General features: G+C 44.2%; 4 protein-coding genes, 4 long non-coding RNA genes and 4 pseudogenes across 46 annotated transcripts; 7 read left to right on the forward strand and 5 right to left on the reverse strand.

Moving 5' to 3' along the window:
* Positions 1 to 165813: 165813 nt before the first annotated feature.
* On the reverse strand, positions 165814 to 205332 carry LOC134736173 (uncharacterized). Its single transcript, XR_010119980.1, has 3 exons — positions 205235 to 205332; positions 188476 to 188559; positions 165814 to 165856 (listed from the first exon to the last, which is right to left on the reverse strand). It is a non-coding gene; the product is annotated as an uncharacterized lncRNA (long non-coding RNA).
* Positions 205333 to 218803: 13471 nt separating this feature from the next.
* On the reverse strand, positions 218804 to 240400 carry LHX2 (LIM homeobox 2). The gene is made up of 5 exons (XM_055271150.2): positions 239694 to 240400; positions 237997 to 238199; positions 236634 to 237037; positions 230863 to 231068; positions 218804 to 219686 (listed from the first exon to the last, which is right to left on the reverse strand). Exons 1-5 carry the CDS (start codon positions 239811 to 239813, stop codon positions 219399 to 219401), a joined length of 1221 nt encoding a protein of 406 aa, XP_055127125.1. The 5' UTR covers positions 239814 to 240400; the 3' UTR covers positions 218804 to 219398.
* A 2350-nt stretch (positions 240401 to 242750) lies between these two features.
* LOC129478905 (uncharacterized) lies at positions 242751 to 244495 on the forward strand. Its single transcript, XR_008656497.2, has 2 exons — positions 242751 to 243080; positions 244055 to 244495. It is a non-coding gene; the product is annotated as an uncharacterized lncRNA (long non-coding RNA).
* An 8098-nt stretch (positions 244496 to 252593) lies between these two features.
* Positions 252594 to 259085, forward strand: LOC134736281 (uncharacterized). The gene is made up of 3 exons (XR_010120186.1): positions 252594 to 253190; positions 253439 to 253510; positions 258993 to 259085. It is a non-coding gene; the product is annotated as an uncharacterized lncRNA (long non-coding RNA).
* Positions 259086 to 317090: 58005 nt separating this feature from the next.
* Positions 317091 to 317535, forward strand: LOC129478915 (large ribosomal subunit protein uL16-like; annotated as a pseudogene).
* A 1202-nt stretch (positions 317536 to 318737) lies between these two features.
* Positions 318738 to 872288, forward strand: DENND1A (DENN domain containing 1A). Of its 23 annotated transcripts, none has more exons than XM_055271157.2 (24): positions 318862 to 318973; positions 363308 to 363378; positions 452149 to 452192; positions 475295 to 475344; positions 486409 to 486528; positions 567841 to 567910; positions 573548 to 573628; positions 577851 to 577904; positions 592448 to 592558; positions 614101 to 614201; positions 635338 to 635383; positions 661862 to 661963; positions 688073 to 688198; positions 788517 to 788621; positions 788974 to 789061; positions 791581 to 791621; positions 794021 to 794092; positions 795625 to 795681; positions 812270 to 812401; positions 840827 to 840880; positions 847668 to 847756; positions 863302 to 863430; positions 867251 to 867509; positions 868526 to 872288. In XM_055271157.2, exons 1-24 carry the CDS (start codon positions 318957 to 318959, stop codon positions 869711 to 869713), a joined length of 3207 nt encoding a protein of 1068 aa, XP_055127132.1. In that variant the 5' UTR covers positions 318862 to 318956; the 3' UTR covers positions 869714 to 872288. The 23 variants fall into 23 exon arrangements, 20 of the variants coding, with proteins under 20 accessions (XP_055127138.1, XP_055127134.1, XP_055127136.1 ...); XM_063635973.1 differs by lacking the exons at positions 318862 to 318973; positions 840827 to 840880 and adding an exon at positions 319183 to 320263 and having other exon boundaries at positions 868526 to 869709; positions 870111 to 872288; XM_063635979.1 differs by lacking the exons at positions 452149 to 452192; positions 840827 to 840880 and having other exon boundaries at positions 318785 to 318973; positions 868526 to 869709; positions 870111 to 872288.
* Positions 397241 to 401160, reverse strand: LOC129478913 (phosphatidylinositol-glycan biosynthesis class F protein-like; annotated as a pseudogene).
* Positions 400961 to 401017, reverse strand: LOC129479949 (uncharacterized; annotated as a pseudogene).
* A 62-nt stretch (positions 872289 to 872350) lies between the features above and the next one.
* CRB2 (crumbs cell polarity complex component 2) lies at positions 872351 to 895755 on the reverse strand. Of its 4 annotated transcripts, none has more exons than XM_055271154.2 (13): positions 895678 to 895755; positions 887840 to 888163; positions 884948 to 885143; positions 884705 to 884844; positions 883718 to 883903; positions 883403 to 883516; positions 880107 to 880979; positions 879509 to 880017; positions 878756 to 878921; positions 877172 to 877964; positions 876396 to 876512; positions 875746 to 875872; positions 872351 to 874265 (listed from the first exon to the last, which is right to left on the reverse strand). In XM_055271154.2, exons 2-13 carry the CDS (start codon positions 888060 to 888062, stop codon positions 874041 to 874043), a joined length of 3669 nt encoding a protein of 1222 aa, XP_055127129.1. In that variant the 5' UTR covers positions 888063 to 888163; positions 895678 to 895755; the 3' UTR covers positions 872351 to 874040. The 4 variants fall into 4 exon arrangements, with proteins under 4 accessions (XP_055127129.1, XP_055127127.1, XP_055127130.1 ...); XM_055271152.2 differs by lacking the exon at positions 895678 to 895755 and adding an exon at positions 894624 to 894800; XM_055271155.2 differs by lacking the exon at positions 895678 to 895755 and adding an exon at positions 894624 to 894800 and having other exon boundaries at positions 874180 to 874917.
* Positions 895756 to 927935: 32180 nt separating this feature from the next.
* Positions 927936 to 945698, forward strand: LOC134736171 (uncharacterized). 2 transcript variants are annotated; one of them, XR_010119977.1, is made up of 3 exons: positions 927936 to 928272; positions 944667 to 944868; positions 945601 to 945698. It is a non-coding gene; the product is annotated as an uncharacterized lncRNA (long non-coding RNA). The 2 variants fall into 2 exon arrangements; XR_010119978.1 differs by having other exon boundaries at positions 945604 to 945698.
* Positions 945699 to 985581: 39883 nt separating this feature from the next.
* STRBP (spermatid perinuclear RNA binding protein) lies at positions 985582 to 1146743 on the forward strand. Of its 13 annotated transcripts, none has more exons than XR_008656499.2 (19): positions 985583 to 985745; positions 1071925 to 1072092; positions 1076934 to 1077154; positions 1082316 to 1082481; positions 1086129 to 1086273; positions 1095315 to 1095406; positions 1095927 to 1096022; positions 1097166 to 1097277; positions 1097943 to 1098040; positions 1098250 to 1098361; positions 1108498 to 1108590; positions 1109305 to 1109504; positions 1116624 to 1116782; positions 1119774 to 1119908; positions 1120108 to 1120248; positions 1123280 to 1123403; positions 1128000 to 1128044; positions 1133937 to 1134070; positions 1134697 to 1146743. XR_008656499.2 is itself a non-coding variant. In XM_063636001.1 (18 exons), the coding sequence occupies exons 2-18, from the start codon at positions 1072090 to 1072092 to the stop codon at positions 1133939 to 1133941; spliced, it is 1947 nt and encodes a 648-aa protein (XP_063492071.1). In that variant the 5' UTR covers positions 985583 to 985745; positions 1071925 to 1072089; the 3' UTR covers positions 1133942 to 1146743. The 13 variants fall into 13 exon arrangements, 10 of the variants coding, with proteins under 10 accessions (XP_063492072.1, XP_063492071.1, XP_055127146.1 ...); XR_010119970.1 differs by having other exon boundaries at positions 1140095 to 1146743; XR_010119969.1 differs by lacking the exon at positions 985583 to 985745 and adding an exon at positions 1017307 to 1017444 and having other exon boundaries at positions 1130581 to 1140265; positions 1140377 to 1146743.
* Positions 986871 to 1049089, forward strand: LOC134736255 (uncharacterized; annotated as a pseudogene).
* Positions 1146744 to 1151031: the final 4288 nt, after the last annotated feature.

Here is a 1151031-nt window from a genome sequence, read left to right on the forward strand (position 1 = left end):
CCTGGGATACAGGAGTGAACAAAATCTAGCCCTGACTCTCTTGGGGCTTCAGCCAAGGTGGGAGAGTGGGATGGGAGGAAGACACTGTGAATGTCTGGCATTTCAAAGATAAGAAGTTTGGTGGAGACCGGGTGCAGTGGCTCACCCTGTAATCCCAGCACTTTGGGAGGCCGAGGTGGTGGATCACCTGAGGTCAGGAGTTCAAGACCAGCCAGGCCAACAGGGCGAAACCCCATATCTACTAAATATAAAAAAATTAGCTGGGCATGGTGGCACGTGCCTGTAATTCCAGCTACTCAGGAGGCTGAGGCTGGAGAATTGCTTGACCCCAGGAGGCCGAGGTTGCAGTGAACTGAAATCATGCCACTGCACTCCAGCCTGGACAACTGAGCAAGACTCTGTTTCAAAAAAAAAAAAAGTTTGATGGAGAAATAAAGCAGGGATGGGTAGGAGGACCCAGGAGTGCTTTTGCATTGGGGGTTCCCCTCCCCCTTGGATGGGAGCAGGGTGGGGGAGGCTCATGCACCCCATTTTCCTAGCCTTCCTCCTTCTCCTCCATCCCTCATGGCCACTTCTTTCCCTCTGTCCTGGGCCCCGTGCAGATGGTCCCAGCTCCTGGTGACCCTATGGGGCAAATATCAGGGTTAGCCTGCTCAGAGATCCTTGAATTCCCTGCAGTACCCTGCTACCCTGATGAGGGCACAGTGGAGTGATAAGGTACAATGCAAGCTGAACCCCACTCAACTTTTGTTTTTAACTCAAAGGAGTTTTTAGGGAGTCCCAAAATGAGTCATCGTGAAGCGGTGCTTTGCAAAATGACACCCAGAATAAGGATGAACGTCTCCCTGCACACGGTGCCTCACACTTCTGCCCACCGAGGCGTTGTTCATCTGGTCTGGGAGAAAGTCTGTCTCCGTTTACCCCAAAGAGTTTCAGGATTCAGTGTGTGTTGTTTCATTATGTCTCTGCACGAAGGGAAGAGAAACTACCGCTTGCCGGGCACCTTCTCTGCATCTGGCCCTGTATGAGACAGTTAATTCTTACAGCAGCCCTTGAGATATGGGTCATGATTTATGTTTTATAGATGAAGGAATCGAGGCTCAGAAAATAGCCAGGATTTGAATCCAGGTTAACTCAAGTCCTTTACTCTTGTTAGTATTGGGGGAGGGGGTAGTGGGGGAGAGAGGAGAGGCAAGAAGAACTTAGAATCAGGCCCTGTTCCTTTGAAGTCTCTTTGTTACAAAATATCTCCTTGCCAGCTTCCCGGCTATGGGGATTTTTGTGGGGAGAGAGTTCCAGTTTTCCCAGAAGGATTCATTTGCTCTCATCATCCGGGTGTGATGATTAACAGCAACCCCTTTCCCTCTGCAAGTGTCTTGCTTTGCATGATCAACTTTAGGGTCACCTTGGTTGTCTGCAAAGGCCACTGCATTGGGGGATTTATATTTTACATTATACAAAATGGGGGCGTCTTGTCTGCTGGGCCCTTCGCCACATACTGATGTCTGGGTGTCCCGCCAAGAACTTCCAGGAGAGTTTAAGCAGTTAAGTCACATTTTTAGGAGCAGCAAACCCTGCTGGCTGCAGAAGGAGTTGGGACCCTCTCCACCTCCTCCCCAGCCCTGCCACCACTCCCTGTGTGACCCTGGGTCAGTTCCTGCCTAGCACAATGTGGGGATGGGTCTCCAAGAGTCCTGTCAACCTTGATCTTCTAAGATTTCTGTTACTCGATGACCTTGGGGAATTTCGGTCAGGATAGGGATGTAGGAGACATCACATCATCATATGGCTCACTTTATAAAGTAGCCAGCTCATTTTTGGTTATTTAACTTAAAAAATGTTTAATTTGTTTCTTGAATAGATAATACTTGCCCACAGTTCAAAATTCAAAAGGCACAGAAGGGGACAAAGTGAAAAGTGTCCTTTCTACCCCTACCTCCCAGCCACCTCGTTCTTATCCCTGGAGGGAGCCAATGTTACCAAATATATGCTGTCCCAGACAGTGTGTTTTGTGTGGGTGTGTATATATGTATGCATGTGTGTACGGTCATGTGTATGTGAAAGTATATGTATTTCTTCTTATTTTTTGCTCATATAAGAGCCTACAATCTACACTATTGTGTATCTTATGTTTTCTTCACTTCTTGGAGACCATTTCCTGTTAGCTCCAGAAAAACTGCTTCCTTTTATGTGACTGCATAGTTTTCCAAATGATTTGCATTTAATTCACATAGAGGCTGGGCGAGGTGGCTCACGCCTGTAATCCCAGCACTTTGAGAGGCCAGGGCGGGTGGATCACCTGAGGTCAGGAGTTCAAGACCAGCCTGGCCAACATAGTGAAACCCTGTCTCTACTAAAAATACAAAAATTAGCTGGGGGTGGTGGCGGGCACCTGTAATCCCAGCTACTTGGGAGGCTGAGACAGAAGAATCGCTTGAACCCAGGAGGCAGAGGTTGCAGTGAGCCCGAGACTGCACCATTGCACTCCAGCCTGGGCAACAGAGTGAGGCTCTGTCTCACAAAAAAAAAAAAAAAAAAAAATCCACATAGAGCAAGCATCTGCTCTGTTTAATCCGCATAGAGCAAACACTCTGTGTACTGTTCTAAATATTGTGGGAGAGAACAGAAGTTTCAGCCGTGGCCCCTGCCCTCAAGATTTTATGGTCTGGTTGGGGACAGGAACATTGGAGAGGAAGAGAAGAGTACTCTCTCCACGGGTCCACATGCCTGTATATGAGGTTAGCTTTGGAGCTAATTTTTAAAACTCTCTGCTCCAGGCATCTGTGGAGTTGTTTTAAGAGTCCAGACATAGGTTCTTTTGAGACTTGAAAACTCAGTCTGCCTCTTCTTTGCAGTTCAAGTTCCTGCCATCCATTTCCCCACTGTGGGCCTCAGTTTCCTCATCTATCAAAGGGGGGCAGGCAGCCTCTTTTGCAGGATTGGGGTAGTCGCCTGAGATTGTACTCCTGAAAATGCTCAGTAAAGGGTTAGAGGCTGTGCTCCAAGGCTAGAGGATCCCGGAAGAATGAGGTGGGGTTTGGAGGAATACTTTAAGTGCGGTGTGTCATCGGCTCTTCCTGCCGCAGGGAAGCATCGGCTCTTCCTGCCGCAGGGAAGCATCGGCTCTTCCCGCCGCAGGGAAGCATTTTGTCTTTCATGCGTTGCTCATCTTGTGACAGGGCCTGCTAACTGGTTACCTCCTCCTGCCTTTGGCAGTGACTGCTGCCAACTCTGAGTCCTCGTCCCCGACATGGTTGGAGACCCCACACCCAGGCGGTTTCTGGAATGTGGAAAAAAAAGAAGTTATCAAGGATTATCATTCCCACCCTCACTTTACAGATGGGACTTACTTAAGGCCATGCAGCCATCAAGAGGCAGAAATGCACGCTCTGATTTCCCACCTCCCCGCACTTCCCTGAACTTCCCTCCACCATCCGCTCTAACATCTGTTTCAACTAGCAGACTCAAATCCTACGGCCTGCAGGAAGCACCATGAACTGCATATGAACTGCATTTCCTGTCTATTCCCTTACCTGATACTCTCAACTGCACTTTGAGGTAGAGATTGTTGCCCATTGTACAGATGAGGAGACTGAGACTCAGAGACCATGAATATTAAAATCACAAAGGAGTTGGTGCAATGTCGGTCCCCCAGAGAAACCCTCAAAATCATTGTGCTCCTTAGGAAGACATAGGAGTTTCTGGCTGCTGAGAGGCAACAGACATGGCAATGGGGTATTGGGGGAATGTGATTTTGGCCTTTGAAGGCGTTTTGTAAGCTCACAGCACACTGGGACTGTATCCCTGCTTGCTTTCTGGCACCTGTTCTCTCCTGATGCTGAGTTGAATAGGCCGATCTGTTGCTGGCTTCATCTCTCTCCCCCCATGAAGCAGGAGTGTTGATGGATATGCCTTGGCTTCCAGCAGCTGCCCAGAGCCTGGCACAGGGAAGACCTAGGATTCATGGTGTGACCAGTGAGCCATATGATGGTGTGATGTTTCTTGCATCCCAATTTTTACTGAAATTCCCCAGGGTCATCGGGTAACAGGAAATCTTAGAAGATCGAGGTTGACAGGACTTGTGGAGACCCATCCCCACATTGTGCTAGGCAGGAACTGGCCCAGGGTCACACAGGGAGTGGTGGCAGGGCTGGGGAGGAGGTGGAGAGGGTCCCAATTCCTTCTGCAGCCAGCAGGGTTTGCTGCTCCGAAAAATGTGACTTAGCTGCTTAAACTCTCCTGGAAGTTCTTGGCGGGACACCCAGACATCAGTATGTGGCAAAGGGCCCAGCAGACAAGACGCCCTCTTTTTGTATAATGTAAAAAATGAATCCCCCAATGCAGTGGCCTTTGCAGACAACCAAGGTGACCCTAAAGTTAATCATCCAAAGCAAGACACTTGCAGAGGGAAAGGGGTTGCTGTTAATCATCACACCCGGATGATGAGAGCAAATGAATCCTTCTGGGAAAACTGGAACTCTCTCCCAACAAAGAATCACCTGTGCCTGCAGGATGGTCCTGGGTGATGCCTACTGTCCTGGCATAATTAATAATAGTACCCCCTGGCTGGGTGCGGTGGCTCACACCTGTAATCCCGGGACTTTGGGAGGCCAAGTCAGGTGGATCACCTGAGGTTAGGAGTTCAAGACCAGCCTGGCCAACACAGTGAAACCCCGTCGCTACTAAAAATACAAAAATTAGCCGGGCATGGTGGCACGTGCCTGCCATCCCAGCTACTCGGGAGGCTGAGGCAGGAGAATCGCTTGAACCCAGGAGGCAGAGGTTGCAGTGAACTGAGATCATGCCACGGCACTCCAGCCTGGGTGACAGAGCGAGACTCCATCTCCAAAAAAAAAAAAAAAAAAAAAAAAAACACAAAGAAATAAATAAAAAAAAACCAGTGCCCCTTTTCACACTCACAAGTGGCCCGGATCAGATAATAAATTATATGGCCACTCTGAATTTCATGTCACATGAAACAATAACAGGCAGGTGACTAAATACATGAACAAACAGCCTCTCACTCATTCAGGCACTGAATCGTGCATGTAGGTAGCACCAGCACCAGCTCTCTGATGTGGGTATCCGTGTCTCAGGTGAGAAAACATGCACAGGAGAAAACTAATGTTCAGAGAGATTAACCAGTTTGTCTCAAACACACTTCGTTGTTTTGTTTTGTTTGTTTGTTTGGTTTTTGAGGCATGGTCTCACTCTGTCGCCAGGCTGGAGTGCAGTGGCGTGATCATAGCTCACTGCAGCCTCAACCTGTCAGGCTCAAGCAATCCTCCCACCTCAGCCTCCCAAGTAGCTGGGACTACAGGCATGTACCACCACACCCAGCTAATTTTTTTTTTTAAGACAGAGTCTCGCTGTGTTGTCCAGGCTGGAGTACAGTGGCACAATCTTGGCTCACTGCAACCTCTGCCTCTGGGTTCAAGCGATCCTCCTGCCTCAGCCTCCCAAGTAGCTGGGGTTACAGGTGTGTGCCACCATACACAGCCAATTTTTGTATTTTTGGTAGAAATAGGGTTTTGCTGTGTTGGCCAGGCTGGTCTCAAACTCCCAACCTCAGGTGATCCACCCGCTTCAGCCTCCCAAAGTGCTGTGATTACAGACATGAGCACCACGCCTGGTACATTTTGCTATTTTTTGTAGAGATGAGGCTTTGCCATGTTGCCAGGCTGGTCTCAAACTCCTGAGCTCAAGCAATCCACCTACCTCAGCCTCCCAAAATGTTGGGATTACAGGCATGAGCCACTGCATCTGGCTCAAGCACACTTTGTAGCAGGATGTCTGACAGGCTCAGAATCTGTGTTCCTATTTTCTCTGTGCTACCAAGCATGACGGTGCAGGGGAATAAATGAACTGAGTCCGCTGGGTCCCACCCTGGCCATATTTCTTCTCCAGGTGTCCAGGTAACCCCTTGGCTTTGGAGATGAGTGAGGGGCCCAGGCACCCTTCCTGAAACTCCTGGCTGATGTGGCTGGAGTGAGTCTCTCTTGTGAGCTCGAGGTCTCCTCTGCATGCCCGGTAGGGCTGGCTGCTCTCAGAGCAGATGGAGGCAAGAGGCCCCTTGGATTTGGGGCCGATGACATCATCTGTCCATCAACCCCAAATCCCAAATGTGAAGCAACTGTTCTGAAGGAAGAGGCAGTCATTTGGTTGTGGGTTTCTCAGCCCTGGCCCTGGTTGGCTGGGAATGGGTGTAATTTTTCCAGGCATCAGGACACACCAGGCTTGTCTTGTGGGGTGGAGTGGGGAGAAGGAACCACAGGAGGAACCTGGCAAAACAGGGATGGGAGCGGGTAGGAAGAGGGCAGGGGCAGGGAATCAGAGAAGATTCTTCAAGAAGGGGCTTGCCAGGGTCTGGGTACTGCTACTCCCTCCCCTCAGCCCCAAACCTGCCCTCCATACCAGGACGGTAAGTGGCCAGGGTCTAACCCATCGTCAAGAAAGAAAATTAGGGCTGGCATGGTGACTCATGGCTGAAATCCCAGTGCTCTGGGAAGCCGAGGTGGGAGGATGGCTTGCAGCCAGGAGTTTGAGACCAGCCTAGGCAACATATTAAGACCCCATCTCTACAAAAAAAAAAAAAAAAAAAAAAAGAGAAAAACAAAAGAAAAAAATAAATTAGCTGTGCATAGTGGCACGTGCCTGTGGTTCCAGCTACTCGGGAGGCTGAGGTATGGGGATGACTTGAGCTTAGGAGTTTGAGGTGGCAGTGAGCTATGATTTTGCCTCTGCTCTCCAGCCTGGGTGACACAGTGAGATCCTGTTTCAAAAAAAAAAAGAAAGAAAGTCCCCTTCCACCATTCAAATGGTATTCTGAGGGACCTGGTTGGGTATGGTGCTTGCTGTTTTGGGGTGATTCCCCCGAAACAGGATGAGTGGCTAGAGAGGCACACTGGAGGAAAGGCAGCAAATCTGGGGCTCCGGAGTCCCCGAAGAAGGAGGCATGTGTGAGCCACATGGCTCAAAGCAGCAGGCTGCAGGATCCCAGACGAGTGGCTCAGGCAGGCCCCTGGGATAGGTGGCCATTTGACTGTACACATTCTGCCTGCAGCCTGTGGCCAAATACCACCACCCCTGCTCTGCAGTCAGCCCCCCAGAGCTGGACTGAGGTCAGGGAGTCTTGGCAGAGCCCCAGCCTTGGAGCCAATCAGACCAGAGTTCAAAGCTTGGCTCTGCCACCTTCCAGCACTATGGCCTTGGACAAGTCACTTCACTTCTCAGAGTCTTGGAGCCTCATTAGGAAACCATAGGTGTTAACATCTTTCTCACCAGGTTACAGTTCTGTATGGGAAGACACTGAACCAGCATGTGGCTGAAATAATATCAATACCAATTGTTCATCGAGCTCAGAGCCTAGCACTTCACATTTTCCATATAACATCTCATTTCATTATCCCAACAAGCCTATGAGGTGAGTGTCAGGGTTATCCTTTATAGATACATATATAGCTGAGAATTTGCCTCAGTTTCCCCACCACACACACAGAAAAGGTTCAGAGAGGTAAAGTGACTCGCCCAAGGTCACACAGTTGGGACGTAGGAAAGCTGCAATTCATAGCAGACATGCAGATACATTTGGCTAGCACAGCAAGCCCCAGAGTCACTTACTTATTTATTTATTTATTGAGACAGAGTCTTGCTCTGTTGCCCAGGCTAGAGTGCAATGGTGTGATCTCGGCTCACTGCAACCTCTGCCTCAGGGTCAAGTGATTCTTATGCCTCAGCCTCCCAAGTAGCTGAGATTAGAGGTGTGAGCCACCATATCCAGCTAATTTTTGTATTTTTAGTAGAGGCGGGGTTTCGCCATGTTGCCCAGGCTGGTCTTGAACTCCTAGCCTCAAGTGATCTGTCCGCTTTGGCCTCCCAAAGTGCTTGGATTACAGGCAGGAGTGAGCCACCCTGTCCCGCCTCCAACATTAATGCTAAAATAGAGATCATAAGACTGACAAAACAGACTCTTAGTAACAACAAAATACCAAATTATAGGCCAAGTGTGGTGGCTCACGCCTGTAATCCCAGCACTTTGGGAGGCCAAGGCAGGTGGATCACTTGAGGTCAGGAGTTTGAGACCAGCCTGGCCAACATGGTAAAACCCTGTTTCTACTCAAAATACAAAAAGTAGCTGGGTGCGGTGGCACGGGCCTGTAGTCCCAGCTACTTGGGAAGCTGAGGCAAGAGAATTGCTTGAACAGGAGGCGGAGGTTGCAGTGAGCCAAGATTATGCCACCGCACTCCAGCCTGGGCAACAGAGTGAGACTCTATTAAAAAAAATTATAAACAAGACCTAAGGCCATGCCAGGCAAGGGTTAAGTCAAATACCTTACAGTTCAAGAATAAACTATGTTTTAACTGCCACAAGCTTTGTCTTTTTCTCTGACAACTAAACAAACACCGGCCTCAAAATAATATTAATATTAAAACAATTGCAATTCATCCAACTCACAAATACTGACTTACTGGTCCACCAACCATAACTACAACTTTCATTAGACAAGAGACTAACTTCAGTAACTTTCTCCTGATAAAAAGATCACCGACTGTAGATGAGCCCTGGTGGGTTTATGGAGAGTGTGCACTCGTGTGCCTTGCGTCCCGAAAGGACCTTTTGACTTACAGGGCCTAATTATAATACATTTAATGTTAAGTCTCCATCCCGAAATGAACATGGGTCCTATGTTACATACCTGTTTGTTCAATTCACATGTGTCATGACTACCTTCATAAATATTCTTTTGTAACCTGTTAAATATATATGTTGTTTAGGCAACCTGTTCAGCATCAAGCTTCTACCCCAACCCCTCCTCCTTCGAAGTAACAGTCTCTGGTCTTATCCAAAGACACATTTCCCAGCTTGTGGGATGGCCCCCTTGCAGGCTGTAACTCTTTATAAGAAACAAAGCCTCCTCTCCTTTTCCAAATTTATACATTGTGATTTTTTTTGTTGTTGTTGACTACCATAATGATCCCCTCTATCACTTCCTACCACTGAAAAATTCCATACCATAGGCCAGGCACGGTGGTGGCTCATGCCTGTAATCGCAGCATTTTGGGAGGTCGAGGGGGGCAGATCACGAGTTCAGGAGATTGAGACCATCCTGGCTAACACGGTGAAACCCCGTCTCTACTAAAAATACAAAAAATTAGCCGGGCGTGGTGGCGGGCGCCTGTAGTTCCAGCTACTCGGGAGGCAGAGGCAGGAGAATGGCGTGAACCTGGGGGGCGGAGCTTGCAGTGAGCAGAGATCGTGCCACTGCACTCCAGACTGGGTGACAGAGCAAGACTCCGTCTCAAAAAATAAATAAATAAAATAAAAATTCCATACTATAGGCCTTTATGTATTTATTTATTTTTATTTATTTTGAGATAGTCTCACTCGATCACCCAGGCTGGAGTGCACTGGCACAATCTCAGCTCACTGAAACCTCCATCTCCTGGGTTCAAGTGATTCTCTTGCTTCAGCCTCTCTAGTGGCTGGAATTACAGGCATGCACCACGACACTCAGCTAATTTTTGTATTTTTAGTAGAGATGAGGTTTCGCCATGTTGGCCAGGCTAGTCTCAAACTGCTGGCCTCAAGTGATCCACCCGACTTGTCCTCCCAAACTGCTGGGATTACAGGCATGAGCCACCGTGCTCGGCCATATAGGCCTTTATTTAAAAAAAAAAAAAAAAAAAAATCTATCACCTGAGGTCAGGAGTTCAAGACCAGCCTGGCCAATATGGTGAAACCCCATCTCTACTGAAAAATATATATATGTACAAAAATTAGCTGGGTGTGGTGGTACATGCTTGTAATCCCAGCTACTTGGGAGGCCAAGGAAGGAGAATCGCTTGAATCTGGGAGGTGGAGGTTGCAGTAAGCTGAGATTGTACCACTGCACTCCGGCCTGGGCAGCAGAGACTCTGTCTTAAAAATAGATAAATAAATAAATAAAATAAATACAAAATGAAAAATAAAATCCTTCATTTGTAGAGTTTGCTGATTTCTGTGGTGTAAAATACTCCTACCATGGCTGACCTAAAGCTCCCCAAAACAACTCCCAAATATTTAATAAGCAGCTCTTATTTAGTAATCAGCTCCTGCCCACCAATACACACCAGTTCTAGCATACCACTCACTGGTCCTATCTATCCCCCTCTCAGGCTCCGTAAAGGAATGACCCTGGTCTCAGAGCCTTAAGATTCCATTTTCCTTTGCTGGGGAGAAGGAAGGCTGCCTGCACTGAGCACTCACTGCGTGCCAGGAATGAGGCTGCTGCATCCCAACCTGGGACCTCTTTGAATACTTACAACAACCCGTCAGTGAAGGTATTATGATCTCCACTTAATAGATGAGGAAACTGAGGCTCAAAAAAGTAGCATAGGCCAGGCGCAGTGGCTCACACCTGTAATCTCAGCATTTTGGGAGGCCAAGGAGGGTGGATTGCCTGAGGCAAGGAGTTTGAGACCAGCCTGGCCAACATGGCAAAACCCCTTCCCTATTGAAAATATAACAAATAGCTGGACCCGGTGGCAGGTGCCTGTAATCCCAGCTACTTGGGAAGCTGAGGCAGGAGAACAACTTGAACCTGGGAGGCGGAGGTTGCCGTGAGCCGAGGTTTTGCCACTGCCCTCCAGTCTGGGCAACAGAGTGAGACTCCATCAAAAATAAATAAATAAATAAATAATAAAAATTAAAAAATGACTTTGACTGGGTGTGGTGGCTCACACCTGTAATCCCAGCACTTTTGGAGGAGGGTGAGGTGGGAGAATTGCTTGAGCCCAGGGGAACGAGACCAGCCTGGGCAACATAATGACGCCCCATCTCTATGAAAAACATAAAAATCAGCCAGGCATGGGGGTGGACACCTATAGTTCCTGCTACTCAGGAGGCTGAGGTGGAAGGATTGCTTGAGCCCAGGAGGTAGAGGCTTCAGTGAGCTGTGATGGTGCCACTGCACTCCAGCCTGGGTGACAGAACAAGACCTTGTCTCAAAAAAAAACCACAAAGAACAACAACAGCAAAGTAATGTCTGCTAGCCAAGGTGGCCCAGAAAGTAAACGTCAGAGTCAGGACTCGAGGCCAGGTCTGTCTGATAAGACCCTTTGCACTGAAGCGCTCTGCCTCAGGAGATCTAGGGCTGATGCAAGCAAGGCTTGTCTTGTTTCTGAACCTCGGTTTCCCCATCCACAGGGAAAAGAATTGGACAAATTAATTTCTAAAGATGCTTTTGGGCCTAGTGAGCCACAATTTTAAGATTGCAAGAGTGTAGTTAGGTGGGGACGGGCTTACATCAATGGAATGAATAAAATCCCCAAGGGAAGAATTTCACTGGTTAACCAGGGAGAAGTGTGCAGGAGTGGGGATGCTTCCAACTGTACCTGGCCATAAGCAATGTGATGCTGTGAAACCAACCTGGGTTTGAACCTCTACTTCCTGGCTGTGTGGCCAGGATTCGTTTTTTTTTTTTGAGATGGAGTCTTGCTGTCACCCAGGCTGGAGTACAGTGGCGCGATCTTGGCTCATTGCAACCTCTGCCTCCCAGGTTCAAGTGATTCTCCTGCCTCAGCCTCTTGAGTAGCTGGGTTTACAGATGCCTACCACCACTCCCAGCTAATTTTGTATTTTTAGTAGAGACAGGGTTTCACCATGTTGGCCAGGCTGGTCTCAAACTCCCTACCTCAGGTGATCAGGGCCTGAGAGGGGGATAGATAGGACCAGTGGTATGCTAGGGCTGGTGTACATTGGCTGGCAGGAGCTGATTATTAAATAAGAGCTGCTTATTAAATATTTGGGAGTTGCAAAGCAGTTGTTGGGAGCCATTACTTAATCCTAGTTCACCTCTCTGTTTTTGGTTCTGCTAGTAGTCTGCCCTATTGTTCTAGAAGCCTAAAGGGATAGTAAAGGGTCCCCAGTATGAAAACCTTTGTACCTGGTGTATGTGACAAAAGATCTTCCACCTTTACAAACTATCGTGCCATCTTTCCTTTTCCATCTCCCTAAGTGGGTTTGGCAAGAGCCAGTGCTTTTTGCTCCCTGGTCTAGAAGTCCCAGAAGCTGAAAGGGGAGAGGGAGGCCTGCGGTTTCTCTTTTCAGCAAAGGCAGAAGTCAAGCCTCTCACTCTCCCCCTCACCGTCTGGGCCCTTCTCCCTCTGGCCTGTACCGGCTGGTTGGTCATCTCAGGTTTCTGGAAGCCTGTGTTCCCAGAGGAGGCATTAAGGATGGAGGAATGCAGGCCCTGTGAGTGATGCGTTAAGGGGGCTGTGCAGAGAAGCAGTCTGGGGGAGAACCCCCCCAACTCCGCCAGCTGCGTCCCAGCCCTCACCGGAGAGGAAGAGAAAGGAAGCGGAAAGGAAACTGATCCAGCAGGCTCTCAGAGGACTTCCTGCACTCCTAGGTTCAGCATTCGTGTGTGGGAGGGGTGGGAGGCAGGAGGGCTTAGACCATCTGGAGGAGTATGAAGGCAGCGGTTCCTCTGGGGGCTTGAAGCAACCATGGACCAGGGTCCCAGAGCAAAGGCGCTTGCTGGTTAAGATGGCAGGGGATGAACATTTACTGAGCAGCTACTGCCTTCTAGGCATCGTAAAAGCCTCTTTACTTTCCTAACCCAACTCTGAGGGGGCCTTCCTGCTCCCAGCCGAAGACCAGTCTCTGCAGTAAGTTATAACTAAGAAAAAAGTGAAGCAGCCAACCAGCGTGCAGAGGCATAAGTTTACAAAATGTCTCCAGCCCCAATCCAGCTCCCAAACTGCTGTAAAGCAAAGCCGCTTTTTCCTGAAGTTCAGGTGGGACCCAGAAGAGGGGAGCGAATCGGTACCTCCCGCAGAAAAGCCTCCCAAAGCCTGCTTGGGCACCACACCCTCTCTCCAAAGGCTGCGCCTCCTGGCACCTGCTCACATCCCTCCTCAATCGTGTCCCCGCTTCCGCCTCTCCATTTCAATTTCTGAATCTCCACTCATCACCAGGGGCGTCATAAACTCTGGTTTCCTTGGGACAGCCCAGGTTTATGGCTGTTTATTACTAACGGTGCCCCCTTTCATGCTCAAAGTGTCCTGGGAGAACAATCAATGATACAGCCTCCCTCCTCACTCACCACTGACCTGCAGCTTCTGCAAAAGTCCCGCGGCTGAGAGATTCTGCAAGGAGAGGGCACCTCATAGGAGGTGAGGAGGGAAGCAAGGCTCTCTACCATCTCCTTTTACTGTTTTGTCTCCAGCTCCAGTCCCCAGAGTTTTTTCTTTTTCTTTTCTTTTCTTTCTTTCTTTCTTTCTTTTTTTTTTGAGAGGAGTTTCACTCTTGTCGCCCAGGCTGGAGTGCAATGGCGCGATCTCGGCTCACCGCAACCTCCGCCTCCCAGGTTCAAGTGATTCTCCTGGTTCAGCCTCCTGAGTAGCTGAGATTACAGACATGCACCACCATGCCCAGCTAATTTTTGTATTTTTAGTAGAGATGGGGTTTTGCCGTGTTGCCCACGCTGGTCTTGGACTCCTGACCTCAGGTGATCCACCCACCTCGGCCTCCCAAAGTGCTGGGATTATAGGTGCAAGCCACTGTGCCCAGCTGCCCACCCCCCCCCACACCAGAGTTTTTCATTTATTCCATTCAACGCTAACCTCACCAATCAATTCCTTGTTTTGTAGATGAGGAAATAAAGGCCCATAGCTTAGCACTTGGTCCAAGTCAAACATCCAGTCCATTTCCAAAGCGGAGATTCAAACTCAGCTCTGCCTGAATCTGAAGCCCTCACATTCTCCATGATGCCAGGTCAGGGAGGCTGGCAGAACAGGATCAGCCTGGGACACCTTCCATTTCCAAGGAAGCAATCAACAGGGTCCCTCATGCCCAGAGGGGTCCGTGTCTTACTCAAGGTCACAGCTCATCAGCAGCAGAGCTGGTGCTAGAGCCTGACCCTCAAAACATCCCTGAGTTTTTCCTGAGCTAACAGGAGGCTCAGTGCCACTCTAGGGGGAGGACTCAAAGCCAGGGAAGCTCAGGTCACCAGTGTCTCCACCTCCCACTGTTTCGATCCCACTCATACATCTGAGCATTGGCCTCAGTTTCCCCACTCAACAGGCTCTCTAGAGTCCCTTGACTGAGCCTCTCTTCCTGACCCACCTTGCCAGCCCCTCTTCCAAGAGAATGGAGCCTGAGCCTGGACCCCCATTAAGAGCTCTGCCCCATGTAGATGTCGTGGGCCTGGGATAGGAGGCGTGTCCAGACCCTGAAAACTCTCACTGCAGTGCCTGTTCAACTGGGTCACCAGTGTGGAGTGCCACATCAGAGAAGTCCTAACCATGTCTCCCAAACTTAGTGGCATTGGAGACCCTCTCTGCCCTCATGCCCCACTTTCCCCCAACACATCTTATGCTCCAGCCATGGTTTTTCCTGTCACCAGGATTGAGCACGTAGTGCTCCCTTTGCCTGGGGTGCCCTTTCTTCCCACTTGCCGAAAGAACTCTTATTCATCCACCAGCACCCCCATTAATGCCCCTTCCCAGGGCATTAATCATCAGCTGGTAGACACTGGTGGGTGCTGTGGATTGTTTACAGCCAGTGTCCTTTCTGATTGGTCAGTGACTGTGACAAACAGGTTATTAAAGATTTAGACTCTCACCCCCAGTCTCTGTCCCTGTGGAGTCTTCCCTGACCCCAGGCAGGATCCTCCTTCCCTTTCGGGGCCCCTGTGTGTCCCTCTGCTGCAGCCCTATCCCACGTGTGGCTCTGACTGCTTAGGCTCTGTCTCCCTCCCTAGACTTTGAGCTCCAGAAGGGCAGGGACCATAACTGGGCCATCATGGTAGCTCCCCAGGGCCAAGCCAGTGCGTAGGCCAGAGCACTAGCACTTTAGGCACAGGTTTTACTCCTTGGAAGGGGGCTTCTAGAAGCTCGAGGAATGCTGGGAAACCTCCTAACAGCTCCCATTCCCTCATGAGAGGTGCTTCCTGTGGACTGGCCCCTTCCATAGGATGATGGTTGATCCCACTTTACAGATGGAGAAACCAAGATGCAGAGAGGTGAGGGACATTGGCCAAGGTCACACAGCAAGCAAGGGATGGAACCAGGATTTGAACCCAGGTCTGAATCTGAAGTTCCTCCTCTTCCCATGCAGTCTCTTTGAATCCCAAGCAGCTATTTTTGGGCAAGGAAGATCAGTCTTAGCTCAGGGGGCTTTCCCAGGGCCTCCAGTACCCCTGCTCAGGATAGGGATAGAGGAACGATGGCCACTGATTTCCTCCATCGACTCACAGGGGCCCAGGCCAGGAAGGCTGCACAGGATGGACTGACCCTTTTCTCTGATCCCCACTCCTCAGGCCTCTAAGCCAATCTTGGCCTTTGGCTGTCCTTGGTGTAAATTCCAGATAGGGATACCAGGAAGCAGTTCTACAAAAGATGTGGGACTTTCCAAGACAAACCCAAAAGAGAAGACAGGAATGTCCCTCCCATAGGGTCACATTAGGACTGCCCACTGAGAACATCCTCTCTGGCCCCGTTACCACCCACATGCCTGGCTCTCGGTTGCTCTCAGGGGGACTTCACAGTGGCTTGGTGGAGCCAGCCTCAAGACTTGAGCCATGAGATCTGGGTTCCAATCCTAGCCCCAGGGCTTGACTTGCTTGTGGCCTTGGTCAGCCACTTTACCTTGTTGATAATTGTAGGCTTTGCCTGTAAGTGAAGGGATTGCTGGGGAAATTAAATGGAATAATAAGTACCAAGTGCCAAGTGCATGACACAGGGTTAATGTTCCCTCCATACATGGGGATTGAGTGACACTCTAGAACATCTCTGGTCCTCCTCCCCTTCCCTGCCAATCTTGGTAACCTACAAATTCCCCAGGGAAGAGTACCAAGTCCTCTTGCTTTAACATGATCTGATCTGACCTTCAGTCTCTGTGGGCGGGGAAAACACAGTTTCCCCTTTTCTCTGTAGTCTGGAGCCTTCTCTCTACAAGCCCACGTGGGAGGCCCTGGGCTTCTCTTAGATGAGATTATTGCCCAGGAGAAAGTCCCTGTACCCTTAAAACCATAGAAACTTGAGTCCTGCCACCTTCACCTCTATGTGCTTTGGACTCGCACTTTTCAGAACTTGGTCGAGCTGCAAACCCAATCTGTGAAAATTCCAATTTATTCAACACAAAGGCACGCCAAAGGATTCACTGCTGGCTTGTTTTTAATAGTCAGCTCCCTTGTTTGTATTGTAAATGGTCTCCTTTTATAGAACTTCAAATTCTGGACAACTTCTTAGATGCCTCTGTAGAGCCGACTAAGGTATAGTCTACCCGAAGTCCAGCCACATTCCAGCAGCCACCTGAGCAGATGTTTCAAATGGAAGCTTCTACCCTCAGCTCCACAGATCACAAAGCCAGCTCACACCCAGAACCATACCTGTGACTAAAGGGTTTTCTTTTAGGGTAATGAAAATGTCTTGGGGCTGGGTGCAGTGGCTCATGCCTGTAATCCCAGCACTTTAAGAGGCCAAGGCAGACACATCAGTTGAGCCCAGGAGTTTGAGAGCAGCCTGGGCAACATAGTGAGGCTCCGTCTCTACAGATAATTTAAACATTAGCAGGGTGTGGTGGCACACACCTGTGGTTTCAGCTATTCAGGAAGCTGAAGTGGGAGGATTACCTGTGCCTGGGAGGTTGAGGCTGCAGCGAGCCGCAATTGCACCACTGTACTCCAGCCTGTGTGACAGAGTGAGAACCTGTCTCAAAACAAAATGAAACAAAAACCAAGAAAAAAAGAAAATGTCTTAGAATTAGACAATGTTGTGCTGGTTCCACACATTGTGAATGTGCTGAAAACCACTGATTGTACACTTTAAAATGATTGAATCGGCCCAGCGCGGTGGCTCACGCCTGTAATCCCAGCACTTTGGGAGGCCAAGGTGGGAAGACCACGAGGTCAAGAGATTGAGATCATCCTGGTCAACATGGTGAAACCCCATCTCTACCAAAAACACAAAAAATTAGCTGGGCATGGTGGCGCACTCGAGTCCCAGTTACTCTGGAGGCTGAGGCAGGAGGATCGCTTGAACCCAGGATGCAGAGGTTGCAATGAGCCAAGATTGTGCCATTGCACTCCAGCCTGGCAACAGAGTGAGACCCGTCGCAAGCAACAACAACATCAACAACAAAAAACAAAAGAACAAAACAAAACAAAATGATTGAACTGGTAAATTTTCTGTTATGTGTGTTTTACTATAAAAAAAAAGATGTAAGGACGCATCCATTCTCAGGAGCCGACCTTCACTTACATGCCCTGGGTGAGCACCTCTTTTTATCTTGGGTCCTGGATACCTCACTCGCCTTACCTAATCCTGGTCCTGGGGCCCAAGGCCTGCCCCATGGAGAACGAGAATTCTGTGTTTGCCTTGTAGCTTCTCTTGCACCCACCACTCCCCAGGAGAATCCTTTCTTTGGCCATTCAGGTTATGGGCTGATGCAGGAACATTTGAGGGGGGAAAAGGAAGAGAGAGAACTGGAAACAAGAATTGCTTGGGAGCAGCCAAGAAATATTTGTTGGAAAAAAGAAAAACTATAGAGATAGGAAATGGAGAGTGGGAGAAATGTGAAGAATCACCTGGCTCAATCTTTTTATTAAAAAAAAATAGCTTTATTGAGATATAATTAGCGCACAATCCACTTCATCCATTTAAAGAGTACAATTCAGGGTTTGTTTGTTGTATAGTCACAGATACGTGCAACCATCGCCACAGTCAATTTTAAGATGTTTTCATCACCAAAAGAGAAATCATCCCTTCCCCACCGAGCGTCAAGCAACCACTAATCAACTGTCTATCTCTCTGGATTTACCCATTCTGGAAATTTCAGAAAATGGAATCAGATAATACATCTTTTGTGACTGGCTTCTTCCACTTAGAGTAATGCTTTCAAGGTTCAACTATTAACTAAACAAAAACCTGTCAAACTATTTCCCAGTATGGTTGTACAATTTTGCATCCCTGACAGCCATATATATTCTAGCTGCTCTACATCCTCACCAGCACTTTGTATTATTAGTATTAAAAATGTTAGCCATTCTATAAGTGTGTAGCACTTGGTCATTGTGGCTTTATTTTGCATTTACCTAATGAATAATGATGTTGAATTTTACGCAGTTTTTTGACGTCCATATGTCTTTGAAGAAGTGCCTCTTCAAAGCACTTACTATTTTATTGTTGGTTAGTTTGTCTTCTAATTATTGAGTTATGAGTTATTTTAAAATTTTGGATTTTAAAATTTAAAAAATTTGGATCAGACATTTTCTCCCAGTCTGGCTTGTCTTTTTATTTTCTTAACAGTGACTTTCATAAAGGAAAGGTTTTTAGTTTTGAAGGCTAATTTTTCAATTTTTGACTTTTATGGTTTATGTTATTTGCATCCTGTTTAAATAATCTTTATCAAGGTCACAAAGATATTTTCCTTTATTATCTCTTCGAAGGTTTATATTCTATATTTAAGTCTATGATCCATTTGAAGTTTTGTATGGTGTGAGAGGTAAGGGTTGGGGTTCTATTTTTGGATATGGATGTCTAATTGTTTCTTCACCATGTGTTGAGAAGACTTCTTTCTCCATTGAAATTACCTTGGTTCCTTTGTCAAAAATCAACTGACCAAATGTATATTGGTCTATTTCTGGACTCATTTCTGTTCCGCTGATCCATAGGTCTAAGCTTACGCTATCACCATGCTGTCTTGCGTATTGTAGCTTTATAGTAAGTCTTGAAATAAAGTAATGTGAGTTCTCCAACTTCTTCCTTCTTTTTCAGAATTGTTTTGGCTATTCTAGGTCCTTTGCACTTCCATATATAATTTAGAGTCAGCTTGTCAATATCTACCAAAAAAAAAAAAAAGCCTGCCAGGATTTTGATTGAAATTGCAATATCAGTTAGGAAAGTATTAACATAATTCTTCAGAATTATTAATATTTTGTTAAAGTAGTGAGTCTTCTTATCATGAACATAGTATATCTCTCCTTTTATTTAGATCATTTTTTATTTCTCTTGGTAATGATTTTCCGTTTTCAGTGTACAAATCCTATTTCATGATATTTGTCCCTTAACTTTTCATGTTTTTAAGGCTATTGTAAGTGGTATTGGTTTTTAATTTCTTCTTTTTTTTTTTTTTTTTTTTTTTTTGAGATGGAGTCTTGCTCTGGCCCCCAGGCTGGAGTGTAGTGGCGCAATCTCGGCTCACTGCAAACTCCACCTCCCAGGTTCATGCCATTCTCCTGCCTCAGCCTCCTGCCCAGCGAGTAGCTGGGACTACAGGCACCTGCCACCATGCCTGGCTAATTTTTTTAAATATTTTTAATAGAGACGGGGTTTCAACATGTTAGACTGGACGGTCTCGATCTCCTGACCTCGTAATCCACCCACCTTAGCCTCCCAAAGTGCTGGGATTACAGGCGTGAGCCACCGGCCCAGCCGGTTTTTAATTTCAGTGTTAAATTTTAAAATTACTGTTATGTAGAAATACAATAGACTTTTGCATATTGGCCCTGTATCCTACAACCTTGCTAAATTCACATATTTCTATTAGCTTTGTAGTATATTTTTCTATGTAGATACCATGTTCTCTACAAACACAGTTTCACTTAATCCTTTCCAATCTGTTTGCCATTTATTTACGTATGTATTTATTTGCTTGTTTGTTGTATTGTACTATCTAGGACATCTAGTACAATGCTGAATAAAAGTGGCAACAGTAGAGATCCTTGCATTGTTCCCAATCTTAGTGGGAAACGATCTTTCATTATTAAGTATAGTGTTAGCTGTAGGTCTTATTGTAGATGTTATTTATCCGATTGTGAAAGTTTCCTTCTATTTCTAGTTTGCTGACAATTTCTTTTGTAAAAATCATGAGTAAGTTTTTATCAAATGATTTTTCTGCCTCTATTAAGATAATCATATAGTTTTTCTCGTGCCACTGCCCTCCAGCCTGGGCGACAGAGCGAGACTCTGTCTCAAAAAAAAAAAATTTAAAAAAAGATGACCATATGGTTTTTCTTTTTATATCTATTGATATGCTGAGTTACATTGATTTATTTTTGAATGTTGGACCAACCTTGCATTCCTGAGATAAACCCTACTTGGTCTTCATATATTAGCCTTTCTGTATGTTACTAGATTTGATTTGCTAATGTTTTGTTAAAGATTTTTGTATCTGTATTCATTAGGGATATAAGCCTATAGCTTTCTTTTCTTGTATCTTTGTCATGCTTTAATATCTGGGTAATTCTGAGTTCATAGAATTAGTTAGGAGTTTTGCTCTCTCCTTCTATGTTCTGGAAGAGTTTCTGTAGAATTAATATTTCTTTTAAAATAAATTTAACTGATAAAATTCACCAGTGAATGGGCTGGGAAATTTTTTCATGAGAAAGTTCTTACTACGAGTTTCTATTCCTTAATTAATGTATAGGACTATCTGGGTTTTCTGTTTCTTCTTTTTTTATATATATCAAAAATAGGCTTTATTTGGCAATGGCATATTTCAAGCATGAACACCATATTTTGGAAAACAATAGATTTGAGGGATATTTGTTACCTAATTTTTTCACAGCAGAAGGCTAGAACAAAATTTGACTTGCTTTCCACAGTGTTTAGAAATTTTTAACTGAGAATATCACTGAACAGCATGAAAGACATTTTCTTGGTGAGGCACTACATTGCCAATCTTTTTTCACTCCTTTTTTTCCTTTCCATGCTTTTTTCTCAGCTTTTCTTACAATTTTTGCTGGTTTTTAGTACTTCAGCCTATTTCATAGACCTCCAAGTGACACCCTTAGGTGTTGCTTTATTTAAGCAGTGTACTCAAAGCCAAACATATTATGGCTGGGCACAGTGGCTCACACCTGTCATCCTGGCACTTTGGGAGGCCGAGGAGGAAAGATCACTTGAGGTCAGGAGTTTAAGACCAGCCTGACCAACATGGTAAAACCCCATCTCTACTAAAAATACAAAAATTAGCCGGGTGTGGTGTCACGTGCCTGTAATCCCAGCTACTCGGGATGCTGAGCCAGGAGAATCACTTGAACCCAGGAAGTGGAGGTTGCAGTGAGCGAAGATTGCTTCACTGCACTCCAGCCTGGGCCACAAAATGAAATCCTGTCTTACAAAAAAAAAAAAAAAAAAAAAAGACCGGGTGTGGTGGCTCACTCCTATACTCCCAGCACTTTGGGACACTGAGGTGAGTGGATCACTTAAGGTCAGGAGGTCGAGACCAGGCTGCCCAATATGGCAAAATTCTGTCTCTTCTAAAAATACAAAAATTAGCTGGATGTGGTGGCACACGCCTGTAATCCCAGGTTACTTGGGAGGCTGAGGCATGAGAATAGCTTGAACCAGTGAGGCAAAGGTTGCAGTGAGCTGAGATTGTGCCACTGCATATCCAGCCTGGGCAACAGAGCTAGATTCTGTCTCAAAAAAAAAAAAAAAAAGCCAACACATTTTATTATTTCAATGCTGATGACAGTTTTACTGGTTTTGCTACATATATGCTAACATCAAATAGCTAACATACATATTCACATAATAAAATTTTAGGCTGGGCGTGGTGGCTCGTGCCTGTAATCCCAGCACTTTGGGAGGCTGAGGCAGGAGGATCACAAGGTCAGGAGATCGAGACCATCCTGGCTAACACGGTGAAGCCCTGTCTGTACTAAAAATACAAAAAATTAGCCAGGCGTCGTGGTGGGTGCCTGTAGTCCCAGCTGCTGGGGAGGCTGAGGCAGGAGAATGGTGTGAACCCAGGAGGCAGAGCTTGCAGTGAGCCAAGATCGTGCCCCTCTACTCCAGCCTGGGCAACAGAGCGAGACTCCGTCTCAAAAAAAAAAAAAATTTAACTGCTAGTTTCTCAAACTGAAAGAGAGAGAAAGTAATGTTTTCCCTCTTTTTTTAAACTTGTATTTTAGGTTTGAGGGTACATGTGAAGGTTTGTTACACAGGTAAACATGTGTCACAGGGGTTTGTTGTACAGGTTCTTTCATCACCCAGATATGAAGCCCAGTACCCAATAGTTATCTTTTCCGCTTCTCTCTGTTTCTTCTTGAGAACTTTGCTGGTTTGTGTCTTTCAAGGAATGTGCCCACTTCATTTAAGCTGTCAAATTTATGATCATAACGTTGGGCACAATACTTCCTTATTATCTTTTTAATGTTCATAGGATGTGTAGGGATGCCCTCTCTTTCTTCTTTCTTTCTTTTTTTTTTTTTTTTTTTTGAGACAAGGTCTTGCTCTGTCACCCAGGCTGGAGTGTAATGGTGCTATCATAGCTCACTGCCGCCTTGACCTCCTAGACTCAAGGGATTCTCCCACCTCAGCCTCCCAAGTAGCTAAGACCACAAACATGAGCCACCACACCCCGCAAATTTTTTTATTTTTTGTAGAGACAGGGTCTTGCTGTGTTGCCCAGGCTGGTTTTGAATTCCTGGCTTTAAGCAATCCTCCTGCCTCAGCCTCCCAAAGTGTTGGGATTACAGGCAGAGCCACTGCACCCAGCATTTCATTTTTCTTGTTGGTAATTTATGTCTTTTTTTTTTTCTTTGGGACAGAGTCTTGCTCTGTCACCCAGGCTGGAGTGCAGTGGCACTGTCTCGGCTCACTGCAAACTCCACCTCCTGGGTTCAAGCAATTCTCCTGCCTCAGCCTCCCGAGTAGCTGGGACTTCAGGCACACACCACCACATCTGGCTAATTTTTTGTATTTTTAGTAGAGACGGGGTTGCACTGTGTTAGACACGATGGTCTCAATCTCCTCCCCTCGTGATCCTCCCACCTCGGCCTCCCAAAGTGCTGAGATTACAGGCATGAGCCACTGCACCTGGCCTGTGTCTTGCTCTTTTCTACTGATTGAAGATGAGGTTTATCAATGTTGTTGATGTTTCCAAAGAGCCAGCTTGTGGTTTCATTTATTTTCTCTCTTGTTTTTCCGTTTTCTAGTCATTGATTTCTACTCTTATTATTTTTCTTTCTACCTGCTTTGGGTTTAATTTGCTCTTCTTTGTCTAGTTCCTAAAGGTGGAAGCTTAGCAAATGTATTTATTTTGGGACTTTCTTCCTTTCGAATAAAGCCATTTAATGTTATAACTTTCCCTTTATTGTACTGCTTTATCTGTAACACATAGGCTTTGATATGTCACATTTTCATTGTTATTCAGCTCAAAATATTTTCTAGTTTTCTTTGTGATTTCTATATATATATATATATATATACTTTTTTTTTGAGACTGAGTCTTGCTCTGTCAATCAGGCTAGAATGCATTGGCATGATCTCGGCTCACTGCAACCTCTGCCTCCTGGATTCAAGCAATTATTGTGCCTCAGCCTCCCCAGTAGCTGCGATTACAGGCATGTGCCATCACACCTGGCTAATTTTTGTTTTTTTTTGTAGAGACAGGGTTTCACCAGGTGGGCCAGGCTGATCTCAAACTCCTGACATCAAGTGATATGCCTGCCTAGGCCTCCCAAAGTGCTGGGATTACAGGCATGAGCCACCGCACCTGATTTCTTTCTATATATTCTTTATTGATGTATCACCAGGCATACTGAAAGTTTTTTAAAATCCACAGGTGAAAAAGATGTACAACAACTTCTAGATGGGTCTTATTGCTGGGAGTGAAGGGTAGGTGGAAATGGGATAAGAAAAGTGGTAGATATTAACGATGCTCACCACCATGTCAGTTCTCTTCTGAGCACATGAGAGGATTATACTTCACTTCCTCTTCAAAGTTGGACATGGACACATGACTTGCTTTAGCCAGTGAAACGTGAGGAGAACGGACACATGCCGCTTCCAAATGGAAACATCTAAGAGCTAGCACCTGAGTCTTCTCGCTCCCTTCCTTACCTGGTGAACCTTGAAGCCTTTGCTGAGATCACAGCATCGTAAATAGTGGAGCATCCCTCAGACTGGGTTCCTAAGAGACTACAATGAATATAGCCCAATCTAATCAACCCTCACTGGATCGAGAATGCGATAGAAACAGACCTTTGTCGTTTAAAGCAACTGAAATTTGCAGTTTGTTTGTTACTACAGCATAACCTAGGCTTTCCTGACTAACATGGGGACCTTTGATTATATTTGTAAGTTTTTTTTTTTTTTTTTTCAAGACAGAGTCTCGCTCTGTTGCCCAGGCTGGAGAGCAGTGGTGTGATCTCGGCTCACTGCAACCTCTGCCTCCCGGTTCAAGCAATTCTCCTGCCTCAGCCTGTTGAGTAGCTAGGATTACAGGTGCACGCCACCACACTCAGCTAATTTTTGCCTTTTTAGTAGAGACGAGGTTTCACCATGTTAGTCAGGCTGGTCTTGAACTCCTGACCTCTTGATCTGCCCGCTTTGGCCTCCCAAAGTGCTGGGATTACAGGCACGAGCCACCGCGCCCAGCCAGTTTTTGTTTTTTCACAAGCCTAATGTTTCGTTTTTTTTGTTTTGTTTTGTTTTGTTTTTATTATACTTTAGGGTTTTAGGGTACATGTGCACAATGTGCAGGTTTGTTACATATGTATCCATGTGCCATGTTGATTTCCTGCACCCATTAACTCGTTTCGTTTTTTAACATGGGTAGCAGGTACATGAGTATTTGTCATATAATTTTCTACACCTCCGGTATGTCTTAAGTAACTTTTTAAAAAAATTTATTTGTGCATTTTTTGAAGACAAAATCTCTCTCTGTCACCCAGGAGGGAGTGCCATGACCTGATCACCACTCACTGCAACCTCTGCCTCCCAGGATCAAGCAATTCTTGTGCCTTAGCCTCCCAAGTAGCTGGGATTACAGGTGCACACCACTATGCCTGGCTAATTTTTGTATTTTTAGTAAAAATGGGGTTTTGCCATGTTGGCCAGGCTGGTCTCAAACTCTTGGCCTTAAGTGATCCTCCCACCTCAGCCTACCAAAGTGCTGGGATTACAGATGTGAGCCACTGCGCCTGGTCTGTTTTTAGTAACTTTTAAAGGAAAAACAACATTAGAGGAGAAGGAATAGAAGAGGAGAAGGAGGAGGAGGCACCTGGGGTGATGGGTCCTTTTTTCTATTCCTGATGTCATTTCTCCATTTATCCTCTGGGTTTGGGAAGTCAGTGGGGAAAGTTTTGATTGTTTCTCCAGCCAGATAATCATCTATGAGCAGTGGCCCCTCACCCTCACTCTGCTTGTCACCATCTGGTACATTACATATTTAGTGTATGGTTACTGTCTCTCTCCCCTTGAGAACAGGGAATTTATTTTATAACCCCAATGCCTAGAACAATGCCTGGCACACAGAAGTCACTCAATACCTGCTTTTTTTTTTCTTTTTTTTTGAGACGGAGTCTCGCTCTGTCCAGGCTGAATGTAGTGGCCCAATCTAGGCTCACTGCAACCTCCTCCTCCCAGGTTCAAGCAATTCTCTGCCTCAGCCTTCTGAGTAGCTGGGATTACAGGTGCCCGCTACCACGCATGGCTAATTTTTATATTTTTAGTAGAGATGGGGTTTCACCATCTTGGCCAGGCTTGTCTTGAATGCCTGACCTCGTGATCTACCCGCCTCGACCTCCCAAAGTGCTGGGATTACAGGTAGGAGCCACCACGCCCGGCCAATACTTGCTTATTAAATGAGCACATGCAAAAGATCACCTCCCTCACCCATGTCTGCCCAGGGAGTTCAATGACCACGTTCTGTCCCTGTTCCACGTTCCTTCTCACTTGCCTTTCCCCCAGAGTGAACACCCAGTGGAACTGATGAAAGTGTAAGCAGCTCTTTACTCAAAGGTCCAGATATTTGGCTGGGCATGGTGGCTCATGCCTGTAATCCCAGCACTTTGGGAGGCTGAGGTGGGTGGATCACCTGAGGTCAGAAGTTAGACCAGCCTGGCCAACGTGGTGAAACCTTGTCTCTACTAAAAATACAAAAATTATCTGGGTGTGGTGGTAGGCCCCTTTAATATCAGCTACTTGAGAGGCTGAGGCAGGAGAATCGCTTGAACCCGGCGGGGGCCAGAGGTTACAGTGAGCCAAGATCATGCCATTGCACTCCAGCCTGGGTGACAGAGCAAGATTCCATCTACAAAAAAAAAAAAAAAAAAAAGTCCAGATATTTGTTCCAACACCATGTTTCTGTGTTTTGTGTGTGCGTATGCATGTGTGAGTCTGTCTGTCTGTCTGTCTGTCTGGGGCTGGGATGAGGGGACTAGGGGCTGTGCCCCTCATGCAGCCATTTCCTTCTACTCTATTCCCTGCCCAGGTAGGAGTCTGGTTAACTGCACCCCGAGAAGCATGGACAGACCCCAACTCCCCATCAGGGCCACCCTTCAGCCTCTGGGAGGGGCCTGGAACTTGGCTTTCTCCAGGAGATTTGGGGAATACATTACCAGTGTCCTTCAGTGGCCTCTCATCCACTTCTTGGCTGCAGAAATTCCCTGGCCACCTGGGCAGGGAGACGCTCTGGCTCCACCAGCCCACGCAGAAGCCTGAACTCATGTAATTAGACATAATGACACATGGCGGGAGCTTCCAGAATCTCACACTCTAATGACGCACCCACCTCCCAACCCACCTCCGGGGCCAGCAGAGCTCCTAATTAGGTCTGGCGCCAGCAGGTGGGAGATCTAAGGGTTGAGGGAGCAAGGAGAGAATCCTGGCCTTGGGGTTTGTCAACCTGTGCGCCAAGTCCAGTTTGATTACTTTTTGACTATGAGGCATTGGGCAAGTCAATTCACTTCTTCAAGCCTCCATTTTCTCATCTGTAAAATGGGGTTTTGTATTCACATCACAAAGTGCTGTTGTGAGGAGTGTGAGTTCCCTCCTGCTGGGAGGTTGCCAGTGGGTGGGTCTGGGGGAGACTGGCCTGCCATGCCCAAGGCCAGGGCCTATGTCCTGGGGTGGGACCTCCTTCAGGTGTAGGGGAAGCTGCCACACCTTCAAAGGCCGATTGGACAAAAGGCAGTTCTCCGAAAGCTCACTGAAGGACCCTGCCTCATATTACCGAATTGACTGGTTTTTCAAAAACTTGTTTAAGAAATACTCTTTTTGGCTGACATGGTGGCTCACACCTGTAACCCTAGAACTTTGGGAGGCCGAGGAGGGTGGATCACCTGAGGTCAGGAGTTCGAGATCAGCTTGGCCAACATGGCGAACAAAACCTCATCTCTACGGGCATGGTGGCACACACCTCTAATCGCAGCTACACAGAAGGCTGAGGCAGGAGAATCACTTGAACCCGGGAGGTGGAGGTTGTAGTGAGCCAAGACTGTGCCATTGTACTCCAGCCTGGGTGACAAGAGTGAAACTCTGTCTCAAAAAAAAAAAAGAACATTTTAAAAATTATGTTTAATGTACATTCTTCCAATGGATATATTCCATTTTAAGGATTATTTAATTTGTCCAAAGTTAAGGGTCATAATACATTTGCTCTTCTAGTGCTCCTCCTCCTCCTCCTCCTCCTCCTTCTTTTAGATGGAGTCTCGCTCTGTCACCAGACTGGAGTGCAGTGGCATGATCTCAGCTCACTGCAACCTCTGCCCCCCGGGTTCAAGTGATTCTCCTGCCTTAGCCTCCCGAGTAGCTGGAACTACGGGCACATGCCACCATGTCCAGCTAATTTTTGTATTTTTAGTAGAGACAGGGTTTCATCATGTTAGCCAGGATAGTCTCGATCTCTTGACCTCGTGATCCGCCCGCCGCAGCCTCCCAAAGTGCTGGGATTACAGGCATGAGCCACTGTGCCCAGTCTATTCTTAAATAATATCCTATGAATATGTTTTTCATAGTATCACATGGGAACTTTAGCTTTTAGACTGATTGTTTTAAAAAACCTCTGGGAAAAAGCAATTTTCTGTCTTATCAGAACTTTAGCATCTGAAGGATCCTTTGAAGATTTTGTTAAATGGTCAACTCAACCAGTTATCCAAATTTACTGCTTATCTCAAAATGTATTTCTCTTTTTTTTTTTTTTTTTTTTGAGACGGAGTCTTGTTCTGCCACCCAGGCTGGGGTGCAGTGGCATGATCTCGGCTCACTGCAACCTCTGCCTCCTGGGCTCAAGTGATTCTCCTGCCTCAGCCTCCCGAGTAGCTGGGACTGTAGGAGTGTGCCCCCACGCCTGGCTAATTTTTGTATTTTTAGTAGATGTGGGGTTTCACCGTGTTGGCCAGGCTGGTCTTGAACTCCTGACCGCAAGTGATCCACCTACCTCGGCCCTGCAAAGTGCTGGCATTACAGGCATGAGCCACCGTACCTGGCCTACAACATGTATTTCTTTTAATTATATTTTTATATTTTGATTTCACTTTTGAAAAATTTTACATGCATTTCGTTCTGCAAGACCTAACAATGAAAAACAGCTGTCTCCTGTCTAATCCATCTTTGCTCCCAGTTCCCAACCATCAGAGGTAACTGCTTTTTAACAAGAAACAAGTTTCTTTTTTATTTGGCTTCATGCTTCCACTGTTATCACGTCTATACTGTTATTTCGTGACTTTCAGTTTTATGTATAATCTACTCTCTTCTTACTTTGGAAGATTAGAATTTGCTTCCCATACCACCCTGCCCCTACTTCCCCTGGTACCATCTTCCTTATATGATCAACTCATAATTTTTGGTTAGATAAATATTGGAGGTTTATTTTGTGGCCATGTGAACAGTGTTGATAGCCCAGCCATGTAGAGTACTGTGATTGCATTTATTCTCTTGTGCAGTTTTCTGTTTTTCCTAGAATTGTTCATTTTCTGTCTATTTATTTATTTATTTAGAGATAGGCTCAAGCTATATTGCCCAGGCTGAACTGGAACTCCCGGGCTCCAGTGCTAAGCTAATATCCTGTTCTTCCCTCCATTTACATCCCTAGTTTTAACCTGGTTCCATCGATGTTCCTTACCTGAAATAATAATTCTGATCATATTTGCCAAAGGTGGTTTTCCTTCTTTCTGTATGATTTGGCATTCTACTGTCAGGAAAAGCTTTCTCTTCTGTCCAGTTACTTTTTCATTTTTTTGTTTATAGCAGTCGGAGTCAGGGGTTTCTATTTTATTCAATGGGTTATCATTCATTGCTATCATTATTAATTTTAATTTTTCAATTACACCAGATTTGGTGCGGCCCCATCCAGCTGGCCCCTGTGTCCCTTTGACATGTCCGCACTATGCTTTGCATGCTTAGTGACTTTTTGCCACAACAAAGCGTTCCAGGTTTATTTTATTCTTCCTCTCTCCCAGCCAGGACTCAGCCTTCCTCCAAATGGCATTTTGAAAACAAGATCTTGGCACTGGGTATGTTCATTGCTACCAGAGCATTGCTGCTCCCAGACCTACTTGGTGAACAGAGCTGAAAAATACACACACACACACCAAATATGCATATATGTATACACATATGCATGCAGGTACATATACATGTATATATGTGCACACACCTTTCCATCTATATTCTCTCTCTCCACACAAACACACATTCTCACCATGTGTTCTCACTGACAGCTCCAACTCCAGCCCAACACCACGGGCTTCTTCAGTTTCCTCCTTTTTTTTTTTTTTTTCCTGAGACGGAGTCTCACTCTGTCACCCAGGCTGGAGTGCAGTGGTGTGATCTCGACTCACTGTAACCTCTGGGTTCAAGTGATTTTCCTGCCTCAGCCTCCTGAGTATCTGGGATTACAGGCACGCACCACCACGCACGGCTAATTTTTGTATTTTTTAGTAGAGACGAGGTTTCACCATGCTGGCCAGGCTGGTCTCGAACTCCTGACGTCGAGTGATCCGCCCGCCTCGGCCTCCCAAAGTGCATGGATTACAGGTGTGAGCCACTGCGCCTGGCTTTTTTTTTTTTTTTTTTTTTTTAGACAGAGTCTTACTCTTGTTGCCTAGACTGGAGTGCAGTGTCACAATCTCGGCTCACTGCAACCTCTGCCACCCGGGTTCAAGCAATTCTTCTGCCTCAGCCTCCTGTGTAGCTCGCACTACAGGTGCACACCACCACGTCTGGCTAATTTTCATATTTTTTAGTAGAGACAGGGTTTCGCCATGTTGGCCAGGCTGGTCTTGAACTCCTGACCTCAGGTAGTCCGCCTGCCTTGGCCTCCCACAGTGCTGAGATTACTCGCGTGAGCCACCGCGCCCAGCCGGTTTCCTCCTTTCTGCATCTGTGCCTCCCTGCCTCATCAAGGAGAAATCTGAATCCTCTTGTCCATGCTAAGCTATACCTCTGCTCCGCCCTGGTGCATACCCATCTTTGATTCCAGCAGGCTGCCACCCAGGTCCAGCCTCACAAGGGCCGCTGTGACTGTCGTCCTCGAGCCTCAGGATTTTGACTGGACGCACTGAGAAAGGAAGGCAGGCAGGAGGAAGAAAGGAAAGAAGGGAGAGATACAGAAAGGCAGCAAAGGGGAGAGGGAAAAGGCAGGCAGGCATGGGATGGGTTTTTAAAGCTTTAGAAGATTTCTTGGATTTTCAGGAATGTTCAGTTTGTCTCTACCCCATGTCCCTGATGCTGCCACTGGAGGGGAACAGAATAGAGATCTAAGCCCAGTCTAGGCTGCAGGTCCCAGAGGTGAGAGGGATCCGAAGGCCCCAGATCCTGACTCCCCGTAGCCATGATGGCCTTGCTAATTCATTTCATGCACACAGTGGGAACTTTTACAAATTAAAACAAAATGAGAAAAAGCTCACTGGGGTGGCTCATGCCTGTAGTCCTAGCACTTTGGGAGGCCATGGTGAGCAGATCTCTTGAGACCGGGAGTTTGAGACCAGCCTGGGCAACATGGCGAAACCCCATCTCTACAAAACATACAAAAACCATCCAGGTGTGGTGGTGCATGCCTGTGGTCCCAGCTACCTGGGAGACTGAGGCAGGAGGATGGGTGGAGTCTGGGAAGTTGAGGCTGCAGTGAGTTGAGATTGCACCACTGCACTCCAGCCTGGATGACAAGAGCAAGGCTCTGTCTCAAAAATAAATAAATAAATAAAATGTTTTAAGTCGGGATAGATTTGTTAAGCTCAATGATCTGGTGATATGGCACAGTGATCCTTTGACTAACTGACTTAGCCACGGTAGGTGTGGAAAGGGAAGGTGGTCTCTACTCACGGGCTCTGGGGTCCCTTCCTTTTGCACCCAGAGTAGCTCTGCTCATTTGCATTAGAACTCTTTGGCTTTGGATGATATTTCTTTTGATAAAGGGTTTGAAAGAAAACTGAGCTGCGTGCAGTAGCTCACACCTGTAATCCCAGCACTGTGAGGGGCCAAGGTGGGCAGATCACCTGAAGTCAGGAGTTTGAGATCAGACTGGCTAACATGGTGAAACCCTGTCTCTACTAAAAATATAAAAAAAATAGCTGGGCTTGGTGGCACGTGCCTATAATCCCAGCTACTCAGGAAGCTGAGGCAGGAGAATCGCTTGAACCCAGGAGGTAGAGGTTGCAGTGAGCTAAGATCACACCACTGCACTCGAGCCTGGGCCACAGAGTGAGACTCCATCTCAAAAAAAGAAAAGAAAGAAAAGACAAGAAAGGAAACTGAGGCTGAGTTCCAGTCCTCCTGGGCCTCCTCCTTGCTGGGTGACCCTGGGCAAGCCTTTCCTTCCCTGAGCTTCAGTTTCCTATCCAGGAAAGGACAGGTTGGATCCTGAGTTCTGTGTATCTCAGTGTCAGGTGTGTTGCACACATAGCTGGGGACCAGCCACCGGCCCCCAGGGAGGGCCACCAGTTCCCCAGGCAGGGGAGGGAGGAACCACCTTCCCCACCCTCTTCCAGAGAAACAGGTCAGTGGCTGGGCTTGGGCCTGCAGCCAAGGGGAACTCGGAGACAATAAGCCCAAGTCACCCAGCTGGCAGGTTGTGCAATTTCCACCAGCGCCTGCAAACAAGATGTTGGCCCCTGAACTTTGAACTCTGGGCAGCCTTCTCCCCACCCCTCAGACCTAAACCACCCAGTTTAGGGGACAAGGCTGGGGGTGGGCAGGGTGCTCACTTACTTCCAAGGACAGCCAGGTGGCTCTGGGCCCCTTGAAGAGAGAGGGTCCCACCAAGGAGGGTGTCAGAGCACCTGGCTGTGGGGAGTCAGTGGAGGAGGCTGGCCAATGGGGAGCTGTCAGCGTGTGTGTGTGTGTGTGTGTGTGTGTGTCTGCATCTGCACGTGGACAGGCGGCACCTGTGAGCTGAGTTGTCTCTGCCTGTGCATGGAGCCATGGTTACTCTCAGGGGAGTGGCACCAGCAGATTGTCGGATGCTGGATGCTGCTTTGTGCCTGCAGGGTGGTCCATGCATGAGTCTGTGGGGGTATGATATGCGTCCTCATGTGTGAGTCGTCCTGGCAACTGATATGTGTGTGTGTTACCTGTTTGCATGCATGTATAAAATGGGGCCCATGGCAGAGTGCAGACAGGTGAGACTGCACACACGTGTGATTCTGTGGGGGCACATGCAGGTGTGTGGCTCTGATTGTGTGCCGATGAATGTGCGTGTGGGTGTAAATACACGTATGTGTGCACAATGGTTGGTGTTTACCATCGAGGATACACGTGTGTGTGTGTGTGTGTGTGCATGCCTGTGTGAGCCCCACTTGCTGGGCCTGTGGTCTCTGTGGTGGTACTATGGTTTGTAAACACGCATGACCTCTTTACTACACATGAGTGCAGGTAACATGGATGTCCATGCAAGTGCCAATGTAGGACCTGTGTCCCTGGAGCTTTGGCCCAGCTTGTCACACGCTTCACCCCCTGTGCCCCTACCAACCTGTCAATGACTTTCATGCTTCCAGCAAGTCTCTATTCTGAACCTCAGTTTTCCCATCTGAACCGCATAGGAGGAGGTTGGACTGGATGAGCCCTCAGGCTCCTCCTACCTCTGCAGCGGCTTGGATACCACATTGCAAAGAACGTGCAAACATGAGGAAAGTGAGAGCCCAGAATGCCTAGAATTTACGTCAGTCCCTGGCTGAGGGACAGGAAGCTTTGAAGTGACAGATGAAGCTAGGGACCCAGATCCTGGGATAGGGCAGGCCCAGCAAGGGCCCGAGGGACCCACTGTCTTCCATCTGGCGAGCCACCACCACGGGCTGGAGGGAGGGGACTGACTGATGTGACCTCTGCCCAGCAACGTGGAAGGGCAGATGGGAGTGGGGAGGCCTAGGTGGGAGGACCTCTGTGAGCAACCTCCAAAAGGAATCCCAGAGACACTGGGTGGGAGGCAGTACCACCCCTCTACTCACAGAAAGGAGTCTGTCCCCACTCCTTTGTTCCTTAAGGAGTGGAACCCTTGGGCAGCTGTCTTGGCACAGAACGAGCCTTCATTCGCCTTAGGGCTGGTTCCAATATTTGAGGCTCCAGCCTGATTTTCAACAGATGCTGAAGGGGAAGGAATGGATACCCTGCTGAATGCCTACCCTGTACTAGGCACTTTGCCAGTGTGGCAGGAAGGGCTTCTTTGCCCCCTTCACTACTTTCTTCTCTGCCCTGGTTCTCAACAGCTCCACCCACCCTTTGTGCAATAAGTCTTCAGGAAGGTGAAGTAGAGAGATAGCACAGTAGCGCAATGCTACTCCACCTTTGTCACAAGAGACAGTCAGTGGTAGCATGAGAAAGCTTTGGTGTCTTGTAGTAAGTTTACTGCAAAGAGCTGGAAGGAGCCAGAGCCTCTTCCGTTAGTCCCGCCTGTGACATGACCTCAGGGGTCTGATGCTGCCCCTCTAGGATAAAAACTCTGTAAGTGGAGAAGAGGGAGACAATTCTTGGGCCGAAGATGCCAACTGTAAAATTCAAGGCCGGTCAGAAAAACAGAAACCACTCTAGGTATTTCCAACAGAGGAAATTTAATATAGGGAATTGGTTATCTGGAAGAGGGAAGAGCTGAAAAGTCAAACAGCAAATGGTGAGGCAATTTCTTGTTCCACAGTGGCAAAAGGTGCTACCACTTAGGGGTGGAGAGACAAAAGGAAGAGGCAGTGATACTGCCCAGGAGTAACTTGAATCATCAGAGCCACCTGGAGACTTGGAACTGCAGATGACTGGGTGGTTCTAGAGAAGCCAAAGACACAGAAGAGAGCAGCCTGTGCTGGGGAAAGGCCACTCCCACTCCCTCCCCAAGCAGAGGGAGGGAGAAATATCCAGATTGTCCCCTCCTCCCATGCTTCGATCTCCTGCCAGGGCTTCCCCTTGGCCCAACCTAACAGGAAGCCAGTTGGCAAAGGAAACTGGGAAAAGCAGTTTGCAGGAGAGGGGCAAGCACACAGGACTGCCCAGCACACTTGCCCACGATGCACACTGCAGGGCTGAGAACGTGTTGGGAAAAGCAAAGAAATACTTGACAGTGTCCCCAGGACTCTGGGGATATGATTAACTGTTGATCAGTTTCATGGACTGAACACACATACGCTTCCAGGGAACACACTGAACCCACATATGCTTCCAGTGCGACGTGCTCTGTGAGTGTGGCTTCAAGTTGTCTCCACCACAGCCCAGCAAATTTAGGACAAGCCTCCCTCTCCATGCTGCAGTGGAGGAAATGGAAGCTTTAGGAAGAGAAGTGCCTTCTACAAGCTCCACGGCTGGAAAATGGGCAGAGTCAGGACTCAAACCCTGGTGACTCCAGGGCCCCAGGCCTGGGAAAAAGGTGAGAAGTCAGGTGTCAGGTTACCCTTGGGAGGAGATGCTGGTTATTGATCTGAGTTGGAGGCCCTGGGTAAAATTCTGAGAAGGAGAGAGGCGTTGAGCTTGAGTGAGGCTGACTGGGGAGAGAGCTGTTGATGGTGAAATGGGAAGGGGGCATAGTGTAACAGTTAAGGGTGGGACTTACGAGCCCAACAGTTTGGTTCAGATCAGCTCTGCCACTTACTAGTTGCATGACTTGATCTCTCCATGCCTCAGTTTTCTCTTCTGTTAAATGGGAGTCATAGTGATCACAGTACTTGCTTCACAAAACTGTCGTAAGAACTAGTGTGTTGTGTAAGCAATTGCTAGGATCATTGTTGAGTCCTTACACTGAGCCAGCACTCTACCAAACACTCTACCTACATTATCCTATTTCATCCTTAAAAACAAAATATCGGCCGGGCGTGGTGGCTTACGTCTGCAATCTTAGCACTTTGGGAGGCCGAGGCAGGCGGATCACGAGGTCAGGAGATCGAGACCGTCCTGGGTAACACAGTGAAACCCCGTCTCTACTAAAAATACAGAAAATTAGCTGGGCGTGGTTGCAGGCACCTGTAGTCCCAGCTACTTGGGAGGCTGAGGCGGGAGAATGGCCTGAACCCGGGAAGCGGAGCTTGCAGTGAGCCAAGACTGTGCCACTGCACTCCAGCCTGGAAGACAGAGTGAGATTCCGTCTCAAAAAAAAAAATATCGGCCCGGCGCGGTGGCTCACACCTGTAATCCCAGCACTTTGGGAGGCCAAAGTGGGTGGATCACCTGAGGTCAGAAGTTGGAGACCAGCCTGGCCAACATCATGAAACCTCATCTCTACTAAAAATACAAAAATTAGCCGGGTGTGGTAGCACATGCTTGTAATCCCAGCTACTAGGGAGGCTGAGGCAGGAGAATTGTTTGAACCCGGGGGCGGAGGTTGCAGTGAGTCGAGATCACGCCACTGCACTCCAGCCTGGGCGACAGAGCGAGATTCCATCTAAAAAAATAAAAAAATAAATAATTTAAAAAGGTCCTTTTTATTCCTATTTTTACACGTGAAAATATTGAAGCTCTGAAACATAAAGCAACTAGGTTGAGGATGAGCATCAGTAGGAAGTAGAATACGACTGGGAGACTCCATCTAAAAAAAATAAAAAACAATAAAAAAATTTTTTTAAAGTCATTTTTATTCCCATTTTTACATGTGAAAATATTGAAGCTCTGAGACATAAAGCAACTAGGTTGAGGATGAGCATCAGTAGGAAGTAGAATATGACTGCAAAGTCCTATCCCTGGGCAGCTGCACCATTCCCTGTTTTGTTTCTCAGACCTTCCATTGGAAGACAAGCCCCTGTATTAAATCCCTTCTGTTCAAAACCTAGGGCATTTCAGGCTTCCTGATGAGATGCTGCCTGATACAACAGTTACTGTTTATTGTGGGTTTCCTGGGAACGGGCGCTCTTCTATGCACTTTACATACATTAATGTATCTAATCGTGTCCTGCTCATCCTATGCATTAAGTGCTATGATCTCACTCTACAGCAGAGGAAGGAGAGGGTGTGGAGAGGGGAAGCCACTTGCCTGGGATCCTGCAGCTCATGAGGGGCAAAGCCAGAGTTTGAGGACATGAGGTTCAAATCCAGAATCCACATCCTGACCCATGGCAGGAGACCACCCTACTTGCTGTTGGCCATCATTACTGCCAGGCAGCAGCCAGCCCACCAGAGCCTGGCCCTGGTGGCAACCAGTTAGCCTCTGTGACCTCCCCATCTGGCTCCATCTTCCCCCTCTGCTGTGGACCGTGTCTAATTTCTACCCACTTCAGAGGCTAGGACAAAGATGGCATCTCCAAGGCATTCTCTTCTCCAAGCTGAAGACCCCAGTGTCTGGGAGGGGCCGGGAGGTTAGGTGGGGCCTTCCTGGAGGATACTAAAAGGGCACCTAACCCTGGTGTCTCTTCCATCCCAGCCTGTCCCCCTTATGCCACTCATGGCATCAATCCTTCCAGAGGGACACTCCGATGACTCACCCACCACAGCACTTTCACTTCCTTCTTCTCCAGAGGAGGCATCTGACCTGCTTCAGCTGCACTAAAGGGCCTCTTCTCAGGGGCTTCCAAGGCCATAGGGGGCGGCCAGGGGCTCTGCTGCAGGCTTGAAGTCCAGGCCTGGGGCCTACAGTGCTGCCTCTGTAGGGAGCGGAGTGACCAGAGGGGCTTTGGGCCTCCTTGCTAGAGACTGGCTTCAGCTAAACCCTGTCCAAATTGTCAGTCACCCTCAACACCCATATAGGGTTGGCACACAGGGAGATGGACCTTGAGTTTCTTTTTGAGACAGAGTCTCACTCTGTCGCCTAGGCTGGAGTGCAGTACAGTGGTGCGATCACAGCTCACTGCAGTCTCCAATAACGGGGCTCAAGCAATTCTCCCACCTCAGCCTCTCGAGTAGCTGGGATGACAGGTGCATGCCACAACGCCCAGCTAATTTTTGTAGAGATGGGGTTTTACCATGTTGCCTAGGCTGGTCTTGAACTCCTGGGCCCAAGTGATCTACCCGCCTCAGCCTCCAAAAGTATTGGGATTACAAGGGGGAGCCACCATGCACAGCTGACCTGGAGTTTTAAAGCTGGAGTTGTATCTCTCATACTTCCTGATGGCATTGAAGGGACCCATATTCATTCATTCACTCATTCATTTATTCCTTTATTCCCTCATGTAACAAGTCTGTCCTGGGCTTCTATGTACCAAGCATTCCCTAGGGTACCAAGAAACCAGGGCTCGCTCTCTGCCCGTGAGGAGCTCATGGCCCATCTATGGGTGGGGGTTGTGGGAGTTGTGGGTAGCGGGTCAGATCCATAAATAGAAAACCCTGGTACAGTGAGATTGGGCATTGGAGAGGGCTGGGCGGGTCCAGGCAGTGCAGTGGTTAAGTCACAGGGCACTGTAGGGTGGACCTAGGATTTGTGGAGTCTGAAGCTTTTCAATTTTGGAAGCCCCATCTGTAGAAACAGAATACAAAATTAGATTCTAAAGCATTTATTTAGGAGAAAACAAAACCCAAGACAGTATCAAGGGCTTGGAGATGCTTCTGAGATCTCTTCACACAGTTTACCAGAAATGTTTGCATGGAAATGCTTCCTCATTACAAGCTGGTTTCCCTCTCTCCCTAGAGCACTCTATAGCTCCCAGCTACTCCAGGGGTGCTGGGAAGGGCAAGGCTGAAGATGAAGCTTTGCTAGGGTCACAGTGCAGCCTCCTTGGAGCAGGCATGTTGCACAACACTGTTCCCATCCCAGTCTAAGAGGATGGTGCACGGTTCAATGACCCAGCTGTGGAGTCAGACCTGGGTCACACTCCCCACTCAGCCATTTTCTGACTATGCCACCTTGGGGAAGTTGCTCATCTCTGAGACTTGGTTCACTCATCTGTAACATGAAGCTATTGATAGAACCACACATTGTGTTTTTGTAAACATTCAATGAGATCATCCATGCAGAGCGGTTCATAAACATGAAGCACTGGATGAACGCCACTGTCACAGTGAATGCCACTATTCATGATGAAGGTCTGTGGCTGTCTTGTCCTGCCTCTGTGTGTGTGTGCGTGTGTGTGTGCGTGTGTGTGGTGGGTGGTCAGGAAAGGCTTCCCAGAAGAGGTGACATTGGTGTTGGGCCCTAAAGGAAAATGTAGAGAAGGACATTCCAGGCAAAGAGAATGGCGCATGAAGTGACTGGTGTCTTGAGGAAGGGAAGAAGCCCAGCCAGCCAGGAGCAACCTAGAGGGATTCTCTAGCCTCTGGGTGGCCATATCAGGGCTGGGCCTGAGCTTCCCAGGCCCTCCTGGTTGCAGCCCCAAGGCTGCAGCCTGGCAGAGGCCAAGTGTTGTGTCTGGGTGGGTGGGGGGTGCCCAGCTTGGTCTCTGCTATGCTGGCAGAAGTTTCAGCCTCTCACCCCTCTGCCTCCCCTGTTTCCGGTCCTCTACTTCCTTCCCCTCCACAGACCACAGAGGCGTTTCAGAGGAAGCCGCTACTTATTTTAGCAGCAATCCCCGGACACCCCCACCCATAGCTGCCCTGGCCCCCTTACAAGGCACCAAGTCACCCTCTGAGACCCAGCCCATGGCACTCATAAGTGAGGAACAGGCCCTGTCCCCGGGCCAGCCCTGTGCACCCCTTCCCCACAGCACAACAGGGTGCCTTGAAGCTGGGACACGTGGCTCCAAGTCGGGCTGTGACACTAACTTACTGTATGATCTCCTGAAGGCCCTGCACCCTGCCAGGCCCCCATGTCCCCATCTGTGACATGAGGCTTGACACTGGACAGGCCCCGACCTCTGGGCAGAGTATGGGAGTGGGGTAAACGTGGGTGCTCTGCCACCCTGCCCCTGGTCTTTCATCCCGGCTGGAAGGATCTGACAGAGAGTCTTTGGGTAGACTGGAGTGGGGAGCCTGAAGACAAAAGAATCAAATTCAAACTTACCTATGAAAGTGAATTTGTATTCCAGTAGGGCCTGTGCAAGTGAGGACCCCCAAAGCCGACGCTTTTGTAGTGCTATGGCAAACCTGCCTTTAGACAGTGTCCTCAAGTCCTCAGGAGATGGTGGAGAAACTGAGGCTCAGGGAGCAGATGCCACAGGCCCAACACAGTCGCACAGCTGGTGAACGGCAGACCAGGATTTGAACCCGTGTTTGTTAAAAATCAATGTCTGGCTGGGCGCAGTGGCTCACGTCTGGAATCCCAGCACTTTGGGAGGCCGAGGTGGGTGGATCATGAGGTCAGCAGTTCGAGACTAGCCTGGCAAACATGGTGAAACCCCGTCTTTACTAAAAATACAAAAATTAGCTGGTGTGATGGTGGGCCCCTGTAATCCCAGCTACTTAGGAGACTGAGGCAGGAGAATCTCTTGAACCTGGGAGGCAAAGTTTGCAGTGAGCCGAGACCGCACCAGTGCACTCTGCCTCAAAAAAAAAAAAAAGAAAAAAAAGTCCATGTTTCATCCACTACCCGCAAGAGCCTCTGGCGAGCTACACCTGGGTGGGGAGAACATTAGGGAGGCAGAAAGAGAGACAGAGAGAGACAGAGAGAGACAGAGAGGGCCTGCAGCAGCATGGTGCAGGAGAGGACACAGGCACCGTGGCCACAGACCTGGACGCAGGTCCTGGCTCTGCCCTGTCTAGCTGTGTGACCCTTCACGGGCCTCAGTGTCCTCATCTGTAAGACGGGGTGACACAGGGCAGTTGTAGGTGCCCCACAGAAGCTGGCACTGCTTTCACCCGGGTCTTCCAAGTCCATTCGGAACCACATTGATGAGAATAACACGTGTCTGATGCTTCCCTAGTGCCAGGCATCGCTCCAAGTATAGCGATCTAAACACATTCACTCATCAGACCCTCCCCAGGACAGGATGAAGTAGATGCCATTATCCCCCCATGATCCATGTGAGGAAACTGAGGCACTGCATCCACGCTGGGCTCTGTGTTGGGCACTGGGGGTACAGCTGTGACACAGACATGCTCTTTGCTCTTGAGGAGCCCATGGCTGGTGGGGGACAGATGTGTCAGCATCTATGTTGTTACAACACCAGATGGCTGCCAGTAAGGGTCATGTTTGGGGTTCAAGGGAAGCCCCCAGGGACTGGGGGGTGGGGGGAGGGAGGGATTCCTTTCGACTGGAAGGCAAAAGATGGTATTTGAGTGGAGCCTGAACAGGTGCCTAAAGGAATTTTTCAGGCTGGTTGTAGCTGAAGGCCTTGCCAGGCAGGAGGAGCAGCACAGGCAGAATCAAGGAGGTTGGGGGATGTTTGTGGGGAAGGGAAAGGAGCCCCGAGTTTGTGAATCTGGCGTGTGGCCAGGAGTAGTACACGTGTCCGCCGTCCACAGGCAGATGCGTCCACCCTCAGGTCTGTCTGTGGGTCTGGATGTTCAACATGGCCCTGTAGCAGCTTCTGTTGATGCACGGCCCATATCTCCTCGGTCCAACTTTGAGTTCCCTGCCCTGCAGTGGACTGTTCCCACTACATGTTCTCACCCCTAGTCCCCTGCCTGGGCTTTCTCTGGCACCACAGGAGCTCCCAGCGATCAAGTTCACGCAGGTTAACCCAGAAATGTCAGGGCTGCAAAAGTCCCCAGGGAAGGCCCTCCCCCAGGAAGCAGTGGCAGGCAATGAAGACCCTTGGCGGGGCCCCAGTGGAACTGAGCCCCATGTGCCCACTCAGGGACCTGCTGATTTGCACAGAAAGACCCTTATTGGCTTTTCTCTCTTCCCTGTCCCACTGTCCCCACTCTCTCTCTCCTACGTCCTGTGATCACCGTCTCCCAAATAAGCCACTGACATCCATCTTCTACCCCATCTCCCCTCCCATTCACATGTTCACATTTTTGTCCAGATGGCAAATGCCCATGGTGCCCACTCTGCCGGACCCTCTTCTGGGGCCAGGGGAGCAGAGAGGAAGTGGGCATAGCCTTGCCCTAGAGCACCCACAAACTCGCGTAGCTGAGTACTCACCCTCCCTCCGCCATGGCTGTCCTCCCACCAGATGAGCTGGGGCAGGAGGAGGGTGGGTGCTGAGCTAGGCCACTGCCTCACAGGGTCGTGGCTTCCCCACCCTTGGTTCTCTCTAGCATGTAACTTCCCAAGGAAGCGTGTGCGATGTCCAACATGAAGGAGGAAGCGCTCGTGCTCACTACACATGCGGCGCTTTCTGTGTATTAAACCCATTCATCTTCCCAGCAGCCCTATGAGGTAACTACTCTTCATATGAACCCCATTTTATAGACGGGGAAACTGAGGCACCAGATGGTTTTCTTGAGATTATATAGCTAATAAGAGGCAGAGCTGAGATTTGAACCCAGTCAGTCTGACCTCAGAGCCTCTGGCTTAACCTCAATGCTTCACTGTTTGGGGAAGGAGGGAAGACAGGAGGGGAGGTGGTTCAATGCAGAAGAAAAGATTCAAAGGCACACAACGGTCTGCAAGAAGGCAGATCAGCCTAGAAAAACATGCCTGAACACATACGTCCACACTAGTGTGCTCTGACATGCACAAATCCATGCACGCTATGTGTACCGTGCACACAGGTCTACACAAAAATGCGTGTTTAGCTAATGCACATATATCCACGTAAATGTGCTCATACGTGCATGCCCCATACAGTCAGGGATCTTTTCATACTCCTGGACATCCACACGTGTGGGTCATATCCGGGCATCCACAAGCTACCCCCTACACTTGCACATGTAAACATGCATGCATATTTGCAGACATACTCACACATGCACATTGCATTGGTTTGCAATTACGCATGTCTCACTGCCCAAGGGTACACACACAGATACTCACATACGTATGTCTTCCCAGGCACCGGCACACACAAATACAAATTAGTGCCCGGTTCGAATTCTTTGCTTAAAGAAAACTTGTGACTGTATTAAAAATGTAGGACACATCAGCCAAATAATTAAAGCGAGGAGGGAGGCAGTGGGACATCTCGCCGCTCTCTCGGGGCTGCCTGTGCGGGCTGTGCTCAACGCGGCTTCCTCCTATATATTTGAGGAAGAGGCACTTTATTACAGTAATTTATCACCCCCATAAATGTGGCTCCTCGGTAACGCAGAATAATTTGGGAAGAAATATGTTTTAAAAATTAAAAATGCAGTCAGCATGCGCCCCGTCAGGTCTGCAGGGAGACATCGCTGCAACTCCGGTAACTGCCTGTGTAGCTCTCATACCTACAACTTCCATTATTTAAAGTGTGATTATATTTTTCCTGCTTGGAGCTTTGTCAGCTATAAATAAAAGATAAGGGTGAATTGTTGCAGGGTCTGGTAAGCACTTCCATTATTGGTACTTAAGGGGGCTTGGGGATGGAGGGAATGGGCCAGGATGGGGAAGGAAGGGGAGGCCACTGGGGGGTACTGACTGGGCCTGCCTGAGCTGTTGGCATGGGTGGGCCCAGTCTCTTTTCTGGTTGTGTTTTCCTTTGGATCCAGGGTGGCGTGACCCTGTGAACTTCAGCTCTATAGCCCACGAACACTACGGACCATAAAGAAAACCACCCACGGTGGTTGCTGCCTGCAACACCTCCCAGCGTGCCCGCCCTGATCCTGGGTCTCCCCAGGGACCCCACAATCACAGGACACACACATGGGAGAAGGTCTCATAAGATAAAGGGATTTATCCACTTGAAGATGTGTGTTTTTTCCACAACCAGGAGCTGTTTCCAGGTGAGTCCAGGGATGCGGCTGGGTGAGGAAGGGGATTCACAGAAGTGTTTGTGGGGGTGGAGAGGTTTCTTTATTAGCCAAAAGTAGGTCATTCCTGAGTCAGAGGACTATTCCAATTAAACCGAGAGTGACCGAGAAGGAAAGGACATTCCTTCGAGAACAATCAGATCGGAAAACAAACTGGTTTGTTTTGTCAAAAGAGAAAAGGAGCAACAAAAAAACGATTAGAAAAGAAAGCTGGAAATAATCTCTCTGCCCCAACTCTCAGTCATGCACGTTTCTCTAAATCTGAAAGCTTGGATTGGCATCCTGGCCATGCCAGTTCACAGATACGTGACCACGGGCAAGTTTTTTTTCACTTCCGTGAGCCTCAGTTTGCTCCTCAGTAACTGGGGATAACAGCGTCTGTTTTCAGGTTATTGTGGGGTTTTTTTTGTTTGTTTTTTTGAGTCAGAGTCTTGCTCTGTCACCCAGGCTGGAGTGCAGTGGCATGATCTCGGCTCACTGCAACCTCCGTCTCCTAGGTTCAAGTGATTCTCCTGCCTCAGCCTCCGGCGTAGCTGGGACTACAAGTGTGCACCACCGTGCCTGGCTAATTTTTTTGTATTTTTAGTAGAGACAGGGTTTCATTATGTTGGCCAGGCTGGTCTTGAACTCCTGACCTCACGTGATCCACCTGCCTCGGCCTCCCAAAGTGCTGAGATTACAGGCGTGAGCCACTGTGCCCGGCTGTATTGTGGGCTATTATTAAATAAGGTAACAGACATAGAGTGTTGGGCCTGGCTCCTGCCGCACTCCAGGTGCTCAATTCGGTTGATGAAATAAAGTCAGACAGAGGCCCGGCAATCACACTCCTTGTGTTTACCCAAATGACTTGAAAACTTATGTGCACACAAAAACCTGCACACAAATATTTATAGCAGCTTCATTTATAATTGGCAAGATGTGGGAAGAACCAAGATGTCCTTCAATAGGTGAGTAGATAAACAAACTGTGGCCCATCCAGACAGTGGAATATTATCCCGTAATGAAAAGAAATGGGCTGTAGGAATGAGGAGTTACGGTTTAATGGTTATGGATTTTGGTTTGGGTAATGGATGGTGGCATGACAATTTGAATGTACTTCATGCCACTTCAAAATAGTTAAAATGAGGCTGGGTGTGGTGGCTCACGCCTGTAATCCCAGCACTTTGGGAGGCCGAGGCAAGTGGATCACTTGAGGTCAGGAGTTTGAGAGCAGCCTGGCTAACATGGTGAAACCCCGTCTCTATTAAAAATACAAAAATTAGCCGGGCGTGGTGGTGGGCGCCTGTAATCCCAGCTACTTGGCAGGAGAATCATTTGAACCTGGCAGGCAGATTTTGCAGTGAGTTGAGATCACGCCATTGCACTCCAGCCTGGGCCACAGAGCTAGACTCCACCTCAAAAAAAAATTTAAAAAAGTTTAAAATGAAAAATTTTATGTTATGTATATTTTACCACAATAAAAAAAAGAACTATTAAGTCATGAAAGGGCATGGAGGAGCTTTAAAGGCATATTACTGGGTGAAAGAAGCCAGTCTGATAAGGCAACATACTGTATGATTCCAACTATATGGCACTCTGGAAAAGGCAAAGCTATTAAAACAGTAAGAAAAAAAAAAAGATTGGTGATTGCCAGAAGTTGGGGGTGGAGGAAGGGAGGGGAGATGATGAGGTGGAGTACAGGGGATTTTGGGGCAGTGAATCTATTTTGCATGACCCTGTCACGGTGGGTGCTTGTCATTATATGTTAGTCATTGTACATTAAATTTGTATACATGAGTCATCATGCATTATACATTTATCTCGTGCATTCTATAGTGAATCCCAGTGTGAACTATGGACTTTAGTCAACAATAATGTGTTAATACTGCTCACCAATTGTAACAAATGTACCACAGTAATTCAAGATGTTCACAATAGGTGAAATAGTGGGGTTGGAGGTGGTGGGGTATATGGGAATTCTCTGTGCTTTCTGCTTCTTTTCCTGTAAGCGAAAAACAGCTCTAAAAAAAGTAAGGTGTTTAAAAATAAAAATTAAAGTGAAAAAATGAAAAATGAAAGCTCTAAAACTTAATAAAAAATAAATAAAATGGGCCAGGCACAGTGGCTCACGCCTGGAATCCCAGCACTTTGGGAGGCCAAGGCGGGTGGATCACCTGAGGTCAGGAGTTTGAGACCAGCCTGGCCAAAACAGTGAAACCTCGTCTCCACTAAAAATACAAAAATTAGCCGGGTATGGTGGCGGGCGCCTGTAATCCCAGCTATTCGGGAGGCTGAGGCAGGAGAATTGCTTGAACCTGGGAGGCAGAGGTTGCAGTGAGCTGGGATCACGCCACTGCACTCCAGCCTGAGCGACAGAGTCGGTCTCCATCTCAAAAAATAAAAATAAAAATAAAATGGACATCAAAACTGGCCTTCCCTTAGCATTTAAAACCATAGAGAGCAGGGCTGGATATCTTAGTAATTATTCCCCCAGTGGTTTCCAAACACTTTGAAATTTTTTTCCAAGCATAAATTTATGGTGTCCCCCTCCACCCCCAAGACACTTCAAAAGCTCACTATGACCAGAGCAAACTAGATGAAACCAGCAAACAGGTTTGGAAGTGACTCCAGCTCCATCCTGTCATGGGGTCTCTCTAACTGGGCCCATTCTCAACTCTCTGGGTTGGCCTGATTTTAGCCACAATGGATCACTGAAATGCATCTGAGCTCTGTGAACTGGTAAACTGATCTAGCTGATTCAAACCATTTGAAGCTGGCAGTGGCTGGTTGTATTTGTCCTAATTCAGCTCAAACCACTTTGAACTGGCTGAAATTAGGCCCAAACCAAGAATCAAGAAGTGCGTCCCCAAAACAAAGCCTCATTAGGAAGAGAGGCTGAGATTCCATTCGGAGTGATGGAACAGAGGGTCTCGGTGGCTCGGGCTGGAATAGCCTAGTTTGAACAGATGAGTGTTCTGCTGCTGAGGCTGGAGAGAAGTGGAGGGCCTGGAGCCCCTTACCTCCTGTCTTGACTACTACAAGGCCTCCTGGGAGCCCTAGGACTCTGTTCAGAGGAATAGAGGCAATAGGGTTGGGCTGAGGAAAGGAAGATGGGAGGTGAGGAGGCAGAGGCAGCTCTACCAAGATGATGGGAGGAGGAAGGGAGGAGAAGAGCCCAAGGTGGGAGGAGTTTTCAAGATGCAACACCCCGGAGCTGGTCTGTGGGCTAACAGGAGAGGGAGGTACTGATGAGGAGCACACAATAGGATTCAAGCCCTTAAAAAGGCAAGAAGCGGGGCCGGATGCAGTGGCTCACGCCTGTAATCCCAGCATTTTGGGAAGCCGAGGTGGGCGGATCAGGAGGTCAGGAGTTCAAGACTGGTAGAGACAGTCTCTACCAAAAATACAAAAATTGTCCGGACGTGGTGGCATGGGCCTGTAGTCCCAGCTACTTGGGAGGCTGAGGCGGGAGAATCACTTGAACCCAGGAGGCAGAGGTTGCAGTGAGCCGAGATCGCGCCACTGCATGACACAGGTATGGGTGACAGAGTGACCGTGTCTCAAACAAACAAATGAACAAAACAAAAGGCAAGAAGGAATGGGATTCAGAGCACAAGTAATGGCATTGGCCTCTGGGAAGAGAAGGGACATGGCCTCTGGATGCCAGGAAGGAGGACACAAAGACCAAGGCAGACGCGATAGGTTCACAGGGATGGGGCAAGACCAAGAAGGCAGTCACGCCTCTTGAGCATCTGTTCCATCAGTAGTATTTGGGACATGGTTGCCTATTGAGAGAGATGGGGTGGCAAGGGGGTGATACATTTGAAAAGTGAAAAGATAGGAAATGCTTACTCCAGAAAAGAGAAACACAGAAGGCTCTGTTGGGCAGCTTGAGGTGCCCATTTGAGGTCTGTGGTCATGAATTTAGAATGAAACCCAGAAGCTTAGTTGTGTGATTTTCTCCAGTGATACTCACTTGGGTGGGGTGGCACAGACACATAGATTCAGGAAGTCACCGGGTGTAGTAAATTGAATGGTGCCCTCAAAGAGATATGTCCATAGCCAAACGCCCCAGAACCTGTGAATGTAGCTTTATTTAGAAAAAGGGTCTTTGGGCCGGGCGTGGTGGCTCATACCTGTAATCCCAGCTCTTTGAGAGGCCGAGGCAGTTGGATCACTTGAGGTCAGGAGTACAAGACCAGCCTGGCCAACATGGCAAAACCCCATCTCTACTAAAAATACAAAAAAAAAAAAATTTTTTTTTATGGTGTGCACCTGTAATCCCAGGCATGGTGGTGTGCACCTGTAATCCCAACTACTCGGGAGGCTGAGGCACGAGAATCACTTGAACCTGGGAGGCGGAATTGCAGTGAGCCAGGATGGCACCACCACTCTCCAGCCTGGGTGACAGAGCAAGACTCTGTCTCAAAAAAAAAAAAAAAAAGAGGGGGTGGGGGTCTTTGGAGATGTAATTGAATTATGGAGATGTAATTAAAGATCCCAGGATGAGATTATCCTGGATTATTCCTGTAGACCCTGAATACAATGACAGTGTCCTTATAAAGATAGAAGACAGCTGGGCGAGGTGGCTCAAGTCTGTAATCCCAGCACTTTGGGAGGCCAAGACAGGTGGGTCACCTGAGGTCCAGAGTTTAAGACCAGCCTGGCCAACTTGGCGAAATCCCGACTCTACTAAAAAATACAAAAAATTAGCTGGGTGTGGTGGTGGGTGCCTGTAATCCCAGCGACTCAGGAGGCCGAGGCACGAGAATTGCTTGAACCCAGGAGGCAGAGGTTGCAGTAAGCTGAGATGGCGCCACTGCACTCTAGCCTGGGCAACACAGAGAGACTCCCTCTAAACAAAACAAAACAAAACAAAACAAAACAAAACAAAACAAAAACAACAACCACAAAAACAAAACAAACAAACAAAAAAACCGAAGACAAGACACAGAGGAAGAAAAGGTCGTGTAAAGATGGAGGAGGGACTGTAGTTATGCAACCCCAAGCCGAGGTACATCTGGAGCCAGAAGTTGGAAGGGATGAGGAAGGTTCTCCTCTGGAGACTTCAGAGGGAGTTCGGCCCTGCTGCCACCTTGATTTCAGACTTCTGGCCTCCAGAGCAGTGAGAGAATAGACTGCTTTGCTTGAAGCCATGCAGTTTCTGGTAATTTGTTACATCTGCCGTAGGAAACTCACACACCAAGGGAAGATGATGGGGTGAAACTGTATCACTCAAGTAGAGGAAGGAAGCCAGGAGGAGACCAATGGATAGTGAGAAGAGGCAGGGCCAATGGATTGGCAGTGCCGATGAGAGTCCAAGAATTATGGCAGTGGTGGTACTTGAGCAAGAGTCTGCAAGGGTATGAGGCAAGTGTGGTGTGGGGTGTTTCTAGAGTGGGGAACTGAAACCAAGCCAGGGAGGTGACTTAGCCAAGCTCCCACAGTTATTTGTGGCAGAGGAAGAGACTTCCAGTTGTCAACCTCTTCCTAAGTCATTCACTCATTTATTCAGTAAATTCTCATTGAGTGCTAGGTGCTCTGAATACCAAGACTGAAAGATCCAGTTCCAGTCCTCAAGGAGCTCGCTGCACAAACATACGAGATTATCTCATCATTCATTTAATCTATTAAATATACATTGTAAATATACATTTTACATAGCAAAGATGTATTAAATGTCTATTAAATATACATTGGTGAACAAAATCACCAAATACATATCGGTGAACAATCAACAGCCCTCATGGAGCTTGAAGAATAGTGATTTACTTGCTGTGGGATGTTGGGCAAGTATCTCCATGTCTTAGTATCTCCGTGTCTCAGTTTCCTCACCTGTAGAATGGGGATCCTAATAGTAGTCAATTAACAGTGTTATTATGAAGATGAAAGGAGTTAACAGCATGTAAAATGCTTAAACATAGTAAGCTTTCAGTAACTTCACTCCTTTTATTCTCTAATAATTGCAATGCATGTATATCTTGTACTCTCAATAGACCTGTTGCTGCAGTCAGTGCCCCACCCAGATCCCCTGGGTACTTGATTTTCTGGTACATGCAGATGGTGTCCTGCACAAGCACCTGTGATTGATTTTCTGCCTGAGTGCTTCCTCTTCACCATATTGCAGAGTTGGTTGGCTGAGGCCAGAAGCGTGGGGTTGTTAACACACTCAGGAATAGCATTCAGCCAAGGGTGCATAGGAGTGGAAGGATAAATATACCAGCTTCCTTTCCCCTTGAATAGGACAGCTCTAGGGCATGTTCTACTGTGACAGTTCCCCGGTGACATGGAGCCTTAGTTGCCCATAGTGGGAGCCTGCTTATTAACACATATACTTTATTGCTTTTCCTTCTTTGTGTTGCTTCCCCATTTCCCTATTGTTATTTCCTGAGATCAGCTTTAAAATAAACTAGCTGCTTACACTTAATCCTCATCTCAGGATCTGCTTCTAGGGGAACATAACCTGAGACAGTTGGTATTGCAAATGGTCCTGGGAAGTAGATTCTCAAGATGGAATTCTCGGACGCAATTACTCGCAGTCAAGATGGCAATAAAAACCACATTGCTGGTGGTAAGTGAAGTGGTGGTAACCCCTGGTGTGCTGTAGCCTGAGCCTTGCTAAGGCTCTCACCTGATTGGATTGGGAAGATTTGTAGATGGAAGGATACACAGTGGTATATCTCTAGCACTTGAGAGATATGGGGGCAATGGTAACTGTAAGGACTGCAGAGTTGTTTGGCTGAAGTTAACTGCAATTAAAGCCCTAAACAAAGAAAATGGCAGGCTTAGATTAGCCAACTATCAATTTATGTCCCAGTGTGAAAGCCAGAAGGCTTACAGGGTGGTGCTGAAATAGACCATTAACTCCTGAAGCCAGAAGGCAGACTGTGCTGAAAATCAGACCTAAGATCTGATTGAAAGAGTAGTGGCAGTACACAGGGGGCTAAATTCACAACTACAGAAAGACTTCTATGCTGAAATCAGAGAGCCAATAGGGAAAGACTGGGACCCTGAGACCTAGGAGGGGAACATTTGTGTGGGTATTCCTGTTAAACCGGACCCTCAGATTCCCCTGAAAGTCTGGACTGGTAGAAGTGGTCCCCCATCCTCTTTGCTAGAGAAGAGCAGCCTCCCCTTGGTGGGAGACAATGCAAAGCCACACCTGAGGTGGATGATTTGCTTCTCAAGATAATGTGGATTATTCTGCAACATCCTCAATTTTTCCCAACTGCTATTCAGACCAATAACTAGGGTCAGGTCTTGGCACGGTCTAAAGTTTCTTTAGCAGGAGATGAATTGTGCAGGAGCTGGCTCATGTGTACTTGTAGGAACTAGGAGAACACCCCTGGGAGTGATCATCCTACATTAGAGGACAGAGGATATAAGGTGATACGGATATGAGGATATATGGGACACTCTCTGGTGACTCCAGAGCCCTGGTCCCATTCTATAATGCTGCTGGGATGGCTACTTGAGGCTTGGACATGAAGTGAGCCTACAGCAAATGAGATGGAGATGACAAAACTGCCATGGCAATGTTTCAAGGAAGGAATAAAAAAGCTGGCTAGGCACAGTGGCACATGCCTGCAATCCCAGCACCTTGGGAGGCTGAAGTGAGAGGGTTGCTTGAATCCAGTTCAAGACAAGCCTGTGCAACATAGTGAGACCTCATCTCTTCAAGAAATAGAAAAGTTAGCCAGGTGTGGTGGTACACACCTGTAGTCCCAGCTACTTAGGAGGCTGAGGTGGGAACTGTGACTGTGCCTCTATACTCCAGACTGGGTAACAGAGTGAGACTCTATCAAAAAAAAAAAAAAAAAAAAAGGCTCATAGAGGTGGATATGTCAGAATGGACTGCCCCAGCCTGGCTAAGATAGTAAATCAGAAGTGATACTACATATTAGGGGCAATTGCGGAGATGAGAGCCACCTTCAAAGACCTAAAGGATGCAGGAGTGGTGGTTCCTATCATACCCCCATTTAGGCCACCAAGAAAGCCTTTGTAAAAACCTGGTGGTAGCTGGGCATGGTGGCTCACGCCTGTAATCCCAGCACTTTGGGAGGCTGAGGCGGGTGGATCATCTGAGGTCAGGAGTTCAAGACCAGCCTGACCAACATGGAGAAACCCTGTTTCTACTAAAAATACAAAATTTGCCGGGCATGGTGGTGCATGCCTGTAATCTCAGCTACCTGGGAGGCTGAGGCAGGAGAATCACTTGAACCTGGGAGGCAGAGGTTGTGGTGAGCCAAGATCGCACCACTGCACTCCAGCATGGGCAACCAGAGCAAAACTCTATCCAAAAAAAAAAAAACAAAAACCTGGTGGATCATGGCAGAAGATGATAAATCACTGCAAATATAACTAAATGGCAGGACCAATCACAGCTGCTATGCCAGATGTGGCATCTTAATTGAACAGATTGTCATCACCTCTGGCTCTTAGTATGTGGCTATTGATCTGTAGAGTGTATTCTTTTCTATCCCCATCGGAAAGGTGGGTGAGAGCAGTGCGTATTCACACGGGGCAGACATCAACCCACAGTCACTGTCTAAACCCCAGATTATGTTAACCTTTCTACTGTCTGTCACGGTACAATCTGAAGGCGTCTTGATTATCTGAACTGAGGTGGCTTTGTATTGTGACAACTTGACTAAACTGAAACTATGTTTCCCAGATTCCCTTCCCTGCATAGCTCTGGGGTAGTGTTGGTCATAAGACATTTTGAGGCCAGGCAGGGTGGCTCACACCTGTAATCCCAGCACTTTGGGAGGCCAAGGTGGGCGGATCACCTGCGGTCAGGAGTTCAAGACCAGCCTGGCCAAGATGGCGAAACCCCATCTCTACTAAAAATACAAAAATTAGCCAGGTGTGGTAGCAGGCACCTGTAATCCCAGCTACTCATGAGGCTAAGGCAGGAGAATCACTTGAACCCAGGAGGCAGAGGTTGCTGTGAGCCGAGATCATGCCACTGCACTCCAGCCTGGGTGACACAGCAAGGCTCTGTTTCAAAAAAAAAACAAAAAAACATTTTTAGTGAGATTTGGAAGACGGAAGTGAAGCAGCAGACAGGTGCATTTTGTGCTTGGAAACCGGGTACCAGGTGCTATTGTCCGGTACCTGCTGGCTTACCTTGCAGTCAAGGGGCAGCAGCCAGTTCTCTAGCTTCTCTGCCTCCTGACGTTCCTCTGTTCAAGTGCCTGTGTGCCAGGCACAAGCCCGGGTGCTGGGGGTATCTTGCTGGGTAAGACAGGCAGAGTTCCTGCCTTGTTGGGTATATATTCTCTTGGAGTTCAGTGAAGGAGATAGAAAATTCTTCGAAGCCAAGTTCTTCAGAGCAGAGCCTGCACTCTTCCCCTTGTCCCCACCGTCCAGTATAGCATGACCCCACTACTGTGTGTAGAATCAGCAGCTCTGTGCCCATCTACCTACTTTTCATCTCAATTCCCATCTTCATCTCTGTCTCTTCTGGATTGGCATCTGCAACCCTGAACCACTAGCGGTGGTTACTTCTGAGAAGTGAAATTGGGAAGGAGGGCTTTCCTGTTTATTTGACATACAACTGAGGCAAAGAGAGATGACAGAATGTGTCCAAGGTCACACAGCTGATAAGTGGCAAGCTGAGATCTTGCCCGCCCCCAACCCCCCTCCCCACCTTTGCACATCATGTTTCCAACCATGACAAGGACGGTCCCCTTCCTCCCTCACCCCTTCCAGCGCTGCCCAGCCTCCGCACATCAAACCCAGACTTTCCCCTGAAAGCCCCTTGTGTCTTCACTGCCTTCCTCCTGACTGTGGTTGAAGGACAGAATTAGAACTCATCTTGCAGTGGGAGGTTGTAGCAATGGCAGCAGAAGAGAAGTGACTTCTCTTCAACTTCTAGGAATTGACTTTGACAATCAGATAGGGCCAGGGGCTGAGTCACTGGCGGGGGCCCACCCCGGCTGGGTTTCAATTAGTTCAGAAGGTGGCAGTGTATGAGGGCAGAGAGGGGGTGGAAGAAGGCAGAGGCCTCCAGTTTCACTTCCTCTCTGGGAGGCCCAGGCCGTTCAATGCTGTTCCTGCCTCCTCGCTGTGGGAGGGCTCACCCAGCAGCTATCAATCCAGGCCAACTGGAGTGGGCTAAATGTAGGTCCTAAGATACCACAGATGTAAGGACCCAACACCTCATTTTGCAGATAAGGAAACCGAGATTGAAAGAGGTGAAGAGACTTGCCCAAGGCCACACAGCATATTCACCGCTGGAGCTCAAACCCAGGACTCTCCAAAATTACCCACCACAAGGCTCCAGAATGGGCGCTGTTTCCAAAACGCCCAGGCTGGGGACCGTCCCAAGGCCAGCCCTTAGCTGGGTTGAGGGTCACTGCTCTGTGACTGAGACCAAAAATGGGTTTTGGAGGCAGATATCTGGTTTCTTTTTTTCTTTCTTTTTTTTTTTTTTTTTTTTTTGAGACAGAGTCTCTCTCTGTCGCCCAGGCTGGAGTGCAGTGGCACCATCTCGGCTCACTGCAAGCTCTGCCTCGCGGGTTCACGCCATTCTCCTGCCTCAGCCTCCCAAGTAGCTGGGACTACAGGGGCTCACCACCTCGCCTGGCTAACTTTTTGTATTTTTAGTAGAGACGGGGTTTCACCATGTTAGCCAGGATGGTCTCAATCTCCTGACCTCGTGATTTGCCTGTCTCGGCCTCCCAAAGTGCTGGGATTACAGGTGTGAGTCACCACGCCCGGCCCAGACATCTGGTTTTTAATCCTGGCTCTATTGCTATGGTAGGGCCTCAGAAAGTGATTCATTTCTTCTTAAAATGAGCATAAAGGATATTTTCCAAGCAAATCTATGCCCAATTGCCTAGAATGTAGTAGATACTCAGTAAATGTGAGCTCTATTTCTGCTTTCCAATAGTTTCCTGACTCTGACAGAATCCTGGTTTTTTTGACAATGTCTCTTGGGGTCCTCAGTAGGAGGGAGTGAAGAGGAAGGCAGAGAAAATTGGGCTTCTACTCCCCCACCCCCCCACCAATATCCCCTAGGAACCAGAGTATGTCTGACTTTATCCATTTTATATGTTGTTCTTCAAAATGGTCCCATGAGGCCGGGCACAGTGGCTCATGCCTGTAATCCCAGTACTTTGGGAGGCTGAGGCAGGTGGATCACCTGAGGTCAGGAGTTCAAGACCAACATGGCCAACATATTGAGACCCCATCTCTACTAATAATAGAAAAATTACCCAGGCATGGTGGTGTGCACCTGTAATCCCAGCTACTTGGGAGACTGAGGCAGGAGGCTTGAACCTGGGAGATGGAGGTTGCAGTGAGCTGAGATCACGCTACTGCACTCCAGCCTGGGTGACAGAGCGAGACTCCATCTCAAAAAAAAAAGAGGGGGGACTGTGAATGACAACCTGGCAGTCCCCCACTGCCTTAGAGATGTAAATGCAGGGAGGACCTACTGGAATTGCAGGAAATAAGAACCGCAGTGCTGTTTTTCCACTGAGGCATTTGACATATGCTTCACACATCTAACATTTGATCACTGGTTTCCTGGGGCAGCAGGAGTCTGTGGCCAGCCCTGTGGGTTCCCACTCAATTGCTCTGCTCCATTTCTGTCCTAACTGACGGAAATCTGATTTGGGTTGACCACTGGGTGCCCCTGTGATTCACGGGCTCCCTTTCTGGCCACAAGGAGGGAGGAAATGGGCACCAAGGTGAACCTATTGGGATGATTTCATCCCTCTTGCCACTGATCTATCAGGGCCTAGGCGACAGGACTCTGCTCCTTAGACAGGAGGTGATGCCTGCTGGGGAGAGGGAAACATTCCCTTTGATCAAAAACGAAAAGTTAGGACTGAATTTAAGGAAGAGAAGGGCTGGGCGGGGTGGCTCACACCTGTAATCCCAGCACTTTGGGAGGCCAAGGCAAGTGGATCACTTGAGGTCAGGTGTTCAAGACGAGCCTGGCCAACATGGTGAAACCCCGTCTCTACTAAAAACTACAAAAATTAGCTGGGCAGTAGTGGCTCACACCTGTAATCCCAGCTACACGGGAGGCTGAAGCAGGAGAATTGCTTGAGCCTGGGAAGCAGAGGTTGCAGTGAGCTGAGATCGCGCCACTGCACTCCAGCACTCCAGTCTAAAAATAAAACAAACGAAAAGATACATGGCAAGAGGAAAAGCTGCACACTTCGCTTGCCTCTCTGTGTGACTGAAGACATAACTCTCAGCCCTGCAGCAGCCATCCATGACCTTCGGGGACAGGCTTGAGGACAAAGTGAACCTGCCATGAACACATGAACTAGTCAGCTATTGCTACAATAATGCTGCAAACAGCCCTCCCCAAACTCAGTGACCAATGCAGTCTTGTCTCAGGCTCCCAGGTCATAGGCGAGCAAGTTGATGTGGTTTAGCTAACCTAGAATGGGCTGGGCCCCGCTGTGTCAGGCTGCAGGCTGGGCTCTGGTCTTCCCCCGATGTGTTTATTCTGGGAACCAGGCTGAAGGGATGCTACAGCTGGGATGAATTCTTCTCATGGCAGGTCTCAGGAGTGCGAGGGGCTGAGTCAACTCACATGAGCACGTGTAAGGCCTTGGATGACCAGTCATGGTTGCTCACGCCTTTAATCCCAGCACTTTGGGGGGCCTAGGCAAGTGTATTGCTTACGCCCAAGAGTTTGGGACCAGCCTGGGCAACATAGTGAGATCCCATCTCTACAAAAAATTTAAAACTTTGCTGGGCATGGTGGTGGGCACCTGTGTTCCCAGCTACTTGGGAGGCTGAGGCAGGAGGATCACTGGAGCCCAGGAGTTTGAGGCTACAGTGAACTGATTGTCCCACTGCACACCAGCCAGGGCAACAGATAAAGTCCCTTTCTCAAAAACGCAAAAAAAAAAAAAGAACTTGACTCACATTCCAATTGCTGATTAGAGTCACATGACTAAGCCCAGCACACCATTCAGGATGTACACTCACCCAGGGCAGGTGGAGGCCTGTGAATATTTATGGACGAATACCCCAATGTATCATGCAGCCATGGACATAACTGACCCAGGAACAGCCCTGCTGGCCTTCAGTTTTCCCCTCGGTGAGACAGGAGTGTCTACCAGTCGAGTTAGAGTTTTTCTACTTGCAGCCGAGATGGAAGCTGGGTTGTGGGGTGGGGTGGGTGGCTGCAGGGCCTCCTAGGGGGAATGTACCATGAGAAAATATGGATTCTGGAGTAAGCAATAGGGCCTGAACAAAAAGGAGAGTTCCAGACTTGAGGCAGTGGCTGGGACTTGAACCCCCAACCCCATCCTCCTGCTGAGGTGTGTGCTGCACCCAAGGGAAAAGCTAGTTGTAGGTTTTTGAACTTAGAAAGCAGCTTCATCAACTTCTGCATTGGGACTTAAGCACCTCCAGGTAGGAACCTTCTGAGTGAGCATAAAGCATTCCGTCACAGACCCAGGAGCTGCCCAGGTCTTAGGGGCTGGAGCTGTAAGGAAGGGTCTGGTGCTGGGTCAAGGCACAGGCAAGGTCTGTGTGGAACAGAGGCTGGTGCAGCAAAGGCTCAGAGGCCAGGGCCTGGGCGTGGTGGCTCATGCCTGTAATCCCAATACTTTGGGAGGCCAAGGCAGGCAGGTCACCAGGAGTTCAAGACCAGCCTGGCCAACGTGGTGAAACCGCAGCTCTACTAAAAATACAAAAATTAGCTGGGTGTGGTGGTGGGCACGTGTAATCCCAGTTACTCGGAGGCTGAGCTGGGAGAAACGCTTGAACCTGGGAGGCAGTGGTTGCAGTGAGCCGAGATCATGCCACTGCACTCCAGCCTGGGCGACAGAGCAAGACTCCATCTCAAAAAGAAAAAAGAAACAAAACAAAACAAAACAAACATGCTCAGAGGCCAGCCCAGCTGAGGTGCCCTGGTCAGACTCAGAGGTCCATGGAAGACTCCATTTGGGAACAACCCGAACTCTCTTGTTGGGGCAGAAGGTGGGAGGTTTGTGGTGGACTAGGGTTCTGGGACAAGGAGGTGGGCCTTGGGGCTGGGCGCTGGATGTGACTCTCCAGATGATGTTTTTGCACCCACAGGACATGGTGAAGCCTGTTGAGCCTTACGTCATGGCCTGAGGTTCCCAAGTTCAACACCCACATCTTCCACAGATACAGAAGTCCCCAGTGGTCAGCCCCAGTGAGAAGAGAGTAGGCAGTGGGGAATACTGGCTTAATAAATAAGAAAATAACAAAAATAGGAAGAAACGGGCCACGTGTGGTGTCTCATGCTTGTAATCCCAGCAATTTGGGAGGCCGAGGTGGGCGGATGACTTGAGGTCGGGAGTTCGAGACCAGCCTTGCCAACATGGCGAAACCCCGTCTCTTCCCAAAACACAAAAATTAGCCAGGTGTGGTGGTGCATGCCTGTAGTCCCAGCTACTTGAGAGACTGAGGCAGGAGAATCACTTGAACCTGGGAGGTGGAGGTTGCAGTGAGTTGAGATCGCGCCACTGCACTCCAGCCTGGGCGACAGAGTGAGACGCTGTCTCAAATTAAAAAAAAAAGAAATGAAATGATATCAACAGTTGCATCTGTCCATAGTGTGTAGGGCAGCATTCCAGGAGAGCCCTGGGGCATCCGGGGTGTCTGATATCCTATAGGCACTAATGCTTCCTTAATCCTGCCTGGTGTCCCCCACCTGATTTTAGAGTGGGGACCGCAGAACAATGTCTGGTCCACAAAGAGCTCAGCCAGGCTGACCACGGAGGCTTAGTAGACGGAGAAGATGGTCAGAATGTGTGGTTTCAACAGTTAAATCCAGGCACCCTGGTGTGTGTTTCTCAAATTAGTGATATGTCGGTGGTGGTAGAGGGAGGTAGATCTCACTGGTTGTAACCACAAGCATCCTGGGGCCGTACTGGCAGTGGGGGAAGATGGTGGAGGTAGGGGAAGAAGGGAGGAGTGGGGCAGTTAGGTGAGGACCACGGGAACTGTAGGACTTTAGGGAATTCAGATGTGTCATGGTTACTGTGGCCAGCAGGGCCTTGGGTCCTCTGCCCACACGACTTCATGAGGTCTTGCAACCACCCCAATGGGAGGGGCTGTTACTATCATTTCAAAAATGAGGAAGCAGAGACTCAGAGAAGGGAAGTACCATGTGCAGAGATGAAGGGAATGGAGCTCAGCTAGCAGTCTACATGACTGTGGCCAAGGGGCCAAGAGGGCCAAAGCTCAGTTCAGGTCAAAACCCATCTCTGAGAGGGTCCAACTGGACAGGCAGGTGTGGTGGGCATCTGTGCTCCTGCCAGCCCTCCAGCTCCCTTTTCTTATATCCTCCTCTCCCCCCGGTGGAGCCTCAGGGGCCATATTTGTACCTCTCTGCTCCCCTAGCGACAGCTGATTAGACCAGAGGTGCAGATGATTTGAGCTGAGCCTCTCAGCTTCTTTCTCCTGTGGCTTTGGCCTTGAGAATCAGAGATACTGGGTTGCCTTCCTGGCTGGTTATTTGAAAGGAGGCATAAAACTGGGCTTGGACTGGCTGTGTTTGGCCACTTGCTCATAGAATGGCAGAGAGAAGACTCAATTATGGAAAGGTTGAAATGCAGTTATGGGAGAGAGAGACAGAGACAGGCAGAGACAAGATAGAAAGAGGCAGTCATGCAGGAGAGATACTGAGACAAGGCGGGGAGGGGGAGAGGGAGAGAGAAAGGAAGGAAAATAAGAAGGAAGACTGAGATAAAAAGAGAGATAGTCACAAGGAGCCTAAGACGCTACCTGCAGATCTCCTGACAACTTTCTGGGTCCCTACTCCTGCCTTCCTGAAGCTGCTGCATGTCCTTCCTTGGATCTCTGGGACCCTCCTGTTTTAATAAATCCCCTTCTCTTCTTGGGCTGTTTTGAAGAAGCTTTCTTTCTTTTTTTTTTTTTTTGCAATTAAAACCCCCGACCTCATTGCATTAAATCTGTACATTGTTTTAGGTGTACAGATTAATAATACAGATTGTTTTGGGTGCACAGATATTAATAATATTAATCCTTCTCATCCATGAGCATGAAATAGCTTTCCACTTATTTAGATCTTCAATTTCTTTATCAATGTTTTCTAGTTTTCGGTATACAAATGTTACACCTCCTTGGTTAAATTTATTCCTCGGTATTTTTTAATGCCATTGTAAATAAGATTGTTTTCTTGATTTGTTTTTCACCTAGGCTGTTGTTTTTGTATAGATCTGCTGTTGACTTTTGTGTGTTGATTTTGCATCCTATGACTTTGCTGAATTTATTTATTAGATCTTACAGGGTTTTTTGTGTGGAATCTTTGGGATTTTCTGTATATAGAATCATGTCATCTGCAAATAGAGATCATTTTACTTCTTCCTTTCTGATTTAGATGACTTTTATTTCTTTTTCTTGTCTGATTGCTCTTGCTCGTACTTCCAGTACCATGTTGAATAGAAGTGGAGAGAGTGGGCATCCTTGCCTTGTTCTAGATTTCAGTAGGAAAGTTTTTGATTGTTCCCCATTACTTATGGTGTCAGCTGTGGTTTTTTCATAAATGGCCTCTATTATGTTGAGAAACTTTCTTTCTATGCCAAAACTGTTAAGGGTTTTTATCCAGAAAGGATGCTGAACTTGGTCAAGTGCTTTTTCTGTTTCAACTGAGATGATCGTGTGGTTTTTATCTTTCATTCTGTTAATGTAACGTACCACATTGATTGATTCATGCATGTTAAACCAGTCTTGCCTGTCAGGAATAGACCTTACTTGGTCATGATGTGTAGTCTTTTCTGTGTGTTGTTGATTTTGGCTTGCTTATGTTTTATTGAGGATTTTTGCATCGATGTTCATTATAGAGATCGGCCTGTAGCTTCATTTTTTGTGTGGTATCTTTGTCTGGCTTAGGTGTTAAGGTGTTAAGGTGATTCCAGCCTCATAACATGTGTTTGGAAGTATTTCCTCTAACTCTATTTTTTTGGTAGAGTTTAAGAAGAACTGGTAATAATTCTTTGAATGGCTGGCCGAATTCAGATATGAAGCCATCTGGTCCTAGGCTTTTCTTTGTTGGAAGATTTTAAATTACTTTTTGATACAGCTTGGATGTTGTCCCCACCCAAATCTCATACTGAAATGTAATCCCCAGTGTTGGAAGTGTGACCTGGTGGGAGGTGATGGGATCATGAGGGCGGACTTCTCAGGAATGGCTTAGTACCATCCCCTTGGTGCTGCCCTCACCATGGTGAGTGAGCTCTCCTGAGATCTGGTCATTTTAAAGTCTGTGGCAGCTCCCCCTCTCTCTCTTGCTTCTGCTCCCACCGTGTGAGAGGCCTGGCTCCCCCTTCACCTTCTGCCATGATTGTAAGTTTCCTGAGGCCTCCCCAGAAGCAGAAGCCAACATTATCCTTCCTGTACGGCCTGCAGAACCATGACCCAACAGAACCTCTTTTCTTACAAATTACCCAGTCTCAGATATTTCTTCATAGCAATGTGAAAATGGCTTAATACACTTGTTCAGTCCTTTTGTTATTAGTGTGTTCAAGCTTTCTATTTCCTCCAATTCAATCTTGGTAGGTTACATTTTTCTAGGAATTTATCCATTTCCTCTAGGTTATCCAAAATGTCCATACCCAAAGCAATGTACAGGTTTAATGCAATCTCTATCAAAATTCCAATGGCATTTTCACAGAAATAGAAGAAACAATTCTAAAATTCATGTGGAATCACAAAAAAACTCTGAATAGCCAAAGAAATACTGAGAAAGAAAAATAAATAGGAATCATACTTCCTGATTTTTTTTTTTTTTTTGAGACGGAGTTTTGCAGTTGTTTGTCACCCAGGCTGGAGTGCAGTAGCACAATCTTGGCTCACTGCAACCTCTGCCTCCCAGGTTCAAGAGATTCTCCTGCTTCAGCCTCCTGAGTAGCTGGGACTACAGGTGCGCACCACCACGACAAGCTAATTTTTTGTATTTTTAGTGGACAGGATTTCACCATGTTGGCCAGGCTGGTCTCTAACTCCTGACCTCAGGTGATCCACCCACCTCGGCCTCTCAAAGTGCTGGGATTACAGGTGTGGGCCACTGTACCTGGCCTGATTTAAATTATATTACAAAGCTACAATGATTAAAACAGTGTGTTACTAACATAAAAACAGAAACATAGACTGATGGAACAAAACAGAGAGCCCAGAAATAAATCCAAACATATATGGTCAATCAATTATTGATAAGAGCACCAAGAGGACACAATGGGGAACAGATAGCCTCTTCAGTAAATGGAAATCCAAATGGAAATTTGGATTTCCATATGCGAAAGAATGAAATTGGACCCTTATCTTATACCGTTTGCAAACATCAATCCAAAATGGATCAAAGACCTAAATGTAAGACCTGAAACCATAAAGTTCCTAGACTCTCCTAGACTCTTCCTGAAACCATAAAGTCTCCTAGACACAGGATAAAAGCTCCTCAGCATTGGCCTTGGCAATAATTTTTTGGACGTCACACAAAAAACTCAGGCTATAAGAACAAAAATAAGTAAATGAGACTACATTAAAAAAAAAACTTCTGCACAACAAAGGAAGCAATCAACAAAATGAAAAGACAACTAATGGACTGGGAAAAAATCATTGCCAACCACATATGTGATAAGGGATTGACATCCAAAATTTATAAAGAACTGTTACAACTCAATAGCAGAAAAACAAATTATCCAATTTTAAAATTGGGCTAATGACCTGAACAGATAATTTCTCTAAAGAAGATATAAAAATGGCCAATAGGTATATGAAAAGGTGCTCAAAATCATTATCATAAGGAAATGCAAATTAAAATTACCACGAGATAGCACCTCATAGTAAGGATGGCTGTTATCACAAAGACAAGTGACAGCAAATGTTAGTGAGGGTGTGGAAAAAAGGGAACCCCAGTACAATGTTGGTGGAAAGATAGATTAGCACAGCCACTGTGGAGAACAGTGGGGAGGTTCCTAAATAAATAAAAAATAGAACTACCATGGGACCAAGCAATCTCTCTTCTCTGTATATACACAAAGGAGATTGTATTAGTCCATTTTTGCATTGCAATAAAGAAATACCTGAGACTGGGTAATTTATAAGGAAAAGAGAGGTGTCATTAGCTCACAATTCTGCAGTCTGTACAGGAAGCATGTTGGCTTCTGCTCCTGGGGAGGCCTAGGGAGCTTTTACTCATGGTGGAGGGGCAAAGCCAGAGCTGGCAACTAACACGGCAGGAGCAGGAGGAAGAGAGAAAGAGAGAGAGGGAGGAGGTGCCGCACACTTTTAAACAACCAGATCTCGTGAGAACTCACTCACTGTACAGTACCAAGGGTGCTAAGCCATTCATGAGAACTCTGCCCCCGTGATCCAATCACCTCCCACCAGGCCCTTCCTTCAACACTGGGGATTACAGTTCGACATGAGATTTAGGTGGGGACCCAGATCCAAACCATATCAGAGATGAAGTCACCTCAGAAAGACGTCTGCACTCCCATGTTCATTGCCACATTATTCACAATAGCCAAGATATGGAGACAATCTCAATGCCCATTGATAGATGAATGGATAAAGAAAATGTGATAGATATGTACAATGGAATATAATTCAGCTTTAAAAAAGGAGATTCTGTCATTTGCCACAATATGAATGGACCTGCAGGACGTTACGCAGGTGAAATAAGCCAGACACAGGAGGAAAAATGTTGCATGATCTCGCTGATATGTGGAACATTTTTTCAAAATATACTTTGTCTCAATACACAGAGAATGAAGCAGTGGTTACAGGGGTGGGGTGGGAGGAGGAAATGGGGAGATGTGGGTCAAAAGGATACAAAAGAGCAGGTATAAAGGATGAATGAGCCAAGAGATCTAACATGCACTGTGAGGACTAAAGTTCATAAAATTGTATTGTATTGGGGATTTCTGTTAAACAAGCAGATTTTAGCTGCTCTCATCACACATTTTAAAGAAGTAACTGTGAGATGATAGGTATGGTCATCTGCCTCTCTACAGTAACCACTTGACTCTCTCTATATATAGCATCATGTTGTCAACATCACACATACACAGTAAAAATTATGTTTTAAGAAACCAACAGGCCGGCTGTGGTGGCTCACACCTGTAATCCCAGCACTTTGGGAGGCTGAGGTGGGTAGATCACCTGAGGTCAGGAGTTCGAGACGAGCCTGACCAATATGGTGAAATGCTGTCTGTACTAAAAATACAAAAATTAGCCAGGTGTGGTGGCAGATGCCTGTAATCCCAGCTACTTGGGAGGCTGAGGCAAGAGAATCACTTAAACCTGGGAGGTGGAGGTTGCAGTGAGCTGAGATTGTGCTACTGCTCTCCAGCCTGGGCCATAGAGCGAGACTCCATCTCAAAAAAAAAAAAAAAAAAAAAGAAAGGAAGAAAAACCAACAGTCTTGACCTGAGACATAGCAGGGGTGGCCCCTGTGATCAGATTTGCCAGGGCTGCCCCACCAGAAACCTGTGAGTCACCCTGGCTCTGTCTCCCACTTCCCTACTTCCCTGACGCCTCCTTCCCCAAGTCCACAGGTTTTGTCCTCACCCATCTCTCCATCTGCCTCCTTTGCAGCCCCCGAGGCCACTGCCCCAGCCCAGGCCTCTCCCCTTTCTCCTGGCCTCTGCTCAGCCTCCTCTCTGTCATCCTGTCCCTAGCCTCAGCTCCTGCAGAGGGGCCTGGCTCACTCATGTGTTCAGCAAATGTAAAAGCAACCCTGCCCAATGCCAGGCCTGCTCCTTGCTGGAACAACACAGTCCATTGGGAAGCCAATGGGTCAGGTCATTAAGAGCAAAACCCACATTCTCACTGTAGCCCACAAGCTCTTCCCAGCTTGGCCAGTCTCTCCAGACTCACTTTCCTAGGAATCCCTGCTTTCCAGCCCCACTGGCTGCCTCCTGCTGCCTCAGGCCCTTGACACATGCTGTGCCCTCTGCCTGAACAGCTCTTCCTGAGACTGGCTCCTTCTCATGCTTCAGGTCCAATTCAGAGAGCCAGCTCTGATTCCTCCTCCAATATCTAGATCTAGATCTAGATAGACTTTTTTTTTTTTTTTTGAGATGGAGTCTCATTCTGTCACCCAGGCTGGAGTGCACTGGCATGATCTGGGCTCACTAAAACCTCCGCCTCCAGGGTTCAAGTGATTCTCCTGCCTCAGCTTCCTGAGTAGCTGGGATTACAGGCGCACACCACCACACCCAGCTAATTTTTTATATTTTTGGTAGAGACGGGAGTTTCACCATGTTGGCCAGGCTGGTCTTGAACTCCTGACCTCAGGTGAACTGCCTGCCTCAGCCTCCAAAAGTGCTGGGATTACAGGCGTGAGCCACCACACCTGGCCTCCTCCTCCAATCTAATGCAAGTCTCCTTTCTTCTACATCTTGGCACTCCGTTTATTTCCCTTAGAGAACTTACCATATTTTGTAGTCATTTTTGTTTCTTGACGTGATTTTTGTCTGCCACTAACATCAAACTATAATCTCCATGAGTACAGGGGCCTTGACAGTTTTGTTCACCACCGAATCTCCTGTACCTAGGACACGGTCTGTGGCGATAAAGAATGAATGAGTGAATGAACAAATGACTGAGGCTCCGCAGCCAGGAGTGGGATGAGGCCGAGAGCAATCCTTGAAGCCTCCAGCTTTAGCTCTGCCCCCGGACACACACAAGCCTCCTCTTGTGATGAAACTGCCCACAAGGGCAACAGCCTTCGTCAGCGTTCTGTGGGTCCCTTTAGTGTCTCTTTGCGCAGCTTATTCATTCCAGAACACAGGAGCTTTGTGTGAGCAAAAGGCCATCAGTGTGTGTGCAACTGCCCCCTTTCCCAGGACGAGTCTGAGAACTGTTGACCACTTGGAAATAGAATTTTAAAATTACTGGGGCCGGCTCTCAAAGCTCCCTTTACTTACGTATCTGTGTATGTGGGTACACTTTGCTTTTGTTATGAGGGTGGGATGATAATTCAAAATAACCAAGCAACAGTAATTACTTATTTTTATTGATTGATTGACTTTTTTTTTTTTTTTTTTTGAGACAGAGTGTCGCTCTTTTTTTTTGCCCAGGCAGGAGTACAATGGCGTGATCTCAGTTCACTGCAACCTCTGCCTCCCTGGTTCAAGTGATTCTCCTGCCTCAGCCTCCTGAGTAGCTGGGATTACAGGCATGTGACACCACACCCAGCTAATTTTATATTTTTAGTAGAGATGCGGTTTCACCATGTTGGCCAGGCTGGTCTCAAACTCCTGACCACAGGTGATCTGCCTGCCTCAGCCTCCCAAAGTGCTGGGATTACAGGCATGAGCCACCTTGCCCGGCCTCAGTAATTACTTATTAAGTATTAATTCATTTTAATTAAATATTAATTATGAATACAACTATAGTTGACCCTTGAACAAGATGGGTTTTGAGCTGTGTGGGTCCCCTTATACGTGGATTTTTTTCTTTTCCTTTCTCTTTTTTCTTTTGAGATGGAGTCTCGCTCTGTCACCCAGGCTAGAGTGCAGTGGCACGATCTCGGCTAACTGCCAGCTCTGTCTCCCGGGTTCATGCCATTCTCCTGCCTCAGCCTCCCGAGTAGCTGGGACTACAGGCGCCCACCACCACCCCCGGCTAATTTTTTGTATTTTTAGTAGAGACGGAGTTTCACTGTATTAGCCAGGATGGTCTCGATCTCCTGACCTCGTGATTTGCCCGCCTCAGCCTCCCAAAGTGTTGGGATTACAGGCGTGAGCCACCGCGCCCGGCCCTTTTTTTTTTTTTTTCTGAGACAGAGTCTCACTCTGTCACCCAGGCTCAAGTCACTCACTGCAACCTCTGCCTCCCAGGCTCAAGTGATCCTCCCACTTCAGCCTCCCCAGTAGCTGGGACTACAGGTGTGTGCCTCCATGCCTGGCTAATTTTTTATTTTTTATTTTTTATTTTTTTGTAGAGATGGGGTTTCACCATGTTGCCTAGGCTGATCTCAAACTCCTGGGCTCAAGCAATCCCCTTACCTTGGCCTCCCAAAGTGCTGGGATTACAGGCATGAGCCACTGTGCCCTGCCAATACGTGAATTTTTTCAAGTAAAAGTTACACCGAGTTTACCTGCTCTCCCGCCTCCCCTTCTGCCTCCTCCACCTCTTCCATTTCTTTCACCCAAGACAGCAAGACCAACGTCTCCTCCTCCTCCCCAGCCTACTCAGCGTGAAGATGATAAGGATGAAGGCCTTTATGATGATCCACTTTGACTTAATGAATAGTATGTGTATATTCTCTGCTTTATGGTTTCCCTAATAACATTTTCTTTTCTCAAGCTTACCTTATTGTAAGAACTCGGTCTATAATACATAACATAAAAGATATGTGCTAATCAACTGTTATCAGTAAGGCTTCTGGTCAACAGTAGGCTATCAGTAGTTAAGTTTGAAGACAGTCAAAAGTTATACATGGATTTTCAAGTACGCAGGGGGTTAGTGCCCCTAATTCCTGCATTGTTCAGAGGCCAACTGTATTAAAATAATGGCTAAAATAATCAATAAGCCAATAGTCATACTGTAAAAAGAGAAAGCAAGGTCTCTGGGTGCCAGGCAGTCTTGCTGGGTGGCCCAGTAGGACAGAGTGTGGTGGTATGCACATGTGGCTAGAGCATGGAGAGGCCATGAGAAAAAGGGGTCTCCTAGGACCCAGAGGTGCAGCTTGACAGTAAGAGCTGGGGAGGTGCCCTAAGAGGTGGGCAGAGGCCAGAAGTGCCCATCTCAAAGACTGTTTCTGAGCTAGGTGGGCTGGGGGTGTCTATGGTTGTTCCTTCTGCTAGTCTTCCAGCAGACCAGGCTCTGGGGAAGGCTCATGGTCTTGTCCTTTACCTGCTGTCTGGTGGGTGGGATTGGGGGCCAATGTAACTGGATTCTATCTGAAGGAGAGAAGCCTGGTCAAGCTGGGTCCAGAGTAGAGCTGTCAAAGCCCAAGGGGTCTGAACGAGCGTTGGATCTGCAGTCAGAGTGGAGCCCAGTGGGGTGCTGGTAGAACAGCTCTTCAACAGCAAGGCCCTAATTTGTAGCATTTTTGCCAATTTCATGGTGTAAATCTTCACACCATGGCTGATTTCAAGCCACCAATGTGTTGTCACTGAATGCAGAGTTGGGAAAACAGCCAGCTCCAGCACAGCCAGCCGAGGCAATGGGGATGGGGAGCAGCTGATCACAATGGCTATACTGGCAGGTGGCCTGGTGCACCCTGAGGAATGAGGCCACAGCCCCAAAAGATCACTAGAGGGATTGGCACAGGTAGGCAGCTCTCACCAAAGGGACCAGAAGAGACAGCAGGTTTCTTGGCTGCTCGTGGGACTGTGTTTATGTCCCTAGCACTATCCCCATGGGTGTGTGGCAGGTGACTACTGTAGTGAGGCCCCAGCCTGGGAAATAAGAGAATGGCCCATTGCTCAGGACTCTGGCCTGTGAGCACAGCTAGAGGAGCAGCAAAGGCTGGGGGGATTCACTCGTTCACTCACTCATTCAACAAAGACTGAATAAGCTCTGACTGTGTCCTAGGAGCAGTGCTAGGGATCAGGGATACAAGTGAACAGAAAAGACATGGCCCTTCCTTTCAGGGAAATTAGAGTCTAGCAGAGGCTATGGGCATGAAAGCAAGTAATCAAAATGCATTGCGTGTGAAAAGTTCTGGGCCCCATGCAGTGGCTCACGCCTGTAATCCCAGCACTTTAAAAGGCTGAGGTAGGTGGATCACCTGAGGTGAGGAGTTCAAGACCAGCCTGGCCAACATGATGAAACCTTGTCTCTACTAAAAATACAAAAAATTAGCTGGGTGTGGTGGTGTGCGCCTGTAATCCCAGCTACGTGGGAGGCTGAGGCAGGAGAATCACTTGTACCTGGGAGGCAGAGGCTGCAGTGAGCCAAGATCACGCCCCTGCACTCCAGTGACAGAGTGAAATCCTGTCTCAAAAATAAAAAAAAAAAATGAAAATAGAAAAGTTCTGGATGGGGATCCCCAGGGCCCAGGGAAGCTCAGGGTACAACCAGCCCCAAGTGGGAAGGGGCGTCAGGGAAGGCTGTCCAGGGGAAGGGCTGTGCGAAACTTGGAAGTCAGCCCTGTGGGGGATGGAGAGTGTGGATGGGGGAAGGGAGAGTGTTCCAAGCAGGGGAACAGCCTGTGCAAAGACCCCAGAGGAAAGCACTGAAGGACCCTCAGTCTAGCTGGAGGGTGGGGTGAAAGAGGAAGGAGTGGTAGGGAGGAAGGAAATGAGTCAGCAGGGGCTGCAGGGAGGAAGCCATTGGAGGTGTTCGCTGAGGAATGCTGAGATCCGACCCCCTCCTCCCCCATTCCCACCAAGGGCCATTCTGGCTGCTCTGGAGGCAAGAGGAGGCAGGGGGAACCAGTTACAAATGCCCCAGCAAGAGACAAGTAGGGCTTGAGCTGCAGAGGAAGGGGACAGGGTCAAAACGTATTTCAGAGGTTGACGGATACATGTGGAGTTGAGCAAACAGTGATCAAAGATTGTTGGCTTGAAAAGCAGAATATTGGGGGTGCCATTTGCCAAAAAGGGGTAAGCCTGGAAGAGGAATAAGTTGGTGTGGGGGAAGCTCATGGTGGGCATGTTGTGCCGCTTTCTGACTCCAAGCTTCTTTGCTCCTTCAGGGAGCTCCCCACTCCTAGGAGTCTTGGTAGAGCAGAGGTCAGGACCAGCAACATCATTTGCAGGGCAAATTATGCAAATTGCAAATGCAAATCCCATGCAAAATGGAAATGCACAGCCCCTTGTTCAAAAATACTTGCAAATTTCAAGACGGTGACCACAGATCATTGAACCAAATGAGGGGCTGCACAGGCCACCTGTCCCTGAAGTCGGCCCTGACACAGGTACTTATTTTTCCAACACTACTCATGGCTCAGGAGCCACAAAATGACACTGAAATAGATGGTATCTAAAACCATGGAATCAGGTGAGGACACCCAAGAATAGAACGTGACAGCAAAGGAGAGGACCCAATACCGACCTTGGGCACTCAAGCATTTACAGGTCAATAGAGGAGAAGAGTCAAGGAAAAAATTGCAAAGGAGCCAGAAATGTACAAAACCAGAAGGGTGTGGTGTCTTGAAAGCCAAGAGAGGAAAGTGATCGAAAAATTGCTTGACGCCGGGCACGGCGGCTGATGCCTGTAATCCCAGCACTTTGGGAGGCCGAGGCAGGTGGATCACAAGGTCAGGAGATCGAGACCATCCTGGCTAACATGGTGAAACCATGTCTCTACTAAAAATACAAAGAAATTAGCTGGGCATGGTGGTACGCGCCTATAATCCCAACTACTCAGGAGGCTGAGGCAGGAGAATTGCTTGAACCTGGGAGGCCGAGGTTGCAGTGAGCTGAGATCGCACCACTGCACTCCAACCTGGGCAACAGAGCAAGACTCTGTCTCAAAAAAAAAAAAGAGAAAAAAGAAAAAAGAAAAGAAAAGAAAAGAAAAACTGCTCGACATGGAGAGCTGCTGAGAGGCTGAGGAACACAACCACTGGGCAGGGGCGGGGGAGGTGGGCTGAGGGTGGGTGATGAGGTGCCCGGGGCAGTGCTGCTAAGATGTTGTTATAATTATAATAATTATTATTATTTGGAAGAGTCTCCCTCCATTGCCCAGGCTGGAGTGCAGTGGCGGGATCACAGCTCACTGCAGCCTCAACCTTCTGGGTTCAAGCAATCCTCCCGCCTCAGCCTCCTGAGTAGCTGCAACTACAGGCATGTGCCACCAAGCCTGGCTAATTTTATTTTTATTTTTGTAGATATGGGGCCTCCCTATGTTGCCCAGGCTGGCCTCAAACTCCTGGGCTCAAGGAATCCTCCCGCCTCAGCTTCCTGAGAAGCTGGGACTACAGGTGCGCACCACCAACCCCTGGCTTTTTTTTTTTTTTTCTTGTAGAGACGGGGTTTCACCACGTTTCCCCAGGCTCAAGCAATCCACCCGCTTTGGCATCCCAAAGTGCTGGGATTACAGGCTTGAGCCACCACACTCAGCCATTGCTCAGATTTTGATGTGCACAAAATCACCTAGGGGTCTTGTGAAACTGCACATTCTAATTCCTCAGGTCCAAGGAGGAGCCTGAGACTGTGCATTTCTAATAAGCTCCCAGGTGCTGCTGCTGTGCCTGGTGGGAGGACCACACCTTGAGTAGCAAGCTCTAAGGCCATGGGTTTCAAATGTGGCTGCACAGAGAAAACACCTAGAGAACATGACTAGCATGGACCATATCCCAGACTAATGAACTCAGAATCCTGAGGGGTGGGAACAAGACACTGGGAATGTCTCAAGTTCCACGGGTAATTCCAAGGTAGCCAAGGTCAAGGACTATTACTAAGGTGTTCAGAGCTTAAATTAGTGTGTGTTTGTTGCTGCAGATAGCTCTTCCTGTTTACTCCTTACATGGATATTATTATTATGATATATTTCTAGTATGCCTTTTATTCTGATCATTATCGTAATGTAATATGATGTTCTTAGAGTTTACCATTTATTGCAATGCATTGAGTGCGCACTTTATACTCATTATCATCATTACTATCGTTGTTATTTTAAAAATAAGCGGCCGGGCGCGATGGCTCAAGCCTGTAATCCCAGCACTGTGAGAGGCCAAGGCGGGCGGATCACGAGGTCAGGAGATCGAGACCATCCTGGCTAACACGGTGAAACCCCATCTCTACTAAAAATACAAAAAATTAGCCGGGCGTGTTGGCGGGCGCCTGTAGTCCCAGCTACTCGGGAGGCTGAGGCAGGAGAATGGCGTGAACCCGGGAGGCGGAGCTTGCAGTGAGCCGAGATTGTGCCACTGCACTCCAGCCTGGGGGACAGAGCAAGACTCCGTCTCAAAAATAAATAAATAAAATAAAAAGAAGAAGAGCTCTTGGAGGGATGGATAGGTGGAGAACAGAGGATTTTTAGGACAGTAGAAACACTCTGTACGATACTATAATGGTGGATAAATGTCATTATACATTTGTCCAAAGCCATAGAATGTACAACCCCAAGACTGAACCCTGAGCTAAACTATGGACTCTGAATGATAATGATGTCTCAATACAGGTTCGTCAATTGTAACAAATGAACCACTCTTGTGGGGATGTGGCTGATGGGAGAGGCTGTGCCCACGTGGGGGCAGAGGGCATATGGGAACTCTTTGTACTTCCTGCTCATTTTTTCTGTTAACCTGAAGCAGCTCTTAAAAAATAAGATCTTTTAAAAAATAGAAAGAGCTCATGTTTATGGAAGGCTTGCCTTGTACCAGACACTGTGGTATGTGCTTTGTGTGATTTATCTTATTCCACAAATGAAGAAACTAAGAATCAGAGAGATTTTTAAAACTGTCCCATGATTACATAGCTAATATGTGGTGGAGACAGTTTGCAATTTCAGATCTATTTCAAAGCCCATGTGCCTATCCACTATTCTCTAAAACCATATTTTTCAAACCTTTCTAATGATAAAGATGATCTGGCCGGGCACGGTGGCTCACACCTGTAATCCTAGCAGTTTGGGAGACTGAGGTGGGTGGATCACCTAAGGTCAGGAGTTTGAGACCAGCCTGGCCAACATGGTGAAACCCTGTCTCTACTAAAAACACAAAAATTAGCTGGGCAGGTGGTGGGTTCCTGGAATCCTAGCTATTTGGCTGAGGTGGGAGAATCGCTTGAAACTGGGAGGCAACAGAGAGACTCTGTCTCAAGAAAAAAAAAAAGATAATCTGATACTTGTTAAAAAATACAGATTCCTAGGACCCTCCCCTGGGGAACCTGACTTAGTAGCTCTGAGGTGAGACTCAGTCTCTATATTTTTCTTCCTCCCTCCCCCTGAGATCCTTATCATCAGGCAAGCTTGGGAAACACTGTTATAATACCTAATGATAGGGTTGTGGTATATGGTTTTATTGTTGACAATAAAGTTCATTCCCTTCTTTGTAAGAGGATTATCCAGCCCCAACCTTGCCCTGCCTCCTGGTAGGCAGGAGTACAGCTCTCTGCACCTTTGCAGTGAGTTCCTCTGACCATTGGGAAGGGAGTGACATGAGCTGTGCATGTCTAGCACAAGCTTTAATTGCAGTTGCATGGTCCAGCTTGCTCTCCTACACTTCTGCTCTCTCTCCTGAGAGTGACGTGTCCCAGAGTGGGGCTGTGCCTTCAGCCTGGGTCTCAGAACAAGAAAACATATGGGGCAGAGCTAACCTATAGTCCTTGTGAGAAATAAAGGTTTGTTGCTGTAAGCCATTGAGATTTGGTGGGGGGGATGTTGTTTGTTACACAGCACAGCTGACTAATACAACATTTAGTTATAATATTATTAACAATGGTGACATCTTTTGAGTACTTATGTATGAAGCAGTTTATACATATATTTGTATAAAGTCTGTAATCTTAGCAAAAATAAACTGCAAGCTTGGGATTATTATTGCCATTTTGGAGATGAGGAAACTGAGGCTCAAAGAGAGCTTGCCCAAAGTCACCCTGCCAGGAGTTGCACAGCCACCGTCTGATCCCAAAGCTCTTCATCTCACACCTGAGTTTTCCTGTCCCCTCCTTCCCTCTTTTTCCCACCTCTCCCCTCCGTTTTCTGCTAGTATCAGTCTCAAGTGCAACCTGTTGGCAGAAACAGACATATGCAATATTTAATTCACTTTAATTAAAATATATTTTAGTGGATTTTTTTTCTGGGACATAACTCATTTTGATGGGAACCCATTGGATTTTAATGGGAAACCTATTAGAGGAACATATTGTGATCTTTAATGAAGCTGGGCTGCGTGGAGAACCACCTACAGGTAATTAGAAGCCCTCCAGGCCCTTGGGGAATAAGGTGAAATGAACTTCGGTTTGTTTAAGACAATTAGTGCAGACAATGATCTGGGAACGAATTAAATGGTCCTTGATTAGGAGCAGCTGTGCAGGTGGTGTCCTCAGGAAAATGGGAGGCACAAGTGGGGCTCTTAAGAAAGAGTGATTATTAGTGCTTATCTGTTTATATTGGCAGCCAGCACTTCCCCAGGCTGGAGGTTTGATCAGGTGGCTCCTCCCCGCCCCACCCCTCCCTGCTGCCCTTCCTCATTGATATAGGCTCCTTCTGGGTCTGCCAGGTGTCTCAAGGGGCCTTCTGGGTTCTGATAGCAGATGGGCGCATCTATAATAGCAGAGCTGGAAGCTTCTTTACTCCCACTAGTACATGACTCCATATTGATGGACACTTCTATGCTGGTGGGATTGGCAACCTCTATGTTCTTAAGGATGCGCGCTTTTTTTTTTTTTTTTGAGACAGTGTTTCACACTTGTTGCCCAGGCTGGAGTGCAATGGCATGGTCTCGGCTCACTGCAACCTCCACCTCCCAAGTTCAAGCGATTCTCCTGCCTCAGCCTCCCAAGTAGCTGGGATTACAGGCGCCCTCCACCACACCCAGCTATTTTTTGTATTTTTAGTAGAGACGAGGTTTCACCACGTTGGCCAGGCTGGTCTTGAGCTCCTGACCTCAGGTGATCCGCCTGCCTTGGCCTCCCAAAGTGCTGGGATTACAGGTGTGAGCCACTGTGCCTGGCCAAGGATGGGTGTTTCTGTACTTACTAGTTAAAATGACTACTTCTATGCTTACACACATGCATGTGCTTACGTTTGCTGCTCTAGGAGCCACCGTACTCCTAAAAGACGCATTGCCCCCATTCTGGCCTGGGCTTATTCTATTCGCGCTGGACCACTGGGTGCATTCACACCAGGAGGAATACTAAATAGTGCACCAACCATGCCAGGCGCTTCTATACGGTAAAGATAAGCATGCTTCTCCGTTGCCCTGAATGAGTCTCTGCATATGCAAGGAATAGGAATCTTCCCCGGAAGATGGGAAGGCTGCCTGGGAGAAGGGGCATCGAGAGAGAATCCTGGTGGGAGTTAGCAAGGGGGCACTTCTAGAGTGATAGAAATAGAGCTCACACGTGTGGCTGCTTCTACACTGATGGGAAGACAGGAATCTATAGTGGTTGAGCTGGGAGTGTCCACAGGGACAGGAATGATTCTTCTGAAGGAACTGGTGAGTCTACACTGGCAGGGAAGCGTGTTCTACGCAGATAGAGATGGGCACTTTTCTACACTCACGTAAATGGAAATCCTGGCATTTGCTAGAATGAGTGTTTCTGTAGATGGGCATGTCCACGTTGGCAAGGATGGGCATATCTATACTGCCAAGGTTAAGTCCTAGAAAAATATGGAGCTTTTGCACCGAAAGGGATGGGCATTCCCTCATCGGTGAGGATGTGTGCTTCCACACCAGTCTCACATTTCCTAACTCTTTTTTTTTTTTTTTTTTTGAGACAGAGTCTTACTCTGTCACCCAGGCTGGAGTACAGTGGCGCGATCTTGGCTCACTGCAACCTCTGCCTCCTGGGTTCAAGCAATTCTCATGCCTCAGCCTCCCAAGCAGCTGGGATTACAGGCGTGTGCCACCATGCCCGGCTAATTTTGTACTTTTAGTGGAGACAGGGTTTCACCACGTTGGCCAGGCTGGTCTCAAACTCCTGACCTCAGGTGATCCGCCTCCCTTGGCCTCCCAAAGTGCTGGGATTACAGGTGTGAACCACCGTGCCTGGCACATTTCCTAACTCTTGACCAGTAAACCAGAGTGATCCCACTGACGTGTCCTCTGTTTCAGACCATTCCCTGTGCTCAGGGATGCTTGGCTCAGAGCACAGAGCCATCCTGCCTGTGGATGGAAGAGGCAGCTACTCTGTGGGTGGCGTGGGGGCGGGGAGAGACAATGACGAAAGAAGCAGGACCACTGGTGACCTATACATGCCCAGGAGAGGACTATACGGGAAGCCCCGATCCTGGGGAGAGCCCAGAGGAACTCAGCTCAGCCCAGAGCCCAGAGCCCAGAGCCCAGAGCGGATTCCAGGCAAACTTTCTGGTACCTAGAACCAGGGAGGCCAGGGAGGGAGGCAGCCGGGACCCCCCATCACCACCCAGCAGCCCAGAGCCCCTTCCCTAATCCCCTCTCAGCTCCAGCTCCTGGCAGGGGCTGCTGCGAGATTCCCCGTGCAACCCTGACACGGGGCTGTAGCTAAAACATTGGTCTGGCAGTTTTCCCTCTTTAAGTTGAAGTGTGATGTTGGCAGGCAGCAAGCTGTGGTGGCAGGCTGCCAGGGGGAGCATGTGTTGGAAATCCTTGTTCCATGTTGCAGCAATCTGGGGCTCCCCCACCCACAAACTGCTCCAGAGCCAGCCAGTCCTGGGGACCAGAGCCTCATGCTGATGCGGAGCAGCCACCGAGATGAGGGGCCTGATGAGGCAGAGGGGCTCGGAGGACAAGGAAGAGGGAGAGAAGCGTGAGTAGAGAGCATCAGAACTGAGATGGAGCCACAGAGAGACATGGAAATAGAACAGCCAGAGACAGAGACCCAGAGAGACACACACAGCCAGAGAGAAACCAAGAGACCCACGGTCAGAGAGATCCAATGAAGACTGAATTTAAGGAAGATAAGGGCGGGCACGGTGGCTCACGCCTGTAATCCCAGCACTTTGGGAGGCCGAGGTGGGTGGATCACTTAAGGTCAGGACTTCGAGACCAGCCTGGTGAAACCCCGTCTCTACCAAAAATACAAAACTTAGCCGGGCACGGTGGCACACACCTGCAATCCCAGATACTCAGGAGGCTGAGACAGAAGAATCTCTTGAACTCAGGAAGCCAAGGTTGCAGTGAGCCGAGATCGCACCACTGCACTCCAGCCTGGGTTACAAGAGCAAGACACCATCTCAATTAAATAAATAAATAAATATAAGGAAGATAAGAAGCACAGAAGAGTGAGCAAAAGCGACAGAATGGGCATACAGTTCTGTCTCTAAATCTCCTGTTGTCAGAAAAAAATATATATATTCAAATAAATGTATACTATCTATAACAGTTGTAGAAAACAAGAAAGAGAATCCTCAGTGGACCAGTAACTTTGGAGTTCCTGAAAGATGGAAAGTAGACAGGCTTGGACTGACAGAGGGGCTTACAGTGTCTCTGCCACAGGAGGAGAGATCCACTGTGCAAGGTGGGGCTGGCCTCAGGAGTGCTCCAAGCTCAGTCAGCAGAACCCAGGAATACTCAGACCAGCGAGACAGCCTGGGGCGGTCATGAGAGTTAGCAGTTGAGGGGTTTAGAGCAGCCAAGCTGGCCAGCCCCTCACTGCCCAACTGCCCCCAGCACCCCCACCCCACCCATCACTCATGCTGAACACCCAGCAGCAGTGGAGTTTGCCCACAAGCTGGAGGTGTGCGAGGGAATATTTAGGTCTCAGAGTCAGAACATGCCCTAAAGCAGCCACCCCCAATCTTTTTGGCACCAGGGACCAGTTTCATGGAAGACAGCTTTTCCACGGAGCGGGTAGGGAGAAGGAATGGTTTTGGGGTGAAACTGTTCCACCTCAGATCATCAGGCATTAGATTCTCATAAGGAGCATGCAACCTAGATCCTTGCATGCTCAGTTCACAATAGGGTTTGTGCTCTTATGGGAATCTAATGGCACCACTGACCTAACAGGAGGTGGAGCTCAGGTGGTAATGCTTGCTCGCCCGCCACTCACCTCCTGCTGTGTGGGCCAGGTAGGACAGGCCACAAACCAGTATGGGTCCCTTGGCCTGGGGGTTGGGGACCCCTGCCCAAGAGTATCTAGTGGCACCCTAGGAAATGGGAAAAACATCAACTTCTATCACAGACCACTAGTAGCACGCCTTCCCGGTGAGTATCAGAGGCAAAACCTTGTGGTCAACACCGTCCTTCAGAGGCAGGCAGATCAGAACTCCCAAAGCAAAGGTGAGCAGAAAACCAAGAATGCCCAAGTATTTGAGCAAAGTCGACCCCGAAAGAGAGGCATCAGACTTAACAAAGAGAAGACCTGAGACCCGAGGGAAAAGACTTCAAGAGCAAACACCAACTAAAGAAGACCTTTTTTTTTTTTTTTTTTGAGACGGAGTCTCACTCTGTCGCCCAGACTGGAGTGCAGTGGTGCGATCTCGGCTCACTGCAAGCTCCGCCTCCCGGGTTCACGCTGTTCTCCTGCCTCAGCCTCCCGAGTAGCTGGGGTTACAGGTGCCTGCCACCACATCCAGCTAATTTTTTTTGTATTTTTAGTAGAGACGGGGTTTCACTGTGTTAGCCAGGATGGTCTCGATCCCCTGACCTCGTGATCCGCCCACTTCGGCCCCCCAAAGTGCTGGGATTACAGGCGTGAGCCATCGCGCCCCCCGAAGACCTTAAAGTGTGCAGTTACTATCCCGAGGGAGATGGGAGAAGATAACATATTCATGAATTGAGGACAGGCTGTTACTAAAATGAATCACTAAAAGATCTTGGAAATTTAAAATAATTGTTCAAATTTAAAACTCAGTAGGCTGGCTGAATAGTAGCATAAATACAGCTAAAGAGAAAATTGGAATCAACTTAAAGATATGCAGCCCCTATGCCTCTTCTAGGTGTTTGCTTAGAGAAGCTCTTATGTGTGTACGGAAATACGTATAAAAGTGTTCACTGCAGAACTGTTTGAAATAGCAAAAAATTGGAAGCAACCTATCATTCAACAGAGACCAGAGAAATAAATCATGTTTTGATCCCATTACAGAATCCTATACAACAGGTGAAATGAATTACCTAGAGCAACATGTATCCACAGGGATGCATTTTTAAAATATGATGCCCAGTGGAGGAAAATAGGCAATTGCAGAATGACAGATTTTATGGCACGCTTCTGGCTCACTGCAACCTCTGCCTCCTGAGTTCAAGCAATTCTCCTGCCTCAGCCTCCCAAGTAGCTGGGACTATAGGTGCATGCCACCACACCCGGCTAACTTTTGTATTTTTAATAGAGATGGGGTTTCACCATGTTGGCCAGGCTGGTCTCAAACTCCTGACCTCAGGTGATCTGTCAGCCTTGGGCTCCCAAAATGCTGGGATCATAGGCATGAGCCACCACTCCCAGCCCACTATATACCTTTTTTGATGCAGTCAGTATAACTTGGATGATTATACTTCAATTAAATTTACATTAAAAAACGTATATGGAGCCAGGAGCAGCGATGCACCTCTAGTCCCAGCTACTCAGGAGGCTGAGGCAGGAGGATCACTTAAGCCCAGAAATTCAAAACCAGCCTGGCAACATAGCAAGACCTGTCTCAAAATAAAAACAAAGGTCGGGCGCGGTGGCTCATGCCCGTAATCCCAGCCCTTTGGTAGGCCAAGGCGAGTGGATCACCTGAGGTCAGGAGTTTGAGACCAGCCTGGCCAATGTGTTGAAACCTCATCTCTACTAAAATACAAAAATTAGCTGGGCGCGATGATGTGCTCCTGTAATCTCAGCTACTTGGGAGGCTGAAGTGGGAGAATTGCTTGAACCTGGGAGGTGGAGGTTGCAGTGAAGTTTGCACCACTGCACACTCCAGCCTGGGTGATAAAGCAAGACTCCATCTCAAAAACAAAAACATATATGGAGAGTGCATACCCAAAATATATAAAGAATCTGTACAATGTGGTAAGATGAAGATGGGCAAAAGATTTGAACAGAAATTTCACAAAAGAAGATACATGAATGACAATAATTGCATGAAAAAGATACTCCACTAGTCCTTAGAGAAATGAAATTAAAATAAAAACGAGGTACCACTACACACTAAACGTAAAAATACTGGCAATACAAAGTGTTGGCAAGGATATGGAGCAACTGGAACTCTCATAAATTGCTGGTGGAAATGCAAAATAGCACAGCCACTTTGGAAAAGAGTATGTTATCATCTTATAAAGTTAAACATAAACTTACCCTGTAACACAGCAATTCTACTTCCAAGTATTTACCCAAGAGAAATTAAAATGTATGTCCACACAAAGATTAATACACAGATATTTGGCCAGGCACAGTGGCTCATGCCTGTAATCCCAGCACTTTGGGAGGCCAAGGTGGGCAGATTACTTGAGGTCAGGAGTTCAAGACCGGCCTGGCCAACATGGTGAAAACCCATCTCTACTAAAAATACAAAAAAATTAGCCAGGTGTGGTGGTGTGAGCCTGTAATCCCAGCTGCCTGGGAGGCTGAGGCAGGGGAATTGCTTGAGCCCAGGAGGCAGAGGTTGTAGTGAGCCAAGATCACACCACTGCACTCCAGCCTGGGTGACAGAGTAAGACTCCATCTCAAAAAAAAAAAAAAAACAAATACACACAGATATTCATAATTGTATTATTCAGAATAGCCCCAAACTGGAAGCAACTCAAATGTTCGTCAACTAGTAAATGGATAAATTAATCGTATTATCCATACTTGGGAATACTACTCAGCAATAAAAAGTATGAACCATTCATAACACATGCAAAAACATGGCTGAATCTCAGAAATATTATGCCAAGTGAAAGAAATCAAACATAAAAGACTGTGCTGCCTGATTTCATTTACAGAAAATGCCAGAACAGGCAAAACTATAGTGACAGAAAGCAGTTGTTATCTAGGGCCAGGGAAGGGGCAGGGGATCAATTGCAAAGGGGCAGTAGGAAACTTTTTTGGGTGGCAGAATTGTTTTATATTTTGATTGTGCTGATGGTTACAGAATTTCACACAATTACCAAAGTCATCATATGGTACACTTAAAAAATAAGTGAGTTCTATTGTATACAAATAATACTTAATTTGTAATAAGTGCGTCCTATCCTATACAATGATAGGACTCACTTATTTTAAGTGTACCATATGATAAAAAAGGTAATTAGAAATCACGAAGACCAGGTCGGGCATGGTGGCTCACGCCTGTAATCCCAGCACTTGGGGAGGCTGAGGTGGGCTGAACACTTGAGATCAGGAGTTCAAGACCAGCCTGGCCAACATGGTGAAACCCTGTCTCTAATAAAAAATACAAAAATTGGCCAGGCATGGTGGCATGTGCCTGTAGTCCCAGCTACTCGGGAGGCTGAGGCAGGAGAATCACTTGAACCTAAGAGGTTAAGGTTGCAGTGAGCCAAGATTGTACCACTGCACTCCAGCCTGGCGACAGAGCAAGACTCTGTCTCAAAACACACACACACACACACACACACACACCCCACACACAAAATAAAATAAAATAAAATAAAATAAAGATAGGAATCAAATATGGGGAAATGTTACAATCTGACAAGGTTGGGTGATATGTACTAGTCTGTTTATTATATTACTTATTCTTTATATTTTTCTGAATTGTGGACATATTTCAAAACTGCTCTGGAAAGAATAAATTAATTTAAAATAATCTGAGGGATTCTCTCAGACTGTAGTGCAAAACCCCACACAATTAAATGGCATAGAGACTACACACAGAAGTTTCAATATTTATCTAGTACTTAGTAGAAGTTCCCATAAGGAAAAAATGGAGAAAAGATAATCAATCAATCAGTAGAGGACATTTCCTCAAAGTGAACAAATACAAGAATCTTTAGATTGAGAGGATCAATCAGGTGCTAAGTAAGAGAATTTTGGGGGGCAGGGGTCAGAGGTACAGGGATTCCTAGACATGGGTAAAATTTCAGTGAGTAAAGTCTTGAGAGAGAAAGAGAGCGAGATTGCTTATTCTCAGAGAAAAAAGAATTAGAATGGCAAGTGACTTCTCTTTAACAATATTGGAAGGCAATGGAAAAAGAGATTCGAATTTCTCTAGGAAATTATTTTGATCCTAAGATAATATACCTATCCTAACTGACTTCAAAAGTGAGAGGAGGCCCTGCACGGTGGCTTACACCTGTAATCCCAGCATTTTGGGAGGCCGAGGCGGGCAGATCACCTGAGGTCAGGAGTTTAAGACCAGCCTGGTTAACATGGCAAAATCCTGTCTCTACTAAAAATACAAAAAAATTAGCCAGGCATGGTGGCGTGCACCTGTAGTCCCAGCTACTGGGGAGGCTGAGGCATGAAAATCGCTTGAACCCGGGTGGCAGAGGTTTCATTGAGCTGAGATGGTGCCACTGCACTCCAGCCTGGGTGACAGAGCCATACTGTCTCAAAAAAAAAAAAAAAGTGAGAGGAAAATGAAGATGTTTTGGACAGATTCTCTCTAAACAAATTTATTACTCACAGATTCTAAAGGAACTGCTCGAGAATGTATTCAAGAAAAAGAAAGTGAATACAAGGCCAAAAAAGACATAGAGTACAGGCAACAGTGATTTTTAAAAAAGTAAAACTTTGTAGCTACGTCTAATATTTGCATAACATGATAGCAGCAACAGCTAGCACAGCAATAGCCATGATGACAGTAACAATGTAGGAACAAAAACCCCACATGATTTCAACGTGGGATGTATTCAGGAGTAAGGATGGGGAGTGAAAGTGTCACTAACTTCTTCAAGGAGAGGATAGAAACACGGAGGAACTCTAGACATACATAGAAAAATGCAAATTTAAATATGTCTTAAACATTTATTGGAAGGAGATTTCTGTTTCTCGGTAGGATATAGTAGGTTATCACTGGCCAAGCCTCTCACTTCATTAATTAGGTAAAAAGGAAATAAATTGCAAAGTCATTAGAGGCATCACTGAGCTATGGCAATGAGGTCAAGATGAACTAGAATCCAGAGAGGGAAGAATTCTCCCTAGGTAAGTTGGTGATCATAATGAGATCGCCTTTGCAAAATTATGACTGAGAAAGTGAGAGAGATCTAACTTAATTGACTCCATCTTGCTTCTAACCTCCAAGCTGTCCTTGTTCATTCCTGGGCATAGGCTGAACTAACTTTGGGAGAAACTTAGTTTATACTTTATAGTTTAAAACAAAGTTTAAAGTTTAAAACAGCCCTTTCCCAAAGAAGACCTCCTTCTTGCCTGGGGACTAGATTGCTGTAGGACTAACATCGGCCACAAGATTAGAAATTATGGTTTAGAAGTCACGCAGCTGGAGGCTTCAAGATTCTGACCCTCCCTAAACTGTCCCTAAGATCAGTGTTTGAGATATTTTGCAGACCCTACACTTGATGGATCAGCTGGCACCACTCAGATCAATAAACTGGCTCATCTGATCTTTTGACCCCCACCCATGAACTGACTCAGCACAAGAAGGCAGCTTCTACTTCCTGTGATTTCATCCCTGACCAATCAGCACTCCCGGCTCACTGGCTTCCCCCCACCCACCAAGTTGTCCTTAAAAACTCTGCTCCCCAAATGCTCAGGGAGGCTAATTTGAGGAATAATAAAAATCCAATCTCCTGCACAGCTGGTTCTGCATGAATTACTCTCTATTGCAATTCCCCTGTCTTGCTAAATCTGCTCTGTCTAGGCAGCAGGCAAGGTGAGCCCCTTGGAGGGTTACAGTAACTGTTTTCCTCTCTGGTAGCATTTCCCAGTTCTAGGCTTGGACTGAAGATCTCGTTTGACTCAGGCTGAGAGGCTCTGCTGAAGGAAAGAGAAGACAAAAAAGCTTTTGGTGGCTTTCTTATAATGCCCATGTGATGGTTGAAAACTAAAGGAATTCCCAATGTGTGGGTGGTGTTCCTCGCAGAGCATTATTTGAGTTCTGGGTCTGTGTGGAGGCTGAGTGTCTGGGCCAAAACTTCTGGAAAGTGGAGTGAAATCTCTGGTGGTTTCACTGTGCTGAATCCCAACAGAGGGAGGGGACTGCCACCAACACGGGATCCCCCCATCAAGAGACTAAAGAACAAAGCTCAAATCTCCAAAGAGAGGATCTGAATCTCTCACCATCATTTAGAGCAGACAAGATAGAGATCTTCCAGCCTCTCAATCAGAAGCCCAGGGGAACCAGATCCAAAGAACAGGAGTGAATGAGAGATAGTCTGAGACTTACCAAAAGTGCAACTCGGTCCTGACCTACCTCGATTCCTGATTGTACTGAGGTGATCAGCTTCTGCATCCTATCTGCTTAACAGAGGGATGGGGAAATCTGGAGCCTCTATGATTCTTTTATGCACAATGTGTGGCATAATTTTTTAAATTGTTAGATATGTACAGTGACAGGAAAATGTGACTAATAATCAATAGAAGAAAAAACAATAGAAGCAAAGCCATAGATAAACTAGATAATGGAGCTATTAGACAAGGGCTTTAAAATAACTACAATTAGTGTGTTAAATAAAATTGTGGAAAAAAATGGACAAAATGAATGCAAAGATGGAGAATATTGACAGATATTTGAAATGTACAAACATAATCAAGTGAACATTCTAAAATAAGAATATCAAAACTAAAAAACTCATTAAATGAGCTTAACACTAGTTTAGATACAGCTGAAAAGGTAATTAGTGAAGAGGGAAATAGGTCCAAAGAAAATATTTAGATAGGTCAGAAACAGGGAAGAAGGCAAATGAATGGAAAATATAGAACGAAGACATAGGTGACACAGTGAAAAAAAAAAAGAAAGTCTTCCTCTCTTTCCTCTATTATCATTGTGTAATTGTAGTTCCAGGAATACAGAAGAAAGAAAATGGAGTAGAAAAACATTTGAAGAGATAATGACTGAGAATTTTTCAAAACTGCAAAATGGGAGTAACCAAAAAATACAGGAAGTTCAGCAAACCCAGGAGGTTAAAAATAAGGAAAACTACATCAAAGGGCATTATAGATAAATTGTTGTAAACAAGAGATAGAGATTATTTTAAAATAGAAAGAGACACAGGGAGGAAAAAGACACATTACCCATCTTCAAAGACAGTAAGATGTAAAGCTGACTTTTCAATGGAAATCACAGAAGATAGAACACAGCATAACGAAATTGTTAAAGTATAGAAGGGAAAATTCTGGCAACTTAGAATGCTACACACAACAAAATACTCTTCAAAACTGAAGGTGATGTCCTCTTAATGTTTCTCCAAAAATTTGAAAAAAATACTGAAGGTGAAACAATAATGTTTCAAATAAACAAAGGTTGAAAAATTTATTGCTAGAAGCTTCACAGAGTAAAGAAGACTTCTTCAGATTAGTAAACTGAGTCCAAAGAGATGTACGGAACTTCAGGAAAGAATGAAGAAAAATAGATACCAGGGCAAATATTTTTAAACTGTTTGTAACAATGATACAAATGTGTTGTAAGGTTTATACATAGATGGAAGTAAAATATATAACAGAATCATAAAGATCACAAGGAGGTAAATGGAGTTAAATTATTTACTTCAGTAAACTGCATCATTTAGGAAGTGGTAAAAGGACTAAGTTAATACCTACAGATGTGGGACAATGTCAAACGGTCTAATATGCCTATAATTGGAATCCCAGAAGTAGAAGAGAGAGAGGAAGCAGATCTGAAGAAATATTTAAAGAGATAATGGCTGAGAATTTCCCTAAAATTAATGAAAGACAACAAATAACAAATCACAGATCCAGGAAACTCAGACAATGCCAAGGAGGATAATTTTTTAAAGAGAGAATTACATCATATTCAAACCCCTGAAAATTTATGAGAAAATCTTGAATCTTACAGGCAGCCAGAAATAAAAGGCACACTACATTCAAAGGTACAATGCTGGGAACTACAGCAGATCTCTCAGCAGAAACTACACAAGCTCAGAAGTTCTTAGAGTAACATCATTAAAGTATTGAAAGATAACATACCTGTCAACCTAAAATTTTCTACCTGGTAAGAATATCTTTCAAAAAACTTAGGAGAAATCAGAACTTTTTAGACAAAGACTGAGAACATTTATTACTGGCAGATCCTCACTGAACACATGTTAAAAGAACTTTTTTAGGTAGAAGGAGTAAGATATCTGAGACGGTTTGGATGTTTCTTCCCTCCAAATCTCATGTTGAGATGTAATCCTCAGTGTTGGAGGTGGGCCTGCTGAGAGGTGTTTGGCTCATGGGGGAGGATCCCTAATGAATGGCTTAGCACCATCCCCTTGGTGATGAGTTCTCACTGTGGCAGTTCACATGAGGTCTGGTTGTTTAAAAATGTGACACCTCGGCCAGGTGTGGTGGCTTATGCCTGTAATCCCAGCACGTTGGGAGGTGGAGGTGGGCAGATCATGAGTTCAGGAGATCAAGACCATCCTGGCTAACGTGATGAAACCCCGTCTCTACTAAAAAAATACAAAAAATTAGTCAGGCGTGGTGGCACACACCTGTAATCCCAGCTACTTGGGAGGCTGAGGCAGGAGAATTGCTTGAACCCAGGAGGTGGAGGTTGCAGTGGGCCAAGATGGCACCACTGCACTCCAGTCTGGGCAACAGAGTGAGACTCCATCTCAAAAAAAAAAAAAAAAGTGGCACCTCCTTCTTCTCTCTCTTGTTCCCTCTCTCATCACATGATTTGCCTGCTCCCTCTTTGCCTTCTGCCATGATTGTAAGCTTGCCGAGGGCCTTCCCAGAAGCAGTTGCTGGCACTATGCCTCCTGTACAGCCTGCAGCACTGCGAGCCAATTAAATCTCTTTTGTTTATACATTATCCAGTCTCAGATATTCCTTTACAGCAATGCAAAATGGACTAACACAATACCAGATAGCAGCTTGGATCTGTACTAAGAAATGAAGTGATGGAAATAGCCTAAATTAAATTAAATATAAAATTCAATGTATTATGGGTTTATAGTATATGTAAAAGTAAAATGTATGTTAAAATAGCACAAAGGATAGGAGAGAGAAGCCAGAAGTATACCATTGTATGTTCTTTACACTACACATGAAACAGTGTAATATTATTTGAAAGTTGATTGATATCAATCATATATGTATATTATAAACCATAGGGCAACTATCAACATATTTTTAAAGATGTATAAATAATAAGCCACTAGTTAGCATCATAAAAAAAATCAATCCGAAAGAAGGGGGAAAAAAGAAACAGAACAGATGGAACAAATACAAAACAGCAAGCAAAATGCTATGTCTTACTTTGGCCATTTCATGATTTTATTAAGGCACAGAGTCTAAATACACCAAATAAAGAAAAATATTGTCAGGTTGGATTTAAAAAAATAGCAAGACCCAACTATATTCTGTCTACAAGAAACCCACTTTAAATATAAAAGCATAGACAGGGTAAAAATAAAAGAGTTAGAAAAGATAGACCTTCCAAACACTAATTAAAAGAAAATTAGAGTGGCTATATTAATATCAGAAAAAATAGACATCAGAACAAGGAGTATTGCTGTGGATAAAGAAGGAAATTACATAACAATAAAGAAGTCAATTCACCAAGAAGACATAATAACACGTAACAACCGAGGTTCAAAAATACATGAAGCAAAATTTGATAGAATTGAAAGGAGAAATGGACAAGTCCACGATTATACATGGAGATTTCAACATTTTTCTCTATTAATAAAAATAATAAGTAGATAAAAACCAGAAAAATTATAGACAAAATATCATGAAACTTCACCTAATTCAATTTTAAAGAATACCCTGCCCAGCAACAGAAGAATATATAACTCTGTTCAGGTGCACATGAAACATTAATCAAGATAGACCATATTCTGGGCCCAAAAAATAACTTAACAAATTTAAAATAATTGAATTTACACAAAGTATGTTATCATATATAATGGAATTGAACTTAAGATCAATAATAGGCTAGGAAAAAAATAAAATAAAATACAAAAAAGAAAAGATCAGTAACAGAAAGATAATTGGAAAATGGTTGGAAATGAAACCATACATTTATAGATGATCCCTGGGTCAAAGAATAAGTCACAAGGGAAATAATAAAATATTTTAAATTGAACAAAAATGAAAACACAACATAAAAAAATGAAAATGAAAATACAGTATATCAAAATTTATTGGATGCAGCTAAAGCAGTATTTAGAGAAAATGTATAGCATCAAATACTTATATCAGAAAAGAAGAAAGTTTCAAATCAGTTATCTAAGTTCCTAAGTCAATAAACCAGAAAGAGGATCAATTAAACACAAATCAAGTAGAAGAAAAGAAATGATAAAGATTTATATGAGCATAAATCAGTGAAATTAAGCGTAGAAAAGTAATCAAATGAAACTATTAGCTTGTCATTGAAAACACTACTAGCATTCATAGATCTGTAATCAACCTGGCCAAGAATAAAGGAAGAGAAGATATAAGTTACAAATATTAGAAATGAAAGCTAGGATATCTCTTTAGATGCTACAGACATTAAAGAAATAATAAGATAATTTGACAAACAATTCTATGTTCATAAATTTAACCACTTACATAAAATGGACAAATTCCTTGAAAGGTATCAACTATCAAAACTCACTAAAGAAGAAATAAATAACCTGATTAGTCCTATATCTATTAAGGAAATAGAATTCATAGTTACAATGTTAAAACTTAAAGGTAACTTCAAGCCCAGCTGGCTTTATTGGAGAATTATATCTAATATTTAAGGAAGAACTAACACCAATCATATACAAACTTTTCCATAATATATAAGAATAGGGGCCTAGACAATACCATTTGGACATAGAAAGGGGCAAAGATTTCATGACAAAGATGCCAAAAGCAATCGCAACAAAAGCAAAAATTGACAAATGGGATCTAATTAAATGTAAAAGCTTCTGCACATCAAAATAAACTATCAACAGAGTAAACAGACAATGTACAGAATAGGAGAAAATATTTGCAAACTAAGCATCTGACAAAGTTCTAATATCCAGCATCTGTAAGGAACTTAAACAAATTTACAAGAAAAAAAAAACATTAAAAAGTGGGCAAAGGACATGAGTAGACACTTTTCTAAAGAAGATATACATGCAGCCAACAAGAATATGAAAAAAGGTCAATATCACTGATCATTAGAGAAATGCAAATCAAAACAACAGTGAGACACCATCTCACACCAGTCACAGTGGCTATTATTAAAAAGTCAAAAAATAACATGCTGGTGAGGTTGTGGAGAAAAGGGAACGCTTATACACTGTTGGTGGGAGTGTAAATTAGTTCAACCATTGTGGAAAGCAGTGTGGCAATTCCTCAAAGACCTAAAAACAGAACTACCATTCAACAGAGCAATCCCATTACTGGGTATATACCCAGAGGTATAAGTCATTCTACCATAAAGACCGCACATGAATGTTCATTGCAGCACTGTTCACAATAGCAAAGACGTGAAATCAACCTAAATGCCCATCAGTGACAGACTGGAGAAAGAAAATGTGGTACATATACAACATGGAATACTATGCAGCCATTAAAAAATAACAAGATCTGTCTTTTGTGGGAATATGTATGGAGCTGGAGGCCATGATCTTTAGCAAGCTAACACAGGAACAGAAAACAAATACAGCATGTTCTCACTTATAAGTGGGAGCTAAATGAGGAGAACTCATGAACACAAGGTAACAACAGACACTGGGGTCTACTTAAGGGTGGAGGGTAGGAGGAGGGAGAGGAGCAGAAAAAATAACTACTGGGTACTAGGCTTAGTATCTGGGTGACAAATAATCTGTACAACAAACCCCCTGTGACACCTATATAACATGTACCCCTAAACCTAAAATAAAAGTTAAAAAAGAAAAGGAATAGGGACCAGTTTCCAACTCATTTTGTGAAGACAGCAAGCAAAACTGCAAACTAATATCACTCATGAACATAGCTGCAAAAATCTTCCATGAAATACTAAAAAATCAAATTCAACAATACATAAACAGAAGTGTGGCTTAGTGGGATTTCTTATGGAAACACAAGGTCGGTTTAACATGTATAAAACAATCAATTTAATTTACTAAATTAAAAGACAAAGGAAGAAAAAAACATGATAATTTCATTATATGAATAAATTTTTTGAAATAAAATTCAGCATCTATTTAGGATTAAAAAATCTCTCAGCAAACTAACAGAAGTTCCTCAACCTGGCAAAGGGCATCAACAAGGCTCTTACAAGTAACATTGTATTCGATGGCGAAAGACTGAATACTTCCAGGCTAAGATGAGGAACAAGGCAAGGATGTCAACCACCGCCCCCCTACAAGGCAAGGATATCAACTACTGCTGCTTCTATTCGATGTTGTTCTGGAAGTCCTAGACGGTGCAATGAGGCAAGAAAGAGAAATAAAAGACACAGTTTGGAAAGTAAGAAATACAACTCCATTCAGAGAGGACATGATTGTCTAGTAGAAAAATCTCAAAGAATCTAACAAAAGATAAAAGAACTAAAGTGAAAGTTATGAAGTTTTCAGGATACAATGTAATACATTAAAATCAATTGTGTTTCAATATAATAGAAATGAACAATTGTAAATCAAAATAAAATGTACCAATTACAATGGTATTGACAAAATGCTTTGGTATAAATCTAACAAAATATGTGCAAGATATGTATTCTGAAAACTACAAAACACTGATGAAAGAAATCAAAGAAAACGTGTATAAATGGAGAGGTATACATTATTCATATATTGAAAAATTCAATATATTTAAGATGTCAATTCTCCTTAAACTGATCTGTAGACTCAACACTATTCTAATTGAAAGCTCAACAGAATGAGCTGATCGAAAATGTTAAGTGGAAAGGCAACAGAACTTGGATACCCAAAGTAATTTTGGAAAAAAAAGTAAAATTGAAAGACTCATGTTACCTGGTTTCAAGACTTGGGATCAGTCATATCCCAAACCTCAGCATCATGCAATGTATTCGGGTAACAAACTAACACAAGTACCCCTGAATCTAAAATAAAAGTTGAAATTATTTTTTAAAAAAGATTCATTATAAAACTCTGGTAGTCAAAACAGTTGGTGTTAGAGAAATGATAGATATAAAGACCAATGGAACAGAGTAGAGTTCTGAAGTAGACCTACCTATACATGGTCAGTTGATTTTGAACAAATATGCAAGGCAGTTAAACTGAGAAAGGACAGTCTTTTCAATAAATAGCACTGAAACAATTGCATATCCATATGGAAAATAAAAGAACCTCCATCCATACCGTTCACCATACTCAAAATGAATCATAGGTGTAAGTGTAAAATCTAATACTATAAAACTTCTAGAAGAAAACTATGCAGAAATCTTTGTTACCTTGGATGAGCAAAGTTCTCTCAGCTATGACACCAAAAGCATGATCCATGAGAGAAACAAAAAACGATAAATTGAATTTCACCAAAATTAAGAACTCCACCTTTTTTAAAGACACTCTTGGTTTGTTTGTTTGTTTGTTGTTTTTTGAGGCAGGGTCTCACTCTGTAGCCCAGGCTGGAGTGCAGTAGCAAGATCTCGGCTCACTGCGACCTCTGCCTCCCAGGTTCAAGCAGCCCTCCTGCCTCAGCCTCCCTAGTAGCTGGGACTACAGGTGTGTGCCACCACGCCTGGCTAATTTTTGTAGTTTTAGTAGAGACAGGATTTTCACATGTTGGCCAGGCTTGTCTTGAACTCCTGACCTCAGGTGATCCACCCACCTTGGCCTCCCAAAGTGTTGGGATTACAGGCGTGAGCCACCATGCTCGGCCTAAAGACACTATTGAAAGAATGAAAAGACAACCACATACTGAGAGAAAATATTTTCAACTTGTATATCTTATAAAGGATTTGTATCCAGGATAAGAAGGAACTCCCAAAATTTAATAACGAGAAAACACACAACCTAATAAAAATATGGTCTCAAGATTTGAATAAATGGGAGAAAATACACCAAACAAATTGTTTCAGCTCTTTATTGCTGAGTACCAAATAACTCCCAAACACGTAGTAGTGCAAAACAGTAACAATTTCTTATTTCTCAGTATTGTATGGGTCAAGATTTCTGTCAGGGCTGGGCTGGGCTGTCCTTCTGCTCCATGTGGACTCATCTGGTGACCCTCAAGTGGTTGCATTCAGTATGTGGCTGGGCTGGAAGGTCCAAAAAGCTTTACTTACATCTGGCACCTGCTCCAATATGAAGGCTTTCTCCACACCGTGTCCCATCACTCAGTCTTGCGTGAACGTCTGTACTTCGTGGCAGTAGTGTTGCCAAAGCACGATGTTGAAAGCTCCTGGAACTGCTTAAGGGCTAGGCAAGGAATTGGCACCATGTCACTTCTGCCACATTCTGTCAGCCAAAGCAAGTCACAAGGCCAGCCTGGATTTCAGGTCAAGGGAATTAGACTCCACTTCAGCAGGCAGATGCACTTATAGGGACAGGAAGAATTGTTGGCAACCATATTTGGAAACTACCACACAAATGATAACAATCAGAAGGTAGTATTTGTACAAACGTAGAAAAATTAATGTAGGTAAAACTTATTAAAGGAGAAAATATGACAAACCACAAGAAAAATAAAACAACTGAACTTCTATGTAATTTTAGCATGACTTAAAAATATACAAAGCAAATACTGATTGAAAAGAAATGAGAAATAAATAAATCCCCAAAATGATGGTATGTTTTAGTATCCACCTCTCTCAGAAATGACATCAAAAATAAATAAATTTAAAATAAGTAAATATAAAGTAAATAAGGATGCAGGGAGTTGAATGGCACACTAAACAAGTTTAATTTATTAGATAGATGATAGATATAATTTTCTACCCATCAAACAGAAAATAGATACTCTTTCCAACCATCCATCAAACAAAATGCTGACTGTATTATCCCTTAAAATAAATCTTAACACATATCATAAATTATATAGGTCACTTCCTCTGAGTTTGATGAGATGGAAGTAGAAATAAACAATATCAAAATTAACTCTTAGTCCAGAAAGTTTTTTAAGCTGAAACTGTTGAGAAAATAGCAATAGTTAGAAATGAGTGGTAGCATTCCACATCCAGCAAGTCTGAATAGATTGTTTTGGATCAGCCCTCCCACTGAGAAAAAACAACCAGAAAATCTGGATTAAAAACTACGTTTGAAGGCATTGGAGAGCTACCAAGATAGTGTAAGTTTGGGGCCAAGATCTGGAGTGGGAGGAAATATAAGATAGGTGAGCCCAGTATTTGGCAGCAAATTTCCACTCAAGGGACTTGCTAATTTAAAAATTGAAGTAACAGTTTGGAGGCCAAGAAGCTGAGCAGAAATTTCAGCAGTCTCAGAGGCCAGTGGACAAAAATTGGAGTTGAGGATCTGTGAAAGATGGGGAACCAGGTAAACATTCCCAGCTTCCTTTGAATGAACCCTGGAAATAGATCAGCCCTCACAAGGATGAAGTCCAACTTTGAATCATCTCAATTCCTCCCCAGTTGGAATAAGATGAGCTGCCTCTAGCTTATCTGTCTGCCAGAAGCAAAAGAACATCTTCTCTGGAGAAAGATCACATCATCCAGAGCTTCAAATTATTTCTATAATTTTTTCATACACAATGCCCAGCACTCAATCAATAAAAACCAGGTCTGCAAAAGACAAGCTTTGATTGAAAACCAAGAGAATAAAAAGCAGGTAAAAATAGGTTCGACTTTTGCCAAGAGCTGAGTAGTTTGAATCTCTATCAAACCAATCCTGCCTCAGATGACAACCATAGATTCTTGCAAAATATGGTAAACAAATATCTGAAAGCCATAGAGAGCAACCAACAAGCAGGCAGAAACCGGAGGGAAATGACATTTGAAAGAAGGGATAGGCACTGGGTGATCTGCACATTTCAACAGCTCTTTGCACAAAAGAAAAGAAAAGCATAATCTGCCCTCTGTGGAGTTACTAAAACTTGGATAGAAAATCCAGTCTTGGCCAGGTACAGTGGCTCATGCCTGTAATCCCAGCACTTTGGGAGGCCAAGGTGGGCAGATCACTTGAGGTTAGGAGTTCGAGACCAGCCTGGCCAACGTGGTGAAACCCTGTCTCTACTAAAAATACAAAAAATTAGCCAGGCATGGTGGCGCACGCCTGTAATCCCAGCTACTCAGGAGGCCAAGGCAGGGGAATTGCTTGAGCCCAGGAGGTGGAGATTGCCATAAGCCGAGATCATGCCATTGCACTCCAGCCTGGGCGACAGAGTGAGACTCCATCTCAAAAAAAAAAAAAAAAGAAAGAAAGAAAGAAAAAATCCAGTCTTACTCACATAAGAATCAAAAGACAGAGTTTCCACTGTAGCTGGAAATTGAGGGAGTAACTTCTAGAAAGGAGAGAACTAGGTAGGGGGAGCCCCAAATTGTATGTGTAAACTATGCCCAAGTCTCTGGATGCCTCCTGAACTAGCATCCATTGGGCAGGTTCCAAGCAACGCATCCAAGACTAAAAGAACTGAGCTGACATTTCAGCTGCCGCCCACCACGGAGGAGATAGAATTTACAGTTTGGGTTCAACCAAGGCAATTGTTTATTTTAAAAAATACAAAACAACAGGCCGGGCGCGGTGGCTCACGCTTGTAATCCCAGCACTTTGGGAGGCTGAGGCGGGCGGATCACGAGGTCAGGAGATTGAGATCATGGTGAAACCCCATCTCTACTAAAAATACAAAAAAATTTAGCCGGGCGTGGTGGCGGGCACCTGTAGTCCCAGCTACTAGGAGAGGCTGAGGCAGGAGAATGACGTGAACCCAGGAGGTGGAGCTTGCAGTGAGCCGAGATCGTGCCACTGCACTCCAGCCTGGGTGACAGAGTGAGACTCCGTCTCAAAAAAAAAAAAAAAAAACAACAACAACAAAAACAGCACTTTTAAGGACGCATACTAGAATCCAGTTTCTATAGCTTATCACTCGCAAAGTCCAGGATATAATCCCAAGCTACTTAGCATATAAGAAACAAGAAAACATGACCCATTCTAGGAGAAAAAATAATTCATGGAGAATGCCCTTAAAATGGCCCAGATGTTGGAATCAGCAGAAAAGTGTTTTAAGACAGCTATTTTAACTATGCTCCATATCATAAGGGAAAATACACTTATAATGAATAAAATATAGGAAATAGGCTGGGTGCAGTGGCTTATGCCTGTAATCCCAACACTTTGGGAGTCCAAGGCAGGTGGATCACTTGAGACCAGGGGCTCAAGACCAGCCTGCCAACATGGTGAAACCCCATCTCTACTAAAAATACAAAAATTAGCTGAGTGTGATGGTGGACACCAGTAGCACAGCTACTTGGGAGGCTGAGGCATGAGAATCGCTTGAACCTGGGAGGCAGAGGTTTCAGTGAGCTGAGATCATACCACTGCACTCCACACTCCAGCCTGGGTGATAGAGCAAAACTCAGTAAAAAAAAAAAAAAAAAAAAAGAAAAGAAAAGAAAAAAGAAAAGAAAAGAAAAAAAGAACAAAATACAAGTTGTATAACTGAAAAATACAATATCTGAAGTAAAAAATGTACTGGAAACTTATTGAAGATTAAAGAAAAGGAGAAAAGTCAGTTAATTTGAAGATAAATCAATGGGAATTATCCAGGCTGAAGAACAGAGCCTCAGGTACCCAAGAGATCATATCAGAAAGATTAACATCCATGTAAATGGAATACCAGAAGGAGAGGGGTAGGATGAGGGCAGAAAACATATGTGAAGAAATAATGGTGCCGGGTGTGGTGGTTCATGCCGATAAACCCGGCACTTTGGGAGGTCAAGAAAGGAGGATCACTTGAGCCCAGGAATTCAAGACCAGCCTGGGCAACATGGCAAGATCCCATTGCTATCAATCAATCAATAAATAAAAATTAGCTGGGTGTGGTGGTGCATGCCTGTGGTCCCAGCTACTCAGGAGGCTGAGGCAGGAGGATTGCTTGAGCTCAGGAGGTCGAGGTTGTAATGAGCCTTGTTTGCACCACTGCATTCCATCCTGGGCAACCGAGCAAGACCCTGTCTCAAACAAAAAAAGAAAGAAAGAATGGTTTAAAATGTACCAAAATTTTTGAAAAACAAATTTACAGATTCAAGGACCTCAGTAAATACCAAGCAAAATGAATACAATAAACTACTCTCAAGCACATCGTTATCAACCTCTTGAGAACCAAAAGTAAAGAGAAAAATCTTAAAAAGGGCAAGAAAAACTAATATATTACATATAAGGGAACAATTATTTTAATGACCACTGAATTTTTTTTTTTTTTTTTGAGACAGAGTCTTGCTCTGTCACCCAGGCTGGAGTGCAGTGGCACCATCTCGGCTCACTGCAAGCTCCGCCTCCCAGGCTCACTCCATTCTCCTGCCTCAGCCTCCCAAGTAGCTGGGATTACAGGCGCCCACCACCATGCCTGGCCAGTTTTTTTGTTTGTTTGTTTGTTTTTGGTATTTTTAGTAGAGACGGGATTTCACTGTGTTGGCCAGACTGGTCTCAGACTCTTGACCTCGTGATCTGCCTGCCTCGACCTCCCAAAGTGCTGGGATTACAGGTGTGAGCCACTGCACCTGGCCACTGAATTCTTATTAAAGACTATGGAGGTCAAAAATGCTTTAAAAATTTGCTTAAAGAAAAAATGCTTTAGGCTGGGCACAGTGGCTCACACCTGTAATCCGAACACTTTGGGGGGCTGAGGTGGGCGGATCACTTGAGGCTAGGAGTTTGAGACCAGCCTGGCCAACATGGTGAAACCCAGTCTCTACTCAAAATACAAAAATTAGCTGGGCTTGGCAGCGGGCACCTGTAATCCCAGCTGCTTGGGAGGCTGAGGCAGAAGAATCGCCTGAACCTGGGAGGAAGAGGTTTCAGTGAGCTGAGATCACACCACTTCACTCCAGCCTCGGTGAGAGAGGGAGACTCTGTCTCAAAAAACAAACAAACAAACAAAAAAAGCTTTAAAAAATTCTGGCAACCTAGAATATTATATGTAGTGAAAATATCCTTTGATAATAAAGGCAAAATAAAAGTGCGTTCACATTTTTTTCAAAGGGGAGAAAATATCACAAATAGGTTATGTACTGCATGAAATGCTAAAGGAGACTCCTCAAAAAGAAAAAAAAATCAAGGCATAAAATGCTATCCCCAAGTCTACCTATATCAATATTTACATTAGTGTTAATGCACTAAACACTATAATTAAAAATCATATTGCCCTAATGAATAAAAAACAAAGCCCATAATATGCCATCTACGAAAGACCCACTTTACATATAGGTTGAAAGTAAATACAAAAAAAAAAAAGTTATACCTTGCAAAAAGTAAGTATAAGAAAGCTGGAGTGGTTATATTAATATCAAATAGACTTCAAGAAAAAGAGTATTTCCAGAGATAAAGAAAGCATTTCATTATTATATGGGGGTAAAAATCATAAATGTGTATGTTCCTTAGAGGTCTGAAGTACATCAAGCAAAAATTCATAAAATTAAAGGAAAAAGGAGACAATTTCATAATCATAGTTGAAGATTTTTACACCCCTCTTTCAGCACTTAATAGAACAATTAGACCAAAAATAAACCAATAAAAATGTAGTATATATGCACTACATCTAACAATTGCAGAATAGACATAGAACTTTTCAAATGTCCATAGCATATTCACCAGTACATATCATATGCTAGACCATGAAGCAAGACTCAATGCATTTTAAAGAAGTGAAGTTACACAGAATGTTTTCTGACCACAATAGAAATGTTATTGAGAATCAATAAAAACAAGATATCCAGCAATTAAATAATATACTTCTTCTTTCTCTCTCTCTCTCTTTTTTTTTTTTTTTTTTTTGAGAAGGAGTTTTGCTCTTGTTGCCCAGGCTGAAGTGCAATGGAGTGATCTTGGCTGACTGCAACCTCTGTCTCCCAAGTTCAAGTGATTCTCCTGCTTCAGCCTCCCGAGTAGCTGGGATTACAGGCACCTGCCACCAAGCCCAGCTAATTTTTGTATTTTTAGTAGAGATGAGGTTTCACCATGTTGGCCAGGCTGATCTCGAACTCCTGACCTCAGGAGTGGGTGATCTACCCACCTTGGCCTCCCAAAGTGCTGGGATTACAGTCGTGAGCCACTGCCACTGCACCTGGCCCAAACAATATACTTCTAAATAGTCCACGAGGCAAATAATAAAACTGAAAATAAATTATGTAATATTTTGTATTGAATGATAATAAAAATGTAACATATAAAGATCTGTGAGATGCAGCTAAAGCAGTCCTTGGGGGAAAATTATAGTTTAAATACTTATATTAGAAAAGGAGAAAGTTTAAATGTTTGTATTAGAAAAAAAGATTTAAAATTAATTACTTATGGTTTCACATTAAGAATCTAATAGGCCGGGCGCAGTAGCTCACCCCTGTAATCCCAACACTTTGAGAGGCGGAGGTGGGCAGATCACCTGAGGTCAGGAGTTCAAGACCAGCCTGGCCAACATGGTGAAACCCCATCTCTACTAAACATACAACAATTAGCCAGGCATGGTGGTAGTGGGCACCTGTAATTCCAGCTACTTGGGAGGCTGAGGCATGAGAATCACCTGGACCCAGGAGATGGAGGTTGCAGTGAGCTGACATTGCACCACCACACTCCAGACTCCAGCCTATGTGACAGAGTGAGACTCTGTCTCAAAAACAAACAAACAAACAAACAAACAAACAATCTAAGAAAAGTCAACCAAATTAATTAGAGGAAGAAAATAATAAAACTAAAAGTAGAAATCAATGCTACAGAAAACAGACGAACAACAGAGAAAATTAACAAAGTGAAGCGTTAAATCTTTTAAATGATTTTATGTTTTAGAGATAGCGTCTTGCTGTCATTCAGGCTGGAGTGCAGTGGTGCAATCATAAATCACTGCAGCCTCAAATTCCTGGGCTCAAGTGACTCTCCTGCCTCAGCCTCCTGAGTAGCTAGGACTATAAGTCCATATCACCACACCTGACTAATTTTTAAATTTTCATAACAATGGCATCTCCTTATGTTGTGCAGGCTGGTCTCAAACTCCTGGGCTCAAACTATCCCCCTTGACTGACTTCCCACAGTGCTGGAATTACAGGCATGAGCCATCACGCTGGCCTTAAAAGATTTTTAAAAATTGATAAACCCCTAGTCATATATCAAGAAAAAAAAAGAAAAACCCCACAAATTATCAAATACCAGGAAGGAAAGAGGAGTTAGCACTACAAATGTCACAAACATTGAAGAATAAAAAGTGATAATATTATGAATAACTTTGTCAATAAATTCAACAATTTAAATAAAATGTATGAATTCCTTGAAAGACTAATTATCAAAAATGACCCGAAGTGAGACAGAAAATATAAATATCCATAAATATTAAAGAAATTGAATTTGTTATTGAAAACCTTTCCACAAGGAAAGCTCCAGGCCCACATAATTTCATGAGCGAGTCCTAGCTTTCTTTAAGAAAGAAAGAAGACCAACCTCATGCAACTCTTGCAGAAAACAAAGGGGGTAAGAAAACTTTCCAAATTATTTTATGAGCCCATCACAATCCAGTTACCAAAACCTGACAAACCCATTATGGAAAAAAAGAGAAAATTACAGAGCAACATCTCCCATGAGCACAGACCAAAAAAATAACAAAACATTAGCAAATAAAATTCAGTGATATATTTAAAAAGAGTAATGCATCATGACCAATTGTGATTTATCTCTGCAATACAAGGTTGGTTTAGCATTCAAAAATCAGTCAGTGTAATTCACTGATTAACAGACTAGAAAGGAAAAAAAAAAACCATATGATCACTTTCAGTAGATGCAGAAAAAGCATTTGACAAAATCCAGCATCCATTCAGGATTTTTAAAAAGAACACTCAAGACGGGCATGGTGGCTCATGCCTGTAATCCCAGCACTTTGGGTGGCTGAGGCAGAAGGATTGCTTGAGGCCAAGAGTTCAAGATCAGCCTGGGCAACATGGCAAGACCCTGTCTCAATTTAAAAAAAAAAAAAAATCAAAATAAAAGAGCACCCTGCAAACTAGGAATAGAAGTAAACTTTCTTAATCTTATAAAGGGCATCTGAGAAAATCACGGAGCTAACATAATACTTAGTGAGGAAAATTAAACACTTTCCCCCTAACATCAGAAACAAGGCAAGGATGCTGCTATGAACTGAATGTGAATCCTCAACATTCTATGTTGAAGACTAATGCCCAGTATGATAGTATTTAGAGATGGTGTCTTTAGGAGGTAAATAGATCATAACGGCAGAGCCCTCATGAATGAGATTAGTGCGTTTTTAAGGAAAAACATGAGAGAACTTGCTTTCTCCTCCACAAGAATTTTAGGACATATGAAGATATCCAGAGGTCAGGTGCGGTGGCTCATTCCTGCAATCCCAGCACTTTGGGAGGCTGAGGCAGGAGGATTGCTTGAGCCCAGCAGTCTGAGACCAGCCTGGGCTACATAGTAAAACCTCATCTCTACAAAAAATTTAAAAAAAAAAATTAGCCTGACATGGTGGCACGTTCCTTTAGTCCCAGTTGCTCAGGATGCTGAGGTGGGAGGTTCACCTGAGGCGGGAGATTGAGGCTGCAGTGAGCCATGATCCTGCCTCTATGCTCCAGCTGGGCAAACACAGTGAGGCCCTACCTTAGAATAAAGAAGGGCTGGGTGTGATGGCTCACACCTGTAATCCCAGCACTTTGGGAGGCCAGGTGGGTGGATCACCAGAGGTCAGGAGTTCGAGACTAGCCTGCCAACATGGTGAAACCCTGTCTCTACTAAAAATACAAAAAAATTAGCTGGGCATGGTGGTAGGCACCTGTAATCCCAGCTACTTGGGAGGCTGAGGCAGGAGAATCACCTGAACCTTGGAGGCAGAGGTTGCAGTGAGCCAAGATCTCGCCATTGCACTCCAGCCCTGGGCGACAGAGCAAAACCCTATCTCAAAATAATAATAATAATAATAATAATAAATAAAGAAGAGAAAGAAGAGGAGGAGGAGGAAGAAGAAGAAGAAAGAAGAAGAAGCAGAAAGAAGAAGAAGAGGAGGAGGAGGAGGGGGAGGAAGTGGGTCCCTCACCACACACTGGATCTGCTGGCACCTGATCTTGGGCTCACTTGCCTTCAGAATTGTGAGAAATAAATGCTTGTTATTTGAGCCACCCAGTCTATGGTATATTTGCTATATTAGTCCAAACTGACCAAGATAAGTGCACACTCCCCCAATTGTAATCAATAGGGTCCCAAAGATCCTAAGCATTGCAATAAGGCAATAAAAAGAAATACAATCTTCTCTATTTGCAGATGGCACAACATAATTGTTTAGGTAGAAAATCTCAGGGAAGCTATAAAACAACTACTAGAACACACACCTGAATTTAGTGAGGTCACATATGCAAGGGTAATATACAAACATTAATTAGATATTTATATACTGTGTGAAACAATTGGAGAATAAGGTCTAAAAAACAAGTTGACTTACAAAAGGATTAAAATACATATAAATCACAAGAATAAATTTAACAAAAATTATGTGAGATATCTATACTGAAAAGTATAAGACATTTCTGAATGAAATTGAAGAAGACCTAAATAAATGGAAATATATAAGATGTTCATGAATTGAAAGACACAAAAATATTAAAATATCAATTCTCCCCAAACTGATCTATAAATTTAACTTAATCTCAGTTATAATCCCACAATTTGGTAGCAATATGTCAACTAATTCAAAAGTTATTTGGAAATGCAAATGACTTAGAATAGGCAAAGCAGTCCAGAAGATAAATTTGGAAGGCTTTCCTACCTGACCTCAAGTAATTAAGATTGTGGTACTGCTACAAGGACTCTATAAGATTTATAAGGACTATAAGGGCAACAATGTATCAAGGGAACGAAATAGAGAGCTCTAATACTTAATTTTAAATAAGAGCACCAAAGTAATCCAATGGGGAAAGGTAAGTCTTGTCAACAAATGGAACTGGGACAACCGGATATCCATATGGAAAAATAAACCTTTACCCATTTCACATCATACACAAAAATTGACCTGAAATATATATGTTTTAAAACCTAAGCATAGATGGGTACAGTGGCTCATACCTGAAATCCCAGCTACTCAGAAGGCTGAAATGGGAAGACTGCTTGAACCTAGGTGTTGGAGACTGCAGTGAGCTGTAGTGGTGTCACTACACTCCAGCCTGGGCAACAGAGCAAGATCCCATCTCTAAAACAAAAACAAAAAACCCTAAACATGAAAGTTAAAACTATAAAACTTGCAGAGGAAAACATGCAGAGCAACTGAAATTCTCATATATTGTTGGTAGTAGTGTTAAATGTCAAATCACTTTAGACTTACGGAGGCAGTAAAAAGATCAGAGAGGTGGGAAGGGAGGAATGGGCAGAGCACAGAGTATTTTGGGGGCAGTGAAAATATGCCATATGATATTATAATGGTGGATACATGCCATTATACATTTGTCCAAACCCATAGGATGTACAACACCAAGAATGAACTCTGAGCTATACTATGGACTGAGTGATAATGATGTCTCAGTATAGGTTCGTTGGTTGTAACAAATGGACCACTCTGGTAGGGGATGTTGATGGTGTGGGGTGCTCTGCACGTGAGGGGCAGGGGATATATGGGAAATCTCTATACCTTCCTCTCAATTTTGCTGTGAAAACTGCTCTAAAAAAATTAAATCTTGACTGGGCACGTTGGCTCACGCCTGTAATCCCAGCACTTTGGGAGGCCGAAGTGGGTGGATCACCTGAGGTCAGGAGTTTGAGACCAGCCTGGCCAACATGGTGAAACCTGTCTCTACTAAAAATACAGAATTAGCCAGGTGTGGTGGAAGACCGCTGTAGTCCCCAGGCTGAGACAGGAGAATCACTTGAATCTGGGAGGCAGAAACTGCAGTGAGCCGAGATTCGCACCACTGCACTCCAGCCTGGGCCAGACAGAGGGAGACTCTTATCTCAAAAAAAAAAAAAAAGAAAAAGTTTTTAAAAATCATTTTGAGAAATGTTCTGACAGTTTCTTATAAAACTTATCATACACTTGCCTCATGACTCAGCAGTTTCACTCCTGGGTATTTATGGAAGAATGAAAATGCAAATCCACAAAAATAAGTATACAAGAATGTTCATAGAAAATTTATTCCTAATAGCCAAAAACTGGAAAGATGTCCATCAATAAGACAATAAAGCATGATTTATTCAGACAATGAAGTACATTCAGTAATAAAAAGGAACAAATTAAGATAATATGAGTGAGTTTAAAAAATACATTATTTTGAGTGAAAGAAGCCATTATACAAAAGAGTACATCCTATGTGATTCCATTTATGTGAAATTCTAGAATAAGTAAAGTAGTCTATTGTGAAAATGAGTCAGAACTCTGCCACTGAAAAGGGGTGAAAGCAGGCTATTGACTGGGAAGAACCATAAGAAAACTTTCCTGGATGTTAGTAATGTTCTCTATCTTGGTAGAGGTTTAGATTTCACAGGTGTGTGCATTGATCAAAATTCATGGAAAGTTGTACTTAACATTTGTACATTTCAAGGTATACTATATGTTTCTTTTTTCAAAAGAAAAAAGAATAAACAAGTATGGAACAATAGTTAAGGGTACGCAAGCTGAAGTGCTTAAGGGTGAAGTGTGTACTGATGCCTGAAATTTACTATGAAAGCATAAAATATAAAATAGATTGATGGGTGAATATTAGTTTTGAAAAAGAAAGACCAACTTTCGGTCTTTGAAGACAAAAAGAGTAGAAAATCCAAAAGGAAACAAATGAGAGAATTCAGTAAAAAGGCTGGATATAAGATTAACATAGAAAACCCAATAGCTTTCCCAGCCATTAGTACTAACCAATTTTACCTTTTGCAGTGAATTCCCACTCACAATAGTATCAACAAGTAAAAATGTTGAGAAATAAACTCAACTAGAAATGTATAACGCCTATAAAAGAAAAATACACAACTTTATTGGTATAAATAAAAGAATGACTCTAAGAAAGACTATATTTTTGAAGGAGATTTTATTTGTAAAAAAAGTAGATTTTCTTTAAATTAATTTATTAATTCAATGCAATACTAATTAACATTATAGTGGAACATGTCAAGTTGATTCTAAAGTTCTTAAAAAATTATTTTAAATAAATTTAGCGGGTACAGGTGTTGTTACATGGATATATTGCATAGTAATGAAGTCTGGGCTTTTAGTGTATGCATCACTTGAATAGTGTACATTGTACCCAATAGCTAATAGTTCTTCACCCCTTTCATCAATCAGTCACCTGATGTCAGGAGTTTGAGACCAGCCTGGCCAACATGGTGAAACCCATCTCTACTAAAAATACAGAATTAGCCAGATTTGGTGGAAGACCGCTGTAGTCCCCAGGCTGAGACAGGAGAATCACTTGAATCTGGGAGGTGGAAACTGCAGTGAGCCGAGATTCGCACCACTGCACTCCAGCCTGGGCCAGACAGAGGGAGACTCTATCTCAAAAAAAGAAAAAGTTTTTAAAAATCATTTTGAGAAATATTCTGACAGTTTCTTATAAAACTTATCATACACTTGCCTTATGACTCAGCAGTTTCACTCCTGGGTGAAACTGGTCCCATCTTTTGGAGTCTCCAGTGTCTATTATTCCACTTTGTATGTCTATGTGTACACATTGTTTACGGCCCACTTATAAGTGAGAACATGTGGTATTTGACTTTCTGCTTCTGAGTTATTTCACTTAGAATAATGGCCTCCAGTTCTATCCCTGTTGCTGCAAAAGACACGATTTCATTCTTTTTTATGGCTGAGTAGTATTCCGTGGAATATATATATATGTGTGTGTGTGTGTGTGTATCTCACATTTTCTTTATCTAATCATCTGCTGATGGATACTTAGATTAATTCCATGACTTTGCTATTGTGAATAGCACTGTGATAAACATACGAGTGCATATGTCTTTTTAATATAATGATTTCTTTTCCTTTGGGTAGATAGCCGGTAGTGGAATTGCTGGATCAAATGGTAGTTATATTTTTAGCTTTTTCAGAAATATCCATACTGTTTTCCATAGAAATTGTGCTAATTTACATTCCCACCAACAGTGTGTAAGCATTCCCTTTTCTCCACATCCTTGCTAACATCTGTTTTCTGATTTTTTAGTAATAGCCATTCCAACTGGTGTAAGACGGTACCTCATTGTGTGTGTTTCGTTTTGTCTTATTTTTTCTTTTCTTTTTCTTCTTCTTCTTTTTTTAAAAAAATAGAGTCTTCCTCTGTTGCCCAGGCTGGAATGCAGTGGCATGATCTCAGCTCACTGCAACCTCCACCTCCCAGGTTCAAGCTATTCTCATGTCTCAACCTCCCAAGTAGCTGCATTACAAGCATGCACCAACAAACCCAGCTAATTTTTGTATTTTTAGTAGAGATGGGTTTTCACCATGTTGGCCAGGCTGGTCTCGAACTCCTGGCCTCAAGCGATCCACCCACCTCGACCTCCCAAAGTGCTGGGATTACAGGCATAAGCCACCGCACCTGGCCCTCATTGTGGTTTTAATTTGCATTTATCTGATGATTCATGATGTGGACCATTTTTTCATACATTAGTTGGCCACTTGTATGTCTTCTTTAAAAAATGTCTGTTCATGGTCTTTGCCTACTTTTTGATGGTGTTATTTGGTTTTTTCTTGTAGAGTTGTTTGAGTTCCTTGTAGATTTGGGCTATTAGTCCTTTGTTGGATGCATAGTTTGCAAATATTTTCTCCCATCTTTAGGTTGTCTGTTTACTCTGTTGACTATTTGTTTTGCTGTACAGGAGCTTTTTAGTTTAATTAAGTCCCATTTGTCTATTTTTATTTTTGTTGTTTGTGCTTTTGAGGTCTTAGTCTCATTATTTATTTGCCTATGCCAATGTCCAGAAGACTTTCTAGGTTTTCTTCTAGGATTTTTATAGTTTTAGATCTTACACTTAAGTCTTTAATCAATCTTGAGTTACTTTTTGTATATAGTGAGAGATATGAGTCTAGTTTCAATCTTCTGCATGTGGCTACCCAATTTTCCCAGTACCCTTTATTGAATAGGTTGTCCTTTCCCCAATGTATATTTTTGTTGGCTTTGCTGAAAATCAGCTGGTTGTAGGTATGTGGCTATATTTCTGGGTGCTCTCTTCTGTTACATTGAGCTATGTGGCTATTTTTATACCAGTACCATCCTGTTTTAGTTACTATATGCTTGTCATATAATTTGAGGTCAGGTAACATGATGTCTCCAACTTTGTTCTTTTTGCTTAGGACTGCTTTGGCTATTCGGGCTCTTTTTTGGTTCCACATGAATTTATTTTATTTTATTTTATTATTTTTTTTGAAATGAGGTTTTGCTCTGTCTCCCAGACTAGAGTGTAGTTGTACGATCTCAGCTCACTGCAACCTCTGCCTCCTGGGTTCAAGCGATCCTCCTGCCTCAGCCTCCCAAGTAGCTGGGACTACAGGCATATACTACTATGCCTGGCTAATTTTTGTATTTTTAGTAAAGATGGGATTTCCCCATGTTGGCCAGGCTGGTCTCAAACTCCTGACCTCAAGTGTTCCACCTGCCTCAGTCTACCAAAGTGCTGGGATTACAGGCATGAGCCACCACATCTGGCCTCATATGAATTTTAGAATTGTTTTTTCTTCTGAAAAATGACATTGGCAATTTGATAGGAAGTGCATTGAATCTGTAGATTGCTTTGGACAATATCATCATTTATGATATTGATTCTTCCAGTCCATAACTATGTGATGTTTTTCCATTTGTTTGTGTCATCTATGATTTCTTTCATTAGTATTTTGTTGTTCTCCTTGTAGAGATCTTCACCTCTTTGGTTAAATGTATTACCAGGTTTGTTTGTTTGTTTGTTTGTTTGTTTTTGCTATTGTAAATGGGACTGAGGTTTTGATTTGGTTTGCAGCTTGTTATTGGTGTATAGGAATGCAACTGATCTTTCTGATCTTTGTATGTTATTTTTGCATCCTGAAACTTTACTGAAGATATTGATCAAATCTAGGAATCTTCTGGAGGATTTTTTAGGGTTTTCCAGGTAGAAGATCATACAATCATTCAACAGAGATAATTGATTTCTTCTTTTCCAATTTGGATACGTTTTACTTTTTATTTATTTATTTTTTTTTGAGATGGAGTCTCGCTCTGTTGCCTAGGCTGGGGTGCAGTGGCACAATCTTGGCTCACTGCAAGCTCCGCCTCCCAGGTTCACACCATTCTCCTGCCTCAGCCTCCCGAGTAGCTGGGACTACAGGTGCCTGCCACCATGCCTAGCTAAATTTTGTGTTTTTGGTAGAGACAGGGTTTCACCATGTTGACCAGGCTGGTCCCAAACCCCTGACTTCATGTGATACACCTGCCTGGGCCTCCAAAAGTGCTGGGATTACAGGCTTGAGCCACTGTGACTGGCAAATGCCTTTTATTCTTTCTCTTGCTTTATTGCTCTAGCTAGGACTTCCAGTACTGTGTTGAATGGGAGTAGTGAAAGTGGGCATCTTCGTCTTATTCCAGTTCTTAAAGGGAATGCTTTTAACTTTTTCCCATTCAGTATGACATTGGCTATGGGTTTACCATATGTGGCTTTTACTATTTTGAGGTATATTTACTCTACACCTACTTTGTTGAGGATTTTTATCCTGAAGTGATGCAGAATTTTATTGAATGCCTTTTCTGCATCTATTGAGATGATCATATGCTTTTTGTTTTTAATTCTATTTATGTGGTGAATCACATTTATTGATTTACGTATGTTGAACCATCCTTGCATCCCTGGAATAAAGCCTGCTTGATCATAGTTTATTATCTTTTTGATGTACTATTGAATTGAGTTTGCTAGTATTTAGCTGAGGATTTTTGCATCTGTGTTCATCAGGGATATTGGCCTGTGGTTTCCTTTTTTTTGTTGTGTTCTTGTCTAGCGTTGGTATCAGGGTGATACTGGCTTTGTAGAATGAGTTAGGGAAGACTCCTTCCTCCTTGATCTTTTGGAACAGTTTCAGTAGGGTTGGTACCAGCTCTTTGTATATCTGGTAGAATTTGGCTGTGAAAATGGCTGTCATGAGCTTTTTTTGGTTGGGAAATGTTTTCATTACTGATTTATGATTCTAAAGTTTTTGCAGGAGGAAATATATAAGAATAGCCAAGAAACTTTAAAAAGAGAACAATAATGAAGACTTTCACTACAAGATACCGAAGTACAACGTTACAGTTATTACCACTCTATGGTATTGATGAGAGAAGATATGAATGGACCAATGAAACATATGGAATTTTAAAAATAAATATAAAAATTTAAGAAGAAAAAGTAGGAGATATTTTAAAAATCTCTTGGCAGAAAAACTTCCGTGAGAAATATTTTCATAATTTCATGGCAGGAAAATCTCCATTAAAAAGACAAGCTTATGTGAAAAAGATGGACAATACATATAAAATTTCTGTATAATGAAATGTCACATAAATAATATTAAGAGAAAACCAACAGAATGAGAGAAATATTTGTAATGTATGTAACAGATAAAAGATCAATACTTGGCCAGGCGTGGTTGCTCATGCCTGTAACCCCAGCACTTTGGGAAGCTGAAGTGGGCGGATCACAAGGTCAGGAGATCGAGACCATCCTGGCTAACACTGTGAAACCCTGTCTCTACTAAAAATACAAAAAATTAGCCAGGCGTGGTGGTGGGCGCCTGTAGTCCCAACTACTCGGAGAGGCTGAGGCAGGAGAATGGCGTGAACCCGGGAGGCAGAGCTTGCAGTGAGCCGAGATTGCACCACTGCACTCCAGCCTGGGCGACAGAGCGAGACTCCATCTCAAACAAAAAAAAAAAAAATAGAAAATCTATGAATATGATATAATCACATTTATGTAAAAAACAAAAAATATACATTGTGACAGAAAGATGTAATTATTTAGCTAGTGTCATTTTCCTTTCTTCCTTAGTAATAGAAGTGCAACATAACTAGCTAAAAGACCACAGATCCCAGCCTCCCTTGTAGCTAGGGATAGCTGTATGACTAAGTTCTGTCCAATAATATATAAACAGAAGTTATTAGGACAGTCTTCTGGGAAGGCTCTTTAAAAGGAAAACTGACAGCCAAGGAACTCTCTCTTTGTCATTCCATTTTTCCTTCTCCCTCCTTCCTTTTTTTTCCTTGAGATAAGGTCTCACTCTGTTGCCCAACCTGGAGAGCAGTGGTATAATCATGGCTCATTGCAGCCTTGAATTCCTGGGCTCAAGCAATCCTCCTGCTTCAGCCTCCCAAGTAGCTAGGACTACAGGTGCGCACCACCATGCCCAGCTAATTTTTTTTGGTAGGGGTAGAGATGGGTTCTCTCTATGTTGGTCTTGAACTGGTCTTGAACTCCCAGGCTAGAGCAATCCTCTTGTCTCAGCCTTCCAAAGTGCTGGGATTACAGGCAGGAGGCACCACACCTGGCCCTTCCTTCTGTCTTGAATAAGGACATGATGGCTGGAACTCCCACAGACCTACTGGACCATGGGGTCATAAAAGCCAATGCCAAGAACAGAAGAGCAGAAAGTTCAGAGGAGTCCACGTCCCTGACAACCATGAAGCTGCTGTGGTACCTACCTTCAGACTGCTTTTCCACAAGAAAACAATACACTTCTCTGCTTCTATTTCTACTTCCATCAGTCTCTTTCACGACGCTAAACGTAATTTCCAACTAATACATAAGCATGTAAAACTTAAGTACTCAGAATATATACAACCCAAAAGATTGCAGTGGTTACCTCTAAGAAGGAGTTGAAGTTGGAGGAGTATAAAGGGAACACTTCAGTTTTACTATCTGTATTTCTATCGTTGAAATATTTGACAACCAAGATGGGATTGTTTATTGTTGTATATAATAAATAAATTTGAAATCATTCTGTTAAAAAAAAGAAAAAAAAGGAAAGAGACTGGAAGAATATGGCAGGTGGTAATAATGGATGCCTCTGAATGATGGAATTATCAGTTATTGATGTTTTACTGTATTTTCCAAATAAAAAGATCACTTTAAAATAAGAACAAGATTAATTAAAAGTTATTTTCAAGGAAGAAAAGCAGAGGGAACAGAGGGAGGAGTAAGAAAAGGAGAAAGGGAAGACACGAAGCCTGGAGTTCTGAGAGAGACAGAAAAAAGATAAAGAGCAAAAGACTGTGGAAGTTGAACCTACGGGCGACAGCCCAGCTCTGTGCTCAGATGCTCCCTCAAGATCCTGCTGATCATTGTACCCAGATTCCCACAGGGCCCAAGTCTCTCCATTCTGACCAACATCCCAGCCTGCCTGTTATAATAGTTATAAGCCAAGATAATGTCAGAGTGTCTGATTATATACAAAGGGAAGATGATTCCAAGATGGGCAGGAGATCCCAGAGACCCATTTCAGCATGCTCTGTTCCTCCTTTCTGTAGGGAAACATCCCTGGTCTTTGACCCTTGAGAGTCTCTTAGTGAATGGAACTGAGAAGGCTGTGGGGGAGTCCTGAGCATAGATACCCAGAAGGAACAAGAAATGGTGCTGAGACCCAAGAGATCAATGTCTTGTTGTGCCAGGCACAGAGGTCTATATTTGTGTTTGCAGTCTGAGCATCCTGCCAGGAGTCCAGATAGGAGATAGGTGAGATGGTGGTCAGGGGTTGAAGCATGCTCTGAACGTAGCCTTTTCTAAATTGGAGCTCCTTAGTATTCAAGGAAAATGGAGAAGAGTAGGCAGGAGGATGCTGGCATTCAGCATGGTCAGGACTGGAAAGACAAATGGAAAAGTAAAGCAGGAGGAAAAGAGATCAAATCAAAAAGCCCAAAGGTGCCTAGGTGCTTGCTCCCGGCCTGGGATGGAATTGATATTCCTAGGGTTGATCCCTTGATTAATATAAACAGAGGCATGCAAAGAGGTGTCGCAGTTCTGGTGACTGGGAGAAAAGTCCATCTAGATTGAAATAAGACCACTCTTAGGACACAGACTGTCATAGATAATGGCAGACACCTGGGAGGATATCAAAGCCAAAATAGAAGTCCAAGGTCTCAGCTTGGTGGATTAGGATTCAGGGAGCCAAAATATTGAACAGAAACAGCGAGGCAGACACTCAGTCATCTAGTGGAAGATAATAGAGAAAACTGTCAATAAATGAAGCACAAGTTCAAGCCTGCAGAAAGATATTTGCCAAACAACAAATATGAAGAATTAGGATTTTTGAAGGATAGGATTCATTTATTCAGCTAAGAATCATGATATTCTAAGGGTTAGACTAGCATTGGCAAATGCCTAGCAATCATTTCATGGCTCACTCATTTTCCACCTATGGAAATTAATTAATTAGTCATTAATCAATCTTGGAATAATTTCCTGTAAAACGTATACAAGATTTCATTGTTCTCCCCAAGAGAGCTCTTTGGGAAGCCACTACCAGTCACTTATAGTTAACATAGGAAGATGAAATCATGTGATACCCTAGGGATATAGTACACAATTCTTCCCTGTGGATGTGACCTACAGGGTATTTATGAGCTCCCCAGGGTAAAGGATTCTGTCATGAGGAGATCATCCCAGAGACAGCTTCCTCAGAACTCTCCTTGGTGCTGAAAATTGGTCTTCATTTCCCTACAGAGCCTGCCACTTCCCACCCTGCCACCATTGTTGACATGAATCAAACTTTCCATAGTAGCCAGAGATACACCTTGTAAATAAACAGAACCCAGAGTTCTGAGGGATGAAAAGGATTTGGCAGTAAATAATTCTGAAAGGGATATGTTGGGAGTCGTTAAGAGGTAGGCTCTAACAAGGTCAGCACCCAGGTAACTGTGGGAGTCCATATCAGAGAAGCTATGGATGAGCACTAGAACATCCTTCAAATCATGAGAGAAGCTGAGAAGAAAATTCAAGATTAACAACCTATAGTACTACTAGAAGACAGTGAAGATGGGGCAGGTCTTAGAGATAGGAAATCAGAGCCAAATTCAGGCACTGGGAAATGCAAGTGAGACAGAATCACATGGCGCCAAAGACTTAATGTTTGTATCCCCCAAAATTCATACCTTGAAATTGTAATCCCCAATGTGATGGCATTAAGAGGTGGAGCAGCCAGGCACGGTGGCTCATGCCTGTAATCCCAGCACTTTGGGAGGCTGAAGCAGGCGGATCATGAGGTCAGGAGATGGAGACCATCCTGGCTAACACGGTGAAACCCCGTCTCTACTAAAAATACAAAAAATTAGCCGGGCGTGGTGGCGAGCGCCTGTAGTCCCAGCTACTCGGGAGGCTGAGACAGGAGAATGGCCAGAACCTGGGAGGCAGAGCTTGCAGTGAGCTGAGATCGCGCCACTGCACTCCAGCCTGGGCGACAGAGTGAGACTCCGTCTCAAAGAAAAAAAAAAGAGGTGGGGCCCTTCGTAGATGATTAAGTCATAAGGATGGAGCCTCATGAATGGGATTAATGCCTCTATAAAAAGAAGACTCTAGAGAGCCCCCTCGCCCCTTCCACCATGTGAGGAAACAGCTAGAAGATACCATCTACGGAACAGTAGGCATGTCCTCACTAGACACCAACTCTGCTGGCACCTTGATCTTGGACTTCCTAGACCCCAGAACTGTGAGAAACAAATTTCTGTCATTCATAAGCCACCAAGTCTATGGTATTCTTTTATAGCAGCCCAAAGGGACTAAGACACATGGACATTGATGAAATTCTACTGGACAGATTTTTCCTGGTTCATGGATACTTATTTCTTCATAGATAATTTTTAACAGGACATTTTGTCTTATTTTAAAAAATAATATATAGTTATTGTAGGAACACTGGGAAGAAAACAAAAGTAGAAATAAGGGGAAAGATATTGCCCATAATCCAGAGACAGTCACTGTTGTCATGTTGGCATATTTCATTCGTCTTTTTTCCTTGAATATTGACATAATGAGATGATACTTTTACATCCCAGTTTTTCACTTAACATTATGTTATTGCATCTTCTCATATTTAAAGATCAATATAAAAATCACTTGTGGCCAGGTGCAGTGATTTGCCCCTGTAATCCCAGCACATAGGGAGGTCAAGGTGGGAGGAATGTTTGAGCCCAGGAGTTTGAGACCAGCCTGGACAACATAAAAAGACCCCATCTTTAAACAAATATATATTTTAAAATTATTGGGGAGTGGTTGGTTATGCATGCTTGTAGTTCTAGCTACTTGGAAGGCTGAGGCAGGAGGATGGCTTGAGACCAGAGATTCATGGTTATGGTGAGCTATGATGGTGCCATTGCACTCCAGCCTAAGCAAGAGTGAAATCTTGTCCCTAAAATAAATGAATAAATGGCCAGGCATGGTGGCTCATGCCTGTAATGCCAGCACTTTGGGAGGTTGAGGCAGACGGATCACCGGAGGTCAGGAGTTCCATACCAGCCTGGCCAATATGATGAAACCCCATCTCTACTAAAAATACAAGTTAGTCAGGCATGGTGGCATGTGCCTGTAATCCCAGCTACTCAGGAGCAATTGCTTGAACCCAGGAGGCAGAGGTTGCAGTGAGCTGAGATCACACCACTTCACTCCAGCCTGGGTGACAGAGCGAGACTCTGTCTCAAAATAAAATAAAATAAAATAAAATAAAATAAAATAAGATAATGAATAAGAATCGTTTATACTGGTTGTATCATATAGCATCATGTATGGATGAACCATAGCCTATTTTTTTTTTTTTGAGACAGAGTCTCACCCTGTCACCCAGGCTGGAGTGCAGTGGCACAATCTCCGCTCACTGCAACCTCTGCTTCCCAGGCTCAAGTGATTCTCGTGTCTTAGCCTCTTGAGTAGCTGGGATTACAGATATGTGCCACCACGTCTGGCTAATTTTTTTTGGTTTTTTTTTTTTTTTTTTTTTGGCAGACAGGTTTTGCCATGTTGGCCAGGCTGGACCATAATCTATTAATTGTTCTTTTATTATTGTATATATTTTAAGGTTGCTTCTATTCTTGATTTTTTATGAAAATCACATCAATGGTATGTAATTGAATATACTTGTGCCAATATTTCTATTTTCTTAAACTCCAAGAAACAGAATCATGAACTACAGGATCTAAATTTTTAAAGCTCCTGACATATCATGTTCGATTGTCTTTGAGAGACATTGTACCCATTCACCCTCTCTCCAATGTACCAGAGAGCCTGGATTATCATGTCCATACCAACGACATCAGTTAGGATATAGGCTAAACTGCCATAGCAAAAAGATCAGAAAACACAGTTACTCAAGCAAGCTGGACATTTCTTTCTTTAGGTAAGAAGCCCCAAGCTGAGGAGGCAGTTCTCACTGAAAACATTCTGGGACTGTAGTTCCTTCATCTTCATCTGCCATCCCCTGGGGGACTGTCTCCAACTCTGTGATCAAAGGCCCTCCAGGTCCTCATTTGATTTTATTCTGCAAGAAAGGAGAGGGAAAGGCGGTAGAGAGTAGATGATTTTGTTTGGGGCAAGTGAACTGGATATTAGCCTCTCCAGATCCATGCTCTGTTCTGCTCTGTGCCTTGGAGCTGACCTCTATAGATTTCCTTGTCCTTCGGCTTCCAGTTTAGTTCAGCCAATGGAAGACACCAGTAAGAGATCAGAGGATGGAGTCAAGAGATCAGGGCACCAAGTGCTCTGGCTCACTCCTTGCTGGGAGTTGCCTGTGTCCCTTTATTGAAAGCCACAGCTCCTGGCCAGACACAGTGGCTCACATCTGTAATCTTAACACTTTGGGAGAACGAGGTGGGTGGATCGCCTGAGGACAGGAGTTCGAGACCAGCCTGGCTGACATGGCGAAACCCTGTCTTTACTAAAAACACAAAAATTAGCCAGGTGTGGTGGCGGGCACCTGTAATCTCAGCTACTCGGGAGGCTGAGGTAGGAGAATCTCTTGAACCCGGTGGGTGGAGGTTGCAGTGAGCCAAGATTGCACCACTTCACTCCAGCCTGGGAGAAAAAGCAAAACTCTGTCTCAAAAAAAAAAAAAAAAAAAAGAAAGAAAAGAGCCGGGCGCGGTGGCTCAAGCCTGTAATCCCAGCACTTTGGGAGGCCGAGGCGGGCGGATCACGAGGTCAGGAGATCGAGACCATCCTGGCTAACACGGTGAAACCCCGTCTCTACTAAAAATACAAAAAAAAATTAGCCGGGTGTGTTGGCGGGCGCCTGTAGTCCCAGCTACTCGGGAGGCTGAGGCAGGAGAATGGCGTGAACCCGGGAGCCGGAGCTTGCAGTGAGCCGAGATCGCGCCACTGCACTCCAGCCTGGGCAACAGAGCGAGACTCCGTCTCAAAAAAAAAAAAAAAAAAAAAAAAAAGAAAGAAAAGAAAAGTCACAGCTCATGTCATGTTGGATGGTCTACTCCATGTCATTCTCTCTGAGCTTCTATTTACTCCTTTCTCTAGTCTCTAAGGCCTGGAGAAGATAAGAGCTCCCCGTTGTTGCTCACCCAGGGGTACTGCATCACCTCCTGTTACTTTTCCTAAACCCTCCGCCTGCAGTGACTTTTCACACCAGCTGCTCATAGTCTGGCCAAATTTCACAAGGTAAAGAGTGCAGTGCTCTAGAAGACTCAGACATCAGCTGCAAGTTTGGGGTTTCCTAGACTACCCCCACTTCTAACCAGCTGACTACAAATCCAGGGATCCTCACTACTCCCTCAGGTTCAAACATTCCAGAATAATGTAACTGTGCAAGGGGTTCACCTTCCCTGCTGCCTAGACAGAGCTGATTTCTTAAGACATGGGAACTGTAATAGAGAAAGAATAATTCACACAGAGCCGGCTGTGTGGGAAACTGGAGTTTTCTTATTACTCAAATCAGTCTCCTTGAGCATTCGGGGAGCACAGTTTTTAAGGACAACTTGGTGGGTGGGAGGAAGCCAGTGAGCCAGGAGTACTGATTGGTCAGGGATGAAATCACAGGAAGTAGAAGCTGCCTTATTGTGCCGAGTCAGTTCCTGGATAGGGACCATAAGATCAGATGAGCCAGTTTATTGTTCTGGGTGATGCCAGCTGATCCATCAAGTGCAGGGTCTGCAAAATATCTCAAGCACTGATCTTAGGAGCAGTTTAGGGAGGGTTATAATCTTGTAGCCTCCAGCTGCATGACTCCTAAACCATAATTTTTAATGTTGTGGCTAATGTTAGTCCTACAAATGCAATCTAGTTCCCAAGCAAGAAGGTCTGCTTTGGGAAAGGGCTGTTAATGTCTTTGTTTTAAACTATAAACTATAAACTGGGTTTCTCTCAAAGAGAGTTCAGCCCACGCCCAGGAATGAGCAAGGACAGTTTGGAGGTTAGAAGCAAGATGGGGCGCCAGGTGCAATGGCTCACGCCTGTAATCCCAACACTTTGGGAAGCCAAGGCAGGTGGATCGCCTGAGGTCAGGAATTCAAGACCAGCCTGGACAACATGGTGAAACCCCGTCTCTACTAAAAATACAAAAAATTAGCCAGGCATGGTGGTGCGTGCCTGTAGTCCCAGCTACTCGGGATGCTGAGGCAGGAGAATCTCTTGAACCCAGTGGGTGGAGGTTGCAGTGAGCCGAGATCGAGCCACTGCACTCCAGCCTGGTGACAGAGAGATTCTGTCTCAAAAAGAAAAAGAAAGAAACAAGATGGAGTTGGTGAAGTTAGGTCTCTTTCACTGTCTCAGTCATAATTTTGCAAAGACAGTTTCAATAACTCATAGAATTCAGGATGGCATGATACATATGATTAGCAAAAAGATACAAACCAGAATCAGCCAAAGAAAAAGATGCGTAGGGCAAGGTCTGGAAGGGTCCCAAACATCAAGCTTCCATCATCCTCGGGGAGCAGTTACCCTCCCAGCACATCAATATGCATAGTATGGACAACCAGGGAAGCTCACTTAAATGACAGTGTCCAGACTTTCTATTGGGGCTTTATTTCATAGGCTGATTAAATCATGGCCATGAGATTGAACTCAACCTTTAGTCCCCTAGCTGTCCCCAGAGATAGGGCTGATATCAGGTGACTCAAAGCCCCAGCTGTCTTATCAAATGGTTGGACTTTCTGGCATAGTCAGTCTCCACCCTGACCCTACCTTGTCTTCTGATTAGCATAAACCTCCTAGGAACCATTAGTCACCTAAACCATCGGGTGTGGCCCATGGGAGCCATCATTAATATCAAAGATACTTTTGTTATTCAGGAAGTTCCAGGGATTTGAAGATTACCTCCCGGGAACCAGGAACTGAGGCCAGCAAATTCTTTTTGTTTGTTTTGAGAAACGACTTGTGATTGAGCGAGGTGATTCATGCCTGTAATCCCAGCACTTTGGGAGGCTGAGATAGGCAGCTCACTTGAAGCCAGGAGTTCAAGACCAGCCTGGCCAACATGGTGAAGCCCGTCTCTACTAAAAATACAAAAATTTGCCCGGCATGGTGGCACATGCCTGTCATCCCAGCTACTCAGGAGGCAGGAGAATCGCTTCAAACCAGGAGGCAGAGGCTGCAGTGAGCCGAGATCGCACCACTGCACTCCAGCCTGGGTGACACTCAGTCTCAAAAAAAAAAAAAAAGAGAGAGAGGGAGAAAGGTTCTTGCTTTGTCACTCAGGCTGGAGTACAGTGGTGCAATCATGACTCACTGCAGCCTTGACCTCCTGGGCCAATGAATTATTTATTATATACTGTTCACACTGTTTCATGCATCCGTGTGAAGAGACCACCAAACAGGCTTTGTGTGAGCACCAAGGCTGTTTATTTCACCTGGGTGCAGGCGGGCTGAGTCCAAAAAAGGAGTCAGCAAAGGGTGGTGGGGTTATCATTAGTTCTTATAGGTTTGGGGATAGGCAGTGGAATTAGGAGTAATGTTTCGTGGGCAGGGGGTGGATCTCACAAAGTACATTTTGAAGGGTGGGGAGAATTACGAAGAACCTTCTTAAGGGTGGGGGAGATTACAAAGTACATTGATCAGTTAGGGTGGGGCAGAAACAAATCACAATGGTGGAATGTCATCAGTTAAGGCTGTTTTCACTTGTTTTGTGGATCTTCAGTTGCTTTAGGCCATCTGGATGTCTACGTGCAGGTCACAGGGGATACGATGGCTTAGCTTGGGCTCAGAGGCCTGACAATCACTCCCGGCACATTCCATTGATGAGAGCTTAGTCATATGACCATATCTGCCACAGAGTAGTTTAGGAAATACAGTCTGTATCTGAGCATTCTTATGCCACCAGAAATTCTGTTACTATGGAAGACAGAATGTATTTTGAGGGAATAAACGGCAGTGTGAGTTGGGTGCTATGGCACACGCCTGTAGTCCCAGCTACTCAGGAGACTGAGGTGGGAGGACTACTTGAGCCCAGAGTCTAGTCTGGGCAATATAGCTAGATCCCATCTCTTAAAACAATAATGATGATAACAGTAATAGCAATCTGTCACACTGTGCTAGGCACTAACATTTTAAAATCATTGCCAGTTTGATAGGCAAAAGATAGTATTTTGACATATCAATTTGCCTTTTTTTTTTTGAGATGGAGTCTCACTTTCTCGCCCAGGCTGGAGTGCAGTGGCACCATCTTAGCTCACTGCAACCTCCACCTCCTGGGTTCAAGCAATTCTCCAGCCTCAGCCTCCCGAGTAGCTAGGATTACAGGCAGCCGCCACCATGCCCAGCTAATTCCTGTATTTTTAATAGAGTCAGGGTTTCACCATGTTGGCCAGGTTGGTCTTGAACTCCTGACCTCAAATGATCCGCCTTCCTCAGCCTCCCAAAGTGGTGGGATTACAGGCATGAGCCACGGTACCCGGCCTACTTTGCCTTTTTTGCCTACTAGAAATAATTAAACATCCTTTTGTTACTGGAAAGGGGTTCTAATCTAGACCCCAAGAGTTTTGTTACTGGAAAGGGGTTCTAATCTAGACCCCAAAAGAGGGTTTTTGAAACTTGCACAAGAAAGAATTTGGGGTGAGTCCATAGAGTAAAGCGAAAGCAAGTTTATTAAGAAAGTAAACGAAAGGCCGGGCATGGTGGCTCACACCCATAATCTCAGCACTTTGGGAGGCAGGGATGGGTGGATCACCTGGGGTCAAAAGTTCGAGACCAGCCTGGCCAACATGGCGAAACCCCGTCTCTACTAAAAATACAAAAATTAGCTGGGCATGGTGGCAAGTGCCTGTAATCCCAGCTACTCCGGAGGCTGAGGCTGGAAAATTGTTTGAATCCAGGAGGCAGAGGTTGCAGTGAGCCAAGATGGTGCCATTGCACTCCAGCCTGGGCAACAAGAGCAAAACTCCGTCTCAAAAAAAAAAAAAAAAAAAGGGCTGGGCGTGGTGGCTCACACCTGTAATCCCAGCTACTTGGGAGGCTGAGTAACAAGAATCACTTGAACCTGGGAGGCAGACGTTGTAGTGAGCCGAGATCGCGCCATTGCACTCCTACCTGGGCAACAAGAATGAGATTCCATCTCAAAAAAAAAAAAAAAAGAAAGAAAAGAAAGTAAAGGAATAAAAGGATGGAATCATTGGCAGAGCAGCAGCATGGGCTGCTCGACTGTGTATACTTACAGTTATTTCTTGATTATATGCTAAATAAGGGGTGCATTATTCATGAGTTTTCCAGGAAAGGGGCAGGCAATTCACGGAACTGAGTGTTCCTCCCCCTTTTAGACCATATAGGGTAACTTCCTGATGTCGCCTTGGCATGTGTAAACTGTCATGGCATTGGTGGGAATCTCTCTTAGTTTGCTAATGTATTATAATTAGTGTATAATGAGCAGTGAGGACAACCAGAGGTCATTTTCGTTGCCATCTTGGTTTTGGCGGGTTTTGGCCAGCTTCTTTACCACAACCTGTTTTATCAGCAAGGGCTTTATGACCTTGTGCCAACTAACTAACCTCCTGGGAATGCAGTCCAGGAGGTCTCAGCCTTATTTTACCCAGCCCCTATTCAAGATGGAGTCACTCTGGTTCAAATGCCTTTGACATATTCATTTTTTTCTCTTGGTCATTTGTCTTTACTTTACTGTGATTTATTTTTTTTTCAGGCTTTTGGTTCACTTTTCCATTGGCTTTCTAAAATGTTTTATTGATCCAATGATCTCTTCTAGGTTTAAAGATAACAACTGTTTTCTGTCAAAGCAACACAAAAAAAAGAAAAAAAAAAAAGGCCAGGTGCGGTGGCTCACGCCTGTAATCCCAGCACTTTGGAAGGCCAAGGCAGGCGGATCACCTGAGGCCAGGAGTTCAAGACCAGCTTGGCCAACATGGCGAAACCTCGTCCCTACTAAAAATACAAAAAATTAGCTGGGTGTGGTGGTGGGCACCTGTAATCTCAGCTACTCAGGAGGCTGAGGCAGGAGAATTGCTTGAACCCGGGAGGCAGAGGCTGCAGTGAGCCGAGATTGTGCCATTGCACTCCATCCTGGGCAGCAAGAGCAAAACTCCATCTCAAAATAAAATAAATAGGAAAAAATAAAAGGCTCATGCCTGTAATCCCAGCACTTTGGGAGGCTGAGGTGGGTGGATCACTTGAGCCCAGGAATTTGACACCAGTCTGGGCAACAGAGTGAAAACACATCTCTACAAAAAACACAAAAATTAGCTGGGCATGGTGGCACACGCCTGTAAGTCCCAGCTACTTGGGAGGCTAAGGTAGGAGGACTGCTTGAGCCTGGGAGGTGGAGGTTGCAGTGAGCCAAGATTGCGCCACTGCACTCCAGCCTGGGCAACAGAGTGAGACTTTGTCTCAAATAAACAAAACACATGGCTGAGTGCAGTGGCTCACACCTGTAATCCCAGCACTTTGGGAGGCCGAGGCAGACAGATCTCTTGAGGTCAGGAGTTCGAGACCAGCCTGGCAAACATGCTGAAACCTGGTCTCTACTAAAAATACAAAAAGCAGTTGGGTTTGGTGGCAGGCACCTGTAATCCCAGCTATTCAGGAGACTGAGGCAGGAGAATTGCTTGAACCCAGGAGGCGGAGGTTTTTTTTTGTTGTTTTGTTTTGTTTTTTGAGACAGTGTCTCCTTCTGTCGCCCAGGCTGGAGTGCAATGGTGTGATCTCGGCTCACTGCAACCTCCACCTCCTGGGTTCAAGCGATTATACCGCCTCAGCCTCTTGAGTAGCTGGGATTGCAGGCACGTGTCACCACGCCAGGCTAATTCTGGTATTTTTAGTAGAGACAGGGCTTCACCATGTTGGTCAGGTTTGTCTCGAACTCCTGACCTCGTGATCCGCCTGCCTTGGCTTCCCAAAGTGCTAGGATTACAGGTGTGAGCCACCGCACCCAGCCTAACCCGGGAGGCGGAGGTTGCAGTGAGCCAAGATTGTACCACTGCACTCCAGCCTGGGCGACAAGAGTGAGACTCCATCTCAAAAACAGAAAGACACAAACAACAAAAACAAACAAACAAAAAAACTAGTTCAAAAATGAAACACAAAAACTGAAAAAAAAAAAAAAGCACCTAAAAAGACCAACTTCCCTGAGCCTCATATTGTCAGGCCACTCTCCTCTGCCCACTTAACTCCACGTGGACTCACAGGTGATGTTCCTTGGTCTCTTTCCTCTAGTTCTAGGTCTCCCCCAGGCAACTTTATGTGCCATCATCTGGGAGCAGTTAAAGTAAGTATACTTCTATGGTCTCTGACAAATGACAAGTCCCCTTTCTCAGGTTCAAATCCTGTGTTTAGGGGGCAGGGGATGGGCACCTCACTGGCAGCCTATTTTCCAAGAAAAGATTCTCGTGACCCTAGATGTCTGGTGAGTTTCCGCCCTTTCTGTTGCAATCTGTCAGCTGCGCCCTTCTGGAGGATTCTGGTTAGCTCAGTCAGCAGGCTGTGACTTCACCAGATACCACCCTTCATGTCTTAGTTTGAGCTTTCTCCAAAACAGAGCCTGCGACAAGGACGTGGGGACTGGGAGTTTAGTAACACCAGGAAACTGGAGCAAGGGAGAAGGAGGAATGAGCCAGCGGAGGAGCAGTGCCAGGAAAGGGTGTGTTATTGCACTGGGCAAATGAGGGTCGACCTTAGCTGGGGACTCCCCAAGGAACTTTATTTCATTTTTTGTCTTTTTTTTTCCCCCTTTTGTGGAGAACTGGGTCTCATTATATTGCCCAGGCAGGTCTCGAACTCCTGGGCTCAAGCCATCCTCCTACCTCTGCCTCCCTAAGAGCTAGGATTACAGGCATGAGCCACCGCACCCGGCCCGAGGAATTTTATAGAATGTACTGAGAACTGTGTCTTGCTAGGATCAGAAAACAAGATCCCAAAATGAAGGCCTCAAAAGCAAAAGTTTTTCTTTTTTTCTTTTTCTTTCCTTTTTTTTTTTTGTTTTTCTTTTTTTTTTTTCTTTTGAGACAGAGTCTCACTTTATCTCCCAGGCTGGTATGCAGTGGTGCCATCTTGGCGGCTCACTGCAACCTCCACCTCCCGGGTTCAAGCAATTCTCGTGCCTCAGCTTCCTTCCTGAGTTGCTGGGATTGCAGATGTCACCACTAAGGCTGGTTATTTTTTGTATTTTTAGTAGAGGCGGGGTTTCACCATGTTGGCCAGGCTGGTCTTGAGCTCCTGACCTGAGGTGATCCGCCTGCCTTGGCCTCCCAAAGTGCTGGGATTACAAGCCTGAGCCACTGCGGCAAAATTTTTTCTCTGGCTTTCTCCTGCCCTTATGTCTCTAAGTCCCATTCTCCCCCAAGTCTAGCCATAGAAACTAGAATCCTTCTTCCCTAAGGCGGTTCATAGAAACCAGAACCCCTTTTCCCCGAAGCCAACCATAAAACCTTAAAAATATTAATCCAACTTTCCCTCTGCTTTCTAGGTAAAAACTGGCCATAAAGAAATTATCTGACTTACTTTGTTTGGCTTGTAGGTCATAAGATCCTCATTCCAGAGGGGGTCCTGTCCCATACTCAGAAGGAAGGAGCGCTGTCCAGAGAGGGTAAGAAGAATCTAGACAGACAGGCCCTGCTGGCTTTCCGCACTCCGTCTGTTAGCATTAGATCATTCCCTTTTTGTCCAATCGTATTTCCACACGGCTGTCCACACTTGGTTGAATTTAAACATAAAAATGGACAATTTCCCCTGTAGACTTGGGTTTTCATTCTGAAGCCTCCATGTACCTGTATATAATATTTGTGTGCCTTTTCTCCAATTAATCTGACTTTTCTGAGTCGATTTTGCAGTGAACCTTCAACGTGGGAAGGGGAAATCTTCCCTTGGTCTCCACAGTCTCTAAAGGACAGCTGACAGAGAGAGACATTTGTCCACTGGTTCCCCAATAACCTCCCAACACCTTTGTTGGCTGAAAGTTGACCACAAGACAGTCAACTCTCCGGACTTTCCAGCTGCCTTGGAAAAACCCTAAGTGTCCACCCCAGCTGCAGTCGAAATTAGAGGTAGGTTAAGCAGATCTGGTGTGTGCCAGAAATAGCATTGGTTACACTGTGTTTTTTTAAATATGTAAATACCTCAACCACATACTAACAAAAACATACATGTTGTATTTTGGGTAGATTCATGCCCAAAGCAGTCTGGGACCTCAGAAATATGGTGTGTGGGGAAGGAAGGACTAGAAGCTGGCCCACACGGGAAGAAGCCTCCAGGGGGCAAGAGTGTGTCAGACTCAAATGGGGGTGGGACACAAAATGTGAGGAAATGGAGTGACTTGGCCGGCAGTGGCCCTGGCTGCGAGGCAGCTGAGGATGCTGACCTAGCTTTAAAGGGCTGGGCAGGCTGACCTGAAGGGGAGACAGCAGTGTTCCCAACCCAGGGGGATCAGGGAAGGGGAGGGCGATGTACCCCATGAGAACAAGGCGTCCACAAACATACAAAAAATATACACAAGGATGTTCATCTTAGTGGTAACTATTCCAGCGATTCAGAACTGTAAGCTGGGCAATTGTAAGGCATTGGTTACAAATCATGGTGTGACCATTAAAAAGAGTCATTTGCAGGAATTACAGAGGGCATATGGAACTGCACGGGGTGAAATCCAGGCTGTGGGAAATTCTACCATCAAGTGGCATTGACCAGTGATCCCCTACAGGCTGCTTTTTTTTTTGAGACTGAGTCTCGCTCTGTTGCCCAGGTTGGAGTACAATGGCGTGGTCTCAGCTCACTGCAACCTGTGCCTCCTGGGTTCAAGCAATTCTCCTGCCTCAGTCTCTTGAGTAGCTGGAATTACAGGCTCCCACCATCATGCCCGGCTAATTTTTGTATTTTTAGTAGAGACGGGGTTTTACCATTTTGGCCAGGCTGGTCTTGAGCTCCTGACCTCAGGTGATCCACCCACCTTGGCCTCCCAAAGTGTTGGGATTACAGGCGTGAGCCACCATGCCTGGCTACGGGCTGCTTCTAAGGAAAAGAACAAGATGGAGGAGAACCTGTAGACTAAAACTATGTAAAAGACACCCCAATGTTTTAAAATGGCCAGAACTAAACTATAGTGTCTAAGTATGTCCACTTGATTGATAAAGCCACAAAGAAATGCAAAGAAGCAATTGGCACAAATGTCAGGATAGTGGGTTATTTTTTGGGGAGTGAGTGGGAGCCGTGGTGACTTGGCAGGAAACAGGGAAGTCTTCAGGAGGCTGTGGAAGTTCTCAATCTTGAACCAGGTAGTGGTTACAAGGGTGTTTGTTTATTGCAGTTCATAAAGCTATACATTTATTTTAGGAGATGAAATAAAAATAGGGAAAGATGTTATAGAAGAATGTTAAATAACATGAAAAATGCTTGCCCATATCATTATGGGAAAAGGCAGATTGAAAATCATTAAGTATACTATGATGCCACTTCGTGGGTGGATGGATGGATGGATGGATGGATGGATGGATGGATGGATGGACGGATGGATGAACAGACAGACAGGTAGGTAGGTGGATGGATGGATGGATGGATGGATGGATGGATGGATAGTCAGGTAGGTAGGTAGATAAATGGATAGATGAATGGATGGATGGATAAATGGATGGATAGATGGATGGATGGGTAGATGGATGGACAGATAGACAGGTAGGTAGGTAGGTAGATGGATGAATGAATGGATGATCAAAAGGATGGGTGGATAGATGATAGATAGATATAGAGATAGATAGATAGATACAGACAGACAGAAATAGAGATAATAGATGATAGATAGATGATAGATAGATATAGATAGATAGATAGATAGATAGATGATAGATAGATGATAGATAGATAGATGATAGATAGATGATAGATAGATAGATAGATGATAGATGATAGATAGATAGATAGATAGATAGATAGATAGATAGATAGATAGATGATAGATAGATGTAAAAAATAATTATGGAGGAAAATACACCAAGGTGTTACTAGTGATGCTTGGAAGTAGGCTTTTTCTGACTTTTGTTTTCTTTTACTATTCTGTGCCATGTGAATCTTGTACAGTGAATATTTTTGCTTCTCATGAACCACTTAAATAAATGTTACTTTTATTTATTTTAATCTTTAAAAAATGGCATTTGGGGCCGGGCATGGTGGCTCACACCTGTAATCCCAGCACTTTGGGAGGCCAAGGGGGGTGGATCACCTGAGGCTAGGAGTTTGAGACCAGCCTGGCCAACATGGTGAAACCCATCTCTACTAAAAATACAAAATTAGCCAGGCATTGTGGCACATGCCTGTAGTCCCAGCTACTCGGGAGGCTGAGGCAGGAGGATTGCAAGCTCCGTCAAGAGGCCGCAGTGAGCCAAGATCGCCCCACTGTGCTCCAGCCTGGGTGACAGAGTGAGACTCAGTGTCAAAGAAAAAAAAAAAGAGAAAGAAAAGAAAAAGAAAAAGATACTTGGAGCACTCGGAAGAAAGCAGCAGGTGCACAGCCTTCTTCACTCCTATAGCCATTCTTCCCTAACACACTGAAAAGGCTTTCACACCCCCTAATAATCCCAGAATTATGAACTAAGAGTAGACCCCTCATTTTTAAAAGGTCCGGCTTTTTTGGTAGTGGTATTAACATTGATTCAGGAGAGAACACTGAAATAAATCACGCGTGGAAAACACCATGGTACTCTAAGCATTCCCAGCCCTGGCAGGGTCCGAGGCGAATTTGGCACAGGTTGATGCCAGAATCCAGCAGGCGCTTGGGAGTATCTCCAAGGCTGGATCAAGAACCTGGCTGGGTGTGGTGAGACTGGGTCCACGCTTTGACTCTGCCAGGGACATAGGACTCCTTGGGGAGTCTGGTCAGAGAAGGCCTTTGCTGGTCAGAGTAGGGGAGGAAGTGGGTGGGTTTCTTCCCTGGCTGAGAGGAGATAGAGATGGGGGGTGCCTCAGGAGCCACAGCCTTATCACCCCCAGGGCAGCCCACCTGCCTGCCCTGCACCTACCTGCTCATCCTCTGAGGCCCCCGGGCTGAGTGAACAGCATTGCCAGCCCAGGACACCAGGCCAGAGTTGGGACACATCCTTGACTTGTCTCTCCCCTCTCTTTCTCAGCATCCCATCCATGCCACTCCTATCTCTCAGGGTCTCCCATTTGTCTCCATCCCAAGCTGCTTCTTGTTGTTGTTATTTGTTTGTTTTTGAGACAGGGTCTCGCTCTGTCACCCAGGCTGGAGTGCAGTGGTGCGATCTCGGCTCACTGCAACCTCCGCCACTCTGGTCCCAGCGATTCTTGTGCCTCAGCCTTTCCAGTAGCTGGAATTATAGGTGTGCGCTGCTATGCCTGGCTAATTTTTGTATTTTTAGTGGAGATGGGGTTTTACCATGTTGGCCAGGCTGGGCTCAAACTCCTAACCTCAAGTGATCCACCCACCTTGGCCTCCCAAAGTGCTGGGATTACAGGCGCGCACCACCATGCCTGGCCTCACTGCATCTCTTGAGTCTCAGTTTCTTCATCTGCGTGGTGTGGGTGCCGATCTTGCCTCAGGCTGTGAAGGGAAGAGGAAACTATGCACATAAAGGGCTTCCACCGTGCTTGGCACAGGACGGCGCTCAGTGAATGTGAGCTACTATCTCATCGCTGACTGACCCTCCCGCCTCCATCTCCACTCCCATGTACCACCCAGCAGGCTGAGTCATCTTGCTAAAATTCCATCTTGGTCCCTTAATTATTCCCTGATAAAAACCTTCCACATCTCTCCAAGGCACCTCATTGCTTTCAAGATAAAATGCTCTCTCTTGACCCCAGGATTCTGGGCCTTCCTGACATGACCAGCTCATTCCCCACCCTCTCCTCTCATGCCTCACCACCCCCCACCGCCCCCCGTCCTGGTCCTCACTTGCCTTTCTCTGATGAGCCAGGCCCCTAAACGCCATTGTCTCTGCACATGCTGATCCCATGCCCCGGGAAGCAATCCTCCACCATGCCCAGTAGGCTCTCTCCAGCTCATACCTCCTCAAGTTCAAGGTCACCACCTTTGTGGCTTCTCTTCTCTCCCTACAGGCAGATCAGCCAATGCGCTCCCCTCCACTCCTGCCTTGTAATGCCTTTACTATTCTTCTTGCCATGTCAGCTGGAGTTGGGGTTTCTATGTCCCCTATTAGAATATAAGCTTCTTGGCCAGGCGTGATGGCTCACGCCTGTAATCCCAGCACTTTGGGGGGCCAAGGCAGGTGGATCACTTGAGGCCAGGAGTTCGAGACCAGCCTGGCCAACATGGTGAAACCCATCTCTACTAAAAATACAAAAATTAGGCCAGGCACGATGGTGCATGCTTGTAATCCCAGCTACTTGGGGGGCTGAGGCAGGAGAATTGCTTGAACCCCGGGAGGTAGAGGTTGCAATGAGCTGTTGCCCACGCCACTGCACTCCATCCTGGGCAACAGAGCAAGACTCTGTCTCAAAAACAAAACAAAACAAACAAAAAAAAGAATATAAGCTCTTTAAGGATGAGACCATATGGAAATGAGGTTGGAAGTCCCAAGCAGCCCTAATCCCAGAGTCCCTAGATGCTCTCTAGCGTTTCTGTCTGTCTGGAAGGCCTGGGGACAGAAAAGCACGTGCTCAGGGAGGAAGCTGTAATACCGAGGTTGGGAATGCCCTTCATTGGAAGACACCTCTGAGCAGCATCTATCTAGCTCACAACGCCCCTTTCTCTCAAAACTGCTTTCCCACCCAGATGCAAATAATCTCCCCTGGACACAGCTGATGAGACTACAGGTGGTGGCCCCAAATGACCTGGTCTCAGCATAGAATTACAAAAACACAAAACCCAGCCATTATACAGTAATTTTAAAAGAATCTCAGGGCAGGTGTGGTGGCTTATGCCTGTAATCTCAGCACTTTGGGAGGCCGAGGTGGGTGGATCACTTGAGGTCAGGGATTTGAGACAAGCCCGGCCAACATGGTGAAACCCCGTCTCCACTAAAAAAAACCCGAAAAACAAAAAACAAAAAAATTAGCCGGGCATGACAGAGCGTGCCTGGAATCCCAGCTACTTGGGAGGCTGAGGTAGGGGAATCGCTTGAACCCAGGGGCGGAGGTTGCAGTGAGTCGAGATCACACCACTGCACTCCAGCCTGGGCGACAGAGTGAAACTCTGTCTCAAACAAAACAAACAAAACAAAACTAAACTGAACTGAACTGAACTGAACTGAACTGAACTGAACTAAACTAAACTAAACTAAACTCAGCCTTTACTTGAATTTCAAGATCGTTAACAAGGGTCCAGGTTAGAACTCACCACAGTGCCTTCCCCCAATCCCCTCTTCTCCCCCATCTCTCATCCCACACCTGCCCACTGCCATTCACACACGGAATCCCCACGTTCCCCCTTCCCTTATTGTTTTTCTCTTCCTTCTTCTTCCTTTATCTCAGTTCTTCATCGCGTTGATCTTAGCCTCTCTCCTCTTGCCCTCCTCTTCCCTCCCTCTCTGGGCTCCTGCCTCTCTATGCCTTTCTTCCAGTTCGTCACAACTCAGGAGGTGGGATCCTGGGTGGCAAAGGGTGGATGGAGTGGGGTGCGGGGTAGGGAATGTACATGACATTGGCACAAGAAAAATATGGCGCCCAACCTGCACATAGGGGACTGGTCCAGGAGCACCCAGCACTGCCTTCTATTACTCTTATTCCTAAGCCTCACACACAATTTGCATATAATTATCATATTCATCCTCAGCTCTTGCAGCAATCCTGTGTCACCTACATAGACTCCAGCATGCGGAATGACCCCAGAGGTGCGTGTACACAGAAGCACATGCACCCGGGCACACGTGTCCACATGGACAGTGTCCAGCAGCACACAGGTGCGAGCCCCATGAGAAAAGCTTCACTAGTGCAGATGAGGGAAAGGAGCACCACCCCGCAGCTCCTCAATGTAGTCCTCCATGACCCCTGGCCTCCCCTACCCTCCTGCACCACGGCCTGCCCCTGCTGGAGCCCCTCCACCCTCTCCCTCCTGTCTATTCTTTCTTTGTGCCCTTTCCTGAACTCAGCTCTGCCACCAGGCTCTGCAGGGACCTTGTTATTTTTACAGCTTCAGGGAGCAAACTCTCAGAGAGAAGGAATGGCTTTGCTAAGAGGGTAGGTGTGTAATGTCCTGAGCCACTGCCAGCCCAGCTGCCAAGGGGCAAGGTTTCCCAGGCTCAGCTGCGATGGTGGCTCTAGTCAGCCAGGACCAGCCCGGGGACTGCCAAAGGGACCTTCCTGGCAAGCTGGCTCAGTGCCACTGCCCAGTCTCCCCTCATGGACGGGAACACCCTGGGCGGGCTCTGGGCTCTGAACCCAGAAAGGTCCACAGACCAGCACCAAGGGGGAGGGATTCTGCATCAGCAATGGGGGCAGATCCCGAAATTCTCCCTGTTTGACGTCTCCCTTTAGGGCAGGCAGCTTCAGGGCTTTGCTCATCCGTAAGGATCAGAGGACTTGCAGGGTGGGCCATGGGACCAAGGGGCCTACCCAGGGGGCTGGAGGGAGAGGGACTAGTCCTGGAGCTCTTGGCACCAGAGAGAGGGAGGGAGAGGGAAGACGTGGGGCTTGGGAAAAAAAGGAGAGAAGCAGAGCATGTCTTACGAAGGTGGAGTTGCCTGTCAGGTGCAGAGGCCAGGGAAGATCACCTCCTAGACCCACGTTCATCTTGCCCTCTTTTTTTTTTTTTTTTTTTGAGGCAGGGTCTTACTGTCTCCCAGGCTGGAGTGCAGTGGCAGGATCTCAACTCACTGCAACCTCTGCCTCCCGGGTTCAAGCGATTCTCCTCCATTGGCCTCCCCAGTAGCTGGGATTACAGGCGTGTGCCACCATGCCCGGCTAATTTTTTCTATTTGTAATAGAGGTGAGGTTTCACCACGTTGGCCAGGCTGGTCTCGAACTCCTGACCTCAAGTGATCTGCCTGCCTCGGCCTCCTAAAGTGCTGGGATTACAGGCTTGAGCCACTGCGCCTGGCCTATCTTGCCCTCTTGTTCCCTCCTCCATCATCTCTCACCTATAAACTTGCCAAGATAGCCAAAGGGTTCCTCCAACGTTTCCTACTAACTTCCACCCACTCAATGTTCTTCCTGGCTGTCTGACTTCTGGCTGGAAAGACCCAGTGTGACATCAGATGTTCCCCCTCCAGGGTCCCTTTCTTGCTCCCTCACCTTGCAGCCTCCTGGGCCCCTGGGCCTCTGCCAAGAGTTGTTGACAAGATTGGGCACCTTGGAGTCCTTGTCTGTGCCAGGAGTGTCTCCTGGGAAAGCCAGGGGGCACCTTTTCTGGCACAGGGCCTGGGGAGCGGCCTCTGAGGGCTCCCCCAACACACCCACCCTCTTTCTGCTGCAGAGCAGGAATGTTGATTTCAGTGCAAATAACTCATTATTTTGCTTTCCAGACCAGAAAGCCCCACATGTGGAGTTAATTCCCCATTCTGACTTAAGGCTAGTGCCAGTCAGAACTGGGAGTTTTGCTTAATACCCACTAGGCACCATTGTTTCCATCACAGGGTTGATTAGTCCCCAAGAGCCTTGAGCTGAGGGAGGCTGCTCTGGGTGGTGAGTCCAGAGACCCAGATTTTGAATCTGCATTTGCCAACGACCATCTGCGTGAGCTTTGCTAGACAAGGCCCTTTCTCTCTCCAGACCTCAGCTTTCCCATCTGCAAAATGAGCAAGTGAACCTGGAGGATCACCAAAGTCCTTTCCGGCTGGCTTAAAGTTTCCTTGACATTCTGTGGTGCTGACATTCTGTAACACCCGACAACGGTCTACCATGATGTTCTAAGTCATTCCATGACATTTACAGCTATCTGCAGCACTCTCTGATGACGTCATCTTCGGAAGGTGGTCCTTGACATTCCATGACATTTACAATGATCTACAGCATTCTATGACATCCGTTGACATTTACAAGAATTCACAATACCCTGTGACATTCTTTGACATTCCAGAGAATTTTACGACATTCCTGGACATTCTATAGCACTCTGTGGCATTCTAGTCATGATATTCTGTGGCATTCTGTGACATTCTAAATTTAGACCATGTAGATTTGTCTCTCTTCCAAGGGGCCTCCCTGGCATTACTGGAGAAGCCACATCCCCGCCCCAGGACTCTTCACCCTAAAGCTCCTCTTGCCCATGCTGTGTGACCCCTCTGTGGTCAGAAGTTTTTGAACTTGGGCCTCCAGAGCCAGGTGGCCACTCCAGGATCTTGATCTGGGTTTTGGGGGTGGGGTAGAGGGAATAGCGGTCTCCCCAGGGTGTTTTGCACCTAAAGAAATCGGTTTTCCCCTCCCCCACTGCCACCAGAGTATTCCAGTAAATGGCTCTTACCTTCAGGATAAGGGTTTCCCTTGGCATAGTGTTGAGTTTAAGCATACCAGATATTTGAAAAATTTCGACCTACGGGAGCAGCAATTTTATTTTATTTTATTTTTTACTTTTTTTTGAGAGAGAGTCTCACTCTGTCACCCAGGCTGGAGTGCAGTGGGGTGATCTCAGCTCACTGCAGCCCCCGCCTCCCCAGGCTCAAGCGATTCTCCTGCCTCAGCCTCCCAAGTAGCTGGGATTACAGGCATGTGCCATCACACATTGGGGCAACCTCACCCGGCCTCACTTTCCTCATCCATCAATGGAGATAATCATCGGTTGTTTCTCAAGGGTTTGTAGAGGACTCAGGGAAATGCCGAGGGTGAAGAGGAACGCCTAGAGTCTGGAACAGAATAAGAAGGCTCAGGGTCTTTCTTCCTCCTTTTTCCCTTTTCCCTTCCCTTTTTCCCCTTCTCTTCCCTCCTTTTTCCCCATTCTCCCTTTCCCTAGAACAACAGTGAAACAATCCATGAGCAAAATGGCGCCAGCTGAAAAAGAAAGCCTGGGCGTGGGTCTTGGCTGCTTCCTCCTCTCCGTTCATCCTGGAGGATGCAGTTCTGTTCTGTGGGCCTCAGCGTTCCCATCTGTAGAATGGGCTGGAAGACCATGCGATCAACTAGGAAGGCCCTTCCGGCTCCGATGGTCTGGGCTTCCCCAGCTGGGGGAACAGAAGGATGACAGAACAAGGAATCTTGAAGTCTGGTCGGGCAAGAATTGGGGAGCAAGGGGTCACCATAGATAGTCTTTGAGGACAGGGCACTAGAAAGTGGCTTAAAGTCAGTGGAGGAGGCGAGACCTGAAGAAGTGCTTCTTTCTAAGCATTGAGGGATGATGACTTGGTTGTAATGCTGCTGCTCCACAGAGTTTTAGAACGACCCCGCAGATCTCCGCTAATGAGGGTGGGCAGGTGCCCCACCGGGTGGGCCGCATCCTCTCCAGCCTTGCAGGCCCCCGCGGGAAGGACCCAGGCTGCTGTGGAAACCTTAAGAGACCGCGCCCCCTGGTGTCAGAATGCTGTCATTGCAGCACGGGGCTTCCAGCCTGGGGAGGCAGCTTCTCACCTGCAGACCAGGGCTCTACCCCTTTCCAAGAGGAGGCTGGGGAGCAGCGCTTGGGAAGAAAGTGGCTTAAGTTGGGTCAAGCCTGTAGGGCTGAAGGCTGGTGAGGACCCTTCATAACCTCTTGAACAAATATTTATTGAGCACCTACTGTGTGCCCGGCAGTGCGTTGGGCCCTTGGATCCAGCTTTGAACAAGACAAAGCCCTTGCTTGGCAAGGAGCCCACACAATCCAGGGCTCTCAGACTGGCTGAGGACCTACTATGTGCCCAGGTCTTATCTCCCAGACTCTTCAAAACAACCGTGGAGGCGAGAATTATCATCTCCATTTTATTTATTTATATTATTTTATTTTTTGAGACTGAGTCTCACTCTATTGCCCAGGCTGGAGAGCAGTGGTGCAATCTCAGCTCACTGCAATCTCTGTCTCCCAGGTTCAAGCAATTCTCCTGCCTTAGCCTCCTGAGTAGCTGGGATTACAGGTGCGCGCCACCATGCCCAGCTAATTTTCGTAATTTTAGTAGAGACAGGGTTTCACCATGTTGCCCAGGCTGGTCTCAAACTCCTGACCTCAGTTGATCCGCCCACCTTGGCCTCCCAAAGTGCTGGGATTACAGGTGTGAGCCACGTCAACTGGCCTCATCTCCATTTTACAGGTGGGGAAACTGAGGCCTGAGGCCACACAAGTGTAAGGGGCAGAGCTGGGATCTGGACCATTAGACTTGGATCTGGGCCATCCAGAGTATCTCATCACACAAGGTTCATGTAGCAGAAAACACCTGCCCCTCCAAGCAAGTCACTCGCCTCCTCTGGGACATGGAGCCAATGAGGTGCCTGGAGGATTACACAGGGTAGGGGGTGTCCTGATGGCCTTGCCCTGTGTCCAGGGAGACCTCCTTCCAAAGAGTGGGGGTTGCTCCCCGGAAGTGGACATCCTGGGGCTCCGGGCATTGTTCTCATTGTCTGGCCCTCCTCTTTGTCTCGGGAGTATCCTGGGCTCACTTCTCCCCCAGCAGAGCCAGGGGCCAGCTGCCTGGAGAGCAGGACCTGCCGGCCGCAGGCTCATTAGTGCCCTCACAGACGCCCATCTCCTGGGACTCCCCACCTGGGGTCTGAGGGGGAGTTTGACACCAGTCTAAAAATAGCTGCTGTTTTGTTCCTTTGTCGGAGGGGAGGGGCTGGCAGAGGGATTCGGGCTCCTCTTAACGATGGACCCACCAAGAACAAAGGCTTTTCTTTGCTTTGGCTCTGCTTCCAGCAGCAGCAGGCCCCGGCTCCAGTCTCACCCTCAGGGCTCGAGTAGAACCCAAGCCGCTCCTGAAGAGCCAGCTTGAGGGCAAAGGCAGGCCCAGGCCTCTGACCAGGACAGCCCCAGCCCAGGCTGGCTGGCGGGCACATTGTGGGCAGTGGGGTCTGTGGGCAGGGCTCTGCAGCGGAGGGGTTGGCCTGTGACACTGTTTGTGATGTCAGACCCCCTGGCAAGGCTGATGGAGCATGGGACGGCAAATGACCATGCATGGCTGGTTGCAGGCAGGTGACTCTGTGGGATTGTGTGTGACTGTGCCTGGGACACTGTGTGGCTGTGTGCAGGTGACACCATGAGGGACTGTCTGGACTCTGCTGTGGAAATTGCATGACTGTGCCTGTGACACTGTGCGATGGGACTGGGCCTGAGCAGGTGAGGTCGTGACTGCGTGGCTGTGCAGGTGACAGCATGAGTGAGTGTTGGCTATTCATAGTGAGACTCGCTAACGGGCAGGTGACGTTGTACATGTTGGATTGACATGGGGTGATGGGGCTGATGGTACAGGGAACATTCTCTGTGACTCTGTGACTGTATTGGTAACACTGGGAGGTGGGGCTAACTGTGCAGGTGACATTGCAAGTGGCCCTGGGACTGTGTGCAGGTGATCATGACTAAACCAATGTCAGGAAACTGGCAGATCTCAGAGCCCATCAGGCGCCTGGAACAGCTTCCGGCCCTCTTCTCACCTTCCCTTCTCTGGGGCAGCTCATGGGGCCCTCCCTTGGATGGCTCCTCCTGCCTCGCCTGCTGCTCACCTGCCACCTGTGTCTCTAGGCATCCCTCTCTGCATCATCGGGTTCAGCGGATAAGGCCTCCCACCACCCAGCAGGGGAGCTGCACTTGGGAGAATAACTGGAGCAAAAGCAAACGCATGACACTCCTGCTGGGACCTGCCCAGGAGAAAGGAGGCCAGAGGGGAGCCCGGGGGTGGCTGGGAGGGCTGCAGCTTGATCTGTAATGTTTGGTTCATTTTTAAAAGGGAGAACACTTGCCTGTATATTTGCTGTGAATCTAGGTGGAATGATTATATGTGATTATTATACTATACTCTTGATTTTTCTGAATTTCTAACCTTTCAAAATAATGAACAAAAGCAAAACATGCTGATGATAGGATTTGTTATACACAAAAGTTAACATTGACGTCATGTCAGGTGCTGTGCTGAATGCTTTACATGGGTTATTTCACTGAATATTTACCATTGTCCCAGGAAGGAGGTCCTATTGCCATCCCCCATTGTATAGATGGGGAAACTGAGGCTCAGAGGGATTTATTAACTTGCCCTCCAGCACACAGCCGGTAAGTGGTGGATCCAGGATTCCTAGCCCAGACCTGCCTACTCAACGACGATTTTCAGACATATTCATCCACCACCTGCTACTGTCTCCTTCTCTCTCTCCCTTCAATGCTTTTAGCAAAAAAAGAGAGATAAATACATTTTTAAAAATAAACACAAAACTAATAGAGTAAAAAATCTCTCTCTAGGAGTAATCACTGTTATCAATTGGTCATAGATCCTTTCAGATGTTTTCTATTTACATGTGCATGTGTTTGTGTGTGTGTGTAGCTCGCAAGATCACAAATGTTATTCACATTACAACTTGGAAATGTGGATAAATGTTATTTCTTTATTTTGTCTTCTTGAGCCCCACAACCATTGGCCAGTGGGAACAATATGACACTTTCCCCTATGTGTGGATCCCATTTGTCCAGTCCAGTCATCTAAACTGGTCCTTCTTGTAGTTCCTGATCTCCCCAGATAGCTCCCTTTTCTCGCTTCTCTCCAGTGGTTGTGCCTGGATGCTCAAGGGGAAGTGCGGCTTGGGTGGCTGTATTAGTCCATTCTTATGCTGCTATGAAGAAATACCCAAGACTGGGTGATTTATAAGAAAAGAGATTTAATTGACTCACAGTTCTACATGGCTGGGAGGCCTCAGGAAACTTACAGTCATGGTGGAAGACACCTCTTCACAGGGTGGCAGGAGACAGAATGAGAGCTGGGTGAAGAGGGTAAAAGCCACTTATAAACCATCACTCCCATGATTCAATTACCTTCCACCGACTCCCTCCCATGACACCTGGGGACTATGGGAACTACAGTTCCAGATGAGATTTGAGCAGGGACACAGCCAAAACATGTCAGTGGCCTTGTGTGGGGGAGGGAGAGTTAGGGCCATAGGCTCAGAGTCGCCATCTGCCTTCTCTGGCCTCTGCGACTGTGTCCCTCTCCCTGGTTGCCGTGTGCCCTACAAGTGTTCAGACTGAAGGCTGAGGCGACTGTAATTTCTCATCCTCCATTCAGGCCATAGCCCAAAAGCCCCACCCAGCTTCCCTCTGCCCTGAAGTCCCCCTCTCTTGCCTCACAGTGGCCCTGGCTCTTACCACAGCCTCTACACCACACAGGAAAGCTTCAAGTCTCCCAAAGTGCTGGGATTATGGGCATGAGCCACTGCGCCTGGCCTACTTCATTTTTTTTTAATAGTGCTACAGTATACCAGAATATAGATATACCAAAATTTGGTCATCCATATTTCCTCTGAACAACACAGGAAAGCTTCGAGTCTCCCTCTGCTGGCTGTCACTGCTACTAGGCGGCTGAGCCAAGTGTCCCATGTGTTAATAATCAGTCCTCATAATAAATCAACCCAAAATGTAATGGCTTCAAACAGCAGTCATCATGTAATATCTCTCCTGATTCCTCTCAGTTGGGAATTTGGTGAGGAGGAGTTGGCTGGGCAGTTCTGGTGGAGTTGCTCCTGAGATTTTAGTAAGATGTCAGCAGGGCTGCAGATGATCTGCAGGTTGGATTGGGCTGGAGGATCCATTTTAAGTTGGCTCCCTCATATTTCTGGCAAGCTAGCATGGGCTATCAGCTCCTCTCTATGGGGGCCTCTCCACAGAGCTACTAGAGCTTCCTCACAGCATGGCGTCTGGGATCCAAGAGTGAGCATCCTAAGAGAACCAGGTAGAAGCTACGTTATCCGTATGACATAGTCTTGAGGTCACATAACATCACTTCTGCCATATTCTGGCCACAAGGGTGAACCCTGACTCAGTGTAACAGAGGACTGTCAAGAACTGTCTAAGGTGTGAGATTTTACCCTAATTGCAAGCTCACAGGTTAGCCTGCCACAGCTTCACGGATGCTGGTAGAAGACATGAGGCTCCCGGGTCTGGCACAAAGGACAGTTCATGACTCACAGCAATAGCAGCAGCCAGAGTATCAGCATTTTCTCATTGGTTTCCAAGTCTAAATTCCCACAGATCAACATGAAGAGCCCTAGAAATCCTGGGTACACACAGTGGACTGTGTTACAGGAGAGGAACCCTGAGTTTAGGAAGCCCAAGCCTTCTCTAATGGGCAGTGAGCATGCCTGCTTTTGGCTCTAGAGGGAGAGATTCTGCCTATCTTCCAAGGCTGCTTGCATCAGAAAGAAATTATCCAAAGATGCCACAAAACATGGGCTGTGGTAGCCAGACTCCAAGATGGCCATTATTGGTCACCTTCTTGGGTAGCCCCTGTTGCAACACAATTCCCCATGAAGCTTGCTATAGATTTAATTGTGCCCCCCCAAATTCATATGTTGCAGTCCGAACCCCCAATGTGACTGTATTTGAAGGCAGGGCTTTCTGGAGGTAACTAAGGTTAAATGAGGTCAGAAGGGTGGGGCCCTAATCCAACCAGATTGGTGGCCTTATAAGAAGAAGAAGCAATCTCCCTCTCATTCTCTCTTCCCACCATGTGAGGACACAGTGAGAAGGTGGCCATCTGCAAGCCAGGAAGAGAGCCCTCACCAGCAACCAAATTGTCTGGCATCTTGACCTTGAACTGACAGCCTCCAGCATTGTGAGAAATAAAATTCTGTTGTTTATGCCACCCAGTCTATGGCACTTTTCTATGGCAGCTTGAACAGACTAAGAGCTCTCACATTCTGGCATGACTTGTGAGCAAGGCATGACTGCCCTTTGCTCTGGACTATCTTTTCAAGGCAGATGGATGGTTCCCTGACCCATTATTGCATACTCAGAAAATATTTTTGTAACCACATTAACACTTTTCAAAATTTTAAGCCCATTCACACAGTTTTTTTTTTTTTCCAGAAACAAAAATGGGGTTGTCTAATACATTGCTTTCTGTTTTCTTTTCTTTTCTTCTTTTTTTTTTTTTTTTTTGAGATGGAGTCTCATTCTGTTGCCCAAGCTGGAGTGTCTTGGCACAATCTCAGCTCACCACAACCTCTGCCTCCCAGGTTCAAGCGATTCTCCTGCCTCAGCCTCCCAAGTAGCTGGGATTATAGGCACCCACCACCACTCCCAGCTAATTTTTGTATTGTTAGTAGAGACGAGGTTTCACCATGTTGGCCAGGCTGGTCTTGAACTCCTGACCTCAGGTGATCCACCCGCCTCGGCCTCCCAAAGTGCTGGGATTACAGGCATGAGCCACCATGCCCAGCCTCTTTTGCTTTTTTTTTTAACCTGCTACCTTAAGCTATTAAGGGTTAATAATATATTGTTTTCAATTTGTCTTTTTATATTAGAAAATGTATTATGAATTTTATAGATTCTGGGTCCATACTACAGATCTACTTCATTCTTTTTCCTTTTTTTTTTTTTTTTTTTTTTTTTTGAGACAGAGTCTCACTCTGCCACCCAGGCTGGAGAGCAGTGGCACAATCTTGGCTCACTACAACCTCTGCCTCCCGGGTTCAAGCAATTCTCTTGCCTCAGCCTCCCACGTAGCTGGGATTACAGGCGCACACCAGCACACCCAGCTAATTTTTGTATTTTTAGTAGAGACGGGGTTTCGCCATGTTGGCCAGGCTAGTCTTGAACTCCTGACCTCAGGTGATCTGCCTGCCTCAGCCTCCCAAAGTGCTGGAATTACAGGCGTGAGCACCACGCCTGGCCTACTTCCTTTTTTATAAATAGTGCTATAGCATTCCAGAGTATAGATATACCAAAATTTAGTCATCCATATTTCCTCTAAACAACATTTAAGTTGTTTATAAATATTACGTTGGTGCAAAAGTAATTGCAGTTTTTGCCATTACTTTTGCACCAATGTAATTTTTTTTTTACATTACTGATTCTTTAAGGAATAACCTTACAGACATATCTTTGCATGCATGTGCTAGCGATCATGCAAAATAATTTTTGCAAGTGAAATTGCTTGAGTATAGGATGTGCACTGTAATCCCAAAATCTATCCATTTTGATAGATACTATTAAAATGTCACCTCCCCTCCAATATCAATTTATATTCCCTCCCACAGCATGTGAGTGTGCTCAGTTCCCCACACCCTCTTTGTCATTGAATATTACATTTTTTAGTTTAGTAAACCTGTTGGGCAAAAAGTGATTGTATCACACATTTTAATTTTCATTGTTACTTGACAGTTTAAGCTCTCTTCATCTATTTACTGGCTTTTGGTGATATTTCTTTTTGAAATACTTGACAATATGTCAGCCCATTTACTATCAGGTCGTTATTATTTTCTTATTTGTTTGCAGGAACTCTTTGCATGTCATAGATATTACTCTTAGTCTATAATATAAACTATAGATAATTATTTCTAGTAAATTTGTGTGTCTCTTAAATTTATTTGATTCCTTTTGCTGCACAGAAATCTTTCATTTTTATAGACTTGGTTTATAGAGTTTGAGTTGGATTTTCTTTCTTTCTTTTTCTTTCTTTTTTTTTGAGACAGAGTCTCGCTCTGTCGCCTAGGCTGGAGTACAGTGGCATGATCTCGGCTCACTGCAACCTCTGCCTCTTGGGTTCAAGTGATTCTCCCACCTTAGCCTCCTGAGTAACTGGGATTACAGGTGTGCACCACTGTGCCCAACTACTGTTTTTTTTTGTATTCTTAGTAGAAACGGGGTTTTGCCATGTTGTCCAGGCTGGTCTTGAACTCCTGTCCTCAAATAATCCACCCCTCTCAGCCTCCCAAAGTGCTGGGATTACAGACATGAACCACGGTGCCTGGCCAAGTTGGATTTTCTTGATAACTTCTGAGTTCTTGCAAAAGCCTGTTGTGGAGCAAAGATAATAACCCTCTCAATAAAGGGGGTCTTGCTCTCTGAGCATCATCTGAAGCTGCAAGTGGTTTGAGGTCCTGAGACTGCAGCCGAAAGAAGCCACCTGGCATGGGGGAGGGGAGCATCTCAGAGGGTGATGATGGAGGCAGCAGGGGCCCCAGTGATATTTTTTGAACAAAACAAGCTGAACTCCTGGGAACAGTTCCCTTTGGACGGGCAAAGCTTCTTAAGAGGCCCCATGGGGGAACCTGAGAGGAGCTGCCCGTGATACTTGGCTGTCTGGGAGCCTGTAGGAGAAGCCGCCTGTACCTGCAACTATCAGTCTCTGCCCTCATTCTGGCTTTGGCAACATATATTCATAGCCACATGCAGCCATTCCCACCCAAAAGCATGCCATTCTCACCCAAAAGAAGAAAATGATTTGATTTACATTTCAGAAAGATCCCTCTAGCTGAGAGTGGCAGCTCCCCGGGACTCCCACAGGCCTCCAGGCCAAAGAAGAGGAGACCCAGACTGGGATATTGGCAGCAGTGGGCTTAGAAAGTACAATGGATAGAATTTGGGGGTGCACTTGATGGGGGTGGGGGGCAAGGCTTTGAATGGAGTGAAACACACGAGACAATTCACACGCCCACATGGGCATACATGCATACACATATGCCCATATTCTCAAATGGTTACATATGCACATTTAAGGATGCCCACATGGATGAAGCACGTGCACACGTGTGCACAAAGATACTCAGATATGTGTGCAGGCCCATTCAAGCGATGCACTATGAACACTTGCACATGTACCCACATGTACGCACGGGCTGTCTCAGCCAGGACCCCAGCAGGGAACAATCAACACAAACAAGGTGAGGAAAATTTTATCGAGGGGCCATTTACAAGGGTGAAGGCAGGGCTAAAGGAGACCCCAAAGCCACAGCGAAGCACCTGGGGGCTGGCCATAGCAGAGAGTGCTAGGCCTGAAGGGTCCAGGCGAGTGAGCAATTGCTGGAGCTGGTAAGAGCTGTGGCTTTGGAGAGGATTGTCCCATGGAAATTGTGGCTGTGGGAGAGAGATGCCACCCGAGCCACAGCCCCATGGGGAAGGAGCCAATCTGTCCCATCCCTCTCTGCCCTCTGATCTCCTGGCCAAGCCTCCCATTGGTTGAACCCAGACAACAAAGAGCCTGGCTGATGTGCTGCACAGCGTCAGCCTCCTTGGGGCACAGAGCAGGGCAGAGGGTAGATCTGGAAGGGCAGACAGAGAAGATACCCCTGCACGTATGGAGATCCCCGTCAGTGCACAGTGACGCATGCACCCCGAGAGAGATGCCCGTTGCACACATACCCACATGTGTACTGAATCGCCTACATGCAATTGAAAGCTGTGTGCACACAATCTCAAAAGCCCAGAGACCCACGTATACTTAAGAGGAAGGCTGAAATTAACACCCTCCACTGGTGGCGACTGGGCCTGAGATGAGCCCCCTCCCCCTGGCCACCTCCTTCCATGCCCCCCAACACCCCCAGAGCCCTTTGTTAATCTTGGCAAAGACTACATCCCAGCGAAACAACGGGCTGGCCAGGCCTGCACAAATCACTGGCTGTTTGGGGACGTTTCAGAGGCCTGCCTGAGTGACAGCTGAATTGAATCCAGGTTGGGCGGGGCAGGCACTCCTGGAGGCAGAGCTGGGAGGTCTCCATCTCTGACTGACTCCCACCCCACACAGGCACCTCCTGATCCCACCGACTCCCCTAAAGGGGCATCCGGCTTAAGCCAGAGCAACTGAGTCCCTTTCACTCCATTCAAAACCTTGCCCCCCACCCCCATCTAGTGCACCCCCAAATTCTATCCATTGTACTTTCTAAGCCTACTGCAGCCAATATCCCAGTCTGGGTCTCCTCTTCTTTGGCCTGGAGGCCTGCGGGAGTCCCAGGGAGCTGCCACTCTCAGCTAGAGGGATCTTTCTGAAATGTGAATCAAATCATTTTCTTCTGCTTAAGAGCTTTCAATGGCTTTCCAAACACTCCTCCAGATAAAGTCCCAGCTTAGCCCCCAGAATCTCGCACCATCTGGTCCCTGACCCCATCCTCAGCCTCCCTGTTCACCAGCCACCCTCTCCATTCCAAGCTCTCAGTCCTCTAGGTGCCCCTAGACCTTTGCAAGTGTTGCCATCTTTGCTGAGAAGCCTTTTCCCCAATGCTTCATCTACTGAGTCTTTGCAAACTAGAGCTCCTCAAACTTACTGTAGGGTGGGACTAGGTTGCTTTTTAATTCCAGTCCATTGTGGATCTATGTTTTTGTAGAACAGCAATAAAAAGGAAGTACTAGAAAAAGAAATTAAAAAAAGAAGTGAGGTATAATCTTGGATAATAGCTGAGCAGTTTCTTATAAAGTTAAACATTCACTTACCATATGACCCAGCAAGAGAAATGCAAACACATGTCCATGCAAAAGCCTGTATATGAGTATTTTCAGTGGTTTTATTTATAATTGCCAAAACCCGGAAACAACTCAACTGTCCTTCAGTGGCAAATGGCTAAGCAAACTGTGGTACATCCATACAAGGGAATACTATTCAGCAATGAAAAGGAAAGAATTATTGCTACATGCAACATGGATGGCTGTCAGACACATTATGCTAGGTGAAGGCAGCGAGATTCAAGAGATTATATTCTGTATGATGACATTTTGGGAAAAAGAAAAACAAAAAATGATAGGGACAGAAAACAGATCAGTGGTTGCCAGGAGCTAATTTGAGGGGAGGGGGGAAATGATGGCAAAGCAGCATGAGGAACTTTGAGAAGAATGGGGCTGTTCTGAGTGACAGCTGAATTGGGTGGGGCAGGCACTCCTGGAGGCAGAGCTGGGAGGTCTCCATCTCTGACTGACTCTCATCCTACACAGGCCCCTCCTGATCCCACTGACTCCCCTAAGGGGCATCCAGCTTAAGCCAGAGCAGCTGAGTCCCATTCACTCCATTCAAAGCCTTGCCCCCCATTCACATCTAGTGCACCCCCAAATTCTATCCATGTGTCTTGGTTGTGCTGGGGGTCACATGACTGTACAAGATTGTCAACAATAATAGAACCACACACTCCAAAGGGTGAATTTTACTGCATGTAAATTATATGCCAATAAACCTGACTTCAAAGAATACAGATGAAATCCCCTTTTTAATTGTGGTAATATATGCAAACATAAATTTTCCATTTTTTTTAACTTTTAGGCTCAGGGGTACATGTAAAGATTTATTACATAGGTAAACTCTTGTCATGGGGGTTTGTTTTACAGATTATTTCATCACCCAGGTATTAAGCTCAGTATCCAATAGTTATCTTTCCTGTTCCTCTCCCTCCTCCCACCCTCCCGCCTAGAGTAGACCCTAGTGTCTGTTGTTCCCTTCTATGTATTCATGTGTTCTCATCATTTAGCTCCCATTTACAAGTGAGAACATGTGATATTCGGTTTTCTGTTCCTGCTTTAGTTTGCTAAAGATAATGGCCTCTAGCTCCATCCATGTTCTGGCAAAATACATGATCTCATCCTTTTTTATGGCCGCATAGTGTTCCTTGGTGTATATGTACCACATTTTCTTTCTCCCATCTGTCACTGATGGGCATTTAGGTTGATTCCATGTCTTTGCTATTGTGAACAGTGCTGCAATGAACATACGCATGCATGTGTCTTTATGGTAGAACAATTTATATTCCTCTGGTTATATACCCAATAATGAGATTACTGGGTCAAGTGGTAGTTCTACTTTTAGCTCTTTGAGGAATCACCACACTGCTTTCCACCATGGCCTCCTGAGTTCAAGTGATTCTCCTGCCTCAGCCTCCCGAGCAGTTGCGACTACAGGCAGGTGCCACCACGCCCAGCTAATTTTTTGTATTTTTAGTAGAGAAGGGGTTTCACCATGTTGGTCAGGCTGGTCTCAAACTCCTGACCTCATGATCCACCCGCCTCGGCCTCCCAAAGTGTTGGGATTACAGGCGTGAGCCATCGCGTCCGGCCCAACCCCTTTTAAGTGTACAATTCAGTGACCTTAAGTACATTCACATTGCTGTGCAACCATCACCCATCCTTTTCCATCATCCTAAACTGAAACTCTGACCCCATTAAACACTAATTCCCAATTGCCCTCTCCCTCCAGCCCCTGGTAACCACCCTCTACTTTCTGTCTCCATGGATTTGACTGTTCTAGGTACTTCACGTGCATGTAACCATATAGTATGCCCTTTTGTGACTGGCTTCTTTCGCTTAGCATCATGTTTTCAAGGTCCATCCCTGTTGTAGCATGTGACAATACTTTGTTCTTTTCTAGGGCTGAATAATATTCCATTGTGCACATATGCCTCGTTTGGTTTATGCATTCATCTGTCAAGGGACCTTTGAGTTGTTTCTACCAGTTGGCTATTGTGAATAATACTGCTATGAATACTGGTGTATGAATACAGGCCCCATATTTTAAAAATTATTAGATTCAACAAACATAAGATCACCTTGTCAATTTGCTAAGCAGTTACTCTTAATTTTGCTGTCCATCTCCCTGGTCTGACTTTTGAGTAACAGCTGGCCCAGTCTCTGGGCTGGCCAGAATCTATCTTTCCAGAGCCCACAGACTGGATTTACTCCCCTCTGCCATCTCACCCTACGCTTCCCTGGGCTGCGCCACACCCTGCTGTGTGGCCTGCTTGGAATCTGGAGCTCCCAAGAGTTGGCCTAGCTCAGAGTCTCCTCTGTTTGCAGCCTTGGGGTTGGGATCAGGCCAGGTAAGGGGCTTAGAGAACATGCAACCAAGTGCAATCCTCCTGTGTCCAAAGGGACAGTCAGGGAGGAGGGCTTGAGCCCACATTTGTGTGACTCCAAATCCATGCAACCAAGTGCAATCCTCTTGCATCCAACGGGACAGTCGGGGAGGAGGGCTGGAACCCACATCTGCATGACTCCAAATCCCTGCTCCTCGCTGGAAAGTACATGCAGTAGCCATAGCCCCCTTGTCACTGGCTTCTGAGTTAGAGGCAGGATGCAGGGCCTGCCCCTCTCTAGCCGTCATGCTCAGGATTCTTGCAGAAACCTCCACCCTTTTCCAAGGTCAAGACACAGTCACCCAGTCAAGAAGAACTAAGTGTTGCTCAACTTGCGTTGGCTCCTGGGCTGAAGGCTGGGGATATACAAGTGAGCCATGGATGACCATGGGTGCCAATATGTGTGTTCACATATATGTGCATGCATGTGCGCCACATATATGTTGCCTGGGTGGGGGAGGGGGGCAGTTGGTATGTGTGTGTCTGTGTTCCAGGTAAGTCCAAATTTGATTTTTTTTTTTTTTTTGAGATGGAGTCTCGCTCTCTCCCCCAGGCTGGAGTGCAGTGGCGCTATCTCGGCTCACTGCAAGCTCCGCCTCCCGGGTTGACGCCATTCTCCTGCACAGGCGCCCACCAACACGCCAGGCTAATTTTTTGTATTTTTAGTAGAGACAGGGTTGCACCGTGTTAGCCAGGATGGTCTCGATCTCCTGACCTCGTGATCCGCCCTCCTCGGCCTCCCAAAGTGCTGGGATTACAGGCTTGAGCCACCGCGCCCGGCCTGATTTTTTTTTTAAGAGAATAATTGTCCCTTTTCAAAGACCAAGAATCAGCAGAGGAGGTTTTAAATAGTGTTGGGAGCTTCAATCTCATTTGTCATGGCTGCCCAGGACCCTGAGCTTCCAGAGGATCATGAAAAGTTAAAAAAAAAAAAAAAAGCTGAAATAAAGACATATGCCCATGCTAATACACCTGTGCTTATGCATAAACACACCAGACTATGCACTTAACCCCAGACTGGCTCATAAACACATCTTAGATAGGCATATAAACCCATAGACAACCACATATCCACATACCCACAAACACACACAAAACAAATCATAAATGCCGATATTTACTGTTTCTGATAGACCAGCCACTGTGTTAAGTACTCTAAATACAGTACATTGCTCTATTTAATCCTTTTACAAAAATCAATCAAGATGGGCATTATAATTTTCATCCCCATTTTACAGATGAGGAAAATAAGGGTCAGCGAAGTGAAGTGACTTGCCCAAGGCCGAAGAGCTGGGAAGTGGCTGAGCTGGGATTTGAGCCCCAGTGGGTGTAAGTAGAAGGCCAGAGGGCATACACTATTTGTTAACACACAATTGCATACATCACATGCCTGTGAATTTACACAGCAATCACATGTACTGACACATTGATATACACGTGTAAGCACATGGATGCACAAGGACACCCCGATGGCATACTTGTGCACAGAGACATAAAGACACACATGTACACATAAACACATAGTTTGATATTACCAGACTCAAAGACACATGTAGTAATGTAGACCACATGCAGTTGCATACACTGGGTTTACTGATACGAATGTGCAGAGCTAGGTCCTTGACTTAGATCTGAGTCTTGGCACAGACTTCCCTCCTCTCTTTGCCTGCCCTGTCCCCTCTTAGCAGGTAAGAGCTTGGGGGTGGGCAGTGCTGTGTTGATCCCTGCCAGCTGATGGCTCAGATCCTCCAGGGACAGGCTGCTGCCTCCTGCTCCCATGCAGCAGGTATGCAGAGCCACCCTCGGGGCTGGCATCACAAAGCGCCACACCTGGGCCCCTCCCAGCAGAGGCTGAGCTCAGGAAACCTCCAGGTGGCCGGCACAGTGGTGCTCCCCAGCCCTGGTTCATGCCTCCTGCTGCTCCTAGCTCCCTCTCCAGCCACAGGTGTGGATTATGGAGGTGGTGCCCCCCCACCCCCACCTCTCCTGCCTCATGTTCCATTTATTCCTCCTCCAAGACATCCCGCATGGCAATGCACGTGGAGCACAGAGCAGCAATCCCTTCTTCTCCAGCCTAGGGGTCAAGGAAGGCTTCCTGAGGGAAGGGGTGTCTCCACTGGGCTCTTAACCTAAAGGTTGAACAGGAATTATTCAGGCAATTCAGACAGGAAGAGAGCTGTAGCCAGAGGGCAGCATGTACAAAGTCCCAGAAGTGAGAGACAATAACGTCTTCTGGGACTTGCAGTTGATTCATTTTGATGGAAGGGGAACAAAAAGGATTGTAGTGATCAAAACTCTTGGTTAGGGGCTGCTTTGTGCTCTGCAAGACTGAGCTTTTCTAGGGGGGGTAGGGGTGAGCTCAGAACTACAAAGGCCCAGGGCAGCTGCCACAGCAGCCACCAGACCACGAAGCACAGCCACCGATGCTGTCTCAGACCTCAAGACACTGGCTCACTACTCTGGGGCCCATGGGCAGCCCAGGGCTTGTTTGGCCAACTCACTGGCCATGCTTGCCCTCATGAGCCAGGTCAATGGCACTGCTGGGTGGATATTCCTAATCCCATTCTTCAAATGAGGAAATCAAGATTTGCAGAGGTGACTCTTTTTTTCTTTTTTTTTTTTTGAGACAGAGTCTCGCTCTGTCACCCAGGCTGGAGTGCAGTGGCGCTATCTCAGCTCACTGCAAGCTCCGCCTCCCGGGTTCACGCCATTCTCCTGCCTCAGCTTCCCGAGTAGCTGGGACTACAGGCGCCTGCCACCACACCTGGCTCATTTTTTGTATTTTTAGTAGGGACGGGGTTTCACTGTGTTAGCCAGGATGGTCTCAATTTCCTGACCTCATAATCCACCCACCTCAGCCTCCCAAAGTGCTGGGATTACAGGTGTGAGCCACCGTGCCCGGACTTGCAGAGGTGACTTTTTAAAGCAAGGATATGACTTGTCCAGAGCTGGCCACAAAAAAGTTCCTCTGGAAGTAACTGGAAAAGTAGCTTGGCAGGATGGTCCCAGGACCTGGGAAAGGCAGGGTGAACTAGAGAGAATGAGGGGCCTGGGAAAGGGATACTCAAAAACTTTGAGGCCAGATTCCCTTGGGTGGGAGTGAATCTCTGTTCCTCTGATCTCCACGGCACTCTTCACTTTGCTTCATGCCACTCTCAGCTCCAGCCCCCTTCCTGAGAGTCCAGAGTCTCTCACATCTGTGTAGACAGCCCCAGATAAATCTCAGAATCCCAGAAAATGCCACTGAGTTTTATAAGTCCCAGATAATTTCTCTGTGAGGCAGGTTTATGGCTGTGAGCATGGTGACTCTACCCTCAATCAAACAGAAGGAACTCACTGCCAGGCTTCTGCCCAGCCTCCAGCTCAGGCCTTCACCTGAGCCCTAGATCCTTGGCTCTCCAAGGGGCCACAGACCTCTGGTCAGGAGAGAATGAGTGCAGGATCAGGGATTATACAGACCACGTTTTCATCCTAGCTCTGCCCCATTACCAGCTCTGTGGCCTTGGGTAAATCCTTTCCCCTATCTGGATCTTCACATGTCAGAATGGGATGATGTAACCACCTCAAGGCAGTAATAAGGTTGTAATAAAGTTACAAGGTTGTAATAAAGACTAAATGAGAAAATGGGTGGAAATGGCCAAGCACCACACTTGGCTCTTAGTAAAGGTTCTAAAAACAGATAGTGATTTTTTAGGTAGTTCCATATTTTCTGTGGGAAAAAATATAAATTCTTTAGTTTACAATTCAAGGATCTTCTAAATGGGGCCTCAGCCCCACTCTTCAGACACATCTTGCCCACGGCAGGGGGGTGGGCTCAGCAGTGAGCCCAGGGATAAGGTGCTCTTAGACATCACCTGGGCTGCTCCCCTGGAGGAGGCGGACAGAGGCCACTGATGCCCCACAACCTGTACTGTTCTGAAAAGGCTCCAGTATGGGTGACTAGAGCCTACGGGTAGAGACCTCTCTGGCTCCATCTTAGGTGGCCTGTGTGACACCTCCTCCTCTTTCTCAGCTAGGGCTGCCACCATCTCCCCCAACCAAAGTCTTGGCCATGCTTTGAAGGCAGGCATGTGGCTGGAAGTGAACAAGACACTCAATTTTCCAGTTTCCCACTCCCAGTACTGACAGAGGCCTACAAATCAGCCCATCACTGGACTTGGCTCAATATCACTTGTGTTTGATTATTGTCCTAGAGAGATCCTGGGTGGATTCCTTACCCTGCTGAGAATGTGAGGTGGGAAGACTTTGAAGATATGTGGAGACAGCATGGAAGAAGAGCTAGATCACTAGCCAGATAATTCCAGATTCAAGTTCCAGCTCTACTGCCATGTGCACTTGGACAAGATGCTCTCTATCACCAATCTTCAGTCTCTGAACCTGTAAAATGGGTGGATTAGTCCATTTTCATGCTGCTAATAAAGACATACCAGATACTGGGTAATTTATAAAAGAAAGCGGTTTAATTGACTCACAGTTCCACATGGGTGGGGAGGCCTCACAATTATGGCAGAAGGCGAGAGAGAGCAAAGCGACGTCTTACGTGGTGGCAGGCAAAGAGAGAGAGCTTGTGTAGGGGAACTCCCCTTTATAAAACCATCAGATCTCGTGAGACTCATTCGCTATCATGAGAACAGCACGAGAAAGACCTGCCCGCATGATTCAGTTACCTCCCATTTGGTCCCTCCCATGACACATGGGAATTATGGGAGCTAGAATTCAAGATGAGATTTGAGTGGGGACACAGCCAAACATATCAATGGGGTCAAGTAGGCTTATGTTGCAAATTCATTGGGCACACTAAATGAGATGATATATGCACAGCATTGGAATGGTGCCTGGCATACAGCAGACACGCTTGATCAATGTCTGCCTCTACTGGCGATTAGCACTAGCACCCAGGACAGCTCCCCGGTCCCTGCCTGGCTGCTGTCCGCGGTGCTGATAAAAGATTACAATCTCTACCATTCTTCCCTGTGTCTGCAAGTTCATCGGCCTCTGTGACATTCTCAGAGGTCTCAGAGATCAAGGGGGGTGGTGTGCATGCTACTTTCACAATTTTCTCTTAGGCATTTGTCAATAGGCTCAAAATACAGTTGTAGAATGAAGGCTATTGTTCCTGTGGTGGTAGATTTGTTCATTTTCCTCCTGTATATTTCATTGAATGCCCTTTGTGTTGGGTCCAAGAGCCTGAGCTTAATAAAAACAAGGACAAAACACAATGATATTTATTGACCACTGATTGCTAACCAAGCCCTCCCATCACTCCAGTCTCATAAACCATTGTCCAGAAATCTAAGTATTGTCAACAGCACTTGAAACATTCTTGCTTCCTCTTCTTCCTCGTCATTTCTGGTAATCTGTAGCAGGAAGGGATGGGATAAGCAGCAGGGTTCCCACCTCTCTCAGCTCCTACCCATTACTCCAGGCAGGGAGGTGATCAGAGCTGCCATGATTCTCAGCACATCCTCCAGCAGGATGAGTCAGGACACTGGGATTTGTGGAGGAAGGAAAACCCCAGAATGGCTCTTGCTTTTGGCCACTGGGGAGTTTGGCTGGGCCCCACCCTTCCCCCAGCCATCCTCCTCTGTGAACTGGAATGGTGGGAGCCCAGCTCCAAGTCCAGGACACATCCCCCCAACTTCCCCCATCTACATATTTATCACAATACAGCAACTGCATAATTTAAAGCAGTGTTAAAAAATATTCCAATGTGTTATGTGATTTTGCATTCCTGGGTGAAGAAAAATTGCTTCAAGAAGGTGGTTAATTATTTCAAAAGACAAATTCCATGAAATAAAATAAAAATAGACTCCTTGTCCAGAGAGAAAGTGAGAAAAAAAGGAGGGGGAGAAATGAGGCATGTTCCCCTTGGAATAGAATGTGGCTGCTTCTTCAAGTGGTGAGTGAGGCAGACCTCCCTGAGCCCCTGTCACCTGTCAGGAGAGCAGGAGACAAGGGGCAGGGACGCAGGAAGCAGGGGCAACAGTGGCGAGGCTGTGTCTGCCTGGAAGCTGGCAGTGCCCAGACAAGAGAAGGAGTGTGGCAATGAGGGAAGTGGTTAAAGCTGAGGAAAGAGGTGAGGTGGCACTGCCAGGCATTGGTAAACGTGGGCGTGGAGGGGAGGGAGGAGGCAAGAGGTCTTCTTGTTGAAGGGAAGGGTGGATGGCGGGGCCTTTTGTTGGTGTCGTTGATAAACTCCAAGAAAAATCACTCTCTTCCCCCGCTGAGTCCTGATCAATTTAAGAAACAAAACCAAGACTTATGAAAGCCAATGTCACCTTAGTTATTGATCCAGGCCAGGGGTAGGACACAGGTTTGGATGAGAGGCAAATGGGCCCATTGCTGAACCCCAGCAGGGGACAAACATATCCCCCTGGGATCCTGCCCAGGAAACTCCCATGGCGTAAAGGAGCAAAGGGGAATTCCCGCTCCCCGTAGGCAGTGCCCAGCTCAGTGTATTCTTCCCAAATTCACCAACCAGAGAGTCACTCAGGCATGACCTCCACAACACGTTTTGTGGAAACAGGAGACCTGCAGGACAAGCAGATTTGAGGACGGTGATTAATTCAAAGTTGGCTGTGGGGGGCTGCGGTGCTGTGGCACCAAGGCAGGAAAGGTCCACTTTGCCCTTAGACACATCAGCCTGGAACTTGCAAGAGACCTGGAGACATTTGTGCCAAAGCTTGAGTTTCCCTCCCACTTGCCCTTTCTTGCCCTTTCTGTGATTTCTTTCTTTTTCTCTCTTCTTTCTTTCTTTCTTTCTTTCTTTCTTTCTTTCTTTCTTTCTTTCTTTCTTTCTTTCTTTTTTTTCTTTCTTTCTTTCCTTTCTTTCCTTCCTTCCTTCCTTCCTTCCTTCCTTCCTTCCTTCTTTCTTTCTTCCTTTCCTTTCCTTTCCTTTCCTTTCCTTTCCTTTCCTTTCCTTTCCTTTCCTTCTTTGTTCTTCTTCTTCTCCTTCCTTCATTCCTTCCTTCCTCTTCCTTTTCTTCTCTCTTTCTTTCTGTTTTCTTTCCTTTCTTCCTTTCTTTTCTTTCTTCCCTTCTTTCTCTCTTTCTTTATTCCTTTCCCTCCCTCCCTCCCTCCCTCCCTCCCTTCCTTCCTTCCTTCCTTCCTCTTTCTCCCTCTCTTCCTTCCTTCCTTCCTTCCTTCCTTCCTTCCTTCCTTCCTTCCTTTCTCTCTCTCTCTCTCCCTCTCTCTCTCCCCCCTTCCCTTCCCTTCCTTCTTAGGCAAGTGTCTGGCCCTGTTGCCTGGGCTGGAGTGCAGTAGCACGATCACAGCTCACTGCAGCCTTGAACTGGGCTCAAGCCATTCTCCCTCCTTGGCCCCCTGAGTAGCTGGGACCACACCACGCCTGGCTTCTATGTGATTTCTTGAGCGGAGGAGGAAGAAGGGCTTTAAGGCAGTACCAGGCACTTTGCATAAATCTTCTGGATGCGCTGTTACTCCTTGCACAGCCTACATGCCTCCCCTGGGGAGCCTTCCTGGCTTTTTCCTCTGTATACATCTGGTGCCCACACCCTCTTCTCTCTCCATCACTGCATGACTCTCACTATGTTATAACGGCCATGTGTCACTTGCCCACTGGCTCCCCACTCTGATTCTTCTCTGTCCCCTTTTCCTGGCACAGAGGAGGAGTCTCTGAGAGTTTGTTGAACGAATGAATGGAGTTGATCATCGGAGGAAAGGGAGAGATGAGCCCTTCTCTTTATGACAGCAGCCATGATATAATTGTCAGCATTAATTTTCCTTCTGTAATCAGATGGGCCTCTCACTGGGTGCAGACTTGTTTGCCCTTCCTGTGGGTAGGGGTGTGGGTTCACGTCCCAGTTTCTCCCCCACCTCACAGGGATGGCCTCAGGCAAGTGATCTTGGTCAGCATTCCTTAACTACATTGTGATCAGTGTGTGGCATGTGGCAGGCCATTTGTAATGATGTAATGAGAGAGGGGAAAGTACCTCTAGGAGAGAAGGCCGCAGCTGGGAGCTGGCTGGCCTGGGAGGGTGCAGACACCCTTCCTGGGGAAACACTGCATCTTTATCAAGGAAAACTCCCCCATGGGCCTGTTTGGTCAGGCAGTGCCTCTGGGCAGGACCGGGAGGAGTTCAGACAGCTAAGAGTCAAATGGCCCTACCCATAAAGGGAATTCCGAGCTGCTCATGGGCACTGTGGAAGAGGAGAAAGACCCAGAGGGAGACCCACTGCAGCCAAGGAGGCCACGTAGAGGCAGTCGGTGAGCGCTCCATGGTGAGAGGGTCTCATGTGTGTTCCGGAGGGACTGGGGCTGACTTCCATGCAGAGTTGCTCCCCGCTCGGCTCAGGGGTTCCTCACTGTTCCCTTCTTTGCCTGTTACACTCGGCAGCCTTGAGCGAGTTGTTTAATGGGGCATGAAGGAAGAGAGACGGCCATGCAGGGTGCCAGGCTGTGCCCAGCAGCCTGGGGAGTGGTGGCCTGGGAGGGAGCTGGGTAGTAAGACTTGAAGCCATGGGAGAAATGGGTGCAATTTGGGCTCGAGGCGACCCCCTTCTCTAAATAGAGCGAAGTAAAGTGAGAAGGTGACCTCGAGGGGCAGGGCCAATGTCGGGGCAGAAGCAGAAGGGAGGCTAGGTCCTGCTGTTCATGGGCCAGGGGTGCAGTGTCTTTAGATATGGAGGGTAATGGTGACCCCCAAATCATGAAGGCCTTGAGGGCCTATGGGCAGTACTAATAATGTCACATGCCAGATGATTTAGGGTCACCTCTGTGATGACATCATTACTTACTTGCTATCTGTTTGGTTTCTTGAATAGAAGAGGAAAAGGGGTGACATTTCAGCCAGGACCTGCATGTGCCAGGTTCCTGTGTCATGCCATGAGTCACGTATTTGACAGTGGAAAAAATGTCCTATCTCACAGGTGTGGACATAGACAATAGACTGGCCTGGTGTGGACAATGGACAGGGTTCTGCCGTCTCCTGGGGCCCTGAGAGGCACCTACTCATCCAGGCCTTGCAGACCAGCAGGCATGAGAGTGACAAAATCTTACTCACTGTGGGTATTGGTGCTGCACACCCCGAGACCACAAAGAAGTAAACTCCCTGCCCTCAGGGGGTGGCTGGCGTGGTGTGCAGGTCTGAGGGGTGTAAAGATGGGGGATATGAAGACCTGCAGGGAGTGCAGGTCTGTGTGTGGGTGTGCATTTCTGTGGGGGGTATAGACAGATCTGTGCTGTGAGAAAGGTAAGACTGCCAGCCTGAGAGGGGTTCTGTGATTGCTATTGTGTGTGGGCACCCACGCAACACCATGTTTGTGGTTAGTGAGAGTGCTGGCTGTGTATTGTGAGGTTGTTCAAGGAGGGATGTGATGTGTTTATGGGAGGGTGAGTGGGCCAGGTGTGCTTACACGTGGGTGGTGGATACACCTATGTGCTTAAGGTCACGCATTTGCAGGTGTCATTTTGCGTGTGTGTAGGCTATAATTGGAGGGTGCGGGAGTATACAAGTCTGTGTGTGTGTGTGTGTGTGTGTGTGTGGTTAGTGCACCTGTGACTATGCATTACTAACCGTGAGACCTTGGACAAGTTACTTAACCCCTCTGTGCCTCAGTTTGCTCATTGGTAAAAGGGGGACCGTGAGTACCCACCTCATAGGGTGTTGCGAGGATTCAACGCGATGGTGTGTGTAGAGCGTTTGGAACAGGGCCTGACACGTGGTAAGCGCTCCATGAACATCTGCCACTGTCGTTACTGATGTGTGAGCCTGCATAGATGAGCATGTGTGTGTCCAACCCCCTTGCAGGAGCGCGAGTGCCCAGTCTCAGGGGGGTGATTCCTGGGACAGGGAAGTCAGACACTGAAGGATGGCAGACCTGAGCCCTGTGGTGAGCACGAAGCCAAAGCCGGAGCAGCTGAGGCTAGACCCAGGCCTAGCTCCTCTCCACTGCCTCCCAGGGACACCAAAGGCCATCCTGGTTCCAGGGGCCATCCTGCCTCCCGCCCCTGCCACCTACCCAAAGATCCAACAGGAGGTGGGGGCTGGAGACAGACAAGCCGAGAGACCCATCCCTCCCTCTCTGCAACCTGACAGCTGTGGCCCAATTAAAACCAACAGTTCACAGGTGTTCCTGGTAATGACTCAGGCACAAAAAGCTCCACTCCCTTTAGGGCTCTTTAAAAAAAATTTAGAGCTCTTTAAATTTTATTTACCCACAACATCAAACCCAGGGAGGAAGTCATAAAAGAGGATGGAGGAGTAGGGGCACTGCACACACATGTGTGTGCACACACTTGCTCATGCATAGACAGGTACACTGTACACGTGTCAATAATCGGCACACCCATTCGCACCCCTTGGCCACTCCAACACACACTGTCACACACACACACATTCTCAAACATCCACACGCCCAGACACATGCTCAAACACACAAACACATTCAGGCACATGCCATCTAAATCCACACCCACTGACATATAACCCCCAGGGTGACCACACACCTATCACAAGCCCACATATGCCCTGACAGTATTGGCTTCCTATTGCTACATCTCAAATTACCACAAACTTGGTGGCTTCCCATAACACATATTTCTCATCTCACAGTTTTTGCCAGTCAGGAGTCTGGGTGTGACTAAGCTGAGTCCTCTCCTGGGGGTCTTATTGGCTGCATTCAAGGAGATGGGTGGGCTGCATTTCATCTGGAGGCTCTACTGGGGAAAACTCCCCTTCCAAACTCACTCAGGCTGTTGGCAGAATTCATCTCTTTGTGGCTGGCTGCATGGCTCAGGGCCACCTTTTTTTTTTTGCTGGCTGGTGGCTGAAAGCTACCCGAATTTCCTGACCCTGTGGACTTTTTTAATGTGCCCTGTAGCTTCTTCAGCGAGGAGAATTTCTCTAGTTCATGCCAGCAAGACAGTGTCATGTATATACATGTATGTGTGTCTGTACATGGGTATGTGTGCCTGTGTGTGTGTGTGTGTGGTATCCTAGTCACCTTTGCCACCTTCTCTTGGTTAGAAGTCAGAGGTCCTCCACACACTCAAAGGCAGGAGTTGATGCAGGTGTGAATGCCGGTGTCACTGCTGGTCTGTCTGCAACACCAGCTCCTGTGCTTGGATCACACCTCGGATGCACACGCTTGAAGATCATGTGCCACAGAAGCTCATTTGCCAACACTTTCACTAACTCTGATCCATGCACTCGGCAGCCTTCAGGCCACCCTTGAAGGTTCCACAGAGCCTCCACAGACAGGGGAGTCCCCAACAGTAAAAATACCTCATGGACCAGACACTCCCCAAAACAAAGCAAAGCCACTGCCTTGAGTTCTCTGCCCCTGTTACCACCGCTTGCAGCCTTTTCTGGCTTCCATCTCCAGGTTCGTCCTCGTCTCCACCTCTCCTCCACCTTCTGCTCACAGTCCCGGCATCCACTTGGGCTTTGTCCCTCGACTCCACCCCTGGTCCTAGACTGAATCTGATGTCCATTCCCACTCCCAGCCCCGGCCCCACAGAGTCCCTGCTGGGTCTCATCACAGCCTGGATGTGACCTAGTGGGACTGGCTGTTCCTGTTAAAGCAAAATTCACAACACTTTGTAAATTTCCACCGCTTGCACCATCCCTCATAGCTTCAGCACAGATCAGTGTTTTTGTGTCTTTGACAAGTTTATTCGATTGTTCGAAAATGTTGATTAACAATGCAAGATCAGCCGGGCACGGTGGCTCACCCTTGCAATCTCAGCACACGCTTTGGGAGGCCAAGGCAGGAGGATCCCTTGAGCCCAGGAGTTCAAGACCAGGCTGGGAAACATACTGAAACCTTGTCTCTGCAAAAAAAAAAAATACAAAAACGAGCCGGGTGTGGTGGTGTGTGTTTATAGTCCCAGCTACTGGGGATGGAGGATGTTGAGAGGGGAGCATTGCTTCAGCCTGGAGGTTGAGGCTGCAGTGAGCTGATATCATACCACTGCACTCCAGCCTGAACGACAGAGCAAGACCTTGTCTCAAAACAAAAACAAAAACAAAAAAACAGTGCAGAATCCTGTGGCACATCCCTAGAGACTGCTCCAAAGGCTGATCTCATGGGAGGAATTGGCAGAGGCTTTGGAGCCCCGGGAAGCAGAGTGTCGTAGGGCAAGTCCCTTCCCTTCTCTGAGGCTCAGTCCCCTGGTTTATAAGATGTGAATAAGAATTAAGCTTAATCAGTATCAATAAAGCTAAACATAAACATACATCTATCCTGTGACCTGACAGCTTCACTTCCAAGTATCATCACCACAGAAATGCACACATGTGTCCATCAAAGCACAGTTCTAGAATGTTCATGGCAAGACTATTCATAACAGTACCAAACGGAAAACAAAACGCATGTCCATTCGAAAAGAATAGAGACACACATCGTGGAACATTCACTCCATCCAGTAACAACAAAAACATGGACTTCCCTGTGCGTCAACATGGGTGATCTCATCATGCTGAGGGTAAGAGGCCTCATAAGAAAAGGAACACACACTGTGATTCCATTCAGAGGGTGTCAAAAATAGGCAATGCCAGGCTATGGTGTTAGAAGTCAGGTTGAGGAGCCAGGCACAGTGACTCACGCCTGTAATCCCAGCACATTGGGAGGCTGAGGCAGGCAGATTGCTAGAGCCCAGGAATTCAAGACCAGCCTGGGCAACATGGCGAAACTCCATCTCTACAAAAAAAAAAAAAAATTAGCCAGGCATAGTAGCACACCTGTGGTCCCAGCTGCTTGGGAGGCTAAGGTGGGAGGATCTCTTGAGCCTGGGATGTTGAGGCTGCAGTGAGCTATGATCACACCACTGCACTCCAGCCTGGATGACAGAATGAGACCCTGTCTTAAAAAAAAAAAAGGGTAGCAGCCATCCTTGGGGAGATGGTGACCGGGAAGGGGACACAGGGATTCGGGTTACAGAGTGTTCAATTCGAGAAAAGCCACTGAGCTATGCACCCAGGATTTGTGCACTTTTCTGTACCTGTGTTTTACCTCAATTAAAAAAAAAACAAAAAAAAAACCTGCCGGGCATGGTGGCTCACGCCTGTAATCCCAGCACTTTGGGAGGCCGAGGCAGGTGGATCACGAGGTAAAGAGATAGAGATCATCCTGGCTAACATGGTGAAACCCCGTCTCTATTAAAAAAATACAAAAAATTAGCCAGGCGTGGTGGCGGGCGCCTGTAGTCCCAGCTACTCGGGAAGCTGAGGCAGGAGAATGGCGTGAACCCGGGAGGCAGAGCTTGCAGTGAGCCGAGATCACACCACTGCACTCCAGCCTGGGTGACAGAGTGAGACTCTGTCTAAAAAAAAAAAAAAAAAAAAAAACCACAAAAACTCCAAAATAACAAAAGAATGCCTCATGACTGATTTGCACCTGGTACATCCTAGCCACTCTGTTAAGCCTAGCTTTTTTCTTCTCCTTTCTGAAGAATGTTCTACTTCACGAGGGGGTTGAAAGGAAACCATAATGTTCCGTCTAGTGTTAGCATTGGCCTTGCACCAAGCAGTGGTCCCCAGGTTGTCTCTCTCCCCAGACACACTGTGAAGCATCTTTGGTTTGGTTCTAAACATTTTCCACAAGCTTTGCCTTTTCTCTGGCCTTTAAACCTTCAAACCCACATTCCAACCCTCCCCTGCCCCTTGAGAATCCTTCCTAATTATGCTCCTCTGTCCGCCGAAAGCTCTGGGCATTCACAGTCTCCGGCTGTCCCTCCTGTCCTCGTCCGTCCGTCACAGTTGGATTGTCAGAATTTCCTCTCTGAGATTCTGCTATCTCATGCATCCTGCAACTTCATCATCAGCCTCCGCTTTCCTGTGGATTCTCTGACGTCCACTCTTCCAAAAACTGTGAGAGCAGGCAGACCCAGGCACTGCCAGAAATGAGGGGACACCCAGGAACCTGTGTGTCAGTGGGCTCACCAGGCCTCGGGGAATAAAACCCAGTAATGACTTTGGAGCTGACCAGTGGGCCTGATAAATCAGGATTCACACATTTAAATTAAAAATGGAGATGAGGCCAGGTGTGGTGGCTCACGCCTGTAGTCCCAGCGTTTTGGGAGGCCAAGGCAGGTGGATCACCTGAGGTGAGGAGTTCAAGACCAGCCTGGCCAACATGGTGAAACCCTGTCTCTACTAAAAATACAAAAATTAGCTGGGCGTGGTGGTGAGCACCTGTAATCCCAGCTACTTGGGAGGCTGAGACAGGAAAATCACGAGGTAGAGTTTGCAGTGAGCCGAGACTGCACCACTACACTCCAGCCTGGGTCACAGAGCGAGACTCTGTCTCAAAAAAAAAAAAAAAAGGAGATGAAAGCTGTGGGAGTTCCGCCTGGTGGAAGGAGAGACTTGCAGTCCCTCAGCTCTGGAGCCAGGTGACAGTGACAACAGGAGCAAAGCTGGGGTGAGTTGACGTGGAACAGGGGTTGGCAAATTTTTCTGTGTAAAAGAGCAGATGGTAAATATTTTGGGCTTTGCTAACAAAACAATCTTTACACGAACGGTTGAGGTTGTGTTCTAATAAAACTACAGGGCCATTATTGACAAGACAGGCTTGGTTTGCCGGCCTCTGACGTGGAAGACAGCCCAGGCTTTGAGAAGCTCCTTGGGCCTCTTGGTGCTATGAAAACAGCAGGCCCGGAATCCTTTTGTGAGATTAACAAAATCATACCACCTGCTTCCTCCTGGCAATGAGAATTCATCTCAGACTCCCTTCCCTATTCAGCCACCCTGGCAATGAAGGGATTCAGGTGGACTCCAAATGTGAAAGGTTGGCCTTCTCCAGGGGTCATTCCCATGACCATACAGAGTGATGACTCCAAAATAATGAATGGGCCCCACACCACCAAGACCACAGATGGAATTCGCACGGACTCCTTCCGATCTTCATGTTTCCTGCATCCCTCGCTTCTTCTGCAGCTTCATGATCCTAATGCAGGTCCTCATCACTCCTTTCCTGGACAACTGCAGTGGCCGACACTGGTTCTTCCTGTCATCTCCATTCTTCCACTATGTCACTACTCGATCTCCAAATCAACATTCACTCAACAAACATCTATAAGTACCAATTCTGTGCCAGGTGCTGGGGCATCAATGGTGTTGATGACAGCACTGGCCTCTGCCTTCTGCCTCCTTCATGCAGCTGTGCTGGTCTGGTCACCATTTTCTCAGTATGCCCCCAAGTGAGGCCATTCCCTCTGGGATGCCCTTTCCTTTCTTCTCTGACCAGTTAAAGTCACCAGGCCCCAGGCCAGGCACAATGACTCACGCCTGTAATCTCAGCACTTCGGGAGGCTGAGGTGGGTAGATCACTTGAGGACAGGAGTTCCAAACCAGCCTGGCCAACATGGCAAAATCTTGTCTTTACTAAAAATGCCAAAAATTAGCCAGGCGTGATGGCGGGCACCTGTAATCCCAGCTATTCGGGAGGCTGAGGCAGGAGAATCACTTGAACCCAGGAGGCAGAGGTTGCAGTGAACTGAGATAGCACTATTGCACTCCAGCCTGTGCGACAGAGCGAGACTGTCTCAAAAAACAAAACAAAACAACACAGCAACAACAAAAAGACACCAGGCCCCAAAACTCCTCCTCCCATCAGAAACCTCAGACCCCCCCCAGTTCATGTGGACTCTCCCTCTGCCACTTTTATTCCTACTGCCGCACCCAGATCTTGCTCTCCCAGGATCCACCATGCAGCCACAGAACTCTACCCCCAACAGATCTGTGTGTCTGCCTTCCCACTTGAGCACTGCACACAGTAGAGGCTTTAACGGCCCTTCTTATGGGTTGCTAGTGATTCAGTTGTATTCTGCAGGTGTGCTTTGCTGATGACAGCTTGGTGAGCAGAAGGGACAAATAGAATGAGTGGTAATCCTACAAGGCAAAGCTGATTGCATCTCTCCCCCTTTAAACTTTTCACTACTTTTCCCATCCATTTACCCTGGGATAAAGATCAAGGTCAAGCCCCATAACCTTAAGGGGCAATCAGCTGCTTCCTGACCTGTGCCCTTCCTACAGTTCCAGCTTCACCTGGAAACTCCAACTAGCCCGAATTACCAGCCCTGGCTCTCATCCCTTGCCTCTGAGCCTCTGCACATGCTATTCCTTCTGCCGGCATCATTTCCCCAGCACCCTCCCCTTTCTTCTGGCTAACGTTCAGCTTCCTACAGGAAGTTTGTCCTGATTCCCTCCCACCTGTGCTCCCAAAGGCTGGTCCATAAGGTCATGCACTTCTCTTGTCAAACATCGATCACTGTCATCATCTGTTTAACTGTCTGTAGTCCTCATAAAGTCTATGTAGGTAGCAACTGCCTCTGGTCAGCCTAACTGGGTACCAGCAGGTCCTACTAGAGTGCCTAGAAGTGGCCTGTGGACCACCAGCCCTAGCGGCATCACAGGCGGTCCTGTTAGAAATGCAGCTCCTGGGCCAGGGACGATGGCTCACGCCTGTAATCCCAGCACTTTGGGAGGCCAAGGCGGGCGGATCACCTGAGGTCAGGAGTTCAAGACCAGCCTGGCCAACATGGCGAAACCCCGACTCTAGTATAATTACCAAAATTAGCTGGGTGTGGTGGTGCGTGCCTGTAATCTCAACTACTCAGGAGGCTGGGGTAGGAGAATCACTTGAACCGGGAAGGTGGAGGTTGCAGTGAGCCAAGATCGTACCACTGTACTCCAGCCTGGGTGACAAAGTGAAACTCTGTCTCAAAACAAAACAAAACAAAACAAAAAGAAATGCAGCTCCTAGCAACCCAGCATTCCCTCCCACCTACTCCGCTATAAGCTGTTATTTAACAAATCCCAGGGGACTTGTGTACACGTAAATCTGAGAAGCACTTATCTAGGTCAGTGGTTCTCAAACTTGTTTGCACATTGAAATCACCTGGGGAATTTTAAAAACTACTGATGCCTGGGTCCCACCCCCAGAGATTCTGATGTATGTGACCTGGGGAAGGGCCCGCATGTCTGGATTATTTTAAAGCTCTCCATGTGATCCTAATGCACAGGAGGGCTTAAAAAAATTAATTAAAAAAAAAACCAGCACCTAGTCTAGTGCTTGGTAAATACCCATCGAATAAATGAGCCTACATGTCTTGAGCATTTCATATAATCCCAACCACCACCCTCTGAGTGTGAATTAGTATCGTTCCCATTTCACAGACTTGGGAAAGTAAGGCTCGGGTGGAGGAAGAATTGCAGAAAGTAAGCAGCAGAGTGCAAAGCCCGTGTCCTTTGTCCTGCCCTGAGCTGCATCCCTGGGCAAGGACAGAGTCCCCAGGAATGAGACACAGCTCTATCCTGGCTCCTCCTCCCTGAACAGGCAGAAGCCCCTGTAGGCGCCTGGGAAAACAAGCCCCTTGGGGCACCGGGAGGCAAAACACACATAAATAAAACTTGAACCCCAGTGCCCGCTGTGAAGATTAGGCATATATTTATAAAAATCACCAGAGCTACCGTTCCTCGGTTTCATGTTTCATTTACGGCGAACACAAATAGCTTTAGCACGAATATCTGGAATCAAAACAGAGCCGCAGGTTCCGGAGCATCTGTGCCATAGGAGGTGCAGCGTGCACTGGGATAATTTTAGCCGAATGTGTTATAAACAAGATCTGCAGAACCGCGCGGCGGGCTGAGTTTTGAAAACTTAGGATTCTAAATGTATAAATTGTTTGGAACATTTAACATCTAGTCATTAAGCAGTCACCCCCTTGCCCTCCGTTTTCAGCGAGAAGCTTGCAGCACGGCAGTCTCCAGCTGACACCCCCTTCCCAAGTATTAAATAGGGACCACTAGGCTGTGATACACATACGCACACACACACACACACACAAGCAGGCACACACCAGCTGGTCCAGATCGTTCCTTGGAAGGCAGGAGCAGCACCGAGGCAAAACATCCGTTCACCGCTGTGCTGCAAAGAACATTTCTCGGGGACTGAGGCCTTTTTTTTCCTATCAAATTTTTTAAGCCAGTCTTACACCTCAGGTTCCAAACACCCCTGAGAATGGAGGGAGTGGGGTAGAAAGGCAGGGAGGGAAGAAGGGAGGCACTGGGATGCTTATATATATTATCATGTCAACTGTACCGAAACCTACATGGGTAGGATAGTGTCCCCTTTTCACAGGGGATACAATTGAGGCTGAAAAAAGTGATATGTCCAAATCAAAGAGCTGTCAGAAGGCACAGATGAGGCCAGGCACAGTGGCTCACACTTGTAGTCCTAGCACTTTGGGAGGCCAAGGCGGGCAGATTACTTGAGGCCAGGAGTTCAAGACCAGCCTGGTCAACATGATGAGACCCCATCTCTACTAAAAATACAAAAAAGAGCTGGACATGCTGCTGCACACCTGTAATCCCAGTGACTTGGGAGGCTGAGGCACGAGAATCACTTGAACCTGGGAGGTGGAGGCTGCAGTGAGCCAGGATCAGGCCACTGCACTCCAGCCTGGGCAACAGAGAGACTCTGTCTCCAAAAAAAAGGGGTGGGGTGCACAGATGAGATTTCAACAGAAAGGGAAATTGTTTAAATGGCAGCCATATGGCAGACAGGGCATCTTGATACTCACCTGAGTTGTTTCTTTTGGGACACCTAGAATCCTTCTTTTTCCTGTTAAATAATATCTTTGGAGTCATAGCACTTTATGTACATAGTAACGATTCAAATAGTACACAAAAGGTTGTGATCAAAACACATCGTTCTCATCCTGCCCCACTCTATGCCCATCCAGCCTGGAGAAAGCAACTTAAAAAAGAAAAAAGCCGGGCACAGGGGCTCACGACTGTAATCCCAGCACGTTGGGAGGCTGAGGCAGGAGGATCACTTGAGTCGGGGGTTGAAGACCAGCCTGGGCAACATGGTGAAACCCCGTATCTACAAAAAAATATATATATATATATAGAAAAATTAGCCAGGCATGGTGGTGCGCACTTGTGGTCCCAGCTTCTTAGGAGGCTGTGCAGGGAGGATCACCTGAGCCTGGGGAGATTGAGGCTGCAGTGACCCATGATCACGCCACTGCACTCCAGCCTGGGTGACAGAGTGAGGCCTTGTCTCAAAAACAAGAAAAAAAAAAAAACACTGCTATTTGCCTATCTCTCTGGTGGGTAACTATGGCACTAGTTAATTTGCTGTTCTGGTGGGTACCTATTTCTAGTTAATTTGCTGTTCTTGTATAATATCCACCCCATGATCTGAAAGATGGGAATATAGCCAGTCTACCTTTCTTGTTTTCCTCCCAATGTTTGAAATTTAAAAGTTATTTTTATTTATTTATTTATTCGTTTTTTGAGACAAGATCTCACTCTGTCGCCCAGAGTGGAGTGCAGGTGGCATGATCTCGGTTCACCACAGCCTCGACCTCCCAGGGTCAAGCAGTCCTCCCACCTCAGCCTCCTGAATAAAAAATTATTTTTAAACCTTCTATTTGTTACTTTTGAAATTTTAAGTGATATGTAAATGATTTACTTAAACCATTGTTTCTTGTTCACAGCTCCTCAAACCTGGGAGGCAGAAGTTACAGTGAGCTGAGATCACACCATTGCATTCCAGCCTGGGCAAAAAGAGCAAAACTCCATCTCAAAAAAAAAAAAAAAAAAAAAAAAAAAAAAAAAAAAAAAAAAACTTGACTCCCCATTTTGAAAGTGAGGATTTTTGCACCCCTACCCTTTGGTCTTCCTGTCAACTGCATTTATTTTTGCATTGTGCAGGTCACTAGTATTTATGTTCTGATCATCAGCCACAACCAACACTTCTATGCTTTGTCCATATTTTGACTCCAAAAGTTTATGTTATTATGACTATTTAAATATTACCATTGCTGAGTCAAGTAATACCTTAGGATTCTATTTCTTCTCTTAAAATCAAATGTCAGGACCCCTGAGTGACTGAAAAGAAACTCTTCCTAGCATTGTAGTCAAATTGATCCTCTTTTCTTATGCTTTATCAAACCCTCAAAACCTTGCCACACTTTAGTTTGCTTTGTATTTGGACCATGTATTTGGACTTTCTTATACACTTTCGTTTTTCCTGGAGTTTCCAATTGCCTTTCTTTTCCTTCTTACATTGTTTTATTTTGGAGACTGAGTTTCGCTCGCTCTGTCACCCAGGCTGGAGTGTAGTGGTGTGATCTCGGCTCACCACAACCTCTGCCTCCTAGGTTCAAGCAATTCTGCCTCAGCCTCCCAAGTAGCTGGGATTACAGGTGTGCATCACCACGCCTGGCTAATTTTGATATTTTTTTTAGTAGAGATGGGGTTTCACCATGTTGACCAGGCTGGTCTCGAACACCTGACCTCAAGTGATCTGCCCGCTTCAGCCTTCCAAAGTGCTGGGATTACAGGTGTGAGCCACTGTGCCTGGCCATCTTTTCTTTCTTACACTTTATTGTATCTTCAAATTTTTCAAATTTTCTGTGACTCTACTACTTAATCATGTCTCCCATTTCCTTGGACACTTCCCTTTCTGACCCATCCATTCTCTTACTCCCTCCTGGACAGGCTGTTTTCTAACCCTGCAATCTCACTGTCATCCTGGGACTTTCCATCATTGTGGTCTTGGGTTGGACCCAGTATTTCTGAATCCTGTGTCTTCCTCTTTCTTGGTTTATCGCTTTATTTTGCTAGAATACAACTTCAGATAAGCCATTAAACGGGCGTCATGAAAAGGAAATTTTCTATATCATTGCATGTTTGAAAATATTCTCTCCCTCACCTTTGACTGATGGTGACAGGTAAAGAATCTAAGTTGAAAATCATTTTCCCTAAGAATGTTACAAGTATTCATTCTCCATCTTTTCGAACACAGTGTTGCTGGGATAGCTAGAGCTAGTCTGACTCATTTCCTTCATTGGTTGATTTCTTCTCTCTTTGAACATTTTTAGAATTTCCTCTTTACCCTGGTATTTCATGAAGATGTTTCCAGGTGAAGATGTATTCTCATCCATTGTGCTGGGTACCTGGTGGGTCCTTTCAACGTAAAGACTGTCTTTCAGCTCTGGGGAATTCTCTTGCTGGTTCTTTGACTATTTCCTCCTCTCCATTTTCTGCTCACTCTTTCTAGGGATCAAGATGGTCCATGTAGAGCTCATCTTTGACATTGTGACCTACATTCTGGAAGACATCTTCAAATTTGTTTCAGGCTTTCCAGCTTTTTTTCCCACAACCATAGTTTTAATCCTTCAGAATTATCTCTTGTCTCCTGATCACTTCTCATAAAAATCTGCCTTTGTTTTATGGCTATAACATTTTCTAATATAATCTTCTGCTCTCTGAATTAGTTCTATTTCCACCCAGGTCAATTTTTCTGCTGAGCTTGATCTTTCTCTTTCATGATGTGGATTCCCTTCATATACCTGAAGCTCCTTGGGTGTCTGTTCATATTTACAAAAGAACTGGACATCTGGTGTGGGTTTCTTCTGTTTTGTAAGGAGGGTTAGTTTCCTGCTGGGCCTCTCACCAACTGAAGATTTTGACCATGTGGTCTGTGTCGGGTGGGATGAGCAGTGCAACTGACAGACTTCGTTTAAGGTAAGTATGCCAAAATCCAGCTGTATATCAGGTCTCCTAAATGCCAGGAAGAGGAGACCTTCATTTTCAGTCACGAAAATGCATACAGGAGTCTTAGCTTTCCCAGGCAACTTGCTCACTCTCTTTAGAGAAGAGCTTTCTGCTTTTTAGCCCTGGGGTAAAAGCTGCAGCCTGCTTTCAACACAAGGTAATGGACGGGGCTAGAGAGACGGTCCTAACCCCATGCACAGACCTGCAGGTAATGCCCTGTCCTCAGCCCCTCCTTCTCTTCTGCATTCCACCAAAGCTGGCAGTTCTAGGGCAGAATCTCCCTGTGGGCCTCTACTCCCACCTCCCCTGTGACCCTCCTGTAGTGAATTCTAGGCTGGGCCCATTCCATCAGCAGCCCACTCCCATCTGTTTTCTACCTTTCACACATTTGCTGAAATCTCTTGTTTCAAGAGAAAGATGGTGAAACCACCATCCCCCACATTTGTTCCTGGGGAATTATTCTTTTTAACTTCTCCACTTTTATTCTGGTGGTGCATCAGGAGCAATGGGAGACAAAGGCTGGGCCTGCTGGTCTATCTTGAACTGGGAGAGCTGAATGCCTGGATTCCAATAGCAGTGACTGGTGGGCACCTCATTTCACAGATTTTAAATAGTAATGAGTTTACATGAAAATAAAGTAGTTTTGTATAAGGTAACTTAAAATCATGCAATTTACACGAAGCAAATGTCTTTCCACTAAATGGTACTTGCCTTTACAGAATTTAAATAGATTTAAAGTAGGTTCTACATTCTAATGGCTGCTGGGAACTATATTTAAAAGATGGCTTTGAATTCCTTACCACGGCCACCTCTCACAATGACCCAATGAGTCATTGCCGACTCTTTGCAGATGAGAAAACGGAAGATGAGAGAGATTGAATGACTTGTTCAAGGACACACAGTCAGGAAGTAGCATCTCCCAGGTAAGTTTCCAGGATTTAGCAGGGCTGAGGTCAGGGTGGAATCTGGAAGACAAACTTCAATTTAAAAGAGCCTGAACCTATAAACGAGAGAAAATATTTGTAAATCATATATTTCATAATAAACTTGTATCCAAAATATATAAAAATCTCTACAACTCAATAGTAAAAAGACAAATAACTCAATGAAAAACTGGGCAAAGGGCCAGGTGCAGTGGCTCTCGCCTGTAATCCCAGCACTTTGGGAGACCAAAGCTGGCAGACTGCTTGAGCTCAGGAGTCAAAGACCAGCCTGGGAAACACAGCAAAACTCCACCTCTACAAAAAACATAAAAATTAGCCTGGCAGGGTGGCTCGAACATATAGTCCCAGCTACTCAGGAGGCTGAGGTGAGAAGATCACTTGAGCCTGGGAGGTCGAGGCTGCAGTGAGCCGAGATGGAGCCACTGCACTCCAGCCTGGACAACAGAGTGAGACCCTGTCTCAAAAAAGAAAAAAGAAAAAAACTGGACGAAGGATCCGAATAGACATTTCTTCAAAGAAGGTATACAATGGCCAGTATGTGACTTCTATCTCAATATAACTGGTTTTTCAAAGAAAAGAAAGAGGAAAGCTAGTTGGGAATAAAAAGAGGTCATGAAACCAGAATATCATGGTCGTGGTTCAGTGATGGGATGGATGGAGAGGGGAGAACCGGGGCCAGCTGAGGTAGGGGTGGGGAAAAGAGAGTCCTTATCAGGAGTAGGGAGGTGGGTGCACAGGAGGAGACAGGACCAAGAGGACAAGTCAGTGAGTCATTTTAACGTTACCCCTATCCTTTGGGTGGCCATACCTGACTTAGAGTGGCAGTAATCCTTGCTTTATGGTGGCTGTGCCCACCTTCCCCCAGGCTGGGGCAGGATATGGTCCTCTTCTGGGAAAGCTCCTCCCACCCTCACCCACTCCTACCTCCCAAGAACAGGCTCCACTTGTTTGTTGTTGTTGTTGAGATGGAGTCTCGCACTGTCGCCCAGGCTGGAGTGGCATAGTCTCAGCTCACTGCAACCTCTATCTCCCAGGTTCAAGTGATTCTCCTGCCTCAGCCTCCCGAATAGCTGGGATTACATTACAGATGTGAGCCACCATGCCTGGCTAATTTTTCTATTTTTAGTAGAGACGGGGTTTCACCATGTTGGCCAGGCTGGTCTCGAACTCCTGACCTCAAGTGATCTGCCTGCTTCAGCCTCCCAAAGTGCTGGAATTACAGGCGTGAGCCACTGCACCCAGCCAGGCTCCTCTTGGAATAACAGTTAACATTCATGGCAGGCACTGGGATAAACCCTTACCAAATTGTGTTTGCTTTTGAGACAGGATCTCGTCTGTCATCCAGGCTGGAGTGCAGTGGTGCAATCACAGCTCACTGCAGCCTTGACCTCCAGGCTCAAGCGATCCTCTCACCTCAGCCTCCCAAGTAGCTGGGACCAGAGGCATGCACCACCATGCCTGGTTAATTTTTTATTTTTGTGTTTTGTAGAGAGGGGGTCTTTTTATGTTGCCCAGACAGGTCTCAGACTCCCGGCCTCAAGGGCTCCTCCCACCTCAGCCTCCCAAAGTGCTGGAATTACAGGTGTGAGCCACTGTGCTAGGCCAATATATATTTTTTATTATAGAACATTTTAAACACACACAAAAGTAGACAGGATGGTCTAATGACCCCACTATTTACCTATGCCAGCTTCAACAGCTATCGACGTTTTCCTAGCCTTGTTTCATGTATGCAATCCATACCACCACGTGCTCAACTCTGTGCTTACATACGTGATCTTGTGGAATCCTTAGAAGAAGCCCATGAGGTAAGTGCTCCACTTAACCCCATTTTTCAAACGAGGACACTGAGGCTCAAAGAGATAAGGTCACTTTCCTAAAGAGGCAGCAGTGCTGGAATTCAAACCCAGGACCCTTTGATTCCAGATCCTGAGTGTTGTCGTTGTTTGAGATAGCCTTGCTCTGTCCCCCAGACAGGAGTGCAGTGGTGCAGTCTCAGCTCACCGCAACCTCCACCTCCCAGGTTCAAGCGATTCTCGTGCCTCAGCCTCCCGAGTAGCTGGGATTACATATGCACACCACCACGCCTGGTTAATTTTTGTATTTTTTTTTTTTTTTTTAGTAGAGACAAGGTTTCACCATATTGGCCAGGCTGGTCTCGAATCCCTGACCTCAAGTGATCTGCCTGCCTCAACCTCCCAAAGTGCTGGGATTACAGGTGTGAGCCACCATGCCTGGCCCAGATTCTGTGTTTTTATACTATCCTCAGCTGCTTGCCAAAGAAGGATAAAGAAGGATGCTCCCATGTTCCCACCAGCAAACCCCAATCCCAACACTATGCCTCTTGCCATCCTCCTTCGCCAGAAATGGGGCTGGTTGACTCATCTTGGAATGAGTGTTGAACCAGGGAGGCTAAGAGCTGCCTGTGCCAGGATGGAGAGCCTGAAGCAGGTGTTCTGCTACAGCTGACTGTGACCTTGGGCAGGTTGCTGTCTCTCTCTTAACTTCAGATTTCTCCTCTGTCAAATGGGAATAAGACTAACTCATTGAATCATTGTTGGGTTTCAAGAATACAAAAAATGAAAAATGCCTGGCACATGGTAGGTGCTCTGCAAATGGTAGCCATTTACTTCTTTTTTTAACAACAGGAAAGTCATATTGATTTTTTGTATGAATCTGCAGGCAAATCTAAGTGCAGCAGCCAGGGTGGGGTAGGGAGTAGGCAGAGTAGGGAGAGCCAAATCCATCTGGGAGAAGCCCTGTTTGGTTGGGGTGGAGCTCTTTGGAAGTCCAGAGACCTTGTCCATTTTTTTTTTTTTTTTTTTAAGACAGAGTATCTCTCTGTCACCCAGGCTGGAGTGCAGTGATGCGATCTCAGCTCACTGCAACCTCTGCCTCCTGGGTTCAAGTGATTCTCCTGCCTCAGCCTCCCAAGTAGCTGGTATTACAGGCCTATGCCACCACACCAGGCTAATTTTTGCACTTTTAGTAGAGACGGGATTTCACCATGTTGCCCAGGCTGGTCTCAAACTCTTGACCTCGGCCTCCCAAAGTGCTGGCATTACAGGCGTGAGCCACCGCGCCCGGCCTCATATCTTATCCATTCTTTAGTGTCTCAGTGATTGTAAACCCCCAGCACTGGGAATTCAGGATGTCCCTGGTCCAGACTCCATTACAGCACTGGCTCTGCAATAATAATGACTACAAATAATGGGTGCCATAATCTAGGCCTTCACTATGTGCCTGACCCTGGGTCTTACTCCGACTAATAGAATGCACTAGGAGTGACATTTTGTGATTCCCATGCTAAGTCTTAAGAGATCTGCAGCTTCCACCTTCACTTCTTGAAATGCCCCTCCTTGGAATCCCGCCACCATGCTGTGAGGAAGCTCAGGCAGCCATGTGGAGAGGTCCATGTGGAACAAAACAGAGGTCCCCGGCCTATAGCTCAGGCAAAGATTCCAGGTGCATCCACTGTCAGCTCTGTAAGGGAGGCAAATTTGGATAGCCCACGCCTCCCAGGACCCCAGCTTACACTACGTGGAGCAGGATTATTACCGGCCAACCCATAGTATAATGATAAATAGAAAATAGCTGTTTTTATAAAGCATAAATTTGGGGGCTGGTTGTTATGCAGCAATAGGTATCCAAAACATCCCATTTTAATCATGTGGAAACAGAGGCTCAGTGTAGATAAATAACATACCCAGGGTCATAGCTAGGATTCATGGAATCTGGATTCAGTTCAAAGTCTGCCTAACTTCTTTCCTTTTTCCTTTATTTTTGCTACGGGCAGGATCAACCAGGTAAGGCCTACCTAACTTCAAAACCTGGGGTTAGCTGGACAAGGAAGCTCATGCCTGTAATCCCAGCACTTTGAGAGGCCAAGGCGGGAGGATTGCTTGAGCCTAGGAGTTTGAGACCAGCCTGGGCAGTATAGTGAGACCCCTGTCTCTACCCCTCAAAAAAAAAAATCTGAAAATTAGCCAAGCTTGGTGGTGCATGCATGTAGTCCCAGTTACTTGGGAGGCTGAGGTGGGAGGATCGCTTGAGCCTGGAGGCAGAGGTTGCATGAGCCAAGATTGTGTCACTGCACTCCATCCTGGGAGACAGAGCAAGATCCTGTCTCAATAAAAATTAAAAAATAAAATAAAAATTTTAAAAACGTACTGTCTTCTGAGAGCAAGATATTGCTTCTACTGTTTAGTCTTTGGAACAGCCTAGGGCTGGATGACACAACACCCATTTCAGAGAAGAAAGATCCGATTCTATGCACGGGGTCCCGAAGCTTGTCCTCCACCCCAGTAGCTGCACCCCTACCTGAATGCATATGTGACATGCGGCCGTCTGTCTATGTCTCTCTAGGTGTCTGTGTATCTGTGAGCATGTAGTGTATGTGTGTGCTGTCATGGTGGCGTGTACTGATATGTACCTGTGGTGCGATTGTGTGTGGGGGAGGGGGGAGCCTGTATAGCATGTGGCACGTGTTCGTCTGTGTTTTTGTGCGTGTGTGAGAGGGTGTGGTATATATGGAGGCCCGTCTGTGTGAGTGGTGTGGGTGTGTGAGCGTGTGTGTGCGGGATGTGTGTGAGATGGGTGGCGTATGGCGCAGTGTGCGTTCCAGAAGAGAAGACCCAGTGCCTGGTCTCGGTCGTGTTTTCCCTCCTCAAGCATCCCAGCATCTTGCTGACACTGATCTGGGTCTGGGAACATCTTTCCTGAATAAACATGATGTCATTTCCATTCCATTCAGCCTGCGCCGGGACAGCTGCTGTCAGCATCACTGAGGGAAATGCCACCTCGGCCCTGACAGCTGCCACTTGGCACACTTTGTAGAGAGCTTCTCCGGGAAGGAAAAAACCAGCCAGTCATGCAGATGCTATTTAAAGTATGTTGCATCTTGATGAGAAATGTAGAGGAAGCTAGAGTGTGCTGGGGGCGGGGAGAATAGCTCAGGACCCTGGGCTGGGGGTAGGGAAGGCTTGGGTGACCAAGATACAGGCTCCATGTATCTCAAGCTAAATCTATTCCTACCTTCCATTTTACAGATGAGGAAACTGAGGCCAAGACACGGGCAGGGGCTGGCCCAAGATCAGAGAGCAAGTCAGAATTGCAGAATATGAGAGCAGGACATCATGATCAAAATCTTCAAATCTAATGCCCGTATTGTACCAATGGAGAAACTTTGGCCCAGAAAGGAGAAGCAATTTGCCCACGTCTATGCAGAAAATCAGTGGCAGAGCTGGGATCTGAGCCCAGGTTTGAGGCATGGGTGTTTGATCTTTGGCTTGAACACACTGACAATCTCTGTCTTGTATACGGTAGGAGCGAAACAAATATTTGTTAAATGACTCACATTGTTTTGGATAACTTAGAAGTGCACTGAATTGTTCCATCCTTTTCCCTTCCTTTCAGATCCAGGAGCACCATGTGCCTGCCCCATACAGCTGCTCTGGGGGCTTCCCCCATGCTGGAATTGGTTTCTACTCCACCAGGAAGTATGTAAGTTGCTTCTGGTCAGAGAAGGGGACTTCTCACTCTTTTAAGTTGGCACCTTGAGAGTTCAACAAACCTAGGCCTAAGTTTGACCCCTGCTCTCTCGCTGATCTCTCTACCCTGTCCAAACTCCTAACAGTGTCATTTAAGGCTGTTTATCATTCTGCCTCTTTTTACCTTTTCTTGCTCATCCCCCATCTTGTTCCATTAACTGGTGATCTTGTAATGTCTCATTCTCCCTGAGTAAGCTATATTCTTTCATACCTCCATATACTTTTGCATGTGCTTTTGCCTGTCAAACTCCTATTCATCCTTCAAGACCCCACTCTGATATCAGTCCCTCTCGGAAACAGAGTCACTAATTTGGGGCTCACAGACTCTCTTGGACATCCCTTGGTCTAGTAAGTTAAAATTGCTGATATGATTCTCTTACAAGGTGAAGAGCTCACTAGTGGCAGGAACAGAGGCTGAGCAATGTCTGTTTTCCCAGCATCTAACTCAGAACCTGAAACAGAACAGGTTCTGAAGGAATGTTTAGTGAATGAATGCCCTGCACAGTGACTCACTAATGGGCCCTGGCCCAGAAGGCCAGGCTGTCCCCAGAGAAGCAAAAGGAAAGAGTGACACCAGCATGGCATTGAGTTCCAGGCCTAATTAGAAGCCAACCTCTAGTAACTCATAAAATTCAGCCAAGTTTGTCTTTAAGATCTTACCTCCATCCTTTCTGGGCCACCTCACCTTCCCACTATCACACCCAGTCCTGCTGCCTCTCTGATGCATAAATCACCCACCAGGCTTTCTCTCTCGGGGGCCCAAGGCTCCAAAATAACTTATTTCTCCCTTAACCTCCAGAGAAATTCTTTTACTCTAATTGAGACCGATTGTCTTGGATGTTGGAAAAGCAACCTGATTAAACATGTTCATAATGACACATGAAGGACTTGTATGCCATCCAACTTTCTTAGAGATGTTGGCAAAAAAGGAAGAAGGAGGGAAGGAAGGAGTTGAGAAATATTGTTAATAATGAGATTTAACAATAAAGCAGAATTGGAAGTAAACTCAGACAAGAAGCACTTTCCTAATGTTTACAAAAGCTTTGAGGCTGGGTGTGGTGGCTCACGCCTATCATCCCAGCACTTTGGGAGGCCGAGGTGGGCGGATCACTTGAGGTCATGGGTTCGAGACCAGCCTGGCCAACATAGTGAAACCCTGTCTCTACTAAAAATACAAAAATTCATCGGGTGTGCTGGTGAGTACTGTAATCCCAGCTACCCGGGAGCCTGAGGGAGGAGAATCACTTGAACCCAGCAAGCAGAGGTTGCAGTGAGCTGCGATCGCCCCATTGCACTCCAGCTGGGACAACAGAGGGAGACTCTGTCCCAAAAAAAAAAAAAAAAAAAGCTTTGAATGGCCCAAAATATGCATAATGGATCCCCTGTGGTTCCGTTACTCTCTGTCATTCTGTCTGACTTCTTTAGCATATTCCTGCTATTTGATATCACTCTAATAGAAACCAGCTTTGTGGATATGTAAAATTCAGATGCTTATGTTTAACTTATTAAAAACATACATTGTATTTATTTTACTTTTGATGTATTGAAAGCATAGCATAGGCAAGGCTGGGCACGTTGGCTCACACCTGTAATCCTAGCACTTTGGGAGGCTGAGACGGGTGGATCACTTGAGGTCAGGAGTTCGAGACCAGCCTGGCCAACGTGGTGAAACCTTGTCTTTACTAAAAATACAAAAATTAGCCAGGCGTGATGGTGCATGCCTATAATTCCAGCTGCTCGGGAAGCTGAAGCAGGAGAATCACTTGAACTGGGGAGGTGGAGCTTGCAGTGAGCCAAGATCATGCCATTGCACTCCAGCCTGGTAACAGAGCAGGACTCCATCTCAAAAAAAAAGAAAAAAGAAAAAAAGTTATTTGCTTTTTTCGAAGTCTGACATGTACACTGATGGTGCACAAACAATGGAAGTTACACAGATCCAGGCAGTGGCACCAAACTGCACTAACAATCATTGCATCCTTCACCACCACACACTTGTAACACTGTGGTTTTTAAAAAATGCCCTGATGAATCGATAAATATTATGACTATTATTAAGCCCTAGACACTTCTTTTTACTACACTGTGTGAAAAAATGGGAAGTAGCATATAAAGCCCTTGTGTTGCAGATTTCAATACAATGGTTGTCTCAATAAAAAGCACTTTATGATTATGTGAATTACAGCTGAACCACCCACTTCTTTCCTAGAACAACATTTGTACTTGAAAGCATGACTAAGAGATAAATTTGGGTTAATCAGACTTGGGTATTTGGCAGACATTTTCTCAAAAGTCAAGGAAGTGAGCCTGTCACTTTAAGGAAATCAACTATTAGTATTCATTGCCAACAATAAAATTTGAAGTTTCAAGAGAAAACTGAGCTTAATAGATTCTTTATACTTAAAGACTGATGAGATATTGTCAAGTGTGATTTTTAAAATATTGTCTATCGGGATGTGTCAAGGGAAACTGCATAATTCAGTAAACCAGTATTTTCTAAATGACAATTCATGGTGTTACAAAATCACGCATAAGTAAAAGATCCATTCAGAGTGCAAGGTGGATTTCATGGAACAGTATGAAAAGTTTATTGATAGGATTCAGAGTCTACATTGCAACTAACGTTGAAAAGGCTACTACTTGTCAAGTTTTGGTGTACTATCAAAGCATAATATCCATAATTGTCTTAAAAAGCTAGGAAAATACTCCTCCCTTTTCCAACTACATGTTTGCATGAGACCAGATTTTTTTCCATATACTTCAATCCAAACAACATATCCTGACAGACTGAACGCCACAGCAAATACAAGAATCGAGTTTTCTTCTATTAAGCAAAATATTAGAGAGATTTGCAAAAGTGTAAAACAATGCCACGCTTCTCACTAAAGTATTGTTTTGGAAAACGTTGTTTTACATAAGAATTGGGCTTTTTATGTTAGCAGGTAATGGATTGTTCTTTTTCAATAAATAAATACTTTTTTTTTTTTTTTTTGAGACAGAGTCTTGCTCTGTCACCCAGGCTGGAGCGCGGTGGTGAAATCTTGGCTCACTGCAACTTCGCTTCCCCGGTTCAAGCAATTCTACTGCCTCAGCCTCCTGAGTAGCTGGGACTACAGGCGTCACCACACCTGGCTAATTTTTATATTTTTAGTAGAGATGGGGTTTCACCATGTTGGCCAGGCTGGTCTCGAACTGCTGACCTCTAGTGATCCACCCACCTCAGCCTCCTAAATTGTTGAGATTACAGGGGTGAGTCACCACACCCGGTCAATAAATACGTATTTTAAAGTTTTAGTTTTAATTGTTAATATGGTAAATATCAATAAATATATACAACATGAATAAAAACTCTTTGACCTATAATAAATTTTATAAGTATAAAGGGGTTCAGAGACCAAATGTTTGAGATCCACTGAATAGGGTAATTATCTCCATTTTATAAACTGAGAAGCTGAGGTTCAGGGAGGCAAAGTGACTTCTCATCAGTCACCCAACCAGTGGATGGCAAACCCTGATTCCAAAGCCCATGTTCTTCCCCACTGTTCTCTGCTTTTTGGTTTGACTTTCAAGAATCATTGCAACAATTACAGGAATCCTGCTTTGCAGCTTTCAAAAGACTTTCACTTCCATTATCTGCTCTGATTATCACAACAGCCTGGAGAAGTTGAAATTATTTACATTCTTTCTGAATACACAGGGATACTGAGGCTCAGAGAGGTGTAATGTCTTTGCCCAAGGCCTCACTGGGAGGAGCAAAACTGGGATTCCAGCCAGGCTGATCTGACTATAGAATTTGCCTTCTCCAGGACGTTCTGTGGTGACCCAATGGATGTACCATCTGCACGGGTCTTCATGCAATCACTTGTTGAAAACACTTTGTTTCAAGTCACCCTGTGTTATTTATTTGAAACGTGTTTAGTAATTGGAGGCAAGTTGTCCTTAATAATTGGAGTCAGGTCGGTTTAGAAATCTTATATACAGGGAAATTCTAGTGCATTTAGAGAGTGTGGAAAGATTACAAATTTCAGGTTAAAACATCATAACTGCCAGGCGCGGTGGCTCACGCCTGTAATCCCAGCACTTTGGGAGTCTGAGGCGGGCGGATCACCTGAGGTCAGGAGTTCGAGACCAGCCTCAACATGGAGAAACCCTGTCTCTACTAAAAATACAAAAAATTAGCCGGGCGTGGTGGTGCACGCCTGTAATCCCAGCTACTCAGGAGGCTGAGGCAGGAGAATTGCTTGAACCTGGGAGGCGGAGGTTGCGGTGAGCCGAGATCGTGCAATTGCACTCCAGCCTGGGCGACAAGAGCGAAACTCTTTCTCAAAAATAAAAAAAAAAAACATCATAACTACTTTTGTCTCCTAGAACCATGGGTTGATTCTTAACCACTCAAACAAATTAACTTTCCTACGTTGAGTGATTCATGTGCTAAAAAACATAACTTTCATGTCATTTGTCTTAGTTTGGACTCCTCAAGACAGTGATTTGGGTTCAAATGATTTATTTGGGAGATGGTGCCAGGAAGCATGGTGAGAAAGAGAAGTGAGACTGGGAAAGGAACAAAGTTGACAAAGGATCTGGTGACTCAGGGTGACCACTGTGGATAACTGGGGCTTAAGACCACTGAGGATCTGCAAGAGACTGCATAGAACATGCCTTGAAAGTGTCCAGCTGATGAGCAAGGAAGCTGGGGTATTTGTTCACTAATTCCTGTTCTTTTTGAGACAGGGTCTCACTCTGTTGCTCAGCAAGTGCAGTTGCACGATCACTGCTCACTGCAGCCTCAACCTCCCGGGCTCAGGCAATCCTCCCACCTCAGCCTCCCGAGTAGCTGGGACTACAGGCACAGGTCACCACGCCCAGATTATTTATTTATTTATTTATTTATTTATTTATTTATTTATTTACTTACTTACTTATTTATTGTAGAGATGAGGGTCTCTCTATGTTGCCCAGGCTGGTCTCGAACTTCTGGCCTCAAGTGATCCTCCTGCCTTGGCCTCCCAAAGTGCTGGAATTACAAGCATGAGCCACCGCCTCCGGCCTCGTCCTTCATTTTTGAGGACTGTTCTGGGGAAATAACCCTCCAGCACTCCCAACTGTTCAAAGGTGGGCTGAGCCTCCCCAGAGAGCTCCCACAGGTGGGGAGATAGAGGAAGCCCTGCTTGTAGGGAGATGTCTACAGGTGATCTCAGGGTTAGCCTAAAGAGAGAAGCAGGGTGCCCACCGCATGTGCTGAAGCCCCATGGCCACACCTTTCACATGTAACAAATCCTTGTAGGAGTCCCTCTGTGCCAGGCCCTGTCTTGGGCCCTGAAGCCGCAGAGACAAGCGACCAACGCAAGCCTTGCCCTCATGACATTACACTTGGGCTGACCCCTCTTTCTGCACCCCACTGAGAAAGAAGAATGGATCATGATGTTCTCACAATAGCAACCCTTGTTGGTTGGGTGAAGTGACATGAAGCATTTGGAAGCTGAAAGACCTATTTTTTTTTTTTAGATGAGACTAACATGGACCTATGCCTGGCATTTTATTTAACAGATATGTGTATAAGGTTACAGGTTCAATTAAAAAAAAAAGATGGAGAAGAGAAGAGGGGCTCCCGGAAAAGGGCAGAAGGAACACAGTAGATGCATAGGAGGCATGCGTCATGATAGGAACTGCAGCTTTTTTTTTTCTTTGCAGACATTGCAAGATTTTGCAAATTGTAAGGAAAGCCAATGGTGACAGCAGTGTTGATACAAGCAGTAGCTACCAGGCGCTTTGAAGACATGATGTCATTTGATTCACATGACAACCCTGACGGTTGGGAACTGTTAGCTCCATTTTACAGACAGGGAAACTGGGACTCAGAGAGGCGTGGTGACTTGATCAAAGACATGGCTGGCTTAAAATTCAAGTCTTTCTAGATCCAAAGTCTTGAATCTTTTCACCAAGTCAAACAGTGAAGGAGAAGAGTGAAAAAAGGAAGAGGAGATGGGTAGGAGCAGGAAGAAGAGGAAGATGAAGGGAATGAGAGGAATAAGGGCAGAAAGGGAGAAGCTGTAGGGAGGGAGCCACATATTACCTAATGAGTGTCTTCACCCCATCTAGGAAAAAGCACCTGTCTGGGCCCTGGAAGCCCCCTAAGCTCGGCCGCAGTGGCATAGTTGGTGTAAAGGAAAGGGCACTCCTCCCTGGTGATGGCTGAAGCTCTTAGCAGGGTGAGCAGATTGGCAAGCAGAGTGACAGCTGGCTTTCAGGTGTTCTTTCCCTCCTCACTTGGCAACATTGAGAAGGGACGTGAATCAGAAGAGAAAAAAAAAGCACGGTTTGAAGGTTCAACAGGAAGCAGGAGAGTTCCTCATAGGGTCTGTTTTTGGAGCTCCCACAAGTAGAATCATGAAGTCTCTCAGTGTCTGGAAGTGACAGGAGAGGATTTTTGGCCCAAGAATTTGGCAGAGAGGAACGAGACAGCCTCTTATCATTCACACTTCTATCTTCCATCCTTCTTATTCATCTACCCTTCCATCCACCCACTCATTCATGCTTCCCTCTCCTACCGCCCATCCAGGCATGTATCCAGTCCATTCATTTATTCAATTACTCAAAATACTCTTGGAACCCAGTCTGTGCAAGACACTGTTGGATTCTGGAGACCCAGAGGTGACTCATTTAAGATCCCTGTCCTCTGAGCTGACGGTCTGGTGGAGGAGACAGACACAATCAAGAATGACTCCAAGAGAAAATGCAAATCATCAGGATCTTCAAAGAGATGCAAACCATAGACACTAGAAGCAAAGGAGAGGAGTAAGGAGGAGGAGAAAGAAGAGGAGGAGGAGGAAGGGAGGAAGAAAAAGAACAAGGAGAAGGGAGGAAGAAGGAGAAGGGGGGGAGGAATGGGAGGAAAAGGAGGAAGAGGGGAGGAAGAAGGAGAAAGAGAGGTAGAAAGAGAATGATCATACATATATATCACACCCTTAGAGGAATCATATGAGGGCAGGAAGATATGGGAGAACTATATGAAGGAGGTAACATCTGGACTGGGCTTTGAAGAATGAGTAAGATTTATTAGGGAAATGCAAATTAAAACCACAATGGGGCCTGGGCACAGTGGCTCACGCCTGTAATCCCAACACTTTGGGAGGTCGAGGTGGGTGGATCACTTGAGGTCAGGAGTTCAAGACCAGCCTGTTAAACATGGTGAAACCCCGTCTCTACTAAAAATACAAAAGTTAGCTGGGCATGGTGGTAGGCACCTGTAATCCCCGCTACTCAGGAGGCTGAGACAGGAGGATCACTTGAACCCAGGAGGCAGAGGTTGCAGTGAGCCAAGACTGCGCCATTGCACACCAGCCTGGGTGACAAGAGTGCAACTCTGTCAAAAAAAAAAAAAAAAACCCACAACGACCCACTAGGATGGCTCACACCCATTAGAATGGCTACTATTAAAAAAAAAAAAAAAACTCAAAATGAAACAAAACAGAAAATAAAAAGTGTTGGCAAGGATGTGGCACACTGGTGCACTGTTGGTGGGAATGTGAAATGGTGTAGCCATCATGGAAAAGAGTACAGCAGTTCTTCAGAAAACTAATAATAGAATATCATAGGATCCAGTAACTCCACTTCTTGCTATGTACCCAAAAGAATTGAAAGCAAGGTCTCAAAAAGAAATCTGTATACTCATGTTCACAGCAGTATTATTCACAAAACCAAAATGTGAAAACAACCCAAGCCTCCATCAATAGTTGAATGGCTAAACAAAATGTAGCATATACATACAATGGAATATTCTTCAGCCTTAAAAATGAAGGGAGCCGGGCACGGTGCCTCATGCCTGTAGTCCCAGCACTTTGGGAGGCCAAAGTGGTTGGATTGTTTAAGCCCAGGAGTTTGAGACCAGCCTGGCCAACATGGTGAAACCCTGTCTCTAGGAATAATGCAAAAACTAGCCAGGCATGAAGGTGCACACTTGTAGTAGTCCCAGCTACTCGGGAGGCTGAGGTGGGAGGATCACTGGAGCCTGGGAGGTCAAGGCTGCAGTGAGCTATCATCACGCCACTGCACTCCAGCTTCGGTGAGAGTGAGACCTTGTCTCAAAAAATAAAAATAAAAATGAAGGAACCCCTGACCCACGCTACAACATGGGTGAACTTGGAGGATATTCTGCTATGGGAAACAGCCAGTCGCAAAAAAACAAATACTGTATGATCCTACTTACATGAGGTTCCTAGAGTACTCAAATTTATAGGGACAGAAAGTAAAATGGCGGCTGCCAGGGACTAGGGGAGAGGAGAATGGGGAATTGTTTAGTGTCGACAGAGGGATCACTTTTGCAAAATGAAAAGAGGTTCAGTTTTGCAAGACATTGGTTGCACCACAATGTGAATGTACTTAACGCTACTGAACTATACACTTAAAAAATGGCTAGATGGTAAATTTTATGTTATGTATATTTCACCAAAATAAAAAAAAGAATGGGCAGGATTTAGACATATGGAGATGGGGAAGAAGTAAATTCCAGGCAGAGAGAACATGTTGAGAAAGTCATGGAGGTGAGCAAGATAAAAGCAAGAGGCGGGGAGAGAAAGGCTCCATTTGCCTGCAACATAGAAAAGAAGGAAGTGGCTTGGATAAGACACAGCTTCCTTAACGACCTGGGTGGGCGACAGAAAGAGAACTTAGATGCAATTGAGGAGAATGCATGTATAGAATGGATGACTCAATGAAGAAGACATGGCATCCACCACTTCTCAGAGACCCTGCAAGGCACCACCTGGAGCCCTGATCAAGTCGTCTCAATTTTCTAATCTGCAAGATGGAGATGATAAGACCTACCTCTTGAGGCTATTTGTGAACATCAATGGTGATTATGGCTGGGAATGGGCTTTTTTTTTGACAGAGTCTTGCTCTGTTGTCCAGGCTGGAGTGCAGTGGCGTGCAGTGGAGCGATCTTGGCTCACTGCAAGCTCCGCCTCCCGGGTTCACGCCATTCTCCTGCCTCAGCCTCCTGAGTAGCTGGGACTACAGCCCCCCGCCACCACACCTGGCTAATTTTTTGTATTTTTAGTAGAGACGGGGGTTTCACCGTGTTAGCCAGGATGGTCTCGATCTCGTGACCTTGTGATCCTCCCGCCTCGGCCTTCCAAAGTGCTGGGATTACAGGCCTGAGCCACTGCACCCGGCCAGGAAAGGGCTTTTTATGCCACAAAGTCCTGAAGAAGAATAGCCATTGCTATTACTGTGTAGAACAGCTAAGCCCAAGCAGAAATTAGAGTCTGGTTGGTTGTGGAACTGCTAAACTGGTCATTTTTTTTTTTTTTTTTTTTGAGACAGAGTCTCGCTCTGTCACCCAGGCTGGAGTGCAGTGGCGCTATCTCCATCTCAGCTCACTGCAAGCTCTGCCTCCTGGGTTCACGCCATTCTCCTGCCTCAGCCTCCCGAGTAGCTGGGACTACAGGTGCCTGCCACTACGCCTGGCTAATTTTTTTGTATTTTTTTAGTAGAGATGGGGTTTCACCATGTTAGCCAGGATGGTCGCGATCTCCTGACCTCGTGATCTGCCTGCCTCCGCCTCCTAAAGTGCTGGGATTACAGGCGTGAGCCACCACACCCGGCCTAAACTGGTCATCTTCAGCATGAGTTAGAAATTGTGGAAGTTTTAGTATTGGGTTCATGATTGTCGAAAAGAAGTTATTTTGTTTTTTGTTTGTTTTTGGTTTTTTGTTTTTTGAGACAGTCTCGCTGTGTCACCCAGGCTGGAGTGCAGTGGCGTGATCTCGGCTCACTAGAACCTCCACCTCCCAGGTTCAAGCAATTCTGCCTCAACCTCCCAGGTAGCTGGGATTACAGGTACCCACCACCATGCCCGGCTAATTTTTTGTATTTTTAGTAGAGACAGGGTTTCGCCATATTGACTAGGATGGTCTCAAACTCCTGACTTCAGGTGATCCACCGGCCTCAGCCTCCCAAAGTGCTGGCATTACAGGTGTGAGCCCCCACGCCTGGCCAGGTGAAGTTATTTCAGATGTAGAAGAGCCTAGAGAAGGGAGTGTGGCAGTACAAAGACCTCATGGTGAAAGGGATGGTTTTGTCATGCATTAGTCAGCTATTGACTGCATAGACAACAGTTCCCAAACTCAATGGCAAATAAGAAGTACTTGCTTTTTACTCATGAGCCTGTGGCTGTGCTATGGGATTTTCTGGGGTTGGCTAGGTTTGGCTTCAGGCTTCAGGTCAGGTTCAAGTCAGCTCCACATGGCTCTCATTTTGGAGGCAGCAGCTACCCTGAGCAGGCTCTTCTCATGACCACTGTAAGATGCCCAAGAGGCCAAGCCAACAACACAAGTACTTTTAAAGCTCTGGGTGCATCATGACTGCTAACCTTTCCTTGGCTGAAGCAGGTCACAGGGCCAAATCCCAAATCACGTGGTGATGGACACTGCCTGCTCTACTGGGAGGGAGGCACTGCAAAGTCATGTGGCAAAGGGTGTGATTGTGTAATCCGATTACACACAGAGTGAGTGAAAGTTAGGAGCAACCATCCTGTCTTCTACAGATGTCTATGGGAGAGAGATAGGCCCAGAGGCTGAAGGAACTGGAATTGGATAGATCCAGGCCCTAGAGGCTGAAGGAAGTGGGATTCGGATAGATCCAATGAGGCCCTAGGCCCAAGTAGTGCTGCTTCTGGGCCTATCAGACAAAGAGTAACCCAGGGCCGGGCGTGGTGGCTCACACCTGTAATCTCAGCACTTTGGGAGGCCAAGGCAGGAGGATCACAAGGTCAGGAGTTCAAGACCAGCCTGACCAACATAGTGAAACCCGGTCTCTACTAAAAATACAAAAAATTAGCTGGGCATAGTGATGGGTACCTATATTCTCAGCTACTCAGGAGGCTGAGGCAGGAGAATCACTTGAATGCGGGAGGCAGAGGTTGCAGTGAATCCAGACCACACCACTGTACTCCAGCCTGGGCAACAGTGTGAGACTCCATCTCAAAAAAAAAAAAAAGAGAGAGAGATGGGGAAGGGGGAATCTTACCCCCCTACCTCTGGCTCCCATTTCTCCCCTACAGATTAGAGGGCAGTTTGGACACCTTCAGGGGACAGCCAAGGACAATCTTGCTGTGCCTGGCAGCTGAGTGGGCATGAAGAGGACCTCTATATTCTGCAACCTCTTGTTTCACCATCTCGTTTAACCGTCATTATTCCCTGAGATACATATCATTACTTCCACTTTGCAGAAGAGGAAATGGAGGCAGGCAATTATCAAATGGCTTGCCAAAGTCACTGTGCTAGTTAGTGACACTACAAGGGCACCAGGCAAACTCAATTAGTTGAATCAATCCCCTGTTTCGCCCCTCAGCAGGGTTAGGCAAGTCTCTTAAGCTCTCTGTATCTCAGATTCATTGTCCATAAAATAAGGATTAATTTAACTCCCTTACTATAACTACTTATTAATACAACTACCTTCTAAGCTGTAGCACCTGACATAGGGTAAGTACCCAACACATGTTGACTAGTATATGGTCCATGTCGTGTCAGTATTTTTATTATAAATATGCACTTTATCTTTCAAAACAACTTTTTGGAGATACATTTTACATATCATAAAATTTGCACACTTCTAATATGCAATCCAATGGCTTTAGTAACTTTACCGAGCAGTATAACCATCATCATAAATCAGTTTTAGAACATTTTTATCCCTCTTTAAGGTCCCTCTGGCCTGTTGGCTGTTAATCTCAATTCCTACCACCTCCAGCCACGCATGACCACTAATCTGCTTCCAGTCTCTATGGATTTGCCAATTCCGGACATTTCCTAGAAATGGAATCACACAATATGTGGCCTCTTGTATCTGGCATCTTTCTTTTTTTTTTTTTTTGAGACAAAGTCTCGCTCTGTCGCCCAGGCTGGAGTGCAGTGGCGAGATCTCGGCTCACTGCAAGCTCCGCCTTCTGGGTTCACGGCATTCTCCTGCCTCAGCCTCCCAAGTAGCTGGGACTACAGGCGCCCACCACCATGCCCGGCTAATTTTTTGTATTTTCAGTAGAGATGGGGTTTCACCGTGTTAGCCAGGATGGTCCCTATCTCCTGACCTCGTGATCCGCCCACCTCGGCCTCCCAAAGTGCTGGGATTACAGGCGTGAGCCACCGCGCCCGGCCAATATCTGGCATCTTTCTAAAGGCTTGTCCCTGCCATAGCATGAGTCAGTGGTTTGTTCCCGTTAATTGCTGAGTAATATTCCATTGTGTGGATATACCAAGCTTTGTCTCTCCCCATTCGCCAGTTGAAGGGCGATTTAGATTGTTTCTAGTTTGGGGCTATTATGAGCAATGCTGCTAAGAATGTTCACGCGTTAGTCTTTTTGTGAACATGTCTTCACGCCTCTTGGGTAGAAGCCGCGCCTCAGAGAGGACTTGGTGGGTTGTATGGTAGTTTTACGTTTTTTGAGAAACTGCCAACTTGCTTTCCAAAGTGGCTGCTTCAGTTTATACATTCCCCCGAGTAATACACAAGGGTTCCTGGCTCTCCACATCCTCCCTAATATTGCCTGTATTATTTGTTTTTGTTTTTGAGATGGAGTTTCAATCTTGTTGCACAGACTGGAATGCAATGGCACGATCTCGGCTCACTGCAAGCTCTGCCTCCCAGGTTCAAGCGATTCTATTGCCTCAGCCTCCCAGTAGCTGGGATTACAGGCGCTCGCCACCAGACCCGCCTAATTTTTGTATTTTTAGTAGAGACAAGGTTTCACCATGTTGGCCAGGCTGGTCTCGAACTCCTGACCTCAAGTGATCCACCTGCCTCGACCTCCCAAAGTGCTGGGATTACAGGCTTGAGCCACCATGCCCATTTTATTATACCATTCTAGTGGGTGAGCAATATCTCATGGTGGTTTTTTTTTTGTTGTCGTTGTTTTGTTTTTTGAGACAGGATCTCGCTCTGTTGCCCAGGCCGGAGTGCAGTGGCGCGATCTCGGCTCACTGCAGCCTCTGTCCCCTGGGTTCAAGCAGTTCTCCCGCCTCAACCTACTGAGTAGCTGGGATTACAGGTGCTCAGCACCATGCCTGACTAGTTTTTGTATTTTTAATAGAGAGGGGGTTTCACCATGTTGACTAGGCTGGTCCCGAATTCCTGGCCTCAAGTGATCTGCCTGCCTCAATATCCCAAAGTGTTGGGATTACAGGCGTGAGCCACCACGCCAAGCCTCTCATGGTGGTTTTAATTTGCATTTCTCTAATGACAAATGATGTTGAGCATCTTCTCATATACTTAGCAACTTCATTTTACTTTTATAATGAAGAAAATATACATACATAAAATAAGAGGTCAAATGAGTAACCATCCCTCCTAATGAGTGACAGTTCTCCCTGCCCTTTCCCTGCCTCCCCCTCCCTACCTCACCGCAGATGGGCAAACACCCCCAGCTGTCTGGGGCAGGAGGAGGGAACAATACCAGCACGTGTTCTGCAGCAAAGGGACCTTGGAGGCTGGGGCTGCTGAATATAAGGGGACCCTCTGCCCTGCCCCAGACCATCTCTTCCTGCCGGGCATCTGCCCAGGGCCACCCAGTGGGGACCTGGGGCATGTCAACTTGGAAGGTCACAGAAAGGCATGAACCCCAGGGACCACTGTGGGGTGCCAGATGGAGGGTCTGGCCCACCTGCCTCCCTCCCTCCATTCAGGGCTGGCACATGAGGTTGGCTCAGTCCACAGCTGCCTGAGCTCCACCTGGGCTGCAGACCCCAGCATGCAGGCACTCATAGGAGAACTGAATATGGAATGGTGAAGGCAGGGTCCTTCCCTGGTCTCCGAAAGGGTGCCTGGCATTGGCCAGTGCCTCACCCCTCCCCTACCTGTGCAGGTGTGTGCAGCCCATGGTGTGTGGTAAAGTACCGGACCGCATAGCAGACCCCAGCATTCGACCCTGAAGACACAGAGAGGAAGGACACCTTGTCTCTGCCCTCAAGAAGCCCTCGGCCAGGCACGGTGGCTCACACCTGTAATCCCAGCACTTTGGGAGGCCGAGGCAGGTGCATCACGAGGTCGGGAGATTGAGATCATCCTGGATAACATGGTGAAACCCTGTCTCTACTAAAAATACAAAAAATTAGCCGGGTGTGGTGGTGGGCGCCTGTAGTCCCAGCTACTCGGGAGGCTGAGGCAGGAGAATGGCATGAACCCAGGAGGCAGAGCTTGCAGTGAGCCAAGATTGCACCACTGCACTCCAGTCTAGGCGACAGAGCAAGACTTTGTCTCAAAAAAAAAAAGCCCTCACAGGCCGGGAAGACAAGTGCTATGACGAGATGTGCAAGGGGCCTGGGATGCCTGGCAGTAGCCTGAGTGGCAGATCATTGCAGGCCCTCACATGCTGGGTGAGAGACCTAAGTTGTTTCTCATCCTCCCAGTAGCCTTGGGAGGTGGGTCCGGTGGGTGTTATCTTAACCAGCCTGCACTTAACCAAATCGCTGGACCAATGGCTGCCTTCCATCCCCCTGCCACGGCACACGGATGCTGCCCAGAAATGCTGATGGCTTAAGCTTCTAGAGCATTCTCCACCCTGCCCAAGCTCTCTTCCCACTGACTCAGCTGTCAGCTCCCGGAATCAGGAAAGTGTGTACTCAAAAAGCTTTGGCTAATTTGTATCTATTGTCGTAATTATAGTTAGCTAAACAAACAAAAAGTAATGAAATCTGACTGCAAAAGAAAGTAATGTTTTGAGAAAAACTAAATCTAATGCTTTGGAAATATGCAATAAAGATGCATTGCTAAAAATAAATCTGTTGATTTAGTTTTGGGAGAGATTTGGGGTGGGAGGGGGATAATAGCAATGTAGAATTCCAGATTCAAACTGCTTTGTCAGTGTCCTTGCGTTCCACTTACAAATCATTTTAAAAAGAACTGAAAATCGTCAGCAAGGCCAACGGGTACAGTCAAAACAAAACAGGCAGAACTCCAGCCAGGAGACCTGAACTCAAGGCAGCAGCTTTGGCCTGCACAGATTGTTTCATGTTATACGAAACAGTTAAGGTGTTTGTGAATCTATTTTTAAGATTCTCTCCCTTTTTTTTTTTTTTTTTTGAGATGGACTCTTGCTCTGTTGCCCCAGGCTGGAGTGCAGTGGTGCGATCTCGGCTCACTGCAACCTCCGCCTCCTGGGTTCAAGTGATTCTCCCACCTCAGCCTCCCAAGTAGCCAGGATTACAGGCATCTGCCACCACGCCAGGCTAATTTTTGTATTTTTAGTAGAGATGGGGTTTCATCATTGTTGGCCAGGCTGGTCTTGAACTCCTGACCTTAAGTGATCCTCTCACCTCGGCCTCCCAAAGTGATGGGATTACAGGCGTGAGCCATGCACCCTGCTACCTTTTCTGCCAACCTTTTGACTACCTGACCAAGGACTTGGAACCAATCAGTTTCGCTGAGAGGTTTCTAGTGGGTCATTATGCCCTATTTATTTATTTATTTATTTATTCATTTATTTACTTATTTTGATATGGAGTCTCATTCTGTCTCCAAGGCTGGAGTGCAATGGCACAATCTTGGCTCATTGCAACCTCTGCCTTCCAGGTTCAAGCGATTCTCCTGCCTCAGCCTCCTGAGTAGCTGAGATTACAGGCATGGGCCACCACCTCCAGCTAATTTTTTTTTGTAATTTTTAGTAGAGATGAGGTCATTTCAGCCCAGAAATGATCCCACCTCACCTGCCCTCCTGGCCCAAGAGGGCAAGAGGTGGTCGGCTCTGCCAGATCCTAAGAAGGGGCCCATGTTGGTCAGGATGGTCTCAAACTCCTGACCTCAGATGACACTCACCTCGGCCTTCCAAAGTGCTGGGATTAGAGGCATGAGCCACTGCGCTGGGCCTCATTATTCTCATTTTACAGATGAGAATAAGGCTGAGAGAGAACAGGTGTCTTGTCCAAGGTCACACAGCTGAGAAGTCCTGGTGTTGAACCCCGGCCTGGGTGGCTCCTGGGCCAGGTCTTCCTACCCCAGTAGTGGCCTCTAATAGTGGGTTTATGAGTGTAAGCCCAAGACTGAGTGTGAGGGTGTGCCAGTTGTGTGGTGACTGAGAGTGTCTGCGGGCGATTGCATGAGAGCGTATGTGAGTTTGAGGGTTGGGGGTTGCATATGAGGCCCAGAAGCCAGTCCTGGTCCCTCCAGCATGGCCGCCATCCCCATGGCCCTATGGCATCTGCTCTGTGTAGAGACAGGTCTAAATAACCCCGTGGGAGGAGCTGCAGAGATCTGGGGTCCAAGGAGGAGGCTTGTGCATAGACAAGCAGGGGCAGGAAGACCCTGGCTCGGGAGCCACCCAGGCCAGGGTTCAACACCAGGACTTCTCAGCTATGTGACCTTGGACATGACACCTGGTCTCTCTCAAGTGTGCATAGACAAATAGGGCACAGCCCAGAAATGACCCCACCTCACCTGCCCTCCTGGCCCAAGAGGGTAAGAGGTGGTCACCCTGACTAAGAGGGGCCCAGCCACATTGGCAATCTCAGACCCTGTTCCCTCCTCAGCCCATAAAAGTCTGTCCACATGAGGCCCCCAGACACCTCCACCCTTCCAAGTGGCAGCCTCATCCTTTCCCAGAGGGCAGTGGATCTGCATTGTGTCTAAGATTCCTGCAATTTGGGGCCCCCGAGTCCTACAATTCTTCCCTAGAACATGAAGGACCCAGGGCAAATTGGGATGGTGCCTGGGGAAAGGCAGGCAAGCTTGAACTCACCACCGCCCACTTGTGGCCTGGGAGGCATGGGCGCTTGTCCTCTCCAAGGCTCAGCCTCCCCATCTGTGAAATGGGAGTGGCAACACTGGCCTTATGAAAGGCAGGAAAGGCTCACACTCAGGGCTACCTGGGTTCAAACCTTCATTCTGACATTTGCTAACTGTGTGAGCTTGTGCAAGTGACTCACTCTCTCTGTGCTTTAGTTTTTCTCATCCACAAAATGGGGAACTAATAGTATCTACTTCTTAAGGTGCCTACGAGGGTTAAATGAGTTCATATATGTGAAATCCTTAGAGGATGCATGCCCACAGGAGGTGGAAGGGCTCTGTGTGTTTGTTATTACTCTTGTCCTTATTATTATTATTTTTTACCTTGCAGGGTTCGAGTGAGCATGACACGGAATGGATGCAGCAGTGTCTGCTGGAGCCCAGGACATCTTGGCTGCCCCTTCCAGCCTAGGGGGGAAGGCAGGGAAGACACAATGAGGATAGACCCGGGAACCTCCCAGTCACTGTGACAGCCTCTACACATGCGTCCCTCCCACGGGCTTAGAGCCATCGGCTGAGTGTGTGTTTTGCATCTCGTGTCTCCTTTAGTCTAACAGCAGCGTGGGAAGGCACAGAGGAGCCTCATCCCCATCTTTCAGATGAGGAAACTGAGGGCTTCCAGAGTCTTTTTCTGCCCCTGGAAGGTTGAAGTGGAAAAGCATTCAAGTCAGAAAGACCCTGAGCGCTCCTCGCTCTGCAGCCCGGGAAGGTTTCCCTCTTCCCTGAGGCTGTGGGGCCAGTATCTGAGACCTGCTGGAGAAGGGCTTGGAGACTGCATGGAGCCTCAGACAGAAAATGTGCTGTGATTGCTGAGCGATGCCTTCCACGGATGCAGGAGTGTGACATGGTGATGTGTGACTTTGGTCAACCTGTTCCCATTCATCTGCCTGACCTAGTGTGTGGCTTAGAGACGGGAGCCACTTCTTTATGGTCCCAAAGGAGACAGTGTTCAGCAAGGGAAGACTCTGCCCAGCCCAGCTGTCTCCCCACCTGCCCCTGGATTGTTTCCGCTTTCTTAACTCAGTGCCTCTGCCATCAATGGTCCTGGCTGCTAGGAAGCCAGTCATTCAGAGGTGACTGAGGAGTTGGTCAAGAGGCAGCCCCGGCCTTGCCTCTGCCCCCATGGCCTCTCACTGTGGAATCTGTGTTATCCAGGAAACTCAAGAGCTGCGCCAGGGAGAGGTAGGAAGAAAGCAGGCCTTTGGTACACCATCGGGCTGTACTCCTCACCCACGGTCTCTGGGTGCAGACCCAACAAGACTGCTCCCACCTCGCCCGGGGCACCACGTGAGTTTATACAGCAGATACCAGCAAGACCGCCAGAGCCAGCAGGAACACAGGAAATACACACAGATGCACACACCCATCGAGCAAATATTGGAAATTCACTTTTGTGCACAGATACCTATATGGTCACAGATACATATAGTAACAGAGAATTCAGAGAATAGAGTGTAACAAATGTCCATGCACCCACCACCCGAGTCAATATGTTAACAATTTGTTAGTTTTGTTTTAGACATTTTTAAATAAAAGAAACAGATGTTGAAGATTCTTTTTCCTTGAGACAGAACCTCACGCTGCTGCCCAGGCTGGAGTGCCATGGTGCAGTCTCAGCTCACTGTAACCTCTGCCTCCCGGGTTCAAGTGATTCTCCTGCCTCAGCCTCCTGAGTAGCTGGGACTACAGGCGCACAGCACCACACCTGGCTAATTTTTGTATTTTTAGTAGAGATGGGGTTTCACCATGTTGGCCAGGCTGGTCTCAAACTCTTGACCTCAGGTGATCCGCTCACTTCAGCCTCCCAAAGTGCTGGGATTACAGGCATAAGCCACTGTGCCCAGCTGAAGATATTTTAATTGAAGTCCTTTTTATCCCCCTCCCGTTTCATTTCCCTTCTCTATAAAGAGGCAGAGCCAGAGGCTGGAGTGCCATAGTGCAATCATGGCTCACTGCAGCCTCAATCTCCTGGGCTCAAGAGATCCTCCTGTCTCAGCCTCCCAAATGCTGGGACCACAGGCACATACCACAATGCATGCTAATTTTTAAATTTTTTGTAGAGACAGGAGTCTCGCTATGTTGCCCAGGCTAACCTTGAACTCCTGGGCTCAAGCAATCCTCCCACCTTCGCCATCCAAAGTGCTGGGATTACAGGCGTGAGCCACTGCACCCAGCCTCTAAGTTCACTAAAACCATAAACAATATATAGTACTGCTATTTGTATGGTTTAAATTTTTAAATAAATAGTGTCTGATATGGTTAGGTTTTGTTTCCTCACCCAAATCTTGGTTTGAATTGTAATCCCCATAATCCCCGCATGTGAAGGGAAAGACCAGGTGGAGATAACTGAATCGTGGGAGTGGTTCCCCCATGTTGTTCTCATGATAGTGAATGAGTTATCATGAGATCCAATGGCTTTATAAGGGGCTCTTCCTGCATCACTCGACACTTCTCCTTCCTGCTGCCTTGTGAAGAAGGTGCCTTGCTTCTCCTGTGCCTTCCGCCATGACTGTGACTAAGTCCCCTGAGGCCTCCCCAGACATGTGGAACTGTGAGTCACTTAAACCTCTTTCCTTTATAAGTTGCCCAGTCTTGAGTATTTCCTGACAGCAATATGAGAACAGTCTAATACAGTGTCATATTATAATCTTTCAACTTACTTTTGTATTCGTTTCTTAGGGATGCTGTAACACAGTATCACAAACCATGTGGCTTCAAATAACAGAAATTTATCCTGTCCCAGTTCTAGGAGCTAGAAGTCTGAAGGCAAGGTGTCACCGGGGCCATGTGCTCTCTGAGACTCTGGGTAAGATCCTTGCTTCTTCTGACTTCTAGTGGTGGCCGGCAATCCTCGTCATCCCTCAGCTTGGAGTTGTATCACTCCAATTTCCAATTCTTGCCTTTGTCATCACATAGCATTCTCCTCTCTGTGTGTGTCCGTCTAAACATCTCTCTTCTTATGAGGATATCAGTCGCATTGGATTAGGGTCTAATCCAATGACCTCCTCTTCACTTGAATACATCTGACAAGACCCTCTTTCCACATAAGGACACATTCCTAGGTACCTGGAATTAGGACTTTAACATGCCTTTATAGAGGACACGACTCAACCCATAACACTTTTAAAATTCAAAATTATACTTTTTAATAATTACCAGTGTTCAAATATGTAACTCAATTACAAAACTCAATATGTAGCCCAATTTAGTTTACTGTATGGTGTTCTACTTTATAAATAGATAACACAAGCCAGGTGTGGTGGCTTACGCCTGTAATCCCGGCACTTTGGGACGCCAAGGCAAGCAGTTCACCTGAGGTCAGCCCGGCCAAAATGGTGAAACCACCTGTCTACTAAAAAAATACAAAAATTAGTTGGGTGTGGTGGTGCGTGCCTGTAATCCCAGCTACTTGCAATGCTGAGGCAGGAGAATCGCTTGAACCTGGGAGGCAGAGGTTACAGTGAGCCGAGATGACGCCACTGCACCCTAGCCTGGGCTACAGAGTAAAACTCCATCCAAAAATAAATAAATAAATAAATAAATAAATAAATAAATAAATATAAAAATAAATCAATCAATAGGTAACATAGATTTATTTAATTCCTCTGCTGATAGACATGTGAGTTATTCCAAGTTTAACATCCACAATGCTTCCTTGACCAATGTGCTAGGGTTTTAGAGTTCATTCTTAGCAGCAGAACTACTAGTCACATGGTGTGCATATTTCTGACTTTTATAGGTATCGTCAGATTGTAGTATCTTCGAATGTAGTAGTTCAGCTTTCCCAGCATCTTCACCAACTTAATAGTGTCAAACCTTCTGACTTGTGTGAATCTGAGGGGTATAAAATAGAATCTCTTTGTTGTTTTGTGGGGAGTTTTTTGTTTGTTTTTTTGAGACAGGATGTCACTCTATCATCCGGGCTAGAGTGCGGTGGCACGGTCTCGGCTTAGTACAGCCTCAACCTCCTGGGCTCAAGTGATCCTCCCACCTCAGACTCCCAAGCAGCTGAAACTACAGGCATCCACCACCATGTCTGGTTACTTTTTAAAATTTTTTTGGAGACAGGGTCTCACTATGTTGCCCAGGCTGGTCTCAAACTCCTGGGCTCAAGTGGTCCTCCCACTTCGGCCTCCCAAAGTGTTGGGCCACCTCGCCTGGCCTCTCTTTGTTGTTTAATCATCAACAAAGAGAGGTTAAGCATCTTTGATTCTTATGCTTATTCACTCTCCTTGTTTCCTTTTTTGTGTTCAGGTCTTCTGCCCATGTTTCTATTGGGTTGTCTGTCTTTCTCTTATTGATTTATAGGAGTCCTTTGTATCTTTTGGATGTTAACCCTGTATCTGTTATATATGCTGCAAATGCCTTCCCATAGACTATTGTTGGAATTTTAACTTTGCAAGTAGTTTATCTATTGTACAGAAATATTTGATGTGGCTGAGCTTAAACTTCATATTTTCCTTTATGATGCCTAGCTTTCGTGACTTAAGGGCTCCTTCCCTATCCCAAGACATAAGGAAATTTTCCAACTTTTCTTCTGTAAGCTGTTTTTCACATTTAGGTCATTAATTCATCTCAAGTTTATTTTTGTGTGTGATGTGAGACAGGATCTAAGGTTAATTTTTCCATAGGGATAGCTACGTTTCTAAACCCCATTTTTGAATAGTCCATGCTTCCCCTCCACAGACTTGTAATGCCTTTTGATCATACACCAAGGTCCCATATAACTTGGATCAATTTCTGGGTTCCCTTTTCCGTTTCATTATTTGTCCATCGCTGTGTTAACAACCAGGATGTGTTTATTATCAAAGTTTTATCATAAATTAGGACATTGGCTGGGCATGGTGGCTCATGCCTGTAATCCCCAGCACTTTGGGAGGCTGAGGCGGGTGGATCACCTGAGGCCAGGAGTTTGCAACCAGCCTGGCCAACATGGTGAAACCCCCTTCTCTACTAAAAATACAAAAAATTAGCCGATCGTGGTGGCAGGTGCCTGTAATCCCAGCTACTTGGGAGGCTGAGGCAGGAGAATCACTTGAACCCAGGAGGTGGAGGTTGTAGTGAGCTGAGATCACACCATTGCACTCCAGCCTGGGCAACAAGAGCAAAAATCTATCTCAATAAATAAATAAATAAATAAATAAACAAACAAATAAATAAATAAGGATATTGGTTGGGGCAAGACCCTACCTTATTCTAAATCAGATTGGCCTTCACTATTCTTGCCCTTTTATCCTTCTGTGTTAATTTTAGAATCAGCTCAACAAGTTTGATGACAAATCTTATTGGAATTTTAGTTGATTGCACTGATTTTATGACTCAATCGGGAAAAATTAAAGTATATTTGATGATATTGAGTCTTCTTTTCCATGAATATGGTATATACCTTCATTTATTCTTGAGTGTGTGTGTGTTCTTCAATAATACTTTGTATTTTATCCATAGAGTTGTTACACACCTTTTGTTAGTTGATTACTAGGCCCTTACAGTTTTCATATCATCTTTCTTTCTGTTATATTTACATTTTCTTTTTCTTTTTTTTTTTTTTTGAGACGGAGACTTGCTCAGTCACCCAGGCTGCAGTGCAGTGGTGCGATCTTGGCTCACTGCAACCTCTGCCTCCCAGACTCACACCATTCTCCTGCCTCAGCCTCCCAAGTAGCTGGAACTACAGGCATCAGCCACCACGCCTGGCTAATTTTTTTTTTTTTTTTGTATTTTAGTAGAGACAGGATTTCACCATGTTAGCCAGGATGGTCTCGATCTCCTGACCTCGTGATCCACCCACCTCAACCTCCCAAAGTGCTGGGATTACAGGTGTGAGCCACTGTGCCTGGCTACATTTTCTAATTGGTCATTGCTGGTAGCACACTGTGGATTTTCTAGGCTGATTTCATATCCAGCAACCCTAATTTCTTCACTTTATAGTTTCAGACAGAAGGAGAGGGGGTTTTGAATTTGATGAGTTTGCAGCGTCCCAAGGCAGAATGCAGTGTAGACAAGGGATTTAGAGCATGGACATTGCCATCTGACAGGTAAACCTGGGTTTGAATCCTGGATCTGCCACTTACTAGGTGGATAAGTTACTTAACCTCTCTGAATTAATAAGCATTCCCACCCCCACGCTATTGTGAGGAGTCAGGGAGACAAAATGCATTCAAGTGCTAGCATGGTACATCACACAAAGAAAGTGTTTAATTGATGCTCGTTCTTGTAATTGCTACTAACTGGCTTCTCCTGCATTGCTGGGGAGATCATTATCCATAGTAAAAGAAATCAATGCCTACTTCTACTAATCATTAAGAAGCTATCTGGAGTTGCCAGTAATCAGCAGCTTGATCACGAATTAACACCCATATTGTCTGCCGATTTGGAGCTCACATTTAAAACCCATTTGTTTTCTTTGTCTACGCCATTTTAATATACACGGCCTCACAATCAACAAATAAATAGCCTGCCATCAGCCATCGATTTGAGAAACCCTGGAAGACCTCTGACCATCTGTTTGGCCCGCTCCCCTTATATCCTGAGCCACCAAGTCAGATCGAACCAAACATACCCTTCAAGTAATTCCTCCAGCTATTTGCTCATGTTGTGGAACCAGACAAATGGACAGACAGAAACTTAACTGTATTTATATTATCAGTAGATTCACTATACCTTCTAATGTGTTCTAATCACCTGTTTTCACAGGGCCCAAGTCCAATATCTCTGAAGCCCAGTATCCAGAAGAGAACTTGACAGTGGGTGAGGTTGAGAAGGGAGAATGAGAAGGGAGAATGAGAAGGCAGGAGGAATGAATCTGGCTGTGAATCAGGGCTTTCTAAAACACAGCCAATGGAGGACCAGAGAGAACACTCTAAAAGGATTCTGAGCTGGGCGCAGTGGCTCACGCCTGTAATCCCTGCACTTTGGGAGGCCAAGGCAGGCAGATCACCTGAGGTTGGGAGTTCGAGACCAGCCTGGCCAACATGGCAAAACCCCATCTCTACTAAAAATACAAAAATTAGCTAGGTGTGGTGGCAGGTGTCTGTAATCCCAGCTACTCAGGAGGCTGAGGCAGGGAGAATTGCTTGAACCTGGGAAGAAGAGGTTATAGTGAGCCAAGATCATACCATTGCACTCCAACCTGAGTGATAAAGCGAGACTGTCTCAAAAAAAATTAATTAATTAATTAAATAAAATAATTCTGAAGGCTCACATAATGTTTCAAGCCATGACTAAAGCTCAAGCATTTTGTTCATAGAAACTGTCCCTGCCCAAAGCTCCGCCTCCCAGTACCGCCTCCCCAAGGGCTGGAGTAATTGCAACAATAGAATCTGGCTTACAGCAGGCCCTCGGTAAATATCGCTGAAAGCCCACTGCGTGCCAAACGCTGCAAGAAGCCCTTTCTAGACATTAGCGCATTGACTTATCCCAACAAACCACAAAGAGAGTGAACATCCCTACAAGGAAACCACAGCAAAGAAGGGCCAGGGCCAAGATAAGGACTCAGAACCATTCTGTGGTTATTGGTTTAGTTTTGGGTTTTTTTTTTTCCCCCAAATGAATGAGTGCTACTGTAGACTGATAAGCATTACTCTAGTTTCAGTGAGTAACTTCACTGGCCCTCTGAGCACTGCTGCTGGGCGGCTGAGTCATTTAAATACACTGCTGAGCATTTTCACCAGACTGAGAAGTATTCGACTGGGCTGCTAAGTGCTTCTGCTCAGCTGCTAGGCATGGGGGCAAGCTCTGAGCTCATTGGGGGTGATTGGATCACCTGGCTGTGCTCAGGGCAATGACACTGGTATTTCCCTGGGGGAACCCCACTGGCAGAACAACAACTTCCCGAACTCTGGGCAGCAGCTGCTCCGGCTTCATGAAAAAAACTGAGGCAGGCTCCCCTTGTCTCCCCCCAGCTCCCAGAGAGCCTGAGGCACAGCTGGGGCCAGGCAGGGGGTGGGAGGAGGCCTCTGGGGCCCTGATCCACAGGGTTCACCCTGGCAGAAGCTTTGGGGCTCAGGGACCTTCCCCTGATCCTTAAAACCTGCTAGAGTTGGTATTGCCACAGACCGTAATGTAGGGGCTGAAAGAGGAGGCTCCCAGGCAGATGCCCGAAGACATCAGAGGCTCAGAAGACATTGAGTCCACCATGCACTAGCCCATTGCACAGGTGGGGAGAGTGAGGTCCCCAGTGAGACTCTTTATAGGAGCATCTATCAGATCTGCCCTGGTGATAGCATCCTGGCAGACCTTACCCTCCCTTCCCTGGGAAGGGCCTGAAAGGGCCCAGGTATAGCCCATTCCCTCCCTGCTCCATGCCCAACTTGACCTTCCCCTCAGGAGTCCAAGCCACACACTCCAGAAGCTGCCACTGCGGCCCCAGAGAACTCTGGGCTCACCTCCCAAACAACTTTCTGTATGTACTCTTTTCAAAGTTATAACAAATCACTTGTTGATTTTTCCAAGTTTCTCTTATAACAGAAGTACTAAGTACAGGCTTTGTTAAATATACACCTCAGCTATGACCCAGCAATTCCACTCCTGGGTATACACCCAAGATGTGAGTGCCACCAAAAGGCCTGACACACATGTTCATAGCAGCCTTGTTCATAACGGCCCCAAACCGGCAAACTGGAAACAACCCAAATGCCCATCAACAGGAGACTAGATCAATGATTCGTGACACATTTCTACAATGGAGAACTACACAGCAGTAAAAAAGGAACAAACCACTGATACGTGCAACACCATGGGTGAATCACACAATTATAATGATGCTATCTTTCTGCTCCTTGGCTCAGCTAGGTCCAGGGTCTTGTCTCATGACCAGGAAGAATTAAGCATGCAGACACCAGAGAGTGAGTGCAGTAGAATTTATTAAGTGAAAGGAAAGCTCTCAGCAAAAAGAGGTGACATGAGGGGTGGTTCTCCTACCCGAAGGCGGGAAAGTCCCCAATATGGCTGAGCTCAGGGCTTTTTATGGGATCATAACAGGGAATGCATGCTGACTGGTTTTTGAGTATGCAAAAGAGATTAAAGCAAAGACACCACTCAAAGGTGGGCATGATAGTGTAGAAAACCAATTAGGAAAGGGTAGGTAAAATAGGTGAAGGATTAGGATCAATCAGAGGAAAGCATGCCAAATGGAAGGCGGGTTTTCAATCTGGTCTGAGGATTTACCCAGGACTGTCTGTGGCTGGAAGGTTAGGTGTCACTGGAGACCCACCCCTATCTGCCTAGGCATTTGGCTGCCTCCTGTCACTATCAATAACACGGAGTCAAAGACTCCAGGCACAAAAGAGCATTTACTGTATTATTCCATGTCCACGAAGTTCAAGAAAAGGCAAAACTATTCAAGATGATAAAGGACAGGACCATAGTTACCTCTGAGGGCAGATATAGACCAGGAAAAGGTAAAAAGGAACTTCCTGGGACACTGGAAATGTCTATACCTTGATGTGGGTGTGGTTACATGGGTGTATATACATATGTAAAAAATCATCAAACTATACACTTATAAGTACACTTTACTGTATGCATGTTATATGCCACTTTCAAAAATAATTTTGTAAAGTATATATCAGCCAAAACAAAACAAAATACAAGCTCACTGTTAGTCAATAAGTACAGAGGCCTTTAAATAAATTCCAGGTCTCCCCACCCGGAACACCAGCCATTTCTCTCTCTTATTCCTGTGTGTCCATCCCCAGCTGCAACCTGGAGAAACTTCAGGCCCTGACGAGACACCCTGCTGAGGACCTGCCGCCCACCAGTCCTCCCCTGCAAGACTTGCCTATCCTGCTGCTGTGACCCTGCCAGGAGAGTTCCAGGGCCTGTGCCGGGGGCTCTGCTGAGCTTAAAGTTCACTCCGGGTCCTGGGGGATGGACCAGGTGGGTTTTCCTGCCTCAGAGTGGCTCCTGCCCCCGGGTATCCACCACTCAATTGATGGAGGTGGGTGACTCAAGCTCCCGCTCCCCAGCCCACCCCATCTCCTCATTCTTCCCTCTGAGTCCCAGTTTTCTGTCCCCCTTTCCTGGGTCCTTTCCTCAGGAAGGCTGTTAGAGGAGGAGCTCCTGGGCTTGGCAGGAGGTTCACGTGACACACGTTGTCAATTCTGCCCACTTACACACCTTCTAGGCTATCCAGAGGAGCATTCAGCCATCAAACGGTGAGCAACTGGGCCTTCAGCCCATCTCAGTCCTTTCCAGGAACACTCCAGCTTGGGACAAAGCAGAACCATTCTGGGAGCCCACACCCCAAGTTAAGATCACCCAGGAATCCCAAAGAGATGAGGGGGAAATATGAAAGTGAAAGTGTCCCCAGTCCTGTTTTTATACCTCGCATGACAGGGAGCAAACTCTCTGCTAGGGCTGCCTCCCCGCTCCCTAGTTAGTCCTGACCATGAGAATCCTTTGCTCACACAGAGAGGAAATCCGGAGCTTATGGCTGCACCTCTCGTGTGACCACCTCATCCAGGTTTGGCCCGGGCTTTTCTGACTTTAGCACTAGAAAGTCCAGTATTCCAGGAAAACCCTAAGTCCTGAGCAACCAGATCAGTTAGTCCCATGATCCCACTCCTGCCCCCACACCTACCTCCACCCTCTGAGTCACTTAAGAAGCATCATCTCAGCTGGGAGTGGTGGCTCACGCCTGTAATCCCAGCACTTTGGGACGCCGAGGCAGGTGGATCACCTGAGGTCAAGAGTTCGAGACCAGCCTGGCAAACCTGGTGAAACCCCATCTCTACTAAAATACAAAAATAACCTGGGCATGGTGGTGCATGCCTGTGGTCCCAGCTACTTAGGAAGCTAAGGCAGAAGAATTGCTTGAACCAGGGAGGCGGAGGCTGCAGTGAGCCGAGATTGTGCCATCACACTCCATCCTGGCAGCAAAGCAAGACTATGTCTAAAAAAAAAAAAAAAATCATCTCGTCAGGGTTTCATATGTAGCAGAGCAGCTCCCTCGCTGCAATCTATTGAAAGTCAGCCCTCGACACAAGGGTTTGTATTTACCAAAAAAAGAAAAAAAAATAAAAGAATCACCATCTCACGGCTCCTCTCCATGGCACTTGGACAGGTGCCATGTCCAAGCCTAGCACCACTCCACTCTCCCAGGCCTTACTGTGTACCATTTGTTCATTCATACACTTACTGTATTTATTTGTTCATTCATACATGTACCATATTAATGGCTATAAAAGCTAACATTTGTAGCCATTCAGAATGGCCTAGAGACTTAAAGCCTCAGCCCTGGAGTCAAACCAACCTAGATTCACTTCCTGGCTGCGTGATCTTGCATATGTTACTTAACCTCTCTGACATTTCACTTGCTCATCTCAAGGTGGAGACAATACATCTCTACCTCACAGCTGTGTTGTATTAAATGAGACAGTGAGGCCGGGCACGGTGGCTCATGCTTGCAATCCCAGCACTTTGGCAGGCCGAGGCGGGCGGATCACGAGGTCAGGAGATCGAGACCACGGTGAAATCCCGTCTCTACTAAAAATACAAAAAAATTAGCCGGGCGTGGTGGCGGGCGCCTGTAGTCCCAGCTACTCGGAGAGGCTGAGGCAGGAGAATGGCGTGAACCCGGGAGGCGGAGCTTGCAGTGAGCCGAGATTGCGCCACTGCACTCCAGCCTGGGCAACAGAGCGAGACTCTTGTCTCAAAAAAAAAAAAAAAAAAGACAGTGAGTGGGAAGTGCTTACCCTGGGCCTGGCACTTACTGAGTGCTTGGTAAATGTTAGCTTTTATTTAGTATTCATTCATCCAAAACCACATTGATCATGTATTTACTCTATCGGGGCCCTAGTCCAAGCACACAGAAGTAACCCAGACATGTCACCCCCATGCCCACACACACACACCAGGATGCTCACAGGCTGGTGTGGAAAGCGGAGGTGAACGCAGGCAATTATATATAGGTCATCATAAGAAGGGCTCGGAGGAGACAAGGTCAAGGGAAGAACTGCCTGGGAAGCTTCCCAGAGGAGATGATATTTATCTGGGCCTTGCCTGAGAGAAGCTTGGGGGAAGCGTATTCCAGGAAGAGGGACTAGCAAGGGGCAATGGCTAGAATGCCTTATACAACATAGCACACTCAGGAGGTGAGTGACTAACTCAGTACTGCAGGGTCTGGGTTGCACGTAGAGGAGGCCAGAGAAGGAGACAGCCTAGAAAGTTTAGAAAGAGCTTTTCTTTCTTAATAAAATAGGAAAATCTTTAAACACGATAAAATACTGATTTCAACCTAAAAGCCAGCATCATGCTTAAAGAGGAAACACTGAAAGCATTCCCATTATGACCAAGAGTAAGAAAGTGTGTCTGTATTTTTTGTTTTGTTTTGTGGTTTGTTTGTTTGTTTGTTTGAGATGGAGTCTTGCTGTCATCGGCCCAAGCTGGAGTGCAATGGCGCGATCTCGGCTCACTGCAAACTCCGCCTCCCGGGTTCCAGCAATTCTCCTGCCTCAGCTTCCCGAGTAGCTGGGATTGCAGGCGCCCACCATCACGACTGGCTAATTTTTGTATTTTTTTAGTAGAGATGGGGTTTCACCATGTTGGCCAGGCTGGCCTTGAACTCAAGACCTCAGGTGATCCACCCGCCTCGGCCTCCTAAAGTGCTGGGATTACAGGCGTGAGCCACCTTGCCTGGCCATCTGTTTTTAACACTATTACTTAACATTGTTCTGACAAAGTACCAGCCTACACAATTAGACAAGGAAAAGAGAAGTATAAGAATTAGAAAGGAGGAGAAAAATGGGTTATTATTTACAGAATCAACTGAAAAGCCATTATACATAATATAAGAGGCCTGGTATGGTAGCTCTTGCCTGTAATCCCAGCGCTTTGGGAGGCCAAGATGGAAGGATTGCTTAAGGCCTGGAGTTCAAGACCAGCCTGGGCGGCCGGGCACAGTGGCTCACACCTGTAATCCCAACACTTTGGGAGGCCAAGGCGGGCAGATCACAAGGTCAGGAGATCGAGACCATTCTGGCTAACACAGTGAAACCCCGTCTCTACTAAAAATACAAAAAAATTAGCCGGGTGTGGTGGCGGGCGCCTGTAGTCCCAGCTGCTGGGGAGTCTGAGGCAGGAGAATGGCATGAACCCAGGAGGTGGAGCTTGCAGTGAGCTGAGATCACGCCACTGCACTCCAGCCTGGGCAACAGAGCGAGACTCCATCTCAAAAAAAAAAAAAAAGACCAGCCTGGGCAATATAGCAAGACCCTATCTCCACAAACAAGTAAAAAATTAGCCAGGCATGGTGGTGCATGCCCGTAGTCCCAGCTACTCAGGAGGCTGAGGCAGGAGGATTGCTTGAGCCCATGAGTTCATGGCTGCGGGGAGCTATGACCGTGCCATTGCACTGCAGCCTGGGCAACAGGGTGAGACCCTGTCTCAAAATACATAATAATAATACAAGAACTCGTGTGGTGGTTGATTGCAAAATTAGTATATTGTAATTAATAGTCCTCATTAAGGTAAAGAACCAGTTAGAAGAGATAGTGAAAGAGAAGTTCCTGTTTATGATAGCAGCTAAAAAGACAAAATATTTAGAAATCAATGTAATAAAAATAAAATGTATGAGATTTATCGGAAGTGAACATTAATAAATTGCTGTAAGGTACAAATGAGAACTTGAGCATGTAAAATGGTGTCTGTGTGTTCTGATAAAAACGCCAATAGGATTTTTAAAAATAAGCAAGCTGATAAGTTGATTCTAAACTCCATATAGACAATGAATATGACATAAACAAGGAAAATATAAACAAGAAAATTTTGAAAGAAAAGAGTAATGAGTGGGTACTAGTCTAACACATATTAGAACATAAGATCAATCTATGATATTTTAAACACTGGTATTGGCGCATTTTAGACAGATGGATCAATAGAACAGAATAGAAAAATTGAAAGTGGCTGGGTGCAGTGGCTCACTTCTGTAATCCCAGCACTTTGGGAGGACAAGGTGGGCAGATCACCTGAGGCTGGAAGTTGGAGACCAGCCTGGCCAACATGGTGAAACCCCATCTCAGCTAAAAATACAAAAATTAGCCAGACGTGGTAGAGCATGCCTGTAATCCCAGCTACTCAGGAGGCTGAGGCAGGAGAATTGCTTGAACCCAGGAGGCGGAGGTTGCAGTGAGTGGAGACACTGCACTCCAGCCTGGGTGACAGAGCGAGACTCCATCTCAAAAGGAAAAAAAAAAAAAGAATGCATAGTTGTAATGGGTAGAATTGTGTGCCTCCAATAAAAGATACATTGAAGTCCTAACCCCTGGTACTGCAAACATGCCCTTAACTAGAAACAGTATCATTGTAGTTAAATCACGATGAGGCTAATACTGGAGGAAGGACATGTTGGATTAGACCCTAATCCAACGGTTGGTGTCCTCACAAAATGAGTGAATTTTGGACATAGACATACACACAGAGAGAAGGCCATGCAAAGACAGAGGCAGAGATTAGAGTGAAGCTGCCACAACCTCAGGAATGCCAGCAACCACCAGCTGCTAGGAGAAATGCGTAGCATGGTCTGTTCACCAGCATCACCAGAAGAAACGTGGCCCTGAGGACACTTTAATTTAGATTTACAGCCTCCTGAACTTTGAGAGAGTGAATTTCTGTTGTTTTCAGCTACCCAGTTTGTGGGAATGTGTTAGGATAGCCCAGGGAAACTGCTGAAGCGCTCAAATACTACGTATATTACAGGAATTTAGTATATGATAAAAGTGGCATTGCTAATCAATACAAAAAGATAGATTATTCAATCCATAGTGTTGGGACAACCAGAGTCACCCAGAGAGAAAGAGCAGAATCCCTACCTCACATCTTCCACAAAAACAAATTCTAGAATGAAGAAAACCTGGGGGTACTTTACATTCGTACGGTAAAGAAGGCCTTTTAAAGTATGGATTTAAAAAAACTGAATCCAGCAATAAAAAGATCGATAAATTTAGCCACATAAAATTATTTTTAATTCTGCATACAAATAATATAAATAAAGTCAAAAGACACATATAGTATAGACATATCATATGTTATCAACAAAGGGCTGATATTAAGAGCTCCTACATATCAGGAAGAAAAAAAAACCAACCTAATTAAAAGATAGGCAAAGGATATAAACAAACAGTTCCCAGGAAAGGAAATGTAAATGATTCTTAGTCATATGAAAACATGGTCAACCTCTCCTGTAGTAGGAGAAATGAGATTACAGCTATGAGATATTATTTTATATCTAACAGATTGACAAAGATAAAAAGGTTCGATAACATGCTGTGTTGGCAAGAGTGTGGGAAACACACATTCTCATTCATTGTGAGTGGGAGGGCAAATTGGTGCAACCTCCCTGAAGAGCGATTTGGCAATATCTAAGTAAATTCAAAATCCGCATACCCTTTAACCCAACATTTCCACTTCTAGGAATTTACCATACAAATACACTTGCACACGTGCAAATTGATGTATGAATGTGGATATGTGTTGCAGTTTTGCTTATAATAACAATAGATTGGAAACAGCCTAATTTCCTGTCCATAGGGGATGGTGAAATCAATTATGGAACATCCGTTCAGTGGAACACTATGCACTGGTTTAAAAGAAGGGAGCATTTTATATTTCCAGTATGGAGAAGTCTCTGTGATATGATAGTTAGGAGGCAGGGAGTGGGGAAGCAAAGTGCAGAAAAATGTGTCCAGTGCAATACCATTTTGTAAGGTTGGCCATAGTGGCTCACACCTGTAATCCCAGCACTTTGTGAGGCTGAGGCAGGAGGATTGCTTGAGCCCAGTTCAACACCAGCCTGACAAGTATGTCAAAACCCCGTTTCTACAAAAAATAGAAAAATTAGCCAGGCATGGTGGTGCACTTTCTGGTCCCAGTTACTAGGGAGGCTGAGGTGGGAGGATCGCTTGGAGCCTGGGAGGTGAAGGCTGCAGGGAGCCATGATCATGTCGCTGTACTCCAGCCTGGGAGTACAGTGAGAGACTCTGTCTCAAAACAACAACAACAAAACACACACACACACACACACACACACACACAAATACCATTTTGTAAAATATATTTTATGAACATGTCTTCACAGGCATAGAATGTCTCTGGAAAGATGGGCAAGAAACAGGTGACAGAGCCTGCTTTTAGGTAAGGAACTAGGATGTTGGGCTGGGGAAACTGCATATTTTACACATACTATGTGTATGTGGTAACCGTTCAGAAAAAAGAGAGAGAGAGAGAGAAGGAAATGTATATAACTCAGAAAAATCACCAAGAAAGCAAAAGAGTAAAAGTGTTCATCTGAGATCTGAGATTAAATGCCAGCTTCGATATTTTCTTGGACAAGTTATATCCGCTATCTAAACCTTAGTTTCCCCACCTGTAAAATGGGGACAAAAATATTGTCCACCTCAAGGATATACGTGGGGAGGGGATGGGGAGAGACAGCAAGCGTGCAAAAGCGTCAGAAGGCTGACACTTGGTGAATCTAGGAAGGGCATGTACGAGATCATTGTACTATCGCGCATTTCTGGAATTTTGAAAAAAATTCAAAACAAAAAGTTTCCGCCGTCTCCCCCTCCTCCCTCCTCCCCTGATTCATGAGCCCTTTTTTCCAAGCACATTGTACTCCGGGCACCACCAGCCTAGCATAAAGCTGGGGTTGGAAGCCAGGTGACCTTGGTGACGAGGCCACCCCAGCGTCACTGCAGGCCCCTTACCCCTCTCTGTGGGCGCGGGTGAAGAGGGTCCTGTTCCTGCTGGACACCCGCAGGTCGGAGGTTGAGGACCACTGCCCCTGGTTATGTCTTGCAGGGAGAGGACCCAGCTGTCCCCTCTGGGACTGGGAGGACAGACCCCCCGGGGGTGCCAATCCCCGCCCCCCGCCCACCGCGCGGGCTCTCTCCGCGGGGTCTGTGCCGGGACACGCAGGGAACCCCGGCCCTGGCACAGCCCCTATCAGATAAGGCCGCCTCCCCCGCGCTGGCAGCCCCGAGCCGGCGAGGAGTTTACGTAAGCTCGGTTGTTGATGGGAAAAACAGAAGCAGCAACAGGCGTTTCCGGCCTGCTCGCGAGGCGCCGCGGGCCCCAGACGCTGGCTCACCGCAAAGAGGACCCGTCCTGACAGCTCCCTGGCGGCTCGGGCTGAACTCCGGGGGTCCCACGTGTTGGAAGACTAGCTCTCAGGGGGCCACCCAAAGGCTCCCCGCACCCTAAGCCCAGGCCACCCTGCACGTGGGCCCAGCAAGCGGGAGGCAGTTAATGAGTGCTTGTTCTTAACCCTTCTCCTGCCAGCCCCAGCCGCACCGCCTGCGCACCCCCAGCGCCCCTCCCCTCCGCGCCCTCCCAACCCCCCGGGGCCCGGCTCTGGCCCCACCCCCGCCCCGGGCTCAGAGCCCAGGGGACCCGGTCCAGGCATCCATCAGCAGCACTCCATGAATGCCTGCTGCGTGCCCGGCCCTGCTCAGGGGCGGCGGTGAGGGAGGGATGGGAACCAGGAAGGAATTGCGGACTGGGCCTGTGCTGAGAGAAAATTAGGGGAGAACTCCTCTATATACGGAGCCTGCTTTGACAAACCTGACAAAAACAAGAAATGGGGAAAGGATTCCCTATTTAATAAATGGTGCTGGGAAAACTGGCTAGCCATATGTAGAAAGCTGCAACTGGATCCCTTCCTTACACCTTATACAAAAATTAATTCAAGATGGATTAAAGACTTATATGTTAGACCTAAAACCATTAAAATCCTACAAGAAAACCTAGGCAATACCATTCAGGACATAGGCGTGGGCAAGGACTTCATGTCTAAAACACCAAAAGCAATGGCAACAAAAGCCAAAATCGACAAATGGGATCTCATTAAACTAAAGAGCTTCTGCACAGCAAAAGAAACTATCATCAGAGTGAACAGGCAACCTACAGAATGGGAGAAAATTTTTGCAACCTACTCATCTGACAAAGGGCTAATATCCAGAATCTACAATGAACTCAAACAAATTTACAAGAAAAAAACAAACAACCCCATCAAAAAGTGGGCAGAGGATATGAACAGACACTTCTCAAAAGAAGACATTTATGCAGCCAAAAAACACATGAAGAAATGCTCATCATCACTGGCCATCAGAGAAATGCAAATCAAAACCACAGTGAGATACCATCTCACACCAGTTAGAATGGCCATCATTAAAAAGTCAGGAAACAACAGGTACTGGAGAGGATGTGGAGAAATAGGAACACTTTTACACTGTTGGTGGGACTGTAAACTAGTTCAACCATTGTGGAAGTCAGTGTGGCGATTCCTCAGGGATCTCGAACTAGAAATACCATTTGACCCAGCCATCCCATTACTGGGTATATACCCAAAGGACTATCAATCATGCTGCTATAAAGACACATGCACACGTATGTTTATTGCGGCACTATTCACAATAGCAAAGAGTTGGAACCAACCCAAATGTCCAACAACGATAGACTGGATTAAGAAAATGTGGCACATATACACCATGGAATACTATGCAGCCATAAAAAATGATGAGTTCGTGTCCTTTGTAGGGACATGGATGAAACTGGAAAACATCATTCTCAGTAAACTATCGCAAGGACAAAAAACCAAACACCGCATGTTCTCACTCATAGGTGGGAATTGAACAATGAGAACTCATGGACACAGGAAGGGGAACATCACACTCCGGGGACTGTTGTGGGGTGGGGGGAGGGGGGTAGGACAGCATTAGGAGATACACCTAATGCTAAATGACGAGTTAATGGGTGCAGGAAATCAACATGGCACATGGATACATATGTAACAAACCTGCACATTGTGCACATGTACCCTAAAACCTAAAGTATAATAAAAAAAAAAAAAAAGAAAAAAAAATTGAGGAAAGCTAGCTACTCAGGAGGCTGAGGTGGGAGGATCTGTTGAATCCGCGAGGCGGAGGCTGCAGTGAGCCGAGATCGCGCCTCTGCCCTCCAGCCTGGGGGACAAAGTGAGACTCTGTTTCAAACAAAAGAAAAAAGAAAAGGAGAGCTAAGGCAGACTTTCACAGAATTGTGGGACGAATGAAAGTGGAGGGAGGCGGATGGCCAGAGTTCAAATCCCAACTCTGCCAGCTGCATAACCTCCACCTTATATCTAAATCTCTTTATCTGTAAAAGGAGACTAATACTTGTACCAACCTCAAGTTTTGAGAATTAAGTACCAACCTCAAGTTTTGAGAATTAAGTGAGACATTTTGAGGATTCAAAGAGATAAACACTACACCCTTAAAATCATAACTAATGTCTGGCACAAAATATCCCACAGGACCACGTCGCCGTGGAATGTAAATATGTCATGGCCACCTGCCCTTTCTGTCTCAGCACAGACATGTGCCTTTCAGGGTGGCTTCGTGACCTCCCATCCTGAGTCCACTGGTCCAGTGGTCCAGTTATATTCCTTCACCAGTTCCCATCAACCCCCTCTTTTCTTCTTCTTCCTTTTTAGAGACAGGGCCTCAATCTGCCACCAGGCTAGAGCACAGTGGTGTAATCACAGCTCCCTGTAGCCTCGAAGTCCTACAAGTGATCCTCCTGCCTTGACCTCCTAAAACTCTGGGATTACAGGTGTGAGCCACCACACTCAGCCTCCCATCAACCCACTTCTCTTGATAACCTCTCTTGCCTGTGGAACCATGTGTTCCCCGCCAGCCTGGACACCTACTTTGTGCCAGGCCCAGTGCTGACCCTGGGCACTCCGTGGTAAATCACATTTTGGTCCGGTCCTCTGGGGGTCCAAGTTCAGAGGGGTGGAGATACATGTATATGCAGAGCCAGGACCGGTGAAAATCCCCAGTAGAATTTGGAATGACTAGAGGATGTTATAAGAATCACAAAGGATCGGCCGGGCGCGGTGGCTCATGCCTGTAATCCCAGCACTTTGGGAGGCCGAGGCGGGTGGATCATGAGGTCAGGAGATTGAGACCATCCTGGCTAACATGGTAAAACCCCGTCTGTACTAAAGATACAAAAAAAAAAAATAGCTGGGCATGTTGGGGGGCACCTGTAGTCCCAGCTACTCAGGAGTCTGAGGCAGGAGAATCGCCTGAAGTGGGGAGATGGAGGTTGCAGTGAGCCAAGATCACACCACTGCACTCCAGCCTGGGCACCAGAGTGAGACTCTATCTCAAAAAAAAAAAAAAAAAGGAATCACAAAGGATCATGTGGGCACAGCGTTAGCAAGCAGCCCGACACACAGTAGCACAGTAGGCATACCCCCAAACCATAATTACCTAAAATCATGCCGTTTATTAATGGAAAGACCTAGAATGCTGACTCTGCCATTTACTTGCTTTGTAACCATGGACAAGGCACTGTCTCTTTCTGGGCCTCAACTTTCCCCATTCATCCAAGGGAGATGCTAATATTAAATACTCATCTTAAGACTCTGATGAGAGTCGCCGGGCGCAGTGGCTCACACCTGTAATCCCAGCACTTTGGGAGGCTGAGGTGGGTGGATCACCTGAGGTTGGGAGCTCGAGACCAGCCTGACCAACATGGAGAAACTCCGTCTTTGCTAAAAATACAAAAATTAGCCGGGCATGGGGGCACATGCCTGTAATCCCAGCTACTCGGGAGGCTGAGGCAGGAGAATCACTTGAACCCGGGAGGCAGAGGTTGGGATGAGTCGAGATTGAGCCACTGCACTCCAGCCTGGGCAACAAGAGATAAACTCCATCTCAAAAAAAAAAAAAAAAGACTCCGATGACAGTTGAAGTCAATGCACATGGAAGCATTTTCTGGACTCTTAGAGGGTTAATACTATCAGCAATGACCTAACCTATCAATGTCAGCAGGAGAATACAGCCTGGGATACAGGACCTGGCATCAGAATCCAGCCTGGACACCCCTTGTTTTGTGACCTATAGCAAATGGCGCAGCCTCAGTTTTCTTGTCTGTAGAGTGGGAATAACAATACCTACCTCCTAGGTCACCATAGGGAGCCAAAAAGATCGCAAAAATAAGGACAAATACTTGCTGCACGTATTCAATGGCAGGATGGGCTTTAAAGTATATGTGTGTGTGTATGTGTGTGTATATATATATATATATATTCACCTCCTGTCATTTTACAGTGGGGAAATTGAAGCAGAGACTTTAAGCAACTTGCCTGAGGTAACACAGCTGGACAACATTGCTGGGAAATAATCCTGGCTCTGGCTGACTCTGGGGTCCAAGGTCCTAACCAGCCTGCATCACTGCCTCCCCAGAACTTAGCAACAGCACATAGTCAGGCCTCAGCAAACAGTAGCAATCATTCTGTTTCTTTTAATATGTTGTGTTGATATCATCATGATCTTAATTACTCATCAATCCCTTCCCAGAGCAGGGCAAGCTGGAGCACTTTGAGAGCTGGCGCCAGGATCCTAAAATGCGGCCAGAGCTTTGTTTCCTCGTCACACCCAACCAGAGCCAGCCCATGGGATGGTGCGGGGGGCAGGTGGGTCCAGTGCTGGGGCTGGGTGCCCGCGTGAGCATGAGTATCACGTGCCCCTCTTTGCCCAGTCTGGCGTTGGACACCCACCCAGCTCCTGGAGCGGGGCAGGGCCAGGAGGGGGAGGCAGGGGCAGACACTGGGCCTTTTGTGTCCTGCTCCCCACGCAGCCCAGCCCAGAAAGCCGTCCTCACCCCAGCCTCAGGCTGGGGGAAGGGTGCACAGGGCCCTCCTGGGAGAGGCAAGAATTCAGGCTGGGGTCGGGATTCCAGCCAAGACCCTGGCTCCACTGCTTTCTGGCCGAGTGTTCCTGGGCCAGTGCCCCTGCACTTCGGCCTGGCTTTCTTGTCTCTAAAATGAGGCATAAAGAGCTGGCCTTTGGTGCAGGTGGGGGTCAGGGGAGACAGGAAAGGAAAATATTGGTCCTGATGGGGCTGAGGGAAGCAGACAGGACAGGGGGGCCGCCACCCTTCTGTTAGGTGGAAATTGATTAGGGCTTTCACTCCCTCCTCAGGCAGGCTCAGCTCACCCCTCAGCCCCAACACACACCCCAACCTGCATCACACGAGCAGAAGCCACCCTGAACAGCTGTGTACACCTGAACAGTCATCACACAGACTCACACAAACCTCTGAACACAGACACACTCATCTGAGTACACACACATCTGATTACACACACACACCGCTGATCACAGACGCACTCACAGTCAGACATACTTGTACACATCCCCCTAAAAATATACACAAACACACACGTCTCAACACATACAGACGCTCCCACACTAATACTACAGCACAGCCACACTCAGATTCACTGACAGCAGCACACATCACAGACCTCCACCCAGCTCCACCGCAGCCCCACCCCCACTCATCACACGCCATACACAGGGTCCAGTCCTCAGGTGGCCCCGCGGGCAGAGTGAGCCCTGGGGGCACCCAGGATGGGGGTCTGGAGCTGCACAACCCTCACCTCTTCCATACTGGAGGACCCTCTCAGGCTTGAGCCCAACACCCCTGCCCAGCAGCCCGAGGAATGAAGCTAAGGGAGAGGAGGACCCTGGGGGACCCACGGCGTGCCAATGCCTGTGCCGTGAGCTGCCATCTGCCTAATGCAGTACGCGGCACACGTGAGGGTTCAAAAGCGTCACTCCCAGTTTTAGAGCCCAGGAAAGCGTCCAGAGCCCGAAACAGCTCTCCGGAGTCCCCGACACCCCTCCCTGCGGGGTATTTCCTCCGCGAAGACCCCACCCAGCCTGGTGAGGACTAGAGTGAGAAACCCGGGGCGATGCCGCGGTGCCCCGCCAGGGGGCGCCCTCGTCCGGCCCCTGCGGCTGCTCTGCAGCCCCAGACCCGGCGTCCCAGCTCCGACCGCCGCGGTGCCCGGGCCGGCTCCCCCGGGACCGTGCCTCGGTCCGGGCGGGGGGCGCCCCCGCAGGATGTCTGCTCTGCCCACCTCGCCGGATCCGACCTCGGCTCCGGCTTCCGCCCCCCCTCTCCCCAGTCCCCAGGGACCTCCTCTGACAGCTCCAGGCCCGCGGCCACCCCCCTGCCGGGAACCGCCCCAAGCCCACCCCTATCCCAAGCTCTGAGAACCACTGCTGCAGTCCCAGAGTGGGAGCCCTCCCTCGCCTCTTTTCAAGGGGCAAGCACGCTAGAGGTGCCTGAATGGAAAGACAGAGCTGAATAAATAGCAACAGCTCCCAGGAACGGAGCACTGCGATGAGCCAGACACTCTGCTAAACGCTATGGCTGCATGAGTTACACCATTCAACGTTCACGAAACCCTAAGAAGTAGGTGTCGTCACTACCCCTGTTACACAGACGACAAATCCTGGAAGCTCAGAGAGGTTCAGTACTTTGCCCAGGATCCCACAGCCGTAAGTGGCAGGACAGAATCCAGCACCCAACCCCTAAGGACTAGACTCTCAACCATAGTAAACGCTCATGCTAACATTTACCATCTCCAGGACTTAGGAACTATTTAGGAGGGACTCACCCGGGCCAGGAGTAATATGAAGATGGACAGGCTGAGTCATGGAGCTTACAGTAGCAGGAAAGAGAGGGTGTAAAATACTTTCAAAACAAGCACCCACAGATTCATACTGAAACGGGCAGTCACAGGCCAGCCCCATGTGGCCCTGTTGGTGTTAGGGTAGGGATGTGGGGAGAATAGACAACTACAGTTGGTTTATTCCCTCTTCCTCCATCTAGCCAGATGTCCCATTACCTGGTGGCTTTAGGAGCCCCCTCACATCCACCCCTGCCCCCTCCAGCCCTGCATGGTGAGAAGGGTGGAAGTGACAGCAGAGAAGGTTCCAGAGAGGAGGGGACATTTGAGCAGGAGTTTTTGAGAAGACCCTCAGGCAGAGAGCCCACCCAGCACGCAAAGGACTGGTGAGTTTGGTGCACCTGGCTGGCTTTAAGCTCAAAGATGGGTAGGTAGGTCCCAAGTCCTGCACCAGAGAAGTGGGCAGGGACTAACTTGTGACCAAGCCTCAAATGCCAGCTTGAGGATACGCTTGCTCAGGATAGCTGGGAAATTCAAAGAAGAGAAGCACTGGGTAAGTGTCCCAGGTCCCTTTCATGCCTCCTCCATCTGACTGGGAGCCCCTTGAGGGGAAAGACCAGGCCAGCACTTGGATGTCTCAAAGCCATCAAAAACTCAGCAAATCTAAACCACAAATCCCCGATCATCTTCCCCCTTCCTCTTCCTGATGACTTTCCTCATTGCAGTGAAGGGCCACAGCATCCACCTGCTTATGATCCTGATCCCTGCTGGCTCTCCCTCCCCCCATAGCTAGTCCATTCCCTCTGCCCCCACCTAGCCAGATGTCCCATTACCTGGCAGCTTTAAGAGGCCCCTCACATCCACCCCCTGCCTCCTCCTCCCCTGCCTTCATTTCTAGCTTCCTGGTGCTCTTGGAATTGAGACCCAGACATGCTGCCTGGAAAGCCCCTAGCTGTGTCCTCAGCCCCACCTCCCACCACCTTGGCCCTTGCTCTGAGAGCTCCAGCCACACTGGCCACCTTTTAGTGCTGTGGACCTCTGGGCCTCAGGGCCTTTGCACATACTATTACTCCTTTCTCCCCTCCTCCCACTTGCGAGTTAATTTCCATACACTTAGCTGGTCTCTTACTGATGATTTTCTCCAAGAAGCTCTCCTTTTCCTTGCCCGTGTATACGCTCTCATGGTCTCACATAGGCCTCATCACAAACATCAGTAAGTACTTTTGAGGTTGTTAGGCATTTGTCTCCCTTGGTAGATTCTGAGCTCCATGAAGACAGGGACCATCGTATTCGCTCATGACCCCACTGCCCAGCAGAGGGCCTGGCACTCACTAAGTGTCCTTCAGCCAGACAACCCCCTCTCTGCTGCATCCCGGCTAGCTGCCCATAAGTAAGCCCCTTCCCTTCTTTGAGCTTACCCTGATCATCCCTAAGATGAAGGATGTGCCTGTCAGAATCCCTGAGGGACTTATAAAAAATGCACAGGTCATCGCCATCAATCATCATCATCAAGTTGGAACCAGGGAGTGGGTGGAGTATAGAGGTTACAAGAGTGAGTGGATGTTGGCCAGGCACGGTGGCTCACGCCTGTAACCACAGGACTTTGGGAGGCTGAGGTGGGCGGATCACAAGGTTAGGAGTTCAAGACCAGCCTGGCCAACACAGTGAAACCCCATCTCTACTAAAAATACAAAAAACTAGCTGGGCGTGGTGGCGGGCACCTGTAATCCCAGCTACTCGGGAGGCTGAGGCAGGAGAATCGCTTGAACTCGGGAGGCGGAGGTTGCAGTGAGCCAAGATTGCACCACTGCACTCCAGCCTGGGTGACAGAGCTAGACTAAGTCTCAAAAAAAAAAAAGACTGAGTGAATGTTGATAACTGGAAGCTGAGCAGGGAGTACATGGAGGTTCATTGTACCCTTCTGTTTACTTTGTATATGTTTGAAATTTTCCACGATAACAAGTTTTTTATAAGACACACCAGCCTGGGATCCTCCCCAGGAAGTGGTGGCGAGCCAGCAAGGGAATGTGGAAACGCCGCCGGAGTGATTCTGACGAGCAGCTCCGGCCAGAGGCTCTTCTAGGCTGCTTCCAGCTCCAAAGAATTGGCAGTGATTCTCTTTCTCCTGTCCACATGGGTGCTGTTCACTAACGGAAAAATACCACACCCTGAGCATGTGCTTCTGCCCTCTCCCCAAGTCCCTCCCCCCGACTCAAATACTTCTAGGTCAATTGCCTGCTCTTCCAACTCAAAAAGTACCCCCAAACCCCAGTCTGTGTTGGCAGCCTCTTCTAGACTCCTTGACTTCTTGAACGCCCAGTCCCAGCTGCCCTCGCACCTGGTCTGCATCTGCCAGCCCCTAGCAGGGATCGCAATTGCCTAGGTACCCCTAGCCACCATGCCTGGCACCAGGGACGAATTGACTCATGCTGGCTGAATTCAATTGAATTGCCATGGAAATGTCTCTGTGGCCCCTGAACTGTGTGATCCTGTGCAAGTGGCTTCTCCTTGGCTTCCTTCTGTGTGAAACGAAGTGCTCATCCCTGCCTCCCAGAGGCAAGGATTCAATGAGATAATGACTGTAAGAATGCATCGCCAGTTGCAGAGTGTTACATAGGACTTTCACCACTTGCAGAATGAGACTCTCCAACCTTGGGCTCCCATAATTCCCAGGCTTCCTTCCTGCTGGACAGTAGCTGGCTATTATACCTGTCTCCCAGAGAGCCTGGGAGCCAGAGGGAAGGGCTGTTGGCCAAATCACCTCCACATCACCAGTCTCAGGTGCCCAGCACTGGGTTGAGGAGAGAGGGAGGGACAAAGAGTAAAAAGGAAGGTATAAAGGGCCTGCTGGCAGGCTGGGAGCAGTGGCTCACGCCTGTGATCCCAACATTTTGGGAGGCTGAGGCAGGCAGATCACTTGAGGTCAGGAGTTTGAGACCAGCCCAGCCAAAATGGTGAAATTCCATCTCTACTAAAAATACAGAAATTAGCCAGGTGTGGTGGTGCATGCCTGTAATCCCAGCTACTGGGGAGGCTGAGGCAGGAGAATTGCTTGAACCTGGGAGGCGGAGGTTGCAGTGACCCGAGGTCACACCACACAGAGTCCCCAGGAGCCAAAGAGCCCACACTGGCCCTCCCTGGGGCAGCGGCTGGCAGGTGTAGCCTGGAGTTGTCCATCCTTGCCAGCAGGTCATGCAGCCCACAGCAACAAACACTGCTCTCCAGGAAGCCAGTGCTGCCACGTGGGACGCCAGCATAAGTACAGGGAGGAGAGGGGTCCTGTCACCCAAGGAAGAGCAGGGGAGTCCCGCTGGACCTCCGGGCCCCTGGTCTCATCACGTTCCCTAGCCTTAGATAAGGCCCCCTGTGAGCTGAGTTTCACCAGCCTCTCCAGGGCATCCCTGGCCGGGAAGCTGCCCTCCACTCCTGAGCCTGCGGCACATCCTCTTGCCTGTGACCTGGGCTGCTCCTCAGCCAGGAATCCTCCCTGGCTCCCTTCTCCATCTGATCACCTTCTGTTCATTCAAGAGCCCAACCTAACCCATCTCCTCCTTTGACTCTCTTTCAACTTTGAGACAACTCCTCACACCATCACTGTGGCCCCCCTGGGAGTTAGTCACACCATGAGTAAAGCAGGTACTTAGGCTTTCGCTGAATCTCCACAGCACCCTGCAAGTGAACACCATTGGTCCCATTTTACAGATTATGAGACTGAGATTCAGAGTGGCTGAGGATCTTGCCAAAACTTTCAGAGCAGAGAAGAGTGCGAAGGTCTCTTCCCTCTGCTCCAGACCTGCACACCCTGGAGGAAGGGAGACTTGGCAGGGTGGGGTAGGGCTAGGGTGGAGACCCCAGCCCCTGAAGACCGCCTAATGCCAGGCCTGGGTGTGGCTCTCAAGAACAAGGTGTCTCTCCGTATCCATAGAGGGTTGGGTGGCCCCCGATCCCCACTGCGGTCAGCGTGCGGGGAGGTTTGGATAGGTCCCCAGAGCTGCAGGTGGCTGTGGTAACAGTACTGTCTCCCTCCCTCCCATCAAGGTGGACAGAGCTGGCCTACCAGCCCCAGCACCTGCCTCCCCTCACCTGCTGTCACTCAGTCTGGGTTGCTGCTGATTTATCTGTCTGGCTTTTTTTTTTTTTTTTTTTTCTGAGACCTAGTCTTGCTCTGTCACCAGGCTGGAGTGCAGTGGCGCGATCTCAGCTCACTGCAACCTCTGCCTCCTGGGTTCAAGCGATTCTCCTGCCTCAGCCTCCCGAGTAGCTGAGACTACAGGCACATGCCACCATGCCCAGCTAATTTTTGTATTTTTAGTAGAGATGGGGTTTCACCATGTTGGCCTCGATGGTCTCTATCTCCTGACCTCATGATCCACCCACCTCGGCCTCCCAAAGCGCTGGGATTACAGGCGTGAGCCACCGCGCTCCACCTCTGCCTGGCTTTTGAGCTCACCTCTCCCTCTCCTTCAGTGTCTCTCCTTCCCAGCCGCACAGGAGCCATCTCTGTTTCTCCTGCTGTCTCTCAGTCTTGGTCTCTCTCAGCCTCTGAGTCTGTCCCAGGGTCTCCCTTTACCAAGTCTTCCTTCTCAATCTCAATCTTTCTGTGTCTCACCGTCTCTCCTGTGTCTCTGCCACTCTCTTCATCTCTGTCTCCATCCCTGTGGGTCTCTGCCTCATCACTGTGTTGCTGTTTTATTCCCTTCCTCTCTCTCCTTGTCTATTGCCTTTCTGCCTCTCTCTCGGCCTATGTCTCTCTCTCTCTCTGCCTCTGTGTCTCTGTCACTGTCCCTTTCTGTCTCCCAGTCTCTGTTCCTGTCTCTGGTCCTATCTTCCCAAATCTGTGTGTGTCTTAGTTTCTGAGCCTGGGGAGAGTATTGCCCCATCAAAGGTGCCCCAACCCCTGGCCCAACAGCAACCCTGGCTTCTCAATATGCTCTTATGCAGGGGTGGGGGACCCCCGGGCATCATTCCAGGGCCCTCTCCAACTGGGTGCCAGTGCTGACAGACAAGATAGGAATCAGACTCAGCTTTGTTGGGGCCTGAGCAAGGGGCACAGCGGGCTACGCTGGGGAGTCTGGGTGCCTGTGAGCATCTGCATGTGTGTACACCCGGGTTTATGAGCGGGTCTCCCTGTGTGGGGTGGTCTGGGTGTCTGTCTAGGTAGATCGGTGAGCATCTGGGCCTGTTTACGTCTGTCTGCGAGCATCTGTGTGTGTGTGGCGTTGTGTAGTGCTGTCTGGGTGTGAGGACCTTAGCCTGTGGGTCTATCCATCCGTGAATGCCTTAAGAATGTGCATGCATGCATATGTGTCTGTGGGCACCCGTATGAGTTGCTGGGGGTAACTGGCGTCATGGTGTCTGTCTGTCTGCAGTCCAGGCCCTCTGCTTGCATTCCCTCACAGAGTCATCAATGGGAGACAGATTCCATGACCCCATCTGGCAGGTAGAAAAGTTAAGGTTCTTAACTCCCTTGCTTGAATGGGAGACTATGAACATGTGTCTGCTTGAGGGTAAGAGCCTTGGATCTGAGGGCACAGATCTGGCTGAAAGCTTGGCTCTTCCACCACTAGCTGTAAGTAGGCTAATCTTGCTAAGTCTCCTGAATTCATTCAGCAAAAAAATGTATCAATCAAAAACAGATTTTTTTAAATAGGAGGTATCTTGGGAGGGATTGAAGGAAGGGCCTTAAGGGAGACTTCTGGGTGCTGAAAGTGTCCTATACCTTGATTTGGGTGGTAGTTAAATGGGTGTGTTCATTTGAAAGACATTAATCGGGCTGTTTATTACAGATGTGTGTACACTGTATATGCAATATAAAAGTTTACAAAAATTTTAATGGGCTCCTACTGTTTGCCAGACATTATAGCAATAACAATAGTTTTTGTTTGCGTGTGTGTGCGTGTGTGTGTGTGTGTACGCAATGTGCTTGGGGTTTTTAAAAAACATTTCAGAAAGTGAGTCAGTCTGGGCTTGAAGCACATTCAGCCCATTCCTGCCCCACTCCCTCCCTCCACCCTGTCCCAACAATGATGGCAGAGGGAGGAGGAGAGAGAGACCTCAGTCCTGGCTGGATGGTTCCTCTGCCCTCTCTTGCCTGGCTGTTTCTGCCTCAAGGTGGCCATGATTTTCCATCTGGATGATCAAGTTGGTGGGCCATTGCAGGGGCATTTTGGTGGGTAACTGCTGACATCCAGTGAAACTGGTAGCAGAGTACTCTGAAGCAGGGCTCACAGTGAGAAATGAGGGGTGTCAGATGTCCGGGGGACAGACACCACACCTGCTTGGTGCATTCAGCAATGCCAGAGGATGCCTGGATACACACATTCCTGCTCTCCACCTGTGGAGTCCTCACATCACCTGTCTGTCATTCACTACAATGCATCGAGCCCTTCTCTATGTCAGACCTTCTGCTGGGCCCTTCAACACATCTTACCTTTTGCCCCCACTACAACTGCCATGCAAGGGCTATTCATTACCTTCAGCTCATAGCTGAGGAAACTGATGCCCAATGAAGTGAAATGACTTCCTTCAGCTCACCCTGCTCAATAGTGGGAATGCCAACCTCATTCGACCTGGCTCCAACCCTCCCTCCTCTCTGGGTGTGTCTTTTCTCTGGGTTTCTGAGGTTCGCTGAAACTTTAGGAAAGGAATGGAATTCATTCGCTTTTGCCCTCTCTAGTGATCTTGAAATTTTGTGTCATTAGGAAAACTGGAGCTTATGCTGCCCTTTGTTAACTGCGTTCACTCCTCATAGGGAAAAGCTGCAGGTTTTTCAGGAGGCCTCCCTCATCGCCTGACATGCCTTCCTTCCAGCCCAGCCAGGAGCAGAAAAGGGCCTCTGACCTCTGCATCACAAGCATCTGGCAGGGTGTGCTCACTAAATATTTGAAAGAATGAATGAATGAGTGAATGAATGAATGAATGAATGTGACTTTGCATATCCTCCACTTGAGCACATATCACACCCTGTTAAGATATCTTTTGTCTGTCCTATGTCACCATTCTGATTCCTTGAGAGCAGGAACTGGATCTTTGTCTCTGCATCTCCGTAATCTGTCCAAAGCCTGGCACAAGACAGGAGCCCCAGGAATATCTGATGAATATGTGAAGACCTAGAATTTATCTGTGGGCCTCAGTAAAACTCTTAGGTCCTGTGAATTTCACACCCAACCAAATGGCAGCAGCCCCAAGTAGTTTCGATAAGTGGTTTTATTACTGGTTAGATTTTACAAATTCTGATATTCGAACAGACTTCCACCTTAAAATTCTAAAACAACAAAGCGACCGTTGGAGGGGGTTTGATTTTTCCTTTTTTTTTTTTCTTTTTTTCTTTTTAGGACTATTCAAAGTAACAAACTTTTTTTTTGTTGTTTTTTGTTTTTTACATTTTTGCTCTGGTCATAAATATACAGAGAAAAAGAGGGAGAGAAAAATGAACAAGTCATCCAAAGTATGGAGATAAAACAGTATTCCTAAGGCACGTGGCAGTCTTTGAAAATACAGAAGCTCTAGCCAACTTAAATTATTTGTTGTTTTTCCTCGCTCAGTCCACAAAACTGTACAGTGACACAAATGTTGTGTTGCAGGTAGATCTTCCAAGTTGTTCCTCGGTCCACACCAATGCATTAGCCGGGCGCACACTTCTTTTTTTTTTCCTCTGTTTCCAGGCGAGATCCTAAAATGTGGTTAGTTAGTTGCTCAAAGCCTCTATTTTAAAATACACTTGGAATTCAACTAAAGATAATTTCTTTTTTAAAGAAATTGTGGGGTGGGGGGGTGCAAGTCATTAGAAAAGGTTGGTAAGAGTCGTTTGTGAGGGGCTGTGAGGCTCATGACCCTCCAGGTTGCCAGGCACAGAAGTTAAGACGGACGTCACAGTTGGCAGGGTGGGGCTAGTCAAGTCTGTCAGGGTGGTGGGCGTGCTGGAGGGGCTGAGCGAAGCGTTGGAGAGCTCCGAGGCTGGGCCCGATGGCGTCCCTGTCTGCAGCGCCGCGTCTGTCGACTTGTCCACACCCGTGTTTTCCTGCCGTAAGAGGTTGCGCCTGAACTTGGCTCGGGCGTTCTGGAACCAGACCTGCGGGGGATGACAGGGAAGGGCTGGTGAGCGGAAGGCAGGCAGAGCATCCCCCCAACTGCTTCACTCAGAGCTCTGCTGCCTCTGGGGACGCTGATCTGCGTTTTGTCAAGAGGATCCAAAAAGTCAGGTTGGCAGTATTTTGCTTTTTCGGTTTTTTTGGTTTTGTTTTTGTTTGGAGACAGGGTCTGGCTTGTTCCCCCAGGCTGAAGTGCAGTGACACAATCTCGACTCACTGCAGCTTCTAACTCCTGGGCTCAAGCGATCCTCCCGCCTCAGCCTCCTGGGTAGCTGGGGCTAGATAGGTGAGCACCACCGGCCCCGCTAACTTTTTAAGTTATTTTTTGTAGAGACGGGGTCTTGCAACGTTGCCCAGGCTGGTCTCAAACTCCAGGCTTCAAGTGATCCTCCTGCCTCAGCCTCCTAAAGGGTTGGGATTACAGGTGTGAGCCACTGCACCCGGCCAATATTTTGCTCTTAATAAAATAAAACAAAAATTTCACTCTATCTAATGGGCTACGGCTGGGCTTCTCTTTCTGATAGGAGGTTCCAGAGCTGAGCTGTACTCCTGAATATCACAGCCACAAGCCACATATGGCTGCTGAGCACTTAAAACGGCATTAGCCCAAATTCAACCAGTCTGCAGGTGAAAACACACAACCTATCTGAAGGCTGAATATGAAAAAAAAAAGCAGGTAGAATATCTCAATAATTTTTATATTGATTACATGTCGAAATGATAATATACTGAGTTAAACGAAATACATTATTAAAATTAATTTTACTTTTACTTGTCTCTCTTCATTTCTTCAAAGAGGCTACTAGGACATTTAAAACTTAAAATTAAATATGTGCCTCATGTTGCATTTCTATCAGACACACCAAACACACACAACAGACAAATCTTGATCCTTTTCCTAATGGTTCTTTGAGACATTCCTTTTTTTTTTTTTCTTTTTCCTTTTTTGGCAGTTGCCTTTCAGCAGACAATAAACCCCACAAGTTCTTGTTGGTAAAATGTTTTAAATGTTTTGTGGTCAGTAAGTCTGGGAATGGGATAAAGAACACATGAGAATCAGGCAATAATAATGAGTTACTAAGAGGAAGTGAAAGACACGGATCCTATCCCCATCATCGGTTGGAGAAGCCACCAGGTACCCTGGGCCACTGGGCCTCAGGTCTCAGGGTGGAGGTGAGTGGAGGTAGGCAGCGTGGGAACAGCAGCCAAATTAAAGTGAGGCCAGGGAAGTGGAAACCTGCAGAGTCTCTCTCCCGACCTGCTGCATCCCGTATCGACTTATGAGGGACGTGCGGCAGGGCGCAGAGCTGGGGCTGAGCTCTGTGTGAAAAGAATGTCAGTGAGAGAACATGGGTTTACTTTCATTTTTCCTTGGACACAGACACACACGCGTCCACTCCCATATCTTTGCGTACACGCCTGTATGCATTCAGGAAGACACAAAGAAATTCATCTAAAGCCAGGCACGGTGGCTCAAGCCTGTAATCCCAGCACTTTGGGAGGCCGAGGCAGGTGGATCACTTGAGGTCAGCAGTTTGAGACCAGCCTGTCCAACATGTTGAAACCCCATCTCTACTAAAAATATAAAAAATTAGCTGGGCGTGATGGTGCGCTCCTGTAATCTCAGCTACTCGGGGGGCTGGGACAGAAGAACTGCTTGAACCTGGGAGGAGGAGGATGCAGTGAGCCAAGATCCCACCACTGCACTCTAGCCTGGGCCACAGAGCAAGACTCCATCTCAAAAAAAAACAAAAAAAAGAAAAATGAAATTCATCTACATAGCCAGCACCCAAGTACAACCACCCATCTAACAGCACAAATACAGGCACCGGCTGTACCCAGAGGTCCATGCAGTACTTTGGGAGGGGCTTAGGAAATCCAGGCCACTGTGGGGGGGTTGAACCTTCCAAGGAAAAAGGCCCGAAAGGCAGGGCCCCTTCACTTCCCTTTGCGTGAGGAAAACACCCGCCAGAAGCCTCCCCATAAAACAAAGGGCCTCAGGGCACTCTGCAGATTCTGGGGTGTCCAGTTGCGCATTTCCAGATGTCCTGCATCTGCCTGTCTTCCCAGTGTCTCCAGCAGGAGAGGGAGGGCTGACTCCTGGCCCCACACACCCCTTGGGACCACCCCGGCTGCAGGGGCCTGTGGCCTCAAACCCCCGTTTCTGGTGGCGTAACACAATTTGGGCTCAATTAAAAGCACATCCACAAGAATCTCGGAGTAAAGCGGGAGATCCAGACCCTGTGAAGTGGAGAAACCAAGCTCCCTCCTCAGTGCTGGACCTTCCCAGGAAGAAGGCACATTTTCCCTGGCTCTCTGCCCAAAGAAAGCCCATCACCCCTTCTGGGGGCTGGCAAATAAGTACAGTGCTTCTCAGACCACCCTCGACATGCTTTCCCTGGGGTTGGGGGGTCCTTCCCTTTCCCAGCCAGCAGAAATCTGTAGGGGAGAGACTGTGTCCTGGTGGCCTAAGGAATAGCTGATGAAGGAAATGGATGGGGAAAGCCCCCAGAGGCCCTCAGAGAGAGGAAGTGACTTCTCCAAAGTCATGCAGATTGGGGTGGAGAAGGCCGGAGCCTTGGTGCTGCTGCCTTGCCACTGTCCTGGCCTGTGTGTGTGTGTGACCCCTGAGCAGCCCGTGCTCTATGCATCTATCTGACTCTCGGAGCAGTAGCTGGAGCAGGGAGCCTGGGTCGAGGGTGGAGGGCGCTTTGCCGGGTGCTCATTTGCTCATCCAACTGGGGCTCCAAGACCTCGGGCAGGGCTGGACCCAGTTAGTTGCTGGCTGTTTGCTATTTCTCAGGCTGTTGCCCCTAACAGTGGGCTTGTAAACAATGACACCATCGCCCACAACTGCCTTCTCTGCTTTCCAGAGCTGAGGCGCTGGGAATCTGGTAGATGAAAATTCAACAACTTCATTAAAAGCCAGGCTGCTCTGGGGTTGTGTGGGGTTTGTGCTTCATGTTAAGTCAGGGTTTCACTAGAATTCTCTCCCAGGTATTTCAACAAGTCCACTCCTGAGGGGTTGATGGGGGAATGGACCCTGTCTATGCTATCTTCATGGCCCCTGGCACATGGCAGAGACTGGCAGAGATTAAGAAACACTAATACGTATTCATAGGAATGGCCGATATGTATGTACCTTTTACTATGTGCCAGGCCCCATGCCACCCTCCAGCATGCACTGCCACAGGTTATTCCCATGAAAAGCCAAGTAGGTGGGTTTGATTATTATTATTCCCATTTTATAGATTTGTTTATTTACTTTTTTTTTTTGAGACAGTCTTGCTCTGTCACCCAGGCTGGAGTGCAGTGGCACGATCTCGGCTCATTTCAACCTCTGCCTCCCAGGTTCAAATGATTCGCCCCTGCCTCAGTCTCCTGAGTGGCTGGGATTACAGGCACATGCCACCACACCTGACCAATTTTTTTTTTTTTTTTTTTTGAGACGGAGTCTTGCTCTGTTGCCCCCAAGCTGGAGTGCAGTGGTGTGATCTCGGCTCACTGCAATCTCCACCTCCCAAGTTCAAGCGATTCTCCTGCCTCAGCCTCCCAAGTAGCTGGGATTACAGGCACCCGCCACCATGCCCAGCTAATTTTTTTGTATTTTTAGTACAGACGGAGTTTTACCATGTTGGCCAGGCTGATCTTGAACTCCTGACCTCAGGTGATCCGTCCGCCTCAGCCTCCCAAAGTTCTGGGATTATAGGTGTGAGCCACCACGCCTGCCCTCACTGTATAGATCTAAAAGCCAGAGTGGGTCAGAGTGGTAAAACCACTTGCCAAAGGTCACACAGAGGGCAACCTGAGACTGGAATCCAGGACCCTTTGCCCTAAAAGAGTCCATCCTCTCCCCGCCACATGGTCCTGAGGGAGGTAGCAAGTCCATGAATGCATGAATAAATGGATGAAGAAACAGAGAAGCAATTATGGTGCAGTGGAAAGAGCAGCTTCCAGTCCTGGGACTGCCATGTGACCTCGAGTTTGTCTCTCACCTCTGGACTGGCCTCAGTTTCCTCACTTGTACAACAGGAGGGTTAGACCACATCATATGATCTCTATGGCTCTCAAGGTTCTGACAGGCTGGGATTCTTAGGCAGCTGCAAGCAACAAGGTGCAATCTGCCCCACCCACTCATCTTCTGAAACTGACAGGCCTCTCTTTTCACATGCCTCAAGTTCTCTGGACAGTGTGTCTGGGACAACAAGGCCAAGTTCAGACAGAGAATCATCAGGACACAACTAACACCAGGCCAGGGGTGCCCCAGCCTGGTGCACAGTAGATCTCCAATAAGTCCTGGGTAGATGAAGAAGCACACGTTGCTTCTTGCCCCCTTCCCAGGCACTACCTGGCCATGCAAGTTGTGTTTTGCCTCACAAACCTCCTTCCCCAGAATTATTTCATCAAGAAAGCCAGGAGGACCAGTGGGAAACCCATTTTGCCCCCAGCAAATCCCCACCTGGGATGCTAAGGAAATCAGCCAAAAGATAAAAGCTTCATGCCCATCATGGCATTTTTAATAACATCAAACTAATGGCTACATCCAAAGTGTCCACTCAGATGTAGCAAGTGGGAGTCATGACACAGCCACTCCACAATGCCACAGGGGAAATGTCTTGTGATGGCTGTTAGGTGAAAAAAAAGGATTAAAAAAAACTGTGTCCTCTGGTATTGTACCTTCATAAAGCAAATAATAATGATGAATACTATTCCCCACGAAGTGCCAGGCATCTTTTTTTTTTTTTTTTTTTTTTTGAGACAAAGTCTCGCTCTGTTGCCCAGGCTGGAGTACGGTGGTGCGATCTCAGCTCACTGCAACCTCTGCCTCCCGGGTTCAAGCAATTCTCCTGCCTCAGCCTCCCAAGTAGCTGGGAATACAGGCGTGCGCCACCATGCCCGGCTAATTTTTTATATTTTTTAGTAGAGATGGGTTTCACTGTATTAGCCAGGATGGTCTCCACCTGCTGACCTTGTGATCCGCCCACCTCGGCCTCCCAAAGTGCTGGGATTATAGGCATGAGCCACTGCGCCCAGCCTTTTTTTTTTTTTTTTTTTCAGACAGAGTCTAGTTCTGTTGCCCAGGCCAGGGCAATCTGGTGCGATCTGGCTCACTGCAACCTCTGCCTCCTGGGTTCAAGCGATTCTCCTGCCTCAGCCTCCTGAGTAGCCCGGACTATAGGCGCCCACCACCATGCCCAACTAATTTTTGTATTTTCAGTAGAGATGGGGTTTCATCATGTTGGCCAGGCTGGTCTCGAACTCCTGACCTCAGGTGATCCACCTGCCTTAGCCTCCCAAAGCGCTGGGATTACAGGCGCGAGCCACCGCGGCTGGCCTCTTTTCTTTTTTTGAGACAGGGTCTCACTCTGTTGCCCAGGCTGGAGTGCAGTGTGGTGCAATTAAAGCTCACTGCAGCCTCCACCTCCTGCCTCAGCCTCCTGAGTAGCTGGGACTATGGGAACTTGCTATCACTCTTGACTAATTCTTGCATTTTTTGGTAGAGACAGAATATCACTATGTTGCCCATGCTGGTTTCAAACTCCTGGGCTCAAGCAATCTGCCCACCTCTGTCTCCCAAAGTGCTGGGATTACAGGCGGGAGACACCACACCCAGCCAGTGCCAGGCATTTTATAAGCAAAGTCCTAAGCACTTTACACATTAACTCATTTGGTCCTTATAATAACCCTATGAGGTAGATGTGAATGTTATTGTCAATTTGCAGGAGTAGAGACTGTGTGCCTCTTACTGCACAGCCAGAATTGAGATGTGACTTCCAACAGACTGGTTCTATGCCCTTAACCACTAATTAACCTCTAAATCACACCCTTTAATTATTGGATTCCTGTGCTCTTAGAAGGGTAAGGGTTTTTTTTGTTTTGTTGTTGTTTTTTTTTTCTTCTGTTTTTCCTATTTTTCTAAACTGTTGGTATGGCAGTTCTAGTATTTTGTAAACTTTTAAAGAAGTTTTCTTTAAAGAACCAAAAGTAATAAGCACTGAACTGGAAATCAGAAACCCTTGGTTCCAGCCCCAGGCCTAGAACCACTTTGCTGTGGTTCTTGGGAGAGTCACTCCACCTCTCTGAGTCTTGATTTCCTTTCCTTTGAAATGAGAGGTTCAGGCCAAATCGTCTGTGAAACTCCATACAGCTTAGGCCATCCAGGACTAGATTGGACACTCATCACCAACCTGGGTGGTAGACAGGCAGGAAAAAGACCACTTTACGGGTGGGGAAACGGAGGTTCAAAGTAATGAAGTGACTTGCCCTGATATAAACCACACCTCCTCCTCAGGGAAGCCTTCCCTGACTACCTCCTTTAGCAGGTCAGGTCTCTGGCTCTTACTGTACCCTTGCATTTTTCCTACCTAGCACGTCTACCATTTTATTTCTTTACAAGAGTTAAATAAGAATTCTATGGCCAAATAAAATTTGGGAAATGTTAGATTAGACAAGGTTGAGTCTCTTCCAGATTTCTCAATGCCTATATTAATGCTAACATGCTCTGATCTCCAAGAGAAAGACATAGTCAACCTTGAGCCTTTCCTAAACCTATTTGATCTTAGAATCATTTAAAAGAAAAACACAGAGATTAATCTTAGCGCCTTGTCAATTGTTTATCCCACACCTTGCTCCACATGCCCTCTGGCTGGATGTTCCAATGGGGTCTTTTTTTTTTTTTTTTTTTTTGAGACGGAGTCTCACTCTGTCGCCCAGGCTGGAGTGCAGTGGCGCAATCTCGGCTTACTGCAAGCTCCGCCTCCCGGGTTCACGCCATTCTCCTGCCTCAGCCTCCGGAGTAGCTGGGACTACAGGCGCCCACCACCACGCCCGGCTAATTTTTTGTATTTTTAGTAGAGACGGGATTTCACTGTTAGCCAGGATGGTCTCTATCTCCTGACCTCGTAATCCACCTGCCTCTGCCTCCCAAAGTGCTGGGATTACAGGTGTGAGCCAATGCGCCCGGCCTTCCAGTGGGGTCTTGTTCAATGTCTTTTTTTTTTTTTTTTTTTTTTTTGAGACAGAGTCTTGCTCTGTCACCCTGGCTGGAGTGCAGTGGTGCAATCTCAGCTCACTGCAACCTCCACCTCCCGGGTTCACGCCATTCTCCTGCCTCAGCCTCCCCAGCAGCTGGGACTACGCGCACATGCCATCTCACCCGGCTAATTTTTGTATTTTTAGAAGAGATGGGGTTTCTCTGTGTTATCCAGGATGGTTTCGATCTCCTGACCTTGTGATCCGCCCGCCTCAGCCTCCCAAAATGGTGGGATTACAGGCGTGAGCCACTGCGCCTGGCCAAGGCTTAAAGTCTTAAAGGACCTCCATCTAAGGGGCCATTCTGTCTCCTAGTCACCTTGCCCAGTGACAGTGAGTATTGTAGTTGCCATGCTGCTGCTGATAGCAAATGTGAGCACCTTTTACGTGATGAGCACTTTACTAGAGGTTTCTGCTTCCCTACCAAAACATGGCATCTGTGACCTACGCCTTCCCTCCTCTCCCACTGTACTGCTGCACTCTGCAGCCAGATCCAAGGGGACAAAAGTCAAAATCCCTTCATGTGCAATATTGGAAAGAGCTTTGGAATCAGACCAATCTGAACTTGACTCCTGGCTTCATCACTTACTAGCTGTGAGACTCGGGGCCAGGGTTCTAGACTCTCAGAACCTCAGTTTCATCATCTGCAAAATGAAGATAATCACGTTTTTAAAATGTGTGCAAAGAGGGTTGCAGAATGAACTGTACTGTGTAAATGACTGCAGGAGACTGTGTAAATGAGTGCATGAGATCAGCATGCCTGGGTCCTGACTCTATACTCTGTAAATTATACTGTATATCATCTTATTTACTCCGTGCAACCACCAGTAGGGTATCCTTCTCATCCCCATTTCATAGATAAGGAATCAGTCTCAGAGAGGAGAAATTAAAGCATCCAAATCTCACTGCTGGTAAGTCAGACAGGATTAAAACCAGTCTGTTACCTTTCAAAGCCATACTACCACCTGCCTCAAACTGTTCCCATCCCATGTCCACCAGATTCCCCATCAGCAGTCAGGGCACCTGGGGGCAAGCCCCACCCTGCCAATGCCTGGCTCCTGTATCCAGCAGCAAATCACTTCATCTTACTAGGTCTTAAGCTTCTCATCTGTAAAATGGGCAGAAAAATCTTAAGGTAAGGTAGATACGTGGCTAGAAAGATAATGCTTTGTAAACTGCTGCATCACCATGTGCAATAAGGAATATTTGGGATTTGTGCAAATGTGGTCTGGGAAAAAGGGAGAACAGTGCTACACGTATGCCCCACCCCCAATATACAGACCCTAAATTAAACTCACACTGACAGTCATTGCCGGATTGGCTCAAAGAAGAAAGAACTATGCCCATTGATCAGGCAGGCCTGGATTTGGATCCAGCTCTGCAGGTAACTAGCAAAGTGTGATTTGGGGCAAGTGGAGATCATCTGGGCCTCCACCTTCTCATCTGGATGGTGCGGGAAGACAGATCATGATGCCTGGCACACAGCACGGTTGGTCCTTCCTCTGGGCTCCCTCAGTAGGTACCCCAACAGATCACACCATGAGGAAACTGTACCTAGGTCTGTCTCTATACCTAACAAGTGAATTTCCTCAGGGTCAGGACCATGGTTTGTTCATCTCTGTGTCCCCAGGGCCTGGTGCCAATACACGTTTCATCAGATGAAAGAATAAGAGGTAACTTTCCTGGAAATCTGACTTGTTCCTAAGTCAGGTGACCAAGCCTTCTGCCTCCCCAAGGCCAACAGAGACTGGCTCCTCTCTGGAGATTCTGATTCAACTATGGGTACTTACTCTTTGTTTCATTTAATCTGGATAACTGACAGAGGTTTATGCCCTAATGGTGCCCTTTCTACAGATGAGAAATCTATGGCTCAGAGAGGGTAACTAATTTGTCCAAGACACACAGCCCGTGAACCCAGCCCAGGTCTTCCTGAACCCGGTTCCATCCCCATCTCAAGCATTAATTCATAGAACTGCCCTCCCTCTCCTGGCCCCACTCCATAGAGCAAGTTTGTCTATGCCCAGGAGGGCTTTGAATGTGGCCCAATACAAATTCATAAACTTTCTGAAAACATTACTATTATTATTATTATTATTATTATTATTTTAGCTCAACAACTATCGTTCATGTTAGTGTATTTTATGTGTAGCCAAAAACAATTCTTCTTCTTCCAATGTGGCCCAGGGAAGCCAAAAGATTGGACACCCCTGCCACAGAGCAACTGGGTTGGGGAAGAACGAAGGGTCCTACTAACCAGAGAAAAGGCAGCCCAACCCCAAGTCCTCAGTCCGAACTCACCCGCGGCTGAAGGGAGGGGACGCCAAAGAGGGCCCTTGACCTAACCCCAAGAAGGCAAAGAACGAAGGAAACAGACAAGAGGGACCTGCTACCCCAGCCAGTGTAGCCATGTCCTCCATCCACCGGGAGCTCAGGCCAGTGGGACTCGAAAGCAAAACGGACCCTGAGGGAGGGGCGGGCCCAGAGGGGCGCATCGGCGTCCCATTGGCCCGGCGTTCCCTCCCTCGGCTACTTCACCCTGTCCTCCCTCGCCCGCAGCCCCTCGCAGGCAGCCCCTCGCCCGCTCCCCGTGGGCAGCGCTGCGCAAGGGGGCGCCTCAGGAGCCTAGGGGCCCCAACTCCCGGCTGCCCCCGCAGCTGCAGCTGCAGTTGCGCCGCGTCACAGCCCCAACCCGCCCCACAAAGGGCATTTTTTGTTGTTGTTTTTTGTTTCTGACAAACTCACAAGAACTTTCTTAGGGCAGCTGCGCGGCCCTCCGTCTCTGTCATCCCCTCTATGTCACCTCCCAGACCTCAGTCCCGGAGACCTGGGGCTGGAGGGTGGGTCAGACTGGCCTGGATCCCACCACCTCCCCTCCTGTTGTGAGGCTGTCCGGTTACTTCATCCCTCGGTTCTCTTCCCTCAAAATGTGTGTCGCTGGCACTATAACCACACGTTCTGAAGAATAAATTGGTTAAACTTGCTATAAAGGGAGGCATTGTCTTGCCTTCTCTTTGTACGAATGGGGAAACTGAGGTCCAGCTACCAGAATAATTGCTCATACTAGTGAATTCATGCCAGCTAATGAATCTAGTTAATGCTATTATTGGCTACCATCCACTGAGCAGGTAAGTGTCAGGTCGCACCATAGGCACATCATTTCAGTGGCTCCTTGGATAACCCAGCAGCATAATTTATTGTATCCATTTCTTGTATGAGGAAACAGGCTACAAAAAGTCAAGTGACTTGCCTAAGACTCTGAAATGAGTAAAAGGAGGAGATGACAGTTTGAGTTGTGGCCCACGAATCTGCCCAACTTTGGGTCATGCAGGAGCCTGGGACCTGCTCCTGTGCCTCCAGACTAGGGATCTTAACATCTCTAGGGGTGTGGAAATCTGGGGAAAGTTCTGGATCTTCTCTATTAAGAAGTTACTCTCACATGTAAGTGCAGTTCTGCTCAGTTTCACAGGCACCCAGCCACTCCCCCACCCCACCATGTCCTCTGGACAGTCCCGTCCCCACCTGCCCACCCAGGGAATCTGCCCACACACATCCCCACCACCAAACCTTGCTTCCAGGAGAGTCTGGGAGGCAGAAGAGAAATCTAGAGAGATGCCTGAAGGAAGAGAGAGGGGGGAGTGAGACAGAGGCAGACAGCAAGAGAAGAGAAACTAGAGCGGGTGAGAAGCAAGACGCAGGAGGTAATGATAGTCACCTTGGGTGGATGTCCTGGGAGGGGGTGGGGCGGCCTCTAGATTTATCTGAAATGTTTGAACCTTTTATGACGTGAATGTGTGTAAAATGAGTGTCACTTGAATAATAAACAGAAACTAAGAATTGTTTACAAGAAAGAAAAGAGACCGAGTATGGAGACAACGAGGATGGAGTGATACACAAACAGAAAAACAGAGAGGCAAAAACTGAAAAAGAGAAAAGACAAAGTAAGAAAAAAAGACTGAAATACAGATGGAGACAGGCTGGAGAGGTGAAGAAAGAGAATGAGAAAGATAAACACACAGAGAAGCAGACACAGGGTGGAAGGTCCTTCCAAGGCCCACGGCTGGGGGTGCAGGGTTCCACCCCAGTCCCCGGTGGTCGCAGATGCCCCCACCCCTGGCCCTGGCTGACCTGGAGGACCCGCTTGGTGAGGCCCGTCTTTTGTGCGAGCTGCTTCAAGTCCTTGGCGTCGGGGTTGTGGTTAATGGCAAAGTAAGACTTCATGGTCCGAAGCTGGTGGTGCTTGAAGGACGTGCGCATGCGCTTGGTCTTCTGGCTGCTCGGGTATGGCTGGTCACGGTCCAGGTGCTCTGCGTCGTTTTCGTTGCAGCTTAGCGCTAGGGAGGAGACACAGAGCCAGTGGGTGAACTTCCTGACCCGCCCCCCATGCCAAATCCACACTCGCCCCACCCACTGCCAAACATTTCTATCCTTAACCCTGCTGCATATCTGTGCCACAATGAACCGGGGACATTATCCCCATTTTATAGATGGAGACACTGAGGCTCAGAGAGAGCGATCTGGCCAGGATCACTCTGCTAGGAACTGCAGCACCAAATCCCGGCTCTGGGAGAATCCAAAAATCATTCTGAGCCATTATGTTATGATAGTAAAAACAACAGTAGCAGCAGCAGCAGCAGCAACAACAACAGCTACCACTTGTTGATGGCTGATTGAACTCCAGGTGATGTGCTAAAGGGCTTTCCAGGCACATTGTCTTTAGGTACTTAAAACAATCCTAGGAGCACCAGGTATTGTTTTTCTCGTTTTTACAGATGTTGAAACTGAGGCTCGGCAAGGGGAGTCACTTGACTTCGGACACAGCAGGACAGGGTCTCTGGGCCTGCACTCCTCCTGTTTCCCAAGGCACTCTAAGGATGAGTGCTTTCCGCCATCTCCCCCTACCGTGTCTGGGACCGGCACCTAGAAACTGCTGAGACAGAGACTCACGTTCATTTTGCCACACCCAAAAGTACTGAGGGACCCCTGGGCCTCGGGCACTGGGCCAAAGGTTGGAAACTGCATTTTGCAGTTTAATCCTCATCACTACCCTGTAAGATGGTTGTTTCCCCGTTGAACAAATGGAGCAAATTAGGCTCGGGGAGGCAGTCCACAGAGAGTGGCAGAGTGGAAGGGGAAGGAAGTCCGAGGCAGAAATAAGCATGTAGTAGACACCTATGGTGTGTGTTTGGCTTTACAAATGTCACTGTACATCATTACCGCTCAGAGAGGTGGCTATGACTATTCCCATTTTAGAGATGCGGAAACTAAAGCTAGGGGAAATGAAGCCACTTACACACAGCCACACCACCGGTAACCGGCTAGATTGATCTTGATCTGTTGAGCCTAGATTCAGCACTGGAGTCCTCCTTGTTTTCTTCCACTACACCACGAAGGGAGGAGGGAGCCTGTCCCTATCCACAGGGGGCCTCGTGGGGGCCAGGCTGCCAATGCCTGGCTGGCATTGGGGGTGGGGAATATGGGTGAAAACCTGGGCCTCAGAAAATTGCTCAGCCACCTGGCAGCTGATGGGGACCGGCAGGACCCCTCCCAAGGTCGCCTCCTCACCTCCCGAGCCATGCTACACTTAAGGTCTTGCCTTGCGGTAAGCCTCATAAGGGGTGTACATTCAGTCCACCTAAAGTGGGGAACTGAGCAGGTATCTTGTGCCCTTATCACATACCCATAACAGAGCTCTAGATTTAGTAAATGAAAATACAGGTTGCCCAGTTAAATACAAATTTCAGAAAAATAATAATTTTTTAGTATAAGCATGTCCTAAATATTGCACGGGACATACCTATACTAAAAATGTATTTGTTGTTTACCTGAAATTCAAATACTACAGGTGACATAGCTATGCTAAAAAATTGTCATTTATCTAAAATTCAAATATTACACGGGATATTTATACTACAAATTTCAAATTTATTCGTTATTTTTCCAAAATGCAAATATTGCCGGGGATACTTACACTAAAAATGTATTTGTTATTTACCCAAAATTCCAATTTAACTGGGGATGCTGAATTTTGTCTGGCCACACTACCTCCAAAGAACTTTTACTCTGCTGGTGATCTCCCCCTTCCCCTGCCCAGATGGGGAAGAGCCCCTTGCAGAGAGAATTTTCGAGATACAAGTCTTGCCCCTGCCTTTGGAGCTGTTAGCTAGGGGCTACACCTCCTAGGGGCCTCTTTCCACCGGCACTCAGGTCCCCTCACCCCCGGGGCTGCATTCCCACAGAGAGCACGGCCAGAGTGAAGAGCACGGGTCCGGCAATTTAAAGGGCATCAGAGGATGCCTCTGAACCTGATCCACCAGAACTGCTTGGAACCCGCTGAGGTGAGCAACCCTTTTCTTTCCCCCAGTCCCCAGCACCACTGGGGGTGGGGCAGGCCTCCCTACGGGGTATCTTTGGGCCCGTCCCTCCACCGAGCCCCCGCCTGGGCCTGGCTGCTGTTAATGAGCTCCGTGGGGACCCCGGCGCCCCCATGGGCCCAAGGGACCTGCCCTGAGTGCCGCCTAGGTGGGGTAGTAGTGCGGAGGAGGGGGACAGAAAGGGCAGAGAAAGGAGAGAAAAAGACAAACACAGAAAGGAAGAATGGAGGGAGAGAAAGAGAGAGGGGGTAGGGACGGAAGATGGACAGAGCCAGGAAAAAGAGAGGAGAGACAGAGGAAAAGAAAGCGAAGGAGCCAAGAGAACCGCAGAGAGACAGCTACAAAGACAGCAAGAAATAGACAGGGAGAGCGGAGGGGAAAGTGAGTCCCGGAAACAGGCGCAGCTTCTGGTGAGGGTCCGGTGGCCGAGCTGAATCCCGGGGCTCCAGGAGACCCGGTCCCTGCGGGGGAGGTCTTTTCCGAAGCCGTTATTGGCGGGGAAGTGGTGGAAAGGGGAAAGAAGGGGAGTGGAGAAAAAAGGAAAGGAGCCGGCCCTAAGTAGCGAGGCCGAGGCCGGCCAGAGGCGAGGGCAGGGGGCGGCGGCGGGGAAGGTAGCCGTGGGGCCCAGGTTTGGCCGGCGCCCCGAACCCCCTCACTCCCGCCCCCAGTGCCCGGGGGCGGGTCGAGATTCCCCAGGATCGGATCCGGGGAGGAGCGAGGGGCCGAGGGGAGGGGGAGGACCCGGGCTTTCTGTCTCCTTTTTTTTTTTTTCCTCTCAATTAGGCCGATTCAATGGAGCTAAAGAGCTCGTAAAATCATGAATAATTTACTCGTGATCTGTTATTAACCCATCGGGTTTCGAGCTCTTGTCGCTGGGACTGAACCTGTAATCAAATCTGACTTCGCCTCATTTTACTAAAGACGAGATTGTAGGTTCAATTGTCTAAATAATGGATTGGAATCAAATCAGTAATTACGCCGCCAGGCACACACACACAAAAAGCTGGGGCTGGAGGAGGCCGGGCGTCCGGCCGGTCCGCGCGGGACTCCCGCGGCCGCGGCGCGCAAACCCAGGCGCAAAGTGCGTGGCCCGGGCCCCTCGCCCGCTCCCGCCGCCGTTTTCGCGCCCCCAGCCCGCTGGCAGCCCCGCCCGGGGTAGGGGGAGGTTTCCGTTCCACCGGGGCCTGGGCCCGAGGGTCTGCGGGAAGAGGCCGCTGCGGCCCCGCCCCGGAAGGACTTTCCGACCCCGCGGCCCGCGGCTCTGCTGTAAGCCCAGCACTCGGCGCCCCGACGGCGCCCCCTCCCCACTCGGCCCCCAGCTCGCCGCTCTTCAGTAAGGTGCCGCCGCGCCTCGCAGGGACTGTCCCCAGAGCAAGAGGCTTTGCAAGGGGTCGGCGTGGCTGGGCCACAGGATGTGGGACACTGCCACAAACAAGCTCGTGTCCCCGTGGTCGGAACCCTGCACGCACACGACCCGCGCCCGCACATCCCGTCCGCGATCGCACCCTCCAGGGTCCCCGCTTTCCAGTCCTAGCTGCCCCGCGGCCCACACTGCGGCCATTTCTCTCCTGCCAGTGCGGGAGGGGAGGGAAGGGCGGACGCCAGACCTAGGAAGACTGGGCTGGGCCCCGAGAGGCCGGGGAGATGCCCACTTTCCCCAACCTAGTCCCGGGAGCCCCGAAAGAGCCAGCCGCATAGCCACCGCCGGCGCACCGAACGCCGTTTCTCTCAGGACTAGGAGCCCCGGCCAAGGTCGGAGAGGAGGGCACGGGAAAAAACACCACACACACAGAGACAGAGATAGAGAGAAAGGACGGAGAGAGCGGAAAGGAAAAAAAGAGAGAGGGAGGCCAGAGAGAAAGTGAGATGGCTGAATGGAGGGTGTCTCTTGTAGAGGTTAAACAAGGCTCGAAATTCAGCCTCCAGCCCATCTCGCTGGGGGAAACGACGGCTGAACAGCAAAAGGCAGAAATAAATCTCTGTACCTTCTACTCTCTTTTTGCACAATCCTAAACCCGGCGCCGAACCTGCGTGCCCAGGAAAACAATACAGCTCCCCAGCCACCAAGTGCCCTGGAGCCGAGCCCCGCGAGGTGCTTCCGAGTGGAAGTTGACCCCACTTGATAAATAGAAGCGGCTTGGTTTGGGGGGAGCCGGTCTGAACTCGGTTTTGTCTTTTTTTTTCGGGGTGGTAGGAGAGGAGGGATGGAAGTTCCAGAGAGCTACATCTGTGGTAGTGCCTTCAGCAAATCTTAAATCCGCGCCACCGACCGGCCTACTGCTGCTTCACCATTTACCAAACTGGGGGCTGCGTTTTCCTCCCAGTTCCGCACACGGAGACACACGCCCCATGATCCTCCAAGCGATTTCGTTGGAGCGAACAGGGGACACCCCCACCCGCCCCTCATTTCCCTCTCTATTCCACTCAGATTCTTTACGATGAAAATATCTGACTTCTTCCTGCCGTAACCCCCTCTGCACAGTCTTGGGTTTGTTTTTGTTTTTGTTTTTTTCCGCTTGTGCATTAGACTAAAGGGAAAAGGAGGAAGAACACAAAATCTCCAAATCTAATTCTGTTGCAAACGAAAGAAAGAAAATAATTGCACATAAACTCTAGTTCGGAAGCCCGGAGAGTCATAAACCTTTCCGGGCCTTGCAGACTTCGGGCAGATGTTGACGGCTCATTTGCCGGGACTCAGAACCTCTGCAGCTGTCCTGAGCAGGGAGGGGTGCGGGAGGGGGCAGAGCTTCTCCGGGAATGGCCTGGGGTTCAAAGATGCCGGAAATCCGAACCGAGCCCCCCACCTCACCCCACCCCACCCCACCCAGGCGCGAAGCCAGGCCTGCTCCGGTCCCGTCCCCGCCCGGGCGCCCGCTTCCGAGGGTCGCGGCCGTTACCCCAGCAGGCGCCAGGAAACTCGGAGGAAGAAGTCCGGGAAAACTGAGACCTGTCTTTAAAGGAGGATCGGGCCGAGCAAAAGGACCTGCAGCCTTTGCTTTCCTGAGTTCCCCAAGCCCGAGTTCCCCAAGCCTGCCGCCCTTGGGACATTTCACGAGGTCAGGCCGCACTCCAGGCAGAGCTCGGCGCCCCTGGCCACAGCCAGCCCTTTCTCTTGGGACCCTCGCCGCCCTGCCTCGTTCCTCCGCCGCCCCAGCTCCCCGCCCTCAGCCGCGCCAACCCAAAACCTGTTTGGTGTCAGCGCCGCCTTGCTTTCTCCATCCCTGCACTTCCTGCCCAGCAAAGTGGGGCAAAGGCCCAAACCAAAAAGCCACCTCCAAAAAAACAATTTATCAGAGACAAGGCCCTGCACCCGGAGCAGCAAGGGACCACTGCACCCTCTCTTCCCGCTCCAGCCGAGGACGCACAGGCTGGAAGCCCAGGGGGCTAGTGTCCCTTCTGCGAGGTCGTCTGGTGCTTAAGGCTCGCTATTTGCCCAGCACACAGAGATTCAATCCAGCTCCCAGCCGTCCAGGCCGCGCACTTTTCCCCAACCCTACGGGGGCGCTTCATGCGCCGCGCACTCACCAGCGTTGTAGGCCGCCAGATCCGCACCGGGGCCCGGGCTCTTACGCTTCCTCGGCCGCCCCTTCTGCACAGTGCCCACGCCATTGTAGTAGGGAAGACCCAAAGGGTTGGCCCCTGCTGCGCCCAGCCCCGCGCTCTTAGCTGCCGCGGCTGCAGCGGCCGCCGCTGCCACGTCGGCATGGTTGAAGTGTGCGGGGTACTCGCCCTGCAGCAGCGCCTCGAAGTGCAAGCGGCAGTAGACCAGGCTGTCCTTCATGCCGAAGTGGTCACCTGTGGTCAGCATCTTGTTACACGTGGTGCACGTGAAGCAGTTGAGGTGATAAACCAAGTCCCGAGCGCGCATCACCATCTCCGAGGCCGAGATGCCCAGGTGGCAGCGGGCGCAGCGCTGCACAGAGAACCGCCTGTAGGGACCATGGAGGGAGGGGCTGTGGGAACACACGGTCGGGTACCCCCCTTTTCCTCCTCCAGGTGCCGCTGCTGCTGCGGGGGGCAATCCCCTCCTCAAGATGAACAACCCGGCCTTTATTTGGAGGATGGGAGGGAGAGATAACTAGATTTTGACCCAGGCCTGGTCCTGTCCTAAAATAGTTTCCCTTAACACACTCATGCCTACAAAGACTTCTACTTCACCCAGAGTCTCCGCAAGCCCTAGGAAAGCCTTTACCTGGGAGTGGTGGGAGACACTTACCACTTACCCCCTCCTCAACCTTTACTCCTCCCTCCAAACCAGCGCCTGGGAATCCTACTGACTTTTGTAATTTGGAAGAAACACAGAGACAGGGAAAGAGAGAGAGACACGGACGCAGAGACAGAGACAGAGATAATATACATAGACCCTAACCCTAAAACTGGGGAGAAGGACAAACCGGGAATTTGGAGTCTGCTAGTGATTCTGGTTCTTTGATCTTGGCCAGCTTTCACTCCCATTTTCTCCAAAGACCTGGAAATGTACCCACTCCCACAGCTCTCTTTCCAACTGTGTTTCACTCCAGCTTGGGCTGCCTAGGTTTGGGGGTGCCTGTTTCTATAACCTCAGATTAACTCAAGAAACTTCAAAGAGAGAGGGGAGCAAGGATCCCAACTCAAGCATTTTTGTGGTCTAAGCTCCGAGCGGGAGGGCAACTTCTGCTTTTTTTCTGGTTCTCCTACTTCATAGATCTTTCCAAGAGCTCCCCAGATTGCTGCTTTAAAAGGTTATCACCCAATTTGTGCTGGCTTGGAGAAGTTGTGGGGGGGCAGGGGGAGTCCTGAGTAGTGAACCCTCTCCTGGGACTACAGGGAAAGGAGAGGGCCAAACTGTAAGACTGTGCCTGAGATTGGGGGGAGGGGTCCTGAGGGGCAGTTGGGGTGGGGGGGCTACCTGTAGTAGTCTTCCTTGCAGTAGATGCTACCGTCCTTGCTGAAACAGGTGAGCTCCGACTCCAGGTTGAGCTTGCACTCGCAGCACTTGAGGCAGCGCATGTGCCACTGCTTGTCTACCGCCAGCAGGTAGTAGCGGTCCGAGATCTTGCCCCCGCAGCCGGCGCACAGCGCGGCGCGGTCACTGCTGATGGACGGCATGGTCTGCGGAGGGAGGGAGGTGGAAGACAGCAGCGCCTGCGTCAGCCAGCGGCCCCTCCGCCGCCGCGAAACCGGCACCCACAGCTCCCTCTGTGGCCTCGGCTAGCCCTGAACGCGGAGGGGGCTGCCAGGGCATGCGGCGCGCTTCCCCCTACCCCAAAAGGCCCATTTCCATTTCTGGGCCGTTCAGAACCCAGGCCCGCCTGCGCAGCCCTAGTCAGCCACGGGCCCAGGCCGGTCTCCTGGCCTAAATGGCTCTGGTGCTTGCCTCTCTTCCTTTCAGTCCTCCCTGTCCTTTCCCCCAAAATGCTCGGGCTGTGTTTAGGGACCAGGACAGCTACTCCAGTCAAGCCCTCCAAGAGCTTTCCCTAAACTGCTTCTTAAATGAGCCACCCGGGGGATAAGGTGACCATTAAGTCACCCTCCACACAGAATCCTCTTTGGAGAGACAGCAGAGTTCCTGGGCCCCAGCTCCAGTGATCCCTGGATCCTTAGGCCAGAGGTTAAGGCCAGAACAAGTCAGCCAACTTCTGGCTCCTCTGCCACACGGGCTGGGGCCCTCTTGGGTCCGGGGATGAGGTGAGTGGGGTGCAGGGACACCCTCAAAGTCCCTAGGTGAAGGACAGGTTCAACCCAAATCCTTCCCTATCCAAACTGACCAGGAGAAAAGATCTAACCGAAGAAGGGCTCGGAGGCCGGGAGGCCACTGGGGCCGCTGCTCCTGCTCCCGGAGCACAGAAGCTTCTCCCGTGCTCCCCACCTCCGCGGCCTCCTAAAGGTCACTTCTGGGCCCGCTGGTCGGGCAGTGTCTTCTCGTCTGGCCCCCAGGGAGGTCTGAGGCGAGGAAATGGCTATTTGGGGCTGGGCCCGCGGAGCCAGGTGTAGAGATCTAAATGGAGTCTCCTTCGGCGAGGGCCAGGCCGGAGCCTGAACTCCCAGCCCTGGACTGGCTAAGTCTGACCAGTCAAGGGTCTGGGGACGCGATCAACGACAAATGTTGGCCCCGAAGACTTCGGCCTCTGAAACCGCGCTGGGGATTGAGGGGGATCCCCGATTGCCGGAAAGCTGGGAGCGGCCCAAGCCGGCTGGAGCCCCAGTGCTCCCGGCTGGTTCGCCCTTCCCTGGCGCCGCCCGCGGCGCCGCCAGCAACCGGAGCCGAGAGGTGGAGGAGAGCACGGGGCTGTCGACCCCGGCACCGGCAAAGGTGAGAAGGGAGCCGCCCCGGGCCGCGGATGGGACTTCGCTTCCACTTCGGAAGAAACGCTCTCCTCTACCCGCCAGGGCCGAGATTTCGGTTTCAACCTTGTTTCCCTTCTGCGTCCCAGCAGCCGGGTTTCCCCCGAACCGGGAGCCACCGGCTTTGCATTCTGACCGAGGATCCCCAGCACCCAGTCCCGTGCGGCACGAAGGACGCTCCCCAAACTTCGGGGAGCAAAGGCGCTGACTGGCCCGGCCCCATCCCAGCTCTCAGCCCCGACCCCACAGCCGCGCGCCTACCGTCTCGGTGTCGCCGCGGTCGATGGCGGAACTGATGGCGGGAGCCTCGCTCTTGGCCCTGCGGTCCATCTCGTCGATGACCCCGTGCACCTCGGGGCCCGACAGACTGTGGAACAGCATCGCGGCGGGACCGGCGGGGCCGGGGGCGCGGCTTCTCCGAGGGAGGGCTTGCCCCCCGCCTCAGCTGCCTGGCGCTCCTGGCGCTAACGGGCCCGGTGCATCGCCACCGCGGCCCCGGCCCCGCCCGAGCTCGGCTGCGCCCCCAGGCCGGGCTCCGGGCCCCGGGCGCTCGCGGGGCAGGACGCCTCCCGCCGAGGCGCGGGGGCAGCTACATTGCGGGGCGCCTGGGCGACGGCGCCAAAGCCAGGGTCACAAGGGCACGGGACAAGCGGGGCGGGGGGAGCAGGAGACTGGGGCAGAGGTCGGCGCCCGCCGCGGGCGCTTTCACGCCGCGGGCATCTCCCGCCCGGCTTCAGCGCCCGGGGCGCAAAGCAGGGGCGCAAACTCTGCCCGAGGCGGCGACGGCTGCGGTCGGGGTTCACCCAGAAGCTGCTAGGTGCCCGCGGCGGCCCAGCTGCCTGGACCCCTCCCCTCCCTGGGGTGCGCTGCGCCCCCAGACCAAGGCGACCCTCTTGGGCGCTGAGTCGGCGACTGGAGTAGGGGTTTCTCCGAAGCCTGCGAGCCGAGTCAAGCCACCGGGAGAATTGAAGAGGAGGAGGAAGAGGAGGAGGAGGAGGCGGAGGAGGAGGTGGAGGAGGAGAAAAAAGAGGAGGAGCAGAGTGGGAGGAGGAGCCGCCGGCAGCGGGCCCAGCCGCGCGCAATGCTCTCCAAGCGCGCGCCTAGCCCAGCCCCGGCTCTGCAGTCCGCGCCAGCGCAAGCCTCCGCGCCTTTTCTACAGCCGCGCCTGACATCACGTCCTGCCGCCGTGCCATTGGCCGCTCGGCGCCCCAGGCCCTGGCAGCGCGTGCTCCGGGAAGGCGGGAGACCCAAGAGGGAGGGGAGAGGCAAGAGGAGCAGAGGAGAGTCGAGATGGTGGGAGCTGGTGGGCGAGGCTGGAGGGCGGGGGTGGGGGGGAGGCAGGGAGGAGGGAGAGCGCGGGGTTTGGAGTTTTTAAGATACGAACAGCTTCCAGCGATATCTTCAGAAAGGAAAATTAAACCCTCTATCCTAAGAAGGCGCAGCAAGGGGATGCTCATCTCACTGCGGTCTCCCCTCGGCCTGGAGCCGCGGCCTCAGGCACCCGCCTGGGAGGCCCGGGAAGGCAGGCCTGGGGCAGAGTTGCAAGAGCCTTCGGCCGTTTCCCATCGAGCTCCGCCTTCGGCCCGGGCTCTGCACAGCGGGCTGCAGGCGGCCGCGCAAGCCTCCTGGGTACCCGGCTGAGCCTGAGTGGCGAGACCGGCGAGAGCTGTGACTCCCGGGGAGGGGGGCCAGCCAGCATATCCATGCTTCAAGCCCGCTAGGGCCCAATCTGCAGCCAAGCGTGTAGCTTCTCGCTCTTCCTGGTCTCTCCCCAGCCTGGAAGAGTGGGGGCGAGCATGGCTTTAGGAACTCAGAAAGGCCAGGGTTCGAATCCTAGCTCTGACATTTACATGCACTGTAACCTTAGATAGTGACTTATCCTCCCTTAGCCTGTTTCTGACCTTTATAATGGGAGACAAGAAGCTCTCCTCCGCATGGATGTGGTGATTGAGACTGTGGATGTAAAATGCCTGGAACATAGTAGGCACTTAGCAAATTATTTCATCACTCCCTCTTGCTCCTTTTCCATTAAAAACTTTCTCACTCCAAGACACATTCGATATCAGTGAGGTTCTTAAAAACCACAGGCCTATTCTCTGCCCACAAGGCACACCATGTCTCAGACCCCGCTGATGGCGCGAGTCCTCCTTATCCGCCTGGCTGCACCACCTCGCCAGGGGCCAATAAACTAGCATGCTGGGTAAATCCCAACTGCCACCCCCAGCCTCCAGGCTTCAGGCTCACCCTAGAGCCTCAGGACTGGAGGGAAATACCCAGGTGTCTGGTGGGGGAGGGATTTAGGAAATAAAATGATTGTAGACAAAAACTGAATAAGCACGTCGGTTCCAGAGTCCCATCTGGGTCTGCTTCGGAGGCAAGTTTGGCTCCGTCTAATAGGAACAAGGCGGGTGTCAGTCTGAAATGACTTGTTTGCCAAGACAGGTAAGGGGATAGTCAGGACCTGCAGTTTACCTCACAGGGTACAGAGTTGAGGCATGAAATCATGTTTTTCACGTGCGTAACTTTCACACACAAATATATGCGTGCACAAATATATGTATGCGTGTAATGCCCAAGCACATGAACTTGTGTTCATGTGTGCAAATACACATGTTCATCTCTGTTGGCAATAACACAGCCAGCACGAATTTTATCTCTGTTGGCAAAATCACAGCCACTATAGAGCTAGGGTCTTACACATGCGCATCAGGTGTAAGTGTCTAGAGCTGGGAAGAAGGATGCAACTGCAAAATGGTAAATTGCACGTTATACCTGCACTTGCGTGCTCAGGCGAGTCTACTTAAATCACTGCAAGTGCTCCTACGAGGTCGTTTTGCATATTTGAAAAAACCTGAAGTTACAATTATATGTGTATATTCTGCATGTGTACAGATGCCCCAACGAGAGGGAAGGACCACTAAACTGAAAGACGCGCGTGCCCGTGTGTTCACACAGACGTGTGCTTCAGCGCCTGCACACGGCCGGCGCGCAGGCACGCGGACGCCTACACGAATACATAGGCATGTTTTATTGACGCATCTGGGGCACTTTCTTTCAAAGAAAGTAAGGAATGAAAATCCAATCTGAGAGTCACCAGGGTTCATCTGGAGGTCGCCCAAGGGGTAGAAAAAATTTGTAATGACGCTAGAGTGTTTGTCCTTGGTGCAACTCCACTCCCGGGAGGGCCGGATACAATACGTTTTGAAAGCTCGAGGGGTTGCCTTAGGATCTGGGGGCGGGGGGTGGGGTACTCAGCAACTCTTGCCGCGGGCTGCTCAAGAAACGTGGAAACACACCCTGCAACTTTCCACTCCCCGGTACATATAGGCACGCGATTCCGTCGCCACCTCTCGGACCAGCAGCCCACGTCCAACGCTGGGCCGACCCCAGATACCCAGGCAGTCGAGATTCCCACCCGGTGCGCTTGTCTATTCATCCCTCTGCGTCAGGCTGGGACGCGCTCCTTCTGTAAAATGCTCAAACGCATCTCCCGCCGCGGGGCGGGATCTGGGCGCCCAGGCCCCGGGGTCCAGAGGCCGGTAACTTTGCTAATCTCCCCCAGCGGCGGGGAACGTCGCACAACCGCTGAGCCCTGTCCGCCGAGACTAAACAAGGAGAGGAACAGGCTGTAAACACACATCCTGACACGTGAGTGACATTTACGCGGTGGGAGAAGCCGCAGCCAAGGGAAAGGCAAGGGGTGGGGGGAGCGGGCACCCACAGGTACGGAACCTTCGCAGGCGCCGGAAACGGCGGCCCCTCGACCTCCCCCTCCCCCCGAAAGTGGCAACGAATCCCTCAGTCCCCAGAACCTGCCTTTTGTGGGAGGTGACAGGTGAACGGAATTCAGGTCTGGCCACTCTCGCCGCTGCCTACCTCCCCACCATCTGCTTCCTCGCAGACAAGCAGACCCGGCGCATAATGAGGTAGCAGCCTCCAGCCGGCCACCGTGACTAACTCAGAACAAAAGCGCTCCCTCCACGCCTCCTCCAACAAAGGGGCCACCAGCCCCGGCGCTCCCCGAAGGCTGCGGGGCTCCCGGCTGCCGGCTGCGGAGCTGCAGCGCGCAAACTTCCCGGGGCTCCCGGGGCTGCCGGCGCCACGGAGCCGGGGCCGCGAAAGGAGGAAGCGCAAGCCGCCGGGAGAAAGTGAGGCCAGACCCGGCGGGGGAGAGGGGAGGGAGCCGGGCGGCCGCGGAAGGAGGGTGATTGATCAGCGCGCGGTTCCCGGCGCTCTGTCCCGTTATTAGAGGCGGCCAAAGCAGGGCCACGCAATAACCTCAGAATCGCCAACTAATTGACGCTGCAGGCAACTACTTCATTGTGCGCGCTGGTTTTATGTCTTCATAGCCGGTGATTGACAAGGTGTAATTAGTCATCTCACTCGGTGATAAACATGGGCACCCTCCTCCCGCGGCATCAGGCCGTGTGTACCAGCAGAGGAAGCGATAGTTGACGCTGATATACCATTAAATCAAAATGAAGACGTTCAGAAGTGTGTGTTTGCTGTGACGCTGTGATGGTTTATTTCTCAAATACGGCACCAACAGATTTACTTGATTTGCAAGTTAACTACAACATTAACTGGTTTTATTTATTTTGCCTCTTCCTTCCTCTTCCTAGGCAGGGATGTTGCTCTTGGAGAATGTGAAGACAGTTTGCTTCTTGACAAGCGAGCGAACGGGCGCCCAGATTTTTGCAGCCTTTCCGAGTCTCCCCCGAGGGAGATGCGGCAGAGAAAACGCCGGATTTGGGAGCCACCAGGGAAGGATCCGCGCAGGGGAGCCGCCCTCCTTGGCCCCAGACCCGCCTGCCTGGGGCCCCCTTTGCTCACTGCCAATGTATGGTCTGAAGCTCTGAGGATGGTGCTGGGGACTGGGGTCGAGGGAAGCCTCTTGAATAATAACTGCAAAGAAGAAAGAGGCGAGAACGTCTCCCTAACCTCGAAGCAGAAAGGACTGTGTTCTTAAAGCTGTTGGCTGCAGTCACAGGGCCAGTTGCCCGCCTCTATTCCCTGAGTAAAGTGTAACATCTTCTGTCCTCCTGGCTTGCTTGCACCATTCAGCAGATTATACTCCTTCCTCAACAAAGTGGGAATGCTCAGGGAAGAGTGTGTGTGTGTGTGTGTGTGTGTGTGTGTGTCCCCTCTGCACTGAGGCTGCTGTTAGAGATGTTACCGATTTAAACCTTCCAGAAACCTGGAGGTTTACATTTTGTAAAGGGGGGGGACACTCCTGGTCTGTCTCAACCCCAATTCTGGTTAGAGTGGCAGGGACTGAACAAAGCCACCAACATGTAAAAGTCCATCTCCAGAGTATCATGCATGCCCCCAGGAAACCCCCAGTGGGATATGCTTCCTACACTTTCCCCTTCTCTCTAACCTCTGTCTCCTGTTTGTAAGGCAGAGGAAGGGTGATTCCTTGCCACTGCACAAGAATGCAGGGTTAGGGTTATCTCCAAGAAAGGGTGGGGTGAGGCTGAGTCACAGGGAGAGCAGAAAAGCTCTGTATCTTCAGTGAGGACCCCCACACACACACCTTTCCCAGGCTTGTGGGCCTCATTCAGCAAAGCAGGGAGTGTTTTATGTTGATGTGAGAGGCTGTCAGTCAGCAGTAAATCAGTTCAGGAGTAGCTATCTCTTTCTTTATGAAATCAGCTCATTGCCTTGGTCACACTACACAGAAAATCTGCTTATCACCACTATCGACAATGAAAATTAGTGGAGCTTTAGTTGTTCCCGAAGAGGAACCCCGTGTCTGTGACACTAGAATAGATAAGTGGCTTGGCCTGTTGCAGGCAGAGAGAAGCCCAATTCCTCCTCCTCTTCTCCCTGCAGCGATCTGAACAATTCTGAAACCGCCTCCCTGGGCATCAGCTGAGCAGGTTGGGGAACTAACCAGGGCTCTCTCTCTAGGGCCCTGTTAAATGCACTGAACTTAAAATGAAACACGAAGTGTGAATTTCAGGTTTGAACATGATGCATCAGGAAACGTGGAGGTTGGCAGCCCTTTTCCTCCCTCCTGCTTTTCGGTAGCAGGTATTAATATTGTATTAAATGTTATGAGAAAGTAAAGGCTGCGGAGAGGAATGTGCTCAGATGCAATTTTGTCAAGGTTTTTATCTGTGATTATGATTCCAGATGTAGAAACTCCCGGAGGAGGGAAATGAGGGGCTGCTGGCATGTGACATGTGTTTTAAGGTGTTTGGCAGTGTTTCTCAAAGTGGTGACAAAATGTTCAATTTTATTACAGGGAATTGGTAAAAGAAATATGAATACTAGGTCAGATATTGTTCACCTCAGCAAAAAGATTTACCATTATTGATTAGGGTGGGGAAAGTTTGTATCTAGGCCCTGCTTAAATCACATTGTCAACAATATAAATCTGTCAGATCAGATTTTTCTTAAAGAACAATTGTAACAAAATACACTATAGCTAATTGCATCCCCTCATGGCTAATTTCCATGCAATGATGTAAATTTCCCTGGAAGCAAAACCAAAAAAAGTAAATGTTGCAAAAAGATGCCATTTTTTCCCCAACTGGTATAACTACAGTCATTTATTGACAATCATTTCTTTTTAATGTAGCCCAGAATAATATCCAGTACTAGTAGGGCCATTTTGCTAATCTGGTTGCTCTGCAAGCCTTTCAGGTTGAAGCACAAAAACAACGGCAACAAATTTCCTCACATAGGAAACCACATTTTGCTTAAAGGAGAATCCGAAAGATTTTGTATGGAAAAAGTGGGGACGGGGGTAGAGGAGGAAGCAGATGAACCCTTGACTGGCTGACAACTCATATTTCCATGCACTTGAGACTAAAAATTTTTCCTATCACAGCCTTCCTCATTCAAAGGCATCTCTCCCATCCTTCTCTGACAGCAGGACACCTCTAAACTCCATTTCTAAGCACAGGTTTCCCCATAAACCTTTTATGAGCTTCCCATACACTAACACCAATTGACTGGAGTGCCCAGGCAGCACTGACTGGAGGTGGGTTTGGTAAACATTTCTACAAAACAAAAGAGTTTTTAGCTAAAGATGCTGGACTTGGCTCCTCCTTGGGTTCTCAATCAGAGGACGAGGGTCTCTACCCACTTGCTGGAGCCACTGCTTTACAGATCACCCCATGTCTAGCACACCCATTCAGCCCCAGCCTCTCTTTAGTCCAGGCTGAAGAATGTTGATTTGAGCTTTCCAGCCACTGGCACTATTTTACCATCACAAGGCATACTAGGCTCCCAGCACAAAGTGCAACTTCCTAGGAAGTAAGACAATTCCTCTCCTAGAAGATGATGTAGGATGTGGTAGTTTTCCGAGGGGAACACTGAGGTTGCAGGGGAGGAAAAATGCCCAGTGTGACCACCATCTCTCCCCCTACACTTTCAACAGGACCCCTCCCATACCCGAGTCCAACTTTCCACTGGTTTGATTAGCAAATCTCTACTGCTTTTGGGAAGTTGGCATTGTCTCTTTAGGTGAGGAATGAGTCATTTCCCACATATGCTTCAGCTGAAGCCCAGTCCCTTGGCACCCCTCTCCAACATTTTTATTCTTCCATTAATTAAAACAACTAATGTCCCATTGATTATCTTTGCATGAATGAAAATCATTACAAGCCCTTGCAGGTATATGAGAAATTCTGATTGCTTAAGTATTCACACTTTGATTTCCTATAGGCTAATTTTCTCAAGCATAAAGAAATTCAAACAAAACAAAACAAAAACAAAAACAAAATCTCCTGGCACTTTGCAATAAAATATGAACGCTAGTTGTAATGAGCTTGTGCCGATCTCTTGCAGGAAGAGATGTTCAGATGGCCCTGTTTTAGTGCTGAGTTTTACTATCTGGTGATGGATTCTAGACAGTGAAGGCAAACATTGATAGGTCATCAGACTCAGGTTTTGAATTTGTGTTTGTGTTGAATGAGATGAGCTCACCCAAATTTACTTTTAAGCTACCCTGTCAGCCCTCGAAAGTAAAAAGGCAGGGGACAATCGACACTATTTAGAATTTCCCAGCTACTTGGCCATTTCAGCTTGCATCTCCATTTCTGGGGGCTGCCATAATTAGAGCGATCTATTTTGCATTTACTTCTCTTTGCAAGCACTACATTATTCACTCTTTCCTGTGCTTATTAAACAGTGCCACCTGCACCAAATTCAACAAAGCTCTTCCATCAGTCGGGCCCAGCGAAGGATCCCAGACCATATATTATCATTAATTGAAGCTCAGTTGAATTGTTGACGATAGAGTCAACAGCAAAAGCAACACATTTTCCAAGACCTGTTTATAAAAATATTTTAAACAAAAAAATGCATTCTACAAATTATTATCTTTTACAAACTCATTTCATTCCTTCTGTACAGTAATTCAAGCAGCAATTAGCAAGTCTTTTAATTAATGAACTATTCCCTGTATGTCACCAAGGTGCCTGCAGCACAAATGTCCTCCTTCATAGGTACCAGCAGATGCAGTCGATAGTTTGTCCCCCGAAGCCTTAGAAGCTGACTACCTCGATAGCCCTAACACTATAAAAAGGATGTGAAGAGCCAAAGGCAAGGCTGGAAAGCAGAGGACAATTTTCAGGAAAGTAGCCATGGAAAGTATGAATCCAGAGAAAGGGAGAGACAGGAGAAAGGGAACCAGCAGCAGAGGAGAGAGGCAGAATATGAATGTCTAAAGACATCCATGGCTAAAGAAAGGCACAGAAAGTTTCTAGCAAAGATGGGATCATCTCTGAGCTTCAGGTACGTTATAAAGGAACTTTACATCCTAATGCTGATGATTTACACATTTTTAAGAGCCTCAAACCTCACTGTGGCTTGTTCTTTTAAAAGCTTCCTGCTTTGTTCAAAATACTGCTTATCTTTGGTATTGTCAACAGCTCTGCTCTGGGAGAGATTAATTAAGTGATAGGTCAGACACAATGAGGTGAAAGGGCATGTCCACCCAATCAGGACTGATTCATCCGTTTCTAGGTGGATCAACTTTTTTGAGGGATGCCAATTTTGGTTCAATTTCCAGGGGGGTTTATCAATAGGGATGCCTCAGCTCCTCCGGTGAGGAGTACTTAGCTGGTAAAGACTGGTCTGCAGATAGAAAAATCAAAAATCTACACTTTGTTTTTTTAAGATATGGAAACAAAATATAACTATCAATTGTCTGTATGCTTAAGTTTTACTGATCTGGGAGAAGGCTGATTTCTTGAATCCTTTTACAAAATACAAAATAGCTAATTGGGTGGTTATAATTAAGATTGCTATGCACCACAAAAAAATAAAAATAAAAACTTCGCTTTCTCTCCTCCCCCCACTGTTTTCATTGCCCTTTTCCTTCAAGTCCACTTTTAATTTCTAGAAGGTAATATCAGAGAAAAATAGAAAAGAGAGAGAGAATGAAAAAGAAACAGAGAGATTTTCAAGGTGTCATCTCTTGGTGGTGGAGAGAATGAAAAAGAAACAGAGAGATTTTCAAGGTGTCATCAGCTTAACTTTTCCAGACCAATTAGAAGTTACCTTTAAATCTCCATCCTTCACCCCCTCCACACCTTTCTAAATAGATCTTTAGACTAGTGAGAAATTAGTTCATTGGGAAGGGTCATGTGGTTGGCTTACCAGGTTCCTAACCAGAAGGGTTTTAGGGACCTTAGACCCCACTCCTAGAAGTGGCACCCTCCCCATCTCTCTGGCAGTCTGGGTCAAAATTGTGGTTGCAAAATTGTGTGTGTGTGTGTGTGTGTAAGAGAGAGACAGAGAGAGAAATAAACTCCCAGCCTGTGAATAAAGCTAGGCTCAGGTAAGGTGACTATTATTGGCAGACCCCAAACAAAACATTTGGAATATTTTTACTCTATTTTTGAACACTCTTGCAAACGAGCCTCACATTTTCCAAGGTATTTTGGGGGCAGGGAGGAAGTATGGGGGTGAACAATGGTTTGGGTTTATGCAACTGACCAGACATTTCCCCTTCTCCAAAGAAATGTAGAAGGCTAGTTTCTTAACTATCTAGTTGTTTAAATAGTCTGGGATCCATCTATATTTATAAAACTGAACAGAAAAACTTAACAGCCTGATCAATAGCCATTGACCGTCAGTGCACCTCACACCCTAACATGCACAGCTTGATCATGTATATTTGATCATTGAAAAATTCAAAGCATCTTGCAGCAGCGTATCAAGCTTCCTATAAAATAGTCTGCCTCTTTCTGTGGTCTTAAAAGAGTGTGTTTTTCTCTCTCCTGCATTTATCTATCTATCCACCTATTTATCTACACACACACACACACACACAGACACACACATTTCCCTTCCCGGAGAATTTATTGCTCATATATTTGATGAAGAACAAGGTAATTAACTGCCTGCGAGGCTGTACATCTGGGCGGCACTTCATATCCATTGCAATAATAAAACACTTTTTTCACATTTTAGCAAAAGAAAGGCTAGTCCTGCCCACAGATTCAGAGGACCCCAGAGTCTCTGTCTGCAAAGTCTCCTTGTTATAAATCCTACCTCCCTCTTAAGTGATGGCAAGCACAATTGCACCAAGGGGCACTAAGTTTATCTGTGCAAAAGCATCACTGGAAGAGCTTGTCCCTTTTCAGAGCTTCAGCATCAGCTTGTGGGGGTTTGAAACAGACACAGCTGGCTCCTGCATCCCCAGCCTGCTTGGCAGCAAACCGGGGAAAGAGTCCAAAGGACTGATCCTGTGAAGGGCCACAGGTAGAAGAGATATATTTTGGGATCCCAAGGGTTGTTGTCTTGAGCATGTGTCGCTAAGAACCAATTACTCCCAAAGGACCCGATCCTGCAGATTTTTCTGATATTCTGGGGTCAAAAAATGGATTCCAAGTTTCTCCAGAAGGTATCCCAGATCCATCCAAACTACTCCAAGATCCTGGGCAGAGGAATACAAGCTGGCACAAGCCTGCTCCAAGCCCCCAGCACAGTTCTTATAACTCCAACCTGAGAGACCACCCCTACCCCCCAACCAGCAAAACAAATTACCTGCAGAACCTCCCATCTCGGGAGTCCCCTGCTCTGTATTCCCGACCGTGCCCCGCACAAATTATTCGGGGCCCTTCCTTTTAAAAGCAGCAGCATCTGCGCTGAGGCTCCCTCCTTTAAAGGGTGGGGGGAGACTTCATATGATAATATGTGTAATATGATATGGAATGACAGAATGCATGACAGTTGCCCATAATACAGAGAAGTCAGTCAAAGGACAGAGGGGACATTTGGATAATTACCATCTATTGGCTAGTCAATCACGCGAACAGAGAGAAACTGCACAAAACCCACAATGGAGTTGGGAAACAAAAGAGACCCGAGCCAGACTCAGGATTAACCGGTCTAAAGCGATCTAAATGCTTTTGTATCTGAAGAACTGAGGCTCCCGGGTTGCCCCCCCCAACACACCAACAATCCCAGGGAACTAATTGCGGGGATCAGAGTTAAAGCTCTCTCCCTCCTTTCCCATTTCTCTTTGTAGACTGCTCACCACGCAGAAAAAAAAAAAAAAAAAATGATTTCTCTCTCTGTGTTCATTAAACTATTTTAAAGTTAAAGAGGTGGGGGGGGGGATACATGTAGCCCCTCAGTCCAGAAGCTGGGATTCCTCTGCCATCGAAGAGGCTGGGACAGTCTCGGTTGGTCTCAATTCTTTGTTTCAGGGTAAAGTCTTCCTTCCTTGCCCCGTGGAAACAAATGCCCCATGCACCTGGGCTGCGGCTGGGGAGCTGCCGCTTTCCTGCGGGCTGCCACGGATTGCTGGTGCCGTACTTTGGGTGAGGAGTCCCCACAGCTGGCCCCTGCACTAGAAAAACACAAGGTAGATCCCTCCAGCTGAAGACAAATTGGTCTGCACAGCCAGGATTACGGGGGTGAAGGGCAGCACAGGAATGGGTCTAGCCTTGGAAATGGGAAAGTGAGCCACAGAAGGTGGTTGCAAATTGTGGGGAGAGATAATTTCCTTTTAAACTGGGGAGTGAGAAAGAGGAAGAAAAACCTTCCAAATTGGAGGAGGGAGAGGATGTGCTTAATTGGGGAAGAGGAATGGGAAAAGACTCCTTCTGCTTGAGAAGGGTGGCAAAGAGGCGATTCCTCAAAAGAGACACAGGAAAATAATGTCTATAAAATTTTAGGGACTCGGAGAGGATAGTGACAGAGGAAGAGAATTTCTTAAAAGAGAAAAAGATCTGGACAGATCTCTGTACCTGAGATCTTCTTCTGAGACAGAGACTCCCCCACGCTCCAGACAGAGCGGCAACTGCCAGCCACTTGCCACCAGGTCCTCCCTTTGACAAGCCCAACTCGCCCAAAGCCCTCCCGGCCGCGACGGGGCCCTCCCGTGCTCCCGGCTCGGTGGCAGCGGCGGTTCCCGGTCCGGGTCCGCGGGTGCCTGCCGTGGCCCTGCCCGCACCCCGCGCAGCCCTCCAGGCCCCTGGGGCGCGCAGAAGCGCTTCCTTACCTTGGCGAGTCCTCCGCAGCGGGTGTGGCCGGCTCTGCGAGCGGCCCCGGGCCAGGGCCGGGGGGCGGGGGGCGGGGGTGCCGGGCTGGGGGGGAGCGGCAGGGTGAGGGCTGGGGGCGCGGGCAAGGTGCCCAGCGGGGGTGAGGGGGCCGTCGGCAGCCCCAGGGCCCTCGGGCGGGCCGGGCCGAGCCGGAGGAGGTGCGCGGCGTGCTGCGTGCGGGACCGGGGAGGGGCACCGGGGCCCGGGCCGGGGGGCGGAGGGCTCCCTCCTGGGGCGGGCGGGGTGCTCCAGCCTGCGGGGCCGGCCCAGAGCCGGACTAGGCGCTCGGGAGGTAGGCCCGGCGCCCGGGGAGCCGAGGACTGGGCGCGCGGATCAGAGGGGCCGTTTTTCTTGCCTCGGCTGACAAATCAATCAGGGCCGGCCGGGCGCCGGGAGCTGCCACCCGGGCTGCGGCGCGCGGCTCCCCGCTCGCCCCGCGCTGCCAGCTGCCGGCCGCCTGGAGTGGGCGCGGGCCGCGGCGCGGGCTGGCTGCGGTCATTAGGCTGCCGGCGCGTGCGGCCGGGGGCGGGGGCGGGGGCGGCGGCGAGCGCCCGGAGGGGGCGGCGCGGCGTCCCCCGCGTCCCCCGCGTCCCCGGCCTCCCCGCCCCGCCCGCCGCCGTCCCGCGCCCGCTAGCGCTCGGCGTCCCCCGCCTCCCGCTCCGTGGCTGTCACCGGCCGGTCCCCCCGGCCGTCCCCGCCCGCCTCCCCCTGTCTCTTTCCATCTCCCGGTCTCCGCGGCGTTTCTCTGCCTCCTTCCTCGCCTCTCCCGGCCTCTCTGGCTGTCCCCGGCTCTCTTCCTCACTGCCTCTCTCTTTTTCTCTTACCCCTCTCTCCTCGGCTGCTCTCACCACTTCCTCCCTCCCTCTCCGGCTTCCTTCTACCTCCCCTCACTCTCCCCCCTTTCTCGCCTTGCTCAGGGGGACTCGCTATCTCTTTCTCTGTCTCTCCTTGGAACAGCGGCCCCCAGAATGCAACTGAAGCCATTTCCCCGCTCTGAGACCTCGGACAAGTCACTCCACGCCAGGGCTGCAGTTTCCTATCTCTAAAAGGAGTTGATGAGCAGCTCTAGGTGGGGTGGCGATGGGGGACGCAGGAGGTGTCCCCTGCCTGTGGTCCCCTGTTGAAGTTCACGCCTCCTCAAATGCAGCGGCCACCCAGGGCTCGCTGGGTGCCCTGTGTGCCCCACAAAACACCTTTCCTCAGCCTCGAGAACAAGTACTAGAGGGCAGTTCCGCGGGAAAAGTTAATGGTAGTTTCCTCCAGGGTCCCTAAAGCTCCTCCTGAAAAGTGACTGTGGTTCCCCTCCTCCTGTCCTCAGGTTTTGAGTGGGCACAACCTGAGCTGGATCTGATAGGCCCTGTCACCTGCTGGTTCCTCCCTGGTTGACACCAAGCAGAGGGGCAATGCTCTCTCCCTGTCCTTAGACCCAAGCAGGAGAAAAACCTACCCTCCCTCCTTCCCTCCCCATTCCCCATCACACCATGATTGGCTTTTAAGTTTCAGGGATGTTTCCCGGACCGAGTGTGGCTTCAGAGTCAGAGAGATGTGAGTTCAAGACCACTTGCTTAGGTAAGCCACACTGGTCCAAGTTTCAGTTTGTTCATCTGTGAAATGGGAGCAATAACTACCTCTTTTTCAGGATTGCCATTGGGATCATTCGTGGAATCCATAAAGTGCCCAGCCCACAGGTTATTTATTCTGTCCAGCTTTTATTCAAGCTTTTTGCTTGGCACTGAGGAGACAGCAATTCACAAGGCAGGCATGGTCTCTACCTTCATGCAACTTGCATTCTAGGTGGCAGACAGACTGTGGACAGCAATTACACAATTTCATGACAGTTATACAAGTGCCATGGAACATAGAGAGTACGAGGAGACCAGATATCCCGGGAAATTGACCTGGTCTGGGGCTCAGGAAGGCCTTTCCCAAAGTGTGATGACATCGAAGCTGAGACCTGATGTCAGTTGGGGCACCAGGATTGCGGTTGGTAGGAAGTGGGCAGGGGGTGCTAAAAGAGGTGGTGGAGGGAGCAAGGCCAGCGGGAAAGCCGGAGTGGCCGGTGTGGCCGGTGTGGGGTGGGGAGCTGGATGAGGCTGCAGAGGTGGGCGGGGCCAGGCGTGGGCAGGCAGTGTCTTGTAGGCTGTGCTGGGAAGTCCCGGCCTCAGCGCATAGAAACTGCTCTCATGAACCCTCAAACACGAGTCCCGATTTCCCCTTTTCTGAGCAGGAAGGAGGAAGCCAGGCCAGCATGCAGACTCATTCTTTGCCTTTGGTTGTTCCTGGGGACTGCCATCTCTTGTCCCCTCCTCTGCTATGTCCCAGCACTGTGTACCCAAAGATGTCATTGCCTACTATGGCAGCCATGCCCCCATCCGAGGGTGGCCTCCCTGGCAGCACACACTCAGGCTTGGTTTCTCTCTGTGCCCTTAAAGTCAGGCCCACAGGAGGCATTGTCCTTGGCCACTGAGCCCCTGTTGTGTGCCAGGCCCTGTGCTGGGCATGGCCCCTGTCCTCACAAAGCACTCCTTTTTCTGGAAAGACACTTTTGAGCACACAAGGATGCAATGACCGTGATGAAGGAGTCTCACGGGGGACCTGAGGCATGTGGCTGGAAGCTCTTTGAGGGCAGGTCCATCGTGCATTTTCTCACCTGGCACCATCATCAGGGTGTGGCACTGTGCCTGGCACCAAGGCGGACACTCAGAAACACGTATTTGGAGGATGAAAAAGAAAAGTGGAGTTTAAACACAGAAGGATGAAGGCTCAGTAGGAGCTCAGAGAGCCACAAGAAAGGGGGAGGAGACCTGCCTCTGAAGCTCTGTGAGGAGGAGGCAAAGGTCTCTGTAGTGGGAGGGAGCTGATGCTTCTGGTGCTCCTCCTCCCAGGGCCAGGCAGGTGCTGGGCACTTTTGTGCAGTTCCCTGGACCAGTCTCCACAGCGCCCCGCCTCGAGGGCACCACTGGCCCCGCTTTTCTGTTAAAGCGCTAGGGTCCAGAGGGGTTGCGTCACAGGCTTGAGATCACACAGCCAGTAAGAACCTGTGCCCGGATTTGAACCCCGGTCCGCCTGCTCCTCTTTACTAAAAGAAGGAAGCAAAAGAGAAGAAGGCAGAGGAAGGCGACGACTGAGAACAAAAGAAGAGCAATGGCAAAGGAGTGAGCTCCACGAGTAATTTTTCAACTTAAAAACAATTCCCATTTCCCAGCCCTGCGGAGGCAGGCGCAGCGGATCTGAGGCGAGGCCGGCCCTCTGACTCGCAGGAGCCTGCCGAGGGGCCCCGGCAAGCTGCTTCAAAGTCGGCCTCTTCAGCACAGGCGCTTTTAAACTTCACACGGGAAACTTTCCAGGGCTGACTTTTTGCACTTTGTTTCCAAATCAAGAGATGGGGAAGTCCCTCTCAGCCCAGCGGGGAGGAGATCACACTGCGAGACTTGCCCTAGGGTTTTCGGCTTGGCACTGAGCTCCTCAATAGGCCAAATGGGCTGATCCCCAGATGTAGGGGTGTGGGGCCCTGTCCCCTCCCCGAAATGGGTTCCCAGGAAGAATTCAGGGTGTGGGCTTGGCAGCCAGTCCCCCCCTACCGCCCCCACCGTCACCAGGGGGGATAAGGCCTCTCTTCCTGTATCCTCCCAAGTCTGTTTCTACCTGGGTTCCAGGTGGCTTTTGTGGACAAGATACGACCACCTCATAAGGACCATGACGTACTCCTTGCTCTTCTCTGCACAGCAGTCTCAAAACTAAGCCACACCGTCTGTCTCCTCTGATCACCATTTCGAGAGGCAGCAAGGGTCTTCCTAACCCTCAGCTCCCTCTGATTTTTGGAATTCAGATTTGGATTTTGGATGTACATCAAGAGGCTGTCTCCATGCATTTTAATTAAGCTGTCTTTTTTCATTTATTACTAATACACTCGTCTTAACTATGATTTATTTGTTAAACAAAGCACCATAAGCCATCACTTATTCATCTTAATTTCAACAAAATTAAAGTAGTCGCTGTTAGATTGCACCTAATTGCACTTGCAATGAAAAGAACGGAGATGTTAATCAAAATAAATTGAAGATAAACAATAAAATCATTACATCTTTGCGGTGGTAAGTGTAACTAATCAGTTTTGACTCGAAGCGACCGAACAGGAATAATGAATGTGTCACTGAAGGCGCGCTCATTAAGGGAGGCTGCCGGGGCCTGGTCTTCAGGGCAGCAAACAGCTACCCTGCCCATGTGGTGAGGGTTCCTGCCTCCTGGGCTGGGCAGAGGGACCCCAAGGAGTAAAGTGATCCAGGAGGAGGCTCAGAGAATGGAAGCAAGTCATGGATGGGGGTCTCTGAGGCTGCCCTGCTACAGAGGGGTCCTCTCACTCTGATGGGAAAGAGGTCCCAAGCTCGTTACTGGACAGCCCAGGTAACCAAGGATGGGGTGAAGGCAGCTGGAAGACAGACAGACAGCCCGATATCCAGGGAACATAAACAGGCAGATGCACTGCAGGGGGCACAGTAGAGAAGAGTCAAGCATTAAGAGACAAGGAGAGCTGGGTGCGGTGGCTCATGCCTGTAATTCCAGCACTTAAGGAGGCTGAGGCAGGTGGATAACCTGAGGTCAGGAGTTTGAGACCAGCCTGGCTAACATGTGAAACCCTGTCTTTATTAAAAATACAAAAGAATTAGCCGGGCATGGTGGCGCACGCCTGTAGTCCCAGCTACTCAGGAGCCTGAGGCAGGAGAATCGCTTGAACCTAGGAGGCAGAGGTTGCAGTGAGCCAAGATCAGTACCACACTGCACTCTAGCCTGGGCAACAAAGTGAGACTCCATCTCAAACAAAAAAAAAAAAAAGAGAGAGAGAGAAGGAGAGTTGGGCACAGTGGCTCACACCTATAATTCCAGCACTTTGGGAGGCCAAGGCAGGTGGATCACTTGAGGTTAGGAGTTCAAGAACAGCCTGGCCAACATGGCGAAACCCCGTGTCTACTAAAAATACAAAATTAGCTGGGCATGGTGGCGCACGCCTGTAATCCAAGCTACTCGGGAGGCTGAGGCAAGAGAATTGCTTGAACCTGGGAGGCAGAGGTTGCAGTGAGCCAAGATTGTGCCATTGCACTCTAGCCTGGGTGACAGAGTGAGACTCTGTCTCAAAACAGAAAGAAAGAAGAAAGAAAGGAAAGAAAGAAAGAGAGAAAGGAAGGAAGGAAGGAAGGAATGAGAAAGAAAGAAAGAAAGAAAGAAAGAAAGAAAGAAAGAAAGAAAGAAAGAAAGAAAGAAAGAAAGAAAAGAAAAAGAGAAAAGAAAAGAAAAGAAAAAATAAAAGAAAAGAAAAGAAAGGAGAAAGAGACAGGCAGAAGAGAAGTGAGGGAGAGGAGGTTGGCCAAGGCCAGAGATGGACAGTCAGACAGGGACAGACAGAGAAAGGAGCTGCAGAGGGAGGGAAAGCGAGGCAGCTCTGACAGTGATGGAGGAGGGACGGGAACAAGCTGAGTGAGGAGAGGGAGGCAGAAGAGAGAACCAGGCCGATCTGCAGAGGTGGAGGCTGTGGGTCATCATTCAGTCATTGCTCCTGTGAGGACTATGCACGCACATTTTCATTTGGAGCCAGTTAAAGCTCGGGAGCTTTCACGTTAGGATTCTGGGGACACAGTGGTCCTCAGCAGTCTGTGCAGGTAAATGACTGTCAGGATGGGATCCCTGGACTGGGCTCAGGAACACAGCAGGAATGATCATGAGTACTGAGGCAGAGGGCCACCTGGAGGACTCTTGGGCTCATCCTCCCACTACGGGGCTTTCATAGCCCTAAAGGGTCCAGATAGGGCTCCTTCCTCATGTCACAGGCCTCTATGCCAGCCTTTGGGTTGCTGGCCTGGACACCAGATGCTGTGCAGAGTTGCTCTGGCTGAGGTTGCCTTAGCAACACCCTCTTTCCAGTCTGGGAAGATCCAGAATGTGGGCAACTTTGGGAAATGGGAAAATCGGAAGATACAGCCATCCTGGTAGGACTAGGGGCAGAGACCAGGAGAGGCAATCTGAAAGATATGTATTTTTTGAATACCTACCAGATGCTTAGCCCTGGGCTGGGCCTAGGAAATACAAAGATGACCCTGTGGTCCCAGCTACTAGGGAGGCTGAGGCGAGAGGATCACTCAAGCCCAGGAGTTTGAGGTTACAGTGAGCTGTGATCACACCACTGCACTTCATTCAAGCCTGGGTGACAGAGCAAGAGACTCTGTCAAAAAAAAAAAATAAAAAAGAAATACACAGATAAATCAGATATGACCTCTCTGTACCTCAGTTTCCCCATCTTTAAAAGTAGGGTTAATAATAGAACCTACTTCACATATTTATGATGAGGATTAAATGAGTTAATACTTGTGAAGTGCTTAAATGGTGGTTGACCCTTGGAAAGGGCTTTATGTGTTTGTTAAAAATAAAAATAAAGTAAGTCTCTGCCCTTCTGAAGTGCAGAGTTCAGTCGAGGAGACAGACTCGTTAGCAGTCAAGTTCTGTCGAAGGGGTGAAGGATGCTCTGGGGCCCAGAGTGGAGTGAACGCCTCCAGCGAAGCAGGAGGAGTAGAAACTAGACAGATCAGGGCTCGGGGAGGGGAAAAGAGTGATTCAGGCAAAGGGGACCATGCAAAGGCACATAGCCCCATGCCTGGGGCTGTCAAGCAAGTTGGAGTTGAGGCTGAAGACCAGGGACTTAGATCTTGATGAGCCTTGGCAGGGACGATGGAAGAGCATTTGGAGGGACAGGCTGGGGTTTTTTTCCTGGCTGCTCTGCATGCATTTACTATATTTAGGGTGGGACTTTGGGGATTGCGTCCTACTCCTTTCTTGCCCTTCTTTCCTCCCAGTCCAGTGGTTCTGGTAGAGGCAGTTCCACCAGGACTCCAGGGGAAGCGGCATGTGACCCAAACCTAAGCCAATCCGTGCATTCCACTGCTGTGGCCACAGTGATTGGCTGAGGGACCAGCAATCCGGCCCAATGGGAGCCCATCCTGGGCTTTGGCTTGAGGACCTGGGAGAGGTCTTTGATCCCTTCTGCTGGTCTCTAATCTGACAGGATGTAGGGGCTGGGGCCGCTGTCACCACCTCACAACCATGGGGCTTCTGAGACCGAAGCCAGCACAGCAGAAGGCAGCAGCACGGTGGAGCGAAATGAGTTCCAGTGACATCGTTTGAGCCCCAAATCCAGCCGAGATGAAGCCAGCCCTAGTCCCTGGCCTTTTTGGGTTTATGATCCAATACATTCCTTTTTGTTTAAGCCAGTTTTGGTTGGGTTTTCTGTCACTTGGAACAGAAAGCATTCTAGCTGATACAAGTTTCAAACAGGAATGCGACGCCGTCATGTGTTTTAGTAATGTCACTCCGGCAGCCGTGGTGCAGCAGAGGGACTGGAGGGAGTGAGGTTGGAGGTAGCCAAGCCAGTGGGGAGGCCGACATGGTCATCGCAAAGAAGGCTCGTGACCAAGAGGAGGCAGAACTAGCAGCTCCGGTCTCCGCCGCTGGATTCGCTTCCTGAGGATGCCGTAACAAATCGCCATAAATTGGGTGGCTGAAAACAAGAGAAATTTATTTTCTCATGGTTCTGAAAGCCAGGAGTCCAAAATCATGGTGTCAGTAGAGCCTTCCTTCTGAAGGCTGTGAAGGAGAATTCTTTCTTTTTTTCTTTCTGAAACAGAGCCTTACTCTTATTGCCCAGGCTGAAGTGCTGAAGTGCAGTGGTGTGATCTCGGCTCACTGTAACCTCCACCTCCCGGGTTCACGTGATTCTCCTGCCTCAGCCTCCTCAGTAGCTGGGATTATAGGCACCCACCACCACACCCGGATAATTTTTATTTTTATTTTTGTACTTTGAGTAGAGATGGAGTTTTACCATGTTGCCAAGGCTGGTCTCGAACTCCTGAGCTCAAATGATCCTCCCTCCTTGGCCTCCCAAAGTGCTGGGATTACAGGCATGAGCCACCACCCCTGGCCTTTTAAGAGAGAATTCTCAACAAAGAATTCCTCCTCCAGCTTCTGGTGGCTCCATGTGTTCACTGGCTTGTAGCTGCAGCAGTCCAGTTTCTGCTTCCATCTTCATGTGGCTTTCTTCTCCTCTGTGTCTGTGTCTTCTCCTTGCCTGTCTCTTATAAGACCACTTGTTACTGGATTTTGGGCCTGCCTGTGTAATCTAGGAGGATCTCATCTCAAGATCCTTAATTACTTCTGCAAAGACTCTTTTTTCCAAATGAAGTTACATTCACAGATTCCAGGACACAGACATATCTTTTTGGGGGTCACCATTCAACCTACTGCAACTAGCAAGGAAAATGACCACCAGACCAAAAGACTAGAGTGAATATTATGAAAGGGAACAGAAGGCCAGGGGAGGTGAGGCAATGCTCAGAGGGCACTGGGAGGCACAGAAATGGAAACCTCTGGGCTGGGAGGAGTCCATTTTAGGACATCAAGAGAACTTGTGCACAGGATTTGCTAGGGAATCTAGGAGAACCAGAGAGAGCCAAGAGCCTAAGGAACAGACAAGGGTGCTTTGTATTTTCAAAATCTGGAAGCCAAGAGATTCTGCAAATACATGGGGTGGTGAGCTTAACATCACTCTGGGCAAGGTTCCAGAAAACTCGGGGCTTGGAGAGCACCTAGGAAGGAAAGTAATTCCCAGGACCCCACAATGATTCCTTAAGAACAAGTCATGCCAGATCAGCCACATTTCTTTCTTTGTTAGGTTCACTGGATGGGTAGACTTAGGGATGGTGTGATGAGTGATCAGAATGAGGCCAGCTTGTGGTGGTCTTCTTGTGAACAGGACAGAGAAAATGTGTGATGGATTCAAAGATGATTAGGAAATTGACTGCCCATCGGGGAAGGGAATTAGCTGATAGGTCTCTGTCTCCTGTAGCGAGGTGCCTGAGGTCCTCTGCTAGGTCCTATTCTACCCATCCAAGTTACATAAGACAATGGTAAACAGTGGGAGGCCCACTTGTCCAATTGGCAGATGGTTTGAGGGAGGGAGAACCACACACTATGTTGGGAAATAGAGCTCCTTTTTCTTTGAGTGCCTACTTTGCCAGGCACTGAGTTTGGCTCAGGCAGAATAATGGTGAATAAGACAGAGAGAGAGAGAGGTATAGCTACTCTCATGGAACTTACTGTTCTGTAGGGGTCTCAGGCAAGCACATTTAGTGTAATAAGCATCCCAAATGACTGTGGCAGGATGGGTTTCCAAGATGAGAGGAGACATGGAAAAATAGAAACACCTGTCCCTGGTTCTCAAAAACCAACAGTGTCACCACAGGAGAAAGGAGCCCTGGGTCAGTAGTGGTTAGAGTGAAGTGGAGAGGACAGCGATGTGTGAGGGGACATGGGCCCTGCCAAGTTTGGAGGGCTGATCTACACTCGAATTTCATATGTAGCCTTTCAGCCATACAGAGCAGCAAAGAGGAGGATTCGATAGTGGGGTAGCAGGTGATGACAATGCTGGGGACAATTAGAGGCAGAAATAGAGTTTTGGAATCATCCTGTTTTACAAGGTGACAACCAGAAAGCCAAGGGTTGCAGAGGGGATGGCTCTGAGGGAGGCAGTAAAGTGCCCACCAACCTCGCCCCAGGCCAAGCTGCAGCTGACTGTGACTTAGGAGCCCTAGGGATCACTCTAGAGTGGCACGTGGGGTAGAGAGTGTATGGGATGCAGTGCAGCTGACCTTGCTGGGAAATGTATCTACTCCTAGGCCAAGGACAGAAGAAATCCTACAAGATAGAGTATTAGTCCGTCCTCAGGCTGCTACAAAGGGCTGCCCGAGACTGGGTAATTTATAAAGGAAAGAGTTTTAATTGACTCACAGTTCCTCATGGCTGGGGAGGCCTCAGGAAACTTACAGTCATGGCAGAAGGGGAAGCAAACATGTCTTTCTTTACATGGCGGCAGGAAGGAGAAGTGCCAAGTAAAGGGGGACAGCCCCTTATAAAACCATCAGATCTCGTGAGAACTCAGTCACTATCACGAGAACATCATGGAGGAAACTGCCCCCATGATTCAGGTATCTCCACCTGGTCCTGCCCTCGACACATGGAGATTATTACAATTCAAGATGAGACTTGGGTGGGGACACAGAGCCAAACCATATCACATAGGAAGGAGGAAGACGGTGAGCCCACATCATCACCATCTCCCAGACCCTGTCCCTAGCTCAGTGCCTGGCACATGACCAGTGCTCAGTGGGGACTGCCTAAAAGAGAAAGAGCTTTTTCCAACTCCAGTTCTCTATGGCACCCTTCTGACTTCTCAGAGCCTCAGTTCCCCCATCTGTAAATAGGTCAAGATGATCGATGCACCATGTGAAAAAATTGTGTGAGCATTAAAGCCCTGTTCAAATACAAGGATTTAAAGGAAGATATAAGAAGCAACCTCCATATTACTGCTTCCTGGAAATGCCCTTTAGTAACAGTTTAGTGGCAAAAAATACTATGAGAAAAGAATTTTCTCATAAACATTCTTTTATTCAGTTATGAAAGGATTAACTAAGCTGTAATGGCTGACATTCTTTTTCCATAAGACACCATAAGGCACACAATGATATTTGACAAATGTGTGCTTCCTTCCCTACCTTCAACTCATAGTAAGGAAAGGAAATTTCAGTGAGGGTAGAGCCATGGGGAGGGGAAGGGTTTGGCTTGGCTGACTCAGAATCTTCTCCCAAGTGTCCTCAGCTAGAACCCTGAAAACGCTGCTCAGAAGTACCTCACTATCTCAACTCCTCTCCACCCTCAGTCCTGGAAGCTCTGCCTCCTTCACTCTTGTGCCTAACCAGGTAATGACATGGTCTTGAAAACTCTAATCACTGACTGTTTGCTCTGTGCCAGACAGAGGGCTCAGGGATTTCCATGCATTCGCTTAATTTTCCTGTTAACAGAGTCAGCTATTATCCCCTTCTGTAGATTAGGAAACAGGCAAAGAGGAGAGATGTGTCTTTCTCAAACTCACACAGCTGGCAACTGCCAGAGCCTGGTCTCAAGCCCAGATCTATCTGATCCCAAAGTCCTTGTAACCAGAACACCAACCTGCCTGGGTACAGACTGTGAAGGGTCAGTGAGGCCATGAAGACAATGGTGCCCTAGGGCTGGGGTCCCCGGCTGGCAGCAGGCAGAGGTAATTCTTCCATGTGGTGTCACTCCAAGGTAGTAGTGCTCCCCGGAAGTGGTGCTTCATCCAGACAGCTCCATGAAGCAGGAGGTGGTACCTGGATTCTTTTTCAAAGGGGAAACAGAGGCAGGAGCTGCTCCACTAGGGATGGCTGGATGCTGTGTGTCTGCACCGGGCCAGGAACACACCAACTACACTCACCACCATGGAGGCCAGCATAGCTCAGAGGGGCCTTGGGTTAGGCATCAGAGTCTAGAGGTAGGCAGAGCCTGTATTAACTGCGTGCTGGGCAAGGGAGGAGGGATGGAGGAGAAGTCCCCATTTGCCATGGGACCCTATTTATGCTGAAGAAATGGAGGCTTTAAAACTTACTATATGAGTAATATAAAAATTAAACCCAGATTCACAATATGAACTAGCAATTTCACTCTTAGACATTTATCCAAAAGGACAGAAAGCAGAGGCTCAAACAGATATTTGCACACTTATGTTCATAGCAGCATTATTCACAGTAGCCCAAAAGTGGAAGCAACGCAAGTGTCCATTGATGGATGAATGGAGAAACATGATGTGGTCTATACATACAAGGGAATATTATTCGGCCTTACAAAGGAAGGAAATTCTGACAGATGCTAGCTACATCATGGGCGAACCCTGAGGACATCGCACTAAGTAAAATAAGCTAGTCACAAGAAGGCAAATACTGTATGATTTCACTTATGTGAGATAGCTAGAATAGCCAAATTCATAGAAACAGAAGAAAGAATGGTGGTTGACATAGACTAGAGGAAAGGGAGGAGCAAGAAGTTATTGTTTATTGGGTTTAGAGGTTCAGTTGGGAAGATGAAAAAGTTTTAGAGATGGATGGTGGTGATCGCTGCACATGTGAATGTACTTAACGTCCCTGAAATGTACATTTAAAAATGGTTAAGCCAGTTAGTTCCATGTTGTGTGTGTTTTTCCCACAATAAAAGAACCTGAAATTTTTTCCTACTTCTAATAAAAATTCTTCCTAGACTAAAAAAACAAAAACAAAAAACCATGCTACATTTTTTAATCTTTATTTTTTAATCTTTATTTGTGTGCTTCCCATGTGTCAGGCAACTTACTGAACACGTTCCATTTGCCATCTGTTTAGTCTTTTGCAACAGCCACAGTGGTCATTATTTCTCCCTTTTCCAGATGAGGAAACTGAGTCTCACAGATACTCCCCGCAAGCCTTACAGCTGGTAAGTAGCTTGAATCCATGCCCTTAACCGCTGTGCTCAGCCGGGGATGAGACTGGCTCAGAAACATACATCTAGAGATGGGCAGGCAGCACTGGGCTTGTTAGACTCTCCTTGGCACAGAGGCAGAGTGAAGAAGTGGGAAAAAACCAAAGCCCTTGGCATGCCTGACCTCTATGCAGAGTGGAGAGGCATCCTGGAGGCTGGCAAAGAGGGCCAGTGGGGAGCCATCCTTACAGAGGACACCCTTTCATCTTAGAAAGTTCCCGGGACAGCTTCTCCGCCCTGCATTTAACTGCCTGCTGGGAGTTGCAAGGAATCCGAGCATATCCAATAAATGTTTTATTCTACCCTGAGCTGGCCCTCTTGGGCAAAATAAACTCCTTTTTCCAGGAGGAAATGAAGGGGCAGGTTTTTCTAGGACACTTACATAGGGATTTGTCTCTTCATTTCACACGGAATAATCTTTGGCTCAGAGAGGCAAAGTAACTTGCCCAAGCCCACACAGCAGGTTGGCACCCAAGGTCTAAAAAAACCCAGGGTGTCTGGCTTCTGGCTGAAGACCCAGCAGATACTCCACTGCAGAGCTCTCTGAGAGCCGGGATTGCCTCCCTCCCTGCCTTGGGGGACCCATTCTCTGTCTTCTCACGGAGATATACTTGGCAGGGCTGTGGGCACAGGAAATCTCCATGATATCAAATATGCAGAAAACTTTTTTTTTCCTGCCCTGAAGGGCACTGGATTGCTGGGTCATTAACAACCTGTGTAGGTGACTCTTCTCAGGAAGGCCCTCAGGATCTGATCTGAGCGTGCCTCCCTCTCCAGCCCCATCTCTTGCCATCCTCTGCCCAATCCCCTTCTCCAACTCTTCCCAGCCCCTGTGCTCACTCTCGCTCAGGCCTTGGTCTCTGCTGCTCCCCTCCTCTGGCCTTTCTAACCCCGCCCAACTTTGCTGACCTGACCCCAACTCATTTCTTCTCCTGGAAGCCTTTCCTGATCCTCAGCCTGTTCACCTCCAGCCCCCTCTACCACACTCACACACACACACACACACACACACACACTGACACACACTCACACCCACACGCTCACACAGGCCTCACCTGCTATTCATGGCTGTGTCCCCAGTGCCTAAAACAGAACCTGGCACAGGGCAGACCCTAAGGACATGTTGATTGATTGAATAAATCTGTAACTGAATCTGTAGATTCAGTTAGCAATCAGGGATTTGCCATTAAGCAACTGGAAAGGCCTTGGGCTCCCCAGGACTGAGATTTCTCCTGGGCAAAGTGGGTATCAAAAAAGAACCTTCCTCACAAGGTATTTGGAGTGCATGAGAGAGTCTATGTCACATGCCTGGCACCGCACCTGGGTCATGATGGGGCTTTAGTGAGGCTTAGTCAGGTCCTATTACTGCCTGGAAGCGTGTGCCCTGACCTTACCCCTCAAGCCCCTCCTACTGCCGAAAATGTGCAGAGATGAGTATCTGCTTAGGAAACCTGTGAGTCTCCTGAACTAGAGGTTTGAGGCACAGACGCACTTTTGTCTTCAAGTGTGCAGAGATGAGTATCTGCTTAGGAAATCTGTGAGTCTCCTGAACTAGAAGTTTGAGGCTCAGAAGCACTTTTGTCTTCAAGGACTTTACGGTCCAATGGGAGAGAAAGGCACCAAATGGGCCATAGCAGAGACTGGCCAGGGCGATGGTGGGGAGATCCAAGGGTGGCTTCTCAGACAGGTGATGCTTGAGCTTTGTCAAGCAGGAAAAGTAAGCGTTTCCCAGGCAGAGATGTGGGTGGAGGGGAGAATCCTGCAGGACAGAGTGAGATGCTGCCTCTTAATAAAAACATAAAGGAAAAAAAAACAACAACACATTTTCCCCCTAAGTCCATAGAAACAAGAGTCATTGGGTTTCAGGGTCAGGTAGAACTTGCTTCCCACCTGGGTCCTCTCCTTAGACCGTGTGAAAAGTGGCTGGCCCTTCAGAGCCTCGAGTGCTCATCTGCAGGTCAGGGACAGTAAGACCAACTTGCAAGGGAGCTGGGAGGATTTGGTGAGATTCTAGATGTGCAAGTCCCAGCACATAGTAGGCACACAAACAAAGCTAGCGTCCTTCCTCTTTGGGCCTAAAGGAAAATTTATCCCAATTATTTGAAGGATTTGGGTTTGAGTAGTGCTCTGTCTGTTCTGTGCCCGTATTAACCAGACCTATTCCAGAAGTGGCCTTTGGGACTTTCCAGAGCACAGCCTGGCCTCTCCAACAGCCCTTATTAAAGACATGCTTCAAAATGGGTGGGGTGTCATCACCTGTGAAGACCTGGCATCTCCACAGGGGCAGCTGGGCCTTTGTAGCTACACATCAAAGCTGCCCATCCCTGGTCCCAGGGTTTATCATCACAGTGACATAGACCCACGACCTTGTGCTCATGGAGATGTGCCTGCTGCAAACCTTCCATCTGCCTGGCTAGTCCATCCTCCAGGACACAGGGAGATGCTGGCTTTTGCGAAGATGCAAGGCATATAGGATGCAAGCTGTAAGGGCCCAAAGAGTTTGCAAGGTGGCTGGATAAATGTGACATCCCCTCCTTCCCAGTGCCCTTCAACACCACTCTTGTTCCCCATGATGTTACGTTTTGCCGATAATAATCATAGCTACCATTTGCTGACCCTCACACTGTGCTAGGCACCTTGCCAAATGCTTTCCTTGGAATATTCCCCTTTCCTACATTATGAGATATATACAATTGTCAGTCCCATTTTACAGATGAAGAAACTGAGGCACACAGAAGTTACATCACTTGCCAAGTCATCCAGCTGGAGACTGGCAGCCTGCTATTTCCCACAGCCAAAACTCAGCTCTCACCCAGGCCGTCCTCTACCCAAAGACATTTGCTGGCTCCCTGCTGACATTAGGACAAAGTCCAGATCCCTCAGCCTGGCACCCTAGGACCTTCACGAGATCTCCTCGCCTAATCCCCTAGCTCTACCCTTGCCGCTCAGTCTACCTGAGAGAATCACTTCTCCATTTTTTTTGAGACAAGGTCTCACTCTGTCACCCAGGCTGGAGTGCAGTGGTACAATCTTGGCTCACTGAAATCTCTGCCTCCCAAGTAGCTGGAATTACAGATGCATGCCACCACGCCTGGCTAATTTTTGTAGGATTTTGGTAGAGATGGGGTTTCACCATGTTGCCCAGGCTCGTCTCAAACTTCTGCCCTCAAGTGATCCACCCACCTCGGCCTCCCAAAGTGCTGGGATTGCAGGCCTGAGCCACCGCATCCGGCCCCACTTCTCTTTCATAACCCTACACAGCTGCCTGGAACATCCTTCCTGCCTTTCCCATTTGATGAACTCCAGCCATTCTTCAGCAGCTAGCTCAAGTATCAGACAAGCCAACTCAATCTCTCCTACTTGGGGCACCTCTGTGTGTGTGCATGTGTCCACCCACTTGTATTGCAGTGCATTTGTTTCTTTTTTTTTTTTTTTTTGAGACGGAGTCTTGCTCTGTCACCCAGGCTGGAGTGCAGTGGTGCAATCTCGGCTCACTGCAAGCTCCGCCTCCCGGGTTCACGCCATTCTCCTGCCTCAGCCTCTCCGAGTAGCTGGGACTACAGGTGCCCGCCACCACACCTGGCTAATTTTTTGTATTTTTAGTAGAGACGGGGTTTTACCATGGTCTCGATCTCCTGACCTCATGATCCGCCCGCCTCGGCCTCCCAAAGTGCTGGGATTACAAGCGTGAGCCACCGCGCCCGGCCGCAGTGCATTTGTTTCTATGTCTGTGTTGTTGTCTAGGCTCTGGGCTTCCTGAAACCCGGTGCCCGGTTTCATCCACCTTGGTCTCCCCAGCCCCAAGCACAAGGTCCAGCACAGAGCAGATTATGAGAAATGTTTGGGAATGAATGAATGACCCAGTGGAATGAACAAGGGTTACAGATGTGGTAACAGGAGGCTCAAAATGCTGCCCCTAGGAAAGAAGAGGGCGAGGGGCTGTGGGAAAGGTCAGCAGGCTGGAGGTACACTCCAGCTCCCTTTGGCTGAACAAAGACTGGGGCCCCAAGATTCTTTTCTCAAGAAATATTTTTAATGGGCTTTAGGATGATTCATTCCTTTGCAGCCTCACCACACCTGTGACTTCCAAAGGGGCCTCATGCCCCTGCCTTAATTCAAAAATCCTCCCTGGGCTCCACTGACTCACTCGTTCCATAAGTCAGGATAGGACAGATTCTGCTGCAGTAACAACCACCCCAGAATGTCAGTGGCTCCTATTGTATGCCCACTGAAGACTGGCAGGGGACCTCTTCTCTGTATTAGCCTCCAAAGGGGACATGATAAATTGCTCACTAGCTCTCAAAACATGTTCAGAGGTGACCCATGTCACTTTTGCTCATATGTCACTGGCCAAGGCAAGTCATGTGACTACACCTAACTTTACAGGTGGCAGAGAAGTACAATCCTAGCAAGTGCCTGGAAAGCAGAGAGGTGAAAACGTTGAACAAATAGCATTAAATACCACCACACCTGTCGACATTTACTGTGCAGCTACTATGTGCCTTGCATAGTCAGAGTTCCAGAGCAGGAGGTGGGATATGTTCTGCTCACATGCCACCGCTGAGAAGCCTCCTGTGCCTCTGGACAGGATCAGTTACTCCTTCTCCACACTATCTCATGTCACCAAAACTCTTCAGCACTTGGCAAATTCCCATCTTTCCTTCTTCCTTCTCTTCCTCCCTCTCTTACTTCTTCCATTTAACAAATATTTACAAAGCACCTTGACGTGCCAGCACAGTGCTTGGGGTTTCAAGATCTAGCACAAATATCATGTATTCTTGAAGACCTTCTCTGGTCCTCCCACTTAGAAACAAATGCTCCCTGCTTTGATTCCCAGCAGCTTGAATGTCCCTCTGCTTGCCACTTTGGGTTTTAAGTGTGTGTGTCCACACTAACTTTGGCCACTAGACTATGAGCCTTTTGAGGGCTAGGGACTGTGTCTCATTCATCTCTATGTCCCCAGTCCCTGCACTTGTGCTCAGAAAAGGATCATTAACTGATGGGCTGACTGATTGACTGATTGACTGAGTGAGCAAATAAATGAATGGATGTCTCACAATAACTGGCACACAGTGTAGCCAATGGTGTCCTGCTATACTTCAAAATCCAAACTCTTGGTAGGGCCTGGTGGGTCATGCCTGTAATCCCAGCACTTTGGGAGGCCGAAGCAAGCAGATTGCCTGAGGTCAGGAGTTTGAGACCAGCCTGGGCAACATGGCAAAACCCCGTCTCTACTAAAAATACAAAAAATTAGCCGGGCATGGTGGTGCGTGCCTGCAATCCCAGCTACTTGGGAGGCTGAGGCATGAGAATCTCTTGAACCCGGCAGGCGGAGTTTGCAGTGAGCCGAGATTGCGCCATGGCACTCCAGCCTATGCAACAGAGCAAGACTCTGTCTCAAAAAAAAAAAAAAAAAACTCTTTCCCACAGTCTACGTGGCCCTGCCTGATCTGGCCCCTACCCACCATGTTCCAGTTCTGACCATCGTTCAGTTCATCAAAGGCACCAAGTTCATTCTTGCGTCAGGGCCTTTGCACCTGTCATGCCCTCCTCCTGGAACATTCTGTTTCCAGTTCAACTCTGGCCTGGCTCACTCTCCTCATTCTAGCCCCAGCTCAAATGCTACCTCCTTGGGGAGGCCTTCCAGTCAAAAGGAACTCTGTACTGCCCTCTTTATTGCACTGTCTATTTGATTCTGTTCAAAGCACTTTCCATCTGACATTACTTAACTCATGTATTTGCTTATGTGCCGATAGTCTGCCTCTTCTAAAATGTAAAGTTCACGAGAGCTTCATACACAGACCCCACCTGGCCTGCTGGGACCCTGGCACATAGCAGATGCTCAGTGCATAGCTGTTGAATGAATGAGTGAAAGGTAACATGTGACTATCACCTAAGAGGAGTGCAGCCTAAATGAGGGGAGATTCAGCTGTTTCCTGTCCACCGACCAAGCCATAGGCCTCAAGCTTCTTGCCCTTCTCATGGCTTCTTTAAAGGTTGGGGATGGATGTCTGTAGAGCAGGGTGTGAGACAGCTGTACCTCTAGGACACTCCTGTTCTCAATGCACACATGCACGTGGAACCCCAAGGAGCCATCCTTTAGGTCAGAAGATAGCACTCGTTATGAGAGCAGAGGGGGCCTACAGGGCCATCGCTTTGCTCAGCTGACTGCTGGCCCCAGGCACCTAACCCCTGTTCAATGCCCGAGCTTCCAGCCCTGGGCAGCTGTGGCGTAATCACAAGTTTTAAAAGCTGGCCTGGGTGTTGCTTCTGTTCTGCCTTTGAGGAGAGGGCATGCAGCGGCCATCCGAAGGCTGGCAGGGCAGCCACAGACTTCAAAGGCTTTGTCTTTGACTGCTGTTTTGCTGTTACAAAATGTTTTGTAGAGGCAGGGTTTCACCGTATTGGCCAGGCTGATCTCAAATTCGTGGGTTCAAGCGATCTACTCGCCTTGGCCTCCCAAAGTGTTGGGATTACAGGTGCAAGCCACTGTGCCTGGCCAGTGTTAAATTTTTAGAAAGGTGTATAGCATATTTGATTTAGTAATTCTAACAATTATGATTTTCATGTGTGTTATTAATATTCGCATGGGAGAAGACTGGCAGCTGGAGGTAGGGTGGGGCCCAGTGGGGAACAGGCAGCACCTGCTGGGATTGGGGTGGAGCTGGCTCCCCTGCTGGGGCAAAGCAAGTTCGTCTCTCCTTTTTCTCTTTTCTCCTGTAGCAGGTGAGAGCTCCTCAAGGGCAGGGTGGGAAAATTTCCCACTGGGGCCCCAGAACCTTGATGACACCAAATGGAATATGACTCTGCGCTCTCATGTCCCCTAAAAGTGTCTTCCTTGCCCTCTCATTCCCTCACGTTGCTTGGCTCTTTTCAGGAGGCAACTTTGCAGGCTGGAAAAAACACTTCTAACTATGCATACCTTTCTGCCCGGTGTTTCTCCTTATAGGCAAATGCCCTGCAGACACGAACATGAGCACACACACATCCATTCAGTAATTGGTTCTTTCAGTTGTTCACGCAAAATGATTTCTTGAGATCTGCCGAGTACCAGGGACTGAACCGGGTCCTGAGATATTTCCCTGAACACACCGACATGATCCCTTGGGTTCCCTTAGAAATGACAGAACATCATAGAGGAGAGAGACATTGAACGGGCATTAATGGAAATCCTTAGTTGAAATTACTCAAAATACTTCAAGTGAGGAGCACATGGTATGGTGGGACAGGGGTCACAAATTCTTCTAGCAATGTTTTTTGCAAGTGAAAAAAAGGCAGCAGCCCAAATATCCATCCCCAGGAGAGTAGCAAGGAAAACTGTGGTGCATTCATACTTTGATTTACCATGTACTTATTTAAAAGAAAGCAGGTCAGGCACAGTGGCTCACACCTGTAATCTCAGCACTTTGCGAGGCCGAGGCAGGCAGATCATCGGAGCTCAGGGGTTCGAGACCAGCCTGGACAACATGGCAAAACCCCATCTCTACAAAAAAAATACAAAAATTAGCCAGGTGTGGTGGCATGTGCCTGTAGTCCCAGCTACTTGAGAGGCTGAGGTCAGAGGATGGCTTGAGCCTGGGAGGCGGAGGTTGCAGTGAGCCAGGGTCACACCACTGCACTCCAGCCTAGGTGATAGAGGGAGATCCTGTCTCAAAAGAAGAAGAAGAAGAAAAAGAGAAGGAAGATTATATGAATCAACAGTGAAAGATATCCTAAGTACAGTGTTAAATTTTTATTTGCATCTGTATCTGTTTTTGAGACAGGGTCTTGCTCTGTCACCCAGGCTGGAGTGCAGTGGTGTAATCACAGCTCATGGCAGCCTTGACTTTCCAGGCTCAAGCAATCCCCTTACTTGAGCCTCCAGAGTAGCTAGGGCTACAGGCATGCACCAACAAGTCCTCCTCATTTTTTGTAGAGGCAGGGTTTCACCATATTGGCCAGGCTGGTCTCAAACTCCTGGGTTCAAGTGATCCGCCCTCCTTGGCCTCCCAAAGTGTTGGGATTACAGGTGTGAGCCGCTGCACCTGGCCAGTGTTAAATTTTTAGAAAGGTGTATAGCATATTTGATTTAGTAATTCTAACAATTATTATGATTTTTATGTGTGTTATTAATATTCGCATGGGAGAAGACTGGAAGAATATGTCTCATATTGTCAACAGCTGCTATTTTGGGGGAGGGGAATACCTGTGACTCTCATTTTAAAAACATTCAAATAATGTTTGAATTGTTAAAAATAGACATGCATTACCTTAGTAAAAAGAAAAAAAGTACAGACTTGGGGGAAAAAAACTGATGCTGATTATTTTTGAGACTCTTCAGCCATCTGGAATCAAGGCTGTTCAAAGAGCCAGATCTTCCTTCTTGAAGACAAAGTTCCTTCCACCAGGGGCTAGACTCTCAAACGGGAAAGAATCACGGTAATTAGGGAACGGAGGGGTTCTTGGAGGCCAGCAGTGAATGGAGTGTGAACTTCAATGCTGGGAAGGGGTGGGCCTAATCCCAGCTCTGCCATTCTCTGGCTGGTGATCTGGGTAGGTCCGTGGGCCTCAGTTTTCTCACCTATAGGAGAGATATAATGATCTCTTTCTGATAGGAGTGTTTGCTGATTAAATGAAATGCGACATTAGAATTCTCTTGGAAAGCAACTACTCGGTGGGTTCTAAACAGAGGGAATGCTTTTGCCAGACCTGGAAGCATCATATGGAATTGTTGGAAGAGGAGAAATAATTTTGCTCTTGGCTCTTCCTGCAGAGAAATGAAGTTTGCTTACATCATCTACCTAAGAAAATTAAGTAACATGTCTGCTCATCAATAAGCAGCAGTAATTTCAGTGTGCTTCCCTCGGCATCCCCCTCTGGCACAGAGAAGGTATCGGAGTTTGGCAACTGAATAAATGAACGGCCTACTCCTACAAAGAAGTGGCTTATGGCTGTCACCAGGTGTGAAGCTCAGCTGAACAATTCACTGAACAAAATCCACGTCTCACTTCCCACATCATCTCGGTATAATTGACTGTGAAATCCACCAGGCACACTTCCCCATCTAATGCCTTGTGGTAAGGGAAAAGGCAGTGAGGCTGGCTTAAGCTATGGACCAGTTAAAACCACTTGAGATAATGTCCAGGGCTCTGGCTGGAAGAAAAGGATGGGAAGTGAAAGCTGGAGAAAGCCCTGGCCTTGAGGTGCAGAAAGGGGAAAATTCAGTGGGTACAGCTGACCTCAGTCCTCAGACACTTTCCAAGACTTTCCAAGACACACTGAGGGTTTGGGTCAAGCCATGCTGGGACCTCAGGACCAGGATAGTGGGAAGGCAAGAGGGCTCCCCAGCCCTCCGAGGAGGCATCCTGAGTACCAGTGCCCAGTGCCCAGAGCTGTGTGCTGAATTTCAGCCTGGTTCAAGCTGTCATCAATTTTTGGGAGAGGAAGGGGCAGCAGCATTCATTGAAGTTGGCCAGCTATGGAAGCAGGAAACAACGCAGCCAGTTTACCCATAGCAGAGCCCCAGCTAATCTGTAAAGCTCAGGATCAGCACACAGTAAGTCTTCAACCAATAGTTGCTAGCTTTTTTTTTTTTTTTTTTGCAAGACAGGGTCTCCCTCTGTTGCCCAGGCTGGAGTGCAGGAGCACCACCACAGCTCACTGCAGGCTCGACCTCCCAGGCTCAAGTGATCCTCCCACCTCAGCCTCCTGAGTAGCTGGGACTACAGGCGTGTGCCGCCATGCCTGGCTCATTTTTTGTACTTTTTTGTAGAGATGGGGTTTTGCCATGTTGCGTGGGCTCATCTCGAGCTCCTGAGCTCAAGCGATCCTCCCACCTCGGCCTCCCAAAGGGCTGGGATTACATGAACCACCACACCTGGCATTTACTAGCACTTTGTATCACTAAAATTGTGTTATATGGAGGTTGGGGGTTTCGTGGGCCTAAGCTAGTTCTCAGGGCACTATTTAAGGGGTTCTGGCTTCCGTGGTGAACTCCAAATCAGAGAAAAAACAATTCTTGTGAGAAACTCAAGAATCTATGATTGCGTGTTTACTATACAACAGGCACGGTTGTAAGCCTTTTACCTCAATTAACTCACAATTCCCCACAATACACGCTGGTGTTATGGTCATTTTACAAGTGAAGAAACTCAGTCCCACTGAGGGTAACTTACCCAAGGTCACACAACTTGTAAGGACTCCAACCAGGGCCACCAGAGAATATGAGGATGACAGTCACAGCCCCATTCATTTAGTGCCCACAGGTGACTGGCTTTGTGCAAAATGCGTAAGTCCTCTTTTGTGAACCTCCAAGTCTTCAAGGTAAACACTAGAATCTCATTTTACAGAGAAGAAAAGCGGCCCAGAGGTGCAGTGGTCTGCCTAAGCCCACGCAGGAGAAGTTGACGGTGTAAGACAGGAGTCAGATCCCGCTGTCCGTGTGAATCTTCCCAAGCTCGGTCTCAGCCAGCAGCTCACAAGCTGAGCACGGCAGGGACCTGGGGCGCTAAAGCTTCCCGCAGACAGGTGGGTACCAGATGGGTGACTGCAAGACTTCCTCGGCCCCACCTGCCGGAGGGGTGGGGCCGCTGCTCATTTCCTGCGCCGCCCACCTTGGTCAGGACGGGCCCAGAAACCTAGCAGGTGGAGGCTGCAGTTAGGGGCCAGGAAAGTCCAGCTTGGGGCTGCCCCTCTGGGCTTGCTCTGATGGTCTTCAAGGAGAAGATACCCAGTAATTAGCTGGCCCCGGGCACATCAAGCCTGAGCGCAGGTAGAGGCTGACGGGAGGGGTTCCCATGGTCCCCACTGGAGAGGACAGGGAGGTTAGAGAGAGACAGGGACTCCTTTCTGGTCCCCTGCCACTCACCCCTCCCCCCCCTTCCCATTCCTCTTTGACCCTGGAGTCATGGGCTTTTTCTGAACACAAATCTGACTCTATCACTCTCTGGTTAATGGCCTTTAATAGCTCCTCATCACCTTCAGGGATAAAGTCCTGGCTATTTAGCCTGCATTTAAGGTCCTGAGTGTCACCTGGCCCTTGGCTTCCTCTCTAGCCTCATTTCCTATCATATCCTCCACCCCTACTCCAAACACACACTTACACCCACACCACCACACACACTCAATGCACTCGTGCATTCACACACACACACATGCACTCACACACTCACTTGCACTCACACTCACACACACATGGGGGGTCACACACTCACATACACTCACATTCACTCGCACTCAGACACACATTCTTACACACTAACACACACTGACACACATTCCCACAGTCACACACATTCACACACAGACATGCACTTGCACTCACTCACACGCACTCACACTCACATTCTTTCACACTCACATTCTCACGCACTCATTCTCACACTCACATTCTCACACTCATTCTCACACTCATTCTCACATGCACACTCACATTCTCTCACTCACACACATTCACTCACACACTCACATTCTCTCAGATGCGCCCACACACATTCTCACACTCACATGTACTCACACACGTTCTCACACTCACACGCACTCACATTCTCACATGCACTCACACTCATTCTCACACTCACGCTCATTCACTCACACACATTCTCTTACACGCACTCATTCTCACATGCACTCACACGTATTCACTCACACACTCACATTCTCGCACTCACACACATTCACACATTCTCTAACATGCACTCACACACATTCACTCACATGCACTCACACACATTCACATTGTCACTCACATGCACTTGCACACATTCTCACACGCACTCACACTCACACTCACATTCACATTCTCTCACATGCAGTCACACACTCACATTTTTCTCACACGTACTCACTCACACACTCACATTCTTTCGCTCACATGCACTCACACATTCTCTCACACACACTCACCCTCACACTCACATTCTCTCACACACGTGCAGTCACACTCACACACACTCACATTCATACACACTGCCACAGCCACTTGAACACGATTTCCTGGCTACAGCAAGCTCTCTTAAGCATCTATGTCTTTCCACCTGCTGCTCCCTTTGCCTAGAATGTTCTGGCCCCCTGCCTTGCCCACCTAGCTCCTACCTGGCCTTCATGTTTATTTCACAGCTCAGCTCTGGCAACACTTCCTAGCCAAGCCCTGCCTGCCTTCCCCGATGTTGGACTTAGGTGCCCTCCTTGGCATTCCAGCTCCACCTCCTCCTTCTGTCACTGCTCTGTCAGGCTGGATTGGAACTGTGTTGCTGTGCGTCTCCCTCACTGGACTGTGAGCTTCTCCTCTCAGGCTGACCAAGCCTGCCTCACCTCTACCTCCCCTGCACCCATCCCAGCCCTGGATGGGTGAATGTGAGTGTGTGAGTGCGTGTGAGAGAATATGAATGTGTGAGTGCGTGTGACTCACATTCTCTCACATGCAGTCACACACATTCTCTCACACGCACACACACACTCACATGATCACATTCACATTCTCTCACTCACACTCACACATTCTCACTCACACTCATTCTCACACTCACATGCACTCACACTCACATTCTCTCACACGCACTCACACACTCACATTCTCTCACACACTCACATTCTCACACATGCAGTCACACACATTCTCTCACACACACTGACACTCTCTCACATGCATCTCTCTCTGCCTGCCTGGGAGAGGGACTGAGCCGAGAGGGCTCTGGGGGCTTCAGGGCTCAAAGAGTGTATATAAGTGTGTTAGTGCAGGTTCACGTGCATGTGTGTGCATGCATCTGGTGGGGCAGAGAGGGAGGAGAATAGAGGGAAAAGAAGAGAGATGAATGAGGGAGGAAAGAAGAAAGGCGAAAGAGGGGGAGGGAGAATGAAAGAGAAAGGAGTCACGAGAACAACCTGAGATGGAGATGGAGAGGGAGGGGAGAGGAGTAGAGGGGAAGGGAGGGAAGGGGAGGGGAGGAGAGGAGGTATCATTCATCTAGAGGAGGAATGGAAATGAGGCTGTGACTTTATGCAGCACAGCTATAAGCTAGAAAGCTGATAGACTGAGAATTCAGCCAGACAGTGGAACTTGCAGGTAACACAGAACCTATAGGAAGGAGAGCAGGAGAAGGAGACGAGACAGGAAACTGGAGTGTGAGGCTTGATCAGGGAAGGCCTCGCAAAGCACCCTGATACCCTGATCACACCCTGGCATGACCATAGCCAGAACCACCCTTAGACCCTGCTCCTCAGTGGAGCCCCATGCTTTGGAGTGCCTGGAAATTTCCTAAGCCCCCTCCCATGCCTGGGACTGGCCAGGCTGCCTGTGCCATCTAGGTGGGGCACCCTGAACTCAGGCTTGATCTGCATGGACTTTAGCATCCATTTATCGCCTTAACCAAATGCCCTGAGGAGCTTCAAGACTTGCATCTACGCAGGCCCTGCACACCCTAGGAGGAGCCCTGACCACTCCCTTGGATAAGCCATGTTGGAGTGGGGATGGGGTGTGCCTTTGAGGAACACCAGCCTTGGGCTCTCCCTTGAGAGGATCCTAGCCCTGAATGGGCTGCACGTGCAGCCAGTACCTCCCTGCTCACTTTGCCAACAGTCCTGAGTTCTGAGAGGAAGATGGACTTTCTTCCTCACCAGCTGCACAACATAAGGAAGAAAGGTGATGGGCATCGCAGTGCTTTGTATATGAGAAAGAGTGGGGCTGGGCTCGGGGGTGTCAGCAAATTCACAGGGGAAGATAATTTACTCAGATCTAGAAGATAAAACTGTGAAACATTGGGCCAGGCACAGTGGCTCACACTTGTAATCCCAGCACTTTGGGATCACCTGAGGTCAGGAGTTCGAGACCAGCCTGGCCAATATGGGGAAACCCCGTCTCTACTAAAAATACATTAGTGCATTTTTCTGTAGGTAAGTGACACTTCAATGAAAAGTTTAGTTAGAAAAGAAAAAAACAACCAAATTGAAAAATTTCAAAGGACTTGAATAGACAATTCTCCAACAAGATATACAAATGGCCAAGAAGCACATGAGAAGATGCTCAATGTCACTAGTCATTAGGGAAATACAAATCAAAACCACAATGAAATACCACCTCACACCCATTAGGATCAGTACTTTCAGAAAAACAGAAAATAACAAGTGTTGGTGAGGATGTGGAGAAATTGGAACCCTTGTGCCCTGCTCTTAAGAATGTAAAATGGTGCGGCTGCTATGAAAAATAGTATGGCAGTTCCTCAAAAAATTAATTACAGAATTACCATATGCTCCAGCAATTACACTTTTGAGTACACCATATATCCAAAAGAGTTGAAAGCAGGGTCTTGAAAAGACATTTGGGCCAGGAGCGATGGCTCATGCCTGTAATACCAGCACTTTGGGAGGCCGAATTGGGTAGATCACTTGAGGCCAGGAGTTCAAGACCAACCTGACCAACATGACAAAACCCCATCTCTACTAAAAATACAAAAACTAGTCAGGCATGGTGGAGCGCATCTGTAGTCCCAGCTACTCAGGAGGCTGAGGCACAAGAATTGCTTGAACCTGGGAGGCGGAGGTTACAATGAGCCGAGATCACACCACTGCACTCCAGCCTGGGCAACAGAGTGAGACTGTCACAAAAAGAAAGAGACAGAAAGAGGAAGGGAGGGAGGGAGGGAGGGAGGAAGGAAGGAAGGAAGGAAGGAAGGAAGGAAGGAAGGAAGGAAGAAGGAAAGAAAAGAAAGAAAGAAGAAAGAAAGAAAGAAAGAAAGAAAGAAAGAAAGAAAGGGAAAGAAAGAAGGGAGGAAGGGAGGGAAGAGGCCAGGCACAGTGGCTCAAGTCTAATCTCAGCACTTTGGAAGGCCAAGGCTGGTGGATCACCTGAGGTCAGGAGTTCGAGACCAGCCGGGTTAACACGGTAAAACCCCATCTCTACTGAAAATACAAAACTTAGCCGGCATGGTGGCACACACCTGTAATCCCAGCTACTCGGGAGGCTAAGGCAGGAGAATGGGTTGAACCCGGGAGGCAGAGGTTGCAGTGAGCTGAGATCACTCACTGTAACTCCACTGCTCACTGCACCCCAGCCTGGGTGATGGAGCAAGACTCCATCTCAAAAAATAAATAAATAAAATAAAATAAAGAAAGAGCTATTTGTACACCCATGTTTACAACAGCTTTATTCACAATAGCCAAAAGGTAGAAATAAACCAAGTGTCCACAGAGTGACGAATGGATAAACAAAATGTAGTCTATACCCACAATGGAATATTATTCAGCCCTAAAAAGGAAGGCAATTCTGACACATGCCTCAACAGCAACAACCCTTGAGGGCATTATGCTAAATGAAATAAGCCAGGCACAAAAAGACAAATAATGTATTCAAATGCATGAGGTACCTGGAGTAGTCAAATCCATAGAGAGAAAGCAGAATAGTGGTTGCCAGGAGCTGGAGGGAGGGGGGAATGGGGAGTTATTGTTTAATGGGGACAGAGTTTTAGTTTTGCAAGATGAAAAGAATTCTAGAGAGTTCTGGTTACACAACAATGTGAATGTACTTAATGCCATTGAACCGTACACTTAAAAATTGTTAAACTAGCAAATTTTATGTTACGTGTATTTTATCACAATTTTTTGTAGATGGAGTCTTGCTCTGTCACCCAGGCTGGAGTGCAGTGGCGTGATCTTGGCTCACTGCAACCGCTACCTCCCGGGTTCAAGCGATTCTCCTGCTTCAGCCTCCTGAGTAGCTGGGACTACAGGTATGTGCCACCATGCCTGACTAATTGTTGTATTTTTGGTAGAGACGGGGTTTTCACCATGTTAGCAAGCTGATCTCAAACTCTTGACCTCAAGTGATCTGCCCACCTCAACCTCCCAAAGTGCTGGGATTACAGACATGAGTCACCGCGCCTGTCCTTATCACAATTTTTTTAAAAAGGGGGTCTCAACTTTCTTGGACCTTTCCAGTTCCTTATAAACTTCAGAATCACTTTGCCAAGTTCAACAACAACTTAAACTATTATATTTGTATCATGATTCTATTGAGTCAATAGATGATTAATTTGGGGAAAATTGATGTAATATTGAATCTTCTAATCCATACACTTGTTATATTTCTCCAAAAAAGAAAAATACCTAACCTCATTGCCGGGGGCTCACAGTGACCCTTATGCCCACTGAGAGTTGACTCTGTCTGTGCCTGACACCGTTCCTACATCAGCTCAGTTAGTCCTCCCAATTGGCCCAAGGTAGGAATTTGGGCCTCAAGGAGCTCTGCATAGTTCTTCAGTCTCTATTGTTTCCTCCTCCCCTGCTTCTGCCATGTGCATAGTTGGGACTAGCCCGCTGGAGGAGAAACCTATGGAGGACTGCTGAGTTGTCCAGGCAAGGCCATCCTAGACCAGCCAGCCCCAGCCCATCCATGAACTGACCATGGATGCCTGAGTGAACCCAGGAAAGATCAGCTAAGCCTGGCCTGGGTCAGCAGAACTGCCTAGCTAACCTGGAGATTCAGGAGTTAAAGAACTTGTTATTTTAAGTCACTACATGTTGGGATGGTATTCCACAGCAAGAACAAATGGCTGTATCTAGGAAACCTTATGTGATCCCCTGAAGGATTGGCTCACTTCTCTTCAGTTTCCAAGCATTGTGTAGCCAGTTCTTTTGCTTACCTTAGCCTCATATTACTGTGGTATGGAGATGTCTACTATCTCTCCTCCTAGACTGTGGACCCCCTGAGGACAGGGAATCTGGCTTGATTTCTCTGCCTGCCTCTAGGGTGCTTAGCAGGCAGTTGTGCAATTAATGTTGGTGCATGAACATGTGTTGGTATCAGTCTACTCATTAACACGTGATGTACGGCCGTGACAGTCCTCTTAAGCACACAACGATTCACCATCCTGTGCAAGTGAACTTCATTGATTCATTCACAGGTAGAGATGGATCAGCTCGGGTGCCCACAGTTAAGGAGCTCACCACCAAGTTGGGGAGACAAACTCATAAAGAATGAATCACAGCCAAAGGAGATAAGTGCCCAGATGTATAAAGTGCAGTGAGGGACTGCAGTATAGGGTTGTGGCTACAAGTGTGGACTTTGGCATCAGAAAAGCTGTGAGTGTAAGTCCCACGTCTCCCACTTACTTCGGCAGGTTATCGCTTTGCACCTCACGATGGCATAAGAATGACATCAGAGGCCGGGCGCGGTGGCTCACGCCTGTAATCCCAGCACTTTGGGAGGCCAAGCTGGCCATCTCTTGAGCCCAGGAGTTCGAGACCAGCCTGGGCAACATGGTGAAACCTGTCTCTATAGAAAATACAAAAGTTAGTCAGATGTGGTGGGGTGCACCTGTAGTCCCAGCTACTCCAGAGGGCTGAGGCAGGAGCATTGTTTGAGCCCAGGAGGTCGAGGCTACAGTGAGCCATGATCATCCGTTCCACTGCACTCCAGCCTGGGTGACAGAGCAAGATCCTGTCTTAAAAAAAAAAAAAAAAAGAAAGGATGAGATCATTCATGTCAATTGCTTTGCATAATGCTTTGTGAATGTTAAGTGCTTGCATTAGTCCTAAGAATTATTTTTACATTAGTAGAACAAAAGATGGACTTAATAATATTAATACTATGGGCCCACAATTCCAAAATTCTAAATGCCCTGGAAAACAACACCAACATTTTCTTTCACAAATTCAGTGGCAAAACCCTCCCTGACCTGACTGAAACTATTTATAGTCTTCATCTAGTGTGCGACTATTCATGCATTTCCTGCAGGAGTGTTAATGAGCTTTGTTATGGAGACGTGCTCCATAGTCTGCTCAAGCTCTTTCACAATATATGGTACATGAACTTTCTATCTTTTATAAAATCTGAAAAATTCTGACTCTCAAGCCACATCTAACCCCAAGCTACTGTCCTAAGCACTTTGCATGTAGTAACTTATTCAGTCCATGTGTCAGTTCTTCCTGGTTGGGTGGGGCAGAAGAAGGGGAAAGGTCTGGGAAGTTTCACGGGGAGGTGACAGTTCAGCTGAGTCTGGAAGCTGAGTAAGGATTAACTGTGGTACTAAGGCAAAGAAGGGCATTCTGGCTAGCAGTGGCAGCCTACGCAGAACTCAGAGGAGTAAAAATGGGGACTGTAGGGCTGGGTGTCGTGGTAATCCCAGCACTTTGGGAGGCTGAAGTGGGCAGATCACGAGGTCAGGAGATTGAGACCATCCTGGCCAATGTGGTGAAACCCCGTCTCTACTAAAAATACAAAAATTAGCTGGGCGTGGTGGCGCGTGCCTGTAGTCCCAGCTGCTCGGGAGGCTGAGTCAGGAGAATCGCTTGAACCAGGGAGTCGGAGGTTGCAGTGAACCGAGATTGCGCCGCTGCACTCCAGCCTGGCAACAGATCGAGACTCTGCCTCAAAAAAATAAATAAATAAATAAATAAATAAATAAATAAATGAAAATGGTGACTGTATTGTGGGGCTGCAGTGGTTCTGCCTAGGTGGCGGAGAGAGGCTGCTGGGAGAGCACCAGGGTGGGGAGCTGGGAGGTGGGAGGAGACCAAGTACACTGAGGGCCTTGCGTGCACAGCTAAGGAGTTCCCAGTCTATCCTGGCAGGCAAGATGAAGCTGTCGGTTTTAGCAAGGGAAGGACCAGGTCAGATTCGTGTTTTAGGGAGACCTTAAACAAGAGATGCTCCTCTAAGTGCGTTGCTGAAATCCAGCATTGCTCTGCCTACAGCCTCCCCCAATCCACCCAGACCACACATGGAAATGAGGCTGCTTTGGCATAGTTTGCCTGGCACAACTCAGCTTCTAGAAAAATGTATCTGTAATCGATCATGTCATGGCAGGAAACCAACAAAGAAGCAGGCAAGTGTGGCTTTGAGAAGTCGGGAAGCAAGGTTCTGTGGGCAACCTTCAACCACGATTTCCACCACTGCCTTGCAGCCTCTAAGGCATCGCCGCTGACCTGGTCCACGAGGCTAGCCAGGCCACGGAAGGGCTCACAGCTCAGCTGCTCCTGGTCTCTGCTCCACGATGTCTGTCATGCACACTCGACAGCACCCACGTGCAGCCCAAACAGACACTGTTCACTTCTCAAGTTGGTTTCAAATTTTGCTCTTTTTGTTCCTGTTTTTCGTTTAGATTTTTTGGCTGGTTCAAGTTCGACAGACAATTTCGACACTGAGATTGAAGGGAGAGAATGTAGCCTGTAAAAGAGCAAAGGATGTGTGTGCTTTGTGTTGTTATTAGTTTCAGGGGGCCCTGGGAAGGCGCATACACGAATTGAGTCCGCCAGCCAGGTTTGTGGTGCCTCACTGTCTTCATCAAGCATGAGCCCCCTACCCCCACACCAAATTAATGGTCTCCTGCTCTTAATTCATAACCCTGTCTCTACTCACAAGCCATCTACTTTTATGTACCTAATGCATGGCCTTGCAATCCATCTTCTTTTTCTTCTTCTTTTTTTTTTTTTTGAGACAGAGTTTCGCTCTTGTTGCCCAGGCTGGAGTGCAGTGGCGTAATCTCAGCTCACTTCAACCTCTGCCTCCCAGGTTCAAGCAATTCTCTGGCCTCAGCCTCCCAAGTAGCTGGGATTACAGGCATGTGCCACCATGCCTAGCGAATTTTGTATTTTTAGTAGAGACAGGGTGTCTCTATGTTGGTCAGGCTGGTCTTGAACTCCCGACCTCAGGTGATCTGCCCGCCTTGGCCTCCCAAAGTTCTGGGATTACAGGTGAGAGCCACCGCATCCAGCTCAATCCATCTTCTATATCCTTATATATGTAATTTTTTTTTTTTTTTTTTGAGATGGAGTCTCGCTCTTTCACCCAGGCTGGAGTGCAGTGGTGTGATCTTAGCTCACTACAACCTCTGCCTCCCAGGTTCAAGCTATTCTCCTGCCTCAGCCTCCTGAACAACTGGGATTACAGGCGTATGCCACCATGCCTGACTAATTTTTTGTATTTTTAAAAGATATGGGGCTTCACCATGATGGTCAGGCTGGTCTTGAACTCCTGATCTCAAGTGATCCACCTGCCTCAGCCTCCCAAAGTGCTGGGATTACAGGCATGAGCCACCACGCCTGGCCAAATATCGTTATATATGTAAGTATATGGGATCACTTTGAGTGTGCATTTTAAAATCTGTGGAAGTGAGATCATGTTATTCATCTAATTCCACTTTTGGCCTTTGGCATTATCTGTAAGTAGATGTAAGTCATTCCCTTTGACTGGTACAATATTTCATCTCATGCCTTTCCCACGTTTCATTTATCCATGTCCCTACCAATGGATACACTTGGTCATTTTAAATAATATTGCAATGAACATCTTTTTACTTGGCTAGAACACAAACTTCATAATCAACTGAACCTGGAATTGAGTTCAGCTTCCATCACCTGCTCACTGTGTGACCTTAAACCTCTGTTCTGTCATCTGTTAAAAGAAAGGGGAGAACAGGCACGGTGGCTTACGCCTGTAATCCCAGAACTTTGGGAGGCTGAGGCGGGCGGATCACGAGGTCAGGAGATCGAGACCATCCTGGCTAACACGGTGAAACCCCGTCTCTACTAAAAAAATACAAAAAAAATTAGCTGGCCGTGGTGGTGGGTGCCTGTAGTCCCAGCTACTCAGGAGGCTGAGGCAGGAGAATGGCGTGAACCCAGGAGGCGGAGCTTGCAGTGAGCAGAGATCACGCCACTGCGCTCCAGCCTGGGTGACACAGCGAGATTCTGTCTCAGAAAAAAAAAAAAAAAGAAAGAAAAAAGGGGGGATGGGCAGGGAATAAGGACACTATCTTACAGGTGGAGGCTTCTCACACTAGACTGCGTGGCTCACACCTGTAAACCCCACCATTTTGGGAGGCCAAGGCAGGCGGATCACTTGAGGTCAGGAGTTTGAGACCAGCCTGGCCAACATGGTGAAACTCTTGTCTCTACTAAAAATACAAAAATTAGACCGGCATGGTGATGTACACCTGTAATCCCAGCTATTCAGGAGGCTGAGGCATGAGAATTGCTTGAACCCGAGAGGCAGAGGTTGCAGTGAGCCGAGATTGTGCCACTGCACTCCAGCCTGGATGACAGGGTGAAACTGTGTCTCAAAAGATAAACAAACAAACAAACAAACAAAATATATATGTACAGAGAGAGAGAACAAAATGACTGTTGCAAAGAATTACCGCATGTAAAAGGGCCTTGAAAATCTAAATATGCATATGTAAATATGAATTATTATTAATAGTTATTTAAATAAGCTTAATTCATAATTCCAGTAAAATCAAATGCATTAAGTGGCACTAACACCAGGCTTTACATTTTGCGTGCGTTCCCTGTTCTTCTGCCTCTTCCCCTTCCTACCTATCTTCCTTCACATCAGGAAACATCTATAGAGATTGAGTGGAATTGGGCAATGCAGGAATGGGCCTGCCAGGCCGAGGTGGGGTGGCCTAATCGTTCCTCTTGAGGCTGGTATCCACGAGTCACTCACTGTCCAAAGGCCTCCCCTGGGCCACCTGAGCCTATAAAACCCAGGTAATGATATGCACCCAGCTCACTAAGGTGTTGTGAAGATTAATGACGGCTTGTAAAGGGCTTTGAAGATGAAACATGCTTGTTATGGAAATAAATGGCTTGAGACGCGAAGTCTTTTCTGCCTTCGTGTCTTCTCCCTGGATGTTCTTGTCTTCCAAGGGCCCCAGATGAGTTCAGAGGTGAGGGTGACCTCACCACAACTCTTGTGGGAAGCAAAGATTTAGCGCAGACTTCCTCTAACACCACAGAGATGGACTCCTCGTTGCTAGTTTTAAAATTTAAACACTAGCTCCACTTCCTAACTCACGGAGCTAAGCTGGTTTAAAATACATTAAACAGATTCAGCAATGGCGTGGTGAATGTACGTCTGGTACTGAGCTTTTTGCTGCCAAATTTAATTATTCAAATTGGTTTAAAAAATTGGGTTTCTTCCCCCCATATCTTCTGGGATTTAGAGATATTCAAAGTGGAAGAAGTATGAGCTAAGTGTGTTCAATGGAGAAAGTGTTAGTGTTAGTGTCAGATGGACCTGGTTCAGATGCCAGCTGAGCCTCTCTCTGCCTATGGGCAAGTTATGTAACTTCTTTGAGCCTCATTTTCCCAATCTGTCAACCAAGGATAATCATAACCCCTGTCAGGGTTACTGTCAGGATTAGTTGAGTGGATGCAGGAAATTCACATTAAAAGTACTAAATAAATGTTAGCTATCAATAACAACACAACCAAACCCAGTGAAAGAGGTGGTATCATTGTCACTTGACAAAGGAGTCCAAGCCTCAGAGGGCCGGTGTGTCCTGCTATGATCTTTCAGAAGGAAAGTAGTGTGCCAGGATTCAAACCCGGATCTGCCCGCCCCGAAATCCCCCTGGTCACCCACATGTGGCATCCCCCCTGGATAGAAGCTTGTTTTCTTTTTCTTTCTTTCTTTCTCTTTTTTTTTTTTTTTTTTTGAGACTGAGTCTCACTCTATCACCCAGGCTGGAGTGCAGAGTGGGGCTATCTTGGCTCACTGCAAGCTCTGCCTCCCGGGTTCAAGAAATTCTCCTGCCTCAGCCTTCTGAGTATCTAGGATTACAGGTACGTGACACCGACACCATGCCCAGCTAATTTTTGTATTTTTAGTAGAGACGGGGTTTCACTGTGTTGAGCAGGCTGGTCTCGAACTCCTGACCTCAAATGATCCGCCTGCCTCAGCCTCCCAAAGTTCTGGGATTACAGGCATGAGCCATCACGCCCGACCAGAAACTTGTTTTCTAAAACCAGAAGCTGCAGTCATACTCAACCTAAGCAGAGAAAGAGGGAGCTCCTTCTAACAGGAGCTGGAAGGTGGAGCTCTCACGCCATGGAGTTGTTTAACCCTACATTTCTGCATGACATTGGCATCCTCTATGTTTGCTTCTCATTTCCTGGTGATGTTAACACTTGCTTGCCCAAATGGAGAATGCTGTCTACAGTGTGTTTTCTTACACATTAGGTGGGGCCAAAAACATCCTGGAAGCTTCAGGTACCCCTGACACCCGAGGGGTACTTCAACAGTTGGAGAGGCTCAAGGCTGCAGAGCCTTCCTTTGGGTCTAGGCCCAGGGGCCTCACCTTGGCTCATTTCAAGGTCAGCTTGGCCAGATCCCTCAATGGAAGCCAAGACTTTTGCTCATTCATTTGCAACCTTCCATTTTTTCCTTCACAAACATTCATAGAGCTCTTACTATGTCCTCAAACGTAGATTAATTACAATGGCCCTATTCGATGTTCACCGCCCATCAGAAACTACACTTCCATGCATCATCTCATTTGAACTTTACAGCAGGGCTTTGAGTAAGTATTAACAGGGGGGTGGGGCAGCATTAGGAGATACACCTAATGCTAAATGACGAGTTAATGGGTGCAGGAAATCAACATGGCACATGGATACATATGTAACAAACCTGCACATTGTGCACATGTACCCTAAAACCCTAAAGTATAAAAAAAAAAAAAAAAAAAACATCATCACCATTTTGCAGTTGAAGAAAAAAGACTCAGGGCACAAGCGGTGCCAGAGTAAGAAATGGAACCCAGGATTTTCCAACTCCACCACCTGTACTCTTAACGATGACAACACACTGCCTCCTTGAGGACATGCACAGAATCTCATTCATTTTTTATCTTTAGCCCCCCAGTACAATATACAGTAGGTGCTCAATAAATGTTTGCTGTTGAATAAATAAGTAATGTGCTAGATAATCACCAACCCATGTACAGTGCTCCACAGAAATTGCAAAATGCTTTTCACCAATGCCCATCTTTCTCATTAGACAGGGGAGGTAGGTTTTATGAACCCACTTCACAGACAAAGTTTGCAGAGGTGATTAACTTATCTGGGGCCATGGAAAGAGTAAGAGGCTTTGGATAACTCACAGTGAAGACACAACACCCAGTGGAGCTGCAGGGCGGAGAAGTGTCTGCCTGGTTGAAAAAAATAAGGATATTACAAAGCATCCGAGTTTAAACTGAAATCATATGTCCAGCACATGTTTTCTGAAAACATTCACATCACTTCCATGGTCGGTGTGAGGTTTCAGATATTAAAATTATGAAAGAGCAATGCAAGATGTTACAGGCAGAGATGGAAAGAGAACAAAGTAAAGTTCAACCTTGTCATCACCTCTCTTTACCACAGTTCCCTTCCCAGAAATCTCTCAAGAGTCCAAGTTTCCAACCTAACTTCATCTTGAATGGTACAGCCTGTGGCAAGAAACTCTGCTATAAATAGGCAGATTGGAAGATCTGAAGCCAGGTTGAAGTCCAGACCCAGTTTCTTTTCAGGTGTGTGACCTTGGACAAGTGTCTTTGACGTCATGTCTACATTTGTAAAATGGAGATGAACCACAGGCTTGTTGAGATGATAAAACATGTTACTTTCTTACCTCCTTTTTAGAATTCTAGGAGGTAAAAATGATAATAGTTTTTAAATATAACTGTTATATGGGTCAGAATAAGCAAGGTTTTGCTCTAACAATAAGCAACCTATAACTTCAGTGGCTTAACACATAAAAATGTTGACTTCTCACTCCTGTTCCAGGTCCCTCATGGGTTAATGAAGAGATGCTTTTCACTGTGGTCATGCAGGTGAAATTAGGCCAGGTATGGTGGGTGACTGAGGGAACAGCCACCATCTTGTTTCTGATCACTGTGTCCAGTGGGAAAGAGAAATTTGGATGGCTTCCCAGTGATAATTATGTGCTCTGGCTTGGAAGTGATACATGTCACTTTTTGCTTACAATTCATGGGCCAGAACATGTCACATGACTCCTCCCAACCACCTGGGGGCCAAGAAGGACAACCCTACTGTGAGCCTAGGAGGAGGGAGATTCAGAAATACTTGTCGTGTCGAGTGGTGTCCGCCATTCACTGAGCACTTAGCAGTACAGTGTCAGGGATTGTACGGAAGGCTTTTCGGATAGATCCCTTAATGCCCTCAACAATCCTCTGAAGCAGGGACTTTTATCTTCAGTTTATATTTGAGCAACCTGGCACTCAGAGATGTGAAGCCACTTGCCCAAGGCTGTGAGTAAGTGGCAGGGTCTGACAGCCAGGTGAGAACCCCTCTTCATTTCCCTGAGCTGTGCAAATGAGGTGATCAAATACGCTGCTGGAACAGGAACTAGTATTAACTGACCTCCTTCTGTGTATCGGCCCCTTTTCTACCATCTCAGTTATACCTAAGAGTTGATTTCTATGTTGATGATGATGAAGGATCTGGGGCTCAGAGAGGTTAGAGAACTTGCCCACGGTTCACAGCAGAGGTAGCTCTTGAATCCAGGTCTTTCGGGGTCTAAACTCTATTTGTTTCAAACCCTGCTGCCCCTCTCCCCCTCACGACTTATCCTTGTTTATTATAAAGATAGCACTGCGGAGTGGAAGGCAGAGGGATAACAGCATGGCTGGCAGAACTAGATTGTAGCTGGATTTGAATCTGGGAGCTGCCACTTCCTAGCTGTGTGAGCTTGGGTAAGTATTTCACTTCTTTGTGCCTCCATTTCCAAATCTGCAACATAGAGCCTACTTCATAGGGTTGTTTTGAGGAATAAATGAGATCATCATCACCATGATAATAACTCACATTTTTAAAGAATATACTTGGTCCAGATATTGAGCTAAGCTCAGAACTTTATATGCATCCTTGTCCCCCAGCCTCTTTCTTTCTTTTTGAGACAGGGTCTCACTTTGTCACCCAGGCTGGAATGCAGTGGCATCATCACAGCTCACTGCAATCTCTGCCTCCCAGATTCAAGCAATCCTCCCACCTCAGCCTCCTGAGTAGCTGTGGCTACAGGTGCACACCACCACACCCAGCTAATTTTTGTTTGTTTGGTTGGTTGGGTTCTTTTTGTAGAGAAGGGGTCTTGCTATGTTGCCCAAGTTGGTCTCAAACTCCTGAGCTCAAGCAATTTGCCCACCTGTGCCTCCCAAAATGCTGGGACTTCAGGCGTGAGCCACCATACCTGGCCTAATTTCATTTTTACTTTTCATTTTGAAATAATTTTAGATCTATCAAAAAATTGGAAAAATAGCACAGAGAGCTCTTGTATAGCTTCCAGCCAGCTTCCCCTAAGGTTAACATCTGGCATAAGCAAAGTACATTGGTCAAAACTAAGAAATTAATATTGGTATGATACTAGTAACTAAACTACAGACTTCATTCATATTTCGTCCCTTTTCTCACCAATGTCCTTTTTCCTTTCCATGATTTAATCCAAGATGCAGCATCGCATTTAGTCATCATGTCTCCTTAGCATCTGTTGATCTTTACACCCACTCTTTCATCTTCATTTTCTGCTGAGGAAACTAGGCTCACGTGATTAAGGTCACACAGCCAGTAGGTGGTAGAGTTAGAATTCAACTCCAGGTCTATCTGACCCAAAGCCCAAGTCTTTACCATTCATAAAGAAATCGTCGGAAAGAAATCCAGTGTTCTGAATCAGATCAGCATGCAGAGAATAAGGAGCTCAGGGGGGAAACGACTAAAGCATAGAGAAGTGGCTTGACAGCTGCAGAATACTAACTCAGAATGATCCACTCGAACCATAGTCAAAGTCCAGGCAATCAGTTCCATGAGGAAGAGACTCAGGCTGCTGAGTGTGCACCTTGGGAGTCTCGTGAAGGGATCAAGCTAAGCTCTGGCTTAGACACTGGCAGAGGGGATTCTCCACATGGTCAGACTAGAGTGCCTGCTCCCTGGCAGCAAAGCCTGTGGCAGAGCATCCTTAGAGAGGTGGGGAGTCAGCAGGATGGCGGCCAAAGACAGGACCACAGAACTCACCTAAAAGGTGTTTCTTGGTGGCTTCCTCTGGCCAGAGAACACAGTGAGGCAGCTGCAACCAAAGCAATCACTCAAATGACCCACCACACACACCATCTCTGCTTGCCTAGCATTTTATGTGTCCAAGCTCCAGGGAGGGAGAAACAAGTAGGGGGATCCTGGTGTTCTGTTTCTTTGGGGAAAAAGAAAGGATCTAGATGGATCAGCCAGTTCAGTACATGGAAAACTTAAAGAGGGCCGCTGATCCTGCCTAGACCCTCAAACTCTGGGTGTCAAGTTCAGGTATGGCTGATGCAGCCCAGGGTCAGCAACAGAGCAGGTGCTGGTGACTATATGTTGAGTGTAGGACCAAGTGAATTAATGAATTTAACTAATTTGCATGTACTCCAGTAAGAAATTAATCAATTTGGCTTGGCATGGTGGCTCACGCCTGTAATCCCAGCACTTTGGAAGGCCGAGGCAGCTGGATCACTTGAGGTCAGGAGTTCGAGACCAGCCTGGGCAACATGATGAAACCCCATCTCTACTAAAAATACAAAAATTAGCCAGGTGTGGTGGCACACGCCTGTAGTCCCAGCTTCGCAGGAGGCTGAGGCAGGAGAATAGCTTGAACCCAGGAGGCAGAGGTTGCACTGAGCTGAGATCGGTGCCATTGTACTCTAGCCTGGGCGACAAAGTGAGACTTAGTCTAAAAAAAAAAAAAAAGAGAGAGAGAGAGAGATTGACAAGGAGAGTTGGGTGTGGTAGCTCATGCCTGGAATCCCAGCACTTTGGGAGGCCGAGGTGGGTGGATCACGTGAGGTCAAGAGTTTGAGACCAGCCTGGCCAACATGGTGAAACCCCATCTCTACTGAAAATAACAAAAATTAGCCAGGCATGGTGGTACATGCCTGTAATCCCAGCTACTCGGGAGGCTGAGGCAGGAGAATCACTTGAACCCAGGAGGTGGAGGTTGCAGTGAGCCAAGGTTGTGCCACTGCACTCTAGCCTGGGTGACAGAGCAAGACCTTGTCTCAAAAATAAATAAAATGTTTAAAAAGAAATTATTTATTCATTTATTTAGAGACAGGGTCTCACTCTGTCACCAAGGCTGGAGTGCAGTGGCATGATTATAGCTCGCTGCAGCCTTCACCTCGTGGGCTCAAGTGATCCTCCCACATCAGCTTCCCGAGTAGCTGGGACTACAGGTATGTGCCAACATGCCTGTCTAATTTTTTTATTTTTTTTGTAGAAACGGGGTCTCCCTCTGTTGCCCAGGCTGGTCGCAAACTCCTGAGGCCTCAAGCAATCCTCCTGCTTTAGCCTCCCAGAGTGTTGGGATTACACACTTGAGACACCATGCCTGGCCGTAAATTAATCAATTTATTTAGATCTGGGCCAACATGGAGGACTCTGGCACTTGGAAGCTCTCTAAATGTTTATTGACCCAACAGAAGGGGCATGAGTAGATTCTCTGCAGAAAGATTTCTAGTCTGTGGGTTGCAATCTATCAGCAGAGAGTCAGTGCACCATAGCGGCTGACAGCACAGAACCTGGGCTGGGGTTCTTAAATTATATAGTCAAAGCTCTGTTACCTACTGACTGTATGACCTTGAGCAGGTCACTTAACTTCCTCTGTAAAATGGGGCTGGAGATGACAATAATTTCTTTTTTTTTTTTTTTTTGAGATGGAGACTTGCTCAGTCGCCCAGGCTGGAGTGCAGTGGCACGATCTCAGCTCACTGCAAGCTCTGCCTCCCGGGTTCACACCATTCTCCTGCCTCAGCCTCCCGAGTAGCTGGGACTACAGGCACTTGCCACCACGCCCGACTAATTTTTTTGTATTTTTAGTAAAGACGGGGTTTCACCATGTTAGCCAGGATGGTCTCGATCTCCTGACCTCGTGATCCACCTGCCTCGGCCTCTCAAAGTGCTGGGATTATAGGCGTGAGCCTCCGCGCCCAGCCTATGATGACAATTTCTATCTCAGAGAGTTCATGTGAGGAATAAATGAATCAAATGCACAAATGCACGTGTGCGTGTGTGTGTGTGTGTGTATCTATTGATCTGGAACTTAGCTTGACTTTATAACTGAGCCCAACTCACAGTGAGCCTCTCACAGGGTTAGTTATTACAAGAAATCTTCCCTGCCTCCTCGCTCCCCCAGCCCCAATTCTGATTTAAATGCCTCTCTAAATCTGACTGAGATGCACCCTGTGTGTCATCTATCACAGAATTTAAATTACCTAATCTCACTCAGTTGCACAATCAATATTATTAAAGCCAAATAACACAGTCTTAGAGTGTATCTCAGAGACAGGAAAGGTCCTGTTTCATGTTTCCTTTATAACACACAGGCATGTGTGTGTTCAGGGTCATGATGTAAAACATGTTTCTTCCGGGGGTTCACAGTAAAGACGTTGAGAGCCACTGCCTCAAGAGACAAATGCTAAACAGTCTTCCTCAGCAGAAGGCTGGCTGGCCCCCAGATGAACTGTGCTGTCCACTTCTTCCCTCAGGCTTCCGTTGCCAAATCACCTCCTCTAAGATGACCTCTTCTCCCTGAGCCTGGTGGGCTCCTACTGTGCCCTGTAGGTCTGTGGTTTCTAGAGAAAACGTACTGAGCAGAACCCAGGCAGGTGCTGCCTCTGGGCCTTTTACTCACCTTAGCACACAGAGTCCTCCCCATCAGCCTATGAGAGTGGTTCTCAAAGTGTGATCCTCCCACCAGCATCAGCATCTTCTGGGAGCTTGTCTGAAATGCGAATTCTCAGGCTTCAACTCAGACCTACTGAATCCCAGACTCTGTCGCTCAGCAACCTGTGTTTTCACAAAGGCCTCCAGGTGATTCTAATGTAATCTAAAGTTTACAAACTATTGCTATGTGAGGAGACTGAGTTTGCTTTGGGGAAACTGAGGCACCAGGAAAGAAAGTGACACCCCCAAGGTCACCCAGGGAGGAAATGACTGAGTTAGAATTCTTTTTTTTTTTTTTTTTTTTTGAGACGGAGTCTCGCTCTGTTGCCTAGACTGTAGTGCAATGGCATGATCTCGGCTCACTGCAGCCTCCACCACCTGGGTTCACATGATTCTCCTGCCTCAGCCTCCCGAGTAGCTGGGATTACAGCGCCTGCCACCACGCCCAGCTAATTTTTGTTTTTTTACTAGAGACAGGGTTTCACTATGTTGGCCAGGCTGCTCTCAAACTCCTGACTTCAGGTGATCCACCCGCCTCGGCCTCCCAAAGTGCTGGGATTACAAGCGTGAGCCACCGCACCCAGCCGACTGAGTTAGGATTCTAATCGCATAGCAGTGCAATCGTTTTTGTGCCTGTCCCTCCTACTAGATAGTGAGTCCTTCTCAGCAGGGACCAAGACTGATGCATTTCTATTGTTCAGACTTTAGTATTGAGCTTGACATGCAACAAATGCTCTGTGACCTCTGCTGGCTAAATATAAACCACAAACATCAATTAAAAATCAGCCCAGTGAATGCTCTCATCAAATGGGCATTACCACCCCAAGCTGGAAGAGGAGATGCATGCAGTGAGGCAGAGGACTCACTTCTTGCTCAGTAAAACTCCCTAGAGCCCCTGAAGTAAGTTGCAGACTACAGCCAAGTCATGCTCAACTTTGATTCTAGTCCGGAAAGTTTTTCAGTTCCACATGAGTGTGAGGGGGAGGAGCTAGGAAATGGTTAACAGTTTGATAAAGTTAAACAAATCCTTTACTGGTTGTGAGACTTTCCAATAATGAGAAGTCAACACAATTAGACAAGGCACTAAATTTTTGTGCAGAGTGCCAGCTGTCACTCTTCTTGACTAGCTAAGATCAAAGAAACGTATTTTATCTCTTAAGTTATTAGACATGACAAGGCCATTAAATGGAAATATTGTCATAAGAAATATGTTGCTTGCTTTGAAAATAAAAATCTCACCTTTGCTTCTTTTTTCTCTTAGAAAAGCTGAGAGAAATCAAACTATTTAACTTGGGCATTTCCAACTTGCTAGTATTCTGTCATCTTTTCCCCAGTCAGATGTGGGATTTTAGCTGCAGTCATTCTAGCCTTTCCTCTTGCACAGAACGTCTGTGCAAGTTGGAACTAGAGGACCGAGAAACCAGGCTGAGATGTCTGTGAGCTGTACTCCAGCCCTGCTTTCCCCAGTCATAACAAAATTCACCATCATTCCAAAGCCTTGCTTGCTTTGAAAGGAGCTCATCCTCAGATGTCTTTCCAAGTGCTTATTCTTAGCCTTTCTTCATCTCTAACCTGCTTCCAAAAGCACTCACTCTTCACTTCTGCTAGTAGCAAGGCAGCTTGTCTGACTGAAAATGGGGCTTGAGTTGGTGAGTTGTTTGCTTACAGTCACTGATTACACAGGAGCTGAGGGGCTCCTGGGAACAAACCTTTGTATCAATCAGGGTCCAGGGAAGAGAGAGGGAACACGTTCCAAAGAAGACACTTAAAGAGTTTCATGAAACACAATTTCCAAGAGTGGGCAGGGTTAAGAGATGGCGAAGCACCCCAGAATGAGTAACAGCAGGCAACCGTTACTATTCTTAGATGTGAAAAGGCAAGGAGAGGGGGAGGATACTGGAATTTGATGAGAGTCGTAGCTAAGAACAGGTGCCACCAATGGGGGCTGTGGCCACAGGGAGAAGGCAGCCTCTGCCAAGCCACAGTGGGCAGGGATTTATGTCCCCTCTCCCCCACCAACAGCCCTCTCGTCTTCTGCTGGTCCTACGCATTGACTGCACTCAGCCAGCAGTCAGGCATCCTTGCCCCCTGGGAGTAAATGGGGAACATCCATCTCACACTGAAGCCTGGCCACCACTGAGGTCTGGACACACCCTGGCAAGATAGGCACGGGGGGTGGAGACCCTGCAAGAGCTGCACTGCAGATTTAAGGAGAAAGGCCCTGAAAGAATTTACCATCAAGTTACTGGCATCATGAGGGAGACTTGACAAGGAGGGTGAGCTGTGGGGGGATCCATGGTTTTAGATCCCGCAATGAAGCACTAGCGAAATTCATCCTGGGACCCCACCATCGATGGGTGGGGTGGGTTGTGCGCCCCAGGGAGCAAAGTGCTCTGAAAGAACCTAAGTAGGCCAGGCACGGTGGCTCATGCCTGTAATCCCAGCACTTTGGGAGGCCGAGACGGGTGGATCACTTGAGGTCAGGAGTTCCAGACCAGCCTGGACAATATGGTGAAACCCCATCTTTACTAAAAATCCAAAGAACTTAGCCAGGTGTGGTGGTGCGCACCTGTAGTCCCAGCTACTTGGAAGGCTGAGGCAGGAGAATTGCTGGAACCTGGGAGGCAGAGGTTGCAGTGAGCTGAGATCGTGCCACTGCACTCCAGCCTGGGCAACAGAAAGAGACTGTCTCAAAAAAAAGTAAACAACAGTGACAAAAAGAAAGAGCATAAGTACATCACTGAATTATGTGAAATTCAGAGCACAGACTGCCTTGTTGTGGGGACCCATCCCCACCAACCCAGCATAGCACAGGAGATGTATTGTCACCTCACAAGGGTGACGAGGGGGGCTTCCAGCTTTCCAGGTCCCCTGACGCCTAGACCCCTGGCCCCTAGATGGTGGCCCAAGCTGCAGGCCCAGGGGCCCACCTGAAGTGCCTCCCTATGCAGGTGTGGGGCCCTACCTAGCCTGTCCAGAGGAGTCAGCACTGTCCAGGTCTGTGACGGGGACACGTGCAAGCACCCCGAGAACCCCAGAATTGCTCAGGACTGTGGAAGTCTGGGCTTTTGGAATCAAGAAAGAGAAGACTCAAACCCACCGAATTTTGGGTAGCAATGCACTTGTTCTCACAGGAGGTGAAGTCTGGGAACTTTTCTTATCCTTGCAGCTGACCTTCAAGGTGGAGAGTCTGGTACCGTTTTTACGAATGGGGATTCTGTTCAGAGAAGGCATCCCAGGCGGGCTAGAAGCACCTCCCTCTTCCAGGACCTCCCTCATTCCCTCTGCTCCCACCACAGTGGCTCCAGCTTCTTTGCTTAGCTAGAACTTGCCAAACTCATGCTTGTGCCAGCACCTTTGTGCCTGCTCTTCCCCCTGCCTGGAACGTTCTCCCCACTAGATATCTGCATCATTCCATTTCTCTCCTCATTTAGTTAAATGCCACCTCTTCAGAGAGCTCTCCCCGGAGCGCCCAGCCTTTTCTAGTTCCTTACCCTGTGTTATCCTCATCACAGGCTGAAACTATCTTTTTTTTTTTTTTTATTGTTTGTTTACTTACTTATTGACTGCCTGCCCAGGCTCCATGGAGGCAGAGATTTTGTCTCGCTCTTAGAACATATTCCTAGCACACGGAAATTTTTTACAAACTGAGACGAGATTCACCTAACATAAAATTAACCATCTTAAAGTGTACGATGCAGTGACATTTAGTACATTCGCAGTGTTGTTCAATTATCACCTCTATCTGGTTCCAAAACATTTTCATCACCCAAAAAGAAACCCCGTTCCCATTAAGTAGTCACTCCCCATTCCCTCCTCCCTCAAGTCCTGGTCATCACCAATGTGCTTTCTCCTTCTATAGATTTACCTTTTCTGGGCGTTCCCTATGAATGGAAGCATACACTATGTGAACTTTTGTGTCTCGCTTCTTTCACTTACCATGTTTTCAGGCTCATCCACTTTGGAGCATAGATCAGTACTTCATTCCTTTTTATGGCTGGATAATTTTTTTACACACGTACCACATTTTGTTTATCCATTCATCTGTTTTGTTGTTGTTTTTGTTTTGAGGCAGGGTCTCACTCTGTCGCCCAGGCCGGAGGGCAGTGGTGCCATCTCGGCTCACTGCGGCCTCGACCTCCCAAGCTCAAGTGATCCTCCCAAGTAGCTGGGACTACAGTTGCACACTACCACACCCGGTGAATTTTTGTATTTTGTGTAGAGATGGGGTTTGTGCCATGTTGCCCAGGCTGATCTCGAACTCCTGAGCTCAAGCAATCCACCTGCCTCAGCCCTCCAAAGTACTGGAATTACAGGTGTGAGCCATTGAGCCTAGCCCATTCATCTGTTGATGGATATGATATTTCCACTTGTTGGCCATTATAAATAATGCTGATATGAACATACGTGTATAAGTATTTGGGCCTTTTCCTCTTGAAAGTCCCCTCTCTCTCACTAGAGAGAGAACTGTTTTCCTTTCTTTTTCCTTCTCTCTTCTTCTGCCTATTAAACCTCTGCCCCTAAACTAAAAAAAAAAGTGTATACATATTTGTTTGAATACCTGTTTTGAATTACTTTGGGTATATATCTAGGAGTAGACTTGTGAGGTCATATGGTAATTCTATGTCTACATATAGAACATAGAATAGAACAAATAATATAATAATAATACATTTGTTTTTTTTTTTTTTTGAGAACACTTGTTTTATTATTATTTTTTGACAGACAGGTTCTTGCTGTGTCACCCAGGCTGGAATGCAGTGGCACAATCATGACTCACTGCAATCTTGAACTCTGGGCTCAATCTATTCTCCTGCCTCAGCCTCATGAGTAGCTGGAACTACACGTGCACACCACCATGTCCAGCTAATTTTTTATTTTTGTAAGGTCTCACTATGTCACCCAGGCTGGTCTCAAATTCCTGACCTCAAGGGTCCTTCTGCCTCGGCTTCCCAAAGTTTTGGGATTACAGGCATGAGCCCTGGTGCCTGACCAATATAGGGGCTTTTAATAAATATTTGTGGAGGTCGGGCACGGTGGCTCACGCCTGTAATTCCAGCATTTTGGGAGGCCGAGGCCGGTGGATCACCTGAGGTCAACAGTTCAAGACCAGCCTGCCCAAAATGGCAAAACCCCGTCTCTACTAAAAATACAAAAAATTAACCGGGCGTGATGGTGCATGACGGTAATTCCAGCTATTCGGGAGGCTGAGGCAGGAGAATCACTTGAACCCGGGAGGCGAAGGTTACAGTGAGCCAAGATCGTACCACTGCACTCCAGCCGGGGCGACAAGAGTGAAACTCCATCTCAAAATAATAATAATAATAATTAATTAAAAAATAATTATTTGCAAAATGAATGAACAGTGAGTAAGTAAAAGAAAACATAAATGAATTTAAACATCCAGGTGTTTCCCATTAGGCTTCTTTTATCCTGCCATGTCACTTCCCTAAGTAAGAAAAGGAATTGAACAGCCCTGGGCATGCTAAGGTCTAAACTATCTCAGGACAGTACCATGGACCACTGGCTGGCACACAGTAGGGGTTCAAGAAAAAATTGTCATATATAAGTAATGCTGCAGTGGCCATCTCTGTGCATTTATTTTGTTCACACTGTTGGTTGTTAATGTCAGATAGATTCAGGAGGGGAAATGGCTATATCAAAGAGCGTGCACTTTTTAAAGGCTTTTGACACATATAATAATATATTGCTTTCTGAAAAGGCTGCAAAATGTTCATCAGACTTGAGAATGTTTGGGCTTACTTAGCTTGTTCTAACTGGTGGCTGACTGCTTCCTGTTTGAGGAGACTTTCTTCTGAAAATACCTGTGCCATCATCTCTAGCTAGGTAAGGTGTCTCTAGCTAGGTAGTTAGGATGATGATATTGTTGCTTCGTTTTCCTCATCTCTGGGTCTCAGTTTCCCCACCTGTTATGATATGTTCCAGCCAATGCATGCTTCTTGGAGTTGAGGGTCTCCTTTCTCTTGGACATTGACCCCCACTTGAGTCCACGATAAACCCCAGCCAGTCTGCCCCTCTGTGCTTATAGGCCTCAGGAATGCAGCCTACTGGAAATGAGGCTAAATTAGTTTCTTCTGAAGAAAATACCCATTTGGAAAATGACTTCCCATGTCTGTGCAGCCACAGGCTTGCCTTTCTAGGGAGACATGTCGGAATATGTCATGCTTGGCAGCAAATGAAGGCTGTATAGTTTATTACTGCTATTAGTGATTATTTGTACAAGGCCATAGGTGTACACAGCACCTTACAATGTCAGGAGATGGCTGGAACAGAGGGCAACGTTTCTGCCTTCCAGGGACATCCTGCATTGACTGCTGGTGGGAATCAGTGCCCATCAAAACCACAAAGACTCACTCACACAAACCAAAAAGGTCTGACTGGCTGGAAAGAATGAGTTGGGAAACGAGAGAGAAGGAGGATTTTCAAAGTGCCTCCATGTGCCCAGTATTACACAGACATGATCTCATTTAATCTGCAAAATAATCCTAGGATTTTATTTGTAGCGGAGTCTTGCTCTGTCACCCAGGCTGGAGTGCAGTGGCACAATCTTGGCTCACTGTAACCTCCACCTCCCAGGTTCAAGCGATCCTCTCAACTCAGCCTCCCGAGCAGCTAGGATTATAGGCATGCACCATCCCCAGCTAATTGTTTTGTATTTTTAGTACAGACAGGGTTTCGCCATGTTGGCCAGGCTGATCTCAAACTCCTGACCTCAAGCGATCTGCCTGCCTCAGCCTCCCAAAGTGCTGGGATATAGGCATGAGCCACTGTGCCCGGCCTAATCCTGGGATTTGGAGATTTTTATTTCCATTTTCTAGTGAGAGGATTGAGGCTAGGCTGAATGCTCTTTTGTCCAATTTTCTTAGCATTTCCAAGCTGTATGGAGGGTGATAATACAATATAATATATATGCATATATACCTGGGTAAGGATTGCAAGAGATAGCAGAATGGGCAAATGGGAGCAAGAAAGAAGGAGCTGGCAATTTTTTTTTCCCCTGAATTCTGTGTTCTTTGCACTAGAATCTTGTCTGACTTGGCAGCCGGTGTGAGCACATGAGCTTTGGAATCAAGTAGACCTGGGTTCAAAATCTTCTCTAACCCAGAAGCCTGGGATGAGTCACTTCTCTCTCTGAGCCTCAATTTTCTCCTCTGTAAAATGGGTATAAGAACCACTTCCCACCTGGTGGTTTGTGTAAGGATTAAGTGAAACAATGTGTATACAGTGCCGGTGCATAGAAGGTATCAACCAGAAAGAATTGAGGAGGGTCAAGAGTGAAAGAGGTTTGATGGGTACTATTGTCCACTAGTCACCTAATATCTTGGTGACTCAGTTTCCTCATCTGTAAAAGGGAGATGATCGAGTGTCTTCTGCATGGGCTGGGTGTGAAGATTAAATGAGTTAATAAAATCTGACAACTGGGCTGGGCGAGATGGCTCACACCTGTAATCCCAGCACTTTGAGAGGCCAAGGCAGGTGGATCACCTGAGGTCAGGAGTTCGAGACCAGCCTGGCCAACATGGTGAAACCCCATCTCTACTAAAAATACAAACAAATTACATGGGCATGGTGATGTGTGCCTGTAATCCCAGCTAGTCTGGAGGCTGAGGCAAGAGAATCGCTTGAACCTAGGAGACAGAGGTTGCAGTGAGCAAAGATCACACCACTGCACTCCAGCCTGGGTGACAGAGTGAGACTCCATCTCAAAAAAAAAAAAAAAAAAAAATTTCACGACTGGCATCACTTATTCTTTTTCTTTTTTTTTTTTCCTATATAGTCTCTCTGTCCCTCAGGCTGGAGTGCAGTGGCATGATCACAGCTCACTGCAGCCTCAACCTCCCTGGGCTCAGGTGATCCTCCCACCTCAGCCTCCAGAGCTACAGGGACTACATGTGTGTGCCATCATACCAGGCTAATTTTTTTTGTATTTTTTGTAGAGACAGGGTTTTTCCATGTTGCTCAGACTGGTCTGGAACTCCTGGCCTCAAGCAGTCTGCCTGCCCTGGCCTCCCAAGGTGCTGGGATTACAGGCATGAGGGACCTTGCCCGGCTCATTCTTGAGATAAGAGCTGTGTTAAGAACCTGGCCTGCCAGGGTAGGGGGTGGGACATGAGCACATTGTGAATTAACATCATGGAAGAGCTGAAGAATTCAGAATTTAGTTCTTCCTAGCTGTGAGTCTGAACTCTGAAGAAAAGTATATATGTGTGCGTGTGTGTGTGTGTGTGTGTGTGTGTGTGTGTGTATTTTATATATATGTATGTGTGTGCAGAGAGAGAGAGAACCATTGTAGGTACATGTTAAATAGATTATTTGTTGGTTGATTGTTAATATTCAGGAACAGAGGAGGGGAGGGGTGGGTGCATATTTCATTTTTGCACATTTCATTTTTGCATATTTCATTTATGCTGTTCTCTCCATTGAATCCCCACCCCCACTCCTGCTCTTTTCGTTTTCAATGAACAAGTATGTTTATATACTGAGCATTTACTATACACCGGGCACGTGGTGGTGCCTGGGTCCCTGCCTCCTGGAGCAAACAACAAGATAGGTACTATCTATTTTCCAGGTTCCATACAAGCTGCCCCCCAGACAGAAGAGTGACAGACTTTCTCTGACGTCTTTATGAAATCTGAAACCAAACACGTGGATCCATTTTCCTTTGCCGCTCTTAAGCTAGATAACTTCTCTTCATTAAGGTGTCAGCATAAACCTCACCTTTTCTAGAAGACACTGATGGGGTTTCAGGACACACTACCCCAAACCTTGGCATTTGAGAAAACAGCAAAAGCAGGAAGATCACTCTGTCCTTCCCCTCGCCCTTTTCCCTGAAGCAGGCCATAAAAACCTCATCCAAGAGTGCCCTCCCTGCAGCGGGAAGAAAGGAACGTGTTTATCTCTAAAGACACAGAGATGCCAAGAAGAATCTGAACAAACAGGCCTTGCTCAGTGACTACCTTGAGATCATATGCTTGTTCTCCAACTGTGCTTCTTCTCAAAACTAAGTGTATAGATACTCTGTCGCCAGGCTGGAGTGCAGTGGCGCAATCTCAGCTCACTGCAACCTCCGCCTCTCGGGTTCAAGCAGTTCTCCTTCCTCAGCCTCCCGAGTAGCTGATATTACAGGCACCCGCCACCACGCCCGGCTAATTTTTTATTTTTTATTTATTTACTTATTTTATTTATTTTTGAGACGGAGTCTCGCATTTTAACCCAGGCTGGAGTGCAGTGCGTGATCTCGGCTCACTGCAAGCTCTGCCTCCTGGGTTCACACCATTCTCCTGCCTCAGCCTCCCAAGTAGCTGGGACTACAGGTGCCTGCCACCACGCCCGGCTGATTTTTTGTATTTTTAGTAGAGACGGGGTTTCACCATGTTAGCCAGGATGGTCAGGATCTCCTGACCTCGTGATCCACCCGCCTCGGCCTCCTAAAGTGCTGAGATTACAGGCGTGAGCCACCTCGCCTGGCCCACATAAAACATATTAAATACATTTGTGTGCTTTTCTGTAGTTAATCTGTCTTTTGTTATAGATACCTCAGCCATGAACTCGGTGATGGGAAGGAAAGATATTTCTTTTCTCTCCAACACCATTGACAATCACTGCCAGAAGTCAGGTCCCCGGTTACCAGTTTCCTTCATATGCTGGACTTCTGTCTCCTCTGATTCATCAGGACTTGCAACTGTGATATTTGTTACACTATTTATTTTATTTATTTACTTTTTAAATTTTTTTATTATACTTAAAGTTCTAGGGTACATTTGCACAACTTGCAGGTTTGTTACATATGTATACATGTGCCATGTTGGTGTGCTGCACCCATGAACTCGTCATTTACATTAGGTATTCCTCCTAATGCTATCCCTCCCCCCTCCCCCCACCCCACGACAGGCCCGGGTGTGTGCTGTTCCCCACCCTGTGTCCAAGCATTCTCATTGTTCAGTTCCCACCTATAAGTGAGAACATTCAGTGTTTGGTTTTTTGTCCTTGCGATAGTTTGCTCAGAACGATGGTTTCCAGCTTCATCCATGTCCCTACAAAGGGCATGAACTCATCCTTTTTTATGGCTGCATAGTATTCCATGGTGTATATGTGCCACATTTTCTTAATCCAGTCTATCATTGATGGACATTTGGGTTGGTTCCAAGTCTTTGCTACTGTGAATGTTACGCTATTTAATATCATCCCTTCCACTAAACTGTAAATGCCATGAGGGGAAGGTGTGTGTTTTTTCACTTTAATATCCCTCAGCTCCCATTGCTGTGCAATTAGCCTTCAATAGAAATGTACTGAAGGAGGAAACAGGCAGAAGAGACAGCATTCTGAGGGCAATAATAAAAAATAAACACATGCATTAAAAACCTTGTCTCTTCCTTCCTTTCTTCCTTCCTTCCTTCCTTCCTTCCTTCCTTCCTTCCTTCCTTCCTTCCTCTCTCTCTCTTTCTTTCTCTCTCTCTTTCTTTCTTTCTTTCTTTCTTTCTTTCTTTCTTTCTTTCATTCTTTCTTTCGACAGAGTCTTGCTCTGTTGCCCAGGCTGCAGTGCAGTAGCACAATCATAGCTCGCTGCAGCCTCAAACTCCTGGGCTCAAGCCTTCCCCCTACCTTAGCCTCCCCAGTAGCTAGGACTACAGGTATGCAACACCACACCCAGCTAATTAAAACAATGTGTTGTTGTTGTTGTTGTTGTTGTTGTTGGTAGAGACAGGGTCTTGCTATATTGCCCAGACTGGTCTCGAATTTCTGGCCTCAAGCAATCCTCCCGCCTTGGTCTCCCAAAGCATTGGAACTACAAGTATGAGCCATTGCACCAGGCCTTGTCATTCTTTTTGAGCAGCTGAGATGAGATGGCAGGGCTTTGGCAAACCAGATTGAGCTCAATCTTTTGAGGCAAAACCAAGGAAAGGAATAATAATATTATTAATATAATAATGTATAATCCAGTCGCTCAGGCTGGAGTGCAGTAGTGTGATCTCAGTTCATCGGAGCCTTGACCTCCTGGGCTCAAGCAATCCTCCCATCTCAGCATCCTGAGTAGCTGGGACCACAGGTGTGCACCCGTATGCTTGGCTAATTTTTTGTGGTTTTTTTTGTAGAGATGGGCTTTCACCACTTTGCCCAGCCTGGTCTCAAACTCCTGAGCTCAAGCCATCTGCCTGCCTTGGCCTCCCAAAATGTTGGAATTACAGGCATGAGCCACTGCACCCAGCCGGGATAATTATTTTTCTCATCCACTTCTTGTTGCTTGGGGATGCTGAAGGCAGCTGAACATAGGGTTTACCAGGCCCAAGAGGGAAGCCCCTTAGGGTCTCTCTGCTGGAGGCTGGGCCCCCCCAGGTCTGCACCTCTGTCTAGGGTTTCAGCTCTGTCACATCTGTATCCATCCCCACCCCTATGCCCCACACTTGAAAATCTGTTTTTGTTTTTTGCCAAGTGCCTTACCTCTCCTGGGAGGGCCCCGGGCCCTGTCCCCATTCAGAGGCTGGAAACCTGGGGCTGGACTTGCCAGCAGACCCCATTCAGGCCACCATGCTCCTCCCCCAGACCCCAGCGTGGCCTTGATTTCTTTCTTCAAAAGCTGTGCTGGCTGTGCCGCGCAAGATCCAGCAACAGTTCCCACCAAACTCCCAAGCTGACTGCAGACATTTGCGCTGTCAACAGAATTGCAGAAAATGCAATTCGTGTTGTTAATGAGCAGCTTGTTTGGGTAAACAAACCAGGTGAGGTGAAAAAAGTGATGCTCTCCAGTAGGAAACACAAGCGAACATTAACCAGATGGAGAGCCACGCGCTTCCACACACTTCCTATTCCGGGAGGCTCTGGGTGGCTGCAGCGGACGTTCCTGGCACTGCCTGGGACCTAGGACGCTGCATGCCTTCTGCCTGGCCTGAATCTCCTCCCAAAGGAGAAGAGCCACTTTGTACCTGGCACCGCCCTGGGCCTGGCACTGTGCCTCACGTCTTGCCTGGCCTGAGCCTGGTTTATCATCAGTCCTCATAGCACCATACAAGGTACATGTCACTGCTGGGGAAACTGAGGCTCCAAGATGAGGAAGAGGCTTGCCCCAAGTCAGGATGGTGGATTTGAGTCCAGGTCAGTCCAGCCTGACTTCTCAAGTCCGTGGTCTCACCAATGTCCCACCCGCCCCCTTTGCCCTCCTCCCCTGCCTCGCCCTCCCCTCTCAGCCTCAAGGAGGCCTCCGTGGCTGCCACTCACTGTCTCCTTCCTCAGACTGTGCTGCTGAGGACATTTTTAGCTTCCCACAGAGGAGATTCCCTGCCTGTCTGGTCAGGACAGCACAGCTTTCAGCTTGCTTGCTTGCCTTCCTTCCTTCCTTCCTTCCTTCCTTCCTTCCTTCCTTCCTTCCTTCCTTTCTTTCCTTCTTTTTTTTTTTTTGACACAGAGTCTCCTTTTATTGCCCAGGCTGGAGTGCAGTGGTGCAATCTTGGCTCACTGCAACCTCTGCCTCCCGGGCTCAAGAGATTCTCATGCCTTAGCCTCCTGAGTATCTGGGACCATAAGCACATGCCACCACGTCTGGCCAACTTTTTTTGTATTTTTGGTAGAGACAAGGTTTCCCCATGTTGGCCAGGCTGGTCTCAAACTTCTGACCTCAAGTGATCTACCTGCCTCGGCCTCCCAAAATGCTGGGATTACAGGTGTGAGCCACTGCGCCTGTATGGCCTTCTAAAAGTTGCACAGGTAGATCTTAGACTAGCTTCCTCATAACAACAAAGTCTGTATGTGTGTGCACGCGCGTGTGTGTATGTGTGTGTGTGTGCACAGCCATCCGTTGATTCCAAGAGGAATGGCTTGTCCCTGGAAAATCAATAATTTAGAGGCATTCACAGTCCTCACATAATAAGATGACTACATATTCTGTTTTGTTAGCCTCAGATCATTCAGGAAAACACACGCACACACACACACATACACACACACGGATGTGGCTATATTTTACAACCATGAATGATATGGGCAATTGCAATGGCTAAATCTGTCTCCCATACAGACAGGGCCAGGAAAAGGGAGGTTCAAGTCTACATATGTTTCTGGCTCTCTCTCTGCATTGCTCAAGAAAAAAAACCTACATCACATTCATATGTTATAATGCTGTGAGTTATTTTCCCCTTAGCATTCAAGGGTAAAGAGTCCATTAAGCTGTCATTGGCCACATAACCAGCAGGAGAAGTCAGGGCAGACAGATTGGCTTTAGCTGCCCCGGAGCACACGTGCTCTGCCTCAAGAAGAACACTCGATGGTGTCTGTGTGCATTTGCCCTAGAAGCAGAAATCAATTACTCCAACGGCTATTAGAGGTATGATCTGGTTGGGCAGGCTTGCTGTGAACGCAGCCACTGTTCATTCCGGAGTTCCTTATATGTATTGTATCTTTTTTACTACCAGAGTCTTAGAGAGAGAAGGAGGCTGTCACAGAACCAGAACATGGTACCTGCTGGGGTTTGAGCCACGAACTTTCCAGCTCCAAACCTTATACTCTTAACCACTAGGGTATCCTGCCTCAGCTGCAAATGTCAATGGTTTACTTCATACTCAACATCATGGGAGCTCCCAGCTTTCAAGGGGCCACATATTACATGTCAGGCCCCAAGGATGATCTCATTTAATCCTCACCACAACCCTATAAGGCAAGCACTTCTATGATCTTGATGTAACAGCTGAGGAGACTGATGCCTGGGAAACTGGAAGGGACTTGCCCAAAGCCCCCAGCTCAAATGCAGCAGGTATGTGAACGAAGGGAGTTGGTTTTCCACTCTGCTAAGCTGCCATCCGGCTAGCAGCACAGGCCCAGAAGCAGGGGGAGCTTCCACAGGCAGCTGCCCTTGCTGAATTCAGAACAGTCTTCACAGAGCAACCCAGCTCCTTCCTTCACTGAGGTGGAAGCCTTTCCTTTGAATGAGCCAATTATTTTCAGCAAGGTTTTTTTTTTTTTTTTGACAGAGTCTTGCTCTTGTTACCCAGGCTGGAGTATAATGGCGTGATCTTGGCTCACTGCAACCTCTGCCTCCTGGAGTCAAGTGATTCTCCTGCCATAGCCTCCCAAGTAGCTGGGATTACATGCACCTGCCACCATGCCCAGCTAATTCTTTTTTTTTTTTCAGTAGAGACAGGGTTTCACCATGGTGGCCAGGCTGGTCTCGAACTCCTGATCTCAGGTGATCCACCCGCCTCAACTTCCCAAAGTGCTGGGATTACAGGCATGAGCCACTGCGCCTGGCCTAGAATGAGCCAATTATTTTCAAAAAGCAAAAAATAATTTATGCATATTAGCTAATGAGGATGCTATTCAGGATATTTTTAGCTGAGCGGAGAGAGAGAGAGAGACAGGAGCTTGGTAGAACTTGTTTTGGAAGAAGAGGAGAGACAGCTTGGGAATCAGGCCTTAGCACAAGCCTCAGCTCTTACCACTTTTGGTTGGGTGACATGAAGTGGGGTTGGAAGCAAGGATCATCTCTCTTCTCTGAAATTGTGTGTCATAGTACCAATCTTCCAGGAACATTGTCAAGATTGAAGATAATGTGAGTAAAACACATAGTCAGTAGTCACCAGCTGTACCTATGATAATTATTCATTTATCAAATATTTATTATTGCTGAGCCCTCAGTGTTTACAGATATAACCATTTTATCCTCACCACCATCCCATGAAGTACTAGGTTAGTGCAAAGGTAATTGCAGGTTTTGCCATTAAAAGTAATGGGCTCTTAATCTCCACTCAGACGCTAAGGTAAGTCAATCACTGTCACTCATTTTGTGTGCCTTGATTTGCAACATAGGAGAAATACTGGGACAAAAGCTTTAGAATTCACTGGGTGCAGTGGCTCATGCCTGTAATCCCAGCGCTTGGGGAGGCTGAGGTGGGCGGATCAACTGAGGTCAGGAATTCGAGACCAGCCTGGCCAACATGGCAAAACCCTGTCTCTACTAAAAATACAAAAATTAGCTGGGCTTGGTGGCAGGTGCCTATAATCCCAGCTACTCAGTAGGCTGAGGCAGGAGTATCGCTTGAACCTGGGATACGAAGGTTGCAGTGAGCCAAGACCACACCACTGCACCCCAGCCTGGGCAACAAAGCAAGACTCCATCTCAAAAAAAAAAAAAAGCTTTAGAATTCAGACAACTAAAATTTCTACTAACAATTAAAACACAAAAATGGTTATGTGAGGTATCTGTCTAGAAGGGGTAATTAAAATAAATAAGATATATGTGTGTGTGTGCATGCGTGCATGCATGAAAAAAGTATAAAGAAAAGCTTTAGCAGAGAGTCCAAGAGTCAAACACACTTCCAAAATGTTAGAGCCATATGGTGACTATTTTCAAAATGGAAGAGAACAGGGCCTCTGGAGTTTAGGCTTGGGTCTTGCCTAAAAGACTGAGCCAATCAGGTGGAAATGGGAACAGCCCCAGGGGAGGGGGTCCTAGAAGTCCTGACAAGTAGAATTAATATCCAAAGTGAGTTGGGAAGAGTCAAGGTCAGGCCTGGGAAAACAAAGCATGTATCGAATCCTAGAGATGAGGGAGAAGGAATGGCAAGGTAGGAGGCGCGGAAGCAAGTTCAAGCACACAGAGGTCCTTTTACAGGGTGTCCAGCCTGAGCCATAATAGGTAAGTGAGGTGGCTGAAGAGGCTACACCAGGCCAGGTTCTGAACTGTGTTTGAACTGTGTCCCCAACACCAAGCATGAGGCACCAAGCACAGAGTGAGCCCACTGGAAATGTCTGCTGAATGCTACGCTGCCAGACTGGGGAGAGAAATGTGGAGCAAGAAAGAGTCCTAATCAGAGGACCTGGCACGCAGGAGGGACTTGGAAGAAGGGTGAATGGATCGTTCATGACACCTTGCTTGGGTCTCCTAGTTCAGCCAACCAAATGCCACCTAAGGTCGACTGACTGCCCCTTACGAAGTCAGCCTAAGCCAGTGGGATGCAGGATTCAGAGCTGAAGGCTGGTGACACGCGGAGGAGAAGCAAGCAGGCTGCTGAGGCCATGTGGGTACTCATGGGAATGCCATTCATACTGGCATCTGGGTCAGGCTTAAGTCAGTGGTTCCACACCTGTTCGTGGATCTGCATCACTTGTGGAACTTGTTAAAACACAGCGCTTCTTATCTCCCTTCTGAAGTAGAATTTCCAAGACCAGACTCTAGACTCCATGTTACAGAGAAGCATCACAGGTGATACTGGTACACACAGCTAAATAGGGGAACCAAGGCTTTAAACCATGAATTCTCTCTGGCTGTTCTTAGAATTCGCCTTTTATTGGTTGGTTGGTTGGTTGTTAAGAAGACAAATATATAATAGTTAACATTGAGCCATTGCCATAAGATTAATCATGTACTTCCCATGCATTAACACATTTAACTTTCACAATGATTCTATGAGGAAGGGACTATTCTTTCCATTTTACAAATAAGAAAACTCAATCTGAGAGAGGTTAATAATTTTCCCAAGGTCTCACACACACAGCCAGGCAGTCTGGCTCCAGAGCCCATTCTCTTAGCTTCCATGAGAAGAGACTTATATCACTTTAAATCCATGTATAGGCCAAGTGTGGTGGCTCATGCCTGTAATCCCAGCACTTTGGGAGGCTGAGGAGGGCAGATCACCTGAGGTCAGGAGTTCAAGACTAGCCGGGCCAACATAGGGAAACCCCATCTCTACTAAAGATACAAAAATTAGCTGGGCATGGTGGTATGCACCTGTAATCCCAGCTATCTGGGAGGCTGAGGCACAAGAATCGCTTAAGCCTGGGAGGCAGAGGTTGCAGTGAGCTGAGATCATGCCACTGCACTCCAGCCTGGGCGACAGAGTGAGACTTTGTCTAAAAAATAAAAAATAAAAAATAAAAATAAGTCCATGTATAGTCAGGAGAAGAGGCAACTGCAAAGAAATTACATGTGCTATTTGTTCTTGTTTTGTATTTTTTAACAATATAGTACACTATATACAATATGTAATATAGTTATACTATATTAGTTATACTAACAATATAGTTATTACTAAGAAAAATAATGTTTGATGAATTAGTGAATAAATCAATGAAGGAAAACCACAGCAAGATAAAACACTGTATGTTAGGGAACTAACCAATGATCCCAGAATCAGGAGTTAGGCCATCTGAGCTAAGTTTTCATGGCTTGCTGGCCATTAGATCTCAGATAAGTCATTCAAGCCTGCTCTGTATCAGAATCTTTTTATTTTATTTTATTTTATTTTATTTTATTTTATTTTATTTATTTAGCCTGTTGCCCAAGCTGGGGAGCAGTGGTAGGATCATAGCTCACTGCAACCTTGAACTCCTGGGCTCAAGCGATACTTCCACCTTAGCCTTCAGAGTAGCTGGGATGACAGGTGTGCACCACCATGCCCGGCTAATTTTCTTTTTAATTATGTTTTGTAAAAATGAGGTCTTGCTATGTTGCCCAGGCTGGTCTCAAACTCCTGGCCTAGAGCGATCCTTCCACCTTGGCCTCCCAAAGCACTGGGATTATAGGCATGAGCCAGCATTTCTGGCCAGGATTTTCACTTTTAAACCAAGGACAATAGCTCTCCCTGATTATTGAGCAGTTGGGAAAATATAAACTATTAAGTATTTGCAAGGTAGTTGATATGGTTTGGCTGTGTCCCCACCCAAATCTCATCTTGAATTCCCATGTGTTGTGGTAGGGACCTGGTGGGAGGTAATTGAACCATGGGGGCAGGTCTTTCCCATGCTGTTCTCATGATAGTGAATAAGTCTCATGAGATCTGATGGTTTTATAATGGGGAATTTCCCTGCATGAGCTCTCTCTTTTTGCCTGCTGCCATCCATGTAAGACGTGACTTGCTCCTCCTTGCCTTTCACCATGGTTGTGAGGTTTCCCCAGCCACGTGGAACTGTAAGTCCATTAAACCTCTTTCTGTTGTAAATTGCCCAGTCTTGGACATGTCTTTATCAGCAGTATGAGAACAGCCTAAGACAATGGTATTATTAACAATAATAAAATAATGAACATCTACCCAGAGAACAGGTCAGTGTCCAGTCTGGGATTACTAATCACAAATGAGGAAAGGCTCAGGTATTCATACTTAGTTTTCAAAAGGAGATAAGGATTATTACCTTATCCCATACACAACAAAAATTTACTCAAAATGGATCAAATACCTAAATGTAAGAGTTAAAATGATAAAACTCTTAGGAGAAAAGGAAGAGACTTCACAACATTGGATTTGGCAGTGATTTATTGGATATGACACCAAAGGCACCAGCAACAAAAGAAAAAATAAGCTGAACTACATCAAAATTAAAAGACTTTTTGCATCAAAGGACACTATCAACAGAGTGAAAAACCAATACACTGAATGGGAGAAAATATTACAAATCATATACCTGATAAGGAATTAACATGCAAAATATATCCATAACTCCTACAACTTAACAACAACAAAAAACCCAATCTGATTGCAAAATGGGCAAAAGACTTGAATAGACATTTCCCCAAAGAAGATATACAAGTGGACAACAAGCACTTGAAAAGGTGCTCAAATCACTAATCATTAGAGAAATGCAAATTAAAACCACACCACAGTGAGATACTGCCTCACACCCATTATTAGGAAAAAAGAAAAAAGAAACCCCAAACCCCAAAATAACAAGTGTTGGTGAGGAAGTGGGGAAATCAAAACCCTGGTGCACTGCTGATGGAAATGTAAAATGGGGCAACTGCTATGGAAAACAGTAGAATAGTTCCTCAGAAAATTTTAAAAGAATTACCACATGATCCAGCAATTCCACTTATGGGTATTATCCAAAAGAACTGAAAGCAGGGTCTTGAAGAGATATTTGTACACTCACATTCATAGCAGCATTATTCACAAGAGCCAAAAGGTAGAAACAACCCAAGTGTCCATCGGCAGATGAATGGAGAAACACAATGTGATCTATACATACCGTGAACTACTATTCCTTAAAAAGGAAGGAAATTCTGACACATACTTCAACTTCAATGGACATTGAAGACATTATGCTAAGTGAAATAAGCCAGTCACAAGCAAATAATGTACGATTCCACTTATATGAGGTTATATGAGAGTGGTCAAATTCATAGGCAGAAACCAGAATAGTGGTTGCCAGGGATAAAGTCGAGGGAACAGAGGATGGGAGAGGGAGTTATTGTGCTGTTTAAAGGGTATAAAGTTTCAGTTTGGGAAGATGAAAAAAGTTCTGGAGGAGGACGGTGGTGATGGATGTATAACAATGTGAATGTACTAAATGCCATTGAAATGTACACTTTAAAAATGGTTACAGTGGTCAACTTTCTGTTATGCACATTTTACCACAATTTTTAAAAATGTATAAAAAATAGAAAGTGAGCAAATGCACGAGCTGAATATATTAAGTTCAAATTTTAGAAAGCACTTCCCAAATCTTGTTCCGTGGCTTATTCTTCTTGAGGAATGTGCCTCAAGATAAGGGTTTTGTGGTTGTTTAGTTATTTTTTCAAAAAATATTTACTGGTCACTGCCTGCATGCTAGGCTGTGTACTAGATGTTGAGAAGTAGGCATGGACAAACCTGATGTGGTTCCTGTCTTTATCAATGTGACAATTTAGCAGAATAATATTCCCATTCATTGAAAACCAAATATAGAGCAAGAAGCTTAAATTCTTCATTTTGTTTTATCTTTGTAAAGTGGGTATTATCATCCTCTTATTAAAGAAGAAGAAATCAAGGCTCAGAAAATTTAAATAACATTCTCCAAGTTCACCCAATTAGCAACCTGGGTCCATCTGGCTCCAGAGTCATAATAACCAAAAGGAGAAAACAATCCACGCTGGGCGCGGTGGTTCACGCCTGTAATCCCAGCACTTTGGGAGGCCGAGGTGGGCGGATCACGAGGTCAAGAGATTGAGACCATCCTGGCCAACATGGTGAAACCCTCTTTCTACTAAAAATACAAAAATTAGCTGGGCATGGTGGCACACACCTCTAGTTCCAGCTACTCGTGTGGCTGAGGCAAGAGAATCGCTTGAACCCGGTAGGCAGAGGTTGCAGCGAGCCGAGATTGCACCACTGCACTCCAGCCTGGTGACAGAGTGAGACTCAAAAAAAAGAAAACAATCCAAATGTCCATCAGCTAAAACCACTGAAATGTACACATTTAAAGTGGTAAATTTTATGGTTGGTGAACTACATTTCAATAAAAAATAATATAATCACAATTTAACGTATTAGGAACAACAGACCACTGAATCCTGGCACACAGACCATTTGTTCTGCTATTTCATACTGTATAATTGGGGGCCAATAGAGCTCCCTGGGGTTGCTGTCTTCCCCTCAATAAACACAGCTCCCTAAATTCCAAGCAGAAAAACCAAACAGGTACAAAAGAGCAAGAGCAAGCTTGGAAACTGAGGAGCATCTGTGTCAATGCAGGTGGTATCACCCCTACCATTGGACTTTTATCTGCTAGATCTGCTTAGCCTATTTTGACAACAGTTGAGAAGGCAAAGTTCCTAAATCCTTTCTCTTCACTGGAACGTTTACATTCCAACAATTGATTATGGCATGTATTTGGCACAGAGGTCTCATTTCATTTGAATGACATCAGATTCGCTCAGGTTTAAAGGAATTATAAAATCAATAAGCCACTGAATTATAGAACTTTAGAACCCAAAAGGACTTTGGAAGGAGGTCACCTGGCCTGATTCTCTTATTTTGGTTAAATCTATGGCTTGCTCAAAATCACATAGCCAAGCATGGCTGAGCCTGCTGGGTGTCTTGCAATATGTATCCTCCCCTTCTTTCCTGGAAATGCCATTCCCTTCCCCATACCTTTCAGCTGTGGACATTATTGTCTGGTTGTCTGGAAAAAAGGCTATATTTTCTAGTAAGGTGTGGTTGCATGACTAAATTCTGGCCAGTGGGATGTAAACAGAAGTGGTGTGAGTAATTCCTGGGAAGTACACTTAAAGGTCAGAGTTTGACATGGGCAGATCCTTCTTCCTTCCTGCAGGCTGGGCTGCAGATTAGATAGCTAGAATTTAAGCAGCCATCCTGGACTATGAGGTGGAAGTTCTTTTTGGAGAATCAGAGAGCAATAAGATAGAATTCTGGGTCTCCATTAGTTATAGAATTGTCATACCAGCTCTGGAATGTTAATCGCCAGACTTTATGTGAAAGAGAAATAAAATTCTATTTTTTTCAACAATTGTTATTTCATTTCTCTATCATTTACAGTTGAATTGAATTCTAACTGATACAGAATGTGAACAAACAAGTTGGGCTGAGAACTCAGGTCTCCCGAATCCAAGCATGGTACTCTTTATTATTATGTTTATCACTTTTACAAAATGTATTTATTTATTTCAGAGATGGGGCCTGACTATGTTGCTCAGGCTGGAGTTCAGTGTCTATTCATGGGCATGATCATAGTGCGCCGCAGCCTCGAACTCCTAGGCTCAGCCTCCTGAGTAGCTGGGACTACAGGAACAAGCCACGGAGCCGGGGTACCTTATTACTTTTTTTTTTTTTTTTTTTTTTGAGACGGAGTCTCGCTCTGTCGCCCAGGCTGGAGTGCAGTGGCATGATCTTGGCTCACTGCAAAATCCGCCTCCTGGGTTCACACCATTCTCCTGCCTCAGCCTCCCGTGTAGCTGGGACTACAGGTGCCCACTACCAGGCCCAGCTAATTTTTGGTATTTTTTTTAGTACAGACGGGGTTTCACCATGTTAGCCAGGATGGTCTCCATCTCCTGACCTCGTGATCCACCCGCCTCGGCCTCCCAAAGTCCTAGGATTACAGGCATGAGCCACCGTGCCTGGCCTTTGTTTTTCTTTTGAGACAGTCTTGCTCTGTTGCCCAGGCTGGAGTGCAGTGGCGTGATCTCGGCTCACTGCAACTTCTGCCTCCTGGGTTCAAGCAATTCTCTTGCCTCAGCCTCTTGAGTAGCTGGGACCACAGGCGCCTGCCACCACACCCAGCTAAATTTTTTCTCTTTTTAGTAGAGATGGGTTTTCACCATGTTCATGGTCAGGCTGGTCTTGAACTCCTGGCCTCAAGTGATCCACTCGCCTTGGCCTCCCAAAGTGCTGGGATTACAGGTGTGAGCCACCATGCCTGTCCACTGGTTACCTTATTAATTTTAATAATAAAAGCCAAACTGTGCTAAGTGTTTTGTATATAATAGTTGCTTATAATTTTTGAGTCCTTATTATGTGATAGTCACTGTTAAAATACTTTATAAATGTCACTAACTCATTTAATCCTCATGTCAACTCACTAAAATAGGTCTATTATTATCACCATTTCCATTTTACAGACAGAGAACCTGAGACACACAGAGAAGGAATAATTCACCCAAGGTCATATATTTAGTAACAGGTAGAGCTGAGATTTAAACCCTGGCAGTCTGGTTCTAGAGCCTGTGCTCTTTGCTCGTATGTTACACTCGTTCTTATGATGGAAGCTTCTCATCACCCTCTATGCCCATTTTACGGGGGAGGAAACTGAAACATACACTTGTCTAATCATTTGCATAAAATCTGCCAGTCAATGCTGAAGCCAGAATTAGAAGCTACATTCCTAACTCCCAGTCCAGTGCTCTCTCCTCAGACCACCCTGCTATCTCTGAGGCCACCTGAGCAGACACATAATCCCCACCATCTACCTCCCTCTCCAACACACACACACACACACACACACACACACACACACACACACACACACACACACACCACCCAGCAGGCACCCAGACATTTTTGTGGCCAGGATGGCTACAACCTTCTTTGAAAAGCAGCCAGCTTTGTCCTCCACCAATAACTTTGTTTTATTTATAGTCTCCTGCTCAGAGCTTTTGAACTGGCTGCCCATTCCAGGGAAGATCTTGATAACAACTGTTCCTTGGAGAAGTTTCATAGGTGAATAAACACCACAGCTCCTGCCTGTCTAGCAGAGCTTTGCTCCTGGGGGTGTTTACAAGTCGGTATTGGTGTCCGGGTGCATAAGACTTTAAATTCAAAATGACAGTTTGGACATTTTCACTTTTTTTTTTTTGGTTTTAATTTTAAAAAGTTTACCCTTTGACTTCAACAACCTCAAGGCAGAGGCAAAAGGGAGAAACTATCTTTATTCAGAAGGTGACTCCAACAGAAGAAGTCTTCTATGACTTATCTTCTTGCTTTCTTTGCTCCCAGCCTGGCCAGGAGCTAGGATATAGGACCAGTTACATAGAGGCTATGGGGTGGGGGTAGGGTGGGGAGGCACTCCATGCATTTATAAGAACTGAACTTTCCGATGGATGTTCATGTTTCTGACCTTGCACTACCCCAATGTAGGCTCCAAACAGGCATGCGAGGTGCCTTTGGAAAGCCCCAGGGCACTGTGGCCAGGGTTCACATTGGCCAAGTTATCATGTCCATCCGCACCAAGCTGCAGAACAAGGAGCATGTGATTGAGGCCCTGCGCAGGGCCAAGTTCAAGTTTCCTGGCCGCCAGAAGATCCACATCTCAAAGAAATGGGGCTTCACCAAGTTCAATGCTGATGAATTTGAAGACATGGTGGCTGAGAAGCGGCTCATTCCAGATGGCTGTGGGGTCAAGTACATCCCCAATCGTGGCCCTCTGGACAGTGGCGGGCCCTGCACTCATGAGGGCTTCCAATGTGCTGACCCCCCCTTAATACTCACCAATAAATTCTACTTCCTGTCAAAAAAAAAAAAAAAAAAAAGAACTGAAAAGGCAGAAGCGATGAATAGCATTTCAGGACAGAAAATTGGAAAAAAAAAAAAAAAAAAAAAGGAAAAAAACCCCTAATATTAAAAGTATCTTTGGACTTGTGGCCAAAGATACCACCTTAAAGCATGACTATGTCACATGTGTCTGGAATGATTCAGTCTGGACACTAATCTTGGCTTCTTCACTCGTTGCTAGTTATGTGACCTTGGGAATGTGGCTCAGTTTCCTCTTTGTAAATTAGGGAGATGAACACAGGATTATTGTGAGGATTGGCACTAATGATGTACGGAAATACTGTGTCTGATGCAGAAAGGGCACTCACCCGCTCATTAAAGGGTGGCTAACGGTAGCTGTCATTATTGCTTCCTTTATGATCCCTCTGGGCCTAGAGGGGATGAAATTGAGGTGTTCATGGAAGTGAGCCCCGAGGGGGATGAAATTGAGGTGTTCATGGAAGTGAATCCCAAGGGGGAGCAGGGGTAGGTAGCAGGTTGGTGATCTCGGCTCTCAAATCCTTTCATTTGCATTGAGTTAATCTGTATCAGGGACTGCTGTGTTAACACGAGGCTTCGATGTTGGAGTTCCCAAAACGGCTGATAAAGGGAGGCAGAGGTCCTCAAGGGGAGGGCAGAGCTGAGCCACCACGTGGGTCCACGAAGCCCCCAGGTGGCTTTCCTGTAGGTATGTGGGGTCTCCTTCAAGCTCTAAGGGGAAAGGAAGAGGAAAGGCCTTCAGATGGGGAAGTGGACGGTGTGATGCAGAAGAGGTTCTGCACGGAACTTACTGGAAGGTGCGGGATGTTAAAGGGAAAACGTGCTTTCATGGAGGCCTGGGCGGGAGATTAGCTCTCTGTTAGAAGGGCTGGGTGGGAGGCCTCCAAGGGGAGGATGGGTGGCGGTTTCATCAGGAGGGCTGGGGGTCTCCATGAGAGGATTAGGGTCTCTTCAGGGCGGCTGTGAGTGGAGGTTTCCAGCGGGGCGCAGTGGGGTGCAGATGTGCCAGGGCCTGCACGGGAACACCAAAGTCCTCCGGGGCCCGCGCCCGGGGAGACATGCGGATGACCGCGCTCCCGTCCCGCCCCCACCGGCCACGGCCCCGCCCCCGCGAGCGGACTACACTTCCCAGCAGCCCCCGCGGGCAGCGGCGGCGGCAGCGCGGGCGGGAGGGGCGGCGGTGAGAGGCGGAGGGGGCGGCGCGCGCCGGGCACGCGCGCCGGCGACCATGGCGTTCGCCCGGCTGGAGCGAGTACATTAACCCCTGGAGGCGGCGGCGGCGAGGGAGCGAGCCTCGAGCGGGCGGGCCCCAACCTGAGGGAAGGGAGGAAGGGGCGGGGAGAGCGCCAGAGGGAGGCCGGTCGGCCGCGGGCGGGCGGGCAGCGCAGCGCCGAGCGGGGCCTGCGGGCCCATGAGGAGGCCCGGGGACCATGGGCTCCAGGATCAAGTGAGTGCGGCCGGGCCGGGCGGAGCCGGGCCGGGCGCGGGGCGGCGAGGCCGGGCCAGGGCTGCAGGCCGCGGGCCGCGCGGGGGACTTGTTGCCGAGACCAGAGGGGCGCCCCGCGTGCCGGCGTCACGCGGGGAGGGGGACGGTTGCTATGGCGATTTAGGGAGGCGCGGGGGCGGGGTGCGCGCGGGGTGGCAGGGCGCCGGGGGCCAGGTGTCCCCTCGTCACCTGGGGGCCGGAACAGCTGAGATTACAGGGCGGCCCCCTCCCCGAGTTTACGGAGAGCCCCTGAAAATGGTCCTTCAACTGTGGGGAGGGGGAGTGGGAAAGCCCCGGAAGCACCTCCCCGTGTTTGGGCATGTTTGGGGCGCCCCTGAGAGTTGGCAGGTCCGGAGAGGTTGCAGCCTGGCCGCTTGAGGCCTGCGGCCCCCACAGAAGTCGCGTGAGGTTCTTAGAGGGAGGGGCCACTCATGGACCTAAGGTGTGGATGGCCGGGGAGGAAGGCCTGTCTCTCTCCTATTTCCCCCCTCTTATCTGTGAAAATCTCCACGCAGCAAGGTCCAAAGGCTGTGAAGGAGGATACCTCTGTGTTGTAACCGAGCACCTGCTCTTGATAATCGTTGGAAAGGCTTTGTAACTCAATCTGGCGAATTCCCTCACTCATTCATTCACCTGGAGTTCCCGGTGGAGGGTTAGCTTTCCGGGGAAATTGTTGATACATGTAACTTCAGAATCCACTGAAACATTGTTGCTGTCCTTGTAGACTTAGAAGTTGACTTTGGAAAGTGCAACTCCTAAGCGGTCCAATTTGGGTGTGTGGCTTTGGACTCTATCTCCCCTCACAGCCAGGTCCTCTTGTGGCCTCTCCCTTCCTCTGCCCCAGAACTGGAGATGCTTTATCTCTAATTACTAACAAATGTTCACTTTTTCCTCTGTGACTAATAGAATTGTTTAAGGGCATTAAAAAGCAAAGTTGACAGCATAGGCTTTTCTGTAAAACAACTTTCCTAGGACACTTTAAACCCTCTTACAGGAAAGTCTGTGGAATGTGTTTATTTCAGCATTTTGAGAATTGTACTAGGGAAGTTTGAAAGGAGAAGGCCTTAAGGGTGAAATCTAATAATTATTCAAACATTGCATCTCATGTCCAGGTGATGCCCGTGCAGTGTGACCCTTGCCCAGCCTTGCAGTCCCCCGTGTGGTTAGGCTTCTCATTTACAAAATATGTATGAGATGCGCTGCAGCAGCCTTGAGACATCTGCTGAATGAAACTAGAAAAGTTTGCTTATGGTAATGAAAATGGAAGAGTCGCATGAACACTCTGTTAAATCTTTATTTTTGTGGAAATGAGAAAAAAGTTAGAAGCATGCTCCAAACAAGAGCTTGAGAGGCTTGGGGGGTAAAAAGATGTCGTTTGTGAAACATTGGGATTAAAGAGGCACTCAAGTTTAGCTCCTGCTTCCAAGTAAGAGTTGTAAACTTGGATTTCAATAGCACTTAGAAACACTTTCCAGAAGCCAACTTAGAGTTGCAGAGTATGCATGAGGACACTTACCCTTCTTGTTACAGAAAAGTTCAGAAACTTGCCTGACATGAGGCAGTGAGTGTCAGAACCAGTATTAAAATCCAGCAAGTAAAAGTTCAGATGGCTAGCCATCAAATCTCTCTGTTGCTCTCCAAGGTAGCGGGTTGACAAATTCATTTCTCAAATGTGTTTTGTGGAACCCGTCGCTAATTCTGAGCACTTGGGTTAGGGAATTTGCTAAGGCGTGGAATTGTATTAAGCGTGAAATGAGTATGAAGAATAGCCTTATTGATCTTGAAACTAGACTACTCTGTGATAAAAACTTAGGCTTGGGAAATATGTTAGCTTGTGGTGAAACCGAAAGAGAATATGAAGAGAGAAGTTATGAAAAGTAGTTGTGATTTATAGTGACTGTTGATTATGCAACTTCTGCCTGTAGCTAGGAATGGGGATGGACAGGAAATTACCCACTTAAGTGCTCCTTTAGTTGTTGGAGAAGACAGAGCTTTGGTTACTACTGGCTGGCTTTCCCTCCTGGCAGGGCGTTCAAGGTGTTCTTATGGCTGTGGTGAAATCTAAGTGTGCAGGTTCCATTGAATAGGACAGTCTTGGAGGTAGGGGCAAGAGGGGGGGGTTCCTTTTGTTTTCTCTTGCTTATCTCTGATGCAGTCAGTTGACTAGGTGGAATCAGGTCTAGGTTCAAATTCCAGCTCTTTGTAATGCTAATTACGAAACTTTACACAGACTGCCTTTTCAACCTCAGTTTCCCTGAAGGTAAAATGGGGAGGACTGTGTCCAGGTTGTAAGGTTATTGCGAGCAATGAACACAGTATCAATGTAAATGCCAGGTCCATGTTAAAAACTCAGTAATTGTTAGGTTTTTTTTCTTTTTTTTCACCTTCTGTATCAAAAGACTAAGAACATTACTGTATATTAGAAATGTCAGAGAAAGGTATGTTTAAGGTAATGGAGAAGAAAATTTTAATGACCAAGGAATTAGGCTGTTGACATGCAGAGTAGGGCTTAACATTGTCTCATTATTAAAAAATAAAAGTTGATTAAAACCAATATTGTGTGTAATTGTGAAGCTGGTGTCTGTTGTGTGATCAGCGGTAAAGCACGTGACTTACTAGGCACAGGTGTTGAGATTTTGTGTTTGATCAGACTTCTCTTTTAAGTTTAAGCCTGGTTGAACACAATCTCTGTCAGGTACCGTGGAAATCCTTAATGTGAACCATTTCATGAAACCCTCACTACTGTCCAGTGGTGGCGATGCTATTTATTAACCACATTTTTCAAATGAGAGAATGGGAGTTTATAGGCCTAAGATCAGATGCCATCCGCCAGATGCCTGCCTTGATGCCAGTTTCCTGTTGCCACCCCCACCCCCTCCTGTTCCAGTCTAGGCCAGGTGCCTTCCTCCATGTTTCTGTGGCCCCTTGTGTTTATCGCAGTCACAATACTGAATCTCGTTTCTTGTCTGTCTCCTGTACCATGCTGGACGTACACTTCTTGAGAGGAAGAACTGTCTTATTTATCTTTGAGTTCCCTGTGTCAGACTCAATGCCTGGCACATGGTTGTTTGAGAAGAGTTCATGGAATGCATTTAAGAAATACATTAGGATCTACATTAAGATTCTAATTAAGACTCTGAGTTGAGTGTTCATCGAGTTAAAAAAAATTAAACCCTTGAGGAAGAAAAGTTTTATATTTTATAAATTTTTTTTTTTTTTTTTTTTTCTGTTTGAAATGGAGTCTCGCTCTGTTGCTCAGGCTGGAGTGCAGTGGCGCAATCTCGGCTCACCGCAACCTCCGCCTCCTGGGTTCACGCCATTCTCCTGCCTCAGCCTCCTGAGTAGCTGGGACTACAGGTGCCCGCCTCCGCGCCCAGCTAATTTTTTGTATTTTTAGTAGAAACGGGGTTTCACCATGTTAGCCAAGATGGTCTCGATCTCCTGACCTCGTGATCCGCCCGCCTCGGCCTCCCAAAATGCTGGGATTACAGGCGTGAGCCACTGTGCCCGGCCAAATTTTTAAGGCAAATTATATGGTTTAGGCAGGCCTTTTACTAGAGTATTTAGTTTTTTTTTTTTTTTTTTTTTTTTTTTTTTTTTTTGAGATGGGAGTTTTGCTCTTGTTGCCCAGGCTAGAGTGCAATGGCATGATCTTGGTTCATCGCAACCTCCAACCCCCCGGGTTCAAGCGATTCTTCTGCCTCAGCTTCCCCAGTAGTTGGGATTACATGCATGAGACACCATGCCTGGCTAATTTTCTATATTTGGTAGAGATGGAGTTTCTCCCGTGTTGGTCAGGCTGGTCTTGAACTCCCAACCTCAGGTGATCTGCCCGCCTCGGCCTCCCAAAGTGCTGGGATTACAGGTGTGAGCCACCGTGCCCAGCCTCATGTTTATTTTAATAAAGGAACATTGTCTTGCCTCAAATCAACATTTAATGGACAAAAAAAGAGAAGGTCACCAGTATGCAGGTAGCACCCTGGAAACCTAAATGTTAAACCTGTATGTACATTTATCTAGAAGAATAAAAGGAGCAGTGGTAACTGACAATCTTCGACAGGTATGTTTAAATCTTATTTAGTGTTTGAATGATCCCAGTGGACTGGAATGTGGTTAATATGAAGCAATTTAACTGATAATGCAGACACACAGCAGGAAACTATGTGGCAGTTTAATATTGCTTGTGGTGACATCCTAGAAATTGCTTCCAGGCACCAAGTGCAGGAAGTGGGCAGTAAGTAATCGAAGGAAGTTTTCTAAGTGAGTTTGAAGAAATGTGACATTTATGGACTCAGAGAAAAGCATACTCTAAGATTTGGAGGCATAGGAACAGGGCAGGGCAACTAATTTGGCCTTGTGATGGTGATTATTCTACATTAGCCTGTATACCTGTCTTCTGTCCCTGTCAAACTGACCTCTGTGAGGTTAGTGACCAAGAAATTTATCCATTTATTCATCCATTTACCTACCATAGAACTAAGAATATTAAGCACGTATTAAACAATAAATGTTAGCCATTATTATCATAATTAGTGGCAGTACTGTGCCTGGCAGTGTGCTAAGTACTGGGGACACAAAGATGAACAAATATTTTTCTTTAAGGCTTTCTAAAGTAGTGGACACAAATGTGAAACAAAAACAATCCCTTCCAGACTCCCTCCCCACCAAAAAAAACAAAACAAAACAAAGAAACAAAACACCAGTATAATACAGTATAAGTTAATTGCAATGGTGGAGATGCCGCTGGTGACGAATAGGTGAGTAAGTGAAGGAGAGACTGTCTTCTGGGGAGGAGGGAGGGTCAGGAAAGGAAAGCTTCACCAAGGGGATCATGTTTCAGCTGAGAGATGGGTAGGGGTGGTTAGCAGAGGGAGTAGAGGCAGTAATGATGGTGGTGGTATCAGCAGAGGGAGCAGTACGTATGAGGACGTGGCATATTGAAATAAAAATATTACCATTTATTAGACACTTAAATGCCAGGAATTGTGTTAGACATTGGGAATTACGATGGCGAATAATACAGATTCATTCTTCATGGTGCATACAGTCTTGTGGACCTGACATTAAAAAACCAGGGCCGGGCGCAGTGGCTCATGCCTGTAATCCCAGCACTTTGGGAGGCCGAGGCGGGCGGATCACGAGGTCAGGAGATCGAGACCACGGTGAAACCCCGTCTCTACTAAAAAATACAAAAAAAAAAATTAGCTGGGCGTGGTGGCGGGCGCCTGTAGTCCCAGCTGCTCAGAGAGGCTGAGGCAGGAGAATGGCGTGAACCCGAGAGGCGGAGCTTGCAGTGAGCCGAGATTGTGCCACTGCACTCCAGCCTGGGTGACAGAGCGAGACTCCGTCTCAAAAATAAATAAATAAATAAAATAAAATAAAAACAAGGTAAATTCACATAAAGCTATATAGATGTTCTATAAAAGAAGCACATGAGATGCCTCAGAGAAAATGATGGGAGCGACTGTCCTATTTTAGATAGAGTGGCGAGGGAAGGCCTCACCGTGGAGATGACATTTGAGCTGAGACTTAAAGGATGAGGAGGTATTAGTCATCTAAAGAGACTAGGCAAGACCTTTTATTCCAGGCAAAGGATAGAGCATACACAAAGGCCTTGAGGCAAGAAAACCCTAGGCATATTTCAGGAATGGACAGAAGGCCAGTGGGTTTGAGTAGTGACTGATGGCAGAGAGGCTTGTGGTGAGGTCAGAGGAAGAGAGCCTGGGCAGGGCCTTGTAGGTTGTGGTAATCTGAAAACTGTTTTATAAGATATGAAATTTTATAGTATGTGAATCTTATAAGATTATAACATAAGATTCACATACTATAATATTTACTTTTTTTTTTTTTTGAGACAGTTTCACTCTGTCGCCCAGGCTGGAGTGCAGTAGTACCATCTTGGCTCACTGCAACCTCTGCTTCCTGGGTTCAGGTGATTTTCATGCCTCAGCCTCCCAAGTAGCTGGGACTGCAGGTGCCTGCCACCATGCCTGACTAGTTTTTGTATTTTTAGTTTCACCACGTTGACCAGGCCAGTCTCAAACTCCTGATGATCCGTCTGCCTTGGCCTCCCAAAGTGCTGGAGTTACAGACGTGAGCCACTGTGCCCAGCCCTAAAATTTACTTTCTTAAGTGGTTTTAAGTATATTCACAGGGTGATTGATTACCACTAATTCCAAAACGTTTTCATCACCCCAGAAAGAAACCCCATGCATGTTAGACACTCCTCATTCCCCCAAACCCTTCAGTCCTAGGCAATCACTAATCTACTTGCTATAGATTTGCCTATTATGGGCATTTCATATATTAATAAATAGAATCATAACCCTTCCTGCGTGGCTTCTTTCACTTAATGATTTCAAGATTTATCCATGTTGGAGCATGTATGAGTGTTTCATTTCTTTTTACTGCTGAATACTATTCCATTGTATGGACATACCACATTTTACTCATCCATTTGTCAGTTGTTATGTATTTGGGTTGTTTCCCCTTTTCATCATTATGAGTGATGTTGCTATGAACATTTTGTGTGGACATACGTTTTTATTTCTCTCGGGTATATACTTAGGAGTGGAATTGCTGGATCGTATGATAACTCTGTAACATTTTGAGAAACTGTTAAAATTGTTTTCTAAACCAGCTGTACCACTTTATGTAAAGTGCTATTTTATTGTGGTTTTGATTTGGCCCAAATGAGTTACATAGAAAAGATCAGAGTAGATGGTTTTCCTAGGTTTCTAGGAAGAGGTTGGAACTTGAACTGAAAGAAAGGGGAGATTTGGAGAATGGAGGGGGATTGCCAAAGGAAGACAAGTGGAAGTTATATGACTTGAAAGTGAGGATAAACTGATCTCGTTTCAAGAATAGAGGAGCAGTCTTGGCTTATGATAGTTCTGCTCCAGTTTGTTTTGACTGTTCTTTAAAGAATCCCCTTGCCAAAATACACAAGAAGGTTGCTTTTTCTTGAGGCCTGTTGTATAGCACAACTAATGTATCTCTCTGCTTTGTGATGCGACCAAGAATTGGAATGTGACGTCCTTTCCAGGCCTTCTTCCTCTAATGCCTATTCCCCTCTTCCCTTTCTCCGCCACAGTGCTGTCCTCCCAGTCCCCAAAGGAGAATGTAGAAAGACTTGGAGTGGTGGAATAAAAGTCTCTTTGAAGACCAAGCTCTCCATCATTAATGCTCAGAGTCAGCCACTTGAATTTTCATGACTTTTCTGGAAAACATGTTGGTGCTACTCCATCACTCTTCTCTTAGCCATTGTAGTCAACTTAGAGGGGATTGTACAGCAGATAGAAAGGTTGAAACAGAAGGTAAGACCTGGAGTATTGCTCTAGGAAAGTATGTTTGCATTCAGTTATTAAATCTGTGTAAGTTACTGGCTGGAGTTCCGGTTGCAGTTGCAAAGGTCCAGCCTTTTTCCTGGCCCTAGGGAGAACTAATCTCTGGGTTTGTAACATCCTTTTTGCTTAAAAGGGCTTTGTGGGGACATGGAAAGATAAACAAGGAAGAAAAATAAACAAAATGAAGTTGTTTTGTTCTTTACTTTTATTAGAATCCGTACCCATTCTTTCCGAGTATTCAGGACTTGAAAAGGAGCCAAATAAAGTAAGAAAAGATATGTTAAAATACATATATGTTCCTACAGAAAAGAGAGGTGACATTCCAAAAGTTCATTTGTAAGTTGGTTATGACATTTAGAATGTGTTTCCCTCTTCGAGATACTGTTATGTACAAATCAGTAACTGTTGAGGGCAAGGGCATTCCAGATTTAGGGAACTGTGTATACAAAAGTCATGGGGAGATAAAAGGTAAAGCTGAAATACAGGATATAAGGATAAAGATTACAGGAGAGGAAGTTGATGAAGTAGGCATGTGCCAGTAGGATATGATGCCACTGAAGGGTTGAACTGGGGATGTAATATGATCAGATTTGGGTTTTTAGGTAGATTACCCTGGCAGCAGCAGTTTAGAGCAGTGATATCTCTGGCTTTTACAAGATGACGCATTGGAACATGAGAATATGTTAGAAATTGTATTTATTTTTATATCAACCTTAAAAGTTTGTTTTTGTATTTTTTAATGTGTTAGTATAGTAAGGCATTATTATAATTTATGGATATTTATCAGATGTATGCTAACTTTTTTACTGATAGGAAGAATGCATGGAAAAAAATGGGAGGCCACTGGATTGTGGTACTGTGTAATAGTTTTTACTGCTGAAGATCAAGGTCCAGAGCAAGGTTTTGGCAGTGTAAAGAAAAGGAATGACGGGCCGGGCGTGGTGGCTCATGCCTGTAATACCAGCACTTTGGGAGGCCAAGGAGGGTGGATGGCTTGAGTCCAGGAATTTGAGACCAGCATGGGCAACATGATGAAACTCTGTCTCTACAAAAAAATACATGCCACCACACCTGGCTAATTGTTGTATCTGTGGTCCCAGCTACTTGGGAGGCTGAGGTGGGAGGATCACTTGAGCTCCCACAGAGCTCAGGAGATAGAGGTTGCAGTGATTCAAGATCGTGCCATTGCATTCCAGCCTGGGTGACAGAGTAAGACCCTGTCTCAAAAAGAAAAAAAAAAAAAAAGGAAAGGATGGCTTTGAGAGATTTTAAGTAGAAATGACAAGACAAGACTTGGTGACAAATTACATGTAAGAGGCAAAAGAAGAATCAAAGATGACTTGCCAGGGTTAGCAGAGTTATGTTACAAATGGTGTATTTGTAAGGTGAGGACTGGTTATATAATGTTTGCTTTTCTGAGGAAAAGTGAAAAGTTATAATTGGGATAAGGCATTTTAGTCTGCATTGAGAATGGAAGGAATCTTTGAGGGATCTATAGTGAATGTGTGTGCTTTATTAAATAAGTAAGACTTAAAGTGGGCTGGAATAAATTGCTGAAGGCTAATCTGTTCATGGTAGATGTAGAGAGGGGGAAAAGAAAAACCACCTTTTGAATTCACTTTAGCCACAGGAAAGGTTTGAGGGTGTTGCATTGATCTCGCCTAGGCTGTATGAATAAATGGAAGGAAGGAAACCAATCTAGGGAAGATGCTGTTTGACTCCACGCTGGCAGTTCTTGAACTCCAGGGTGTGAGAGGATCCAGGGGTACGTGAGCACTGGAGTTCTGAGTTGCCAGAACTATACATTCTCTCTCTGAGTTCTAAATTTCTGACCTTCAGGTTAAAAAAAATATTTATGAAAGGAAGCTAGTAAATTAACCTACAGGGTTGTTGTGATAATTAAAAGAAATCTTGTGCCTAGTTCTCAGTGGAGATATGACTGCTTAGTAAATGGCAGAGAAAACACGGTTGTCTGAACAACCTGGAGTTAAAAAACAAGTTAAAAGACAGCAAGTATGTTCCTTTTTATAGTATTACAGTTTTTTGTTTTGTTTTGTTTTTAAAAACTAGGGTATTTGCTTCCTTTCAGTAAGGATGTTAGGATGACGTGTAGCGTATTTCACTGAATTTATTTGAAAGATTGAGATGTTGGTATGTACAAAGCGCTATTGCTCTTGCTGGCTGGGAAGAAAGGAAGCCTATAGTCTACTAAGACAGATAAGATGAGCATGCAAACAATTAGAATTATAACATTTAAGAACACTTATGCCCCCACCCAGGCCCAGTGGCTCACACCTGTAATCTCAGCACTTTGGGAGGCTGAAGCAGGCAGATCATTTGAGGTCAGGAGTTCGAGATCAGTCAGGCCAACATGGTGAAACCCCATCTCTACTAAAAAAAAAAAAAAAAAAAAAAAAAATTACAAAAATTAGCTGGGCATGGTGGTGCACGCCTGTAGTCCCAGCTACTTGGGAGGCTGAGGTATGAGAACTGCTTGAACCCGGGAAGGGGAGGTTGCAGTGAGCTGAGATTGCGCCACTGTACTCTAGCTTGGGCAACAGAGCAAGACCCTGTCTTGAAGTAAAAAACAAACGAAACCACTTAATGTTCCCTTTATCATGAATATTGGAAATCTATTCAGTTTTATAAAAGATTTATACAAATAATTTATATTTATCTCTGTTTAACTGGTACTACTTTTCAGTCTTTTTAAAGTTTTTTCTTCTTTTTGTGACAAAGCCCTGCTCTTGTTGCCCAGGCTGGAGTGCAGTGGCACTATCTTGGTTCACTGCAATTTCTACCTCCTGGGTTCAAGCTTCCTCTGCTTCAGCCTCCCGAGTAGCTGGGATTACAGCCACCTGCCACCATGCCCGGCTAATTTTTCGTACTTTTAGTAGAGATGGGTTTCTCCAGGTTGGCCAGGCTGGTCTCCAACTCCTGACCTCAGGTGATCCACCCACCTCGGCCTCCCAAAGTGCTGGGATTACAGGCTTGAGCCACCGTGCCCGGCCTTAAAGTGATTTTTTATTCCTTTTTTTCTTGGTGCTGAACCTATTTTTAAACTTTATTTTGAAAAATTTTAAACATCTATAAAAGTAGAATAGTATAATGAGCCCCCAAATTCCCATCAACCAGTTTCAACACTTAAGTTTTACCTAGTTTTATTTATCGATAACTGACCGTAACTCCCTCCCCTGCTCTCTAGTCCTGGATTATTTTGAAGCAAATCCCAGATGTTGTCATAGCATCCTTTTTTTTTTTTTTTTTTTTTTTTTTTTCTGAGACGGAGTCTCACTCTGTCGCCCAGGCTGGAGTGCAGTGATGCAATCACGGCACGCTGCAACCTCCACCTCCCAGGTTCAAGTGATTCTCATGCCTCAGCCTCCCCAGTAGCTGGGATTACAGGTGCGCACCACCATGCCTGGCTAATTTTTGTCTTGTTAGTAGAGATGAGATTTCACCATTTTGGCCAGTCTGATCTCAAACACCTGACCTCAAGTGAGCTGCCTGCCTCCACCTCCCAAAGTGCTGGGATTACAGGTGTGAGCCACCATTCCAGGCCCCAGATGTCATATCTCATTCTTAAATACTTCCATATGTGTCTCTAAAAGGTAGATTTTTTTTTTTTAAAAACAACATTTTCACACCTAAAAAGTTAACCAAAAAATTTAATTTTTTTTTTTTTTTTTTTAGTTGAAGTTGTACTTTGTCACCCAGGCTGGAGTGCAGTGGTGTGATCTCGGCTCACTGCAACCTCTGCCTCCTGGGTTCAAGCGATTCTCCTGCCTCAACCTCCCCAGTAGCTGGGATTACAGGTGTGCGCCACCATGCCTAGCTAATTTTTGTATTTTTAGTAGAGACAGGGTTTCACCATGTTGGTCAGGCTGGTTTCAAACTCCTGACCCCAAGCAGTCCACCCACCTAGGCCTCCCAAAATGCTGGGATTACAGGCATGAGCCACTGCACCCGGTTGAAAAATTTTAATGTTATTAAATATCCAGTCAGTGTTCAAAGTTTTTCAGTTATATCAAATTTTAAAAAAAGCAGTGGATTTGTTTGAATCAGCGAAGTTCATACATTGCAATTGGTTGATATTTGCTTTTTCCCTCATGCAGTTTATTTTTTGAAGAAGTGGGTTATTTGTCATGTATGATTTCCGTTGCATCCTTAAGGTTTGTTTAATGTATTCCTCTGTCCCCTTTATTTCCTACAAATTGGTAGTTGGATTAAGTGACTTGATGAGATTCAAGTTCACTTTCTTGGCAAGAATATTTTAAAAGTGGTGATAGGTACTTCCATCAGGAGGTACGTTATGTCTGGGTATCTCTCTTTGATCTGTTCATTAATTAGAGGTTATAAAATGGTGATACTTAGTTTCTATCACTTCTTCATACTAGCTGGGATACTTGTAAAAAGAAACCTTGTCCATATCAACCATTTGGTTGCTCTGAGATACAGTTCATTTAGGAAAGGCAGGGTAAATGCTTGATTTTATTAAATTTTTAAACATTTTCCAAAGGTAACTAATTTTTGAGAGAGGGGAGTGTCACTTTAAATCGACGTATTTAAACTTATTTGCTATATTTCTATCTGCTGTAGTTACTGTTCTCACTGATGTTTAATTTGTCCTATCTTTGTCCAGTGGGAATTTCTTTTTTTTGTTGTTGTTTTTTTGTTTTGTTTTTTTGAGACGGAGTCTTGCTCTGCCACCCAGGCTGGACAGCAGTGGCACGATCTCAGCTCACTGCAAGCTCCGCCTCCCGGGTTCACGCCATTCTCCTGCCTCAGCCTCCAGAGTAGCTGGGACTACAGGCGCCCGCCACCACGTCCGGCTAATTTTTTGTATTTTTAGTAGAGATGGGGTTTCACCCTGTTAGCCAGGATGGTCTCGATCTCCTGACCTCGTAATCTGCTTGCCTTGGCCTCCCAAAGTGCTGGGATTACAGGCTTGAGCCACCGTGCCCGGCCAGGATCCCTGTAGTTTCTAATAGCTCCCTTGTCTTTTGGTATGACAGAGTGTTCCAGGCTCATCTTCTGTGTTTCCTCCTCCAGACCCAGTGTTTCTCTAAGGAGTCCTGGTTCATTTTGGTGGGAAATAGTATTAGAAATCACAACCTGGGATTTAGGACTTTTGGGGATGGGGTGGGTTTGCTACCAGGTCAGTCATAATTTCTAGGATTCTCCAGGGGTCAGAATTTGGAAATATGTGTGTGTAGTTTTAAAGGTAAATTGCATTATGTGTTCATATTGCTTTTTCCAGTTCTAGACTATAGCAGTTTTATTTAACCTCATCACCTTTACATTGGAATTTTCCATACCTATATCAAAGTCTTGATTTCCAACAACACCAACACCATTACTCTTTTGCTTTATCCCACAATACCTAGACAGCTCAACAGCAGCACCAACATTACCATCAACAATGCAATTACTGAAAATAGTTATGTTTTTGGCTTTTTAAAACTTGGCAGTTCTTTTGGTCCCTAGGATATATTTCACTAGGACTGTAGTCAAATTACTGTTTTAAAGTCAGTAGAATTGGTTTTTTTCTCTGTGGTTGTGTCACCAACTCAGTACAAAGTTAGGTTTTTTGTTGTTGTTGTTGTTGTTTTGTTTTTTGATACAGGTTCTTGCTCTGTTGCCTGAGCTGGAGTGCAGTGGCACGATTTCGGCTCACTGCAATTTCTGCCTCCTGTGTTCGAGTGAGTCTCCTGCTTCAGCCTCTTGAGTACCTGGGACTACAGGTAATTGCCACCATGCCCAGCTGATGTTTGTATTTTTAGTAGAGACAGGGTTTCACTTTTTTGGCCAGGCTGATCTGCTGACCTCAAGTGATCTGCCCACTTTGGCCTCCCAAAGTGCTGGGATTGCAGGCAGGAGCCACAGCACCTGGCCCATAGTTAGGTTTTTATAATTTTTTCTTTTAATCTGTTGGAATTACTGTTTAAAAATAATTTGATTTTTAAAACAATTACTTAAAATACTTATATTGTTTCAAAGCCAAAGCTACAAAACAGGCATATTCATAAGTCTAACTTCTATCCCTGCCTACCACCGTGTTCCTTCCCTGTCATAGGTACCGAGTTTGATTTTAGATTTTCATTTGTCCTTCCATTAAAACAAAAAAGGCAGCCGGGCACAGTGGTTCACGCCTTTAATCCCAGCACTCTGGGTGGCCGGGGCGGGCAGATCACCTGAGGTCGGGAGTTCGAGACCAGCCTGACCAACATGGAGAAACCCTGTCTCTACTAAAAATACAAAAATAAGCTGGGTGTAGTGGCACATGCCTGTAATCCCAGCTACTTGGGAGGCTGAGGCAGGAGAATTACTTGAACCTGAGAGGCAGAGGTTGTGGTGAGCCGAGATTGTGCCATTGCACTCCAGCCTGGGCAACAAGAGCAAAACTCTGTCTCAATAACAACAACAACAACAACAACAAAAAGGGCAAATACATAGATATATTCACATCTCCTCTTGCCAGGCCCTCAGATAAGTGATAGCATTCCATGTGTACTTTTCTCCCCTTAACTTTTCTCATTTTATAATATATCCTGTAAAGAAATCTCTCCTGGAAAAATATAGGGAATATGGGGATCTTCCTCATTTCTCTGTAGGACAGCATTAGTACTCTACTGGATGGATGGACTATGGTTTATTCAACCCATCTCATACTGATGGGCATTTAGGTTGCTTCTAGTCTTTTATTTATTACAAATGGTGCAGTAATGAATAGTCTTGTGTATGCACCTTTTTGTATTTTTACCATTATACCATTGCGATAGATTTTTCCAAGCGGAATTTGGGTTAAAGGGTAATTTTGTATGTAATTTTGCTAGATATTGTCAAATTCTCCTCCGTAGAGATTGTGCCAATTCATATTCCCACACGAGAATGCTTGTTGTCATACAGCTTCATCAACAGAGTGTGTTTGTCAAACTTTAAAAATTATTTTTATCAGTTACAAGTGCATGCAAAGTTACAAACATATATGGTCACGAATCAAATACTTAATAAGAGCCTGTGATAAGCAACAATCCTCTACCCTTTTCTTCCCTAGTCCCACTCTTTGGAGACAAACTCTTATTAACTGACCCTATTTTTAGTTTTTCTGGTTGTTAACTCATAACCATAGATAAATCTCTCTCTGTTAATTAACTTTAGACAGTGTCTGTTGACTCCTTGAAATGAAAGATAAGTAACTTTATAGTACTTCTCTCTTCCACTCATCTGATATTTTATCTATTTTGTATTACTTTAATTTTTGTAATGGCTATTAACTTAAACCTCTTTATTGTTCCATTAACCCTCAACACTGTCTTTTGATTTCACACTTTGTAAGGGGAAGGGTATTATCCTAGCTCTTCCTTCTACCTTTTCAAAGCTATGCTTTTACATTTATGTGGTCATTTAGATTTTGATCCACGGCCAGAATCAAGTCTTCCATGATTTATCTTGGTTAATTCTAAAAGTGGAATGTTATTATGAATTTTTAAATATAAGTATAATTTAACTCCACTAGATCGGGTAGGGTGCTAAAATAACATTTTCATCCCATTTGAAGGAGAATGTTAACATCAGGGTCACAGTAATTTTTTTCTTACAATCCATCCAGAATTGAAAATTATGCTAAATGTCTTTGGCATCATATATGGATAAGTTTGCATTTATTTGTACAAAACAGCAAATTATTTGTACACTAGCCGTGTAGAGAGAGCAGCCCAGGAGATCATACAAGTGCTTTCATCTTCATGTTGGCAGGATGGAAACCTCTACTTTGCAGCCTTTGTGGGGGTCTTGGCCTGGGTGCTAGCATTTGGCCAGCAGAACCTGGCACCTGATGATGTCATAATCAGCATGGCTCCTGAGCTTGGGACTCAGGTTGAGATGGTTTGGATGTTTGTCACCTCCAAATCGCATGTGGAAATGTGATTCCCAGTGTTGGAGGTGGGGTCTGGTGGGAGGTGATTGGATTGTGGGGGTGGGCCCTCATGAATGGCTTGGCATCATCCCCTTGGTGATGACTGAGTTCTTGCTCTAGTAGTTCATGATCTGGTTGTTTAAAAGAGTGTGGCTCCTCCCCCTCCCTCCCTTGTTTCACTCTCACTGTGTGACACGCTGGATCCCTGTCACCTTCAGCCAGGATTGTAAACTTCCTGAGGCCTCTCCAGAAGCAGGTGCCAGCACTGTGAGCCTACAGAACTATGAGCCAATTAAACCTCTTTTCTTTATCAGTTACCCAGTCTCGGGTTTTTTTTTTTTTTTTTTTTTGAGATGGAGTCTCTCTCTGTGGCCCAGGCTGGAGTGCAGTGGCATGATCTTGGCTCATTGCAAGCTCCGCCTCCCAGGTTCATGCCATTCTCCTGCCTCAGCCTCCAGAGTAGCTGGAACTACAGGCGCTCGCCACCACGCCTGGCTAATTTTTTTTTGTATTTTTAGTAGTGATGGGGTTTCACTGAGTTAGCCAGGATAGTCTAGATCTCCTGACCTCGTGATCCACCCGCCTCAGCCTCCCAAAGTGCTGGGATTACAGGGGTGAGACACCACGCCCGGCATTGCTATAAAGAAGTCGCAGGTACTTACTTATAGCAATGGCAGGAACAGACCAACACAGGTGCCCTTCAAGACCTTGAGCTTGACAAAGGCCTTGATGGTCTTCATTTTATTGGGCTGTGTCTTTTGACCCTTCTTGTGTTTCCTGGCAAAGTGCATGATCCTTAAGAACTAAGGTTCTACCTGCTTAAAGGATATCTTTATGATCAGGGCCTATCGATGCCATTTCTGTGCCATTTTGGAACTGGTTATGTGTGGTATAGTTCTTGGACTTGACCATGTCTGCCCTGCTGCCTGCAGTGCAGAAAGTGCCTGAGACTGGAAAATAAAGGTCTATGTCTCGATTTTTATTTTTTTTTATTTTTTGAGATGGGAGTTTCAAGCCCAGGCTGGAATGCAGTGGCGTGATCTCAGCTCACCACAACCTCCGCCTCCCAAGTTCAAGCGATTCTCCTGCCTCAGCCTCCGGAGTAGCTGGGATTACAGGCATGCACCACCATGGTCGGCTAATTTTGTATTTTTAGTAGAGACGGGGTTTCTCTACGTTGGTCAGGCTGGTCTCAAACTCCTGACCTCAGGTGATCCACCCGCCTCGGCCTCCCAAAGTGCTGGGATTACAGGCGTGAGCCACCACGTCCGGTCGGATTTTGATTTTTTAAAGCAGTATTCTTTCTCTTCTTCTCACTCTTCCAGAGTTTCTTAAATCTTTTTTTCCCTCTTGCATTATTTGCTTTTATTGTATCCTTAATTTTTTCCACACTTGAAATTATACTTGCAGTTTTATCCAGGCTTCCCTGTATCCCTGATGGTTCCTCCCACCTTCCTGTTAAATCCTTATAAAATTGGCTCTATTGTTATAACCCTGGAATGTCCTCTCATCACTTTTCAAGGTTGATTTGACTATTTCCTGGTCCTGTGTGATCATTTTGCTTTAATTTGTTCTCTGGAGTACATATTCAGGTTCTTATAGGAGATAGCCACAGTAGCACCCTTGCAGAAAGAGTACATAAAAAGTAAACTGTGGGTTCTTGCATGTCTGAAAAATGTCTGCTTTCTTACAGGGGATTAGTAGTTTGTATGGGCATGGAGTTCTAGGTTGACAAAATTTCCTGCTGAACTTTGAAGGTTTTTTTTAACTGTCTTCAGTCTGGCTTCCTCTGACACTGCTCTGGAAGGGAAGGAGGCTGCTCTTCTTTGCTTTTGCAAAGTTGGGTGTACATTTGGGTTCCCTACTCTGCTTCTGTTGACATCCAAGGTGAAGGATTCCGTTACTACACTGTAGGGTGGGAGTTCTGGCTCCCTAGTAGGCCTCCACGGAAACCTCCCTGGCTGGGTGGGGTAATGCCTTATTCTTGCTCTCACTGGGGACTCAACAGACACCACGGGGTGGAGGGGAGTGGTCTTGTCCCATTTCATCACTGGGAGGTGATGAAAATCCTTACTCTCTGGTAGGTCTCCTCCACACGATCCGAGTGGACATGGGAAAGGGGAGCCTCGTTACTGCCAGCGGCAGTGGAAGTCCAGGGTCTTCAATGAAACCACATTAATGGGGTCATTGTTACTGCCTGGTGGGGGATGATGCAATCCCCAGCTTCCTCCTTAGTTTTCTGTAGCACTGCTCTGGCGGGGGTGGGCTGGATGGGGTTCCTCATCACAGCCCAGAAACCTAGGCTTTCTCCTTGTCTTTTATGGATTTGGGTGAGGGTGGGATGACAGGGTTTTCTGTGGTGTTTGGTGAGTATTTTCTTAAAAAATTTTTTGACTTATTAGCTGCCCTTTTTGGTCCTTTGGCTAGAAGAAAGCTGGCTTTTGTTTGAGCATTTTTGGGCCGGCATCAGTTGGCATTTCCAGGTTGCTGACTTCTCTGGCTCCAACAGTGTGATACATGAGGCAAGGAGAAACCCAGGGAACTCATCTCTGCTCACTCCTTGGGTCCTGAGGTCACTAGCTGTTCTGCTTCTCACTCTGCCTTTCAGAACCATCTTATGTTTGTCTTATATGTAATGTGTGGAGTTTTTTGTTATTTCTAATGTAGATTTTCTTCTGCCATTACACATATTTTTAAACTTAAATTTTTTACTGTCATATCATTTACATACAGTAAAGTACACAGATTTTAAAGATACCACTTGATTAATTTTTAATGGTTATATACTCGTGTAATCACCATCCAGATCAAGACACAGGATATCTCCAGCATAGTGTAAGGCTCTTCATGCCCCTTCCAGTCAATACCTATTAAAAAATAATCACTATTCTGATTTCTGTCACTGTAGCAATTTTGCCCATTCTTGAACTTCATATAAGTGGAATCTTGCAGTATATACTCGTGGGTCTGGCTTCTTCTGCTCTACATTGTGTTGGTAGAATTCATCTGTGTTGATGTATGTAATTGTAGTTCATTGTTTTTCATTGCTGCGTAGTACAATTCCCATTTTTGGCTATTATGAATAAAGTTGTTATGAATATTCTTATAGATGTCTTACAGTTAACAAAAGTGTTCCTTTCTGTTAAGTTTATACCCAGGATTGGAATTGCTTGTTCAAAATTTATAAATATGTTTAGCTTTAGTAGATGCTGACAGTTTTCCTAATTGTGTGCCAATTCATACCTCATCAGCTATATATGACAGTTCCACTTGTTTCATATCCAACACTTTATATTGTTAGTCTTTTTTTAGCCATATTATTGGCCATTAATGTCATGTTTTCGTAGCTCATTGTGGTTTTAATCTGCATTTCCCTGATGACTGACTACTCATGTTAAGCACCTTTTCATATGCTTCTTGGCCATTTGGATATCTTCTTTTGTGAGGTACCTATTCAGGTCTTTTCCTGTTTTTCACTATGTTCTCTGTTCTTTTCTTACTGATTGGTAGGCATTCTTTATATTACTGAATGTGAGTACTTTGTCAGACAAAAGTATTACAAAAATCTTTCTTCAGTCTGCAGCTTGCCTTTTTACACTTAATAGTGCTTGTTTTTGTTTTTTTTTTTTGTTTTCGAGATGGAGTCTTGCTTTGTTGCCCAGACCGGAATGCAATGGCTTCATCTAGGCTCACTGCAACCTCTGCCTCCCAGGTTCAAGTGATTCTTATGCTTCAACCTCCTGAGTAGCTGGGATTACAGGTGTGTGCCACCACGCCTGGATAATTCTTGTACTTTTAGTAGAGACAGGGTTTCACCATGTTGTCCAGCCTGGTCTTGAACTCCTGACCTCAAATGATCTGCCCGCCTCAGCCTCCCAAAGTGCTGGGATTACAGATGTGAGCCACTGGGCCCAGCCACTTAATAGTGCTTTTTGATTAACAAGAGATCTTAAGTCTATTTTATTGATCCTTTCCTTTCTTTACTTTTTGATGTGTTCTGTTTAAGAAATCTTTGCTTAACCAAAGGCCATGAATATACTTTTGTTTGTTTTATCCTAGAAGCTTTGTTTTACATTTTAATTTTAGTTCTGTGATGTGATCCATTTCCTATGAATTTTTATGTATGATGTTAGTTATACATCAAGGTTAATTCCTTTTCTTCCCCCATGTGGTTGTCCAATTGACTTAACATTTATCAAGACCATTCTTTTCCCACTCACTTTCAATGGCATCTTTCTTGTAAATCAGTTATACGTTTGTGTTTCTGGACTCTGTTCTTTCCATTGCATTAATACCATGCTATCTTAATTACTGTACCTTTAAAGTAAGTCTTGTTATTTAATAGTGGAATTCTTTCAATTTTGTTATTCAGATTGTTTGGACTATTCTAGGTCCTTTGCATGACCATATACATTTTATAATCAGCTTGTGAAATTCCACAATTTTGACGGAATTGCATTGCATCCCTAATTAGTAGAGAGTTGATATTAACAATATTGAGTCTTCTCATATTAATGAAGATGACATATCTCTCCTTATATATCTTCAATTTTTTTTCAACAGCATTTTGTAGTTTTTAGTGCAGGGTCCTGAACATCTTTTGTTAGATTTATTTGTAGGTCTTTGATTTGTTTTCCCATACTATTGTAGATGGCATTGCTTTTTAAATGTCATTTTCTAGTTGTTACTAGCATATAAAAATACAGTAGATTTCTCTTGTATGTTGTCATTGTATCCAGCAGCCTTGCTAAATGTACTTAATTCTAATGATGTTTTTAGGTTATTTTTATTTTATATGTATACAGTCAGGTTTTCTGTGAATGACAATTTTACTTCCTAGTTTTTGGTCTTTATACTTTTTATTTCTTGCCTTATTTCACTGGGTAAGACCTCTGATATGATGAATAGGTTCATCTGAGTACAGATATAGTGGTCTTATACCTGAATTCAGAGGAAAGTGCTTAATATCTTACCATCTCTTCAGTGTCAACCAGTATGTTGATAGCTGTTTTTCTTAGATGTCCTTGATCAGTTTGAGAAGTTTCTGTCCGTTTTTAGGTTGCTGAGAGTTTTTGTCATGAATGGATGTTGAATTTTACCAAATGCCTTTTCTGCATCTCTTGAGACGATTATAATTTTTCTTTTTTCCAGTTTTATGTAGTGAATTACATTTATTTTCAAATGTTAAACCAGCCTTGCATTCCTGGGATAAACCCACTTGGTCATGTTATACTATTCTTTTTTGGATATTATTATATTCAATTTACTAATATTTTGTTTTATGTTTACATCTATATTCATAAGAGAGTTTGGTTACAATTTTTTTTTGTAAACTTGTCAGATTTTGATATCAACGTTACATTGGCCTTTTAAAAAAAAAAAAAAAAATGCTGTTGTTACTTGTCTTGTTCCCCTCTTCCTTGCAGCTTTTTGTTCCTGTTTTATAGAGGTGGTGTTTTGTTGTTTTTTTCTGTTCTATTTAAGGATGTCAGTTTCCTGAAGCATATTTCTTAATCTTTTTCAGAAACATATTCTTCTTCCAAGAGATGATGATGCTTTTCTCTCATTTTCAATGTTTTTTTGACAGATCTTTTATTTTTCATTTGCTTTCTTGAGTAAGGAGAGCTCTATCTAGATTTGCTGTTTTGCCACAGGGGGTGGAATGGGTTACCATGGGCACTGTTCTTTGTGCTTCCTAGTGATGGTCAGATCCCCTTCTCAGATCTGTGGCTGAAGAACTGGTTTATGTTCATTGTTCCCAGTTGAATTCCTAGTAACTAGCAGGCATTTGCACCACTAAGGTAGAACTTTATTGCCTTACAGAATAAGCTGAAATTTCTAGAGTGCATTCTGTTAGAATTATTCCTGTCTCTGCTTTCACTGAACTTTTTGTGTGTAATTATTATAACCAATGTAACTAATTTTAATTCAAGACATTAGGTAGCTCTGCCTGTGTATTAGTCTCTCTCTGTCTCTATGTGTGTGTGTATGCGTGTGTGTGTGTGTGACCCATGAGTATAACCAGGACTGAAGGGTAAAATGACTGAAGGTACAAGACAAATGAACCTGTTATTATAGAAGAGAGGTCATGAGGGCCGGATATTTTCTTTTGCTTTACATGACATCGCCTTTATTTTTATTTATTTTTTTTGAGACGGAGTCTCGCTCTGTCTGCCAGGCTAGAGTGCAGTGGTGCCATCTGGGCTCACTGCAAGCACCGTCTCCCGGGTTCACACCATTCTCCTGCCTCAGCCTCTCAAGTAGCTGGGACTACAGGTGCCCACCACCATGCCCGGCTAATTTTTTTTGTATTTTTAGCAGAGACGAGGCTTCACTGTGTTAGCCAGGATGGTCTCGATCTCCTGACCTTGTGATCTGCCCGCCTCAGCCTCCGAAAGTGCTGGGATTACAAGTGGACATCACCTTTATTTTAAGAGTCCAGGTGTCAGTGAGAATGGTCAAGATGTAGCATCAGAAGATGAGAAGGTCTTCACAACCACATGATGAGGACTCTAGAGTTTGTATTCTGGGTGATTGAAAGACGTGGCAGAACTAGGATTAAAAATAGGGAAATTGAGATTTTTCTAGGGAAATAAATGATTGCTTTGATTTGGGTTATATTAAGTATGAGGAACTTTCCAGGGGCAGGTGACATTTAGACCTGAATGAAACTCATGACAGTGGAAACTAGTTATAGTTTGGGAATCGCAGAGTGTGGTGATAGTGGGAATGAAAGAAACTTCATAAATTTTTAATAGGAAGGTAGAGGGCAGGAGAGAGGGAAGAGTCTGTAAGATTTTGGGGACATCTCACATCCTAAATGCAAATATCTAGCCTTGTTGCTTCATGCACTCATCTCTCTGCTGATGTTCCCTTGGTCCAGGGCACCATCTTCTCCTACCTTAATGGCTGTAATTCCTCCTGACTGGGCTCTTTCTACCACTTTGACTCTTCCAGTCCAGTCTCTGTACAGTATCCAGGGTGAGCCTTCCAGAAGACCAATCTGAACATGTCAGTTGACTGCTTAAAATCCTTCAGCTGCTCTCCATGCTTCCTGATTAAAATCCATACACCTAATATGGCTTTAAGGCCCTTTGAGACCTCAACTCTGTCTGTTAGTATAAAAATAACACAAATTCAATAACCAAAATTTATTGAACTCTTTTGAACATTAGAACTTACTCCAAATAGTTTATATTTGTTGTCTTGTTAAATTTTCACATTTATTCTTTGAGTTTATCCTTATTAACAACCCTATGGAGAAGGTACTGTTAGATCCCCATTTTACAGATGAGAAAGTCACAGAGAGGTTTCCAGTTGCGCAAGATCACAGAGCTATCAAGTGTGGAATGAATAAATTTACATCATTATGTTATTTAATCCTCTCCATAATCCTGTGAGGTAAGTATTGTTATCACTGCCCCTTACAAATGAAGTGACTGAAGTCAGAGATGTTAGGCCATTTGTGTGGTGGAGCTGCGACTAGAGCCCAGATCGATGTGATTGTGAGTGTATTTTGTCTTCCATGCTAGTCTGACCGCAGCCTCATTCATAGCACCCCTCACCTCTCCCCTTAATCACTCGTGTAGATACCCTTGGTTAACTTCTGCTCATTCTTTAGGTTTTGGCTCAATTAGAGTCTGGCTGAGAACCCTTCAGCGAGCATCCCCTTTACCCTCCTGCCCCACTTAAAGGCACTTTGTTATCAGCACTGGCTGTTAGTGTTCTTTGATTGTTTTTCTCATAGCGTGTGGGCTTCATGAAGTCAGGTACTGTGAGCCTCTTGCTCACGGTTAAACCTTGAGTGACTTGCATTGTTTGTGGCACATAACGGTACTCAGTTGCTGTATATTGCATAATTACATAAATGTTTAACTCAGTGATGCAGTTTGGTGTTGACTGGGTTTCGTTCTTGAAAGAGTATAATCAGTAGTCTGTTTATATTTTTAACTCCCAGGATTTATGTTTGTGATGGTTCCAGATAACTGATAATCCCCAAATCATGTGGCATTAGCAATCTGCTTTAAGAGTATAAATATTTATATTTCTGTTATTTTTCTTAGGCTAATGTTGTGCTTTATCTATGGTGTAAATACTGATAATCAGAAGAGAATGGCAATCCAGAACGTGCTGGTTTAACTGGTGAATGTAGCCTAGGCTGTCTCACTTGTGACTAGAATACAAAGTCTGTTATTCTTACGGTGATCATTGAAAGTTATTCCTATTCCACCTATAAGCTGGTTATTCTCTTTGCTACCACAGGATAAGTAGTTATAGCCTGGAATTGAGGAGAAAGAAATTTATAGTGTCCCGGTGGCCTACTTTTTAATATTTTCTCAGGCAAATTGGTCTGACCTTTCCTACCTTGGTCTGACTTCCTCATAGGAAAAGTTTCACATTGCACAGGAAAGAACAATTTAGCAGGAATATAAGTTGCAAATTATTAGTTCAGTGGTGCTCAAGCATATTCAGGTGATGAAGTACCTAAAAGTCATGGTATTCTGTGGAATACTATGAAATATTTATATATATTAATGTTTAAACTACATTTTTTCCCCTAAATCAGATATTATTTTATATTACATTCCAGAATAGACAGGGAGTAGCAGGTGATAAAGGTTTAAGAAAAATTTGTGGTAAGAAAACTTATATTACCTTATTTTTTCATGCAAATTGGGAAAAGGCCATTTTTGGCACCTTTGTCTAGCTTCCAAACCTCCAGCATTTAAGGTAGTGTAGTTGGAGAACCATTAAATTAATTGAATATGGGGGAGAGAGGAGAAGCTGAAATGAAAGGTGATGATATCAAGGTTTCCAATTTGGGCCTCATAATACCCTTCGTAGACACTGGCGAGTCAGGAGGGAGAACTGGCATTGAGGTTGAGAAGGATGAATTTGGTTGAGTGTAAACTAATGATAGGCTGAGGAGAGAGATGCAGTAGACAGAAGAGAAGTACAGTGCCTGTCACCTAGCATGGTTCTCAATAATTATTGGCTGCCATTTGTCACCAGGAAGATAGTGTAGAGATTTGGAAATTATTGGCATGGATGAATAAGAATTGTTTTCAGGCTGAATATAGTGAAGTGAGTTTCAAGGTTTGAACCTCGGGGAATAGAAGAGACAAAGTTAAGCATTGTAGAATGCTGTTGGGAAGTCAGTGGAAGTGGAAATCCAGAAAGGGTGATTTGGTTTAATGGTGGGTTGTGGGTATCCTGTGAGGAGATATAGTCTCAGTAATGTGTTGCATTTATTCATTCATCTAAAGCAGAAATCTAGGAATTATCTTTGATACCTTCCATGTTATTTTATCTCCCTAATCTATTGATAAGGTGCTGTCAAGTTTACCTTCTTAATTAGGACACAAAGAGCACAGTGTAAAAGAATAAACTGAACTTTATCAAAATTAAAGTCTTTTGCTCTTCAAAACTTGTCATTAAGAAAATGAAAAGACAAACCACAGACTTCTAAAAAACACATACATTTGACCAGTTCTTTCTATTTCCATTTCCATCTTCATGTAAAACATATATCAGCTGGGCATGTTGGCTCATGTCTGTAATTTTGGGAGGCTGAGGCGGGAAGATTGCATGAGCCTAAGAGTTTGAGACTAGCCTGGGCAAATAGGGAGACCCTGTCTTTACAAAGGAAAAAAAAAATAGCTGGGGGTGGTGGTGCATGGCTGTAGTCCCAGCTACTTGGGAGGCTAAAGGGGAAGGATTGCTTGAGCCAGGAGGTTGAGGCTGCAGTAAGCTGTGATCATGCCATTGCACTCCCTTCTGGGCTACAGAGTGAGACCCTGTCTCAAAAGATAAAAAATAAAACATATTATATGTACATATGAGACCCTCATAACTCAATAAGACAATCCAATAAAAATGGACAAAAGATTTGAAAAGAATATTAAAGAAGATATGCAAATGGAAAATAAGTGCAAGAAAAAATGCTCAGCGTCATTTTAGTCATTAGGAAAATGCAAATTAAAACTACAGTGAGAAAGCTCCTACACCCCCAATAGAATGGCTAAAATTACAAAGTCTGGGCTGGGCACAGGGCTTACACTTAGGTGGGAGGATTGCTCAAGGATACAGGACTTTGAGACCCCACCTTTAAATTAAAAAAAAATTTTTTTTCAGATGTTGACTAGGATGTATGTATGTAGAAGAAGAGGACCTGTGGACCATTTTTTTTTTTCCCCTTGAGACTGGGTCCTACTCTGTTGCCCAGAGTGGAGTGGAGTGGCACAACCGTGGCTCGCTGCAGCCTTGAACTCCTGGGCTCAAGCAATCCTCTTAAGTAGCTGTGCACACTGCCACACCTGGCTAATTTTTAAATTTTTGGTGGAGACTGGGTCTTGCTATGCTCCCCAGGCTGGTATTGAACTCCTGGCCTCAAGCGATCCTCTCTCTTGGCCTCTCAAAGTGTTGAGTTTACAGGTGTGAGCCACTGCACTGGGCCAGACCTTTATGCATTGCTGGTAGGCTCCGAGGTAAGCCCTGGAGTTCAAAACCAGCTTCTGAGGTCATTTTCTTGAACTGCCCTCTCTTGCCATCTCCTCAGTGCCCTGGGCTCCCTTTATTTAACCCTGCTCTGCTGTGTACTTCCCATGATTGTGTATGTAGTCTGGGCTTCGCAGTGAGAGGACAGAGTAGAAAAGAAAGTAATAGGGGTTTGCCCTATCCTCTTAAGGCCACACTTCCTCTGGTTGTAGGGAAAGGTTCCTTCCCTCACTCAATGCTTCAGGTACCTGTAGGCTGCTGCCTCTTTTCCACTCCTTGAGCCTGAACTAGACAGCTTCTCTTGGAAGTTATTCATGCTGATGTCCACATCCAGTATTTGGGCTGCCTTGAGTCTATGCTGAGTGATAATGGAGGAACAAACTCAAACACACCACTGGTTTGGTGGTACTTTTAATTAGAATCTTCTATCCCATTTCATCTGCTACTCTACTTTCTAGGTTCCTCAAATTGCTGCTCCATGAATTCTGCCCTGGTTTTATAGAGGTATTTTCTCATTGTGGAGAGACAGGGTGGAGTGTGCTTGTTACTGGGAGCCAGAACTTCTAGATTTCTTTTTATTTATTTTGCTGTGCATTCACTGGTCCTTTTAAATGTGTGAATGTGTATCTGTTGTTAGTTCTGGAAAGTTCTCTGGTATTTTCAGACCAAGAATGAAGTTAAGGTAGAAATCTTAAGAGATAGGTAGAGTATTAAAAACAGCTGTTGGCTGTGTCTCATCCTCTTCTCGTCCAGAGTATTGATGTGTCTTAATGTTTTACTTTCTGCGTTTATCTTGTGTAGCTTTTGTTTTCTATTTTCTATTTTTCTTTTTGAACTCTACTTTGTATCATTTCTTTAAGTTCATGAATTCTCTCCCTGATTGTATCTTTCCTACTCTTAAGTCATCCGTTCAGTTATTCATTCTTATTTTGAGAAATATTTTGTTCTTTTTCAGTTTTGCTTGGTCATGTCATAGTTTCTTACTCTTTACTCATTTTAAATCTTTTTAAAATTTATTTAAGCTTATTAAATATTCCATATTCTGTCTCCCATAATTCTAATACCTGAAGTCTGAAGGTCTGACTCTGCCATCTTTTATTTCTGAGGTTCTTATTTATGGGCCTTGTTTCCCCAGGGTTTTCTGATTTTTGCCAGTGAGCTCATATTTCTTGGAGCTTTCTGTGAGAAAAATTTTGAAGCCGAGTTTGAAGTGGATTTTTCCAGAGAAGGTTTACGTATTCTTTTGTTAGTGTCCTGAAGCCACTCTTAGTTTGGGACCACTTCAGTTTAAATTCTGGGGTTGAGGGTTTTTTTGTTTGTTTGTTTGTTTTCAGAGAGTCTCACTCTGTTGCCCAGGGTGGAGTGCAGTGGCAGTAACCTGGCTCACTGCAGCCTTGAACTCCTGGGCTCAAGCTAACATCCTGCCTCAGCCTCCCGAGTAGCCAAGACTACAGGCGTGTACCACCATGCCCTGCTGATTTTTTTATTTTTATTTTTTCCTGTTGGAGCTGGGGTCTTGCTCTGTTAACCAGAGTAGTCTCATATTCCTGGGCTCAGCCTACCCAAGTGCTGGAATTACAGATGTGAGCCACCATGCCCGGCCTGTTAAGATTTTTTTGACCACTCAGTAGCAGTCCTTTCTGAGGGGCTGCTTGTGTTCGAACTGGTGGAAAAATTTCCCTTTCTTTCTCAGTGCTGAGTTTTGAGGCCAGTGGTTTTTATGACAGTTCCTGAGATGTGTATGTGTGTGGATGGGTTTCTTTCTTCATCACCTTGGTCATCCCACTTTAAATGGTGGGAGAGGGATGTCTGTTACACTTTTCTCCTTAGGCTGAATGTTCGTTTTGTCTTGAATTCCTTGAGCCCCTTAGATTGGGAGAATGGAGCATGCATTGGACTATATAAGTATCTTCAAGGGGAAAGTGAGTTTTTGTGTTTTGGTAACCCTGTTAGGTTCTTGTCTTCACTTAGTTCTGTGTCTGAATCTTTGTTCTTTTCTTTTCTGTTTTTCTTTTTTTTTTTTTTTTTTTTTTTGAGTCAGAGTCTCACTCTATCACCCAGGCTGGTGTGCAGTGGTATAATTTCGGCTCACTGCCACCTCCACCTCCTGGGTTCAAGTGATTCTCTGGCCTCAGCCTCCCAAGTAGCTGGGATTACAGGCACATGCTACTATGCCCGGCTAATTTTTTGTATTTTTAGTAGAGATGGGGCTTCACTGTGTTGGCCAGGCTGGTCTTGAACTCCTGATCTCAAGTGATCCACCCGCCTTGGCCTTCCAAAGTGCTGGGATTACAGGTGTGAGCCACCACACCTGACCGAATCTTTGTTATTTTCTTGCAAGCTCATCAGTGTATTTATTTGAGAAGATGGAAAAAAAACCATTATTTATAGTTTTCAGTGGAGGATCTGAAGGGTACTTAGGAATTTGCAAGTGGCATGCAGCTATGGTCCCAGCACCTAGGGAGGCTCAAGTAGGAGGATTGCTTGAGGCTGGCAGTTCAAGGGTGCAGTGTGCTATGATCATGCCTGTGAATAGTCACTGCACTCCAGCCCAGGCAATATGGCAACACCCTGTCTCTTAAAAAAAAAAAAAAAAAAAAGGAACTTGCAGCTGCAGTGTTTCCAAGTTTCAATCAGGGTGATTCTGCTAGCATTCTCCAGCCTCTGTGTGAACATTCATACCTCTGTACTTTGCTCAGCATGTGTCCCCTGTTTAAAATCCCCCCACTCCTCTCCACCTAGCCAAACTCAGTTCATTCTGCAATGTGAACAATCAAGTTTCACCTCTTCATGGTGCTTCTCTTGAATGCTGTAGCTCACTGGTTCCCAAATGTTTGGAATGTTTTAAAGTACAGACTTAAAAACAAATTTTGTGGAGTTACGTCAAAATGATCATCTCCTGTCACCATTATTTTTGAAAAGAAATTACATTTTCATATCTAAAAGGCAGGAGGAACATGATGTCCAATTAAGGATAGTTTTTATAATTGAATTAAATATCTTTATATGGAAAGCACACTGTATTGTCTCCGTTTTTCTCATTTTGCTACTGATTAGAAAAAGCCTCATTGCATCCTATCCGCTGATAATCAGGACCACAACCTTAGCTCAGAATGATGTCTTCAATTTGCAAACCCACAGCATTTTGTTTCATCAATTCATGGCAGCCAGTCATTTATTTCTATTGATTTCAAACAGCCAATGTTTGACTGTTTACATTTTATGTTTTGTCTCCTTGACTTGGTTGTAAGCTCCTTAGGAGCCATTATCTGTGTGTATTTAGATTACTCATAAATATGTGTTGAATGAGTTAAATTTAGATACCTCGGATGATGGTTGAAACCTAGCAATATTTATAGAGCACACATTTGAGTATATCACATTTCTTAACGTTGTTTACTTCTGGAGGAAAAAGAAGTTTTAATGTGAATCATGAGTCACTCATCTCCTCCTCAGGGAATTTCAATCAGTTAACAAATTCACCAAGCGCTTGTTTACCAGGCCTTTTGTTAGGGGTCTGGGAATACAGAGGTGAAGTGAAACAAAGTTCCCAGTGTAGTAGGTAATATGTACATATAAGTAGAAAGCATAGAATACCACCTGGGAAGCCTTATAATAGGGCTTTGAAACCAGTTTTGTGACGGTGTGGAGAAAGCAACTGAGCTTTGTAAGGGGGTGAGAGAAGCCTCCAGAGAGGAGGAGGCGTTTGTTCATTCACTTTCCATTCATTCAGCAAATCTCTCTTAAGTGCCTACTACTTGCCAAGCACTGTTCTAGATGCATCTTGAATAGATAGGACATTGTTAGGAGATGGAACACATTTTAGGTGGGGAAATTATGATAAAGAGCATGCCCTTTGAAGTAAGAACAGACCTGGGCTTGAGTTCATACACTGCCACTTACTAGATATTTGTCTTTGGGCAAGCAATTCAATTTCTAGAAGATTCTTACTTTTGTAAAGTGCTGTAGATCCTCCCTCCCTCACAGTATGTCATGTGGGTAAAGTGAGGTACTGTATATAAAATTAAGCTTAGCACAGTGCCCAGCCCCTCTGAAATAGTGCAATAAGTGACAAATTAATATACAAGGCATGTAAGTGATTGCGGCCTGATGATAAGATTAACATGACTAAAATGTGGGGGGCATGTGGGTTGGTAGGGGGTGGTGGGCAGATGAAGCTGATGGGTCTGGTCTCACTGAGGCTAAATTGCAAATAGTCTTGCATTGCATGTCCTGCTAGTGACTATTTTTTAACTCCTGAATGCATTTGGAAGCCTTTGAGGTTTACATTGTGTTTTTGTCTTTCTTTTTTAAACTATGCAGTGGCATGCTGAGCTGTAGCATAGTAGTTAGGGACATGGACTCTGGAGCCAAATCTGCCTGAGTTCTAGTCCCAGCTGTCTTACTTCCTAAATGTTTGACTTTAACTGATCTGTTCCTTAGTTTCTTCATTGGTAAACTGGATGATAATCATACCTATCTTAAATGTTTATCTTTTGTTTGTACAATGCTCTTTGAATCCCTTTTTTTTTTTAAACATGTAATTCTGTACATATAGTGGGCCAGTGAGCCAGGAGCCACCATGCCCAGACCATTCTTTATTCTTATTCTTTATATTTATTATTCTTATTATTTTTAAGACGGCATCTCACTCTGTCATCCAGACTGGAGTGCAGTGGTGCGATCTCGGCTCACTGCAACCCCTGCCTCTCAGGTTCAAGCAGTTCTCCTGCCTCAGCCTCTTGAGTAGCTGGGATTACAGGTGCCCACCACCACACCCGGCTAATTTTTGTATTTTTAGTAGAGACAGGGTTTCACTATGCTGGTCTTGAACTCCTGACCTCAAGTGATCCATCTGCCTTGGCCTCTCAAAGTGCTGGGATATTATTTTATTTTACCTTCTGGGATACATGTGCAGGATGTGCAGGTTTGTTATATAGGTAAATGTGTGCCATGGTGGTTTGCTGCACCTGTCAATCCATCACCTAGGTATTAAGCCCCACATGCATTAGCTATTTACCCTGATGCTCTCCCTCTGTTTTTGTATTCTTATAAATATTCTTGGGTTTCCTCAGGGGAGTAATCTGAGGCAGTCATAGGCTCACTTCATTCTTTTCCATCTTTCAAGGCATTGCTGCACTTTGTTGCCTAATGTCCTGAAAACCATTGTTTCTTATGTTTTGTCTATGTTACCTTGAAATAACGTGTTCCTTCCGAGTCTTTCTTTTTAAGGTTTGTTAAGTGGGATTGGAGTTGTGCTCAGTCTAAGGCTAGACTAGGCAACCTAGAATTGTATTCCTCATTTCTAAGATAATACTCTATTGTGTACTCTATCCAATGCACCATGAACATGAGTTTTCCACTTCAGCTGGGGGGAATGGGCATTATTTCTAACCCTGTGTGAGTACCAGCCGCTGCTACCTGTAATCTTTTTTGCTGGTTCTTTGTGCAGGCTTAAGTTATTTCCTCACATACACATGCTAATCAGTACTTAGCTATATACTTGAGGGGGCTCTTGCAGACATCTGGAGTTCTTTCTCTGTGCAGCTCTCTTCACTCCAGCACTCTGTGCTGCAAACTCAACTGCCTTGGTTTCCCTGGACGCTTAGCCCTGTCTCTCGGCTCCAGGTGTTTGCTGGGCTTTGCTTAGGTCCCTCCTCCTTGCACCATAGTCTGGAAACTCTCAAAGTGGTGAGCTGGGGCATCAGAGGGCTCAGCTTACTTGTTTACTTCTCTCAGGGATCACTGTGCTTTGTTGTCTGTTCTCCAGTCTCTTGAAAAACATTGTTCGAGAAAAGGATGGATGGATCAATGGAATTTTGGTTGTTTCAGATGGAAGGGTAAATGTGGTCCATGTTACTCCATCTCTGCTGGACGTGAGATTCCAGTAAATTTGTTATACACTTATTTAAATTTTTGATAGCCTGCTACTGCCTGTATAAGATGGTATCTGATTTAGTACAATTTTATTTATTATTATTAAAGTGTATATTTCAAGGTCTTCTAAAGAGTCTCACGATTTCTAGGTTGTCTGCCATCTTGGCACATTGAGAAGAACTACTCTTCTTTTATAATAGTTCCAAAATCCAACTGATCAGAATCACTTAGGAAAATAGGTTCATAGATCAATAGACTATCAAAATCACTTTTCAGAAAATAGATACCTGGGTTTTATTTCCTACGTAGTGAATCAGTCTCCAGTGGTAGAACTTGCGAACCTGATTTAAAAAACTTCTAGGTGATTTGAGACTCTGAGTCAGTATAGTGTGCGTTATGTTGTTAAGAGCACGAGTTCCATGGTGACTGTGATCTATGATGACAACTCACTAAGGTCCAAATGGAGCAGTGGCAGAGGGAGAGGCAAGTTCTTGTCAGAAAAGGGAACTCGGGACCATGAAGGAGAGAGGAGCTCAGTGCTTTTGGGAGACATGGGGAAGGCACCACTCTGTAATTCTGGATCTTCCTGAAGTCAGGTTGTGAGCTCTCTGGATGGCTCAAAGGACTACTCAAGGAGTGTTGAGAACCTGAGCTCACTGTTCTGAAGGCCTTTTCAGTTGCCCTTAGGTGCTAACACAACAGCCAGACACTATGGTTTTTGAAGGGTGTGTGGAGGAGAAAAACAATTGGGCCTATAATAAGGTTCATTTAAAAAAAATTAGTGGAATAGGGGTTACATGGGTGTATGCAGTTGCTCAAGTTCCTTGAACTAGACACTTACAATGAGTGCATTTTAGTGTATGTATATTAGCATACATATAATTGTGAGGATACAATTATATGTTGGAGGTATAAAATTGATTTTAAAAATTCAAGAATATAGACTCTAGAGCCACATTCTCTGAGTTCAAATTCCAGCTCTATCTCTTACAAGCTGTGTGAACTTGGACAAGCTTCTGAACTTGTATTTCAGTTTCCTCATCTGTAAAATGAGAATGATGGTAATAGTAGTTCTTTCATAGAGTTGTTGGGAAGGTTAAGTGAAATAATAGATGAAAAGTGCTTAGAAAAATATCCGACACATATTTAAGTGTTTAGTACATGTTAACAAGGTTTAGAAGTGACTTGGTCTTCTGCAGAATATCTACTCTTCTTAGATGGGGTAATGGTAATAACCTTCCTCTCACAGGCTTGGCGGCAGGGTTAAATAAGAAAGAACATAAAAGCAAGTCATCAATGAAGCAAGGGGTTCTTGTTGCATATGTCTCCATAAATAGCTTCATGAACCCCTTGACATTTTTATGTAAAAAAATTCCATTTAAGCACATTTTTCTGGGGAGATGGTGAAGCTTTTCATGACCTCCTCAGAGAAGTCTGTGGCCCACCATTTCCCCAGCCACTCTAAACAGGTGTGAGTAATTTTTGGACAGGCAACATGTTGTGGTGGAAAAGGCACGGGTTTTGGAATCTTAAAACCAGGGTTCAGTTGGAGTTCTACCACTTCCTGGCCTCAGTTTCCCTTACTGTAAAACAAGGAAAATACCACCATCTTATTACCTGACAAGGTTTTGGCAGTCAGCTTCAGAAACATATGAGTTCTAAGGTAACCATAAAATATTTTACAGACGTCCACTTTATTACTGACTGAGGGGCATAAGTTGCACATCCATGGACTCTTGAATTTTTTTATTTTTTCCCAAAATGGAGTTTCACTCTTGTTGCCCAGGCTGGAGTGCAATGGCGCAGTCTTGGTTCACTGCAACCTCTGCCTTCCAGGTTCAAGCGATTCTCCTGATTCAGCCTCCCAAGTAGCTGGGATTACAGCCGTGTGCCACCACGCTTGGCTAATTTTTGTATTTTTAGTAGAGACGGGGTTTCACCATGTTGGCCAGGCTGGTCTTGAGCTCCTGACCTCAGGTGATCTGCGTGCCTCGGCCTCCCAAAGTGCTGGAATTACAGGTATAAGCCACCACTCCCAGCCTCTTTTGATTTTTATATATTGCATTTATTCAGTATTTTTTTTCCTCTGTAGAGGAGAGACTTTTTCTTCTTCAGTTTTGGTAAAATGAGAATTTCTTTCTGACTGCACAATCAATCCCTTGTTCTTAAAATCCCTTTATTTATTGCCTAGACTAATGTTTCTATTTGGATAGTTCACTATTTTCTGGATTGCTTTTAGTAACGGTATTTGAAAGCGTAATGGTTTTGAGTCTTTGAAATACACAGTAATATGTTGATTACTTATAAAGCCTATTATTGGTAAGGTGAAGCCATTTTATTTTTATATGATACGTGATAATACCCTTTACATTAGTTTAACATCTTTTAGTTTACAAAGCACTTTCTCATTTTTCTCTTATTTGATTCCTGAAACAACTTTTGAGATGAGCAGGGCAGGTATATATCTTGACAGGAGGAAGCTGAAAGGTTAAATGGCTTGTCCATTTAACAAGTAAGGGATCTACCTGGGATTTGAACCCAAGCCTCCTGATGTTTAGTTTGGGGTTCTTTCCGTAGAACTACGTGTCATTCCTGTGAGAAAGTCTTGATAAAAGGAAGGTCAGAGAAATTGGTATTTAATGAATGTTTTTAAAAAATATTTTTCCAGGAACCAGAATCTTATAGAAAAGTTGGCAGTACAGTATAAAGAACTTAAAATACACACACACAGACACACACACACACAGTTTAAAGCACAGTATTGACCTGATGCCTCATCACCCTTGACTATTCCAGTGTGCTTCTCCTACAAACAAGGTTATTCTCCCCTCTAACACAATGCAAACATCAAAATCAGCAAGTTAATGGCAATTTGTTACTACGTCTAATCCTAAGACTGCATTCAGGTTTCACTAGTGGTCCCAATAACATCCTTTACAGCAAAAGAATCACACATTGCATTTAGTTGTCATTTCTCTTTAGTTTCCTTTAGTCTGGAAGAGATATTCAACCTTTCCTTGATTTTCGTGACATTGACACTTTTGAAGATTAAGGCCAGATATTTTCTAAAAGGTCCTTCCATTTGGTTTTGTCTGATGTTTCTTCAGGTGTAGCGTCTCCGACAGGAATATTGCAGCAGTGATGCTGTGCCCTGCTCTTTGCGGTCCAGCAGTTTCTTCCATTACTGATGGTGATCACTTTGACTTGACTAGGTTTTTGCCAAACTTCTACATTGAAAGTTACTCTCTTCTCCCTTGTATTCAGTATTTTGTGGGGGAGGTACTTTGAAACTATGTAAATATACCATTTCTCATTAAACTTTTCAGTTTATTCCCTTATTTAGATGCATATGAACTCATGGCTTCTTGTTTTATTTGATGGGTCCAAATCTGTTAATATCCTTACTGGTTTGGATGCTCAGATTGCCCCAGATTTGGCCAGTGGAAGCCCTTTCAGGCTTGCTCCCATGTCCCTTCAACGTATCCCCATCATTCTTTGAGCACTTCTTTGCTTCCTGGCACAAAAAATGTTCCAAGTTCGTCTAGCATGTTCCCTGTCTTAGTGCTAGAATCAGCTATTTCTCCAAGGAGCCCTGGTTCCTTTTAGAGGAGAATTGTATTTAGAAACCAAGGCCTGGGAGTTAGTTGTGCTCATTGCTGTTGGGGTGTTGCTGCTCCCAGGCCCTCCCAGTAGCCAGAGCTGGGAAATACGTGTGCATGTGAAAAGTCAGGTTACATTTACGCTTTATTTTTCTATCAAGTTTTATATATATATATAAACCTTGAGCACATACTAATATCTTCAGTTCAAATCCAACTTTGTAGAAGTCATGTTGGTTTTCTGTTAACTTCAACTGTAAGAAACCAGCCTTCCCCATGTCTTCCAAGTAGCCTTGGGTTCAGATTAGGCACACGGCCCCTTCACCCCCACCCTGTGTGCATGCTCGCCTCCTCCTTCACCTTGCTTTCTTGGCATCACAAGGCCTTGCTGGTGGTTCTCCACACCTCCTGCCCCACTGCCCTGCTTGGGCTCTGACTACCCCTCACTCTGGGTAGCCGCCTCCTACCCGACATGGACGATCTCCTCATGCCTGCTTGGGCACTGGCCTCCATTCTCGGGGGCCCTAATGCTTAGACACGCTCCTCACCCTCTGCAGCTCTGACACCCTGTTTTGGGATACCCTCACATGGGTACCCCCTCATTCTGCCTGTGCTTCAACACCCCAGGCCCAGCTGTGCTGTGCGTGAATACCCTTCCACCCCACTCAGGTTCTGACTTCCCACACCAGGTTGTTCCCTGAGTAGATGTCTTCCTCATCCAGTTGGATTGTGCATCTTATGCCAGGCCGTCCCTCAGCATGGACATTACCCCTTCATAGGGACACCTTCCTTGCCCTGCACAGGCTCTGACATCTCACACTGGGATGTCACCAGCGTGAACATCTACCTCACTCTGCCTACCTAACAGGTTTAGGACTAAACTGTTCAGAAAGGGAAGGGGAGGTTTTTACATTTTTTTAAGGTCAAAAATGTTTATTGATAATGAGATAAATATCACCTTTGCAAATGCCCTTAATGGGTAAAGCCTAGATTTTAAACTGCAGCTCAGCATATGAGACAACTTATTAACACTGTGTGTTGTACTGCACGTTGCTGAGGGGTGTTCAGGCTTTGTCTCTCTGCTTGGAATGCAGCTAACCCTCCTCCAGTTACCTTGCTTGCACTTAGAGGCTTAAAAATCTTCCCCTAGGGATATATGGAAGGTAGACCTTTTTAACTCTTTTCGTAGCAATATCTGTGTATCTTCATTAATCTGATCCTGAGAACATTATTAGAAATGAAGAGTTAAGTGTAGTCTTGAAATGACTTGTTTGTGTAATTACACAACTAAGTTAATTTTCTAACAAGTCTCAACAATGACTGCATTCTCCTATGGAGGTGTTAACTTGTTATGGGCTAGAAAGCAGTCTTTGATACAATGTTTTCAGCCTGGAAAAAAAGGCTTTAATTTCAGAGTCCAGTGAAACAAATGGAGACTTGTTGGAAATTTTAACACTACCTTTTTGCTTGTTTGTCTAGCTTAAAGGAATCAATGTTTATTAGGTGATGTTTGCTAGTTTGTTCTGAAGTGTATACAGTTTCTTTTGGCCATGTTGTCAAGTTTAAGACAGTTCAATTGGTATGAATTTTTAAACAGTACACCTCAGCCCCTTCAGTATATAAGTTTGTAACTAAGGAAACACTGCGCTGAAGCTGGTTTGAAGTTTTGAAGGCCGTGAAATGAGTAAGGGGTCCTAATAACTGTTTTGTTTCAGGTCTATAGCTCTAAATTACCCTTAAAAGGACTAGGGCCTACCATTGTGGCATGTTTACCATATGCAGCACAGATTGATTTTATGAGGAGTTAATGTTACATTTTTCTCCTAATCTCATATATCGTAATTGAGGAAAAGTAGATCCTAATTAAAAGCTGATGATCCAGCAGAGTGATCAATAGCATGATGCCTTGAAAAAAAAAAAAAAGTCATTAAGCTTTGCTGCTGCCTAAATATTGTCAAAGCCTTCGTTTATTTCATGGCTTCAAGCTGAGTGTACTTAATCATTTTGAGAACATGGTCCTGGCTGGGTGTAGTGGCTCATGCCTGTAATCCCAGAACTTTGGGAGGCTGAGACGGGCAGATAACTTGAGGTCAAGAGTTCAGGACCAGCTTGGGCAACATGGTGAAACCCCATCTCTCCTAAAATTACAAAAATCCTGGACATGGTGGCGGGTGCCTGTAATCCCAGCTACTCGGGAGGCTGAAGCAGGATAATCACTTGAACCCGGGAGGCGGAGGTTGCAGTGAGCTGAGATCATGCCACTGCACTCCAACCTGGGCAACAGAGTGAGACTATCTCAAAAAAAAAAAAAAAAAGAAAAGAAAAAAAGAAAATGATCCTGAGCACTGAGCATGACCCTTCCGGTGAATCACTGAGAACTGTGTTCAGCAGAGAGATCTTGAATAGAAATGCTCTATTGGCTTACTCTCAGCCTTCATTCTCCCAGAAGCAAAAACTGAGCAGACCTCCCTTCTTTCAAAAACGTTTTAGCTGTTTGTATTTGTCATTTTTTCAGTATTTAAGAGCCGAGGCTGTTGTCAGCAGGTGTGACTTATTGAGAACTTTTACTCCAAAGGAAAACATCTTTACAGAGTAATAGATGTAACCAGTGTGTATTCTGTAAATTACCTCTCGTCAGAGAAAGAGAAGTGATTAGTGGGAGCTGGAAACGTGTCAGATGTTGGAGGAAAACTCATTCATGAAACATTTATTGAGCCAGGTGTCAGACTAGGGTTATGAGAAGACACAGTTGGTACCCTCAAGGAGTTGCCAGTCTAGTGGGGAAGAATGTATTATATTTTATCTGAGACACACCAGTGGTTCTCAACCTTGGCTGTACTTTGGAATAAGTTTAGGAGTTAAAAAGTATCAGTGCCTGGAGATTCTGATTTAATTGGTCTGCAATATAGACTGGGCATCAGGATTTTTAAAAGCCCCCCAGGTAATTGTAATTGTACCAGGGTTGAATATGGTGAGAGCCTGGAGAGTGGGAAGCACAGAGTGCCTTGGGAGCATAGAGGTGGGGCACTTAACCCAGTCTAGGCTGTGTGTGTGAGAGAGAGAGAGAGAGAGAGTGTGTGTGTGTGTGTGTGTGTGCGCGCGCGCGTGTGCGCGCACTCGCAGGTCAGGCAGGAGATGGGAGGATTGTTGAACAATAATACTTCCTAGAGAAGAGAAAGTGCCTGAGTTTGTCAAGTGAAAAAGCCTGGAAAGACTGTTCTTGGCAAAAAAACAATTGAATAATGTAGAATAGTAAAGTGGTTATTGTCTTTGTAGTTATTTCCATGCCGGTTCTGCTGCTTGGTCATTTTGTCTTTGGCCGATTTATTCTCTGTGAGCTTCAGTGTCCTCATCTCTAAACCGGGAGTAGTATTACCCGTGGGGTTGTTGAAGACTAACTGAGGTAATGCATGTGAAGTGCTTAGGATCATGGCTGGCACATAGGAAGCAGTAAGTGGTGTTAGTTGTATGGAAATGGTATAATTGTCCTAGAATTAGGGCATGCATGCATGGTTTGCTTAGAGAGCTACAAGTAGATCTATATGGCTGGATTGTAGGGTGCAAGACTGAAGAAGATGGGGGGTGGGAGGCAAAAAAAAATGCTTGGCAGGTGGGCAGGGTTAGGAGTCTGTAGGAGAATGAGGCAATTAATAATGGGATATCATGGCAGAACCAGGACATTTCCATAGTAATATCTTAAGATGTATCATGAAGTGTTCTGGGAAAACTTGGGTCCATATTGGAAAATTGGCTCTGAATGTGGCATTCTCAGCATCATTACATGTACCAAATTAGCAGTGAGTGTTAATAGGACAGAAATAGGATTTTCAGTTCCTTTAGCCAAGAAGTTAAAAATATTAAACATCCTGAAGAGTAATGGAGGGATAAGCAATCTCAAGGTGGTCACAGAGAGCCTCTGGAAATTGTTATAATCTTAATTGTTTACAGGCTTAATGAAAATACCAACTAAGGGGGTTGCTTGGCTATTTGCATTTAGAGGAGGCACTTTTTTTTTTTTTTTTTTTTTTTTTTGATTTGCAGAGAAGTGGAGAATGCTTCTATCTGCGTTGGCTTCCCTGGCCCTTAAAATAACTGATGTATATTTGTTGATATGTTACATAACTTGTCACAACATTACTCACCACTTCTTCCATAAGGCAACATGGAAATGATCATGGATAAGCATGACCATAACTTATAATTATAGACCAATTTGTTCTTAGCATTTTAGCTCTTTTTTTGTTTTTGAGACTGTCATAATCCTTGGCACCATGTAATGGAATAGAACTCTGCCAGCTGTTTGAACTAAGTAAGAATATTAGGTGGCTTTATTATGACTCATTAGAGTGAGGCAGTAACTACGGATAGTGGTAGAAGAAGAGGAATAACCTTCCTTGTTTCCACAAATGCCTTTTTTCTTTGAAATTTATCTTTTATTGCAAAAGCACTATTGAAATAATGGATTATTGTGGTATCCCCTATGTTTATGATGTATATTCTAAATTATTTGGAAGAATTCTACTTAACTGGTAGTTCTTAAAGTATGGTCATGGGTCCAGCAGCATCAGGATGACTTGGAGACTTGTTAGAAATACTAATTCTTGGGTCCCACCTGAGGCACTCTGGGGATGGGAACTGAAATCTTTTAGTTAAGCCCTCCAGGTGACAATAGTACTTGTTAAAGTTTGAGAATCATGGAACCGGATGATCACACCCATCATTTATTGAAATCTTTTAGACCTCAGGAAGGCAACTCTATTCTTTATGCCTTCTACCCAGTATTTAGGTGGCACTGGCTATGTGCCAGTCACTGCCCAGGCACCAGGGAAACACTCCTTGACATGATAGACAAGATCCGTGCTCTCCAGCAGCTTACATTTAGAGAAAGGAGACTGACTGTAAACCAAGGTTATGACAGGTATAATGTGGAGAATTACAGTTAGGTGATAGAGTGTGTGTTGGGGAAGGTCTTTCTGAGGAGGCCAAATATAAGCTGAGTTTTCAATGCCAAGAAAGGCCACCTGTGTGAAGATCAATATAAAGGACTGTAAGATGGGACTTCTCTTTGGTGTGTTTGAGGAGCAGAAAGAAGGTCATTGTGGCTGGAGTTCAGTGGGCAAAGGGAGAGAGGTATGAAATGAAGTTGGACAGGTAGGCAGAGGCCAGATCATGTAGGACTTTGTAGGCATTGCTAAGGACTGCCACCCTCTTTTTCTGTTGTTGCTGTTTTTTTGTTTAAATTGTGGTAAATTTCACATAAGACTTCCCATCTTAACCACTTTCAAGTGTACAGTTCAAAGGTATTATGTATATTCATATTGTGGGGCAACCATTATCAATGTCCAGCTCCAGGACTACAACTTTGACTGACTTTGAGTGGTGTGGGGAACTTTTAGGAGATTTGAGCAAAGAAGTGACATAACCTGAACTTCAGAATAAAAGGATTACTGTCTGTCAATGTTGTGATCTGACTCTATAGAGGGGCAAGGAAGAAAGCAGGGAGACCCGTCAGGAGGGTGCTGCAGTAATCGAGGTGATGTGATAGTGATCTATCAAGGATGGTTGTATTTGGGGGTGTTGAGAAATGTTGAGATTCTGGATATACTTTGCTGGTAGAATCAGTAGAATTTTCTGATTGGTTGACTATGGCATATGAAACAGGGGAGTCGAGGATGACATTAAGTTTTGTTAGTCTCAGCAACTAGTAGAGTTCAGGAAATGCAGGTTTGAGGGAGAAAAATATGATATGTTAAATTAGAAATGCTTCTTAGATGCCCAAATGGGATTTCTTTTTTTTTTGAAACAAGGTTTTGCTACGTTGCTCAGGCTGGCCTCAAACTCCTGGCCTCAAACAATCCTCCTGCATTGGCCTCTCCAGTAGCTGGGCATCCCCCACCATGCCTGGCCCAGTGGGGATGTTGAGTAGGCAGCTGGATAAGGGAGTCTGGAGTCAGGGAAGAAGTAGTCAGGTTGGAGATGTGACTGGGGCTTGTATGCATGGTAATGAAAGCCCAGGGACTGAGTGAGATCATCTAAGCAATGAGTGTAGACAGGGACAGTAGGAGAGCTAACCTGAGAAGGAATTCGCAAAGGAGTAGCCAGTGAGGTAGGAAGAGGATCAACAGAGAGCAACGTCCTGGAAGGCAAGAGAAGAAAGACATTCAAGGAGGAGGGCAAATGGATCAGCTATCAAATGCTATTGACAGGCCGAGTGAGATGAGCACTGAGAATTGAGCATTTAAATACATTTTAGCAATGCAGAGGTCTGTGGTTACCTTGACCAACTTGTTTCAGTGGCGTGGTGGGTTCAGAAGCCTGGTTGGAGTATGTTAGAGAAAGGAAGCAGCAGCAGAAACAATGAGTATATACATTAGGCCACTTTTCACTTAGATAGCAGGGCTGTACAAAACACCCTGTGGTACAGGATAATGTGTTGGTGTCCCCGTGTTTTAAAGTTTGGATATAACACTTTTGCATGCTCATTTTATTTCAATTTTTAAAATTCATAAAAATAAATTAAAAATAGAAACTTGAGTAAAAATGTGGGAAGCTCTAAAGAACCTCCATGAAGTCCTAGGGTCCTGAAGAACACACTTTGAAGGCTGTTATATGAATCCAAAGGAAAGGAATGAAATTCTGAGATGAAATTCAGCCAGTTGCAAACTAGGCTTAAGAAAGACATTTTGAGGTTTCAGAGAGAATCTTCCTGATGCTCTTCAGATTATACTACCTATTACTCATGAAAGATGACCTTTGAACTTCCCTTTCTTTCATCAGATGTTCTACCTTAAGATCTTTTGAATGAAAGAGGTGTTTGCATATGGTATTTTCCACAAATATTTGGTCCCATATGCCAAAGATGCCAAGATCATTTTGTACCCTCTTGCAGGGAAAAAAGAGCACAACAATTTTTTAAGGTCCTCTTGAAACTTCAGTTTACTTAATTTTTTTAAGTAAGATACTGTGACTTAATGTCTGATTTTAAAAATAACTCAATTTGACAAGGTATATTTAAATACCTTGAATTTTAGAGCAGCCAGGTCTTTGCTACAGACACTTGAAAGCAAAAGCCCATGTTTCTCTTTGGGGCAGAAATGACGATTTTACACCCCCGAAATAAGTAGATTCCTGATTCACAACACACATATTTTTCTTTCCCCTCCTAAGGAAGTAGAGAGAGTATTACCATTTTTTACTGAGTGTAAAATGCCATTATTTATAATATAAGCCTTTAAGGTATTACTAAGAAAGAAAAAAATGCTGGCTCTTAGAATTGTAAAATGCTATCAGTTGTAAGAGATGTGAAAATGTGGGGGGAAACAGTTCATCCTAGAATCAAGTGAAATAGGATTTGAGGAACAGGAGGCATGAGTTCTGGTCCTGGCCATGTTTCTAGACAAGTCACTTTAGACTCCCTTTGCCTGAGGTTGCTCATTTGTATGGTTGGAGTAATCCTGACACACCTATCTCTCAGGATTATGACAAGGATGAAATGAGATAACTGAGATTGTTATTTTGAAAAGTAGATGCCACTGGGCATATTAATAGTATTTATTTGATGTAAATAAATCCTTAGACATGATTAGGCAACTCAGAAAGTTTCTTACCTCATGTTTGTTGTCAGATTTAAAATAGAATTAGGTTACAGATATTTGAAAGTACATTTTCTTCTGCTAAGTGATTTTTATTTCATCTGGAAACATCTTTTTATGGTAGTTTTGAAATTAAAGAGAAAATGTAAAAATAATATAACTACAATATTCTTATTATCTAGACCTAACCGTTAACATTCTGTTCTGTGATCTTTTAAAAATTTATGAACTATTGGCCAGGTGCAGTGGCTCCCTGCACTTTGGGAGGCCAAGACGGGTGGATTACTTGAGGTCAGGAGTTTGAGACCAGCCTGGCCAACGAGGTGAAACCCCGTCTCTACTAAAATACAAAAGATAGTCGGGTGTGGTGGTGTGTTCCTGTAATCCAGGCTACTTGGGAGGCTGAGGCAGGAGAATCGCTTGAACCTGGGAGGCAGAGGTTGCAGTGAGCTGAGATTGTGCCACTGCACTTCAGCCTGGATGACAGAGTGAGACTCTGTCTCAAAATAAATACGTAAATAAACAAATTTATGAACTGTTATGAAATAAACAAAAGAGTATAATAATGAAAATTCATACACTTACCATTGCCAATACAGGTGAAGGCCCATTGAATCCTGAAGATCATGAACTTATCAAGGTTATATAGCTACGTGGGAGCAGTGTCTTACGTTTAGATTGGCATCTTGCCTTCACCGTAGTCTAGTGAGATACACTGTTCCTCTTGTTTAAGTCTTGAAAACCTGTACATAAGCAAGTTAATCTTGTCATATTCATGTTTTATTGTGGAATATACTGAGGAGAGGGCTACTTTGGGCTGGTGTTGCCTTGGTCTGAGTTTCCTCAAATTTCTGCCTCTGGGTTTGGTGATCCAGCTGTGGAAATTGGAAATATGACATCTGTAAAACCATAGTAATGGCTAGCCTATTATGTGCCAGACATCATGCCTAGACAATTTGTGTGTGTGTGTGCATATATATATATAATTTTATTATTCATTTTTGAGACAGTGTCTCACTCTGTTATCCAGGCCTCTTGGGCTCAAGTGATCCTCCCACCTTAGCCTCCCAAGTAGCATGCGTTACAGGTGTGCACCACCATGTGTGGCTGATTTTTGCATTTTTTGTAGAGACAGGTTTTGCTATGTTGCCCAGGCTGGTCTTGAACTCCTGAACTCAAGTGATCCTCCCACCTTGGCCTCCCAAAGTGCTGGGATTACAGGCGTGAGCCACCACACCTGACCATATATATTTTAAGTTTTACAGTAATTCTTCTGGCTAAGTGTTTTCATTTTGTAGTTTAGGAAGGCATGGGCTCAGAGAAATAGAGTAGCTTGTCCAAAGTTCCATGGCCATTAAGTTGTGAGCTAATGATTTCAAGGAAGATATGTTTAATACCACAGCCCACATGTTCTATACCATGCTGCCTCAATCTTTGTCAGTAATCATGATCTATTTCTTTTGTAGGCAGAATCCAGAGACCACATTTGAAGTATATGTTGAAGTGGCCTATCCCAGGACAGGTGGCACTCTTTCAGGTACTTTGCATGTTTGATTATGATATGGTGTGTTACTTATTGTTTGAGATAGCCATGCACATGAGATAAGATGTGAATATGAGTAAATTGTTATTTGTCTTTAAGTATGTTTAAGCGCCTTTTTCCTTTTATTCATGCCCACATTATCCTAGGAAGAATGGAGAATGAAAACACAGTGAATAGTCTGAATTAAGAGTTCAAGCATAATAGGCTTGAAGTATGGCTTTATTCATTGTAATCATTGGGTCTTGGTTTGCATCTTTCACAGATGCCTGGAAGTCAACTATTTAGTGTGAAATATTGTCACCTTGCTAATGAGCAGGGCTTCACCTCTAGTCTACCAATCTAATGGTAGAATTAGATTATAGGATACAAAATAATATAAAGGAAATTCTCTGCCACTAATCTAGAAGGAGATGCTTGGACTTAATTTAGTAAATTTTATGTCTGCTGGCAAAAGAAGGTTGAAAATTAGTTGAAGGAAACACTTCCTCTGGCTTTAGCTTTTGGGCTAATTTGGATATGTGTTCCTGGACAAGGGGGTCCTAGGAAAGACCAGGGTATCTTGTGCAGGCAGCATATATCGCTTCTTAACCTAAAATCTTTCTTGGTTAATGAGAAGAATAACCTTATGATCTAGTGTTCTTTTTCTTGGTGCCTAAGAGAGTGATACATTTTGCCAAAGGTATGTTTAGGACTCTTGGTCCACCCACAAAAACACCTGCATATATTAATATTATTGTTTTTTTTTTTGAGATGGAGTTTTACTCTTGTTGCCCAGGCTGGAGTGCAATGGCGTGATCTCGGCTCACCGCAACCTCTGCCTCCCGGGTTCAAGTGATTCTCCTGTCTCGGCCTCCCGAGTAGCTGGGATTATAGGCATGTGCCACCATGCCCAGCTAATTTTGTATTTTTAATAGAGACAGGGCTTCTCCATGTTGGTCAGGCTGATCTCGAACTCCCGACCTCAGGTGATCCACCCGCCTTGGCCTCCCAAACTGCTGGGATTACAGGCGTGGGCAACCACACCCAGTCTATATTAATATTATTTGGTGTATAGAGACAGTGAATCTACTTGGATTAGAAACTTGGAGTAATCAGGATTCCAATGGTAGTAAGGCTTTTAATTGGCTTCACAGCCTTGGGCATGTGTTCTGTTATTTTAATTAGATTGTAATAATTGTAAACATTATTTGCTACCTTTCATTGAGTACCTGTTGTTATTCTATATGCTGGACATAATATGGTGTCATTCATTACACTGCAACCTTTAAAGGTAGTTGGGTGGCATCCTCATTATACCCATGAGAAAATAGAATCCCAGGGAGGTGAAGTAACTTACCAAAATCATGTAGCTACAGTGTAATAGCCAGGATTTTTGTCTTAAGTCCTCTTTGGTCTGCTAAGTTGCCTTCTTGAGGGTAGTGACCATGCTGTACACATCTCTTCATGTCACCTGCAGGGCTTTGCACAATGTCACCAATAGTTGTTGATGAAAATGAATGAGTTTTCCTTTAAAGCAAATGTGTGACTAACCGTGCTCTACTTTTTGGATTATCTAATGAAGGCTGTGAAACACATTACAAATTTATGCTTGTCCTGGAAGTAGAACGTTAGCATCTGTGTTAAGTTATGCCTCTTATTGTACATGGAGACCATTGGGTTTCAAAGGGAATTCTCTGTTTCCAGGTGTGTATATGCAGGAGCACTTCATAGGCTGACTTGACAGAGTTACCATTCGACAGTGGCTGTGATTTGACAGTAAACTTAAGGACAAAACATTTTCTTATTTCTACAGTTGCTAATGTTTTTTCCTTTCAGTGCTCTAGGATTTTTTCCCCAAAGTTAAAATTAATTTTTTAATATGAACAAATTCTGAAAGGTACAGATGAAATGGAAGAATGAACAAAGTGAATAGCATTTATACTACTTCCTATTTCAGCCATCTAATTCCTCTCCCCATAGACAACACCTTTGTTTAACTCTACAGTTTATTTTTTAAACTTTTATGTATTTATTTTCATGAGATGGAGTTGCTCTCTTGTCACCCAGGCTAGAGTGCAATGGTACAACCTCGGCTCATTGCCGCTTCCGCCTCCTGGGTCAAGTAGTTCTCCTGCCTCAGCCTCCCAAGTAGCTGGGATTACAGGCGGCCGCCACCACTCTCAGTTAATTTTTATATTTTTAGTAGAGACAGGTTTCACCATGTTGGCCAGGCTGGTCTTGAGCTCCTGACCTCAAGTGATCTACCCACCTCGGCCTCCCAAAGTGCTGGGATTACAGGTATGAGCCACCATGCCCAGCCTGTTTTTTTAACTTTTTGTTTTGCAAGTATTTTATTTTATTATAATTTTTTTGAGACGGAGTCTCACACTGTCGCCCAGGCTAGAGTGCAATGGCGTGATCTCGGCTCACTGCAACCTCCGCCTCCCGGATTCAAGTGATTCTTCTGCCTCAGCCTTCCAAGTAGCTGGGATTACAGGTGCCTGCCACCACATCCGGCTAATTTTTTGTGTTTTTAGTAGAGATGGGGTTTCACTATGTTGGTCAGGCTGTCTCAAACTCTTGATCTCGTTATCTGCCCGCTTCAGCCTCCCAAAGTGTTGGGATTACTTACAGACATAAGCCACCGTGCCTGGCCCTTATTTTTTAATTAGTATAAATTTAGGGGTTACAAGAACAGTTGTGTTATGTGCATATATTGGTTAGTGGTGAAGTCTGGGCTTTTAGTGTACCCATCACCTGAATAGTGTACATTGTACACATTAAGTAATTTCTCATCCCTCAGCCCCTCCCACCTTTTTGAGTCTCCAGTGCCTATTATTCCACACTCTATGACCATGTGTACACATCATTTAGTTCCCACTTATAGGTGAGAACATGCTGTATTTGACTTTCTATTTCACTTAAAAGAATGGCCTCCAGTTCCATCCATGGAACTGCAAAAGACATTATTTCATTCTTTTTTATGGCTGAGTAGTATTCCACATTTTCTTATCCAATTGCCCATTGGTGGACACTTATATTGATTCTATATCTTTGCTATTGTAAATAGTGCTTCTATAAAAATATGAGTGCAGTTATCTTTTTAATATGATTTATTTTCCTTTGGGTATATATTCGGTAATGGGATGGCTGGATCAAATGAATTGTTTTGAGACTATTTTAAGAGTGACAAGAACAGTCCAGTGCGTACGCTCTTTCCTTAGATTTGCCAGTTGTTATTATTTTGCTGCATTTGCTTTATCACTCCCCCAATACGTACACAGCACATATGTGTGCATGTGAGTATACACACACAGAATTATTGCTGAATCATTTAAGAGTGAGTTGCAGATATTATGACCCTTCATCCCTGCATATCCAGGAGATATTCTGGATATATCTCCTAAGAATAAAGACATATTTTTATACACCCCTAGTATAATGATTGAAATCAGAAAATTTAATGTTGATACAATGTCAGTTGTCTATATTTAAATTTAATCAATTGTTATGTCATGTCCTTTATAGCATTTTCCCTATGACCCAGAATCCAATCCAGAATCATGCAATCCATTTAGTTTTCATGTCAGTTTACTTCCTTTCAGCCCAGAATGATTTTTACAGCCTTTCTATGTCTTTTTTGACATGTTTTTGAAGAATTTGGGTCTGTTGTTTTGTAGAAAGTTCCTGGATTTGTATCTGTCTGATTGGATCTTCATGATTAGATGCAGGTTATGGGTTTTTGGTAGAAGTATCTCAAAAGTGTTATGTATCCTTCAGTGCATCCAGTAAGCAGACACATGATATCTGTCCTGTTCTTTGTGAAAAAGTACATAAAACATATATATAGTTTAACAAATAAGTATAAAGTGAATAACCACGTTATTACGATCCAGGTTAAGAAATATAATGTTACCCAGTTCTTCAGAAATACTGGTCCTGGCAAGAGGGACCCCTGCCTTGGCCTGATGCTTTAGAGGGATCTGCTTTGTCCCTCCTCTACCAATGCCCTTTCCACAGGGCAAAGAGTCTCTGGGGCCTACGGAACATGGTCACTTGGAGACTAAACCCTTCCATCCTAGACCATGCTTTGAGCACCCAGCATCTCAGAACTTCTTGCTCAAATGGCCTTGAGCTTGTTTCTGGAGCCTGTGTGAGTCTCTCCCCTGGGGTCTGTCCTCCTGGGAGTGGACTATGCTGCTGGTGTATACATGCCTAGGTCTAAGGGTGGCCTAAGGATAGCTGTCAGTGGGGAATAGGATATGGGATAGAGCTTGCAGTACAGGATGGAGAGGGGGCAGTGGGCAGTGAGCCAATGGCCAATTTGCCCTGCACCACTGCTTTTTCTCCATGGAATGCAAAATACAAAAACTCAATATGAACCTGGCCTTCTAGTCAGTTGTAAAGGTATATTTATTATGGCAGGAGGATAGAAAATATTTACTAGTTTATATGCTTGTTTTAAAACTTTTAAATATTTAAATATTCAGATGTATGGTCTGTAGGTCTCTATTTGAACCCTTGCCTAAGCCCTGTAAATGTTACAGGTGGGTTTGCTCAGCACCACAGAGGCCCCTCCCTCCCTCCCTTCAGAGGTAACTACTATCCTGACTTTTATGATAATCATCTCTTTGTTTTTCTTCGTAGTTTTCCTACATAAATATACCTCCTTGAAAAAATATAATTGAATTGTGCCGCCTTCTGAATTTTATAGAAATGGAATTATTCTGTATGTAGCTCTGCTGCTTTTTTGCTCAGTTATGTTTGAAAGGGTCTTTCATGTTGTGTGTAACTGCAGTCATTGATTTTCTTTTTTTTTTCTTTTTATATATGCTTTCAGTCATTGATTTTCATTGCTGTGTAGTGTACTATAGAATTATTTTAGAATTTAGTTATCCATTCTACTGTTGACCTTTGAAGTTGTTCGCAGTTTTTTGGCTACTATAAGCCATGCTACTGTGATCTTTCCTACGTATGAATCCTGGCACATGTAAACATACATTTCCATATAGAACATACTTGATTACTGAATCATGCCATACTTTTACAAAATGGTACTCCCACCTGCAGTGTTTGGTAGTCTACACTTACTGCTCTACAACTTCCATCAGCCCTTGGTATAGTTAGATTTGACTTTTGCAGTCAAATGTATCTCCTTGTTTTTTATTTGCATTTTGTTGAAGACTAATGAGATTGAACCCCTTCTTATATGCTTATTGGCTTCTTACTTATTCGTTTGTTTATTAGTTAGAGACAAAGTCTTGCTCCTTTGCCCAGCTGAAGTGCAGTGGTGTGTTCATAGTTCATTGCAGCCTCGAACTCCTGGGCTCAAGTGTTCCTCCCACCTTAGCCTCCTTAGTAGATGGTACTAGCCTCCTTAGTAGCTGGTATAGGCTTATTGGCCTTGTGAATATCTTTTATAAAGTGCTCATTCAGGCTACTTGCTCATTTTTAAAATTGAGTTTTCTACCTTTCCTCATTGGTTTATAAGAAATTGTTTATATACTGTAGATATTAATTATCTGGTTATATGTGTTATAGATATCTTCTACGGTTTGTCTTTCATTCAATGGTATCTTTGACCAAAAATTCTTGGTTTTGATATACTGTAATTTATCAATATTTTCCTACTCTACAGATATAAAGATGTTTTCCAATATTTCCTTGGTTTTTTTTTTTTTTTACTTTTTAAATTTTGTGTAGAGATGGGCTCTTACTATGTTGCCCAGGCTGATATCAAACTCCTGGATCAAGCGATCCTCCCACTTCAGACTCCAAAGTGTTGGGATTACGTATGTGAGCCACCTCTCCAGGCCCAATATTTTCTTTTAAGAGATAGATAGGGCTGGGTGCAGTGGCTTACGCCTGTAATCCCAGCACTTTGAGAGGTCGAGGTGGGCGGATCACAAGGTCAAGAGTTCGAGACCAGCCTAGCCAACATGGTAAAACCCCGTCTCTATTAAAAATACAAAAACTAGCCAGGCATGGTGGTGCATGCCTGTAGTCCCAGCTATTTGGGAGGCTGAGGCAGGATGATCGTTTGAACCTGGGAGGCGGAGGTTGCAGTAAGCTGAGATTGTGCCACTCCAGCCTGGGTGACAGAGTGAGACTCCATCCCCCCCCAAAAAAAAAAAAAAGATAATTTTGCCTTTTACTTCTAAGTCTTTACTGAGGATATTAGTTTTCTATTGGATGATTAATATTCAGAAAAGTTAACCTCTAAATTTGATTCCTCATCGGTGATTTTTAAAAATTGGGAAGCTAAGTAAAACTTATTTACTACAATATGCTATGTCTGTACTTAAAACATTTTATAAAGTGATCAGGTACTTCGGACCATACCTAAAACATTACCTAATGATAAAAAGATGTGAGGTGAGAAAGGGTAAACTTTAAGGACAGTTCTTTTTTCCATTGATTGCTTTTAATGTCTACACTAGTGAAGTCATGTATTGTAAACTGTCCCTCATGTGTTCTGTGCTCTGAAGAGCATCTCATGACATCTGTGGAAGGGACATGTGATCTGTCAGTTCTACTTAGAAATTGCATTAAGACCCCAACACTGAATTGGAACACTTTCCAAAGATTGTACAAATAAAATTTAAGTACACAAGCTGAACGCCATATTTTAGGAATTCATAAGATTTTCTAGTTACTAGTTAACAGTGAATAAACTGTCACCTAATATTTGATTTCAGGTACCTTTGTCTGCTTCTACAGCTTTATTTGTTTTTAATACAACTTATGTTTGCCTTTTTCTAATACTTAATGCATTATTTTTGCCATTTTACATAATTACAAAGAATCTGCTTTAAGATTAGTCTTTGTTCCTGGGATCCGCATCTCTGATCTGTGCCAAAGTATCTGAAAAACTTAGATATAAACCTTATGCTGTACAGTACCAGTGTCTGGGCATAATCATCCCTTTGAAGTTTGTTTGCATCCCCCTAGAGGGATTAATTCCCTGCTGTGAGAAGGTGGGTTAGAAAGCACTGAAACTACTTTATGGGTCTTTAATTGGAGGATTTAGTATACATTTTGTTCTATAAACTTCTGTGGGAGTTTCATTCTTACAATTTTTCTTATACTATGGTATATTATGTTTTCATTGTAAATTAAAGTACATATACTCAAATTTTTCTTGTTATTTAGTGTATACTGAGATTATCCTGGTGTGTGTGTTTTTTTCCATTTATCTTTAAATTTTTAGTAGCTTGTTTTCTGATTAGTTCTTGAGTATGTAAAATTTTAAACTTCTTGGAAAATGATGAACAAGAGAAAAATTATCACTCAATAACTACTGTTAATGTTTCAGTATATTTATTTTCTTATAGTCTTTTGTGTGTGTGAATGTGTGTGTAAATAAAATATAAAAACTTTTTTTCTGAACTCTCAGCTATATGTGTTTTCCTCACTGTCTCCAATTATTCATTAAGCTTTCCCTAAAATTATTAATGTAGATTTGTAGAAATCATTTTAGTTGCTATGAATTATTACATTGTGTTTATGTGCTACATTTACTTATAACGGAATCTTTAGGTTGTTTCCAAAGTTCTCCTGTTATAAATGATGTAGTGAACATCTTTGTGTATAATGCTTGTCAGTTTATGTATGTAATTTAAATGCTTAAAAAAAGTCATATCATTTTGAGGAGATCTTTGATCTACTTAGTTCTTAATTTTTGTATGCTTATTTTTTTTTTTTTGCCAAACTTCATTTTGTGACTCCAACTGGTGTATTTGTTCAAGAACCTACCTTTACATAGGGATCCCAGAAAATCAAGACAGCTCAAATTGCAAAAACTCTGAATTCAGCCTGTGCGACCAAAGGTCTCGGAAGAGGGTGCTCTTGTAAGAGAGATCAGCCTGCAAGGTCCCATGATCAGATGGCACTGGCCACGCAAAAACTCTGGAATGCATTTCAAACACAAGTGTCTCATTACAGCTGGCATCTTAGCCTGCAGCAGGCACTCTTCTTGGGCAGATGCTTAGCACTGGGAGACTGGCAGCATCAGGTTCTTCAGAGCTGCTTGGCAGACCAGCTTCCTCCTGTGTCTACCCCACATCCCCCTACCCCAACCCCCAGCATTTTCAGTGCATTAGCCCAATGGCCACTTTTTAAAAAGAATGGGGTGGTTAGGTTGAGAAACTGTCGGGGAACTCTGAAAGGCATGCCTAAGACATGGTGCTTTGGTTGCTGAGTTTCTCAGATACGTGGGTGTTAAGCAGCAACATAAAAAAAAAATCTTTACTTAGCATCTCTTAACTAACTATACACATTTCTATATTAGCAGTATCATGAAGAAAACTGAGTTTTTGCTGACTTAAAATATTGAGAGCCAGATTTGTTATTCTAAAGTTTAACTTTCATTTTACAGGACTGTAAATTGTGGTCTAGGAGCTTCACCTGAATATCTGTGATCACAATGGATACTCAAAATTATTAGACATTTTTAAAAAGCTGATTTAAAAAACATGATGCTGGGGGTAGTGTCTCACGCCTGTAATCCTAGCACTTTGGGAGGCTGAGGCAGGTGGATTGCTCGAGCTTAGGAGTTCAAGACCAGCCTGGGCAACATGATGAAACCCCATCTTTACTAAACATACAAAAACATATCTGGGTATGGTGGTGCACGCCTGTGGTCCTAGCTACTCGGAAGGCTGAGCTGTGAGATCACTTGAGTCCAGGAGGTAGATGTTGCAGTGAACCAAGATTGTGCCACTGCACTCCAGCCCAGGCAACAGAGCTAGACCCTGTCTCAAAAATAATAATAAAATTAAAAACAACTTGCTGTCTGTTGAGAAGTGGTATGGTGGGGGGAGCGCTTTTGAGAGTCAAATTTTATTCCAGATTAAAATGTTCTAGAGAGATATTAATTCATCTTACTTTTTTCAATAATAATGACAGTGAATGACAGCAAGCTTAAAGAATGGTAATAGAATAGCTAACTTTCCTTGAGTCCTTATTAGGCCCCAGGCACTTTTCTTAATATTACTTTTTTAAAGCTCGAACAATTCTCTAAAGATGGCTCTTATGTTTGAGGAAACTGAGACTCAGAGAGGTTTACTTGCCCAGGTTGGACAACCACAAAGTCATAGAACCATGAAAAAATAGCTGGTTAGGCCAGCCACAGTGGCTCACACCTGTAATCCCAGCACTTTGGGAGGCCGAGGCGGGCGGATCACGAGGTCAGGAGATCGAGACCATCCTGGTCAACATGGTGAAACCGCATCTCTACTAAAAATACAAAAATCAGCTGGGTGTGGTGGCATGCACATGTAATTCAAGCTACTCAGGAGGCTAAGGCAGGAGAATCGCTTGAACCCGGGAGGCAGAGATTGCGGTGAACCCAGATCACGCCACTGCACTCCAGCCTGACAACAAAGCAAGACTCCATCTCAAAAAAAAAAAAAAAAAAAAAAAAAAAATTAGCCGGGCATGGTGGTGGGCGCTTGTAATCTCAGCTACTCAGGAGGCTGAGGCAGGAAAATGGCTTGAACCTGGGAGGTGGAGGTTGCAGTGAGCCGAGATCATGCCACTGTATTCCAGCCAGGGCGACAGAGTGAGACTCCGTCTCAAAAAAAAAAAAAAAAGCTGATTAATATTACCTGCATGTGCAGTGGTTAGAACAGTCAGATAAGGTTAATGTGGGGGCAGATAAATCAGGATTGTACAGAAAATCAGGGGATATGTGGTTTTATTCATGAACTATACAAGGGATTCTTATATTTGTTTTTTAAGTCACACGATTACTTCAGCTATTCTATATTTTTTTTACCTTGCATTTTCCAGTGAAAGTGAATCCATCTTATGGAGTGTTAGGTCTGGGCCCTGATTCTTTTTTTCTTTTTGAGACAGGATCTCGCTCTCATCACCCAGGCACTCTTAAATAACTCTTTCAATGGCATGATCATGGTTCACTGCAGCTTTGACCTTCCAGGCTCAGGTGATCCTCCCAGCTCAGCCTCCCCAGGAGCTGGGACTACAGGTGCATGCCACCACACTCAGCTAATTTTTTGTAAAGATAGGGTCTTGCCATGTTGCCCAGGCTGGTCATGACCTCCTGGGCTCAAGAGATCCTCCCACCTCAGCCTCCCAAAGTGTTGGGATTACAGGCATGCGCCACCGCACCTGGCCTGGACTCTGATTCTTGATACTATATTTGGGACAAATTGCCACTCACTCAAAAGACATGGATTATTAAAAACATTTTTGTAAATTTTCCTGGCTCTAAGTACTTGACGTGCTAGTTAGAAAAAGTCTTGTTTGGGATAGAGATGTGGAAATTCATCTAACGGTACTTTTTTCAACTGATTTTAAAGTCAGGGATAGCTGACTTGTTTAGAAAAAGAAAGCTTTACTCAAGATATCACTATGAGCTTGTAATATGCCTTGTCTCTTTTTCTCAAGATTGCTGTAATAATGATTATTTCTTTAAACTAGAGGTGAGCCTAATGAGAGCTCATTATAATACAACTTTTGCCCACGACCTAATGAAGTAAGAAGTATTATTCTAATTATATAGGTAAGAAAAGAGGGCTCCATGAGCGCAGAGATTATGTCTTGCTTGCACTTGTATACTTTGGTAGCTAGAAGAGTGCGTGGCATACATTAGGCCCTCAAGTATTGAATGATTAAATCTTAGAGCTAGGAAGCAACTTGTCCAAAGGACAGAGTGACAGAGTTGGGATTTGAATTCTAGTGTGACTGTATTCCTTAAAGAAATTTATGAAAACTATATATAATACATATGTATGTTTAACAGTTTAAAGAATAAATGAAAATGCACATATCCATCACTCAACTTAGAAAACAAAACATTTTGTATCTTTGAGTACTCCATTTATGCCTCTCTCAATTTGCCTTTCTCTACAGAGATCACATTTTGAATTTTACGTTAATTGTATATCCCTGCTTGAAGCTTGCGCTTTTTATATACTATGCTGATGCTCTAAATTGGTTATATAGAATGAGTTTGAATTGCTGTTCTTAGGAAGTAACAGAAAGTGAGCCATATATTTTCTTTTCTTAATGCTCAGTTATTTGAAGCAGATCCCAGATTTCTTCTTTTTCCTAAAGTGTGCAATTTAGGGGCCATCTGGGTATAAATTATGATATAGGGGAGCCTTACAATTTTTGATTTATTCATGACAGTGTGGTTCTTCTTGCTATGTTAGTGGTTCACAGTATTAGGCCTCAGGCCTTCTATGGTGGACCAGGAATTCATTGATTTACTAAACTTTGAAATCCTTTTGAGCAGTGAGTTTGTTGAATTTTTAAAATTCCCTCCACATGCCAATCTCAGAGCCTCATTTTCTCAGCTGTAAAATGGGGCACTAATAGTACCTGTTTTAGTTGAAAGATTAAATGGGAGTGCACTATGCATGGGACATGGAAAGTTCTTTATAAATGAGAGCTGTTATTTTAACTTATTTTTGTTTAAGGCAAGAGCTTATATCTGTGTGGAACTCTGCTACTCAGCAACTGTTATCAAATTGACATAACTGAAAAAAAGAAAGTAAAAGTAACTAGACAAAGTAGATTTCTCAGAGTCCATCCATTGAAACTTAAGTTCTTTATTCATAGAAAAGCCCTCAGCTTTATCCCTGAGTGCTTTAGTATGCTGGGAAGATTTCTCTGTGCAATATTGCTCAGCAGTTACTGATCGTGTCAATGACATCAATCATTGTATTAGTCAGGATCCTTTTCACTGGAAGTGACAGAAACCCACTGAAATCCGACTTGAACAACAAAGGGAATTTACTGGCTCTTAACACTGAGAAGTCCAATGGTAAAACTGGCTTTAGGTTTTGCTGAATCTAGGTCTTCTACTCATATTTTCAGAAATTTTCCGTATCTCTTGATTCTCTGTGTTCTGTGTTGGGTTCATTTCTGGGCAGGTGCTCCCTGTACAGTGGCAAAGATGGTTATGAACAAATCCAAGCTTGTGTTCCATCGGTTTAACCACCCAAATAGAAAAAGAGTGTCTTACAGTATTTTGAGCCATAGTCCCAAGGCTGACTCTAATAGGCCCTGTTTGGATCACGGACCCATTCATGAACCAATAACCATGACTTTTGAGTTGCTGATTGGAGGATAAGGGAGTATGTTGGGAGAGCTGTTCAGGACCACCTGGATCCTATAGCCTGAGAATGGGGCAGGGTGGTTCCTCAGAGGAAAATCTGGTGTTATTACTGGAGGAAGGGAGAACGGATGCTGGGCTGCCAAAACAGATGTCCACTGCAGCCATCAAGAAAATGTTTGATTCAAAATATTCTTTCCAAAAAAGCTGTGAGATGATAATGAAGCTTGGAAACATTTATAACTAAAATTATTTAAATCAAGTTTTAATGCTTAAAAATATCGATCTTCAGGTTTCTTGAAAACTGCCATGTAAGACTGATTTCCCCAGGAGTCTACATGCCCGAGGTCTTATTATCACACTTCTAATTCACTAATCACCTATTCTTTGAGTGTTCACTTTAGACTGTGCTAGACTCTGTAGAGAGTGGAACGTTTGCCCTATAAAACAGGAACTAGACCTCATGTTTTAAATGCTTAGAAGACTTTTTTAAAAAAAACCTTTAGGAAGTTATATTCTAGCTTTTGAACTTCTTTTGGTATTATTTCACAACACATTTTGCATTTCCTTCTTTGTGTTACATTGAAAACATGCAGTCCGCTCAAAGGCTTTCATTAGAAAAAGAAAGCTTTACTGAAGATATCACTATGAACTTGCTTTGCCCAGCAGGAGACTTTAATAAGTTGCTCAATTTAAAGACAGTTTTCTTGCCTTTAATGTGTTCTTAGACATTAGAATTTTCTGCTATCACGAAGCCTTATTTGAGGAGAAAATAGATGCAGATAAATTGCTGTCCAGATTATAACAATGTCCTTAATTATCTTTGAATAATTTGTAATAAAAACAGCATAATGGCCAGTCTGTAGGCTTTGAAATCAAACAGACTTAGGTTCAGATTTCTTTTGCCACTCATTAATTGTTTGACCTCGGGAAAGCTACTTAAACTAAATTCTGGTTTGCCCATTGTTAAATGGGACTTCTATCTACTTGGCAGGTTGTTTTGTAAATTAGAGATAATATGTACTAAAATGTTCAGCACAGGAAGTGGTACAAACTAGACATTCTTGTGGTGATGTAATTTAACGTCACCCTTAAGTTAAAAACATAAAAACCCCAAACTCCAAACCAAAATCAAACAACACAACTTCCGGAAATTGTGCTATCATTAAGAAATGAAATTTTTGTGATAGAATTTATGTACATTCCTTTTTGAAGGGATTCAGCTATTAGAATGATAGTCATTATTACTATATGAAAGATATGACAACTTGATAAAAAGAACACTGCCTGAACTGACTAATTTTCTTTTTCAGAAAATGTAGAATTAATTCTGAGTTGTTCCCAGAAAAACACACTTTGGGCACATGAATAATTCAACCTATATATTTTTTTCTTCCACTTATGTGTCACAGTTAAACTTTAACAAGAACCCAGTGATCAATCCTCAGCTACCAGAGTTTTTATTTAAAGTGTCTACTTGTGAGAAAGAGCCAGATGCTGAGAAAATAAGCTAGGATTAGAAATGTATTAAAACAACCCATTTCTGGAATGTGGTCTAAAGTTTATGTGTATTTAGCCCAGTTTTCTGTCCTCAGCAGTAATGATCCTGATACTCAGAATGATAGAATTGACTTCTTGAACATAAAGCACATTTTCCATTGGTTTGTTAGGTTGTGCTTACCATGAAAGGAAAAGTGACAAAAGTGTTTGGGAAAGGTTTTATACACAGACCAAAATGAAAAATATTTTCATCATGGCCCTCCAGGAAGTAGAAAATCAGCTAAGTACTAAGTGGAACATTCATTTCCTCTTTCTAGTATTTTGGTTAACAGAAATACATCCCCCACAAAATGCCCCCAAAATATAGTTAGAGAAATCTGGTTTAGAGGATGGTTTCTAGAGTCAGGTCATGTGGGTCAAAATTCTGGCTCCCCTACTTAGGACATATATCCCTGTGTGATTTTGGGCAAATTAGTTAATTTCCTTCCTTGTTTTAGTTCCCTACGCTGTAAAATGGGGATAAATGGGGATGATGATAATATCTCATATTATCATCATATTTGAGGATTCAGAAACACAGTATTTAAAGAATTAAGCACAGGACATGGCACAGAGTTTCTCTCAGTTTGAACTATCATGAAGAAAAACATTGGATTTGTTTTGATCCTTCAAACTGGAAAATGAGGATCATCAGGAGTCTGCCCTGGGGGGACATCCCCTGATGCTGTCCTCCTCATTCTGAGCCTTCTCATCCTGCACACATGGTGGAGGGGCCCTGGGACCAGTCCTAAGTCAGTTCCAGGCCCAGGGCCTTGGGAATGCTGCTTTAGGTTTCTTTCTTACCTCTAACAGCCCCAGCAAGTCCAGTTTAGGCTTTAAAAAAGTTCTTAATCCCTGGGGTGGACCCTGGAACAAGCTGACCTAATTTCTCTTGTTTTTTGCTGAATGGAGATTGAGTTGACTTAGGTTTTATTTAGGCTTCTTGGGACCTGCTGCAGGATCAAAGCTCAGGTCTAGACCAATTGAAGTTGAGATTTAGATTTAGAGCTGACCACTGCTACATTTTTCACCTCTTGTTTTGAAAGCTTTTTTTAAATTACACAGTTTATTCAACAATATTTATTACAAACACGAAAGGTGCTAGGGATGGGTGAGGACATTCCAGCAGAAGGAAGAGCATCTGCAAAGCTATGGAGGTATATTTAATTTTCTTTTTATTAATCAAAAATATGACTCAGGTTCTGATTAGTATGAAGGGATCCTGTACAGTCATGCTCAGTCTAAAAATATCAGCTCCAAGAGGGCAAGGATCTTCATTTACTTGGTTCACTGATGTGTCCCCGGCACCTAGAACAGTGACTGGAACGTAGTAGGCACTCTGTGTATTTGTTGGACCAATAAATGAGTTGACACAATTCCAACTGATTGCAGAGAACCTAGATATTTTGATTCATCTCCGCAGTTTTATTGTTGATAAATATCTCATTTTCAGTGGGTTGAATGGCTACTCCATTTGCTGTATTTTTTTTTTAATGGAAATTCATGGGTAGATCTGGGGGGAGGGCATTTATATTAGCAGCAGGAGTTCTGCTGCAGTTTTCTCTCCCGCGATTTTTCTGGAAGATGTTATTCTGCCTTTTCTATGAGCAGACGTGCTTAGGACGAAAAGTTTAAAGGAAGGCGCTCTCACATTCGTCTCCCTAGGCGAGGAATGCCTTTTCCTCCCCATTTACCAAGTGTCCATCAGACTTCTCACAGTACAATGAGGCATTTACCCCGGGCCTCGGCGTCAGCCTGTACTTTTTACATTTTAGGCTTTTTCTGCCACCCCTGGGAAACTGCCCTGTGGTCTGGAATCATGGGAATTTGTGTCACTAAAAGCTGTTTCCCCACCCTCTCCTCTAGCAGAAGCAGTGTGTGTATACAGCAGGAAGAGCTTTGGACTTGGGTTTTAATTATGGCTCTGCAACTAATAGTGATCTGACCTTGGGGAAATTATTCATCTTTTTTTGGTTGAATTTTCTCATTTGCAAATAAAACTTGGATAATGCTTATCTTTTAGAGTTGCCATGAGGATTAAATAAAATACTAACCATAAAATAATTAACAGTGCCTGGTTAGTTTTCTTTCTTCTCCTGTCACATCAAATCATTGTTTTCTACTCTTTTAGCCTCTTGGCACAAAAGGACAGCTATATTATTTTTCATAGTATGGAGGACTATAGAGTCTTTGAAACTCTTGATAATGATTTTCTGTGTTTTTTTTTTTTTTTGAGTGAAGCAATATGGAGTTTTGTTAATATATTTTCAATGACATGGAAATAGTCCTTTAAAAAAAAATCTCATATATTTAATTTAAAACTTTTCCAGACTATGAACCTAAAGTCAGGATCTTCAGGATATAGTTCTTGTGCCCATACTCAGCTTCCTATAGAGGACATAGCATGTTTAAGCTTTGGGGAGAGAGAGAAAAATATATGTGTGGTGAAAGAGATATTTTAGCCTGCTTTTGTAACTTTAGCTTTGCTATGCAATGTGCCAAAAGTTATTTCTCCCTAGGGAGTGCCTCTTTCAACAGTTTGCGAAGGCAGCATAAATTCTCACTTGGTGTTCAAGGAAGATGGTAATACAATTTAGTACAACCAATTTTTTTTTTTTAACTTGTTAGAAACCAAAATGTGATTGCAGTGGCAAATTTGTCAGCACACTCGAGTTTAACAAGTGTTCGAAGGATTAGTAAAGGAAATGTAGTTTACTCTGCAGCTTTTATGACAAAGAATTTAAAAGGTTTTGCTTTAAGCCCCACCATGTGTTTCTTCCTTTTCTCCAAAACATACCTCTAAGTTGAAAAGAGAGATGAATCTCTTAGGGAGAAACTATTAACTCTGAGGGAGTTTATCATTGTTTGAGAGGAAGCAGAGCATTTACATTTGAATCAACTCTGAGTGTAGCTTGTGCCCTAATCTCATTCCTTCTAGAAGTTGGTGAGGAGTTTAAGTACTTCCTACTTTGTGTTCTGGTCCTTGTAGTGCCATCCTAATTTTCCTGGGGATCATACATTTCGTAATTCAAAGTAAGCAAACTGGACACGGTGCCTTGGCTATGCGTGGAAATATTTTCTGTAGTTGTCACAGTTCTCTAAGTAGGGCCATTGTCCAGAATTGTCTCATTGTCATCGCACTTATTACCACACTAAAAATGCTATAAAAAAGACCAAATACTACAGAAAGTTTGAAAAAGAGATAAAATATAAGCACCTCCATCACAGTCCTATTTTCAAGTTTGGAAGATCCCCATTTGATGTAGTTGCAGTTGAGGTACAGTTTAAATGAGAGAAAGCAAGATCTTAATGTTGACCACAAACATTTTCATCAGTTTTTGATGGCTGCATCAGAGTTTTATAGTTTGATCAACTAGATCCTGATTATTATACATATAAATCAGCTCCTTTAAAATAAGACCAGTTAATTCTACTGTCTTATTTGTGGACTTCTGTGGCCAAATCTTTGGTACTGCCTTTTTTGGGGGGTGAGGGGTGGCGGATGGGAAGGAAGGTAGAGGAACAGAGAGAGGCTGACTGTGCCAAAGATAAACTATGTTACAGATGGAAATGTTTTTTTCTAAGTCCAAAATCTGTAAGAAACTAAGAAAGTGAGCCATTTTCTGAGATCAAAAATGTGTAAACTTGTATTAGTGTTTTGCTCTGTGATGAATGAAAGCACCACTACTTTTTAAAAAGCCGTATTTATGGATCTTTAGGCTCTTTTAATACTTGCTTCTATGTTTTACTTTTTAATTTTACTTGAAGAACATTCTTCTGATGGAGGATTTAGGTCATGTTAGCTCAAAGAAAATAGAAACCATCTACCTAAAGACTTGGTGGGAGAAATTCTTTGTATTTGCTCTCATGTCTTGTTAGACAGCTGTGTTCCGGACTCAGGACTGGATTTTGCTTTTGTAGCAGCTGTGAGATCCTCACCTTACAAACATAAAATATTCCTGCTAAAAGTTTATTTATGTGACTAGGGACCATCATTGAAACCCATCCCAAAGAAATGGAGTGTGTATAATATACTTCATGGGTGTCATATGAAGAACTCTTGTTGGAGCTATGGTTTAATTAAACCCAATGGCCTTTAAGCATTAAAAAAAAAAATTTTTTTTTATTAGGAATTAGTAAGTTAGAGCTTGGAAGTAGCTTATGTTCATTCCTTAGAGGTTGGGACAAGAATTTTGCTTTTGCTGAAAGAGCCTGTGTAGTATAGTACTAGCTTAAAATGATTTGCCTGGCATTTGCACTGGGCATATTTGGAAAGGAAAGCCTCTTTGTGTTGTGCATTTAAAAAAAGTGTCTGTAAGTGTGCTTAGAAAATGGCAGCATTTGCTGGTCTTGGCTGTCAATGTCTTGCTGCTCCTAACTGTGTTTAACCAGAAAGGGAAACTCAGAGTAGAAAAAGTCTCACTCCCAAGACTTTATAAGAAAACCCCTCTTTGTTGATTTATATATATATATTTTAAAGGAGCTTGACATCTTCATCAAGTTCACAGTGGGCTTGCTTTGTTTGCTTTCTCTTGAATGCTTGATAAGATTTTTCTTCTATTGTTTTGTGCAGCAAGAACAGATCTTTCCATGGCTGGGGTGGGTTTTTTGTAAATCCACAATATGGTCATTGTCTAGTGGTGAATAATTGTGGCTGCTTTTTGTACAACCAGAACTAAGGCTTTGGCTGTGAACAGATTCCTTCTTAGCGTGAAAAGGGACTAATCCATGTAAATACAGCCCCAAAATAAAGCTTTACAGAAAAAGGGGAAGGCCGCTAAGCAGGAGGGCACAGGTCAGCAATTTAACCTTTAACCTAACAAATAAGAAGCATGAAAGTTCCAGAATTGGTTTACAAAAGAAAGCTCCTGTGATCTGTCAGTTTTTCTTTTCAGGAGGGAACTGGGTGAGAGATCTGACTGACAGCTAGTGCCTTTTAACTGCAGACTGAAATTAACTGCCAAATTGAAACTTGAATATTTGAAGGAGAATTTTTCTTAAATAAATTGAGATGGCAGAATAGGCCTTATAAGCACTGGTCAGGGTCTTACATGGGATTTTTATCCTGGAAGGGGGTTGGAGGAGGAATAGGCCTTTGACTGGACTACCTTAAGATCCCTTCCAAGTTTGATAAAGAGAATGTGGTCTGACTCTTACTAGTCAAATTAGACATGAACTTTGCAGTTTAAGGCCAGATGAAACTCTTTCCCCTTCAATAGTATTATCACTGATTACCCTTTGTAGACTTTTCATGGCTTCATAAATTAATTGCAGCCTTTACTAAAGATTTAAGAGCTTTTTGTAAATGTTATTGATGTTTTCCACAAAACATTAATTACGAAAAGATAGCCATCTTGAGATTTCACAATATGTACAACTTTTATGGCCCAATGCATTATGAGAAACTCTATTGTGTGGTGCCGAGCACTGTAAAGCGGAGGACATAGGCTTTCTTTCATGTACTGCTGTTTTGTTCCACATGCTTAGGCATTATTAGCAGATACAACTGAGTAAGCTAAAGCAGCAGAGATGAAATATAGGTGTTTATTAGGCAATGCACTGGGGAAATGGGAAGCTGTGAAAAATGAGGGACTGCCTTGTCTGTTCCATGGGCTTGAAGAGTTAAGAAAATAAGGGTTGCGTAGAGTGGTAAGTCTTTACTTTTGTGCTGTTGTACTCATTTACAAACTTTGCAAACAGTTTGTATGTATTTATTCACAATAGGTAATCTTGTTAATGAGTGTTAGTTTTTGCTTAAAGCATAAGAGATCTGATGTCAGCTGTTCTATCTCACTATGGAGAATTCTGTAACTGATAGAAACTTTAATTACTGAGAATCATTCAGATTAAAAAGAAACAATGAACGAATGACTAGAGTAGGCTCCCTGTAGAATAATAGAATAATATAAGAATAGTCATTATACTATGTCACAAAACAAAATGTCAATGGTGATTCTGTTTTAGTTTTTCAGTTGTTCATGGTATATTTGTCTAGGTTGTCTAAAATTTGTTCTAAGGGCTTATTGACCTGCCTCAGTTTCCCTAAAGTATTTAGAGATCAGAGACAACGTAACGTTGCAGATTAAAATGAGCATAAAGTTAAGTGGCCACCCTCACTTAGCTCAGGCGTGCACCTTCTCTTTCCTAGCTGATTACCATGGCCTCCTAACTGGCCTTTATGCTTTCCTTCACATCCATATTTAATGCTGTCATCTGAGCGATCTTTTAAAAACACAGCTGAGACCATAGCATTCCCCTTGTAACACCTTTCTGTGGTCCTCTGTCACCCCAAGCTAAAGTCAAGCTCATTAGCAGGGCAAATGAAATCTTCCATGCTCCATCCTTTCCCTATCCAGCTTCATCTTAGCCCACTCCTCTCCTCTCCTTTTAAATATGCATTTCCCAATATGTCTCAACCAAATTTCATACTTTTTAAAAATTTCCATATTGTATTTGGCTTCCCCCAAATGTAAGAAGGTCTAATATCTTTAAAATGGGGAATCTAATGATGATGGCTTTGAAAATGGCTAGCATTTGTATAGGCTTCACACTTTGTAAGCATTCCCATGTTTTTTTATTTAATCTTCATAGCAATGATGCAGAATGGGCAATGTTTTCTGGGAGATGCTTGATAAATATTTGAATGGATGGATGAATAAATGAATGAGTGGTCCGTGGAGTCAAAAAACTGGAGTTACAGTCCAAATTCTTATTAACCATGTGATTTTAAATAGGTAATTTAACCTCTCTGAACCTATTCGCTAATCTGTAAAATTAGGTCTATACCTGCCTTGTCTGTCACACTAGATGGCAAAATAATGAAATAATGTGTAGTAAATAGAAATACCATTCAAAATGTAAACCCCATGCAAATGTTCGTTCCTGTTATTAATATTAATTTATTCCAGGTCCTGTAAATGAAGAGAAAGTGTTCATGGATATAGATAGATTTGTGTTTTAATGACTAAAAGGACATCAGAACTGTTTTTATTTAGGTAAAAAAGTGTAAGCCTATTTTGTTAGCATACAGAAAACTGTATACTCTTGTTTCCTTTTATAAAGAAAATGTCAGGTTTATACTGTTAGTAAATGCTAACAAAGGTGCACATACTATATGGTAGATGGATGTTCAGATACAGTATCTAGAGGTTCCTTTTTGCTATGCATTCTTCCTGGGTTGGTTCTCAAGAACCTTAGGGCTATATTTGCCTTCTAGCTCTGTGAACTACCCATGACTATTTTAGTATGTTATCATTTTTGTATGGATTTTTTTGGTATGCATTTTTGTATGCTATTATAATCCCTGGCATAATCTTTCCTCCTTTTATTTTCCCTTTGTCCTTACACCCTCGGTTTTCATGTATATTTTTAATCTTTTAACTATAAGTATTTTTGTAAGTCATTTCAAATTGTTTATGGAATGTGGTGGATGATAAATTCTCCCAGTAAGATCTCAGTCACACTTGGTTTCTCCTATTGCCTACAGACTGATCATTGCTCAGCTTGTGTCTTTGGCCCTGACTCCAGAGTGCCAGACCTGGGTCCTCAGCTCTCTGTCCATAGCTGTTTCTCCATCCTACATGGGCATCTCAAATTGAATTTAACCTCCTCCCCTTGACCAACCTTTTACCCCTACTGCCAGTCACCCAGCAAAACAAAATGGAAATGCCGATCCTAATCCTAAACTGTTCGTTCTATCCAGGGTCTTGTTGAAGGGCATTTGTACCCACTCACTTACTAATGCCAGAAGCCTGAAAGTCATCCTAGACTCTCACCCTACATCCAATTAAACCTGCGTATTTTTTGAAGATTTAAAAAAAGCTTTAGAAAGATTTTAAACAATATCAAAGTTACAGAAAAGTTGTAATTCCACTGTAAATAATTTTTTCTTCTGCACAATTTAGGAATAAGTTGCTGATCTCAACCTCGACTACGTCAGTGAGTTTTTACTGCAAACAAGGTGATTCTCTTGCACAACCACAATGTGGGATCAAAGTGAGGAAATTAACGTTGATACTGTACTACCATCTAATTCTCAGTTTTGGCACTTGTCCCAGTAATGTTCTTTAAAGCAAAACGATTCTGTTCAGAATCACAAATTGCATTTAGTTTATTTAATGTTTCTTTCTTTCTTTTTTTTTTTTTGAAATGGAGTCTCGCTCTGTCGCCCAGGCTGGAGTGCAGTGGCGCCATCTCTGCTCACTGCAAGCTCCGCCTCACGGGTTCACACCATTCTCCCCCCCTCAGCCTCCTTAGTAGCTGGGACTACAGGCGCCCGCCACCACGCCTGGCTAATTTTTTGTATTTTTGGTAGAGACAGCGTTTCACCATGTTAGCCAGGATGGTCTCAATCTCCTGACCTCGTGATCTGCCCACCTCGGCCTCCCAAAGTGCTGGGATTACAGGCGTGAGCCACGCCACTGCGCCCGGCCAGTTTAATGTTTCTTTAGTCTCCCTTAGGAAAGGTTCTCAGTCTTTCCTTGACTTTCATGACCTTGACATTTGAAGGTTACAAGCCTCAATTTGGGTTTGTCTGGTGTTTCCTTATGATTAGGTTTAGGTTGAGCATCTTGAGTGGAAATATCATAGAAGTGATGCTGTGCTCTTCTTGTTATATCACGTAATACACAATTTTGATTTGGCCCTTTACTGGTGATGATCTTTCGATCACTTGATTAAAGTAGTCTTTGCCAGGCTTGTCTACTGAAAAGTTCCTCCTTACTTACTCTTTTGTAATTAACAATTGTTTTGGGGGAAAGTACTTTGAAATTATGTAGATATTCCATTTCTCATTAAACTTTCAGTTTGTTTATTTGACTTTGGACTTACTCCTTATTCAAGGTTGTTATTGAATTGTTCAAATTATTTGAGTGAATTGAATTATTCAATTTGTTCCAGCTTTGATCATTAGGAGCCAACTTGAGGGACTCTTGTGTTCTTTTGACAGATCCTCATCATTCTCTGGGTTCTTCTTTGCTTTCTGGCGCAAGATGTTCTGTGCTCATCTTTTACTTTCTTTTCCTTAGCCATGAAATCTGCCGTTTTCCCAAGGTTCCTTTTGGTGGAGAATGCTATTTAAAAGCCAAAATTTGGATTCTATGTGTGTTCATTGCTATGGTGGTGTTGCTGCTTCTAGGCCTTCTTGGTGGTCAGGGTCAGAGAGTACATCTATATGTATTTCTGCATCTATCTGTGTATATTGAAAAGTGTGAGTCCACACCAGTACTTCCAATTTCAACCAATACCACCGATTCATTCAAGTTTTCTCCCTTTCCCTATTTGTAACTTCTCTCTTCAACTGTGAGAAGCCTGGTTCCCATTATCCTTAATATATTTCCTTATTTGATTAATCCCTTGTACATGACTACTCTTTCATCATGGCTGCCACCAATGCCTACCCAGTGTGGATGTCCTCCTTAACTCAACTGGGGCTCCGATACCCTGTGTTGCTCTGCCTCTTCTGCCTGGATGCCCGCCTCATCCACCTTGGTCTTTGACAAGCCCTGCCAGGCTGGTCCTTCTGTGTGGGTTCCCTCTTCACTTTGAATTTTGACACCCCGTGCATGGCTGCCATGTCCTTCCATGTTGTTCCCTGCATAATCCTCCTCAGGATCTGACACCCTATCAGGTGGGCCCTGCATGGAAAGTTCCTTACCCTGCTCAGGTGCTCTGATACCTCACACCAGATCATCTTTTAACATGGACACACTTCTCAAACTGTGTTGACACTGACACCCCCTGCCATGCAGCTGTTCCCTGTGGATGACTGTGTATCCCTGCTTGGGCTTTTTCTCCCCACACTAGCTCACTCTACTCTGTGGGCACCCTTGTCACAGTCGGGTTCTGACACCCTATGTTAGATTACTCTAGACAGTGTGGGCGCTCTTCTCGCACTGCTTGCACTCTGAGTCCCCATATTGTGCAGGCCCTCCTATGTGGATGCCACATCCTTACCTACTCTGGACTACTATGGCTACTTCTCACCAAGTATGGATGTGTACCTCAACTTAAGGATTAAATTGTCAATTATGAAGAGAAAGTAAAGTCTAATTTCTTGATCTTTTCCTATGTTTTTTTCTCCCTTGTTACCCAATTCATTGCCATTGACTTAGTTCTGGCCTTTCTTATTCTTTCTTGGATTACTGCCACTTAATTGGTCTTCTTTATTTTTGAGATGGAGTTTCGCTCTGGTTGCCCAGGCTGGAGTGCAATGGTGCGATCTCGGCTCACTGCAACCTCTGCCTCCTGGGTTCAAGCGATTCTCCTGCCTCAGCCTCCCGAGTAGCTGGGATTACAGGCATGTGCCACCACACCGGACTAATTTTCTATTTTTAGTAGAGATGGGGTTTCTCCATGTTGGTCAGGCTGGTCTCGAACTCTTGACCTCAGGTGATCCGCCTGCCTCAGCCTCCCAAAGTGCTGGGATTACAGGTGTGAGCCACCGCACCTGGCCACTTAATTGGTTTTCTTAGCTGGAGTCATCCCTTCCAACCCCTCTTCTTCTGTCCTGCTGTCATAATGTGTGTGTTAAACAAATATAATCATGCCAGTCTTCTGCTTAAACCTTATAATGCCTCCTCATTACCTATAGGGTAATACTCAAATCTTAGCGTGGCACAGAAGGCTCCTCATCACTTGGCTGACCTCTCCTCCTTTGTCCCTCACCACTGCCTGTCATTGGCCTTCTGCACTAGCTGAGCCACTTTAGTCTATTTGCTTCCATACCTTAGTATCTGGTCTTTCTCTTTTCTGTACAATACTCTTTCTCCCTATTTTCCTGGTTTATTTCCATTGTCCTTTATAACTTAGACAAGGTGCTACCTCATTTAGGAGGCCTTCTCTAATCCTCCATTTTTTTCTGTCTACCCTTACTTCCCCCTCTCTGCCACGCTTCACAGACTTGGTTAGATACCCTCCCTCTTGGCACCCTGCATATCGTATTATAATTGTCTTTTCCATTATTCTTGAGGGCAGGAACCTTCTTGCTTGAATTCTCCCTTGAAGAATAATCCTATTCAGTAGGTAACTAGCTAAATGAAGAGTTATTTAAAAATATCTCGTTCAGTGGAATTTGTTATTTCCAAATAAGCAAGGCAATGTTAGTATCAGTTGTTTGTGAGGCTTTTGAAATAGCTCCATTTACATAGAACTGGACATTATAATTGTGTTTTTTAGAGTGGGGTTTTACCTATGGTTACATTTACTTCTAGAGTATCTCCAGGAACTTATCTTGTTTTTCTTAGCAAGGTAGACAAGAGATTTAGAGTATATCAAGGATCGGTTCATTATCTTCTATTTCCCATCCACTGCATTTATTACCACTTTGCATGCAGTAGGTTATGGCAATGTCTGGTACTGTCTCGGTAGCTGATAAGATAAAGACATATTCGACCAAGAGACAGAAGAGGAGAGAGAAACTTCATTTGAACTGGTAACCATTTGCTTAAATTGATTAAATCAGTTGCTTCATTTCTTATTTCATTTTACTTATTTTTATTTTTATTTTTTGAGACAGAGTATCACTCTGTCACCCAGGCTGGAGTGCAATGGCATGATCTCGGCTCGCTGCACCCTCCGTGTCCTGGGTTCAAATGATTCTCCTGTCTCAGCCTCCCAAGTAGCTGGGACTACAGGTGCATGCCACCATACTCGGCTAATTTTTGTATTTTTAGTAGAGCTAGGTTTTACTATGTTGGCCAGGCTGGTCTCAAACTCCTGATCTCAGGTGATCCACTCACCTTGGCCTCCCAAAGTGCTGGGATTACAGTTGTGAACCACCGTGCGCAGCTTCATTTTTTATTTTTTTGTTTTACTTTGCTTTCTGGGTCATTTTGAATTTTATTTTAAAATCTGAGACAAAATATTAAATGTCTGGGTCCTATTACATGTAGAAGTTCTTTACAAATGTTGTGACTGGGATCAAGGAACAGTCTGAAGTTCCTGGGCGGGAGAATCAGCTGAGGGCTAGGATAAATGTTGCCATTTGTGTTGAGAGACCAGCAAGGTTGATTTTTGCCAGCAGAAATGTACTAAGAATGATCTTGCTCAAAATGAGATAATGCAGTGGATTAAAAATGAATTTGTAAATACTTTCATCTGCCTCAGTTATTGCTACCTACTATTTGTTTCACCCACGGTTTCTCTTTTCCTGCAAATTATGTGTACAGTATGAGTGACTTTCTAAAGGTGATGATATATACTAATATATCCTAATATTCTAAAGGTGATGATACATATTATTTTTTTCCCATGAAAATATCTTAGAAGTAGGTGTATTGTAATAGTTACCTAAAGGAAATGCTTCTTAATCTGAGACATTTTCTGGCCCATTGAGAGGAACAGTAGTTTTTTTGAGAGGCTGGCATCTCAAGATAGAAAGATGTCTCTAAGTATTGCCCTGGAGTGCTACAGAATGCTTTCTTTACTCTGTCATTGAGCCCTTATTGTGTCAAAAAACAAATCTCTTGGAGACCCTCACAGAAAGATTTGTTTCCTAAAACCTGAGTGCTAGCTAGAGCTCATAATTTTTGTGTTTTTTTGAGACAGAGTCTCACTTTGTCACCCAGGCTGGAGTGCAGTGGTGTGATCTCGGCTCACTGCAACCTCCGTCTCCCAGGTTCAAGTGATTCTCATGCCTCAGCCTCCCATGTAGCTGGGATTACAGGCGCCTGCCACCATGCCTGGCTAATTTCTGTATTTTTAGTAGAGATGGGGTTTTACCATGTTGGCCAGGCTGGTCTCGAACTCCTGACCTCAAGTGATCTGCCTACCTCAGCCTCCCAAAGTGCTAGGATTACAGGTGTGAGCCACTGCGCCCGGCCTAGAGCTCATAATTTCAGTCTCCTCAATTTAAGGGGTTTTTACAAAAGTGTTCCAAATGAAATCTTTTCTCCCCCGCTTCTATTCTTTTGTACAACAGCTGAGGGGTCAACCTATATACTGCCTCGTTGATAACCAATCACTGGCTATTTATAATAAAATTTAAAGGCTGGGCATGGTGTCTCATGCCTGTAATCCCAGCACTTTGGGAGGCTGAGACCGGCAGATCATGAGGTCAGGAGTTCAAGACCAGCCTGGCCAACATGGTGAAACCTTGTCTCTACTAAAAATAATAAAATTAGCTGGATGTGGTGGTGTGTACCTGTAATCCCAGTTACTGGGGAGGCTGAGGCAGGAGAATGGGTTTAACCCAGGCGGTGGAGGTTGCAGTGAGCCAAGATTATGCCACTGCATTCTAGCCTGGGTGAAAGCAGGATTCTATCCCCCCGACCCCCCCCAAAAAAAAAGAAAAGAAAAAAAAAGAAAGAAAAACAATTTAAAATGAAACATCTTTGGAAGGTTTTTTCTTTCTTTTTAAAAATTAGTTGCACTCTTATCAGCCAATGTTTTTCAGCTGTGTCAGGCTATTAAAATGCAGGTTTATAGGGTGGTGTTTTCAGGATGTTCCTGAGAATCAGTCCTGAGTTTCAGTATTCCCTCTGCTGCTGTGGTGGATAAGGTGAACATTCTTATTTTTAATTGCTTAGCTTTCCTAAATGTTTAACTGAGACCCGTCACATAAGTGCACTGGGAATGTGCTGTTATATTCATTAGTGTGGCTTTGGATGGCCTGAGACCATGACAGACTGGCTTTCTTCGTATACTTATTCATAAATTCAAACACGTCTTTGAGGGACTACTTAATGCTATGGATATAAATAAAACACTTTCTTTTTAAGGAGTTTACATCTGATGAGGGAAATAAATAGTCAACCAGTAGCCATACATTATTTGGGATAAATAGAGACAGGCACAAAGTGCTGTGGCAGCTCAGCAGAGGGAGCAGGGAGTAAATAGTTTTATACCCAGTTGCTATGGAAATCTGTGTATCCTCAGCCTCTCCCAAGGCCCCCAAAAGTGCCATCCTTACATGAGCAGCTCAGACCTCTCAATCTCTGGAACTAAATCAGGCTTAGATGAGGATGAGAAACTTAGATCGGACTTCTTAAGTATAGCTTCTCAAGTACAGGCCCTCTCAATTTGTAAACTAAAGAGAGAAGTTATCTGCTCCCCAGCCCCTACCACCACCACTCTTCCCCAGCGTGTAATGGCAAACAGGCAGAAGATAACTGCCGAAGACACTGATTGTTTAAAAGGGGGCCAGCAGGAGGCATGTTGGAGCACGTAGCGCTCCATAACAGTTCCCAAATACGCTGGGCAAATGTTCAAAGTTTCCTGATGGAGACTCAGTGCTGCTCTAGCCTGAGAGTGGCTCACCATGGCTCTTAGTTCTACCTTCTGGGCTCTTGGATTCTGAATCATCCTTCTTTAAATAAAAGAACCTGTGTTTGCAACTGAGTAGTTTCCTCAGCCTTCTTCTGGTCTGTAAAGTTTAGTGATTCAACAGCCTATTGTTTTTTCATTTGTATTTTCTTCGTTCTTTTCAGTCCATGCTGGCTGTGTTTCTCCCCATACGAGCCTCTTAAAAACTCCTTTGTTGTCCTGTGAATCTGTTGGAGTTACTCCTTGACATGTTCATACCCACAAATGTCTTTGAGATAAGCCCTCCTTTTCTACTTTGGTTTTCTAGTGAGACAACTGAGGAACAACAGTTGTAAGCTTCTTAGAAGCCCTGTTGTTTAACTGAATGGTTCTCTATGATGGTACCACCTTAGATCTTTTGGAGGTCTTGCAAAGAATTCTAATATCACTCCCTTAGCTTTTTCTTATCCTAAGAGTACCCTGGATTTGATCTTTACCCAGAGGCCATTTCTTAATTTTAACATCATTTATTGTCTGGAGAGGCTATAAATGAGTAAAATTGAGTTCTATACATAGAATAATAGTAATAAAAAGGAACAAGGTATTGCTATACTCAACAACGTGGATGGATCTCAACATAATCATCTTGAGTGAAAGAAGCTGGACAAAAAGAGTACATACTTTCTGATTCCATTTATATAAAAGCCTAGAAAGTACAAACTAATCTATAGTGACAGAAAGCACACCAGTGGTTCCCTAGGGATGGGTGGTGGGGAGTGCAGCAGGAGGGATAGATTACGAAGGAGCACAAAGAAACTTTTGGGGTTGATTGATTGTGGTGATGGTTTAATGGATGTACACATATGTCAAAACTCATCAAATTATACACTTCCATGCTTGCGTTTTCTTATTTTTTTTCATTCTTGTGTTGAAGATGTGTCTCTTGAAAGCAATATATAGTTGGATCTTTTAAAATCCAGTCGTCTTACCTGCATTTTTTACTGGAAATGCTTTTTTTTTTTCTCCCGAGACGGAGTCTCGCTCTTTCACCCAGGCTGGAGTGCAGTGGCGCGATCTCGGCTCACTGCAGGCTCCGCCCCCCGGGGTTCACGCCATTCTCCTGCCTCAGCCTCCCGCGTAGCTGGGACTACAGGCGCCTGCCACCTCGCCCGGCTAATTGTTTGTATTTTTAGTAGAGACGGGGTTTCACCGTGTTAGCCAGGATGGTCTCGATCTCCTGACCTCGTGATCCGCCTGCCTCGGCCTCACAAAGTGCTGGGATTACAGGCGTGAGCCACTGCGCCCGGCCCTGGAAATGCTTTTTATGCTTCATTTTTTTTATTCCTTTCTTTTGGATTAAGCATTTTAATCATTCAGTTTTTTCCCTTTTATCATTTGGGACTCAAATACTATTTCTGTGCCTTTAACTGATACACTGAAAATAATGGTGGCTATGACTTAGTAGTGCTTATTTTATACCAGTCATTGTTTTATATGCTTTACCTATATTAACTCATTTAATCCTCACAAAAACCCTATGGGATAGATACTGTTACTGTCTCAATTTTACAGATGGGGAAACCATGACATGGCGAGCTTATGTAATCTGTCCAAGGCCACAGAGCTATCAACTAGTAGAGCTGGGACTTGAACCCAGGTCATGTGCTTTCAGTGTCCGTAATGTTAACTAATACAGGCATACCTCAGAGATATTGCAGGTTCAGTTTAGTTGCAGACCACAATAAAGTGAATAGAGCAATAAAGTGAGTCACAAATTTATTTAGTTTCCCAATGCATGTAAAGTTATGTTTATACTCTACTATTGTCTATTAATTGTATAATGGCATTATGTTTAAAAAGGTACATATCATGATTTAAAAATATTTTATTGCTAAAAATTGCTAACAATCAACTTGTAATCTTTTTGATGGCAAACGATCTCGTCTAAATGTTGATCGCTACCAGCTTGTCAGGATGGTGGCTGCTGAAGGCTGGGATGGCTGTGGCAATTTTTTAAAGTAAGACAGCAATGAAGTTTGCTGCATTGATTGACTCTTCCTTTCACGAAAGATTACTCTGTAGGATGTGATGCTCTTTGATAGCATTTTACCCCCAGTCAAACTCCTTTTAGAATTGGAAACCTCTCAAACGCTGCTACTGGTTTATCAGCCAGGTTTGTGTAATTTTGTAAATGCTTTCTTGTCATTTCAACAATGTTTACAGCATTTTCACCAAAAGTAGTTTCCATCTCAAGAAAGGACATTCTTTGCTCATTTGTAAGAAGCAACTTCTCCTCCATTCAAATTTTATCATGAGATCGCAGCAATTCAGTCCCATTTTCAGGTTCTGCTTTTAGTTCTGGTTCTCTTGCAGCTTCTATCACATCTGCATTACTTCCTCCACTGAAGTCTTAAATACCTCATTGTCATCCATGAGGGCTGGAATCAGCTTTTTCCAAACTCTTGTTAATGTTGGTATTTTGACCTCCCACAAATCACAAATGTTCTTAATGGCATCTAGAATGATGAATTCTTTCCAGAAGGTTTTCAGTTTATTTTGCCCAAACCCATCAGAGGAATAACGATCTATTGCAGCTATAGCCTTATGTATTTCTTAGACTTAAAGTCAAAATTATTCCTTGATCCAGGGGCTGCAGAATGGATGTTGTGTTAGCAGGCCTGACAACCTTCATCTCCTTGTATATCTCCATCAGAGCTCTTGGATGACCAGGTGCATTGTCTTTTTTTCTGAGTAGTAGGTTTCAACAGTAGGTTTAAACTATTTATTATGTTGGTGGAAAAGTAATTGTGGTTTATGTCATTACTCAATGGCAAAAACCAGAATAATTTTTGCACCAACCTAAATAGTAATACATGCTGTAAAATGATGTGCTGGCATCCAGGCTTTGTTCCATTTATAGAGCACAGGCAGAGTACATTTAGCATAATATTATACTTAAGAACCCTAGGATTTTCAGAATGGTCGATGAGCATTGGTTTCAATTTAAAGTCACCAGCTGCATTAGCCCCTAACAAAAGATTCATCCTGTCCTTTGAAGCTGGTTTTGACATCTCCTCTCTAGCTATGAAAGTCCTAGATGGCATTTTCTTCTAATATAAGGTGGTTTCATCTACATTGAAAATCTGTTGTTAGCATAGCCACCTTTATCAATGATCTTAGCTTGAACTTCTGGATAATTTGTTGCAGCTTCTACACCAGGATTTGCAGCTTCACCTTTCACTTTTTTATGTTATGGAGATGGCTTTTTTCCTTAAACCTCATGAACCAACCTCTGCTAGTTTCAAACTCTTCTGCAGCTTCCTCACCTCTCTCAGCCTTCATAGAATTGAAGAGAGTCAGGGCCTTGATGTGGATCAGGCTTTTGTGTAAGGGAATGTTGTGGCTGTTTTGATCTGTCCAGACCACTAAAACTTTCATGTATCAGCAATCAGGCTGTTCTCACTTTCTTATCATTCATGTGTTACTGAAGTAGTACTTTTCATTTTCTTCAAGAACATTTCCTTTGTATTCGCAATTGGGCTGTTTGCTACAAGAAGACTAACTTTGAGCCTATCTTGACTTTCAGTATGCCTTCCTCACTGCTAAGCTTAATTATGTCTAGCTTTTGATTTAAAGACACGCAACTCCTCCTTTCAGTTGAACACTCAGAGGCCATTGTAGGGTGAATTATTGGCCTAATGTCAATATTATTGTGTCTCAAGGAATAAGGAGGCCCAAGGAAGAGAAAGATGGGAGAATGGCTGGTTGGTGAAACAGTCAGAACACACACACATTTATTGATGAAGTTTGCCATCTCATAAGGGCATGGTTTATGGCACCCCAAAACAATTACAACAGTAACATCAAAGATCATTGATCACCGATCATCATAACAGATATAATAATAATTTTAAAAGTTTGAAATATTGCAAAAAATTACCAAAATGTGACACAGAGACATGAAATGACTTGCTCTATCCAGGGTTGTCATACACTTTGAATTTGTTGTTTTTTTTTTTTTTTTTTAAAGCAATATCTTTGAAGTGCAATAAAACAAAGTATGCCCATACAAATCAACAGTTTCTGAGAAATTTTTGCATGTTTATGTAACTTTAATTGGCATCTTTACCCTCCTCCTGGACAATACAAGATTGTATATTGCTTTGACTTTAATCATTTCCCTTCTTGTTTATATGGTTTTTATTGTTGTGTATTTTACTTTAAACCTGTAAGATATTATTGATTTTTTTATATAACCAATGCTTGTTTAGATTTATCTGTGTATTTTCTATTTTCTTTGTTCTTTATTTTTTATTTTTTTGAGATGAAGTCTTGCTCTGTCGCCCAAGCTGGAGTACAGTGGGGCGATCTTGGCTCACTGCAACCTCTGCCTCCTGGTTCAAACAATTCTCCTGCCTCAGCCTCCTGAGTAGCTGGGATTACAGGTGCATGCCACCACGCCCAGCTAATTTCTGTATTTTTGGTAGAGACAGGGTTTTGCCATATTGGCCAGGCAGGTCTCAAACTCCTGCCCTCAAGTGATCTGAACGCCTCGGCCTCCCAAAGTGCTGGGATCACAGGTGTGAGCCACTGTGCCTGGCCATTTTCTTTGTTCTTTATGTCTTCTTGCATCTCAGAGTTTTTTCATCTGGGCTAATCTTCTTGCTTGAATAATATTCTTTGTTAGTGGCAAATATCTTAGTTTTGTTTATCTGAAGATGTCCTTATTCTAACCTCATATTGGAGATGTCATTTCATTATCTTCTGGCTTCTGATATTGCTGTTGAAGTCCCTTTCCATTATAGTTAATATTTTTGTGTCTTGTTTTCTAGTTTAGCAATGATATATGTCTAGCAGTGGAGTTTTCTTCTTATATATCTTGGTTAGGACCAGCTATTTGAATCTGAGGACTTAGAACTTCTTTTTCTTTTGGAGCTTTGATTACACATATGTCTGACATTCTCTTTTTGTCCTTTACAGTTTTAAACCATTTTTTTTGTCTGTTTTCAATCTGTTTCTCTCTGATATATTCAATAACTTCTTCAAGTCTTTCTTCCAGTTTACTAGTTCTGTCTTCAGCTGTGTCTAATTGCTGTTAAAACCATTTATGGCCAGGCTCAGTGGCATACACCAGTAATCCTGGCACTTTGGGAGACCAACGTGAAAGGATTGCTTGACGCCAGGAATTCGAGATCAGTCTGGGCAAATAGTGAGACCCTGTCTCTACAAAAATGAAAACAAAAAACCCATTGATTTAGTGCTTAATTTTAATTATTTTTAATAAGTTTCTTGAGATATTCACAAACCACACAATTTGCCCATTAATAAAAGATATAATTAATGGTTTTGGTATATTATTTAAATTGTGGAAGAATATGTGTATATATAAAACAAAATTTGCCATTTTAAATATTTTTAAGTGTAAATTTAGTGGTATTAATTATATTTATACTGTTGTGCAGCCATCACCACTATCTGTTATTAAAATCTTTTCATCACCTCAAATATAAACTTTGTAATCATTACCAATAATTTTCCATTTTCCCCTCCTTCCTAACCTCTGGTAACCTCTATCCTACTTTCTGTCTCTATGAATTTGCCTATTCTAATTTCCTCATATAAGTGGAATCATATATTATTTGTCCTTTTCTGTCTGGTTTATTTTACTTACCCTAATGTTTTCAAGGTTTATTCATGTTGTAGTATGTACAGAACTTCATTCCTCTTTATGGCTGAATATTTATCCATTAGATGTATATACTGCATGTTGTTTATCCATTCATCTGTTGATGGACACTTTGGTTATCTCCACTTTTTGGCAATTGTGAATAATGCTGCAATCAACAATGTCATTCATTGTTGATATATGTTTGCATTTCTGCTTTCAATTCCTTTGAGTATATACCTAGGAATGGCATTGCTGGATCATACAGTAATTCTATTTTTTAGCTTTTTGAGTAACTGCCAAGCTGTTTTCCATAACAGCTGCACCATTTTATATAGCCACTAGCAATGTGTAAGGTTCCAATTTCTCTACATTCTTGTCAGTGGATACTGTTGTCTATCTCTTTTATTATAGCCATTCTAGTGGGGGTGAAGTGACATATCATTGTTATTTTGATTTGCCTTTCTCTAATGCCTAATTATATTGAGCATCTTTTAGGGTGCTTCTTGTGTATTTTCTGTGGAGAAATATCTATCCAGTGACTAAGTCTTTTAAAAAATTACCAGGTTATAAGGGTTCTTTATATATTCTAGATACAAGCCTGTTATCAGATATGTGACTTGCAAGTACTTTCTCCCACTTTGTAGGTTAACTTTTCTCTTTCTTGTGTCATCTGAAACAGAAGTTTTCATTTCAGTGAAGTCCTATTTATCTAATATTTCTTTTGTTGTTTGTGCTTTAGTATGGTGCCTAAGAAACCATTGCCCATCCTAAAGTTACAATGATTTATTTCTGTGTTTTCTTCTAAGTTTGTTTGTTTATTTATTTATTTATTAGGTTTTAGCTCTTACATTTGGATCTATAATCCATTCCTTTTTTTTTTTTTTTTTTTTGAGACAGGTTCTCACTTGGTCACCCAGGCTGGAATACAGTGGCATGATCTTAGCTCACTGCAGCCTCAACTTCCCAGGCTCAAACAATCTTCCCACCTCTGCTTTGCAAGTAGCTGGGACTACAGGTGTACGCCACCACACCCACTTAATTTTTTGGGGGGTGGGTAGGGAGAGATGAGGTTTTGCTCTGCTGGCCAGGCTGGTCTTGAACTCCTGGCCTCAAGCGATTCTTCTGCCTCAGCTTCCCAAAGTGTTGGGATTAAAGGCATGAACTCATATCCCCAGCCTACAATCCAAATCAAGTTGATTTTTATATATGCTTATAAGGAAGGAGTCTAACTTTATTCTTTCAAATATAGATAGTCAGTTGCCCCTGCACCTTCTGTTGAAAAGTATTAATTCTCCATTGAGTTGTTTTGGTTTCCTTGTTGATTTTTTTTTTTTTTTTTTTTTTTTTTTGGAGGCAGAGCCTTGCTCTCTTGCCCAGGTGGGAGTGTAGTGGCACAACTTTGCCTCACTGCAACCTCTGCCTCCCGGGTTCAACAGATTCTTGTGTCTCAGCCTCCTGAGTAGCTGGGACTCCAGGTGCATGCCAGCATGCCCGGCTAATTTTTTGTATTTTTGGTAGAGATGGTGTTTCACCATGTTGGCCAGCCTGGTCTTGAACTACTGGCTTCAAGTGATCTGCCCACCTCAGCCTCCCAAAGTGCTGGGATTACAGGCATAAGCCACCATGCCTGGCCCCTTGTTGAAAAGTAATTGACAATTGCAAATACTTATTTCTGGACTCTGAATCCTATTCATATCCTAATGCTGTACTATACTGTCTTGATTACTGTAGATTTGTAGTAAATTTTAAAATTGAGAAGTATGAATCCTCCAATTTTGTTCTTTTTAAAGATTGTGTGACTATTCTGGGTCCCTTGCATCTCCATATGAATTTTAGTATTAGCTTATCAATTTCTGCAAAAAGCCCAGCTGGGATTTTGGTAGGGATTTAATTGGATCTGTAGATTCATTTGGGGAGGATTGTCAGCTTAACAATATTGTGTTCCAATCCATGAACTTAGGATATCTTTCCATTTGTTAAGGTAATGTTTAGGGTTTTTTTCCCCATAATGTTTTGTAGTTTTCAGAGTATAAGTTTTCCAATTCTCTTGTTAAATTTACTCTTATTTTTCTTAATCTTTTTGATGTTACTGTAAATGGAAATTTTGAATTTTTTTGTATTGTTCTTTGTTAGTGTATAGAAATAGAATTGATTTTTAAAAATATTGATCTATTATCCTGCAGATTTGATGAACTAGTTTATTAGTTCTAATAGGTTTTTAGTGAATTTCTTAGGATTTTCTTTGTGTAAGATTATGTAATGTACAAATCAAGATAGTACTACTTCTTTCTTTCCATTCTTGATGACTTTTATTTCTTTTTCATACCTAATTACCCTGGCTAGAACCTCCAATACAGTGTTGAATAGAAGTGGCAGAAATGAATATTCTTTTCTTCATCTGCATCTTAAAGAGAAACATTTAGTCTTTTGGCATAATTATGATATTAATTATAGGTTTTTTAGATGCTCTTTATCAGCTTGATGAAGTTCTGTTTTGTTTCTAGTTTAATTTATTATGAAAGGATGTTGGATTTTGTCAGGTGCTTTTTCTGTGTCTTTTGAGATGATTGTGTGATTTTTGTTCGTGATTCTCTAGATATGGTTTATTACATTAATCTATTTTTGGATGTTGAACCAACCTTGCATTCTTGTTTTTGAAAATTCTATTGTAAGTACTTTATTTTAACTAGAAGATACAATCTCCAAGGAGTTTCATGGTTTAAAAAGCTACAATTACATCATGTTGTAACTATGTAAAACACAATGCTGTAATGGAACTACTTGACTTTGATTATATACATTTTTGCACAGCCCTGTGGAATCTATGGAGAGGAATATTTTCTCCCTTTGTTCCAATTAATTGTTCTTGTATAGAAATTGCTTTATATTCCGGTATATCCAGAATGGTAAAATAACAAGTCCATCCATGTTGCTAAAGGTCGCTCCAAGCATATAGGAGATGGGCCATACCTGCCATGGTCTTTCTCCACTCAGTGGTATTGGCAGTGCTTCAAGTTATGCTCCTACAAAACTAGAAATTGTAATGATCTGGAGACTATTCTCCCAAATGGCTGTAACTCCATTTCTACTGAAAACTCTAAGCCATGCTTTTGAGATTTGGTTCTAACAAACATAAGGTACAGTGGTAAAAGTAGACAAAATGACTGCAAATAAAAATGTTTCCAACACCAACTCTTTTAGCTCCATATAGAACAAAAATTACTTGGAAGGAGAAACAGGACAAAAGAAGGTAGATACAGCATTTCAAAAATCAAGTTACCTTGTGTGATAATGAACTTTTTAGAGGATGTATTTGGTTTCACTACTAAATATAATACTAGATTGACAGCAGCTACAAAACCAGAACATATGCACAACCATGTCAAGTGTGTTTGCAATATTGAGAAGTTCTCCAAGAAGAATGTTGGAATGAAGACACTTAGGATAATTGAAAATATGCATAAAATATGGATACAAAGTAGTTTTTTGATGTCAGTATCTTTCATGGTATTTTCTTGAGTGGCTATCTCTCTTGCTTGGGGAAGGGACTTGGGGAACTACTGCATGCTACTATCATGTGGGAAGGGCTGTCCTGGCCCTAATGCAGGCACCCAACCTCGCATTCTTAGGATAAATCTCACTTGGTCATGGTGTGTAATCCTTTTTTTGTGTTGCTAGATTTGGTTTGCTAGTATTAATATATTGAGTATTTTTGCATTTTTAGTTTTCTTATATTTGTTTGCTTTTGGTATCAGCATAATACTGGCCTTATAGAATGAATTGGAAAGTTTTTCTTCATATTTTAGTTTTTGAAAGAGTTTATGAAGAATTGGTATTCATTATTCTTTAAATGTTTGGTAGAATTCTCCAGTAAAGTCATCTGAGTTCATCTGTTTTGGTGGGAAGTTTTCAAACTAGTAATTCAATCTCTTGCTATAGGTCTATTCAGATTTTCTATTTCTTCTTGAATCAGTTTTGGTAGTTTATATTTTTCTAGAGATTTGTCCATTTCATATATCTAATTTGTTGGCACACATTTGTTCATAGCATTCTCTCTCTCTCTCTTTTTTTTTTTTCTGCTAAACCAGAAAACCTAGACAAATTCTGAAAGAGCTGTAACATTAATATTCTCTTACTCCTCTGTATTTCTGCAAATATGGTCCTCACGGTTTTTTTTTCTTTTACTTCTCACTTCTCATACATTGTACTTGCAACCACTGCAAAGTAATTGTCATTTTCAGATGCTGTTTCTTTGTCTGAAATGTCTTTTCTCTTTCCCCATTAGAGGAATTGGCATTTATCTTCAAGATAATTTTCTTCATGCTGCCTTCCCTGATTGTCCAGACAAACTCAGTCTTTCCTTCCTTTGAATTCCAGTGTACTTCTACACATCTGTCAACATACTTGTATCTTTCAAAGGGCAGCTGAGCATCCTGTTCACCTTCTTTTCCCTAATGAGAAACACGGGACTTAATACAAATTGTTTCTTGGGAATTGCATGTTGAATAAATGAATGAGGTATGAAACATTTCTTCTGAGCTCTCAACCTGTTTGGATGCCTGAAAAGTATCTGAAATTCAAAATGTCTGAATTCTAACTCATGATCTGCTCATTAAACTGAATGAAGCTCTAGTCCCCTTCCACTGAGCAGCACATTTAAAAAATCCATTATGCAAACTAAAAACCTACTGCCTTCATCCTGGTCACCTGCCTTCCTGCTCACCCTCTGTGTTCAATATATCAGAAAAATTTGATTGATTTACCTAAATATCTTTAAAAACTAGGTATTTGTTCTCAACTATCATTATCCTAAACCTCTTTCTCACCTTCCCCCACCTCCCCAAACCAAGTCCTTCAGGTCTCACTTCAGACATTAAATCATCCCTAGGGGGGAACCTTTTCAGATCCCCAAAGTAAGCTTGTTCTTACAATGTATAGTCTTGTGGCAGTTAATCATAGCTTATAGTTACGTTACTTGTGCAGTTATTAGTTTGTCTGAGCTTCTGTACTGGACCTTAAACTCTGTGAGGGTATCGATCACCCAGTATTTTCTTCACTACTGTATGACCAGATCTCAATATTAAGAAGATTTAGTGAATATTTATGGAATGAACAAACACTAAAAATTAGGTAATTTATATGGGAATGCCTTTAAAATGAAAATTACTGGAGAAACATTATTTTGATGATCTCTTAACATTTAAAATAACTGTGACTAGTTTATTGAATTTATAATTTTTTGTTTGGGTGAAGAGAAATTCTAAATTCTCATGGTATTTAAGGGTGGATCATCTTGGATAGATCCACTTATTGCTGATGAGGCTTTGTTTACTGGAATTATGGAATTGGTATAACAATAACAATGTGTAGGGTAGGGTCTCTCTGGAAAGCACTATACTACTTCCTAAATGACATCACCTTGGTAATTATCACATTTGGTTTAAGATTTCACTTACCACAAAATGCGTTGCAGAAAGTCAAACTCTCGTATATATTTAAGTAAAGGTGATGACTTTCTTCACAATAGAGCAGAGATGAAATAGCTCCCACATTTGTTATTCTGAATGGAGCCTTGGGATGAAACTCCAAGCAGCAGAATGCCACTTAACATTCTGCATGCTATTTTGCTCTTTAGTAGCATAATTGTAAAATGAGGCAATAAAACCAGAAAAGATATAATATTTATACCTGTGTAGGCACTTCACATGATAAAATGTCACACGGGACTGTTTACTCCATGCTGGTTATTTGGATAATGCCCCACCTGCCTAGTGACAGGAGGTGCTGAGTCTTGCATAAATCTTGGAAAGAAGGTTAGGGTTAATATAGTGAGTTCTTCAGTAGGAAAAAAAATACAGCATGTGTGATAATAATAATGGCGACTCTTTGATTACTATTTTTGTACCGGCACTGTGCTAGGCCCTTGGGGACAGAGTGTGACAAAGAGGGAGATAATATAAGTGAGTACCTTTCATGTGTCAGCTATTCTGCTATACATTTTACTTACAATATTTGTAAAACTTATAATAACTCTGCCAGGTAGGTGGTGTTATCTCCATGTATATATGACTGATTCTTGTTTATATCTCATAAGAAATTCTAATGACCTCATTGGAGTTCTGTTATAATTATCATGTTTAAACTTTGGTGCTTTTTTTAAAGTTTAAATAGTCTTTTTTTTTTTTTTTGAGACAAAAAAAATTAATGAGAAGAGACAAAGAAACATCAAAGAGCTTTTTCCTCTGATTGCTGTGTTAGAACTTTTGCCTGAAAATAGGCTACATTCCTTCTGTTTTCAGCTGAATCCTCATTAACTTTACATTTTAATGATGTCCAGGGCAAATTACACCATTTATGGTCAGTACCTTAAAGGGATGCTTAAAGGGGACTTAAAAAATTTTTTTTTGAGTGGTGGATGTATTTATTCCAGGAATATAAATTGATCCAGAATTCTTAAAAAAATAGACAAAAACCCTTGAAACATGGGGTTGATGTTCCATTTCTAACTATTATAACAATTTAATTCAAAAGAAATTATTTTCATCTTAAAGTAAATTAATCATTAAAGAACATTTATAATATTTGGGAGTATGCAACTGGAACCAGTGTCCTACATTTATTTTTGAAAATAGTTTCAGTTTCTCATTTACTTGGATTTAAATTCAATTTTACTGCTTAGCTTCAGAAATAATTCATAGGTGGTAGATGCTCAATAGGAATAAATGAAGACAGCTTCTCCCAGTTATGAAAAAACAAGGGTGATTGAAATGCTAATATGTTGATAGACAGATTGTATTTGCACAAGAATGAGGGAATCTGCTGTAAGGTGGAACTCTTCACAGGATTCCAAATTATTCAATTTAAAAGAACAATATGAACTGTGGAGCTGTGCTTTCACTGTAAGCTTTGAATGCTTAATTATTATTAGATGATAAATTGGAATAGTGTCGTGTTGTGTCAAATACTGTTTATTTCCTTAACAATTATTGGATAAGTGGATTAAGGGAAATCGGCCTGTCTGTCGAGGAAACTGTAATTATGAGAATGCCCCATCTAACATCATGTATTTTATAAGGTTTGTGCTCCTGTTTTTTAAATCTGTTTAATTGAATCCCTTCTGTGTGCCAGGCAGTGGGCTAATGTCCTTGTTAAGGCGTTTTTGAATACAAGGGGTGGAATTTCACTAAAACTAGCTCAGGAAGGTTAGGGATAGAGGTGGAGAGGTCTGTTGTACAGTGAAGAACAGGAAGCAAAACCAGCTGGGCTTCATGAGGACCCACTGGAACCGGAAAGTCATGCACCAGGGTGGCTTCATCTCTTTCATCATGGCTTTGCCTCTGCTGGCTTCCTTCGTTTACCACTTATCTTGGTAATGGTTCAAAGTGGTCTATATGATCTTTCAAGCTTGGCTTCCCACTGTTAACAGACACTTTTCGTCTGTACCCAAGGTCGATTCGAGCATGTGGCTCAGCCCAGACCTGGATGGTCCCTGTGGCCTCCAGGTGCTCTGCTGCACTGCCCCTTCCGCATGAGCAGAGTGAAACATGTCTGTATGGAAAAGATACAGCTCTTGCCCATGTGTGGCTTTTTGTGGAGATGATAATACACCTAAAAAGATTATTTCTACTTAAATGTGCTATGGAGTTCCCTATAAATAAAATATTTCCGTTATCTGTGGTATTTGCAAACTGAGGAAACAGTGGGAGAGTTTGGGCACTGCCACTGAGGGAGGGTGAAGTGATTTTCTTTCAGAATGAGGTTTTCCTAGGTAGGGCTTCCTGAGGGTCTAAATCCATAATTGGATCCTACTTGCCACTGTACAAGGAAACTGAATGTAGAAGGAAAAAGAAATTTTCTTTGTTAGGTTTTCTTTCCAGGTACCGCCTTGAATGATTGGCCAACATATCTAATGCAATTTAAGGTCATTTGGGAAATCTTTAGGTCTGATCTATTGTGACTAATGATTCTTGATATGGCTATTTTTTTTAACTTGTCCATATTTCAGTTTTCTAAGGATTCAGTTAAAGCACTAGCAGATTCTGCAGTTGCTCCTCAAGTATCATCATTTTTCTTATAACTGAGTATTGAAATGGAGCAAAGCTCGTGGCTGTAACTTAACATTTGTTAAGCTTCTATTTGCTTTATATATATGTATATACATATTATATATATATACACATATAAACATACACAGACATATACATATATACACAGATGAACAAGTATGTGTATATTTTTTCTTATTCTTCCTGGAGCCCATAAGAGATTAATTATTGTCCTTATTTTATAAGTGTTACAAACCAAGGCACAGAAAGATGAAGTAACTTGCCTTAAGGTAATATAGCTAGTAAGCAATGGGTTGTTGATTCGATTCTAGGTCTGTACTGTGCTGCCTATGTCTATAATAGCTCTGCTTAAGGTTAATGGGTAGGTTGTGTTTCTGGAATGCTCAACTTCTCTGTTGGAACAAGGTTTTGCATCAGTATGGCTTGGTTAAAAGCGTAAGTTCTGGTTCTGGTACAGCCAATTTATAAGCTGTATGATGATAGGATGTACAAGTTGTTTCATATTTTTAATTTATAAAATGGGATTATTAATAGGTCCCATCATAGAGTTTTCATAGGAGGAATGAAAGAAATAGTACAGTCTTTTTGCCACAACATGTGCAGGAGCAGTGTCAGAATAATGTAGAAATTGCATTGGTTTATATGTTTTATGCCATCAGGTTGGATTGGCTGAAGTCAAAGTAGACTAGCACTGTTTTTCTTGGTCTTTATATTTGGGCAGGTTCTCAACTTTCTTAATTTTTTCCTTTTCTTTATGAAAAGAGTGCTGACCTTGCAGTTTAGGTTGAGATTGCCATCGATAGAGTCAGGGCTCCCAAATTGTGCTTTTAGCCTTTCTTTATATAGTGTTGAAAAATAATTTTAAAATAGTTTGGTGTCTCAGTTTTCAGAAAAACTACATATGTATAACGTTTTTATTCATACCTTATCCCTGGATAGTAGTATCTGGTTGAACGGTAATTTTAAAATAGTTTGGTTTTTCAGTTTTCAGAAAAACTACATATATATAATGTTTGTATCCATACTTTACCCCTGGATAGGTATCTGATTGTTTCTGGGTTATGCTAAAGCAACAAGAATATTTTGAAGTTATGTTTTCTCCTTTAACTTGACCTGGTTTGTTGAAAGATGGTCGATCCTCTTGGGAGCAGGCAAGGGGGTGCTAATTGTGAAGTATCTCTGTTGAGTGATGAGACACTGGTGTCTGTGAATGTAGTGGAATGGTGGGATCCCTTTGATTATTCTAATTGCAGAGAATCTAGGAACATAGGAAAGCAGCATGCAAAACATAAGATGCACAGGCTTTATCCTCGGTTGGGAGGAGTTTAAATCCTGACCCTTTCTTGGCCAGTAAACTGACTTGGACAAGGCACTTGACCTTTTTGGATCTGTTTTCTCATCAGTAATATGGAATTACTATCCCCTGCCTATTTTATTATCTTGAGAATTTAATGGCATAAGAAATGTAATAATATGAGGTATTCAGAGTACTTTCCTCATAGTAGATATTCAATATATGTTTAGTAAGGGAACTATAGAAGATAACAGAAATGTAGTTGTATTGTAGCCTATTTTATGCAATAAATATTCCAAAACGTTTTATATTATTATTTTTGTAAATTATCTGTTAAATGAAACAGAAAGGGAATTAACTTCTTTTGAAAAAGTCTGGGAAATTTTGTAATGTGAATAAACAACTTTTATTTGTAAGATAACATTAAAAATTATTTATAAAAATGTAATACTTGTATACATTTTTCTGTATAGAAATTTGTTATATGCAATAACATTTTAGTATTTCCTCAAATTTGAAATGAATAGCATGTGATATTAAGTCACTTAAAAATTCTCTAATATGAAATATTAAAAACTTAGACTCAAACTATAATATATTTTACCTAACCACCTTTTTGGCTACCTTTCTTTTGGTATTTTATTATATATCCTTTTCTTTTTATTTTTGTAAAAAACTATATTAGCTTTTTTTCTTCTTAACCATATTTTTCCCCTCTATAATTTGATTGAAGAAATGAACTTGTATTACTTTTTCTCTCATAGTAAGCCAACTCTGGTGAATAAAATATCCATAGTCAAGAAATTTGTGTGAGCTTGGCTGCACTGTGAACTCCCTGATTTCCTTCAGTCTTAATTCATATGTGAGCCCAGGGGTATTATTGCCCATTAGCCTTTCCTCATAGTTATTTTATGAAAGTGTACAATTGATGTGAGAGTGTTGTGAAACCTTTGGAGACAGTGCCCTGGACATACTGAGTGCCCTGGACATACATTTTGTGTACATACATACAGTGCCCTGGACATAAATTTTGTTCAAGATCAACAGATAGCACCCTACCGTAATCTGCTAGCAGCTTGTTTATCTAATTGTCAATAAAATTTCTGGTTCAGGAAAGAATTTATGTTATCCTGAAACTTAACATACCATGTCCCCGGAACCAAGGAGAAATAATAATAGTAACTGCCAGACACCTACTGTGTGTCAGACACCTTGCTGGATACTTTACACACAGATCTTTCATTCTCAAATTCCGAGATAGCCCTTCTTCCTCATTTTATTGAGGGAGGTTAAGAAAACGACCCCTAACCGTCTCACTTTTGCCAGGCTTCATAGCTGAAGCTCTCCCCACTTTTATATAGCATATATACCATATACCACTTTTTACCATATCCTCAGGAAACCCAAAGGACCTAACAGAAGGCAGAATGTATTTTGATGGAAAGTTAGTGATTCTTTTCTACTAATATTTTTCTGTCGGAGTGAACGAAGTGTGTAGTGGAGGAGTGTTTTGAGAGTTTTTGCAGTAGAAAGGTATTCAGGTTTTTTCTATTTTTTTTTTCCTGGAAATCAAGAGGAAAATGCAGATATCCAAGATAAAGAGTTAGGTAAACTAATAGTAGTTTGTGGATAGGGTCTAGATGAACTAGACTTCTGGAAGGATCCTTTGATTTTTGAAATGTATTATTATGATTGGATAGTTGTGTGTGTGGTGGTGGTGAGGGCTGTGATGAGTGTGCTTGACCATTATAAAACTGCCTTCATTACTAGAGGGACACAGATTCCCCTCACCTCTCCCATGATTGTATTGTTGAAAGCCGCCTTTTATCATTTTGCTGCCATATGTGTTTGTGAAAATCAGCTGCGTTGTAAAAATTCTTACTTCCTGGAAACCAGAAACCCATTCAGATAGTGTCCCTACCCTGACCACTTCCTCTTCGTTATTTCTAAATGACAGTGCTATTCCGGTAGCATTCCAGGCGTTCATCTAGCTAGGATTCCTTTTTCACGTTTACTATTTGGTGCATTTTCTCCTGTTTTATTTGGTTTCTTTGTCCTGATTAGTTCACCAAGTATAATAGAAGAGACATTTGCTTTGTTTTTTTTTCCCTCTAAAGCAAGTTATTTTAGAGGGAGAGTTTACCAGTGATAAGAGCTGTTTATGTCCTAAGCGATTGATTTGTAATTAATGTTGCCTGGGCTCTTGCCTGTTGGCAGAATTGGTAACAGCTTGCAGTATTTTTTAAATTCTCTTTTCTTTTTGGTATTTTGACAATGTCATTCATATCTCATGAAAAACTACCTCAGACAGGTTAAATGTGTTAAAACATGGAACGGAAAGGATGGAAGGAGACCCAGGGCTGCCTAGAAACCTTGATCTTTTGCCAAAGTATTTAAACAATTTAGTGTTTTGGTTTCCTAGCTCCAAGCTGCTTCTCAAATCCCTTGCTAATTAATCCAGTTAATGCTTTGTAGACTTACTATATGCGGTGCTTTGGCTTGCTCGTCTATCATTGAGAAGCCCGTTTTGTTTCTTGGAGAAAACCTAAGCTCTGTTCTGGTGCAGAGCTATATACAGGGCTTATGACGTGTGAGTAGTTTGGGGCTTTAAAACCCCTATGCGTGTGTATCTATGTAAGCACATACAGACGTGCTCTCTGCATTTCATAGTCCTTAGGCTTAAAATTTTAAAACAAAAAAAGACACAAAGTAGAAAATAGAAATCAGGTGTTTCACACCAAACCAATGAACTGACTGAAAGCTCCCTCTGCTACTTGCTTTATTAATTGTGCAAATTATTTGATGTCTCTAAGCCTCAATTTCCTCATCTGTAAAATGGGGGAAAATAATTTATTCCTCCTCATAGTATTGTTGTGAGGATGAAGTGAGTTTCTTATATACTTAGCAAGTGTCCAGAACATGGTAAAGCTCAGTAAATGATGACTGCTTTTATTATTCTGTTGTGACCCTTATGTGTTGAATAAATTAACTTCTTTTGGTGCTTGCTGAATTGTGGAGGAGGTAGATTCCTTTTATCTGTTTTCTTTTGGCAAAGATATATCAAATGTCTCAATTTGTATCAAGGATTTAAAAATCAAGCATTTGTTCATTGAACAGTAGTGATAATAAAAAATAGACAACTGTATTCTATTTGAGCCTGTTTTTTTTGAGACAGAGTCTCGCTCTTTCGCCAGGCTGGAGTGCAGCGGCGTGATCTCAGCTTCCTGTAACGCTTGCCTCCCAGGTTCAAGCAATTCTCCTGCCTCAGCCTCCCGAGTAGCTGGGACTACAAGCATGTGCCACCATGCCCAGCTAATTTTTGTATTTTTAGAGATGGGGTTTCACCGTGTTGGCCAGGATGGTCTCGATCTCTTGACCTTGTGATCTGCCCATCTTGGCCTCCCAAAGTGCTGGGATTACAGTCATGAGCCACCGTGCCCGGCCTGAAGCTGGTTTTAAGACCCATTGATGTGAGTTATCAATACCAAAGATCTTTCTAAAGTCTGAAAGGTGTATATCTATCTCTCATTTGCTTACTAGAAAGCTTAGGTACTGAAAAATATATAGGGTATTTCTTTTTCCCAGTTAAATAATTATATCAAACATGGAGGCAAATTCAGGAATATTTACTGCTAGTGAAGCTCATGATGACTTTTTTTTACTAACCATTTCTGAAATTCATATATTATGCCTGAAAAAGCTCAGAGTATGTCCTGGGAATTAGGAATTGGCAGGGTTCTCATTTGATCATCATAGGAAATTTCACATCCCCCCCCACCCCCCCCAAGGAATTTGTGGAGAAAAAAATTTTCTGCCAAAAAGTGTAAAATTCTAATTTTTTTTCCAGCTAATTGTTTTTGTTTTTATGTTTAGAAAAACTTTTTTATAACATAAAAAACAGGAACAAACAGGAAAATGCAGAAATAAAAGTTAACAGCTTGATGGATTATCACAAAGTTAAAACATCCAGGTCAAGACATAGATCATTAGTAAGCATCTTGCCAGCCATCCTTATGTGTCTTTCCAAACACCACTCCCTCAATTAGAGAACCATTACCTTTTTGTTTTTTTTTTCCCTTTCCTTTTTTTTTTTTTTTTTGAGATGAGGTCTCACTGTTGTTCAGACCGGAGTGCAGTGGCGCAATCATATAGCACACTGTAGCCTCAAACTCCTGGGCTCAGAGGACCCTCCTACTTCAGCTTCCTGAATAGTCGTGACTACAGGCATGGACCGCTCCCCTGGACCCCCAACCTGGCTAATTTCCTGCCGTGCTGCCCAGGCTGGTCTTGAACTCCTGGGCTCAAATGGTCTTCACACCTCAACCTTCTGAGTAGCTATGATTACAATGTGAGCAAATGTGCCCAGCTAAAACCATTATCTTAACTTCTAATAGCATTGATCATTTTTACCTGTTGTTCAACATATATACATGGAGTTATATAGATGGAGTCATGAGTATATTTAATATTTTACTTGGTTTCTTTTGCTCAACAGTTGTATTTGTGAGATTATCCTTGTTGTGTGCACCTATAGTTTCTCCTTTTCATTGCTATACACTATTCCATAATATGAATATGCCACAGTCGATCCATTCTACTACTGCCTGTAGACATTTATGTTTCCGCTTTGGTTTTGGTTATTTCAAATAATGGAGCTATGACATTATAGTGAATATATCTGGTGTTTATATATACTCCCACTTTTGTTTGGTATGTACATAGGAGTGAAATTTCTGGGTCATATTGTTTGTGTATGTTTAGCCTAAAATGCCAAGTTTTCCAATGTGGTGGAACTGATTTGCATCCTCATCTGCTGTGTGAGCTCCTCTTGCTCTATATCATCACCAGCACTTACTATTAAAGGTCTTTTTAATTTTAGCCATTCTGAATGAATGTGTAGTGTATTTTGCTTTGGTTTTAATTTGCATTTTCATGATTACCCGTGAAGTTGAACATCTTTTAATGTACCTGCTGGTTATTTGGCTATGTTGTTTTGTTGTTATTTTTAAGGAATTCTTTGTATACTCTAGATACAGTTTCTTTGGTTATGTGTTATAATTTACCTTGTACTCTGTGGCTTATCTTTCCACTCTTTTAAAAATTAGTATTATTTTTAATTGACATCATAATTTTATATATTTATAGAGTACAATGTGATGTTTTGATATATGTATACAATATGGAATGATTAAATCAAGTGAATCAACATGTCCCTCACCTAACTTATTATTATTGTTGTTTTTGCTTTTTTTTTTTTTTTGGAGATGGAGTCTCATTCTGTTGCCCAGGCTGGAGTGCAGTGGCATGATCTCAGTGCACTGCAACCTCCACCTCCAGGGTTCAAGAGATTCTTCTGCCTCAGCCTGCTGAGTAGCTGGGATTACAGGCGCTCACCACCATGCCTGTCTAATTTTTGTACTTTTAGTACAGACATGGTTTCACCATGTTGGCCAGGCTGGTCTTGAACACCTGACCTCAAGTGATCTGCCCACCTCAGCCTCCCAGAGTGCTGAGATTATTATTATTTTGCCATATGAATCTTCAGTAGACATAGCACTATTTATTGCAAAGATCATCCTTTCTCTACTTTTCTGCATTGCCACTTTCATTAATCAAATGTCCATGTATGCAGGGGTCTCTTCCTGGTCTCTTTATCTATTGTACCACTACCAGCTGAATGAATTATTGAAGCTTTATAATAAGTTCTAATACCTAGTAGACTAAGTCTTCCCATTTTGTTATTGTTAAAAGTTTTTTCTTGGTTATTATTGATGTTTGTAGTTTCATATAATTTTTGAATTGGTTTGTTAATTTCCCTTAAGGTGCCTTGCTAAGATTTGTATTGGGATTTCATTGAATTGATATAAATGTAAGGAGATTTGATTATTTACATATTTAGTCTTCACATGAAGACTATATAATGAACATGACAGATTCCTTTATGTAATTTAGGTCCTTTTGTCATTTCTTTCAGTTATTATAGATATTCGTGTATAAGTCTTGCTTATTTTCATTATATTTATTTCTGGGTATTTGGTGTTCTCTGCTATTGTAAATGGTATCTTTGAATTTCATACTCTAAATATTTGTGGATGTGTTGAAATACAGTTACATTTTTAAACCTGACGTAGTATTTTGTCTTATTGATTCCAATAATTTTTCTGTAGATATTGTATTTTTTTAAACACAATCATGTTGTCTGCAAATAGTTTTATTTCCTCTTTTAATCCTTATGCCTTCCTTTCTTGTTCTTATTACATGGGCTTAGGACCAGCAGTATAATGTTTAATGAGACTGATGATGGCAGGATTTCCTATTCTTTTCTGTTTTTTTTTTTTTTTTTTTTTTTTTTTTTTTTCATTTTTGAGATGGAATTTCACTCTTGTCATCCAGGCTGGAGTGCAGTGGGGTGATCTCGGCTCGCTGCAACCTCTGCCTCCCGGGTTCAAGTGATTTTCCTGTCTTAGCCTCCCAAGTAGCTGGGATTATAGGCGTCTGCCACCATGCCCAATTAATTGTTTTGTATTTTTAGTAGAGATGGGGTTTCACCATGTTGGCCAGGCTGGTCTCGAACCCTGACCTCAGGTGATCCGCCCCCCTTGGCCTCCCAAAGTGCTGGGATTATAGTTGTGAGCCACTGTGCCCAGCCCTCTTTTCCCTGTTTTGAAGGGAAAACTTTCAACATTTCACCTTTCAGTACCACGGTGGCTATAGGTTTTTTTAATTGAGTTTTTTGATTGATTTATAACTCACATATAGTAAAATGAACAAATCTGAAGCATACAGTTTGAATTTTGAAACATGTGTATACACCTACGTAATTAACACCTCAGTCAAGATGTAGCTCAGTTTCCCATATACTCTTCTAGTTATTTCCAATTCCTTTACCCCACCAGAGACAACTGTTCTGATTTATGTTACCATAGATTAGTTTTGCTTTTCTTAAACCTTACAGAAATGGTATTTTATAGCATTTCCTTATAGAAATGGAATTCTCTTGGTTCTGGCTTCTTTCACTCAACATAAAGATTTTTTGAGAATCATCCATATTGCTTCACCTGTCAGCAGTTTATTCTTTTTATTGGTAAGTAGTATTCCATTGTATAAATACTACAATTTGCTTATCCATTTTGATGAACATTCAGGTGAGACACAGTTTTTAAAAACAGATAACCTTTATCAGATTAAGACATCTCCTTTGTGTTATTGGAATAAACTCAAGTAGGTTGTCGTGTATTATTCTTTAATATATTGCTGCGTTCTTTTTGCTAAAATTTTGTTTAGAATTTTCACATCAGTGTTTAAATGAGGGATAAATTTCCTTTCTTGCATTGTCTTTAGATTTTAGTATCAAGGTTTTACTGGCCTCAAAACGAGTGTTTCCTCTTTCTCTCTTCTCTGGAAAATTTGGTGTGATATTGATATGTGTTGTTCCTTAAAACGTTGGAAGAACTTACTAATGAAGCCATAAGAGCTTGTAGTTTTCTCCATTAAACATGTCTTAATTATGTGTTCCATTTATTTAATAGTTATACCTATTCAGGTTTTCTATTTCTTCTTGTATCAGTTTTTTTTGGTATTTGTTTCCTTGCTTTTGATTTCTTCTTTTGCCTTTTATTATCCACCTGTTTGATTTTCTTTTCTTATCTTCAGTATTTGTCACTTTACTTTGAATCCTTTTTAGCTATTTCCTCAGGAGTTTTTGAATTTATCTCCTTTTACCTTCTGTTTCTCTTAAGGCATTATCTGTTGTGGTTTTGTTGTTGTTGTTGTTGTTGTTACTGTGTTTTCTCTAATTGGTTTTCATATTGGAAATGATTTTTTTAAGTCTGAATTTTTTCCCTGAGTTCATCACCTCATTTTTACATTTTTATAATTCTGATTTGTGTATTATTTCATGTCATGTGTAATTTTCTTAAAGTATTTTAACTAATTTGAAAGGAAAGTTACAGTTTTTATTTTGTGTTGATGTTTGTCTATCATGCTTTCATTGTCTCTAGGGACATTAGTCTGAATCTTATTCTGATTTTTCTAATCATAACTTCCTATAGGATCTTACATTAACACTTATTTATTACTCATTGATATGTGAAATTAGTTTTTCTGAACTTTTAGGAGGAGAAGTAGCTAGCTGTTATACTTCACTGTGCTATCTCTTGTGAAGTTTTCCTGTGATGCTTAAAAGCATATAATTTGCGGCCTAATCTTGCCTGGCTCCGCTCCCTTCTCTTGCCTTTTCCTGAACTTTTTCTTTACTTCACTTCTATGGTCTCTATACTGTTCAATTTTGATTTTACTTCCAGTAGCTTGACTTTGCTGTAGGTCCTTGTCCTAGAAGAGATCCCTATCTTTAGGAACTCAGAGTTTTAGAAACTGTATGACAGTTCTGCAGCCTTCTTGTCAGAATCTCACTTTGGTTTTTGATATTTTCATTGGGTATAGAAATCTAGCTTGGCATTTATTTTCTTTCAGGATCTTTAAAATATCATCTCATTGTCTTCTGGCTTACATTGTTTCTGCTGGAAAGTCGTCTGTAAGTCTTATGGGTGTTCCTTTAATGGCAATTTTTTTTCTTTTTTTTTTTTTTTTGGCTACTTTTAAGTTTTTCCTTTTCATTTTTTATTTTTAGCAGTTGCACTACGATTAGTATAGGTGTTAATGTCTTTGCATTTGTCCTGCTTGAGGTTTAGAGTGTTTCTTGAATCTGGGATCTGATTTTTTGGTATTAATTTTGGGTATTTCTTAACATTACTTATTATTTCTTGTAAGCCGATTCTCTTTTTTTCTGGGACTCCAATGACATACAAGTTAGACCTAGTCACAGTAGTTCATATATAACTTACTCTCCCTTCTGTTTTTCAGTGTTATCTCTTTGGGCTTAATCTAGATATTTTTTTCTGACCTATCTGTTCACTAGTTTTTTTCTTCAACTGATCTACTGTCCACTGAGTTATTAATTCATTTTTTTGTTCTAAAATCTAATTTATCAGTTTTAATTTTATGCAAAATTCTCAATCTTTTTAAACTTTCTTCCCCTCCCTGTCTTCCATCTAATCTCCCTCTCTCTCTCCCTTCCACCTCTTTCTTTCTTTCTCATGCTGAGCAAAGTTATTTCAGTCTCTGTGTCTGAGGCCAGTATTATTTGAATCCCTTCTGGGTCTGTTTCTATTGCTTTCAATCTCTGTTGTCACCTTTCTTTTGTCCCTGTTTGCTTGGTTATTTTTTATTGAGTGCCAATTGTTGTATATTCAAAACCAGTATATTTTAAGGTCTAGGGTAATATTATCCTCCTCCAGAGAGGATTTATATTAATTTTGTTTTTTAAGGCTAGTCATGCTAGCAACTTTCTCATCCCCTTGCTCCATCCTTCCTTCCTTCCCAATTAGGGGTTTAGGTGATTTGAAGATGAGCTTAGTCTCTGAGGATTCATCTATTTCCTTTTTACCCGTCTCATGAGGTATAATTATTTGAGGTCCAACCCAAAGCCTAAAGCACTTACTGGGACCTCTTCTCTTCTGTGGGCCCTACAAAAAATTACCGTTTTGTCCTCTTCATCCTGTTGGGGATTTGAAACCTCCGATCACCTTTGAGCCTCTTAGTTGCCTCTTCAGTAATCAACCCATATCTTTGGGAGAAACATGTTCGTAAATGCTAGAATTTTGTGTCTGTACGTGTACGTGTGTGTGTGACAAGGTCTCACTCTGGTTGCCCAGGCTGGAGTGCAGTGGCATGATCATGGCTCACTGCATCACCAGCCTCTACCTCCCAGGGTCAGGTGTTCCTCCCACCTCAGCCTCTTTTTTTTTTTTTGGAGATTTATTCTGTGTAATTCTCTCTCTCTCTCTCTCTCTGTCTCTGTGTGTGTGTGTGTGTATATATATAATATATATTAGATATATATATATAATATATATTATTTTTTCAGGGGGGCATAATGCTTTGTTGCCGTTGAACAGTTGTTTTTAATTTTATTTATGTGTTCTATTTTTAAAAATGTGAACAGTGTTATAAATCTTAGTTCATCTTTACAGGAAATGGATATCCAGCTAGCCTTTTTAGGAAAGAGCCCTCTATTTAGGCAGTGGTCTGTGTTTGTTATAATAGCTCCTAAACATAATATTCATTCTGTGAGGAAGATAGTATATCCCCATTTTCCTTATGAGGTAACTAATGCCTCAATCCATTAATGAAATTATTCAAGGTCACAATAAAATCTTTTTCCTGAGGCACTAAATAATCTTATTCTAGTTCTTCTTTTCTTTCAGACTTAGGACTTTAGGCTAACAAGTACCCTGACATTATAAGGCAGGTATACAGGAACTATAAATGAAAGAGAAAAGAGGCCAAATAGGATGCATGTGATGTGGGTGTATATGTGTAATATAGACTACAGAAAACCTATAATTAATTTTATATGCATGAATAACTGCATATGAATCCTCCCACATAATTAGTTGAGTTGTGTTGAGCTCTTTTTCAATGGAAAAATATTTTTTCAGGAATTTGTCGTACATTACAAGCTTTGATTTTTTTTTTAAGCTCTCTACATGTAGATGTATACTTTTAAATCCGCACTGTATAATTAATCATGGGTTTGTTGGAATTACAAAAGTTATTTTCTAGCTTTAAGTTAGGTTTACATTATTATTTATTTCTAGAGACATACTTTGTATTTCCTTGTCTGTTTCTATAGTGCTTTGTACCATCATCAGTTTAAAAGAGGAGTTTAAAGAATGCTTTTTGATAGGCCTCCCTCTAAGAGAATCTAGTTGGTGCTTAATCCTCACACCTGATAAATGAGTGAGATGGTTGTCCACAGGGCTGTGCAGAAGTTGCAGGTTTTGGGAACATGGCAGATGGGACAGAGTGGAGAACAGGTTTAATTAGAGGGGAAGCCAAGGGAAGATGGTATCTTGAACCAAGTCTGAGAGGCAAGGTGAAAAGGGGAGAGCTGATATTGAGAACCTCAGCCAAGAGAATCAAGGGTAGCATGGAATGTGGTGTGAGGAATGGTTTGATACAAGTATTCTGGAAGTAAGGTGGAGGAAAGGAAATGTGTATTGCAGCAGTGGCTGGAGAGGCATGGGGGAGAACATAGTGGCTTATAGGAGTCTTTCTGGCGCAGGACATTAGGAAATACTTTTTATCTATTTTATTTTTATTTTTATAGAGACAGGGTCTCGCTCTGTCATTGTGCTGTGGTGCAGTGGAGTGATCACAGTTCATTGCATCCTCCACCTCCCAGGCTCAAGCAATCCTCTGACCCCAGCCTCCTGAGAAGTTGGGACTACAGGCGCAAACCACTGCACTTGGCTAATATTTGTATTTTTTGTAGAGATGGGGGTCTCACTTTGTTGCCCAGGCTGTGGAAATAATTTTTAGAGTCCGTAGTTCATATCAAGGATCTTTTGTATTAGTTAACTTCCCCTAGCTTATGCTGCCTGAAGAAATTAACAAAAAGGACCCCAGAAATCTCAGGGGACTGAGAAAACAAAAGTTCATTACTTTCCTACAGTACCTTTTGGTTATAGCTCTGCTCTAGGGTCAGCTTTGACCCTCACTCAGGTATCCAAGCTGAAAGAGCAGCCCTCATCTGGGACATCCTTTTGTCATGGCAGAAGAAAAAAGGAAACTGATGGAACCACGTGATAGCTCGTAACGCTTTAGCTGCAAATTGGCGCAGGCCACTTGCATTCACATTTCTTTGGCCACTGCTTTCACAGAGAAGGGCACTGTAAGTCACATGCCAACAGGCAAGGATGTATAATTTTCTCCAGGAAAGAGGGGTGAAAAATCGGATACAAAATTACAGTCAACCACATCTTCCTTTCTAGATGAAACTTTACATGTGATAAATATACACTCTTACAGAATTAGATACAATTTACTATTTTATATTGGCTTTTAAGATATGCATTTTCTCCCGGAGTTAAGGCCTGAAATCGTGATGCATCTTACAGTAGATGGGGTCTTATAATCACTGCAAGCCAGGCAGCTGTTGTGATGTCATTGCCTAGGCATGAGAGAACTTGGCTGCTAGTCCTGGTGGTAGGATTGGACACCTGCAACCATTGACATTTCAGGATCATTTGAGAAAGGAATTTGAATCCTGATTTTCATTTGAAAATTTTCTGTTGACACCCCCTAGTAAGATCAGCATCCATTACAGAATGGGTGTCACCAGCTTGAGAAAAAAATCTCAGAGGCAGTAGTTGCGCTTTTCTTCTTTTTTCTTTTCTTTTCTTTTCTTTTTTTTTTTAAAGAAAAGCTGTGTCATCAGTGTTCCCAGTAGCACTGGGAACATGAATACTTTCACTAATTGATTGTGCTTATGTTTCACTTTTTATGTATGTATAGTAGTAGTATATAAAAAATCTAGAGAACTGTATCAGTAAGTGTAAGTTACGTGATAAGAAACCATGGTACCAAACTTTAATTGCTGTCTTCTTTTTTGTTTTGGTGTTTCATGACTAATGGTGCATTTTATCTCAGTGGCACTTAGACTCTGAAATATGGTAACTTGCTTCTTGCCCACTTAAAAATATTCATTATTTATTGGGTAAATGGAGCCAAGCTTGCTTTCTTAGAAGGCCTTCTTATAGGACATATTTTAAAATGAACTTTGAACTAATTTTACTCATTCTAGCTTTAAATAAAATTTATAAGAGATAGGTCAAACCTATGTTCTTGAAATGAAATTTTGTTGTATTGTTTGGTACCACGTAATGAAGTTAACCTTTTTCTCCAAAACAGTAAACTTTTAGTAAGGAGATACGTTTTATTTTCTAATCATTTAATCTTACACTAGAATAGATAGCTAAAGCTTTTTTTCCCAATAAATTAACAGTTTACAGTAGTACCTTAGATATAGATTGGGAGGTATGCTGGTGTTATTAAAAAATCAGATGAACTCTATAAACACCCACTTGGAAAAATAGCCATTTTGACATCTTTCTTTTCTTTACTTTTTGGCTTTCTCAGTTTTGAAGCTACCAATGTATTTTGAATTTAAATTAGATATATTGGTAAAAAAAAAGTTAACAGTATGTAGTCCATTGGTGATTTTCCAAATCCAAAAATTGATTTACCAGCAAGTACTATACAAAATTTCTTCACATCTCATTCAGCTAACAACTACTGAGATATTATGTTAGAATTTATAAAGATGAATAGAGCATCACTGTCCCGCCTTCAGGGAACTTTCAATCTATTGTTGGCAAGTGATTGCGAGTTAAAGGTCTTGTTATCCCCACTCTGGATTTGAGTGGTACTGTGGTTTACAGTGTAAGAGCGTAAGTTTTGGAGTGTTTCTAGATCTGAGATTACGTCCTGGTTCTGCTCCTTTGTCAAATTCTCCCTACTTTGCCTCTCTGAGCCTCGGTTTCTTCTGTAGGGTTACTGTGAATACCTAGCACATTGTAGATGTTCAGTAAATGTTAGCTGGTGCTGTACTGTATTCATCTTTATCACCATGATAATTCTCATCTTCATTTCAGTGTTATGAAAGAACTTTGATTTTCATGTCAAATAGACCTGGCCAGATTTCAGTTTTGACGTTTATTAGGTGCACGATCCCACAGTGTCTACTCAATGGCTCTTCTTGACTTCTCATAGACATCTCAAATTGAACTTAGGATCATTCTCCTAATTTTGCCTATTCTACAGGGTTCCCCTCTTTGAGTTTCTTGTGCCAGAAACCTGGGAATTGTTCTCTTTTCCCCCCATCTCTCTTGGTGTCTCTTCTGTCTTACATACTCACTCACCTTTCCCATTCAGTTCTACCATCTTAAGTCGGCTGACTTCCTTCTACTCCCACGCCATCACCTGCATCAAGTCCTGCACCACTTCCCACTCAGGCTACTGTGGCTATCTAACTAATCTTATATTTCATTTTGCCTAATTCCAGTCCATTCTCCACAGAAGAGCTAGAGTTATGTTCGGAAGACACATGGGATCTTTTCCCTCCCTTTTACTCCTTTTTGCTTAAAACTTCTCAGGGGCTTCCTTTTATACCCAAATGAAGTCCTCAGTCCTTAGCGTGCCCCATGAGACCCTGTGTGACTTGGCACAAGCTTCCTTCTCTGGCCTCATTTCTTACCACTGGCTCCCTTGTGCTCAGTGATCAGCATATTGGGCTTCTGTTCTTTCTTCTTTTGACCCACATTCCTTCCTGCCTCAAGTCTGCCTATAGTCAGTGCTGTTCCATCTGCCCAGACCACTTTCGTTTTCCCTACTTTTGCCTATCCAATTCCTTTGCATCCATCAAGTCTACTCATGGGATAATTCCTAGGGAAGGCTTTTAATTCTTCTCAAAGTTGAATCTCTTTGTTACGTATTTTTATAAAGCACGCTGTGCTTTTTCTTTTTTGCGTTTACCTCCCATTTAATGTTTTCCTTCCATACACTCTAGTTTTTTGAGGGTATAGACTGTGTTTTATTCACTGCTCAGTTGTTCCCGAGTTTAGCACAGTACCTGAGACATAGTAAGTACACAATAAGTATTTGTTGAAAGTGTGAGTAAATAAATGAGCATTACTTGCCTTATAGAGTTGATGTGAGATTTAAATTGGGACACAAAAGGTGTCTTACTGTATATTAGATAGCACTTAGTGGGTTTGTAATATTCTTTTCTTTTCTCCCTGCCCCCTGTATCCTAAGCGTTAAGAAAGGCCCACAAGTGGTTGCCAAACAATAGGTTGTGACCTGCTGGTGGGTAATAAAACCAGTTTAGTGGGTCTTGAAGTGAATTTTTAAAAATGAAATGGAATAAAATAGCAATTATCAGAGAAAATAACATATAGTAAGGACAAGTATAGTTTTCTGAAACTTTCTGTGTGTGAATGTGTTTATGTAGTAGGTGTCATATGTATCTTAATGTGGGCAATGGATAAAAAAGTTCGAAAGCCATCATTTTAACAAATAGCTCAGTGTCATGTAGCCTTTAGGCAATCCTGTGTTTGAGTTAGTGCAGCTAAATGAGGATATATCCTATTTTTAAAGAAACGTAATTCCGCCTTTGCTGACTTAGTACAAGGTTCAGGGTCCTACAATCCTCCTTAGTCATAAATGCATCTACAAAAGCTCCTGCGATTACTAATTTCCCCCCTTCTATAGAGGCTGTATCCATTTCTAACCTGTATATTTTCAAAGTAATTTTTACTTCTATATGTTGTATACCATGGCCTTTTCCACTATGTTGAAAATATGTCTTCAATATTGTTAATATTTAGTATTGGGACACCTGTCTCATATAAAGTATATAGTGATGGTAGTAACATTATATTGTGTTTATCATAATGAAATTCTCTGATAGCTCAAATTATTGCTCTTATTAAATTTTATTGCTTTAATGACTTTATAGGCTTTAGTATTATCAGTTTGATAGAAAGCCAGTGCTATACAGATATATAAAAACTCAGATTATACATGGGGACATAGAAAGCCAGACCCAGACAAAAGGAAGCCAAAGCGTGTAAGGATTAAGACAATAATAGTTATGATTGTGGTAGCTTGGTAAGTGATTTCATTTTTCAGTTAATTCTTTACATCAGGTTGGTAAACATTTGTGTTGCTGAACTATAATTTTCTTCTTTAAGGCCAGTGGTCAGTTCAAAACCTTTGATGCTGTTGACTTTCTCAGCATTAATCATTGTTTTATACTCCAGTCTCCAAGGATGCATAAATTATGATAATGGCAGCAAGGAGAGGGCTGGAGCCCGGTAGTTGCTGCTGCATTATTGTGTCCACAGGGATGGTATTTGTGTGCTTGTCCTCTGCATATTGTTGGACTGAGGAACTAGATCCTGTCCTCCGCAAAGCTGGAGATAACAGTGAATTATAAACAGCATCAGAAAGCAATCCTGTTAAGTGGTCTGTTTGAAACTGTTAGAGTTGATGGAGTAACGTTATTCTGGGGCTCTTATGAAATCTCATGAAAGCTTAGGTTGTCTCCTTTCTTATAGTTAATCTATTTTGTAGACATTAATGGCAAATGTTCAAATAATACAGATAGTTACCTCTAATCCACCATAAGGAAAGATTGTGGTCAAGTCACATAATTCAGTTTTCACATTTTCTTACAACTGGTTTCTGTTAGCCATGACAGACTAGTAAGCTAGATGCTGTCGTATTCTTAGAACAGAAGCTACACAATGGTTTCTTGTTTATTCCTCACATAATTTTTTTTCATTTTGAAAATGACATTTATTTTGGAAAATTTAGAAAATAAAAAATGTAAGATATATATATATATAATTTTCTAACACTCAGATATTTCCTGTTACTTTATTATGCATACTTCAGTCTATTGTCTATTTATACGTAAGAGAATACTGCATATTTTTTCTGATGAATTTGACATGAAATGAATATTTTTAGGGAAAATACACATTAGTCAAGTTAACTCAAAAAGAGATTTAAAAAAACTTACCTGGAACAATATTCATGGAAGAATTTGATAAAGTTGTCAAAACAGTATTCCTAAAAAGTTGCCAGTTCCAGATGGTTTAGCTTGTCAGTATTCACATCTTTGCAGATAATGCCTGTACTATTCAAACTGTTCTAAAATATTTTTTTCAATGGTATGCTTCTTCATTTTACTAAGTTGTAACCCAAATATGAAAATGTTAAGGCAAAAGGTAAGACAGAAAAGAAAGTGCAGGCTAGTCTTAATTATGACAAGGGAACTGGCATGGATAAGTAGTGATCGCGCTATTGCTCCAATGATTTTTTGAAGCTCTACAAGAAAATCAATTTTGTGTATTTTGAATATATGAACAATTGCTATTACATTATTTGCTATGGATAAAAATGACATAAATTAAAACTTTAGGCTGGGCACGGTGGCTCACGCTTGTAATCCCAGCACTTTGGGAGGCTGAGGCGGGCGGATCATGAGGTCAGGAGATCGAGACCACGGTGAAACCCCGTCTCTACCAAAAATACAAAAAAATTAGCCGGGCACCTGTAGTCCCAGCTACTCGGAGAGGCTGAGGCAGGAGAATGGCGTGAACCCGGGAGGCGGAGCTTGCAGTGAGCCGAGATTGCGCCACTGCACTCCAGCCTGGGCGACAGAGCGAGACTCTGTCTCAAAAAAAAAAAATAAATAAACAAACAAAAAAAACTTTAATCCTACAAAAGATCACATGTAAGACATGGGAAATAACAATAAAAAAATTTAATGTTTACTTATCAGTACCTAAAAAGAAAAAAAGTACCCCAAAACTCAGTGACTTAACACAACAATGATTTATTATATTTTATGCTTCTGTGGATTGGCTGGGCTACCTTGGGTGGTTCTGCTCCATGAGATGTAAGCTGGGGTCAGTCATTCAGCAGGGAGCTTGCGTGTCCAAGATGGATTCAGCTCACATGTCTCATACTTCACCTGGGTGCCTGGAACAGTAGGACTCTGGTCTGGGCCTTTCATTGTCCATGTGGCCTCTCTGCATTCAGAAGTCCAGCCTGAGACACACAGCAGCCAGACCCTAAAAGGATGAAAGCACAAGTTGCCAAGTCTCTAAAGGCCTATGCCCAATAATGACTCGGCATAATTCCTGCTGTATTCTATGGTTCAAAGCAAGTCAGAAGTCAGCCCCCTTGAAGGAGACTGGAAACAGACTCCATGGCTTGATGGGAGAATTGGCATGTGCCATAGGGATGGGACTAATGTTGGTGACATTTTTGAAGGCAACCTATCATACTGGCTTACATAGAACATTACTAAGCCTAAAGTCCTCTATGTGCCTCTTTCTGCCCTCTTTTTGTCCCTCACTTTTACCCCCAGATCATCACTGTCCCCTCTCAATATGTTTTTCCCTCCCAATATTGTTTCATCATTTTCTTGCTTTCCATTATTTCTTTTTTACCATATATGTAGGTATCTCCAAATAATGTCATTTAGTTTTACATGATTGATATGCATTTATTTCTTAAAATTTTGTTTCAATTTAGAATAATTACATATTTGAAGATTATTTATAAAATTCAGAAAGGTAAAAGAGAAAAATTAAAATATCTTCTAATCCCAGCTGGGCGCAGTGGCTCACACCTGTAAGCCTAGCACTCTAGGATCCGAGGCGGGCTGATCACCTGAGGCCAGGAGTTTGAGACCAGCGTGGACAACATGGTGAAACCCTGTGTCTACTAAAACTACAAAACTTAGCCAGTCATGGTAGCATGCACCTGTAGTCCTAGCTACTTGCGAGGCCGAGGCAGGAGAATTGCTTGAACCCAGGAGGCAGAGGTTGCAGTGAGCCGAGATCATGCCACTGAACTCTAGCTGCTGAACCCCCACCTGGGCAACAGAGTGAGACCCTGTGTCAAAAATAAAAAAATATTTTTTAATCCCAATCTTTAAGATATAATCATTGGTAATATTCTGGGATATGTTAATACCTGTGTACCCACCCCAAATTCATATCATGTATTTGTTGTTCTCTGAATCTCTTTCAGTGGCAAGGGCTATCACATTATCTGGATCTATAGTATTCAGTTTCTGAATTTTGGATTATATATAGCAAGAATTCCAATTTGTGAGGGATTCAGCCAAACATTTGACTCTGTTAGGATGGTGAGAGTTTGGATAGTGAAGGATACTTTTGTGTGTGTGCATGTGTTTGTATGGTGTGTAATGTTAAGAAAAGGAGGTAGAGTATTATATAGTAACATTCCTTTTAAAAATTTAGAAGGGAAAACAGTCTCAGTGGATTGTTGTTAAATACTCTTCAGTGTTCCAAAACTTTACTGTGCATGATAATCACCTGAAGAGCTTGTTGAAGCCCAGCTTCCTGGACCCCATGCCCAGAGATGGATTAAGTAAGTCTTGTGTGGGCCTAAGAATTTGTATTTTTAACAAGTTTGTAGGTGATGCTGACTTGCTGGCCTACGGATGACACTTTGAGAACTTCTGTTCTACGATATGACTTTTAATGGATATATTGTGGTTTATCACATAAATACATCATAATTCGTTTAATCAGTCCCTTATAAGACACTTAGTAGTCTAAATAGTTTTGTTATTACAGGTTGAACATCCCTAATCTAAAAATTTGAAATCCAAAATGCTCCAAAATGCTGCAGAATCTGAAGCCTTATGGTGCTGACATGATGCCACAAATGGACGATTCCACTCATGAGTACTTAAAACAAACTTTGTTTCATGTACAAAATTATTAAAAATATATGAAATTACCTTCAGGCTATGTGTGTAAGGTATGTATGAAACGTAAATGAATTTTGTGTTTAGACTTGGGTGCCATTCCAAGATCTCATTTTATATATATAAATGTGTGTGTGTGTGTGTGTGTGTGTGTGTGTGTATATATATATACGTATATATATACACGTATATATATATACATATATATACGTGTATATATATACGTATATATACGCGTATATATACGTGTATATATACACGTGTATATATATACACGTATATATACGCGTATATATACGTATATATATATACGTGTATATATATACGTATATATACACGTATATATACGTATATATACGTATATATATGTATGCAAATGTTCCAAAATCCAAAAACATCTGAAATCTGAATCACTTCTGATCTCAAGTGTTTTGGATAAGGGATACTCAACCTGTATTAACAATACTATAGGCCAGGTGTGGTGGCTCACGCCTGTAATCCCAGCACTTTGAGAGGTTGAGGCGAGTGGATCACAAGGTCAAGAGATCAAGACCATCCCGGCTAACATGGTGAAACCCTGTCTCTACTAAAAATGCAAAAAATTAGCCGGGTGTGGTGGTGGGCGCCTGTAGTCCCAGCTACTCGGGAGGCTGAGGCAGACCGGGAGGCGGAGCTTGCAGTGAGCCGAGATCGCACCATTGCACTCCAGTCTAGGCGACAGAGCAAGACTCCGTCTCAAAAAAAAACAAAAACAAAAAACACTATAATGACCAAAAAATTATACACATTTATTTGCATTTTCTTATAGTATATTTCTTTCTTTTTTTTTTTTCTGATGGAGTCTCACTCTTTTGGCCAGGCTGGAGTGCAGTGGTGTGATGTCGGCTCACCTCAACCTCCGCCTCCCAGGTTTAAGTGATTCTCCTGCTTCAGCCTCCCAAGTAGCTGGGATTACAGGCGTCTGCCACCAAGCCTGGCTAATTTTTGTATTTTTAGTATAGATGAGGTTTCACCTTGTTGGCCAGGCTGGTCTCGAACTCCTGACCTCAAGTGATCCACCCACCTCGGCCTCCCAGAGTGCTGGGATTATAGGCATGAGCCACCGCGCCCAGCCAGCATTTTCTACAGTATATTTCTAAAAGTTGAGTTACCTGGTCAAAGGGTTAGTATACATTGTTGAGACGTTTATTATGTAATACCTAATCATATTCCAGAGAGCTGTATCCTTTATATTCCAACTAGGAAAACGAGAAATTTAAGTTAACGTTCTGAGGTCTCTGTGGGAAGTTTTCAAAAAGGGAATCCCAAAATAATTTAACATGGAAATATGTGCATTGGCTCATTAAGGTTATTATCTTATGAGGGCAATGCTCATTTGCATGTAAAAATTCTAATATATTAAAATGTTGGTTGCCTTATCTTACAGTTATACCTTCCACGTGGATGATTAACACTTTTAAGTGTTCAGATAAAAGTGTCTGTTGTTTCCTTAAACCCCCCAGCATGTGGACCAACACGTTTATCTTTTTTAACCTCCTACAGTGAAATCCCACTGAAATTTTACATTGCCTATTGTAATTTGGTATAAAGATGAGTCATCTTTCATAGGGCTCAAAGCAGTTCTAGGGAAGATAATAATCTCTGATCTTGAGGAACAAAGATCGGTTACAAATCTTGTCCCTTTTCACTTATATTTTGACCATGGAGATCATCTAGGCTTTAAACCTCAATGTTACCATTGGGTAACATTACCATCGGGGTTACCATTGGGGTTATTATAGAGAGGTCGGGTATTACTAGAACAGAGTGTTATTTCCTTTTTGGAGCCCATGGAATTCTGCCAGGAAGCGACCTGCTTCCTCTGGCCTTGAGGAGGGACTGCAGATAAGAGACTAGTTAGCTGTCTACAGGTCCTTACCTTCTAGTGGCTGTATTTTTGCCCCCGAGAAGGTATAGGGATGGAGTTCGCCCTGGGACTGACAGGTACTAATGTCTGCATTTACAGTGCCTCTGTATTTTCCTCTTTTATGTATCTACTATGTTCCTTTAACCCTTTCAATGTAGTTTTTGGAGGACTTTATGAATTCTAAAGAATGTGAAAGAGCTTGGAAAGTTGTACAGAGTTTTGTGAATTCAAAATAACATTGCATTTGGTCTTATTCAAGGCACTATTGAAATGACTTACTCATTGGCCCTCAAAGGTAGTGTGAGAGGACCAGGTAATTATTTTTCCAAATTGATTTCTAATATTTGTTAGTGACCTCACAGATTTGTGTTCTTTCAAACATTCCCAATTTAAGAAAGGATCATATTATATTATAATAAGTTTGTAAAACACTATTTGGAAGTTGATTTATAAACCTCCCTTAAAACTTGATCCACAGGATTTAACCTTTCCGGCCAGACCAGGAAGCCTGTATCACCCATTTTATTGTGGGGAGAGCTTGGTGCAGATGAAAGTTTGAAATTTGGAATCATAGAAACCTGAGATTAAATCCTCACTCTGACACTGAATAGATGCGTGACCTTGAGGAAATCAGTGAACTTGTAAGATTTGGTTTCAGCTGGGTGCGGTGGCTCATACCTATAACCCCAGGACTTTGGGACACTGAGGCTGGCAGATCACTTGAACCCAGGAGTTCGAGACCAGCCTGACAAACGTGGCGAAACCCCATCTCTACAAAAAAATACAAAAATTAGTTGGGTGTGGTGGCACAAGCCTTTGGCCCCAGCTACCCAGGAGGCTGAAGTGGGAGGACCGCTTGAGCCCAGGAGGTCGAGGTTACAGTGAGCCAGGATTGTGCCACTGCACTCCAGCCTGGGTGACACAGTGAGACACTGTCTCAAAAAAAAAAAAAAAAGTACAGTCACTTTGGGGGCCCAGTGCCAAATAGGTTCTTGATAATTGTTTCTTTTTCTGCTTACTCTCTTTGAACATGTAGCTGTAAGTTTTCTGTTCTTTTTCAGTTATTATAGCCGTTGGGTTATGTTTTGCACAGACTTCTAGATTGTCCTGAAATACTAAATTACAGATATGTTTTAGCCTCCTCACATTGCAGAATGTTATACAATAAAGGAGAATACGGTCAATTTGGAAAATTACATAGATCATAATGTGTATCTTTAGGAATTTTCTTAGAAAACGTGATTTTAATACACTAAAACTATTTAAAGTAATAAAGTAAATATTAAATTAATATTTTTACCCCTTCCTTTCCCAGCTATTAGAACTTAACTTATTGAGAATATCATTTTAAACAGTATTTCTTTGCAAATGTTATACTGCAAGTGTTATATAATTATCTTTTTATTGCAAATTTTTTGAAGGGGGCTTATTAGATGTTATTTCTGGTCTGTAGCACAGTGGCTGTTTGCAGTGACTGACTTTCTGATCCTTTTTGCGTAGAATTTGTTTACTGTGTTAAAGTTGTTTGTAGTCATGTGAATTTACTGAGACAGTTATATGGTCAAATGTGTATTTTGCAGGGGGATGTCGGACTTTACACATTTGCTGATTAGTTAGGAATATTGCGTCTGCTGGTCAGTGGTTCCTGCTGATTTAAAAACAAAAGGTGCATCTGTAGACAGTGCTTAGATTGTATAAATTCAGTTGCATTAGCATCTGACACTGCAGGAGAGCAAATTATATCTTGAACAAATAATTGTAAAGAATACAGCTGTTTGTGATATCTTTATTATGAAGGTGCTGTTTTATTTCCACCCACAGTTTGAGTAAGATTTAATTTCCCGCCTAACCACATCGCTTTTCTTTTCTAGTGAGATTTTGTCTTTGTAGGCTGAATTGTTTTTAGTTTTATATTTTAACGAAGAAGATTGTCAGCATTAGGAATTCCTTTAATTTCATTTGCTTTCAGCAAACATTGGAATTATTGTTAAACTCTCAAAACTATCATTCAATGAATAATATCTAATTGATCAGTTCTAAAAACATTTTATTAGTATTGATGCTATTCCAATGATTGCATCTTTAGCTTTCCTTGTTTAAGTATTTTTTAGGTAGCGTCACTTGGACACAGGAAACTAGAGTGCATTTTTCCATTAATAAAGAAGTGGTTGTTCTCTGATCTGATTGTTTGGATTGTGTGAATTGGAGAGTAATGTTTTTTTAGCATGACACTTTGAGAACTGCTACTTGGTTAGGATACTTTTGTTCCAAGGTCTCTTTGAGTCAGTTCCTATTAAAAGTGAAATGTGACAACCTATATAACAATGAGAATATTTGAACAATACCATACTTGTATTATTATTGTATGGCTTTGAGGAAAACCTCATACTGTGTCTAATTGAATTTATTATGCTTAATGAATTTTTTGAACCAAAGAGTACCTTTTTTGTTTACTTGACCATTGAGTTTGTTTTTAAGTATATATAAAATATGCTATAAAATATGTAGAATGCTGAAAATTTGCAGCCTGAAAGATAATTATACAGCAGCTGCAGTATAACATTTGCAAAGAAATGCTGTTAAAAATGATATTCTCAATAAGTTAGGTTCTAATAGGTGGCTGGATGAAGAAGGGGTAAAAATATTAAATTAACATTTGCTTTTATTAAGAGTTCCTGTGAATTTTTATAATAGAATTGATCACAGTGAATTTATTTGGTAAATTATTAATGTCCGTGTTACATACCCTCTTAAGAATACCTTATAGTGTCATATTCAGAAACATATTATTAACTTAAAATGGTGTTCTTTTTCAAGAGAACAAAGAATTAAAATTTAGCTGCTTGATACTAGTTACATTATGTAAATTATTGTGGTAAATGTAACATTATGTAAAAGTCTGTAAGTAGTTATACAGGATTTATATCAGTGAAATAATTTTGGTTAGCTTATGCAAGAATATCACAATCAAATTTAGTGATGATTGCAGTAGTATCAGTTAGGCATTTCTCTTCTTAATGCTGTAACTATTGAGATAAGCATCTTCCTAAGTGGCCCTTTTCTAAATCTAAGCTTTGGAAAGGAGTGGAAAACTGATGTGAGATTGTGAATTTTGAGGGCTAGGTAAAAAGTTTGTCTGTGTGTCTGCACGAAACTCTCTTAAAAGTTGGTATCTTATGAGTATTAAAAAAGCTGTTAGAAATGTCTGTTTTACTTTTGCCTAATTTTTTTTACTTATTAGACAATCCAGTATCTGTTTGGATTCTTTGTGCTTTTCTGTTGGATAATTGTGAATGCAGATCTTTTTTTTTTGGGTCTAAGTAAAGCTGACTCAGTATATTCTGGTATGTTCTGTCCTACCAAATGTCATTAGTTATGACTTGTCATATTTAAGTATTAAATAGTACACCTTTTCCCTAATTTTTTTTTTTTTTTTAAATGAGAAGGGCTTTGCCAGCTGCCCTTAGGAATTAGGAATAAAAAGGTTATCACCAGGCAGTTCCTTTATTTGAGAGAGAATTTACTGGTCATTTGGAAAAAAAAAAAGTCCTACTCAGCCTTGATAAAAATAAATCACAACTAGATTAAAGATGTACATTAAAAAACAGAAGTTCATAGAAAATGTGAAAATATTTTTAGAAGTCTTAGGTAGGAAAGGATTTCTTGACTAAGATGTAAAAAAGCACAAACAAAGCCAGATGCAGTGGCTCACACCTGTAATCCCACATATTGGGAGGCTGAGACAGGAAGATTGCTTGAGTTCAGGAGTTCGAGACCAGCATGGACAACATAGTGAGATCCCTGTCTCTACAGAAAACCAAAAAATTAGCTGAGACCACAGGTGCATATGGTGACGTGCACCTGTCGTCCCAGCTACTGGAGAGGCTAAGGTGGGAGGATCCCTTGAGTCTGGAGGTCGAGGCTACAGTGAGCCATGATCATGCCACTGCCCTCCAGCCTGGAAGATAGAATGAGACCCTTTCCAAAAACCACAAAGAAACATCACAAACCATGATGAAAAAGACTTGACTCTTGATTTGAGTACACCAAAATTTGAAACTTTGCTATGGCAAAAAAAAACTATTAACAAAATGAAAAGACAATTATTAGACTGAAAATTTTTGCAAGGCTTAGGATCCAGAATACATAAGGTACTTGAAAGAAAGAAATTTTTTAGATAGGCAAAAAATATTAGATGAAGTAATAAAATAATAAATCCAAGTAGTTAAGAGTCATATAAAAAGATTATGATTCTATCACTAAAATGAAGGAAATATAAATTAAAATCCTGAGAGAGTATTTTATACCTGAGAGTGGCAGAAAATGTCAAAAATCAACTAGTACCAGTATTAATAAGAATGTGGAAGGGCAAAAACTCTTACGTGCTTTGATAATATATAGTGAAGTGGAAGGTGCTCATGTTCTAGCAACCACTGATTCCGCTCACTGTATATTGCAGTGAAATTCTCATTTGTGTACAAAATGTCATATCAAGAATGTTCGCCGGGCGCGGTGGCTCACGCTTGTAATCCCAGCACTTTGGGAGGCTGAGGCGGGCGGATCACGAGATCAGGAGATCGAGATCACGGTGAAACCCTGTCTCTACTAAAAATACAAAAAAAATTAGCCAGGCGTGGTGGCGGGCACCTGTAGTCCCAGCTACTCGGAAAGGCTGAGGCAGGAGAATGGCCTGAACCCGGGAGGCGGAGCTTGCAGTGAGCCGAGATTGCGCCACTGCACTCCAGCCTGGGCGACAGAGCGAGACTCCGTCTCAAAAAAAAAAAGAATGTTCATAGCACCTTTTTTTTTTTGTAACTGAAAAATCCTTAAAACCTAAATGATCAACAGGGAAAAAAATGGATAAATTATGACTTACTAATATAGAATAAAGAATTATATAGCCGAATAGAAGAATTTTATAGCAATTAAAAGGAATGGATCCAATCTGCTTGAAGCAACATGAGTAATTCTCAAAAACATAATTTTGAATTAGAAAAACAGGCTAAAAGTACTATCTGCAAAATATCAGATATATAAATGTTAAAAACACAAAACAACTCTATTTTATCATGGGTGCATTTATATATATTAAAAGTACAACAGTATGGATGGAAAGACTGTATGCCAACCTTAAAAAATGGTTACTTCTGGAAAGGGAAGGAGGAGGATAATGGGATAAGGGGTGGAAGGTGGTGCTTTAGCTATACCATACAGCGTTGATGTGTAGTAGACTATATCATTCTAAGCTTGTTAAGTACACTCTATGATATTCACATAATGACAACATTGCCTAATGATGCATTTCTCAGGGTGCATTCTCATTGTTAAGTGACACATCACTGTATTTCAGAGGTCCAATTACAAATTATTAAAAAGGGCAACTTTCCATGTCATTTATAGTTCTAAATCACTTTATTTTAAAAATATATTGATGGATGTTTGGCAAAGAGGCAAACCCACAAATCTTTTTTATTTTTATTTTTGAGATGGAGTCTCGCACTGTCGCCCAGGCTGGAATGCAGTGGTGCGATCTCTGCTCACTGCAAGCTCTGCCTTCCAGGTTCACGCCATTCTCCTGCCTCAGCCTCCCGTGTAGCTAGGACTACAGGTGCCCGCCACCACGCCTGGCCAATATTTTGCATGTTTAGTAGAGACTGGATTTCACCATGTTAGCCAGGATGGTCTTGATATTCTGACCTTGTGATCTGCCTGCCTCGGCCTCCCAAAGTGCTGGGATTACAGGTGTGAGCGACCATGCCCGGCCGTGGATGCTTTCTTGTAAGTGAAATTGGTGGATTATAAGGCATGGAAATTTAAAATTCATTATATTTGTGCTGCAGAAAATGGTACCAAATTGCTTTACATCCAACCATACTCTTAGTTATCAATTATAGGAGACTGCTTATTTCTCCAGATCCTTCAGTCTCCAGATGTTTCCCACACTTCTAACCTTTGCCAGTCTTATGGGGAAAAATGACATGAGTTATAAGATTATATAACCTGAGCACCTATTTGCATCCCTTTTTTGGCATCTTTCAAGATGGTAAAGTGTTGGATCTGGCGTTCCATCATTTTGAGAAATGTGCTCAACTTTGGAGGCTGTGAGTAGGAGAGAGCAGATTGAATGCATAACAGGGTCTAGTCCAGGCTTCAAGCAAGATGGATGAAAAGGTTCAGGGATTTGGCCGGGCGTGGTGGTTTACGCCTATAATCCCAGCACTTTGGGAGGCCGAGGTGGGCGGATCACCTGAGTTCAGGAGATCAAGACCAGCCTGGCCAACATGGTGAAAGCCTGTCTCTACTAAAAGTACAAAAATTAGCCGGGCGTGGTGGTAGGTGCCTATAATCCTAGCTACTCGGGAGGCTGAGGCAGGAGAATCGCTTGAACCTGGGAGGTGGAGGTTGCAGTGAGCCAAGATTACACCATTGCACTCCAGCCTGGGGGACAAGAGTGAGACTTCATCTCAAAAAAAAAAAAAAAAAAAAAAAAAAGATTCAGGGATTTAAGTTCAAATTGAAATGTTGGCTTCCTAGGTAATTCTAGATCAAGTTTGTCCAACCCATGGCCTGGGGCTGTATGTGGCCCAGGATGACTTTCAATGTGGCTTAACACAAATTTATAAACTTTCTTAAAATATTAAGAGTTTTTTTTTTCTTTAGCTTATCAGCTTTCGTTAGTATGTTTTTTTTTTTTTTTTTGGTAGAGACATGGTTTTCACCATGTTGCTCAGGTTGGTCTCGATCTCTTGAGCTCAAGCGATCCTCCCTCCTCGGCCTCCCAAAGTGCTGGGATTACAGGTGTGAGCCACCATTCCTGGCCTTTTCTTTCTCTTTAAAAATTACGTTTGTGTACGTGCCTTCCCCAACACCCCACATTTCCTGCGTGCTCTGCTTCCCAAACCCTGGCATCTCACCTGTCAGTCAGCATGGATGCAGAGTTCAGAGGCAAGAGACAGCCTGAGGAGTTCCACCCAGAAAAGAGTTGCCTTGTGACATGAAAGACATGATGGCCAACACCATGAGGCCAAAACATGAGATGATGGAGGAAATGCAAATTGAGGAGGAGAGATCTTTTAAGGTAGAATTACCCCAGGCCAGTAATCTTTGTTATTCCATATAGGTTTTATTGGTCCTCGAAAAGGAAGTCTTTACAGAAATGCAGATTTTACATTAATAGCAAGAGGGAGGAAACCCCTCCAGATAATGAAGTGAAAATCGTGAAGCAAAGTCAGGCAGAGAGGGCAAAAGGAGCCTTTAAAATTCTCATTGTTGGCCAGACCGGTGGCTCATGCCTATAATCCCAGCACTTTGGGAGGCCGAGGTAGGCGGATCACTTGGTCAAGTTCAGGAGTTCGAGACCAGCCTGGCCAACATGGTGAAACCCTGTCTCTAGTAAAAATACAGAACTCAGCTGGGCAGGGCGGTGTATGCCTGTAATCCCAGCTACTCTGGAGGCTGAGGCACGAGAATTGCTGGAACTCAGGAGGTGGAGGTTGCAGTGATCCGAGATCATGCCACTGCACTACAGCCTGGGTGACAGAGCAAGACTCGTCTCAAGACCAGAAAAAAAGAAAAAATTCTCATTGTCATGTCAGGTCTGTAGGTCTAGTTGAGGACAATTATCAGGCTAATTACTTCTTACTGGGAAATGCTTATTTCAGTGTTCAGACTTCCTAAATTCTTAATTTAAGAAGGCATAAATAGAATGACATTTAAGTAGCCACTGCTGCTTAAATTTAGAATTTTTCTCCATTGAAAGAACTTTAATAATTGTTTTCTTTCTTTTATGAGAGGCTTGTTAACTCTACAGAGTGGTTGGCCACACAAAAAACCAGAAAGAAGTACTTTTCCTCAGGGCCATTTTCCTTTATAGGATACTTATAGGCATTGATGTTTTACCAAAGCAATGAGTTGTCTCAGGCTTTTAGATCATAGAATGATAGAATTTTAGAGTCAAGAAAACTCAGTAAACATTTTTAGTTTATATGTGAGAGAATTCAGGTTCAGAGATGTATTTAAAATCAGATAGTGGCAGAATCTAGGTCTGCTGATTCCAGTCCAACATTTTAAGATTCATACCAAATCTTTTAAATATTATAATGGCTATTGTGATTTTCTGAAAGCTTACTAAAAATGATTGTGTGCTATGAGTCTAATATTGTTCTAGGCATAGCAGATAGGAAGATAAATTAAGTACTCGGAGGAACATGCTGGGGGGGCATGCATCAGTCATGGTCCAGCTGAAGATAATAGAAACAGTCGTGCCATTCCTTCTAGGTTTGTATCAGAAAAATGGGTTCCTCCTGTTGCCTCCTGTCTCCCCACGTCCCTGAGCTTTCAAGTCTCACTAGGTGGATCTGACTGGCAGAACCTAAATCATACCCAGGATCTTAGTTGCAGGGGCTTTTTGGAAAATAGTTTGTAGCTTTCCAGCTTCTGTGATACTGGAGGGCCCATAGAATGCTGTGAGAGGGATAGAGTGAGCCAGTCTGCAGAATGCTTAGGGTTAACACATAGGAGGGGCACTGAACCTGCCAATGTGGGGTTGTTGGCTTGAGAGCTTTCACTGGGAAGTATTGTAGAACCTGAGCTGAGACTAGAAGGATGGAGTTGAAGATGTCTCACCTTTTCTAAGGAACTTTGATGAGTGGATTCCTATTGCTAGTTTTTTATCAAGTCTGTATAACAATAATTCTCAAAGTGTAGTCCCCCAGACCAGTAGCGTTAACATCACCTGGGAACTTCTTAGAAATGCAAATTAGGCAGGGGGATTGCTTGATCTCAGGTGTTTGAGACCAGCCTGGGCAACATGGCAAAACCCTGCCTCTACAAAAAAATACAAATATTAGTCAGGCATGGTGGCATTTGCCTGTAGGTCCAGCTACTTGGGAGGCTGAGGCGGGAGGATCGCTTGAGCCCAGGAGTTTGAGGCTGCAGTGAACCATGATCCTGCCACTGCATTCCAGCTTGGGTGACAGAGTGAGACTGTCTTAAAAAAAAAAAAAAAAAAAAGCAAATTATTGGATACTATTTTAGACTTACTGAAACAGAAACTGATCAAGCCCATCAGGTAACTTTGATGCATGCTAAAGGCTGATAACCTCTGCCATGTAAGCGTAATGATTAAGATTATAGGTTTTTTGGTGTTTTTTGTTTGTTAGTTTTTTGTTGGAGATGAAGTTTTGCTCTTGTCACCTAGGCTGGGGTGCAATGGCATGATCTCAGCTCGCTGCAACCTCTACCCCCCGAGTTCAAGCAATTCTCCTGCCTCAGCCTCCTGAGTAGTTGGGATTACAGGTGCCCACCACCACACCGGGCTAATTTTTGTATTTTTAGTAGAGACGTGGTTTCACCATGTTGGGCAGGCTGGTCTCGAACTCCTGACCTCAAGGGATCCTCCCGCCTCGGCCTCCCAAAGTGCTGGGATTACAGGTGTGAGCTACTGTGCCCGGCCAAGAGTATAGGTTTTAAAGTTAAATCTGAGTTTGAATCTTAGCTTTTGCATTTACCATTGGTGTGATTATGAGCCAGGAATTTCATCTCTCCTGATCTTCTGGGGATAACAATACTTACCTTGTAGAGTTGTAGAGTTGTGAAGCTTAAGTGGCATGACATGGACTATGCTTATCCCAGTGTGTGACACAGAGTAGGCATTCCATGAAGTCTTTTGAAGGAGAGTTGGCTGGAGTGCCCCTGAATTAATCTACCCCAGGAAATTTAATAAGGGCAATTCAGATAGAATTCAATTCAGCAAGCATGTGTGGAAGGCAGCCTACTCTGTGCTGTGCACTGTTCTTGAAGTCTGTGGTGCCTTTATCTGTGGGAAGAGCACAGATGGTAAGGAGACATGGGTTCTAGTCATTGGAGTGGCTTATTTTACTTACTGGGTAGACAAGTACTTAAATGAAAGAATTAACAGTTGAAGATAGGAAATGATTAGGTGCATAATCAGGTGCTTAGTCATTTATTTAATGCTGCCAAAGTAGCAAATATTACAGAAGCTTAGGGAGGAGACCAGTCAATTGTGGGCTGACGTAGTCAGGGATGGATTCCTGGAAGAGGCAGATGGGGACATTATAAACTGTTGTAATGTAAATCTGATTTCCCAGGAACATATTTATTTGCAAAGTTCATTTAAAAAATTATGAATCTTATTAAAAATATAGAAAATTCAGAATATAAGGCCAAAAAAATCACCAATAATCCTACAACTCACTCATGGCTAGATATTTTGATGAGTTAACTTTTAGTCTGGATTTAAAACATTAAAAAATGATAATTGCTATTACAGTATGATAAATCTTTGTATTTTGAGTTAATTCTTCATAATGCAATGATGTATTTCCACATGTTGTGATGTAAATATTGCATCACTTGAACTTATTAACACTTTCAATTTTTGCAATGATGCTTGAAAAAAATTTTAAAAAGTACCTACATTTCAGACTATTTCCTTCAGATAGATTTTGAGGTGTGGAATTACTAGGGTGCAGAGTGAGGACATTGATAATGCTTTTGGTACATGTTGCCAAAAGAGGTATTTGAGAAGAAAGGGTATTACTCCCTTTATTCCTTCATTCCTTCTTTTTTCATTCAGTATTTATATGCTAGGCCTTTTTCCAGGTGCTGGGGATATAGTAGTGAACAAAATAAGCAAAGATCCTTGCCTTTATACAGTGTATAATTTAGGAGGGGAAAACAGATAATAAGTACAAGTTAAGCATTCCTAATCTGAAAATCCAAAATGCTCCAAAATCGGAAACTTTCTGAGTGCTGATGTGATGTCACAAGTTACTCTGAACATGTTATTTTTTCACTCCATTAACAGTATGTCAGGGCTGGGCACGGTGGTGCACGCCTGTAATCCCAGCCCTTTGGGAGACCGAGGCGGGCAGATCACCTGAGATCAGGAGTTCGAGACCAACCTGGCCAACATGGTGAAACCCCGTCTCTACTAAAAATACAAATATTTACTGGGTGTAGTGGCGGGCACCTGTAATCCCAGCTACTTGGGAGGCTGAGGCGGGAGAATCGCTTGAACCCAGGAGGCAGAGGTTGCAGTGAGCCAAGATCACGCCACTGCACTCCAGCCTTGGTGACAGAGCGAGACTCCGTCTCAATAAAACAACAAACAAACAGTATGTTGGCCGGGCATGGTGGCCATAATCCCAGCACTTTAGGAGGCTGAGGCGGGTGGATCCCTTGAGGTCAGGAGTTCGAGACCAGCCTGCCCAACATGACGAAACCCCGTCTCTACTAAAAATACAAAAATTAGCGAGGCATGGTGGCGGTTGCTTGTAATCCCAGCTACTTGGGAGGCTGAGGCAGGAGAGTCACTTGAACCTGGAAGGTGGAGGTTGCAGTGAGGAGAGATAGTGCCACTGCACTCCAGCCTGGGTGAGAGAGCGAGACTCCATCTGAAAACAAAAAACAACCCCCCAAAACCAGTATGTCATATTTTTTACTGTTAGGTACTTATATGTAAATAGGTACAAGAAAATAATTGCTTATTGGTATCATATAAATTCACAGTTGGGAATGATGGTGATGCCAAACCACAGATTGTCCACATGGATGGCTAAGACAGTGACATCTTTGCTTTCTGATGGTTAATTGTACAAACTTTGTTTCATGCACAAAATTATTAAAATAATATATAGGATGGTGCAGTGGCTCCCACCTGTAATCCCAGTGCTTTCGGAGGCCCAGGTGGGCAGATCACTTGAGGTCAGGAGTTCGAGACCAGCCTGGCCAACACGGTGAAACCCCGACTCTAATAATAATTCAAAAATTAGCTGGGCATGGTGGCGGGCACCTGTAATCCCAACTACTCGGGAGGCTAAGGCAGGATAATCGCTTGAACCCAGGAGGCAGAGGTTGCAGTGAGCTGAGATCATGCCATTACAGTCCAACTTGGGTGACAGAGTGAGACTCTGTCTCAAAAAAAAAAAAAATTGTATAAATTACCTTCAGGCTATGTGTATACGGTATATATGAAATATAAATTTTGCATTTAGACTTGGGGCCCATCCTCAAGATATCTCATTATGTATATGAAATATTACAAAATCTGAAAAAACACTTCTAGTCCCAAGCATTTTGAAAAAGAGAAGATACTCTACCTGTATATAGTATGTTGCATGGTAAAATGCACTAAAGAGAAACATAACCCAGGAAAATGGAATGAGGAATGTTGGGGATAGGAAAATTATAAATTTAAATAAGGTGATTAGGGAAGGCCACATTGGGAAACTAGCTTGTGAATAAAATCTGATAGCACATGCCTTATTCCTTGATATTTTATCAGACAGAGTGAATTGTGAGGATATAGGCCATGAAGTGGAAGCATGGCATGCATGTTTGAGAAGCAGCAAGCAGACCAGCAAGGTGGGAACAAAATTAGGAGAGGAGAGTTAGGAAGTGAGTACAGAGGTTTGCTGGTGAAGGGAGGACGTTGTAGAGGAGGCCTTGTATTGAGTTTTACAGGATTCCTCTAGATGCTATTTGAGAGCAGACTACAGGAAATTGGAACCAGAAGCAGGAAAACCTGTTTGGAGGCTATTGGTAGTTAATCCAGGTGGAAAATGATGGCTTAAATCAGGGTGGTAGTGGTGGAGATGGACTGAAATGGTCAGACTTTGAATATATTTTGAAGATTTAGTTGGCAGGAGTGGCTGATACATTGGCTCTGGGATGTGAGAGAAAGATCAGGAGTTCCGTTTTGGATATGTTAAGTTTGAGATGTCAAGTGGAGATGTTGAGTAGACAGTTAGATAAATGAGTCTGGAATTGGAAGAGATAGGAGCTGGAGAAATAAATTTAAAATTGATAGTGCATATTTGAAGTGATGGAACTGAAAGAGGACCAGCAAAGGAAAGAAAGTCAAGTCCAAGGACTGAGTTCTGGGGCTTCTCAATAGGGAAAGATCAGCAAGGAGCCTGCAGAAGCCAGTGAGGCAGGAGAGTGGGATGCTCTGGAAGCCACCTGAAGAAAGAAAGTGACTCTAGGAGTGTATTAGTCCATTTTCATGCTGCTATAAAGACATACCTGAGACTGGGCAATTTACAAAAGAAAGAGGTTTATGAGGTTAATGAGACTTACAGTTCCACATGCCTGGGGAGGCCTCACAATCATGGTAGAAGGCAAGGAGGAACAAGTCACTTATTACATGGATGGCAGCAGGAAAAGACAGAGCTTGTGCATGGAAATTCCCATTTTTAAAACCATCAGATCTCATGAGACTCATTCACTATCACGAGAACAGCACAGGAAAGACCCACCCTTATAATTCAGTCACCTTCCACGGCCTTCCTCCCATAACATGTGGGAATTGTGGGAGTTACAATTCAAGATGAGATTTGGGTGGGGGCACAGCCAAACCGTATCAAGGAAGAAGCAATCATGGGTGTGAAATGGTGCTTGTAGATCAAGACTAAAGATTGATAATTGATGTTAGCAGTAAAAGAAGGTCATTGGTGTGGCTGTTGGTATGTGAGTAGTTTCGGAGAAGCAGTGAGGTGAAAGCTTGGTTGTCATGGGTCCAAGAGAGTAGGAGGCGACAAAGTGGTGACTGTGGGTTATAGACACTGTTTCAAAGAATATAGCTACAAAGAAAAGGAGAGAAATGGGGTGGTAGCTGTTGGAAAGTGGGCTTGACCTTTAAAAAAATATCTGTAGAAATAACAGCATGTTTCTATGCTGATGGGAAAGATCCTATAGAGAGGTAAAATGAATAAAACAGGAGGATTGGTGGAGCTCTGTCTGAGTTGGCAAGAGGGGATGGGGTCCTCTTTCACAAGTGGACAAAGGACCTTTGCAAGGGGCACATGTAATAAGGCAAAGGCAGAATCTGTGGGGCAGAGGTGGTGGGAGAATAGAGGTGGTGGTGGGGCTTGTGGGAGTTCTCTTCTGATTCCTCTATTTTCTCAGGGAAGTGGCAAGTAAGGGAATCAGTGGCAATTGAGGTTGGAGGGAAGAGGAGAAAGTATAAAATAGTCACCAAGGAGAGAGAGAAAGAGAAAGTGAATGAATGAAGGAAAATGTGATATAGTTACTGAGTTGCATTAAAGCTCACTTACAGTTACTAACCACAGATTTAAGGTGAGATTAATCAGCATAGCTGTGTGTTTTTGTCCAGCCACATACCTTAAACTATAAGGTGTCAGGAGTTTCCAAGTATGCATGGAACAGCTATGAAAATGGACCCCCTGTTAGCTATATGGGTGCAGGTGGATAGTTGGATTTAACAAGGACTGGAGTTTGCCAAGAGAGGATGACAAAGAGGCACAAGGCAGATGAGAATATGTATAAAGGAACAGTTATAACAATAGGATTTAAGGTATGTAAGGAGAATCGTGTAGACCTGAGGTGGATAAAAGGCAGTGAAAAGGGCTGAGTGTGGTGGCTCACGCCTGTAACCCCAGCACTTTGGGAGGCTGAGGTGGGCGGATCACCTGAGGTTGGGAGTTAGAGACCAGCCTGACCAACATAGAGAAACCCCGACTCTACTAAACATACAAAATTAGCTGGGCGTGGTGGCGCACGCCTGTAATCCCAGCTACTTGGGAGGCGGAGGCAGGAGAATCGCTTGAACCTGGAAGGCGGAGGTTGCGGTGAGCCTAGATCGCTCCATTGAACTCCAGCCTGGGCAACATGCGTGAAACTCTGTTTCAAAAAAAAGAAAAAAAGACAGTGAAAAGATGGATAGAGTATATGCCCCTGTGGAATAGAAGAAGGAAGAGTGCTACAGGGGTTGAATGGAAAGAGAGAAGGTGGATCATGGTTGGAGACTGAGATGCTTGAAATTTGCAATTTCTAAGGGAATTTCAATTATTGGTAGTGGTAGAGTTTAGAGTGTGACCGTAGGAGTAGAGGGTGAGATTGTTGAGGGGAGTGGCCTAGGAATCAAGAGTTATAGGGATTTGGAAGGATCATCTGTGTGAATAGTAAAATCGGGAAGATTGTGGTGGGAGTGGTATTAGAGTGAGTGGCAATGCAGTATGATCTCCAAGAGTCAAGGATGAGGAATAACCCTGGAATTAGTAGGTGACAACAAAGCAGAATGGTGGTGGTGGTGTTGGTGGTGGTAGGGAGGAGGGCATGGTCTGGTGACCAGAGGTTAAAATCTAGGGTTTTGGAGAGTTAAGGAAAGTGAAAGGCCTGTAAGTGGCTCTAATGAACAGAGGCCGTCTATCCCACTTCCAGGGCAGTGGGAGGAGAGGTAGGGAAGAAACATCCAACTCTTGAAAGGACCCCAGAGGAAGTGAGCATTCGGTTGCAGTAAGAAGGTAAGGATGTAAAGGGAGCTTAGAAGAGGTTGCAAGTTTTGCTTCTGGCTGACCAGGAGTGCCAAAAGCGAGTTAGTTTTGTGAGTTGGGGAGCCATGGACGTGAGTGTGCCAGTTTTGCTGTAACTGTGGCAACCTCATTAAAAATTCAGTGTACTTTTGATGGAGGACATAGTTCTTTGTCTTTTGAATTTTTAAAAAGTGTTAGTATGATTGACTTAATTCATATAAGAATATACAATTGGCCACATTGATGAGTGATGCCTAAGTGCATCTTTTAAAAGATTTGGATAGTGGGAAGATGAGAAAGGTGAATAGAACATGTCAAGTTTTGTGGGAAAGTTAAATGATTAAGCTGGCCAGGTTTAGGGATTTATATTTAAGACATAGAGATGAAATTGTCTGGGTTGGTCTTAATGTCTGCACTAAGGATTGTAGGCTGTTATGATAGCTTTACTACATAAAGATCTTAAAACATTAAAAATGGTAAAGGTCCTCAAAAATTAATGTAGAATTATTATATGATCCAGTAATTTGGATATATATGCAAAAGAAGTGAATAGACCTGAGTAGACATTTGCACGTGCATGTTCATAGCAGCATTATTCACAATAGCCAAAAGGTGGAAATAACCCATATGTCCATTGATGGAATAATAAGCAATGTGGTATCTACATACAATGGAATGTTACTCATCTGTGAAAAGGAAGGAAATTGTGACACATGCAACATCATGAATGAACCCTGAAGACATTATGCTAAGTGATTCCACTTATATCACATAACTAGAGTATTCAAATTCACAGAGACAGAAAGTAGATTGGTGGTTGCCAGGGGCTGGGAGAAGGGGATAATGAAGAGTTGGTGTTTAATGGGTTCAAGGTTTCAGTTGGGGAAGATGAGAAATTTCTGGAGATGGATAGTGGTGATTGTGGCACAACAATGTGAATGTACTTAATGTCACCACATGGTACTTAAAGACGGTCAAAATAGTAAATTGTATGTATATTTTACTACAACAACAAAAGTCTCAAAGGACATAGGCACTGCTTCTCTAATGGTACAGATAAAGGCTAGGCAGCGGTGGCTTGTTCCCTGGAAGCAGGGTGGAGTGGGGAAGACAGGATTTTGGTATAAGGAAGGCTCTGTTTGATGGGCATGTGCTTCCCCTCCAGAGATGTCCGCATTGTCTCTCCCGTATGAATGGGAACTCCAGCATTGGGGTTTTCATTGTGGTTTAGAACACACAACGAGAACACGTTTTCTTAAGTAGGAAGACATTTTCTCCGTGTTCTTATTTACTCTACTTGTTTAGCAATTTTTTTTCATAGATGAGATAAGGATAACTCTAGCCTTCAAAATTATTCTAAGTTTTTAATATGAATTCATCTTTTAAATATTGTATTTACTAGTTGAATAGAGTGCTAGTTACTTTGGAGTCATTTTATTTATATCCTGAACTTGGCAGAGGACTATAAATAAAGAAATTGGAAAGCTCTCATTCATAATCTGCTAAGGCCTGTTTCATGAAAACATGTTGTAGTTATTTGTCCAGATGTATTCTTATTGTTGAGTCACAGTAATGACTAGAAGACAGATCAACAGGAGGACGTAAATAAATAAAGCCAAAAAGAAAAGCCAGTGTTGGATTCTTTGGAGCCTGATGGATTCAGGCTGAATCCCAACTCTGTTACTTAACTCTGAATTTGTTCATTGTGAGCCTCACTCTTCTTATTTATTAAATAGAGAGCTTCTACTTACCTGGAAGAGTCATTTTGATTAAATAGGATAAAAATTAAGCCACCTATGGCAATGGTTGGTATACCTAAGCATTCAATAAGAGGTAGCTGGTAGTATTATAATTGTTACTGCAAAAATGTTTACTGGGACTCTTCCTGAAACCCAGTATGCAAACTTAGAAAGCAAAAGAATTAGCAGAAGGGTCCTTCAATTTATACAGATTCACCTCAGGGTTTCTGTAAATCTGGGAGAGTCCCTCGTGTATTTGATGTTTACAGATCATTAGCAAAACAGATGCCAGGAGGCAAATAAACTGTAGCTTAAAGATTTTGGAACTACTGACAATGTAGAGAAAATCAGTTTCTGATAAAGTTATAGTGTTTCTAAGTAAGCAGTAGAAGGCAATGGGAAAATTTTAATTGGGTTTATAAAAGTTTATTTCAGGAACACATGTATTTCCAATTTGAGGCACACCTATACATCTGTAGTCATCGAATTTATAGTGCTTGCTTATTTCTCCATTGGGGTTAATAATATAACAACAACTAATATTTATTGTGTGCTTACGACATGCCAGTGTGATCTTTAGGAAGTTTGTAGCATTCAAAGGCTTGTTTTCATTTGGATGTTTGGAAATTGGCCTTTTATCCACTTGGAGACACAGGGTGTTTAATGAGTTTATTTTGTTCTATTAATTCTATTACACTCCAAATATTTGTTCGGTATTTATAACAGTTAAGACATTTTGTAGGAGACAAAGTTAAGTAAGACATGGAACTTGGCCTCACAACAGACCTATTCACTATATTGTATACGCTTCAGAAGTGGGCGTGCGGTGTCATGGGATGAGCCCTGATCTAGTCCTGGACTCTACCCCTGGCTCTACTACTTCTTCATGGAACCCTTTTCTGCCCCCTTAGGACAAGGCCAGATGCCCCTGTGCTGATTGATTCCTAGTATCACACTTACCAAACCCCATGGTACCTGCTTGTTTAATTCTCTGTGTTCTCCATTAGGGCTAGACTGTAAACTCCTGGAGGGTGAGGACTGTGGCTTATTTATCAACAGGGCCAGCCACAGCAGAGCATTTGTTCCACGAGTGACTACTAATTTTCTGACTTTGGACAAGTGATAACCTATTGCTTTCTTTAACTATGATAAAATTGATTTGATAGCCTCTATAGTGTAGCTTTGTCAGAAAGGTAAAATCAGAAAACTTCTCTAAAATGCCTGTCACAGTGCCTGGCAAATAGTGGGTGTTCCATCAATAGTTTTTTATATTTGAATAAATAAGTTATCTCTTTTCACTAAATTTGACAGATACGATACATCTATTTATGAAGACCATATGGAGTGATGTCATATTTGTAATACATAAAGGGCACAGCTGTCGTTTAGGCAAAGTATAAAGTAATTATTCATATTGGCATAAAAATGTGACACTTCAGGTTACTCATTCAAAAAAGTGGGATAAAATGAATCCCAACTCGTAGAGAAATTACATGGAAGCCTGAGATTATAATCATAAAAAAACTCATCTATAATTATCTATCAATTGATAGATTTAAGGAATTGTTTCCAATAATTTTGAAGTAATTTTTAAAAATTCCAAATATTTAAATTTAAGTAATAATGAAAGTTGAAAACTAAGATATTCAGTAGAGAAAAAGGTAAATGTAAGTGAATATATCCTTTTGATTTTTTTTTTTTTTTTTTTGCCTCCAGCACACCCTACCCTTCCTTTTGCATTTTAAAGCTCCCTTTGGAATTTCACTTATGTTTGATTTTTGGATTCACATAACATAAATTTGGTTAAGGATCAGACTTATATTCCTTTTGTAGATGAAGTTATAAAAAATTTTTCAAACTATCAGTAAGCAGTGGCATTTGCTGGTTAAAATCCTTCCATATTCTCCAGAAAGATGAAACTCCCTAGATTTTACTGTATAATGTCAATGTACTTATTATTTGTACAACAGCTGATGCATTTAGGACTTGTTGATTCACTTAATTGGTAACTGTACTACATTCATAACTTCAACAACTGAAAACAATAGGTCAGTGTCTGCTGTTTATGCGTAAATAGTCACATTGGAGCAGGATATGTCTGAAAGGCAGAATATGTTAGTCTGAGGAGGAATCTGGCATGTGAATGGCTCCATTGCTTGCCATACTGAGGTGGGTTTTTGCTGTCTTTCCTTGAATAATGTTATTTGTGTTTTTATTATGGGTGTTGATGGTTAACTTCCTATGTTATCAGGCTGGCTGCTGTGAAATTGCATTTGATTGTATTTTAAATGCCAGTGTTGGGGGAAAATGCTAGACTAGACTCATGGTTAAAAATTGGGATGATTTAAAGTTTTTATGTCTTACAGCCTTCATGTGCTAAAGCAAAAAGTTACACCTAGAATAGATATTTTTTAAGTAACAAATTTCATTTGTACATGGAATCCAAATAAATGTTCATTTATAGTCCTTCCAAATGATTTTTTCTCTAATTTATGAATTAGACGTCTTTCAAATTTTAGAGTCAAATCTGCATTTTAGAATCAGTATTTTTTGAAAAGAGTAATTTTTAATTAAAAAAGTTTAAAAGGAAAAACAACCTAAACCTCTTTGTTTCATTGTCAAAAAAAAGGAAAACATACTGGTGATTTTTAAACTCTGTAAGACATTTCAAACATTCTTTTCAAAAATATATTATTTGTAACAAGTAAATTTTAATAATCAAACAATATAATTTACTAGAATAATTGTGTTTAGTTATTACAAAATGCTAACCTAATGAGTCAGGTATTTTACAATGTAAAATAAATGAAGCTGAGTTTTTGTAGCTTTAGTAAGTTTACTAGTGTCCTTGAAATGCTATATTTAATGCAGTCCAGTTTGCAGTCATCTTATCAAGAAACTTTAATTTTGCATAATACAAAAAAATGTTCTTCTTGAGGATTAAAAGAAAGCTTATTTCTGGGTGTATTTTGGGGAAAATTTGAGCTTGTTCTCAAACTATACAACTTCTTAGACTATTTTCTGAAAGTCTACATTTTTAGTGTATAAAATTTGGAAATGTCATTAGTGAAAGAGCAGTATAGTGGACTGTTATCCTGTTTGCAGCATATTCCCATCTTCTCATCTGGAAAATTAAATCTGATTACAGCTTGGATTAACATTTATGGTTGTGGGGAGAGGAAGATAGTATCTCAAACTCCATGAAATTGAACAATGAGATTATATGGTTTATAGCTAATGTTAAAGTCCTGCTTCTTAAAGGGCAGATTTTGTAATTGTAAGCTTTAAATATGTTCAATATTTTGTTTCTTATTGACTGAAATATCCTAGAGATAATGATTGGGTAAATTCAGCGGGCATTAAATGTAATGTTTTCTGCCTTGAATACCTAACATGTTAAAAGTGAAAGCAGTGTAGATTCTCGTGTTAACTGCTACACTTGCAGTTTCTCTTGAATTTCCTAAAAGAGGTCCTATTATAGGAGATAGTGGCGTTTGGTTAGTATGCAGTTGTTACGTGTTTTGTACAAAGTGAAGTCGGTGTATTTTTTAATCAGTTTAAAAATATGTCATGCCTTGACTCTTTAAATGAAGTCATTGGTATGACAGAGGGAAAAAGGAAAATAATTTGGTAAGGTGTGTGTGTGTGTGTGTGTGTACACATACGAGTTACCAATGTACAAATGAGCCCTCATACATAACCACAGCACTTTTATGAATTATTTTGCATTTCTGTTGTAAAAGATCTGTCTACCACGTTTTCTAGGAACTTTAAGCCTAAGGCAGAACTCAGGGTGTTTGGAGCCTGTGTAAAATAATTTATAGCACCTTTCCAGTAAGTCTTGCCCACACTCTTATTCTATTAATTAAACATGATGTGGCAATCTGGTATATCTTAAAGATTTAAAATTATGTATAGTAGGAGACTGGAAAACATAGACTGTTGAGATGGAAGAAGATTAGCCTTTCTTAAAAGAAAAAAATGTTAGCCATGTTTGTTTGGGAGATCAGTTTTTTCCTGCTGTGAAGACATAGCTTTTTAAGCATGGTCATGTTCTGTGCCTGAGTGAGATTGTGCTTTTGGGAGTCCTATACTGTGAAATGTGTGTGTTTAAATATGGAAATGCTTCTTGTGGCCTTCAGTGAAAGTGATGCACACGTTTCTGTGGGGACAGCCTCTTTGATGGCCATGGTGCTGTGACATCACAATGACATGATAAGAAACCTTGTCTGAGAGCCACCTGCCTCTTTGGTTAAGAGATGCATGGATTCTATTAGAGTGTACATATTATTAGCAAGATATTTTAAATACAATATTTTTTTCTGTTGAAAAGTATTTTCCTGGGAGTTGATGACATTGATTTTTAAGTTTGTGAGTTATCTATTGCCTAAAGTAGGAGAAAGTTATTGAGAGAAAAGGATAAGGAAAGAAGGGTGTGCTGTGTACCACTAGATTCTTAATTTTCTGTCAGCAGGACAATTCTTGGGTAAAAGCTTGACATACGCTGATTATTCTTACTGCCAATCGCCTAAGCAAATTTCTTTCTTCCATGGTAGTACTTTCTTTCTTCCATGGTAGTGCTCTTCCCTGCAGATTTGTGTGTTGAAAGTTAGCTGTTTGCATTTGATGGTGAACTTACGAATGTGAGAAGGTGTTTTGGAACATTAGCAATTATAGCATTGAATGGTGGATAAAGAAATAGATATATAAATATTAGACCGATGCACAGTTTTCCAGTGTATGTTATTTTCCATATAAAGATATAGAACATTTCATAAAATGTTCCCAGACCATTTAAAACTCAAAGAAATGCAGCTGACGCAATGAAATACATAGAGTACTTGTAAAAACATACAGACACGCAAGTGGATTGCTGCCAGACAGAAAATTTAAAGGCGGTTTGCTTAACTGCAGGGTGCTAGGTTTTGTACATGTGCCATGCTGAAACTGTTAGTAAGGCGGGTGTTGTGTTGCTTGAGAAAAGCAGATTGTATTTGGACCTTTTTAACTCAGATGTTTCCAATGTCGATATTTTGGTGACATTATGGCATTGCAATTGACTCAATGTGAAAAAAGATTTCAGCCTCCCATGTTAGACATTTTAAGAAAATTCAAATAAATTATTTGCAGTTTTTGTGTTAATCTTTCCAAAATGGCTTTCATAGTTTTATGAACTATCAGACTGAATCTTTGAGCTAATTGAATGGAACTTTATAGGTTGACTTGGTTTTAAAAAGCATTGCTTTTCTTTCTTTCTTTTTAAAAATGTATTATATTGCTTTGGTGAATGTTAAAGGCCTACGAAGTTTGTTTTTTGTAAATGTTACTGGCCTTAATGAAAAGAAACCAAAAGTTGGATGCTGGAATCATAGTAACTAATAATGCATGTATTATCTTGGAACGTTATTCTGTTAAAACCTGGTAATTTCATTTTAGAAAGTCTTAGGACAATTGAAGGAATCTAATTGATGGCATTTATGTTGCTTTCCATTGAGGCAGTATTTGGAATAATACAGTTTGAATGGCCTCCTTCTTGGCATTCCATGGTCATCTTTATCTTCAGTGTGTTAAGATAGGTTGATTTTTTTTCTTTTCATTGATTTTCCCATGCTTTTTTCAATGCTATGTTGTATATATTAATCAAAAATATTTTTTAAACGAGTTTATTATGGTTTCTTATTAATATAGTTGACTGAAAAGATTTAAGAACCATCTGCCACCTATGAATAAGAATGGTATTTTTAAAAATTGAAGAATATACTACAAATTTTGGTTTCGGACATATAGTCTTTCACAAAATGGTGATAGAAAAGTAGTCTTTGGTTTTGTTTTCATGGGTATTTTGTAGTTCCCAAGAAGCACAAATTACTGCAAGAAAGAGGGTGCGATAGTAACAATTGGCATGAGAGTAATTTTTGTATGAAGTTTGGTAGTTGAAGAATAAGTGTTAAACCACATGTCAATTGGAAGAAAAAGAATAAGCCTTAGATGATTTAGTGGCTTTCCCAACCTCTGTTTTATTATGTCCCTCAGTGGCTTAGAGCTACGTTTTTTGGGTCTCTGGACCAAATTTTAAGTTACTTATGTATGTTTTAGGAATTATAGCCACTGCCCTCTTTTTTAGTCCCCTTGTTCCTCTTTGTTCACCCCCTTTTCCCCTCACTGTACGCTGGTAGAGGATTCTTGGGCAACAGGCTGCCCCTTTGTCTCCTGCTGGCGAATTCTCTTCCGCTGGCCTAGTCCTTTTCCTGCCACACTCTTGGTGCCCGCTGGCCTCCTCTCTCACAAGGGCTGAGTCCTTGGGCAGTTTCAGTCCTTCGGGCCAAAGACAGGTCAAGTGAAGAAACTGCTGCCTATCAGGTAAGCCCTGAATTGGTACTGCAGGGTTATTACTCCAGAGTTTTCTAGTTGGTCAGACACATCATTGATTCCTTCCCAGTAGTTGAAGATGAGGGTGAAGAAAGAAATTGATTCCCAACTTTTAAGTCAACCAAAATACACGTCAAGAGTTGAAATCGCTTGCAGATAGTTTCAACTTTTTTGCACCACTCGTTTTGAGAAGCTCTACTTTTGCCGTAACCTTTTGAATATTCCTGCCTTTGTTGTTAGTCTTGGGTTTTAAAAAATAATACACATTGGTTTTAATGACTTGAAAACCGATATTTCTAGGATCCTAGTAGTTTGTGAATAGACCCTTAGTTTTTTCCCTTCTTGATTATTCACTGAAGAAATGGACTGCAGTGAACTTTTACATGGATTCGTTTTCACAAGGATGTAAATTAGTCTTTTAGTGTGATGTTTAAAGGTAGCCACGGGTAGCATATATTGTGATCACTGTTAGATGGGAGACCCTCAAATCTATGATTTTCCATAAGCCTTTGAATTGATACATGATTTCTCAAATAGATATTATTCTGACCTCTGATCACTTCCCTTAACATGTCTCAAAGGAATCAAATCTTTTCCTTATTAGAAATGATTGAATGTTTTCCTAATCGATAGTAAATGGAATGCTAATAGCTTTTAGTTTGTTCACTTCTGTATTGACTTACAGAAGATGGCATTGGATCATCTTGCTTATGATTTAAGAATAAAGTGATCCCTTTAGTAACTCCATTTTAAATAGGTGGTCATAAAAGGTATTTTCCGCCATGTATTTGTATAGTTTCTGAGCAAGTTTAATTATGTCAGCTGGAACATAATTTTTTCATGATATTTTGTTTACACTGACAAGCCAAAAGCGTTGGTCCTCTTTTGAAGAAAACTTCCATCCAGTTTTATCTGCGTTTTCATAAGAGTGTATAAGCATTTTGAGAAGGATATATTTCATTTATTAAAGTGATGAGTTTTGCATTTATTCCTTGAAAGAATTCTCTCACTCCCCCTTTCTCCCCAGTCTGAAACCAGTGCTTAAGGTGGTTTATCAAGCCCACATCTGTAACTATGCAAAGGAGGCTTCTGATGAGAGAAGAAAAGTCAAGCAGGTTTAAGACTCATTTTCTCTGGAAAAATATATTGAGGGCAATTTGCAGCTGGCAAGATTTTTGCATTAGGTAATAGTCTAAAGTTAACAGTAGCATCAGGTCTTTAAAATTTTTCTTTTTTGTATTTCTGGAGGAGGTAATGGGAGTGCCTTGCCGAGTCCTTCCTTGTGCTCATCAACATAGCAGCCTCAGCTGCCCCCCTTGGATCCCCTGCCAGGGCTGCTATCATCTTCTGATCAAATATTAATGTGTGATCCTCTGCTTGCTCACTAATCCAAAGCCAATTAATATTATCTGTCAATTATTTACAGATCCTGAGGTGCAGAGGCAATTCCCGGAGGACTACAGTGACCAGGTTCGGAATGCGTAATTAATTTTTTACATGACAAAATTTATTTCAGAGTTGTTCAACATATTATTACTGTTCTTTTTACTGAAAGAGATAAATGAATTTTTAGAAGGGAAGAAAAGCAGTAATTAGGAACCAAAGACAAAAAGTAAAATGTATTGAAGTAGGACTGAAAATATTGGTGCTAGATTTGGGGTGTTTCTTTTAGGGAGAAAATGAACACAAAATAAGGAAGAAAACCTATCACAAATTTTACTCTTCACTTTGAGGTATGCTACAGTCTGCACTTCATTAGGAAATCCTTTCTGGATTGCCTGTGAACTTTTTAAAAAAATGCTATTTCAGAAGTCAAGAAGCAGTGTAACAAAAAAGAGAGAAGAGGGAAGTTTATAACATTTCCTGGAATTTGAAATAGATGATGAAATTATGTGTTATGGTAGTATTGGAAGGAGAAGATGCACGTGCAGAAATGGACTTAAGGGTGAGGGTGGTGCTGATGAGGGTAGTGAGTTAAGGTTGGCCAGTTGGCTCTACCATCTTGAATTGACAGCATTCTGCAAGCATAGAATGGGGTAGAAGGAACGATTTTACTCACAAGATAGTGCTGAAGTTCTGATGTTGCTGTGTTTTTTATAATTAGTTCTAGGTTATACATTCAGAATTCTAGTTTCTATCTTGAGAGATATTGAAGATGTTTTGTAGCTTTTTTGAGGCACCTTACATTTTTAGTTCAAATATGCAATTTGGTATACTTTTTAAAGCAGCTTTGAAATAAAAGCGTTCTTGATTACACTGAATAAGACAACTTTATAAAACCTTTCACATGTGAAATACCATATACAGTAAAAGCATGTTTCTTAAGCACATCTATTTAATTTTTTTATTAAAAGTATTTGAATGAGGGTAAGTACAATAGAATAGAAATACCCAGTACAGTGATAGTAACACCTTTGCAGTGTGTCTTGTTGTATAGAAAGCAAGGTATCTGATACATCTTTATGAATAAAGGGGACATAATATGACCAGAAATAGAACTGGATAATCAGTATAATGAGATGCTTTGTAATGAGATCTTATAATACAAGAACCCAAGAGAACTGGCATGGTTTGCTTTGTGTTTGATCTCAAGATTTTAAATAAGATTTTAAAAAATATTAAAATCTTACGACTCTGTCTCTTGCTTCATCTTCTACCAGGAGAGTTAAATTTTTATTTTATCTTAAATTTCTATGAGATTGGGCTCTTTAGATTCAAACTACACAATCCAAGGATTATAGGACCTTTTCATTAATGAATTTCCTTTCTTTAAACAATATATAAAGGCTGGAAAATCTTAACGTATTATTTAGAATACACTTGAGTCCATAAATTTTAACAAAATTATTGTTCTAAAGTCTTGTGTCTAGGTAAATAACCTTTGTAGTTCCATGATCTGAATTACTCAGTGAGATGGAATTTTATAGGAGAAACTTAAAATATCATAGTTACCATCTGGGTCTATTCCGTTCAACATAGTTTCTTACTATATCTGAAAGTTTTTGAACAACATGGTTTCTTTTTTAGTATAACTTTAAAAAACTGCATGGGTAATATGTTCATGACAAAACATGTAGAAACTATAGATAAAGCAAAAATAAATTTACAAAAGAATGAAAAGAAAGAAAATACAAATCATCGGTTATTATACTGCACAGAAATAACCACTGTAACAATTTGGTGTTTATCTTTCCATGATTATTTCCCTGAGTACACATAGAAGTTTGTGCGTTTAAGGAGAGTATATGTGTACGTATATGCATACATGTACTATTCATGCGTATGTGTGTACTGAGAGAAATATACGCTAATATCAATTCCATCATTGTATACAGAGCTCAGTTGACTGATTGGATATTATGTTATGAATGTAATTCTCTTTGCTTTAGTTAATGGATGGTCTTACAAGTATTTCATATTTTGAAGTTGGAATTATTAGAATTATAGTAGGAACCTAAGTAATAATGATAGCTTTAGTTATTTAAAGGTGCACATAGTATAGTAGTATTTGTTTTCTTTGTTTAAATCATTGACATCGTTTTGAAATTTGGAGAATGGTCCTCATGGACCAGAGGTAGACTTATAAGAGTGCACACAACTCAGCCCCACTTAGCAGAGATTTATTTATTTCCTCCAACTTGACACATGATTTCCTTTTTTTTTTTCGCCTCCTATAACCCAAGAAATGGTTAATGAAGGATCTACTTTGTTTTGGAGACATTACCTCCAAATTCCCAGAAATATATTTGAGAGTTGTATCTGCTGGGAAAGAAAGTGAGAACTGTGTGCTTTTTAATTTATCTTTTTATCATTTAGGTTCTAAGCTTAGTTTTTTCTTCTTCACATTTGTTAAATTATCTTTTCCTACAGTAAAACTATTATAAAGGAATTCTTAGAAATATTTCTATTACATACAAACCTTAAATGCTGAATATGCACTTAATCTCGACAACATTTCTAGTATTAAAACATTTATGATGTAATCCTTAAGGAATATTTGAGATAATTCACCACAAAGTATAGCACTTATTACCACACAGACACACACACACACACACACACACACACACACACACACAATTCCCCCTCCCCCAGTTTTTCTCCTCATTCGCCTAAACTACCAGTGCTTGTTTTTACATATAGTGTGTTTCCCATGTACCAGCACATTGATCAGAGATGCTTGCTGCTGCTAGATGTTTTATTCTGTGTGTTCTTTGTACCTTACAGTAAAAGAATCTGTCACAAATTATTGTGGCTCACTGCTTTAGAAACTGAGAAAAAAGGGAGGTTAGATTGACATCTGTGACTGAATAATGATGACCAGCCTTTTGGCTCTCCTTGAGCCACAAAGCTAGCACTGCCTTTAGAGTGGAAAAAGAAGTAAGAAGAAAGGGGAGGGATAAAAGAGAGTTACAAATCTGTGGTCCCGGAGATGTATTACTGTTGGGCCAGTTGTCTGCGTGGTATGATAATCCATTTTGATCTTCTCTGTCTTAATTGTCTGCTAAAGACAAATGGGCAGTAAAAGTTCATCAGTTTCATCTTTCTGCTTCTCGTTTAGAAGCAGAATAAATGATCCATCACTACAGAAGAAGCCTTTCTTTCTGTCACGGAAGTAATGCAGACCCAACACGTTTTATTAAAATGTTTTCCCCTCATTATTTCAGTCCTCTCAGCTCTGATAGATCTTACTGTTTCATAAAAAATGTAATCTGAAATGTAAATAAGGGTCTTGATACAGAAGGAAGAAGTAATGAGCAGCCTGATTGTAATTACTGACAAAGTGATTTCTCTGTGCCCCATTTTTTTCCCTCCTTAAGTTGTCTGTGACACCCTCAGACCACAATGACATCTATGGTTTAAAACCATTAAATCACTGTAGCACTCAATATTTCGTTTAAAATCTGGTAAGCCTGCGATCTTTAAACCTGGAAATACAGGCTTTGTTAATTCCTGAAAGACATGCATTGCCTATTTTTTTTTTTTTTAAAGAAAAAAAAAAACAAGGCAAAAGCAGGGGCTTTTCAGAGTTCATATTATTTATTCATCTGCTTTTGTTTAATCCTTACCTAGTTTAAACACTAAAACATCAACATTGGTAGGATCCTGACTTGAAAAGAATCCTGTATTTTTGAAAAATTTTAATAACAGCTTACTTATGAAATTTTCTTAAATTCTGTCTCCCTTAACTGTAATATGAAGTAGTCTAAAATTTCTTTTTAGGGTTAAGATTACTAAATTACAGATGTAAGTTTTGAGTTACTTTGGATTTGCGTAGCTTGGACTAGGTACCGTTCAGTCTCTTACTGTAACTTTAGGTAATGTGGCTCTTAATAAAAGCCAATTGGAATATTTTGTTAAAGGACTGAAGCACAATAATAATGTATTTCTTTCATTTCTAGAAATTGGTTTCTCAAATATATCAACATGTCAATCAGACATTAAAAGTAAGAAAAAAATGAATAGCTTTCCCTGCTGAAAATAGTCTTGTAGTTAATTAAGTGGGTTTATAATTATTCTATTATGTTTACTGTGTTCATTCATAGTTATGGAAATAATTGGTAAAACTTTATTTATTGTGATTAGTTCAGTTTTAATGAATACTAATTGAATTAAGGGAGAAAAGAATGGTTAAATTAACATGTTAGCAAATTATGGTCACCACTCTCGTCAAAATCCCATCTTTGGTCTCAAAACATTATATGATTTTTTCAGATTAAAAAACATGAGCCTTTAGTAATTATAATATTTAGTATGGGATGGTTTGAAATTAAGAGATAATAACCTATTAGAGAGATTTCCATAGTCTTGTAATGTGTCAAGTATAATAGGTATTACACATACCGTTTTGAAATGTATTAGTTATGATTACTTCTTATACGAAAACATGTAGAATTAATAATTTGTCCTCACAATTGTACTTTCATAGCCTGTTTTTTCTAAGAGTGGCAATTAGAGTTGAGTGTGCTAAAAGTTGCTTCTCCAGTGTGCTCATCCACCCTTTGATGGAATACAGTGAGCCTCTTAGAGCCCTTTAAAGAGTGGTCCAGGCACAGTTACCTACCCCTGTATATATAGATTGCTGTTTAGAGTTGCAGGTAGTTTTTCTTTCCACTGGCACTGAAACAGAGTGTTACAATGAAACCAACAATCTTTATGCATTTATAGAAACTATAACAATTTTATGGAAATCTTTATATAGAAACTAACAGTGTTTCTTGTACAAGCTCTATAAGCAATGTAGAAACATGGCACATTGGGAAAAATTAAAAGGTGCTCTTTCTCTTAAGGTTTTATATTGCCTATGTGATTTCAAAATTTCGTTATAGGCAGTTAAACAAATTATAAAACCATATACCAACTATATACTAAAAAGGAACAAAAATATGTTGCATAACTCAGGCTAATTGTGATGGAAATTGGCATTTCTGAGTTGCATGTAATTGCTTAAATATGGAGTTTTCATCTGTTCATGCTTGAGGTATGCTCCATGCAAAACATTTCTTAAGCTTACAGTTATTCACAATATAACCAATGTAAATCAACTGGAAGATTCTGATTAGAGAGACAGTAGAGATAATATTTAAACAAGACTTTCAACTTGTATGTTGAAGATTGCCTTGTTCTTTTGATGAGAACTCCTGTGTATGAAAACTTTCATGTTACTTTCTTCAAAATTTTGATAAGCCAGAGATAAAACATTTCTACTGTAAAACTTACTCATGCCCTGATTCATTGAAAGAATACTATTTCATAAGAAAATTATAGATATAATCTAGTTCCTAAATTTTTTGTTACTATGAAAAGAAGCCACATTATACCAACATTGTATAATATGACACACATGTATAATATTTACAGGAAGTATAAAACAAATGATAAATTTTGATTTTTTTTTTTTGCATCATTATTAGGCAGAGAAACATAAGCAGCAGAGTGTGGTGTATAAAATGTGACATTGATTCCACAAAGGTTCTGGCAGTCTTTCGACGGTGGCTTGTTTAAACCATGGGTCTTCACATTGGAATTGAGATTTTGGGTTTGTGGTCCTTGGGGCCCTGTATTCACCAAGCTCACAAAGAATGGAATTGAACTTGGGTGTATCCCATTTCTCTTGGAAACTTTTGAGCTTTCTTGTTTTTTTTTTAATTCTTTTCCAAAGTGGGTGTTGTCATGCTTCCAGCTTACTCACAGGTTCTCTTCAAACTAGATCCACTTTAAATGGTGAGGTCACCTTTGATCTTGGAAACTTTTTAATGACACTATATACCATGGAACAGAATTTGTAAATTCATTTGACTCTCATCCAAAGGACTTATATAAGGGTCAAATGGGTCACATTTTAAAATGGTTCTATAATCTGGTCTTAAAAAGAGCAACTTATGGTTACAAGTGAGTATATTTTCTGATTCTTTTTCTGTCATATCTGTTTTTGGCAGCAGAAACAGTCTGGGAGACTAGGTCTGATTTTGTATATTAATGGAGAGATTGATGAGTGTACTATCTGCAGACTTTGAGCCAGACAATGTAGCAGGTAAAGAGGAGGAGAGAAGTAGATTCCGTCTCTCCCTTGAAGGAACTTACTGCCTAGTAGGCCATAGAGTAATGCATGTCTAGGATGTTTTGTGGAATAATGGCATGGCCACAACACTTGAAAGTGGGAATGTCTCTGAAAACTAGAACCCTTGGGTGGTGGTGCTGCCATGATCACATTCCTGCAATTTCTTGTTCTCTGTTACATGAAGCCATAGAAGTTAGTAGAGTTAAGTGGTATAGAGAAGCAAGTGGAAAGTCTTGGAGCTGCCCTTAAAGGTCACCTTTTAGGTTGTTTTAGATATGTGCATTTCTTTTCTTTTCTTTTCTTTTTCTTTTTTTTTGAGACAGTCTTGCCTAGGCTGGAGTGCAATGGCACAATCTCAGATCACTGCAACCTCCACCTCCTAGGTTCAAGCAATTCTTATGTCTCAGCCTCCCAAGTAGCTGGAATTACAAGTGTGTGCCAACATACTCAGCTAATTTTTGTATTTTTAGTAGAGATGGGGTTTCATCATGTTGGCCAGGCTGGTCTCCATCTCCTGACCTCAGGTGATCCTCACACCTTGGCCTCCTGAAGTGCTAAGATTTCAGGTGTAAGCCACAATGCCTGGCCAGATGTGTGCTTTTCTAAGAGTCACTGTTGATTCATGGGCTTTTCAACCTCTTGCCCAAAAAGCTCACTTTCCATATTTCTTAGTAACTTGGCAGTCTGGAAACGTAGGTGGAAATGTAATTTTCTCATCTGCAGGTATAAACTCTCAATTTCTTTAGACTGTTCTGCCTAAGAGCTGATTGTTAGCATGATAGCCACAGGGTGCTCTGCTGAAGCGGGTTTCTTGAAGTGGATATCAGTATTCGTGAATGCCACCAAATGTAGGTGTTCTGAAGGACGGCATTACAGATTTCTAAGTTTCATTGATAGATACAGATGTAGAAATACATCCCAGCTTAAATATCTGCTTCTTTGTATGTGTTTAAACGTGTCCCATTGTTGACAATTAGCCAATTTAAATGTTTTCTAAGTATAGGTTCATAGATAGGTTAAAAAAAATAGTCTATCACAGGTTGCCTCTTATTTTTCCCCATGTTGTTACGAGTAAAATATATCACCTTGGACAAATGTCAAGGTGCTTTTTAAAGTGTTTACTGAAGAAAAAAACACTTTTTTGTTTGATTTTGTGTTTTAGAGTTGGGGTCTCATCTCAATCTGTCGCCCAGGCTGGAGTGCAGTGGTGTGATCATAGCTCACTATATCCTCAAACATCTAGACTGGTCTCAGGCAATTCTCCTACCTCAGCCTCCCAAGTAGCTGGGACTTCAGGGTGTGTATCACCATGCTGCCTAGTTGAAAAAAAAAATTTTTTTTAGAGATGGGAGTCTTACTATGTTGCCCAGGCTGACCTTCAACTCCTGACCTCAAGCAATCCTCTTCCCTCGGCCTCCCAAAGTGCTGGGATTATGGGTGTGAGCTTCCATGCTCAGCCTCAGAAAAACTACTTGTATATAAGAGGTACTATTCAGTAATATCCATATGCTGAGTTTTTCTCCATTTCCAGAGAAGGGTGAATTTAAGAATGGGATGGGGTTGAACTGACATCTTAATGAAAATATATTTCAACCTTAAACATTTAGCGAAACTCAATTGAAAAATTGAGACATTTTCTGACTTAAGGCTCTTCTTTTAAGTTGAAGATTTCTTCCCAATTTGGTCACTCCCCAGCTGTTACAGTTATGTAGAAGGAACTCATTAAAAAGACAAATTCTTTTTGAGCCATTCTTTCTGAAAGCACGCCAAGCTATACAGCTATGTTGTACTACTACTTATTTGAATCTGACTCCAGGAAATGGTAATTATGCAATCCTTACTTACACATTCTTATGAGAATGTTCTCTTGGGTTTATTCTGGATCCCAAAAAGCCCCACTAAATTTTTGTCTGTGAGTACTATTGGTTGGTCTTGTTTCTAGTAAGTTATGCTATGATTAAAACTAAATGGACCATGTCTGCTTTTGAGAGGGGCAGTCTCTGTTTTCTCTTAGCCTCATAGAATCAGTCCCGGTTGCTCCTTGGATGCACCTAGAAGTCCTATTGATTATTTTTCCTAAACTGCTCTCTAGTCTGTCCTATTCATCTGTTTCCCTCTGCATTCACACTCAAAGCTTCTCTCACGTGGACTCTTCCTAATGGTCTACAACCCAGTGACGCTACAATCACCACCCTCTCTAAGATGGCCGGAGATGACTTGCTAAAACCTAAATCAAATCACATAATTTCTCTTTAGTCAAAACTCTTGATGGTTCCCAGGTACCTTAAAGATCAACTCCAAATCTCTTAACTTGCATTTAAGGCTGGTCGTAGTCTGACTTTGACCCAGCCTCTAGTCTTGTCTCCTGCCACCTCCCCTTACAGCCCAGACATGGGATGCCTCATCATTTCCCAGCTTGCTTGGCTTTTCCTCTCCTGTATATTTTTTGTCCAAACTGGCTTTTGGTTGAAATATTTTTCTCCTTGTTGTCCTGCAACTCCTACCTCAGTATACTTCTGTTTATATACCTTGTTTCACCTTCTCTGTGAAACTTGTCCTGATGAAATTAGTCACGTCAGCCTTAGCTTTTAGGCAGCAATGGGAGGATCCACGCCTGTGTCGTCTTGCTTGTATATCTGTGTCTTCATCAATCTGTGAATGCTTCAAATGTAGAAATGGCTATGGCCAATGTTAGAGACCCCTTTGAGCAGCTAGGACAGATTGGGGGCTCAGTGAACAACATGAGGTATGTGATACACAGATGTAATTGCTAAAGAGTTAAGATTCCAGAAAGGAGAGTGCAGGGGAATGACTGTGGTGATTAAGAGCTTGGACTTTGGAGCAAGACTGCTAGGGTCTGAATCCTGGTTCTGCCATTTACAGGGGTTTACCACTTGGGGATTTGATTTCCTCATCTAGAAAGTAGAGATAGTCATAGTAACTACGTTGTAGGATAGCTATGAGGGTGTCATGATTTAAAATGTGCGAAGTGCTTAGAATAACACCTGACACCAAATCATAACCAATAATTATGTCGTGTCTCCTATTACTGGGCATAGATTTAAGTAAGGCAGCAAAGTAACCTGGTTTTGGTGTCTTTGTCAGGTGTTAGGGTTGTGTGTGATAACCTTTGCCTCTAGAATTTTAGATTGATCTAGGAAGGATTCTGGAAATGCCTCCCTTTCTAAACCCACACTGTTTCAGAACAAAATTTAGAGAAGTCACAAAGGTAACAGCGAATATTTTGTCAAGTAAGGATGAAAAGACATAATCGGAAACAATTCCTGAATACTTGTGTTCTAAAATGTACTGAAAAGATAAAAACCCTTTAAATGGTGATCAAGGGGTTTCAGATAATTACTTTTTATTTATTTTATTCCAGTTGTGAAATTTATATGTTGAGAATCCCATGTTCAAAACTTCAGAAATTTAGTAATGGGACCACTGTCCTTGTAAATGAGCCCTTTTGGTTGTATGTAGTATTTTGTATTACTGCAGTAGCTTTCATTTTTTAAATACTTATATACAGTACAGTAAAGATTCCTCTGACTATTATGATTTTCAACTGTGTAACTTCGGTCAGTTTCAGATTTCAGAAGTGGTATAACATGAAGCCGAGACTGTGGGCCTGAATATATGTATGTATGTGTGTGTGCTTGTGTGTGTGTGTGTGTGGCAGATGGGGGTTGGTAGGTAGAAATGAAAAGGCGCTTGTAAAATGAGAATCTTAAAATTGAATTTATCAAAGATTATTTACATAAATTGTGTGATACAATGTTGTTTCACAGTGGTTTTATCCCTGGAATATTCTTATCTAGGTTGTTTGTCTAGAACATACTAATTGGTTTTTCAAAAGTCAGTTCAAATGCCACCTCCTTTGAGGAATCTTTTACATCCCCCAGATAGATTTCTATCAGAAAACCTAAAACACTTGATACTTGTTTACCTGTCCTCTTCCTTTCCCAAGCAGGAAGTCAGAGATTCTTGCCGGCTTCATGTCCAGATCTCTAGGACCTGGTAACTGTGCATGGCTGTTAGGAGGCCAAGTATTTAATATACATTAAGTGACTGAATAGTTCTCACACTGTAATCTGTGGGCTCAGAATTTAAGCTAGGTAGGACAAACCAAGACATACCTTTATTAAATCCCATCTTACCTAGAGAGGCTTAACCAGATGTGTTTATGATTCTCACATTTGAGTGTATATCGGACATGATGCCTCTTTGTGTAGTATCTAGTTTTAGACGTATAACTTGTAAAGTGTTGAGAACATTTTTTATCAGAGCACTCTTCCAACCTTCCAGATACTTATCATTTCTGGAGATCTAAACCCCTGGCAAATTAAGAAATAGCTCTGGATTTTTAGAATGTATCTGTTATAATAAACAGATTTAATGGCAGCTAGAAATACTTTTTATTATTCATGTATTATTTATGTCTTAAGAAATATCCCCTACCCCTTAAAATATTAAATTTTTATTTTTATTACTATTATTTTTTAGACAGAGTCTTACCCAGTCACCCAGGCTAATGTACAGTGATACAGTCTTGGCTCACTGCAACCTCTGTCTCCCAGGTTCAAGCGATTCTTCTTCCTCATCCTCCTGAGTAGCTGGGACTACAGGCATGTGTTACCACGCCTGGCTAATTTTTGTATTTTTAGTAGAGACAGGGTTTTGCCATGTTGCCCAGACTGGTCTTGAACTCCTGACCTCAGGTGATCCACCCACCTTGGCCTCCCAAAGTGCTGGGATTATAGGCATGAGCCACTGTGCTCGGCCTTTTTTTAATAAAATGTTTAACTCAAAGAAAAGTTAGGAGGCAAAAATATCCACATGTTATATGAGATTTGACTTTTGATATGACACTTTGGGCAAAGACTACATTTTTTGGCTTCATCTTTTTCATCTGTAAAATGAAAAAGTATTAATAATACTAACTTTGTAGAATTGGCAGGAAAAGTAGCCATAATATATACATAATACCTGAATTCATCTAGTTTAATAAATGTTTTCTGATGTAGTATGAGGAAAAAGAAGTTTGATGCTTCTGTGTAATTGATGATGTCTGATTTTGTATCTACATCCCAGAATGTAGATAAGTCCTTCCTGTAGATAAAGAACCTGAAGTCCAGTGATAAAACCTCACTATTTTAGCACACTCCCCAATTTCTCATCACAAGGCAGATGAAACAACTGTTTATTATTTTGTTGCCCTCCAGACAAGCCATGGTTTCCCCTCTAAGATTCTGGTGGCCATAGCATCCAATCCAGGATACTTTTGAGACTGAAAGGGAGCACTGTTACTACACAGAAGTCATGGGCATAACTGGGAAGTCCTGGGCAAATTGGCAGGTCAGGTTACCCTACCCTAAGGCCCTTCAACAGAACAGCACAAACATTTCACTCTACTCCTGCAAGTTGGAAGTGAGGTTGGAGAAAGGCTTTATCTGCATTCAACATGGAGGACTAGTACTGCACAAAATCTTAGCTGTGTGAATGCCTGTGACCCTGGAGACAGAATGCTAATCAAGATTCTCAATCTCCATCCTTTAGTAGAGAGGTAGGCAAGTTACTTCACCAGTCTGCCTGAAACTAATTTTACTTAGTTTTCAAGGTGCATTCCATCGATAGGAGGATAATATCTGCATAAAATTAGTGGTAGGATCACTGAGTATGTAACACTTCTAGCAAGACCTGACACATAGTAGTTGCTTTATCAGTCCCTTTCCACTTGTTACTTAACCCCCCTACCCAGAGCCGCCCAAAGAAAACATAACCATTGGTAGATGAGGAACAAAATAAAGTCTAAATAGGTTAGTTCCACAATCAGAAGAAACTCCTATAGGTCAATTTAGATACTTTATAATTCATGTTATTAGGCAAAAAATGGTAAACCTTTGACAAAATGTGATATTACATTTATACAAACTTTAATAGTCTTCCCTATTCCTTTCATTTTCAATGTCAAGAATAAATATTAAAGTTTGATTCTCTGATCAATTCAAGTCTGTGCTTTGGCCCATGTGGTCTCACTGCTTCCTATGAGGATTAAACAAGGAGGCATGTAGAGACTTTAGCACAGTGCATGGCAATAGTAAGTGCTCAGTCAATGCTGTTTCTTCCCTTCTTAATCCAAACTATCATCCAATCAGTTTTTTCAGCACCATCATTCACTGGATGTTTCCTCTGTGCCAGATACTCTGGGGGACACCGGTAATGAGTGTAACCCCCATCATTCTTAACTCATTCTAGAGATAATGGTCAATTTGATGGTAGGAATGATAGACACAGGACAGGATTCTGGGGTGTCAACCTGGGAGAGGCGAGAAGCTCACTGAGAATAGCCTCTAAGTCCTCCTGGGGTCCGGAAGATGTGGAGTAGATGGAGGGTTAGAAAGTCTCATGCAAGGCTGGGTGTGATGGCTTACGCCTGTAATCCCAGCACTTTGGGACGCTGAGGCAGGCAGATCACTTGACATCAGGAGTTCGAGACCAGCCTGGCCAACATGGCGAAACCCTGTCTCTACTAAAAATACAAAAATTAACTGGCATGGTGGGGGGCGCCTGTAATCCCAGCTACTCAGGAGGCTGAGGCAGGAGAATCGGTTGAATCCTGGGTTGCAGTGAGCCGAGATCTTGCCACTGCACTCCAGCCTGGGCGACAGAGCGAGACTCTGTCTCAAAAAAAAAAAAAAAAAAAGTCTCATGCAAGTGGAATGTGAAATCCATGATCTGGCCCCTGCCAACCTGTCCAGTCTCCTCTGTTCCAGAATGCCAGGCTGCTTTTCAGTTCCTTGAATGTGCCAAGGAACACAAGTGGGTGAATTGCTTGACTTTAGGAGTTCTAGGCCAGCCTGAGCGACATGGCAAAACCCCATCTCTACCAAAAATACAAAAATTAGCCAAGCGTGGTAGTGCGCCCCTGTGGTCTCAGCTACTCAGGAGGCTGAGGCGAGAGGATTGCTTGAGCCCAGGAGGCAGAGATTGCAGTGAGCCAAGATCATACCACTTCCCTCCAGCCTGGGCAACACAGTGAGATCCTGTTTTGTTTTGTATTTTACAAAACAAAACAAAACAAAAAAGAATAGGAACCCAGAGCTGGAGAGGTAGTTCAGAAGTGAACACTTGAATTTGAGAGTCATTTACCTTGTGCTGATAATTGAAACTAAGGTGTAGGTAAACTGCTAATACGGGAGGATGCAGAGAGAGAAGGAGAAAGATAAAGTCCTGGAGAGGAGTTGAGAAGGGGCCCAGAAATAGAGCAGTGAGAGAGGCAGGAGGAGGCCCTTCTGTAGTCTTCATCTAACAGAAAGTCATTGGACAAGCAATGTGTTTTGAGTGAGTGGGGAGTAGAGCACCAGAAAAGGCTTTCTGCTCTTTCAATATTGCTTTAAAAATATTCTAAGCCAAACAAACCTCAAATTGAAGAGCTCTCCATTATCCATAGAGCATGAATTCATTTATCTGTCAAGAAAACCCATGGACCTTACCTGTAGAAATGAACTATATTGATCTAAGAATTGTCTCTATGAAGAGTCTATGCCACAAAACAGTTGTGAGTTCTGGGTGGTGGAAACGTTTTATTGTTAATTATTTATACTTTAAACATTTTTTTAAAAATAGCATATTTGTATGCGGTAGGCATTTGGTCATTTGGCAACAATCACGTGTGAATCGTTGAATTACCAGAGAACCAACATGACTGGCATTGGCATTTTACCTTTTAGGATTTCTGAATTTGGGTTTTTGGGTGTTGGTGAGTTTGGGTTATGTGGTGTGGCCAGGCTCCTTAACACTCTAGATCGGGTTTGGCAGACTATAGCCTGAAGCCAGCTGGTCACATCCTGCCTGGGGCTGGATTTTGTATGGCCTGTGAGGTAAGATGGTTTTTTACCCTTGTTAAGGATTGTAAAAAAAACAAAAACAAACAAGAACATGTGACAGAGACCGTAAGTGGCCCGCAAAGCCTAAGATACTTACAATCTGGCCCTTTTGAGAAAAGTTTGCCGGCTCCTTCTTTAGGTTATAAGTTACACATGAAAGGAATCCAGAATTTCATAGGATAAGCTCAAACCGGTGACTTCAATTCCAGAATGTCTTAACACTTTTAAAGAGTGACTTACCTGTTGAATCAGGAGAACACATTTTTGATGGTGAGATGAAGACTTGATTGAAAGACTGCCTTGTATGATTTGACAGTACAGTCAGATGGTAAAAGAACTTCTGTACTGTATGATGTTTCAGTATAGTTCTGTAAAGTGTCCGAATGTATTCTGGTACCATTGTTGTGTTTAATTTGTCCGAGGCAGCCTCAGGTAAACACTAGAATCTGTTTGTTGCAGCAAAATATGCAAAGTAAAATCAAATATATATGTGAGATTGTATTATTTTATTGTATTTTGCTGGACTTCTGAAGGGACTTTTTTTCTACTTGCAAAAAATTAAAACCCTTGAGTGTTAGATGTTAGAAAACTTTTTGAATTATGTAATTTCTTTATTTCAGTAGTGTTTCATATTACCTCCTTCTGTCTTTGTAATGAAATGTCATCAATGTGTTCTGAGCGTAATTTTTTTCAGTTCTGAATCCCCCTTATCCTCCTTATATCTTCCTATTCTTTCTATCAGAATCTGCAAATTGTAGGAAATAAAAGTTGATTTGAAACAGTTCTGTAACACTAAACAGATGACTGTTTAGTGAGACTGTCTAATCAATTGCTAAATAATTCTCTCTCAAAAGCAGATTTGATATTTGCATTTTGATTTTCATATTCTGCTCAGTGTTTGTTGACGGTGGCTAACATTCCCTGCCACTGGATAAATAAAGCCTATTATTTCCTTTTCAACATTTTAGGCTATTATTCTCATACAAGAGCTAATAAGCAGAAGGTTAGGTATATTACCAAACTATGATCCTGTCTATCAGAAGAAACCAGGAACCTTGATTAATATGCCTTGTTAACTGATGATTTGAGTTCCATACTGATAGTGCTAGAATAATTTGTATAAACCAAGCAGTACAGATTCCTTATTTTAGCACTAAGACTTACAAAGGCTTCTTTTAGCAGCCTTTAATTTTGTACTTATGTATGTGACATAGCCTGTGGCTGTGATAGCTACTGTGAATCTGCAGTTGTTTTGGGATGAAAGGAAGAGGCAGCTGGAAACTCGGTAGCTACATCTAGCTGTCTACCTAGAGAAGGCCTTGATTTCAAGTTTATCTAAACAAGCTCGACTAATCCCAACTATCTAGGGGGATCCACTGTCAAAACAAGCAGCGTGGCCCTGAGGCAAACACAGCTATACAGAAATGAAGGCTGGGGCTTCCAATACTCCGATGACTGCATACTGGAGGCCTTTTTCCCCCCTGAAAGAGGGTAAGAGAGGTAGAATTTGCATAATGCCTTTTCATTGGAAACTTTTGGAAAGCTGACAGACCTTCAGCTTATAGATCTGTAGCCACAATACAGAGTCTATAGGAGAATCCTTGAATGACCTAACCATATTGAAAGAAAATATAAAAGCGTCCAAGTATAGCCAAGTGAGAGAGGAAAAGAGGCTGATGCATTGTCTAACATCTGCTGTACTTCTCGTTAGTTTTGTTCTTTGCTATTCTGTGTGGACTTTGGAGAAGCCTAAGACAGCCTAACATGAATCCTATAATCTTCCTTCTGAATATTTATGTAGCATGCCAGCTTCTAAGCTGTCCTTTGCGTTTTCCTACTTCCCCCTCATTTTCATGCTCTCAAATGAGGCCAACATTTCAAAAGCTAAATAAATGTTTGTGAATGTTTATAAAAGATTTGCATAAATTTGTCCTTGTCTGACAAAGATCACTTTTTTCTTATGCCAGTTCTGAAAAAAATTTTTTTAAGGTTTTGGTGCTTGTCTTGACAACAAAGTCCTGCATCCCAGAACAATGATTGCTGATTAAGTGGGTATGCAATTGTGACTGAATAGGCTTTCAAGATTCTGAGTAAAAAGACCTATCATCTGAAGGCTGAATTATAGAATTTAGAAAATGTTATCAGAAGTACACATTTAAATCTATTTTTTGGTACCATATCATTAGGTAAGACAAAGCATTCTTACAAGTTAAAAGTATAGCCACCCATGGTTTAAAAAAATTATCCTGTATAAATTTTAATAATTAGAATGTTTCTATAACTCAGTATATCACTTTTCTTCCCTATGTTTGAACATATTTAAAAATAATTTTTAGACCTTTAGGTACTTTTTGAAAACTGTAACTCTACCAGTTGTGTGCGTTAATATGGTTACTGGGGTGGTGATCAGAGGGAATTTACCAGGCAGTCCTTTAAGATATCTGAATGCTCAATCATACCTTGAGAAAATATAAACTACATGAAATATGGGTTAGGGCTTAATTATAGGACATACATACACAGTGCCCAGACACTTAATGCCACCGATGGGTGTTTGCTGAATTCATTTATCTTTTAAAATTAGAATGGATTTTGTGGGGTGGCAGGGGAAGTTGTGGGTAGAGGTGCTAATTTAGTTCAGAGATATTTGAAGATTGGCAGGAGAGAGAGGTAACAGCCAGTTCTGTTAGTCCTTTGGTTGTATTGGTTTAGAGGTTTAAGTTGTCATTAAGGCACAAACTAGAGCCACTTCTCTGACACAGTTTTTATCACATCTGCTAGGCTTGTGTCCCAAGAGGAGACGTGGAGAGCAGTGAATTCAGCATGGGCCCATTATCGACTGCTTTTTCGTGTGTTGTAAAAGGAGTGAGACCTCAGGGAGGCTTGGAGCCTCCTCCCGTGTAATGTCCAAGTCAGATTTGAAGGACTGGTGGCAGGAAAGCTTTGGCCTTGGGGTGTGAATTCTAAGAAATAGAGGCACAATTAAGTTTAAAAAATTCAAGGACTTTGAGCTTGATAATGAAAGATTTTTCTCTAGACTAATGTGAGCAGAAAAGTTGTCCATCTGTGCACATTTTTGTGTGCATTTAAAATATTTAAAAGCTGACAGCTTTTAATATGCTTACAAAATAGTATTTCTATCAGTGCTCTTTTTTTTTCCTTTTCTTTTAAAATAATATCTTCCTAAGGGCAAGTTGCCTCTTCAATGAAATCATGTTTGCAGTTTTACTGTTGGGACCCCTATTCCTTTGGTATGTTCTGACTTGTGTCCCCTCCTCCCCTCTTCCTTTCAGAAATATTGATAACATAAATGTTCAGATAACAGGAATTTAAATGCTTAAGGAAATGAGTAAGAGAAAATATTTTAGAGTAATCATATTAAGTCCAAGGAATTACCACTGAATTCTGATTAGCCACTGAATGCTAATTGTAAGAGAGCATAACCAAATCATTTGTTCATCTTGGAAGTACAGTATTTGAAGCATGTGTGAAGAATTTTATTGGCATTTCATGCTGACCTTATAAATATAGCTCTCATTTTCAACCACTTTGTGTAAGATTTAAAATTAATAAAAGGGAATCTTGGAATAGAGGATGTTATATAATATCATGATTATGGAACAACTTTGTTTTAGCTAAGTTTGAGAAAGAGGAGGATGCAAAAGCATAAAGTAATTTTGTTAAAAAGTTTTAAAAATAAGATGGAGCGTTTTTGCTTCAGACTTCAAAGGTCATGAAGGTGTATAAAGTGGTTTCAGAGGGGTCTCTTTCACTGTTGAAAGCCTTCTTCTTCTGCACTTAATATCCTTAATAATTTAGATACACAGTTTATATGAAACATGTTTATAGAGTATGATGAATTTATTATAATTTTATCTGTGAATTACAACATTGATACTGCATATTAGGTATTACATATAAAATTGCATAATTATAACATGTATATGACTCAATTAACTGAAGTTTATAAAAAGTAAACTAGGGGTAAATATTGAAATGTACCAAAGAAAGGAAGCAGACTCTGTAGCATTTGAGCAGCATGTTAGAAATTTGACCCGGCTTTTATGTTTGGGTGTTGAAAGGCCTTTCTGTAAAACCCCTTATTACAGGCTTCTTTTTCCCACTGAAAAAAAAATAAAAATTTGGTTGTAATTATACTATGGGTCTTAGATTTAATTTGACACTTATAGTGAAGGAGAAAAATTTTATTTCCTGTGTTCACATTTAGGAAACTTCTGATCAACATTCTTGAACTTGGTGCTAATTAAGCTTCCAGGAACAACTGCTTTACCCTTCTTAATCATAAGCATTTAAAACCTTTGTGAGCTTTCACTGGGAGCCCCTGGTTTTAACTTGAAATGGCTTAAGGTAGAAATTTTGTTAGCTTTTTTGTATGTTTGGATTTTGTGTGTGTTCTGTTTTTAACTTTCAACTTGAGTTTTAAGATCATCAATCAGAGGCTTTTCTTTCAAGTCAGTGGCACTGCTTGTAATTGCAGGACTTCGAGGGTCAGCATTTCCCTTGTGGTATTAAAAAAAATTAAACATAGGGAGTATTTTAGGAATTTGAGCTCTGCTGATCTTTTCATCACACACCTACATTTTGAAATGAACAAATAAATTAGATATAAGAAACCCAGGAAATGTTCTCTCACGGTTTTCCTTCCCCTTCCTCTTTCACTCTCGTTTTTGGACAATGGTAAATTATCAACTGCTATATCGGCTTTCAGCAAGCCACAAAGAGGCTAATTATGGCTTTACATATTTTAAAATACATTCATTTATTCAAGCTATCTCTTCTCTTTATTTAAATGTTTTCCTGCACCATGTTTTTCCCTTTGAACTATTGCGAATATGCCTCATCTCCCTACATTCTGTAACTCCAGTGGACGCTATAATCACCCTGCACTTTTATCTCTCAGATGGCATTTATTTGTGGGGTGTGTATGTTTGTGTCTGTCAGTTGTTTTCATCTGCCAAATAAAACTAATTTTTGTTTATAGGTTTCAATGAAGCAATGAAAACAAAGTATTTGACATCTGGAATGCTGGTCATTGCAGGATTTCCTATAGCCCCCTACCTAGCACCCCAAGGTCAGGGTGAATTAGTCTAGCCTTCTCATTAATAATCCCAGTTAACTTCATTGAATTTGGTCTTCGAGATGTTTCTTCCAGATAGGATTCTACAATGGATAATATTATACATTTAAAACTTTACTGGGTTCTTAGGCTCAGTATCAACAGAATGTAATCTAATTTCTCTAGATTGGAGTAAATTCAGGCCTTCTGACTGGATGAGAATTAGAATTGGATGAAGTGAATCCAAAGTAGACTGAAATGAATCTTGAGTTCATTTCTGAATTTCATTTGCAAGTGTATCCAGCGTTAGGTGTGTTAATTTCATATTTTGGTTCATACTCTGAGGCTTGGTGTCTCTTGTGGGCAGAGCTTTGTAGATGTTACTTTTCTACTACACTATGCAATCTGCTGCTTCATGTATGCATAACTGAAAGATTTGTGCAACTGCCTCTCTAACACACTTCCTCCCTGCCCCCTCTGCTCTTATTTCTTCCCACATGAAGTATCATATATTTTGTTAGGAAGAAAAGCCCTTTTGGAAATTGCCTATTTCATAAATTGTCTGGTGACACAAAGGGGTTGAATGCTGTATTCTTGTCTCATTTATTTTGAAAACTTTGCTACTGAACTCACCTTAATCAATGAGCTCAGTGTTGTCTCCAATAAGTTATGTGTTGGATATATTGATTGGGAGGGATTTTAGAAAACCCGTCTGGGGTTTATAATGTCAGCAGTGTTTTGATTATGAAAAGAGTTGGAACCTGGGGACATGGAACCAGGTGGCGAATGTCCTAAAGCCAGTGGTGACATGGTGGACTGGTTTCCTCCTGGGATCTAGTTCATGCCCTGCACTTTAACTGTGGTGACTGGCTACTATAGATTCACTTTTTTGCTCATTAAAATGTTAAAAAATCAAACTGTACATAAAAAGATTTGTGAAAATATAAACTTGGGAATTGATCTGGAGAGCTGGCACACAGTCCTCCCCACCCCCTGCCTTAGCAATGAGGTCATTTACATTTCATCAGCTATGCTGCATCCCCAAGATCCGATTTCTGTGGCAGTAGTTGAAGTTGCACCGAGGCTGGTTGTCTAAAAGAGCTTGTGTAGGCAAGAGAAACGGGAAAGAGAACAAGAAAATTACCTTCTACAAAGAAAGTGCGCTAGCCAAAGACACAAGTTCTAGAGAGAAAAAGGGGTTGGTAACTGGTTAATGACTGTTGTCCCAATAAAGTTAATATTGAAAGACTGTGGGACACTGCCATGTATGTTGTACTCAAAATATATTTAAATCAGCATTTTAAAGCCCCCACTCTCGGAGAGTGGTACTTTTCATATTCGAATAATTTTATTTTTCTTTGGGAAAAGATGATAAGGCATGAATGTTTATGTGTAAGGAAAACATCAGTATTAAGAAAATGGGTTTATTTAATTGGTTTATTAAATTGGTTTATTGCAGTTTTTATTTACAGAGAACATTGCTTGTTTTTCCCTCCCTCTTCCTGTCCTCCCCTTCTCAAATTAAGAAGTAGATACCTCAGTTCCAATTGCGATAATATGTGAATATGCAGAACACAGAGTAGATGCTCATTTTTGTTTTTTCTTCTGACAGTACACCACCATCTTGTTTGACTTAAATTGGAATATCAAGCTCTTGTAATATCACAAACATGAAGGAACATATTGTAATGTACCAACATGTGCCTACATTGCCTATATTCCCTTTCCCCCTCTCCTCCCCCCGCCCTATTGCTTAATTAGATTTACTGCTGTTTGCTTGGATAAAAAGGAAAGCTGGTGGGTGGTTACACTCAGCCTACATTGGGTATTTTGATACTTGTTCTAATATTATCTGACAGACAAGTTCAAGGTTGGTTATTACTCTTGACATTAGAGAGTGGTAAGAAGTTTCTATATTGTAGTGAGTAATAAGTTGGGCATATTAGATTCCTTTGACTCTGCTGTAGAGCACAATGCCTTCTCATAGCCATGGGGGTCCTTTCTTTCAAAAATCTTTGAGGCCTTTTGCCAGTACAACTCCAGCATAGAGTAGAGAAATGCTTTCTGCACCTGTAACTTTTGAGGGGTAAAAGATAGCTGTCTTTGTAGCTGATATTGGCAATGAATGAGCACTGAATACTGAGTTTTAAAGAATGGCTGTTTCGTATACTGAAGTTAAGAGATGCTTTCTGTTACTATTCAAAACTTGAAGTGGAAGGAAATTTGTAAGGAATTTGTGTGTGTGTAAATCATAAGGGTTTTGTGTATGTGAATTATAGTATACTTTATAATTAGCACTGCAGGCATTAAATATTTTATGTGATCTGTTTTCCTCTCTTTGCCTGATAATAACATTATGCACTGAAAAATTGCCTTTGTTCTGATTGTGTATCACCTATTGCAGTTTATCTAAGCATGATTAGTTTATAAACAATATATATGCGTGAATGCCACATTATAAAGTTAACTAATGTATAAGTAATGTTTCTTAGGATATGCTGAGGTGTTCTCATCCACTCTTTTTCACTTCTTAGTTTCCTATTCATTTATCACGTTATTTCATGACATGCCTTAGCAGTGCTGTGATATACATAGTACCAGTCCAAGATGATACTAAAAAATAGGATATGCTCAATTGAATTATGTAGGCGGAACATGCTCTGGCAGAGCAAGTCAGTGTGCTTTCTGCTTCATTGAGTGGGTTATTAGATTGATGTGGTTTATTTCTTGAATGATAGAACTGGTTTTAAAAATAAATGAAGCGAGAAGCATCAATTCAGTTAGCATTGATAATTCATTATTATTAGTTAGAAAAGTGCTACATTTGTAAACTGATCTTTAATTTATCACTTGGATTAGGGTTTGCAATGGGCAGGTTTGTTTTAATTTGAACCAGCTTCTCAATGACTGAAAAATGTGTTCTTCATTTTGTCTTGAAGTTGGGATTTTAAATAGTTAAAAAGCAAATCAAATGCATGAAAGGAATACTTTTTTAAATTTATAACATTGGTCTATGAACTTATGATAAGCACCAACCGTGGGCTGTCCAAGTCTGCAGTTAAATTAAGTTAAGCTAAGGGAAATTCTGTGAAGGAAATAATAACTAACTACCTGTGTATGTGGTTAGCTGTGTGTATATGTGCTATATATATGAAATGTGTCTTTTAGGGAAAGTCGCACACCACTGTTTATTGTGTGTCATGTACTGTTTTTTTCTGTGGTAATGTAACAAGATTGTCTTTTATGAATAAGTTGTTAAAATGTCACCTTACTTTGTGTACCCTAATCCTGAATAATGTGCTTGGCTTTATGTACCTATATATGTATTTTTTTTTTTTAAAGACATTTAAACTGGTAGTTTGCTTTAGATTTTAATACATTAAAATCAGGTGAGTCTGTTCAATTATGGTGATATTTCAATAAGAATAGTATATACTTAAAATTGTTACAGTTTGGTTCCAAAATAAATGTATGCCCAAAATGGCAACTTCTTTGTAAAGTAAGTAAATGAAGTTTTAAACTCTAAAAAATGTAGCTGACAATGTTCAGGGACAATTATCTTTAAGTTGGCTTTCGATTCTGCTGTGATTTGGCCTATTGATGTTGGGAAGCGTTGTCTAATCCCGGCCCCCTCTGTTCCTAGGTAACAGGCAAAAACGGTGCCAGCAACAGCGGCCCTGCCAGGCCAAACCCATGTGGCTCGGTGTTATTCACTCTGATCCATATGGTCAGGCTGGAGATGTTCCCTGGAGGGGTGTTAACACTCAGCAACCCAACCGCCTCCCTCCCTTCAGAGCTTTCCTGCATGGCTCCTGCTGCTTGCCCATGTGTGATTCTTGATTAATTTTTCATTTTTAATGAAGTTTGATCATGTTTATTATTTCTCATGATTGACTGCCTGGTACTCCTCCCATGTAATTGATAAAGCCCATATTTCTTCATCTGTCTCCTCTTTCTTTAGGGTAAAGTTGCTAGATTGTGTGCTGTGGTTAATGTTAGATTTATTGGTCCCATTAGATGTATAAATTATCTCTCTTTCTCTCCACAGGAAGTTCTACAGACTTTGACCAAGTTTTGTTTCCCCTTCTATGTGGACAGGTAGTGTCAGATTTTCAAACTTTACTAGAAAAAAAGTGTCAATAAACCTGCTATAGAAAATAAAAACCATACCATTCTTAACATTCTGTCTGTTTAACCATGATTTAAGATACCTGTGTTCCAAGGAGAGTTGCAGTATTCTCCCTTCCTGGGGTTTTTATTGACACTATCAAAAAGTTTAAAGCTTAGAGCTTTGCATTGGTTAGTTTGTGAGATGTATTTTGTGTGGCATTAAATTTTTGATTTTGGTTATCAGACTTAAACTGTGATTAAGAATGGTTGGTATTTAATCTCTTTCTATTTAATTGTTATTTAAATATGAATATATTTGGCTTAAACAAGTAATATTACTTGATTCCAACGTTTTGTATTATATAGACTTTGTTTTTCCTAGACTTCAACTTATAATTTAAATCAGCCTAGCCCTATCTTGTTTAAAAGTATTCAGCAGGGAATATTGCTAAATAGTGTTTTATATTTTGTTTGGGTGGCTAAGAATGGTATCTCTGGGAAAAAGAGAATTTTCTATAGATTTTGGGATTAAAAGTACAAAACCACCTAAACATTTCCTTAGTATTTACATTGTGATAAACTGTTTCTTAGATAGGTACAAATATGAGAACTCTAAGACAATTTAAAATAGTCTAAGGGTTTTTTTTTTTTCTTTTTAACAAGCCACTGGTTAATGATAAGAATTTTAGAGGACCCTTTTTTTTTTTTTTTACTTTATAACTAATGTATTAACTATATTAATAAAATAATTATTTTATTTTCAAAAAATGTCTACTCTTTTTCATTACAGTTGAAGCATTGTTTTTTTACATTCATTTATTTGCCCATTTGATTGTTGTCTGTTCAGTTTCCTCTTAATGGAAACTTGAACTATGAAACTGCACATACATTACATCTTAACAAACCCACTTTTATTGACAGGTTGTAGAAAATAACATTGTAAGTAAGAAATGCCATAATATGGTCCAAGAAAGCTATAAAATTTGTGCTTATCTTCAGGAAGATTCTATCATGTATTTTAGTGTACCCAAACGAGGCAAAGCCTGTAAGATTTCAGTGATTTAGAGTATATGTGGGTAGTATGCTGTTTGCATCTTTTCTATACATTGTAATACCACTGTCCTGGTTTATTTGGCATAAACCTAAAAATGGTATGAGATGAGAATTGGTAGCCAAAGGAGTTTAAAAGGTACTAAAAAGCAACTCTGGAATGTTGCCAGCCACTTCTAATCACTGCTCTCCCTGGTTCTAACATTTTATTTTTTCTTAAGCCAATCAACCATTATAGTATTTCCAGACTCAGACCCTGTAAATCCTGGTACCAGGAATATTTTAGTAGCAGGTTGATGCTCAAAAAAGAATAGCCTTAATTCTAAGAGGGTCAGTCTTTGTAATGAGAGTCCTCTTGTCTCTTCTTTAGCCTATTCCTCCTAAAAATAGCAAGGAAGTAGGGTTTTGTTTAGAGATATTTAATGCAAACTTCACATTTATATGTATGAATTAGCAATGCATGAAATCTCCAGCCACTTATAAAATGTATGACAAATTACGGCAAAGACATTTATAAAAAGTAATAAAGCTGAAATGTTTTATAAATGCAGTTAGGTGTTTAACAAAGAAAAATAAGAGAATACATTTTTACGTGACTTCTTGTTAGAGTGGTGATTTGTTTTGGATAGGTGTTTCTTAATTGACTTTGTTAGATGCTTAAGGAAATGAGCAAAAGAAAATATTTTAGAGTAATCATATTAATATTTCTTAATGTTAGAAGAAATGATAGAGATTAAACCTCTGTCTTCCCCACCAACACACATGTGCAGGTGTGTGTGTGCATACACACATACACACACTCACTCATATTTCTTTTTCTTAGATTTATACCACCCACACACTTCTACTTACCTACCTGTCTGGGTGATTACATCCTGAAATGGAAGAAAAGCAGAGTCCTTAAGTGATAATTCTAAAATCTTTTTTGTTACCAAAAATATCTGATGCCTTTTTGTTGTTGTTAGAAATATATTTTTCTTCCAGAATCCTTCTCTCCAAATTATGTTCCCCTAATCATGTTCCTTTTTTTTCTTTTTTACGAAAGCATTTGAGGACAGAAATGTTTCTTTTTGAATATTTCATTCGTTACCATGTACAATAGTTCTTTCTTACATTGTATTGTATTACATATCCTATGGGTGTTGATAACTTTTATTGATACCAAAAAATCATTTTATGTGGGGACTATATATTTTCTTTCTGTTCCCCCACCTCTAACCTTGGTATACTTTAATACAGAAGAGATAATAATAATGAATAAAGTTCATTTATAAGAAATATAAAGGTTTCAATGTCTTAATTTTTTATTAGTTTGCAGTTAGCACTGTCAAATGGATATCCCCAGATTCTGAGGCCCATAAAGTCCCCTAGATGTGTTTATGATATTGTTTGACTTAGAAAATATGCCAGCCTGGGAGACAAGTAATGCCCCAGATGATTGCATTCAAAAAAGAAAGCTTCCTGATCTTTTCAGTATCTGTGCTTTTCTACCCCAAGGAGCAGTCATAAAACTTCTGACATTTCTAGTCTATATCAAGAGTGGGATTTTCACAGTCATCATCAAATCACCCGTTAACATTGACATCTTGCTGTCTCTTGTGTTGTTTTAAGATTTTTCTTTTTGAAACTAGGACTTAGGAAAAATAATAAAGCCGGTAGCTTTTAAAAAGAATGTGCTTCCTCATATATTATCTCATTTTATCCTCCTATCATAAGAGATAAGAGCAGGTGCCATTATCTTCATTTGAACAAAATTCTAAGCTGCAGAGAAATTGGGACTTGCCCAAGATTCTCTTAGCACAACCTAGATTTCCATCTCCCAGACAAATACATTTCAGTAGACCACCTTGCAGGGAAGACCAGTCACCAAATATATAGAGAAGAAGGAAAGGAAGGAAACGAGGATTTGATTTCCTTATCGATTCTAGTCAAAGTGCTGGATGCTGCCACATCACTGTCTCATTTATTCTTCCCAGAAGCTCTAGGAGATAGATGGTGGTATCTTTTTTACAAAAGAGCAAAAGGAAGTTTCAGGATGTAGAGCATTGTGTTGGGTAATATGGGGGATAACGAAAATGGTCTCAGACTTGGAGCCCTGCCCTCCCAGTCTAGTCCAGGAATTATAAAGACATTTTAAACAGTATCGACCCAAAGGATAGTGAGGTTAGAGAAGACCAAAATGGTCAGAGAAAACTTCTTATGGTGGGGGAGACTTGTGTTGAGTCTGCCAGGACAGCAAGAAGTGGGCAAGTGGGAGAGAGAGCCTAACACCCCATCAGCACTGAAAAGCAAAGCAGAGGAGAAGCCCTGAGTGAGCCTAGAGCTTGTTCAGCCAGAGTAGATGGAGCTCGCTGGGGAAAGGGTGACTATGAGAACCTGGGCTCTGGCCACAGGAGGCCTTGAAAATGTGTGGAAACAAGACCACAGGATTTTAAAACTGAAATTCATCTGGTTCAAACTCCCCATTTTATAGAAGGAAAACCATGATCCACAGAGGTGAAATGACTTGCTTATGGTCACAACTATGAAATTTACAGGGTCAGGAAAGGCACCGGTACTCTATTCCTAATCCAGAGTTATTTTTACCCTACAGTGTACGTGAAGCTATTGGTGAGAGGGAGTAGTGAAGTGTCAGTGTTGAGATTCCTGTATCAATCTCAAAAACTCATTATTACTAATAAAAATAGTCTCTTAAAAAAAGACTTGTACCATTCCATATAATGTTTGCTACTTGCTTGCCCTTGATAGCTGACAACCAGCTTCAGTTACTCAAAGCACTTGAGAGATGCATTGGATGATGGAAAAGCTATTCTCTTCCATTTTTGTGTTTATCCTCTTTCAGAACCCTGAAAGTCAGCTACCATTCCATTTTCCTGTAAATTATATTGGCACACACAATTGACAGGATAGTCAAATACAATGAAATAATCTTTTCAGGGCCAGAGGCATCATTTAATGGTCAGGATGTAACCCCAGATGCAAATGTGGCTCAAATGCTACTTACCATTTTATTGGGTATCTGTTTTGTGCCAGGCATTGCCCTATGTTCTTTTCCTGTAATAAAAGATTACAAATTTGTAAGGTTACCATTATCCTCATACCACACAGGAGGAAACAGAGGCTCAGATAGGCTTGATAACTACCCAAGGTCTCACTACCAGTTAGTGGTATAGCTGCTTGCAGAACCCTCATTTGTCTGACCTCCAACTCCACCATACTTTCCCTGTTTTACCATACTGCCTCCATAAGATCCATCACAGCATAAGGAACCTAACAAAAGATTTTATTTCAAAAGCAATAAAGCAATATATATTTATTGTAGAGAAGTAGGAAATTGAGAGAAAGAAGAAAATGAAACCCACACAGACATAGGACCAGTGCATTAACATCTTATCTTCCCAGACCTCTCCTCTGCAGATTCAACCTGCTCTCCTTTCCAAACCTGAACCCACTGGGCCCAAGAAGTCCCTTGGTTTAGCATACACTATAGGTTCAGCTGTGCCCCATGATTATTTTCTACAGCATTGATGACGACAAAGCAGTTGGGCCTTAGTGGACAGAGTGTTGTGGGCAGCAAGCAGGAGATCTGGGTTTTAGTTTTGGTTTTACCACTGCCCTGCTCTGTGCTGTGAGGCAAGTGACTTCTCCCCTGAGGTTCTTCATTTCTTCATGGATAAAATGAGGGAATTGGATTCCATCGATCTCTGTTGTTCCTTCTGCTTTTGATACTTTTAAATTCTGCAGTTATGCTTCATGTTGACTTTTTCAGGCTCATGTAGAGGGAATGGACAGAGCTCTGCTCTTAGAATTGTCTGGTGAGTTTCTCCAGCAGGTAGGCATTGCCTTCTGTCTCGAAGTATGTCACTTACTGTTGGTCCCCTCATATTTTGGGTCCATGTCATTCTCACCACTTGGATCTTTGAGCAGGGAAGGTGAGAAACTTGAGGCCTAGGCAGATGTAAGGTGTGTTTGTGGAAGGAAGCTTTGAGGCTTACGGAACTAAAGGCCGGGAGATGTGATAGTTTGATGACGCTTCATTCCTGCCTCATGCCTCGTACGCACTGAAGGAAAGGAAAAGCATCTGTTAGGTGCCCTGCCATGGACAGCAGATAATTGTCAGTAAGCTATAATAAACAGAGGGGGACAAAATGCTTCAGTTCCATCTCTTGAATTTTATAATTGCATAACAGTAGTGATGATCAGTTTTGTCGTGTACCTACTATATGCTAGTTATCTTGTATACATTATCTCTAATCTAAAACCACTCTGCAAAGTGATTTGATTATTCTGATGATTTACAGATGAGATCAGAGAAGTGTAGTAACTTGTCTATGCCCACATAACTGCTGAGTAACATGTCTGGGATTCTGATGTAAGGTCCAGGCCTTAATGTTTTCTCTTCTGTCCTGCATCATAAATCTCTGCCTTTGCTGAATCATTTCCAACAGCTTAAAAACAAGTTCTGGTATTCATCCTAAAAATAATAGCCACCACTCAGTTGCTTTCTGATTCTCTATTTTTTGAACGAGTTATCTACACACTTCAACTTATCCTTCAGCCTTCTTCAGCTTGTCTTCTGCTTCTGTCATTCAACTAGAGCTGTTTTTATCGAGGTCATCTAAAACCTCCATATTGCTTAATTCAGTAGACATTGTTTTTTCTTATTCTCATCTTTGATGCGTCAATACGGTTGACCACTCCCTCTTGTTTGTTCTGCTGGCTATTCTCCTTTCTTTGGTCTCTTCTCCACCCATCTTCTAAATTGGTGTTTCTATAAATTAGTCCTGAATCCTCTTTTGTTTCTCTGAACTCCCTCCCTAAGTGATCCCAGTCTTCACCATGGTGTTAAATACCATCTGTGTTTAGATGACTTCCAAATTTATAGTTTCAATCCAAACGTTTCCTCTGATTTCCTAACTAGTGTATTCAACTCTGTACTTGACATTTCTATTTAGATGTTTTACAGGCTTCTCAGACTTAACATATCCCAAATGGAACTCTTGGATCTTCCCCCAAACTTGTTAGTCTTTCCTATCTTCAAATGGTAATATTCTGCCTTTTTGCTCCCCAATTCCCAGTCCATCTGCAAGCCTGTCATTCATATCTGCTAACTATAACTTGAACTATCCATCCCTCTCCATCTCTACTCTCCCTGCATGAGTTAAGCCACCATCCAGTCTCACCTGGACTACTGCAATCACTTCCAGATTATTTTCTCCACTCCTACTTATACCTTCTTCCAAACTGCTCTCTGTGTAAGTCAGTTGAAATATTTGAAGCTGTAAACCAGACTGTGTTTTTCTCTTGATCAAAATCATTCAATGGCATTCTATTGCCTCCCCCCACCACCAAAAAAAAAAATTCGAATTCTTTACCATGACCTGTGGGACTCTCTGTGTGATCTGGAGCTTGCTTTATCTAGCAGCTTAGTGTGATGCCACTTTCCCCTTTATCTCCTGTGCATTAGCAGGACTCCTGTCCTTTTGGTTCCTTGATCGTAACTAGCTCTTTCCAGTCCCCAGGATCTCTGCCTAGCTCTTTTCCCTGCCTGAAACAACCCAGTGCCCTGTTTCTTGAGTGGCTGCTCCATTTCATCCTTTGGTCAATATTGTTGCCATCCCTGAGAAGCTACCTCTGACCACATTGTCTCAGTAGGGCCTTTCCTTCCCTTCCATTTTCCTCTATCTTCGTTCCTTCTTTGGTTTTGTAATATCACTATTACAAGCTGTATGTTTTGTGGTATACTTGTTTATTACTTGTCTCTATTTAGACAGAAAGCCTACAAAGGCAGGGGCCCTGTCTATATTGTCCAGTGTTATATATCCAGCAATTGTTACAGTGCCCAGTGTAGTTGTAGCTCAGTATGCAAAATGGATAATGAAACTTAAAGTGAAGCTCACGTGTAAAAGTTTTTTTCTCACTGGGAGACTAGAATCAAACTGTCCATCCTCATTCTTCATACCATTCATGCACTGGCCCTGTAAACAACTTCAAGATTAAGCAAAATGCTACTGGAGAGGCCCTGAATGGCTGATAGGCATTTAAAAGGCAGCATGAAGGTTTAGGTCTGTGGCTTGAATAGTCATTGCTTTTCTCTCTTGTTTTTCATATTCACCTAGGCACGGGAAGCTACGAGAAGCACAGCTAGGGCTGGTCTTGGCCCTGCTCTCCTGGGTTTATTTCTGGAGATCTTCAAATGTGGTCTCCCTAGCTTAGTGAAAAATATGGTTTTTTATTAAGACAATTATCTGAATTCCTCGCATACCTTAGTTCCTTAAACCGAGTTGAAAGCTTCCCAGGGAGGATTTTCATTGTGTTTAGTGCAGCGTGGCAGAATGGAAAGGACTTTGAACCAGAAGTTGGCTTGGATTTTTGTCCTAGTCCTGATAACCTTGGAAAACAAAATGAAAGTAAACCCTAAATATCAGTTTTCTCATCTGTGAAGCATGAGAATTGGATGAGATGGTTTCTCCTAGCTTCCATCATCCTGAAATCTCTGATTCCTATGGAAATTATGGATGCTGAGGTAAACTCAAACTGCAGACTTTAAGGAAGCAGACCCTTTCCCCAAAGTCATTTTTATGGAGAAATAGTGAACACTCCCATAGACTACCCCAGCAAGTGGGAGAGAGAGAATGATAAATTCCTTGGAGATTCACAACCCTTTAAGTTAACCTGTTTGACTTCCCTTGCCAGACCTTTAGTTTATTGGAAATTGTCCAAGGAAACAATCTTTTAGAGCCTACTGGTTTTGGGCTTTTGTTGACTTCTAATTCACCCTACCAGGAATTAAAAAAGGGAATCAATTGAGAATAAGTACCTCCTTGTAAGCTGTGGCACCCCAAAAATAATCTTTTTCACTGTAAGGCAAGCATCAATCACTTGGTCACCCAGAGGACTAGTCTTTCCTGAAGAATATGCAACAGGCGAGAGAGAAAGAGAAAGCAGACTTCTTCCTCTACTCACAGATATTATAAAGCTGAATCAGGAAGATTCTAAGCAAATGCCTGGTTTTTAATGTGAGTTTTAGTTTTCACAGTTGGCAACAGCTTGCATCCCTCTTTTTAATTGTTCCTACTTTGGACTGGCCTTTATACTAAATTCTTTTCCATTTATTCTCAAAACATCCTTTGGGTTGGATGGTAGTGTCTCATTGTTATTCCAGATGAAGAAACTCAGGTGCTTAAAGGTTTTGAGTAACTTGCTAAATTTAGTCAGTGATTGAGTTGGGATTTGAACCAGGTAAATGAGTAATGATTCTTTATCTGAGCCTGTGGGGTAGCTAAACACATTTCCAGCATTTTTAATAGGAGTAAAAAGAGAGTAGGAAATTAATGACACACAATTCACAAGTCAGGTGCTTTCATTCTCTGTCTTTTTCCTGGAGAATCCTGGGTGTTTTCTTTTCATCGAGTCCTATCAATACCCTTCCTTTCTAGGATGATACTTAGAGAGTATTTATTTTAAACATTCTAGAAGTGAAATCAAAACCTGAGTTAAAACACTGAACAGTCGTATTTTGTATGATCACGTAGTAGTGTTTCTTAAAAGCACAACCTTATTTGTAACTTAGAATCATCCAGACCTGTTGCTTTAAATATTTTAATAAAACAGGATTTCCCCTCCCCCACTGAGGCCCACTTTTCTCCCCAATCACTTTAATTATGTGAGCTAGAATGCTGTTTCTCACACATCTTCAGTTCTCAACCTTGTTAAAATTAATCATATAATCCCCCTTTAAAACATAGTATTAAATCACCATAGTAACACAGTATCCAAGCTTTATAGATAAAACATAACAGCCATAAGAAGGTAGCGTTTGGTGTCCCCTTGACGGCCCTATAACTTTTATAGAAATGTGTTTCTTCTCCTGGCTGTGTAAGGTGGAGGGATAGCATTACTTACACCTGCTTTATGACCACGTTGCTTTTAAATTGCCACCTTGTTTTTGTTCACCTTCCTAGTTAAATAAGGAGAGTGGAACACTTTTTCTTTCTGAATTATTTTCTTGTACTCTCTAACCACTCTCTAAGGGATGGAGTTGTCTCCTTAAATATGACCAGGCAGAGTCCATTGACCTTTGTATTGGAATACCTTGAAAATTCCTTTAATTTTAATTATTTATGTGGCTGTAAAAGGGGGTTTTAGAAAGTCTACCCTATCTTTGAAAACTTTATTCATATCATATCCAAAGACTCAATAAGAATTCTACCTTTGGAAAAAGCTTGGTAAACCATGATTTTTAAAGTTCTGATAATTTATAAAGTAATAGCTGATAGCATAGATTTGACTATTTTACCAATTTGAATATACTTTGTAAAATACAGTATGAGTTGATGAGTTCCTTTGAATAACTCAGTGTTGAATTCTAGCATATTACGTTAATATAAATTCATGTATTAGAATTTGGATTTTTTAACCAAAAATACCTTTATTTTAATCTTCAGAGAAAAAACTCTTCTTTTTCTGAGATAATTATTGTAACTTACAAAAATGGATATACATCTTCAAAGCATTTCCCTTCAATGCGAAATTTAGCTTTATGGGATCTAAACATTTAAAGGTAAAAAGCAAATTCTATTTTGTTGCCATTATAAGACAAAACTGAATCTAGCATAAGGTAGGGAAACCCATTCACTCTTCAGGTTCTTCTCTGACAGGAACCAGCATTGTTATATTATTTCCACTTAGCAAAATCTGCTCTAATTTAATTATACTTCTTCCTGGCCAGGCTCGGTGGCTCATGCCTGTAATCCCAGCACTTTGGGAGGCCGAGGCAGGCGGATCACGAGGTCAGGAGATTGAGACCATCCTGGCTAACATGGTGAAACCCCGTCTCTACTAAAAATATAGAAAAATTAGCCAGGCATGGTGGCGGGCACCTGTAGTCCCAGGTACTTGGGAGGCTGAGGCAGGAGAATTGTGTGAACCTGGGAGGTGGAGGTTGCAGTGAGCCGAGATCACACCACTGCACTCCAGCCTGGTAACAGAGCAAGACTATGTCTCAAAACAGAAAAGCAAAACAAAGAGTTTCTGTAATCTGATTAGTATTGTTTTTAAACTTTTTAAAAATAGATATTTTAACGTTGCATTTATGTGTGGTTTTTAAATTTTTGTATTGATACATTTTTAGCTTTTTTCCTTTAATGTCTTTCTTTAAAATGTTGCTTCCATTTCTTAGAAAACACTATGCAATACTAGACATTTTGGTTATTTCTGTCCTCTAAAATAGGAAATATGTTTCTCATAAATTCAGAAATTATGAAAGATATAATAATTTAGGAAAGTAACACCTAAGCTTGCCCTCTTTTCTTTCCAGTTTCAATTTCAGCTCCTCCTCTTTGTAGCTGTGTGAACGTGATTCAGTTACCTACATATTCTGGTCCTTAGTTTCCTTTTCTGTAAAATGGGAACATCCTCTAAATTCCGTGCTTGTCCTGAGAGTCAGGGAGATGGTCTACGCATATATGATGTCTAACTTTGTGGCTGGCACATAGTAACATTTACCTTTTGCTCTGGCAAGCACTCTTATTTTCTGAACTAGGGAAGTTCTCAGGTGAGGATTGTTAGCAGCAAGCTGGTAGAGTGGCCTGTGGAATCAGAGCGAGGGTTAAAATCCAGCTTTTTGCCACTGATCAGCTGACCTTAGGCAATGCCTCTCTAGACTATTTCTTCATCAGCAAAATGAGGTTAATAGAGGGCACCTTTTGGGATTGATGGGCTGACTAACAGAGCTGCCTCAGAGACTGAACTCAATAAGGAGAAGGTATGATAGCTCTGATTATTTGATTTCTGAGGTGGTCAGTAGAATGGGCTGCCGGCTGTCTTTTTTTTTTTTTTTTTTTTTTAACTAGCTTACAGTCTGTTCCCTTGAAGTGTGTAAATTTTAAGAGTTCCACTGAGAGAGGAAGTGTTATAAGTTCAACGACTCATTGTGATTAGATACTTTATCAAGAAACTTACTGCACATTCATTTTCCCCTTTGTTCTACCTTTGCTGCAGCCTCACAGTTAGCCAAGTTGGCCAGAACTTCACGTTCGTGCTCACTGACATTGACAGCAAACAGAGATTCGGATTCTGCCGCTTATCTTCAGGAGCGAAGAGCTGCTTCTGTATCTTAAGGTAAGGGAGAAGGCTTGGGCTGTTGGCTCGTTCTCTGAAGCAGTGTCAGCTTCTGCATTGCTCTTCCGTAATTAAATCTTCCAGCTGTTCATTTCATTTTCCTATCTGTTTCCCACAAGTCACTGCATTTGGGGAGAAGGACTTCACAATGTTGTTCTTGCTTTGTAAGTTCTTCAGATAATTGTATTTATTTATTTGTATTACATCCCTTGGGTGGGAAAGGGGACCATCTCTTCTGAGTAGTTTGTGGAAGCCAGAGAGTCAGTGTGGCTTCAGTGCCTTCTGCTGTTATCTGGAGCTGTCAGAAATTAGCCTGTTAGACTTTCTCTTGGACATTTTGTGTATGTAAGATTATTAATAAAGTATGTGTCTGTAGCTCAGGACATCTTGCAGACACAGACTGTGTCTGCCTTGAAGTAACACCCTTGCCCCCTTTGGGTCAGTGAATGAAGAACTGTGTCCCATTTTGGCTACCTCTGTAGAGGTTTGAAAAAAGTATAGAATCGTGTAAGAAGGCTTCTTCAGGTCTTCTAAAAGCCCCTCATACACCAGAGCCACACTTGCTTAAGGCTCTGTTTCCTCCTGCCAGAGTAGTAAGGCATATTCTGGGATGGGAGGCTGTGTGGAAATCCGATTTTGGAGCTGCTGGCTCTGTGGACTCCTGCTGGGCGCCTCCTGAGGGGGAAGTAAAGGCATCCCCCATGCTCCCCTCTCCATCTGCCTTGGTTAAGTAGGTGTCAGAGGGGCCTGCCTCCTGTCTCTCTCTGCTCGTGTGGAACAGCCAGGGCACGGCAGCAGGAGGTGCCCATGACAAAACCCGGGCCCCCAGGCTTGGGTTGGGCCTGGGCCTGGGGATAAAAGGCCAGACCCTCTATGGATTCCAGAAAGGGTAGCTCTCTGCGGCACTAGTCTCTGCACTTTCTTCTTCTCATCAAGAAAAGACTCCCCCACCGACCCCTGTCCCCCAAACCCACACACCCTCACACCGTAGGGGAGGAGGGGCTGACTTTGGAAGTTCCCATGTTCACTAACTGTCAATCTGGACTGCTATACATTTGCATTTCTCTACACAAATCTTAGTATCATTAGTGCTTTTAATCAGTGAAGTCGACTCTCTTCTGCACCAAGCATAGCATTTGTGACCTGGGCATGGGAGGATGACTGCTGGAGAGGCTTTAGGAAGGGGGCTGCTTTGGGAGATTCTGTGTGTTCTGTTGTTCTCAAGCACGCCTCAGTAGCCCAGGCTCAAGAATTACCTGCCCAGAGCATTAGACTTTGATGTAAATGATTATTTACATTTGGATTTAACAGTGCAGTCTTTTTCTTTTTAAAGAAAAATTTCTCTTTCAGTTTTGTCTGTTATATTTCAGCCCTGGCCAGGCCACTGCATATTTATACAGTTGACTCTTGAACAATATGGGTTTAAGGGTACTGGTACCCTCACACAGTTGAAAATCCAGATATAACTTTGACTCCTCAAAAACTCAACTATGGCTGGGCGTGGTAGCTCACGCCTGTAATCCTAGCACTTTGGGAGGCTGAGGTGGGTGGATCACCTGTGGTCAGGAGTTCGAGACCAGCCTGAGCAACATGGAGAAACCCGTCTCTAACTAAAAATACAAAAATTAGCTGGGTGTGGTGGCACATGCCTGTAATCCCAGCTACTTGGGAGGCTAAGGCAGGAGAGTTGCCTGAACCTGGGAGGTGGAGGTTGCAGTGAGCCAAGATCGCGCCACTGTACTCCAGCTTGAGTGACAAGAGCGAAACTCCATCTCAAAAACAACAAAACCCACAAAAACTTAACTACTATTCCATAGCCTACTGTTTACTGGTAGCCTTACCTGTAACATAAACAGTTGACTAACACATACTTGTATGTTGCATGTGTTATATACTGTATTCTTACAATAATTAAGGAAGGGAAAAGTTATTAAGAAAATCATAAGGAAGAGAAAATATATGTACTGTTCATGAAGTGGAAGTGGATCATCATAAAGGCCTTCATCCTCATCATCTTCATGCCGAGGAAGAAGAGGAGGGGTTAGTCTTGCTGTCTCAGGGGTAGCAGAGGTGGAAGAGGCAGAAGGGAGGCAGGAGAGGAAGGTATAACTTTTACTTTAAAAAAATCCACATATTGGCCAGGCACGTGGGCTCACTCCTGTAATCCTAGCAGTTCGGGAGGCTGAGGTGGGCAGATCACCTGAGGTCAGGAGTTCAAGAACAGCCTGGGCAACATGGCAAAACCCCATCTTTACTAAAAAAACAAAAAAACCCACAAAAGTGCCTGTAATCCCAACTACTCGGGAGGCTGAGGCATGAAAATCGCTTGAACCCAGGAGGTGGAGGTTGCAGTGAGCCGAAATCATACCACTTCATTCCAGTCTGGGCGACAGAGCGAGACTCTGTCTCAAAACAAACAAACAAAAAACAAAAAAAAAATGTGTGTATAACTGGACCTCAGCAGCTCAAGCCCCTGTTGTCCAAGGTCAACTATGTATTCATTTGGAGGTGGTGAGGCTTAAACTGAGTTCTTAGAGTTTTGCAAAAAGGTTTTTCCCCATAATATGTTTGGGTTACAGTGTTTCTTTCTAAGCTGTGTGTATGTATGTATATGTATACTCTAAACTGGCACTATCACTCGGCAAATTTTGATAAGAGAAAAAGTATTTATTTAAAAATTTACATTTAAATTTGCTTGTCTCTGATTCTGATGTGTGACTTTGTGTGCCTATACAAGTAGGGTCATGGATTTCATATTTGTGAGAAGCCAGTTGAATAGTCTTCGTGCTTTCATCCTTTAGAATGAAAAACGGCAGCAATTGATGTGTTTTTTAAATCTGTTATAATAGAACTATGGAGAAAAATTCGGTGGGTTAATTCATTCATTTGTATGTCAGTTCTTAATTGAATTCCTACTATTAGCTAGTTCCTGTCCTTGAGGAGTTCCCAGACTAGCTGGGGAGATGGATGATCACAATATAGTATGCTCTATCTAATACACAGAATGATCCCAAGGCATAGTGTCTTCTTGCTGTTGCTTTTCTAGTGCCAGAGGATAGTGACTGTGGCTAAAAATAAAAGAGTCCTAGATGAATTCTGGAACATGAATTTTATGAGTATTTAATATGAGGGTAGAGAAGCTATCTTTTCCAGCTTGTGTGGAAATAAAGGGCACACCCACTGACACTTTCCCTGTGTTGGGTTGTGGAACATTGCTAGGCTGAGACTAGCATGTAAATGGAAGGGTTTACTGTTAAAGCTGGATGACTGGTTGGCGGTGTATCCACTGGGGAGTGGAGAGGTCTGCCAAGAGAATGAGGGCTCAGTTTGGATCTAGGTTACATTGTTGCATTGTCCTCTTCTACTGCTCAGTCTCCTTGCTTTCTTTAGATACTTTCTCTTTAGTTAACCTGTGCCTTGAGGTCCATTCACCCTTCACAGTGTGCCCAGGGCTATGGCTCAAGTCTGCTCATAAGCCACCTCTACTTTTGCTTTCCATTTCTTCTCTTAAGGGATGTAGCTCTCAGTTATGGCATCTGTGCAGACGTGGCCCCTTGTGGTTCCAGGATTTAGCTTCACTTCCTCCCTGTCTGATCTCCCAAACTTCTATGCTTTCTGGCCATATAAACCACTAGACAGTGTCTGCTTTCACATGTTTACCCATCCTCCCAGACTCAGCCTAGGCACCTCCGCAGAGTAGCCTTCCCCATGTAGAGGTAATAATTCCCTCTCTGGCACACCCAGCGTGCTTTGCATTCTTCAGTTACACACTCATAACCTTGGTCCTCCTTTGTTTTCCTCCTATTGGAAGGTCAACTCTTTAGGGGTAAAGGCTGGCTCTTAATTAACTATGTATCTCCAGCACTTAGTGTAGCGCTTAGCCAAGATACTGTGTGCATTGGGATCAGAGAAAGGGAAATGCATCAAGAATGGGAGGGCAGGGCACCAAAGACTTTGAATGAGAAGACAGGTGTCATGGTACATAAATTCAGAGAGGAAATATGAAATAGTTGTTGGAAGAAGTGTAGTTCACATTACTAAACTCATTTCATGCTAGTTGTAAGAGATGCACCTTTTAATCTCACAATGGAGGTTCAATATTGAGTGATAGACATTTTGTTCATGAAGGGTTAAGCCATCTGTATTTTAAAATTTAAACTTAATTTCACAATGAAAAGTTTTTAGATACCCTTTATGCAACATAACCTACTTATTAGGTTCCTTTTTATTTTCTGTTCCTCCCCACTAGGGCATGAGCTCCCTGAAGGCTTGGAATTTTTATGTTTTTTTCTCCTCCCACAAATACATCCAAAGTTTACTGAAGAATATTCTGGCACATAGCCGACATTCCCAGCTAGTCTGGGAACTCTTCAAGGACAAGGACATAGCTAGTACTTGTTTTATGAAGGAATGAATGGGGAAATAAGCCCATGTTTATTAAAAAACATTAAAAACATTGGTTTGAACTCTTATTACCAGCTAACCTTGGCAGAAACCTAGTTGTACCAAACAAGTCCCATTAACACAAATGCCACTATAAATCAAATGCATTATTTCCTCCCATGGTTGACTAGTTCCTGCCACTGAAGAATTTTACTCCTTCTTGAGATTTGCCACATTATTTAATGAGTTCCTGGATGGGAGTTGATACTAAATTAAAAACACCAGCTAGGAGAACTGTAGTTACGGATTAGTTAGTCTCCATCATGAACACCAGGGATGTGAGAGCATTTTAGAATTTTCAGATTGCACCATCTGAGTCTGATGCAATATATGCATTTACCTCTGAAATCTTTCAATATTATAAAACAAAGTGATCTGGAATTGAAATTTGTTATGGCATTTGATATTTGATTTGCCCCAATGGCACATACTCCATCAAGGCCAAAACTGTAATGAAAGATGCTATTTCTAGCCAACTTCTAGTTCTGGATCAACAGAAGGAACACAAGAGTTCAAAGCCTTAAATTTGTGTTTGAGGGTTATGGGGAGATATGTCATACAATAATTAAATACCTTTTGTCTTTTGTAAAGGAACTACACAAATATTTGCCCTACAGTTTTCCCCTCCTTCCATTGGGATCTTATTGAAGCTCTCAAGAAAGCTTGAGTAACTGTCCTTACACCCAAATAAAACTCTATTTTTATTAGACATTTTTTCCTCAAGATGCTGTCTAAATTTTTTTAGTTTAACTTTTTAAATTTTTATTCAATTAAAAAGTATCTGAGTACCTAGTATGTACCCAGAATGGGCAATACATAATACTTGGTCTCTGGCCTTCACTTATCTCAAGGTCCCTTAACATAAACACAGAGATCTAGCCCCAGATCTCCATTTGCAAACTCTTCAGATATCACACTCATCCAAGATTTTGATGAGCTGAACTTTCTGAACTTGGTAGTACAAAATGAAAAAAAAAAAAAAAGTAAGTACTTCTTGTCATTTACCAAATATAAAATCTAATATGCTTCTAGGTGCACTGTTCACGGACCACCTCTGATTTTGATATCCACCTCCCACTGCACTTCTGCTACCCTCACTCTTTTAGGAACTGCTCAGTATTTGGGGTGGGAAAATGCAAACAAGTAATGAAAACATAATGCGATCAGTGTTGTTTTAAGAAAATATATTTATGTGTAAGTTTCTTCAAAGTCACAGATTAGACAGTGCCCATCTCTAACTTGAGAATAAAGGAAAGTGTTGCTGATGGGTTCCAGTTAAACTGAGTCTTGCAGAATGAGTGGGGGCTTGCCTGGAGGAAAATGGGAGAACACCTCTCTAGGCAGTGAGAACTGATAGACAAAGGCCCCAAGAAATGAAAGGTATAGCAAGATGAAAGGATGCTGAGAATGCAATGAGAGAGCAATAGCAAGAGATGATGCCATGGAAGTCTGGGGCCCAATTGTGAGTGCTTGTGGGGTGTGCTCAAGATTTTAGATTTATCCGGTAGCAAATGGAATACTGTTAGCTGGTTTCGGGTAGACATTAGAGATGCTGATGTTTTTAGACCAAGGTAAAAGTGATTTTTTGAACGTGAAATGTGCTTGGGTTTTTCTGGTTATTGTTTGAAGGGATGTTGCGTGTCACTTTGGAGGTAGCACCCAGATTTAGACTGGATTTTTCAAACCTCAACTGCAGGGGTTTTGTTTTGTTTTCTTTTAAAAACAAGGATAGTGATCATCCCTCCTTCCATGCTAGTTGGCATATGGACTTGAGTCTAAACCTGAGTGGTGTTCAGTGACAACCTTCTTCCTTCTGGAGCACTTTCCGATCTCATGACTGAAATGACCATTGCATCCATTCGCAGCTGTGTTACATTCATTTTCACTTGAAACACAGAAAAGCTCCATTTCCACAGAGCAAAAAAGAAGCTAGAAGTAATAAAGGAGTCTGGCTTTAAGAACTTTGGCTTCCCTTGCTGACTGTCCCAGTGTTTTTAAACAACACATACAGTTCAGGAATAAAATCAAAGGACTCTGTTTCCTCAGGCAGGTGCGGTGGCAGAAGCCCTCTTGGGTTGTGTGTTAGTTGCTTTAGTTTAAAATAAGTGTTTGGGAGGTGGGGGAGGAGGGAGTCAGGGAGGAAGGCTGTGGGGACAGCTCCCAGATTTTTACCTTGAAAGCAGGTGCTGCTGAAATATTCCAGAAACAGATGGAATCTCCTATTCTTGTTTTAAGCTATTTATGGTTGTCTCGCCCGAGGGTACCCTGCTATACAAAAATGCACAGCCTGATGTGTCAGGGCGGTTGGGCATCAAAGCTGGGGCCCCTCTGGGAGAAATCAGCCTTTCTTCCCAGTGCCTTAAATGCCATTCTGGAAACCTGGGTCTTTCATACCGTTTAACAGAGGACTTTCCTTTGCCTTTTGAGTGTTTCTGTCTCTCTGAAACTGTTTGATTTCTTTTTAATTCTTCTCCTTAAAAGTAAGCTGGATACTGTGTTGTTCTTGTTATTCTGTGGATGGTCAGTTGGCAGAAGGCCCCACTGCTAAGGCAGATTGATAATTTCACCGACTGTGGGTCTCAGAACATGGCTTCTGTCAGAAGCTGAACATAGAGGATGGGCCAGGGAGGCTGCTCTTTCCTAGGCCCAGGGCCCTTCTGAGTTCCTCAGTATTTTGAAAGGCTTGTGTGGGTGCAGGGCATGGGGTGCTCTTCAGAACATCAGTTTGTGGGAGGTTATAACTAGTTTTTCTGAATTAAAAAAATGAAGTGGTTGCGGAATTTTGCATGTTTTATTGCCATACAGATGCCTTCATACTTAGAAACATATATAATCCTCTGGGGAGCCACAACTCAACAATAGTAACAAGCTGTACAGTTTAAAGAAAATCACCTTTGAAGAGAAGAAAGAGAAATAGCCGAAACTGCCCTTACACTCCCAGCGGCCTGCTGTTGGAGGTTGATTTGAGGGCTGGGAAGCTACGCAGTTGGAAGGACAGGTGTGTCTTCTGCCGTGGCCATGGGGGCTGGAACCAGCAGCCAGCTTCAGGCTGTCCACGGCAGGAAGAAGCTCCCTTTCTCCTCCTGATCCTTTTCAGAGGACACCACCCTGGCACACAGCCTTCCCTCAAGCAAACTGACCCTAGGGTTGTAGGGTATTTGCAACTCTAAGACTTTGGCTAAAAGGGATTTTTTATTTTTGAGACTGAATGAGTTCTAAACCTTACAAGAGATGTGATATATTCTCACTCTGTTTTGGAAACAGAACACTTCCTTGTCATTAATCCTCATGAAGCTTAGTACAGGACAGGAAGTGAAACCACCTCAAGAACTCCAGGAGTGTAGTTCTGCCTTGTTTTTTGCTCCCCACCCACCCCCCATTCTTCAATCATCTTGCTACCTCTAGTGACTGCTGCTGATGGCTAAGGTTACTTCATCATTTTGAACATGGATAGACTAACTCTGGATAACTCACTACAGAGGATTTGGAGTGGAAGGAAGGAATTAACATCAGCATTTATTTAATATGCCAGCTGGTTTATGTAATTTTCATTTATTTTTATAGCAATCTTATGAAATTATCTCCATTGTAGAGATAAAGGGATTGAGACTGAGAGAGATACAGTGACTTGCCCAAGATCTCGAGGAGAAAGTTAAGGAATCTGGTTTGGAAGCTAAAATCCAACCCAAAATTTATACTCTCAACTGCAAATTCTGTCTTCCTGCCACCAAAGCAACTTTTACTGCTTTCAAAAGGTTATTCATCCTCTCTTTCTATATGTATATATTTAGTTTAAAAAGACGTAACGGGTAGTTTGCCCTATGCAGAATGAGCTCAGAGGTGAGCTTAAAGAGCTTTCAGAAATAATGTACTACAGTTCACCCTCATCTTATAAATGATGAAAATGAAACATGAATGAGACAGGAAGATTTTTGTTCCAAGCTCTTTGGCTGGTGAGTGACAGTCTTCTGACCTCCAACCCAGGGTTTTGCCTGTGATATGGCAATGATTCTTCCAACTCAGGAGAATGAGCCCAAGGCCAGCTGGAACTAATGTTTTTTCAAGACTTAGTAGCCCCTGGTTAGCGTCAAGGAGTCACATTCCCTTTTGAGCATCATTATGAGCAATGTGAATAATCCAACTATGTGATTGTAGAGTGAACAAGATGATCAGTTCTGTTTAAATCCGATGCAAGGTATGTTTGAATGGAAAACCAGTGAAATAGAGCCTGTCTTTTGAAAGAATCTTAGAATTCCACATGAGGGACCCTTTTTGGGAGATGAAAAAGCATTCTACAGGAGAGGCTCCTTGGTGCTTTTTGACTGAGTTTGAGTGTCAACAGTTTTTCTTGGACCTCCCTGCAAGCCAGCCACTTTCCTTCAACAGCAATAAGCAGAAAGCATTTATCTGAGCCTGATCTTTGCTTTTCACTGAGTGGGAGGTAGAAAAGAAAATGGCTCAAAATACACCTCACACCTAAAATTGCCCTTTGCTTCTAAGCTACACTCTTAAGAGCAAGATAGATTTGTGAATACAGGAGTCTGAATTTAAGTTGTCTGGCCCTTTCAGGGATCAGTTTTAGAAGCAGTACGAAGCCTAACATTCTCTCCATCATGAAGAGGCCCCGTAAGACTGCAATAATAGGTACTTCTTTACAGAAAAATCATGGTACCATGATTGAAGTTTGAAGAAGTTTGAAGTTTGAAGACCCCACAATTCTAGCAATCAATTATGAGCCACTTATTTTTGGATGTTATTTTTTAAGATTATAAAGATATACTTTCTCATTAGAGAAATTTAGAAAACTGTAGAAAGAAAATCTCTCATCCCACCATGCTGATAATGACTAAGGGTGTTTCCTTCCCTGAACTGGGATGATGCTGTAGGTATAACTTTGTATCTGGCTTTTTCACTTATTAAATTGTAACCATCTTTACATATCATTAAGTATTCTTTCCTGAGAGTGTTTTTAACTACATAATTTATTTGTGTGAGATTGATTTATAATACAAGGAAAGAAGCTCTTAGTAATGTGAAAGAATATTTCTTGCTAAGGCTTATCTTCTTTTTAAAAATGCATTTGCGGCCGGGCGCGATGGCTCACGCTTGTAATCCCAGCACTTTGGGAGGCCGAGGTGGGCGGATCACGAGGTCAGGAGATCGAGACCATAGTGAAACCCCGTCTCTACTAAAAAAATACAAAAAATTAGCCGGGCGTGGCGGCGGGCGCCTGTAGTCCCAGCTACTCGGAGAGGCTGAGGCAGGAGAATGGCGTGAACCTGGGAGGCGGAGCTTGCAGTGAGCCGAGACTGCGCCACTGCCCTCCAGCCTGGGCGACAGAGCAAGACTCCGTCTCAAAAAAAAAAAAACAAAACAACAAAATGCATTTGCTATAATGTTGTCATTCAGCTAACTACTTGATATTTGTTTAAAAGAAACACTCAACTATTTGTTTTATCTTACCATGTGAGCTATTACCTGATTCTTGACAATGAAGAATAGTTATTAGCTTCTGAAACAATGAACAGAAGAGTATGGAAATAGTATCAGAAGTCTTGGTTAAAATCAAATGGCAAATAACGTGTTGAGTTTACGTTTCCATATTTTATTTTGTATATTTACATCTTCAGAGTAAGTACTTTTTATTAGCATGGGTTGTAAAATGCAAATTGTAACATTAAGGGAACACTTTTGAAGTTACATAACAATATAATTTTGAAATTAGAATATATTGCATTCTGAGTGAAAGCAAATTACATGTATCTTAAAACTTTATGTAAACTTATGGAATTTTTAAACATTGTGGAGAAAATTAAATTCTATATATTGTAGTATGCAGTGGAAATTAAATAGGTTTTTATTTTCTACTCATGGACTTGAAACTACCAGTGATCTTATGCAAAACCAAGGGCAATTGTTGTGCTTTAGGTCAATCCACAAGTGTTAAACTACCACATAGAGATTTTAAATCCCTTACCTATAATACAAAGCAATATTTATTACAGAATTAATTCTGAGAGGCATCATTTATGGTTTCTAATCCATTCTATTTCAGATGCCTTTGAAGTAAAGTGGTGGAGTTTTGCATGTGGGGTTAATTGTCCCATTGTTCATTTATATAGTCTGGTATTTTAACTAGCTCTTTATGTGAATTAATGGACCCAAAATACAGCAAAAATGCTTGACTTGAAAAATTTTACATTTTTTAAAAACCGATTTAAGAGTGTGGTGGAAGAAGAAGTTGGGTGAAATTCAGTGTCCTGCAGTTTGTTGTCTAAGCTCCTTGGGATGACTGACTGATTTCTTTTTTATTTTAAGTTTTTAATTTTAAAATTCTGGTCCCATTAGAAAACAAGTTTTTAAGTGGTTAAAAAACAAAAAATCACTGCAAACAAAAACAACCCCAAGCCAAAACAGACTCTGAAGAATGTATGTTTGCTAGTATACTGTTTTCTGCTGAGCTAGGATTTTTACTGTCACTTTTGTAAATTTCGTAATTTTGGATACCAACTTTGGAGAAACTTTAATTTGTGCTTTTTCTTTTTTATTAGTATATGAAAAATATAGCCAATATCGATCATCCTTATTGAGTAAAGATAACTGTTGTCCCCTGACCACTGAAAACAAAACTTTTATAAATATCTTTTCATTGTACTCTTTGTTAACATTCTCCAGAGATTGCAATTCTAGGTCTTTTTATTTGAAGGGATAGTTTAACTTTCAAGGACTCCTATGAACTTGTGCGTTCCTCAGATTTAGTGTGCTCAAGTATCCCTAATCTGAACGTCCAAAATTCAAAATGCTCTAAAAGCTTTTTGAGCACCAACATGATACTCAAGTGAAATGTCCATCGGAGCATTTTGGATTTCCAGATTAGCGGTGCTCAACTGGTATATATTCTGCAGATATTCCAAAATCCAAACAAATCTAAAATCTGAAACATTTCTGGTCCCAAATGTTTTGGATAAGGGATATTCGAACTGTCTTAGTGTTGTAATGAAACAAACATTGGTGCTATACTTTGATTTTTTTTTCAATCTTTTTAAAACATGGATTTATAATAAAAATATTTTTACTTGGCTGTCATTTGCTTTTTGTCTCAGTTATTTCAGTGGCAAATTGTGGACAATACTAATGCAGAATATTGTTCTAAAGATTAAATAAAACAGTAAAAACTTGATAAAGTCCCTGTATGTTATATCTATTGTGTAAATGTTTGATCACAACCCTGTGTTTTTCCCTTTTGTAAATTGTGAAATATAACCTGCAAACAGAAAAGGGCGTCAAATGTACATATACACATTATACACACATAAGTAAACATAAATATACAGCAAATACCTATGTAATCACCATTGAAGTTAAGAAATTACTAGCACCCTGATATTAATTTTTTCACCTATGTATACATCCCTAAATAGTATAGTATAGCTTTGTTTGGTTTTGAACTCTGTGAGTTGCATTATGCAATTTAGAATTGTTATTTTCAATCTTACTTCTTTTGCTTGATCTTTGAGATTCACCCATGCTGTTGCTTATGGTTATAGTCTGTCTTCTTTGCTATCTAGTGTTCTGTGTTGTATGATGATATACCACAGCTGGTTTATGTAATTTTCATTGATTTTTATAGCAATCTTATGAAATTATCTCCATTGTAGAGATAAAGGGGTTGAGTTGCTTATGCATGTAACTGTAGGTGGCCATTTGGACTGTTTCTAGCGTGTGACTTTTATGAACATTCTTGAAGAGCTATACTGGTGCACATAGACTTAACTTCTGTGTACTGTATGTACCTAAGGAGTTGAATAGTTGTGTCATAGGACATGTATATCATTGACTTTATTGGGATAAATGCCAAATTGGGCAATTTTATTCTATTAAGCCCAATCAACTTTATTGGGATAATGCCAAATTGTTTCCTTAAGTGGTTTCACCACTTTCTGCTTCTGCAAGCTGTGCATGAGCATTCCATGCACCACACTGCTGCCACTTGCTCCTTGCCTTTTAAAGAAGACACGCCAGCATACACTTCACTTTTCTCAAAGCCCATGAGATCTAGGTATTATTGCCCTTATTTACTTCTCCAAACATTAATCTGGTCTCATCATTTGCAGAGGTGTTGCTAGAGAAAGAGGCGGTCCCTGGAGTTGTGAGAGAAAGTTGATCATTATCTGAAAGGTAAAATGAGTTACACGGTGGCATGGCATAAGAGTATGGTCTAGTGTCAGAGTAGGGTCTGCATTCCAGTCCTCTTGATTTGGAAATGAGCTTCTGATTACTCCATTTACTCTGTCTGAGCCTCAATTTCCTCATATCTACTTTTTTGGTGAGGATTAGAGATAATATAAGTAGGCCAGGCATGGTGGCTCACGCTTGTAATCCCTGCACTTTGGGAGGCCGAGGCGGGTCGATCACGTGAGGTCGGGAATTCGAGACCAGCCTGGCCAACGTGGTGAAACCCCGTCTCTCCTAAAAATACAAAAATTAGCTGGGCATGGTGGTGTGTGCCTGTAATCCCAGCTACTCGGGAGACTGAGGCAGGAGAATTGCTTGAACCTGGGAGGCGGAGGTTGCAGTGAGCTGAGATTGCACCATTGCACTCCAGCCTGGGCAATAGGAGCAAGACTCTATGCCAAAAAAAAAAGCTAATGTAAGTAAAGCATATTGGTAAGGTGGTCGTGGACATCTCACCACATCACATAGTGTAGTAGATATTGAAAGGTAGACCAATTGTCATAGGTGAGATGTATGTGGGCATACATGTGACAAAGTGTACATGAGTCTAGGTTATGCCAGCTTGCAGATGACACTTGGTAATGAGGTAGGCACTTACACACTGTTGATCAGGTTGTAAAATGGTCCAACATTCTTGGAAAACAATTGGCAATATATATTCAAAACCTTTAACATTTTTTCCACTTTGGGGAATCTGTTTTATGAAAAACTCAGAAATATAAGTACAGATATATGTACAAGGACATTTAGCATATAGAGTGAAAAGTGAGAAACAATTTTAAGGCCTAGAAATAGAGGATAGTTAAATTTAATTAGATACCATGTAGCTATTAAAATTGGTTTTGGTGATTATTTGATGACATGGAAAATACCCAGTACTTAATGTTATAGAAGAAAAGCAAGAGACAAATTTTTATATATGATATGATCTCCGTTTTGTAAAAAATACGTAGGAAAAAAATGACGTGGGGATCGGATCCCAAAGTATTAATGAGAATAGTTAAGTAATGTTATCATAGGTGTTTTTAATTTTCTTCTCTTTAATGAAGTAGTTATGCTGGCTGTTCTATCAAGCTCAATCCAAATATTCACTGCACAACAATTTACATATTTTTTAATTTGGAAAAATTATAACCACCTTCATATATCTATCTCATGATTTCAAATATAGAATGCCATGAATGGCAGTACTTTAGCTTCCAAAATAGTAACCGATACTCTAGTGTGTGTTTCCCCACTAAGTTTGTGAAACGGACTTACGCTCTGAAATCAGAACTGTGTTCAAATTTTGATTCTACCCCTTACTAGATCTAAGGACAAAAGCAAGTCATGTCACCTTTCTGAGCCTGTTTCCTTAACTGTAAAACAGAAAGTACATCTCATGGTAGCCTTGAAGATTACGAGATATATATATATTTTTTTAATTTAAATTTAAAATTATTTATTTATTAATTTTTTTGAGATGGAGTTTCACTTTTGTTGCCCAGGCTGGAGTGCAATGGCGTGGTCTCAGCTCACTGCAACCTCCGCCTCCCAGGTTCAAGTGATTCTCCTGCCTCAGCCTCCCAAGTAGCTGGGCTTACAGGCACCCACAACCATGCTCAGCTAAGTTTTGTATTTTCAGTAGAGACAGGGTTTCACCGTATTGGTCAGGCTGGTCTCAAACTCCTGACCTCAGGTGATGCACCTGCCCTGGCTTCCCAAAGTGCTGGGATTACAGGAGTGAGCCACCGTGCCCAGCCTATGTTTTTATTTTTATTATTTATTTATGTTTTGGGACTGAGTCCCATTCCATCACTCAGGCTGGAGTGCAGTGGCACGATCTCGGCTCACTGCAGCCTCTGCCTCCTGAGTTCAAGTGATTCTCCCACCTCAGCCTCCCAAGTAGCTGGGATTACAGGTGCACGACACCATACCCAGCTAATTTATTTTTAGTAGAGATGGGGTTTCGTCATGTTGGCCAGGCTGGCCTTGAACTCCTGACCTCAAGTGATCTGCCTGTCTCAACCTCCCAAAGTGCCGGAATTACAGATGTGAACCACCATGCCTCTCTCAGGAGAGATTTTTTTTTTAATGGACATACCACGCACAGTGCATAGCACATCTTTGGTACTGAGTCCAAGGCAGTTATTCCCATGTTGTCTGCCAATACTTAAAAATACCATTAGTTATACACTGCACCATTGATGTAAAAATATTTTTTCAGCGGGAGAAATTACTGTGTTAAATTTTTAGTTTGTTCCCAAAATGCATTTTGATTTCAGAAGTGTTAAAGGGATTCCTCTTAATTGAGAAATGTTAGTATTAATTTCAAAGTGGGATATTTAGCATCTGTCCTATGCATTATCACCATTCTCTACTCACCTAGTTGACCTTTTAATTTTCTCAGAAATTTTTATCTTATTTCCGTAAAATGACTAGGAACCTATTCCCAATGCTTGCCTCAAACCTGCTTTTTATGGCCTCAGGATCTCTGTCATAACCCGTTTTATGCTTTCACAAACTGAGCCCCTGGGGAGCTGTCTGCACTTTTCAGTGTGATCCAGCTGAATTCCTTCCCTTCCCCACTCAAGCCCTTTGATTTGCCAGGTTTTTGTTCATCTACCCTAAGGATGAACTGAGATTGCTGAGCATGGCCTCTCTTGTGGTGCAAAGTGAGAATTGTTTTTAATTGAGCAGAAACATGTGGAAGGATCAGGAATATCTCAAGGGATTACAGAAAAATTCCAAATTTGTACTACTTACAGCTTGTGTTTAGAACAAGGTCTGCTGGGAATAAATGTTAGTTAGTGTGGCCTGTGACCTTAAAAACTGTTGACATGGACTTCAGCCAGAAACTAGCCACAGACCTCCTTTGTTAAACTCATTCATAGCTCCTTGAAAACTCTAGTCAGTGAAAGTTGCCAGCTCCAATCTAAGCATAGCCTTTTTTTTTTTTTTTCCCATGCTTTGGAAACAGAGGACGCCCCTTAACCAGCAGGCCTTCTTTAATAGGACTACATGGCCTAAACGCAATTGGAATTGACAACTTCCTGGCTTGGGTTTGCCAACTGGCAGAGCTGTGAGGCCGAGGGGACAAACAGCGTTGGGGCGCTATGCACTTGTGTTTATGTATGTGCAGAGGAGACTGAACTCTAGAGCATGGTGATACCCTTCGCTCTGAGAGCAATGCTCTGGCCTGAATTGGATATGTCTTTCAAATGTTCTGCTGGAATAGACACATCAGAATTATCCCTCAGTACTTTCTTTTTAAAGGAAAGAAAAGAGAAAATAACTGCCCTTTCTTTTTTGATAGGAATGATCATGGCCTTTCCCCTCTCTGCTCAGAATCCTTGATTTAATCCTCTTTTTGTCAGCGTTGTGCTATGTTGCTCAAATATAATATGAGAACTTGAAACTCCGATTGGGGAATTATTATTTGTTGAATGACACTCAGCACCCACTCAGTCTGGAGCTTTATTTAACAAAGTTTAGTTTCATATCAAGGTGAAGGGATAACCAGGATATCTCTCTATTTTACTCGTTGAGGAGACTGAGCAATGAGGAAGTTAAGCAATTTCTTCTCCCTTCCTATCAAAAGAACCCTAAGGAAAGGCGTTAAACAATTATGATGCAGCCTCTGTAAACCAGCATAGTAACTGAGATAGAAATTAATATTTTCCTTAGTTCTTGTCTTTAATCCAAAAGACTACATTGTCTGAAATACCTGAAATTTTGAAAAATGGATAAATGGATCAGGCTAAAAAGAGGAAGTAGTTATTCTGCTTACAGAGTTTCCTTTGACATGGTTGACATTGATGGTGGGTAGGGAAGCTAGCTTAGTTATGGATTGTCATTCTGAGATATCCGATCATATCCGTTCATATCTCTTTCCACTTAATCACTTGTAAAATTTTGGTTGTTGGAGTAGAATATTTCCAGTTATGCCGTTGAAATTGTTTTTAACATAAATACTCTAGCAGACTTATCACTTCTAAAAGCTGCTGAGGTTTGGCGTGGTTTCAGCCATGCATGTGTGAGGAGAAAAAAGGAATGTCACGTTGGCCTAGGAATATGGAAACTTTGAAAGAAGAAATTATATAATTTCCTAGAGAGGGTGCAAGAATTTAGATGCCATTGAGAGAACCCTTCAGAGTAGCTGACCCCTAGTAGATTCTACATAAGTACTTACTGAATGAATAAAAGTTGCTGAAATAACTATTTCCTAGTCCTGGTTCTTGCCTGCCCATGCTCTCTCTCTCTCTCTCTCTCTGTCTCTGTCTTACTTTCCCTTCCTCAACATCTTTCTTTACCTTAGAACATTTATTTCTTCCGCAGAAAGTAGGTGATGCCATCATGTTTAATTACCTAACATTCTAAAGCACAGCTTGTAGATTGAGACCTAGATTCAAATTCTGACTTACGAGCCATGTGACAAATCATATAACTTGACTCGTCTGATCCTTGTTTCCCACATCTGTAAAAGAAAGATAATGAGGCCTACTTTGTAAAGTTGTTGACATATGTGTAAATATGTTATGTAAGATACCTAATTTAGGAGTTAGAAACCGAGAATTTTTTTTTTTCTGTGAAGGAATTTCATATGTTTTTCCACATATGCTTTTCTCCTGCTCCCTGTCAAAGGAAATAATAAGAAAAGGTCTCAAAGACTTTACTACCTCTACAGATCTCCCTGCTCATTCAGGGAAAGTAGTTACTGGGTAGACCAGCTAAGAGTAGTTGAAAGTGTCCCAGACTCCAAATGGGAGATTTATAATAGCCTATGGAAATTGCTTAATGCTTATCTTCTGTACCTGTGCTCTATACTGAGAGTAGATTGGATCGTTAGAAAATATATTTAGACAGGTTATTAAGAAAACCAGATTTCTATTTTTGCTTGCTTTTTTGACAAAAAGATAATCTCAGAACATTAAGCAGCATAGAGAATTGTGGAGAATTATCTGAACTTAAGTTCCCTTTTGCACAGGATTTTTTTTTTTTGATTTCCAACTTTTATGTAGAGGGGCATATGTACGGGACATGCAGGGTTGTTACATAGGTAAATGTGTTGCGCAAGATTGCACTGTAAGTGCTTCCCTTCTTAAACACACTTAAAGGTGGTTTTGTAAGAATTAATTCTAAAACTCTCCCCAATGTAAGCTGATACATCCAGGTGGTCTTATGACCTCTGTGTACGTTACGTGAGTCTAACCCTTGGTGTTTTGTGTGAATAGCAAATTATATGAAGCCTTTTTTTTTTTTCTTCTATGTACCAGGGAATTAAGAACACACTCTGGAAAAGGATGAAGAACTCTGGTGTGTAGAAGAGGGAAGAACTTTTTTGTCAGATTTTATTTTACTGGAATATATTCCCTTAAGATTTCATAAGATGAGAGTATGTCATCTTTTTTTCTAAAGATTTTCCCCCAATGCTACCTCATTTTCTAAACTTTCATTAATAGCTCTTTGCAGCTGAAGCAAATATTTTAGATCTTGCTTGAACTCTCCTCCAGCTGGGAGTGTCTTTCACACATCAAAGGCAGATATGAGGCTCTCATTAAAAGATAGTATGAGTTCATCATCTTAGAAGAGTAGGACCTGAAAACCTGAGATAACTTTCAGCTGCAAGTCATATCTAAGCTGGACTGAGATTTTTCTGTTGGTTACCCCATTTCTTTTCTCAATTCGTCACTCCCAGGTGCTCTAAAATCTGACTTTCTATCTTAGTTTTGTTTATAACTGAAAGTTATCTTTATTCAGAATATAAAGTTAGTTGTAGAGGTTAGGAAAGATAAATATTTTAACATTATTTTTAATAAGAAAATCAGGACTCTGGAAACTTAGGAAGAAAGCCCAGGGTCTGCTTGTTATTTTCCCTCTCTGTCCTTCTGCACACTTTTTGTGCGAAGCCTTATTAGTACCCTCTCACTGCACTGCCTGCTCCAGTGTCTATAAGGTAATTATTTGAAACTTCATAAGTCAGCTCTGAAAACTCCACAAATCCTCTTCTTCCTAACTTTTGCTAATGAAAAGCAACCCTGAAATCAGAGTGGTTGAACAGATTTCTTGAGAGTATGGAGAACAATGATTATGTCCTTCAGATTTTATTTTTGAAAAATTCTAGATCCCAGTGAAGGCTGGAATGTGACATTCTATCTAAAAGCCACACGAAAGGTTTTTAGGTCCTTTTGTGTGTATATGTAGGTATGCATGCTTGTGAACAAGTTATTCCAAAATGTTGCAGGTTCCATCGTCTGAGTAACAGCCACATCAAATCCCAATTCTTTTCCATAGTATTTACTTTTCTTACTTTGCTCAATTTCAAGCTCTGTGTTAGTATTTTCTAGCCAAAGGTGAAAGTTGTCCCCAGATAAATATTAGGATGGCCTGCCAGCCAAATCCTAGGCAACCCAGTGAATTACTCTCTTTGATAGTAGACAGGTCCAGTTCAAGTTGCTCTGAATGGCATTTAACTATAAAACAATAGCCTTAACAAAAGTTGCTGGTATCCTTGAAATGGTTTCATACCAGTAGCCAATTCTTTCAGCACTTTAGGATATGAGGCTTGTTCCATCAGAGTGCCAGCTTTTGGAGCTTTACATAGCCAATGAATGGTGAAAGAGGGAAGAGAAAAGTACGTAGATGTATTGAAAATGCATGAAATAAAAAATGAAAAGCAAGCAAACAAAAACATCACTACACACACACACACAGACAGACACACACACACACACACACACACACACAGAAGCTGTTGATGCGGCAGTTTTTCATTCTTTATGGCTCTAGGGACAAGTTTAAATTGGGAAAAATTTTTTTATTCTCTTGTGCTGTGTTGAACAGGAAGGCAACGTTTGATGTAATCTGGCCCAGATGTCAGCAGTGTGCAGCCTTGTGATGATTATTTATCTTCAGGTTTTTATTTTGTAAAAAGAGAATCCACAAACAATTGTTTAGAGTCATAAGCTGTATTTAATGACTGTTTTTGACATTTTGTGTATGCAACAAACAAACATATATTAGTTTAAATATGTTTTACATTTAATTTCATTTTAGCTATTAATCTTAAAATCCTCTTTAACAAATACTGGTTATGAGTCCCTTGATAGATGTTAATATGTTCAGTGCTTTACATTCAGGATAGCATTCCTCTTATTTCAATTTCTTACTCTTCTAGGAAGTTTTCTCAGCTAAGACTGTTAAACTAGTGGGCTCTTTTAAATGGTGTTTGAAAGAATTTTCTCACATAAATTTCCCAGAAGGATGTCAGTATTTTAGGGTCAGAAAATGGCTTAGAATGTAAGTGGCAAAACTTCAGTAACAGCTCCCAAATGGCAGTCCATTTACTCACATTTGAGGGGATTAATTATCTTGGAATTCAGGTGTCTTTGTTTTAACAGTATTGTTTTCAAAATATTTTGAAGGATGAGCATTGCTTATGATTTATACCTGTCTCTTGTCTACCCCCTTTGAAGTGCTGCTGATGGCTGCTAAGACCCCTGGAAAGAGTGGATTTTGAAATTTCATTTTGGGGATGGGAGGAGCGGGGAGTACTTTTGCCATATAATACTATTTTAAAGATCAAGGAATGTGTACAAAAATCTTTGCTTCTGTTACGTTTTTCCCCAAACACAACTAAGCTTTCTCAGCAAATTTAATTTGGACTACTCAGTTGAATAGTGGGTTGCCCTTTAAAAACTTGAGTTCAGGCTGGGTGTGGTGGCTCACATCTGTAATCCTAGTGCTTTGGGAGGCCAAGGCAGGAGGATTACCTGAGCCCAGGAGTTTGAGAACAGCCTGAGCAACATAATGAGACCCCATGTTTACAAAAAATTAGCCAGGCATGGTAGTGCACACCTGTAGTTCCAGCTACTTGGGAGGCTGAGGCCGGAAGATTGCTTGAGCCCCGGGAGTTCAAGGATGCAGTGAGCTATGATTGCACCACTGCCCTCCAGTGTGGGCAACAGAGTGAGACCCTGTCTCTTAAAAATAAACAAGTACAACAACAACAACCAAAACTGAGTTGAATTAAAGGTTAAATTAAACATTTTAAATATTCCATATGAGATGCCAATATTAATTCTAACCTAGCACAATAAGAATTTTAACCCAGGCAGGATTAACTCCTATTCTCCATTAGCTCGCCTCATTGACTTCGATGGAATTTTTGTCTTAAAAAATACGGAATAAATTATATTGACATTTTATAACTTCTAGATCAGTAACCTCACAGCATTGGTAGTTAGTCCATTAAGGTAATCTTTATTGGCATCCGTGTAGGATAGCAGAAAGATGAGGAGTTTTAGGACCTGGATTCAAGTCCTGTATGTACTGCCAATAGGCCCAGTGACATTGGGCAAGATGCCTGACCTGTATCTACCTCATCTGAAAAATGAGAGTTGTCAGTGTCCCTTAAGACTGAAATATTCTGTGATTCAAAAAAATTCAAATCAAAATAGTGTTATTAAATTCCAATGAGCTCATTAGGGCTTTATTGCCATAATTCATTTTTTTGACAATTGTTTTCTTATTCCCATGAAGGTGTTTGAGATGCATGATCAGAGGAATTACAGAAGTTTTAGTGCAGTCTTGCTAATGCATGGCAGTATTTCTAAAAAAAAAAAAAAAAAGTAATTGCATATTATTATCAGCATTGTCATCACTTTTAGATAGGACATTAAATATGAGACCTCATTTATTCCTTAAAATATAGGAACAGTGACTCTATGCTGTTCTCTTCCCTTCCCTGACAGCTCTCCTGAGGAAGCTAAGACACAGGGCAAGGGACTTTTTCCTTGTGACATCATAGCATGACCTGGCCTGGAATTCTAATGTAGTAAGGAAAGAACCACTAGGTTGGCAGAGAGACCTTCAATCTAGACTCCGCCCGGAGCCTGTTGGACTCTGACTTTGGGTATGATTCTGGGCTTCCCTCCTTCCAGAAAATGGAAATGATAACAATTAGCCCTTCTGAGCTTACAACATAGCTCTTACAGGTCATGTGTTCTCGTACACTGACTTGAAGACCTTCTTTTTGTTTATTTGTGCCTTTAGCCTTGATAAAGACAGAACTGCTATTGGTGTGTATAGTTACTATAAGAATTTTTAGTTCTCATCAGAACTACTTATGCAGCTATGAGTACATTTGTAGAGAAGGTGCAGTCTAACTAGCTAGCTTCAGTGATTTTTCTTTTTTCTTTTTTTGGAGACAGGGCCTTACTCTGTCACCCAGGGTGGAGTGCAGTGGCAGTGGCACAATCTCGGCTCACTGCAACTTCTGCCTCCCAGGTTCAAGCAATTCTCCCACCACAGCCTCCCAAGTAGCTGGGACTACAGGTGTACACCATCATGCCCGGCTAATTTTTGTATTTTTGGTAGAGACAGGGTTTCACCATGTTGGCCAGGCTGGTCTTGAACTCCTGACCTCAAGTGATCCACCCATCTTGGCCTCCCAAAGTGCTGGGATTATAGGTGTGAGCCACTACGCCCAGCCAAGCTTCAGTATTTTTTTCTAGAAGGTGACTGTTGTTTTGGGAATTCAGAATTCTTGGTTAATAATAACAACTTTAAAAAAGGAAACATCTCACCACTTACTGTTTTGTTACTCATGAGAGGATAATTTCTAGAATTTCAGGCAAACACTGAGTGTGGTGTATGTGTCACGGACAACCTGAGGAAATCACGATGCTGGCTTTTTTGACTAGGACTTCAGAGATCATGGGAGCATCATGAAGTCTCTGCAAGTGAGTGCCATGGGGCAGTGCAGAGAGTGTGAGCTGTGGAGCCAGAGAGGTTTGCGTTTGCTTACCAGCTCTTGCCCACTTATGATCTTCTTACCTAACATCTTGCAACTTATTTTTGTCATCTTTGACGTTCAGAGATAAGGACTCATCTCAAAGGGTTGCTAGAGAGAGAGTGTGTACAAATTATTCAGCAGAGTGTCTGATATATAGTGGGGACTCCATGAACTCTTTCCTCCCTGGATGAGCTGGTTTAGAACATCTATAAATGGTCATATTGGAAATAGGAGTATTTTAATTTTTATCACCTGGTTAATATTGGGAAGTTCACTGAGCCTTTAGATGGATGTGCCCTTTGATATCTTCCTTGATTTTCTTGGGGGCAAAAAAGCTTAGAATATAAACTCAGAAGGTTCAAATCCCAGCTCCTGTTTTCCCAGCAACACCTCCACGAGCATCTCCAACTTTTCTGGCTTCTCTTTCTCCATCTACGTAATGAGGGCAATCATAAGTCCTCAGAGGATTGTAGCGAGGATCAAATCATAACGTATGATGCTGCCTGGTAGTAGTAACTTGTTCCTACACAAGTTTTACCTAGTGACAACTTGAAAGCTAGTATGGCTTTTTTTAAAAAATAAAAAAAATTATTTTCCCAAGCCCTCTCTCGGGATGTGCTCATGTAAGAGGATGAGGCAGAAACTTGCTGTAATACACACCCATCATACGTCTAGAACCAAGTGCCCTGAACATTCACGTGCATTCTCTCCTGCAGTCTTCACAGCAGTTCTGCAGAGGAAGAATTATCCTTGTCTTACAGAAGAGGAAAAGGAACCTTGGAGAATCATTATTAGCTGATATTGTCAGTATTTGAACCTAGCTCTATTTGACTCTGAAGTCCATGTTCCTCCCGTTCTTTTTTCTTGCCCCCATCCCAAACTTGGTGCCTTATTTGACTTAGGCTAAGGAAACATGTATTGGTATTGGGTGTCTGTAGGTGCCCTGTACTCCACTGTAGACACTGAGGATGCAGTGATACCCGAGACATGCACTTTCCCCACTTTCACATGGCCCAGGATCTGAAGGCAGACATATAATTAAACAATTAGTTGCAATATTGAACCCTGATAAAGGAAGTTAAATTATTATGTAAATGAGTAGTCATCTGTGTATTTTAAACAGGCAATTTCCTCTGAATAGGTGACTTCTGTTGGTTTCAGGGTATCACATAATCTTAAAGTAGTTCTCCTTTTGGGGTGAATGTAACATCCTGTATTTCCATAACTTATCTTGCTGAAATATGAATAAAAACTTAATAATGACTCTGCCTCTACATAAAAAAATAAAAATGTTACCTGGGCTTGGTGGCAGAAACCTGTAGTCTCAGCTAATTGGGAGACTGAGGTGGGAGGATCACTTGAGTCCAGGAGTTCGAGGCTACGGTGAACTATGATTATGCCTCTCTGTACTCTAGCCTGGGCAACAGAGTGAGACTATCTTGAAAAGAAGCAAAGAAGAGGCCTGGCATGGTGGCTCATGCCTATAATACCAGCACTTCGGGAAGCCGAGGCAGGTGGATCATGAGGTCAGGACTTCGAGACTAGCCTGGCCAGCATGGTGAAACCCTGTCTCTACTAAAAAGTACAAAAAATTAGCCAATCATGGTGGCATGCGCCTGTATTCTCAGCTACTTGGGAGGCTGAGGCAGGAGAATTGCTTGAACCCAGGAGATGGAGGTTGCAGTGAGCCAAGATCGTGCCATTGCACTCCAGCCTAGGCAACAGAGCAAGACTCTGTCTCAAAAAAAAAAAAAAAATAGCCAACAAGAATATGATTCTATAAAAAGTAATATTCAGGAATAAAAAAAGGAAGCTCTTAAAAATTAAGAAAGTGAAAGCAAGGCTGGATGTGATGGCTCCTGCCTGTAATCTCAGTGCTTTGGGAGGCCTAGATGGGAGGATCGCTTGAGGCCAGGAGTTTGAGACCAGCCTGGCCAACATAGTGAGACCCTGTTTCTACTAAAAATAAAAAATATAAAAATTAGCTGGTTGTAGTGGCACATACCTGTAGTCCCAATTACTTAGGAGGCTGAGATGGGAGGATCACTTGAGCCTAGGAGTTTGAGGCTACAGAAACCTATGATCACACCACTGCACTCCAGCTTGAGCAACAGAGCCAGATACTGTCTTTAAAAAACAAACAAACTGGCCGGGCGCAGTGGCTCACACCTGTAATCCCAGCACTTTGGGAGGCTGAGGCGGGCAGCTCACCTGAGGTCGGGAGTTTGAAACCCGCCTGACCTACATGGAGAAACCCCGTCTCTACTAAAAATACAAAATTAGCCGAGTGTGGTGGCGTGTGCCTATAATCCCAGCTACTTGGGAGGCTGAGTCAGGAGAATTGCTTGAACCCGGGAGGCAGAGGTTGCAGTGAGCCGAGATCGCACCATTGCACTCCAACCTGGGCAACAAGAGCAAAACTCCATCTCAAAACAACAACAAACTTAGTAACAACTCATTTATTGAACGCTTACTATTTGCTTAGTGCTCTCCATGCGCTTTCTCATTTAATCCTCATTAAAAACTCTTTGAGAAGGCACTATGGCACCCGTTATGCAGATGAAGAAACCTAGGTTTGGACAAATTAAGTAACTTGCCAAAAGTGATGCAGAGAAACCTTGGCAGGATTCTCATTCTAGAGCCTCCATTCCTAACTAAATTCAATCAGATAAGTGTATTAGAAGAGTTGCAATGTATTCATTTTTCAAAATTAATAGATTTGGTGAGATTTTTCTATTTTTATTTTTAATTTGTGTACAGTAAAATGTCCTCATTTTGTATAATTTACTGAGTTTTGACAAATATGTAGTCATATATCTACCACCATAACCACCATACGAGCACTTCTGTCATCTCCCACTCCAGTTCTCTTGTGTTGCCCCTTTGTAGTCAAACCCTTCTCCTACTCTTAACCCCTCTTCTCTATCTCTATAGTGTTACCTTTTCCACAATGTCACAAAAATGTAATCATATGGTATTACCTTTTGGAGACTGTCTTCTTTCACATAGTAAAATGCATTTGAGATCCATCCATGTTGGTGTGTGTATCTGTGATTTATTCCCTTTTATTATTGAGTAGGTATTCCACTGTAGAATGTGTTCATAGTTTGTTTATTCACTATTGAAGGACATTTAGGTTGTTTGGGGGTTTTATGATTATGAATAAAACTGTTATAAACATTAGCACACAGATTTTGGTGTGAACACAAGTTTTTGTTTCTTTTGGACGAATACCTAAGAGTGGAATTGCTGGATGTATGTTGCCAAGTGTACGTTTAACTTTGTAAGAAACTGCCTGCTTTCCAAAGTGGTTGTTGTATCATTTTGCATTCCCACAAGCAAGGTATGAGAGTTCCAGTTGTCCCACATACTCACAAGCATTTTAGCTATTCTATGTGTGTAGTAGGAGCTATTGTGATATTTTAATTTGCGTTTTCCTAATAATCAGTGATTGGGGCATATCATGCTTATTTGTCATTTGTATATCTTCTTTGGTAAAGTATTCAAATCTTTTGCCCAGTTAAAAACATTGATTTGTTTCCTTATTGTTGAGTTTCAAGTGTTCTTTAAGTTTCTTGACATAAATCTTTTTTCAGATATATGATTTGCAAATCACATTTTGTCCCAGCCTGTGATTTCTCTTTTCATTCTCTTAACAGTGATTTTCCACAGAACAAATGGTTTTAATTTTGATAAAATCATAACACATCAATCTTACCTTTTATGGATCATGTTTTTGGTGTCATATCTAGGAACTCTTTGCCTATCCCAAGGTCACAAAGATTTTCTCCTATCTTTTCCTCAAAGTTTTGTAGTTTTATGTTTTACCTATAGGTCTGTGATCCATTTAGAGTTAATTATTTTTAAGGGATAAGGTATAGGTTGAATTTTTTTGTAGATTGTTTTTGTTTTGCATATGAGCATCTAGTTGTTCCAGCACCATTTGTTGAAAAGACCATCTTTTCTTGATTGAGTCATCCTTGTGCCTTCACAAAAATTAATGGACTATGCAGTATTTGTGTAGGTCTGTTTCTGGACTCTATTCTGTTCCATTATTCTATGTATCTGTCAATATTATACTGTCTTGATTATGGCTTCACAGTAAGTCTTGAAATCAGATAGCATTAATCTTCCAGCTGTGTTTTTCATTAAAAAAATTTTTTTAAATTATACTTTAAGTTCTGGGATACATGTGCAGAACGTGCAGGTTCATTACATAGGTATACACATGCCATGGTGGTTTGCTGCACCCATCAACCTGTCATCTACATGAGGTATTTCTCCTAATGCTATTCCTCCCCTAGCCCCCCACCCCCACAACAGACCCCGGTGTGTGATGTTCCCCTCCCTGTGTCCATGTGTTCTCATTGTTCAACTCCCACTTATGAGTGAAAACACGCAGTGTTTGGTTTTCTGTACATGTGTTAGTTTGCTGAGAATGATGGTTTCCAGCTTCATCCATGTCCCTGCAAAGAACATGAACTCATCTTTTTTATGGCTGCATAGTATTCCATGGTGTATATGTGCCACATTTTCTTTATCCAGTCTATCATTGATGAGCATTTGGGTTGGTTCCAAGTCTTTGCTGTTGTGAGCAGTGCCGCAATAAACATATGTGTGCATGTGTCTTTATAGTAGAATGATTTATAATCCTTTGGGCATATAACCAGTAATGGGATTGCTGGGCCAAATGGTATTTCTGGTTCTAGATCCTTGAGGAATTGCCACACTGTCTTCCACAATGGTTGAACTCATTTACACTCCCATCAACAGAGTAAAAGCGTTCCTACTTCTACACATCCTCTCCAGCATCTGTTGTTTCCTGACTTTTTAATGATTGCCATTCTAACTGGTGTGAGATGGTATCTCATTGTGGTTTTGATTTGCATTTCTCTAATGACCAGTGATGATGAGCTTTTTTTCATATATTTGTTGGCTGTATAAATGTCCTCTTTTGAGAAGTGTCTGTTCATATCCTTTGCCCTCTTTTTGATGGGGTTGTTTGTTTTTTTCTTGTAAATTTAAGTTATCTGTATATTCTGGATATTAGCCCTTGGTCAGATGGATAGATGCAAAAATTTTCTCCCATTCTGTAGGTTGCCTGTTCACTCTGATGATAGTCTCTTTTGCTGTGCAGAAGCTCTTTAGTTTAATTAGATCCCATTTGCCAGTTTTGGCTTTTGTTGCCATTGCTTTTGTTGTTTTAGTCATGAAGTCTTTGCCCATGCCCATGTCCTAAATGGTATTGTCTAGACTTTATTCTAGGGTTTTTGTGGTTTTAGGTCTTACATTTAAGTCTTTAATCCATCTCGAGTTAATTTTTGTATAAGGTATAAGGAAGGGGTCCAGTTTTAGTTTCCTGCATATGGCTAGCCAGTTTTCACAACACCGTTTATTAAATAGGGAATCCTTTCCCCATTGCTTGTTTTTCTCAGGGTTTTCAAAGATCAGATGGTTGTAGATGTGTGGCATGATTTCTAAGGCCTCTTTTCTGTTCCATTGGTCTATATATCTGTTTTGGTATCAGTACCATGCTGTTTTGGTTACTGTAGCCTTATAGTATAGTTTGAAGTCAGGTAGTGCGATGCCTCCAGCTTTGTTCTTTTTGCTTAGGATTGTCTTGGCTATGCGGGCTCTTTTTTGGTTCCACGTGAAATTTAAAGTAGTTTTTTTCTAATTCTGCGAAGAAAGTCAATGGTAGCTTGATAGGGATAGCATTGAATCTCTACATTGCTTTGGGCAGTATGGCTATTTTCATGATATTGATTCTTCCTATCCACGAGGATGGAATGTTTTTCCATTTGTTTGTGTCCTCTCTTATTTCCTTGAGCAGTGGTTTGTAGTTCTTCTTGAAGAGGTCCTTCACATCCCTTGTAAGTTGTATTCCTAGGTATTTTATTCTCTTTGTAGCAATTGTGAATAGGAGTTCACTCATGATTTGGCTCTCTCTCCATTATTGGTATATATAGGAATGCTTGTTTTTGCATGTGGATTTTGTATCCTGAGACTTTGCTGAAGTTGCTTATCAGCTTAAGGAGATTTTGAGCTGAGACGATGGGGTTTTCTAAATATACAATCATGTCATCTGCAAACAGAGATAATTTGATTTCCTGTCTTCCTATTTGGATGCCCTTTATTTCTTTCTTTTGCCTGATTGCCCTGGCCAGAACTTCCAATACTGTGTTGAATAGGAGTGGTGAGAGGGGGCATCCTTGTCCTTGTGCTGGTTTTCAAAGGGAATGCTTCCAGTTTTTGCCCATTCAGCATGATAGTGGCTGTGGGTTTGTAATAAATAGCTCTTATTATTTTGAGAAACATTCCATCAATACCTAGTTTATTGAGTGTTTTTAGCATGTAGGGGGGTTGAATTTTGTTGAAGACATTTTCTGCATCTGTTAAGATAATCATGTGGATTTTGTCACTGGTTCTGTTTATGTGATGGATTACATTTATTGATTTGTGTATGTTGAACCAGCCTTGCATCCCAGGGATGAAGCTGACTTGATCGTGGTGGATAAGCTTTTTGATGTGCTGCTGGATTTGGTTTGCCAGTATTTTATTGAGGATTTTCGCATTGATGTTCATCAGGGATATTGTCCTGAAATTTCCTTTTTTTGTTGTGTCTCTGCCAGGTTTTGGTATCAGGATGATGCTGATGTAGCATCTATGTATCTATCAATACTATACTGTCTTAATCATGGCATCACAGTAATTCTTCAAATCAGATAGCATTAATCTTCCAGCTGTGTTTTTCATTTTTAAAATTGTCTTAGCTATTCTAGTTTCTTTGCTTTTCCACATAAATTTTGCTCTTCTAGTTTCTTGATCTTTAGTAGCTATAGAAAATCCCACTGTGATGTGGTTTGACATTGGATTGAATATATAAAATGACTTGGGGAAAGATGACTTCTTTTTTTTTTTTTGAGGCAGAGTTTTGCAGTTGTTGCCCAGGCAGGAGTGCAATGGCACAATCTCGGCTGACTGCAACCTCCGCCTCCTGAGTTCAAGCAGTTCTCCTGCCTCAGCCTCCTGAGTAGCTGGGATTACAGGCATGTGCCACCATGCCTGGCTAATTTTGTATTTTTAGTAGAGACAGGATTTCTCCATGTTGGTCAGACTAGTCTCTCACTCCTGACCTCAGGTGGTCTGCCCGCCTCGGCCTCCCAAAGTGCTGGGATTACAGGTGTGAGCCACTGCGCCCAGCTGCAAAGATAACCTTTTTACAATATTTGGGTCTTTCAGTCCATGAACATAGTACATCTCTCCATCTACTTAGGGATGCTTTTTTTTTTTGGGACAGAGTCTCGCTCTGTTGCCCAGGCTGGAGTGCAGTGGTGCGATCTTGGCTCACTGCAAGCTCCGCCTCCTGGGTTCACGCCATTCTCCTGCCTCAGTCTCCCGAGTAACTGGGACTACAGGAGCCTGCCACAACGCCTGGCTAATATTTTGTATTTTTAGTAGAGACAGGGTTTCACTGTGTTAGCCAGGGTGGTCTCGATCTCCTGACCTCATGATCTGCCTGCCCCAGCCTCCCAAAGTGCTGGGATTACAGGCGTGAGCCACCGCGCCTGGACTATTTAGTGATTCTTTGATTTCTTTCTTTGGTGTTTTGTGGTTTTTAGCATACAGTTCCTACAGCTATATTGTTAGATTTATACCTAAATATTTATTCCCTTTTTTCTTTCCCTTATTGGTGCTAATATGAATGGTACAGCTAATAATTAAATACTGAGTTTTTATTACTTTCATTCTTGGCTTTCTGAAGGTGTTTTCTTATCATTTAAGGTCTTTAGCAAGTAAAAGATTGTTTCTTGGTATTTGTCCTTTGAGTTATCATCTGTTTATGATTTCACAGCCCTTGCACCATTTTGTAATTATGATGTCAAAGCAAGTAGCTTCAAAGGATACATCTGGAGGATCTGAAAAGTGCTCTTCTCTGGATAGGTGGGTTAGATTTGAGACAGAATCCATGTTTCTTTCCTTGAGTGTCATAGGTGTTTTAGAATTTCTTTTGTTTTGCCTATGAGAATATCATTTAATTTCTTTTACTTCAGAAAATCTAGTTTGAAGTATGGATATTAACTTGTAGCTTGATATAAAAAAGGCTCTGTAGTAGGCATTCCAGGAAAAGTGGATGTTTTCTGGCTCTTTTCTCTTAGATGACTAAACAAGAAAACATTTTCTGGGAAAAGAAGAGCAGCTGGTACTCTCATTATATTTCCTTCAGTGGTTCTATACCATCTCCTGTTCATGTTTTATTATTGTATACCTTACACATTAGCCAAGTAGAGAGAAGGTATTGTGCTGAATACTTTAATGCTGATCATCCGTTTAGATCTTGTGACATCTGGGTAAATTACACGTGACAACACTGAGCTTCAGAGTCACCTGACGAAGGTTCTGTGGCTGCTTGGAGGACATGACTTGAACATAAGCCCTCTACCACAGAGTCCCTGGCCTTTCCTACTCAGCCCCATGACAATAAAATTGGAGAAGACTCTTAGAAGGCAAACTTTTTGGGAGGATAGGATACCTTTGCAAATCTGCTGAAAGCTCCAGGAACTGTCTCCAAAAAAATGTTTATGTGGGTTTCTTTAAAAAGTTCTATAGACATTATAGGTTTTCACAGAACCCCTTCTATGGTCTCTGGATCATAGGCTAAATATCCTTATTTAAGAGCTCTTCTTTACTTGCTATTTTTTCCCCCATTGTTAAGGATTACCCAAGTACTGTATACCTCTTCTATGATACCAGGGAGCAAATTTCACACTACCTATTGTGGGTACTTGTGTGTGAGCAACTGGTAAAAGCCAGAGGCTCCTCCCTCTATTCTCTTCATTCATTCTTTAATGCTCTGTGCTGTGTACTGGAGATTCAGCTGTGAATAAAGCACTATCCCTGTCCTCAAGGACTTCATGGTCTGGTGCATTTCAGAAATGGTCATGTTTGGAATGGCTAAAGTATGTTCGTGTGATAGAGGCAGCATGGAGTGTGGTGGAAGAATCTGGATTTATAGTCAGGCTTGGATTCAATGTGAGACACGTTATTATTGAATTATCTGAGGGGCCTTTGTGTCAAGGGAATAATGATGCTAACACGTACCTTACATCCTTTACAAATGAGAGCTTTTCTTGGTAAAAATGACTTCTTCTGAAAGTGAAATACATGTAAAGTCCTGAGAAGAATACTTGTTGCAGACTAAGCCATTAATAAAGGTTACCCATTATTAACAATTGACACATTTTATTCAGCAAATATTTGAGAGGGAAATCAATGCTGTGAGTCAGGTCCCATTAATAGAGATGGATGTATAAAGTCGTGTCATAATGCAACACAAACTTTGATATTTAAGGTCTGCATTCACTAATGTCCAATAAGATTTTACTAAAAACTGGTTTAAGTCGTGAGTAGAAATTATATTAGGTTGTGCAGTTTTTCTTACTTACTGAAAGCTGAACGTGTTTTTCTTTTGTTGTTTGTTGTTTACCTGTTAGGATTTAGTTTATAAGGGGCCACATAGGTATTTCCTCAGGAAGATAACTTCCTCAAGATTTCCATGGCATAATTTGTGAGAGAATTAAGTTATGCCACCTTTGAAGTCGGTCACAGCCTGAAAGCACAAGAAGTTGTTTACAAAGGAACCCATCGATTCTCCTTTCTCTGGAAGCATCCGAGCAGTGAGGCCCGTACAGTCTTTTTGGCACAGTGACTGCTCTCGGCTGGCCAGGGGGCCCTCCTGCTGCTGGGCAGAGGATGCGCCAGAGCTTTGCTTGCAGCTAAGCAAAGCCTGCCTGCAGTTCTGCTCATGGTTAACTGCGGCCTTGCAACTGTGTACCACAGCCTACTGGTTTAGTTGCAGTCTCTTTTCCTTAATATTTTCCATCTGGCCAACAATGACCTATAAAGACAGACACAAACCAGGGTTTGAATTATAGGGAGTGTGATGCTGAAATGTTTCCAAATCACACTCGAGAACCTGTAGTCCCGGGCAGCTGCCTTTGCATATGGGACAGAAGGAAACTTTTCTCAAGTTGGTTTGCAAAGCACTGAGTCACATCAAAGACCTGAGCCATTCAGCTTTTAAGTGTTTTAAAAGGCTTCATAAATTCCTTCTCTGACTGTCACTGAATTTTAGCATTTAACTCACAGTTCTGCTACTGGTATTGAACATTTTTGAGAAAAATATAATGAGGGTCACAAGAGTGTTTCATATCCAACTTCTAAATTTTTAGCTTTATCTAAAGCTTTAACAATTAGTGAAGCTTGGGCATAATTGGTGTCATTGTGCTCTGAATGGCGTTACAATTGCAGAGATGTTTTACTATAAATTTAGAACTCATTGAAACAGATTTTAAAAATGAGTAAGAGTTGCTTTTGAATTTCTCTTTGCTAAGAATTTTCCTGAAGATGCATTTGTTAATGGTTTTGAGCCAGATTGAAATGCAATAAAGCCATCTCATATTTTTGTATCATTAGAAGCCAATTTAGAATATTTGTCAAAATTAGAATGGAAGTTCAGATTTGGAAAATTTTTTTATCAGCTATCAAAGCACTTGGGGATGATTTGTGTTTTTTACAGCTTGATTCGTTTGAGAATTGCTATTCTTCTTAGTCTTTATTTTCAGAATATCCCTTCGTCTAAGAAAGGCGAGTTGCTTCTCCCTTTTTGGAAGATGACCTGTGCTCAGAGAGGTTATGGTTTGGGTTCTGTGGCACAGCCTTGAAGAGAAAGCTGGGGAGGCTTGGGCAGACATTTTGATGCTCAGACCTCAAGTCCATGCTGCCACCTCCTGTCTGCATCCTAGCTTTCATTTTAAATCAGCCAGGCTTTTCTTCGGAAGTCTGCTCAATGACTTTTTTTTTTTTTTTTTTTGAATTTTATTTTTCTTTCTCCTCTTTTTATTTCTCTCTTCTCCTCCCCTCGCCTTCCCCTCACTCCAGGTGGTTAACTCTTTGTGCCAAAGTCGAAGTCAGATTTGGCCTGGAGCCAACATTGAGAATTCAGTGTGTTTATTTTTCAGTACCTCTAAAGGTTGAGATTCATGCTGAAGTCTCATTAGGAAATTTAGGTATATGTGGTTTTAGAAGCTGATTAGATGCTCCACAGATTTGATCTTCTGGATGCTCCCTCCCTTCAGCCTCCCTCAGTGAGTTGTGCTTCTTTTCTATTGTGGCTCTCAATTTCCAAGTCTGGGGTTAGGACGAGAAATGCAGGTTAATTGGAGCAACCCAGCTGACTCTAAGAATGGGAGTGAGCACCAAGCATTATGACTACAAAGGTTAGACTATTTCAGTGTCTTTGAGGAGGGAAGGGAAGAAGGGAGGGAAATCTGGATGTTCTTCTTTAACAAGCTGAGCAGCAAATAAAGATCACACTAGAATATGGTGGGCGTTAGGTATCACCTATTCATTCATTCAATAAATATTGGTTTAGTCAACATCTACTGCATTCTACTATGAACCAAGCAATGTAGTTGACACTGGAGTCAGAGAGATGACATGTCCTTGCGGGAGGGATGGTCAGACTAAAAACCTTGATGTGACAAGGGTATAAAAGCATGAAGCCCTGAGGGAGGTGTATTAGTCTGTTTTCATGCTGCTGATAAAGATATACCTGAGACTGGGAAGTAAAAGAGGTTTAATGGACTTACAGTTCCACCTGGCTGGGGAGGCCTCACAATCATGGTGGAAGGCAAGGGGGAGCCAGTCACATCTTACATGGATGGTAGCAAGCAAATAGAGCTGGTGCAGGGAAACTCCCATTTTTAAGGCCATCAGATTTCATAAGACTTATTCATTATCATGAGAACAGCATGGGAAAGACCACCTCCATGATTCAGTTACCTCCCACAGGGTTGCTCCCATGACACATGGGGACTGTGGGAGTTACAGTTAAAGATGAGATTTGGGTGGGAACGCAGCCAAACCATATCATTCCACACCAGCCCCTCCCAAATCTCATGTATTCACATTTCAAAACTCATCATGCCTTCCCAACAGTCCCCCAAAGTCTTAACTGATTTCATCATTAACTCAAAAGTCCACAGTCCAAAGTCTCCTGTGAGACAAGGCAAGTCCCTTCTGCCTATGAACCTGTAAAATCAAAAGCAAGTTAGTTACTTCCTGGATACATTGGGGGTACAGGAATTGGGTAAATACAGCCATTATGAATGGGAGAAATTGGCCAAAACAGAGGGGCTGTAGGCCCCATGCAAGTCTACAATCCAGCAGGGCAGTCAAATCCTAAAGTTCCAAAATTATCTCCATTGACTCCATGTCTCACATCCGGGTCACGCTGATGCGGGAGGTGGGTTCCCATGGTCTTGGGCAGCTCTGCCTCTGTGGCTTTGCAGGGTACAGCCACCCTCCTGGCTGCTTTCATGGGCTGGTGTTGAGTATCTTCAGCTTTTTCTAGGCACACAGTGCAAGCTGTCAGTGGATCTACCATTCTGGGGTCTAGAGGATGGTGGCCCTTTTCACAGCTCCACTAGGCAGTGCCTCAGTAGGGACTCTGTGTGGGAGCTCCAACCCACATTTCCCTTCTGCACTGCCCTAGCAGAAGTTCTCCATGAGGGCCCCACCCCTGCAGCAAATTTCTGCCTGAGCATCCAGGTATTTCCATACTACTCTGAAATCTAGTTGGAGGTTCCCAAACCTCAATTCTTGACTTCTCTGTTCCTGCAGGCTTAACACCATGTGGAAGCTGCAAAGGCTTGGGGCTTCCACCCTCTGAAGCAACAGCCTGAGCTGTGCTTTGGACCCTTTTAGTCACAGCTGGAGTGACTGGGACACAGGTCACCAAGTCCCTAGACTGCACCCAGTAGAGGGACCCAGGGCTCGGCCCATGAAACCATTTTTTCCTCCTAAACCTCCGGGCCTGTGATGGGAGGAGCTGCCGCAAAGGTCTCTAACATGCCTTGGAGACATTTTCCCCATTGTCTTGGTGATTAACATTCAGCTCCTCATTTAGGCAAATTTCTGCAGCCGGCTTGAATTTCTCCTCAGAAAAATGGGATTTTCTTTTCTATTATATTGTCAGGCTGCAAATTTTTCAAACTTTTATACTTTATTTCCCTTTTAAAACTGAATGCCTTTAACAGCAGCTAAGTCACCTCTTGAATGCTTTGTTGCTTAGAAATTTCTTCTGCCGGATACCCTAAATCATCTTTCTCAAGTTCAAAGTTCTACAAATCTCTAAAGCAGGAGGAAAATGCTGCCAGTCTCTTGTCTCTTTGCTAAAACATAACAAGAGTCACTTTTGCTCTAGTTACCAGCAGGTTCCTCATCTCCTTTTGAGACCACCTCATCCTGGACCTTATTGTTCATATCACTATCAGCATTTTTGTCAAAGCCATTCAACAAGTCTCTAGGAAGTTCCAAACTTTTCCACATTTTCCTGTCTTCTTCTGAGCCCTCCAAACTGTTCCAATCTCTGCCTGTTACCCAGTTCCAAAGTAACTTCCACATTTTTGGGTATCTTTTCAGCAATGCCCCACTCTACTGGTACCAATTTACTATATTAGTCTTTTCACACTGCTCATAAAGACATACCCGAGACTGGGAAGAAAAAGAGGTTTAATGGACTCACAGTTCCATATGGCTGGGAAGGCCTCACAATCATGGCGGAAGGCAAGGAGGAGTAAGTCATGTCTTACATGGATGGAAGCAGGTAAAGACAGCTGGTACAGGGAAACCCTCATTTTTATAGCCATTAGATCTCATGAGACTGATTCATTATCATCAGAACAGCATGGGGAAGACCTGCCCCCATGTTTCGATCACCTCCCACAGGGTTGCTCCCACGACACATGGGAATTGTGGGAGTTACAATTAAAGATGAGATTTGGGTGGGGACACAGCCAAACCATATCACGAGGTAGCTCACTCTTGTTGGTGGAGATGGGAAATGGGATGAAACCTGAAGAACAACTAAGAATGTTACCCAGGTGGATGGGGAGCTGGGACAGGAATGGGAGAGAAGGCAGAGCATGATAGGCAGGTTGGACAGCACAGGCAGAGGCCCAGGACCAGGGGAGCACAGTGCTTCTGCAGAATGGTGGTGCATTCAGTATGCCTGGAGCAGAGGGGAATGGCAGGAAATGAGGCTGGAAAGACCAGAGAGCAAGGACCTCACAGGCTATGTGGTGGCTTTTGGACTTGATCCTGAAGTCAGTGAAGAATGACTTGGAGAATCTTAAGGGATGACATAATCAGATTTGTGTGTTAGAAAATCATTTTGGCTCTAGCATGGAGGAACCACTTACAGGTGAGGTGAGAAGTTGTGGGAATCTGCTCTGGGGCAGAGAGGGAGGGGAAGAGTTGGTGTGGAGAGTAAGTGAGCAAGCAGGTGAGCTTGCACTCTAAGGCTGAAGACAGTTCTGGGTCAGACACTTAGAAGGAGTATCATTTATAATCTGAAAGTTCTGCTTTTCATACCTAACTCCCTAGCATTCTGCTTTTTAAATGATCACGGGATGTTTGATAAATGAATGCATGAATGCCATTTCTTTTAGGTAAAGACTGGTTTACTCTTCTAATTCCATTTTGCCTAAACTAGCCTTGAGTTGTTTGTGTTTCCCAAGTGTTTACTCCCAGCAAGATGGAGGCAGCCCACGCATGCTGGATGGCAGCAGGAAGTCAATCTTGGATTTCAGAAATTGCCATAGATAAGAATCAGCTGCAAATAATCATGGCCCAACCCATAAGAGACAGTGTTGGCAATGATAATGTTAACTCTGCTAAGATTAGTCTGAAAAGAGTTTGCATGTATTTTGAATAGCCCTGATAGAAGGGTGAACGTGTGTCTGTACAAGTTGCTGGGCCTAGTAAAGAGATTGTATTTTGGCGAATGAAAGGATCAGAGGGGCAAATCTCCTGACACTTTGCCAGGCTGAGCTGGGTCCTCCACTTTGATTACATTTGAAGTCAGTCCTATTAATGAGAACACTTTAACTGGTCTCGGACCAGTCTTTCTTCCTCTTCTCTTTACCTTTGTTCATTTGGGGCCCCCCTTTTGCCCCCCAGCATGCACAGACCCTCCTCCATTAAAGAATAAGAGCATTTTCCCTCGGAGCCCAGGCTGAGGCAGCTGCCTCTTCTGTCATCCCTCACTCCCGCTGCCCTGTTATCTTCAAGACTTAGCTGGTGGTTGCCAATCCATTACACCTGCTCTCAGGGGCCCTCCCTGTTTGAATACGTGGTGATTTTGAGCTACATTCAGATGTAGAAGGTTCACTCTTGAAAGAAAAGCTCATGTATTTAATTGATTATTGTGGCATGGAGGGAACTGTGTAATTGAGTATATTATCCATTTTCAGTATGGAAATTAAGTCAGAGCAAGCCTTTATGATTTGTGGTCGTTACTGAGGCAGCGTGGCATGGTGAAAGGAGAGCAGGCTTTGAAGCCACAGACTTGAGTTCAATATTGCTATCTTCATTTGCTACAGGTTGAGCATCCCTTATCTGAAAATTCAAAATCCGAAATGTTCTAGAGTTGGAAGCTTTTTGAGGGACATAACACCACAAGTGGGAAACTCCACACCTGAGATTATGTGATGGGTTGCCATCAAAATTTAGTCAAAATTTTGTTTCTTGAACAAAATGACTAAAAAATATTCTATCGAAGTACCTTCAGGCTATGTGTTATGAGGTGTATATGAAACATAAATGAATTTGATGTTTAGACTTGGGTCCCATCCTCAGGATTATCTTGCTCTATATATGCAAATACTTCAAAATTCAAAAAAAAAAAAAATCTGAAAACCCTTAACACTTCTGGTCCCAGGCATTTCAGATAAGACAACTCAGTCTGCAATTTAGCTGAGCCTGGTATTCACTCTCTTTAAAATGAGGATTAATAATAGCAACAGAGTCTCAGTTGTTGCAAGGATGATGATTAAACAAGATAATAGATGTCTAAGTGCCAGCTCTGTGTGTGATACCTGGAGAGCACTCCCAGGTGGACAGTTCAGTTCTCTTCATGATTGCCATCCACAGCAGTGGCAGCCATAATGCAATGGGGAGAGGATAGTCTCAGGTGTCAGAACAGGGTTTGAATCCTGGCTCAGCTGCACTTTAGCAGTCAGTGTTTGTGATACTGAGCAAGGTACCTCTGAGCCTTAGCTTATCAAATGGGAGTGGTAATTCCTACCTTACAGGGCTACGAAAACGTAACCACTGTGGTAGTCTATTTTCACACTGCTTATAAGGACATACCTGAGACTGGGTAATTTTTAAAGAAAAAGAGGTTTAATGGACTCACAGTTCCTCACGGCTGGGGAGTCCTCACAATCATGGTGGAAGGTGAAAGGCACTTCTTACGTGGTGGCAGGCAAGAGAGAGAATGAGAACCAAGCAAAAGGGATTTCCCCTTATAAAACTGTCAGATCTCGTGAGACTTATTCACTACCACGAGAACAGTATGGGGGAAACTGCCCCCGTGATTCAGTTATCTCCCACCGGATCCGTCCCACAACATGTGGGAATTATGGGAGCTACATTTCAAAATGAGATTTGGGTGAGGACACAGCCAAACCATATTACCACTTGTACAGAGCTTAGCAAGTTGTGGACACTCTGGGTGTAGTCCTTTGTTACTGTTGTCTGGGCTTTCCTTTGAAAAGAACATTGTCCCAACAGAGCCTCTAGTTCCAATGGCAGTTCAGTTTGAGTCCCAAATTTTGATGAGTCTTAATGTTCTGCAGCCAAGAGAGCCCAGAAGAGAATCATTCCAGTGTTCTTCTGGACCTGGATCTCATATGAGTAACAAAATGCAAGCATATAATCCTCATTGTGAATCTACAGGAGGCTGTTGTTTCAACTGACTTAAGAAATTTCACTGAGTATGGAAAGGATGTCAGAACTTTAGCCAGAGCTGCGACTATAATCACATTATTTTGCTGCTGCTCAGTGGAGCTAAGAAAGCTTAAGAGTATTACCATCTGGGCAAAGCTAGGCAATGGTGAACTGTGAACTGCTTACCAACTTAACAGAAACTCTTGCTACCTCATTCATTAATTAGGCCTTTATGGCACACCTTCTCTTGGTTGCTTGGCAACCATAATAGCAGTCATTAAACTCTGTCATTTTGTATTAACCCTTTGGCCCTGGGTGGATTGGGAGCCCCCACCTTAACACTAATGCATTTTACATTAGTACATCTACCTGGGAAATCCCATTCCCTTGACACTTCAGCTATAAAGAGCAAATAGCCAGAGTCCAAAACAGAAAAAGTTCTTTTTTTCTTCACATTAGTGTATGTGCTTTTAAGGCTTTACAAAATGTATCTGTCAGGATGGAGGCCATTTCCCAATTTGCTGACAGACAGACATAACATACACCCAGCAAGATGAAAAGACAGCTAGTTTCCCAGAAAACAGGAGCTGACTGTGACTTCTGTGGGCTTATGGAGGAAGGAGCTGGTGTGAAAACCAGATGGGAGAGTTGTTAAGAGTTGTATGTTTCCAAAATTGCCTTTGTAGCTGCTTTGCAAAAATTTGGACTATGCATGCTTGGGGGATAGGGGCTATTCCAACTACACACTGTTTAGCATTTCAGCAACTGATTAGAGTGGTAGGGAACAAACTGTGTACTCTGGCAAAGTCTGTGAGGAAATGCAGTGGACACAGGGCAACCTCTGGGAGACTGTCAAGGGCTCCTACGATGCTCTGCCCACTAGGTTACATAAATGTGAACAAGATGTAAAAGACTTACATTAAAATAGGGCTTAGGAATTTAAACTAGAGGTATATCCTATTTTCTATATTGAGCTAAAATGATTTGAGACTTGTGTAGTATAAGTAGAATAATTCCATTTCTCAGAAATATTAATTTTTCTCTTAGTGGAAGAAAACAGGAAGTACGTTAGGTTTTGGCATCAGACAAACCTAGGTTGGAATCCTTACTCTACCCAGTAGCTGTGTAATCTTGTACAGTTGCCTTTCTTTTTTATCTCTCTTTCCTTATCCGTAAAGTGGTGATAATAATTCCCTTTCAGAGTATTGTTGTAAGGATTAAATGAGTCACATACATTATATGTATCTCCTAGTTAAGGCATGGCCCGTGGTATAGACCCCATTCATTCTTTCAACAAACAGGACTACAGTCGTGATCAAGAATCTCCACTCGTGATTTTACAGTCAAGCTTAGTGTCAGATCCCCTTTGTGCCTCAGTTTACCAACAACGCCCAGAGAAGCTGTCACTTGCCAACATATCTGACCAGATCTGATAGTAGTATCCGGGTCACCTGGCCACCGGGTCTCTCAAATAAAGTTTATATGTAATACTGCGAAGTTTCCTAGGCTGCGGTGTGACTATATACTATTTCTCAATATATTTTGGGTGGTAACTTTAGAAGGCAAAAGGAAAAGTAAAAAGTAACCACAATTAACTAGTCCAAGTTATTAGTATCAGACTTAAAAACTAGATTAGTCATTTGCACTTACGGTTCATGTGGTTATAGTAAGGTGGGCCCTGCTAAAAATGTTGGCATTGTTTATTGAGGAGTTTAAATAAAAATTTACTCCCCTTGCCTCTGCCCCGTCAAGCATATACGTGATACTCAAACCATCTGGGATTTAAAGTGGCTACTGTTTGTTAAAAAAGCAGTAACTTCCCTGAAGGAGTTTTGTGAGTTAGGAGAAGTCACAAAGGCAATTAATTTTGTTCTTCAGAGCAGTACCTCCACTGCATTCATTTGTACTTTATGCAAGCTTAAATTATAACCCAGGAGCCAGCCGTACCATGATCCGATTTGATATTTAGTTTTGATTTTATTAGTAGTTGTCTTTAATGGATGTCTTGTCATGTAGGTTTCCTGATTATTAGTAATTTAAATTGACTCTGAGAATGAAAGGAAACCACAGGCATGAAACTGATGGACTGTGACTACAGTGGTCTTCCAGCTTTCAAGGCAGCTGTGATGGCTCTGCAGGCTGCCTCGGTTCCCCCCTCCTTCGTCCTTTTAAAGCTTTGAACACTCTTTTAGCTAATGCTGAAAATGAGAGCTTAATACTGTTACTGTATGGGAACTTTTAAAAGCAAATGGGCATCCTAAGTGTTCTTTCCTCTTTGAAGGTAAGTGTTGCGCATGGGTCTACTCTCTACTTGATCAGATCTAATTTGACCCAGGAGTAGAGATCTGTGAAGATGCTAACTGAAAAACAATGATTTCAGGGAAAGTAATTTCCCTTGTTCTTATGCTGTGCCTTTCTGCCACTCCCTAGAATTGCTTACAGTATCTTTGTGAAAGGAACAGGTGAAAATTTACTTTTCTTGCCATCTTTTGGTAGTGGCCAAGATCACATGTATCCTAAAAGAGGCTGCTCCCTGGAGTGCACCAGAGCAGCAGAAGTCATGCTGTTAAAGGGCATTTGTTGTGGCTTTAAGATCCAGTGCCTACCCGGGTGTGGTGGCTCATACCTGTAATCCCAGCACTTTGGGAGGCTGAGGTGGGGGGATCGCTTGAGGCCAGGAGTTTGAGACCACCCTGGGCAACATGGCAAAACCCCATCTCTACTAAAAATACAAAAATTAGTTGGGCATGGTGGCGCCGCATCTTGTCCCAGCTACTCAGTAGGCTGAGTTGAGAGGATCACTGGAGTCAAGGCTGCAGTGAGCTGAGGTTGCACCACTGCACTCCACACTGGGCCATGGGAGTGATATCCTGTCTCAAAAACAAAAAACGACAATAAAAAACAGATCCAGTGCCTATAGCATTAATTTCTCTGAGCTCTAGACATATAGTTGATGATCCTGGAGTCTGAGTACTTTAGGTGAGATTTAGTTTAGTTGCTGCTTAACATCTGCAAACTAGCTCTAGGTAGTTTGCTAAATAACTTTACTCACTCACTCATTAATGAAGCCTGTATTAAGTGTCCCCTTTGTTCAGGCATTGATGTGGGTGAATGAATGAAGAAAGCAAGTTTTATATGAGTCAGTGAATGAATGAGAGTTGTACCTTCTGTCTTCAGGCAGCTCACAGTCTCTGATAAGATGGTCTGACCAAGGCTCTTTTTATGTGAGTGAATTTTAGAACCTCGTGCCAGTGGGATATACTGCCAACCCAGAGTCTATAAGTCAGTTATTTTTTGCAAGAATTGAGTATTCTCATTTGTCTTGCTAATCCAGAAAAGTTAAGTTGTAAACAAAACATTTATTTATTTATTTTTTATTATTATTATTATTTTTTGGAGACAGAGTCTGTGTTGCCCAGGCTGAAGTGCAGTGGCGCGATCTTGGCTCACTGCAACCTCCACCTCCCAGGTTCAAGCAGTTCTCCCTCTCTCAGCCTCCTAAGTAGCTGGGATTACAGGTGCCCGCCACCACGCCTGGCTAATTTTTGTATTTTTTAGTAGAGATAGGGTTTTGCCATGTTGGCCAGGCTGGTCTCGAACTCCTGACCTCAGGTGATTTACCCGCCTCAGCCTCCCAAAGTGCTGGGATTACAGGCATGAGCCACTGTGCCTGGCCGTGAACAAAACATATTTTAGAAGTTACTGAAAAATAATTTTTAAGAAGCCAATGAAACCTGACTGTGGAGAAATATATTCCTGGCAACCAACCTGTGGACTCAGAGAAAGAACCTAGGATGAAATCAGTTTTCAATTTGTCTGTTCCCCCACTTCCTCCATTGTTTTATAGTTATGATCATTTAAAGGCATGTGAATGTATGTGAAACTGTGCTGCTTTTCTCATGCTAGAGCACTTCTAGTTCTCTTACAGTAGGGCTGACTCTGAGAGTTGGTTTTTGTTTCTGTTTTTGTATTTTGAGATGAAGTCTCACCCTGTCCCCTAGGCTGGAGTGCAGTGGCATGATCTTGGCTCACTGCAACCTCTGCCTCCTGGGTTCAAGCAATTCTCCTGCTTCAGCCTCCCTGGTAGCTGGGATTACAGGCATACACCACCACACCCGGCTAATTTTTGTATTTTTAGTGGAGATGGGGTTTCACCATGTTGGCCACGCTGGTCTCGAACTCCTGACCTTAAGTGATCCACCCAACTCAGCCACTCAAAGTGCTGGGATTACAGGTGTGAGCCATTGCGCCTGGCCAACGCTGAGAGTTTTTGTCCTCTCAACGTGGTGGTAGACAAGGTCGCTTGGCAGGAGCTACCTGCACACTTTCTCAGCTTTCCCCACTGCTGGGGCTGGTATCTGTGACTGAAACAGGGTCAGCTGCAATGTGAGAGGACACTAGTCCCAGCCCACCAGAGTGATTTCTTTGGAGTGTTCTGGTAAAACTGCCGAGGGTAGGTGCTGGTCACCACCCAAGCTGACCCCACTGACCATCCTTTCTTGAGCATAAAATGCCACTACTTTGTCTTTCCTTTACTCAATCAATTCTAATATACTTGCTAGGCAAGCATGCTTCTAACTGTACACACTAAGTTTTAAGTACTGTTAAAAGTAAATTCCAATTTTTAGATGGCTTTTTATAAGAGGCATCATGGCATAATTTGTGATTTTTTTTTTTTTACTCTTCTCTACATAAGTAAAGGTATAGTGGCAAAGTCAGACAGATCTAGAGTCAAATCTCAGCCCCATCTTTCATAAACTATATGACCTCGGGCAAGATATTTCACCTCTGAATTTCAGTGTTTCTGTTGATGGAATAGTGACAATAATGTTATTAGTAATAATATTCTTATTGTCAAAATTAAATATGATAATGTATCTAAGAATTATCAACATAGTGTGAATTTCAAGAGAGTATAGTTTTTTTTCTAATTGTCTTTATTTTAAAATGTATTCATTGTTATTTACCCCAACTTGTGGAAAACCGTGTAGGTTTCAGTGCCATCATAAGGAGTATGTGGAAAGGTATGATGAAAAGCCCAAAGTCCCGTGGTCCCACTCCTATGAGCAGTTGCTGTGGAGACATGGAAATGCTATTCTGAATTGACCTAACCAGTGGTCCTGTGCTCTAATCTCTGATTCCCAGATGATAACAGATGTCTCTTAAGTGATTCCAGGTGTTCTGAACATAGCGAAATCTCTTATCTGCCACATCCACGGTTACTCCTTAAAGTTCTTTTATATTACCTCTTTAATAGTATTTGAAGGATCGAGATTCCTTGACAGCTGTTGGAACTCTAACTCCCTACTTGAAGGGACTCTGCTTTTAGTCCTCAGGTGATCTCCAGACTTTCATGCTGTACCGTTTGATTCGGGCCCACATGCCAAATAGTTTTAATATGTTCTCCTTTTTTATTAAACAGGTTTTGTCATGTCCAAGAGATTTCCTGCTGGTAGCAGCTATAACTTTTTCTCACCATCAAGGCATTCCCTGCCCCTTGTTAACTCTCGGTCAGGGATTTTCTGCATACTTCTCTTCAAAATGTTCTCGTTGGCATCGTATAGGCGGTGAAGTTTTCCCTGACTACCTTAGGAGTTCAGTACTCCCTTTTCCATCATTTAGAGTGTTTTATGCATACTTGTAGTTTCAGACCTTTAAAGGCCCATTTGTACTTTGGGGGACATTCTCTTTTGTCCAACCTGAGCTTTGCTTCTGTAGCAGGAGCTGAGGTATTTAGGTAGAACTTTCTGCCAGATTAAATCTGTTGGAAATATCGAAGGCAGAATGTTGTAGTTACAGAGTTGAACTTGATTTCTAATGCCAGCTCTATGTTTTAATATCCTTTTGACCTTGGGCTAGTTACTTAGTCTTTTCACATTAGCCTGTTTTGTTAATTAATTAATTTCTCTCCTAAACCCAGTTAAAAGAAGCCAACATTTCCACTGTTATAACAGAGGCAGGGAGGAGGAACCAATGGCTACAGATTTCCATTTGTACATCTAGTGCCTGGTCTATGTCATTGTCGTCATGGTGGTGGTAACAGCTAATGCTTATGGCATGTTTACTCTGTGTCAGGCACTATTCTAAATGCTCCATATACTTGTCTTTTTAAATCTCCATCACAACCCTATGAAGTTGGTACTACTGTTATCTCCAATTTAGAAATGAATGAACAGGAGCACAAAGAGGTGAAGTAATTTACCCAACGGACAGAGCTAGAGTAAAAACACTGGCGATCTGGTTCCAGAGCCCAGACTTCCAAAAGTGTTTAATAAATATGTAAATATGCATTGAATGAATGAATGTGTTGTTGGAAAGTTGAGGTAACTCCTGTCTGAACCTCTGTTTTCTTGATGAAGTAGGTGGTAAGATCAGATACTGAGGATGAGGAAGAGAGAGTATGAAGATTAAAGATTTGAGTAGATACGGAATAGTCATGTAGGCCAACTAGTGGAAAAGGCTGGACAGTGTTGAAGGCTTAGTTGATGTTGTAGATTTTATAAATGTAGAATTCTTAGAGGTATATTATGTTTGTGTGGAATTTTTCCCTAGCTATGCATATTAGCCTAATGTAGGCACAGAGAAGGTAAATAGTTGCATTCATTCAAGGATAAGGCATTTCCATACATCAGGGATGAAAGGAAAAGAGGCACATGCCTGTATGGTCTGGATATCATGGACCATAGAACTGAGCTGGATCAGCCAGTGGTGAAGAAAGGAGAGTCTCATACTTGAGAAGAATGAAGAGACCATTAGTGATAAGGGTTAAGAACAGGTAGAAAAGGAGTTGTAAGATGAATGAACACCAAAGATAAGAAACTAGTTTCAGAATTGGGAAGTCTTAATTAGTGATTTTAGAGGCAGGGCGGGTTTGGTAATGGAAAGGTTAAGGGGAGACTAAAGAGTGTGGCTGGGATGCAGTAAAGAAGGAGGTCAGAATGATGAGGTCATTGAAGTCCCTGAGAGCCAGGGTGTTGAATGACTGCTCCCATCAACTGTGCACATGGTAGTTATGCTTTAGGTTTGCAGTAGGTAGGAGGTCACAGTAGCAGTGGACTTGAAAGACATTGCTTTGTTGAATTTATATATATGTGTGTGTGTGTGTGTGCGTGTGCGCATTTTTTTTATTTTTTATTTTTTTAAATTTATTATTATTTTGAGACGGAGTCTCCTTCTGTTGTCCAGGCTGGAGTGCAGTGGCATGATCTTGGCTCACTGCAACATCTGCCTCCTGGGTTCAAGCGATTCTCCTGCCTCAGCCTCTCTGAGTAGCTGTGATTACAGGCGCCCGCCACCACGCCCGGCTAATTTTTGTGTTTTTAGTAGAAACAAGGGTTCACCATGTTGGCCAGGCTGGTTTTGAACTCCTGACCTCAGGTGATCCACTCGCCTCAGCCTCCCAAAGTGCTGGGATTACAGGTGTGAGCCACCACACCCGGCCTGTATATATTTTTTAATTGACGAAAACTGTATATATTTATACTGTATAGCATGATGTTTTGATACGTGTATATATTGTAGAATAGCTAAATCAAGCTATTTAATGTATGAATATAATGCATATTTGTTTACTCCTTTTTGTGTAAATATTCTCAAATACACATTACTCATCCAAGATAGATGCGGGAAATACATTAAAAAGATCTCTTCCGGCTGGGCATGGTGGCTCATGCCTGTAATCCCAGCACATTGAGAGTCCGAGGCAGGTGGATCATGTGAGGTCAGGGGTTTGAGACCAGCCTGGCCAACATGGTGAAACCCTGTCTCTACTAAAAGTACAAACATTAGCCTGGCATGGTGGCACACACCTGTAATCCCAGCCACTTGGGAGGCTGAGGCAGGAGAATTGCTTGAAGCCGGGAGATGGAGGTTGCAGTGAGTCAAGATCGTGCTACTGCACTCCAGCCTGGGCAACGAGAGTGAAACTGTCTCAAAAAAAAAAAAAAAAAAAAACCTCCAAGATTTTTCATTAAATTATAATCTTTAGGGAGTACAACTTGTGCCTAACAACATTTAAAAATTATCAGAATTTCTTAAAAAGCTCAAAGCAAATTTGTATAATGCCAATGTGTGTGTGTGTGTTTTTTTTTTTTTTGCTTTTTAATGAGGCTTTATAGATGACTCAGCAGCATAGCTGCACTCAAGTTATCTTTTCTTGGTTGGCGAGTGACTAGAAAGGATTCCCTAGAGTGGTAGTGGTAGCCTTGTTGAACTCAGCCTTCAGAATTCAGCATTCAAACTCCAGTAGGGATTTCCCAGTTGATTGTTGCCTATAACTAAATAAAAGGCCTTCAAAACTCTTATTACATGGTGCCTTTTTGCAAAAGTTCATTGGTGGCATAAAAAGACAAAACAGGATACATGAACAAAAGCCCTTATATCACAATACCCTATTATTACCTTTTCTTAGATTTTATATCTTTAGACGCACACACTTTTTAAATTAGTGAAAAACATTTGTATGTATCCAAGGATTATTTAGAGCTAGGTAAAGAATTTGGAAGTGCTTTCGTAGTTCTTAGGTATGTTGGAAATTTGGACATCATCATGATGTGATGAAAAGAGTATTAACTTTGAAAGCAGAAAGACCTGGTTCAAATACTAGTTCCACCACTTGCTACCACTTGGCTATTGTGAGAAAGTTATTAAACTTTCCTGAGTGTTGGATTCTTTATCTCTAGTGATAATTCTTAATTCATTGAGTTGTGACTAGGGTAGGTAAATATATGGCACAAAGTGGTTGCTGAACAAATACTAACTTTTCCTTTCCAATACCCCTCTTCCCATTATTCAAGTGAATTTTGGATCCTTTGTCTTGAGGAAATCTTGGTTTTTCAAGTTCCTTAGAAATTCCAAATGGAAACTGTCATATATTTTCCAGCTTTCATGAGTGTGGCTAGTTTTTAGGAGAAATTTCAGTAGGGACTGTCAGCAGTGCAGTTTACAATGCAGGCGCATGATATCTGCCGAAATTGGCCCCTGCAGAGGTTAGGGTGTATGGGTGGGCCATCACTGCGCAGCAGGCCATATAGCAAGGTAGTAGCAAGCTAGGATGCAGGAGGAAGGCAAGATCTACAGAAGACTTAAAGGGACATTGGGAAGTAAGAGATCAGGGGTGGAGGGTAAGAGGTGTCTGACATTTGTTCTCTGAGGTCAAGTTCAGACTGTGGCAAAGCAGAATCAGTGCCAAGCCAAGCATAGAGACTCCAGGGGAATTCAGAATGGGGAAAATGAGGCAAGAGAATGTGTTAGAGCAGAGCTGATCCCAGTATAAGAATCAGTGCTTGATCATTACGAGAATTCTATCCAAAAGGCACGAGAACAAAGAACATACCTTCTCACCTGGAAACTGGGGCACTGGTGCTCAGAGAGGGGCCTGGGTCTGGAGTAGGACTGGGAAAGAGAAGTCCTAGGAACAGAGGAGGCCTTAGTTACAGAGTCTGCTAAACTGGCAGGGGATCTGTCTGCTCCATTTAGGCCTTCTTCCTGATAGGGTTGCAGAAATGCTAGCATCTCCACTTTTTAGACATAGAACAGACTTGACCACTTTCAGTCCTGCTGGGTTGTAGAGTGACAGCTCTTGATATGCTGACCAGCTGGCTCAAAGTCGATTCTAGGGGAATGAATGATAGGCAGCCTACTGATAGCCAAAAGGGGCTGAGGCAGGGGGAGTTATCCCAATACTGTAAATGAAATTCAAGTATGTTTAACCCATGGTCATCTATTTAGTGTATCATACATAACAGTAAAGTCAAAGCCAATGACCTGAAGAAATCAAATGGTGTTTTCTTAAGAGGTTAGAATTCAGTTAAAAGCAAAATTCAAGTCTTAGGTACTAAGAATGCTAAAACAGAAGGCTCCGGTAGTCTTTTCTTTTTTTGTTTTTAAAAATTCCCAATTATGTAATCAATACATGCTCATTGCTCATCCTACTCCCCCTGCCAAACTGAAGGTGCTATAAGAAACTAGAAGAAGAAAAAACCCCACATAACCCTACCATCTGCATGCAACAATGATGACATATTCTTTTATTTTTTATATACTTGTAATATTTTGTATGTGGTTACTTAAAATTTATTTTTCTGGTCATGAATATACTTAGACTCTGAAGTAAATGTGCAACACGCTAAAAAACTGAAGAAAATGGCCCAAAATTCCATCTACTCAGAGAATTTAAGCTTCCAAAAATATTGTGCAAGCAATGCATCAATATTTTTCTTGTAAATAATTAAAATAACATATAAATATGTAATTAATATAGGTATAATGCAGGTTTCCTTTGATCACCTCTCAATTCCAGTCCTCTATCCAGAATAGAACTCTTATACATAAATAATTATTACATATATTCTTTCATATGCATCTAATTATATAGAATATATGTAAGGTAATGATAAACACTGGAGAGTCTATTGCTCAACTAAAGAATACGACCATTAGCATTAAAACCACTCCTGTTGGTGGACCACATGGGTTCTCAATTTTTTCTTTTCTTTTTTTTTTTTTTTTTTTTTTTTTTTTTTTTTTTTTTTTTTTTGCTATAACAAACACTGCTATTATGAAGCCTCAGAAAAGAAATTCTGCAATCTGCTATCACCACATCTCACCCACCTGCAAGTTTACCCGTATATGCTACCATCTCCCCTGTTATCATGGATGCATTTTCCAGATTCCTAGCAAGAACAAAACCACGCATCCATGCACTAGATTCCATCCCCTTTTGTCTACTCAAGACATGATTCCATCAGTTCTCCTCTTCCCATTCTGAATTATTTCCCCCTCTCTACTGGATCTTCCCCTCATTGTGGAAGCATGTAGCTATTTCTCCTATCTTAGTGGATGGGAGTAGGAAAACATCCTCTTGAACTAATATTGCTCTCCCATTAGGTCTCTATTTCCTCTTCCCTTTACAGCAAAATTCCTTTAAAATTCCTTTAAAAAGTTGCTGAATTTGTTGTCTTCGGTTCTCCACTGAAGTTATTCCAGTCAGGCTTCCACTCCCACCACCCCTCTGAATCTGCTCTTGTCATGGTTATCAGTGACCAAAAATGTGATTAATTCTCAGTTCTCCTCTTTCTTGATCTGTTTGACATGATCACTGCCTTCTCTTTGATATATTTTCCTCATGTGACCTCCAGGGAAGGGAACCCTATTTTCCTGATTTCCTGCTACTTCCTTGGCTTTTCTTCCTGTCTCCTTTGCCAGTTATTCCATACCTCCCCAAAGTGTTAAATGGTGCTTCCTTCCAGGGCTCAGTCCTTGGGCTTCTTTTTTTTTTTCCTTTTTGAGACAGAGTTTTGCTCTTGTTCCCCAGGCTGGAGTGCAATGGTGCGATCTTGGCTCACTGCAACCTCCGCCTCCCAGGTTCAAGTGATTCTCCTGCCTCAGCCTCCCGAGTAGCTGGGATTACAGGCATGCGCCACCATGCCCGGCTAATTTTGTATTTTTAGTAGAGACAGGGTTTCTCCATGTTGATCAGGCTGGTCTCAAACTCCTGATATCAGGTGATCCACCTGCCTCGGCCTCCCAAAGTGCTGGGATTACAGGCATGAGCCACCGCTCCCGGCCCTGATCTTCTTTTCTTTAAATATATTTACTCCGTTCATTGCACCCAGTGTCATGTCATGTCTATTAACACCTTCTGACAACTCCCAGAATTAAATAGCAATCTCAGACCTGGACTTTTCCCTTGAACTCCAGCTGCTTACACCTTCTCTTGGCTATGTGATAGGCATTTTTATGTAACACATCCAAAATTCAGCTTCTGATTTTTCTCCTCAACTCTATTCTTAGTCTTCCCCATCTCAGTTAAGGGCAGGACAATACCAATTTTTTCCATTTGATAATGCCAAAAACCTTGGAGTTGTTTTTGACCCTTCTCTCTTTTTTTTTTTTTTTTTTTTTTTTTTTTTTGAGACAGAGTCTTGCTCTGTCACCCAGGCTGGAGTGCAGTGGCGTGATCTTGGTTCACTGCAAGCTCCACCTCCTGGGTTCACGCAATTCTCCTGCCTCAGCCTCCCGAGTAGCTGGGATGACAGGCACCCACCACCATGCCCAGCTAATTTTTTGTATTTTTAGTAGAGACCGGGTTTCACCGTGTTAGCCAGGATGGTCTCGATTTCCTGACCTCATGATCCACCTGTCTTGGCCTCCCAAAGTGCTGGGATTACAGGCATGAGCCACCGCGCCCGGCTGACCCTTCTCTTTATTGTCCACATACTCTATATCCAAGCCATCCACAAATTCAGCCATATCTTATATTGAAAAATATCTTGGGAGGCCAAAGTGGGCAGATCGTGAGGTCAGGAATTTGAGACCAGCCTGGCCAACATAGTGAAACTCCGTCTCTACTAAAAATACAAAAAATTAGCTGGGCATGGTGGCGGACGCCTGTAATCCCAGCTATTTGGGAGGCTGAGGCAGGAGAATAGCTTGAACCAGGGAGGCGGAGGTTGCAGTGAGCCGAGATCGTGCCACTGCACTCCAGCCTGGGTGACAGTGCAAGACTCTGTCTCAAAAAAAAAAAAAAAAAAAAGAAAAAAATATCTAGTATCTGTTGATGTAGCCCCACTTCCACCACTACCACCCTGGTCCAAGCCAACAACATTTCTTGCTGCGTTGTTAGAACTGGTTTCCCTGTTTCTAATCTTAACCTCCTAGATGCAGCTTTTCTCATACTGCATTTCTCGTCTGATCCCAGAACACAAAACAGGATTTGAATGACACTATTTTCTCAGTTCTCCCAAGGATGGTACATATTATTCTTGCTGTGTCGATTACTGTGGTCTTAATATCTATCTAGTTCTCTACGTCTTCTTTTCTTCTTGGATGTTCTGCTTTTCTTGGTACTGTGCCTTTCCATGTAAATTTTAGATTCAGTAATATTATCAAGTTTCATAAAAACCTGGTTGAAATTTTCACTAAATACAGGTTAAGTCTGGAGTGAATTGATACCTTTATGTTAGTGAGTTTTCCTGCCCAATTCCTGAACATGGTGTCAGTTTATTTAGATTTTAATATCTTTTAAAAACACTTCAAAATTTCTTCCATAATGTTCCTACATATCTTTACTTCGTTTTTTTCCCCTAAGGACCTGTGTTTTTATGGGTTCTATAAATGGCATATATTTTTAATTACATTTTTCTGTTCTTGTCTTTAGAGACTCAATTGATTTCTGAATATTGATCTTTTGCCCAGCTACCTAATTCTAGTGTTTATTATATATCCTTTTGGATTTCAGATATAAAATTATATAATTTGTAAATAACCACTTTACCTTTTTTCCCCTTTCCTATTCTTTGTACCCTTTATTTCCTTTTCTTGTCCAGCTGTGCTGCTTAGTATCTTCGGTACAATGTTGAGCAAAAGTAAAGATAATGAATATGCTCTTATTGTTCTTCATTTTAAAGAAAGTATATTAGCATTTCTCCAGTAAGTTGTAAATAGATATTCTTTCTTAGATTAAGGAGATTCTTTTTTGCACTTGTTTTACTTACTTGCTACAAATGAGTATGTCTAATTGTTACTCTTAAACTAATTCACTTATTTGTTCTTGCTGTCTTCACAATGCTTTGTCTCTCATGTTTTTTTTCTATTAAAAAAAATTCATCTTGTGTGGGATTTCAGCAATTCTGGAACATTCTCAACCATTATTTCTTTGACTTTTGATGCTTCGTTTTCTTATTATATCCTTCTGGAAATTTGATTAGAATACATTAGGCTTTTTCACTCTCTTTCATGTTGCTTATTTTCCTTTTTCAATTATTTCTTCTTCTTGTCTATTTAGATCCATTATGAATAATGTATCTGGGTTTATCTTCCATCTCACTAATGCCACCTTTACTGGTGTCTAATCTTTTCATTTTGTGATGTTCCATGTTGTTCTTTTATAGATCTGCTTGGCTGTTTGTAGTCTTTTTTTCCCCACCATTGTCAATCATTCCTTTAAAAAATGAAAAACTATGTTTTTTACATGCATTAAACACTTTTTTTATTCTGTATCTGATTATTTTAGTTGTCCACAAACCTTTATTTGTAGGAATTGGGGAGTGGTGGGGCTTGGCTAAATTTGAATCCCTCTAGAGTATGTTTATATTTCAACTATGCTTCTGGCTATTACCTAGGAATACTAATAATTTGGGTTCTCTATAAATATGTTTGCCATTTTATGAGACCATGATAGGTGAATTTGGATTGCAACTCCATGTGAGAGCATACTTTTAGTTAGACGTGTCACTGGAGATATTTGCTTGTACCCTGCAACAGCATCAAGAATGAAGAATTTTCTGCTGATAGAGTTTAATCAGAATATTTTATCCTTACACTAAAGATGTAGCCCTTGACCACCTAAGTATTAGGCTGTAGTGTACTTAAGAGATTTCTAGGCTTTATCTCCTTTCACCTCTGCCCTGTGTCTCCATCATTTTGGGAGCTCAAAGTGTTCACAGTTTGGCAAAGAGCTTCGGGGGTAAAAACTAGCTTTATTGCTTGTTTACCTTTCTGAGTTCCATTTCTTTTTCATTTTATTTTTCGGGCCTCTAGAGTGTTTACTTTTTACCAGATTAGCAATATTTTTAAAGATGGTACATGAAAATGTATAATCTGGCATTTAATTGTATCAGTTGGGAGGGTTTTCAAAGTATCTAATCTTCCATAGGCCAAAATGGATGAACTAAAGAAATGAAAACATGTATAAATATAAAATATATATTTACATACACTAAAATGCACCAATTTTAAGTGTACAATTTCATGAGTTTGACAAATGTATACAGATATATAACCACTACCATGGTCAAGATACAGAACGTTTCTGTCACTCCCAAAAGTTCTCTGTGCCCCTTTTTAGTCACCCCAACCTCCCCTGGCCCTAGGCAAGCACAGATCTGTTTTCTTTCATTGTCAATTAACTTTATCTTTCCTAGAATTTTATTTAAATGGAAAGGAGTACAATATGTACTCCTTTGTGTCTAGCTTCTTTTGCTCAGCATAACATTTTTGAGATTCATTCATGTTATTTATATATGAGTAGCTTGTTCTTTTTGGTAAGGACTTATTACTGCCATTTTAATTGTTTTCTAGGTCCTTTCTTTCTTCCTCTCTTACTGTTTCCTTTGTGGTTGAGTGATTTTTCTATAGTAGTATGTTTTGATTCTTTACTTTTTATTTTTAGTGTATCATAGTTTTTTGCTTTGTAGTTACCATGAAGCATATAAAAAACATAACTATAACAGGTTATTTTAAGCTGATAACAACTTAACTTTGATCACATGGAGACCAAAAAACTCTGTACTTTAACTCTACCTCCTCCCCCGACATTTTGAAATTTGATGTCATAATTCACATCTTTTTATAATGTATATCCCTTAACAAATTATCGTAGTTAGTTTTTAGGCTGGGTGCAGTGGCTCACACCTGTAATCCTAGGTGCATGAATCACTTGAGTCCAGGAGTTCGAGACCAACCTGGGTAACATAGTGAAACCCCATCTCTACTACAAATACAAAACAAAGAAATTAGCCATGTGTGGTGGTGCATGCCTGTGGTCCCAGCTACTTGGTGGGCTGAGCCAAGAGAATCGCTTGAACCCAGGAGGCAGAGGTTACAGTGAGCTGAGATTACGGCCACTACACTCCAGCCTGGGCTACAGGGAAAGACTCTGTCTCAAAAGAAAAGAAAATTATTGTAGTTATTTTTAAAATAGTTTTGTCTTTTAACCTATATACTTACGATATAAGGGACTTACATACCACCATTACGGCATTAGAGTATTATAAATTTGACTGTATACTTACTTTTACTTTCAGATGTTTTATGTTATTTATTAGCATCCTTTTCTTTCAGCTTAAGGAACTCCCTTTGGCACTGCTTGTAAGACAGGTCTGGTGATAGTGAACTCCCTTAGCTTTTGTTTGTCTGGAAAAATCTTTCTCTCTCTTTCATTTCTGTAGGATAGATTTGCTGGGTACAGTATTCTTGGTTGACAGTATTTTTCCTTCAGCACTATAAATATGTCATCCCAGTCTTTCCTGGCTTATAATGTTTATTCTAGAAGTTTGCTGCTGGGTGTCTTGGAACTCCCTTATATATTATTTGCTTCTTTTGTCTTGCTGCTTTCAGGATTTTCTCTTTGTCTTTGATCTTTGACAGTTTGATTAGATTCTATCTTGGGGTAGTCTTACTTGAATTGAATCTGATTGGAGGCTTTTGACCTTTCTGTACCTGGATATTTGTATCTTTCTGTAGGTTTGGAATATTTTTTGCTATTATTTATTTAAATAAGCTTTCCTACTTTCTCTACCCCTTCTTGAATACCAGCAACTCATACATTTGCTCTTTTGATGCCATTCCATAAATCTCATAAGCTTTCTTCATTCCTTTTTTTCCTTTTTTCTCCTCTGATTGTATATTTTCAAATAACCTGTCTTTGACTTCACAGATTTTTTTCCTTCTGCTTAATCAGGTCTGCTATTGATTTTCTTTATTGTGTTTTTATTTTGTATTTTTCAACTCCTGAAAAATATTTTTAAAAATTATTTTAGGCTCTGTTAAATTTCTAATTCTGGTCACTTACTGTGTTTCTCATTTCATTGAATTGTTTATTGGCATCTTTAAAATAGCTATTTTGGATTCTCTATCAGGCAGTACATACATCTCTGTCTCTTTATGGTCAGTCACTAGTACCTCATTTTGTCTGTTTAGTGACAACGTGTTTCCCTGATCCTTGTAGTCATGCATCAACCTTCTGTGCATTGAAGAAGTAGGTACTTATTCCAGTCTTTGTAAGCTTTTGTGGCTTTGTTTTGGAACCTCCTTCAAAAGTAAGCTTGTTCAGAGTTTCTAGGCAGGTTGTCTGGTCTCGTCCCTAATCCTCGGATTGCTGTAGCTGTGGTAGCTTAGCATGCTAAGCCCATGGCTACCAAGGCTGGTACAGCACTGGGATGTACCTGAAGCTCTTGGCTGCTGAGAGCCTGATTGTTGCTGTGGGTTATTCATAGCCTAAGGCCACTGTAGTCAGCTGGCAGTGATGCAGGCCAGAACTCAAATCTGTGTTGTAGGGGCTACAGGTCTCTGGTGCTGGGGTGAGTCTAGAAGCTCAGTTCACAGCTATCAGCCTGGAGTCAGAGGTCCTAGAGGTCTGCCTGATGCTGAGTTTTATGGTGGCAGGCTCAGTATTGGGGACCTAGGCAAAGTCTTACACTTATTTCTCTCTCTTTCCCCCAGGCAGATGGTATCTCTTTCCACTGCCTGAGGTAAGGGGAGGGTTGACATGGGTAATGCAAAATTGTCCTTTCTACCCTCTTTGATGTGTCTTTCTTATTATTGTACTATAACCAGGCACTATGATCTGTTACCTGGTTTCTTTAGCTCTTGTGAGGGTATTTTGAACTGTTTAAATTGATGTTTCTGTGTAGGGATAATCCCTGGGGAGTTCATTTCTGCCATTTTGCTCTACCTTCTATCAATTTTTACTTCCTGACTTCATGCTTTTTGTGTTCTATGAAATCTCTGCATAACTTAAGAGCACAGAGATTTTCCGCTACATTGTCTTATAGACATTTTGTAGGTTTATCTCTTATATTTAGGTCTTCAGTCCATTTCTATAAATTTTTGTATGTAGTGTGAGGTAAGGAAATGGGTATTAAAATTGTAAGTTCAAATTAATAAAACAGAGGCTTTTATAATAGCATCAAAATATGAAATACCAAGGGATACATTGAACAAAATATTTGCCTGACCTGTGCACTGAAAAAATAAAAAACATTGCTGAGATACATTTTTTTAAAAAGATCTAAATGGATATACCAGGCTGATAGATTCAAGGATTCTATGTTGTCAGGATGTTATGATGGCTAATTTTGTGTGTCAACTTGTCTAGGCTGTGGTACCCAATTATTTGCTCAAATACTAGTATAGATGGTACTGTGAAGGTATTTTAAATGTAACTAACGTTTATAATCGTTGACTTTTGGTAAAGGAGATCACCCTCCATAATGTTGGTGGTCCTCATCCAATCAGTTTAAAGCCTTCAGAGCAGAAACTGAGGTTTTCCAGAGAAGAAAGAATTCTGCTTCAAGACTGTAATTTAAAAATCCTTCCTGAGTTCCCGGCTTGCTGGCCTGCCCTACAAATTTTGGACTCAAGACTGCAACATCAGTTGTTACCTGAGTTTCCAGCCCACTGGCCTGTCCTATAGATTTCAAACTTGCCTCAACCAGTTCCTTAACATAAATCTCTTTATACACACACACACACATGCATACAACAGTCTATTCTGTTTCTCTGGAGGACTGTTACTGATACAGATGTCAGTTCTCCCCAAATTGATCTATACAGTCAATGCAATACCACCAGGCCTTTTTTTCCTTCAGAATTGGGCAAGCTGATTCTAAAATCTATATGAAGAGTTTTGTGGCAAAGAACTTAGGCAAAATAACTTTTCAAAAGAAGAGTAAAGTTGGAGGACACATATTACCTGATCTCAAGTTTTATTGTAAAGCTACAATAATTGAGACATTGTGGTATTGGCACAAGGGTAGACCATATGGATTAGTAGAACAGAATAGAGAATCAACTGATATCTAGATATATTTTTTAGAAAGGTGCCAAGGTAATTCAAAGGGTAGTCTGTTAAAAAATGAAAGGATAGGGCAGGCGTAGTGGCTCACACCTGTAATCCCAGCACTTTGGGAGGCCGAGGTGGGTGGATCACCTGAGGTTGGGAGTTTGAGACCAGCCTGGCCAACATGGCGAAACTCCGTCTCTTCTAAAAATGCAAAAATTAGCTGGGTGTCTTGGCACATGCCTGTAATCCCAGCTACTTGGGGGGCTGAGGCAGGAGAATAGCTTGAACCTGGGAGGCAAAGGTTGCAGTAAGCTGAGATCACGCCACTACACTCCAGCCTGGGTGACAGAGCGAGATTCTGTCTCCAATTAAAAAAAAAAAAAAAAAGAAAGAATGAAAGGGTAGTCTATTAAAAAATGTCAATGGAGCAGTTGGGTATCCACAGGGAAAAAAAAACGAACTGATTTTTGGATGAAATCACTTTTTCCAATACAGAAGAAGAAAATAATTATCTTATTATTTTGGAGATGGGCACAGGGAGCCAGGGTGAGGGGGAACCTGGAAGATGGGGCCAGGGTGAGCTTGAGGGAGAGGTCGAAAATAATTACCTTTAATTTCATCATCCAAAGATAGATATTGTGGTGTTTTCTGTTAGATGTTGTCTTACAATATATGTAATGTACAGATAACTTAAATGTATATATTTTTAAATGTACATGTTTGAAAACCTTTTTTACTGGATTTGCTTTTTACATATTTTTATAACATCACAGCTTTCCATCTGAAGGACATTTGAATGACCATATGATACTAAGTCATGAAGGTGTTCCATATTTTACCTAATGATTCTCTACTGTTGGAATTAATAATAGTGATAGTAATAGCAGCTGCCATTTATTGATTACTTTCTACCTGGAAACTATGCTAAGCAGGTTATATGCATTGTGTTATTTAATCCTTATGACAGCTCTTTCAGTTAGTTGGCTCCATTAAAAAAAAAAAAACAGGGGGAACCAAGGGTTAAGTCACATGCCTATCTCTAATGTGTGCTTACGTTTATAATTAATTGTCTTTTATTCCAATACCTGAGAAAAATATACTGCCATTCTTTAGGCTTTTTATAGTTTTTTGCTACTGTTAATTCTGAGGCAGATATCTTTGTGTAGAAATTATTGTCTACATTTCAGACATCTGAACTTCTTCTCTTCTGCTAGTCCTTTATATGTTTGATCCATCTTCACTGAATGAAATATTTTCAAAGCCTGTGTAAGTGTGCAACATAGCACGCAGGGCAAAGCAGTGCACAAACTGCCAAGCTGTTCTTTTGGTTGCTGGCGGCCTGAGCCAAACAGCACCAGACCATGATGGGCATTTCTATAGGAATGCATATCTGCTGGGAAACGAATCTAAGGGATCTGTAGAGCTAACTATTTGGTGGTTAGACTCATGTAAAACAAAGGAGAAACAACTTTAGTAGTCTGTACCCTAGGACATTTTTAAATGAAATTATATAATGTTGGTCCAGTGACTTAACCGTCTGCCTCGGTTTTTCCATCTGAGAGAAGAGCACTAAGTTAGAGCTTTGTCTCCAAGTAAGATGCCCTAAAGAGGTAGTGTTGCCTAATGAGCAAAATCATATCTGTTGATGATTTGGACGTCACTAAGGGGGCAGTACTACTACACTAGTGGTGTAGCCTTGAAGCTAGAGAGATTTAGGTTCAGATATAGCTCTAAACCATTTATAGTTTACCAAATGATTTCAGACAAATTTCCTGAGTCATTTTGAGCTCCGGTTTTCTAATTACTTGGAATATAAAACAAGCACACACTGATCTTTAAGCAAGGGATCTCTTCTCATGACTCCTTGGTTTGCTCTTTGGACTTTTCCTCACCTTATTTGGACTGTGATTTTGTAGAAGAATCAGGGTCCTCTACCCCTCCACAACCCCCATATATGATCTAAGGCTTCTTTTCTCTAATGAGCAACTTATTTCTGCTTATTCTGTATGATATGATAATGATAGAGTTAAATCTTCTCGGTCCTTAACTTCTGTTATCTGCAGGTCTGCCTATCTTTTGCATTCTCTTAACTTGTTGTTGACAGCAAAAGTGGCCTAAGTGAGATAGGAGGTCATGTCTAAATTTGTGAAGAGTTGTTCTAAACGGCCTAAAGGTTGTGTTTATATTTAGAATGTCTTTTCACTTTCATTTCCATCTTAAAGGCTTATGTACCATTAGTGTTAGGGTAAAAACAAAAAAGCACAGAAGCTCTGATAGTCTCTCCAGTACACCTTGTGTCACTCCATGACTTCTGGGGTTCCTGGTTTTTTGCACTGAGGCTCCAGGAACCCGGGAAACTCACTGCAGAAGCAGGGGAAGGGGAAGGTAGGAAGGAGGAGCGAGACTGTGAAGTAACTCAGGAATGGAAAACCAAACATCATATGTTCTCACTGATATGTGGGAGCTAAGCTATGAGGATGCAAAGGCATAAGAATGATACAATGGACTTTGGGGACTTGAGGGGAAGAATGGGATGGGGCAATAGATAAAAGACTACAAATAGGGTGCAGTGTATACTGCTCGAGTGATGGGTGCACCAAAATCTCACAAATAACCACTAAAGAACTTACTCATGTAACCAAGTACCACCTGTACCCCACTAACTTATGGAAAAATTAAAATAAAAGTCTATAACAACAACAAAAAAGTTGGAGAAAGATAGCTGTTGGGTAGAATAATATGGGAAGTGGTACTTTTAAATTAATTTTGTGTTGTATGACTAAAAACACACTGATTTTTGCCTAGAGAAACCTTTGTTTAAAATGGTTGTTTTTTAATCCAAGAAAAAAGTGGAATATGGAACCTGGCCGGGGTGGGGGATGAAATAAATGTGCATGTGTGCATAATTTTTTCCCTTTTCTCCTCTTAAAAGGCAAGCAAAATATCTGGGGAACAGATATATTCTGCAAGCGGATCTTCACCATGTTGGAATTTGGGGATTACTCTTAATGCAAAAGAAATGCCCCTTTTATGTTTTGTATAGCTCTGATTTCCATTTTAAAATTAACTGGCACAGTGGCAGGTATTTTGTAAGATGTGGCTGATACGTAGCACCTTACAAAGTTTATTTTGAGTGATCAACAAAGAATACTGGTGAATAGAGACCTTTTTAGTTGTGTGGTTCTTATTTCTTTATTTTCCTATGCCCGGCCCAACTAAGCTTGAAAGGACATGATCAGATCACCATAGTAATTTAGAAAGGAACACGCTCTATCCCTGCCCCTTCCCTGTCTAATGAGTTCATGTAAAAAATATATCAAAAGAAATTCTCATCACAGAATCCCCACATTTCAAAGGGGAGTATATTTATTATAAGAACTGCTGATTCATTAGGAATGCTTCCTAATTCGCACAGCAACAGCTGCTTCTGGTTAGAATAAACTCCCTCTCCTCCTTTGTGCACTGTCTCTCCAAAGGGATGTTAAATTTTGGTTTAAGACTTTCTCTTGCTTTAGCTTTTTCTCTCCCACTCTTCCTCTTTCCCCAGTTGTAATGCTTTATTCTTCTCAGTGTTCATAGGATTTGAACAACCTACTGTACCCGCTCTCCACCTTTAAAAATGACTTTCCGTAAGATTACAAATGCTAACAAAACTCTTTCGATAATGTGTTTTGTTTGCATTCACAGTGGCAGTGGAGTGTATTGTAAAGCAGTAAAGAAAAAAGTTGAGACACCTTGTAGTCATGAATTCTAAGTGCAATAATTTAAAGGACAGGCAACATTTCAGAAACTGCCATTGTCCATTAAATGAAACCACTGTATTAACGTATCATAGCATGCTGTTCTAATCACTTTTCTCCAAATACCAGCTTTTGAAAGAAACATGGCTGTATTTTTTTTATACAAAATCTGAAATCGTGTAATTGAATGGCTTGGCAGAATAGGTAAATGAATGTAGCAACATGCATTCAAATATATCTCTTGGGTTTGTAATGAGCTGATTGAAGTTCACAGTTGTAAGACTTGCCATTTTATTTCCTGATTTTATATTCTGGACCCAGACAAAGGTGCCAGTTTTTTGGTTTTTTTTTTTTTTTTGTATTAACAGAAGAAGGAGAAAATTGTTCGTAAAAATCAGTTTGCCTTTTTTGGGCATCACTATTGGATTCTGTGTTCCAGTAACCTTTATTCAACTGTCCTTCTATAAAATCATCTTCTAATGTGACCATTTCTACTTAATTTTAGAATTATGAACTGCCTCTGTTAGAGCTGAAAGAAATTCTGTCATGTTGGCCGGAGTTGGTAGTCTGCCACGGGTGTGTGCCCACACTAGTATGAGAGAGAGTTGTTGCCTGTGCATACTTCTCTCATAGCATTAATCTTAGTAATTACACTTGTTGATTTACAAGTCTGAATCCCCCACTAGACACTGAGCTCCTTGAAACTAGAGATTGTATCAGAATCGCCTGTTAGCCCCAGGACCCAGCAAAGGACCTCACAGTCAGTCAATGGTTTATGACCAATGAGCTATAGAATGCTGTATTAGTCAGAGTTCTCTAGAGGGACATACTAATAGGATATATAGATATAGATATAGATACAGATATAATCTATATCTATATATATATGGAGAGTTATTAAGTATTAACTTACACAATCACAAGGTCCCACAATAGTCTGTCTGCAAGCTGAGGAGCAAGGAGAGCCAGTCCGAGTCCCAAAACTGAAGAACTTGGAGTCTGTTGTTCGAGGTCAGGAAACAATCCAGCATGAGAGAAAGATGTAGGCTGGGAGGCTAGGCCAGTCTCTCTCTCCTTTTCACGTTTTTCTGCCTGCTTTATATTTGCTGGCAGCTGATTAGATGGTGCCCACCAGATTAAGGGTGGATCTGCCTTCCCCAGCCCACTGACTCAAATGTTAATCTCTTTCGGCAACACCCTCACAGACACACCCAGGATCAATACTTTGTATCCTTCAATTCAATCAAGTTGACACTCAGTATTAACCATCACAACTGCTAAGCCAAATGGGTGTCCGAGTAGATACCAAAATGTGCAGCAGACAAAAAGATCATCAGCTTTGGAGCTAAAGAGACATCATTTCGAATCCTGTTTAACTAAGAGATTGGGAATTGCTTATGGTATCCAACTGAGATTTTGATGTTTTAGGACGATTCTAGATATTGAAAACAGCAACTGTGCTACTATACATTCAGACAAGAGAAACCATGTACTTTTGGTGGGAGATAGGGCAGAAGAGGAAAGGACAGAGTAATATTGGGAGATTGCCATTCAATGGGCACAGAAAGATCTACTTTTGGGCTTGCTGGGATGTCCTTTAGGCTATGCAGATGTGTGGCTCTAGGTAAGTCCCTTATATTCTCTCAGCTCATCTTTCTTGTGCTACAAAATGAGAGAGTGAAACACTTTTAGAGCAACTGGCTGATCTCCCACTTCCTTTGCCTCACCTGGTTGGATTTGATGACAAAGAGCTTGGGTTTTACCTTTTCTTTTCAAGGAGCAAACCCTTGGCACCACTCATGGTATTATGGCCAGACCTCTGAGGTGGGCATGATTTCTTAGCTCGGAGAGAGCTTGGTATAATAAGGAGGTTCTCAACCCCAGCATACATAGACAGACTTGGTTTATTTCACTCACTTGTGAGATGTTTCACAAATAATTTGTTAGTATTAAATAATATAGCTAGGCCAGGTGCGGTGGCTCACGCCTGTAATCGCAGCACTTTGGGAGGCCAAGGCAGGCGTATCACAAGGTCAAGAGATCGAGACCATCCTGGCCAACATGGTGGAACCCTGTCTCTACTAAAAAAAAAAAAAAAAAAAAAAAAAATACAGAAATTAGCCGGATGCGGTGGCGTGCGCCTGAAGTCCCAACTACTTGGGAGGCTGAGGCAGGAGAATTGCTAAAACCTGGGAGGCAGATGTTGCAGTGAGCCGAGATTGCACCACTGCACTCCAGCCTGGTGAAAGACAGAGATTCTGTCTCAAAATAATAATAATAATATAGCTAATGAAACTTGTGGATGATATACTGTTTTAATACATTAGGTGGACTGAAGACATTCCTATACTACCCTTCACTTGAGGTGGAGTGGCACCTAGCACCACAGGGTTGTGATACATGGGCATGCCCATGGAACTCTATTGCCATGAAAACTTGTCCTTCATTGGTCAGCAGTCAGGGAAAAAAGCTAAAATATACAGTGTAGCTTAAAAGATCATGATAGAAGCCATACTCAAAAGGCTACATACTGTATTATTTCATTTCTATGATGTTCTGGAAAAAAAGCAAAATTATAGGAATAGGAAGGAGATCAGTGGTTGCCAGGGCTGAGATTTGGGGAGGCAAGGTTGACCACAAAGGAACAACATAAACAGGCTGGATGGGGTGTGATGGAAGTGTTCTATACCTTGACTGTCTGTGGTTGTTACGCCAATGTGGGCATTTGTGAAAAGAGTGACTTTTACTGCATGTTTAGAAGAAGTGAATTTTAAAAGGGAGATGGTGGGAAGGACAGGTGGAAAACAGATGATCTCAGTGCCGTGTGCTAAGAGCTATGACATATTAATAGACACTCAGTGAGGGAGATTCTGTTGGATGGGGCACAAGCAAACATTTAGGGGTCCTGGAAATGTTGTATGGATTCATTGCGGGTGGTGGTTACACAGCTGTATGCAGTTGCCAAAATTCATCTATATATACACATAGAATGGGTGGAGTTTATTTGATATAAATTAAAATTCAAAGTTGATTTTTAAAAAACAAAAAGGATCATGAGCTTTGGAACCAGAGACCATACTTCAAATCTTGACCATTCCTTTACTTGCTTGGTGATCTTGAGCAAGTCACTTCATGTCTCTGAGCCTCAGTTTCCTCATCTGTACATTATAGCTGAAAATACCCATCTCACATAGTTGAGGTAAGGAATAGAAACAATGCCTGATGGAGCTAAGGTACCAGATATTTTCATTTTCATCCCCAAAATGGCCCAGAGCACAGAACTGGTCTTTAAATTAACTGAAGCTGCCCTATTTTAGAGTCATAATAAAAGTTAAGTTCAAACATTTGTGAAAGGTAAAAATGTTAACATCCATATGTTTGTTTAATAGTAGCTCTTAGAATCTTATTAGCTTTGCTATCTTTTATATCACTATAGCATGCTAAATCTTCTAGGGTTAAGTCGTATTTAATTAGTTAACTAAGAATAATATACGCTGTTCCTTCAGTCAGGAAAGCACAAGGAATTACTTGTAGTGTTAGCTCGGAAAGAGTCATTCATTGAGGAATGATTGAAAAAGTACTAGTGACACATTTATAATCCCCATCTTTTTTTAATTTGCTTTCATTCTGTCTTTGAAATGAAATCTTCATCTTGGGTTAAGGGAATAAATAATAATTTTAGAAATCCCTATTGGCCCAGCCCACTCTTTTGTGATTGACGCAATCTTAAAAGTAATTGGAAAGAATATCTGTGTGCTTGTGGCACTCAACATTTTAAAATCATTCAAAATGTGGTTGAGAACCATTCTTTCTCCTAAGAGAGTAGATATCTACCTAACAGTCATAACAGAAGCTACCTATTTCTGAGTCTCCGGTTTGTGAACTGTTATAGGCACTTTGTGTTATTTTGCTTAATTTGTTCCATACCACCACCTTGTTAGGTAAACAGGAAGTGTTGCCCTTTTGCAGAGGAAAGTAGCGTTGGAGAGATGAAGGAACAGCTCTCGGGGGAGCCTGCTTGTTAATGGGAGGACCGCACCTGCTGCTCTGGATGGTCCAGCTCCCCTCCTCTCCTGCCATGTCTCACAGTGTACACTGCTTCTGAAGGAAGCAGGCAACCCTCTGCCTAACAAATTCAGGTCAATCTTCTACATGACAGGAGCTCCTTTGTTAGCTCTCTTCTCCCAGAGTCAAATCTGTTTTTAAAATTTTATTCAGTAAGTAAAAGAGCACTGACAGAGGCCCTCATTTTTGGAACCTCCTTCTTCCTTGAGGACTTTCACCAGCCACATTGGTCTTAAAATTGTTGAGTCTATCTGGTTCCAGACTATCCTCCTTCTAAAGTGGTCTTTTTACAAAGACAAAACCCATCAGATCTGTCCACTGCTTGAAACCCTTCTTTGATTTCAGGAAAAGAGTTAAACTCCATGGTCCAGCATGTAAATTTCTTATAAGCCAGGCTCTTTGGACTGCTCTAGTTTCATCTCTACTGTTGCCAAAAATCCTCTCTCCACCCATCCCCAGCCTCCAAAAAAAAAAAAAAAAAAAAAAAAAAAAGATCACACAAAGAAACACCCTGCTCTACCCTTACTCTGGGATCCAGTCACCCTGAGCCATTTGTAATTCTTTGTTTCTTTGCCTCTGTAATTTTTGGTTTCCTCCAGATGGAATGTGCTTCTGTTTCATCCAGTTCCTCTTCCTCACTTAGCTGATACTACAGTCTAGTGGAGATGCCCTTTCTCGGTGCCGCCACAGCCCTTTGCCCACCTGTGTTGCAGCGTCATCACGTAGCATTGTGATCCATCCTTTGCAGGTCTCTTCCCCAAGAGACTTAGAGTTCCTTGAGGACAGACAGCACTGTGTCTTGTTCATTTATTTATCCTAGCTGTCTAGGACAGGAGTGGCATACATCTGTGCTTACTAAATGTTTGTATGAATGATCCAGCCTTGCAGATTTGGCCTGAAAATCTAACAGGGAAAAAATAGCTTCTGACCCCCCGTTTATTCCCTCTCAACTAAGAGTGACCTTAGATAAGGGAGGGTTGCTTTCTTCCTGAGCCTGCCGGGGTTTATTGAGGCTGACTGTACCCACATTAAGGAAAGGTCACTGAAAACCTTATTAGCTCACCACCCTTGCCCTGAACTGAGATCCATGATAAGCATGGCGTAGGAGGAAGAGCATGAGGTTCTGGTGTGACCAGTTTGTTAGAGAGTACAAACTTCTGCTTCATCCAGAAAGCCCATTTTGGAACTGGGTCATCACAGTTATTAAGCTCACTCACAGAAGCAGGAAGGCTGTTGCCTCTTCATTCTATTCTCCCTGACCAATCCACCTCCCCAGCCCTTCGGCAAGACCACTTGGAAGTTGGTAGGCAGCGAGGAATCATACCTATGGCTGTTTGTTTGTTTTTTAAAGAAAGAAAAGGAGGGGGGATAGTTTTATTAAGAGTTAATAAAATAATACATGTAGACTGTAGAAAGTTTGGAGAATATAGGAAAACACAAAAATTAAAATGAAAAAATCATTCATATATATTATAGAGCCTGCTTTTATATCTAAATATATCGTAAATGTTTTTCCATGTTAAGTATTCTTCTATAGTCTGATTTTAATGAATATATAATATTCCATCATTTTAATAGTTCATAATATATTGTAATCATTCTATTATTATACATTTAGGTTGTTTTCAAGTATTTTCAATTATGAATAACGGTACTTAACAGGCAACTTTTTTTTCTTAAATTTTAAGGCACTGCACAGAAAAGAATGCAGAAGAAAAAGATTATCTACAATCCCATAATCTAGGAAACCCACTATTAGTTTGTCTTTTCTTCTGGTCTTTCTAGGAGCATATATGATTGCATATGACACATAGTGGTGTATACCCCTTGTTTCCCCCCCCTTCCCTCCCTCCTTTTCTTCTTCCACCCCTCCTTTTTCTTCTTCCCTCCTTTTCTTCCCTCCCTCCTTCCCTCCTTTCCCTTTCCCTTTTCCTTTTCTTTTTTGGTACAGACTCTTGCTGTGTCACTCAGGCTGGAGTACAGTGGTGCGATCTTGGCTCACTGGAACCTCCAACTCTTGAACTCAAGCCATCCTCCCACCTCAGCCTCCTGAGTAGCTGAGGCATACAGGATTACAGTGACTACAGGCAGGCGCCACCACACCCAGCTAACTTTTGTATTTTTTTGTAGAGACAGGGTTTCCCCATGTTGCCCAGGCCGGTCTTGAACTCCTGGGCTCAAGTGACCCGCCCGCCTTGGCCTCTGAAAGTGCTGGGTTTATAGGCGTGAGCCACCACACCTGGCCATTCTTTTCAATCACTATTATTTTATGGACATTTTCCCATATGATTAAAAATCTAAAATATAATTTTCTGTTGCCTGGATTTGCTATAATCTCTCTAGCCATTCTCTTAGCACATGTTTAGAGAAGTGTGTGTGTGCATGTGTGTGTTGTGCTGTTATAAGTAATAAAAGAACTATCATTTAAAATATATTACCAAAAAATTGTCGCAATATTTAATGCCGGTAAAAACATAGTAAAAATGATTCATGTGTACATTTTTCTGCCCTTCGTTTTAACTTTCTACTTTTTGTAGTAACTAAAAGGCAACTTTCCTGCATTCATTCAATCCTATATGAGTTTATGAATTTACATCAGAGGCCAGGTGCAGTGGCTTACACCTTTAATCTCAGCACTTTGGGAGGCCGAGGCAGGTGGATCACTTGAGGTCAAAAGTTTGAGACCAGCCTGGCCAACATGATGAAACCCCATCTTTACTAAAAATACACAATTTAGCCAGGCATGGTGGCATGCACCTGTAATCCAGCTACTTGGGAGGCTGAGGTGGGAGGATCGCTTGAAGCTGGAAGGTGGAGGTTGCAGTGAGCCGAGATCATGCCACTGCACTCAAGCCTAGGCAACAGAGCAAGACTCTGTCTCGGAAAAAACAAAAAAGAATTTACATCAGAGAAACATATTTCTGCCAGGAGGTTTGCTGACTGAGCATCTTTTCACTAAAATTTAGTTTTTAGGGTTTCTGTTTTGAAAATTATAAATATAGCCTTATTTTGAGGGAGTTTTTTAACAACAAATTTAGACTTTTGTAACAATATGGACTGTTTCTCATGGCTTATAATAAAGCAGTGCCATCTGTACAAAGGTTATTTTAAAAATCAGGAGTGGCTGAGGGTAAGAGTTCCATCAGGGTCTCAACAGAGAGTGACCAGTAGCATTTTATGTTGTAGCTTTGGGTGCCTTGTCACGGATTCCCAGCTCTTCAACCTGCTCGTGTTTGCGGCCCTCTGTTCTGTTGAAAGGCTCATTTGAGAAACCTGCCTATTTCATGCTGTGGCTGCTGTGTGGTTTGGGTACAGAAGGAATGCGCATCATACCTCTTTTTAGGGTGGCCCAACCATTACTTACCACATTTTCCAAGCTCTGCACCTGTTGCCTCTATCAGATCATTCCTAATGCCATGATGACTTCTTGCACAAATCTAAACCGGGGACCAACTTTAGTGGAAGTTATGCCATGTTCCACTCTCTACTCAGTGTCTGACTTATATATATATTAGGCAATGAATGAGTGAATGAATGCTGTCTATAAAACAAATGAGCTTAATTATTATCTCATTTTGACAACACCTAATCAAATGCAAAGTATAATCACTGTGTAACATACACTTTACTGAAACCATTCCCAGGGACTTTTTTTTTCAGAAAAGTGCTTACTAGTATAGGAAGTCACACAGAACTGGATTCGACCCTCATCTACTTTGTGGCTGTGTGACTGTGAGCAAGTTAGCTTTTCTGTGCGTCAGTTTTGCTATTTGGTATCTGGGGATATAATGGTACCCTACCTAGAATTACAATGAGTAAATAAGCAAAGGCATGTAAAGCTCCTGGCGTTTGGTAAATTCCTGAATAAATAGTGGTCTCCACTACTATTAAAATATTTACCACTCTACTTCTAATACTTTGATCGGTTTGGTGCACAGCAGTCAGTGTGCTTGGACCTAGATGGATCTTGTAGTTGTAGTTGAATAGATTCAATCCTCTTCAGGGTTGCTGGGCTTTCGTGTAATTAATTGTGTACAAATAATTTTGCTTCCCTCAGCCTGACCCAGGTCTGCTGCAAAATTAGCCGTGAAGCTTTTCCTCAGAATAGGAGAATCTGATGGGCCAGACAGAATCCCGTGGCAGAGTGAAGCAAGAAGAAGGGCTGCTTGCCTTGCACAAATTCTTGCTTTACTCTCTCTCACACCCCTTGGTTTCATTTTCAGAAACATTTTGGGAAAAACTCGGTGAAAGAGTTGCTTCGTCACTAAAGGTAACTTGAGAGCAGACCAGTTTCCCGTCTGTCTTTGTTGCCAGCTCTCTAGTTGAAAGGTTCTGCTTTATACCCAAAGGAGGCTTTGAACATCAGCTGTCTGGAACAATCTCTGGCCTTATCGCTTATTTTAATGTTCCTTGCACAGGGTCATTCTTGGATGTGGTGCTCTGGGCAATCTCACCCAAGAATGCTTCCCTTCCTTTATTTAACCTCTGACCTGTGAAAACAAGAGTTAATCAAGAGTTCTGAGGTAGCTAAGAGGAAGGGGAAGTGTTTGGTTACAAATTAAATATGAACAAGTCCTAAGTCATAAATCCCCAGTAGTGCCACCAGTTGTGTGTCTCAAGTTGCATATGGTACAGAGTGTTTGGGTTATAAATTCAAGTTCAGAGCTCTCTGATTGCTTGGAGGTAGGTGCGAGGTTTATTTTATTTTGGGCTAAAACTCTGCCTCCTAAAACATTACTTTTATTGGACTAGCTTCATTCATATCCTACTTTCTCTGTGTGCCCGTCTCTCCTTCTTCCTTTCTTTACCTGCCTGCCTGCTTGTGTTGATTGGTGTGCTGTTCTGTGAATTGAGACAGAACTGCTTCCCTGAAAGAAGTTAAGCATATGGAAAAAGTTGCCAAGGAAAGGCATTGAAGCATAGAGCGTAAATGGGTTTAAGAGACAGCCAGACACTTTTATAGAGAGATTTGCGATTGAATGATATAACATTCAAGCAGAGATCTGGGGTGGAAATGAACTTAAATGAGTACTATTTGTGGAAAGCTGATGCCCTGTCTAATCTTGCATTTCCTTAATTGTCACCATAGGCATACATTTAAAGCTTTATACTTTAAATTAAAAAAGGCAACACAGTCTGTTTAAGAATCTAAGACATAGGCCATAGTTTTTCTAGAAAAAGTTCTTAAAAATATGCATTTAGGGTATAGCAGAGGCACTGGGTCTTGACACGAAGCACTGGAAACTTAAAATACTCTTCTGCTGTGTTTGATTAAAACATTTTAAATTGAGCTATTTATATTTGTGTTTCTGAATATAACATGTACACTAATTCCTGAAGCAATAAAGAGCTGACACATGACTAGTGTCCCTGGAGCTGGCAAAGTAAGAAAACACGCTGAATTGCTGGGAGGCAGCCAGAGTTAGATTGCTCAGAACACTTGGAGCCGAGGGGCTTTTGGAGGCGAGCTTTCCTTTATCTTATCAAGCACTACAGTGAGAACCACAAGGTAAGGATTTTATATCCTAATCTCAGGATTTATCATTGTACGTGATCATACAACTATTGTATTGTTTAGAGCAGGTCAGACTTAGAAATCATGCTGGACTGGTTTTGTGTCTGATCCGTGGTTTTAGTAGCTGTGTCATCTTAGGGAAATTACTTCACTTCTCTACGACTCAATTTTCTCATCTGTAAAATGGGATAATTCATCTCACAGAGTTATGAAGAGCAATATTTCAAAGCACCTAACACTTGATACATAGTTTCCCCCCTTACTGCATTAGCTTCTACTCTCCAGCCCTAAAATAAGGTTAATATCAAATGGCATCTGACTGGGATCATTGATTTTTTTGTTTATTACTGCAAGTAGGACAGGGCTCCTCGTGTAGCCATTTCTTCCTTTTGTTGTGTTTTTTTTTTTTTTTTCTAGTAGAGACAGTGTATTTCCTAGGCTATGAAAGCTCCAGTAGGATGGGCCTTAGAACCTCACTAACCCATTACATTATATTACAGTAGTAATTTAAACCATAAATAAGATACTCTGACTGGGGAAAGTCTTGCAGGTGTGTGAATACAGGAGTAGGCAGCATCATAAACTCTCTTAGGAAAATGATGAAAGGCCTATGTGCTCACCCTGCCTGGGCTCAATGGAAAATATTGAGAATTACACTGAATTGTCAGTGCAGGTGCCATTATTCCAAAGATCTCACGTTACCAACACTTCACCGGTGATAACAGAAAAGTGCCTCTGTGCTTTCCTCCTGAGCAATCTCCTTCAATCAAAGTAATACTCTCATAGAAAAGAAGATGACAAATCCACTCTCTAAAAGCAACAATTATTGAATACCCATCAAGAAAGAAAAGAGCCTTGTTTCCAAAATCAAATCCAAGTGTATGTTTGGGTAGATTTATATAAGCACAGATGTTTTATGGGAGTTTTTGGTGTTTTTTCATAATGCAAATTAATATTTCTACTCATTCAGTACATATAATATATTTTCCTGCATAGATATAACAGGTATCACAATGGGACATTAATTATGGACATAAATCAGAGATTCTTGAGCTTAACTAAATATCATAATCAATTTACAGTTTGAGATTAGCAGCTGTGAGCAAAGCAGAATGCCTAGACTGGGTGAGACTGACTTAGAGCTCCCAAAGAGGATTATGTTTTTCTCTTACTGAGGTTCCTTTGACTTTTGATGTTATCAAAGAGTATGGTATTATTAGGGTGAAACAAATTGTACTCAGTTTCAGGCACTGTGATAGGTGTATTTACATATGTTTCAGCATCAAAAGAACCATGTGAGGGTAGATATTATATCCCCATTTCACATATAGGGAAGGAAGAGCATGGTTCAGGCCACAGCCAGTAAGTAACAGAGCTGGTACTCAAACCCAGGTGGGTCTCCTGACTTTGCAATCAGTGTCAAGCTGATCAGTGAGGTGTCACTTCCTCTTGGAAGATTTTCCAGAACTACTTCTCTGTTCCCTTTGTGAACCTCTATCAAAGCACTGACCCATTGCTGCTGACATTATCTGCCAGTGTGTCTGCTTCCCTCTTTAGACTGTGAGCTCCCCAGATACTGAGACATGGGCCTTATTCCCCCATGTACCTAGCAGAGGGCCAGGCATATACTGGTGGGTCTTAATAAGCATGGGAAAATATGTGGGTAGTTGCCATTGATGGAACTTTGAAAAATGAATCATCTAGAAATGTGTGATGTTTGGACTGGAAACATCTCAGTTTTAAATTCTGTAAAAATGTTCATTGAAGCTAAATGTGGTTATCTCAGGAAGATGAAGTGTGCTTTTCCCTTAGGGAGGAACCACATATAACCTTGGTGCTAAGGTTGTGGTTTGAGAATCATAGACCAGCACACATGAGTGATTTTCTGTTGTGCTTAAAGGTGGGAATGCTTGCTGGCTGAGTATAATAGGGGAGAAGATATGTCTTATAGAAGGCAGTGCAGTTGGGCTCTAGGGTCTTTCCTCCTTCTCACCTCGAGTTAGGAGGGAGAGGGGAAGGAATGAGAAGTATAGGAGTGGAAGAGCTCATGTGAAAGCTTTTCTCTTTGGTGGGTTTGGAGAGAAGAGTATCTTCTGAAGAGAGGGACAGAAGAGGAAAAATGTTTGGAGCAGACTGGAGGGGGTGGGCAACACTAGGCCTGTTGCACTACAGATTAGAGGATTCTTGAACAATTTTAAGGGTTCACGTGTGCTTGAAAAATTAGGTTTTCAGATGATTGTAATCAGCCTGGTTTTGTGAAGTTTTTCCATAGCAATTGAAATGGGAACAAAAAGAGTAGATGGTGGGGTTTACTTGTGTTGAGGAGATGGGCAAAGGGCAAGAAATCTTGCTTGTAAGTGTTCCTTGATCTACTTTGAATAATCAGTTGCTCTATACTCATTATTTATCCCAGACTGCAGCAGGACATTGGCAGGAATTGTTTTTTAAAAACTGGGTCATTTTCCAAACCCAAATGCTACCTGCTAAATTTGGATCCCCACCTCCCGACTAGAGTTGGTTGACTGTTACTCTGTAGCTCTAGTGGCAATTAATGGCCTTAATAGAACCTATAGAGATGAGTTATGTCTGTCAAGGGAAGCTATGATTTATTGAATGTCTCACATGTGCCAGGAATAATTAGGGGTTAAACAGTCAATACATGGTCACCATCCTTGATCTCATGGAGTTGACACCAATGGAGAAGACAGGCAAACAAACATGTATTATAAACGATGGGGAGTTTTAACGTCTAGTAAGCCCAGGAGGTCTTCGTATTCTGGGAATAAAATGCATCTATTTAAATGGGGACCAAAAGCTCATAGTAAAAATGAGGAAAAGGTTAGGATTTTATCTAGAAAAAGTATAAAAAGGTATAAATTTACCTCAATAAACTCTGTCTCTTAATTCCAACAATGCAGTAATTCTTAGAAAGAATAATGCATTAAGTATTGTAGAGAGAGGAGGTTATAATTTTTCTAACTTAATAACAGTTCATAGTTGACTTTCACAGCATAATCATAAAAGGAGTCATTTTTTTCCAAAAGTATTTGAGGACTTCAGTTTCCCAAAGGTCTCTTTTATCCTTTGATATTGAAATCGTTTTCTTTTGATGTGACTGTTGTGTTACTATCCTTGTTTTTCTTGATTTTTCTCTTCATGTCTTGTTAAGTGGTCTAATACAGCCAGGTCTTCATTTGTTGGTGACTTTGCCTCAACTCTGAGCGGGTATCCAGCATGTCCAACATGGGCTTCATAAAATCCAGTCTCCTTTGCAAGAGTTGTAGTTTTACTTTATGGCAAATTTGCATTTTATTATAGATGTTTGGCTGAGATACAGACAGAGGAGCAGGGATAGATGCTAGGTGAAACGGGAAGGGTGGATAGGGGACGTATTGTCTGGAAACTGGAAGGGTGAAGAAGGGTCATGTTGTTTGAAGCAGTCACATTGTTGGTGAGTATTTTCCTCTTATAAGAGCTGTGTTTGAGACCAGCCTAGCCAACATGGCAAAACCCCATCTCTACTAAAAATACAAAAATTAGCCAGGCATGGTGGTGCACACCTGTGGTCCCAGCTACTTGGGAGGCTGAGGCGGGAGGATCATTTGAAGCCAGAAGGTGAAGGCTACAGTGAGCGGCGATCATGCCACTGCACTCCAGCCTGGGCAGCGGAGTAAGACTTCGTCTCAAAAAAAAAAAAAAAAAAAAAAAGGATTTTAATGTTGTTTAGAAAAGAGATAAATACCTCATAGTCCCCAGTCAAGCACAGGGTAACAGGAGTAGGAAGAACTGCTCTACTTAAAGGACAGGTCTGTCAGACAAGCATATATACTACATGCATTTGTTTACATATTCTCATTTTTTCTACACAAATGATGGCATACAGTACACCCTATTCTGTATCTTGTTTTGTTGATTATTATATGCATTCAATAAAATGTACAAATCTTATGTGTAGAAGTTGATCATCTTGATTTTTCAAATTTAACAATATACCTTGATATCATTCTTCACCAAGAAAAAAAAAAAAGAGCTTCTGTTTTCCTGCCCTTTCTGGTTGACCACACGGTATGAGGAATTTCTGCAGAGTTCTGGAGGAGCCTCTGACCCAGACACCAGCAATCAAAGAGAGCTTCCCAAAGCTGAGATTGCCAAGGGGGTCAGGCAGGGAGGGACAGGAAGAGTGTTCTGGATTGGTGGCTGTCATGTCCATCAGGTACGTTAGCAGGTGGTGTATATCTTTCCATAGAGGAGGAAACTGAGTGTTGGGAAGACTGCTTTCCCTAGGTGTCACATCTAGAAAGGAGCAGAACTAAGATTCAAACTCGGGGTTACCAGACTCAAGCCAGTGTTCTCCCCAGCATATGCCATGCTGCTCTGCTTTTTAACACTGGGGGAGGAGGTTTTTTTTTTTATTTTTTTAATTTTTTTTATTAGGAAGGCTTTAGATACTGAGTGCTGAACAGTCTTAACCAAGGGATGCTTTGCCATTGGAAACACGCTGGCAAAATCTGCTGACAGAAAGAAAGGGATACCTCTCCTCAAGTATTCAACATGGAATGTCAGGAGCTCCTCAGACAGTAGAAAGTCACCAAAAGCAACTGAAAGACCCTGTGTCATGTTACTTTTAAACTCATCAGTCCCGACATGAACAGAAGCAGCTCTGCTGCAAGTCTTCCCCCTGGAGGCACTGCTTCATTGTATCGTCTATTCTAATGGTGCCTGAGTGTTACATCCTAAAATTTTATTGCAAATTACCTTTATTTTTATTTCTCTTTTATAGGAGAGCCAGAGCATTATTTTGGTTTTGTGAATGACTAGATTGCATTAAGATTTTGTTGTTAGGATAGCAAAGTAGACGCTGGTTCTGATAAGGCTGAAATCCACTGGGCTCTGCTGAGGTCAAGATGAGGGGAAAGAATTACTTCCCACCTGGTTCTAAAGCCATCGCTCATGCGCTTTCTTCTGCCTGTCATGCAGATTTTGTCAGTGGAAGCCCCTCCTCACTGGCTTTTGTGTCCTGTTGATATGTCCTGATCATGTGTTGAGCACTGCTATTTTTTTTTTTTTCCTAACCCAACATAGCATTGCCCAGCCCCAGCCCTGGAATCAGTCATTTTTTTTCAAGGAGCCCAGGTTCCTATTACTGGAGAATAGTATTTAGAAACCAATATCTTGGCACTAAGTGTGCTGATTATAATTGGGATATCTCTGCTTCCAGGCCTTCTCAGTGACTAAAACTAGAAAATATGTGTATGTACATAGATTGGTATTTCTATTTATTTTATCTGTCTCTACTTTCCTACCTATCTACCGAGCATCATGATGCCCTACAGTTACATTCAGTTCCAGTTTGACACCATGGGGTTCATTCTCGTTCTTTCCCTAACTGGATTTGTAACTCTCTTCCGATAGTAAGACATCTGGTTCCCGTTATATATTTACCAGCTTGGTCAGTCTTGATCTGTTCCCTGTTCATAACCAGTGGCCCTCTGCTGCAGCCCCCTTCCTACATAGCGCCACCCTCCTCACCCTGTTTTTACAGTAGCTTGTGCTACTATTTGGACTGTGGCACCTTAGGCAGAGCTGCTGCTGCCCCTTCCTATCATGGACAGCATTCTCAACCACATGGACTCTGTGTAACCTCCCTCCCCCACTCCCCGCCCCCTGCTTCGTGGAAGCCCTGACATCCCACATCGAACTGCCTTCCAGATGCTCTTTGTACTCTTCTGGTTTCTAATACCATTGCTGGTCAGGCCTTCCACTCCACATAGATGCTGTCTTTATCCCATGCCAGGCCTAACCCCTCCTTGCCCCCTTGAGTCATGAAACTCCAAGTCAGGCCTCCCCCATGGAGACTCACTCCCTCCTCATCCTGCTCAAACACTGACTTTCCCTTACCAGGCCCCTCACTCTGCTAGGGCCCCAGCACACCATGCCCGATGACCCCTCAGTGGGACACCCTTCTCCTCCCACTTGGACTCTAACACCAGATTGCCCCTTCGAGAGGACAGCCTCCTCTCCTCACCTGAGTCTGATGTCCTGCTGTGGACCAGCATTCTCCCAGGTAGTTGCTGCCTTCCTCGACTTGGTCAGCCTCTCCACCATCCCTGCCCCCTGCTCTCTTCCATACCTACCTTGCCTGGTCCCATCTCATAGCTTTGAACTGAACTAGTAGAAAGAGGAGTCAGAGAGCTCTTAAAATTTTTTAATGGTTTTCTGTTTTAATACTTAAAGAAGTGGAATCCCTTTATATTCACGCTGAGCTTACACGAGGCCAGTCATCCACATGTACACAAACTCATCAGTTGGAGTGATTATCATCCCAAGTGGAGAGATTAGAAAAGGGAGTCCTCTGCTCTCAGTTCAGCTCACGAGCCAGCAGCTCACCCAGTCGACAGATTTAGATGCAGGATGTTGTCATTCAGCCTCACCCCAGAGCTCAGGCTAACTACTTTGTGTTTACACAGACCATGTCCGCCATATTTGGAGGTAATTTAAGGGCTTTTTCAGGGTGATTTTGACTATGGGTTGTTGCTGCCGTAAGGGCTGTCTTTAGAACCTGCCCTTGCCCTCCTTACAAGGGCCGGTGGGACCCCAGATTGGGAAGGCAGTGGGTGGAGGAAACTTCTCAAGTTTAAAACTTTTTATTACCTCACATGTAACACAAACCTCTCCATTTGACTCTCAGGCCTGGGAGTGAGGGCAGAGCCTGGGAGAGAGTTACCTGAGCCATAGTGGGTGAGAAGGGAGAGAAGCCTGGATCCAGGCAGGTGCCTGGGGAGCAGGCTGTTCCCTTTCGCTTTTCTCCGTCTTCTGGTTGGGTCATGATGATGCTCCATGATCATCTTCTACATCAGTCCAAAAGCCTAAACTAAATAAAGCACTTGGGAAAGACTTCCAGCTCCTTCCACCCAAACTGTTACTCTGTTGTGGGTGTGTCTCTTTCTGATGAGGACCATAGCTTTCTTGAGTGCAGGAGGACCCTTTGTGCCACAGCCTTGGACAGAGCCCACCACAGTCCCCGCTGTGGTACTCTGCAGTGGGGACTCAAGCCGTCACACAAAGGCAGCAGGCAGAGGCGGACCACGGATGGTCGCACCTCGTTAGATGTCCAAGGTGGTGCAGTGTACTAGAGTGTTTGTTTCTGTCTTTGGACTGGGAAGGATTGTTTATTCAACGATGACAGACACACGCAGACTGGAGTGCAGGGTCCTTGCAGCCTCACCTGCAGCCTCGCAGGCCGCGCAAGCTGTTGTGGCGGCTCTAATGAAGCTGGACAGGAAACGCCACTGGATAGAGCTCCGCTGTGAACCCTGGCCTCCCAACAGGGGAAAACAGGGGCCCTTTGAAGAAGAAGACAGCTGGGTTTCGGTTTCAAAACCTTAACACTGCCATCACTAGATATTCATCTGTCAGTGTACAGGGGACAACATGTGGGGAACAGTTGTGTCCAGTCAGGCCAAAGGGAGTAAGAAATGGCTGATTTCCAGGGTAACTGCAAAACTTCTTGTGGCCAGTGGTTCTGCTTAGCATAGCCAAAAAGAATTGACTTGGTGAGGCTGAGGCTGGGTGTGAGAACCAGGGTGCCTGCCGTCTATAGTAGGCTAGGAGCTCCTTCCCACGTCACCTCCATCCTCACAGCAGGTGACATTGCGGAGGCTGGAGCTTCTGTGCCCAAGCCTCATTGGTCAGTTGAACCTAGTCATCCAAAACTACTTGGATGGATACTGTAGTCCTAAACTGTCAGAGCACCCAGCCTGCCCCATATCACTTCACCATATTTCTAAAATGATTCACTTTTTCTCTTGTTTACTTGAAGTCACAGTTTTCTTGCAAGATTCTATTTCCCCTTCTTGCCTTTTCCCCCCTGCCTCCTGACTTTCAGTGGCTGGATTTAACTAGTGGTATTTTGCTTTCAGGAAGAAAAAAATTTGTAATCCTTGGTCGAATTTGTTTACTGAGTCGTCTAATCTGTGCAAGAGTTTTCTTCTGAGGGGATTTCTTGTTCGTACTATAATGGCTTTTAACTTGGCTGAGGTTCATTTAACAGAATAGGAAAGGAGAAACTTATCTGCTGCCTAATCCCTCTTGAATGTTTACATTACTCTGCCAAAGTAAATGCTGTGCAAAGTGGCAGCAGTCATTTGCTATGTAATAGTCAATATGCAGCTGCCAGGGCTGATTGAAACATATTAATGTAAGTGATAATACTGTCATAGAAGTGAAAAGTTAAGTTGCTTATCAGTATATTTTGATAAGCTACTTAAATTTTACAGTAGCATGTGCTGGCTTTAGACAGACGTTAATGACAGAGGACTGTGCACTTTATCTGTTCCCTTTGTTGCCTCTCACTTCATTTATTACCCTCAGTGGCACAGCCGGTAATCTGTACAGGGTACTGATTCCCCTCTCCCTGGCAGGATATCACATCTGTGCACTACCTCATGTCCACCTCTGTCGGTAATGGACTCTGTTAGTGCAGCAGGGCAGACATGACCAGGCCGGCAAGCACTTGGTACAACCTTCTTCTCGCTTGCTGTTAGATGTAGCTTTGGAAAATTTCATTCTAGAGAACAAAGCTATTGAAAGTAAGTGGCAAAACTGCTTGGGGGTGTGGATACTTTTCAACAATTCCATAGGATGCGTGCGCCCTTGCCGTCAGTCTTTGTCTGGTTTTATTTGCTCAGTAAACGCTGAGCACTGATGGTGTGCCAGGTGCCATTCTTGGCACCGGAAAGACAAAGTGAAGAAAGAAGGCCCCTTCCTCTCTGTTTGCATGTGGTCTGTTGAGAAAACAGACATGCCATTGAGGACTGCATCATGTGGGGAATGTTCTGACAGAAGCATTCTCATGACCAGGGCAGCACAGAAAAGAGAGAATTAGGGCACATGAAGTGGGGACGGGGAGGGGGTGAGGGATTGTTAGGAGGATGAGTAGAAATCAGCTAGACTAGACCCACAGAGGTCTGGGAGAAAAGGGCCCAGTGTATGTAAGCTCAGGCAGGCTCAAAGATGCCAGGACATTCCAGAGTGAGAGGAGTGAAGGGAGCATATCTATGGGGAAGTAGAGAGAGGACAACCAGAAAAGTGGGCAAGGGCCTGGCAGTGAAGAGCCCCAGAAGTCCATCCTAACAAATGTGGACTGGATCCTGGAGTGATGGGCATCATTGCAGGAATTCAGTACAATGTGCGATGGAGATTTGCATTTTAGAAAAACCATTCTAAGAGCCGTGGCCAGGTGGCTCATGCCTATAATCCCAGCAGTTTGGGAGGCCAAGGCAGGCAGATCACCTGAGGTCAGGAGTTTGAGACCAGCCTGGCCAATATGGTGAAACCCCGTCTCTATTAAAAATACAAAAATTAGCCAGGCATGGTGGTGCACACCTGTAGTCACAGCTACTCGGGAAGCTAAGGCAGGAGAATCACTTGAACCAGGGAGGCAGGGGTTGCACTGAGCTGAGATCATGCCACTGCACTCTGGCCTGGGCGACAGAGTGAGACTCCATCTCAAAAACAAAACAAAACAAACAAACAAAAAAAACAAGCCACACAGAGTGGACCACAGGACTGAGGTCAGCAGCCAGGCTGCTCTGAGTGAAGGGGAGCAATGGCCAGGACCTGGTGGAGGGCAGTGGGGATGGGGAAGTAGAACTCATCTTGAAGTAGATAGATGGTGTGTGATGGGTAGAATGTCTGTTGCAGCAACATGGATGGCTTTGGGCTCATGGGGGCATTGGGACCCTTTGCAGATGCCTGCAGTGGGAATGCTGTGTGTGTGTGTGTGTGTCAGTGTGTGTGTCTGTGTCTGTGTCTGTCCCATCATGAGAAACTGAATAGAAGCTTTCCTGGGAAGGGTGGGTGTGCTGGGAGAGGCCAGGGGACTTCTCAGAGATGATGCCTGATTGTGGAGTCGGCTTTGAATTTCTTCTCTGTGAACTGTTCTAGCTCTGAGACATGGGAATAATTTATAATGGACATTCAATCCTCTGCCTTGCACAGGCATTTTTTTAAACTCTCAGAAATAATTAGCATTTCACCAGTTTGTGTTTCCACCAGTCTGTAACAGTAAGACTCTTCAGGATATAGAGCAAAACTGAAATGTATCAGTCCTGAATTAGACCCTGGTTAAAGTTTTTGACCTGTATACTAATATTTCATGTGTTTCCTCTTCTTCCTCCAGCTATCTCCCCTGGTTCGAGGTATTTTATAAGCTGCTTAACATCCTGGCAGATTATACGACAAAAAGACAGGTATTTGCCTTTTTAAAATAATTCTTTTAAACAAATAAGCTTTAATTTTTATGATGAAAAAGTAAAACATGCCTTATATTTTACCAAAAAAGTGATGCATGCCCATAATAGAAAGTTTGGGAAATTCAGAAAATAATAGGAAGGAAAAGAAAATCACTTTTAATTTGCCCCTACTCCCTTCCCTAAAATAAATATTCCTGGCATTTTGGGTTGTTTTGTTTTTTTGTTTTTCTTTGCATTAAAGAAATGATAAATGGATCCTTAACGTTCACAGAGTTAATGTTCACAATTTATAATATTCCCAAGGAGCCCGGAAAGTTTGTGACATGTATTAAATTATAATTTTGCTGAGGCACATATTTGAATTGCTCATGTCATGCTGCAAATCTGGGGTTTGCAAGTAAAACACTTAACCGGCAAGTGACCTACCCAGCTGTCCTGAGTTCCCATTTCAATAAAGCTTTGTGGTGCTTTTACAGTAACTTTTGTAGGGGTCTGAAAATTACATTAAAAATTCATCTGTACCTTGCTGTACTTTTGGAAGAAGTGGTAAGATAAGGTATCTTCCATGGATGTCAAAGGGCAGTTGGACCTTTATGTAGATTTTTGTAGCCCACATTTTCAGATACCATTATAACGAGCATGCCTCCCACACTATTAAAAATGTTGTAAATATTTTTCATGGCTGCATAGCATTTTATCATGTACCTTGATTTTCCAAAGCATTTTCCTATTATTGGAAATTGTTAATTGTTTGGGATTTTTCTACCGTTATGAGAAGTGTAACCATTCGCATCTATGAGGGTAAAGCATTTTCTTCATTTTGGATTGTTTCCTTAAAAGGAGAATCCCAGATGGGCCATTGTAAGATCAGTGGACATAAACATTTTTAAAACATTTGTCAAACTGCTTTCCAAAATAATTCTGCTGTTTTCTTAAAGGATACCCTTTACCAGCAATGTAAGAGAGTGCCTGGGTCACGATACTCTCATCAGTATCATTTGTTGAATTCGTTGTTTGACAAGTAAAAAAGTCTCATTGTTTTAATTGCATTTCTTTGATTATTAGTGAGTTGAATATTTGTCTATGTATCTAATGTCTTACATTTTCCTTTTCGTAAATGGCCTAAGATTTTTAATTAAAGTGATCCATTATTATTAAATGTTAAGGAAAAATTTCCCTTAATTTTTTTCTGTTGAATGTTCTGAGCAATTTGAGTGTTAGTTCTGAGAAATCGTCCATGGAAAGGGTACCAGTTCAGTCACACTGGGGTCCAGGGAAGGGAAAGCTGTGTTTCATTTTCATCTCCTTAAGATTCCTTTAATGTAAGCTCTACGAAGTCTTGCATTGGAGAAACCTAGGTCACCTGTGCTTCCCATCTGGTTTTGCCCCAAACCCCTTTAATTCTGTGATAAATCTTAGCATTCTGAGATAGCAGTGTTTCCTGGAACACACTTTGGGAAATGCTGTTTTGGAGGAAAGGGGGAAATTGTGTGTATAATGACTAAATCATTTTTTTAGAGATAGATTTACTCACTGGCAAATGTATTCCAGAGGTCACAGTAAATGGAAGGAATAACTAAGAGAAACGGCTTCCTTGATCACTACACTCACTGTGAAAAGAAGCTTAGATGTCAGGGGATTCTGTCATAAAAGAAGTGGATTACTCTTTGATGAATGAGTTAGGAGGTCACCTTGGATCTGTTCATCAATTTCTGATTCACAGTTATCTTTAGTCAAACATTCAGGTTTTCACTCAAATTTGAAAGGTGTCTTTAATAAATAGAATTGTATAATATGTAGGCTCTTAACAGGTTTGAATTGGAGATTGACTCACATTTTTTTCCCTCCATATGTTCCAGTCCAAAAAAAAAAAAAGAAAAAACTCAGCAAAACAAAGAACTTAGTACACTTTTTAAAACATGTGATTCAGGAAAGATTATAAAAGGGTAGGTACAACCTACACATATGGGAGATTGGATTATTACCCTGTAAAATTGGTGAACCTTTCCTCTGGGTGATTGCTGCAGCAGGGCTCTGCCTCTTGGGATGTCAGAGACTGAGATCAGTAACATGTTTCAGTTGGAGTCTGTTTCTCTTGAACCCAGGACTCTTTTCTTCCCCCTTTGGTTAAAAGAATTATGACACAGATGATAGGAAATCTGTCTACAACTGGCTTAATTATTTGCAAGGTTTTAGTCACCAGATTAGAACAGGAAGACATTTTTTATTTAAAGAAACAGAATCAGGCCGGGCACGGTGGCTCACACCTGTAATCCCAGCACTTTGGGAGGCCGAGGCGGGCGGATCACAAGGTCAGGAGATCGAGACCATCCTGGCTAACATGGTGAAACCCCGTCTCTACTAAAAATACAAAAAATTAGCCGGGTGAGGTGGCGGACGCCTGTAGTCCCAGCTACGTGGGAGGCTGAGGCAGGAGAATGGTGTGAACCCCGGGGGGCGGAGCCTGCAGTGAGCCAAGATCATGCCACTGCACTCCAGCCTGGGTGAAAAAGCGAGACTCCTTCTCAAAAAATAAATAAATAAATAAATAAATAAATAGAATCTACCTCCTGCCCCAGGGCTGAAACCTTCTCTCATCTAAAAGCCATTGGGAAGGTTGGGAAGCAAGATGGGCTTCTATTGTGTGTGAGTGTGTGTGTGTGTGTGTGAGAGAGAGAGAGACAGACAGACAGAGACAGATTGTGATGGCTAAGCATGGGTATGGGAGACCAAGGTGTGAGTAACTGGGGTATCTGTTTGGGCCATGGACCCATCATGCTCATCGGACCTTGAATGGGCACCATTGTGGAAGGGATGGCAGGGCAAGGCAGGCATCTGAGCCAGGGAGCAGCCTGCCTCAGGGTGTCGGAGCCTGAGGGAGAGAAGGATGTTTATGTGGGAGCATAGTGGTAGAGGCTCAGCATGGGATGTCAGAACTCAAATAGGATCTAGAAGAATCCATGTGAGAAGGGAGGCAGCAGCTGTGGCCCAGTGCTGGTGTGTTGGATCCTGAGGTAAGGAAGGCATTTGTCTGAGGGGTTGGGCAGTAGAGGCCCAGCCCTGGATGTCAGTGTTGGGGAGGGGAGGGAGGGCATCTGGGTAGGGAAGGAAGCAGGGATGGCAGTAGAAGAGTGGTTCTATACAAATAACCAAATATAAAAAGAAAATATAGGCAAGGTTTTTCACTTTTGTAGGATGAAGTCACAGATATGTAGAGGGAGAAAACTAGAATAATTTCTATATTGGATTGGAATAGGAGCCATTGGTGTGAACCTGTGGTTTTCAATATGGGAAGATGGATATAGAAATAAATAGAGATGTGAAGTGCCTATTGTGGTTCCATGTGTGTGTTACATATTCCCTGGCTCCATTGACTGAAAGGGCTTGGCATGAGCAATACTAAGGAGCAGTGAGCACACATGGTGCCCAGATCTTGGTTTCTAAATACCATTGCCCACTAAAAGGAACCCAGACTCATTGAAGAAATAACCTGATTCTGGGGCTGAGGCAGGGAAAGTATAAGATGAACCTGAAAAATCTTTTGTGCCAAAAAGTAAGGAATTGCTAAAAACATGATGGGAACATGTCAGAAGGACACAAAAGGAATAAGAGTGCTCCCTCTAGTCATATCTGGAACAATCTGAGCATCAAAACAAATTAGGATAGTAAAGGATTATATCACACTGAATAAAACAGGAAACTATGGACCCATGGTAAAATAAATAAGTAAATGGATACATTGAAAGTTTGAGGAATGGGATATTTACACAAAGTGTGAATCCACAAAATGGTTATTTACTGCAAAGAGAAAGAATAATGTTACTGTAGAGATACCAAGTGAATTAATCAATTGATGAAAGCAAACATCATGAGTGAAGGGACATTGAAATCAGACATTAGACAAAACATTAGACAATTGAAAGTTATTCTACAAAATGGGTGGTCTCATTGTCAAGGCCGTACAAATCTAGAAAAGACTGAGGAGCTGTTCCAGACTGAGGACGAGTAGAGGGTTATAACTACTAACTGCAACATGTGATTCTGAAGTGGATTGTTTGCTGCCAAAGATATTAATTGGCACAGTTGGCAAAACTTGAGGATAAGGTGGTAATTCTGCATCAGTGTTAATTTCCAGATTATTATGATTCTCTTAGTTTGTTTTCTGCTGCTATAACAGAATACCACAGACCGGGTAATTTATAAAGAAAAGAGATGTATGTGGCTCACAGTTCTGGAGGCTGGGAAGTCCAAGAGCCTGGTGCTGGCATCTGTTGAGGACCTTCTTGCTGGGTCATAACATGTGACACTCGAGACAAGAGACACAAGATGGGGGCCAAATTTATCCTTTATCAGAAGCCCACTCTCACAATAATGGCATTAATTCATGATGTACTCATGTCTTAAAGGTCCTACCTCTTAATACTGTTACAATGATATTTAAATTGTCAACACATCAACTTTTGGGGGAAACATTTAAACCACAGCAATGATTAATTGTGGTGATTTAGGAGAATGTCCTTGTTTGTATCTATGGATGATGGGGCATAATCTTGGCAGCTCATTCTCAAATAGGTCAGGAAATAATAAAAAAATTTTTTTTAACAATTTCTACAACTGTTCAGTAAGTTTGAGATTGTTTCAGAGCAAAACTAAACACATGCACACACACCCACAAGTTCATCTCTCTCCTCTCTGAGAAGCTTGTTTGATTTGTCAGAGCTCAGATTGAAACAAGCTTATAGTCTGGGTGCATCTTCTTTTTCCTGTCCTTAAATTCACTACTTAAAGACAGCTGTAGTGAAGCCAGGAGGGCTCTGGAGCCTGCATTTCACCCCTTAGCTGTGCAACTTACTAACGGGCTGATTTGAGACAAGTTGCTTCACCTTTTGGAGCCTCAGTTTTCACATTGTTGAAGTGGGTAGTTGGGAGGATCAAATAGAGGATGAATAGATACAAATATACACTTATCAGTATTAGCACAAATAATTCCACAGGGTGGGAGAAATAGCATTTGGATAATTCTGTGAGCAGTGTTCTTTTGAGCATTTTAGAGGTGAATCCATTTTCAGTCAAATAATTTGTATTGCTTTGTATGTCATTATGTTGCTCAATTTCACAAATTAGAATGCGTAGCCACCATCCTATATTGCATGCTGTTATAGTTAGTTCATTTCTAATTTTCCATAATTGGAGGCTGCCATGTGTACCCGGTGAACACTCAATAAAATTAATTGAGGGTAATGATGATGAAGACAAGATCTATAGTGTCATCATTATTTCTCCTAACCACCCCCGCCCTGTAAGCTAGGATTGTTTGCATTTAAAAGTTGTTGCTATGGAGTTTAGGGGATAGATTTGCTGAGAGCTTATGGTATATGATCCATAAAAGGCGGTCATGGTAGGTGTCTCACTGAGTAGAAAATGTCAAACTTGGTGTAGGAGGATCTATTTGGCTCCTATGTTTGAGGCATACGCAGTGTCTTTTGTCAAACCCTACATGAGTATCAAACCTATTTCTGTACTGGGGCCAGCATCTCCCCAGCCCCCTCAGTCATGTGTGCCCAGACCTCCTTGCAGGTATCTTACTAAGGGCTCAGCCTTGCTTTTGTTACTTAGGCCTTTTATTTCTTTCAGGAAAATCAGTGGAATGAGCTTCTTGAAACTCTGCACAAACTTCCCATCCCTGACCCAGGAGTGTCTGTCCATCTCAGCGTGGTAAGTGGGGCAGAGTATTAGCCATCACTGAGAACCCATTTCATTATTGACAGTAAGAGGGAGCTAGCTGAACAGGATTGTATTTTGTCACCTGTACCTCCCCTAACCCTACCCCCAAATACTCTGAGACCTCTGAGCTCAAGATAGGCCAGGGAGTAGAATTTCTTCCTTTCTCTGAGATTCTGTAAGAAACAGACATGTCCTAAATGTCCCCACCCTCCTCTGTGTCCATCATCCCATCACCAGTATCTCTTGGATCACCGATACTGGCCTGAAATAGGACAGCTGGCTCTGCCTGCTTCTTCAGTCCCTGTCCCGGCCTCCCTGTGTCACCCTCGCCCCACAGCACTGCTTTGCATGTCCCTTTGCTGAAGCCCATCCTGCACCCTCAGCTTTCAACATTTCCTCTCCCCTATTTGCCAGGGCAACACATATTCATCCTTCAGAACTCAACTCTGATTTTATTTCCAGAGAAATCCTCCCTTGATACCTCGTAGGTTTTGCTAAGATTACCTCCTTTGCTCCAAGCATCTTGCACACTTTGTGGTACTTAGTTACACCCTATTGGAATGATTCCTTTTCCTGTCCCCCTCACTGGACTGTGTGTCCCTTGAGGACAGAGCGGGAGAGTGCTTAATGTTGTTCCTGGCCTGTAGTGATAGTTCTTTGAATACCTATAAATATATACTGCTATTACATGTTCTGCACTGTGCTCTGAAATACCAGTTGGGAGATTTCCATCCTAGTCATTGTCTTGCCAATGACCTGAGTGATCTTAATCAGGACCTTTAACCTTGTGAGCTTCAATTTCCTCATCTGTCAGATAAGGCATCAGAAGAGGTGTAGGAGATCTTTTCCATATTTTGGTTCCAGGAATTCTCTAATTCCCTAGATCAAACCCTCAAGCCCTTGTCACTACCTTCATCAGAATCCTCAGATGGACATACTTTGACCAAGTATTGATTATTATCCAGGGGCTATTTCCCTTATATCATGGGGCCTGAAAATTTTAAAAGTTTTGTCTTTCATCTTCATTAGAACCAGGTACAGTGTTGGTATTTAGTGGTAGAAAGGTATCTCCCCTCCTAAAGAAAATTAATATTCCTTGTAGGTTTTTTCAGAATGATGATAAAATTGAAAGCAGTGTTACTACCAGTAATTAATAATAGATCTACTATTTTAATAAGTTCCCAATTTATACTAAATATGTATCTCTAATATTCAAAACAAGTCTACAAAATAGATATTAACATTCCCATTTCATGGATGAGGTTTCAAGAGGAAAAGATACCTGCCTTTCCAAGGTCATGTGCTTAATAAGAGATAAGACTTGAGTTTTCAAAGCCAGGGCTAACTTCAAGCCTATGATCTTTCCACTGTGCCATTCGTGTGGAAGGAGAGGGAGAGAAGGAAGGAAGGAAGAAAAAAATGAATTTACAGAGACTTTTGCCCATTTTAATAGAGCATAGGAAAGAAAGAAACCTTGTTACAAAAATTCTCATACGGCAGGGGAGACCATCTGGAAAAGATGAACAAATGAGCTTTAAACCTGCCCCAGTCCTTGCTGTATAGCTAAGCAACCCTGCCTTTGTCTCTGTCCTTTTTCCTAAGCAGCTTGATCTCACCACTTCAGTCCGTAATGACATCCGACAGGTAGCTGTGGAGTATCCTGGCTGGGTCACCAGCTGCTGGGGAAGAAGGTCCACTCCTTCCTTCAAATGGCTGCTCAGGAGCGTGCATGCCAGGCCTCAAGGACAAGCCATCTCAGGGGCAGCAGGAACTGCTGGGGTGGCGCAGCTGTTTCATGCCACTGGTTTCTAGGAATGTTTCTGACCTCCCCTGGTCCCCAGCATTTCATGGGCAATGGAGCAAAACAGAATCTCAAAGGACAGCCTGGGGACTACTTGGTTTTGGAATTGTGTTGGCTCACTATTTACTATCAATTGCATCTGTAAAGGCAGATTTTTTTTCTTTCCTTTTCACTGGGAATTCCTTTCTCCATATTGCATTTATGATTTTGAAGAGCTACTCTCATCTAGGTTATACATCCTGACATGTTGATAAAATGGTAATCCTGGACTTTTTGTCTCTAGTCACTCTCTGCAAGAGTATATTTCTGTGTGTCTGATATGAGTGATGATACAAATAGTAATATGAACTAGCAGTTCACAGCAGTAATAATTTTATATTAAAATACCATTTATTGAATGGTAGGCATTTCATATATATAACATTTATTCTTCATAACAGTTTTGAAGAAGATAATATGAGTCCCATTTATAGATTCAAAAACAGGTTCTGTGCTATTAAGTGAATTTGCTGAGCTATGTAATCACCACATGGCCATCTGTTACTCAGCTAAACTTCTAGCCCTTTGGTATAGAAGTTGGTATCTCATGGAGTCATATTGGAACCTTGCATATTACTTTTCCATATTACTTTTCCTGTTTTAATCCTCATTGTTGAATTAATCACTTATTAGTTCCCATGCTACACCGTCTCTTCTGTAATACTTCATAGGTAGTATTTTGATATACACACAGATTTTGGAATAATGCATCGAAGAAGGCTTTTTTAAGTTATCTTTTTTATACTTTATATTTTTTACTTTTTTATTTGTTCAAGTCCCTTTAGCTGTCATTTGCCATAAAAAGCACAGGTATAACAGTCTGTCATGGTGGAAAGAGCACAGCTCTAGTTACACAGATTTAGTTTTGGTCCATATTCTGCCACGTACTAGCTGTGTGACCTTTAACTGACTACTTGACTTCTGTGAGCATTAATTTACCCATTTGTAATATGGAGATAATATCTATCTCAAAATTTGTTATGGGAATTAGAGATAACATTTACAGAGTACTAGACATAATGCCTTTCATGTAGCAGGTATTCAACAAATATCTGTTGAATATTAGACGAGTACCTTATACTATTATTGTTGTCATCATCATCATTACGATTGTCCCCAAGGCCTTTCATTTCAGAAAGCCTATACAACTCATTCTTCTAGACACCTACCTATTTTGCAATCACCCAAGAGTGGGGGTTGGGGTGGACAACTTCCTGAAATGTCACTTGGGGGTCCAGGTTTGAACTTAGGCCATGGCTAAGCTGACCTTCTCTGCATGTGACCTTTCCTGGCCTTTGCACAATCCCATCTTTAATTGGCCGGCACCAAGCTCTTTCCATTCCTGCTTGCCATTGTCTTCTGAGTCTTTAATAGCAGCAAAGGAGGTGCCATCAGTTCAGCCTGTTGTCATTTAACTCAGGGATGCATGCTTGTTGCATATGGAGATACCTCATTGGACGTTCTTTGAAGAAGTCAATTTTTCAACTCCACTGAGTCTCCAGTCAGGAGGCTTATGATGGAGTGGGCTTCGGGGGCAGAATTTCTCTACCCTTAGTCATCTGCAATGGTCTCAGCTCCAGTGCTCCAGCAACTGGAGCTCTTACTAACATCACTTAGGCCTTTGGGGCAAATTTTGGCCACATTTTGTAGATGAATATAATCTCAGATGCTGAAATGAGATGACAGGTTTGGTTGGTAAAAATCATCACTGAGTGAATCTGGTGATATTTTGTTCCTAGAATACACTTGCCTCACTGAACAATAAATTATGAAACCAACGCCTTTTTCATGTGTTTAGCCATTTAACCTCTTTGAACTATTTATTTATTTATTTAGAGACAGAGTTTCATTCTTGTCGCCCAGGCTGGAGTGCAGTGGCACAATCTCAGCTCACTGCAACCTCCACCTCCTGGGTTCAAGCGATTCTCCTGCTTTAGCTTCCCGAGTATCTGGGATTACAGGTGCCCGCTACCACACCTGGCTAATTTTTTTGTATTTTCAGTATGGACGGGGTTTCATCATGTTGGCCAGGCTGGTCTCGAACTCCTGACCTCATGTGATCCGCCTGCCTTGGCCTCCCAAAGTGCTGAGATTACAGGCGTGAGCCAACACTCCTGGCCTGAACTCTTCATTTATATCTCCCAAAGAAGTTCTCCTCTCATAGAAAAGAACTCCATCTACCAAAGTGATGATTTAATGCATCTGGTTCAATCTGACATTATCCAAAGAAAATATTCCATGGGTGTTTCTTCTGAGTGAAACCGTTTCCTTTTCTGAGTAAGGAAATATTTTCCAATCATTTACCTGAATTCTGAGTAATGCAATTGTTATACATTTTAGCAGAAATAAATCACTTTTGCTTTTCTTTTCTAGCATTCTTATTTTACTGTGCCTGATACCAGAGAACTTCCCAGCATACCTGAGAATGTAAGTACTTGGGAATAAAAAATTAAATTTTTATTCTTCTCTGTTTTCTGCCTATTTGTTTTAATAAATAGAGGATGTGATTTAAAGTATCATTATAAAAATTATGATTTTTAAAAAACACATTATAAAAATGAAAGTATAAGAACTGAAGTGTATTATAAAAACAAAAACAAATAGAGAATATTTGCAAAGTATAGAAAGTATAAAGACAAGGAGGGATTGTTATTCCTATTTCTCAAAGGTAATTATGTATTAATATGATATTTGATTCCCTCTTTTTAGAATGTATTTTTACATAGTTAAATCACCTATTATAAAAACATCTTTTCCATTTTCATTCATATGACTTATTTTTGTCAACTATGTAATATTCCATTTACTCTGTAGTTTAGCCATTCTCTCACTGTAGAACATTTAGATTGTTTCTCATTTCTGCTATTGTAAGTGAAATGTTTCCATATAAAGAATTTTCCAAATAGAGGTTTATTAGGGTAGATCTACTCAAGCAGAATTACACTTCTACTTCTTACCTTTGTATATTTACCTTTCAGAGAATAAAATAAAGTATTTGTGGGTGAAGCATGAGGGCCTCCATCCCTACCTCCAAAGGACGTAGGAGCAGTGAACTAGAGTGAGAGAGAGCAGAAGGTTGATGTTTGCCTTCTGAACAAGCTGAATGACATATCTAGTCTAGCTGCATGACATGTTTTCAAAATGTTTTACTATGATTATAAATAGTACTATGTAGAATCAGATAAAGAATGTCTACCACTTAGACACTTGATTACTTTTTTAAAATTGTGGTAACAAATACATAACATAAAATTTACCATGTTAATCATTTTTAAGTGTACAGCTCAGTGGTTTCGAATGCATTCATATTTTGTACAGTCAATGTCCAGAACTTTTTGTATCTTACAAAACTGAAACGCTGTACTCATTAAGCAATTTCCCATTACCCTGTCTCCGCAACCCCTGGCAACCATCATTCTGCTTTCTGTCTCCATGAATTTGACTACTCTCTATATAGTACTTCACGTAAGTGAAATCATACAATATTTGTCCTTTTGTTCTGAGTTATTTCACTTAGCATAATACCTTCAAAGTTCATCTGCGTTGAAGCATGTGTCAGAATTACCTGCCTTTTTGAGGCTGAATGATATTCCACTGTATGTGTAGACCACATTTTGCGTATCTGTTCATCCAGCGATAGATGCTGAGATCAGTAGATATTGTTTTTACCCTTTGGCTATTATCAATAATACTGCTTTGAACATTGGTGTACAAATGCCTGTTTGAGTCTCTGCTTTCAATTCTTTTGGGCATATACTTGAATACTTGATAAGAAAAGTACTGGAATATGTGCTATACCTTTTCATAACTACTGTAGATTCACAGAAAGGAAATTTTTCTAAGTGTTGTCTATAGAACAGGTTATAAATGTCAGGTGATCAAATGTAATGAATGAAGTTAGGCTGTAGTATCGTGATTAGATAACAGTCTTGATAAGTTGGGATTATCAAGCATATCCATGTAGTATATTATCTGTATGATCAGACTATGGTAGAAAATGTTGCATCCTTTTTGTTTGACATTAACTAATAAAAAATTCAGACCAGAGTTCCCATTTCAACAATAGCTAATGTTGATTGAGTACTACTACTCGAAATACTATATATTTGGTGCCTTTCTCCATTTTCTCATTTAGCTCTCTCAACAAGCTTACATGGTAACTACCATAATTATTTAATATAAGGAAACAGAAGCCCTGAAAATTTAAGTCACATATTCAATATCCTACAGGAAATAAATGGTAAAATCAAAATTCAAATATTGATCTTTCTAGATTCTTGAGACTAAGCTCTTACATAACATGCTATACTTTGAGCCCATGATTTTTACCTTTCATCTCTCAGAAAATTCCATTGAAATGATGAACGAAAGGAGAAAAATATTTCCCTAATGACAGAGGAAGCTGCCATGAGCCAGAAAGTTTGGGAATTTACATAATATAAAGGAGATGATTACTGATAGTTGCAGTCAATTCAGTATAGACAGTGGAAAAATCCAAAAAGAAGTGGGAAAGTAGTGCAGGAAGAGCAGAAGCAGAGGCATACTCTGGCTACGAAGGAGGCTACTGAAAGATTATTTTAAAATGCTATGGGACATTTATAAGAATTGATCATGTACTGAATCACACCAGAAATTTCAAAATAGAGCATATTAAACTCTCACAGGTCACTGTCTTTTATGGCAGTGAATGAAAACGATAATAAATTAATTAAAGGTTTAAAAATATTCATCTATTTGAAATAGCAGTTGGATCAAAGATGATAAAAATTGAAATGAGTTATTATTTAGAAATTAATGACAATAAGGACACTAAACAAGTACCTTAGGGATATGGCCAAAATCACACTCTGGGAAAATTCATAGCTTTGAATACTTTTATATAAATAAAAATTTTAGAAAACAATGAACTTGACTTTCAAGAAGCTAAAAAAAGAATAGTAATAAAAAATAACCAAAACTAGAAAAAGAAATTATAATTTAATTTATTAGGGAATATTGTTAAAGTAAAATTGAAAAATAGTAGTTTTTAAAAACTGAATTTGTGAAAAGAATAAAATTTTAAACTTATTCGATAAATTTAAAGCTTGTGAAAAGAGAAAATTTTCTAGAAAAAGACAAATGATAGTTGGCCTGAGAAATAGGCAATATGAATATAGAATTATAACTTGAAAAGATTATAATAAAGCTCTATTTCAATCTCCATCCTTCAAAAAATCTATCAGATTTAGGTGGTTATATAGGTGTTTCAGGAACAGATAATTATTACTTAAACAGTACCAAATTATAGGAAAGGTATGTGTGTATGTGTATCATACAACAGCGAAAGAAAAATCAGGCATAATCTCCCATCTCAGAGATCTGTTTCTGAGTTTTTTCATCCTTCCTTTTTATGACATGTAGTTTTCAAACTGTGCCACCGGGAACCCCAGTGTTGCTTTGGGAGCCCTGGAAGGCCTCACAGAGGTAGATGGCTAACTGATCAGAGCACTGGATCCCTGTTCCTATTTTATTCAGAGCAGGTTAATTTCCACTGTTTACACTGGGGGTTGAGTAATACTTTGTTTGAGACAAAAGTATTCTTTTGTTTTTTGTTGTTGTTGTTAAGTTTCAAAACTTACATTTTTAAAAGCACACAAAATGTACACACTTTATATGTTTTTCTTGTAACAATGTACCATGAACATTTACCTGTGTCATTAAAAATTCTTTACAAATATTTTGTTGTAAAAGATTAATACTGATACATAGAGAAAAAAATGAAAGGTCCCCATTACCACCATCCCCTCCAACCCCAATCCCACTCTCCCTCCAGTGTTTGATGAAATCTTTCTCTAGGAATTTAGTGTTATGTGTGTGAGAACCTGTGTGTGTTGTAGATGGTTTTTAAACATAAATATGATGCTATTCATACTTGTTTAGCAACTCATTTTTTGGTTTAATGTATTCTAAAAAGTGTTCATATCTACCTACTTCATCCTTTTTAATGACATACTTATTTAGTGGTATTTTTATTCTTATGAAAGTAAGGCATATTAATGGATTAAAAACATGTAGGACTACATAGTTGATGAAAACCAGCAATTTTCAAGTTGCCCAGCTACTTTCGAGTTTTTAGCTGCTGTGTTTCCCTCTGTATTTTTGAATAACTTATTCATATTGCTAAATCTTATTTTTTTGTTGTTACAGATATCACTTATTGATTTTCCTATAGAAGATGAGAGTTTTGGTCTTTTCCCACCTGTAACACTCCCTACCCCGAAACACACAGAATAACGTTCTCTCAGTCACATGTTTCCCCCTCCCATTCTTTCTATACCTTTAGAAAATTTTTACATTAAATCAGAAGTTAATGTTTACATTTTAATGGGCATGCTGAAGCAGTTAGTAGATTACCTTTCCTTTCTTATACAACTTTTTGTCACATAAGCGTTCTTGGGTTTCACATCTTTCTCATTCTTGATTTCATTCCCTCATTTTGGTGAAACACGTGCCAGTAGTTTTCTTGAGAAAGTACTTGTTAGAGGCAACATTTTTAGACCTAGCATGACTAAAAATAACTCTTTTCTTCTTTTTTTGAGACAGAGTCTTGCTCTGTCGTCCAGGCTGGAGTGCACTGGCACAATCTCGGCTCACTGCAAACTCCACCTCCTGGGCTCAAGCGATTCTCCTGCCTCAGCCTCCCATATAGTCGTGGCTACAGGTACACACCACCATGCCTGGCTAATTTTTGTGTATTTTAGTAGAGATGGGGTTTCACCATGTTGGCCAGGCTGGTCTTGAACTCCTGACCTCAAGTGATCCACCTGCCTTGGCCTCCCAAAGTGCTGGAATTACAAGCATGAGCCCAGCCTCTTTATTCTTCTTTTGACAGTTTGACTGGGTATAGAACTCTAGGTTGGAAATTATCTTCCAAACTTTGAAGATGTTTCTCCACTGACTTCTAGCTTTGCTGTTGCAGCTAAGAAGTCTCAGCCATTCTGATTCCTGTGATTTATTTATTGTAACCATCCTTTGGTGGTCTCTCCTGGTATCCTGAAATTGCAGTGGTGTGCCTTGCTAGGGGCCTGTTTTCATCTATTGTGCTGGACACTTGGTGGTTCCATTTAATACGGAAACTCATGTCCTTTAGAGCTGAGAACTTTTCTCACATTATTTCTTTGAAAAAATATTCTTCATTTTTCTTTCTTTCTCTGGGGCCTCTATGATAGAATGTTAAATATCCTGTACTGATCCTCTAATTTTCTTGTTTTTTCTCTGCTATTTTCCATCTCTTTCTTTTCGTTTTCTCTCTACTTTCTTCAGCGAATCTTTCCATCTTTGGAAATTTACTTCTGCCATTATATTAATATTTTCACTCATCTGTGAGACTATTTATAGATTTTAAAAATTGTTCTTGTATTATTTTCTTGCTCAACATTCCTATCTTCCGTTTGTTTTGTTCCATAACTTTCACTATAGAGCCTTTCCTCAAATGGCTGCCCCGTCACATTTAAGAGTGAGGCACTAAAAAGCTGACTGAATGCTCTGTCAGTCATTCCTGGAGCTTGGAACTAGTGTGGCTATTTTGGGGGCAGTGGCCTCTGAAATATCAGTATCAGAATCTTTTCCTTTGGATTTGGTCTGTTTTATTTGCCTAGGTAGTGTATGCTTTATTACCAGTGTTCTGGAAGCTGAGTAGGAATGGTAGGTTATGACATGTCAACATCTAATATGTATACCTTTGTTTAATACTCATTTTCAGTGTAAGGCTTTATTGCCTGTCCTCAACTATACCTGGTGTCCCCAGGCCTTTCTGGTTCAGTTCTTCCAGAAAGTAAACACATATTCCTCTGGAGAGGTGCAGGAAAGTCTGTTGACTAGCTCAGTGAGCTGGGAGAGGAGATCTTTGGGATTGAATTACTCCTCTTTTTATTTGCACCCCCTCTCCTAGCCTTCAGAGATTCTGGGTGTCTCCAGTTCCTTTTTGGAATTCTTTTTGTGCTATGAGTTGGGCTGGATGCTCGGTGCTGTGCCTGCTCACCTTATCCATAGCTTTCAGCTTTTCTTCTCAACCTCAGTTGCATGCTTGTCAGCTTGGGCCAGATCATTCTTTTTTGAGTGGGGCTGTTTTATACATCGTAGGATATTTAGCAAGCATCTCTGGGCCCTACTCATTATATGATGGTAGCACATTCCCCTCCAGCTGTGACAACCAAAAATGTCCCCAGGCATTGCCAAATATCCCCTGGGGGACTAATGGCCCCAGCTTGAAAACCAGTTCTTTAGTCACATCTGCTTTTTGGTGTTCAAAAATTTGATCTCTTTCTTCCATTACTAATTCTTCTCCTGTTTTTCAGTATTCGTGCCTTTTAAAATTCTTTTACTGTGACTTTTTCTGGGAGGCTGGTATCAGGAGAGAGAAAAGATAAATATGTATGTTTAATTCACTGTATTTAACTGTTGTAGCTATGCTTTTCCTACTAATAGACATTTACATTTTCTACTATAAATAATGTTATGATAAAAATGATTGCCTAGGTTAGGTTCATTAAAAAAAATCTTTTTTCTTTTAAGAACAAATAATTTCTTAAGAACTTCATTTTAAGGTACCTGGAAATTCTGATCATTTCTAATTTTTCAAAACCACAATTGAGATTAGGAAGGTTTTTTTTAAGTCTTCTCATAGCCTTACCTCCAAAGCCTGTCTGCACTGTATGCTACCTCTCCTGCCCCCACTATTTTAAAAATTTACATTCCTTCTGCTGGTTTTGCTACTAATGAACCAATTCCCTGTGCATGACCCATTGTCCCTAAATCCTCCTTTGCAAACCAGTAAAAGGCTAGCCTTGTTTGTTTCTAAGCGGAATGGTAATACCAATCTGCCAGACTCCTACCGTACATGATTCCACTTTAATCCTTAGAGCTACTCCGAGAGGGGTAGACATGCGCCCCATTTTAGACAGGGAGCCCAGAGCTCACAGAGCTGAGGCGGCAAGGTCTGCTTGTAAGCACGGTGTAGCAGCCCAGGTTTGTAAGCTTTTGTTCCTTTTGTACCCCACTGCCTCCCTGGAATTGATGTGTTCTATTCATGAGGAAAAAAAAGGAAAAGAAGTGATTTTTTTAAATATATAGCAAATTAAAAAATGAAGCAGGAAAGCCTTTCCTCTAAGGAGAATCTGAACTTTTGTAGGACCAATTTGTGTGGTTTTTGACACAGAATCACTATTGAGCTCTAGCAGTGTTGAAATTTGCATATTAATCTCTTGATGATTTTTCAAGGATTAATTTAAAATTACTAAATTGCTGCATTGCAAATTGAAATAAGCAATAACTGTGGGGTTGTTAATCCTTTATGATCTGGTGTAGTGGAAAGAACATGAATTTTAGAGACAACCAGACTCTGGGCTTCGCTACCCTGGGACCTTGGGGCAACGTACTTATACTCTTGGAGCCTCTAGGTCCTTATCTACAAAAGGAAAATGTGAGAAACTCATGAAGTGTTAAATGTAGAGTTCCAAGGACAATGTCTGGTTTGTTGGAGATGCTGCTTTCAATGGTCTGTTTCTTTTTCTCCTTTTCTTGGCTCTCCCAGAATTCTAGTCTTAACCTCCCTTGAGATCTGAGTTGTGGCTGAGGGCTGAAGAACATTATTCTTGGAGCACATCTTTTTTAGGTTTTTCTCATATTCATGGTTATGGAGATTAATTCTTTTCCTTTCATGGGGCATATATTTCATGGAGCCTTGAAAGTGGCTTAGCAGGCCCTTTTCACACCAGAATGTCTGAAGCTTGGAACTGGTGTGGCAGATGGAGCCCAGGGCTCTGCTGCCTGTAATATAGATGATTTGTAAATATTTATTGATTATCTCCTCTAAGGAACATAAGCAGCAAAAAGGATAAATAGGCTTTGGGATGTGGAACTTAATAATGTTCTATCACCAGATAATCCTGTTCTCCTGGACGGCTCCAGAGAAGTGTTAGTGTAAAAAAAGAGAGGAAGGAGCTGGTATTTATTGAGCATCCACTGTGGATCAGATCGGGCACAGTTTGTTATGTTATGAAATCTTCACAACAGCCTTATAGTATGGTTGTTATCTCTGTTCTGGAGAGGAAATGAAGCCCAGAGATGTGAGGTAACTTGCCAAACCAGGAAGTGCTGAAACCAGGATTCATACCTCTGTCGGTATGATCTGAGCATTGAGATGCTGCTGGGTCTGGGCCCTGGCTCCGTGGCTCCCTCTGCCCATCTAAGAAGTTGCTCATCATACATGTAAGTTATATAATTAATTGTATGAATGTTTGGTAAAATGTCCTGTCTCCTTCTCTAAGGACAGGGATCAGTATTTTTTTTCACTGTAGCACTCTACCCAGAACAGAATAGAAGCCCAGTGTGTATTTATTGACTGAACGAATGACTGAATGAATGAACATGTAGCCACCCCCAGGAGAAGAGAAAAGAACAATTCCTTTCAGTTGGCTTTTGGGCCAATTTGTCTGCAAGACATTAATGAAAAGCAAACGTAAAAAATTAATTCTTTTCCCTTTCAGATCCCCATTGAAGTTAATTCTCATTATTTCTACAATTTCTTTGTAAAAATATTTTCTTTCTTTTCACTGAAAAACTATCACTCTGTAATTGCCCATCAGGGTTTTCTCTGTCTATCAAGATAACACATGTAAGAGTGAATTTTATGCAGGCAATAATTAAATGAGCATAAATCTTTATAAATTTTAAACAGTTGACCTGCATTTAAAAAAAAGTGGCAGATCACAAACAGTTATGTAGTAATAATTACATTGTAAAACAGCTGTATAAAGGATTTTTTTTAAGTGTCCAGGTTTTGAAGTCTACTTCTGATTAATGGATAATCATATAGACCTTCATTTGGAATATTAAACAAACCTGTCTTAATTATCTAGTTGGTGTCATACCAAGTGGTTAATGATGCGAGGAAAGCAGTTAGAATGGACAGTTACATATAACATTGCCCAGACTCCACTTTGTCAAAAGATGCACCATGATATAGAAAAGATTTATGAACTCATCATGACTTTCAAACATAAACAAAGTTGAAGTGGTAGTAGAAGACCTATTATCAAGAACTGCGATTATAGAGAATTCCATTGTTTCTCTTAAGAGTTGTCAGGTAATTGTTTATTCTAATGGTTTTTCTATTCACATGGAGGGATGAAAGTTGACCTCTCGGTAAACTCTGCTTTCCTTTCTAGAATACTCTTCTCTGATTTGATTGCTTATGTGAATTTCTGGGATTCTTTCTTAAGCAGATTCTTGTAGAATCCAAATTTATAATTCCCTTTAAAGAATCCCTCCCAACTAAGGTTACCTAAATTCTTAAAAAAAAAAAAAAAAAATCGGTTGAGGGTTTTAAAAATGTATATTATGGTAAAATAATTTGAATAGAAGTTATTTCAGTAAACAAGACCCACTGACAAAACTAAGCCTCTTGCCTTGGAAGCTGCCTTCAGACACAAGACAGTAGGTCTTTATCATGTGTACCATGTATGAAGTGGAAAGTCACAAAGACTAATAAAATGACAGACAGTGGGGCGGACTAGCATCTGTTTCGAAGGCTCCAAGGAGTACCCAGCTTAGAGTCAGTTCTTTGGTTTGAGGATTATCTCATTTCCCTAAGGTATTGAACCTAAGACGCTTTCTCTCTAAGCCCCACTATATCCCCTCCCATTCCCACCCCACTCCAACTCCCCCCATCGCCACCACCCCCACCTGCTTCGTAACCTCAGGCATGGATCACAGTGAGCCTCAAGTCCCCAGCCACCTGGATTGGTGCAGGAGCCAGCAGGGACAGCTAGAAGGGAGCAGCCATTATAAGGCTTCTCCTGGGAGGATGGGGGTTTTGCCAGGTGCCATTCCCTTTCTCTTTGTCTGGATTTAGAGCCACAGGGGGTTTGCTCTGGACCTGACGCTTACCAACATTTCTTTGCAGAGATGAGAAGTGGGAGCCAAGAGTCTAAGGAGCTTGTGCATTGCAGGCTTCTTCTGAAGTACACCTTGCAGGCTGCTCTGTCCAGAGACCTTCCTCAGATTTGAGCCCTTTCTAGCCTGGGTGGTGGATAGCTTTGTAGCTGTGCTACCCAGCCCTAGAGAGTGTGGCCAGAAGAGATGCTAGGTGGAGAGGCACATGCTCATGGGGACATAAATGTATGTGTAACTGAAATAATGTTTAAACTCCGTGAGTAGGAAAGGAATATCCTCAAGCCTAAAAACTTACTGGCACTAAGAAAACCGAGACCTTTTGAGCACAGAAACTGGGAACTAGTCCTCGAAGCAAGGTTTTCCTTTCCAAGTAGGTGAGTCACACAGAGAAGTAATTGGCGGAGAATGAAGAAAGTGGTTATTTAGGCTCAGCCATGGTGGCATTACAGCCCAGGACACTAAGCCTAGGACAAGGTGGCCAGGGACACCATGTTTGACAGGAATTACAGTGCTTTAGAAGGAGGATTTATCCTTTATTAAAAGAATGGACTCTCCCTTTAAAATCCTATTTGGGCAAGTAGACAAGTATGGTGCATAGTAATCTAGAAGTCCACGGGTCACTTGAGATTTTTTTTCTCCTTCCCTCCCCAAGTCTAATTCATCGTCAAGTCCTGTGATTCCACTTTATGGATATCCGTGACATCTACACCCAAAACTTTTGTCTGAATTGGTTTTTTAATGTGTATTTTAATCATTTCTTTCCCAGAATATGGCAGCAGCCTGTTAATTGACTGTCCTGCCTCCTGTTTGCCCTCTTATCTGTCCTCCACAGAGTCTCTAGGAAGATTTTTCTGAAACACGAATAGGATCATGTCAGGATCCTTCAGCACTGCCCTGTCCCTAGCTCCCCTGCCCCCTGCTCTCCCGCCCCACCCTGCCCCTTACTCTCTTCCCTGCCTGTGGCTCCTCTCCCCACCCTGTCTTTGCCTCTGCCTGGAATATGCTTCTTCCCTCATCCACTGAGTGAACCCCTGTTTGGAGGCCCAGACCAAATGTCTTCTCTGTCACACTTTCTCCAGCCTTCCCTTGCATATCCATCAAGGGGAGAGAGGCTTCTCAGCCATGCCTGGAGTGTAGCCTCAACCACAGTATGATGCATCCTGGATTTCTGAGTCTAATGTCCCTCCCACCCCAGAGTAAGCAGGAAAATGGAGATCACAGTTTATCTCTGCAGGCCTAGCTCCCAGGAGGGTGCTAGGCACATAGTAGGAGTTAAATAAGTGTGTGTTGATTGCCTGATTATAAGAGATAGAAATGAGAGGATGAGGATATAGTCCACAGAAGAAGCAAAGTGCTGGGAGAGTGGCTTATCTCGTGTCTTTTATCAGCAGAAGCTCATAATGTGTTCTGGCTGTAGTCTTGACTGACGACAGCCTGCCACAGAAGCCCTCCCTTCTATCCTCTCATCTTACCCATCGGAGAAATATGGTTGGCCTGGCTGTGAAATGAACACCTGCTTCTGTGTACAGCCCTCACCCCAGTTACCTGATAAACCACTAATTTATTTACATTTTTAATACATGTAGCCACAGATACCATGAAAAGTCACCCCTCTGTCCCTCTGCCATCCCCAGTTACTTACCGGTCTTTGTGTAGCTTCCAGTGGCAGTTCTTTTTCTGCAGGTTCTTCACCATTACTGAGTAATCAATTGCTTCATCCGACTCAGAGCCAGGTTTTCTGGAGTCACATGCTACATTCTTCCTAACGTCCCACCTAGTCCATCTTCTGGGCTGGTGCGTTCCGCACTGCACTGCTCTCGCCTGAGAGAGGGACCAGCACCCTCAGCCATTGCTTCCTCCATGCACCGAGCTTGCTGTCATCAAACTGCTGGATGATGGGAGAAGCAGCTTCACTTAACAGGACCTCTGTCTCGTGGCAAAAACGTACTTAAAACTGAGTTACTGTAAGATGGGGACAATGGAAGCATACAGGAGAGCTTGACAAATGAATTGAGGAAGTCTCCCGGGAGGAGGTGACATTGGAGCTGGGCCTTGAAAAGTAAGCGGGTGTCCTCAAGGAAGAGCGGGGCGTTTGAGGCAGAGGACACAGCAGAAGTAAAGGCCTGTGGATATGAAAAGGCATGGTAGGCCTGAGAGAGTAAGGATTGATGTGGCTGGGGGAGGGAGATTCCTGACTCCATGGGGCGTGCTTCTGAACTGAGGCTTGATGGGAACTGCGAGTGCTCCCTGCAGCTGCTCCCGGGGCCCCATTCTGCCCCACAGGTGCTCCCACGGCTGAGCGAGGTTCCCAGGGCTGTTGGCACTCCCACCCACTCCCACCCGCTCAGGCGGGTGGCATCCCAGAAGGAAAGAGGCAGGGGAGGAAGCAGATAAGAAAGACAGCTTCTGTTTAGACACAAATATCTTGGTAATCAGCACAGATGGGATGAGAAATACCAAAAAAAGTACATGACAGTTTAGAGAGAATTTGGCTAAATGTTACATATTTTTAACATACCTGTGTAGAGTTTTTGGAACAAGCACCTGAGTCCCTCAGAATCTGATTGGAGATGGGGGACATGCCTCAATCAAATGGTGTTTTTATTTCAGAAATGTTCCCTTCCCATCCACAAAAGTATCCTTGTGATTTTTTTTTTCTCCCACCAAAATAAGGCGCAGGATTTGTCTCTGACGCTGTGTCTCCCTATTTGGACGGCAAGCTGTGTAACATATTTCTCCCCAGCGTGAAGCTTCTTGGCAGACTCTTGAGGCCACGTTTTGGTGGCTTCAGAGTTATCTTTGGATCTGTCAAAAGTGCTAATGGGCTTTCTGGCCTTCTTTAAGCTCCTCATTTCTATTTTCTTTTTACTTCCATCCTCTCCTAAAAGAAAAATTCATGTAATTCATCAGCAGTTAAGCTTTTTACTGAAATGCTCAGTGAAGGGCCTCGTATTTTTGTTTGTGAGGAGAGCTGTGCCATGTCACCGTCTTCAGAGCAAACCCCACCCTTACATCATTAGCTCTGTGTTCCTCCATCCAGTGGAGGAACCAAGATACACTGGTTGACTCCTTCCGACTGCCTTTGGTGTTTGCTGTTTTGTTTTTCACTGAGTTTGTTAAGAGACAAGTTGGTGTGGTGGTCAGGGTATGAGTTTTGAATTGAGGAGATCTGGTTTTGAAACATGGTTCTCCCCTTTCTAGCTGGGTGACTTTTAGAAGTCTACTGAGACTTGCTGAGCCTCAGTTTTTTTTTTTTCTCATCTATAAAATGGAGATGGTAATGCCTGTTTCAAGCTTGTTGGGAAGATTGGAAAGAACACAGGAAAAGCACCTGTTGCCTGCCACATACAGATCACTCTGTGAATGGGGTAACAGTAATTTTTAACAGAAACATTTCCCTTTCTTTAGGCATACTTGATCTTGTTTCGTTTCTTTTTCCAAATATGAGTTTTACCTACAATTTTGTGTGGAATAAAAACAGCACGGATTTAGAGACAGACCCACTCAGGACTGAATCATGTCACATCCACTTACTGCGCGACCTTTGTCAAATTACACAACTTCTCTGTGCCACTGTTTTCTCATCTTCATAGAAGGATAATAATACTTAGTTCAAGGAACAGTTTGAAGATTAAGTGACGTGTTTGATAATAGATGTGAACCTTTCAAACAATAGATGTGCATAAGAGGGACAATGTGGTGTACGGGAAAGCGTATAGGCTGTGGAGTCAGATCTGACTTCGCCAGTTACTGACCTCTCCCAGACTTCTTTATATTGGAAAGAATAACGCCTCACTGGATTTTTGTGAAGATTGCACAATTACACATCCACAGTGTCTGGTACAGTGGCTGGCACTTGATAAGTAGTTATTATATAGAGCTATTAATTCACTTGCTCTGTATTTATAAAGGTTGATGGTTAACCTGGTACTTCAGTCAAACAATAATAAATTATAAGATAAGTGCCCATTTTTACTCCCAGCCCATAGTATTGTTGAAAAGCACTTTATGCTATTTTGCATGTAAAATCCACCTGGTTTACTTCAATTTATGGGTTATAGATCTTTAATCATTATAAACTGCAACCCCTGGCAATAGCATTCCTTCCCTCCCGAACCCTTTCGTTTTCAGAGGATTATATATTGTATGGCATTGAAAACCTGTAACATTGAAGAAATTAGCATATTCATGTGTATTATTAAAGTCAGGTGGGTATAGAAAGCATTGTATAAATGAAACACATTCCATTTTTTTTTCTGAAATCTGAACAGTACCAATCTATAGTACTAATTAAAAGAATGAAGCCCAGGCTACAGGGGGGAAAAAAGCTAGTTGAAACACTGCTTTGTCACAACTTGCTGCTGTTTGTCTTCAACTTTTTTTCCCCTTTTGAGTGAAATACCTGGAAATTGTAAATGTTCGAAATTGCCTTAATTCCAGCTGAGCCATTTTAGCGAATGTAAACTGTGAAGGAGGGGATACCAGCAGTGATGACGGGAGAGGAGCTCGCCTGGCCTTCATGGGTGGCATCTCCTGCACAGAAACGGGCTCAGTGCCAGAAGCGTTTTGGTCCCTGGGTACTTTCTTTTGCTTAGGCGTATGGCACAGCACATCGGGAAGGTTCTAGGATCTGGGGCCCAAAGATTTGAGCAGCAGTCCTGTTTCTATTGCTTATTAGACTGTTCCATCTTGGAGAATCTCTCTGAGTCTTGGTTTCCTCATTTGTAAGATATGTAGAATTCCTGTTCTGCTCACCTTTAGAAACTGACTTAAGTGCTGGATGCGACCTCATGTTGTCAAGTAATCACCACACAAAGATGTAATTGCTCAGGCTCCTTCCTCTGTAAGGTCTCTTCCAACTTTACGCTTCATGATTTTACACGTGGGGGATTTGGCCTCCCAGGTAAAAAGAAAAAGACAGGGAAAGAAGAGAGTATACTTTCTGATTATTTTATGTTTCTTATGCTTTTATTAGATACAGTTATAATAAGAACAAAGAAAATCAGCCACAAACCGTGCCTTCTTCTTTCTCCTAGAGAAATCTGACAGAATATTTTGTGGCTGTAGATGTTAACAACATGTTGCATCTGTACGCCAGTATGCTGTACGAACGCCGGATACTCATCATTTGCAGCAAACTCAGCACTGTGAGTAGACAGTCTTAAGACTGGCTTTTTAATGATCTAATTTTAATTGAAAGATACATCAGCAAGATGAAAGAACATTTTAGAAAAAGGAGTCAGCTACAGTCCTCTTATATGGCAGCATGTCATTTTCGTTAATTGTTCATGGTTTTTTTTTACAGTGCCAATGCACATTTCATTTATTCCTGTAGTCTCACAGTCAATTATAAATAGCTTTCCATTTGATTGTGTGTTATGAACATTTTGCAGATTTCTACATGAGCTTCAATTGTCATTTTTTAATGTCTACACCATATTTCATGATATGGATGTGTCATTATTTATTAAATCCTTCTTCTCTTGATGGCCATTTAGGTTGTTCATTATGATTTAATCCTTTTAGTAGATAATACTGCAATGAACATCTTTTGGCTTCTTTTGACTGTTACAGTTATATTCTAAGGAGTGAGACACCAGGTCAAAGGACTTGATAAGCACTATGACTTGGGGACTTCCAAATTGCTTCGCAAACAGGTGGTGCTTGTTTACAGTGAAGGCTGCCAGCTGTAGATGAGTGCATCGTTTTCATGGCAGCTTTGCCAGGAAAGAGAGAGAGTGTGTGCGCGCATGCATGTGCTCAAGTGTTTTAATTCTGCTAAGAAAGTAGATGTGCTATGGTATTTCAGGCTTGCTTTAATTTTAAAATTACCTCTTTGGTTAGAGGTAACTGAATATTTTCCATGGGTTTATTTTTTTATTTGTATTTTGTTAACATCCTTTCACATTTATAGGTGTCTTGATTTTTTTATAAATTATAATGAACTTTCTATATAACTTTTGCTGTGTGTATAATACAAATATTTTTATATTCCTTTTATTTTAGTTTTTCACTTGCTAAGTATAAGAGTTCACATTTTCTCCAATATTTTTTATGAAAATTCTTAAGCCATTATAGAAAGTTGAAATAATTTTACAGTGAATGCTGATATACTTCCATCTAAATTCTACTAGTGACATTGTACCAGTTGCTTTATCGTGTATTTATTCAACTATTTATCATCCATAGCATCCATTAGTCCATCTTTTTTTTTTTTTTTTTTTTTTTGAGACAGAGTCTTACTCTGTCACCCAGGCTGGAGTTCAGTGGCGCTTTCTCAGCTCACTGCAACCTCCACCTCCCAGGTACAAGTAATTATCTTGCCTCAGTCACCCAAGTAGTTGGGGTTACAGGCACACACCACCACACCCAGCTAATTTTTGTATTTTTAGTAGAGATGGGGTTTTGCCATGTTGACTAGGCTGGTCTCGAATTCTTGACCTCAAGTGATCCACCCACCTCGGCCTCCCAAAGTGCTGGGATTACAGGCGATCCATCTTATTTTTTATGCATTTCAAAGTAAATCACAGGCATCACTTTACTTTCCGCTAAATAATTCAATATCTGTTTGCTGGGTTTATTGTTGTTTTTGTTTGTAGACAAAACTTATATACAGAAATTGACTGGGAGTAGAATGCCTAATAGGCATCCCTCTGTTAGAGAGAGTAGAAAAATACTTTTATAAGTGGAGAGTTCCCTAATGAAGGGCCTATGGATAAAATCAAGTTATGTGTTTACTTATGAATAAAAGGCACCTAACAATGAAAACTCTCTGAGACTACTAGAGTTTTCCTTACGGTTTTTATTATACCTTCCTTATTATATTATTTCTTTGGTTGTTGATTGCTCATCAAGAACTCAGTTTTTTTTTAATTGTCTGCTATGTGTTAAGAATAGCCTATAGTAGACCTCTTGCTTTGTTTTACATTTTATTTTACACCATACATGCAGTTCATAATTTCAGGGCACAAACACCCAGACTGAGTTTCAGAATGAGAATATTGTCAACCACATCTATCATCACCTCTTTGAAAGAGTCTAGTCCATAACCAGTTACTGTTGCTTTAGATTATTAAATTTCAGTCAACAAAAACATGACATCATCTCAGTGGAAATGAATTCCCTATACTGTTGCTTTAGATTATTAAATTTCAGTCAACAAAAACATCATCTCAGTGGAAATGAATTCTCTATCATTTAATCATGATGTTTTTGATCCCTTACTGTGTGCCATGCACTGTCCTAAGCACTTTTCATCTATTAACTCATTTAATCCTTACTACAACAGCCTTAGTGGGTTCTGTAATTACCTCCATCTTACAGATAAGGAAGAATGAAACTTCTGTGTGATTTTGCTCTCATAAATGTGGTGGATTAAACACACAGTTATTTCTGCTTCCTCTCAAAACCAAAATGAAATAAAGGAATAAATCTACAAACACAAAGAACAGATGCAGCAGAAATTTTTAAAAATAGTAAGAAAATACTGTTAGCAACTTTATGCCAGCATTTGAAAACTAAGGCAAAATAGAAAAAAATAACTTAGCAAAGTTGACTCCAGAAGAAATAGAAAAATTAAATAGGTTATTTAACTTACAGAAATCGAATCGATATCCTTACATATTTTTCCAGATAAAACACTCATCCCAGGTGGTTTTACAAGTGTGTTTTATCAAACATCTCAAGGAAAAGATTATTTCAATCTTAGACAAACTCCTTAAGAGTCTAGAACAAGAGGGAATGAAACCCAGCTTTTCCTGCGACACTTATATAACCTTGACATTCAACACAAAGACTGCACAAGAAAGAAAAATTAGCAGCCAGTGTCACTCATTAATGTAGGGGTAAAAATACTCAAATAGGAAGCAAATGATTGATGATACTAGAAAATCTATTGATATAACTTACATATTAGCATACTAAATGGGAAAACTTTTATGGTTCTCAATAGAGGGACGGAAAGCACTACCATGTTCGTGAATAAGAAGACTTAATATCTTGAAGAAGTTATTTCATTCCAAAACGATGTATAGATTGTATACAATTATATTCAAAATCCCCATAGGGTTTTACGTAGTACCTGACAAGCCAATTCTAAAATTAATATGGAAAAGCCAGAGAAAGAGCCACAACATACTTGACAAAAAAGAATGGGTTGCGGAAGCTTGCTTTACCAGATATCAAAACTTTCTATAAAGCTGTAGTAATTACGATGCTAGTAGTGGGATGAGGATACACATATGGGCTGATGGAACAGAATAGAGAGCCCAAAAACAGATCACATATATATGGGCTCTTTATTTCATAAAAGGTGGCATTGTAGCATCTCTGGGGAATCAATAGACTTTTCAATAATTGGCTGTCCACATGGGAAAAAAAAAGGAAGACCGTTTCTATTGTACACACACAAAAATAAGTTCCAAATGGATCAAGAACTTAAATGTGAAAGGCAAAATTTAAAAACATTTAGAAGACAAAATAGAATAATACTTGATGTTCTTTGGAGTAGAGAAATGCTTATTTAAAGGTGGTCCAAAATATACATTGTATAAAAGAAAATATTAAAATTGTGAACTTTTATTCATTAAAAGATACTTTTCTGTGACTGAAAAATCACAAGTTGAGATTTGCCATATAAAAAAACTGACAGAAAATTAGTATCGGAAATAAGTACAGAACTATGACAATTAAAAAGAAGACAAGCCTGTCAATGGAAAAATTGGCAAAAGGCATGAATTAGCATTTCACAGAAGAAATACAAATGGCCAACATCCATATGGAAAGATACTCAACCACATTAGTAATCATCAAAAAGCACATTAAAACTACAGTGATTATGGCTGGGCACAGTGACTTATAATCCCAACATTTTGGGAGGCCAAGGTGGGAGGATTGCTTAAGGCCAGGAGTTCAAGAACAGCCTGGGCAACATAGTGAGAGCCCTGTCTCTACAAAGAAAATTAAAAATCAGCGTGGTAGAACGCGCCTGTACTCCTAGCTACTTGGGATGCTGAGGCGGGAAGATCACTTGAGCCCAGGATCATGGCTTTGCAGTAAGCTGTGATCATACCACTTCACTCCAGCCTGGACAACAGAGTGAGACCTTGTCTCTAAAAAACAAACAAAACCAACAGTGAAACACTAGGTTTGCAAAAAATTTGGTGGCTGACAAAGCCAGGTGATATTGGAAGTGTATTAGAGAATGTCATTTACTACTATTTGAAGGGTATGTGCTACAAAACTATTTACGTATGCCCATCACTCAGCAATTCTACACCTAGGTGGAATTTTGTGTGTATACACACACCCCTTGGTCATGTATGGTGGGATACATGTATAAAAATGTTCACAGTGGCTTTTTTTGGGTTTTATTTAAATCCTGGAAATAGTTCTCATGACTACCAACAGAGAACTGATAGACTGTGGTGTAGTCACACAGTGGAATATCGATCGGATCAATGAAAATGAACTGCACTATCAGTATGATTATGTCTCTAATGTAGAAGCTGAGTGAGGAACTGGGTTGCACCAGGATATACTGTTCAGTATGATTTCATTAATATGAAGTTCAAGCTAGAAAAACTAAATGGTATCTTGTTTAGGGATTCACACAAACTACAAAAGTAAAAAGAAATAATTAACACAAAATTTAAGTAATCGTTTCCTCACAGAGAGAGAAAAGACTGGTTTGGGAAGAGTCGTACAAGGGACATCAAAAGTTTTGCTTTCTGTCTTAAGCCAAGTGAGGAACCAACACATTTTGTTATAAAGGGTCAAATAATAAATACGCCTTTGCAGGTCATATGGTCCTTGTTGCCACTGCTGGGCTCCAACCTTGTAATCGAACAGAGGTAAACTAATGTGTATGATTGTGTGCCAACAAAGCTTTATGGCCAAATACAGGCAGCAGGCCAGGCTTAGCCTTGTCACTGTAGTTTGCTGACCCCTGAGCCAGGTGGTAGGTTTGGGGTTCTTATATTTTTTTTTCTTTAACAGTTGTTTATATGACATACATACTTAATATATTTCAAAAATTTTTAGAAGCCTAAAAAGAAGGTACAAAGCTCCTTTATCATGAAATTTTAGAATATCAGGGATAGAGACAAAGCAGTTCTCGTACAAAGATTAAGAATCAACATTGCCTGAGATTTGGCAGTGGCAGTTCTGGAAACCAGAAGACAGTGAAGCAGTGTCTTGACCTTCTAAGGGAAAATGATTTCTAACCTAGAATTCTATACCCATCTAATGGAAACCCTCAGGAGAGAGTGCCAGGAACCCACACCACATTGCTCAGCTTCCTGGGGCCTGTACTCCTGGACTCTGCCTTCCCTTTGCAGATGAACCATCTGTCCTCTCTGAGGCCAGTCACTCTGCTTGTCCAGCTTACTTCATTCTGCAAATATTTATTGTGACATTGCCATAGGCACTGGGGATACAGCAGTGAACAAAACAGGCAACAATCCCTGTTCTCATGAAACTTGCATTCTAGTATCATAGGCCCTTGATAAGTCAGAGGAGTTAAATATCTCGTACAGTAGGAAATGGAAAGTACTAAGGAGTAAAATAAAGCCGAAGAGAGTGGATGGGGAGTGGAGAGTGGCAGGGATTGCAGTTTTACACAGATGGCCTCAGAATGCCAACAGGAAAGGCGACACTGTGGTTTCCTTCAAGGAAATTACTCCAGCAGTAAGCAAGCTCTTCTCTCCTGCGTCTATTATTATTTTCTCTTCTCTCCTGGCACATTCTTATGAGCATGCCAACGTGCTATAGAAGCTCCCAGACTTCAAAACAAAACTTTCTTGACCCATATCCCCTTTATCCCATTTCTAGTCTCCCTTTCAGAACAGAATTCCTTAAGAGAGTTACCTATTTACTAATTCCTCTTGTCTCATTCTCTCCTCCGTCTTCCATTAGGATTCAGTCCCCACCTGTCCACTAAAACAGGTGGACTTGTTTTAGTGTCTTTTTCCAGTCACCAGTGACCTCCTTTGAAGTAAAATTAAAATGAGTTACTACTTGCATAGCTCTTAGAACACAGCCTGGTACGTAGCCTGTGCAGACGTTTATAAATTAATTCTATAATGGGAAATCAAATTTTATTGTCCAGTTTATTAAGGGCCTACCCTACTGGAATGTAAACATCATGAAGACAGGGATTGTTGCCCGTTTCGTTCACTGCTGTGTCCCCCGTGCCTGTGGTAACACCATGATAAATATTTGTGGAATGAAGACCACCGGATAAGCGGCGTGACTGGCCGCTGAGAGGATAACAGTTCATTCACAAAGGGAAGGCAGAATCCAAGTCTTAATGTTGAAAATGTGAAACCAAGAATTCATGATCTAGAAATAAGGAGATAAATCCTGTGTTGAATGTGATTACTTTGAGTGAAGGGTGTAAGGAGAATGGTGAAGTGGACTGTTCCTTTTCGTGATAAGCCTTGACTACTTTTTGTTTTGTTTTGAAATCTATCAATATATATTACTTTGACTTTTAAAAGGCTTTTCTTAGCAAAGAGTTGATTCTTTTTGTTTGTTTGTTTTTTTTTTTTTTTTTTTTTTTTTTGAGAAGGAGTCTCGCTCTTTCACCCAGGCTGGAGTGCAGTGGCGCGATCTTGGCTCACTGCAGGCTCCGTCCCCCGGGGTTCACGCCATTCTCCTGCCTCAGCCTCCTGCGTAGCTGGGACTACAGGCGCCCGCCACCTCGCCCGGCTAATTTTTTTTTTTATTTTTTAGTAGAGACGGGGTTTCACCGTGTTAGCCAGGATGGTCTCGATCTCCTGACCTCGTGATCCGCCCGCCTCGGCCTCCCAAAGTGCTGGGATTACAGGCTTGAGCCACCGCGCCCGGCCGATTCTTAACTGGGTTCGAAGTTTTATGGATTGCTGGTGGAAGCCTTTCTGGAGGAGGTGGGGTTCTCCTTGTATCTCACGTGCAGTTGGCAGCATCCTGAGAGGTTCTGCGGAGTTTAGGGATGACGTAGCTGAGCCGACTTCTGTTGTATTCATGCCTTTGGGCCTCTTCAAATTCAGAATTTGAAAGTTTCCCAATTGTTGTCTTTTATTTCCTTAAGAGTGGCTTTTTATTATCTTTTAGATGGGGGCTGGTGCAGAGGGGGATATGCAAAGGCCGTCTCAGCCTGAGATTTTTTGAGGAACCTCTCTTGACAGATCCTGATGTGGCCTGCAATACTTGACAAACCACATTTTTCTCAATTGTGTTTGATAAAATGGAGGCTTAATGCTCCTCAGAGTCACCAAGCACGTGAAAGAAAAGCTGTCGAGCACTTGAGTGCTGTCTTCTATAAAAATGACTGTGTCAATAGAGACAAACTCAACAATATTTAGTTCAGAGGCAGGTAATATGCATTTCAGGGTTTCTCGGTCAATAACATTGTGATATTCTGTATAAGAAAAATGTAAGTTTTTGTTCTCTTTGCTCAGTTAATGTATATTGATTGTTTTCCTTTATAAATGATAAATAGGGAAGGCTTAACTAAATCTTGTTCTCTAATGTAAATACTTCATTGTGATTCCCTGTAGCACAAAGTCCCCATTTTTCTTCCATATTTTCATATCTGAGTTTAATTCATACTGCTTTTTGGAACTCTATGGAGAGCAACTAGGTCAAAGATCTTAATAGAGATAATACACTTCCATCAGCATTCCTAGAAGATAGTTATTATTCCCATTTTACAGAACAGCCAGTCCATTTGGAAAGGTGGAATAACTTGCCCAAGGTCATGTCCTAGTCAGTAGGAGAGGTGGCCATGAATATAGGTCATTATGATGCAGTGTCAGGGGAAGGAGGCTTTGGCTTTTGGAAAGGGAGAAGCATCCAAGGATTACACACAAACTAATCTCAGCCCCTTCGAAGTGCATGCCTGGGAACCAGGTTATGTCTATTGGGTGCCATTGCTTACACCATTTTCCAGTCCCTTGTGCGGGAACTGTCGCAAGAGCCAGGGGCACGTTGTTAGGAATAGCCACCCCGCTAAAGGAATTTGAAAATTCTTATAAAGAGCCAAAAAGATACCCTGAGCCAAATCTGGTGGATAAGGTAACTAGTGGAGCTGGGTGCTATTGGTTTGGGTGAAAAATAAGACCTGATTGTATAGTACTTAGAGTGTTTTTTTTTTTTTTTGTAGCTTGTAAAGCTCCAGGACCACCAAAGAGCATTCACAGAATAAATGTGTAAGAATATCCTTAAGTAGATTCATCCTCAGTACTTTATATGGGAGCCACCCAGTTCTCCCCCACCCTTTTAAAGTTCTTTTAAGTTAACCTTTTGAGCCACCCCCTTCCTATGTGACAGGCACTATGCTAATCACGTATGTGATCATTTTTTTCATTGGTTCTTGCAGCAACCCTAGGAGCTTGTGGGTTTTCTTCTCCCTTTGCAGATGGGAATGTTAGCACCCCCAAAAGTTGATGTGCCTTGTCTAAGATGAGCAGCAGAGATGGAATTAAAACCAGGCCAGCATCCTTGCTACCTCATACTACCTTCTTGGTAACTCTCCATTGTCATAAATTCCCTGTGACACTTGTACTCAGAGAAATATTCTTAGCATGACTCTGTTGGCCATGGATCTAAATTAATATAAAGAACCTCTGCCTGGTCATCACCTTTGAACGCACACCTAAGCTTTTCACTTCAGATTTGGCAAGCCCTGTCTGTGCACCTGACACTATTCTAGGCACCAGCCAGGAGGCAGATCTGTGAATTCCCATTGACACTCCCAGTCTGTTAGCCACAGCTCCATTTCCTTAAACACTTCAGATTCCATTCTGTCTGCCCATGCCTTCTTAGACTTGGCTGTCTCCCAGCAGCTCCTGCACCCTACTCCTACCATGAGCACGGCCTTGGTGGAGCCCTGGGGCATATCTTCTCTATGGTGGAGCCCTGGGGCATATCTTCTCACTGTGGTTTCAGTGTTCATATATTGCAGCTATGTATCTTTGTCCTATACAATAAAGAATAAAGACCCTTCCAGGGTTCATATGTTGCAGTTCCTTCCAGCAGTGTATCTTGGTCCTAATCACCCCCTTTATAATTTAGGGATACTGAAAGAAACTTGGACAACTAAGAATATCCAGTTAAATAATGACAAAGGCATATTTACTTTACTGAGAAACATCTATTTGTTTTATCCAGTGGATGTTTTTCAGAAGGAAATATTGTATGGTGGCAAGACCACGACCTAATTAGCCTCTACACCCATAACCAAAAACCATTATTACTTTTCTGATGGTACCTCATTTAAGGAAGAAAAAAAAAAACAAACTGGCACCCTCTCCCTGTCAGTTTCTTCCTAACTGCATCAACAAAAATTAGTCCCTGGGGCATGTGGGAGCTAGGCAGGACTGGGTACCCTGTGGCCTGAGGAGTGGTGGGTGATACTTCCATCTCCCCACCAGCACACAGTCTGGCCCTTAGGAGATGTTTCGGTATTCGAGTGGAACATGGAGACTTTTCCAGCCTTGCCCGAGTTCTGTTCCACCACTCCCACCGACAGCCTCCATTGCCTGAGTACCATCTGGTCTTGAGCCCTAAGAAAGGGCCAGTTTGTGGACTGGGCAGCTTTTCAGATTTGGCTTCATTTTTGCTACTTTCCTGATGAACGCCACCTTGTCATGTTGACGCCAGCCTGTGTGATGAGCTGAGCACCTGAATGATGTGTGCAAAGCTTTCCTAGCTCTTCTGGACTAGAAAACACTAATCCTGTTTGCTTATCTGCCGCCCTTGAAGCAGAGATGAGAGTGGCAGTTGAAGGAGGTTTGAAATCCTGGAGCAGAGCCAAGGCCTCTTTGCCTGCACACTCCACTCTGCATGTTCCAGCCGTAGGAACAAACTGCATTATTTTGTTTCAAACTGTGCTCAAGGGAAGCCAAGACCTTGTAACTGGAAACTTACCAAACAGAGAATTCTAAGACTAAATTTAGTGTTCTATTTAAAAAATAAAATAAATCGAACATTGTGTTTGTTTATCTTTTATATGTTAAAAAGGAGAGAGAGTAACCTAGTTCACACTAACAACCTGAGAAGAGTATTCAAAGAAGTGAGAAGAAAACTAATCCTTTTGGTGAAGAGGGAAATCCTTAAGAAATTATAATGAAATGGCATGGAATAGAGGCTTTGCAGCCAAACTTCCAAGCAACACAGCCTCTCTAATCTCCGTTATATACAATTTTATTGTGGTCCAGAGAACATTTAAAACCACTAAAAAATAAAGGAACTTCCATGGACAGAAAGTAGGAGAGAAGATTGGTGGGTTTTACTTATATGGGCATTCTCTGGCTTTAAAATATATAGATAATTAATTGCTTGTTGAACTATATTCTTCATTTAATTATGTGTGAATTGGTTTTCTCTTATTCGTGTTAAACTCTAATTGGAATGAAGAACCTTGAGATACCATAGAGACTCTGTAATATAGAGTATCAACAGGTTAATTTGTGACACTTTGATGTGACTTCAACCAGCCATGGTCTCTCTGCTAGCTCTTACCTTCCTCTCCTGCCTCTTCTCCCATTGCTTCAACAAACATCAAGCACTTTGGATGAGGCACAGGATTCAGATTGTCAGTGATTCCCCAGTTCTGATCCATGGATTAGCATTATGTTAGAACCACCCAGAAAACTTGTTAAAATGCAGGTTCTTGGGCACCATCTCCAGACATTCTGGTTCACGAAGTCTAGTATGGAACCAGGGAATGTGTATTTTTTGAGATTCCCCGGATGATTGATACACAGCCTGATTTGGAACCAGTGAATAGACAGTTCTCTAAGACAAAAACAATATTCTTTGGTGGCTGTTATTTTGCATCGTTAGACTCATTTTCATGTTGAGACAACATAATAGAGACTGATCAAGTTCATTTAGAAGATGTTTATGCATACCGACTGGCACTTAAAAAGCTCTTTGTTTCCATATTCTCTTTGGGAGAGCTTTGATTGGGGCCTTGACTAGTCTAGAAAAGGGCCATAGCTGAGTATAATCTGTTCAGGCTCTCAGTAATTTTACGGAATACCAGTGCAGTCCACCGGTGTAATTTGGGGTGCATGTGTGTAAACAGGTGATGTTTCTTTTTTTTTTTTTTTTTGCCATTTCATTGAATTCATCCGATTTCTGCCATGGCAGAAAATTTTATTAGTAATGCAATCAAGTCGTGAAATAGATTGTGTCTTCCTTAGATTGCAGGACTGATAGCTTCTTATATGACTCTTATGAATGAGCATTTTAAAGGATAATATTTAAGTCATTGGCATCTTAATCTACTTAAAAAGCCCTAAATGGCACCCACTTTGACAGACATGGCTGTCATAAAAGAAATTTTGAGCGCCTACTAGGTGATTGTGACACTGGGAGCAAGGACTCATAGTTTCCTGTGTTGTTTCTGCAGACTGAAAGTGTGGTCACTTTGGTGAACCAAGGTAGTGTGATATGAGCTTAGACCATGAAATCATGGGTGAGTTCAGACACGAAGCACATTCACATTTGTTCTTTTCTGCTACCTTGATAGCTTCAGAGTCTACCAGCTAGATGTGTCAGACAGCCCTGCTGGAGGTATCTTTTCCCAAGAAAAAAGACAGCAGGAGTGGAGGAGAGAGTATCAGACTGCAAGTCAGGATGGCTTTGTTCCACTTCTGCCTCCGCCTTGTACTTAATCCACCATGTGCCACCTTCTAGCCATATGGCCTTGGGCAAGTTACTTGACCTCTCTGAGTCCCTCTGTCCTCTTCTGTGAAAATGGGGATAGTATTCACACCTACCTCAAGATGGTTAAAAAGATCCAGTGACCATCCAGATATGAAAGCACAGAGCCCAGCACTGGGCGCACTATTCACTCTGTAAATGTTACCTGAGGCTGAATCTCATCCTTGCAGGATGTGAAGCAGGCCTGATTCTTGCCCCAGGCAGAATTAATGATTCTTTCTTTATATGCCAACACACTTGAACCTCTATTATAGCACCTCTTTCATAATGCTTTTGTGTGGAAGTTGATTGTTTGCATTTTGATCTTTCTCTCACTATTTTAAATTGCTTGAGGGCATGGCGTGTGCACATAGTGGATACTCAGTAATTGTTGGATTAATATAGATCACAGCACAGAAGCAGTTTCATGGGAGCTAAGAGCACAGAATCCAGAGCTCAACTTTCCTAGGTTCATATCCTAGTTCTGCCAATAGCTGTGACCTTAATACAAGTTCCTCAACACCCAGGAGCCGTAGTTTCCTCATCTATAAAATGGGGACAATAATGCTACCTACCTTATAGGGCTGTTGTGAAAATTAAATGAGTTAAATATATGTGAAGCACTGTTCCCAGTGATTGGCAGATAGTGATGTGAATTCAGTGGTCATGGTGGTGGCTGTTTTTTGTTTTTGTTTTTGTTTTGAGATGGAGTTTCGTTCTTGTTGCCCAGGCTGGAGTGCAGTGGTGCGATCTTGGCTCACCGCAACCTCTATCTCCCGGGTTCAAGTGATTGTTCTGCCTCTGCCTCCCAAGTAGCCGGGATTACAGGCATGTGCCACCACGCCTGGCTAATTTTGTATTTTTAGTAGAGACGGGGTTTTTTCATGTTGGTCAGGCTAGTCTCGAACTCCCAACCTCAGGTGATCCGCCCGCCTCGTCCTCCCAAAGTGCTGGGGATTATAGGCGTGGGCGTGGCTGTTTTATAGCTTGAATCTTTCTTTTGAGGTTTTTTTTTGGGGGTGTGGGGGGACGGAGTCTCGTTCTGTTGCCCAGGCTGGAGTATAGTGGGGTGATCTTTGCTCACTGCAACATCTGCCTCTCGGGTTCAAGTGATACTCGTGCCTTAGCCTCCCAAGTAGCTGGGACTACAGGCACCCGTCACCACACCCAGCTAATTTTTGTATTTTTTGGTAGAGAAAAGGTTTCACTCTGTTGGCCAGGCTGGTCTCAAACTCCTGACCTCAAGTGATCCACCTGCCTTGGCCTCCCAAAGTGCTGGGATTACAGGCATGAGCTACCGCCTGCGGCCTACAGTCACTTTCTAAGGTTCAATTTGCCAAAGAAAACTACATGGAACAGTCCTTTTTCTTTTTCTTTTTTTTTTGACTACTCATGCAAATTTAGTAACTCACCACCTGAAAGTTCCTTAGTTTCTTCATGTGTGGATACCTGACAGATAGGTACTCACGATTCCATGTTCAGTTATGCTTTCTTTTTAAAAGTATGATTCTTTATTAAAGCAATAGTATAGATCCATTAGCTAAACATAAATTATGATTTATATTGTCAAAGAAATAGAAATCCACTTAGACTAGATTTGAGGTGGCAAATCGATTTCTTCTTGAGTGCCCACTTTGATCCATTGATCAAAGGTGCATGTGAGGCTGGGCATGGTAGCTCACACCTGTAGTCTCAGCACTGTGGGAGGCTGAGGTGGGTGGATCACTTGAGGTCCGGAGATTGAGACCAGCCTGGTCAACATGGTGAAACTCTGTCTCTACTAAAAACACAAACATTAGCTGGGCATGGTGGCATTCACCCAGCTACTTGGGAGGCTGAGGCAGGAGAATCACTTGAACCCAGGAGGCAGAGGTTGCAGTGAGCCGAGATTGCACCACTGCAACGCCAGCCTGGGCGGCAGAACGAGATTCTGTATAACAACAACAAAAAAGTACATGTGAGGAAGGATTCTGGGCCACATTCCGACTCTGTGATCGGTTAGTAATGTCTGTCACAGATATGGTGTGGAGGAGTGGCGGCACATTGGCTGTCCCTGTATTGAATAAATTGTTATCAGTCCCCCATGTAACCCTGCCTTTTTCTTTTTCATCTTAAAGACGAAAGAAAGCTCTTTCCTCACTCATGGTGCTGTGGGCTTGTTTACGGTGTAGTTTACCACACCATCGTTTTCTGCTTCTGCTTTGGTAGCTAAAGCTTTTCTCTGGCAGTTTTAGTTGCTTTGATGTTTTAAAGTGTCAAATCTTGGCACGAAGGCTTGTTGCCCCGGTTAATAGCTTACTCTAATTACTCTAGTAGATAGCTTTAAAAAAAAATGGAGAGAAGTGATTAAGCAGGCGGTTGATTGCCTGTGTAAGCTTCCTCCTGACTTGGTGATATTGCTGTTGGGGGAAGACGCTTTCCTTCACTCCTTGTTAGGTGGGTTTTTTTTTGGTGTGTGTGTGTGTGTGTGTGTGGTTTTTGTGTGTGTGTGTGTGTGTGTGTGTTTATTCCTTCCCTTTCCCAAAAGATAATGGAGAAGGAAAAAGTAAGATGAGTTCCACCAAACTGAAAATGAAACTACTGGAAGAACAATTGTTGCCGTTACCCCCTGAAAAGCAGCCCTGCATTTCAGCTGCTAAGAAAAGCAAGACACTGTTTGCTCTTTCCTTCTACTCACATGTCCGGCATCTGTCTAGACTAGCTGAAGGTTCTTTGATTTCTGAGATGTTCTAAGTTGCCTTTCTGCTAGAGTATCTTTGATAGTTTCTTGAAAGCCTATTCCTCCCCCACTAAATACAGTAACTACAATTTGAACATACCTGAACCCTTTATAATTAAAAGTTTTTCTCATACCCATGGAATGGTTGAAATAGGTTAACTTCACAGAGTCCCTGCAGATTTTGCTTAAAACGTTTTGATGATTTTAGAGAGGATTTGTCATTTAAGAATAAATCATAATCAAAACACAAAAACCCCAGCAGTGTTTGAATCATGGCACCATGATACTACGAAGATGGTTTATAATGAAAGAATCCAGCTCTCAAACTGAGAAAGGGAACAACTTCCCAAGACACATAGCATTTTCTACAACTGCTCTAAATAAGATGATCCCTGGTCAAAATGAACAAACTTAAAGATGACCTCCCTTTAAAGTCAGTAATCTGGTATCCTTTCTGTATTTATCATTTTATTCATTTCTTTGTGTTTAGGTTCAGAGGGGAAATCCAAATGCCTCTAACCCTGTGAAGCAGGTGTTGGTTTGATTATTTAACATTCTGAATTTTAGGATGGAAAGAATGACTGTGACCATCCAATTGTCTTCCTCTGCCAGCTTTTAGAGCTTGGAATCTTAATACTTTTTCAAAACTGTACAGCCTCTAGTTGTGATCTATTAGGCAATTGCAATTTATTAAATGTCTGGGGCCAGGTGCGGTGGCTCACGCCTATAATCCAGGCACTTTGGGAGGTGGGTGGATCACATGAGGTCAGGAGTTCGAGACCAGATTGACCAACGTGGAGAAAACCCATCTCTATTAAAAATACAAAATTAGCTGGACATGGTGGCGCATGCCTGTAATCCCAGCTACTCGGGAGGCTGAGGCAGGAGAATCAGTTGAACCTGGCAGGCGGAGGTTGTGGTGAGCTGAGATTGCGCCATTGCACTCCAGCCTGGACAACAAGAGTGAAACTCTGTCTCAAAAAAAAAAAAGTCTGGTAATCTTGCCTATTCTTCCTCATGGTGTGAATCTGGAGGCATTCTCCATTCCCCAAACATTTACTTAGCATCGACTCTGTGTCGAACATAGTAGGAGGTAAGAAGAGGAATATTTGGAGGCCGAGGAGGGCAGATCACCTGAGGTCAGGATTTGGAGACCAGCCTGGCCAATTTGGCGAAACCCCGTCTTTGCTAAAAATACAAACATTAATTGGGCGTGGTAGCAGGTGCCTGTAATCCCAGCTACTCAGGAGGCTGAGGCAGGAGAATCACTTGAACGTGGGAGGCAGAGGTTGCAGTGAGCCGAGGTCGCACCACTGCACTCCAGTCTGGGTGACAGAGCGGAACTCCATCTCAAAAAAAAAAAAAAAGAGGAATCCGATGTGGTCTTGGTCCTTGAACAGCTCAAATCCATAGCCATCGTGTTCCTGGTCGCCTGCGGTCATCTACATCTGAGTTCTGCAGAGTATCAGGGGCCAAGTAAGGAAGACGGCTGTACCCTGGTCAGCTGATGGAGATGGGGTGACCTAAAGGTGGTGGTTCCTACATAGCTCATGAATTCCAGCTGGGCCCTGGAGCTGCAGAGATAAGAAAGCAAGACCAGCTTAAAGACAGACCCTGATTTGCTTCGGCTTAGTACAGCTGAAGAAGGTAAACTGGGGCAGAGGAGGAGCCTTATTCACTTCAAAGGATAGCAATTCCTCTAGAATTGTGAGTTGTCAAAGCTGGAAAGGAACACAGAAATCTTGTAGCCTAGTCTCTTGTTTTACATACAGGACAAATTGAGACCTAGGAAAGGAAGTGGCTTGCCCAGGTCAAAAAGTTAGCAGAAGACTCGGAGCAAGTATGTGAAAGGGAACATGACAAAAAGCAAGACTTTCCAACACTTTCAAGCCAGCCTGTCAGATATATGTACTGAAAATGGAATGTAAACCTTTCTCTTTGACTAATAATAATTACTTCATTGTCTAGAATTTCCTGTGGGTTAAAGACACTACAACACCTTAGTTAAATGTAACTAATCCCCAGGAAATGATTGGATCTGTGTTTGTTTTAAAAATGATTATTTTCTATCATTGGTATTTTGTCCGAGACATTTGGACATCTAGCAGCAAGGCAAATGCATATCTGTGTCATTTAACAATGTCAGCAGGGACAATACCTCATCTATTTCAGAGTCCTCCACACTGTGGATGGCACAGGGTATACACTCAAATGCCTTTTGAGTTTATTATGCATTGTGGAAACACAGTGGCCGTTATATTCTGACAGACCTGGATGTGAGTCCCAGTTCTGTCACTTACTGTCGATGTGGCCTTGGGCAAGTTATTTCACCTCTGAAACTGTTTCCTTATCTGTGAAATGTGGTGATGAGTGTATATGTGTATCAACACACACACACACACACACACACACACACACTTTCCTTTAAAACAATACTTTGCAAGGGTCTAAACCCCAACATGGTACCTATACATATTGTGGTTTTGTCTTTTGAGGGGGCATTCTTATTTTTATTTCATGTCAAGTTGCAGAGCTGCTATTAGGATTCAGCGGAGTCATTGGAATCTAAGATTGTGACAATCTGGGCTTTATCTCTGAGAAATGACTGAAAAAAAAAAGTGTCCTTGTGATTTTTCCAACTCCATCATTGATAACTCTCCATTCATGTCCTACCCCCACTGCCTTCTCCTCATCTCCCTTTGCCTCAAAGAAAACTAATGGAGCCATAGAAAAAGCTCTGAGATATAAATGACCTTGTGCACCTTTAATTGAGGACAGAATTTGCTAAAGTGCATCCAAAAATCCACCAGTGGTTTACTGTATAGTCTGTGTCCTGGCCAGACTGGCTGTTGGCTGTATAATTTGTCTAGTTTTGTCTGGAGTCTTAGACTATTCAGCTGCTTCAGGGCAAAATCTTTTGGGGTGTCATTAAATGAGATTGATAATTGGCTTCTGATGAATATTCATTGTGACTAATGACTTTGGGCAAATTTTACACATACTATCTTTCCATTCTCCCACTGAGTGAGATTTTGATAGAATCATTTTCTTCAACTTGCACTTCAATTATATATTCACAATATCCCTTTGTTGACTACAATCCAAATTACATACTTTCATTACTTTTAACGTTTGTATTCTGTAAGGAATGAACATAGGCCTTTAGGACTTTTATTTTTAGAAACAGGGTTTAGAGTTATTTTAAAAATAAGTGGCAAGTGATACTTTACAGAACAGAGTGCATTATTTCTGATTGAGTATAGATATATAGTAAAACTTTTCTTGTAATCAACTGACTGTTCTTAAGGAATGATGCACATAGTTTATGTCATTTAGTATTTTGGAAAAGAGCCGAATAATTCCCCGTTTTGTTTGTTTGTTTTCTTAATCAAATGAGTAATGCATTTTACCCCGATTGCAGAGATTTGGCCCTTAGAAAACCCACTAATGAAATGAACAAACACCTTAAAAGCTTGATTTTTTTTTTATGAGGATAAGTAATTTTAAAATCTTGGCATTGAGGTTGGTAGGTTTGCTTTTGAGGTTAAAAAGACACGAAAAGAACATTGTCTGAAGATGAGATCTCTGCTACTTTATCATTTTAAATAGGCTTTTGACCCAAACCAGTTTAACCTAAAAAGAGTCACATAATCAAGTTCTGTCTTAACCAGGTTCATTCTATTAAATGACTTTTTCAAAGGGAATCACAAATTAATTCATGTGATGATGTTACCTTCATTTGTATGGGACCTTGTAGATTTTGAAGTGCTTTTATGTATTTATTTATATGTTGTGGAGTTAGAGAGTGGGCATATGATTGAATGAATGGGCGAATGGATGAATGAATGACTTGGGTTTCCAGAAGTGCCATGCTTGTGTGTCTAAGCTTGCTGTTTTTGTTTTAGATATTTTTTTCTTTCTTTCTTTTTCGGGGGGACAGAGTCTCGCTCTGTTGCCCAGGCTGGAGTGTAGTGGTGTGATCTCAGCCCACTGCAACCTCTGCCTCCTAGGTTCAAGCAATTCTCCTGCCTCAGCCTCCCGAGTAGCTGGGACTATAGGCATGTGCCACCATGCCTGGCTGTTTTTCTGTATTTTTAGTAGAGATGGGGTTTTGCCATGTGGCCAGGCTGGTCTTGAACTCCTGATCTCAAGTGATCGGCCCACCTCAACCTCCCAAAGAGCTGGGATCACAGGCGTGAGCTACCACGCCCAATCTGTTTTAGACTTTGAGTCATGTACCTTATTCTGTGAGACTCATGGGAATGTTGATACACTACTGTTAAAAGTCAAGTTACTAAACTGTCTTTGTACTGTGAGTATATTCTAAGTAAAAATCATATTTTATTTATTCAGGACACATCCCATTAACTAGTGCACATGTGTGTGTTGTGTGTTCTGGGCCACTGAGAACGTGGAGGTGAGGACAGGATCTTCCTGTACTTTACAGTCAGGAGACAAACATGCAGCCAGTTACAGTCCAGTTAACAATGGGTGCCTATGGGCTGGGCGCGGTGGCTCACGCCTGTAATTCCAAGACTTTGGGAGGCCGAGGTGGGTGGGTCACTTGAGGTCAGAAGTTCGAGACCAGCCTGGCCAACATGGTGAAACCCCGTCTCTACAAAATATACAAAAATTAGCCAGGCACACACCTGTAGTCCCAGCTACTCAGAAGGCTGAGGCAGGAGAATTGCTTGAACCTGGGAGGTGGAGGTTGTAGTGAGCCGAGATCGCACCTCTGCACTCCAGCCTGGATGACAGAGTGAGACCCTGTCTCAATAATAATAATAATAATATTACAATAATAATAGGTGCCTATGCACAGGGAACCAGGGAAGACTTTGAAGAGGAAGTACTTACACAGAGACCTGAGGGAGGAGTTTGCAAGAGGCACAAATCCAGGCCAGTTTGGGGGATGGGTGGAAAGGGATGGGAGGAAAAGGAGTACATGACTCTATCTAAGTGATGTATTCCAAGGACAGACTTGGAGAAGACGGTACAGAGTGTGGCTACAGATGGCTACTGTAAAGCTAGACTGTGGGCTGGTGGAGCCACCCGGGGCCAGGCTTGTCCCCAAAGACTTCTGAGTAGGAAGTGATGGGCCGGAACCTGCACTTGAGGAGGAGCGCTCTGGCAGCTAGTTAAAGATGAGCAGAAAGAGCTGAGACCCAGGGCCAGTGGAACCCTCCAGCCTGACTTCAGGGTGGAATCAGGTCAGAGTTGGTTCATTCTCCACTCACTCTACACCAGCAAGGAGTTTTCATCTCTAAGAAGCCCTGAAGGGATTAGTTATATATATATATACACATATATATACATATACACACACATTAGTTTTATATATATATATATATATAAATAACTAATGTTTTGATATGTAAGATATATATCAGCCTCCTTTATATGGGTACCTATGGAAATAGAAGGTGAAGGGATGGGTTAAACCTGCAAGTCTTGACGGGGTTACTGGGAACTGTTCTTGGGTGCCTGCTGAATCAGATCCAGTTCATGGCACGGACCTGGCTTCAAGAACAGGGTCTGGAGGAAAGAGTCAGGGCAGGTGGGGGTGGGAAGTAGCAGCCCTGGCTTTAACACACAGCTCTCACAACTGTGAAACATCAGCAGAATATCCAATTTAAAGCTGTTCATGTTACACTAACCTCTGGGATTCTTTTAACTGGGCCTTGGCACTTCACTCTTTCGCCACGTAAATGTCCTTCTGTCAGCAAAGGCCAGTTAACAGCTTCCTAAAGAAGCAAAGTCCTCATGGGAACAGGCTTCCCTGAAACCAAAGAAACATTAAAGAAAAAAAGACAGAAAGAAACATGTGTTGTTGGCTTTTGTCACTTCATAGCTATATCTCCAAAGGTTGTTTTTTTTTTCCTTTCTTTTCACTATATTGAATTTTGTAGCAATTGTATCCCTTTGTATTATCTTTGTTTCCTAAATTAATTGCATTAAATACTGATTGTATGATGTCTCTAGCTCTTAAGAAAAAAAAGGAATACAAAATAGGGGCAAGTGAAAAGACTGTGGAGAGGAAGGATTAGTCAGTAAACAATGCCAGAGCAATTGATTACCTATGTGGAAAAAAATAAATTCTCACCTCAGTCCTTAAACCTAAAGTAATTCCAGATGGACTGAAGAGTTGAATGCTAGGGGAAAATTTGGAGGACTTTCTTGGGATAAAAGCGGTAGAAACCATCATGGAAGAAAATATTTGTCTATGTAATTATTTAGACCTTCTCTTTGCCCAGAAATTCAAAGAAAATTAAGGATAAATTATTTTCAAAACATTACAAAGGCCAGATATTCTTTGCATTTCATCAGTGATTGCTTATAAACCAGTAAAAATTACTAATACTCATTTTTAAAGTGGGCTAAGAATATGAATAGACCATTTGTCTATTATATAAATATAGTGAAGAAACATATAACAAAATGTTCAACCTTAGTCCTGATCAGAATAAAAATAAAAGTAAAATAGGTACAATTTTAAAGCTACTAACTTGACTACAAGGAGTAGTGCTGGTGAGGGGCAGGGAGGCCAGAATCGTGGTGTATGGCTGGGGGTGGGGGGTGTAAAGAGCCTCCATCCTTCATCTATTCATTATACTAACATATTTATGAGATATGTATTTATTAAGTGCCTTCAAATGTTTATAACCTTTGTCTCTGAATTCTACATTTAGGAACTATAGATACAAATTATTGACCTGTATGATGATATTACTTAATGGTAGTAGAGTAGTTAAATATATTAATAGCATGGGAAATTCATCAAGTATCATATTTTTTCTAAGAATATTTAAAGAATATTCTAGATTTGTGCCTTTAAAGCATCATTAAGAGATATCTTTTTCTAAGAATATTTAAAGGAAAATGGCATCAAATAATGTTCACTTTTTAGAAACACAAAAGAATACTGTATTTATAGTCATCCTAATTGTATTTAAAAAGGGAATATATGTGCTTGTGTGTGTAATAACCTACAGTGTTAAATCTTCCGATGGTGGTGGCATTTATTTTAATCCCTTTCACCATTTTTAAAATTTTCTATTTCGTATATTAGGTTTATCATCAGAAAAAAAAGATTTTTTGAAAAGAAAGCTCTTACTAAATTTGAATTAGGGTGATTGAGTTAACTTAGAATGATTTCTCCAGTTTTTTCAGCTTATCATGTAAACATGTTAAAGAATTATAGAATTGTATTGCTGAAATCAAATGGCGGTGTCTCCTTCCTTGGATTTGTTCATCGATCTCTGCTTTGCTCTGTTCCAGCTGACTGCCTGCATCCACGGGTCTGCGGCGATGCTCTACCCCATGTACTGGCAGCACGTGTACATCCCCGTGCTGCCGCCGCATCTGCTGGACTACTGCTGGTAAGGTGGCTGGCCCTGTCCTCTGCTTCTCCTTTGCCCTGATCTGACCGGGCATGTTAGGTGTGTCACTTGTTAATGCAGTTGGTGACTCTACATTAAAAATACTAACTTCATCCAGCCTGGACAAAATAGTGAGACTTCATCTGCACACACACACACAAAAAAAGCCAGGCATGGTGGCAGATACCTGTAGTCCCAGCTACTCAGGAGGCTGAGTTGGTAGGATCATTTGAGCCAGAGAGCTTGAGGCTATAGTGAGCTATAATTGTGCCACTGCACTCCATCCGGGGCAACAGAGTGAGACTCTATCTCAAAAAAAAAAATAAAATAAAATAAAAAATAATAATAATAATAATAAAAATACTAACTTCAAAGTGGCATGGACTTAAGACCACCTGATTGCATGGCCCTTTTGTTTCCAGTTTTCTTATATGTCATGACACGCTGAAGAGTACAAGAGAGCCAGTAACTTTTCACATTTCTCAGTTTGGGGGAAGCAATGCACCAAGAGGTTGCGTGTTTGTTTGTTTTTTCTTAAGACAAATTGTAAACCGGGGACAAAAACAATTGAGATCTCCAAGGTCTTCAAGTTTCAGCCATGCCCTGGCACATTCCTTAAGACTTGTGCTCACTGTGGTTTGGGAGCACAAGCCAGGCAGCACTAAACCATCTGAAGTTCTTTGAGGAGAATTTCACTGTTCAGTGAAACAGACTTTAGTAGAAGGAAGAAACAAAGGTTTTGGCGACAGCCCTACCATCTTGGGCAAGTCACTTGGCTTTAAGACTTTGTTTACTCATCTGTAAAAGGAAGTTGTTCAATACATAATCATACAAAGATGAAACAAGATAACATATGAAAGGACCCCATGTAGAAAAGCTGGCTCGTGGTAGCTCAGAAAATGTTTCCGCAGACACATCATCGTCCTCACTATCTGTCTTCGATAGATTACCAAAACAGACTGTCTTTGTGACCGATTTGGATCCCTTTTCCTCATGAATAATTTCTTTCTCTAGTGTAATGCAGTTAAAGACATTGTCTCCAAACAGTTCAAGTCAACAGAAGTCCATAAGGGAGCATGGTACACAGAGAGGGAAAGGCACTAACTGCATGCCGGATATTGAGAGCTTCAGGAGAAGGGAAGCCATTTGAGGGTCATAGCCCTGTTGCTTAAGGACAGATGACATGGGACACTGACCACTGGTTTGGAGAGATTGACTCCAGGTCAGTCATACTTTTGCTGGGATCTCCATCCCATTTTGCAATCATCTCACTGGAAAGGTCCACCCAAGTAGCCAGATTGTCCAAGGAACTTGAAGGCATTCCACAGTCACTCTTAATTGGAACGTGCTGGGCTCACCCTCTTCCCAAGAAGCCATGGAGATAACAAGGACGTAACTAAGGGCCATCATGTGAAAATCAGTGGCTCTCTCTCATGTATAGCAGTAAGTGAATAGGCCTGATTCTCTCTTTATTATATGTCTTTCTTATCAAGGTGAGTCATCTTATTCGTGCCTTTCTCTCACCTCTTATGAGATTAAGGGGCAATATGTTTTCTACCATGTGGAGTATAGAATCCTGGCTAATTTTGAATTTCTTCTTGATTCATCAATGGCTGAATCCCACATTTTTTCACTATGTCTCTTCATACTTTGGTTTATTTTGGAAACTATTTTCAGTTAATGGTGACGTCTAGGTACTGCCGGTCTAGATTTTTGTGTTCATCCCTTCTTGAGTGGGTAGGAGATAAAGTAACGTTTGCAGACAGGAAAGGATAAGGATGTAAACCCCTTATAACAAATTCACCATGTGACATTAAATGTTTGCGTTTGCTCTGTTCCTCAGGGAGTGTTTTCAAACCCCTGGGCCCATCCCAGACCCCTCCCCTCCCCTGTACCCAGGTCTCCAGCCTCTCTCCTTCCATTGGAGACTCTAGGGAATGCTGGACTCTGCCCTAGTGAGGCTACTCCTTGTGCTCCCAGACTTCAAAGGGAAGATTGTTAGACTCCTGTCCCCGCTGCCATGGTCTGGTGTGAGCTCTGCCCTGTCATCTGGCTTCTAGCACAGCCCCTAGGAAGCTTCCTCCCTCCCATGTCACTGTCGTCTGCTTGTCTCTGGGATCTTCATCACCTATTTGTTGAGATGTCCACATCTCCTTCGCATCTTATTCCCTGCTGTCTTCAGTGGCTTCAGAATCCACCCTACTGGCCTCCCCTTATCCCCACTGAGCTCACATTTGCACTGTTTTGTCATCTATAGTGAGATTACTTTACTCCGCCTCAGAGAGGCCATGAAGTAGCACACACAAGGATAGGACGGGGCTAAGAGGAGGATGCCTGAGTCCCTGTCTCTGCTCCATTACTGCCTGGCTGTGTAGCTTAGAGCAAGTGCCTTTGCCTCTCTGAATCTCTTCTCTGTTGAGGGCTGAAAACACTGCAACCTGTTCTTTAAACTGTTTCTAGGATGAAATAAAATAACGTATGTGCTAATGCACTTTATAGACTGAAAAGCACTATCAGCCACCCAGCAGGGTGACACCTGTGTCATTAACCGTCTGAAGCTCACTCAGCCCCCTCTGGTTTCCTGCTGGCCTCCTTGCTCCAAGTCTTTGTGAGCTCTCTCATTCTCTCTCTCTCTCTCTTTTTTTTTTTTTTTTTGAGACAGAGTGTCGCTGTGTCGCCCAGCCTGGAGTGCAGTGGCACAATCTCGGCTCACTGCAACCTCTGCCTCCCAGGTTCAAGCGATCCCTCCTGAGTAGCTGGGATTACAGGCACGCACCATCACGCCCGACTAATTTTTTGTAATTTTAGTAGAGACGGAGTTTCCCGTGTTAGCCAGGATGGCCTCAATCTCCTGACCTCGTGATCTGCCCACCTTGGCCTCCCGAAGTGCTGTGATTACAGGCGTGAGCCACCGTGCCTGGTGTCGTGAGCTTTTTCAGTAGAGCAGATGTTTCCCGATGCTGGCCATGTCTCAGGCACTGCACTAAGTACTGGGAAGACAGGGATGAGAGTCAGTTTCTAGCAGAAGGAACTCAAACAATTGGGTGTCGAAGACACAGGCCCATAGACAGGCCAGAACTGCTCCTGGGTTTTTCACCAGTTCCCTGCAGGCTGTTGCTTCCCTGGCACTGACCCTGGGCACCCCTACCATTTTCTTTTTTTTTTTTTTTTTTTTGAGACGGAGTCTTGCTCTTTTCCCCAGGCTGGAGTGCAGTGGCGTGATCTTGGCTCACTGCAAGCTCCGCCTCCTGGGTTCATGCCATTCTCCTGCCTCAGCCTCCCGAGTAGCTGGGACTACAGGCGCCCGCCAACACGCCTGGCCAATTTTTTGTATTTTTAGTAGAGACGGGGTTTCACTGTGTTAGCCAGGATAGTCTCGATCTCCTGACCTTGTGATCCGCCCGCCTCAGCCTCCCAAAGTGCTGGGATTACAGGCTTGAGCCACCGCGCCTGGCAACCCTACCATTTTCTTATCTGCTCCTTGTCTGGAAGATACTGCTGGTGAAAGTCTGAGGGCCTTTGCAGAGAGGACCTGCTAGAGAGTGGTGCTGCCTAACCTTGGCTTGCCCTCCTTCTCTGCAGTCACCCCTGAGCCCTCACTCTCCTCACCATGCGCAGGCTCAGGGATGGGGATGCATTGTCACGTCTGGAGAGAAGAGGGGGACATAGGGTCTGTGTTCCCACAACTGCCCTCCTTCTCACCCAAGGCTGGTTACTTGCTGCCTGCCTGCCTCTTCCTCTCCTACCATTCCTGAGGGAGGAAGAGCAGTCTGTCCAAAGCCATTGACTTCACCTGGGCCTGGGTGCTGTCTTCTGAGGATTCTCTGGGACCCACCTAGACCTCTGTTCTCTCGGGTATCATTAAACACCCCTTTCTGCTGCCTCCCTCCTTTCCTGCACATGTGCTTAGGTGCCATCCTCAGATTCAACCTTTGCTTAAACTCCCTGTGCTTGAGCTTCTGAGCCAACTCTCTTGGTTTCTTCTCACTGCCATATATCTCCAAGGAAAGGACCAAAAGGACCCTGTTTACTATCCAGTAGTGTTTGTTATTGTTCAAATGAAAGCTTGAGGGGCTGGGCAGAGGCAGACACTGACGCTCAGAGAGGAGGAAGGAGATGAGGGGAACTAGAGGGGAGGAGAAGGAACAAAACACACACCCAACGAAGCTGGAAGGGAGAGAGAGAGCGAGAAAAGGCAGGAGAAGGTAGAAACATCACCTGAGTCAGAGTCCTGGAGTGACATCCAGCCCCCTTAGCACATAGAACCTGCTGCCATCCCCTCTCCCCTCAGACACACAGTATGCTCACAGGAATAGACCCCACACAGACGCGCCCACCTTCATAGACATAGGTCCCTTAGACGTGTCTCAGGGTCTTCCACAGGGAGAGACACCCCCCGCCCATACATACCATACGCCAGATGTGTGCTCTAAAAGGTAGCCTCAGGTCGAATGCGGTAGCTTATGACTGTAATCCCAGCACTTTGGGAGGCCAAGGCAGGAGGATCACTTGAGCCTAGGAGTTTGAGACCAGCCTGGGCAAATTGTGAGATCCCCATCTCCACAGGAAATTAAAAAAAAAAAAAATCCAGCCATAGTGGCACACAACTGTAGTCCCAGCTACACAGGAGGTTGAGGTGGGAGGATTGCTTGAGCCCAGGAGGTCGAGGCTATGGTGAGCCGCAGTTGACCCACTGCCCTCCAGTCTGGGTGACAGAGTGAGACCCTGTCTCACAGTTCCCCCTGGAAGAGATTCACCAGTGGGTTTTCATGCTGTGCTTCAGGGAGGAATATCCAGGGCTTCTGCAGGGATTGGTAGAGCTGGGAGAATCAATGTAGTTCCTCTGCCAAGTGATAGTATAATTTTATTTTTTTAACGTTTATCTTATTTTATTTTATGAGACAAGGTCTTGCTTTGTCACCCAGGCTGGAATGCAGTGGCACCATCTTGGCTCACTGCAACCTCAGCCTCCCGGGTTCAAGCGATTCTCCTGCCTCCGCCTCCCTAGTAGCTGGAATCACAGGTGCGTACCACCACGCCTGGCTAATTTTTGTACTTTTAGTAGAGACAGGGTTTCGCCATGTTGGCCAGGCTGGTCTCTAACTCCTGACTTTGGGTGATCCACCTGTACTGGGATTACAGGCATGAACTACCGTGTGTGGCCCAACTTCAGCTTTCTATTATTTGAAAAGTTTTGGTTGCTTAATTGTTAGCTAGTTTAAAACAGGCAGCTTACATTCCTGGAACTGTGGAGGGGAAAATGCTCTGTCAGTAACATCAGTGACGAAGATAGCTGCCATTGTTCAACACTGGTCCATCTCCTTTACATCTGTGATGGCGTTGAATTCTTCCAACAACCCTGCAAGGCAGATACTATTAACCCCATTTCACAGATGATTAGTAAACCAAGGCCCCAAGAGCTTTAGTAACTTTCCCTGATAATAGACATTGTGTATTATACTCTATGATCAAATTTTTATTAAGAGAATTATATGGACACATAATACACAAAAAATCAGATGTATGTATGTATACATATAGAGAGGCAGAAATCTGGAAAGAAATACACCAAAATGTTTAACAGAGACCCGTGATGGGGAGGCGGGAGAGGATTTCTGCATGCTTTTTATTTTCCATATTTTCCAATATTTCTACAATGAAAAAGTATGGTTTTTATAATTAAAAGCTTTATTTTCACAAATGAGTGTTTATTCTAGCCAATTGTTCTTTCCAGCTGCCATTCATTTCTCCTTTCATGTTTTCTTGGAGATACATTAGATGTTTTATTTTCCTGCGAAAGCTGATCCAGGATCATTTTTTCAACCTTCTCTAACTCTAGCACTCTGAAAAACTGTTACCAGCCTGACCAAGGGCAATGATGTTGGCAGGTCTAACTTAGAAGAGAAGACTTGGCAAGGAAGCCTGCTAAGTCCTTGTCATCCTAAATTTCCACTCCAGAAAATTAAAGTTGAGATTTGTATTTACTGGTGCCTGAGTGAGTTTTGAGAGGAGGCACCATCTTGGAAGTTTCTGTTCCTGTAATAGCAGTCTTTCTCCTGGTCTCTTGTTTCCGTGAAAGAACTTTTTGACATATGACCAAAGGATGATTACAGGCCAGTGGGGATTGGTGTCTGTTTGTTATAACTGTAAGGTGTAAGAATGATGAAATGAAAGACTCCAAGAGAAAAAACACATCTTCCATAATGAAGGGTTGATTTGACCACCTTCAGCCACTACCACTGCTTTGGTCAGAGACTACAAATGTCATGAAATTTGAGTCAATGCTAATAACTTCATTCTATTATGCCCAGTAACTTTCACCACCATTGAGTTTAATCCTTGGTGGTAAGAGCCAGTAGGGATAACTAGCATTTTAAGTAAAGTGCTAGGAGCCTGAAACATGTAAATTTGAAGGAGGTTTGCTCCTCTGCAGATGATTTAAATGTTAAGTATGTCCCTATGCAGGGGATACACAAAATGGAATCTGAAAACTATTATCTCCTGTAGAAATGAACTCTCAATTTACTCACTGCACAGGAAGGATGGATTCTAGTCATTTTCACTGCCAGCAGGTGCCCTTTCTATGCATAATAGACTTCACAAGTGTAATTAACACATGAGGACCACTGCTGCCAGTTTTTCTTCAGGTACATGCTGCTAGGAGTTTTCAGGACAACAGTGTAGGCTATAAGAGCTTTTTACATGGTGCCTGAAGATGAAGTCTTCATTGACTTCTGGACAAAGACATGTTAAATGGGGCTGAGCCCAGACCCTGCTGTTGATATCACAGGTCACAGTCATTGAGTCCAGAAACCCCAAAAGTTGTATTGCAGCCTTTTGTAGACCAGAGGCCATGACAGCAAAGCTCTAGTTTGCATGCAGTTAATAAATGAAAAGTAGGATACTGAAAACCCTACAATTATGTGGAGGACTAATTGCACATTCACAAATACAACATACAATCATCTGAGTTAACTTTAATTAGAGCTATAATCACAGATTTTAATTATCTGGAAAAAATCAGTTTAGTACAAATGGGCTGCCCTAAATATTTCTCGAATTATTTTTTTTGTATCCCTTCCTATTTTTGGAGTGGACGATAGTGTGGAAAGTGCCTAGGTTTTGGATTCAGGTAGACCTGGATTCAAATCTCAGTCTTATCTCTTATTAACTATGTAACCATTAAAAATCTGTTTTACCTCTCTGATCTGCAATGTCTTTTTCTGTAAAATGGGTATAACTTACCTACTTTGAAAAGTGGCTATAGCAATTAGAGTTATTAGTCAAGTGGCACCTAGGGGCCATTAGTAAATGATTATTGCTTTTTTCACCATTATTATAAACATGGGACATGGATTTCAGTTTCCAGAAGGTTTAACTCACATTAAACATTATTCTTACTTCTGTTGCCTTGAGAGCTCAGAGGAAAACTTTATAATTCGTCTTCTCTTTTTATCCCTCAGATTGTTTTTATTTTGATTTTTTTTTTATTTAACTTGAGTTATTGTATGGTTGTTTTCATTTGCAGCTGTGGCATAAGAATCAAAAGAAAAGAAACAAAAGCAGATGGCAGAGAAAACGAAAGGAGTAAGACATTTCCAGCCCTTATGAATATTTAAAAACATGTGCTGCTGGTTCCTTTCTACTTTAGATCTGTGCCATTCCTTTGACTTTGAAAGTGAAAACGAGAATGTTCCCTACCTTAGCTGATGGTGGCCTCGACCTTGGCCAGTGTTGGGAAAGCCTTCCTGTTTCTGGGAGAAAAGGATTAACTTGCTAATGAGAATCAGCATTCCATTTCATAATAATCACCATTCATTGAGTACTGTGTATGTGACAAGCTCTTTATAAACATTATCGCAAATCTTCAAAATCAAGCTGCAAGGTAAATATAGCTCCATTGTATATATTAGGAAATTGAAGCTCAGAGAGGTTTAATGACTTACCTACTGTCACACAGCCAAGAAATAGTGGAGCCTGCACTTGAAATCCAAGGCCATCTGATATTAAAGCTTTCCTTACTAATATCCTCCTAAGTGTTAGAGAATAAATTGTACCCATCACCAAGATTTTGTGAAAAAATTCTTCATGTCAGCTTCTTGATGACTTGCTAATTGTAGACGTATGTTGTTATTCATTAGTTATTCATTTATTCAGCAAATATTTATAGAGCACTTATTATGTACCAGGCACTATGCTAATTAAATTTTGCTAATAAAAGGTCCCAGTAGAAACCATATGGTATTTCCCATGTAAATTTCTTTTTCCCCCTTCCTCCTTCAGAAGTAGTCCTAAATAGGGACCACAAATAAATTCCCAACTTGAATTCTATGTTTGATTTATTCTAGGCACTTATTAACACACATTTGTGATAAAATATTTTCAAATCAGATCAAGCAAGCTCATGCTTTTCCCCCAAAGGACAGTCAGGTCAAAAGCCAAGTTAGTAGCTAGCTCCTGATGCTTTTTGAGGGCATTGTTGAACTGAGAAGTCAAATAGGATATGTACAGTGAAGGTTTCAATTTTGCATTTGACTTTGTAAAATGCCTCATATTTCTTGGCATTTCCAGATGATTCTGGAAGCCATTCTTCCTCTCAGAGTGGGGATGCTCAGATCTCTCTGAGAGATGCAAGTTTCAGGCCCTTTGTGTGCTGTATGTAGGGTTCTGAATCAGCCCCCACATGGTGCATCACATATTCCATGTAGGATTTTCAACAAAAGATGCACAGCCCACATAGGTGATGGGGCATCAGTCTGGACACAATTCTGAAGTAACATCCAGTTAATCAGATCTGCGCCCATTCCAATTACTATCTTCATCGATGCCATGAAATTTTTCATAGGAAATAGATCAATGCTAGATTAAGTGGAATTGTTGATATTCTTGATGGCAGGGACAGAACTCAAATGAAAGTGTGGTGCGGCGGAAACAGAAAAGTCTGGCCCTCACCTGGCTTCCTCATTTACTAGATTGGAGGTCACTGAGCCAACGTTTTCAGATGGAGGTGATTAGTGGTTACTACTGACACAAAGCAGGTGCTCTGTAAATAGTAGATACTATCTTTGTGTTATTCATAGCTATGTAGCTCTATATATAGTCAATATATATTAATGTATCTCTGGTGCTAAGAATTTCAACTGAGGCCAGGTATGGTGGCTCACACCTGTAATCCCAGCACTTTGGGAGGCCAAGGGGGTGGATCACTTGGGGCCAAGAGTTCAAGACCAGCCTGGGCAACATAGTGAAACCCCATCTCTACTAAAAATAGAAAAAATTAGCTAGGCATGGTGGTACATGCCTGTAATCCCAGCTACTCAGGAGGCTGAGGCATGAGAATTGCTTGAACCTGGAGGGTGATGGTTACAGTGAGCCAAGATCATGCCACTGCACTCCAGCCTGGGTAGTAGAGCAAGACCCTGTCTTGGAAAAAAAAAAAGAATTTCAACTGAATTTTTTTTTTGCATTAACTAAATATATAGACTTAACACACAGAATGGAAGTGGATTAGATGGACAGTTGTGGCCAAAATTCTCTTATATATGCCAAACTCTGGGCTTTTTAGCTTTTGTTAAAGATTGGGTTCCAATAAGTAAGCAAAAGTTATATGTCATTGCCATTTTGCAGCAAGTACTTAGGAGTACTTACTATATTCCTGGCAGTGGGCATAGGAAGATAGGTGCACATAGATGGTTCTGGATCTGAGGAAACACTACTTCACCAAAGAACTCAAGCATCCATTCAAGATTGGGAGAATAGAGATTTTTTTTTTAAGCTAAGAAGCAGCAAGACGCCAAGAGTGGAATGGTGCCACTGTGACAGAGCTCATCTGGGAGGGGCGGGAGGGGATAAGGACCAGGAATTCAGTTTCAGACAGAAGAGGAAGGGAAGTTGGGCTGTGGTGGGACTGATGGTTAGGAAATGCACACACACATACACAAATGTGTGTTGGTTTAATTATCAGAAATCATAGATTGCTAGTTAGGTAATTCCTCAACTGAGATTTGGCTAAACTTGACCCTGACGCTTGAACAGAGAGGCCAAGTGAGAGAAAACAGTTCAGATTTGGAAGTCAAAGTCTTGGGTCCAAATCCTAGACTCTGGTCCTACTAAAGATGTGACTTTGAGTGAGTCACATCTCCTGCCTGAGCCTCAGTGTCTTTTGCTAAGTCATTGCCAGGGAGATAGCTAAAAGCATTGCTCTACATGAGGAGCTTGGCACCAAGTAGGCAGCTGGAAAAATGTTTTGAGGTGATAACAATCACTGAGCCCTACACTGAGATGCACCTTCATTTCCTTGAGGAGCACCCAAGACTGAATGTGCCAAGAGCCTTGTGGGGAAGCTTTGGACGATTTCTTTTTTCCTTTTTTTCTTTTTCTTTCTTTCTTTTTTTTTTTTTTGAGATGGAGTCTTACTCTGTCACCCAGGCTGGAGTGCAGTGGTGCGATCTCAGCTCACTGCAACCTTCGCCTCCTGGGTTCAAGCAATTCTCCTGCCTCAGCCTCCCAGGTAGCTGAGATTACAGGTGTGTGCCACCACACCCAGCTAATTTTTTGTATTTTTAGTAGAGAAGGGGTTTCACTATGTTGGTCAGGCTGGTCTCAAACTCTTGATCTCAAATGATCCACCCACCTTGGCCTCCCAAAGTGCTGTGATTACGGGTGTAAGCCACCATGCCCAGACTGGGCAATTTCAATGTGAACTATTTTCCGGGTGGAAAAATGAGGTAAAGAAGAGACTGGGCCCTTTGTATTATCTATGTTACAGATTCTGTGCTGATCTCTGTCTGTCTATACTGTAGACTCTATAGGAAAACTGTCTTTTCAAGTCCTCTGCTTCGTTTTTTAAGTTGAAATATAATCCACATACCACAAAATTCACCCTTTTAAAAGTATATAGTTCTGGCCCGAACTGCAGCGGCTCACACCTGTAATGCCAGCACTTTGGGAGGTGGGCAGATTGCTTGAGCCCAGGAGTTCGAGACCAATCCTGGGCAACATGGCAAAATCATGTCCCTGTAAAACAAATACGAAAATTGGCCAGGTGTGATGGTGTGTGCCAGTAGTCCCAGCTCCCTGTGAGGCTGAAGTAGGAGAATCACCTGAACCTGGAAAGTTGAGGCTGCAATGAGCTGTGATCACGCCATTGCACTCCAACCTGGTCGAGGAGAGTGAGACTCTGTCTCAATCAATCAATGTATGTATACAGATCAGTGGTTTGTAGTATATTCCAACTATCTAATCCACTATCCATCTAATAGATATATCACCACCACTAATTCCAGATACATTAGATTTTTAATACGGTCTATATTGTTAGTAAAGTAATATATTCTTATTATAAAAAACTTTTTTAGGCTGGGTGCAGTGGCTCATGCCTGTAATCCCAGTGCTTTGGGAGGCCCAGGCGGGTAGATCACCTGAGATCAGGAGTTCAAGACCAGCCTGGCTAACATGGTGAGACCCCGTCTCTACTAAAAATGAAAAAATTAGCTGGGTGTGGTGGCGTGTGCCTGTAATCCCAGCTACTCTGAGGCTGAGGCAGGAGAATCACTTGAACCTGAGAGGTGGAGGTTGCAGTGAGCTGAGATCGCGTCATTGCACTCTAGCCTGGGTGATAGAACGAGACTCCGTCTCAAAAATAATAATAAATAAAAAACTTTTTTAGCCTCTTAAAGTACATATAGCGAAAAGCAAAAGGTCTGTAAAAATGGGTTAGTCTGTGTAGATGGTTGCCATTCAGCCTTTAGCCCTGACCCTCTAGAGGTACCCCGGAAGGCACCGATGCCAGGAGTATAGCGGGACAGCTCTCACTGGCCTCAGCAGTGTCACTCCCAGCGTTACTGAGACTTGCAGGGTTAAAAAAGACAAGGTGTCCCTTTAACACAGGAGTGACCCTTCCCAGATTAGGGGAATGGTGCTTGTTGGCTCAGCCACCCACCCTTTGGGGAGCTGTCTGGACCACAGCCTAACCACCTCCTGGCTACTGTATCTGCCTCTGAGCCTCTGGACCTGCCCTGCCGCTCCCACCTTCCCCAGCCCCCTCCTGCTGCCTGATGTCGGGAGGGGCAACAACCCACCTCCCCTGTCCTAGTTTCTGCTGGCCTCCATGCAACGTTGCTGGCCTTGACTCCTGCCTGCCTGCCTGAGCATTGGCCTGGTTTTCCATTTCTCATGACACATTCTGTATGTGAGTGACACATTCCTCACTCCTCCCTGATTTGGAGCCTGGCTTGAACCTAACACTTAGAAAACTCTGGACATTCTGGGGCACAGTATAGGGGGCTCTATAGCAACGACACTCTAGATAGGTTCTTGGGAGGCATAGTTCACCCATAAGGCAGGGGCCACAGACCAAGTAACATCAGGGTCACAGGAAGTTTCAGCAGTGCAGCAAGTGACCTCGTGGCAGGTCTTCTGGAGATAGTGTGCCTGCCTTTTTCAAGTGCTGGCACCAGGGACAGTATGTGCAGCACCAGCATAGTGATAGGCTCTGAGTGACCTCTCAGCAAGTGCGGGTTCGTCTTCCCTTTAAAACGTGATGAATGGAAAGGCGAGGCTGAAAAGGTAATTGGATGCTACGCGTCTTGGCACATGGGATGAGTCCTGGAAAAACAGCAAGAGAAAATCTCCTGTTATTACCAGTTGCGCTATTTTTTATACTTTTTTTTCTGTTACTTTCTTTTCATTTATTTCTCCATAAGCCTCTTTCTCTTTTTCTCTTCTTTTGTGGCTTATTCATTCGTGTGTTTCCACAGGCTCTCATGGGCTGCTTGTGGCTCACAACTTGAGACTTCCTTTCTGTGTCTGGCTTTAGCTGTTATGGTTCTCATTGAATTCTCTGTGGCAACAGAGAGCCCTGTCTCCTGACCTTTCCTGTGTGATTAACTTCTCCTGCCACAGTGGTCTTAGCCACGGAGCCCTTCCTGATGTTTTCCGAGTCTGTCGCCTTCCGGTAGGCCAAGGAGGCACAAAAGGGCGGGCTACCCCAGGCTTTGATGTTGACCTCTCCAGAACTTTGTCCAGGCGTTATCTTTGTAACTCATGTGTTCGTTTCTGTTGGGTCCAGTGGCTTGGGTCTCTAGAAGGCATCTCCGCCACCCCCACCTGCATAGGTTACCCCAGGAAGCCACAAAGCCACACTCAGAAGGGCATTGTCCTCCCTCTCCCAGTCACTGATCAGCTCCAGTGATACACGTGTCTTGCATTAGCAAGCCATCTCCAGCGCCCACTGGACATCGGTGCACACTGAGCTCACCTCTGCTGTGGCAGGGCCCCATGCTCTCGCTGCCCATACCACAAATGGAAACTAGGCCATCTCTACCTTCTCTCCTAATCCAGAATTGTTCCTGGTCTCCTCATGGATCCTCATCCTCTGTTGTTGCTCATAAATCGGAGAGGGCTAGGTTGGAAACCAGGAAAGACATTAAATACTTTTTCCCCTAAAAAGAAAAAAGCTTGCCTACCTCATGGCAGTTACCCCATACTTTCTACTTCTCACCAGCTGTGACCTTTGTCGAGTCGCTTAACCTCTTTGAGCCATGGGTTCCTCTGTGAATTATGGAGACCCACCTTTCAGGATTGCTGCAGAGATGAAATGAGGTCATCTCAGGCCCTTCCGTTGTGTACCCAACAACACCCTGTGCGTCTCCTTGTAGCGGTTTGTGCATGTACAATAATGTGCTTATTTGATCTGCCGTTAACTGTGAGCTTCACATGGGGACCAGATCTGTTTTTCTCTCCTCTTGCCCCAGGCCAGCATGGTGCCTGATATTAGTGATACCTGTTGACTGACTGACTAACCAGCCTGTGGAAAACACTTTTCCCTCCCCAGGAGCCTTTTGAAAATTCAAGCTCCTGGGTGGCTGGTTTATTTTTCTCCTGTGGACACCACAAAACACCTCACAATCTTGTTTCCCTTTTGGGTTGGTGGCCAGAGTGTTCAGAGCCAAACCTGTGACCATCCCAGCAGGTGTCCCAGCATGAAATGGAAACACTAACCTTGCCACAGCTTCCTTTTTTTTCCCACTTAGCTCCTATTTCTTTTCATACTTTTGTTGCTATGTTGAAAATATTCATATAAATTGCCTTAAATCCCGCTTAGAACGGAAAAGAGTATCAGTCAATTCCAGCTAGTAAGGCAAATATAGTTTTATTCTGGCTATGAACCCACTAGCTATTTTACTTTTTTAGCTATAATTATCCAGTAACCATTTTTTGTCAACTGTAGCATAATGGTTAAGAGAAGTCACCAGCAAGTAAGAGTAGCGTAAGAGACTTGAAAGTAGAAGGATTTGGGCTGGGATCACCATTAACTGGGTGATCCCATAGGCACATTTTTGAGAATACCTTTTTAAGTCTATAAAATGGCCAGGCACAGTGGCTCACCCCCATAATCCCAGTACTTTGGAAGGCCGAGGCAGGTGGATCACCTGAGGTCAGGAGTTCGAGACCAACCTGGGCAACATGGTGAAACCCTGTCTCCACTAAAAATACAAAAATCAGCCAGGCGTGGTAGTACACGCCTATAATCCCAGTAACTCGAGAGACTAAGGCAGAAGAATCACTTGAACCCAGGAGACAGAGGTTGCAGTGGGCCAAGAACGCACCCCTGCACTCCAGCCTGGGTAACAGAGCAAGACTGTGTCTCAAAAAAAAGCTATAAAATGGATGGTGCAAATTGGATTATTTGAGGATTAAATGAGATAAGGTGGCTAGAGCCTCTCATGCAGCCCTTGAAATGTGGTGTGTGCTCAGGAAATAGCTCAACTGTTTTATCCTTCCTGCTCTGCACATGGCACCATGGGAGGCTCTGGGAAACAGGATTCTGTGCTTCTGTGACTGATAATCGAGAGTCACCCTTCAAATCAGCACATGCTTTATGCGAAATGGGTAACCCAGACAAAAGCCCCTACCAAGAGAGGCATTAGCCACCACTGGGCAATCTGAGAGGCAGGCAGCATGGCTTCAGTAGGACTTGAAGGAATAGTGAAGCTGAGGCCTGTGGGGCCACCATGTGACTGAGATGAGCTCAGAGGCACTTCAGGGACCAGAAGCTTCCTGTGATGGAAAAGGTAGCAGGGGAGGAGGAGCTCAGACAGAATGTGGAAGCTCCTAGGTCTTGTCACAGCTGCAGCCCAGCCCTTAGGGAGCAGGTTAGAGAAAACTACCTAACCTCCTTCCTCTGTAGGCTGTGGGAATGCTGGTCTCCAGGAAATAAGAAGCTTGCTTTATCCCTGTATCATGGGCTTGGGTTCTAGTCCCAGTTCTGCCACTTACTAGCTGTGTGACGTCAGAGGAATGATTTAGCTTTTCCAATCTTAGTTTTTCTATCTGTGAAATGGTAGTTCTGATAGTACCCTCCTTATGCTGCTATGGTGAGAATCTAATGAGGAGAATGCCTTAGCCTATGCTGGCTCTTGGCAAATTTGCAGTCAGTGGTGGCTGCTCTTACTGGCTTCCTGTCCTGCACTGGCTGTTACATTAGCCTGAAGAGCAGCTGTCTCATCGCTCTCAGCCCAAAACCGTGATCATTCGCATTCTCCACCAAGATATGTTCTCTGGTGTCTGTTCTTTTTCTTTTTCCCATTCTCTTGTCCTTTAACCTCTCTAATAAAGCCAGGCTCATTATTTTGAGCAGAGTTTAAAACCACAAGACAATCTGTGTTTACACATTTGTGTCTTTTACAAAAAAAAGAAAGAAAAGCTCACATAAGACCTCTTCAGAGTTTTCCTTTCTGACTGTGGGATCCCCTTTGCCTGATCGGGGTATTTGATGAAGAAGGTGGTGGGCCTCTGAGAGGTAAGGTGACCCTGTGATGTGTATATTGTAACGTGGATACCTATGTGTTTATATGAAAAACAGAAAAACAGTGATCTTTCCAAATCCCTGGGCTGCCCTAAGCTATGTTCCTTCACGATGGCAGAGGTGTTGCCCACCTGGAGATGGAGGGACCGCCTCTCCCTTGTTTCCTCTCCCCTCCCACTTTGTCTTGGGAAGCTGTATTTTTTTTTATTTTTTATTTTTTAGCAGCCAATGTTCTTTTATTTCACTGGACTCATTTCCAATTAGTAGCTGCTCACCTCAGGGGAACATGATTAAGAGAGCCCTTGTTATCTGGGGGAAAGGAATTAAACAAATTGTGAAAGTGCGGTAGTAATGAACGAGGACTACAGGATCGTTAATAAGTGTGCAGTTTCCATATTCTTGCTTCCTCCTTGCTGGGAATAAGCTCATGCCAGAGGACTTACCTGTCAGAGAAGCGCTCGGCATCACAGGCCTGGAACCAAGAGGACTGGCGAATAGCCCTTTTGGTACCCCAGCACTCTTTTCCTTTCAGCTTAAGTACTGAGTATGTGCTGTGTGACCTCACGCACAGAGCTTGGGCTCTCTGTTCAGCAGCCTTGCATCTGAAGTACGGCTTCACCACTGACCAGCTGTGCGATCTCGGCAAATTTTATCTTTCTGAGCCTATTTCCTAACCTGAAAATATGGATGATAGCACCACCTTGCAGAGTTCCCTTGAGCATTATGTGTGTAATGCATAAAAGTGACTGAATTATAGTAGCTCAATAAAAGTTCCTTCTCCTCTTAAGAGGATTCAAACTAAAGATATCTTCCAGGTAAAGATTATTCTGTTGTGTCTGTCTCAACACCAGCAACAGAGCCCTTTTCTTTTTCAGGAGAGAAGGAAAAAAGAGTCACTTTTACTCTCCCGTTTGTAACTGATGAAATCAGATAGTGCAGTAATTCCCAGAGAGCAAAAGCTTCGTACAGATATACCCCATTCTGCTATCCCAAGATGTACAATAGCATCCTACAATCACTGTCAGTCATACGGCAGTTGTGACATGGTTGTCATGACCTGCCTGTGCATAAGTTTGGTTATAACTGTTAATATTATCACCGCTTTAATTTAATTTTGTGCATTGTTGATTCTGCACATGTTGTTTAATTGCCGTTTAAAATGTCTTCAAAATTGCACTATGATTCAATATTGAAAGGTAAAGTCACTGAATGCTGAAAGGCTCTGGAGAAGAGAAGCAGAGTATATACATTTGCTATTACTGAAGCAGATATTTCCATTCATGTTTTCTAGAACAGCAGCAAATAAGTTCTTTCTTGAACCTAAACAGGAAGATCACTTCTAGTAGATGGATTTTGGTTTGGTTTTGTAACTGAGATACCCTTGGAAAAACATGGATGTTTATGCCTCTGAATTAGAAAAGGATTCAGATGTGTTGGATTCTGAATATGAAGATTTTTTTTTAAATAGCTTACCCAATTTATTTTGCTATGTTTTATTTTTAATGTATGCTCAAGAGTGATAAGAGGTTTTTAAAAATGTGTCCAAGTGATCAGAAAGTCATGAACCATTGTTTCGTTGATAGTTTTTCCATTATTGGTGGTACATTAGAAAGGAAAGGCACCTCCTGAAGAGAGTGATAAGCAACCCTCCTGAACTCAGTGAGTATCCAGGAGACAAGAGTGTGCTTGGGAGTCAGAAATCCATGTGTAGAGATGATGTGTGCCTGTCAAGCACCTCCCATTCCTCATGGCATCTTGACCATTCTTACCAGCAGTTTACCAGGTATCCTAGAGCGGGCATCCTACAGAACCAGGGCTGGAACAAGAAACCATTCTATGGGTAATAGGAGAGTGGGTTCAATGGTGCCAGCCATGCCAGGGGCTCAGAGAGAACCCTACCATGTGCTGCTGCTGTGCCAGGTACCTCAGAGGTTGTCTCTAATCTCTACAACAATCCTGAAAGATTTCTGCTAGGCCAGGTACTGCCTTATTGGAAAACGCTTTGCTAGGATATAACAAGATAAAAAACAGCCCTGTCCTTTAATTTTTAGTAATTCGGTGTCTAGGAATTCATGCAACATGAAGGTGTTCATTTTTATCACAGTGATACTTACAATAGTGAAAAGTTGGAAGCAACTTAATGTCTACTCTAGGGATAGCATTCGATAAATTATGATACATCCATATTTGGTGGAATATTATGCAGTCTTTAATAATCACGAAAATTATAGAACAATCTGGGAAATGTTCATGTAGCCAATGAGAAAATAAAACAAGGTATGCACTTTATAATTTCAAAGATATAAAGCTGTTAATGTGAGCCAGTATTAGAAAGGAATGCAAAAGAAAAAGTAATTGTGTTAGGATAATATAATCATGGGTAGGTGTTTTTCTCCCCAAACATTTCTTTTAAAAATAAAAAGACAAAGAAGAGGTTTCCAAGAAACTGAGTCAGTAGCTACAATAATTATTGAGATACAGTGAGAATAGAAATTGTTTTCAGACTGTACCTAGAATTACCCAATTGGATAAGTACCACATTGAGATGTTCAGGAAATTCTGGGTTTCTTTTTCTTCCCTCTCCCTCTCACCACTTGGAATTCGTAATTATATATTTGCAGAGCAAACATGCAGTAGATTCAGGGAAGTATCTGAGGCTTCGTACGTAAATGATGACAATGTAAAAGGTATTTGTCCAAATTTGCATTCATACAAAACATGGAGCTGCTATGATTTCAGAATAAATGTGTTTTAAATATTTTCTAAATACAGAGCTGTTGCAGTTCTAACAATACTTGGCTAAGAAAACTACATTTCTATGATAGGCCATAATTACTCTTTGGAAAATTATTGGGCTTTAAAAAATGCCTATCTAAAGATGCTTGAAGAATGAGTTCCATTTTGCCCTTTCTTGCATCTTCAGTCTCTTCCATGAGGTCCCTTTTTCCTTTCAGGGTATCATTGATTTTTATTGTAGGACAAAAGGGCATAGCATTAAAGTCTACATACATAAGATCCTATGGTTAAGTTATACAGAGGGGTTTTGCTATACATATTTATTTTCAGCCATTTGAATGTCTTTTTCTGTATATTAACTCATTTGTTGGAATTTCAGTTCTACAATTCTGGTTAAAACCCATGGTCACTGGTCAATTGCATGATTAAATGTAGGAGATGGGAAGGGTGATAAGATTTAGTTAAATATTATGGATTTGCGCTTTCTCCCTTCTGTGTGTTAGGCTGTGCTTCTGGTCACATTAATAAGTGGCCATTTTTCTGGAATGTGTACTCTTCCTGCTTCCTTTCATTACATTAGGCAAAGTTCCACTAGATGAGACATTTGCAGTCTTAAGACTTCCTGCCAGGGTTCAGACTTTGTATTTTTTGACATTGAAGCTGTCGTGTTCCTGAAGCTACTTAATTAGAAACACATTCATTTCAGTGTACACTGGAAAAAGCTTGGACAGCAGAGCCAGGCACACTAGGAAGTTTGAGCGTTTGTGTAGCTGGCAGCTAAACTAATGGTTTACAGTTTAAGGGGAAAAAAAAATATCGCAGGGCATTTCCTTGCCCCTAGAAGCAAAGAGAAGCTGAATGCACACAGCAGATACCTAAAAAAAAAAAAAAAAAAAGAAGAAAAGACAACTCCACTTTCACTGCAATTGTGTGTATAGTTCTTTCTTTAGCTATTATCAAATACAAAAGTCTTCTAGAATAGTTAGCAAACTGAGCTGCAAATATTCAAGTCTGTTTTACATGTTCCCAAGACATATTATATTATTGCTGAGATCTGTAGTAAGGAGGACATTTTATATTCTGGGGAAAAGGGGAAAGAAAGGATTTTTGCTTGAATTTTATTTGTTGAATGGTAATGAAGGAATTGTGTCCTTTCTTATTTTTAAATGTTTGAGCAATTTAAAAATATATATGTGATGTTTAGAAACCTCCCTTGCCTATCCATTGCTTTCAGGATAAAGCCTAAACTCCTTAGTATTCAGTTGGAAGCAAACCTCTCTTGTCTCATTACTTACCACTCCTTGTTTCTCCAACGGTGTCCCCAAAGCGCCATCCTTGTCCATCCACCTCTACTCTACCAGCTGCCCCAGAAGAAAAGTACCTGGTCACCCCAGTCTGAGTCAGGTATCTTTTCTCTAGGTTCACAAAATACCATCTGCACATTTCATAGAATATATCCCATACTACAGAGCCAGATGGAAAAGTTGCCAATCACACCCTTCCTCGCTATCCCTTGACCTCCTTCCCCTAACCCAAAGGAAAGCATTGCATGGGGAGTGAGCTTGGGGATTTCAAGTTCTATATTACCAAGTCAGTGTGGCACAAAGGAAGAAATGCATACTTGGGAGTCAAATCCCAAGTCTACCACTGACTTTGTTTTGTGGTATTAGGTAAGTGATTTAACCTCTTTAGGCCTAGTCCCTTCTCTGTAAAATGGGTATTGTATCTATGGGTATTGCAAAGTTGTTTTGTGGATTAGAATAGATGAATTTAAAGTTCCTCATATAATGTCTAGCACATTTGTTATTGATAGGTAACATAAATGATAATGTATATACACACACACATACACACCGACCCCCGAAATCAACGGCAGAACCGGTGTATCCAAAATGCCCAGGTTTTAAACCCACTGGAGTTGAGTTCTCATGCCTTTGCTCAGTCACTGACTTAGGGAACCCGTGGCTCCGTGAATGAAGCAGTTGGCAGAGGCTTTCTGAATTATAGTGTCATGGGATGGCATGTGTGCAACTGGGGAGGAGATGCTTGCTGGCAGCTCTCCAAGTACTTTGTCCAATCAGAATGGACAGTTAGATCACATCTCTTGATGACAGAGGAAGCAGCAAATACAACATATTCTTCTTTGAAACACATTATGCCCTTCATCCAACCTTAACTCCTTTTTGTGTTGTAATCATGGCAATAATCATTCCCATCTGTATTAGAACTCTGCTGATCATTTAACGTATATTTTCTTTGATTCTAATAACAACGTGCTGGCTGGAATCCAGGATTCCATTTTAAAGATAAGGCAACTGAGGCTGTGCAGTTGCAGAGCTGCTCTTTAGGGGCTAATACCAAGGTTGATGCTCTTCCTGCTACCCATGCTGTTTCCAATGCCGCCCACGTTTTGAAATTCTCCTGAAGTTTCTAGGCTTGGGAACAAAATGTCATATTAGGATTTTTGTTGTGAAAGGAAATGTATGCATACGTTTATTAAAACAGTTTTTCTTCAAATAGTGAACCATCTGTAATTTTCTGTCAGAAGCAACAGACATTAAAGCAGCTGTGTGTCTCTGTTTCTCTTCACAGTGCTCCCATGCCCTACCTCATAGGAATCCATTTAAGTTTAATGGAGGTAAGTTGGCTTCTTTCCTCCCCAGATGGCTCTACCTGGGGCTTTGTTTCATTGTGTGGCGGTGGAGAGACCCAGTCTCAGCAGTCACAGCTCTGCACGTGGGAGCGTGCCGAAGCAGCACCTCCCGGTGTATAAAGCTGAGCGTTCAGTTTGGACGCTCTGCACTGGGCTCTGTTTTCAGGGTTTTCCCACTTTGCCGAGAGACTGTGGATTTTCACGGGTTGAGGGAGTGAGAGTCAAGGAGGCAGGAGGAAAGGGTTCTTTAAGGGTTTGAACGAGGGAAGGGAGATGATTTGCTTTTCAAAATGTTTGTTCTAATCGCTATAGCAATATTGCATTCTTCATTGTAGTAAATGTGATATAAAATGTGTATAGAATCATGAAGAAGGAAATTAAAATTATGCACGATACCATTATTCCAGATTGAACCATTGTTAGCATTTTACTAATCTCCCTCTTGGTCTTTATTCTCTAAATATATGTTTTGTATAAATATGCATAATTGATATACTTTATAATTTTGTGTCTTTATTTTAATTAACATGGCTTGGGAATCACTATATGTTTTTATCTACTCTCAGTAATAATTTTTAATTTGCCACCTATCATTCCCACTATTTGGATATACCACAACGTAACTGTTTTCCTACTCTTGGACACTGAGGTTGTTTATAATTTTTCACTATTATAAATAGCATTTCAGCAAAGATCTTTATGCATAAGGCTTTATCTGCATTTTGCCTCATTTCCTTAGCATAGAACCCCTAAAGTAGAAATGCTTGGTCAAAGCTATGCATCGGATGCCAGATTGCTTTCTGTATGGCTGTACCAATTAGATAGCAATTCTTTTAAAGGACTTTTCTGTGCTTTTGTAAGTGTCATTAGTTTGTAGACATGTACTCTAAGCCCTTTCCTCCTCAGGAGAGAGTTTTAATTTGTACTAGAGCAAAATGAGGCATGGGGAGGGTGCTTGCCTGTGTTGCACAGGAGATAAGCTCTCAGAGGGAAAATCTACAGCCATGTCCGTCTGCGGTGGTGCTTTGCATGTCTTGAAGGAAGTGCTACTTCTCTTCTTCTGTTCCCTTCATTTCACGTCGACGAGGACCACCTGCTTCACTAACTGTTGCACACTGTGCTATTGTGCTTACGAAAATGAAAGAAGTTGGTTATTGAAAAACCTGTTTGTTTGACATTGAGAATCTTGATCAAAATAGACCACAGAAATCTGCTCAAATTTCTAATTTGACAGGCCGGCCATGTGGCTCCTACATTCTGTTAACAGTTCCTCCTTGTCATCACCCAGCCCTAAGCACATACAGTACACAGTTTATGGACTATCTGGGATGATGTATTTAGATCAGATTGAAGAGATTTCTTCTGTGTTTTACCTTTGTTTGTCAAGTTTGGGGGTCTATTCAAAGCTCCCGTATGAAAAATTGAAATTCAAAGTAAATACTTTCCAATGGACCGTTAGTGCCAATTGCTGTAGAGTTTGAAACACTAATATAATGACTATTTGGTCTATCGGAGTCCACAGTTCCCTCCCGCCTGCCTCTCCTCCTGCCTTCCAGACTGCTCCAGCACAGGCTTTTTCAGATTCCTTTTTATGTCCCAGCGCCTCAGCATTCTCCAAGTTTCTAGTTTTGTCTTTCTCTTCTTTTCTATTGCCCTCTAGTCACCTTGTTTAAGGCCTTTTGCTTCAGCTACTAGGTCAATGTCAGTGACTCAGCTGGGATTCTAACGCTGGTCTGCCTCTCTCTGAACTTCAGGTCCAAAGTTTAAAGTGCCAATTGGATTTCACCTGGATGTACTACAGATGTCTCCCCCAGTCTTCCCCAAACAATTTATTATCTGCGCGCGCACACACACACACACACAGACTCTGTGTGTGTGTGTGTGTGTGTGTGTGTGTCTCCGTGTCTGTCTCTGTCTCTCTCTCTCTCTCTAAGCCACTCCACTCCGCTTCCACTGTTCCTAGTCCCTGTGAATGGCACTACTGCCTTCAGTGGCACCTAAGTGGGACACACTGATCATGCCTGAATGCTCTTCTTCCTCATCCTCTCTAAATACTCACAAAGCTCTAAAACGTCTCTCGCCTTGTTCTTTCCTCACTGCCTTCATTGACACTTTTCTTTGCTTTCTTGGATTCTTGCAAAAGCCTTATTCATTTGATAAACAACATGAGGGCCTCTTATGTTTCAAGCATTTTGCTAGGTCCTGGAGCAAAGTTCAGTGCATAGTCACAACATTGCATGGGTTGCCCTCCAGCCGGTCACTTAATAACCATGGGCTACATAATGCTTGAGGAGGAGCCTTCCAGCCTCCCCTACACAGTCCCTGGGTTCTGCACAGTCTCTCCGCTGCTGTCAAGCCTTCTGCCTGGTCACTGACCCATGTTAGCTTATGCTCCTGCTGATCCCTAAACATATCCACATTCCCACCCCTCTGTATGCATCAGCCCTGCCCTTCTCCACCTCTTCCAAGAAGTCCTCCTGCTCTGTTTTCTTCTTTCACTTATGGTGCCTCTTGCTCTGAATAATAGCTGTTTGCTTCCTTGTCCCTCTCCATCATCCCCTGGAGCATGACTTCTTTGGGAACAAGGACTGTTCCCATTCACTGTGGTGTCCTCAGCACCTAACAGGATGCCACACAGGTGATATTCTCTGAGCAAATGCTTTGTGAAAAGAAGCGTTGAGTGAATGCTTGGAAAGCTGTAATTTGGAGCACATTTAGAAGCCCTCTAATAGGCATCACTGTTTTCAGGCAACCCAATGCCATAATTTTACTTACAGGTGCAGGAAGTGAATTTTTTACTTTTTATATAATTGTAAGTAATTTAAAATAAGGCCTTTTGTAGTAAAACATGCAGTGTAAAATATGCATACCTTTTGCAGCTGAAACTTGGGACAGAGTTTTGCACTTACATGAATGGGTGCAGGTCTCTTCTGCTCAGTCTTTGAAGGGCGTTAAGGGAGAAGGCTTAGAAAGCACTGGCCCAGATAGATCTTAGCTCTGCTGATTGACGGAGGCTGGGGAGGAGTTTGCTGTGCTGAACTCCTGTGTAGTCAGCACAAAAATAAAAACAAAAATGGGAGTTGCCCCACTCTTGAAACCAGCCAAGACACTTTCTGAACAAAGAAGTGTTTCCTGAGTGTGTAGGGCAGCTGTGAACTACTGAATCTTAGAATTCAGTCTCCTGACCTCCTCCCTGGAATTTCAGCTCAGATTCCGAATGCCCTAGTTGTGCTTTCTGATTGGGTTTATCTAGTTCGATTGTACCCTTCAGGTGAAAGGGATGCTTCTCCTGCAGTTTCCTGCAGGAACCTGTAGCTCAGACCTGGGGCCAAAGGAAAGCTGTTTACGGAAGGTGCTCAGGAAGGCCCATCTCCTCTCGCTACACTAGTTTTCTTACTGGCAATTCAGCAAAAGGCTTATTTTTGACTGTCTTGTTATTTTTTCTTGAAAGCTATAGGCACCTTATTATGTCTTTGCATATGTGCCAGAATTTTTTAAACTTCAAATGAATGTGGCAGATGTTCATAAAAGTTTAGAAAAAGCTACCATAGGAAGACTTTTTAACCATTTTTATGACACTCAAATTTGTTGCACAAAAAGAAATATAAATTACAAACTTGCATTGTTATTTTTAAAAAGGTTATTTTGGGGAAAGACCTAATTCTGGTTCATGCTCTTACAGGATGCCATTAAATGGTAACCTAGTCACCTTACAGAGTCTGCCTTCCTCCCAAAGTGACAAGTGTATACCTGATCGCCATTCTTCTCTCTCCTTCTGCCTGTTTATAGTCTCTCTCTCATTTAAGCAATCTGAGGCTAGTGGCATGTTAGCAGAATAGCCAAGGGTATTGGCATAGACCTAGTTTCTTCTTGGAGAGAATGATCATGTTAGCTGGCAGCTAGGAAATCCCAAAACACAGCCAGATTCCACAGTGACTGTCCTTTCATTCAAGCGGTCTCAATTTAGCTCAAGAGACATTTATGCAGCCCCTCTTCTGTGCCGTGTCTGGTAGCAGGTGCCAGGTCATGTCTGGTCGATGGTGCTTCTCCTGTTTGATAAATGAAGACCTTCCTCCTCAAGCCTCACAAACAATGCTTTGTGTGCAGACCTCAGAGTGACATAAGGGATGCATCCAGAAGGTATTTTCTATCCTTCTTGGTGGTGGGATGGTCAGGAAGGAGAAGGGAAAGGTGACAGCAATGACAGTTCCAGACAGAGGCTCAGGTGGCTTGTAAATGAAGTTACACCCATACACAGGGGCAGTGAAGTAGAGCAGTTAGAATGTGACACCCCTACTTTCTGCTTACTTGATCGTGGGCAAGGTAATTGACCTCTGAGTCTCTATTTTCTCACCTGTAAACTGAGGATAATGGCTGTGTCTCCCTTGTGGGATCACTGGGAGGATCCAGTGAGATAATGCCTATCAGATGCCCAGCACAGTTCCTGCACATAAAGAGCTCAACAAAGGTCAGCAATCCTTGCTGGTTTTACTTCTTTAGTGGCCTTCAAGCTGTTTCCATTGTTAAGCTGATGGCTTTGAAACTGTGTTTTAGGAGCTCTTGGGTTCCCAGGATCATCATCCTCATGACCTAGGGAAAGACAGTTTCAACAAAATTGGTTTGTGCCTGCCTCGTTTTCTCCTGGTCTGCAATGCAGAGGCACAGTACCAGGCTTGGGAGTGACACTTCTGTAGAATTTGACAATTGTACTTCCAAACCCCTGCTTGACCACTTCCCTGCTGTGCTAACTACAGCCATGATACTTCATCTTTCTGTATCTTACTTTCTTCCTAAGAGCTGAGTCCTGTATACGGACAGCATATCCCAGTGTCTGGCATGTGGTGGGGACACAATATACATTCCTTCCTGAAACAGAGTTCTGAAAGCTTTCTGTGTACGTGGCACCATGTTTATACTAGGAGCTCTGTATAAAAGTGGCAAATGTGATATAATCTCCACCTTCACAGGGTTGTGTGTAGACCAGATGCAGAAAAATGTAAAGTAATTGTAGTGAATTTGGGATGCTGTAGGCTCTGGAAGGAGAGATGCTGACCCTAGCCTTGAGAATAATGCTTCTCAGAGGAAGAGAATGCCCACACTGAAACCTAGCAGATAAATGTAAGAATTAGGTAAACCAGGGAACAGAGAGCAGCATCTGCAAAGACATAGGTGTAGGCAAAGGGGGCTTTCCAGGAGATATGAGTAGTTCAGCCTCTGATAGGAGCATGAGCTGAGGTAGGCAGGCCAGGCCCAGCCCATCCGGGGCCTTGGAGGCTGCAGTAAAGAGTTTGAACTTTATAGGGCAATGGAGAGCCATTGAAGGGTGTAAATAGAGGAGGGACATGGTCAGGCCTTCTCCTTCTGGGCCATTAGAAACACAGTCCTTCCGTATAAAATGCTTGGAAACCACTTAACCATGTTAATAAAGTAAATTGATATTTGCAAAGATCAAGGTAATTCTTAAGGAAATTACACATCAAAAACATGTACATAAAATTCAGATGGGTCAGTGTCCCAAACCTGAGCTTCTACGTGGTTTCTTTGCTACCAAGCTGTGACAGAGGTGTTTGTGGTGATGGCTTTCTTCAAAGTATTAGCACCATTTTTACTAGATTGTGGCTTTTCTTCTCTGTTTTCAAGTAATTTTTATGAATTAGTTATTCTTTCTACACCTCAGTTTAAGGGTAAGAATGTATTTTATGTACTATGTGGTAGTGCAAGGCAGTAGGAGCAGGGGGAGTGTGACCCAGGGACCAGTTGGTGGGCCACCAGCTGCTTCTCCCCTCGAATGCAATTTCAAGAGGTGTGTGATGGGTGCATGGGGAGCTCCTGGCATTCTGCTGGTTTCACCATCTTTTACCTAGGAATGCTTAGCCATGGGTCCCTAGAAGCCTGGTTTTGCAAATATACAAGTGCTTAAAACAGCACTGAGCCGCCATTCAGCGGACAGCATCCAGGTGCCAAATCAAAACTCATCTTGGTCTCTGGGATCCAGAGGCCACATTTGTCTGTGTCTACAACGAGGTTCCCAATTTAACTATGAAGCTTTTACACAAAATAATAGGATTCATTTATTTACAGGCAAGGGGAAAGTAATGGGGATTTTTTTCCTTTGCATTTCAAAGAACTGGAGTTTCTGTCAATTGAGTTGGCACTATTTTAACTAGTTTTTTCTTTCATTTTTCCCCTGGCACAGAAAGTCTTTCATGCTTTGTTCCTTTCTCTTTGTTTGATATTTATTTTTAAACAGAGTAAAGAAGAGTGTTTCTTGTTTACCATTGTATCATTTTGCTTCTTTGTATGACTCCACATGTAGACAGAAGTAAGATGTAGTTCACATTTGTTAATGCTGCAATTGATGCAAAATTCTGAGCCATAGTTACATCCAGGTATAAATGGTGGCTTGTATATGTGTCCTCACAAGAATAGAGATGTTCCATGTGACATTTGTTAGTGCCAAGTGATCATATTCTTGCTTTATTAAAAAACAGCCTGGGCAACACAGTGAGACCTCATCTCTACGTAAAATTAAAAAAAAAAAAAAAAAAAAAAAAAAAAACAACAAAAAAAACTAGCCAGGTGTGGTGACACACAACTATAGTTCCAGCTACTCAGACGGCTGAGGCAAGAGGATCACTCAAGCCAAGCCCAGGAGTTCGAGGCTGCAGTGAGCCATAATTGTGCCACTGTACTCCAGCCTGGGTGACAAAGACCCTGTCTCAAAATAAAATGAAATAAAAGTGATATTTGCGTGAAAAATCTCACCTGATAGTTTCATTCATAGGCTCATGGCAAGAAAGGGAAGGGGTTGGAGGAGACTTTAACATCTTTTGAGTACTTGCCAACCACTGTGCTGAGGACTTGGCCTGTTTTCATGTTTGAGCATTCCTCAGACACTCTCTGCGAAGTAGGAGATATTCACACTTGCAGATGGGGAAGCTGAGGCTCTGAGAGGTAAAATACAATTGGCCCTCTGCATCCACAGGTTCCATGTCCACAGATTCATCCAACCACAGATCAAAAATATTTGGAAAAAAATATATGAAAGAATATAAATTAAAAAGCCAATATGGTATTGGCTATTTTTGTATAATATTTGCATAATTGTTGTATAATAGTTGTTATATACAGTATCACAACTATTTAACATTTACATTGTATTAGGTATTGTAAGTAATCTAGAGACAATTTAAAGCATACAGGAGTATGTGCATTGGTTATATGCAAACATTATACCCTTTGGTATCAGAGACTTGAGCATCTGCAGATGTTGGTATCCACAGGGGCCCTGGAACCAATCCCCCTCAGATACTGAGGGACGACTGTAATTTGTACCCAGGCCTTCAGCTGCAAGGGGTTTATCAGCACCTCTGATCTGCGTACCCTCCCATCAGGCCATGTGGATTATGCCTGTGCCACCCTAGTCCTGGGCAGAGTCCCCACCTGTCCTGCGCTTTTCCTTCTCAGTGCTGTGTGCTGGGGATTGTGGTGAGGAGGGGAAAGGAGGGCTTACAGCTGGCGGCCCCATATTCCTCCAGAGACAAGCTCTGAGTATACTTTGACTGGAACCTGGTTACTTGGCCTCGTCAAGTCTCCACTCTTACCTGTAAAATTAAATTGATATTATCCATATAAAAGACTTGTGAGAATTAACTGATATAGCTTATTCAATTAAATCAAATATGAAGAGCTTTTTAAAAATACTATGCCAAACATTCATCTTCCTAGTTAGTAGTATAAAAATAAGAAGCAAAGTTTAAGTCAGTGAAACCCTGGATGGAGATTGCTTTATTTTGTAAAGAAAAAGGTAATTCAACAGTGGCTCGGCCCTGAAATTTCCTTAGCATGCTATATGTTCTCATGCACAGTCATCACTTATGAGTCTCATACCATCCAGAAGGTTCCTACTGCAAACACAGCAGGCTCTGCTCACCTTAGGCCTCGAGGAAGGCCCTGGATTGAGCGGATAGATTTCCCTTAGAAGTTGTCTCCTCTTCACAGTAAGCATTTGCTTTTAAAATGAGTATGAATCTCAAATGCCACTTATCCTAATGTTGGAATTAGTTAATATAAAACAATTTAAAGCTCCAGTAGTAATTTATGTAATCAAAGGGAACAAGTACTTCTGGCTGAGTTAAGTATCTCTTGCAGCCAGTACATTTTCAGTCTAACTTGTCATGATGGAAACATTCTCACGTGAGAGGGAATAGCCCTCTGTTACAGATGAGAAAAACTCAGTAATGATGAGGAGAATCCCAGTAAAAAATGTGAAACCATCATTGATGCTTTTGTTTTTGTATTTTCCTATCATCATTTATGTCATTATATATAGGTTGCATTTAGCAATGTTAAAACTGACTTCAAAGAAAACTTAAAAGTTTATAAATTGTTACCAAGAGAAGCTTGAATAAGTCAAATTCCTGCCAGATTGAGGTAAGGAGCAGTGGGCAGTGAGCAGGGGGGCTGTGTAACAGAGAGCTCATGGGCACTGGAGTCATATGGACCTGGGTTCATATTCTAGTTTCACCACTACTAGGTCACTTTAAACAAGCACCTTTTTTTTTTTTTTTTTTTTTTTTTTTTTTTTTATGATGGAGTCTTGCTTTGTTGCCCAGGCTAGAGTGCAGTGGTGCCATCTCAGCTCACTGCATCCTCCGCCTCCTGGATTCAAGCGATTCTCCTGCCTCAGCGTCCCAAGTAGCTGGGACTACAGGTGTGCACCACCACACCTGGCCTAAACAAACTCCTTTGTTTAAATCAGAAATCAGTTTCTCAGAGGAAAAGGGTATGGTTACTACATCACACAGTTTGACCACTTTGCACAAAACTGCACTTTTGCTATCCTCTTAAAAGATTCCTGTTGGAAACACCTGTACATAATAATCTTGACCATTGAATGAGGGTCTACTAATGTGCATGCCACTTTGGCCATGTAATTTCTAATTGCCACCACTTTGAGAGAGGTGCCCCTGTTTTGCAGATGGGTGTGTTAAGGTGCCTCTTTGAGCCCCATACTCCTCACTGGTAAAATAGGTAGTTGCCCCATTTTATAGGAGTTTTCAATGAGGAATAAATAAGAAGGTACATGAAAACACTCAGACTAGTGTCTGACACATGGTGGGTGCCAAATAAATGGAAGTGATTATCAATATTATATAGGTGTAAAATTGATATCTTTCCCTTACAAAGAAACTAAAAGACTTATCTACCTAAGATTGACTCTGCCTTCCATTTTCAGCCTCTGTTTTTATTTTTCTAATGAGTGGCTTTTTCAAAACTGACATTAGCTTAAACTTACTTTTTAACTGAGCCCGGCCACGTGGGACTGTTGACTTCATAAACTCCTTGCAAGTGATTGGGGCGGGGCCATTGTGGGAGCTCAGAGACCAGCAGTGTGATGATTGAAGAGCCGTACCCTTGGCCTAGACAAATCCCACTTGAAATCTGGGCACATGTGGTTTTGTTTAACACCGTGCTCAGCCGACTCATGGTATGGGTTTGTGACCATCAGACATTTGTTGTTGATATGTGAGGTCACCACAGTAGGGGTGTTTGTCAACCAAATTAAACTTCCTCTTAATGATCTAAAATAATTGATTTGGAAGGCCATTAAATGGGCCAGGGCAATGTGTAAGCAAGCTGAAAACCGGCATTTTCTGCACAAATTAATGCATGTTCTTGTTCTGTTTGTTCGTGTTTTGCTTTTGTTGGGGAGAATGTGGCTGGACCATGGGCTTTTTGAGCAGTCAGTGAACCTGAGTTTGAATCCCAGCTCTGCCATTTATCTCTCTGTAATTTGGACAAGTCACTGAGTTTCTGTGGGTGTGTGCCTTAATATCCCCATCAGCAAAATGAGGACACCTGCCATAAAGTGATGAGAATTAGAAATAATATGACCGAAGTGCCATGAACATTGCTAGGCCATCACCCTCTGGTAGCTATTATTATAAATAAAATATTTCCAATAGGCATCTCAAGAAGATAGCTCAGCAGTCGTTTTGTACAAAGTGGTCAAACTATGATGTAGTAACCATGCGTTTTTCCCCCCTGCTAAACTAATTTCTCCACACACTACTCTCTGTACTAAAGTTAAACATCCAGAGAGAAAAGTGTGATTAAAAATGGAGTCCATAGATCTCTCTTTACATATTGTTTGATTCTCAGCTGATTTCAAGATGAACTTAAAGTTGGATACTTAAGATATATGCCATTTAGGCTACAGAAGAAGAAGGTTTTTTCTTTTTTTTTTTTTTTTTTTTTTTGAGACGGAGTCTTGCTCTGTCACCCAGGCTGGAGTGCAGTGACGCAATCTCGGCTCACTGCAAGCTCCGCCTCCTGGGTTCACGCCATTCTCCTGCCTCAGCCTCTCCGAGTAGCTGGGACTACAGGCGCCCGCCACCACGCCCGGCTAATATTTTTTTTGTATTTTTAGTAGAGACGGGGTTTCACCGTGGTCTCGATCTCCTGACCTCGTGATCCACCCGCCTCAGCCTCCCAAAGTGCTGGGATTACAGGCGTGAGCCACCGCGCCCGGCTAGAAGTAGGTTTTTTCTTTGGCTATTGGATTCAAACGTGTATGATCTAAGTTCAGGCCTTTGCAGGTAAAGCTTGGGACCACCATTCTATGTTTGTTTAGAAACAAAGGCATTGGCTGGGGTCTTTTCTGAAGTATGATGAACAGTGGCACTGAAGTTTTGTTTTGTGGTTGGAAGTTAACAACATCCCTGAGAGTGGTTTATGTGTCTTGCCTAAAATCCTTCCCTCCATAAACCCAAATATTGACAAAAGCTAAAAGGTGCAGACTGGAGCTGTGCCTAGACTCCTGACACTTCCTTAGCCAAATATAATGTCTGCTAAACCTTGGTGCCTAGGAGTCCATTGTTTCCAAAGATCCAGTGGTAATAAATTTATATCCTCCCTCTTCAGCATTTAACTGCAAATATTTTGTACTGACCGAATGGGTTAAATTATGAAGCTTGATAAGTACATATGCACACTACCCATCCCTAGCTTTAGAAGAAGGGGGAAAAAAAAAGAAAGAAAGAAAAAGATAGCTATGATTTTTGGATGTCATCCCAATTTTTAAAAATAAGAGAATTTGGACATTTTGGCATATGGGGTTTTTTAAATGAAATTTCATGGAACTGAAAACAGTCAATTTTAGGTTTCCAAAAATTGTTTAGATTTTCGCTGGTATAAATTTGCTGCACATGGTTTTGGGGAAGTTCTGAGAGATGCATTTGGGACTTTGGGGTTGATTTTTTTTTTTTTTTTTTTTGAGATTTGTGATTGAGTTTTAAAAGGTGATTTTCCCCCCTCCCCCAACTCAAAGTATAAATCAGGGGAGATCAGAGTCCCATTTTCTAAGGATACTTTTGGGTAATGACATCATTATGCACTGCTGCACAACTGGACTTGGGACTGACTTATTGAGCCTGGTTTCAGCACCATTTGGACACTGCACAGCATATTCCCCTTCTCTGCCTCAGAGTGATTTTGGCCGTGCCATTAGCAGCAGCTGCTGGTGATAAGCACCGGGAGAGTCACCTGTGTAGGGTCAGGCTTATTGCACATCAAGGTTTGGCAGTGTCGGAAGAGAGGGAAGATGCCCAGGAGGGGGCTCCAGGCCACCTGCCGAGTGAAGATCAAAGGGTTGAAAGGTCAGAGGGCTCAGCTCCCTTAACTGTATCTGTCTGTGCAATAGCTATTTCAGATTGTAAATCTTGGCGATTTCATTAAGTCCTCCTGGCTGCTACTGGGGTATTGAAATAATAAAATTTTATATCTATTGCCTTTCCTGCCTCTGGCAGCCAGGCTGGTACGTTCTCTGCAAGATGGGGGCGTCTTATGAAAACCTTCCCTGGAATGATCAGAGCAGCATTAATGAAGCCTCGGATTGGGAAGTTGGGGTTCACAGGACCTCATCCTCGGCAGGAGGGAGGAGGTTTATAAATAAAGAAGACCCACACAAACCATTTAGCAGCCTTTTAGATTTGTGTAGCACCTCTCTTCTGAAAAGCAGGTCAGCAAAATATTACCTATTGCTAAATGTTTAATCTTACTCAGGAGGAGGGGTGCACTTTCTCACTGCTGCTGCTTATTAAATAGCCCCTGTCTAATGACCCTAGGGCCCATCCTTTTGAATAACCCCAAGAGCAGCTATACAGGTCTCACTTCTCACTCTGCAGACCTTTTGGGTGCTTTTAGAGACATGTCTCCTGAATATGATTTTCTAAATATTTTTCCTAGATCTTAAAGTTGTTAAGGACTGTGAGGGCTCCTTGGCTCTTGGGTAGGACAAATCAAAGTAATGGCTGCCCCTTTACTGCCCATATGTTTAAGACCCCCTGTAGTTTGTTTGAAAAGTTAAGAGATTTTCACAGTGAAGGTGCCATTTCTGAAATTTGAAGTGTTCCTTTTCACCGCAAGATAAGTTCACTCTGATTAAGTCCGTAATTCTCACTAAGCCATGTTTATGGGGGCAATAAACAATGTTTCAGCGTGCTTGTTAAATTGGGTTTCCAACCTCTCCACTCTAAAAATTGACATTTCAAATAAAAGGCAGGTGGAGATGGGAGTCGGGCTTTGCGGTGCCTAGTGATGAATGAATGATGGCAAGTGGCAGTTGTGTGGGAGGAATGAGGTCCTATTTTATGATAGAGTGACCCCAAACCATTTGGGGACTAGGGAATCAGCATCCCCTCACACTCCCAGTGAAACTCTTAAATTCAAGTTTTATTGTTTCAATTTGGATGGATGCTATTTTGAACTACTGCCAGACACCTTATGCTCATTATTTAATTTTCATAATGCATCTGTGCTCTGGTAGTGGGGCCCCTATTTTACAGATGATGAAATATAGGCACAGAGAGGTTAAGTAACTTTTCCAAAGTCACACAGCTAATAATTAGGAGGAGCAGGATTCAAACACAGTTATTTCATTGCGTGAAGCAGTTTAGTGTGTACAAAAGAAAACTATTATGCTGGCCCTACTTTTAGGGCTTGCTTGCCACTGTATTTCAGCACTCTGGTAAGTCTATACATGGAGGTCACAGAGACATGTGGAAGTGGCCACTGTCCTCAGTATTTGCTCAGCACCAACTCTGTGCCTGGAAAGTGGAGGAGGCTACACAGTAAGGAGAAAGGCACCAGGCTTTGGGGTCAGGCAGTCCCAAGCTTAAATCTTAACTCTGATACTCTAGGATCTGGGACAAATTACTGTACCTCTTAGAGCTTCAGGTTGTTCTCCTGTAAAATGTGAATAATAAAGCTCATTTCAAGAGGTTGCTTTGAGGATATTTTAAAATAATATATTCTAAAATATAGGTAAATATAAAATATAGTATGTTCAAAAATTCAACACTGCTTTACAGGTACCAGTGGTAAGCATTACCGCAGTGTATGTGAATAGCGTAAGGTTAAAGCAGTTATTTTAAGGGGAAAGTGATAGCGCATAGGAAACATCACTAAACAAGTTTTAACTGCAGGCCAAAGAATCTGTTGTTCACTGTGCTTGGCATGGGGTTTAGAGATGACAACTTGAGGCAGGGATAGGAGTAGTCAGGAGGGTTTTCTAGAAGAGCAGGATCTGGTGGGTGGCAGTAACATGGCGAGCTATCTCTGGGCCATGCTTCTCATCTTATGGAGTGCCCTGCCATATCATCGCATGTTTGTGCTTTGCAGCTGTGGGGAAAGGTGTTAACACCTTTCTTGTCCTCTTTTTACACATGAGGAAACTGAGTCTGCAGCAGTGGGAAACCTGTTTCAGCTTGAGACAAAACACCAGCAGAGTCAGAGTGTGAGTGGGCTCCCTGCTCCGTTCTGGATGGCGGAGTAGAGGCCAGGCTGGATGGACGTTCTGTGTTGGAGTGGACTTCTAGAATGGATTGCTAGGAGGACTGGCAGAACCCAGCTCCCAGAGAGGGGCTGGCTGGCACTGACCAAGCATCTGCTTGATGTTGGACTCTGTATGAAACATGTGTTCCCAGTGTCTCCCCCAATCTTTTCCACAACCTTGAAGGTAAGGAGCATGACCTCGGCTCACAACAAGGGAAACTGGTGCTAGAGAAGGCTGAGTGCCTTGCCTGAAGCTGCCTAGCTGGTAAGTGAAAAGGCCAGGACCCCAGCCTGGAGACTTTCTGGCCCTGGGCCCAGGACCATGTCAGGGAGAGAATGGGGCTGGTGAGTGAGTGGGAATGGTCCACTGGTCTGCTGCATACTACTGTGCCCTTTCTCAGATCTACCCACAGCCCGTCCACAAGGAGAGGCGGGGAGCCCCTTGAGTTCAGAGATCATGGTTTAATCGTCTCTATGTCCCTAAGACCGAACGTAAAGTTGACATGAATGACGGCTCTGTACGTGATGTACCAAATGAGTGAGTGAATGAACACCCAGTGGATCGATGGCCAGGAAAGGGGCCATTAGAGCAAGAGCCCCTTTGCTGACCTGGCATGAGAATCCCTGGACTTGTTAATGAGAGTCAGTGCCTGTTACCTTGTGAGGGGTGGATTTGGCCTGACCTGGGAGGTGCTTACACCACTTCCCTCCTCTGCCAAGCTTCTGTTTCTGTTTAAAGCACACTGGGAAATTCCAGCGGTGTTTTCAGGGCTCCTCTGAACTGTCAGGCTTAGATTTTTAATTTTGTGGAGCAGGAAGGAGCAAATCAGTGACTCCTGGCTCCAAAGAAAAGCCACTACGTTCATCAACTGCTTGGCAGCTCGGTGACCTCTGGGGCCTGAGGAAGGGAAGGAAAATGTCACTCTTCCCTCTGTGTGTATCCGAGATTTCAGGAGGGAATAAAGAGTTTAGAATACCTGAATGTTTGCCTTTCCTTTCCTGTCCTATCCACTTTCCCTCTTATTTCTCTTTCCTTTCCTCCTAGGAGGCCACCAGCTTCCCATGCTGTTCTTTGTTATGTACTCATATATATGCGCATGCATTTGGGCACATTTTGTGCATGCTGTGTAGTGGAAAGAACACTGGCTCATGGAACCCAGATTCAGATCCTTTCTCTGATGCATCCAGTTGTACGAACACGGGCAAATTATTTAATCTCTAGCATTGTTTCCTCATCCATCAAATGGGTATGATTCTGTAGGAAAGTCTCCCCTCCCTGGGAATTTTAGTGGAGTCTCCGCCAGGCATCAAAATACTTAAGGGCTTGATTCATCTGGTATGCCTAACAAAGGTCTGTTATATTAGTTGCTCAGTATGTTTGTTGATTAAAACAATGTGTCAGAGCAAATAATGCCATGCCTTGGGTAGAACAAAGGTATTGCTGTTCATCTCAATGCCTAGAGCCAGTGTTTCTTAGCCACATGACTTCCAACGAGTTATTTTACCTCTCTGACCCTCAGTTTCCATCCCTCTCCACATGGACTTCATGGGGATTACATTAAATGATACTTGTAAAGAGTTGGGCTGTGGGAGAAACACAACACCTAGTGGCTGTAATTTTGTTGTGTGTGTGTCAGTAAGATGATGGATGCAGAGCATGTCACACAGTTCCTGATACACACAGGCCTCTGTAATATTGGCTGTGGCTTGGACTGATATGTAGCCATAGGAGTGCAGTTGGAGAAGAGAGGCATGTGCTAGTCCATTCTCACACGACTATAAAGAACTACTTGAGACTGGGCAATTTATAAAGAGGTTTAATTGGCTCAGGGTTCTGCAGGCTGTACAGGAAGCATGGCCAGGGAGGCCCCAGGAAACTTACAATCATGGTAGAAGGCGATGGGGGAAGCTGGCACATCCCACATGGCCAGCAGGAGGAAGAGAGAGAGAGAGGAATGCTACACACTTTCAAACAACCAGATCTTGGGAGAACTCACTCACCATCACAAGAACAGCAAGGGGGAAATCAGCCCCCACGATCCAGTCACCTCCCACCAGGCCCCTCCTCCAACACTGGGAATTACTATAGGGCGTGAATGTGGGTGGGAACACAGAGCCACACCATATCAAGGCACCTGCTTGGAACCCAGCAACAGTCATTTAGAATAAAGTTTTGATTAACAAGCTACTAAGATGTAATTTTTCATTTAATTTTAGCCATATTCTCTCCCTTTAAAAAAAAAAGAAAAAGCTCCCAAGAAGTCATACTTACAGGGGACATATAGTATAATGTCAGGAGCCACATCAAGTGTGCCCCTCTCACAGACGGATCAACTTAGACTTAGTTTGAACAAATGCAAAACATGTTGTGGGCATGATAGTAAACACATGAGGACACCGTGCCCTCTCAGAGCAAAGTGTCTTTGCAGGAAGCCAGCCTAGACCCTTCCCCTTTGCTTGGAGGTCCCATTACTGCTCTCAGAGGTGCTGCCTTGGGCACTGTCTTGGCCATGAGAGTAGATGATGCTTACTGGCTTTGGGCGTCACCCTAGAAGAGAATTTTTTACTTAATCCTCTCACAACCCTATGTAACAAGTTGTTATAGACCCATTTTATGGATAAAGAAATTGAGGTTCAGCTAGGATTAAATAATTTACCCTGGGTCCTGTAACTAGGAATTGAGGAAGATAAAATCCCAAGCCCAATCTACCTGACTCCTGCTCCCTCCTCAGGACTGCAAAGACGTCTCAGAAGGACCCCAACAATGTTGCAGCTTTGCCCTTCCCTGGAGGGAGGCAGTGCAGACTGAGAAGCAGTGTGTGTCCTGGAGCTGTCTGCCTTCACAAACACATTTTCTAATAGTGAAATAGAATCTCAATTGAGTCACTTTTATTATAGAATTATTGCTATCTTGATTTTTTATAATAATAACTAATACCTAGTGCTTCTGATATACCAGACACTATCCTAGGTATTACACATATATTAATTCATTTAAGCCAAAATAATCTGGTGAAGTCCGTATTTTTTTTTTTTTTTGGTAAATATTTTCTTGAAGTGTGGGGGAAAGATGCACCCATCCTAAATGTACAGTTAAAGGCAGGCACAGTGGGGCATAGTGGCATGCACCTGTAGTGCCAGCTGCTCAGGAGGCTGAGGCGGGAGGATCACTTGAGCCCAGGAGTTCAAGTCCAGCCTGGGCAACACAGCAACACCTCATCTCTCAAAATAAACCCAAACCAACACAGAAACTCACTAAATGTACAGCTAGTTGAGTTTTTACAAGGTGGACATATACATGTAACCACCACCCAGAAATTGAAACAAAATATCACCAGCCCCCCAGAAACTCCTCTTGTACCCTATTCTAGTCAGTTTCCCCCCAGCCCAAGGATGACCACTGTCCTAGATGTCAGTGCTGTTTTCATCTCATTATACAGATAGGGAAACTGAGGTACAGGACGTCTAAATAATTTGCCCAAGGTAGTACAGTTTTAATTGGCAGAGTTAGGATTCAGACTCAGGCAGTCTGGCTCCAGAGAATGCACTTTTATATGAGACATAGCCAAGAAAAGAACAATCGCTTGGTGGTAGTTTAATTTTTAATAGCATGAGAGTATAATAGTAGAGACTTATTCGCATTTTCCTTTGTTCTGAAAATCAGCTGTTTAAATCCTTAGTCTTAGAACTCTAATCCATTTTATTGACATAACTTGCAAATTGCAAGGATGGAAACTTGCCTTTAATAGCCCCACATTTATTGATCACTAATTGCAATCAGACATTGTGTTAAAATCTTCATACCTAGTATCTCACTAAATACTCGCAACACAGCTGTGCAGTATTATCCCCATTTTATTGATAAGAAAACTGAGGCTCAGAAGTGAAGAACTTGCTGATGTTTACACAGTACAGAAGCAGGGCTTGAATCTGGCTGTCTTGTTCCAGACCCACAGTCCTAATCGCTGTGTTAACTCCTATCTGGCTTTCTGTGTCCACTGTGAATTAATTCTACACTAATTAATCATGCTAATTTTACATGATTGTTATCATTACCATCATTATTATTATTCCCATTGCACTTCCTTGAGCAGACTTTGATTTGCTTTTGTTGAGCTGACATTGTCCATTCGGGCTTACATTGACATCTGCTGCGAGGCAGACCTCCCAGTAGAGTGGATCTAGCCACAGTCGTTTCTCATTCCCCAGTTAATGAGCACTTGCCTTGTGTCAGGCACTGTGCTGGACACTGGAGACAAATAAGACACAGCTCTGCCCTGGAGATGCTCCTGGTCTAAGGACAACAGAAAAGATTCACTCAGTGCTGGCCTGTTTACTCTATGCATGTCACCTCCGTGAACCACACAACCTCCATCCTAGAGAGGGTGTCCTGTCTGGCTGCACAGCTGTTGGACGAGCAGAGGCAGAACTGAGCTCCTGCTCCTCAATGTCTAGCCCCACGCTCCCAACCCAGCTGAGTGCTGCATGCTCCTGGCCACTCTTCAGATCCCCTGGGTGACATTGCCAGTGCACACCCTTGCCCTTCATCTTGTGGCTTGCTTCTAAGTACTACCTTTTGTCACTAGCTGCCCAATTCCCTCCCTGCACAGGTAGGACACTCCCCGCACCAATCTGTGTGGGCAGCTGGTGTGGTTTTAATTAGTGTAGCTGATATTATTTTATATTTTAAGGAGGAAATCCCATTGTTTTCATACAACCAACTCTAGAAAGTAAAGCTCAATACCATCTTGGCTACAGGAAAGACACGAAAGATAGAGTGTTTATCAAAGAGACCCCCTCCTTTGTATAGGGAAGTCTATCAGAATCTCTAGGGACATTGGCTTTTTATGTTTATCCTAAGAGGGCATGAATTGAAAAAGTTAAAAATCCTGGACTAGATGAAAAAGGAAGGGGACAGGGAGCCAAACACAGCCACAGATCAGAATGTACACTGGGCGGTGGCCCTGGGGAGAGTCGCCTTGTAGCGTGGCATTCATTCACCATTGTTCGCACACTCTTACCTCGTATGGTTAGCTATGATTTTATTCTGTGTTCTGTAGAGAGTGCTAATGTGTTTATCAACTTCATTGAGGTATAACTGATCACAGCCCATCCACTTAAAGTATATGGTTCAATGAATGCCTTCATTGGGGTATATTTATCACAACCCATCCATTTAAAGTATATGGTTCAATGCATTTTGACAGTTTTATACAATCATGAAACCAACACAATAAAGATATAGGATATTTTCATCACCCGCAAAAGATCATTTGTTTTTATTTAACAAACACTTACCTTGCACTTCCCATGTGCCAGGCACTACTCCAAGTACTTTAAAATATTAACCCATTGAATCCTCACAAATCTGTGAGGTAGGTACGGTTATCATCCCCCATTTATCAAGGAGGAAACTGAGGCACAGAAAGATTAAGTGACATGCCCAAGTTGGCACAGCTGGTGGATGGTAGAGATTAATTAGAACCCAGACTGGCTTTGGATCTTATGTTCTTCACCTCTGGGCTCTGCTGCCTCTCATTCATTCATTCACGAATTGTCTGCTCTTGGGCAAATATTGGAGTAGGATCTGAGAGTAGAGAAATGTGATTCCCATCCCCCAAAAGCCTGTAGACTAGGGAAGGAATCAGATACCTACCTAAGTAACTCGCAGTCAACACGTTATTCTAATTGTGCAATAAACCGTAGGGGAGCACAGGTCATGGGAGGCTTGCCGCTGCCTCAGTCTCTCCAGCCAGGCATGGCTGAGGTCTAGGAACCATCCAAGGATAGGGGACAGGCAAGCAAGAGAACTGATGAGCGCCTGTTAGGGCTATTCTGGGAATTATGCTGAATCTTTTACATACATTAGTTTATCAAAGCCTCACACAACTCTGTGAGATAGGTGGTGTTATGATCTCCATTCTACAGATGAAAACCTGGAGGATCTATGCAGTCAAGTCAGTTGCCTACAGTAAGCCCCCTGGTGGGGGACAACAAGCCAGAGGTGAAATACTAGAGCTGGTGTCCTCTCAGCTGCCCCTGACCACTCCCCATACTACGGGTTTTCCCCTCTCTGGCCTGAAAGGCAGGGGTCAAGTTCAGACTGTCTGTGACAAAGCAGAAAGAGGAAGACATTCTTCATTAACAATATATATGGGAAAGTGCCATTTTGTGTGTGTGTGTTTCTCTATGTAAGAAATGCCATTTGGAAAGCCAGTGTGCATGTCAGTTTTTTTTTTGTTTTTTTTTTTTTCATTCTGAGAAAAAGCCTATAGAGTCTGGTAGGGGGAAGGGTTTGCAGCTGGCAGGAGCTTTGGCATATGCTGTAACTAAAAAGAGAGGGAATGTGTTGGTGGGACAAGCTACCGGAGAGCTGTCTCGGTGTGCCGCAGTACTAGTAAGTGTTTTAATTGGGTAGGGTTTTTGGAGGACTATTTTGACATCTGCTCGTGTCTTTGCTGATTTTTCTTCACTTATAGTAGGAAACACAAGCTGTGGATAAAATGACTTTAAAATAATTGGAAGTAAAGATATCTCTCTCAAAGTCGAATTTGAGAGGGACACTTTTTAAGAAGTGGAAACTAAATTCCACTTCTAGGAATGCATCCTAAAGCACAAAGCTTTATGCCTACAGATTTCATGACGATATTATATACAGTAATTTCTTCAAAACTGGAAATAACATCCCACAAAAGGGGCTTGGTTGAGTTTGTTTCCATGTAGTAGGACACTCTGTCGCAGTTAGTAATGATCCACACAAAGTTTTTAATGAAGTGGATCACTGCTTATATCAGAATCAGTGAGAAAATCAGAAGTTTTAAGAATTATTTCAACTGGCCGAACGCAGTGGCTCACACCTGTCATCCCAGCACTTTGGGAGGCCGAGATGGGTGGATCACAAGATCAGGAGATCGAGACCACTTTGGCCAACATGGTGAAACCCCGTCTCTAGTAAAAATAAAAAAATTAGCTGGGTGTGGTAGCACATGCCTGTAATCCCAGCTACTCGGGAAGCGGAGGCATAAGAATAGCTTGAACCCAGGAGGCAGAGGTTACAGTGAGCCAAGATCATGCCACTGCACTCCAGCCTGGCAACAGAGCGAGACTCCATCTTAAAAAAAAAAAAAAAAAAAAGAATTATTTCAACTTTGCTTTAACACGTAGGAAAGGGAGAATATGGAAGGAAATAGACCAAAACGTTGTCTCCAAATGGAGGGACTGGGATAACTAATTTTCTTCTTTAAACTTTTCTGTCTTTCCCCCTTTTTTTTTTTTTGAGATGGAGTTTCAGTCTTGTCACCCAGGCTGGAGTGCAGTGGTGCGATCTCAGCTCTCTGCAACCTCCGCCTCTCAGGTCCAAGTGATTCTCCTGCCTCAGCCTCCCAAATAGCTAGGATTGCAGGCACCCGCCACCACACCCGGCTAATTTTTTGTATTTTTAGTAGAGACAGGGTTTTGCCATGTTGGCCAGGCTGGTCTCCAACTCCTGACCTCAGGTGATCCACCCGCCTCAGCCTCCCAAAGTGCCAAGATTACAAGTGTGACCCATCGTGCCCGGCCTTTCCCATTTTTTAATAGTAGGCATCTATAATTTTTTTTTTTTTTTTGAGACAGAGTTTCACTCTTGTTGTCCAAGCTGGAGTGCTGGAGTGCTGGAGTGCAATGGTGCGATCTCAGCTCTCTGCAACCTCTGCCTCCCAGGTTCAAGTGATTCTTCTGCCTCAGCCTCCCGAGTAGCTGGGATTACAGGCATGCACCACCATGCCCAGCTAATTTTGTATTTTTAGTAGAGATGGGGTTTCTCCATGTTGGTCAGGCTGGTCTCAAACTCCCGACCTCGGGTGATCCACTCACCCCGGCCTCCCAAAGTGCTGGGATTACAGGCGTGAGCCACCATGCCCATCCTATTTTTTATGATAAAAAGGAAAGTAGTATTTTATGTAAGAGAAAGCAGACTCTGAGCATGTTGATATAACTGTGTGTCCTGAATAGTTAGGTACTCATTCTGATGTCTGAGTGATCGGATTATGGCTGTCTTCAGAAGAAAGTCAGCTTTGGGGTCAGACTGTGTAGGGAGACCCCCTGAAACTATTGCCACAGAACAAAAGATGAAATGCTCCTGATTATTGTAAATACAAAATTGCACACAGGATTGTGTAAAGACAATGCCAGATTGGACTGCCAGAACGAGCCAACAGCGCGTGATGTGCTTCCCCCTGCAGAGAGCCTATGACTGGACGTGCAGTCAGGGAGGTTTCACATCACCAAGATGTTCATAGCTCTGGGAATGGAATGCAACCCTTGTGGAGGGCGTATAAACGGACGCATGGGGGGCACCTGTCCATATGGATAAGATAGGTCTATAAATGCCCTCATCTTGCCATGGCTCTTCTAGGCCTCTTTAGGGTTAGGGCATACTCCCTTCTGAGAATTTCTGGTCTAACCGGTTGTCTAGCTTCACGTCCTGTTTCCACGGATTGTTTGTAACCAGCTTTTGTTGCAATGGTTACTGCTGATTAATATCTTGCTAATTATAGGTTATGGAAGGATTGTGTTTCTGTTTTAAGGCTCTGTTAGAAATTACTGATGCACACACTATATCGTAAATTCTTATCTCTGTATACTCTGTATACTGAGCCACTCAGTTATGCTCTGTACTTCTACATACAAATGTTATGTTAAAGAATTACTTCATCCCCATGTGACCATCTCCCCTCATAATCAAATGACCCTAAATCCCTCACTAACCTACCCCCACCCTCACTAAACTTAATAATAAATGCTGGTATATCCAGTGCATTGTTGGCACCATGGGACCAGAAGGCAGTGACCGCCCTGGACCCAGCTTTCACTATCTCGTGTGTGTCTATTATTTCTCAACCTGCCGATCCACCTGGGAACAAAGAGAGAGCCCCGTTGCGTTGCGGGCTGCTGGCCAGATCCTGCAATAAGACTGTGTTCAAAAGCTGACTGCCGCTCCCTAGCTCTGACTTTGGGCAGCTTGTTTGACCTCTCTGTGCCCCTATTTGGTTCCCATGCGGAGATGCTAGTGTCCCTGACTGACGGCATGGTTAAGATGAGAGGCGCTGGCACCTGGCGACGGTCTGGCTTCCTTCTCATCCATGCTTCCTGTCCCCACCCCCAGTTTGAGTTTTTCTTGCCTTTCTTCATATCCCTGGTTGCCTTGATCCCTTGGGGGACCGGGCACTGTCCAGCGAGCTGGGCTCCAATTCTTTCCTTGGGAACAGTGAGCTTCAGGAAGGCCCTTGAGTCCACGCCAGCCCTTTTGGAAGAGGCCTTGCCACCAGGAGGGCAGCATTGTCCTTCAAGAGGAAACTGTGTCGCCCCAGCTCCTGCCTGGAGCCTGGTGCTTGGGGCATTTTGGTTACTAAGGGGACCCTGGCCTGCTAAGTTAGAAAAAGGGGCCAGGTTTTTTCCTGTTCTTCAGCCTGCTGCCATTGTTGAAAAAGTAAACACTCCACACAGCTTAACCGGCAAGTCCTCCAGCCAGGAGTGGGAAGAAATCAAAAGCCTATTCCAGCCCAGCCGTGGAGAGCCTACAAGGGCTGGTCTGTGCTACTGGGGCCCAATGGGAACACAGAAACAAGGCCTGATTCTGGTCCAGAATCAACATCCCATTCATGGGGCCATTCAGCCCTGGAGGCTTCTCTCCAATGGCCATCATCTCCTGCTCCCTTCTCTTTGGGGCTATTTGGAAGGTCAGATGAGGCAAAGTAGTTGATTCTGGGGTGCACAGCCCTCTGCTCTGTCCTGTCCTGGAGGCATCACGTCCTCCAGGATGTTGTGAGTCCTTCTCTGATTCTGTTTCCTGTGACTGTGCGCAGCCTTTGAAGTGAGAGACCATGCAAGAAGGGGCCCCAAGGATTTTTGCCCTTGGGTCATTGCCACTACAGCCTTCCAGACTGGCTGTGGCTATTGTGTGTATTATAAAGTAGTAATAATAGCCACTATTTATTACATCCTACTGTGTGGACAGCATTATGGGTGTGTTTGCTGTCATCACAGCAGCCCTGGGGGAAGTGAGAGAAGTAGGGTGGCCACAGTTAACATTTTAATTTTACAGAGGAAGCCAATTAGTAGACACATAACCTTGGGCGAGCTACTTCTTGGAGCCTCAGTTACTCATCTCTGAAATGGGGATAATGATATCACCTCCAGCCCCATTGATGGAATGAAAGCATCTGTGTGGCAGTGCTGTGTGAGCCTGAAGTGTGACATCATTGAAAAAGAGGGCCGTTTATGCTATTTTTGTACCTTCCTCCTAGCACACTGCTGGGCATTTAACCTGTTGGGTTGCAGAGTGAGGCAGCTAGGGAGTCCTGGACAATCCCCTGTGAATCTCAGCGTTCTCATGTGTAAAATAGAGATTGTGCTTCATATAACAAAAGCGCTGTAAAATACGAACTCGTTTTTTGTATCATTAGGTTGGTGCAAAAGTACACTCTTTGCCATTACTTTGGTAAAAACTGCAATTACTTTTGCACCAACCTAATTCGATCAAAGTTCTCCATTCGCTGATATCTTTTTACCCTATAAATAAGGCAGCAGGTAATAATGGGTATTGGGGTTTGGAGGAAAGAATAAACTCCTGCCTCAGCAATTGTGTCCTTCCTCTGTGGTTCTCAGCCCATAGTAAGCACTTAGTAAACTATGTTTAGGAATTGATGGATAGGTTTGTGGACGAGCCCCAGAGGCCTGTAGAAGTTAGTGGATAGCAGAAGGAGTTGGAGGCTCTGATGGTGTTAAGTGGAAAGGTTCCAGGATTCTGCTGCCTGGGAGTGTTTTTTCAACCCTGCGAGGCTTGTGACCAGCGTGGCTCCACCCTCCTGCTGGGAAGAATCTTGAAATATTTACTTAGGTACCATGTTCTGCCCTAGAGGCTGGAGTTTAAGAGAGTGAATGTCAACCAGTATTAGTGTGCACTTACCAGGTGCCAGTCATGTTGTCAGGGGCTGGTTATTTTGCAGTGGTGAGCCACAGATGAGCCCCTGAAGGAGCCCACACCCCAGCAGGAGAGGCAGGCAGGCAGAGAGGTGCTGGGGCTCAGAGTGACAAGGGCTGTGCAGAGGTCAGTCTCCCTGCAGGTGTCTGACAATGAGGAGGTGGATGGTGCAGTGCAGAGAGCATGGCCTGGGGAGGCAGCCAGGCACGTGGTTGCCTCTGCCTCTTACCTCAGTGCTCTGAGCCTCATCTTCCTCAAGTTTCGAACATTGAGGGCAATAACATCCACTTCACAGGGGTTGATAAGAATTAAATGAAATAAGGTTAGTAAAGCACAGAGCAAGAGCTAGGAAGCTTCTAGTATATGCTGCTTGCCCATTTCCAGGGCATTGGAAACTGGAGCTTGAGCAGCCATTGGATGTCTGCCTCTGTTGCCAGCCTACACCATGCTCTGAGGTGAATTAGGAAAAGGCATCTGCCCCCGTTCCCCGACTAATGCCACTCAGCAGGCACGTGAGTTGGCAGATTTCAGTCCTAGCTTAGGTGGTTGGCATCTGAGGAATGCATACCTGCACAGCCACATGCAGCATGCTCAGAGGTTGACCAGTAATGGAATTGATCCTTTATATGCAGTGACCACAGATCCCATCGTGTGCCTGTTGCCCTGGTGTAAGATGAGGTCTTTCACATCCAAATGTATCCCAGTTTAGACAGCAAATGATAGGATCTTTCTACGCAAAATAAAATAAAGACAATAGTTCTAATGCCTCTGACTCAAAACGAATACGCTTGATACGTGATGGGGAAGGAGGATTGAATGGGACCGGGAGTGGAGGGTAGGCAGGAGAAACACAAAGATGGATCTTAGTAGTGGATAAGTAGTGTGATTAAAAATTTAAAACTCAGACTACACCCTGTCTTGGACTCACATAGGCTATGGGGAATTGCTGCCAGATTGGGGGCAGGATTCTTTTTTTCTCCATATTGTCCGTTCATCCCGTCTCCTATCACCAAGCATGAAAACCTTGTAGGCATGAGTTTCCCTCATCTTTTCTATCACGGTGCCAATAGAATAATGGCTTATGGCCAGAGCTTCTGAGCCATTACTAGCTGGATATCTGTGGAAAATGGAACCAAATTGAAAGTGTGACCTTCCTACTTGGTATTTAAGGGAAGTGTTAACAGTAGGCCACACACAATATTCCATACCCAAGAATGACAGGATCCAAAAGAGAGATGGGCAAGTAGGCTTTGTTAAATTAGGGGGCTGGATTGAACAGGAATACCATAAGAACATAGCCGTATATCAGCATTCCTGGGGCCAGAGCTTTTGACCTCAGCGTCTGTTAAATATATAGGGGAAAAATGATGATGGGGTGTAATGATTCCTCTTACTTTCTGGCTATGTGACCTGGGGCATGTTACTGAGCCTCTGTGAACCCTTTTCACTCCTGGGACTTGGGGATAATCATGCAAGCTCACAAAGATTTTATGAGAGTTCAGTGAGCTAACAAATGTGAACCTCCTACCATTGGGCCTGCTGCAGAGTAAGACTTTGTCAAATGTCACTTTTCTTTTCTATGCCTCTTCCCCAGAGAAGGCAGGGGAAGTGTGTCTTGATGGCACCTCAATGACCTTCTCTTCTGGGTTTTTTTCTTCTTGCAGAAAGTCAGAAACATGGCCCTGGATGATGTCGTGATCCTGAATGTGGACACCAACACCCTGGAAACCCCCTTCGATGACCTCCAGAGCCTCCCAAACGACGTGGTAGGTCATGAGCTCGCGAGGGTCTAACTTCTGTGAGCTCCTGCAAAGGAAATGAATGTGACTTTGGGGAATGGGGAAGGAGGGGAAATAGCCAGGGTTTTCCTGTGACCTGAGAACTGCAGTTTGTTTCTCCATTGAAACTTTTGTCTCAGTGTAGAAAGTTAGAAGGTGGCCAGGCATGGTGGCTCACACCTGTAATCCCAGCACTTTGGGAGGCCGAGGCGGGTGGGTCACCTGAGGTCAGGAGTTCGAGACCAGCCTGGGCAACATGGTGAAACTCTGTTTCTACTAAAAATACAAAAATTAGCCGGGCATAGTGGTGCATGCCTGTAATCCCAGCTACTCGGGAGCTGAGGCAGGAGAATCACTTGAACCCAGGAGGTAAAGGTTGCATTGAGCTGAGATTGTGCCACTGCACTCCAGCCTGGGTGACAGAGCGAGACTCCATCTCAAAAAAATAAAAAAGAAAGGGCCGGGCACAGTGGCTCACGCCTGTAATCCCAGCACTTTGGAAGGCCAAGGCGGGCAGATCATAAGATCAGGAAAGTGAGACCATCCTGGCTAACATGGTGAAACACAGTCTCTACTAAAAATACAAAAATTAACTGAGTGTGGTGGCATGTGCCTGTAGTCCTGGCTACTCAGGAGGCTGAGGCAGGAGAATTGCCTGAACCCAGGAGGCAGAGGTTGCAGTGAGCTGAGATCGCGCCACTGCACTCCAGTCTGGGCGACAAAGCAAGACTCCATCTCAAAAAAAACCAAAAACAAACAAAAAGAAAAAAAAAAAGTTAGAAGGTGGTTTATTTCTTGAGTCTATTTTGACTTGAACTTTCATCAGAAAGACTGTGAAGTGACCTTAGTGTCTAGACCTCTCCTCTTCCTGTGGGAGTCTGAGGGTCTCACCACCTCTCCCCAGCACATTGCCACCTCTAGAGATCAGGGCAGCTCCCTCCAAGTAACACCACAGAAGGCAGCTGGTGGGGTTTTCAGTGTGAACAATTTGGGGTACTTCAAACCTACATTTTTTTCCTAGACCATCTAGAACATGGTAGAGTATCGGGTGGCAGTGCTGTCAGTGTGGCTGTGCACCCTCCGCATCGCACTTTGTTGCCTCAGGTCTACACAGAATGTGGGTTCTATTGAGCAAAAAGTAGCTGGCTGCCATATTTGCCATGCTAACATCTGCCTATACGCCTGTCTTCTGTTGCTACTTGGAGCTTCCCTGTAGGCAGCTGTGTGAGGTAGACCCATTCTCCCCTTGTCCATGCCAGTGAGGATTGGGCCTCACCGGCAAGTGTGGTTTTGATGTTTCTGCTTTGGCCTCCGTCGCTCTGCCTGCAAGAAGATCTATCGAGTTATCCTGACTTCCAGAGTGAAAGGGGTTGTTGTTCCTGGCCATGTGGTGCTCATATGTGTCCTGGTCGGGGAAGTGTTTTACCTGGTGGGCATTGGTGCACCATCACTGCCAGAAGCCCCAGTGGTACCCTGTGGGTAGCTGTTCTGAAAGGATTGCTATTTGTTGATGAATGTCTTGCAGGAGAATTTCTTTCCTTTTTTTTTTTTTTGAAACAGTGTCTGGTTCTGTCACCCAGGCCTGAGTGCAGTGGCACTATCTTAGCTCACTGCAGCCTCTGCCTCCTGGGCTCAACTGATCCTCCTACCTCAGCCTCCGGAGTAGCTGGGACTGTAGGCACATGCCGCCACGCCCAGCTACGTTTTGTAGAGACGGAGTCTTGCTGTGTTGCCCAGGCTGGTCTCATACTTCTGGGCTCAAGCAATCTACCCATCTCAGCCTCCCAAAGTGCTGGGATTACAAGCACGAGACACTGTGCCCGGCCATAAAAGGATTTCAAACTTCTCTCCACCTAACTCACTGTGAGATTTTGGGGGAGTCATTAGTGCCCTACAGCAGTGCTCCACTTATAATTCAACAATGGCTGCCATTCACTGGCTCACTGCACTGAGCTCCCATCATTGACCTCTCATTTACTCTTCATGCCACTCTGAGGATGGTCTTTTCCTTACTCCCGCTTGACCCACAGAGCTAGAGAGAGGAGGAGCCAAGGCGTGAACTCAACCCCATGGGTCTACAGAGCCCTTCTGGCCCCTCTGCCCTACTAGGTGTCTTCTGCATTTAGCATGCCATCCATCCTGAATGACAGTTAGTGTTGTAGCCCTTTGGAACAGGTGATCTCTCCTTTCTACAGAGAGGAGAGAACCTCAGAGAGCACATGCCTTGCCTGAAATCCTGTAGGTGATTAGGGGCACAGCTGAGATTGGACCCCCAGTCTGTGCTGCCTCTACTCTGTGTACCCCGCCTCCCTCTGAGGCAGCAAGAGATGACAGAACTTAGGAAAAATTAAAGTGTCAGACAGGCATGAGGACCTGTGAGGTGTGAGAATCATGTCAGGACAGTGTAGTACATGGTTGGTCCCTTAGGGCCTACTAGCTATAATTTGAGTTCTTTTGGTGCAAGGAATCTGAGGCTCCCATCCCTGTTTCCTTTCAGTGGACAAGCACCTCTTGAAGCCATGGATATCTCAGGTGTGGACCAGGCAAATGCCTAGTGAATGTGGGAAGTGAACCTGAGGTCTGTCAGGTGCAGGAAATGGCCAAGGGCCCTGGGGCAGCATGAGATGAGTGACTGGCAGCTCAGAAACCATGGAGTGGACTAACTGGTCCCATCTGCACTGCTTTGACCCTGTGCTGGCACTGAGCAGCAAAGAGAAAGCAGATCTTCAAAGATTATATGTCAGTAAAGGAAACAGATATGTCAATTACGTATCTATTACAGTATAGCATAATAGAGACCACGGGGAAATAGGAATCGGGCACAGAAGGGCCCAGGAGAGAGAGTAACAAAATTTTGGGGAGGATAATGGAGTCTTTCTGAAGATGGCAAATTCCAAGATGCCTTTTAAATGACAAAATGAGGTAGCCTCAGGGAACCAAAGTAACTTGGGTGAGTTATTTTCCCTCTCTGAGCCTCAGTTTTCCACATTAAAAGAGGAGTATCAGGCCTGCTCTGAGGATTATTATGGCAAACAGCTATGGTAATGATTATCAAATGCTTGGCACAGTGCTTGCGTGTTGTCGGCATTCAAGAAATGGTACCTGCATTTGTTTTTAATAAAATTGTTGCTGATAATTATAGGCAAGGTTGGAGGACAGTTAATAACCTCCATGTCCTGCCGGGCGTGGTGGCTCACGCTTGTAATCCCAGCACTTTGGGAGGCCGAGGCGGGCGGATCACGAGGTCAGGAGATCGAGACCACGGTGAAACCCCGTCTCTACTAAAAATACAAAAAATTAGCCGGGCGTGGTGGCGGGCGCCTGTAGTCTCAGCTACTCGGAGAGGCTGAGGCAGGAGAATGGCGTGAACCCGGGAGGCGCAGCTTGCAGTGAGCCGAGATTGCGCCACTGTACTCCAGCCTGGGCGACAGAGCGAGACTCCGTCTCAAAAAAAAAAAATAAAATAAAAAAAAAATAACCTCCATGTCCTGACAGTCTCAGCCTGCACAAGTGGGACCTCCTATATGCAAGCTGGTTTGTAACAGGGTTGAGAATGTTCTACAGCAGTGGTTTCCAGCTTGGGCCTCTATATTCATTAAGGATTCTGAAGATTGTAATGGGGGGAGATGTGGTCTGTAAGGTATTTATCGTATTTCAGTGGAATTCACAGCTTTGATTCTGTGATGCTACATGAGCTATCAAGAGGAGAAATCATGCCCTGCCTGTGTTTGTGTCCCCTGCATTTAGCATAGGACCTGGTAATTTTAGTGTATCAGCCTATCCATCGTTGACCTTAAAATCTCCCCTTTGGCCAAAGTTGTGTGTTTACTCTGACAGATTCTGCTTCTTAAACATTTGGTAAATCCACATCCTCTTCCTTATCCCTCCTAAACCCCACCTAATCTAAGCTTTTATTTTCCTCCTGCATTATTACCAGCAGACTCAAGACTGACTCATCTGACTCGAGCCTCATCCCTCCAATCTTTCCTCCTCATGCCTCAGAGTGACCTTTCTAAAAACATAAACTCCATTTCCCACCTAACTAAAACTATTCCGTCAGTGAATGTAATTTTTCAAAAAAAACATTTAAGGACAAAAAAATTCTCCTGTAACTTCCCATTACCTAGAGATTCAAGGCAACTTCCCTTTGTTGGCTTTGAAATCAAACAGACCTGTTTTCACATCCTGGCTTCCTCACTTCATGTCCATGTAATCTTGGGCAAAATTACTTAAGCTCTCTAAGACTTAATTTCCATATAAGGTTGTTTGAGAATTAAATGTAATATATATAATATATTTAAAACATATATCCTATCAGCACAATCGATAGTAGCTGATGATGATGAATTACGGATGTGAATTATGATCCTCAGGGCATTCAGCCCTCCTTCATGATACCCCCCTGTTTTTGTTTCTCCATAGCTGTAGTTCTCTCTCTCCTCCCTGCTTTAAACTCTGTACTGTAGGTTTTTAGAACTGTTAATGGTTGTCCCAAATTTACATGTTGTTTCGTAACTTCATACTTTGTATACAGCGTTTCTTTTGTCCCACTGTCTTACCTCATCTATTAATCTCTTACTTATTCTCCAAGACCTGTTCTCAAGTATTTAATCACACACATACACAAACACATGCACACACACACACACACAGAATCTTTTGACCTTCACGTAGATTTGACCATATCTTTCTCTATGTCCCCACAGCCCCTTGTGTACCTTGTGTAATTGTACTGATTTATTGCCCATTTCCCTTTTACTTGTCAGTTTTTTGGGGGAGCAGTAATTGAGTTTTATTCATCTTTGTTTTCCAAGAATCTAGCAGCCACTGAATAGATAGATGGAAGGATGGAAGGCACATATGGATTGGGTTATTATGGTAGATGAAATCTTGTAAAACATGGCATCTATGCCGGAAACTTTATTAAAAGAGGCTTGGGGCCAGACATAGTGGCTCATGCCTGTAATCCCAGCATTTTGGGAGTCTCAGGCAGAAGAATTGCTTGAGGCCAAGAATTCAAGTTTGCAGTGAGCTGTGATTGCACCACTGCTCTCCAGCCATGATAGAATAATTGGAACTGGATTAATCCTCCCACAATTAACAATTAAAACTCTGGACAAATATGAAAACAGCTGTTTTCACATGTTGGACAACAGACAAGATTGTTACCCCTGAGTGAAAGGAGGCCAGTGAGGCGAGACCTACTATCCCACTGGCTTTCTGCCTTGAGGCATTTTCTGGATATTGGTACTAGAAGGGGAATCCCCAGCAAAGCACAACAGTTTTGGGGAGAGCTGAAAGGTTAAAGAACAGTTTGAAGGGGAGATGGTTTAAATTTGCAGGTGAGAGTGTCAGATAGGAGGGAGCTACTCAGCCGAAGAGCTCCAGAAACCTGAATTGACAAAACCTACTGAAGACTAATCTGCCCATATATAGGGTAAAACTTCTGACAGGAAACTATAAGATGAACAGTTCTCAGAGCGCACACAAGTCTAGGAATCCTGCAGGTTCTGACCAACCAGAGTCAGAGATCTTGTTGGTCATTCAGGACAATGATAAGAGACACCAATAGGGTATGACTTGATAGTACATCTAAATTAGCTATAAAGATCATTTTAGCCCTGTCCTTAAAGAGCTTAAAATTAAGCTTTGAGAGGCACAAGAGAGGGCTTTAGGGGTCCTAAAATGTGCCGGATTTTAGTCTGAGTGCCAATTACATGGGGGTGAATTCGTCAAGCTGAGCACCAGTGGTGTGTGCATTTTTATGTGTGTATGTTAAACTTCAATAAAAAGTTTTAAACAAACTATTTCTTTTTAAAGAAGTCTTTAAAAGATCAATCTGATGTGCAAGAAATCTAATCTCGTGTCAAAATAAACTTCAACCCTCTTTAAAAGAAGGCAATACAATCCAATATTTGATAACATAACATTCACAGTATCTAACATCTTATTTAAAAAGTGCAAGACATGTTAAGAATGAGGAAAATGTCACCCCTAACAAGAGGAAAATTAGTCAATAGAAACAGACTCAGAAGTGACAGATATGATAGAACTAGCAGATAAAGACTAAAGTAGATTTTATGAAGACTATAAATATGTTCATGAATTTAAAGGAAGACCTGATTAAATGAAGGGAGAAATGGAAGATATTTAAAAATGAAAGGGAACATCTGTAAGCAACAAATACACCTAGAATGAAAAAAAATCACTTATGGGATTAAGAGGATATGAGATACCACTGAATAAAACATCAGTGAATTTGAAGATATAGCAATAAAATCTTCTCAATATGAAACCAAGAAAGAAAAAAGACTGGAAAAAGTTAACAAAACTCAGTGATCCTATAGCATAATATCAAGAGGGCTAACATACTTGCAACTGGAGTCCCAGAAGGTAAGGAAGGTGAGGAAAGACAGAAAAAATATTTTAAAAGATTATAGCTGATTTTTTTTCAATTTTGATGAAATTATACTCAGAGCTCCAAGAAGCTCAATAAACCTGAAACACAATGGACCCAAATAAAACCACACAAAGATACATTTTGATTAATTGCTAAAAACCAAGAAAAGCTTAAATTAGCCAGAGAGAAAAAGGTATGAGAAGTAATTATAGCAGACTTATTGCCAGAGACCATTTAGGGCAGAAGACAATGGAATGACATTTTTAAAGTAATGAAAGATAATTTTTATCAACCCAGAATTCTATATCCAGTGAAAATATCCTTCAAGAATGAAAGCACTGAGGCAGGTGGATTACCTGAGGTCAGGAGTTCAAGACCAGCCTGGCCAACGTGGTGAAACCCCATCTCTACAAAAATACAAATATTAGCCAGTAATGATGGCGGTTGCCTGTAATCCCAGCTACTCAGGAGGCTGAGGTGGCAGAATCACTTGAACCCAGGAGGCAGAGGTTTCAGTGAGCCGAGATTTCACCACTGCACTCCAGCCTGGGAAACAGAGCTAGAATCCATCTCAAAAAAAAACAAAAAAAAAGGCAAAACTAGGACTTTTTCAAACAGATACAAAATGGGAGAAATCATTGTCAGCAGACCTGCACTACAAGAAATGTTAAAAGAAGTTCTTCAGGGGGGAAAAATGATGTTATAGGGAAATCTGAACTGTAATGAAGTGAAGAGAACCACAGATAGTAAATATATGGGTACATGTAAGAAACTTATTTTCTCATTTGTAATTTCTAAAAAAGTTAATTGAGTATTTCAAGTAGAAATAATACCAGTGGAGGTATTCTGCTGGTAATAATACAAGTAGGGGGTGGAGAATAGAAGTATTCTGTTTAAAGGTCTTTATGTTACCTGTATACAAAAACTGGCATAATATTATTTGAAGGTAGACTGTATTAAGTTAGAGACTTATGTTGTAAACCTTACAAGGGCCACTAAGGGAGGAAAAAATAAGACAGAGATATATAACTAATAAGCCAGTATTGAAGGTCCAAAACATTTTGTGGGGAAAGAGTAAACATGACAACAGATGGAACAAATAGAAAAGTTAGCAAGATGATAGATTTATTCAACTATGTTGGTTTTTACATTAAACATACATTGTCTAGACAGTCCAATTTACAGAGATTATTATATAAAAAAGCAAGACCCAATTGTATAATTTCTATAAGAATTCTACTTTAAATGTGAAGAGTCAAATAGATGAAAAGTAAAAGGATAGAAAAGATATACCAGCCAAATGCTGATCAAAAGAGAGTTGGGGGGCAGAGAAACAAATCATCCTTATAGAAGTATACCAAATAATATTTGTAAATACTGTCCCGTCCAGGAGAAGGGGCTTAATTGCCCCTTGACCCTACTTAGGTGTGGGCTAGAATGTATTTATTCCTAAAAAACAGTGTGTGTGAAGAGAAAAATAGCAACTTTAGTGGAGAAACTGGCAGACACTACCTTAACCAAACGATCAATTTTAACATCACCAGTGGTGTCATGTGGATATCATATAACCACTGATGTGATGTAATGAGGATATTTCACCTCTATGGTATTCTTTCCAAAAATCCACTCTAATCATGCAGAAACTTCTGAGAAACTCAAATTTGGGAACATTCTGCAACAGGGGTCTCCAACCCCTGGGCTGTGGATTGGTGCCAGTTCATGGCCTGTTCGGAACCCAGCTGTACAGTAGGAGGTGAGCAGCGAGTGAGCACAACCATCTGAGCACTCTAGCTCCTGTCAAATCAGCAGCGGCATTAGATTCTCAAAGGACCGTGAACCCTGTTGTGAACGTTGTATGCAGGGGATGTAGGTTGTGTGCTCCTTATGAGAATCTAATGCCTGATGATCTGAGGTGGAACAGTTTCATCCCAAAACCATCCACCCTTGCACCTCTCCACCACCCCCACCAGTTCATGAAAAGATTGTCTTCCATGAAACTGGTCCCTGGTGCCAAAAAGGTTGTGGGACTGCTGTTCTACAAAATATCTGACCAGCATTTTTCACAACTGTCAAGGTCATAACAAAGGAAAGACAAACTGTTCTAAACCAGAGGAGACTAAGGAGACATGACAACTAAATGCAAGGTAGGATCCTGGATTGGATCTTGGGATAGAAAAATGACATGAATGGAAAACTGGTGAAATCACAATAAAGTCTGGAGTTTAGTTAATACTAATGTGCCAGTTAGTTTCTTAGTTTTGACAAATGTATGGTGGTAATCTAAGATATGCAAGCTTGTCCAACCCACCCCACTTTGTCGTTGTGGCTGTTCTGTTTTGTTTTAGGCTTTTAGCAGCCTGAAGCCATAGCTTTTAGTTTCTCTCTCTAGTGATAAGTGGAAAAGAGGGATGAAGAAGAGGCTTTGCCGGCCCAACCAGAAACAAACTAAGAACCCATGACTGCATTCTCTCCCTTCAACACCCCTGTTTAGGGGAAACTGAAACTGGGTAAGGAGAATATGGGTCCTCTTTGTACTGTCTTTGTAACTTTTCTGTAAATCTAAAAATATTTCAAAATGAAAGTTCGTTTTAGAAAAAGAAGGGAGTATTATGAATAACTTTATGTCTACAATTTTGACAAATTAGGTAAAATGAACAAATTCCTTGAATTACAGAAAGTGACTCAAGAAGAAATAGAAAAATGGCACTATTTCTATTAAAGAATTTTGAATCTGTTAAACTTTCCCACAAAGAAAACTCTAGGCCCAGAGAGCCTCCCTGGTTAATTCTATCATATATTTAAGAAGAACTAATACAATCTTATCACCAACTTTTTCAAAAAACAGAGGTAAAAGGAAGATGTCTCACCTTATTTTATGAGGTCAGCTTTACCGCAACTCGAAAACCAGATAAATAATTTACAAAAAAAAAAAAAGGAACTACAGACCAATATAGATGCAAAAATCTTTAACAAAATATTATCAAATTGAATCCAGCAATATATATTTTAAAGATGCGAATACAGGTTGGCTAAATATTTGAAAAACCATGTAATCTATTATATCAATAAACTGAAAAGGAAAATAATAACAAGATATATGCAAAAAAAAATTTTAGGAAAAATTCGGCAGTATTCGTGATAAGAACTCCTAGAAAATGAAGTATTCTCACTGTGATAGAGAGCATCTAGAAAAGACCTACAGCTCACATCATACTTAATGGTGAAAGACTGATTTCTTTCCCCCTGAGAATGAAAAAAAGGTATCTGCTCTTCTTATTTCTATTCAACATTGTACTGGAGGTTCCCACCAGTTCAAGACGGGGAAAAGAGGTAAAGCCTTAATGATTAGAAAGAAGTGAAATTCTCTTTATTCAGACAACTTGATGGTGTATATGGAAAATTCTAAGGAGTCTCATAAATGAATTTAGCAAGGGTGCAGGATAAAGTCAGTATACAAAAATCAAATGTATTGCTATATACTAGTAACAAGCAATTGAAAATGAGATTTTTTTAAGTACCATTTAAAATAGCATACAAAACACAAAATACTTAGGAATAAATTTAAGAAAATATGTTGAAGATTTGTATCCTGAAAGCTATGAAACATTTCTGAGAAAAAATTTAAAAGACCTAAATAAATGGAGAGCTATTCCATGTTTTGGATTGGAAGACTCAATATTTTTTTACTCAATATTTTTAAGATGTTAATTTTCCCTAAATTGATCTATAGATTCAATATAATCCCAACCCAAATTCCAGATGGCTTTTTTTTTGGTAAACTTGACAAGCTGATTCTAAAATGTATATGAATATGCAAAAGATCTAGAATAGCCAAAACAATGTTGAAAGAGAAGAATAAAGTTGTAAGACTTATATTACCTGTTTGCAAGACTCACTATAAAGTTACAGTAATCAAGACAGTGTAGAAAGACATATAAATCAATAGAACAAAATTAAGAGACCAGAATTAGACCTACACATAAGTGGTCAATTGATTTTTCAACAAATATGCTAAAGTAATTCAAAAGGGAAAGAAGAGGGATCTTTTTTTCCAACAAATGTGCTGGAACAACTGGATATCTATATGGAAAAAAAAGAAGCCTTGACTTTTACCTCTTGCAAATATTAGCTCAAAATAGGTTGTAGACCTAAAAATAGAAGCAAAAACAATCAAATGACTAGAAAAAAAATATAAGAGGGAATCCTCATGAATTGGGGGTAGGCAAAAATTTCTTAGGACATAAAAAGCACACATCATAAATTAAAAAGTGATAAATTGGATGTCATGAAAGGTAAAAACTTATGCTCCCCAAAAGCATCATTTAAAAAATGAAGAGGCAAGCCACAGACAAAATGAGATAAAATATTCTTAACACTTATACCTAAAAAAGGACTTTTATCCGCCGGGCGCGGTGGCTCACGCTTGTAATCCCAGCACTTTGGGAGGCCGAGGGGGGCGGATCACAAGGTCAGGAGATGGAGACCACGGTGAAACCATGTCTCTACTAAAAATACAAACAATTAGCCGGGCGTGGTGGCGGGCGCCTGTAGTCCCAGCTACTCGGAGAGGCTGAGGCAGGAGAATGGCGTGAACCCGGGAGGCGGAGCTTGCAGTGAGCCGAGATCGCGCCACTGCACTCCAGCCTGGGCGACAGAGTGAGACTCCGTCTCCAAAAAAAAAAAAAGGACTTTTATCTAAAATATATTTAAAAATTCCAAAACTCAATAGCAAGAAGATAGCTCAATTAAAATGGGTAAAATATTTGAAGAAACACATCACAAAAAGATATTAAAATAGCCAATACGCACATGAAAAGATACTCTGCATCATTAGTCATGAGGGTATGAATTAATGTCACAACAAGGTTCCACCGTATACCCACTGGTACGGCTAAAATAAAAAGGCTGAATTTCTTATAGATGTATATTTTAAACATATGTTTACCGCATGACCAAGCGATCCCACACCTAGGTATTTGCCCAAGAAAATGAAAACTTATGTATGTGTACGTTTTTAGCAACCCAAACCGGAAACAATACAGACGTCCCCCAACTGGTTAATATATAAACAATCAGTGGTACACCCATAAAATAGAAGGCTACTCCACAATCAAGAAGAAGAAACTAACTACTGATCTATTCCACAGAATGGATGAATCTCAACTACATTAGAAGTGACAGAATCCATTTATTTGACATTCTGGAACAGGCAAAACTATAAAGCTAGAAACAGCTGAGTGGTTGCCAGGACTAAAAGTGGAACAAGGGAAATTTGGGGGATGATGGACCGTCTGTATCTTGATTGTGGTGATAGATATGTGACTACATGCATCTTTCAAAATTCTTAGAACTATTCACTAAAGATGGTGAATCTTAAGGTATGTCAATTATACCTCAATAAACCTGACTTTAAAATTATTTAAACACTGGCAACACCAAGTATTGTCAAAGATGTGGAAGCATTTATGTGGAGCTTTCATCACTGCTGTTGGGAGTACAATACGGTACAACCACTTTGGAAAACAGTTTGTCAATATCTCATGAAGTTAAACTTACGCCTACCATACAACCCAACAATCGCACACCTGGCTGTTCACCCAAGAGAAATGAAACTATATCCAAACAGGCTTGTACATGAATGTTTATGGCAGCTCTATTCATAGAGAACAATAACTGAAAGTAACCGAAATGTCTATGAAGTGGTAGATGGATAAATAAACAATGTATTATATCCCTTATGTTTATATATTTACTCAGTATTCTGTAGTAACAAACGTTTGATACACCAAGCAACGTGAATGAATCGTAATTCACACTGAGCAAAAGAAGCCAGACACACGGCACTGTAGGATTTCATTTATGTAAAATAGAAGAGAGAAAGCTAGTCTATAGTGGGTGAAAGCAGATCAGTGGTTGCCTTGGGCTGGGGTGGAGGAGGCAGGGCCTGACTGCCAAGGGGCACCAACCAACCTTTTGTGGTGAAGGAACTGTTCTGTTTCTTGATTGTGGGGGTGGATACACACGTGTACATATTGGTCAAAACTCACTGGACTGTGCTTTTTAAGTGTATGCATTCTATTATATATCAGTTATGACTTAGTTAATTTTTTAAAGTAGCAGCCTTGGAAATTAATTTTAAAGGTGGAGTTCCAATATTAAGTAGCTTTCAGAACAACTGCTGATTTTTAGATGATTTATGTACATGAGCAAAGGGTAACTTTGGAGGCAGGATGGCTCGGCTTTGTGCTAGATGCCTAGACAATTTAGTCTCAAATGTATAATCTTGTCTGAGTTAGCTTTTTTTTACCCTAGAAAAAAAAATGAGGTTGACAAGGTTAATGCCTTATACCTTGCTATGTCCCATGAAAGTTGCTAATGTAGTGTTTTCACCGACAATATTGCATTGTTCCCTAGCTGTGGATTTTGGAGGAAAAATATGGCAAGAATACTCCTTCTTTTAGATCTAAAGGCCTGTTTACAGACTTCATGTTTATCTCAAGCCCTGGCCTTCTCCACGCCATATTTCTTCAAAGGCCCAGAACCCTCAGACTCTCGAGATATTCTACAAGGCTTGTAGGAACTGGTGTGTGATCTTTCCCTGTGAGTCAACAATGCATTTGATTCCAGAAGCGAGGGACTAGGCCTTTTTGTGGACTTGATACTTCTACCCTGTTAATGCATTTTTGTTAGTATTTTCTGATAGAGTGTTTATTCATTCAGCAGGCATTTCCTGAGTACCTACTATGTGCTAGGCTTTATATTGGGTATAATGAGTATGGAGGTGATTAAGACATAATCTTTATTCTCAGTGAGGTCCCAAGCTGGTTAGTAGAAGAGCTAATGCAGGCTGGACTGCCAGTCTTGCCCCCACTTCTCCAGTCCCAGTCCATCCTCCAGGCTATAAACAAAGGTGTATTACAGAGCACGGAGACCACTCCCCAGCTGAAAACCTTTAGTGGCGCCTCATTTTTCTCTTGGTGAAATTCAGGCTCCATAATATGGGCCTTTGTAATCCACTTTCTGCCCATCTCTCCTACCTCATCTCTTGCCATTGCTTTTCTACTCATTTATACTTTTTACTGACAGCTTTGCTTCCATACACAGGAGACTCTGGATGTTTCTAGTTCAGAGTCTTCCAAATGGGCAGATCTATAGCCACTCCAGGTATGGAGATTATTTGTTCATTATTCATTTAGCCAAAGTTTTTTGGGTGTATGCTCAGTGTATTGAGCCATGGGGACATGGAAACATGTGAGAAACAGTCATCCTTCCTGGAAAGGAGTAATGAGCACAATGGGGGATGAGAATTGAATGCATGGAGGTTGGAGGTGTGAACCAGGAATTAACAGTTTATTACAGCTAGAACACAGGGTGTGTGATTGGGAGGGACAAAAGATGAGACCCAAATAGATAGGAGGGACCAGATTGGGAATGGTCACAAAAACAAGTTTGGACTTCAAGTTTGGGGCAGTGGGGCATCTACTAAGATGATTAAGCCAGCGAATGATGTGATAAAATTCATGCTACCAGGAGTCCCAGACTAAGGGTCGAGTGTTGGATCCCACCTCTTGCTGCTTTGCTGGTTGCTAGAATCTGACCAAAGCTTTCCCCCACCCCACATCTACTGATACTGGACTTGGGATCAGGGGACAGTGTGCTAGAGAGAATTCTTAGTATCACCTGTGACCAGCATCCAGTCATTCATCCCTTGTGCTTTTAAGGAGTTGTTTGTCCATCCCTGTTCTGTCTTGGGCCACTCGGCGACACTGTCTATGCTGTGACTTGTAAATTTCATTCATTCAGGAAGGGAGCATCGTGATCCAGTGAGCCTTGCCCTAAGCGTGTGTGTATGATTTGTCAACAATCGAGGATTTTATGGGAGTTTATGGGACTTCATTAAAGATGCTGGAGCAGGAGCACTGTGGGACATCAGAAGAGACCTCAGCAATAAACCACAATTCCAAGCTTTGGAATGCAGTAAATGTTTAAGAGACTTCCTTCCTTTCATTACTGAATTTTACTTTACTTTTATACCAGTAAAGAGTTGTGTTTTATTGGTTGAAATTTCTTGATTCTGTTTTTCCCAGGTCTGTTTAAAAGCTACATTTTATCTTTGAGGATGTTTGGCTCGTGGTGGAGGAAATGCTGCCAGCGAATTCAATTAACTGGCAGAGCTCACAGATATTGTACACGGATTTCTTTTTTTCTTCTTTTTCACAACTGCTACATAAACACAGCTGGGTTTAATATTTGTCGTAACAAAGATTTAACTTGAATCATTTTACCCCGGGTAATTAATGCTTGGAATCTTGGCTACTTTTTCGTTCATTTGTAATCCTCTGCATTTCTTTACTCCAGCTATCTAGATAATGAAGTGTGCTCCTCTAGGTCTTTGCCCTGCCTTAAAACTGCTTAATATTTGGCCGTTCCCACTAGAGAGCAGATGCTTTTCTTTGCAAGAATTGAATTTCTGTCAGCTCTTTTATGCATCATGTGTTTGGAACTGTAAGTGGATCAAGTTGTTCATCACAGCGGGGACACTGTGAAACACATCTATTATACACACTTCCCACCCCCCTTCCTGTTTTTTTTTTTTTTTTTTCCTCCCCTGAGGAGGTGGAGATGCCCGGATCCCCTTGGGAGATATCTCGCTCTGTGTGGATGTATCCATGTGATCCACCATGAATCCGGCCTGGCCACATCCCTAAGCAGGGAAATCTGTATCCATTCAGCCCAGGATTGTGGCTGAGACAAACCCTACTTTTATCTTTGTAAACACCAAGCTCTTCATTAACTCCCAAATGCACACCAAGTTTGGGTCACTAAATAAATCCACTAGGCTTAGCATAATGAGTGACATTTCAGTAATTGATGCCCTAGAAAATGTTAATTGTGGACCCATGATTCTTTTCGATGCTAAAATAAAGGCTTGGGTAGTTTTGGCTTTGGAGTTGAGCTAGCGCAGAAGAATAGTCACCATCGATTAGGCCCCTACTGTGTGCCAGGCACTGTGCTAGGGGATTTGAAAATCTTGACATTTAATCTACACAAGAATACTGCAAAAAAAAAAAAAAAGGAAGGGAGGGTACTTTATCCCCTTTTTATAGATGAAGAAAAAGGGCTAAGTAACTTGCCTAGAGGCATCCAGATAATAGCCAGGGACAGAGCCAGAATTTGAACTCAGGTCTGTCTGAGCCCAGAGTAAATCCATATACTGTAAAGTGTGGTCCCCTCATGCCTAGCGTTCACTAGAATATATTCATCGGTTGATCAATCAAGACATTGATTTATTATACATGTTTATGACATGCTGCCATTGCTCCATCTGAGTTGTCTCATTCCATGTCAGGTCTGAAGTTCGGTTGGCATTTGCGAACACCTTTGTATTCATCTACATCTGAACTCCTGGTAGTGACTGGAATAGTTTTAGTTTTGCTTTTCTCTCAAAACTCAGTGCAAATACAACCCAACTGCCCCAAGCAACCTACTGTTTTCTTAGAGTTTTGTGAATTTCAATTTCTAGCTGTGAACTGATGGTTAAAATTTCTAAACCTCTATGGTTTAGTTTGTTAACACGGCTTTAGGGAAGCAGGCATCTTGGTGGCGTTCCTGCTGTGATATGCTCATCTTTTGGGCCTCAGATAGTGGCTCTGAGGGCAGAAGTGCATTTTGGTTCATTTTTAATATATGTCATTCAATTTGCCAGAATCATTGTGGGACATTCACATGTCTGACTGAGATACTGCTGATCTGTAGAATTAATTATAGTTAAATGGAAAGGTGGCTTTTGCTCATGAAGAAAGTCGTTAGTCTCTTGATAAACATTTTTAATTATGATTAACTTTAGTCTTCCTCCAAATACTTTCCATTAGAAAAGGCATTAATGTTCTGGCTCATTAGAAATAGAGCAATCCTCTTATTTTTGGTTTGCAGTCCATTTTGTTCTTGAAAGATATTGGTCATTTTTTTAAAAAAAAATTGGTGGATGTTGTGTTGTAAAAAACATATAAGTTTCCTTTTGCAAGTGCATATCAGTTTTTTCAAAGGTAACTTACACTTTAATTTTGTGTGTTGTGTTTGCAAGAGAATGCTTCTTGGTTTATTCATGTTGACAACTGAAAAGCCTTAGACCTAATTAAAAGAATTTCCATGAGCACCTTTACTGAACCATTTCATTACGCGGCACTGCACAGATTGCATCGTGAAACATGGTGATAGTTTAAATCTGACCTTTGAACCTGAACTGCCAGAAGTATGGGGAGAAAACCCTTCTTTGAAAACACTCGCTGGATAGATATATGTGTGTGTATGTGTATGCATACATGCATGCACATATTTAGTTAGAAGCAATCTTTTTGTGGAATGACCACCTAATAATATAAATACACATTTACTTTGAGCTCAGATCTTGTAGTCTCCTGTAGCTTGGGTAGGATTTTCTAGCTACATTAATTGTGTGTGTGTGTGTGTGTGTGTGTGTGTACACGCATGTGTAGTGTGTTAAAGCTAAATTGTTGTAAAAGGAAAACAAAGATAATTTCACGTACTCTGCGCCAACAAAGTATTTGGAGGAAGGTAAGATTTACAAATAGAAAAACACAAAAGTCTTCACTACTGTATGTTTCAGTTTCAAATGGTGAGATACTCAGATTCATCTCATGGGGAGAGGGCTGGAGTGTATATGTGTGGGCAAGACTCCTCCTGAGCTTTATTTGGCAGATAGTGGAAACAGGCCTTTTTTGGTTTTGTTTTAAAATTGCACTTTTTTACTCCAAGGATGTCATTCTAAGGATTTGATAGCTTATTCATGGGATGCTCAGCAGAGCTACTATAGCACATAACGAAGTAGCCATTCACATAATGATAATTGATGCTTTTGTCTGACAAAAAGCTGCCTAGAATTCTAACTCTTGCCACTAACTTTCTGACGTTTACACAGCCCACAAGTTGTCAGGGGAGAGGGAGGGAGCAGAGACCAGGCTCGTAGGGTCATAGCCAGCTCCAGCATGGAGCTCCACATAAATAGCACAGCCCTCACTCCCCCATGGAGAACCAGGATCTTTGAGGGGAAAATGGGATGCAGAAGAAGCAATTAAAGCCAACTGAGGTCAAGGTATAACCATGTTCTCAAGAAAGAAACAGAAAAGCAAGGAATGAGAGGAAACAATAATGGAGATATATTAAATCAGGGAAAAAATAAACCAGTACCATGGACGTATCTAATTTGGTGGTCTAAGAAACCCTGGCAGCAGTGAGAATCAATGGACTAGCACAGACTCTGGAGTAAGACAGACTTGGACTTGACTTTGGCTTCCGCCCTTGCCTTACTGTCAGTGTGATGTGGAACTGGGTCTCGCTTTCCTCATCTGTGTAGTGGGGATAGCTGTGCCTACCTAGGCCATTTGTTCTGAAATTTTAATACAATACTGGATATGAAAATACTTGTCATGTCATTTGGGAACTAGTAGGGTGCTTGATAAATACTAGTTTCTGTTCCTTTCTCCTGATAAATTTCTTGTTCTTACAGAAACTATTCCTGGGAAAGAGACTAAGGTGTTATTGCTTTGACATATTAAGACTTTTTGTTTTGAATTTGAGGCAAGAACTAAGGAAGGCATAGGTAGATACGCTTATGTAATGGAAATGACAATTTGCCATTTCTCATTGCCAATGTGAAAGTGGCAGAAGGAGCCAATGTTTTTGTGCCCCTGAGGATTGGAAAACAAGTCACTAACCCCTTCTCCCCTCTCCAGATGCACACATTCCCTATGGGATTTTAGAAAAAAGCCTTGATGCCTACTTTATCCAGGTAAGGAAGAATTAATCAACTTGCCTTAGTCCTTAAAGGGGGAAGGAAAATGTGACTCTCTTGCCCCTCCACACCTGCTGCTGTGTGTCTAATTTGTAATAATAATAAAAATCTTTCAACTCCAACTGTGACACCCAGCAGTTAATGCAACTCCCAGGAAAGAGAAGCAGTACCTGCACAGACCAACTTGAGCCAGGCTTTTAGAACTGTACCTCTCAATGAGGTGCGCCAGCACTGAGGATGGACATGGTTCCTGCCTTCCTAGACTGGTCAGTCTAATAGAAGAGACAGACATTAGGCTGGGTGCGGTGGCTTACGCCTGTAATCCCAGCACTTTGGGAGGCCAGTGGGGATGGATCACTTGAGGTCAGGAGTTTGAGACCAGCCTGGCCAACATGGTGAAACTCTATCTCTACTAAAAATACAAAAATTAGCTGGGCGTGGTGGCACATGCCTGTAATCCCAGCCACTCAGGGGGCTGAGGCAGGAGAATTGCTTGAACCCAGGAAGCGGAGGTTGCAGTGAGCCAAGATGGTGCCACTGCACTCCAGCCTGGGCAACAGAGTGAGACTCCATCTGAAAAAAAAAAAAAAAAAAAAAAAAGACAGACATTAATTGGATCCTTGCAGAAATGCATCATTATACATTGTTGTGTGTCCCTAAATGAAAGACATAGTGAGAGTGTATAATAGGGGAACCTTAGTCTAGCCTCAGCAGTTGAACTGAGGAAGTGATATTTGAACTGAGACCTGAAGAATGAGTAGTAGTCAACCTATGGCCCTGTGTTGTCCAATATGGCAGCCACTATTCACACATGGCTATTTAAATTTAAATGGATGAAATGAAATAGAATAAAAGTTTCAGCTTCTCAGTCACACCAGCCACATTTCAAGTGCCCAGTAGTAGCTAGCATATTGGATGGCACTGGATAGAAGATATATTATTTCCATCACTGCAGAAAGTTCTGTTGGACAATGCAGAATTCTAGGCAGGGGGGCAATGGTGGGTGAGAGCACCCTACACTGGAAATAATCTATGCAAATGTCCTGGGGTAAGGGGGAGGCCAGTGGGACTGGAGCCCGGTGCAGGTGGCTAAAGCCACAAAGGAGGACGCAAGAGCCTCTCATCTCAAAGAGACTGGCCAAATCAAACGGGGCCTTGCAGGCCAGGCGAGGGCTTTAGTCTTTTTCTCCAGAGCAGTGGAGAAGAGCTGAGAAATCTTAAGGTGCCAGCATTGATGGAAAGAGATAGATAGGATTGTCTTAGAGGTGAACACTCAGTAGTCTGCCATTCACTCCCAGGCCCCAGAAGTTTCAACCAAGTGATAAAGGAAAAACACTCTACTTTTTGAGCACTAATGTGTATTAAAAGGGTATTTTCATTCTCCTGGGGAGAAAGACATGTAAACTGCTGGTATATAAAGGGCTAAAGAATAGGATGATGGTTTATACAACATGAGAACCCCTTCTGAAGTAGTAGTAAGCTAACTTGTAGCCGATTTGTAGGGGCTAAACTAGAAGTCCTTGGGAGACGGGCCCTCCCTCCTCTGCAGTTCTGTTTCCAGCACATCTCCAGCGTGGGACCTGCAAAGATTAGGAATCAACAAAGGAATAGGCCATCGTGCCCTGAGAAAGAGCTATTTGTTCTGACAGAAAGTTGAAGGCTTGTATTTTTTAATAAAAAGTTTGTTAGAGAATATGATAAAGAATATCCCAGGTTTAGGAATGGGTTTTGAGGCCTTTGAAATCAAATAGAAGACAAAAGTGCAAATGGAGCTTGAGCCAAGCCCATAACAGGCCTTAAATATTGTGCTAAGGAATTTAGACTTTATTATATTCACAGTAGGGAGCCACTAAAAATTTTAGAGGTAATGACATGATATAACCTCTTGTTTTAGGAAGGTAATTCAATGCAAAGGATGAATTAGACTAGGAAGAGAATAGAGGAAGAGATACCAGCTCAAAGACTGTTGCGACAGTACTGGTAAAAGATGAATCTAAACTAAAAAAAAAAAAAAAAGCCAGGCACTCTGCTACATCCATTCTTCATTTTATATCCATTATATTTTACTCCTCACAATGTATACATGTTGTACATACTTCATTTTACAGCCAAAGAACTAAAGCTCAGAAAGGTTAAAGTAGGGAAGCCAGGTCCAGGGAAGCCAATCTTAGACCTAGGCTTCTGTGATTCAAATTCTATGCTTTACTGCCTGAAGAGTGCAGTGGGGACAGAGGAATAGATGAAGCCAGGGGACCTGAGAGGTTGAGAACAGTGACCAGTGAAAGGAGGAACAGGGATACAGGGTCGGGTGAAGGCGGGGCAGGGGCAATACTGTGTGTGTTACTGGATGTGGTAAGTTTGTGGTTGTATAAGACCGGTCTCCTTGTTCCCTCTAACTCATTCAGCATGCAGATGTTCATTTCTCCTGCCGTTGTGGTTGTGTCTTAGCAATGGCATTCTACAGAAGGGGAATGAGTATCACTTTCTCTTCCCATCCTTTCCAACAGAGACCAGTTTCTTCTAATGATCTGTCACTAAAGAATGTGATCCTAGACTTTCCTCCAAGCAGAGAGGCTCAGCCACTGAAAATGGCTTTCACAATGTCAAGCACTTGCTCGTTCGTTCTTTCATTCGGCAGAAAGTGCTGCATGAGTACACTGAGTCAAGAACTGTGTTGGCTGCTGGCCCTCAGTCCATCAGGAAAGGAGGTAGAAACTGCAGCTCACCATGGAACCACCTGCTCGGTCCAAGGAGACCCAGACTTAGTGGTCAGGGCAGGCTTCACAGATGGGGGGACATCTGGATTCCCTCTTTCCCTTAACCCAAGGCAATGGGTAATTTGATTATTAAAGAAAAATACCTCATTTTAATTCTTTATTATAAAAGTAACATATGCTTTTTATAAAGGATAATCAAAACAATCAAGTGTGTAAAATAGAAAGTGAAAGCATCCTTGCATGGTTAAAGTTTGGTAATGTAGCATTTTAGATTTTTACTGCATATATATTTATATATAATTTTTAAATGGTTCATGCTGTATGTGTTACTCTGCAACCTGCATGTTTTTCCCGACTCGACAGTATTTCACGGACATCTTTTTGTGTCACTTTGTAGAGTACTGCCATGTCCTTTTTAGCAGCTATGTGATATTTCCTGGTGAGGATGTGGGATAATGTATTTCAGAGGCCCCCGTTGATGGAGACTGGGATGGTCTTTCAGAGGTTGAATAGATGTTCACAAGCAGGACAGGAAGGGACAAGAGACAGCCAGGACTGAGCTACTGAGATGGAAATGGGCTGGAGAGTAGCCTGTGCTTCTGGATATCCAAGTTTAACATTAAGTGGGGCAGGTGGAAGTGAGGCTGGTCGAGGACAGCCTGCACAGACTGCTCTTGGAAGTTTGGATGTTTTTCTGAAGGTGATGACGGTGAAGGGTGTGGGCACTGAAGGGTTTTGATGGAGGATCAAAGTGATTGGATTTGGATTTTTCCAAGATTACTAGGACAGATATGGGTGGATGGCATTGAGGAGAAACTGAAGGCAGAGGAAGGCCCACCAAGGAAACTGCTCCACTAGTCTGGGCCAGGGAGGGTGATGGAGCTGAATTTGCAGGACCAACGTCATGGGCACTGAGAGGAGTGGGTGGATTCAGGGCATATCTGGGTTGGTGTTGATGAGATGTGGAGAATGTTTGTGGGAAGGAGGGAAAAGTAGGGAATCTGACATCTGAGGCCTGGCCCAGGAGACTGGCCGGATGATGCTGCGGTAACCAAGATGTCACACAGAGGGGAAAGGGTGCCTTAGACAGAAGCTGGCAAGTTCAGTTTTGCCCCCTCTTTCCTTTGCCTTGTCTTCTTCCTATAACACCTGATTAAAGGAGGAAGCCATCCTCACCAGCACTTACAACACACCCAAATTACCCCTGATGAATCCCAATGTTAATGATTTGACCAGCACCCCTCAGGGTACTGAGGGCAAGTTCAGCTTTAGATATATGACTCTATGTTATTTAAATCTGAAATTTTCTTCCCTCACTTTTATTTAAAGGACAAATGCTACTGCCCAGCAATCAGATGCACAGATACTTGCAGTTTCAAAGTTTGAGGTGCTGGCAGGTCAAGACAAAAGCTTCTCCATGTTGCAGGGTGACAGGAGGTCTTCAGAAGTCCTGGCCTAAGTGGTCACGGGGGCATCAGGAGCCCAGGACCACTTGGCTAGTTTCAGACCAGCTGGGGCAGGCAGGAAGGAACACACTCATATTTGCTCAGTTACAATCAACGACTCCTTCTTTGTGTAAAATGGTAATGAGGCCATTAGGAGAGGCTCACCTGAAGTGCAGCGTTGTGAATCCAAGGTAATTAAACACCTCCCGAATGAAAGAGAAAGGCCAGGGAAGGTTAAGTGAGGAATAATCTGCGGCACAGGTGGCCCAAGGCCTTTGAGGAGCCAGAAGGAGAGCGACAGTTGCTTGCACCGTTTCAAAGGATGGAAATGTCACTGTAGTCCCTGGGAGGGGCAGGATTTTTATTTTTATTTTGGGGGTAGGGGCAGGGAGTGGGTAGAATTTTTAGCATGTTAATAGAGCATGCTGCTTTTTCATACTTCTCTTTGTAGGTGGAAGTCCATGGCAGAGTCAGCCTGGGTGCTGAGTGGCCTGTGTTGCTCCTCAGGGGCTCTCATCACTGTGGGGCTGGGGCTCATGTGTCCCTGATAAGGGGAGGTCATAATAAACCAGTTATAGATACCCGGATGTTGAGATAGACTTCAAACTGCTTCCAAAGGAAGATTGTTTTCCATGGTCCCCTCTTGGAGTAGAGGTGGGGTAACTTCCCCCTCAGTGTATGTTCCCAGGGCTTTTTACTTTTCTTTATTTATTTATTTATTTTTTTTTTTGAGACAGGATCTCACTCTGTCACCCAGGCTGGAGTGCCACGGTGCAATCATAGCTCATTGCGACCTCCAACTCCTGGGCTCAAGCAATCCTCCCACCTCAGCCTTCTAAGTAGCTGAGACTACAGGCATGTGCCTCCATGGCTGGCTAAATCTTTTTATATTTTTTACAGAGATGGGATCTCACTCTGTTGCCCAGGCTGGTTTTGAACTCCTGGTCTCAAGCGATCCTCCTGCCTCGGCTTTCCAAAGCGCTGGGCATGTCCCCGTGGCTTCTAACTTATCAGAGGAGGGTATCAGTCCCATCTTCACTCAGTTTAGTGTCCAAACATGAGGCACGCCCTTTATCAACAGCAAAGGATTTTTTTCCTGTAAACAGTTCACATTTATGAATGACTTCCTATTCACTGAGCACTGTGCTTGGTGACTTCGTGTATTCTTCCAGCTTGTCTTCGTTGCATAAGGTCTGGCAGAGGATTTTTGCTTTTCAGATTGTCAACTCAAAATTTCCGTTGTCTCCACACAAAAGCTTGCCCATGAATCTTCATAGCAGCATTATTCATAACAGCCAAGAAGCAGAAACAGCCCAAATGTCCATCTGCAGATGAACAGATTGATAAAATGTGGTCTATCCATACAGTGGAATATTATTTAGCCATAAAAAGTGTGAAGTCTTGACACATCCTACAACATGGTTGAACCTTGCTCATAAAGCACTGTGCTAAGGGAAGTAATCTGATGGCAAAAGACTACCTATTGTTAATTCCATTTATATGAAATGTCCAGAGTAGGCAAACCTGTAGAGACAGAAGGAAGGTGAGTGGTTGCTTGGGTCTGGTGTGGGGGTAAAATTGGTAGGGAACGGGGAATGACAGCTAATGAGTATGAGGTTTCTTTCCAGGGTGATAAAAATGTTCTGGAGTTAGTAGTGATGGTTGTACAGTCTTGTGACTATACTAAAAACCACCGAACCGTGTACTTTAAATGAATGAATTTTATATGTGAAATATGTTCTCAATAAGCTATTAAAAGTTTTTCTTATCAGAAGCTTGGGAACAAGACATAATGTGCGTGGATCATTTCTAAAGTATATCTAGTCCTTCCCAGATCAGATTTTTTTCCCCCAGACTTCTCAGCAAGTGATTCTTAACATTTCTAGGGTCACAGGCACTTTAGGAATCTGACGAAAGCTGTGGATCCTGCGCCCAGAAAAATAATCTCCACTCATTCATACTAAAAATCTGTAAAAGATTCATGGACCACCTAAATCTAATTTTCTATTTTATCCTAAGTTTTGTCTTTAAATAATGTCATACCAGTAGCTGATCTCTTACAGAATTAGTTTCCGTGAAACGTGCTCTTGATATGTTACCTGCATGCTTAAAACCAATCATTAGTTTTCTGTTTCTCTCTCAAGATGAAGGACAAAAATCCTTTCAGGCCCCTGCCTTTCTCTCCAGCCTCATTTCAAGCCATATTCCCCTCATTTTCTCCACCGAAGCCGGGATTCTTTCTGTTCCCTGAACTCTTCTTCCCTTCAGGGCCTTTGCACGCCACTCCCCATACTTAGCACGCGGTGCTCTCCCCTCTTTGCTGAGTTAACCACCCTCACCCATCCTTCAGATCTTAGTGCAAGCTTGTTGCCCTCCAGGAAGCCTTGCTTGACCTCCTTGACAAGCTCTATTACAGGCTGGTCACAGTAGCAATGCCACATGCATTCCTGTTTTTCTCACTAGAATGTCAGCTGAATGAGGGCAAGACCCACGTGTGGTTTCATTGTATCCCTTGTATTCTCAACGCCTAACATAGTCCTAGGTACGTAGGAAATAATAAATACTTGTTGAGTGAATGGATAACTCGAGATCACCACGTTGCACAATTCCTCTTATGGGGAACGCAGCGTGAAAGGTGTGCTCTGAAGCGTGGCATCTTGAGATGAATGAAGGGCATGTTAGAAATAGTCCAGGAAGCTTGATGTTGAGGGCAACAGCCACCATGTCACACATTCTTTCCTACCTTCTTTTTTATTTCTCACTTTTCAGGAAAATCTTTATTCATTTGGCCAACAGGTTTGTTTGTAGTACGTGGACCTGTGGAATCTCACAACCTTCATATTTCCCTCCTTGCTTTGGCTACTAGGAGGCTTTTAAGTCAAATTTAAGCTCATTTCTAGCCACCATATAAGACCTGATGGCTTACATTTATATACCAAATGTATTACCTGCTTCGTTGCCCATTATCATCACTTCTGAGTTTTTTGTTTTAACCTCTTGAGTATGTGTCTATTAGCATAAGCTGCCACACTGCCTTTAGAGTATGATGTGTGAGAAATATAAATAAGCCTTTATTCTGACATTTGTAAGTAGCTTTAAGAGGGGATAGAATGGGAACTGAAAGTCTGAGTTTGGGCTCAGACTACAAGACTTTGATTGGAATGTGGCTATGTCTTGAGTTTGTTCCTAGGTATGTATCCTAACCTCCCTGAGGCTGTTTTACCCTTGTAAGATGGGAACATTAATCCCTTCCTCACCAGATTGTTAAAATAACTAAATTGTAAAATGTATGCAAAAGTGCTTACCTGGCATGGAGTAAGTCATTAAAAATTGTTTTTGTTTTTATTAGACATGTTCTAATAGGAACAACATTCATTTAAATTTCAAAAACATGCCCTAATTCCGAACACTTTTTTTTTTTTTTTTTGAGACTGAGTCTTGCTCTGTCGCCCAGGCTGGAGTGCAATGGCGCAATCTTGGCTCACTGTAGCCTCTGCCTTCCGAGTTCAAGTGTTTCTCGTGCCTCAGCTTCCCAAGTAGCTGGGATTACAGGCGTGTGCCATGGCACCCAGCCTGAACACGTTTTTGTCCTCCTAGTAACTGAGATGTCACATGGATCCTGCCATCCATAGGATCTTCCAGGGCTCCGTATGTAGTGGGCTTAGTCAGCCACCCTACTTTGACCCTGTCCTCAACCTGTGTTTTCCTTCTCTCCATCACCAGATCTCTTCCCTGAAGAACAGGCTGAAAAAGGTCTCCACAACCACTGGGGATGGTGTGGCCAGAGCGTTCCTCAAGGCCCAGGCCGCTTTCTTCGGTAGCTACCGAAATGCTCTGAAAATCGAGCCGGTGAGTAGCCTTGGCATGTCACAGAGCCCGTGTTTGGTCAGAGCTGAGAAACATACTTCAGGGGCCACAAGAAGTGCCATGATTCTTCTCGTTTCCAGATTCATCTAGAAGAGCGTGTGTGTGTTTGTGGTGGGAGACAGTGTACTCCCCTTGCTATACCTCTCAACACAAGGAGGCTGTGCTATCATGTGTGAGACCCTCACTGCTCTGGGAGCTGTTACACCCTGTGCGCCACCCTAGACAGTAAGCCCCAACCACGTGTCAGATCCAGTACCAGGCCCCTCACACTCACCTGCTCTCCCTGGAGCTTCACAGTGCACCTGTGCAGTAGCGATGATCAGCTCCACTTTACAAATGAGGAAACCAAGACTCAGGGAAGAGAAACAACTTAGCCCGAAAGAGCCAGATGGCCCCAGAGCCCCTGCTTTCCCACTGGGCCTCGCCGCCCCTGTTCTTTCAAGGAACCGCTCCTCCACGCTTGAGAAAGCAGAGCCTCCTGGGTCTCACGCCTCATGGCTCCTGCAAGTGGTCTTGGTGTAAGTGACCACAATGAGGACCAGGAAGCGACCTTGCCCACCTCTGGCCCTTCCCCCTTTCTGGGCCTCGTTGACTCATCTATGTCCCCTGCCTGCCTCATGAGGTGACTCGTGATTGCAAGGATGTGAAGACAACAGGTCTTCTCTGAAACCAAGGACAGTAGCAGTCCTCTTAGCTTCAGAGAGAAGTTCTTCTTTGCTGTTTCTCTCCTTGGCCTACTCTTGGCCTTCTGGCTGAGGAGAATGCAGGAACTGGCCTAGGGACCTGGGTCACCCTGTAGAGGGGAGAATGTTGGAGGGAAACCTTGCTGACAGGCCTGTTCTCCCAGGAGCACAGGGCTGCCTTCTTCTTTAACGGGTGAGTGACACTGTCACACCCAGCCTAGTCAGAGTCAGAATCAGAGTCGGGTGTCAGGGACCAGCACTGGCTGCACTGCCCATAGGCCGGGGCTGTTTGTTTCTATTTTTACTTTAACCTGTAGCATTTAATTAGATCAAATGACAAAAGATGAGGGGATGTGAGGCAATGCATTCTTTATAGAAATTCTGATTGTGAGCAGGGGTCACGCTTCCTCGTAAGCCGCAATTATACATTGGTAAGTGTCTTTACTGCTCTGACTCCGTCGTGTATTCAGGTAAAACACAAAGAGTAACAGCAAACACCTTGTTTCCCCATCACCCAGGACCTGCTCTCTGTGAAGTGGCCGGGGCAGTGGGTACTCAGGGAGCAGCATCCTAACCCCACCCTCCTCCTCCTTTTTATCCATCTAGCACTTAGGCCTCACTCTCTAGGCTGCCTGAGCTTTGGGCAGTGTCATCATCACTGTGTGCTCACATAGCAAAAGGGATACACTCTCTTTTTGCTTCCTGAGACATATTTCCCTTAGGTTTCTTGAAAGCCCTTCAGCTTAAAGCCAGTTCTTGATAGTGTCCTGCTAGTTCAAAGTGACATGGCTCTGATTATTTGTCATGATCTTTGGTCCAGCCAAACCAGTCAGGTTCAAAGCAGTGACAGCTGGCACAATTCAAGGAAAATATAGTTGTCTTCCCCCCCTTTAAAATGGGAATGAATAGGACAACTGGCCCAATCCTTTGCTTGGGTTGCTGGGAACGGACAGACTTGAAGTATTTTCACTCTTGCAGTGATCTCATTGTTGGCTTGTGTGCATCTGGAATCCAAAGGCAGCTGAAGTTCGGGGCATATTGCTGCTGCAGAATCTGGGCACAGGCTCCTCCACGGGAGGAGTTTATCATTGTACTTGCACAAGGCGCTGGAAGGCACTGGATTTAAGGACAGAAGCCCTGGAGTTTCAAGCCTGGCTCTGCACTTCTTAGCTGTCTAAAAGTTGAGCAAGCCATTTAATCCATTTAAACTTCAGTTTCTTCACCTGTGAAATGAGGATAAGCCTGCCTATCCTTCCTGAGGATCAATTGAGCCATAACACATTTCATCAGGAAGGTGAAACTTGAACTGGGTCTGATGAGTAAGGTTTGGGAAAAGAAAAAAGGAGCATCCCTTCCTAGAGTGGGGGTGGAGGTAACTGAAGAAGCAAAGGCTTGGAGGCAGGGCCCCTCATAGCCAGTGAGTGCGCCATTTTCTTTGGAGCAATTGGGTGGGGAGATGGGGCTGCAGGAGAGGATAGAGCCAAATTTGGCAGAGCCTTGGATGCTATGCTAAGAGAGTGAACCTTACCCTGTGAGGAGTGTAAGTTTTCGAGCAGAAATGTGACATGACTGAAGTTACCTCTGAGCAGTAGTACAGTGATGGACTAAAAGGAGAGCTGGAGGCAGAGAAACCAGTTAGAGGAGTGTTATGGGAACTCAGAAGAGAGCCCTGGGTGGCTCCACCGGGAACAGGGACCATGAAGGAAGAAGTAGCAAGACTCAGCAATGATCAAACATGGGAGATGAACAGCAAGAAGTGTCAAAATGTCTCCCAAGATTTGGAGCCTAGGAGAGGATGAAGACGCCCCTAGTAGCAAAAGGGAATGCTTAATGCCAAGGTGTTCACAGTAGCAGCATTTCTAATGGTAAAACACTGGAGTATACTGAGTATCCATATTAGGTAACTGGTGAAATAAATTGAAGTCTGTCTTATGATAGAATATTACATAGCCATTAAAACTATCAGCTTAGAGATAACATGATGGGTTTAGATGGAGACATGGCACTTGTCCTTGAATGTAAGATGCTGTTCAGTTATAAGATGTACTATTAGTTTATGTACCATTAAGAAAGGGAAAAGAGTGGTGCCAGTTATAATCGAAGGATGCCACCAATTATAAGACACATCCAGATTTCAGAAATATTACAATGGGAAGTAATTTTCATCTTAGAATCAATGAAATGTGGCAGACCTGTCAGCCTTTCGATCCCGTTCATCTGTACCACAACGGCTTTCTTCCATAAGGTGGAGAAGGAAACCAGAAGGCCTGGAATTTTCCAACCAAGCTTCAAGCCACTGTCATCACCATGTCACCTAGATGGTTTTTAAACTATAGATTTAATTTTGGCAAATTCTCCTTTTCTAAAATATGATGTAACAACATTCCCCATGTAAGATTGCTTGGGGCAGCCAGGCATGGTGGCACATTCAAGACCAGCCTGGGCAACATAGAGAGACCCCATCTCTAGCAAAAATAAATTAGCTGGATGTAGTATCACATGCCTGTGGTCCCAGCTACTTGGGAGGCTGACAGGAAGACCACTTCAGCCCAGGAGTTTGAGGCTGCAGTAAGCCAAGATGGTGCCACTGCATTCCAGCCTGGGCAACCGGGTGAGACCCTGTCTTTTAAAAATGTTTAGGGGATTAGTTTAAAATAATGACTGCAAGGTACATAGGAGCCCAAGAAATAGGGAGGAGGCGTTGGCTGCATGGGGGGAGGATGGTGCCTTGAATGAGCCTGCCAGGGTGCAGACAACACAGTGCTGAGGCCCTCCCCATGGCCACTTGTCTTTTAGTTGTTTCTCTGGTTATAAAAATAGCACCTGCTCTTCATAGGCTCACGCCTGTAATCCCAGCACTTTGGGAGGCCGAGACAGGTGGATCACAAGGTCAAGAGATCGAGACTATCCTAGCCAACATGGTGACATCCTGTCTCTACTAAAAATACAAAAATTAGTTGGGTGTGGTGGCGCACACCTGTAGTCCCAGCTACTCAGGAGGCTGAGGCAGGAGAATCACTTGAACCCAGGAGGCAGAGGTTGCGGTGAGCCAAGATTGTGCCACTGTACTCCAGCCTGGTGGCAGAGTGAGACTAACTCTAAAAAATAAATAAATAAATAAATAAATGCACCTGCTCTTTGTGGGAAAAAAAAAAAAAAAAGGTTTGAAGTAACAGGACTAGAAATGAGAAAGCACCACCCATAATCCTATCATCTCGAGGTGAGATACAGCGAGGTGAGATACAGTGGTGGCAGGTTTCCATCCAGGTTCTAGGATTTTTTGTTTCTTTTGTTTTTCCATTTTTAGGTTTTGTTTTTTTAACTTTCTTCTAGGCAGATGAGATATGCCTGAGAAAGCAATCCAGTATCCTAGTTATTAATATTTTTTTTTGCCTTTTAGTTTGTGTAAGCATTTTTCACATCACATAAAACTCTTCTTAGACATTATTGACAGTGGCTGAGCAGAGCCTATCAGGTGACCCTTGTGGTTCCCAACCCTGGCCGTGGATCAGAATCATGGGGGAGTGAGGAGCCGGGCGGGGGAGGCTTTTAAAAAGGCAAATGTCCAGGCCCCCCTCAGAGATTTCTGTCAAGTTCCTGTGATCTGAAATCAGAGCCAAGGCCCACCATCTTTTCCTAGTGCTGGTCTTTTAAAAAAATATATTTTACTATTGTATTATTATTATTATTTTGAGACAGGGTCTCACTCTGTTGCCTAGGCTGGAGTGGCATGATCATGGCTCATGGCAGCCTCAACCTCCTAGGCTGAAGTGATCCTCCCACATCAGCCTCCCAGCTAGCTGGGACTACAGGTGCATGCCACTGAACTCAGCTAGTCTATTTTTAATTTTTGTAGAGATAAGGTCTTGCTATGTTGCCCAGCTGGTCTCCAACTCCTGGGCTCGAGTGATCCTCCAGCCTCAGACTCCCAAAGTGCTGAGATTACAGGCATGAGCCACCGTGCCTAGCATGCTGGTCTTTTTGATTGTCAGTAATGTTTCACGATTTTAAACCACACTGTGCTAAACATCTTTATATAAATCTTCATGCATGGTTTGAATTATTTTCTTAGGCAGATTCCTTGACATGGATTTACTGGGTCAACAGATGTGAGTCCATTTAAGGCCTTTGGCACATAAGGTGTGGGAGAAAGCTGGTGAGCAGACACAGGGGGATGTCTGCAGGGAATGGCCCCTGAGGCGGGTGCCAGGGCAGGGCCTGAGAACAGTAGGTCGCTGGGAGCAGAATGAGCCTGCAGGGTAGAAGGCCAGCTATGTGGAGGCCACACAGGGCAGCCCAGCTGCAATGCTACCAGCCCCTCTGGCTCACCTGTGCTCACTGCTTCACAGTGCTTCCACAGCAGCGGTCACCATGCAGGGTCCCGGGCTACTGCCCGTACAGGTGGCGGAGGTGGGCTCATGGCTGTCAGGTTACTGCAGTCACAATGTTGTGTTTTGTTGGAAACAGAAACATGAGGGACCTAAGCAGGCTCCTCTCTGCTCTGCTTCTGCCTCCCTGGACCCTGAGCAGTTATTCACCTCTCCAATCCTCAGTTCCCCTTCCATAAAGTGGATGTGTAATCCCCTCCTTGCAGGAGTGTAGTGAGGCTTAAATAAGCCCAGCACGGTGCCTGTCCTGACGGCCCTGGGAAGATGGGCATGACCCTGGCCCTCGCCCACCTCCTCCCTCTGAGGAGGACCCTGCCAGCCTAGAGCCCACTGGGGGACAGCTCCAGTCCGTGGCCTGGCTGTCTCTGTGAGGAGGGGTCGAGCTCTGGCCTGAGAAGCAGAGGTGGGCACCTCCTCCTCTGCAGTCACGTCTGAAGACCCTTTCCCTGGCTCAGAGCTCCCTTGAGATTTTTACCACCTTGGCCTTTTTTTTTTTCCTCTCTCTCTCTCTCTCTCTCCTGATGAAAAAATTCAGAATGCAGCTTGCTGGGGGACTCCTGAGCTTTGTTTTCTTTACCAGATCCAGAAGGAAGGAGGAAGGGGGCCACTTGCTGAGGCCCAGCCCTGTGCCAGGAGCTAGGCTGCTCCTCCCCATCTGTGCTTTCTGCGGGTCTGTTGGGGAGGCTGAGTGCCCAGCCCAGGGCAGGGAGGGCCTCTGTTGGCTCCCTGGTGATGTGTGTCTTCAGGGCCAGGTGAATTATTCCAAAGGACTGTCTCAGGGTCAGAAACTGAGATGCCAGGGGTGTCCAGTTACTGCCAAGTTCACCTCAGTGGCCTCCCACAGGGTCAGCACTCAGTTGAACTCCAAGTTGCTTCCCATCCGTGCTCTCAGTAATTCCCCATCCCAGCCCCTCACTAGCCCTTCACACATGGGGGATGGAGCGAAGGCTGCAGTGATTCCTAGGAAGCAGCAGAGCCAGCAGACAGCCTCCAAACCCAGGTTCCCTCCAACACATCCTCCCGCCTGTCTTTGTTCTAGTTTCCACATGTTCTGTGTTAGTAACTCTCTGCATTTCCAGTACCAGGCACAGGTCGTGGCACCGTGTGTAGATATCAGTGAATATTATTTTGGAATAATAGATGGGAGAATAGGTGAAGGAAATTAGGGAATAGGGAAGCATTTGAGGCAGACGGGCTGCCCTTGGCCTCTGGTGCATACACATTGCATCCTGTCCTATCTTTGGGCTTCAGAGGTTGCTGCTTCCTGATGGAGGGGAGGGTGTCTGCAAATCACAAGGGCATGTGACCCATTTTTCAGTCACCTGGAGAAAATCAGATGCAAAGCCCAAGATATTTACCAATATGAGCCAAACCAACTTGTCCTTCTCGACTTAAATGACAGAGCCACCAGCAACCAGGCAGCCCCATCCGGAGAAACCCCCTTTATCCATGTCAAGCGGCAGCCCAGGCTCCAGCTCATTTATTTAGGCCTTTCTTGCTCTCTGACACGCCTCCTAGCAGTTGCCAGGCAACTCTGGGAGTAGCAGTGTGTGTTAGGGATTAACTAGTTAGGGCTGGGGTCCTTTTTGGCAAGAAGGGGATAAAAGACAAATGAGTTTAATTGCTAGGCCAAGGGTCCTTTCTCTGCATGGTAGAAGATTGCAACTTTTGGAGGATATGTATAGCAGTATGGTTCTAAAATTTGCCTTGAATGTTCCTCCTTTCTAGAGAGAACGAAAGAATTTTTTAAAGAATCTTTTACCTCCTTTGTTTAAAATTATATCATCATGAAATCTGAATAAGGCTAATACACCCCCTTCTAAACAGATTTCACACACACTGGTCTCAGTTTTAAAGAACTTTTGCAGATAGATTTGTGTGCTTTCAATTCATACCCTTTTCTGCTTAGAGTTTCTTATTTCATAGCCCATGCTGCATGATGGTGCATGTGAGGGTTCCTCTCCCCATGTCTGGCCCACTGCGGGTCGTTGGTATATGTTAGGTTAAGAGCAAAACCCATGGGTATTGGCGTTTGAAGATGTGTCCTCTTCTGTGCCAGTGTCCGTGGAAAGGCCAGTGTAGATGGAGCACTATGAGAGCTGTTTATTCAGCTAGCTTGTGTGGCCCTCTCTGGGCCAACCTGCTAGCTGGGCTTTCCCAAGATAAAGGGAACAGAGCTACTGCCCACAGGGAGCGAATGCTGGGTGGGGGCAATAAGCAAGCTGTTTAAACAGGCAGCAGCCAACTCACTCTGGTCCCACTTGCTTAGTTCATCCCAAGAGGCCAGCTTCCAGATTCAGCTGTGGGTACACTCGTATCATCCACCTTACAGCCCATGATTTTGCACGTGATTCTGCTGAGTCATATTTATCCACCTAAAACCGCTTGAGGACACAGAAGTTGAGATAAAAGCAGATTGATAGCCTGGCTTTCAAGGATGAATGCATGAGGTTGTGTTGGAGCAGGTTGGAAAAACACCACATATATCTGTGTCCTGGTTGAGTAACCCTGCTGATCTCATGTTGTTTTTGAAAAAAAATAAAAACTGTTTTCTGATTTCTTTTTGGTATAATGGAAAATAGAAAAATATTTTTAAAGTAGTAAAATCAAAACAGCACCATAGTCCCACTGATTTTTACTACCAAATGCCTTTGGTATTTACTCTTTATTGTTTCATTATGCAAAGGGTTTACATAGGTACAACCAAATCTCAGTTAAAAGTTAGTTCCCCACCCCCATTTAACAAGATTTCATATGTGTTTTTACATAGCTGCAGAATATTCCATCAAGTATAACTACCATAATTTCCATAACCACCCTCCCTTGTTGGACATTTAGGTTATTTCCAGTCTTTTAACATTATAAGTAATACTCCACTAAACATCTTTGTGAATAAAGCTTTGAAATGCTGTATTTCAAAGCCTTCTGAGTGGAAGAACTGAGTCTGTGAGCAGGAGCCTGACTGTGGGGGCCAACTTGTCACAGCATCACAAGAAAGCAGATTTCGGTTGACTCAGCCTCACGGTGGCTCAAGATGGAAAAAGAATCAAGAACCCTTGATGGGTGGGAGGGTGCGCACTCCCTGCCCTCCACACAGACAAGCAGAGGATTCCCAGAACACACATAAGGGATGTGACTAATTTGTCTGTGCCTCCATCTTGTGCTAAAAATAGGTTTGAGGAACCTTAAGACACTATGTACAGTACAGCAAGATGAGAGATAAGGAAGCAAGGAAACCGGGAGAAAGAGGAAACTGCATGACGCCTGGAAGGGACTGGTGTGTGTGTGCAGCTGTGTGTCTGCGTGAGGCTCTGTGACCCTCCACGCAGGTTGGGAGTGGTGGAGCTGGGACTCACCCCATCACACCCAGGTCTGTCTAAAGAGCCCATGCTTTAAGGAAAAAAAAAATGTGGTAAAAAATACATATAAGATGTGCTATTTTAACCATTGTTAAGTATACAGTTCATTGGCATGAATGGCATTCGCAGTGTGCAACCATCACCACTATCTGTTTGCAACATTTTTCATCACTCCCAACAGAACCTCTGTATCCACTAATCAAGAACTTCTCATTTCCCTTTCCCCCAGCTCTTAGTAACCTCTAGTCTACTTTCTGTCTCTATGAATTTACCTATTCTAGATAGTTCATAGAAGCGGAATCATTCAATAGTTGTCCCTTTGCCTGGCTTATTTTGGTAGCATCATGTTTACCAGGTTCATCCATGTTATAGCATGCATCAGAACTTCAGCCCTCTTTAAGACTGAATAATATTCCACTATCTGTATATACCATATTTTGTTTATCCACTCACTTGCTAATGGACACCTGGGTTGTTTCTATGTTTTGGTTGTTATGAGTAGTGCTGCTGTGAATGTGTATAATTAATAGTTTGAACACCTGCTTGCAAGTCATTTGGCTATATACCTAAAAGCGCAGTTGTGGGTCATCTGGTAATTCTACGTTTAACTCTTTGAGGAACCTCCAAAATGTTTTTCACAGAGTCCGTGCTTTTGTTAAGTGGGTAGCAGTGTCTGTGGGAAGCATGAATATGGACCCAAGAATATCTGTAGGAAAAGTTTGTGAAACATTTGTTTTATTTTCCGGTATATTTTAGGCAAGTGGATAAGGAATTATAGCCAAAACCTACAGGCCGGAGCTAAGCAGATTCATTGATGGGGAGTGTAAAGGGACTGCAGAAGGGGCTGGTAACTTACTAGTTAACATTTTTTCCCATTTTAGTGGTCATCTGAAGTCAAGATCATGTACTGCGAATGAAGCAAGGATAGGGGGAGGTGCTTCTGCCCCAGAACTTCAGGGACCATCACTATAGCTCTGTGGCTCTAAGTGGCTAAGGAGGCCACCGAATGTGATGGAAGGAGTATGGCCTTTGGAATCACCTGGGTTTTAATTCTGGCTCTGTCATGTACTAGAAGATGACTCTGGAAGTCACTTCACCATCCTGAGACTCACTTTTCTCATGTGTGAAATGTAAATAATGCCTATCTAGCAGGACTGTTGAGAAAAACAGCAATAATATGCACCAAACACCAGCATAGTGCCTTGCTGATAGTAGATGTTAACTAAATGATAGTGACCATCCCTGGGTGACAAAGTAAAGGAGGAAGGGAAAGATGAGACCGTGACATTCTAGAATAGTGGTGTCCATACTTGTTCAGCAAGTGCCCAAGAACCTGGAGCCATGCAAAACACACTGAAATTATTCTGGCCCATTTAATTCTTTCTTTTGAACTAATTGTGAAAGTATGGCTTTTATCTCAAATGATACATAAAGGATTTGAAATAAATCACATATTTGATTATTTCCTTTAATATTTATTTATTTATTCATTTTATTGCCCACCAGCAATTATAGACAAATGGGGTGGTAGGTACCAAGGGTTGAAAATTAGAGTCATTTAAAAAATTACAGTCAGGTTTAGTTTTTGTTTTTGTTTTGAGTTTCACTCTTGTTGCCCAGGCTGGAGTGCAGTGGCGACATCTCAGCTCACCACAACCTCCGCCTCCCAAGTTCAAGCGATTCTCCTGCCTCAGCCTCCCAAGTTGCTGAGATTACAGGCATGCACCACCACGCCCAGCTAATTTTGTATTTTTAGTAGAAACGGGGTTTCTCCCTGTTGGTCAGGCTGGTCCCGAACTCCCAACCTCAGGTGATCTGCCTGCCTTGGCCTCCCAAAGTGCTGGGATTACAGGCGTGAGCCACCACACCCGGCCCTACGGTCAGTTTTTGAAATACATAAGAGAAAATATAATTGAGGCTTATTTCATCAAAACATTTGTTGCCTATTGAGAAAAGATGACCATTGTTCAATATTGGCACCAAATCTCCACTGTCCACGTCACAGGGACACTGATGTTGTTCAGAACCCAGTTTGAGAGTCTTGTTACCTTGGAGTCACACAATAAATGATCAATGAACTGGGAACCCTTGTTCTAGAAGTAGACTGCCCAAGTAAAAGGTAGCTCTCTAAGTGAGAGAAGATGGGAACTAACAGGAAATCCACTTAAACACTATGATCAATCTCAACTGAATGATTTCAAAGAGCATAGATGAATATGATCAAAATGAAATTCCCATATGTTCTGAAATACTTGAAAAATAAAACACAGCTACTATATCTTGCACCATCCTGGAGGAATTCTAGGCTTTAACTTGATCTCATTTAATAATCCTGGCTCCTTTCTTACTTTGCTCCTTTAAAGCATGGGGCCATGTTTTATACACATTGATGTCCCTCACATAGTCTGATATTAGTAGGTGCTCATTAAATGTTGACTGACTGGATGAACAAATGAATGACTGATACCTGTTTCCCCATGCTATACATCAGAAAGGCTGGTGGTCATATTTCAGTGTTGCACAATAGAGATATTTAGTTGTTTTTTTTGTTTTTTTGTTTTTTTTTTTGAGACGGAGTCTTGCTGTGTCACCCAGGCTGGAGTGCAGTGGTGCGATCTAGGCTCACTGCAAGCTCCACCTCCCAGGTTCACACCATTCTCCTGCCTCAGCCTCCCAAGTAGCTGGGACTACAGGCGCCCACCACCACACTCAGCTAATTTTTTTTTTTTTGTATTTTTAGTAGAGACGGGGTTTCACAGTGTTAGCCAGGATGGTCTTGATCTCCTGACCTCGTGATCTACCCACCTTGGCCTCCCAAAGTGCTGGGATTACAGGCGTGAGCCACCATGCCCATCCAATACTTAGTTTTAAAACATATCAGCTGCAGCTTCATCTTAGACCCTGAGAGGAATAAGCTACACAAACACCACATCACGAATGTGTAAATGTAAAACGAAGGCACAGCCCAGCAGCTGCATGGTGGCTAACCACAGGCATTTAGAGTTAGGGAGGATCATCTCCTGTGGAATTGTCATTACCAGTAAATATTCTCTTCTAGTTAGAAATACACAAGAGAGGACTATAGTCATGGATTAAGCTGAAGCCACCGCGTCAGTTTTAAATACTCTATCTTTGTGGAAGCAGTGGCAAAGAGAAATGGTTGCTGCTACTGGTGTTTTAAAATCAGATGTTCTCACTTTAGGGTCTTTTACGTTTTCCAATGAGACTCTGAAAAGGAAATCTTTCTGATCCATTTTCAAGCAATGATAACATTTGACAATTTGCAGCGTGAAATGGTGCTAAGTGACTTCATATGCATAGCTAGACTATGAACTTCTTAAGAACAGGAGATCTTGGGAACAGGCGTGGTGTCTCACACCTGTAATCCCAGCACTTTGGGAGGCTGAGGCGGGCGGATCATGAGGTCAGGAGATCAAGACCATCCTGGCTAACACAGCGAAACCCCATCTCTACTAAAAATACAAAATACTAACCGGATGTGGTGGCGGGCGCCTGTAGTCCCAGCTACTCGGGAGGCTGAGGCAGGAGAATGGTGTGAATCTGGGAGGTGGAGCTTGCAGTGAGCTGAGATCGTGCCACTGCACTCCAACCTGGGTGACAGAGTGAGACTCCGTCTCAAAAAAAAAAAAAAAAAAAAAAAAAAGAACAGGGGACAGGAGATCTTATTCCTATCCCCCCAGCACACAGTCGATGGAAGGATGGTGGATTTGTTCTGTATAAGGCATTATGATATCTGTGATGATTAGAGGATACAGTTGTGTTGATTTCATCCCCACCCTCAGTTCTTGGATATATATCTTCACTGATTTTCTGTGGGGTGTGGTTGCATTCTCTGAAATATATGACTACATCACATTCAGGCTTAGGCTACCCTTCCACAAGAAAATTGAAGCCTTCTCCAGAAGACAGTGGAATGTCATGTTTACTCGTGTATCCTTGGCACAGAGCCTGATATATAGAAGGTGCTCAGTAGGATGTGAATGAATGAAGTTCTCAGAGTTCCTTTTTTTTTTTTTTTTTCTTTTTTTTTTGCGACGGAGTCTTGCTCTGTCACCCAGGCTGGAGTACAGTGGTGCGATCTCGGCTCACTGCAAGCTCCACCTCCCAGGTTCACGTCATTCTCCTGCCTCAGCCTCCCAAGTAGCTAGGACTACAGGCGCCCGCCACCACGCCTGGCTAATTTTTTGTGCTTTTAGTAGATACGGGGTTTCACCGTGTTAGCCAGGATGCTCTCGATCTCCTGACCTTGTGCTCTGCCTGCCTTGGCCTCCCAAAGTGCTGGGATTACAGGTGTGAGCCACCATGTCCAGCTCATAGTTCTTATTTATAATGTCCTTAGTTGTTTGGGAGCTATAAAACAGCTTCGTTAAATAAATCATTAAGACCTGAAGTCTTAAGGAAAAGAAAAGAACAGCATTTGTTATATGCTAGGCTCTTTATATATATTCCCCTTTTTACAGCCCCCCTGTGGAGAGCATGCACAGCCCCATTTTACTGATGAGAAACTGAGGCTAGGAAAGATTGTGTCACTTTTTAAGAAGTGGCAGAGCCAGGATTGGCCCCTCCATCTGCCTGGTTCTGGTGACCATGCTCTTTTCTCTGACTGCGCTCCACAATGGTGATTACCATATGGTTCATATTACATGTGATTTGAGGGCATTTCAGAAGAAAACTGAGCTGGTTCCCTCTTAGGAGTCAATTTCTCTAATCTATACAAGTGTTTCTTGACAATTACAGGTTAAACTAACATTTATAAACTATTTTGCAAGGGGGAAATGTCAAAATTTTATATATCTTTTTTAAAACATTCCTTTAATAGATGATTTTAATTGGCTAATATTTTGTTGTTTAAATATTTGATATTTGTAGTGATAATTGGATGAAAACTTAAAACTCTGGGAAGTGTAGCCCTTCCTCCTCTTTTCCTGGGCTGACACCTAGTGGCTAGCTTTCTCACAGCAGTGTTAATCCATATTTCTTGTTGGTTGTTTTTCAGTTGATGTTAGGATTTGACATCATAATAAAAGTAGCCACATTCATATAAGGTTTATTTATTAGGGATTGTATTAACAACGGAATTTTGATTTATAGTGAATTTTAAGTCTGTTATAGTCAAGCCTTGTTAGCACAACATGGAACAAGCATTTGAAATCTTACGATAGTGGTCCCCACTGCAGACCTGACCAGGGCACTGACTTGCACACACTGACAAATAAGACCTGGTCACTGTTAAAGACAGTGAGAGGCAGAGAAGGAAAGGAAGCAGAGAGTTGCAGTAAGGGGTAGGAACTGCTGTAGTAGAATGTGCAAGCTGGGAGACATTTCAGCGCAGGGCTAATCACTACAGATTGGGTGCTGCGGGGAAGCTTCCCAGGGACGGATGTGTCTGGAATGAGGCCTTACAGAAGGAATAGGAGCTCCCCGGGAGCAGGGGGCAGGAAGTAGCACATGCAGAGGCAAGCGGCCTTGACAGCATGTGGCACGGTCGGGTACTGTGAGTGCCCCTGTGGCTGGAGCACAGACAGAAGGGGCGTGGCTGAGGACGAAGCAGAGGAGTGGTCAGTTTCCAGGCAGTAAGAGACTGTGTTGGCCACTACAGGATTCAGCACTAATATCATAAGCCAGCATTTCCAGAACCCTGTTTCTTGAACTATTAGACCCAAAGATACTGATACATTTTCTGATCCCATAGAATTTGGAATTGTTACATTTTACATCTACTGTAACTTTTTAAATATATTAACAATGTACACTACTGAAGCCCAGCTGTAAAGAAATCTGGATCACTTTGTTCAACCCAGCATTTTTCAGGCCTTTTCCACAAAATACATATTAGCATTCCATGCATCTAGTGCTCCTCACAGCAGTTTAGGAAGCACTGCTAGAGCTAATGGTTGTTGGTTAATTTTTCTTGCTCTAAGACCATGGAATTAGGATACCAGCTAGGTTCATTTTACCTGTTCCATGGCTGTGAATCTCAAAAACAGGAAAGCACATTCTTTTTCCAAAGCTTCTTGTCTGGCCAGACAGAGGTTTGGGGCCAACAGGTGGTCTTGAGACACAGAGCCGAGCCGCCACTTGGCTTTCCCAGCTCAGGATGGCAGGCTGCTCTACTTGGTCCTCTAGGTCCAGCAGCTTAATCAGTGTGTCAGTCAGGATCTAAGGACAACAGAGACTACTTTCATTGTTTACAACAGAGGGGAAATAATGCAAGGAAGTGGTTACACAAGTGATGGAGGAGCTGAAATTCAAAAGAAGACAGGGAGGCAGTCCAGAGATTAGTAACAGCAGAGGTGGTGTTCGTGAGGCCAGAGGCCAGGGTTACTTGACCACAGTTGGTCCCTGTGGGTCTGTGCATTGGGTGCTTGAGTCAGGGAGGAGGTGAACCATTGCTAGACAGCCCACCCAAGCAGAGAGAGCATGAAGAGATACTCAAGCTTTTCCCTTCCATTCTCCTCCTCCTAATCTCTCGCTGGTGCCTTGCATGGGCCAAACCAAGCGGAAACCAGCTGATCTGGGAGCCCGGGGAACTCAGTGTGCAAAGGTCACCCTCCTGTCTATAGAGAGCAGAGCAGAAAAGTGGGGTGAGTCTGAGGTCAAGCAGGCTGAGAACCAGCACTGCCAGATCCCAGAGAGTAAGGCTATTTGGTGATCGCTCCCCCGCATCCCTTCCCCCGGCAAATGAATAGCATAATGAAGTGAAAGACCCCTTGACTTGGAGTTAGACTTGATGCTAACCTGGACTCTGTCTTTTCTAAGCTGTGTGACTCTACGCAAGTTACTATACCTTTCTGAACCCTATTACCTCAACTTTACAATAGGTAAGGGAATCTCGACTTAAACGATACCTTCATAGAGCTTCCTTGACATGTGTCTGGCTGGTTTCTATTTTATAATGAAATAAGAACAAGGTATTTAAAACTTTGTGGGCTTAGCCTGGAGCTAACAGGAATGTCAGAAATTCACATATGTTGATTGACTACCCCCCAAACTTCAGAGAATTTGCTAAAGTTTTATTAGCTACCAATTATTATCTAATAGATGTCTAATTTCTTAATATATTCTCTTTCTGGAGGCACATGGGTAGAGGAAAACTTGCAGAGTGTTCAATGGGATGTTTGAGTGTTGGAGAGGCACTGTGTGTGCACTGTAGTTTGGTACTGGCTAAAGAAGGTTGAGATTCCGGGAGAGTTACTTCTTCAGAGCTATGAAACTTTGGGAAGCCCTCACTCCTCCCTGAACCGCAGGTTTTTCATTTGTTAAGTGGGGATAAAAATGCCACCCTTGTAAAATTGTTTTCAGAATTAAATGCGATGGCAGATGAGAAGTACTCGTCCTCTGTGCATCTTTCCTGCCCTCCACAGCAAACTTTTTATCCAGTGAATGCCCAATTCACCAGCAGTCACATTCCATGGAGGCGTGGCAGGATTTTTGGAAACCCTTTAACTGGAGATTATTTATGTTTGGCTTGCTGGTCCCTGTTAGTGATGTGACCTGGCAGGTCTCCACTCAACGCTGTTTCCATCAGTCACAGCTCACTGGCATTATTCATAAGCCAGTTGCTTGAGACTTTTCTTTACTCATATTCCTACTGTGAGGAATGTTCACTCTTGTCTTCACAATAAAATGGTCTGGAGGTTTTGAGGTTGTCTTGAGCAAGTCAGCTGCCAGCTTAAAAGGTCATTATCTGTTCTCTGAAGGGAAACTTTTATCCCAGGTTGATTAGTTTTATCCTGGGTTGATAAGTGTTTATGCAAAAGAAGTAGGGGTGGGAAAAACCTGGTACTCCCTGAACTCCTACTTCTTGCCCTTTATGTATATTTTCTTGGTTAAATGTACACAGTATTATCCCCAACTTGCTAAATAAGAAACTTAAAGCAGAGAGAATTGAAATTATTTAATGCAACAACTTTGCTCAAACATTTACCAAGACCCTACTAAACCAGGGGACTATTCTAGATGCTTGGAGCTGCAGCAGTGAACAAAATAAAGTCCTAGTCCTTAAATCTCTTCTACTTTAGGAAGACACAGATAGTAAACAAAGATGAAAATCAACATATAATATGTCTGATGGTAATAAGTGTTATGCAGAAAAAGAAAGCTAAGGAAGAAGATAGAGAAAGCTCCTGGGTGAGGTAGGTGCCAAGAAGAAGATAGAGAAAGCTCCTGGGTGAGGTAGGTGCCAAGAAGAAAGAGTCGGACTAGAGCCAGGTCTGTCTGCCTCTAGAACTCATGGTTTTTCCACTGGTCCCGTGCTGCTTCTGATCCTCTTTGGTGATGGTTTCCAGCATCTAGGGAGGAAACATGAACTCCTCTAGCATCTTGCTTCTTAGTCTAAAGCTGATAATTCAATGTGTCAGGGTGGTGACTTTGCATTCCTGGGGTACAGAAAACATTTTTGCCGTACTCCCTGCTGTCAGCAGCATGTAGCTGTTTCTTTCGTCTCTCTGGTTTCACAGACACATTTAATCTTGATGCAGAAAGCATCTTGCCAGCTTGGACTTGAGCCCTAGTGCTGAGGAGACCAGTCTGTCCTAAAGGAGAGTCTCTGTGACTGCTGGGCTCAAAGGAACTCATCACTTCTTTTTTCTCTTCTTCCAAAAAGTGATGCTCCAGGGAGTAGCTTATGTCATCTTAATACCTGTTTCCTGATCTTTAGGACTCAGCAAGACAGTCTAATTCTATTTTAAAAAAATGCTGACACCTACTCTGTACCAGGCCCAGTGGCAGGCACTGAAGAAAAGAGATGGAACCTACTTACAGGAGTCAGCCAGACCTGGGTTCCAAGTACCACTTTTCTATTTATGTAATTTTGGGCATGCTACTTAACTCCTTAGCTTCAGTTTTGTCATCTGTAAAATGGGAAGAATAAATGTAATCTGCCTCACAGGATTGGTGTGAAGATTAAGTTAGATAATACAGCATGGTACCTGGCTCTTGATAAGAGCTTAATATTAGTTTTTTAAATATACCACAGTAACCATTTAATTTATAGCTGAGTTTACATTTTGTCCTATGAGGAAACAGTTGGGTAGATACAAGATTTTCTTTCTCAAAGTGTATGTATTTTAGTGGAAAATACAGTAATAATCCTCATCATGCTGACACTGTTTACAAAGAAGTGTTGGCATTCAATGTTTATAGTATTTCCCACTAGGTAGGTACCGTTATACCTTTAAAAATCTATTTGCTATAAAATAAAACATAAAACTGCCTTAATCAAGTGGATGATGTAATTTTTTTTTTTTTTTTTTGAGAGAGAGTCTCACTCTTTTTTTTTTTTTTTTTTTTTTTTTGAGACAGAGTCTCACTCTTTTTTTTTTTTTTTTTTTTTTTTTTGAGACAGAGTCTTGCTCTGTCGCCCAGGCTGGAGTGCAGTGGCGCAGTCTTGGCTCACTGCAAGCCCCGCCTCCCGGGTTCACGCCATTCTCCTGCCTCAGCCTCTCCGAGTAGCTGGGACTACAGGCGCCCGCCACCACGCCCGGCTAATTTTTTGTATCTTTAGTAGAGACGGGGTTTCACCGTGGTCTCAATCTCCTGACCTCGTGATCCGCCCGCCTTGGCCTCCCAAAGTGCTGGGATTACAAGCGTGAGCCACCGCGCCCGGCCGAGACAGAGTCTCACTCTTTCACCCAGGGTGGAGTGCAGTGGCGCGATCTCGACTCACTGCAAGCTCCGCCTCCTGGGTTCACGCCATTCTCCTGCCTCAGCCTCCTGAGTAGCTGGGACTATAGGCGCCCGCCACCGCACCTGGCTAATTTTTTGTATTTTTAGTAGAGATGGGGTTTCACCGTGTTAGCCAGGATGGTCTCGATCTCCTGACCTCGTGATCCACCTGCCTCGGCCTCCCAAAGTGCGTAAATTTTTATAAGACCAACACTTTCCAAAACAAAAAACAGAACTTTCCTGCCCACCCTAGAATCCTCTTTCATCCCAACTCTTTCCTTTTCTCCATAAGTAACCACTGTCTTGACTTCATGGTAATCACTTCCTTGCATTAAAAAAAAAAAAAATAGTTTTATTAGCCAAATGTTTATGCCTAGAAACTATAGGTGACTTTTTCTGTTTTAAAAGTATATGACTTTTAATTCTCTTTCAACTTATAGGTTCCTCCTCCACCCCTTTCATTTACTTACAATTTATTTGTGTATGAACTCAAGCCTGTGGAGATTTCCCACTGTGTGAGTTTTGCTGATGGCATGATCTTGGTGCAGTTCACGATGTTCCTCTGTCCCCTGTATTTCCTGCTAATTGACAGTTGATCCAGAGATTGGATAGACTGAGGTTCAGTCCCTTTTGCAAGACTGTAGGAGGCATACCAGGTCTTGTTGTGTCTGTTTTAGTGATCTTAGTAGCCAATGTGTTTAATATCTATATCTGTTTATTCACTGGGAGTTGAAAAATGGTGATATTCTAAGTTTATAATTTGTTTTTCATTTATTGGTTGGAATATTTTTATAAAGAGACAGTTTCCCTCATTTAATATTTACTCAGTGTTAGCGTTCATACAAGCCAAAGCAAAATAAATGTTTGACTCTTTCTCTTTATTTACCACTTTTTAATATAATGAACTGTTGGTTCCCTATCATCCTCCAGAAGTGACAATTGATACATACATAAATATGTATGAATTCATATATATATATATGAGTTGTCACCTTTGGATTCATACACACACACACACACACACACACATATATAATTGCCTGGTAGATTTCAAGATATTTGATGGATTTTGGTTCATTCTGATTATCATTTTTTATTTAATTATTTATAATTTTTAATTATTAAAGCAATTATTTTATTAAACTCAAACCCTCCCATCTTTGGTCAGTGAGAAATACTTCAGGTTGACACCTGAGTACTTTTTTTCCACATGAACCTAGTCGTCTTTGACAGCTCTCTTGCTATCTGATATTACAAGAGGTTCCAAGCTCATCTTGTACATCCTACCCCCAAACCTGGAATCAGACATTTCTTCAGGAAGTGCTGTAGTAAGAAATTATATCTCAAGACCAAAACCTGGCTTAGGATACTCATTGCTACTGAGTTGGCCATTGTTTCTAGGCCTTTTCATTGAAAAGAGCTAGGAAACATATGCTTATGTACGTAAATCTCTTGTCGTTCATATTGATACTTCCAATTAAAATTCAAGACTACAGAGCTTTTACTTAACCTCTTCTCTATTACATTTGTATTTCCTCTCTCCCATATGAAAATTCTGGTTCTCAAGGGCAGAAGGAATAATAAAATACTCCAGAATTACTAATTTAGTTTCATAATCTCCAAAAATAATACAAATACTACGATGAGCATAATACAGAAAACCTTTTAACTATTTTTTGCTATGTTCTTTCCTCCCATTTTTGACTAGTTCCGCTGTATTTACATTGCTAGAGCATGCAGCCATTACGCAAGACACTGTCTCCCTCTCAGTCTTTGGGGGACTCTGTCTGTTACTGCCAGTCCTAATGGTGATGCCGCTGCAGTCATTTTTTATTGCCTGAAACTTGCTCCCTGGTAAATTCCCTAGGAAAGTTCCTGGGAACAATATTCTCTCCGTTGTTAAAAGTCGATCATCACTTTTCTACATCCTTTAAACATGTAAGTCAGTTTTGCTGGATGTAAGATCCTTGGCTCATACATTCTGAGTATCTTGAATGTGTTACTTTATTTTCTTCTGACAAAGTGTTGCTGTCAAAGTCTAATGATAATCTCAATTTTCTTTTGTTAATAAGTCACTTTTTTTTTTTTTACTACATGCCCAAGAGTTTTTTCTTTGTTTTTTTTTTTTTTTGTTTTTTTTTTTTTTCTAAGTTCAGCAATTTTATTAGATTGACTTTGGTAGTCGTTCTAGTTCTGTAGACCAGGAATACTCTGTGGTCTTTCAACATATTTGAAATACACAATTTCATACATCTTTTTTTTTTTAATTTCAGGAAACTTTTCTTGAATTAACATTGGTTCTGATTATTACTTTGTTTTTCATCAGGCACTCCAATTAGCCATATATTCAATCTTCTTTGCCTATTTTCAATATTTTTCACCTTCTTTAAAATCTCTTTTATCTCTTTATTTCTTTTTAAATATATTATTGAGATGCTATTCCTTTTGCTGTATTTTTGAATTTTGAGTTTTCTGGTTTTCTTTTGTTTTTCTTAAGGCATTGTCTGTTGAGTTGATTTGTTCTTATATTCCTTTATTCTGAATATAATAATCTAGTTCTTTTTTTCTTATATAGTTCTTATTTCTGAAAAGAGTTTTTATTTCCAATATTTTCCTGAGTTCTATCCCCTCATTTTTAGGTTTTTGTAATTCAGATTTATATTGGTTTTTCATGCTTTATGCCATTTTCTTAGTGTCTTTAGCTCATTTTGACACAGTAGGTTGTAGTTTTAATCTGTTTTGTGGGCATACCTCTCAGGCATGCTGTCATTGTGTACAGGGCTGTTATTCTGTCTCTTTTTATTTTTCTTATAATAACCTTATGTGGGATTTTATCTCAGTGTTTTGTTGTTGTTGTTCATTTTTATGTGAAATTAGGTTTCCTGACTTTAGAATGAGATGAAGTTCCAGAAAGCTTTTCTAACTTCACTGAGTTAACAGCTCTTCTGTTGTTTTTGGTGGTGGTCAATAATGTGACAGCTGCTTTCTGGTGTTTTTTGGGTTCCCTTCCCCTACTTTGATCTAGACCTCCATTTCCTGTCCTCTCTCTCGTATCTGTCCTGCTCAATCTTGGTTCCATCCCCAGCAATTTCTCCCCATTGTGGACTCCTGTCCTGGAAGGAGGTCCTCATGTGTTTTCTCGGGAGTTCCTAGAAACTCCTAGTGTTTGCAGGGGCTGGACGGCTCGGTCTCCTTCAGTCCTTCTTACTGTGAGCCCCTCGCACTCACCTGCTGTTGCAGAGGCCAAAACACTTCCACTTGTAGAAGCTGTTCTCAGATTGACTCGCTGAGCTTTCTGCAAGTCGCTGATAGCTTTTTTCTTTTTCTTTTCTTTTCTTTTCTTTTTTTTTTTTTTTTGGAGACAGAGTTTCATTCTTGTTGCCCAGGCTGGAGTGGTATAATCTTAGCTCACTGCAACCTCTGCCTCCTGAGTTCAAGCAATTCTCCTGCCTCAGCCTCCCGAATAGCTGGGACTACAGGCATGTGCCACCACGCCCGGCTAATTTTTGTGTTTTTAGTAGAGACGAGGTTTCGCAGTGTTGGCCAGGCTGGTCTTGAACTCCTGACCTCAAGTGAGCCACCTGCTTCGGCCTCCCAAAGTGCTGGGATTACAGGTGTGAGCTACTACGCCTGTCCAATGTTTTGAGGTCTACTTGTGCTGAGGTCTATCAGTGCAAATACCAACATGAAGCCAGTTTGGTGGTGGTTTGTACTTGCCTGCTTGCGTTTGGGGGTTCATTGTTCACCTGGTTTTGTTGTAACTGTTGCACATATTTGAGGTTTTGCTATATAGTCAGTTTGCCTTTTTTATGTGGAGGTTTGAAGAGGTTGAACAACTATACTACCACTGCTGCTACCACTGCCAGATTCCCAGAATCCCCCTTTTCTGTTTTCCCAATTTTTCCTTAGAAATCCTAGGAAAGGTAAAATATCTTTCACGAGTGTAGTAAGTGCCCTCTTGGAACTTATATTCTAGTGGAGGAAGACAGAGAATAAACATGAACAAAAAATAGAAAAAGATGAGTTCAGATAGTGATGCGTGCCATGAAGAAAAACCACTGTAAAGGGGTAGCAAAGCCAGGGGAGGTGTTTATCTGGTACTCTTCTCCAAAGAGGTGGTATCTGAGCTGAAAACTGAATGATGAGAAGTCACCAACATTCAAATAACTGGGATCTGAGCATTCTAGGCAGAACAAACAGCAAGTACAGAAACCCGAGGTAGACACAAGTTTGGCCTGTTTCAGAGATGGAAAACAAGGCAGCATGGCTAAAGCAGAGTGAACACAGAGAGAAACGTAGGAGACAGAGGCCGAGAGAGGCAGAGGCCAGATTATGAAGGGTCTTGTGGGCTGGGGAAGACAGTTTCAATTGTTGGGGTTTTTTTTAGAGACAGGGTTTCTTGTGTCACCCAGGCTGGAGTGCAGTGGCATGATCATAGCTTACCACAGCCTCAAACTCCTGGACTCAAGCGATCCTCCCTCCCTGGCCTCCTGAGTACCTGGGACTACAGATGCACACCACCATGCCCAGCTCTGAGAGTCTGGATTTTAATCTAGGTAGTGTGGAAACCATTGGAGTGACTTTAAGCAGAAGGGTAGCATGATCCAGCTTAAGTTTTAAGACATTTATTTTGGCTGCTGTGTGGGAAAAGAGCTGTAGGGACAACAGAGTGAACGTCAGGTAACAGTCAAGGGTCTAGGGAGAGACCACTGTGGTCAGTGGAAATGGTGAGAAGTGGTCAGATTTGGGGTGTTATTTGGGTATAGGTGACAGGATTTGCTGATGTGTTCGATGAGGGATAGAGAAGAATTAAGGATGTCTTCTGGGTTCTTGGTCTGCCTCCAACTTTTTGTCCTTTCGAATCTTAAGAGAAGGCCAGGTAGCACCTTGGTCCTAAATAAATAGTCACTATAAAGCAGGTGAGGCGGGGGGGAAGCCACAGACAGGAGGATAATACTTGCAACTCTAGCTGACAAAAAAGGCTTGGCGTCCAAGATCATATAAAGTATTTCTATAAATCAATGAAGACTAAAACAGGGGAAAGATATGGTCAGACATTTCACAGGAGAGTTAACATGAATGGTTTATAAACTTAGGAAAATACACTCAACTAATAATCAGGGAAACAAGACCAAGACAGTGTTTTGTTTTGCACACATTCAATTAGCAAAAATCAGGAAGGCAGATACTTATATTGCTGAGGTATGTGGAGCAACAAGAACTCTCATTTTGCTGACAGCAGTGTAAATTGGTACCAGAATTTTGGAAAACAATTTGCCATTATCTTACGAAGTTGAAACTCTTGCACATTTAGGCTAGGAAACATATACAAAAAATGTTCTTATCAGCAAAAAACTGGAAGCACTTCAAATATATGTTGAAAGATAGTAGATGAATAATATTTATGCAATGAAATATTATACAGCCATGAAAACTAGTTACTTTAAGCTATAAACAACAACGTGAATGAATCTTAGAAGTATACAGCATGATACTGATTTTTAAGGCCCAACAGTAAGCAAAACTAAACATTATTTGAGCTACATACATGTGTGGTAAAACTGAAATTCTCAGAAACAGAATTGAGAATAAGTCTTAGTGGGGTCAGCAGGAAGAGGCAAGAGGAGACAGTGGAAAAACTCTTAACACAACGTGAGGAAGATGAAGATGTGTTTCTTTAGGAGGGTAGGTTCGCAGATGCTCATTGTGTTATGCTATGTTGCTTAATATAAGTTCCATATAGTCTTTCACATATAAATTGTGTGATAAATGAAATTCAATGGAATTACAAAACAGATGAAGTATAATTTCCAAATCTTGTCTTTCATAATATCATGTTTAAAATCCAGCTCAAAAATTCTGAGGTCGGCCGGCCGCGGTGGCTCATGCTTGTAATCCCAGCACTTTGGGAGGCCGAGGCGGGCAGATCACGAGGTCAGGAGATCGAGACCACGGTGAAACCTCGTCTCTACTAAAAATATAAAAAAATTAGCCGGGCATGGTGGCGGGCGCCTGTAGTCCCAGCTACTCGGAGAGGCTGAGGCAGGAGAATGGCGTGAACCCGGGAGGCGGAGCTTGCAGTGAGCCGAGATTGCGCCACTGCACTCCAGCCTGGGCGACAGAGCGAGACTCCGTCTCAAAAAAAAAAAAAAAAAAAAAAAAAATTCTGAGGTCTAGACCCCTCTAGTGTAACACATTTCAAACTTTCCAAGGATCTTGAAATATGACTTGACCCCATATATTGAGGTTCTGGGTTTCCACAATGGCCGTGGAGGAGAGGGAGTGGCTCAGCTTGAATGTACGTAAACATTCTTTCCCACATTTTTAGTAACTAAACATAGGAATTCCAACTCACAGCCCTTACCCTTTACTGACCTTTCTAGAAAGAATTCAGAAACTCTATTGGACAAGTAAATTCCTTCCTGCAGCTTTGAACAGAGCATCTCCAATGGGTCCCCCTCTGTAGTGGCAGCATCCAGCACTCTCCACCTACCTGACTGGTTGGAAGACTCTGTCCCTGCAGTTGCCAGTGCTTCAGACATTGTACAAGTACACAGACACCAGACACCAACCTCCAAAATCCAAGAGGTCTGTCTTTCTGCAGTCCATGGATGCGCAGCAAATGCGTCAGCTCTGGGCTCTGAGAAAGCCAGGCTTGAGTGCAGTACCATTTCTTCCTCTCCTGTTCTAAAACTCAGAATGCCCGAAGATAGCAGAATAGTGCCATGGATTCCATAGCCATGTTTTTCTTGTGCTGAAGAGTGAGTGAATTAATTTGTGCCTTTTTATTTTTAATTAAGATAAAAATCCAGGTGGGGAAAAAAGCCCACCATATAAATAGAGTAAAAGCATTCTCAAAATGTGTTCCGAAACATATCTTGAGCACCTTCTATGTGCTTGGTACAGAGCTAGGCACTCTCCAACCACTTGGCTAATAAGTGGTAGAATTAGGATTCAGAGATAGGACTTGATTCTGTAGAAAACGTGAGTTTCTTTTTGCAGGAGAATTCAACAGCAGAGATAGAGAAAGCCAGAATGAGATCTTTCTTTCTCATTTTGATATACATTAAGCTGTAACCCTGCATTTCCTACATAAAACGTCCTATGTGTACTTGTGTGCATGATTGTTGTTTGTGAGTGCCAACTCCGGGTGAAGCTACCATCTGCATTATTTATCCAGGTTTAAGATGCAGCTTCTTTGATTCATGCTGAGCTCTGGCCTGCAGCCTTATTAGTTTCTTTTTGTTGATTAATACACATTGCAGCTCTTAGAAGATGTGAGACCTCTAAAAACATCTGTCTGGTGAGTGATAGGTGCTTCCTATACTTTGGGCTATAGGAAAATGGTTTACTTTCTGTGGTGGATGGGTTTTCTGTGCATCTTTTAGTTTTTAATTCTCTTAAAAGAAGGGACTTTTATTTTAAGGGCAGTTGGGTAACTGCCATTTTCTAGGTTTCCCAATGTAGATTTCGCTTGATTTTTCAAAGGGTGCTATGATAAAAGACATAGAGCCTACCTTCACACTTGAATCACTTTCAGGAAGATTTCAGTCATTAGCAATGCTTTCACTAACAGTGACAGATTGAGGTAAGACTAGAGGGTTTGACCTGAATTGAGGGACATTCTACAAAATAGCTGGCCTGTACTCTTCAAAATGTTAATGTCTTGCAACAAAGGACGACCCAAGAACTATTCTAGATTAAAGGAGGCTAAAGGACAGGACAACGGAACGTAGTGTGTGATCCAGGATTTTCTTTTGGTGTAAAAAGTCATTATTGGGACAGTTGGTGAATTCTGAATAAAGTCCAAATTTTAGATTTGTATTGTATCAATGTTAATTTTCTAATTTTGATCATTGTACTATGGTTATGTAAGAGGACATTCTTGATTTTAGGAAATATAGTCAGTTTGTTATAATGCCTGTTTTGACAACACAGTGTTGTTCCAATGCCATCAGTATGTCAGGGAGCAATTTGAGCATAATGTGAATTTCATTTCATTTGATTCATTTGATTGTACAGGGTTTCACCTATGAAAAATTCTAAGTGAATGAAGAAAATTGCACCCAGCTTAGCCAAGATGCATATGCACAGAACACACATGCACACCCTTCAGATATTTGCCAATTACCTCCATTCATCACATGTTATGAGCCACATCTGTCCTGCCCATGTCTGGTGTTATGATTTTCTGTCCTCTTCTCGCCACTTCACCATATACGCACAAGCTGCAACCCTCCGCCCCTTCCACAAACAAACTGTAGATCTTTTTCGATGTAAAATGACATATTTATTATGCAGTTTATATATTTCTTAACCATTTGCTGTGTGTAAAAGTGTGCTACCATTTTTAAGTTTCTTATTTCTAGCATGTCACTGAAGTTTTTGAGTGTGGTGAAAATGTGATGATTTTTAGGAATGCTTAAGTATTTGAGGGTAAAAGGATATCATGTCTGCAATTTTTTCTCAAATGTTTTAGGAAAACATTTTATATGTAAAACACATATAATTGCATTCTGTGTGGGGGGGGCGGCGCGGGGGGAGAGAAGGATAAAGCCAATGTGGTAAACTGTTAACATTTTGGGTAATCTGGGTGAAAGGTCGGTGGTAATTCTTTCTATTATTCTTGCAACTTTTTCGTAAATCTGAAACTATTTCATAATAAAAAGGTGAAAAGAAGAAAAAGAGTCAGGGAACAGAAAAGATTTTTTAAAAATGAAGTCCAAATGTAAGGAAGGCAAAAGGAAAGGGAAAATGATTCAGCTGGGAAAATAACCAAAGCAGAGTGGGAGAGAGGATCTTAAACAAACCTTCTACGAAGTGGATTAGAACATGAGTTTAGTTTGATGCAAGCTGTGTGTAAAATATCATAGGAATACTACAGTTACAAAATGGGAAAGAAACATTTTGCTTTCCCAGAAAGATTTTTTTGGAAGTCTAACCCAGAATAGTAAAAAACAGAATAGACCCACATATATGGAAATCATATAAATTAACAATTCTAAATGTATTTAATATCTTTATCTCTTCCTAACAATACAAAGACTTTGATATACAGTAGTCTCCACTTATCTGCAGTTTCACTTTCCATGACTTCAGTTACCAAGGTCAACCATAAAAATATTACGTACAATAAAATTTGGAAAGAGAGAAAAAGACCACATTTACATAATTTTATTACTGTATATTGTTATAATGGTTCTATTTTATTAATTATTGTTAATCTCTTAATGTGGCTAATTTGTAAATTAAACTTTATCATAGGTATGTATGTTTAAGAAAAACATAGTATGTTTAGGGTTCGATACTATCTGCAATTTCAGGTATACACTGAGGGTCATGGAACACATCCCCTGCAGATAAAGAGGGAACTACTGTGCTTTACTAATTGGACACTCACATGTACAAATCTTAGTGTTATTACAATTTTATCTTCACTTTTTAAAAAACTAACAAAATATTGACAGTGGTTAGTTGTACAATCAATCAACATCTGTGTTCACTATTATTTTCCCATGAGTTTACTTTTCTTCTTGCTGAATTGTATCTTTTAATATTTCTTTCAGTGAGAGTCTACAAACTAAAATGTCTTTATTTTGCTATGATGCCTGAAGGATAGTTTATCTGGGTATGAAACGGTACATTGACAATTATTTTCCTTTTGCCCCTTGAAGATTTGTCTTCTCACATCTGTTTTTATTGGCAAACAGTCTGTTATCAATCCAGTCATCATTCTTTTGTGAAAAATCCATATTTTCTCTCCAGGAACTCTTAAGATATTCTCTTTCACCTTATATTCTGTGATTTTACACTACTGTATCTAAGGTGGATTTATTTATCCTACTTGATACCTAGGGCTCATGTCTTTCTTCAATTCTAGAATATTCTCAGGCATTATCTCTTCAAATACTACTTCTCTGCCAAGGCTAGTTTTTTGTTTTTTTATTCTGGAAACTCCTATATAAACATGTTGGCATTTCCCAATTTACTAGCCATGCTCTTACCTGCTCTTTCATCTTTCTTTACCCTTGATCTCTCTGTTATTTATTCTGGCAAACTCTTTAGTATTATCTTTCAGAATAGGTGATAGTGTCCTAATTTTCTGGATTAAAAACAAGCAAACAAGAAAAATTTCAGATTGGATTTTTCCCGAGGTAAAATAGCTAGTAAGAGGTAGAGCCTGGATCTGAATCCATGTCTGCTTAACCCCTGACCTGTATTCTGTCCTTTGTGAATTCATGAGTTCATCCTTAAAGTTAAAACCCTAGCATAGTGAAGTAGCTTCACATCATTCCATTATTCTATCATGTGGGTGGGTGAACTGGGAAGATGAATGTGACTTCAGACCCAGACTGTGGGATGTCATGTGCCAGAAGACCTGAGAAGTGTCAAGAGTTATATCTGGCCTCTTTTCCATTTTCATTCTAACTTGTTTCTGAGAAAGAAAACTTTAGTTCCTTTTTATCTTTTATGATGCACAGAATTTCCATCTTTCACGTTCTTTTGGCTGTCTAAATAGACTGTTTACCGAGGTTTGTTTGTATACCACTTGTCTCTTCTCGGTAGCAGAATTTTGGTTTTATTTTATTGGGCAGATGTTGTTAAACTTAGAATTTTTCAGCAACAGGGAAGTGATGAAATGTTTACAACGCTAGTCTATAAATATAAAAAAAGTCTATTGTTGTTATTCAACATTTGTTAAGCGCCCATAGAGTGCTGAGTGCTGAGTATCACTACAGTCGGGGGAGAAAGGGTCTAAGCTCACACAGATTGTTTCTTTGTAAATCACATTGCTTATAATTTGTTTTTAATGTATCTATTACTTGTCTCAAATAATTCAGTAACATTTTTTAGGTCCTCATACCACCCAGCTTGGACATTATAGCCAAAGGTGAGGGTGACACATACATTACTTTGTCATTCATTCGTTTAAAAAAATATTGCATTGGTCATATGTTATTTGACAGGGGAACTCACAGGCCCATAAGGAAAACAAACAGGAAACACAGTTGCAATGCAATATGATGAAGACTATAATGAAAGAAGCTGCTAAATAAGAGAGTGACACAACGAGGATGTGATTAACTCTGCCAGAGTAAGTCAAGGGCAGAGGAGGAGATACTCACTCAAAATGGGTCTTGAAGGAGAAGTTTTCCAGAAAGCAAACAGTTACTTCAAATAGAGGGAATGGCATGGGTAAACATTTAGGAAAAACCCAAGTTGTTCTCCATGGCTGGACTAAAAAGTGTGTCTTTGAAAGACGACACTAAGAGGGGCTAGTTTGGAATTCTTTGAATGCCTTACCAGCTGCCACCCAAAACCTTGGGTGTCCTTGTGGTTAGTAAAGCCACTTACGGGTTTAAAACAGGGAGCATTTCCCTTTCTGGAGGCAGGGAGGAAGCTGGTTGGAAGATGACAGCATGGCAGAGGCCAGTGAGAAGGGCATTATATTAGCTCTGGGAAGCAAAACCAGCTCAAAACTCTAAACAGTGGAAATGAGTGAGAAGAACACATCTGAGGGAGATTGAAGAGAATCAGTCAGTCAAAAAATGTGCAGCTGGAGGGAAAGGGAGTGGTGTAGGATAACTTCTAAAATTCTAGCTGGGGATCCATGTGGAGATTTTTTTCACACCATAAGCCTCCAGCAATAAATATATGGCAAATATTTCTGTTTTTATCTCAGTTTCTGCCAAGCAACTCCCGGTCCTGGAGGAAATAAAGAATATTGGTTTCCCCCAAGAACAGTATACTGGAGAAGCTGCCCAAGAAGAAAATGGCTTCACTTTCTCAGTGGCTTGCTAGGAAAGTAATGAGAATAAGGTTTCGAAACTTAGTTCCTCTAATTTAATGTCTTTGGAGGAATCGGCTCCTTTGCAGAGAATAGCTTTGATATTGAGTTCATGACTCCTGCCTTTAGCTTTCTTTCATCATTGCAGATGGAGTGCTGGTCATGTGTCTTACTAGCCAGCTCTATTCTCATGTTCCCCAACATGTTCTCTTTGAATAATTAGACTTTTTCACTTAATTTTTAAAACATGTCTGATGCCTATTATGAGTCATGTGTGATGGCAGGTGCGTTCACATGTCATCTCATTTAATACAGCAACCTGAGAGATAGCTAGCAACATCAGTTTTACAGATGAGGAACTGAGATTCTGAGACATTAAACAATCAGTCGCAGAGCACAACACAAGTTAGTTGCAGAATCAAGGTTAGAAGCTGATTCAAACTCTTTTCTAGCATTTATCTTTCTTTGAGATTTTTGTTCATTCATCCATTCATTGTTTTAATCATACATAGCTCCTTTTGTGTATTAGTATAGTAATCACATTGGGCACTGGGTTGATGTCAGGGAATGGGTCAGACCAGTGCAGAAAATGACAAGCATAGAGGCAGTTATAATACAGCTTAATGAGTCCTCCAGATGGGTGTGGTAGATGATGCGGGAGATCCAAGGGGGGTACCCAACTAGGAATTGGGGCTCAGCAAAGTGCCCTGGAGGAAGTGATACCCAAGCTGAGAGATGAAGAATAAATGAGCAGGGTAGCCAGGGATAGGTGAGAGGGAGCATCCTCCAGGCAGAAGGAGAAGCAGACACAAGGGAGGGTGTGGCAAGAGATGAACCTGAAAGGTAGTCTTGGGCCAGATCAGCGAGGACCTTACCAGCTACATCAAGAAGCTTAAAATGAATCCTTAGGTCATTGGACAGCTATGGAGGAAGAGTTTGTAAGGGAGGGAAGTTATATGAATACACAGGAATTTTTTAAGGTGGCTATGGTAGTAATGTGAAAAGAGAAATGATTAACAGTTGGCAAGCTCAGAGAAAGAAGCCGCCAAGGAGGCTGTCACCATAATCCAGCAGAAAGAAGATGGTAGCCTGGACTGGGGAAGTGACTGTAGGGATGGAGAGAATGGATGGGCTTGGGAAATGAGAAGGGATAGGATCCACAGGGCTTAGGATTGAGTGAATGGAGAAGAGAGAGAAAAGTAAAGCAAGACCAACCCAGGTAACTGGGTGAGGCTATTCCCATCCACTGGGATGAAGGGAGAAGAACCAGTTTGGGAGGAAAGATGACTTCAAGCTTATTCATGTTGAGTTTGATATGTCAGTGGACAGCCAAGAGATGTCCACTTGGGCAGCTTTGAATGAGAATCTAGGAGATCAGAGGGGAAGAGTGAGATGAAGATATGGATTTGAGTTGTATCAACATATAGATGGTAATTATCTAGAGAAAAGATACAAAGTAAGAAGAAAAGAGCATAGACCAGAGAACAGCTAATGTATATTTAAGAGACTACCAAAGAAAGAGGAGCTGGCAAAGAAGTCAGAAGAGGAATCTTCAGAAAGGTGAGGATAAATCCAGGATAACATGCCAAAGCCAAGGGATGTGAATGTCTAGGGCCACCAAAGAGAGGTTAATCAGATAAAGACAGAAAGTCCCCTGTGTGTTTTAGCCATTAGAAGGTCTTGGGGATCTTGGGTGAGACCTGTTTCAATGTCAAGGTGGCAGAGGTAGAGTCCAGACAAGCCCTTGGGGCATTGTGGCTGGGGGAGAGGGAAAATGATGACAACCAGATGGTCATGTATGGCTGAGGGAAGATGTGGGAGTTCCAGTGTTTGTTGGTTGTGTTAACATTGGAAAAGACTTGAGCACATGGAAATGCTGATGAGAGAGCACCAGGGGAGATAAGAGTATTCGCTAGGACCAGGGCCCTGGGATGGAAGGGGTATGGCGAAGCCAGGTGAGTGCATTGGCCGTGGGACTGAGAATGCAGGCTGTCTGAGTATCAATGGGAAAGGAAGCCAGAAGAGACCAGATCCAGGGAAAGGATGAGGAGTCAGAGGGAATTTCCATCTAACAGCAGGCATGGGGGTGTGCATATGCATACGTGTGTGTGCACATGTGCAGGTGTGTGCAGGTGTGTGCATGTGTTGGGCAGTGATTCTGGCATAGAGGGACAAGGGTCAGTAGTATGGAGAGACTGGAGAAGGTTTGAATAAAGAATGGTGGAGTGGCTGAGTGCAGCAGCTCACACCTGTAATCCCAGCACTTTGGGAGGCCAATGTGGGAGGATCACTTGAGCCCAGGAGTTTGAGACCAGCCTGGGTGACATAGACCCTGTCTCTACAAAAAAATTTTTTTTTAATTAGCTGGTATGGTGGTGTGCACCTGTAGTCCCAGTGACTGGGGCTGAGGTGGGAGAATCACTGGAGCCTGGGAGATTGAGGCTGCAGTGAATCATAATCACACCACTGCACTCCAGCCTACATCACAGAGCAAGACCCTGTCTCAAAAAAAAAAAAAAAAAAAAAAAAAAATGGTAGACTGCACTAGCTGGGTGAACCTAAGTTTATTGTTTTCTTTGGCCCTAATGCTGGGGGATTTACCCATTTGTGAGGAGGTGGACTTTTCACCAGCTGCCTTGTTTTGTCCTGTGTTTGGAGTGTGTTCTTATTTTCCCCTTTAGCTCCTGTAGAGCAGGGTCATAGTGCCAGCCAGTATTGTTCAGTGAGTTATTGATCAGTGAGAAACGGATCCGGTTAAAGCTGTCTTCTCCCTGTCCTTCTGGCTTGTGGCATTTATCTGCTACCTACATGAGTATACAGGTGATTGAGGCTAACTCAAACAGTGTCTTCTCTCTTGGAGTTTTGATGGTTAGCATGTTTTTCAGAGATGCCTTCGAAAAAGGAGTCTGGGATTCTTGCTGTGTTCCTTCCTTGTAGTCATCTTCCCACTTACCCCCAACAAGAGTAAATTTAACCCAGCAGGCCAGAATCTACCTAATAGCAAGCCCTAAAAGTTAGCATAGAACTTTCTCTCTGAAGAGGGCTGCTCCCTGGGTCCTGGTTCCCATGCAGCCTTTCCGTAGAAATAGAAGGTGTGCTTAGAAGGACAGCTTGCCTGGTTTCAGATCTCGGCTCTGCTGCTCACTTGCAGTGTGACCTCGAACACGTCTCCTCCTTTTTCTGAGCCTCAGCATTCTTATCTATCAAGTACAGTGAGTATGACTGTTTCCCAAGGTAGTCAGAGAAGCTAGTGAGCCAATGGCTATGGAACGCCTTAGCGATAAGAGGTATGCAGTGCCTGTCTACTCCCTGTGCTTTCCTCATTTTTCAGTTATTAAAATGCAATTCTCTGGCTTTCCAGGTGTGAAACAGTCTGGTCTGAAGTTCTTCCCATCTCCTTCTGCCAAGTAGCTAAGTTGGAGGTAGGCATTTGGTTATATTCCCCAGTTGCTGTAACAAGAGCACATACCACTGTCTGCTCACCAATCAGTAAAGAGCACAAAGGTACAAATGTTGAGTCCGTGGGACAGAGTGACCCCCTCTTGAAAGACAGGCTCAACTGTTACTGCCCAGCCTCCATCAGAGGGCAGCCTGAGATATTGTCATTGAAGAGATTCTAGTCGGGAAGACCGCCCTTGTTCATCTGCCACTTTACCAGAGGTCAAACTGGCAGCTTGCAGGCTAGATTCTGCAAATTCAGCCCTTAAATGTGTTTGGTTTGTCAAGTGCTGTGTTTGTAACCTTTTTTTAATTGGATGCTTCTAAATATTTGGAGACAGGGCATGGCTCATCTGTGTTGGCCACCACTCACTGTTGTCTTACACCCTGCCCCCTTCACTCATTTCTATTCCTTGTGGACCCATGAAGGCTTTTGTGTTTGCAGCCTTTCTTTCTAGATCCACCCTGGACTTATTCCTATAGTAAGCCCGACCATCCAACCCGCAGATATCATTGAAAGAGGTTTTGAATCCTTTTATTGTGTTTGCTGAAGCATATTGTTGACAGCATGATTCATTTATTATCCAAAGACTATTTACCGAGTGCCTACTCTGTGCAGTGTAGGATGCCCTATTCTTAGTATCTCTGAGCATCCAGAGGAAGCCCCATCAAGTGGCCTCTTCTCCATAGACATCAGGAAGGAGTAAGGTTTCCCCTTGGGTAATTATAATAAAGACCTGGCATTCAGTATCAAGGCAGCACCCTGGGTTACATGTATTTTTCATCCCTGACATGCCAGCAGGTTCTTCACTCTTTTTCTCTAATACCACATGCTCCAGTCATCCCTTCTGTCATCATGCTGTTTCAGCAGGCACAAAAGGGCCTGTTCTCTTGTTTCCTTAATTGTTAGAGAGATTCTAGTTGTTGAGGGAGTTTCAGGTCCTCTACCCGTGATCACCTCATAGAAACTCAAGCTTCTGGACTAGAAGGGTTTTCATGGTTATCAACTATAATATTGATTCAAAGAGCAGACCCAGGTGCTTTCTGCGTATAGCCCATACATTGAATACTTTCAGGCTAGTTTATTCTAAAGCCTGACCTTGGAATCATATTCTCATTTCCAAGTCAAAGTAGATGGAGGAGCAGAGCCCTTTGCACTGAGCCACCAACATTTCTGGCCTTCGCTCTTCCACAAGCTGCCACTGTAAGTTTTTGGCTAGTTTTCCTTTTCATGGGAAATAGGTTAATTTTACAGTATGAAAGTACAGTTTTTCAATTTCAACTCTAATATTCCAAGAACAAGCTGTGAGCTTTTTCACCTGGTGACCCATCGATCTGAATCTGTAGCCTAACACACAAACACTACAGGTTCCTTAATTGGGATGACTTGAGTTCAGATCTCTAACTCTGTAACTTATTATCTGTGTAGCCGTAAAAGCAAGTCACAATGATTTGAGCTTTGGTTCTGTATCTTCTTATGCACATGGAATAAGAGTTACCGCCTCCCACGGTTCTTGTGGGGCAGGCCTCCACAAGATGAGGAATGTGGGGCGCTGAGCAGAGCACATGGCATACTCTTGGGGATTAGCCTAAGTGGCCTCCATCCTGTTGCTGTCACACGTAAGGGGGTTAGAGTATTGTTCATCCACAACACAGCTAACAGACCTAGCCCATGGACTGATCGGAGGCAACACGCTCTAAACATTTAACCCTCCCTCCTTTACCCCTCCTGAAATCTGTTTTGGTTTGTTAAGTATGTTACCAAATGTGGTCTCCTAACTCCCATATGTTAGCAATTAGATGTGGCCTCACATTAATGCTTTACCTCCATGTTTCTCTCTCCCACTAGACTATGAGCTTTTGGAAGGAAAAGAGAGCTCAGTTCTTATTCACGTCTGTATTCCTAGCACATAGTGGGGCCTCTTAAGTGTTTGTTCAAGATTTGGCTCAGATGCGGCCACTTATCAAAAGCAAATCTGCATGTGGCTCCATCTCTCTAGACTTCAAGCTTCTTGCAGGCTGTGACAGCATCCGGGATGTCTCATGTCTCCAATGCAGATATAGTATGCTCCCAGTCATTGTCAGCTGAAGGAATTATTAAGTGATGTTTTCATCAGCCCAGAGCCCAGGACATAGTAGGAGCTCATTAAAAGGTAGCTGAGCTGCAGTTATAATCATTAACACCAAGAAGAAGAAGAAAATAAAGATGGGCATCTGGTCACCCACTTTGGTGTGAAGTATGGACATTGATTGGAAGACTATTTCAGAGAAACAAAATGGCCCTTTATTCATTTTGGGGAAGGGAGGAGGGTTAGCAAAAGAGGGTCTTTTTCAAGTGTTTGCTCCATCTTGCTGCCACTTTACTATGTGTGGCTGCTGTTGCTATGGCAATTCTTTAAGCAATTGAATAGAACAGCACTAGTTGTTGCAAACCAGCTCTAATTGCTCCCATGCACCAGGCCTGCCCACACGACCACTCTCTGCACAGCGTTCCCTTTTTCAGATACGTATTTTCATAAATCTCTGGGCATTGTGCAGCTCCCTTGCTCCTGTGACATTGCCATCCTCTGGCAGAGGGCACAAGAAGCAGCTCTGGGTGGGAGAGAGGGTTCCGCCAATTTTCCCTGTGTGAGTGAGCAACCCAGACCCCATGTTCAAGGGGTAACAGGATGCAGGCTCAGCAGGGCCTTGAAACCAAATAAAACATTTGTGGGGCAGGTTTATTATATGTATTTGCCATTGTTGGGCAATTTAGTCATCTTTTTAAAGCCAACCATACCATTCCTGTGCCCTCCTTCCATGAGGGCCCCATTCGTTGTGTACTGAGAGCTTCTGGTTTTAACCTGAATGTAACTGGGGAGAACTGATATTAGAAGAAATGGAAGGGAGCCGGCATGCGTGGTGTCCCTCCTGTGTGCCAGGCAGTGTACTAGACACTTCCCATGTGTTGTCACTTCTTACACAGATTCACTGGGCAGTGGGTCGGGGTAGGTCGGGGGATGGTAGGATCCCTGTTACAGATGAGGAAGCTGAAGGGCAGATATTTAGTATGGAACCCATGGTAACAGCCAGTGAGTGTATGGCTGGGATTAGATCCCAGTCTGATCCCAGTCTTACAGTCACTCTGACGGATTCTGAGACCTGTGTTCTTTTCATTGGGCCACACTTTCTTCCAGGAAGGAGGCCAGCCTTTGGTGACACAGAGAAGCCAGATTTCAGTGGACTGGCATTTAGCCAGCTCCCATGTCCTTCCGCACAGAAGGCCCTTCTTTAAGAAATCATGAAACTTAAGGGTTATCTTATGAACAATTTCATCATAATTATAGCTTGTTTGGAACACTGACACTATACTAAGCTCCCAGATAAATGTCATATGGGTATCTCACTTAATCTTATTTTTTACAAATGGGGAAGTCGAGGCCCAAAGAAGGTAAGTGACTTGCCCAAAGTTGTAACAATAGGGGTGGCAGAGCCAAGATAAAAATCCAAATTAGACTCTCGAGCCCCTTAACCATCAGGCTGCCTCCCACAGGCTTATTTGAGCATGGGTGTTACATATGTATTTGAAACCTTTCATGATAATACTCTAACAATCCTAATAACCAACAGAAAAATTGTCTTCCTATTCCTGAGATATTTGTAAAAATTAAACTTACTCAGTGCAGTGGCCCCTAAAGGCAGAAGTGTAGCATGGGCACACAGGGGAGCTGGATGAAATTTCACCTGGGGAACTGCATCTTGGTAATGTGTCTCGGCGTGAGGATCTGTGTTTACAATAAGAATCTGTACTCCAGCAGCTCAGTCCTGTCATACGTGGTAGAACTGTGTTTGAAATTTCTTCTTTCTGCCTCTTTTCTTCCTTTTTATTTTAATGTAGTTTGTACAGTAAAAAGGTGAGAGGAAAAAGAAACAAAAACCAGACACTGTTCTCATAGAAGTGAACCTACTCTAACAGCAAGGTTTTTCTCTTAATAATCTGCATTAAACCCTGATGAATTCATTTGGACAAGGGTTTCTAAATGCCTACTGTGTGCCAGACACCACTTTAGATAGTGGGAACAGAGTCAGGTACCAGGAAGCATTCAGTTGTGGGTAACAGAAATCTGACTGAAATGATTATGAACTTGATTATCAACCATTGGAAGGTCAGAGGCAGGCAGTTCAGTGATTGGCTGGTTGAGCAACTCACTGATGATATCGCAATATCAGAGCCAGGATTCACATCCAAATCTGACTCTCAAGAAGTCTGACTTTCCCATCCTTTCATTCTTGAGTCTGCAGGCATCAGCCTACATGCCATTAGGCAGGCTTTGCTCATGATCTCAGGGTGGCTGCTATTTCACCTGTGGGCCTTACATCCTCACCACAATTTCCAAAGGCAGCAAAAAGACCTTTCTTCCTATTTATTTTTGTTGTTGTTGAGATGGAGTCTCGCTGTTGGCCAGGCTGGAGTGCAATGACACGATCTTGGCTCACTGCAACCTCCACCTCCCAGGTTCCAGCAATTCTCCTGTCTCAGCCTCCCGAGGAGCTGAGATTACAGGCACCTGTCACCATGCCTGGCTAATTTTTTTGTATTTTTAGTAGAGACAGGGTTTCACCATGTTGGCCAGGCTGGTCTTGAACTCCTGATCCACCCGCCTCAGCCTCCCAAAGTGCTGGGATTACAGGCGTAAGCCACCACACGTGGCCTTTTTTTTTTTTTTTTTTTTGAGACAGGATCTTGCTCTGTTGCCCAGGCTAGAGTATGGTGGTAGTCAAAACTGCAGCCTCATGAGCTCAAGCAATCCTCCTGCCTCTGCCTCCCATGTAATTGGGACCACAGGCGTGCACCACCGCACCCAGCTCATTTTTTAATTTTTTGTAGAGACAAGGTCTCACTTTGTCACCCAGGCTGGTTTCAAACTCCAGGGCTCAAGTAATCCACACACCTCAGCCTCCCAAAGTGCTGAGATGACAGGCGTGAGCCACCGCGCCCAGCCTGGGTATTTCTTAAGATTCAGAAGGGCTTTCCCAGATGCTCTCCTGGTGACTTCTCCTCCAGTGCCATTGACCAGAATTGAGTCATATGCCATGCCTCTGCTCCAGCCCATCACTGGCAAGGAAGTGAGGCCACCAGGTTAACTTAGATATGAGGACCCAGGCCAGCTGTGGTGGCTCACATCTGTAATCAAAGCACTTTGGGAGGTCAGGCAGGCAGATCACTTAAGATTAAGAGTTCAAGACCGGCCTGGCCAACATGACAAAAACTTTTCTCTACTAAAAATATAAAAATTAGCCTGTAATCCTAGTTATTCGGGAGGCTGAGACGCAAGGATCACTTGAACCTGGGAGATGGAGGTTGCAGTGAACCAAGATCATGCCACCACATTCCAGCCTGGGCAGCAGGATGAGACTCTGCCTCAAAAAAAAAAAAAAAAAAATTAAAAAAGATGTGAGGACCCAGCCCAGCTCTGGGGATGGGATCTGAAAGAGTCAGCCTCATGGAGGAGGAGGGAGGCATGAACAAATTGGGGGTTCTGTTAGGACAGAGAGAGGAGGGAATGAGGGCTGGGTGGGCAGCCAACAATAGTGACTGGAGACACATGATCCCCTCCTTCAAGGAGCTTACACTCTAGGGAAATATAATAGTAAGCAAGGAGACAGACCGATGTACCATTTACAGTTCCATCTGAGCTTTACAGGAGGTGAGCAGAGTTTGGTGCTTCTCTCACCAAGCTCTGGTGCCTCAGGGAAGTCCTCGTGGAGCTGACATCAGCCAACCGTGTTGGGTGGAGGGGAGAAAATGTTCCAGGCAGAGAAGGGAGGCATCACGGCCCCTAGGAGGGACCGAAGGGAATGGGGGAGTCCAGGATGTAGCAAGCAAGGTGAGTGGCTTGAGTTGAAGTTAGAGATTTAGACAGGTTCAGGTCATGCAAGGTTTTAGAGGCCGTAGAAAGAAGTTTGGGTTTTATTCAAAATCAGTGGAAGGCCAGTGTAGGGCTTTTTAAAATGAGTGTGACACAGTTAATTTTATATTTTTTTAAAGTCCTGCTGGCTGCTCAGAGGATGGCTTTATGAAAGCACAGAGAACAATTGGAAGGTCCCTATGATGATCACCTAGACCACCTAGACAGGTGGGGGTGGCATGGACTCAGTGGTGTCAGTGGAAATGGAGAGGAAAGAGCTTTTTTGGAGATGGGATCAGTAGGACTTGCCAGGTACTGTGCTAGCTCCATTCCCATGGGCTCTCTTGTCCAGTCTTCTCCGTATGCCTAGACAGTCATTTTTTAAAATAAATTATTATATCCCCTTTGCAAATAAGAAAGTTCTGAGGAGTGGCCTGCCCTGGGTCATAGCATTTAGCTGAGCCAGAGTAGGGAGGAGTAGGACAGCTGGATTCTGGGGTAGGTGGGCAGGACCAACTCAATTAGCATTTTACTGGGATTGTTTTCCTAGATGAAGCTTTTGTTTTTGAGGGTGATATTTTGAGAACTGCTGTCTCTGTGGGAATATCTTAGTTGTGTACAGCAAAGCCATCTCTGCATCGACATTTTCTTGTTTAACACATGGCTGTCTTTATAATGAGTACCTTCTTTATATGGGGTTATCAGAGTAACTCTGAATCTATTTTACAACTAAATTAATGATGTTGAGGAAACATTTATTTGGCTCCCTTTCTATTTATAATATTGTTACCAGCTAATTGTCTTTGAATATTCCTACTTATAGGGTCTTTTGTGCCAGTTTAAATCTACCCCGTGTAGGTGAATCCCTAATGCCACTCAGGGCTACTCAGTCACTTGGGAAGTTTCTCTTCTTGTAATAACAAGAGCAATCATGAAAATTTATACCAGGAAAAAAGGGTCAGCTTGAGACAACACCTAAAAAATAATAATATATATATTTTTTTCTGATTATAAAAGTAACATTTTTTAATGCAGAAAATTTGGAAAAGACAGAAAAGCATAGAGAAAGAAAGGTCACTCACATTTCCACCACTCAGAGGCATTCTGCATTCAATTTTGCTACTTTTCTTTACGAGTGTTTTTTATGCCTTTTTAAATAATTGAGTTCAGTCAGTATCATTTTTCTTCCTTTTTCATGCAATTATATGGATTTTCCTCACACTATGAGATATTGTGTGTAAATAATCAGTTGTAAATGGTTACGCAATTCCTCTGCTTGAATTTGCCTCACTGTGCCACAGTTTATTTAACTGTGCCCCATTGTTTTTTTGTTTGTTTGTTTTGTTTTGTTTTTTTGAGACAGGGTCTTGCTCTGTTGCCCATCCTGGAGTGCAGTGGCACAGTCTCAGCTGACTGCAACCTCCCCTCCCCCTCCTGGGTTCAAGCAATTCTCCTGTCTCAGCCTCCCAAATAACTGAGAATTCAGGCGCACCACCATGCTCGGCTAATTTTTTGTATTTTTAGCTGAGACAGGGTTTCACCATGTTAGCCAGGCTGGTCTCAAACTCCTGACCTCAAGTGATCCACCCACCTTGGCCTGCCGAGTGTTGGGATTACAGGCAGGAGCCACCATGCCTGGCCCGCCCTTCCCGTTTAAATTTTTGTTGTTGTGATATGAATGGTTTTTTTGTTTTGTTTTGTTTTGTTTTTCTGAGACGGAGTCTTGCTGTGTCGCCCAGGCTGGAGTGCAGTGGTGCGATCTTGGCTCACTGCAAGCTCCACCTCCCTGGTTCACACCATTCTCCTGCCTCAGCCTCCCGAGTAGCTGACACTACAGGCGCCCACCACCACGCCTGGCTAACTTTTTTGCATTTTTAGTAGAGACAGGGTTTCACCTTATACATAAAGATTCATTGAATTTTAGAGTTTTTCCTTAAACTAAATTCCCAGCAATTCCAGTTCTGGATTAAAGGATATGATTATTTTTAAGGTCCTTGAGACACTTGACAAGTTTCATTTCATAAATGTTTTACTATTGTCCATTCTTTTTTTTTTTTTTTTTTTGAGACAGAGTCTCACTCTGTCACCAGGCTGGAGTACAGTGGTGTGATCTGAGCTCACTGCAACTTCTGCTTCCCGGGTTCGAGTGATTCTTCTGCCTCAGCTTCCCGAATAGCTGGGATTACAGGCACACACCACCGCCCAGCTAATTTTTGTAGTTTTAGTAGAGATGGGATTTCACCATGTTGGCCAGGATAGTCTCGATCTCCTGACCTCGTGATCTGCTCACCTTGGCCTCTCAAAGTGCTGGGATTCCAGGCATGAGCCACCGCACCTGGCCTACTATTGTCCATTCTTAGCAACATTCCGTGGATGGCCACTCTGGACTACAACTAGGAGTTTTTATTTTTTATATTTGCCAATTTAATAGGCAAAGAGAAATGAATTCTGTTTTAATTTTTATTTCCTTGATTACTAGTGACATTGAACTGTTATTCATGTTTATTTGCCAGGTGTTTGTTTTTTCATTATGAACTGACACTTCTCTACTGGGCTCACAGTGTTTTCTTATTTTTATTTACATAAGCTCTTTTTATATTTTTTTAGTATTAACCTTCTTATAAAATTGTAACAAATACATCTTTCTGGACTGGGATTCCCCACCCCAGCCCAAATACACACAAAAGTACAGAGTACATACCCCCCATGTACACATCACACAGCTTCAACCACCATTGACATTTTGTCATATTTGTTTCATTTGTTTTCTACCCTACTCTCCCCCAACCTGTGTGTGTGTGTGTGTGTGTGTGTGTGTGTGTAAAATTGAGACAGGGTCTCACTCTGTCTCCCAGGCTGGAGTGCAGTGGCACAATCATGGCTCACTGCAACCTCAACCTCCCAGGCTCAGGTGATCCTCCCACCTCCTAAGTAGCTGGGACAAAAGGTGTGCACCACCACGCCTGGCTGATTTTGGGGTTTTTATTTTTTATTTTTTGTAAAGACAGGGTTTCCCCATGTTGCCGAGACTGGTCTCAAACTCCTGGGCTCAAGGGATCTACCCACCTCCTTCCTGGGCTCAAGGGATCCACCCACCTCAGCCTCCCAAAGTGCTGTTACTATAGGTGCGAGCCACCACACCTGCCACTCCTCACTTTTTTTGCTGGAATAGTTTAAGAACAATTTAAGTACTTCATTTCATCCTTAAGTTATAGTAATTAGTAAGCATCTCTAAAAAATAAAAATTTGACATATTCTTTTTCCTTCAACTTTTCATTTAAAAAAATTCAAACCTGTGGAAAAGTTGAAAGAATAGTACAATGAATACCCATTTACCCTTCACCTACGTTCACTGATAATTAATATTTTACAAATGTGCTTTGTATTTCTAAATATATGCACGCTGTGCCTTTTGTTTTGTTTTTGTTTTCATTTTGTTTGTTTTATTTTTGCGGAACCATTTTAAAGTAAGTTATTATGACGCTTCACTCCTAAGTATTTCAGCCTGTATTTTCTAAGAAGATAGGACATTCTCTATCCTAATTATAAAGCCATTATCATTCTCAAGATATTTGAAATTGTTATAATAATATTATATGATGGAAATATTAATTTTAATGGCAAAAACCGCAGTTACTTTTGCACCAACCTGATACACAATCTGTAATCTACATACGGTTTTCCCAGTTGACTCCAAAGTATCTTTTCTAATCATCTTTCTTGCTTAATATGCTTGGGCTCAAATCGAGGATCACACATTGCCTTTGGTTGTTATGTCTCTTTAGTACCCTTTCATGTAAGATAGTCTCTCTTGCTTTTTGTTATGTTTTGGTCTTCCAAGGCATTTACATTTTTGAAGAGTCCAGACCAGTTGTCTTGTAGCCTTCCCCACAATGTGATTATGTGACTGTTAACACATGACTGTATTCCACCCTGCCAAACTGCCTGAGGTTCATCTTGTACTTTTCCTGTCTCAGATCTGGAGTCAGCCCTTTCCTCCATGAGTCCTGGTTCCTTTTAGTAGGGAGTGATATTTAGAAACCAAGATCTGGGCACCAGATATACTCATTCCTACTTGGTATTACTGATGCTAGGCCCTTCTAGTCGATACAGCCAAGGAATGTGTAACACACCCAGACCCACGATAGGCACTTTACGTCTCTGTTTCTGTATCCATCTTCCCATACTGAAGGCCGTAGGTTCACACCAATGGTTCCTATTCCAATCCAACATAGGAATTATTCTAGTTTTCTCCCTTTACATATCTGTGACTACTTTCTACAAAAGTGAAAAGCCTGGCCCGTATTCTCCCAATATATTTGGTTATTTGTGTGGAACCACTCTTCTGTCGCTGCCCCTGCCTCCATCCCCACCCAGATGCTCTCCCTGCCCTCCCTGACTCTGACATCCAAGGTTGGGCCTCCTCTGTCTACTTCCTCACCTCAGGCTCTAACACCCCAGTGCTGGACCACTGCCACTGCCTCCCTTCTCACATGGATTCTTCTAGATCCTACTTAAGTTGCAACATCCCATGCCAACCCACCACCTCCACTCTCTCACATAAACATCCTCCTCATCTCCCTCAGGATCTGACACCCTGAGCCAATCTGCCCCCGGCTCAGATGCCCTTCTTGCCCTGTCATCTCTTCCACGTGGACCATTCCATGTGGTGCATTCCTTATTGCACCATTCAAGGTCTGATAAGCATGATGGGTCCATGACCCAAACAGATACCTTAGTCACCCACCTTAGGCTGAGACACCCCATGCTGGGTGTCATGGACACACACACACACACACACACACACACACACACACACCTCAAAATAGAACCCTACCTTGCCCAACCTTTCTAATGACTTTTGGACTTGGGGAGGGAATTCTGTTTTTAATAAAAACTCTTCCCTCATGTTCTAATCTGGTGCCCAGCACTTTGCAAACAGTTAAGCCTTTGGGGATCCATGTTGGGCAGGCTCCAGTGAGGAGGGGAGAAAGCTTTTAAGTTCTCATTTAAGATCCACCTGAAGCACACATCATAGTGGGCAGTGCAGGACATGATCAAAAGGGTATGTGACACTGTTCTGCACAGTCATTTTTTCTGTTAGTTGCAGTAAATGCATCTGGATTGACCAGCCCAGCCTGTCCATCAAGTGCCCAGCTAGCTGCTTCCTGTTAGTCATCAAGAGCAAGGCTTGGTATGATGCTGTCTTTGGGCCCAGAACAAGGCAGCATCAACCCAAAGCAGTGCTTCCAATCCGTCTTTTGGTCCTCAGGGCTTCCAGCAGTGAAAGGAAGAGATGGATTGGATGACACCCAGCAGCTCTTCCCACTCTGGCGTCCTCAGACCCTGGGCCTTGGTGTGTCCTTTTAGCAACCAGGGAAAGATGTGCCGATCTCAACTGAGAAAATTAAAGGATAGCACTCAAGTCTGTAGTGAAAATTCCAGTGCCTCGGTTCTGTAGGATCTCACCTGTCCTCTGGGACCCACCCTAAAAAGTGTTTCTTACTTGAAAGTTTGAGTAACATGCATCCGACATATAGAGAGGACTTAGAAACAGACCTTTTATCACAGTGAGTCAGTGGGAGGTTGGGGCTTCCAATCTCAGTCTCTGGCTCTGAAGCCTGAGCTCCATTCAGTGTGCCTGGCTGATTCACGTGTGGGTGTGGGGTGAACAAGGAGGACCGGGCTGCCCTGAGAATCACAGTCAACAGAGGAGCCCTTCCGCCCAGAGGTCAGGCCACGGCCACCTCACCGGACTCCAGAGAAGAAGGGCCAACAGGTAAACAGGCCTTGAATGACATTTCGGTAGTAATCAACTTGAACGATCCACATTCCTATAGCACATTCAGAGAAGAGCTACAGGTTATGTATCTCTTTTTCTGGCTTCCAGAATTCTGAGACTGTTTTAAGATATGGTAGCATGTCTTTTACCTGAGTTGCACATCTGTGAGGCACATACGCTTTCAGACACCCTCACATCTCATTTAATTTAATCCTCACAGCAGCCTTTAAGGGCACGTATTATTATCCCCATTTTCCAGCTTAGGAAACTGAGACTCAGAGAGGTAGAGGAATTTGGCCAAGATCACACAACCATTACCAGCAAAGCTGGTATTTGAACCAGTGTCTGCTGACTCCAAATCTGCTCCTCTTTCCACTGTCCCAAGTCACCTTCAGTTCTTTAAGGCGGCCAGCCAAACTTATGCACACGCCCACCCCACATATTTGAGAAGCTTCCAGTTGCATCCATGCCACTAGGCTTCTGGCTCCTGCTTTGGGGAGGTCTGCGACGCTCTGTCAGTGCTGGCTGCAGAATAGCCAGTGGGACCGTGCAGCAGGAAGGAGCACTGAAAAGTGCCGCGAAGGAACTCTAGTCCCCACGATGCCGAGGAGGACACTCACCTCTCCTCATTTGAATCTCCAAGTCCAAGTCCCAGGATGCTGTTCTTGCCCGAGACCTGCATCTATAGAGGCCTCGGAGCTTTCAAGTGAAGTGAGCCGAGTGCCAGCCCATTCAGTCGCACCCCACTCCCATGGCCAGGGGCCACGCTCCCCCTCGAAGCCAGCACAAGGCGAGGTCCTCATGGGGCCTGGCCCTCTGCGTTCACGGAGGAAAAATGAAAGTTGCTTTATTCCCCAGCCTCTTCATATCTCCCATTATGAGGAGAGGGCTCCACAGTGAGGAGCCAGGGCTGTGATATTTCTGCTGCAGCATGAGAGATTCATATGTTTGACTAATCAATTCTTTGGCACTGACTTCCTGGCCTGCATTTTGTTCTTTTGCCTTTGATCGCCTGTTTGCCTTTTTGCCATTCTGCTGGTTCTTGTTTGGAGCTTTTAGTTTCCAGGAACACGGTGACCTACTCGATCCTCTGTATTCTTCTCCTCTCTCCCTTTGTCATTTTCCTCTCTGATTTTGGTTCCCCTTGTGATTGACCGCACACGGCTTCCACATGTAAGCAGAGTGGAGACCCTCAAGTCACGAGACCCTGATAACTGCTGGGTTTTGTTTGGGAGCCAAGGGACACTGGACCACAGACAGTCCCCGCAACCCCCAGCCAAGCTGGGCTGCAGCTCTTCTGTCTCTCCTGTCCCCATTCCCGCCTGGCCCTGCAACATTCAGTAGCTGTTGTTGGCTTGGCACTCTGTGGTTCACAAAGCCTTCTATAATGCTCACAGCAAACTGGAAGGGGGTGGGGGTGCAAATACTAGCATCAGTCACATTTTTCAGTGGGAGAAACTGAGGAGTGGAAATATGAGATGATTTTTCCGGCATTCAGAGCTCATAAGTGTCCCGCCCTGAAGCCAGGCCTTGCGCTGCTGCTGCGGTGGTGGTTAATTGCTAACTTCACCCATCCTCAGCCAACAGTGACCGAGCAGCTGCTCTGTCCTCAGCCCTGTGCTGGGGATGAGACAGGGATTCTGAGTTAAATCGGACGTGCTTCTTGTTCCCAGCACAGTCTAGTCCCATGCAACAGGCAACTGCACTGTGCGCTGTGGCAGCAGGTACTTGCTGAGCACTGACTGTGCCTGGCATGGCCTAGCACCTCCCCTGTGTTAGCCCTTAGATCCTCACCATAACCTAGGCTCAGGACAGTGAAGTAGCTTCCCCAAAGCCACCCTTCTGATGCCAGAGCCAGGACTGGAGCCCAGGTTCAATGGCCTCAGACATCTGAGCTCTTAGCTGAAGAGTTACCTGCATAGGACTGTGGAAGCATGGCAGAAGTCCCTACCCAGAGAGGGACTCTGGGAAGGCTTCCTAGGAGTGGGGGTATTTGGGGCCTTGAAGGATGCCTAAAGGTTTGGGAATCAGAAGGAGGGGAATGTAGCTGGCCTCTGCGCAGCCTGCTTCTGGGCCTGTTCTGAGGTCACAGTGTTTTCCTAAGCAGCATTTTGCATCTGAGAATCTCAAGACTGGAAGGATTGTGTGGCTTTATTGCCTATTCCATGCTCAAGTCTGCCCTACAACATCCTCCCATGAGGCTTTCCAGCTTCTCTTGTATACCTCTGGTGCCAGGGAACTTACTTCCTTCTGAGGCAACCTTTCCATCTTTGAAATGCTCCTGTTTTTAGGAATGTTTTCTAATTTTAGTGTAAAGTATTCCATTTCTGCTCCTCCACCTTCCGTGTTAAGAAAGTCTCAAGGCCACATCTCCTATCCTTGGAAGCAGTGGGTACCTTTGGCTGAACTGTGAGCAGGAACTGAGGCTTCTGCATTTCTAGTTGCAGAGAGTGGCATGGCAGGGGATGGCCTGTGGTATGGAGTCTAAAAGGCCTGGGTCACATCTCACTCTACCACCTGTGCTGTGTGCCCCCATACAGGTCACTTTCCTCCTCCAAACTTCCTCACCTGTAGAATGGGAACACCAGTCCCTTCTCTGCCCATCTCACGTGGCTGCTATTCACAAAAAATGGCAGGTGCATACATGCTGCTTAAAATGGAAAGTGCCATACAAATGTTTCCCCTCTGTATCCTGTTGTGATGGGACACAGTTGGGGATGTGTCCATATGTGCTCACACTGATCATTCTATTCTGTATTTCCCTTTATCAGATGAGTTCATGTGACCACATAACATGTATAAAGATGTAATCAACAGGTTCAACCCACTTGCCTAGACACCCACTCTGGGTCTGGCTCTGGGGTAATACAAGGAGCACAAGGATCAGTAAGAGGTTGTCTCTGCCTTTGAGAAACTCCAGGGTGGTGACAGATGAGGAGGAGGTTGTGTAGCGACTGTGTTTTCCTGGGTTACAACAGAGAGGTGGGAAGGTGCGACTCACAGGGCAGGCCGCACTGCTGGGGCCATGGCGGGCAGTGCAGTCATAGGACATTACTCTGTATTTTTGAGCCAAGTCTTTGAAGGGGACAGCTTTCTGATCCAGGAGAGGAATGACAAGGCATGAGGAGGCAGAGATGTCTTGTCGACACCTTACAGGTAGGTTCATCTGAGGTAGGCGACTTCTCAGAAATAAGGAGAAGGAGATAGAGGCATTGGAGATGACCCTGGTCATAGAATCCAGTGAGTCAATCAGTGGAGATTTCCTTGCCTGAGGTCAGGAATGCAGCAGGCCGAAGGGTGGGAGAAAGAAGGGTTCAGGATTGGAGTGTGGAGTTTGAGAAACGTGTGGGTCCTCCAAGTGTAAGCATCCAGCATACAACGGATAGAACAGGTCTTGCAGTTCAGGAGGAAAGTCGGGCCTGGAGCTGGAGAATTGGAAAGCTCTCATCTCATGTTCAGGCTCTTCTATAATTTGAGGAGCTTGCTTGGTGCCACCCAAGAGTAGTAAAGGACTGAAAATGCAAGTGACCTTTCTTGCATGTTCACTGGGGATGTGCCATCCATCTGCGACCTAGAGAGAAGGCTCAAAAACAAGGCCATAAAGGAAGATGGTGCAAGAGCACCTCTCCTGTATAAGACACTATGCTACATGACCCCTAATGCTCCCAGCAGCCCTTCCCAGTATTTCTCCTCGCTCTTTACAGAACCTGAGGTTCAGACAGGCTTAGTCAGCTAGCAAGTGGCAATTTAGAAGACAGACCTGTCTGACTCTCCAACTCCATGTACTGTCCAGGAAAGCCAGGTGTCGCATCTCGTGCTTTCTGTTGGTGAGAACATCTTCTGCGAAGTCTTGTTTGCCTTGCTTCTCTTCCCTCAGAGCCAAAATTTGTCCACAATACATTCACTGTCCATGAGCCATCTTAATTTTGCAGTTGCTCTGTGTGTACTGGCTTGTGTTTGAGTGTGAGGATGATCATGTGAGCCATCCCCTGCTCACCTTTAAGACAGTACCCCTAGTATCAGATCAAGCAGATGCACAGGGCCTCTTCCGCTCTCTTTCTTTCCTTCTTCGTTTCATGTTCCATTCCTTCATGGTGCCTTCTAGAGGCTGATTTTGTATTGACGTACATGTGCATTTTGTAAGTCATAATTTTATTTTGTATTTAAATAAACTGTGTACGCACAGAGTGTGAGATATTTGGAGGACACAGCCGGGGGTACTCTGCTCTGAATTCCTCTGGCTTCAGTGTTCTTTTCAAGTTTGAAAATGTGTTAGGAAAAAGACAACATTATGATAATTGGAAGTTCAGTATATCTATCTTTTTCTTCTATTCTTTTATACTTTTTTTAGATACAATTAACACTTCACACTTCACCCGATCTCTCCTCAGTTACCTTTGACACTTCCTTGATATTTATTTAGATGTTCATGCCACGTTCACTTTGAACTCTGTGGTTAAGAGAATCAATAACTTTTAAAACAAGCATTTTTCCTCACTGAAGATGTGCAATTAGCGAATTACGTACATGTGGATGTCCACTTTTATTTTTTTATTTGTCAAAAGATCATGGCACAATTACAAGAAAATTGTAAAGAAAAGTGATTATCATCAAATCAAAATACCTGCTGTGAAGTTGCAGAAACAGCTCATTTTATTACAGTTTCTAGAACAGCACATTTCACAGAAGATGGGAAAATGCTTAGAGATATCTTCATGGGTGTCGTCTTAGAATTTACGAACCATGAATAATGCATTTAATTTAAAATGGCTATATTTTCTGTAAGCATGTATGAATGCAAATTGCAAAGACACAGTGGAATTTGTCTCTGTCCTATCAGGTCCAGACAATATGATCCCATTGTCATCACCAAAAACAAAAGTTAAAAATGTGCTTTTTGCCAAAACTTTTGCTACTTTTCCAGTTTCATTTTAGGAGCCTTGTCTTGTATAACACTGGCTCTGGATTTACTAAGTCTAGCTGAGGCGGTATTTTCTTGATTAGTCCCATCTCTCTTTGCCTGTGTTATCTGGGAGCTGTCAGATAATGTCATCATTAACCCATCGCCGACGTGCTTGAAAAAGAATATTGAAACTCTAGATGGATTTTGATGCTAGAACTTGAAAGATAAAAAGCAAGTTGTTTTCTGAGTCAATGCATTTTAAGAGGAACTGAATAAAGTCAAAGCTTCACAGTAGCAATGGAAACTGTCTTTTAACTCTCTGAACACTAGTAATTTTAAGACCAAAAATATTTATTTATTTATTTATTTAGAGATAGGTTCTCACTCCCATTGCCCAGGCTGCAGTGCAGTGGCCTGATCATGGCTCACTACAGCTTCAGCTCCCTAGGTAGCTGAGGGCTGCAGGAGTCTGCAACCATGCCTGGCTAATTTTTTTTTTTTTTTTTTTTTTAAGAGATGGGGGTCCCACTATGTTGCCCAGACTGGTCTGAAACTCCTGGGCTCAAGCGAGCTGCCCACCTCAGCCTCCCAAAGTGCTGGGATTACAGGCATGAGCCACTGCGCCCAGCAAAAAGTAATTCTTATGTTAAAATTTTCTGCTTTAGTCTACTTGGGAGGGAGAATTTGTAATCTCAAATATCTGGAATGGCTCTCAGCCTAGAACCTCGCACATAACCGCCTAATGAATGAGTTGGTCTGCTAATTATAACTATTGTTCACCTCAGTGATTATAAAGATGCAAACTTTAAAATTCAGATCATTTACTACATCAGATGGCTTAGGTCATCCCTTTGTAGATAATAAGATCTATTTAGAATTCCCTTTTGGCCAGAAGTTCTAGATCTCATAAGAAAAACAGTAGTGGTTACAAACTTGTTCCTCTTAGCACAGTTACCCATGTAAAAATATTATGTTTCTTTTCTTTCTTTTCTTTCTTTCTTTCTTTCTTCCTTTCTTTCTTTCTTTCTTTCTTTCTTTCTTTCTTTCTTTCTTTCTTTCTTTCTTCCTTCCTTCCTTCCTTCCTTCCTTCCTTCCTTCCTTTCTTTCTTTCTTTTCTTTCTTTCTTTTCTTTCTCTCTCTCTCTTTCTCTCTCTCTTTCTTCTTTCTCTTTTTGAGACGGAGTCTCACTCTGTCGCCCAGGCTGGAGTGCAGTGGTGCGATCTTAGCTCACTGCAACCCCCATCTCCCAGGTTCCAGCTATTCTCGTGCCTCAGCCTCTCAAGTAGCTGGGATTACAGGCACGTGCCGCCATGCCCACCTAATTTTTGTATTGTTTTTAGTAGAGACGGAGTTTCACCATGTTGGCCAGGTTGGTCTCAAACTCCTGACCTCAAGTTATCTGCCTGCCTCAGCATCCCAAAGTGCTGGGATTATAGGCGTTAAGCCACTGTGCCCAGCCTTTTTTTGAAAGAGCATATGGAAATTTTGAGCCATCTCTGGGTTCTGAAGCTTGAATATGTGTTTATTCTGTTTGCCCTCAAAGCAACATCTTTTAGTGGGAAGAACCCTGGACTGAAGACAAACCTGGGTTCAACCCCACTCCTGTGACTTTCTGGCTATGTGACCCTGTACAGGTAATTTGACCTCTGTGGGCCTATTTCCTCATTTGTGAAACAGTCATAATTACCCTAATCTCTGTAAGTTGTTATGAGGATAAATGTGGATACACTTAATAATAATCATAGTAATAATTCTTTTTTTTTTTTTTTTTTGAGACAGAGTCTCACTCTGTCGCCAGGCTGGAGTGCAATGGCACGATCTCGGCTCACTGCAACCTCCGCCTCCCAGGTTCAATTGATTTTCCTGCCTCAGCCTCCCAAGTAGCTGGGACTACAGGTGCACACCACCATGCCCAGCTAATTTTTGAATTTTTACTAGAAACAAGGTTTCACCATGTTGCCCAGGATGGTCTCGATCTCTTGACCTAGTGATCCACCCACTTCAGACACCGAAAGTTCTGGGATTACAGGCGTGAGCCACTGTGCCTGGCCAATAATTCTTAAATAGTGCTTACTCTGTGCGGAGCACTAATTAAAGCACTTTATACATATTACTCATTTAATCCTCACAACCACCCTGTGAGGTAAATAATATTATTTCTTCTGTTGTGCAGATGAAAAAACTAAAGCACAGAAAAGTTAACTGATTTGCCCAAGGTAACACAGCTAGGAAGTGTTAAGGTCAGAATTCTAATGCAAAATGTCTAGCTCCAAAGTCCTTGCTCTTAATCACCATACTGTGTGGGCTCTCGGAGGTGCTTGGTGAATGCTTGTCATTTCTGGAAACTTTCGGCTCAGGCACATGAAGGGGGCACACTCACTCATGTTGAGGAGCAGTGGCACAGAGGATGGCATTCCTAGCCTGCTCCTCTTAATCACAGGGCACTTGTCTAAGGGAGGCCACGTTGTTGAAGAGAAGAAATAGCATCTCTGACCTAAGGCCATCCGAAAGCCTCGTGTCGCTGGGGGACCTTTGAATATTCTATTTCTAAATTTCAAAGCTGGGCTATATTTACAGCACTTAACATATGAAAAATCATTGGGAAAGTGGGCTTTTAAGTGGAACGGTTGTGTAATGGAATATTTCACGTTCCGGTTCAGCCATAAAGCTCAGGGCTGATAAACAAAGCATCTGAAGCCAAATGGCTCTTCATCTGACCCCAATTAAAATAAAGATTTCATTCCATTCTGTCCTGACAGAGAGGAACATATTGTTGCCTTTAAGGGAGTTTGGTTTAGTTAATGAAAGAATTTTATTTCATTTTTCCCCCCAAATACAATATCTAATTAAATAAGATTCAATTTGTTAGGACTTCTGGTAGGGATATGTTAACTCTTTTAAAGCTATGTTGCCTACATGCCTCAAAATGTAGAGGGTGCTTGTGAATCCCACTTCACAATCCATTGTTTAAAGAAAAAATAAGCCCAAGTCACTTTAAAGACAAACATTATCTTCTCCAAGGTATATCTGTTTACATCTCTACTATAGCAACCTGTGTATGTAAGTAAGTAGCATGGATTCTGTACAAAATATCACATATTTACATAAAGCCCCATTTCCTAGAAGCATTTGTACTTGTACATATTGTAATTTACCAATCACCATAGATCTGTCCATATAGAATATCTCACGCAGGGAGTTGTAGCTGCTAAAATATGTTAGGTAACATAAGTTGGATATTGATGCCAAATTATCACGGAGTTCCTTCAGAGTTATCTTGCAGAAATATGCGACTGTCTAAAGACTTCATCATTTAACATTAAGAGTGAACACCAGCGAAACTCTTCTTTTGCAAGGGGGGTGGGTTCTTGTGTCATGCTGTCGCTGCTTTCTTGTAGTCTTTTCTGTATGTGCTGTGGTTCATCGTGACTGTTGGGTCCATAATTACCAAGCAGAACATGTTGGTGTCAGTATGGAGAAGTTCTCTTCAGCTTAGCTAGGCATGGGGAGGCGTTTGGATTGCAAGGCCCTGACTGGTCACCTCCATGCCCCTGAAGAATCGCCTCAGTAGTCCACGGAGCTGCAGGGAACTGCTGGCCTGGGCATCAGGAGTGCCGACCCTGCCTGAGCCCCTCTCTTCTCTGGGCTTCAGTTTCTTCGTCTTTAAAATGACAGCACGGGGTCAGCAGGTCTCCAAAGACCCATGGCTCTGCCTCCCTCAGATTCTGTATTCAGTAGAGCAGAAAGTACATGATGTTCTGAAATCCACTAAAAATTTGTAGTCAGATGCTAAGGATTTATACTCTGAGAAATGAACAATTTTTAACTGTATAAAACCTAAGACATTTAAATCAGACTTAAAAACACTCTGTCATTTTCCAGTGGCTCCTTCTGATGTTCTGTGAGCATTTGGTCAATGTTAGAAGCATGCATCCTGTGCAGGCCTAGTGTCAGGTATACAAAGACAAACCATTCATAGCCCTGCCTTCCAGGAGCTTACCTCCCAGTGGGGGTGAAAAGAGAGTCAAGAAGTCATCCCTTGTTGTTAAAGTACAACACAGGTAGGGTAGGTGAGATGAGGTACAACAGGGTAGGGTAGGTGAGATGAGGTGAGGGGCAGGTGTTCCAGAGGAGGGGATATTTTGGCTGGACCTTGAAGGGCAAGTGCAGTTTCAGCAGATGGCAAAGGGCAACTCATTCCAGGCTAAAATGCTCAAGAATAAACGGCACAGCCTACTGGGGCAAAGTGATCATTTCTTTGCTCTTGCAATATGGAAGTGGGCTGAGAAAGAAGCAAAGAGAACGATAAAACCAGAAAGGAAGACTTGCGAAAAACCTCAGAATCAGAGAAGTTCCTTTCAAAGGAGTATGGCCAATGTTTTTCAAACTGGTAGAAATGGGTATTCTTTGAATAGAAAGAGCCAATACCCTGGGAGTACAGATGACTCAGTTCCCCTCTCAGAAGCACACAGGGAACGATAAAGACCCGACAGGGCCCTCAGCCATTGCCCAGACTGAACTTGGCTTAACCCAGTGTGTCTCAGACTCATTGACCATCAAGCCCTCCTGAGACAGAAGACCTGTTGGTGATGGGGAGATGCACTGGAGCTATAGTCATTAGAAACACAGGATCCAATCAGCATTTTAGAAAGATTATGCTGGCCTACAGGGGTGGGGAAATGGGAAGGGAGGAAGTCATAGTATCAGAAAGTATCAGACATTAGACATCTGGTTGCACTTGAAGTTTTTCAGGGTACATTTCAAGGAGAATCTCCTCTGAATATAATCTACACGTGAGTTTTACGTGAATCCGATGAGCTCAAGACTGGCCAGATGCTGCTATTTAAAGTTATCTGCCTGGCAGCCTTTCAAGCGCTCATAGATAACATTGGTGACTGTTACAGGAATGGGCTGAGTGTTAAAAGGTTGCAGGCAGAAGATGAAGACTGATGTTAAAGATTTCCGTGGCTCTTTGAAGCCATTTGTTGAGGGCATACCAGTGCCAGGGGCTGTGTGAAGTACTCTTGTATACACTCCCAGCTATTCCTTGAAACCATCTAAAAAGATATTGCTATTGTTCCACTTTATGAATAAAGAGACAGAGACATGAAGAGAGTAGTTGACTATCCCAAGGTCACATAGCTGATATTCAGGTCTCAAATCCATCTGACCAACTCCTAAGTCCATCATCTTAACACTGCGCTTCTGTAGATAGCGTGCCGTAGATAACCTCCATCTCAAAGCACTGACCACCTGCCAGGTATTATGTGAAGCACCTGACATAATGATATTTAATGTACTCTCCCCAAAAAGCCTATAAGGTGAGTGGTATTATCCCTGCTTAATCAATGAGCAAACTAAGGCTTCATCATAGCAGCCATGGTCACGGCTAGATCTTGCAAAGCTGGGAACTGAGCTTCAGTCTGTCTGCTCACTACTCCCCCTAAATGATTTTTAGATAGTTGTTCCTGTTGCTCAGAAATGTTTCTCTGTAGCCATGTTAGAAAGTTAGTGGGCTCAAAATAGATCAAGACCTAAATTTAAGACCTAAAACTATGAAAACCTGTGGAAGAAAACATTGGGCAAAAGCTTCACGACACTGGTTTTAGCAGTGACTTCTTGGCTATGACACCAAAGGCACAGGCAATGAAAGAAAAACTAGACAAATTGGACTTCATGAAAACTTAAAAAATTTGTCTATCAAAAAGACAATGTCAACAGCTTAAAAAGGTAACCCACAGAATGGGAGAAAATGTTTTTAAATCATATATCTGGTAAGGGATTAATATCCAGACTATATAGAGAATTCCTAAAACTCAACAACAGAAGAACAAACAACCTGATTCAAAAATAGGCAAAAGACCTGACTCAATATTTCTCCAAAGAAAGTGTACAAATGGCCAATAAGCACATGAAAAGATGTTCATCACTAATCATTCAGGAAATCAAAATGACAATGAGATACCATCTCACACCCATTAAGATGGCTACTGTTAAAAAAGCAGAAAATAACAAGTGTTAAAAAGGACTCAGAAATTAGAACCTGTATTAGTCAGGGTTCTCTAGAGGACAGAACTAACAGGAGATATATATGTAGATATAGGTATATAGATATGGAGCCTGTATTGTAGTCAGGGTTCCCTAGAGGGACAGAACTAACAGGAGATAGAGATAGAGATAGAGATATGGAGCCTGTATTAGGGTTATCTAGAGGGACAGAACCAATAGGAGATATATATATATATAAAGGGGAGTTTATTAAGTATTAACTTACACTATCACAAGGTCCCACAATAGGCTGTTTGCAAGCTGAGGAGCAAGGAGAGCCAGTCTGAGTCCCAAAACTGAAGAACTTGGAGTATGATGTTCAAGGCTAGGAAAGAATCTAGCACGAGAGAAAGATGTAGGCTGGGAGTCTAGGCCCATCTCTCCTTTTCACATTTTCCTGCCTGCTTTATATTCACTGGCAGCTGATTAGATGGTGCCCACCAGATTAAGGGTGGATCTGCCTTCCCCAGCCCACTGACTCAAATGTTAATCGTTTTTGACAACACCCTCACAGACACACCTAGGATCAATACTTTGCATCCTTCAATTCAATCAAGTTGACACTCAGTATTAACCATCACAGAACCTTTGGGTACTGTTGATGGGAATGTAAAATTGTACAGCTGCTGTGGAACACAGTATGATGGTTCCTCAAAAAACTAAAACTATATTTTTAGTTTTTTAGTCGCCATATGATCCTGCAGTTTCACTACTGAATATATACCCAAAGGAATTGAAAGCAGGGAGGGTCTCAAAGAGATATCTGTATACCCATGTTATATTTGGTACCCATGTTCAGAGCAGCACTATTCACAATAGCTAAAATGTGGAAGCAACCCAGGTGTCCATCCACAGATGAGTGGATAACAAAATGTGGTATATACAAATAATGGAATATTACACAGCCTTAAAAAGAGAGGAAATTCTGACACATGCTACACCATGGATGAACCTGGAGGACATTACGCTAAATACATTTAGCCCGTCACAAAAGAACAAATAGTACATGATTCTACTTGTACGAGGAACTTAGTCAAAATCATAGAGACAGACGGTGGACAGGTGGTTGCCAGATGCTGAGAGGAGAGGGAAATGGGGAGTTATTATTTCATGCATACAGAATTTCAGTTTTACAAGATGGAAAGAGTTCTGGAGATAGATGGTGATAATGGTTACACAATAGTATGAATGCATGTAATACCACTGACCTAACCACACACTTAAAAATAGTCGGCAGTAAATTTTATGCTATATGTATCTTAACGCAGTTTAAAAATTGGACAAAAAAGAAAGTAGACATTATTTTTGATGCAACAACCCTCTAGCACTCTGAGCTAAGTTGAGCCCACTGGTTAGATCTTGCCCTTGATACTGGAGATGAAACACCCAGATTTGAGTTTGGTTCTGTCTTTGTGTGACAGTGTTTTTGCATTCAATTCATTGTGTGTTACTGAGCCCCTACCCTCATCCTGGCACTGAGCTAGAAACACGAGATAAACAGAACACCGTCTTTGCCCTTCATGCTAGGAGGGAGAGGCACGTGGAGAACTCTCAATGCAGGTGTTAAGTGCAAATAGAAGCCTGTTCAAGTGACCCAGAAGCAGGAGAGATTAACTCCATTTGAGAGAGCAGGATAGGCTTCTCAGGTGATATGTCAACAGTGGGTTTTAAGGGATGAGTAGGAGTTTATAGACCAAACAATGAAGGGGGAAAATGCCTGACAAGTTCATTTTTCTTTCTTGGACTGAATATTGATGATTCACTTCAGAACAATAGCAGAACACATTGAGAGCTTGAAATTGGTACCCTTGTTGCCTCAGTTTCCTTTTAAGAAAAATCTACTTCCACCCTATCTACCAAGCTGATGTGATTGGAATCCTGAGACGTGGTGGCCTATGAAGGGCTTTTGTATCTGTCTTCTGCGAATGACATTTACAAGTCTTTGTTCATTTTGAGACAAAGATTATGGTATATCCAGGTGGCCTGCTTCATTTAAAATAGTTCAAACGATGGAACCTGGGAAAAAATAAGTGAATTTTTAGACTTTTTTTAACTTTTATTTTAGGTTCAGGGGTACCTGTGAAAGTTTGTTGCACAGATTATTTCATCACCCAGGTATTAAGCCCAGTACTCACTAGTTATCTTTTAGATAGTAATTGAACCCCTATGTAGACTGGCCCAAAGGGGTATGGGGCTTTCCTTTGCCCAGTGTGAAGGGAGACCATGCTTCCTTGCTCATCGATTCATTCGGCAGTGGCAGGATGCTCGCTCTGTGCTGGGTGCCAAGCGTACAGAGAGGAGAGGACCAGATCCTGCTTGCCAGGTGTGCATAGACAGATAGAGGAGTCAGGAGCGTTTGCTGTGAGCTGGAAGAGCTGTGGGAGCAGCCAGCTCAGCCAGCAGAGAGGTTGCTCGGCAGCACTTCCCTGAAAGATGCCTGAGCTGAGCCTTGAAGGATGAATTTCCAACATCAACACCACTGTCATAACCATCCGCCATAAGCAGGAGAAGATGGTGGTGAAGTGTATGGGTTTGGTGGCAAGTTGCAGGCTCCAACTGCCAGCCCTTAGTGTCCTTGGTAAGTTTTTAATATCTTTGTGCTTTGTCTCGTCATACAAAATGGGAATTGTAATCATCTCTACCTCTTGGTGTTGTTGTGAGGGTTGAGTTAATATACATAAAGTGATGAGAGCACCGCCTGGTGCTCAGCAAGGGCTGGGGAAAAGTAAGCAATACTTCCATGTACCATATGCCATTTTCTAAGTACATTAGCTCCTCCGCACAACCCTTTATGATATTCTGGTCTTTTTCCTATAATTCAGATGAGGAAATCAAGTATTGAGGGAATGGCTAAGTGAGGCCGAGCCTGCTGGTTCACGCCTGTAATCCCAGCACTTTGGGAGGCCGAGGTGGGTGGATCACCTGAGGTCAGGAATTCAAGACCAGCCTGGCCAACATGGTGAAACCCTGTCTCTACTAAAAATACAAAAATTAGCCAGGCGTGGTGGCGTGTGCCTGTAATCCCAGCTACTTGGGAGGCTGAGGCGTGAGAATAGCTTGAACCCAGGAGGCAGAGTTTGCAGTGAGCTAAGATCGCGACACTGCACTCCAGCTTGGGCGACAGAGTGAAACTCAGTCTCAAAAAAAAAAGAAAAGATTTTTTTAAAAAGCCTGGGCACAGTGGCTCATGCCTATAATCCCAGCACTTGAGGAGGCCAAGGTGGGCAGATCACTTGAGGTCAGGAGTTCGAGATCAGCCTGGCCAACATGATGAAACCCTGTCTCTATTAAAAATACAAAAACTAGCCAGGCATGGTGGCATGTGCCTGTAATCCCAGCTACTGGAGAGGCTGAGGTGGGAGAATCACTTTAACCTAGGAGGCGGAGATTGCAATGAGCCGAGATCACACCACTGTACTCCAGCCTGGGGGACAGAGCGAGACTTCGTCTCAAGAAAAAAAGAGAGAGAGAGAGACTGGTTAAGTGATTTGCCCCAAATTGCATCTAATAAGTGACTACACTTGCCCATTGGACCCCAAAGCCCTGGCCCCTCCTGGCTCACATCTTTACTGTGCCCCTTCTTCCAAGCTCCCAGATATTTTGAAGAGTGTTTGGCTTTAATGGTAGTTGAAACTCTTTTCATAAGAAAAAAATTGTTTGCCTTTGGTAAGACATGGTACAGAGTAAAAGAATGGGCTTAGAGATAAGAGAGACCTGGATTGAAATCCCAGCTCTGATCTTGACCAGCACTCTGGTGATGTTGGACAAGCTCAGCTGTTGACTAACACGCTGGTGATCTTGGACAAGCTCTGCTGTTGACCAGCACGCTGGTGATCTTGTATAAGCTCTGCTGTTGACCAGCACGCTGGTGATCTTGTATAAGCTCTGCTGTTGACCAGCACGCTGGTGATCTTGTATAAGCTCTGCTGTTGACCAGCACGCTGGTGATCTTGGACAAGTTCTGCTCTTTATACAAGTTACTTTACTTCCCTGAGCCTCCTCAGTAAGACAGAAAAAAGAATTCCTTCCCCACAGGGATGGTCATGAAGACTAAATGAGAGAATGTGTATAAAGCTAGTCTGCGCCAAGTGCACATAATAGGGACCCTATAAATGTGAAGTGTTCCTCCATTTTTCCCACCCTCCTATGTTGTACAGAACTCTTCTTTATAATTAGAATTCCCCAGTGGCTATTTCACCCAAGGCTTTACATATTTAAGCTATCTCTTAGTTGTCAGCATGGAAATTCTTCTATTACAAGTGTCTTTCTGACATGAGCCCTAAAATTGCGCATATCTTTCTTCATCCCTGTGCATCTTCACACACACTCTTAAGGCTCCTTGCACAGTAATTACAACCTTTCTTTCTGCTAGCATGGGGTCTGGGTTGATGAAGCAACTGCTACTTTTGTGGCTTTGCTTATAAAATCAGTGTCCCATTTCCTAAGGTTTGAGCCTTACTTGAGGAGTAGAATGATAGATATTTTCTTTTTTTATTTATTTATTTTTTTTTTAGATGGAAGAGAGATTGGACTGTGGAAATAAAACTAGAAATAGCCTGTATTTCTATATGGTGAAACAGAAGATAGATGAGGATAGTGCTAACATAGTTTTTTGGGTTGAAATAATGCTCATAAGGCTCTTCTGTGCTACTGTTAGGAGTGTTGAAGTCACTTCGCAGTTTATATCAACAGTTCTTAGAAATGGCCAGGCACAGTGACTCATTGACTCATGCCCTTCTATCCCAGCACTTTGGGAAGCTGAGGCAGGAGGATCACTTGAGACTAGGAGTTCGATACCAGCGTGGTCAACATAATGAGACCCCATCTGTATAAAAATTTAAAAGAAAGAATTAGCTGGACATGGTGGTGTGCATCTGTAGTCCCAGCTACTTGGGGAGCTGAGCTGGGAGGATCCCTTGAGCCCAGGAGTTTGAGCCTACAGCAAGTCATGATCATGCCCACTACACTCCAGCAGCCTGGGTGACAAAGTGGGACCTCATCTCTTAAAAAATAAGTAAATAAAAGAGCCTTACAATTGTTCGTGCTCTGTCAGCTTCAGGAAGCGTTTCCTGAGTCACTGCACTGTGCCTGGCCCTGTGTTGGGCAGTCATCCCTAAGTTCTAAATGTGCACATTTGAGTAAAGGAAGTCGGCTGTAGATGCAGACACTTCCAACACCGCGTGGTCCGTGCTGCCCTAATGGGGACTGTGGAGCCCCACGGAAGACATCAAACTCAGCCTGGAACAGGGATGCCTGGGTTCATGTTGAAAGTTGTCACTCAAAGAAAATTTGTGTAGGGACCCAGTCACGGAGGTAAGCAGCAGTGGTGTTGTGTGGCTGGAACGTACGAGGGGAGATAGGGAGTGGTGGGAGCAGACAGGGTCCAGATTTGGGGAAGCCCAGAAATGCGCATTCTGGTGCTCAACCCAAAATGACAGTGGGCAGTATGACCAGTGAATTTGATTTCAGCACTATGTGAGCAGCCCCATGAAGACAGCTCCCACCAAGGGCACCGGCAGCACACAGGCTGCGGTTTTCCCCGTACGTGCACCAGCGCATCAATAACGGTGTCCTAATAGCGGCTTCTAATTAAATTTTATCACAGTCCTGAATGCACCACTGACCCACACACTCTTCCAAGTGGATCCGATTCACAAGACATTTGCGCAGTTCCGCAGATGTGCAGATTTGAAGAGGTATTTATTCTCATTTCTGCCTTCCCAGCCCAGCAGAAGTTCTAATTTGTGGACAGCAGCTTTGGTAATTAACAAAGTGTGTTCTGTGAAGTGAAGCAGGAAAACTCAGGACTGGGGAGTCTCGCTTTGGGTATTTATATGCTTAGTTGTAAATACCAGTGAAATCTTAGAAATGGAGACCTATCTGTGTTAAAAATAAAAATAAAAACCCCTACCATGCATGTCCTCTTCAAAATCACTTGCCAGAACTGAGTTATTTGAACTCTGACTAGTACTTAATTTTAACTACTTTTTTGTTAAAAGCACCAGGAAAAGCAGTGAGACTTTCAGATCTTTAAATCTCCTTTTTTGGAAGCGATGACAATGCTCCTCCAAAGTTTGTTTCTTACCTTTGCACCTTTGAACAATTGATTTTGATTAGAAACATTACACTGAGCATTTACTTTGACATCCCTGAGTACAAACAGTCATTTTAATGGTTTTTTTAAAAACAAAATCATGACAGGGACATCAATCCTTTGCCTGGTGTATGAAGGCCGGGTATATTAATTGGCTGTCAGATTCTGAAGAAATAATGGATTAATGCGCTTGATCGTAATGCTCTGTTCAGAGACTGGAGTTTGATCCTGATGTCCCCAGCCTCTCTGCTTAATGCAATTACAGATATGCATTCAGGACATTTGAGTGGATTGCATTTCATTAATATGATTTGAGCGGACAACATTAGGCTGCTGTCGGGTCCTCTCTGACAGCTAATTACTAGAATGAAGCGTGTATACCGCTAAGGAACAATGGTGCCCTTATTGGGGCCATTATAACAATAGAAAAATAGTGCTTTAAAATACTTGGATAGTTACTTTCCATACGTGTCATGGGCCATGAAGATAGCTTAGTGTGGGAAGTTAGAAGAAAAGGGATGGACAAGAACTGGAGGAGTCTGTAACAGCAGGATTCTTGCTCGTCTTTAAAAGAATCTAACAGTCTGACCTACGGTCCTTCTAAAGGAATTGAGAAATCACTTGCTTCATATTGATCGGTGGGTTCTCTCAAGATGGAGAAGTATCATGGGCTGTGACCACACAGACCTGATATTTTGCTCACTCCTCTTTGCCTCCTCCCCCAGATGTCTTTCATCCTGGAGAAAGTGGCCATTTGTAACACCTGTGGTTTTTTAAATGTTTCCTTTGAGAAGGAAAGTGGGCCTTTGACTTGTGGTATTGTGACTTAGCCACATGGGCCATTTGAATGTCCACCCAAGGCGGGAAGAGCTGCATGTGTTAATGAAAGCTCATCCTCTCGGAGCTATTCCCAGCTCTCCGAATACCTGGATTTACTGAGACCGTGCACTCAACACGTTCATTTGGCTCCCAGTGTCCAGCACTGCTGGCTACTGGTGATAAAGAGGTGAATAAGGCATGGCCTCTTGTCCCCAAACTCCTCAAGCCCTGTGAGGGAAACAGACATTAAAAAAGAGAGAAAGAGAGAGACACAATGATGGGTCATAATAGATAGACATACAAGAGAAGTACAAAAGGCCAGGTGCAGTGGCTCGCGCCTGTAATCCCAGCACTTTGAGAGGCCGAGATGGGCAGATCACCTGAGGTCAGGAGTTCAAGACCAGCCTGGGCAACATGGCGAAACCCCGTCTCTACTAAAAATACAAAAATTAGCCTGGTGTGGTGGCACACACCTGTAATTCCAGCTACTCAGGAGGCTGAGGCATGAGAATCGCTTCAACCCGGGAGGCAGAGGTTGCAGTGAGCTGAGATTGCGCCATTGCACTCCAACCTGGGCAACAGAGTGAGACTCTGTCTCAAAAAAAAAAAAAAAAAAAAACAAAAGGCCTGAAGGCTTCTCAGTGGAAGAGGTAATAAGTGAGGCAGGTCCTAAAAGATGATTAGGAGCTTACTGAATAGTTAGAAGGTGGGGTAAGGCTTCTAGGCACAGTAGGCAGTTGTGCATAGGCCAGGAAATGGGATCATCAGACTGTGTTTCCTTTAATAGGGATGATCTGGCTTAAAGATCCATCTGAGGACCAGATGGAAATCATATTCTTAGCTGCACTTTTAAGGGTGTGTTCTGTAACCTTGAGCCAGCTCTGACCAAGGCTCCTAAGAGGCTCTGGGAAATCTTGAACTCAGTATCAGGAGTCCTGGTTTCTAGTCCTATGTCTAGCCCTTAAAAGTCATTTGGCCTCAGTTGTCTCATCTATGAAACTGATGTACCCCCACCATGCCAGCTTCATAGATGGCCCAGGTTTGATCCAAGAGGGTGCAGGTATATTCCCAGGACCTCCAGACTTCCGGGGAATGGCAAAACCAGGAGTTAAACTCAGATTAGGCCAACTCCAGGCCCATACGCTTTGCAATGCTCCAGGTTCCTTTGGACAGCCAGCGTAAAAAGTCAGTTTTATTAGCAAGTAGGAAGCTCTAGGCCATCCAGCCTCATCTTTGGAGCCTCTTCCAGCAGTACAAGGTGACATGAAAATGCCTGACACTGAAGCAGCTGTCATTTGAGAGACCCTGAGCCCCGCCCACTCAAAGCAATGTACTCTGCCATTCCCCTAGGAAATGTGGGGGGCCTCTGGCTGCCTGCTCGGACCCCTGTTTTCCTGGGATGTAGCATCCCTGGTGCAGAGAATTTCCCCCCAGAAACCTCGGAGTGTTTTTAGAGTCCTAGAGACAGATCATCCCAGCTTCTCCCGAGATGTCTGCTTTTCTTTCAAATTGCTCTCAGGAAAGAGAGCCAGAAGCTATTGGTGAAGCAATGGGGGGGGGGGGGGGTCCAGACCCCCTGGTGCTGCAGCATGCATGCCTTCCCCTCTGCCCTGGCAGCCTCCACCTATAGTCCCTGAGTGACAGTTCATCACCCACAGCTGGGCTTCTCGGGCTATTCTTCGGTACCACTAGGGGCAAAATGTCCAAATTTGACCCCCAGAAATCAGATCCCTGATCCAAGCCAAATTCCTCTGGGGACTAGAGATTCTTCACCACACTGGATGGAACAGCATAGGGCAGGGACTCCCTGTAACGGACACTCTGTGGATGTCTTCTGGATGAAGGAGTGTCTGACGTCTGAGAGAACTGGCAATGGAGCAGGCATTTCTGGTGTGATGGCCCCGCTTTCTGGGCACTGTCAGTTGGCATCATGGCAGTTCCCACCCCTCCGAGTTTTCATCCAGACCTGCTGCACTGCCCATCCTCTTTCACCCTCTCAGTATTCTGAGTGATTGCCATGACAAGAGGAACTTGATGCTAAGCAAAGTAGCAAAGAATCGATTCACAAAGAAACCAAGTCTCCCCCCAACCTCCCTGGTTGCCCACAGATGTGGAATGGGGATGATGAGGTCTGTCCTGCCTCCCTCAAGGCTCCAATGCCACCATGTCAGGGAGTGTGAGCTTCCTGGGGATGAAGCCGTGTCTTAGTCATGGCCCCATCCCTAGTACATGACACAGTGCCTGGGGAGTGGTTCAGACTTGAGGATCAGCTCTTGCAAGGAGCCTGAGCATCCCAGCCCTGCCTGAGCATCCCAGCCCCTCCTAGGAAAGACCCTCCTACTCACCTGAGCCTATAGTATACCACTGGGCAAGTCAGCTGCCTCAGCAGGGGTTCCTCAGGTGATAACCATGTGCCGTTATTCCCCAAGAGCCTCACTGGGTAAGCACAGAAGCCCCTGCTTTCATCCCTGAATGTTATTTGCTAATTTCTCAATGGGTAACACAGCCCTGCCAAGATCCATTTCCCTCCTATTACCAGGCTAGCATTTTTCTAATGGCTCCTTTCCTAATGATCCTCAAACAAAGAGACGATGTTGGAGGGTGACGATGTTGGAGGGTGACGCTCCAGCGCTGCCTCTCACTCCCTGGTCATTCCTGCTAACGGGCTTAGCTGCACTTCACAGTCATTATCACATGTCGCACTGTCTTTGGGATGCAGAGATGATTTGCCAGCTCCATGATGCTTCGTTTTTACTAAAATGAAGGCAGAGCAAGAAAAATTCTTGTATTTAAAAAAGTGTACAGTTACTCCTGACAGGTCTCATCCTAAAACTCTCCTCTGTCCCCTAGTCCCTACATGATGGTGTCTCACTCCTTGGCCTGGCATCCAAGACCTTCACAACCTGGCCCATGATCTCCACTTTTCAATTCCCTTCGCATTCTCCTCCCATCACTCCAAGTCCCCTGGTGCAGCTGTGTTCCTGAGTGCCTTGGGCTGTTCCCACCTGCGTTCTCTTTGCCTAGAACACCCTCTGTGGTCTGCCCAGCCAGGCTGTCAAGGCTCAGCACACGCTTCCCTCCCTCTCTGGTCCTCTGTGAAGCTCTTCCTGACTGTGTGCCTGGGAGTGACCCCCTGTCTTCCTTTGTGCCTCCTTTATACCCAGCAAGCCTCTGACACCTGGGCCAGGCAGTGCCCTCATGTGCCTGTCTGTCTCTCCCATGAGGCTGAAAGCACCTCAGTAACAGAAGCCACACTGGAGTCCTTGGTGGCCCCTAGTGCCCAGCACAGAGCCTACCTCACAGTTAACCCTGTGAACATCTGGGGAGAGCAAGGAAGCCATCTCTGAGAGGCCTTCTCAGGCTATGTAGAATTCATCTCTGTCTTCCTCTCTTGCTCCAAAGGAGTCCCTTGGAAATCTTCTCTTCCAGCTGTTTCTTTAGAGTTACGTGTCCCTCTCCCATGAGGTAGTAAGATCCAGCACCCAGTGGTCAAAGACAAAGCCAGCTGGCCCAATAGCAAACTCCCCTCCCACTCCACCCAAGTCTAGAGTTACAGAGGAGCATGTTGGAGGGGGAGGACAGGAGATAAGGAGTTTGGTTTGGGACACATTGATGTTGACACAGCACATTCAGGTAGAGATGATTAGTAGATAGACATTCAAAGGAGAGTGCTGGAGAGATCTAGGGCTCCCAGGGTCCTGGATGGGCAGGAGGGCCTCTAGCCTTGAAGTCCGTGAGAACAACTAGAAATGTTCTTTTTCTGTGAGATGCAGGAAGAGCAGTCACACAGGGTCTGTAAGTGGGGAGGAGCTCAGAGACCCTTCTTGTTCTTTCTGTTCACTAGTCAGCTGAGACCCAGCGAGCTAACATTATACTAGAGCGTTCATGGCAGACCCTCACTTATAAGCTCCTTGAAGGCAGCAGCTGTGCAAAGTAAGGCCTCACAATGCTGGTATCCAGCCACTGGAATTACCTGTGAGGCTGGCCAGAACAAGCCTTGACCTCCCAGGAAGACTACCTGAAGGAGGAAATGTCTCTGGTTGTCTACATTCTGGTTTGATGGCTAGGCAACCAGTCATTTTCCTTCATGTCGTACTTAGCATCTCAGAGCCTCAGATCAGAGAGGACATCAGCTTCCTATCCACACAGCCTCTTTTGCAGGCTGTCTGGCTTTGGCCTACACAGCTCCCTCTGGTGTCAGGGAACCTTGTTCTAAAAAGGGCCCAAATGTCATCATCACGGTTTTCATGCCCTAGTCCTAGTTCTGCACTCTGCAGCCACATAACACCGGATCATTGCTGGTGATTTTCCCACTAGTGCTAGAAGGATCCAGTACTTTTCCACTAAGCGTTCTCACTCCCAGTCCTTCAGATAGTCTTAGCCAGGCTCTGGTTTATCATTGTCCCTCCTAAAGGGCCTGAAATACCAGATATTCTGGATGTGGCTCTGTTGAGAACAGAGTGCCATGGACTTATCTCCACCCCTACTCCAGCCTTGTCACATTCAGTACAGTAGCCTCTGGCTACATGTGGCTGTAGAGCACTTGCAATGTGCCTCACCCAAATGGAGATGTGCCGTAAAGGCGGAATACAAAGCAGTTTCCTATGGCCTAGGATGGAAAAAACAATGTAACTCTCATTCATAATTTTCTATATCAACTAAGTATTGAAATTATAGCATATGTTGTATAAAATAAAATACATTATGAAGATTAATTTCCCTTGCTTTTTTTTAAATGTGCTGCTAGACAACTGAAAATTATGTATTTGACTCACATTATATTCCTGGGTTTTTTTGTTTTTTTGTTTTTGTTTTTTTGTTTTAGATGGAGTCTTGCTGTGTCACCCAGGCTGGAGTACAGTGGCATGATCTTGGCTCACTACAACCTCTGTCCCCTGGGTTCAAGCAATTCTCCTGCCTCAGCCTCCCCAGTAGCTGGGATTACAGGTGGCCACCACCACGCCTGGCTAATCTTTTTGTATTTTTGGTAGAGATGGGGTTTTCCCATGTTGGCCAGGCTGATCTCGAAGTCTTGACCTCAGGTGATCTGCCCACCTCAGCCTCTGACAGTGCTGGGATTACAGGCGTGGGCCACCTTGCCTGGCCAATTATATTCCTGTTTCTAATGGACTTCACCACACTTGAGTAGAGCTCAGGATTTTCTGCTTCTGTGAATGTAGTGGGTCGCTTTATTCTTTTGTTTGAACTATATCCTACATTGGCCATTGCTCAACATGTATTAAACATAAAACTTTGCACCTTGTACACCTACCATGGAAATTGTTTTCAAAACAGGCCAGCCTTAACTAGTACTTCTAAAGGTGATTTTTTTTTTAAGCAAAGTGTAGGAATTTACAATTGTCCCAAATACACCTCAACTTGTTAGTTTCGGCCTATTGTTCCAGTCTCCTAAGAATTTTTCTGGTCCTTTTTGTCACCAGCTCCTTTACAGATTTTATCAGCGTTTTCTGTGTTTTAACCTAGGTGACTACTGATGATGTTGGTTGGGATCAGAACATGCAGGGAGCGTACAAAGCACCTTCACCAGCAGTGTTAACAACTACTAATCCACCATCCAGCTGTGGCTGTTCAGCCCATGTTTTTCCATTTTGCCCATAAGGAGACTGAGTTTCTCCAGATGTCTCACTGACATCAGCCTGTACTGTGTCTAAAGTAGCCTCCTCCCACTGAACCCAAGCCCCGCTCCCAAGCCACCTGACCACCTATTAATGAATTAAGAAACTTGCTCTGCACTGCTTTTAGACACCAAATGGATGAACTGATTTTCACTAGTGTTAGTGACTGATAAGAGCCAAACTTGACTTTTATGTGAACCAACAACAAGCTGTAACTGGGGCCTTCGGTACCACAGGCAGAGGAAGAAATTTATTTGGAGCTTATGCCACTGAGGCAGAGTTAATAGAGAAAAAGTTGGGGGACTTAGGCGAGGAAAAAGTTCAGAGCCCTTCAGGCCATTTCTCATTGCTGTTGCTGAAGGATGAGGCTTCCTGCAGCTGGTGGTGGAGACCTGGTCAGGATCGTCTACTCAGTGCCAGAATTCGTGGATGGAAGCATTTCCTGTGTGTGCCACTGCTGTGCTAGCGGCTCACACGGAGCGCCTCCACCTAAACTCTCTCCCTTACTCTCCTTTCATCGTAGTAAGTTTTGGGAATAGGAATAGAACTTCTAACTTCAGATCACTTGCTTTTGGCATGACCTTTATCCTGTGGTCTCAAACACAGTCCCCTCCATTCTAGCTAGGTCTGTGGTTTTGGTTCTCGCCTGCAGCTGTACGTGTGCGTGTCTGAGGTGTGTGTGTGTGTGTAACAGAGGGAAGAGGAAGATATTCTCTCAGCTGGCATAGGGCAGAGGGGAAATCTTTATTCGCTTCTCTACCTTTGAAGCCTTCGCTATAGGAAATGTTTTGAGTGTGGGAGGCTAGAGGGGAGCATTTGCAGACCTCCTGCCTGGCCGAATTGTAAGCATTGGCTGTCTTTCCCGGGTGGCTCGGCAGGCCCTCTCTCCCTTTCTTTGGGGATGATAGATGAAGGCAGGCACCACGCAAAGGTGCCTGTTTTCAAGCGCACCGCATGAGGGATACTCACTTTATCTCGGTTTGTGGAGCATCTCTCCCCCAGAGGACAGAGTTTACTTTATGTAATGTTAACGTCTTGCTTTAATGCTGTCTCCTTAAGAGAACTACATCCTCTGCTTTGGAGATTTGAGGTTCATGTCCAGAGGGTCTCTAGTCCGGGGACATGGAGTGAGGAGGCCCCCTAAGGATCTCACAGAGGGTCTCTTACAGAACTAAAACAGAGGCATGCTGGGGGATAAGCCCTTGAGCCCCAAATTAGTAGAGGTTGTGTATTTACTAATCTTGCCCATCAAGAAGAGAATGATTTCATGATTTAGACCAAACAATTCTGGTCCACTTTTCAAATTGTCATTTGCAAATCAGACTCCTTCATTGGGATCTGTCTCAGAGGCTGTGGTGTCTTTTGCATTTGGAATTAGCTGGATGTAATGAATTCTGGATTTTACATATTTATTACCATTGTCCATGCTCCCTCTGGTCTTGTAACCACTTCTGCTACCCAGCCTGACTCCCTCCCGGGAGAACAAGAGGGAGGCTCGGAGGCAGCTGGGGGAGGGGGGAGCACCGTCTCACAATTGAACAAGCAGGGTTCAAATCATGACTCCATTGTCCGTATGTTTACTCCAGCAAGCGTTCATTGCAGCCCCGTCCAGGCTAAGCCTTGTGCTGGCGGATAGGATCTAGAGGTGAATGAGTAATGGTGTCTGCCTTGAGATCCCATCTACTGGCAGAGGCTGCCCTGTAGCCAGCAGGAGGACACCCTGTGGGAGCTGCTGGCTGGATGTCAGTGGGTGCTCTGCTGCTGGTTCCGGGAAGAAGGCTTCAGGTCACATGGGAGGCAACACTGGCTGGGCCTTGAAGGAAGAGGAGGAGGCATTTTCCCAGCTCTGTGTTGGAAAGCAAATTAACCTCTGAGCCTCAGTTTCTTCATCTGTTCTTCACCTGTAAAATAGGGATAGTACATCAAACATAAGGGCTCCAGAAATATCATCAGTCTCCTTTCAGAGTGCGTGGTACTTATATTTAATGGGAGCAAGTCTTTTGTTCCCCCAGCCCCCCGTCTTTTTCTCAATTCTTTTAAAGCTGTTGATTCTGCGGGACATTGTGTATGTTTATATTTCTGCGGTCTCTGTTGTCCAGACTAGGAAAATGGTAGAAAAGATTCAAAGGGATCTCAGGAAATACCTTTGATTAACAGGGATCTTTATAAGGAGCATGTGGGACAAGAAAGTGTCCACAGGACAACCGCATCCAGGAAAGCCATTTGGGGGCCGTACATGTTGGTCTGAGAGTAGCCTCAGGTCCTGCCGTATCTTTGCTCGTGGTTCAGGGAGAAAACCAAGAACTGTGACCTTGGCTCGTAACTAAAAGACACAAGAGAAAACACATTCTGAAGACCCTGCTCTAGTTACCAGCAATAATATTGGTGGGGCGGAGGCAAGTAAACAAACCTGCCGGCTGACTTGGGTCCTAGACTCGGTTAAACCCTGGCTTGGCTTCCCTTGATTGTAGATGGTAGAAGCCCAACTGAAACGAACTTGAGCAAAAAGGACAGGAGGGAGAATTTCTTGGCTTATATAACTGAGACATCCCAGACTTGTCTTGCTACCAGCATGGTTGGATCCAGGAGCTCAAATGATGTCTAGACTCTCAGTGACCTCTGTTTGGCTTTGCTTTTCATTATCTGTGTTATTTTCAAACATTTTCTTGCTTTGCTATAGAAATATGGGGGCCTCTATGGTCCTTCTAGCTTGAAGTGAGTCCCTCTCAACTCCAGTGTCTGTGCAGCAACTCTCCGTGGAGACTGCTCAAGTTAGTGCCGATCACTTCTGGGCTACCCTAAACTCATTGGTGTGACCAGAGGATGGAGTCCTCCAGTCAGCTCCCAGGGTCACATGCCCACCCCTGTGGCTGGGCAGGGGGTTGGCAGGATCAGTCCCAATGGGAGAAGAGAGTTTTATTACCTATTCCCAGAGGAGTGTAAGAGACAGATGTGTGGTCAATAGTAGGGTGGAGGGTGCCCAGAAGGTTGGGGGACCATGGAAGGTATGGGAACTAACATATGAGGTGGGGGTGAGGAGTTGGATATCAGGGATGGTTTCACCAAGGTGTTTGCACCAGCACTGGGCTCTAAGGACAAGGAGGATGATGCCAGCACACTCATGCTCAAGGCTTGATGGCTGGACACGTGCAGTTTAGTTGGTGCCAACTTTCCAAGAGGCTCCTGTTGGCCATGGCTGCAGGTTAGAAGATCAAAGGGGTGCTTTAGGGAGTGGGACTCATGCGGGAGGCAGGAGCCAGCTGCTTCCTTCCTGGCCTCCCAGAAGTCTTGGGGTGTATCAAGCTGAGGCAGAAAAGATTCCAGGGCTGGGCTAGCAGCTCTGGGGCTGGCGGCAGAGCCCAGAGCCAAGGTGACGCTGTCTGTGAACAGTGCAGAGATGCCCCACAGCGCTGGCATCTGAGAGCACAGTGTTCCAGGGGCGAGTCTCTGTTCCTGTAGCCTTGACCTGGGACACGTTGCCCTCTGACTAGCTCAAGTTCAGGGTGGGGCCTTCATTGGATTTACCTGCCCACTTGCCTGATATTCAGCCTCTCCTCACTTTTACTGAAATTTTAAACATATTTATAATTGAGCTTCTTTTACAGAGGAGGAAATCAGGGCTCAGAGAGGTTGTGACTTGGCCAAAGCCACAGAACTGAGAAAAGTGACAATGCCAAAATCCATCGATCTCTTTTCTTCCCTCCTGCTCCCATGCACCCCACCATGCAGCCAGTGATCCATGGCACCCGGGGTATGCCGGCTGCTGAAGATCCAGGGGAATCAGCCCCTTGTTCCCAGGTCACAGAGCCCACAGGCCAGGGAGGAGATGGATTCAGAAAATGAAATCTGCTGCAGTGCTAGCTAAATGTTAGCAATGGCTAGAAAATCCAGAAGCCTAGGCATGCGAGTTTTAGCCTCCGCTTGTGGAGGCCAAAAACAGAGTCTTTGATCCATTCCTTATATCCAGGAAACCTTGTAAAACCAGCACATGCTCCTCAAAGGTGAATGCACACTGAGAGCAAAGCGTCTTCTCGGATGCTCAGGCTTCTTTCCCTGGCAGCTGACCCCACACTGTGTGTGTGTGCGTGCGTGCATGTGTGTGTGTGTGCATGCGTGCATGTGTGTGTACGCACACACACACGCGGTGTCCTCTGGCGGAACCTGGCAGGGGGAGAGGTAAGGTCTTTCAGCCTCTCCAAAGCCCATGGTCAGGTACTCAGGTGGGGGAGACCTGCTCGCAACCCCGCTCGCAGCCTGATCTGCTCGTGTTCAGCGGAGGAGATTACAGAGCTTAATGATTAGCTCCTCCAAGCTGCAGCTGATGCCAGCCCCTACCCCCTTTACACCTAATTACTCTCATTAATGAGCTCCTCTGCTCTCCATAGAGAGAGTTTCCTCTTTGGAATAAGAGGCAAAAATACCTTGCCCAGGTAGATTGCTGAAGCCTTTAATTATTGCCCACACCTGCTAAGCCTTGTGACTCACACCTAGTGATAGTGCTGAGCTGAAATGGAGCTTGTTTATAATCATGAGCAGATTTTAACTCTTTCAATGCCAAAAAGCCTTCTGATTTCAAGAGACGTGTTTCCCGAAGACTTCACACATGTTCATTTCATGCATGCATGCCAGGCTCTGCTCCCCCAACACTGGGGATCCTGAGGCCGCAGAAGTGCAGCTCCTGCCCTGAGGGAGTGCACAGTCTAGGAAGAGTGACAAGCTAGAAACTACACAGATAATTATAGTGGCTACCACTCACCACTTCCCTACATCAGGTCGCCTGTAGCCCTCGAAATAAAACTTTGAGGCAGATGTTACTACCTCCATGTTACAGAAGAGCGGAGGGGGCGCAGGGGGAAGATGTCACTTGCCCCAGGTGCCACAACTAGGGAGGATGTGAGGAGAGTGGGATCAGGTCTGCTGGGCTCCACGGCCAGTGTGCACCCCACTGTTGCCCAGAACCTCCCTTGCATGCCAAACTACTGAGGGCCACAGTGAAGCCACTGCGGGACACAGTGAGGTTAGGAGGAAACAGGACTATGTGAGTAACAACAGAAGGAACAGGAGCAGGGGCTCAGGGGAGAACATGCCCTGTGCATTCATAGACCCACAAGCGCTCAGTGTGGCTAGAAGGTGCACTGTAGGGTGCGGAGCAAAGGGCAACAAGGCAGGAAGGGCAGGCAGGGGCCAGAGCAGGGCCCTAAATGTCGGGGAAAGACCTTGGACTTTCCTGTCCGCTGCACCCACCCCAGTACCTCGCAAAGCACCCAGTACATATTAGGTCAGTACATGTTGATGAATGGAGGGACAGTCACGCTAAAGGCACGATAACCATTGAAGGATTTAAGGCAGGGGACGCACAGTACCAGAGGGCTGTCTGGAAGAATCTCTGGGCGGCTTACTCTCTGAACACTGAGATTCAAGGGGAATGTCCTCACCGCAGCCCTTTGCCCCAGTTGAGAGGTCTGCGCTAGGCTGTCTAGTTACTCGGTGTTAGAGGTGCGATTAAACCCAGATCTTTGTGTCTGCAAAAACCCGGCTCTGTCCCCTTCATCTTGTGTCCTGCTAGATAGAAGATAATGTACTAAATGGCTTAGAACAGAAAGACAAGAGTTTCCCACCATGGGCTGCTAGGATTCTGAATGAGAAACTTTCAGGATAGGAGCACAGGTTTCCAAAACACCAGAGCTGCTCAGACAGAACCAAGTCCCTCTGACAAGATTTAGACAGATAGTTAAATGAATCAATGTAATATTTAATAGCACGTATGGCATGGCTCCGATGACCAGGAGACACTAACCCGTTTGCTGCAAGTCCTAGGAGACTAAAAATCATTTAAAAAAAAAAAAAAAAAAAAAAACCATAGCTGTGTCTCAAACAAAGAACAACAACCCACAACTGAGTCTCTCTTACACACCTGGCCCTGGGGCAGGTACTTTATGTAAAATCTGTCTGTGCCTCGCAGCAACTCTGGGAGGTAAATTGAATTATCCCCATTTTACAAACGAACTGAACTGAGACTTGGGGAGCTAAAGACTTCCCCACAGTCACATGGATAATGAGTGACAGAGCCAGGAGTCTCAGCCCAGCCTGTCCCACTGCAGAGCCGGAGCCGCCCCAGGACACGCTGCCCCTCAGAAGCCTTCCATCACAAGACATCAATCACCACAGATGGAGCCCGGAACAGACCTTGGCAGACTCGGTGTGTGCATGCGTCTGGTCAGCCCAGAGCTGGGGAACCCAGCAAGTGCTGGGCCTGGGAAGCCTGTGTGTTCTGGATAGAGACTGTCTGCACACAGAGGCTGGCCTGCAAGACCCAGGCTTTGCTCTGCTTGGGATTTGCTTCCTGAGTTCTTGGAGGCTGCCATGGTGGGGGTCATCTGGCAGCCAGGGGAGGACTGGAGCAGCAGCCGCAGCATGGACCCCCAACATCTCTGGAGCACCATCTGCATGCCAGCCCCTGCTCTTGGGGTAGGGATTCCAAGGTACTGAAAACATAGTCCCTGCCTGGGGCCTCTGCTGGACTCTTAGGAAGGAGGAGACCCTGGCGAGTACTACCTGGTCCTACCTGCCTCTCCAAAGCACTCAGTGTAGTAGGGGGAGGTGGTCAGTCGGCCAGATCCATCAACTCTTGCATCCAAGTCAACTCTTGTCTCCTAAAGCCTCTCTTGAATTCCTCCCTTTCCATTCCTGCGTGGCAGCTGCCTCAGTGGACACAATGCTTCCTTGGCAGACCACTGGCCTCACTGAGATCAGAATGATCCTTTTGAAGTGCAAATATCTACACTCCCTTTCCCCAGCCACCCAAGTTTTAGGGTTCCCTGTTGCTTTAGGACAACATGACCTAAAAAGACCTGCATGATCCATGCCCAGGCTTGGTTGGTGCCCCCCCCTCCGCTGTCCTGTTCTAGCCTCTTTCAGTTCCCCTGGCACTCCTCCATCCCACAGAGGCCTGGGGCTTCTGCCCACCTTCCCCTCTGAGCACACAGGTTACTTTCCCAGGAATGCTTTCTGCAGCCTCCAGGTCTCTTCTTGGCACCTTGTTCTTTGTTCCCTGCACAGCAGGAACCTCTGCTTCAAGGCCATTGTCCCAGGGGGTAATTGTTCCTTTATGGGTCTGCTTGATCATCCTCAGGTAGCTGACTGTGATAGCTCCAGGGGCTGATACCCAGTAGGCTCTCAGCAACTACTCACTGAATCAGTAAATGAAAGGCAGAAACAACCACCCTTCCTCACAAATTTGGGAAAGGCTTCCCATAGGCAGAGACCTTTGAGTTGGGTCCTGAGTCCATGTTTGCCAGGCCAAGGGAATGACAGGCAAGAGGTATTTGATTTGACCATGTGTGTGTTTGTGTTAAAAAATAAAGATAATGGGCCGGGTGCGGTGGTTCACGCCTGTAATCTCAACACTTTGGGAGGCTGAGGTAGGCAGATCACTTGAGACTAGGAGTTCAAGACCAGCCTGGCCAACATCACAAAACTCTGTCTCTACTAAAAATACAAAAGTTAGCCATTCTTGGTGGTGCACACCTGTAATCCCAGCTACCTGGGAGGCTGAGGCACAAGAATCACTTGAACCTGGGAGGCAGAGGTTGCAGTGAACCAAGATCACGCCACTGCGCTCCAGCCTGGGCAGCAGAGCGAGACTCTCTCTGAAAAAGAAAAAAGGCCGAGCACTGCCACTCACGCCTGTAATCCCAGCCCTTTGAGAGGCTGAGGCGGGTGGATCACTTGGTGCCAGGAGTTCAAGATCAGCCTGACCAACATGGCCAAACCCCATCTCTACTAAAAATACAAAAGAAAAAAAAATAGCCAGACATGGTGGCACACATCTGTAATCCCAGCTACTCAGGTAGCTGAGGCATGAGAATTGCCTGAACCTGGAAGGCAGAGGTTGCAGTGAGCAGAGATCACGCCACTGCACTCCAGCCTGGGCAACAGAGCAAGTCTCTGTCTCAAAAAAAAAAAAAAAAAAAAAAAAAAAAAAATGCATATTGAATTACAACTTTCCTAAAAGCTGACACCCCTTTTCTGAATAGGCAAAAAGAAGCATAATCAAATTCAGCTCAAGTGTTCCCCCTCCAGGAAGTCTTCCCTGATCATCCCACCTGTAAATAGCAGGGGCAATGATGCCTACTGCAGACCTCTACTTAGTGACTAGCTGATGGCAGGTGGCTGGTAGGACCTGACCCCACCACTCCTTATTTGGGTTTGTTAATCTCTCAGAACCTCAGTTTCTTCACCTTTAAAATAGGAATAATGATAGCTGCTGGGCAAAGGCTGAATGAGGGATGGCCTCTTCGGCAGCACCTGGCACAGGAGGGCCATCTGTAAATGCACACGTCCTTCCTGGTGCCTGGGCTTCCCTCACCATTTCTTACTCCCGCTCCCCCTTCCTTGTTTCCACGTGTTGCTATGCAGCCTCACCGTCCTGGTAGGCTTCTAGGTAGTTGCCATCCCCACCATTGCCACCTCCACAAACTAATAGCTGCTGTTTAGCTCACACATGCATATTTTAGCCTCATAATTTTTCTTCCTGAGTCAGCCTCTGCAGATTCTAATCACCTCACTTTCTCTTCCCTGAATTCCCTCCAATTTGGAGATTCAAAAGAGGCGCTTCTCTGCATGAACATGCTGTGATTCAAGTTGAAAATAAATTTCTGCTGGCAGCAGCCAGCTTTCTGAAAAGTGACATTTAAGACTGACAGTGGACAAGATTGTAAACAGGTTTCCAATAAGAAAAAAAAAGTCAGTGTGAAGTGCATTCTATGAATTTTTTTAAACAATGTGTGCGCATGTCTATAATTGCAGCCTTGCTGTGACGCCGTCTGCTTCGGGAAGAATTCTGGGACAGTGTATGTCTGTTTGAAACTATCTTGGTATTCTTTTACTTTTCGGAAAGCAGCTTCATTTCACGGGACTCACTCCCATACAAGGGTGTAGCGTATTCATTCATTCAATACACGTGTGTTCAGTGCGCCATTGTGTGCCAGGCTGTATGCTTGGTAAGGTCATGAAGACAGTTCCCTCCCTATCTGTAGAGAGTTCACATCCTCAAGGGGGAGGCTGCGGATAACCAGGTGACTTTTATGTAATAGGATAGAGGTAAGCTTAGAGTGCTATGAGACCCCAGAGGAAGACCCCAAGAGGGATGGCTACGGGGGCAGGGACAGCTTCCTGGAACTATGGCACCTGAGCATGGCTTGTAAGATGAGGAGATGTTAGCCTACCAAGAATGGAGGAAAAGGCATTCTATTCTAAGCAGAGGGAATACTGTGAGCAAAAGCACGGAGGTTTGAAAGCACAGTGTATGGGAGGCTCCAGGTCTTTAGCAATGATTGAGACTTCTGGTTTGCAGGGCTAATGTCAAGAGGTGTGGCTGGAGGGGCCTTGGGGGGCTGGCATGCTAAGCTAAGAAGAGCTTTGAAGCATCTCACAAGGGCAGTGCAGGGCTTCTGCAGGTGTGGCGTGATCACATGTCCAGAGTGGTGCCTTGAGGAGGTCTCTCGTGAGTGTCGAGACACAGGGTTGGGTGGAGAGAGTCTGGAAGCAGGGGCCCTGGGAGGAGGCAATTGCCGCTGTCCAGGCAGAAGACGGGGAGGCCTGGGAACCCTCACAGAGTCAGATGGAGGGCTCAGGGGATAAGAACATTTAGAAAGTAAAATAGCCCATCGGCAGAAGGTCTCTTATTTTGTATTTCTCCCAAAACAACCTTGTTCATGAGTACCTGAGATTATCAGCTCCTATTTGGGCGGGGGAGTCTGCCCTGACACTGGGGAATATGTTGCTAGTTAAATGAATTCAGCTGATATTTGCCTTCCCCATTCATCATGACTAAATGAAAGCTCTTTCCTGAGTTTCTTGGAATGGTCTTTGACAGTCCCCTGGCCAGAACCACAAATCACCCCGCAGTTAGCGTCTAAAGGAAGCAAGAAGCAAGAGGCTCCCAATGTGTAATACCACCAGAGCAAGTGGAAGATTCGTCCGATCCTTGTAGAGGGGTTTTGGCAAAGGCGTTGGGGTCCTGCAGGGGCAGACAGGCCAAGTGGGTGGACAGGGAAAGGCATGGCACTATCTAGTCAAAACTCTGGCATCCAGATGCTCTCTTGGGGCCACTTCTCTTTCCACCCAACTAACCAGTCCCTACGTGTTTCAGTAGCCCCGGGACAGAGGGGAGCAGAGGGCTGGGCAAACAACCTGTCACTTCAAGCCTCACAGGTCAAATGGGCTGAAAACTACAGGAATTCCAGGCTATCTTTCAGGGCTGTGTGCAGGTTAAATGAGGTAGTGATTGGGAAGCCACCTGAAAAGCCGGAAGGTTTCCCAAGTGAAAAGAATTTCAACAGCAGCCATCCATTTCCCAGCGTTCTAAGACTCAGTCTGATGAGAAGCAGGGCTGAAAAGCATGGCTATAATGGAGTTCAGGAGTGATCCTGGGATGTCAGTTTCCTTGTAGCTCCTCTCATCAAGAGCAAATGAGAGGCGATCATGTTGGTGACCTTTTGAAAGGTGGCAGGTGACAGAGGAAAGAACTCAGACTTTAGACTCAGACATGTCTCACGTGAACCTGGCCCCAAGTGCTTGTCATGTGGACTTGGGCAAGTCGCCTGGCTTTTCAGAGCATTATTTCCAGATCTGTGAAAAGATGGTAGATGCCTTACCATGCCTATCACATATTTATTTGCTTGTTTATGTGACCTCCCCACCCTCTCTGAGAGGAGAGACCTTGGCTGGTTTATTCATTACCATTCTGGTGCTTAAGCAGTGCCTAGCCTATAGTAGGTGTACAATAAATAGTTTGGTTTTCATTTATCACTCACTTTTAATACCTCCCTGTCACTACATTAGCAGTAAACTGGATTAACATGATGTTTCATTTGGTGTCAGTTGTGGAATAACACAGCCAGCTGCCACTCGCACCCCTTGAGGTTCTGGCTCTTCATGTCCCCTTGTGGGTCTTTTCCCAACATTTTATTATAAAAATTTACAAACATACAGAAAAGTGGAAAGAATTTTACGGTGAATACCTGCATACCTACCATCTAGGTTGTACCATTAACATTTTACTAGACTTCCTTTATCCCATATCTGTCCATCTATGCATCTATCAATGCATCTCATTTTTCATGCATTTCTGAGTAAGTCACAGACATCAGTACAGTTTCCCGTAAACCATTCAGCATGTCTATCAGTAACTAGAGTAAATACTGTTTGAACGTGAGTAGCAGGCACTCAGTAAATGTTCGCTGCTATTTTGGTTATTGGAAAGGAGGGAGAGAAACTCATGGCAACTCAGTCTTCCCAAAGTGAGACACCTGCTAGCCAGTGTTGGGAAGGGCCACCATTTCCCAGGAACCAGACTGCTCCTATTTCACAGGCTAGCCTCAGGCAGGGAAATGGCTGGGAGTGACAGCTACCGTGGTGCCCCCAGGCACAGACTTCGGCCCCATCCCCTGGACGCTTATTCCCCGAACAACCTCAAAAGCCTTTTGAAGACTTAATAATGTGACTGGAACAAGGGAAGTTGGGATTCTCACAGTGGATTTCTGCAGAGCACAGTTGAGTTTGGTTATCTGGGTTCAGTCCGTGTCAGGTCCTACTTGGCCAGATGCAGTCCCAACCCTCTTTTCTCGGCATTGCCTATCTCAGAAGGGACAAGGGATTAGGAGATCATAAATCCAGGTTCTAGAAACTCAGAATCTGGGGCCCTGATCAGCAAATGCCTTGGCCTTACCTAGGACTGGTATTTTCCACATGTCCCAGTGAAGAGCCCAGGGGTGAACAGACCCCTCTGAGAACTTGCACTTTTCCAAGAACCAGGTGGAGCCATCATCTCAATTCATGTGTTCACATTCTATCAACAAGTACCATTGAGCACCCTTGCCTTAGAAGTTAACGACCTTGGGAGAAACTGAGGCAGTCCCCAAGCAGGATTTGGAAAGCAATTTCATTTAAAAGGGGCTGGGAGGAGGGGGAGGCACTCTTGTTCATTTACTCTTTTTTTTTTTATATTTTTTTTTTAAGTTCCACGGTACATGTACAAGATGTGTTTGTTACATAGGTAAATGTGTGCCATGGTGGTTTGCTGCATCTTTCAACCCATCACCTAGGTATTAAGCCCAGCATGCATTTGTTGTTTTCCCTAATGCTATCCCCCAGCCCCCACCCTCCCCTGACAGGCCCCAGAGTGTGTTGTTCCCCTCCCTGTGTCCATGTTCTGTCATCCAGGCTGGTGGAGTGCAGTGGCATGATCACAGCTCACTGCAGCCTCAACCTCCCAGGCTCAAGTGATCCCCTGCCTCAGCCTCCCAAGTAGCTGGAACTACAGGGGCATGCCATCACACCCAGCTAATTAAAAAAAAAAAAAAAAATTTTTTTGTAGAGATGGGATCTCACTCTGTTGCCTAGGCTGGTCTCAAACCCCTGGCCTAAAGCAATTCTCCCGCCTTGGCCCCAAGCAATCCTGCCTTGGCCTCCCAGCACACTGGGATCACAAGCGTGAGCCACTGTACCTGGCACATTTAATCTACACCCAACTTCTGGAGCAGGAATTTGCTCTCAAGTCCCATTAGATTGCAGCAGGAGATAAAGGAGCAAGCCAGGCTTGGCCTCAAATTCCAGTCTCTTCATTAACTGTTGAAATGACCTTCAGCTGCTCATGGAATACCCTGCCCTCAGTTTCTTCATCTGAAAATGGAGAGTAGTGAGACCAGCTTCCTTGGGATGTAGTGAGATGGAGCCTGTGCCGAGGGGCCTAACGGTTTCATTGGCATATTGACCACCTACCCTGGAAGGTGGGGCATTGGGGATGCAGCCATGAGGAAGAGAAGTAGAGTCACCGCCCTCTTGTGCTACCATCTGGGTCAGGCACAGAACCAAGCATGACCACCTTGGTTTAAATCCTGCCCATGTGAATCTAGAGAAGTTATGTCACATTTCTGTGGCTCAGTTTCCCAGTTGTAAAGTGGACACAGCAACAATATCTAACTCGTGCGTGGTTACGAGAGTTAAATGAGTGAATACATGTAAAACACCTAGAAAGGTACCTGGCACACAGTAAGAGCATACAAGTGTCTGTTACCCTTGTACTACTAGACCACCACCACTATCACCTGCCACACCTGGTTCCCAAATGCATTAGAATCATCTGAGCAACTTTTTAAAGGTCTAACCCATGGCCCAGGAACGGGCATTGAAAAGAACCTCCTAGGGGAATCTCCATGTGCTGCCGGCTATAGGAACCACTGATCAGGTGACCAACAAATGTTGGGTTCCAAAACACAGGTACAGAAGCTGAAACTCAAAGGGAAGGAGCATGCTCAGGAAGACACAGCTAGGAAGTGCTAGAACTAGAACACCATGGAAGGCTGGAGACTCCCACATCCAGGCTCTTGGGTAGACACTTGCCCAAGATCAGTCAGCCCAGCCTGCTGGGCCTTAAACCAAATCTGGGTTCTCCACACCATCGTGACCCCTTTATCAGCTGGAGAAGATCATCTCTCATATAAGGAAATCCCTGTATCTCAATATTAAGACACCTACCAAATATTGTAACCAGGAATCTCCCAAACATTTTTTTTTTTTTTGAGATGTGGTCCCTCTCTGTCACCCAGGCTGTAGTGCAATCGTGCGATCTCAGCTCACTGTAGCCTCCACCTCCCAAGTTCAAGCAATTCTTCTGTCTCAGCCTCCCAAGTAGCTGGGATTACAGGAGTATACCACCACCACGCCCAGCTAATTTTTGTACTTCTAGTAGGGGACAGGGTTTCACCATATTGGCCAGGCTGGTCTTGAACTCCTGACCTCAAGTGATCTGCCCGCCTTGGCCTCCCAAAGTGCTAGGATTCCAGGCATGAGCCACCATGCCCAGCCCACCCAAACATTTAAACTCCCTGAAGGAGGCGTATAAGAAGCTGTCTCCCCAGATGATCACTTCACCTACATACGTATATGGAGGAGTATGCATGCCACTCTGGCATTCTATCTGGGCAACTCTTATAATTAATATTTACTTAAAACAATCATTAGTCTCTGCTGGGTGACATGAAGCCCACGTCAGCAATATTTTTAGCCAGGCCTTCCCCACACCTGCGATGGCAAGCGAATGTACGGCAGCGGGAACCCCCACAGTGCTTTATAAATAAGCCTCTGCCTGCACCTGGACCACTCAGGCAGCGGGCCAGGGGGGCCTTGGATGGGGTCCCAACGTGCACTCGGAGTAGCCCGCGCTTCAGTGGGTGTCCATACTTTGCTTTTCTTTCCAAACACTAAAAATGCAACTCTCTCCCTTGACACAGTGTGGCATCTACCCCAGGCTAGACCTGCAGAAAAGGTATGATTTTTCCTGAAGTGGTTGAGGATTTCTTCAGTAAGGGAGAGGGGGATCATAATAACCATTTATCGGATGCTATTGGTAACTTATTTGTGTTCTTTGTTTCTTTTAAACCGCACAACAGCCCAGGTGCGGTGGCTCATGCCTGTAATCCCTGCACTTTGGGAGGCCAAGGTGGGTGGATCAGTTGAGGCCAGGAGTTCGAGGCTGGCTTGGCCAACATGGCAAAACCCTGTCTCTGCTAAAAATACAAAAATTAGCCGGGCGTGTTGGCGGGTGCCTGTAATTCCAGCTACTCAGGAGGCTGAGGTAGGAGAATCACTTGAACCCAGGAGGCGGAGGCTGCAGTGAGCTGAGATTGGGCCACTGGGCTCTAAAAGGGTGGGCAACAGAGCAAGACTCTGTCTCAAAAAAAAAAAAAAAAAAAAACCCACACAGCAGTGTTGACAAAGTAGGTCCTATTTTTATCCTGCTTTCCCAGAAAAGGAAACTGAGGCTTGGAAAAGATCAGTGCCTCCCCAAGGTCATGCAGTGAGCAAGTGAGATTCTAACCTAGGCTGGCTGAACCCATGCTTTTCACTGTGCTCTTCCTCAGCCTCAGCCTTTTTTGATTCCGTTAAAGGAACGGGGTGAAGGTATATGCTAGACAGTTTACATACATTGCCCCAGTTACTTCTCACAACTGGAATAAGCTCATGGGAGCTAAGAACAATGATTCCCATTTTACAGAGGAAGAAACCAAGGCTCTAGAGAGTTTGAAGTCACTTGCTCACCATCACACTGCTATTAAGCTTAACAGCCAGAATTCAAACCCAGCCTGATCCTCCAACACCAGTTTCCCACCTTATCAAAGGCATTAATAAGAGACATTTGCCATACATGTGGGTAATAAAACATCACTTTATATAGACCCTAGGATTTTCTCACTTTCCTACTGCTCTGCATGAGCTTTTTGCTTAAAATATTTGAGCTTTTTGCTTAAAAATTTTTGCTTAAAATTTTAAACTTTTTCTTAAAAATTTTTATCCCCGTCAAAAACTGCCACGGTAATAACAGCTGATGTTTATAGAGAGTCTTATAATTGTCAGGGTTCTTCCGTAATTATTTGATCCTTAAAATAATGCTGTGAAAGTAAATGTTACAGGCCGGGCAAGGTGGCTCACGCCTGTAATCCCAACACTTTGGGAGGCTGAGGCGGGTGGATCACCTGATGTCAGGAATTCGAGACCAGCCTGACTAACATTGTGAAACCCCATCTCTACTAAAAATACAAAAATTAGCTGGGCATGGTGGTGCATGCCTGTAATCCCAGCTACTCAGGAGGCTGAGGCAGGAGAATTACTTGAACCCAGGAGGCAGAGGTTGCAGTCAGCCAAGATTACACCATTGCACTCCAGCCTGGGCCACAGAGCGAGACTCCATCTCAAAAAAAAAAAAAAAGTAAATGTTACCCCATTTTACAGAGCGGAAAACTGAGCTTGGAGAGGCTGAGTGCAAACCCATGGCCAGTACCAGCAGAGCAGAAGCTCAGCCACCGAAGCCCGCGTCCTCCCCATACTGGGCGCAGTGTTGCTCCGAGGCCTGGATCTGTTAGATGGGGCCTAAACAGAGATTTAGGCACTTTTAGTGGAGAAAGAGACTGGGATGGGAAGCCAGCAGGGGAGCCTGGCCCTGGAGGACCCCCTCATTATAGGTGGTGACATCTCACCAGAGGAACAGGCCGGAAGTTGTGGTGGTCAGAGAACTACAAAAATAGCAGCCCTCATACTGCTTCCTACACAAGAGGAACGGGTGGTTCCAGGGCAGATAAGAATGACTTTACAAGATGAAAATGATCAGTGAGGGCACGCAGGTCTGGAGAGGAGCGGAGTTGGCATTTTTTGGCCCTGCAAATAGCTGCCCATCTGCTCTCTGTCAGAATATGTTAGGGGTGCATCTGGATTTCTGCCCCTGAGTCTCGGCTCCAGGCTGGTCATGTGGTTGTCTCCACGACAACTCCAGGAGCGGCGTAAACCACTGTGCTTGGAGCCAGATGCTGCTCTGCACATGTGGTCTAATTAAATGGTGTTCCCTGTCTCCCTCCGCCCTCCTCTGCCCCTCCCAGCACACACATACATTCTCTCTTTTCCATCCCTCCCTGCACCCCTCCTCCTCGCATCCTCAGTCAGCCTGTCTGGCTCTCCACCTTGTGTGCCTTTTCTTCAGAAATGTTCCTGTTGCCTGATTTGCAGTAGAATAATTCATGCAACAAGCGTCAGAACGCTTGCTCTGACCCAGGCATGGGGCTAGAAGCTGGAGGTGCAGAGGTGAGTCAGACACGGCCTGCCCCTGAGGAGGTCACCATCTAGTAAGGAACTGACGGGCAGCCAGACAATGTAATGCATGGCAATAAATGCTACAGCAGAGGTGAGCATAGGGCTGCAGAGCCCAGAGGAGGGACACTGACCCAGCCCCGGGCGGGGAGGAAGCATCCCAGGGCAGCTCACCCTGGGTTAATCCTCCAAGGGTGAAGGGCAAGGGGGACTCCCCAGCCTGAGTGGCCTCCCCACAGAGGGCCCATCACACACAAAGGCAGGAGACTTACAGACCTACCTGGAGACCCGTGGCCGGCCCTGTGTTATGGGAATGCAGGAAGTTTGGGGAATGAGGAGCTGCGGTGGGCGGGGTGGTCAGGGTCACACCTTGGGGGGCTTCTCCCCAACTCCATACTCTGCTTGCTTCTGCAGGCACTGGAAGCCAGGGAAACGGGAGCAACTCAGTGGCTGCCTGAGGGGGGCAAGGGGCCCTGAGTGAATGTGAAGCCTCCTGGGCGTGTTTCCCTCAATGCAGTCCTGCCCTGGACATTTGAGGCATTGTTCAGGGCTGGGCGGGGTGTACCGGACATGCTGAGGAGCTATTTTTTGTGTGTGTATTTTGAGGGTCTGGCACCCACCACATCTCAGATCTCTGGCTCTCAGGGAAGATACCCCCAAATGAGGAAGAGGGGAACCGGCAACTCCCTCGCTCACCCTGTCCATGACGTGCCTGCCAGCCCCAGTGACACAGCTCCTCACTGCGAACCCCCGGCTGGCTGCCCCACCAGGCCCTCCACCTGCTTCCCAGTTAGGGAGCACCTGCTTCTTCCTGGTCCTTGGTTTTTAAGCCTCCCCCTCCCCCAGTGGCCTTTCTTGGACCCCACCCCACCTGGACAGAGTCACCTCAGTCACACATATTTGTGGAGTGACAGGTACAGAAGGCCCCATCCAAGACATGATGCCCAGCTCGCAAAGGGCATGTCAAAAGAGCCACAAAGGACGTTGATCTCCCCTGAGCACCTGCTGTGTGCTCCACAGTACGGGCAGCTTGACATGCATCATATCACCTTAAACCTCACAATAGGAAGTAGGTAGTTTCCCCAATTTATAGCTGAGGAAACTGAGCTCAGGGAAATTCACTTGCTTCCCCATTTCTTCAGAGCCCCTGGGCGGTACAGAATCCCCATCCAGAGACTCTGTATTCTTCAGTCTGGGACTGCAGCTGCAGAACATGGAAAAGGACATTTTTGTGTAGAAAATCGTCTGACATATCTTGGATTTCCCAGAAGCCCAGGGGAAAACTGTGTTTGGGTAACTGAGCGTGCTCAGAGCTCGGGGGTGTCGTGGGAGGAGCCTGGGTCAGAGAACTGACTTCAAGTGCAACTATGGTTCTTCAGCTCTGTGGCCTTGGGCAAGTCACAGCTCCTTCCTCTGTAAGATGAGGCTCAGGAGCCTGTCTTTGTAGGGTTCTTCCGAGAAGTCAACGTGCAGCCACAGAGAGTTGCCATGTCCTGCGGCGTCCCAGCTGTAGCAGGCAGCTTCGTGGAGGCTCCTTTTCTTCTTGCTGTACATTGCGGTCTCACCTCCACTGCCCTGTCGCATGTCCTGCATAGGTAGCGCGTGTCACATGCACCGAAACAGGGCTGCTTGAGTAGAATCACTTGCTGTGTGCTTTGGGCAGGAAACCGTCCTAATTTGGGGTGGAAAACAGATCCTTTCTTAGCCCCTCCAGTAAGAGTCAAGCCCCGCACTAGGCACTTTCCATGCCTCGATTGTCAATCCCCACACAGACCTGTGAAGTAGGAAGCAGCTCCCCCATTCGGCAGATGAGAAGGTGGTCTCTGAGGGGTTAGGGACTTGCACCACGTTCCAGACATGTTAAGTGGCAGAGCCTGCATTCCCACTCAGTGTCTTTCACTGTTCCCGACTCTACATCAAGCACTGTGCATGGTGACACATTTCTCTGTGAGAGGTTGTGGCAGACCTCGTAAAGAAAAGCCTTTTCTATATCTAGGAACAACACATTCACATTAGAAAGCACCTTGGAGACTTTCCAAGCTTCCCATTTTACAGAGGAAGAAACCGAGGTCTAGGCAAGGAAAAGGAATCCAGACCAAGTCAGGCGTTTGACTCCCCTGGTGCTCTTTCCACTTCCTGATGCTGCCACGTGCTCACGACTAGAAACTTCCTACCGAAGTCTCCTGTGTACCAGGCCCGTTTCAACACCAGAGACTCAGCCCTGGATGAGTGACGTTCAGAGGAGGAGTGATAATAAACAAGGGAGTCATGGGGCTGATAAGTCTGACAATTAATCGTGTGGACAGTGCCACAGAGCACCCCCCAGAGGACTGTGTCACCAAGCGATGTGTGGACAGCACACCTTCAGGGGGGCCTGTCTCCTCAGTTAGGGGGTTAGGGCTTTTCGTTTATAGAGATGAATTTATGCCTCTTCTGTTTTATCACCATGTCCTTTTTTACCTTGAGATCCTTTAGTCTCATATGCTCATTGCTGCAGCTATATTGGTTCTGCTGCTTTTATTGCGTTTCGGGTAGATTTCTGTTGCTCTAGGGGCCTATCAGGTCCCTGACACCTGTCCTCTCTCCAGTGCACTCCCTCAAACCGTGTTCTCCTCACTCGGGAAATGGAAATCTCTAGTCAGCTTGGTGCGTCCTTTCTTGGGACTTTGGCTGCAAGTGTCATTGTGTTGCAACCGGGAATCTGGCCCCCAGTGAGAGTGAAGCAAGCCCTGGCACTGGCCACGTGGTTGAACCAGCAGGTGTTTGAGGTTGAGATTTTAGTGGGCCCCCATTTGGTTTCTGTACCAGGGAGAGAGCTGTAGCTCTGCGGCAGCACAGGGGTTGTCACCGTCTCGCTCATGTCAGCTCTCACCTTGCGGCACCGCTGCGCTGTGGACTCACCCTACGTAATGGGGTTGAATGTGTAGAGCATGACATAGCTATTACTTCCATTGTATCTGTAAGAAACAGAGGCTTCAAGAGCTGAGGTGGCTACAGCAGGCATAGAGTGCAGCCCAAACCCACTTCATTTCTCCAAAGCCCTTTCTGTTCAACATCACCTTAGAATCCCTGTCTGAATTTCTACTAGGGCAGCCCTGAGTGGCCACTGATATGTCAAATACAATTTGTGATTACCTCTCTTAATCAAACATAAATAATATTGTGCTGCATGAGCCCCAGGGCCAGACAGACACTTCGCTTCAAACTCTGGCCCTGTCATTGCCCAGCTCTGCACCCTCAGGCAAGTGACGTCCCCTTTCAGAGCCTTGATTTCCTTATCTGTAAAATGGAGATCATCATCCTACCTAACACACAATGCTGTGAGGAGTAAGTGAGCTAATGCATGTAAAACCACCCAGTGCAGGTTTAGGGCTCAGCAAGCGGTAGCTGTTTTTAATCACTGCACCTGCTTTCCTCTTAGAGCTGATTCCCATCTGCATTTCCTATGGGAAGAAAATCTTACGCTAGTATGCATGAAGACCACCTTCATTGTGTCTCCTCAGCTTCCACAGGCCTCCCAGCTCATCTGCCGTTCCTGCGCTAATCAGAATTTCCTGACTTCTCCCTGTTTGTCTCGGTTAATGCAGAAGGAAGGGGCTGCTGGCACAGAGGAGCCAAGGCGTGGGCCGACACGCCTGTGATTTGAATGTCTTTACTGTAATCTAGCAAGCGCGTGTGGGGGCTTCTGTCAATACCAGAGCGGCCGGCCAGAATGGGCAAATACCGGCAGCCCGGCCATGCCTGCCCCTGCAAATCATCAGAGTAGCTCTGGGCTGACACCCACATTTCCCCTAACTTAAATCATCTGAACAGTGAGCTGGCTTCACGATGCGACATTGATTCTTTGTTTAGGGCTTGTTATAGTGACAGGGGCCCAGACTGGGAGTCTGTTTCTGACGTGCCTCGGCTGCCGTGCAAATGGTTCAGAAAGCTGCCTTGGTCCTGTCACCCCAAAATGTGGCATGGCCCCGCCCACCCCAGCCAGAGTCATCTGACTGTGGCCATGCAGTGACCCACCTTCCCAAGTCCACCTGATGGTCCTGGGATCCCTGGTAACCCAGGCCCTCTGAGGGCGGGGAAGGAGTGTGTGTGGGCTGGGGAGTCATTAGACCATGAGCCCTGGGACCTTAGGGCTCATGTGCTTCACCTGTATGGGCATCCCTTCCTTATCCATGAAGTGGAAATCATTTCAGAAGATCTCCCTCCTGGCGAGGATTTGGTGAGTGAAGGATGCAAGTCATCTGGTCCCAAACAGGAGCTCAGCAGACATTGGCTGCCTTCTCCGCACACTCACACCAGTATCTGGCTAACCTGAAGTCACTGTCATCTAAGCCTGCTGGCCCCACTCTCTCAGCCTTCTGGTAAACAATGTCTTGGCATTTTTTTGGCCAGACACCACACTAGCCTTTTCCGTGTTGGCCGAGACCTCACCCTGGCTCCTTGGCAGCTGCCACAGCTGACTTTGTAAGAAGAAGCCATCAGACCAGCACAGTGTTCTGCTCCCAGCTCTGGGAGGGATGCTGAGGCCCCAGCAGGGAATTTGGAGGCATTTAAACAAAATGCAACTGAGATGGGACTGCTGGTGAGAAATGGGGCCAAATTCCCCAGCTTGCTTTATTCTTAAGTTTTTAAAAAGGACTGTCAAGTGGGTCCAGGCTCTGTGCTGGTCACTTTCACCTGCACCAGGGGTTGTCTGCCTTAGCTGCACTGGAGTCAGTTGGGGAATTTCAAAATCTGTGACTCTGGCATTGGGGATTAAAATAACCCAGGTAATTCTGGTGCATAGCCAAGGGTGAGAACTGTGAACCTCCACCATCTCATTCATCCATGCTTAATCCCCCAGCAGTGCCTGGAGGCAGGTAGCTCTCCTCACATTACATGTGATAAGAATGAGGATCTAAGAGGTGTAGTCACTTCCCCAGGGTGGCACCAACGGCAGCAAGGAGCAGAGCTGAGACTGGAACCCCCCAATCTGCCACTTCTCGGAGTGAATGAATCAGAGCCTGCCTTCTAGGAACTTGCAGTGTGCTGGGGACAGTCCACCTGGGCACAGGTGGTGGTTGGTAGAGACATTGAGGGGGAAATGGGGTCCTCTTCATCTGAAGGATTCAAGTAAGGTTTCCCCAAGGAAGTACCATGAAGAAGGCAGCCAGGAGTGAGAGTGCACGAAATGCTTAGGGTGTGGTGGACAGTCCAGAATCTCTGTAGGAGGAGATGTGTGTGTGAATGAGGTGGACAGGCTGTCATAAGCAAGAAAGGCAGCTGGAGAAGGTCACTTAGAGCCTTGAGAGTCATGCTCAGGAACCAGGCTGGCCCCACCCGCATGGACCTGTGCAGTCACACAGGGCCCCAGGCTTGGCTTAATGCTCTGCTGTCACCATCCTGAAATTCCTAACATTTTTACCTTTGAACTGGTGTGGGGTTGTTTTGTTTTAGGACACAGTTTCTCTCTTGTTGCCCAGGATGGAGTGCAGTGGCACGATCTTGGCTTACTACAACCTCTGCCTTCTGATTTCAAGCGATTCTCCTGCCTCAGCCTCCTGAGTAGCTGGGATTACAGGTGCCCGCCACCATGCCTGGCTAATTTTTTGTATTTTTAGTAGAGACGGGGTTTCACCATGTTGGCCAGGATGGTCTCCATCTCTTGACCTCGTGATCCGCCCACCTCAGCCTCCCAAAGTGCTGGGATTACAGGCGTGAGCCACTGCACCTGGCCTGAACTGGTGTTTTATAAATGGGACAGTAGAGTAAGGACATTAGCAAAGGAGACGTGCACAGAATATGTGTCTCCATGGGGCCTCGCCATCCCAACCCCATACAGCTTTCTAGTGCCTGCAGCACCAAATTCCAGTGGACCCGGGATGTGGGGACATTCAGCAGGATTCTACATACTCACAAAGTCAACATGTCCATGTCTGACAGCCCCAAGAGGCCACACTTTCCATTAGAACCAGAACTTGCTTCAAATACAGAAAGAAGGCAATAATGTTATTTTGTTTTGTTTTTGTTTTTTTTGGTTTTTTTTTTTTTCTGAGACGTCTTGCTCCATCACCCAGGCTGGAGTGCAGTGGTGTGATCATGGCTCACTGCAGCCTTGACGCCCTGGGCTTAAGACTTCTTCCTGCCTCAGCGTCCTGAGTAGCTGGCATGACAGGCTTGAGCCACCATCCACGCCCGGCTAATTTTTTTTTTTTTTAAGAGATGGCATCTAGACGGGGTCTCTCTGTGTTGCCCAGGCTGGTCTCAAACTCCTGGGCTCAAGAGATCCTCCCCACTCAGCCTGTGATGTTCTAAGAAATATGAATGACCAAGGAAACCTATCATATTTCTTATTTGTGTTACTTTGTACTTAGCCAACCATTTATCCTGAAAATGATGACATAGAAGGAAAGGCAAAGATAAAACAACCATGGTTCCTTTCCTTTCTCATCAGTAAGCTGGAGATAGATAGAGAATGTGCAGATAGCAAGAAGTGAAATAGGCCGGGCGCAGTGGCTCACACCTGTCATCCCAGTACTTTGGGAGGCCGAGGCAGGCGGATCACTTGACGTCAGTTTGAGACCAGCGTGACCAACGTGGTGAAAACCCATCTCTATGAAAAATGCAAAAATTAGCCAGGTGTGGTGGCAGGTGCCTGTAATCCCAGCTACTCAGGAGGCTGAGGCAGGATAATCACTTGAACCCAGGAGGCAGAAGTTGCAGTGAGCTGAGATCACATCGCTGCTCTCTTACCTGGGAGAAAGAGGCAGACTCCATCTCAAAAAATATAAATAAATAAAAAGGCAGGCACAGTGGCTCACGCTTGTAATCCCAGCACTTTGGGAGGCCGAGGCAAGAGGATCATGAGGTCAGGAGATAGAGACCATCCTGGCTAACATGGTGAAACCCCGTCTCTACTAAAAATACAAAAATTAGCCGGGCTTGGTGGTGGGTGCCTGTAGTCCCAGCTACTCAAGAGGCTGAGGCAGGAGAATGGCGTGAACCTGAGGTGGAGCTTGCAGTGAGCCGAGATCGCGCCACTGCATTTCAGCCTGGGCAACAGAGCGAGACTCCATCTCTGAAAAAAAATTTAAAAAAAAAGTGAAATAAAAACAATGGAGTTAGTTTTGTGCAGTGTTTCCACTGTCTGATGAGAACAAAATACAAATGTACAAATGCATGTACAAGCTATAAAATACAATTGTACGTATGAGTTAGCATTTAAAACTGGCATTGCACAAGGCCAAGCTAAATGACAAAGTTCATGCCAATATAATTTACTTTTTTACTTTTTCTTAGAATGACATTAAATAGTAAATTTAAAAGCATCATGATCGGTCTAAAAAGACACCATAAAAGAAAAAAGGTTTATATTTTAGTTTGGCACTTCTATATTTTAACAGCACTTTTTTCCTACATATTTGTTTTATATATGGTCTTGCATATTATGTTGCCAGCCCTGATAAGACCCAGTCTCCACCCTCAGGGGAAACAGTTATTTGTTGAAAGTCTATTATGGAAGAATCTGTTTGTTTATAATCTGTTTTAATCTTCAAAGCAACCCTGTGAGGTAGGTTGGCATTGTATAATTGTCACAGATGAGGAGGGACAAGTTAGTCACCTAAGAGCACATAGCTAGTACGGTCAAGGTTCAAATGCAGGTCTTTCCCCCCAAGACACATTCTCACTCCACCATGTTGTGTCATCTAAATTGATCAAATAGAAACAGAGTTTTAAGTTTCCATAAAGATGCCTCTACCAAAAAAAAAAAAATCAAAGACAAAAACCAGCCCTCTGGTGTGCTAGCTGTCGCACTGTACTGTTGTTATTTGCTCCCTGAACTAGACAGGATTCCTTGATAACAGGAGCTTTCCTTTTTAACTTTTTTTTTTTCTTTTTTTTTTTTGAGACAGAGTCTTGCTCTGTTGCCCAGGCTGGAGTGCAGTGGCACAATGTTGGCTCACTGCAACCTCCGCCTCCCAGGTTCAAGCGATGCTCCTGCCTCAGCCTCTCGAATAGCTGGCTAAGTAGCAGGGACTACAGGTGTGCGCCACCATGCCTGGCTAATTTTTTTTTTTGGCCAGGCTGGTCTCAAACTCCTGACCTCAGACGATTCGCCTGCCTCGGGCTCCCAAAGTGCTGGGATTACAGGTGTGAGCCACTGTGCCTGGCCTTTTTAACTTTTTATTATGGAAAATTTCAAACTTATACAAAGTCAGTGAACCCATCTCCCAGCTTCCACTGCTATAAATATTCCATTATTCTATTTTTTAAGTTAAAAAAAGTTTTAATTAAAAATTTTGATTGTCCTTAAATATACATAAAATTTACCATCTTAACTATTTTTAAGTGCACAGTTTAGTGGCATTAAGTACATTCACATTGTTCCATCTCCAGAAGTTCTTTTGTCTGGTGAAACCAAAACACAGTACCCATTAAAATCTCACCCTTCCCCCTGCCCCAGCTACTGGCAAGCACCATTCTTTCTGTCTCTGTGAGTTTGACTACCCTAGGTACCTCATACAAGTGGAACCACGCAGCGTTGATCTATTTGCGACTGGCTTATTGCACTTCACGTAATGTCTTCAAGGTTCCTTTATGTTATAGCATGTATCAGATCTCTTACTTTTTAGGGCTGAATAATATTCCCTTGTGTGTATATGCCACATTTGGTTTATCTGTTCTTCCACAGATGAACCCTTGGGTTGCTTCCATCTTTTGGCTGATGTTAGTAGAGCTGCTATGAACATAATGTTCTGCCATTCTTACATTATCTATATTTTCATCCACTTCTCATCCCGCATACAGTTATTACTGTTTGTACCAACTCTATTTTATTCATGTTTACATTCCCCTAACACAGAGCCTAGACCATAGTAAGTGCCTTAAAAATGTTTGGGTGTGTGGATGGATCTTCCAAAAGGATGTGTTTTCTTAATTTTAATTTGTATTTTATTGTTTTTAAGTTCTGGGGTACATGTGCAGGATGTCCAGGTTTGTTACACAGGTAAACATGTGCCATGGTGGTTTGCTATACCTATCAACCCATCACCTAGGTATGAAGCCCAGCAGGCATCAGCTCTTTTTATTATTATTTATTTTTATTTTATTTTATTTTATTTTATTTTATTTTTGAGATGGAGTTTCGCTCTGTCTCCCAGGCTGGAGTGCAATGGTGTGATCTGGGCTCGCTGTAACCTCTGCCTCCTGAGTTCAAGTGATTCTTCTGCCTCAGCCTCCCAAGTAGTTGGGATTACAGGCACCTGCCATTATGCCTGGCTAATTTTTGTATTTTTGTAGAGACGGGGTTTCGCCATGTTGGCCTGGCTGGTCTTGAACTCCTGACATCAGTTGATCCGCCCGCCTCAGCCTCCCAAAGTGCCAGGATTACAGATGTGAACCACCACTCCTGGCTGACATTAACTCTTTTAAATGTTAAGCAAGGTCCATAAAGAGGTCTGAGATTCTATTTCTTGTAAGAATCTCATAAATGTGCACATAGAATTTTGATAAAAATTAAATCAGTAAAGGAAAAATATAATACTCTATGGGTCTTCAGAACAAGGAAACTTGCTGAAAAATCTGATGAGAGATTTTCTTTTTATGCCAATAAAAAATCAGCAGTGCTGTGGATAGAGTCATTTATTTCTGGAAGTATCAGAAACCTTTGAAATCACCAATTTTACCTGTTAATAAGGATTCAACTTATTAATGATAGTGTTTCCAATGGATTCCATATATCAAGAAGATAATCCAGGAGTAAAACTTGTCTTTTTGTAACAAAGTTCTCGACAGGGTTAAGCAGCTGTGTTTTACTGTCCTTCAGGCCATACTTGGAAAACTCTGCTAATGTGATCTAAGCTTAAACACTCACGGCCTGAATTCCCTGAATTAACATTGCTATCAGCCAGTAGCCCCAGCGCCTAGAGTGTCACCTAAGAAGACAAAGGGCTTAATCAGCCTCCTAGGAGAACTAAATCAGCACTTCTTACAAAGGGGAGGATAACAAGACACCTTGCCTTACTCTTCTCCATGCACAGTGGAGTGGGGGCTGTCATTTCTACTTGCAGGAAGGTGGACGAGCTGGTGGGAGTGGCTTGGCACCTCGCCTTGGGCCTGTGGCAGAAAGAGCCTTCACAGCAGCTTGTTTACTCCCAGGAGCTGTTTGTCTCTGAAGGGCTGGTGCTTTGTGTGCAGGAAAACCTAAAGTGTTCCAATTTTATTTTTTTTGTTTTTATTTTTTGAGATGGAGTTTCGCTCTTGTTGCCCAGGCTGGAGTGCAATGGTTTGATCTTGGCTCACTGCAGCCTCCACCTCCCGGGTTCAAGTGATTCTCCTGCCTCAGCCTCCCAAGTAGCTGGGGTTATAGGCATGTGCCAACATGTCCAGCTAATTTTTGTATTTTTAGTAGAGACAGGGTTTCACCATGTTGATCAAGCTGGTCTCGAACTCCTAACCTCAGGTGATCCACCCGCCTTAGCCTCCCAAAGTGCTGAGATTACAGACGTGAGCCACCGTGCCTGGCCAGGGTTCCAATTTTAAAGAGAACTCTCCTGTCTAGGGAGGTCTGAGGGCAAGCAGTTAGGACTGAGGCCGCAGGGAGAAGCCAGGCCTGCAGTAGACCGCATGCATGCTGCACACCTGGGTTTGGGAGGTCACCAGCTGTTAACCCTGACTCTGCAATGTCTGAATCCTGTCACCTGGGCAGATGTCTTTACCTCAGTTATTCCTCTGTAAAATTTGAATGTAATTTCGACTTCATGAAAGTTTCCAGAATGTTAAAAAGAGTTGTGAAGTGCATAGCACTGTGCCTCATACAGAGTTAAACTATGATTATTGCCTTTGTCTTACAAGGCGAGTTGCTCCAGGGAAAAGAGCCCTCTGTGCCTGGTGCCATTCAGACCTTTATGCATGGTTCTGGGTGACAACGTCACTGCCTTGCAGCAGGATTAAGATAGAAGAGTTGGGCCCTGAACAGACAGGATTTGTTCACCTAACTCCTGTTCACCCTTCCAGGCCCAGCCGAAGTGTCCACTTAAGTTTTCTGACCTGCCGCCCTGGAGGATTCGCCTTTTCCTCTTTGGACTCCTGTGGACACTTTACCCCCCACCCCACCCCACCCTGGTAACACTACACCGTGTGGTAGACTTTCCTCCCATGTCTAATTCACACATCTGATGCTGTTCTTTAAGCTCTTTTCAGAAAAAGTGCCTTGTCACATTTCCCCTCACTCTTTTCCCTTCCATGCCCATGTCCTGTTGCATTTTTAGGGCACAGACATCTGGTCCGGGGGATATCACCTCCCATGAGCACACAACAGGCCCAAAATGTTTATGTCTCCCCAAAGGTGAGATTCTTTCTGCTCTCCTGCAGCTAAATTCTGCCTCAGACTACTCTCATCTACGAATCTGGTTGCAAACTCTCTTGAATGTATCGGGCCCTCAGCAGACTTCTTCCTGGCAACCCTGAGCCAAAGCCCGGGGAGTGAATGCCAGCAACTTCAGTGAGCATTTCCTTGGAGCATCTCAACTCCCTGTGCATGGGTGGCACTTGCCTGGCATTGAGCTCTGAGACCTCTTTACCATCAGGCCAAGCAGTGTCAGAGACACACTGAGACCACAAGGCTCCTGTGGCTGGAAGCAGGGTTCAACTCATTTCATGGTTCTTTAACCAACATCCCTGAGCTTCTAATTAGGAGCTGGGCTCTTCCTGGGGCGTATAGAGATGGGTTCAGCCTCTGGCCCCTCAAGCTCCTGGTGAGAGGGGATACTAGTGAAGACTATCCCAGCACCCAAGAGTGCACACGGCACTGGGAGCAGCAAGCAGGGATGAGTGACTGCCACTCAGAGGCCTGCTTCTGTCAGGAGGACAGTCCAGGCAGAAGGAATAGAACTGGCAAAAGCAAAGAAGAAGGTGAGGAAGGAAGGATGTGGCGTGTGATCATGGGATGTGTTTGGAGCATTAGGTATGTGGAAGGCCAGAGACAAAGTGACACAGAAGGACTCTAGGAAAGGAAGCCAGGGTCAGCTTCGGGAGGGTGTGTTTGCTGGTTAAGGAACTCTCCCTTTCCTCACCCATATTCGGCCCTTGTGTGTGCCACACATGTTGCCAGGCGCACAATGTTGAACAAAACAGACACCATTCTGGCCTGCATGATGCATATAGTCTAGTGGGAAAAAGAGACATTAGTCAAATAATCACATAAAGGTAACATCTGTGCAGATTCCTGAGTAGGATAGTGACGTGGTCTGATTTGCATTTTAGAAAGCACTCTAGCCAGAGGAGCTGGAGTAGAAGAGGGACGAAACAGGAGAGGAGCGTGGAGTTAAACCTCCACCGTGGTTTAAGCCTGTCCAGGCCTACGCCAAGGTAGTGAGATGGAGAGCCAGGGGTGAGCGTGAGACAATTCACAGGTAAAATAGGAAGGAGTTAGAAAGTCTGATAGGTCCACTGTGGGTAACCATGGATAATGACAGTTAAGAAAAAAATAGATTTGGGGCACAGTCTTGATGGGATAGTAATTGGAAGTTTCAGGCTATTTTGAGTTTGAGACGCCAGCAGGCCATCAGGTGGAGGTTGAGATGGATGGGTATAGAGCTTCGGAAAGGTGTCTGAGCTGCCAGGATTTGTCAGGAATCATCAGTGGATGAGTGATGCTGTGTGCATGGATGAGATCACCTGGAGAGAGAATTAATTGCCCTGCTCTGGTCCCAAGAGTGAGAACAAAACTTCCAAGCCACAGGAATGGAATTCTAGCTGAGCTTCTGTTAGTTATCATTAGCTGTTTCTCAGCTGTTGAGCAAGGAAGATGTAAACCCATGCCAAAGTAATAAATGGCACATAAAGCTATTTTTCCCAAGGAACTAGCGTGGGGTTTTTTCTCGTACACAAAATAAAGTTGCATTGTTTTCCTTCTTGCTCCAGCAGTCAGGAAGCTCAGAGCTAATTTTGTAACTTAACTTAGAAGCCACATAGGACCTACATACCCAGCTACTTTTTTCCCAAATAAATACTTTTTATATATCTATGTATTTTGCAGCCCTGATGTTTCTCTTTGTTGTTTTAGATGCTCATATAAGCTGCCTCAGATCCTTTGTAAAATTAGGTAGGGTGTAACTATAAAAATAAATATTCTCCTTACCCTAATATTTTTGGGTCATCCTCACAGCCCTTGTGCAGTAAGTCTGCCCAGTTTCTGAGTTAATATTGGCTAGATTTAAGCAGGAAGAACTCTTAGAATTTACGGAAGCTCGACAGTAAATTTAACACTCATGCAACTCATTAAAATAGGATAAAAGTAGAGCTTCAAACATCTCTGTGTTTGCTACCAAGGCTGGGGGGTGGGGTGTTACCCTTAATTCAGCTCAAGATCTGAAAGTCTGATCTCTCAGAATTGAGAATACACCGCTGAAATTAAAGACTTGTCTGTGTAGATAAGCACTCCAAACGTGTTCAAAGAAAAAGTGAGGTGTTAGCTCTATGCGGATAGGATTTTTTTTTTTTTAACTCAGGGTATCGTCTTCTTGACTCATAAAATATGGTTTGGTAAAAGCAAACTTGCTTATCAAACAGCATAAGCACAAAATCGGCTAGATAGTATATTTTATTTTTTACCATCCCCATTCTTTAAAATAATTATTTTAAAATTTCAGTTTGCTATTGGTTAAGATCACCGTGTAAATGGTTTTCAAAGTATGTCCCACAGCCAGTGGCCTAGGGACTGCAAAGATGCCTGGGATGTTGGGGGATGAGAAGGTGGCCAAGCCTGGAGAACCCAGCCAGCACCCCTGCTCTACCCCCAGGTCCTCCAGAGCAGCTGATCTCTGCATTGTGGAGCTCAGGTAACAGGGTTCCTTCTATATAAAATCTTTTTTCTTTCTTTTTTTTTTTTTTTTTTTGAAATGGAGTCTCACTCTGTTGCCCAGGCTGGAGTGCAATGGCACCATCTCAGTTCACTGCAACCTCTGCCTCCCAGGTTCAAGCAATTCTCTTTCCTCAGCCTCCTGAGTAGCTGGGCTTACAGGCACCTGCCAACACACTTGGCTCAGCTCATTTTTGGGTTTTAGTTTTTTTGTTTGTTTTTTTGTTTTTTTGTTTTGAGACAGAATTTTGCTCTTATTGCCTAGGCTGGAGTGCAGTGGCATGATCTTGGCTCACCGCAACCTCTGCCTCCAGGTTCAAGCGATTCTCCTGCCTCAGCTTTCCTAAGTAACTGGGATTACAGGCATGCGCCACCACGCCTGGCTAATTTTGTATTTTCAGTAGAGACGGGGTTTCTCCATGTTGGTCAAGCTGGTCTTAAACTCCCGACCTCAGGTGATCCACCTGCCTCGGCTTCCCAAAGTGCTGGGATTACAGGCGTGAGCCACTGCACCCGGCCTAGCAGGGCTGCTTCTGCATAAAATCCTATCTGAATAAAGAGTTCCACTGCTAAAAGTGAAAAAAGTGAAAAGTTTAGAAATCTTCACATTGGAGGGCATGTCTCCCTAAATAGCCCTTAGGGTATGGAAGGGGAGGTGGGGTGTAGAATCTGACTGTTGGTTCCTGCTCTGCCTTCCACCCTCTCTGTGAGTTTGCGGGATGACTCTTCCTCTCTGAAACAGCTTCTTCGTCCATAAAAGAAAATGAATTCCTTGACAATAGCTACTTCACTATTAGCTATTTAGAAATAGTTAGATATTTCTATTATTAGATAATAATATTAGTTAGAAATAGCTAGCTATTTCTAACTATCAGAGGGTTAGAAAAGTTAGCAGATGGGGGCCAGGCATGGTGGCTCACACCTGTAATCCCAGCACTTTGGAAGGCCAAGGTGGGTGGATCACTTGAGTTCAGGAGTTTGAGACCACCCTGACCAACATGGTGAAACTCCATCTCTACTAAAACTACAAAAATTAGCCACTTGTGTTGGGGGGCACCTGTAATCCCAGCTACCCAGGAGGCTGAGGCAGGAAAATCGCTTGAACTCGGGAGGCAGAGGTTGGACTGAGCCGAGATGGCACCACTGTACTCCAGCCTGGGTGACAGAGTGAGACTCCATCTCAAAAAAAAAAAAAAAAGGAAAAGAATAAAAAATAGCACAGGGAGAAGCTCTGCAAATAGGAATTTCAAAACTGATGGCTCTTACACTGTGCCACTGACCCACCTCTCCCCTCTGCACTTCCCAGGAGGAGCCGATCACTTTCTGTGAGGAAGCCTTCGTGTCCCACTACCGCTCTGGAGCCATGAGGCAGTTCCTGCAGAATGCCACGCAGCTGCAGCTCTTCAAGCAGGTGCTGCCCTCCCTGGTCTGGCCTGGGTCTGGCTCCCTGGCGGGGATTTCTGCAGCTGTCTGCACTCTAAGCACTGAGGCCGCAGGCATGGATGGGACTCAGGCTCCAGGCAAAAGAGGCTCAGGGGAGGGGGATTGGATGAAGAGGGCAGTCACTGACCAGACAGACCCTTTGCAAATCTGCCGTGTGGTTTTCCAAGTTATCATAAACATACAGCCGGTATTTTAGAAAGAAACTTGCCTGTTGAACCTTACTTTTTGAAAACTCCTACCTTGGATACAGTAAGGTGCCCAGCTGAATGGTTTTTCCCCCTTTGTATGAGCTGTTGTGCTTTTGTTCTTTCTTTCTATAGTTTATTGATGGTCGATTAGATCTTCTCAATTCCGGCGAAGGTTTCAGTGATGTTTTTGAAGAGGAAATCAACATGGGCGAGTATGCTGGTGAGAAGCATCTCATTTTCCTTCCAGGGCTGCAGGCTGCTATCGTTTAGGGCATGTTTGACAAGGAGTGGCAGGGACTTGCTTTTCCTTTATTGGGGCTTAGAAAGAGACTGATTTCAAGCTTGGCCTTGAAGTGTTTGAAGAATTCCTCTTCGTTTTCTGTCAAAATGTACACTGGCCCATATGAAGTCCCCCAGCCTAGGGTCAGTTGCTTCCCCTGTGTAGACAAAGTCTAGTTAAAGTAGTAGCCAGCGTGGTCCACTGGGAAGCACATGCAGTATTCAGTTAGGAGGCCTGGATTCAAGTCAGGACTCTGCCTCCTCACAAGCTGCAAGACCCTGGGTGAGTCATTTCCCCTTCTTTAGCTAAAGTTCCTGTCCATGCCCTGAGAGTACCATGTCCCACCTCACAGGATTCCTGTTGAGATTAAATCAGAGCACATGAGGAAAGTTTTGTGCAGTCATCCAGGATAGTCCTTGGCATGGGGGCCGTGTGCAGTAAGCCTTTTTTTTTTTTTTTTGAGAGAGAGTCTTGCTCTGTTGTCCAGGCTGGGGTGCAGTGGCACGATCTCGGCTCACTGCTACAACCTCCGCCTGACAGGTTCAAGTGATTCTCCCACCTCAGACTCCCGAGTAGCTGGGATTACAGGCACGTGTCACCACACCCAGCTAATTTTTGTATTTTAGTAGAGACAGGGTTTCGCCATGTTGGTCAGGCTGGTCTCAAACTCCTGACCTCAGGTGATCCACCTGCCTCAGCCTCTCAAAGTGCTGTGATTACAGGTGTGAGCCACTATACCCAGCCCTGTTTCTTTAAAATATGACAAATTATTGCTGAGTGCCTGGTCTCTGCAGATCTGAAGAACTGAAGGTCTTGTCTTCTCATTTTTCAGAGGAGGCATCTGAGGCCCAGAGAGGTGTTGGTGGCTGAGTCTGCCTCCTGAATCCCAATCTGACCTTCTTTCCAAATCCCATCGCCTCAATCTTTGGCAGTGAAGGCAAAACCAGATGCAAAATAACACCCATGCTGCTGGCCCCCTTTTATTGCTGGGTGTGTGTCTATTCTGGACTACTGTGATAATCCAATTGGCAATTTGTAAGCTCACAGAGCAAGGCACAGTATCCACCTATAAACGTTGCAGGCCCTCCCAGCCCGTGCTGCATGGGAGCACAGTTAAGAAACTCACCATGAAGTCTATGAACAGCAACAGCCAGTCACTGATAAGCATTTCCTGAACACCTGCTATGTCCAGAGCCCCATAGAGTAAAAAGCAGAGGACCCAGTTCTGCCCTCAAGGAGTGTTAGGTAGGAGAGAGAAATGCATGACTAAAGACAAACAGAAATTAAACCAATGCAGGAAATGGAGTAGAACCAGATTTCGGTGCAGTTAGAATAGGGCTCTGTTAATTCTCACTGTGTAATGTGAAGGCTTGACAAAGGAGGCCGGGCTAGAGTTGTGTTCTAACGGTTGCATGTGAGTTCCAGGAAGAAAGGCTTTAGGTGTTGCTAAACCGAGTTCACTTATTCAGTAGGTTAAGACCCACCATTTAAAATGAACAGAGTTTACCAACAACACCTCCATTTTCTTTCCTTCTCACTCTCTGAGGGTTCAATGTGTGTCCAGCAGGCTCCTTTCAATGGGACACACAGCCCTAGGGGTTCCTGCTCTGGTGCCCCTCACAGTACTTCCCAGAATATGGATGTCTTAATGGCTGTTACCTATTCCCGAGGGCTGTTCAAAGGAAGAAGCCTCCAGAGGACATCACATCTGAGCTGTCAAGTTTACTAAGCAGAGAGAGTAGGGCGTGGTGACTAGGCAAGGGAGCGGCATTTGCAAGGGCCTGCAGGCCTGCGAGGATGCTGGCTTACGGACCCCATGGTCCCTTAAGTAGTTCCCCATGGTGGGACATAAGGTGGTGCAGCATCACAGCAGCACAGGATGGAGAGGCCACGAGGTGCGACTGGAGGAGAGTAGCAGGGCTGCCTCGGAGACTGACCTCCAGCCAGCAGGCAGTGGGGTGGCTGCTGAGTTTGCAGTCACGGCACTGCATGATCAGCTCTGTTTGAGAAGGAAACCCTGTGGCAGTGACTCGCTGCCACCTCTTTAAGAACAGGACGTGGGACCCTCCACAGGGTTCTCCAAGTCCTGAATGCTGAAAGCAATTTCAGCCGAGCGTGGTGGCTCACGCCTGTAATCCCAGCACTTTGGGAGGCCAAGGTGGGTGGATCACTTGAGGTCAGGAGTTCGAGACCAGCCTGGCCAATGTGGTGAAACCCCGTCTCTACTAAAAATACAAAAATTAGCCAGGTGTGGTGGCGGGCACCTATAATCCGGGAGACTGAGGCAGGAGAATTGCTTGAACCCAGGAGCTGAGATTGTACCACTGCACTCCAGTCTGGGCGACAGCGTGAGACTCCATCTCAAAAAAAAAAAAAAAAAAAAAAGAAAGCAATTTTAAGGACTCCCAAGGACAAATCACCTCTTTAAGTAACAGCTTCTCTGACTTCTCTTTCCCCAGGCAGTGACAAACTGTACCATCAGTGGCTCTCCACCGTCCGGGTAAGCATGCACCCAATTCTGAGCCCCCTGGACTCCCTCCTTAGCTTCCTGGCAGCCTTCCGCTTCCCTGTGCTTCCCCTTCCATCCCGGAGCACTCCATTCTCTCTGCTGGAGATGCCTTTGTTTGTAAAGCCAGGCTCTTCTCATGCCAGATGGAGACTAGAAGTGTGGGATTGTCCAAAGCCATCACTTGGTGGGGGCAGAAAAAGGCATGAGAGGCTTCCTCCTCTGCAGGAAACCAGCCAACGAGAGCTGAATGCAATGTTGCTGTCTTAGAGCATTCGGGGGGTCTCCTCCTAGGGCCAGAGCAATTGTCATGATCACAGGCAAACCAAAAATGTGTCCTTCTTGCTGCTGTGTAACCTCTTTCACAGCAAAGGCTCCTGGGAAGATGGAGAACACATCACTGGGAGGTTGACTGTTGTTGTGAAGTGTCTTGATGTGTCAGGACTCAGGGGCATAGGGCTTCTAGTGTCTCTAAAGAATTTGAATTCTTGCCTTTCCCTTCCATCAGTTTATAATTGAGGTGTCCTGAAGGCCTACTGTGTGCCAGGCACCCTGCTGGGTACTGGGGATGCAGCAGGGAGCAGGGTACAGGCCCTGCCCTGGGGGAGCTCCCTGTCTTGCTGGGGAGGCGGGCACGAAGCAGGCAACTCCAGCATCAAGTGATAAGTGTTCCCTCCTGCTAATGCGTCAGTGCACTGCTGCCAGGCGAGTCCCTTGGAAGTGGCTGCAGTTGGCAGAGAGTAAGCAATTCCTTCATGAAAGACTTCCTTTGTTCCTCTTGTATGGCCAAACACAGCACTTGGAAAATCAGAGAGGAGTAATAAGGACTTGTTGATTGATTGATAAAGGGAGTTTCAATACTCCAAAGGACCATTTAAATGGGATACTGAGTAATTTTGGAAAGCAGTATGGAATAAATGAGTGGGTGAAAATTTCCCATTGTCCTACAACATAGAATGCTTTCTGGGTCAAATTGTAATGTTTTTAATTAAAGCTCAAAATTTCTAATGTGGGCAGTTACCAACAATTGTGCTAAAAGTTAAGACCAATAATTATATTACTATATCTTATTCTCTTAGGTACCCACTGGTTCCAGCCTCTCCATCCGAATCAGTTTTTTTAAACCACCACAGACCTGATTCTGTGATGAATTTGATTAAAAACGCTCCGTAGTGTAGACCCCTTAGCCTGGCATTCTGGGCCCTTCACGAGCTGGCCGCATCTGGCCTCCCTGCCTCACTTACTGTTTCTCTGATGATACACTTGTGGGAGTGTGCCATGGTGCAGTACAGGAGCCACTTATTACAGCATACGCCATGGCTTTTCAGCTTCTGCACTTTCTTTTATGTGCTATTTCCTGTCCCTAGAATGTTCTCCTCCCATCTCCTACATCAACTCCTATTTATCCTTCATGGACCAGGTCCAGTGTTTCATCCTCCAAGGCCTTCCCTGATCTTACAAGTCTCCACGCTCCCTGTGCACACAGCCATTACAGCCATCATCACCTGCTTTTGTAATTATTTACTGTGCTGTCCCGCCTCTCCAACTGGAGGTTTTGGAAGGCAGAGACCAGGCCTCCCTTGGCCTGGCGCCTTCAGAACCCTCACGACGTGTCTGCAGGGATGAGACTGAGAAATGGATTCATGGACAGCTATGAAAACATGCCCTGTGCACTTCAGGTCCCTCCACTGCCTCCTTTAGGAGCGGGAAGGCCTTCCCTCCTCCTTCCTCCCACTTTTGCTCCTAAAGAAAGTGAGCAAGAAATTGCTGTGTTGGATTTAACTAAAGCCATGGTGAACATTTGTGGCTATTCATTCTTTCCTTTTTTCAAGATTTAGATGTTAAGGAAGGCAGCCTACCAGAGAGATTTAAAAAAACAACACAGAAAACCAAGGAAAGAAAAGGAAGTTGCACGGTGAGGGCAACATATTTCCCAATGATCCTGGCTGATCAGGGCCCCACTTTCTGCCCCAGCTTGGTGTCAGCTGTGGAGTCCACGGTTATTAAACTTACCTGAGTGTCATCCGTGGTAACTAGAATATCTTGAAAAGACACAGATGCCCATAGGGAAGCCCTTGCCTTAGGCAGCCTGTGATGCAGTTCCCTCTAGCCAGGGAACAGGTGCCAAGCAGAGCACTGAGTCTAGAGTCTCCGTCCACCAATTCACACTCCTCATCCCCAGTCCACACACACCCACCCACAGCTCCCACCCAGAGTCCTTCCGCCATGACCATAACTGACTGGCAGGGACAAGTTATCATCCAGGCCTATTTCTCGATGTGCATTTACATACCTTTGAAATGTTGCTTAACTCAATTGAAGAGAAGCAGTCTTTGTTGGTGTTGTATGACTCTGTCTTCAGCCCAGATTGCTAATTGACATTTTTATTATAGAAAGGAAGTGGAGCAATTCTGAATACTGTAAAGACCAAAGCAAATCCGGCCATGAAGACTGTCTACAAGTTCGTAAGTACTGGTCTTGCTCTCAGGAGCCAAAACACATCAGTCCCTTAGCGTGATGAGACTCTTTATTTATTTACTTATTTTTGAGACAAGGTCTTGCTCTGTTGCCCAGGCTGGAGTGTAGTGGTGCGATCACAGCTCACTGTGGCTTTGACCTCCAGGGCTCAAGCAATCCTCCCACCTCAGCCTCCCCAGTAGCTGGGACTACAGGTGTGCACCACCATGCCTGGCTTTTTTTTTTTTTTTTTTGGAGAGACAGGTCTCAGTATGTTATCCAGGCTGGTCTTGAACTCCTAGGCTCAAGCAGTCCTCCTGCCTTGGCCTCCCAAAGTGCTGGGATTACCAGCATGAGCTGTTGCACCCAGCCAAGCAATGAGACTCTTAAGTATACCTTGTCCTCTATTGCAGAGATGACTCAGGCTGCTGAGCTCTTTCCTAAAGGTCTCAATGTTCTTCAAATTATTTAGCAGATTATTATAGCCAGTTCAGTGACATTTTTAATTTATAGTGTTGGTGCTCACATTTGCCACAGTAGAGAAATTGGAGGCTACTGGTTTTAGCTTTTAAAATGTAGACTAGGTGGCTGCACCCTGCCTCTGTTTCTGAGACCCGGAAGCATGGTCTATCTGGTGTCTGGCAAAGCCTTCCTGCAGGCATCCCCATTTTTGGGTCAAAATAAAGCAGCTCCTTTGCAGGTTCCTGAAGAGTGTTCATGGTGGCATACACCACTTAATTTTTGTCCCAAATTCTTCATCATCTCTCTGATCACTGCCCTATAGGAAATGCATTATTTGTAAGACTTGTGTCCACAGAGGAGTGAAAATAGGAGAGCGCATGTGTTCCCGGCACTCCATCTTTCACAAGCATCAAGTATTTTTTCTTGTGACTTCTCTTGCTTGCTAATTTGACCGTGAGCCACTGAAGCGTGGTGGTTTTATTTTATTTCCATTTTTAATTTTGTTAGTCCTCTCTGTGCTTAAGCTGTAGTTATTTTAGCAGGGTGGGTGGCTGCCAGCAGAACCACACAGGTCTAAAATGACCTGAAATCAAAGCCAGGGTGTCTGCCAAAATGAGATTTAGGAAATGGCACTGTAGAAACCCAGCAATGTGTCTGTTCCAGCCATTCAGTCTGGGCAGAAAATTGGTCCTGGGGCCCTGCCCTGGTGAAATAGAATGGATATTCTGAATCTTCCAGCCAGAAACACGGCTGCCGTACTCTTACCGGTAGCTGTCACCAGGCTGCTGAGATAAATAACTATAGAGAGCAGAAGAAGGGCTTTGGAAGGGGAAGAAAAAAAAAAATCTGTGCCATCAAAATGCAGAAAATAAAATCTCTGCAGCCTCTTTAAGGGTTTTTTTTTTAACCTTTTACCGTTGTATTTGTTTTCATAGCCATTATGTTTTCGACTTGATGATCCCATTTTTCCTTCCTTTTTCTAGTAATCAGAGAAGGTGATTCTCGACGGACTGAAATCAAGCATAGTCCCTGCTGGAAACAGAAAGGGAATCTTAACTTAAATTAATTTTTCATGCAGGCAAAAGATCATGCAAAAATGGGAATAAAAGAGGTGAAAAACCGCTTGAAGCAAAAGGTACTTGAAGTTCTTATTCAAAATGTATAAGCACCATGTATGAAATGCATGGCCACAAAAAAGTATGAGGGGATCAATAGAGGGCTGTTTGATACGGTGTTGTTAACACACTTCAAAATGCATTACCAGCTGTCCGGGAGTTTTCACACTGTTATAAATATTCACAGACAAAAAACTGTCTTCAAATAACATTAAGACTCTGGCTTAAACCCACAAAGGCGAGCAAGTTCAGAGTTGCCACTGTCGGGCTGTCCCTTGCCCACTCCACCAGGCCTGAGTTCACAGGCGTCTGTAGAAATTGGCTTGGTGTTCCCATCTGGCAACTGCCCACCCACTATGGCCGACCTCTGCCCCAGGGCCGGTTGTAACCAAAACCAAGGAGCATCTCTAGGGAATGATTGTCATGGTCCAGCATGCATGTGGCCACCGCCCAGACACAGCACAGGGGGTGGGGTTGAGCAGAATGCCGTGGGCTTACCTCGCCCTGGGGGACCAAGTGAGTGGAACCCAGTGGGTGCTGTTGAGACTCTGAGTGGGGAGGGGAGGGCTCTGATTGTCTTCACCCGCCGTCAGTAAAAGTGGGATATCATCCCAGCTATGTCCTGGCTAAGATTCCCCCAGCCTGAATCTCTTTTTTTTTTCTTTTCTTTTTTTATCTGACTTTTTTTGTATTTTATTTTATTTTAATGTTTTTATTTCCATAGGCTTTGGGGGGAACAGGTGGTATTTGGATACATGAATAATTTCTTTAGCTGTGATTTGTGAGATTTTGGTGCACCCATCATCTGAGCAGTATGCACTGAACCCAATTTGTAATCTTTTATCCCTCACCCCCTTCCCAGCCTTTCCCCGAGTCCCCAAAGTCTATTGTGTCATTCTTATGCCTTTGCATCCTCATAGCTTAGTTCCCACTTGTGAGTGATAACATACAACGTTTGGTTTTCCATTCCTGAGTTACTTCACTTAGAATAAGAGTCTCCAATCCCATCCGGGTTGCTGCAAGTGCCATTAATTCATTCTTTTTCATGCCCCCAGATTGAATTTCTCGACTTAGACAGTGAGGTTACTGTAACAGGGAGGGCTTTTTTATATTATTATAAATGCCATCATCATCATGATTGTTGCCACCTTTTTTTTTTTTTTTTTGAGATGGAGTCTCACTGTGTTGCCATGCTGGAGTGCAGTGGCATGATCTCAGCTCACTGCAACCTCCGCCTCCCGGGTTAAGCAATTTTCCTGCCTCAGCCTCCCAAGTACCTGGGACTATAGGCGTGTGCCACCACATCTGGCTAATTTTTGTATTTTTAGTAGAGACGGGGTTTCGCCATGTTGGCCAGGATGGTCTCGATCTCCTGACCTCGTGATCCGCCTGCCTCGGCCTGCCAAAGTGCTGGGATTACAGGTGTGAGCCACCACGCCTGGCCTGTTGCCACCCTTCTTTAAGCTCCTCTTAAGGGTGGTCCAGACTAGGAGCTTTCACATTTAGTCCTCAGAACGGCCCTGTGGAGTATTGTTCCCATTTCGTGAGTAAACAGACCACAGTTCAGAGGTGAAGTCATTTGCCCAGGGCCACCTTGAGCCTAGCAGAGCCAGAATTGGATTCCAGCTCCATTGACTTCTGGTGGCTGTGTGTTCTTACCGCTACTGCATTGCACACTGCCTTCCTCAAACAAGTTTTGTTTTCCAAAAGATGTTTGGGATCACCTACTTCATTATCCCTATGCCCCCAAACGTACCACTCTAATAAGGCCCTTTGTCTAGCTCTGCAGTTTTTAAAAAATTGAAAGCAGTTTTAATTTTCTGAAGTCAGAAAGGACCTCTAATTAACTTGAAAGGGTCGAAGGAATTGATTCCTTTCTTTTAATTGGAAAATAATTTGCTCTGACTAAGCATTTAAATTCTTAGTTTCAGCTGAGAGTAGATTTTTAACAGCTGAGATTCACATCCTGAAATAAAAGCTCTGTAATGTAAATCCAGATAGACCTTAAACTGTAGTCTGTTTGCACCCTGCCAGAGACTGGCAGGTGGCATTCTTTACTTGGATGTTATTTAAGTCCCTAAATATACCTTTTTATCTCCCATCCCAGTTGCATGTAGCTGAAATGGATTGCAGATATAAAACAGTGGCAGGGAGCGGAGAGTTTTCCCTCCTTGATGCCTGGATCTTAGGCTCTGGTTGGTATTAGAATATCCCCTGAAGTAAGCAAAGAAAGGGGTCCCTCCTCAGCCAAAGGCCCCATGCACCGTCATTGGTCAGATCCACTCTCTGCAGACCGTTAAGCTACAGACATCACCTTACCTCCCTACTTGTATGTGCAAGCCTCTGGCCTTAGGAAAATCCCCTTCTTATGATAAGTAACATTTCTGCAAATAACCAATTAAGCTCAAATTTTTTAATGTGGTTGTACAAAGGTTTGTTTAAACAATCTAGATCACTTTCCTTCCACTCTCTCTCCCTTTCCATTCCTTGATAGTATCTAAAGCAGATGTCTCCCTCCCCTTCCCTTCCCCCTGCCAGTCTTTTCAAGAATAGCTTCAGGAGATAATGTTCTATAGAGAGTGTCAGTACATTTCAGGTGACACAAATGGTGAAGGCATTTTATAGAAATGTGGCTTGTCACCATCGGACTGTTGACAGATCTATTAGTGCACCCTTTTCAATTTTCACTTTTCCCCCCTTCGGTCGTACAGATTTCCACAGACTTGATATTTTGCAGTTGTTCTTGGAAGAGAGCTATTTTGTAATTGAAACTCTAGCATTGTTCGCATCTACGGGACTTGGGGCTCCAGCACTCTCCAGCGCCCTTTCTTGAGCTAATTTAGTATTTGGCTGCACCTGACCTCTCACATAGCAGTAGAAAATATTTCCTTGGTTTTTTTTGTCCTTCTCCCCTTTCCCTCCTCCCCTTTATCTGGCAACGAATGTACCTCGTGACTCCCCAGATGCCTCTAATATAGACGTCTCAAGTTTGGTTTCTGCCATGAAATCGAGGCAGTTTCCAACAAAGATCCAATTTTCAAATGTGCTGGGTTGCCACCTGGCCTCCTCTAACTCTGCATAGCAATGGTGACCTTGCAGATATAATCAAGAACCCAAGCTTGCCCTCTTCACCCTCGCCTTGGGTTTGAATTGCAAATAGAAAATGTGGGGCCGACCTGTGGAGAGGTCACCATGGTGTGTGGAGGGTCCATCTCTAATATGACTGAGCTGGGCCCCTTCTCCATCCCTTGTTCATTTGTGCTGCAGATTTTCAAAGCATTTGAAATCGGAGCTTTCAGGATATCTGTGTGACCATTGGCAAATAATTGTTAATAGATCCGATGGTGTGGCTTTATTCCATACCTGCTCTGCTTCAACCCAACAACAAAAAAAGAAGGATGGATAACATATTTCTCTAGATAAGTGGAGCAAGGTGGTCAGGTTCTTCTATAGCTTGGCCTCCTTTGAAGTCTGACTTGCTCAAAATTAGGAAAAAGAAGAAATGGCAAAGATGCTACCCAGCCATTGCGTTCTAAGGAAGAGTGTAGTGCTTTCATCTGGAGTGTCTCCCTGCCGGAAGAATGCCTCCTGGATGGGCTCATGACTGTCAACAAATTGCATTCCACTGCAGCACCATGCAGGGCTGGCATGAGAATGCCTTGCTTTAAAAGCAGTGGCCACAAATACATTTCTCCTCACCTGCAGGCAACGTTAAGATAGGCACATAGGGATGTCCTCTCTTGCCTGTTGAGGAACCCCTGAAATTTTTCCCTTTTTTCTTCGGTATCGAAATGATTTAGCCAAATGGGCCCATTTCACAGCCCTTTGTAAAGTTTTTGAATCTTTGATCTTCTTTTCTTTTCGTTTTGTTTTGTTTTTGTTTGTTTTGAAACAGGGTCTCACTCTGTCTCCCAGTGCAGTGGCACAATCACTGCAGCCTTGACCTCCCAGGCTCAAGGGATCCTCCCGCCTCAGCCTCCAGGGTAGCTAGGACAACAGGAATGCACCACCACCATGCCTGGCTAATTTTTTTTAGGGACAGAGTTTTGCTGTGTTGCCCATACTAGTCTCAAACTCCTGGGCTCAAGCGATCCTCCCTCCTAGGCCTCTCAAAGTGCTGGGATTACAAATCTTTGATCTTTAAAAGACAAATCAAGCTTGTTGATTTAGAGTCTCTGTGATTGAAAGAAGCAAATTCACAGTTGGTTTCACAGAGGCTTGAATTTCTGGCCAAACTGTTCCCATCAAAGGGAGTGAGTAAGCATGCGTGGGGCCGGGAGAGCTAGGTAGACTTGTAGAACAGTCGTTTTCACACCTTATCACACAACTGTCAGCTCCCTGTCTCCCGACACATTAAAATACACTGCAGCCTCAATCACAGAAATTCCAACTTTGGTTACTATTTTGATATCAATATTCATATTTTAATTTGCATTTGCTGTGCTGTGAGGTGGGCTGGGAAAAGAAGGGTACGGCACGAGTCTGTAAATGGAGATGGGAGTTCTCACACCCGCAGCGTGAGTCAGACGGGAAGGCCTCTGCCCATAGGGGCCTTTCAACTCCCCCACATGGTGGTGTGGTGTTTGGGCTTCTGAGGCAGGCAAGCGGGGCTCAGTGCTGGTTGCGTAGGGTATTAACTGTGTGACCGTGGGTAAGTTACGAGACCTCTCTGAACCTAGTTTTTCTCGTCTGTAAACTAGAGGAAATACAGGTTTTTGCTGGATCGTTGGAAGGAGTAGAAGAGATGATGTGTTTAGACAGCAACACTTAGTAGGCACTGAATAAGTGAGAGTTTCCCTTTTGTCTGTCTTTTGTTTGTTTGTTTTTGAGATGGACTCTCACTCTGTCGCCCAGGCTGGAGTGCAGTGGTGTGATCTCAGCTCACCGCAACCTCCACCTCCCAGGTTCAAGTGATTCTCCTGCCTCAGCCACCCGAGTAGCTGGGATTACAGGCATCCACCACACCTGGCTAATTTTTGTATTTTTGTAGAGACGGGGTTTTGCCATGTTGGCCAGGCTGGTCTCGAACTCCTGACCTTAGGTGATCCACCCACCTCGGCCTCCCAACATGCTGGGATTACAGGCATGAGCCACTGCATCTGGCCCTCTCTGTCTTCTTATGTCCCACATCTGAAACAGCCATTCTGCCCAAATAACCACACGTGCACACCTGGAGACCATGTCCAGCGTGAATGGATCACCTCCCTTGAGGTTGTCCATACAACCACCAGAGGAATCTTTGTAGGACCCAGCATTGACCAAGTCACTGTCTTGGTTAAAACATTTCAGACCTTTCAAACCTTCCACCTCCTTGCCTGGGGGCAGCCCATGGGTGGAATGCCCTGGCTGCTGGGCCACAGCAGGCCCTGCTGTCTGCCTCCCTGGGCCTGGGGCTCTACTATCTCATCGCTAGCTCACAAGTCCTTTCCTCAGCTCCCACCCCAGTCTCTACCCAAGACCACCCAGAACCCTCTTTGTCCTCTAGTCTCCTGAGACCCTGGGTCCTTGCCTCCCCGATTTTTCATGGAGGCTCATGTCCAGAGACTTAACCGTATGCTGTGCCTGCCTTCTCAGAGGGCTGGAGGTTAGAGCATAGTCATGGCTTCTGATTCCAGTAAACACTCAAGGAAAATGATAGGAATACAATGACTTTCCGACTGCCTTGCTTTACCGAGGGACGGGAACTGGCAGGACCCCTGTAACTCTCTGAGCTGAGCCTTGGGGCTCCAGGAAGAGATTTGCCACCCTGTGGTGGCCCCTGATCTGTAGCTCTGTCTGGCGTCTTCCTCCTGTGTGACCCTTCGGGAAGAAGCAGGTTTAACCCTCCTGCTAGCTTCTTGTTTCTGCTTTTTAAAAATGACATTTAGAAGGTCGGTTTTTTTCCTGTTTCAAACAAAATTCATGTTTATTGAGGAAAACTCAGCAAATCAGAGGAACAAAAAATAATCTCATTTTATAACCTGCATTTTCATGTACTGTATCCTGGGCATTTCTCAGACCACTAAATATTTCTTCCACATGTTTTATTTTGTTTTGTTTTATTTTTTGAGATGGAGTCTTACTCTGTTGCCTAGGCTGGAGTACAGTGGCACAATCTCGGCTCACTGCAACCTCTGCCTCCCTGGTTCATGCGATTCTCTTGCCTCAGCCTCCCAAATAGCTAGGATTACAGGCGTCTGCCACCATGCCTGGCTAATTTTTGTATTTTTGGTAGAGGCGGGGTTTCACCATGTTGGCCAGGCTGGTCTCAAACTCCTGACCTCAAGTGATCTGCCCACCTTGGCCTCCCAAAGTGCTAGGATTACTGCACCAGGTCCATATGTCATTATTTTAAATGACTACATCAGATTTTATCTGATGGACATATATACATTATTTAATATTCCCATTGTTGGACCCTTACATGAGTTCCAATTTTTTCTAGGCAAATACCTGCATAGGTAAGACTTACAAGAAATTCATATTGTTTCATTAGGATAAATTTCTAAAAATGGGAGCAGTGGGCCAAAGGGCATGTACATCTTTTAGGTTTTTCATATAAATTGCCAATTTGTATTCCCACGAGAAGGGTATGAGAGTACCTGTTTCCCAAGCCCTTTGCTGACAGCTACATTAGTGCTTAGGCCACAGTTTCTTTAATTATGGGTATCAAAAGTTGCTGTTACTAGCTCCCTGCTATGTATAAGATCTCTACCAGGAGATAGAACAGAGAATTTAAATGCCCCCCACCTTTTTTTTTTTTTTTCTTGAGACAGGGTCTCACTCTGTTGCCCAGGCTGGAGTGCAGTGGCCTGATCACGGCTCACTGCAGCCTCAACCTCCCCAGGCTCTGGTGATCCTCCCATTTCAGCCTCCCAAGCAGCTGGGAATTCAGGCATACACTACTGCATCCAGCTAATTTTTATATTTTTTTGTAGATACGGGGTTTCCCCATGTTGCCCAAGCTGGTCTCAAATTCCTGGGCTCAAGTGATCCTTCCACCTCGACCTCCTAAAGTGCTGGGATTACTGGCGTGAGCGTCCACACCCAGCCTCTATTTCTTTCTTGACTTGGGCTCCTCCTATTCTGCTGCCTGTGGCATCCTGAGAGGAAGCTGTTGTCCTTCTTCAGGTGGAGGAAATAGTAAAGAGGCTAATAAATTGGTGGCCTGAACCACAGGACTTTATAAGAAACCTTTTGCATCTTTGGATCTTCTAATCAATGAAGGTGCAGCACTGCTTTTTGACACACAGGTACATCTGTGTATTGGACACATTTCCCTTCCAAATGTTTAACTCCACTTTACAAAGATTTGACAGCATGTGCTAGATTCAAGGCTCTAGGTTGGAGAACCCAGACCCCAATGAACTTACAGTTGATAGAGATACAAAAATAAGATAGTGCTAAGCATGGCAGCCTATGATCAGTGTAACCAGGAGCTTCCGAGGAGAAGATTACATCTGAGCACTTGTTGAGAAGCTCCTTAATTCAGAATACCTTCACTTGTGCTGTCATTATGGGTTGATGTGGCATAAAAGCGCCAGGACTCCCATAGCTCTGGGTTACTCCACCTTCTAAGTATGTGACTTTGGATAAGTTACCCCTTCTGAGCCCTATTTCCTCACCTATAAAAGCAGGATAATCCCATTTACCTTGTGATCATTGTGGGAACTAAGTGTGAGAATGAAGGTCAAGGGTCTGGAAAAGCGCAGGGGTAGGCCGTCCACACAGGGAAGCTCTTCTTTTTAGCAGGTGCTCTCTCCGTTTTGCAAATTGAGGTTCAATTTGCACAGTGCTGTGACATTTTTCAAAGCTTCCTCATAACTCATTTCACCCATTCTCCCAGTAGCTTTGACGTTTGCCAAGCAGGTGGTAGTCTCCCATTGCAAAAATAAGGCAATAGGTGCAGAGAGGTTGAGTGAATTGGAAAGATTAGACAACTAGTTAATGGGAAAAACAAAACTAGAAGATAGTATTTTTACTTATAAGCGTGAACTAAGACACTTTTTCCAAAACTACTACATGAATTGTTCTTTTTTTCTAAAGAGCTGTTACCTTAGAGTTTTCTATTAATACCCATATTTTCTTACCATACTACCTTGCAGCTTCATTTTTTTTTTCAGCCAAACACAAACAGGCACACACACCCATGCACAAAATTTTACCTGAACCAAAAGTGAATTTGTTCATGTTTGACCTTATTCATTCTCTCATATCTATCCTGTAGGATCTTCACCTGGATCCAAAATGCCCCTTTTGCCCATTGTTGTTTTCTAGCACAGATGGAACCCCTCCCCATCTTTTTCCACTTGACCTGAGCACCTTTGGACAGCCCCTTTCCAAAAGAGCTGTTTCTGTTTGTCCATTGACAACCTCTTTCATCACTGAGCCTCAGCCTGGCTGAGACTGGTTGATCAAACGTGGGCCACCTGATCCAAGCCCTCCCTGTAAAGCCAAGAGGTCATCATCTCCCTTTGTTGTTTACCAAGCAGTACAGACTCCTCAGGTCTGGCCTCTATAGGCAGCCTTGATTCCTTAGGAAAGGAGGCCAGCTGGTAGGCAGCTGAATGTGTGAGGTCAAATACTGGTAGTAATGGTAGTAATTGGTAGTAATATGGTAATTCCTATAATTTACTGAATAGCTATAATAATGTTCTTCACACTCAGTTGTATTATCTGTCTCCTTTAATCTTCATGCTACCATATGCCCATTTCACGGATGAGGAAACTGAGTCTTAGAGATGTATATATGTTTCTTCCTTAATACATTATTTTTCAATAAGGGACTACTTTCCTCCATGTCCCACCATTCTCTCTTAGCTGAGAAGTTAGGAGCAACCAAGTATCAAATTTCTCATGTGCAGAATTTAATGAGTACTAAGGGGATATGTTTTGTTGACCAAAGTGTGTATTTGTTTTGCAATGGAAATAATTGAAACTTGTGTTCATTATATAATTCTGGCTGAGTTATTTTTATTTGGTAAGAAACATGATTATTTAAATATTTATTTGTACATGTATTCTCTGCCTTGTTCCAATGAAGATTTAGGCAACTTCCTTGGCTTGAATAAAACACGGGACCCTTATTGCATGAGTGGCCACATCTATGTTCCAAATGACCCGTGTGTATAGTCAGCTGCCAGCTTCAGCCACCGGAGCCATGGCCTGCCGTTTGCACATTGGGATTTTTCTTTTCCTGATAATTTGACTTCAGTCGTCAGAAGCACAAATTAAATGTAAATTTCTGGATTTAAAAAGATTTCTTTGGTCCCTAAATGTTTCCCAAGTCATGGAGTCCTAATTCAGACTTCAATCTTTTTATTTCCTGCCAGAAAGATGAGGAGTAAGAAGGGGTAGGAACAAACACATCTTTTTTTTTTTTTTTTTTTTTTTTTTATTATACTTTAGGGTTTTAGGGTACATGTGCACAATGTGCAGGTTTGTTACATATGTATCCATGTGCCATGTTGATTTCCTGCACCCATTAACTCGTCATTTAGCATTAGGTGTATCTCCTAATGCTGTCCCTCCCCCCTCCCCCCACCCCACAACAGTCCCCGGAGCGTGATGTTCCCCTTCCTGTGTCCATGAGTTCTCATTGTTCAATTCCCACCTATGAGTGAGAACATGCGGTGTTTGGTTTTTTGTCCTTGCGATAGTTTACTGAGAATGATGTTTTCCAGTTTCATCCATGTCCCTACAAAGGACACGAACTCATCATTTTTTATGGCTGCATAGTATTCCATGGTGTATATGTGCCACATTTTCTTAATCCAGTCTATCGTTGTTGGACATTTGGGTTGGTTCCAACTCTTTGCTATTGTGAATAGTGCCGCAATAAACATACGTGTGCATGTGTCTTTATAGCAGCATGATTTATAGTCCTTTGGGTATATACCCAGTAATGGGATGGCTGGGTCAAACGGTATTTCTAGTTCTAGATCCCTGAGGAATCGCCACACTGACTTCCACAATGGTTGAACTAGTTTACAGTCCCACCAACAGTGTAAAAGTGTTCCTATTTCTCCACATCCTCTCCAGCACCTGTTGTTTCCTGATCTTTTAATGATGGCCATTCTAACTGGTGTGAGATGGTATCTCACTGTGGTTTTGATTTGCATTTCTCTGATGGCCAGTGATGAGGAGCATTTCTTCATGTGTTTTTTGGCTGCATAAATGTCTTCTTTTGAGAAGTGTCTGTTCATGTCCTCTGCCCACTTTTTGATGGAGTTGTTTGTTTTTTTCTTGTAAATTTGTTTGAGTTCATTGTAGATTCTGGATATTAGCCCTTTGTCAGATGAGTAGGTTGCAAAAATTTTCTCCCATTGTGTAGGTTGCCTGTTCACTCTGATGATAGTTTCTTTTGCTGTGCAGAAGCTCTTTAGTTTAATGAGATCTCATTTGTCGATTTTGGCTTTTGTTGCCATTGCTTTTGGTGTTTTAGACATGAAGTCCTTGCCCACGCCTATGTCCTGAATGGTATTGCCTAGGTTTTCTTGTAGGATTTTAATGGTTTTAGGTCTAACATATAAGTCTTTAATCCATCTTGAATTAATTTTTGTATAAGGTGTAAGGAAGGGATCCAGTTGCAGCTTTCTACATATGGCTAGCCAGTTTTCCCAGCACCATTTATTAAATAGGGAATCCTTTCCCCATTTCTTGTTTTTGTCAGGTTTGTCAAAGATCAGATAGTTGTAGCTATGCGGCATCATTTCTGAGGGCTCTGTTCTGTTCCATTGATCTATGTCTCTGTTGTGGTACCAGTACCATGCTGTTTTGGTTACTGTAGCCTTGCAGTATAGTTTAAAGTCAGCTAGCGTGATGCCTCCAGCTTTGTTCTTTTGGCTTAGGATTGACTTGGCGATGCGGGCTCTTTTTTGGTTCCATATGAACTTTAAAGTAGTTTTTTCCAATTCTGTGAAGAAAGTCATTGGTAGCTTGATGGGGATGGCATTGAATCTATAAATTACCTTGGGCAGTATGGCCATTTTCACGATATTGATTCTTCCAACCCATGAGCATGGAATGTTCTTCCATTTGTTTGTATCCTCTTTTATTTCATTGAGCAGTGGTTTGTAGTTCTCCTTGAAGAGGTCCTTCACATCCCTTGTAAGTTGGATTCCTAGGTATTTTATTCTCTTTGAAGCAATTGTGAATGGGAGTTCACTCATGATTTGGCTCTCTGTTTGTCTGTTATTGGTGTACAAGAATGCTTGTGATTTTTGTACATTAATTTTGTATCCTGAGACTTTGCTGAAGTTGCTAATCAGCTTAAGGAGATTTTGGGCTGAGACAATGGGGTTTTCTAGATATACAATCATGTCATCTGCAAACAGGGACAATTTGACTTCCTCTTTTCCTAATTGAATACCCTTTATTTCCTTCTCCTGCCTGATTGCTCTGGCCAGAACTTCCAGCACTATGTTGAATAGGAGCGGTGAGAGAGGGCATCCCTGTCTTGTGCCAGTTTTCAGAGGGAATGCTTCCAGTTTTTGCCCATTCAGTATGATATTGGCTGTGGGTTTGTTGTAGATAGCTCTTATTATTTTGAGATACGTCCCATCAATACCTAATTTATTGAGAGTTTTTAGCATGAAGGGTTGTTGAATTTTGTCAAAGGCCTTTTCTGCATCTATTGAGATAATCATGTGGTTTTTGTCTTTGGTTCTGTTTGTATGCTGGATTACATTTATTGATTTGCGTATGTTGAACCAGCCTTGCACCCCAGGGATGAAGCCCACTTGATCATGGTGGATAAGCTTTTTGATGTGCTGCTGGATTCGGTTTGCCAGTATTTTATTGAGGATTTTTGCATCAATGTTCATCAAGGATATTGGTCTGAAATTCTCTTTTTTGGTTATGTCTCTGCCAGGTTTTGGTATCAGGACGATGCTGGCTTCGTAAAATGTGTTAGGGAGGATTCCCTCTTTTTCTATCGATTGGAATAGTTTCAGAAGGAATGGTACCAGTTCCTCCTTGTACCTCTGGTAGAATTCAGCTGTGAATCCATCAGGTCCTGGACTCTTTTTGGTTGGTAAGCTATTGATTATTGCCACAATTTCAGAACCTGTTATTGGTCTATTCAGAGATTCAACTTCTTCCTGGTTTAGTCTTGGGAGGGTGTATTTGTCGAGGAATTTATCCATTTCTTCTAGATTTTCTAGTTTATTTGCATAGAGGTGTTTGTAGTATTCTCTGATGGTAGATTGTATTTCTGTGGGATCAGTGGTGATATCCCCTTTTTCGTTTTTTATTGCATCTATTTGATTCTTCTCTCTTTTCTTCTTTATTAGTCTTGCTAGCGGTCCATCAATTTTGTTGATCTTTTCAAAAAACCAGCTCCTGGATTCATTAATTTTTTGAAGGGTTTTTTGTGTCTCTATTTCCTTCAGTTCTGCTCTGATTTTAGTTATTTCTAGCCTTCTGCTAGCTTCTGAATGTGTTTGCTCTTGCTTTTCTAGTTCTTTTAATTGTGATGTTAGGGTGTCAATTTTGGATCTTTCCCGCTTTCTCTTGTGGGCATTTAGTGCTATAAATTTCCCTCTACACACTGCTTTGAACGTGTCCCAGAGATTCTGGTATGTTGTGTCTTTGTTCTCGTTGGTTTCAAAGAACATCTTTATTTCTGCCTTCATTTCATTATGTACCCAATAGTCATTCAGGAGCAGGTTGTTCAGTTTCCATGTAGTTGAGCGGTTTTGACTGAGTTTCTTAATCCTGAATTCTAGTTTGATTGCACTGTGGTCTGAGAGACAGTTTGTTATAATCTCTGTTCTTTTACATTTGCTGAGAAGAGCTTTACTTCCAACTATGTGGTCAATTTTGGAATAGGTGTGGTGTGGTGCTGAAAAAAATGTATATTCTGTTGATTTGGGGTGGAGAGTTCTGTAGATGTCTATTAGGTCCACTTTATGTAGAGCTGAGTTCAATTCCTGGATATCCTTGTTAACTTTCTGTCTCGTTGATCTGTCTAATGCTGACAGTGGGGTGTTAAAATCTCCCATTATTATTGTGTGGGAGTTTAAGTACCTTTGTAGGTCACTGAGGACTTGCTTTATGAATCTGGGTGCTCCTGTGTTGGGTGCATATATATTTAGGATAGTTAGCTCTTCTTGTTGAATTGATCCCTTTACCATTATGTAATGGCCTTCTTTGTCTCTTTTGATCTTTGTTGGTTTAAAGTCTATTTTATCAGAGACTAGGATTGCAACCCCTGCCTTTTTTTGTTTTCCAGTTGCTTGATAGATCTTCCTTCATCCCTTTATTTTGAGTCTATGTGTGTCTCTGCACGTGAGATGGGTTTCCTGAATACAGCATACTGATGGGTCCTGACTCCTTATCCAGTTTGCCAGTCTGTGTCTTTTGATTGGAGCATTTAGCCCATTTACATTTAACGTGAATATTGTTATGTGTGAATCTGATCCTGTCATTATGATATTAGTTGGTTATTTTGCTCGTTAGTTGCTATAGTTTCTTCCTAGCCTCGATGGTCTTTACAATTTGGCATGTTTTTGCAGGGGCTGGTACCGGTTGTTCCTTTCCATGTTTAGTGCTTCCTTCAGGAGCTCTTTTAGGGCAGGCCTGGTGGTGACAAAATCACTCAGCGTTTGCTTGTCTGTAAAGTATTTTATTTCTCCTTCACTTATGAAGCATAGTTTGGCGGGATAGGAAATTCTGGGTTGAAAATTCTTTTCTTTAAGAATGTTGAATATCGGCCCCCACTCTCTTCTGGCTTGTAGAGTTTCTGCTGAGAGATCAGCTGTTAGTCTGATGGGCTTCCCTTTGTGGGTAACCCAACCTTTCTCTCTGGCTGCCCTTAACATTTTTTCCTTCATTTCAACTTTGGTGAATCTGACAATTATGTGTCTTGGAGTTGCCCTTCTCGAGGAGTATCTTTGTGGCGTTCTCTGTATTTCCTGAATCTGAATGCTGGCCTGCCTTGCTAGATTGGGGAAGTTCTCCTGGATAATATCTTGCAGAGTGTTTTCCAACTTGGTTCCATTCTCCCCATCATTTTCAGGTACACCAATCAGACGTAGGTTTGGTCTTTTCACATAGTCCCAAATTTCTTGGAGGCTTTGTTCATTTCTTTTTATTCTTTTTTCTCTAAACTTCCCTTCTCTCTTCATTTCATTCATTTCATCTTCTATCAGCGATACCCTTTCTTCCAGTTGATCGCATCTGCTACTGAGGCTTCTGCATTCTTCGCGTAGTTCTCGAAACTTGGCTTTCAGCTCCATCATCTCCTTTAAGCCCTTCTCTCCATTGGTTATTCTAGTTATCCATTCTTCTAATTTTTTTTCAAAGTTTTTAACTTCTTTGCTATTGTTTTGAATTTCCTCTCATAGCTCAGAGTAGTTTGATCGTCTGAAGCCTTCTCTCAACTCATCAAAGTCATCCTCCATCCAGCTTTGTTCCGTTGCTGGTGAGGAACTGCGCTCCTTTGGAGGAGGAGAGGTGCTCTGTTTTTTAGAGTTTCCAGTTTTTTTGGTCTGTTTTTTCCCCATCTTTGTGGTTTTGTCTACTTTTTGTCTTCGATGATGGTGATGTACAGATGGGTTTTTGGTGTGGATGTCCTTTCTGTTTGTTAATTTTCCTTCTACCAGACAAGACCCTCAGCTGCAGGTCTGTTGGAGTTTACTAGAGGTCCACTCCAGACCCTGTTTGGCTGGGTGTCAGCAGCGGTGGCTGCAGAACAGCGGATTTTCGTGAGACCACAAATTCAGCTGTCTGATAGTTCCTCTGAAAGTTTTGTCTCAGAGGAGTACCCGGTTGAATGAGGTGTCAGTCTGTCCCTACTGGGGGGGTGCCTCCCAGTTAGGCTGCTCAGGGGTGAGGGACCCACTTTAGGAGGCAGTCTGTCCGTTCTCAGATCTCCAGCTGCGTGCTGGGAGAACCACTACTCTCTTCAAAGCTGTCAGTCAGACAGGGACATTTAAGGCTGTGGAGGTTCTCGCTGAGTTTTTGGTTGTCTGTGCCCTGCCCCCAGAGGTGGAGCCTATAGAGGCAGGCAGGCCTCCTTGAGCTGTGGTGGGCTCCACCCAGTTCGAGCTTTCTGGCTGCTTTGTTTACCTAAGCAAGCCTGGGCAATGGCGGGCACCCCTCCCCCAGCCTCGTTGCCGCCTTGCAGCGTGATCTCAGACTGCTGTGCTAGCAATCAGCGAGACTCCGTGGGCATAGGACCCTCCGAGCCAGGTGCGGGACACAATCTCCTAGTGTGCCGTTTTCCAGGCCCGTTGGAAAAGCGCAGTATTAGGACGGGACTGACCCGATATTCCAGGTGCCGTCTGTTTCCCCTTTCTTTGACTAGGAAAGGGAACTCCCTGACCCCTTGCACTTCCCGAGTGAGGCAATGCCTCGCCCTGCTTCGGCTTGCGCACAGTGCGCTTCACCGACTGTCCTGAACCCACTGTTAGGCACTCCCTAGTGAGATGAAACCGGTACCTCAAGCAGAAATGCAGAAATCACCCGTCTTCTGTGTCGCTGGGGCTGGGAGCTGGAGACCGGAGCTGTTCCTATTCGGCCATCTTGGCTCCACCCTGGTCCGGAGTATTTTCATAAGTGCTCTCTGTAATGGGGCACTGGGAGCCTTCGATAGGGATATGGCGTGGGGAACCTGGTGCCCTGAAGATCGGGCGTGGGTTTTGTGCCTTCCCTTGGTTCCCTACAGGTCCAACAGCAGCCTCCCTAGCCAGCCTCTTCCTGAGCCTGGGGCGGGCAGGGGAGAGACCAGGGACAGGGCATGGGCCGGGCTCCACTCACCAAACACATCTTATTCACAAACAACAACATCATCAGTAAACAAATGTGGAAAAAGTATCCATACTCATAATTAAAGTAATGCAAATTAAAGCAACAAGTCGAATTTTTCACCTATTAAATTAGCGATACATTTTTTAAATGATACAGCTCACAAGTACCGTGAAACTGGTAATGCATCCATTGTTGATAGTGTAAATTGGAAAGCAATTTGATAGGATGAATAAAAATCCTTGAAAATGTTTATATCTGTTGACCTAGTAATTTCATTCCTGGGGATTTCCATAAAAAGAAGTAATATGAAAGAAAGAAAAACTGCAGTATTTATCACTGGCATTTTGAATGTTTAAAAAAAATTAGAATCCTAAATGCCTAATAGTAGTGGAATGTTGAATTGTGGTGTATTAAATTATTGTATATCTGCTCAATGAAATATGCATTCAGTAAAATTATTTTTGTAATGACTTTGTAGCAACATGAAAATGCTTACAATATATTGGGGAAAAGCAGGATATAAAATTATGCATGAGTTGTGATTGCAAGTAATTTTTAAATGTCTACATGTGGACAAAGTAAATATATAAAAATGAAAATGGCCGTTTAAGAGAGTAGGATGAACAATAATAATTGTTTTCCCCCCTGTTGTGAATTATGATGTTATCTTTATAACTTCATATGGATGGTTTGGGTTTCTCTAGTTCTTAAAAGTCAAAGAGCCAAGTTAGCCCTCCATTCCCTCCATCTTCATCAAGAGGTCAGGCTCGGAATGTCACGGAGAGAGTCGCCTGGCAGGCCTCTTCGTTGTGGGGTGAGAGGGAACATGGGTGCCAGAACCCCAATGCCAACCCCCGACTATCCTTCTCCTTTTAGGACATTGCCGAGAATGGCTGCGCCCCCACCCCGGAAGAGCAGCTGCCAAAGACTGCACCATCCCCACTGGTGGAGGCCAAGGACCCCAAGCTCCGAGAAGACCGGCGGCCAATCACAGTCCACTTTGGACAGGTGTGTACCCTGGCCCTCCTACCTGTCCGTTTTGGTTTTTTTGTTTTTGTTTTTAGCAGCAGCAGTAGCACATGCAGCAGACAGTTTTTCATTTCAGTTCTCTTTGGCAGTGCAGCTCCATGGAGGTTTTCACATCTTCAAATGTTTATTTGGTGCAAACATGTTTTGCAGGCAAATTTTCAAAAATTTTGAGGAGACAGCACGGCTGAGGTCATAAATGAGCGGGACTGTTGAATGAAGTCATTAAATGCACTGCTGCCTCCCCTACTCCAAGGCACTCTGCTTAAGGTGCCTCTGTTAGCTAAGCATCTCATTAGAACACTTTAGCATCCCGGGCCCTTCTTTGCACCTTCAAATAAAAGGCAACAAGCGAAGTCTTAAAAAAAAAAATCAATTAGGAGTTCTTTATTAATGTACCTCCTGAAAATCAATATCAGGAGTCGTGCTTCTGAGAGTAAACACCCGTGCTACAATTCTAGAGATTCAATCTTTTAAGCAACTGTTTTCAACTACCTGAGCATTTGAAAAATTGTCTATTAATTTTTTTTCCCTTAAGTAAAACATTGCACTCTGTATAGAAACTAAAATTTTGTATCCCCTTCCTACTTGTAATTATATTTTTAGTTAAAAAAGATTGTGTGCCCTTTCCTACATGTCTTGAATTGACTTTTGGTTAGTGAAAGTCATCATTTGGAGAGATTTATGAGAAATGGCTCTTTTAGCAAGATATGGCTGTAACAAGAATTTGCAAGGTTATTTATTTTTAAATCACCTGATTCTGTAGCCATTTATTAGATGACGCATGATTAAGTCTTTATGATTTTTATCTTAAATGTGATTGATATTTCACCACGTGTAAAGGACCTAGAAGCCTACATTCCTGTTTTTAACAGACCTTTATCAAGTGCCTACTATGCACCAGGCATTGAGCTATTCAGAAATGAACGAAACTAACAAAATTCTTTCTCTAGGCTATTACTGTAAGGGGTGAGTTGGTTGGAACATAAAAGTCACTCTTCTCTAATCAATATTTTCAGATAATATACGTTTATACATCTTTAACTTGGGGAGGTTCATCCCCTTTTCTGATTTTATACTTAAAAGGATGTTACAAAAATTGAAACACAAGAAAGAAGAATCCACAGGGTGATACTCATTTAGTTAATAAGTATTTTCAAATCGCACTGGTGTCTGCTCCCCTGAAGAGCTCCCCCCAGCCCCAGGCTCAGGCCCTGTTGGAGCAATCTGCACCCCAGTTCCCTGTCTGTGTCTGCTGAAAGCACAGCCCCTGGTTGTCGCCAGTGTGGCATTCCAGAGTCCGCTTCCTGCTTTCCTTTGTCCTCATTCCTGCACACACTAACCTTCCCATGAAAGGAGCCCCTCACTGCAGTTTGGAGCCCATTACAGAGACAGAGGGGGCGGGGGAGAGGGATTTCATGGTGTTAAACATTCCATTTTCGAAACACAAAAAAAGGAGGCCCTATTTGAAATGGAGAAAGACCTTCTTTCCATTTCAGCCAGAAGTAGAGATTCTTTAATGTCATTCCCAGCTAAATGCAGAATAAGAGTATGTGTGTGTGCACGGGTGGGGGATAAACAATTAAAAAAGCCACCCCAAACTCTGTTGAAATAAGAGCTGTCTGTGCCTTCACAGGTCTGCAAACTGGAGAGGATGAAAGTGGCTTTTTTTTCCCCGTTTGTCACTTCCCTCACGTGGCTGCCAGCATTATGCAAGTGTACAGGAAGGCAGGATTTTTTTTTTTAATGCTTGCATGCGGATTAAGGTCAAGCCCCTAGTATCAGCCATGCAGCGGGCTCTCCCTTCCAGCTGCAGCCGCAGAGCCTACCCACAGCCGCGAGATGCCTTAATTGAGACGTGCTGTCAAAGTGACAAACACATTTGCATACAGTCTACACTCTATTTATTTTATCTGGAAAGGTCTACAGTCTGCTGTTGGTTGAACATTCTTAATCAGTTTGCTGTAAGTGAACTGCCAGCTAGCTCACTTATGCCGGCCCCTTCTTCATTAGGTGACAGATTAGCTGCAGGGGGAGGGGGGGTTGAGCCAGGGAAACCACAGACCCCTTTCTTTTAACTCTTTCCAGCTTTGCCCTCATGGTAGGTTGTCCTTGAGTCTTTTCCCGGGTCCCTGGTTTGATGGGCTGTTGACCGTAAGAAGTACCGTTTCTAGAGCACCTACTACCGGCAGGCATGAGTTTTAAGGACTTGATATTCTTCCCAAAGAACAGTCTCGAGTTTCATTTCAAAAGTTTTTACCACACTCTCTTACCATCTATACTATTTTTTTTACTTGATAGTTTTCTGTAAACAAGACTCAGACCTGACATCTATAGCATCTTAGCCTCATCTTCAGAGATGCCATTGGTAAAATTATAGGCTTGATATACTAGTCCAAGCTTTTTCTAACATATAAAACAATTTTAAGTGTTCATCTTTGAATCACTAACGCACTCACGTAGCCCTAATGGTATATATGCTCTTTTTTTAAAAACCAACAGACTCCCTGGTATCTTTTTTGTTGTCTCCACCATATCCCTTTGAGAAAGGGACCATTAGCCCCATTTTATTGACCCAGAGCTGGAGCTCAGAGACGTGAAAGAACCTGCCCAGGACCACTTCACCAGCTTGGAAACCCAAGCCCAGACACCACCCCTCGAGCCCACACCAGCTCTCAAAACAAGCAGGGACTGCAGCCATGTGATATGTCTGTTAAAGCTGCTGTACCCTGCCCTGGCAAAATCATCTTAACCAGCCAGAGAGGGCACCTATTTTAACCTGAAAAAAATCCTCGCCTTGGGTCTGTGTTTCTGTGGATTTTGTTCTTTAAGAACACTTAGCTTGCCAGTGGGGATGGAGACCGTTGAGACTGTCGCCTTCATCTCTGCACCTGGCAAAGCCGGTGCCTGTGCAGCTAGCCAGGGCAGCTCCACAGAGACCTCTGACGGCAGCTCTGCAGCGGGGGCTGGCAAGAGGGGAACTTAGTGTCGAGGCAAGAGCTGCTACTACCAGGGGAGAGAAGGCGCTGCCTTGCCCTCTGCCTCAGAGGAGTTCCTCTTTCCAGGCTGTGATCATTCCTTCATTTAAGTATGCATCTATTCATCCGTCTATTGAGACCTACCATGTGTAAGATAAATAAGTTCTCAGTCCCTACCATTGTGGGGCGTAATGATGAGGCAGACCAGCAGATGGACAGGCCCAATCAGAGAGATAAAGACAACGAGGGAAGTAGGCTCCAAGCACTCCCAGGGCCCCACAGAGGCTCCCTCTTCATCTCCAGGCCCACTTCATAGTCACAGTCACTTCATAGTCAGTCATAGGCCACCTCATAGTCCCAAGTTGGACACTATAATTAAAAGATGCTTTTGTCAGTATCCTGACCAACATGGTGAAACCCTATCTCTACTAAAAATACAAAAATTGGCTGAGTGTCATGGCAGGCACCTGTAATCCCAGCTGCTCGGAAGGGTGAGGCATGAGAATTGCTTGAACCCAGGATGCAGAGGCTGCAGTGAGCTGAGATCGCGCCACTGCACTCCAGCCTGGGTGACAGAGTGAGACCCTCTCTCTAAAAAGATATTTTGTCAACAAACCAAAGTCGCTAATAATTTGTTTTCTAAAGCAGACATTTGTTAGGCCACTCAGCTTGTAAGAGCAAAGTAAATAGGTTTCTAGTTGGCCTCTGCCTCCTGATCATGTAGTTTCTTTAAGAATTCAAAAGTATCAACTTGAGAATGCCTATTCCTGCCTTGGAAGATGTCGCAGTTTAGAGAGGCTTTAAATTACTGTTTTCCCCTTCTCAAGTTTAGTATCATTTGGGAAACAAAGCCCAGGGGACAGTCAAATGAGATAAAAGTGCCAGCTGTGTTTATTGATAAGCCTGAAAGGAGAATATTGCATTAGATCTGAAGGCAAATGTTGCAAACACTTCACCTGAGAATGTGAAGACTGCGTTTCTCCACTCGGGATAAGTGGACAATGGCAGGTCTCTCCAGGTTAGAGCTGCCCATAAACTCCTAGCAAGGAGGAGCTGTGGGAGGGCCTTGCCCTGGCTGCTCCCCAGGAGGGAGCTGGAAAGGGTGATGGAGCTCAGTTCCTTCTCCCAGACTCCCCGGGAAGGCATTCCTCCTCTTCCTCTGGGCAGGGTTGAACAAGAGGGTGCCTGGCCAAGCCAAGGATTCCCCCCTGGTTTTCTCTCCTAGGGTAGGAAATGGAAGCTCCTTCTTCCCACAGCTATAGAAGGAGTGAGGGACCGGTGTCCTCCCCGGCAACCCTGGGCACCCCTTGGTTAGAATGGCTGGCCTTGACCCGCTTCCCTCCCAAGGACCCCTGTGGAAACTGCTCAGCTCCCTACATTTAATAAGATGGGTGAGCCGTAGATGCTTTCACATCCGTGAGCACTGACTTGAGACTTTGCCATCAGCGGGTGAGGAAGAAAGCATTTTACCCATCGTACACATGAGGAGGCACACTGGGACGGCGTTGCTGGAATGAGTAGCTAATTCCTACTCCAGAGCCAGCAGCAGCAGCACCTCTGCTTCTCTTGGCTGTGTGCAGCTCTCCCTCCTTGCTAAGAGAATGGCCTGATTGTGTGAGTTCAGTGACACTGGACCCTAGTCCTAAGTGCAGATGGCCAAGGCTCTAGGCCTTGGCTGAGACTGAGGCTTCCCTGAGAATATCACAGCAAACCCTTTCCAGGGCCTCCTTCTTTGTATTGCCTCCAAATGGCTGATCTGCAAACAAAGTAGCTGTCTGCCTTCCAATCTGATAGATTGCAAAAAGCATGTATTAAAAGGTGCTGCCTCTATTCTTCTCCCATCCGAACGAAGGTTTCTAAACCTCTTTAATGTAAAGTTTGAAAAGCTGGTTAAACCAAAACCAAAACCAAGCACCACCGTGGCTTCCAGAGAACTGGGGCAGGGAGGTCTGGATAGCAGCCCCAGGAACAGCTCTTGGGATGTGGTTGCCAGCTTGTCTGTGCGTGTGGAGAATTCTGGCATCAGGGTCATAAGCCAGGTCATTTACTGCCAATCCCATGCTAGGCTGGAGAAGATGCCGAGCTAGCAAATGCCTTCTCAGCACCCTTGGCTCTGAGTGCCCTGAGAGCCCTGAGAGATTCCTCCTGCCCCATTGAGCTTGGAAGCCACACGCAATTCCCTTCACTTCAGCCATTGCCTCCTCACCACCTCCAGCAGGTGCTCCTATGTTCTCAGGATACTGCACACCCCAGGCCTCTGGTCTGAACATACACTCCCCACCAAACTCACTCCTCCATCTTCCACCCCAGTGAATGACACAGGCTGGCCATCCAGAGCCAGGCTCCACCCTCCCTCTCCCCAGATCCTCTCCTTCCACGCCTGAACACTACTTCATCCTCTCCTCTCCATCACCTTTGCCACAGCTGTGGTGCAGGCAGCATAATCATTCACCTGGACTGTTTCACAGCCTCCTAACTGGTACTCCCTGTAGTCCCCATGTGGCCTTGCCGGGTCCACTGTAAGCCTTCACTAGTGGTCGCCTCACCCCCGTTCCCAGCCTCTCCTAAAGACTCCATCTTCCTCCTTGGCCCCTTCATGACCTGCCTGTCCAATCCCAGAGCAGGCCTCCTGGTAAATTCTCCCCACTCCCCCAGGAAGAGTGAGTTACTTCTGTCTTCGTGCTACCCCAGAACTTTGCACACGCCGCTTGTCACGCAGCCCTGCGATTTTTCTTTAATGCTTGTCTTCCCACCAGAAAGTCCACTGCAGGGCCTGGCACTGAGCTGGCAGTCAGTGCACATCCTGGGGTTTTATTATTGGTGTGGATGTTTAAATTAAGGAATAATTGATTGTTGTTGAAGCACTTGCTGTGCATTCAGCAAGTTATTTGGTTTCACTTCTGTTGCTATGCTTATAATTCTAATTCATTTGAAGAAGAAAAATGAACATTCCCTTAGTGGTCACAAACTATTTCCAAATTCACTTTCCATAAAGAAGGATTTTGAAGTGAGGCCAGGTGCGGTGGCTCCCACCTGTAATCCCAGCACTGTGGGAGGCCAAGGCAGGTGGATCACCTGAGGTCAGGAGTTCAAGACCAGCCTGGACAACATGGTGAAACCCTGTCTCTACTAAAAATACAAAAATTAGCCAGGCATGATGGCATGTGCCTGTAGTCCCAGCTTCTTAGGAGGCTGAGGCAGGAGAATCGCTTGAACCCAGGAGGCAGAGGTTGCAGTGAGCCGAGATTGTGCCACCGCACTCCAGCCTGGGTGACAGAGCAAGACTCCATCTCAAAAAAAAGATTTTGTTTCCAAATAGAAACAGCTTTGTATTATAGCAATTTAGATCCTGTCTCATTTTATTTTGTGTGTTTTTCCAAGTTCCTAAGGTCAGTCATAGGTGTCCCCGGAAGGGAATGGAGAGGAATGAGGCAAGGGACTGGGACCCCCCTTCTCCTGTGCCCAAGGATGGGCAGAGCTGTGCAGGAGCAGCACAGTGGGGAAAGCATTCAGGGGAAGGGAGGGGCCCGTTATCCCTTGAGTCACATCAAGCGAAGCAAGCAACAGGATAAATTAGGCGTAAAGATTTTATCTGTGAAAGAGACTAGGATACATGACCAAGTGCAAAGTGTGAACCTAACTTGGATTATGTGTTGTTGTTGTTGCTGTTTAAAAAAAAAAAAAAAAAAGGAAAACAACGCTTTAAAGACATTCTTGGGAAAGTTGGAAAATTTGAAGATGGACTGGAATGTTAGATGATGATGTGGGATTAATGTTAATATGATAGTTTTTTAGGGGTTTATCTTTATTCCTAGGAGAGGCAGGCTGAAGTCTGAGCGGTGAAGTAACACGATGCTTCCAACTTACTTTCAAATGGTATCTGAAAAAACATTACACATCATGTACACACACAGGCTCACACATACATAAGATCCATTTGTAGAGCAGAGAGAGAGAAATCAAATATAATCTCCTGCTTCCCCAAGATGTACCTGCTGAAAGGCAAATGTGGATCAGTTCCTGGAGACAATGAGGTAGAGTGGCTGAAGCACAGGTTTTAGAATTGGGCAGTTCTGGACTTCAGTTTCAGCTGTGCCACTCACTAGCTGGTGACCTTCAGTAAGTTACTTAGCCTCGGTGAAATTCCGTTTCCGCATCTCTAGAGGGGTCCATGTCATAGGTTGCTGTAAGGATTAAATGAGATATTGCCTTTAGTACCTACCTCAGCACTGGCACACAGCCCCTGGTAAATATCAGTCTCTTTCCCCAATGTGCAAGAGCGGAGCTGGCTGTCAATCATTTGCTGACACTGCCTCCTACCCCACCCTGTCTGCCCGGTGCTTGGCCTTCACCGAGGCTCTCAGAGCACGCACTCCCTCAGGGGTGGCCCTATGCATGCACACATGGCAGCTGACCTGTGTCCCTACACCTCTGGGTGGGAAAGGCAAAACCCAAGCCCAGAAGAGGCCCAGTGCCACCAGGCAGAGGGAGTAGGCCAGGAGGTGGTACCAGCAAGAGCAGATAATGCTGCCCAAGCCTGAGTCAAACATGTGGAAAGAAGGGGCTATGGGGCAGGTTGGGGCAGAAGGTACCTAGTGGTGAGCATTGCGGTCTACAATCCAGTCGTTTTTTCTGCCCATCCCAGTCACGCGCCCACAGTCCATGAGGCAGTACACCCTGCACACCTCTCTTTCAACCCCTGTGGTTTCCAAAGCATATTTCTCCTTTTCCATTGCCCCTGTTTCTTCCCCTCTCATCCATGCCTTTATGTGAGAGAGCAGAGGTATGGTGGTGATCTCCCCACTCCGCTCCCTCCAGCTCCTCCTGCTCTGATCCAGCCTCTGTGCCCACTATAGGGTGACCGTGACGCTACCCTCCCTTCGGTCCTCATGGGGTGGCTGTCCAGAGTTGTTTAGACTCATTCACTGCCATGACCAAGAGCAGCATGGCCCCTAATTGGTGGTGCATTTGTCAGGTCTCCCTGACGAGGGTGGCTGGCTAGGCCTGTCTTTCCACACGCACTCACTTTTTCAGAGCCCAGGCTAGCCCAGAGACAGCTTTCTGATGAAAGGTTAACAAGGCTGGGGTTTGCACCTTTGAGCAGACATATTTGATTTTGGGAGGAAAAACTTGGCAATCAAAAAAGAGAAATCAGATTCTGGACATTCATAATGATTGAGTTGAACATTCGGGAGCTGTGTGATTAGGCATTCAGCGTGGCCTCCTCAGGTGGTATTCCTCTCGTTATAGAGAGCTGGAGAAGGCCAGAGAGCCCCGCAGTGAGGCCAGGGCTCCTGATGTACCATGGAAGAACTGAGAAATGTCAGCAGCCAAGTGAAAATCCAGGTGCAAAATAGTAATTTGCTCTCTAAGCTACACCACCTCCGTTCAGCCCAAGTTCAGGTTGGCTGCAGAAGGGCTAGGGACCAAGCTCAGTCCACCCCTCCAGATCTTCCAGACCATCCCTCCTTCTAGGAGTTGAGCACTGTAAGGTCAATTTAATCATCCCATATGTGCTAGGTGTTGGGATGGCCTAAGAGCAGTGTGGGAGGGGCATGGAGATGAACTGCTCACTGCCCACCAAGCTCCACACTGAGACCTACAGGGAATGGGTCTCTGTTCCAGCTCCAGGGACCATGCTAGGCCATTCCGGTAGGTTAGCCTACTGAATCCCTCCAGCCAACCTGTAAGGGTCTCAGGTGGTATCCTCTCTTGCAGAGGAGGGGACAGGCTCACAAAGAATGGGGCCTTAGTCAAGGTTACACAGATCAGAAGCAACAGGATTCAAAGCTACATTGTTTATTCTAAAGCTCGGGTTCTTGCCCAACTCTGTGCTGAGAACATGGCAGTTTCCTGGGTTGTAGTGAGAGGGCCAGTGCAACCACCTGGGCAGGTGGCTTAGGATCCCAGGAGGGTGGACCACAAGTGAGACTTTCCTGGTATCCTTACAGATCTCAGGCCCTCCTTAATGTTTCTGGGCCTCAGTTGGAACCAAGACAAGTAAGCTGGTATCCTGTACCTGGTGTAGGCTCAAACTCACCCCTAGACCCCAAAGGCATGTTGGATGATTTCCTGGTGTGCATGAGAGAGTAGATGCAGGGTAAAAACTGGGCATGTGTGGGAGCTAGCACTGGAGGTACCAGAGGGCAGTCCAACCCCATACCCACAATTACTTTGGCATCAACCTAATACATTTAGCAGTGTCTACATTTAGTTAGGGTACATGAGACATAAAACCCAAACAAGAAATTGTTGGCTTATACTAGCTTCAGGTATGGCTTGGTATCCAGTCATGTTCATCAGACCCCAGTTTTTTGGTTTTTGTTTTTTGCTTTTGTTTTGTTTTGTTTTGTTTTGCTTGAGGCAGGGCCTCACTCTGTCACCCAGGCTAGAGTGCAGTGGCATGATCTTGGCTCACTGCAGCCTCAACCTTCCAGGCTGAAGCCATCTTCCTACCTTAGCCCCCCAAGTTGCTGGGACTATACAGGTGCACACCACCACACCTTGCTAATTTTTTTTCTTCAACATTTACTTTAAGTTCCAGGGTATACATGCAGGATGTGCAGGCTTGTGACATAGGTAAACGTGTGCCATGGTGGTTTGCTGCACCAGATCAACCCATCACCTAGGTATTAAGCCCAGCATCCCTTAGCTATTCTTCCTGATGCTCTGGCTCCCCTCCCCACTCCCCACTGACAGGCTCCAGTATGTGTTATTCCCCCAGTGTGTCCATGTGTTCTCATCATTCAGCTCCCACTTGTAAGTGAGAACGTGCGGTGTTTGGTTTTCTATTCCTGCACTAGTTTGCTGAGGATAATGGTTTCCAACTCCATCCATGTCCCTGCAAAGGACATGACCTCATTTCTTTTTATGGCTGCATAGTATTTCATGGTGTACATTTTCTCTTTTCAGTCTATCATTGATGAGCATTTGGGTTGACTCCATGTCTTTGCTATTGTGAATAGTGCTACAGTGACATGTGCATGTATCTTTATAGTAGAATAATTGATATTCCTTTGGGTATGTAACTAGTAATGGATTGCTGGGTCAAATGGTATTTATGCTTTATATCTTTATGGAATCACCACACTGTCTTCTGCAATGGTTGAACTAATTTACACTCCCACCAACCATATAAAAGCGTTCCTTTTTCTCTAGAACCTCTCCAGCATCTGTTGTTTCTTGACTTTTGAATGATCACCATTCTAACTGGTGTGAGATGGTATCTCATTGTGGTTTTGATTTGCATTTCTCTAATGACTACTGATGTTGAGCTTTTTTTCATATGTTCATTGGCCACATGAATGCCTTCTTTTGAGAAGTGTCTGTTCATGTCCTTTGCCCACTTTTTAATGGAATTTTTTTTTTCTTGTAAATTTGTTCAAGTCCCTTGTAGACTCTGGATATTAGGCCTTTGTCAATGGATCGATTGCAAAAATTTTCTCCCATTTTGTAGGTTGTCCGTTCACTCTGATGATAATTTATTTTGTTGTGCAGAAGCTCTTTAATTAGATCCCATTTGTCAATTTTTGCTTTTGTTGCAATTGCTTTTGGCATTTTCGTCATGAAATTTTTGCCCATACCTATGTCCTGAATGGTATTGCCCAGATTTTCTTCTAGAATTTTTGTAGTTTTGCATTATACAATTAAGTCTTTAATCCATCTTGAGTTAATTTTTGTATATGTAGTGTAAGGAAGGGGTCTACTTCCAATTTTCTGCATATCGCTAGCCACTTCTCCCAGCACCATTTGTTAAATAGGGAATCCTTTCCCCATTACTTTTTGGGTTTTTGTTTGTTTGTTTTTTTGAGGCACAGCCTTGCTGTGTCACCCAGGCTGGGGGGCAGTGGTGCAATCTCGGCTCAGTGCAACCTCCACCTCCCAGGTTCAAGCGATTCTCATGCCTCAGCCTCCCAAGTATCGGATTATAGGTGTGTGCCACCATACTTAGCTAATTTTTGTATTTTTTGGTAGAGATGGGGTTTCACCATGTTAGCCAGGCTGGTCTTGAACTGCCAGCCTCAAATGGTCCACCCTCCCCGGCCTCCAAAAGTGCTGGGATTACAGGCACAAGCCACTGCGCCTGGCCCCTATTGCTTGTTTGTTGAAGATCAGATGATTGTAGGGGTGCAGTTTTATTTCTGAGGTTATATTCTGTTCCGTTGGTCTATATCTGTTTTTGTACAAGTACCATGCTGTTTTGGTTACTGTAGCCTTGTAGTATAGTTTGAAGTCAAGTAGCATGATGCCTCCAGCTTTGTTTCTTTTGCTTAGGATTGTCTTGGCTATTCGGGCTCTTTTTTGGTTCTATATGAATTTTAAAATAGTTTTTTTCTAATTCTGTGAAGAATGTCAATGGTAGTTTAATGGGATTAGCATTGAATCTATAAATTACTTTGGGTAGTATGGCCATTTTCATGATATTGATTCTTTCCATCCATGAGCATGAATGTTTTTCCATCTGCTTGTGTCCTCTCTTATTTCCTTGAGCAGTGGTTTGTAGTTCTCCTTGAAGAGGTCCTTCACTTCCCTTGATAGCTGTCTTCCTATGTATTTTATTCTTTTGTAGCAATTGTGAATGGGAGTTCATTCATGATTTGGCTCTCTGCTTTGTGTATAGGAATGCTAGCTATTTTTGCACATTGATTTTGTATCCTGAGACTTTGCTGAAGTTGCTTATCAGCTTAAGAAGCTTTTGGGCTGAGACGATGACGTTTTCTATATATAGGATCATGTCATCTGCAAACAAAGATAATTTGACTTCCTATCTTTCTATTTGAATGCCCTTTCTTTCTTTCTCTTGCCTGATTGCCCTGGCCAGAACTTCCAATACTGTGTTGAATAGGAGTGGTGAGAGAGGGCATCCCTGTCTTGTGCCGGTTTTCAAGGGGAGTGTTACCAGTGTTTGCCCATTCAGTATGATATTGGCTGTGGGTTTGTCATATATGGTATTTGAGGTATATTTTGAGGTATATTTTTTCAATACCTAGTTTATTGGGAGTTTTTAACATGAAGGAATGTTGAACTTCATCAAAGCCCTTTTCTGCATCTATTGAGATAATCATGGGGATGAAGCCAACTTGATCATGGTGGATAAGTTTTTGATGTGCTGCTGGATTCGGTTTGGCCTGGTTAATTTTTGTATTTTTTGTAGAGACAGGGTTTTACCATGTTGCCCAGGCTGGTCTCGAACTGAGCTCAAGCAATCCTCCCGCCTCAGCCTCCCAAAGTGTTGGGATTACAGGTGTGAGCCACTGCGCCCAGCCTAGACCCCATTTTTTTTTTTTTTTTTTTTTGTTTCATTTATTGGCCTTGCCCCTTCTGCTACGGCCATTCTCAGGCAGGCTTTCCCCTCCTGGTGGCAAGATGCTTGCAATCCTTCCAGGTGCAAGACCAACAGGAAAGTGACTGTCACTTCCTAGTAACTCCCACGCAAGGCATGGCATTGACTCGCTGGACTGACTGATTATATGTCCATCGGAACCAATTATTGAGGCCAAGGGTTTTTTGTGTGCCACAGGTAGGGCCCCACCTGAAGCACATACCTAAGGGGTCATTCCTGAAAAGGAAATTGGGGCCATTATCAAAAGAAGGGAGAGAAGATCAAGTTGACAATGTGCACAGAAGCCAAACAGGAGACACTGTCTCAGCTCTTTGTCTACTTGTCTCACAGCAGAGAATGGTTCATACCAGAGCTGTGGGGATCCTAAAACCGAGAGAGCATGCAGGGCTGAGAGTCAAGGTCAGACATTAACCAGGGCACCAGATAGAGGAGGGTCAGAAGAGAAATGGCAGGTTAGCGCATGGCAGACCAGGGAAGTAGGAGGCAGGGTGTAGGGATGGGCACAGCTGTCTGCCGTTGCCTGTGATAGCTTCTGGAGACTCAAGTGTGACAAAGTCCACTGCAATCCCGGGGCTAGGAAAGGAGAAGGGTAGAAGCTAAGAACCTAGGTCATTCGTTCAGCAAATCATCACTGATGCCTACTCTGTGCCACATCTGTGAAAACAGAGATGGTAGTGACACGGTTCCTGACTTCAGGGGTCTAACATTCTCGTGGTGAGTGGTTCAACTTAATCCTGATGGACAGAATCCATCTGGTAGTTTTGAAAAGCCCAGATTTGTGCTTGTGTGATCATGCCATAGGGCATCTCTAAGTGCCCTTTTTGTTTGTTCTAAACTCCAACAAGTTTGGTCCTCAGGGTGGTCTCCCCACCGGCATTCTCATGAGGTGCCCATCAGCTCCTCACGGCCAGCTTGCTAGAGATCACTGTGAAATAGATGGAATGTTTTGTTAACACCCTTGCTTTTTATCTGCTTCAAGGACTAGGTAGAGAGCTTGTCTTTCTAAGATGGGGGTGTGCATCTTCTTCAGGCTGTGTCCAAACCAAAGAAACTAAACATGGTGGCTGTTCCAGGCTGTTCTGCGATGAGGTGGCAGCTGATTTCATGTTAAGTGTCTGCCCCTGGTCCAGGCTTCCCCACTTGCTTTCCCCAGCCAGTTGCAATGGACGTTTCTCACCTTTTAAATAATTTCTTTGGTGCAAGTTATGGTCTCCAGAAAAGCTCAACTAAAATACACAAAGAGGAACAGAAACTAGGCTGGCTGCAGAATGGCTGACTGATTGCAGTGTAGAGTCCAGCCAGAGAGGGAGGTCCGAGCTGGGCTTTGCACCTAGGACCTGTGTTTCATCCTCCCTTCCCTTAGATGGAGCTCCTCCCTGGCTCCGTTCTGCCTCTAACTCTACTCCCTTAGGAGCCACGAGGCACTCTACCTGTGGTTTCTAGCACCACCTTTGTTCTGGGAGCTCCAGGTTTCTGTTTCTAGCTCATTCCTGTTTCACAAGCTTCAGCCACTAGAATGCCTTAGTCAGACTTCCGAAACCAGCTGTACCCTAGTTCCACCAAGCTGTCAGCCCCTCTGCACCCATACATTCCTCGTATCCCTGGGGTCCTGTGTCTCTCTCCTCGACTGGTCTGTGAGGCACAATGGGCATCAGAAAGCATCAGCACACGTTGAGATAGGCAGGGCCTGCAGCCTCCCGAATGTGGGCACCTCTCCAGGATTCTCTCCCTGACCACTGGTTTGCCTGTATGGTCAAGAGGACATACCCAGCCTCCAGGACCCTCCCTGCCAGAAATCACCACCACCCCTGCCAAACCCTGACCACAGCTAGGCCTTCTAGACTGGAGCTCCCTGCCATCCTCCTTTCCTGGCAGTTCCTGCCCACCCTTCAAGACTCTGCGAAGTGCCCCTGCCCTGGGCAGAGTCTCTTCTTCTCTAGTCCCTAGCGCCTCATATTTATTTGTTCACCAGCTCTTCATGGGCATCTGCACTGGGGGACCCAGGGATGAATCAGCCCCTACCATCTCTGCTGCCAGGAATGATTTTCCTCTTCTGTTCCACCTGAACAGAAAATCCTCCCAACCCTTCAAGGCCCTGCTCAGGCATCGCCTTCCCTTGACAAGCCCCCGCCTCCACCGACTTCTCCAAGCCCCGTCGTTCCCTTGCTGCTCTGAGCTGGCACTGGCCCTATGCCGGCTTGCTAGGGGTGCATTTATACCCTGTCCCGCAGAAAAGGACAGAATTGGCCTTCTCTGTATCTTTGGCACCCTCACAGGGCCTGGCACAGACGAGCTGCCCCATGAGAGTTTGGGGAATGACCAAGTGGTGAATGAGTGCAGGCAGGAAAGGCAGTGACGTGGGGAAGAGGCGAGGCCAGGTCCACTCACTCCTTGTGCCTTTGTGTAGTCAGTCGGTTCAGTAGAGCCGGAGAAATCCAGCAAAAGGCAGTGACTCTTGTTCTGCGGCGCCTGCACGCGCTTTAGAATCCCCGCATGCAGCGCTGGGTTGTGAGAGACAGGATCCTGAGTCCCCCAAGGCTCCACCTTCAGCAGTGTGACAGTGGGGCTTCTCTGCCAAAGGACTGGCCAGAGCCTACAAACGGCATTTCTTTAAAGGTCTGTGTCGGAGCTGCTCAGAATCCAGCTCCCTGCCGGGGAGATATGGAGCCCAACAGGACAAGAGCAGGAAATCTGATTCAGCGAGACCAGAGCAGACATTTTCTCAGATTAGGATTCTCTGTGCCAAAGGTGGGGAGTTTATCACAGCAGGGAAGGGGAAATAAAACATAAAATATTGAAAATAAATTATATCCCGCAAGCAAGATCCTCCGAGAGAGTCAGCTCTGTGTCTGTGGCTGTGCGGGGAGTCCCCGCCCCATGGTCACAGGAGTGCTGTGCCAGAGGCTGCTTGTCGCACATCCACCATCAGTCCCTAGCCCTGGCGGAGCCAGGTAGTGCCTGCGGGCTAAGGAAATTATTAACCTGGCCGTGCCCAGAGGAAGGGATGGCAAGGACTAACCAAGAGATAGAGAGTTAAAAGGGGTTGGGTGGACTGAGGGGTTTTCATTACAATGTAGACCTCCTGTGTCTCAGCCAAGCCCCTTCATAAGCTTCGTCTCACTTAATCTTCTCAACAGCCCTCTAAGACTGATGCGGTTATGATGATCCCCAGACAGCTAATGCTCAGAGAGATTAAGCACCTTGCCCAAGGTCACATAGTAAGTGGCAGAGCAAGAATTAAAATCCAGGCCTATCTGATGCTGGAACCTGGGCTCTCTGTACCCTTCTCAGGGGTGGGGGAGCTTGAATTTTATCCCATAGGTGCTAGGAGCCAACGAGGGTTGTATTCAGAGAAATAGCAGCTGAGAATATATACGCTAGGCCACTGTGGAAAGGGATGGAAGTAGTTGAGGCAGAGAGACCACTGATGATCCCACGGACATTGCTCAGGCCAGGGCTGGTGGGAGCCTAATCCAGGACACTGCTTATGGGGGTAAACATGAGAAAATCATCCGAGAGACATTTAGGAGACCCAAAGGACAGAACTTGGCGGGCCGCCAGATGCCCTGCGTGGGAACTGTTGAAGTTGATCATAGAATAGCACAGGGCTGGACACAGGCTATGTTCCTCTTCATCCAGCCGACATGCCCCAGTGAGGCTTGAAGTGCAGTCCGTGAGGAAGGGATGTCCCTTGGGGTGTGCAGGATTGATGGACACCTCCCTCAGCAACCCAGAGTAGAAGTTTCTGCTCAGGGGCAGAATAGCCTGCTTGGAGGAAAGACGGTACAGCTCCCCCAACCCTCACTGTCCTTGCATTTTCCCCGGGGCTGTCTACCAACCACCTTCCTTTTTATACTCTCCCAGGGTGCTGTAAACACCAGGATACCCGTAACTTACTCCACCCCCTCTCCCCAGCCCAGGGTGTGGAATGTTATGGCTCCTTCTCTCCAGGTTGCCAGCTCTTCAGCCCCCAGGTCATTTCCACCAAGGATGATGTACAGTATTATGCTAAACCAACTTTATTGGCAGCCCCTTAAAATGCAGGCCTGTACCTACGATGGATGGAGAACATCCAGTTGTTTAGCCAACCGCTTACAGTTTGTTGCAAACTTGCAAGAACCACACACAGGCCTCTTGTTAGGCCTGTTATGCCAAGTACCCCATAAATAAATAGTAGCGTGTATCTTGGTGCATCAGGGCTGGAGTATGGAAATAGAGGTACTGTATAAATAATGCATATTTACAAAATAAATATATCCCGTACATGAGTGTGTGCAGCCATAACCAAAGCACCTAGCTTAACAACCACGGAAAGCTTTGAGGGTCTGCCAAGTGATCAGCTTCCATCCATCAGTGTGCACCAGCATTAGAAATGACCGCTGAAGGGAGGGGGTCCTCCTGCACGCTGACCTTGAGGCCTTTGCATTGAGGCAAGTGGTGAGATTGCAGGTGGGCACCCTGACACACAGCTTTTCTGCCAAGGTGTGAAACCTACCACAGCCATGTGTTCCTGCAGATGTCTGAAGGTCTACCGCAAAGCAGAAGGCTGATTAGCGCCGAGTTGCAGGACGTAATGGGTTGCACCTACAGGAAGAGGGCTGGCTGGGGGAGGAAGAGATTTCCTAATTATGCAGATTCACTTTGGGTTGCAAAAGGAGCCGGTGAGTTGCCTTTCCAGGGGACTCTTACCGAAGCCATGTAACTTTCAGCCATTCACCCTGAAGGCAGGGCTGAGCTTTCGGGAAGTCAGTGCCCCGTCTCTGCCGCCCCTTTTTGAGCTCTGAACCCCACCGGGCATCCGGCTCTAGCATCTGGAGCTCGGAAGAAGCAGCTGACAGAATGGCCGCTGGAGTGGGCGCCCCTCCCCTTGGTTGTAATGGCACAATGCTGGATTTCAGTATTTTAAATGAAAAATATATGCAGTTAGCTGTGCGCTGACAATGTCCTTGAGGATTTGACAGTGAGATTTTCCAGCAGTTGGTCTTCGTTAGGATCCTGGCGGTGTTTAATAAGGCAGTCGAACTGCTGGCACCTTGGGTTCCTGTTTGTTCTCCGAGGGCTCAGGGGCTGCTGCGGTAAGCACATCGACCAGAGCTGATCATTACAAGGGCGTACGCCACCATGAATAAAAATGTCACACGTTTTCCCATCTCACAGCGGTACAAAATGTCAGTCCTGTCAAACACACATTGCAGGGAGCTGTGTGCAGTCCGTACAAATTGGAGAGCTGCATATTCCCCCAGCCTTCTGATATTCTTCATTTGAAGCTGAAGAAAAACAGTTGTTAACCTATTAGCTAGGATTTTAAACTCTGCTGAGGTGGTGGATGGGTAGACTTTGACACAGATAGAAATGTATTCCAAGGTCCAGGAATTTTAAAACCAGGTTCTCCATCCATTTGTTCTGAGGGAAGGGAAAAAAAAAAACAAAACCTTCTGTCTGGTGAACCTGACTATCTTTCTTTAACAGACACACTAGGGAAATTTTGGGATATTTCATATATAAGCTTCCCATTGCTTCCACGTTTGCATTCCACTCGAAAAGTCTATTGCTTTGGGGGAATGGCCCTGGGGCTCAACCCGTTAGGCTAGGAAACCTGTAGGTAGAGGGTTTTTCCTGATCAGAAGCATGCCAGGAATGATGCCAGTCTTGCAGACAGAGTAACTCAAATGATGGGGACAATGACTGGCGGGTCTGGCATTATTCAGATGCTGGGTGATGGCTTCACTGATAATTTGATGCTAGTTCCCCACTCTTGGGCAGCCATTTACTTTAACTTGACTGCGTGCCATGCCTTGTGCCAGGAGCCAGATGTGAACCCTCAAGGACTCACCTTCTTAGGGGAGGGACAGAGGTAGGAGTGCCCGACTTTTGTGAGCCAGGAAGAGAGAGAGAACTTCTGGGGGAAAGGAACAGAGTCATGAGGGATGCAGGGATCCATCAGGTGGGTGAGTGAGGGGAGGGCTTATAGGACCAGCATGTGTGTTGTGAAGGGCCATGGCCTGTGAGGGGGCCGGCTGGAAAGAAGGGGCTGCTTGTGATGGGGTTTATGGAGGGGATGGGCCAGGTCTTGAATGGCCTGCTGGGGACAGGGATGTGAGCAGCTCCCCTGCGCTGCCAGTGGCAGGGAGAGCAGTTGGAGGCTCGTGGTGACCTGGCCGAGGAGTCCTGGACTCCCTTTCTAGAGGGTGCTATGCACTCCTCTCTGGACCTCTGCAAAATGAGGAGAATGCTTCTCATTTCCTAGTTGCATCCTGTTAGGGTGGACATCATTCCAGAGATGATAAATGAGCCAGGTTTTGCTGAGCTGGCCCTGGCCCTTAAATGTACTGAGCAAATTCTCACCAAGTAGGGACACGGGCCTGGTGAAATGCAGGCGGCTGCAAAGACAAACCTTTCTGTGTGGTCAGAACAGACTTAGCAGGACAAAAGTCTCAAAGGATGTCAGAGGGAGGACTTTCTGGGGAGAGAGAGGAGTGGACCCGAGGAGGTACGTTTTAACATCTTCTGCTGTTGTGGTATGTCAGGTCTCCTGGGAGCAGCGTGGGCTTCTTTGGAGTCAGGCATACTTGGGCTTGGATCCTGGCTCTGCCACCAGTTAGCTGTCAGGCCGGGCCTAGGCAAGTCACTGTGTGACATGGCCTCAGTTTCTTCATCTTTCACATTCTTGGAGGGTTGCTGAGATGAATAGAGACCTCTCATGTAGATCTCCTAGCAGAGGGCCTGGTACGTAGCAAGTGTCGGAAAATAGTAGCCCCAGGGAGGAGATCATTTCCCCCAACATCTGGAAGCCCCTCTAACCTCACCTCGTGTCCCCCTCCTCCTGGGAATGTCACCCAGGCACCCTCAACGGCATCCTAGATGCATCCCAGCAGCAAGGCGCCTGCCTCCTGCTTCTGTCTGGGCAAAGAATGGCATACGTCAGCGAGGTCCCTGCCCCTGCCCAGGCACCAGCCGCATCTGGTGCCCGACCTCCGGCCGCCAATGGGATGCCACCTATTCAGACTGTGCACCTGCACCCGACTAAAAACAAAGGGCTCCCCTCCCCCTGCCCCACTGCTGGCTCTCCTCCCTCCCCCGCCTCTGTCCCCCAAGCGGCTAGGGTCACCCGGCCCCCACGCAGCCTTCCCTCACAGCTGCCTCACTGCTTTTGTTCAGCATGTGAACTTCCCCGTCAGCCGAGCTCCTTGCACGGGAAGTAATCAGGGATCTTGACAAGGCTTCAAACCACAAATGCCACTACAAATTAACCAGCACCACTACAAAATACTACTCCTGTCAACATCGGGGAAGAATGCACTGCTCTTCAGGACCAGTCTGAGACGTCTTTCAGCTCAGCACTCACTCCCAGCAAAGAGAGTGCCGGGACCCAGCCGGAGAGAGTCGTTGACAGGACTGGCGAGCCCCTGAATCCTGAGCATGCACTGTCCAGAGATCATCTCCGCGAGGCCCCGTGGCAGGTGCTGCGGCTTTTCTTCCAGGACCCCCTTCGATCCTGAGCACCCCCTCATCCCCCTCGCAGGTGGCGCCTCTGGAGGGCAAGTTGTGGGGCACCCAGAAACCTCACTGTGGAGTCTGCCATTCAGAGTGAAGCCCAGCCCCACCTCTCTGCGTCTTACCTATGTGCTGTGCCTTTGGGCAAGAGGCTTCCCTTTCCCTGTCTGCAGAGCGCCAATCATAATAGAGCCTCTGTCTCAGAGTCGCCAGGACCACTGGGATATCCTGAGTAATACCCGGCCCCTCCCAGCCTCCCTTCCTTTCCCTGAAGAAACATGTCCTTGTTGCCCTGTGTGAGTGGACTCTCACCACGTGGAAACCTCTTCCTCAGTGTGACGTGGAAGTCCTTCCTGTACAGCATCTTGCAAGGAACATACCTCTAGTGTGACAGCTTGTTACCTCTGCAAATGCTTCAGGCCTCAGGATCCCCACATTTCCTCTGGATGCCCCGCTGAGTGGCTCAGGCAAGGAGCATGCTGTATGCTACATGACACCAGGGCCTGCCTGGTCTTCTCCAGCTGCCCTGGCTGAAGCTCTGAAGTGGAGGCAAGTATTTGATCCTCCCCTACAAGCAGCACAGCCCTCGTCCAGGGCGGACAGACAGGATCGGAGACAGCGATGGGCACTGGGGGCTAGGTGAGAGCTGTGCCTGCAAGAGAGCTTCTTGGGCATCTCAAAGGAGACACTCCACAAAAATATCGCTTCAATACGCTCCTTTTTGGAGGCATATCAAAAGCAGCCCTCTTTTATTTCCATACCTTGCATAATAGCAGATTTCCAGTCCCAAAGTGTAGAGGAGCCTTGCTCTTGGCGCAGAGGCCCTTTGTAAAGCTACAGAAAGCTTTGTCTTCCCCTCCCAACTGGGTCTGTTTCATGCACAGGCCAGAGCATTGATGTGGCTACTAGCCAGGAAAAATTAACCAGGTGAACACTCTCCTCATTAAACAGCGACAGAGTTTAATTGTGAATTTGCTCTCTTCCCCCTCTCCATTCCTGGCCGTGTATTTGACTGGGGCATGTGCCTGGGACAAACTAAGAAATGGCAGGGCCTATCCAGCTTCCCCCTCTGGGGCCAGGCCTCCTCCATTTGAGGCAGGTAGGCACCTGGCAGGGAAGGGACAATTCAGAGTATACATTGCACACAGAGGATCTGAGACCCCCTTTGGGGCCAGCTTCAGAGGCTAGCTCTGTCATGTACCAGCTGCCATCAGGCACACCCCACCTTCTTGGCCTCCCCTCCCCAGCCACCCCAATCTTTGCATGCACAAAAGTCTTCAGCCTTTAGTGAACCTGGTTGGTCCCTGTGGCCTCCAGCATCTGTGCTCTTCCATCTTCTCACCTATACCACTTCCCAGTTGGGGTCTGGCCTGTCTCCTGCCAACTTTGACATTTCACCTTCTATGTGGCCCTGCTGTCCCAGCAGTGAAGTGGAGATGCTCATTCTGATGGCATGGTCCCAGATGTCCCCTTCATTGGGGACTGAGTGAATCCATGGGTCCATCTCTAAACAGCTGCCTGCCCTCTGCCCCATGCACAAACATCATAGCACCCCTGCCCCAGCCCATAATTAACTCAGGATGAGCTCACTGGCCCTTTTCTCAGGGCCTGTCATCCACCTGCTCTGGACAACCCTGGGCAAGTCCTTGCTTGCCCTCATCTGTGAAATGGGTAGCAGCCCTCATTCCCTGCAGAGGAGCCTTGCACTGGTGATTGTGCAGCAGCTGCTCAGGCCCTGGAAGCACCGGCAGCAGAAAGTGCCTTGGCTCTGCCCACAGCACAGGCAGGCTGGCCCCCAGGCAGCAGGGACACCACCTCTCCTCCCCTACACGCTGCGCTCTCTGCCCCCAAGTCACCACCTGGCAGTCAAGTATTTTCCACCCTGCAGCCCTGTGTGGGGCGCCCACTCATCCATGCCACCCAGGTAATTAAGTTGCTATTCCAACACACCTTCCCCTCCTGACCTTTTGGAAACAGTGTGTTTTGCTGCATCAACAAATTAACTGCAAATCAGATGCTGTCCTCATAAATGCCGGTTTCATATCCAATGAGCATACGCACCTGGCCCGCACAGCTGACAGATAGAGATGCCGAGGGCCAGGCAGAGACCAACAAAGGCCAAAGAGGTCCCCTCTTCTCAGGGACTTCTTTGTCAATCACGCCTTCGGTCTTACCCTCTCTTGTGTTGACATCTCCCAGCAATGGTGTGGCCAGGGCCGGTGGGTTGACAATATGGAGGCCTGGGCAGGCTCCTGTGATTGGAGGGGAGTGTCCGTTCTTAGAAGCACACCCATCCTCCTCCAGTGCATTTTCTATACCAAGGACGTCAAGGTTTCTCTTATTGTGTCTCTGATTGTATCCCTCCCACTGAGCTCAGAAGAAAATCCGCAATTCTCAGCCTGACATTCAAGGCCCTCTTTTTATCTGACCTCCCCCAGTCCCTCCCAGGTCCTGGCCTGCCCTGTCCTCATATTCAGCCTCACTCTTGTCTGATTGGACCACTGTGGTTCCCCTGTCCCCTGTCCCTGTACTCCCTACCATCTCCCCTCCCCAATCCATGGCAGAGACCTTCCTCTGTACCCCCTGCATGACAGTGCCCTCTACCAGAGTCTTGTTGAGACACATGCCCCTGTGCCTGGGATGCCACGCACTGTTTGTTGAATGAATGGATAAATGAATCACGTGCTTCCTTTGGAAAGCACCACAAAAAGATGCTCAAATAAGGAAAGAAGGAGAAGGTGTCAGTTACTCTCTCATCAGCCTTTTCTCTGAGGCACAGATCTCTAACAACAGATTCTAACTTCAGAAGGGGCAAGGATTAGAAGAACCATGTCAGAAAGGATTCCAGGTGACTTTGGAAATTTTAGTTGACAAGGATAGCACAATGGGCCAAGAATACCTGCTTGTTTTAGTTTTTGCTACTAGCTGTGTGACCTCATACTAGTCCCTTAACCTCTCTGGGCCTCCTGTTTCCTGTCTCTGTAACAGGGAAATAATCCTTCTCTAACTTGCCTCACCAGGGACTGTGAGGTTCAAAAGAAAGAAGAGAAGTTAAAATGCTTTGAAAGGAAAACACATCATATAAATAGAAGAGATTATTATTAAAATCCAGTCTCCTTCAACAGAACCTTGCTGACAGCACACAGCTTTGGAAAACCAGGGTCCTCACGTCCATAGGACTTTTCTGGAAAGGCCTGTAGGTACCATGGGGAGACGGAAGATGGAGTGGTCCCATTTCATCTTTGGGATATCAAACCAGAACCTCATGTGGCTGTAACTGTACTCTCATCCTCACACCGGTGCTTATAACCTGGGAGTTTTGCCATTTTACAGAAGAGTTCACTGAGACTTAAGAGAGATTAAATAACTCGCCTAAGTGGCAGAGCCAATATTGAAGTCAACTAGAAAATGACAGAACCAACTCGTGAACCCATGTGTTTCTAACCCGAAGTTTATTTCTTGGGGTTTAGCCCACCAATATTTCTTTCACTTTAAGGAAGTTATTTTCCCGTGATGTAGGTCAAATCCCACCAGACTCTGCAGTCGTTAAGGACAAGGACTGTGTCTTATTCTCTGAATCCCCCTGGTCCTGGCCCCCAAATAGTTGCTCCATAAACACACACAGGAGGAATCCTTCTACTCTGTGACAGGCCATCTGCTTCCCCGCCAGACGTGTTTTTCAGGAAAGCAGGCACTTTGTGTTGACCATCGAAGAAACCTCCAGCCTTCTCCCCACTTCGCCAGCCCTCTCACCCCTCCTGCCCTGGCCCAGCTTGGGAAGTGCCTGAGGAACTGTCAAATTGAACTCTCCTTAGCAAAAGATCGCCAAAGGCCCAGTCTTTTTGAACTGACTTAAGAAACAGCAGTCTGTGTAGCCACATTTCAACCCGGCCAGTGGACAGAGGATCACATATAACATGACCTCAATGCAAAGATGACCAGACCACTTCGATTCTCTGCTGCGTCTACTTTAAAGCTCTTCCAGTTTTACCTTCCTTTCCTTCAGTGGTGGAAAGAGCGCTCAAGCAGTCAGCGGTCAAGAGGCCTTCCCGATGACAACCAACGCTCCCAGCTCTGCCCATTACCAGCTGGGGGTGTTGAGCAGGTCGCTTTACCTCCCTCCAATCTGCTCCCTTTTCCATAGCCACTAGGACACTTAGCAAGGCCAGGAGCACCAGGGTGAAAGAGGAGCAGGCTCAGGGGCCCAGCCCTGGGCTATGGGCTGGGGATGCAGAGAACCAGAGCTGAGTCAGATGGGAGAGGAACCACTCCAGGTTCAGAATAACTTTCACTGAGTCCTGGCCAGCTCTGCCATCTTCTCGGGCCTCACACCAGTAGTCCCTACATTCAGCTAGTGCTGGCTTCAGCTTCCAGAGCACCGGGGCCACTCTCTGGAAGAGAGCATGCCTTTCTGAGTTGATCCTTTCCTAGCTCATCTCCTTACCCTCTCTTCCCACCCAAATCACTACTACTCACCTCCTACAGCGTTAAATGGTCTCCAGAGTACTCTTCCCCCATCTGTGTCCCCAGCTGGGGACACCCCAGCTTATTTGGGAAACTGCAACCACCATGGCCGATGACCCCGCCACGCCCTGTCTAGGAAGCAGAGGCCTCCCCAGCAGCGTGTCCACTGTGCCCCTGGCCCTGCGTGAAGTTCCATCAGATGCCCCCATCCCTGCAGCAGGGCCCTTGTGACTGGCCTCACAGATGAGGACACAGAGGCCCAGGGAAGTCACTTGCTTGCCAAAGTCACTCAGCAAACCAGCTAGGCCTGGAGCCCCTGCAGTGGGAGCAGGAGGGCCCTGCACACAATCAGATGTTCTAGTGTCCGAAATCTGAGACTGCTTCCCGTGGGATTACTGTCTAATCCACTGGTGACAATCCAGCTGCTCACCTGTCCCCAGCCTCAGCTCTGGTCCCCAGGGCCTACACACTCCTGGCAGTGCATCCTGATAATTAGTGCAGCCCTCCCCTTCTCCCTCCCCCCAGCCCCAGGGTTGGGGGTCTTCAATGCACACCCCCTGGGAGTTCACCTTTCTCTTCCTGGCACCCACCCCACAGGAGGTGTCCCCATCATATGCTCCAGCATCAGAACAAGCCCAGGATCCATGAGTGCAGCCCCCATCCCTATGCATTTCCTCTGGTGACAGGATCCCTTCATGCCGACAACCCGCAGGGAAAACTCCCCGAGTGTCAGAAGGGGCAGCATGGCTTCCTGTTCTTGGTTGCCATTGTTGGGTTTTATCTGACTGGGCGCTCCAGGACATCTGTACCACATTACTCTTTCTTGGCATCCTTACACCCCCCTGGCTCACTCTGCCAACTTTTAGAATGGGTGTGGTCAAGAAGCTGCTTTCTTCCCACCATTTATCAATTCAGTTGCAAAACAGCCAGCACTTCCCGATGACAAGCAAAAGAAAATGAGTTAATTGAAGAATCTGGAGAATTGATATTTGGCGTGTTTTTACATGTGCCAGGAAGTTTAAGCCAAAAATGATTTGCTGAGCACCTATTAGGTATCAAGTACTCTACTAGACCCTATGGTAAATAGAGAAGTGAGTGAGCTGATAAACGACAGCTGGTGTGCTGTAGATGTGAGGCGGGGTTTCACCAGAGATGAGATTGCAGAGGTGGATGGCGGGGCCCTGAATCTGGAGGGCTTTGAACACTTCAGACAGCATTTTCCAGGGGATATTCATGGGTGTTATAGGGAAAGCAAGTCTATGTTCAAATAAACTCGGGAAATAGGACTTTTTAAAAAAGAGTTAATAGGTTTTTGCCTGGTTTGGGTGGGTTTCTTTCTTGTAAGACTCGCCAGTCTTTGCTATGCTAACAGGCCTGTGAATCCCCAAAAGGAGCAAGACAGAAGACAGCATTTCTCAGATTTGCCTGGCTGGGGAACCTCCTTTTTACCCTTCATACAATGCATCTCCCAGGATGGTGTTTCTCAGCAGACACCCTGTGAGATGCCGGCCTTCCACTGAGAGGATTTCAGCTGCCAAGTGCCAAGATTGGGCGGGCATTTTTTTTAAGTCCTCTCTGGAAACAAATGTAGGCGATGGACTGGGAGGGGGAGAGGCTGGAGGCAGGGAAACCTGCTGATGGTAATGGTTGCTAATGTCTGTCGGCGGCACTGTGCAAAGAACCTGACTTCCATCATCTCGTTGAATCTTCCTAACAGCACACTCGGGCAGGCAGTGCTGTTACCTACACTTCACAGATGAGGACAGTAAGGCTTGGAATGGTCAAATCGTGGGCCTGGAGAAACCCAGGGAGTAAATGGGAGAACTGGGGTTCTCTCCAAAACTGTCTGACCCCTAGCCTGAGCGCTGTGCCGCACTGCCACCCAGCAGGAATGGAAATAGCCCAAGCCAGAGGTGACAAGCAGTGAGGACAGTGGGGCTGGAAAAGATGGTTCCCCCGAAGTAGAAAGGCCAAGCATAAGAGAAGCAGTACTGGGTGGAGTGGTGTAGGAGAGCGGAGTGTCTAGACAGAGGGTAGCAGCCTGTGCACCGGTGGAGGGTGTGGGCTCCCCTCTCCCTGATCACCTCTTCCTCTTGATGAATGGTGTGAATTGAGGGGTGGGGGGGCTGTTCCCCTTTACCCCACACACTTCCCTGTAAGCCATGATGGGGAAAAAACATGGTGGCCTTGCCCATCCCTAGGCAGCACCCCCACCTCCCGGGTAGCTGCCAGCTGAAGAAGGGTCACCAAGCATGGGTCAGCCCTCACGCCCAGCTAATGATATAGGATCTGGGAAGCCGTGGTGTCATTCTATCCCATCGTGTTCTCCATGTGCCGCCAAGGAACCCTCCACCAAGTCCCTGGGCCTGCTTTCCCCTCACGCTGCCCTGACAGGTTCTGTGCAGGACATTAGGGACCCAGGGACAACTGGGACACAGGCCTTGCCCTCCAGGAGTAGTGGGGCAGGTTCAGAAAACAAGTTCTAAGGCAGATTTGAGATTGGAAGCGTCACTCTCACTCAGTAGAGCCCTATATCAGCACTGTCCAAGGAAAACATAACGGGAGCTTCATACGGGAGTTACATGTGGAATTCTGAACGTGAAACATAAACAGGTGAAATTGATTTTAATATAATGACCCCAATATATCCAAAATATTATCATTTCAACATGTAATCAATCTAAAAGTTATACTGAGGCATCTGACATTCTTTCCTCGTGCCTAGTCTCTGAAGTCCAGTGTTTTGCACTTACAGCACATCTTTTTTTGTTTTGTTTTGAGACAGAGTCTCGCTCTGTTGCCCAGGCTGGAGTGCAATGGCACGATCTCAGCTCACTGCAACCTCTGCCTTCCGGGTTCAAGTGATTCTTCTGCCCCAGCCTCCTGAGTAGCTGGGATTACAGGCATGTGCCATCATGCCCGGCTAATTTTTGTATTTTTGTAGAGATGGGGTTTCACCATGTTGGCCAGGCTGGTCTCGAACTCCTGACCTCAGGTGGTCCACCCACCTCAGCCTCCCAAAGTGCTGGGATTTAGAGCACATCTTAACGTGGACCAGCCGCATGGGACATTGGCTCACCTTTTGGCTGGGGCAAGTCTGGATTTTGTCCAGTTAGATGTATCTTTGTGACCTGAGTGACGGAATGGGCAGGAAACAACCGGAAGCCTCCCGGGGATTGCTGTGGGTCCGAGACCTGGGTCTCGTGTGAATTTTTACTTTCCTTACTCGGCCTCCCCGTCTCCCACGCCTGCGAGAGCATCAAGACAGGCAGGCTGTTGAAAGGACACTGCTGGGCTTTCAAGATAAAAGGTTTGAGGGGAGAGCTGAGAAGTCTGCTCTACTGGTTTTGATTCAAATCCTGATTTCAAAAGCCAATCATTTTGTACAAATTTTATTTGTTCATCAGATGCTTGTTGAGCAGATTTTTTTCCCCAAGTCGCACAGAGCCTGCAGGCACAGGGATGAACCCCCTTGGAGACGGACCTGTAAAAGGTCCCATGGGAGCAGGGGTGAGGGACCCCACGCTGAGTCCCACATAGCAGGAGGCACGAGGCAGCATCCGACCCGACGAGCTCTTGAAGGACAGGCACACATTTGCCAGACCAGTCCGGCTGGAGCAGCTCATTCCACCCCGAGGGCGGGCGGCAAACAAAGCATGAGAGCCCAGTGCTACTTAAAGGGTCTGCCCAGGGCGGGCATGGATGAAGGTTGAGAAAGGTCTGTGTGGGGCACAGTGGAGTCCCAGTCTTGGGGGACATGCAGTGCCAGCCTCTAGCCTTGAGCAGGCGCCCAAGGACAGGAGGGGGCATGAGAGGTCTGGAGAGGGGGTGGGCTTGCCCTATTAAACCTGGGAAGGGCCCCCAGCCTGTGTGGATCATGGTGGAGGGTGGAGCTGGGGGCCCTGTTGAGAGATGATTGCAGTAACCCAGGCTGGAGACAAGCCTAGAGGGAAAGAATGAGCAGAGGAGACGGCCTCAAAAGGTGGACAGTGGGGCGAGGCGGGAGACATCGAGGATGGCCCTCTGGCTCTGGCTTGGGTGACTGGGTGCCTTCCCCCAGGCCGTGTGTGGAAATGCATTGAGCCTTCTCAGTGTGTCCTGATGTTTTAAGTTTCCACTTTAATGCAGCTGCAGAGACTGCGTCCCACCCGACCGCCTCCCAAGATACAGCGCTCGAGGCCCGTGAGTAGCCAGTGGTTCTGCCCTCCCTACCTAACACTGCCTGAGCCATTCTCCCTCAGCCTGACTAAACTTCCAGAGTTTGGACCCTCCTGCCTGGCAAAAGAAAACTGGGAATTGGGTTTTTCAGCTTCCCTGTCTGTGTGGCATGAACTTGAGCTTGCATTTTCTGGGCTTCTCTCGCTTTTTTGTGAGTAAGTTTGGTGACTTGCAGATCAGAGCCATAGGTAGCAAGGGGGCCACTGTGTGGTGTGTGTGCTGTGTGTGCATCATTTGAGCAAGTCTCACAGGGTGAGCAATGGGTTGAAAGCCTGCCTCCATACGCCTGTTCCTCACAAAGGAAGCAGAAGTCCAGGGGCAAAGGTCTCATTCCTGCCAGATCTTGGTCTGGAAATGCATTTGTACCTTCCCATCGGTGGAGGCTATGTCCAGGGAGTATGGATCCAGCTCATATGGATACAGGTACCACTGCCCTGCCAGGCCTTCCTTGGAGATCCACTTTCCCATGTAAAGTGCCAAGTAAGGGGCGTGGTGGTGCATGCCTGTAGTCCTAGCTACTCAGGAGGCTAAGATGGGAAGATCACTTGAGCCCAGGAGGTTGAGGCTACAGTGACCTATGATTGCACCACTGCACTCCAGCCTGGGTGACAGAGCAAGACCCTGACTCTTAAAAAAAAAAAAAAAAAAAAAAGCCAAGTAAGGCTAGAGAAGCAGGACAAAATGTGATAAACTCACCACCACCTGGGAATGGGGTGGGAGGGCGAGAGAGATCCGTCCATGGAAAAATATTGGGTCTGGGTCCTGTGTTAAGCATCAGTGGAGTCGTTTTCCTTGGTAGGTCAGACTTCAGCCATGCTGAGGCATGCGAACTTTAGCAGGTGCTTTGAAAGTGGGAAACCGTCCAGGACCTTTTGGTGGGGGCTGTTTACCAAGGGAAAAGTTTCTCCGTCTACCATTCACTGTGGCCACCACTCTGTGGCCAACCAAAGAGTACCCCACAACCCAGTGTCCTAGTCCTCTCTCCCTCTGCAACACACGTGTCCAAATCCATCTTGTGAAGGCAAAGAGGCCGGGGCCTGCAGGTGACCAGGTGAACTGTGTCTGTTCACCTGGGGAGATGCACCCAGCATCCACTGGGTAGCTGCTCTCTGGGTGGATGTTGGCCATTCTGTGGCAGTTTTCCTTCCCTTCCCTTACCCACTGTGGGTGGGAATTAGAGGGCTAGATGGGAGGCTGGGAGGACTTAGATGCCTTCCCCTATGAGCATCATGAGTCCACACTCCCAGCCACACGTGACAATGGATCCATCCCGTATCCCCATCAAACTGTGGTTGGCGCAAACCCCCCATCGGCGCAGCTGGCAAGGAGCTAGAATATGTCTGCTCGCTGTCACTGGAGAGAAGCCACAAGCAGCAAAAAGAAACTGCTTTGGGGAACAGGAGGCCCCTTCTAGGCTGAATCTTGTGTGACTAGTGAGAGTTTCAGTACAGATTTGGGAGGCCGACAGAGCTAGGCTTGAATGCTGAAGTCATGTGACTCTGGCAAGCACTGAAGCTCTCTGAGTCTGATTTCACCTCCAGGGCTGTGCCCTCATTCCTAGAGGGGTTTTGTGAGAAGGAAAGTGGATGACATTTGTCATTTGCAGAACACACACAGTGCCTGGCACACAGTAACAGTTTTTGTTGTTGTTGTTGTTGTTTTTGAGACGGAGTCTCTCTCTGTCATTCAGGCTGGAGTGCAGTGGTGCGATCTCGGCTTACTGCAGGCTCCGCCTCCAGGATTCACGCCATTTTCCTGCCTCAGCCTCCTGAGTAGCTGGGACTACAGGTGCCCGCCACCATGTCTGGCTAATTTTTTTTGTATTTTTAGTAGAGACGGGGTTTCACTGTGTTAGCCAGGATGGTCTCAATCTCCTGACCTTGTGATCCGCCCGCCTCAGCCTCCGAAAGTGCTGGGATTACAGACGTGAGCCACCGCACCCGGCCAACGGTTCTTATTCTTAACAGGTTTTTGCATATTACAGCTTCTAAGGAATGGCCCCGTTTATTAATAACCATCATTTGCCTAGGATTTTATAGTCAGCAAATCATTCTTAGGTACCTCATCCCAGCTGTGCCTCACAGTTGCTCAGTGAAGTAGGCATTGTCACCACTCAGTTTAGCAATGAGAAAACTGTTGCTTGGTTCCTCAGCTGCAAATAAGGTCATCTGGACTGTAGAACCTGTGGTCTTGCCAGTATTCCAAGCTCTCTGGACCCTCCGTCTTCTGCTTGGGACCAGAATAGTTTCAGCTTTCAGTTTGTTTCCGATTTTAGAATATTTGCATGATACTTCCTGGTTGTGTGCCCGTAATACAAAATCCAGAATACTCCAGTGAGCATTTCCTTTAGCGTCATGTTGGGGCTCAAAAAGTCTTGGATTTTGGAGTGTTTCAGATCTCGGACTTTCAGATTAGGGATGCTCAACCTATATAAAATGCTGGGGGAAGAAAAAAAATTCAGTCAAGAAAAAAGTGAATCAGTAGCGGCTGAACTGTCTGTGGAATCTCCAGTGCCATGTTAGGTCTGGCAGAGACACAGAGGAGAAGAGAATTAATATTCATTGAGCACCTTTTATGGTGCCTAGGACTGTGCTAGGCACTTTTGTAATTATTGTCTCATTTGTCCAGCCCAGAGCAGGCAGATGCCATCTCCCTAATTTGTAGCCAACACCACAGGCATGATGACAGGCCTGATGATAAGTCCTGCCTTTGAGCCCAGCTTGCCTCTCTCCACTGTCTCTCTTTGTTTTCTACCAAACAGCCTCCCCTTAAGCCAAAGTCAGCAGCAGGTAGCTCTCAGAATTCCCCTTTGAGGCTTGGGATCCAAGGCGGGCAGGGAATCTTGGAAGCCATGATTCAGAGAAGGATCAATCCCCTTGGAACAGTTCAAGTATTGGAGACAGCTACAGTGGACTCTGTTGTCTCACCGGTGTAGGGATCTGTGCAGATTGCGGGGTGGGCTGCCACATCCATTGGCAACTGAGGACTCGGGAGACAGACGCTGTGAGAGACACGGAGTAGCAGCTGCCTCAGGCTCTGAGCTAATGCAGGAGGTGACTAGCCTGGCGCTAGCTTTGGCTGGACCTCCTGAGTTGATGGCATGCTGAAGAGGCAGGATGCCTAGGAGAACCAGCTCTCCTAGGCTTGGAAGTCAGAGAGGCCTGCCCTGGTTTGAATTACAGCTTGGCCACTTCCTGGCTGTGCGACCTTAGGCAGGATCCTCCCCTTCTCTAAGCCTTAGTTTCATCATCTATAAAATGGGTTTAACAATACCACCTGGTAAGGGTAATGAGGTTGTGTACATATAGCGCCTAGCATAGTCCCTGGCATGTCCCCCGAACTTATTCTGCCAAGCAACACCACTAAGAGGCCAATTTGGGAGTCATAGAAGGTTTGTGCTTTCTGGGCCCCTAAGGACCATTTATTCTACATGCATTTATGCAAGCATTTCCAGTGGACACGGCTACAGACTAGATGAGAACCAGGGAGACTTGGCATATGGAACCCACAAGGGCCTCGAAGAGGACAGCCTACCAAGCTCCCATGTCAGTAGCCATCAGCCTCCAGAGTGGCTTTGCTGGGTCACGTAGCCACAAACGTTCCAGACAGAAGTGCAGCCGTTGGCCCAGGGTAGCAGGGGCGGGGGAGGGTCTAGCTATTCAGCCTTTCTGGAAGGAGCTTTGTAGCCTGGCACCTGTGGCTGGAGTTCAGATGTTACCCGAGGATTTGGGTTTTCTTTTTAAAAAGAAGAAAAAGGAAAGAGCAGAAAAAAACCATGCCAGTGTCTCCTGGACGAAGGGGCATGGGTTGGGGCCTGCCAGGGAGAGGCAGGCTGCCCTCGGCCTGCGTGTGAAGCGCTTTATAAGCTCTGTATTTATTATTTCTTGCTCACCATTAAAATCAGATGTACTCAGTGCTTTTGTATTCAATACACATTTAACCCTGCCGACTTAGATTTCTCAGGTTTTAAATCCAGTGGGGAATTGGCTGGCTTCCCAAGTTTCCCCTCCATTCCCCCTTGAACAGAGCTAGAAATCTCTGTTTAGCATTTTCTCCCCTGACGCGGCTGGGATCCTCACACCGGTGGGGCCGGTCACTGTTGTGTGTGCCTGTGGGTTTCTTCCTTCATCCCCAATACCCACCCTTCCTAAGCACCCCGGAAAGAGGGGTGTGATCGCTGAAATATGACGAGACTTGTCTGCATCGTCTGTGATTCGGGCTTCATTAAACCATTTTGTCTGTGTGTGTCTGTGCCTGGTTGTGATCTGCCACCATGCGCGTGTGAGGGTGCGTGTGAGTGTGTGATTCATACGTGTGCCTTCACCTCTTGCGCGTGCCTCTGTGAGTATGTATTTGTGAGATAGAGTGTACATGGAAGTCTGGAGGCCTCGATGGTATCTCGGGATGGTCATGTCTGTGAGTGTAATTTTGTGTCTGGCTTTGTCCACATTAGTCAGGTGTGTGTGACTCTGGGTGGATTGGCAGCCATGCTGGTGACCAACCGCCTCTGGGTCTGGCGTGTCTTTCTCTCCCTCCCCAGCCTCCGAGGCTCCGGCTCCGTGCTCCCCACCCCCCCACCCCTCCCCACCGCTCTGTCTGTTTTATCATCCCTAATGAAGCAGTCTCCTCCACCGATCCCGCTGATTGCCAACCCATTCCTTTTGTTTGTTGGCGCTGAGCCATTCAGCGGCACTCTGACAGCTCAGCTCGTCTAATTAGCTCTGTTGTTCTTTTTCCCCATGTTTCACCACGTTGCAAGTTCAGTTGAAGTTGCCACAAACTTAATCCCCCCATTTCAGCCACAAGTTCACATTCTTAACCCGCCTTTATTGTAGCAAGGAGCAGCCCTGTGCAAGGATGAGCTGACAGGCCTTAAAGTCTGACCTTTCCTGAAAGCTCTGCCCCAGGGCCCCCTGGGGCAGGGGCAGAACTGCTCCTTCACCCTACCCACACTCCTGCTTTTGTGGGGAGAAGTTGGGGGTGGCGATCATTCCAGCCAGGTGACCCTGTTGACCAGCTGCCAGAGCTGGGGAAACCAGTGCAGAGTTAGAAGGAGTGGAGGGATATCCACTTGTTTATGCAGCACATGTTGACCGAATGTGAGCTGTGTGGCAGGCACGGTTCTAATCAAGATGATACTAGCAACGTCATTATGCACTTCTCAGATTCCAAGCAGCAACATTCATTTGTTCCTAAAAATCTTGCTGAGCGACCATGACATACCAGGCAGTCCACAGAATGTGAGGCAGGGATAAGAGAATCCTAAAACTCATCTTGTAATTCAGAGACACCCACTCGTCGTCTTCCTTTTGCTGTTGACGAGAAGCGACATCCAGGTCACAGAGGAGCAGGATGAGCATTTATTAAGCCCCCATTGTGTACCAGACCCCTTGGGGGAACTTTCCCTGTATCTGCTCTTCACAATCACCCCACAGATGGAGACAGCGAGTTTGGTGGGATGCCTTTGGTGTTTACCACATCCCTGATATGCCAAACCTGTCTGAGATCAGACAGCAAAAACTTTGGTTAGATCAGACGTGCACAGACCTAAGGCCTTGACAAGACTCCATAAAGACTTGTCTTTTATGCAGCCAGCTTCTGTCATCTGTGTTCCTAAGCCACTGTGCCATGTCACCGACAAGCTTCTGGGGGGTGGGGGTTGCAATGTTCAGGAAAAAGGGCGGGCAGGAAATGGAGTGTGTGCCTGCTTTCCTTCCCTGTCTTGTCCTGGAAACTCAGCAGTTGTGGCATCCCATCCATGGAGAAAGCAAGCCCCCTTCCCCGGCAGGCTCGGTTGTTTTTATCAGCAATGAAATTCAGAGACAGACTTTCTCAGCTTAGCTCTCAACCCATCCCTCTCAGGCACTGGGAGTGTACAGAGATGACCATGCCAAATTTAAAGCCATGTAATGTCAACTGGACCAAATGAGTATCCTTCTAAGGGCACCTAGAAATTCTCAGCCTAACATCCATCATGAACACTGGCAGGGGATGAGGGTGTCTTTCTCTGTGGGCCCTCATCTTGGCTTTCAGAGGCAGAGGGTCAGAAAAACCCATCCCGCTGCTGCAGCAGCTGTGGGGTTAGGAAGCTGGGTCCTTCCTGATGTGCCCACTGCAGACCCTCCCACTAGGTCTGCTCAGTGCATGTAGCTACACAAGATGGGCAGCATCCAGGCTGAACCCTGCTGGGAGGACTGGCACAGGGATGCCCTGGGAAGCAGAAAGACGATTTGTAGTGGCACTGTCTCATGCCTCTTATTTAGAGAGGAAAATAAGCACCCTGTGATTCTGTTGTAAAAAGAGCAAACTAAGCATGTGTACCCTAAAAACAAGTGTGAGCGCAACCGTTTCTTTCTACAAAACCAGCTTCTGGGCGTCAGAGGAAGATGAGAGGGAATTGTCATTGATAAGGGCCTCTTTGTTCCGGGTCCTATGTAGGCATCATCTCATTGGACCCTCACCGCAGCCCTGCAGGGAGGCCATTGGAACTATCCTCATCTTGCAGATGAAGAAACCGAGCTTTCCAGGAGCACCTTTCTGATTTGAATAGGCCACAGAATTCCAGTTAATATGTCTATCTGCTGCCTGTTAGATGGTGATGTTTCTGTGATGGGCTGGGCTTTTGTAGCCTGTAGCTTTGAAAATCCCTAAACATTTTTTGGGGATGCCATTTATCCAAATGTTCAGAATGTTCCTATATGGGTTTTCCAACTCACTCCTTCTTGGGGGTCTCCCCCTGTACCCCCTCTAGGTGCGCCCACCTCGTCCACATGTTGTTAAGAGACCAAGGAGCAACATCGCAGTGGAAGGCCGGAGGACGTCTGTGCCGAGCCCTGAGCAGTGAGTGTCATGCTTCTCCCCTCTGTGTGCAAGAACCCTGTGTCTGCGGGGCCAGCACTTTGTGGAGCCCAAGCGTGTAGCCCCGGGCCTTTGTGAGGCTTCCCCGGGGCTCCCAGCGGGTGTTTCACAAAGGGGTCATTCAGGGAACAGGGCTTGATCTTTTACTCGGTCTGGTTGTCACACCAGTGGGAGGCCCCAGAGGCCAGGGAGCCAGGCACTTGGGCTGGATTTTGAGGGGTGGGGTCCCAAGGGTACTTTGCTGGGTTCAGAAGAAGGTCCTAGGCCTCTTGTGCCGAAGATGCCGAGTCAGTAGGTGAGGGTTAGAACCTGGTGAAGGAGGCCAAGTGTCCAACTGGATCCACCCACCTTCCTAGGCCTCCATGGCCGAGATCTGTACACAGGACTGCCCTTATCCACTGCCCCAGTCCCACCAGGACCCTTTGCCCACCTGTGCCGGAGCGTTTATGTTACTGTGGTTTTTCTTACCCATCTCCCTGAGACGCGGAGCTCCCTGGGTGTTCTGCCCAGCACCTCCCATAGGACTGGCCTAGAGTCACCTGCTCAGGAGGTGTGGGGTAGATGAGGTGAATGAGGGGGGCAGAAAGACAAGCAGTGGCCTGAAGTGGAGCTGCCTGTTGGGGGGTGAGGCAGAAGGCGGCAGACAGCCCCGAGTCCAGACCAGAGCCATCTGCAGAAGGTAGCGCTGTTTCCCTTTGTCCGCAAAAGAGCCCTCGGTCTCGATCCAGACAACTCAGCGGCTACACGCTGACTTCCTGTGATGTCTTGAAAAAGTGCATTAGTTCATCTTGGTCTAGGATTGTTGGAGGAGTCAGAAAAATTACTCTAGGGATCCTGAAGTCCTTTGGGTGGAAAGGGGAAGGCTCCCATGTCTGTCTGGCTCTCAGAAAATGTCTCAGGGAAAGAAGGTAAGGGACATGGCAGGTCCCAGTCAGAATTGGAGCAAGAAGGAAAAAAAATGATTTTGGACTGTCAGACTGGGGCCTAACCCAAGTTGCAGTTCACTTCAGCTCTCCAGGATTTTCTGGTTGATAGTGAGGGTACGGTCTTTAAGGAACCAGCCCACCCAGACAGCCCTCAGAGTTTGCCCAGAAAGTTCTGGAATTATATGTGTGTGTGTGTGTGTGTGTGTGTGTGTGTGTGTGCGCGCGTGCGCGCGTGTGCGTGCTCGCACACAAGGATGCTCAGTTATGAGACATTTGGAAGAGAGGACTCCTGAAGCTGGGTTAAGTTTAACTTTTGCTCTGCACAATAGCCTGGTGGGAACATTGAGGGATGGATTATGATTGCCCCCTTATGGAGAGAATACTGCATGACACCTGACTGCCTCGGACTAAAGATTCCTCCTTAAGGGGATGAAATTTGTCACATTTCTTTGAAGTCACCTCTTTAAAACTGGACTAAACCTTTTAGACACTGTACCAGGATACAGGGTCACAGGCCTGTTGATATTGAGTTGTAAACCCAGAATATTCTTGCATTACACAGAAACACCATTGCAACACCAGCTACACTCCACATCCTACAGAAAAGCATTACCCATTTTGCGGCCAAGTTCCTGACGAGAGGCTGGACCTCTTCATCACATTGACTTACGCCGTTGCTTTTCCAGACTGGGCAGAGGGGCTGACTCCGCAGTGTGTGCCAAAGAGCCGGTGTCTGATAATCCCATTTTCCTGCTTATCACCTGAACTGTGTCAGTATCACTTTTAGTTTTGTTGGTTGGTTGGTTTGTTGTTTGTTTAATATGCCCTGTTTTCTACTTCTGTTGGGAAATATTTGGGGTTGAAATAAACCAGTGGGAGCATGGGAGCCTGTTTGGTGGTTGGCAAACTAACAGTGATAGAAAACAAATGACAGGTTTTCTGTGAGCGTACGTCACAGCGGCTCGGGCCCACAAGGAGACTGAGGGGTACGTTTCAGGACATCATTCCAAGGGTTTCTGTTCACGTTTGTTTAACGAGGAAGGGGAAGTTGTTCTCCCATAATACCAGCGGTATTTCTGGTGCAACCCGGGTGTTTTTCTACGCCTCTTCCCATGCTGCCTCCCCACCCCCCCCACTGTGCTCCGCCCCTTCCAAATGCCATGTCACAACAGCACTTGGATGTGTTTTTCTCAACTGTCATCAGCTCCAGCTGGCAGGACCAACTTCTTGAAACACAGGAAGCATCCAGCGGAAAATATTTTAATAAAACAGACTCCTCATAAAATATTGTTCGGGGGAGGGGGAAGAAACCGGCTCCACCAATCTGTCGGCGTTGTATTGGGAGACGTGAGAAGCCAGGCCAGCAGCAGGGGCCCGATCCTAATGGGCCTTTGTCAGGTGGTGGTTCCGTGTTGGGCACACGGACTTGGTGCCTGGCCCTTTAATCTGGCCTGGGTTTTCTTGAATCACAGATCTTCATTTCCACTGGGAATATCAATGTGCTTGGGAAACTTAAGAGGACTGGGGCGGCAGAAGGGGATGCAGGATCTTTGAAGTGGAGAGCAAAGATTCATTCCTCCTGACTTCTTGCCCCAACGCTCACTTCCAAATTGCACATTAAATAATCCCAACACTTTGGGAGGCCAAGGCGGGCGGATCACCTGAGGTCAGGGGTTCGAGACCAGCGTGGGCAACATGGTGAAACCCCATCTTTACTAAAAATACAAAAATTAGCCAAGTGTGGTGGCGCACCTCTGTAATTCCAGCTACTCGGGAGGCTGAGGCATGAGAATCACTTGAACCCAGGAGGCGGAGGCTGCCGTGAGCTGAGATCACACCACCGCACTCCAGCCTGTACAACAGAGTGAGACTGTGTCTCAAAAATAAAATAAAATAACCAGCTTTGTGGACAGCAAGATGGGGCTGATTAAGAGCAAGACTGTCTCCTGGAGTAGCTGAGCATCCTGGGACTCATCAGGGCCCAGAAACACCAGCCAGCCACTCTCTGGCCAGTCCACCTGTGAAGTTCATTTCTTCCTTCCCAGCTGATGTCCATCCCTCTGTCGTTCCATCTGTCCATTCATGCATTCATTCATTCAGCAAGTATCTTTGAAAACCTACTAGGCGCAAGCACGGACGATTTTTTTAAAGGAGGCCTTAAAAGGGAGTTCCCATGCTGACTCTTGGTTGACTTGCATTTTCCCAAAATGAAATTTTCCTGTGTCAAATTTTCTTTCTGAATCAATGGTAGGTTTCCTAGTCCCTTAAAACTGGCCATTGGCAATTGGAAGAAGACTTTTTTGAAGATTTCTGGGGGAAACATTCCCTCTACTTTTCAGATAATATTACTTGGTTAATATTCAGTTACTAAATCTCTTCAAGAAGTACTGGCTACATCTATTACTATTCAGAGCACAGCTGATGTGACTGACGCCCGGGGCTTCCCTGGGGCAGGGATCAGGGTAGGAGGGATCCTGCAGGAGAGGCTGTGGGTCAGACACCAGTCAGCAGAGGGCGCGGTGGAGCACCCATTGATTTCTAGGCCTTCTTGGGCTAGCATCGTTTCTTCCAGAGTGGGAGCTCAAGCCCAGAATGTGGATTTGACCAGTCTTCCCAAGGTCACCCAGTTGAAAAGTGGCCAGGCCAGCATTCAGAATTCTTGATTTCATTCTCTCCATGACATTCTGATGCTGTCCTTGGAACGGGGCCCTTCAGGGTCCATCTTTAGTCTGGCTTTGCCCAGAGAGACAGCTCCACATCCTAAAATGAGATGGCCTGCCCAGCAGGCCACCCTTCCTCTCTGTCTCCCTGAAGGCTGGAGTTGGGAATCGGATCTGTTCAGTCTTCTCACCGCCAAAGAAACCATGTGCACTGGTGCCTGAGTGTTTCTTCTTGGGGAAGGAAAGAGGAATGACATTCACCAACATCCCTTAAGATTGTCAGAGATATTAGCTGGGCATGGTAGTGTGTGCCATGAGAATTGCATGAGCCCTGGGGAGTTGAAGGTTGCAGTGAGCTGAGATCATGACACTGCACACCATCCTGGGCCTCAGAGCAAGACCCTATCTCAAAAAATAAAATAAAAAAGATTGTCAAAGGTAGGTGGTAGCTTTCCCATTGAACAGACAGAAAAACTGAGGCTCAAAGAGACTTTCATAACTTGCCCAAGGTTTCTCAGGGCCAGAAAATGGTAGGATCAGCTGCCTGATGACAGAAGCCTGGTCCATTCTTCTCTACTATCCAGGCTTTTTGTTAAGACCTAATTATCCTTATGTGCTTCTCTGACTAGTGGAGACGATGGCTATGGCAGTGAGCACAGTGAGGTTCACAGCTCCCCTCCTATTAAAAGCGGGCCATGGCCAGGCACGGTGGCTCACACCTGTAATCCCAGCACCTTGGGAGGCCGAGGCGGGCAGATCACTTGAGGTCAGGAGTTCAAGACCAGCCTGGCTAACACAGTGAAACCCCATCTCTACTAAAAACACAAAAAATTAGCTGGGTGTGGTGACACATGCTTGTAATCCCAGTTACTAGGGAGGCTGAGGCAGGAGAATCACTTGAACATAGGAGGTGGAGCTTGCAGTGAGCCGAGATCATGCCATTGCACTCCAGCCTGAGTAACAGAACGAGACTCTGTCTCCAAAAAAAAAAAAAACAAACAAAAAAAAGGGCTGTGTGGTGATTTCCATGGGGTGCGGCACAGCTGCCAGGCCCCAAGTTATCTTCCTTTTGGTCTGCCAGGTATAGGGGAATTGCCCATCCAACTGGGTGCTGAGAAAGAGCCAATGACGGCCGGGCGCGGTGGCTCACACCTGTAATCCCAGCGCTTTGGGAGGCCGAGGCGGGCGGATCACGAGGTCAGGAGATCAAGATCATCCTGGCTAACACAGTGAAACCCCATCTCTACTAAAAAAAAATACAAAAAATTAGCCGGGTGTGGTGGTGGGCACCTGTAGTCCCAGCTACTCGGGAGGCTGAGGCAGGAGAATGGCGTGAACCCAGGAGGCAGAGCTGGCAGTGAGCCAAGATCGCGCCACTGCACTCCAGCCTGGGCGACAGAGCAAGACTCTGTCTCAAAAAAAAAAAAAAAAAAACAGTGACAGGCTCTGAAAGGCAGCGCTGTGGTCTGAGCCACCGGGCCCCTCATGATGGCACACTGTGTGCAGACTAAGGCCAAGGCAGGGAGTGACACACTGATCCCGGGGTGCATCTCTCTGCCAGGCAGCTAGTCATTTGTTCCCTGCTGGGAGGTGGCAGTAGGGGCTGGGGCACTGGCCCTCACAGAGTTGCTGAGAGTATGGAGGGAGATAATTATAGGCACCTGCCACCTGTTTAATCTTCACAGCCCAGAGGTAGGGCTGTCTTCTGAGTCTTAAGGGTTCAGGGGCTTGCAGCTGGTTGTGGATCTGAGGTGCCCTCCTGACCACCTGCATGCAGAGCCAAGTGCTTTCTACTGCACACCTTGTCTCCTAATGGATGAGACACTGAACACCCTCCAGTCACATGAGGGTCTTGACTGGCTGCATCCTGGTTATTTGAAGTTCCACTGTACTAAGTAAGAAGGGTCCAAACTCAGCCAGCAGGGCCCAGGGCTGCTGCCCAGCTCACCTCTCTGGCCAGATCCATGCAAAATCTGCTCTTTTCAGGTAATTTTTGGTTTGTAAAAATTACCCAGTAGCCTGATAGACAATCTGGAATGTTAGGGAAAAGAGACAAATTCATTCTGAATCCCATTACTTTCATTCCACTACATATTAGCATTCCTGGAGATCCCTGCCCAGTCTTTATCCTGCATGTCTTTTACAGAGCTGCGACTTCCTTGCAATATGCCAGCATGTGGACTTGTTCCGTGTGTCTCTGTAACCCCTATTGTCTATGACTGCAGAGGATCTCATTGTGCATATGCTCATGGTCTGCCTAACTATTGCCCTCATACTGGATCTTTAGATCCTTTCCAGGTTTTCATTAATATAAAAAATGCCAAGTAAATATCCTTATTCTGGGCCGGGCACGGTGGCTTATGCTTGTATCCCAGTACTTTGGGAGGCCGAGGTGGGTGGATCACTTGAGGTCAGGAGTTCGACACCAGCCTGGCCAACATGGCGAAGCTCCATCTCTACTAAACATACAAAAATTAGGCGGGCGTGGTTGCACACGCTTATGATCTCAGCTACTCGGAAGCCTGAGGCAGGAGAATCACTTGAACCCGGGAGGCAGAGGTTGCAGTGAGCAGAGATCATGCCACTGCCCTCCAACCTGGGCAACAGAGTGAGACTCTAAAAAAAGAGAAAAAAGAAACGGAATTATTGACAACTCCCATTAACTGGGAATGTGCTAAGCACTTTCCATACACGATTTCATTGAATCCTCACAAGAAATATGTAGGGGAGCTCTTATGAGATCTGTTTTATAGAAATAGCTGAGACTTCAAGAGATTATCACTGTCCTTGGTCACACAGCTAGTTAGTAGCAGACCTGAGCCTCACACATGCCTCGTTAATACCAAAAGCCTTTACCCTTAACCAGTTGTAAGAAGATTTCTGCTCCATATTGCTAGATAACTTTCTGAAGAGTTGTACCACCTTATACCCTCACCAGAACTGGACTCCCGGACATCTGATTCTGAGGGACCCAGAGGAACATGTGACTGGCATTCAAACGTGTCCGAATCCTTCTGGACAAGGAAAACTTCTGCAGGCCATGCTAGCTAGGTAGACAGTCTGTACCCCAAATGCCCAGCCATTGCTGCCTAGGAATTGGAGTGTCTGATCCTCTGAATTCCACTGCGTGACCCCAGCACCAAAGCCCCAGAAGATTAAAATAAGATCAGAAGAAGCTGCCAGACGCATTTAGTGAGAAAACTCCGCCTGAAGCCCAGGTCTCAGAACGCTTTGCAAGGGACTCTGGACGCTCGCACACATGCTCTGGCAAAAGCTGGCGTGCCGCTTGTGCACGTTCAATGGCCTCACCCTCCTCGGGCCTGGGCTCAGCACAGCCTCAGCAGTTCAGTTGCTCCCAGCTGTGGATCACACAGGGGTAAAGCACTTTCCCTCCTGCACAGCCCCACAGCTGCCCTGGGAGCATGGGCCCATCATTTGTATGGCGGCCTGGTGCATGGGCAGAGCTCTGGCATCCAACAGGCCTGAGTCAGCCTCCTGGCCCACCAGGCACCAGCCCGGAGGCTCTGGGCATGTCTCCCGGCCCTCCTTTCTTAACATGATGCCTATTAACATCTCCAGGAGTGTGGCCGGGGAAAGGCCCACAGGAGGAACTGGCATCCTGAGTGAGCAGAGCGTGTGGCCTCCCTCCTGGCCTTATCTCCTGAGGTGGCAGCCACAGCCTCAGAACTCCGACACCCCAACACCTCCCCCACGAACCACCCACTCTCCTCCCTCCCACGCCCACAATCCTCTGCGTGTCTCCTGATCTGGCGGTGACCGGCCATGTTGTAGTTTTCTCTTTATCTCACACGCACACACACACACACGCCAGGCACACCAGTAGTTTATGAGCTCCTCCTCAGCTTTGACTCTCCAACTCCTGGACCACATCCGAGCCCAGACCTCTGCTCTGAGATGTTTCCTGGGTGAATGAACAAAGGAATCTGAAGGCAGAGTGCAGCTTGCAGTCAAGCACCTGGGAGGCGGGGGAGGGGCGTCCAGTAACAACCACAAACAGGTAAAGAGCACCTACTGTGTGCCAGGTGTGATTAGGACATGTGTATGAAGCTGCTAGTGCATCCCCGGCCCTCTAAGAGCCAGGAACTGCGCTCAGCCCCAGGAGCAAGTCTCCAAGATGCCAGCTGGGCCCTCGGCCCCAGGGGGTAGGGGCAGCTGTCTGGGCTCTACCCCCTGGCAGGCCGCCAGGGCCCACTCCCTGAGCAGCCAGCCGTCCAAACACACGAGCAGAAGGTCACAGACCCAATTAGCAGGGCTAGAGGCCTCTCACTCTTACTCTGTCTCTCTCTCTCTGTCACACACACACACACACACACTCACTCACACACAGTAGATTCTGGGCCCTGGAGACAAAACCAAGCCTAAAGCCAGCCGTGGAGCCTGAACCTAAACTGGAAGAGCAGGAAGTGCCAAGGATACCTCACCTCTGCCCGCCCAGGATCCCCCCAAGGATCTGCAGCAGCCCAGGAAGACACGGGACCCATTTGTCTGTCGCCGCTTCTGCCTGGCAACTCGGAGGGAGGGACTTTTCCCAGGAGCTGTCACCACGGGGAGTTAATTCCAGCTGGAAACCAAGCCTTGGGGATGCTTTAGGAACAGGGGCCTCATCTTCAAGACATGACTGATTTCAGTCACCCCGAAAGGCTTTGCCGTCCCACCCGAGCCCTCTGCCTCTTCCAGATGCCACATCGCCATTTCTCAAGTGCCTGTTTTGTGCCCAGCAACTTCACACGTGTCGTCTTGGCTAAACTCCCTGCTCCCCAAAAAATCTTTGCAGCCTGGGCATTCAGCCATGAGGGAGCCACGGCTGTAGCCAGTGGAATGACGTGCCCTCAGTCCAGGATGTGCACCCGGGCAGCCAGGTCCCACGGCCACTACTTTCTTGCCCCCACCACTGCTCCCACAGTTCCCAGAACTCATTCTCCAGATCTGGGCTCCAGGATGCAGAGGCTGTCCTCAGGGTAAGGGGCAGGTGTTCTGCACAGTGCCTCTTCTCTGCAGAGGAAGGTGCCCCCAAGGCATTCCCAGCCCCATCTTCCCTCCACCACAGAGCCTGAAGCCCACATCCTGTGCTGCGGCCGCTGCCTATGTGAGTGTCCAGCCAGTGGCCGTGGAAGGGCTTCTCAGGGCATGCTGGGGCATGGGTATGACGTGTGAAATTGGCATTCATGATTTTTGTTGAAAGAAGGAAGGAGTGAACCTACAGACTGAGAAGTAATTAAATAAATGCCCGAATAAAGGCTGAAGAAGCCAAGGGCATAACCCAAGAGAGGGGGATGGGCAGCCAGGCATGCTTCCTGCTTGACTGCTGCCACCCCAAGGCCTTGCACCACCCCCAGACTTGCACGTCACCTCTCATTCTTGCGCTGGCTCCAGGCCCTCCATGACCTGGTCCCTGCCAACCTCCAGCCTCTTTTGAACTCCCCACCCCGACATCGAGTTGCCTGTGCCTGCCCCTCTCAGAGATGCCTCCAGGTCATCATGATACCTCTCCCATACTCAGGATTAAAAGTCTAGCTCCTGCCAGGCACTTTGGGAGGCCGAGGCGGATGGATTGCCTAAGTTTAGGAGTTCAAGACCAGCCTAGGCAACATGGTGAAACCCCATCTCTGCTAAAAGAAAAAAAAAAAAATAGCCAGGCATGGTAGCCCATGCCTATAGTCCCAGCTACTCTGGAGGCTGAGGCAGGAGAATCGCTTGAACACATGAGGTGGAGGTTGCAGTGAGCCAAGATTGTGCCACTGCACTACAGCCTGGGCAACAGAGTGAGACTCCGTCTCAAAGAAAAAAAGTCCGGCTCCCACATCACCTCCCAAATGGAGCCTTATCCAAGAGCCCTTGAGCCAGGCACGCCCCCACCACTGTCCTCCAGCAAAGCAAGTCCCCAATGGGGCAGGAAGGACCTGGTGTCACACACTCACTCATCTCCCCCACCTCCCCTAAACCAGTTCACTGGAACAGGAAGAGCACGCTGGTGATCGTGACTTGCGGCAACAATAATTCTTATCGTTGTTGCTTTTAAGTAGATATTCACCTGCAACTGAGTATTCCTATGTACAATAGCTTCCTCTGTCTCCAGTTCTTCTTCCCTGAGAACAGTCCTAGCCCTTATCCTGGGTTTCTCAGAGAACAGCTCCAGTCTAATTCCAGAGTTTCCTCTATGGGGCATGTGCCACTCTCTACCCCCAGAGACCCCACAGTCTTGGTTCAGAGCCACCTTCTTTTTTTTTTTTTTTTTTTTTTTTTTTAAGGTGAGGTCTAGCTGTGTTGCCCAGGCTGGCCTGGAACTCCTGGGCTGAAGCGATCCTCCCACCTCAGCCTCTTGAGTAGCTGGAACTTCAGAGATACCTGTGCTATGGAATCTCTGGCAGGAGACGGGGGTTCCCGGATGATTCTGATGTGCTGAGATATGCCCAGCTGAGGACCACTAACCATGCCTGGAAAGTTCTGGGAAGGCAGGGACTGCCTTACTCATCCTTGAACATATAGGAAAGACCCTGCACAGGATACAGATGCCCAGAATCTACTTGTTGGCAGGTGAACGTGGCATGTGGACAGTAGTGGATTATTCACTATGTGCTCAGCACCATGCAAAGCCCTTTACAAATACTTGCATTTAAGTTTTCCCATAAGACTCTCAGGAGGGCTACAGAATCTCCATTTTACAGATAAGAAAATAAGGTTGCAAAGATGTGGAACCAGCCCAAAGGCCGATCAATCAGCAAGTGGATAAAGAAACTGTGGTATATCTATGATGGAATACTACTCAGTCATAAAAAGGAATGAATTAATGGCATTCACAGCAACCTGGATGGGATTGGAGACTCTTATTCTCAGTGAAGTAACTCAGGAATGGAAAACCAAACATCATATGTTCTCACTCATAAGTGGGAGCTAAGCTATGAGGATGCAAAGGCATAAGAATGATACAATGGACTCTAGGGCCTCGGCAGGGAAAGGGTAGGAAGGGGGTGAGGGATAAAAGATTACAAATTGGGTTCAGTGTATACTTCTTGGGTGATGGGTGCACCAAAATCTCACAAATCACAGCTAAAGAAATTACTCATGTATCCAAATACCACCTGTTCCTCAAAAACCTATGGAAACAGAAAATGAAACAACAAGAAAGTTAGGTTCAGGGAGGTGAAGTGACTTTTCCAAGGTAGCCTGGCTGGGAAAGGGAGGGTAGTGGATGGTTAGACAGACTGGCACCTACCAGACAGGCAGGACCCGGCCTCACCCTGGGGCCTGTCCCTGCTCGTCAGCACCTGCCCACTGGAGCCACGTGACAGAGGGACACAGAGTAGCCAAGACATTCACAAAGTGAAGATCCTTTGTGCCTGAGTGAAGTGATCCTTTCAAAAATGATCGCCAGCTCCCCTTCACCACCTCCGGAGACCAAGCCCTGGCTGATTTTTCCCCGTCTTTATCTCAAGTACATTTAAATGTCAATTAAATTTGAAATATCTACATTTGTCAGCATCTCATTTTGGGCCAGCGTGACGTGCTGCTGATTTGTCCACGCGATGTGACACATGAAAAAAACTCCCGCGATGCAGATCTTCCTCATTAAAAAATAAGCCAGTGCGATCCCGGTGCGGCAGAGAGCACGGAGCACGTCCCCGCTTCCTGACGCCGTGTCTCTGACATGGTATTTAAAAAGGAACAGCCTCGCCTGTCACCACTGTCACACGCGCGCGCTAACCGGCGACACGTTAAACCAAACATTAGAAGGGGTTCGGGAAGTCATCTGCATGGGAACTCCACACGGAGACGAGGTGGGCAGAGGCGGGAGCAGCCGTGGGGGATGATGGGGTCTGATCCATGACGAACGGCCAGCCTTTCTTCCGCGCCAAGACTCTGGCAGCCCTCACTGGGCAGCCAAGTTTGCCGCAACCTGCCTTTTCACAGACAGCTCTTTGTGTGTAATAAAATCCAGGCAAGTGGTGGGTGGCAGACTGCAGGGGAGTAGCTGAATTGGGTTAATGAGGGAAAAGGTGCTTTTTTTATTTTTTTTTTATATTCTGCCTTAAGCTAATAAAAAATTTAAGCCTGGACGTTTTCAATGGTTCATCCTTTATCTCTGACAAATATCTGACTATGTTTCATGGGAGAACATGGGCAGCTGAATTTAAGTAAGTTTATTTTGAAACCTCACCTTTCATTAAAAGTAAAAGAGGAAACACCCTATCTCTTATTTCGTTGTTTCCGGCCCAGGAAACTGAAGAGGCAAGATCCCGTAGTGGTTGAAAGTTGGCAAATCCACATTCGGTTCCCAGCTCTACCTTTAGCTGCTGTGCGACCCCGGGCAAATGACTTCCCCTCTCTGAGCCTTGGCTACTTTGTCTGCAAAATGGGGTTGCAATAAAGAATTCATGAGAAATTGTATGGACAGCATTTTGCCCAAGGCTTGTAAGTACTGCTAGTGTTATCGCCATCCATGTGGCCTGGACTCGACAAAGCTCTGATCTGACTACATCAGACTACAAACTTCTCACTTGGATGTACCCTGCCACTTTCAAGAGACGGGTGGTATATTCTGAAGACAGCTGGGCCTCCTGTGGAAACCACTGCCCAACCAGCCTGGCCCGGCCAGTACATCCAACTGGAGAAGGAAAGTGGCTCGTGAGCTGGAAACTGCGGTTCCCTCTCTTCCTCCGCCCGCCACAGTCACGCTAGTGTGCGAGCCCCCAGCCCCCTCCACCATCACAGCAGTGTGGGCGGCACTGGATTGTGACAGTGGCCTGAACTGCGGCCGCCGGATTTAACAAAGCCAGGGCACAGCCCAGCACAGAGGCTCCTCGCTCCTGGGTGAAGCTGGAAATTCCTGGCAGGTTGAGTGGCATTGTACCAACGTGTCAAGCTGTGATCTGTGCTCTCTTGTCAGAGCCAGAGGTGGGGGCCCGTGTTTGAATAGGTGTCGGAAAGGCAACCAAGGTGGACATGAGGGCGACTGGAGAGCCTCCCTCCATTTGGCCTGAGCAGGGGCTGGTGTCCCCTCATGTGCGTCTACTCCGAGCCCCGCTCACAGGAGAGTGAGGGCCCTGGGGGTGGACCATGTGGGCTGCAGTCCCCGTTCTCCACTTCTTGGCCACATGGCCACCTCTTCACCAGTGATGCCCCAGTGCACAGCTAGCCTGGGTCTGCTCACACCAAGCAGGCTCAATGTGCCTCTTCGTTGGGTGCACAGATGGACAGATGGATGGGTGGACTCATGAAGCCCTCATCCTCAAGAAAATCAGTATGGCGACACTTTCTTGTTAGGTTCTTGTGAGGGGTAGAAATGGCCTGTATAAAGCACAGTGCCTGCCTGTTGATACCGTTTTAAACACTTTCTGCCTGCCCCTACCTACCTGACACCCTCACCTTCAAACGTCGTCCCATTCTTCACATCTTAGCATCTCAGAACAGATGGGAGCCCAGAGGGGGAGCACTTTTGTGCCACAGCCACAGTCTGGGGAAAGGGGACAGTGTGGTGCAGCTCCAGGAAGATGGTGAAGTGGGGGTTCCCCAAGTAGTCTGGCTTTCATTCATTCACAAACTTCCACAGCATTCATGCTCTACCCCAGCTGGGGAGAAAGAGAAGAACAAGGCAGGCCCTGCCCTTGAGGAACTTGACTCAGAAACGGAGTGGCAAGAGGTTAAATGGTATCTATGAAGTGCTAAGACACACAGCCAGAGAGCTCTCCTAGCCTCCAGTGGGCTTCATAGAAGTCCCACTGAGCTGAGTCTTCAAGACCGAAGAGCAGTCAGTGCTCCAAGCAAAGGTGACAGGGAGGAGGAATATCCAGGGCCCGACGTGGTCAGAGATGGTAAGCATGGCAGCAGTGCAGGGGAGGCCAGGAGAGGGCCACAGAGGTAGGCAGAGCCAACACACAGCATGGAGACTGCCCTGCTCGGAGCTCGGCACGGCCGCTCAGCAGTGCATCCCACGAGCTCCCCAGAGTGCAGCAGAAGCCCACGGCCTGCCCACCTGCTCAGGAGAGCAGTCAGTGCTGCAGAGTGAGAGTGGGCTCTCCCCCTCACTTTGAAATAAGTCCCTGCAAATGTCTGAACATTATTATTCCTAACCCTTTGCTCCACAGATTTATTTACTCACTATACCACCAACTGCAGCAAGAGCACAATTCAGAATGGCAGATATATAGGTTTTAGCAGGAGAGTGACAAGTGTGGGTTTGTAATTGAAAGAGACTCTGGTGGCTGTATGGAGGGTAGCCTTTCTGCTCTGTCTTCTTTGCTGTGGAAGTGGCAGGAGCCAGGCGGTGCCCTGGCCCCGACATTCCTGCAAGTCAGGTCTTCCTGGCCTCTCCACTGAGGCGGGAAAATGCCCCCTGCACCAGAGCCCTCTTGAGTCCAGGAAGGGCTGAGTTGTGTCTTGCCCCTGACAGCCAGCAAGGCAGCCTGGGAGCAGAGAAGAGCCCAGCGCTGCGACTCGCCGCCTCCTGTTGTGTAACCCTGGGCTACTGGCTTCCCCTCCTGAGCCTCAACCTCCACTGCAGTTCGAGGACAAAACTCTTTGCCTGGCCAGCCTCTGGGAGGAAGTGAGGGTTCTGTTGTGAAAGTGCTGGGATGGGCACCAGCCCTGGCGGATTTCAGCAAAGTGCAGGCACAGGCCACTCGCCCCGTCCCCATGCACAGCCACTGTCTCTCACTCACCCTCTAGCTGTGGTTCTCATGTCCTTTTTTTGGACACATGGCCCTTTCCTGAAATAAAACCTCAAAAGAATTCTAGCATACAGAGCAGAGAAGGGAGACGGCTTTGGTGGCTGGGGGGTGAGGGGAGAGGAGGTAGCCCATGCCAGGCCCCCGTACCCCACATTCTCCCCAAACTTCACTCACCTCAGAGCAAGCCAGCCCACAGAATGGGGCAGGGGTGCGGAACACCCCTGGGTCTGCTCACACCAAGCAGGCTCAAAGTGCCTCTTGGTGGTGTGGGGTGCACAGAGACACCTACTCCCCGGCACAAGGGCCGGGATTTGAACCCAGGTCTGCCTGGTCCAGCTCACCCCTGCTGAGCACATGGCCTCTGGTGGGCCCTGGTCAGTATATAATTCATGGGAGCCGGACGTGGAGTTTCTCCAGGCTGTGTATGTGTTGGTGTTTATAGAGGTAGAGCTCACAGGTGGCTGACAAGGGAGATGCATTTTTTATAACAATGAATATTTAATTTCCACATCACAGATGAAAAAGACTCTCTGAAGAGGCATCTGAGGGAAACTCCAGAGAGCAGCCGCTAATCAGAAAAGGGCCTTCTCGTGAGAGCTCTTCCGCATGGCTCACTTTTTTCTTTAACTTTTTTATTTTTTATTTCTTCCTGATTATTGGAGTAGATATGCTCATTCTAGAAAATGTATAAGACACAGAAAAATAAGAAGCAGAGGGGAAAGAAATCACCCATGATTCCACTGGCTGTTATTGATGTTTAGCCATGAACCCTTCCAGTCTTTTTTCTATGAATTTTTCCATAAGCAGATGACAGCGAATGCGGTGTGATTGCAGTTCTGCATCCTGATCTATAAATTTGTCTTCATAAACATTTCGTTTCATGGGAGGACAAGATTCAGCCACTGCGCCAGCTAGTTGTTGCTGACAATGTAGGTTGTTCCATGTTTTAATATTATAAACAGCAGTGATGACCATCTTCCGGTATGATTCTTTGCCAACTTTGAGGGTTAACCAAATGGAAGTGGAATTACTGGGTCCTATGTGATGGATCATGAGTTTAAGGCTCTGGACACATGGCAAATTTAGTTTCTTTTCTATCTGGAACGAGCTTCCTCTCCTGGGAGCCCCCATCCCAGGCTGGCACAGGGAGGCAGGGCCAGGCATGGAGCCCAGAGGCCTGCTTCCCGCCTGCACGTGAAGTTCTGAGGGCGCCCCTAACTGCCTGTTCTCTTCTCTTTTGTCTTCCTCTGCCCCAGCCTGGTAAAGCCCTTGCGACACTATGCGGTCTTCCTCTCCGAAGACTCCTCTGACGATGAATGCCAGCGGGAAGAGGGCCCGAGCTCTGGCTTCACCGAGAGCTTTTTCTTCTCCGCTCCCTTTGAATGGTCTCTCCTTCCTTCTTCCACTTCCCTGAGCTCGGCTTGGTGACTCTGCGGGGCTGCATGGGGAAAGCAGGGGGGGCTGGTGCTGCTTGCCTTTGTGTCGGGGGGAGGGTGTCTGGAGCTGCTGCCTGCCGGTGCCCCAGTGCCAACATGCAGGGTGAACGCCACCTCTGTGTGCCACCTCTCAGGGCATCTGTTCTGCCAGCTCCACAGAGGCTGTGACAATAGAGTGAGGTGACAGGGCGATACGTGAGCATTGGTCCCCTTAGAGATGAAATGTGCTTGACTGCTAGTGGAACTGGTGACTACAATTAGCCTGGTTGTTGATCTCCAAGTCCTTCTTTATCTCAGCACGTCTTGGAAAGCCATGGAGATGGGAGTCAGAGTTTAAGTTAAAAAAGAAAACGTTCCTCCTATGAAATGTGTATGTTAAATGCCAGCCCATCCAAGTGTTCTCATCTGCCTGACTTTTTAAAGATAATTTAATCCTTATTATTTATAGCCTAAGCCTCATACCAATTACAAGTAGTGATTTTTAAAAGTTTCACCCACCATCCAGCCACCCCTAAAATTAAGCTGCTGTCGCCCTCCTTTCTTTACCGGTTCTTGCCCCTCCACCCACAAGTGTTTCAGAGCTGGGATTGAGCAGAGAGGCAGCTTTTGTCTGTTTGCCCTTGTTAACACGGTTGTGTGTTTTTAATGGGAGCCTTTAAGGGAATGGAAACTGCCCTTTGCGGGATGCCTGCAGTGACCACAGCAACCTTCCAGGGGGCACGTTAATCGTTTTGGTCATTGCACAGAAGAGGAGATGCCTTTCCCTCCCTCTCCCTCATGTCCCCTGCACCCTCTTCCTGTTCCCAAACCCCAGCATCAGGTACCTCCACCTGGGATGGCCTGTGGGTTCCTCTGGGGACCTTATAAACCCCAGGCTGCTCAGCCCCCTGTCATCGACCCCACAGGGTCCGAGGGTCCTGACCCTTTCCTGCCACCAGGTCACTGGGGACCCAGACAAGTCACTCCCCTCCCAGTGTCCTCACTTAGAAAGTAGTGGCCTTGCCAAGCGCAGTGGCTCACACCTGTAATCCCAGCACTTTGGGAGGCCGAGGCGGGCGGATCACTTGAGGCCAGGAGTTCGAGACCAGCCTGGCCAACGTGGTGAAACCACGTCACTACTTTAAAAATACAAAAATTAGCTGGGCATGGTGGCTCACACCTGTAATCCCAGCTACTCAGGAGGCTGAGGCAGGAGAATCACTTGAACCCGGGAGGCGGAGGTTGCAGTGAGCCGAGATCACACTGCTGTACTCCAACCTGGGTGACAGAATGAGACTCTGCCTTAAAAAAAAAAGAGAAAGAAAGTAGTGGCCTAAGCTGGTGTCATCCAAGCATCACACGTCACTTTTGCTGTATATCAAATCTTTGTTTAGATTTTTCAAAAGATTTTAAAATTAGCCTTCTCCTAAGCAATACTATCTATGATATAGGCTTAATGTATTAGTTATTATTTCTGTTGCTAATTAGAACAAAAATAGAACCTTTAGCGTAAGAAATGTTCATCTATGTGTCAACTTAAAAGACCTTTTGGGAAAAGGAACCCTGCTCCCAGCCAGGAGTCCACCAGGTCAAGTCCAAGGCCCAGCTCCATCGTATCCTCTCTGAACTAACTGATGCCTTAATTATTTAAATAATGACGAGGGCTCGCTTCCTTAGCCCATGACCTCAGAGGTCAGTGCAGGCCTTTGTGTGTGTGTTTGAAAAGAAACTGGCCCATCCTAACTCAAAATGGGCTCCAAAGAACACTATTTCCTTAAGTTCCGGAAGCACACTGACTGACTTTAAGCCTTTCATTGTGCTCATCTTGATTAAAGGGTCTCTAATTCCTTGGTCAGGGTGAGTGAGGGACATTTGAAGCCTCTCAAGCTTGGCTTCCATTTCCACCTCTTGCGGGTGCTGTGTGACATAGGTGAGTTATTTAACATCTCTGAGCTTCATTCCTCATCCATAAAGTGGGGGTGTAAGTCCGACTTCCTGGCCCGCTTGCATTGCTTCAGCGAGAGAGTGCATGATGGAGTCCCTGCCTGTCACTGGGACTGTTTGATGAGCCCTCCCATGTCCCCCACCCTGGTGCCTTCACTGTGATCCTACCCTTGACCGCCAGGTGGTGCCCTTCCCCCGCTTTACCAGTGCCATGGGCACCATCTCCGCCTGACATAGGGCCACCACCAGCCCCATAGTTGGGGTTAGAAGAGGCGAGATGTGGCCAGGCACAATGGCTCACACCTGTAATCTCAGCACTTTGGGAGGCTGAGGCGAGCGGATCACGAGGTCAGGAGATCAAGACCAGCCTGGCCAACATAGTGAAACCCTGTCTCTACTAAAAATACAAAAAATTAGCCAGGCAAAAGGCGGGTGCCTGTAATTCCAGCTACTCAGGAGGCTAAGGCAAGAGAATTGCTTGAACCTGGGAGGCGGAGGTTGCAGTGAGCCGAGATTGTGCCATTGCACTCCAGCCTGGGAGACAAGAGTGAAACTCCGTCTCAAAAATAAAATAAAAAATAAAAAAATAAAAAAGGTGAGATGCAGTTCCCACTGGGGCTCCACTAGAGGTCAGGGTTGACCCAGGCGTTGCCTCTCCATCTACACAGTGGTGCTCTGGGACTCAGGTCCATGGGAAGGGAAGGCAAGTGGAATCCTTTTTTTTTACCTATACTTGGATCAGCTGCAAAGTAGTGGTGTGGGGTTTTTTTGGTTTTTTTTGTTTTGTTTTGTTTTGTTTTTTGCTTTTTTGTTTTGAGACAGGGTCTCGCTCGGTCGCCTAGGCTGGAGTGCAGTGTTGTGATCTTGGGTCACTGCAACCTCAACCTCCCAGGTTCAAGCAATTCCCATGCCTATGCCACCGGAGTAGCTGAGACTACAGGCACGCACCACCACACCCCGCAAATTTTTGTGTTTTTAGCAGAGACAGGGTTTCACCATGTTGGCCAGGCTGGTCTCGAACTCCTGACCTCAAGTGATCCGCCCGCCTCGGTCTCCCAAAGTGCTAGGATTACAGGTGTGAGCCACCGTGCCCAGCCAATGACTGCAAGGTTTTGATGTGTAAAAGCATAGAAAGCTGTTAGCAGAAGAGCCTGTGTGACAGCCATGCTCACTGGTGGGCGATGGATGCTGTAACCAACCTCTGCGTGTCTGCTGTGTGCCGGGCACTGCATTTGCTCATGTAACCACCACCACCACCTGAGCGCCTGAGGCTCAGAGTTAAGTAACCTGCCAAAGGTCCCACAGCAAGAAATAGCATGACCAGAGGTGGAACCAAGGTTAGCAGGGCAAGCTCAGGCCCAGACAGTTCCCCTGGAGAGCTTCCCCAGCTCAGTTCCCCGTGAGCTGTTCACAGAAGCTGACTGTGGCTGTGCCTAGGCCACCAAACAAACAGCAGAGCAGGGCGGGAGCAAGAGGAGCATGACTGCCGGCCTGTGAGCCCCCTTCCAGTCCTGTCTGTTCCTCACACCTTGTCTGAATGGCTCACAAGCCCACTAGCCAGTTTTATGAAAGGACCTGTAGTTTGGGGGGCACTAAATGGGTCCCCTCAGTGCAAGTGAGAGCCAAAGCGAGTTGCCCCAGTTCACAGCCCCAGGCCCGTCGGCATGCCCAGCTTGCACCCTCGCAGCCTCCCAGACTCCTGCCCTCACGGAGACCCCAGGACACTCTCCTGTCCTGCAGGCTCCTGCGCGCACCCCTCAAGCCCTCAATGTGCTTGGGCTGGAGGCTGCTTGCTCCTCCCCTGAAGGCCTGGGTGGGATAGTCCAGCCTGCTCTGTCCCCCACAGGCCGCAGCCATATCGGACACTCAAGGAGTCAGACAGTGCAGAAGGCGATGAGGCAGAGAGTCCAGAGCAGCAAGTGCGGAAGCCCACAGGTCCTGTCCCAGCTCCCCCTGACCGGGCTGCCAGCGTCGACCTTCTGGAAGATGTCTTCAACAACCTGGACATGGAAGCTGCACTGCAGCCCCTGGGCCAGGCCAAGAGCTTGGAGGACCTTCGTGCCCCCAAAGACCTGAGGGAGCAGCCAGGGACCTTTGACTATCAGGTATGGCATGGGTAAGGGAGGATATCTGCCGGGGGCCGGCATTGTCCGCACACGAGGTGGGACCCCCATGTGACAGTGGAAGAGACTAAGGGAGAAACAGTGACTTTCCAAGGCCCTCAGCCAGTGCTCAGGGTCAGTGTGACTGTAAACACCTCCTAGGGTGCCGGGGCCCACACCACCCTAACAGTGATGGTAGGAGAAGATGCTAGAGCCCAATGGAAACTTGCCCCACTCTGTGTGTGCATCAGACCCGGGGGAGGGTGCTGCCAGCCACTCTCCTCGCACCCCCAGGCAGGGCTGCAGCCCCTGCTGGAGCTGGGATTGTGTCCATCCCTGCCAGGGCTCCTTGGCAGAGCCTGTGGATGAAAGTTCTTGGTTCTGCATTATGAATGCAAATCAGTGTGTAATTCCCATTGTGACGTCCAATCCATCACATCCCCTCTCGGTGCCTGAGTTTCCTCACTTGCAAGTGGGGGCTTCTGACTTTGCATCACTGGGTCACACTGTGGGGTTCACAGAGCTCCAGTCATTCATGAGTGTTCCCTGCTGGGAACGAGGACCTGGGCCAGGAGAAAGGGACTGGCGCCCAGGCCGTGTGGCTTGCAAGTGGCAGAGCCAGGACTCCAACTTGGCCTCCTCCTTTCTCCCCAGCCAAGGTGCCTTCTATCAGGCCCTGAGTCTCACTCGCCCTCCTGGGCTTACAGATGATTGCGGGTGCCTGCGATCTAAAAAGTAAAAAGGGCCAGCCGGTAGCTGGAGTCACTTTCCTAAAACTCCTTGGCAACCACCACTGGCGTAAAGGGATGAGAGCTTTCTTTTGAGTTCCCGGAGCACAGGCTTGGAGTCCAGCATACCTGGGTCCTCTGCTGGTAACCTTGGGGAGCTCCCCAAGTCCGAGGAGCTGATCAGCCACACACCTAGGCCCAGCACACGTTGAGCACACAGGAGTGGTGTGGGAATGGGCACACATATGTCCCAACTCAGTGGTGACTGCCTCCCTCCTTCCCTCCCAACAGAGGCTGGACCTGGGCGGGAGTGAGAGGAGCCGCGGGGTGACAGTGGCGTTGAAGCTTACCCACCCATACAACAAGCTCTGGAGCCTGGGCCAGGATGACATGGCCATCCCCAGCAAGCCCCCAGCTGCCTCCCCTGAGAAGCCCTCGGCCCCGCTCGGGAACTCCCTGGCCCTGCCTCGAAGGCCCCAGAACCAGGACAGCATCCTGAACCCCAGTGACAAGGAGGAGGTGCCCACCCCTACTCTGGGCAGCATCACCATCCCCCGGCCCCAAGGCAGGAAGACCCCAGAGCTGGGCATCGTGCCTCCACCACCCATTCCCCGCCCGGCCAAGCTCCAGGCTGCCAGCGCCGCACTTGGTGACTTCTCAGAGCGGCTGCAGACGGATCGGGACAGGCGAGCTGCCCTGAGTCCAGGGCTCCTCCCTGGTGTTGTCCCCCAAGGCCCCACTGAACTGCTCCAGCCGCTCAGCCCCGGCCCCGGGGCTGCAGGCATGAGCAGTGACGCCCTGCTTGCCCTCCTGGACCCGCTCAGCACAGCCTGGTCAGGCAGCACCCTCCCGCCACGCCCCGCCACCCCAAATGTAGCAACCCCATTCACCCCCCAATTCAGCTTCCCCCCTGCGGGAACATCCACCCCATTCCCACAGCCACCACTCAACCCGTTTGTCCCATCCATGCCAGCAGCCCCACCCACCCTGCCCCTGGTCTCCACACCAGCCGGGCCTTTCGGGGCCCCTCCAGCTTCCCTGGGACCGGCTTTTGCGTCCAGCCTCCTGCTGTCTAGCGCTGGCTTCTGTGCCCCTCACAGGTCTCAGCCCAACCTCTCCGCCCTCTCCATGCCCAACCTCTTTGGCCAGATGCCCATGGGCACCCACACGAGCCCCTTACAGCCGCTGGGTCCCCCAGCAGTTGCCCCGTCGAGGATCCGAACGTTGCCCCTGGCCCGCTCAAGTGCCAGGGCTGCTGAGGCCAAGCAGGGGCTGGCCCTGAGGCCTGGAGACCCCCCGCTTCTGCCTCCCAGGCCCCCCCAAGGCCTGGAGCCAACACTGCAGCCCTCTGCTCCTCAACAGGCCAGAGACCCCTTTGAGGATTTGTTACAGAAAACCAAGCAAGACGTGAGCCCGAGTCCGGCCCCGGCCCCAGACTCGGTGGAGCAGCTCAGGAAGCAGTGGGAGACTTTCGAGTGAGCCGGGCCCTGAGGGTGGGGGATGCACTGAGGCCCGAGGGTCCGTCCACTGCTGCGGTTCCAAGGCTCCCCCGCCACTCTCTCTCTGCCCAGGTTCTGCTGGTGGGAAGGGATGGGACCCCTCTCTGCTGCCTCCTCCTCCCCTCCACACTGCCCATCTCTGAGGTCTGGCCCTGGGGAGAGGCACCAGTTCCAGCCTGGGAATCAACCCAGTTCCTGAGTGCCCCTCCCACCCCGCGGTTGCCCCTCCTCGGCACCCTTGATTGGGTTTTGCACTAAAGAGGTCAGCTGGGCCAATGATTGCTCCAGACTGAGTCCTACCCACCTTCCCCCTGGAAGTGTCCCGAGAGGCTCCGAAGGCCTCTCCTCTGAGCCCAGCTCTCCTGTCTCCTCCACAGCCAGGCCCTGCACGCCCACCTCCTTGGACACAGGTGACTGACAGGGTTACCCTCCAGTTTGAGCTCATCTGCACGAGACACAGGCGGCTTGGGGTTGAAGTTAGGACTCCTCCTGGGCTGGAGGATTTACCTGGTGGGGCACTTCTGGACTGTTTCTAGCAATATACACACACGTTCTTTCCTGTGTCTTCACCCCAAAACTTCAGTTGATTCTGACCTGGGAGGATCTGGGGACCAGGGGGTCTTGGGCTGCCTTGTGATACGCAGCTCCAGCCACCTTGATTTATAGACGGAAAATGGGAACCCCCATCTGAGTATTTTGGGAGGAGCCCCCAGCCCTCGTCCAGCTCTGGCACGCTGATAGCGCCACGTTCTCCTCTCGCTGTCAAAGCTGGGGCTCGGCCTCTTGTCATCTGGGGCTTTGTGGGCAAAGCTGCGACCCAGGTTGCCACTCGAAGGTCAAGCTGAATGCCTCAGACTGATGTAGAAGGCAGCTGGCCTTCCTGGGTTTGAACGAGGCAGTGGCCCTGAGCTACTTTCTCCAGGCCCAGGTAGAAAGGACAAACTTGGTCTCTGCCTCGGGGAAGCAGGAGCAGGGCTAGAAGCCAGTCCCTCCCCACCTGCCCAGAGCTCCAGGCCAGCACAGAAATTCCTGAGGCCAACGTCACCAAAGTTAGATTGAATGTTTTATTATCTTTTTCCCTTATTGATTTGATGAATCTTGAAATGGATTCATTTCCATAAACCATGTTAAAGTATGGCCCGACCATTTAAGAAAACAACCATCTGAGACACGCAGGAAATCAACCATCTGAGACACGCAGGAAATTGTGGGCATTTCGACCCAAGCTCTCATTTCCTATTTGTGAAGGGTCAGACACAGTCTACCCAGGGGTGTCTGAGGGGGACAAGGGGGGTCTCTGGAGATGTCACCCAGGGAGCCCCCTCTGTGTCTGAGAGGCCGCCACTGCTGCACATGGTCAGTGAGGCTTGGCGGCCGTCCCGGCACATGGCTCTTCCTGGGTCAACCGTGACCTGTCTGGCTCAGGAATGGGCTCTGGCTGCTGGGGGAGCCATGTCACTCCTGGGCCATGGGGGCACCTCCCGGGCACTTAGGTGTTTCAGCATAGATTCCAGTCTCACTCCCTGGGCAGACCCCCAGGCCCCATCCAGGATAGGGCAGAGGAGGTGCTGGTGGCCCCAGGGAAGGAGGGTGTGGACCCCAAGGCCCCCTGGCTGTGCTGGGGGGCTGGGGTGAGTGCTCCATGTTCACATGAGCACTGCTGCCTCTTCACTTGTGGGACTTTGCAAACCCAAGGATGAACTTTGTGTGCATTCAATAAAATCATCTTGGGGAAGAGGCTGGCATCCCCGTGTCCTTGAACCTTTTGGGGCAGGGAGGCCCCGCACGGGCCCGGAGCCATCCTCACCACCTGCTCCTATAGAGGCAGGGGCCAGGCACGGAGCAGTTAGAGAAGAAGTCAACTCCCCACACCCTCCCAAGCTGGTGCCCACTCAGGGCTCTAAGCCAGCTCATGCTCTGCCCCTCACAGACCAGGCACGGGGTTGGGCTGGCAACAGGCCTGCTCAGCCCTGCTGGGGCCATGCAGCAGACTGCAGGCCACCAATGATGTTGAGGGCACCCTGGAGCCAGGAAAGAGTTCAAGGGGACACCTGGCAAGTCGCTCCCACAGGTCTCTCATTAGCAAGAACAGAGCCTGGGAATCTGCCTCTGTTGGACGCTGGTGTTTGGAGAGGGGGGAATGCAGACCAATCGACCACCCATAGTGAGCGTGGAACAGGCCCAGTCACACCATCCACCCCATCATCTGACCACGCCCCCCCTTGCAGGACCGACAGGCCTGAAAACGACAGGCACCCGGGCCGGGCACGGTGGCTCACACCTGTAATCCCAACACTTTGGGAGGCCGGGGCAGGTGGGTCACAAGGTCAGGAGTTCAAGACCAGCCGGGGCAGGTGGGTCACAAGGTCAGGAGTTCAAGACCAGCCTGGCCAAGATGGTGAAACGCCGTCTCTACTAAAAGCGGGGACCTGTAATCCCAGCTACTCCGGAGGCTGAGGCAGGGAATTGCTTGAACCTGGGAAGCGGAAGTTGCAGTGAGCCGAGATCGCGCCACTGCACTCCAGGCTGGGTGACAGAGCAAGACTCCATCTCCATCTCCAAAAAAAAAACCAGGCACCTGAACCCACAGAAGCCCGGAAGAGGACAGGGGACAGCCAGCTTTCATCTGCATGTTGGGTTCCACATAAAATGTCCTAGGAGTTACAGCTGACACAGGTTTTCCAAATCTCTTAACTCGGTAAACTGACCCTGGAACCAGCTGCCTCCTCCCCACTTTCCCAAGGGTTGTAGAGAAAGTTCAGGGAAAGGTGGTCCCACCTCCCGCAGAATAAGGACCAAGCAAGCCCCTGAGCCTGGTGTTCAGGACCCTCTCGATCCCAGCCTCTGCTGACTTCCCAGTCCCACGTCCCAGTCCCCCAAGTTTTCACGTGGCTCCCCACCTTGGACTGGACACCCATGCCTCTGGGACCCGCCAAAACCGAACGGAAAAGCCGACTGTCGACCCAAAAGTGTAAACGGATCTCCTGGCCTGGGAAGCAGGAAGGACGAAAGGGCACATCTCCAGGTCCATAAAGCTGGAAGGAGGCCAGGCCCTCAGGCAGGTGCGCTTCAGGGATGGGAGGTCACAGTGTGATGGGCATCACCGGGGAAGGGGCTGGGAGCAAGCAGCAGAGTCTCCTCTGAGTCGGCCTCTGCAGGCCCAGCCCCGACTCAGAGGCAGCGCCAGTGTTCACTGAGCCCCTGTACGCAGCAGACAACTCAGAGGGCTTCCTTCGAGTCCTCTCGCGAGTCTGTGTAGAGGCAACCAGTCATCAGGGGAAGGAGTGAGCTCACCAGGCTGCTAGGGAGGACCGGAGCTAGAGAACCAGAGGTGGTCAGGTAAGCTGGGGGGGTTCGAGGCAGGAGAAGGGTTGCTCTGTCATCCTCATCCCAGAAGGACACCCAGACGGTCCTTCCCATCAGACGGCAGTTGACGACTCCCAGATTCTTTCCCCACTGCCGTCCTCGCTGATCCTCACAACAGCCCTGTGAGGTAGGCAGTGGGTGCCTTCCCCCTTTGACAAATGACCACAGCAGGGTGGGAAGCTCAAGGCAGCCCCTCCTCTGCTCCCTCAGGCTGCTCCGGCTGAGCGGGCGGCTGGGTCTGTGGTTCCCTCGCATGACTGGCTCTGGCTTGTGGCAGACAGACCTGCCTGAAGGGACATTTGTTCTAGGAGCCAGAAGCCCACTCAGCCTCGGCTAGTGGTCTTTCCTGACTTCCCAGCTGCCTCCACAGAAGGAGCGGCCCCCAGAAGCGGGGAAGGAGGTGCCTGGGCAACCCCGGCCTGGCCTCCTGGAGAACATGCAGCCTTGGGCCGCCCCTGCCCTAGGACTGTAATGGTTCACCCCATGGTGCAGCCGCCACCTCCTGGGATCACACACCCATCACAGTCACAGACACACAGCAAACGCAGCAGACACGCCCTGGAGCCATGTCAGGGCACACTCACACTAGCATCTGCAGACTAACACGGGCCCAGGTACACACACACACACACACACACACTCCTCCAGATACACACACTCCTGAACACACTATGTGAACCCACGTGTGCCCTCCCACGCACAGCCATACACCTGCCGAGGCGGAACCCCGAGGGTGGGATGGAGAAGTCCACAGCCTCTCTAGGCCTCTGTTTCCCTGAGTTGCTCCCCTCGTCCTCCATCCACGATGGGGCAGAGGCAGAGGCTGCCAGCCAAGGGGACACTTCCACAGCAATGTCCCAAGCCCTGGAAGCAGCTTCCTTGGGTCTCTGGGTAGAAACCATTCAGGACCTCCAGGTGCTGGTGCCGGCAGCCAGGCTGGCCTAGATGAGTCTCTCCTCCGGTGGCACCTTGAGGACACTGTCCATCTCCAGCCGGGCCCCAGCCACCTCTTGCTGGCTTGGGCTGTAGGTGCCCTCAGACTGGCGGCGCTTTCGGGCTGCCAGGATCCCTGAAAGGAGGCCCAGGAGGAGGAGGAGGAGGCAGGCACAGGCTGCAGGCACGGCCACCTCCAGCAGTGGGAATGGCAGCGGCAGGGGCAGGCCCTTCTGCAAGAGACACAACACGGAGGCCTAAGACCGCAGAGAAGGGGAGGACTCCGGGGCCCTCAGAGAACAGAGAGCGCAGCACAAGGACCTGCTCAGAGAAAATCAGAGCTGGGAGCAGGCTGCCCTGGGAGCGGTGAAGACGCAGCCCCAGGGGTGTGCAGGCAAGTGCCAGGAAACCACCTGTCAGAGCCACTGCTCGGGGAGTCCTATACAACAAAAGAGTTCTGGCTAGAAGGACAGAGATGGGCGTTTATTGAACACCCGGCAGGAGCTAAGCAGGGTGCGTGGGTTTCACAGAAGCCTACAAGGGTCTGATGAGGCACAGCAGGAGCAGGGGCTGGCTGAGCGGCCCCCTGCCACAATAGCAAGGTCAGAATCCACTGGGGTCCGCCTGCGGGGGCGGGGTGGCAGGGGGGCCGAGGGGCTGTTGTGACAGCTTGTCCCTGCGAGCCTCCGCCCAGGCTTCGGGGAGCCCAGCAAACCCCCTTGCTGTCTCCAGTCACAGGCTCCCAGGATTCCCCATCAAAGCCTCTACATGCCTGGGACTCTGAAGTCCCAGGATGCGAGGATTCCAGAGGCACGGGCTCTGCGACTCACCAGCCTCCCTCTGTACCTCCAGGCTTCTCAGCCCACTGTGACCTGGGTCCTAAAACTAGAGCGGAAAGTTGCTCTGGTCCTGACAGGGTCCTGCCAGCCTCCACCCCTGCACATTTTGAGGGAGGAGCTGTAAAGCCATTTCCTCCCCCTGCCCTGGGAGGTGGCTGGGTGGGGAAACCAGAGGTGTAAAAGTTCAACTTGAAAGGAAACATTCCCGGTAAGCGGAGGGGATTTGTGGTTTATGACCCAGTCTGCCAGAAGCCTGTGGAGATCAAGGCTGCTCCCCAGACTTCCCTTCCAAGCCTCTCCCTCGCCAGCACCCACTCCCCCTACCCCGCCCCAGGAAGGGGTGTGGCGGAGAGGTTCACAGCTCCAGCGCCTGCCGCCTTCGTCTGTCCAGGCTTGTCCTGGGCTGAGCCCCCTGGGGTTGGGGCCAGCCTGCACAGTGGGCCAAGCCTGCTCCGGTGCAGACTCCAACTCTTCCTACTCAGGACACTGACTCAGAAACCCTGGAGATGAGTCTCCTGGATTCACCAACCTAAATCCCAAAACACCAACGTCCTCTTGGCACTGAGTCCTGGTTGGGTTGGCAGAGACCATCTGTCCTCACTGCCACTGCCCTGGGCACTCTGGGGAAGCCCCTGACCCAGCCAGGAGCTTTGTACTCTAGTCAATAGACGGTGACAGCCCCCAAAGCTCTCCCCGCAGTGGAAATACCTCCTGCGTGGGGGCTGTAGAAGGGACCTGAGGCTCCTCTCACTGCCCCACCCCATGACAGAGTGGCCCAGGAACAGCCCCATGGTGCCGCACTCTCTCCCCAGCAGCATCTCGCCAAGGGCCCAGCAGGCCACGTCCATGGTCCCTCACCCCTGACAACACTCACCGCCACTTCACAGAACTGGCCGGAGAATCTGGCATTGCAGATACATTCAGACACCCCTCCAGCTGCCCGGCAGGTGCCCCCATTCAAGCAGGGGTTGGCTTCACATGGGAGAGTGGGGACCTGACACCTGGAGAGGGAGGGGGGCTGAGAAAGCGGCATCCCCCATGGCTGCCTCTTGTGCTCCGAGCTGCTCTGCTGCCCACCCCCTCTTCCGCAAGCATCAGAGCTTATCCATCCACTGTCCCCATGCGCTGCTCCTGCCCAGCTGGGCCCTGCCAGGTGACCACCTGAGCAGCCGTCACTGAGAAGGATTATCATCCCATTAGGGTGACAGGGGAGCCTGTGTGAAGGCAGGTGCCCCAGGAGCTGACGCCACTGTCTGCAGGGCCCAGAATCTGCACTTTTACAGTCTCCCACAGGCGGGCTGAGGCTGGGTTTCCAGAACTGCCACCAGGCAACCACTGCCCAACAGCAGTCTGTATCACAGAGGATGGTCTTGGGGATCATGGAAGGAAACTCAAGTGACAATGGTGACTGTGATACCAGGGAGGGGTGAGAAGGTGGGCGAGGACCCCCGCCCCACCCTGGCTGGAGGAACAGCCCTCCACACTCATTGGACCCCCTCACAGTTCCCAGGCGCCCAGACCCACCTCTGGCCAGCAAGACCCTCCAGGCAACTGCAGTTGGCAGCGGGAGAGCCACCCTCACACGGGCTGCCATTGAGGCAGGTGACATTCAGGCTGCACTCCTTGGATGGGACAGGCAACCTGGGGAGAGAGCAGAGGCTGGAGTGGGTGCAGGACGCCTGGGACCTGCCCTCCCCAGCGCTGTGACCATGGGCCACCTGAGCCTGTGTTCTCACGTATGGAATTCAGGGCCCTCTATCGGTCATGGGATTGAGGTCCCTGGTGGGAGGGAAGGGACACGGGGCTGTCACTCGCTTTCCAGAGTCTCAGAGGACCCTGAGGACAACAAAGTGTAAGGACTCTGAACAAAAGCAGCTCCTAAACACAACGCCTGGACATTCCTTGAGGGGAGAGGAAGGGGTCAGGCCACAGCCAGATCCCCTTCCACATGCTGGGCTCCAGGGAGAGCCACTGCGAGATGAATAAGGGAAGCGCCAAAGCCTGACCCCCTCCCTCCACCCCAACCAGCGACCAATAGGGATGAACCTCCGTGTAAAACGGCAGGCGGCTCCCAGCCCCAGACCACAGCGCTGTTTATCTGAAATTCCAGGCTAACTGGGTATGTTTTGATCTGTGTTTTATCAGGAAGTTTATCAAATTAAACTGTCCTCCTCATGTCACAGATAAGGACATGAGGACCAGGGAAGGGAAGCGACTCATCCACAGACCTGGCAGACTTCTCTGCCGCACCACAGCCCCAGGGGGCATTCGTAGCCCTCGCCCCTGCCCAGCCGTCCCACCTGCAGCGCGGGCCCCCAAAGCCGGGAGGGCAGCGGCACTCGAAGCGGCCGTCGGGGTGCGTGTGACAGCGGCCACGGGCGCAGGGCGCGGAGTGACAGGGGTCGACGTGGGCTTCGCAGCGCGGGCCCTCCCAGCCCGGGCCGCAGGCGCAGGCGAAGGCGTCAAAGAGGTCACGGCAGGCACCGCCATGCAGACAGGGCGAGGGCGCACACACAGGCGCGCCGCGGCAGCCAAGGATCGGGGCCGGGGCCGGCGTCCCAGGCCAAGCCACGAAGTGCTCTCGGGCGCCGGGGGCGGCGCCGGGCCGGGGCTGCGCCAAGGGCAGGGGCAGGCCGCCCAGCGCCACGCGGCCCAAGCAGCCGGTGAAGTTCTCAGCCAACAGGATGCGCGCAGCACCTGGGCCCTGCAGGAAGCCCAGGTCACTGGCCAGGCCGCGCAGCACCACTGGGGTGGCCACACCATCCAGCCACAGCAACCAGCGCGAGGTGGCGGCCGCCGGGCGCTCCATGGCCAGGCGCACGCGGTGCCAGGCACCATCGGCCACGCGCGGCCCAGGTATGGGCAGCACAGCGCCGGGCAGGCCGTGGCCTCCGCGCACGCCTCCTGCCAGTGAGCCATTGCGCACCGCCAGCCACACGCCTTCCAGGGCGCCAGCCGCGGCACGCAGCAGCCAGGCCTCGGAGTCCCGCGTGCGAAAGGCCAGCGACAGGCCCCCGAGCGAGCGCCCTGACGACGCGTTGTGGCCAATGAACGCGGCGGGGGGACCCTCGCGGAACGTGGCCTCCGCCACACCTGCAGAGAGAAGGAGCCTCAGGGAATGGCCCACGGAGCCTTCTCCAGAAATGCCACCTCCCCACTTCCCCCAGCGAGTAGCAGACAGCCACTAACTTGGGGTGGGGCACATGCACCCACCTATCATCTAATCCTGGAAATTGCAGCCGCCCCCCACCACCCTCACTTCTACCCCCAATATATTTCCTACCCATGGAGGAGCAGTTCCCCGCCAGGGCTGGGGGGTGGGGGCGCAATGCCTAGGCGACCCTCCAGGTCACAGGCCAGGCAACAGCAACTCCTGGCAGAATCTGGCCCCTTCCCTTCTCCGTGAAGCTGCCCCACCTCATGGCCGAGGCTCGCCCTTCACTGCAGCCAGTCATCTTTGTAAAATGCAGATCTGGTCATGCCCCTTTCCTGCTTAAAACCCTCCAGAGGCTCCCCGCTGTCCTTGGGATAAAGTCAGAGCCACCTAGCTGGCTGTCCTCAAAGCCCCTACCAACTTTCCCACCATGTTCCTGCTCGCCCCCTTGCACTTCCGCTGTCCTTGCAGACCTCAGGGACTTGGCACATGCTATGCCCCTCCATAAAATGTCCTTCCCCCTGTGGCTCAGAGTCTGGCCTTGAAGCCCAGTACAGGCTCACCTTCTCCAGAAACCCTGTCCCTCTACATGTGGTGGCCCCACCACACTGCCCTGGGGCTTGGCATGCCTGGTCCACCAGTATCCTACAAGCCCTGAGAGTGCAGATGGGATCTAACCAGTTCGGGTGTCCAGCACCCAGCACGGGAGCTGCCCAGGACACACACTCACACACAAAGCCATCAGGGACCTCCTCACACGTGGCAGGTGGGAGACAGGGCTGGCCAGGACACCACAGCTGCTGGGCACACGTAGGCCCTGTGAAATTGGCAGGGCAGGTACAGTGGAAGTCATTCCAGGTGACGAGGCAAGTCCCACCATTGAAACAGGGGTGAGGCTGTGGGAGAGGCAGCGCAGGGGTTGGCTCAGGACTGCAGTGAGCATCACCCACCATAACTGGCGTCGCAGTGCTTCTTCACTGAGCACCTACTACAGACACAGTATCTCCTCACAAACGACTGGAGAGGAAGTCGCTAGCATCCCCATTTTACAGATGAGAAAACTGAGGCTCAGTGACGCAAAGCCACTTGCCTGAGTCACCCAGCCAGTAAAGAGAGGAACCAGAGTTCATGCCCTAGCTGTTCCAACTCCAGGGCTGGTGGCATTCTGTTCATGATCAAAAGGGTGTCCCATTCCCCAAGTACCTCCTGCAGAAAGGCTCAGGCAGCCCTCTATCTCGGTCAGGGTGTCTCTCTCAGACCAGGACTAGCTGGGGGAGGCACGGGGACCGCCAGAGGGTAGGAGCAGCTGGGCTGAAGAAATGGATGTAAGTCTGCCCTGCCACCCTCCTGTAGTAGGACCCTGGGCAGGTCACTTCACCTCCTGGGCCTCAGTTTCCTCATCAGCAAAAGGACACACTAAGCCCCAGTGACACAGAACAGATCCTGGAAAAAGGACCCCCGCCCCCCCGCACCGGACACTTACACTGCACATGTCCTCGGAGATGCAGCCCGCAGTGAGGTTCCAGGACTGCCTGCCGCTGAGCTCGCTGGGCTGGCTTGAATTATCCAGTGGCAGAGGAAAGAAGGGGAGGTGGCGGCCATCGAGTCGCAGGTCTTGGAGGCAGCCTCGGAAGGGCCCACCCCAGGGCTGGCTGTCAGCAGCAAGGAGCCTCCCACCCACGTGCATGTGCTGCCCCAGGTCCTGCAGCTGGTCAGGCCCGAAGCTGAGCGTCACCAGGTGACGGAGCCCATCATCCCAGCGCCCAGGGAGCACTACAGCAGGACTGCCCGGCGCCTCAGCCCGGATCCGACCCTCGCTCAGGAATACTGTCAGGCCAGCTGCGGAGTCATTGGCAAACTGGAGCAACAGGCCAGCGGGCTCCCGAGTGCGGAGAAGGAAAGACACTGTGAGGTTGGGACCTGGCAGCTCTTGGAGCAGAAAGGAGGCAGAGCTTGGGGCACCTCCCAAGCCAAAGGTGACAGCAGGAATCTCTGCAGGGAGAGAAGGTGCCAGGTGTGAGGCCTGCAGGCTGAGGGAGCCAGATCTCAGGTGCTGCCTTCCCACCTGGCTTATTCCTCACCATCAGCACACGTGGGACCCCTATGGGGCCGGGGACAGTCGCAACGGAAATGAGTCCACAGATCCACACAGGACCCTCCATGGACACAAGGCAGAGGCTGGCACTGCTCTCGGCGCTCACAGCCCAGGAGGACATTCTCACCGAGATCCTCAGGCAGCAGGAGGTGGCCATCCACATGCACGTCCTGGAGGCAGCCTGCAAAGGTCACGTCCCCCAGCTGGGCAGAGGAGATCCCGGCAGGCAGCAGAGTTGCTGAAGCCATGGAAGCCAGGGCCACAGGACCAGAGGCCACACAGAGCTGGGCAGAGCAGCCCTCATGCCAGAGCCGTAGCTCCAGGGTCGCTAGGTGGAGCACAACCTCTACCTGGTGCCAATGGCCATCGTTTAGGGCCAGGTCCGGCAGTCTCAGGACAAGCACAGTGGTGCCGTGGCTCCAGAATGTGGCCTGAAGTGTGGCTGCCACCAATGCCAGCTCCAAGCTTTCCTTGGTGTCATTGCGAATGGCCAAGGTCCCAGCGGGCAGCGTGGTGCGAAACCTCAGTGCCAGACCCAGGGGGCCACCAGCTGGCACTGATGCCTGAATGGGGCTCCCAGCCATCACAGAGAAGGTGGTATTCTGGCCACAGAAAGGTCCATGGGTGCCAGGTGGGCAGTGGCAGACATAACTGTGGACCCCAGACTCGAAGATAGGGATGCAGGTGGCAGCCAGTGGGCAGGTGTGGCCCTGGCAGCCAGTGAGCTGCACAGAACAGTCGCGCCCACCCCAGGTCTCTGGGCACCTGCAGATATAGCCTGCCACAGTGTCACTGCAGGTTCCGCCGTGCAGGCAGGGATCCGACAGGCATTCATCCACATCTTCCTCACATGTCGGCCCTTTGGGAGACACCAAGCCAAGGCTCAGTAACGTCTGGGGCCAGAACCACAGTATTGACCCCGGGCTTACATGCCTGTCGTGATGAGGACCTCAGTACCTATCAGCTAAACCAATTCCCAAAGCATTTCTCATGGTCCCTGCAAGTCCCCTGTAGGCCAGAAGCCAAGATGCCCCTTCCCTTCCCATGTCTGGTGAGTGTCCAGGCCCTGTAGATTTAATCTCCTAAACATTCTCCAATGCCGCCTTTCTCCCACTCCCCATCTCCTGCCTTACCAGCTGTCTGGGCTACCGTCCCGCATCCCCCAGTTCGCCAGCCTTCAGAAGCCCTCTCCCATCCATCTCCACCAGTAGCCAGAGGTCCATTTCTAAAGCATCACCAGGCCGGGTTCCTCTGCCGCTTAAGGTCCAGTCACTCACCCTGACATTTAAGACACTGTCATGGGCTGGGTCCTACCAGGCTCTCAAGCCTCAATCCTGCTTCCCACAAATCTTGAACTTCCCATTCCTCCAAGCATTTCCTGGAAAGTCCTCACTCTGGGGCTTTGCTCATACTGTTCTGTCTGCTTGGAATGCCTCATTCTCCCTTACCCTTCCTTTCAAACTCCTACTCATCCTGCAAAGCCCAAACTCAAAGGGCCCAGAGGCTTTCCTTAACTCTCAACCTCAAACTACTGTGTCACTCTGCAGTCCCAGGCACAGCTCCCCAGAACTCTATATTAAAAGTATCTGTTTACTCAGCTGAGATCTTCAGGGACCTGAATATATGTCCTTAGTGCCCAGCAAAGGGCCTGGCATGGCTTTTATGCACAGAGTGATGAAATGGAGGAGCTGGTGGGGTAGTGCACGCACCCGAGGCACTCTGAGTGGCACCCCCAGGCTCTAACCCCTCAGTCCCTCTGCCCCAGGGCCCCAACACTGGCTGTGAAGGGGCTGCCTCATCCTGCCTCCAGGGATCCCTTCAGGTGCTCAGGCCCCAGCTTGGGTCCAGAAGCCACAGCCCGCTGTAGCTCAGCCAGAGCCACATCCCAGCTGGAGGAACCCAGGCCCAGAGAAGTCACCAGGGTTTGAAGCCCAGCCCCGATCAGCTCACAAACACCACAGCCTCCTCCTAGGAACCACCACCCACCAACCTCCCCCTGCCCAGGGCCCACATTCCTCCATACCTGCCAGGAGCCACAGGTGGCCCAGGAAGGTCCACAGAGCCCCCGGCTCCATTGCCAGACCCTCCAGACAGGTTGAGAGTGGTGGGCGGGCACTGAGGCTGGGGAAGTGGGGAGGGGGCAGAGCTCCCTGCCTGGCCCAGCTACCTCCTTCAGAGCCTGCTCAGGAATGCCAGGCACTGGCCTCCCCCATGCCCAGCACGGCCTAAAGGGAGGGAGGATGGGCAAAGAGCCCGGCCTTGCAGCTAGGGTCCCCCCTCCCTGGCTCTGACCTCAGAGGTCTGCCCTCCCTGTCACCCAACAGCTGAGCTCAACTGGGAGAGGAGCCGGGTTCCTGCTGATACTGGTGAACCTGGGGGATGACACCCCCCCATCCTCTCAGCTGTAAGATGGGGTTTTAAACCCCTGCCTCATGGGGCTGCGGCAAGGAAAAAACAAAATACAGAGCAAATGCTTCCCAGAGGCCAGCCGTGCTGTGTGGGCCCACGGTGTGCCAGGCGCCCAGGAGCCCATGGCTCTTGGAGCAGGACTTGGGGAACCTCGGTCCATGAAGACAGTGGATGGGCCTTCAGGACCCCCAGGAGTGTTGGCCATCCAGGGCTGGGGGACACTGAGTGCCACCATCTTCAGGTGAGTGAGAGATGGGGAGATGTGACCACCATCTCTTTCCCCTGGTGGAGGAGCCGGTGCCCAGGAGACTGCCAGGGAGAGGAGGCAGTGTGCCCCAGCAGGAATGTGGGCGGGTGTGAGGGAGGTGTCGCAGGCATTCCAGAGCGGGCAGGGACATTCAGTGTTGGAGGTGGAGTTCCCTGGGCTCACCGGTGTCCTATGTCTGTGCATCTGCATATACCCAAGGCAGGGGCAGACTTTCTGAACCCCCAACTCCTGCCTGACAGGCCCCAGCTCCCCAAAGTCAGAGTCATCCTTCTACAGATGCTGCCCCCTAACTCTCTGCAATAGCCCCCCTTTCCTTCTCTGTCCTGGCTGAACCACCTCCATCTTTCCTGAAGACCATCCCTCCACACGTTCTCCCTGACAACCTCAGCCCACTGTGGCCCCAGCTGCCGGGACTACACTCCCGAGCCCGTCTCACCTCCAAAGCGAGTCCTAGTTCAGCCACCCTCAGCGGCCACCTGGGCCCCCATACCCACCGCCTCCCTGATCTCCTTGACCCCATCAATCCACACATCCAGACAGAAGGGACCTTCTCACCCGAGGACCACCAATTCTGATGGTCCCAGGGCCCACCCCACCCCAGACACCTGTGTAGCCATCTGGGCAGTGACACTGGAAGCCATTGGGCAGGTCCTGGCAGCGGCCTCTGTTGAGGCATGGCCGTGAGGCACACTCGTCCACCTCCACACCGCAGTCAGCTCCTGTAAGAGGCCCAGCTGTAGGTCCCACCTGCACCCTCAGAGCCAGGCAGGGGCTGATAGTGTCCATTCTATAGCTAGAGAAACTGAGACTCTAGCAAGAGAGAGGGCAGACTCGGGTGTGGGGTGGGGTGGGGTGGGGGGCACAAGATCCCTCCCTGGGCATCTGGATGTGGGCTGACTGCTTCCCCAGCAGGGGCTCACCCTCGAAGCCAGGAGGGCAGTGGCACAGGAAGCCCGCAGCATGGAGGAAGCTGAAGACACCAGGGAAGGCAGCCTGGACACCCCCGTAGAGGGCCAGGTCAGAGCGCTGCAGGCATCGGCCCCCATGCTGGCAGGGGCTTGATGCACACTCATCCTCGTCCACCTCGCACAGCTCGCCGCTGTAGCCTGGGGGCACACACACGCGGGCATCAGGTCTCACGGGGTTGCCGGGCAGCACCTCTTCACTATGACCAGGCTAGCCAGGGCCAGCAAGGGACCGCAGCTCGGAATAAGCCACGAATGGCGAGGGAGGGACGCACTGAGGGCAGCACAGATGACCATGGCAGCCTTCAGCAGCAGTAGACTATTGCTACTATTACCAGTCTTACTACTAATTTTTTTTTTTTTTTTGAGACAGAATCTCGCTCTGTTGCCCAGGCTGGAGTGCAGTGGCATGATCTCCGCTCACCTCCACCTCCTGGGTTCAAGCGATTCTCCTGCCTCAGCTTCCCGAGTAGCTGGGACTACAGGCACATGCCACCATGCTCGACTAATTATCATATTTTTAGTGGAGACAGGGTTTCACAATGTTAGCCAAGCTGGTCTCGAACTCCTGACCTCATGATCTGCCCGCCTCAGCCTCCCAAAGTGCTGGGATTACAGGCGTGAGCCACTGCGCCCGGCCTAGTCTTACTACTATTACTAGCGTTAATTACCGAGCGCTTTGAAGCTGTCAGGCCCTTCCCAAGGGCTTCCCAGGGGTCGCACTTTCGAGCTCCCAGCAGCAACCCCAGGAGCAGGCGCTACGATCAGCCCTATTTTGTAGATCAGGAAACTGAGGCTCCGACAGGTTGCAATCACACACACACTCTGGTCCCGAGGACCCAGCGGGCACTCGCGCACAGCCACACACCTGCCCCACCGCCCCAGGCCGCACACGCACACAACTACCCCTCCACCCCAGGCCGCGCACCTGCACGCACACACCTGGCCAACAGAGGCAGCGGAAGCTCCCGAGGCCCTCGAGGCAGGACGCGTTGTGCGCGCAGGGCGCCGATGCGCACTCCAGCACCTCCTGCTCGCAGTGCATGCCCTCGTAGCCAGTGCCCGCGCAGTCGCACCGGAACCTGGGGAGGGCGCGCCGGCGGAGCTGAGCGCTTCTGCCCCGCGCCTGGCCTCCCCGCCCTCGGGCACCCGGCACCCCGGCCGCCTGCCCCGCTGCTCGCTCACCCGTTGACCAGGTCGTGGCACGTGCCCCCGTGCGCACACGGCTGGCTCTGGCACTCGTCGAGATCCAGCTGGCAACGGGTTCCCCCGTAGCCCGGCGCGCACACACAGCGGAAGGAGCCCACGCCGTCCAGGCACGAGCCCCCGTGCAGGCAGGGCGCTGAGGCGCACTCGTCCACCTCCGTCTCGCAGGTCACGCCTGGACAGGGCACAGGACACACAGGGTGCAGGATGGACACCCAGAGCAGGGCAGAAGAGGTCGCGCCAGGCCTGCTCCAGAGTTAGAGACTAGTGGATTCATTCATTCAGAGCCGGGTGGTGGTGGTGGTGGTTGGGGGGTGGGGTTTGGGGGGTGGGGAGTGGGGGGCGGGTCACGCCAGCAACCGCAGGGAGAGAAACGAGACGGACAGCCCTGCCCTCATGGGGCTCACAGCAGTCTAGGCCAGGACATGGCGAGGGGTGGGGGGGTGATTCAGCCAGTAACTACGTAAATGAGCTGGGTTTTGATGTTGCTAAGTTCAACAAGGAAAGGGGTTGGGTCTTGGGAAAGCAATAGCCTGGGTCTGCTCTGTTCAGGGAAGGCTTCCTAGAAGAGGCTTTTGAAGGATTCAGATAGGGGACTGTGGGCAGCAGTTGGATTCCAGAGACTGCAGCAGGAGGCAAGTTCCGCTCGGGGCAGGGCCATGATGCCCTAGGCGGGGTGCTTGGAGGGTTGGAAGCAAGGGAGAGGGTGGAGGAGGTGAGTCGGGTGGGAGGTGTCAGCGCCTTGGGGACCAGGTAACCTCTGGGTCGATCCTGAAAGTTTCAGACAGGTAAGTGACTTGGTCCCACCTACATTTTAGTTTTTTTTGAGACAGAGTCTCACTCCGTCGCCCAGGCTGGAGTGCAGTGGCACAATCTTAGCCCACTGCAATCTCTGCCCACTGGGTTCAAGCGATTCTCACGCCTCAGCCTGCAGAGTAGCTGGGATTACACGTGCATGCCACCCTCACCTGGCTAATTTTTGTATTTTTTTTGTAAAGAAGGGGTTTCGCAATGTTGGCCAGGCTGGTCTCCAACTCCTGGCCTCAAGTGATCCACCTACCTCGGCCTCCCAAAGTGTTGGGATTACAGGCGTGAGCCACCGCACCTGGCCCTACCTACTTTTTAGAAGGCCCACTCTGGTGGCTTTCAGACCCCAGAGAGGCAGGAGATGCTTGAGTACAGTAATCACTCTTCCCAGTGTCCCTGCACTGTCCTGGTTTTAGAACTGAAAGTACCAAGTCCCGGGAACCCTCACAATCCTGGGCGAATCAAGACAGTTGAGTGGCTCTCCCAGGGTGAGAGTGAAGAGGAAGGGAGACGGGGAGTCCCAGGGTTTCAGATACACTGCCTGAGATCATCCTGGACTCACGTGTCACTGTAGACTCCAGTAGGCCCTGCCCCCTAAGTGGGTTTGGTCAAGGGGGGGCCAGAGGCCCAGCTGACTCCAGCTGGAACCCTCCCCCTTCTCAGTTCATTGAGCACAAAACACGGCCCCACCTTCCCATGACCCTTCCCTCCTCCCTCCCCATCCCCACTCCCACCCTCTGTGCCAGGGGGAGCCAGGCCTTGTCTGGAAATCCCAACTCCCCCACCCGGCTTGGAATGGAAAGAGGAGAGAATGAGTCACGGCAGATGCTGCCCCCACTCACATCCACAGCTTACCCAGGAAGAGTCACCCTAAGTGTGCGAGTGCTACACATCCGGGTGCACAACCCACTGCCCGCACAACCCACTGGCCACACACATGCACTCAGACTGCAGACACCCCCAGGTACTGGCAAATCTTTACGGATGCAAAACAGAACTTGGAACTAGGAGACACATGGATGGATGTGACCTGCACTGGCATGTAAACTAATACACCCAGACGCTGAGACACTGGAACGATGAGAAAGATGTGTGGAACCGGCTTCCCCAATCTCTCTTCATCAGCTGCCATCTCTTCGCTGTAGGCCCCCTGCCCTGCAACCCAGCCCCCCAATCTGTACCCCTTGCTCTGAAGTGACTTCAAACTGCCCTCTGCCCTCAGAGTACAGTTGTCTGAATTCAGGATTGAAGTAGGATCCAGAGCATCTACACTGCAGACTCAGACTCTGCCCTGGACTCAGCCTCGCTCCCAGACCTGTCCCCAGCTGTGCCCTCCTTCCCACCTTCAGGCCTCTCTAGGAAGCCGCTGCTCCAGGATGCTCTCGGCTCAGATCGTGGATGGGCCTGGGACTGGCCACACTCTGGAGGAGGCACCCTCAGTGCCAGTCACTTTTCCGAGCACTTACGTATATATTATCCCACTCCAGACGGCAGCGATCCCTGGGGTACGTCAACACTACAGTTTGAACGAGACCTTGTATGTGTCTATGCTAGAACTCTGGGGGAGACCCAGAGGCCAGGGGTCCACATTGCACTCCAGACCACATCAGGAGTGTTCAGATGAGCTGATGGTGACTGTCATGTAGACAGTATCTACATGACAGCTTGGCACAGCTTGGCACAGGCCTGAAGTGCTAGAAAGACTATGGGGGCATCCTCATTAAAGCCACGCCAGGCTAGTTCACACTGCCGGAGATGTCCGAGGGGTATCTCCACCCCCACGGCCAAACTGAACTCTAGGCTGGACTGAAATCACATTTATCGAGCGCCTGAGATGTGCCACACACCATGCCAGCACCCGCACATACTCTCAACCCAGAGCTGCCAGGTAAGCCTGCAAAGCATCAATTCTGTAGTCAGACCAAGTGGATATACCCTAGAGCTGCCCGGATGCCTGGGGGCGTCCCTACACGAAAGTCAAAGCTGAAGCCATGATGTTTACACTCTGAGCAGCTGATGCGATCTGCATTACAGACCTCCTCCCAGGGCAGCCCAGGCTGTTACCTGCATAGCCAAGGGGGCAATGGCACTCGTAGCGATCGGCCAGGTTGCGGCAGGTGGCCCCATGGTGGCACGGCCGGGATGCACACTCATCGATGTCCAGCTCGCAGCGTGGGCCCTGGAAACCCGGCACGCAGTAGCAGCGGAAGCCGATGGGATCTGAACCCTGGGGCACACACAGAGCGCCGTGGTGGCATGGCTGGGTGGCACAGCCCCAGGGCTCCATGGGCCCACAGATATAGCCACCACTCTCGGTAGCCTGGCACTCGGTCCCTGGAGCGCACGGGTCTGAGGCACAGGCACTGGGGGGCTCTGAAGGCACCGTCCCTGTAGAAAGAAGAAACTGGCTGGGCAGAGGTTATAAAGACAATCTCCTCCCCACCCTCTCAGGCCCACCCCAGACCCCAAAAGCAACATGGGTCTCTCCATGCACAGTATGGACAGAAACCCAGGGGTCTTCAAGTCAGGTCCCAATAAGCTGCACACATCCACACCCAGAACTGGGAACGGTTTCAGGAGAGCCTATATAGCAGAGGAATAGCACCAAGGATGCCTGGCTTCTGGGCAGGATTAGCGAGCAGAGGCTCCCTGACCCCTGTGAGCTTCCCTCCACTGTCTTGTCCCTGCAGTCCCCCTTTGAGGCAGTGTCTGTCATGCCCATTGCACCAGACAGCAAAAGGAAGCCCAGGAAAGAAAGTGAAGGCTTGCTGAGCCTGCCCGGCCCTGTCCACTTCACACAGCAAGTTAGTGTTCGCTGGGACAGGCTTCAAGGTCTATCCGGATTATTTCAGCTCCACGTGGGGAGGGGTCTCCCTCCTGCAGGCCCCATCCATCCAAGGAGGCCCAAGAGGGTGAGGCTCCTCCCACTGCCCCCTCCACCTCTTCTGCCAGGGGTCTGGTAACTCCATCCCCGGGTGAAACTGGAGATGGGCCCGACCTCAACCTCGGGAGGACGGGTGGACAACTTCAAAGGCAGGGATCGTGTGCTCCGCTGGTCTCATTCCTACCCCTTCTCCACCTCACTACCCACCCCCTGCCAGCCACTGGCCTAGGAACTTCTAGAGGGTCCCTGGCCCTCATTTCATCCCCCATCAGCAAACACCTGAGTGGCCGGCCTGGCCAAGGTCACGTGGTACAGAGCAGGTATTGAGATGGCTCACGGACACCTGCCCCTGGCCATCGTGATGCTTCCAGCACCGGAGCTCTAACAGAGGGTCACCAGCTGGCTTGGAAGCCACGCCCAGAGATCCTCATCCCCCCCACTTCCTCTCCTCCTGCCTTCCTGAGAGCCTTGTCACCACAATGCCCCGGTGAGAACTTGGGCTTTGAAGTGAAACAGACCTGGGTTCCATTTCAGCTCAGAAAGTTCCTAGCTATGAGACCCTGGGTAAGTCATTTCTCCTGCAGCGCCTCCGTCTCCCAGTCTGAAAATTGGATGATAATAGAATCCCCTCATCAAATGCTGAACTATTCAACCCCTCAGCACCGCAGTCAAGGGCTGCTTTTGGTGAGAACTCTGTAAGGGATGGGGGAGGGGGGCCGCCAGAAGACACAGCCTCCATTCCTCCCCCCACCCCCACCTGGAGCTCCCAGAGGTGCCCCTCCCCCACCCAGATTGTCATCTAGACACTCACCAGACCCCAGAACAGCTCAGACCCTGCACCCTTCCCTCCCCCACTCTGATGAAGCCCCCCAGATAAGGCTGGCAGCCTCTCAGGCGTCATCCGCATTCCAGGCAGGGCTGTCCTATGGCCTGACGCGCATCCTTCCAGCTCCCTCAGGAAAGGGCACAGGTTTGGGGCATCGGGCAGTCCTAGTTTGTATCTGGGGTGCAAAAAGTGCCCATCTCGTGGAGGTGTTGAAAGGATTCACCAAGCTGATGCGGGGCACAGCCCTGGGACTGGGTGTGGCCAGCACTGCTCAGGAGGGCGCAGCACTCATAACCCGTGGTAAAGGGCCCCGGCTGCCAGCACCTGTGCCAACAGGCCCCTCAATCCCCACAGAGCACTGTCCCTCACCTGTGCAGTGCAAGGAACCCCCACCCAATCCAATCCGAAGCTGTGCCCCCTATCTCAGAGCAGCCGGAACCACGCTGGCAAGGCAGCACCGGGGAAAGGATCCTGGGGGGCGGGGGAGGTGCCTTGTCACAAGGGATCTTCCCAGGACTGTGGGAGCAGATGGGCTCTAAGTGACAGAGCCCGGGAGACAGAGTCCAACCCCATGGGAGGAAGGAATTTCTCCAGTCAGAGCCCGGCAGGAAGGGAAGGAGCTGCCCGTCCTGGGAGGCATGCAATAGTGCCACAGTCCTGCCTGGGAGGGACAGCCGTCTTTCTTGTGTCATCTTGGTTGATCTTGGCATTTACCCTCCGAGGTGGATAGGACTATGATCCCCGTTTTACAGCTCGGGAAAGGGAGACTCGAAGCAGCCTCACAGTCCACAGCCCGAGGGAGGCTGGAATCCAAACCCAGGGCCTCACTCCAAGCTTCCCGGAATCACTGGGGCCCACATTAAGAATACAGATTCCTAGAACCCACTCCAGACCCCAAATTTAGAACCACTGGGCCCTGAGCCTGAGAATCTGCATTGCAACCTGCTCCTGGGGGATTCCTTTCACTTTTTAGATGTGGGAACCGCTGACCTCAGGTTGTCTCTGTCTTCCAGGAGTGAGCCTAGGAGGCCACGATGATAGCCCAGGCCAGATAGGAGAGGCAAGGAGGGGCGGGGTGTGGAGGGCAGCAGGGCGGAGGAGGGGCTGTCCCCGGGCCAGGCTGGATGGGCGGGGCCTGTTGCCAGGGCAACGAGGGGCCTGTGCTTATCTTTACAAATCCCTCCTGACCTCAGGCTGCCTGGGCCGACCTGGCAGGGAGGGATTAACTGATGCCCACCCCTCCCCTTCGACCTGCTGCCCTGTCCTGGGGAGGGGCAGGAGGACCCAGCTGTTTACTGAGTGTGTATTATGTGCTTTGGCCTGTGCATCTATTATTACATTGTTATACTTGATTCAGACCAGAAAAGGTGTGTTCCATTAAGAAAATTTGTTTTTGTAACTCAAAGAGGTTGATAATTTTGCCCAGGTCAAGACGAAGAATCAGATCAGCGTCTGATCTCCCAGAGGTCCACATCTCCCAGTGCATGTTTCCACTTTACAAACCCTAAATTGCCACCCACGTATTGTCACTTTAGTACATTACAGCTGCCTGACCCGGGAAAAAAATCTCTAAAGATTCTCACAGGAATACAGCTTCCAGTATCAGCCTGGGCAGAGCGGGCAACCTTCCCCGTCTATCCAGAACCCAGCTGTCAGCAATCCCACTGTGTCTCCGGCCTCACTCATTAGTAATTCCTACTTTTCATGCACTTAGAATGGGCCTGTTTATAACAGCCAACAACTGATGAGGAGTGTTTTACTGAAGCCAGGTGCAGTGGCTCACACCTGTAATCCCAGCACTTTGCGAAGCCGAGGTGGGAGGATCACTTCAGGCCAGGAGCTCAAGATCAGCCTGTGCAAACATAGTAAGATGCTGGCGCTACGAAAACAAAACAAAATGAGCCAAGCATGGGGTGGGTCCCTGTAGTCCCAGCTGCTTGGGAGGCTGAGGTGGGAGGATGGCTTGAGCCCAGGATGTTGAGGCTACAGTGAGCTATGATTTCGCCACTGCACTGCAGCCAGGGCAACAGGATGAGACCCTTTCTTAAAACACACACACACACACACACACAGAGAAGCATTTACTGGGGAAGCTTCCTGTCCCAACAAATCAAGAGACAGAATATTTCTAAGAAGCGACCTAAGATCTCATAAGGTGTGGGAACTTCTAGCATAGGGGAAGAAATTGTTCATCTAATATCCCTGGGCCCCAAGGCTCTACCCCCACGAGGGTGGGGCTGAATAACCATGAGGCCTGCAGACACTCAGTCATCAGGAAAGGGTGAAATTCTCTTTTGGGCAGAATAATTTGGAATACTCTTTTTCAAAAATGTTTACCTTCTGAGGTTAAAAGACATAATTTTGATAACAGTAATTGCAACAATAGCCGTCAGGGACGGAGCGCCCACCCTGTGCCTGGCACTGACGAACCCTTGAGTTTGGGCTCAGAGCACAGTTCCAGGGAGTTACCTCCTGAAGAGAGGGCGAGACAGAGCAGGTGGGGTTCCCCACCTGCCACCAAAACAGGCCACTTTTAACAATTTTAACTATTCATGGGCTTCCATCTAAAATTTCCCTTGAAATTGGGGGTTCCATGCCAAAACCTGGGGTGGGGAACCACTCACTGCATTCTCTTCGAATCCTTGTACCAGCGCTTGGAGTGAGCCAGTCTGTCCCCGTTTTGTAGAGACAGAGAAGAGACGTGACTTTGCCTAGGCTAGTAGCACAGCGTACTGTGAAATCCCAGCACTGGCTCTGGGGCTGCCTGGCTCTGGGACTGGCCATCTCTGGGCCTCGTTTACCTCCTCTGTAAACTGAGGGTATCAGAGCTGACTTCATGGGCTGTTGGGAGAATTAAATTAGACCTTGTTAATAATAGCACAGTGCCTGCCATGGAGTGGCTGATCTTATTCATCAACAATTCTTTACTTGAGGCAGACACCCACTGTCCAAAGGATCCTGACATTGGGTTGAATATGTGTGGCTTTCTGCTCCATCTCTGCTTCTGTCCCGCAGGCCCCCACCCCCTTCTGGCTGGAGGAGGGGCCGGACTTGGGGCCTGGACTCACTGCCCCTTTGTCTGCCGGGCTCCCTGGGTGTTCGGGGAAGGGAGGGTGGATATGAGAGCCCAACGTGTCCCATTGTACTCCAAGATGCTTGGTCCTCTCCATGGCAACCAGCCGGGCCTTTGTGGCAAATTGGGCCCAGGATGGAGGGGCCCAGCTCAGGGCCTGGAAGGGGTGGGGAGCAAAGCCAGAGGCCCATGGCCTCCAGAAGCCCCCATCCCCTCCAGGATGGAAATTGGTTTTCAAGTGACAAAAATCCCCCGTCCCTTCCCTCTCGGCAGGCAGGCTAGAGTGCCAGTGTGTGGAAATGGTCATGCCTGCAGTGTCCCCCACCAACTTTTAGGGATCCCCAGGGATGGGGCTCCCAGCACAGAAATGGCAGAGGAAAGGCCGCCCCTGGGCACCCCAGCAGGCCTGATGGGGCGAGTGTACACACCAGTGTCCAGACCCCCTACAGCGTCCATCCACTCTGTGCCTCCAGGTCCCCTGCGAGTGCACACTGAGTGTGAATGCACACATGTCCACACAAGCGTGTTGGGGTGTGCACATTGGTGTGCAGGCACATGCCATATGCACATGTGTGTAGGTGCATGTGCTGGTAGATCCACATGTGTCTGTGGCACCTGTCCCTGTGGCGCTGTGTGCCCTTCGGTGTGCCACACAGGTGTGTGGAGTGTGGGTATGTGAGCATTACAGGGCAGGGGACAGAGCCCCGATCCACAGACCCGGGATCTCACGTGCTTTGTATGCAGAGAACAGAGAGGAGCAGCCACCCCGCCCCTCGCCACCATGCCCCGCCCCTCTACGGAGCCCAAGTCGCCTGCCAGCAGAACCCAGCTCATAAGTCCCCGTCCCTCTCTGAGCCTTGGTTTCCTTCACTGCAAAACGGGGTCCTCATCCTCCCTAGGGCCCCATAGACAGGATAGGAAATGAAAGCTTTGTGAGTGCGGGAAACATGAAGGTCCCCAGGTGGGACTGGGAGACGCTTGGCCCCCACACCCTGCAGCCTGTGGAGCTCCGGGGCAGGGAGGACTCCCCTCGCCTGAGAGCCCAGGCCCTCCTTGGCTCCCTCCCCAGCCTGCGGTGGTGGGGGCAGGGGACTTCCCAGGCCCAGCCCCTGTAACTATAGTGACTAACACCAAGGCTTCCCTTGGACCCCCCAGGAGGAATTCCAGGCTCCGAGAACTTGGACAAAAGCAAAAAGGGCTTGGCGAACGGGGTCTGGCTTCAGGGAGCCCTTTCAGATTGGCCTTAGAATGCTGGGGAGGGGGCAGCAGGGGACACACACATGTTCTCAAATCCCCAGCCACCCCACAGGGACCCGGAGCATCCCCAGCAGCCCCCAGCACAGGCAGGGCTACCACACAAATGGAGGGGTGCGGGCAGGCACCCAGCTCCCTGCGTCTCCCTCCCGCTTCTCCACTCAGTCCCCTGAGTTGGGGTCTGCTGTGCCCATCCCACATCCCTCAGGTTGAGAGCAAAGACCCAGTTCAACTCTGCACAACTTACACCCCACAGCACGTGCTGGGACACAGCTCGCCATACCCAACTCCTCGGACACAACTCACGGCTCACCCCAGACAGCTCATCCACCTCCCAACTCTAACACACCCACAACCTGTGCCCCACAACCCAGCATGCGACTCAGAACAGGCCCTGGGGTGAGGCCCACGCCACCTGCAACTCCCCAAACTGAGCCCCTAGAAACCCAGAAGTCCCCCAGCCCCAACCCCCAGTCCTTTACAGGACGCAACACAGCACCTCCCAAAACACGCACCCCATCCCTCACCCACATCAGCTCCCTCAAATCACGCCCAGCCCCCGATCCCCCAACCCTGAAACTTACAACCACCCTCAACATGAAACAGCCCAAGTCTCAGAGCACACTTACCTCCGTGGAGCCCCCACAGAGTCTGGGGGCCCACAGCCGCGCACTCCTGTGCACCCCACAGCTCAGGCCTGCACCCACGCGGACCAGCCCACCCGCCGACCCAGCAGCCAAGGCTTGGGGTGTCTGCCTTGCGGGACAGACCCTCTCTCAGGCCCCCCTCCCAGACATGGGCCCCAACTCACCAGTCAGGAGGGAAAGGGCAGGGGCCCAGAGCAGCAACGGCAGCAGCAGGACAGAAGCCAGGGCCTGGGGGTCCGGGGTCCCAGGCCTGGCCAGCGCCATGGCAGCCAGCTCTGCTCGGCTGCTGTGGGAACGGGAGGGCGGCCTGGCTGGCTCCGCACCCTCCTCATCCCTCCAACCAGCACTAATGCTGTGGACAGAGGCCCAACCCCTCCCTCCCCTCCCCGCCACCGCTGCCTCCTCCTCCTCCCACCTAGGCCTCCTGGGCTGCTCCACCTCGTGGACGTCGCTAGACATCAGCCCCAAGTCTTCAAGCCCCTCAGCCTGTGGGGCCGACCTGGTCTTGGCACCCACCGGTTTCTCCCTCCTGACCGCCTGCCCCACTCTCCTCCCACCTCTCGGGTCAGCCTCCTTGGAGAAATTTCTGTTCTGAGGGTCTGTTCAGGATTCTCTTCTCACCAGGTGACGCCAGCTACTCCCAAGTGTCCTTAGTTATTCCCTCTCTTGGATCCCCCCTCCCCACCTCTCCAGCCCGGCCTCTCCCCCAAGCCCAGGACTTCAAGTCCAGTCGCCTCCCAGACCCTGTCTCTGCTGGGAAGCTGCAGCCCCTCCCACCCAGCTCGTTCCCCCACCTGCTGCTCCTCAGTGCTCCCACTGGAGCCAAGGCACCTCCCATCCTGCAGCCCAACGCCCCCTCCCCACTCCTCACAGTCAGCCTACAGCTCCTGGCCATGCCACCTTCTCAGTGTCTCCTGCTGTCCCCACCGTGTCCCACCCTGCCACACAGCTCCTCCCACCATCGGCCCCAGGATCAGCTCCCTGCAGGGCACCTCAGCCCTGCACCACGGTGGCCCCTGCCTCCCTCCACCCTCTCCACCCCTCACCAGCCAGACTGAACCTTTCCCAGCTTTCTTCCACTTGACCTTGATCTCTGGCTGTGCTGTTTGCAACTCCAGCGACCGCACTGCAATCCAAAGCAGCCCATTCTACTGAACGGCAGCTCTAACCAAGCAAGCATTGCTCTCCCCTGCCAGGAAGTCCTTCTTGTTGTCTAACCTTATAGTCTCCTGCTGCACTCGATGTTTGCTTGCTCTCCAGCTGGCCTCTTGTTGGGGCGGACAGGAGGAGCTCTTCAGAGGGAACTGGTTCAGGAAGCCAGGTCATCTCAGAGACACTACAACATAAAACAACATTCCTTTCTTCAACTGCCCTGAGCCCCGGTAGGGAGAGAATCCTCTTGCTGAAGGGACTTTCCTGAAATGAGCCACCAGCCCCTGCCAATACATGCCTGTTTGGCCCTATTCAGTAACCGTGGATACAGCCCACGCAGGCCCTGGGCTCTGGGATGTGCCCCTGACACGGGAGGACACAGCCTGGAAAGACAGCAGGAGCCATTAAGAGAGGTCCAGATGAGCTAGAGGGATGGGCAAGGGTCCCCCGCAGTGCAGGGGAGGGAGCAGTGGGCACCACACAGGGCCTGGCCGACCCTCTAGCCCGGGGCAAGTGCCACAGCCCTGGGTCCCCAGGGACCAAAGGAGGGAACCCAAGAAGCCCTGGGTAGACCCCTTATCCACTGCCCCTGCCCCATCCCCGCCCTTGAGGCCTGTTCTCTCCAGGGCAGGGATTGTCCCTTGGTTTCTGGGACCCTAACCTCTCTCAGTCCATCTTTAATCCCCTGCCTCTCCAATACAACGGGATCCCCCTTCCCAGGTGGGAGAAGCCCCTTTCCATGCCACAGGAAAAGCAGAGGCCTCACAGCTCAAGAGATCTTGGTTCGAGCCCAGCTCAGCCACTGATTAGTCGGTGACCTCAGCACGTGACTTCCTTCTCTGGGCCTCAGTCTCCTCACCTGTAAAACGGTGAGGCGTTAGTGAGCCGAGACGACAGTGTCAGCTCTCTTTATCCAGCTTCTCAGTGATCCCCCAGAGACCCAGGCAATCCCGATGGGGGGCTGGAGGGAGCACGGTAAGTCAACCACAGCCCTCTGGTTCTCTGGATGCACAAACTCCCACACTTTCACAGAGCGGGGAGGTCACCGGGCGCAGGTCCAGGCTCCTCTGGAGCCCGGCCCCCAGCACTGTCCTGCAGCCGCCATGCTCCACCTTGTGGCCAGACCTGGAAGTGTCTTGCGAGGTCTGGAGGGTATGGAGCGGGGCTCCCCCGACAGCACCGGGTACAGGAGTCCCACGTGACGAGGAGGAAGCCAGGGAGTCGCTGGACAGCAGGCAGGATGGAAGTCAGACAAGGGCACACCATCTTGACTGCTTCCTGGTCCAGATCTGGAGAAGGCAGTAAGAGTGGGCCAACTCCTCTGAGACGGTCCCCCAGGTGCATCCACTTCCCCCGTCCTCCCCACCTGGGAAGGGAATCAACATAACCTCAGTTTACCGCCCCCCCACCAGCAGCACCACAAAGTCAGCATTGGCCCCATTCTATGGATGAGGAAACCGAGGCACGGAGAGGTGCGCGGCCCAGCACCAGTGCCTGGCAGGATTCGAGCTGGCTCTGCCGGACTCCAGCCTTTCCACTGGTGAACCTCCGACTGCAGGTTACTAACTGCCCCTCCACTAGCCTGAGTATGACTTGCTGCTGCCTCCCTGGCTGAGGGGACGCTGTCCTGGGCCGGGATACCCGCCAGCTCTCAAGCGGGTGGGCAGATGCGACAGCAAAGCTCAGTGGTTGGGAGTCCCAGCTTTGGCATCAGGCAGACCTGGGTTTGAATCCGGTTCCTGCTCTCTGCCCTTAGGTGAGCTTTTGTTGGTCTGTTCCTTTTCTGCATCTTAGTTCTCGCATCTGTAAATGGGATCATCACAGCATCTGCCTGAGAACGTTGCAAGGACTGGGTGGCTGCTGCTAGGACCTCTTCATGGGAGGATAGTGACCCTCCAGAAAGGACCCCTCCAGACCCTTCCAGGTGACTCCTGCTCTGGATCATCCCCCAGGGTCCCGCATCTCCCTTCTCAGGGTCTCACTAGTTGTTCTGTTTGTCCCTACTCTCCACCCAGAGCCGCCCTTGCCCTGCTGGCACCTGTGGGCTGTGTCATGCTGGCTCCCTTCCATCTGCTTCCTGGAAAGGTGGGCCAGTGGGAGGCACAGGCCAGAGATGCCAGGGAGAGAGGAGACGGAGGTTGGGGCGTTTCTTCCCCTCCTTCTCCCTGCATTGGGTATTGGGGTAAGAGTGACTGCAGCTCCAGCGGAGGCCCCTTCAGCTCTTACGGCCCAGGTCCCCCTGCTCCCTCTGTGGCTGAGTCTGGGGCCACCATCAGCCCTGACCTCACTGGGTCTCTCTAAGGCCTTCTCCATCGTCACCCATGCCCTCCTTCTTGGAACTCTTTCCCTGTGGCCTCTCCAACCCCCGCTACCCTGGTCTCTCTACCTTGTTAACTGTTCCTCCCTCCTCCTCCCAGAATGTTGGGACCCGTCCGGGTCTGTACCTAGCCTCCTGCCCTCCTCACTCCACATTCCTCCCTGGGCAAGCGTGTCCATGCCCAGCTTCAGTGACTAGACCTCTGCTCCCTCCCAGCCCAGCTCTCATGGGCTCTCCACCAGTGGCGTTTAACCTCGTCTCAACATATGTATGCTTGTAACTTCCAAAAGAAAACCAACCCAATGCCCTAACTGAAACATCAGAGGCAGGCACTATAGGCCAGCGGTGAGGTGCACAGATGCTGATTCAACTCCCGGCGTCTCCACTTCCCAGCAGCACTGCGAGGTCAGCATTGGCCCCATTCTATGGAGGAGGAAACCAAGGCACAGAGAGGTGAGGTTGGCCCAGTACCAGTGCCTGGCAGGATTCGAGTTGGGTCTGTCCAACTCTAACCTTGGGTAAGTCACCTCTCTGTGCCTCAGTTAGCTCCCTGGTAAAAAAAAAAAAGAGATCGCAACTGCACCTTACTGCATAGACCCATCTTGAGGATTAAATAATTACTCATCAAGCATTTAGAAAAGTGTCTGGCAATATCAAGAGTTAAATGAGTGTTGGTTAAATTCATACATAAAGGGCCGGGCGCTGTGTCTCATGCCTGTAATCCCAGCACTTTGGGAGCCAATGTGGGCAGAACACCTGAGGTCAGTTCGAGACCAGCCTAGCCAACATGGCAAAACCCCATCTCTACTAAAACTACAAAAGCTATCCAGGCATGGTGGTGGGCACCTGTAATCCTGGCTACTCAGGAGCCTGAGGCAGGAGAATCGCTTGAACCTGGGAGGCAGATGTTGCAGTGAGCTGAGATCACGCCACTGCACTCCAGCCTGGGAGACAGAGCGAGACTCCGTCTCAAAAAAAAAAAAAAAAATACATAACACCTTAAATTAACGAAGGTCATTTAAGGTGATTCATTATTTCAAATTGTAAACACTCCTGTTGAATACACTATGCTAGCAGACACAATAAAACAATGAGAAGTGTGCGCCTACACAGAACTCCACTGAATGTGACAGCCACAGATGCAGACCATGTGGGGAAGGTCCTGTTGGCCGCTCAAATCCCATGAGAAGATCTGCCATGAAGTATGTACTTTTTCAAAATGGTGGCAAATCTGGGTAAGGCTCCAAACAAGCTAAGGCGCAATCTTCCTACAATGTGCACGAAAGGTGTGGTCCTGGCAGATCCAGTGTTTGCTGAAAACCACACAAAGATGCTCTCCATTTCTATGCAAGCCAGACATGTGCTGTAATCTTGGACAATTAGAGACAGATGTTTTCCCTCTGCACACGTGCCTGGCGGGAAATGCAAAAGTCAAATGGCACATGGGCCAACCCTTCACGATGTGGACTGTTCCCAACATCACAGGGCGTTTGGCATCCCAGGCTCCATCCACTAACTCACAGTAGTGCCCCCTAGTCATCGTGATAACTGAAAGCACCCCCACAAATGCCCAAAACAATGCCCAGGAGGCCCCTGGGTTCTACACCAATTGCCAGAGGGATTTTTTTCAAACCTCAAATGGTGTCTCTTGCCTGATGACCCCCAGTTGCACGAAGGCCAAGTCTAAATTCCTGAGGCTCATGCCCAGAGCCCTTCATAACTCAGTCCCTGGCACAAACACAGATCAATATCCTCAGCCCCCAGCTCCTCTGCCCACCTCTCTACCATTCAGCGTCTCTCCCTCTGCCCCTACTAAAATCTCACATACACACACACACACACACACACACACACACGAACACACACCCCTGGGCCAGTGGCCAGGTTTTGCTGACAAGTCTTTGATGCCAGGGTCTGCTCCCTGGAATGCCCGCCCCGCCCCCACCTGACTGAGTGCCTCTTGACACCACACTGATCCTTTAAGACTCCAGCTCTGGCACCATCCCCTTAGAGAAGACTTCTCTGCTCCTCACCCCACCCCCAGGCTTGGTCAGGGCCTCTTCTAGGCTCCCACAGACCCCTGGGCTTCCCTTAAGGCCCCCAGCACTGATCCTGCCCTGTTCTAGTCAGCAGTGTAGACATCTGTACCCATCCTAAGGCAGGCATGTGGTAGGTGATGAATACACAGATGAGAATCACTCAGCCCTCACCACTGGGGAGCTCATGTCGAGAGCAACAGACTCAAGGACAAGGCAGAGAGGGGCTGGCTCAGAGCCCAGTGGGACGCCCCAGAGAAGGCCAGCTGCAAAAGGGCAATTCCCCAGGGGAGGTACCACCATGGAGTAAGAATAGGGGTTTCCAAGTGGAGAAGAGGCAGAAGGCATACCTGGCTGAAAACCAAGGACGGTCCAAGGTCAGGTGTGAGAGAGGGCATTGTACCTTCAGGAACTGCAGACAGGTCATTATTACCCGGGGTCAGGATGCAAAATGGCAGTGATTAGAAGTGAGGCTGGTGGGTCGGCAGAGGACAGATGGCACAGTCCTTGTAAGGTGCTAAGGATTTGGACTGTGCCCTGGGGGCACTGGGAAACCATAGAAGAGGTGAAAGAAGGGGAATGACGTGGCCAGGTTTGCATGTGGCAGAGTTCCCTCTGGGAAGGGTGTGAAAGCTGCACTAAAGGAGTGCATGCGTTGAAATCACCCAGGGAAAGGCCACAAAGCCTGAATCAGGACGGGGTTGGGTGGAGTGGCAGAGAGCAGTAGTGGGCATTTGGGCATCAGGAATAGAATTTGGTGTCCGCTGGGGTTGAAACAAGGGAAACAGCCCTAGTTTACCCCCAAGATCTCAGCTCGGTGAACCCCCAGGAGTGAGGGTAGAGACTGGGGGCTGGCAAGACGGCTCGGGGAGGGTGGCCAGGACAAACCCAGTCCTCCCCCGGATGAAGGTTAGGCTGCAGGCCCCTTTTCAGACACTAGAGGGAGCTCCAGGATAGGCCCAGGCTCCCCTCTCCAACCAACTTAGCTTCCACCCGCTCTGGGAGGGGGATAGAACCCAGCTCACCGTTCAGATGTAGGTCCTGGGGGTCCTATCGGAGCCTCGCCCAAGTCAAGTGGCCTCACTGTCTCTGGGCCACCTCCTCCTTCAGCCACCGAATTGGCATTGGAGAGGGGTCTTTTTGAGGCGGGAACAGGCAGGGGGCAGACTTTAGGAACTGCAGACAAGAACTACAGCCAGCCTGTGCCCTTCTAACCCTGTTCCTGCCCCCCCCTGCCCCTACGGGAGAAGGGGAGTGACTCACCCAAGGTCGCATGGACAGAGCACCCCAGGTGGGACGGAATGGACTCTTGGGCTGAAAGAGCTCAAGCAGCCCTTCCACAGCCCTTCCTGAGCCTTCCTACAAAAACCGAGGTAAGGGGGGATTCCCGTGAGCCACCGCCCACAGAATCCTGGGACACCTTTACCCCCAGGAATGTTCTGGGGTTGGGATTAACAGCAGCTTCGTGGGTGGGGCCAGAGCATGAATGGCTGCCACATTTTTTAAATTTTTTTTCTTTTCTTTAGAAACAGGGTCTCTGCTGCCACCCAAGCTGGAGTGCAGTGGCACGATCTTGGCTCACTGCAGGTTCAACCTCCCAGGCTCAAGGGATCCTCCTGCCTCAGCCTCCCAGGTAGTTGGGACTACAGGTGTGTGCCACCATGCCCAGCTAATTTTTTTCATTTTTATTTTTGTAGAGATGGGGTCTTGCTATGTTGTCCAGGTCAGTCTCAAACCCCTCGATTCAAGTGATCCTCCTACCTTGGCCTCCCAAAGTGTTGGGATTACAGGAACGAGCCACCATGCTCAGACTGGCTGCCAGTCCAGGACTGGTGTTCTGTACTTCCTGGAGATGCACCTATTTTGCTGTGAGGCTGAGGTCCAGGGGAATAGGACCTTCTGGGATCACCCAGAGAACTGTGGCAGAGCTAAGGCTCAAACTAAGACCTCTCGCTCCCGGTCCAGAACTCTCCCCAGCAACGATTTCATGGAAGGGGTTAAACTCAGTCTGTGTCTGGAGTCAAAGCCAAATGTCTCAGGTCAGGATTCAGTCTGGGGCTGAAGTCAGGGCTTAGTCTGAGTCCAGGATCAGGGCTCAGTCAGCCCAGGGTCAGGGCTCAGGACAGTTTGAAGCTGGAGGCAGTTGCTTCTGATGGAGATGCCATCTGAGTCCTCACCCTGGGTTCGGGTCTTCCGGCCACTGAAGCTAAAGCTGGACAGGACATCATCCATTCATTCATTCATTCATTCGCTCACCAAGTGTTTATTAAACACCTCCTGTGTGCTGGGCAACTAGGGAGAACCAGATTCCCCGTCCTTGGGGAGCTCACGGTCAGACCTGATCCTCCTCGGAGCATCCAGAGGGGGAAGGATGGAGAGGAGTTAGCCAGAGGAAATGAGGGGAGAGATGGGAGTTGAGAAAGCAGCATTCCAGGCCAAGGGAACATCCCTGGGCAGAGGCCTGGAGGCAGGAGAGGCTGGCAGAGACACGGATGGAAGGGGACGGAGGGTGGCATGGCTGCAGTGCAGAGAGCAGGGAGGCAGCTGGAGAGGAGGGGGCCACTGGGAGTCCACGGCCACCAGAGAGGAGGGGACCCTGGGAAGAACCCCCGCAGGGCGGTGTCATGGCAGCTTGGCATTTGGGAAGGATCACCCCAGCTGCAGAGCAGGGAGTGGCAGGATGACAATTTTAGGGAAAGTGACTGGCATCTCTACTTGTCTAAATGGCACCATCTTTTAACCTTCTACAAAAACAAGAAATGAATAACAAATGGAGACACCGAAACAGGAAACGCTTTTCCTATTAAATCTGATGGAAAGAGCGAGCCGAAGCCCAAATCCTGCCACCAGGATTTTATAACCTGCAAGGAGACATGCCCACGACATGGCAGAGCTCCCTGGAAGCTGCCTTCTCTGTGCCGCTGAGCACCCCGAAATGCAGGCCCCCTTGAACAACATGGCTCTCACTGCCCAGACAGGGAAACCGAGGCTTGATAGCGGCAGGGGCTGACCCACGTCACATGCCGAAGTTGGAACAAAGACTCCTGATCTTCATGCTCGGACCTCTCTCTGTACACGTCATGCCTGTCCACACCCCCACACATCACACACATACATCACAACGCACACACACTACACGCATAAATACCCATACATCACACACCACACACACAACACACATAACACACACCAGCACATATCACAGACACCCACGCGCACATCACACACCCGCATACATCACACACCACACACCCGCATACATCACAACGCACACACAACCCCCACACATCACACCCACACATATACACACAACAACACATACAACATACACTACACACATACACACACACATCACACAACACACACACTACACACATACAACTCCCACACATCACACTACACACACACAACACACACTTGCACATATCACAACACACACATTTCACACCCACATACATCACAACACATACAACCCCCACACTTCACACACAGCAACATACACACCAACATACACATAACACACAACACACACCTGCAGACATTACACACCATACACCTGTACACAACATGCACGTACATCACACAACACACACACATCATATACACATACCCACACACACCACACACTCATACACCAACACATACATAATATGCAACACCCCCCCACACATATCACACAACACACACATCATACACAACACACATTACATACATCACAACACAAACATACAACCCACATATATACCACACCCTCCACACACACCACACACCTACACATAACACACATGCTACACACATGCAACCCACACACATCACACACAATATACACCTGCACACATAACACACCCACACAGGTGCATCACACACCACACACCTGCACACATCATAACACACACACCACACACCCTCACACACACACCAACACACACACCAACACATTGCAAACATACAACCCACACACATCACACGACACACCATACACACACGCCTAACACACAACATACACTACACACCTGCACACATCACAACTCCACACATCACAGTGTACATACATCACAACACATACACACCACACAACCCCCACACGACACACACCATATATCGCATAAGCACACACATCACATGCCACACACATTCATCACATGCAACACACATCACAGCACGCACAAACACACATGTCATAACCCCTACACATCACACACCACATACACACCATACACACAGCACTCCACACCATACAAACCACACATATCACACATACACCCCCCCAGACATCCTACATCACACACACATGACGTAGCACACACACACACACACTCCCCACATGCCGGAAATGATCTCCAAATTCAGATATGCAAATATCTGTATACATACAAGATTCTACAAACACACACAGACTGGCTCACACAGACATGCACTAGTCTGGATAGACGTGTGTGTACATCCACACAATGCCCCCCAGAGCACCCAAATACACACAAACATATTCACATTCACACACACACACACACACACACCTATCCCCACACTTGAAATCGAAATACCCATATACAGAACCCTCACAGAACATACCCCCCACAAATGCAAATATGTGCAGATACACAACACACCTACAAGATTTAAAAATATCCTCGGTACACATCTACAAACACACCAGTCCCACATCCACAGACACAGAGACCCCTGTGCAATCACAAAAGCCCAAACACCTGTGTACCCAGCACACCGCACGGCCCGGGAGGCCCACCAGCAGCTGGTGGACAGGGCAGAGCTGCCGTGTCCCTGTGCTCACATCCAGGGTCAGGCCTGGAGACCCCGCCACCCTCTGCAAGGGTCTGGCAAAGTGCCACCTCCTGTGGGAGGCCAAAGACACTGGCCCCTCAGAAGCGCCTGGGTCGATTCACAGCCAAGTGCCAGGCAGCCTGGCTCAGGGGCCACTCTGACCTCACCCTGGACAGGAGTGTGTGAGCATGTGTTCCAGTGTGTGTTTTACTGGGGGGGTGTGGGGAGCTATGGCAGGAGCAGCATAAAGATGAAGAGAGACAGTTTACCTGCTATATCAGCCTGCCTGCCTTCCTCCCTTGCTCCCTCCCTCCCTTCCTGCCTCTCTCCCTTCCTTCCTTCCTTCCTTCCTTCCTCTGCTATTTAATAAGGATATTTAGTGAATCGGACAAAACTAAGACACAGCCTCTGCCTTCCAGGAGTGCAGTCTTGGCATGAGCAGACACGCCTGGGGTTGAGCTGTTATAAGACACATTGTGATCATTGCTAGGAGGCCTCAGGGAGGCCTGGCTTTCATCTGGGGCTGTGGGACATTGAACGATTCACGTCCTTCTCTGAGCCTCAGCTTCCTCAGCTGAGAGAGACCACGCGCTCCCTGACCCCCTGTCGAGCTTGTTAATAGAATCAAATGTCATGATGAAAGTGGCAACGCTTTGCGGGGAAAGGGACATTTTTCTTAAAATAAGAGCCAGGTGTGTGTTAGGCTGTGCATCAGATCTGTGATACGGGAATGTGGGTAACTGCATGGGCCCGGGAGTCAGGGAGGCTTGACTGGGTTCAGATCCCTGCTTTGCCAGGACTAGCTGTCTGAGCTCCAGCTTCTATTTTCTCGTCTCTAATATAGACGTAATAATAATAATATCCAATTTACATGAGTGCTACGAGATAACACATGTTAAGCTCTTAGAACAGGGCCTGCCGGCCAGGCGGGGTGGCTCACGCCTATAATCCCAGCACTTTAGGAGCCCGAGGCGGGCAGATCACAAGGTCAGCAGATGGAGATCATCCTGGCTAACACGGTCTCTACTAAAAATACAAAAAATTAGCCAGGCGTGGTGGCGGGTGCCTGCAGTCCCAGCTACTTGGGAGGCTGAGGCAATAGCAGGAACCCTGGAGGCAGAGTTTGCAGTGAGCCGAGATTGCACCACTGCACTCCAGCCTGGGCAACAGAGCAAGACTCTGTCTCAAAAAAAAAAAAAAAAGAAAAAGAAAAAAGAACTGGGCCTGTCACAAAGTACATGCTCAATTAAGCTCCTATTCTGTATAAGCTCTCAGGTATGTATTCACACAGCAAACACTTACTGAGCACTTACTATGAACCAGACATGATTCTAAGTGCTCTCCAAATTCTAATTCATTCAATCCTTTTAACAACTCTATTATCCCCTTTTTGCAGCAAAGAAAACTGAGGCACAGAGAGGTCCAGTCACTTATTCAAGGTCACACAGCTGGTAGAAGGCAGAACTGGACTGAAACCCAGGTCTGTGGGACTCTCTGAATCTATCTACAAGGTATGCACTTCCCTTTTATAGTTCAAAATCCTCCTCCCCTCTCCCCAGCAGCAGCCCCTGTTAAATAAATCATCCAGTAACGGTTTCTAATTCCCAGACTTGGTTGCAAATGAATTATTCACATGGTAAGGCCTGCAAACCGCCGGCTGGGCCTCATTACCCAAGAAAGGCCGCCCGCCCGCAAGATGCCACTCCCTCCCCTGGGCATGGGTCCTGGCGGGCTGGCCAGAGGCGGCCAGAGTTGGTGGGCCCCGCTCCAGGGCCCTGCTCCGGGAACTGGGAGGAGGGGCTCTCTTTTCCTTTCCCTGGCCCTTGCTTTCTAATAAGCTCACAGTCTGATATTGCTGAGAGACCATAAGCTCTGGACTCAGCCAGTCCTGGGTTCCAATCCTGGCTCTGCCCCGAGCAGCTGTGTGACCTTAGGCAGGTGGCCAGCCCTCTCTGAACCTCTGGGGGAATCTGAGCGGCTGGCCCACACAATACAGCACAGGGCACCACTTCACACTTCCTCTTCTTCCTCCATTTGCAGGCTGAGGCTTGTGCTGCCCCTCCAGGCCCTGTGCTAGATGCTGGGGACAAAGATCCTGTCCTGTGGGGACATCCAGCGTCTGACTGAAACACTGGTGTGAGCCTGAGCCTTGGGGTGGGTTGTGGGGACTACTCTGTGCTCCAGAGCCCCTCTTCAGGGCCAAGCTGCTGGGACCGCTGTTACCTCACTGGGTTGGACCTCATGCCAGGGACAGCCCATGGCCAGTGCCTGACCCGTGTGTGGCTGCAGAGGCATGGCTCCTTCTCAACTAGGAAACTCTAGGGGATCATCAGCTCCAGGGGTCCTCGTGGGGACCTCAGTTGCAACCCCACGGTGGGTCAGTCTCCTTCTGCCCAGCCTTGCTCCTTCCTTCCAGGTGGATCTCCCAAGGACATGCCCCAAGAAACACACGTGCAGTCCAGAATCTGCTTCCAGGAACCCAGGCTGAAATACTTGTCACAGACAATCCTGGCATAGAATGAGACCCAACCCAGGTCGTTCCCAGGCAGACTGAACCTCAATACTGCTTACAGACAGAGCCTAGTTTCCACCCCAGTCTAAGCTCAGATCCTAGTCCCAGACTGAGCCCAGGCCTCCCGTGGAAAGCAGAGGGCCATCTGAGACAGAATGAAGAGAGGCTGCGTGGGAGGTAGAAGACTGGGGTGTGGCTTACACTGAGAACTGAGCCAGATTCACCCGGTCAGCCAGGAAGTCAGAGTCGCGGAATCTCAATTCACAGAGAGGTATTTCTAAAAAACACCTAAATGGGTTCCTCTTTATGGAAGAACCAAAATCCACCACGACTGAGAAGAAAAATCCTAATAGCTGTGGGCACCAAGCCATGGGATCTACTTCCAGGTCCCTCTGCTTCCTCGGGACAACCCCATAGAGTTCTATTCTCACCCATTTCATTTTATTTCAGTGCTTTATTATTGTGTTGTATTATGTTGTATTTATTTTGAGACAGGGTCTCGGTCTGTCACCCAGGCTGGATTGCAGTGGTGCAATCACAGCTCACTGCAACTTCTAACTCCCAGGCTCAAGCAACCCTCCCGCCTCAGCCTCCCAAGTATCTGGGACCACAGGCACGTGCCACCACACATCATCAGTTTTATTATTTTTTGTAGAGACACAGTCTCCCTATGTGGCTCAGGCTGTTCTCAAACTCCTGGGCTCAAGCGATCTTCCCACCTTGGCCTCCCAAAGTGCTAGGATTACAGGCCTGAGTCACCACACTCATCCTATATTATGGTGCATTTTATAGACGAGGAGGCCAAGGCTCAGAGGCATGCATGACGTGGCCTCCGGCCCACACTGTATTTCTATAGGATCTAGGCTTAATCAGAGGCTCATCTCCCAAAGGGAGACCCATAAGGAGCATCCAGGCCCCTCTGTCACCTGAACTAGCTAGTCACCAAGTTCCTAAGTCTTGCCCAGGGCAGCAGGGGTGTCAGGGGAATGGTAGTGAGTGGCACATGAATCTGTGCAACTGATCCAGGCCCAACCTCTGGCAGGCCATCATTCCCTTCTGGGTCTCCCAGTTCATATCATTGGATGCTCACAGCCATGTCCACGAGGTAGGCACTACTATGTAGACCTGGCACAGGTGAGGAAACTGAGCCCCCAAAAGAGGATCCCACTTGTCTAGGCTCACAGAGCTGAAACTCACCTCTGGAATTTCTGATCCTTGGTCCTCCAGCCTCTGCCATTCTATATGGAAGAACAAAGGCCACTTCCCCATGTGTTCCACACCACAGATTCTTCATGCATCCGTCCATCCACCCACACAGCAGCTGTGTGACAAGCATCTTCTATGCACCAGGTCTGGGCTGGGTGCTGGGGACTGAGTGGGGAACCAGAGGCAGAGCCTGGCCTTGCGGAGTGTTTAGGCTGGCAGGGGAGCCACACAGTCAATAAACGTGCTCACAGAAAATGAATGCGTCTCCATGTGCTAAGCACTGGGGAGAAGCAGCCTGGGAGATCATGAGTGGTATGACAAGGACTGTCTCTTGGGAGTGTTCTCTGGGCTCCAGGGAACTCGTGGGCAGAAAATCTGCAGAGATGGACCCTGTAGGCTTGGCCTGGGGGGACAGAGGCTACAAGAAAGGGTGAATTACGCCCCCAAAGGAGTCAGCTCGCTTCCAGAGGCTGCAGCCACCCCGCTTGGCTCCTCCAAGGAGATGGGGTCCTGGGGGCTTGGCTGCAGCAGGAGATAAGTGAGTTTATTGAAAATCTACCCCAGATTCACTTTGTGAGACGTCCCAGCTGGGGCCTGAAGCCTCCAAGAACTATATTAGAGCTTTAGGAGAAATAACGAGAAAGATTATTTCAGGAAGAGGGAACGGCATGAGCATACGGCTGGAGGTGGAAAACAGTAGGCAGACCCAGGAAGGTGGAGCAAAGAGAGAAAAAGGAGGAGAAACTGGGTCCCGGCCCTCAGGGATTTCACGGCACCCTGGGGAGGCTCGGTTCCCACCATGCACCAGTAGCAATAATTGCTGCCCTGTTGCAAGCTGACCCAGTGCCCAGAAAGGGTCATGCATGAGCTCATTGCATCCTCTCTAGATCCAGGAAGATGTTTACTGCCAGGTCCCACTTTGCAGATGGAAAACCAAGGTCAGAGGGGTTAAATCTGTCACCCAAGAGTGCAGCATTAGTAAGTAAAGGGTCAGCCTACAATTCCATGGTGTCAGGCTCCACAGCCCCTGCCCTTAACACTCCCCTGTGTGCCCACAAAACAATAGGAGGAAATCTGGAGGTGATGGGCAAGGCCCATGCCAGCTCCACCTGTGGTCTTGTCTGTCTGTCCTGCTGAGCTGAGAGCTCATTTACCTCTGTCACCGCAGAGCCCCACATGACACTAGGCACAGAACTGGTGCTTAGGAAGTATTGTGAATAACTCATCATCGTAAGAACAAATACATAATGTGCTCACCATGGGCAGTGTAACCACAACCCTACGAAATCTATACAGTCATTATTCCCGTTTCACAGATGGGGTAACGGAGTCGCAGCGAGTAGTGAAGCCATGATTCACCAGATAGCAAGTAAATTAACAAGCTAATTAACGAGTATAATGATGAATTAATGAATGAGAGTAGAGATGAGTAAATAAGTGAGAGGCTGAGGCCGGGCAAAGTGGCTCAGGCCTGTAATCCCAGCACTCTGGGAGGCGAAGGCGGGTGGATCACCTGAGGTCAGGAGTTCGAGACCAGCCTGACCAACATGGTGAAACCCTGTCTGTACCAAATACGAAAAAATTAGCCAGGCGTGTTGCCTGTAACATCAGCTACTCGGGAGGCTGAGGCAGGAGAATCGCCTGAACCTGGGAGGCGGAGGTTGCAGTGAGCCGAGATTGCACCACTGCACTCCAGCCTGGGCAACAAGAGTGAAACTCCATCTTAAAAAGTAATAATAAAAGTGAGAGGGTGAAGTGGGGATGGAAAGGGTGAAGATGAGGTGTAGGTCTTGGCAGGGTGGAGAAGAGGTAGAGGCCCTTCTTTCCATCCCCACCTTGTTCCCCTCCAGGCCCCAAGGAAAGGCCCCTTTTCATTTCCTCTCAGGGCGCCCGATACTCTTTGCCAAACCGTTGCCTAGCAACAGTGCCCTCTACGGCCAGCTCCACCCACTTCAGACGCCAAGGCTAGGGGTACACAGCCAGCTCTGAGGGCCCGGCCCTTGGCAGGCAGGGAGTGGGGGGCCCTGGGCTCCCAAGTTGGGAGAAAGAGATCAGGGAGCAGAGAGGAGCCTGGGTGGGCTCTGAGACTGGAGGCAGTGACCCGCAAAGAAAGGGAGTGTGTCCTGGGCACCAAGCCATGGCATCTAGCTCAGGGCCCCTCTGCTTCCTCAGAACACCCCGTGGGGTTGCATGATCACCCACATGACAGATTCTGAAGGCAACTCTGCCTTGTGTAGGGGAGGGAGGCCATGTCAGGCTGCGCGTAGCAATAGCCACGGGGCCTTGAGTCTGAAGTCTGAGTTTGAGTAGAGGTGGGATGAGTCACTTCCCTTCCCGGATCCACTTCCACACCTGTAGAATGGAGACATGGTACCCACTTCCCGGGGAAGTGTGTGAGGATAGAGCAGGAACACGCGAAGACTTGGTACTGGGAGGGTACGGATTATTTTTATAAGCAAGGAGTGTGAAATCTATTTTTAGAGGAGAAAGAATTTCAGTACAAAGAACTCTCCTAGTCCCCTCCCAGAGTGGATGGGCTGAGGTGCGGGGGAGCAGTAGGCCTGGAGGACTCCCTGAAGAGGTGGCCTGGGGATTCCTGGCAGAGGGAACGGCCTGTGCAAAGGCCTGGAGACACGCAACTGAAGCACGCCTAATAATAGCTACCATGCATTCATGGGCAGGCGCCTGTACACTGAAGCCTCACGGCAGCTCCAGGACACTGGAGTTAGTGCTCCCGTCTCACAGGAAAGGAAACGTTGGCTCAGAAAGGTAAAGAAACTTGCTTGAGGTCACGCAGCTGGTGAGTAGCAGAGCTACGTCCAGTTCGCTTTCCCCTGGTTAAGCACTCGGAGAAGAAAGTGGCTCAGATGCGGGGAGTGAAGAGCGCCAGTGGTGAGAAACGCAGCTACGGTGCGCGGTATCATTCCTACATGTAATCCTTCTCGGGAGGGCCTGGACCCACGGCGAAAGAGCCCAGGCTGTGGGCAGAGGGTAATAGGGAACCACTGATGGCTTCTGAGCTGAGACAGAAGTGACCCAGGCCGTCCCTCGGTGCTGTCCTGGGCCATCTGGCTCCACCTCCTACACTCTCCACTCTCTGCATCCATCCACCCCACCCTCCACCCCCGCTGCTTCTCAACCACACTGAGAAACCATGTGTGACGGTGGAAAATGTAAAAATATATATGCAACCGAAAAACAACATCGGGCTGACAGCACACAGCTATAAATACTCTGACGGGTGCAGAACCGCTCCTCCGATCCTGCTTCCTGCCGCCTGAGGAGCGGGGGCATGGTGTTTGACAGGTGGGGTGGGGGGACTCAGGAAGGGAAAAGGAAAAGGGACAACTATTCGTGGACCTACTCTGTGCCAAGCACTTCGCAAGCGTTACGTCACCAAGTCTTCGCAGAACCCTCGAGTGAATCACCACCATTATTCCTGTTTTACAGATAAGGAAACCGAAGCAGAGAGAGGCAGGTCATCTGGCTGAGGTCACACAGCCACACGGCAAGAGAGCAGTGAAGCTGGAGTTCCAGCAAGTTCCACCTGGCGAGAATTCAAGCCCTGCCACGGGCCACCTCTCTGGAGGAAGAGAAAGCCAGCTTCAGACTCTGCCTCTCTCAATCCTTATGCAAGGCCAGAGAGCGCTTGAGGCTTCCAGGCACTCCTGTGCTTACACACCTTCCATGGCTCCCAGCTGCCCTCCAGGTAAAGAACAAACTCCTCAGTGTGGCCCTTGAGGTCCTGTGATCTGGCCTCTGTCCACCACCAGCGCCCCCCTCCTGCCAGATCTCTGAGCCTCGGCCACGCTGACCTGCTTCTCTCAGGGCCTCAACAGGGCCAATCTCCACCCCTGCTGTTCCCTTGGTCCAGCATGCTGTTCCCCTCTAGTTGCTTCTCTTTACCCTGGGGGCCTCCACTCAAATGCCACCTCTTCCACTGGCCGGACGCTACCATTAACCTGCTTGAGTGCTCTCCCTGCAAAACTCAGCACAGGCCAGGCACAGTGGCTCATGCCTGTAATCCCAGCACTTTGGGAGGCCAAGGCAGGACGACTGTTCGAGCCCAGGAGTTCGAGACCAGCCTGGGCAACAAAGTGAGCTCCTGTGATCACACCACTGCACTCCTGCCTGGGTGACAGAACAAGACCCTGTCTCAGAAAAAAAAAAAAAAGACCCATAGCACAATTGTAATCATGTGGGTCATTGTGGGGTGGTGGGTCACAGCTGGTGAGTGGCAGAATCAAGACCAGGTCCAGGTGGTGCAGCCACAGAGCTGGTGCCCCCAAGTACTCAGCTGCTCACGCGGGCCCCAAGAGGCCTCCTCACTGGCAAGAGGAAGAGGCCACCTCCTCTCAGAGGAATGAGCAGGGCTAGAGTACAGTGGCACAATCACTGCTCACTGCAGTCTCGAACTCCCTGGCTCAAGCGATCCTCCCACCTCAGCCTCCCAAGTAGCTGGGACTACAGTTGTGTGCCACTATGCCTACCTAATTTTTTCTATTTCTTGTAGAGATGGAGTCTTCCTGTATAGCTCAGGCTGGTCTCAAATTCCTAGACTCAAGCAATCCTCCTGCCTCAGCCTTCCAAAGTGCTGGGATTACAGACTTGAACCACCATCCCCTGTAACCACTGTTTAAGAAAATAAAAAGATGAAGAATTTAATCTAATGTTTTGTTTAACCCAATATACTCCAAATATCATTCCTACATGTAATCAAGATAAAAAATTATTAATGGCTGGGTGCTGTGGCTCACGCCTGTAATCCCAGCATTTTGAGAGGCCAAGGCAGGCGGATCACCTAGGATCAGGAGTTCAAGACCAGCCTGATCAATGTGGTGAAACCCTGTCTCTACTAAAAATACAAAAATTAGCCAGGCTTGGTGGCGTGTGCCTGTAGTCCCAGCTACTCAGGAGGCTGAGACAGGAGAATTGCTTGATCTTGGGAGGCAGAGTCTGCAGTGAGCCAAGATTGCGCTGTTGCACTCTAGTCTGGGCAACAGAGCAAGACTCTTAAAAAAAAAAAAAAAAAATCATTGAGATATCTTACTTTTTCCTTCCATACTAAGTCTTCAAAATCCAGTGTGTATTTCACACACGTAACACATCTCAGTTTGGAACAGCTGCATTTCAACTGCTCAACAGCCACATGTGGCCAGAGGCTACTGCATTGGGCAGCACAGTACTAGACTATAAACTCCATGAGGGCAGGGTCCAAGTCATACCCACAATTATTAAATCTAGCATCTGACATAGAGTGGACACTCAAGAAATGTTTGTTGACTGACTAGCTGAATGAAAGAGTGAATGAACAAATGAATGAAGGAATGAACAAATGGTCTAAGGCTTTCTCAGATCTGAAGCCACACTCTCAGCACAGGCCAGGGGAAGGGCATGGAGATGAATTCCACCCCCACCTCTGCATCCACTTCTCTGAGTGACTGTGAGTACCTCCACTTTTGGGCCTCAGTTTCTCCATCTGCTCAATGACTGGGGGGCTGGACTCTCATGATTTTTCTGGGCTCTCACTAGAGGACTTTACCCAGAAGGTGGAAGTTGGGCCCTTGGTGAAGTTCCCTGCTCCATGCCACCCCATCACCCTATTCTCCCTCGACCTGTGTGTAAGACAGGAGGTCTCAGGGAAGGCCTCCAGGTGGTCTTCTGTACAGAGTGGAGCCACACCCCAGAGGGGAAAGCTGAGGCAAGGCTTGGTACCTTGGCACAGGCAGCAAGGCCAGGGTGGGGGTGCTGAGGCTTGGCCTCCTCCTGCCACCATCATCATCCCCACACCTCACATTTGTTCAGAGTTGAGGAGAGAGCAGGGCAGGGCTTATCCTTTCAGTTCTGCAGAGAAGGGAAAAAAGAGACTGAGAGACATGCCAAGACCAGTCTGAGGTCACACGGGGGGGCAGGACAGAGCTGGCTACTGCCCTAGGCCTCTGTTTTTCTCATCTGAGAAATGGATACAAAATGTGCTGTCATCCTATCAAACATCAATGCCTCAAATCCAAGCTCCACTACTTAACAGCCCTGTGATCTTGGGCAAGGTTTACCTGGCTGTGCCTCAACATCCTTATTTGTAAATGGGTATCATAATTGTGGCAACCTTGCAGGGTTGTCGAACCATTAATGTGTGAACGTATGTAAAGCGCTCATAAGAATATCTAGGACACTGTGAGCGCCATATGAGTGATAGATATTATTATCAGCCTTTATCACAGAGCTGTACTGCAGTTTAAATAAAGGAAGAGGTGTGACCAGGGTTTGCAAACTCTGAAGTCCCCTCTGGAGAGGTAAGCACCTTTTGGCTGCAAAGATGTTGCAAACTGTAAAATGCCCTGTGACTTGCAAAGCACTTTGTTGCCGCAGTGAGGAGGCTATTGTAGGTTAGCCTTTCATAATCCAAAAAGCACTTCAAAATCATAACTCACTTTGGGGACCGAAGAACTCTTTGTAGGGGCTTTCTAGACTGTTGAGTGCTGTGCAAGTCAGAGACAAGTGGCCTTTCAAAGACATGAGCAAGAAGCCGGGTGGGAGTGGGGAGAGAAAGAAACCAGCCCCAGAGAATAAAAACAGCAGTCGTTTTCCTCTGCTCTCGTCACCTCCTGTGCCAGCCAGTGCAGAGAAATTCCAGCAGATCTGCAGATTCCTGCGATTCTGTGCTGAGGCCAGGGAGGCCTCCCCTGCATTGCTGACTCAGCCAAACGAGAGGGTGTGAGTTAAGCAGGAATCAGCTCCATCTTCCTTGCTTCTGTACCTCTTCTTTTTTTCTTCCTTCTGCCACAAAGGCAATGAACCTGACACCATTTAAATATTTCCCTCTTTGGCCTCCCGATGACCTTGCCCTGAGGCCCAGACTTGGGTCTGCTCTGGAGACCCAGCCTGGGATGTCTGCCGCCCCATCATGGAAGGAGTAATAGGGCTGTGAGGGCAGAGGACAGGTGGGGCCAGGCAAAGACCCTGGGCTCCAATCCCAGTTCTGCTGTTTCTCATCTATGACCTTGGGCAAGTTCATTTACTTCTCTGAGCCTGAGTCCCTCAGCCATAACATGGGATTGACAATGCTCATCTTGTATGTCATTGTTAGGTGGCCTGGTGTGCATGCAAGTTCTGTCCCTTCCTCTAACTGCAGGCAAGAGGGCCTTCTAATAAGGGAGAAATAGACACCAAGGCAGCTTCTACAGTGTAGGGGCTTTGAGCATGAGTTTTCAAATCATAAAAACTTGGGTTCAAATCCTGGCTCTGGCCAGGCATGGTGGCTCATGCCTGTAATCTCAGCATTTGGGGAGGCTGAGGCGGGCAGATCAGATCACTTAAGCCCAGGAGTTCCAGACTAGCCTGGACAACATGGCAAAACCCATTCTCTATAAAAAATTTAAAAATTAGTTGGGCATGGTGGCTCACTCCTATAGTCCCAGCTACTCTGGAGGTTAAGGATTAATGCCTACCATCCCAGAGTAGCAGGGAGGATCGCTTGAGCCCAGGAGATGAAGGTTGCCATGAGCCAAGATCACACCACTGCACTCTAGCCTGAGTGACAGAGTGAGACCCTGTCTCAAAACAAAAAACAAAGCAAACAAACAAAGAAACAAAACTTCTGGCTGTGCAACATACCAGCTGCGTGTCTTTAGGCAGGTCATATTACCTCTCTTAGCCTCTATTTCCTCAAGCCATAGGATGAGCATAACAGTCTCTATCTTGTAAAATGTTTACAAGGACTTGAGACATGATGCATATGGCATGTGTGGTACAAAACCTGGCACACAATCACAGCTCGATGAATGGTCACGATGATTCCCCCCCACCTCCCCAGGCTAGTTTGACAGTCTCATTGTATTTCATCTATCACACACATCTCCTTCGGGTGTTTCCTCACGCTTGCAAGTAATAGATTAAAAGCTTCTGGACCCAGCCAGAGCCTGCCACCCCTGCTGTTTCTGCAACCCACCCCCGAGACCCCTTTTCCACAGCCCCCTCTCCTCTACTCATATCTCTATCTGCAAGATGTCGACCTCAGTGTGAAACTCAACTCCTTCTTGAGCCTGTCACAAGCCAGGCATGAACAATACACCTTCTGCTGTAGATTTCATTAACGGGGGACGGTCTACACTGCAGCCTCTCTTCCCAGGAATTGTGGCGAACATAGTCATCTTCATCCAGTTACAACCATGGGTCTGTGTACCCCTTGAGGGACGCGGCTACATGCCTTGTTCGCTGTTGCTTCCCCCAACACCCAGTGCAATATCTGGCCCCCAAGAGGCAGATCTAAAACACGCGGTAAATTAATACATGACAGGGAAAGCCACTCTTGAGCTGGGGGAGAATCATGTGGTTGTCCAGTGCCCTCAGCTCTCAGTCAGTTCTGTGGCAAGGGGACTGATTTTGGTCCCTGCTGCAGTCAGGAAGAGGCTGATACTGATGTGTGTCCATTTCAGACCTCAGAAATAACCACGTGTCCAATACAGTCTTGGCCTTTTCAAGGGTCATGTACCTGTTAGTACTTGGCGATCCTTCTTCACCCTGCTTTCCCATCAGCAACTGTCATCAAGGGTGGCTAAGACACAGGACAGTGGTTCCCCAAACCAGCTGCACATCAGAAGCCCCTGGGAAGCTTTGGAACACCAGAGCCACTTGGAGGTCAGGTTCCCCCGAGATCCTGATTCAAATGGTCTGGTGTGGGGCCTGACAACCGATTTGTTTAAAAATCATAGCTGATTCAAAATTATGCCACTGAGGGCCAGGTGTGGTGGCTCATGCCTATAATCCCAGCACTTTGGGAGGCTGAGGCAGGTGGATCACCTGAGGTCGGGAGTTTGAGACCAGCATGGCCAACGTGGTGAAACCCTGTCTCTACTAAAAACACAAAAATTAGCTGGGCGTGGTGGCACATGCCTGTAATCTCAGCTACACAGGAGGCTGAGGCAAGAGAATTGCTTGAACCCAGGAGGCGGAGGTTACAGTGAGCCGAGATTGTGCCATTGCACTCCAGCCTGGATGACAAGGCAAGATTCCATCTCAAAAAAAAAAAAAATCACTGAGGCAGAGAAAGGTACTGTTTTTTTTTGTTTTGTTTTTTAACAAATGGGTCTATGAATGCCTGCGGGCTTTCCATCTGAAGCCCTCCATGAGTCAGGCAGTCTGTGGGCTGGATGAGGGCCCGGCTGAATGCTGGAGAGGAAAGCACGTGGGCTTTGGAGTGACTGTAGACGTGGGTTTGAATTTTACAACGTCCTAGCTCTGTGGCCTTGGGAAAGTCACTTCACCAATCTGAGCCTGGGCTTCCTCCTCCATCAATTAGCAATCAGAATTCCCACAGGTTGGCTAGGAATGATCAATGAGAGAATGTCATATGTAATTATCTGGCACAGGGCCCAGCCTAGGGTTTGTAAAGTGGCACTTTGTCAAGTGATGTTCTGTTGCCTTCCTGAGCAAGCTTGGGGTAGGAGGGGAGGGCAAGTGTGGCCCCCACATTGGCCTGAGCCCTTGATGGGAAGAACACTGGACTGGGAGAAAGGTGGTGTGGCCCTGTCCTAGTTCTAGACCATCATGAGGTGTGACCTTGGTCAAGTCACTCCCATCTCTGAGCCTCAGCGACCCCATTTGACTCAACCCTAGGAGGTAGTTAAGAGGTGAGCTTTAGGGGCAGATCCACCTGGTTCAGCCAATTATATGGGGCAAGGCACTCAACCTACGTCTTTGGACCTCAGTTTCCTCCTCTGTAAGATAGAGATCCATTGGTGCAGATTCTTCCCAATTCTGTGTTCAGTGATATCATATTGGTAGCTTGAAATCAACCACAGTGGGAATATTTACACCAAGGAAATTGGCAAACATTACAAATCAGGAATCCCCCCTCACCTTCCCCCAGCAGTTTACCAGCACACCACGGGAACTCAGATAATGATACCTTCCACCATGCATGTTGGGAGTTTCAGAAAGCTATTGCCTATTTTTTTAAGCACTTAGCACAACACCTGGGACATAGTGGGCACTCACACATGCTAATTAAACACACTTAACATTTGTCAGCCATCACTTTGCTTGGTATAAAGTGTTCACACATCTGTCATCTTATATAACTTGATCAGCCCCAGGAAGTTTCCAGAGGAGGAAATCCAGGCTCAGACAGGCTTGCTGACTTCAAATGCAATTACACTTTGCAGGCCCACTCTATACTGAGTTATTCTTACACATCCATCCTGTTTCAGCCTCACAACTCCCTTTCATTACAGATGAGGGATCAACAGCCCAGAAAGGGCAAGTGACCTGCTCAAGGTCACAACGCACTGAGTCTGAGGCCTTGGTATCCATCTTGAACCTGCTTCTGCCAGTGCCCATCTCTGCCAGGCACCCTCCCCACCCCATCTAGCTGCCTCCTCTCCAGTGAGGGCAAGCTCTGCTGATATCTCTCTGGCCCTTTCCAGCTCTGACATCCTCAGTATTTAAATCAGCACATGAATATTTCACAAGCATCCCGGGCGAAAATAACCCCCTGCCTGGTTATGTCAGGCTGTGGCCCCAGTCGCTAGGCCACGGCTCTCTTGCTATTTGCGAGACGTGCAATTCTGCGAGGCCTCCCAGCAGCAGCCCAAGGAATCGATAGTCTTTAAATAAGTAATTAGAGGAGCTGAAGACATCGGCACAGCTAGAAGGGAGCAGGGGAATATAAACTCATAACTCTCCCAAGTTCACTGTTAAGAGCTTGGCTCTGTTTTTTGGTGAAGAATTGTGGCAGGGCCTGGGGCAGGGTGAGAGATGGGGACGGTCAGGGGAGAATCACAGGAAAAGTCATTGTTGTTATTTATTGGGTGCTTCCTATGTGTCAGGCTTTGTCTCATGATTGCCTTACCCAATGTTGTCCTAAAGTCATTGAGGCTCAGAGAGGGGAAGTCAGTTGCCCAGGGCCACACAGCTGGAGCGTGGCAAAGGCTGCAGCCCGTCTGACCTCTGAGCAGGGTTTCTCAACCTTGTGTTATTGACGTTTGGGGCTGGAACATTCTTTGTGTTGGGGCCTGTTCTGTGCAGTGTAGGGTGTTGAGTAGCATCCCTGGCCTCTATATACTAGATGCCAGTAGCACCTCATCTCCACTTGTGACAGCCAAACATGTCTCAAGATGTCACCCAATGTCACCTGTGGGGCAGAATCACAGACCACAGTATACAGTCTGTGTTCACTTTGCTGTTCTCTTCCTCTGCTTTTAGGATATGGATTAAAACCCTTCTCTTAGGCCAGGCATGGTGGCTCACACCTGTAATCCCAACACTTTGGGAGGCTGAGGTGTGCGGATCACCTGAGGTCCGGAGTTTGAGACCAGTCTGCCCAACATGGAGAAACCCCATCTCTACTAAAAATATTTTAAAAATTAGCTAGGCGTGGTGGCATGTGCCTGTAATCCTAGCTACTTAGGAGACTGAGACATGAGAATCACTTGAACCCAGGAGACAGAGGTTGCAGTCTCTGCAACAGAGACTGCACCACTGCACTCCAGCCTGGGTGACAGTGTAAGACTCCATCTCAAAAAACAAACAAACAAACAAATAACCCTTCTCTTAGCCTAGACAGGCAGATCTGGAGACAAAGCTGGCTGCATGAGAACACCAACTTGTCTATTCACTGGCTGTGTGACCTTGGCCAAGTTCTCAACCTCCCTATGCCTCAGTTTCCCTCTCTGTTAAATAAGGGCCTACACAAAGGTTATCATGAAGTTTAGACAAGTTAGTCAATATACCCATATAACAAACCTGCACATGTACCTCCTGTATCTAAGATAAAAGCTGAAGTTATTTTTTTTAACGTTAGTATTATATATCCAAAGCATTTAGAACAGTGCCTGGTGCGTATGTGTGAACCCCCGTCGTGATCCCAGAGCCTACCTGACCAAGCCCCAGCCCATCTCTGCAGCCACTCTGGTACCTCTCTCCCCATGAGAGTAAAAAGAGAAACTGTCCTAGAAGCCAGGGAAGAAGCATCTTTGACAACTTCTGCTGTTCCTACCTTCCCTGATGCACGCTGCTTCCCACCATTCCTGGAGGAGTTGGGAAAACAGCAACAAGGATGGCCTTTGGTCCCAAAGGTTCCCAAGGTAATAACAAAAGCTGCCACTTCCTGTCTCCCTGCAGTGCTCTGTGTGTGTGGAGAGGAGGGTAGAGGCGCTGCACACTGATTTAACAAAAGCATCCTATTAGAACGCGGTTCCTTTTATTATCCGGAAAGCTATAAAAATACATAGAAACGAACATATTTTATCACTGGAGTTGGTCTTCACATTTTATGGGTCTGTAGCAGGAGTTTTCGTTTTACCGACATTTGTTAGAAACAAGGTTCTGGAACGTTGTCCTTGTTTGGGTGCTTGTGAGAAATTGTATCCAGAAAGGCATTTCAGGACCTGTCCCTATGGAAACAGCCCCACTGCAGGAGTGTGCGTGACAGTGTGAGTGCGAGTGTGTGTGTGTGTGTGTGTGTGTATAGCGAAAGTCCTCCTTTTTCCCAGGAGCAAGGGTGCCTAGGGATTACCTGGTCCAGCCTCCTCATACAGTTGGGGAAACAGAGGCCCGGACAGGGCAGTGCTTTATCCAGGATCACGGAAAACTCGGTTTGGCAACTATTTTCCGAGCGTATTAGTATCACCCTAGCTGCTCTAATAAACACCCCCACCCCAGTAACACAATAGACTTTTCTTGCTCACAGGACAGAGTTCCTGGTTGGTCAATGAGCCTTCCACTAGGTGATTCAGGGACCCAGCCTCCCTCCTTATTGTGGTGACACCTTTTCCTAGAACTCAGAATCATCTGCTTTCGTCTGGGTGAGGGAAGAATTTGGAGGATTGCACATTGAAGGTTTTTATGGGCCAGGCCAGAAGGGGCCCATGTCACTTCCGTCCATGTCCCACTAGTCAAGCCTCAGTCACGTGTCATGCCTAATCATAGGGAAGCTGGGAGGTGTCACCTGGCTCTGTGCCCAGGAGGAAGAGAAAGGCTGGTGAACAGCTGGCCAGGTCTTGGTGCCTGGGCTGGAAGATGCATGAGCAGAGATGAATGAGACAGCAGACCTGCCCTCCCAGAGCTCACAGTCCAGTGTTCTGAGATGGGGATGGGGGAGCAACAGCAAACACAGGTCACTTATGTCCCCAGCTTGAGGTTCAGAATAAGGACCATCTTTTTGCACCCTCATCCCATTGATCACCAGAAGTCCATTTACTTCTCACAAGAGAGAACTCCCATGCCAGGGTAAGTTCAAGACTCCCAGTGTCCTTCCTAAGTCAGTCCAAAAGAGGTCAGCAGTCCTGGTTTTTTTGTTTTTCCTTTCAGACAGAGTCTCGCACCGTCACCCAGGCTAGAGTACAGTGGCGCAATCTCTGCTCACTGCAACCTCTGCCTCCTGGGTTCAAGCTATTCTCTTGCCTCAGCCTCCCGAGTAACTGGGATTACAGGCGCCCACCACCATGCCCAGCTAATTTTGTATTTTTAGTAGAGATGGGGTTTCACCATGTTGGCCAGGCTGGTCTTGAACTCCTGACCTCGTGATCTGTCCACCTCGGCCTCCCAAAGTGTTGGGATTACAGGCATGAGCCACCACACCCAGCCAGCAGTCCTGGTTTCTAAAAGATTGCAGAGAAGAAGCTGGAAGGTCTGGTTTATTTCCTGAAAGGTCCCATTCATCCTATGCTCTGTCTCAAGCCCCGCAGTATTTCCTTTTTGAGGGGAAAGGTGGGAGCCTCTTTCCTGAGTTTCATGTCATTAGATAATGCCACAGGCCTGAGATCCCATCAAAACAGCACTTAAGACACAGCTTAGTTCACATACACTTTTTTTTTTAAGGCAGTCTCACTCTGTCCCCCAGGCTGGCTGGAGTGCGGTGGCACAATCTCGGCTCACTGCAACCTCCACCTCCCAGGTTCAAGCGATTCTCATGCCTCAGCCACCTGAGTAGCTGGGATTACAAGCATGTACCACCACACCTAATTTTTGTATTTTTAGTAGAAATGGGATTTCACCATATTGCCCAGGCTGGTCTTGAACTCCTGGCTTGGATTATAGGCGTGAGCCACGGCACCTGGCCCTATGTACACGTACACACACATTCTCCGTGTATATGTACACACACACACCTCAGAACCAGCCATCAGACATTCACCCCTTTGGTTGACCAGCACCTATTAGGAGAATCCCAAGATAGTGGAAGGACCCCCCACCTCTCCCCACAGAAGCTGTCTGGGACAGATCTTCTGTGCTTCCAGTGACTAGAATATGGACATGCAGCCTAGAGTGCGGCCAGCTGGACATGTCCTCCCAGGACTCTGTAGAGTGACATCGAGGCACAGGGTCAATCTGCCATTTAAAGGCTGCTGCCATAGAAGGACATCTCGTGCTGTGTGGGCGTCATCTCCATGGCTGGAGGTGTCAGATGGGGCCACAGTGACCAGCTGGCCGGCAGTCAGCTCCCAGGTGGCACCTTGGCGGATCTTAACTCTCTGGGTTCTCGTCAAGCCTGTTTCTCTAGTTTCTCTGTTAATTGCATGAGCTACCCGATACTTTTACAAACCACTCCTTCAGGTTAGCTGGAGTCCATGCTTGCAACCAGCAGCCAAGCTCCCTGACTGGTGTCACCTTTGTCTTAGCAGTCAATCCACTCCCATTTCCATTCACTACCAGCTTCCCCAGGGCCACCCCAGACCCCGACGGGTCCACCAACTTCCACCCTCAAGGGAAAGGCCACAGCTCCCACCACCTTCCTCCCGGAGATGTCTGAGCAAATCTCTAATTAACCTGTCTATTCACACTCCTTCAATATTCAGAGTCCTCAAGAAGGCTGTGGACAGAACCAACGTAATTGGTTTACTCTGCTATGCTAGATATTTTATTTGATGCATTTAAAAATATGATCCTGAGAGGCTTGGCGCGGTGGCTCATGCCTATAATCCCGGCACTTTGGGAGGCCAAGGCGGGTGGATCACCTGAGGTCAGGAACTCAAGACCAGCCTGGCCAACATGGCGAAACCCTGTCTCTACTAAAAATACAAAAATTAGCCGGGTGTGGTGGTGCGCACCTGTAATCCCAGCTACTCAGGAGGCTGAGGCAGGAGAATTGCTTGAACCTGGGAGGCAGAGATTGCAGTGAGCCAAGATCGCACTACTGCATTCCAGCCTGGGCAGCAAGAGCGAAACTCTGTCTCCAAAAAATAAAAAATAAAAATCCTGAGAAAGGGTCCACAGGCTTCACTCAATGCCAAAGGGGTCCAGGGCACCAAAAAGATAAGTATCGCTCGGGACTGCAGCCTCCCAAAGGCTCCACAACAAGCGCCCCGCTGGCCTTGTGAGACCCCTACTGGTTTGAGAGCCAACCCACCCTCCCCACACCATTTCTTCTCAAAAGCACTTCCTCCTTGTTGAGACCAGCTCCTCTCCCCACCCTGTCTAGGCAGGTGGGCCCTGCAGTTGTCACATGACCTCATGTTGCCATATGACCTCATGTTACAAGAGCTGGCACATGACCTCACCCTCCAGCCATAGCTACTGTCTCAGGAGGGGTGGGCTGCTGGCAAAAGCCAGGCCAACCAGCTCCTTTCCCGCAGTTGTTTTTGGTTTCGTTTTAAACTGGAACTTGGGGGGAAACAGTTATACTCTCCCTGGTGAGGCCTTTGGAGCTGAGAGCTCTCTTGTTTTCCACAAAGTAGGGGAAGCCAATTGAGTAGCAGAAGGACGCTGACGGGAGAGGAGAGGTGGGGAGAAGAGAGGAGAGTGGGGAGGGGAGGGAGCTGGCTGCATTCGCAGGACGTCCATCCGTCCGGGGTCTGGCTGTGGCCCTGCCCTCCTGGCAGTACGGTTATTTATTGCCTTCTTAAGTTCCCCCCTTCTTGCCCCAGTTAGAGATGGAGTTTGCCACTGCCTGTCTTGTTCCGCTGAATCCCAGAGTCTGCACAGAGCCAGACACATAGTAGGTGTACAGCTAACATTTGTGAACAAGTGACTGTAAAACACAGGCATTGGAAAAAGTGTACAAGGTCCAGAGGAGAGAGGAATTAAGTCTCCATGGGGGGATGTCAGGAACTGCTGCGGTAGGAGGTGACATTCAAAGGTGAGAGGAGGTTTCTGGATGGCTACATGGGGGAAGATGGGGAGGGACAGTAGTTGAGGCTAAAGAAAACAGCTGGGACTAGGTTGAATAAAGGCTTAACTATCAGACTGGAAATAAGGACTTTACAACTTGTGGCTGACCTAGGTCTAAAGCCCAGGTGTTCCTAAAAATGGCCAGAGCTCGGGTTGGGCACGGTGGCTCATGCCTGTAATCCCAGCACTTTGGGAGGCGGGCAGATCACCTGAGGTCAGGAGTTTGAGACCAGCCTGACCAACATGGTGAAACTCCGTCGCTACTTAGAAAAAAGCTGGGTGTGGTGGTAGGTGCCTGTAATCCGAGCTACTCAGGAAGCTGAAGTAGGAGAATTGCTTGAATCCGGGAGGCGGACGTTGCAGTGAGCTGAGATCACGCCACTGCACTCCATCCTGGGCAACAGAGCAAGACTGTTTCAACAACAACAAAAAAAAAAATGGCCAGAGCTCCATGCAGAGTGTCATCCATGGAAGTGAAGACGTGGGTGCCTGTACGCTCCCCATGTCTCCTCACCCCTAGAAATCCTGCTAGTGAGAAAACGCGGTTCTCCTCCCACACTCCCAACAACTCTCCTGAAATTGCCCTCACAGGGTGCACTGCAAAGCCTCCCTGGAGCTGGGTCCAGCCAATCCTTTTCAGTCCTGATTCTTCCTGACCTTTCTGCTGCCTTCCACATTCTGACCTTGACCCACACTGTTCCTTCCCAGTGGCTCCTCTGTCCCTCTGTGTGTCTCCCCTTCCTGGGGCCACAACTGTACCTTAGAAGTGGGTGGCCTCCCAGTGTCTGTGCTGGGTCCTCTCCTGGCTCTATGATCCATGCTGTACAACTTCTTCCATTCTTGTGGCTGCAGAGACCACTTAGAGCTGGGACTTCTAACCTTCTGCTTCCCGCCAGCTTCAGACCCAGTGATCCAGTGGCTGGACCTTCACCTCCAGGCTTCCCCATGGGCCCTTAGACTCAGACACATCCCAAACCAGATTTATCCTCTTCCCGTCATTACGATGCACACAGCTCTTTCCCATTCAGTCTCCCCGTGAGGACCGGATTCCTAGCCACATTGAAGGCAGAACGAAACAGGCTCGGAGAAGGGCAGCTCGGAGTCACACAGGTGAATCCACCTAACTCCAACTCCACACCGTTTGATTAGGACTCAGGATGGGGCAATACTTTTTGCCTCTGACCCCCCAGGCCTCTCGGGGCCAGGGCAGTAAATGTTGACCAGATCGATTTCCGCCACGCCTGGAAGTCAGCGGTCAGCTGCTGACCACACTGTCAATTATTCAGGCTCCCTGGGATTTCACCAAGAGCCACGGTTTAACTAAAACACAGCTCCATTGTCCTCACACCCCCAACTTGCCCTCAGAGGCCTGGGTGCGGGTGGACAGCCAGGGCACCTCCCCAGGCAGCCAAGCACACATCTGCCCCAGCCCCTCGCTCCCCTTCCCAGCTCACAGATCAGACTGGGGCTTCCTGGTCCTCAAATCCCTTGGAGGAGGTCCTGGGCTGAAAGGGCTGAAGCCCTGAGGGCAGAACTGGGACCAGACACCAGAAGTTACCTAAGGCAGGTTTCGGTTCCGTTCTGCTGTTCTGCAAGACCCAGACTTTTTTTTTGTTTTGTTTTGTTTTTTTTTGAGATAGAGTCTCTGTTGCCCAGGCTGTGATGCAGTGTTACGACCTCCCAGGTTCAAGCAATTCTCCTGCGTCAGCCTCGTGAGCGGTTGAGACCCAGACTTTTCTTATTACCAGACAAAAACAGACACTCTGGGAGGCAGGGAGCTAGTCATCCACACAGGTGTGTGACACTCTGGGCGGACTGTCATTAGGAAGACTATCCGTGGGGATAGTCAAGGGCTGTTGATGGTAACAACTAGATTTTTGAACGTGCTTTACAATTCACAGTGCTAGCGGGGCCTTGCGGCTCATGCCTGTAATCCCAACAATTCGGGAGGCTGAGGTGGGTGGATGGCTTGAGCCCAAGAGTTCAAAACCAGCCTGAGCAACATAGTGGGACCCCATATCTATAAAGATATTTAAAGATTAGCTGGATGTGGTGGTGCATGGCTGTGGTCCTGGCTACCTAGGAGGCTGAGGTGGGACGATCGCTTGAACCCAGGAGGTTGAGGCTGAAGTGAGCTATGATCCTGCCACTGTACTCCAGCCTGGGTGACAGAGCGAGACCCTGTCTAAAAAAAAAAAAAAAAACACACAATGCTCTCAATGGCATACGTCATCTTGCAGCCTCACGTCTTTTTTGGAACAAGGTGGTGCATAAATAAAGACACATTCATTCGACAGTCATTACTGAGCTTGCCAGGCACTTTGCTAGGTGCTGCAAAGTAAGGTAAGAATACAGATTTGACCCTGGCCTCGGGTGATAACAGTTCTGAATGCCACTAGTAAAGGGGCCTGCCACGTGTCAGGGATGGCAGGTACTAAATACTCCATGTGCCTCAACACACATTATCCTTACAACAATGCTGACAAGCAGCTGCTGGCATTGCCTCCATTTTCTTTTTTTTTTTTTTTTTTTGTTGAGACTAGGTCTCACTCTGGGCTAGAGAGTGCAGTGATGCAATCATGGCTCACTGCAGCACTGACCTCCCAGGCTCAAGTGATCCTCCAGCCTCAGCCTCCTGAGTAGCTGGGACCACAGGTATGTGCCACCATGTCTGGCTAATTTTTGTATTTTTAGTAGACATGGGGTTTCACCAGGTTGCCCAGGCTGGTCTTGAACTCCTGGGCTCAAGTGATCTGTCTGCCTCAGCCTCCCAAAGTGCTGGGATTACAGGTGTGAGCCACCGTGCCCAGAGTGTTATCTCCATTTTAGACAAGGAAAGATTTTACAGATGAGGCACAGAGAGGTACAAAGAGATGCCCAAGTTCACACAGCCTGTGTAAACGGAGCAGAATTTGAGCCCAGGCATCGGATTTCAAGCCCCTGCTCTCAGCCTCTGCTCAAAGTCTTGTGAAGGAGGTGGGTAGACGTTAGGTAGATGATCACATAAGTAAGATCTGATGACAGAACCATGGAGGAAAGATCACAGGGAGTATAACAGGGAGGACTGATCTATCCAGGATGTGGGTTGCGGGAGGGGGTGGGAGTCAGAGAATAATTAGAAGGGTCCTTTAAGCTGAAGTCTTCATGAAGAGGAGTTTGCTGGGGGAAGGGCTCAGGAAAGGCACATTCCAAGCAGTGAGAACTGCATGTGTAGAGACCCTGAGGCTTCAGCCCTGTCACCAGGACCCCCTCGGAGCCTGGCCACCGGGAGCCGGCAGCCAGTGGCACAGGGCTGCGCCTCGGCTGAGCCCACTTCCTCTCTGTCTGCCAGCTTTATTTTTAGATCTCTTACTTTCCGATGCCATGAGTGAGCCAGCAAGGTCTGGGCCTTCCTCATCAGATTGTTTATGTTCTACCCCATCGGTGTCTCTATCACGGCCCCTCCCCTCCCAGGCGTGATCTGCAGGCCTGATTGCAAGCCCTGGTTTCTTCTCTGATGTTGTTATTGACTATTCCACTCCTCTGACTGGGGCCACTGGGTCTCCCCACCTCACCCTTCTGCCTGCTTTCTCTCCTTCTTCCCATCAGCTCAATTCCACTCCACTCCAACGATCCTATCTGTGCCAGACACTGGGCTGAGTGCTGACAAGACAGACCTAAATGACACAAGGGTCTTTGGCATCACGTGTGCTAGAATCCAGGTAAGCATGGATGATTCATAGTGCAAACTGAGACAGGTGTGAAAGTGAAAGGGGTGCTATTAATAATGATTGGTTATTAATAATGCCAGCACCACAGTGCAAGCCCAGGCAACTGAGAAACGTGATCACCCGAGTTCATCAGGACAGAAAAATGAGGAGAGATTTGTCCAATGGAGGACAAGTGGAAGGGAGTCTTGGCAGCGGGGAGCAGCATGTGTAAATATTTGGCAAGTGTGGGGGAGAATGGTGAGTTCGTGGTGGCAATAACCTGAGACATGGGTCTTCATATCCCAATCCTGAGCCATGGAGAAAGGAAGGAAGGAGAGTCCAGCTGGATTCCAGGTGGGGAAATGTGGACAGTTTAATATGACTCGCACAGGGTGGCAAAAACCTTGCAGTTCTGCCACCCCTGAGTCCATGGCAGGCATCACTAATTGATCACCGCATTCTCCTTCCCGCTGAACCCTGATTCAACCTCACAGTCCTCAACACAGTGCTCTGGGGCCAGTCACTACGAGCTGTCACACTGTGTGTACCTAGCTGGAGATGAGGGTGGAGATCACATCAAGAGAAGCCTAGAATTTGAGAGTGAGAAGTTGAAAGATGATTCTCTGGGTAATAGGGAGCCATCAGATGTGAAGGGGAGTGATGAAACTAAGACTAAGGCTTAGGAAGGCCAGTGGAGGGGAGGAACTTGGGCAGGGAAACTAGTGAGACCCGTGCCGACGTCCAGGCCATGAACCTGAACCTGAACCAGGAGCAGAGAAGTAGGTCTGGTGACCGAGGAGATGTTGTGAGGCAGGGAAAAGGAGAGGACAGTTAGGGTGACTCCCTGACTTCCGGATGCCTGGCCCTGTGTCTGGGAAGATGCTGTGGGCGAGGCTGGTGTAAAGGCACCATGGGAGGTCCTGATAGGAATCTTCTGTTGCAGAGGTCACCAGTGAGAGCCACCCTGAGACTCTGTCCCCCAGGGGGAGAAAGGCCAAATCGATCTGGTTGAGCTTTACCCTGAGAGACACCAGAATTTGCACACATACACCTTTTCAGACATAAAAATGTCTTCTCTACCCCTCAGAACTCTGCAGAGGAGGGGAGACTTGATCTGCTGATCAAGTCTGGGGGTGACTGTAAGAAGCGGGGGGACTCACGTGTCATTCCCTGGCCGGACATCTGCTCAGCCCCAGGGCCACCAGATGGGGTTGTGGAGAGCAGCGCCAGTGAAAGGCCCCTGGGGTTCTGGTTCCTGGGAGACACAGGGGTCTGGGAGCAGAGGCTATGGAAGGTAAGACTTGGGGGCTGCAGATTCTTGAACCCATGCTTGAACTCTCTCAGCATGGGTCCAAGAATCTCAACATAAGGGAGGGGTGTGGCACAGGGGCTGGCCAAGGATTAACTGGAAGGTGTCGCTTGTCTGGGGAGAAACCACCAGTGCCTGAGGAAGGGGCCTGGAATTGAGTCCCTGATCAGTGGGTCCTATAGGGGCCTTCACCTACAACCGCCAGGTGCCAGGCTTTGAGCCCAGCCCACCATAGCCATGGCTCACAGAAGGGGAACCACACAGTCTTCTAGCCAAGGGTCAGTCCAGAGACAGCTGTGTCCTTCTTTCTTCTCCTCAAGCCCCAACCCTAGGGGTGAGCCCAGAGAAGGGGTGTGTTTGTGTGACCTCTGAACTCCCCAAAACACACACACATTCACACTTCAAGCCCTTAGAGCTCCCAGCCCAGCTTGCCTTGCAGAGGAAGAAGAAAATTTTGAGACAAATCTGAGCCTGAAGGCTTTTGTTGTTGTTGTTTGTTTTGTTTTGTTTATTTGTTTTTGAGGCAGAGTTTTGCTCTTGTTGCCCAGGCTGGCATGCAATGGCGTGATCTCGGCTCACTGCAACCTCTGCCTCCTGGGTCTGCGATTTTCTCGCCTCAGCTTTTCTCTCCCCTCAGCCTCCCGAGTAGCTGGGATTACAGGCGCCTGCCACACGCCCAGCTAATTTTTGTATTTTTAGTAGAGACAGGGTTTCACCATGTTGACCAGGCTGGTCTCAAACTCCTGACCTCAGGTGATTTGCCCCCCTCGGCCTCCCAAAGTGCTGGGATTGCAGGGATGAGCCACCACGCCCAGCCTCAGCCTGAAGTTTTAAAATTACCGGGTCTTAACTAGAATAAGACTGTTCCTATAGCCAAAACCATCTGAAAGAAATGGAACCCAGGTATAGTCAAAGACATATAACTCCCAGCCAGGCAGAGGGCTTCATAGAGTCCTGTTGGTGGCAGTTACTGGAAAAATAAAATTGTGTCATAACTGGAAACCTAAGAGCTAAAGGTCCTCAGCTGATTATAAAGTAAATACAAAAGCAAGAGTGGATTTGAAGGGGGAAAGATTGTTGGAGAAAAGGATGGAATGAGGTTTTATTGAGAGGTTTTAGACAGAGGGACCCAGGAAGGTCTGACACCGTCTTTCCCTTCACTCTTCTCTATGCAGTCCCCAAGGAGCCAGCTCTGCAGGGAACAGAGTATTGAAGGAAACAGGTCCCTGTGCTGTTGGCTGGGTTTCTGTCCTCTGCCCCATGCCCTCCCTAGGTTGACTTAAAGCTCAGGGTGACCTCTCCCTCCAAGGCCAAACCAAATCTCAGGATCCCCTCACCTTGCGTTTTCCCGGGGAGCGGGGGCCATGGCTTCTGCAGCATGGTGCGAAGGCAGCCGAGAGGGAGAGCCCAGATTGGATGGCAAGGAAGGAGAGCAGCAGCATGAGGCAGGGAGGCGCGAGGCCAAGGGTGGGGTCGGATTCCTGGGAAGCTGGCTCAGACAGGGGGCTTGAGGCGCGTGGCTCTCCCCTTTGCGGGCGGGGACTGGGGGAGGAAGAAAGGAGCGCTTGTCACCTTTTGCTCCCTATCCCCAGGGCAGCAGAAGAATTCAATTTGGGACCCCCTGAATTTGAGGGTCTGTGGCACAGCATGGGGTGAAGGATGCCAGATCAGGGGCTCCCAGGAGAGAACTCAGGGAAGAAGCTGGAACTCTGGGAGTCATCAGGATGCAGGTGACACTGCAAGCCTCGGAGGGAGAGCATAGAGGGAGAGAAGTGGCAGCAAGAAGAACAAACGGAGCCTGGGAGAAGCCGACACCGAGGGAAGGGAGGAAAGCTAGGAACTCACCTAAGAGCCCCGCAGCTGCCAGATCCGGCTCCTGGCTGTCTTCCTGGCCAGACCTACCCTCTGGCAGCAGACAAGATGCATCTCTCCCCAAGCCTGCTGCTCTGGGAAACCTAATGGCTTTTGAGTCTGCCCAGGTGGGCAGAGGGACAAGTTTACCTCCCTGCTTCCTGCCATCTCCCTTTTCCTGGCTCTGGCTGCTGCTCCGGCCGTCTCTGAGGCAGTCCCTCCAGGCCCATGCTGCCCTCCCATTCCAGGTCCAGCGTTCCAGACTTTCTCCTCATCAGAGTTTACCAGCCTGGTCTCATTCCCTCCTCCCTGTCCCTTGCCAAGTTCTGCCTGGCTCCCTGCCCCTGTCTTCCCTTCTCCTTAGAACAGGAGCCAATTGAGGCCTGTCTTCAGAGTCAGCTCCACGCCAAGCCCTGGGACCCTTCCATTAATGGCAGCAAAGCCAGCCCAGGATCTGGGAGCCAGCATCAAGGACCCTCCCCTTAGAAGTTCATTTGACTGTCCTTATGCCCCAGTACCGATAAGAAGGTTTTTGCCTTCAGAAACTGAGACCCAAGGACTCCAAGCCTCTCTCTGGCCTTTTCCTTATATATATCATCAGCCCACCCCATGCCAAACATACCCTAGATCCTCCAACTCCAGCCCAAGGGGAGGCATGGGGGCGTAGAGGGGTAGCTGATATTCCCAGGGTTTGGGGCATCAGTTTACCATCTTTGTGTAACCCATTTGTCAGCTGGGGCCTCCCTTCCTCTTGACTATCTCAAAAATATCAGTTCAAATGCATATTTCACACCCTATGGAAGTGCAACGCTGTCCCCAATATTTCGGAGACTTCTGGAATGGCTTGTCTTTTCACACTCCCGTCTGCATCAGAGCTGCGGCTTCTGCTAAATTCGTTTAGTGTCTGGCTTGGGCCGCTGACCCAGGCCTGCTGTTTCATTTTGACACAGCTCTAACTGAGACGTGGAACTCAGCCAGCACCTTCCTCTATTTCACCAGAAACCCATCTCAGAAGGTATTTGTGTATAAAGCAGGCAGAGGGAGATTTAGGGAGGTCAGAAGGATGGTTTTAAGAAGTGCTGCAATTCATATACCTTCCAACGAACAGTGGACAATCCTGTTCTTAAAAGTTCTTTTGTGGCCGGGTGCGGTGGCTCACGCCTGTAATCCCAACACTTTGGGAGGCCAAGGTGGGCAGATCACTTGAGGTCAGGAGCTCGAGACCAGCCAGGCCAACATGGCAAAACCCCATCTCCACTAAAAACACAAAAATTAGCTTGGTGTGGTGGCAGGTGCCTGTAATCCCAGCTACTCAGGAGGCGGAGTCAGGAGAATCGCTTGAACCTGGGAGGCAGAGGTTGAAGTGATCTGAGATCGCACCACTGCACTCCAGCCTGGGCAACAGAGCGAGACTCCATCTCAAAAAAAAAAAAAAAAAAGATAAAACATAAATAAAAGTTCTTTTGTTAACTCCCTCTTCAGGAAGTTTTCCCTGGCACCTTTACCTCCCATGGCACCGCAACTCCCAGCCTCCTCAGGCTTTTTCCTTCATCCTTTGTGCATCTCTCTCCCTTGAGAGGCAAGACAGTGTCGTGGTTAAATGCAAGCGTTCTGCTCCCACATGGCCTGACTGTGAACCTGGCTCTGCTTTTTTTTTTTTTTTTTTGAGACAGAGTCTCACTCTGTTGCCCAGGCTGGAGTGCGGTGACTCAATCTCCGCTCACTGCAACCCCCCTCCTCCTGGGTTCAGGTGATTCTCCTGCCTCAGCCTCCTGAGTAGCTGGCATTACAGGCACCTGCCACCACGCTCAGCTAATTTTTTATATTTTTGGTAGAGATGAGATTTCACTGTGTTGGCCAGGCCGGTCTTGAACTCCTGACCTCGTGATCCGCCCGTCTCAGCCTCCCAAAGTGTTGGGATTACAGGCGTGAGCCATCGCGCCCGGCCTGGCTCTGCATTTTGTCAGTTGTGTGATCACAGGAGAGTTACCTAACCTCTCTGAACCTTAATCGCATCTGCAAGTGAGGATAATAAAAGTTGAAGATAGTAGGTTGGTGGTGAGGATTTCGTAAAAGAGCTATGGGAAACACTTAGCAGAGCGCCAGCTCTATCATGTTAGCTGTTGTTGTTGTTCACCCCTTCAAATTCTTCCCATACCCTTTCCCAAATCCTGCCCGTCTTTGCCTATTCGAACCCATGAAGAGGCAGCGTGTGGGGGCTCACACTTGTAATCCCAGCACTTTGCGAGGCCAAGGCAAGAGGATCATTTAAGGCCAGAAGTTTAAGACCAGCCTAGGCAACATTGCAAGACCTGCCTCTCTCTCTCTCAAATTATATATGTAATATATAATTATAATAATATTTATATTATTATAATTATATTATGTATATTTATAATTATATTTTATGTAATATTTATATTTTATATAATATTTATATAATTATTTATAATATATATTATAAATAATTAATATAATAAAATTATATTAAATATGTTATAGATTATATATTATATCATATTAAATATGTTATCTGTATAAAACATATTTAATATAATTTTATAATATATAAATATATATATTATTTTAAAATACAAGCCCATGAAGAGCTCAGAAACAGGAGGTTTCATTGCACAGGACTGGCCCTCCTTGTTGAGGTTGTAAAGGGGCTCTGTCACTGTCACATGCAAATGGGCTTGACAGGGACTTCACATTCGTGGACACTAAAAACATGTCATGCCCTTCCTTCCTCTTTCTCTGCACCTTCCAACCCCCATCCCCACAGCGTTGAAAGCAAACAGCCTTGACCAACAGCAGGGGAATCGGCCTGGACTTTGCCAAACTATTAGGAAAGAGGTGCTGTCTTTCAGGGGTTTTTATGTAAGCCTGGAGTTACTGGCGGCCATCTTTTCTACCTTATGGGAAAAACCTAACAAATAATGAAGCCAACACAAAGAAAAAAAAAAAGAAGTGTCTTTTTTTTTTTTTTTTTTTTCTGAGATAGGGTCTCATTCTGTCACTCACACTGGAGTGCAGTGGCAAGATCATAGCTCTTTGCAGGCTTGAACTCCTGGGCTCAAGTGACCCTCATGCCTCAGCCTCCCAAGTACCTGGAACTACAGCCATGAGCCACCACCGCATTCAGCTAAAAGACAATATCTTGGTGATATCATTTGAAGCCCTAGATCCAGCCATACCTGAATTCATCCCCTGAGTTTTCCAATTATATGAACCAATACATTCCCCTTTTCTTGTTTAAACTAATTTAATCTGAGTTCCTGTCATGTAAAAATTGAATGAATCTTGACTAATAGAGAATTTCAACTAAAAATGGAGGTTATTATAAAGCAAAGGGGAAAGTCACATGGACTCCTACTATAGGAAGAATAACCAGAAGTCACAGGAATGAGAAGGTTGCTTCTGCCTCCATTTCTCTCTCTCTCTCTCCCTGTCTCCATTCTTCCTCCACACAATCTCCCATTTCTGCTTTTCTCTGCATATCTGGTCCTTTTTCTCGCCTCTGCAGACCAGGGTTTCTGCTGATCCATTGGCTCATCTAGAAAAGGTCCCAGGGCTGACTGTCATTGGCCCAGACAGGGTCACATGACCCCCTTGACCTACTGCAATCCACGTACTTACCTCTGTATCTGAGGATTGGGGTCAGGCCCACCTAAGTCAAACAGACTAAGATAGGGTGAAGAATCCTTTAAAAAAAGAAATCACAGGGCCGTTTTCAGAATGATGGGGAAAGAATCCAAATAGGCAAAAGCAACAGGTGATCACTCCCGGAGCTCAGTGAATTTCTGTTTTATGACCAACCAAGCCCTGACTAAGCACAGGCCCAGCACCTGGAACCAGGGGAGTGGCTCCAAAGGAAACTTGCAGCTGTGGCAACAGGTCCTGGGAGCTGGTTTTGCTTAGGCTTTCTTTAATATCATCGTCAATCGGCCAGGCACAGTGGTTCACGCCTGTAACCCCCGGAACTCTGGGAGGCCGAGGCAGGTGGATCACGAGGTCAACAGATTGAGACCAATATGGTGAAACCCCATCTCTACTAAGAATACAAAAAATAGCCAGGGGTGGTGGTGCACGCCTGTAGTCCCAGCTACTCGGGAGGCTGAGGCAGGAGAATCGCTTGAACCAGGAGGCGGAGGTTGCAGTGAGCCGAGATTGTGCCACTGCACTCCAGGAGGTGGAGGTTGCAGTGAGCTGAGATTGTGCCACTGCACTCCAGCCTGGTGACAGAGCGAGACTCTGTCTCAAAAAAAAATAAAAATAAAAATAAAAATAAAAAATAATCTTCACCAATCACACCACATTGCCAGAGGGAAACTGGTTCTGACTTTGACCATAACATGCAACCCATCTGTGGCATCATTTGAGTTGTAAATGCCACATTACATGAATTTTTTTGTGGGGAATTCCATTACACGGAATATTGTCTCCTAGGTCCTGCTGTGAGCTGTGAGCTCCACAGTAGAGAAAACCCAAGGCGCTAGGAGAGATCTAGTGGCAGCGTGTTACTGTGACAGGCTCCAAGCCCTCTGATGTATGCCAGCTTCCCTGGTGTAAAGGACCTCATCGGGGTATCTGCTTGGCCCTGAGTGACTCCCTCAACCATTGCCCACTCCCTTTCTCAGAGTTGGGCTCCTGGCAGCTATGTTTGTACAACATGGCCCTTGGTTGTAGCTGATTATCCAGTGTGGACTTCTGACTCAAGCTCAATCAGCCATTGTCACTTCTCTGGAATTTAAGACTTCGATAGAGGAAGCGTCCTTCTCTCCACGGGGCTGGAGTATGCGGACTAGGGGTTGTGGGCAGCCACGACCCCCTTGCCCATCCCCTGGGCAGGGCTGAGAAGAAGAGCAAGCTGGTCCCAGCCCTTTGGAAGGTTGTGGGTCCTTGGTGGAAGTAGCTCTGAAATGAAAGCACCTGGGAATCTTTGGGGCCTGAAGATCCGTGTACTTTGGGATGGGGGAGCCCTGAGCCACCAGAGGAGCAACAGTGAGACAGGGAGGCAGATTCAGAGGATTCTAGACGAAGCAGCTTTAATGCAGGGCGGCAGAGGGAGGCTGGGTGTCCCAGCAACTTTCCTGGCGAGAGTTTGGGAATCAAAGACCTTGGCCATTGGTAACCCTTGCCCTTGGCCCACAAGTTCCAGGGAAGCAAAACTTTCATTAGTAGCCACAATAATGGCTACGTTAATTATCAATAATTATCAATAATTAATATTATTTTGTACCAATACAGCCTGTTATACCTTCCAAAGCGTATCCACCTCCACAATCTCATTTGCTCCTTTGCCATCTATATTGGGAAAAGATGTATTTTTTTTAATTTTTAAATTTTGGTTAGAGACAGAGTCTCGCTCTATCACCCAGGCTGGAATGCAGTGGTGCGATCACAGCTCACTGCAGCCTCGACCTCTCAGGCTCAAGTGATCGTCCTGCCTAAGCCTCCCAAGTAGCTGGGACCACAGACACACACCACCACACCTAGCTAATTTTGTATTTTTTGTGGAGATGGGGGTCCCCCTATGTTGCCCAGGCTGGGCTCGAACTTCTGGGCTCAAGCTATCCTCCCACCTTGGCCTCCTGAAGTGCTGGGATTGCAGGCATGAGCCACAGCAGCTGGCTGTGAGAAAGACGTATTATGTTCTAAGAGTTGCCATGGGAGCCAGGTGCGGTGGCTCAGGTCTGTAATCCCAGCACTTTGGGAGGCTGAGGCGGGCGGATCACCTGAGATCGGGAGTTTGAGACCAGCCTGACGAATGTGGAGAAACCCTGTCTTTACTAAAAATACAAAATTAGCCAGGCACAGTGGCGCATGCCTGTAATTCCAGCTACTCGGGAGGCTGAGGCAGGAGAATTGCTTGAACCCAGGAGGCGGAGGTTGCAGTGGGCTGAGATCGCACCACTACACTCCAGCCTGGGCAACAAGAGCGAAACTCCGTCTCAAAAAAAAAAAAAAGGAATTGCCATGCCCACAGCCCCTTCTAGAAAAAAGCTACCCATGTACCCACCCCTTGCACACTGGATTAAGGTAGGGGCTTGTTGCAAAGGCAGCCACCCCACGAACAGGGTAGTGACTTCTGAGGCAGCACTGCAGGTGTATGGGTGACCAGCTGAGCCCACACAGCCTCTGTGGCAGAGTTTGAGAGTGAGCCTCTGGAGAGAGGCAGGACTCTGGTTTCCCCAATGCAGAAGCCAAATGACATAGACAGAAGGTAGCAAGAGGAAGCTAAGAATAAATGAGAAGTAGAGGCAGAAGTCAGGAGGTGGGATGAAGGTAGGATAGAGACATTAGTGGACAGGGGAAGGACCCATGGCCCCATCTGGGCCATGGAGGTGGAGGAGCTGATGGAGGGGCCCTAGAGCAGAGAATGCCTCTGGCAGGTGGCACCCCAAAGCCTGGAGGACACTAGAACAGCACTGGCCCCTGAAGGATGTTCCTGGTCCTGAACACCATTCTGAGCTCCAGAGAGAGTAGCCAGGTGGCTTAGCTTCCTGTCCTCTGATGACCTTGGCCATCCTCAACAGCAGCCACCGGAGTGGTCTGTATTCCTTAATGCAGCCACACGTACCCCAAACAATGTCTGACTCAGCAGAGCGAGGCCGCTCCTGGCCAGTGTCAGCACAACTCAGCAAGGTCCTTCCTCTCGTCTGTCCCTGCACCCTCTCTTCCCCAGAGGGGGCACTGTCAGGGGCTGACTGCAGGAATGACCCTTCTGCAATGCAGTGGCATCAGTTGAGGCGTCACCTGCCTTCAGCCTGGACAGTGCAAGGATATGTCCCAGGAGAGATGAGCAACACCTTGATTAGTAGCTGAGCAAATTAAATCAAAGCATGGTGAAAAAATCCTCCCTCCCTCTCCCTCCCCTCCCTCCCTCCCTCCCTCCCTCCCTCCCTCCCTTCCTTCCTTCCTTCCTTCCTTCCTTCCTTCCTTCCTTCCTTCCTTCCTTCTTTCCTTCCTTCTCACCCAAGGGAGTATGCTGAAATCAGGGGAGAGCAGCCCTGAGAGGTGAGAGCTCCTGGAAAAATGTCAAATGCCCTAAGCCAGAGATGGGGGTCAAAAAGTGTTTTCATCTGGAACCTCCTGATGTCAGGTAGCAAAGAATGGGGAGCCCAGGCCCCTTTCAGCATGCAACCCTCTAGGTCCCACAGGCCAGAGGACAACCTGAAGACTTTTAGCAGGGAAATGACATGCCTGGTTTCAGGAAAATGGATTGGAAAGAGGTCAAAGGAGCCAGGGAGGTGAATTAGGAAATTGGAACCAACATCTGGAAGTGAGGTGAGCAAGAAGAAACAGGTTTCTGTCCTAGAACTTTTAGTTCCTGCCTGGGAGATAAACAATAAGCAAGTCAACAATACACTTATACAATGTGTCCAGGGAACAATAAGCCTGTACGAAATACTACTGTAAGAAAAAATAAAGCAGAGCCGGGGGCTAGAGAACAGTGGGGACAGAGTGACTGGTGCAGAGACTGTCAAAAATAAAGATACGTTCAACGAATGGCTGAGTCTCGCACTTTGATAAACACTGCTTTTCTCTTTACATCATGAATTATGTTGTCTCGGTTTAGGTTTTAACTCTATAGGCTTCTCTTGTTCCCTGGGACTAAGGTATTTTCTACTTTTTCCTTTTTTAAGAATCAGCAGCTTGAAAGATAGCATGTTTCTATATTATTCAGGAATGTCACATTTGATATGGCCACTGGATACGCTTGACTTCTTTATTTATGATTTCTGGCACATTTCCTTTGAGGACGCTCAGAATAGCTTCTGATCCGGCTCACTCACAGAAACGGTGAAATCAAATCTTCCTGTACTAACCCTGAGAGTAAGCAACTTTCCTGATGTAAGCTGCCTCCGCCCTCCGTGAGTAAATAACTGGGTGGTCACAGCCTTCCATGAGCAGGGCCATGTCCTGATTTCCAGTGTGGCTCTCTCCACAGCAACATCTTTGACTTGCATACTGTTTTTCTGGTAAAGTGCGTTCACTTCCAGAAATCTCATCGCGATCAATAGGAGTGGTGTGCATGCTCCTAAGGCCAAATTCGGGCCATTCGCTCTTCACTAACCTCTTTATAATCCGTTAAATGTTTCTGGTCTATCCCTTGGTAATATTCAAATCAATGTTCTGACTTATTTATTCTTTGGAAGCCTCATTTATCTCTCTCAGCATCGTGCCACTTCTGTTTGCCTCTCTTGAACTTTTGCACTCTGGACAAAGCAAAGGGCTCAAAGGAGCGTTTGTTGGCTGGTGTTGGTGTGTGTATGTGTGAATGAACATGAGTGCGTGTGTGTGTGTTTGTGTGTGATACAGTTGAAAGAGCTCTGAGTTCGAAATCAAACACATTTAGATGAGAGGGACAGTTCTTTTGAGTTCCAGCTGGTAACTTTGAGCAAGTCACCTCTTGGGGCCTCAGTTTCCACACCCATAAAGCAAAAATATAGGTAGATATCCAAAAGACATGTAAACATATGTACATACAGCAAAAACTTGTACATGGGCCAAGTGCAGTGGCTGTCACCTGTAATCCCAGCACTTCAGGGGACTGAGGCTGAGGCAGGGGGATCACTTGAGCGCAGGAGTTTGAGACCAGCCTGGGCAACATCGCAAGACCCTGTCTCTAATAATAATTTAATAACACTTGTACATGAATATTCATGGCAGTTTTTTTTTTTTTTTTTTTTTTTTTTAGGAGTGGGGTCTCTCTCTGTCACCCAGGCTGGAGTGCAGTGATGTAATCATAGCTCACTGCAGCCTTGAACTCCTGGGCTTAAGTGATCCTCCTGCCTTGGTCTCCCAAAGAGTTGGGATTACAGGCATGAGCCACCATGTGCAACTGGCTTTTAAAATTATAAACCAAAGCCGGAAACCAATTAAATGTTCATTGCCTGATGAATGGATAAATAAAAGGTGTTACATCCATACTGTGGAATATTATTCATTCAGAAAAATGGATGAAATACTAATATAGGCTACAATATTACGCTAAGTGAAAAAAGCCTTGTAAACATTATGCTAGCTGGGCACGGTGCTCGCGCCTATAATCCCAGCACTTTGGGAGGCTGAGGTGGGCAGATCACCTGAGGTGAGGAGTTCGAGACCAGCCTGGCCAACATGGCAAAACCCCATCTCTACTAAAAATACAAAGATTTGTAGTCCCAGCTACTCAGGAGGCTGAGGCAGGAGAATCGCTTGAACCCAGGAGGTGGAGGTTGCAGTAAGCAGAGATCGTGCCACTGCACTCCAGCCTGGGCCACAAAGCAAGACTCTGTCTCAAAAAAAAAAAAAAAAAAAAAGAAAAGAAAAGTAAAGAAAAAAAAACATTATGCTAAGTGAAAAAAGCCAGACACAAAAGACCATTATGTGTTAGTTTCCCAGGGCTGCCATAACAAAGTAGCACAAACTGGCTGGCTTAAGCAACAGAAATTTATTGTCTCACAGTCCTGGAGGCTGGAAGTCTAAGATCAAGGTATCCAAAGTTGCTTCCCCTTGAGGCCTGTGAAGGAGAATCTGTTCTATGACTCATGCCTAGTTTCTGGTGTTTGCTGGCAATCTTTGGTGTTCCTTGGCGTAGAGAAGCATCACCTCAATCTCTGCTTTCATCTTCACCTGATGTTCTCCCTGTGTCTATCTTCATATCTAAATTTCCCCTTTTTTTTTTTTTTTTTACCAGACGTACTGGATTAAGACCCATTCTAATGACCCTCTCTTAAACTAAATGCATCCGCAATGACCCTGTTTTCAAATAAGGCCACATTCCGAGATACTGGTGTTAAGACTTCAATTTATGAATTTGGTAGGGGAGGGGGAGACACGATTCAACCCACAATACCACATGTTGTAAGATTCCATTTGTATAAAATGTCCAGAATAGGTAAATCCAGAGAGATAGAAAGAAGATTAGTGCTTGCCCGTGGCTGGGAAAAAGGGGAAATTGGGAATGACCGCTAATGGATACAGAGTTCATTTTTTAAAAATGTTCCGAAATTAGAACAACTATGTGAATACAGTCTGGCAAGTAAACAATACACTCATAAAATATGTTCAGGGAGGCTGGGCGTGGGGCTCATGTCTGTAATCTCAGCACTTTGGGAGGCTGAGGTGGGAGGATCACTTGAGCCCAGGAGTTTGAGACCAGCCTGGGTGACAAAATGATACCCTGTCTCTATTTAAAGCATTTAAATATTAGCCGAGTGTGGTGGTGCACACCTGTAGTCCCAGCTACTCAGGAGGCTGAGGTGGGAGGAACACTTGACCCTGGGAGGTTGACGCTGCAGTAAGTCGTGATTGCACCACTGCACTCCAGCCTGGGTGAAAGAGGGAGATCCTGTCTCAAAAAAAAAAAAAAAAAAAAAAAAACTCAGGGAGTAATAAGAGTGTAAGCAAACACAAAACAGGGCAAGTGGCTTTATTTTCTGTGGTTTCAGTTACCCATAGTCAACTGTGGTCCAAAAATATTAAATAGAAAATTCCAGGCCAGGCGTGGTGGCTCACACCTGTAATCCCAGCACTTTGGGAGGCTGAGGTGGGCAGATCACCTGAGGTAAGGAGTTCGAGACCAGCCTGGCCAACATGGTGAAAGCCCATCTCTACTAATAATACAAAAATTAGCCAGGCATGGTGGCGGGTGCTTGTAGTCCTAGCTATTTGGGAGACTGAGGCAGGAGAATCCCTTGAACCCGGGAGGTGGAGGTTGCAGTGAGCTGAGATCGCGCCACTGCACTCCAACCTGGGTGACAGAGAGAAACTCCATCTGAAAAAAAAAAAAATCCAGAAAGAAACAATTCATAAGTTTTACATTGTATTCCATTCTGAGTGGCGTGATGAAATCCTGTGTCGTCTCGGTCCATCCCACTTGGCATGCAAATCATTCCTTTGTCCAGCATCTCCATGCTGTATGAACACCCACCTGTAAGTCACTTAATAGCCGCCTTGGTTCTCAGTGCCAGTATTGATACTGCAGTGCCTGTGTTTAAGTAACCCCTTATTTTACTTAATAATGCCCGCAGAATGCAAGAGTAGTGATGCTGGCTTATTGTTAAAATTGTTCTATTTTATTATTAGTTACTGTCGTTAATCTCTTGCCATCCCCTAATTTATAAATTAAACTTTTTCTAGGTATGTACAAAGAGGAAAAAACAGAACAAGCAAGTCTAGTGATTTCTACAGTTTCAGTCATCCACTGAGGGTCTTGGAACATATTCTCTACAGATAAGGGGGACTACGATACTAAAATTCAATGAATTACACCCTGTTTTTGTTTTTGTTTTGAGATAGAGTCTTGCTCTGTTGCCCAAACTGGTGTGCAGTGGCCCAATCTCAACTCACTGCAACTTCCGCCTCTTGGACTCAAGCCATTCTCCTGCCTCAGCCTCCAGAGTAGCTGGGATTACAGGCACCCACTGCCACGCTCGACTAATTTTTGTATTTTTAGTAGAGACGGGGTTTCACCATGTTGGCCAGGCTGGTCTCAAACTCCTAACCTCAAGTGATCCTCCTGCCTTGGCCTCCCAAAGAACTGGGATTACAGGTGTGAGCCACTGCGCCCAGCAAATTACACACTTTAAATAGTTGAACTGTATGGTCTGTGGATTACATCTCATTGAAGCTGCTTTTTTTTTTTTAAGGGTGCAATGTTTACTATTCTTTTGCCATAATAAGGTCATGCAGATCACATGATATCAGGGAAATGAATGTGCTTGGAAAACTCCGCAAAGACAAAAACAATTGTAGCCTTTGGTTTTAAATTTTTAAATACTTTTTGGTATTTCCTATGTGCCTTCCACCCTAACTGCATGGAGGATTCTCTATTCATTCCAAATCTTCCTAATGTAATAAGGGAAATTCCACCTCTCCTTAAAAGCTAACTTCAACAGTCCCTGAAAGCTTAGTTTCATGTTACTTACAAAAACATCTTTCCGAAACCTGCCCTGTGATTCCTGCAAAATTTTTATCCATTCTGAACGGATGTCTCTTTTACCATTGAATTATCTCACTGCAATCTTCAGAAAGCACCTTCAAGCTTTTGCATTTTAAGAGACAAGTTTTTTTTTCCCCTGCATCTGTGCTTTTGCCCTTGCTGGATCACAGCTAGTTTTTCCCCAGACGCCAAATCAAATTTCATAAAACAGTCGGGATCTAGATAGAGGCTAACAAAATCCTTGCTCGCCCTCTGAGGCACCGCTGTGCGCCTCTGTCCATCCCTGGGTCTCAGAGGAAGCAGACAGAGGCCCCCTAGCTCCTGAGGTGTAACCCTTAGTGACCACTGTGTTTGTGGCTAGTCCACTCAGTTGCCTGTGGCCACAGAAGCAATGGGTACCCGCCTCTTACTTGTGACCTTGGCTGGGTGTCTCATGCCTGCTCCTGGGTGAACTGTGAGTTGCAGGTCTCTCAGGGAGTCTGTCTCCTGTTCTGCAGGGTGAGGGATCTCTAGGTATAAACTCCATCAAGGTGAGTAGATTGTAGGTAAACTGTGCAGTTGCCAAATCCAGCTGGAAAAATCCTAATTTATGAATCCTTCCAATGCCCTCTTCTCCCAACTGTCTGTTAGACCCTATGCTCTGGGGCCTGTTCAAACTGGGTCCCCATCCTAGCCCTCTAATCGCTTTCTGTGTGTTTGGCTGAGTTGCTGAACCGCTCTGGGGCCTGTTCAAACTGGGTTCCCATCCTAGCCCTCTAATCACTTGCTGTGTGTTAGGCTGAGTTGCTGAACCACTCTGGGGCCTATTCAAACTGGGTCCCCATCCTAGCCCTCTAATCACTTGCTGTGTCTTTGGCTGAGTTGCTGAACCTCTCTGGGCCTCAGATTCTCCAACTGTGAAAAGGAGGTAATGATCCTTTTCTCATAAGGTGTGATAAGGATGGAATTAATTTTTTTTTTGAGACAGTCTCACTCACTCTGTGGCCCAGGCTGGAGTACAGTGGCATTATCTTAGCTCACTGCAACCTCCAGCTCCCAGGTTCAAGAGATTCTCCTGCCTCAGCCTCCCAAGTAGCTGGGATTGCAGGTGTGCACCACCATGCCCAACTAGTTTTTGTATTTTTAGTAGAGACAGGGTTTCACTGTTTTGACCAGGTTGGTCTTCAACTCCTGGCCTCAAATGATCCACCCACGTTGGCCTCCCAAAGTGCTGGGATTAGGCATGAGCCACCGCTTCCGGCAAGGATGGATGAAATTTGTCTGGTATGCACTAATGTTGGCTCTCTCTCCCCATGATCCCAAATGTCCCTCCAGGAAAGCAAGATCTGACCCACAAGGTCCATCCTGGCTGGGCTGAGAGCTACGAGGCAGTGGAAAGAATACTGCACTTGGGGTCAGACCAAGTGACCTAATTTGAAGTCCCAGCTCTGGCTCGTGATCTTGTGCAGACTCGTCTAACCCACACCTTCCCGCGCCACCCGGGCTGGGGTGAAGTGAGGAGCACGTGGGATTATGGGTAAGAAACTGCTTAGAAATCTGGAAGACGGCCAGGTGCAGTGGCTCACGCCTGTAATCCCAGCACTTTGGGAGGCCGAGGTGGGTGGATCAGCTGAGGTCAGGAGTTCGAGAGCAGCCTGGCCAACATGGTGAAACCCTGTCTCTACTAAAAATACAAAAATTAGCCAGGCATGGTGGTGGGTGCCTGTAATCCCAGCTACTCAGGAGGCTGAGGCAGGAGCATCACTTGAATCTGGGAGGCAGAGTTTATTACAACAACAGAGTGAGTGAGACTCTGCCTCAAAAAAAAAAAACAAATTCATTTTATCCTTATTACACCTTATAAGAAAGGGATAATTACCTCTTTTTCTCGGTTGCAGTGAGCCGAGATCATGCCATTGCACTCCAGCCTGGGCGACAGGGTGGAGCTCCGTCTCAAAAAAGAAAGGAAAGGAAAGGGGAAGGGGAAGGGGAAGGGGAAAGGGAAAGGGAAAGGGAAAGGGAAAGGGAAAGAAAGGAAAGGAAGAAAGAAAGAAATCTGGAAGGGGCTGTGTGGCTGGGAGGGTCTACTGTCACACCTGCCCTCCCAGTGACCGTGTGGCCCAACAACCCTCATCCCGCACTTCACTCCCTGGCTGCTCCTACAGGACCCCCCACCCAGCTCCTCAAACTCACTGCTCACAGGTGGGCAGGCTCCAGGACCCTCCCTCTCTGCTGCCCCATATATCTTCCTTTCTCTACATCCTCCCAGCAGATTCAGCAGATCCTTTCCTGGCCCAAAGCAGCTTTGAAGAGCCATCGTGAGCCAATGGGCAGAGCTAATAGTCTCCTATCCTCGACTTGCAGGAGGTGAGTACAGCGCTCCCAAGGGACTGGGAGGGGCCTCTCCATCATTCCTCACTCAGCTGCTTGTTTTTTTGGCGTGGCGGGGGTCCTGGGGCAAGTTGCTTTTGCCCTCTGTGCTTCTGCCGCCTCATCTGTAAGTGAACAGTGACAGTAGCACCTACCAGTAAGTGTCTGGGTAGATTAAACAAGCGTCACGTGTAAGGAGGTTAGCTCAGAATCTGGCACATAGTTGGTTATTATTGTTGCTTATTCATTCAGCTGTTCTCATGCAGTCACTCACAGGACACCTCTCTGCTGCTGCTAGGGGCACAATGAATCAGACGGAGACCTTACCCTTGCGGAGTTCGCAGTCCAGGAGGCAGGCAGACAAGACCACAGTTGCAAGTTGATAACAGCGGGTGGCTGTTGTGGGAGCCACTGCCCAAAGTGATAAGAGAAGAAGGGTGAAGTGGGAGGATCGCTTGAGCCCAGGAAGTCAAGGCTGCAGTGAGCCAAGATCGTGCCACTGCACTCCAGCCTGACGACAGAATGAGACCCTGTCTCAAAAATAATAATAATGATGATAAAATAAAATTTAAAAAGAGAGAGGAAGGGTGCTGGTGGGAGTCCACCGGAGAGAGGCGCTAACTCTCCTGGGGTGGTCAGGCGAAGCCTCCCAGAGGGAGAACGTGTAGCTGGGCCTCAAAGGAGGTGGAGGGGCTCACTGCTAGTGGAGAAGAGACCTGGAAGAGGGCAGTTCAGGGATGGAATAGCACAGCAAAGGCACAGAGGCTGGGAGAGTGGGGGCCTGTCTGATCCCCTCCCACTCATCTGGAGCCTGCCCATGGGGTCCTGCTGCAAGCATCTGTGACTCTCACGCCACAGGTGTCCTTCAGCCTGAGCCAGGAGCAGGCCACAGGTGTAAACACCCCAGGAACTGCCCTGAGCCAGGTGAGTGGGAGATGGGAGGTAAATACTTCAGCATCCTTTACTCTCCAGGTGGGACAACTAGAAGTTGTGCTTTTTCACATTTCCCAGAGGACATCAGCAGGATGGAGCCCGAGGTGCTCAGAAAGGTGGCTACCCTCGAACGTACTCTGTGTTAGCGTCCACCTCCCAGATATGCCGTGTAGACCCCACCCTTTCCCCAGGGTCTGCTTCCTGGCAAACCCGTGAACCCAGCCTAACACATAAAGCTCTATAAGCGTGGACTAGGCAGGTCGGTTGCCCAGGATCCTTCTGTGTTCCATCCTTCTGGCTACTGGATTCATTTTTCTGGTAGTTACTGAGCATGCATCCATGGCCAGCCCTGGATTAGACATTGAGGGAGATTCAAAGAAGTGGACAAAATAGTCCCACAAGGAGCTATTGGAGGAGATGAGACATATCTGGGAAAAAGAGAAAATACAGAAAAAGCAGGAAAGGCGGAGTTCACTTGGGGAAGAATAAGAAGGTTGGTGCGTGAGATCCTAGGGGATTGCCACAGAGAGAAGTGGGGAAGGGAAGCTGAAAGGACAAAGGGAGGGTCTCGCTCTGTCACCCTGGCTGGAGTGCAATGGCATGATCTCGGCCCACTGCAACCTCTGCCTCCCGGGTTCAAGTGATTCTCGTGCCTCAGCCTCCTGAGTAGCTGGGATTATAGGCGTGTGCCACCACGCCCGGCTAATTTTTGTATTTTTAGTAGAGATGGGGTTTCACCATGTTGGCCAGGCTGGTCTCAAACTCCTGGACTCAAGTAATTCTCCTGCCTTGGCCTCCCAAAGTGCTGGGATTACAGGCATGAGCCACCGCGCCTGGCCTGCGACTTCATTTGGACTCTGAAGCCTGGAGTGCCTCGTCTGAATGCTTCTCAGTGGGGAGCCGTGGAAGGGTTTGGGGACAGGAGCAATCTGTGTGTTGAAAGGACACTTTGGGTTCAAATGGAGGATGACAGGGCAGGACGAGGCCCAAGTCAGGGAGGCCCAGGAGCAGGCTGTTGGAGGAGTCTCAGCCAGGCCAGCTGTGACTCCAGCTCAGCCAGCCCAGGTTCCTCCAAGACCTTCCCCTCAGACTCTGGAGGGCCGTCTTCTCATAAGTGCTCGGGACGCTTCCTGCCTTCCCACCCTTCCTTTCAGACCTGCTTCCTGCTTGGCCTCCAAGCCTATTCTTCCTCTTACCTTCTCCCATTATCTCTGACTTCAGAATGTTTGCTTTGGCTCCCACTGTCTCCCCTCTGCTCTCTCCTGCGGTTAGTGTTGGATACTCAGCAAAATCTCTCCTTCCTACAAGCCAGCGCAGACCCATCGGGGCAGGGATTGTCTTCTTTCTACTTTAAGTAAACGGAATTGGAGCAACCTTGGCCTTGGAAGACAGACTTTGTCTTCTAACGACTTTCCTTCAAAACCACAAATGCATTTTGTCTCGATTTGAGGTGTTCTTGCCTCTCATCTCTGCAACCTCAGGGTGAGTGTGAAGCAGCCTCTGGCAGCCTGAAGATTTCACAGCGGATGCTGTGCTTTTGTGAAAAGTCGATTTCTCTGCAAACCAGCCGAGAGGGCAAAGATAGTGCAGTGCTCCTTCCATTCAACAGACGTCTATGAGCCAGGCCTTGAGCTGTGTTGTGGGGAGTCGCTGAATAAGGCGTCTGCTCTCCAGGTCCGCATGGGCTGACAGGGAAGACAAACAAGGAGACTGTCCACATGAAAAGCTTGTACAAAGTACCATGTGGTCTCAGTGGAGGTGCAATGCCGTCCACGCTGACCTTGCATTTGCATGTAGCACCAGAGCTGTGCCACCTTGGGGAAGCTATTGAACCTCCCCCTGCCTCAGTTTCCTCACCTACGAAATAGGCATAATGAGAGTTCTTCTCTTCTAGGCTTGATGTGGGGATTACACAAGGCACTTGGGAAGTGCTTAGCACGGAGTCTGGAGAAGGAAATGCTCGTTATTCTTTCTTTTAAAAACATTCTCCCAGCACTTTGGAGGCCGAGGCGGGCAGATCACTTGAGGTCAGGAGTTCAAGATCAGCCTGGCCAACATGGTGAAACCCTGTCTCTACTAAAATACAAAAATTAGCCGGGCATGGTGGTGGGTGCCTGTAGTCCCAGCTACGCAGGAGACTAAGGCAGGAGAATCACTTGAACCCGGGAGGCAGAAGTTTCAGTGAGCTGAGATCGTGCCACTGCATGCCAGCCTGGGTGACAGAGCAAGACTTTGTCTCTAAAACAAAAACCATTCTCCTATCATTTAAATTCTTCCTTAAAGTGTACAATTCAGTGGTTTTTATTCTATTCATAAGGTTGTGCACCCATCATCACTATTTCCAGAACATTTTCAATACCCCAAAAGAAACCTTGTACCCATTAGCTGTCCCTCCCCCCAATTTCCCCTGCTCCTACTTTCTGTCTCTATGGATTGGCCTATTCCGGCCAATCATAAAAATGGAATCATACAGTATGTGACCTTCCGTGCCTAGCTTCTGTTTTCAAGATTCTTCCATGTCATAACACTCATCAGTACTTCATTCTTTTTTATGGCTGAATAATATTCTGTCATATGGAAATAACTGCATTTTTTGTATCCGTTCATCCGTTGGTGGCTTTGGGTTGTTTCCACTTTTTGACTTCTCTGAATAACGCTGCTATGAACAGTCACGTAAAAGTTTTTGTGTGAACATATGTTTTCATTTCTGTTGGGTATATACCTAGGAGTGCAACCGCTGGGCCATACGGGGATGCTATGTTTAACTTTTAGATGAACTGCCAGACTGTTTTCCAAAGTCACACGCCTGCTTTCTTTTTTTTTTTTTTTTTTTTTTGACAGGGTCTCACTCTGTTACCCAGGCTGGAGTGTGCAGTGGCACAATCACAGCCCACTGCAGCCTCAGCTTCTTGGGTTCAAGCAGTACTCCAGCCTCAGTCTCCAGAGTAGCTGGGACTATAGGCGCACGCCAACACGCCTGGCTAATTTTTGGTATTTTCTGTAGAGACAAGGTTTTGCTATGTTGTTCCAGCTGGTCTTCAACTTCTGGGTTCAAGAGATTCACCTGCCTTGGCCTCCCAAAGTGCTGGGATCGCAGCTACCATGGCAGCTGACACCAGCTACTCTTGATTCTACTTCTCACAACGCTTTCCCACACACCACTGCTCCACAGCCCCAATGGAGGCTATTACAATGCCAAGACAGAAAGTGATGTACCTGAAGTCCCAGGCAAGTCAGTGGTAGACCAGGACCTGAGCTGAGAAGTTTGGGGCCCAGATTCACCTTGCTGCCTTAGGCACCTGGATCTTTTTATTACACTCTGGATAGATGAGATGTGGTATGAGCCATTGCCCCTGAGCATAGCAGCCCAGTGTCCAGCAGGTGAACAGAGAACACCCTGACCTATCTGAGCCTCCCGGACACCAGAGGCCCTGAGTCCCCCTCCTCCACCCCTGTCGGCACACACAACCCCACATGGTCCCTGAGCCCCAGGACAAAGTACAATGGTAAATAGGATCGAGAAATGGCTATGCTGTCCCAGATGGGTAGGTAGTATTTCCAGGGTGGAGGGGAGCCCTGGGAAGCGGCCTTCCCAGCCTGCACTTCTCCTGCCAGGATTAGAGCCCAGCCTTGGATCCCTGCCTCCCTGGTGGAGGACCTAGCCCCATTCCTCACCCACACCAGACTCTCACCTTCTGTGACCTTCCTATTCACCCAGTTCCTTACCCAGACCAGCATCTTCTCACTGCAAGCTCTCAGGCCCCTCTGACACTGTGTTAAAATGACCTGAACTGAGACTTAACCTTGCTGAAACCCAGTTTTCTCATCTTTCCTGCCTATCCCACAGGGTGGTTATAAGAGCAGCACGGGGTAGGGATTAGGGGCATGAGGCTGGCAGTCAGAAAAGGGTTGGTTTGAAACGAGGCACCACCACTTCCTTACTAGCTCTGTGACCTTGGACAACTCACTTTACTCCTCTGAGCCTCTCTTTCATACTCTGGGAAATGCAGATGCATATAAAGCGTACAGTAGCTGGCACAGAAAATGGACTCCATGATAGCTACGGTTATTATTTTTACAGAGTAAAGGAGATGGGCATGTAAAGTGCTTAGCATATAGCAGGTGCTTAGCACACGAGAACTATGGTTTTTATCATCCCCTGTCTTTGTGTGGGTGAGTGGCGCAGGGTTTGAGGGCCTGGGGGAGATGGCTTTGATTATTATCTGGAGCATCAATGCAACTAGAAGGTGAACTCCAAAGCACATGTAGACCAGTGGTTGGGGCAAGGGGAGCCACAGGGTGCGGGAAGTATTGAGACAGAGCCAAGGCTTCTGTAAGCTGAGCATGAAGAACAGAGTGAAAGCAGTTGAGTGGGAAAGTCTCCAGTGAATGCCAGAGGCAGGGGCTTCTGAAGGCCACTGGGCTTTTAGGCACTCAAATACCTGCTTTGTAAGCAGCCAGATCTATTTAAAGAAACAGGGACTGAGCAGCCGCTTTGGGGATGCCTTAAGCTTCCTGGGCTGACAAGCCATATCCCAGCAGGCTTTGGCAGTAAGTGTCACACGACCATGCAAGCAGACAGAAAGCTGAATGTGAGCTAGGAAGCCCAGAAGCCGGCAGAGACCATGGCAGACTTCCTGGAGGAGCTGGCTTTATAGAATGCCGGGGTAGCTATGGATAGGTCATTGATCTAGGAGGGAAGGAGGCACATAGGCAAGACTACAAAACTTGCTTCGGGGGAGGAATAAGAAGATGCATCTTCTTGAAAACAAATCAATATAATTTTTGTCTTATTCAAAGGGATGCATTTTCATTGTAAGAAATTTAGCCGGAGGGAGTTGTGAAAATACAGCTAAGAAAAGGAGAAAATGAAAAAAAAAAATCTCCTATATTCTCAGTCGCTAGGGGTAATTAGTATGAACATTTTGGTGTGCTTTTCTTCTATTTTTAAAAAAAGCATGTTATATATTTTTTTCTTTTTGTTTTTGTTTTTTGTTTTTGAGACAGGATCTCTCTGTCACCCAGGCTAGAGTGCAGTGGCGCGATCTAGGCTCACTGCAACCCCTGCCTCCTGGGTTCAAGCGATTCTCCTGCCTCAGTCTCCCGAGCAAGTGGGACTACAGGCAGGTGCCACCAAGCCCAGCTAATTTTTGTGTTTTTAGTAGAGACGGGGTTACACCATGTTGGCCAGGCTGGTCTTGAACTCCCAACCTCAAGTGATCTGCCCACCTTGGCCTCCCAAAGTGCTGGGATTGCAGGCGTGAGCCACTGCACTCGGCCTAAATATGTCAAAAAACAAAAACAAAAACGGACTCATGTAATATGGACTGTTTGTGACCTACTTTTTTTTTTTCCCAGAGACAGAGTTTTACTCTGTCACCCAGGCCAGAGTGCAGTGCCATAATAATTGCTCACTGCAGCCTCGAATGCATAGGCTCAAGTGATCCTCCTGCCTCGGCCTCCCAAAGTACTGGGATTATAGGCATGTGCCACTGCACAGGCCTGTTTGTGACCTACTTCTTAAAATGTATCATGAACTGTGTTCCCTGCCATTAAATATGCCTTTTCACTGCTACTTAATGACTTTATAGTATTCTCTTGTATGAATGGAACATAATTTATTTAAGTAATTTTCTATTCTTGGATACTTAAGTGGTTTCCAATTTTTCAGTATCGTAAGCATCTTCTTAAATGAATATCCTTGTAGCTGAAACTCTGTGCACATCCTTAATTATGTCCTTGGGATAAATTTCTAGAAAAAGAATTGCTAGGATAAAGGATATGCAGATTTTAAAGAATGTTGATATGTTATTGTCAAATTGTTCCCTAGAAGGCTTATATGGATTTATTCTCTCACTAGCAGAATATAGGATGCTATTTTCTCAGCATTTGTACTACCATTGGCTATGGTCTTTTCTCATCATGAATTTGATGCATTAAAGACCAGAATTCATGAATTCAAGTTTCCTGATGTGTAAAATGGAAATGATAATAATGATATGTACTATGGGTCTGTTGTGACAATCAAACCACATAATAGATAGGATATGCTTAAAAAGAAAACACGATTCGGAAGCCATCTGAGTCAGAATTGAAAAGATAGTTGGGAACCAGCTTTATAAAGTGCTTTATTTTCTCTTTAACTTCAAAATTAATAAATGCTTGTAAAAATTGAAACAATACATATTTGTGAGAATAAACAATGAAAGTATTCCTTCGATTCTTTCATAATGTGCTCCCTAGAAGTTAGATGTGTATCCTACTAGATCTTTCTTTATAGCTTGGCAAACTCTGTGTGTATGTGTATGTGTGTGTGTGTGTTCATGTACAAAGTTTTGTTGTTGTTTTGCAAAATGGAATCCTGTATCGGCTGTCACTTTCATCTCAGAACATACGAATCTACCTTATTCTTTTTAACATTTCCGTGGATTCTGTAGTTGGATAAAGCTTAGATTGCTTATTCTTTTTCTCTTTTTTTTTTTTTTTTTTTGAGACAGAGTCTCACCCTGTCGCCCAGGCTGGAGTGCAGTGGCGCAATCTCGGCTCACTGCAAGCTCCACCTCCCAGGTCCACGCCATTCTCCTGCCTCAGCCTCCCAAGTAGCTGGGACTACAGGCGCCTGCCACCACGCCCCGCTAATTTTTTTGTATTTTTAGTAGAGATGGGGTTTCACTGTGTTAGCCAGGATGGTCTTGATCTCCTGACCTTGTGATCCACCTGCCTTGGCCTCCCAAAGTGCTGGGATTACAGGTATGAGCCACCACGCCTGGCCTTAGATTGCTTATTTTTACCCCAAGCAATGAAATAACAACACATCATCATACCCATTTCCTTTCATGTTTGAGCTGTTATTTCTGTAGCTTGGATTCCTAGCAGTAGAATGCTAGGTCAAAGTGGGTACACATTGTCATACTATCACATTGCTCTTCAAAGAGATCACACTGATTTATTCTCCCAGCATCAGGGTAAGAGTGTGTGGCAGACTGGGAACTGCAGACTCAGGGGAACTACGGCAACCCTTCAGTAGCTTGGCCTGGGTCAAAAACAGCCCCTATCTCCCCTTTACTCTTCTATCCCTAAAATTTCTGAAAGAAACCTGAAGTGACACCCAGACCTGTCTCCAGCATAAGCTTCTTGCTGTCCTCCGCTGTGAAGCAAACCACAAAGGAATCTTTTTCTTGTTAATTAACTGGGGTTTTATTAAACACCTTAGCAGCTAGCCAACTGCTCTGACCCAGCCATTCCTGGGAGACATTTTGATGAGGAATTTTGTGTTTTAATTTATATGTCTTCAATGACAGCTTTTGTGTCAGAGTGTGAGCTTTATAATCAAATATTAAATTATCTGAGAGACACAGTTCTCCAACCACAAACATTTCCAAGGCCCTTACTCTCTGCCAGGTGCTAGTCTATGCACCAGGGAGGTAAATGTGAGTGCTAAGTTCCTGCCCTTAAGGACTCAAAGTGTAGCGGAGGAGCTGGGAACACGCACAAATAATGACGAGATGTGAACATTGTGTTATGAGACACAGGGACAGGACCAAAGTGCTCTCTCTTCGGGGAAGCAGGAAAGCAGACATTGAGCTAAATCTCAAAGGCTCAGAAAGCCTTTGCCAGGTGAAAAACAGAGAAGGTATTTCAGGCAAGGGGAACAGTGTGAACAAAGGCCTTACATCTGAAATAAAAACAGCAAGTAGGAGTAATGTGATTAACACATTAGTCATGGCATCAGGAAAGGGAGGTCTGGGGCATCTATAGGAGATGAGGCTGGAAAGGAAGGTTGAGGTAAAACCGTGAAGGCTTCAAATGTCAGGACAAGGAGCTTGAACTCTATCCTGTAGGTAATAGTGAGCCACTGAAGGTTGTAGGCAGAGGGGATAAAACAATCAGGTCTATGTTTTGGAAAGACCACTCTGATGATATGTGGAGAGTGACTTATAAGAGGGTGAGGCTGAAGGCAGAAAAGAAGAGTAGGTTTTTAGTGAAAGCTATTAACATTACTAAAATTATTTTAAAATTCTAATTAACTAACAAACATGGTTTAAAAACATTTTGCCCAACTCTATAACAAGTGGTGGAGGAAAAAGCCAAGCATAGAAAACCCACTTTCTCCACTCTCCTCTGCTGCCTATTAGATTGGAAACAGAAGACGCATGGTCAGGCTCATTGTAAGCAAAGAAACAAACATGAAAATAACAATGAGGTGCCAAATTTCACCTAACATTTTAATATGCAGTTTGGCAAGAGTGCCACAAAACAGACATTTTCCACTCGGTGGTGACTGTGTACACTGGAGTAGGGTTTGATGATATATATCAAAAACCTCAAAAGAAAAAAAACCTCTTCATGACTTTTTATATAGAAATGTTGCCTCCAGGAATTTATCCTGAGGATAATAGTAAAAGATGAAAAAACTTGAGGATAAAGATGTTTATTACTCTGTTATTTATGAAAGCAAAACTTGGAAGAAACCTACGTGTCCAAGTTAGGACGATTATCAAGTAAATTAAGATATAAATACATTTGTGCATATATTAAAATCACGTTTTAAAAACAATACCTAATAACATAGGAAAATAACTGTTCTATAATTTAAAAGCAGTCTATAAAGCCATAAAGGGCATAATATTATTTGGTAAATGTAATAAGTATGTGATTTCTGTTTCTAAATCTTTCCAAAAAAATCTACAATATGGCTGAGTATCTGACTAAATTTTGTTTTATTTCTTATATTGTTATTTTCTAAATTTTCTGCGATGAACATGCAGTGCTTAAAAAGCTAAACAAAGCAATGAGATTATATTTTAAGTTTAAAAAAGCAAAGGAAATCCATGAATGTAGAAATGATATAAATGGGTATTAAACATAAAAAAGTACAACCTTGTTAATTATTACAATGTAAATTAAATCAGATTGTGATGATATGTTTTAGTCCGTGAACTTTAGAATAGTAAAACCTGCTAGTACGCAATATGTACTAGCAACAATATGGTAAGGGAAACATTTGTATACTGCAAATGTGAGTACAATTCTGTTAAGACTTTCTGAAGAGCATTTTGGCAATATATATCAAAATGCTTTAAAATGTGTAATTTCTCAGTGAAGTTTATTTTAAAGATTTATAATTCTAAGGAATTATATTTTAATATTTTAAGGAAAATACTAAAGAATTGTGTACAGGTGTATGAGTAAGAAAGCCTATCACTGCATTTTCTTAACACACTGGAAAAAAGTTGTTTGATATTATGGAATTACATTTATGGATGTGTAAACATGTGTTTAATGTATTACTAAATTTTAAAATATAGATAACAACTTGCATTTGGTAATCCCTTTAAAATTTATTCATTTTTTATATATACCAAATGCAGGTACATATATAAATATATGTGAATAGAGTCAGAGAGAGAGAGAGTAATTAGCTATACAAAACAGATTTCCAAGATACATCTAATTCCTAATATTGGTCATATATGATTAGATGGGATTATTGCTACTTTAAAATACCTCCAAAATAATCATCTCAAAACCAATTTAAGGCCAGACAAGGTGGTTCACACCTGTAATCGCAGCACTTTGGGAGGCTGAGGTGGGAAGATTGCTTGAGCCCAGGAGTTTGAGACCAGCCTGGGCAACATAGGGAGCCCCTATTGCTACCAAGAAATTTTAAAATTAGCCGGGCGTAGTGGGGCCCATCTGTGGTCCCAGCTACTCAGGAGGCTAAGGTGGGGAGGATCTCTTGAGCCCTGGAAGTTGAGGCTGCAGTGAGCTGTGATCATGCCACTGCACTTCAGCCTACATGACAGAGTGAGACCCTGTCTCAAAAAAAAAAAAAAAAAAAGGCAACAAAAAAATTTCAATAGAGGGTTTTTTGTTTTTTTTTTTGAGACAGAATCTCACTCTGTCACCCAAGCTGGAGTGCAGTGGTGCGATCTCGACTCACTGCAGCCTCCGCCTCCTGGATTCAAGCGATTATCCTGCCTCAGCCTCCTGAGTAGCTGGTACTACAGGCAGGCATGAAGGGGTTTCACCATGTTGGCCAGGATGGTCTCCATCTCCTGACCTTGTGATCTGTCCACCTCGACCTCCCAAAGTGCTGGGATTACAGGCGTGAGCCACCGTGCCCAGCCGAGATTTTTTTTTAAAAGCCACCCACCAGTTAACAGGCTGACTGAGTGCTCAGACCCAAGAGTGAGTACTATTACAGGTTTTGCAGGATTGGCCTCCAGGAATGGGCTACAAGAGCTTCCCTGGATGACTGAGAGCCCTTCTCTCTTGGTCCATGCGAAAAACATTTCATTTGCCTGCATCCTGGGTACCAGCCCAACCAGACCAGCTGTTCTGTAGCAGGAAGGGGAGGCTGGAAGAGGCCTAGGCCACAAGGGCTGCCCTGAGGCTAGGGGCTGGGCCCAGTGCAGACTGCCATAATAGGACCCCTTGAAATCACTCAGCTCCCTTCTCCCTGTCTCCACCCCCGCCCCAACACTGCATTGTAGCATTCAGAGCTTCTTTCAGTTTCTCGGTTGAAATTTGCATTTTCTTGCCCCAGAGCCTAAGGTAAAGGGTCCCTTCTCTCTAAATTATTCTTCCCTTTCTGCTCCCTCTTCACCTGCCCACTTCTGCTTCATGTTTCATCTTAAAGGTCACTTCCTACTTTTGGAGATGATGGTTACACTTATTTACTTGATTGTGGTGATGGTTTTATGGGTGTATACATATGTCAAAATACATCACACTGTACGCATTCAATATATGTGCAGTTTATTGCATATTAATTTTACTTCAACAAAGCTGTAAAAAGAAATCACTTGCCCAGTGAGACAGGTCTTGAGCTCCCCTATCCCTATTCCGAAACCGTCAAAACCTTGTTAGCCTTCTCTAATATAAACCATGAGAACGAGTAAATGATTGATGTCCGGCATGGTGATGAACGAATGAGTGAGGGCAGAGGATGTTCGGTCTATGGACAGAGAACAATGACCCCTGGTTACAGACCAAGTAAAGAGCCATAGAAACTCCAGGAGTGAGAAGGGGACCAGTCTGTAGGGAATCTGGAGATGGCATCTGAACAAGTTTAGGGAAGGAGTCAAAAGTTGGAAGTCATGCTTGAATCTGGGTGTCTCATCTTTTGGAGAAGCCAGGTACCCTGACACAGTTTCCCCAGTCTGAAAACTGAAAGAAAAAAACTACCTTATTATTGTTGAGGATTAAATAAGTTAATACGTGTAAAGGGCTTCAAACAGTGCTTGACGTATCAGAGGTGCTACGTGTTCATAATTGAGCCTTATTTGGCTGTGACTAGTATGGTGATCAATTGGTTGGGGGCCTCTGGTATAAACCTTTGGTTAATTTGGATTCAGGTTGTTAGTGAATGGCTTGGGTTATCCCCTCCCCCTAATAGACCCACCTTATCCTCTGTACCCTTTCATCCAGCTATTGCTATTGGGCACCCTCCACCTCTTAACCTTTCCTGAAAAGCATGGAATCCTTGTCAATTTCTCTACATTCTTTTGCAAAGCTGTCTTTCTAAAGCCTCCTCTTTCTTAACCACAGAGAGGCACAAATGTTGCACCTTATGCTTCTATTTAGAGTTGGGGATTTGAAAAGGGAGTGTGCACACATGTGAACAAGCATTTCTGCATGCCTGTGTGGACTAGTGGTTGTGAACATGTGTGTTTGTATATGTGCTTGCATGAACAAAGATTGTGCATTTACACATGTTCATGAGCACATGAGCTTCTGAACAACTGCCTGAACACGTAGATAAATTTGTGTTCAGAGTGCATACACACACTTGTGAGCATGCATATGTGTGTTTGTGTGTGTTGTGGTAGGGTTTATTTTCATGTGCATTTAGGTTCATGTGTATGTTTGTCCCTGTGTACTTTTGTGTATCTGTGTGTATATGATGTGAGCTTGTCTTTCCTCACACCCCAGGAGGCACCAAAGCAAGTGCAAATTACAAGGAACAAAGGAATAATCTGCATAATTTAGCCTTTGATCTCTGCCACCCCTGAATCCTCCCTTGCTCTCACTCCAGCTGCCAAGCTGTTTCCTAGCCTGGTGGACTCCATCTTTGAGCTTTGTCTTCCAGAAGCCTCAGCCTCTCCTTGCCACCCCACAAGGGGAACAGGGCTATAAAAGGGTAATGAGCATTTATTGAGCACCCACGTTGCATCAGGTACCTGAACCAGATACTTTCCATACACTCTCACATCTTTGCAGCAATCCTGGGAAGTATAACAATTGTCCTCACTTGACATTTGAGGAAGCTAGTGATCAGGGGGATTAGCTATTTGCCTGAGTGATGGAGTCAGAATTTGAACTGAAAGCCTCTGCTCTCTCCATTCCATCAGTGTCTTCCTGGGGTATGCCCAGCTGCTAGGTACTGAAAGTTGAAGCTGTAGCCAGAGCTCCTGGGAGATGCGGGAGTTCTGTCCTGGGAGATGCAGACAGTCTGATGTGGAGGGAAAGGGGATGTGAGCAGGGAATCAGTAGAGACCTCAGAGGGTTGTACTTGCTCAACTTTCTTAAGAAGAATAAGGTAGAGAAATCCCCGGTGTTTTGTGTTGTCCACAAATGGAATGGGCAGAACAAGGGATGAACCAGTAGCAGAAACAGCAGAGATGAAAAAGCATCATCATTGTCACCTCTGTCTTGAGGACCATGGACAGATCATATCAACTGCCAAGCCTCAGTTTTCTCATCTGTAAAATGTGCAGGGAGGTAGTGTTTTTTTTCACAAGCTTATTGTTAAAAGTAGTATTTGTGGATTTCTTATGATGCTGACTCATGTAGCCTTATGATAACTCTATAAGATAGTTAATATTGTTGTCCCCACATGAGGACAGTGAGACTCAGAGAGGTTACATTCCTTGCCCAAGTGGCAGAGCAGGACACAAACCTGGAGGCTGTCTAACTCCAAAGCCCCCCGAGCCTTCCCTGTTTTAAGGTTTAGAGTGTGTAAAATACTAGGCACATAGCAGACATCCAACAAATAATAGCTAATAATAAGGTAATAAAAATTAAAATGTTTTAATTTTAATTAAATTGTTTTACTGAGGGTTATGGTAGCATTAATTCTTCAGGTGTCAAAATTGCTGATAAATCCCACACTGTTAGTGACTGTTTTTAGAACAAGTGTTGCTTTCCTCAGGGAGGATGGTGTTGTCTGTTTTTGATATCCCGAGACAGCCAACCAGACTCAAAGCCCAGAAACAACTTTTTTTTTCTTTCTTTTTTTTTTTTTTTGAGATGGAGTCTCGCTCTGTCACCCAGGCTGGAGTGCAGTGGCGCGATCTCGGCTCACTGCAAGCTCCGCCTCCCGGGTTCACGCCATTCTCCTGCCTCAGCCTCCCGAGTAGCTGGGACTACAGGTGCCCACCACCATGCCCAGCTAATTTTTTGTATTTTCAGTAGAGATGGGGTTTCACCATGTTAGCCAGGATGGTCTTGATCTCCCGACCTCGTGATCCACCCGCCTTGGCCTCCCAAAGTGCTGGGATTACAGGCGTGAGCCACTGCGCCCGGCCAACAACCACTTTTTAGTTGTATGGCTCTGGGCAACCTAACTTCTCAGGGCCTCATTTCTTTATGTATAACATGAGGATAAAAATGGTTCTACCCAGTTCCTCAAAAGGTTAAACATGGAGTTACCACATGACCTGGCAATCCTACTTCTACAGTCTCAAGAAAATTGAAAACAAAAACTTGCCCTCAAATGCATCATTCATAATAGCAGCATCATTCATAGTAGCCAAAAAGTGAGAACAGCCCAAATCTCTACCAACTGATGAATGAATAAGAAAATGTGGCATGTCCATACAATGAAATATTATCCAGCCATTAAAAGGAATGAAGTCTGTCAAACCCACAATGAGATACCACCTTATACCTATTGATATGGCTATAATTTTTTTAAAAAAATGGAAAAATAATGGTGAGCATGTAGAGAAATCAGAACCCTCATGCAGGCTGGGCACATTGGCTAATACCAGAAATCCCAGCACTTTGGGAGGCTGAGGTGAGCAGATCACTTGAGGTCAGGAGTTTGAGATCAGCCTGGCCAACATGGTAAAACCCCATCTCTACCAAAAAATGCAAAAATTAGCCAGGAGTGGTGGCACGTGCCTGTCATCTTAGTTACTCAAAGGGCTGAGGCACAAGAATCGCTGGTTGGGGGCAGTGGCTCACACCTGCAATCCTAGCTCTTTGGGAGGCCGAGGCGTGTGGGTCACCTGAGGTCAGGAGTTTGAGACCAGCCTGGCCAACATGGTGAAACCCTGTCTCTGCTAAAAATATAAAAAATTAGCGGGGCGTGGTGGCAGGTATCTGTTATCCCAGCTACTCAGGAGGCTGAGGCAGGAGAATTGCTTGAACCCAGGAGGCGGAGGTTGAAGTGAGCCGAGATCACACCACTGCACTCCAGCCTGGGTGACAGAGAAAGACTCAGTCTTGAAAAAACAGAAAACAGAACCCCCATGCATTGCTGGTGGGAATGTAAACTGGTGCAGCCACTGTGGAAAACAGTGTGGCAGCTCCTCTGGAAGTTAAGTATAGAACTACCATATGACCCAGCAATTCCACTCCTAGGTGTACATTCAGAAGAATTAAAATCAGGGACTTGAACAGATAAGTGTCACCAATGTTCACAGCAGCATTACTCACAGGAGCCAAAATGTGGAAATAACCAAAGCATCCGTCAGCAGGTGAGCAGATAAAACAAAATGTGTCACAGGCATGCAATGGAATATTATTCAGCCACAAAAACAAATGACATTTTGACACTTGCTACAATGTGGATAGGCCTTGAAAACATTACATGAAGTGAAATAAACCAAACCCAAAGAACATACAAGTATGGTATGATTTCACTTGTATGAAGTACTTAGAATAGGCAACTTCCAGTCAGGCACGGTGGCTCATGCCTGTAATCCCAGCACCTTGGGAGGCCAAGGCAGGCAGATCACCTGAGATCAGGAGTTTGAGACCAGCCTGACCAACATGGTGAAACCCCATCTCTACTAAAAATACAAAATTAGCCAGGTATGGTGGTGCATGCCTGTGATCCCAGCTACTTGGGAGGCTGAGGCGGGGAATCATTTGAACCTGGGAGGTGGAGGTTGCAGTGAGCCAAGATTGTGCCATTGCACTCCAGCCTGGGCAACAAGAGCAAAATTCCATCTCGGGGAAAAAAAAAAAAAAGAATAGGCAACTTCCTAGAGACAGAAAATAGTACAGATGTTACCAGGGGCAGTGGGGAGAGACGGATGGGGAGTTATTTGTTTAATTGTTACTGAGTTTATGTTAGAGATTCTGAAAAAGTTTTGGGTATGAATAGTGGTGATAGTTACATAACATTGTAAATGTGTTTAATGCTGCTGAATTGTATATTTACAAATGATTAAAATGATGAATACTTTGTATAATTTACCACAATTAAAAAAAAAAACAGGCTGGGCACGGTGGCTCATGCCTGTAATCACAACATTTTGAGAGGCCAAGGCGGGTGGGTTGCCTGAGGTCAGGAGTTCAAGACCAGTCTGGCCAACATGGTGAAACCCTGTCTCTACTAAAAATACAAGGAAAAAAATTAGCCAGGTGTGGTGGTGTGCACCTGTAATCCCAGCTACTCAGGAGGCTGAGTCTGAGTCAGGGGAATTGCTTGAACCAGGTAGGTGGGGGTTGCAGTAAGCTGAGATCATGCCACTGCACTCCAGCCTGGGCGACAGAGTGAGACTCTGTCTCAAAAAACAAACAAACAAAAAAAAAACAACTACATGTTACAACATGGGTGAACCTTGAAAACATTATTCTGAGTGAAAAAAGGACAGTCATGAAAGACCACATATTTTATAATTCCATTTATATAAAACGTCCGGAATAGGCAAATCCATAGAAACAGAAAGTAGATTCATGGTTGCCAAGGGGTTGGGGGTAGGGGAGAATGGAGAATGAAGGCTAATTTTTTTTTTTCTTTTTTTGAGATGGAGGAGTCTCGTTCTGTCGCCCAGGCTGGAGTGCAGTGGCACAATATTGGCTCACTGCAAGCTCCACCTCCTGGGTTCACGCCATTCTCCTGCCTCAGCCTCCCGAGTAGCTGGGACTACAGGTGCCTGCCACCATGCCCAGCTAATTTTTGTTATTTTTAAAATTTTTTTTAGTAGAGACGGGGTTTCCCCATGTTAGCCAGGATGGTCTCGATCTCCTGACCTCGTGATCCGCCCACCTTGGCCTCCCAAAGTGCTGGGATTACAGGTGTGAGCCACCACGCCCGGCTGATTGAAGGCTAATTAACGGGCACAGGATTTCTATATGGGGTGATGAAAATATTCTGGAATCAAATAGTGGTGATAGTTGCTCAATCCTGTGAATATTCTAAAATCCGCTGAAGTGTACACTTTCACAGAGTGAATTTTGTGGTAAGTGAATTATATCTCAATTTAAAAAAGTTTTACCTTTTAGGGCTATTGGGAAGTTTAAGTGAGATAATTTATATAAATTCCCTAGCACAGAGCCTGCCTTGTAGTAAGGACTCATTAAATGCTAAGTAACTCAAAAAAATGTTATCCGTTACTATCATTATTACTGTTGCTATTATTATTATTACTGTTAGTAGCTGGTGATTTTCAGCTGTTCATCTCTCCAGAGCATCAGACCTCTCACCTGCAAGCAGGCATAACAAGACTTTAATTATTTAGGGTTTCGTAGTCACCAGCAACAGAAACCTACTCAGCCTCATGAGTCAAAAGGGGGATTAATAGCAAGCCTGCGGTGTAAATGACTGAATTAAAGGGACGACTAAGAACTAGACTCAGAAAGAAAAGGCCCAAGGGACAGAATCTACAGAAAAGACCAGCTGAGAAGCCATGGAGCGACTGCAGAAGCAAGAGGTTCTGCATCAGGCTGTCTATGTTCAAATCTAGCTCTGCCCATAAACCTGCACGACCTTGTTTTGTTGCCTTGGTTTGTCCATCTGTTAGATAGGGAAGACAGGGAGTATATCAGGGACTCCTTGAAAGAACTGTTTGCAGGACGAAATGAATTAATACATATACAACTCTTACTGTGCTCACACTTGTAAATTCCCAGTAAATACTATTATTACCATCAACAGCACTTTGTCCCAGGGATAATTCAACTCTACCCCTTTTTTTCTGATGATGTATATAGCTCTGTTCAAGGTTCAAATCCCTAAAGAGTGTGATGAACACCTCTTGCCCAGAGAAGGGTGAGGTATCTTGATTGACAGCCCGCCAAGACCGAAAATACGGGGGCCTGTAGGATGATACCCAGAAGAGAATCCAGAAGAAAGGGGAGGGGTGCCTAACAGCAAAACCGACCCAGGCCCCCTGCAAATCCCCTCACACAATGTTCTTAGGAGGATTAGAGATAATATGTGCAAAGTACCTGGCATGCAGTCGCCCTTAATTACTGGGATCCTTATTCTCAGCTTTCTTTATTAGGGGGTTGTGGATTTTTTTTTTTTTTTTTGAGATGGAGTCTCACTCTGTCGCCCAGGCTGGAGTTTAGTGATGCGATCTCAGCTCACTGCAACCTCTGCCTCCCGGGTTCAAGTGATTCTCGTGCCTCAGCCTCCCTAATAGCTGGGACTACAGGCACATGCCACCACACCTGGCTAATTTTTTGTATTTTTAGTAGAGACAAGGTTTCACCATGTTAACCAGGATGGTCTCAATATCCTGACCTCGTGATCCGACTGCCTTGGCCTCTCAAAGTGCTGGGATTACAGGTGTGAGCCACCATGCCCAGCCGGATTTTTTTTATTACCATTGCAATAAACATATGGGAAGAATTGCAAAAGGCTTCAAATGCCATATTAAGACATCTGCACTTTATTCTGAGAAACAAGCAGAAGGACCATCTCCTGAAAACCCCATGGCATGCTCAGAGTCCCTGAGGACTATAGTATCCTTTCCTCATGGTCACACAGCCCTGTCCTCTCTCAGCTGTGTGATCATGGCCCTAGGCAACTGACTTAACAGCTCTGCCTCAGCTTCCCAGTGCATAAAATATGGTCACATTTCCAGTTGCTGTGGGGCTTAAATGAGATAGTATTTGCAAAGTACTTAGAACAGTGCTAAGTGCTCAATAAGTTGTAGCAGTTATGGCGCATAAAATGAAGTTAAAAAGCTCCACCTCACCAGGTTGATGGAAAGATCAATTGGGATCAAAGAAGTTACAGCACTTTGCACATGGAAAAATGCCATGTCCCAGAAAGATGTTTTTTTGATTGTGATCACTGCTGGCAATAAGAAACACCTTTAGTGAAATTACTAGTTTTCCATAAAATAAAGAAGCATTAAATGCATACATTCAATAATAAGGTGGAATTTGATCAGAAACATTAGACTATAAAAAGGGTAAGTCTAACACTGAGGAAATAAAATATTGATAAATTGATGTTTCAAATAATTAAAGAATGTTCTCATAGCATCTATTACCAATTTCCCAAAACTTAGAACACAGTATTGCTTACTTAATGCTAAAAGGGCACACAGTATAATTTAGTCTTTCCTTGAAGCTTTTGAATTTCCTTGAAGGCAAGATCAGCAATTTTAAAATACACTTTTGGATCCTCTAGCTGAATGGTTCTCAACCCTGGCTATATATTAGCATCCACTGGGGAGCTTTTAAAAAATACTGTTGCCCGGGTCCCATTTCAGACCAATTAAATCTGAGTGTCTGGCGGTGGAGCCCGAGCACTGGAATTTTTCGAAGCTCTACAGGTAAACTGTTCCTCCTAGTAGTGGCCTAACTCACAGAGGGTGCCATGGTACTTAGAGACGAGACCGAAGAGGTCTGCAGAGGCTGGGCCACAGAAGGTTTCATACACTACAATTCGGAGGCTCAGTGTTATCACATAAAATGTGGAGCCACTTCCTGTAATCCCAGTGACTCAGGAGGCTGAGGTGGGAGAATCACTTGAGGCCAAGAGTTCGAGATCAGCTTGGGCAACATACTGAGACATCCATTTCAACAAAAAAAGATTTCTTGAGTCCAGTTGATCCAGCCACTGCACTCTAGCCTGGGGGACAGAGTGAAACCCTGTCTCTAAACAAAAGGAAAAAAAAAAGGAGAGCCGCTGAAGATTTTTTTTCTTTTCTTTTCTTTTTTTTTTTTTTTTGAGATGGAGTCTCGCTCTGTCACCCAGGCTGGAGTGCAGTGGCACGCTCTTGGCTCACTGCAAGCTCCGCCTCCCAGGTTCATGCCATTCTCCTGCCTCAGCCTCCCGAGTAGCTGGGACTACAGGCGCCCGCTGCCACGCCCAGCTACTTTTTTGTATTTTTAGTAGAGATGGGGTTTCACCGTGTTAGCCAGGATGGTCTCCATCTCCTGACCTTGTGATCCGCCCGCCTTGGCCTTCCAGAGTGCTGGGATTACAGGCGTGAGCCACCGCGCCCAGCCGAGCCACTGAAGACTTTTAACAACATTTTTAATCCAGCGAGAGTTCAAGTTAGAATGACCATTCTGGTGACCTGCGGTGGTGCACTGGAGTTGCAAGACTGGAGAAAAAAAAACCTAGAATGGAGGCCACTGGATCTATCTAGATTGTATCAGTTATTTTTACTGTGAAACAAAACAGCCCCAAAGCTTAATTGCTTTAAAAAAAGATTCGTCATTTCTCATGATTCTGTGGAATGCCTGGGCAGCTCTTCTGCAGATCTCTCCTGTGCACCTCATACAGCTGCTTTCAGCTGGTGGGGTGGCTGGGGACTGGGCTCACCGGCAACAGCTGCGTCTCTCTCTCCAGTGCAGTCTTTCATCTTTGACTTCTCAGCATGGAGGACTCAGAGCAGTGTTCTAAGAGAGAGGAGGCAGAAATTGCAAGGATTCTTATTTACTTACTTATTTATTTATTTATTTATTATTTTTATTTTATTTATTTATTTATTTTGAGATGGAGTCTCGCTCTGTCACCCAGGCTGGAGTGCAGTGGCACGATCTCGGTTCACTGCAACCTCTGTCTCCTGAGTTCAAGCGATTCTCCTGCCTCAGCCTCCTGAGTAGCTGGGATTACAGGTGCACACCACCATGCCTAGCTAATTTTTGTATTTTTAGTAGAGATGGAGTTTCACCATGTTGGTCAGGCTGGTCTCGAACTCCTGACCTCGTGATCTGCCTGCCTTGGCCTCCCAAAGTGCTGGGATTACAGGTGTGAACCACTGACTGCCCCTCGGCCTATTTTTTATTTTTTTAATTGAGATGGAGTCTCACTCTGTTGCCCAAGCTGGAGTGCAGTGGCACAATCTCAGCTCACTGCAACCTCCCAGGTTCAAGCCTCCTGGGTTCAAGCGATTCTTCTGCCTCAGCCTCCCCCCAGTAGCTGGGATTACAGGTGTGAGCCACCATGCCTGGCTAATTTTTGTATTTTTATTGGAGACAGGGTTTTACCATGTTGGCCAGGCTGGTCTCAAACTCCTGACCTCAAGTGATGCACCCGCCTTGGCCTCCCAAACTGCTGGGATTACAGGCATGAGCCACCATACCCGGCCTCTTACTTATTTTTGAGACAGGGTCTTGCTCTGTTGCCCAGGCTGGAGTGCAGTGGTGTTATCACGGCTCACTGCAGCCTTGAACCCCTGGGCTCAAGCGATCTCAAGCACCTGGGACCACAGATGCATGACGTGGCACCTGGCTAATTTTTAAATATTTTTTATAGGGTTGAGGTTTCCCTATGTTGCCCAGGCTGGTCTCAAACTCCTGCGCTCAAGCAATCCTTCCTTCTCGGCCTCCCAAAGTACTGGGATTACAGGCATGAGCCATTAGGCCTGGCCCAAGGATTCTTAAGGCTTTCCTTGTGAGTCATAGAATGATCACTTCTGCCTCATTCTATTGGCCAGAGCAGGTCACAAGATCAGCCCAGACCAAGTGGGTAGGGAAATAAGCTCTGCTTCTTTTTTTTTTTTTTTTTTTTTGAGATGGAGTCTTGCTCTGTGGCCCAGGCTGGAGTGCAGTGGCTCACTGCAACCTCTGCCTCCTGGGTTCAAGCAATTCTCCTGCCTCAGCCTCCTGTGTAGCTGGGATTACGGGCACGTGCCACGATGCCTGGCTAATTTTTGTATTTTTAAAATAGAGACAGAGTTTCGCCATGTTGGCCAGGCTGGTGTCGGACTCCTGGCCTCAAGTGATCCACCTACCTCGGCCTTCCAAAGTACTGGGACTACAGGATAGGAGGTAAGGCAACGTGACATTGCAGAGGGGTGTGCATTTGGTAGGAGAAATTTGTGGCCATATTCTGAGATCTACTACACAGATGGAAGATGCTGAAGCCTGGCTTAGGGCAGGGGCAGAAGAAAGACATGGACTCATTCAGTCAGATATTCAGGTAGTCATTCATTCAATAAATATTTATTGACTCTTATATAATAGGCATTTTTCTAGGCATTGGGGAGAAAGCTATAAATGACAATGCTCTTGTGGTGCTAACAATCTAGGAGGTGGATGAGACAGCCATAAAAAGCAAATCAAGGCCAGGCACTGTGGCTCATGCCTATAATCCCAGCACTTTGGGAGGCCGAGGCGGGCAGATCACCTGAGGCCAGGAGTTCGAGACCAGCCTGGTCAACATGGCAAAACCCCATCTCTACTAAAAAAACAAAAATTAGCCGGGCGTGGTAGCGCGTGCATGGCATCCCAGCTACTCAGGAGGCTGAGGCAGGAGAATCGCTTGAACCCAGGAGGCAGAGGTTGCAGTGAGCTGACATCGCACCACTGCGCTGCAGCCTGGGCAATAGAGCAAGACTCTGTCTCAAAAAATAAATAAATAAAAAATAAAATAAGATAAAAAACAAATTAACATACCATACAATGTGAAATTCATAAGTGCTTATGAAGAAACAGGAATCAGAGGCCGGGTGCAGTGGCTCATGCTTGTGATCCCAGCACTTTGGGAGGCCAAGGTAGGCGAATCACCTGAGGTCGGGAGTTCGAAACCGATGTGACCAACATAGAGAAACCATGTCTCTACTAAAAATACAAAATTAGCTGGGTGTGGTGGCACATGCAGTAATCCCAGCTACTCGGGAGGCTGAGGCAGGAGAATCGCTTGAACCCGGGAGGCGGAGGTTGTGGTGAGCCGAGATCGCGCCATTGCACTCCAGCCTGGGCAACAAGAGTGAAACTCTGTCTCAAAAAAAAAAAAAAAAAAAGAGAGAGAGAGAAACATGAAGCAGGATAAGGGATTAGAGAGTGCTATTTTAGACGGAATGTTTCTACTGGAAGTCCCCTTTGAGGAAGTAGAATCTGAGCGGAAACCTGAATGAAGTGAAGGAGTGAAGACCTGAACATTCTTTCCTAACCTCCAAAGATCTGCATAGGAAAGAATGTCCAGGGCAAAGAGAACAGCAAGTGCAAAGGCCCTGAGGCAGGAGTATGCTACATTTGTTTGAGAAACAGCAAGGATTCCAGTGTGGTTGGGGCACACTCAGAAAGGGAGAAGGTAAAAAATGATGAGGTGGGAGAGGCAGGAAACAGTGTGGGACCTTGACCATGACAAGGATTTTGTACTTTATTTCCTTTTAAAGGGAGAAACCACTGGTGCATCATTTGTGGGATTGCTCCTGATCCTTTCTTTCAAAAGGTTCATCCTAGTGACTGGGTTGAAAAAGATTGAAAGCAGGGAGACCAATTAAGTGGTTATTGTTTGAGGCTGAGTACAGGGGCTCACGCCTGTAATCCCAGCACTTCAGGAGGCTGAGGCAGGTGGATCATGTAGGTCAGGAGTTTGAGACCAGCCTAGGCAACATGGTAAAACCCTGTCTCTACAAAAAAATACAAAAATCAGCTGGGTGTGGTGAAATGTGCCTGTAGTCCTAGCTACTAAGGAGGCTGAGGTGGGGAGATTGCTTGAGCCCAGGAGGTAGAGACTGCTGTGAGCTGTGGTCGCACTGCTGTACTCCAGCCTAAGCAACAACAGAGTGAGAGCCTGTCTAAAAACTAAAAAATAAAAAAAGAAGAAAATGAAAAAAGGTTATTGTTTGGCAACAGCTGTAGCAGGGGAATGTGGTGGATGAAGATTAGATTCTGGGTATATTTTGAAGGCAGAGCCAGTACAATTTCCTGAAATACTGAATGTAGAGTGTGGAGAAGAAAAGATTAAAGAGGCCAGGTGTGGTGGCTCATGCCTATAATCCCAGCACTTTGGGAGGCCGAGGCGGGCAGATCGCTTGAGGTCAGCAGTTCGAGACCAGCCTGGCCAACACAGTGAAACCCCGTCTCTACTAAAAGTACAAAAATTAGCTGGGCGTGATGGCCTACACCTGTAATTCTGGCTACCGGGGAGGCTGAGGCAGGAGAATAGCTTGAACCCGGGAAGCAGAGGTTGCAGTGAGCTGAGATTGCGCCACTGCCCTCCAGCCTGGGTGATGGAGTGAGACTCTATCTCACAAAAAAAAAAAAAAAAAAAAAAAGATTAAAGAGAATTTCAAAGCTTTTGGCTTGAGCAACTGGGTGAACTGTGGAGATATTGGGGACCTCGTGAAGAAGTACTGAATCACAAGTTTGGTTTTGAATATGTTAAGTTTGAGATGCCTTTTAGATCTGCAAGTCCAGATGCTGAGTAGGCCCTTAGCCACTGAGCCTGGAGTTCAGAGTGGGGCAGCAGATAGAAATTTGAGTATTGTCGATGGTTATATCAAATCATGGGACTGGATGGATCACAGAGAGTTTGATAGTGGGGATGTCGGGAGACTGAGTCTTGGGGTTCTCTAACATTAGAGGTAGGGATGACAGGGAGGATCATCCAACTCCTTCACAGCCACAGAGACTGAGAAGCAGTGGCCAGTGAGGTGGAGAGATGAGGAGGGGCTGTGGAGTCCTGGTTACCCAGGAAGAAAGTGTTTCTAGCAAAGAGTGGGATTAATGGTGCTAAATGCTACTGAGTCAGGTAAGCTGAGGCCAAAACTGAATTGACCATTTTGATGTGGCAACATGGAAATTACTGGTGACCTTGACAAGATTAAATGAGTGGGCAGAGTAGAGTGAGTTGAGCAGAGAATAGAATAAATGCAGAGAAATGGGATTGTGTGTGTGTATGCATGTGTGTGTGTGTGTCCTTAATTGGGAGAAGCACAGAGTATTTGTACATTGGTGGAAATAGAAAGGGTAAATTATCAATGACGCAGGAGAAAGGAAGATAATTGCAGTAATAAAGGGCATGGGATCCGGTGGACACAGGGAGCAGCTGGCCTTAGGTAGCGTGAGGACAGTTCTTCCATCGTAAAGGAGTGAAGGCAGAGCATATCAGTTCAGAGGCAGGTAGACTGAAAGATTTGGCAGTAGAAGGGTGTGGAGAGAGTCAGGAACCTTTTGCAAAGTAGAACGAGGGATGAAAGCAGTCATCTCAGGATTTAAGGCATCTCCCACTGAGCCTGGAGACCATCTCTTATCAACAACCTTTGCCAACACTCTCCCTGTGCCAGGCCCAATGCCAGGCGGAGGGGTTCACAGATGACTCACCCAGTGTCCCTGCTGCTGAGAAGCTCACAGCCTAGGAAGAGAGACAGACCTGTAAACTGACAACTTCAATACGATGTGCTAATAATAAAGACATGTACAAAGTGTTTTGAGAACAAAGAGGGAGTGAGAAACTCTGCCTGGAGGGGTCAGAGAAGTCTCCACAGAGGTGACATTTAAATTAGGCTTCAAGGAAGGCAAGCACATTATCAAGCTCGCTAGAGAAGGAAGGTTGCCAGAGGAGGTAGGTCGTTCAAGGTGGAAAGAATAGCGTGTGAAAGCCACAGAGATGAGAAAGAGCCTCCATGCTTTCTCTCTGCTCCACCTGCCTCTTTTCTTCTTTCTGCTCCCCCGCCTCCCGTTTCCCAAGCTGTCATCTCTCAGGCTCCCATAGTTCAAGAGAAGAATTTTCTTTTTGGGAAGTTTAATAAACTTCCGTTCAGCCTGTACTGAGTCATGACAAAGGTGTGTTTCACACTTAAATAAACATCTCAGATGTTATTTTTTGCACTTGAAGAACAAGCTATTTTTAAAGAAATTCAAACTCACTGGGACCTAGCAAGGATGATTTCTGTGACCTGGTTTTAAGAAGTGAGCTTTGCAAAGGAACATAGTGACCAGTGGCGGCAGAATCAGAGGACCTGGCAATTCTGTCCTTTCAATGTTCAGTGAGCCTGTGAGCAGTTTCACCTTACTAGGTTGCTTGTTTTATCTGGGCTATCTGGCCTTCTGGAAAACTCTCAGGGAGTTTGCAAAAATTAGCCAATAACAGAATGAGGGGAGATGAGGACATCACTCTCCCAGAGTTGGACTAAGATAATGATGGGAGGGATGATGACAAGAGAATAGATTTGAGAGAGGTTTAAAAGGTGGAATGAACAAAGGGGGAAAAGCATCTCCCCATGCTTCAGAATTGTCACTGCATGTCTGTGGAGCTTGTCTCCTCTCTGGAAGGACCATCGATTCCTTCCTTTTCAGTACATGCATAGAACTCCCCCACTGAGTCTGTTTCTCTACCCCCTTGAATCTCGGCTGATTCTGTGACTACTTTGACCAACTGAACTTAGGAAAAGTGACACTGGGCTAGTCCTAAGTATTAGTCTAAGCAGCTTGTCAGCTATTGCTGTAAGAAGCTCAAGACATATGAAGAAGCTGCATGTAGGTGGTCCAGTGGGGATGTTTTAACGATATTACCTTGAAATACAGTTTATGATGGAAGGCAGGAGAAATCCTTAACTTTTTTTTCTTTTAGAAAACGCTCCAGGTTTTATTAAATTTCCAAGAGAGAATTAAATGCCCTTTCCTAGGGTAATTCCTTGCTTCCTTTTTTTTTTTTTTTTTTTCTGACACAGAGTTTTGCTCTTTTTGCCCAGGCTGGAGTGCAATGGCCTGATCTCAGCTCATTGTCACCTCCGCCTCCCAGGTTCAAGTGATTCTCCTGCCTCAGCCTCCCAAGAAGCTGGGATTACAGGCATCCACCACCACACCCGGCTAGTTTTTTGTATTTTTAGTAGAGATGGAGTTTTACCATGTTGGCCAGGCTGGTTCTCGAACTCCTAACCTCAGGTGATCCACCTGCCTCAGCCTCCCAAAGTGCTGGGATTACAGGCTTGAGCCACCACACCTGGCCACTTCCCCATTTCTTTAGTGAACCTCAAAGTAGAAGCAGTTTCCTTGCTCTTGCTGGTCTGAAGAGGCTTCTGTATGACTCAGAGATGCTGAGAACATCCAGATACAAGCTGTGGTGGACTTAAGTGAAAAAAGGTATAGGAAAACACTCTGTCAACTTCAGAGCACTGATTAAATGTCCACTATTAGTATTAGGATTCTTCTTCCTGATAAATGCTTAACTCTTTAATGATCAATTTTTAGACAACAAGTTGTTGCCTTAGAAACACGCAGTGGTGGCCAGGCACGGTGGCTCACGCCTGTAATCCCAGCACTTTGGGAGGCCAAGGTGGGTAGATCACAAGGTCAAGAGATTGAGACCATCCTGGCCAAGATGGTGAAACCCCGTCTCTACTAAAAATACAAAAAATTAGCTGTGCGTGGTGGCGTGCGGCTGTAGTCCCAGCTACTCGGGAGGCTGAGGCAGGAGGATCGCTTGAACCCAGGAGGCGGAGGTCGCAGTGAGCCTAGATCTCGCCACTGCACTCCAGCCTGGTGACAGAGTGAGACTCTGTCTCAAAAAACAACAACAACAGAAAAGAAACATCCCGTGGTAAATTATTTTGTTTCTTCTTGCCATTAAAAAAAAATATGGAGAATCGGCATGACCTCATGGCTTTGTCTATATTCAAAGTCTTTTCATTGTTTGTTATAATTATTCTTCCTGAAGGCCTCATTGTCCAGTCTTTGCTGGCTTAGGGCCCCCTTAAGCTGGCTCTGATAGCCTTTTGGTGTGACCTCCTTGGCCTTTGAGAACTTCCATGCTGTCTTACATGACAAGACATCCCAGGCTCATCTTATCCATTTTCTGTATAAGAGAATGTGGAAAGCCCCGGCCCATTTTTGTGTGGAGTGGCATTTAGAGATTTCACTCTGTGCCTGCTGGGGGTACATGTTGCTACTGGGTTGCTATTGCTTCCAGGCCTTTAAAATATAAAGAGCTAGAGATATGTATTTTTTTAACTAAGGGGAAAACTACTAAGTGGTGCTGATATTTCCAACTCAAATTTAAGATGATACATTTTTTTCTTAACTGCTTTGATGTCACATTTGTATCTATTTTGTCCTGACACTCTTGGATCCTAGCAACATTAATATAATTACTAATTTATTTTTTCCCACAATAGACATAATTCAGAATAGTGGTATCAATATTATTACTAGCTGTCTTAGTCCATTTTCTATTCCTATCACTGAATACCTGAGACTGAGTAACTTATAAAGAAAATAAATTTATTTCTTACAGTTCTGGAGGCTGGGAAGTCTGAGGTCAGAGAGCTGCATCTGGTGAAGTCCTTCTTGCTAGTGGGGACTCTGCGGATTCCCAAGGTGGTGAAGGGCATCATGTGGCCAGGGGATTCATGAGGGACAGCAAAACTGGCTTTTATAACAGAGCCACTTTTGTGATAATTAACTCACTTGCCCAATAAGATTCCTCAGCAAGAATCAATTTCTTGCTGACCCTTGAAAATTTGGCCTCCAATCTAAGATATCTGCATCTGTTAAACTCTGTCACTTTAGGCGATCACTTTGCACAAACATCATCACTAAATTTTGGGGTGCTAGGGATTGTTTACAAGATGGTTGTCTTAGCGATTCCTACTCATATTATTAATTCATTAATCTATGAATGGGTTAATCCATTTGTATTAGTCCATTTTCATGCTGCTGATAAAGACATACCCAAGACTGAGTAATTTATACAGGAAAAAAGGGTTTAATGGACTTCAGTTCCATGTAGCTGAGGAAGACTCACAATCATGGCAGAAAGCAAGGACGAGCAAGTCATGTCTTACATGGATGGCAGCGAAGAGAGAGAACTTGTGCAGAGAAACTCCCCCTTATAGAACCATCAGATCTTGTGAGATTTATTCACTATCATGAGAACAGCACGGGAAAGACCTGCCCCCATGATTCAATTACCTTCCACCGGGTCCCTCCCACAACACATGGGAATTCAAGATGAGATTTAGGTGGGGACACAGCCAAACCATATCACCATTCACAAAGGCAAAGCCACCATGACCCGATCACCTCCCAAATGTTCCACCACTCAACACTGTTGCATTGAGGACAAGTTTCTAACATATGAACTTTTGGCGGGGCACATTTAAACCACAGCGCTAGCAATAAGACTATTGAAAGTAGTTTAAGATTTCTTTGTTGTTTTTTTCCTTTTATCTTTAGAACATATCCCACTGAAGATCTATGACCCAAAATATTTTGTTTAAAAGTCACATAAAGTAATTCTTTGTTTCTGTATGGTCACGTTATCAACCTGATATAAATATATGTCTGTGTTTTGGCTTGTTTTTCATTTTAGAGATTATTTAAAAATTTATATGACTTAATGATTTAAACATTTTCATGAATCATTTACACGATTTCAAAGTGAAAGCTATCTAACAAGGTTTAGAGAAGCCTTATTTTCAGTCCTTTCCCCTCCACTCTGTTCTTTTTCTCCTACAGACACGCTTTTAAAGTTTGGGTTTTTCAACTTCACCCACAGTATTGACATTTCAGGCCGGATGATTCTTTGTTGTGGGGAGCTGTCCTGTGTATTGTAGGATGATTAGAAGCATCTCTGGCCCCTACCCCCAGCTGCCAGTTGTTACAACTAAAAATGTCTGGAGATTGCCAAATGTGCTGGGGAGAGGAGGTCAAAATCACACCTTGTGGAGAATCACTGCTTTAAAGGAATCAACTTCTTGCTGACCCTTGAAAATCTGGCCTCCAATCTAAGATATCTGCATCTGTTAAACTCTGTAACTTTAGGCGATCACTTTGCACAAACATCATCACTAAATTTTGGGGTGCCAGGGATTGTTTACAAGATGGTTGTCTTAGTGATTCCTACTCATATTATTATTATTTGTAGATTATAATTGAAACCAAGACACCCATTTAGAAACTTATCTTAGCACTTGTAGACCCCTGAAAATATGTCCACCAAGAAACCCACAGACACCTCAGCACTTTGCCTGGTCTGTGAAATACTGGGGCTGGATGATTTCTTAGGGCTTTCCTGCTGCCTTAAGCCCGTCTTGTTCTAGAAGTCTAGGAACTTGCTGTTCAAACTGGAATGGGCAGCACAGTAATTGAGAACACTGAGCTGAATCCCACATCTTCCACTTATTGGCTCAGTGATATAGTGCAAATTACTTACCTTCTTGGAGCCTTAGTCTCCTCATCTATAAATTAAGATAAAAATTGTACCTACTTCATAGGACTGTTGCAAGGTTTAAAGGCATAATGCATGTTAAGTGCTTAATATATTGCCTGGCACATAATAAGTGCTTAATAAATGTTGGCTGTTAGTATAATTACCACCAGAGGTAGGTGGTGGTATGCCAGGAATTACTCAGAGCCACAGTAGAAACAAGAAATATCTTCTTGGAGTGTGAGTTTCTACTTGAAGAGTTGGGAAAACAGGCTTTGAATTTTTCTCCTAAAGGGTGGTAATTAAAAACATTATTTTAATGTTAAAACAAACATGGGAATAAAACATAAAATTTGCATGAATTTTAAAGATAAAATGTGAGACTTCAAAGAATTTTTTTTTTTTTTTTGAGACAAAGACTCACTCTGTCACCCAGGCTGGAGTGTAGTGGTGCAAGCTTGGCTCACTGCAACCTCAGCCTCCCAGGTTCAAGCAATTCTCCCTGCTTCAGCCTCCCACGTAGCTGGGATTACAGGTGTCCACCACCATGCCCAGCTAATTTTTGTATTTTTAGTAGAGATGGCATTTCGCTATGTTGGCCAGGCTGGTCTCGAACTCCTGGACTCAAGTGATCTGCTTGCCTCAGCCTCCCAAAGTGCTGGGATTACAGGCATGAGCCACCCCAACCGGCCAGACTTCAAAGAAATTTTATGCTTGAGGTTGGTGAATCTGGGCCTCTTTTCCAGACCTCCAGTGGGGCTGACTCAGTCTTCCCAGCCAGGCGCAAGTACTTTGGTGGGAAAGTTTAAGCAGTAGTTCTGGGCTTTTTTGCATCTTGGGCCAATAGAATTATCAAGGATATTAGAAGAGATTCTGTAGGAAGCAGGGGCTTCTGACCAAGAGTCTGTGCTCTCTTCTTGGGTGTGTGCTCTCTTCTTGCAGATTTCTCCCCTTCCAAATTGTTTTGGGGTTTGTTACTCAAGGTAGGGGAATGGGAAATTTTGCTGGGCATTCATTCAACAAATATTTAATAGTTGACTACTATATGCCCAGCACTATTCTAAAGGATACAAAAAGAACAAATCAAAAAAAAATTCTACACACATAAATCCTATAATATCAGTAGCTATAATAGTCTCAATAAGGGAATTGAAAATGGGGAACAGTAGGAGAGATGGTTTTGGAGTTTAGGAGGAAGATTAGGTAATTATGGACAGTTGAGTAGCATGTGACATCCAAGTAGATCCTGAGTTGTCTGTTGAATGAGATTCTAGAGCCATGGTTTTCATTGGGAGCTTTTAGACATTTGTGGTGGAGGTGGGTAATCATAATGGTATTGATTGAGGGGGAGAAGCCTGAGATGCTAGATGTCATATAATGCATGGATAGCATTGCATGATTTTTTTTTGAGATGGAGTCTCGCTCTGTCACCCAGGCTGGAGCGTAGCGGCGCGATCTGGGCTCACTGCAACCTCCGCCTACCGGGTTCAAGTGATTCTCCTGCCTCAGCCTCCCAAGTAGCTGGGATTACAGGGGCCCACCACCACGCCTGGCTAATTTTTGTATTTTTAGTAGAGACAAGGTTTCACCATGTTGGCCAGGCTGGTCTCAAACTCCTGACCTCAAGTGATCCACCCACCTTTGCTTCCCAAAGTACTGGGATTACAGGCGTGAGCCACCATGCCCGGCCTCGTATCACATGACTTTTTTTTTTTTAGAAGTAAAGTCATTTATCATTAAGGCCATGTTGCTTACCACGTGGAGTTGGGGGTTGGGGAGTGAGCTTGGAGGGGTGAGGGGGTGAGCGTGGGCTCCCAGCATGGGCAGGGGACGGAGGCAAACTCATTCCTCAGAAAAGGGGTATCTTCCCCAAGAAAAGCCTGGAGGGCACTTGTGGGGGCAGGTGGCGGGCGGGGGGAGAGGGGTGGGTCACTGCCGCTCCAGCACGGACAGGAACTTGCGGATGTCCTGGGCGAGCAGCTTCGGCTCCTCCAAGGCCGCAAAGTGGCCCCCACGAACCATGTAGGAACAGGAGATGAGCTTTGGGTACTTGAACCTCACCCACTTTTCAGGCATATCACATGACTTTTGAATGTCCCACTGGACACTTACATGGGTGAGTGAGCTTAACGACTAACTTCCATTTTTAATATAAACACAAAGTACATTCTAGCATGATTTTAATACTCCAGGGAGGCAAATACTATGCAAAGTGAATGAAGACTATATCTTGTTTTGCTTAGACCCTACCAAGAGTTATTCACCATTTCAGAACATCATATCAGCAACAGCAATTCTGCTATGGCATTTGAGGCTCTGATTGGCATCTGTACCTGCTGAAATTGGGTCGGTGCTTCTCGAATGGTAAGGTGCAGGTGAATCACCTGGAGATCTTGTTTCTTTCTTTTTTCTTTTTAAACAATGGAAGAGACTGCTTGGATAATAATGGAAATAATCCAGTAGAGAGGAAGAGGCTGGCCATACCAGAGAGGAACAAACTAGGAAGTGTAGTTCCTTAGAAGGCAGGAAAGGAGGGCATCCAGGCACTGGGAAGGGATCTGGCATTTGTTGAGAGGAGCTGGTTTTGGTAAAAGGAGGGAAGGATGACAGAATGACTGGAGATGAAAGTTGATTTAGAAATGATGGCAGGAAGTTGAGGAATGTCACATCCCCCATGACCTTACCCTTCACCCACAACACAACCAGCCAGCTTTTTGTCTTCAGCTTCTTTCTATAGAACTGGCCTACAGTTGGGGGAGGGGTGGGAAATAAAGAGTAGAGGAGGCCAGACCAACTTCTCTACCTCCTAGGGCAGGTGCTTTGGAAAAAAATACACAGGTAAGATATTCTTCTTGTGACTACTGCTATATAATTATTGTTCCTCTAGGTCAGTGCTGACCAATAGGCCTTCCTGCAATGATGAAAATGTTTTATATCAGTGCTGTCCAGTACGGTAGCCACTAGCCACATGTGGCTATGGAGCACATAAAATGTGCCTCGTGCAGCTGAATTTCAAATTTTATTGAGATTTTGACTAATTTAAATTTAAATAGCCACATTTGGTTAGTGTCTGTTGGGTGGATAGCACAGTTCTAGATGTTTATCGCCTCTGTTTCAGTGTGGTTTTTTGTGTGTGTGTGTTTTTTTTTTGTTTTTTTTTTTTGAGACGGAGTTTCACTCTTGTTGCCCAGACTGGAGTGCAATGGTGCGATCTCGGCTCACTGCAACCTCCGCCTCCCGGGTTTAAGCGATTCTCCTGCCTCAGCCTCCCAAGTAGCTGGGATTACAGGTGCCTGCCACCACGCCTGGCTAATTTTTTGTATTTTTAATAGAGACGGGGTTTCACCATGTTGGCCAGGCTGGTCTCAAACTCCTGACCTCAGGTGATCCACCTACCTCGGCCTCCCAAAGTGTTAGGATTACAGGCATGAGCCACCGTGCCCGGCCTTCAGTGTGGTTCTTTAAAGGTGAGTACCTTCTTTGGGTATATACCCAGTAATGGGAATACAAATCATGCTGCTATAAAGACACATGCACATGTATGTTTATTGTAGCACTATTCACAATAGCAAAGACTTGTAACCAACCCAAATGTTCAACAATGATAGACTGGATTAAGAAAATGTGGCACACATACACCATGGAATACTATGCAGCCATAAAAAATGATGAGTTCACGTCCTTTGTAGGGACATGGATGAAGCTGGAAACCATCATTCTCAGCAAACTATCGCAAGGACAAAAAAACCAAACACCACGTGTTCTCACTCATAGGTGGGAATTGAACAATGAGAACACTTGGACACAGGAAGGGGAACATCACACACCGGGGCCTGTTGTGGGGTGGGGGGAGGGATAGCATTAGGAAATATACCTAATGTAAATGACGAGTTAATGGGTGCAGCACACCAACATGGCACATGTATACATATGTAACAAACCTGCACGTTGTGCACATGTACCCTAGAACTTAAAGTGTAATAAAAAATATATATATATATGAAAAAAAAAGGTGAGCACCTTCCATAGATGACAGTGTAGCTTAGGACCAACAGCCCGGGACTGGGAAGTGTAGCTGTTTGCTTGCTTTTGTATTCCTAGTAACTAGCATGTAATAGGTTTTCAGTAAATATTTGAGCAATAAATGGATAAAACAGGAGGTGCTGGTACTTGATCTTAGGTGTGATTTCAAAATGCACTGAGCTCAAGAGCTTTACAACGTCTATTACCTTCCCCTATTTATAATAGTGAAAATACTGGAAAGGACCCAAATACCCAACATAGGTACTTGTTTTAATTAAATGTTTCTTAAAATACAACATTATGCAGAAGAATATTTAGTTACACAAAAGGAAGTGTATTCATTTTATATTAAGTGAAAACAATCAAAATAGAAGGCATACAATAATCTCACTTTGTAAAAGAGATATATTTATATGCATAAAAAAGGTTGGAACAATATATACACATAGGAAAAGGTTGGGTTATTATTACTGGGTGAGATTAGGTGACGCTTTTATTCTTTTTTTTCTTTTCTTTTTTTTTTTTTTTGAGACAGAGTTTTCCTCTTGTCGCCCAGGCTGGGGTGCAATGGCGTGATCTTGGCTCACTGCAACCTCCGCCTCCTGGGTTCAAGCAATTCTCTTACCTCAGCCTCCTGAGTATCTGGGATTACAGGTGCCTGCCAACACGCCTGGCTAATTTTTTGTATTTTTAGTAGAGACAGGGTTTCACCATGTTGGCCAGGCTGGTCTCGAACTCCTGACCTCAGGTGATCCACTCGCCTCAGCCTCCCAAAGTGCTGGGATTACAGGCATGAGCCACAGCACCTGGCCTTTATTTTTTTCCTAAAAGGTCTATTTGATTTTTGTTCTTTCTTTCTTTTCCTTTTTTTTTTTTTCAAGAGGTTCTGTCACCCAGGCTGGAGTGCAGTGGTGTGATCTTGGCTCCCTGCAAACTCTGTCTCCCAGGTTCAAGTGATTCTCCCACCTCAGCCTCCAAGTAGTTGGAACTACAGGCATGTGCCACCACACCTGGCTAATTTGTCTATTTTTTGGTAGAGACAAGGTTTCACCATGTTGGCCAGGCTGGTTTCAAATTTCTGGCCTCAAGAGAGCCATCCGTCTCGGCATCCAAAAGTGCTGGGATTACAGGTGTGAGCCACTGTGCCAGGCCAGAAAGGTCTACTTTATTTATTTATTTATTTGTTTGTTTGTTTGTTTGTGGCAGAGTCTTGCTGCGTCGCCCAGACTGGAGTGCAGTGGCACCAACTTGGCTGACTGCAACCTCCGCCTCCTGGGTTCAGGTGATTTTCCTGCCTCAGCCTCCTGAGTAGCTGGGACTACAGGCATGTGCCATTGCACCCGGCTAATTTTTGCATTTTTAGTAGAGACGGGGTTTCACCATGTTATCCAGTCTGGTCCCTAACTCCTGACCTCAGGCGATTCACTCTCCTTGGCCTCCCAAAGTGCTGGTATTACAGGCATGAGCCCCTGGCACCCGGCCAGTCTATTTGATTTTTTTACAAAAATGTATCAGGCCCTGTGCAGAGGCTCACACCTGTGGTTGCAGCACTTTGGGAGGCTGTGGAGGGAGTATCCCTTGAGCCCAGAGTTTGAGACCAGCCTAGGCAACATGATGAAACCCAGTCTCTACTAAAAAAAATACAAAAAGTTAACCTGGCACAATGGCATGCCTGTAGTCCCAGCTGCTCAGGAGGCTGAGGTGGGAGGATCGCTTGAACCTGGGAGACGGAGGTTTCAGTGAGCCGAGATTGCGCCACTGCACTCCAGCCTGGGTGACAGAACAAAACTGTCTAAAAAAAAAAGAAGTATCAAATATACCAGAAAAAGCAAAAAATAGAGACAGAAAGTAGACTGGTGTTTGCTTGTGGCTGAGGTTGGAAATGGGATTAACACTTAGTGAGCATGAGAGTCTTACCGGGAATCCATAAGGTATGCTAAATGTTCTTTTTTTTTTTTTTTTTTTTTTAGACAGCGTTTTCCTCTGTCACCAGGCTGGAGTGCAGTGGCATGATCTTGGCTCACTGTAACCTTTGCCTCCTGGGTTCAAGCCATTCTCCTGGCTCAGCCTCCCGAGGGGCTGGGATTACAGGCGCCCATCACCATGCCCAGCTACTTTTTGTATTTTTAGTAGAGACGAGGTTTCACCATGTTGGTCAGGATGGTCTCCATCTCCTGACCTCGTGATCTGCCCACCTCGGCCTCCCAAAGTGCTGAGCCACTGTGCCCGGCAAGGTATGCTAAATGTTCTAAAACTGACTTATGTCAATGTTGCACCACTCAGTAAAGTTACTGAAAATCACTGGATTGTACATTTTTGAAATGCATAATTTTATGTGTAAACTATACCTCAAGTAAATTGTTAAAAATCTATGTGTGATTACATGCCTGTAATCACAGCACTTTGGGAGGCCAAGGCGGGAGAATCACTTGAGGCCAGGAGTTCAAGACCAGCCTGGCCTGTCTCTTCTAAAAATACAAAAAAATTAGACGGGTATGGAGGCACACGCCTGTAATCCCAGCTCCTTGGGAGGCTGAGGCAGGAGAATGGCTTGAACCCGGGAGACTGAGGTTGCAGCGAGGCGAGATTGTGCCACTGCACTCCAGACTGGGTGACAGAGTGAGACTGTCTCAAAACAAAACAGGCTGGGCATGGTGGCTCATGGCTGTAATCCCAACGCTTTGGGAGGCCGAGGCGGGCAGATCATTTGAAGTCAGGAGTTCAAGACTAGCCTGACCAACATGGTGAAACCTCGTCTCTACTAAAATATAAAAATTAGCCAGGCATGGTGGCAGGCGCCTGTAATCTCAGCTACTCAGGAAGCTGAGGCAAGAGAATCACTTGAACCCAGGAGGCGGAGGTTACAGTGAGCCAAGATTGCGCCACTGCACTACAGCCTGGGCGACAGAGCAAGACTCCCTCTCAAAAACAAAGCAAAACAAAAATCTGCATATGTATCCTTTAAAAATTAAAACAATGTAGAAATTTTTAAGTCCTCCATTCCCACACCCAGTTCTATCTTCCAGGCATAACCAATAGTGGTTGGTGTGTAATCCTTCTGACGTTTTTCTATGGAGAATCCAACATACACATTACAGATAAATAATTTTCTGCAACTTTCTTTTTTCTTTGGACATGTAATGTGGGACATGAAAAATTAACAGTAGCTACTCTGGAGTTGGGATTGGGGTAGTGGGAGTGGAGTCAAGGGCAGGAAGGGAGAGAGACATTAACTTTTTTTTTTTGAGACGGAGTTTCGCTCTTGTTGTCCAGGCTAGAGTGCAATCGCGGGATCTCGGCTCATTGCAACCTCCGCCCCTCAGGTTCAAGCGATTCTCCTGCCTCAGCCTCCCAAGTAGCTAGGATTACAGGCACACACCAACACATCCGGCTAATTTTCGTATTTTTAGTAGAGATGGGGTTTCGCCTCATTGGCCAGGCTGGTCTTGAACTCCTGACCTCAGGTGATCCACACGCCTTGGCCTCCCAAAGTGCTAGGATTACCAGCGTGAGCCACTGCATCTGGCCTAACTTTTTACTTTCTTTCCTTTTATATAATTTGCATGCTTTTGTCATCAGTGTTTGGAGTTACAAACCCAATAAAGATATTGAAACAAGAAATACTATTGAATCCTTAATGCCATGCTGTTCTTCTATTTTAAAAAAATTAAAAATTTAACCAAGTGCTGGACACCATGCTGAGTGCCTTAGATATACGGTTGCACTGAATCCTTCTAACAACCCTATAATACGCAATACTATTAGTCTCACTTGGCAGATGAGTAAACTTAGACCTAGAGAGATTGATTTTCCAAGATCACACAGCTAGTGTGCAGTGAACCCGGATATTTACAGTGTGGCACCTCTTCTCCCTCTGATACTTATGGGCATCCTACAAAACCCAGCTTTAATGATCTCATGTCATATGCACGTGTAGTCTTCCCTAACACACTTAGGCAGGTAGGTGACCCTGTCCTCAAGGGACTGAGAGACCAGGGAGGAGACAGACAGCTAAACAATTACAATCTGGTGCTATGAGAATACATATAGCTTAACAGGACTATGTTCAAGCCGAGGGAGCTTAGACCATGTGTCTGAGGCAGCCAAGGATCTCCAGAGAATATACTCTGAGCTGATTGATAAGGATACCCAGGATTTTTTCAGGAGGGTCAAGGAAGGTGTGAGTGGTCAGAGGTGGGGAGAGGGTTTAGAAAGGGATTTGCGGCCTGGCATCTGTCTCAGGAGACTCAGGGCTCCTACACACCTGGGCATACTCTGGAAACAACAGTACTGTAGTTCTGTGTGGCTGGAGGGTCAAATTGGCCTGAAGGAGGGGCAAAGGGAAGGACGTGCACCTTGAAGCTTAAGGCCAGATCATCAAGGCCTTTTCCGTTGAAATTGGGTTTTTACACTTCATTCTGTGAATGAAACAGAGGTATTAAAATATTTGAACCTGGTGTGTTAGAAAGATGAAAAGGGGCCCCAAGGGGGCTGTTGTGGGAGGTCTCTCCTCAACCCCTGGGCTGTTCAAAGCCCTCTGTCTTGGCACTGAGTGGTCAGGTCGCTTCTGCTCCAGGCTGGGAATTGTCTTAGGGCACAGACATTGTCTCATTTGCCAGTGCATCCCTGCAGCCTGCAAACCCCCCGGTATACAGCAGGGACTGTATACTGGCGAGCAGAATGCTGGGCACCAAGAACTTGAGGCCAGGGACTATACTATAGAAAGCGAACCTTTATTTCTTCCCCAGCGCCGCCCCTGGCACAGAGCTGGTAGGTGTTCAGCCAAAGTCTGACCCAACCATAAGGAGGTCAGAGAGGTCCTGGGCCCAAACTCAATCCCAGGGAGGTTCATTATAGGCAGGTGAAGGAGAGGTGATTGTAGCAGCTTCTGTTCAGCGACTGCTGTGTGCCAGAATTCACACCTATTGTCTTATGCCATCTCCCCAACAGCTCCTAAATTGGAATTATTGTCCCAGTTTTCCTGATGAGGAAACTGAGGCTCAGAACGGTTCTGTAACTTGGCCAAGGTCACACAGCCAGCAAGTAGGTGGGCGGAGGCACAAGTCAAAGCCCACTGGCCTGCCCCTCCACCTCGGGAGGCAGTGCGACGCCTACTCCATTTGTGTGGCTGCTGGGGTTGGGGGGCATCCCGCATTGGGGTGCGGGGCCCGGGGAAGGCGGCTAGCCGCCGCGGCTCGGCGCAGCTCCCAGGTTCGGAAGTTACGAAGTTTCCGTGCATTTCGCTAGCCTCCCAGCGCAGCTCGTCTCCGCTCCGCCGCAGTTACGCCGCTAGCGCAGCGGGGCTCAGGTGCTGCAGCGGGCGGGGGCCTGGGGCCGGGAGGAAGGCGGGGACGCAGTTTACGTAAGCGTCCGCTCGCAGGTGCATGAGGCCGCCGGCCACGAGTGCTCCCTGCGCGCTCCCAGGTGCGCACTTGGCGCAGGCGGCGGCGCAGCACGGCGGCGGCGGGCGCTGGCCGGCGCTCTCAGGTGCGGCAGGGCGCGCGTGGAGGGGGCGCGCGGCGAACGAGGGGGCGGGCTTTCCGTTCCCCAGCAGCCGCGGGGCCCGCCCCCTGGCCTGGCCAATGGGCGCGCTCGGCGGTGTCACGTGCGCGCCGCCGCCGCTGCTGCCGCCGAAGCGGAGACCGGAGCCGCGAGCGCCACCAGGGTAGCAGCCGCCGCAGCCGCCGCCGCTGGGCAGAGGAGCCGGAGACGCGAGCGGGCGAGGTGGCGGCGGCGGCGGAGCGGGAGCGGGTACCGGGCGCGGGCAGAGCGCGGCGGCGCGGGTAGGCTCCGGCGGCGGGGCGGGCGCCTGCGCGGCGGGCCGTCCCGAGCGGGCGGCGGTTGAGGCGGTTGGCGGAGCCGGCCCGGGCCCCGCATTGTTTGTTGTGCGTCCTTAGCAGCGGCGGCGGCGGTGGCGGCCGAGGCGGAGAGCAGGGAGCAATCCCGGCCCCGCGGCTCCGGCATTGTGGCCGCCGCCGCCGCCGCTGCGGTGCCCCGGCCGCTTCGGGCAAGGGCAGCGGGCAGCCTTCCTCACCTTCGCGGGGACGGGGTCTCGGCCGATCAGGGGAGGGCGTGGGCAGGGTGGGGGGACGCGGTGCCGGGAGGTCTTCCGGGACGGAGGGCTCGGGGCTCGGGGCAGGTGTTGGAGGACATTGGGGGCAGGAGCTGAGGAGAGGCTTCGGGGGGCAGGCGGAGGGTGTGGGCAGATTTGGGGGTAAATAGGGGTGCAGAGGGATCCGGCCCAATGGAGGAGGAGAGCCTTCAAGCAGGTTTGGGGAGCCCCCTGGGCCAGGCGAGTGCGAGATGGAGGACATTCCGGCCCGTGGGGGGGGCCACTATATTGTGGGGTTCAAGAGGGAGTGAGGGGGCCTTTGGGGAGGGCAGGGACGAGTGGGATGGGAATGGAGGGAGAAGACTGGGGACTCGAGCAGGACTGGGAGGAGCGCTGCGTGCCAGGGGCAGGGAGTGGGGCGGGTGTTAGGAAGGCCACCGGGACGCCCGTGAAGGGGAACGATGGAGGAGGGGGTCGGGGCAGGGGGAAGTGAGGGCAGGCAGGGAGCGCCTGAAAGGGAGGGAGGGGAGCAGGGTGCCTAGGCATCTGGGGTGATAGGGAAATGAAGTGTAGGCCCAGGGGCTCCAGGAGACCTGCGAGGGGTGTGAGGGAGTGTGTGGCCAGGTGTATAGGGGAGACTGCAGGGAGGCGGGAGGGGGTTGACACGTGAGGATAAAAAGGCAGGTATCTGGTGCTCAGGGGAAGAGGAGTATGGGGTGGAAGGGGGAAGTTGATTGGGGCAGAGACTTAGTTTGAGGGCTTGCAGAGAGAGGTGGGGACAGTAGGAGAAGGGTGATGGGGATGGAGAGCAGGAGATGTGTGGGGCATTTAAAGGATAGCGGGAGAAGTGCGCGAAATGGAGGGTGTTTATGCAGGAAGCATGGAAGAAGGTGGGAGCAGCAAGATAGGGAACTTTCAGGTAGGACAGAGGGTGAGGGGTTCTTGGCAAGTGTTGGAGGACATTAGGGGCAGGAGCTGGGGGAGAGGGACAGGTGTGTGGGGTGGCATGGATTGTGTGAGGTGGAGGGCAAAAGGGGGTGGGGAAAGGGAAGTGTTCTTGGGGTGGGGACAAATGGAAGCAAAGATTTCTGAGGGAGGAAGTGTGGAGAGGTTGGGGAGGAGGGAGGTGGAGGGGAGGGTGAGAAGGAAATCAGTAGAGGGGGACAACGCGATAGACTGGAGGGGAAGGTGGACAGGTCTGGAGTACAGTAGGTGGAGGGAGGGAAGCCACAGGTTTGGGGCACTGAATTTTGTGCTGTAGGGAGAAGGGAGGTAGGGAGAAAGAAGGAAGGTAGACAGGCTATTTTGGGGTAGAGGATGTAGAAGAATGCTTAATACCTATAGTGGAGTAAGAGAAGGGCAAAGCAGAGGTGTATGTGGACATGTCTGTAACTAGAAAGGCATAGGTGATGGATTGGAGTGGTGGTGGTGGTGGTGGTGGTGTTGGGGGAAATAGGAATGCCCAGGTTTAGGGCAGGAAATGACTGCTTAAGTTGGAGAGAGCTAGGAACACAGGTTGCTTAAGAGAGTATGGAAGATCCAAGAAGTGGAAGTATGGGGAGAGATTGGAACACTTTGAGTTTTGAGAGATGAAAGGGGCCAAGATTTTTAGGTCACTGAGAGTATAAGGAAGGTCAGGCAGAGTGCGGAAGTTGGAAAAATAACTAAACGGAGAGGATTAAATTCCATACTGAGAGAAACTGGAGATTGAGGGGTGGGGGGACCTGGATCCTGGAATGATGTTAATGGAAAATGGAGGACATTAAACTCAGTGTCATATCTGAAAGTTCATACTCCTAGGGTCAGAGAGATCATTGAGCCTGCTTTTAATTCCAGAACCCAGTAAATGAGGAGGGGGGAAGGGGTAAGGGAGAGCTGAGTGCACATGCCCAAATTTGGAAGAGGTGTGTAGTGGGTATCATCCTAGCATATTGGTTTGACGAGTGGACAGAAGGGCCACACAAGGTCATGAGGAGCGCACCAAGAGTGAATGGAAATGGGATTGCAGCAGGTGCAGGGCAGATGTCTTTGTGAAACTGCAAGAGACCAGGCCCAGTGGCCAGTAGCATTCAAGGGCTATGTATAAGAGAGGAAGAAAGGGATACCTTGGTGCAGTCTCTCAGATACCCTGGTGCTTTCTGGGTAATGGGTCAGTATTCAGGCAGCATGGGGTGATGTAATATCTGAGTCCCATGCTATAGGCAGACAGAAGTAATGTACACCTAGCTCCTAAAAGTGGCGGAATTGGAGCTTTCTGACTGTTAACACTCTTTCAAGGCGTGAATAACTGATCTGGATTGTTGACTTTTTCTCCCAAATAGTTCAGGTAAAATTTAGTTGGAGGCTTTTGGATTCTCTGGTATTTCGATTTGAGCTGGGAAGTGTAATGTTAGCTTTATTGAGGAAAGACACTTACGAGGTTGGGCGGACATATGGCCTTCAGCTTGCCAAACACATGGGAAGTAACCTTTAGGGGTTTGAACACAGACATTTATTTCAGTGCAAGTCTCATTCACTGTTCTGTGGCTTGTGTTAGATTCTTAGGGGTTTGAAAGGATTAAGCAAATTACTTTGAGACTGCTTCAGTAAGCAAGGTTTCCTAGAATCTTGGAAAACGATTTCCCTTTTGACAGTTGAAAATTAAGTCTTGTCAGATTTTGCTAAAAAATAAATTTCATCATGTTGCAGAAATAACTTCAATTATCACTCTGTGGGCTTCACGTAATGTGTAGTGTGGTACCTAGTATGATTTCAAATAAAAGGTTTGCTTTGGTAGCTTGGGAGCTTTCTGGGTTGATTAGTTTTCTTCTTTTGTCGATTTAGGAAGTATCTTAATGCAGCCATTGTATGTTTGAATAATAAGTTTGAGTGGAAGTGGGAATCTTGCCTAAACCCAATGAGGGCGGAGCAGAACACCAAATTTTAAGTAATCAGAATCTGTTAATATGAATATTAAAAAAATAAACTGGAAGCGAATGATTTGTAAAATCCAGATTTGAAGTGTGTCATGGCAGCAAAAGAATGCTCTGAAGGCATTGGTGTAAGATTTTATTTTTGGAGGGAAAGGTTTTTAGAGTATAATGTCCCTTCGATTGAAACTGAGTATTTTGAGATTTGATGTATGTATACAATATAATTATAGGGAGCATGTCTGACCTCATTTGCTTTTTGGCAGAGAATTTGAGCAGTAGGATATAAGATGAATAGAGTGAGCTTTGAAAATTCTCTCCAACATAGCCATTGTTTCCTCCTTACATTTTTTAAGTCCATTGTGTTCATTTTATTGACTTGGGGTGCGCACTACTTTCTTGCTCAGACACTCAGTTCTGGTATAGTGTTCGGATTATATGTATTGTTCGGTGAAGTTCTATGAATTGGGACAATTTGTAGGCACTTTAGATATCCTAAGTTTACGAACCAAGGAAAGCAGGTTATTTAGGCTTTGTAGGCTGAATAATTGGGTTCTGGTTTTATTTTCGCTGGTGACTTGCTGGACAAGATATTTAATCCCTTTGTGCTGGTTTCTTCTCTAGAAACCTGACTCTATCCATCTCCCATGAGAATCAAGGTGGTTTATATAAAACAAGTTTAAGTCTTTCAGGAAGACTAGAACTGTGTAAATACGGGGATAGTTGTTATTTAGTTTCTTTTTTCTCCCTTGTGGTTTTTAGACTGGTCAAATATTAGTACTTCATAATTTGCCGTTAGGTGGATTAATTTGTTGTGTTAAAGTTGGATAGAGATGAAACTTAGGTGAATATCAGAGATGTCTGCAAATTGAAGTTTGTTCATTCTTTGCTGTCTGCTTACCTTTCCAATTTCTCAGCTAAGTGTTAGTGCTGGTTTGAATTCTTCAGCCTGAGCCGAAGCTTGTGAGAGACATTGCGTTCTAGCTATAACCCAAGATTGTTTCTAAGCAGGAATTTCCAGAGACAGAGTCCTTCTTTGGCTCAGTGAATTCAATTCTTTTTTTGGGGGGTGGGGGACAGAGTCTCGCTCTGTCACCAGGCTGGAGTGCAGTGGCACAATCTCGGCTCACTGCAAGCCCCGCCTCCCAGGTTCAAGTGATTCTCCTGCCCCAGCCTCCCGAGTAGCTGGGACTACAGGCACCTGCCACCACGCCCGGCTAATTTTTTGTATTTTTAGTAGAGGCGGGGTTTCACCATGTTGGCCAGGATAGTCTCGATCTCTTGACCTCGTGATCCACCTGCCTCGGCCTCCCGAAGTGCTGGGATTATAGGCGTGAACCATTGCGCCAGGCCAAATTCAATTCTTATGTCAGAAATAATAAACATAATACATTTTCCTATGTATTTTGCAGAAAATTGATTGCCGACTGAGTGACTGGAACAGAAAAATAGAGCTATCCCTTCTGCTAGTGATATCAAGCTTCCTTGTTCTGATTTACTGAATACTCCTTCCTTTTTCAAGTTTTAGTTGCCAAATAATTACCCATCATTTGGTATTTCCATATGCATTGACAGGTTATGCTCTATTTGAGGGGGAATAATTTTTAAATGCTTTCTTAATGTTGTGTTTGGTTTACAAGTTGTAAAGAGCCTTCCAGGTGCTGGTCATGATTGACACAGCAAAAATATAAATAGCAAATTGCTTTTTTTTTTTTTTTTTGGAGACAGGGTCTTGCTCTGTGGCCCAGGCTGGAGTGCGGTGGTGTGATCATAGCTCATTGTAACCTTGAACTCCAGAGCTCAAGTGATCCTCCTGCCCTAGCATCTTGAGTAGCTGGGACTACAGGCATGTGCCACCACATCTGGCTATTTTTTTACTTTTAGTAGAGACCAGGTCTCAAGGTCTTGCTGTGTTGCCCAGGCTGATCTTGGGCTCAAGCGATCCTCCTGTCTCAGCATAGGTTGCTTTATTACACATTAATTTGCCCTGAGCTTGGTAATACCCAGCTCCGATAGTGATCTTTCTTTGCTATGTGATCTACTCTTAATAGTTTACTCTTAGGTAACATGTTTGGACACTGTTACCCATTTTACTGCTTTTCTGTTTTCATTTGTTTTGCATAGGTCCTTTTATTGGAAGATTGGTTGTTTTTCAAAATTCGTTTAGCTACAGAAACTGTTTCTGACTAGTAATTCTAAGAGGCTAGTGAATCGAGTCTAATTTTAGAAAACTTTATTGAGAGATGTAAGTTTAATGTATGTGTGTGAGTTAAAATAGAAATAAAGTAAATAAGGCCAGATTAGAGGTGATTTGAGCCTGAAAGTTATGTTAATCTTTAACATAGCTTTTAGTTCTTGCATTGAATAGTGAGGTGACCAAATGACCTGATTTGTAACTTTCATGTCTAATTTGAATTATTTCTTGTCCTAAGGGTCCATTAAGTGCATCCTATTTGAGAAGTATAGTGCCTGCCTCACAACAGACTCTCCACATGGTGTGTGTGGCTGAATGAAGCAGTCCTAAATTTTATTTGGTATTCAGATTCTCTTAACTTCTGACATAACTAGCGCTGTGTAAAACATCTGCTTTCTTTAGTTAACTTTAGCATAACTTGAAAGGGTACAGTTGATTACATCAATAATAAAATCACAGCCTTGCATTGTGTGACTTCATGGTTCATTTCCACTTGAAAAGTGAGAATTCTGCAGCAGGTTGTGTAATAAATTCTGAGGCATTTCTGGGTCATGGGTAAGATGTTTCTTACTGCACCTGCAGAATTTCCTGTTCTTTGCAGTTTTCCAGGTGCCAGGATTTTTCACAGTATCCTATTGGGCAGATCAGCATTTTGTTTATGATTTTAATTTAACCAATATGGTACTGTTGACATATAGTGACTAGTAATTGTCCTAAAGGGCTCTGTCTAGATTTTTTTCTTACCATGCTTGTTTTAGTATGCCATTATTAAGCCCGTTTTGCCAGTTAATTCAGCAAGCATAAATTGACATTTAGGCTCAAAGGTGTGTTTTGTACCAGACCTAAGATTTCTTAGTATGCTTCAATAATACTGGTTTGAGTAAAGAATAGATCCTTCTCTAGATATATTGGCCCTTAATATGAAAATGGAGTTAGTAACTGGTTACTTATGTTTAGTCAGCCTAAATGGAAATCAGTACAATTTAAGACAGCTAGGTAGTGATCTAATAAATAAGCGGTTGGTTTGTAAAAGTTAAGATTGGAGGCAGTTCATTTTTAAGATGTTTATAGTTCAAGTAAATCTGAAACTTGTTAAACATTGCATCTAATCATAGGCTTCTATACAGCTTAGGCAACCTAAATTTTAACCTAATGAAGTTTTGGATACTGGGTAACTCTTGAGTTAAATAATTCTGGATAACTCACAAAGCTAGTGAACTAGAGGTGAAAAGTGTTGCAGTTTTGATGATTAAAAGCTGGAGAGAATAAAATCTCAAGACTTTGGTGTGAATATTTTCGGTTGTTTTTGAAGTAAGCTGTGAATGAGCTTATAATGCGAGGGTTAGCATAGAAGAACAGATATGAAACATTGTGATGAGGCTTTTAAAAATACAGTATCTTAAAAATAAGTACTAACTGATTTTTTTGATCTGCCAGTTTTGTGGTAAATGTTTTAGAACTATACAAAATTGACTTTTGAAGTGGGTCAGTATTATTGTTCCTTTATTTCTAGAGCTCAGAGTTCATATACCTGAACTTTGGTCCCTGTGATGGCTGTATAGCGTAGGTGAACAGTAGAATATTATGTTTAGGGAAATGGAGGCACAGGGAGTTCACTTTAGAGCAGAGATTGGCAGACTGTCAGATCACTGAGAAGCTGTATATCGAATTCATGTTAGTTTCTGAATTTGGCAAGAAAGATTGATGGCTGAGCAAATTTGAAATCTGCCTCTTCTAATCAAGCTGTTGAGTACAAGTCTTTTCATGGACTGAATGGGATAATGCTTAGTCCTCCCAGGAAGCTCAGAGTCCCAGGATTATGGGATAGTAATGAATCTGAGAAAAAGTACTGACACTGGGTGGAGTATGGGTATGCACACAGTGCGTGGTGTGCAACCTTAATTGCTGTATTAGAAGAATGTTTTTGGTACTATAAGACTTAGCTAGGAAATCTGATCCTATTTACTAGTTGTAGATCTCTCTCCTTAAGTCTGAAATAGGAATAATACTCCTAATTTACAGAGTTATATTGAAGATTAAAGAAGATAAGAAAATTGTTTGGAAGCTATAAAGCATGTTTTTTTTTTTGGAAGTGTTGAGCAGAAATTAAGGGCTGGCTTTGAAGTGATGGACTCAAAAGGACCTGGATTTTTATTTCTCATTTTTCATCATGGATGTTTCAGATGTATATGAGTGGAAACAGTACAGTAAATTTCCATATAGCCATAAATCAGCTTCACCAATTATCAGCATTTTGCTGCTCAGCCCTCACTCACAATTGCATTTTACTTTTTTTTTTTTTGATAGGGAATTTACAGCCAATGTTAGACATCATATACTTTGATCCATAAATACTTCAGTATGTATTTCTGACTGATAACCAAAAAAACCATGTAGCCATAACATTATTTTAACCCCCTAAATTAACAATAATTCCTTATCTTCTGCACAGACGGATGTGGATTTAAAATATACCTCTTAGAAACCACTTACCAGCTTTGTGAGTTAAGCATATTATTTACTCTCTCTGAGCTTCTGGTTCCTTATCTGTAACATAAAGATAATGCCTCATGAAGTTATTTTGTGCTTAAATGAAATAACATATAAAATGTCTAACACAAAGGTTCTTGGCAAGTGGTCCAGCCTCTCTTCTGAGCCTCCTGTGACATGTGAATTAGAATTATGGGCTGCTCTCCTCCCTTCTTTAGTATCACAAAGAGTAACAGTACTCTGGAATTATTGCCCACTAGCCTAGTGAAATTTCTCTTCATTGGGTTATTTGACTCTTCTAGTGAAATTCTATTAACAGCTGAAATGATGTCTGCCTCTCCTGCAACATCGTTATTCCCCTGTCTACTGGCTCATTCCAGTTGGCACACACATACTATATATTTCATCTGTTTTTTTTAAACAACCATTTCTTGACCACATTGCCTTTTTTAGCTGCTACCCAATTTCACTGCTCCCCTTTACAGCAAAACTTCTTGAAAAAGTTGTTTCTTCTGTTCATCTTTAGTTCTCATGTTCTCTCCAGAAACCACCCTAGTGAGATTTTTAACCCCACCACTCTACTGGAACTGTACCTGTCAAGACTACAAAGTTTAATTCTTATTTGACCTATTAGCCGTGTTTGGCACAAATAGGTGCTTCCTTTTGTGAAATACTTTCTGCTTTGGTTTCTAGAATACCAGACTGCTGGTTTTTCTACCTACTTGGCTTCATAGTCTCTTTTTTGGTTCTTCCTTATTACACCTACCTCTTAATATTGGACTGCCCCATGGGATCTCTGTTGTTGCTTTTTTTTTTTTTTTTTTTTTTTGAGACAGAGTTTCACTCTTATTGCCCAGGCTGGAGTGCAATGGCACGATCTCGGCTTACCGCAACCTCCGCTGCCTGGGTTCAAGCAATTCTCCTGCCTCAGCCTCCTGAGTATCTGGGATTACAGGCATGCGCCACCACGCCCAGCTAATTTTTGTATTCTTTTAGTAAGGACGGGGTTTCTCCATGTTGGTCAGGCTGGTCTTGAACTCCAGACCTCAGGTGATCCACCTGCCTTGGCCTCCCAAAGTGCTGGGATTGCAGGCGTGAGCCATTGCGCCTGGACGACTCTCAAATTTTTATCTCTAGCCTGGAACTCCAGGCTTGTATATGCTACTGCCTACCTGACGTCTCCTCTTATATCTTTTATCCTTATTTCAAATTGAACTTACCCTGTCTTCTGTTCCCCATGTCCCTTTTATAATCTTCCATATCTCAGTAAATAGCAGTTTCATCTTTCCATTTTCTCAGGTCAAAACCTGGAGACATTCTTGACTTCTCACACATCACATCTGATCCCTTAGGAAATCTTACCAGCTCTGTTTAAAATATATCCAGAATCTGACCACACTTCACATCACTTGCACTGGCATAAGCCTACATTACCTTCTCCAAATCATTGCAGTAATCCCCCCCTTTTTTTTTTTTTTTTTTTTGCCCTTTCCTCCTTATCGTCTATTCTTAATACAGTGACAAGAATGATCCTTTAAAAAAGATAAGTCAGATTTTGTCTTCTCTGGTCAAAACCCTCTAGTGATTGCCCATCTTGCTCAGAGTAAAACACAAAGTCCTATCAAGTCCTTCTGTGATCGAATGCCTTCTTTGCTGTCCAACCTCATCTTCTCTTACTCTTCTTTTTGCTTACTCCATTCTGGCCACAATGGTCTTCTTGCGGATTCTTTTTTTTTTTTTTTTTTTTTTTTTGAGACAGAGTCTTGCTCTGTCACCAGGCTGGAGTGCAGTGGCCCGAGCTCGGCTCACTGCAAGCTCTGCCTCCCAGGTTCACGCCATTCTCCTGCCTCAGCCTCTTGAGTAGCTGGGTCTACAGGTGCCCACCACCATGCCTGGCTAATTTTTTTGTATTTTTAGTAGAGACGGGGTTTCACCGTGTTAGCCAGGATGGTCTTGATCTCCTGACCTGGTGATCCGCCCGCCTTGGCCTCCCAAAGTGCTGGGATTACAGGCGTGAGCCACCGCCCCCGGCCTTCTTGCAGATTCTTTAACATACCGGGCATATTTCTGTCTCAGGTCCTTTGCACTTGTTGTTTACCTTGTCCAGAATGCAGTTTTTCAGACATGTGCTTGGCTCCATCTTGTCTCTCATTTTCAGTGAGGCCTTCTCTTACCACCCTATTAAAATGGCAGCTCCTCCATTTCTGGTTCTCCCTACCCAACCTTTCCCATCCTCTTTTTCTCCATACCACTTTAAACCATTTCACTTATGATATATTTTGCTTATATTGTTTATTGCCTTTTTTTCTCCACCTGATATAAGCTCCATGAAAGCAAGGATTTTTGTTGGTTTTGTTTTCTGTAGATTTCAAGCACCTAGTAGAACAGTGCCTGGCATTTAGTAGGAACCTGAGTATTTGAATGAGTTATTTTATTAATTGTAGTCTATACTTGGAAAAGTTTAAATTTTTTAAAGTTTTAATTTCAGTTTTTCTTTGGAATATTATGCACCTTGAAGTCGTCTTTATGCTGTATTTCTGTTTTTCTTCATGAGTATCCTTATTAATTTATTCATCTTGAGTCCCTATTAAGTAAGCACTGTGCTGGTTGCATGGGGATATACAAAGATATAATAATTCTATACAATTTTATAAATAAATATATATACATAAAATTATGCATAAATGTATATCTTTTATATACATTATATATATATAATAATTATTATTTTTTGAAACAGGGTCTTGTTCTGTTGCCCAGGCTGGAGTGCAGTGGTGTGATCACGGCTCACTGCAGCCTCAACCTCCTAGGCTCAACCAATCCACCCACCTCAGTCTGCTGAGTAGCTAGGACTACAGACATGTGCCACCATGCCTGGCTAATTAAAAAAAAAAATTATTTTGTAGAGACAAGTCTTGCTATGTCGCCCAGGTTGGTCTTGAACTGCTGGGCTGAAGCCATCCTCCTGCCTGGGTATCCCAAAGCCCAGGGATTACAGGCATGAGCCACTGTGCCCAGCCAGAGATAAAGTATTCATAGACTCTGACTTTTATGAGCTTACAGTCTATTAGGGGAGTTCATAGTATGGGGTGTGTGTGTGTGTGTGTGTGTGTGTGTGTTTGTGTGTTTTAAAAAAGTAAGTACCTAAGAGAGAGTGATCCAGAATTCAGAAGAACAAGAAATTATTTCTAGTGGAGGGGAATAATGGAGCAATTTCAGCGAGGGTGTGTGTAGTGTGTAGTATGAGCCATGGAAAACAAGTAGAACTGGATTATGAGAAAAATGGAAAAGAGAATTCCATATGGAGGGAATAGCATTAGCAAAATAAGAATGCTCAAGATTTGTATGGAAAATAAGTGGTTCATTTTGTTGAAGATAGGATATGGGAAAGGAATTAGTAGAGCGTAAGTTTGGAGAGGAATGTTGGAGATACTGATAGAAGGATTTGAATGCAGGAATAAGGAATTCAAGCCTTACTCTGTTTGAAAGCCCCAGTGATGAAGGACATTATCAGGACTATATGAGTTTGACAATGTTATGTGGAAAGACAGACTGAAATAAATAAGACTGGTCCTTGAAAAATGTATCATTCAATGTTGTTTCATTATAATGTTGACAAAAAAAAAAAAAAAAGATTCCTGGCCGGAGCCACTGTCTACGTAGAGTTTTCACTTTCTCCCCATGTCTGTGTGGGTTTTCTTTGGGTACTCTGGTTTCCTCCATATCTGAAGGATGTGCAGTTTAGGTTAATTGGTCTGTCTAAATGGTCCCAGGATGAGTGAGTGAGGGTGTGTGTGTGAGTGTGTGCTATGACGGAATGGTGTTCTGTCTAGGATTGGTGCCCACCTTGTGCCCTGAGCTGATGGGATAGGCTCTGGCCACCTGCAGTCTTGAACTGGAATAATTAAGTAGTCATCTTGTTTTTTATTAACCTTTCTTACATATATATATATATAGCTCACATTTATTTCAGTGTTTAATATTAGAAGCGTTTTGGTTTTTATTTAGAAGTTTGGTGATGTTTTTGTGACAAGAAAAACTTAACCATTGTATATATCAGTTTGCCTATGATAAATTGGTTTTATTATATGTTATTTCCCCTGATGTCGCAGTTTGGAAGAACCTATCAAGTACATTAAATGACAACTTACTGTACACTGATTAAAATGCTATTGTAATAATTTGGGGGGAAAAGCAATAAAGGTAGTGGAAATAGGTATAGGTAGTGGAAGTAGGTATATATATAATCTCAGCATTTTGGGACACCAAGGCAGGAGGATCAGTTGAGCTCAGGAGTTGGAGACCAACCTGGACAACATAATGAGACCACATCTTTATAGAAAAAAAGTAGCTGGGTGTGGTGGTGCTTGCCTGTAGTCTCAGTTACTTGGGAGCCTGAGGTTGGAGGATTGCTTGAACCCAAGAGGTTAAAGCCGTAGTGAGCTATGATCATGCCACTGCACTCCACTCTAGGCAACAGAGCAAGACTGGAAAAAAAAAAAAAAGGAAGAAAGAAAGAAAGGATGTCTTGGAACTGTTGCAACTTAGTAACTACTGGATGTGAGGGCTGAGCAACAAGCCTGACAACTACAGAGTTTCAAGCCTACTTGATTGGCAGCCTGGGGTTCCCTCAGTATAAGCAGGGAACCCAAGAGAAGTGAGATCAGGAGGAAAATTCGTTTAGTTTTAGTATAACGTTTGCAGGTGTGATGGTTATATACAGGTGATGATGATTCTGATAAAAAGAAAATTAGTATTCTCTCTAGAAAGGATGTGCATCTGTTGCTTTCCTGCCTTCCTTTTGATACAGCTAACTTCCAGAAAGAGAAGTAAGACTCAGTTGCTGGATCTATTGCCGGCATCAGAATGTAGATAATTGATTTGGAAAACTTTGACACAGTACCTGAATTTTTCTTTTCATCTGTAAGTAGCTCAACCCTTTTCACTAAGTGTGTTAGATAAGTTGTTCTGGTTGTAAAAACACTGTGTATTCTCAGTAGCTTGATACAATTTAACAGGTTATCCTTTGAACTGTCCTTTACTGCTGCTTCGTTGGCTATGGATATCTAAGCAGTGCCTTTCTTACGTCTTTGAAGAAAACAGATGAGCAGGTGAGTGTTCCCAACTAGTAACCTTGATCACCTTGAGATGAAGGCAGTGTTTATTTGAATTAAAAGGTTTGCATGATCTTGCCATACCATACTCCTGTTTTTCCCCTTAGGACATAGAGCCACGTTGGAAGAGGACAAGCCTTTTAACCTAATTAATGGTAGTTAAGATGTTAGTTGCCAAAACATTTCTTTAATAGCCTACATTTAACAAAATACCAGAAGATATCAGAGGATGTAGCTTTCTATGCCAGGCAGATTCAAGAACAGTGTAAGGTTCTTTTAGATTTATAGCATTTTCAGAGCCTTGTAGCAGGAGGTGTTTTTAACCCAAAGATTAATAGGCAAAAAAATTATTTGCAAAATGATATTGATAATTGTGTACACTTTTTATAGGCTAATGATGTATGATATTTATATTTTTATATTTAATGCATTTTTAATAGTTGAAAAAAGACATGATGAGTTTGTTAACTTGCAATTCACCAGCTACGTTTAGAAGGGTGACCTTGAGCTTACCACATTAGTCATCTCTTAATTATTAAGTCTTTTTTCTTTGCCCTTAGATAATATTGTCAGTGAACATTATTTTGGCACTGTCATTATAGAGCCTTTTGTTTTCCATTAAATAGGAGTCAGTAGGACCCAACTGTCCTGAAATGAGAAAATTTTCCTATTTAGGATAATTTATATTTTTCACCTCACCGGAGGTGTGATGGCTTTTAGTTTTTCAGATTTGGAGTATATTGTAAATTTTTTTAAAATCTGGGCAATTTTATTTCACATGATTGGTTTGCTAAGAATATAGTGTTACCCTTGTGAGAAACCCGCGAGATCCTTTTAGTCCTGCTTTGTTCCAGAGAGGTTAAGGCACTAGTTGAAAATCACACACTCAACTAGTGGCAGAGTTGGGGCAAGAGGTAGATTTCTTTTTTTTTTTTTTGGGATGGAGTCTCACTCTGTCACCCAGGCTGGAGTGCAGTGGCGCGATCTGGGTTCACTGCAAGCTCCGCCTCCTGGGTTCATGCCATTCTCCTGCCTTAGCCTCCTGAGTAGCTGGGACTACAGACGCCCGCCACTACGCCTGGCTAAGTTTTTGTATTTTTAGTAGAGATGGGGTTTCACTGTGTTAGCCAGGATGGTCTCGATCTCCTGACTGGCAAGAGGTAGATTTCTTGACCTGCGATCTTGGGCTCCTTTCACCATGTCAGGCTGCTGTTTAGAAATGTGTACCAGCAAATCTTAAATAAACATAGCTGAGTCGGTCACTAACCAGCTTAGTTGGTTGGTCATTATTGGGTGTTATTACTAACACCTAATAATGTTCAATTGGAATAATTAAGATCTTTTCCCCCTCGTTCCTTCTGAAAACGTTTTTTAAAAGGCTAACCATTTTAAACTGAATGATTCAGTGGCATTTCATTCACAATGTTGAGCAACCACCACTTTATGTAGTTCCAAAACATTTTCATCACTTCAAAATAAAACCCCTTACCCATTATGCAGTTTGAAAAGTTTTTAAGCAATTATAATAAAAATCTTTGCTGTGACAAGTAAGGTCGACTAGGGCAAGTTTGTATTACAGGTCACTCCTAGTGCTTTGTTGCCTACTTCCGATTTGCCAGTGAGAAACAGAGTATCCTCCTTATGCTATTTAATAGTGATATATTACAAACAGCAGCAACATCAAAAAAGAATGTGTCAGGCACATAATGAATAATAATGCTGATAGCAGGCATGCGTTATGCATATTATTGTTAATCTTCACACTAGCCTTTCAAAGTGGTTGCTGTATTTCTGATGAGAAAATGAAGTCTTGTTCAGTAACTCTAGAATCACTTAGCTGATAAGTGGTCAATCTGGGATTCAAATCCATTTCTATTTGGCTTGAAAAGTTGGGCGTTCCTGTCACTAAATTTGGGAATGAGCAGGCAAAAAGAAACACATGGAAGGAATCTTGTTTGAGGGATTCAGTACTCTCTTAGCAGTACAGTGTGTAAGGGAAGGGGATTTGAGTTTGTTAGTCCTGTTGGTGTTTGTTAGTTGCCACTTTATCCTGTCCTGCTGTGACTTGTATGCAAAGGAGGAAAAACAAAATAGGAAATAATCTTTGGAACTCTTTATGGACATATGAACTCTTTATGGACATAAAAAGTTAGAAGAAATTGCAATGTAGCTTCTGAGATTTGTTCTTAGAAATTATCTATTTCTTTTTTTCTTCTCTTTTAATGAGTCTTTATATGATTTTATTTTAAATTCATAAATTGATTTGCTTGAGTGGTTAATGATTAGTCTGAGCAGTATTGGAACTTGATTGATTTCCCATTTTAAGATCCTTTTAAAAAGTGGTGATTGAATTCCAGTGAAGCATAACTCAAATTGTGTGTATTGAAGACTTTTGTAATTACATTTTTGCCCCATTAAAAAACTTTATTTTAGCTTTTTTAAAGTTTGGAAGAACTTTTGGTAGGCCAGTTGTCAGTCATTCCTTTGAAAGCCCCTAGTAAGTCACCTCATAAACCTTGTCACTTTTCTACTGTGTTTTGGCCCAAATCATGTTACTTCCCTTCAGTAATAGGCCCTGGGGTAATATGTTCAAATATGCTGGCTTTGGGTAAAAAGGATGGTATCACGTAAAATACAGCTCTCTGGCTACTTTGGACAAAGAGTTTTTTTAAGGTTATGTGAGCATAACAAGAATATAAGGTATAGCAATAGCAGCCATCTACAAATGTCTTGAGTGTGTGTATTGATAGTTATCCAAAGAAGTATAGATTTTTGACAGTGACCTTGTGACTTTCGATAATATCTAAATACTAGGTACTTCCATAAATGGATTTTAAGCTTTTAAAAACTTTTATTTAAAAGTTTTAAAATGCCCTTGTAACTTGGCTCAAATACTACACATTGCTTTTCTGTTTTGACCTAGTGGTGACATTCATTCTCTCTGAAACCAGCAGAAATGTACTGTGAAGAGTACAGGCTCTGGAGTTGGTCAGATTTGTTTTCAAGTCTTTGTCACTTACTAGCTGTAAGACCTTTCCTCTTTTAAAATGAATATCTTATGTCACAGCTCTGTAGAGTTAGAGGTGGTGTCTCTAAAGGGCTCAGCACAGTTTCTGGCACATAGTGAATTGTGTTGAAATGGTCAGTGTTATAGGAAGAAGTCTAAATTTTGATAGTCTAGCCAACATCACAGTGCCAATACAGGAAAACCTCATCTGCATACTGTCCTGCAATCAGCACATTTCTTCTTGGATTTGTGTTTTGTTTGTATGTTGAAGTGCCATGTGTCAGTTTTCACCATTTCCTGCAACTTTTCCTTTTTCTCAGAAATGCCTGGCAAACACCTTCCTTGGGTATTGTATAATTGAGCTAAAAAAAAAAAAAATAGATGGTGCTATGCAAGCTAATGATGAGGCATTTGCTCCCTTATAGCAATCCTTTTCAGTTAGGTATTCCTGTGTAGCATGTTAACAGGTGCTTACCACCCTTAGAGATGTTAGCTGGCCGAATGCCCAAGCTTATGCCAAAGAAGGGAGGTTTTGTTGTCTGGAATGAAAAGTATACAATGCTTACTAAATGCTTATAGTGTATTTCATGATGATTGTTAATGTTAAAGCATGAAAAGCTATATCTTAGCCTAATAATTTTACTCATTACTTCCCCATTATTTGCATTGTTTCTCTTGTTCTGTTTAGAAAGATATACAAAAGGCCTTTTACACTGTAAGGTTGAGGTTGTGATGAATTGCAATCTAAGAATATTAGCTATGGAGATCAGCTATACTAACCCTCTTGTACATGAAAAAGCTGGCTGAGAGAAGTTGTGACTCACTCAAGGACATAGAAAGTAAGTGACGGGTTTGATTTCCAATCCAGTATTATGAAGGTTACCTGGTAGAGTGGAGAGAGCACTGGACTTTGGAGTCACACAGGCCTGATTTTGAGTCCTGATTCCACCATTTATTAACTGTGTGACCTTTGGCAAGTAAATCTGAATTAGTTTCCTGCTTTGTGTTACTTTGTGGGGTCTTGAGGATTATGGGATAATGTAAGTATAGCACAGAGCCTGACATTTGCGATGGGCTCAGTAAGTGTCGTCTGATCTCTCGTACTATTTTTCTTCTCCTTCTTCTTCTTCTTTGAGAGAAGGAGAGAGGAAAAGAAAAAAAAGAAAGGAAAAATAAAGAAAGAAAGAAAGAAAAAAGAAAAGAAAGAAACAGAGACAGACAGAGAGGTTCTCTCTCTCCACTACCCAGGCTGGAGTGCAGTGGTACGATCATGGCTCACTGCAGCCTTGAACTCCTAGAGTTCAAGTGGTCTGCCTGCCTCAGCCTCACAAGTAGTTAGGATTACAGGATTACCAGACCTGGCTAATTAAAAAAAAAAATTTTTTTTTTTTTTTTTTTTTTTTTTTTTTTTGGTAGAAATGGGGTCTCGTTTTGTCACCCTGGTCTTGAACTCCTGGCCACAAGCCATCCTCCTGCTTCAGCCTCCCTAAGTGTTGAGATTATAGGTGTGAGCCACTGTAGCCAGCCCTGCTTTCCTTTAAAACAGATCATATAGCTAAGTGATTACTCGTTATGAAATGGGAATCAAAGAGAATGGTTGATGTTTTTGCCAAAGCCTTTCGCTGAAAATCTGTTGTTCATTGGAGGAGGATTGCTGACTGCAAAATGAGTGCAAAACATTTGTCAAGAGCTCAGTGACCACTGCTCCAAGTTGTACAGTGTTGACATGGTTCATTCCTGAGAAATGGCTACATTTCCCTAGTGAAATGGATAGAAAACCTAGCATTCGAAACACCAAATCAACCTACATATAGTTAGGCCAGCAGTTTTCAAAAAAAAATTTTTTTTTTTAACTATAGACCCTTTTACAATCTTAAACATTATTGAGGACCCCAATGATCTCTTGTTTATGTGAGTTGTATCTGTTGATATTTATCAGAAATTATATCTGATAAACATTTAAATATTTATTTAAAAATGCTAATAAACTAATATGTTAACACAAGACAAAAGAAAATTAGTGAGAAGACTAGCATTGTTTTCCATTTTTGTAGTTCTCACTAATGCCTAGCTTACTAGAAGACAACTGGGTTTGGATAGCTGCTTCTGCATGGTCTGTTTTAATATTCTTGATGAAGTATATGGAAGAAAATCTGCCTTCACACAGATATCTAGCTGGAAAAGGGAGAAATATTTTAATAGCTTTTTCAGATAATTTTGGATATTCTTCTTTGATACTACACCAAAACTTGACAAATGGTAGTATCTTGATAGAATCTGAAACCAGATCAGTGAACATTTTGTGTCCTGTTACATTAAAATCCATTGGTCTTTGCATTTTGATTGGATCTTTTATCTATACATGGTTTTATAACATTATGCATTGGCCACTGGAAAATATTGATTCATTGAATTATCTTGATCTTCCAGATGTGACCTATTTCATGTTCTGTCTTCAACGTTATGTAGCCTCTGAGAAACTCCGTACTCTGGAAAGAATGAGAGTGGAAAAGAAACATAATGCCTTCATACTACTTGGAAAATAGTTTTGGCCATGCAGACCCCTGAAAAGGTCTTGAGGACCTCCAGGGGTTCCTAAACCACACTTGGAGAACTGCAAAGTTAGAAAAATTGGTAAACTAAAAGGAGTGACTCGGTTGCTTTATATTTTTTTAATTAAAAATAATTTAAAAAAAGATTTAAAAAATAGTTTTTATTTTGAGACAGGGTCTTACTGTGCCACCCAGGCTGAAGTGCAGTGGTGCAGTCATACCTCACTAAAGCCTTGAACTCCTGGGCTCAAGTGATCCTCCCACTCCAGCCTCCTGGGTGTCTGGGACTACAGGCATGCACCATCATGCCCAGCTAATTTTTTTATTTTTTTGTACAGATGGAGTCTTGCTATATTGCCCTGGCTGGTCTCAAGCTGCTGGCTTCAAGTGATCCTCTTGCCTCAGCCTTCCAAAGCGTATTTTTATTTTTTTGAGACAGGGTCTCACTCTGTTGCCCAGGCTGGGGTGCAGTGGCATGATCACAGCTCACTGCAGCCTTGACCTCCTGGGCTCAAGTGATCCTCCCACCTCAGCCTCCCGAGTAGCTGGGACTACAGATGCACACCACCATGCCTGGCTAATTAAAAAAATTTTTGTGTGTGTGGAGATGGGGTCTCACTGTGACCTGCGGTCTCCAACTCCTGAGCTTAAGTGATCCTCCTGTCTCAGCCTCCCAGGGTGTTGGGATTACAGGAGAGAGCCATGTGGCTCGGCCTACAGCCTTATTAAGAGATAATCTGGAAATTACTATGAAATGGATTGCTACATAAGCCTTAGTCTTAGAAACCATCTTATTCCTTGAAGTAAAGAGCGGCCTAGTTTTGAAATGGAGTGAATTGGTCATTAAATATTTGAGTGCTTTTTATAGACAGAGCAGTGTATTAGGTACTGCTAAAGATATGAATTATGAAAAAAGGTTCCTTTTCCTTAGTAGTTTATAGTCTAGCTGAAGGGGTAAGACATATAACCTTGTAAAAAGATGACTAATGCAAGTTCTCTATAACAAGGTGACATACAAGGAGAGAGGAAGCCATTCTTTGTTATGGGAAAATACAGACAGTGCTCATTCAGGTAATCATTACATCAGGTTATACTGTAGAATTAATATCGAATAATTATGTTAGGCTTACAAAATTATGTTGCAATTTATATTTTTATTCTCACATTGTTACCCTATTTTTATAGGTTTGAATAGTTTCCAGTATTTTTACAGGTTTTTATTTGCCTTAAAAAAATAATTCGGCTGGGTACGGTGGCTCATGCCTGTAATCCCAGCACTTTGGGAGGCCGAGGCGGGCAGAACGCGAGGTCAGGAGTTCAAGACCAGCCTGGCCAACATGGTAAAACACCGTCTCTACTAAAAATAATAATAAAGAAAATCTGGGCTTGGTGGCGTGTGCCTGTAATCCCAGCTACTCGGGAGCCTGAGGCAGCCCGGGAGGCAGAGGTTGCAGTGAGCCGAGATTGCGCCATTGCACTCTAGCCTGGGCAACAGGGTGAGACTCCACCTCAAAAAAAAAAAAACAAACAAAAAAACACGATAGGGGTGTGGAAGAAGTATGTTATTGCTATTTGATAGATGAGAAAAGACTAAGTTAAATATGCCAAGATCATGTAGATTTGAGTATTACGTTATTTGCATTTATGTGTCTTATTAGAATAGAATAGAAATACTCAGATACCTTGTTTTGAGGGAAAAATATATACATACACAGAGTAAAGATCTCCACTCAAGACTTCATAGAAATGTTTTAATGCTTCCTAAAGCACCTTGTATATACCTTGTGCTTAGTTGTTCCTTTACTGAATTATTATAACGATTTTAAAAAAATTACAAAGGGCCTAGCAATAGAAGGCACTCATGGCAACTATTATTGTTGTTTTTTTCAACTTTTTCAACTCAGCTCTGATGTTACTTAAGACATCCAAATTCTCAATCCATGTATGTTAAGATATATTTTAGTTACATACGACATCTAAACTCTCCATCCGTGTAGAGATTCTGATTTCTCCATTTATTGAATGCAGTAATTCTGGCCTGTATTTATGGGGCACGTATTACTTTGTTCAGATACTGTGATACGCATTTTACACACATTGCATCTTTAGATCCTTACAGCTGTTTCACTATGAGGTGAGTGATGGTGTTTCCATTTTATAAATGAGAAAACTGAGGCCTGGACTGATCAGTTGCCCAGGGTGCTTACTAGTTAAAAGTACAGCTGGGAGGCTGGGTGCAGTGGCTCATACCCGTAATCCCAGCACTTTGGGAGGCTGAGATGGGTGGATCACCTGAGGTCTGGAGTTCGCGACCAGCCTGGCCAGCATGATAAAACCTAGTCTCTATTAAAAATGCAACAAATTAGCCAGATGTGGTGGCGGGAGCCTGTAATCCTAGCTACTCAGGAGGCTGAGGCAGGAGAATCTTTTGATCACGGGAGGTGGAGGTTACAGTCAGCCGAGATTGTGGCACTGCACTCCAGCCTGGGTGACAAGAGCAAAACTCCGTCCCAAAAAAAAAAAAAAAAGTACGGCTGGGATTTGAATCCACCTCTCTGTCTTCTGTTACCTTTCTGTTTGGGCAGTAAGTTGAAAAAAATATTTTTGGATTGTAGAGTAGTTTTTGCTGTTTTTCAAAGGACAGCTTTTTGAGGGGGGCGTTGGGTAGTGGCTATTCTCCCCTTTTATAATAAATTCATTGGTATTTTTTCAATCTGGTTTTATCAAAAAAATTTTTTTGATTATTGATGTTATTTAATTAATTGCCTAATGACATTTTGGTAAAATAGTAATGGATTAACATTTCCCAGATCTTGATTTCTAAGTTCAAGGTGATATTTTACTATATTGGTGAGAAATAGTTTGTTAGTAGGTTTTTACAGATTGTTTTAGCCCGAGAATTGACTTGCCTTTACTGTTTAATAACATTACTACTTGATTGCATAAGATGGTTATAGTCACTTTTGAAACAGTATTTTGGCTTAAAAGCTTTTTTGAGGGGAAAAAATTTATTTGTATTGGCAGTCAGCCAGTATTTTATAAGCTACAATTTTCCTTTGAATAGTTGGTGGTTTGTAGCTCCATAATTTGTGGTTCTTCTGAACTTGTAAAAAGATTACACATATTTAAAAATGGCCTTATCACTTTAATGTTTTAAGCAATACACAACTGTCAAATTCTGTTATGTTATAGTATTGTTGTTTTACTTAATTTTCCTGGGCCGAGAATCAAACTTAATAATTTATACAGTATAATTGGAATCTCATCCCCCTAAACCCCGATGAAACTCCAAACAAACCTAAAAACAAAAAACTACATTAGTAATGTAACAGGCACTGTTAAAGGCAAAGGAAATGTGAGCGACTCTACATCGGTCTGCCAAAATCCTTGCAGTATTCATGCTGTTCCATTATTTAGCCACTGCTGCCCGGATGTGTTGAATTATGTGGTATGTGGGTTTGTTTGGGTGTATATGGTGTTCTTGTATGACATTTAGTTTTAAATTAAGGTTTTTGTGATGCTGTCAATGTTGCCTTTTCACATGCAGTTGGAAAAGAATACTTCATTCGAAATGTTTCACGTTCTGTACCTTGTTCTCATGGTTTGTCTATGGGTAGTTAAATTTGTGAGTCACGAGGTTATTTTAAATCTTTCCTTTTGATTTTAGGTTAAGTCTAAAATGGAATATGGTAACCTTTTTGCTTGAGAGATTTAGAAAGCCAGATTAATATATCCATTTTTGTACTTACAGAAGTTTCACAGATAAAAGTGAACCTACCATTCAATTTCAGACTCAAACTCCATTGCCAAGTAGGAACATTATTTAATAATAAACCATAATGAACTGTTGTCTTTCTTGGGCTAAATCCTCTTGTTTCTGGAAGCTGAGTGAGGTTTGGGTTAAAGTTTCCATTTATCAGTGGAATAATTTTTGTGGCTAAGATTTTAGTGAATTGTTAACAGCCAGATCCTTAACAACTGTTAATAATCTTATTAACATGTTAGTAAAGGTTGCTTTTAAAAGGACTCTAGCTCTGGAGGATACTGATTCTCATTCTTGATTGAACATTAGAATTACCTGAGAGTTAAAAGAAATACAGATGCTTGAGGCCGGACGCGGTGGCTCACGCCTGTAATCCCAGCACTTTGGGAGGCCGAGGAGGGCGGATCACGAGTTCAGGAGATCGAGACCATCCTGGCTAACACGGTGAAACCCCGTCTCTACTAAAAATACAAAAAAGTTAGCCAGGCGTGGTGGCAGGTGCCTGTAGCCCCAGCTACTCAGGAGGCTGAGACAGGAGAATGGCGTGAACCGGGGAGGTGGACCTTGCAGTGAGCCAAGATCATGCCACTGCACTCCAGCCTGGGTGACAGAGTGAGACAACGTCTCAAAAAAACAAACAAACAAACAACAACAAAAAAAGAAATACAGATGGTTGGATTTCACCTTGAGGATTCTAATTTAATTGGTTTGGGATGCTACCTAAGCATCTGGATTTTTAGAGGTAATTCCAGTGTGCATATGAGGCTTAGAACTCGCGCTCTGGGAAATTTGTTAGCCTACTCAAGGGGAAAAATTTGGTTTTAGAGAATGGGTCTTTACCTTTGGAGTTTATAAAACTTTTTTTTTTTTTGAGGTAGTTGTAGATTCACATGCTGTTGTAGGAAATAATGTACTGAGTAATCCATCTCTATAATTTTATCATTTCAAGAATTTTATGTAAATGAAATAATACAGTATGTAAACTTTTCAGATTGGCTTTTTCACTCTGGCTAATTCCTTTGAGATCCATCCAAGTTGTTGCATGTGTCAGTAGTTTGTTCCTTTTTATAGTTAAGTAGTATTCCATGGTAGGTAAGGAAGTATCACAGTTTAGTCACTCACCTGTTGAAGGACATTTGGATTGTTTCCATATTGGCTATTACTAATAAAGCTGCTGTGAACATTTGTGGACGGGCTTTTGAATGGTCATAATTTTCCATTTCTTTGGGATAAATGCCCAAGAGTACAATTGCTGGGTTATGTGATAAATGCATTTTTAGTTTTCTCAGATAGTGCTGTACTTTTTCTGAGTGGCTGTATCATTTTACATTCCCACCAGCAGTGTATGTGTGATCCAGTTTCTCTACATCTTTGCCAGCATTTGACATGAATACTATTTTTTGAGAAAGATTAGTAGACTTCATTAGAGCAGTTTTAGGTTTACAGAAAACTGGGCAGATAATTCAGAGAGTTCCCATATACCTTCTTCCCTCATGACTTTCCCCTTTTGTTAACATCTGTTACCATGGTAAATTTGTGAAAATTGTTGAACAATAATGCAGTATTAATGAATTATTATTAACTAGTCTATAGCTTATATTAGGACTCTGTGACTTGTACAGGTCTGTGGGTTTTGACAACAAATGTAAAATGACATGTGTCCACCGTTAGAGTATCATACAGAATAGTTTTACTGCCCTAAAAATCTGTTCTCTACCTGTTCAGCCCTCCTGTACCCCCAGTTCGTGGTGACCACTGATCCTTTTACTGTTAACATTGTTTTGCCTTTTCCAGGATGTCATATAGTTGAAAGCATATAGTATCTGACCTTTTCACACTGGCTTCTTTTGCTAGGCTATATGCATTTAAGGTTTCTCCATGTCTTTACATGGCTTGGTAACTCTTGCTCTCCCCCCATCTCTCTTTATTGCTGAATAATATCCTATAGTGGATGAACCACAGTATTCAATTGTGATTATATCACAATTTGTTTATCCATTCACCTATTGAAAAACATTTTGGTTGTTCCCAGTTTTTGGAAATTATGAACAGAACTGCTATAAACATTTGTGTGTGGACTTTTGTGTGGATGTAAGTTTTCAGATCATTTAGATAAATATGTAGGAGCACAATTCCTATTGTATTGTGTTGTAAGACTACATTTAGCCTTGTAAGAAACTTCTAAACTTTTCCAAAGTACTGTTTTACATTTCCCTCAGCAATGAATAATTTTTTATTTTAACCATTCCGATACATATGTAGTAATACTTCATTATGATTGGATTTGCATGTCTCTGGATAATGATTTTGAATATGTTTTCATATGCTTATTTGCCATCTGTGCTTTTCAGTGAAATGTTTGTTCATGTTTTTTGCTCATTTTCTAATTGGATTCTTATTTTTTAATTTTTATTTGTTTTAACTGTTGAGTTTTGAGGGTTCTTTATATATTCTAGTTAGAAGTCCTTTATCGGGTATGTGGTTTGCAATTATTTTCTGCTAGGCTGTAGCTTGTCTTTATATCCTCTTGTGTCTTTCATAGAACAAAAATTAATTTTGACCAAGTCTAGTTTATCAGGTTTTCCTTTTATGAATCTTGCTTTTGCAAGAGCTCTTCAACTAGCCCTGTGCCCCAAAGATTTTTTCCTAAAAGTGTGTTTTTTCCTGAAAGTTTTATAGTTTTAAGTCTGTGATTCATTTCAAATTAGGTTTTTATTTTATTTTATTATTATACTTTAGGTTTTAGGGTACATGTGCACAATGTGCAGGTTTGTTACATATGTATCCATGTGCCGTGTTGGTTTGCTGCACCCATTAACTCGTCATTTAGCATTAGGTATATCTCCTAATGCTGTCCCTCCCCCCTCCCCCCAACTGTTGTGGGTCAAATTAGGTTTTGTGTAAGGTATGAAGTTTAGATGAAAGCTCTTTTTTTTTTTTTGTCTTGTTGTTGTCTAATTCCTCTAGCTGCATTTGTTGAAAGGGCTATCCTTCTTCCATTTAATTGCTTTGCATTTTTCTAAGAAATTAGTTGGACATGTTTGTGTGGATCTATTTTTGGCTTCTCTATTCTACTCCATTGATCTCTGTGTCTGTCCGTCTACCAATACCGCACAATCTTGATTACTGTGGCTATATAATAAGTCTTTAAATTTGGTAGAATTTCTCCAATTTTATTCTTTTAAAATTTGTTTTAGCTATTCTTGGTCTTGTGTCTTTCCATATAAGTTTTAGAATAAGTTTGGTTATGTCTATAAAAAACCTTGGTAAAAATTTTATTACATCCATAGATAAATTTGGGAAGAATTGACATTTTTACTGTGGAGTGTCTGTACCATTGGATTTTAATAGATTGGAATGAGACTAGAAAGAAGTAGTTCTGTAGAGAAAATACTCAAATTACTTAAATTGTATGGAGAGAATTCTTTGTAATTAGCAAAATGGTCAACTTTTTAGCTCTCCTCCCTTTTTGGTTAAAAACCATAATTAATAGAGCTGTGGAAGTGGAAGCAATTGTTGATCCATTTCATTTCATTTCAATTCTATTTATTTATTTATTTGAGACAGAGTCTCACTCTGTCACCCAGGCAGGAGTGCAGTGGTGTGATCTCTACTTAGTGCAGCCTTTTCCTCCTGGGTTCAAGTGATTCTCCTGCCTCAGCCTCCTGAGTAGCTGTGACTACAGGTGCATGCCACCATGCCCAGCTAATTTTTTGTATTTTTAGTAGAGACAGGGTTTTGCCATGTTGGCCAGGCTGGTCTCAAACTCCTGGCCTCAAGTGATCTGCCCACCTTGGCCTCTCAAAGTGCTAGGATTACAGGCATGAACCACAGTGCCTGGCTATTCATTTATTCATAAAATTTTCACTCAACATCTTTATGAACTTCTGTTATGGGCCAGGCACTGTTTTAGGCACCAGAATACAGTGGTAAAGGTCGCTAATGATTGACCTTACATTCTAATGAAGAGACAGTATATGAGTAATAATGATATACCTCAATTCAGTGCTATGCAGATAATCGAAACAGGTTGACCTTGAAATAGTGGGGTGGCTGATTGATTAGATCAGGGAAGGCCTCTGAAGAAATCTCATTTGTTTGTGGTGGTGAGATCTGAATGTCAAGAAAGAGCCAACCTTTTGAAGAAAAGGGAGAAAACTATTCCAAGCAGAGGGAACAGCTAGTGGAACAGCTAGGAACACAGTGGGTGTGTGGAAGGAACTAAAAAGGAGGACAGGGTGTCTGGAGTGTAATGAGCAAGAGGGAGAGTAGTACAAATGAGGTTGGTGAGGTAGGCAGGGGCCAGATCACCTGGGCCTTTGTAAGCCAAGGTAAGGAGTATGATTTTTATTCTGAGGGTGATGAGAAGCCACTGGAATGTTTCGATTAAGGGAGTGAAAAGGTTGCTGTATGGAGAGAGACCAGAACAAAAGCAGGAGGGTGAATTAGGGAGCTATTTCAGACCAGGTGAAAGGTGATTATTCTAGGAAAGGATTCAGGATATATTTTCAAGATAGAGTCAACAGGATGCGTTCTGTATTTCATGGCCACAGGAAAAGGGAATCAAAGATAATGCCTAGACTTTTTTTTCTTTTAAAACTTGGTTGGATGATTATTGTTATCCAGTGAGATTGGTAAGACTTGGGAGAGGAACAAGATATGTTTTGGAGAAAAAAAAATTGATTTTTTTTTTTTTTGTGTGTGGGGAGACAAGGTCTTGCTCTGTTACCCAGGCTGGAGTGCAGTGGCACCATCACGGCTCTCTGCAACCTTGAGCTCCTGGGCTCAAGTGACCCTCCCACCTCAGCCTCTTGAGTAGCTGGGGTCATAGGCGTGCACACCACCACAACCAGCTAATTGAAAAAAATTCTTTTTTGTAGAGACAAGTTCTCCATTTGTTGCCCAGGCTAGTCTTGAACTCCTAGACTCTAGGGATTCTCCTGCCTCATCCTCCCAAAGTGCTGAGATTATAGGTGTGCACCACTGTGCCCAGTTGATAGTCGTTTTAAAATCACTTTGTTTTGTTTTTTTTTTTTTTGAGATGGAGTTTTGCTCTTGTTGCCCAGGCTGGAGTGCAATGGCGTGATCTCGGCTCACCACAACCTCTGCCTCCTGGGTTCAAGTGATTCTCTTGCCTCAGCCTCTCGAGTAGCTGGGATTACAGGCATGTGCCATCATGCACAGCTAATTTTGTATTTTTAGTAGAGATCGAGTTTCTCCATGTTGGTGAGGCTGGACATGAACTCCCAACCTCAGGTGATCCGCCTTCCTCAGCCTCTCAAAGTGCTGGGATTACAGGTGTGAGCCACCATGCCCGGCCAGTCACTTTATGTTTTAACTGATGTCTGCCATCAATTGGATATACAAGTTTGGAGTCCAGGTGGAGGTCAGGATTGTTGATATAGTGTGGTGATTTGTACATAGACATTATACAGAGTTATAAAACTGGGAGAGGCCGCTTAGAAGACAATGTGATACCAGAGAAGGGGGCCTGGGACAGAGCCTTGGAGCACTGGCGCATTACGAGGTCTGGAGGAGGGGAAGGCAGAGCCAACAAAGCCTAGGAAGGTTTAGCCATTGATGCTCTTATATGTTTGTGACTAAAGTTATAGAAAGATAAAGATATAGAAAAATGAATTCTATCAATGCCTTCTCTGAAACCTGAATTTTGTGATATCCATTGATTCTATCAATCCTGTTGAAAGATAAGAGGAGACAAATAATAGAAACTACTTTTTGCGAGAAAATTAGCTAGTGATACTTGCTTTTAGTGAAATGCTAGTAAAATACGTCTCTGTGTTTCTCTCTCTTTTTGGCTTGCCTCCTTGAATTCAAAGACTTGATAACATTAAAGAAAATGCAGGATCTCTAGATTTCGGTGTGGTGGGCAGACAATAACATTTTTATACAAAATAATGTAATAAATGGTTTCATGAAGAAAGCATCATATACAGTGTATTAAGTGGTTGAGTAACTACTCTGGGTCTAGCATAATGCTAAATTGAAGGAGAAAAAAGGAATGTTAAATATAGACCTTGCTTTCATTGAATTTTGATGAAAAGAGATGTAAAAAAGAATAAGCTATGGTAGTTGAAAAGGATTTCTTGGAGGAGTTGGAACTTGAAGAATAAGTAGGACTTAGGTGGATAGAGGAGAAGAGCAAATCCCATAATATAGTAAGATATGTTGAAACGAAAATGGGCTTATTTTTTTGGTCAGAAGACCTGGTTTGAGTGAGGACTCACTTAACAGTTTGTGACATTGGATGAATCACATGACTTCTTTGAGCCTGTATTCCCTTAGGGGCATACCTGTACTTGCCTCATAGGTCTGCTGTGAAGATAAGACTGTTTAGCTTCAACAATAATAGTAATGTTGTAGTTCTCATGTCAGGTGGCTAGTTTGCAGATACTCATTTTAGGAACATTTCATAAATTCAGATGCTACACTGAATAATTTGTATTTATCAAATATTTTATAACTATCCTTTAAAACTTATGTGTATAGTTCCTAGCTCAGTGCCAGACATTTAGTAAATTGTAGGTGATATTGTTACTCTGCTCCTGTTATAAGAATAGCATAGGAAAAAGAGATGACAGTCCTTGTCTTTCAGGAGTTCTTGCTTTCAGTAATAAGTCATATTCATAAGCTGGGGGAAAATGTGAGACATTCTGTGCCCTGGTCCTAAGTTTGTGATATCAGGTACAAATGAGGTCAGAGTAGGCTTGTCATTGGGACAGGCCTTTGTTTTGGCAGTGAGTCTAAATGTGGCCCAGGAAAAAAGGTAAGATTTGGATAGACAAGAGGAAAGTTCGGTAGGCATTCCATGTATATATATATTTTTGTTTGTTTGTTTTGAGACAGAGTCTCGCTCTGTCACCCAGGCTGGAGTGCAGTGGCACAACCTCAGCTCACTGTAAGCTCCGCCTCCCGGGTTCACGCCGTTCTCCCACCTCAGTCTCCTGAGTAGCTGGGACTACAGGCGCCCGCCACCATGCCTGACTAATGTTTTGTATTTTTAGTAGAGACAGGGTTTCACCGTGTTAGCCAGGATGGTCTCGATCTCCTGACCTCGTGATCCGCCCACCTTGGCCTCCCAAAGTGCTGGGATTACAGGCGTGAGCCACCGCGCCCGTCCTAGGCATTCCATATTAAGAAGATGTTTATTATATGTATTTTTATTTTTAGGGGCAGGAAAGCATAAATGTTACTGCCACTGCTAAGGAAATCTTTAGTAATACTTAAAGATTCTCATTCTGAAACTTTTGTAATGTTATAATCGAATTTACCTTCCTGCCTTTACAATTCATTGAACTTTTGCCTGCTCCCAGATGGCATTCTAATGTAGAATTTATTGTGGGGGGTGTCTCTTTTTTAAAAATATGGAAATGTTTTTATTATATACTTAAGTGTAATTCTGTTATAGCTTTTCTCTTTTGTGTGTAAAAATAATAAAGCTCTGTTTCATGCTGTGAGATTTATTGTTAGAAAGGCAGGGCAAATTTCTGAAATTTCCTTGGGTAGTCTCCCTTCTCATCTTTAGCTTATTTGAATCTTAACTATTTATCAATTCATTTGCATATGTGGGATGTTAGGATGACTCTTTGTTTTGAAATACAGTGCTATCAGAGTTCCTGTACAGTCCGTGCTGAAATTAGGGTGCCCTAGTACAATGTACTGTTCTCGCTTAGTCACTATAATGGTTTTGTAAGTAGCTAAACCCTAGGTCATGCTGCTTTTATGCAGCTGTCTTCCTTGGTTACTGAAAGTTGGATGGCGCTTAGTTTGCCTTTAAGGGAATCTAGGTTTAATTGTATATCTCCTAGAACACTTTGCACCGCCAAGTAGGTCGTAGAGAATCTTTGTTAGCATTCTGGTAGCCTTATTGATACGTGATCACCTCACTGAAATTGTGCAGTATCATATATTCTTTTATTGTATGTTTTAGAAATGGGAGTCTTGCTATGTTGCCTAGGCTGGTCTTGAATTCCTGGCATCAAGCAATCCTCCGGTCTTGGCCTCGCAAAGTGCTGGGATTACTGGCGTGAGCTACCTCATTTGGCCAGATTTTAAATAAGAAAAGCTAACATTTACTGTTACTGCTGTGTGCTATGCACTTTGCTAAGCAGCTTTAAAATGTGGAGTTTTCTTTTTATTTAAACATCACAACAATTAAGTGAGGTGAGTCCTGCTTTTATTCTCATTTTACAGAGACAGAAAGGTTAAGTTCTGATCCCAAGGTTACACAGGTAGCAAGTGGTGGAGAAGGGATTTGAACCCAGGCAGTCTGACTTTAGGGCCTATTCTCTTATCTACTATGCTTTACAATCCCCTGAGGTAACACGTTTCTGGGAAACTCTGTCCTATTGAGAACTTTACTTTTTATGTGTTACCTTGTGTGAAGGTATTAAAAGCTTGTTCCTGTTTGGGATTTTATAGTTGCACCCTTCTCCCGCTGTAAGGGGTTTGCCATTGTATTAGTTAAGTAACCCAGTTGCTGAAATAGAGCCCTGAAATACAATGGCTGAAACCCCAGAATTTAGTGCACAATAGTTGAGGACAGGTGTTCCACATCAGCATGCGGCTGTCCTTTATGCAGGCATTTGGGGACGTAGGTGAATGGGGACTGTATCATCTCGAATGCACAGCTTTCAAGGTTGTTCTTGTTGGAAACACAGGGTAAGAAATTTTGTCTTAAGCAAGTGAGGTGAAAGTTGTACAAATATAATTTCTTCTCCCATTGCTGAAGGCTTAGTCTCATTGCCTCATCTAGCTGCAGGGGATTGGGAATTGGAGTGTTCTTTCTCTTTGCTGACACTAAGAGGTAAGGTGTCATTCTGTACTATTTTGAGTATTTCATCAGTGTTGAAATGTTCTTGGGAGTGCATTTTCAGTTACAGAATGTAAAGGTGAGAGCCTTGTCCTAGCTACAACTCTGTTATTTGGAAGAAACAGGGTGGATTTTGGTAGTTAGCAATTCTCTGCCACAGCTGTAACACTGTAGACTTCAGGAGGAATGTTAGAATAGCTCACTGCTGCAGTTTGCAAAGTATTATTAGACACGTTCAACTCTTGCTTTTTTATTGTTGTTGTTGAGATGGAGTCTGGCTCTGTTGCCCAGGCTGGAGTGCAGAGGCTTAATCTTGGCTCCGTGCTACAACCTCTGCCTCCTGGGTTCAAGTGATTCTCCTGCCTCAGCCTCCCGAGTAGCTAGGATTACAGGTGTGCGCCACCATGCCCACCTAATTTTTGTATTTTTAGTAGAGACGGGGTTTTGCCATGTTGACCTGGCTGGTCTCGAACTCCTGAACTCAAGTGATCTGCCTGCCTCAGCCTCCCAAGGTGCTGGGATTACAGGCACGAGCCACTGTGCCTAGCCTCAACTGTTGCTTCTTATAAAGGTAAGTAGATAAAGTAAGTGATGGTATTTCCTTTGTAAAGGAGAAAATTGAGACATAGGTGGTTAAACATTGAATGAAACCAGCTAGAAAGTTGAAGAGCTGGGACTTAAATCCAGACATCATGGCTCCAGAGTCAGTGAAGTTTGTATGACACGCGTTTTTTTTTTTTTTTTTTTTTTTTTTTTTTTTTTTTTTTAAGAAAATTCTGGCCAGGTGCGGTGGCTCATGCCTGTAATCCCAGCACTTTGGGAGGCCGAGGCGGGCGGATCACGAGGTCAGGAGATCGAGACCATCCTAGCTAACATGGGGAAACCCTGCTCTACTAAAAACAGAAAAAATTAGCCGGGCGTGGTGGCAGGCGCCTGTAGTGTCAGCTACCAGGGAGGCTGAGGCAGGAGAATGGCGTGAACCTGGGAAGCGGAGCTTGCGGTGAGCCGAGATCGCGCCACTGCACTCTAGCCCGGGCGACAGAGCAAGACTCTGTCTCAAAAAAAAAAAAAAAATTCTATTCAACAATTTTTATATTTGCTGTGGTCACTACTCTTGTCTCCTTTCTTAGGGTGTCTAATATCACCAATGTCCAATATACTATGCTGGCAAATTATTATCATATGATGATAATTATTGATAATTTGATCTCATTTTGAAGATTCAGAAAGTACATTAAGAACTTGTATTGCCTCACTGTCATCATGATGTTCATAAATGACACCATGTTTTAGATATGTCAGTTTATGTAATACCGGGTAGCAGAGATTTTACTCTCTTTAAAAATTATACTTTTATAGCCTTGCTTACAGTAAAGTGACATGTAAAATGAGCAAATGAAATAGAAATAAAATAGGAAATAAAAATAGAAATTAAATATTGGGGCATTTAATGTTTTTTTCTTAGTAAGTAGCATGTATTGTGAGATACAGTGTTCATATAATTTCACCAATAATTTTGCTGTACTATGTGGTAAAACCACTTTATACTATATGCTACTCAAGAAATTGAGAACATTTTCTACATTAGAGCAGCTGGAGGAGTCCTTTCTCCTTGCTGACACTAGAAGGTAAGGTACCATTCCTCAGTATTTTGAGTGTTTTTGTATTCAAAATGTGTTGAAATGTTCTTGCTAGTGCATGTTAAATTGTAGAGTTTGTGGTAATCTGATTTAGAGATTGGAAGCTGTGGACTATGGCACATATTAAGTATTTGTGCAGATGGATTATTAATCAGAAAGTAAGGTGGAGCCTTTTACACATTCCTATTTTAATATAACAGGTAGCAAACTCATTCTGGTATTCTTATTTTTGATTATTTTTCTTGGAAGTGTATTTTGCTGAGCGCTGTATTCCTAAATCATTTCAGAAGTGACTTTAGTATAGCTGAATTTTAATAGATAGAAATAACATCATTGCAATTTAATTTTCCATGGACTACCCTTTAGACATTCTTTACAGCTTCAGTTTTGCTATGAAAGGGAAGAGATCAGACAAAGAAGTGCCATTCTTTTTGCACGTGGTTAATGACCAACCAATAGCTCTCTGGGATAACTTTTTTTTTTTTTTGCTGAAGTTGTCTCTTCATCCAGATTCTACTTAGATTTTCACTTGTCTTTGGGATAACTTTTTTTTTTTTTTGGCTGAAGTTGCTGTTAGTTCATACAGATTTTAATTAGATTTTCAGTTGTCTGACAATCACAATAGAAATAAAAGTGGTTGTATCATAAATTCAGTGAAGTGTAATTGGGACTAGCATTCTTTCAATGGTTTTGCAAGAATGCAGTTATCTGTATCTCTGTAATCCATTATTTTAACATATACATATTGATTTATTTACAAAATGAAAAAAAAAAAAACCTAAATTGAAAAAGGCTTATCCTTCAACTTCTGTAGCTTTGTGTTACCTACTTTTTAGAAAAGTTACATGTAAAATTTTGGCCTTCTACCACAGACAAGGAATGCTGGCAAGTATGTTGTTAAAATTCTGTCATTGCCTCTTTATTTGCCTAAATTGATGCAAAAACACTTTAAGGTCATTTTAGTGAAGTTCAGTTACAGTGAGTTATAAGGTATGTCATTTGAATACTGGTTGTAATGTGTTTCCGGTGTTCACTTGTATTTATAACCTGAATGCCCAGTACCAAAAAAAAAAAAAGCCAGTTGAACAGATACAAAAAAAAATTTTTTTTTTTTTTTTTGAGATAGAGTCTGTGTTGCCCAGGCTGGAGTGCAGTGGCAGGATCTCAGCTGACTGCGACCTCTGCCTCCCAGGTTCAAGTGAGTCTCCTGCCTTGGCCTTCCAAGTAGCTGGGATAACAGGGGTGCGCCCCCATGCCTGGCTAATTTTTGTATTTTTAGTAGAGGTGGGGTTTCACCATCTTGGTCGGGCTGGTCTTGAACTCCTGACCTCAAGTGATCTTCCCTCAACCTCCCAATGTGCTGGGATTACAAGCATCAGCCACCTCGCCCAGCCTGCACAAATACAAAATGTTTATGCTGAGACTAGGCACTTTATATACTATTACTTTTGAAAAAAAACAAAAAACAAAACAGGATTTAAGACTACAAACTAGGATGGGAGGAACACTAGATTTTTAGTGATAAGTCCAGGATTTGAGTCTGAGCCTTGCTGCAAAGTTACTTGGTGATCTTGGGCAGGATATTTCACCTCTTTGGGTCTTAGTTTTCTTTTTGGGAAGTAAGGATCCTGTACAGTATTAGTCTTTTTGACCAGTTTTAACAGTCTGTGATTCTCAGTTTTTTCTGTCTTGTGAAGAGAAACTTAACAGTATTAAAGCTGCCAGCTTTTTTTTTTTTTTGTCTTATGAATAGTCTTGGTAACAGAAAACTGGTTTGAATTAGCCTATCTAATTTTAATATTTTCCAAAACTAGTTTTAAAGGAGGCATGAAATTAGAAGTATTTAGTTTTACTTTTTTTTTGACACGGACTCTCGCTCTGTCGCCCAGGCTGGAGTGCAGTGGTGTGATCTCTGCTTACTACAAGCTCTGCCTCCCGGGTTCATGCCATTCTCCTGCCTCAGCCTCCTGAGTAGCTGGGACTATAGGCGCCCGCCACCACGCCTGGCTAATTTTTTTGTATTTTTAGTAGAGACAGGGTTTCACTGTATTAGCCAGGATGGTCTCAATCTCCTGACCTTGTGATCTGCCCGCCTCGGCCTCCCAAAGTGCTGGTATTACAGGCATGAGCCACCACGCCCGGCCTAGTTTTACATTTTAATTGTGCCTCACTGTTGTCACTTTAAAAGAAGCATGTGAACCAGAAAGACAAAACACTTTGAAAATGTACTGTGCAATGAAAGGAGAGTCACCTATTATTAAAGTTCTTTGAATTCCCATTTCATGGCAGAGGGCAGTGAAATGAGCTAACATGAGCATGTTTATTTATGTAGACTTTCCCATGTAAGTCAATGCAGATGTATTGCTGTTACATTTTTCTCCAAACATTTTATTATGAAAAAGTTTAAACATTCAAAAAGTTGAAAGAATTGTATAGTGAACCTCCATATATTCTGCAATTAGCGCAGCCTATATTCTGCAATTAACATTATCTTTCATTAACTATATCTTACATCTATCCATCTATTTACTCCACTATTAAACCTTCATTACATCTTACTTTTTGCTTCATTTCAAAATAAGCTGCAGACATCCTTACAGTTTACCCCTAAACATTTTGACATGCATATAATTAGCTGAAGTTCAATACTTGTTAACGCTTCTTAAAGTTCAAATTTATATACATAAATTTATATACATAAGCCTGGCATAGGGGCTCAGGCCTGTAACCCTAATGACTCTTGGGAAGCTGATGCGGGAGGATTGCTTGAAGCCAGGGTTTTGAGACTAGCCTGGGCAACATAGTGAGACCCCCCCATCTCTAAAAAAATAAAGAAATTAGCCAGATGTGGTGGTATGCACCTGTAGTCCAGCTACTTGGGAAGCTGATGTGAGAGGATCACTTGAGCCCAGGAGTACTAGGCTGCTGCGAGCTATGTTCACGCCTCTGCAGTCCCAGCATGGATGACAAAGCAAGACCCCGTCTTTAAAAAGGAGGAAAAAATTTACATACATAAAAATGCATAACTGTTAGTGTGCTATGGATAACAGTCATTAATTGAGCACCTGGCATTTTTCAGGGTCTTTGCTAGTCTTGCAGATAGAGAGATGAATAAGACACAGTTTCTGCCTTCGTGGTGCTAGTGGGATAAATAGAAGAGATGTCTGAAAAAGTAGTGTTTTAGGCCGGGCGCGGTGGCTCACGCCTGTAATCCCAGCACTTTGAGAGGCCAAGGCGGGCGGATCACGAGGTCAGGAGATGGAGACCATCCTGGCCGGTACAGTGAAACCCCGTCTCTACTAAAAATACAAAAAAAAAAAAAAAAAAAATTAGCTGGGCGTGGTGGCGGGAGCCTGTAGTCCCAGCTCCTCGGGAGGCTGAGGCAGGAGAATGGCGTGAACCCGGGAGGCGGAGCTTTTAGTGAGCCGAAATCGCGCCACTGCACTCCAGCCTGGGCGACAGAGCGAGACTCCGTCTCAAAAAAAAAAAAAAAAAAAAAAGTAGTGTTTTATTTGGAGCGTTTAGTTGCAAATAAGAATCAGCTGTCTTCTACAGATAATAGGACTTCCTTACAGAACCTGAGGGCAGGAATTCAGTGGGGCTTTGGGAAGGGCTGGAACCAAGAACCAGAAGGCTCACAGGACTATTTTTTCCTAACTCTGCCCATTTCATTCTTTTTCTTCGAAGATCTACTTTTTTCTCTTTTTAGTACAAATGGTAGAACATGGCTGTCCCTAGAGCTTTTATTTTACATCTAACAATTCTCAGCCACACAGACATACCAGTTTTCTCTGTTAATTTCATTTCCAAATTCCTGGGAGGTAGAATCTGGCCCCACCCTGATTCAGCTTGCTTGAGGGCTGAGCTGTTGGAAGCCCACTTTTGTGGATGGAATGAAGTAGGAGGGATAGAAGAGACAATTCCCAGAACAAGTATGGGGCTGTTGTAGCCTGGGCTGACACTGAAAATGGTTTATAACTACAATGTGATAAATACTGGTACAGACAAGAACAGGCTATAGAAATAGATGGAATAGGGGCAGGGTCAGCTTCCTGGAGAAATTGTCGGCTAAGGTTTTTTTGTTTCTTTTTTTTTTTGAGATGGAGTCTTACTCTGTCACTCAGGCTGGAGTGCAGTGGTGTGATTTCGGCTCCCTGCAACCTCCGCCTCCTGGTTCAAGCGATTCTCCTGCCTCAGCCTCCCAAGTAGCTGGAATTTCAAGCGTGTACCACCAAGCCTGGCTGATTTTTGTATTTTTAGTAGAGACGAGGTTTCACCATGTTGGCCAGGCTGGTCTCGAATTCCCTACCTCAAGTAATCCACCTGCCTCAGCCTCCCAAAGTGCTGTGGTTACAGGTGTGAGTCACTGCATCCAGCTGGCTAAGTTGGGTTTTGAAAGATGAATTCAAGTACAACAGTGGGAAGGAAGGATATTCCTTACAGAATAACAGTAGGAGAAAGATAGGAAATGGCATAGTGTGTTTAGGTAACTGTAAGGAGATTGGTACATTCGCAGTATAAGTTTTGAAGTGGGGTAGGTTCATTAGAGACCAGAAAGAGGGAGATCCAGGCCAGTTTTTGAAGAACCCTATCTTGTTAAGATATGGGGAGTCAGGGAAGGTGGGTGACAGATTTATTTCCTTAAGAGATCATTTCATGGAATGAACTGGAGGCAAGTGGGGCAGAGACAGAAAATCTTTTGAGAGCTTAGACTAAGAAAATGGCAGTAAAAAAAGAAGAGGGGAGATAATTATCTTTAGTACTTGTGATTTATTTGATGTCAGGAGAAGGAGAGGAATCTTAAGATGATGTCCCTGGTCTCCTAACCTGAGTAACTGGCTTAATTGGTATACTAGCCAAGATAAGAAATATGGGAGACTGTGGTGCTGGCAGTGTTATATTTCTTGATTTGGCTGATGACTACAAGGGTACTGTTTAAGGATTATTAAATTGTGCTTATATGTTTTATGCATTTTTCCATCTGTAGGTTATATTTCACAATCTAAAATACCAGAAAGGAGCAAGAGAAAATAAGTTTGGGAAAGAAGATGCTGACTTTAGGATTGGACTTTTACATTTGGAGTGTCCATGCACCCCTCCAGATGGAGGTGTGTGGAAGGCAGTTGGAAGTGCAGTAAAATTGGAAGTGCAATAGAGGAGTATAGGCTGCTGATACAAGTGAAAGGATTAGGTTAGGTCTGTAGTTCTCAAGCCTCATTGTACATTAAAATCTCTGTAGAGTTAAAAAAAAAAATACTGATAACCTGGATCCCACCCCAGATTAATTAAATTGACCTCTAGTGGTGTGAGGGTACCATATCTAGCTTAAAAACCTCCCTGTGCATTTTCTTCTAATACACAGAGTTGAAGAACCACTGGGTTACAGAAAGATCACTTACTCCCTACGTTCTGTTACTGACAGAGTTCTGCAAAGAGGATTTTGTAATTGCTTTAGAACTCAGTATAGGTTTAACCTTTTTGTTTTGGGTACAATTATTGTACCCTGTGCTTTCCCCCTACTAATACCAGAAATTTTAAAAAGTATGTACGCTTTTCATTAAAATAATGATGCACATGTGTTCTTAAAAAAAGTATGTGGAAGACACAAGCTATTTAGTTAAAGCAGTTTTAAAACAGAAACTTTCCTGTGATTAACTGAAATGGCCGTGTCTTAACCTAGTTTTAATTATTAATAGTGTATAGCTTTTGCAGCCAAACGTAGATTACCTCATCACCTACAGTGTCTTTGAAAAATAAATATGAAAGACAGTGATTGGTAAATGAATTGGGTGATGTAGTCTGGAAGGCAGGTAGCTGTAAATGGTGAGCAGCTGTCTGTGATGTATCTGATAGGGAAAGGACAGTTGCTTACCTGTCTGTCCTCAGGGTCCTGTATCTGTATCCATCAATAAGTATTTATCAGCACTTACTGTCTTCCCAGAAATGTATTAGGAAATGTATGTAAGTTACTGAATAAGTAACTAGATAAAATAGACAAAAATGCATGGGACTTGCACTAGGTTTGCCAGTGTTTGGGTTGGGGAAGGCTGTGTAAGTGACAATTCAATGTCAAGTTATGTGATAATTATAAGAATACAGTTGCTGTTCGGAGACTGGAATTATTTCTTGCGCTTGAGCGTAAAGAGTGATTCTTGAAACACATTGGCCTCCTATTTTCTTGAGCTCCATTCATCTAGTGGTCTTGTTTTCTGTGAACATCTGTCAGACCGTGGACCTCAGATCCGTTGATCCTACTGCTTTTTCATCGTCCTTTATATCCTTGATGTTCACATTCCCTTCCTCACTCAGCTTAAATTCCATAGTCATTATGCTAACTCCTCTGTATAGTCTGTATAGTCCCACACTTTAATCATACTTACTTGGCAAAACTTACAACCCTGGTTAAATCTGACTCTCCTCCTAACCTGCACCTGTACCTGTGCATCTGAACATAGCTGGAAAACACATGCCTTCATACACCCTATGCTGAATGATCTTATTTATTTTTTAAAATTCATAACCTTGAACCTCAAATGGGTCCTTAATGCTCCTAGGCAATCATATGTACCTGGCCCATTCACTCTGTCACTCTGTTAGACAGTTGTTTGATTACTCCAACCTCTTCCTTTTAAAATCCATAATACCCTCTCTCCCATTCAACTGATGACCTTGCTTCTTACTTCACTAAGGAAATTGAAGCATGTACTTGTGCCTTCTGCTGTCATTCCTCTCACCATGGATAAACTACATGTGCTTCTATGAAAGACAAGCTCTTACTTGTGTACCAGGTATTATCCTCTATCAACTACTCAAGGTTATTGCCCTGAGAATCCCCCTCCAGATTTTCCTGCATCGTCAATATTTTGTTTTCTGTTGGATCATTTCATCAGCATTTAAACATGTTATTTTTCCAGTGTTAAAAATACTTGATCCCATTTTGATTGCCAGCTACTGTCTCATTTCTTTGCCCTTCTTTGTAGTGAAACATCTAGAAGTAGTCTCTATTCAACTGTTTTTAATTTCTTTCCTCACATGATCCCTCTTCTATTTCTTTATTGAGATATAATTCACATGCCCTAAAATTCGCTATTTTAAATGTACAATTCAGTGGTTTTTAGTATATTTACAGAGTCGTGCATCCATCACCACTGTCTAATTCCAGAACATTTTCATCATTGAAAAAGAAACTCTGTACCCCTTAGTGGCCACTCCCTGTTTCACCCTTCCTCCAGTTCCTGGCAGCTACCAATCTACTTTCTGTCTATGTGGATTTGCCTATTGTGGATGTTTCATGTAAATGGAATCATACAATATGTGGTCTTTTGTGACTAGCTTCTTTTCCTTAGCATAATGTTTTCAAGGTTCATGCATATTGTAATATGTATGAGTGTTTCATTCCTTTTTATGGCTAATATTCCATTTATGAATATGCCACATTTTGTTTGTGCATTCATCAGTCGATGGACATTTAGGTGGTTCTACATTTTGGCCGTTACAAAAATGCCACCGTGAACATTTGTGTTCAGATTTTTGTGTAGATGTATCTTTTCAATTATCTTGGGTACGGACTTAGTAGGGTAGACTTTCTGGGTCATATTATAACCCTGTGTTTAACATTTTGAGGAACTGCCAAATTGTTTTTCAAAAATGACTGTACCATTTTACATTTTCACCAGAGTTCGAGTTTCTTCATCTTGTTCTCTCTTAAGCCAACTTTAATCAGGTTTTTCCTCTATTTCTCAAACTTCTTAGCTGAACGTGCCCTTGACAAGGTCATTAGTAACATCAAAATGCCTAAATTCAACAGTCAGTTCACAGTCCTCATTTCGTTTGACCTATGCCCAGCATTTGACACAATTAATTATTCATTCCTCCGTAATACACTTTTTTCACTTTTGGCTTCCAGGATACTGCATGTTGTGTGTAGCTCCCCCTGTCCCCCTGCCCCACACACACATTTTATTGGGCAATCCTTGTCAGTTTCCTTTGTTATTTACTCCTTTCTCTCTTACCTTTAAAAATTGGAGTGTCCATTGGGGATCTTTATCTAGACTTACACATCTTTAAGTACTGTCCTTGAACTGGCTCCCAAGTTGATATCTCTAACCTAGATCTCTTCTTTTTGTGCTTCCGAGCCGTGTGTCCAGCTGCCTGCCCACCAGGATGTTTGACATTTTAAATGGAACATGTCTAAAACCGAACTCCTTTTCTTTCTTTAAAAATATGCGCCACCCATAGGTCTCCCCATCTCTGATCAAGGCAATGCCATCCTCCAGTTGTTTAGGCCAAAACCGATGGAGTTAACCTGCACTCCTTTTCTCACATCCCACATCCAATCTGCTAGGAAGTCTCGTTGACCTCACCTTAAAATATCTGCAGTGTCATAACACTTCTTACCACCTCTGCTGTTGCCATTATCCTCATCTGATTATCATGTCTCACCTGGATCGTTGTGATGGATTCCTAATTAGATCCTCTGCTGTATCTTTATTTCCAACAGTCTAGCTCAACACAGTAGCCAGAATAATCCTTTAGAAATACGTCAGATCAGGCCGGGTGCAGTGGCCTGTAATCCCAGCACTTTGGGAGGCTGAGGTGGGTGAATGACCTGAGGTTGGGAGTTTGAGACCAGCCTGGCCAACATGGTGAAACGCTGTCTCTACTAAAAATACAAAAATTAGCCAGGTGTGGGGTGCATACCTGTAATCCCAGCTACCTGGGAGGGTGAGGCTCAAGAACAGCTTGAACCTGGGAGGCAGAGGTTGCAGTGAGCCAAGATTGCGCCACTGCACTCCAGCCTGAGCGACAGAGTAAGACTCTGTCTCAAAAAAAAAAAAAAAAAAGGGAAAAAAATAAATATGTCAGATCATATGCATTTTCTGCTCAAAACCCTGCATTGCCTCCCTGTTTCACTCAGTAACAGCCAAACTAGGCCCTACTTCATCTGACTCTGTTACCTCTCTGACCACATCTGCTGTTGTTATCCTTTGGCTTACTGCATTCACCTCCTTGCTGTTCTTCAAACAGGTGTGTGTTAGACTCAGGGCCTTTGCACTTGATGTTCTTTCTGTTGGAAATGTTCTTTACCATTTTCAGATCTCCTCAAAGTTTACCATATTCAGTAAGCTTACCCTAGTTACCTTTCATTATGTAACTTGCTCCTCCCACATTCTGGATTCCTCTTATTCTGCTCTTTTAAATTGTTGCATAACACTTAACATTGATTGAGTACATTATTGACTTATGTTTATGATTGCCATGGTTTGAATGCGTCTCCCAAAAAGCATGTGTTGGAAACTTAATCCCCGCAGCAACTTGGGAAGGTGAGAACTAGTAGGAGGTGTTTAGATCGTGAGGAATTTACTCTCACGAATGGATTAATGCTGATTATAAAAGAACTTGAGGCTGTGAATTAGATCTCTTATTCTCTCTCGCCCATGCGATGCCTTCTGCCATGTTATGACACAGCAAGAAAGCTCTCACCAAATGTGGCCCCTTAGTCTTGGATTTCCAAGACTCTAGAACCATGAGCCAAATATATTTTTATTCATTATAAATTACCCAATCTGTGATATTCTGTTATAATAGCATAAAACGGACTAAGACAGTGATACATTGCTCTTCCTCCCCACCCTGCCACCCCCTCATCCCCCAACCCCACTAAGCTGAAGCTCCATGAGGGTAGGGATTTCTGTTTTGTTTACAGATGTAACCTAAAGTGTCACAGTGCATGGCACATAGTAACCTTTCAAGATATATTTGTGGAATAAGTAAATGGATGGCTGTATGGCAGAGGTGGGGGTCTGAGGCAGGCCTTGAAAAATTTTGCTTAGGTTTTGGCGAGAAAAGGACAACTTAGTTTCCCTTATCTTTCCCAGTCTTCTCTTTTCTGTGCCTTTAGCAAGATCTCTTTAACCTTCAAAGCATGGCATCTGAATTAGAACCTGAGTTTGAATCTGCTTAGTACATATGTGACCTTGAGGAAGGTTTCTGGCCATTCTTGAGTCCCTTTTAATAATAAAAAAGTCATTTTTATTGACGTATACTTTGAATATAGTAAAATACATTCTTTTTGAGTATACAGTTCTATGAATTTTGACAGATTTAGTCATGTAACCACCATCAAGATATATTTCCATCACTACAAAACGTTCCTTTCAGTGCCATGTAATCGGTTCCCTCCCTTCACCTCCTGCTCCTGGAAACCATTGATCTGATTTCTTAAGTGTGACTCATTTTTAGTCAAACCTCTTTCATTTAGCCTCTGTGCTTTTGAGATGCATCTGTGTAATTGCATGTATCAGGAGTTCATTTCTTTTTATTGCCCAGAAGTATTCCAGTGTATGGATTTACCACAGTTTATTCATTTACCAGTTGATGGATTTTGGGGTTATTTCTAGTTTTTGGCCATTATAAGCAAATTTGCTATAAACATTTTCATTTCTCCTGGGCAAATACCTTGGGTGTGGGAATGCTGAATTGTATAAGTGAATTTAACTTTATAAAAAACCACCAAACTGTTTTTCAAAGTTAGTTTTTTTTTCACATTCATCAAATGGGGTAATAGTCAAGACTTTTAGTGGCGAGCAACAGAAATTGAGTCTGGGAAAGGAACTTATGAATAGGGTGTTAGGTGGCTCACAGAATCTCATGGAGGGCTGGAGAAATAGGCTGAGAAGTTAGCATCCAGGAACAAGATTCTAGTCACAGACGAGGTTGAATCGCCAGTACCATCAGGGGGTGCTAGACACTGTTGGTAGAATTACTGTCTCTGGAAACTGGATGAAGCTTCTGTGCTTGCTGCTTTCACTTGCCAGAATAGATTTTCTGAGGACCGAGCTTCTTTGAGTCATTTGCTTTTGAATCACCATCTGGAGGTAGGCTCTGCCTCATAAGGTGGGGGATTCCCCAAACAGGAAAGAGGATTCAGATGTGGGGCTGAAAAAGGAAATAACACGTGTATACCACAACCTCCAGAGGTGGCTGTGATTAGATAGAGTAATTTCCATGGTGTCTAGGAACTTACTAGAATATAAATGCTAGTTTACTTTTCTGTTTTCCTTTTTCCTATCTGTCTTTTGTAAGTAAAATTTTCATTAAAGTGTAAAACAAACTACATAAATCATAAGTGTGTATAGCTTGATGAATTTTCATGAAGTGAATTCATCCTTATAACCAGTACCCAGAAGAAATAGAACATTGCTAGCACCCAGAAACTTCTCCCGTGTCCTCATCTTCATCACTGCGCACTCCCCACTCCACCACTGAATCACTGGTTTTGACTAGTTTTGCCTGTTTTCAAACTTTATGTAATCAAACTTGTGTGTGTATGGTTTGTTTCTTTCAGCATTTCTTTCAATATTTGTGGATTTCATTTTTTGTTGATTTCATATTGTTTCATTATGTGAGTATAACACTATCCATTGTACTATCGATGGACACATAGGCTATTTCCAGTTTTTGACTAATACAAGTAAGTACTGCTGTGAACATATGTGCACGTCCTCTGGTTTAAATATATATGTTTCTGTAAGTATGTAACATGGAGTGAAACTAATGGGTCATGGGTTCTGTGTATGTTCAGCTTTAGGAGAGACTGCTGAAAAGTTTTCTTAAGTATCTTTTTTCACTTTCCACTACTACCAGGAGTACATGTAAGTTCCAGTTGGTCACTTCTTTTTGACATCTTACTCTGTTTTCAATAGGACTTTGTACCCCAGTATAGTACTTGTTTGAGTCTACCTAATCAGTTACAAGTATCTCTTTCCTATAATGTTATTAACTCTTTGAGGTGGGATTTCTTGTTTTATCTTTTTCCTCTTAGTACCAAGTACAGGCCTAGAACACATAGTAAATGCTTAGTGAAAGTTGTGTGAAAAGATGAATCGAGAGTATGTCTGTGGATGGGAATTATCTTGGCATTTTTTAGAACAGAGAACTCACTGGTCTGACTGGAATTAGAAGTGATGGGAACAATGGGTGATAGGGTTGAATTAAGTCAGGTGGAATCTGATTCAGTAGGTAATAGGTAGCCCTGTTTAGTTCCTGAACTGCGAGACGGTTAATGAAAGCTGTTTTGTTTTGAGTGAAGAATTGTGTTTTTGTTACAGGTGTGTCCAGCTGTTAGGAAATAGTTACAAAAAAGATTTGGGCCCGTGATTGGAGACCAGATTAGACAAGGCATGAGTGGGTGTGAATTTGGTTAGCTTAATCTCTTAGTTTTTAGTTTCTTCATAAAATGGGGCTCCACCTTGTAAAGATTAGAACTAATATATAAATATGAGTAGATTTTTTTATTCACTGTGTATTTTGTTTTGTGGCATTTGAATTTTGTGGAACTCAGAATTTTGAAACATGTTGTGAAGTGTAATTCTGCCAGTGTAAATCCATGTGGAATTTTTCTAACTATAGCATCTCTGGAGCACCTTGCGTACTCTTCTTTGCTTCTACTTTGTTGTTGTTCTACTCTAGCACCTTTGGTTCTGCTCTGCTCTAGCACCTTTGGTTCTGCCTGTGTCAGAAGTAAAAAATAAACCATTAATAAAGTGGCTTCTTGCCTCTGAGAGCTTATCCCACAAAGAAATGTTGAACTGTTCCCTGTAATTTCTGTTAATTATAAAGCACATATATGAATATAAATAAATACTAAGAATCAAGATTTTTAGTGGAAGAGGAAGAAAATCCAAGAGGTAAATAAAAAAAAATTGTAATATTGAATTGGAATTATCCATATGAACTCAGCTTTTGTGTTTCTTTTTTCCAATTTTGCTTCACATTTAATAATAATGTTTTGAGCTAATGTCTAGATATTACCTGATTGTTGAACATTAGCATAAAGAGATCTCCCTGAAACAGTGGTACTATATTATTATTTTAAAAACTAATGTATTTCTTTAACTAGAGAGTTTTAGATTGACATAAAAATTGAGCATGTAATACAAAAAGTTTTCATATCATTCTATCCCCTCACTCCCACCTCATAATTCCACCTATTATTAACATCTTACATTACTGTTGGCACATTTGCTAAAATTAATGAGCAAATATTGATACGTTATTATTTAAAGTATAATTTGCATAATGTTCATTCTGCTATACAGTTCTGTGAATTTTGAAATATTTATAGTGTTATGGTTACCATTATGGTCTCATAAAGAATACTTTCATTCTCTAAAAATCCCCTATTTCCACTTATTAACCTCTGTCCTCTTTCTTCAGAAATCTTGGCAACTATTGATATATTTATTGTCTTTAGTTTTGCCGTTTCCGGAATGTCATATAGTTGGAATAATATATTACATAGCTTTTTTTAGGTGAGCTTATTTCATCTATCTATCTATCTATCTATCTATCTATCTATCTATCTATCTATCTAAGCTTCCTTCATGTCTTTTTTATGCTTTGATGGTGAACTCCATTAAATCACTGAATAATATTGCTGTCATTTGCATTTTTTTTTTTTTTTTTTGGTATTCACCTCGAAAGACATCTTTTTTGCTCCCAGTTCTGGTGATTATAAATAAAGCTGCCATAAACGTTCCTGTGCAGGTTTTGTGTGGACATAACTTTTTATCTCAATTGGGTAAATACTTAAGCACAATTTTTGGATCATATTGTAAAAGTAGGTTGTGATTCCTAAAATTTGGTAGATTTCATAAGGGAGACCATCTGGGTTTGGTGCCTTCTCCTTTTGGAATATTCTTAATGTTCATTCAACTTCTTTAACAGGCATAGGCTTATTCTGACGATCTATGTTTCTAGTGTGACCTTCAGAAGATTATGCCTTTCCAAGGAATTGATACATTTTACTGAGGTTATCAAACAGTGGCCATAGAATTGTTCATAGTACTCCTTGATTATCTTTTTAATTCCCAACAGTTTAGTATAGATGGCTCCTCTTTTATTTCTGATTTTAGTAATTTGTTGAACTCATGGTTTTAAAAATATTTATTTGCTTTATTGACTGAAAGGTCCTAGAAGCAATGACAACCAGCAGAGATGAGCCTATCTAGTGCCCATATATTGTTTTTTTAATGCCATTTGCCACTAAGAGGAACCTTGGAGAAGTGGCCAATTCCAGGTGTGGGACCAGAAGAGTGCTATCTAAGTCTGGAACATCTTGTGTCAAAAAGCAAGGGAGCTGTGAAAGACTCGGGGCACATGTCTGAAGAACACAGGAACTCACTTGTAAAGGCTACCACAGGCCAAATTTGAGACAACTTGAACATTACAAAATGGTAATAGACATTGAGTGGAGAAAAAAAAAAAAACAAACACTGCCGTGATTTCATAGTGAGAAAGAGAAGGAAAGGGAGGAGAGGGGTAGAAAAGGAGGTGAAGAGAAAGAGAGAAAGGCAAAATCTTCTTTGCAGAAGATTGCCAGGTGATAAATGTAAAAGGAATTTTATAATTAGCAAATCACCTTTTTGTATACCCCACATAATAATCTGGTTCAGGTAAGGACGATCACTGGATGCCATAACTATTAGGTGAAAGACTGTTGGGAGAAGAAAATATTTACACAGTCTCAAAGTATCACTGTACAGATTACTTTCTACTTAATAAAGGGAAAATAATTTTACAATATAGAGATCTGTCATTCACCACCTTAATGAAGTGACTAAAACTTAAGTTCAAGGAGCTGGCATCAAGTACCCTCTGACTTGATGCAGTAAGGACTATGCAACATCACCTTTGTTTAAATCATTGCCAGAAATGAAGAAACAATCAGAGAAATCAGAATGTGGAGCATTGTATAAAACATTTGGCCCGGATTCTTAAAAAAGACACTGAAGTTTAGGGGTGAAGTCAAGATGTCTGCAACTTACTTTCAAATGGTTTCACAAAACACAGAGATACAGCAAATGTAGCAAAACATTAACTATTGATGAACCTAAATGAAGAGTACACAAGTGTTAATTGTAATAGTCTTTTAATTTTCCTGTTTTCAAAATGTGGATTTTTAAAAGTTAATTGATAATAAAATATGACTCTGAAGGGTCTTAAGAGATCTTCTAATCCAACCCCTCGTTTTTACAAATGGGGAAAGTGCAACCCGGGAAGACTTGTCTGAGGACACATCAGCTGGTTACTGAGACAGCGTGAAGAGCATGCCTATTCTGTCTTTTGCCACCACCCGTGGAGGATGTGAGTGGCAGGATGTGGGAGGGATGGCAAAAGGACAGAGAGGGTCTTCGGGAGGAAGGGCTCTCCGGAGTCATGGTAGGAAAGGGGCACCCCTTAGTAGGAGCATGTTGTGGGTCACAGCCACAGCCAAGATGAAGGAGATTATGACCTGAAACACAGGCAGGCCCGAGAGACCCAACGCGTCACCCAGCTTAGCTCCTCTTTTTCTCTTTTTAAAAATTCTTTGTTGTTTTCTTTCTCTAATTATTCTTTCCACTACCTTAAAAAAAAAATCTCTATAAACAAAAAACAAACATCTCTATTTTATTGTCAGTTGGTCATTTTGCTTTTTCCACCAAGAATTAACATGATGTCGTGGAAATAATATAAATTTTGGAGCTAGACAGACCTGATTTCAAATTCCAATCCTGCATACTAGCTCTACAACTTGGAAGTCACTTAACCCTGCTAAGTCTTTTCTTCATTTTTGAAAAGTTACTTCTTCCTACTTTGAAAGAAAGTGGCATTGTACTGGGATATTTTAAAAAATAAATCATGTTTTCTCCTCAGTTATTTGGAAGTTAGTTATACAGTCCTGTTAGTGGTTTTCTTAGAAAATACAATGATACATTGTTGACTTGTTGGAGTCTATTGTTAATTGGTAACTGGTAGTACTGACAATGTCTGCATCTTAGAATACTTTAACTTCCTTTACCCTTTTCTCAACTTACATGCCATTTTAGTTGTGTACATGATTGTGTACATTTAAGCCCGCAAGTTTAGTCATTCACTGCACAATGAAGTTTCAATGAGAGACTGCTTGTACAATGTACAGTGGTCCCATGAGATTATAATATCATATTTTTACTGTACTTTTTCTGTGTGTGGATACACTTAGATTGTGTTACAGTTGCCTACAACAGTGTTCGATAGAATAACTTGCTACAGGTTTGTAGCCTAGAAGCAATAGGCTATAATAACTTAGGTGTATAGAAGACTATAACATCTAGGTTTGTGTAAGTACACTTTATGATGTCACACAATGAAATTGCCTAGTGACACATTTCTCAGGTTGTATCACTTTTGTTAAGAGATGCATCACTGTATTAAATAATATTTGTCATTTTAAAAATAATGTTATAACTGTTCATATTCACTTAGATTTACCCATATGCTTACCACTTTATTTGCTCTTTTTCCATCTGAATCTCTAATTTTTTATCTGTAATAATTTTCTTTCTGCCTGAAGAGTACCCTTTAGAATTTCTTTTAATACAGGTTTACCTGTGACGTACTCTTTTTGTTTATCAGAAAGTTCATTTGTTTGCATTTATTCCTGAAGGCCATATATTTACTAGATACAGAATTGCGTATTGGCAGTTATTTTCTTTAAGCACAGGGAAGCTCCCATTCCTCTGTTTTCTGGATCCATTGTTAATATTGAGAGCTGGCAGTGTGTCCTTCCTTTGAAGGTAATTGTCTTTTTTCTCTCATTTAAATTTTGTGGCAACTCTGTGAAATGCAGGTTTTATTTTTGTTAGTACAGATGAGAATAAAAACTCTGGATAACTTGTCCATTTCACACAGCTAGAAAATGGTGGATTTAAATCCAAGTCTGTGAGACATCAAAGCCTATACTTTTCCCACTTTGCCTTACTGTGTCTCACTAAATAAAAGTATACGTTCATCAATTTAACAGTATTTATTGAGCTTCTCTTATATGTATAACTTTGCTATGAACTGAGGTGGATACTGGATTTTGGGACATAATTCTGGCCTTCAATTTATAGTTTGAAGAAAAGCATGTTGAAAACATTCAATTTGTAATATGAGGCAGTATGTGATTAATAGCTAAAATGGTGATAGCCTGTGGTAATTACTAAAAGAGTTTAATGCAAAGAGAATTTTACAATTGGCTGGATATGTCAGAGAATATCCTGTGAAGGAGGTGGTACCTGGTCTGAACCCCAGGCAGAGTTTGTGGGGGGTTGAAATCATAGAGACTCTTTGGGTCGGGGGAGGTTACGTGAATAAAGGCATGGGGACTGAATGATGGATTTGGGGAATGGCAGCAAGGTTGATTTGGCTCTAGCTGAAGTTTATAAATATTGTTGAAGATAAGGTTGTATGTGAGGTGATGTATCATTATGGAGATTGTAAACTCCTGTTCTCTGTCTTTTAGGGCATAGGGAGCCCTTGTAGAATGGTTTAGGGGCAGGGGTGATACAGTGATTATTTACAGGGCAAGAGCTTGGCTTGATTTTATCTTCCAACCTGAATCTCAATTATGACTTTGTCACTTCCTCATTTATATTGTGGGTTAGTTAAATTTTTCAGGCCTCTATTTCCTCATCTGTGAATTGGAAATAATAGTACTTATTTTATAGGGTTGTTGTAAGGATAAATGAAATGATATATGCAATGTACTTAGAACAGTAAGCACTATGTAAATGTGAGGTGTCATTTTATTATTATTGTTAGTGTTATTAAATTAGATTATGTATGTTAGTATTCACCCTGATGCCTGGCACATGGTTAATCGTAATCCCAGTCACTAATGGAATATATATAGGATAATTAACCAAATTATATTTTCCCACCCCTGCACCTTATGTGGGAAATTTATGTCCTTTAAAAGTCATATTTAATATGTAAATAAGCTATATAATTCATTTAGGTTATTTCCTCATTGCATTGTTTTTGATTATATGTTACATATCATTCCCAGTCCACTCCTCAGCTAACTCATTATAGTTATAAAAATAATGGTGAAGAACAGTGAAGAAAACATTCTATGCTAATAATGGGTAGTAAGAAGAGAGAGAAGGAGGTAATATTAGTTAAATCTGTGATAAGACAGTATATCATAGACAGAAGCTGTGAAGATGCCATAGGAAAGACGTAGGAATTGTGCTGGGTGCTGAATTTAGAAACATCTATGGGCATTGTTTAATTTGATTTCTTTAGGAATTGTTTGTAGTGTGAGGATGCTAACTAAGCTTCCACCGTAAATATAAAGAATAAAAAACTGCCTTGTCTGTTAAAATTTTATTTGAAGAGAAATTGTATAAAGACATTGAAGCATCTGGACTGACAAGCTAGAAATGCATTTAAGTGAAGGCTCATTAATCTTTAAGAAGTTGAAAAGCGAACGTATGTGGCAGAGAAGCCAGTGTGGATTTGCAATACTGAATGCCAGCATCTTCAAATATTGTCAGTAAAGGACAGTGAGAAATAAGAATGGACACCACTTATATGTTTAAGTTTAAAATAGTTCAGCTTTATATAAAATGCCTTTATTGAAAATAACCTAACTAGTAGCTAATTATAGTTTTAAGGGAGGTTTAACTTTATCTGGTGACTGTTTGCATTGATTAGAATGATTTCATGAGAGAATATGCCTTTAAGTGGGCATGCTTTTAATTTCGGAGGAAGTAAACACATGGTGCTGTTCTTAGGTTGTATTTCAGATCGTCTGTGGTCTAATTGCCAATGATTTGTACCTTGTTTTAATTGACAACTTAGAAAAGACATTCTTTAAATACTGTCTCATTATTTTTCCCATTTCTTTTTCACATTCTTTGTGTTTCTTATAAATTGGCAAGGGAGTATCTTTGCATATGGCTTGTTATTCTTGGAATAAGATGCTTTCTTTTTCTTTCTGGTCTTGTTTTCCTAACCTTTAACCACCCTGTTAACAGATGGTCAAATTATCCTTCTACTCTATCATTTTGAGTAACTTTGTTTTGAAAAAGCCCAAGTTCTAACAGTGACTTAAATTTTTACAAGATAGTATCAGTAACTCATTCATTATGGCAGCTTTGATTCTTGAGGTTCCTTTTATCTTTTGGGTTGAGTTTGTATTTATATGTAATACTAAATGGGAAGCCTGACTTTAAGTTATTGGGTGATTATTTCTTCCTGACACCGGAGCTCAATTTTTAGTTGATTCATAGCATCCTGAGAAGTAGATAAGGCAGGTATCTTTTACTTGAGGGCACTTAAAATTGTAGAGAAACATAGGTTTTGGCGCCTAACAGACTTGGATTTAAATTGTAGACTTTCCCTTGTGTACCTTTGGACAAGTGACTTAACTGAGTTTCAGTTTGTAAACCTTAAAATGGAGACTGGTCGTATCACATTTACCTTGTAGAGTTGATGTAAATATTAACTGAGGTAATTAATGTGAAGTGTCCTGTACACTCTATGGAACATGGGAGATAAAAAAATGAAGGCTCACTTGCCAAGGTAATCAGTTTTACAAGATGGGACATGTAATTGTACATGATATCGTAGCAGTGTTTGCTATTTATATGGGTAGTTCCCTTTTTCTGAGAATAAACCATCTTTAGAATGAATCGTGGTCAGGACCTCAGTTCAAGTACACTCTGATAAGCTTGGATTTGCTTCTCAGTGACTAAAGGGTAGTAAGCACAGCAGCTGTGGTCACGACATATATTTGCATGGAGCATGATAGACATCTCTATGGCAAGACTGTCTGTTGTAAATTATGAGCCTAGCTGTGCTCCAACTATAAAGAATGATGAGGAGTTGCACGTATTCCCACCCTGAAGTACCAGGAATTATAATTGAGTCATCAATCATTTATTCATTGGATTATTCGCTTGACAACTATTTGAAAGCTTACTATCTAGGCATTGTGATATATACTAGGAGTATACAGCCAAGAGCAAAACACAGTATCTGCCTTCTAGGAACATGTAGTTACAGAGCTGGTAAGTGGTAAAACATAAGGCAAAACTAGTGCAGTGGCAGATATGGGAGGTCTTCTTAATTCAATCCATGCCAGGCAAAGGATTGGGAAGGGGGTAGCGGTACAGGTCAAGATGAGAAGACGCTTCCTACGGGAGAAGGCACTGTCTTAAGTTGAATGCAGGATAAGGGTGGAGGGTTTAAGATGTTAAGGATGGTATTTTGAAAAATTTCATTCCAAAGGTTAAACATCTTATTTCTGTGAGTAGGTTACGGAGTAAGCATGGTTGAGTCTAATTTTCAGCAGAGGAGTGGGAAATGAGATGTCCGAAATCTTTCTTCCACTGTTATCAGACATTAGGAGTAGACCTAACTTTGTGCTTTGGAAATATAAGAATCCAGAATCGAACTTAGAAGCTGAGGGCCTTCTTGTTCATAGAATTTTAGAATGTTACCAACACTGTATTTATTGAATTTATTTATTTTATTTTTTTGAGATGGAGTTTCGCTCTTGTCTCCCAGGCTGGAGTGCAATGGCACGATCTTGGCTCACTGCAACTCCGCCTTCTGGGTTCAAATGATTCTCCTGCCTGCGCCTCCCTGGTATCTAGGATTATAGGCACGCATCACCACACCCGGCTAATTTTTATATTTTTAGTAGAGACGGGATTTCACCATGTTGGCCAGGCTGGTCTCGAACTCCTGACCTCAGGTAATTTGGCCTCCCAAATTGTTGGGATTACAGGCATGAGCCACCACGCCTGGCCTTATTGAATTTTTATAATTTGTATACAATAAATATTTGTTAACTGAATAGTAAATGAGATTGGCATGGTTCTGGTTCTTACCCTAACCCTAGCTTTAAGAATTAATCAGAGTGGCTGTAATGATGTAATGATTGGGTGAGTTATGTAAGTAATGGGCTTCAGACTGGGCACAGTGGCTGATGCCTGTAATCCCAGAGCTTTGGGAGGCTGAGGCTGGAGAATCGCTTGAGCCCAGGAGTTGGAAACCAGCCTGGGCAACATAGCAAGAACCTGTCTCTACAGTAAAACAATTAGCCAGTCATGGTGGTGCATGCCTGTAGTCTTAGCTACTTGGGAGGCTGAGGTGGGAGGATCGCTTGAGCCCAGGAGTTCAAGGTTGCAGTGAGCTGTAATTGTGCCACTGCACTCCAACCTGGGTGACAGAGTGAGAGCCCATCTCTTTAAGACAAAAAAAAAAAAAGAAAGAAAGAAATTGGGCTTTGGCATCAGGCAACTCCACTGACTTAGTTACATGCTTGCCTAAGACCACTAACCCAGGAACAGTGGAATCACTGTCCATACCAAGTGATTATTAACAAGAGGAGCAAAAATGTGGACACCAGAAACTATAATGCGAAGCACTCTATATGCCCAGAGACTAAAGTAAAATTTTGTTTTAAAAAATGAGCCAGGATTTTGTACATATATATACACCCACACACATATAAACACATGTGCATAAATGTCAAGATTCATAATGCTAATAAGATTTTCATATTTGTTCATTCATATCTGTGTGAGTATAGTATAGGTAGGTACAGTTGTCTGAGAGGAAGTAAAACTTTTTTTGAGAACAAAGAGGAGGGAGAATTAACGTTATACTTGGGATGGGATGAGGGAAGCCTTTCTGGAGAGGTAGCATTTGACCTGACTCTTTCAAGAGAGGGATGGTCTGTTTTGCAGAACCTTTATTAGCATAATGAGTCATGAAGAGTCCCAGCTCTGTAGACAGGTGGTCTGATTCTTTCTTTTATTTTCTTAATTTTTAATAAAAAATTTTTTATTTCTGTAGGTTTTTGGGGAACAGGTGGTATTTGGATATATGAGTAAATTCTTTAGCTGTGATTTATGAGATTTTGGTGCACCCATCACCCAAGCAGTGTACACTGAACCTGATTTGTAGTCTTTTATCCCTCACCACCCATCGTTCTTAAGCCTTTGCATCCTCGTGGCTTAGCTCCCACTTATTAGTGAGAACATACGATGTTTGGTTTTCCATTCCTGAGTTACTTCACTTAGAATAATGGTCTCCAGTACCATCCAGGTTGTTGACAATGTCATTCGTTCCTTTTTGGGGCTGAGTAGTGTTCCATTTTGTGTGTGTGTGTGTGTGTGTGTGTGTGTGTACGTATATATATATACACCACACTTTATCCACTCATTGATGGGCATTTGGGCTGGTCCACATTTTTGCAATTTTGTGAATTGTGCTGCTGTAAACATGCACGTGCAAGTACCTTTTCATATAATGACTTCTTTTCCTCTGGGTTGATACCCAGTAGTGCGATTGTTGGATCAAATGGTAGTTCTACTTTTAGTGATTCTTTTTTTTTTTTTTTTTTTTTTTTGAGATGGAGTCTCGCTTTGTCACCCAGGCTGGAGTGCAGTGGCGCAATCTCGGCTCACTGCAATCTCCGCCTCCCAGGTTCAAGCAATTCTCCTGCTTCGGCCTCCTGAGTAGCTGGGACTGCAGGTGTGCACCACCACGCCTGGCTAATTTTTGTATTTTTAGTAGAGTCGGGGTTTCACCATGTTGGCCAGGCTGGTCTTGAACTCCCGACCTCAGGTGATCCACCCGCCTTGGCTCCTAAAGTGCTGGTATTACAGGTATGAGCCACTGTGACTGGCAGCAGGTGGTCTGATTCTAGTCCTGGCTCTGTTGCAGACTAGCTGCTTGATCTCAGGTAAGTCACTTCATTCCTCTAAACTATTGTTTCCTCTGTCCAATTGGTATAATCATATTCTCCACAGATGGTTTTTGAGGATTAATTGAAGTAATTCATGTAAAAGATGTAGCTGAGTATCTGGTCATTATTACTGCTAGGGTTTTGTGGGTAGGCCTTTCGAAGCTGAATTTAGTCGATTCTGTTCTGCCTTAATAAAGTTATCAAGTTCGAAAAACGAACCTGGTGGCTGTACTTTTCCATTTATCAGTTACACATTCTGAATAACTGAGATTTTGTCAGGATTCTTCTTGAATTAGAGAATTTGTTGCATACTGAGAAAACACCAGTCACAAGTTCATGGCATTGTATTGCTGTCCCTTGAGTTTCAGTACACTGATTAGGTTGGAAGGGTAATCTTCCCTGCTTATATAAGACTGTACTTTTCAAACTACTTCCATAACTGTTAGTAAATGAACCTTCATTGCGGCCTTGGGAGCACATAGGTGGGCAATGATTATTTTTCAGGAAACAGAATTTACAGAGCCGGGGAAAAGCCTTTATGGCCAAGTGGCCATTTCAACACTATAGCCCTGGTCTCCTGGCATAGTTCTATTTTTTTCTTTAATTTTCTGTGAAGTCTAGTCATCAGACCTGAATTTGCACTTAATCTCTGCCATTTGCTAGTTGCATGATCTTGTGAGAGTTTTAAAATTTATGAGTCTGGCCCTTTTATCTGTGAAATATTGAGATTTTGAACCACACAGGAATGTCTGTGATGCAGAATTTACTTTGCTTAATTTTTAATAAGAATTGCTTTGTGTAACGCTGTATGGGAATGTGTATTTGTGTATTTAAGACTCAAATTTATTCACTTATTGGTGTCTTGCCTGGTAGGAAATGTCTCTATTTCTAGATTGTCTTCAATGTTCTTTCCTGCTTATCTGTGGATAATATTCTTGATAGTGATGTGAAGGATCTGTGTTGGGAAAGCCAAGGGCATCTGGGAATGTTTGACAGGTGAATAACCACTAAATAACTGAATCCACTTCTCACATCGTTGCTGGCATTGCTTGTTCTTTCCCCCTTTTCTCTCTCTTTTTTGGCTAGGGAGGGGGGTTGGGGGTGTCATTATTATCCAAATAGTTGGATAGTTTAAAACCTTGCAGCTAATAAATACACACATTTTAGTAGTTTGAAGTTTGTTTTCCACTGGAAATTCAGGCAAGATATCCATTTTACATATGAAAATCATTCGACAAATGCTTATCAATTATTAATATGTACTGTTTTCCTCATGAACCCCTGTCAGAGGTAGGTGAATATAAAGTTCTGTAAGTACCATATTGGAAATGACAAAATACGGTAATTGAAACTCACTAGAACAAATTCTTTTTATAGTCTTACCTTCCTCTGAAGTGTTAAATGTATACACATGCATTTATTTATTAAGTGGCTGAGTTGTTAGGAAAATCCTAATGTTGAGTTTTCAAATAACTGAGAAAAATCTGTATTAAGGAAGAAGTCTTGCATTTTCTTATTCAGAGCAAAAGATTGGGAAAGATACTAAGGTTGACTTGAAAGTGTCATTCAGGAGTAAGAAGGTTCTTTTTGAGTTAGTGTCTATATTTTAGGGGTTAGTTGAGAAGTCATCTTGTAAAAAGCAAGATTATTTTCTATAGATTATGGAAGTTTTTGTTCTTTTTCTAGTATGTAGCAAACTGAGTACTTACTCAGTTGCAGTTTTATTAATACTGTTATATTGGATATACCATGAGTCAAATTATAGTCTGTGAATTATACTCAGATGTGATAAGTTAGGAGGACACTATATTAGCAATTCAATATTTTAAAGTTATCCATATTAGGAAAATAGTATAACAACTCTTTATAGTTGAACCGATTTGGCCTAAATGTAAAAAATTATACTTCAGTCAGGAAGACCAAAACTTAATTTAGTAAAAATTTCATATAGGCCGAGAAGCTTTTTAAAGAATTGGATATAATGTGCACAGAATTAGATAATGGATTAGTCATAATCCTTGTTTATGACATAGTTTCATTGGCCTGCAATAAGCACTTGTTTATCCACCACTGGGGAAAAAAAGGTAGGTACTTATTATAATAACCTATATGTGACTTCCAGGTTTCCCCAACCATCCTATCCCCATGCCTTCCTCGACAGAATTCAAACCTGAATTTGGTATTCATCCTCTTTCTGTTTTTATTTGTCTTTATTACATCTTTATGGATTCTTAGAAGGAATGCTTTTTAATTTTGGTTTATTTTTTATAAAAAGTTTATTCTATGATGTAATCATTTGGGACTTACTGTTTTTACTTAATGTAATGCTAAAATTTATTCATAATGTTGCATGTCATTGTAGTTCATTCACTTTGTTGAATAATCTGTTATCTTAATGTACATAGTTTAATTCATGTACCTGTGAATGGACATTTCGCATGTTTTCCAGGTTTTTGCTATTGTGAACAGTTTTGCTATGCACATTCTAATATGTGTCTCTTGTTTGTACATGTGTGAGTTTCTCTTGGTGTATACCTAGGAGTAAAATCCTTGCCTAATAGGTTATGGGACTGTTCAATTTGTGGAAGTAAGACTGAACATTTTTTCCTACCATCAATACATAAAAAGCCGCTGCGGCTCCACATTTTTTCCAGTTCTTGGTATTTTTAGACTTCTAATGTTTTTGGAGCTTGAATAGATCTAAAATGGTATTTCATTTTTATTGCATTTGGTTGATCTTTTTTTTTTTTTTTGAAATGGATTCTTGCTCTGTCGCCCAGGCTAGAGTGCAGTGGCACGATCTCGGCTCACTGCAGCCTCCGCCTCCCAGGTTCAAGTGATTCTCATACCTCAGCCTCCTGAGTAGCTGGGATTACAGGCGTCTGCCACCGCGCCCAGCTAATTTTTGTGTATTTTTAGTAGAGACGGGGTTTCACCATCTTGGCCAGGCTTGTCTCGATCTCCTGACCTCGTGATCCACCCACCTCACCCTCCCAAAATGCTGGGATTACAGGCGTGAGCCACCGTGCCCGGCCTGCTTGATCATTTTTTATAATAATGTTTCTTCTATTTTTATTGGTTTTGTGTTTTACCTTCTGTGAAATGCTTGTTCTTGCCTTTTTTTTCTGTTTTTTTCTTACCCTACTCCTGTATTTTTTTTTTTTTTTGCTTTTCTTTTGGATTTTAAGACTTCTTTTTATATTATTGATGTTTATCTTTTGTTGGATGTATCTATTCCAAAAATCTTGTTTGTAACTTGTCTTTTCACCATCTTTAGGGTGTTTTTTGATGACCAAAAGTTCTTGATTTTAATATTCAGATTTATTTTATAGTTATACTTTTCTGTCTTTAAGAAATAATTGACTTTGGTTTTTCTCATTTTCTATGCCCATACCTGTTAACTCTATAGTTGACACTTATTTAAAGGCTTGAGATTGCAGTGGTAGAATAGATGAAGAAGATAGTTTAAGAAAATGAAAGAACAGGAAGCATTTTCGAATATACCAATATGTATAACTACAAATTGCTCATTCCAAACCCCTGAATAGAAAATAAGCCTCTGTTAAAAGCTAGATTCACATTTGTGTTTTGAATACAAGTATCTGAATAAGGTTCACTGGTCTGCTACCATGACTTTTCCGTAAACTCTCAGCAGCCTATATGTTTCTTGAATGATTTACTCTTTTTCTGAACCTTGTTTATATATATATGTATATGTGTGTGTGTGTGTGTGTATATATATATATATGTGTGTGTATATATATATGTGTGTGTATATATATGTGTGTGTATATATATGTGTGTGTGTATATATATATGTGTGTGTATATATATGTGTGTGTGTATATATATATGTGTGTGTATATATATGTGTGTGTGTATATATATGTGTGTGTATATATATATGTGTGTGTATATATATATGTGTGTGTGTATATATATATGTGTGTGTGTATATATATGTGTGTGTATATATATATATATATATAATGGGATATATATATATAAATTTGTGTGTGTGTGTGTATGGTGACCATTGATGAGAAAATGAGTGTGACCAGTGTAATTTATCTAGACAAACTTACTATTTATTTTGAAAATTATTTTTATTGCTGAGCTTGAAAATATTTCATTCTGCTTATCAACATTGTGTGGTAAATACCTATATCTCCTGTCACTTCCATGTATGCACTCTGTTCTCTAGCAGATTTGAAATCTGGAAACCTCCCTCACCAGCACACATGTGCACACATACATGCACACATACACCCCATACTCTTTTAGAGCCATCCTCTTTACATGTTGTTTCTGCTGTTGGGAAAGTGTACATGGTGAACTTCTTGTGGTTTACTAATAAGAGTATGATTGTAGGCATCACAAAAATAACATATTGTGTAGTACTTTATCAAATGCTTTTACATTTTTTCATTTAATTCTTACCACAAATCTATGTGATTAGCTGGGCAGGTTATCATCCCACTTTAGGGTATGTTGTTAATACTGAAACTTGAAGACATAAAGTCAAGTGCTTTCCTGGTATTTGTAGATGCTTAGTAAGTATTTGTTGGTTAGATGGATGAATAAATGGCTAGTTATGCTCACCCTGATGTTCTTTTGATTATACCATAGCATAATATTTAACTGTGCCCCAGCTGAGGTCTTGATATGTAGTAGAAACTAGAATGTTTATTGACTAAGACTTCTAAGTATTATGGGTAAGTAGTTCTAGACTAGCCTTCTTGCCATAAACAATTACGAAACTTAACAGAATATATGTGGGAACATTTTCAGGCTTTGGGCAACAGGCTGCACAGGATTGTAATCTTGACATTTATGATGAGAGCTCAGTGATTACTCCTGTTTTCTGCCTGAGGACAATTTCCTGAGCTGGAGTGCAAGCAGAGCATGTCACCTAACCATGTTGAGGAGGCAGAGGTTGGAGTTTGGTACACTTGAGACAGCTAAAGTGTTCGGGGAAGGGAACCAGACAAGAAGACGCTGTACAAGAGAGGTTCCCAAATGTTTGTGTGTGTCTCTTGTGAATTCTTGGCAGAGTGTTGGGCTGTGTCCATGATGGGGAAAGACTGGAGGGTTTATCAGGTGGCTGCCACAGGGTTGGCAGTGGAACAAATACTAGAAGTATGTGGCTAGGGGATGTTAGAACTTTGTCCCAGCCACAATTGAGAGACCTCCCAGGCATCTGGATGAAATGCTAGAAAGACCATGTGGTAAAGCTGGGATAAGCAATACTGTTAAATCATAGCCATACTTATTCATGTATATATTGTTTATGGATGCTTTTATACTACAATGGCAAAGGTCAGTAGTTGCCACAGAGACTGTGTGGCCCACAGTCTACAATATTTACTATTTTGCCCCTTAAGAAAAAGTTTGCTGACTCCTGCACTAGAGTAAGTCCTACTCTAGGACCCTCCTAACAACAAACTGTGTGCTAGCTAAGGTCTGTAAGCAAATCCTGATGAAATCTGCGGGGAAGGCAAAACTTAGAAGCTGAGTTCTGCCAGGTTACAGGACTTAGGAAACATCCTGGGCTTTCCACAGATCTGTCCTAAGAAAAGTATTATTGGAATTAAAATTAGAATGTTTTGGGGCAGTATTACCTTCTTCGGTGCTTTTTGCAACCTTCATAATAGTGACAGTGACTTTAGCCAGCACCCTCTAATACTTCGAATGTCTTGTTTTACTCCCCTAGATAATTATGTGTTGGAATATGTCTCATTCCACTTAAAAAAAAAAAAAAAACTTACAGTCTTCTTTGATGGAGAACTTTCTTATATCTTCTACTCAATATCAATATTTAGTTTACATTGAATACTTATTTTGCTAGTACTGGAAGGCTAAAACCAAAGCTAAAGTAACTTCTTGCTAAAGAGGAGCAAAGTTCCTTTTGTTTCTACGTATCTTACCTGTTCACATAATTTTAAAAATATTTTGAAATTAGAAATTGTTTAAAGCTTATAGACAAAAATAGAATATGATAAACAACTGTGTGTTCACCACAAATATCTCTCTTATATTCTAATGTTTTACCAAACTTGTTTCAGATTTTTTCCCCTAAGAAATAGTAGCTCAGATATGTATTATGTGTATATCCCTCCCTGATGTGTTCTTTTTTTGAACTTTTTATTATACTTTAAGTTCTGGGATACATGTGCAGAACGTGCAGATTTGTTAATAGGTATACACATGCCATGGTAGTTTGCTGCACCCATCAACCCATCATGTACATTAGGTATTTCTCCTAATGCTATCCCTCCCCTAGCCCCCCACCCCCCTTTCCTGATGTGTTCTAATCCTTCTTTTCCCAAAGGTAACCACTCTCCTGAATTTTTTGTCATTACTTTGAATGTTTTTTATACTAAAAAAGTATGTCTGTATCTCTCTCCATAAATGATATGTAACATTATCCTATGTTTTTTCAAGCTTATATTCAGGGCATCACTTTGTTCATGCTATTCTGCAACTAGCTTTTTCCTCCAACATTGTTTTTGACTTTAGACATGATGAAATGGATCACTGTCATTCATAAACTGTGCAGTGTATATCTTTATTCTCTTGTTGATGGACATTTAGATTGCTAGTATTTTGTGATTATGCACAAAATCAGTGCTACAGTAAATGTTGGTGTTGTCTGTCTTATTGGGTTTCTGTGTTGAAGTTACTCTAGGTGCTGTAAATAGAAGCGGTATCATTGCTTATAGGGTATCCGCATCTTTGACGTTATCAGTTATTATTAAATTGCTCCTCAAGCTGTTTTTTTTATTCTTTTACAGTTTCACCTGCTTTGGTTTTATGCAATTAGACATAATGGACTTTCCAAAGCAGAAAATATGACATGGAAACCTCATTTTACCACAGAAAAATGGAAGGTTGATTAGATTCTTGATAAATTTGTTCATATTTTAAAAATCTTCTTGGCCGGGTGCGGTGGCTCACGCCTGTAATTCCAGCACTTTGGGAGGCCGAGGCGGGCGGATCACCTGAGGTCAGAAGTTCAAGACCAGCCTGACCAACATGGCAAAACCCCGTCTCTACTAAAAATACAAAATTAGCTGAGCGTGGTGGCGGGCACCTGTAATCCCAGCTACTCAGGAGGCTGAGGCAGGAGAATTGCTTGGACTTGGGAGGCGGAGGTTGTGGTGAGCTGAGATTGTGCTATTGCACTCCAGCTTGGGCAAACAGAGTGAAACTCATGTCAAAAATTAAAAAAAAATAAAGAAAAAAAGAAAAAAATCTTATTATGGAAACGTTCAGACATACACAAGTGGCAAGAACCCCAGTGAACCATAAAGAACCCCCTGTCATTCATTTTCAATACCTATCAACATATGGCCAATTGTATTTTACTTCCTTGCCCCTGCAACTGGATTATTGTTTTAAAATCCCAGATTTCCACATTCATACGTTCATCTGTAAGTAGTTTGGTATATATCTCTTAAAGGTATGACTCCCCCATTCCAAAATGAAACTCACGTAATGCCATTATCACACTCCAGAAGTAATCCCCAAATGTCAAATATTCAGTTTCCAAATTTCCCCAGTTGTCTGTTTTTTAGCTTTATCTACGGTATTTAAAATATGATTACATTGCAGAAACATATACTTTTAAGTAATAGTTTTAACTGATCTCATAGGAAGGTACTTGCAGATTTCTCATGTATCATAGAATCATATTTAAGTAGACTTAAAAAAGTAAAAAGTAATCTAGGTATAGTTCACCCCTTTTCTTTTATAAATGATGGAATTGAGGCTCAGAATTGAGGTTTGTTCACAGTTGGCGAACACGTTAGGAGTTGAGCCGGAACTGTAATACAGATCTTTTGACCCCAGTCTATTGCCTTTACACCAATTACATTGGATGGCCTATCTTAGATTCTTCTTTTGTCCGTTACCTCCACATTATTTTTTCCAGTGGCTTTTCATAAATATCAGTAGTACTAATCTTGTGATTTACGTCAGGTTTTAAAAGGAGTTTGTGAAAGGGTTGAATTATAATATCAACACTTGAGCCAAAGATATTGAATTGTTCTGAAAAGCTACTTGTCTTTTCTGACCTAGATACACAGTTTCCAACTGTGGCAGAGGATGCCAGAAAGAGAAGAATGAATAGTAGCAAGAGCCTGGAAATTAAATTACTATATTACTGAAGGATCTAATGTACTTATAATTTTTAGCACTTTTAAGTAGTATAAGAGAATTTTCCTGTATGGACACAATATTGGTGAATCTATGTTTTTTTTTTTTTTTGTAGGTTAAAACCTATTTATTTTGCCAAGCTGAATATTATTATTTTTGGTTGTTTCAAAATTGGTAATTTGTTAACATTACTGCTTGCTTATGACTGGATTGCAAGTTCTAAGTTCGTTTTGCAAACTTGCCTCATTAAGAGAAATAATCGTGTCCATTCTGTCTCCAGATATGAGTTTTGTTTTGTTTCGTTTTGTTTTGCCATGCTCTGTGGTACAGAATGGCAACAGAAGGTCTTTTGAGAATCAAAGTCACTGTTTTAAGCTTGTTTACCAAGGTATTGGTTTACTCTTCAGTTAAGTGTGCTTCAGCGGACAGAGAAGCACAGATAATATTTGAATTCTTTTTGTTTTTGAGACAGAGTTTTGCTCTTGTCACCCAGCTGGAGTGCAGTGGCACAAACTCGTCTCACTGCAACCTCTGCCTCCCAGGTTCAAACAATTCTCCTGTAGCTTCTCAAGTAGCTGGGATTACAGGTGCCTGCCACCACACCCGGCTAATTTTTGTATGTTTAGTAGAGACGGGGTTTCGCCATGTTGGCCAGGCTGGTCTTGAACTCCTGACCTCAGGTGATCCGCCCACCTCGGCCTCCCAAAGTGCTGGGATTACAGGCGCGTGAGCTACCATGCCCGGCCAAATATTTGAACTCTTTTTTTTTTTTTGAGACGGAGTCTCGTTCTGTTGCCCAGGCTAGAGTGCAGTGGTGCAATTTTGGCTCACTGCAACCTCTGCCTCCCGGGTTCAGGCCATTTTCCTGCCTCAGCCTCCCGAGTGGCTGAGACTACAGATACCCACCACCATGCCTGGCTAATTTTTTTTTTTGTATTTTTAGTAGAGACGGGGTTTTACTGTGTTAGCCAGGATGGTCTCGATCTCCTGACCTTGTGATCCACCCGCTTCGGCCTCCCAAAGTACTGGGATTACAGGTGTGAGCCACCGCGCCTGGCATATTTGAATTCTTAACTGTTTCTTGGCACATTACCCCTTTTTCGTTTTGGTCAGAATTGTCACAAAATCTGTAAATTCTAAAAATAGTCTGATGAACTCTATTACTCCCTTTTAGTTAGAAGAAAATAAATAGCTACGGAGTCATGTACTATTCTGGTGCTATTTCATGTTTGATCGTCGTTTAAAGGAATAGATGCCAACTTGAGCTTTTTAAAGATCACTGTGTAAAATCAAATATCTACCTGCTCTTTGATTTGTTTGTGGAGACAGTGATGTGAATTGGAAAAGATGTTGGGGACCCCAATTCTAGGGTTAGTCCTGCAAGTACTTCACTGTGTGATCATAGACAAATCATTTAACATCTTTGTGTATTTGTGCTTTCACATTTTAAAAGATTATAAAAAAATTTATCTGTTCTTTACTACTTTTCAGGATCATGTGAGCATTGAATGTGATCCTGTATGAGAAAATATTTTGAGAAATTCGTTTGTGTTTCTCTTTTGTGCCAGATACTGTTTTAGGTGTGCAATGCAGAGTAAACAAAGACACCATCTGCCAGTGGTAAATCCTATGCAGAAAAATAAAACAAATGTGCTTTCAGAGGGACTGCTGTGAGAGAGGTTGCCTTTTTTTTTTTTTTTTTTGAGATAGAGTCTTGCTCTGTTGCCCAGGCTAGAGTGCAGTGGCACGATCTTGGTTCACTGCAACCTCTGCCTCCCAGGTTCAAGCAGTTCTCCTGCTTCAGACTCCCGAGTAGGTGGGACTCCAAGCGCCTGCCACCATGCCCAGCCAATTTTTGTAATTTTAGTAGAGACGGGGTTTCACCATTGGTCAGGCTGGTCATGAACTCCTGACATCAGGTGATGCACCTGCCTCAGCCTCCCAAAGTGCTGGGATTACAGGTGTGAGCCACCACGCCTGGCTGAGGTTGCTATTTTACATAGGGTGGTCAGAGATAGGCTTATAAGATGACATTTGAGCAGACACCCAAGAAGTGAGAAAAGGGGTGATGTGGATATTGGGGGCAAACTAGCAAGTGGAAAGGCTCTGAGGTGGGAGCCTCAGCAAGGATACTAGTATGAATAGAGCACAGTGAGTGAGGAATAGTGATAGAGGTTGAGGCCAAGAAGTTAATGGGAATCAGATTATTAGGGCCTTATAGCCTTAATTATTATGAAGCATTTACTCAGAGACAGGAAACTATTAGACGGTTTTGAGCAGAGGAATGTCATTACCTAATTTAGATTCTTTTTTTTTTCTTTTTTAGGGATGGGATCTTGCTGTGTTGCCCAGGCTGGCATGCAATGGAGTGATCATAGCTCACGGCAGCCTCAAACTCCCGGGCTCAGGTGATCCTCCTGCCTCAGCCTCCCAAGTAGTTAGGACTAAAGGCACATGCCACCATGCCTGCCTAAATTTTTTGTAGAGAGAGGGTCTTGTTATATTGCTCAGGCTGTCTTGAACTCCTGGCCTCAAGCAGTCCTCCCATCTTAGCCTCCCAAAGTATTAGGATTACAGGTGTGAGTCACCGTGCCTGGATGCTAATATAGATTAGCAGGAATACTCTGGATGCTGTTGCTGAGAATAAACTCTGGGGAAGGGTTTATTTTCAGGTGGGGAAGTAAGATGACTAGTTGAAAGGCAATGTATAATCCTAGTGAGAGATGGTGGTTGCTCTGACCAGGTTGGTTATGGTGGACATGGTTAAAAGTAGTCAATTTTTTTTTTATTTTTATTTTTTAGATTTTTAAATTTTAATTTTCAGTTTTTTAAGGGTAGATAGTAGGTGTATATATTTGTGGAGTAGATGTGATGTTCTGATAGGCATACAATGGATAATAATCACATTAGGGTAAATAAGGCATCTATCACTTTAAGCATTTTTCATTTCTTTGTGTAACAGACATTCCAATTATACTCTTTTATCTATTTTTAAACATACAGTAAATTTTTGTTAACTGATGAAGGAAAGAATTCTAAAGCCAGTAAGACAAAAGCATCAGATAACCTACAAAGGAAAACCTATCAAAGTAACAGCAGACTTCTCAGCAGAAACCTTACAAGCCAAAAGAGATTAGGGTCCTGTCTTCAACCTCCTTAAACAGAACAACTGTCAGCCAAGAATTTTTTATCCCACAAAACTAAGTTTTGTAAATGAAGGAGAAATAAAGTCATTTTAAACAAATGCCAGGGGAATTTGTCCCTACCAAACCAGCACTACAAGAAATGCTAAAAGGAGTTCTAAACCTTGAAACAAAAGGCTGATATGCACCAAAGTAGAAAGCTTAAAACCCACAGGATCTGTAAAACAATTATACAGTGAAAAAAACAAACAAACAAACAAACTAGGTATCAACATGATAAAGAGAATGATACTTCACGTCTCAATATTAGCATTGAATGTCAGTGGCCTAAACTAGCTCCACCTAACGGATACAAAATGGCAGAATGGATACAGAATCTAAATATCTGCTGTCTTCAAGAAACTCACCTAACAGAAGGAGTGTTGTAAACTCAGAAAAGTGGAAAAAGGTATTCCACAGAAATGGAAACCAAAAGCAAACAGGAGTAGCTATTCTTAGACAAAACAAACTTCAAAGCAACAACAGTAAAGGCAAATATAGTCACTATATAATGATAAAACAATCAATTCAACAAGATATTACAATTCTAAAGTTAGATGCACGTAACACTGGAGCTCCCAGATTTGTAAAACAATTACTACTAGACCTAAGAAATGAGATAGACAGCAAAACAGTAGTAGTGGTAGATTTCAGTACACCACTGACAACACTAGACAGATCTTTGAGACTAAAAGTCAACTGAGAAACAATGGACTTAAATAACATGGTAGAACAAATGGACTGATATTTAGAGAACATTCTACCTAAGATCTGCAGAATATACATTTTTATCAGCACATGGAACATTGTCCAAGATAGATCATATGATAGGCCACAAAGCAAGTCTCAATAAATTTTAAAAAATCGAAATTATGGCTGGGCGCGGTGGCTCACGCTTGTCATCCCAGCACTTTGGGAGGCCGAGGTGGGCGGATCACGAGGTCAGGAGATCGAGACCACGGTGAAACCCCATCTCTACTAAAAAAAAAAAAAAAAAAATTAGCCGGGTGTGGTGGCAGGTGCCTATAGTCCCAGCTACTCCGAGAGGCTGAGGCAGGAGAATGGTGTGAACCCGGGAGGCGGAGCTTGCAGTGAGCCAAGATTGCACCACTGCACTCCAGTCTGGGTGACAGAGCGAGACTCTGTCTCAAAAAAAAAAAAAAAAAAATCGAAATTATATCCAGTATCCCTGCAGACCACAGCGGCATAAAACTAGAAATCAACTCTAGTTTGTACTAGTCGAAGAAGTACTGTTCTGGAAGTACTAGTCAAAAAGGAACTCTCAAAACTATACAAATACATGGAAATTAAATATTCTGCTCCTGAATGATATCTGGGTTAACAATGAAACCAAGACGGAAATTTTAAAATTCTTTGAATTGAATGATAATAATGAGACAAGTTATCAAAACCTTTGGGATACAGCAAAAGGAGTGCTGAGGGAAAGCTTATAGCACTAAATGCCTACATCAGAATTTCAGAGCACAAATTGACAACCTAATGTCACACCTCAAGGAACTGGAGAAACAAGAACAAACTAAAAGCTAGAAGAAGAAGTAAAGATCAGAGCAGAACTAAATGAAATTCAAACACACACACACAAATACAAAAGATCAGTGAAATGTGCTGTCGCTTTGAAAAAATAAACAAATTTGGTAAACCATGAGCTAGATTAATCAAGAAGAGAAGGCCCAAATAAGCTCAATTAGAAATGAAACTGGTGACATTGCACTTGACACCACAGAAATACAAAAGATCATTCCAGACTACTATTAACACCTTTATGTGCACAAACTAGAAAAGCCAAAGGAAATGAACAAATTCCTGGAAACATACAACCTTCCTAGATTAAATCAGGAAGAAATAAAACCTTGAACAGACCAATAACAAGCAGTGAGATTAAATCAGTAATTAAAAAATTGCCGGCCGGGTGTGGTGGCTCATGCCTGTAATCCCGGCACTTTGGGAGGCTGAGGCGGGCGGCTCATGAGGTCAGGAGATCGAGACCATCCTGGCTAACACGGTGAAACCCAGTCTCTATTAAAAATACAAAAAAAAAAAAAAAAAAAAAAAAAAAAAGAAAATTAGCAGGGTGTGTGGCGGGCGCCTGTAGTCCCAGCTACTTGGGAGGCTGAGACAGGAGAATAGCGTGAACCCAGGAGGCAGAGCTTGCAGTGAGCCAAGTTCGCGCCACTGCACTCTAGCCTGGGCGACAGAGTGAGACTCCGTCTCAAAAAAAAGAAAAAAAATTGTCAACAGAAAAAGCCCAGGATCAGACGAATTCACAGCTGAATTCTACCAGACATTCAGAGACTTGGTACCAATCCTACTGAAACTGTTCCAAAAGATTGAGAGAAGGAATCCTCCCTAGATCATTATATGAAACCAGTATCACCCTAATTAGAAAACTAGGAAAGGACACAACAAAAGAAGAAAACTGCAGAGCAATTTTTGTGATGCACATAGATGCAAAAATCCTCAACAAAATATTAGCTAACTGAATTCAACAATACATCAAAAAGATAATTCATCATGATCAAGTGGGTTTCATGGCAGAATGGGTACAGAATCGAAATATCTGCTGTCTTCAAGAAACTTGTCTAGTAGGAGTAGTTTAAAATATGCAAGTCAGTAAACGTGATACAGCACATAAACAATTAAAAACAAAAGCCATATGATCATCTCAATAGATGTAGAAAAAGCATTTGACAAAATCCAGCACACTTCATGATAAAAACTGTCAACAAACTGTTGAGAGTAGGCATAGAAGGGACCTACCTTAAAATAATAAAAGCCATCTATGACAAACGTACAGCCAACATCATACGGAATGGGGAAAAGTTGAAAGCATTCCCCCGAGAGCAGGAACAAGACAAGGATGCCCACTTTCACCACTCCTATTAAACATAGTTCTGGAAGTACTAGCCAGATAAATTAGGCAAGAGAAAGAAATAAAGGGTATCCAAATTGGAAAGGAGAGAGTCAAATTATTGCTGTTTGCAGATGATATGATTGTATGGCTAGAAAGTCGTAAAGACTCTTAGATTTGATAAACAAATTCAGTAAAGTCTCAGGTTGCAAAATCAGTGTACACAAATCGATAGCACTGCTATACACCAACAATGATCAAGCTTAGAATCAAATCAAGAACTCAGTCCCTTTTATAACATCTGCAAATAAAATAAAATACCTAGGAATATACCTAACCAAGGAGGTGAAGGATCTCTACAAGGAGAACTACAAAGCACTACTGAAAGAAACCGTAGATGATACAAACAAATGGAAACACATCCCATGCCCATGGATTGGAAGAATCAATATTGTGAAAATGACTATACTGCCCAAAGCAATCTACAGATTCAATGCACTTCCCATCAAAATACCAACATCATTTTTCACAGAATTAGAAAAAACAATCCTAAAATTCGTATGGAACCAAAAAAGAGCCTGCATAGTCAAAGCCATTCTAAGCAAAAATAACAAATCTGGAGGCATCACATTACAGGACTTTAAACTGTACTACAAGGATACAGTTACCAAAACAGTATATGGTGCTGGTATAAAAGTAGGCACATAGGCTGGCCGCGGTGGCTCACGCCTGTAATCCCAGCACTTTGGGAGGCCGAGGTGGGCAGATCACAGGTCAAAAGATCAAGACCATCCTGGCCAGCATGATGAAACCCTATCTCTATTAAAAATTAGAGCTGGATGTGGTGGCACGTGCCTGTAGTCTCAGCTACTCGGGAGGCTGAGGCAAGAGAATCACTTGAACCCAGGAGGCAGAGGTTGCAGTGAGCCCAGATCGTGCCACTGCACTCCAGCCTGGCGACAGAGCAAGACTCCATCTCAAAAATAAAAGTAGGGATGTAGACAAATGAAACAGAATAGAGAGCCCAGAAATAAGCCAAATATGTACAGCCAACTGATCTTTGATGAAGCATACATAAACATAAATTGGGGAATGGACACTATTTAATAAATGGTCCTTGGAAAATTGGCAAACTACATGTAGTAGATGAGTGAAGCTGTCCATCTCTCACTATATACAAAAATCAAGATGGAACAAGGACTTAAATGTGAGACCTGAGACCATAAAAATTCTGGAAGATAATGTTGGAAAAATTCTTCTAGACATTGGCCTAGGCAAAGCATTTATGGCTAAGACCCCGAAAGCACATGCAACAAAAACGAAAATAAATAAATGGGACCTGATTAAACTAAAAAGCTTCTGCAAAAGAAATAACAGAGTAAACAGACAACCCACACAATAGGAGAAAATATTTTCAAACTATGCATCCAACCAAGGACTAGTATCCAGAATCTATAAGGAACTCAAATCAAGAAAAAAAAAAAAAATCCCATTAAAAAGCAGGCAAAAGACTGGGCGCCGTGGCTCACACCTGTAATCGCAGAACTTTGGAAGGCTGAGGCGGGTGTATCACCTGATGTCAGGAGTTCAAGACCAGCCTGGCCAATATAGTGAAAATATGTCTCTACAAAAATACAAAAAAATTAGCCTGGCATGATGGCGGGTGCCCGTTAGCTACTTGGGAGGCTGAGGTGGGAGATTTGCTTGAACCCAGGAGGTGGAGATTGCAGTGAGCTGAGATCGTGCCGTTGCACTTCAGCCTGGGTGATGGAGTGAGACTCTGTCTTAAAAAAATAAAAAATAAAAAGTAGGCAAAAGACATGAGTAGACATTTATGAAAAGAAAATATATAAATGGCCAGGATACATATGAAAAAAATGCTCAACATCACTAATCATCAGGGAAATGCAGATTAAAACCACAGTGAGATACCACCCTACTCCTGAAAGAATGGTCGTTATTAAAAAGACAAAGAGCAACAAAAGCCAAAATCGACAAATGGGATCTCATTAAACTAAAGAGCTTCTGCACAGCAAAAGAAACTATCATCAGAGTGAACAGGCAACCTACACAATGGGAGAAAATTTTTGCAACCTACTCATCTGACAAAGGGCTAATATCCAGAATCTACAATGAACTCAAACAAATTTACAAGAAAAAAACAAACAACCCCATCAAAAAGTGGGCAGAGGACATGAACAGACACTTCTCAAAAGAAGACATTTATGCAGCCAAAAAACACATGAAGAAATGCTCCTCATCACTGGCCATCAGAGAAATGCAAATCAAAACCACAGTGAGATACCATCTCACACCAGTTAGAATGGCCATCATTAAAAAATCAGGAAACAACAGGTGCTGGAGAGGATGTGGAGAAATAGGAACACTTTTACACTGTTGGTGGGACTGTAAACTAGTTCAACCATTGTGGAAGTCAGTGTGGCGATTCCTCAGGGATCTCGAACTAGAAATACCATTTGACCCAGCCATCCCATTACTGGGTATATACCCAAAGGACTATAAATCATGCTGCTATAAAGACACATGCACACGTATGTTTATTGCGGCACTATTCACAATAGCAAAGAGTTGGAACCAACCCAAATGTCCAACAACGATAGACTGGATTAAGAAAATGTGGCACATATACACCATGGAATACTATGCAGCCATAAAAAATGATGAGTTCGTGTCCTTTGTAGGGACATGGATGAAACTGGAAAACATCATTCTCAGTAAACTATCACAAGGACAAAAAACCAAACACCGCATGTTCTCACTCATAGGTGGGAATTGAACAATGAGAACTCATGGACACAGGAAGGGGAACATCACGCTCTGGGGACTGTTGTGGGGTGGGGGGAGGGGGGAGGGACAGCATTAGGAGATACACCTAATGCTAAATGACGAGTTAATGGGTGCAGGAAATCAACATGGCACATGGATACATATGTAACAAAACTGCACATTGTGCACATGTACCCTAAAACCCTAAAGTATAATAAAAAAAAAAAAAAAAAAAAAAAAAAGACAAAGAGCCAGGCTCGGTGGCTCACGCCTGTAATCCCAGCACTTTGAGAGGTCTAGGCAAACAGATAACTTGAGGTCAGGAGTTTGAGACAACCCTGGCCAACAGGGTGAAACCCTGTCTCTACTAAAAATACAAAAATTAGCGGGACATGGTGGCGGGTACCTGTAATCCCAGCTACTCGGGAAGCTGAGGCAGGAGAATCGCTTGAAGCCGGGAGGTGGAGGTTGCAGTGAGCTGAGATTGTGCCACTGCATTGCAGCCTAGGTGACAGAGTGAGACTCCGTGTCAGAAAAAAAAAAAAGAAATATGTTTCACAGCAACTTGTATGGAGCTAGAGGCCATTATTCTGAGTGAAGTATCACAGGAATGGAAAGCCAAGCTATGAATAAGTGAAAGCTAAGTTATGAGTACCCAAAGGCATATGGAGTGATATAATGAATTTTAGAGACTCAGAAGAGGGACGGCGGGAGGGGAGGCTGGGATTTAAAAAAAAGTACTACACATTAGGTACAGTGTACACTGCTTGGGTGATGAGTGCACTAAAATTTCAGAATTTGCCATTTTATATTTCAGCCATGTAACAAAACCCACTTGTACCCCAAAAGGAATTGAAATAAAAAAAATTACTGACTGTAATCACCCTGTTGTGTTGTCAAATACTAGATTGTTTTCATTCTATTTAACTATGTTTTTTGTACCCATTAACCATCTCCACTTCTTCCCCACCCTCTCGGCCTCTGATAACCATCATTCTGCTCTATTTTTTTGAGTTTAATTGTTTAATTTTTAGCTTCCACAAATGAGTAAGAACATTCGAAGTTTGTTTTTCTGTGCCTGGCTTACTTCATTTTAACCTAATGACTTCCAGTTCCATCCATGTTGTTGCAAATAACAAGATCTCATTCTTTTTTATGGCAGAATAGTACTCCATTATGTATATGTACCACATTTACTTTATTCATTCGTCTCTTCTTGGACATTCAGGTTGCTTCCAAATCTTGGCTATTGTTAATAGTGTGGCAATAAGCATGGGAGTGCAGTTACCTTTTCAATGTACTGATTTCTTTTCTTTTGGGTATATACCTAGCCGTGAGATTGCTGAATCATATAGTAGTTCCATGTTTAGTTTTTTGAGGAACCTTCAAACTGTTCTCCAAACTGGTTGAACTAATTTACATTCCTACCAACAGTATACAAGGGTTTCCTTTTCTATATATCCTTGCCAGCATTTGTTATTGCCTGCTTTTTGGATAAAAGCCATTTTAACTGGGATAAGATTATATCTCATTATAGTTTTGATTTGCACTTCTCTGATGATCAGTGATGTTGAGTACCATTTCATACACCTGTTTGCCATTAGTATGCCTTCTTTTGAGAAGTACCTGTTCAAATTTTTTGTCCATTTTTTAATTGGGTTATTAGATCTTTTTTTCCTATTGAGTTGTTTGAGCTCCCTATATATTTTGGTTATTAATCTGTTGTCAGATGGATAGTTTGCATCTAATGGAACTATTTTCTTCCATTCTTTGGGTTGTCTCTTTACTTTGTTGATTGTTTCCTTTGCTTTGCAGAAGCTTTTCAACTTGATGTGATCCCATTTGTCCATTTTTGCCTTGGTTGCCTTCGCTGTGGGGCGTTACTCAATACAGCATTGCCTAGTCCAATGTCCTGGATAGTTTCTCAATGTTTTCTTTTAGTAGTTTCAGGCCTTACATTAATTCTTTAATCCACTTTGATTTGATTTTTGTATATGATGAAAGATAGGGGTCTAATTTCATTCTTTTGCATATGGATATGCAGTTTTCCCAGCACCATTCATTGAAGACCCTGTCCTTTGCATAGTGTATGTTCTTTGGACCTTTGTCACAAATGAATCCACTGTAGATGTATGGATTTACTTCTGAGTTCTCTATTATGTTCCATTGGTCTTTGTGTCTGTTTTTATGCCAGCACCATGCTGTTTTTGTTACAACAGCTATGTCATATAATTTGAAGTCAGATAATGTGATTCCTCCAGTTTTGTTCTTTTTACTCACGATAGCTTTGGCTAGTCTGGGTCTTTTGTGGTACTGTGTAAATTTTAGGATTTTATTTTTTTCTATTTCTGTGAAGACTGTCATTAGTATTTTAATAGAGATTGCATTGAACCTGTAGATTGCTTTGGGTGGTATGGACATTTTAACAATATTGATGCTTTCAATCCATGAATATAGAATATCTTTTCAATTTTTTTGTGTCCTCTTCAATTTCTTCCATCAGCACTTTATAGTTTTCATTGTAGAGATCTTTCACTTCTTTGGTTAAGTTTAGTCCTAGGTATTTAGTTTTATTCAAAGCCATTATAAATGGGATTATTTTCTTGATTTCTTTCAGAGTGTTTGCTGTTGGCATATAGAAATGCTACTGATTTTTTATGTTGATTTTGTATCCTGCAACTTTACTGAATTTGTTTATCAGTTCTAATAGTTTTTTGGTGCAGTTTTCATGTTTTTGCAAATATGAGATCATATTATCTGCAAATAAGGATAATTTGGCTTCTTCCTTTCCAATTTGAATGCTCCTTATTTCTTTCTCTTGTCTGATTATTCTAGCTAGGACTTCCCAGTAGTCAGATTTTAGATAGTGTTATAAGGTATAGGTAACAGGATTTAATGATGGATCAGATGTGAGATGTGGGAGGAAGAAAGGAGTCAGGGATGACTTTCAAGTTTTTGGCATGAACAATTGAAGGGATGAAGTAGTTGCCTTCTCTTGAGGGAGGGAAGACCAGGAGGAGCAAAGTTGTATGGTTTTTTTTGTTTTGTTTTTGACACATTAGGTTTAAGATGCTTATTAAACATCCAAGTGGATGTGTTGATTATTTATTTGAATGTGAATTTGGAACTCAGGTTCATATGAATTTGGGAGGTCCTCAGTATATAGATGGTATTTAAAGTCTCAAACCTAGGTGACATTGCCAAGGGAATGTTGAAGGTAAGATAGAGAAGAGATGAAGTCTGAGGGCTGAGTCTTGAGGCACTTCAGCATTTAGAGGTTGTGGAGATAAAGAAGAAAAGGATACAAGGGAGTAATTTATAAAGTAGGAGGAGAACTAAGAGAGTGGTGTCTTGGATGGAAGCCAAGGGAAGTAAAGTGTAAGAAACAGTCAGCTGCGTCACCTGTTGCTGAGAAGTCAACTAAGAGGAGGATTGAGAATTGTTCACAGCATTAAATACCATGAAAATCCTTAATAGGGGACCTTGACAAGAGCTGTTTTGATGGAGCATTGGGATGAGAGGCTGATTGGGGTGGATTTAAGAGAGAATGGAAGGAGAGGAAATAAAAACCCAAAGTGTAAACTCAGTTATGCTCTAAAATGAGAGCAGAGAATTGGGTTAGTAGCTGTAGCAAAGCGAGAGGTCAGGGATGGTTTTTAATGTTTTTTCCCTTTTTATTTTTATTGATGGGTGCTATTACAACGTGTGGGAATGCTGATAGAAATGATCCAGTAGAACGGGTAAAACTGATGATACAGGAGGGGATGATTACTGAGTAACATCCCAAGTAGGCAAAAGGAGGTGGGATCCAGTAGAGTTTGAGTTCAGGAATTTGCATTAGATAGGAATGGGGACAGTTCATTTATAATAACAGGAAGGAAGAATATATGGTTAATGATGCAGCAAGGTTGGCAATTTGCATGAAGTAGGAAGCAGGGTGACCTGTTGAATGTGAGGAGGTAAGAGTATAGATGTTGGAAGAGACAAGAGAAGTGTGAGAAAATCATTAGGAGAGTGGGGAAGTGAATGAACATTTAACTTTTTCATTGAGGCTCCTACTTGCATTTTTAGGTGGGATAGATCTTGGACATTGCAGGATATTTCGCATTCCAGGGTCCCAAATGCCAGGATTACCTACCTAGTCATTCTTACAACTAAAAAAACTTGACTTCACATTTTCAAATCCCTTTAGAACTATTGATTATTGGGCCTTTTGAGGCTAAGGGTCATGAAAAAGACTAATTAGCATGATTATGTGATACTTTTTTTTTCTTAGTTATATTTAATGTACATGGTTAATGATGTGGTGTGGCCAAGAGGGTTGGATTTAACAGGGTTAGAGTTTTGCTGGGAGAAGAAAAGAGAAGCAATTGCTGGTGTGAATGATAAATGATGGATCACATAATTTCGGTTGGATAAGGACAGAAATGAGGGCATGAAAAGGATGAGGGACTGTGAAAGGCGGTAGCATTAGCGATTATAGGTCCCAGTGGGGCATGTTTGTCTAAAATAGGAAAGAAGATGAGAACATTGGAGGAAAGGAATACAAGGACTGGAGAAGCCTGAATTTTAGAAGGGTCATCTCTGCGATTATTAAAATTCTAATATTTATGCCAGAAGTAAAGTTGAGTGTGTCACTGAGCTAAGTACAATACTAAAGTCCTGAAGGAATGGGATAGGGTTTGGGGGATTAATCCAAGATGGATAAGTCAAATAAGTAACGGAATTTGTGCTTATGGAGGACGAGTCAGAAATTCCCTGTTAGTCACTGTGGTGATGACTGCCATGGACATAATGGGGAAGAGATGGTGACCTTTTGGATGGAACCTCCTTAGATTCTGTGGTTATGGCACTCTAAGGAAGGACAAATTTAGAGTTGAATTCAAATTCTATTGAGCCTCTGCTGAGTACAGGGTGATGTACTAGGTGCTGTGGAGATAATAGTAAATCGTATCATTAAAACTGAGTAATAGAAATATAAAGGAAGCTGAAACAGTGCTGGATGGCTCAAAGGAGGAAGAAATTATATAAACTGAAGTATTAGGTAAGGCTTCATGGAGGGGTAGATTTGAGATGGGCATTTGGTGAATAGAACAATGACAAATCATGATGGCATAGGGGCTGCAGTCCAGGTAAGGGAATCGTTTAACTTCAAGCTTAGCGGTAGCACATTGCAAGGTGTTCTGGCATAGAGTCGTTATTCCCGTGTTGACTGGAGCTATGGTGGTGAGAGAAATGACCAGAATTACGATAGGACCTTGGATGCCACTGAATATTTGAGTTTAGTGCCAGTTGCTTAGGTAATTAGTGGTTATCGAAGGTTTTGAAGAGGAGTCTGATGTTCTCAAGGTAAAATTTTCCTCAATGATGGGCTGAAGTGAGAATAGTATAGTGTAGGAGAGGATAATTCCCCGTAAATGGTAAAACATAGTAAAACAACTTTACACAGTAGTATACAATACTTCCAAATATGTAAGTATCCTTGAATTATTAGATATCTGTAGTAGTAAAACAAGGATTAAAACAAGATTACTGTTCCTATGCACTACCCCCTTTCCCTTTTTAAAAATTGAGACGGGGGTCTCTGTATGTTGGCTAGGCTGGGCATGAACTTCTGAGCTCAAATGACCCTCCCCTGAGCTCAAATGATCCTCCCACCTCAGCCTCCCGCGTAGCTGGGACTATAGGCCTGTGTCACTGCACCCAGCCCTTTGTGTTTAATTTAGACATCTTGCCTCCTTTGTAATTTTTCCTTTGTTGACTTTCCAAACAGCACAGTCTCATTTTCCTGCCATCTCTTAGGTTACTCCTTCTCTGAGTGTAGTTGTGCTTCTCCTTTTGCTTTTTTTGTATTCATTGGTACACCCACTCCCTTGGCCATTTTGTGGCTTCACATACTAAACTACTGAAAACTCCCAAATTTATATCCTAATCCAGACCTCTCTGCTGAACACTAGGTCCATACCCAGCTGCCTTCTTACATGTCTAATAAATACCTCAAATTCAATGTCAGCATGTCCAAAGCTGAATTTCTGATCTTATTCCCAAAACCTCCTCTCCCTGGCACCTTCCTTAACTCAGTTGCTCAGGCCAATAACCTTGAAGTCAATCCTGATGCCTCCAGTTCCTTCACACCCCACATCCAATCTATTCGAAATTCTGTGGCTTTTACCTTCAAAATATATCCAGAATATGATCACTAAACCTCCTTTAGTGGCTTCCTTCCTTCCACTCTTATACAGTGTTTTCAACATAGTAACCATAGTGATCTTTTAAAGATATGACTTAAATGTTGTCATTCTGTACTGAAAATCCTCTAAGGGCTCCCCATCTCAGAGTAAAAATTACAGTCTTCAGAGTGACCAGAAGGGCCCTAAATTAGGACTTGACAAACTGACCCATGACCAAATTTGGCCCATTGCCTGTTTTTGTATGACCAGTGAGCTAAGAATGGTTTTTATACTTTTAAGTGGTTAAAAAATATCAAAAGTTGATATTTTTTGATGTGAAAATTACATGTAATTCAAATTTCAGTGTCCGTAATTAAGTTTTATTGGAACAGAGCCACACCCATTTGTTCGCCTATTATGTATGGCTACATTTGCACCACAAAAGCAGAGTTGAGTAGTAGAGACCTTATGGCATGAAAAGCCTGATGTATTTACTATCTGGCACTTTAAAGAAAAAGTTTGCCAGCCTCTGCCATATATGGTCTGGTCCCCTCACCCCCACCTTTCTGTCCTCTCTGCCCTCCTCTCTCCCCCACCCCACTGCGGCCACTTTGGACTCATTATTATTATTCCACTTAACGCAGGCACACCCTCCCTTAGGACCACTGCTTTAACTCCCCTGCCAGCAGTGCTCAATTCATAGACATCTGCATGGCTTTTCACCCCATCAAGTCTTTGCTTAGGTGCCACCTTTGCAGTGAACCCTTGACTCTCTTAAAATGGCACTCCCTCTCCATGTATTATCTGTGTGTGCTTACTCTGTTGCCTCCTCAACTTGCTTCCTCTCTTTTCCAAGCATTTCACACCTTCTAACGTACTGCTTAATTTTCTTATTTTTATATTTACTGTCTTTTGATTATTTGCCTCTTCTGAACTTAAACCACAAAGGCAAGGATTTTTGTCTGTTTTGTTCACTGTTGGTGGCCAAAGTGCCTAGGACAGTGCCTGGGTTATTACAGGTGTTCAGTAAATACTTGTTGAAATGCATTGAATTTTTGGTTCTTTCACCAAGTGAGTCATCTGTCTGGCTGAATGTTGTTTTGTCACATAAGGTGCCAGTGATTGGGAAGGGCTAATAACTGTTTATTTTAGTGAAGGTATGTGTTTTTCTGTTATCCACTCTTTTGATTGGTTATTCAATAAGAGCTTTTCCATTTTGCTCACTGACAGTAAATATTCAGGAATCTCATTCTGGTTCGACTTAGCTGGCTCATTCAGTATATTTTAGGTTCGGATTATAGCCATTGCATCTTCTTTGTACATACCGTTAGTTGAGAAAAGACCTTTTGGCCTCTGCCCATTATTGCAAGCCTTCAAGTGATATGGTAGAATAGAGCTTTTCCATCATTATAGGTGTTTTTGGGTAAGGAGGAATAGCCGGAATTTGGAACTAGGTGAGGATTTTATATTAGCTATCGATAAGTAATTGATAGGTTTAACCTTCTTGCATGTGCCTTTTTTTTTTGTTACATAAAAAGGAAGCTTCCAGAAGAAAATATTGAAATTCAGTGTTCTTTTCTCATTACTATTGCATAGAAATAATGCCACCATGTAGAGAAAGTTGAATTTATTTGAAGGGATTTGGGGAGAGTATTGGATTTATATGTATTTGCTCCTACTTTCCTTAGTGTGTTCTTTTTTTTTTTTCTTTTTGAGATGGAGTCTCACTCTGTTGCCCAGGGTGGAGTGCAGTGGCACGATCTTGGCTCACTGCAACTTCTGCCTCCTGGGTTCAAGTGATTCTCCTGCCTCAGTCTCCCGAGCAGCTGAGATTACAGGCATGTGCCACCACGTTTGGCTGATGTTTGTATCTTTAGTAGAGACAAGATTTCACCATGTTGGCCAGGCTGGCCTTGAACTCCTGACCTCAAGTGATCCACCCACCTCTGCCTCCCAAAGTGCTGGAATTACAGGTGTGAGCCACCACACCTGGCCCCTTAGTGTGTTCTGAGTTGATTCATCTTTGTATTCTCCATACTACCAAGCATATACATACAAATTAATAGGCAATTAATAAATATATACTTGTAAATCTCACATAATTTATCTTTTTTCTTTTTTTAATTTTTATTTTTATTCTTTAAGTTCTAGGGTACATGTGCACGACGTGCAGGTTTGATACATAGGTATACATGTGTCATGTTGGTTTGCTGCACCCATCAACTCATCATTTACATTAGGTATTTCTCCTAATGCTATCCCTCCCCCAGCCCCCCACCCCACGACAGGCCTTGGGTGTGTGATGTTCCCCGCCCTGTGTCCAAGAGTTCTCATTGTTCAGTTCCCACCTATGAGTGAGAACATGCGGTGTTTGGTTTTCTGTCCTTGTGATAGTTTGCTGAGAATGATGGTTTCCGGCTTCATCCGTGTTCCTACAAAGGACATGAACTTATCCTTTTTTATGGCTGCATAGTATTCCATGGTGTATATGTGCCACATTTTCTTATTATTATTATTATACTTTAAGTTTTAGGGTACATGTGCACGATGTGCAGGTTAGTTACATATGTATATATGTGCCATGTTGGTGTGCTGCACCCATTAACTCGTCATTTAACATTAGGTATATCTCCTAATGCTATCCCTCCCCCGTCCCCCGACCCCATAACAGGCCCTGGTGTGTGATGTTCCCCTTCCTGTGTCCATGTGTTCTCATTGTTCAGTTCTCACCTATGAGTGAGAACATGCGGTGTTTGGTTTTTTGTCCTTGCAATAGTTTGCTGAGAATGATGGTTTCCAGCTTCATCCATGTCCCTACAAAGGACATGAACTCATCGTTTTTTATGGCTGCATAGTATTCCATGGTGTATATGTGCCACATTTTCTTAATCCAGTCTATCATTGTTGGACCTTTGGGTTGGTTCCAAGTCTTTGCTATTGAATCTCACATAGTTTATCTTAAAATGATCTTCTTAGCCAGTGAGGTGTCTTTTTCTAATTTTTTCTTGCCCATATTTAATATTGTAGATGTGTGGTGGTTCTTTCATAATGAAATAAAGCCTGTTTATTTTTACATAGCTTGTTTTAGAGAGGTGGCTTATATTAGCATTCACAAAATTGAAGGTTTCCTAGTCAGTTACTGTTTTGAGAGTAAATTTACTGGATTCCATAACAAACTGTTTGCAAAACATTACTTGGGATTTTTAAAGAAAGTATTTCTATATTCATTGTATTTCAGGAAAAAAAATCCCTAAATATTTAAGTTTCATAGTTTGAATATAGATGGCATAGTTGTTTGTTAGTTTTGAGATTTTTATTTTTATTTTCGAGATGGAGTCTCACTCTGTCGCCCAGGCTGGAGTGCAGTTGGGCGATCTCAGCTCACTGCAAGCTTCTCCTCCTGGGTTCAGGCCATTCTCCTGCCTCAGCCTCCTGAGTAGCTGGGACTACAGGTGCCCACCACCATGCCTGGCTAATTTTTTGTATTTTTTAGTGGAGATGAGGTTTCACCATGTTAGCCAGGATGGTCTTGATCTTCTGACCTTGTGATCCGCCTGCCTCGGCCTCCCAGACTGCTGGGATTAACAGACGTGAGCCACCGCACCTGGCCTAGTTTTGAGATTTACCCAAAAACTTTGAAAATAAGTTTTTGGGAATTTATTCATAATTGCCAAAATTTGGAATCAATCAAGATGTCCTTCGGTAGTTGAATGGATAAATTTTGTTATATCCATACAACAGAATATTATTCAGCAATAAAAAGAAATGAGCTATCAGTCCATGAAAAGATGGAGAAACCTGAAATGCATATTGCTAAGTGAAAGAAGCTAGTCTCAAAAGGCTACATATGATATATTATTCCAACTATATGACATTCTTGAAAAGGCAAAATTATAGACTGTGAAAAAAATTAGTGATTGCCAAGGGCTTGGGGGTGGGGAAGGTGGGAAAGTCAAATAGGTGGAGCATAGGGGATTTTCAGGGGTGTTAAACTAAAACTATTTTGTGTGATACTGTAATGGTGAATGCATGTCATTTGTAAAAATCCATAGAATGTACAATGCAAAGAGTGAACCCTAATGTAAACTGTGAACTTTAGTTAATAATAATGTATCAACATTGGTTTATCAGTGGTAACAAATGTACCACACTAAGGTAACATGTCAAGAATAGGAGAAACGATGTGTGGTGGGTGGTGGTGGGTGGTGGTTGGTGGGGAGAAGAGGTATATGGAAGTTCTTTCCACTTTCCACTCAACTTTTCTATAAACCTAAAGCTGCTCTAGAAAATAATGTCCGTTACTTGAAAAAAGTGCTCAATTAAAAAGTGACACACATTCCTTTATATATAATGCCACCTTCTGTGTAAGCCGTTCTAAGGAGTGCCTAGTTAATATTTTTCTAGGCTCAGTTTTTGAGAGAAATTTACATATATCTGATGTAGAAACAAAATGTTTCTGTTTGACATTAGGAAATTTGAGGTGTATTTTTTCCCTGAAACCATTTATTGAGTGTATACTATTTGTAAGATATTATTAGGTATTTTTATATAACCTGTCCATTTAGTTTGGAGTAGATGCTAGTCAGCCCATTTCACGGGGGAGAAAACTCTGGCGCAGATAAGGGAAGTGACAAAGCTGGTACTTGACTCCAAAGCCTGTGTGCTCTATGGTCACATAGACTTTTTTTTTTTTGAAATAGCTGAAGTTTGTCCTCTATAGGAAATGTACGTCCTTTAGAGCCAAAACAATATTAAAGAAGATTGTCTAGATATGAATCTTGGCTCTACTGTTTACTTTATGGTCTTATTTAGGTTGTGTTATCTGTTTGTGCTTTAGTTTCCTTATGTGTTAATTGGAGACAGTAATTGAGATTGTTGGGAGGCTTGAGTTAATATATGAAAAGTCTTAGAACAGTGAGTACAAAGTGTCAGAACAGTAAGTACAAAGTCTGAGCTACATACATGTTATCTACTAATTAGTAGTGGAATTATTTCTCATTTTATTAAGAAAGGAAACAGAGACCCAAGGAAATTGACTCTTTGAGTCACATAACTTCTAAGGTCATATAGCTATTAACTAGCAAAGTTAGTTTTTAAAAAAAATTTAAGACCAGAATTTTATCCACTAAGTTGACCTTTTTTTTTTTTTAAAAAAAAAAGAAAAACTCTTAAAAGCGACTGTAATTTCTCCATTTCAGTTTAGAGTAAACCAGATATATTATAAATTTGGCTTTTTTCTCAATCAGATTGATAAATAGTGGGGAAAAAGCATTGGTCTGTAATTTAGGTTTCAGACCATGTCTTGTCCCTTGTTCACTGATTCTGTTTCATTTTTAAAATGAGGGTAGAGTTGGTCAGATGATTTTTAAGTTTGTTTTATAGCACCAATAGAACATTCAGTGAATATACAGTGAATAGAGAGAGAGTTTTTTTTTTCATGAGTTAATGCACTATGCTATCATACTCTGAAGTTCCCAGAGGTTCTTGATGGTAGGGTAGTTACCCTCCATGCTAAATGACTGTGGAGTGCTGTACTTTTCATATTGGTGATCCATGATTTTTCCACTACATCTGAAGCTTGTTTCATAGCATTGTTCTTCCTTTTCTGCCTTCAATCTATTCAATTATTTTGAGACCAGGGTCTTGCTGTGTTGCTCAGGCTGGAGGGCAGTGGCGTGTTCATGGCTCACTGCAGCCTCACCCTACTGGGCTCAAGTGATCCTTCCACCTCAGCCTCCTGAGCAGCTGAGACTACAGGCATGTGCCACTATGCCCACCTAATTTGTTGTTTTTTTTTTTGGTAGAGATGGGGTCTCACCGTGTTGCCCAGGCTGGTCTTGAACTCCTAGGCTCAAGTGATCCTCCTGGCCTCAGCCTCCCAAAGTGCTGGGATTACAGGCGTGAGCCACCACGCCTGGCTGGCTCTACATTTTTTTTTTTTTTTTTGAGACGGAGTCTTGCTTTTTTGCCCAGGCTGGAGTGTTGTGGCATGATCTTGGCTGACTGCAAGCTCCGCCTCCCGGGTTCACACCATTCTCCTGTCTCAGCCTCCCGAGTAGCTGGGACTACAGGTGCCTGCCACCATGCCCGGCTAATTTTTTTGCATTTTTAGTTTTTGTATTGTTAATTTGTATTGTTATTTTCACCATGTTAGCCAGGATGGTCTAGAACTGGCTTCACTAATATAAAGAAAGCTTGTGTACTTTGTTTCAGTTGTTGACGGAACACATAGCAATCCTTTTTGGCTGCTGGATTCAGAGCTAAATAGTGACTAGCCGAATCCCTTAGAATGGAGTAGTGTTGGGAATGGGAGATGCTGAAGACTTTAGTTACATAGTAAGGTCTTTATATGAAAGGTATAATTTTAGTATTATATTTAGTATTATGTTATTTAGATGGAGCATTTTTGAGATATCTCTTACTGTGGGATCATATTTTATCCCTGTTTTTTGGTTGTCCAAAAGGATCCCATGAATTGCAGCACTTGTGCATTCCTTCCTTAATGCGATATGAGTAATAATAAAGTAAGTCCCATTTATTAGAATCTCTTCTGTTAAATAGTATCATTTTTTTAAAGAGATAGGGTATCGCTCTGTTGCCCAGTCTGGCCTCGAACTTCTGGCTTCAAGCAATCCTCCTGTCTTGGCTTCTCAAAGCACTGGGATTACAGGCATGAGTCACCTCACTTGGCCTAACTGGTAATATTAAGAAACTGTTACTGACAATAGGGTGTTTCCTTATTAAAAGGAAATTTAATTTAAAGGAAAGATATTTAAATGAAGAGAAAGTTATTTTCTTTGTGAGTTTATATGATATATGGTATGTAAATTATGTCCTCTTATAGCCACATAGTTAAAGCATGTGCTGTATTTTGATGTTCTGTTTTTTTTTTTTTTTTTAATTTTTTCTCCTTTTCTTGTAGCTGGGTTTATAAGTATTTCATCGGTGCTCAGAAAAGTTTACTTTTACTCTGTCTGGAATAAAATCTCATAAAGGTGGAACAAAATAGGTAACAATGATTAGGCCTCTGGATAGAAATAACACTGTGGAAATCTGGTGAGGGACATCCAGGGGTAATGAAGTCAGGATCTAGTGAATATTCAGGAGTCTGGCATAGCAGTGCATACAGGCCCAGGGATAAATAGGGTCTTTTGGGAGTTAGGAAGTAGAGCCAAAAAAGCATTCTGAATTTTAGGCTGAAAAAAATTAAAGAACAAACATTGTGCCAACATGTACTCTTTAATGGCAGTATCCAATGTAAAAGCATCATGGAATAATCATTGGTATTGTTATATTTTCAGATGTCTTTACTGAATTTTCAGATGGGTCTGTGTAATGCCAATTTCTAATTGAAAATCTGATGGTTAACTGCAACTTGTTGCCATCAGTGGTAGTATTACTCTTTCAGGTGGTGCTTCTTGACTGAATCTCTTTGCAAATGTATTTATCTCATTGAGTGCTAGTCAGCCAGCTGCCACATTGTAGCTACAGGAGGCTTACTTTTCTGGCCGTATCACCTAGGCTTCTGGGCCCAGGCCTTCAAAAGATGTGTTAGCTTTTTGTTTGAACTGAGGGAATTTTCCTCTATTGAGTTTATTTCTTTTTAATCAGGAACATGTTTATGGGCTGCACACTCAGATTGGAGGCCAATAGTAAATAAGCATTTTTGAAGTTGTTTTCCTCTTCTCTTGCAGGTGTGTTCCAGAGAAAAGCCTTCAGACATATTTGCTATATTGACACTGAGCTGTCAGGGGACTCAGGCTTATGAGGAGGTATTGTTACACAAAACAGTGTCTAGTGAAGACGACAAGAAAGAGGGGAAAGGATCGGAAAAAGAAGCTAAAATACTATAGAAAACCATGGTAGGTTATTGTGGATATTTTCATAATTTAGTTACAAAAGACTCTAGTAATTTAAAATTGGAAATGTTAACAGTGAGGGCAAATGAAAAACAATGGTGTTAATTTCTGGCTTTAGTGTATCATATAAAGATGGCACTCTACTATTCAAAGCGAATGAATTCAGATTTATTACAAGCCCTGTAAACCACAAGGGCCCCATGAGCCTGTAGGCCATGAATTATTAAAACAAAGGAGGAAATGCTCATAAATAATATTTTCTAATAAAACTGGTGTTAGCAAACTGGTACAAATAGCTAGGTTTTTAACTTTAAGTTCAGTTTTTTTCTGGTGGAAATTAAAAATTCTGAACCAGTCCTTTAATTAGTGATATGAATGATGTAGAAGTTTATTATATGTGTGAATGTTTAACTGAAAAAGCCACCTCTTTTACATACTTTTAAAATAATAGTGTCAAGTGCTGAGTATAGTAGGGACACTGAATTGAGAATCAAAGAAACCTTGCTTTTTGGGAAGAGTTCAGACTTGAATTTGTGATGTTAGACGAGCTCATAGTCTCTGGTGCCTAGGCTTTTAATTGGTAAAATGTGCTGATTTTTTTTCCCTTAGTATTATGAGTTCTGGAAGGTATTATGTGAATTTTTTTCTCCTAAGTATAAGCGAGAAAAGGTTTCTTTTTTTTTTTTTTTTTTTTTTTTAAAGATGGAGTCTCACCCTGTCGTCCGGGCTGGAATGCAATGGCGCAATCTCGGCTCACTGCAACCTCCATCTCCCAGGTTCAAGCAATTCTCCCTGTCTTAGCCTCCTGAGTAGCTAGGATTATAGGTGCCCGCCACCATGCCCAGCTAATTTTTTGTATTTTTAGTAGAGATGGGGTTTCGCCATATTGGCCAGGTTGGTCTCGAACTGACCTCAGGTGATCCATCCACCTTAGCCTCCCAAAGTGCTGGGATTACAAGCATCAGCCACCGTGCCTGGCCAAGATTTTAAAAACACATTACCAATGAGAGAAAAAGCAGAAAATATTAATCACCAGTATGATTATTTGGAATATGTTGTTTAGCTGGTCTGTTGGTGGTGATTTTTTTGATTTTTTTTTTTTTTTTTTTTTTTTTTTGAGACAGGATCTTGCTCTGTCGTGCAGGCTGGAGTGCAGTGACATGATCATAGCTCACTGCAAACTCCAACTCCTTGGGCTCAAAGGATCTTCCTGCCTCAAGCCTCCCAAGTAGCTTGGCCTTATAGGTGCATGCCACCACATCTGGCAAATTTTAAAATTTTTTTGTAGAGAAGGGTTTTGCTTTGTTGCCCAGGCTGGTCTGGAACGCCTTAGCTCAAGGAATCCTGCTGCTTCCTTAGCCTTCCAAAGTGCTGGGATTATAGGCATGAGGCACCGTGCCCAGCCTGGTGGTGTTTCTTTAAATGTTACTTGCTTTTAAAAATATTTGTGCCAAGGATTATAACTTAATCAGCTGACTCCTTAGAGAAGAAATTCTGATATTTTAGATCTAGATTGTGGGAACAAGTGTTAACTTGGGATTTTCCCTGTCATTTTAGTTATGTGGTGAAATGTGAAAAAACCACACTGATTCTTTTATATCTTACCATGTGAATTATTTACCTCCCATTCTGCTCATTTCTTATAGTCTTGATATTCTTACAACTAAAAGAAATGCTTTATTATTTGTCAGAGTGGATGATGTCTTCCTTAGTTTATTCTTTTTAAATTCAGCTTAGATTTTCTGGTGTATAAATTTTGTGTTTTTATATAATTTAATTAATGAGTATTTTCTAGTTTCTCTTATTACTTGCTTTTTAGATCTCAGATTGCAATGAGAATTTTCTCTTTCTGTATGGTTCTTCTGATTCAGTTTTTTGTCTTTTTTTTTTTTAAATGGAGTCTCACTCTGTTGCCCAGGCTGGAGTGCAATGGCATGATCTCAGCTCACTGCAACCTCTGCCTCCCGGGTTCAAGTGATTCTCCTGCCTCAGCCTCCTGAGTAGCTGGGACTGCAGGGGTGTACCACCGTACCTGGCTAGTTTTTGTATTTTTAGTAGAGATAGGGTTTCACCATGTTGGCCAGGCTGGTCTTGAACTCCTTGACCTCTGATGATCCACCTTCCTCGGCCTCCCAAAGTGTTGGGATTACAGGCGTGAGCCACTGTGCCCAGTCTGATTTATTTTTTTAATACTTAAAATCTGTTTAGAGCTTATTTGAGTAAATAAGATTTCTCTGCATTTCTTCAATTTTTCCTGTTACTGTTTTTTTTGAGACGAAGTTTTGCTCTTGTTGCCCAGGCTAGAGTGCAATGGCGTGATCTCAGCTCACTGCAACCTCCGCCTCCTGGGTTCAAGCAATTCTCCTGCCTCAGCCTCCCAAGTAGCTGGGATTACAGGCATGTACCACCATGCCTGGCTAAATTTATATTTTTAGTAGAGATGAGGTTTCTTCATGTTGGTCAGACTGGTCTCGAACTCCCGACCTCAGGTGATCCGCCTGCCTTGGCCTCCCACAGTGCTGGGATTACAGGCGTGAGCCACCGTGCGCGGCCTGTCACTGTTGTTTCATAATGCTTATCCTGTCATATCCAGTAGAATGTTAGATGTAACATTTTTAGATTTAACATTGGCAGTCTGTATTATTTGTGTGATAAATGACAAATGTTTATGTAATGTAGCAATATGCAATTTTGCTCAGGTGTGGCCGGTGTGCAGGACTAGGTAATTTAGCAAGTACATGAGCCTAGCTAACAGCCTAGCGTTTCCAACTCTATGGCTCTTTTGTTCTCTAGTACTTACTTCGGGATAGATGAATATGTCTCACTAAGTGTTTAAAAAATTTGTTTATTTGTGGCAAACTGCACCAGTTGGAAAACTGGTTGTGGATGTTGAGCAAGAAAGACATCTAGACAGGTGATTTTTATTGAGAAAAAGAAAACCTTTATAATCTATTTTAGCTCTTTTTATATAATGATAGAGGTTTTCAGATGATTACCTTTTCAACCAAAGTTTTCTTTGCTTTATAGAGGACAGTGACACTATAGTGTTAACTTACTATTATCCAAAAATAATGTGATTTTTAAACATAGATATTCAAACAAGAACAAAAGAGGCAAGACTGTTCATAAAAAATTGAGAATGTTTTAGTTTATGATGGACTTCAAAACAAAATATTTACTATATACTAACACATAATTTCATGTAAGTAAAGACAGTATAACCAGCTTTTAAATGGAATATTTTAGGCTTTATGGAAAACTCACTAAGTTATCCTTGTTCATTTTGCTGTGTATCGGTATAAGTGTCTTCGTGATATTTGTAAATTTGGAAAAATTTAAAGGTTTTTGGATGTGTGACTCATGAGTGTATAGAATCTACTCTGTTAGATTTTCATGAAATTCATTCATTTTCTGGGTGCTGGTCTGTTCCACTGATTTGATATTTCATTTTAGTTAATGGTACTACCCATCGATCTTTGTAGAGTATTTCTTGATACTCTTACTTATGTTTTTCCCCAAATGAGCTTTAAAATGATTTTTGTTGAGATTTAAGTAAATCAATCCTGAGGAGATTTTGATTGAGAATATAATACATTTGTAAATTAGCTTGTCATTTTGCAGTATGTATTTTTCCCACTCTGCATTTGGAATGTCTCCCACTAGTCTATTTAAAAAATTAAAGGCCTTGCACCAAAGGTTTGAATGTCAAATAGTGAACACTATTTTAATGTTTTTTTATAGTTTTCTTATAGTGTTCACAGATAACTTTTTATTTTGTATTATTCTATATTATGAAATCCTAAATTCTAAAATTTAAATAGAGACCTGGGTCTTACTCTGTTGCCCAGGTTGGAGTGCAGTGACACAGTGATAGCTCACTTAACCTCGAACTCCTGGGCTCTAAGGATCCTCCTGCCTCAGCATCCTGAGTGGCTAGGACTATAGGTGCCCGCTACCATGTCCAGCTAATTTTTTTTATGTTTTGGGGAGATTGGATCTTGCTACATTACCCAGGCTGGTCTCCAGCTTCTGGCCTTCAAGCGATCCTCCCACCTTAGCCTCCCAAAGTGCTGGGATTATAGGCATGAGCCACCATGCCCAGCCCTGAAATCTCAGTTTTCTAAGGTTAGAAGTCTTTGGCAGTTTGGAAAGGTTAGAAGTCTTTGGCAGTTTATGAGTCACTCACCATCCTGCATTTCTGGGACTCTCTTGAAGCTAAGAAGTATCTAATTCTTGCAGATGATGTGTGATGTGGATGACATTTGTTGAAGTAGTATTCAGAATGTGTAGGTTCAGCTAAAAGATGACTTTATTCATTTATTTATTTATTTAGAGACAGAGTTCACTGTCGCCCAGGCTGGAATGCAGTGGCGTGATCTCGGCTCACTGCAACCTCTGACTCCTCAGTAGCTGGGACTATAGGTGCATGCCACGACACCCGGCTAATTTTTTTATTTTTAGTAGAGACGGAGTTTTACTATGTCGGCCAGGCTGGCCTCAAACTCCTGACCTCAAGTGATCTGCCCACCTCGGTCTCCCACAGTGCTGGGATTACAGGCATGTGCCCCCGTGCCTGGCCAAGATAACATTATTTATAAATAATGCCAAGAGTGACTGAGGTGAACCTTACCAAAACGTGAACGAAGATCTCTTATTTTCTGGTGAGGAGTTCAATAGGATGGGATTTTACTTACCACTCTTGAGCAGTTTTTTCTTGTTTCAGTATTAACTGTTTCACAGTAGACAATCAGTGCTATGGGTTGGCTAAAGATATAGTTGTATATCATCTTTTTCAGGTGATGTTTCCTTTGTTGAAGTAATTGTTTTCATTCTCCTTCTAACAGAGATCTATTCGATCTTTTGCTAATGATGATCGCCATGTTATGGTGAAACATTCAACAATCTATCCGTCTCCGGAGGAACTTGAAGCTGTCCAGAATATGGTATCTACTGTTGAATGTGCTCTTAAACATGTCTCAGATTGGTTGGATGAAACAAATAAAGGCACAAAAACAGAGGGTGAGACAGAAGTGAAGAAAGATGAGGCCGGAGAAAACTATTCCAAGTGAGTGTGGACTGACCTCTGGGACGCTGTGCTAGAGTGCACAGCAAAGCTCTAAGGTCTGCTGGATTGAGTGTGTGTTATGCTGTTTTTTGGATTTTGTCTTAAGCATATATGAGACTATAACCAAGGAAGTAAATGTTACATAGAGATTTTCTGAGTTAAATTTGAAAGGAAAGCAAGAAAAGAATAAAGATTAGAGCCAGAGAAGGAAAATGGACCTGTTTAGGATCCCTTTTGAGAGAACACCAAGTCCTTTAAAATCATTATGTTTGAAAGTTATGATCTTTTTCCTGTGTTGATTCAGCCTCCTAAACTTTGAAATAAATAGTAGTGTTTTTGATCTCTGGGGAGATCATAAAATATCATTCTTGTAAGGCATTTAAAAATCCTTGTGTAGAAGAAAGAGTGTAGGAAAATATATTTTAAAGGTATTTTTGACTGTTTCTACCTCACTGATTCCCAGGAATTTAGCAGTGTCTTTCATATCATAACTGCTCTTTATGTATTTGTGGATTGGATAAAGATCTAATGGGATCCACACCCTTCAACAATTATAGTAGCATATTCTAAGTGTGACAATAATAGATTAGTGAAACTGAAATGGTACCTGGAGTTAGATCATTAATCTTTTTATGCCAGGCTAAGCTTAAAGTTACTGTTTTGAGCAGTTGTCACTATGGTTGGAATAAGTGTCTAACTTTGAAAGATGGAGCTCATTTGACTATACTGTATGAATAGAAACATTGCTTTGGCTGTAATTTGTAAGTGAAAGAGGTTACAGAATTTTTGCAGCTTTTAACTTTAAATCAATGTGATAAATAAATAATAGTAGGAAAGTATTGATAAATGGATTTTCTTCACTGAAAGATAGTATAACCTTTTTTATCTTCAGATGAAAGATAATCAGTGTGTCAGTTTTATTGCTGAAGAGCATAATTTTTTAAACTATTTACAGGCAGTTTATACATTGTGTCTGGTCATAGCCTTGTCAGTTTGAAGGCTCTTGGAAATGTAGTGTAATTTTTCTCATATATGATGTCTGTACAAATGTTACTGTTAGATTTGGAGTTCACATTCATTAGTAATGTTACCTAATTATTTAGTTCTATATGTATCTCAGCTCTTGTGCAAGTTAAATAGTCATGTATTCCAGATTTAAATTGCACTTTGCTGCATGTTTATGTCGTGTTAAAAACTTTTTTTATTGTGGTAAAATATATAACATAAGATTTGCTATTTTTACTAATTTTAAGTATACATTGCAGTGAAGTTTATGTCTTTTTAATACATTTTCTAATTTTGTTTCTTCTCAAGCCTGGCATTATTTTGGAAAGCACTTCTATAGACTTGCTTAACTGGATGAGGTCTGTGATTTAAAGACTTGTACGGGATAATATGCTGCACACTTTTATTTGAAGTTTTATTTTTATTTTTATTTTTTTAGAGATAGGGTGCTCTGTTGCCCAGGTTGGAGCATAGTGGTGTGATCATAGCTTATTGTAGCCTTGAACTCCTGGGCTCAAGTGATCCTCCTACATCAGCCTCTTGAATAGGTAGGACTATGAGTGTGTGCCATCGTGCCTGGCTAATTTAAAAAAAAGAATTTTGTTTGGAGAGACAGAGTTGCTACATTGCCCAATCTGGTCTCGAATTCCTGACCTCAAGCTATCCTCCTGCCTTGGCCTCCCAAAGTGCTGGGATTACAGACATGAGCCACCATGCCCCCCTGGATTTTATACTTCTCTGTGTGAATGCTCTTGGTTGTCTATATATAGTCTCCGTTTTGTGGAACAGTCCCTGGGTGAGCCCTTGCCTATGATCCTTGCCATGTGGTGGAACTCAAGGAGTGCAGAATGATTCTATTCTTATATCAGAGGCTAGCATGTCTTCCAAGAACAGAGTTGTGTTCTGGTAATAAACATATATTGTGCACCTGGCGAGTGTTAACCACTCTGAAGGACACAGAGATGGGTGGGGGGTAGCTTGTATTTATTAAGCAATTAAGCATTTTCCATTGCCAGGCACTATTAGGCAGCTTTTGCCTATGCTGTCTTAATTTAACTTAATGCTTTACCTTTTCAAAAACGGATTCAAAAGTCAAATAACTTATACAAGGTCCTACAATATGTATTATTAGGAATATTAGAATTCTGTTTTTAATTTTAAGAAATTCACATATAGTAAATTCAGATACATTGGGTTGCTTGCTTTACAATAACTGCTATGTTCCAATTTTTAAATTCAGATTCAGAACTGTTTGAATTAGGAATTGATTTTCTGCTCAATCATGCTGTCTTCTACCTGTGGGCTGATAAGATCAAGTATATCATAATTATGGTTTAGAATTTAATAACTGAGCTAATAATAGCTACTATTTATTGAGTGCCAACTATTGTACCACAGTACTTTTCCTATCTTGCAACAAATCTACCAGTCTCTAATATTATTATCTTCCTTTCTCCACTCCTGTTTTACTTGTGAAATTTCCTGTGCTCTAAACTCGCTTATAAAAAAAAAAAAGAGTGACTCAGAATCATTAACAAACTTTAACTTAAGTCTACTTAGTAAATATGTGTGGTTGAGCCAGAATTCATATTCAAGTTTCTCTGACTCCAGATCCAGTTTTCTTAGCATCTATGCTTCATTTTCCTGTGAATAACATGTGAAAGTACAGAGCAGGGAGAGACGATGATGTGCTGGTTCTGGAAATCTGCAAAAGCTCCATGAAGGAGGTAGCACTTGGAATAGGCTCAGAGGATGGATGGGGGTAGGGTTTTGGCAGGTGGTGAAAGTGAAAGAAAAAAATAAATCTCAGCACCGATCTAGGTATGAGAAAGTATAGAACTGTTAAAGGAATAATAACTGTTGTTTATTGAGCTGTTAATATCTGTTGGGCTCTGGCCAAAGTTTGTTACATATATTCTCACTACCACTCTGTGAGAAAGGTATTATTCCTGTTTTACAAATGAGGAAGCAGGCTCAAAAGAAGTCCAATGAAATTTGTCCAATGTCACACAGTAAGTAGCAGAGCCAGTATTTGAACCAGGAAGCGATGTCATTTTCTAAATTGCTTTCCAATATGGTAAGTGTTCAAGTGTTCAATGGGACACCAGTGAAATAGTAGGTAGAGTGTTATCCAATCAGTGCCTTTGGAAGATTATTCTGGTTGCTGTATACAGTACTTTGAGGATGACAGAGGTCAGAAAGGCCAATAAGGAGGAGGTTATTGAGGTTGTCTACGTTAGAGGTAATAAAAGCCTGAAGAAACTGGTTTGCAAGTTTGATGGTGATTATAGAGGTATAATTTATAAACCATTACAATATTAGATTTGGAAGAATGACAGGACAAGGATACAGAGGAATAAGAAATCAAAGATGACTGATTGTCTATTGTTAATATCAGACAATTGCCTACACTTGGTCACCTGCTTTAAAATGCTTTTTATTTCTATATTTATACCACCTTTATCATTTTTCATTGATTTAATGTTTATTAAATCTCTATAAGTGTGCCAGGCACTGAACCCATGGCTGGATTATTTATAACTTCCTTTCTAGTTTCCACTGCCACAGTTTGTTTCTCTCCCTTCTCCCTTTCCATTTTATTCTCAACTCTGCTGATTCTTGCCCAACTCTGCTGATTCTTTGCTTATAGCTAGAATGACTGTTTCCCATGTAGGTAGATCAAGATTCTGCTGAAGTCAGACTTTCAGTTTGCCTTGCTTGACATCTCTAATTTTGACCTCTCCCTTTTCTGAACTTGGGAAGCAATCATATAATGTAAGGGACCTGAATGTTGTGGTCAAAACAACTTATGTTTGAATTTAGGCTTTGCCATTTTACTTTCTTGGTGAATTTGAACAATTAACTTTTCTGAGGCTCACATTTCTTGTCTTCCAAGTGGAGGCTTGTGGTGAGATTTAAATGAGAATATGTGACACCTGTTCGTGCTCAGATGTTACTTTCTCTTCCCCTTTTAAATAGGGCACTTAAACTTACTGCTTTTGTTGCTTAACTACAGAGTAAGCCTCAGGAGCAGGAGAGACTGTAACTCCTGTAATATGTTTGCCATACTCAAACACTTGCTTATTTGTTGAAAGATGGTTAAGCTTAGTTAATATTTTCATTTGTGATTAAGGGAAATGAACCAATAAGAAACTTTTAGAATTAAAATCAAGGATAGATGAGCACTTTTCTTATGCACCATTCATGACTTGATGTTCTTTGAGTGTTTGCTCTTTTAGCTACTCCTGGATTTGGAATGCATATGCTGGCAGTTTATCTTTCCTTCCTTAGCTCTATACTTTTATTACATTTTTCTGCTTTCCCCATAAGCTGATATACAAAGGGCGGCACTTTAGAATGATATAATTGGGAGGAACTTTAGTTCATCTAGCCAATAGTCATTTTACTGTTGTGGATACTGAGTCAGCAGGCATTACGAGTAGAATCCATGTCTTTTAGATTTCTGTGCTGATGTTCTTTCTCAGTATACAGTGGTATTCATGTTCCTCACAAATTGCCTAATTACTACTAAAACAGGAGGAAGTTTATTTTTATTTTTTGAGACAGGGTCTCATTCTGTCGCCCAGGCTGGAGTGCAGTGGTGCAAACATGGTTCTGTGCAGCCTCAACCTCCTGGGCTCAAACAGTCCTCTCTCCATTGCTTCCTGAATAGCTGGCACTACAGGTGCATGCTACTGCACCTGGCTAATTGTTTTACATTTTTTGTGGCGACAGGGTGTTACTGTGTTGCCCAGGTTGGTCTTGAACTACTGGGCTCAAATGATCCTCCTGCCTTTACCTCCCAAAGTGTTGGGATTACAGGCATGAGCCACTGCACCTGGCCAGAAGGAAATTTAAAAAGAACAATTTGAAAAAATACTTAAGAGAATACAGTATTTTTGAGCTTTCTTAAGCAATATAAATATAGTAAAGAATTACAAGATCTATAGTATAAAATACATTCCCCATTGACACCTTGAGGGAAGATAGATACTTTCTAAGCCTCAAATCTGAGACTTAATTTTGTAGATACTTGGATGTCTGGATTTACATACTCCCTTATCAGTTCATAAGGGTATTCAGGAAGCCAAGTGATGATTAAGTTATAATTTGGGAAATAGGTTGTGAAAGTAATCATGCAGACTTTTATTTTTAGGGATCAAGGTGGTCGGACATTGTGTGGTGTAATGAGGATTGGCCTGGTTGCAAAAGGCTTGCTGATTAAAGATGATATGGACTTGGAGCTGGTTTTAATGTGCAAAGACAAACCCACAGAGACCCTGTTAAATACAGTCAAAGATAATCTTCCTATTCAGATTCAGGTGAGTACAGTTTAACTGCACCTCTAGGTGAATTTGTGAAAAGGTGAAATAGGTAGTGACTCTGAAAAAGTTATTAACCAGAATTGCTAATAGCTAATAGGATAGACACAGACAAAATGAGTACTGCTACTCTTGGTCAAAGACTAATTCATCACAGTTAAAGCAAACTTCTGGTGATTTGTACTCAGGATATATTTATCAAATTAAGATGGCCATTAAGGTACCATCTTAAACTTTTCCATTGTATCTTGCTGAGAATCTTCATTTTTTCCAGACTGGGTCTCACCATTATAAAGTTCTTTGAAGGGTTGGTATAATGCAGAAAATAATTGAAAGGTTGAAAACAGCTTAGACTAGATACTTTCTAGAGACTAAGAGACTTTCTTATCAACGAGAGACTTTCATAGATACTAATTTTTAAAACTGAAGACTCAGTTAATTTGCCAACTCTTTGTTCTGTTAATGGGAAATCACTGTTCATTTCTTGTCTCCAAACCTTCTTTATACTGGGATGCATTTAGAAAAATATGATGTTGGCATGTTCCCTGGAGGATGCTGCTGAAGGCTGAAGGCTCCTCAGGGATGAAGGTAACCATTCTGGGGTTCTGGTCATTCTAGGACCTGCCCTGCCAGCCTACCTCAAGGACTCATTGCATCACTGATTGGGAGTCTGTGATCATCTTCAGTTTCAGATGCATATTGTCTGTGGTCCGATTAAATTACAGCTTTTGATAATTTTATATTAGTTTGTCTTCATATCAATGTCACAGAAATAGATGTTGGCCCATAGGTCCAAACTTGGTAATTGTTGAATGCTCCCCTCCACCACTCACTTTTTAAAATTTAGTTTCTTTTATTTGTATATCTTTTAAAAAGGGTCTTTTTTTCAAGATGTATGAATTCTAAGTTTGTTTTTATTAGCTTTGTTACTAGATCATTTTCTTTCATATTCACCAACTGACCCTCAAAACCATCTCTGATTTTTTAGTACTATTCTTGACACTCAAATTTATCTTACTGATTGGCACATTCTCCTGTATTAATTTTGGGGACACCATTTTATCATTTTGTCTTAATATATGGTTTTTAAAGTGACAGAATATACTTGGCTTTTCCACTTTCAATTTTGATGGAGAAACATTTTCTGGTCTTTCATAGGGTTGAATCTATTTACCTTTCCCTCCCTTTTAAAAAAATCCTTTTGTGATCATTTGGAGGAAGGACAGTGGAATATAGCTTTATGTATTAAGCATGGAATAAAGCTTTACAAAGTGGAAAGCTCATTAATGGGCTTTCTGGCTAACTATACTTGTAGTTTATTAGAATATTAATAAAGTTCCCATTTCAATTTTTTATGTTGTTTTAGAATTTAATCTGTATTTCTGCTGTTAGTATAGTAAACATCGTTACTCTTACCTCTAGAATTATCAGAATCAGACATACTAGTGGCTTTTTCGCCCACCTCACCCCCTTTCTGTTCCTTTCATGAATCTTGTTTCTTATGAGAATGATCATATTCCACATCCTCAGATGTTGCAGCATTGAAAACGGGTTGAGAACCAGTGCAATAGTAAATCGGAGTTTTTATTCAGAAAATCCATCACATTTCTCCTGTTTTGAAGATACAGAAGATTGGTCCAAGCTTTAGTTGGCATTGTTAGAGCTTTCTCTGTGCAGATCACAGCTTTGTGAACTCCACATTGTTTCTGTCTTGAGTGAGGGTCTTTATTTATGAGCATCGCAGTTTAAAAATGTCCTTGTCTAGTTAGCAAGTATTCAAGGGGGTTACCCTGGAGGGTATACAGGGTATACAAACCATCTCAAATTTTAGGAGACTGAAGCTTTTTAGGCTAAAGAAGACTAAAAAAGATATAAATACCTTTAGGTCTTCGAAATGCTATCTGGCAGAAGGTAAAAGAGGTGTGAACTCTTAAGACTAATGGTGGAAATTAGGAGAAGTATCTTTCAATTTAACATAGCCAATAGATTTCTCCAACAATAAATCTATGTTTGGGTAAAGATACATTTTCTTGTAAAATGGGGATGATGATTGTACACTAATCTCAGATTAAAATATATACATGTACACACATGCCCACATATATACACATATGTGCACGTGTATTGTTACTAATAATATTCATGAAATTATTTTAAGTGTGACTTTTACAATTAAACCTTTCTCCCTGAGCACCCTCCGCCCCTCCTGCCCTTCCCAGTTTTCATGGTGTTTGTGTGGAAAACCAGTCTCTGATATGATATTATTTTCTTATGGACCAAAAATCTTTTTCCCAAGCACTTAACATAGCTAAACTTTCAGTTATCTAAGTACCTTAGTTAGCTGAGGTTATACCCTACCTTTTCTCTTCATATTCTTTCCTAGGATGCTTTTAGAACTTCTTTGAGCAAAGGAGGAAGAGGATGACCAAAACCAGAAATCACTTAAAATTAGTCTAGCACAAAATGCATATTATGTTTATTATTTTGGGTGTGTCTTATGGTGATCGACATGCATAATTGAAAAATGAAGTTCAATTTATTCTTTGACAGACATCTTTAATGCTCTTTTAGTGACAAAATGAATGTGAGCTGTTTTTTGCAGTTTCTTTATATTCTGGTTCTTTTATCTACTGTATGGCCTTTCCCTTCCTTGGCTTCCTCTATTCAAAAGTAGGATAATGAGTTTTCCCTTTCCTACTTTTTTGGGATCGTTTAATGGTAAAATGCTATTTTTACGTAAGTGACTTTGAATTCTTTTAATACACACTGATGAGCAGGGACTTGGTATTGTCCCCATTCAGCCTGGCTACTGTGTGTCAGATAATAGACACTAAATTTCACCATTAAGAAAAAAAAGCCCTGTGTAACTTATTAAATCATATATTTAATGTATAATAATATATTAAGCATAACTTAATATATAATTCTGATCAGGTGATTATTTTGTGGGAGGCCCCTACCTAAATTGTGTGTTTGTTTATATTTGTATGTTAAAAGAAGCAATGTAGGTTTTCTGTAGATGTCAGATGACTTGTCCCATAGTGGTAGGTCCCATTGGAAGATCTCTGAGACCTGTTGTCAAAGAAGGGAAGAAGTTACTTGTTTATACTCATTGTTTCCTCCTGGTCAGTGACTGTGCAGAGATACTTTTTCATTCATGCTTATTTGGTGCTCTTTAAAAAGCTCCATAATCTTATATTCATAAGTTTTTGCCAAGTAGGAGTTCCTGTTTAGGCTGTTCTACAAAAAGAGCTGTTGTTTTGGAGAGCAGTCCCAGCTATTTCTTATTTTATAATAGTTCTCTGTAATAATTTTAAGAACAATAATTTACCATTTATCACATACTGATGCTATTGGCATTTTACTTTCAAATATTAGAATGGTTTTAAATATTGTTTCATAATTGTATGGATGGTTGACATTGTGGTTGCTTTTTAAAGAATGGAGAAAGAGGGTTTTCTTGTAAGTTGGGAGGAGAGAAAAGTGTTATCCCCAGTAAAGAATTAGTTACAGGCTTTCTTTGCGCTTTGAGCACAGTAATATTAATAGTCAATAACATTTGAGAACTTGGTACAAGCATTCTTTTTTTTTCTTTTGAGATTTCAGTCTAATTAACTGGGTGATTTTGAAATCTTGGTGACTTTCAGAAACTCACAGAAGAGAAATATCAAGTGGAACAATGTATAAATGAGGCATCTATTATAATTCGGAATACAAAAGAGCCCACGCTAACTTTGAAGGTGATACTTACCTCACCTCTAATTAGGGACGAATTGGAGAAGAAGGATGGAGGTACACATGTATATTTGTTGTTGTTGTTTGTTTTCTTCATATAAAAGCTATGTTAACAATGTTTTATGGATTTAGGAAATAACAGCCTTCATTTGTTTTATGCCACTCTATTTAATAGTATTTAAATGGCTTTGTTTCTACATAATCAGTATATTTTGCAAAAATGTATGAATTCAAAATATAAAATATTATTTCAAAAACCTGTGCTTGTCTTATTGGTTTTAACTCTGCTTTAATTTTTATACCATTTGCTGTTCTGTTTTACTTTGTCTAGTATTGCGTTAAGTTATTGGTATCAGCCAACTTATTCTATGTATTTTGGCTTAATGGTCAGATTTCAGGATTAAATGTGGTCCAAAACAGAATTGTTTTCAAATTTACTCATTGTTCCAAAATTACGTGCATCCTGGTCGGGCATGGTGGCTCATGCCTGTAATCCCAGCACTTTGGGAGGCCAAGGTGGGTGGATTGCTTGAGGCCAGGAGTTCGAGACCAACCTGGCCAACTTGGTGAAACCCTGTCTCTACTGAAAATACAAAAAAATTAGCCAGGTGTGGTGGTGGGTGCCTGTAATCCCAGCTACTCGGGAGGCTGAGACATGAGAACTGCTTGAACGCAGGAGGTGGAGGTTACAGTGAGCTGAGATCACGACACTGCACTCCAGCCTGGGTGGCAGAGCAAGACTCTACCAAAAAAAAAAAAAAAAAAAAAAAAAGACTTGCATCATATTGCTCTTGACTTCTAATAGCTATATAATCTCGTAAGATTTGTACTTGTATGTGTCTAGATTTGTTTTATAGTATAAGGGATGGAAATTGGGGGATTGAATTTTTTTAATGGATAATGTTTAGTAAATTTTTTTTTTTTTTTTTTTTTTGAGACGGAGTCTCGCTCTATCGCCCAGGCTGGAGTGCAGTGGCGCAGTCTCGGCTCACTGCAGCTCCGCCTCCCAGGTTCACGCCATTCTCCTGCCTCAGCCTCTCCGAGTAGCTGGGACTACAGGCGCCCGCCACCACACCCGGCTAATTTTTTGTGTTTTTAGTAGAGACGGGGTTTCACTGTGGTCTCGATCTCCTGACCTCGTGATCCGCCCGCCTCGGCCTCCCAAAGTGCTGGGATTACAAGCGTGAGCCACCGCGCCCGGCGTAAGTTTTTTTTTAGGAGGTTTGTGACCCTGTTAACACTTTGAATATGATTTATGTAAGAATCATGCTTTAAACTAACTTTCTTCTGAAGTGAAGGAGAATTGCTGTCTGGCAGTGTCATCCTCATAAAAGTAGAGAAATCTATTCAGTTATTGGTAGTTTTGAGAAGTTCATGATGGAATTGTGGTGGGCTTCTTTTTCTGATGTTTTTATCCTGTCAAGTTAGCTTGTTTCTGCCTCTCATTCCCTAGAAACTTGCCTGGTGGTATTTCTCCTGTGTCAAACTTTTGACCAACTGGCCACTCTGTCATGACAATTTAGAGGCATTGCAGCCTATCTGGGCCAGTGGGGACTCCCTGTTGCTGTTTTTCATCACCAGACTTTCAACAAGTCCCATTGCTTAACTCCTTTACCTGAGATACCAGTGCTGCAATAAACATTGGTCAGTTTCTTAGTTTATTTCAACTTGGTGATAAGGGTAGAGAAAAAGGTACCAGTAAAGTTGGAGTTTTAATTTTTGAGAGACATGACTCAGAATCACTTAAAGTAAAAGTGATAGACTCTTTTTAAAAAAATGCTTTTAGGATAACTAAAATCCTCTATATCATAACTCAACAAATATAAACCAGACACATTTATGAGTCATATTTTAAAATCAAAGGGCATCCAATCTATAATTGAGCTTATGCCTATGCATTAAAAATTTTTTGCTGTGTGTAGTATCTATAGCACCTCTGAAGAACCAATCTTAAATGGCTTAATTTTTTTAACAGCTTTACAGTTCACCATTAACTGTAGAACTATAAAATGATTTCTGAAGTGTCAAGATAAATGTTAATTCTGGTAAGATGTGTTCTACTTGACCCTCTAGTATAAAACCAACCATTTCTAAGTAGTGTTGTAATTATAGGTATTATTTAAAATTATTTGAGTATAGGGAGATGAGAAAAAGACTGAAGTTGCCAAAGGCTAGGTTAATTACATGTTTGCTTGTATCTGTCAGCATCCCTTTCATTTCTTTTTTGAAAGTATTAAGGGAACATCAGTCATCTTTATTCCTTGGTTTTGTGTACTTATATGAGATTTTGTCATAGCTTTCAGTGATACTTTTAAACTTAGTCTGTTGCCTTTATAACTTTAACTTCTGTTTAGAGAAGCTGAAAACATTCTTAGTATATTGTATTCTTGCTAGAAACTATTATAGAATAGATTTTGTAATAAAGTAAGAGAGTCATAGTCTCTGTTCAAGGTGTTTGAGTTACTGAAGGATCCAAAGACCTCTATGAGCTGAATCTCATCAGCTTATATGGGATCAAGGAATCAGCTTTGATCTAATGTTTTGCACATCTTACTTCCTTTTTTTTTTGAATGGCAGAAACATTTGCTTTGCTGTTGTCCTTAACATCCCAGCCGTGTTGACTCACTTGATATCTTTTATAATTTGCTCGGTTTTTCTAACCTGGGCTTTGTCAAAGACAATTTTTTATCTTTGCTACTGGTTTGCATATTCCTGGGCAACTTGGAGGATCTGATCTATAATTACGCACTTCAGACCTGGGCTGTACCATTCTGTTTTCTCACACTAGACAGCTCCTCATCCCCTTGATGCAGTTCTTTTCAGCTGCATGGGATAAAAGCACAAGATTCATTCAGGTCCCAGGAATTTGTGGGGCTGAAAGTTATCCTTTTTTCTCCTAATTTATACGTTTTTTTTTCTCAGCGTTAAAAAAAAATCCATTGTAACTTTTTTCTTGGAGACATTTTCCTGTAGTATCTCAACTTTCCTTCACCTACCCCCACCCAAACAAACTGTTCACAATACATACACACCTCACATCTTTCTTTTCTCTCTCTTAACTTGCCACATATTTGGGTAAAATCTAAAAAAGAAAAAAAAAAAGAGTGATTGAGAGCAGACAGAACCAGAGCACTGGGGCGTGAAACTTATTTCCTCAGGATTGTGCAGTGGATCTAACTACCTACTCCTTTCAAATCACGATTTACATTTTAAATTGCCATAATAATACAGAGTGAATCTCTTTGGTATTGTTTACTGTTTCATAGGTAAGTTTCCTCCTATGTTGTCCATCTTCTTTCTGGATTCTAACCCTTTACTTGAAGGCCCTGTAGAATAACCATATCCCCATTACTACGTTTCCTGCTAATGAAGGCATAGAAGCACAGATCTTGGTGTGCAGCAATCTTTCGTTTGGCTTGTTTGTTGTTGTTGTTGTTGTTGTTGTTGGAGACAGTCTTGCCTTGTTGCCCAGGCTGGAGTGCAGTGGCATGATCTCAGCTCACTGCAACCTCTGCCTCCCGTGCCTCAGCCCCCTGAGTACCTGGGACTATAGGTGCATGCCACCATGCCCGGCAAATTTTTTGTATTTTAGTAGAGACGAGGTTTTGCCATGTTGCCCAGGCTGGCCTCGCACTCCTGAGCTCAGGCAATTTGCGCGCCTCAGCCTCCCAAACTGCTAGGTGTGAGCCAGTGCCCCTGGTCTTATTTGACTCTTAACTCCATTAGTTGCTATTGCTGTGTGACCTTGGGTAGGTTTCCTCATTTTAAATTATGGATTATAAATACCTTAGAAAGTTGTTTTAAGTGAGAGAATTTATGTAATGTGACTTGTACAATAACTGGCACAAAGTAGTTGCTCAGTAAATAGTAGTAGTCAACTTATTGAATGCACCTACTCAAACTGCCTTAATAGTGAAAATAATGTGCACATGGTAGGTCAAAAGAAGTCAACCCAAGCACAGTTAAACTCTTAAACACCCAGTGATGTGTAGTATTAGAATCAGTATACTGATTTATGCAGTGCTAATAATAAAAACCTAGTATATTGTATAGCTTATAATTCAGGTGTCTTTTTGCCTGTCCTTTATCCTTAGCACCTCTAAGGGTACCTAATACATAGTAGATGATTTTTTAAAAAGCCCTATAAATCTGTTAAGTGAATTAACATAGCATATTGTCTGATTAAATAGGACTCTCCAGTGTGTAAGAAGTATTAATGGGCATCTCATAGCTCAAGTAATACATACTGGAGATTAATCTCTGTTAAGATATTTTTATAACCTACCATGTGATAAGCACTTCCTCATATATGATTTATTTTAAAAGCCCTCACATGGCCCTATGGGGTAGCTGATTGCCATTTTATAAATGAGGAAAATCTCACATTTTACCCAGCTCTCCTGGCTCTACGTCTAGTATGCAGGCCACTTCCCATTATTGTCTAGGATTACTGCATGAGTGGTTAGGCTGATCTGGTGATTCTGAGCTTCACACACAGTCTCAATTTCTTTTGGTGCTTGTGATTTTAAATTAGAAATATATTTGCTATTGAAGGGGGTGATAAATTATCTGCTTATTTATAATGCAGTTTGAAACCAGGTGAATAAGGAAACTACAGAGACATTTGTGGCTTAGACTAAGACACACCTCTCTCCTCAGTACTGGGGTGGATTTTCAGGGACTGTCAGAGAAGTTGCCTCAGAGTCCCTTCATATTGGTGCCAGTGTGAACTCGCCCTTCTTGGCAGAAATTCACTAGCATGTGTCTTGCTAGGGTCAAGGCAGTAGGTTTTACAGTACAGCCATCACAGCTGTGATGATAATGATGCAACAGGCTTTATTTTCCTGCCTTCCCTAGTTTCTGGATCTACGTTATCCAGGGCAAACTTTTTTTTTTTTTTTTTTTTTTTTTTTGAGATGGAGTCTCTTTGTCTCCAGGCTGGAGTGCAGTGGTGTGATCTCAGCTCACTGCAATGTCCGCCTCCTGGGTTCAAGCGATTCTTCTGCCTCAGCCTCCTGAATAGCTGGGACTACAGGCACCGGCCACCATACCCAGCTAATTTTTATGTTTTCAGTAGAGACGGGGTTTCACCATGTTGGCCAGGATGATCTCGATCTTTTGACCTTGTGATCTGCCTGCCTCGGCCTCCCAAAGTGCTAGGATTACAGGTGTGAGCCGCCATGCCCGGTCAATCCAGGGCAAACTTTTAGGCACTGTCTTTCCAGTGGCAGACTGCCACTGAAGAAAAGTCATACCGAGTGACATTAGTCACATAAATTAGGAGAACAGTGCTTTCTCTGTTCTACCTTATTGCTACATTTACCTGTTTATATTATTATGTGCCTGTGTTTTGCATGGACAGTGGTTTGGGGCATGTCTTCTCCCCAGAAAGCTTCAAGGAATTGAGAGAGAAGGGGCTGCCAGGATATTCTTAGGCTAATTAGAAAGTTATGTCAGCATAGACTTAGTAGCTCAGTTTCATCCTGATTGTCAAGGAGCCCCTCATGATACTGAGCTCAATTATTTTAACTTTGAAGAGCCTAGGTTCCAGACATATAACTCCTGTTTAATGCAATCATGTTTTGTTTTTTTTGCCGGCCCCATCTCCAGGCTAGTGTTTTGTTAACAGGGACAGATAGCTAGCTTGCATGTAAGGCACTGAGAGAAACTGACCAACATTTCCTGTAGTATGGTGTGATTCTGGTCACTGATTTAACCTCTAACCAAATGAACGTGGTTAGGCATAATAGACTTTTTTAGTGCTTCCGTTGCCAGAGTGTTGTATGTACCTTCATGCCCTGATGCTATGTTACTGAGTAATAGATTTTCTTAAAAGCTGTATTTCTGGCCGGGTGCGGTGGCTCACACCTGTAATTGCAGCACTTCTGGGAGGCTGAGGCGAGCAGATCACCTGAGGTCAGGAGTTCGAGACCAGTCTGGCCAACATGGTGAAACCCTGTCTCTACTAAAAATAACAAAAATTAGCAGGGCATGGTGGCATGCACTTGTAGTCCCAGCTATTCGGGAGGCCAAGGCATGGGAATTGCTTGAGCCCGGGAGGCGGAGGTTGCAGTGAGCCGAGATCATGCCACTGCACTCCAGCTGGGTGACAGAGTGAGATTCGGTCTCAAAAAACAAAACAAAACAAAAAGCAAAAAAAACGCTATATTTCTTTGCTTTTGGCATTTTTGTCACCTTCCAACTCCTGCCTCCCATGCTGTTTCTCATCTTTTTCACTGGTCATTCTAGGAGATAATGAAATGGCTCACAGTTCTATTGTTTCTAATTAAGAACTCCAAGATGTGTTATCAGGAAAGTTTTGACCCTCCTCAAAATTTAAACGCCTACATTAAAGTTCAGAAATATTAAACTTCAGGTTCTGCTACCAGGGGTAGCAGTGTTTTCCCAGCAGCAGCTTTGCGATTGCCACATTAAATGAAGTTTTTTCAAAGGAATGAAAACATACATAAAACTGTGTATTATTAATTATATAAAGGAAACAGGCAATCTATGCTTATAAATAGCACTGTACTACCATATGAATTTATATTGTTTTAATATTAAGAACTTTGAAAAAGATAAAATGAGATGAATTATTATATCTCCTCTACTGTTTTCTACCTCCTGAATATTGAAGCCATTTTGGATCTTTTGATTTTCTGACTATCAGAGCATGAAGAAACATGGTCATTCTGATGGTGATGGAAAAGGGAACCTGGTGCAAGTCTTCTGTTCAGTGCCTGTCCCTTTCATCTCTTTTTCGTAGAATCTGTTGTCTTCAAATGTTGACTGTCTGTAGCAAGCCAGTGTCTCAGTTTTCTAAAATAAGAGTTTGTGATTACAATCTGACTTTGGGATGAAATAATTTATCAAAATATTTTTGCCATTGTCTCCCATTAAAAATATCTGTGTTACAATCAGAGTAAGATGCTAATTACAAGCTCTGATCCCTACAAGAAGAATTTTGGCTTGCCTTGCCGTTTCCTAACTTCTGCCTTACTTCCCTCTTCCATTGTCTCCCTCTTCCTGACATTCCCACTTGGTAAGATGATGGAATAAAGTTTAGCTTGTCATAGTATTCATTTAAAAATTGATGTCTTAAAAAATAAGGTCCATACTATTTATTGGGATTACATTACTTAGCAGTCAGTCAACCTTTGTTATGTCTAACTTTTAAGAGATTCTAAACATTCATTTACAGTAGTTTGTTTTATCTGATATGTGAGCTTTACACAGATGCTTGTATTGACCACAGTTAAGCATTTTGACATAGAAATATTAAAATGAGCTACTTGTATATTTTGCATCACTATAAAGACAAAATTGAGCTATATCACCTATGAAATGAATACCCGTGGTACATTTGTTTATATTTATAAATCAGAGTAATAATCCTTTTTGAGGCTTCCCATTTTATGAGTAAAAGGGAGTAATGAAACACTGTATTCTGATTTTGTTAGCAGTGGTTAACGGGAAACAATGCAAATAACTAGTGTAGAGCTCACCTGGTCAGAAAGTAAGTGTGTAGCACTTCAGCCTTTACAGTGTCATGGCCAGTAAAGAGAACCACAGTTCTTCCTTTAATAAATTTGTTTTCTATTGGCATTATGCCTTTTTTAATGACATTTCATCAGTTAGAATAAACATTGGATGGGTGTGGTGGCTCACGTCTGTAGTCGCAGCATTTTGGGAGGCCAAGGCAGGCACATTGCTTGAGTCCAGGAGTTCAAGACCAGTCTGGGTAACATAGTGAGATCCCATATCTACAAAAAAATTAGCTGGGCATGGTGGCACATGCCTCTAGTCCCAGCTACTCAGGAGGGTGAGGTGGGAGGATCGCTTGAGCCTGGGAGGAGGAGGTTGCAGTGAGCTGAGATCATGCCAGTGCACTCCACCCTCGGTGACAGAGGAAGAAACTGTCTCAAAAAAAAAAAGAAAGAAACCACAGGCTAAACATTGATTGTTGTAATAGGATCCTCTGATAACTGAAGAAATCAAAAAGTATCATTGTTCTTGTCTCCCATTTAGAAATATATACATTGTATTAGTTGGCCCACACAAATGCACTACCTCGATCCAATCTGTTACTATCATGATAATGCTGGGAAGAAGTGTTAGTGGGCTGTCTTATATTTAAGAGAATTCTTAAAGAGAATGGTAAATCTGACTTAATTGTATTAAACAAAGAATTATTACTCAAGAAGCATTTGCATATTGTGTGCATTTATGTAATGTACCAATCCCAAAAGTTTAAAAGCCCACTTTTCAGTAGCTTAGAGGAGATAAATTTGGCTGTCTAAACTTGACTTTAGTATCATGTGACATCTTCTCAAATATGGGTATTTGCTGCTTTGGGCCATTTAATCCAACTTTAAATTATTAAGGCAAGCTGAATAGCCATCATTAAATAGTGTTACTTGTTGCTTTTTATTTTTAAAAGGCATATAAAACTTGAAATATAGTTCACTGTATTTTATATTTGTAATTTTAATAATTTTGGTTTAGAATAGGGAATTCCAAACTGTTACTTGAGTTCTCAATCATGGGGTGAAGTTTCTGTTAATGGTTATCTTGTTGAATGAGTTTATCTAGTGTAAAAAAATTGTCATCCTCAGTATATTCTCAGTATATCTCATTGATATGAGACATAATTGATTTCCAGTTTTCCTTAAAAATGGTTAGAGATCAAAATTTCTTCTGTTAAAAAAGTTGTTAATGCTATTGGCCCCAGATTTCCCTTCTTTGTACTCTGCCAAAGGAAAAAGTGCTATGTACTTATTTTGTGCCCTGTGATGTTGTACATGCTTAATAAGATCCCAGATTGTAAGTAGCAGCTGTCATTGATTTGTTTACTGAATGAATTTTTCATGCTTCATTGTATTTGTGCACAGAACTACTCTGATGACTGTTTACTTAAATAATAATCATAGTGCACATAATTTTTTTAAAAAGCAACACAGCCAAATCAGGAAATTTTCTGGGAGTCTTATTAGTTCACTCAAATGCTGTTATTCTTTTTATTTTTTATTGTTTGATAATTTGAGAGGAATCCCTTGGTCAAATTGTATCTGTCTCTCTTTATCCCACTTTACCGTTAGAAAATGTTTCGATGAAAGATCCTCCGGACTTATTGGACAGGCAGAAATGCCTGAACGCCTTGGCGTCTCTTCGACATGCCAAATGGTTTCAGGTTGGCTTTTTGTTACTATCTTATTGTTATTAAACTTTGTCCAAGTTTCATTTGGAACACCTGCCACTTAATTGGTTTCTGTGTACTACGTAAAATGAGGGGTGCTTTCTAGCTCATAGTGTGGTTGTTGGAGTAATTGAGTTAATTTAGATATGTGCCTAGTATAGCTTCTGTAGTTTATGATGTTTTATTATCATATAATTCTTTTTGGCTTAGTATTCTGAATTTCAGATGGTTGCTTATAAAATCAAACATGAGTGAGAAAAGCTAAAGGTTAAATTAGGTAGTTGCCTGGAGTGGGGTTGCCATGAGACTACAAAATTAATTTTAATATTATGGTCCTTTTATTTTAAAAATGTACCTTTTTAAACCTTAATTTTACTACTTTTGATTGATTGATTTTTTTGGTTTGCCTGATAACTGATGAATAATTTGCTACTTAGTATTCACTTGAAAGAACCTGCCCAAAATGAAGAATAGATCTCAATAGGGATATCTGGAATCATTTTGTTTGTTTTAGGCAAGGGCAAATGGATTAAAATCATGTGTAATTGTCCTCCGCATTCTGCGTGATTTGTGCAACAGAGTCCCCACATGGGCACCATTGAAAGGATGGGTAAGTACTTAAATATGGCTAAAAGCAAATTTGGAAGCTGCAGCAGAGAAAATCCTATAGAAATGAGATGTTACTTTAAAATGGCTATCTCCTAAGTTAGCTAAGGCATGCATTATGTATGTTTGCCATGAAAAAAAATAAAGCATCTTTTTAAATGAATCCTTCTTTTGTGCATATAACTTGCCTCTTCTACCTCATTGTATTCATATTACAGAGCTTGAAATATTTTTTTCTGACAAAAAGGTTTTACCTTTTAGAAGTGAATGTCTTCTTACACTTGACTTTGCACTGGTGGTTAATCACTTAGTGTCCACCTGCTGCCCACAAAAGTCTCCTTGGCCGACCCACTTCTCTTTTGGTGCCCCCTTGCATTACCATGAAAATTACCCAATAGGCCAGTATAAGGATCCTATACCTCTGTAGCTTTCTCTTTGAGTGGAGACATTTACAAATAAGTTTATGTTAGTAATTAAAGTCAGGCAAACAGTACACTTAACCCCATATGGATATCATTTATGTATATTGTAAAATTGACTTAACTTGGAAATTATGCCTGCTCCAATCAAGACAACTTAAGAACATTATAATACAATTTAAATCCGTGAAAGATCATTTTATAAATGAATGTAGCAATGATTGACAAAATATCATGAGTTCTTAGTTTATTGAACATGGACATTTGGTTGTTTGTTTATTCTAATGGTAATACTTGAGATAGGCTGTCTGAAATGAAGTCTTATATTGAAATATTTGTGGTTTGTGTGCTTCCTAAGTGGGAGATAAGTGGGCTGGGTTTTGTACACTGGCTAGTTATTAGCTATTACTAACTTATATGAGGGCTTGTTAAGTCTTTGTTAAATGAATTAGAGACCATAGTTTCTTTAGTGATCCTTTCTAGGTAAATAAATATAAAGTTTTTGTTACAAAAATGTCTTCTGAAGATACAATCTTAAAATTGCTTGATTTAAAAACTCTTCCCAGGGTAAAGGTTGATAATCATGGGGAAAATGTTAAGTGGGCCCTAGATGTTAAATTGAATTTCACTCTTTGGCCTCCCTCTTAGATAGAAATGTTAGCTCACATTTAACTGGAATCCTTTTAACACTTGGTGCATGTACTAATTTGTAATTTAATATCTTCTAGCCACTAGAACTTATATGTGAAAAGTCTATAGGTACTTGTAATAGACCTTTGGGCGCTGGGGAGGCCTTGAGACGAGTAATGGAGTGTTTGGCATCTGGAATACTACTTCCTGGTAAGGGTTTCAAACTCTGGAAGCAGAAAAATCAGCAAATCTCAGTTTAGTTTATTTTTCTAAATATATGCTAAGTTTGTTCTCTACACAGGAAAATGATGCATAAGAGTTCTTTTGCTTGGAATTTTGACAACTAGAATGCCTGTTGGAAAAGTGCTATAAAACTCTCTTTCAATAATTATAATTTGTGTTTTATATGTACTAACATAAAGGGTACTAATAATATATTGTGTCTGCTTTGAATTTGCTTTACGTCGAACTCTGAATTTGAAATTGCAGATGTTTAGTTAAAATGTATGAAATTCATTCTGTTTGTAGTCTGGTTTTAAATTTGGAAAAATTAAATTTGGTCTTATTTTCCATATGTAATCCCTTTTAAGATTTGGGCTGATTCATTGTGCTGTTTCTAAATTCTCAGAGTAAGACTCAGTTTGGGCCTTAGATATACAAGTGACTTCCAGTATAAAATAAGGACATACAAGTGCTAACATGTTGAAAATGAGGGTGTGTCCTTTTTACTCCACTTAACTGAGCAGACTTTTAACTTAGTTCCTCAGTTTATTTTTCATTTTCTCTTCATTCTCCCCAACCGTCTCTCGTTTGTTTTAGTTTACCAAATTCTAAACTCAGTTCTAAATGATACTTGTGTTTTTCCTTTACCAAAGGGGGTCCTGGTCTTCATGATCCTTGTGAGCGAGACCCAACAGATGCTCTGAGCTATATGACCATCCAGCAAAAAGAAGATATTACCCACAGTGCACAGGTAGAAGATTGAGCATGCCACTCTGACTTATTAGCGAGATAACATAACTTGATTTTCTCAATTGTATTTGAACACTTTTTTCTTATGTGTTGTTAGGGACTTCTGCTGTTATAATGTCAGAATTTATGAGTGTCTTTTTTAGCTAAATGTTCTAAGGGCTTTATGAATGGCTATTGAAATGTGATTAAATATAATGTTTTGTTCTTTAGCATGCACTCAGACTATCAGCCTTTGGCCAGATTTACAAAGTACTGGAGATGGACCCCCTTCCATCTAGTAAGCCTTTTCAGAAGTATTCCTGGTCAGTTACTGATAAAGAAGGTGAGCGCGGAAGTTTTTTATTAGGGTTGGGGGTTGGCACTGGTAGAGATGATCATGGGATTCATCTCTTGTTACAACTTAGGGAACTTAATAATTGTGCATCCAAATCATGTATAAGAAGCTTTCTTCCTGACTGATATGGGTTGCCTGTGTCCCCATCCAAATCTCATGTTGGATTGTAGTTCCCATAATCCCTGGGTGTTGTGGGACGGACCAGTGGAAGGTAATTGAATCATGGAGGCAGTTACCTCCATGCTGCTCTTGTGATAGTGAGTTCTTACAGGATCTGATGGTTTTATAAGAGGCGTTTCCCCAACTTCACTCTGCACCTCTGCAACCATGTGAAGAAGGATGTGTTTGCTTCCCCTTCTGCCATGATTGTAAGTTTCCTGAGGCCCCCCCAGTTATATGGAACTGTGAGTCCATTAAACCTCTTTCATTTATAAATTACCCAGTCACTGGTATGTCTTTATTAGTAGCATGAGAATGAACTAATACAATAAATAGAACGGACCAATACACTGACTTTCTTCTCTTCTGTTCCCATCAGGTAACATCAGCTGATGTAACATGATCATGTTTTCTTATTAGTGACTAACTCATTTGGCTATGTTGGCCAGGTGCCGTTACTGCATAGACTATACTTTCAGAACCCCTGGTCTAAGGAGGAGAAATCAACGATAAGCTAGGAGGAGACATTATCACTATCACCAATCAGTTTGATTATCTTTCTCATGCTTGGAAATGTTATCTAACTGAAAAAGAAAGAACAAAAATGCAGAGGAGAAGAAAAGCATATTGGAAAATTCAGGACCATCTTCCGTTTGTATTAGACTGTTGAATTCAGAATTTCAGCAGAAAAAATGTAGGTTTTGGGGTCAGTATGACCTGGATTCCAATCATAGCTCCACCACTTCCTAGTTTTAGGCCTTGAGCAGTTAGCTCATCACTCTCACTAGGGATATTACCCTCTTTCTTATTTTTTTGACTCTTGTCCGGTTAAAATGCCTGACTTGTTGCCTAGAATACAGTGGATACTCAAATGTGAATCTACTTACTGCCTTCCTTAGGCCTCAAAAATATTTTTTTTCCCTCCCTTTCTCTCCTTTTAAACTAGAAAGTGGAATATTTAATACTGGATATTCTTCACCTGGAATGCAGCCTACCTCTAACAATGGAAATTACTCTACTTCTAGATATCACAAAAATAGTGCAGTTGCCCAGTCTGTTTATTTAGATGACAGAATTCCAGTGGGTCTGAAGACTTTCAGAGAGTCTACAAGATAAAGCTGTTTAATAGTAATAATAATATTAAGAGTTTTTTTTTTTTTTTGGCCTTTTTCTCTCTTTCTTTCCTAAGTGTATAGTTTTTCAGAGGCTACATGTGACATGTGATGAGATCATTGCTTTGATGGCTAATGGAATGTTTTCTTTTCTATATTCTTGTGTTTAAAATTGTTTTGTTTTATTTTTAATATGCTCAATATTGACAGATATTACCCACAAAGCATAGCACTTTGGGTGCTCAATAATTTTTTAAGAGTGTAAAGTACTCCTGAGCTAAAAAGTTTGAGAATCAGTGCCCCACACTGTAAACTCCTCAGGAGAAAGAATCCTCCAGATTCTACCCTATGATTATTATAAACCAATGCTCAATATAACTTGAGGAATGAAGGCCATTTTCTTCCTGCAGGTGCTTGTTTAGTGGTGAAGAAATCATTGAAAGGGATTTACATACTCATATTACATCAAGCATTGTCTGTGAATTGAACGATTGAATAAAAATGTTATATATATATCTAGATTCTTATGATTAGTATCAGAAAATTTTATTTCAATCACCAAATTCACAACCACTCTTTCGGTTTTATATTTTCCCCTTCACTAGATAGTAAAAGTATGTTTACTATTATGTGACTTAGTTTTTTTTTTAACTTTAAAGATCTTTCTCAAAAGTTTGGGAACTGCTGGTTTGTCAGTTGATAGCATAAAATAGAACCAGGCTGCCAGTGTTCCTGTTCTAGTTCTGTCAGAGTTACATGACCTGGGCAAGTCACTTTACCATTTTGTGCTTTGGCTATACAATGATCTCTCCAATACTTTCATGCTTTTAGCACCTGGCTTCCTGACATTCATGTTTAAACTTTATTCCTGTTATTCTTGGTGATTTCCGTATGCATCTCAGGTGATTTTTTTCAACACTCTAATGCTCAGTTCTGTGACTTCTCTCACAAATATTTTATCCTCTGCCTTTCCTTGGTTACCTATTCTATGGACATAGCCTAGTTCTTGTCTTCATCAATAACTGTACGTGTATTATTTCCATAATCATGTTTTCAAGAATCCCACTTTCCAATTTCTTGTCATTACTGTGTCTCCTACCCTTATTTCAGTTCTTGAATCTTGTCATTGATTCCAATACCTTTGCATAGTCCTTCATCCTTCTCGTGTTCTCCCTTCTGTCCTTACTGTGCTTGTACTACATGATCCTTGATTATCACTGTCTAGCACGTACCTTTACTTCCTTGATTCTCTGTTTCTGGCAAAATTCTAACTGGTTGAAATCCATCTCTCTGCCTTCTCTGTGTCTGTACTGGGTTGCTCAGCATGGTTGGAGAACAGCCGTCTTGACTCTTTTCCGTTTAAGTCGGTGACACTAATCTAATAGGGCTATTTGTGTTGCCGGGTAATCCTGTAAGTTTGAGACTTCTCCATTTTCCTAGATAACTGTTTCACATTTTCTCACATTTCACACTTCCTTCTCTACCTTCTTATTCATCTGATGAGCTTATTTGCTTCCATTTTCTCAGATAAATATTAAGAGATAACTTGTATATGTTCTCATCACTGTCTCCAAGCCCCACTGCATCAACTCGTATCTTTGCTTTTCCCTCCCTTGCCTCTGCAGAAAATGCCTCGCCTCTTAAGACTGACCTTTCTACTTACCCACTATATCACATCCCCTCTTGCCTACCAATGGACATTATTCCAGCAATTATCTGTTCTCTCACCAGCATCGGTTCCTCCCTGTCTACTGAATGCTTCTCATCAGCATAAAAACCTGCTGCAGTATCTCCCATCTGAAAGACAAAGCCAAAACAAACTCTCCCTTGATTCCATAGGTCCCGCAACAGAGTTGCATTTCTCTCCTCTTTATAAGCAGCACTTTGGGAAAGAGCAGCCCTTTTCTCTTTTCTCCATTTCCTCACTTTGAATTCTCGTTGAACCTGTTCTAATCAGGTTTTCTTTCTCACCACTTGCCTGAAGTATCCCTTGCAACCTTCACATTACTACATTCACTGGTTAGTTTTCAGTCCTCATCTTAGCCATTTTCAGCAACATTTGACGCAGAGGAACACTTTTCTCTCCCATATTTATTTTATAATGAGATATAGCGCATATATAGAAAAGTACAAAAAATACAGTTTAAAAAATAATTATTTCTTTCAAACCCGTAAAACCAGTGCCATGGGTAAGAAACAGAATTCTATCAGTGCCCCAGAAGCCATATGTTTTATCCTTCTCATTACCTTCCTGTACCAAGAAATACCGTTTCTGACTTTCTGAAAATCATTTCCTAGATTTTCTTTCCCACTTTCCCACTTGTGTATGCTTTCCTAAATAATTTGAGTTTGCCTGGAACTTTCCAGAAATGGGTCCTAAGTTTAATCTTTTGTGACTGGCTTCTTTCTGTTCAGCATTCTTTGGGATTAATTTTTGTCGCTGCACATAGATATAGTTCATTTTAATAGGTATATAGTATCCACTATGAATATACTACAGTTTACTCATTCTACTTTTGAAGGACATTTAAGTTCTTTTGTTTTGACAACCACCTACCGTGTTGCCATGAGCATTCTTCTGCATACCTCCTGAGGTATACACATAAACAACCTAGTAAATGGTTGCACATAGCAATTTACACTCCCACCAGCAGTATATGAAAATTCCTGTTGCCATGTATCCTCAAAAACATTTGGTATTGCCATGTTTTCTGAAATGAAATACCACTTTTCATTTGACTTTGAGGTCATCAGCTTCCTTGGTTCTTCTAGCTCTGTTGCTATCTCCTCAGCTGTCTTTGTTCTTTCTCGTCTTCCTGACTTCTGAATGTTAAAAGTGTCCTAGAGTTCAGTCCTCAGACCATTTCTCTTTACACTGATGCTTTAGGGGACTTCATTTAGTCTCTTGTCTTCAAATACCTTTTTATACTGAAGATTGTCCCAAATTAATACTTCCATCCCAGACTACCAGCTCTTGAACTCAGACCAAAATATCAAAATGCCTCCTCAATATCGCTACATGGATGTCCAGCAGACATCTCAAACTTAAGATGTCTAAGATCTAAGTTCCTGCCCTCGCTGTCCCTTTGCTCTTCTCTTTCTATATAGTTATCCCTGTCCCAGTCATTGGAAACTCTCCGTTTGCTCAGGCCAGGATTCTTCGAGTTGCCCTTGAATCCCCTCTTTCATTCACCCATATCCCAAACGTCAGCAAATCCTTTTTGCTTTTAAAGTGTGTCCAGGCCGGGTGGTAGCTCACACCTGTAATCCCAGCACTTTGGGAGGCTGAGGTGGGCAGATCACTTGAGATCAGGAGTTCAAGACCAGCCTGGCCAACATGGCGAAACCCCGTCTCTACTGAAAACAAAAATTAGCTGGGCGTGGTGGCATGCTCCTGTAATCCCAGCTACTCGGGAGGCTGAGGCAAGAGAATCGCTTGAATCCGGGAGGCAGAGGTTGCAGTGAGCCCAGATCACGCCACTGTACTCCAGCCTTTGTGACAGAGTGAGACTCTGTCTCAGAAAAAAAAAAAATGAGTCTAGAATTTAGCTTCTTCACTGCTAACATCCTTATTATCTAAGCTGCCACCATCTCTCACCTGGATTATTGCAGTCACCTCCTGGTCTGGTCTTTTTGCTTCTGTTCTTGCCCCTCTATCTGTTCTCCACAAAGAAGCAATTCTCTTTGTGGAGAACACCACCCCCTTTCAACTTTTTATCTTAAAATACTTGCAGATTCGTAGTTGCAAAGATGATAAGGAGAGGTCCCATTTACCCTTCACCCAGTTTCTCTTGATGGCTACATCTATGTAAATTTATAGTACAATATCAAAACCAGGAAATTGACAGTGATACAATGCGTGTGTATAAGTTTTATGCCATTTTATTGCGTGTGTAGATTTCTGTAGCTACCACTACAATCAATATACAGAACTGTTCCAACACCATTAAGATCTCCTTCATGCTGCCCCCTTTATAGTCATGTCTGCCTCTCTCTGCTCAGCCATCCCTAATCCCTGGAAACCACTACTATTTCTCTATCTCCATAATTTTATCATTTCAACGATTTTATATAAATGAAATTCTACAATAAGTGACCTTTTGCGATTTTTTTTTTTTTTACACTCAGCATAATGCCCTTAGGGTCCATCCAAGTTGTATGTGTCAATAGTTTGTACCTTCTTGTTCAGTAGTATTCCATAGTATGAATGAGCTAGAGTTTATTTAACTATTTACCTCTTGTAGGACATTTAGTTAGTTTCCAGTCTGGGCTTTTTACAGTTGAAGCTTCTATGAACAATCATATATATATATATATACACACATGTGTATATTTATATATAAAATTTAGGTTTTTGTGGGCAAGTCACAAAAACGTAGGTATTTGTGTGTTAGATTTGTCACTAATTCTCCTGTGTTTCGGCTTCAACGTTATGCTGGCTTCATAAAGTAAGTTAGGACCTATTCCTTCTTTTTCTATTGTTTGGAAAAGTTTGCATAAATTTGATGTTAGTTTTTCTTTAACTGTTGGAAGAATTAATCAGTGAAGCCATTGGCGTTTGTTTTCTTTGTGGAAATATTTTAAATTACGGATCTGATTCCCTTAATAAGCATAGGACTTCCATCTTCTTATGACAGTTTTGGTAAGCTGTGTTTTTCTAAGAATTTATCCATTTCACCTAAATTTAAAAATATTTTGGAATAAAGTAATTTATAAGATCCTCATTTTATTGTCTGTAGTATTTGTAGTAATGTCTTCTTTTATACATTTTGTACCTTTTATGCTAATGACTCTCACCTAGGGGATTATTATTTTTATTAATCTTTATAGGAAAATTAACTTTTGGCTTTATTCATTGTCTTCTATTGTATGTTTGTATTCTGTTTTATTGATTTCTGCTCTTATCTGTAGTTTTCCTTCCTTATGACTTTCTTTGGGTTCAATTTCCTGCTCTTCTTTTTGAACTTTATGAGGTGGATGAATATATCATTGATTTTTCAGCCTCTTATTGTATATACTATTAAGATAGTAAATTTCCCTTTAAGCACAGATTTATGTACATCACAGTCTTTGGACATTTGTATGTTTATAATCATTTAGTTAAAGCTATTTTTTACTTTCTTTTATTCCTAATTTTTTGACCCATGAGGTATTTAGATGTCATTGCTTAATTTGCAGACAAATGAAGATTTTGTAGTTAACTCTTTTGTTTTTGAGTTTTTACTTATTCTGCTGTCATTGAAGAACATGTGTTGTATGATTTCTGTCCTTTGATACTTCTTGAGACCTATTTTATGTCCCAGCACATGGTCCTTTTTTGCTCTGAAAGTGTATATTCTGCAGTTGAGGGTCATAATATTTTTTTCATATTAGGTCATGTCACTTGGTCATTGTGCTTTTCAGATGTTGTTATTAGTTGCTGAGAGAGCTCTGACAGCTCCCGTTTACTGTGGATTTGTCATTTCCCCTTGCAGGCCTGCCAGGTTTTAGTTTATATTTTTCATTTATCGATTTTTGGCTCTTTTATAGTTTCAGATTTTCTGCCTGAAATTATTTTTAAGAAAGTTTGTTTTTGAAAGGCCATCATCTGGGTCCCTTTTGGGTCTGTTTCTATTGTGTGTGATTTCTCTTGATTTTTGATCATGATATCTTATCTTCTCATGTGCCTGGTTATTATGAGTGCTGGATTTTTAAAATAAGAAATTATAGATAATTTAAAGTGTGGAGTAATGACATCTTCCTCCAGGGAGGATTTATATTTGTTTCTGGGAGGTGGCTAATGGAATTGGCAGTCTTAGATCATTTCAGTGTAGTCAGAGATTAAGATAATTTGAAGCTGGGCTTTCGTCCTTGTGAGAACCACCCTATTTCCAGTTCATCTTACTTCCAGTGTATAACATTTCAGAGGCCCAACCCAGAGTGTGGGGGGTTCGCCAGCCCTTCTCTGCTTGGACCTTGAACTTAGTTTTGGACTCCTTGAGACCTGGGAGCCTGTTGACATTACTCTCTTCAGTTGTTAGTGACCTCTTCTGGATTTGGAAGATGTCCCTAGGGTTAACGTAACCCCCAATGCAGAGAATTTCTTTCACCTCCCATACCTTTTTTTGGTTTATTTTTATTTATTTATTTATTTATTTTTTTAAAAAACACGGCTTGGCTACGTTGCCCAGTCTGGAGTCCAGTGGCTATTTGCAGGTGCAGTCATAGCCCACTTTAACCTCAAACTCCTGGACTCAATGAATCCTCCTGCCTCAGCCTTCTGAGTAGCTGGGACTACAGGCATGTGGCACCGTGCCAGGCTCACCTCCCAGATCTTGATTTTAAAATTCTTCATTGTCTAGGAACAGATATTTATTGTTTGTTTTGTCCAATTTTTCTAATTGCTCTAGTCGGGAAGCCTTTTTTGACTTATTTACTCTCTCATACTGGAAGTGGGTCCTTGATATTTTGTCAATTAATGGCACTGGGGTTTGAGAGCTACTGCCTGGCTCTTCTCACCTACTGCTAGCACCCTCTCCTTGTTTGTTTCACTCCAACCACTCAGGCCTTTGCATCATTTCTTAGCATGTTTCTGCCTTAAGACTTTTGTAATTGCTGTTTATTTTTCTCTGCCTGGGACTCTTTCTCCAAATGGCTGAATAGTTCACTCTTTTACTTTCTCAGGTCTTCATCAAAAGGTCTCCTCATTAGTGATACCTTTCTGATGAGCACAACATATAAATTGTTCTTCATTACACTCATTACCGTAGTATATGTTGTAATTAGTTTTGGCCAGTATATGTAAGCTCTTTGAGAAAAGGGAGATTATTTTGTTACTTGCTATGTGTCTAGCGCCTAAAATTGTCTTGCACATAGTAAATGTCAATTAATATTTATTGTTTATTGTTGAATGAATATATGAATGAATTTATAATGGGAACAATAAAGGTAATGGCTTCATGAGGGTGCTCATGAGGATTAAATAAGTTAATACCTGTAAGACGTTAACAGTGTCAGGCATATGGTAAATATGAAAATATTATTTTTAAAAATTGTTGCCTCAGAAATGATCACTTCTCATTACTAAATACTGTGAAGGTTGAAAACTACCTGCTTTTTGTAAAGCAAGACCATTTTTCTCCTTAGGTTCCTATTATGGTTAGCCCCGCATTTTAGAGCCCCTTTCCAGTGGCTGGAATGATAGAATGAAGCTTAATCCATAGAACTCTATGTAGCTGGAGGATTTAGAGAAGAGATCTGTGCATTTAAGATAGCTTGTGATTTCCAGGCAATCAAGGAGCTGCTTTTAATGTAACTTAATGGGCAGAAGAGTGATTGAATAGACATAGTTCCTTTTTAACTTTTATCTCTTAAAGACTGCATTCTGGGAGACTGGCATACTCATAGTTGTATGTAATGCAAATGAAATATAATACTCAGCCAACGTTGCCTTCTGTTGAGAACATCAAGATTGATTGACCTGAGAGGTAAATATTGACCCAAGCAAATGCTGAAGTCAGTGTTTACCTCAAGGGACAATAAATCTTGATCAGAAAATACATAGTTAATCTCATTATTATTATAGGCTTTCACTAGAAGAATCTGGAAATCTTGTGGCATGAGTATCTTGAGCATAATTTTCCTTAGGAAAAACAATTAACTTTTAAAGTGAAGACATAAAGAGATCTTTAAAGTACTTGAATAGGTTGATGAACTTTTCTCTAATAATTTTTAACTTGGACAGCAAAGCTCCTGCCTTTTGCTTGACAACATTATAAATTGGTGGCTTCTTTATCCAAGAAACTGATTATTAATCAGTTCGGTTAGTTTTTGCTCAGTGCCCATTATGTTGCTTCTAAGTCTTGTGTTAAGGTAGTTTGTAAGATACAAGACAAGGAAAAAATATCTTTGACCTTCAAAGAGCACTGAAGACACACAAGAATATATGAAATAGGCAATGATACAAGACTTTACATTTCTGATATAAAAGCTCTGATATGAGAGAACATTTTTATAGAGGAGGTGAACTGTAAATAAAATTTTGAATAGGATTTGAAGAGGCAGAAGAATATTTTATAGTTTGATAATCAGATTTCCAAAAGTATAAGATTTAACATGTGGACTTCTAAAGTTTATACAAGTCATAAATGTTAAATTATAGAGATGTTTGAAATGATATTAAGTAAAAATAAATCCTACCAGAGGTAACTACTTTTTAACGTTTTGATATATAGCCTTCTAGACTTTTTCTGTTCATGCATATAACATGAATATATGCTGTCTGTGCGGCTGCGCTGCTAGAACAAAATACCTTAGACTGGGTAACTTATAAGCAACAGAAATTTATTGCCCTCAGGGGCTTGAAAGTCCAAAATCAAGGCTTCAGCAGATTTGCTGTCTTGTGAGGGCTCATTCCTCATAGATGGTGCCTGCTATGTATCCCCACATGGCAGAAGGGACAAACAATCTCTCTCAGGCATCTTTTATAATCTATAAGATATAAGAGCTCTACCCTCATAACCTAATCACCTTCCAGGTTCCCCACCTCCTAATCCCACTGCACTGGGGATTAAGTTTCAACATATGAATTTTGGGGGAACACATTCAGACCATATCATAGGCATAGATATTGGTGTGTATATATGAATAAATGGGAAAAAATATAAAAAGTGATAATATTGTTTCAAGATTTGCTTTAAAAAAATTTTGCTTTTCTAGATTATAAATAATGGTAATTTAACTGATCAGTGAAAAAGTTGTATGGTCCTTGGTGTGATTCCTAAGATTTTCCTACCTGAACATGTTAGATACATGCAGTACAGTAAGGGGATTGTTGTTTTGACAACATAATGAATCCCTCATAATTTTTTTTAGGTGCTGGGTCTTCAGCTCTAAAGAGGCCATTTGAAGATGGATTAGGGGATGATAAAGACCCCAACAAGAAGATGAAACGAAACTTAAGGAAAAGTGTGTAAAACCTTTATTCTTATAGATGCAAACTAGAGAGGACTTGTAGCCTCAGATAGAAAAATTAAAAGTGAAGGTTTTTTTTTTTTTTGAGATCGGTTCTCACTCTGTCACCGAAACTGGAGTGCAGTGGCGTGATCTCGGCTCACTGCAATCTCCACCTCCTGGGCTCAAGTGATCCTTCAACCTTAGCCTTCTCAAATAGCAGGGATCACAGGTACACGCCACCACGCCCTGCTAAGTTTTTGTATTTTTGGTAGAGACAGGATTTCGCCAAGTTGCCCAGGCTAGTCTTGAACTCCTGAGTTCAAGCAGTTCACCCACCTTGGCCTCTCCAAGTGCTGGGATTACAGATATGAGCCACTGTGCCTGGCCAAAAAGTGAAGAATTTGATTGATTTGGATTAGAGTTTTGAGACTAGATCTTAACTGAGGAATTGATAATTGAATAACTTTTTTGTTTCCAAGCTTTTTTGCTTAGGATGCATTAATATTGACAAGCGAAAATTAATGTGTAGTTAAATAATGCATACTATTTTTATAGTGATGTTAGCATAATAATTTTAGAATTACTTATGAGGTTAATCTGTGTGTTTTGAAATCCTCATTTAAAAAAAATCTGGTGAATTTACAGTAGTTACTAGGAACCCCAAAAACGCATAAAGCAAAACTACTTTCTAGTTAATTTCTGAACTCATTCCTCTTTCTTTAACAGTTCTGGATAGTAAAGCAATAGACCTTATGAATGCACTAATGAGGCTAAATCAGATCAGGCCTGGGCTTCAGTATAAGCTCTTATCTCAGTCTGGCCCTGTTCATGCCCCAGTCTTCACAATGTCTGTAGATGTGGATGGCACAACATATGAAGCCTCAGGACCATCCAAGAAAACAGCAAAACTTCATGTAGCGGTGAAGGTACAGTATTTGTTTTACTTTGCAATGCTTTCTTATTTTATGTTCCAAATAATATGCTTATTTTCCTATAATAAATTATCATTTTTTTAAACATTTTAATAGCAATAATATTATATATAGACTTTTGTTACTTCTGGATAACAAAGTTTTTTTGTCGTTGTAAAATAATATGTGGTAGTCATACAAAATTTGGAAAATACAGAAAGAAGTAAAGAAATTAAAATATGTCAATTGAACATTTTTGAAGCAAAGATCATTAGTATTTGTATCTAGTATGTTGGGTTATTTCCCATCATTTTCTATTTTGCTGTTTATTTTTTAAGTGAGCTCACAGTATATATGTAATTTTAGCTTCTGATTTTTTTTCATGTAATGTTTCATTAGTGTTTTTCCTCATTATGAAAATCTTCATAAATAATTTTTAATGGCTGTACGATTAACATGCTATGGGTAAACTATTTGTTTAAACATTCTCCTATCATTAGATATTTTGCTTATTCCAGATTGTTTCTATTATAAATTTGATCAGTATCTTTGTATATGGTGCTTTGTCTGTATCTTTAGAATATTTCCATCAGGAATAATGTCCAGGATTGGACCAATTATGCATGTAGGTTTGTAGAAAATTTCCAAGTAATGGGATCTCTCTATAAGTATATTTGATCTCTTGCAGACTAGTGCAAAAATGTTAAAGATCACGTAGACTGAAGATCAGATTCACTTAAAAGTTCTTTCATATAACAGTATGGCATACCATATAATTGGTCTATTTTCATGGTCATTTCATTTTGTATGTATTATTAATGTAGATGCGAACACCATCCTAGATACTGGGGATATAGCAGTTAATGAAACGAAGGTCCTGCTGTCATGGAGCTTACATTCTAGTGTGTATAGGATGGGAAGATAGACAACAAAGCGTGTAAACATCAGATGGTGATCAAAACAATGCATGCAGAAAAACAATAACTAAGCTGTAAAAATGTCAAACACTATATATTACTTATGCTCTGTCTTCATTGGAAAAGGGATGTCTAAAATATGATGAAAGAGGATGAATTTAAAATGAGGTAGAAAAAGAAAACCAACGAGGGGAAAAGTAAATCTGGGAATAAGACTAAACATATAGTTTAATAACAACATACGCTGAGAATGTGTCAGAAGTTTAGAGCTAAGTTCTGTAGCAGCTGACACAAAAAGCTTGTGAAATATACAGTTCACTCTCTTTAAGAACAGAGAGTTTGGTTATGAGGGTCACAGTTGTGGCATTTGATCGGGTGGGCATTTCTCCTTGGGTAGATCTTCACAAACCAAGGATATCAGTGATCTCTTTTCAATCTGTGATGCAGTGATAAATTTTGTGGGTTGTTTCGTACAGTAACCTTTAACATAAGCTAGTGGCCTCATAGCAAATTCCAATTCAGTAAAATTTGGGAGAGCTAGTAGAGTGGCACATTTTGCAATGTGACAAGATTTGGATGCTGTTTTCATTTGATGCAGTGATATATTTTTATGATATAATGGAATTTGGTTGGCCTGGGTTTGCTTTTGTCTTTAGTTCCCAATATTATGTTTTATTCACCTGAGCTTTTGGTAAACAGGGAGGGGCTGTAAGCTTGGGATTAAGTTAAGCTCCCTGACAAATTTCGGAATGTGGATATCAGTTACGATCTGAATGACACCAGATCTGAGGAAATTGTTAATGGTTTCTTGTGACTTGTGTGGCAGGTAGATGGCCTTCATACTTTTATTTACCTTGAGTAGCATTTTGGGTAGAATGTGCAGTAACTAGTAAATCTGAAATTTATGAAGAGTTAAGATTTGCCCTTTTTGAAAATGGGATAAACTAAACTTTGATCCATCCAGGTAGAATGAATTAAGAATCAGAGTAAACTAGCTTTGAAGGTTTGAAAAACTCTGCTTACTTTATTTGGTTTATCAGCTATATGATATGAAAATTTATTACTAGCTGTCAGTCTCAAGTGGCCTGCAGTCTTTTCTAGGCCGCTAACATCTCAAGTTTATGACTCGATAGCTTTATTCCATAATTTGCTATTTTGAGGTAGATTGTTCTCCCTAAGGTCTTCATAGATTTTTTATGTTATGTCTTATTTTCTAAAAGTTACTTTTGGCTTTTTAAAGCTTATTATAAATGTATAATGTGTGTTTGTTATAAATGGTTTAGAAAATGAGGGGAAAAAATTCATAGTTCTAATACGTAGAAATAATAACCATTAACATTTTGGTATTTTTTCTTCCAAGCCTTCTTATTTTAACTTGCAATTCTAACTTCAGAAAGCATTAAAATGAAAAAAATTTCCCTAAGTTTGATGCAGATTCACTGGGTGGCAAAACATGACCTGAATTGATATGGGGCTATTTTTAGTCTTTAGTATTCTATTTAGTGTGATTATTTTATATGTTCCTTTGCATAAACATGGGACAGCACCTGAGAATCCACTGGGGATTTGGAAAATATGTGGTATATGTATTGTATTAGATGTCAGAATTGAAAAATTATGAATTCTCAAAACAACCTGGCACCAAGGGTTTCAGATAAGGAATGATGAACCTATATAATATCTGTAAAAATATATTTTTTTAAAATAGGATCTTTCTTTCTTTTTCTTTTTTTTTTGAGACAGAGTCTTGATCTGTTGCCCAGGCTGGAGGGCAGTGGCACAATCTCAGCTCACTGCAGCCTCTGCCTCCTGGGTTCCAGTGATTCTCCTGCCTCAGCCTCCTGGGTAGCTGGGATTACAGGCGCCTGTCACCACGCCCAGCTAATTTTTATATTTTTAGTAGAGACGGGGTTTCACCATGTTGGCCAGGCTGGTCTTGAACTCCTGACCTCAGGTGATTCTGCTGCCTCGGCCCCTCAAAGTGCTGGGATTACAGGTGTGAGCCACTGCGCCCAGCCAATACTCTCTTCATCTAAAAATATATTATGAATGTTTAAATCGCTAACTCAAAGATTGCTTCTTATTGTTAGTGATGGTCTAACATTTCATTATTAGCAGATGGTCTGTTATATTATCATAATGTAACTAATCATTTTAGATTTAGATACTTCCATTTTATTGCTTTATGTCTTTCTGAACTTGTCTGATGATCCCTTAAGATATATTCTAGAGAGAATTATTGGGTCAAAAGGTCAGTACATTTTAGTGATTCATTAATTTGTTAAAAAAAATGCATTGGAATTCTTATTCTATTGGAATATTGGAATATTGCCAAATTGTCATCCATAAAAGTTATATCACATGTTATGCGTTGTTTATAAGTGAGCGAGAAAGAATTTTGCATCTAACGTGTTTATGAAAGTAGGTCCAACTGAATAAAAATCCTTTTAGTTCTTAATCGCTTGGTGAGGGTTTTGTACCTATTAAGACAAATCACATCAGAGAATCAAATCAGAAGAAAAGAAGAAATCAGTAGTTTCACATGAGTCTGGCCTGGCTGCAGAGCAGCAAGCACCCTAATGTGATGGAAAATTAGTGGCCAGGCTTCCCTTCACTATTCCACTTCTCTATCCTGGCAGCCCCCCACAAAGGATACCTTTAGGGTCATAATCATCCATATTACATGAAAAGAATCTTAGTCATTGTGAGGAAAAGATCCGCTAGAAGGGGATGAAGGTGAAGGGAAGGTTCTTTGGAGAGGTTCTTAGAGACATCAGATTTCCTGAGAGTCTGATGAAATCAGATCTCTATTATATAGAAGCCGTGGATGTTACTTTCTTTTGAGTAGAGAGCCATGATGTAGAGAGCCGTGTTTTCTTTTCATTCTTGGCCCCTAGTATTGAGAATAACATCTTTCTCAGTCTCAGCCTTTGCTAACCTCAGCCCTCTTCCAGGAAGAAAGGGATTTGGTTACACACAGATGATTTCCCAGTCACCTTGTTTCCATGAGTGATCTTGTCATTTTTAAGCTTAATTGATGTATTAGGTTTGAATTTGTTTGCCAGATACTTGAAATTCACTTTTCTTTGGTATACTGGTTTTTTAGCATTAACATGGACTCCAAACAAACTTGGTTCTGCCGAAGAAAACCAGAGCTGGACAGTTGTTAAAACAGTAAAAAAAAAAGTGTGTTATCAGGAACTATTATTGCAATAGGGAAAAGAGACCTCAGTGTAGAACTGGGCTCAATTCTGAGTTCAACATGGACAAGTGAGGATTTGTAGCCAAGGAACAGGGATGGATCAGTGGATGGAAAATTACTATGAGGAAACATCAGGATGAAGGGGGATTTCTGGCTAAATGGGACCTATTAGGATTCTTGCTCAGAGCAGGCCAGGGTGATCAGATACCACCAGGGCAGTGATGGGCGTATTAGTCCATTCTTGCACTGCTATAAAGAAGTACCTGAGACTGGGTAGTTTATAAAGGAAATAGGTTTAATTGGCTCACGATTCTGCAGGCTGTACAGAAAGCATAGTGACTTGTAGGGAGGCCTCAGGAAATTTCTAATCATGGTGGAAGGGGAAGCAGGCACATCTTATGTGGTCCGAGCAGGAGGAAGAGAGAAGGGCGAGGAAGTGCCACATGCTTTTAAACAACCAGATCTCTTGAGAACTCTGTCATGAGACAGCATTAAGGGGATGGTGCTAAACCATTAGAAACTGCCCCTATGATCCAATCACCTCCCACCAGGCCCCACCTCCAACACTGGGGATTTCAATTTGACATGAGATTTGGGTGGGGACACCAACCATATCAATGGGGGATGAGGAAATTTGATCAGATACCAAATTTGATCAGATTGAGGGTGATTAAATATTGAGGGTGAGGGATTCTGGCTAAACCAATTTAGCAGGATTCTTGCTACAACATGGTTCTTAAGGACAAGGCCCAAGGATGGGGCCTTGATGAAAACGTGGCTCAGAGGATCCTGTCTAGAGTTCGGTTAAGAAGAGAATCTTTATCAGTTGCAGAGGTCTGAGAACTCCCTGCTTTTTTGATTTCTTAGCATATGCTAGTAAATACTGTTAGAATAACTTCATAAAAAATGATTTGATTTGAATTTTTTGGTTACACTGTGTTGGACACTTTCCTGAGATATAATCCACCAGTTATATAAAATATTTGTAAATGTATTGAAATATGTTGCTGTAATAATAATAAGCAAATCTGATATGTGAGAAAAGGGTGGGGAGAAGTATTAAATAATTTATATTAGCCTATTTTTATTGTCTATGTTGAGTCGAGAAAAGACGAATGTCCTTAGTTTTTATTGGAATAAACAAATCAAACTTCTTTGTGATGTTTGGCTTTTGACTTGCAGCCTGTGTTGGCTAGTGTTAATTTGGAATGATAGCTATTCTCGGAGATGAGATTTCTCAGGGAGAGCATATTTACAGGACTCAGACAGTGGAGAAGGTGTTTTTAAAATAAAATATTAATAAGGATATAAACAAATGATGTTAATGTACTTAGTGTAAAGTATTACCTGAGCACTTTTAGAACTTAAGATGTTAAAAAAGCGTTCTTGGCTTTACTCCCGAGCAAATACAAGACATTTATTTATGATAAGAATGCCAAGTTCTCCATATGAATTGTGTGAATTAATTTCAAGTTCTCTTGGTACAGACTTCTATGTAGGTCCATGTTTTGGTTTAGGGTAACCCTGTTTATATTGGCAAAATCCTTTATACAAGATGCAGTTGTTTATAAAGGCTGGCTTCTCATTTGTGTGGCCACCATAACCATTTTTTGGAGCACCTATTATGTACAGTTGTTATTATAAAGAAATATGATGTTGCTTTTAAATCTCAGCAACTTAAAACAGTTAAAAATGGAAACGAATGCAAGGGTCTTTAGGAATCTGTCCCTATATCCTCTGATGTAAACCTCTAATTAGTGACAAAGCTGTATCAACCTCCTTTGAAAGAGGCTTACAAAAAGTGAACATATTCTCTTGTAAATATCTAAAAAGCAGTATAATCAGAAAGGTATTAAAAGGCACTCGTGTGTGTGGAGGTGTGTGAGCATGCCTGTGCACAATCATGCACACATATGTACACATTGTTCTGAAAGCTTTATTTCAAAAAAGTAAGAAAAATCCTAGGGATCGAATGAAAGTATAAAAAGTTTGAACACTGGAGGTAGCCATAATCAGCCCTTGAGAGAGAGGGATGGAAATACAACACTAAAATTATTCCTGACTTACTTAGTATAGAGAATAAACCTAGAGACTGAATCTTGGTTGTTTTTTTTTTTTTTTTCCTGAGACGGAGTCTTGCTCTGTTGCCCAGGCTGGAGTGCAGTGGCACAATCTCGGCTCACTGCAACCTCCTCCTCCCAGGTTCAAGCAATTCTCCTGCCTTAGCATCCCGAGTAGCTGGAATTACAGGCATGCACCGCCACACCCAGCTAATGTTTGTATCTTTAGTAGAGACTGGGTTTTACTACGTTGGCCAGGCTGGTCTCGAACTCCTGACCTCAAATGATCCACCCGCCTTGGCTTCCTAAAGTGCTGGGATTACAGGCGTGAGGCTGAATCTTTTAAATTTTGATTGTGGTTTATGTTGGAAGCAACGTGTAGAAAGTTTTAGACGTTATTTTGTAATTGACAGGCAAGTTGGTTCAAAGATAAAAAATTTCTTGATTGCCTTTCTGGGCCAATTTCTCCTAATGGATTGAGTCATATAACTTAGAGGTCAACCAATACAGTCTTCCTGTTTTGTAGATTGGAAAATTGAGGGCCAGAGGAGAAATACAGGATTCGACTCTCAGATTTTTTCCTTTCTAGACCAGGGTACTTTTTATAGTATGCTACTTCTGTCCTTATCCTATTGGTTTGAACCTAGCTATCTATTTATTTTCTCTACCTCTCACCTCCAAATTAAATGAACTAGGAGTAGCATCAGGTTTATATTTGTCATCCTGTATTTAAACTCAATTACCCTGAGGAGGTTTTCCCCATTTCTCCGTGGTGCTACCCTGGTGGGTATACCCTATTTAACCAAGGACTGACAGATTTAGTACCATCTTGCTCTTCCTGCAAGGTGTTTTATGGTTCAAACACTATGAATTTAAAACTTTTGTTCTCAGTATTTTGTCTATTCTCTGGTTTCTCGTGTATGAATAAAACTGCATTTTAATGTAATTTGTACAGGTATTGCAGGCAATGGGATATCCAACAGGCTTTGATGCAGATATTGAGTGTATGAGTTCCGATGAAAAATCAGATAATGAAAGTAAAAATGAAACAGTGTCTTCAAACTCAAGCAATAATACTGGAAATTCTACAACTGAAACCTCCAGTACCTTAGAGGTATACTTATTTTTTCTCAGAAAAAAAGTACATAGATGTGCATTGTAGGGAATTTGAGAGATGTGGAAAAGTATAAATAAAATCAAAAGCATATACAAACCTGTACATAAATTACAGAGACAGGCATAATTATTATTTTGGTTTATTTCCATCCAGTTTTTTTCATGAATCTCTATGAAGGCAGTCATCTTTTCATGCAGTTTTACATCTTGATTTTTTTCACTTTAAAAATATCTGTAAACTGCACAACACTTGAATATACCCTAATTTAACTAGTATTTCCTGATTGCTGGCCATGGAAGCTGCTTCCAATATTTCAGAATATACCAAGAGTATCAGCAATAACTGATGGGCAGAAAACTACAAGATGTAGTGGAGGAAATTGGGATTATTTGAAGTTTGTGCTAAGCTATGGGGTGCATTGGGTCATCGTTTAGTTGGTCCAGCCCTGAAGGAAGGCATAGCCTGACACAGTATGTATCTCAGACCCTAATTAAGTCCTGACTGGGAACTTACTGTCGCACATAATAGAATGGGATGAAATCCAAGTACTGAGTATACACAGTACATTGGGGAGTTCATGGAACCCATGTTTACTGCATTCTATGTAAAGAACATTAGCTTTAAAGTAACAGCAAGAGCTTACATTAAAAAAAAAGGCTTACTTTGTCATTTGTATGAATAAGTATTTATTAAGGACTTAATTAATAAACTAATTTTTTCAGTCCATAAATCCCTTTTAATACCTGCTTAGTGCCAGGTGTTGCAGAAATTGTGTGCAGAGCCTGGAGCTGCTCCCAGGCTAAAAGGGCAAAAAGACATGTTTATAACAAATGGTAATATAATGCGATAAGCACTGTGATGGCAAAATGAACATAATAATGTCAAATCTTGAAGGAGGAAGGGGTTGTGAGACTCTTAGACATACACTTACACAATCATGTAAAATCAAAGGGAGTCCACTGTGAGCAAGGCTTCAGATGATGAGCTTTGCCGTGTGGGGAAGAGAAGGCATTCTGGACTGAAGGATGAGGAGGTGTTATGACTTTGAGTTGTGAAAGTAAATGTTTAAGAAGTGCCAAGTGGGCCAGTGTGGACAGGATTGATGGGGCTGAAGCCTGAGAAAGCCACACTTGGCACTTCTTGTGATGCTGTGGAGGACAGATGATGTCATGGCCGGCTGCTCAGAGGGACCGGTCATTCACAGGTGGCAGTCACAGGTCAAGATATTGTTTTGCTGACAATGTTACATATAATAAAGAAAAAAGGGCTCATTAATTATGAGGTCCAGACCATTAAGTACAAAGGTAATTAGAAAGGGAGAGAGCAGTGTGGGCTGCACTAGTAGCAGCTACACTGACATAAGAAGTTTTGGTAGTGACTACGTTTATAGTTTGTTTCTGTATATTGTAGTAATGGTAGGAAGCAAGGAGAAAAGAAAGCCCTTATTTATTTCTTCGTTTAAAATAATAGTAATTTATTAAAATTCAGATATTTTTATGCCTCGACTCATGTTTGTAGACATGATTTCAGGTTTGGAAAGCATAGAGTGATTACTATAGACCTAGTTTCAAAAATCACTCATTATCTTTTAAAGACAGTGACTAGAAATTTGCCTTGAAATTCAAAAAATGCAGATTATAAGAACTCATCAAGAAGAGATGTTTATTGATGTTACTGATGTTTTTAAACTTGTCCTTTGATGTTTCACGTCTGAAGCATCAACCACTTATCCAACCTGCACAGAATACTAAGAGAATCTTGATTTTCATTAGGTTTATATACGTAATACTTAATACTTTGGGCTGGGCGTGGTGGCGCACACCTGTAATCCCAGCACTTTGGGAGGCTGAGGCAGGCAGATCACCTGAGGTCAGGAGTTTGAGTGCACCCTGGCCAACATGGCAAAACCCTGTCTCTACTAAAAATACAAAAATTAGCCAGGTATGGTGGCAGGTGCCTGTAATTCCAGCTACTTAGGAGGCTGAGGCAGGAGAATTACCTGAACCCAGGAGGTGGAGGTTGCAGTGAGCCGAGATTGCATCACTGCACTCCAGCCTGGGCCACAGAGCGAGATTCTGTCTCAAAACAAAAAAACAAAAAACAAACAAAAAAAAGAAATTAGCACTTTTGGGCATTTATTTTGTGTGTTCAGCATTTCTTCTGTGGTGGAATTACAGACATGATCTCTGACCTCAAAAAGTGCCCTATCTTTTGGTTTCTTCTTTCTCAAAATTATAGTTGTATTTTGTGGATTTATTTGTTAGTTTGCTTTTGATGCTAGCCTCTGTTTTCATTTGCACCTTCATGCTCTTACATGAATTATTTCACTACTTCTATTCTTATCCCTCAAGTCAGTTATTTCCATAGCATATATCTGCTCTCTAACATACGTTATTTTGCAGTGATGATATCTGTCCCTCCCACTACACTCTAGCTCCTTGAGGGCAGAGAGTGACTGCCTTTATTGTTATTTTAAAATTTCAGAATCCATAGTCTATAGCCAACTGTTTTTACCTTAGGTCCCCTTAAATCTGTTTAGAGTGACTGAGAGGTGTGTAGGAACATTTACCCTCTCACATCCCAAATTGAGAGTTATTTCTTCCTAACCCTAAAGAAGAAAAATGATGAACCCTCAGGCATCATGTGAATCCAAACTGTTCTATTCTCGTTGTTAGTAATTTAGAGTATTGTTCTTAGATCACGAACACTACAGAGCAGAGCCTGGAGTGGCCCATAGTGGTGAGGCTGCATTGGTCTTGAATACTGCTTCGAAGGAAGGCTGGCCAGATGACTGCAATGTTTACTGCTTGTAGAGCTTTTACAGCTTTAATGATATTTTGCCATTTGTGTACAGAGGTGACTCATTCTAGCCCCTGAGTGCTTTGAAGTAGAATTTTTGAGCCTCCTTCTTAGCATAATTGTATTAATAAGAAATGTAATATTCTAAAATCTTACTTGATTGAAACTTCAGATTCCCTTTTCTTATAGGTAAGAACTCAGGGCCCTATCCTCACAGCAAGTGGCAAAAACCCTGTAATGGAGCTCAATGAAAAAAGAAGAGGTCTCAAGTATGAACTCATCTCAGAGACTGGTGGAAGTCATGACAAGCGCTTTGTAATGGAGGTGTGTACCCAGACGCAAGCCAGCCTTATCTTTCTTCTCAAAGACATAGGATATCCTGAACTTAATGTAAAGTTTTAGACTGAGTCAGTTCTTGTGGCACTATTTGATTTTTGGTGTTTTCTGTGTCATAATCTATTTAAGTTAAAAGGACATAGAGGAATTGCATGGGATAATTGCAAGGTGTTATTCTTGATTGTAGGTAGAAGTAGATGGACAGAAATTCAGAGGCGCAGGTCCAAATAAGAAAGTGGCAAAGGCGAGCGCAGCTTTAGCTGCCTTGGAGAAACTGTTTTCTGGACCCAATGCGGCAAATAATAAGAAAAAGAAGATTATCCCTCAGGTATGAGTAAACATGAAACCTTTGCAGAACCTGTGAAAAATGTTACAGGAATTAAATTTTCTTTCCTGTCCATGTGCCACTTGAGCTTTTTCTGAACTTGTTTCTTTTTCTTGGACTTGGCAACCTTTGCGTTGGGTTAGATCATGAATAATACAAATCTGATTAGTGGTTTCATGTTCTATGGACTTTCTAAACAAAATATATATGTACGTGTATATATTTATACGTATATATGAGGCTATTAGCATTATTTGGAGGGTTGAGGTCATTCTTGATGAAGTCAAGTTTTGAGGTAATTTGGACCTTGGTGAGGTCTAAGCAGTTTAGTTTGGGGAAGCTGCCAGGAGCACCTGAGGCTCTGCTTTCATCAGCCTGCAGGTGCTCTTCCAATTCCTTTGCAGTTTCGTCCTTTTGCATTGTTTATTTTGGGTTTCCTTTGCAGACCGCATAAAATTTGGCACTGTATTGCGTCTGTTCCTTACTGACACTGGGAATGTCAGTGCTACTGAATGTCCAGGATCTTAGCAAGGTATTTAGAAAAGATGGCCCTCTAATTACATGCTTGTGGATATGAGATTCTTCCATCCATTCATTTATGCATTCAGAAAACATTTTCTAGTCATACACCATATGCCTGATAGTGAGGGAAAGAGTAAGTAAATATAAGACACATTGTGCCTCATGGAGAGTACTGGTATAGTAACATAACATCGGAATATATTATATGATAGAAATTAAAAATGCTTAAAGTAATAAAAGGAAGCTTAGATTGTTTAATTCTACGTTAAACGTTATATTTAGATTCCGTTATATATGCTATGTCCATTGTAGGGGAGGGTAGAATTGATCTTATTTTACTGGTAAGGAAACAAGGCCCAAAGAAATGGAAATACTTGCCTGTGGTAACACAGCTAATTGATGGTAGGGGTTCCTTCTAGAACCAGGTAGTTCTTCCAATGGCCATGGACATTTTACTATTGCATATTGTATCCATCTCAAAATTTGTTTTGTATTCGTTTAAATTTCTTGTATTTGCTATAATAAACACTGCTTAAATTCTAGGATCTAAAAGGTAGAGAAAACTTACTTTTACTGAGATGAAAAAATTTTTAAAGCCTTTAAATTATACATGTCAAAAACAAGTAGATTGTATTTTCTAAAATCTTCTGGTAAACATGGAACAAAGTATGTTCTAAATTAGTTGAAAGATGGTTCTTGTTTTATGACCTTGTTTTGTGGTGTTTTTTCCCATATTACATCTTATATTTGGTCAGCTAATTTTAGTTTAAAAAGCCCATGTGCAAATATTTATTAGGTAGTTAAGTTTGTTTCTACTAGACATGAGCTAGATTTGTGTGGAATCATTCTGCTACTGCCAGATTGTTGCTTCCTAACTACTTTTGACTAAGTCATGTTAAAAAAAGAAAGATGTCTACATGAAGTTCACTCATTTTTAGAAATTTTCCATACTAGAAGCTATAAAACTCATGTGCTCAATGTGCTTGACGGCCAAGAAACAGTCTATTTTGGATATGTGGGTTGGTTTATTCCAGAGAAAAACAAAAACGGCAGTCCCTGTGCATGACACAGTTAACCTTGAAACTGTCTCCTGTCCATTCATACTAGAGGTAGAGGTTATCCTGGAAAGAATAAAGGATGGAGCATTTTCAAAGTGAGATAAACCAATGTGTATTCTGACTCTTTCAGCTTCTTAGACACTGTTGACTTTATCATAGAGTACGCTTTGAGGCTTTGCACCACTTTCTTGCACCTTGGTTATAGTGGGGAATCTTAATTGTTTCTAGCTTGAGTTTTTGTTGCATTTCTATAGTATTCAATTTGAAACTACATACCTTTTGATTTTCTTAAAATTTAGTTTGGAAAAGAGATTTTTCAACAGTCCTGTTTACTGTTACTCCCGGTATTATCTGTTGTACTTTTAGAATGTTTTTATATCTGTTCTCATTGTTCTTTCTACTCTAAAGTAAGGAAAACAAAGTATTGTTATTCTCATTTTATAATTCTCGGTTACTGTTTCTACTCTAAGGAAAACAAAGTGGGTATCATTATCCACATTTTTAATTAGTGGGGAGATTTCCATAGATTATGGCATTTTAGAGCAAGAAGGGGCTTTCAAAGTGGTATTTATTTATTTAATAATGGGGCCAGGCATGGTGGCTTACACCTGTAATCCCAGCACTTTGAAAGGAAGCTGAGGTGGGCAGATCACTTGAGGTCAGGAGTTCAAGACCAGCCTGGTCAACATGGTGAAACCCTGTCTCTACTAAAAATACAAAAATTAGCCAGGCATGGTGGCAGGTGCCTGTAATTCTAGCTGCTTGGGAGCTGAGGCAGGAGAATCACTTGAACCTGGGAAGGTGGAGGTTGCAGTGAGTTGAGATCGCACCATTGCACTCCAGCCTGGGTGACAGAGCGAGACTCCATCTCAGGAAAAAAAAAAAAAAAAAGATAATTAGTAGTGGATACATATGTACACAAACAGCAGAGGAATCGGGCTCAAGGAAATCATATTACCTTCCTGAGGTCACAGTTACTTAGAGCAGCAACTGGCATCCTCATCTTTGGTCCTCCTGTCTTAGCCCTTTATATTTTTCCCCCACTAGCCCCCTCAGATTCACAGTTAATTCTATGTAGTTAGTTGCTGAGATATTTTCTGCCTGTCGGCAGATAATTTAGTGGATTTGGAACCTAGGTACCAAGTGTGTATGATTACTTTAGTAAGGCCTAAAATGACTTTGGATATAAATTGATTACTGAAATTTGGTGTAGAAAATGAACTCTTTCTGGATAACACTTAAGCGAAAAGAAGTTATTTGCTTATTCTCTTAACATCTCTGTAAGGTAGGTATCATTTTTCTTTTTCAGATGATAAATTGAAGGTTCAAGATCACAGACAGCTCATGGTCTCATCCACGTGCTCGCAGTTTCTCATAGTGGTTGTGCATTGAAGAGACGATAGAAGAAATAAGATGTTTCTTCTTTCAGTAATGAAAATGTGTTATTTTAACAGGCAAAGGGTGTTGTGAATACAGCTGTGTCTGCAGCAGTCCAAGCTGTTCGGGGCAGAGGAAGAGGAACTCTAACAAGGGGAGCTTTTGTTGGGGCGACAGCTGCTCCTGGCTACATAGCTCCAGGTATAGTACAAACTGCAAGAGATTGGCCCCCTTTACTGGGCCAAAATTCAAAGAATAGTATCTCCTTCATTTTCTAAGGTTGTACAGGGTTTGTGGAAATATAACACAGGCATAAATGTACACAGAAATTTAAAAGTAGAGAATTGGCAGAATGTCATAGATGTTCTCCTGGAATCTGCTGAGTGAGGAGAGGCTACCCGGAGGGAGATGACAGATGAGCAATATTGCATTTGGTTGTGGGACTGTATTTTGACAAGGAATTAAAGGATGTTCCATAGATTGAGAATTTTGATGCCTGAGCAGGGTGTTTTCATTGAGGACATAGATGACAGGTTGGGTATAACAGGAGAGAAAAACTGCTAAGAGGTTAATTAATTAGGGTGAAGCCTGGCATTATTAGTGTTTGTTAAACTTAACGTTTGGGAACCATCAAAGGCTAAAGAAATACACAAAGGAAAAAAAAATTTATCTAGAGCTTACTATATGTACTAGATCGTTTCATGTAAATAATTTTACTTATTAAATTGTTTTTAATTTAATTAATTAAATTTAATTGTTTTTAATCTTCACAGTGTTTCATCAGGTAGAAATTATTTTCCAAGGAAGGAAACTGGGATTTAGGGAGATAAGGCAACTAGCTCAGGGTGAAGCAACCACTAAACCACAGAGCGAGGATTTGAATGTAGGTGTTTGCATTTCCAAAGTTCATACTCTTTCCATTCCACCACACAGCTTAAAGAAGATTTGGGAGAATGCCCTCTCTCTGCCTTCCCTTCTAATTCTTACGTCGTTTTAACAGTAGATTATCCAGCTGTCTTGTTAAAAATCAAGTTCTTCACAATATTGAAAGTATAGTACTTTTAACTGGACAAGTAAACCACTTGTAGATATTGATCAAGATGAAATTGTGATGAAGATTGGGTCTTATCCAGTCATTGTTTTTTAGGTAACATCCCTAAGGGTTCACTTTGTGCCTTCCTCAAAGAATAAGACCAGGCCATTTGGGAAATTTTATGATGTGGCTTTGGAATGATTCTTCTAGAAGCTAATCCTAGTAGGTAAATTGCTCAAGGAATGTGCCTGCTTTGGCACACAGCAGACATGGATTTTGTTCTCATGCAGCTTATAGTCTGAAGGGTGAGAGGTAGATTAATCAAGTAATAACAACAAGAAACTGAGATGAGTACGATGAAAAAGAAGGACATGCTGCTGTGAGAGCATGTAACAGAGGAACCTGGTCTAGTTTAGTGGGTCCCTGGAGGCTTCCCAGAAGAAGGGACATTTGAATTGAGCTTTGAAGAATGAATAAGAGTTAACTCAAAGAAGACCGGGATGGGAGAGTGTCGCACACAGAAGGAACAGCATGTGTAGGGACCCTGTGTTGCTGTTGTTGGGGAATTTGGCTCAGTTGAAGAAGCAGAAGTCCAGAATGTGTGGAATGTGGTGAGCACTGAGTGGCAGAAGTGGAGAGACTGGGGAATGATGTGAATTAAAGCTGGACGACTCAGTTCCAGGCCTGGAGGCCGTTGTTTGGATTTTGGTCTTAGAACCCTAAGTGCAGTGTTAAGTCTTGATGGGTTCTAAGGAGAACAGTGACAAGATCAGACTTTATTTGTGAAGGTTAGTCTTTCTATAGTGTGAAGAACTGGATGTAGGGATAGGTGTGAGCAGTGACAAGATCAGTTAGAAGGCATATAGTTTACAGTAATGTATTGTACATTTCAAACTGGCTAGAAGAGAAGAATTCAAATGGTTCTAGCATAAAGACAAATATTTAAGATGATGGGTTTCCTAAGTTCACTGATTTGATCTTTATAAATTACATGGATATATTAAATTATCACATGAACCCCGGAACTATGTACATCTATTATGCCTCAGTTAAAAAAAAGGCTACTGAAGACTACTAACCCAGGCAAGAGACATTGATAGTATTGCTACTGGAGGCAGGGAAGAAGATAGGGAGAGACAAGAAGAGAACAGATGGGAGGAATATAAAGGAAGCAAAATTGATGTATTGAATATATAGAAAGAAGAGTGATGTTTCAGGGATATCTCAGCTCCTAAGGTTTTTAGCTGGAGCATTGAGGGAAAAGGAAAAAGTTATGAATTTCTTATGGTGTGATATAGTTTATGTGTATAAAATTAAGACAGTCTTCTGTGTGTCTCACTATTTCTACTGATATTTAATAATTTTAGCCTTATTCAGTGTATTATTGAAAGGGCGAAGCTTTCATTCATAATAATAGGTGGGTTATAGAGATGAACCATCTTTCTTGTCTTTGATGATGTGTTCTATTGGGGCTTAATCTGGTCACGTCTCTTGTTGCCGCGGACCCTTTACCACTTGCTGGAGTGGTAAATGGCTATGGTCCAGTGGCAGTAATCATGAAAGGAACCGTTTATGGCCGCTCGTTGCCAGGCTTTACTCTATGGTGACTCCTCTCTTGTGTCATTGCATTGACCTCCCTGAAAGGCCTGTCTCCCGAAGCTTTTAAAAATGAAGTTATTTTATGGCCGAGAGAAGATTCAGATTAGGTCCCTTTAGATATTGAATAGGTTATATACCATTTGCAGAGTATATTCTGTGCAGCAGGGACTGTTGTCAGTATATTTACATGTATTATTTAATTAAATTCCCCTGGCAACTCAGTTACTGTACATAGAACACTGAAGCTCCGAGAGGTTAAATAACAGGTGCCATTCACAGATACCTTGCTAGTAAAAGGTGAAGTTAGAATCAGGACTCCAGTGGCCTGATTAATGACCTAGTTAGTACTTATGGTCTCATTTCTTCTTAAGGAGGTTTTGGTATAATCCTTAGAACTGCAGCCTTAGCCAAACAGCTTCTGTTTTCTGGAATAAATTTGATAGCCAACCTTTTTTAACAATTAATTTCTTTTTTGGCCTCTGATCTGTCTCCTCTTCCTACTGCTTATTTCAGCTACATGTGTCCTCTTGAATATGATTTAGTGAGCACTCAGACTGAGTTATATGACTTAACTATAGACTAAAAAGTAAAAATTTTTCATCCCTCAGAACTGTTTCAGTTGGTCCCTAAAAGCAGTTTACTTCTTCAGCATACATTTGAATGCGTTGTCTCAAACAGGAGATTTAGAACTGGGCATTCAAAGAAGACCTAGCCTCTGCCCCAGTGACTGCCTGGGGTAGGACCAGATAATTGAGTAAACACAATGCAATATGATGCAGGTGTAACATGGGTTGGGCAAAAGAGAGAACAGCAAGCCTGGGAGACTTTGCAGGGGAGGTGATAATTGATCCTGGTCTCAAGGGTGAGTTGCGCTTGGTCATCCAGAGAAGGAGGGAATGAAATCATTCTGAATAGCAGAAATGGTTACAAAAAAAGGAGTCGTAATGTGAAAAAGCTCCATTTGTTTTGGGTACTGTGTAAAAGTGCCATGGTGATTTTGTGCCCTTGTTCTACTTTAGAAATTTTTTTCATTTATAAATGAATAATAAGTTGTTGTTGTTATTATTATTATTGAGACATGATCTCTCTCTGTTACCCAGCCTGGAGTGCAGTGGTGTGGTCATGGCTTACTGCAGCCTCGATCTCCTGGGCTCAAGTGATCCTCCCACCTCAGCCTCCTGAGGAGCTGGTACTACAGGCATGCACCACCATGCCCAGCTAATTTTTTGTTTTTCTGTAGAGATGGAGTCTCACTATATTGCCCAGGCTGGTCTCTAACTCCTGGGCTCAAGCAGTCCTCCTGCCATAGCCTCCAGAATTGCCGGGATTACAGGCATGAGCCACCACACCTGGCCCCAAGTAATTTTTATTTACATATTACCTATATCTAAGCTGTTTTACTAAAAGAGTAAAGATTGCAGCTTCTGTTAATATAGATAATATTTGTAATCCCTACTAATATGGTATAAAAACTTCTTTGTACTTGCTTTTACTTAATAATGTGAGCCTTTTTCATAGGTACCAGAGGCTGATGTCAAATTCACCAGCATTTACAGAGAGACCCTGTATTGGGCCAGAAATTGAAATACCAGCAAGTCATAGACCTTGCCCTTGGGCTCACGACCTGACTCATATGCCCATTTTAATGGCCATTGAGACCTCAGCCTGCTCTCTCACTACTTTCTGAAGATACTTGGAAAGTTCTCTTTGCCAACTTTGAGAAATTGGTAGTTTGAGTGGTTTTAAGTATTCTTTTGTTCAACAAATTAGTGAGTGGCTACTACATATATCATACATTCTGCTAGGTTCAGATGATGCAATGACGGATAAGTTTGACCAGGTCTCTGCTACTCTAGTGGGGAACCCAGACAAGGAACTGATAGTTCAAATAGAGTGTGGGGTCAGTGAGTGCAGTGAGAAAGAGATGTAGGATAGGCTGGCACATCTTGGAGAGCCTTGTAGGCCATGGTGAGGAGCTCCCACATCTTAAGCAGGCACACAGAGAGTGGCTAGACTGGGACCATTCTGGCAGTGGTTCTCATTCATCCAACACCTGGAAGAAGTCCTCCGGGGCCCAGGGTGCTGAGCAGGTGGTGCTTGTGAATTGGGCCAGTGATGATTGCCCTGGGTCTTGGACTGATCTGCCTTCTTCTTCTTTGCACTAGGCTATGGAACACCATATGGTTACAGCACAGCTGCTCCTGCCTATGGTATGTACACCATCTTACTGATATCTCCGCTTAGCGACTGTCACAGCAATCCAAAGCACAGTTTCTATCTAGGGTTTTTGTAAATTAATTGGAGGATCTCAGATTTATTCATTCTAGTGACCCAACTTAAATTCCCTTTGAAAATGCCACAACCTTGTGGTTCTTGGTTTGGTTGGAGTTGCTCTTCTCTCCGCTTTGCCTGATTGAAGGACTGCTTGTTCTAATTGCCTGTTTCTGACCATATTGAAATTAAATATTTTAAGTAGTTCTTCTTACAGCCAACTGATACTCCATTCAAAGGCTACTGAAGGGCCATACCCAGTTGCTAGCTTGGCTGCCTACCAGTTATAAAGCCACACTTAAGTTTCTGGTTTGGAACCGTGTGAGTTGTGGGTAACTTGTCAAGAATAGGAACTGCTCACTTCAAATTTGTAGTCTTCATTCTTTTCCATAACTTTGCTTTGGGGTTGAAGTAAATGGGTATCATTGGCCCTAGAGAGGAAGTGATAGTCGGTTTCACCAGCAGTCTTACTTAAGTGCTCACTGCAGGAAGTCTGTAGTACATGCTAGAATATCATAGGTGTTTCTCTTCTCCCCTCTAAAATAAAAAATAAAAGCAAATGCATAAATGAACCCCAGTGGCCCTTTGGATAACTTTTGAATGAGGTTTATGTGGCAATGGAGGCAATAGGTTTGGAGTCAGTGATATGCTCTTAGACATTTTTTTCTACTCAGGTGCTACATGTTATAGAATCAGCCATCTGCAGGGTGTTGTCATTGAGAGAAGAGAGCATGAGAGAGTGTGTGTGCAAGAGTGTGTGTGTCAGCATGCCCCAGGCTGGCTGTGCATCCACACAGCAGGGAAAGGCCCTTCCTGTATTGCCAGTTTTGGCATTAGTCCTCTACATGAGCCTCAGACCTTCGCATTGTGCTTTTTCTCTTCACGCATCTGCTTTGCCATTTTTGTCTGGATGAAAATTGTGTTCCTAAAACTGCTAAACTGAACCTTCATCTGATTTCGTAACTGTGGACATAAGTAGAAAATAATTTGACCACTTTGCCCATTAAAATAGTTTATATTCTAGAAAGATGTGAAGCTACAAGGGTCAAACTTTTGGAGCAAATTTTCTTTTAGGCAAAGTGCAGAGCCTGGAGCTATATCCTTTATATCCTCTGGCACACTCAGGTGTGGTCAAGGCTTCCCCATATTTTGAACTGAGCCATATGGGTAACTAGGAATTGGAAACTAATGCAATAATAAGCTTACCCAGATTTCCTTCTAAATTCAAACTCTCTAGTTCCTTTGGGTTTGGGTTTGGCCATTTGCTTTTAACTATTCAGCTGGTTTCTGGGTCTCCTGACCACCTCATCGTCTCTGTGACTTAGGTCTGGTCTGTTTATCCAAATACATTTTGGCTCACTAGACTCACGTACTATGTCTTGTATAAGTGCCAAAGCATCTGCCGCTTGGGGCAGATATTTAAATCTGTGTCTTTCTTTTAGACATACAGTAAGTTTCAGATTCTTCAGTAAAGGTTTGCTAGAGCTTGATTTTTCCTCTGGAAATACTTTTATATCTAGATTCTAAGTTACATTCATGTTTTTCCTCGGTCTTTTTTTCTCTCTTGTTCCTCCCTTTCCTCCTTTAACATTATACTTTCACCTTGTGCCCTCTGAGCCCCTACATCAGAAAGCTCCTCTCTTCCATGTGCCATATAACTGACTTCCAAAGCTGGCAAAATTTGATGCCCCCATTTTTCACATAAAAGATTTGGTTTTTAAATGTTACTGTGATGCAAACCTACTAAAACAATGCTTTATTTTGGCTGTAAGGTAAATATGTCTTTTGGCCTTTGTAAAGCTGTTGCATGTGGGGTAATTTCCCTCTGATCATCTGGTGCTCTTGAATACCTGCTGTTGCTGCTTTGTGATTTCTCCATAGGTTAAATATTAGAATAGGAATAGGAGCAGATTTCAAATCATGCTTGAGTATGCAGAAGTTTGTGAGGCCACAAGAACGTATTAATTACAAATTCAGAAAGTAATTAATCTTTCCAGATTTGCCATGCCAATATTGGCCATAGCCATTAAGAAGTTAAGTAAACGCCTGGCCATGGCTCCAGCTGGAGCTGAGGTCTGCATGGAAAGCTATGCTTTGAACCTTGACAACCCGTTTCTCCTGGAATATGTGATATGCCACATTGAGAACCCATATGGATTTCTACAGTCAATTTAGAACATGATTCAATAGCATTGCTTTTGATTTTCAGAATTCATGGTAGCCCACTCAATGAAATTGCTTCCTAGATGTAGCCATCCTGATTTTGAGAGTGGAAAATATTATTTATCAAAATATTAAGAGCAATTTCAAAATAGATCTGTGAGCGATTTATGGGCCTCTTGCAAAATGGTATACATGTTGACTGACTGATCTGGAAAAGGTTAATGATAATTACTGTCAGATATTTTTTTACCTGAAATTTTTATTGGAATATTAAAACTTATTTGGAGTCCTCTCCGTTTCTTTTCTCTGTAGGTTTACCCAAGAGAATGGTTCTGTTACCCGTTATGAAATTTCCAACATATCCTGTTCCCCACTACTCATTCTTTTAGCAAATGACAGAAGCTAATTCCTATTGAACAACAATACAGTACAATACAGAATGTTAGAGAAAAAGCCTTTTTATCCTGCTTTCTTTGAACACATACTTGATCAAAATTATTTGTAAAGAACATCTTTCCTACTTTTTGATTTTAACAAATGCAAATTTAGTTCTCTAAAACTTGAAAAAAAAAAAAAAAAAAGAAACCAGTTCTGTGAAAACGGTACCTCATTTCTGGAAAATAACTTATACCAGCCCTTCTGTTCTAGGGAAATGGAAGTCTAGCAGTTCAAAGTTTAAGTTTTAAGAGACGTATCAGATTATGTAAAATTAAATTTGTGAAGGATGTATAGAGTCTCAAACACTGATCACAAATAAACTGCTTTGTTGTAACACAGAGTACTGCCTGGTTCCTGATGCAGTCACTGATTCTTAATTGATTGATATGTATTTGCCCCAGGGCACTTTAATTTGGGCTGTAGTTATTTTTTTTAATACAATAGAGACTTTTCATTTAACTTTAACTTTGTACATATTGAAGTGTGTAATAAAGCCAATAAAATATGGGTTTGAATATTGTTTTAGCTTATTATTTTTGATATGTTTTGGTATCAAATTACAAGGAATTGAAAACTAATAACTTAGCCCTAGAAGCCCATTCACTTGTAAGCAGACTGCTAAAACAAAGCAAAGGTGATTGTTAGTTTGAGCCAGTCTAGTCACTTTGTAAGCCCTTTGTACTCCTGCTGTACAAGGGCATCCCCATGATAAAGGTTCCATTCTGTTATTCGAGCATTGCTTATTAAAATGATGGCACTACCCAGAGATGGGGAAGGAGAATGTGATTATCCTAGTTTATGAATTTCCAAGTTTTTAAAAATAATAAATTAATCAATCAATCACCCTCTCTTGTTCTTGTGGCCTTCTTCACTCTGTAAGATATTGTGTTCACTCCCTGGCTTTTTTCATGCAGATAGAAGATTAGCGATTTTGCTGGGATTCATTGAAGGGTCTCCTTTCCTCTTCAATTACATCAGAATCTAAAGCAGCAACAGGGTCCCCATAAAAACTTGCTCTTCGATTGTCCCAGTTCTTGTTGAGTGCTGCTGTGAAAAGTGACAGGTTTCAGCCATGGGTCAGCATTTCTTTTTAAGACACCTGATGATGCTGGTGGAAATGGATCAGTGGGTAACATTGTGCTGTTCTGTAAAGGGTGCAGACCTAAGTCCTCCACTTGCATTCTCACCTTGTTTGGAAAGCCAATGATGTTACTAGAAGGTCAATGGTTTCATTAAGGTACTCACCCCCATGAAGGAGCAGCAGTGTGGTCCCCTGTCAATAAAAGGCACCATGTCTTAAAAATGTCTGTTTTTAGTATGAATTAGCTTTCATTTTCCCTAGTCAATTCTGCTTTTGGGAACTTGACAGGGCCCATCCATGAGAATGGGCTTCACAAAATATGGCAAATTTCTGTACCAAATTTCTTTGGGACCACTAAATAAAGGTGAAATGGGCAATGTACAACAAATGTTAGTGTCACTTCTCAGATATATATTACACAATGACTAGTTTGTTTCTTCTCCTTGGTCTTTTGTCTTTATTAGTGGTGGGTGATACTTTAATAAAACCTCGTCACTTGCTGGAAATAGCTGTAACTTATCATTCTCATCCTGTGCATTAGTGGCTAGACATAAACAAGAGGGCCCATTTCAGCTGGGAGTTTTCATGTTTCATTGATGCGTTTTGCTGACCTATGGATGAAACAGAGCCATCACTGAGAAGAAAAAGCATGGCTGATAGTGTCCAGGTTTATTAATTCAATCTTTACAGTAGTCCTCAATGTCTTTGGAATACTGTTAATTGGCAGCTGCGGCTGTATTGTTATTTGAAATTGGTCATCAAATTTGGATTCCACGTTGGAATCTCTCTAGAGATTTCTCATTAGAAAATTCTTTTGAAGTAGCTGCTCTGCTTCATAACTCACGCCCTCTGTAATGGTGAAAAGGGAGCTGTGCTGTTTTCCAACATGATGGCAGTCATTTCAAATGGTTTCTACCAAGTCTTTTTTTTTTTTTTTTTTTAATTTTGTTGTTTGTTGGAAGTTACTAACCATGTTGTAAACCTGCCCAGTTGCTGCAAACTTTTACATTTCTCTGCTTTACTTAAAATAATCGAGCTGTCAGTCCTTTGTTAGAAGTGGTAACCATGCAAGTTCAACTGTTTAAATTCTGTAATGAATTAAGTGTCCCCCCACCTGTTGCCCTTCCCACCCTTCCATTTTGTAATGAAAATTCCACTTACAGCCGAAAGAGCAGAGAAATATAAATGAAGCTCTTGGCTTCACCAAATTGCCTGAAATTAACATAAAGTTTTGCTTCTCTGCTCTTTTCTCCACTGTAGGTGGTTTTTTCATTGACAGCCCCTATTGCCAGCCTCTGAGCGTCGCACCATTTATTATTCACTTGGGCCCTCAAGATTTCTTCTCTGACTTCTAGAACCATCAGGTTGTCTGGCTTGAAATGGCAATTTCTATGTCTTGGTCTTAAGAGCAATGTGACACCCTGAGGCTATCCAGCTTTCAGACACACCACTCTGACACCCTCTTTTTGAAAGCAATGACTGATCATTTTAAAGAAGAGCAATACTTTGTTCAAAGCCACGGTGTCTGTTTTAAAACTTTTCCTTTGGAAACCTAGCAATATCTGTACTTAACCCCTTTTTAGCATAGTTTCTCGTCAGGGAGTTTACAGATCAGTGTAGAGCTTAACATTAGCGTGTGAGCTGTGCTATGTTCTGACAGTTTTTACACTTTTTAGCACATAAATAGTTACATTCCTGACTGCGTCAGTTAGCGTTACTATAATTTCTCAGAGATAGGGGTCCTCCTTGAAGCCATATCCTCTGCATGGGGACTGGCCCCTAGCCAGGGATGTGGCTTGCAGCTCGTGTTTCTTCAGGCTGCAGGAGTACCCCATCTCTTGTGCAAGGTAATTGGTCCAGTAGATTTCCAACATACCTCATGCCGACTAGATGAAGTGCATGGGTGGTGAAGTAAGGAGTTGAGTTTACATAGTTCTGAAGTGGTTTGTAGTCTCTCTCAAATTGTTAGCCTGGGGAACCAACCACTGAGAGATTTTGCTGGTATTGGCCTTTGCTTTTTTTTTTTTTTTTTTTTAATTTTGGGTGAATGTTTGAAAATCATGAATCAGCCACCATTATTAATTGAAGAGCTGAGAATACCTCGTTAATGTATTTTTAAAACTGGTGTTGGACCCTCTGTGTATTTCAGGTTAATACTTTTAAGCAGTTTTCAGCACGTTTATCTCACTTTATTCTCGTTCTCCTCGGACCTTCGTAGCCATATCACTTGTATAAAATAGGCTGAGATATAGTGACTGTAAGCTGTGATCTCAGTATACAAAGGTAAGCTCTTTTATTTTCTGATTAAAGAGAAAAATAGTCAATTAAGACAACATGCATATATGACAATCATATATGATGTATTTGATCTCTTAGGTCATATGTCATCGCATTACCTTTAAAAATTGTATGGTCTAAATGTAAAATAGTTATTTTTCAACATTTGTTTTAATACCCTTGTAACTGCTTTTTATTCAAGACAGACTTTCACTTACACTAAGTGTGTGTGTGTGTAGAAACTTAGGATATAACATGTATGTAAATTACACACACATACCTGTTTAAATGTAAGAATTCAGTGATAGGAACAGTTCATCTAAGAAGATTTTAATGACAGGGCACTCTTTTGGCCAAAGCAGTGGAATTTCCTAGGCAGCAAGGTTGGTAACAGTGCTGGTAGGATCCGTATGTGTAAGCTGTTACACAAGCTGGGGATCAAAGTGCCAATTTCTCAAGGAGAGAAACTTCTCCGAGAAATGAAAGTCTCTGATCTGTGTTGTATGCCATAATACAACAACAGCAAGAAGCCATAAAAAAAAAGCAATAGAAAATGAAAAAAAAACAAAACAAAATATTATGGTAACTATGGAAAAGTATATAATTGACTGAGCTAAGTTAATTATTTGCAGAACCAACTTTAGCAAGACTCGGGGTGGTGAATATCGAGTCTGCGGAGACCAAATAGACTTAAAGCAATCCATCTGTCTTTTCCAGGTTAGGTAGCTAGATTATTTATTTCCCACCTTATTCAACCATCATGGAGTTCATGTAAAGATGTGAGGGTTAGGCAGATATTTTAATAAAGATTTGCTTCATTTAGGTGTGTCCCATAAATGCATTTAATTGTGTAAGATGTTCTGTGCTAAGGCTGTATTTGATATATGTAGATTAAAATGAATTTCATGTTTCATATTTGTTTCTAAGTAGCAGTTTCTTTTGATTACTCATTTTAAAGTTGCTGGAACAACTCTTGTTTTTTTCCATGCAGAATCTGTATGTACATTTAATGTGGCTTTGGCCTCTATAAAAGGTTGTACGAGGTATAGCTGACTAGTACTGAGTGCGATCCAGTCCTGCTGAAACAGCCCAGTGCCTATTAGGTGCCAGGTCCTCTTCTGGGTACAAGTGAACAGAGGCTGTGCCCAGTGGAAGCATTTTAATTCTGACAGTCTCCTTGTTGTTGGAATTGGGCCTATTACAAATATCCTACTTTGGGAACCAGATACTTTGTTAACTGTGGCAAAAAGAATATCAGCTCAGTTATTAGTTTAATTATAAACTGTTTAATAATGTAGGCCCTCTGACATCACCAAAATAGGCGTCACTTGGAAATTCACTCATTTAAAATATTTCCCTGGCAGTTTTGAGAGCCTGAAACCTACTCTGGTTTATGTTCATGGACCTCTGTCCAATAAGTGAATGTAATGAAATGAATTCATAACAAATACTACAGTTCTTTCCAAGTAGTTTTTATAGTAGAACAAAGGACAAAGTGGTTAATTTAAACACTGAGCACATTTTTTTTAATGACAAATGAGAAAGTTTCACCCTTATAATCAATCATTCACCATAATTTCCCTGTTTCCTAGATTTCATTAATAACTGGAGGGAAATCTTCAGTAGTGAGTTAGAGGAAAGAACTAAGGAGATCCCCCCTGCCTTCCCTGCCCCCACCCCAGCAATTAGATTTCAAGCAATCCAGAGCCCTATACACCAGGGTCATTAAGAGCAGTTAAAGCTGAAAACAACCTGCTCTGTGAATGGTCTTCCCCTAATTCCCATTCAGCTTATGCCAGTGCCTCCTGAGAGAGGGTGGGGGCTATCTCTGAATCATCCAGAATGAGAAAGGTTCTGTGTATTCAAACTCATACCCTATACAGTCTGACGCCATGCTGTGCAGTGACCACAGGTTCCTCAGTGTTATTAGGAGTCTTGGAAAGGAGACAGGTGGTAAATGGGTAACAACAGCAGAGCCAAGAAACTACTGCTGAGGTGGGTTTCAATATTGATGTGTTTCTCTCTAGCCCTTATTTACAGAGCACAGAGCTAGTACTTATATAAGAATCAGTCCCTTCCTTTCTTAATAGCCACTTCCCAAAAGACTGTTTTAAGTCAAGAATTCCAGTTGAGTTGGTTGTAAGAATAGATATCCTTTCCCACATTATCATTTTAGGTAGGAACTAACAGATTCCATTGATGCTTTGAAGCAGTGATCTTTGGAGGTTTTTAAAAATAGTACCATAATGCAAATTAGGTTATGTAAGCTTTACAGCACAGCTAGAAATAGAGACTAGAAACCATGCGGGAATCTGGGCCAAAGAATTTCTCTCCTTCCAGCACATTCCCATGGGGCTCAGGAATTAGATGAGTTAATACACATAATATGTTTTGAACAGTACCTGGTGCAGAGTACCTACTCACTGAATGTTGAGTGTTCTTACCAAGGTTGGCCGAGGTGAGCATGAACGTGAGGAGGGCAAGGCTCTGCCAACAGGTGTTGGAGAGGCAGGTGCATGGCCTGCTTAGGGTGGAGCTGTGTCGGTTCCTTGGTGCTGATAGGCTTTGGCTGCTGCCAGGCTTTGGGAGAGGACTCCTGGTATCTAGGGGTTAGACAAGAAACACACCCCAAAGACCTGGTGAGAGCTAGAGTGGTGGCGTTGCTGCAGATCCAAGCTTAAGGAAGTTGCTCGTGTGTCTGTTAACAGTAGTTAAATTACCAGCCAGTCTGCTGCCAAGGGTTTGTAAATACTTGTTTTTTTTTTTTTTTTTTTGGTGGCGGGGGGGATTTAAGGGTGCTTAGAACTTCATAAGGGCTGATCTTAGAATATCTACCTGCTGAGTCCAAGTGTCCAACCAGTGCATTAATAATTTTTTAAAAAGGTGTTTGGTTACAACTGCCTCCGGAATCTAACCTTCAGGGTTTACTAGTGTTTAGTAGGTAGAAAGCAAGTTCCTTTAAATCACAGAAAGGAAGGGAGGAAACTGATTGGTGTGCTTAAAAGGCTGTCCACTAGGATGCTTCTCTGAAAAGCACTCCTATAGCTTGTCTCTTCTAGTTTGCTTGGATACTTTCGGGGGGAAAAATCTGCACTTGTCACCATATGAGGCCTCCCTTCTGCCTATTAGTCTTAGAGAAAACATATCTGCCCATCTATTCATCTTTCTTTTTGTCTATCCATTTACTGTCTGGACACAGTTGGGAAGTTGCTTTTTAATAAGAGGAAAATGGGTACATGATGAAATTGATGCTTTTGGATTAAATGGAGGGTGCATGTCTTATCTTCCATTCCTCTGTGTGTCTACAAAGACTTCAGGAGCCTCTGCAGAAAGGTGGTCACATGCATCCTTGGCTGTTGGTAAGAGGTGAGCTAAGCGGGGAACATAGATTGGAGCCCTCAGATGCTCCAAGTTTATAAAAACTGTGTGTAGACAAGGACTGAGTGTTACCTTTAAGGAGGCAAATAAGATTTGCCTTGTAGTCAGGAGGTTTTTCTTAAATCTAAGAAATACTTGTTTAGCTAATGTCCTGGCAAAAGTTAGTACATTCCCCCCAGGGGAGGCTGTTTGGTGGAGTCTTTGCCTCGTTCAGCCAGCATTGAGGGAGGACTTCTTTTTTCGCCTTGACTGACCAGTTGCTAACATTCTAATTACTTACTCCTTCTGAGGAGGGTCTTGGCCTCTCTTGGTAGAACTGTGCCATTTCTGCAAATGAACGGTGCCATCCTGCTGGTGGGCAGGGTGAAGATAGCCACCGTTTGCCCAGGCAGTTTCAGCACTGGACAGAAGGTCTCTGCATTCAGGTGTCTGCTAAATGCCCCAAGTAATGAGGTGAACAGTAGTCCTCAGTTCAGGTCATTTGGGGCAGCAGTAGATTGAAGGAGTAGGAAGGGAAGGGGAAGGAGAGATGCCACCATTTGTATCTTGTGTGCCAGGCACTTGGACATTCTTCTGAATTCTCCAGCTACCTTCCTGGAAGTAGTAGTATCCTTAGTTTACAAAAGAAACTGATGCTCCAAGTTAAGTGCTAGAACCATTAATGGAACCTAGCTCTGTTCTAAAGCCTTTTTCTGTTCCATCCTGCTATGGATTAAAAGGCTGGGGCTGACCGGATGGGCTCTGCTGGTAGCTAGGCCCTCTGACTTGAGGTGACTCCAGATCAGATAACCTGGCCTAAAATAGGGCTCTGTTCATTTAAATTGGTTGTGAAGAACGATTTAACATGCTGGAAGGACAGACTGCATTGCAACTGTATCAACAGAGGAAGCATTTTTATCTCAAGCTTGTTTTTCTCTGAATTTCAGTGAAATCTGAGGTATGTGTTTTCACTTAGCTTATATCTTCCGAGTGCATGTGCTCTGCCTGGCCTGAGATAAGTCATGAGGATGTCTTCAACAATTTAAGCCAGACTCTGAAGGCAGGCTGGTGAGGCTTTGGCTCATTGGGTATAAGGAAGAGGAGCACAGAGGGGCAGCAGCCCATGTCTGAGGTATAAGTGCAAGGGGGTGTCCCTGGACAAGTACTCAGTAGAGATGGGTGGTGGCAGACTGCAGAGGTCAGTGGTCATTGCCAGGAGTTTCCCTCGGAGTAGGCCTCAGGGCAGACTGCCAGCCTGGAGTTTGCTGTCTTCCCTCCAAGTTGGACCCGTGTATGGTAAGCCCTGCTTGGATGGCTTTCTGGTCTCTAAATTGCTGCCTGCTGAGCGTGTCGGATTCTTCTGCTGCTGTAACCACTTTACCAGCTCCTGGGCTAATGAATGACAGCTGGGTCTCTGCTCAGGCATGGGTGGGTGCGGGGATGGCTGTGGGATCCTTTTCAGGGCAAGGTATTCCTCATCCACCCCAAGTCATCCTCTTTCTTGGCACTTGGCAGTGTTTCAGTGCACCCTGCTGTAATCCTGGAGGAGGGCAGGAAAAAGGAACCTTTGAATCCCAGGCTGTCGTGTTCTAGAGCATGACGGTGTCAGGGAGAATGAGCGCCTGGCATTCGTAGAACACAGTCTTCTCTGAAGCCCTTTCCCGTTTGTCATTTCATGGCTTGCTGTACTGGTGGCCCTTGGAGAAGCAGCAGTGCATAGATCGTTGTTCCCACCCTGCAGACAGGGAGAGCAGAGCCCAGAGATCTCTCCAAACCACGCTGCTTATTTGTGGCAAAGCACTGTGGCCCCTAATGAGTTTTTAACCACCAGAAGAAATAACATTTCTTAAGACTGTTTTTAGAGGTAACAGCAGCCCTTTCTGAGGAATTAGTTTTGAATTTGACCACAACTGGAATTAGAAATTTTCTCCTTTTACAGATGAGGAAATAGATGCTTAGATAAGGTGACTTGCCCCAAATTATAGTGTGGTGAGTGGCGGTGCTCACCCAGTCTGAGGCTATGCTGTGTGCAGGTGGTTTGCGTCGCTAGTGTGGACCAATGTCTGTTCTGTCTTCCAAGCCCACTTGGCAGCAGTGGCTTCTCTCTCTGTGATGTGTTCTGCTCACCTTTCCTGTAGGCTTCTGGGCTATCCCCTATGCACCTTGAAACCAAGCAAAAACCAGCCCACATCTCCCTGATCCTTCCTCAGCCTCCTAAAATCCAGACTTTCTGGGCTCATTCTTTTTCTGGTTCCTTTGTTACTGGGCAAGGTGACCAACTGGTCAGCCCTGGGCCAGGCAGCCTGTTTTGTTTTTGTTTTGCCAGCTACACAGTTGGGGTTAATTTCTACAGATCATCATTTTATACTGTAACTGAACCCTATAATAAAGTGCAAATTCAGTAATTGCTACTTGGAGAGCTTCTCAGGGGTGGGAAGGAGGACAGGGGATGTGCTGTTGGAAGTATGTGTTTTATGTTCAGCCTCATCCACACTGTGGTTTTTGGCCACATCCTCCGTTCCTGGCTCGGCCTTCAAACATGCGCTGTAACTGTGGGATCACCGTCACAGTGACACACTTTCCAGAGCAGTCTGGTGTTGGGATCCCCTTGGATTCTTCCGTCATGAGACTTCTCGGAAGTCTCAGCTTTCTAAAAATCCCTCATTCCCGCAGAGGCTACGTTAAAGGAATATGGTAGCCATCATCTGGGAGGTAAAAAACCTATGGAAGTTGGCACCTGGGGGAACTCAGGAAAGCTGAAAGCACCTTGAAATGAGATGGAAGGACCAGAAGTTTAAGGCTGGTGAAGAGGAGACCTGGAGAGAACGTGGGCACTCCTGCCAGGTATTTTTAAGGGATTATATTTATTTGTTGTATGTGGTTCCAAAGGGTAAAAGACAATTATGGGAAGCCAGTGGGGCAATTTGAGCTAAAATACACCTCCCGCGATGACAGACGCAGCCTTGAGAGAGCAGCTGAGGTGCGACATGAGCTCCCTGTAACCGGCATGTTCGAGCAAGAAGCCGGCTGTGTGGACGGCAAAGAGGAAATGCTGTGGAATGTCAGTTTGGACAAACTCTGATGTGACTGGTGATGCTGCCAAGACCATGTCTCCCTTCTTGGGCACGTAGATTTATTGAGAAAAAACATTCAGTGTCACCTACTGCTTCTTACCAGGCTCTGTGTTGGGAGAGAAGGAGCAGTTGGAGAAAATGTCAGAATTTGCAGCTTAGACAACTGAGTAGAAAGTGAAATCATGGACCCAGATGGAGAGTACAGGGAGGGGATGAAAGAGGCACAGAGGATTTGAACAGAATGAGAGTCCTACTCTGTGCAGGGAGAAAGGCTTCAGTGGGTCTCTCCCTCCCTGCTAGGGATCCTCCTTGCCAGCCCTGGGCTGGGGGCTGGCAGGCCCATTCCCAGGTCTCCCGCCGAGGGCAGGAGAGGAGCCAGGCCTCAGGAGAGAAGTGCTTACTGAGTAATTTACCAAGAGCTATAGGCTTCCCACTGAGCCAGACGGGATCCCCAGGAGGGGAGTCAGAGGCCGGCCTGGCATGCACAGAGCGTGTGTGCCTACTTGGGGAGCGTGAAGGGCCTTCCCGTGGGACCTGAGATGATTAGCAGAGTGAAGTGGCAGGTGGGACACACAGTCTGCAATCACTTCTTGAAAGGCCCTGGGTGGCGTGTCCTTCAGTGATGACCATTGTCCACGATAGTGAGTTCCAGAGGGTCTATTGGGACAGTTGGATAGCCAAGGACCAGAGTCAGGAGGGAGGGGTGATGAGCAAGAGGCTCTTGCCGTCGGCCAGGTGAGGCGTGAGGGAGGCTGATGGAGCGCAGCAGCAGAGGGATGGAGAGGCAGGAATGGCATCTCCTCACAGGCCAGGCTCCTCTGCTGGACTGGGCAGGGATGGGAAGATGATGGCCCCCAACCCTGGGCCAAGGAACAACAGCACCCACCCGGGGGCGGGGGACCTGCTGGAGTACTTCTCCTGGACCACTGCTCAGTGGGAAATAGAGGGAACAATGGTGTCTCTGACCAGGATGGGAGAAGGCCGAGGAATGGAGGAAGATACTGACAGGGTACGGAGGAGGTAGAATGGAGCGAGGGCCATCTCCACTGGGCTAGGAAATGGGGCCTTGGTGGCCACACTCCATTGTGCTGGAGCACTCCGGCATCTCCACTGGCAGTGGGTGGGGAGGGGCTTGTGACCTATCAGCGTCTTCACCCCTTCCGAGTTTCCGCCGGGCTGGGCTCTCCAGCCAGGAGTCACAGGTACCGGGTGGTTGTTCATGCTGAGGCCTTTAGCTTGGCAAAAAGTTAATCCATTTTTGTTCATTTTTAACCTAAGCAAGGGTTGGAGCTTGTTGGATTCAGCATCTGTGGAACACAGTCTGTAGCCCGTGGGAAGGTGTGGACATTCTTTCCCAAGTTCTTGAAGGACGGAAAGGACCGTGAACTTGTGAGGTGACCAGAGGGTTAGTTTTGGGTGTCAGTTTTGTGTCTGTCCCAGTGCTGCCACTTTTGCTTCGAAATGGACAGGGAGAGCTGAAGGCCAGCATGGGTTTCTGCACCTGTTTCCTACAGCTCTGCTGGGGACTGGGGCTCAGGTGGCAGCTGTGGACACGGATCCAGTCAGCCTTTGGGTGGCCAGAGCTCCAGGGCCAGGTGTCTCTTAGCTGCAAGCAGCCTTCACTGTTAATCAACAGGCTACGCAAATCTCACCTCTAAAGAGGTGAAATGTGAAAATATACAGGAAGCACCGCCTTAGCCCTGTGTCCACAAATCCTTTCTGTAAAGGGCCAGATAGTGAGCATTTCAGGCTTTATGGACCATGTGGTCTTTGCCACAACTGCTCAGCTCTTCCACTGTAGCACAAAAGCCGCCAGAGACAGTGCGTAAATAGACAGCATGGCTGTGTTCCAATAAAGCTTCACTTACAAATACACAGGGCTGTAGTTTGCCAACCCCTGCAAAGTAGGGAGTATTCTGCCAAAGTTGGCTGTATTTCACCAACCCCTTAGACTATAGAGATGACTTACCCTTTGGCTTAATCATGACTGGAAACTTCCTTCCCATCTGCTGCCTGGACCATCCACCTCCCCACAAAGGCTTCCTGAGCATCTCCTCCATGTGAGCGCTGGCTCAATGCACAGGACGATGTAGTTTCTGCCCATATGGAATTTAGGTTTTGAGTGACACGTGGGACAGTGAAAGAGGAGAGCAGGTGGCTAAAGAGCATCATACAGAACAGGCCTCAGGGAAGTCCCAGGTGGCAGAGTCTCAGAGAGAAGGGCTGAGGGTGAATCAGGAAAGCCCTGAAGGCAGGCAGCTCTGGAGTCGGGTTTAGACGAGGAGGAGGCTGCAGTTCTCCAGGACGGGAAACAGGACCAGATGACGGATGAGATTGTGTGGAACAATGAGGAGGCCTGCATAGTCACACAGGCGCATGGGGTCTGCTCGTAAAGGACCAGGAGGGCCAGGCTCAGGAGTGTGGACTGGATTCTCTGGGCAGTAGGGAGCCATTGGACAGTTGTGCTCAGGAGGATAATGTGATCACAAATGCTTATTAGAAATGTCACTGGCTATGTATGTGGTTATAAGTTACGCCTTTCAGTTTAGTCTGGACTTTTTGGTCCAGGTACTTTTGGTATTAGAGTGGGGAAGAGAGGCCCAGAGAGTTGGACAGGTTTTCTGACCGCTGGCTTATAGTCAGTGAGCGCCCCACCTTTATTTTGACACGACAGAGCTCGACAGAATCTTCCTTCTTCAGGCTTTTTCTTTCCTGCTATCCTAAAGATTCACGTACAAGGGCAGGATAAATGAAACGTTCTGTCTCCAATCTAAGTTCGGCTTGGGGCCTCAGAATATGAAGGTAAAGCGGCGGGGACGGACTGCCCCTTGCTTCAGAATCAAGTCACACGGCGGGACCGCTCTATGGAGCAGATTGCTTCCTTTGTACGTGCCCTAGGCCCGTGTTCAGCAGGCCTCAGAGAAGCAGAGATGCTGGCCTCTCGTCTCCAGAGGCTGCCAGCTACTAAGGGAGGTGGAAGCGACTACCCCTGGGGGTAGACTGCTCTGGGCTAGGCCTGACGTCAGGCGTAGGGGACTGAGGTGAATCAGACATGGTGGCTGCATTGAGGAATGCTCAGTGTAGCTGGGGTGATGAAAAAACCCACGGCTGTTGGTAGTGCTTTCTGCTGAGCACGGTCTTTCCTCTCAGAGGGGTTTCTAGGCACGTTGAAGGGAGCTGCCATTCAGAGCATCGGAGAGGTGCCAGGGACGTGAGCTGCTGCGTTTGACATGAACAGAAGCTGGGAGTAGCTATGGTTGCTGTGCGTTGATAGGATCACAGTGTCCGCTGTGAAGGGGCGGGTAGGGCTGGAGAAAGATGGCCTAATACAAGCGCCTCCACAGGTGCTGATGCAGTGAAGCCCCCACAGCCCCGTGGGGTAGGTGAGGATCACATGCAGCTCGGAGAAGAGAAGGCACTTGCCCCTCTGCCTGAGCTGGGAGGTGGTGGCCAGCTCCACACAGGGCTGTCCCAGGATGCTGATGAGGCGGGACCAGCCACAGGCTGGCAGCGCTGCACTGTGACCCCCTTTCACAGGGCCCAGCCTTGTTTCTGGCCTTCCTGGACTGAGTCAGGAGGTGAGGGCTATGTTGCTGCCCCAGCGCAGTCGGGCCAGGTGTGGGGAAAGGCAGGAGGGAGGTGTGCTGTGCTCTGAGCAGCCTGGCAGGCCCTGGAGAGGCAGGAAGCCACTGCAAACTTCAGGAACTGGGTGCTGCTTCCTCTCAGTGAAGTTGTGTTTTGCTAATCTCTGATAACCAGGTGAGGGATACAGAAGGAAGAGTTGCCCCTGGGTGGCTGCTGTCTTTAGACTTGTCAGGCTCCCTCTGGTAGAGAAGTGCCTCTCGGATTTTGCTGCCTGGTCTTCTCTCTTACGGACATGGAGTGGCTCTCAGGCTCTTACCATAAGTGTGGAACTTCTCGGTAGGTGTGGAACTTCTCAGCTCTAAGAAGGGACACTTGTTGCATTTTCCAGAGAACTTTCTGGGTTTATGGAAGGGAAACTGACAAACTGGAGCCGGCACAGATGGACATTGGGTAAAGAGAATGCAGCCTGTCCCTGGCTGCAGTGCCAGGTGTGGCCTTTCATGTGGCAGCAAGTCACGTGCTGTGGCTCTAGCTTCTTAGGAAGGCTCTTGTCTGTCAGGCAGTGGAGTTCCTTACAGACAAGAGCCTTGCTCAGGCCAGCCCTGCCCCTGCCTACAGGCACAGGTGCTTTGCCATCTGTCCCGTTTTCCTGCTTAGGGAACCAAGATGGTCAGAAAGTTTCTTGACTCTAACCTAAATATTTCTGCCGCTTTTGCGAGTCAGACTCTTTTTCTTTTCATGGTTTGTGGAAATGGATCAGGAATGGGAGTAGGAGTTTTAGACAGCGAGGGAGGGGGTGAGAAGTTCCTTCGCCACCTGTAATTTACAAGTCGTGTTTCAGGTTTCCAGCCTCTTTGCTCTGTTCTGGGTATCTCGTGCTCTCCACCTTTAGGGATTTTGGTGTGGTGGGTCAGTGGCAAGACACTCGATTCAGACACACGCATTTCCGAGGCACTTTCATGTCACTTACCAAGCCTCCTTGTGTGCAGGTATCACTTCACTGGCTCCCTCAGGCTACAGCCCTGACCCCCAAGGTAGTGATGGCAGCTGGTGCATGAGGTATGATTTGGAAGTAGCCAGGCAAGCCCTGGTTGCAAAAAAAATACCTCTTCTATCCTGACAGCAGGCCAGAGGCGTTGCCATTAGACGCATCCCTCTACCTACCCCCGATCACTGTCCATGGTCAGGCCGGCCTTGCACAATCAGGTTCCGTTCACTCCGCACCCCCTTTCTTAGATGGGTGTACTGAGCACTGCTTTTCCCTTAGCTCACTTCATGTGGCAGCTTCTCAGGGATGGGACCTACCATGGCTGTGGGAGACGCTTCGCTACTACTTACTACCTTTCCAAGGGAGGAGGGCTCATTTTTAGAAACGTTACCGGGGAGCCAAATTGTAGGCATCCGACCAGAGGGCCTCGCTCTCTTCCTCTCCCAGGAATCAAGGGTAGCTCTGGCTCTCTGAGGAGCTGTCTCCAGCCTCCAGGTGGATGTCCTTTCCAGCATACCAGGGCTTATGGAGGCAAAATGAAAGCTGGTCCACGTGGGAACTCCCTGCTGTTGTCCTTTCCTTGGGCAGAAACCATATACTTTTTAGCCCCTAGCAGTGTTTATCCTGTTTTCCCCAAGGCATCCTTGGACTCAGGCCTTTCATCCTGGACCCAGCTGTCTGGCCTGTTGTGCTGAGCCTTTGGTCTAAGTGGTTGGTTGGTCCCAGCCACTTCTTCAAAAGAAGGTTTCCTGAGGTAACCATAAATTAGGGCAATCGTACTTCCAGGAACAGCGAGGCTGATGGGCCTGTTCCCAAGGGTGCTTTGGCAGGGGGTGCTGGGGAAGGGGCTGGCCTAGGGCCAGGTTCATCATACCATTAGCCCTACAGCCCCATGCCTTTGTGTCCTGGTTTACGTGCCGTGTAGTGGTCCTGCAAGAGTGGAGCCTGTAGGACTTGCTTCTCACCAGCTCCAAGCAGAACTCTGTCTGGGAAGGTGGGAGGTGCAGCCAGTCTAGACCTGAAGCCCTCACACTAAGGACTAAGGTAGGCCTGCTCAGCCTTAGCCCTTCGTCAGCCCCAAGGGTGGGGGAGGCAGGAGGAGGCTGAGCGTAGGCGTGGATAGAAACCTTTCCCTACCGCACGGTTACACACATGGCATTGGACTCCTGGCTATAGCTCACTTGGGTCTACGGAAGACCAAGTTAGTTTTTAGAAATCTATTTAAAATATCTATCATGTATCTATTTACTGTGTTTTTCTGAATACGCAAGTGTAAATAGTATAATTTGCAGTGCAAAAAGTCCTTGGCAATAACTTTGTGTATTATGTTTAAAAACACTGGAAACCGCGACCACCATGGACTGCCCTTCCCCTCTGAGGCAATTATTACAGGTAGGACTCTGAACTTTAAACCTTCAGCGTGACTGAAGCAGCAGCCTGCACATGTGGACGGTCATCAGTGCCTCGCCCAGAGATGCCTGGCCTTCATCCAAAGGGACCCTGCTGCCACAAGTCCTCCAGGCAGCACCCACACTGTGGCTCCTTCACGCTCAGTACGTTGGACTCTGCCGTAGACTGACCCTCTTGTCTGGCTGCTGTAGTTTGTCTGTAATGCCCTGACATGTTGCATTTTCCCCATTTGGATAAATAAAAACAAATGCTTCTGTCACACACAGTAATGGACTGTTCTGTTTAGGACCCACTGATAAAATGAAGGATACAGCTTTGGTGAAAGGTTCAAGTGCAGGCTCCCTTTTCCTGGCCCTTAAGGCTCTAGTTCAGTACATGTTACAGGTTCTTCCCTTCATGCAAAGGGATGGAGGGGCCGAGGACATTTGAAGGGGGGTGGATGGCTCCTGATAATGGACAGTGATTTGGGTGGGGCCAGGGCCTAATTCATGATCCCGTTATGGTCCTTAAAACCCTGCCTCTGTGTGGTGTGAAGTTTCCTCAACATGAAACATGAACCTGGCAGCCTGGCACAGTGAGTGGTAAGTGATGTCATGTTGAGTGAGTGCTGACCTCTTAATCGTCACACCTGTTCCCGGGGTCAGTAATACCTGGACAGACAATACAGATCGGAAACCGAGGCTCAGGGTTAAAGGACCCTGCCCAATGGTGTCGAGCTTCTAGAGGGCGGCAGCAATTGGAACCCAAAGCTCAGGCTCTTCTTCCTGCTGCCTGGTCCTCTGCAAGGCTTCTGCAGTTGAGCTGCCCTAGTAACTGAGAGCTCAAGACCACAATGTAGTCCCAGCCCACTTGGAGGGACGAGGATGAAGAAGGTCCGGCAGCCCAGGGAAGTGTCCTGGTGGGGAATCGGGCCAGGGGCTGCTGCTGCTGCCTCCAGGTAAGTAATTGGAAAGTTGTGTGGGCAATGGTGCAGGCTGTTTTTGCCTCACTTTATAACTCAGGGCCCCGCCTTCTGCCTATACGTCATCAGGCTGGATCTACAACGACGCAAGAATTGACTGAAAGAATTGCCAGCTGGGCCAGCTCTCTGCTGTTCCCATCCTCATTCCCAGGTTGGCCTTTCTGAGATTAAGAGACAGCTAGGGGGCTGGGCGCGGTGGCTCACGCTTGTAATCCCAGCACTTTGGGAGGCCGAGGCGGGCGGATCACGAGGTCAGGAGATCGAGACCACGGTGAAACCCCGTCTCTACTAAAAATACAAAAAATTAGCCGGGTGTGGTGGCGGGCGCCTGTAGTCCCAGCTACTCGGAGAGGCTGAGGCAGGAGAATGGCGTGAACCCGGGAGGGAGGCGGAGCTTGCAGTGAGCCGAGATTGCGCCACTGCACTCCAGCCTGGGCGACAGAGCGAGACTCCGACTCAAAAAAAAAAAAAAAAAACAGCTAGGCTTTCTTGTTCACAATTGCCACAGGCCTCAGCTGCACAGGAGACAGGGTTGTTGAGGTGGAACTGGGAGAGAGGAAGGGAGGGAGCATTGTCTTTCTTGCTCTTGGGCTCCGGAAGAGAAGGTGAAGGTGGTGGTATGTGGTAGGAAAGACTCAACTCCCCGATGGTGTGGTCACAGGCAGACTATTCACCTTCACTTTCAAATTTGGGAATAACATCACTGAAATCAGGGGTGTTCTGACGACTGGAGGGAGAAGAATACAGGAAAAGAGCCAAGGGCATCACAGGAGAACCCAGCAGCCCTGACGAGCCAGGCACTGGACCACTGCACAGATCAGAACTCAGGAAGGTTAAGTGAGATGTGCATCCAAGGGTATGGCCTGGTCTTGAACCCTGAGTTTGTGTGTGTGTTGCTTGCAGTACAGTGCTGTGACAGTTTATACCTACCTGCTTCCACATGGTCATCTTTAAGCAGCCACCCTGCTGGTTACTGACAGAAGTACGAGTCAACATCCCAGCCGTCTCTGAGCCCATCTCTCTTCACCTATCAATCAATCAAATGGGGAGGGCAGAGAACTCAGCACTCATGTCCGTTGTTGTTCTGGGAGTGCCTCAGTGCCCATTCTGGGCGGCTACAGTCCTCATATCTGCCTGCTCCAGTGCTCCTGTTCTTTGATCACCCCCCAAATGAATCTTAGAAGAGGATTTAAATCCCAATGTCAGAATCAGGCACGTCTCTCAGCAGTGAAGTGACTCTCCAAGGCCACAAGGGGCCCATGTCACCCGTTGCGCTCCCCTCTGCACAGGCTCTGGTTTTCACAACTGATGGGTCAGCTCAGACATGGGAGTTATATTCTGGGCTTATTCGGGTAGCCGGTGGCTCTTTTCTTCACCCACCTCACTACTCAGCCCCTGCCCCTGGGACTTGGAATTCAGAAGAGGTGCAGACACTGATAGCTCCTGCCATTTGGTCTGAGCCGCTGCCTCCCCACTGAGAAATATCAAGGCCCTGGAAATCAGCTTGGTTTGCGGTAGGACCTGCCAAAGAAGGTCCACTCAGCCTGCACTGCCTGCTCGCTGACCTCCTGAGCAGGAGACAACAGGTGCCCAAGGTTGGAACCACAATCTGAGTGGCCCAGCACAACTGCTCTTCCTGCCACAGTCCCCTCTGACCACTGGCCTTGTTTTCCCACTTCCCTCACAGCCAGGCTTCTTAAAATCTATACTTGCTTGTCTCTGCCTCCTGCCCTCCCACCTCAACTGTAGTGGCCACTGCCCTAACAACCTTCCAGCTCCCAAATCCAATGAAGCTTTTCCAGTCCTGCCCTCATCCCCACCCCAAGGTAGCTCTTGCTCTTCTATGGCCGTCCATGCTGCATTCTCCATGTCTTCTCTCCTGCTTCTTGAATGGCGGCTCCTACCTTCAGCTTGCTCGAGCAGTGGTTCTCAATCAAGGGTGATTTGGCCCCCTCGGGGAATATTCGGCAATACTCGAAGACATTTTTGGTTGTGCCAGTTGGCGTGGGGTAATGCACTAGCATCCAGTGGAGAGAGGCCAGGGACGCTGCTGGGATTACACAGGACAGACCCCCTACAGCACAAAAGTACCAATCAGCCAAATCATCAACAATGAAGCCCAGAAACGCTGCACTAGAGATGCCAAACCAACAACTGAGCAGCTGAAGATTGCCAGGATCTCCAACCTGCAAGTCCCAGACTATTTCAAATCTATACCCTGACAGCTAAATTTATCTTCCTGGTGTGTCGTCACTCTCACTAAATTTCACTGACTCCGTTCTCCATTCCTTATTCTGTCATCTGTCACCTCTGCTCACGCCCTTAATTTCTTCTCCTCCCGATTTTTCTTCCTAAAGGATCAGCAGGGAACTGCTCAAAGTGCAAGTTAGCTTAACCCATTTATGCCTAGTATTCCATTATTGGAACGCTAAGCTTGTGGGAGTTACTTATAGCCTACTGCTCAAGGTCATTGCCAAGGTCTGATTTTTCACACAAAAAACTTTGTAACCTCTGGCATGAATGGGTTAAAACTCTCCAGTGACTCCTCATCAGCTCCAAACTCCCTGGCATGGCCGCAACCTAATTATTACCCAGTTTCATCTCTCAGCACCCCACCTCAAGTCGACTTTACTACTATTCTTCCCACCTAAATGCCGCTGTCCTCTTGCTGCTCCTCTGCCTAGCTAGCAAGTCCCTTAGTTGTCAGTCACAACTGTCACTACCACTTTGTCCCTCCTGCATTTATACGTAACCTTCCCACAGGATCCCATGCACCTGTACACGACTTACCATATGGTGTCACTATTATTATTCTAAATCTCAGCCTCAACATAACCAGGGGACCTCCCCAAAAGCAGGACCCTCATCTGAGTCGTTTGAGGCCTGTGTGCCAAGACTGAATAGTATGTGGACTCCTTTTCTTGGGCCAGTACGCAGCTGCAGAGATGAGGATTCTGCTGAGTCCCTGCACTACTCAACAGGGAAGCCATGGGACAGGAAAAGCATGGAGCAGGCTGATCCACAATGTGGATCCCAGAAACATGTCCTCCTGCCTGCAGCCTATGAGCATCAAAGGGACCTAGCTGTGCTCTGGAGCCACAGTCCTGGCTTCTGCAAGAGTACCTGCCAGGGGCTGAGCCCTATGCTAGGAACTTTCCCAGTTTCCTTGCAGTGGAGAAATACAGGGCTGGGGCCCACCTGCTCTCTGTCTAATCTGTATCTCTATCCCTATCTATCTGTATCTATCTATCTATCTATCATCTATCCATCTTATCTATCTAACCTATCTATTTTATCTATCATCTAATTATCTATTTTATCTATCTAATCTACATTTATCTGTCTGTCTGTCTATCCAGCCATCCATCCAGCCATCCTTGCAGGCATGAAGCTATGGTCTGTTCAGCCTGCATCCCTTTAAAGGCTAGACATAGGTGGGGTCCTAGAGGGCAGGTCAAGCAGGAAGGGGGAACCATAAGATAAGGGAAGCATCGGTCTTCTTCCTGCTATGGAGAAGGGGATTGAGGTGGTGAAGAGGGGCAGCAGAAGGCCTGGGAGCCTCATCTCTATGGTGCAGGGATGTGGAGGACAG

The sequence above is a fragment of the Symphalangus syndactylus genome, chromosome 3, assembly GCF_028878055.3.
Source record: "Symphalangus syndactylus isolate Jambi chromosome 3, NHGRI_mSymSyn1-v2.1_pri, whole genome shotgun sequence".
Taxonomy (NCBI): Eukaryota; Metazoa; Chordata; class Mammalia; order Primates; family Hylobatidae; genus Symphalangus; species Symphalangus syndactylus.

What these genes read in the sequence shown, in the direction of transcription:
- LHX2 (XM_055271150.2), bottom strand. Translation starts at nt 239,813, where the DNA reads ATGCTGTTCCACAGTCTGTCGGGCCCCGAGGTGCACGGGGTCATCGAC. An exon ending in ACCGCGGCGACACCGAGACG is followed by an intron (nt 238,200 to 239,693) that starts GTAGGCGCGCGG and finishes CTCCCTCCGCAG; the next exon opens with ACCATGCCGTCCATCAGCAG. An exon ending in TCACCAAGCGGGTCCTCCAG is followed by an intron (nt 219,687 to 230,862) that starts GTCAGCCAGGGC and finishes CATCCCCCGCAG; the next exon opens with GTCTGGTTCCAGAACGCCCG.
- CRB2 (XM_055271152.2), bottom strand. Translation starts at nt 894,723, where the DNA reads ATGGCGCTGGCCAGGCCTGGGACCCCGGACCCCCAGGCCCTGGCTTCT. An exon ending in TTGCCCCCTTGGCTATGCAG is followed by an intron (nt 885,144 to 887,839) that starts GTAACAGCCTGG and finishes TGCCCTGTCCAG; the next exon opens with GCGTGACCTGCGAGACGGAG. An exon ending in GGGTCCCACGTGTGCTGATG is followed by an intron (nt 880,018 to 880,106) that starts GTGAGGAATAAG and finishes CTCTCCCTGCAG; the next exon opens with AGATTCCTGCTGTCACCTTT.
- STRBP (XM_055271171.2), top strand. An exon ending in GCCGGAGAAAACTATTCCAA is followed by an intron (nt 1,077,155 to 1,082,315) that starts GTGAGTGTGGAC and finishes TTTTATTTTTAG; the next exon opens with GGATCAAGGTGGTCGGACAT. An exon ending in GTCAGTTACTGATAAAGAAG is followed by an intron (nt 1,098,362 to 1,108,497) that starts GTGAGCGCGGAA and finishes AATTTTTTTTAG; the next exon opens with GTGCTGGGTCTTCAGCTCTA.
- DENND1A (XM_063635973.1), top strand. Translation starts at nt 320,202, where the DNA reads ATGAGATGCGCTGCAGCAGCCTTGAGACATCTGCTGAATGAAACTAGA. An exon ending in CAACATGGGCGAGTATGCTG is followed by an intron (nt 789,062 to 791,580) that starts GTGAGAAGCATC and finishes CTCTTTCCCCAG; the next exon opens with GCAGTGACAAACTGTACCAT. An exon ending in AAGCAGTGGGAGACTTTCGA is followed by an intron (nt 869,710 to 870,110) that starts GTGAGCCGGGCC and finishes TCTCCTCCACAG; the next exon opens with CCAGGCCCTGCACGCCCACC.